Genomic DNA, 1,142,435 nt, shown 5'->3' on the forward strand with positions numbered 1-1,142,435 from the left:
CACAAATGGCAAACAAATTCACTTGGGTGAAACTATAATTTCTTATGAGACAGTGCCTACATGTCATTGATTCTATTAATTCATTCTCCAAATAAACTCATTTTGTTAAAAAACCAGCCATGAAATTGACTGAACCTTTCACTTTCCCCGGGTCTGATGACTGTGTACACAAAACATACATACCTATAAATATATCCTTGTGTGTTCTCAGGTATAACTAACAAGACATTTGAAAGAAAAACAAATAAATAAACTACAAAGGGAATGGAAGGCAACCCTGAGGAATGAGTTAAGAAAGGGGACAGAGAGGATTGATAGACTATAAAGGACACAGCAGAGAGGCATCCCAAATTGAGGTAGATTAAGAGAAGGACAGTGGGGTGGGTCAAGGAGAAGGCCAAAATTGTTGGAGCTCTTGTTAGGAGACAAGGACAGCTACAAGCTCATTACACGTATTAGCTCATTTAACTCTCCCCGAACCTGATGGAATCGGGACTGTTGTTATTACCTCATTTGTAAAGATGAGAAAACCGAGGCACTGAGGGATTAAGTAACTCACCCCTGGCCATAAAATAATAAAAGGTGAAAGGAGGCTGTGACCCCAGGCAGCACAGTGTGTGACCCCAACCCGCACTCTTCACAGTGGCTGGGAAAGAATCCAGAGGGACGCATGGCAGATGGGACAACACGCAGCTGTGAATGAGAGTACCATTTAGTACCAAGAACATGGTAGGTGCCCATTGTGTATCTCTTATGTTCTGAGGGGTTCAGGTGGTAAATGATGGGAGGGGAAAATGTAGAAGGAGATTGAAAAGGCGCTCATCATAAAATAGAGGTAAAGAAGTCAGGAGAGGAGAGAAAAAGAAATGAGTCACTCAGGTAACAAAAGCCTTGGGTTTTACTGAAATGCCAGCCAGTCCCATGTGTCCAGAGCCAGTGTACCCTACACCCATCCTCAGGAGGGCCCACCGTCTCACAGGCAAGCCCCAGACAAGAGTGGGGTGGTTAGATTCTGGGGACTGATGATGTCTGTGAAGAGCTGAGCACAATACCCAGCAGAGAGTAGACCCCGGACAAATGTTAGCCCTTTGCACAGTGTGCTCAACACCTACTATGCACGTGAGACCTACGGTGGGTTAGGTGGTGCTGATACAAAAGTGGGGTGTGATCATTCAGGCTTTGGAGTCAGGGGGTTCGGAATTAGAATCCCAGGTCTGCCCCTGAATCTTTGGCAAGTTTCTTTCCCCTCTCCTGTCACATTTTTCTGTTTTCTGAAGTGTGTCTAACAGATGTTAGCACAGGACCTGTGGCATCACCACGGCTCAAAAGCTGTTAGTTGTTGAAGCTGTTTTGTCATTATTGTCCAAGTATTAATGCTCAGCCCTCGTGGCTGATGGGGCTCACAGTTCAACAGGGATGAGAAACACGTAAACAACCACAAGAGAGCGTGACACATGCCCTGGTGATCACGGCCTGAGCCTCAGGCAGGATGCGTTCCTGCCACCCGCAGCTTAGAGACCCCGCCTCCTCATTTTCAGGAAGCTGCACTCGGGTGTCAACAAGGGTGAGGTGACAATTCAGCTGCCATGGCAGAGCCTGAGAAGTGATAGAAAGATTCCACCAGAGAGTTCAAACTTGACTCTTCAAAGCACCCAAGAAAAAGGCAAGGTCGCATTGGATGTTTAAATGTAAATTTCCTCAGAAGCTTGGGAAATATTTCGGAAGTTCGCAATTTAGGCCGCATACCTGAAAACAAACCTTTGTCAGACAAAGAGCTCTCTCACAAAGCGGTTCCTCACAGTGTTTGACAAATGAAATGAAATTACGCAGTAATTATCCTATTAATCCAAATTAAACCCTTATCTTAGGCTCTTCATCCAACGTGTGAATATAACAATTACTGGAGGGCTAAAAGGAGAGTGACTTCAGAAACATGCTTTGTCATGAGAGCAGACACTGTGTTTTTTGGGAGAAAGAAAGAAATACAATTTTAACCTATATAAAAACTAAGATGCACGAGTATATCTGAGAAATATGATAAATGAAGGGTTTTTAAAGATCTTCAAAGTTCTTACAGTGATCTTTAGGGAAAGTCTAAAAAGGCAAGCAGATTCAGTTACTGGCTTCACCAGAGCCTCTGTCTTCTCATTCCAGAAGCTTCTATTTAATTAATTAAAGTTCCCTAGAAAAGACTTTCACTTAAGACAGGACCCCATGACGTAGATCCAAAGGGCAATAGCAATGACGTTCTTGTTCAGGACTTTCCAAATGTCACTGAGGAGCCCTGTGCGGCTGCTGGGTAAGACTAGCTGGAGGCCTGGTAAGACACAGATTCTTAAGCCCCACCTGGGGAGATTCTGTCAGTAGCTCTGGGGTGTGGTTCCAAGATCTGCAGGTTTTACAAAGCTCTGCAGGTGACTCTGAGAGCTGAGAGTGGAAACTGCTGCCATACGCAAATGCCAGCCTTGCCTGTTGATGGGAATCGCCTGGGCTGTCAGGTAAAAATGCAGATCTCCAGGCCACACCCCACACCCACAGTATCGGAATCTCTGAGTTCTGGGCCCAGATACTCTATTTTAACTGCCCACAGGTCAGTCTTAGCTCCTGGCCTAGTGTGAACTAGTGCATCCATGCTTTCATGGCCGTAAATCAGTTTTGTAACATTATTGGTCAGTTCATGAGTGGAGATGGTTCCGAGTTTTAATTTGGTTCTCTGACCTACTAGACTTGTGACTCTGGACAGTTCCTTAACCACACAAAGTCTCAGGTGACTCGTCACAGGTTATTGCAAATATTAAAAAGTAGCAAATAGTGCCAGCCCTGTGGCGTAGTGGTTAAGTTTGTGTACTCTCCTTTGGTGTTCTGGAGTTAGCAGGTTCTGATCCCAGGCACAGACCTAGCACAGCTTGTCAAGCCATGCTATGGTGACATCCCACATAAAATAGAGGAAGATTGGCAGAGATGTTAGCTCAGGGACAATCTTCCTCAAGCAAAAAGAGGAAAATTGGCAACAAATGTTCACTCAGGGCCAATCTTCCTCACCAAAAAAAAAACCAAAAAAAGTAGTCAATATAAAATCCCTAGTAAACTGACAGATAGTGGATATTGAATATTCATTTCTCCCCACCAAGACTTTATTTACCTCTTAATATGAATATAAATTCACAAATTAGAGGAGATGTCAAATAGGACACTTTGATCAAGGAATCACGATCAAAAGAAAAATAAGGTCACATTTCACTTTTGCTAAAAAACTCAAAATGAAAAATAACGATAACACCAATTTCAGATGAGGCTGAGATGAAAATGTTACACTCATCCATTGCTGCAGGCGATGTAAACTGACAAGGTCTTTTGAAGATTTGATATAATTCTAAAATTACAAAAATGCTCAGACTTTTTGACTTGGCCATTTTCCTCTTGGGAAATTTCCTATAGAAATTGCCCCAAAGGATGGAAAACACTATTTTCCTGAAGATGTCTATTTCAGCATTATTCAAAATAGCAGAAAAGTTTAAAACAACCGAAATGTCTAACAAGATATTTAAGACAAGGAACATCCATTTATATGTGATATTATGGAGCCACTAAAAGTAATAATTAAGATTACTGAGGAATAAGGAAAAGTGTCTGCATGTTATGTAAATGAGAAAAGCAGAGTAGAAAATTGTATAAAACCTATTCTATGATTACAAGTGTAAAATATTTATGTATAAAAGACATAGAAAATGAATAATTAAGTTGCTATGGGACTGAGTTGTGATTTTATCCTTTTATTTAATATCACTATTATTGTTACAATACCGCTGTATATTCCATGACTACTTTAAAATATTGCTCATCCTGTCAATTATTTAGACGAAAAAGACAGCTCATTGGCATTTTTACATCCACAGAGGGCTGTGATATCAAACCACTTTGATTATCTCTGACAATTCGAAAATCTAATTTGTATTACAGGGCCACCCTGGTTAGTCACCAGGCCCCAAGCAGAAGGAGGTCAGCATCCAGTGACAGGAAACCAAGAAGGGCGACGTGACAAGGGGCGTGCCAAGCTGCAGGCAGAAAAATGAGCTAAGTGCAGAACAGATGTCCAAATACAGGATGGGAAAGGTGGACTGGTCCACAAGAGCTACACCTGGAGGCGGGCAGAGGTATGAACACTTTTTACAGGTTGGTTAGCTCATGCGACACGGAGAGATGCATTTGCTCAAGGGTCCAGGAGTGGAATCAGCAGAAGTACATTTTCATATTACATTTTAGAAAGAGTCTGAGTCAAGAGCTGATGTGGGCACCAGCTGGGCTGCCCCAGAGAAGAAGGGATTGATTCCCTTTTTGTGTGCTCATTCTCTCCTCCCTATCCCTAATATGCTCCAAGGCCATGCCTGACTCCCTGGGCATAATTTCGACGCCATTAAGTAGTTGCTGCATTAGTTTGCTAGGGGTGTCCCAACACATGCCACAGACTCGGGAGCTTAAACAACAGAAACTTTTCTCACGGTCCTGGAGGCTAGAAGCCCATGATCAAGAGTTGGCAGCATTGGATTCTTCTGAGGTCTCTCTCCTTGGTTTGCAGATGGCTATCTTCTCACTGTGTCTTTACGTGGTCTTTCCTCTGCCTGTGCCTGGGTCCAAATTTCCTCTTCTTCCAAGGACACCAGTCTTATTGCATTAGGGTTCACCCTGATGACTTCATTTTAAAGAAATCACTTAAGTGATTATATAAGACAGATCTTATCTCCAGACACAGTCACAATATGAGGTACTAGGGATCAGGGCTGTAATATATGAATTTTATGGAGACACAATTCAGTCCACAACAGTTGTCGTGCTTTAGCTCAGAACATGAAGAGAGCCACTTGGAAAACCAGATGATAGATAAGTGATGTCACACAATGTATGCACAGGCAGAGAGCTTCTGTGGGTTGGGGAGAATCTTGAAGATTTCTGACCTATTGCCTCATTTCTAGAATAAGGTAAGTCTCAGGTGGGTTAAGTGGACTTTCTAGGACTAAAGAAGGCAAGTCCACAGCCAACCTTTTGAGTCTCATGGTCTGAGACAGCTTGCAAGTCATCACTTCCTTCTTTGCTGCTTCCCACTCCTGGACTTCCTCTCCTTCTCCTGAGGCAGTCCCAGTGAACTGTATCCTGACATGGGTCCACATAGGTAGGAGCCTCAGTACAGAAGTCTTCTGACAAAGATGTCAGAGGCCATACAAGTCCCACTCCCATCTCTTTAAATGTGGATCTGTCAGATCCCACTGCGGGACAAGGATACAAAGCCTCCATCATATTCCAGCTGAGGTCTTTCATCTACAGACCCTGGTGCAGGTAGAGTGGGGGGAGTGCTTCTCATTAGAGAGCTCCACTTCTCCAGAGAAGAGGAAAACCTAGGTCAAGGTGACCCCTGACCCTGGGAAGCAGTCAGCTTTTAGTCTCTGCGAGCCTCCTCTTCTTTTTGACCTCGTCTCCTACCCTCTCCCCCAGCTTACTCAGCTCCAGGCTCACTGGCCTCCTTGCTCTCCTTTAAACATATCAGGCATCCTTAGTCTGTCTGAGGACTTTTGCATTGTGCTACGGTCTGAACGTTTGAGTCTCCCTCAAAATTCATATGTTGAAATCCTAAGCCCTAAAAGTGATGGTATTAGGAGGTGGGGGCTTTGAGGGGTGACCAGGTCTTGAGGGTGGAGCCCCCATCAGTGGGACTAATGCCTTATAAAAGAGGCTCCAGAAGGATCGCTAGCCCTTCTACTATGTGAGGGTGCAATGAGAAGTCTGCAACCTGGAAGTGGGCCCTTACCCAACCAGGCTGGGGCCCTGATCTTGGACTTCTGGCCTCCAGAACCGTGAGAAATAAATTTCTGTTTTTTATAAGCTACCGGGCCTGTGGTGTTTTGCTACACAGCCTGAGTGGACTAAGACACCGGCCACTCCCTCTGTCTGTGAGGCCCACCTGGATCATCCTATTTTAAATGGCAAGCCAGTATACCACCCAATCCCGCACTTCCGATCACCAATACTTTTCCTATTTCTCTATAGCTATTATTGCACTCTGGAACATCTATTTGGTTCCAGTCAATCCCACATGCTACATCACACAGTGATTTCATTTTACAGATATAAAAACTCAAGTTGAGAAATAAATAGGTTGCTGACTCAAGGTCACATAGCGAGTAAGAAGAATCTAATTATCCATTAAATTCAGAACAATCTGATTCCGTGTTCAAATACTGTTACTACACCATCATTGCCGTCCTTCATTTGGTGACACACTAGGATGCTAACACTCCCTTTTCGTCATCTTCCTGGAGAAGAGGGAGTATTTGAGTCAGGAAAAATTTGCTCTCTAAAGATGCTGGGTGAGACATCCCCAGCTTTATGGCCATCTGAATATCAGAGCAATGTCCCCTCTAGCTCAGTGGATCCTCATGTCAATGTTGCAATACAGATGCATGTTTATTAATTTGGGGGCATGTCTGCTATCATTTATTACTGAGAAGAGTTGAAGTACTGCCTTATATGACTGAGAAATTTTATAAAGTGGCAGGAATGAAAACCCACTATCAAAATAATAGCCTGCTAGATACCTTAACCAAAGAGGAAAATATATTTTCAAACTCGTCTAAAAACCTGACAACCTTGCTAACTAGGAGCTGTTAAGCATAATCTCTGTCGCAGAGGACTGAGAAATAAGCAGAATCCTGAGGATCTTCAGATGCAATTCAATGGCTCACCTTCTTGCTTCCTGGCAGGTTTGCATCTGTCAAAGACTGGAAGCTCTTTTTTTATTTTCATCATTTTCCCAACTAATCTGTCAGCTATTATACACTCTAGTCCAGTACTTCTCAAACTCTAACATGCATGCAAGTCACACTTGGGATCTTGTCAAAATACGGAGTCAGATTCAGCAGGTCTGGGGTGAAGCCTGAGATTCTGTACTTCTAAAGAGCTCGCAGGGTCTGCCAATGGTGCCGATCCATGGACCACACTTTGAGTATAAGGTAGAAGCTTCATTTCGTCTGCAACTTTTCCATATGTACCCTATGCTCCAGGCATGCAAACTACTAGTAACTTTTAAATTTTTATTCTGTGTCCTTGTTGTTTGTCTTCTGTCCAGAACTATCTAGATTATCTGTTCATTTAGGTCTTTGTATTCTTCAGTGCTCAGGTCAAGCTCGCCTGATCCCTTGCATCATCCATCTCCTGTGTGGGGGGTTTTGATACAACTGACAGTCATAAGGCATCATTCCACAATCTAATTTTAGTTTGCTTTTTTGTTTTTCTTCTACGCCATATTATGAGCTCATTAAATGCAGGAATTATTTGTCTCTTTTCTCACTATCTAATACAGTGTGTGACCTCAGTCAGATAACAGTGACCACTTGAATGAATAAACGACTAAATGAATAAAACTTAAGGTTTGACAGGTGGGCAAATGTATGAATCACAAGAACTATATGCAATTATATAGAGAAAAAACATCCACCAGTCTCATATCCTGACAAGAACAGATGAAGGCTGTGTATTGGTCCCTAGACCCAAGGCAGAAGAGGGGCTGAAGACCATCATGAAATTTCATTCTGTCACTAATAGGATAAATTAAGTGCTTGGACTAGCTGCATAAAATGGTTCACCTTGTACCTCCAGCACTCTGTAGGGGGCAACGAGGAAGAGGTGAAGACAAGATTTTCCTGCTCCCGAAGACCCCCAGGGGAGCCTCACTGCATCATACAGATCACAAGGGGAGACCTTTTGAAGATGGTAGATTCATTTCTGCAAAAGCCAGTTCCAGGTTTGTTCCCATTAATCCCCTGCTTGATGAGAACGGCGGGGTGTACTGCTAATGGGTTCTGGTTGCTTGTGGGCTGATGTGAAATGCATGTGATAATTAGCTAACGAAATTAGTTCTGTTCTCATTATTTTTTATATAAAATGGCTTTGTAGGGATGGCTATTTTTACAATGATTTCTGGTCTAATTTCTCATTATCACCATTGGAAAAAAAAAAAGCCAGTAACATTTTTCTCCCCATTCTCTAGGGTACCTCTCCCACTCACCACTCTTGACACCTTCTAAACTTGCCTGTGTAAGACCTGGTGCATATGGTAAGCACTAAAATTAGAGGGCTGCCTCCTTCTTCTGTCTTCTCTTTTGGATCATGGCACTACCATCGCTGTTGGATTTCCTCTTGAATATTTACAGATTAGTGGAGGTTTTTATTCATAGCTCTAAATGCAGAGAGAAATACAAGCAATTTATCCAGAGCTTTCTGCTACTACGAGCAGTAGAACTTTCCATTCCAACATGTTAACATCCCAGATGTATGACATGAGCCACTCTCTGGGACTTTGCCCATCTGTTCTAAGCCTCAGCCACCTGGTGATAATGAAGAAAGAGCAGAACGTGGCTTTTTGTCCTGGCATGGCCATTAGGTTTTAGGGCCTTACAGATCGCTGCATATCCGCCCTCCTCTGCAGAGCTCACTGTAGGGTATTCATGATGCTTTGTGTTGACTTGTTTTAAATTAGTTGAATTTGTATCTCCTTTCTAGAGATGTGTTTTGTTGGTTTTTTTTTTTAATTTTTGAAGAAATCAATACTGCGCAGTATTCTATGTGGGGAAGTTCCTAGATAATTGTGAATTTGATTATATACGACTTTACCTAGCTGCATCTCAGCGACTTCTTCAGCAAAATAAGACTTTCTCTAGGGTCTGTTTATCTGAAATGTGATAAAGTAGATACTGGTTAATGGTATATCAAGATTCAATTCCCATACCACCTAGGTTACTATGGCATAACTTTTTCAAGATGGTTATAGATCCTTTAACACTCTTTCCAGTGACAGCTGAGGTCTAATTTTCTTTCCTTTAATTTGGGTTGGCCTTAGTGACCAACTCTCCCAACAAAAGTGATATTCTCAGACTTCTGAAGACAGGGCATAGGAAACCTTGCAGCTCAGGTCTCTTGGCCTGCTCACTGCCCTGTCTTGAGGATGACGGTCACCATATAAAGAGTCTAACAACTGTCTCACCACCAAGCTGTGAGGAAGCCCAGGCTCACCATGTCAACAGGTCACATGGAGAGAAAGAAGGAGATGCTCAGCCAGGCCCCTGCTGATCAAGCCATCTCACCTCAGACACTAGACATGTGGCCAAAGATATGCCATCTTGGATGTCCAGCTCAGTAGAGTTTCCAGGTGACTCCAAACCCAGGTGAGCATTAGAAAGCCTGAGCAAGAACCAGCCACTGAGCCCAGTCATTCCACAAAGCCATGAGAGATCATAGCCAAGAATGGTTTTAAGCCACTAAATCGTAGATGATTTGTTCAGCAGCAACAGGTAGCTGGAATACAGAAGTGAACCACTCAGTTTTCACATCTATAAAACCAAAATACAGTGCCCATCTCATGTGACTATTGACAGGATTTAAATATAAACAGATAAATCCTTTAGCACATAACCTGGCAAGAGGAAATTCTTAATAAGTTACTTCTCCTTCTCTTCCAGTTCCAAAAATCTATACATTTGTGATTAATTTATTATAGGTCTATATTTGGCTTCTTAACTTCACCTGTGTGAAATATCCTCAGAAAAGAGAGGCACTTAAAATCATCCATTCATTTCATCAGTCACTACTTTCAATAACAGCTAATTCTTAGCCATCCAGAAACACGGAAAAATGAAGAATCTACATAATTGAGTTTAGAAGGGCTCAGTGTTCATTTTTGTAATTTTCAAAAGTTTATTTTGAAATCTTTCTAATTTAGATGTAAGTCTTTTTAACATCTATCATTCTTTTTTCATGCTATTGACACACAATATACTGAACATAAAGTAAATGTTTACTGATCACTCAGTTGTTATAAAAACTAGTTATTTTTTTCATTGTCATATAGTTATTACACCTCAATTGGCCCATGCACTACAGGTCCCTGGTTGCTATAATTGTTTTGTTGTTGTTGTTGTTGTTGTTGAGTGAATTCAAGTCTCCACCCATGTCTTTCTGTTAATAAGTCAGCTGTCACATCTTAGAACTGACAGTATAATTATTTCTTGGAAACTTCTCTGGAAACACCTGGGCCACTGGCCAGCCTGTAGATGTCTGCCCTTAGGTCAGATGCTCATCCTTGGTCCTGTCAACTGTGGCAGGTTTGGGTGACATGATATAAAACATAATGACCTATTGGAGAAGGATTCTATAGAAATAGTGCGACAGTCACTTGAATGCCCTGGGAAGCACAGGCTAATATCAAGACCGCTGGAGGGTTAGTTAAGTCCACCTAATCTCTAATAGGTTGCAGCCATTCCCACTGGCACTACTCTTCCTGTCCTCATATTAACTCCGCCTGTGAGGCTTAATTTCCTGCTTTGCTCTCTGCTTCTCCTAATGGAATGGGAGCTCTTCCTGGAACCTCAAACCATTTGACTGGGGCTTGGAAAATATTTCAAACTCTTGCCAACCCCAGCCCCTTCCCTCTGGAGTCTGGACTTCATCCAACTAGCTGCTGCCTGGGGCCTTAATTCACATAAGAAACATGTCTAGAACCAAAACACCACGATCGTTGAGTATTAACACTCCCCAGAGAATATAAGGAAAAAAAAATAAAACCAAACTTTGTATAGCAGTGCAATTCAGAATGAGGCAAAGGTCATCTCCCTCCAGGCAGCACTGAAAATTTATTATCATTGCCCTAATAATCCTAATAATGATTTCTAGCATTCAGAGAATAACCCAACATGTTCTATTCAAGGTATCAAACTTAATCTTATGAGCGCAATACAAATATTAGGTACATTGCATAGAGAAGAAATGGAGGGCAGAGAGCTTGAGAGAATTTCCCAAAGCAACACAGTGAGTGGGGAGACTCAGGATTCAAACACAGGCAGGCAGACAACAGTGTTTCCTCTTTTAACCACCGAACTACAGAGTCTCACAAGATCTAACCCCAAGCCTGGCCTTCCTTTTTGTCCCTTTACAGCTCAACGATGACTGCCTGTTGCCTCATGGCCCAGGCTGTGTGTTGTCACAATGTTTAGGAGCCATTTTGGATCTGTCTTCAGATCCTGTGCCAGCATAATGAGAGAAGCAGTGAAGACACTCAAAAAATGAACAACTCTGGCCCCCAAAATGAGACCCATTATCTTCCTCCTGTCCAACAGTGGCTTGTTGAGAGAATTTTAGTCTCTCATATTCCTTACAGCATTACATTCTTGGGAATATACCTCAATAATTCTACATTGCTTATCTATGTTTTTCTGGTTCTGCCCTAATTTTAAGTTTAATTCCTGAAGGGAAATAGTTTAAGTATTTGTAAGAATTACCAGAAAATATAACATTGTGTCCTCTGCTCACTCACAGATCCTTCTCATCTTTCATTCTTCTTAAAATTAATTGGGAATGATTTGATAAACTAGACAATTCCATAAATATCATTCAGACCTACTGTTTTTATAATTAACAATTTCCAGTTAATTTTTCTTTGCCTACTTTTTAAATGACAGCTCTTCGACGAGGCCTTAATTAAACTTTAACTGTTTCTCCTATTATTAATAGGGGATTTTAAAATTCTCCCACCTGTTTTACTTTCAGTCCTGGTCCATCTTTCTCCTCAGTGATGAACAGGCTGACTGACCTGTATTTCTAGTCTTCACTCCTTGAAGCTGTGGGTAACTTAGCTTCTCGGGGGATTGAAATGGTTCCCCTGGAGAATGCAGTTTGGTTTTCTGTTGCACATGTGACATTCTTAGAAACGCTGATCCAGCAAGTTTATTATACAAATAAAGACAGAAAGATAAAAATGTGGATGCCATAAACAATTTGAGTTTAGAGCTAAGGATCTTCTAATTTTGTTTTGTCCTGTGATTTATTAAAAAGGAAAAATAATAGAATGAATGTGTTGATTTTGATCTTCAGAAATCCTAATTAAGGTGATTAAAAAATCACCCTTGTAACAGCAAATTCTACCCCAAGACTACTAAATAGATTGTAGACTAAAGCAGAGTTGAAGGTTTTTAAAAGGTGCTGTTTCTTTCTTTCCTCATACCTCCATTATCCAGAGGAAAAACAATAAATAGGAACCACAATGAGAAACATGGAGGTGGAGAGAGAGGACAAGGGAAACACATATTTTCTAAACCCTAGGCTCTAAAAATAAGAGGTGCAATTGAGGATGGGGCAAACAGAAGTTTCTTTCTAAGATGGAAAGATGGGGAGGACGTTTCTCATTGAATTCTTAGATGGAAGTAGTCAGGAAAGCAATCTATTTTGAAGTGGGAATGCTCAGGAATTTTAACACTTTCATTTGGATGTAGTCTCACAGGCCAAAACCAGAATCATTAGTCTTTTTTTTTTTTTTCTGGTGAAGAAGATTGGCCCTGAGCTAACATCCATTGCCAATCTTCCTCTTTTTGCTTGAGGAAGATTGTCACTGATCTAACATCTGTGCCAATCTTCCTCTGTCTTTTATGTGGGACACCACCACAGCATGGCTTGATGAGTAGTGTGTAGGTCCCTGTCTGGGATCCAAATCCACAACCCCAGGCAGCCAAAGTGGAACGTGAGAACTTAAGGACTATGCCATCGGGCCAGCCCCAGAACCATTAATCTTAACTGCTGTATCTCAACTAGATGGAAGCCTGTTCTTACCCATGTGTCTGTGTGGTTTCTCTGTACTTTGGTCCCCCTGATTGGAAATGGTTTTACTTAACATTAAAGATAGCCGCTTAAGACTAGACTACACCTTCCCCCTAACTAACTCCATCTTATCTGGCTCCAAGGAGGCTCTTCAGCACTGACTAGTACTCTTCTCTCTAGTTCCTAGCTGGGGACGTGTCCCTTCGTTCCCGCCATTTCCTTCTACTGAGCAGGTATATTCCAAACATTTGTGTAAATTTCAACAGGACTCCAGGTTAATTACATTTGAACATTCTAAAAGTGACGACGGCCAAGGCCATTCTTTACTTTAAGCTTTAGTTTTTCCTATGTTCTCAATGTCTGGTCTGCATTAGCTGGGTCAGCCTGGAGTAAGAAAGGATAGAGGACTTCAGAACATCCTTGTCCCTAGGCCACCCTTCCCAGGAGGGCTTTACAACACACTTCTATGGAATGTCTTGGAAATGAAAAGTGAAGAGAATGTTATAGAAAGCCAAGAGAAGGGCAGAACAATCCACAGACAGAAGTAGTTGTCCCAGAGGAGCATCAAGAGACAAAGATCATACTGAACTAGGGCCATGACACTCTACATCCATATGTATGAAGAACCATGAGATTCTATTCTAAGAAAGGGAAATCTGAACTCAGGTGGATATTTGCTAATAAGAGAAACTAAATAGGGCCTTGCTTCTGACACATACTGTGAGGCCAGTACTATCCTGATTCCAGAACCAAAGACATCACAAGAAAATTAAAGATCTATATCTCTTATGAACATGGACCCCCAAATCCTCAACAAAATACTAGCAAAAGGAATCCAGCAACATATTAAAGGATTATATACCATGACCAAGTAGGATTTATCCCAGGATTATAAGGTTGGTTTAACACATGAAAATCAATGAAAATAATATACTATGTTAATAATAAAGAACAAAAACTATGTGATCACCTCAATGGATGGAGAAAATAATCATTTGACAAAATCCAGTATCCTTTCACAATAAAAACAGTCAATAAACTGCAAATAGAAGAGAAATGCTTCAAAATGACAAGGGCCATCTATGAAAAAACCACAGCTAACATTGTACTTAAGAGTGAGAAACTAGATGCTTTATACCTAAGATTGGGAAGAAGGCAAAGATGTCCCCCTCTCATCACTCCTCTTCAACATTGTACTGGAGGTTCTTGCCAGGGTCATTAGACGAGAAAAATAAATAAAAGTCATCCAGATTGGAAAGGAAGAAGTAAAATTATCACTATTTACAGATGAAAAGATTTGTATGTAAAAAATCCACAAAAACACTATTGGAAGTAATAAGTTCAGCAAGGTTACCGCATAAGTTATTGATATACAAAATCTCTCTACCTTAGCAATAAACAATCTGAAAATGAAATGAAAAAGCAATTATATTTATAATAGTATCAAAATTATAAAATACTTAGGAATAAATTTACTTAAAGAAGTGTAAGAATTGTACACTGCAAACTGGGAAACAGTGTTAAAAAATTAAGAAAGACCTAAATAAATGGAAAGATACCCCTTACCGTGGATCAGATTTAAGATTGTTAAAATGGCAAAATACCGAAATTGATCTACAAATTCACTGAAATCTCAGGTGTCTTTTTTTCCTAGAAGTGACAAGCTGATCATAAAATTCGTATGGAAATGAAGGGGATTGAAAATAACCAAATCAATATTGAATTAGAAGAACAAAATTGGAAGACTTCAATTCTCAACTTCAAAATTTACTGCAAAGCTAAAATAACCACAATCTATTCATACTGGCCCAAAGATAGACTTACAGATTAATAAATAGAATTGAAAATCTAGAAATAAACTCTAATATTTATGGTCAATTAGTTTTCAACAAGTGTGCCAGGATAATTAAATGGAGGAAAGAATGGTCTTTCCAACGAATGTTGCTGAGACAATTGGATATACACACACGAAGGAAGTTGGGCCTCTTCTTTACCTCATATACAGAAATTAACTCAAAATGGATCAAAAATCTAAATGTAAAGCTAAAACTATGAAACTCTTAGAAGAAAACATAAGGGTAAATCTTCGCAATTTTGAATCAGGCTATAGTTTCTTAGTTATGAATCGAAAATCATGAATGGCAAAAGAAAAAAAGATAGATAAATTGGATTCATCAAAATTAAAAACTTTTCTGTTTGAAGGGCATTATCAAGAAAATGAAAAGACAACTTACAGAATGGAAGAAAATATTTGAAAGTTTTTGAGCTGATAAGAGACTTGTATACAGAATATATAAAGAACTTTTACAAGGACACTATAAATATTCAAATAACCCTATTTGCCAATAAAAAATAGGCAGAGGATCTGAAGAGACACATCTCCATAGAAGTTAAACAAATGACCAATAATACTGGTTCCCAATAAAATTACTGAGGTATGTGTGTAGGGACCTCAGTCCTACAACCACAGGAACTGGATTCTGCCAACAGCCTGAATGAACTTGGAAGCAAATTTTTTCCCCAAACCTCCAGACAAGAGCCTAACCTGGCTGACACCTTGATACTGGCCTTGTTCGACTCAAAGCAAAGAACCCCAAGGAGCCTAATCAGTCTTTTGCCCTGCAGACTGTGAGAATATAAGTGGGAGTTGTTTTAAGTGGTTACATTTACGGTAATTTGATATATAGCAATAGAAAAGTAATGTAAGCTTCTTCCATCTTTAAAAAAAAAAGAAAATCTTTCCAAGACCACACATCCTCTTCAATCTATCAATTCCCTCTTCTTCATAGAAAACATTCTCAGAACATTATTAGTGCTCATTATCCTTATTTCCCTATTTCCTGCTCACTCCTCAACACACTCTAACTTGCCTTCTGACCATAACTTTCCATGAAAAAGGTATTTCTAGGCTCACCAAAACCCTCTACATTGCTAAATCCAGTGGGCATTTTAAAGTATTCATCTTTCCTGATATTTTAGTAGCACTTCATTCAGTTGATCCTTCTCTTCTTCTTAAAACTCTCTTGCCTTGGCTTCTGTGACAGCCCCAAACTTCTCCAGCTGTTCCTTTCTCCAACTGTTTGCATATTTAGCCTCCTGCACTCAGGAATTAATTGTTGATGTCCCTCAAGATTTGATCTCAGGCTCCCTTCTCTTCTTGCTCCATCCTTTAGAAGAGTTAGTAAACATGTGACTTGCCCATTGTTCTAAGCACCTAGATACTTAACTCATTTAATATCCACAGTAGCCCTGTGAGAGAGTTCGGACAAAACTTAATCATGCCCAAGGTCACATACTAGTTCATCAGCAGTGCTGGGTTTCTGATCCAGGCAGTCCAGAGGCTGGTGAACCCACTAGAATATCTTAGCTCCTGGCAGTTTTATCTACATCCCTGACTTCACATGTTATCTATAGGCTGATAACTCTCAATGTTTTATCTCCAACTCTGACTTTTCCTTTTAACTTGAAATGTCTTTTTTTCTCATCTGCCAGCCACTTGTCTAGTCCAGACTACCATCATCTTTGCTTGGAATATTGTGATAAACTTGTACTTTTGTGTCCCTCTTGTCTACCCTGCTTTGCAGCTAGATATATAATTCAAAATGATAATCTGTTCATGGCACCATCATACCTCAATCCAGTACTTAAATCATTAGAATCACCATCATCCCCAAATTCTTACCATGATCTGAAAAGCAATATTATTTGACCTCCTTTTACTGCTGTGGTTTCCAACAAGCCCAAGGCCTTTGCACATGCTATTTCTTCCAACTGGAATGCTCATCTCCTCCCTTTGTAACCCACAACCATTCATCAAGTTTTATCTCAAATGTCACTTCTTAGCAAAATTTATCCATGACTCCCAGACCAAATGAACTTCTGTTATATTTTCTCCTATCAGAAGGAGTTTATTCTTCACAATACTTAGAAGAGTTATTATTTTGCAAATATAGTTTCACTCATTTGAATAATAACTCTCTCCCTGCTTAAATGGTAAATTCCATAAAGGCAGAGTCCAAGCAGGTTTTTATATCTTACGCCTAGTTCAGTTTCTGGGACAAAGTCAGCATGCAATAATAATTTATTAAGTGAATGAATGCCCTATGAATAGCTGGAGTCATACAGACCTCTGTTTATATCCTAATTTTCCACTTACTAGTGCTGTAACTTGAAGCAAGTAACTCTCCCAGCTGAGGACACCTTATCTGTAAAAAAATAGAAAATGATATTCCTGATTATGCAGTTTTTCTGTAAGGATTAAAAAAGATAACACAGTTAAAGTACTTCTAACACAGTGCCTGGAATACAACAAATGCTTACCGTTCTGTCAACACAGAGTATGTATATGGGCTTCATCTTAGAATGACGATCTAGAGAAGAACGTGATTTGCCCAACATCTAACTTATGGCAGAGCCTCAGTCGCATTTTTCCCATATCAGAGCCTTCATTACAACATTGCTCATCTGAGTGACATCTCAGATTTCCATTTTGAGAAGATTACTCTGGTTGCAATGCGTGTTTGTGTGTGTGTCTGTGTTGGGCACAGAAACCTTTCCTTTCTGAAACCACACTAACGGCGCTTTCTCATGTTAGTGGAGTCTCATATCCACAATCCCACAACCCCCAAATGGAAGGTAGGAAAACATTACACAACTCAAACATATTCATTTGTCAAGTGTGTGTGTTGTGGAGGGCACATTCTAATTCTAAACTCACTGTGTTGCTCCTTTTATTTGTTTTGGTTATTTTGCTTTTGTTTTTTGGTGAGGAAGATTGTCTCTGAGCTAACATCTGTGCCAATCTTGCTGTTTTGTATGTGGGACGCCACCACAGCATGGCTTGATGGATGGTGTGTAGGTTCACTCCCAGGATCCGAACCCGCAAACCCCAGGCCACCAAAGTGGAACTTGCAAACTTAACCACTATACCACTGGGCCAGCCCCTGTGTTGCTCCTTAAATCAAGTCAGATGATGCACATTGATTTGCTTTTGCATATTATAGAACTCTATGAGTTCTTATTATTCTATCAAGAGAGTCAAGCCCGTGTGGGTCCTAGACATGCCTTAGCGTACAGGCTATTCGGTAAAAGGCATTGCTTCTCCGTGGACACCTGTGTGCAATGGTTTACTCACCTGCTTGTTTTCTCTCCCTTCACAACAAGGGCTTCTGAACTCAGGGTTGTTTTACAGGAATCTGAAATAATCAGAAAGCAACCAGAGAGAGGTCCACGGGCATCAGCTTTGCCTGGGAGGCAGGGAGTCTATAATTCACAGTTCCTAGTTCCTGTGACAAAGGCAGCTGCCTGACTGACAGCCTGGGAAGGAGGCTTTGCAAGCTTGTTCCCTGGGCTTCACGCGTCGCGTCGACTTCAGTCCTTTACCTGTAAAAGAAGGGAGAGGAATATCTGGTCTGAGTTGCAGGAGGAGTTTCGGAAAGCTTTTCCATCCAGTGCCAATAGCTGCTCATAATTACAATTACCCATCACGAGATCCTCTTAACTGAGCAGAGCCAGAGAGCCAATTCTAATTTCTTTGCCCAAGTAAGATTTTTCTCTCTCAAATCTGACCTTTTCTGTCTTACTCTATTTTTAAAGGGAAAGAAGCACCATTGCCTCATTAAGCCAAGGGTCAGTGTTATGGACTGAATCTTTGTGACCCCCCTCAAATTCACATGTTGGAGCCCTAACCTTCAAGGTGATGGTATTTGGACATATCGGGAGATAATTATGGTTGGAGAAGGTCATGAAGCTGGGGTCTTATGGTGAGATTAGTACCTTTATAAGAAAAAACACCACAGATAGAGAGTGAGGTCTCCACAGGCACTCACAGAGGGAAGGCCATGTGAGGAAACACCAAGACGGCCACCAACAAGCAAAGAGAAGAGGCCTCAGAGTGAAACCTACCTTGCTGACACCTTGATCTTGAACTTGCAGCCTCTAGAACTGTGAGACATAAATTTCCACCGTTAAAGCTCTCTTATCTACAGTATTCTGTCACGGCAGCCCACGTGAACTAAGACTGTCAGAGACCATTATCCGATGAAAGAGATGTGAAATGATGTCACTTTTATGACCTCAGAGGAAGTGGTGGCTACTTGGTGAGTCAGGAAAAATGTCCTTTCATTTATCGCCTATGGAGGGTGTCTAGAGCCAGAAGGACAGGTTTTCGTTTGTTAGCGCTTCTCTCTGTGGGATTCTGCCTTGCTTTCAAGCTGCTCTTGATTCAAAGCCCCCCTTGGCCTTCTTAGTGACATCAGACTCCAGCAGGAGCCAGTCCCATTCAGCATTGATTTTTGCCATTTTTAACGTACTGTGGGCGGTAGCTTTTGTTATTATTAATATCAGTCTCCATGTTACTCAGCTCACCCTGGGAATAGAAGCTTGCTGCATGAGGACAAATGGACTGAATACTTCCTTAGTTCTTTGCAGCTAATTCTTGAGTCCATCCTTAGACTCAGCTCTCCAGGAGTGTGGGGTCAACTGGGCTGCAACCCCCTCAGTGTATATTTTGGAGCTTTTTATTTTATTTTTTCAGAGGTGATTAGAGAATTCTCTTCTTTTCTTAGACCTGGACTTTGACAAAAGCTCAGGAGCTAAAAGTTGCCCAGCAATAAGAATTAAAGAATCATGTCAAAACTTAAAGCAGCCGTGTAACTCGGCCCTCACTCCATCCTCCTAGAACCTGAGGCTCCATGTTTATCAAACGAAAGAGGAAACAGTCTTGTACCGAACAGTATATTTATATTTTCTCTGAAATAAATGGGACTCTACACATTCCCCACCCTCTCTATGACAGGGAAAGTCTTTTCAAATATGTATTCCTCTACACTAGCGGTTCCCAAAGCGTAGAACCAGCGGCATCAGTATCACTTGGGAATTTGTTAGAAATGCAGAACCTCGGGTCTCGCCCAAGACCAGACTTCTGAGAGACAAACCTAGTACTCTGTGTTTTAACAAGCTCTGCAAGAGAGTCTGATGCAAACTCAACTTTGAGAACCACTGCTCCAAACTAGCCAGATTTCTTTTTCATTAACCCTACTTTTTTGAGTACCTCCACCAATATAAAATTGTGAAGCCATGCAGTGTGATATCATCCCTCTTGCCAGGGTGATGGGCTCAGGTTGATCAAACTGTTTTAAAGCTTGTGACTTCTGATCCATATTTGGTGAACAAGATATCTTTTCTCTCCCCTTGGATGTGAATGAGAAAAGCTGGTCTGGGGTGCTGCTGTAGCCATCTTGCACCAGGAAGAAAGCCAGCCCCAGACAAGGTCCACCACGTAGGAGTGCAAGATGAAAGAACTGCAGAGAAATGGACCTAGATTCCTGATACAATCATGCCTGAAGTCTGAACTGTTGCTAGAATTTCTAATTAAGTAATATTATAAATTCTCTTTATCCCTCAGTCAGTCAGAGTTGGATTTTCTCTTATTGGCACCCAAAAGCATCCTGACTAATAGTGATAACAGAGAGTCCAATTAGGAGGTTATTGTAGGACCCAGGAAACATACAGTGTTCCCTGTAGCCAGTGAGTGATTGAATTGGGAATGAAGATGAGCAAAGTTTCTGCATATTTGGAAATAAGATACTGCAAAGCTTAATTTTGAGTGGGAAAGGGGTAGAGACTATTATAAGATTCAGGACTAGAAATATAGCCCAGAGCTTGGGATTTTGGAAGACTTTACTATTTTGACTCTCTCCCAGCCTCCATCATTTATCCTACCCCCGTGTACACAGTTTTGTCTCTGTTATAATCCTCTCTCTTAATTTGTTTTCAATTCTTTCTTTGTATCTTAACCTCACCTTTTATCTATTTCTGGCCCACAATTTTTTGCTACCCTTGTTAGAGCTACCCATCTTCCATTAAAAATAGGCAAGCAAGCACATATAAATTAATAAAACTTTAATCTAAGCAACGAATTGAAAGAATAACTCTTCTGTTAATTCATTAATACAAAAACTTGTTTTTGAGCACCATCTATGACTGAAGTGCTGAGTAGGTTGGGAAGAGAAAGAAATGAGTTTGACTTCAAGATTCTCACGGTCAAGAACAATTGTCAGCAACTTTTGCCTCTAAAGGATAAGATTGTAACGATTTTCAACTTTGTGGGCCATACAATCTCTGTTGCAACTACTCAACTGTGCCATCGCAAAGTAAAAGCAGCCATAGGTGATACCTCTATGAATGGATGTGGCTGTGTTCCAATAAAACTTTATTTATAAAACAAGCAGCAGGCCAGATTTGGCCCATGGCTATAGTTTGCTTACTCCTGCTCTGGACAGGCACCTGATAAGGAAATGACAAAGGACCATAGTGGATGCATTAACAGAGTATTGTCAAAAGGAACTGAGTACTTATACATTGCTTGAGAGTATAATTTATAAGCTCATTAAACATTTTCATGTTGACTCTTTGTTGGCCTTTCCCACAGGCATGCTGTAAATTAAGGACAGGAGCTTCTGGAGCCACCCTCCTTCCATAAGGATGACTCAGAAACCAATTTGTTAAGAATTACTGAGGAATTAGCCTACCTAACCAACGAGAAAGTATGAATTAAAAAGAATATATGAGAAAGTAACTTTGTTATTCCTTACTACATATAAGTAGTGGAAGAAAATTCTCTTAACTCCCTTCTGGATCTTCCCCTTGTCCTAGGAGGCCAGGACTTCCCCACTGTCCTTGAGATACCCAAACCCTATCATGAATTTACAGATAAATTCAGAAAGAATTGAACTCCTCACCATATTTAATCTTTATAAGAAATGTGTCTTTGCCTTTTTCAGCTCTTCTTTTATGCTTCTCAGTAGAGTTTAATCATTTTCTTCCAACAGGCACTGAACATTTCTCCAGTTTATTCCTACATAGTTTATCTTCTTCATTGCTCTTGTAAACGGGAGCTTTCCTGCATTTGATTTTTTAACTCTACTGTTTGTATCTAGGGAGCGATTGATTTTTGTATATTAATTTTTTAATCAGGGAATTTATAAAAATTCTCTTACGGTTAAAAGAGTTTTTCAGTAAATTCCCTTCCAAGTATACAATTATATCATGTCAAATCTGCCTCCATTTTTGAATACTCAGTATTTTAGCTTTACACTTTCCTTACTGCATTGGTTCATATTTTCAAAACAATTTAAGTAAAAGCTGGTTTGTTCCTTATTTTAATGATAATACCTTGTGTTTCACTTAACATTCATGATATTTCTGTTGGAGTTCATGTGTATTTAACAGATTAAACATTTGCCAAAATATTTCTAACTTATTGAATTTCTATTGGGAAATCTAATATAGTAGATAAAGTGTTCACATCTATAATGCCTAAGGAACATTTACAAACTTAACCAGAAAAATGTGTAGAATCCAATAGAAAAAAATGAGCCAAAGCTACAAACAAGCAATTCACAAAATAACATACTCAATGGTCAACAAATGTGAGAGCCTCAAATTCACTAGCAGAGAGGGAAATCCGAATTAAATCATAGGAAGACATCTTCTTGTAACCATCAAACCAACCAAACCTAAGAGGAGTAGGAACATCAAGTCTGATGTGTGATACAGGTCGAAAGCTCTACATACATTGTGTAGATATAATTGCTGCAGATTTTTCAAGAGCAATCTGGAAGCATCTATTTAATTTTAAAGTACGTATACTCTTCAATCCAGCCGTCTTAACACTGGGAATCATGCACTAGTACTGTAGTGGACACTGTAGTACACCACCAGTCTCCCCCTTCAGAGCTGACTGACTCATTCCCTGGGCTGTCAGCAATGTCATCAGTGTTCAATCAGTGGGGCAAATCTGCTATGTGTGATACAGGATAAAGAGTATATCAGAAGGACTAGAATTGACACAATAGTAGAAAGTAGTAGAGACATCTGGTGCCCTACGTCTGGTGTTGGGTCTGAAGTCACTATAGTTCAGCCACACCAGCCATCAGAAAAGAAAACTAAGCATGGACAAGATGAAGGACACGTTGGAACTGGGACGATGGGCTGCAGCACATGAAGACCAGCTGGAGTCCAGGTCTCTTACCACCTCCAACCTCAATGCCACGGGACCTGAAGGTGAGCTGGTGCCCTTCATCATTGACACATTCTCACTTGGCACAGGACTCAAAGAAACTACAGGAGTAGATGTAGTGGGAGTTGAAGGAATTGTGGGTCCATGCGTTAACCAATCAGGTGAGCTAGTAGATAAGCAAAAATGTGCACAAGCTACTAGTATCTGGAGCCCTCTGCTGACTTTCAGACACAACACAATGGCTGCACTTTTACTTCTGCCTTCCAAATCTCACAAAGCTTTCTTGTACGTCCAACACTAACCCAGAGCAATCCAGGGAAAGGAAGTCGTTCCAGCTTAGCTCACTTGATATGAGACAAAGCTCTGCAAGAGCTCCTGGTGAAGCTGCTCTCCAGGAACTACCCTCAGCCAAATGAGCTGCCTCGTCTGCCCAAAGTCATGCGCCCTCACTGGGCACATCTTTGATTATGGAGGTACATAGGTTTGGTTTCCTTGTCTCAACTGGCCTAATTGGCAACCACCCAATTCTAGAGCAACGCAAACACCTCAAGACCTCTGATACAATTCTGCTGAAGCTTGACCTCTCTTTCAGCCCAGTTCTGGTCCTCTCACCCCGCACAGATGCTGTTCTTGGGAGCATCCCCCAATAAGCCTCCAGCAGCAACTCTCACGCACTCGGAATTTGTTTCCCAGGAAACCCAACCTACTACAATTGTATACAGATATTGTATGATGCGTTGTTTGCAGTGACAAAATGAGGAAACAATGGGAATTCCAGTTATAGATTGGATATAGATAGGATATAGAATATTATACCAGAAATAAAATGCTTCAGAGCTACAGAAGTTGATGTGGAGGGATTCTCACCAGGTATTTTGTTGAAGGAGAAAAGCAATATATTGAAAATTCTGCATAATATGAAAATATTTTTATTAAACAATGTCAAAATTCATAAACAACCCCTTTGTGTATATGGATTTATGTATGAGTATGATTCCATAAGTATATATGTGTGTACATATATGTTTCTATATAATTACATAGGCATGAGCAAAAATTAGAAAGGACATATGCTAAGTTGATGACCTGGGTTACTTAGTGGGGAGAATAAAGGTGGAAGGTGAGGGAAGAAGAGAAAAGCAGGCAAAAATAACATACACTAAAAAACAAGCTTATGATCCCACCATGCAGTGATATAAATAATGCATTTATGTGAATCTGTGTAACTATATATATATGTATAGTTAGAGGATATATCCACACATATAAAAATAAAATATATACCTATGTATAAAATAAAGTTATGCTACTTTTTAACAAGGTATTGACAATATAATAGAAATATAACTTAGATCAGGAGTAAATGCATAATCTCATCAATAACTTTTTTCGTCTATATGGAGAGGTTGTTAATAAGATAGGCACAATTCCTAATATTGAAACATCTGTTCCTTTCTGTTAGTATATATTACTCTCTTAGGGTGTTATAGAATCTCACTGAGTAATTTATTTAGGATTTTTGGTTCAATATTCTTAAGGAGATTGTTTTTTTAACTTGATTTAGGGGACCATCTCTTTGTCTACTGACTGGAGATTAAGTCTGGAAATGGAATGGGGAGCACTGTTAGGAGAGTATTGGAGGAGTCTTGGGGAGAAATGGTGATTTAGGGGAAAACAGTGGTGTGAAAATGGAGTCACAGTTAGATGAAAAACATCATGGAAGTACTAAAGGAAGAATTTGCTCCTGGATTCAGTGTGAGGAACTGAGATTATGAAAGGAGACAGGGTGATCATCAGGTTTCTGTGTTTGGAAACTGGTTGCTTAATGATGCCATTTGTTGGTATTTGGAAGACTGAAGAAGAGATCATGTAAGGGTGGAGGAAGGAAGGAAGGAAAAAGAAAGACAAGACGTGAAAATGGACACTCAACATCACTGGGAATTACAATCCATTCTGCAAAACCTTGTGAAAATTTGTTTTGCCATTGTGAGAAAAAGGATCTGAAAACTTAATTTGTCTTTTCTTTTTTAAATTTGCACTCCTTCAAAACTCCCTAGACTCTGAGATAGTGTCCATCTCTGATGGATGTGGTGGCACAACCCACAAACTTTAATAGCATTCCCCATGCCCTTGCCTTTTGTTTCAAAGACATAGGACTAGAGGCTTGCAGAAGCATTTCTCTGGGGGCCCAATCAGGTGAGTTGTGAGTGTTGATGTTTAGGGCTATGGCTTAAACACTTGAGTGCTGGATCCCAAGGGAAAGAATTCTCCATGTGTTCATGAACCAATTTATATTTCTCCTGTGCTATGTGGTGCCCTCTGAAGTGCGTGGTTCGGAGGAGGTGTCAGTCCTGTCTGAGTCTCAGTTAATACTAAAGATCAAGTTGGTGACAGAGGAATCAATGTCCTCACGTGAAAGTGGTTTTTAATTAACACAAGACAGCAGTGAGCACATCCTCTAAGATTGAGACTTCAGAGTACGTGGCCATCTCAGATCGAAACTTCCAGAAAACATAGTAAACGGGTTAGGAGTTGAGCATGTTTAGGAAATTGAATCAGAGTAGACTATATCCAAGGAGTATGAGAAAGAAAGACCTAGTTACAGTGAATGACCTGGGAGAATTGGCCTCCAAGGGTTGGTGAGGTAAATAAGAAGGAGAGTTATTATGGAGCGAGCTTTTTGCTTAGGCCTCATCTGCTTCTTGGGTCATTTGGGGTTCTTGAGATGGTAATAGGGTGTGTTGCCTCTGCTCCAGCAGTGTAGAAGTGATGCGGTAGTTACTCACTCACATCTCCCTTCTTGAATCAGTGGCAACCACAGGGGAATGCATTCCGTCAGTCAGACAACGAGGATCGTCAGCCTGTAGTGCTAGCAGAACCCTCAGGGGCACCCTCTAATCTCACTGGTGCTGCTGTGTGATTTGGGACCAAAACCTCCTTAGCCCTCATATATGTGGTCGTTTCCTCGTTTCCTTTTCTTTTCTTTGAAACTGCCCTCTCTTATTTCCAAATCGTGTACCTATATTTCTTGCTTCAAATACCATGTGATAATGACAACAGAGTAAAATGTTCTTTTTAAATTTTTGCTAATTTATTTATTTTTTTCAGCTTTATAGAGATGCAGTCAACATATAACATTCTGTCCATTTAAGTCACGCAATGTGACGATTTGATACACGTATACATTGCAAAATGCGAGCCACCGCACCTCCACCTCGCGTAATTACCATCTTGTTGCTGTTGTTGGTATGGTGAGAACATTAGGACTCCGCTCTCATAGGATCCTTCAAGGATACGATACAGGACTTTTAACTATAGCCTGCATGCTGCACCCTGTCTGCCAGGAACTTATTCACCCTATAACTGAAAGTTTGTGGCTTTTGATTTTCTTTTTTAACACAATAGAGAGATTCTTCGAATTTCTATCTGCTTTGTAAATTTTGGTTTCGAATTTGAGAATTACTTACTTTTCACACAAATTATTCAGAGAACGTGATCCATATTGTTTTCATTTAAGAATTTATTGAGGATTTCTTACTGCCTAATATGTAGTGAATGTTTGTGAACTCTCCACAGATACTTGAAAAGACCTTGCCTTCCAGGGTACAGTAGGCAAGATATTTCTCGACTGGGATTACCTTTTAAGTTGCACTTTAAATTCTCTATATAACTTTTTAAATGTATCTATTGGACCAGTTATGGGATGAGAGAGTAGTTAAACTCTGCTAGTTAACATTTTTCTTTTCTTTTTTTTTTGAGGAAGATTAGCCCTGAGCTAATATCTGCTGCCAATCCTCCTCTTTTTGCTGAAGAAGACTGGCCCTGAGCCAGCATCCGTGCCCATCTTCCTCTATTTTATGTGGGACGCCTGCCACAGCATGGCTTGACGAGCATTGCCCATAGATCTGCACCTGGGATCCAAACCAGCGAACCCAGGGCTGCCAAAGTGGAACTTGTGAACTTACTGGGCCTGCCCCAACATTTTTCAATGTTTTTTCCTTTTATTGCCTCCAATTCTTAGTTAAAGATTTTAATTATTTTATTTGGTGCATAAAGACTCATGAGCATTTGATCTTCTACGTGTTTGTGCACTTATTATCATAAAGCTCTTTTTGTCATTTATTTTTTTGTCAGATTTAACTTTGATGCTAATATTGTGATCTCTGATTTATGTTTTCTTTTGTGTTTTTCTGGTGCAATTTTATTCTGTCTCCTCACTTTCAACCCCTCTGAGTCAATATCAAATATGTCTCATATGTATGGATTATTGTTAGGTTTTATTTTTTGATGTAATCTGAGTCTTTTTCTTTTAGTGGGTTAGTTTATCCCACTGACATTTGTTGCTATAACAGATACTTTTGTTCTGAATTCTGTCATTTATGTTATTCCATTTGTTTTTCCTGTTTCTTATGGAATCTGCTATTTGCTCTATGGTCTATGTTTTCTTTTACTTTGTGTCTATGATTTTGGTTTTAGATTTCACAGTTTGTGATGTTTATAGACTCTATTTCTCATATCCTTGCCTTTATTACCTTAAATACCATAATATAGGTAAATATCCTTATAATCTATCAATTTCAAGTAGTATCAAATAAAAAAATGGGGAAAGTAATACTCTTACAGTTTCTCCCAACTTCTCTCTTAAACTTTTCATTTTCATTTTTTTTTTAATGGTATGCTTTTTTTGGTGAGGAAGATGGGCCCTGAGCTAATATCTGTTGCCAATCTTCCTCTTTTTTTTGTTTCTCCCCAAGGCCCAGATACGTAGCTGTGTATCCTAGTTATAGGTCTTTCTAGTTCTTCTATGTGGGACACTGCCGCAGCATGGCTTGATGAGCTGTGTGTAGGTTGGTGCCCAGGATCCGAACCAGGGAACCCTGGACCACCAAAGCAGGGTGCACAAACTTAACCACTTGGCCACTGGGCTGACCCCCACTATTTTTTTTTTGTTTCCTTTAACCATTTGCTTGCTTGAATGTCATTATCTTTGTAAAATACAATCCTGAGGCCGCCTCCACCGTCTTCCCTTCATGATTCTTCAATGTTTCCCATTATTAGCCAAGATTGTCTGTGTTATATTTACGTCTCTCCGTGTGTTGTCCCTGCCTGCTTCTCTAGGTCCACCCCCGTCAATTCCTGCGTCAACGTTTCCATTTCATTTGGGCAGCTGGTGTAGTTTACACATTTATCCTAATGTTCTATACTCCTGGACCTGTACTCACATTGCCAAATATTTAACTCTCCTTGCCTTATTTTCTGCTGCTTCTAATTTATTAATGAAAACTCAGGTCACAATTTATTATTTTAAGGAAACGTTTATTGAAATATAACTTAAATATCAAAAATTACAAATACTGAGTGTACAGCTTGATGAATTTTCACACGGAGACGTAGAAAACCACGTAATCAAGTAATTCATTATCCAGAAGAGAAAACAGAAATTTCTCTGCATGCCAGACCCCCTTTTATGCTCTCCTAATCTCTATCTACCTCCCCAAAGGTAACCACTATCCTGACTTGTCAGTACTGGTTTATTTTTGCCAGTTTATAACATTTATATACGTGAGAGGTATTGTATGTGTATTTCTGTGTCTGACTCCACAGACCCTGCAGTCTTTGCTCACCTGCTTGATCATGGTCACCTCCTCAACCCCAGCCCTTCAGGCCTTACCAGCCCCAGCTGCCTCCCCAGGCCTGCCTGCCTTTCCTGTTCTAGCTCCCAGGCCCTGCCAGTCCAGGAAGACTCCTCAGCCTTGAAGGACTCCTCTTTCAGGCTGCACTGGCCTTGGTCTTCTCAGGCAAGAGAAGAAAAACAGGAGAAATGGAAGACAAGGAAAGGGGTGGGTATAGAATCGATTTTTCTAGAGGATGACCAAAGAAAAGGAAGAAAAAGGGAAGAGCGCTATAGCGTTCTCATTTTGAGGTATTGAGATTTTCAGTTCTGGTATTTCATGTATATATGTATATATATATAATATGTATATATATATATATATATGTGTATATATATATATATATATATATATATATGTATGACTTGTAGAGGAATTTTCCATCTTGTCATCTACTTTAATACATATTAAAAGTTATATTAGGGGCCGGCCTGTTGGCATAGTGGTTAAATTCACGCGCTCCACTTCAGCAGCCCAGGGTTCATAAGTTCGGATCCCAGGTGTAGACCTACAAACTGCTCACCAAGCCATGCCATGGCGGCACCCCACATACAAAATAGGAGAAGATTGGCAACAGATGTTAGCCCAGGACCGATCTTCATCCCCCCCCGAAAAAAAGTTATATTAAAGTCCACATCTGACAACTTCAATATCTGCATCAATCATGGATATGTTTATATTGTATATTTCTTCTCTTGGTCTTTTTTCTTGGAATTCTCAATAATTTTTAAAAGAATGGCGGATACTAAATGTGCAAAGATGCTATATACTTTGTATATAGAGTTTCTGGACGATATTCTCTTATTTCAGGTATTATTTTCTTCAGGTTATGGGTTGTAGAGAGTTTTCTAGCAGACCCCCAATGTGGGACTGAGACCATTCGAGCTGATTTTTAGGTTCTGTAAAACATATTCCAGTCGATTCTCCTAGCCTTTCAAGGGTCCCTATTTGAAACCACAAGGTGTTCCCCAGGGCCCCCTCACCTTGGAGTGCTCTGAACTCTGATGCTCATCTCTCTCATGCCGTAAAGCTGCTCATAGCCCTGCTCAGCTCCTCAGTCCCTTAGTATCCACAGGCTAGTCTGTTTCTTCATCTTTCAGGAGCACAAGTTACACAGCAGAGAACATATCAAGGGGCAAAGTTGTTCTCACTTCTCTCCTCCTCTCTTCTATTTGGGATCTTGGGCACTCAAGAGATAAGATCCGTGAACTCTGATTTCTTCCTGTTCTCCCTGTGAGACTGCTCAAACCTCTGCCAGCTTCTCTGATTCAGAGCAGCTCTTTTTCACTTGATTCTCAGACTCCACATATCTTGGGACGGAATCGATAAGTTGCTGGACTGAAGAGGTAGAGTTGAATAGCAGACTCACCTCAACAGCTTTCCTTTGGGGCTTTGGCATCTCATATCCTGGCTGCCTTGCTGGATATTTAAGGCCGTCACATATATTTTTTTAAAATTCACGTTATCCAGCTTTTCTAGTCGTTCTCACAGGGAAGACTGGTCCTTTATGTGCTAATTCATCACAGCCGTAAGCAGAATCCAGGACAGGGCTTTTGAGCAAAGCAACTGTTAATTCACTCCATATCTCTCCCAGATTCACTGTAAAATAACACAATGTAAACAGAAGACTTATTTGCAGTGGGGTTGAATGCAACAAATGTTTGTTGCCCCCATACCTGAGCTCTTGACATCACTAGATGTAGTGTAGTTGGGCCCACATGCTTACCCCAAGTGTCCTCTTGTGCAAGAGCAGAATTCCCAAGTCTAAAATAAGAAGCATGTGGATTCCATTAAAATCTGTTAATTTTGAGCATAAGAGCTTGATTTGAGCACGGTCTGTTGATAACAGGGTACACATTTGGATCCTACCAACACTCCAGGACAACAAAAATCGCATTTTTGCACATCTGATTCCTGCACTAGAGAATAAGGTACCTGAGGGCACAAATTGCATCTTTTTTTCTCTAAAGCCAAGTTTTCAGTAAATGTTGGTTAAATTGTAGGTCCTAATGACTCCCTCAATGCCTAATTTAGAATTTCCTTTGATAATGCATTCATTTATTTATTTTTTCCAGCAACCTAATATATGTGGAGAAGGAAGCTCTTTTCTGGGGAAACAGCAGGACTCAAAGCAGCTGGAATCCAGGCCACACGGTACTTCCTGTCTGGTAGCGTTTTTATTCAAATACTATTTCTCTTGACACCGTGACTCCCCTCAGGTAACTATAAAGACCCTATGCCTAAATACAGAAAAATAAGAAACCACAGAGAGAGAAAACGCAGATTAAATCATCCATCTTTTCACCCGGATTGAATCAAAGTAATACTTCCTGCTACATTCCTTCATGCCTTCAACTCCAGTTATAAGTGTTTATGCACAGATACTTATCCATAAGTAAAAGAAATTGGTTCATACCTTGTATACTGGTTTTTAATCCTGTCAGTATACTTAGACTATCTTTCTATTTTTTAATATTTGCTCCCATCACATTTTGGAGTATTATAGACATAAAATGGCACATGGAATGATAAAGCAAACACCCTTGCAACCATCACAAAGGCTTTAAAAAATTGAAGTATTTATCTAATGTCCATATATTTCTATCCACCATATTTCCCTGTCTATCCCCCTCTTCCTGCACCTCCAGTCTTTACCAAAGATAACTATTATCAGGACTTTTCTGTTCATTATTTCTTTACATTTTTCTAGCCTTATTAAATATATAAGTATATTGTATAATTAAATTTATTTATAAATCTTATAGAAAATCTTATTTCTGAATTTACTTTTTCCCCTCAAAATTAAAGTTTTAGAATTTATCTATAGAAAATTATGTAAATCTAGTTGATCTTTAACTTTCTTATGGTGTACTACTATATAGAATGAATTATATGTTTATTCATTCCCTTTTTAATACATATTTAGGTTTGTTTTTTCTAATTTTTCACATTTTACCCATGAGGCTGAATAATAAACAATGCTTTCTCAAGTCCATGTGTGAGAATTTCTCTAATCTACAGGCCTGAGAGTAGCATTGCTGGTTAAACAGTACAGATGATTTCAGCTTTACTAAAAATTGCCACAAGTGTCTCCAAAGTAGTGACAGCAATTAAAATTCCCACTGACGACGCACATGAGTTCACGCTGCTCAACATCCTTGCCAAAACTTATCATATCAGGCTCTAAAATGTTTGCCAATCTTGTGGGTATGAAGTGGTATCTTATCCTAGTATTCATTTGCAATTCTTTCATGACTAGTGAAATGGCATATGTTTTCACGTATTTATTGGCCATTCGGCTTTGTGCTTGTGAAATGTTAAAATTGTGGCCCATATTTTGATCGGATTGTTTGTGTTCATCTAATTTATTTTAGGGGTTCTTATGTAATCTGCATATTAATTCTTTGTTGGTTACATGCAATACACTAAGACATTATTTTAGATTGTATATGATGTCTTCACTAGTTTCATTATGTAAACTTTTAATTTCATCATACTAATCAAACTTCTCCTTTATGTTCTATGGGGAATGTTGATGAAAAAGTATTTTTCTATATTTTCTTTTTAAAGTTAAAGTTTGTGGTTCACTTTGAGATCAATATTCCATCTGAAAATAGTTTTGTTTGTGGAGTAGAGATAGAATTTTTTTTCTACAAGGGAAACTGTTTGCCACAACCCTGCTAACTACGTTCCGTGTTGTTTCATTCATAGTAATGAAATGGCACTTCTGCTATGGATCAACTTTCTATAGATATTTTAGATTTGATTTTGGGATCCTATTCTGTTCATTGTTCTGTTTTTCTATCCTTGCATCAAGACTTTATTGTTTTAGTTAGCATTGCTTATAAGATTTCTTGGTATTTCTTATGACAAGTCTCCTTCTTATTCTTTATTGACTTGATTATCCTAGGACTTCTGCTCTTTGAGGTATATTTTAATTTCTGTTTTTTATTTTATTTATTTATTTATTCATTTTGAGGAAGATTAGCCCTGAGCTAACATCTGCCACCAATCCTCCTCTTTTTGGTGAGGAAGACTGGCCCTGAGCTAACAATTGTGCCCATCTTCCTCTACTTTATATGTGGGATGCATACCACAGCATGGCTTTTGCCAAGTAGTGCCATGTCTGCACCCAGGATCCTAACCAGGAAACACCTGGCCGCCATCGAAGCAGAACATGCGAACTTAACTGCTGCGCCACCGGGCCGCCCCCTGAGGTATATTTTAGAATACGCTTTTCCAGTTCAAGGATAAAACTCATTGTGATTTTAAGTTGAAATGCTTTAAATTTATATATTGATTTGGAGAGATTCAATATTTTATTATATTGAGTTTCTATATCCATAGGGTGACCATATACATTATCATCATATGTATGTAAAATATATGTATATATGAAAATAATAACATATTTTATCATTATATTGGTGGAACTATAAAATAATTCTCCTCGAAAATCAGTTTCAAAAGTTAATTTATACCTAAAAAAGTAGAAATAACATATAACTTTGTGTAAAATGACAAAATTTAAATAACCTTGTTTTTTGAGAGTTAAAATATAACATAAACAGATAGTTATTTTTGGCACATTCAAATATTTAATCAATTTCTTAGCTCTCTCTGTCTATAATACAGAATAACCAGCATTTTTCTGAGCAACGTTTAGATATGTCTTTAATATTTCTAATTTTTTTATTTTAATTGACCTCAAAGTGCACTTTATGATCAAAAACTTGAAACTGTTGACACTTTAGATCTACTCTTCACTGTGTATACAGTATTTTTCTTTTTTTGTGACAAGTTTCTTTATTGAGCAAACATATCTGGTAATTAGCTCTATAATTATTTTGATTTTTTGCCAATTTTAGAACTATGAAGTCATGCATTTTTAATATTATTCCATTCTAATATAGAACAGAGGTATCTAGTTAAAAATAGAAGCTTCACCAGAAGCTTTTCCCCATAAGTTGAGATATTTCAAAACACAATGGCCAAATGTAGCATTTAACCCGGTACACCATTTAAACTCTTTTTTTTTAAATTCATTTAGTGCCTTTTTTGGCTTTTGGGGGCACTATATTTTTTATTATGCAAAACATACAGAGAAGCATCAAAATCGTAATTGGACAGTTTGATCTGGTTACTAGCACCAGATCAAGAAGCAGAACACCGCCAGACTCAAGACCACCAACTCCCCCAGCATGTCGCCGTCTAGTGACTACACTATCCTTCACCAGAAGACACCACCAATTTAATGTCTACATCATGAATCAGTTTGGCCTCCTTGTGCACTTTTACATAAATGGTACTATAGAGAATGTATTTTTTTGTGTCTGGCTTCTTTTGTTGGACATTATATTTGTAAGAATCCATCATGTTTTGGAGAATAGTTGTTCATTTATATTCATTGCTGTATATTATAAATAAATAAGTAGACTACATCAATCTAAAATGCTTCTGCAAAGCAAAAGAAACCATCAACAAAACGAAAAGGCAACCTATGGAATGGGAGAAAATATTTTCAAATCATATATCTGCTAAGAGGCTAATATCCAAAATATGTAAAGAGCTTATACAACTCAATAGCACAAAAACAAACAATCTGATTAAAGAAGGGGCAGAGGAACTAAATAGACATTTTCCCAAAGAAAACATAAAAATTACCAACAGGAATATGAAAAGGTGCTTGACATCACTAATCATTAGGGAAATGCAAATCAAAACCACAATGAAATATCAACTCACACATCAAAAAGACAAGAGATAACTAACGCTGATGAGGAGACGTGGAGAAAACAGAATATTTTTTCACTGTTGGTGGGGATGTCAATTGGTGCAGCCACTATGGAAGACAGTATGGAGGTTCCTCAAAAAATTCAAAATGGAACTACCATATGATCTAGCAATCCCACTTGTGGGTATATAACCAAAGGAAATGAAAAGAGGATCTCGAAGAGATTTCTGCACCCCCATGTTTGTTGCAGCATTATTCACAATAGTCAAGATATGGAAACAACCTAAGTGCCAGTCAGCAGATGAATGGATAAAGCAGATGCGGTATGTGACTAGACAGATGATAGATAGATAGATAGATAGATAGATAGATAGATAGATAGATAGATATACAGTGGAGTATTATTCACCCATAAGGAAGAAGGAAATCTTGCTATTTGCAATAATTTGGATGAATCTTGAGGACATTATGCTAAGTGAAACAAGTCAGAAAAAGATAAATACTGTATAATATCACTTATATGAGGAATCCAAAAATCCAGACCTGGAGAAACAGAGAGTAGAGTTGTGGTTACCAGGGGCTGGAGGAGTGGGAGAAATCGGGAGATACTGGTCAAATGGGACAAACTTCCAGCTATAAGATTAACAAGTTCTGGGCACCTACTATACAGCCTGGTGATTATTGCTAATATTACTGTATGATGTACTTGAAAGTTGCTAAGAGAGTACATTGTAAATGTTCTCACCACAAAAAATATGGTAATTTTGTGACGGCATGGAGGTGTGAGTTAACATTATGATGGGAATCATTTTGCAACATGTAAGTTGATCTAATCAACACCTTGTGCACCTTTAACTCACACAATGTTGTATGTCACTATATATCAATAAAGTTGGAAAAAATAGAAAACAGAGCAGCAAGAAAAAAAAGAAATGAAACCAAAAGCTGATTCTTTCAAAGAATCAATCAATTTGATTGTATCCTCACGCAGACTAAGACAAAAAGAGTGAAGACACTTACAAATATCAGGAATGAAATAAGCAACATCTTTACAGACGCTATAAGCATTAAATGGATAATAAGGGAATAATATAGCTTTATGTATGTCCATACTATGGTCTGAATGTCTAATGTTCCCCCAAAATTCATATGTTTAATTTCTAACCCCCAAAGGTGATGGTATTAATAGGTGCAACCTTTGGAAGGTGCTTAAGTCGTGGTGTCAGAACTCTTATGAATGGAATTAGTACCTGATAAAAGAAGTGCCAGAGAGCTCTCCTCCCCTTTGACCATGTGAGGCCATAGTGAGAGGTGACTAGTCTTCATCCTGGAAGAAAGCCCTCACCCAGGCAGGCTGATACCCTCATCCCAAACTTCCAGTCTCCGTAACTATAAGAAATAAATTCTGTTCTTAATAAGCTATCTGGTCTGTTGTATTTTGCTATAATAGCACAAACGGACTAAGGCACCCATAAATTTGACAACTTAAATGAAATGAATTATTTCCTTCAAATATATATACTGCCTAGTTCACGTGTGAAGAAATGATAACCTGAATAGAGCAATAAATAAATTAAATGAATTGAGTTTTAAATTAAAGTATTTCAACAAGCATTCTGGCTCCAGATAGCCTCACTGGCAAACTCTACGAAATATTTAAGTAAGAAATAATGCCAGTTACATACAAACTCTTCCAGAAAACAGGAGAGATCAAAAAACTTCCCCACTGATGGGGAAGTCATGCCAAAACCAAAACATTACAAGAAAAAAAAGTCACAGAGCAGCATTCCTCATGAACATAGATGCCAAAGTTGTCAAAAAACTACTAGTAAATAAAATCCAAAAATAGATAATGAAGTAAAATTTTATCCTAGGAACGAAGGCTGATTCAACATTCAAAACTTAATCGGTTGTTGTAATGGATCATTTGTGCCTTTGAAGAATATTTATTCTCTAATTCTTGAGATTAAGAAAAGTTTGAATAGATTGAGAAACATTCCCAGAGTCCTGAGAGGTAAGGATAAATATTTTTATTTAAACATTCTCACCCAGTTAATATACCATTATTCTGCAAGCTCACTAAGAATGTCAATGTCAATGTCAATGTCAATTGACATTTTTAGAGAACTTCAAAAACAATTCGAAAAAGAACTTGGAGTAATACATGTCCCAAAATAAAAAGAGAGAGAGAAATAGAGTAAACTTAATGGAAGTTTGTCCTACTAGATGTTTAAAAAATACCTTTAAAGAGGAATATTCTGTTTGGCACTGATACATTAACAGATTCCTACAGCAAAGGAACTCCATCAATCCTTTCAAAGTGTTCTACGTCTCAGTTTTCTTTGCACTTGATGTATGCGATTGATGGATAGTGTTTTCCTCTAGCTACTTTGCTATTGTTTTCTTTGTGGTGGTGGTGAATAGACAGAATGTGCTGTCTTCATTGCAGCACTGTGGGCATTCAGCTTCCTCAAGCAACTTTTAAAATAAAATCCCCTTTCTTATTGGGGCCATTCTTTCCAGGGCCATTTCGTTTGATGCACTTGTGATGGAATTGCATTGTGATTTGATTCCAGGTCTTGCTCTTTGACAGTCTGTCTAGGTTCTTTTTTCTTTTGCTGAAACCTTACCTGAAGATATTTTCCTCCAAGAAGAAGTACAGAGGAAATAACTGTTTTGAGTTCCTGCACATTTGAGCATGTTTTAAATCTGCATTCATATTTGACATATACTTTTGATAGATGTAGAACTCTAAGTACAAAATTATTTTCCCGCACAACTTTGAAAACTACTTTGCTTTCTGACATAGAGGGCTGCTGAAGAGAAGTCCAAGGTTTGGTCTTTTTGTTTCCTTTGCAGGGTACAATACTGTTTATTTATTTATTTATTTTTTTTTGCTTTTTGTTTGGCTATTTGTTTTATGACTCTCTGCCACTTGGGACGTATTCTTGTCTTCATTTTTGGTATAGATGTCGCTTCTTGTATCATTTGACTTGGCACTTACTGGGTTCTTGCAATATGAAAACTCCTTTCTTTCTTAAACTCTGATAATATTTATTTTTTTAGTTTATTGATTATATTCTCCATTCATGTTTCTTTATTTTCTTTCTTGGAAACTCCTATTATATGAATGTTGTGCTCCTGGTTAATTCTTACTCTTAGCTTATTTCTCAAATTTATCAGCTTTTTTTCTCTTACAAAACATTCTAGACTTTTTAAAAGATTTACTTACTCATCTTAATTAACTTTTATCTTAAGTGACATATTTTTAGTTTTCTCTGACTGAGTTTTATAACATAATATTAAATTGTATTTTTCTATCATTTCTTCTTTATTCTTTCTAATGAAAAGATTTCTTTAAAGATCTTTTCCAATACCTTCATAATTTCTTTTACTTTCAAGTTCAGGGGATCCGTTTGTTTCTGATGATTGTGTGTGTTTGTGTGTGTGTGTGTGTGTGTTCGCTTTAAGAGTCTGGTGATCTGACTTGTTATTGCTGTTATATAAGAAAACTATTTGCTTTTATATATTTACTTTGTATGTAATCCAATTAGTAAATCTTCACCATTTGTAATAGTTTTCCTCTTGATTTTCTCTTTTTCTTGTGGGCAAAAAATTTCATTATCTGTGAAATTTTTTTTTTTTAAAGATTTTATTTTTTCCTTTTTCTCCCCAAAGCCCCCCGGTACATAGTTGTGTATTCTCCGTTGTGGGTTCCTCTAGTTGTGGGTTCCTCTAGTTGTGGCATGTGGGACTCTGCCTCAGCGTGGTCTGACGAGCAGTGCCATGTCCGCGCCCAGGATTCGAACCGACGAAACACTGGGCCGCCTGCAGCGGAGCGCGCGAACTTAACCACTCGGCCACGGGGCCAGCCCCTCTGTGAATTTTTTTTTAAATCTCCCCTTTTCTTAGTAATATTCCTATTTCTTCTTATTTTTTTATTGTATTGTTTGGAACTTTCAGGAAAACTTTAAATATAGTATGAGTACAAGTTTAAGGGTACATTTTATGTAGATAGTATATATAAAACAATATTACATATTATATATTATAGAATGCATATAATTTTTCTATTATATATTCATATTGACATTAACTAATGGTTTTGAAATCTTCACCAAGTAGAGTTCATATTTTTCTATTTATAGTTTGCTCAAAGCTTGCTTTTTTATGTTATTGAATGTAAAGAAATAGTATAAAATTTTGTCAAATTATTTAACATCTATTAATATTTTTCCTTCTTTGCTTATTAAAGTGATAAATTGTATATCTTAAATTGGACTAGCCTCACATTCCTGTATAAACTTTATTTGATCGCATATTATTATTTTAACATGTTGACTTAGATGACTAATGTTTTATTAATACATTTCTTAAAAAATTAGTCTCTAGATTTTTTGAATTATCTTTACAATTTATTATGAAAATTATGCTTGATTTATAAATTTAATTGAGAAGAAATGTACTGCTCTCCACAATACAGAAAAATTTAGAGAGCTTGAGTATTATTTGTTCTTTGTTGATTTTATAGAACGTAAAACTTTTTGGATCCAGAGTTTTGGAGAAGGTCTTTAATAACATGTTCAAATTCTTGCCTCTTAATAAATTTACTATATTACCTCTTCTAATTTGAGACAAAGCGTAGACGATAGCCCATTTCATATAGATTTTCCATTGTTATTTGTACAATTGTATAGTATTATTCTTATAAGTCTTTAATCTCTCCCAGATCTATGCCCCCTTGCTGGTATGTAGATTTCGTATTTTCAATTTCCTGTAATTTACTGGATTCCCTTTACAAGAAGTTTGACTATTATTAGAACTTACTCAAAAAGCTAGTTCTTACATTTATTTATCTTTTTAATTTTTTCAGTTTCTTAATATTAATTTCAGATTTTATCTTTGTAATTTATTATATTCTCCTCAAAATCCTTTTGCGGGGAGGGAGAGGAGGAAGTTATCATTTGGAGAGTTAATTTTCATTTTCCTATTTCAATATTAATGAGTGTACTTCTAAAAGCAGATTTTTCTGCCCTAAGTTTTCATGTACGTTTATTCTTCTAATTGGCATTAATATCTAGGACTCTAATTGAACGTATTACTTTGTCTTTGATCCTAGAGCTATTTAGTGGACTGTTTTCATCATTCTTTTCAATTTCAAAGTAGGTGCCTATTTTGTAAACATTTTGTTATGACCATATTTTTTATTATTGAAGTACTTGTCTCATTTTCTGTAATATTTCATCTTCTCCTTTGCTATTATTAGGCTGACACCTTTTACTCAGTTACTTTTATCATGTGTAATAGTCAGACATTTCTCCAGTCCTAAAAGATTTTTCCTAATATGATGTCATCTGAGAAGTCAGATATCCAACTTACTATATCGGTATTTAAATCAAGAAACTCAGGAGAAAATTTAGGGTTTTTCATTAGCTTCTGAATTTGGGGGCTAAGCTCTAAATAAGATCCCATAAGGTACCATTTGTTTTTAAAGCAAGAAAACAAACTTTTGTTTCCCTTGTTGAAAAGTAAACCATAATTCAAACAACTTTTCAAAAAATCAAACCATTTTGGCCAGAATCAATAATGTCATATCACAAGGATAAATTAGTTCTAACAAAATTCCGTCCGTTAGTCCTTCAAAATAAGTGAATAATCAAAGTGGGGAAAGGAAACTTAGCAGTGGCTGATAGACAAGAATGTTTTCAACACACTGCAAATATAGGGAAAGTCTATACTGTTTCAAGTTACTCTCTCTATTGATTTCTCTTGACCTTTCAGTAAGAGCAGGCTCATATTCATCACGATGCGCTCAGGACCAGGAATAGGATGTCCACGACAGCTGCTATTATGAATCCTGTGGGTGTGTCAGACAATATCCAATTTCCTTTGAAACTGCATTCTAAAGAGAAGCTGCTATTGCTTTGACGTTAAAAACACAAGCGCAAAATGGTCCATGTCTCCTGAAGCCTCACGAGTGCGGGAGGGTATATTTGTGGAATGAGTCTCCAAACATGACTTTGGCTACAGAACATTACTTTATCCCTCACCAGCTTAATCACTGGAAAGCCAGACCCCAAATCCTTCCCTTTGGAGTCTGAGAATCAGTATGTTGTCTTATGTTTGTTTCCAAGTAGCCATAACTGACCTTTCTTCTCACCTTCTGGCATCCAGCCTGTTTCCTATTTCCCACTACTTATGTTCTGGTACCTGGTCCCAATGTGAACATCACACTTTTGATTTATGAACGTGTTCTCCTTACGCTTAATGTCAGTTCTTGCTCTTGTCTCTCTCTCTCTCAGAATAATTACCATTTTCACGAGCAGCCTGTTCTTTATTCTGAAACAGCAGGGAGTATGTTTGCTATATAGAATCACAGAAAAATTTCATTTGAATAAAACCAAGAGACCATTATTTTGTCCACCATCTCATAGGTGCAAAGCAGGAGCATGACATTCTTACGCTCATACACAGCTTGTATATATAAGATATAGGACTGGGATCTAACTTTAGTGAGCTTTCTTTTTGCCAGTCATTTTCAAACTTTGTAAAGCCCTAGAACCCTTGAAATGGTATATTCCATTTACTCAAAAATATAAAACCCATTTAAGAGAGCTAATTTAAAATAAATGCTGGAAAACTAGACCCTGTCTGTCCAACCTCCCCATCTCCTCTCCTTCAGCAGGCTCTAGAACAAGCCTGCAAACATATGACTTGAAAACCACTGCTGTGGAAAAAACTAAACAACACGAAGGACAATTGGGAGTGCCAGAGCCCGAGGAAGGAGCTGATGGGGTAGGGAAGTGGGCAAGAAATTGCAATTTTAAATAGGGTGCTCAAGGCAAACTTTATTGAGAAGGTGACACTTGAGCAATGATTTCAATCAAGTGAGGGAGCAATCCAGGTGGACATCAGGTGGAAGAACATTCCTGGTAGAGGGAACAACCATTGCAAACTCGTGAGTGTGTTCAAAGTGCAGCAGAAGGTGCATTTGGCAGTATGAGAGAGGGAGTTTTAATCTGCTAGCCATCCAGGTCAAGGCAGAGAGCCCTGGTGATACTTGTGGAGACAGACATTGCACTAATTCACCTTGCGTATCATCTTCATTAATATACCAACCACTCCCACCCTCTCATCGGACGAAGACTTATCCAAACTTATTTTCCTTAAATGCGTGTTTGTGCGTTTCTGTGTAAATCATGTAACTACTAACAAGAACCTTGCCAATGGGCTTGCTCTAGTTGATACCACTTATTGCGATTGTTTTTAGACACCTAGTTCCATGCTTGGGCACCTAGGATATTGAGACCATGGAGCAACCTGGACAAAAATATTACATGCATGTAAGATATATCGCAAACACATCTAGGCATGCTGGCTTCAAAGAGGCTGCCTCCATAGTAGGGAGAGTTATTTTGGAGTCTGCGAAGCTGTGTCGTTTCTTTGACCAGAGATTCATGGAGGCCTTTCCCAAGAACTGAGTTTAATCATTTATCCAGTATTCCACAGAACACTTGGCCCACTGCAAACTCCCAATGTTCCTTGACCGGCCCGTTTCCTTTCCCACAGGAAGATGCTCTGCCCAGAATACTTTTTCCTCTGACCTTCCCTTCTTCACCGCTCAGTCCATCCAGACAACTCCTGTTCTTCCCCCAAGAACCCATTCATTGATCACCTCTTCTGTGGCAGGCACAGTGAGTAGCTCTCTTCTCTGTGCTCCTTCAGCAGTCTGCTCCTGTCTCCCTTGTAGCACAAGTTGCATTGTACCCTTGTATAAATATGCAGGTCTTTGTCATGTACCAGACTGGGAGCTCCTTGAGGACACATGTTGATGACTGACTCATTTCTGCATCCATGGGCGGAATCCAGTGTCTGGTGCACCGTAGTCTTTTAATGAATATATATCTAACAAATGTGCAAATGAGTCATACTAGTTCAATCCTATTATGCAGGTTCATGCTGTGTAAACTAACAGTTTGGGAATCCTTGGAGAAAATTTCTATGTTGAAAATAAAAAACCAAAATCTCCCGATATCACCAGTCATTGCAATTAAATAAAGAAGCACCCTCCTTGGGTGTCACCCAACGTGAACTAGACTTCCACAGAACTGTTTTTGATTATATAGGTTATCGATCCTGGAAACTAGAATGATCATTCCCATTCAGGAAATGAGATTTATGTATCAGAGAAATAAAGTGTCTTACCAAAGATGCAATCATTTATTTATTCATTCCATGCATGTTTATTGAGCTGTAGGCACTGTGTAAAAAAAGAAAAAGAACAAGAATGCAGCTCTTATAGAGCTTGCATTCCATCTGTATTTAACAGAAGTAATTCATTCATTTTTTTAATAGAGGAGAATAAGGGGCATCAGTAATGAAACGGGTTAGGGAGCAGGTTTTAGCATTCATAGGGTGGTTTGTGTGGGCCAAAATGAGAATGATGACCTTTGAGCAAAGATTTAAAGGAATAAAGGATATTGAGGATTTTGAGGAATAGAGGAGTATGAGGATAAGAGATCTCAGCTCAGGAGGGTCTTGAATGAACTAGAACCTCCTGTAGCAAGGAGCCCAGAGCAGCGACGCGAATAGTCGAGCAAACCCAGCAAACGTTCCTGGTACCATTTGCCAAGTTCTCCATATACCAGTAGCCTCCAGAAATGGCGTCCATAAAATATTCGAATAGCACAGCCATCTCCAAGATGAATCCGGTCTATGCATTTTAAAGATAGCAAAATGTTTCCATCACCGCAGTGCTTTGCAAATATTTTTAAAGATCAAGGAAATTGGCCAATTTGGAAATGTTTAAAATGGAACGTTTTTACATCACTTCATATATTACCCACCCTGTAGCAATACATTTTGTGAAGGCTGCATCAGGGGTACAGTCATGCCCCCACCACCCCCACCACCTCATGGGATGAATGGGCTGAATAAATGCTGTTGGTAAAAGGCCCAGTGATGATAGATTCACGACAAGTTCCCTGGAGATCGCCCTGCTTAAGAGAGGCTGACGTTCCTCTACTTTGTGAGCTCCTATCAGATTTTGCCACTTGTAGAAAATTGACTTGGGCAGAGCTATCATTCTTATTACTATTATTTTATTCCTCCCAGAAACTGCCATTTCGAAGTGTGTTCCTTTCTGGATTGAAAACCAAAATAATGAGCCTGTATTTTTATTTCCTAGGAGGCCACCTTCATTTACATTCACTTACTGTTGAGACTCCTCAGGTCCTGTAATTTGCACAATGCTTCAAGACCCAGGCATCCAACCACAGCAGGGCAGAAGTGAGGCCCCAAAGCCTGGATATTGCAAGTAGCCTAGGTTGTGTTTATGTCAGCTCAGGGGTCCTAGTGCCCTCCACACCATATCCATACATATCTGTCGAGACATTTGATATAGAGCAATTTGAATCCTTGCTTGTTGTGCTAAATCTCTGATTGGTCCGTGCCGGTCTGCTCATAAGCCTGTCTGCATAGGACAGGCACCACAGTGCTCTCTGCTGGATGAAATCTTTCAGGCCCATGACCTGTCAGATGGCTTTTTCCTTTGTGATAGGTTAATACCGTAACTTACATTTATAGCCTCATCAGATGAATAGTCTCTTTGTCCCAGACCAAACCAGATTGGTGACAGAAAGTGACTTGGTAACAAAATAATATTTCTAGTCTTTCTCTGATGCCATCTACTCTGAGAATCCAGACCTCCAGCCCATCGAGCTCAGGGATTCGGCAAGGAAATCTCATAGATAGTTCTTGCCTACCAGCAGGTATCCCCTGGGCTTTTCTTTCCTCTGCCATTTCCTGTGACGATTTACATCAGGTGCGTAAGTCATCAGAGAATCCAAAGCAGATAAGGATGGTTTCTGTTCTGGTTATCTATTGCTGTCTGACAAACACACCAAAACTTAATGGCTTCAAACAACCACCATTTTATTTGCCCTTGACTCTAATTTGTGGGCTGGGCTCATCTGGTCTTGCCAGAGCTCAATCCTGTGATCGCATTCAGCTGGCAGGTCAGTTGGACGCTGGCTCAGCTGGATTGCTGGCACGACTGGGCATCTTTGCCCATGTAGTCTCAGAGCCTCTCCCGGTCCATGTGAACTCTCTATTTTGTCCCTTGTGTGCTCCTAGCAGTAGCATGACTGGGCTTCTTGCATCGAGGCTCAAGGCTCCCAAGAGCACAAAAGCAGTAGCTTTCAGACATTGGTAAGGCTGAGGCTCAGAAGTGGCAAAGCATCACCTGCAACACCTTCTATTTGTTAAAGCAAGTCACAGGCTGACACCAAATTCCACAGCAGAGTCAGGACCAGACTCAGGCAATGAGATGCCTTGGATACAAGTCTGAGTAAGTAGATCCTTAAATCTCGCGCTGTAGGTACTTCCCTTTCCTGACCCTACTCCAGGCCCTGTTGAAAAAAGGACAAGGGCATGAATATCATCAACAACCAGGATTCATTGGGGACCACCAACATAATGGGCTTCCACAATCCGCCCTCTGGCACATACTGATTTGTATTCTTCCCACATGCAAAATGTACTTGCCTCCCATCCCACAGGAGCCAAGAAAGTATGGCCCATTTTAACATCATGTTTGGGCTTGAGCACCAGGATATCGTCTTCTAAATCAGACCCAGGTGTAGAGGTGTAGACGGGGCTCCTTTTGGGTTTTCCTCAGGGTCAGTTCAATAAGTACAAGTCCCCTCTATCTGAAGACCTGTAAACTGACTCCATACACCCAAGGGTGTGACACAGCGTAGACACAGAAGCAGAATAACTGGACACTCTCCTGCAGTCCAGGAAGTAAAAGGAGATGCTTATCAGCCACTGGTTGGTAGGAATTCTGACTCTACCTTGGCACATATCACCAATTCCCCTTCTGCAGGGGCAGGAAATAGTCCTTGTTCAGGGCTTAGTTCTATTCTTTGGAAAGGGCATGTGTGTGTCTTGGCTCTGCCCTATGAACTGCCGGTCCTGCCCTCTGTATCATCCATCATCCTTCCTTTTAAATATAAAATAACCTGTGTTTCTAGCTAAAGATCTTCTCAGCCTCCTTCCTGTCTATAGAAGAGGAGATGCCCAAAAGCCTCATGTCATTTTGAACTGTCCCTGTCCCTTTTAGTCCAAGCTGGTAATGCTTCCAGAAAGATAATTACATTCATAAACTTTGTAGGTTTTCTCTGAATCACGTCAGTGTTTACTTCATGAGAGAGCCACACCCTCAAAGACCTTAGGACAAGTGTTACTCTACTTGGTGCTGCTGTGATAAAGTGCCCTTAAGATTCTGAGACGTCATTTGTCTAGTTGGGTCTACAAGGCACCACACTAAATCTTTCTAACGTCTTAACAAAGGATTTACACCTGCATTCTTGATTTGATTTTGACCCTAAGGACACCTTTTACTGAAGGAGCCCTCAATTTGACCCTTGCCCTGAGGCCATTTATTACCTTGAGAATCTTTCTCTGAGTAGGAAAGCTGAGCATGAGAAACAGTTTTGTTTTCCAAACTAGCAAGTTCAGGTTTCAACGCTTTTTCTCTAGATTCTACTCAAAAATTGAATAATTTATTCGTTCGTTCGTCTGCCTCTGTTACAGCTAGGAAAAAGGCAGTTGGCACTTTCAAAGTTCAGCCTAGACATCTCCTAGTTAGGTGCACAAATTCGTTGAATAAATTTTCTATATTCCAAGGTACCACAGGTGACAGTCTCGCCAAATGTTTTACCACTACCTAACATGAATTGCTTTTCCTCCGCTTTCCATTTACAATTGTTTCATTGTCATTCCAACCTCTGGAAACAAGCTTCCGGTTACCCTTCTGGCACCTATTCTCTGCTCAGTCCCAATGTCATTGTTACATATATTAGATATATTTATGGCAGTGCCACATTTCAAGAACTACATTCAACTAGTGTGTGGCTGGCTTAGAGATACAAGAAGGCTTCAAGCACATGCTCAGCTCTCAGGCTCTTTCCTGTGACCCCTCTCTCTTTTTGTGGATAGGTTGGGCTCCCTCACAGCATGCCAGTTTCAGACTAGCCATGCTTTTTACACAATAGCTGTTTCCCAAGAGGGAGTATTCCTGAAGTGAGGGTAAAAGCTGCATAATTCTTTAGGCTCAATGCTGGAAGTTACCCAGAATGACATCTGCTCTCCTCTATTAGGAAAGCAATTCACAGGTCCAGCCCAGATTTAAATGGAGAAAATGACTCAAGAGCAGCCAATATAATAGTTACCTGCAGATTATCACAGTTTCCCTCCAGATTCTTCCTTTTTCTCTGTAATAGGGGCATCTGACCTATTTTCTCTCTCTCATCAGTCTACCGGGTCTACTATAACATTCTGCATGCTCCACCGTGTCCTAGCCACTGCCTTGATTGGGAAATAAATCCTTCTCTTCCTTGGGTAATCCTCTGTCACATGGGCTACAAAATCTTCTACATTGTACTTTAAAGGTCCTATAGAGATGTTACCCAATCCGTTCTCTAATTTTCTTAATTGCAGCTCAGTTTTTTGATCTCCTGTCCCCAAGTCTTGAGTCCATGAGAGCTGGACTTAGTTGATTTGAGCAACAGGAATCAGCTGTTTTCGAACTTCCTATATGTCTAATTTATCTTATATCTTTTAATCAACTTCTTTGAAGTATATTTGACATGCAAGAAAATTGCGTGTGCACAGTTTGATGAGGTTTGACAAATCTATACATGGAGTTAACCAGCAACACAATTAAGTTAAAGAATATTTCCATCACTTTTTCACAAAAAGGTCCCCCATGCTCTCTTCCTCTCCCTCACAATTCAGAGCCCCAGGTAAATACTGATCTTTTGTACCCCTTATAGATTAATTCTGCCTGAAATAGAATTTCATGTAATTTTACATCCTCTCTGGTATCTGGATTCTTTGACAGTATAATCATTTGAGATTCATCCATGTATTGGTGGTTAATTCCTTTTTACTGTCAAGTTGCATTCTATGGTATGAACATACCACAACTTGTTTAGCTATGCACCTGTTGACGTACATTGGTTTCCTTTTTTTTCCTATTGTGAATAAAGTTGCTATGAATATTCATTACAAGTCTTTTTATGATCATGTTTTCGTTTCTCTTTGGCAATACCAAGAAGTTGAAGAATTGCTTAGTTGTATGGGGCTGTTTAAATTTCTGTATATAAAATAAACCTGCCAAATTGTTTCCCAAAGAGATTATTACATTTACATTTCCACCAGCAATGTTTGAGCGTTACAGTTGCTCCATACCCTTGCTGACAATTCATATGGTCAGTCTTTATTAGCCATGCTAGGGGGTGTGTAGTGGTAAACAATTATAGTTTTAATTTGCATGTTTATAATGATTAATGATGGTGAGCATCTTTAATTATGTACATATTAACCATTTGCATATCTTCTTTAGTGAAGTATCTGTTCAAAATTTTTGCCCATTTGTTATGTTTTCTATCTTTATATTATTGAATTCTGTGGGTTTTTTCTGCATTTTGGATACAAGTTTTTTATCAGATACAAATATTACAAATACTTTTTCCCCAGTCTATAGCTTATTTTTTTTAATTGGCATCTTTTAAAGAAGAAAAGGCTTTAGTTCTGATGAGGTGTAATTTATCAATTTTCTTTTTTATCATTCATCTTCAATGATTCCTAGCTAAAAAATTTTTGCATGTCCAAAGTTTGCAAAGATTTTCTTTTATGTTTTTTCCTGAAAAATTTATAATTTAGCTTTTACTTTTAGGTCCATGATTCATTTTGTGTATGTGCTCACATTGTGTGTGTGCTCACGTGTGTGTTTATGTATGGTTTGAAGAATTGATTTTTTTTTTTCATTTGGATAGCCAATTTTTCTAACACTACTTTTTGAAAAGATTTCTTAGTCCCCACTAATTGCCTTGGCACCTTTGTCAAAAACTCAACTGGCCATTTATATGTGGATGTATTCTGTGCTTTCTCTTCTCTTCTACTGGTCTATGTGTCCCTTTTTGACCAATACCACACTGTTATTTTTGGTTTCTTGTAGATGGCATCATAATTGTGTCTTTTGTAGTCCAGCTAGCCTGGCAATCTCAGCATTTGATTAGAGATTTAAAATATACTTTATGTAATTATTGATAAAATAAGATTTAAAATTATTACACTTTTGTATTGTCCCATTTATAATTTATTCTTTTTCTCCTCTTTTATTTAATTCTTGTGGGGTATATTTTCATATTCCAACTTATCTCCCCTTTTGGCTTACAAGATTTACCTAATTTTTTACTTGAGTTTTTAGTGGTTGCTTTATGGTTTAAAATATTCATGTTTAAGTTATGACATGCTGCCTTGAAATAATATTATACCACTTCCTATATAATGTAAGAAATTTATAACAGCTGACTTCTATTTTCCCCACCTGTTCTTCATGCTATTGTTATTATACATTTATTTCTATATATGTTATGAACTTCAAAATACACAATTATAATTTTTACTTTAAATGATAAGACATTGTATAAGGAAATTTTAAAAACAAGGAGTCATCTTTTATATTTACCCACATATTTATCACTTCTATCACTCTATTATTTTCCATACATCCATGTTTTCATGTGGTATAATTTTTGTTCTGTGTGAAGGAAATTTTTAAACATTTCTTGCAGTGAACTCTTGCTGGCAATGCATTCTCTTGCCTTTCACGTGTCAGAAAAAGTCATCATTTCATCTTCATTTTTGAAGGCCATTTTCACTGTCTATAGAATGTTGTTTCTACAGGTGTCTTTTTCTTTCAACAATTTCAAGATGATGGTCCTTTGTCTTCCGGCTTGCTTTGTTCACGACAAGACATCTATGTTCATTTTGATTTTTGTTTCCTTGTATAAAAAATGTCTTCCTTTCCTCCAGATGCTTCTACGATTTTTTCTTTATCACTGATTTTCAGAAATTCAATAACGATATGCTTTGGTATAGCATTCTTTGACTTTTCTTTCCTCCCTTGAAATTTGTCAAGTTTCATGTATTAGTGGATACATAGTTTTCACAAATTTGAAAATTTTCTTCAATTTTCCGCAATATTTGTCTTTCCCTTCTACTCTTTTTCTGATGCCCTCATAGAACATGTGGGTTGTGACAGTGTCTTCAGCTCACTGCTGCTCTGTTCAGTTTGTCTGCATCTCTTCCCTCTCTGTGCTTCTGTTTAATTTCCTTTGTTCTGTTTTTGAATTGACTCATTTTTTTCCTCTTCAGTGCTTAATCTCTTGTTAATCTCATCCAATTTTTAATTTCAGATATTTTTAAACTCTAAAAATTTTTTAAAGATATTATCCATTTCTTTTTTCATTATACACAAATTCTCCTTTTAGTCTTTAAGCACTTAGCATTTTTAAGTACTTATTTCCTAATTCAATTATGTGCCATATCTGAGTCTGTTTCTATTGCCTGATTTTTCTTCTGGTGATGCATCACATTTTGCTGCCTCTTCACTCACCTGGTAATTTTTGATTGTTGAGTGTTTGGATTTTGTTGTCTACCTTTGAAGAGTGTTTTAGAATGTTTTGTCAAGCAGTTAAATTACTCGTGGGTCAGTTTTATGTGCACTTTTTGATGTACATTTAGATTAGCCTTTTCTCTAGGGCTAATTTAGCCCTACTACAGAGTCACTAATCTACTGGGATCTCTACTGAATGCCCTCAGAATTCAATAATATCTTACTTTGGCTCTTGGGAATGTGAATGTTTCCAAGACCTGTGAGAATTTTGGGTATTCTTCAGCTTAGTGTTCCCTGAAAATTGCCTATTTCTGGTTTCATGAAATATTACTCTGTACTTGTAGAGATCAGTATTCAGCCAAAGACTCAAGTGGGCCCCTGCAGATTTCTGCAGCCCTCTTCTGAGTGGTTCGCTCTTCTCTGATTCTCTGTCCTCAAAAATTCCCACTGTATCAGCTTCTCTAATATCCTTTCTCTGTCGACTCTTATCAGCAAAATCTCCAGACTCTGATTGGATTTCTTCTTCCTGTGCTGTGGTCCAGAAATTGACTCCAGGCAGAAAGCTGGGATGATGATATAGACCAGCATCTTTATTTCCATTCTCTCAGGGATCACAGTCCAGTACTATCTGTTGTTCAATGTCTGAAAAAAGTTGTTTTGCATATTTATCCTATTTTCTAGTTGTATGTAGAATGAGAGCAAATCTAATACAAGGAGCTCCATCATGGGTGGAAGCAGAAACCTGTCCATTTATTTATTTACTTACTTATTTCCTCATTTATTTTTTGTAGTGTACCATTTTGATTCCTTTCTCATTTCCTTTTGTGTATGTTTTTTAGAAATTTTCTTCGCGGTTACCATGGGGATTATAATTAACATCCCAAATTCATAACAATTTAATGTTAATTAATACCAACTTAATTTCAATATTACACAAAACTCTGCTCCTCTACAGCTCAACCCTCATGTTGTTTTTGCGTCAAATTACATCTTTATACATAGTGTGCCCATTAACATAGATTCACATTGTTTTATGCATTTGTCTTTTAAATCATACGAGAAACATAAAGAGGTGTTAGAAACTAAAAATACAATAATTCTGGCTTTTAAATTTACCTTTGTATTCATCTTTACCAGAGTTTTAAATTTATTTATATGGCTTTGAGTTACTGAGTAATGTCTTTTCATTTCAGCTGAAGGACTCCCTTTAGTATTTCTTGTAGAACAGATCTACTGGCCCTAATTTTATGTCTCAACTTGACTGGGCTAAGGGTTGCCCAGAAAGCTGGCAAAACATTATTTCTGGGATTTTTTTTATCTTGGAATGTCTTCATTTCTCTTCAGTTTTGAAGGATAGTTTGACCAGATATAGAATTCTTCATCAACATTTTTCTTTAAGCTTTTAAAATATATCATCCCATTCCCTTCTGGGCTCCACAGTTTCTAATAAGAAGTATGCTGTTGATCTTGTTGAGGATCTCTTGGACATGATGAATCTCTTCTCTCTTGCTGATGCAAAGATTCTATCTTTGTCCTTTCCTTATTAAAATTTTATTATTGTGTATTTTGATATGTATCTCTTTGTTTTTATTCTTCTTGCAGGTCATTGAGGTTACTGAATGTGTAGATTTATGTCTTTTATCAAATTTCAAAAGTTTTTGGTTGTTATTTCTTCAAATTCTCTTCTTATTTCTCTCTCTCATCTTCTTCTGGGCTTTTCAGTACACATATGTTGGTATGTTGAACATTATTCCACACATCTTTTAGGCTTTGTTCATTTTTCTTCATTCTTTTTTTCTTCTGATCCTAATATGGAATAATTTCACAATTGTCTTATCTTCACACTCTCTGATTCTTTCTTCTGGCTGCTCAAATCTGCTATTAAATCTGCATAACTAAGTGTTCTCCAGAGAAATAGAAACAATAAGATCTATAGATATAGATAGATAGATAAGTATAGATATAGATATAGATGTAGATACATAAGAGGAGATATATTATGGGAATTGGCTCGCATGATTATGGAGGCCATGAAGTCTCAAAATTTGCCATCTCCAGCTGCAGAACCAGGAAAACCAGTGATATAATTCAGTCCTAGTTCAAAGGCTTACACACTGGTTAGGGCAATAAGGTAAGTCCTTGTCCAAATTCAAAGGCCTGAGAACAGGAGCACTGATGTCCAAGGGAAGGAAAAGATGGATGCCCCAGCTCAAGCAAAGAAAACAAATTTGCCCTTCTTCCACCTTTTTGTTCTATTCATGCTTCAAATGAATTGGATGATGCCTACCCTCATTGATGAAGGCCATCTTCTTTACTCAGCCTACTGATTCAAATGCTAATCTCTTCTGGAAACACCCTCACAGATCCAGAAACAATGTTTTGCCAGCTACATGAGCACCCCTTAGCCCAGTCAAACTGACACATAAAGTTAACCATTATAGATATCCTTAGTGAGTTTTCATTTTAGTTATTAAATCTTCATCTCCACAGTTTCTGTTTGGTTCCCTTTGGTAATTTCTATCCCTTTATTTATATTTCCTATTTGTTCATACATAATTCTTCTGGTTTTCTTTAGTTCTTCGTCTATAGTTTCTTTTAGCAATTTAGCATATTTCTGACAGTTGATTTAAAGTCTTCCTCTAGAAAGTCAAATGTCTGTGCCTTCTCAGAGATAGTGTCTGTAAATTTCTTCTGTGAAGAGGCACATGTTCTTGTCTCTTTGAATGCATTATCATTTTTTGTTGAAAACTGGAAATTTTCAATATTATTATGAGGAACTCTGGAAATCATCTTCTTCCCCCTCCTCTGGGTTTGTTTTGTTGCTTCCTGAAGACTGTAGCTGTTTATTTAGTGACTTTGCTGAACTACTTTTGTAAAGCATATTTTCTTTGTCACCTGTGGTCTCTGAGGTCTCTATTCCTTTAGCTTGGGTTCAGCTAGTCTTCTGCCAGATATTTCCTTGAATGCCAAAGTTCCACACCCCCCAAAAAGAGAAAAGAACAATGAAGAAGAAACATAGAATGACAATAATAATAATTATTATAATAGTAATAGTAATAAACCTCTTCTAGTCTTTGCAGATTGGCTCTGTGCTGGAGCACTCCTTCAACACTTACTCAGGCCATTTGTCACTCTGTCTTGGCCATCACTTCCTGCTTGCTCTGAGCCTCAAGATCAGCCAGAGGTGAAAGCTTAGGGTCTTTCAGGTCAATTTGAGCATGGCTCCTGCCCTGTCTCTCTAAATTCACCATTATACATAGGTGCTTTTTTTTTTTTTTTAAAGATTTTATTTTTTTTTTTCCTTTTTCTCCCCAAAGCCCCCCTGGTACATAGTTGTATATTCTTCGTTGTGGGTCCTTCTAGTTGTGGTATGTGGGACACTGCCTCAGCATGGTTTGGTGAGCAGTGCCATGTCCGCGCCCAGGATTCGAACCAATGAAACACTGGGCCGCCTGCAGCAGAGCGCGCGAACTTAACCACTCGGCCACGGGGCCAGCCCCTATACATAGGTGCTTTTGAGTGACCTAATTTCCCAAAGAATCTGTTTTCCAAGCTTTTGTTCCTAGACTCTGGATGCTGTATTGGATGCCTCAACGGTAATCTTTTGACTCAGGTGACGGTAGTTTGTTTATTTGCTTTGCAATGTTTTCCGGGAATGCCTGCTGCTTTTCCACACTAAGTGACTCCTGGGGTAGGTGAAACACAGGCAAGTGACTTGTGTCAGTTCTTCAGGCAGCCCCTGAGCAGATTGGAACAGACACACAATTCCTTGCAAGTAAGGTCTGTGCTGCTCCCTCCAGGATCAAGGACCAAGATCCCCCACTGAGAGAGTGAACTACTTTCTTCCAGACTACTGCCAAGTTGGGAAGGGAGTAGGGTAAGGGCAAGGAGAAACCAGACATATCTTTCTCACCATTTTTAAGTTGCCTGTTTGCTGACTCAGCAGTCACTTGACTGCTGTAAACCTTTTACAGTAGTTCCTTCTTATTCCACGGGGTATACATTCTAAGACCCCTAGTAGATGCTTGAAATCACAGATAGTACCAAACCCTACATGTGTTTTCATTTACATACAGTCTTGAGATTTGACAGCAAAACTAGCATGAACTTCTTTCTTCTTTATAATTTCATGGATAGAAGAGTCATTCTTACCACAGATCTTAACAACCTCAGCATGCAGGTTTTCGTCTTTATTAAGTCAAGACCTTCCACCTTCCCACTTAAAGGGAGCACTTTAAGGCTTCTCTTTGGCATATCTGAATTGCCAGCATCACCACTCATGTGCTTTGGAGCCATTACTAAGTATAATAAGGGTTACTTGAACACCAGCACTATGATACCATGACTGACAGATGACTTGATAACCAAGATGGCTACTAAGTGACTAATAGGAGGGTAGCATATACAACATGGATACACCGGACAAAGGGATGATTCACATCTCGGGCAGGACAGAACAGGATGCCTGAGATTTCATCACACTACTCAGAACTGTGTGCAACCTAAAACATCAATTGTTCCTTTCTGGAATTTTCCATTTAATATTTTTAGACCGTAGTTGACCACTGGCAGCTGAAATCACAGAAAGCAAAACCACAGATTAGGGGCATTATGGGGAATTATTGTGTTGTTTTGGAAGTTCTGACAAAGTTGATTCTGGCAATTTTGCTTGATTTTTCTATATTGCTGTCAAGAAAATGGGCTCTTGGAGCTGCCTACTTCCCCATGTTTGCTGACATCACCTCCATTTTTATTTATTTATTTTCTAAAATGTCACTAGTAAACATTAAGACAGGAACAGAGATTTAACAGGAAAGGAAACCCTTGCTTCATTTCTGTTCCACTCATGGAATTCACTTTGAAATGGGAGTCAACACGGAGTTTTACTAACTCAATGGTGAAAGCGAGTGGAGGTGTCATCCAGTGATTGGTGGCCGTACCATCACTATCTCTGGTTCCTTTTAAAACCCTCCATTCTGACTAAAATCAGTCCACATCATCACAGTCAGTGTGCTAGACTTAGCAGCAGAAAGAGGACTAAGAAATAATTTTGTCCCTGCAATATAGCAATGTTTCCAATTAATTTATTTGTTCGGGTCCTCAGATAATTAATTTTGGCAATGTGTGTTCATTACTTATTGTCAATAAATGTATAATAAGCTCTCAGTACACATAGTACGTGGTTCAAGTACATATTAGTTCATACGTTAGTGGCATAGATCAATTAAAAAAAACCCTGACCTCAAGGAGCTTACATTTTCATGGTAGAAGAATAGGAAAAAAAAAAAAGGCAATAGACATAATAAAGGCACATGTTATATAGTATATTAGTGTAAAGAGGTTTGGGTATTGAGCACATAAAATAAGACTAGTCCAAAATGAGTTGTACAGCAAGTAAAAAATATACATTGAATTTTGAAGACCAAGTACAAAAACAGAATGTAAAGTATCTCTATATTTTATCAGTTGTGCCTCAATATATTGTATAAAATAAAATACATTATTGAGATTAATTTCATCTATTTTTTATTCTCTTTAATGTGCCTATTAGAAAAGTTTAAATTACATATTTGGCTCACATTATATTTCTATTGGACAGCACTGAACTAGACTCATAGTATATTTGACACTGAATGAACAGCATATAAAATATGTGCAAAAATTTCAACACACATAAACACAGCACAGCAAACACTGTCAGTGCTCCTCCAAGGTCCCCTTTGATGCCCTTTCTCATATCTGTGAATTTATCTCCACCTTCTCTGAACTTTGCTTTTAATGACCTGTACCTGAAATTCTCTTCAGATAAATGCCTTTTGGCTGCTATAGCCATTTCCCCTGCATGCCTGGGAGCTCAATTCCTCCCAGGCAGCTTATACCCAAGGGCCACCTGTTACAGGATTAACAAAGCCCAGCCCCTGTGTCCCGTGCTTTGAGTTTTGACAAACTGTGAGATGCAAACTACACTCCAGAGCTCCCCGCAGGATCAGGCGGAGATTAGACTTTGCCTGAAATCACACTGTTGATGAACTTCTTCCCTTCTCTGTCCTGCCTTCCCCAGTCTTTCACCAGTTTACCTTTCAAGATCTACCTAATAAATCACTTGCAACTGAATCCTTGTCTCAGGCTCTGCTTCTGGGGAGCCTAACCAAAGACACATGGTGATTTTCTTTAAGTGGTAGTTGCACAGACTTTAGCAACAAGGCTATGATTCCTGATGATCCATATCCTCTAAAATGCTGCAAAGAGTATTTTGCTTAGAGACATGGAGTCTACAGAAATCTACAAATGCAGAGTCTTACTCAGTATCTCTGTTCTCGAATGAGATACAAGCAGTGAGTGCACACAACACTGAAGGATTATGTCTTATTGTGGAAAACCTACTGAGAAAAGTAACTTTCCTCCAAAGAAGACCAAATTCATCTGAAAAATAACCCTATGACTTAGAGAAAAGTGATTAGGATGGTTCTTCTCCAAAAGTCACGTGTAGACACGTGCAGGACATGCATGGCCTTAAATGCAACACCTTTGACTGATGAGATAAGCGCCCCAGGACTTGCCAGGACTACTTGTCAGATTAAATATGGGTCAATTCCTAACTTCAATTCTGAGAAAAACAAAGCAAAGCAACAAAACAACAACAAGTAAAGTCAAACAATGTAATAACCCATGCTCAAGTAGGTACAATAAAAATGAAAAGTATTGAAAAAGAATACAACTTTAATAAAGAACTGAGAAGCAAAAAATATAGCAAATAATCAAAGTCCTTTTCTTTGCCCACCTTACGAAAAATAATGCAATTTGAAATAAAGTTCAAATTTTTTATTTGCACTTAAGGCTGTTCTGTTGTCTTAAAGAAGTGGTGAGCAATGTATTCCTGTTTGACGTAAATGTACATTTTCCATAAGAAATAGCTTTCTGTCCTATTAATACATCTTTCTCCAGTTTTCACACTGACTAATTCCTCACTTTGCAATTATGATTACATCAGGGCACCACAGATGTTGGTTAAAAAATATACTGAGAGGCAAATGAGGCAAAATATGAGCAATATCAGGAACTATTTGGAAAGTTGATTCCTTTAATACACAAAACCGACACATGAAAAGATAAGGGAAGGTTGAATTTGTTCTGGCTTACCGAAAGCCCAAGGTGTTGTAGTGGGAACTGGAGAAGCAGGCAAATGTGTTTGCCTGAAAATGAAAAATCCTTTTTTTTTATAACAGCAAATATTTGCCTTCAGTTGAGAGCAAATCGATGTCCTTTTTCTCGGAAGTAGTGTTGGTTGCATAGAAAAATGAGACCCTATGATGCCATCCTCTGCCATTCCTCATCTCTGCAGTGACATGTCATCCGGGAGGAATGGTTCTAACCAGTGGAGCTGTGTTTGTCTGGGGCGAGTGGCTGTGACTGAGGGCAGGCAGAGCGAGGGAGGTCAAGTACACTGACGGTTTGGAAAAATATACCCAGTGAAGGAATTGGGAGGTTTTGCCAGGGGAAAAAAATAAATTTTATTCATGGGGACTTAGTAAATGGGCAATTTACCCAACATAGTTAGCAATGCCAACACACAAATAAATTTATTTAAAATAAGAAAATATTAAGATGCTCAAAGCAGCTTCGTTCATATTTGTAAACAACCAGAAATCGTTTTGCTGAGCTTACTTGATCTCTCTGTTCTTTCCTCGGGTGTATGCCACGATGGCAAAAGTCACTTTGGTTATTCTTAGATACTAAAAACCAGTGATTTCCTCAGTGATGTAATCTATATCCATGCTCAGACTTTTAAATACAGTGAAAGATAAGGAAGAACATCTACTTTTATTACTAATGTTCAAGAAAGAAATCCTTCTCTGTTCAAGTTGCTTCAGTGGAACTAAAAATAATATCCAGGACTCTGGTTCTTAAAACCAATGAGTATTTGGACATTGATATTCAAAGTTGAGTTTGGCACAATCTTAATGATAGAATCTGCTGTTCTTTATTATTTTTATCTATTCAGCTAGTTAACCTTGTACACATATGTCCACCATAAGATTTCTAAATTCTTATATATTGTGCTAAAAATGGCATGGATGCATAGAAGATGCATAAAGTTAATACTGGCGATATTAACATCAACTATAATAATAAATGAGCTATTCAATATAGGGAAATTTTCAGGACATCTGAAGTTTAGCTCATTTTAAGCATCCAAACTTTTAATTTTAATAATTTATTTAGACATAATTTGAAAATGCAGACGTCTCCTCCATTTACCCATTGGAAAAAGGATTCAAGGGAATTTCACTTTTATTTCACTATTCAGAATTATTATAATATATCTTAATTAACACACTGTCCTAGAAGACATGGATGGGTGGAGGGTTGTTTGCCACTGGATTGAAATGTCCAGAACTACTGTGCATTTTTATTTCACAAATTCTCTCTCTGTTTCTCTCTCTGTCTTGTTTCTGCCATTTATTACCTACTGTGGGTTAGAAATCAGATAGTTGAGGGCAAAGATTATATTTTAGAGACAGATAGACAAATAAGACATTAAAATTCTTATTTCCCTACGGATTACCTTTGTGTGTGTGTGTGTGTGAGGAAGATTGGCCATGAGCTAATATCCATTGCTAAATTTCCCCTATTTTATATGTGGGTCACCGTCACAGTGTGGCTTGATGAGTTGTGTAGGTCCGCACTCAGGATCCAAACTTGTGAACCCAGGCCACTGAAGTGGAGCATGCCAAACTTAACCACCATGCCACCGGCCAGCCCCTGACTCCCTTTTGGACACTGAAAAATAAATTAAACCCTCTAAACTTGAGTTTCTCTGTTATAATGGGAACATAATAATTATACTCACATTGTGGGGTTTGTAGAAAGATGAAATAAGCTCTTGTATGTAAGTGCTCACAAAGCAGTAGCTGTTCTTACTATTCTTGTTGTTGCCATTACTATTATTGTTGTTGTTATTGTTGTTGTTATCGTAAAGCTCCTTTGAAGGAGGATCTAAGAACAATGCAACGAGTAAAGTATCAGCACATCAGAGCATGCATGAACTCAGGAGTTCTCAGGCTGCTCAGATTCACCTTATTCTTGGTTCTTAGTTTTGGTCTATGTGTCAGTTAGTGGATGCTCCTAGAAAGTGAACTCTGGATAGATGAGTTGTTTCTGTACTATGTAAGGGACATTAAGTCCTGATGTTTTGAAGACCGCTCATGGCTCTTTGAACCAAGGAGAGAGGCACTATCTCAAACACGAGGCAGACTGAGAAAGACATATGTTAATGCACGAGTAGAAAATGGCCCATGTCAACTGCCTTTACAATCCTTTCACTTATTTAGTTAACACATACTTATTGAGTGTTAGTCTGCCCTCCCGTTGTTCTGTCTTCTGGGAGCTATGAGCCAGAGAAGTCGATTGTATTTTTATGAAGCTCGTTTGTGCTTATGTTTTCTTGTTCAGGGAGCTCTACCAGATAAGGAATGGAGGAATGAGGAAGCAACTGTTTTCTGAAGACACGCACCATATTTTATAGGTTTCAAATACATTCTCACAGATCCAGGAAGCGCTGGACCCATGGCAAGGACTTCAATTCTCACTCATTTGAAGAGAGTCTCATCAAGTATTGCAAAGTCTCTGTGAAGAAACAGTGTGCTAATCACTGTGCTGGAAGTTACACAGCTTCTGGTTTCTGTCACAAGTTTGACAAATTGCATGACCTAATAAAGATATGAAATTTATTTTCCTCATCTATGAATTATAGATAATTACACCTGAGTTTAGGTTAAAGATGGGAAAAACATCTCTACTCTTCCACTAGAATGTAAGCTGATGAGGGAGTATGGTATTTTGCACACTGCTTCATCCCCAGTGCCCAGAATGGTACCTGACACCTAGAAAATGTCCAATAATATTTGTTGAATGAGTGGATGATTTAAAAATGTAAACTGGTTAGACAAATTCCAAATCTTTACATTATTGATATTATCATCACTATAATTAAAGTATTATTCATGTTATACATGAAATTCATCTTTAAAAGGTCTCCATGAAATTGAACACTTGAATACAATTAATTCAATTTAATTATGCAATAACCACATTTGAATGCACGTGGCCCAGGTTCTCTGAAAGGCAATATGGATACACAAGGAAACAAGAAAGATAGTCTCTACCCGCAAGATAGTTATATTGTAACAGAGGTTACCAAATATTTCCATTTTTCCAGTAGAGAGTTCTCATTAGGAAGATCCTACAAGTCACCACATTAAACATTTTGAGGTGAATTGAGAAGCAAACAGCATTGAAATTGCCCACTTTCCAAACTTCTCATCAAAACAGAGGGCATCAGAGGAGGAGCAGGCATGGTTTTATACGCCTTTATTTCATAGATGAGGCAGCCAAGGCCATAGACTTTTGTTGAGATCCCTTTTTTGGGACCATCTTTCCACCTCTTCTCAGCCTGGCAAGCCCCCACTCATTCTTCAAGGCACAGATCAAAAGTCCCTTTGAGAAGCCATTCCTATCTCCTCCAGGCTGAGTCAGTTGCTAAGCCTGCACTTAATTCTTGCCTCTATTATAGCAGTCAGAACAATCATCTGAAGGTCTCCTGAACATAAGAGTCACCTGGGGCACTTATTAAAAACCCTGATGCATGGGCCCCTATCTTGGTACAAGTGGATCAGAGTTCCTGATTCTCCATATGCAGTACCTGAACAAGACTCTGAGGGAACTGTCATGAGATGTGAAAAGAATTCAGTTAAACCAGTGTTCAGCTAGAATGCTTTTGGCTGGAAGTAAGTGAAAATTTAGCGTAGGCCGGCCTAAGCAATAAAGTCATTCATTAGCTCACGTAACATGAAATTCAAATGCAGAGTAGGAGGGCTTCAGTTTTACTCAACCGGGTGCTTAATTATGTCATCCAGGAGTTTTTTCTTTCCTCCCTCTGCTCTTCCATAAGCAGCTTTGACGTCATCCTTAGGCTGGTTTCCTTTATGGATATTAAACGGTCTCCTAAGACCAAGAGTTTGTGGGTTTTTTTCCCCAGAAATCTCTAGAAAGTTACTCCCAGTGTTTCAATACCCTAAACTGGCTCGGACCCACATCTCCATCCCTGAACCCATCCATAAAAATGGGGGGTGGGGATAAGATTGCCATAACAGACTAAGAATAATCAGCTGCAAGGAATTGTCTGTAAAACGCTTTAGGAATCTGTAAACAGATGCATCTGTGTACATCATCTGGTCTCCTCTACTGGACAATTTTTAACTGAGCTCAAGAATCACATCGTATTTGTTTCTGTACCTGTAACACCTAGCACGGAAGGTACTCAGTGCTAGTTTGCTGAATGGTTGTTGTGTGAATCACATAGCTTAGGAGGCTTAGTGGTAGACCCATGTGTTTGGACTCCCGTCTCATTGCTCTCACATATACACTGGAATAGAAGGAAGTTCCTTTAAGCAGGCTTCTAATATGTGATACAAGGGAAGTAGGAAGGCAGAAATGGTATTCAGGACAGGCCTCCTTGTTCACCTATTTCCCCCACTGACCCTGGCAACACAAGTGATAAAATAACTTCCTTGCCTAAAACATTCAGGGGTGAGAAACATTGCAATATCAGGATGCTTTTCTGTCCCTCTTCCTTCTTCTGATTCTGCCTTTGTAATGGACTTTATAATCACATATCCGTTAATCTGAACACTTCTTAAGAGGTAATCATAATAACTCGCCTAGATCTAATGTTGAAGAGAAACATTTTATGGCCCTAGGATACATTTTCATCCAAGTTATTAAAGTCCAATTACATCATGTTTTCTTCCAAGGAATGCCAAGTACTTGAGGGGCAATATTGCAGTCACTCTCACTCTTCTCTTGGAAATAATTACACAGATACAGCATTGATATCACAGATAAAGCCCTCTGCGCTTTCTCCCCAAAGAGATGGAAAAATGTACTTGCTTGCCTAAGATCACACAATAGAATTAGACAAGGAAAACTGAGATGAGAATGCAAATTCTCTGTTTTCCATTAGCTAACATACATAGCCTTTCTTTATGAAAATATCAGATCTGTATATTGTGCTTTTGATGAACAAAAAGCTACCATGTCAAATGGTCAAGAAAGTTTCAAGGGAATAAACCTTAAGCTTTTCTAAATATAATTTCTGGGCTATATCATGACTCATAGCATAAGTACCAACCTTAAAGCAGCCTGTTGGAAACAACAATGTGCGAAATAATGATAATAGTATTTACTATTTATTATTATCTATAATATTTGGGGCAGATTCAAAGCACTTTTATAAGACTGACAGCAACCCCTGCAAGGCAGACTTTATTCTTCTCTTTAGGGAGCTGTAGCTCGGATGTTATTATTATGTGGAAGGTTATACGGCTAGCTAGTAAGGGGTGGCTCCCAGAGTTCAAATCAAGTGTGTCTATGTCTAAGACCTCTCTGGGGCCCTATGCTGCTCTGGAATACTTGAACTGGCAATTCAGCAGAATTTGAATTTGAATTTGAATTTGAACAAGTCACTTAATAACTCATTGAGTGAAATTCTTCAAATGAAGACAACATCCTCCCCTCCAAATTCTATAGGTGGCTGACCCCATGGAACTCCCTAGAACGAGCGGCAAGCCCTTGTTATCAACTGAACCCAAATAAAGTATGTAATCATCATCACAGGATCTACATATGTCTTAGGACCCCGCCTACTTATTTCTTCAGATAGAATAAATCCCCAGAATCTTGTGGAAAATCCCTTCGACACAAAAGAAGAATCAGTTCACTCCTTTTCTGTAACTAGGTTGAAGTATTTTCGATGTTGTTGAAAGGTCAAGCCCCCTCTAAAGAGCAACAATGTCTGCTATAGTTGTTACAAATAAAGCAGGACCTCAGTGGGCCCAGAGCAGTAAGCTCGGTAAAGCCTAAGATTTAGGATGCACTCAAAGCCAATGAAATCCACAGAGAACGAGCGAAGAGACCACGGAGTTGGCTTAGTTTCATCCAGCCTCTCCATCTTGCCAAACTTTTCAGATAACAGAGCATGCATATTTAAATTTAAAAGATTTTTTATGATTATTTAATAAAATGGGGATGAAGTAAGCAAGTAACTGTTGAGAAGTAACATTTAATTTCCAAGAGTGCCCTAGGAGACTTATCATGGAGTGAAGCCATTGCAATTACTTGGAAATTCATTGTCAAAACATTAAACCAACTCAGGCTACAGGAAAGTACCCCACATTATTATGAAGTAGGTGTAAGTGGCCCTGGTCAGAAAATAAACATTGTATCAATAGCATACAGGACTGGGGTTGAAAATTAGAAATTCCAGATCAAAGGCAAAATATTCAACCAATTACCTCCCACCTCAGAATCTTGTAGCATCAAAGCCCAGGGCTGGAAAGAGATTTGAGATGCCCTCAAGGATAGTCAGCTCCTTCCAGGTAAGAATATATTTCAGCCGTCCTGAACGGATGGATTTTGATGTGTTTTAATTTCAAGTTTCACTTTTTTTTTAGCTTCTGGCTCCCCATCTGGTCTGCTCTCCTGCTTCAAATTCCAAAAATAATTTTTTTCATTGACCCAACATGTTTAGGGTAGGATTTAAAAATGACTCCTCCCCATTTTAAAACCAATGTTGTAATGCAGGAAATGGCAGGTTACAGCCCCAGCTCATGTTAGGCACTGCTTCTCTTGCTTCTCGGTCTGCCATGCCTCCCTTAGACAGCGTTGCTACGTAAGTCCTTTTCACCAGCTGACTATAAACAGTTTCTTTCAGGTGAAGCCATTATGTCTTACTCAATATTGTATCTCCACTCTCTGTCCCACTGAATATATATATTCAGTAATTAAGGTTAATACATTTTATTAAACATTTTTCACCCCCTCTTCCAATGGTAATGATACTGGCTCAACACAAGGTTGACGTGAGGGAGGCCATATTATAGAAAAGAAACCATACTGTAACTTTGAATGACTTCTGATTAACTAACCCTGATTCACCAGGCCCTTTGAATCTTTGTTTAGTTTGCCTAGATAAGTAAGGGTCTGTCTCCTGGGGACTTGCATGCTGTGTAGCTTTTATGGCCCCTCCCAGCTGCTATCACTAGATAACTGAGTTCCTTAGGAATGTGATGACCCCTGGGCAGAGAGTCCCTGCTGACACCATCATCAATGACAACTGAAAGATCAGAGTTTAGGGCATTACTCTGGTCTCTGATGCATATTCAGTAAAACAAAAGACTATCAGGAACTAAGATCAGATGTCTGCCCCACCCCAAGATCAGATGGAGGCCCCCAGTAGGAGACCAGCCCCCTTAAAACTAGCCTGTAATCTTTGCTCTGTAAGATGGTTCTTTTGGACATTAGTGGGCCATCTTCCCTCTTGCTAGCAAGCTATAAAAAAGAAACCCTTTCTTTCCTACCACCTTGCCTCCTGACTATTGGCATGTCTTGTGGTGAGCAGACCACCCCCTTGGGCAGTAACAGGAAGAATATATCCCAGAAAAATAGTTGATATGGAAATGAGAAAAATCAAGAAATTAGCTTTACATTACTACGTTCTTAAGTTTTTTACCTTGCTTCTTAGGCTGAATACTGATGCAGTTGTACAAAGCATCTATATATATATATAAATTTGTGTATACACACACACACAGGCACTGTAAGAAACTAAATTAAAGGGTCACCTTGATTTAAAACAGCATTCCTGAGCCTGTTCTCCTTCTCAGCATTTATATTTCTAAATAAAGCTATCTCTATTAAAAATTAGAGATAGTAGCCTCTATTGGGTCTTTTATAAACCTCAACAGAAGAAAATTAAATTGGCTATTGTTTTTTTAAAAAAAGTTTCATGGTGAGATAGCCCTATGGAAAGTAAATGGAATATGTACCAGCCTGTTCTCATCTTGAAAACTTTGATGACTCTTTTATAGATTTTCTGCAAAGTCATTAAAGTCCAATTAATTGGAAAAATATACACAATGGGCATTTTGCATATTATATCTCCAACAGAAGCAACTTTTATTACCTTAAACAACTGGCTAAGCCATGTTGCGAGTTTAAATTCTGAGCTGCCTAGAAAATGTGTCAGAAAATATGTTCTTGCCCTTTGTTGGCTACAAAATAGACTCATCTCCAGTTGGGAGGCGACTCACCTCCTTTGGGGGTCTTTTACAGTGCAGTCAGTTTGGGCAGCATGCTGGTACCCCTCCCATATCCAATGGCAATACACACAAAATTATGCTATGAATACGATGATCTTCAATGGCCAGGAGAAGCGAACCACTGACAGGCATCCAAGGGGAGAGTACTTCTGTGACATAAAGAATTGCCAAGTAATTTCTCTCTTCTCGAAATCTGGATTTTCACTTCCTAACCATACATAAATTCAGCTGTTGGTTACATAACATCCCTTCTTTTTTCCCATTTATGCTCTATTTATAAATAATGCTAGCTGCAGTTACAATTTCACGTTCTCAATGGATTAACACAATGAAGGTTTCTTTCTCATGCATTCCCAGCACATTACAGACAGTGTGGAGGTGAGCCTGTGCTCCATGCAACCATTCGGAGACTCAGGCTCCTGCTATGAATGGCTCCTCTTCAAAGCACAGGTCAGGGTTGCTCTGACATAATCTAGCTGGCAGATGGGAGAGAGGGAGTGCATGCAGAGAGCACATTTATGTATATCTTCTGTCACTTGACTGTAAACAAGAAATTACTTCCATTCACTACCCATTGGCAAGGCCTGCTCACATGGTCTCTCTTGAGTCTACGCGGGTCAGAAAATGTAGCTTATCTGCACTTGCAGGAAGACGAAATGGGTTTGGTAAGCATCTAGCCAGTCTCTGCGAAGTTTTCAGGGCTTTATGTCTGTTTTATCTCTCTCTTCCTAGCTCTCCTCCCTTCACCAAAAAAGTCTATCATGAGAAGGTGATAATCCACATTTTCTTTTTTATGACTTTCATTCTTTCCCCTTATAAAGGTAACATGGATTTCAAGAAACATCATTCAGAGCCTACCACATGGCAGGCATGATACAAGGAATTGCCGTCTACATTAGGCCATTTAATATAGAAGCAAGCATTATAATCTGAGTTTTAGAAGGAGAATTCTGAGGCCCACAAATTGACTAAGGATACACAAGAAGTAGCGTGTAAAGTCAGCATTCTTTTTTTTGAGGAAGATTAGCCCTGAGCTAACATCCACTGCCAGTCTTCCTCTTTTTTGCTGAGAAAGGCTGGCCCTGAGCTAACATCCATGCCCATCTTCCTCTACTTTATATGTGGGATGCCTACCATAGGATGGGTTGACAAGTGATGCGTAGGTCCATGCCTGGGATCCAAAGTGGTGAACCCTGGGCTGCTGAAGCAGAGCAGAATGCATGAACTTAACCACTACACCACCAGGCCAGCCCCTAAAGTCAGCCTTCTTATTGGCTCCTGTGATGGATTTACTTGAAAATCTAGGTGAGCTGATTCTGTTACCATCAAGCATTTTATGTTGTTGTTTGTTTCTTCTTCTTTTTTTTTTTTTGGGTACCCAGTTATTTTCTTAATTCTTTTCTTGTTTGTACTCTTCCCCTCCAAATTCTTTCTAGTTATCTCTAAACAAAAACATCTCACTTCTCTCTGTCCCTAATCATGCCTATTACAAACAAGACTGGTGCTAATAATGTATTTGTCTCAAGAAAAAGTGGGCTGTTTGTAAAGAAACTAGAAATAAAAATATAGAGCTAGCAGTATCAATTTTTAAAGCTCTTTAAAAAAGCCCAGAATCCACACAAATTTTCCATTAAAACTGATTTTCTTGAGGAAATCATTTTTTTAAGCAATTTGTTGTTCTAGCTTTTTGGGATTCATTTCGCTGTTGTTATCTAATGTGTATCATTTCTAGAGTCTGGTGTTCTGTTATTTTCACTACAAATGTATAGTATTTCACCTGCATTATAGTTATATATATATTTATTTCTAGCTAGCCTGGGAAACTGGTAGCAATGTAAAACATTGCTTTCCTGGAAAAATTTGCCACACGTTTCAAATGACTACCAAAAGCATTTCCTGCAGTGGCTTTAAAAAAAAAAATGGACACTATTTCTGTGGCTCTTTTTTGAATCCTTTTTGTAACTTCCTTTATCAACTGATTCTTACCCAATCCTAGAGAGCTAATTTCTACCTTCCCTGGATTGTCACTTACGTAGATCATAGCTTAGTCCTTCCTTACTTTGTTTCATTTCCTTGTGTATGTGGGGGCCACCAACACCCATTCTACCTAGAGCTCAATCCCCTGTCTCTTTCCTAACACATGAAACCAGGACTCACATCTGGCCCTTTTCTCCTTTCCCTTTCCCATTCTTCACAGGATCTAGTCCAGGGTTGGAATCTCAACCTTGTGTGATCTTGGCGAGATGGGGCTAATTTCTCTGAACTGTTTTTCCATATCTTTGCAATTTAGAGTCATGCCTGTACACCAACCAAAGCCTTACCTTGCAGGATGGTTGTTAAGACCAAATGAAGTTTTGTGTATCAGGCACCTATCTTCCCATGTTGAGGACAGAGTTGACACTCCACAGATGTGACCTTCCTGTATTAATCTATCACGACGTAACAAATTATAACAAACTTAGTGGCTTAAACCAATACAGATTTATTTTCTTGCAGTTTCTGTGGATCAGAGTGTGGGTATGGCTTCACTGAGTCCTCTATTTCAGGTCTCTAAAAGGCTACAATTAAGGTGTTGGTCAGGGCTGGAATCTCATCTAAAGGCACAACTGGGGAAGGATTCATCTCCAAGCTGATGTGGTTGTTGGCAGAATTTGGTTCTTCAAGCGTTGTTGGGTTGATGGCCTCATTTCCTAGATGACTATTAGAGAGAGGCTGCCCTGAATTCCTTGCCTCCTCCAGACAGCAGGTTGCTTTATGACAGCCAGTCTGGGAGGCAGTCAACCAAGAGAATCTGCTATCAATATGGAAGTTACAAACTTTTGTAACCAAATCACCAAGGTGGAATGCCATCACATTTGCTATATTCTACTATTTAGAAGAAAGTCACTAGGCTAGCCCATCCTCAAGGGGAGTGGGCTACACAGAACATAAATATCCAGAGGTAGAGATCATTAGGGATCATCTTAGAAGCTGCCTGACACACTTCCCAATTATGTTTTTCCCTAAATTACAGTAAGAGATATATATTGAGAGTCTACCATTTTTTGGCCAATATATTGGGCATTTAGTATATAAAGAAATATGAAATATGTTTCCCTGTCACTAAAGGACTCACATTCCAGCAGTTTATATTAGTTTTTCTGTTAAGCCTCTTTTACAAAAGAAACAGTTATTAAGAGTGTTGGCTTTACACACATGTGTAAAGGCTTTCTCTTTGTAATTTAATAATAAGGTATTGGGAACCCATGAGAAAAAAAATTCAACTAGTCAATCAATCGTAAAATCATAGACTCCAGGCCTGGAGGAGGCAGTCTATCAACCTATCAACCAATTAATCAATATCGATTGTGTGCTTTCTGTTTTCAAAGCCTTTGCTAGTTGCTGAAGTCCACAGTCTGAAGGGGAAAAAAATGACAACAGTTGAAAAGGAGCTTGATAAATTGAAGCTGAGAATTAATTTAGTCTTCAGTTATTTTGATCTATAAACAAATGTTGAAGCAGGCTCCGTAGGGGCAGGGGAAATTGAAGGAGAAGATACTTTAGGGAGAGATGGAAAAAACCACAAAACTGAAAGAATGCAAGGAAGAGAGGGCATGGCCAGGAGGCCTCGGGGACCCAGTGACTCTAATTAGGGAAGTTGGCCATGCATTTTGTTATCTCTGTGATACAATGTAAGGAAATGAGAGACAGGCATGCACACTTGGACTCTGGAGCACCGTGGGACCAGGAAATACGATTAGACCACATACAAATCATTTAAGTTCAGAAGAAGGTTAGTGGACAAGGGACTAGGTTCATTCAGAGATGCATAATGGAACAAATATGAATCAAGCCAGCAAGCAAGAAAAAATTGGCTTTGGAATTCCTTTTTTTCTTACTTGCTTATTTTGTTGTTGTTTTCAATTGCAGCTATAGAGATGATAAGATCAGCATTTAGAGAAACAAGTTTAATAATGTGTTTTCTGCACATGACTTTCTTAAATAATGTTAAATAAATGTACGTTGAAGTTTTAATAGGGAATAAAAAGAAATATTCAGTGTTTACAAGTTTGGGGGGGTTATTAATAGTGTTGAGCTCAGTTTCCTCATTCCAATTTACGTAAAATTCAAAAAAGTGTGAACAATATCATTAGTATTGGGTTGTAAATGATTCTTATTGGTCAAAATCAGGCATTAGGTTTTCAAGTAAAAGACGTCAGACTGATCCAACGTATTCGTGTATGCCTAACAAAAATGCACGTGTGTTCACAGAAATACATGTAATGGTAAGTTCACAGCAGCCTCCTTCATAATAATCTAAAACTGGATGCTCTCCAAATGCCCAGCAACAAGAGAAAGTATAGATAAAATAGGTTATAGTTGCATGTTGATACTATATGTAGCAATGAAAACAAAGAAAGGACCAATGCATATAACATGGGTGAGTCTCCAAACATAAAGTTGAATGAAAGAAGTGAGACACAAAGCTATGGATACTGTAGGAACCCGCTCATACAAAGCACAAAAGCAGGCACAACTAATATGGTATTAAATGTCAGGATAGTAGATGTCATTGGGAGCCAGGTTAGGGACAGGAAAGGCACAGAAAGTGGGTTTCTGAGATGTCTGATAAGCATCTAACTCTTGATCCAGGAGCTGTTTATACAAGTGCGCACTTTCTAAAAATTAACCCATATACATCCTTGTAATATGTGAACTTTTCTGTATGTATATGCTTCACTAAAAATTGGCTCTGTGAACAAATGAATAAATAAGTACATAACTGATAGCAGGGCTGAAAAGCTGGGAGGGGTGCCATCAGGTATAAAGCTGATGAGAAGGGCTTAAAAAATGGTAAAATACAATGAAGCTGAGAAAATTGCAAATGTGTGCAAGTGAAGAAGAGAATCTCTAAAAAGTGATTTCTTCCATTAAAGTTTTGGATAATTTCCAGATGATAAGCAGTGGTGTCATAAAATCAGAAACTGAGAACTGGAGAGAATTTACTTCCATGCAGGTTGTTAATTACAAATATATAAAAATGGTTAAGAATCCCCAAACATGTGGGACAGACTATCCCTGTGAGAGAAAGCATTGACCCAAGCACACAAAATTCAGACTCAGGAGAAAAAATAGTTAAAATTCAAAAAGGGAAGCTTACCGAAGCAAAGTCCTGTTAAGATGCTCAGAGACATTACCAGCAACATGCCACTTTCCAGGTAGGGGAATTTTCTTCTGTTATGTCTTCAAATATTTTCTCCTCTCTTCTCTGTTCTCTCCTTGTGGAAATCACATTTAGAACTTTTTGAAGTTTTTAACATGTATGTGTCTCCTACAATGCTTCCACCTCAGGAGTTTCACTGGAATGAGATTGGATCTGTTTGTTGTGAGTGTGGGCTCATTGACTTTATCAGGCAGGTCACCTTCTACACACCTCTGTATCTATTTTTATAGCAAAATACAGTACATACTTCACTGGATTGTAATACAAGTTAAAAGAAATCATGTAATACAGTCTTCATCATAATGCCTGGCCAAACAAACATAAAACTAGCTAACCACCAAAATATTTACCTTTGTGCATGGTAAACACCAGGTTTAAAAATATAGTTTACTATAGTCTCCTCTCCTTTTCGTATAGTTCACAGATTTTTATTTCAGTCACTTGTGACCACTACAAGGCTAATAAATACAATGATGTTAAACCTTATACAGATATTATGCTCTAAACTCAGCTTGCAAGGTTACTAACTGGAATGTTTAAATTTACCCTTGGAAAACTTTTTTTCTTTCTCTTTTCTTTTTGGTGATGAAGTTTAGCCTTGAGCTAACATCTGTGCCCATCTTCCTCTATTTTGTATGTGGGATGATGCCACAACATGGCTTGATGAGTGGTGGAGGTCCATGCCCAGGATCCGAACCTGTGAACCCTAGGCTGCCAAAGCAGAGCATGCTGAACTTAATGACTAGGCCACGGGGCTGGCCCCAGGGCAACTTTTCTTTAATCATTTTTCTTTTTGATTCTCATTTAATTCTCCAAGTTCTTCTACGATGAAGAAGCAAGCTGATCCACTCGCCTAGACACAAATGTTTTACTTTTTCAGCAGCTGGGTAGCTTTTAAAGTCATTAGTTTGTTCTCGATGGCCACTGACTGTTTCAGACTTGGCTGTTTCCATGACTTGAGGTAGAGCAGGATGGCAGACAGCATTTAAGTTCTTTTATCTCTTTTTTTTCCTCTCTTTTCTGACTATTAATAATTGAAGTTAACCAAATGTACATTGATTGTGACTCCTTTATTGTTTGAATCTTTCAATACTGTTCAAGTGAAATTCTGTGCCCTAATTCCTGAACGCCATCTTGGTTCTAAGGCTGGGCCACCAATAAGCAATCTAATCCGTGATTTTGCATGTGGAGGACAAGTTTCAGTTTCCCATACAAAACTCACTTCTGGCTACTTTCTTCAATGCACTTGGCTTCCTCCTTGGTGGTCTCCATTGGCCTGCTCATTAGTTCTGTTTCAGAACTGTACCATAGAACCTTTGATGGAAATTGTAGGTTGGGTTTCATTAGATTGGCAAGGAGCTAATGTAGAACTTCAGTTTGAATCATTACCTCCAGAATCTCCTTTTAACCCTCACCTCCCCCGAGGAATTCTGGTTTCTCTTAAGGTCGCTCAATAAAGAGTCTAAAGAGCTACATTTAAAAGGCAGACGAGTGCTAATAAAGTGATAAAAAGCATCCTGAAAAGAAGACCTGATATTTAGAGTGGAGATTCATTGAGAGTCTGGCTTTAGGCAAAGAAAACTGTTTTGGATTCAGATCTGCTTTTCTTCCCCCAAGTTCTAATTGAAGAAAAACATACATAGAGAAAAGTACGCAAAGCTGTAAAGCTCCCTTAACTTACACAAATTAAGCAAACTCATAAAACCACCACCCAGATAGGAGACAGAATGCCGATTCTGTTCCTAGAACCCCCCCCCCCATGCTCCCTTCAAGTCACCCAATGTAACAACTCTCCTGCTGGCTGTAGGAGGAGTAACAGACACATTTGCTTTTGAAACTGTTCAGTTGCCTGGACAATAAGACCCAGGAAAATTTGGTTACCTTGTTGGTTTCCTCATCTGCCATGTGGGAGAGTTTAATACCTATGTTATTGCCTAGCATAGTGTCTGATACACAGCTGAGGCTCAATAAATATTTGAAATAAAGATCTAAAAGGAAAACAAGAGTTGACATCCAAAATATCTTAGGAATAAACAGTGATTCAGAGGAGAGAAAATAGGGACCTGGCTATTTAAGACTGTTTGTTTCAGTGAACTGTGTCTGATCATTTGCATTTCCAATTAATGCTATTATACTTCTTCTTTATATTACAGTTAGGGCATAATGTTGATATTTTGAAGCGGTCTATGTGAAATGTGATGTCACCTTTGCTTTTCATTTCAAGGTAATGGAGAAGATATTACAAATATTTGCCATTAAAAATGAGTGCTTATTCTCAGTGGGTTGAGGACCACTGCTGTTTTTAATTTGCTCTACCCACTCTCCATGCTTGGAACGCTTTTGCAATGCTCATGCCTCTGCATTTCTGAAGCCGTTCCTTCCATTTGGGACAGTCACCTGTAAGGAAACTGACTTGGTAAGAAAAGATTTGAAAAACCAAGCCAGGAGCAGAAGTTGTCCTGAAATGTGTGTCAGACAGCCATGGTACAGTAGTTAGCAATTTAGCCATGATTCAGGCTGTTGTTGTTATTAGGCAGGCTTAGAATTAGGGATGGTGGTGAAAATCACTACATAGACCACAAAAGAAGACAAGCCTGGTTGGCAAGGAGTATTCAAACTTAGGCGGGCAGCAGCTCTGTCCCCACCATGATCTGGCCATTCATGGCAGTACACTCTAAATGAGGGAGGCGACGCTTAAGCTAAATGTAGTATCAATACCTGTCCAAGAGGCTGGAATTTAGTAAAGGACTTTTACTAAAGTTCCAGCAGGGTGCTGGGCACTGGGAAATAAATATAATAATATATCTAGTCCTGTGTTCAGCACAATAGGTCAAACTGTTTGGTTTGCTGGGGGATGGAGAATGGAATTCCAAAGATTTCAAGTTAAATGGGAGTTTATTCTTGCATTAAACAAACATTTGCTGAGCATTGAGTCCTTGTATCTGGAAGATGCAGAGAAAAAGAAAGTTGACAGTCTTGGCTGATGCCCAGATAATAAGATTTTTTCAGTTAAGACTTGATTCCAAGTCCCTGGAGCCAGTGAAGCTGAGATTGAGACACTGGATGCCCTGTCTGACTACTGAGGGATGGCTGTTGACCAGAATGTATGGGAAAACCATAAGTAGGTAAAGTTGTGATCTACAGGAAGAGAGTTGATGCAGGTCTAAACAGGAATGCATCCTCATCTCTCTCTATTTGTATAAAAAGTGTACAGTATTCATATTCAAATTCAAACCTTCATTCTTCCTCAAAGTCCTCTCTTGTCTCTCAGTCAAAAACATTTTTCTTTCCTCTGAAAATTCTGTCTTATTGCCTAGATAATTCATATGGCATATGTCCTATGTTGCCCTTGTCTATTATGACATGTGTGTGTCTTATCTTACAAGCCTTACTGTAAATGCCTACAAATCAGGGGCCATTTATTATAACACTATTTACGCCCCCTCCCCCGCATCTAAAAGTTCTCTACCTCTAACTATAACATAGTTCTCTACCTATAAGTTCTCTACTTACATAGGTAAAGAATATTAATTGTTTCTTAAATATTTATGAATTTGTTAATCTGACGCACTAATGCCTGGGTTTGTCTGTTCCACATTCTGACCTCATCCTTTTAGAGCATTTAGACTTGATTTTCCAGCCCACCAAGCAGATGTCTCCAAGTTCCACAAACTGTAAATACACACCAAGATTCAGTGATGTAGCTATCTATTACATGCTCTTCAGGACTTAAAAAAATTCCTCAATCTTCATATACATTATATATTGCATCATATGTTAGGTTTTTTATAATTCTTAATTATATACAATCCATATAATTATATGCACTATAAATACACATCATCATATAATACCAATAGAAAATGTAAATTCATGCATATGTGCTTACACGTGTGTACATATTTAGTACACTAAGTATATATGACACATGCACATATTTATATGCATACATATATGTAAATGCATATGTATGTTTGTGTATATACATACTATTTTCATACACATGTACATTTATTTCATACACATGTACATTTTATATGCATACAAGATTTTCTCCTGTATTTCCTGTTCTCTCTTAAACTCTGGTTTCCTAAGCATTTTGAAAAGCAATTTTTTAAAAACTAACCAAAGCTCAATCTGGGATGAAGAAAAAGTACCTAAGGGATCTGGAAGACTTCACTCTTGGGCAAATGATGGAAATGACCGAGCATGTGTAAGCAGCGAGGGTGCCGAGGGACTTCCAGAGGCATGTGATTGACAGTTTTCTGCAAGGAATAATAACTTGGTCTTCTGTGCCTTCGCCCTAACAATGTACAGAGCTTTATTTAAAAAAAAAAAAAGACTTTTCTACCACTCAGCCAAGAAAATTCAGATTCAGCTTTCAAGTATTAAAGAATGATCATTCAGTGTGAGCAGGATAGAAGGATACAGCAAGAATCCCAGACACCCTACTTCTTTCTCCTTTTGTCTGTTACAAAAAAGTTCACCGTGCCTCTCAGACTGAGGGAAACCAGGTATCCCTTTTAAAATGTAATAGTAACTAACAAAGCAATAAGCTATATAACTCTACTCTCGCTCCGCTAGCTTCAGTAAAGGAATCCTCTTTCATCCTCCCCAAGAGCAGAGACTTCTATACTAAGAACATATCCTAGAATCAGACAATTAGAGACTCTCTGGCACTCTGCGGGGGTCTCAGGCAACCTGTGAACCTCCCCTTTCTGAGTTCCCTATGTCTAGCGACCTCCCTGCCCTTGCTCCTGGTGGCCTTGGACACCTTCCTGGCACCATCTTTGGAGGTCAACCTTGTTCGTTGTTTCTGGGCTTCCAGTCTATACCTTGACCCTATTTAAACATGTGCAGGTTTCCCCTCTCTGCACTTTAGTTTCTTCATATGAAATGGAAGTGATGCTGGTAGTTACCTTCTGAGGTTGTTCAGTGCATGAAACAACTACATATTTACACAGCCCTTGGAAGAAAGCCTGACAAATAGTAAGCGTTACAAAAGTGTTTGCTGTAATTACGGATACTCAGTATATATCCGGAATCCAAATCTTTCTTACTCAAGCCGCCATCCTCTCTCATCTGGAGCTTTGCATTAGCCTCCTAACTGCCTGCTTGCTTGTACCTCTGACCTCTTACATTCTCTCACCTTCCACAAGGAGTTAGAGTATCGTATTAAAGACAATAGAAAATAAGCTTAAATCCTGACCATGGCCACCAAGACCCTATGATGAGGCCTCGATTCTTTACAACCTGCATGGTCTAACCTGCTGCTGGCTCTTCGCCTTCATCTACTCCCAGTCACACTGTCATCTGCGGCTCCCCAGTCACCCTGACCAGCTAGTTCTCTGTCTTTCTGCTCAGGGCTTTTGCACTTGCCATTTCTTTTGCCTGGAAAGCTCTTCCTGCATACATCCAAGCAATTCATTTTCTTACTTCATCCCAGTCTCTGCTTAAATGTCTTTTTTTATTGAATAGGACATTCTCAAGGGTCTTCTTTAAAATGGGGAGCCGGGGCAGAATGCTATGGTCTGAATATTTGGGTTCCCCCCAAATTCACCTGTTGAAATCCAAACTCACAAAGATGTTGGCATTAGGAGGTGGAGCCTTTGCAAGATGCTTATGTCATGAGGGTAGAGCCCTAGTGAGTGGGATTACTGCCTTGTAAAAGAGACCTCACAGAGCTCCTTAGCCCCTTCCATCGTTGGAGGACATAGCAAGACGGTCCCAGCTATGAGCCAGGGAGAGGGTCCTCACCAGAATGAGACCATGCCGACACCTTGAAGTTCGACTTCTCAGACTCCAGAACTGTGAGAAATAAATTTCTGTTGTTTATAAGTTACCAGTCTGGTATTTTGTTATACCAGCTTGAACGAACAAGGACAAGCACTTGCCAATCTCTATCTTGTTCTAATTGTATTAGAAACACTTATTGTCATACGCCATATTATATATTTATTTGCTTAGTTTTTTTTTTTTAAACAATGCAGGCTTTAATCATTCTTTCTTTCTTTCTTCATTGCTATATACTCATCCTCAGAGCCTAGCAAAATGCCTGGCACAAAGTAAGCCCTTAACAAATATTTGTAGAGTGGAGAAGCAAATTCAACACTGGTTTAATTTGAGAAAAATCTTCTAGTAGTTTTCAGTTTTAGCAGATTAAAGGGGAAAATCCTTGTGATCTTTTCAATAGAAGGGTAAAAGACATTTGATAAAATTTAGCATCTATAATAATAATAGTAAAATGCTCTTCAAATTTTGAGTAGAAAGAACCTCTCATGCCCTAATAAAGACCTACCAAAAACCTGTTAGACTTTACACTAAATGCTTAGAAGCACTGCTTTTAAAATCAGAAACAAAAACATGATGCTGACGGTCATCACTGTTATTCAAGATTTTCTTGGAAGTCTTAACCTGTAAAGTAAGAAAAAAATATTAAGCAAGTAAATATTGGTCATAAAAGAAAATATTAATATCCACATAAAAGAAGCTTCGGCTGGGACTGGCCCCACAGCCGAGTGGCTAGGTTCACATGCTCTGCCTCGGTGGCTCAGGGCTTTGCCACTTCGGATCCTGGTTGCAGACCTAGCACCGCTCATCAGGCCACGCTGAGGTGGCGTCCCACACAGTAGAACCAGAAGGACCTATGATTAGACTATACAACTATGTACTGGGGTGCTTTGGGGAGAAGAAGAAGCAAAAAGAAAATAGATTGGTAACAGATGTTAGATCAGGATCAATCTTAAAAAAAAAAAAGCAGCATGGGAATCCACAATTTACTAAAATTAATAATTTAAAAAGTATAGTTAGGTTTCTGGACATAAGACCAAAATAAAAAATAAAATAAATTCTTATACACCAGCAATACACAATTACAAACTGTAATTTTGACATAGTATTTGAAAGGCAAAAATATTAAAAACTTAAGCTTGGGATAAATCTAACAGAAGAAAGACATGGAGAAAATGATAAATCTTTATTTAATGGCATTAAGGAAAGAAAAAGTAATGATTTTTTAACAGTTTTACCCAATATTATAAAAATGCAATGCTTTCCTCAATATGATAACAGTTTCTTTCTCTCCAACTTAATCTATAAAATTTAATGTTATTGCAGTCTACATCAAACAAATATGAACAGGTATTTCAAAGAGAGACAAAAATCAAGAATAAGCAAAAAATTTACCAAGGAAATGTTTGTATTTATTTACCATCAAATAAAACTGCAAATGAATATCAATTAGCATGCACAACCTCGAGAACAACTTAAAAAGGCAGATAGTCCTAAGAGTTTGTGTGCATACAGAGCATTAGGTCATCTTCTTCACGCGTGTGAATGTAAATTTGTGCAACCACATTGGAAAAGATGTTGGCATTGTCTCGTAAAGCTAAAGGGGTATTTTATTTATTTTTGTTGGGCTCCCCATTTATTTCTTGTCTCTTTGTCCAGTCCCTGTTTAGACACAAGCAAGATACTTTACCCAGCAATTCTACTCCTAGGAGTATAGAGTTGAAAATCTCTTTCACATATGCACCAGGGGAACCCATAAGAAAATTTATAGTGAAAAAGTTTGTATTAGCAAAGAGTGGTAACCAAACCGAAGGTGCTTTGGCAGGAGATTGGGTTATTTAAATGTGAAATGTCTACATATGTGAGTGGTACAGATCAGTGAAAAATAAATAAGTCATCGTGTCACATATAAATACAGAAGGATCTTAAAAATATATTGTTGCGTGGGAAAAACAAATTTCAACAAAATATATATGGCATGATACCAATAATATAAAGTAATAAACATACACAAGCTTGCAATAGATTATGTATGGAAATATACATAATGTACAGTAAAAATATCTTGGTCCAAGAATATGATAAAAATGAAGAGTTAAAAGAGTGGTTATCATTGACAAGAATGTATCTCACCATATTTACAGAAGAAAGGAGAGGAAAAATATGATTATGCCAATAGATGCAGAGAAAGCATTTGATAAATTTCAACACTCATTCATGATAAAAACTGTGAACAAACTAGAAATAGAAGGGGAACTTCCTCAACCTGATAAAAGGAACTATAAAAAAAAATCAGACCCTAACACTTCTATTTAACAATGTATAAGGAGGACTTAATTACTGTAATAAGCCAAGCCCAAAAATTAAAGGGATATAAGTTGAATGAACTTAAACTGTCTTATTTGCAAAAAACAAAATCATGAATATGAAAAAATCCTAAGAAATCTACAAAAAAATTACTGGAACTAATTACAAAATTTGTCAGAGTGGTTAAGATACAAAATTACAAAATCAATATAAAAAAATCAATTGTATTTTATATACTAGCAACAATAATGTAAATTTAATGTCAAGAATACTATTGAAAGTGGCATCAACAAAACATGAACCATTTGAGGATTAGTTCAACAAAATAGGTGCAGGACTAATGCAGAGAAAATTACCAAGCATTACTAGAATAAATTAAATGAAACACAAACAAATGAAGAGATAGACAATGTTCATGGATTGGAACACGCCCTGTGACTCAGAAATCTGTTCTCCCAAATCTGTTCTAAAGATTCAACATGACCCCAGTCTAAATCCTAGCAGGCTTTTATTTTTTATTGTAGAAATGGACAAACTGATTCTAAAATGCACAGAGAAATACAAAGGCCACATGACAGCCAAATTTTTGTGAAAAAGAACAACATTGAGGGACTAACAGTATCTGATTTCAAAACCTATTATGAAATAATCAACAAAGTATGGCATTAGCAAAAGCACAGACATATCAATCAATGGAACAGAATGGGGAGAAATAGATTCAAACATATATGGTCAACTGACTTTCATAAAATGTACCTAGGTAATAGAGGAAATGAAAGTTTTGGGTTTTTGTTTTAAGCAAATAGTGCTGGACAATTGATATCCATATAGAAAAAAATTGAATCTTAACACCTACCTCACATTGCACAGAAAAATGAACTTGAAGTGAAACACAGGACTAAGTGTCAAAGCCAAAAGTGTAAAACTTCTAGATACAAACATAGGAGGAAATTTTTACAGGCTACATACAACACCAGCAGCGTTAACCATAAAAGAAACAGTTAAGCTGGACTTCATTTAAATAAAAAATGTTTCCTCTTTGAATGACACCACCAGAAAAGCTAAAAGGTAAGTTGTAGAATAGGAAAAAATATTGGCAAACGTTTATCTGATTAAAAATTGCATCCAAAATAAAGAGAAAAATTCTTGCAAATCCAAAATGAAAATACAAACAATTCAATATGAAATGGGCAAAATCTTGAAAAGACACATCACCAAAGAAGTTTGAAAGATGGCAAATAAGCATATGAAAAGATGGTTAACAGTATTAGTCATCCAAGAAAAGCAACTTAAAACCATAATACAATGTCACAGCATACACATCAGCATGCTAAAATTAAAAAGGCTGATAATGGCCAATGCTGGTGAGATATAGAGCAATTTAAATTCTCACATATATTGGGGGTAGGAGCTTAAAATGATGCAGCTATTAGAAAATCATTAGGCAGTTTCTGAGTTAAACACAACCTACCATATGAACCAGCTACTCATTCTTAGATATTTACCCAAAAGAAATGAAAATAGATGCTCACACAAAGACTTGTACACGAATGTTCCTAACAGCTTTATTCACCATTCACAAGCAAAAACCAGCTGCAGTCCAAATGCCCATCAACAAGAGAATGAATAAACAGAATGTAGCATATCTCTGCAATGGAATGGTATTTGACAGTAAAAAGTAGTAAACTACTAAAACATGTAACAACTGGATCAATCTCCACGGGCAAATCATTGTGGTGAGTGAAAGAAAGACATTAAAACTGTACGTTTCCATTTATATAAAATCTATATAAAAACATGCAAACTAAACTATTTTGACTTAAGGCAAATCCACAGTTGCCTGTGGTTAGCCAGGAGCAGAGGGAGGGATGGACTGCAAAGAGGAAGAGAAAACTTTTTGGTGTGATGGAAGCATTCCGCATCTTTACTCTGGTGGCGGTTTAGTGGGTGTATGTATCTGTCAAAACTCACCCCATGGGCACTTTAAATGAATGCTGTTTATTGTATATAAATTATATCACAATAAATTTGACAAAAATGACATCATTAAGGAAATGAAAAGGCATGCCACTATCCGGGAAAAATATTTCTAATGTACATAAGAATATACATTAGAAATATATTCATATTATATACATAAAATATATACACAAAGCTCTTGTATTCAGTATATATGAAGACCACTTTTAACTCAATAATAAAAAGACAACCTAATTTGAAAAAAAAAGGACAAAAGATGTCAATAGGCACATTACAAGGAAGATAGATGAATGACCAATAATCACAAGGTGCTCAACAGCATTAGTCCTCGAGGAATGCAAATTAAAATCACACTAGCTACAAAACAAAATAAAACAGAAACAAAAACTAAACTAAACCTACCCGGTGGATACGGATTAACTGAAAGAGTCATGAATTTTTGATGCAAATATAACATGGTACAAACATTTTGGAAATGTTAAGTTAAGCATAGACTTACATAGAACAATTATATACAACAATTTTTACATACAACCCAACAATTTCTCCTCTAGGTACATTTTCAAGAGAAATAAAAGCATATGCCCACACAAAGTATATGCCCATACTTGTGAATAAATATTTCTAGTAGACTTATTAATAATAGCTAAAAAGGAAATAGAAACAACTCAACTATCTATCAATGGGAGACTAGGTATGCAAATTGTGATCTCCAATGGAATACTACTCAGAACTAAAAAGGAACTACTTATTTACACATCCAATGACATGGCTAATTCTCAAAAATATCGCGCTGTGCAAAAGAAGTCAGAGACACCAAGTACATACAAATAATGTAAGATTATATTTATATAAAATTCTATAACATTCAAGACTAATCTATTGTGACAGCTTATATTGGTTATTTCAAGTTAGAAGAGAGGTTAGTGGTTGCAAAAGAGAACACGGGGACATTTGGGGGGATGAACTTGCTCTATATCTTGATTAAGAGTATATACATTGTCAAAGGATATCAAACGTACACTTAAAATGTGTACATGTTACTGTATGTAATTATATCTCAAAAAAGTGGAGTTTAAAAATGTAAAAGCATGGTTAACATAGGAAAGAGTAAATGGCATCCAGAGGATTTCAAAGGCATTGGTGATCACTTTACTACCAGGTGATACGGTGTGTGTTGGGGATAAGTATTTTGATGTATTATATTTTAAGCCTTCCTTATGTACATCGTATCTATTCTTTGTATGGAAGAAATACTTCATAATAAGAAATAGATTAGCTATGGTCTGGGAGATGATAGTGGCCATGCATATAACTGACAAATATTAATAGACCAACTATATTAAAAACTCCTGCAAATCAATAAGAAAAGATAAACAACCCAATAAAAATTGAGCAAGAAGTATGAGTGGGCAATTCAAAGAGGAGGATATATGAGGGTCAATATAAACGTATAAAGAAGCTCCACTCAATAATAATCATGGAAATGCAGATTAAAACCATAACAAGATGCTGATTATCACAAGAGAACATCACTAACATACAGGTCAGATAATAGTAAATTCTGATGGGGAACGTGAATTTAAATTGGTGGAACTACTTTGAAAAGCAAATTTCAAGTCAACCTGAAAAAGAGGTGTATTCTGATCTAGAGAAACCCTCCTGCAGGTACACAAGGATGTGTATAAATTTTCCTAACGGCAATGTTTATAACGGCAAAAAAAAAAAATTTAAAAAAAGAAGAAAAGCAAAGAAAGGAAACAAGCTAAACATCATAATACCATTCATACAATGAATACTACAAAATAGTAAAACAAATATCAATATGAGTGAATTTCAGAACACAATGTTAGATGAAAATATTGTTCTATACTTACAAAATCCAAAACATGAATTTCTAAAAGTTTAAAACCATTCTAAATATTGTTAAGGATTATATAATTATGAAGAAATTCAACCCTTTACGAGGACCGTAGCTTTTCCGAGTTGGGGAGGAAACTAAGAACAACGTGATTGGCATGAAGTACACAGAAGTATCATCTTCTGGTGATAATTACTTCTTAAGCTGAATATTCATTCTCTCTGTGTTTGCCGTGAAGGAAATGGAAAATGTGCGGAGTTGTCTGGTCCTTGGGAGCAGCATGCTCATGGACAAGATGCGCTTAAACTCTGTGCCTCTCCTGGCATAACTCAGCTCGCATAGCTCTACATGACTCAGGGTGTAGAACAGTGATGGATCCCGTTTGTCTCAAGACAACTTCAGTTTTCCTGGGCACGGAAGCTGGTATTCATAGGAAGCAGGTATATTACACGAGGACTCAAAGAAAAAACTGTTGCTTCAAGTAAGGACAATCATTTCAGACTCACAAAAGTGCAGCTAGACTGAAGCCTTCTAAAGGGTCCTACATTTATGTGCCTAATAACACAGAATCAAAATCCATGACAAAGGTGTGCGCCATAACTATGTAAAGAATGCTTACAAGTCAGAGAGAAAACTAATACCTAAAGATGCATGAACAAAGATCACAAACAAAATACTCAGAAAATAGGCACAAAGAGCTGAGAAACGTATAAAAATATGTCTTACAAGTAATTAATGAATTGCAAATTAAACAGAAAGACAGCTTTTCTGTCCATCAAACAGACAAACGTTAAAAAGCAACGAGCAGTAAGGATGGCAGTCTCCAAGTCAACTAAGGAGGATGAAATGGATAAAATCTTTCTGGAAAGCTCATTGTTAAAATATATTAATAGTTTTAAAATATTCATGTGTCCTTATGAAATAATTAATATTATGGAGTATTTCCTAAGGAGAGAGTAAAAGCTGTGAGCAAAGATTTATTTGCTTTTGAGTCTAACTTATGTGTTATATGCTTTTACAAATCTTGGATATATTTGAAGACAATGTTTAGGAAAAATGCGGAAGAGAGCTAGGTGGGAATAGAGAAAGGAAATCAAAAAGGGCTCCCCCTTTGCAGGTAAATATTCAAAAAGAAATGAAGAACAGACATTTATAAAGAGGTTTTTGAAGCATTACCTATAATATTTAATAATTAGATAAAGCTTAAATGGCTATCCGAAAAATAAATTATATTTATAGAGTCATTGCGCTTTTAAAATATATATTATATAATTTTGCATTTTAAAATAATTTTAATAGCAAGGGGGACAAGTAGGGGTGCAAAATATTTAATGACAAAAGAATAATGCAAGACTGTATATAGTATGATGTCAGTGGTGTATTTTATGTGACTAGCGCGGTATATGTCTGTGTCCGTATATGAGACAAATGAAGGAGCCATGTTTTCTAAACAAATCATTTTAATATCTCTGTTTCATCTCACAACTTAGGAGAGAAGTTTGTGACCTCAGAGGAGACATGGAAGTTGCTTTATAAACATCATTGTCAGAAGACTGCATGTCGGGAGAAGCTGCCTTCGCTAGGTTTTCTGGGTCATTTCTCCTTCACAATTTTCGCAGCTGCTTTGCAGTGTACAACTGGCTTTGACATTCATATACACAGCAACCAATTCAGTTTTCTGGAATGCTCCCCCAGGTGGCGAAATCTCCTGTTCAAATGGCCCATAAACATAGTTTAAAATCACAATAACACAAAATAAGGAATCAGCACGCAGGTCTAATCCTGGCCACCCCTACAAACAGGTGGTTAAATTCTTGTTCCAACCAACTGCTCAAAGGATATTGGCTAAAATCCCGCTCTGGTTTAAGACTAGATTCTTGTTATTAAGTTGAACTGCTTCTGGGAGGGTAAAAATTCAAGATATAGGGGAAAGAGGGTTAACATATTCAAGGTTTCTTTCTTTCAAGAAATCTCTTCCGGAACTTCTATCTCAACAATTTCTCAAGCCGTATTTGAGGATACGGGCGTTAAGGGAGGGAAGATGGGAAAAAATTGCTCAGCCGTTGAAAAGTCTCTTAACGGATCGCAGCAAAAATCCCTTAGTAGCGATCTCTGTTGGCATGGAACAGGAGAGGGGAAAGGAGCGGTTTGCACAGGATGGAGGCAAGAGAGTCCTTCACTCTAAGATTGGTTCCAGTTCTTCAAGAAAGTGCTACTATGTTGCCTTTATTTATTGGCTCACTACCTGTGTGTTTTCAAATAACCATGAGTACACAAATACTCTAAAATTGCATCATATATCAAATTTAGTAGGATGACTTTGTAATTTGAGAGTATTTGGGTAAATGCATGTGCTTTATAATTATGGATACTCTTATTCTTTACAATAGAAGTGTATTATTCTATCACGAGTAAGGTACACCTGTATTTGTGTTTGCATTTTGAACACCGCCTTGCATTTTCCATAATGTGAAAATGAATTTTTCTTAAGGGAGGCCTATTCTTGATGGTTTTATATACATATTTCTTTGAAATTATGAAATCTGTAGATTTATTTTGCTTGAAAATTTGCTTAATCTCTAAAACGAAGTCGAACATGTTAAAAGAGAAGAACCCCATAGAGTTATAAAACAGCAATTCCATTTTTCCTCTTGACTGCTCCTGTGAACACACTGTCTCAGCCTCTTGTCCCTACCCTGATGGGTCCCGTAACTTTATTCCAGTCACTCAGATAATAAGTCCTTTGATCACTTTTAATTACAAACATTCATTTTAATAATTAAAACGTCCATTTAATCAGCTATACATTTCCTTTACTCAGACTTGCTTAAGGCCACCAGCCTGCAATGGGAAGAGGGTTTGGGGGCAGAGAGCGGAAGATGTCCCCTGGAGATTCTTGCTCTGCTGTGATCTGGCTGCCCTGCCAGGGACCACATTTCTCCACTCCACCTTGCATCTAGGTAAGGCCATGTGACTAAGTTCTTTTCATAAATTTTTTTTATTTTTACTGAAGTATAGTTGACATGCAATATTGTATCAGTTTCAAGCATACAATGTAGTGATTAAACATTTACATACATTACAAAATGATCACCACCACAGCAAGTCTGGTAACCATCTATCACCATACAACACAGTTACAATATTATTGACTATATTTCCTATGCAGTACACTACTTCTCCGTGACTTATTCTATAACTGGAAGTTTGTCCCTCTTGATCCTCTTCACCCATTCCTCCTACCACCATCCCCTCTGACAAACACCAATTTGTGCTTTGCATCTATGAATATTTTTCTGTTTTGTTTTGCTTATTCATTTGTACTGCATATAAGTGAAATCATACAGTATTCTTCTTTCTCTGTCTGACTTACTCCACTTAGCATCCTATCCTCTAGGTCCATCCATGTTGTTGCAAATAGCAAGATGTCATTATTTTTATGGCTGAGTAATATTCCATTGTATATATATACCACATCTTCTTTATCCATTCATCTATTGATGGACATTTAGGTTACTTGCATGTCTTGGCTATTGTAAATAACTCAGCAATGAACTTAAGGGTGCATATATCTTTCCAAATTAATGTTTTCATTTTTTTCCAAATAAATACTTGGAAGTAGAATTGCTGGGTCATATGGTAGTTCTATTTTTAATTTTTTGAGGAACTTCTATACTGTTTTCCATAGTGGCTGCACCAATTTACATTCCCACTGACAGTGCACAAGTGTTCCCTTTTCCCTACATTCTCGCCAACACTTGTTATTTGTTGTCTTTTTGTTAACAGCCATTCTGACAGGGGTGAGGTGATATCTTATTGTGGTTTTGATTTGCATTTCCATGGTGATTAGTGATGTTGAGCATATTTTCATGTCTGTTGGCCATCTATATGTCTTCTTTGGAGAAACATCTATTCAGGTCCTCTGCCCATTTTTTAATCAGACTTTTTTATATATATATATTGAGTTGTATGAATTCTTTACATATTTTGGATATTAACCCCTTATCGGAATACCATTTGCAAGTATCTTCCATTCAGTAGGCTGTTTTTCCATTTTGTCGATGATTTCCTTCTCTGTGCAGAAGCTTTTTAGTCTGAGGTAGTTCCATCTGTTGATTTTTGCTTTTGCTGCCTTTGCCTGAGGACACAGATCCAAAAGAATATTGCTAAGACTGATGTCAAAGAGCTGACCGCCTATGTTTTCTTATAGGAGTTTTATGGTTTCAGGTTTTACATTTAAGTCTTTAATCCATTTTGAATTTATTTTTTTGTATATCATGTAAGAAAGTGGTCTAGTTTCATACTTTTGCATGTTCTATCCAGTTTTCGCAACACCATTTATTGAAGAGACTTCCTTTTCCTCATTGTGTATTCTATATTCTTGCTCCCTTTGTCGTAGATTAATTGATAGTATAACTAACTGTGGGTTAATTTCTGGGCTCTCCATTCTTTTCCGTTGATCCAAGCATCTGTTTATATGCCAGTTTGAAATCAGGGAGCTTGATACCTCCAGCTTTGTTCTTCTTTCTCAAGATTGCTTTGGCCGTGGTTTATATTTTAATTACTCAGATAGATATGTCTTAGCACTTTAATAGTTCAAGGGCAAGTGGCCATGATTTATAGAAATTGTTTGATTTTGATGACAGGTTAGATGAAGTGACACCCAGCATTACAAGTGGGCTTTTACCACTCACACTGTCATGCCACCGAGTAGGATAAAGATTTTCTGAAGTGAATGTCTGCACCGATTACAGAACACTCAACACAGACACATTAATACTTTCCCTCAGCATGAGTATGAATTTGAAATTAAGAACTCATTAGATTATTTCTGTCAGCTTTCTGCCTCAGTTCTCCACCTTTCATGGGTTCCCCAGTTGTGGACCCATCGGTCTACTCACGTTCAGATTTGTTTCCAAGAAAACAGGTTGAAGACTGGGAGAGTTGAGAGGCACAGTGTCCCTGCCAGCCTGAGAGGCCCTCTTAAATTTGTTATTTTAGGTGACCAGCAAACTGTGGGCCAGAGCTGATCACTGAGTCCTTCCCTGGTGCCTGAGCCACAGCTTGGTCCTCAGGTCCTGTTGCCATCATGGGAGCTTCAGCGACCATATGTCCACTCCTTCACCGAGAAGCCATTCTTGGAGCTTGGTTTCTGCTCTGATCCATATTTTGGTTCTAGGTCAGTCGCTTTTCTAAGTTACCCCTATTCCTTAAGGAGTACATCTTATATTACTTGCTCTAGGGGCTGGACCTTGTCCTTAAACCCTCAACCTAGAAAATCAGGCTCTGCAACTTGAAAGTGCCTCCCAGAAGTTGTCTGAATTCCTCAGTGCTAAGTGTGGCCTGTCTCCTAATTTTAGGACTTGCAGGTATTGATAAGCACCGTTGACGTGCGTGCCACAACTGAAATTTGCAATCCCCTTCTTCTCTCCGTCTGGACAATCCATTGACACCACCCATCCCACATTAGAGAGTGGATCTAGCTCTATTCTCAGAACCTCAGCCCATTTGACTCATGTCGCTGCAAGTCTGCCTATGCATTTCAGATAAGAAAATTTCCTCCTCAGCGTCAGCCTGACACGTAAGGCAAACAGCCAACGAGGCTTTGGTAAAAGCCTGTGAACATGGCCAATGAAGTGACTCATAGACATACTCCACCAAATCCGAAAACTTAATACTAATTTTTGAAAATACTGCTTGTTTTCAGAAAAATTTTATAAGATACTACATGATAGTCTTCAGAACGTAACTTAGAAAGTAATTTTAGTAAGATTTACCATCTATTTCTTATTTTAAATTTTCTTAGTAAATCAGGAATAGGATGACGCTTCTAAATCATGATAAAGAATATATATCTGGAGATCCAAAAAAAAAATTTAATAGAGAAGCTTAAGAGGCATTCCCCTTAAATTTGAAGATTATGACATATTTGCTCACTTATTAATCAATATCAATCTCAAAGTTCTTAAGTAAGCAATAAGAAAATAATATCAGAAATAATCATAGAAAAATAAGATAGAAATTCCTGATCTATTTACAATAAAATAAAATCTAGTAGAATTAATTAATTTATTACAAACTAAATTCATAAAAGCCAATAATTGTCCTTTGCATAACCAGTTAGAGAAATATAATGACACCAAAAACCGTCATTTATAATTGCAGCAACGGAGATTAAATGCTTAGGAATAAACTTGACAAATAACATGTAGAGTCTAAGAAGGAAAATGAAAAGATCTTTTTGAGAGATATAAAAGAAGATATGAATAAAGGCACAACAAAAATATCTAATTTTAACATGCAGTGACAATACCAATGAAACTAGACAAATTCTCCTTTTATCTGTAAAAATAAATGCATCACAATAGCAAAAGAAAACAGAGCTTTAATAAAGAAGAAATATAGAGGAACTTACCACATATCACAACACATTGTAAAATTACATTAATAAAGGCAGTTTTCTGGCAAAAGAATAGCAAATCATTGAAACTGCATAAAAACTCCAATGCTAAAATCAAATCCATATACATATTGTTATGTGTGAAGAGTGGCATATCAAGAAAAGTATGAATTTTTGTATAATTGATATTTATACAATTTAAAAGAGATACAAATTAAAATAAAATACAAATTTTGTCTATTAACTTGGGAATGTTTAAAAGAATAAAAATAATATTGTTGGAAGAATATGACTAGATGCTCTTACATCTCACTAGTGTGACAGAGCTTTAGAATGACTTTCCTTTTAAAGGAGATTTGGCCCCATGCATCAAAATTTTAGACTAAGTAATTCCACATTTAGAAATTCATTCTAAGAAAAAAGCATAGAAAATTAGCAAAACAACTGTTTATTCCAGCCCTGTTTATAATAAAATATTTTAAAAAATCTAAATGCCAACAATAAGCTATTAGTTAAACAAATTGGGATATGTGGCAAAAAGCCACAATGCTACTTAGCAATTAAAAATTACTTTGATAGGGCCCAGCCTGCTGGCATGGTGGTTAGGTTCGCATGTTCTGCTCCAGCATCCTAGGGTCCAAGGTTTCAGATTCCAGGCATGGACCTACACACTGCTCATCAAGACATGCTATGGTGGCATCCCACATACAAAACAGAGGAAGCTTGGCACAGATGTTAGCTCAGGGCCAATCTTCTTCACCAAAAAAAAATTACTTTGGTAAAGGACATTTAATGACTTGGAAACTTTTCACGATATCCTTACGTTATAAAAACAAACTTATGGGGGCTGGCCTGGCGGCACAGTGGTTACTTTCATCACTCTGCTTTGGCAGCCCAGGGTTCGTGGGTTCACATACCAGGTGCAGATCTAGCACTGATTGTCAAGCCACACTGTGGCAGTGTCCCACATAAAGTACAGGAAGATTGGCAACAGATGTTAACTCAGGGCCAATCTTCCTCACAAAAGACAAAAAACAAACAAACTTATGAACAATATATTCACAATAATCCAAAATTATATATATAGACACACCTACATACACATATATACTATATATATGCATTCATATATTACTGTAAAGGATTAAATAACATAAAAATATACTTTATTAATACATAAATAATAAGTAAAATAATAAAATCATAATCAATCGCTAATCCTATGTGATAGAAGTAAAATATTTTTGTCCTATTTATATTTTTATATTTTTGAAATTTTCTACATTGAATATGTCACTAATATAATAATAAAGTATATTTTATAATTTTAAAATGTGCACTTCTTTTGCACATTTACTCAGCTATTCACATGAGGCTTGCAATTATTATTGAACAGCTGCAGACTTTTTATTAGGTTCTGAGTAAATCTGCCTCTGCCCTCATGAGGCTTGCAGCCTAAGGGGTTGTCAGACCAAATAACCGTGCAGAAATCCCATGATTCCAAACACTGCGGCTTTATAGAAAAAGAACTGACTGTGTGCTCTTGAGAACTTACACTGGGGATCTGATTTAGCGTGGAGACTCGAGAAGACTTCCTGAGGAAGTGACATGTAAGCCGAAATCTAGAGGCTGAGGGTGAGTTACATAAGGAACGAGGTAAAGAACAGGGCCTCAGACAGAGGGGCATCTTCTGCAACAGCCCTTTGTGGCAGGAGGGAGCCCGGTGCGTGAAAAGAACTACAAAAATGTCACTGATGAGGCTGGAACATGGAGAGCAAGGGAGGTGTTTGGAGACAGAGTCTCAAGTTATGAAATAAGATAGACAAGAATGGGAAGCATCGGGGATTTTTATCTTATTGCTCCCATCAAAGGCTCCTTGGGAGAGGGGGTGGCATGTCCTTGGTCCTGTCTCCAGAGCCTCAGAGCTGACAAGAGATGAATACCTGGAGCCTTCCAAGAACCACTTCTTCTAGAGACTTCTTTTTTTTTGAGGAAGATTAGCCCTGAGGTAACATCTGCTGCCAATCCTCCTCTTTTTGCTCAGGAAGACTGTCCCCGAGCTAACATCCGTGCCCATCTTCCTCTACCTTTTTTATATGTGGGACACCTGCCACAGCATGGCTTGACAAGCAGTGCGTAGGTCTGCACCCGGGATCTGAACCGGTGAACCCCAGGCCACCAAAGCAGAACGTGTGGACTTAACTGCTGCGCCACCAGGCCAGCCCCTAGAGACTTCTTATTCTCTTGCCAAAACTCCCTAACAACATGAAAAAGCCAAAATTCCCCACAAAAATTCTTCTGTTTCAGATTCCCACACAGGTAATACAAAATAACTACCCAGAAGTAAGATTTCTGTGTTCTCAACTCACTCAGTTGTTACCACTAACCAACGTGGAGTCATTTCCACCCATTTTCCCAACTAACTTGCTTGAGAATCTGTTTTTGATCTGGCCCAGAGCAGAGATTCAAAAAACAAAATGATACTTATAATTGTCTATTATTGCTCATGTCCTCTCTGTTCTGATCACTTTATTATTATTTTTTTGCAGAAAAATGATGTGTAAATATTCATGGCACATTGCAGATGCTTTCAAAGCCTCAAGAACCCTGGGAGGTAGGCAGATTTTGTAATTCCACTTTTCAGTGAGGAAATAGATTCAGATATGTACAGTGAATGCTGAAGGACAAAGACAAACCCTGAGAAGTGGATTCCCTTGACACTTGAGTGAACGCTCTTGCCACCATGACACGCCCCTTCTCATTAGGCGCAAAGACCCTCTCTCCTTCTCCCTGGAGGAGAGCCTTGTTCAACATCAGGTACTAGATTCCTGGGGCTATGTCTGTGTGATTCACTTTGCGCAGTAGTTAGCACAGCATTATGCTCTTTTAGGTGCCTAATAAATGCCTTTTCATGATTGACAGCCAAACTGTGATTTTTTTCCCGATTGTGCTAGGCCAACCTGACATGAGAAATCTTGGGAGGAACTAAGTCCCTGAGGAGCAGGTAGTTTTCTGATGCTGAGTGATTTGGAAATGATATGCAGTCAGTTGAAACTGTTACCATAGTTAAAATGTCCTTTTAAGTAATTATATGTAAAATAGATTTCTCACCATCAAGAAGCTTCAACTGTTGATGGTATAGCAACTAGCAAGAGTTGATTCAGTCACAAAAGTAAGTTTAGTTCTCATGGGCATAAAATCATTCGGGACCTGATGCTGTTCACATGTCACCATGCTCTCCATGTAGTAATTTAATGTCACTGGAGTTATAAAGAAGGAATAATGACAATAGCTAAGATACACTGAGTGCTAACTAATGGGACTGCTAAGTACATCTCGTCATCATTTCATTTAATCTTTACAACAAGCTTACAGCATTGTTAATACATCCTACTATTACTATGTCACAAGCATCAAAACTGAGTCACAGAGAGGTTTTGAAGTTCACTAAAGGTCACAAAACCAGAAACTTGCATAGTCTGACTTGTATGAACCAAATTTTTTGCTCTTAACCACTCAGCTATCCTGTTTATGCCTAGATTATAATGAAAGGAACAGTTGGCCACTCCAGAAAGCTGGTTCTGGATGGAGTTTATTGTGACCCTGGATCTACCATTGTCAGGAAGAAAAAAAAGGCAGCAGAGAAATTACTTGTAGGACTGCGCAAAACTAATTTTTAAGAGAATTGAAACAATCAGGATTGCAATATACTTTTACAAAACAGAATGCTCACCAGCATGATCAGCACACCCCTTGCCTGTAGAGAAAGAGGAAACAGAGAAATATATAAATGTTTGGTGATCATGGAACCAGAAAAGCAAATGAATTATATAATTCAAATACTTAATGGCATGTGGCCAAAAGCTTGACGTATAAAGTGAGGATAGCCTTGAAAGTAACACCCATATGATAAAAGTACAACGGACAAGACTCCTTATTTCAAACCAGAGATTACACATTTAATAATGTTAGTAAATAAAATGCTTTAATTGAAATAAGTATCTTTATTTCCAGGAGATCATTCATCATCTAAGCCTGGATGAAAATCTAAGTCTTGATCTGGAATGACACCAGAAGACGTCACCGCCTCGTGAGAGCTGCCAGAATTTTCCCTCTTTGTCATGTGTTGAGCCAACTAAGCCTATTTCAAGGATGTCAACTATTGTAACTGTGCAACTTATTTTTCCTTCTTTCCTCAGATAAATAATTGATGACAGAGTTGGCAAGTAGGCTTCATAGAGTGATAATCATCTATCAGCAGTGGCTTTATAGTGTACGTGTTAAGAAGGATTCTGAGGTAGTATCCACAGTGAATGGAAAACTATTATGATCAGTTAGTGCAATTGGGCAAAGAATGTGAAAGGAGGGGGCTAGCATGTTTTCAGATATTTGTCATCTCTGAACTAAAAGGGAAGTCTAACAACCTAAGTAATTTAAGTATTTTAATTTAGGCAGATAAGAGGAAAGACCATATATTTTACTTTCTTAGTAACACACTAGATGCTGGGGTACCAGCAATTTCTATTTTTTCTTTTACATTTCTCATGGAGTTTAGTCAATGTTTCCCTTTTGCCTTTTCAGTTAAAAAGCACGGCCCCCTCCCCCATTGAGCACACAGCTGGGTTAGTAGGAACAGTGTTAGGTGAGGCAGGATTTAGCATTTATGTCAGCCGGTGACCTTTATGAACATGTCTTCCCTGTTACAAGGCTTTCACTTGATTTCAGGTGACCTTGGAAACAATTTGCCTAAGAAAATCTTTTCATTATTCTTCTTGCTAATTTGTATGGAAAAGCAGTTCTCCTCATGTGGGTGTTTACAGAGTCCCAATGGCGGATCCCATTAGAAGAACCAGATCCAGACCAGATGAGGGCCCAAATAGCAAGGCAATCAGGATGGATTTGTTTAGAGAGGGAGCGCATCCTCTTTTCTTTCAAAACCTCTCCAGCCAAACTCAAAGGGCCCTGCATTTCCAGCACAGGGCTCCGCTTCTGGGCTCCAAGGAAATGGCAAATTTAAGTTGGTCTTCCCTTCTTACAGGAAGGGAGCAGTCAGGAGGTTTCACTCTTCAAAGAGATGAAGAATAGGAGGGTGTTGTGGAACACAGAGAGCCAAGAGATGGAGCTGAGAGGCAAAAAGAAGTATGTTCACTCTTCAAGAAGAGAAATCTTGGGGCCAGCCCGGTGGCGCAGCGGTTAAGTGCACACATTCCGCTTCTTGGTGGCCCGGGGTTTGACGGTTCAGATCCTAGGTGCAGACATGGCACTGCTTGGCACACTATACTGTAGTAGGTGTCCCACATATAAAAAAAACAGTGGAAGAAGATGGGCACGGATGTTAGCTCAGGGCCAGGCTTCCTCAGCAAAAAAAAGAGGAGGACTTGCAGTAGTTAGCTCAGGGCTAATCTTCCTCAAAAAAAAAAAAAAAAAAAAAAAAGAAGAGAAAGCTCCATTGTGGTTTCTTGGACTGGCTACACAGATAAGGGGAGCTTCCCATTTCTTCTTTCTCTTTCTCCTTTCCTTCTTCCTTGTCTTTCTTCTCTTCTTTATCTTCCTTCTTCTTTCCCTTCCTTCTCCGCATCTATCCTCTCAATCATGCCTTGGTTCTAGGGAGATATAATACTGACCTTTCTTGTATGAGAGGTTTACCTTTATTCTGGACCAGCCTGATTGTTGATTTCCTGCCTATTCCAGCAAACTAAGCTGCAACGTCTAAAAGGAAACTTAAGAACTCAACCCTTGTACTTCTCTATCATGAACTCCAGCCTAGTTCAAGAAGACAAAACAATTGGTCTGCTGTCTCCCTGTCTTTAGGTTATGTCAGAGGAGTCTCTTGGTTTTCCAGAATTAAGGATTTTTACAACACAGAAGTCATGTCAAGCCGTTAAGATGAATATAACAAAATAGTTTACTCTCTATCCTCAAAAGTCTTAAGAAATCTCTTCTGTACACCATTATAGCCACCTTATATTTATAACACTTCCCTATACTCCTGCTCCAGCAGTGGTTATTCACCCTTTTCCATGATGCCATTCATTCCCAGTGGACTTAAATATTGTGCTTCTTATCCACCTGCACTTATCTCCAGGGAAAGTACCTTGGTTTATATCCTCATCTTCTCCCACTGGGTTGACACTATCTCTTCTCTACATTTCACACACCATTTTCTGCACATTTGGAGCCATTCTTGGTAGACTTGCCTCTTATCTTTTTCTTAACCCTAGCAAATATGATCATTCCAGTCTTCTTTTAATAAATAAGAATACCTTTTTTAAAATTAACACAGATATCATTAGTTAAACTTTATTAAAATGACCCTCCCCTTACATTTTGGTTACCTCCAGTCTGGGGAGCAGCTGCTGAAGCAAAATCAAGGGACTTTTGTAAGACTTCCTTGGATGACTGGGGATTATTTTTAAAATAGATAAGGGCTGACTCTTAGTTGATTGTTAAGACTAGGCATTGGTGTGTGGGGGTTGGGGTAGGATTTGAGAATGGGAAAGGATTTCCTTCTTAAAGTCATGGCTTTTCGAGCCCTCTTCTCTTAAGTTCTAATAGGATTCTTTGGTTATAAGTTACAGAACTTACAAAGTTGAACTAGTTTAAATAGAAAATAAGTTTTATGGGAAAAACACTTGAGTAGCCTACAGAGTCAAGGTGGAGATAAAGCACAAAGACGCAGGGTGTTAGGAAGACGGACAGTTCTGGAGGCCTGAGATATGGAGGCTGTAAACTCATGTTTCTGCCCATTGATATCATTCTTTAGCCAACTGTTCCCCAGGCTGATGCTTAGCTCACCCCCCAACCATCTTCACCTGAGATGAAGACCCAGGAAAGACCTTGATTCTCCTGGCTTAGGTCATATTTCTATCTCTGAGGCTTGTAAATGGCAGAAGACAGAAAGTATAATTGTCTATCTTCACCAAGATTACTTGGTTAAAAACGAGGGCAAAGCAGTGTCCTAGAAAATAGACTTTCACTTCTCTTAGAAGTAGAAGCAGTGACCGTAGATAAACCTGCTAAGCCGTCCGCGTTGATGAGGCTGAGTCAGTGGTTCATGTTCAGGAGATGATTTATTGTAAAATGCTCACGTTCAGGATCCGAAGGACTTACTGTGAATAGAACAGTAGTTTCCAACCAGGGGTGATTTCTCCCCCAGAGGACATTTGGCAATGTCTGCAGACATTTTTGGTCATCAGAATGTGGTTAGGGGTGGGGGTGCGGGGCAGACATGTGCTGGTATTTAGTGAGTAGAGGTCAGAAATGCTTCTAAACGTCCCATAATGCATACCAGGATCCCCCACAACAAAGAATTATCCTGCCCTAAATGTCAATAGAGCTAAAGGTAAGAAACCTTGGAATAGAGTGATGATTGAGTCCTAAGTTTGCAGTTCGATGGGGCCTTTTGATTCCTTATTCTGCTGCTGACCAGCTGTGAACTTAACCTCTCTGGGTATAACTTTTCTCCACTGGGAAATTAGTGTAGTAAAACCGAGTCTTCCTAATTATTTGAGGGAACACACACGCACATACGCATGCGCACTCATGCAAGCGCACACATGTATACAGAGTAAATTTCTTGACTCAGATATTTCATTAGTTTGATCGTTTGCAAAGCTGGTTTTCTCTCTCCAATTATGCCAATGCTTTGCCTTTGAATCAGACACAGTTCTTTCTCAAGATCTCTTATCCCTGGTTTCACAGGTATGAACTCTTGAGCCTGGTCTTGTACTAGTTAATGCTTGGAAGAGTAACAGGCAACCATTGGGAAGCTACCGTCTGCAGAGAACCATTGTTCGGAAATCATTGAACAGCAGTTCAATAGGGAAGACAGTAAGTGAAAAGGACTAATGCAGACACTTGGAGAAAGAGAATCTTACTTCACCCTGTAACACATATACTACACTAATTAACCACTAACTCCGAGTGATGTGAGGATACACAGATAAATAATGACATAGGGATTTTTCTAGATCCTCAATGCTACTCTGATACCTAACATTTGTCATGTATGTTTCCTATTTATGGGACTCCTTGCTATAACCACGCAACGTGCATCTTTTCAACATGGTGGATTAACTATAATTCATCTAATAACTAAGATTATATGCCCTTCCATGGGAAAGTTTGTGTTTTATTAATCTGAGGATGGTGCTAAGTCCAAATGAAACACTTGTAAAATGAATTAATCAACCAGTGAATGAGTAGATGAATAAATGTTAAGATGGATATTTTCAAGTAATTAGAATATTTCTAAACTTGCCATGTGGCCCTCTTAGAAAAGTGTGAATGAAATGAGGATTCTGCATATAATGTGTCAATATAACTATAGACCATGTGTGTGACTAAATGCTTTTCCTTTCTCACAAGTAAATTGTTCTAAATCCTAATTAGATGAGAGCTGTAGATTTGCTCTGGTTTTGTCCATGTCTTCTGCCATTCTCCTGATTTCATAATAGATGCTGACCCAGTTCTTTTGATCTAGATTCGATGTTGATACGTGCTAATTCAAACTGGTCACCTATTCAAGGTTCAGATATTATTTTAACATAATTTTTTAATATCTTATAAAATTGTTCCATGTTCAAATTTTAAAAGATAAATGCCATTAACCTTAATTATATAATTCTAGTCTGTGTTTTCCAGTTTGCATGCAGAAATGCATGAAATCCATATATTTTACCAAGCGTGGGTCTTCTAAAACAGTCTTCCTCAAATAGGAATCACCTGCGACTCTTGCAGATGACAGAAGACCTGACTTAATAACTCTGGGGCAGGACCAGATACCTGCATTTCTAACAGGCTCCATTGGGGTGCCAATGTTGCTGTTCCAAGAAGCACACTTTGAATAGCGAGGACTAGATAGGCCTGCTCAAAATAGGTTTCACAGATATCTGTGGATTTTCATGGAAAGAGAGCATCTTGAGATGTGAGTCTTATCTTCAGTGGTATGTCCTCCATAACTGGAAATCTATTTACTCTATACCATTGTCTCTCCTGTGTGAACAAAAAGCTCTAAGAACTTTTAATAAGGATTCTTAAGAAAAGTGTTTTATAGTCCAACAAATAGGGAGAATGCTAGGTAAACAAAGTAAAAGAGATTTCTTTAAGGATTTTTGGAATCTTAGATGTGTTAATATCCCTTGTGAAGCTCTAGGAGTAAGATGGATTATGCAATGTTTCCCAAGCTTAATTGGCCTTTAAAAAAAATGTGTCCTTCGTGGAGCATCATTTGGAATACTGTTTCGGAGAACATACAAATCCAGGAGTCTGTCTTATGTCTGACCACCAAAAATCCTCTTCCCCATTCCTACCCCAGTCTGCAGTTGGAAACTGTCCATTTTCAATTTTGCTGAGGCATATATTTAATAGTTTTGTATCTCTATTTGTGTTTATAAGCCTGGGTGCTACGTGTCCTTGTTTTCAAACACTGCTAAGCATGTTGGTTGGCTGTCTCCAGGATAATTGAATTTGAGAATTGAATTCGCAATTTGTAATAGAAAATGGTAACATCATATGACTGCAAATAAGGACTGGCCGCCACATCACAAGAGGTTTGTTCAGTGTTTTACGGGGAGAAAGGAAGCAATGATGATTTACCCGCACATTCAGGATTTCTGGACATTCCAGGTTGGCGTCAGGTCCGTCTAAATAGCTGTGGTTGTTCTACCATCTCTGCTGTCATCTCCGGGAATGCTGAGTCGAGACTACCTTGGTCTCCACGGTGTTACAGTTGACCTTATGCTGACTGCTCTTTCAGGAATCCTATAGTACAGCTGCACTGTGGACCCTCATTGGCTCCTTCTTGCTTCTGAGAGAGAGAGAAAGGGAACTCACTGGAACCCTGGGTGGATTTATAAGTCCTCTCACAGAGGTCATAACAATGACTATCTCTTGTGTCAAACCCAATTTGAACCTGACCTGTGCCCTATGGAAATAAAGCACCTCTCATTTCCTAAGAGAATGGTGAATTTGCTTCATTTCAATCAGATAATTCACACTTGTCAATGATATGGGATTGCCCACTGTTGATAGATCTAAGTAAGTAAGTAATATAAAGAAAGGGAAGCTACGAAACTTAGTGTGACAAAGAGTTGTAAGGACATGGGCTTTGGAAGAGCTGCCTGAGTAGAAAAAACACAAACAGGAGACATCAACTTGAGTCCTACATCTATATCTGCCTGATGACGAAGATGACATTGAGTCAGACTATATGGAAAGCAAGATAAATGATTCCCTGTATTTTTTATTTTGTTCTGCTTGTTTTCTTTTGTTTTCAATTCAACATAAAAAGGTTAAAGAAGTAGGAGGCCTCCTGTTGAATTATTTTAAAAAATATTCTGAAATATCATCCATTATGTATTTCCCCAAACTTTAAAAGATTTCTTGCGTATCTTTAGAGATGACACAATTAAAGTAGAACTAATCCCATTTCTCCTGAATAAGACAAATGAACAGAGCAATAAAGATCCAATGTGGCTGTGTAAACATCTAATCAATGATCCATTGGCTAAGCTAACTCTGTTCTGAAAATAGAGAAGTTGAGAGAGACTCAGATAAGAATAATGTGCATCATTATTTTGGCTTTGGAAGAAAAAGATAAGGCTGGTGAGAGGAACTTAAAGCAAATGAGAGCAGAGAGCAATGTGTTGAGTGAGGAAAAGAAGGAACAAGCTAGGAAGAAGAGAAGAAGAGAGAGAGCTCATTAATAAACAGGCAAGAGAAATAGTGTTGACTTATCAGTTATCTGAAATATGGACCTTGAGTTTTAATTGATCCCTGCTGAAAAGTCACAAAGCAAAACAGCAAAGGCTCTGAGTGCTTATGTTGTAATGATGATCTCAGAAGCGAATCTCTTTGAAGCAAGAAAGAGAAAATCTATGTGAACTCAGTCCATATGGGGGAATGTGGAACCTCTGGTAAAACCAGAGAACATTCTGTCTCCCACGCAAGGACTTTTACAGGGGAAGAATGCAGATAGAAAGCCTGCATTTGAGTTCACTATTGACCTTTGAACCACTCATTTTAATTGCCTTTTTATATTTATAGATAGACTTAATTTTATCCCTAGACACTAAAATATTTTTATTCAATGGCACAGACATAACCAAGAATGCCTTATATTTTTGTTATGAGTATATGTCCACATATAGAAATATATAGGAAAAAGATTTTTGTGTCTCATGATCAAATATTAGCAAATATTGGGGCTGGCCCCGTGGCCGAGTGGTTGAGTTCGCGCGCTCTGCTGCAGGCGGCCCATTGTTTCGTCGGTTCGAATCCTGGGCGCGGACATGGCACTGCTCGTCAGACCACGCTGAGGCAGCGTCCCACATGCCACAACTAGAGGAACCCACAACGAAGAATACACAACTATGTACCGGGGGGCTTTGGGGAGAAAAAGGAAAAAATAAAATCTTTAAAAAAAAAAAAATATTAGCAAATATTAAAATTTTGCTACATTTTCTTCAGAACTTTAAAAAAATTACAGATTTGTATATATCTGTAATTAAAAACATTAATATATATTATTGTTTTGAGTGTTTAACATTTTAAATATTTGGTATCTTACCATAAGTATCATTTGCAACTTGCTTTCTTCTCTTGGTGTTATATTTTTGAGGTTTATTCACAATGATATTTTTAGATCCAGTTAATTCATTTTAACAGATACATAGTATTCCATTCAGTTCAAAATAAAGTTTATTTATGATAATGATGAATAGTAAAATTATCTGCATGTTTTCGCTATTACAACCTGGATCAAAATAAATATCTTCTTAAAAATCTCCTTGAATATGTATGTGTGAAGTTTTTCTAGGATCGATTTATACAAATGAAAATGCTGGTAAAAAGTTGCATACTGCCTCAATTTTGCATTCAGGTCTTCATCATGATGACTTGTCAACCAATCAGAGATTTATTTTTGTGCATAGCGTAAGGTAGAGATCTATTTGATTTATCATTTTCTATAAACAGCTAATTATTACGGCATCCCCAATTGAACTTTTCCCAGTTAATTTGTAATAGCACTTTTTCTAAACATGTCAAATTCCCCCGCATGTAGACCCGATCCTTGTTTCTGTCTTCTTTATAATTGGTCTACTTGTCTACACCCACGCCAATATCAAATGGTTTTAATTATTTTAACCCGGTGGTCCTCAACCAGGGACTATTTTCTCCCCAGGAGACAGGTGGCAATGTCTGGAGACATTTTTGGTTGGCAGAACTACGGAAGTAGAAGCCAAGGATGCTATTAAACCTGCTACAGTGCACCGACAGTCCCTCACAACAAAGAATTATCTGGTCCAAAATGTCAATAGTTCCAATGCCCAGAAGCCCTGTGATAACCTGATGGTAAGCTGAGAGAGCTGGAATCACACATATTTGAAATCCTTAGTCTTCTCTGCTCCACTACCTTTTAACTTGTTTTTACAGAAGTGTATTGGAGTGCTTGGTTTTTTAATCCTTTGCATGAATTTTAGAATTAGATTCTTAAATTCCAATAAAAACTCTTTTAACATTTTAATTAAATTTATGTTTAACTTATGGATGAATAAAGCAAGAATTGACGGTTTTATTATATTGAGTCTCCCTATTTAGTGTGGTATAGATCTATGCTTATTTTGGCCTTTTTAAAGGCCATTAAATTGCATTTTACATTTTTATTCTGAAAGATTGTTTATATTTTTGTTAGATACATTACAGTATTATGACCTGATGTGTTTTCTTTTATATGGAATTTTTTTTGAGGAAGATTAGCCCTGAGCTAACTACTGCCAATCCTCCTCTTTTTGGTGAGGAAGATTGGCCCTGAGCTAACATCCATGCCCATCCTCCTGTACTTTATATGTGGGATGCCTACCACAGCATGGCGTGCCAAGTGGTGCCATGTCTGCACTGGGGATCCAAACCAGTGAACCCTGGGCTGCCGAAGTGGAACGTGCGAACTTAACTGCTGCGCCACCAGGCTGGCTTTGTATATGGAATTTTTTAAATTACATGTTATTGTTAGTTTTTGCTTATAGAAATGTGATTCATTTTTATATACTGATATTTTACATTATATTATCTATTAATTCAGCAAGTTTTCTGAACTTTCACTATATCAAAATATCTTTCTGTAGATTCTCTTAGACTTTTCTTTGTAGACATTCATCATCTGAGAATAATGAAGAGTTTCTAAATTTCTTCCAATTATGATAGATTTTATTTAATTTTTTTACTCTGTGGTAGTGCTATACCCCTCACTACTTTGTGATGCTAGAGGTGATGGCTGAATTTAACCATAAAGAGTGACATTTTCTGTAGGATTTTAGTAGATATATTTACCAGATTCAGTAAATGTCTTCCTTCAAGATGTCATACGTTATTTAATATGAACTTTAAAAGTTTGTCTTTTAACCTGTTATTGTGTTGAATTAAGATATCAGACTTGATTTTAGATGTCACATGCACAGAATTGAGTTAACTGTACCCCTTGTTTCCTCATTAATAGATGCCCTTCCCATCACGGGCAAAGCTCCTCTAATGTTGCATATCACGTTTTTTTCTTTTCATGCTCCATCACCTTTTCACACTCCAACCTACACACTCACTTTATTTTGGATACTCTGTGCCACTCCAATCCATTTTGTGTATATGTACATATGTGCATATGTGCATATGGTGGTGTATGTTGCATGTGTTTGACTTACATGGTTATTCCATTCAGTTTCTTATTTATTTCACTAATAATATTTTTGAGACACCACTACATTTTTCATTTGAAAATGGAGTTCATTACTTCTGATTGCTAAATAATAATTTATCTTTGACGCACGCGATGGCAAATTTTACGTGTGAACTTGGCTAGACAACGGTGTTGTGTTGATTGGTCAAACATTAAACTAGTTGTTGATAGAAAGGTATCTTTGGAATGTGATTAACTTTTGAAAGCAGTTGGCTTTAAGCAAAGCAGATTACCCGCCAAAACGTGGGCATGGATGGGCCTCATCCAATCAGTTGAAGAGCAAAGAATGAGGTTTCCCAAAGAAGAATTGTGCCTCCAGACTGCAGCATAGAAATTCTACCTGAGCTTCCAGCCCTCGGATTCAAGTCTGCAACACCAACTGTTATCTGAATCTCCAGCCTGCTGACTCGCCCTATGGATTTCACACTTGCTACCCCCACAATCATGTGAGTCAATCCCTTAAAATCAAACACTCTCTCTCTCTCTGGCTATTTTCTAAAACCACGGCTCCAGATCTCACTTCTACCAGCAATTCATACAGGTACCTATTTCTCCACAGCCACAATAAGATACATATTATTGAATTTCAATTTTTTTACTTTTTTTCCGTGGAGGGAAGGCTTGGAATTCCATTTAAGTATATTAAAGATATAACAGAACTGATGTTTAATTTGTCCTCTTCAAAATATGCTTGTTAATATATTTTGAGAAATTAATTTGTTCCATATAATTTTATGTCTTTAATCATGAAAATTTCATAGTACTCTTTCAACACTATCAAAATCTGTTAATTTTTTCATTATATCTATCTTACATTCAGCATTTATTTCATCTCTTTTTCTTAACCATATGTGTCAGACATTTGTCTTTGTCCTTTTAGTTCTTTTAGAAGCCAACATTTAGTTTTGTTTTCACATCTTCTTTTTCTTTCCTTGTTTTTTCCATTTTTTTCCATTATGTTTCTCATTTATTTCTGCTTCCTTATTTGGGTTTGCTCATTTCTATTTGTCACTTTTTGAATTGAACTCTTAGTTTCTGAATTTATTTGTTTCCTGATAGGGGAAGTTAGAGCTGTAGATTTCCTTTTAAATGCTGCTTTTTTTAGCAACTCACTTGTTTTAACCTATGGGTTTTTCCTTTTGGTTGTGTGATTCAACTTTAAGTATTTTCCATTTGTGCTTCAGAATTTTAAAGATTCCACCCATGATGAATATTTAATAAAATTTATTTTAAGTTTAGATATATACGATATTGAAACTTTCTGCCATTTTTAGTGAACTTTTTGCTGGAGTAAACATATGTATAAAATTTGCACAAATCTGAAAGCAAAAATAATAACAGGATTGTGGGGTTTATAAAACACATAGCAGTAAAATGCATGACAGCAATAGCATAAAGACCAGCAGAGGAGAAATGAAAGTATATTTTTGTAAGATTCTTACAATATATGAGAAGTTATATAGTAGAGTTTAGACTATGATAAGTTAAAGATGTATAAGCAAAGATGTATAAATACTAAAGCATCACTAAAATAATAACAGTAATAAGTAATAAGTTGATATTGGATACAATTAATAAGTAAAAAAGGAGATATAATAAAAACATAAAATAATATTCAATTAATCCAAAAAAGTCAAAAAAAGAGGTAAGTGGAATAAATAACAAATGAGAGGGGCTGGCCCTGTGGCACAGCGGTTAAGTTCTCACGTTCCGTTTTGGCAGCCTAGGGTTCGCCAGTTTGGATCCCTGGTGCAGACATGGCACCACTTGGTACGCCATGCTGTGGTAGGCGTCCCACATATAAAGTAGAGGAAGATGGGCATGATGTTAGCTCAGGGCCCGTCTTCCTCAGAGAAAAGAGGAGGATTGGCAGCAGTTAGCTCAGGGCTAATCTTCCTCAAAAATAAATAAATAAATAAAAATAGCAAATGAGAAATGGAAAAAAATAGCAAGGTGGTAACTTTAAATACAACCATATCAATAATTATATTAAGTGTAAATTGTCTAAGAACTTAATTAAAAAGTAGAGATTGTTAGGTTGGACCACATATCAAGACCCCACTATATGCTGCCTGCAAGAAACACACTTTAAACATTAAAAAAAAAAAAGGTTAAAGGTAAAAAAAATGAGAAAAGATATACCATGCTAACACGAATCAAAAGAAAACAGGAATGTCTATTTTAATATCAAAGTAGATTTCAGAGGACAGAATGTTACCACAGGTAAAGAGAGAAATTTCATAATGATAAAAGGGCCATAAACAGGAAATACCAATCCTCAACTTTTATGCACCTAGTAACAGAGTTTGAAAGTATGAGAAGCCAAAATCAATAGATCTGTAAGGCATAAAAGACAAAAATTGCCCAAATAATAATTGCATAGCAGACTAAATTTTCATAATTTTCAGATCAAAAGTATGACATCACTGTCACCCCAGAAGTTCCTCTTTATCCATCTCCTCAGTAATTCCTTTTCCCAAAGTGACCACTTCGCTGATTTCTAATCCCATAAATAAACTGTGCCTTCTCTTAAAATTATTGTAAATCAATTACTGTGATCCTGTGTGTTTGCCTGCTTTCATGCAACATTATATTTGTGGGAATACACATGACATTGTGTATGGTTGTCTTTTGTTCATTTTCATTGCTATATGCTATTCCATTGAATTATTATTGAATATAATATATAATAATATATTCAATATTATATTGAATTATTATATAGAACGTATTTACATATTCTTCTTTTGATCAACATTACAATTGTTTTCTTTCAGGGGCTGTTAGGAATTTTGCTCTCATGGGCATTCTCATACTTGACAATGGATGAGGGTATGTATTCATTTGTCTTGAATATAATAAAAAAAGTAAAATACTTCTATCATAGGGTATGTGGATATGCATCTTTAGTAGATATGTAAAAAAGTTTATCAAGGTGGTTCTGCCCATTAATACTTCCACTAGCTCCCATTCTCACCAATATTCAACATCAGGGCCACGAGGCGGATAAAGCAACTAGGGTAGAAAATTTAAGAAAGTGCTCACTCTCATTGAGTGCTGCACTGTGGTCTCTTGCATGAACCTGAGAGAACTTCTTCTTGAGATTTAGGGCACAAAATTTAAGGAGGCACTTACTTTCAGACTTGTGCAGATCTCTGCACTTTTCAAATTTAAGAGTAAGCACCTTCTTAAATTTTAGATGACTCACTCACCTCCCTCTACTCTCAATCCTGCTTACATGGTCATTCTTTTATACTCTTCTATCTTTTCAGTGGATATGTAGTGCTATTACACTGTGGTTTTTATTTACATTTCCCTGATGGTTAACGATGTTGAGTACATTTTGATATGTTTATGTACCATTTTGGTGTCCTTTTTTGTGAACTGTCTGTTCAAGTCTTTTGTCCAATTTTAATTGAATTAGCTATGTTTCCTGTTATTAATTATTTGAAGTTCTTTTTATATATCCTATATGGATCCTATTTCTTATTCTTTTACAAGTCTTCTCCTACTCTGACTCTCCGTTTTACTCTTGAATGGTTTCTTCTAATAAATACAATTTCTTAATTTTACTTGAGTTTAATTTATTAATATTTTTCCTTTTTGGTTACTGCTTTTCTGTCCTACCCCAAGGCCATTGATTTATTCTATTATGTTTTATTTTAAAAGCTTTATTGTTTTGCCTTTCACCTTTAGATCTACAATGCACTTGAAATTGATGTTAGTGCTTAATGTGAGATCAAGTTCGACATTCTTTATTTATGTATGTATACCAGTTAACTAAGCATCATTTATTAAAATTGTCATCCTCTCCTTCTTCTCCTACAGCAGCATCTTGTCTTGTATCGGATGAACCTACAAAATGTTATCTCTTTAGTCTGTTCCATTGGTCTATCTCTAAAAACTCTACATTAATTTCTATAGCCTTTTAATAAGTCTTGCTTTCTGGTTTTTCAAATTCTCTAGCTCTATTCTTCTTCAAGATTATTTTGGATATTCTTGTCCTTTTTCATTTCCATATAAATTTTAGAATCAGTTTGTAAACCCCACCACACCCCCCAAAAAGGAACCTTTGATATTCTAATTAGAAATGCATTGAATCTATAAATCAATTTGGGGAGAATTGATATCTGTACAATATTAATTATTCCAACCCATGAACATAATATATGATTCCATTTATTTAGTCTTTCTTCAGTTTTTTCAATACTGTTTTGTAGATTGCAGATGAGGAGTCTTGAGAGTTTTCATCAGAATTATTGCTAGGCATTTGATGTTTTTAATTCTGTCATAAATGGTATCATTATTAACATTTTATTTTCTTTGTATTTGTTACCGGTATTTAGAAATACAATTGATGCTTTATAATGGCCTTGTATCAAGCAACCTTGCTAAATTTACTTATTAGTTTTAATATTTCATAGATTTTAAAAATTACGTAAATAATTATGTCAACTGTAAATAAAAGTTGTGTTACAACCTTCCATTTCTTATGCATTGAATTCCTTTTTCTTGCCTTGTTGCACTGGCTAGTAGCTTTGGTAGTGATGATAGCAGGCCTCTTTTTCTGACACTATCTCTAAGGAAAGCTTTTAAGATTTCACCATCACATATGCTTGCTATTGATTCTTTTTTAGAAGCTATTTATTAGATGATGGAATTTACTGTCTAATCATAGATTATTAGGAGGATATTTTGTTATTATCATTAGTAGGTGTTGAATTTTATCAAAAGCTTTCTTTGTTTCTATTGAGATAATTTTGTAATTTTTCTTCTTACTTTATCAATAGGGTATAATATATTAATTGATTTTCAACATTAAACAATATTTACCATCTTGGAATTAACTCAATCTTGCCATGATGTATATATGCAATTGTATATATATATATATATATATATATATATATAATATTTGCATACAATTTACATACACAATAATAGTTTTAATAATAAATAAATGGCAATACATATATGTGTGTGTTTGTGTGCAGTTTTCATTATTGTAATGAAATCTTTGTAAGATTTTTTCTTTTTTTATTTTCTGCTTTATCTCTCCAATCGCACCCCCCCGCCCCCCACCCCGCCGCCAAATAGTTGTATATCTTAGTTGCAGGTCCTTCTAGTTGTGGGATTTTGTAAGATTTTTGAACCAAACTGTGCTGGCCTCATGAAACCATTTGGGAAGTACTTCCTTTTTCTTTAAAATATTCTCTGATATAGTATGTGTCAGTAAGTTTCATGCTCTTTCTTAAATATTTGTACCAATTCACCAGAGAAACCACTTGCCTTAGAAATTTCTTGTGGAAATTTATAGCATTCACATTCAACTTTATTAAATTATAGGATTCTGCAATTTAAAATTTTCCCTTGGTGTTAATTTTGGTAAATTGTGTTTTTTTTCTAGAAATTTATCAATTTAACTTAAATTTCAAATTTATTTTCATAACTCTTCACCCTTGTCCTTCTTCTTGTAGATGTAAAATCTGTGATGGTATCTCTTTTACTATTTCTTATAATAGTATTTTTTTCTTGAAAGTGTTGGTAGAATTCTATAAATTTAATTAGTATTTTCACAAAATCAAATTTGATTTTAATCATTTTCTCTGTCGTGTATTTGTTTTCTATTCCATTAATGTGTCTTATTTCTACTATTTCCTTAATTGAACTTAATTTGGGGTTAATTTCCCCTTCTTCCCCTGTCTTGTTGAGATAGAAGCATAGGTTATTGGTTTTTGATGATTTATTTTTTAAGTGTGTTTGTCTAAAGTTATTTCTCCTCTAAATAGAAATTTAAGTTCATCACACATGTTTTAGTATGGCATATTTTTATTATTAAGTTCAAAATATTTTCTACTTCCCAGGGTGATTTCTTGAATCACTGGTTTCTTTGGAAGTGTATCTTATTTTCCAAAGAGCTAAGAGTTTGATTTTTGTTATTAATTTATAACTCTACTCCACTGTGATCAGAGAACATACTCTGAATACAATAATTCCTTTGAAATGTGCTAAGTTTGTTTTAAGGCCCTGTCCATGGGTACTTTTGATAAGTGTTATGTACAATTTAAAAAATATATACATTTTGTTATCATTGGCTGTAGATTTCTGTATGTTTCTTTTAATTCAGATTTGTCAATCTTGCTGTTTTGATTGGTCATATCCTTGCTGCATTTTTGTTTACTTGTTCTATCAGTTATTGAGTAAGATGCATTAATATCTCCCACCATAATTGTATATTTTTTGTTTTCCATTTTAGTTCTTTCAGGTTTTACTTTATAGATTTTTAAACAATATTATTATACATGCAAAAATTTAGAAGTTTTATATGATCTTGGTAGATTAACACTTGTTATTATGTAGTCTCCCTGTTTTTCTTTAGCAATACTTTTGTCTTAGAGTCTAATTTATTAATATATTTGTCAACTTTCTTTAGATTAGTGCTTGCATGCCATATTGTTTTCTCATCCATCAACTTGCAAGTTTTTGTGTTCTCACATTTACAGAGTGTGTCTTGAAAGCATTATATGGTTGTGGGTTTTTTTTTAATCCAATTTTATGATGTTTGTCTTTTAATTGGATTATTTGGAACATTTAATGCATTAAAATTATCACTTATATTTCAGTGGACAGCTGGTATTTTTGTCATTTTTGTTTCTCCTGTTTTATATTCCTTATTTCTCTCCTTTCTTGTAATTTTTTGTTGAACGCTAGACATCATGTAGGATAAATTTTAGAGGTTTTGCATGGTCTTTCTCCAGTGTACGTGTCTCCTCTATTAGGCGGATTGAGTAGCATCAGAAAAAATTATTTCTCTCAGAGAGGGAGCTTATTCATTTCTGGGTTGCAAGTATCATGACTCTGTTTATTGTTTTTCTCATCCACCTCTGGCGTTTAGCCCTCCAGATCTTTGAGGTGTTTATAAGCCCTTCCTTCTGCCCTTTTTTTTTTTTAACGCACCTAGCTAATTATCATCCCACATTTGCACTGCAAATGCCTTAGAGGAAAACCAGCAAAATGTTGGACTTACCACTCTGAGTCTGCTTCTTCAACAGGATTATGGTCCTCTAGCTTCTGGATTATTTGACAGTTTGAAACGCCTATGTTTGCTTCTTTACTCCCAAGAGTTCCAAAATATTTGCTAGTTTCTTTATGTCATAACAGTGGCCTTCTGCCTGAATTGTCACAAAAAATTTGCAGATTCCTTGAAGGATGAAGTAGTCAAAAAATACAGTCGTACCTCTCTACAATTCCTTTATTTCTGAGATTTTAGCCCTCTGAGTCTTGTTTTCTTAGCAGTTCTCTAATGCCTTCAAATATATATATAATTTCTTTTCGATTCTCTAAACTTTTGCCAATATGAACATTGGTCTGCTGCAATCTGCTCTACCACAAGGGGAATCACGATTCTTAATATTTTATCAGGTTTTTATTCTTTAATTAAGAAAATTCTCTGCCATTATACCTCTAATATTTCTTTGTCTTTTATTAAAAATTATCACCTGTTGGAACTTTTACAAGATTTTTGATAGTTTTTATTCTCTCCTTTCTTTATCAGAGAGTTTAGGCTAGGTCAGCAAACATTTTCTTAAAGGGACAGCTATTTTAGGTTTTGTGGACCATGTAGTGCCTGTCATGACTATTCAACTCTGCTGTTGCAGCATGAGAGAAGCCATAAATATTACATAAAAGAATGGGTTTGGCTATGTTCCAGTGACATTTCATTTACCAAAAGAGGTGGTGGGGTTTATAGACTTTACTTAGTCTAGTCCCTTGACTAGGCTATACTAGTATAACAAATATTCCCCAAATATCAGTGGTCCAAAACATCAAAGATTGATTTCATTTATTTTTTCATTCACTCTAAAAGTTAATTTTAAATTCATCAGAGGGATTCTGCTCATTATAGTTACTCAGGGAACCGAGCTAAGGGACCCTGTTACCATTCAAAGAGAAAAGAACACTCTGGCAACTAGCTGTTTGCTTTAGGAGATACTCATCACATCCATTCATTACTCATTGGCCAGAACTAAGCATGTGATCCAGCCCATGCATAAAGGGACCAGGAAATGCAATCCCATATGTGCTAAGATGGCAGTCAAAGAACAGACACATAATTTCACGAGTGACATTAATGCCTTCTTTTGTGTATTGTAACATATCTTTCATAGTTTTTAAAAAATATTTCCTTCTGACACTAATATCCTTAGATCCATTTTCTTATCTACCAATTCTTGACTCAGATATGTTGACATTTTTGTTTTAAATATCCATTTAAATTTTAATTTGAATGACTACTTTTTATTTCTAAAAGTTCTATATAGTTCCTTTTCAAATCTGCCATTTAAAAATATGGCTCTCTACTTTCCTTGGTGTTTTCTAAACCATCATTTATTTCTTTAACCTCTTTAATAGTTTACAACATAATCCATGGATGTCTATTTGGTGGTGTTTGGTCTAAATCAACTTCCTGTTTCCCACCTCAAGGTGCCACAGTGTCATCACACATGCTTACTCCCAGGGCTCTGAGTTTTCTTCTTGTTTCTGTCACTCTGGTATTTTCACATTAGGATATTCTACCATGTTGCATAATTCAAAGTCCTAATTTCATCTTTTGAGGTAAACGTCAAAGTCAACATAATGTTAATGGGAAAAATCACATAGATGGTTTATACAGAGAAAAATTTAAGCCAAACCAGATAATTACATGTTTCCCCTAAAGTCCATTATCACCAGGTACAGCAAATCCAATACTATATTTTTAACATAAAACCTAAAGGGGTAAAACACATACCTATTCTTTGATAGACCTTCTGTATACATTATTTTATATAATCCTCACAACTTCACAAATTAGGTATTTTTTGAATGAAAAAATAAGATGAGAAATGTAAGACTAACTTGCCCTAAGTCACTCAGTTTGTAAATGGTGAAGCTAAGATTTGAACCATGGACCTCTCTCAATATTATCTGTACTCTTTTGACTATTGCATCCGCATTCCCTTCCTTCAGTGTCATAAAACAAAATCTAATTTTATTTGTTTACTATGTGCAAATGAAATTACAACAAAATATCAAAAAATTTTAAATCAAGAAATACAAAGCTTGCCTAGAATTAGCTCCCTAGGTCCTCCCCCTTCCCACCTGAATGCAGGGTCAGATGGCCATTTTAAATTTCTGCAACTTATCTGCAAATGCTTGACCCTCAGAACAACATAAGCTATAAAATTCATGACATAAAAATCTACTGAAAATAATTGATGAAATACTTGATGCAAATTTTTTAAGGAATAGTAAATATTAAACATCAACAATATAAATTGAGGCCAGGTCTGTAAGACAAGGTTGTCAGGTGTCAGGACTAAAAATTATGCAGATGTGAGTGACTGTCCTTCAATTCTGTGATCATTCAAAGAAATGATTACAATAAGAAATTAAATGTCTGTTCAAACCCAAGAATATGCATAGTCAACAGGAGCCAGGCAGCTTTCTATTCATTAGAATAAACAAAGGGAAACATATATTAGAGATTTACCCCATAACTCTTTCCCATCACCCTTCACCAATTTAGCATTTCATTTCCAAAGAAACAGCAGTGGAGAATCATTGTGTTTGTAGCTGATTCATTCAGTATTCCTTGGCTAGATTTGAGCCCCGGCAGGAAGTAATGCTTGTGTCCTCAGGAAGTCCCTGAAAGAATTTAAAGTCCAAATGAGAAGATGCCACACTGATCTGAGTCATAAGCAGAGGGCATGCCAAAGGTTGAATTAACCCTTAACTTCCTTCTCCACCCCTGTTATCTTTATTAGCATCCCCCAAGATACATCAGCATCAATAATGTAAGCAAATCTATTAATAAATAAATAGAAAGCTTATGGTCTAATGTCTTGATTTACAGAAAGAAGAAACTAAGTAAATGCTTTAAATTATATAAACTAGCATTGGAATAAATTCCACTAGGAAGAAAAAGAAAATCTTAAATGTTACATCCTTAAAACTCAGTGAAGTCTTCAGTTCATGGGAAAAGAATTTGAATTTTTATTAATTTCAGGCGTTTTAATTTTCTGGCAATCAGGCAAGACATCACTTGTGCCTATGAAGTTTCAAGACAAATTTTCCAGAGATCCCTTCCAACCAATAGAGGCCCCTTGGCTCTGTCCATGATGAAATTTTGGGTCCCAACCACTGACCCAGGAGGACTCTATGAATTTACCTTTGAAAGAAATTAGAACTCAGAGTTGGGAGACGCAAGTTATAATCCCAACTTTACCTCAAAATATATGTTTGACTTTGGGCAATTAAGTTAATCTTTCAGAAATTCACATTCTGAAACTGTAAAGTGAGAATTATAATACCTGTCTACTGTTGAGTAGATCAAGTCAGATAACGCACACGAAAGCACTTTAATGTGAAAGTGCTGTATTTCTGGCAAGAATCATTATTCTTTGACTCTGAGCTGCCCTTCAGGTGAATCTACTTGTAAAAACCTTGGTGAGATCCAAAAGTAACTTCTTTAAGTACGGACTCCCTAGACTGCTGACCAGTAAGAATGAAGCAAGCTAGAAAATACGATAAGTAAAAATAAGAAAGACGCACACACACACACACACATCATTCTACCATTCAGTCATTCAAGTTAAAAAATTTGAACACGCTGTAGCAGTTTTTCACTATCTTTTCCCCCACCCTATAAATGGAAATAAATTTTTAAACTGCTTTTTTCGCATCTTGGTATATTGTGACCTCTTTCCATGGTATCAAATATTTTATTTATAACATCTTTTTATCAGCTGCTTACTATGTCATCATTTTATATGAGAATTATAATACTTGTCTATTTGTTTATTACTATGGTTTGTTCATTTACTTTTACATTGTAAATAGTGATATAACACATTTCATGATACTGACGTAGAAATTTCATGATACCATTCACCGGCTTTTGCCCAGGATAGAATAGTTTGCACTTGTTGTCCCACTGTCATTCTTTATAGCATACTCTTTCACCCACAAGTATCTCAGTTTGGGCAATAAATTATATTGTCACTTTATCTTAGTAATCCATAATTATTGCCCTTAGAAAAACTCCTGAAAGTGGAATTGTTGAGTGAAGGATAAATTATACCTGTTTTTTTAAGTAAAGTGAAACATATATTCATCTGTGAAAATGAAGGCATTAAAAATATTCTGATTACATATCTAGGTACTATATATTCTTGGAAAAATTCAAATATGGTCTCTTTGTCCCTTCCTATTTCAGTCCCACCATGAATCCCATATTGCTTTAACACTGCTCAAGCCCTGATCAAAGAGAAGTCCAGTCTAATGATATTTTGAGATATGTCTCTTCATCATCAAGAATGACTTGGCGTTAGCTCCTTGCCTCTTAGCCCGGTATATTTCCAAAGTGCCACCATGCTTTCTCTATAAATGCTGATCCTTCATTCTAGAACATACTTGCCCTCACTCTGTACTTTGAGAAGCCCTTTTCGTTACAATTTTTCTCCTTCCCTGCCATGCTGATCTTGAAGGCTGTGTGTTCCAGAAGGTTGTGTGTAGCTTGACGATAGAACAAAGCTGTTCAATCTATATCAGACTTGGATTTAATGTGAAATAAGCCTTTATTCTGTTAAGCCTCTAAGATTTTAGGGTTGGTATGCTGCAACAGCAAGCATTAATTTTCTTGACTAAAATGAGTATTGGTTCCAAAAATGGGGTCCTGACTTTAGAAAAACCTAATGTACGTGGCATTTGATAAGGGGTTGAGCAGTCAGCTATGCAGAACCTGGTCTGGAAGCTGAAAAGATCATCCATGTTTGACAACGAAAACAGTGAGAACAGGTGTAATGTGTCTTCAGTGCTAGGAAAAAAGAATAAAAACACAGTTGTTACTGGTGATATGTTAGCCACTGCTGTAGATTCAGGAGGGTATTACAAGAAAGAGATGAGCTCAATAAGGAATTAGGCTTTCCAAGCAGAAAGAAATTGGAATGAAACAGAAAGAGTCCAGAAATTTGGGGCCTTGCAGGGTTGGAAAAACTGTTTCAGAAGTTCAAGCAGTAAGAGAAGGAATTGGGAAAGGCTTTGAATGACAAATGTCCAGAATAACCTCTCAGGAGGACAAAGTGATTGGGGGCAAAGATCAGAGTGTGTCTGAGAGCCTTAAGATAGTTTTAATTCAGCTGGGAGAGAGAGGTGTGGGGGCAAAAATAAAAAATAATATAATGGCTCTGAAACTTGTCTCTCTTAAGACATCTGCATGTGGTTCTTGTACATGGACCTGAGGAAAAGTAGATGGATCTGCATCCAATTATGTTTTTGAAGGAATGCATGACCCTAAGAGGCCACGAGCCTAGACAACAAAATGTCTTTGACTGTCTGACACTTCAGACAACCCCAGGATCTCGGAAGAACCCCTCAGACAGCGGAGCCACGGGATACAGAGGAAATGGACAAAGGGGCCTTCCAGAGAGCACATTCATGGCCTGGTCTAGAACTCTACTCCAGCTGGGGGTCAACAAGCTGCCCAGTTTTCCACGCAGAATCACTGTGACTAGTATCTTCTGCGGCCTCCCTCACTTTCCCTTTTCCAAGTGGGAGTGTTCACTACAGTTATCCTATTCTGGTTACACCATTGTCTACCGAGTGCGTGTGTGTGTGTTGTGCTGTTTATCAATCTATTGCCTCTCTGCTCCAAACTCACCCTTTTGGACTGTGCTGTGAAAATGGATCTGGCTGTTAACTGTTTTCCCCTCAACAGCTTGCACTGATGCGGTACACAGCCCTGAGACAGATTCCAGGAGGAGAAAGGGTTTGCTCCCTGCTTTTGCTGTGCTCCCCAGGCAGGCTCCTGCAGTGTGTGCGGCTTCACCACTGTCACGCTCCTGTGGTGCATGGTGGCCAGCACATCCCAGCAGCCACCAGCTTGCTTGGCATCTCCTCTGTGAGCATTTTGTAGTAGAGTACCTCACTCACTGGAGTCAACACCTCTTTGAGAATAGCTTTCCTAAAGGACAGTTTTCCAGCAAATTCTAGAGGGTAAATTTCCAGCAAGGCTCCCAGCATGGCATCACAGTGACTTCTCGGCCATCACAGAGCTACACAATGGCCTTTCCAACAAGGTCGGATCTCAGCCCTGGATGCTGGGGGTAGAGAGTGGATACCACATAAGGCTCTTCCTTGGGTGTGATATCTCAGCCCAACAGTTGTGGCTGCTCCTTATATCTGCTGTTTCTATATTCTCAAAGTTCTCTTGACTTCTAACTAGTTAATCCCTTACTACTCCCATTCTCTGTCACAGTTAATAGTTCTTTGTATTAAACTTTCCCTGTTCAAATTACTATGTGGTTTCTTTCTTCTGATTGGACCAGACGGTACAATGCATTGACTGCATGTGGGGTTGAACTTGAGATGGTCTCCCTTGGGAAGCGTAAATATGCTCCACACCTGGGAGGAGGGAGCATTAGGATATTTTAACCAAATGGACTTACTGTGGCAAAGAGAGCTGGTGCTCCCCAGATCTGTCTTAGGATCCTGTATGTTTCCCAGCCTTCCTTGCAGGCAGGTTATGTGTTATCTAGCACCTTTCTTTTGACTTCATCTCATATCTCTTGTAACACGAAAGAGTGGGGATTATCAACTGACTTTCTCTTATATTAGAAGATCCCTGAAGACAGGGAGCAAGGCTGAGTGCTCAGCAGTGTATTCCAGGTACCCAGCATATAAACAATATTCAATAAACATTTGCTCATAAAATGATCTCCTGTCACTCAAATAGGTTAGGTTTCTTGGATACTTAGTATGTATCAGGCACTATTCTAAATGAGATATCATCTAAATGAGATGAGAAGTCATCTCAGCTACAACAACTCTATGAGGGCTATGTTATTATTCCCCCCCCCCCTTTACAGATCAGCAAACTAAATGGCTGAAAGGTTAAGTAAGTTTCTCTAAAAGAAATGTATTTCAAAGCAAGAAAGACCAAATCCGAAGGCCGCCACTGGAAACCCTGCACTTTACTTTCTGCCCATGGCCATCAGGAGTCATCAGCTTGAAGGGCCATGTGTTTATCTGGCTTTCTTTCTTGTTCTGGGCTTTGGTTTGTTTTCCACTCAGGTGACCACCGAAAGCCCAGGGAAAGTGGCAGTGATGGGAGAGATAAGCGCTTACCCAAACACGGAGGCAGTGCATCTGCAGGGAGAGTGTATTTGGCTTGAGAAGACAGATACTTACCATAGGCAGGCTAGGCGGGGATCCCAGTGGGAGAACGTGTAAGTGTCAGAAGTGGCAAGAAGCAAGAGCTGGGTGGAAAGAGAGACACCCGCGGGATGGCACTGGGGATGTGGGCCACATCCAGGACTTTTTAGAGAAAATGCTGGAGTTCCTCTTCTGCATGAAAATGACTCTGCCATAAGGTCCCGAGGGAAGACAGGGTTTTGTTTTGTTCTGTTTGTTTTACTGCAGTTCCCCAGAAAAATGAAACCCGGTCAATGTGGAAGCCCAGCCTACCTCCTTGGGGCTGTTGATTGTGATATTTGCTTGGGTCAGTCCCAATTTTGTTCTGCACCTTAGACTAGGTGCTTGCGGTTGCAGAGTCTCCCTCCAGAGAGGTGGAACAGCCCCATCCCTTTCCACCATCTCAGTTAGGAACATGTTCAGCTATCTGAAATAGAATTCTGATTACAGAGGCTTCCAAGAGCAAGGCTTTGTTTTTCTTCCACAACAACAGCAGAGGCATGCAATTACTCCTGTCATTTTAGTGACTCAGCCATATTAGGTCCAGAATTTCTGCCATTCATGTGGCTTTCCTCTCCTGGTCACAGGAAGGCTGCTGCAGCTCCAGCTATCATATCTCTATACAAGACAGGAAGACTGTGGAAGGAGGAAGAGGTGTTGGCAACCACATCCATTTTCTTTAATCAGGAAAGCAAACATTTTTATAGCTCACCTTGTCCCACTCTCTTCCCAGTGGACTTCCACTAAGAGCTTTTTGGTGAGATCTGGGTTGCAAGTCTTCCCATAGAAGCTGGGAAATTGGGAATCAGATTTATCAGGATTGTCTCTGAACAACCACGTTTTGGGTTGGGCACATTGCCACCCTGCCCCCAAAGTTGGGTTTCTCAGAACAAGAAGCAATGGGAGACTAAATACTGGATGGACAACTGACTGTATTGGCCACGCTTCCTGGTTAATACGTCAGACCCTACTCTGTTTCCATTAGCTCTACTGTCTTACATCTTGCAATTTGTCCTTGAAGTTCCTGCGTGCTTTGGCTCTGTGTCCAGGGACCAGGCTGTAGAAGATATGGGTCCTCGTGGAGCTGCGCATCAAGTAGCAGACAGCATGTTAAACTTTATAGGTTGAAAGACAAATGTTATTAGTCTTGCCCTCATTCCTCCGATACTGATAGGAAAGCTCTGGCCTGGCACAGAGCCTGGCGCACGGTGTGCAGCTGGGTCTGGATTTCGTGGACATCAGAGGAATTGAATCAGAGGACTTGTCAGAATGTACCAGATAGTGGCCAGTGTGCCACGAGAATATAGGTGTCTAGAATTTTCCAGCCTAATACAGCCTGATATGACACCTGGCACACACTGAGCACTTTGCTTTTTTTCTTTCTCTCTGTAATTTTTTTTTTTTTTCTAACAAATTGCTTTGTTTACACTTTGGAAATTACTTTGTAGCCCTTTCAGAAGCACTTGTTGACAGAGCCGCGCTACAGTGAGGGTGGCTGAGAAGATGTGGATTAATCAGCCTCGCAGACACCCGAGGCTGGAGCTCCGGTTCAGCAGCCCGCCTGTCACCCACATCCGTCACCGCCTCCGCTGTTCCGCCAGCTTCCCCGGCCTTCCAGCCGGTGGCCAGGGCTCTTCAAACGCCGCTGAGGACAGGACTCGATGCTGCTTTATTCAAGTCGCTTTCACAGCTTCCCACAGCTGCAGTTGGGAATCTTTTGTTTGTATTTGTAAACTAAGTGAATGTGACATGGAAGTCACCAAAGGGGAATAAATCTGGAACATTGAAATGCTGTTTTTACAGTCACATTTCTAATCATAACTGCCCTTTAAAACCCACATAAAATCATCGCCTTAAGTTCCTCTGCTTTCTAGTCTCTGTGTGGCTCTCTGCGATCCCACAGCATGACAGAAGCAAGATTCCGTTTTTAGTCTGACCTGACACCGGCTAAACACTATCGTGGACTCTTTCTGTCTCCATAACCTCTCTCCTTACAGAGCTGTTGTTGGAGATGGGGAACTGACACGTGTGTTCCAGTTAGAGAGCATTGCGCTGCGCTGCTGGGGGCGAGTGTGGTCCCAGCGATCTCAGAGAGGAAAGGGGTGTAAAAGAATGAGGCTGCGCCTCCCAGCTGGCCCCTGGAGGAGCTCAGTGTCTCTCCTCTCACCGTTATGGTGACAGCTGGAAAATTTCTGCCATCAGCTACCTTGCCTGCAGGCCTAGAATTTGCCCTGCTTTCTCTGGCTTCTCCTGAGCTGTCCCTTTCTCTGAGTGGATCTGTTGCCTTACAGCACAGCCAATGGATTCCAGCATACAATTAATTTCATTGTCACATGTACAACGGCATCCTGCACTGAGGGAACTCACAGTGCCCACATTATTGGCTTAGCCAAGTAACTTGGAAAACACAGAGGGATAGATCCTGTAATTGAGCCTGGGTGTCACACAAGACAGGAGGAGGGGGCTCAGGGGACCAAAGGACAGGATAGAAGGGTCTGGAGAGGGGGAGGGGAGAGGAGTCTGGGAGAAAAATCGGCTGAGTTCATTTTCCTGCCCATAAGAAAAAGACATCTTTTCAGCCCGGAGGATTATAAAATAGTGCCAGACCACTGTGACGCAGGTTGCAGTGTACATTTATTCTATGCATTTCACGTTTTAAACTTAAACCCTATGTGTGTCTAATTTATTATAACGCAAGCTTGGGAAATGTGGTGCGATGTATCTAAGAGAAGAACAGTCCAGAGTGTTGGAGTGCATTCTATGCTCCTAGCCACAATTTTCTCAAACACAGTGTTTTAAAGGTATTTATTAACATATGTAAGGTTTCTTTTGGCAGTCCATGAAGGCAGAAATGTTATTATTTCCCTCACCTTGTGTCTGGTACCCCGTATGTACCAATAGCAACTACCAAGCAACTATTAAAGCTGATATGTGTTGTGTGTTAATAGGAGACAAGCACACCTTTAAGTACTGTAGTAACTGGTTCCAGGAGCTGTAATGTTAACCACTACACTATACCGACCCCCTAACTTGTAAATGTAACATAGGAGGTGCTCAACAAATATTTATTTTAGCCATGCATGACTTCAAGGAGCAAATGCTGAGAGCTTTTGGAGTAGTTTTCTTCATCTGTTACTTTCTTTTTACCTATGTATAGGTCAAAATAGAGGAACAAAGTAACAGAAGGGGGAAAAAAAAAAACACGTGAAAAGCACAAAAACATCAACTGCTTCATTCTCCCGCTTATTGGTCCATTTGAAGATTCATACACTCTGGGCTATTGTCCTAAATGGATGATCCCAAAAGACTTACTTATTCTTGGCCCACGAGGAGTTGTTGGACCTTTTCCTTGTTTAATAGCTTTCTAGACCATTAAAGAGAGAGAATAAAGAGTAAATCATCCGATGCTTCTATTTTGCCACTGGAAACATTTGGTTGACAGCACTCCCATCCTGCAGACACATTCTGAAGGTTTATCAGCACATGAGTCTCCTTGGAGAGGTGAATTGACTTCTCCCTCTCAGTAGCTCACAGCAGCTTTTAGCTGCATTTCATAATTCTGATCTTTGAGCATTTATCTGAAAAGATAATGGACGAAAAACACTCTATTAAAAACGTAGAGCAGGGGCACAGTGCTATCTGATGACTGTCTTATTTTGTTTTTATAACTGAGATTCATCATAGAATCTACAGACGAAGGGCGTTGGAAATGATCTTGCCCAACTTGCTCGATTGTTAGTTGGGAAAGTGAGAGATCAGGAAACTGAAGCAAGCCCATCAAGCTTGTTTTGGACAGAACTCCAACCAAGGTCCCCTGACATCCAAACCAGAGTTCTTTCCACTGTAGGATGTCCTGAGTCAGGGGAGCCTATGTTATCGGAATTGGGTAAGATCCCAGGGATTACAAGGAGATGGTAGTAAAGACAGGACTCAGGAGTGGGTGGAATAGAGCTGCTCTTTAAAGGAATCAGATGAATAGAAAGTGGATGGAGTGAAAGAAAATACAGGCAGCGGCTAGAACATTATGAGTGGAGAAGGGAGACTTAAGGTCACGCTCAGAGGCCAATTTGAAGGCCAGTTAGGAAGTAATCTATGGAAAGTCTCAAATACCAGAATTAGAGGTAACACTGTATTGTTGATAATTCTGTTATTATTCATTCAATTGCATTTACAAATTATGCCTCAATATTTAGAAGACTGATTCAAACTTGGCCTTAAAAAATCACCATGGAGACCATAGAGAACTAACAATTCTGTTTCCACCAGGAAATCTCTCACAGACAGTCAAGCCCAGAACATTTTTTTGAGCACTTAAATGCTAGCTAAAAAAATCTTTCCATCAGAAATAAAATCAGCTTGGATTCATGTAACTAGACTTAATGGAATGAAATTTCTCCAAAAGGTTAATTTCTGCCTTCAGCAAAACCTTCATAATGGGCCATTATATGGTAAACAGTGGAACAGGAGAACGGGGAGCATGCCATAGTCGATGTCATTGCAAAGCAGTTTTGGAAGAAAATACAATACTTGGGTCCAGCACATGAAGAGCAATCCTGCCCTTGCCTCATGGGGTTGACCACACATGACCTAATTGATTATTTTCCTCCAAAGTCTGGTCATTTGATTTATTCTTGGCAATTCTCTTTTTTAACAATTCTCTGACCTGCACTCTCGTGCAAATCTACACAGTCAAAAAAGAAAGACGTGTTTCCAGGCACCCTTTTCACATAAGCCCTCCACACTTTCAAATCATCTCCTTGGCTACAGAGCAATCCATTTCAGATCCTGAAAGATCTGGACTGTTGGCATTAATCAAATGACTTGAGTAATGGCTGAATATCCCCTCCCCACTTTTACATGTGTTGACAGAGCCTAAAGCTAATGCTTATGTCTATTCTTGTTATAACATCATGTTTAGAAAGTTACTTGGTTGTTTATATGCGTGTTAGGGAATTTTACATGATACATTAGCAATAGTTGATATAAAAGGGCTCTTGAGGAGAGAGTGTCCAAAGGAACTTTGCACTAAATCTTGGGAAACCTGGGTTTGAGTCCTGTTTGTCTGCTAGCTGGCTAACCTCAGAGTTCATCTTCTTTTAGCATCACTTCTTCCATCAGAATAGTGTACAAGCTGCCTAAGATACCTTTTAAATTGCTTCCAGCTTTGTAATTGTATGATTCCACATGTACATTTATCTTGTCTTCCAAAATACCAACCAGAACCACAAAAAGGCATTTAATAAACGTCGATAGATAGCATCGCATATGACTATTCTTTTTACTACTTATTTGTCTTCCTCCAAACCATCCCAGATTTTTTAAGCACCAGCTAAAGAGCCTGAATATTGTACATTTCATTTTGTTTATATATTTAGGCAACTATATTGCCTTCAGGGTTATGGTTATAAATGATGGCATTGGCTTCATTTAAGAAGCAAATAACTCCAGGAAAAATGTGTCCCAAGAGAATTCAAAGTGTTTCCACCCAAAGTCCTCCCCACCCCCTGACCACACACATACTTTAAAGTTTCAAAATGTGTGAAATGAAAAAGTCATGTTAGCATGAAGAGACGGCAACAAAGCAACAACAGCAGCATCAAAAACACCACTATTCATTGTGCTGCTCTATTTTTTCAATTAAAGAGTTTAACACTTTTTTATGTGGATGCTTATGAAAATAATTGTCAAGTTATCCTGGGTATTTTCTTTGTTATCATTTGATTTCTTAGATCCCCAAATCTGAAATGGAAAGCTAATACTAGTTTGATGTCATAGAAGATAAATGTGTTTCCTTTCACTCATATGCCAGAAATTATACCATAATACTTGTGTTTTTTTGAAGGGAGCTATCTACAACAAAAGAAAATGTTTCTTAAACAAAAAGGCCAAACTGGAATGTTTACATCTAAGTAAGCATTTCAGAGGCCTCCCTTGCCTTTTGGTGATCATAAAATAAACAAATATCCTACAACAATGCCCCCAACACAAAGGACCTTCTCCTTTCATTGGCACCTGATGGCCTTCCCTGCCTCCTCCTTTCTCAGGCTGATCCCTTATACTTACGTAATAGTGTTAAATATGTGGCCACATGCATCATATCATCTTTTCATAGTTGCCCTAAGTGGAAGGTAGGACAGCATTTTTGTTTTCACTCTAGAGGGTTTTTCAGAGATTTAATTACTTGCCTAAAGTCACACTCTCAGCAATTAAACTGGAGCAAGAACCTGATTCCTAATTCCCATCCCAGTGGTGTTTGCACTGTATTCTGCAGGATGGGAAGGAGCGAGCCATTGTCTATATTATTCTTTGTCATTTATTTGTGCCCTTTCTATTAGAATTTGGGGCAACACAAATATAAGATTTATAGTATGGTTTCATGGACAAGCAAGCAGGATAGAGAAGAGAGAAGAGTGGAGCATAGATTGTTCAGATTCAAGATAGCCAAGTTGCAAAGACCTTTGCCTAGCTGCTCACCAAAGTATTAGCCACCTAAAAATGTTTATGCAATTGGGGAAAGGCAGGTCGGTGATCTCCGGGGAGAGGCATCTCACTCTGTTTATCTGTGAACAGAACATATGGGACTTCAGTTGAACACCAGAGATGAATGCCAATGACCATAAAGGTGGTTATTATCAAGAGTTTGCCAGTTTGTTCAAAGCTGAAACACTGGCTTTCCGGAAAGTCTGGATTCTTCTGAAGATCACCAAGCTGATTGGTAACGCCAAGCAGTTCTAAGATTTTAGAAACTCCTGGGTGTCGAGCTGGTTCTCTGAAAGGAGCTTCTGGATCCTGCTCTCAAATAATCTTGTGACTTTTCGCTGCTGATCATTGGTGTTACTCAGATGCTTTTCCCTGAGACGAGGCCATGCCGGCAAAGGTGGTAGAAATTCATGGATGGAGTCAGACCTCTCAGTTGATATTTGAGGGATGTGATCAGTTGCCAGGATTATGACACGCAGCTATCCCAGTTGTGTATTGTCCAGATGCCTAGAAAAAGGTAGCGTAAAACTCATTCCTTGAACCAAATGACGATATTCGTTTTGTCCAGAGCCACAAAGGGCAGACCTTGAAAGAGTGTCTCAACATATGTTCTTTCCTACTCAGAAAAACTCTAGACCATGTTTCGCTATTATTATTACATACATCGGATATTTTCTTATTAACAAAACGGTTCAAGATCTGATCTGAGGAGACTGAATAGTGTTAATGTAAATGAAATGAGAAAGAATATAAGTAAATAGTAGAATGGGGAGGAGGAGATGACAGAGATTGGAAAAAACTGTAAATAACTCATAAATTAACACAGCTTAAATCAACATTCAGCAACTTCTAGTATAAAAATAAACAAGTAGACTGCAAGTGAAAATTTTATTAAGTTCATTCATCCCAATGCAATACCTTATTGCCAGAAACTTTGGGATTAGATGAGGCTCGGAACAGACAGAGGGACACATACTAAACTGTCAAAAGAAGGATACAATTCACACACATGCACAAAGCATGCATGATACAGGATGAAAAGGAAGACTGAGGGATGGAGCACACTTGTCCGTAAGATTCATATCTTCTTCCACATTGGTAAGGGCTCCGTAACTCACTACCATGTCATGCAAAGAGCAGAAGCAGTGGAGCAAGCCAGCCCTGGATTCAAGTAATGGCTCCCTTCCATGTTAGCTGAATAATCTCAGGCAAGTGGCTTGACATCTCTGAGCCTCAAGGAAAACCAGGTTTAGTGTCAGGATTGATATGCACTGAAAACAGGCCAGAAAAATCCTTCTACAAACAAGGTGACTCTTGGAAAGTTCTCTCTCATCCTCCTGCGTGAGCTGTGTGCTTTTTCTGTCATTGCTTCTCTCTGTGGTCTTCTCTACCTCTCTTTCCTCTGCAGCGTGGATTCTGCCAACACAGGGGCTCAACATCTTTATAACTTCAGTTCGCATATCATCCTTCATGGCCTCAATTTTGCCTTGTGACTTTTCAAAACCTCTCTTCCCTGAGCTAGTTAGAACATTATCTCAATACTCTTAGTTTAAAAGGTCCGTACAGAGATCTGATTTGACTGGACTAGCTTATTCTTTTTTTTATTAGCTTTATTTTTATTTCTTGAGATACAACTTGCATAGAAAAAACTCCGTAAAATTTAAGTGCCATCTGTCTATCTGTCTATATATGACTATATTCATATATACATATGAATTTGTGGCCCTTGAAGTACTTGCTCACCTTTGGTTTAATGATGTCAGTGGGAGGATGAGGTTATGTAATACACAATGTTACAAGCCAGGCTTGCTTTTCCATCAGTGGCCTTGAGAGGAGGGATTGCCCTAGAGGTCTGTGAAAGGCAGGTAGACACAATGATTGAAATTTCGAGTACACTGGTACATGGAAATATTTTTTTCAATGGCTGCTACCAATAACGATTATCTATCCTGAATTCTACTATTGATCTTTCATCTATTTAAAATAGTCTTCTGCCTAGATCTTAGTCTAAAAATAACTTTTCTTATTATTTGTAAATTAAGCTTATGTAAGGCCTAAGGAAGAGAACTTCTTAGTTTATCTCAAACAGTTTGTTATAGCAATACACAACCAGGCTTCCTAGACCTCAAAACTTTATTCAGGCCATGGCAATAGTTTGCAAAGTCCACCTCCTGCTCTGATGATGCATAGAAATTCTAGTGGTTGCCCTGTGGCATCCAATCCTTCAGACCATTGCTCTGATGACTTGGCAATTCTTTACCTTGACTTCTATTGTTAGTCCTGCTTTTATATAATCATTCTGCACGTGTCTTAAAGCCAAACTCTTCAACAAAGAAAAGCCTGAGTGACTTGCAAAGTCACCATCCAGAAGGCACCCTTGCTGGTGTGGAATAGAGCTTTTGCACCAGGTCACTTCATAAGTCTAAGGAATGCCTATCAGCTAACAGGCTCCTTTTGGCTCAGGAGTTAAATCCATTGTGTTCAGGGTCATGATGTCACTGGGAACAAATATAGCAATCTATGCACTTTGAGTCTCTTAGAAAGAGGTTGTGTATATGGTAGGTAGACTAAGCTATTCAGAAAAGGTCATCATAACTGGCAAACTTCTTGCTTGGCCTGAAAGGCTTAAAGTCTGGATACGTTTCTGGGATTAAAACTAACGTTATTCATTTTGTTTGGAAAAAGATTTATGTACTAAGGATAAAGCAGGAGGAAGTAAAGTCATGGAGATGCAAGTTGGCAAGGCAGATCATGATGAATTCATCCACAGGAACTTTTGTAGGAGAAAGGGGAGAGTAGAGAAAGGCTCAAAAACCTTCTAAACAGGAGAAAGTGAAAGAGGACAATGGAACAGGAGAGAAGCATGAGAAGAAAGTGAGAGTAGAAGGAAAGTAGAAGAAAAGGGAAATAGAAAGAAAAGAAGGGAGAAGAAGCAATATTAGTGTTTTCCTTCCCTTATAGATAAGAGTTCTTCTCTTCTCCCTGGTCCAGTGACAGCTGACTCTCCTCTCAAGAAAAGAAGGAAAGCTCCCATCAACGATAGGAAGTCTGTCAGCACCTTTTGGGTGGACAGCAACTTAGCCTACACAGAACAAGGCATGAGATAGCATGAGCATCTGTATAATGTAGAGAAGTTCTCTACATGCTCTGAGATACAAGACAGAAAACCTAAAATGGAGTAGCAACAAATATTTAGGATTGGTGTTAGGAAAAGTTTTTTAACAACTAGTGTTATACGTTTTCTAGAAGGGGCCTGATACTCCTATGTCCCATGGTCACACACCATGTCTGTTAAGATAGTGGTTCTCAATGTGTGTTCCCTGGACCAGTGTTATCAACACCACCTAGGAACTTGTTAGCAAGGCCAACTTTGGAGCCCAGCATATATCAACTGAATCAGAATCTCCAGGATTGGGTCTCAGCACTCTGTTTTAACAAGCCATCCAGGTGATTTTTATGTGGCTTAAGTGTGAGAGCCACGCTGTAAGGAAATCTTAGGATTCTTCTTATGCATGTAGAGAGTATTTGGTGCCAAAAGGTGAAGTCATGTATCCAGGGAACCTCTGAACAATCAGGGTCTGGTTTCTTCCCCTCCTTAGTTTCCTCTCTATTTTCAGGCTTCTTCCCACTTCTGAAAGCTAATAGTTTCAGAAATGTTATGCCTCTCTCTCCTGAGTAGGGAACAAACCAAGAAGCCGAAAAAATAACAGGGCTGCCGTGCACCCTCCTCATTCACTGTACTTGCTGGGATCATGATTAACAGATGAATTGGCACAGAGCTTTTCAATAGAGAAGCTCTTCAAAGCTAATATCACAACTAACAGAGCTCTCCTTTAAAGTAATATGCTGGCCACAGACCTAATCAATATGATCTGGGCACCCTTGCCGTAAAATTGAGCCTTGAAGCATCCTGCTAAGATTATACACCTTTCTACCCTAAATGGGATTAAATGTTCTCCATGTCCTTGCCAATGAAGACCATTGATTGTGCCATTGGGATAGCAATGTCCTTCCAGGCAGACCTGTGTGCAGCACTTATCACTAATCTATCATGCTGCAAGCATGTATATGTGTGCGTCCATGTAAGTGTATGCACATGTGTGTGCGCATGTGCATGTGTTCACATATCAATATACATTCTGTCTAGGTATTAGATTTGATTTGGGAATTCTATACCCCTGTTACAATCATAAATTGAATGCAAATCAAGTACAATAGTTGAAGTACGCTTATGGAGAACCTCGTTTGTATGTGTAAATGTTGAGTACTTTTGGTGCATTGTCTGGAGTGATGCCTCCAGGAAGGTGTAACGCTATCATGGCCTTGTCCGAGGAAGTAGAAGATTTTTGTCTAACTTACACGATTTCAAATCTTGATTCTGCCACTCACTTATTAGCTGCATGAATTAGGGTAAGTTTTTGAACTCCTCTAAGCCACAATGATCTAGTCTGTACAATGAGGGAAATAATATTTGACTTGAAGTTTTATAGTGAGCATTTTGTGAAATAATAATCTCAATAAACAAATGGAAATTAGAGGGTGCTAAATGATGAATGATATTATAAAAAGACATGGTCTTGCTCTCAGGGAGCAAATAGTGTACTTGCAGAAAAATGACAGACACATGTGAAGCATCAAACCACAATAAAAGAGATAAATGGCCAATTAGCAGAGCATGAAAGGATATGGTTAATTGCCTAATAAAAGCTTTAAGGGGTTATAGATGGAAGAACAGAGAGAGCAGGAGTTATAGGAGAAGATATTGAGATCAGGAATGATTTGAGCTGGGCCTTGAAGGGAGGAAGAAGGAGCAAGAAAACATGAGGAGGTGATAAAATGCAGGGTAGTCTTAGGAGATGGCGGATGGGCCACTGCAGCTGAAAAGCTGGCTCCAGGACCGTGTGCATTTGAAGATATGCCTCGAAAGGCAGGCTGGGGCGGGCTGAATTGTAGAGGCCTTTGAATGTCAAGCTAATGCATCATTTGGACAACTGAAGGAGACTGTCTTTCCCATTCACTTTAATCTGTCCCAAATTCAACATATCTAGTTATCCCTTCTACCCATTCATCACGTTTTCAAAGTTTCCTGGGCTAAGAGAGAGACAAGAGGCAAGAGATAAGGAATGGGCACATCCCCTCATTACTGATGTTTGGCTCTGGTGATTGCATCACTTGGCCATCATCCCTCAGGACGCAAGGCTGTCTCCTGCCCGCTGCAGCCCTCTGGGTGGGAATCCTTTTGCATTTTCTGCCTTTTTATTTTCTACATGCTTTGATCAAATTTTCCCAGTCAGATTCAAAACATCTCATCCTTGTCATCAAGGCCTTTTCTCACAGCTCTGATAATAAACTGATTAATATTTCTCAAAATTCCCTAAACCGGTACCCCCATCTCAACTGTTTATTCTGAAGTTCAATTTTTGCATTTGTAATTCTTCTCATTGGTAATAGCTCCCTTGCAATCTTTACTTGTTACCTCTTTTCCACTCTAGATTGTTTCATTATGACTCTTTTTATTTAGTTTTGTATAATGAATGGAAAATAGTTTTATAGATTCCCTTTTTGATCATAGTTGATATTCTGTGTCACTTAGTGGCTTAATTTATAGCATTTACATGTGTAACTACTCATTAAATGTCATCAGTCTTCTGCCTTCTCTTTAGTTTTTCTTTTTTTATAAATTTCTTGGTTTTGCGGCCAGCCCCTGGACTAACGGTTAAGTTCGGTGTACTCCACTTTGGCTGCCTGGGTTCAGTTCCCTGGTGTGGACCTACAGCATTCATTAGCAGCCATGCTGTGGTGGTGACCCACATGTAAAATAGAGGAAGTTTGGCCCAGACGTTCACTCAGGGTGAATCTTCCTCAGTAAAAAAATAAATTAAAAAAAATTCTTGGTTTTGCTTTCTTGTTATGCCTTTTGTTATACGAATTATATTCTTTCACTGTAATTTTACTGGTGAATTTTCAATGTTGATACTATTATGTATTATATTAAGGCATTCCAAAAAATACTGTTATTAAAGTAAACTTTGTTTTATATTTATTAGCCTTCTTCTTTGCTAATTTCTACTTCTAAACTGGTTGCATCTTTAAGGATTTATCTTCATCTATCTAGGCTAAAATAATGCACCCCAGTCAGTGAAAGATTGAAAAATTAGAAAACTATATCAGTTTTCCCTTTGTGACTGAGAACAGGTGCTTTTAAATAAGAGTTAGCATATAGAGTTAGTACTGATTTATTAAGTAACTTTTTCACAGAGACCTGAGCACCCAGGGACATGAAAGTGGTAACTCTGTTTCATGAAGATTTCATTGTACCCAAACACCTCAGCAGTCCTTGTGAGGTACAGTTCTCCTGAAGGATACATGGAGGGGGGCATTCTAGGAAACTATGAACTCTACAACTGGCTAAGACTTTGACTACAAGATGGGGAGCCCAAGAGAAGTAGGCATATCATATGCAAGTCTTGGTTAAATCCTGGACCATGGGAAGTCTGAACCATACGTGCTGGGCCACCTTCTGCCGTCATTCTATCCTGTCCCACTAAACAGCTCCAGGTCCCATGTTCATGCTCAAGTTTGGGTGTAAGAAGGAAAATAAACTATGTCTAAGAGAGCACATTTTTACAGAGATCCATGGAATTGTGATTAAGAAATTTGGCACAAGCCTGGAGACATATTGTTTGAATTCAAATCTCAGCTCAATCACATAATAGCTGTGTACACTACATCAATACTCTGTGCCTCAGTTTCCTCAAATGTAAAATGGAGACAATAATAGCACTTAGCTCATAAGTTGTTGTGAAGATTCAAAGAACTAATGCATGTAAAATTCTTAGACTATTCCTGGCCCATGGAAAGTGTTATATGATATTTGCTAATATCACTACTTGTGGTAAGCAGAATTATAAAAATGAACCTCAGTGAATCTTGCCCTTATGTAATCCCTTCCTCTCTTAATCAGGGGTAGAAGCTGTGAATATGATGAGATTTCACTACTGTGACTATGCTGCATCCTACAGTCACAAGGAAACGAATTCGGCCAACAGTGTGACAGAGCTTAGAAGCAGACTCCTTCCCTGAGCCTCCAGATAAGACCCCGGGGTTGGCTGACACTTGGGTTTCAGCTTTGAGGTGCCTTGAGCAGAGAACCCAGTGCAGTTCTGCTGTACTTCTGACCTACAGAACTGCAAGATGGTAAGTAGATGTTGCTTCATGCCACTAAGTTTGTGATAATTTGCTTTGCAGAAATATAAAACCACAGCACAGTAAGTGACATCACCCATGAGATTTCCCTGTACTCCTAAGGCCATAGCAGACTGAGCGAGGCATCCCCTACCTGCTTCTTCTCCCTTGTCTCACTCTCATCCCATTGGGACTTCTGACACTGGGGGCAATTTCTCAGCTGAAGCCATCCCTGTTACATCATCTTGCCATATTCTCTGGCCAAATATATTGCGACACCACTTATAAAGCACCATGAGAGAAGTTGCCTCAGTTATTTCTATTTATAATCTCCTTCTTCTTACTACAAAAACTCTACTCTCTTCAGGGGCCACCAAATTTGTGTCCTTGAAACCTCCATTTTGTTTTTGATTCATATAAGAATTTGCTTAGGAAGGAGAGAGAGAGAGAGTGGGTTTGTGTGTGTGTGTGTGTGTGTGTGTGTGTGTGGGTGTGGGGGTTGTGTGTGTGGCAACAGGGGATGGGCAGCTAATTATTGATGCTTCTGAGACTTGAGTGTTGACTTCCTTCCACCTCTCTGGGTCCCGATTTTCCTTGCCTGTTTTTAGTGTTAAGAGTCCCTGGTCCTGTCATCATATAGTCACTTCAGATGAGAAAAAAAAAGACCAACCAACTAACCAGAACAAAAACATTCAGAAGAAGAGCAGCTTGGCTCAGGCAAACCATCTTTGCAGAATATCATTGGCTTTTGCCAAACGACCTGGAATCCATTTCCAACAGAGGTGGGAGAAGGTAGGAGGGCAAGTCCTGTTTCTCCTGTTGCTCCTTGCTGACTGGCCTTGTTGACATGGCTGGCTCCCTTAGAGCACTGGTAAGTAGAAGTTAAGTGAGATTAAGAAGCAGTGGCAGTTTAGGGTTTGGAGATCAGAGATCCCGACCTAATAAATCGATTATCACTTGAAACTAGGTAATGGTTATATGATGCTCATAGGTCTCTGTATGTAAAGTTGTCCTTGTTTTGGGGTGGCTACAAAATAGAGCTCTAAAAAAATATAGCCACTGGGAACACCTTATATTGTTCAGAACACTCAAGGGCATGATAGAGAGCTGAAAAGTTATTTCCAGACCCACAGCAGACACCTTAAGAGAAATCCTGGTTTTCCCAACCCAAACCTGGTTTTGTTGATTGGGGCCACATCCCTCTACGATGTTTACTTAACCTCTGTTTGAAATTCATGTTATTTATCTTTAAAAACGTCGCTCTCAACATTTGACTTAGAATGTGCTTCATATATTTCGCATACACATTACCATCCGCCACCATCAACCCACTGGGAGAGTTCTTCAAAAGGCCGCACAGCATTTTAATCTAGAAATACGGAAAGGAGTCCGAACAAAATTAAGATTAATAGGTACACGGGGAAAGAATAGGTCCCGGCAAAGTTTGAAAATAAGATGCTGAAAATTACAGATCGGTTTCTAATTGAATTTGACGAAGAAAGCACGAAGGCAAGTTTGCCTTAAGGAAGAAAAAAGAAAAGAATGAAGCGTGCACTACCACCGAGGATCATTTCCTTCTAGGAGGTATGGCACCATGGAGAGGATGGGAGGAGCATACACACTCAGTTCAGATGCTCACTTGGTTTCCCTCCTCGCTGTTTACTTTACACACATTACTGAATATCCCTAAGACTGTTTCTTCATCTAAAAAATGGGAATAATAATACTTAGGATGCAGGAGTTTTGTGAAAAATAAACCCTCAACCCAATGGCTGGTACATGATGAGAGCTCATAGTAACTTGGTTACTACTATTGTCATTATTATCATCATTTTCATATGCAAATAAAATGGCTGAAGCTTCCAAGCTATAGAGTGGGAACTGTAATGCTCTGGAAATGAATTTGCAGATTTTCTGCTTCTGCTGAATTCTCTTTGACAGTCTCTACTCATAGTCTTTTTATCTGAAATGAACAATCTCATCTTCCGTTTACTCAAAATATGACTAGAACCCAGCTATTTGGGGTAGTAAAGTTTTACTGAAGATTTGAGGGCATAGGGATGGGGTGAAATTAGACCCCAAACAACAGGAAACAACTTAAAATTAAACACTAGACATCGTTTTTATGAGTCAGGATTTCTCATGAGCCCTCTTTTCAACTTGGATTTGGGCCACTTGCCATGTTGAGAAGCCCTTTACCTCTCTCTTCTTCTCTGTCCTTTTCTGCCAGCGCACATGCCCCAAATCTCTGTTACTATCTAATGCACAGCAGAGCAGCTCTCAGTCCTTCCCCCCAACAATGCTCCCATTTGTATATCCCCAAATTCATTGAAGTGCCTCACTGGGCAAAAGTTCCATCTTCCTGGGATCCCTACCCGTAGCAACTGTGAGAACCAGGAGCGGCCAGGAGGGATGTGCATAGAGGATTTTCACATGCTGAGTCGCCCTGTGGTTGTTCAATGATCCCTCTCTGACTCCTTGCATATTGCCTCAACTCGCCTAGCCCAGGCTGGAACATGAAACGTGTTTAATAACTATTCGTCCCTTTCCTTGCCTAACCCCCTTGCAACATCCCGCCCCAAATCACCCGATCTGAAAGTCATTTTGATTGAAATCCTGAGTGTGTGCAAAGAGGAAGCTGGGCCCCAAATGCTGAGAGACAAGGTCGATGAGGGCAGCTGGCTGCCGCCCAAGCAGAGGTCCAGTGACAGGAGAGGGACTGTTAAAGAGCTCTCTTTTTGAACAACCAACAAAGAGTCAGCGCTGAGTGGGCGGGTCCACTGTGCAGCAAAGAGGAAATGAGCCTGAGAAGGCAGTCACACCTCTGCTCCATCTCATGCATCCTCTCCCAGGGTGGCATCGCACTCCATTGTCAAGAGAGCTTTCAACTCTAGAGCCACCTAGCAGGCCAATAATTGCAGAAGCAAATACATTGGATTCGTCCCCATCCCAAACCCGAAGTTTGCTGACTCAATTCATTCCCCCACCCTTAGGTTTTCCTGTTTATGTTGTCACTTTGTTTTATTCTTTATTTTTAGCCCTGATTTCGGAAGCTTTTATTCTGCTGGCATTGGCAGGGCATCAACAACATGGATCTCGAGTCTGAAAAGATCATTGTGCGGGCCTGGCCTGGGGCCCTCAGGAGACAGAGAGCTACTGTGAGCCACCTCACGCTGCCTCTTCACCCGTGGGGCCAGCCTAGGGCCTGGTGGCACTCTCCACAGGCCAGCCAGCACAGCGTCAACGAATATGAGAAATAGAAGTGACCCCAGATTTCATCTGGTCCAGCCCCTCACTCTCGAATGGAGAAACTGAGACCCAGAGAAATGAAGGATCATCCCCAAAGTCACACTTTAAAGTGACAGAGCGTGGCCTCTGAATTTCCCATCTAATTCCCTGTCCTATACACTGGGGAATAATCTATGGAACAAAATCATCAGTTCCTAAATTTCAAGGTGCATGGCTACCAGAGTGTCTGCTCCAGTTTTATTACTTACATATTTTTCTGGACTCTAAATGCACTTGGAAAAAATCAAAAGGCTAGAACCTTGGTGGGAGCGGCTCTCATTGTGCCCACATGCCCTTCCCTTTGTTATTATTTTCTTTAAGAAATACAAAACCATTTTCGCTGTGAGCCAGGAGCTGCAAGCTGGTACAGCTTGCCTCCGTGGACTGGCTGCAGTAGCAATGAAGAAGGGACACGCTTCAGTTCCCAGGACAATAGTCTCTTTGACTGGGAATACACCGAAGCAGAATTACAAGTGTGCAAGAATAAACAAGGCTGGAGTCAATCTAAAGTTGTTTTACACTCTGTTTTATTAAAGTCAATGCATTTCCGTTCCTATGTGCTGCGCCTAGGTCTGCTTAATTGTAGACACCCGGGGTGAATGCTAATGGAGGGAGAGGACAGTCTGTGATGGGAAACCAAGGCACTTTTCTGACCTCTACAGGCCATTTGGAGAAAAAAAGGAACCTGCTTCTGGAAAATTACCGAGCAGAAGGCCCCGCAGACCAGGGGTGAGGGAGATTTTTCCTGGATGCTTCCTTGCTGTTCTAAGCGTGCTGGACACAGGCACGCCCTACTTTCCTTCAGCTCTGCTCTCCATGTTTAACAGGTTACCGAGGCGACGGGAGGAGGTCACTCTCGAGAGACCTTTGGAATGAAAATTAAGATCTCAGTCATTCAACACATATTTAATGGAGGCCCACCAATTGCTGGGCAGAGTGCTAGGTCCTCAGGATATGGCAGTGAACCACATCATCTTTGTTCTCCGAGAATGGCCAGTCTGGTGGAAGGACAGAAAAATCCACAGGAAATACCATGCAGCCAAGGCTATGATAGGGTTTCTACAAGGTGCTATGGGAACTCAGAATCAGATCACAGAAGATGACCTGGAGGAGGGCACATTGAAACAAATGATGAACAGAATCAGGCCCACAGGTGGGAGCAGAGAGAGCATACGTGTAAGGTGCTCTCCGGAACTAAAAGCGATTTTTTATGACTTCAGCAGGGGCTTGAGTTAAGACAGGAGACTGGAAAATTAGCCAGGGGCTGGATCAGGGAGGGGTCCAGTGCCGGGTTCCATTTGCATTTTATCCGTAGGACCTTGGGAGCCCACTGAAAGGCTGTAAGCAGCAGAAATAGAAACACATTTTTATTCCAAATATCATCTGACTGCACAGGGAAGAGACGGCTGGAGAGAAGGCAAAACCGAGGGTGAGGGGAACAGCAGGGAAACCATTGCTGATATCCAGGTGAGAAATGAACCGAAAAGAAAGAGGAGTGGACCAATTTAAAACCAAGGTGAGAGTAAGCCTTGACAAGACTGGTGGCTTCATCTGTTTAGCGACAAGTGGAGTGCCTGCCTCGGTCAGACATTGGGCTGTGCACCAGGTACACAAAGAAACAAGACAACACAGATCCCCATTGAGATGATCAAGTTTAGGAACTTGAAGGTGGAGAATTTGGTGGGAGAAGATCATGAGAATCTGACTTGGAACCTGTGAGTTTGAGGGGAAGTGCAATGTTATGCAAGGGTGTCCAATATGAGTTGTTTGTATTTGAGTCAAGGAATGAAAACAATAACAACAACACACCTTCTTGGAAACAGAACTGCTCTGTGGCCTCTAAAAGGCCCTTTGGGGTCTTTGAAGAGAGACACTTTCCTTGGAGTGCAGGCTCAGGAGTCACACAGCCTGTGCTAAAATCATGGTCTGGCTACTTACAAGCTGGATAATCTTAGGCCATTCCTTACCTTCTCCATGCCCCAGCATCCTTATCTATAGGATAAGCATAACAAAAGGGCTTACCTTATAGGATTAGGTTGTAAGGCTTAAACGTGATAACACATGTGATGGTCTTAGAGTATCATGTATGGTAAGTATTCGTAATCAGCACATGTTTGCTGTAACTGTCTGTTGTGATGGTACAGTTGATGTTTGTCTCCTCTGAAGAAGTGGAAGGAGCATGAGTTGGGAAGTCTGACTTCTCTGGGAGCAGATTCTAGCTCCATCATTTACTGAAAGTGTCTCTTTAAGTACAGCTGAGCTTCATTTTGAGAATGGCAATAATAGTGCCCAACTATTGCACAGAATGGTAGTGGGAGTTCAAATGTGTGGCCACGAGCAGAATATGAATGTAGGCAGGTTTTTCCTCCCCTAATACCTTCTAAAATATCTTCCTCTTCAGACTGAAGTGGGAGTGGGGCAGGGTTGACATTATTCTACCCAAGGATATCCGCTCATTTAATCTCCATATCCTGGATACCAGGGCTGTTGGCCTCCGTGCTTGCTCACTCTGTCCCATTAAATTGATCTCAATGCCATTTGTTCCCCTGACCCCCAAAGACCAAGGCCACACTCAGTCACCTCAACTGAATTGCTCCAAAGAATTGTACTTAATTATTATTTTTATTATTTTGTCAGGGGGGTGGTCATAATAGTTGTCTACTGCTAAGAAATCATTTTAACCTCATAAGGTCCTACAAATATCTATAGAAGATCATTAAAAGCTCCTAATCAGAATAACCAGTTTGCTCCAGCATTTTAATAGTCCATTGTTCTGCTCTGTTTGGCTACTTGTCATAAGACCCCAATGTGGTTAATTCAGTAATTCTCTCACAAGTACGCATTCTCTTCCAAAGAGACTAGATCCATTTTTCTTCATGACCTGAGCAGGCTCAAAATACACACACACTAGAAGACCGGTTTATGTCATATGCTGATGAGAAAGGGCCTCACTTTCTACCCAGAAGGACTCTGTCTCGATTTCTATGTGACAGCATGGTGTAAAATTGTCACCTAGCTACCCGCTATATGTATAAACATGTGTCTAATGATAAACCTCCCCTCACTCTCTTTGTGTTCTTGCTTAAAGCCCTAGACCTGCCTGTGTGTGTGTATGTGTGGTGTGTGTGTGTTGTGTGTGTGTGCGTGGTGTGTGTGTGTGTGTGGCAGGGAACTCAAGCTCAATTTTAGTTCCATTGTGTTGCAATGTGTGTAATAGATGATTTTAAGTTATATACAACTGTATCTTTTTTTATTATTAGGCACTGAAAGGCTATAATACAATCCATTTTTATCTAAAAATTTCTTTTTACCACTCTCTTTTTTTCTAAACACTTTTTTATCAAGAATCAGTTGGGCACTCATGGAGCCAAACAGCAAAACAAACAAAAGAGGACATCTGTTGGGAAGACAGCAGTGGGATCCAGACCTAATGAATTATTTTTGCCCAAAAAAGATCTCACAGTGAGTACACTCAGGCTACACTGACTGGTGTGTCGTTCCAAGACTGGAGCCTTTTGGGGGCTGGAGGGGGTTGTACCAGCAAAGCAAAAGGAATCCATCACTCTAATGGGAATGCAAATGTTCAGATCCACCTTGTGGACCACTGTCCTGAGTCCCTAACAAGGATGACTTATGCCAGGCATTTTATGGAAGCTCCCTCTCTTGGCAGAGAGCAGAGGTTTCTTTTGGAAGATGAAATCACTCTACAGCTCAGTTGTCCAGGCTGGGAAATGGAAGCTGTGCATGAGAACTTCTCCCCTTAGCGGTATAATGAGACCTTCCCTGTATTGGCAACCCTCAATGCGAGCTTGTAACTCAAAGATCAGGTTATGCTCAAATTTTCTTTGTGGCTCTGAATCCTTTTACTGGAGGCCCAGAAGAAACTGGAGCCAATGGATGGGATTCTTGGATTCTCACTGAAAGGATTGCAAGAAGCTCCCAAGCTGCCAAGTTGGCATGAAGCACATGGAACCATGTGCCAGTTCTCACCAAAGTGAGCCTACGGTCCAGAGCACCTGGATGAATACTGCAGCCACCGAGACTTCTACAGACTCTGTCCCTCTAGTCTCATCACTTTATCTAAACAATGGCATAATACAAGCAAGGACAAGGCCACCCCACTCTTTGTTAAGCTATCCTCACATGGGGAGCAGCCTGCCATGGCAACCACCAGCTCGAGAGGCTGGGCTAGACATGTGCTAGATGCCTTTTAGTGAAACCAATTTCTCTTTCTATAACACACACTCTGATCTGAGATGGAAAATGGAGGAATTTAAGGGAAAGATATGGGATTTTATTGAGAAGTTGGTTGTCCAGTTTTGAGGCTGGAAATAAGCTACATTTTTAGCATCTTCAGTGTGTCAAGAAGTCTTTTAGGTACAGGGAAAGCGAGAAAGATAATAGTGGGTCAATGCATCTTAGAGTTCTCCATCCAATGGCGGGTGGGAGTGGGGCTGTAAAAAACACACAAATAAAGTTGCAAATGGCAAACCTCCTATAAAAGGGATGTCTACATGGTGAAACAGGGGCACAGAGGAGAGATTATATAACTTGGCTTGGGGGGATTATGGAGGGTTTTACAGAAGAAAGGTGATAGTGGTACTGGGTCTTGATACCCCCAAGTGAGGTAATAGGAGATATTTATCAGAGAGAGAGGAAAAATGAGAAAAGGTTTGAAAAATCAAAGAGGGCATTGAGGGAGCTGTGTGACCCAAGAAGTGGTGTGTGTGTGTGTGTGTGCACGCATTTTTTGTGCATGCTCACGCACATGCATAAGTGTGATGAGATAAAATGTAGCTATGTCCCATGGCAAATTGAAGCAATTGGAGATTGACAGAACTTGAGTCTGTAAAGGAGATTGGGGCCAGGTTGCGAAGGGATCTGCTGAGAACTTACAGACTTTATCCTGTAAGAAATACAGAGCCGAAAAGTGTCTTGCCACAGGGAATTGCCATGAACAGCCAGTGGATTCCACCCTTAGGGGTTCATGGAAGCATGATCACTAGGGGATCACAAGAAGCCTGTGCTTCTCTAGCCACAGTAGAACTATCCTAAGGGTGAAAAGGTGAGCTTCCCACCTCTGCCCATCACAGAAGGTGTGCAAGTCTGACCCAGGAAACTGGAGGTCCTCCAGGCCCCTCAAACGCCAGTCCCAGCCCTGCCATGCAGAGCACAACAGCTGGTACAGGGCAGCAGTGCACATGGCCTGGCCCCCACATCACCTCTCTAAACTCTCATCCTTTCTGCACACTTTGAACCATATCCGTTTCCCATCAGTGCCTACCACTCCCTGGAATTCGTGAGTAATCTCATTTGGCTGTGAGTTTCGTAGAACACGTTTCGCAGAACAATTTACTACAGCGGTGTGGCCAGCAAGAGACACGTGTGGCTGGGCTGGAAGAGCTGATCCTATGACTTTCTGGAGTTGACTTGTGAATGAGCCCTCCCCGCCCCATCCTGAGGACTGGTGTGGTGTGACACAGAATGGTCTTTCGTCCCAGCGAGAAGGATGGGAAGTCTGTGCTTTCTCTCACTCCCCCGTTCCTCTAAGAACTTCCTTCTCAGCTGACTGGCACCTGGGTTCAGTTGCTAAGGACTTCTACCCAGGTCCCCAGCTCACTTGGGACATCTCTCCTTCTTCTACTTCTTTTCCCGATGTACCTCTGGCTTCTATGAGTCCTCTTTAGCTGGACATCTCATAGACCCCCAACATTCAACATGGCCCCAAATTGTGCTTATTATCTCTACCTCACCACAAACCTGCTACTCTTCCAATATGGTAACGTCATGCCCAGGGTGCTCCTCTGACTGTTGAACAACCAGCATAGTAAGGGTGCCAATCAATGAATCAATCATCAACAAGTAGGGCAGTGGTGCTGATGAGTACCTGTTGACATCAGTCCTGGGCATGCTTCGGCTGAAAATTCTTTTTCTCCCCCGGACATTCAGAATAAAGTTAAAACTTTTCATCAAGGCACATTAAATGTTGCTTGATGTGATTGACATCTATCTTTTCAAATTCATCTTTTGTCACTCTCCTCCTTTCCCCACATACAAGCACATCTTTTAAAGCAGTCATATTGAACATTTTACTCTCTAACCCCACCACAGGGCCTTTGCATAAGCTTTTTCCACTTCTTAGAACGCCTTTTCTCCCCTTTTAACCTGGAAACTCCTGCACATCTTTCAAAAATTCCCTAAATTATCTCTTCTTTAGGTAGACTTTTCTCACCATGCGCCCCCTGTCCCCTACACCAGATTAGGTGATTCCATATTATCCTCTGCACAGCTCCATAATAGCATACTCTGCTGTACTAAAATAAAATGCTATTGTTCATCTCTCCCATTTAACTGTGAATAACTGAAGGGTATAGAGTGGGTCTTTTTCTCTACATCCTTTGATCTTAGTAAAGTGCATGCCACCTCGTAGGTGCTTAATATATGTTTGTTACATCGATGCATCAGTAAATAGTCCATGTTCCTGGCTTTTCCTGAACACGCCTCATAGAAATGTACCTATCCAGGTCATTTTCTCTCAGAAACAGGCTAGATGACTAGAAGCTAATCCCATAAATTAATTGGAGCTGAGGTGCCAATCGGTGATGATGACTTAGCATTATTTCCGTCCCTCCCAGCATTTACGTTTTCAACAATATAATCTTCTTGACTCCTTAAAGCAAGGAAAAAACAGAAGCGTTATGCTATCCTGCATTTAAGAGTGAAAAGATTGAAGATGGGGGAAGTGTGGGGATGCTGTCAGCTTAGATTTGAATTCAGTGTCTTTGCCATTTCCCTCACACGTCTGAATGCTCTAAGACAAAGGATGGATGTGTGATTTCTGAACGGTAGCAAAGGAATTTGGAAAAGAGTTGGAAAAAGAAGGGACTATCAATACTCCTACTAATAATAATATCCACTCCCCAATCATAGCACACATGCCTGTTTTGTATGCCTCATGGTTGAATTATGGCAAAGCTTTGTTCTGTGGCTTTCTGCTGGTCTAGAAGTTTAGACTGTGGGTTTTCTCTGAAATTATTCTGTTTCCAAAATCTCTTGGTGGTGGTAGGTACATCAGGAAAAGTCCCTTTGGCAGGTATTTTATCCCCACTATGCATTATTCCCTTTTCCCTTAGTATTAGAATTTCAAATTTCTAGCCTGGCCCATCTCAAATAAAGACTACATTTCCAACCTCCCTTGCCGCTACCTGTGGCCATAAGACCACTTTCTGGATGGTGGGATTAAGCAGAACCATTATGCATAGCTTTTTGAAATACAGAAAACACATTCTTTTTCTGTCCTTCTTACTGCTGAGTGGGATGTAGATGCAAAGGCTGCTGCTTCAGCAGCCATCTTAAACCAAGAGTAGAAACAACCCACAGCAGAGCTAGAAAACTGCTGAAGCCAAGTGTCTGGCACCAAGCACTCGTGATCCCAGCTCTGGCCTGCCCATGTCTAGAATTCCACAGGAAAGGTAAACAGACTTCTATCTTACAAAGGCTACTGCTATTTTGGATTTTCCACGTCTCCTAGCCAAACCTAATCCTAACCAAATGCATATGGCACCTGGACAAACGCAATTTGATCTAACTTATTTTCTTCATTTTATCTCCCATTCTAATCTACCTTCCACATCTCACGTCATCCTTTGTGCATAGGCCCTGTACACCTCATCATTCAAATCTCTAAGCTGCATGCTTCCCTCTGCATGCTGAAGGGGCTTGCTCCATTTTCACTTGTTCTAAGCTATTTCAACCTCCTAGGCACTGCGCTTATATGACCTCTTTCCCAGATCCCCTCCAGGAAGAGGCTTATTCCCCAACCATGCGACTCCAGCCAACGCTTGTTATATAGAACGCTCTGCTTCTGTTATGGAGGAAAATAAGCCAACATGATTGAGTGTCCACCATGTGCCAAACTGTATACTTTTACCTATTATCTCATTTCATCTTCACAATAACTTGACGCTATAGATATGCTCCTCTGCATTATACTGAGGTTTGAGGAAATTTAATTACTTTCCTAACTTCTCATAACAAGTAACTGCCAATCCAGGCTATGAACCACATCTATCTGAGTGTGAAATGAATGAATTTTCCACAATGTCTTGCTGCCTTTATACAGAGGATCCTATAAAATCCTTTACAGGACTTTAAAATTTGTAAAGGCCAGTGGCCATGTCTTATTCAGCATCATGCCCCTTCCTTTGGAATCTCGAATAGCTCCTGGCCTATACTGGATCTGAAAAATATATACTGTAAAAACAGACCAAGGAAGATACTAGCAATGTCTTTGTTGTACAGCCTTTCATGTTCAATCACCCAGGAACTAAAGACGCTGCCAGTACCCTCGGAGTCTCAGTGGGGCACATGGTTTGGGCTGGGGAGCTCAGATGCTATCCTAAGGAGACAACAGTGGGTGATGACACTCATATGTAGAATGACTTAAGCAACCACTCAGAATTCTGGCTGAGAAGAAAAGAAAAAAGCCCAACTCCTCTGCTTCCAGTCTACTCCAGTTTGAAGCACAGGAAAGGAGAAGCGTTCAGTGTGGTCTTGAGAGAATCCACAGTAATCTTAAGAATGTTCCGTTCATGCATCATGGCAGCTCGCATAGGCTCCAAAGGCCACCTAACTACATATATGTAACTATGAAGTAGCTAGTCTCTATGCACAGTGAAACTAGAGTAAAATCTGGAAATAGGGTTGCTGAGCTCACATGGGCTGGCTTTTTGTGTGTCTGATGATAAAGAAACAACACAGCTGCTAGTCCAATGGTTAGAGACATAGACCTCTTCTTGAACCTCTGGGTTATGGGCTGGCTTTTCTTCCCTGTCCTGGCCCCTCCTCTTCTTCATCACCCTCCTCCTTATTGAAGGCACACTCCTGGATCAGCCGGTCCAGCTCGGAGAAGCTCCCTTCCTGGTCTGAGCTGCTGTCTGTACTGTAATCAATCTCCTCTAGGCAGGCGGGCTCATCATCCAGTTCTGAAGTGATGCTGCTGCTGCTGCTGCTGCATCTGCCATGAGTTCCCAGAAAGGAAGAGAGGGGGAGGAAAAATACAGAGGGGAAGGGAAATAGAAAGAGAGAGATGGAGAGAAACGAGGGGGAAACGAAAAGAGAAGTTACTCAAAGGAAGGAATGTTTACAACTGGTTGGAAAAGGAGGGTAAGAGTTATCTTCTCTGAGCTTTAATCTCAAGAGCCCCTGCTCCTTTAAGTATTGCATGCACCGTACTCTGTATATGTTCTCATCCACTACCTTGAGATGGGAGAAGGAAATCATATAAAATCTATGGGTTTCCTTCTTCTTTTGCCAGCAGAGTCTGCATTTCTAAGTCCAATCAGAAGATTTCCAATCACAAGACGTGGGCAGCCTCATACATTTAATGTCTTCAGCGTCCTTTATACTTGAAGTGAAAAATTAGAGAAGGCCATCATTGAGTACCTGAGAATGCCAAGTCATCTACACCCAGGAAAGAGTGGGACTGGAGTCCAGATAGGTAAGACTCAAAATCCCTAATGTTTCCCACTCTAACTGACAGCACTGTGAGTCATATTGCATAGCGCTCCTTCATCATGATGAGTGATTTATTGGAAATAGAAAATTAATCCAGGTTGGAATTAATAAGGGAGAGAGTAAGTGGGGACATGGCATGCTCTTCTACTATATTTGTGCTTCCTCATCATCTCCCCAACCTCCCGCCATTTTATTCACAAATGGAAAAATCAGCAGGGGTTGACCAGCAAGAGACAGAAGGAGGCAATAGGAGTGGACACCAGACCTTGACCATGTATTGTGAGCAGGGAAAATTTCCTCCCAAGTAAGTGTATGCCTCCCTCATTTGCATGAGGTACCTTCTTTCCTGAAGACTTTTTAATCACTCCCTACTTAGGACTTAACCAATTAGGATTAGCAGCGTGCTGGGTTTCTACTCTGTGATTTATAGAAGGCAAGCACTTCATAAATTAGGCAGAGCTGTTCATCCACCTGCCTCGCCATAAACAATGAAAATGGATAATCAACGGCATGGTTACATGTGAGCTCCAGAAATGCATTGAGGCCTGTTTCTTAATTGTCTACTGACTGATGTGAGTTGCTTCCACACTCTTCAGGCCCTCAGTACCCTAAACTGAAGGTCTGGTGGGACACTGCCTGAATGGAGAGGAAGAGGAAGAAATATGAGCCTTGTTTCCACAGCACCACAGCATTAAATCATCACCATATTTTACAGGCTGAATGGTGGGTGATAAAGGAGCTGAGTAAGGGAAGGTAAGAGATGCCCAGCTGTAACACGACATCAAGTCAGCAAGAACACTGAATGCCTGTGACTCACTTGTCACCATGCTAGGTACTGAGATGACAATGCTGTGCAATGCCAAAAGCTTGAGTTTAAATTCTGTCTATGAGACCTTGGAAAACTCCTTAATCTCAGAGAATGGCAATAAAATACCTCAAGAGTTGCTGTGAATACTAAGAGAGAAAATACTTAGATGCTATCTAGCAGAGTGCCTCACAAAATAAAAGCAATCAACACATTTTCATTCCACTGCTCCACTGTGGATGCTAAAGATGGCGAAACACGATGTTGAAGGAGAGCCTGCATGGAGATTTCTTGAATCATACCTGGGCTACTGCAATAACTGCTGCAAAACCATCCAAAATTGGCACTACTAATAATTTCTCTAAAACATCATATTTATGATGCTATTTCCAAATTCAGCAACTTGCAATGGCTTGCCCTTGCTTATTAATGCAATGTGAGTATCAATGCGATGTTCCTAAAGGGTCCAATTGGTGGGAGTCTATGAGTAACAACTAGGTCAGTCTTCCCCTGATAAGGCCCTGATTTCCTCCACCGTGGGGTCTGTTCCAGTCACTCACAGACATGAGCCTTTCCCACCACAGTCAACTTGTGAGGCTGTTCTTGTCCTGACCATTCAAATATTGCAGACTGAATGTTTTCCTAAGCCTTTGTTCCTACAACCAATTTCCTACCTCTGAAATGATTTTCCAATTCCTCAATATCCAACCAAACAAAATATATCATTTTTTAAAAGTTCATTTTAATTTCCGCCAAGTGACTGTTTTGATAACTCCATCTCTTATTGAAATGTCCTTCCTCTAAGTATTAATCTTCATGTATTCACTTTATTTGTAGTTATCCTTAATAATATTTATAGTCTTATTGTGAATAAGGCCCATGTCTCTGTCTGATTAATATTTATGTTATCCTGTGAACACCTAGAATGTGCTGAGAACACAGTAGATATACATATATATATATATATATATATATAAAGAGTTGCTAAATTGAACATAGAACAGGTATATATGTAGAAAAATCTATATTTTGGACCATCTTCTGGGGAATTAATTTCTCTTTGAATCTTTTTCAAGGATTTTTATACATGAATTAAGCAATAATTATCATATCAGTTTTAATGATTTCAAACAAAAATGGTTTCCTTTGTCATTCATATATAAATAAAATATAAATATAATATATTATAAAATTATTATATATATATACATAAATTAAGAAGGCCTGAAATAGTTTAATTATGTCTCTCACTTATTTGCCCAAATGCAGTGTAAGTATTCTGTAAATTAAGGAATCAAAATACATATTTGGAAACTTCCACTTCCAGACAGATGGAAAACTATTTCTCTCTTTTGCTATTTATAACTTACACTGACTATGATATATAAAACAAATGTAATAAAATTGTGAAATGTGGATGAAATATTGAGAGAAGGGGTCAGACCAAATATTAGAGCCTTGGGACTTAAAGGCCAATATGGTGGCGAGTCCCCCAGCTTTTCTTTTTGTCTCATATAGCCTGGACTTGGAGCTGGAGAAGCCGACAACCTAGAAATGCTAACTAGTACAAATAAAAAGAGGTATAACAAGAGTTCATTCTCTCTAGCCAAATGATGAGGAAAAGGGCATCCTAGCAAGAAAGACAAGTGTTAAACCATAGTAGCTCTATGCCAGCCAAACATCACAGAAAAATCAGTGGCCCCACCCTATCCTGCCAACAACAGTGAGGAGCCTAGACATCTACTTTCACCAGACTGGAATGAGGTGCCCCCAAACCCCTCCTTTTCCCCATGCTGAGACGGTATCAGGGAAGGCAGAACAGGGAGCCAGAACTTTCTACCCTGATGTACAATAATGAGGTCTCCTACCCCATCAGTAACAGTGGAGGCCATGTGAGGAGCCTGGACTTCCACACACAACTGTTAGTAACAAGACTATCCCCCACCAGTGTCAGTGGAGAGCAGTAACAAGGTACTCTGACTGCTTCCATTCAGAGTGGTATTAGGGAAGGCAAAGTGGGGAGCTGGAACTCTCATGACTGCCCAACAGTAACAGGAGCCCTCACCACCCTTGGTGTCATTGGGGCCTAATGGGGAACCTAGATTTTCACTCCCACCTAGCAGTAACAGGGGTCCCTTCTCCTGTCTGAGTGTTGTCAGAGAAGACCGGTTCCAACAGAAGATTTAAATAAGATCTATTGTCTCATAGCATAATACCCAAAATGTCCAGGATTCAAAAGAAAATTACTCACCATACCAAGAACTAGGAGAATCAATAGATGCCAACACCAAGGTGACACAGGTGTTAAATTATCTAACAAAGATTTTAAAGCAGACATCATATAAATGCTATATTGAGTAATTATGGGAAAACATGAAAAAAATTAGAATGTCTCAGTAAAGAAATAGAAAATCTCAGCAAAAAAGAAAAAAAATGGAAGATGTAAAGAAGAATCAAATAAAATCATAAAGGTGAGAAATATAACAACAGAAATATAAAACATGGCAAAGAAACAGAAAGTCTCAGAAAATAAATAGAAGATACAAAGAGGAACTAATTGGAAAGTTCAGAACTAAGAAATACAAAATGCTAAAAACAAATTCAATAGATGGGCTCAACAGCAACGTGGAAGGAACAGAGGAAAGAATCAACGAACTTGAAAATAGAACAATAGAAATTACTCAATCTGAACAGAGTGAAAATTAATTAAAACAATAAACAGAATATCAAAACCCTGTGGGACTATAACAAAAAATCCAACATTCACTTCATCAGAGTTCCAAAAGAAAGAGAAGCTGAAAAAGTGTTCAAAGAAGCAATGACTGAAAACTTCCTAAACTTTGCAAAAGACATAAACCTACAAATACAGGAAGCTGACCAAACCCCAAACAAATAAACACAAAGAAATCCACATCAAGATAGTCATAACCAGTTTTCTGAAAAGTAAAGACAAATTAAAAATCCTGAGAGCAGTGAAAGAGAAACTTTAGGGGAACAACACTATAGGGAAAAATAATTTGAATGATAGCACAGTTCTCATCCAGAAAACACAGGAGTTGCAAGAAAATGGAACACATTTTTCAAATATTAGAAGAAAAGCACTACCAATCTAGAACTCTAAAACCAGCAAAAATTTCCTTCAGGAATGAAGGGAAAATAAAGACATTCTTATAGGAAATGAAATTTTAAGAATTTGTTACCAGCAGACCTACTTTAAAAAGATGGCTAAAAGAAATCCTCTAAACAGAACTGAAATAATAAAAGGAGGGATTTGGGAACATAAGGAAGAAGAAAGAACAACAAAAGAGTGAAAATATAGATAAATACAATACATTTTTCTTTTACTCGAGTTATTAAAATTACGTTTGACAGTTGAAGCAAAAATTATGCAATTATATGATGTGGTTCTTACTGTATTATGTAAATATTTAAAATAATTACATAACAAATGAGAGGGTAAAGGAATGGACAGGGAGGTAAGCTTCTACACTTTGCTTGAACTGGTAAAAATGTGACACCAGTAGGTTGTAGTAAGTCATGTGTATATAATGTAATATCTATAGCACTAAAAGAATTATACATAGAGATACACTCAAGATCCTACAGATAAATCAAAATGAATTCTAAAAAAGTGTCCATTCACAAAGAGATAGGAAAAACAAAACAGATGAAAAAAAGGGCAAGAGAGCAAATAGAAAAACAATAAAATGGAAAAGGTAGCCCTAACTTATCAACAACATTAAATGTAAATTGTCTATATACACCAATTACAAAAGAAATTGTCAGAGTGGATTAAAAAAAAGTGACCAGACTGTATGCTGTCTATATAATACCTCAATTGAAATATAACGAAATAGGCAGACTGAAAGTAAAAGGATGAAAAAGAAATATCATCAAAACATTAATCAGAAGAAAGCAAGTGTGGCTATATTAACACCAGATAAAGTGGTCATCAAAGCAAAGAAAATAACCAGGGACATAGAGGGATATGATGATAAAAATGTCAATACATCAAGAAGTCATAGCACTCTTATATGCATATGCACCAAACGACATAGCTGCAAACTATGTGAAGCAAAAACTGATAGAACTGAAAGGAGAACATGACAAGTTTATAATTATAAATCAATACTTCAACGCTCCTTTCTCAACGATTGGTAAACAATTAGACAGAAAATCAGCAAAGACATAGAGAAGCTCAACAATACAATCAAGTGACAAATTATTGATATTTATATAATATTCCACTCAAAAGCAGCAGAATACATGTTACTTTCCAATGCAGTTAGAATATATACCAAAACAGATGATATCTTGAGCCATAAATAAACCTCAACAAATTTAAAAGAATCGAAATTGTACAAAGTGTGTTCTCTGACCTTAATGGTATTAAGCTAGAAATCAAAAACAGAAAGACAAAAGGAACATTTCAAAACACTTGGAAAGTAAATAAAACATTTCTAAGCAATTCAGGAGGTCAAAGAGGATGTCTTAAGGGAAAGAAAAAATATACGTTGAACTGAAGTAAAATGAAAATATAACATATCAAAAGTCTAAAATCAGAAATCTAAATTACCATCTCAAGAAAGTAGAAAAATAAGAGCAAAATAAACCCACTGCAAGTAGAAGAAAGGAAATAATAAAGATAAGAGCAGAAACCAATGTAACTGAAACAGAAAAACGAAAGAGAATATCAATGAAACAAAGAGCTGACTGTTTGAAAAGATCTATAAAATTGACCAACCTTTAAACACTCTGACAAAGAAAAAAAGAAAGAAGGCATTAATTATGAGGAATAAAATGGGTACTATCACTGTAGATGTCGTAGGTATAAAAAGGATAAGGGGATGCCACAAAAAACTCTTACACATATAAATCTGACAACTTAGATGATATGTACCAATCCCTCAAAAAGCAAAAACTACCACAATTTACCCAATATGCAATAGATCACTTAAATAGCCTGATAACTGTTAAGGAAGTTGAATTCATAACTTAAAACTTATCAAAAAAGAACTTTTCAGGCCCAAATATTTTCACTGGAGAATTCTAAAAATGATTAAAGATAAATAACACCAATTCTACACCATGTCTTCCAATAAAAGAGGAAGGGACACTTCCCATTCATCTTATGAGTCAAGTGTTAGCCTGATACTAAAACTAGGCAGTAAAAAGAAAGAAAGAAAACTACAGACCAATATCCCTCATGAATATAAATGTAACATCCTTAACAAACTATCAGCAAATTGAATTCAGCATTATATAAAAACAATCATACACTTTGATCAATTGGAGTTAATTCCCTGGATGACAGACTGGTTCAATATTCAAAAATCAACAGTGTAATCCAGTATATTAACAGGCTAATGAAGAAAAATCACATGATCATATAAATGTATGCAGAAAATACATTTGACGGAACTCAATATCCATTAAAGATAAAAACTCTCAGAAAAGATAGTAATAGACAGAGACTTCTTTGCCTAGATAAAGAACATGTACTAAAACCAACCGTTAATATTATACTTAATGGTGAAAGAGTGAATGTTTTTCTCCTATGATCAGGAACAAGTCAAAGATGTCTACTCTCACTATTGCTACTCAAGAAAGTACTGGAAGTTCTAGACAGAACAGTAAGACAGGAAAAGAATACAAAAGGAATACATATAGGAAAGCAAGAAATAAAACGATCTCTATTTGGGACTGTACAAAAACAAATAAACAAAAAATAACTCCTAGAACTATAAGTAAGGTTTATGAGGTCATAGTTCACAAGATCAACACACAAAAATCTACTGGACTTCTATTAGTGAAGATAAACATAACAGTTATAATCATTAAACAAAAATGAAATACATAGGTGTTAATGGGACAGGACATATACCAGACTTGCATGCTAAAAAAAATACAAAAAGTCTGATGCCAGAAGTCAAAGATTCAAATATATCGAGAAACATACAAAACTTAGGAGACTCAAGACCATAAAGATGTCAATTTTTTCTCAAATTGATATACAAGTTTAACACAATTCCTATCAACGTTCCAAAAAGATTTTTGTTGATCTAGACAAGATTATACCAAAACTCTCCCAGAAAGGCAAAGGAACTACAAACAGCTAAAACAATTTTGAAAACAAAAATGAAGTGGTAGGAATTGCTCTACTCAATTTCAAGACATGATATAGAGGCAGTAATCGAATCAAGACTATATGGTCTGGCAGAGTGATGGATACGTAGATCAATAGAACAGAGAACCCAGAAATATATCTACATAAGTAAGACCAATTGGCTTTTGATAAAAATACAAAAGCAGCTCACACACTAAGAAAGTCTAGCTTCATGGGGGGAAGCTAGGAGAAGTGAGAAACATCCTCATCAGGACACAATTTATCACCACAGTACACATGGCAGAACTGAATGAAGGCCAAGCAATGATCATTTTTTCATGACATATCCAACTAATTCACATAAAGTGTATTCATGAGAGGCAGATGAAAGAAAGAGAACAAACCAAGATTTGCAGATAGCTGTTAGTTGGCATAGCACAGCAGAGAATACAAATACTATGTATTCAAGCAAAAGAAATGTATTCTGGGGACATAACAAAACTCAAGGTAAGCTTTATTCTTGGTATTTTGCTTACCCTCATTCCTTCCTTCATTTAATTATTTACTCATCAAATATTTAGTCAGCCCCTACTAGGAGATCAAAGAGAAAAAGAGCAAATTTTCTATAGCGCAAGAAAAAAATGGAAGATGATTAAAAATTATGGAAACATAATCACATTTGAAGCAGTAAGAATTAGGGTAGAAATTACTGAAAAAAAATCAGTGACAAGAAAGACAGAGTTGCAAAATTCATAGAAAACACATTGGACAAATCCAAGAGATCAAAGAAGATAATGAATATGGATATGGACAAAAGTAAAGAGTGAACACATGGAGAAAAACAAGAATTCAAAGATCTCTCTCTCTCTCTATGTGTGTGTGTGTGTGTGTGTGTGTATCTATCTATCTATCTATCTACCTATCTATCAAAGAAGGTAATAGATATGAACGCAAAACAAGAAAGGACCAATGTAATGAAAAAATATATAATTCAAAGATATAATAGAAAAAAGTCTCAAATACAGAAAGACTTGAATCCACAGATCAAAATGACACAACATATACCAGGAAGAAAAACATACTGAACAGGGTTGGGCTGATGGCATAGTGGTTAAGTTTGTGCACTCCACTTGGGCAGCCTGGGGTTTGCTGGCTAGGATCCTGGGGGTGGACCTACACAGCACTCATCAAGCCATGCCATGCTGGCATCCCACAGAGAAATAGAAGGACTTACAACTAGGATATACAACTATGTACTTGGAATTTGAGGAGCAAAAAAAAAAGAAAAAGAAGATTGGCAACAGACGTTAGCTCAGGGCCAATCTTCCTCACCAAAAAGCATAAAAAATTTTTTAAAAAATCATACTGAATAATTCACAGCAAGTTATGACCTTGCTCATTCAAGCATCCATTCAATCACACAACACTGTATGCCTTCTCTGTGCCAGCCAGTGTGTTTGGAGCTGGATAATGTGCAAGCCACTCTAGTTGTTTGAACTTCAAAAATGAAGGGGAAAATGCATATAGCCTTCTAAGCAGAAAAATAAATCTTCTAAAGCCATGAGCATGCCAGACTGATTTAATGTTCTTCCTGGTGATGGTGGGGATATCCAATTCCAGGAAAGACCAAAAAAAAAAAAAGGCAAAATATTTCATAAAAATCCAAGAAGCTTTGCAAAAAAAGACTATCAAATATGCAAGATCTCAACAAATATAAAATCAATTTGTTTTCCTTCAGAAGGAGCAGGCGTGAGCTGGGGGAAGACATTATTTGAGAAAGTCCAGGCAACTCAAAAATGAACCAAAATGGAGATCTCAGAAATGAGGAAAGCATGGTCAGAAAAACTTTCATGAGCACAGCACTATGTTAAATATATAACTAAGGCCAATCTGGAAATGACATTTAGAAGACAGAACGCAAATGTTTTATCTTGTCAATGTAAAAATGATGCTATTACTAATACAAATAAGGATGTGTGAGTGAGAGTGGAAATGCAAACCGGGATAATTTTTTTATCTTTTTTAGCAGGAGTCAATAGACAATACGTTAAGTTCAAAAATAAAAACAAGAAATAGAGTTTTAAATATAGGAAAGTAATGTTAATAATGTAATAATTAGAAAAGCTAATTGCCAGATGGGAAACAAGTTTACAAAATAAAGAAAACACAGATTATGCAGAAAATCTGAGGTCCAAAAATTATACTGTGAGAACAAACAGAGATTCTGACTGGTAAAATCCTGAGGTCCCTGTTAGAAATAAGCATAAAACTATCATGCAGGTATTTTTTCAACACCAAGGGCATATGGAATATGGTATATGGTATATGGTATATGGAACTCCCCAGGAGAGGGTGAAGAACACAGCCCACTGATGATGCACCCGCAATGACAGATTAGGGATCGCATGAGGAAATAATCTACCTCGAGCAAGAATCAGCAGAAATAAAAACAGACAGCCACAAACTTGATATAATATGCCAGTCTGGAAACCACTATAGAATAAGTATGTTTACTTATTCTAAACGATTAAGAAATTAGAATAAGTTCTGGAAATACAATGAAAGAAGAAGATACTTTTGAAAAGGAAAAGATAAATTTGAAAGTTAAACAAAGTCTTTCTAAAAGAAAAAAACATACAGTAAATATCTCAACAGAATTGTTAAATAGCACAAAAGACACAGTTAAACAGGGGATTAATAAACAAGAAGAAAGATATCTAGAAGTAGATTTTAGAGTAAATTGGTAAGAGGCAATTTTCAAAAAGATAATACTTGAAAGGAGATAGTCCCTAAATTGAAGAAAACTCTGGAAAGCAGAATTGGACTGGTGGTTACCATTGGGGGCGGGGGGAGGGCAAAAGGGGGATTAGGCTCACATGTGAGGGGATGCACTATAATTAGTGTTCGGGTGGTGAACATGATGTAACGTATACATAATTCGAAATATGATGTACATCTGAAAAAAATAAAAATTAAAGAAAGTAAAAAAGAAAAAAAAGAAAAAGTTAAGAAAAAAAGTTCATAATTAGACACATCAGGAATGGACACCAATAAAGGACAGATCTTAAAGAAACTGGGAGAGAAAAAAACAGATTACTCTTAAATGCATGACATTTAGATCAACAGATTTTCCATTAAAAAGTAAGTAAATAGGGGAAATTACATAAAGGGAACTCTCCACGATATCTTTGCAACTTTTCTATAAATCTAAAATTATTCCAAATTGATGAGTTAAATTGTAAAAAGGTTAAAAAGAAATAAAAATATTAAAGCTAGTCAGAAAAAAAATGAATTAATGTCTTGAAGATGCTGAGGGAAAACATATCCCAAGGCAGAATTCCATACCAAAAAACAAAACCAGACAAAACTTTATTTCTCTTGAATGAGGGTGAAATAAATGCATTTTCCCACACATGGACCATCACTGAAAGAGCTACTGAAGTATATATTGAAGTGCTCTGAGCAATCCTCCATGGGTATCTAAATATATATATATATATATGGCATAAAATGACTATTTTAGTGAGAAAAATAATACTAAAATGTTTGAAATCTAAAAAGATAAAGAGAGGCTGGAGGAGTAAAGAATGGAAAAACGTAGAGAAAGAAAGAAGGAAAGTAAAGAGAAAAAGAAAGAAAAGGGAGGGAGGGAGAGGAGGAAAGGAGGAAGAGAGGAAGGAATGATGGAAGGAAGGAAGGAAGGAGGAAGGAAGACAGAAGAGGGGATGGATACAAAAGATGACCTGCTGGTGGCAGGTGTCCTTGGCAAGAGGTCAGGATTGCTCTATATATCCTACCACCACTTAGTCCATTACCTTATTTCCTTCGAACAAAATTGCTCAAGTCTAGCAAATTGCAATAAATTTATCCTTGACACTCCTGCCAATCATTCCCATCTTGAAGGCAAAGCTTGCATCCCACCTCTTCTTTGAAATGTTCCTGAGAACAGTAGCAAGCTTCTCTCCTTCCTTTCACTTATTCAAGCCCTTAGTTTGCTGAGTCTCTTTGCTGTGTTACTTATGTTGTCTAATATCAGCGTCAGTGTTAATAAGCAATTCTATGTGTGTTGACCTTCTGCTAGTTGCAAGACTGCTGTTTGCACTGCCCTTGTGCCCAGGGTAGTGGGGTTATCTAACAGGTACCAGACTGACCCCATCTCATTAGCTGTTTGCTGATTCTAGGTAATTACCCAACCTCATAAAGAGTTTCGCTCTGATATTAGCCCAGCAAACCAGAACAGCAAGTATAGCCCTGGCGTCCAGGGAGAGCCTTCCAAAGGCAGCATTCTCCTTGGCAGAGGGCAGGCTCAAGCTTCTGAAACAGAGCTGCCAATATCATCGGGAGTTGCTCTCTCTGCATCTTACAGATTCAGCTCCCACAGGAAGAAATACATATGACGAGGCAGAGTAACAGTAATTTCAGCAATAAGATGGTGTCTGCTATTCTCCTTTTTGCTCTTCCTTTCTCTGTTTTATTTTTCAAAAATGATGAATTCAATAAGAAACAATCACCAAATGCAACTTAAATATAAATAAAAGGAAATAACTGTGCAGAAATCAAAGTGCGCTTCCATTGATAAGGTGATCCTTAATACCCAGACGTGGGAAATGTATGGAGAAAACATCTGAAAATTGATTTCATTTCCTCCTTTTCACCTGGATGCTTTGATATACTGTAGACACAATTCAAAAGTCACTTTGGGTGGTGTTGGAGAATTACGTGGTGCAGTGAGAAAAATGTAAATGAGAAACAAAATATAAACTCGGAGTCAGACAAGTAATGGGGGGTTTGAATCCTGGCTTCAAAGATCAAGTAAGCAACAGGAATTTATCTTCTCTGAGCTTCTGTGTCTCCATCTGTAAAATGGGGATCTTATTAGGTTTCTTCTTGAAGTGACATAAAGGGAAGGAAATTTGGTGGCACAAAACCTGACACACAGTTACTCAACTTAATTTTTATTCCCCTTTCCTCGCCATAGCATTTGGAGACTAGGCCAAAAATCGTATTTATCCTGCCAAGTTCATCATCTTCATCTTCAAATATAAACCCATAAATGCAGCTTTCAAACACAGTTTCTAAGCAAAACCATTAAGAAGTCTCATCCTTTGCAATTCTTCCAAGCCAGCCCGTACAGCAATTTGCAACTTTATGATGTGATAAATAGAATTTCTTTGTTTTGATTTTTCATTTGCATATTTATTGAGATATGCCGATCTTAATTAGTTCTGCTTTTTTTGTTTTGTTTGTTTTCTTGGTTGGGAAAAGACAGCTTTCCATAGTGCAAAATAATTCTACATGCTAACAGGGGAAGCAAAACCCAGCCTGTGGCGTAACTCGATGTTGATGCTGCTTAAAACGCAGCGTTGTGGATTCTCTCTTCACTTGTTTTCTCTTTCAATGCTGAGGTAATGCTCGAGACTTGGGGGAATGCCAGACCTCAAGAGGCAGCCGCCTACTGAGAAGCAAGAGAACACTTTTTAAATTCCAGACACTCACACTTATCCAGCATGTTCTCCCCAGCTTACCTATCACCCTTCTCACTCCTGAAAAAGCTGAACCCCACCAAATGCCTCTGTGATGAAAAACAGCCCTGACGCATCTTGGCTTTTGCAGAGGAGAAAGAGTAACTGAATTCCCTGCATGGTTGCATCCCATGGGAGTATCTGGACATGTTGCTCATACAGCGCTATTCCTCCTTGACCTTCTGTTCACCTTCTTCAAGAGCAGGGCTGTGTGCATGCTGTGCCCCCTCTAACAGGCACCAGCAGCCAATTAGACAACTCATAACACCTAAAGGCATACAGATTATGTCCACTATGAATATCTCAGGGTCATCACCCAGAACAATTAGCATGCTTCCCTCATGCTTCCTATTTGCTAAGGTCTTCACATCACCACAAAGTCTGTCACTGATTCAACACTTTTAAGAGGAAGGATATAATTTATTACTTTCCTGCATTTGTTTGTTTGTTTGTTTTCAGTTAACTCCAGTAATGGAGAATTTCCCATGTACAGAGAGAAGCACTAGGTGCTATTGGTAAAGGAAAAAAAAGGAACATTGCTAATCACCTACTGTGTGTCAGGCTTTGCATTTCCTCTCATTTCACTTAAAATATAAACAAACAAATCTAGCAGCTGGTATTATCATTCCTATTTTACAATTAGGAAAAGAGAGACCCTGGGTATTTTGATCATTTTCTCAATATCTTAAAGCTATACATGGCATAGAAGATGTATGATAATCAGATAGGAGGAAGGGTTCCTGTATCTCTCAATTCAATCAACAAATATTGATGTATAAAATCTACCTGGCCTGAGGAAGAACTGGGATGAGATATTAATTCAGCCAGAATCAAAGGCATGGACTCTATCATGTGGTCTAGAGGACTAGAAAAAGTCCAATGCCTTTCTCACACAAAAAGTCATGGAAATAAATGTCCTACTTCATATTGAAAAAGTGAATCCATGATGGTGCGGGAGTTGTGGTCCAAACACTCCAGGAAAATAGAAATATAGAATAAAAGAGGGCAAGGGTGGGAGGGAGTGGGTTAGTGAGAAAAAATGAGAGCAAAAGTGAGGGGAGGAGAGAGAGAAAGTGTTTAGTGAAACTTAACCAATTTGTCAGCAAGAGCTTTTCCCTTAAGTTCTCATAACTTACATGACAAATGAGTTGACTTAAATGGCCTGAAGGACAACATATGTAAGTCCAAGATGCTGGTTCATTGGGGAGGACGGTCAATAGCTAAAATTTGGCAATTGTATGAGAGAAGATCTTGGAGGGATCCACTGATGTTTCAGACATGTACTTTTAATTATTTGTCTAGTATAGTTGATGAAATATGCCTGAGCCAAGTCATATTCATTTGCTCAGTCCTTTTCTTCAAAACCCCACTAGGTAGTAAAATAGAGATGGGGTCTGAGGTGTGTAGTTGGCTATACTCTGTAGCTAAGGGATCTAGAGAAATTAACTAATCCAAAAGTATCCAAATCAAGATCATGATGACACAACTGGTGTCAATTGACTAGAGAAGGCATTTGTGGGCAAGTCAGTTTGTCCCTTTAGAAATGAATGGTGATGGTACTGCTCAGCCTGCTACTGTTACAGTGTCTAAAAGATACCCACTCCCTGGAGACATGAACAGACATTTCTCCAAAGAAGATATACGGATGGCCAATAGGCACATGAAAAGATGCTCATCATCGCTGATCATCAGGGAAATGCAAATCAAAACTACGCTAAGATATCACCTTACACCCAATAGAATGACAAAAATATCTAAATCTAATAGTACCAAATATTGGAGAGGTTGTGGAGAGAATGGAACCCTCATACACTGCTGGTGGGAACGCAAACTACTGCAGCCACTATGGAAAACAGTATGGAGATTCCTCAAAAAATTAAAAATAGAACTACCATACGATCCAGCCATTCCACTACTGGGTATCTATCCAAAGAGCTTGAAGTCAGCAATTCCAAAAGTCCTATGCACCCAATGTTCATTGCAGCATTATTTACAATAGCCAAGACATGGAAGCAACCTAAGTGCCCATCAACAGATGAATGGATAAAGAAGTTGTGGTATACATATACAATGGAATACTACTCTGCTGCAAAACAGAACAAAATCATCCCATTTGCAACAACATGGATGGACCTTGAGGAAATTATGTTAAGTGAAATAAGCCAGTTAGAGAAGGATAATCTCTGTATGACTCCACTCATATGAGGAATTTAAAAATGTGGACAAAGAGAACAGATTAGTGGCTACCAGGGGAAAGGTGGGGTGGGGGGTGGGCACAAAAGGTGAAATGGTGCACCTACAACACGAATGACAAACATTAATGTACAACTGAAATCACACAAGATTGTAACCTATCATTAACTCAATAAAAAAAAATAAAAATAAATAAAAGATACCCACTGACATGCCTGCTTCCCACGATTCTCACCATGTTTTCTCATTGAATATTTCCACTGGTTCATTGAAATTCCACTCTATTTAGTATCTGTGGGTCATTGCTATTTAGCTACAGTAGAATTGGGTACAGCTAAAATATTTCACATTTACTACATTCCTTTGAGCAGTGGAACACATGATACAATATAAGTTTCAACAAATCAAAAACAAAAACACTCCACAGCGACATCAAACAATCAAAATGTGGTTGTGTCTCGCACAACTACACTTCTGTACAACTCATCATCTTTCAATAACTTGCAAAAGAGCGTATTCTCATTGTCTGAAAAGCAATGAGAGAATCTGAGAGAAGTACGTGTTCACTGAAAACACTGAGATTTCTGTTTTACTTTTGGTCCAACTTTCTACACTAAATCGTATTACCACTCCAATTTCAGATCAGAAGGATTTTCCTTTCTTATATGCTTCAAAACCACAAGGAAATAAAGTTGGTTACTGGATACAAACTAAGCAACGTAAGGATTAACTACGCAATGGAAAAGGTAAGGAGTGATTTCCCAGTGAAAACAAAACAAAGTAAGAAATTTAAAAATATAGACATAGGTTTCGATCTTCTGAAAAGTTAAAAGATGATTAACCTATGTATTTATTTTTTGACTCACAATTTTATAGACATATCTCTTTAAGTGTTGCTCTGAATTTACTGTTATAGCACTCCCAATGTTATAAATGTTTATATATTATTAGTCTCATACCAGAAATGAACACCATCTATTCTCTCAGCCAGTGAATGTAGCATGCCATTCTATGCTTTCCTTGCTTCAAAAAGTGCTCATTTTTTAACTCCTCCACAGTTTTCTCTTTTTGACATAATTTTATGTTCTGGTGAACAGTTTTGACTCATAAAGGTTCACAAAAGACATGCAAATAATAGTGCTGGAGGTGCAGACAGGGAATGCTAGTTTTAGCAGTGAATGCTAGCAGCTTGAGGCCATGAGCACATTTAAGGAAACGAAAGGTAAGAAACAGATGGAAATGTCCAAGGCCAATTGATGTCCCCATGGAGGTCACTGGAAAATCCCTTATTTCTGGCGTTTAGAACCACCCAACTCCTTCCATCCCCAGAAAATTCCATTTTTATCTAGATCTTCTTTGGTTATCATCCTCTCTCCTTAAAATGTTGACACTTAATAAGACTTAGTTATAATGCTGGCTGATGGAACTTACAAAGAATCAACAGTTTGAATTTCAGCATTAATTTTATCTTTTAAATGTAAATACATGATTAAATTTAGCTCTATATATGGATTGGAAAGTTTGTTTTTTGTTTTTGTTTTTATGGAGAGCTCCAGTTTCCTGAATGTTTAGTTTCCATGGGACAGCGCAGTCCCTATTCATGAGGTAGCCCTGGAGTGTCTGGCCACTGTCCATGTCACTTCTGATACAATCAAACACATCACTTGGCTTGTCAAAATGAGGGGTGCTGAGGATGTCTGTCTGGTAAAGTCTGAGGCAATAGCATGGGTTATAGTCCATGTTGCTCCCAGGACTGTACCAGGAACTGAAGTTCTGTGCTTCCTTGGGCCCAAAGAAAAGGAAGCCAGCTTTCCAAAAGCTTGAGGCTCTCACAAAGATGCACCCTCTTTCTCCCATCCTTAACATGTAGAGGCGGCAGGAGTGGTGAGAGATTGTAACCCTAAACTTCTCTTCTTTGTTACATTTCCTCCCCATCCTTCTCCAGAGGGTTTCGAGTATATGGAAGGGAAATTAAAGCTTGCTGGGGTTTATACACATCGTTGTGAATCTATGCCTCTGTGCTGAGACCTCTTTATCCAGAGTGGGGGAATATTTTCTTTTTTGTTTAGTTTTTTTCCCCCGCATTCATACTAACTCAATTCGAGATTTGTGCAAGTCCTTTGATATTATAAAGAGCTTCATAAACATCTCTATATCCTGTGAGATACCTACTCTGAACTGTGCAATCTGTAGCTGGAAGAATATGTGATGGGTGCCTGGAACAGTGTCAGGGAGTTAAAAGTAAAGGAGACAGCAATTGTCAAGCACAATGTCAGGAACTCACCTCCATAAGGACTATGTTTTAAAGACTTATACAGTTTTGATTCAGGTGGTCTTCCCATTTCCACAAACACCTCCTCCTCTCTAAACTCAGAATGTCTGTACCTACCAGGAACCAAAAACCTAATGTGAGAACACAGCAGAAGACAGTTTGAGAGAGATGCCTAAGCAATACTGGAGGAACAGCTCTTAACTGAACAAAAGCACTGGAACGCATTGAGATTTGAGGTCAGGCAGGTGCTTTTAGCAGTTAGGTGTTAAAGATGGAGGTGTTTTTCCTTAAAGCTGAGACTTATGGTTCAAATGATAGAAAAGTGTAAAGATACCGAGATAGACAGACATACAGACTTTCCCTATATATCTTTCCAAGTACATATCCTGTTATTTCTATTTGTTGTAATAAATTACTGTTACGAGGCCGCACTTTATATAAACAGTTTAATTGAACTCTGTTTAGTGCCAATGTCTTAAACACATAGTGTAAGCAAAGTTCTTCCACTTCACAGTGGGCACTTGGCGAGTTCTCAGCAAACTTTGGTTATCTTCCCCACCCCTTAACTTAAGAGAGTTTTGGTTCATACCATCTTCTATTATAGAGACTTTACATTACACACCTAAGAGAAAAAGAAGCTTCCACAATCTGATCTCTACTTATTTCTTCATCCACATTTCCTACTGTATTCTCCTACCTAATCCCTTCATTGAAGTTCACTTGGTCTCCCCTCTCTCCTCAGATACACGTGAGGCTTTGCTCTTTCTCCAACTTGTCTCATGCTGACTCAGCCTGGAAGGTTGCCCTTCTCACCACTGGTAATTGAAACCCCCCACGTCTTAAGATCAAGCCCAAATGTTATTCCCTTCAAAAGACGTCCATGACCATGCAGGCTAGAAATAATGACTCATTTGATTTTAGTGCATTTGTTCACTGTACTTTCCCTTATAGGTCAGAGACGTGTTTCAGATTAACAGTTCTTAGCCCTCACCTTATACACAGAAAATGCTCAAAACAAATATCAGTTAAGGATTGGCAGAAAAACTACCTTTCTTAACACAAGAAAAATACACTCTGCCCCTAGATTAGGGATAACCCTCTGTGTCTCCTTATTTCTACTGGCCATACACAGAAATTGAAGAGGTGAGGTGTTTAAGAGAATTAATCCTTTAAATTTTGAAACTGCAGGAGTGACAGTGCTAGGATGTAACATTTCTTTACCAGATCATTTGCTAAAACTTCAAGTTCATTGGTGTTTTTATGTAAGATTCTAGTTCGCTTGCTGTAGGAAGATAGACATTTGTGTTCTCTGTCCTAGGAATGTAAGAAATGCTAGAATAAGATGTTTAAGTGAAAGTGAAAAGGCAGAAATGGATAGAAGTCCAAAATGTGCAGGATAGGGTAGAATTGGAGAGCCTCTATGAAAAAAAGCCAAAATCAGCATTGCTATTTAAAGACTCCATTTTGTGATCTTGGGAACTGTCTCCCAAATTCTATGTTTCTATCAGGCTCTCAGGTTTCAGATAAAAGGATTTTCTGTTGCTATTGTTACAGACTAAAAGAATTCTTTTTGTTGCAAGAACAAAATCCTATCTCTTTGCCTTCTGAAACACCCAGGGATTCCAAGGAATTCTCAGAGCAATGGATTCTGATCTCAGTTGTAGGAAAAAAAACCAGATGGCTCTTGGTTTCAGAACATAGAGCCATATTTACTACCCCCTACCATCGAGTCTGAGGTAAAAATCACCATTTTGTGGATGTCTTATTCTATTTGGGTTACAAGTAACACATTTACTATTATCTGTATGTCATCACTTTGATCCCACGTTTTTCTTGATAATGAAGTCATGTTATACGCAGGCAGAGAGGCCATGGATGCAAGTGCCATAAACATCATTGGAAGAAATCACTGGATAAGCAGAATAAGAATGAAGCAGATGTGGTCATCAGATATTGTACAATGTACAGAGTGGCGGTCCTTTATGCCATCAAGTAGATAAAGAATCAACATATGGCACTTGAAGAGATGTGAAGGGTTTAGAACAGAGTCCCACATTGTACCAGCAGACTGCAGGGAAACTGAGTCTTCTCACACTATGTGTGAGAGGAAGCTGTCAGGACCTTCAGACGGAGGTTATCCTCACCCCAACATGCAAATTGGAATTTACCCCACATTCAATTCTAAGGGATTTTAATTAATAGGGTATTACCTGATCGAATCAATTTTACTATAAACATGACTGTTGACCTTCAGGGAAGTATTTTGATCTGAGCAGTTAACTCGGCACAGCTTGAATTGGGTTAATGAAAAAAGAGTTATAATTTTAAGTGACAATTATGGCCTTTTAAAAAATATCAAATATTAACTCAATAGAAGACAGCCTCTGAAGGTCATAACTGTGACAGAATAGGAGATTGCGAGAATCCTGTCAGAAGTGGGCCAGAGAAAGTTTGTCATAAGGAGTCAAAAAATAAACATCACCGTAGGAGGGGTGGTGATAATTTGTTATATGCATGATAATAAAATATATCAAGTAATATATTATAATAAAACTTAATATCCTGTATAATATATCACAGCAGTTTGGCCTAAAGCAGAAGTAAATAAATATCACTTAACAACAAAGCCAAGATGCTGCATTATAAGAGCAAATTATGTATATATAAAGTTATATTACACATTATTTATAATTAACTATTTTTATTATTATAATTTATTTCGAAAGTTTCTTTAATGTAAACGAAAATAGCATTGTTAAATAGATGTTTTAGCATCATCGGGTAGCATGTATTATATTAGGTAGTTTTTTTCACTGACTAATTACTGAGTAACACAGCAATAACAACAATAAGAAGCACAGTAAAACGCATCTACTGTAAATGGAAGCTAACCGAGAGGCATTTTGCTAGATACTTTAAATAAATTACCTCATTTAGCTCAATGGCATTGCTTTATACTTTGTTTTTAACTTTTGATTTTAAAATATAAATATTCTGTTTCTAATTTGTTTTTCAATGAGTCTAGGCCATATAAATCCTAAACTCACTAAAATTCTTAGGGTTATGAATTTAAACCATTCATTTATTCAATAAACATTTATTGATTGTTCACAGATTTTCTTTTGTTTATTCATCTATTCATTAATTTAGAAAAAAACAGGGAAAGAGGAACAGGCTTTCATCCACCTCCCATGTGCTGGGAGCTATTGCTGGGGGAGGGAATACAGAAGAGCCTGGGTGTGGAGAGGGGTCAGATGTGCTCAGAGATCAATTAGAGCATTGTTCAGCGAATGTTCTAGCAGAGGAGCAGGCAGTGCACCCTGGGAGCTCAGCGAATGGAACAAGTAACTCTGTCAGAGAGAAGTGGGAGAAGTTTCGCCCAAGGGAGAATGTGTGAGCTTTTATCCAGGAAAAGAAGGGAGAGAGGGGCACCGCAGGGTGAGGAATAACATGTACAAAGACCCAGCATCATGGCAGAATGGAGTGTGCACAGCAAGGGACCCTTGAGGGTGTTGGAAGCACAAGCTGTGTGGGGTTAGTGCGGGGATGTGAAGATGAGGGTGGAAGGCAGAAGCTGAGGGGCTGGTTAGCCAAGGAAAGGAAATCAGATTTAATTTTAGAGGTCATTTTATTTTGTGTTGATAAAGAAAATGCTGGAGCACACTCTCTATCCCATTAGCATTAGACATAATTATTTAAATATAACTGGTTAGAGATTAGCTGTTCAATTTAAAAAACATAATTAATTGGAGCAATGTATTAAATAATAATATTTGACATCATTAACGAGGGTATAATTATATGTGCTATTTAAAAACTTAATGTAATACCAATATTTTCTCATAAAATGAAGCAAAAATTATGAACTAAAAACCAACTTAGCGACTTGACTGAATTCATATCTCTGGCAATAATCACTCAGATTTAGAAAATCTATTTGAAATTTCTTCAAGCAAACTCATGTACGTGTAAGAAGTATAGTAACATTTTCATAAGGAATAGGTAAAAAAAAAGAAGGGGGAAATCCCCATTAAGCACATTTAAATTTATACAGAGGCCTCTCTCTCCTCTCAGGTTTGAGAAGGCTTGGAAAAAACGCCCCCAGAGAGTTGCTGGTTAGTTGTAGTGTATCACAAGGCATGGAACGAAGCCTCAAAAAGCTGGCTTTCCATTGCTCCACAGAGTAATAACAGCCCACCATCACGGAGCTCTTAGGAGGGACTATTCACCATATTTAACACGTTATATACGTTCTGAATTTAATTTTCAAGAAAGCCCGATGAGTCAAGTACTATGAATACGCCTCATTTTTATACAAGAAAAGCGAAGCTCAAAAAGGTTAGGCGATTTTCGCAAGGTCATTCAGCTAATAATCCATACTGTCAAGACTGGCACTGAGGTTTTGCTGACTATTCTATCCAGGGAGAAATTGTGTACTGACTTCAGAGAGGATTCAGTTCAATGGATAATACAGGGAAGCATTAAACGTGGACATGGATCTATATTTTATTATTTGATTTGAACATTGCATTTTCATGGTATATGTCTGCTCTTTGCTGTCTGTTATCTAGCAAATAGCATCTATGAGAAGTGAGGTTCTGGAATACCACTCGGGTTTATTGAGTTCTGGGAATGTAATACAGCAAGTTCCCCTCAAAAAACTGTTGCCATGGGATGCCAACACAGACTTGTGAGCTAGATGGTGGTATCTGGTTGAATAGTATTTAACTGTCATTTTTTGCAGGTCAAGAGACGTCCAATATTGACAATTTCATACATATTTAATACAAGTACACCTTCCTATTGAAAAGTCTCCTTGGCAAGGTGTGTAGAATGCAATGGTGAGAATGGAAGAGAAAGATGAGATGGAATGTTAGAATTACTTTAAAAGAGATTCTCTTTCCATTTCTATAGAGTTGATTCTATATTTCATGTTTGATTCCATGCTAATTCAAGAAACACATTTCTGTTTTAAAAACAAACATGCACACAAAAAAAAGTGACAAAACCCAGACTCCCAACATTGCAAAACTGAATTTAGCACTTCTGGTAAGGAAGGCGTAAGATGAGTCTGCCTGCCACGCACACTCACCCTCCCCCACGCTCATCAGGAGGGTGTGCAATTCCTCCACTCCTCTGATGTTTAATCAGCACCTACCACGAGCCAGGCTCAGGGCCAGGTGCTGGGGGTGCCCTGAAGCACACACTGTCTCTCCTCTCCTCAGCCCCACCTAGGAGGGGAGGCAGTCAGTTCAATGTGCATTTACAGTAAGAGCAACGCGTGCTGTGATGGGCAAGTAGGGGTAGAAGCTGGAGGGGAGCAGTAAGAGGGCTCTTACCTGATCCAGTATGTGTTGGTGCCCCCTGCACACACACACACAGAAGCAAATGCACACATGTACACACTCCGCATACATGCACACATCACCATGCCCACCTACACATGTGTGACGCACACATGCACACACATGCGCATACACACTCAGGCACACACACTCACACCTATACTCACACCCAAATACGCACGGCTGCCATCACTGCCAGGGTAACCAAATAGAACCTGTCTCACTACTGTTCTGAGTCAAAGAACTTTTTCCTGCCAGCCATTCTTGGACCTCTTGACACGTAAAAATTGTTCCTAGATGTCTCCATCCTCTCACTTCACACTCAAAATGTTTACAACTTTGCTCCCCTGTTTTTCCTTTCGTCCTGATAATTATATTAAAAGTTCCGAACAACACTTTGCAGGAATGGCAGTTCCAGGGGAAGGGTCTTCAGTTGCAAAGACGTAAGTCCTGTAGAAGAGCTGATCTCCTATTTTTGTTATCGATATAATGTGTTACTGATATAATTTCCTTGGCCAAATTCATTTTGGTCAAGGAAAGCTTTTATTGGCTCCTAAAGCTAAGATTCAGCAAGCACTGAGATTCCATTATCTGTTATTACTGGGCAAAAAAGAAAAAAAACAAATTTTACAAGTCTGCTTTTGAGTTTCTTCCTCTGACAGGCCCTCTCACTGAGGAAGGCTCTGACTACTGCCACAGCCAAGAGAGACACGTGGTTCTGCCTTCCCTTCTAGAATCCCCTTGCATCTGCCATCTGCTTTCTGTTGCCGGTCCCCAGATTCTCCCAAGTAAACTGAAGTTCCTCTGTGTGGTGGGATGACAGGACAGGACCCCACGATATCCAGTACCTTCCCCACAAGTAGCAAAAGGCTATGTGGCTGCCACGCACAGCCCTGTCACCAGGCCTGAGGCCACCTCTGACAACACCGGAAAACACGTCACACAGCCCAGTGAAGAGCAGTTCACGATCGTCCCAGGCAAGGCTGAGCAATACTCTTTCTCAAGAGTTTTCTGGAACATAATGCCAAAGGAAAAGAGTAATTTAATGTGAGTATTGCATATTAGTTAGTTTTGGGGCATTCCTTGGGTAATTAGAACGTGAAACATTTGTAACTGATTTGGCCAGATTAAAAATGGATGCTTTGGTGCATTGGTGAAATTAGCAAGGGGCCCAGGAGAAGTGGGAGGAGGAAACATCTGACCTAAGAGATGAAGAGCACGTTGGACTCAGGCCAAGCCCCAGGTGACACCTGCTCTCGAGACAAAATTACAGCAGACATTGAAGACTGCACACCCAGCAGATAAGTTCTTTCCCCAAAAAAGACCAGATGGAGTGGGTGGTCCGACATGTCCTGAGCAGCTCTGAAACAATTAGAGGGGAGCTCCCCTGGGGCTCGTGAAGTCAGCCTTGACACTGGTCAGTCCAACAAGATCGGCATAATTGACGATTAATCATTTTGCAAAACAGAAGGAAAGAGCCCTTCTCCCAGAAGGGATGAGGGGCCAGGACAGGATGAACCAGGCCAGGATGGAGAAAGGAAGCTGCCTCCAGCCAGTCGTACTCTGTGCCATGTCGATGGCCTCCTGCCCTCTGGGAACCTCCCCCGAAGACTCTGGCTCCCTCTCTGTCTTAGGCAGGCCAGGGTACGTGTGTTCCCCTTCACAACCAGTGGTGCTTTTGTGACTCTGTGCCTCGGAGCAGCACAATGACTCTCCAGGCAGGGGCTGGCTGCTGAAAGCCCTGGGACTCAGAGCATCACATCCCATCCCAGAGGCTGCCCTCCACCACCTGATGCTGAGAGGTCCAAACATGAAGATGCTTCTGAAAGACAGTGCTATGGAGGTTGTGGGTGGAAGACCAAGGATACAGATTCAGGAAAAGAAAGAGTCAGATATCCCGATTTAAGGGCTTCCTTAGGAAACACTTATGGAACACTTACCACATATAAAGCACTGTGAGAAAGTTTAAGAATGCTCAAGAACAGAGCCTTAAGGAAGCCCACTAGTGGGCAGAACTGGGGTATGAATGATTATCACAAAATGATGAGCCAGTGCTTTACAAGAGAGACACATAAAAGAGATGAAAGACATAAAAGAGGAAATCAAAGGGAGGAGTAGAGAAGGGAGATCAAAAGAGAAAAGACGACTAGAGGAGCAGTGGTGAGGGCCATGAGCTGTGGGTGGTGAACAAGCTTCCCAATGGAAAGGAGGGATGGCCTTGTGGAGAAAAGAGTGCTTTTCTTTAGAACAAGTGTCTGCAAACCATGGTCCACAGGCCAAATCTGGCCCACGGCCTGTTTTTGTAAATAAAGTTTTATTGGGACACAGTCACGCCTGTTCATTCGTGTATTGTGTGTGGCAGTTTTTGTCCTACAACAGCAGAGTTGCATAGTTACAAGAGAGAGCACATACAAAGCCAAAATATTTACTGTTTACAGAAGTTTGGTAAGTCCTCCTCTAGAACAAATCCCTAATCACAAAAGCACACTGAATGCACAAGAGCGTGTGTTCCTTCTTTCTCCAGGGTCTCATGACCGTGACGCTTTTGTGAGCAGCATCACTGAGCTACTGAGCCCCATGTTGCAATCAGTCCTCCTGGGGGATATTTTCTGCTCGAGAAGGGAGTCAGTTTATGCTTTCCAGTGTTCTTTGCTTTTCCCCAACACATGGAGTGGAGGTGGAAGCAGGGCTGGCCATGACAGAGATGATTCAATTTTAAAATACAGACATGTATTATTAGAAATGTCACCCTTTTCAGCTCTGACCTTGGGGAGAAAGAAAGAATGTGAGAAGAGAGAAGCAGTTGGCAATCACACTGCTTGTGATGGAGGGGGTGGCGTCCTGGGATAAATGTTGTTCAAGTAATCCAAAGAAGTAGCCAGAAAAAAGATGCTAAACTACAGAGCACCAAGTGGCCCTCGGGTCTTTTTGCCTGGCTATTTCTAATAGCTGGCAGTTATAGAACTGAGATAAATGCTTGCTGTCTTCAGGGATCAGAGCATAAGGCTGCTCAGTGAGAACTGCAAATGCCGCACTGGACGTGGAGATGCCCAGACTCACGTTTCCCTCTACTGGAATAGAAAAGAACAGGAGTCCATGCCTCACCACTTTCTACTTGTCCCTCCCCCAGGGCTGACAAGAAGGAGTTTCTGGGTATCTTTTGCCAAGAAAGTCTGTCCTTACAGGTCACAGGTTTCCTCCCCCATCTTCACCAAGATTACCTAATTTCCTACAGAAGGGATGGTTATCTGCTCAATCTCTTTTCATGGAAGAACATGCCAGCCAGGTCAGTGACATATTTTTAGTAATCCCTCCAGTTAAGTATAATCAGTTTTTGTGCTATCCACTTAGAAAATGGTGCAGAGTTGAGTGTCTGCCCCTTCCTTGCATCCAGGGCTGGTGACTCAGGTTTTCTCAGCTAGTCCACTGCTGAGTAGCAACCAGGATGCCTGAAGCACATTCCACCTGAAGATCCCTCGGTGAACACGGGCAGGAGGGGCTGGGGATCGGGTACAGGGCTTTTAGAAATTGGAACAGATAAAAGTTTGCAATCGATAATTGACCCAGGCACCCTATCTCACATGGGCTTGCGAAGGTTCTCTTAAGCTCAGTGAGTGAGATAAGTGGGTATAATTAGTCCTGGAATGTTCCTTCCAAGCCCAGGAATGGGAAATTAATATTTATAATGATGATAAAGACTGTATCTCTATTGTTATTGTTAATATTGTGTTGGGCATTTTACTGCATGATTAGCATGCATCTACTCATTCAAACTTTTCAACAACCCTAGAGGTAGGTGTTAACATTCATTTTAGAAATGAGGAAACTGAGGCTCAGGGAGCCCAAAACACACATGCTTGTACATAGTAGCAGATTCAGGCTGGTCAGCTAGAGACTTAATCTCTCCCTGACCCAGAACCAATGCCAACCATTCCCAAGAGGGACTCTCCCACAAGAAAGGAGGATCCAGGAAGAATCCGTTTTCTTGCATCTGGAGCACCTGATCTGAACACAGCTCTGGGAGCCCACAGCAGCATCACCTCCAGGCTCCTAGCTACCCCTGGTTTCTAAGACCCACTCTGATTCTCTACTAGGCTTGGAGTCCTTCCTTGAATCATGCACTGGGTTATTGGGATGTGACCTTGCCACCTGTCCCACATGGTGCCTTCCTTTGTGGTTGAGTCCTGCCTCTCTCAGTGTTCTCATCTGCTTGGACGGGCCTCTTGGATTGTGGTTTGAATCCAAGATGGTAGCTCCCTAGAAATTGGATTTAAATGTTCTATTTTCCAATGTCCTGAGTATAAATGCTGGCCTGGATCAAAGTGGAGTTGGCTAGACTCTCACACTTGGTAACAGAAGAGTGCCCAGTATGCATGACAGATAACATCCAGTATTCTGTCTGACAAAGCTGCTAAGATGATTCAGGAGTCAAGGGACCATTTTGTTTCCTTCTTTACCAATTGCCTGATGGTCCACGTGAATTGGCTGACGGCAGAGGATGAGCGATGGGGAGAAAGTCAGGTCTCCTGGTGAGGGAAGGTGATCTCTCAGCCTTGATCCTGCAGCCTAGCTCTCCCTGATCTGCACTCCATTCTTGATGGCGACCCCCTTGGGAGCACCTTTTTAATCTTTACCTTTAATCCAGCCTTTGAACATAAAGACCAGAAAGTTGGAGGAAAGCCAGGAGTTCAATATCCTAAGCAATCGTTAATTTCTTTCTCATAGAAAACAAATCTATATGTCAGTGCTGAGCTAACATTGAATCTTTAACATCATGGCAGTAGCTTTAGGCCAGTAAGCATTAATAAAACAAACTGACTTGAACAGATGCAAGTCATGCACTAAAGAGACTCAATGCTAATTCCAAAGCTAAGTCATCCCTTCCTCTTCTATGAAATTTCTATTTAAAAAAATTAAAAAGCAGAAAAACCTCCAATTAAGTTGCGGCAAAGAACGTACTGTATGTCTAAGGGAAACTGGCACATTTGTCAACCATGATCTGGTTACGGAGATGTGCTTTGGCTCTGGGCTTGTCCCATGTATCAGCCACACTTATAAGGCCTAGATCTTCTTTATGGTGGCAGCGGCAGAGCCTGATGAAGTGGACACCCTGAGTGGAAGTGTGGGGAGGCCCAAGATTGGTTTCACGCTTTTATTGCTCTTAAAATATTCTTCACATTAAGGCTGAAGAAAATTGTAGGACTTTTCCTCTGGAAGTCACTAACAAAAAGTCCAAGAAAGACAAGGGAAAATTTCTGCTGTTCTGTGTTTTCCATCTCTTCTAAATTCACAGTCTTGGTTATGGCCTCTCTGCTTCCTGATTTGCAGAACAATATCAGTTGACTTGGGTACTTATCAGATAGGGATATCTTAGCGAGTGACAAATGAAGGGGTGGTGTTGGAGATCATGCTTGGAGACCCTCCAAAGAAGCATTTTTAAACTGGTGAATTATTACCAATGAGTGTGTCCTAAAATCTTGTTTTTAAAGGTCAGAGGATAAATAGACCAGAGAGTAGCATGTGTTGCCAATAGTAAAAAGAGGGATGGTTTCATCCAATTTTGTCCTTGTATGTGTGTATGTTTGTGTATACTCAGTTACTGGAAAAAATGGACTTCATAACGTGGGTTGCATTTAAAAAAAATTTGAAAACTTCTGTTCTAAAGGGAAAAGGATGCCCCCATTTCTTCTCCTCCCTGTGGTTCATTCCACAGAGGCATTTTCTGGATCCTGGGGCATCTGACACTCAACTCGCAGCTGGTGTTTTTGGGCTCCTCTAGCAGGGGCCTCATGTGTCCACTCGGATCCCCGCTTAATCAGGACCAGAGGCGTTTCTTAAACCTGGAGCACACCAGTTTGAGTGAATAGTGTAGGGAGAAGTAGCTGGCATTAACTTAGTACTTATTATGTGTTGGTTACTGGCCCCAAAGCATTAACATATACAAACTTCACAACAATGCTAGGGCAAGTCTTTTACTTACTTTTGCACATAAGGAAATTAAAGTTGAGAAACACAGCACATGATTCTTCCAAAAGACCTCACTGTACAAATTTTTTACATTATTTTTTCTCCTTTTATTTAAATAACTCCTGGGACTGTTAACCTGCCCTGTGGAATGGATTGAGAAACATTCGCAAAATTAGGGCTCTTCATAAAGGCACTTTACATTATTTATAGGAAATAATGCACTCAGGTGTATTGGGCTTTAGGATTAACAAAGCACTGCCAAAGTCTTGTCTGACTTGACCCTGACTGCATGAATGGCAGATGAGTAGGGAAAGTATTGTTCCCATTGCAGAGATTGGAAAACTGATAACATGATTCACGTGCTTAATAGAAGATAGAGCCAAATCTTGAATCTAGGTCTTGTTTCCAAGTCCACTGGTCTTTGTACTATAACTACTACTGTTATGACACCATAACGACCCTTGTGTGTTGAGTTGCATTCTACCATTTTTATTACACTGTAGGAAAAAACAATTAACATCAAACAAAGGGGAAGGAAAACTGGACATGATTAAGACTAGGGAGTGAAGATTTTTCAAACATCTTTAAAAGCACTGAACAAAAGTGGATTTTTAAATTTTTTATTCTCATTATTAGTAGCCTCTGGCATTTAATGGTAACTAACTAAACCACTAATTCCTTTGTAGAATACCGGGAATTTTGTTCAGAAATCAACTCATCCTGCTCAGCAGGGAAACAGAAAATACCAACATGCCTTTGCTCCCACACTGCATCTGCCAAGCTCTTCCACGGAAAAGCCAAAGATAAGGGTTTTCTCTGTCATTTCAAACAGGGGAAATTAATTGCTCCTGCAGAGATGAAAACTTAATGTTTGAAAAGAAACTGGTGCAAAATGCTTTTTTCTCCTGTTCCCACCTGTGGACACCTAGGGTTTGGCAGCAAATTGGAGCTTATGCGGTGTAGTCACAAAGACAAATACCAGATCCTCCCTAATTAGGAAGTGGACCGTCTGGTAGACATGATGGCCAAAGGCTGACCGTAGGAAGAGGGGAAATGAGATGAGCTGTATAATATTTGCATGTTTGAGAATGAAAATCTTCACATCAGCTGTGTATATTTAACTAGGTCTGCCTATTGAACTGCTAAGTGTGTACTGAAAATTAAATAAACAAGACTTGCTGATTACGTGGTTATGGATTCCTAACTGGCAGAGGAGGACTTCTAGGTATTTTTCTACTTTGACTGCAATAAGAGTAAACTGGCTTACAATACCATCAGGAGCAGAATCCAATACATTAATTCATGAATGAGGGAAACTTGGCCTAGTGATTACTGCTGACCTATGATTTGGGATTTAGGCTTCTATTTTCAGTTCTCCAGTTGAGTAGCTTTAGTCAAATCAGCCCATTGGTTTGTGTCTCAGTTTTCTCCATCTGAAAAAAATAGGAAATGAGAACGCGTCCCTCCTTGCCTTTAAAAAGTCTATTAAGGAGAGACATGCAAGGGGACTTTGTGGGAATTCATAGGCACTGTTTGTGATGCAAACAAGCAACTCTTCTGTGCTAGCAATCTAATTATTGCAGTTGTCTTGATAGAGCATCTGAGTGTGTTTTGGACTGCATCACAGCTTTGGAATCTGCCCTTTGTTTGCGTTCTAGACATGCCTGTGTTGATCAATATGAATTTGAGAAATCCATTTCAATATTACTTAAACCATTTTCTCATTTGAATGAGAAAATGGGGACACAAATATCACAGGGTTGTTGGTAGTATCAGATGTGAAAACTATGTACCAAGGGACTTAATAGCTAGTTGTAATTTAAAGCTGAATGCATCATGTGGCAATCATTCAAATGAACAATCTGATCAACCATTTTTCCATCTGAGGAATGATGTAGAAAGGCAAAGTACAGGTGTTCAAATTCTCTTTTGGCACAAGTGGGGATTCTGGAGCTCAAATTGGGGAAAGAGTTCTGGGAGCTGGAATCTTAGGCATGGAAGAAGGTCAGAGCTGGTTGTTATTTTGAAGAACATGAAGGCAAAGAGTATCTAAGAGTCCAGGTGTAATACCAGAGTAGAAACCTGAAGATGGAACAAAGAATCCAACCATTAGAAGAGGCCAAGCTGCCCTAAGTGTGAGGCACGGAGGCAATGAGATTCCAAAGGTCAGTAAACAGATGAGGAAGTAAAGAGTGAACAGAAGGATAGGAGTCCCTGAGGAGCTGGACCACAGGCACGGCAGCCTCTTTCCAAGGAGACTGTGAGGAGGAAGAAAGAAGTTGAGGCATCAGTTTGTTCAGTCTACAGAGACTTAATAATACCACGAGCTATGGTACGCCAACGAGTTCATGTAGGCTGCTTCTATGAATGCACCATGTTCCATAGCTGGACTTCCTCTCAGAAGAGTCATCAGCTGACAGGTTGAAGTTAAGCCTGATCCTTTGGAGTGTCTTGCCAGATGGATATTCCTTTTGAGATACTAGCCCAATATCTGAGAGATGGATGTCTCTGAGGACCATGGACACTGGGGATACTTTATTCTCTGCCCCCATTTCCTACCCACAGGTCATGAAAAGAAAAGCAAAATGATGGCTTTCCCTTGTTCAGTTTCTTGAGCTGGCTTTCTAGTTAAGTCAGTCAAGGAAGTTTGTATGATTTGATGGAATGATTCTAACAGCAAGCATCACACAGGTTGCTAGATGTGTCAAGATATAAATCACTACACCAATTAGCTGCTGGGTTCCAAAGCAACTTACCCAGTCTCTCTGTCAAGGCAACTAAGGGAATCCATATTTTAGATATTCACTTGAGCTAAAAACTTTGGAAACTTCCAATGTTGTTTCTGCAGCCAACCGACCAAATTGAAAGATCAGATTCTATATCATCTTTGATGAAATAGTAATCTCAGTACATCTGATGTATTCCCTACAGTACAAACAGCACCAGCATACTAGTTTATCCCAGAAGAAATTGGGCTACAATTACACTGCATCTTTATTCCGCATGGATTCTCCCACTTACTCTATTCATTGGAGGCTTTTTTTTTTTGCCTTCTCTCCTTTCTTGCTTTCCATATATCCACTTGAAATATTTCTGAAATAAATCTCAAGGCTCCCAAGAATATTTCTGCTCATGTAAGCATGTGTACAACTTCCACCCTCATGTTTTCACACAAGCAATGTTTAAACGCCAAAAGGAAAGAGGACTTTCATTGTGTTTTTTTCCCTTTTTTGGAAAATTTGCTTTACTTTTTTCTTACTAGTTAGATGCAGCCCATGGATTCTCTTTGAAATGGCCTTTCCGAGGCAGGAAGAGGTAATGGAAAAGCTTAAATCCTGGCTCTACCACTCATTCCCTGTTTGACCTTCAGCATGTGACTTCCATTCTATAAGACTCAGATTGCTTCCTTGTAAACTGAGGATGAAAAATAAGATAGAACAAGACTATTGCACTTAGTCCATAAAAAGCATTCAATATAAGTGGCTATAAATTGATTCCCTTTTCCTTCCTTCTCTGATTAGACTATCTTAAGACAATTTAAGGTCATGTTGTTTGCTTATGAACACAAATCTCTCAAAAATCAAAGTTAAGACATGGGTTCTCATAAATGCTGCAGTCTGTGTAGGAGTGGGTGAACACAGGAGAAGGAAGGGGAGATGTTACTTTGCTGCAGCTGTCTCAAAGAAGGAGCTTGTGGGCACTGAGATGGCCTGTTTTCCAGCTCTGTTGGATATAAGCCCAGAGAAGCAGCCGGCGACTGTCAAGTCAAAAAATGATCCTGGTGTCTCCTTCCTGAACTCGCCGAGAAAGTGGGGAATCAATATAATATGGCTCTATAGCTGGGAGGGATCTCAAGAGAGGAAAGAACTGAGACTTTGGCTCATTGACATACAGTATGTATAGTGCTGGGTACAGGGCAGTCCTTGTCTGCATTTGTGATAGTTGGGTAGTAGAGGTTGTTACTATTATTATTATTGTTTTAGAAAGCATGTGTCTAGAATAGAGTCAAGGCAAGGTTTGGTAGCATATCAGATCTGCAAAGTCTAAACCGACCTCCCATGAAGTATGCCTCTTATAACTTTTGGACTAAGCCTCAAGCTCTTCTCCAAAAACGTTGAACACAATGCCACACAGCATCCCATTCAGCTTTATCACATCTTAGCCTAAAATGTCTACAAATTTATTTCTAAAAAAGAAAGTTGAAGCCCAGAAAATGGCCATGATTACTAATCCAAAGGTGTTCAGGGGCTCTGGGGCAGGAGGAGAAGAGGTCTGGTGCTGGAGTCTCCGTGAGGAGCAGGTTCAGCAACAATGTCATGGCTTTAGGACCACTGGGAAGATGTAGTGGGTGGCTTTTGGACCATTGTGACCTGATCCCTCTGCCTCTCTTTAGTTTTTTCTAAACTTTTCATCTTTTTCTTTTAGTTTTTAGTTTTTTCTCTGGCACCTCTCTGACTTCTCTCGTGGGGAGTTTGGGGAACTATTAGAAAGTTCAGCAGTCATTTAAGTACAGTTTCATAGAGTTTAGTCTGCTTAACTCAAATTCAGAAGCATTTATCACTCTGCCACCAAGGCAGTTGACAGCGAGGATACAAATGTTCCAAAAATTCTTTCAAAATTATGCCTTCACTTGGTCCTTGAAACTGTGTGATTTAAAGGCCTTGCATTTGTAACATACTAAACTGTGGACCAAGGTGGCTGGACACGTTTTTCATCATCTTCTATTAAAAACACAGGCTGTTTAGGGGCCAGCCCGGTGGCACAGCGGTTAAGCTCGCACGTTCTGCTTCTCGGCGGCCCAGGGTTTGCTGGTTCGGATCCCGGGTGCGGACATGGCACTGCTTGGCAGCCATGCTGTGGTAGGCGTCCCACGTATAAACTAGAGGAAGATGGGCACGGATGTTAGCTCAGAGCCAGGCTTCCTCAGCAAAAAGAGGAGGACTGGCAGTAGTTAGCTGAGGGCTAATCTTCCTCCAAAAAAACAAAACAAGCAAAAAAAAAACAAACCACAGGCTGTTTAATTAGTAAGTATTTTTTTTCTATTCTTCTTCCTATTTTGAGGTTGCTTTTTATTTTTTCAGCACCTGTTACCTGTCACCATTCCATTAATTGGTGCTACCCTACGCATATCTACTAATGGTTCACAGGTCCTACTTTTTAGCAGTTTTTTTGGGGTGGAGGGAGGAGGAAGATTGGCCCTGAGCTAACATCTGTGCCAATCTTCCTCTATTTTTATGTGGGATGCCACCACAGTGTGGCTTGATGAGCGGTGCCATGTCCGCACCCAGGATCCAAATCTGTGAACCCCGGGCCGCCGAAGCAGAGTGTGCAAACTTAACCACTACACCACCGGGCTGGCCCCCACTTTTAGTAGTTTTGTTGGACATAAGCCCAGATACAAACCAGGCGGCGCGAAGTGATAGAGTGAAACTCTTCTCTTTTTAATGAACTCCCAGGGTGAGTGGGAATCAATTTAGTATGGTTCTAGATAGTCAAATTTCCTTACACCATCCTCTTCTTGATTTCTTTACACATCTGTATTTCTGAAGCATTAATGCCTACTAGATTTTGAAGCACATAGAATTCTGTCATAGTCAAATGTGTACCATGTGTAATACCCTCTTTGGGATCTGGACTCTTCTCCCATGGTTTCTAGCTACTAAATCTAAAAGAATTCCTTTGGCTCAATGCAGTGATGAAAAGTCATAAAGTGTTTGCTAATTGCTTTACAAACAAGACTTCTCATCTGGGAAGATCTAAGAGGTTGCAGTCTTGTGTGGTTTGGTTAGCTATATGAAAGTCTTGCACCATGAAGTTGGTGCCACGTATAAATACCCTCTGGTGACCTCACAGTGCTTAAAACTTCTCTTCTGACCCACAGAACAAAACCATCTACACTCCATGTATACGCCTATTCTTTTGCTTCTTGCCTATTTGTGTGTGTTTAGTTTATCAACCTCACCTGATGCCTGGTCCTGATTTCCCTCTTTGATCATACACTGGATTAGCCACATTGACAGTTCATCATTCTGACAAGTTGAAAACACACACCATCTTACATCTCTTAGGTAGTGCCCCGACAGCACCATGCAGACCCAGACACTATGAAACACCAAGATATGTACCCAGCTTTCTGTGATGGTTGTAAATTCCATTTTTCCCTATTACACAGACTCTAGATTCACTGGGATCTGTATATTTGGTATTCATTACAAAGCTTAATAATTTGCATCTAAGGGATAGATTCTTGACTCTAATCTTTAAACTCAATGTTACCGATTTCCTCTGCTTTAAATTACATCTGCTAAGTTATTTTCCTCTGCTTTTACACCAATGTGTACCCTGTTTCTTTTGGATGCCTATTTATTTTTGTATGATGCCATAAAGAGTAAAATTGAACCTAAAATACCTAGCACCAACCCCTCACCTAGCCTAACCACATTTTGCCATTTTATTGTTTTCCTGGTTTTCAGAGCCAGGCCTCCCCTCATAGCTTTCCTCATATGAGATACTTCCATCTCAGGTGAAACACCATGTCCCTTCACTAAAATCCTACAGCCTTCATTAAAATATTACCGAAAGTAAAATGAAAAGTGTCAAATGTAATTTGGCAGTTAAATTTCTTTCTTTTAACTATCAGTTTTACTACTGTCACATACAAAATCCCTCATTCCTCCAGTGGCCAGTAAGTTGAAATACATACTATAAAATTCAGAAAGTTATTCTCACCAGCCTAGTAGAAGAGGTGATTTGTAAAATGTAGAGTTAGCGTACTGCCAACTCCGGGCAAGAGGGAAATTGAAGTGCCAGCACCTCCAGCACTTGAAGAAAGGATGATGCTGGTATCATTCAGACTACGACCAACATGCAAAGGAAAATTGAGGGCTCAGTAAAACTCCAATTAATTTTAAAATTGTAATGACAATTTAAGATTATGAAATAGAATTTACCTACCCCTAAGAAATGGATAACGCCAAAATCCTTATAGCGGGAGATGCAAGTATCTTTCTGACATTACTCTTCTCTCCCCCGTCACTCCCCACACTCCCAAACTCCATGTCACGGCCACACTGATATGGCAGACATCTCCCAAGAGTGCTTTCCCCTCTCACTTCATGCCTTTGCAGACATTATTTGATCAAATAAAGTCTCTGTTATCCACCTTGCCTAACTTTTACCCATCCTTACAAATTCTCTGCTATTTTCCCCTTCTCTGAGCTTTCCTGACTTCTGCAGCGCATGTTTGATGGGAACAGTAGACCAAGCATAGTTCTATTACAAACTTTTTGCCTTGTATAATGCTCTGTTTGTCTTTTCTCTACAATAAAACTTCTTCTCCCTTGAGTTCCTTATGATCAGACACAGCATACCATTTGTTGTTGATTCATCAGTGGTTAGCATAATGCCTTCTTTGGAAAATAGTAAGTGCTCAATAATTGTCTGTTGAAAGATTAATGAAAGAAGTGGATCACGGTTGGATTAACCACCACTCCCCCCACCTGGTTTCATTTGTAGAAACAAGAACCCAACTTATGTGCCTCCTTTAAGTGCATGATCAATGCCATATTGATATGAAGTAAGCATTGCTCAGACCATCAGGGGATGGCACTTGGGACTGAGGTTTAACAAACAAATCAGGAACAGTACATCAGGAAGCGATAGATAGGCATTGATCATGGTCACTATAAAAAAGAAATCTATTGTCCTTCATTTTACAAGTTGACTCTTCTAATTCTTTCAATGGAATGTTTATTTTGAGCCATATTCCGGTTACAAGAAGGTAAATGGTCTTGTTCATATATTTAGAGTTGTAATGAAAGGAAATTGTGGTTTGAGAATTTAGAAGGAAGGTAAAGAGGATGGCAGAGTAGGAAGAGATGTTTCTTACAGTATGACCCTGGGGGAAGGACAGATCACTGACACAAGGTCACCTAGATGTTAGAACAATGAAAATGAAAATGATAATAGCTAAGAATTACCCAACACTTGGTTACACGCCCAGTCTAGAACTAAGGACTTTATACATATTAACTCACTTAAACTTCTTATAACCCCGTGAAATTTTGAACCACAGAGAGGTTAAGTAACTCACCCCAAAGCTGCACAGAAAGAAAGGGGCAGAGCTAGTGTTTGAATCTGGGCAGGCTAACCGAAGACTCCAATTACTTCAGGCAGGGCACTGGAGAGGAGGGAGGTGCAGATGGAAACAGAGTACAGCACTCTGATGAGTGTGACTTGCTGTGACATAAGGTTGTAAGGGATGAAGCTAAGGTTTTGCTTTGCGAAGGAAATGCAATGATTAGCTCTAAGTGGGTGGGATTTTTCTCTTAGGTACAGGTCCAATTACGCCAAGTACCTATGTTTGTGTAACGTTTAGTGAAGTGCTATCTCCAAAATGTTGTTACAGCTTTGTTTGCAATGTGGCATAAGAAAAAGTATGGAGCTTTGAGTGAAAGGGGTTGGAGTCTTATGTGTTGTATGACTTTGGATAATTCAAATAAAATCTTTGATTCTCTGCTTCCTCTTCTGTAAAGGGAAGACTGCAATTTTAGCTCTCTCATGGGGTTGTTGATGAATATCAAATGGACTATTACATCTGCAGCATTTTCTAAACTTTAGGGAGATGAGGTAGAGTGTTATCCTAGGGTTTGTCATTGTTGTGTTCATTCACTATTCACTCAACATCTATCACATAACTCCCATAGTGCACTGGCTCTGTAAGGGTGACAGGGATTCTGCCATGAACAAGTAAACCAGACCCCTACTCCAGGGATAACAAATATTCCCATGGGGTGGTAAAGGAGAGAAAGGCAATAAGCAAGTAAACAAATGTAATCACTTCAGAGTCTGATAAATGCTATGAAAAATCAAAATACGGAGAGATTTTCAGTTGTTTTTGCTACACTAAATTCCAACCACAAGTAGTGACCCAGTGCAGAATAGTTAGTCTAATAAACTATGCTTTCGGGACATCCATTCCACAGCGGTATGAAATCCAGGGTGATTCGCTGCACTGTTGAGCACCCATTCTAACTCCGGACACCTGGCACCTGGTAGGCACGTTGAACACATGCTTACTGAATGCTCCACTAAGTGTATGTCAGTGACTGATAATTTCCTGATGTCTTCTTCCCATGAAATATTCATGAAAGAGTTATGGCATTTGGAATTAAAAGGTAACTTGGGCCTTTAAGGAGTTCAATATCTTGATTTTGGTGGAGGTGTCTTAGTATAGTAGTATGAGGGCAAGCTCTGGAGCAAGAGGGCCCAGGATTTACTCTCACCTCAGACCAATCATCATGGCCAAGTCACTTAAACTCTTGGTATATATGTTTTCTTATCTATAAAATGGGAATAGTAAAAGTACCTTAACTCAGAGGATTGTTGATAGTGCAATACGAACTAAGCAAAAAGTAGTTAGAATGGTTTCTGAGTAAACTTTCAATACATGTTGGCTACTATAGTTTTTCTTCCTTTCTTCCTTTGTTCCTTCCTTCCTCCCTCCTTCCCTCCTTCCCTTCCCTTCCTTCCTTCCTTTCTTCCCTTCTTCCTTCCTTTCTCTTCATAGATAGAGAAACTAACTCAATTTATTTTGCCACGAGTCAAAGCTAGTTACTGGAAAAACAACTAGAAATCAATGTGTTGCTTGGTGTTTTCTTCTACTACAATTTACAGCCATAGGCTCAGGTGTTCCTCTGGGCCTGGATTAATTTTTCAAATGGATCAGGCCAGGGAGCAAGTAGACCCTCTTTCCCACATACAACTCAAAATGAAAGAACCCCTGGCAGCTGTCTATTTCACGGATACTGTGGTTTCTGTTTCTGTGCAAAGCTGTGTCACCTAAGTAGTAAGAAATGCTCTCTCTGCACAACAAGATGCCTGCATTGGGGACAAACAGGTGTTTGCTGTTCTTATTGTTGTTAATAACATAACAATTACCTTTTGTTGAAATTCTACCATATGGCAGGCCCCGGGCTGAGTAGTTATATATATTATAACATCTAATTCTCATAACAAATCTATGAAATGGTTATTGTCCTCATTTTAAGGTTAAGAAAAAGCAATTCTTTAACTTGTTTAGGATCATACAGTGAGTTTCTGGTCCATGTGATCTCAAAGTCCATGTGCTTTCCTCTAGGAAGCATTGCGTAGACATAATCACATTCCTAAAATTATTATTGTGCCATGACCATGATCCATGCAGAGCTTTTGAAAATTTAAAACGTGAAGGGCTTGCCACGTATAGAGGGCATCATGGCTAATAAGCAATATGAACACTTCCTAATACCTATACAGACCAAACCCTTTGCCTTGACGAGGGCATGGTGACTTCCCTGACTTCACACAGGAAGGGAATATGAAGACTTTTCTTTCAGAAGAAAACACAGCTCAGTAACAGGCATTGGAGGTGCTCTTTCCCCAGCAGCAGTTACTATGGCTTCCTGGCCATATCATAAATGGGACATCCATTAGACCCCAAGAGCTGGGGACAAGGGCTAAGTAGTGGTTGCAGCAGCTAACACAGTGGAAATGTTTAAAGCTCTAATCAGACATTCAATCATTGGCTTCACATTTGCTTTTCCTTTCGATGAGGAAATATGTAATTCCTTAGGGGTGAATGTCAAATGTTCATAAATAGAGAAGCATCTGAAATATCTATGAGCAATACTTATTTATAGGAATCATTTATCTGGAGTCTGCATGCGCCTTCGCAGCTCAGTATTTATGTGTGGCATTATCTATCACCACATAGCATCCATATATCCACACGGACTTTCTATTTATATGCATGGAATCTATCTCCCTAATTGTTTTTAAATCTCTAACTAGTGGGTACAGTAATTCACCTCCTGCCAGATGGCAGCACGTGCTTCTCCATGACATCTAATTCTACCCACATTAAACCTATTGGCAAATCATTTGTCTGTCCATTCATAATTTCTCCCCACATCAATCAGCAACTGCATTTGTTTCTATCTACAATATCTGACCTGACCAATATGAGGTTGTTTTCCTTACATGGTGCATTTTCTACATCCACCTTTTCACTTTCTTCTTCATGTGACCCTTCCATGTATATCCACATGTGTGTACATCCTCAGCACAACCAATAACTGTTATCTAATGCTTGTGGCCAAAATAGTGAAAAGAATACTTGCTTTGGTTTATGGAGATGTGAGTTCAGACCAAGTACACTTATGGCTGTGCCACCTTGGGCTAATTTCATAAACTATTTAAGTCTCCTTATATATAGGACCTGACTAGTAAAAACTAATCTTACAATTTTGTTGGGGTTTTATTTTGGAGGGTAAGTTACAAGTTACACATTCTGCCTATAAATGCTGGTTCTCTGCAAAATAGACTTTCCAAAGAACTTATTTACATAAATAACATTTGCTAAGCACTTACTCTGTGCAGAGACTATAGTTTGTATTTTTCAACTCATTCAATCTCCAAATAATTCCAATAGCTAGATACTGTTGTTATTCCAATTTCATAAAATGAGAAAACTGAATGCCATAGAGGTTGGTAACTTGTACCAGAATATATGACTTTGAGAAGGTGGAAGCAAGATTCCAACGCTCATTTTTCTGAAGCCGAAGTGCCAAAGAAATTCTCAGTTTCTGTACCCTAAGCACATAGGACAGTGCCCGGCTCTGTAGATTTGACCTGAAGCCCATGAGCCACTGCTGTCTTTGGAATTACATTATGTTTATTCTTTGTGATATTCAATGACAATATTATTGGTTTGACTATGTGAGTAAACCTGATGGGTAACTTATAAATGCAAATGAATGCTTTAGAATTGGCCATTCCAAACACATCAATCTCTTCTCAGGAATACTGATGGCATATTGAGGACATTGATGAAGCTATAACAAAAACAGCTAACACTTTTGATGTGCTTGTTATATGCTGGCACACAATACTAAATACTTAATATATGCTATCTTGTTTGAGCCTTACAGCAACCCTATGAAGTAGAAAACATTGTTACCCCAATTGTGTAAACGGGGAAACTAAGTAACAGAGAAGTTTAAGTAACTTGTCAAAATCACATTGATAGTAACTGTTCAAGCCAGGGTTTGAAACTTGACATTCCATCTCCAAAGTCTCCTTAGAGTTGAGCTGGTTACTAAACCTCTTTAAGCTTCATTTAAGGTATTAACATAATGGGGATAATAATATTACCTAATTCAAAGGGTTATGAGAATTAAATAAGATACTGTGTTCTTGAGACAGTCCTTGGTGCCTTGAAGGGTGAGATCAATACAGATCAATCATTACCACTAGTATCTGCTAGATTTCAAACTCCCTGAGGAAGATAGCATATCTAGTTCACTTTTATTTCCCCCAAAGCACTCAGACAGTATTTTGTTGCCTATGGTTGGTTCAAAATGAAATCTTTGAGTGAAACTGACAGAGAATATATACCTTCAATGGTGATCAAAATCTCCCAGGAGGAATTAGGGGCATTGGCCTTCAGGAGTGCCTGGGGGCTTGGGGAAAGGTGGGGTTACTTTGTAAGTCCCCTTCCCTCCAAGCAATAAAATCAATGAATCCCCACAACCTTCACTCACAAGAACCTCTCTCTCCTATAATTCCACTGACTTCCCAATCTGCAGGAGCAAGACTGACACAGCTTCCCACCTCCCACTGCCCCCTGTATGGGCTGGCTAGAGTGACACGAGCAGCCAAATGCCAAGGAATAGGTAATCAAGGAGCCTCTTAATCAACCTCTTCCCCTTCATTATTGCTTCCTGCCCACAAGAGACACAAGCAGAGCATCAATTTACCTGTGGCAGGTAGCAGGCCTATTAACATGTTCAGAAGCCCAGAAGAGGGTGTCCATCCAGATACATGCATGTCTACATATGCATACATAAACACACATTCATAGAGGGAAAGAAAGAAGAATGATGGCAGGGACTACCAAAAATCAAGCTCCCTGGGCTTGGTTGTTGAACAACAACCCCTGCTGTAGAACCAGGTACTGAAGCATATTTGTAGTCATGAAGTGCCCACATGCCTGGATGGTGGTGTAAAACATGTATAAATCAGACCCTAATGAAGAGCCCCATGCTTGATGACTGCATTTAGCTCTTTCTCACTTCGCAGCTGGTAGGAAACAGGAAGAAGTAAAAAATAGTCTAGGAGAGAATGAGGAAAACCATATTCTTAACAATTTTACTTGCAAAAAAGGGAAAGAAGGGAGATTGGCTATCTTGCTACAGTTGTGATAGTTAATGATAATAATGGCTGTAGGGCATGGAGAACTCACCATCTGCTGGGCACTGAGCTTGAAGCTGTATACTCATCGTCTATAGTTCTACAAACATGGCGCAGGGGTGGGCTTCATTGTTGTCCCTTTAAGGATATAAAACTGAGGTTCAGAAAGTCTTCATAATTTGCCCAAAGTCCACAATTGTCGAATAACAAAGCTAGGTCTGTAGGGTAGGGCTTTGGGCTACTCAGCCCCCAAACCAATTATTAAGGTATCGCAACAAGACCAGACCTGAGCACAACTCAGAAGCAGATACAGCATCACGTCCAACTAGTTTCCACTCCAGATTTACTCTTCTCCCTGATGATCCTGGGTGGAAGGCCTCATCATCTCATGTTACAAACAGCAAAACAGCTCAGAGAGCAACTATAACTCATTCAAGGTCACATCTGCTCAGTGCGGGAGATGGAATTTAGAATCAAGTGTGTCTGACTCCAAAGAATTATCAGCCCTAGAACATCAAGATGATGATGATGTGAGTTTCCTTCCATCTTTGCAAACATACCTCCGAATGCTCCCCATCACACATGCATCCTTCTTGTATACTTTTGCCAGCTGCCCTGGTGACTTTCTCCAAACCTAGAATGGCCAGCCAAGCCTCTCAAGACAAATCCTATTCTCTTCACAGGATAGAACCTGTCTAGATAGCAGGATATTTTACCAGAACCAGAAAGCTTTGGGAGTAGCAACATTTGCACCCAAAGAACTGCATCCCAAGCAGTATGACTCTATGACATAGTCGCTGTTTATGGGAGATGGACTTTAGGGGAAGGGGCTAAGGTCACTCTCATCTTAACACCACCTCGGTGTGAGGACAACTCTCTCTTATAAAAGAAGAGATTTGCCTTTAACTCCAAGTCCCTGCACTGTTCATTTTGTACTCTAGTATCTGGCAAACTGATGCTCATTTGGTGCCTATGAATGTTCTTTGTATGAGTGGAATGTCTGGGCCACCACCGCCTGTAAAGGACCTCGCCAGGGATGCAGCCAGGCTGTTCCAGGCATCCATGGTGACTGGCAGAAACATCTATCGATGGATTTGTCAAAGCTAGACCCATGTATTGGCTCTCCTGAGAAACATTCTCTAATGTAATAGCGTTAACTCCTCCATACTACATATGCCTTAGAACTTGCCTTTGCTGATAATCAAGCAGCACAGCAAAACAGGAAAGAGATGAGCTTTGGCAGTAGTTGGGCCTACTTTTGAGTCTGTTCTACCACTTCGAAGTTGTTTGACCTTAGGAAAGACAACTAATGTCTCTGAGGTTCTGATTCTTCTCTATAAAATGAGGATAATGTTATTTAGCTTTCGGTATTATTTAAAAATCTGAGAATAATACACCCGAGGAGCTGGCCTGATAAGGGAGACACACAGATCTGGTGTCTGGCTGAAGTAGTCTTTCAGCCTATCGTGAACCACTTTGTTTCACACACACATGCACACACACAAGCACATACACACACTCTATCTGCAGGCACTCAGAATCCCCTTACCCTATACAAATTTCCCTGTTCTCCGTGGTGCTTAGCACCCTCCCACATACCATAGATTTTACTGATGTTTGTCATGTAGTCTGTCCCTGTCACCCCCACTCCCACCTGAGAATGTAAATCTTAGAGAGCAGGAGGCTTTGTCTCCTTGTTTACTGTCACATCTCAAGTCCCTAGAACAGTGTTCTGCACACAGCAGGCTCTAAAGGAATGTTTGGTGAATGAATGCATGAGTGATTATCACCATACTGTAGTTTAGTCGGTCTCCCCTCCCCCTACACACACACACACACACCTGCATACCCACAGGCTTTGAACTGAGAACTCCTTGAGGTCAGAATCTGTTTTGCATTTGTCTCTGGCCACAGGGTTTAGCACAGCATCTGGCATAGCCTTAAAGGAACAATGATTTGGGCTGGTAAACTTTCTCCCAAGGATGTTCTCTAGGGCCCCATCCCAATGAGTTTCAAGAGGCTCTGTGAAATCTGACTTTTCAGTACTTTTCTTTACCCTAGCGTTTCCTTCTGAGCAATTATTTCTCCATTTTCATTCTGAGTCTTTGCTTTTTTCCTTGTTATAACTTCATCTACCACGGGACAACGGGTCTCCCTCCTGGGGGTTATGTTGAAATCTGTGCTACATGTATCGTATCACCAGCATGGGCTTCTACAATACTTGGCAAAGTGGTATCAGGGGAGCCCAGGCTGTGTAGCATGGCTATAAGGTGTTACTTGGGCAGAACAAAGAAGGGGAACTGGAAAGACTATTCTGGAAGAAAAAGAAATATTCTGGCTAGAGTTCATAATAAAGGTGAGAGCCCAAGAATATAGGGCCAGAAAAACATTTGTGCAAGAAGAGACTGCTGTTGGATGTGGTAAAGAAGTTGTGAAGTAAAGAGAAAGTCAGGTAGAAATAAATGAAGAAATGGATTCTGAATTGAATTGAGTATATTCACTCAATATTTTGATCAATACTTATTGAGTACTTTCTAGGTATCAGCTGCCATTCTGGGTGCCAGGGATATCCTGATGAGGTGGTCATAGTCCCTGCCCTGTTACTTCTTAGAGCCTAGTGGGGAGTCAGGTATGGATGGAATAGGCACATGAGTACATAAAGAAGAGTTGACAAGTACTGTAAGTGTGTGACAGGAGGTTCTGAACTATCTGGAAGGGTCAGGAAAGGCCTGCCCAAAGAGGCCACTTCTGAGTTGAGATTCAAAGTTGAAGAGCAGTAAAGTAGGCAAAGGAAGGTAATGAGTGTTGAAGGGTATTCCAGTAGAGGGGATAATGCGTGCAGACCTTCTATTTCAAGAGAGAACATGTACGAGGAAATGAAAGGAGGCCAAATGGCCAGAGCAAGAAGGTAAGAAGATCAGCTTGAGAAGAGGCTAGAGAGATGGGTAGGGATCTCATACTGAAGAGAAACAAAGGCCATGGAAGGGATTACGGCTTTTACCATAAGAAGGATAGGAAGTTTTTAGAGAGATTTAAGACAAGGAGTGATATGATCACATTTACATTTTTTAAGTTCACTCTGGTGAACATGAAGGAATGGTCTGGAAAAAATAAATAGTAGAAACAGGATGCCCAGTTGGACAGTAACTTCAGGAGTCAAAATAAGAGATTATGATGGTTTGGCCTAGCATGCTGGCTATGAGTGGAGGGGGAATGTGGGTATATTTGAGAGATATTGAGAATATAAAATGGACAAGAATCAGTAATAGATACAATATGGTAGGTGATGGAAGTTTCCAGCATGGTTTCTGGATTTCTGTATTGTGCAGCTGGATGGCTAGAGTTGCCAATCACTAAGATACAGGGCCACTGAGTGAGGACCAGGTGGGCACATAGAGGACAGCATGTGGGAGTTTGGGTCCAAAACTTGGCTTCATCACTCTCTGGTCATGAAAATTTCTAGCATTAGTTTCACTTTTCAGAGCTCATTTTCCTCCTTTGCAAAGTGAGGATAATAACGCCAAGTCCATAGAGTTGTAAGATGAAGATGAGACAGACTACACAAAGTGTGCAGTGCAGGGCTGGGTCTAAGCTTGTGTTCCACAGACAGTAGCGGTCACTGCCTTCCTAACTCCATGATCTCACGCCAGGCAATTAGCCTCTTTTCTCATCTGTAGAATGGAAACAACAGTGACGGCTACCCTGGCCTTCGCAGTGAAGGACAATGCACAAACAGCACGCACCACAGAGCGGGTGCTCAGTACCCATTATTTACTAACATTAAAGTTCCAGAAATGTACCCATTTTCTATTTGCCTGAAAGATAGGAAATACGAATTAACCATATTATTTTAATTAATAAAAATTAAGACTTTTGTTAGTGTCTGTCTTTGCTAGAGTCTCCTTTCAGATCTAGACCTCCACTTTCCAATCCACAAAATGGAGATAAAGTCTGTTCCCTCTTTTTCTCCGGGTGACCATGGAGAAGGTCACTGAAGAAGGAACCCCAGGCCCCTTGGGATGTTTGTGCTGAGAGGTACAACAGGTCAATGCTTCCAATCACACTCACAGAAAGAGGGCATTCTCCTTCAAAAAACTCAAAGATAGCATCTCAGCCTCCAGGGAGCCAGGAACAGAAAAGCCAAGAGATAATGAAAAAGAGAGGGAGGTGGACAAAGACACAGCCTGGAGCTAACTGTGAAAGACAGTGTGCCTGCCGGCTGTCCACCACTATGCAGCAATGTCAAGTCAGCGCCCATCAACGTTGATGAGAAATCAGATATAGGAACTGTGAGAGGGTACATTCCAAGGAGTAATTTATCTCTGGAGGCTGAACCTACATAATGTCCTTACTAATCTTGGGTTCCTGGGTTATGAAGCCTGCCATCGAGGATGAGTTATATTTTCAATAAGTCATTCCAGCTAATCAGGCCCTGTCTTCATGAGCTGCTGCGGAACAGACAGGAAGAGCTACTCGGCAGCTTCTGAGCAGGGGTCCCAGATGAAGAGATACTTGGCAAGGGCCTCCTGCCCTAAATGGGCACTGCCACCTCCCCTCCCCTTGGCAATTGGCACAGAGGGAAACATAGACTGCAAGCACAGGAAGATGACGGGATCTGTGTTTGATAAGGTTATGATTAAATCAAGGTTTTTGCTCTAATTACACTGCATTTAAATAAATGCAGCCTAGTAAGTAATTGTAATTGATGCGCAATTAAACATGTATTTATACCACCATTGCCTTTCCTCGTGCAGCTGTCTGTTCCTGCTTCTCATTGTGGCTGGGGATACTGAAATCTTCCTGGTGCTCAGTAGGAGGGAGCCCCACTTCTCTCACATGGGTGCCTGATCTCAGTGGTACAGCAGGAGCTCTGGGGACAGAGAAAGCGAAAGCTGGGATGCTTAAGTCCCGTGACTCTTTTGAAAGTGAATTGAGAAGACTGCATATACCATTGAGGCCCTGGAACACAAGGGGCACTCTTAGAAATGCCAGAACATTCATGAACAAATGGTCTTCTGGATCTCCTTGGCTTGAATCTTGAGCTCCTTCTGTCTTATATTAATCAGATTTGTTTAGGCCTCAGTGCCTGGCACTGGGTCTCACACATCATAACGACCCTATAAATACTTTAGGGGACAATCTTTAAACATTATGGTGAAATCGTCCACTGATTTTATATAATTCATTCTTCTTAAATCCAAATAGAGCGGCCACAACATGAAGAGATTGACTTTATTGCTGAATTTAAGATTTAGATCTTGACCTTTTATTGAGCAAATGAGTGAAGATGACACAGTAACAAGAAAATCACATATTGTGATATTCTGCCCCATTTCTCCCTACTCTTGCATGTTCTTAACCTTTGGGTAGAAGACAGATTTTTTATCTTCTCTGTGTGCTGAAGGCGCCATTAAACATGGACACAGTTTGGGAGGGGATGGTAGAAAATCACAACTAAGTAAAATATGACAAAGTGTTCGTGGACCCAATTCCAACGTGTGTGTTCAGGCATCCCCACACCAATAAGCAATTCTTGGACACCAGCAGAGCCCGAGAATTCAACTCGATTCTGACACTATCTACCCAGAGACAGCATCAGATTCCACAGGTTAGGGCTTAGTCCTACAGGACTGCCCTAACCCCCCCCCCCCCCCCCCGCCCCCAGCCTGCAGGCTCCCACTTCAGATGCCAGTCGCAAGCCCAGGCTATTACCTGTGCTTCTGACCTATGGGCTACAGATTGGTGGTTTCCACTACTGCCTCCTCAGGTTTGAATTTGCTCGAATGGCTCACAGAACTCAAGAAAATCTGTTTACTCACTAGACTACCAATTTATTACAAAGGTTATTAAAGGATATGAATCAACAGCTAGATGAAGATAAACATAGAGCGAGCTCCCAAACAAAGGCGTTTCTGTCCTCGTGGAGCTTGGGGCTGGGCAAGGCGGCAGGTGGAAGCCAACAAGCTGTCCTTCTGGATTTTTATGGAGGCTTCATTGTACAGTTGTGATTGACTAATCATTGGCCATTGGCAATTGATTCAACCTCAAGCCTCTGGCCACACCCCAGATGTCCGAGGATGGGACTGAAAGTTCCAACCCTCTAATCACATGGTTGGCTCCATTGGCAACCAGCCTCCATCCTTAGGTGCTTTCCAAAGTCACCTCATTAACGTAACAAAAGATACATTTATCACGCTCAACACTTCGGAAATTCCAAGCATTTTGGGAACTGTAAGCCAAGAACTACGGACGAAGACCAAATACATATGAGAAATATATTTTGGTCATCTGAATGACCAAATACATATTTCTTATAAATCACAATATTGCAGATATCATGGGAGTCATCAAAAGCAGTGATGACAATCTTTGAGATGCCAGGTGGAAAGTCTGTGAGAATTTCTAGGTGATTTAGATATGAAAGACAAGACCCAAATATTGCAAGGTGGAGAAAGAGGAATAGGTAAGAAATTGTGTGAAAATGCAAGCTGTATTTATACTTCAGTGAACATTTATCAATGCTAGTGGCTAGAATAAATCATAAGGCTAAAGAAGATACGCCCTCAGGGTGTTCGTCTCTAAACTACATGTAGGTAGAAAAACAGCTCAAGCGAAGGGTGAAAACAATGAAAATAAAAGACTGTTGGGTGCATTAATGCTGAGCTCAAAGCTGACTGCTTATTTGGGACCCAGATGAATATCATAAACCTTTGGCCTCATTCGCCAGCAGTGATGGAGCACATCTCAGTCGGGCCTCTGTTCACCCATCAGAGTGCTAATTAAGGGGCCAGAGAAATACCACCGTCTACCTCATCTGTTTTTGTTCTCTTGCTAAAAGGACATCATGCATCTCCCTGACAGCTAGTCATTACGGGAGCGTATGGGCACCCCAGGCTTCCGCCACGGACAGCTAAGCCCCTTAAGGTCCCAAACAGAGCTCTGAGCCACACTGGTGCTCAGAAGGGGCACGCACTGTCACCAGCTAAGGTGGCTGGTGCGGGTGTTATACTCCCAAAGGAGTGCAGTGAGATGAGCCTCAATGGGGTAGAAGAGAAAAATGGGGAGGAGGGAATAAGTGCTAGCCTTGTGTTACTGCAACTCTCTGGGTTCAGTTTCAGATCTACAGTACATGGAAGGTGCAAAATCGTTTTCAGCATATTAAAAAAAAATTGAAGCACTTTCTCAGCTCTTCGTAGTTCCCAAGCACTTCTCTGTGCAATATTTTATCTGACCTTTAACCTATGGCAGGAATTATTATCTCTATGTGACTAATTTAAAAGACTGAGCCCAGAGAGGCTAAGAAATTCTTCCAGGTCAGAGAACTGTGTAAATGACAGGGTTGGGAGTAAAACTCAGGTTTTCAGATTTCTAGTCTCATGTTCTTTAAAAGCCAGTCAAGTAAACGGGCACAAGGGATCTTTTTGGGATGATGGAAATATTTTAAAACTGGATGTGGCGATGGTTGCACAACTCTGTAAATTTTCTAGAAATCATTGTACACTTAAAACAGGCGATATTTATGGTATGTAAATTATATTTCAAGAAGCTCTTAAAAAATAAGGGCAGCCAAGTGTAGTAAGCACAAAGTGGGCTTTGGTGTCACTGTATCATGGAGCAGAAGTATTATTTACTTCTTAACATTGCTGTGAGATCCGGCACTAAAGCATTAATAGCTAATTTTATTTCTGTTATTTCTGATGCCTAGGAATCGTGATCCAAAAAATAAGGTAATTAGTTCTCCACTGCTTGCTTAACCGCTAATTCTTATTTGTGTCAAGGCTGAACCTTGTGTAAGCATCAGGCGTATGGGATTGTTCTGGCCAAAGCCACAAATCAGCGCTTTTAATTGGCATTCGACTAGCAAATAACGGTGGCTCAACAAACCAAGGGCGTAAACACCCTCACTTTCTCTTAAACTGTTGCTTCTCAAACTCGACCGTTCATTGGGATCACCTGGGCAGTTGTTAAAACTACTGATGCCCCCCCCCCCCCACCTCAGAGAATCTGATTTAAATGGTATAGAGTGTGGCTTGGGCTTTGGGATTTTTGAAATCTCCCCATGTGATTCTAATTGCAGCAAAGTTAGAGAACCACAGCTCGTGGGCTTTCAACTCTTGATTACAACATGACCCACCTGGGGAGTTTAAAATGCCCAAGCTTGAGCCTCACACCAGGAGATTCTGATTTAATCAGTCCAGGGTGGGGTGTGGGCATCTGTGTGTGTTTTAATTCTAATGTGCAGCTCTGGCTGAGAACCACTGCTTCAGACCCTCTCAATTAGCAAGATGCCTTATGGGTAGGGGATCTTCTTCATAGCATCCCACCTCAATCCTCTCCCCTGCTTCCAGCAAGAGAGTTCACACTGTGGTATGGCGAGTACTGCCTATCACCCCTTAGATGTTGACCTCAGATCACAAGCCTGCTGCATTGAAGCAAGCTCTGGGGTATTTAAAACTCCCAGGAATGTAGGAAGGATATCACTAAGGAGGATAACCGATGCCAACATAAAAAGGGCGTTGGCAGTCTAGCTAAGTGTTCTTCAAGTCTCATGGTCTACACAGTGCGTGAAGGTTGGAGGTGGATCAGAACAGAGTTTCCAGGTGGAGTAAGAGGCCTCGAGATGCTTTAGGATACACTCAGGAAAAGACTGACTATCCATTCATTCATTCAACAAATGTTTATGGAGTCGCTCTACTGTAGTAGATTCTGTGATAGTGGTGAGCAAGATAGACATGGCAGCCTTTTCAGAACTTCACAATAAAAAATAAAAACCTACCTTTGCTTCAAGAAAAGTGTTCACTAAAAGGAATCCGAGCTGACTACCATCTTCCTCCTCTTGTGTTAAACCCATTCTTTGTCGGCCACCACAGCAGCTCTCCCAAAATGGCTCCTGCATCCCCCATACATGAGTCCTTGTCACAGACCACACTGCTCACCATCCGCATGCTTCCTGATCCAGGTTCAAGTTGAGGCCCTGCCTTTCTTGGCTGCTTCTGCCCTTACACAGACCCAGATTCTCTCTTCATCAAGCCAGTTACCACCTTAGAGACACTGAGGATAGAAGAACTGGGAGGTTCCATGAGTCAAACGGAACTAAGACTGAGAGATTTGGTCAGAAAAACGTGCTTTTATAAAGGAGTTTTCAGAAAATTCTAGGAAGACAAAGTTTCACTCACTGAACAGGTTCAGTATGTATCTTATCACTTCAGCCACATTTCCAGTCCTCAATGCCTAGGGCAGAACAGTGCTGTCTCGTCCTTGACAAGGTGACAGACCTTTCTGTCTTCACTGTTTGCTCCCATTAGAGTCCTTTGTGGCCCCTTCCTACAGGGTTCTGTGGGCAGAGTAAGCCAGTTATGGTAGACCTAGCTGTGTGATAGGATCAGCACCTGCCAAAAATCCTGATGATTTGTATTCTCAGGAATAAGAGAACCCACAGGTCCAGCTCTCAATTTTCTCTCTGGACCTTATATCTGCACTCCTTTCTTCAACTTCTTGACCTCTTTCCCAAAATAGTAGATGAGAGTGATGCTATCAGGAAAGCACTTAGAAGGGATAAGAGTGGGTGATCCTCCCACGGCTGTGATTTGTGACATCATTCACCCTTAATCAGACAGTCTAGATACTTTATAAATCTAGTCCATTCAACAAGTGATCAAAAAGTTCCCCGAAACACATTTTAGAAGGGATGTCAGAGAACTGGTATTGATGTTCTATAGCCTAGTTCCCTTATCAATAAAACAGCAATAATTAATGAGATAAGGTGTCACACACGGTATCTAATTAATATACACGCATACCTCAGACATGTTGTGGGTTCAGTTCCAGATCACTGCAATAAAGTGATTATCACAATAAAGCAAGTTACATGAATTTTTTGGTTTCCCAGTGCATATAAAACTTATGCTTACACTATACTGTAGTCTATAAAGTGTGTAATAGCGTCATGCCTAAAAGAGCTATGTATGTGCCTTAATTAGAAAACACTTTAACACTAAAAAATGCTAACCATCATCTGAGCCTTCAGCGACTCGTGATCTTTTTGCTGGTGGAGAGTCAGCCAAAAAACACGGTATCTGCAAAGCACAATAGCAAAGAGCAGTAAAAGGCAGTGTGCTTGTAAATGTTACCTATTATTATTGATGTTGTTGGTGACCAGAAGAAAATTATTGTGCAATTTTTTTGGAATGATCGCATCATATGAAGAGTAATTGAGTGCTTACCATGTGGTATGTATTAGTTTATGCACTTTACTTATATTATCTCATTTAAGCCTTACAACAATGTGTCAGACAGGTACTCTTACCATTCCCACTTTATAGTTGAGGGAAATGACCAGAGAGAATTTAAGCAAGCATATCAATAATTACTCTCTGTGTTAAACAAATTGGGGGCAGTTTCCAGAGGTAACGAGAGAGAAAAAAAAAAAGACAGACTTTGAAGGAGAAAAAATAATTTGAAACAGGAGTAAACAAAACAGAGCGAGGCAACATGGCAGGTAGGGTACATGTGGTATGAGGGCAACTAGGTACTTAGTTCTTTGTAAAGTTCAGTTAACTTCTATTCACAAAAATGACATGTGATACGTGTTATAGGGCATGAGTGAAAAATACAATGAGGAGGGAGTGGAAGTGACAGAGATAAGACGGGAAAGTCAAATAAGGCAATGAGCATGTCCCCTGCATATTGGTAATTCCTCCAACATGTAATCCATGCCATGTACAGACACTATTTAATAAAATAATGAATGAAGGAATGAATAAGTAATGTCCACAGCCTAAGGCAGCAAGTATGGTGACATCTTGATACTTCCCAAGCCTTGAAAATGACTGTCCTTTTGAATCTAGTTATCCGTACATTTCAGCCTGTACTAAATAGGTAGTGTACACTTGGGATACAGCTGAACAAAGTCTTCTCATCATTCCCAGTGGACGTGATTGAGTGGAGAGAGATTGAGCATCACACCAGCACATACGTGGATAAGTTTATGCTATGAAAACTACAAAGCAATAGCATTGAGGTCTCCAAAGCCAAAATAGTTGGCTGGAGAAGCAATGGGAAGAGTAACAACTCCTTCTTTATTTTTAAAACTGTCAAAGGTTTGAAAAGAGCAGCTCCTTCTATGACCTCCGATTAAAATTAAAGCATATTGTGGCTAGAGGCCCTACTCCCTCCATTTCTGAGGCCAGCTTGGTGCTGCTGAGGCAGGAGAAGTCTTGCTCTCCTACGATGAGATTTGGCCTCAGAGCTAATGGGATTGGCCCTTGGAGGTCCTAGAGGCTAAGCCTCATAACCTGCGCCATTTCTGTCACTTCTAGAATGTGGAGGTGAAATTGGCCACAGCTGTTTCTTTCTCCATGCCAGACATGATTCCTTTCTCATTTGTTAAAAGACTTATCAGGATTTCGGCAACATTATTCTCATGTGACTTACTATTCCAATTCTTTTCTTTGCATAAGATTGCCCAAAAAATAACAATAATAATAATTGGAAAGTACCACCTTATTTTCACATTCCTTCTTCCACTTATCTAATGCCCTCAGACTCAGTGGCTGCCAGCAATTCTGATTTGAATTCCCCAGCCCCATCTTGATTTGTGTGCAATTGTTCTAGTGGAAGGGAAGGCTACTTATTATGCACAATGCACTCCTGATGTACATGGCATCCTGGATGCTGCAGCAGGCAGGAGACCTGCTTCTTAGGGACTTTTCCTATGGCCTTGTGATTTTTTGAGGCAAAGGAGAAAAAACTGTAATAAACTGCAACACTAAAACTGCTGTAAATTGGACTCATTTAAAATTTTACACTAGCAATCTTCCCTCAATCTTCTCCGGAACCAGCAACGGTAAAGCAAGGTATTCCTAGATTAGCTTCCAGTGAGAAAGCGCCCCTCCCTGGATAATGAGAGCATTGCATATTCAATAAGTACCCAGCTCTAATCCACACTAAAACTCCAGCTCAGCCATTTACTAGATCTGATTTTTAGGCAGGTTGCTTACTCCAGCAGAGTTCAGTTGCCTCATCAGTAGGGTTGCAAAGATTAAAGGAATAGCAATTTGTAAATCATCTAAAATAATGCCTAGAACATGAAAATTTCCCAAGAAATGTTGGCGTGTATTAATATTACTACAGTGCGCTTTTTCACTGTGGATATTTCTGCTGCAACCATCAAAAACTGAAGGATAACGATAGTTGTGACAGGAATCCCAAATTTCTCCCATAGAAATTTAATCTAGTGGTTTTCTCACTACTTTCCCACCATGGATCCTCAGCCTGAGCCCAAACAAAGTCTATTCAAAAGATCTGCTTTTGTTGCTGCCTATTCAATATAGGATGATAGATTCTCAAGGAATACATTCTATAGAGGTAAGTTACAACTAATTGAATGAGTAAGGCCATGTCTGCGATATTGCATCCACTTCTGGGAACTACGTCTTAAAAGGGGTGCTGGTAATCAAAGATATGGATTAAGATTATGAGGGGACTTGATCTTATATAACAAAAGGGATAAGCATCAGATTTTGTCTCAAGTGTTTTTTTAAAGAGAGAACTATGATAGCTGCATTCTCATTCATTGATTCACTGATTCCTTTTTTCAAAAGTAACTTTTTGAGACAGAACTTCCAATATGGCAGAGTTTAAAGCTCAGCAAATTCTCTCCCCAAAAATCACCTATAAAACTGTACAAAATTGTTTAATAAAAGTGGGGCTTTGGAAATCAACCAAATGTATGCATCAAGTTTAGAGGTAATTATTTATGAGAAAATACTGAATTTCAGGTAAGAAATTAGAAGTCTGTGGCATTCTTGCCTTAGGCTTCTCCCATCCCCCATTCCCCACTCAAGTGGCATAATAGTTCTACCAGAGTGGGCGAGTTTGTGAAAACCAGAAGCTTCAATGATGGAGAGCGTTCACTTCATCTGCAGCAAGCAGAAAAAAAAATACCCTCCACTAACACCATTGTCAGTAATAATAGCTATCTCAGTCACAAATTAATGAAAGACCAGGTGCTCACTTAGTCTGATGTATAGACCTAGTTGGGCTAAGCAATAAAGTTACAGAATGGCCAGAAATCTAGCAGAAAAATCTTGGAAATGACAACATTAGGGGGCCTTGACAACATTTCCACTTATCCCCAGCTGACTAGAAAGATATATACATATACAAAGTAGACTAAAGGGAATCTAAGTTACCCACATATTGTTGTCTGACTCTGTCTTCACACATATGCAATAGGACCTACAGAAAGGAAAATCTGGAGCTGGCTTAAAAATCGTATGAATTTGAATGTGCTTATACACAGATTCATTAGCAGAGGGTAGAGACTTACTGGATTGAGGATTTTGAGCACAGCCCTTCAAACATCATTGTTAGATCACTAAGTTATGCAAAATAGCGTAACTCCCTAGGAAGCCAGGCATGAAATAAAAACAAAAATTCTAAAAAAAAATTAAGTAGAAACAATAGCAGTCATACACCACAGAGAAAAAAGAATTCATGGATTTATTCAAGGCAAGTTACTAAAAACACAAAACAAAACAAAGACTACAAAAACAAAAATCTTTGCATAGGCAGGACATATCAGAATTCAGAGTTACTACAATTCATTATCTAAAATATTCCCACTTTCAACCAAAATTATAAGACATGCAAAAAAACAGGAAAGTATGACACATACTTGGGAAATTTTTAAAAAGCAGTCAATAGAAACTATTTTTGCGTAGGCCCATATTTTGGACTTAGCAGACAAAGACTTCAAAGTAGATGTTATAAATATATTCAAAGGACTAAAGAAAATAATGTTTAAAGAATTGAAGGAAAATATGATGACAGTGAACCAACAAATAGAGAATCTCAACAAAGCAATAGAGATTATTAAAAGAGCCAAATGTAAATTCAAGAGTTGAAAAATATAACTATGCACGTGGCAAGAAATTGTGGATGGCTCCTAGGAACTGAAGATCTGAGGTGGCCCTTGGCAGACAGCTAGCAAGAAAATGGAGACCTTTTTCCTACAGACACAATACGATGAATTCCACTAAACTTGAGGGAGCTTGGAAATGCATGATTCCTCAGTCAAGCCTCTGAAGAGGCTGCAGTCCTGGCCAACACCTGGATTTCAACATGGTAAGAGCCTGGAACAGAGGACTCAGAGAAACTATACCTAAACTGCTGAAGCACAGAAATTGTGAGATGATAAATAAGTTTTATATTAAGCCACTAATCTTGTGATAATTTGTTACACAGCATAGAAAACTAATACAGCTACGAAGTCAATTTTCTTTCCACAACACCACTGCAAACTTTTCCAGAGAAGCATATACAGAACTTTCTTGACTTATGATGGCATTACATCCCAATAAAACCATTGTAAGCTGAAAATATCCTAAGTTGAAAATGTATTTAACATGCCTAACCTACTGAACATCATAGTTTAGCCTAGCCCACCTTAAATGTGCCCAGAATACTCACATTACAGTTAGTCAAAATAATTTAACACAAAGCTTATTTTATAATAGTGTTAATATCTCATGGAATCTATTGAATACCCTACTGAAAGTGATAAATGAAATGGTTGTATGGGTACCGAATGGTTGTTAAGCGTATGGGTTCTTTACTGTCCTAATGGCATGTCTGACTGGGAGCTGTCACTCACTGCCACTGACCAGCATCACAAGACAGTATCATACCACATATTGCTAGCCCAGGAAAAGATCAAAATTCAAAGTACGCTTTCTATTGAATGCATATCACTTACACACCATTGTAAAGTTAAAAATTGTAAGTCAAATGATCATAAGTTGGGGACAATTTGTGTGGCTTTGCTAAGGACTCAAGCCTTCCACACAGGAAACAAGGAAGGCACAGCTCATCTTGTAGGATTGGCAAAAACGTCTGCTGACTGTGGATATTTGGCAAAACCAGAGATGCACACAGGCTAGAGCAACACAATAAGATATGGAAAAAAGCCATTTTATCCAATGCAACCTCATTAATCACTGTTGACTGTCTACAAATCATTGTCAAACACTTTGTCCTCATAAATAAATTATTTTGCCTGTCAAAAAATATACTGACTAAAATGAAAAATTCCTTAAAGGAACACAATAGCAGAATTGAGATGTCAGAAGGAAGAATCAGTAAGCTTAAAGATAGATGAATAGAAATCATAAAATCTGAAGAATAGAGAAGAAAAAGTAATGATGAATAAAAAATCAAAATTCAGAGGGTACCTATACACACATCATAGGAGTCCCAGAAGGAGAGAGTAGGAAGAAAGGCAGAAAAAAAATTTGAAAGAATAATGGAAAAAAACTTCCCAAATTTGATGAAAAATATAATATATAAATCAAAAAAGTTCAACAAATTCCAAGCAGAATAAACATAAAGAGATCCATGCCAAGACACATTGCACCCAAACTGTTCATAACCAAAGACAATGTCTCCTCATATACAGAGAAACAGAACATAAAACCAACAGTTGACTTCTCATCAGAAACATGGAAGTCAGAACACAATGGAATGACATACTAAAAACAATGAAAGCAAAAAACAACAAAAAAGCAAAACCATAATTGTCAACCATAATTCTACATCCTGAAAAAACTATCCTTCAAGACAAGATAAAGAATTGACAGAGAAACAAAGCCTGAGAGAGCACTTTTCTAGCTCACATGTCATACAAGAAATAATAGTTATTTTTAAGTTGAAATGAAAGGACACCAGGTGGTAACAAACTCACAAGAAGAAATAGAGAGGCAAGAAAAACTAAGTATATATGTAAATATAAAAGAATATATAAACACACACATACACACAACATGCACACATTTTTCTCTTTTCCTCTCTTAACTTCTTTAGAAGATATAAAGTTGATGGGGCCCAACCTGGTGGTGTAGTGGTTAAGTTTGCATGCTCTGCTTTGGTGGCCTGGGGTTCGTGGGTTCAGATCCTGGGCACAGACCTACACACTGGTCATCAGGCCCTGCAGTGGCAGCATCCCACATATAAAATGGAAGATTGGCACAGATGTTAGCTCAGTGACAATCTTCCCCAAGCAAAAAAAGAGGAAGATTGGCAATAGATGTTAGCTCAGTGCCAATCTTCCTCACACCACAAAAGACATAAAGATGAATATAATAGTTATGGCACTATATATTTGGATTTATAACATATAGGTGTAATATATATGTCAATAAAGGATCAAAGAATGGGGAGAAATGGAGCTATTTTAGAGGCAAGTTTTTGTATTTTACCATGATTAATTTAGTGTCAATCTAAAGTAGGTTGTGGTAAGTTAAAATACATGTTATAATCCCTAGAGCAACCACTAGGAAAATAACTTTAAAAACAGAGGAGACTTTGGAAGATGGCAGCATAGGAGGATTCTGAGCTCATCTCCCACCACAAACACAACAAAGCCTCAAACACATGTGGAATAATTCCCTCTGAGGGAGACCTGGAAAATGGATGCAAAGAGCCTCCACAACCAGGGACAACACTGAGAGAGGTGGAAGAGGCAGAGATATGGTGATGTTGAGGGGAAAACCACACTGTAGCCATAGCACTTCATGGTCGGGAGCAATCTCAAAGGTATGGAGATTTTCCTGGAGGAACGGGGGATTTGAGCTCCACATGAGGCACCCCAGCCCTTAGACACAGCACAGCAGAGATGAGAACTTAAAACAACTAGCTATAGAACTACAGAGAAAGGAAAACCTGCTCTTGTAGGGCTCATGTGTGGACTCACTCAACCTGGAAACCAGCACAAAAATACCAGATAGAAAACATATAGCCCATAGGTGAAGGGGATGCACTTACGAAGCTTGGAGCACACCCTGGAGAGGCAGGAGGCAGCTGGGATGCCCCTCAGGAGCGGAGACACGGGAAGCAGCTATTTTTGTGACCTCCTTCAGCCATGCTGATGCTGTGCTGGCAGGCACCATTTTGGAATTCTCCCTCTAGCCTGTTAGTGCAGGGGTCTGTCCCTTCTACCAGCATACCTGAGGCAGTCATGCACCACCATGCCTCATAGCCAGCTCATGCCAAGGGCATATTCCACCCACCAACATTCCTGAAGCAGTCATGAGCCTCTGGGCCTCATTACCAGTCACACCAGGGGCCTGCCTTGCCAACAAACATGCTCCCAGTGGGCCCACACAGCCAGGCCTTGCAGCCAGCTACATTGAGGGTCTGTTCCACTCACCAATGCACCTGCAACATGCCATTGGGCCTTGCAACCAGCCATAATGGGGGCCTGTCCCACTCACCAGCACAGCCAAAGAGGTCGCACACCACTGGGCCTTGAAACCAGCTGCACTGGGGGTCCACTCTGCCCACAAGTGCACTTGCAGTGGTTTCATACTGCCGAGCCTCCCAGCAAGCTGCTCCAAGGTTCTGCCTCACCCGTAAAGGCACCTGTAGATGTTGCACACTGCTGGGCCTCAGAGCCACCTGGCCCAGAGGCCAACTCCACCTGCCAGCATGCCTGCAGCAGCCACAGCTCCACCACAACAGAAGGGCACATGTAGTCCACAGAGGGGACACCCCTGGGGTATCTGTCTCTGGTGACCAGAGGGGAGCATGCTACCTGGCCCCACAGGACATCTCCTACATAAGTCCACTTCTCCAAGTTCAGAAGATATAGTGTCTCTACTATAGAGAATTAGGCAAAAGAGGAGATAAAGAAATATGCTCCAATTGAAATAATATGCTCAGAAAAAGAACTAAACAAAATAGAAAAAAACAATATAAGTGATAAAGAGTTGGAAGTAATAGCCATAAGGATGATCACCAAACCTGCGAGAAAAGTGGATGAATACAGTGAGAACTTTGACAAAGAATTAGAAAATATATTTTAAAAAATCAGAGCTGAAGAATACAGTAATTGAAATTAAAAATTCACAAGAGGGAATCAACAGCAGATTAGATGATACAGAAGGACGGATCAGTGATCTGGGCTATAGAGTAGAGGAAATCACCAAAGCTAAACAGAAAAAAAGAATTAAAAAAAATGAGAGCAGTTTAACGAACCCCTGGGACAACTTCAAGCAATCTAACATTTGCATCATAGGGTTCCCAGAGGGAAAAGATAGAGAGAGGGGCAGAGAACTTACTTGAAGAAATAATAGCTGAAAACTTTCCTAACCTGGGGAAGAAAACAGACTTCCAGGTTCAGGAAGTGCAGAGAGTCCAAAACAAGATGAATCCAAAGAGGTCCTCACCAAGACACATTATAATTAAAATGTCAAAAATTAAAGGAAGAGAGACTCTTAAAAGCAGCAGGAGGAAAGCAACAAGTTACATACAAGGGAAACTCCATAAGGCTATCAGCTGACTTTTCAGCAGAAACTTCGCAGGCCAGGAGGGAGTGGCACGATATATTCAAATCACTGAAAGAAAAAAAACCTACAACCAAGAATATTCTACCTGACACATTATCATTCAGAACAGAAAGAGAGAGAAAGAGTTTTCCAGAGAAGCAAAAGCTAAACGAGTTCATCACCACTAAACCAGCCTTACAAGAAGTGTTAAAAGGACTTCTTTAAGCAGAAAAGGCCCTACAGAGAAATAATAAAATTACAAAAGAGAAAAACTGGTAAAGACAAACATATAGTAAAGGTAGTAGGTCAACCATTTATAAAGCTGGAATGGAGGTTAAAAGACAAAAGTAGTAAAATCATCTATATCTACAACAAGAATTTAAGGGATATGCAAAATTAAAAGAGGTAAAATATGTTGTGAAAAACATAAAATGTGGGAATGGGAGAAAACATGTAGGGTTTTTAGAATGTATTTGAACTTAAGAGACCAACAACTTAAATAAATTGTTATATACATAGGTTGTTATATATGAAACTCATGGTAACCACAAACAAAAAACCTATAATAGATACAAAAAAATTAAAGAGAAGGAAATCCAAACATAACACTAAAGAAATACATCAAATCACAAGGGAAAAGAGCAATAGAAGAAGAAACAAAGAAGAACTAGAAAAAAACCCTGGAAAACAATTACAAAATGGCAATAAGTACATACGTACCAATAATTACTTTAAATTTAAATGGACTAAACACTCCAATCAAAACACACAGGGTAGCTAAGTGGATTAAAAAAACCAAGACCCACATATATGCTGCCTATAAGAGAACTCTTTAAATCTAACGACATTCATTGACTGATAATGGAGGAATGAAGAAAGTTATTCTATGCAAATGGAAACAAAAAGAAAGCTAGTGTAGCAATCCTTATATCAGACAAAATAGACCCAAAAAACTGAGACAAAGAAAGGCATTACCTAATGATAAAGGGAGCAATCCAACAAGAGGATATAATACTTGTAAATATTTAGCCACTCAACATAGGAGCATCTAAATACATAAAGCAAATATTAACAGACACGAAGGAGAAATTGTCAGTAACACACTAATAGTAGGAGATTTTAATGCCTCACTTACATCAATAGATAGATCATCTAGACAGAAAATCAATAAGGTAACAATGGCCTTAAATGACACATTAGACCATAAGGACTTAATAGATGTATATGGAACACTCCATCCAAAAATGGCAGAATATATGTTCTTTTCAAATGTACATGGAACATTCTCCAGGATAGATCACATGTTAGGCCACAAAACGAGTCTCAATAAATTTAAGAAGACTGAAATAGTATCAAGCATCTTTTCCTACCACTGAAATTAGAAATCAATTACAAGAAGAAAATGGAAAAAAACAGACACATGGAGGCTAACCAACATGCTACTAAATAACCAATGAGTCGATGAAGAAATCAGAGGAAATCAAAAAATACCTTGAGACAAATAAAAATGGAAACACAATGGTCCAAAATCTATGGGACATAGAAAAAGCAGTTCTAAGAAGGAAGTTTATCGAGATACACGGCTATCTCAAGAAACAAGAAAAATATCAAATAAACAATCCAACTTTACACCTAAAGGAACTAGAAAAATAAGAACAAACAAAGTCCAAAGTTAGGATAAGGAAGGAAATAATAAAGATCAGAGCAAAAATAAAGGAAATAGAGACTAAAACACAATAGCAAAGATCAATAGAACTAACAGCTGGTTCTTTGAAAAGATAAAATTGATAAACCTTTAGTCAAACTCATCAAGAAAAAAGGAGAGAGGGCTCAAATAAATAAAATCAGAAATGAAACAGGAGAAGTTACAATGGATGCCACAGAAATACAAAAATCATAAGAGATTACTATGAACATAAATAAATTCCTGGGAAGATACAATCTTCCAAGACTGAACCAGGAAGAAACAGAAAATATGAACAGACCAATTATTAGTGATGAAGTTCAATCAGAAATCAAAAAACTCCCAACAAAAGTCCAGGACCAGATGACCTCACAGGTGAATTCTACCAGGCATTTAAATTGTGAATACCTATCCTTCTCAAACTATCCTAAAACATTGAAGAGGAAGGATTGCTCTCGAACTCATTCTACAAGGCCAGTATTACCCTGATACCAAAAGCAGACAAAGACATTACAAAAAAAAGAAAATTAAATTCCAATATCCATGATGAACAGAGAAGCAAAATCCTCAACAAAATGTTAGTATACCAAATTCAACAACATATTAAAAGGATCATGACCATGATCAAGTGGTTCAATATCCTCAAATCAATCAATGTGACACACTACATTAACAAAACAAAGATTAAAACTCATATAATTACCTAAATAGATGCAGAGAAAGCATTTGAAAGAATTTAACATCCATTTATGATAAGAATCCTCAATAAAGTAGGTATAGAGGGAACATACTTCAACATAATAAAGCCATATGTGACAAACCCAGAGCTAACATCATACTTAATGGTGATAAGCTGAAAACTTTTCCTCTAGGATCAGGAAGAAGACAAGGATGCCCACTCTCCCACTCTTATTCAATATAGTGTTGTAAGTCCTAGCTATAGCAATCAGACAAGAAAAATAAATAAAGGAATTCAAATTGGAAAGAAGGAAGTAAAACTGTCATTCTTTGAAGATGAAATGACACTATATATAGAAAACCCTAAAGAATCCACCAAAAAACTGTCAGAACTAATAAGTGCATTCAGTAAGGTTTCAGGACACAGAATACATATACAGAAATAAGCTGTGTTTCTATACACTAACAATGAATTATCAGAAAGAGAAAGTAGGAACACAACTTCATTTACAATTATATCAAAAAAATAAAATATCTAAGAATAAATTTAACCAAGGAGGTGAAATATCTTTACATTGAAAATTATAAGACATTGATAAAAGAAAATGAATATGACACAAATAAATGGAAAGATATTCCATGCTTGTAGATTAGAAGAATTAATAGTCTTAAAATGTTCATACTGGGGCCAGCCCCAGTGGCCTAGTTGTTAAGTTTGGCATGCTCCACTTCGGCAGCCTGGGTTCAGTTCCCGGTTGGAGACCTGCATCACTTGTCTATCAGTGGTCACACTGTGATGGTGGATCACATACAAAATAGAGGAAGATTGGCAACAGATGTTAGCTCAGGGTGAATCCTCTTTAGCAAAAAAAGAAAAAAGTCCATATTACCCAAAGCAATCTATAGATTCAATGCAATCTCTATTAAAATGTCAATGGCATTTTTCACTGAACTAGAACAAATAATCCTAAAATTTGTATGGAAACACAAAAGACCTCAAATATCCAAAGCAATCTTGAGAAAGAAGAAAGCTGGAGGTATCACACTCTCTGATTTCAAACTATGTTATTGAGCTATAGTAATCAAAACAGTATGGTACTGGCACAAAAACAGACACATAGATCAAGGAAACAGAATAGAAAGGCCAGAAATATGCCCATGTCTATATGGTCAATTAATGTATAACACAGGAGGGAACATACAATGGGAAAAAGACAGTCTCTTCAATAAACGGTGTTGGGAAAACTGGATAGATACATGCAAAAGAATGAAACTGACCTCTTTGTTACACCATATACAAAAAATAAATTCAAAATAGATTAAAGACATATGGAAGACCTGAAACCATAAAACTACTAGAAGAAAACAGGTGGTAAGCACTTTGACATCAGGCTTAGCAATACTTTTTGGATATGTCTCCTCAGGAAAGGACAACAAAAGCAAAAATAAACAAATGGGACTACATCAAACTAAAAAGCTTTTGCGCAGAGAAGGAAACCATCAACAAAATGAAAAAGTAACCTACTGAATGGGAGAATATATTTGCAAATGGTGTATCTGATAAGGGGTTAATATCTAAAATATGTAAAAACTCATACAACTCAATATACAAAAAAAAATCAAGCACCCCAATTAAAAAATGAACAGATGACATGAGCAGACATTTTTTTCAAAGACATACAGATGGCCAACAGATACATGAAAAGATGCTCAACATTATTGATCATCAGGGAAATGTAAGTCAAAACTACAAGGAGATGTCACCTCACACCTGTCAGAATGGCTACTATCCAAGAGATAAACATCAAGTCACTCAGCCATAAAAAAGAATGAAATCTTGCCATTTCTGACAACATGAACGGACCTAGAGGATATTATGCTAAGTGAAATAACTCAGACAGAGAAAGAAGAAGGCCGTATAATTTCACTTACACATGGAATCTAGTAAAAACCAACCAACCAAACAAACAAACAAAACAGAACAGAAACAGACTTACAGATACAGAGAACAAATTGGTGGTTGCCAGGGTGGGTGGTGGGGGGAGAGGCGAAATAAGTGAAGGAGATTAAGAGGTAGGAACTTCCCATCATAAAATAAATAAGTAATGAGGATGCAATGCACAGCACAGGAAATACAGTCAACAACATTGTAATAACTTTGTCTACTTTGTCTGGTAACAGAAGGTTACTAGCTTTATCAAGGTGGTTACTTCATAATGTATATAAATGTCAAATCAATACGCTGTACACCCAAAACTAATACAACATTGTATGTCACTATACCTTAAGAAAAATTAAAATAGTAAGAAAAACCAATTAAGGAATTAAAGTGATACAATTTAAAAGTCTATTTAACACAAATTAGGGCAGCAAAGGGGCAATAAAGGGACAAACAAAGCTAAGAAATCTATAAAACACAAAGAGCAAAATGGTAGATGGAATTCCAACCTGAAAGTAATGACATTAAATGTGAGTGGAGTATGCATTCCCATCAAATGGCAGAAACTGTCAAACTGGATTTAAAAATCACAATCCAACTATATTTTCTCTACAGGAATCACAGTTTAGATTCAAAGAGACAAATAGGGTGAAATTAAAAGATAGAAAAAGATATACCATGCGTACATAAGAGAGCAAAAGTGATTATATTAATATCAAACACATTAAGAAAAGATATATTGCTAGAAATAATGAGGGATATTAGATAACGGTTAAATAATCAATTCACTGGATTCAATAAATTCAGTTTAAATCATTTAAAGTATGTTCTCTCACGAAAACAATTAAATCAGGAAAAAAAAAGATGGGGGACGGGATAACCCAGTGGCATAATGGTTAAGTTTGTCTGCCCTGCTTCGGTGGCCTGTGGTTTGTGGGTTTGGATCCCGGGTCCAGACCTACACACTGATCATCAAGCCATGCTGTGGCAGCATCCCACATACAAAATAGAGGAAGACTGGCACAGATGTTAGCTCAGGGACAATCTTCCTCACAAAAAAAAAACCCAAAACCAAAAAAACCCTCAACTTATGCTATTGAAGAAAAATGGGGAGAATAGCAGCCCCAAGTTCTCTGCTCTCCAGAGCCAGCTCCGCATGGCCATGAACAGGCTGGGGCTTGGCTTACCTCTTGGCCACCAGTCCTGGACACTGGTACTGGATGTTAGCTCAGGGACAATCTTCTCAAACAAAAAGAGGAAGATTGGCAACAGATGTTAGTTCAGGGACAATCTTGTCAAACAAAAAGAGGAGGATTGGCAACAGATGTTAGCTCAGGGGCAATCTTCCTCACCGAAAAAAAAAAAAAAAAGACGGGTGGAGAAATTTCCAAAATATGTGGAAACTTAAGAAACTCACATCTAAATAACTCATGGATTAAACAGAGAAATCACAAGAAAAAATTAGAAAATATTTTGAACTGCTGGAAAAGGAAAACATAATATGTCCAAATTTACAGGATGCAGCCAAAACAGTGATTGGAGAGAATGTATAGCTTTAAATAACTCTATTAGAAAATCAGAAGACTCTCAAATCAATACCTTAAATTTCCACCATAAAAAACTAGAATAATGCAAACAGAGTAAACTATAATCAAGCAGAAGGAAGCAAATAATACATATTCTGGCAGAAATTAATAAAATAGAAAACAGAAAATCAATGATGCCAAAAGTCTGTTCTTTGCAAAGATCCACAAAATTGGCCAATGTTTACACTGATGAAAGAGAGAGTGAGTTACCAAAATCAGGAACAAAAGAGCTTTAAAAAATTTAAAGATATTATTTAAGGGAACAAAGATCTACTAATAATTTAGACAAAATGGACAGATTCCTAGAAAGGCACCCTTTACAAAAACTGACTCAAGAAGAAATATAAAATCCGAATAGACCTAGAACAAGTAAAGAAATTAAATTAGTAAATTAAAAATTTCCTACCAAGAAAAGCATAGGTACAGAGGGCTTTGCTAAAGTTCTATCAAAAAGATGAAATAATGTTGATCTTTCACAAAACCTTTCAGATAGTTGAGGAGGATCCATTTCCCAACACGTTGTATGAGGCCAGTATTACTGTTATACCAAGCCGAAGACATCACAAGAAAAAAAATTACAAAACACTACAGATCAATATTCTTCATGAACACAAACACAGAGCTCTTAACACAGTATCAGCAAACCAAATCCAGCAAAATATAAAGAAAGGATTATACTCCATGACTAAGTGAGATTTATCTTAAGAATGCAAGGCTGATTTAAATATTCACAACTCAATTAATGGAATAAATGATACAGCATATTGTGTATGGTACACAATGTATTGTGTACAGTGTATAGCATAAAGGACAGAGACAGCGTAATCATCTCAACTGCTTCATCAAAAGAGAGTAGACAAAACCCAACACCCACTAACTATAAAACTATTCAACTAGGAATGGAAGGAAACTCCTTCATCTGGTATAGAGCAGTTATGAAAATCCCACAGCTAGCATCATATCTAATGGTTAAAGACTGAATACTTTCCCTTAAAGATCAAGAACAAGGTGAAGACGTCTGAGCTCTGCATCACGTCATCATATTCAACATAGTACTGATGGTTCTAACCAGCACAATAAGGGATTTAAAAAGGCATCCAGATTGGAAAGGAAGAAGTGAAATTGTCTTTATATGACATGATCCTATATGTAGAAAATCCTAAGGATTCACATCAAAATAAAAACAAACCTACTTAAAACTAATAAATGAGTTCAGTAAGGTCATAGGCTACAACATGCACAAATTATTTCTGTATACTAGCAATGAATGATCTAAAAATCAAACTAATAGGACACTCCCAATATAAAGTTATAAAAATGTAAATAAATTCAACAAAAGTAATGCAAACATACATATGAAAAACTACCAAATATTGCTGAGAGAAATGAAAGAAAGTGTAAACAAATGGAGAGACAGTCCATGTTCATGGATTAGAGGATTCAATATTATCAAGACGGAAATTGTTCCCAGACTGATTTCTAGATTCAAAGTGATCTAAATCAAAATTCCAACAGATCTTTTGTGGAAATTGAACAATTGATTTTAAAATGTATATGAAAATGCAAAAGACCCAGAATAACCAAAACTACTGTGATAAAGAACACAGTTGAAGGACATTGATTTCAAAACTTACTGTAGATTGATAGTAATCAAGACAGTGGGTACTGGCATAATGATAGAGATCAATCAAACAGGAGTAAGAGTCTTGAATAAACGCTTACATTGATGGTCAATTGATTTTGACAAAAGTATGATTCAGTGGTGAAAAAATAGCCTTTTCAACAAGTGATGCTGAGACAATTAGATATCGTATGCAAGACAGATAGACAGATAACCTTACACTCTTACCTTATACCATACGCAAAAATTAATTCATGGACCTAAATGTAAGAGCTAAACTATCAAATTCCTAGAAGAAAATATGAAAGAAAATCTTCATGATTTTGGGTAGGCAAAAATTTCTTACTACAATACTAACAGGATTATCTATAACAAAAAATTAATGTTTTGGATGCTATAAAAAATTTTTTAGAAATTGCATTTCAAAAGACACCATAAAGAAAATAAAATACAAGCCACAGACTGGGAGATAATATTTGAAAATTATAAATTTAATAAATGATTTGTATCAGAATATATAGTAGGCTCCCCTTATCCACAGTTTTACATTCCACAGTTTCATTCCACATTAAAGTCTGAAAATACTAAGTGAAAAATTCCAGAAATAAACAATTCATAATTTTTAATTGCACACTGTTCTGAGTAGCATGGTGAAACCCCAGGCCATCCTGCTCTGTCCTGCTGGGACTGTGAATCATGACTTTGTCCCACATATCCACGCTATATATGCTACCAACCCATTAGTCACTTAGAGCCATCTGGGTTATCAGATGACTGTCATGGTATCACAATGCTTGTGTTCAAGTACCTCCTATTTTACTTAATAATGGCCCCAAAGCATAGTGATACAAAGAGTAGTGATGCTGGCAATTCAGATATGCCAAACAGAAGCCGTAACGTGCTTTGTTTAAGTGAAAAGGTGGAATTTCTTGACTTAATAAGGAAAAACAATCATATGCTCAGGTTGCTAAGATCTACAGTAAGAATAAATCTTCTATCAGTGAAATTGTGAAGAAGGAAAAAGAAATTTGTGCTAGTTTTGCTGTTGCACCTCAAATATATATGTATAGGAAAAAAACATAGCATATAGAGGGTTCAGTACTATCCACGGTTTCAGGCATCCACTGGGGGTCTTGGAACTTGTCCCCTGTGGATAAGGGAGGGACTATTGTATAAAGAACTCTTACAACTCATTAATAAGTAGACAAAAAACCTAATTAAGAAATGGGCCAAATATTTGAATAAACATTTCACCAAAGAAGATACACAAACGGCTAACATGCACAAGAAAAGATGCTCAATGTCATTGGTTAACAGGGAAATGCAAATCAGAATCACAATGAGATATGCTACACAGTCACTGGAATAGCCATAGCAGGCAATAGACAGACAATAACGATTGTTGGCAAGAATGTGGGGAAAATGGAACCCTCCTATATTTCCTACAGAATAGTAAAATGATAAAGCCACTTTAAAAAGTTTGGTAGTTACTTAAAAGTTAAACATACTCTTACCATACAACCCAGCAATTCCTCTTCTAATGAAATCAAAAGCTATGTCCACACAAAGACTGTACATGGATGTTCACGGCAGCACTATACCTAATTTCCCCAAACGGGGCACAACCTCAATGTGTATCAACTGGTGAATGGATAACCAGAATGTGGTATATCCATACAACAGAACACTAGTCAGCCATAAAAAAAGAACAGCCTACTGATAACATGCTACAAAATGGATGAATCTCAAGAACACCACACTAAGTGAAAGATGCCATTTATAGGAGACTATATATTATATGACACTATCTATAGGAAATGTCCAGAAAAGACAAATCTATAGAAAAAGAAAGAAGATTACTGGCTGTCTGGGTGGGGGCTGGGAGGAGAGGTGCAAGGATTGGTGAATTCCAGGCGGGCACAAGGAAATTTGGGATGATGGTAATATTCCAAACCTGGATTGTGGTGATGATTGTACAACTCTATAAATTTACTAAAAAATCGTTGAATCTTATACTCACCATGGAGGAAATTTATAGTGTGTAAATTATACTTCAAAAGAGCTGTAAAAAACAAACATTGGTGTAAGATTCTTGAGATCAGGGGTCCAGCCATAGAATTCAGTTAGAAGATGTTAACTCAGTCAAGTAATTAGGGTTGAAAGACAAAAGGTAAACATTTAATCATTCTAGTTGCCTTATTCCCCTGCCTGGGGGACTGTGTTGCACGTACCTCCTTCTCAGCTAAGCTCCTCTTTGTAAAACTTCATAAAAGGGAACAAAAAATCCAAAAATTCTAGTTGGTTGGTTTGATAGGTTTTTGGGTTTTGGTAAATTTCCCAATGCTAAACGTCATCTAATATCCTTACCTCGGAAATCTCAAATTCAACTCTCACCTCTTTGCTTCAGGATTCTGACCCTTCACTATTTGCAAATCACTGTCAAAACAAACAAGCAAAACAAACAAGCCCCATGTTGCCTGTATTTAAACTGCACTGCTCTTGCTGTGGCAGCATCTGTCACTCTCTCCACAGCAGGGCCATCAAGCTGTCAGGGCTGAATGTAGTTTTGCTGATCCAATGTGCTCCTCCTTCGGAGATCTCTTTCAGAAGCACCAGGCTGTGGTGATACAGATGCATGCGATTTAGGTCACGTGCTTTTTTTGTTGTTGCCCATTAAGGATCCTACTATTATTTACTCATCTGTAGTTTTGAGTCAGAGGCACACAGTCAATACTTGTTGCTCTTTGCGTGGAAAACTGCCCCCAGATCCTCTGTCCCTAACTCCCATCCACTCATAGTGCTCTCTCTGCATCAAGGTGTGACATCTGACCTATTTGCAGGAGGATCAAACCCTCTCTTGGGTGAAATTACACATGCTAGGGACTCGCAAGCATTTTCCAGATGCGATTCACTGTCTAATGAGGTCATTAAGGAAGCAAGCGAGAAGGAGAGCAGCCCCTCTTTAATCAGCAATGCTGGTGGGCAATTGCATGCTTGCAAAGAAGGCCACACCTCCGACAGAATTGCAGGTGGCACTAATACTGTAGCACTAATCACCATGCGTCATGGCAGAGAGGAATTCTGTGCTTCCAGCTAGAAAAAAAGAACGTATTCTCCCACAGAGTACTTGGATAATTGGAAGAATTAAGGAAAAATACATTATTCCATTTGGATCCAGGACTAATTGGAAAGAGCCAAATAATCAGCTCACCGGCACAAAGCATAACTCCTTACGTTTCTGCCTCCCTGCATAATGAGCCCCTGTGGCCCCTTCATCAACAGTTAGATTGCCTCTTCCTCCAAAGTACCCTGTGGGATCTTCTTGTACCATTTCTTCTGCCATGGTTTCTAATTTAGAGAAAGAAAGCCTCCTAATTATGTTGAAATGGAAATGGAAGACCAGCCTCGTGGCTAGGCTGGGCCCCGCCTTGCCACAGAGCTACTGGCAGAGGTGTCTGCAAAATCACAGAGCAAGTTTCAAAGGTTTGATTCATTAGAGAGAAATCGATCTATCTGAGTAGCGCGGAGTCCAGACCAAAGTTCTTAGGCAATTCCTGTGCCACCACTTCAATAAAAGCCTTCCACTTCTTAAGAGCAAAAACACTCAAGGTAGGTGAAGCTGTACTTTCTTCAATATTGCTAGCTGAGGTCTCATGCCCTTCCTGAAGAATGAACACAATTCTTTCACACTGTCCATGAGAGCTAACAAAACAAAGCTGATTCCTTTAGGTAAGAATTCAGATTATATTTTTTCTTCTGATAGATCAAGTTTCAGATTTGTCCACCTACCCACCTATATATCCATTCATTCATCTTCCTTGCCTTTATCGTGTATCTAATATGAACCAGACTTTGTTGATTGATTTATTCCACTTTACAGATGAGGAAATGGAGTCTTAGAATAATTACAGAATTTTTCAAGTCCCATGTCTAATAAGTGGTGGAGCTGGTATTTAAACTTGATTTGTCTGACTCTAGACTGCAAATCCTGAGATGTATGCTGGAAATGCCAAGTTTCAGAGGCAGACTGATTAAAAATAAATTTTAAAATAATGAATTTAAAAATTATTTTTTAAAAAAGGCATTCACAGTCCCATCAAGACACTAACAGCACAGCAAAATATCCTCTGAAATTCTCACCTGCATTCAGCCTGTGCCTACAGGGCTTACATTTTTCCACATAGAATTCTCCATCTTCTGCATTTATTTTTCTTTTCTGCCCTAACTTCTCATAGTCCTTCCTTTCCCTCATTTTTCTAACAAAATCTTTCTGGAAAGGATCTAGCGACTCAAAATGAGTGATCTATGTTTAAATCCTCTCAGCAATACTTATAGTTCATCTGTTTGGACAATCGCTCCCTTCCTTCTTGTTAAAGGGAAGCTGCCATAGAAATGCAGAGCTGCTCCTAGGGGCTGAATGCAGACAAATACCTTCTCCCATGCAGGCTGCTCCATTCTCCCCAAGTAGAAGCATCCTTGCTCTTGTCCTAGGACATTTTGACTGGTAGGAAAGAAATATTTTTTAATCATTTCTGGGAAAAATGATCTTGTAGTCTTATTTTCAATGGATAGCTTTTTCAGTGAAAGGCTTTTGGCTGCTGTTTGTGAACCGCAGTTGACAATAACGTACGCCTTCTGTTGGGGAGACATTTTTTTGTAATTCTGGAGAACTAGCATGGACGGTGCATGCTAGCGGAAAAAAAGTAAGGACATAATTGATTCAAATGTGATGGAGGGAAGGATAGGGAGATAGATAAAAAGACAGAGGATGAGAATGAGAATAAGAAAATATCTATGTCTAAGAGTAGATCATGCACTTGGATAAAGCATCTTGGGTTATATCTTTTAGGAACTTAAGCTTGGTGGACTAGGAACATTAGCAAGAAATAGTTCTCATTTTAATAAGTTGCAAAGACATAAGCCAAAGAAATTGTTCTTTAATACTGGGGGGAGAATTCCAATAAGTTGGTAGAGGAAGTATTCTTTGTGCTCTAAGATGACACCACTTGGCGGCTGGCCCAGAAAACTTTGAGGTCCTGATCCAACCCTGGTGTATTCTGTTCTCTTGACAGATACTGCCATATGACTGGTCACAGGCAAGAGAAATGTATTGCAATATATTATAAAAGCATAATCAGGTTATGGGGTGGGGCAGTAGAAGACTCATATGTAAGGTATGAACAATCATGTCTATTTTGCTTGAAGTAGGAATGCCAATATATCACGAAAGCATATAAGAAAGTAATTATGCAGTAGAAAACCACACCACTTGGTGTCAGAAAACTTGAGTTTAAATCCTTCTTTTACTAGAGTTTTCAGACACTACACTTCACTCCTCTGAGATTAATTTTCCTTATTTGAAAATGAAGTTATTGGCCTAGAAGATCTCTTCTATCTCAAAGTCTATGACTCAGCTTTCTAGGAAAAGAAATTGAAATGCACATTAGTTAGGTTTCAGAGTTGAAGTCAGTCGTGGGTTTTGATACTGTGCATACCATACATTTTAAAATATTTCTCTCTCCCAATAAAAATGATGCTCTGTAAAACTGAGCAAAATTCTCTACTTCGATACTATAAAATTTCTGCCCCAACTAGATATGAGGAAATTGCGACTTGCCTGGAAACATAGTAATTTCATAGAAAGAAGTCTAAGTTAAGATTTGCTTTTTATAAAAACCTTGATTATGGTAAGGCGACCCTCAAAGGTGTAAAAGTAGAGTGGTCAATGTTATGAAGCTGGAATTTGGCTTGACTCTGAGTTGAATGCTTTTTGCTCTATATTCTTGAAAAGCATCAGAAATGATGTTCTCTTCCATTCACCCATCTAGCCTATATACCAATGGTTCTAAACCAGGGGTAACTTTGGCCCCCAGGAGACATAAGGCAATGTTTGGAAACATTTTTGGTTTGTCCTAACTGAGGAGAGGGGGGCCTTGCTACTGACAACTATTGAGGGAAGGACAGGGATTCTGCTAAACATCCTATCATGCGTAGGACAGCCCCTTACAACAAAGTATTATCCAGCCTAAAATGTCAGTAGAGCTAAGTCTGCAGAACCCTGCTATACACTGATAGTACCTAGAGACAGCTGCGAGATACTCTAGAACTTTGTGAGTCCAACTGATAAATTTAACGTGCAATGGATCAAATAAGAAATATGGAGACATCACATTCCCTATAGCAGAAAGCAGAAAGAGTAGGATTTAATGAAGTAATTAATTGTCTGACAATATCTAAAGCAAAAATATTTCAATAGAATGTATGTAGAAAATCAGCTTTGTAGAGGCCAACAGTGGAGGTATTCACCCAGGACTTTTCAGTGGATACGTTTCTTTGACCCACAATGTGGTTTTCTCGTCTTTTGATGGTGCAACTTGTAAATGGTAGATGGATGCAGCTGGGTATCCATTGACAACTACGTACTTTTCTAACCACCACCTCTCCTCCCTCTGCTTGAACTCACCAAACAATTTTCTGATTATAGTTTGGCTTTTCATGTAGTTCCTCCTATAGAGAGAGAATGTACTGACCAAAGAGTTAAAATTATTTTGGTCTCCTTGGCTGTTGTATCTTTCACACTGATTTGATGAACTGACATTTTGATTTCTTTATCAGATGAAACTTTGGGAATTTTGTGTGAGTCAGTCCTGTGGAAGGCACCCAAAAACCCAAGGACCCAGCTGTAGACCATGGTGATCTTGCTAGAACAATGCCACTATGGACAGCCAGCCAAATATTATCCCTGGGCAATATCTCTTTCAAGGCCTAAAAATTGCAGCACCGGGAAGAGCAAAGGACTGAAACGAACTAATGTAATATCTAGCTCTTCCATGCTTTTTTTTTTCTAATTGATCTAAAGAGAGGCTACAGAAAAATAAGGATTCACTTTGCAACCACTTGATAGCCTCTTATATAAGAAGTTCCGTGTATACTATACTATGTTATAGGTTAGTGATTTGTCTTTTTATATGAAGAGTATCTTCTTCAAAGTAGGAAAAGAATATGAAATGTTTCAAAGGGTAAATATAAAAGTAAGATTTTTTTTTTAGGATGGAACAGGGAAATTAGGGCTAAGTTGGTCAATCAGCCAAAAAATTCCCAAATGGCAGGTAAGATCTTGTGGGATTGCCTTGAGGTAAAGCCAATTCAATTAGTTTCTGCAGCATAACTGTCAAGACCCAAAAACCAGCTGGAATAATGAACTGATTAAAACCTGTAATTGCAATTCAATGGAGGAAACCATTCATCATGAAGATGGCAGTGTTCCCTAGATTCCAGACTGCACAGAGAAGAGACGCTAACAAAGGTAGGAAGCTGGCCTTATGTGATCGGAGGAGAACTACGCATCTCTTAATAAGACAATGCGGAACTAGCCTGAAAGGGGGGCTCGGTCTTCACCCAGTAAACTTCTGATTCCTGAACTAACAACTGAAATGTAGGCTTCTCTCCCACACTGTAAGCCAAGACCATTTTGAGGATACATTTCTAATTTGATCATTATCAAATTTCCTGGATTTTACCCTAAACAAGCATTAGTCAATGCTCTCAGTTTTCCCCTGAGGTTTTACAAACATTTTTCTCATACAGTTTCTATCTTTGATCACATATTGCTTTGTATCAAGGGCAGGTCAATTTTTTTTTCCAAGGGACTATATAGTAAATATTTTCGGCTTCAGGGGTCACACTGTCTCTGTTGCAACTCCTCAACTCTACTGTTATGTCCCAAAAGCAGCCATAGAAAATATATAAACAAATGAGTGTGGCTGTGTCTAATACAGCTTTATTTACAAAAATAGGTGGTGGGTCATATTTGGCCTGGGGGCTGTAATTTTCTGTCCCGTGCTCCATATACACAATAGGAATTAAGGTATCATGTAGAGCAAATTAATAAATAAAATAAACAACCAGCTTACAATAACTTCCTTAATTTTTTGAAAGACATGGGACTCATTTTGTACTACATTGCATCTTCTTCTGATAGCTAAGAATATTTTGGATAAGCCTGTAAGAAAAGTAGCAATCAATGCAGGAATCCTGGGAGTGGACAGACTGTGAAATGCATCAAGCATACATAGTTTCATTCATATGTTCATTCAAGGGGGTAAGTGTGACTTCTGTTCCAAGCACTTTTCCACATTCTAGGGATGGGACAGCAAACAATACAAAAATGGTTCTTGCTCCTTTGGAGGTGATATTCTAATATGAGGAGGCATGCAATAAACAGATGAATACATACAAGAGATAATTTCAGATAATTAAAATTACTCTAAAGGAAATAAAACAATGATGCTATATGGATCACATGTAGGTGAAATGGCTACTACTATAGTTTGGGAAGTTGGAGAAGGCCCCTCTGAGATGATCCTTTCAGCTGAGACCTAATGGTGATAAATCACCTGCAAAAGGATTTAAGAAAAGAAATAGGAGAACAAACGTTGGTATGTTGGAGGATATGGTTGGAGTGAGGAGGAGAGTACCAAATATGAGGTGAGAGATGGAGGCTGGAGCCAGGTCATTCCTTGGGACCATGCTTAAGAGTTTGAATGTTATTTCTAATATGAGAGGAAGGAATTGCATGATTTGAAAGCAGAGAGGACATTATCTAGCTAGATTCATTAAAGGATAGCTCTTGTTGGGCTGTGAGAATGGACTCTCAGAGGGGTTGGGGGAGAGTGCTAGCAAGGAGATAAATTAGGAAGCTTTTGCATGAGCATGTCTTGGTTTGGAGAGTTTCTTTCTTCTTCCATTCTCATTTTGTTAATTTATTTCGAACTGAGATCTTGGCAGAAATTGCTATTTTAAGCCCTAATACCTTTGAAGAAGTTACTCCTACCAAAAGATCCAAGCTCTGGGTCTACTGAGAACTGGTCCTTTTGTTATCTTAACTTTTAAATCACTAATCTTCTATACCTTGACTTCATCAGTTTCTATTTTAAGGGCCAACCATGTATGTGGCCTATCGGACAAATTAGCCATTGGATTTCAGAACACAGTCTCCAATACTTTAGTCAGTGAGTATACTTTTAATCAGGTACCATTTCCCACATTTTTTTTAAAAAACAGGCAATCTCCGTTTAGTGGTACAAAGTTGAACACTCGTCTCTCATGTGTTTAAAGGTATAAGTGGTTTCCTCTGTAAGACAGAGAATGAAATAAAGTTTAGCCAAGAACTAAGCTAGTAGCAGCATGTTTCTGCTCAATAGCACACTCGAAGATGAGAAACTGTTTTTCCTTCCCTTTGTGGGTAGGATCTAGCCCATACGCCTATGGGAGAGACGGTGGACTTTTCTTGATAGGATCCAGATAGTAACTGGATAATTAATCTGTTTGTGCATGAAGTCAGATCCAGCTTCCTATATCTGCTCTACACCTCTCTCTTTATATGCTAATGCCCAACTGTTGCTCCCTGCACAGGTCTCTTATCATAGTCATTTATCCAAATTCTTATAAACTTTCAGTTCATACCCTACCTATTCACAACTCTTACCCTTGATGTATATTTCACCCACCAACATGTTAGGGAAATCCCTGTGCCCTATAACCATTTCTGAATTTTTTCCTTCCTCTTCTTCCTATCTTCTCTCTCCTCACTTTTTTCTAAACCTGCTTACCAGGGACGCCTTCCACTTCTCTTGCCGGATGCTTTTTCTACATTATTTCCACACAGAAGAATATTTTTCTTACTCTGGTCTACTCCACATGAGAAAGCTCTGGCCTTTTATTTAATCCCACTGATTACCCATCGTCTCACCTCTCCTGATCATGTACAGTGGGGCAATCTTGGGGCAGCAGCCCGTTTTCAGCCAGCACCAACACGCTGTGCTAACCCATCTGCAGACAAGGCCCAAGTTCTATTCTTTACTGTTAGCTAGGAGTAGGGGGCTCTCCACGAAGGCAGAGGGGTATGAGTGAGGGAGGGGTGTTAATGCAACAGAAGCAGGTGACATGCGACTCTGAGTCAGACATTTATGTAATTTACTCATGCTTTCTGGACCAACCAATCCTCAGTCCCAAATGCGCCATTTGCATCATGCAAATGATTCCTACCAACTGTATGATTTGATGGATTTGATAATTCCCAGCTCCAGTCACACCTCACTTGGTGTCCTATAATCAGATGTTCAATTTCTGCTAAGGTCTCACTCACATGGGAGGAACTGCTTTTCAAATGGCAAGTATTTCTCTGCTCTAGAAGGCCTGATCTTGCTTCAGCACCCCGGGATGTGAACTGGGACTCTGTTATTAGAGCTTGCCAGGGAAACAATGCAGCATCACTCCTTACCACAGAAGCACCCGACACCACTAGATTTGTGAAGGTTATAAGACATGAGTGGAAGGGAACTTTGGAATGCATTGGGAACCTGTTGCCAAGCTCCTTCTTTCTCAGGACTCCCCTTGAACCTTGCAGTTTCCAAAGGCAGAGAAGTATTCTTACATATGGCATTAAACTGCTTCCAAAATCCTAAGAAACTAAATGCTGTGCCTTTTTTCACAGCTGTAGAAGGTGCTAGGTCTGACAACTTACCCTGCCCCTAATTAGAGGGATGTCTCAGCATGAGCGGAGTACTGCACCCCGCCCTTACACTTCACTAATGCATCGTCCCCCCAAATCTCTATTAAGGTTGTCTCCTGTTCTGGCACACATTTAACTCTCCAGTACATCAAGAATATTTGCCATATCCTACTCACTATGTCTAACCAACACCATGTCGTCAACGTAAGGAAAACTGAATACAATATTGTATTCAATTCTTTACATATATATTTACGACTTTATATTTGATGGCAAGAGATTGATCACAGCCCTGGGGCAAGACCATGTATAATTTGCACTGCTTGAATCCTTTCTACTGATAGGGATCCTATTACTTTTCTCTGACTGCTGTAACAAATTACCACAAATTTGGCGGCCTAAAACAAAACAAATTTATTCTCTCATAGTTCTGGAGACCAGGAGTCTGAAATCAGTTTCATTGGGTTAAAGGTAACTTTCTAGAAGGGCTGGTTTGTCCTAGGGACCTTAGAGGAGAATCTATTTCTTTGCCCTTTCTAGAATTTCCAGCTTCCAGTGTCCAGAGGCCCCCTGTGTCACGTGGCACATAGCCCTGCCTCCATCTTCCAAGTACCTCCCTCCAACCCCTGCTTTGGGCACCACACGGCCATCTTTTCTGACTCTGACTCCTCCTGCATCCCTCTCACAAGGACAGTCATGCTCACATCAGGCCTGGAGAATATAGGATAATCTTCCCATCTCAAGATTCTTCGCTTAATTACATCTGCAAAGTCCCTTTTTCCATATAAATTAACACTTATAGATTCCCAGGATTAGGACATGGACATATTTGGGGGCTGTTTTTCAACCTACCAGAAGAATCAAATAAAAAGCCATATAAAAAAGCCATACACCATTTGCCATATAAAAAGCCGCACACCAAGTGCCAGGGTCTCTATGGAGTGTCAGCAAAAATAACACAGCCAGTAGAACAGATGCAGAGAGGGCTACCACCTGTTCTGTTTATGGTATCCACCATAATCCACTCCAATCCATCTGGCTTTTGCAGGGTCCAGACATATTCATAAGGGAAAGGAAGGGGACCACCACCTCCGCATGATTAAAATCTTTGATGGCAGTAGGGATCTCTGAGGTTTCTCATAAAGGGTAATGTTTCTTCTGATATACTATCTTGGCTGGGAGGGGGAGGTAGTTTCAGGGGTTTCCACTCAGCCCTTCCTACCAAAACAGCCCTTGCTCTCCACTCAGGTAACCAATTTGGGCAGCTACTTAGCAAGTCTATGTCAATTGTACATTCAGGATCCAGGGAAATAACCATAGGCCAGGTTCATATATTCATTGAACCCAGTTAGAGATGGCCTTGGGTCAAATTCTATTTAATAGCTGGTTTTCCTATAACCCAGCTCTAACTGGAGGATTGCAAAGGCATTTCAGGTCTCCCGACATTAGTGTTAGAACTTCCATCTAATGATCCTCAAATATTCTGGGCATTGCCTAGTCCTTGTTTGCATAGTGACTCTGTTCCAGGTCCCTTTGGGAAGGATCAGAGGGATCTTTACTACATGTACCTGCAATGGCATTGAAGGAGCCTAACTCATGGGGCAGGATGTCTCCTTTAATCAAAGGGCACCATGATCTTTTAACCATTGCTACAAACACTGCAGGCCAAGGCACCCTGATTGCCACTTCAGCCTTCCCATGCATTATACTAATCACATCAGGTACATACTCCTTGCCTCTATAGTTAAGTGCTGCCACCTAGCCTCAGTCATTCTGGAATCTTATGATCACCATTGATATTAGGGAACTTATTTCCATGTTAACATCTCCCACTGTCAAACCCAGCCAACAGAGGACAGCGACCATTGAACTTGTCAAAGATGCTGGTGCTGCCCCCTCCCCAATGCACTTCTCATTGCCTTAGTGTGGAGTTCTCTCAAAGTGTGAACATCAGAACAGTCACACCAAAATCAACTGGGAGCATTTTAGAAACACAGATTGTAAAACACCAAATTTTATGACACACTTAATCACACTTTCGGGGTGGGGCCCAGAAATTGACATTTAACAAGCCCTTCTAATGATTCTGATGCAGGGTCAAGTTTAAGAACCACTGATTTAATGAAAGGACTGTCCTCTGGCACACCATCCATTCTAATATCTCCACTGCCCTGAGTCTTTTTACTCCATCCTCAATATTCTGCAAGGCATCTCTATCTCATTAGAGCAGGCCTTTGATGTGTAGAATCTTTAAGGAACTGCTCTGCAGATTTTTACTTTTCTTTTGCACACACACACAAATAACTACCAGTAAAACTGGAGAAATCTGAGAAGATCAGTGGATTGTATCAATGTAAATATTCTGATTGTGATATTGGACTATTGTTTTGCAAAAGGTTACCACTGAGAGGAGGTGGGTAAAGGGTATACAGGGTCTCTCTGTATTATTTCTTACAACCTCATGTGAATCTATTACAGTTATCTATCTATATATGGATCGATCAATCAATTGATCTATCATTTATCTATCTATCTATCTATCTATCTACCTGTCTGTCTGTCTTTCTGTCTTTTTGTCTATCTGTATTTTCCATTCCTACCAGCAATAAGCAAGTGCTCCAGTTTCTCTGCATTCTCCTCAGCATTTAGTGTTGTCACTATTTTTTATTTTAGCCATTCAGTATGTAGAAATATCCCATTGTGGGTTTTGTTTGTTTGTTTGTTTGTTTGGATTCCCCTGATAGCCAATGATGTTGAACATGTTTTCATGTCCTTATTTACCATCTGTATATCCTCTACAGTTAAATGTCTTTTCACCATTTTCTAGTTGGATAGTTTGATTTTTTACCATTGATTTGTGAGTGTTATTTATATATTACAGATACAAGTCCTTTGTCAGATACGTGGTTTGCAAATATTTTTTCCCAGCTTGTCTTTTCATCCTTTTCACTTAGTCATCCACAGAGCAAAAGTTTTCCGTTTCCATGAAGTCTAGTTCACCAATTTTTCCTCTTATGGATCATGCTTTCGGCATCGTCTAAAAACTTGACTAACTTTTGAATAAGGTGTGAGGTGTATGTTAAGTTTCATTTTCTTGCCTTGGATGTCCAATTGCTTCAGCACTGCTTTTAAAATGGCTTCCTCCACTGAATTCCTTTTGTACCTTGTCAAAATCAGTTAAGTATATTTATGTGGGTCTATTTCTGGGTTCTCTATTCTGTTCCATTGCTCTATGCATCCATCCTTCTGTCAATATCACACTGTCTTGATTACTGTAGCTATAAGCCTTAATGTGGGCAGAGTGAGTCCTCCCATTTTATTCTTTTCTTAAGATTATTTTAGCTGTTCTAGGACCTTTGGCTTTCCACATAAACTCTACTGTAAGCTTTTTCAATATCTTAAAAATACTTTGCCAGGATTTTGATAGGAGTTTCATTAAGCCTATAGATCAACTTGGGGAGAATTGTCATTTTTACAATTGGAATTGTATTCTAGTCCATGAACACAGTATGTCTCTCCATTTATTTAGGTCTTCTTTGTTTTCTATCATCAGCATTTTGTAATTTTCCCCATTCAGATCTTGTACATTTTTTTAAGAGTCTACCTAGGTGTTTTATTTCCTTTGGCTCAATTATAAGTGACACTATATTGTAAATTTCAGTTTCAGCATGCTCCTTTTTACTGTATAGAAATGTGATTTATTTCCATGTATTGATCTTGTACCCTACTATCTTGTTGACCTCACTTATTAGTTCTTGGAGGGGTTTTTTTTTGGGGGGGGGATGATGTGGGATTTTTCTACATAAATAATCATGCGTCTGCAAATAAGGACAATTTTATCGCTTCGTTTCTAATTTTACTTCCTTTTCTTGCCTTATTGTACTTGCTAGAGCTTCCAGTCCTATGATGGTGAAAGTAGCTATCCTTGACTTATTTTCAGTCTTGGGAAGAAAGCATTGTCTTTTGTTATTAAGTATGGTATTAGCTATACGTTTTTTTGTAGATGTCCTTTATCAAGTCGAAATAATTCTCCTCCATTCCTAACTTTCTGAGAGTTTTTATCAGGAGCGGATTCGGATTGTGCTAAACACTTTTTGTGCATCAATTGTGTCTTTTCATATGGTTTTTCATCTTTGGCCTGTTGATAGGGTGCATACAGCTGACTTAATAGAATCAGACGACTTTAAAAGAACTTTACACTCAAAGTCTCAGGTCAGTGATCCTATGTCAATACATTCTCCCCTATCCAGTCTTACATTTGTCTGTTCCTACCCCAATCTCACCTACTGAAGACCCATACAGACTCTCTCAGTTCTCACTCAGACATTGGCAAGGTCCTGCAGATCCTTTCACACGTAGGCTATGTTGTCCTGGAGCAGGGCTGTACTGCCCTAATCCAGTTGTGCTAAACCCTAACCCTGATTGTTGGCCTGGAGGCAATAGAGGGTAAGAGGGGAGATCTTGAGGAGTATAAGCATTATCTTGCAAGGCTTCTTCCTTAGGTGAAGAGATTGCAAGTTTCCAGGCAAGGAGAGTCTGTTCTCCTGCAATAAGTGGGAGGAGGCTTATTTCTGTTGCCCTGAGAACCAGGAGAATTTGAGAATTAAAGATTCTCAGGCATGTCCATCCAATATCCCAGGTTTCAGCGTCCCACTCTTCTTCCATCGAGGCCCTAATTTTTAAAGGTGATGTACTGAAGGGGGGCATTCAGATTCATTTACAGCTCTGTTATCCTTATAGTAGACTCTATACCTGATCTTCAGTACCATATGGCTTATAGTTACAGAAGATGAGAGTCTCATTAAAAGCTGTCAGAAAGGCACTCCAGGTTTCATAACATGATTTAAGCTAGCAGTAGACTGCCCTGAGCCTATCATTTTCTGTTGTCAAGGCTACCAGTGTGGTTAACAGAAGCCATACTACTCTACAATCTTTATAATTGTCATTGTGTCCATTTTGTTCCATCACCACAGCCACCACATAGCCATGCTTCACCTTCCCCCTGCATTTCATCCCAATTATGCACAGGTGAAGGCCATAGAGATGGTGAGGCCACTATGCAACAGACATTATAACCATCCCATCCTGATACCATTATCTTAGCCTGGATCCTCCAGAAAGGCAAATGCTTATGTGCTACTAATTTATTGGGAAGAGAAATAGCAGGGGAGAAGGAATGAAGTGAGGGAAAAGGTAATGGAACAGAGAAGGATAGAGAGACAATATGAGGGTGTGTCACTGTGGCCACTACTTGTGATCAAGAGCAAACAATTGCTCTAAATTAGCAGATTCTTATCTCTCAAGAAGACTATTGAGAAGTCTTATGAAGCTATTGCATCACAGGAAAATCAATCAAGGGATAGGAAGAGAGACAGATATATTCACTGACTCCCATTCCCCATTAGTCATAGATTCATTCCACAGGGCATTAAGTCCCATATGCTTCAGAGATGTGCAAACATGGGCACTGACCAGATCCTGTGCCACTACCCGTCTCAAGGATAATTGGGAAGCTCTAGGGTGGGAGGCAAAAGGTGAGCAACTCAGGTGTGAGCTACAGTGCTGCTGGGTTGTGCCATGTGAGGCTGGTTGGAGCCTATGCACAGTCAGTCACTGCAGAGGCAACTGTGATGAAACCAGCAGCCAAGGGCTATAGAGATGAGTGAGGCTGAGCAGATCTGAGGCAGCATCTTAGAGTTATGAAACACCAGCTCAGAGGCTTGATTTAAGAATTATGTGAAATAATACTCAGAATATCCTTTAACACTACAACAAGAAAATAGTAAATGCTTAACAAACAGCACCTATTACTGTTATCATTAATACTGATGATGGACTTGACACTTTCACACCATCCCCTGGCATCCATAACCATCACATACAAGGGAAAAATTCATTGACATACTATACTGCTCTGTTATACAAAGGATTCACTTTGAACGCCTTCTCTTCAACCATTACCTTTTTTACCCATTAGTACGTTTTGTTTTATGTTTGATCTTGTCCTCCATCTCCTCTCTGTTACCTGGAATTACTTTCAGTTTTTCTACCTGAGACCCAAACATTGTCCTTTGTATCAACACAATTCATTCTCAGTCTTGGACCCCAAATGTCAATGTTATCCTCTCTACTACATTTAACATTATTACTAATCTATGGAAATGTCTAATATATGGAAATGAGGACATCGTAATCTAAAACCACAGCTCCTCTTCCTCCTTATATTACCACTACTACTACCACTACTAGCAGTTACTACTAGTAATTATTATTATTATTACCACTAGTAATAGTTCTACTACCACCACCCCGTGGTGCCCTTGATGTACAAACAAATACACTTCAACGCTGGATTTTTTCCTCATCATTTTCTGCTTCTACACTCTCTAGTACCCCATAAAAATGCTGCTAGAAAAAGGCATATAATGGCAACAAGACAAAAAACCACTACGATCTCACCTGAATTTATTGAGCACTAAAAGGCACTGTGGTGAACACTTTACATGTCTCATGTCATTTCATCTTCATAATAATTCCATGGTTTAAGAATTATCCATTTTTGTAAATAAGTAAACAGAGCCTTAGAAACATCAAATAACATTCTCAGTATCTCCCAGCTATAGAAAGACAGAACAACGATTTGAACCCACTTGTGTCTGGTTCCAACACTACTGTGCTCAGCCACCATGCTATCCTGCCAGTCTCAGTTCAGCGTGTATCTTCCTCCAGGACTTTCATTCCTCAGTGAACTCCCACACTAACCTTCCACTTGGGTCATTCCCATCTCTTTTCCGCTTAAGTTCTCATCAAACCCATCTAAATGATATTTGTTTTCTAGGGGTATTATAACAAAGTCGCATAATCTGAGTGGCTTAAAACAATAGCAATTTATTGTCTCACACTTCTGAAGACCAGAAGCCAGAAATCAAGGTGGCAGCAGGGTCATGCTCCCTCAGAAACCTGCAGGGAAGAATCATTCCTTGCTTCCTCTAGCTTCTAGTGTTTGCTGACAATCCTTGGCATTCCTTGGGTTGAGATGCATCACTCCAGTCTCTGCCTCCATCACCACATGGCTGTGTTCTCCCTGTGAGTCTGTCTCTGTCTCTTCTCCTCTTATAAAAACACCAGTTAGATTAGATGAAGGGTCTGCTCTATTCCACTACGAGCTCATTTAACTTACATCTTAATTACATCTGCAAAGATCCTATTTCTAAATAAGTTCACATTCACAAGTAGCATGGGGTTAGGACCTCAACATGTCTTTTGGGGGGACACAATTCAATCTGCAACATCTCCCCGAGAGTACGCACACACACACCCACACTCACAAACACACACACACACGCACCTTATTTAACAGCTTGAGGCCATCTAATAGCATCTAATCTTTGATTTATTTTTCAACATAAGTGCAGACATGTGATGAGTGTGGAGAAGGTTTGGCCCTTGCCTACTGTCCTAAGGACTTCTCAGATTTTGGCCTAATTCTACTACTCTCCAGGTATGGGACTTTTGATTAATTTACTTACCTGATCTAAGACTTCATTTACACAATGTAAGATGGAAATAATAATGCTTTTCTTACAGAGTCACTGTGAAGGTTTAATGACCTAAGAAAAATTTTAAATAAAAAACTACTTATAGACCCCATAAGCTGTCGGGTATTTTCAAAGGTAAAATAGCATGATTTTCATTTACACCCACTTACCTCATCTCTTCTGATTTTGATCTCAGGGAGGGGCCAATTTTCCAGTTGTTCCGAGTCTTCTCTCTGCCTTCTGAGGGATTTTGTTTCCTTATTATATGTCTCAATTTTAGTATTTCCAGATTTTTCCCCTCAACTGGATTGCCTTCAAGTATCCTGTTTTTTCGAACCCTGAAATGATTTTCAAATGGCCCTACTCAAATACTTTTGCTTGTCTCCTTCCCTTCACAGCCACACTTCCAGGTGAACATTCTGTAACCATGCTTCCATTTCCTTTTTACTTGTTCTCTTGATATTTTTTGGCATCCATGTCACCTGTCAACTGAACTGCCTTTATGAAAGTCACAATGGCATTAAAGAATCTTGGCGTTGAAAGCAACTGCCTGGGTGCAAATGTGTCTTTTCTTGGTCTCCGTGCCTCTTGACAATTCTGCTGTGTATCTCAGCTGGCAACCCCTCCTTCTTGACTGTCTCTTTATCTTGACTTCTGTGATATGACAGAAGCTCGCTTGGTCCTTTTGCCTTTGTGAATAAGACCTCTCAATCCTTCTTGCTCCTGCACAAAGAGTTTTTCTTCTCTGTTCTATAGGTGGGTGTTCCTCCATTCTCAAGCTTTCAGAACATGTCCTCTCTTTAATTCCTCTGGAAGAAATCATGTTTTTTGACTCACCTAATATCTGTCTTCCTGCCCTATCTTCTTACTGTGTACCGATCCTATATTTCTGGTTGAAAATGGAAAGTGCTCACCAGCACTTGAAATATATGCATGCTACTCCTGGCACCGCCTCAGACTCAACAGGTCTAAAAGATAAACAACAAACTCACTTTTCACTTCTTCACCCTTCCCTTCACCAAGCATTGTCACTAAATTCTTCATTGCTATAAACGTTCTTTTAGCCTCAAATCTCTGGAATCATCTTTGAGCACTCCATACTCTATTTCTCTCTCCAAATCTTTCAGGAAGCTTTGAGATTCATTATCTCCTCCTCAGTCCCAAATGTGTATCCCCAAAACCTAAATTCTAACACTTCTCTCCTCGGTACTTGTCCTTCTTCTTTGCTCCAATTAAACTTCCTAAAAGTGCAGTTCGGTGTCTCCCCTGCTGCAGTAACCCCTGGTAACTTGCAGTTTTCATCAATGTGGTGATCCTGTCTGACTTCTTAAGCTTTCATGACTTTCTAAACATGAACATTTTACCAGGAATGATTGCTCTCTTTAATCTCTCTTATATACGGATTGTTTTTCCCCAAATCCTTGTAGTCAGAAGGAATATTATAGAATGTTCTGCAAAGAAGAATACCAACACCATGCTGGAATTTGGGAGTGGGCCCTGTTAATTCCTATTCACTGATCCAGCCCAGCTCGCCTGATACTTGCCACCTCATTTACTCGAATATTCTGAATTCTAAAATTAAAAGAGTACAAGTTGCAAATACCTCTTAAATCGTCCAATCAATAAAAATTTCTTGAGTCTCTGCTGAATGCGAGGTACTTAGTTCATTACTGTGGGAAGATTAACGTATAAGGCAGTTTCTCAGTCAATTACCTCACAAATAAATGTCAGTTATTTACCGGTACACAAAATATTATATTATACTGTCCCATAATTCTTTCCCAGGAGATACACTGGTGGTCAACTGCCATATAACAAACAACCTGATTCCCTGACTATTCTACATAAATTACACAGGGACACAAGAAGGTGAAAGAGAGAAGTCAGCCTATATTTGTCTGCAAATTGCTACTCCCAAGAGGTAGGCATTCTGGGAGGGATTTTAATGCATTTAATCAGCTAATCTTCGCAAGAATATGGTTGGTATTTTCTACTTCCATTTTACAGAGGAGGAAAATAAAGTTCAAAGGCATTAAAAATCTCCAAGAATTAACTATATTCTTTTTAAAGACTGGCATCTGAACTAACAACTGTGGCCAATCTGTTTTTCTTTTTCCTTTATCTTCTCCCCAAAGCCTCCTAGAACATAGTTGTATATTCTAGTTGTGAGTGCCTCTGGTTGTGCTGTGTGGGACAATGCCTCAACATGGCCTGATGAGCTATGCTAGGTCCACACCCAGGATCCAAACTGGTGAAAGCCTAGGCAGCCGAAGCAGAGTGCACGAACGTAACCACTCGGCCATGGGGCTGACCCAAGAATTAACTTTTAAAATAAATCAACAAAAATGTATTGGTTTCCATGGTGGGTGTTGGGATATCAGGATGACTAAGATGGACGTAGATATTAACAGTGATAACAGAATCAGATTTGAACCAGTTCATCCAGACTCCTGAGTCTCAATTCCTACCCTTAATAATACTTTCCCCTTGTCCACTCTTCTTTCACTCTCTGGAATATAAGGAATTATCTCCTTCAAGGTCCAGAGAATGTATTTCTGTGCCTGGACACTTCTTTGGGGGAGCACTTGTGTCTACCTGTAGCACATAAATAGTCAGTGTTTATTTTGACCTTCCTACATAGGTTCAGTCCCCACCTAGTCAACCCATCCCTTCCCATCAGTCTACAGCCTCAGTCTTCCCAGGCCTTGAGCCAAAGCGGACTAGAGCAGTTGGGAGGTGAGACAGGGATCTAGACCCTGCTCCACAGTCCTAGGTCTGGTGTCCATTTATTCACAGTCAGGGCCCAAGACCAGCCACAGTGGAAAAGGAGGCTATGTTCCTCTCTATTTCTCACAGCAGCTGCGTGGCTCACAGCATTGGGGTGAGTATGCCCATCTCTCAGCCTAGATCATTAGTTTTCTCTGGAACTAGAGCTCAGTCCTCACACTCCTGGAGTTTGCCTATCCCCAAAACCTCTGCCTATCTATTACAAGCCCCCCCCCTCTCTCTGGAACGTTGTTCTTTGTCCAGTAACCGGTTGAGAGCTTGTTTCAATCTCAACACATCTTCTCAGAACAAAGATGCTTCCACCCACGAGAAATGAAAGCTGGGTGAGGGTTCCAGAGGTTCTGCGTGTTGGCATGGAAGGAATGGGGGGCAGAAGGAGCATCAGGACAAGGTCTTCAGTATGAATCTCCTTTGGAAGACAGCAGAGAAATGGACACAGTTTCCAGAAAATATTTGAGACTCTTTTTACAAAAAGGAGATAGAAAATAGAACCACTTTCATCAGAACATCTATTCTGGTTCAGAAATGTTATTAGAAAGATCTCATTAGTTGAATTTACATATATATATATATATATATATATATTTAAAATATCATTAGAAAAATGAGAATGGAGAGCCATGCTGTGTATTGAGAATAGCACAGCTGAGCATCATAGCATGGCATCTAAGCCTTTCTGACTGACCCCTGGTGCCTCTCCTTTCCTCATCCACTGAGACCTTCCACCTCCTCAGACATTACTCATCTTTAATCCTGTCTATTTGAAGGTCTCACATGCTCCAAGCTGCCTGTGACTCCTTATGTATGCTCCCTCCTCTTCCAAGAATATCTTCCTTCCTTCTGTCCTCTGTTACCAGCTCCCTGCTCCCTGCTTCCACTGGCTTGACTCATTTTTTTCTGCTTGGAAAATTCTCATTCATCCTTCAAATCCTGCCCAAAGGTTGCCTTCCCTATAAAGCCTTTTCTTTCCTGCCACCCTTTCCAACGAAGAAACTATTACTTAATCTTTAATACTTCTGGACTCTCACACGTGAATGTCACAGCAAATATCACACTCTTACTAGGTTTACTTCTTTATGTGTCGTGCATACCCCTAGAATGCCTCGTGGGCTGCTATTGTGTTCATTCACCTGTGTATCTAGCATGGTTCCTGGACTTGTGCAGTAACTATGGATCTGAACAGGTCTGCATGTTGCGCATTTCCAACAGAACAGTTAGGAGTGGCTGTGAGGCACAAGGTGAGTCAGGGGATATATTTACATGTGCAGATCAATTGTAATGTATGAATTTATAAGTCTAGGACTGTGGGAACTGTCTGGACTGAAGCATGTATCAGAATCACCTCTGTGTATTTAGCTAAATCCACGTGTTTGGCTTCAATCACTCAGGGAAATTCAGGACATCCCGATTCCAGAGGTCCCTGGTGGGTCTTGGACATCCAAATTTTTTTTAAGAACTCTATAGGTAATTCTCATGCCAAAACAAAGTTGAGAATTCTATTAGTCATTTTAAAGAAGCAGCTTAACAAATCCTTTTCTCTTTCTAGATTCTCCTAAGGTAAATTTCAGCTCACTGCCTGATTGAATTGTTATACGTACCAAATAGAGTGATTAGAATTAGGAAGAGAGTACCATGGAGTGTGTGTGTGTCTTTATGTGTTACATATAACAGAGTTACTTTGCTATAAGAAAAGAAAGCATCTGGGCTAAATTCTTTTTGAAACTGAGTGAGGTACATAGAAAAAAAAGTAAATATTAAAATGAACTAATTGTCATATGGTTAGGCTAGAAGCCCAAAGACCTGAGTATTTGTCTTGGCTCTGCCCTAATTAGCTATTTGCCCTTAGACATTATAATCAAAGCCATTTATTCTGAGTACATTAAAGTTTACAAAGTGTTTTTCCATATGTTGATTGATCTGAAAAGCCAGAAAGAAAGCTATTTCCCCTGCTTTTCAGAGTTGAAAAATACTGAGTCTTGGAGTGGATAAGTGGCTTGAAGATGGTATAGCCAATTAATATAAATTACTATACATGGTAAAGATGGAATTGACTCTAAACTGGAAATTTAGACTATATGTTTTCTCTAACTCCTTCCAAACTCAATGACACGTATTACTGTGTTAGTTTAAAAAGACTCAGTCAAAATACTTCCCACATCTTATACTGACCTACAACTTTGCTGTGGTGCTTCCAATAGATATTTCCAACATCATGAATTTGAGAGCGACCACACTAAAATTGTAGGGGACTAAAAATATCCCATGATCATTGGCTGACAGAAGTGCCGTGGATTTAAATATTCAACTATATTTAAATAAAACAGAAGGAGAATTTAGAGAGTTTTTTATGCAGGGCCTAAAAGGGCACAGAAAGTTTGTTAAAGCACACAGAATTTATTTGTCCATCATAGAGAGTTGATTCTTACCTTCGAAGGAAGGAAAATGAAAATGTTACAGGGCCACCAGAGAGAAATGTCTCTGCAGAAAGAATCAGTCACGTCGATAGCCCCAAATCCTACCACTCTAGACATCTCCTATATAACCTTTTCCAATAGCCTCCCAACTGTTCTCCCCATCTTTCTTCCCTCTCTGGGTTCCATACTTTTATTCTACCAGAGTGATTTTTTTAAAGCTTACCTCTGCTGAAACATTTTCAGTGGTTCCTCATTACCTATAGGACAAAGACCAAGCTCCCTGGTGTATCATATTTGACATTTCTTTATTTAGCTGTCTTGATGCTCATCCTTTTCCACCACCCGACCCAACCCCCTAGTCTAGACATACTGAATTACTCTGCTCCAATTAATGCTCAAAGAATTAGCCATTTATTTGCATGTTATCTTTTCCTCTGTTTATAATAACCTTCCTTGGTCCATCTGCTAGGCCAAAAATAACCAATCCTCTGAGTCTTGGTTCATGTGTTGCCTCCTCTGGTACTGTACACAAAGTTAAGCACTTTCTCCTCTGTGTGTGTTGGAAGGGCTCATTCTGATCAATTTCCCCTTTGAGACTGAGAACGTCTTGAGATGAGGTCCATCCGACTCAACTTGGTCCTCCCCAGTCGCATGCACTGTGTCTAGCACATACCGGAAGTGTAATCATATTTGTCCATCAAATGAACATTTTAGAGACAAGAGCTGGAGTTTAAGAATAAGGACACTTCTCCAGCAAAGAAAGAACAACAGTGAGGGAAAAACTTCTCTTCTGAGCTGGCCTCTCGCAAGCTTCAGTACAGAGAGAAATCTGGACTCTTAAGAATTCTGAGAAATGGGGCTAATTAATCAAAGCAACACTGGAGACTGAGATGACTCTAGGTCATTTAGCCCTGCCAGGACTATAATATTCCCCACAGTATATTTCCTAGTGTATTATCCTGTCACGCGTTAAATATTCTCAGTAATGGGGCCTTTCAGAGGTGCTGATTAATAGGGTTTAAAGAAAGACTGTGAGAGGAAAGCTCATGACAAGGAGCACAGAAGAAGAGAGATGGGCAATCTCATGTCTTTGAGTCTAGAAGGTGAAAGAGTTGCTGTCTATAGGCTGTGTGTGTCGCAGACAGGCAAGAATACCATGGTTGTATTGCAGCTAAACAACAGATGAGAAAACCCCTCTTTGCTCAAAAGGAACAGTTATGAGTCAAATGCCCAAGAAGATCGTATTGCAGGCAGTGTGTACTGCCCTCTCTCTCTTTCTCACTCACTGCAGCAGAACTGAAAATCTACTTAGTGGCGAGGAAAGGAGAACTGGTTTTTTCACAAAACCTTGCTGCTTTTGAATTCATTTCAGACACACCCAGCAGGGCTGTCAAATCTCTCTGTTCAAGATGGAGTGAACCCAGGGCTGAATTAATGTGGTGCTTTAATGGGCTTACAAAAAACCCTAGAACCCAATGTTTCCATTTCAAGTATTTTTTTGTTAGAAATAATCACTTATTTATCTTATTAAAAATCCACTGATCCAACAGAGCCTTGACCAGTCAAACAACATACAAAACTCATACCAAGGAAACACAAAGCCTGATTCATATTTATTTGTCCTCTTAGAAATTTTCCAGTCTTTCCTGGGTGGCCTGAATTTCAATATTACATTGAAAATTCGTGGTGTCCCAAGCTGCTGTAGATTACTGGGCCTGTTAAATACTGTTCATTTAAGTCAAATAGAGGTAAAGGTTTCTAGAAAAAGATCCAGCATGACTGGAAGCTCCCCAAGTCCAGACATTCCTTCCATAATTCCCAGGGACTGCCTGTCTCTCTCAGTCACTATTCTTGTCAGTTAAGGCAAAATGTCTCCAGAATGTTCCAGCCAAAATGAAGTAGCAATGACACTAATGGCTACTCACAAGTTAGCACACAGGGGTACTGTATCAAATTAGCTAGTTTCAGAGTACAGATAGAGATAGGGGAATGGGACAAATACCAGACACAGTGTGATAGGGAAAAAATGAATCCTGGTTTTGGAATGGCTCAGAGTACGAACATGTGGGGGAAGGGGGTGGATTTAAAGGTGTTAATCTTTGACATGATGAGGACAGGGAATGTTTTTGGGCAGAAGGAATCACCAATCACCAAACTAAAACTCTCTCAACCTCATATTTTGCCCAGAGAAGATCTTAATAGTAAAAACTTTCAAGTAACCAGTTCTAAAAGAAGAAAACTGAGATCAACACGAATTATTCCACTGCACATTCAAATTAGAATGATCCACTGTGCTTTAGCGAAACAAATCTTGGATTGAATCGTGAATCTCTTGCTTTCTAGCTAGTGACCTTAGGCAAGTTAATTATTCTCCCTAATCCTTACATGGATGAAAATGAAATGAGACAATGTATGGAGAAAGACTTTCCTTCTTTATGTAGTCATTATAATTCCTTGAATAGAGCAGTGATTCATTAAAGAAACCATGAAATTACACCTTTGTTCTCCTCATCAGCATTTCACACAATGTCTGGCCCAATTGGAGGTGATCAATAAATATTCATTGAGAATATTACTGAGTAAATAATCTTAAGATAAAGAGATCCATCCATGATCACTGATGATAAATGATAGAGACAATTAAAATTGAAGTCAAGAAGGATTACAAGAGGTAAAGAAAAACTACGATTCAGATGAGAATGGAAGCAACTAAGGAAACAATGGAAGAGTTGGAAGGAAGGAAGAAAGGAAGGGGAAAAAATCATAAAAGAGAGTATAAACAATCAGGTTTTCATCCTAGCAGATGTAGAAGAGGTTTGTAACCATCTTCATATTCCTCATTCAGTTTTTATGGGGTCTTATTGAGGAGGAGGGAAGACAAATTGGATTTAGAAACAAGAACTTGTCTGCTACGTAAGGTCAGCGCCATGTTTTTAAAATCTTGGCCAGCTCCTCAGTGTTTCCAACAGCCGTTTTGTGGAGCCTTCATGCAGATGCTTCAGAGAAAACACCATCTTCTCCATGAGAAGGTATGGGTAGCATGGAGAAGCACCACATCTGGAATTCTCTGAACTGAGAAATGAAGAGAATGCCATGGGTCAACCAGTGTTTCGAAGCCTTATTTCTCAGGATGGTCATTCTGTATAAGATTTATGGATTGAAAATCCACTGGAAGAAAGAAGAGAAGGAAGGTAGAGAAGAAGGGAGATACATCTAATAATTGCACCCTTGGAGTAATTTTCATTTTCCATTTAATGCCCTTCTAACCCATCAAGGTCAATATTATTATTATGTTATAGATGACAGAACTGAAGCTCTGAACATGCCCATGGTTTGCCCAGCTACCAAGTTGTAGAGCCTACATTCACCCTGTGAGGACAGAGGGATGGAGCAGAACAGGTGTACCATTTATTTTACTTCTAATCTGTCTCATGTACTTCATATACAGTTTCGTATTTGATAACAAAAGCCCTATGAGTCAGGCTTTATTTTCCCCATGTGACAATACAAAAATGTGGTTTAGAAAGTCACATATTCAAAGTGGAGATTCACTTAAAAGCACTGAAAGTCCCATGTCCTGGAAACTCTCTCATTCCAGCCAAACTGGGACAGTTGGTCACCTTACTGCCCATGACCCCAAGGTCAACATACTTTTCATAATACCCAGGACTTCCAAGGTACATAGATAACACTGGTAGTCTGTGTGGCCTCTTGGCTTGAAGTAGTAAAATGATAGGAGGCTCTAATTCCACTTTTATAAGAAACAAGTATCTCCAGAAAAAAATAGTCATTCTCCCTCTGCTCCTCCTTCTACTGTCACCATTGCCATCAGCGCAATAACAAAAGAGTTAACATTTTTGGTGCACCTACTATCTACCAGGCCTGGTACTCGATGCTTCAAATGCAACATGTTTCTCAGGTCTCCCCAACAGGTTTTCTATTAGGAACTCAGAGAAAATGATAATATTTGCAAGGGAACACTGAGATAAAAGGATGCTTTTTGTCAGAAACAACTATCCAAGTCCTCTGATTTTCCCAGATCCCGCTGTCCATTTGCAAGGCTAAAGTGCTTAGTATTTGGCCCAGTTGTAACTCATGCAGAACACACTGGCTGGGCCACTCTGCTCTATCTTATTTAAATCCTCACCCAGCCCTATTTTGAAGTTTAAGAAACTGGGACCTAGGTTTATCAAGGTCCCATAGCTAGAACATATCAGAGGTAGTTTTGAGCCTGATTATGTGGAATTTTTTCAGAAAACCTAGAAAGCAATTCCAGGCATATCTTGTTTTCTTGCACTGCACAGATATCGCATTTTTTATAAATTGAAGGTTTATGACAACCCTGCGTTGAGCAAGTCTATTAGCATCATTTTTCCAGCAGCATTTGCTCACTTTGAGTCTCTGCATCACGTATTGGTAACTATTGCAATATTTCAAAATTTTCATTAGTATTTTATTTGTTACGGTGATCTGTGATTAGTGATATTTGATGTTATTATTGTAATTTGGGGGGGGGGGCGGCACCACAAACTGTGCCCATATAAGATGGCAACCTTAATAAACGCGTGTGTTTTGACTGCGCCACCAACTTGCAGTCTCCGTGTCTCTCTCCATCTCCTCGGGCTTCCCTGTTCCCTGAGACACAGCAATGTTGAAATTAGGCCTATTGCTAACCCCCAAATGGCCTCTAAGTGTTCAAGTGAAAGGAAGAGTCACATTTCTCTCACTTTAAATCAAAAGCTTGAAATGATTGAGCCGAGTGAGGAAGGCATGTTGAAAGCTGAGATAGGCCAAATGCTAGGTCTCTTGTGCCAACCAGTTAGCCAAGTTGTGAATGCAAAGGAAAAGCTCCTGAAGGAAATTAAAAGTGCTACTCCAGTGAACACACAAATGATAAGAAAGTGCCTTATTGTTGACATGGAGAAAGTTTTAACGGTCTGGATAGAAGATCAAACAAGCCAGAATATTCCCTTAAGCCAAAGCCTAATCCAGAGCAAGGCCCTAACTTTCTTCAATTCTGTGAAGGCTGAGAGAGCTGAGGAAGCTGCAGAAGAAAAGTCTGAAGCCAGAGAGGTTGGTTCATGAGGTTTAAGGAAAGAAGCCATCTCCATAACATAAAAGTGCAGGGTGAAGCAGCAAGTGCTGATGTAGAAGCTGCAGCAAGTTCTCCAGAAGATCTAGCTCAGATAATTAATGAAAGTGGCTACATTAAACAAGAGATATTCAGTGTAGACAAAACAGAGTTTTATTGGAAGAAGATGTCATCTAGGACTTTCATAGCTAGAGAGGAGAAGTCAGTGCCTGGCTTCAAAGCCTCAAAGGACAGGCTGACTCTCTTACGAGGGGCTAATGCAGCTGATGACTTTAAGTTGAAGCCAATGCTCACTTATCATTGTGAAAATCCTAGGGCCCTTAAGAGTTGTGCTAAATCTACTCCGCTTGTGCTCTATAAATGGAATAACAAAGCCTGGATGGCAGCAAATCTGTTTACAACATGGTTTACTGACTATTTTAAGCCCACTGTTGAGATCTTCTGCTCAGAAAAGAGATTCCTTTCAAAATATGACCGCTCATTGACAATGCACCTGGTCAACTAAGAACTCTGATGGAGATGTACAATGAGATTAATGTGGTTTTCATGCCTGCTAACACAACATCCGCTCTGTGGCTCATGGATCAAGGAGTAATTTTGACTTTCAAGTCTTATTATTTAAGAAATACATTTTGTATGGCTATAGCTGCCATAGATAGTAATTCCTCTAATGGATCTGGGCAAAGTAAATTGAAAGCTTTCTGAAAAAGATTCACCATTCTAGATGCTATTAAGAATATTCATGATTCATTGGAAGAGGTCAAAATATCAACATTAACAGGAGTTTGGAAGGAGTTGATTCCAACCCTCATGGATGACTTTCAGGGGTTCAGGACTACAGATGTGGTGGGAACAGCAAGAGAACTAGAATTAGACTTGGAGCCTGAAGCTGTGACTGAATTGCTATCATCTCATGATAAAACTTCAATGGATGAGGTGTTGCTTCTTGTGGATGAACAAAGAAAGTGGTTTCTTGAGACAAAATCTACTCCTGGTCAAGATGATGAAATGACAACAAAAGATTTAGAATACGACATAAACTTACTTGATAAACCAGCAGGAGGGTTTGAGAGGATTGACTCCAATTTTGAAAGAAGTTCTACTGTGGTAAAATGCCATCAAACAGCATTGCATACTACAGAGAAATTGTGAAAGGAAGAGTCAATCAATGAGGCAAATTTCACTGCTGTCTTATTTCAAGAAATTGCCACAGCCACCCAACCTTCAGCAACCACCACCTTGATCAGTCAGCAGGCAAAACCTTCCACCAGCAAAAAGATTATAACTCACTGAAGGCTCAGATGATGGTGAGCATTTTTTAGCAAAAAAGTATCTTTTCATTAAGTTATGTATGGTGTTTTTTAGACATAACACTACTGCACACGTAACAGACTACATTCTAGTGTAAACATCACTTTTATATACACTGGGAAACCAAAAAATTCATGTGATTCACTTTATTGTGATATTCATTTTATGGCAGTTGTCTGGAACTGAACTTGCAATATCTCCAAGATGTGCCTGGACAAATTTTGAGAAAAAAATAGACATAAATTTATCCTCAGAGCTGCAGTGCAGATATAGTCACCAATAAAGAATAATATATATGATATATAACATGTAGTATATAACATATTACAATATAATAGGATATAATCTATGGCTATACATAATAATAATTAATTATAATATTTCTATGTTATAAAATATGCAAATAATTAAATATTGAATATATTATATAAATTATGCATTATATAAATTACGCATAATATAATATAGAATAACAGCACAATAATACTCTCAACAACAATACTCTCAATGCATCAGCATTGTTTTACATGCTTTTATATATAAATTAACTCAAGTTATCCTCACAACAAACCTCTAAGATAGGTTCTTTTATTTTACAAATAAGAAAGGAGAGGCACAGGGAGGTTATGTGAATTGCTTAAGTTTGCATAACTAGTTAAGCACTAGAACCAGACTTTGAACACAGCCAGCTCCAGAGTCCCTATCTTTAATTATCACACCATCATGACATGTAAAACTAATCTGAGGTGCATCTCTTGGGATTTCCAGAGCCAGAACACATATTCTATACGCTATGAACAACATAATTCTTTGGGGAGCTTCAATTTTGCTCAGCTACTTTTTCAGTGAAATTTCTCCCTAATTTTCCTCGACCAGGTCATGTTTCCTCTTCTTGTTTAGAGCTTTGTGCCCTCCCAGCCTGCTTAAGATTGATCTGGTAGGGTCCATCTGGGGTGGTTGAGAGCACTCCAGGTTCTAGTTTGACCTAGAATCTGACCTAGAATATGACTACACTCTCATCATCTGAGTCACGAAACACCAAATGCTACTACAATGTATTGTCCCTGGAGGAAGAGCTGGCTCCAAGTCTCTGGAATATATCTTCATGTTTCCAGAGACCTCCCACCCTTCCCTCCAACCCCTAATCCCCAACAGGGCCCCCATCAGTAGAGCCAAGTTATGAATAGCTGGGCTTTGAGAGTTCTTGGCAGGAAGAATTCCATGAGGAAGGAGACTCTGAGGTCAATGTAGACCCTAGTGGTATTTTCCAGAGTTTGAGATGCTGCTGAGCCCTAACTCCAGCATTGCTATATGAACTGTTTTGATTTTTCCTACTGCTATGGGCCTGTCAAGAACAGATTAAGACTAGCATGGTACGAACGGACTTTGGAGGATTGCAAAAGGGTTGTAAAGGGTTCAGTGTGCTATAGCTGGTTATGGAATGCCTTTTAATGCCTTTTCCGTGCATTGAGAGCAAAATTAGCATTTCATTTAGAAGAACATACTTCTTTCCATTGAAAAATCGTCTGTAGGTGTGTATGGGGGCGTGATAGGCATTTCAGAGAATGGTGAGAAAATCAACAAGCATATCCCACCAACCCCAGGGGACCGTATTAGGTCCTTCATCTCTTCATAACAGCTCAAAATCATTCCGAGTAATTCCTAATTTTGTCTTCTCTGAGATATATTTCCAGCCTGCTTCCTAATGAGCACAGGCCCACATCACAGAGTCCTACACATTTTAACTAGCTCCCTTGTTGGCAGGCTCAGCAATGAGGGTCAGATGCTGAGGAGCCCCTCAGCACTAAAGAGATCTCTTCTTCCACCAAGTGGGGGTGTTGTGCAGGGGGTGAGGTGGGCAGCGGAGCTGGGCTCTTGAAGTAAGCTTGAGGGATGCTGGGAGAATTCACAGAGGAGGTTCGTGCATTGCTTTTGCTCAGCAAAGTCACTATCCTGTGAGTTAATAGAAAACTTCAGCCTCTGGGTCTATTTGTCTGGCACTCCTTACAGACATAAAATTCATTATGAGGAAAAGAAAAAAAAAATCCTTTTTCCCTTTTTTTGTGAAAATAATGGATTGTTATAATTTGTCATTGGCCCATGGGTGAGACAGCTCTGCTCAGCTCACCAATTATCTCCTGGGGTCATAAAAGACCACTCACGTTCTTCGCAATCATTTTATCTAATGTGCTCTAGAAGCTTGGCACTGGGAGACCCTCAGCCCCTTCCCATGGGACTCTCCCTGCTCACTCCCTGGTGGCTCTGTCTTAACATTTGCCTTGATGGCTAATCTAAACTTTTCCTGCTTTAGCTTTGAGCCCTTGGCTCATATTCCACGGTTTCTGGCTGCCAATGCTTCTTTTCTCTGTGGAACTTAGTGAGCTTGGAAAATAATTCTTCCAAAGTGGCTTTGGTACATAGATGCTAAGATCTTCCAGGATTTTCCTTCCATGTAGACGGAAAAACTCAGGACCTTGCCCACCACTCCAGTCCTTCGTGTTTCCTGTCATGTCCCTTGGCACGTCTTCCCCAGGAATAGTGATCTAGCTATTTCTCTGCAAGAGAGAACAGCATGACCCAGCTTGTTTGAGGTGTGCCTTGGGCCAGTGCCTAGACAACTGGCATTGCTTGTCTTCCAGTTTAGGATCACATGACACTGTGATCAGGATGCATGCAGAGCATTCACATCTGGCTTTGCTTTCTTTGGTTTTCCATCTTTCCTGAGGCTGAATTTGTTGTTGTTGTTTTCATTTTTTATTTGTTTTTTTTGTGCGTATTCCTGCCTCCACCCATTGGCTTAATGCAGAAAACCAACAAAAGGGGGAAGCACGGTGAGTTAGAAATGGGTCAGAGAGTTCTGTATTAAATTCTGATGCTGTCATTAACCAGATGTGTTTGCAAACCCAATTTCACAAGGGTTAATAGGACTACTTACCTGAAGTTGTTTTTTTTTTTTAAAGTTTTTTTTAATTTTTTTCTTTTTCTCCCAAAGCCCCCCTAATACATAGTTGTATATCCTTCGTTGTGGGTCCTTCTAGTTGTGGCATGTGGGACGCTGCCTCAGCATGGTTTGATGAGCAGTGCCATGTCCGCGCCCAGGATTCGAACCAACGAAACACTGGGCCGCCTGCAGCGGAACGCGCGAACTTAACCATTCGGCCACAGGGCCAACCCCTGAAGTTGCTTTTTTATGATAATTTACATGAGATGTACCTAAAGTTTGTCACAGAACATGCGCTTAACAGATGGCACTCTCTTTCCCCCTTTCTTAGATTCGCCAATATGTAAATGATGCCCAGCGGAAATGATGGTGATTCTTTTCCCTCCCTTAATATTTCTTATCAATTTTTAATACACAAAATTAATTAAAAAGTCAAGATGCTGAATTTTCTGTCCCTTCCCTTTGTCTAAACCCCTTTGTCTTCTAGCCCCCAGGTGGCATAGCTTTCTTAGGAGTTGGTTTCTTCTTGTCTCTTCCCCTGAGATGTCCTCAGCAAGCCATTGGGTGACGGACTTGTTACAAACACTAGACCATTCTTTCCTTCCCTGTGCCAGTGTTCCTCAACTGTAGCACCACTGACATGTTGAGCCAGATAATTCTTTGTTAAGGGGTGTTGTCCTGTGCACTGTAAAATGTTTAGCAGCATCCCTAGTCTCTACCCACTAGATGTCACTAGTACCACCCTCCTTCCTCAGTTGTGACAAACTAAAATGTCCCTACACATCGCCAAATGTCCTTGGAGAGCATCAAAAAACCCATGGTTGAGAACCACTATAGTATGCTCTTCCCATTCACTTTCTTTCAAGATTTTTAGGATAAATTTGCTCATTACCAAGAAACAGAAGCAATATTGCTGCATTGTTCAGTAATTTCCACACAACTAAAAGATGAGGGAAAACTCAAAGGAGACACACCAGTGATCTGGCAGGGTTCAAATGGATCATCCATGTGATGCCAGATTGCCTCCAATATTTTCTGAAATGAAGCAGGATAAATATCAATTGATAGACAGATTAGTGCTACGTATGATGCTTATGATATTAAACAAATCTAAGTTCCTTGCCATCATATTTCCCCTTCATTTAACTGGAGTTTCCTACAAAGCAAATACAAAATAAAATTCACTTCCTTAGGGAAACTTTCCCTGATTTTGGAGTAACAGTTAATACTAATCCAAATAACTGTCAAATACTGTGATATGCTGCTTACATATCTTATAGCATCAAAACCTTACACTAACCTTGTGCTAAGTGCTTCATCGTCTCCTTTTTATAGATGAAGAAACTGGAGCACAGAAAGGTTAAGGGACAATTGCAGTGTATCATAATTAGTGAGTGACTGAGCCACAATTTAAACCTAGCTACGTCTGGCCACAAATGCTTATACGAAACTCTCACTCCGCCTTTATGTCCTTGAGGCCAGGAACAATGATATGTATATTCCCGTTCCTACCTTAGATAAAGAAACTGAATCTCTAGGTTTGTTTTCATGTGCTAAGTTGATGGATTTAGTGCTAAGTGCATGTTAGACTTAAGATAAAGCAGGTAGAATTCTATCACCACATTCTGTTCTCTAACATTGAAACATGGTCCTACTTTGTGATTTAAGGAACAGATACAACAGATGTGTGGCTGAGCTTGGACATTTACCACTGAAGGGACATCAGGCAAGAGATATTTACTGAGGCCCTGCCAAGTGGCAGGCTTTGTGCTAGGAATTGGGATACCATGGCGAGTTAGTAGACACAGCCTCTGCCATCATGAATTTCTGTTTAGCGAACATTGAAAGATTTGAAAAACTCATTAGAAAAGCATTGATTCACTTGAGGATGGGAATAGTAGTCCCAAATCTAAAAAAAATATGATTTGAGGTTGAAAGCTGGTGAGGTAAACCTGAAATAAACAAACACTGCCCATTGGTTCTCCGCACGGAACCATTCAAGGAGGCTCACAAACATAGTAGTGCTGCACAACCACAAAAAAGTACTTGGCAAATTTAAATCCCTCACTATCATCAGAAATGTTTTCAGGATTTATTCCCACCATCTAGGGAACTGTTTAATCTCCAAGGGAAATGAAGGTGAATTCTTCCACAGCTCAGGAGCATCCATGAGTTGTTGGAAGAGATTAAGCATTTCTCTTCTTTAGCATATACTGACCAGATTTGGAGTCTCATTCCTTTGAAGTCTCTAGGATCTCCAAGTTCCTCTGTGACTCTCTCCAGAGGGTGTGTATAGCAACAGCAATGATCTTTCTATTTATTGATTCTTACTCTTTTTCCCAGAGCATTTCAAGTGCTTTAATCATAAATCCATCAAATCTTCACGTGACATGTATTGGCAGAGACTTTAAATCTCTGCTGTGATGGAGACATCTCCATGATAAAGGCTAAAGAAAATCTAGACATAGGTAGGTAGGTAGATAGATAGATAGATAGACAGGCAGATAGATGATAGGTAGACAGAGGATAGATACAGATATAGACACATACCAGGAAAGTTCTTGAGAATGTGGTATCTTCCATTATGAAGGTTATCAGAAGAGGAAAATATCTGACAAAGGAAAATAAAGCATGACATAATCTGCGTGGGGACTGGTGTCTGTAGGCAGAATAAACTAGAAACGGCTCATCATGAAGCAACAGGTAGCAGATTCAGAAGAGCAGGGCATGAGTTAATTTGTGAGGGTTATAACAGGCTTTTGTCTATGTTTATGTAACTAAGGGCAAATTATTGATGGTTTTAAGCTAAGAAAAAACATGCTTATTTCTTTTCTTTTCTGTTTCTTCCCAACATTCTTCCAAGAAAGACTTTTGCTCCCAGATAGAATTTAGAAAAGGAACTGAGCAGAACTAAGAGACCACGATGGTCGTTACTAGAGGAAGAAGCAATCTTTGAGGCTGTGAGATAGCGAATGTGAAGGTTACTTTGAGGATGAGCCCCAAAGAGGAATTACACAGGAAAGTCCCGGTTTTTTGGTCAGAAGACAAGTGTATACCAAAAAGAGACATCTGTTTCACCCTCAAGGGCCCTTTGTTGGAGAAATTTGCTTAAAAAAAGTTCCCCAACACCAATCTTTGGTTGGTATTTCTCTTATCTCACCCCTTAAAATGCTGCCTGCTATAAACTAATTCAGCCACTGCTGCTTCTGATAAAAAGTTCTTGTCTTCAATCAGATAACTCAGTTCTCTCTTTTTGGCCACTCTTCCTCCCTCCATTCCCTTATATTCCACTTCTGTCTTTGCGAGTGACCTTGTTCTTTACAATCAGCCAGGTAACTGTATAGCAAATATTTTCAAATGGCGTAGAGAGCATGCCAGAAGTGTTCTGAAGCGAACTTGCCAGGTGGCGGTTGCTAGCATATGGCTGCTGCTTGAACCTAGTGCAGCTTGCCAAATTCAATTTTTAAATTATGTCTCAGTTTTAAAAAGTCCCCTAAAAACATAAGAGGCCAGTTTTCTAAGCCAGACTGTTAAACTAGGTAGATGGAGTGCGAATGGTGTAGTTGGAAGTACATGCAGGCAAGTGTGGAATCGCAAATAGACCTGTGGAATGAATGTTCCTAGGTTCCAGATTTCAAGTTCCTCTCTGTCTTAGAAGCTCTTAAAGGAAATTCTGACCCTGTATTATCACTTATCTTCAAGGGTGTACTATTTACAAGGATATAGAAAGGATAAAAAGATAAAAGAAAAATAATCCTTGGTTCAAATGGTATGTCAACAAACTCAAAAGTTTTTCCTGGTTTCAAATATTTTGTAGTTATGCGGCATACTTTTTTGCCATCTAAGGCCCATAAAAATGTCCCAAAATAATATATGTCAATAACATGTGCCTATTGAGTGCCAAGATCCATGACAAAAAATAATAATATTTTATCATTTGATATCATTCCAATTATTTCATGGTGGTGTAGGTGTTTGCTAAAAGGAAAGTGTCCAGCAGATGCACATCAACAAGCATGATATTGGCTACTATACGACAAGAAATAAGAACAATGAAAAATTACTCAACGTTCTCAAAAGGAACCTGCTATTTTGAGAAGCCTATATTCCTGAATGTATTAAGCTGCATTTTAGTCCTGGGTAATTATGTGGATATTTTTCTGTTCTTCACTGGAACCTTAATTTTCCTATCCAAACACTGCCAGTTACATGGTAATTAATCTTTGAACTTTTTGATGACTTCAAGTATTATTAAGCAGTAATTTGCAGAACCATTTCATTACAAGGTACTGATTAGTTTTATATGCAATTCCCTAGCATTTTTCAACTAAGAAGTTCAAAATGGCTTACAGATTCAAGATGAAGATGTTGGGCCAAAAAACAGAAGTGAAGGTGGAAGTACTTATTCCATTTCCCCGACTGCCTGGAGCCAACAGGATTCCCCAAGAGCAGGAATTCTAGAATTTAGCTAATTTAGTCACATCTGAGGCCATTTTTTTAAAATCTGAAGAGCTACTCTGAAAACAAGTGAGAGTGTTAAGAAATCAGAGTTTGTGGCATGACTGCGTACAAGAACTAGCGTGATGTACAGAGAAGAGAATGTCACGTTCCATGCAATTGCTGAGTCTGGATTAGTCTCTCACAGCCACTCTTTGGACTGGCCATTTCTATATGCTCACGCACTTTTGAAAATATCAGAGATAGATTTATTTATTATGTGGGAAAAAAACTATCTAAGGACTTCTGCTCATAGCAAGAGGCCCTTGAAAGTTATAATTGCATCTGGATGCAAACCAATGGAGCTAGAGATGACATTCAAACCAGACAGGACTCTGAAACCAGAGTCTGCTACTATCCAGACCCAAGTGCTAGTAAAACACCCTGGTGGAAGAAAGACCTTCCCAAAGGGAAGACTTATCTCAGATAAATACATTTATTTTTTGTTTTACTTTTCCCCAGGGTCCCAGGGGAAGATTACCAAGCAAACAAGCTTTTCTAACTCACCATAACTCCTCAAAGTCTCCCCTTCAAGAGCTTTACTTAAAATAACAACAATAACAAAAAGAACAAAACAACAAACAAAAAACTACCACCAACAACAACTGAATATGTGCTGTTTCTCCCAACTCTCCAGTAGACTCTGGGCTTTGCAACCTAGCCATCTGGGCGCACACCTTGGATACCTAGACGTACTATCTAGCATATGTGGTGTAAACAGGACAACTTACTTAAATTGTCCAACCTTCAGTTTTCCAAGGACTAAAGTGGAATAAATAATATTTATCTCACACGGTTGTTGTAGGACTAACGTATGGCATGTAGAGTGTCTAATTTATTGCTGTTAAGGAGTAGTGGCCCATTCAGCAGGTAGTAACTAATCTTAGTAACAAAGAGAAGCAGAGTCCTTTTTATTCAAATTTCTAAGAAAATCCAGGGATGAAGAAAAAGAGTGTTTGAGCATCCCATGTAATTTGTTTATGGAATCTTTAAAACGCAATTCAGATTTTACAGACATCATAGATTGCCTCACCAAACTCTATCCCAACACCCTTGTAGTACACATTCTAGTTTACCCGACACTGGAAACCTAAAGTCTAAATTTCCCAGACTCCCTTGTACTCAGGATTCCAGGGGTCATCAGGCTTCCACCAAGCAGTCTCACTCAGGACTTTGAAGGTGGTGGCTGCCTAGCTTTCTGGCAAGCGTGTGGTTAAGGCAGCTACTTTTTCTGTAGAAACAGTGGTTGGCAGTCTAATGGAACCAAAGGCTTGCAGTGACAGCCTCAAGATTTAAGTTGGAACAGTCTCATCGAGTGGTTAGGCATTTCTCCTGGCTGAATGGCTTATGGCTGAGTAGCACCCAAGCTTAGTTACGTGAACCTCCAAGAAATTCTGTATAATAGCTAATAGTCCCTAATAAATCTCTTTCTGCTTAAACTAAAACCCTGACTGATACATTAGCAGAATATCATTTGACAGCAAGGTCACATCAAAAAAAGAACCTTTGCCTCACATCCAACTTCTGATCTTATCCTGAGCCCTCCACCTCCACTGGCTGCCTCTTCCCATTACAGGTTGGTCCAGGTTTTGTCCCAATCCATTTTGCTGATGGAGCTTTCGCCTTCGTCTGCTTAAATATGACATGAAACTCTACCTTGAAGGTCCTTGTCTCTAAAGATGCATCTGTATTGTGTGTGTGTGTGGGTGTGTGTGTGGGTGTGTGTTTTCCTGCAGACACTGTCATTCTGCCATAGAAATATTTAAGCAAGACCTCTTTGTCTTGACCCATCTCTATTGTGATTAGCTGGAAGGCTCACTCTGTAACCTGAGATGGTTGAGCCAAAGGGAGAGATCAATAGGGAGGGAGGTGTCAGCCATTAGCAATTACCTGGGGCATTTTTTATTCATCAGAGTGGGCAAGTCAAGATGCCTGCAGGATAACAGGTCTCTGGTATGAGAAAGACAAATGAGGGAAAGGAAAGAAGAGACAGTTCTGCTACCTTTTGGAAATGACTCTGCTTTTCCATTCCATTCTTGGAGCTTCAAGGCGTTCAGTGTCCTGTAGGCCTTGCGTTACTGGGAAGTAAAAAGCAACCCATCATCCCAGAGGAGCCAGGGATAATAAGAGCTGGGGTATGCACCTCCAAAATGCCAGGCTTCATGATAAGGAGATACAGTCTTTTGAGAGTCATATAGGAAATATTATTTCATGAGACCTGTTATGTTCCTGGCACTTCGTAGGTACTACAAATATCCCACTCTAAGCTTCAAATCTGCAACATGAGAATTATAATGTGCACGTGACAAATGAGGAAATTCAAAGTAGCTGGTGACTTCTCTAAGAGTGCGCAGCCAGAAACTTGTTTCAGCTTGAATTTAGGGGTTTCTGATTTCCAGAGTCTGTGTGTTGTACCACTGCACCGCGTCCCCAGGCATCACAGCTAACTCAGCCTTGCACACTTCATTTTCATTAATACCAGGAGCTACGCTTTGTACTGAGAAAGTACCAGAAGGCCCTTCCCTCCTGAACCATAAAATAGGGCTTGAAAACCTTTCTCTGTAAAGGCCCAAGTAGTAAATATTTTAGGCTTTGTGGACCATCGAGTCTGAAGTAATGACTCAGTTCAGCCCTGTAGTGCAAGCAGCTGTAGACAACTTGTACACAAATGGGTGTGGCTGTGTTGCGACAGAATTTTAGTTACAAAAAACAGGCAGAAGACTAGATTTTGCCTTTGAGCCATAGTTTGCTGACTGTTGATCTAAAACCACACAAGGCCTTTCAGTGTTGCGTGAGCTGTTAGGTGGTATGAACCAGAATGACCTTGTAACTCTGGAGCCATAGCTAAATCTTTGGCCATTCTTCAAGTTTCGCATCACGCCCTGGATAGGAGCTGCATCAGAGATATTTTGGAAGGTGGTGCAGAGGAGGCAAGCAATATAGTTTTCAACTTTGACCCCTGCACTTATTTGATGCCAAAGTATAGACTGAGAACAACTACTTCAGGCTCCACAGAGCTCACTCGTGTGCTTTTGGGGCTTAGTGACAATCTTTCATGACAGAAATGAAAGGACAGAGTGCATTATGTTCAAAATTCGGTGACATTTACTTTTCTGACAGACCAAAATGTCCAGTCAGCCAAGTTGTCTCTTCACTGTTCCCAATGTGAGGTGGAACAAATGTGGCCTTTTGGATCAGAAAGAATGAGAGGAGAATGCTAGTTCCAGCAGTAGCTTTTTCCATATGACCTTGGGCAAATCATTTCATCCTCTCAGCCCGGGCATATGCATTTTAACTTGGAGATAATACAACCAGTGGGTGCCTCAGAGGGTTCCTGTGAAAATTTAGTTGGTTGTCACATATAAGTAGGCTAGCACATGGTCCTGAGAAAATGGTGGACACATGACGTTTTCTTACCCCAGTGAAACTGAGGGACCACATCTTCAAGAAAGTGGTCTAGTGCTTCCTTCCTGTATGCCACTGAGCTGCCCTTTGGGGCTGTAAAACTAAGCAAAAAGCAGGCTGCTTACTATTCACTTGCCTACACTTGGGGCCAAAGTGGAGGAAGTCAGTGCTCTTCAGATGGGAAAGATGAGCTCCCGAATGTCACACTGTAGCCCAACCTCCAACAAGCAACTGCAGAGTCACGCTCCCCACCCCAGGTAATGGGAGCCCCAGGGAATGTTCAGGAAGCCTTTATTGCAAGGATGAGCATCTCTGAGTGCTCCACAAAATTCCAGTCCCTCTCTTAAAGCCCAGAAGGCCTTATAAAAGATTGGCTGTCAGACATCACAGCAGGGCTCTGCCAATCAACCTTCTTCCATGCAACGATTTGTCTGCCCCCGTTTCTCCTTTTCCCCACCCAGGGATCCAGGCTAGAGCAGGTAGTCGATGGGAATTGATGATCTGGCAATTAAAGCTGAGGATTCCAATTGTGGCTGAAGCACCAGAGCGGGACCCTGCAGACTTCAGAGCTTATGGAGACTAAATTTCAGATTTGGATAGCCATCTTCTCCCACAGACCTTTAGAAGGTGGCCTCAGCCCCAGGACCCAAAGCTGATTAATTGATTGTCCCCAGGGTGAGAAGTCTACCATTTTTCCTCCTGTGGCAATTTCTTGCTTTTTGGCAGGTGCTGGTCCACAGGTGGCAAAAGGGTTAGGAACCTTCCGCGATGTGATGACACAGCTCATTGTGTCCACTTTGGGACTCTCTCTACAAAATTAGCGAAACTGCAAAACTAGTTGTTCAAGGTCCTGTGAACAGCCCTGTGTTCAGGATTTAAAGACTAATGCTACCACCATCTAGCTACTCAGGGGATAAGCGAAATATTTCTACCATATGGAAAGTCACCAGGTATATATCTAAGGGCTGTTCAGTTTCAGAAAATCACTGAATACAGGGTTGAGGGAAAGTGCAATGACACAGAAGCAGTAAACATAGACTCCACATGCTTTTTTTTTCCATTGAAGAAAAATTCATACAACACAAAATTCACCATTTTAACCATTTTAAAGTATATATTCAATGGCTTTTAGTACATTCACAATGCTGTGCAACCATCACCGCTATCTAATTCCAGAACATCACCCTAAAAAGAAACCCCACATGCATTAAGCAGTCATTCCCCATTCTCTCCGCCCTACAGTAACCGAACAATCACTAATCTGCTTTCTGTCTCTATGGATTTGCCAATATGGAACATTTCTTAAAAATGGAATCAAACAATATGTGGTCTTTTGTGACCAACTTTTTCACTTAGCATAATGTTTTGAAGGTGTACCCATGTTTTAGCATATATCGGTCCTTTATTCTTCTTTATGGCTGAACAATATTCCACCGTATGGATATACGACACTTTTTATCCACTCGTCAGTTAATGGACAATTGGGTTGTTTTCACTGTTAGGCTATTGTGAATAGTTACCGCTATGAACATTGCCATACATGTATTTGTTTGGACATATATTTTTAGTTCTTCGGGAATATGTCTAGTAGAATTGCTGTGTTATATGGTGATTTTATGTTTTACTGTTTGAGGAACCAGCAAACTTATTTCTACGGTGAATATACCATTTTACATCTGTACGAACAATTTGTGAAGGTTCCATAACCTCATCAATACTAGTTACTTTCAGTGTCTTTGATTATAGGAATCTTAGTGGGTGTGAAACGGTACCTCATTGTGGTTTTTACTTGCATTTCTTTAATGACTAATGACTTTGAGCATCTTTTCCTGTACTTGTTGGCCATTTGTATATCTTCTTTGGAGAAATGTCTATTCACGTCTTTTGCCCATTTTTTAAATTGCATCGTTTGTCTTTTTGTTGTTGAGTTGTTATATATTCTGGACAAAAGACCATTATCAGATATATGATAGGCAAACATTTTTTCCCTTTCTGTTTGTTGTCTTTTTACTTTCTTGATAGTGTCCTTTAATGCACAATAGCTTTTAATTTTGATGAATTCTAATTTATCTATTTTTTTCTTTTGTCACTTACGCTTTTGGTGTCATATTTAAGCAACCATTGTCAAATCAAAAATCATGAAGGTTTATACCTATGTTTTCTTCTAAGACTTTTTTATAGTTTGAGCTCTTACATTTAGGTCTATGATCCATTTTGTGTTAATTTTTGTAAAGGATGCGAGGTAGGGATCCAACTTCATTCTTCTGCATGTGGATATCCGGTTGTCCCAAGAACATTTCTTGCAAAGGCTATTCTTTCCCCACTGAATGGTCTTAGCATTCTTGTCAAAAATCAATTGGCCATAAATGTATGGGTTTATATCTGGACTTTCAATTCTATTCCATTGATCTATATGTCGAGCCTTATGCCAGTCTCCCCAGTGCTCTTTTTATCAAGTTAATCTATTCTTTGAGTCTCAGATTTCTCATACCTAAAGTGTGTGTGCTTGAGGGAGGCAGGAACATAAATAATGTTCAACAGTGCTTCTGTAATTCATCAAATAAATATTTTATTATGAACATTTTCATTACTATTAAAAATCACATAAAGAATGGCAAATTCTATTCACTATTTTCAATCCCTTGGGGATGAAGTTAAATAAAAATATTCAGTACGGTTACTCTCAAGTTTTTTAGCGTCTAAAGTGATACAAAAGTATAAACACCCCTAGTTTTAAAATGCATAAGAAATGGAGCTGGTTTGGGGATAGGAAGGATGAATATCCATATTTTTGTTGTTAACGTTATGAGGCATATGAAAATATATTTTTGACGTTTCTAAATTTCTGTCTTATAATCTCTGGATGTTGTTAAATTTTATGATCAAAGATCTAGGCCTGATATATCCAGGCATGGTAGGTAATGATACAAAGTCTGTTTAATTACTTTATTCTGTCCAATAAATTTCTTCATAATCTGGACCCATATTATATTCACATCTCATGTAGCACTTCCAATAAACATCTTATCAACCACTCTTGGGGTTGACAGCCCCAACCCTGAACAAACTATGTTCATTCCTGACTTGGCATCCTCATTCATAGTATTTCTTCAATCTTCTGGACAATTTTCAATCTAGAATTGATGCTTCCAAAATACTAGTCAATGAACAGGTTACATCAGAATCACCTGGATACTTCTTGCTAATAAACAGTATTTCAAAATCTACTCAGAACAATCAAATCAGAATATGAAAAAGGGAAGGGGACTGGAGAGAAAAAGAACTTAACAAGCCCCCCACGTAATTCTGATGCAGAGTACAGGTAGAAGACCCTCCGGTCTAATGTTTAGCATCCCTAAGTGGCAAAAGTGGAAACTTAGAGAGTTGACTGACTTACCCCCAGGCAAAAATAATAAATGGAAGGACAGAGATTCATACGGTATCTACATTTGGTGTTACTCTACTCAGAAATTTTAGTTTCAGCCTTGTCATGACTCCATCGTCAGACCTCAGTAGCTCACCAAAGTGACCAGGTCATCCAGTCAAATGGCCACTGATCGGAAGGAGTCATCTTCAGCAGAAGTTAATTTGGGGTTCCTGTGTTTTCCAGACGAGGGTTATGATCTCCAGTCTAAGGGCTAAGTCTTCATATATTTCCAAATATTCCCCATATTCCAATGCTACCTCTCTCTTGATAAGGATCGATCATCTGAAAATTCTGATGGAGACTGAACTTTCTCCTTCTTGACCTCCTGCAACATGGATTATCCTGTTTGTCTATACATTTTACAACTTACCTATCTTTTGCCCCAGGGTACTGGCTTGAGGCCTTGAAGCTGTCCACCAAGCCCTGAGAAAGATTTAGACAGCAGGGGCTGGAGAAATGTAGAGATCTCCAAACACCTTTGCAAAATACAACACTCTGCGTGTGTGTGTGTGCGCGCACGCAGCTCCCATTTTATTCAGCTGGTGAAATTAAGACACCATGCACACTCTATTCCTGAAGTTGACAGTGTCACCCAAAAGCCTTGATAGGATAAAAATACATCTACAGTATTTTTCTTCTGGAGAAACAGTGTTTCCCCCACTCTCCTCATGAGGTTTCTGTGAGCTTTGTGATTAGTAAATGATTGCCAGGTGCAACATGCAGCTCTGTGGACCTTGTTCAGAAGGTTTTCCATCCCCCAGGATGAGAATTAAGTAATGCGAATGCATCGGTATGTACTGAAAATAACAGAAATAGCTTTTTTTAAAAAAAAATAATGCCTAACTTTAAGAAATTAGATAAAAGGGAAAGTGAAGATAGTAAAAATCAGGAATGATGGTGTGTTTCTGATTAAAAGGTGTGGTGTCTCTGAGTCTCCCAGTGACTATTTTCATCAACAGAGACTTCAAATGATTGGAGTCATTTAAGCTGAACTAAGAGCCATAGAGATAGATTCAAGAAGACTTTCCAAGCCACGTCCAGGGAAGGATGCGATATGCTATGTCCTCCATCATGAAGCAGCATTTACCTGGTCAAGTGAATATTTCTATTCTTTCAAAAACAAGGGGGTCTCTAAGTCTTATGGAGACTGCTACAACGTGCATGTGTTTAAAACTACCCCTGGAGTGAGTGATGTTGAGAGACCCTGAGATGGGCTGGATTACAGTTTTGCATAGACCCGGATCATTGGCCAGGAGGTGTAATTTCAAAGCTCACTGCTTGCTCCCCCTTTGCTTTCTGAAAGGATGGAGTCAGGTCCATTTGTATTCAGCTACTTGTCCCCAACAGCAGGATCATCTATAAATAAACCTGCATGAAATATCTGACAAAGAAAATTTAAGCAACATGGCAACAACCACAAAGCCAAAGTGGAAGGCTCAGGGATGAGAACTTGGCTGAAACTTGCCTCAGAGGCCCCCTGCCTAACCCTCTTACCCAGTTACGATCAGAATCTGAGTTCTGTTACGGTCACACCCCTGAGAGAAAAATCTCCCTTTGTTGGATCACTTGATGGTTTTGCCTAAAGATGAAGCGTACAGAAGTTCCAGGACTCTAGCTTACGAGATGCGAGTGTGCAGGCAATGGGCTGAGCCGAGGCATTAAGAGGAGCCGCACGCAGTGGCCTGTTGCACCTTATTTCTGACTCTGTGATTATACAGATTAATGGATTCAGATGCTGAACCTTTGGCCTTGCACAGCCTATTTACCCTCCTAATCCCTCTTCATGTTATTTCCTTTAGCTAGAATGTTCTTCAGCTTATTCTCCATCCTTCCAGATTTTGCCTAACATAACCTCTTCCGCAGGACCTGGCTTTAACCTCAAAGCCCCCTTCCTGCCAGCAGACTCCATAACTCCCTTTTCTGTGATTTTTGGTTACCTGTGACCCCAAGCTCACTCTTGCCTTGCGGACTTGCACTTGCTCTTTCCTCTGTGTGGAATATTCTTCCAGAATTCATATGGCTAACTCCCTCTCTTCACATACATCTCCTCTCAAACATGTGCTCCTTGGAGAGAGCTTCTCTACTCATGCCCCTGAGGCAGACCCACTCTTCAGCACTTACCGTCATATTATCCTTTTAAAAATATGTTCAGCATGACATTTATGCATGTCTGAATTATCTTACTTATGAACTTATTTATTTAATGATTACTTATTCATGGCAGTGACTTTGTTTATGTATTTACTGATTGATTATTGATCATATCAAACATTTAAAATATATGGTCCAGGAGTTTTTGCCTCTCTTGTCCACTGCCATATCCCTGGTCCCCAGAGTAGATGCTCAATAAATATTTCACAAGTGAATGAAGAAATCAATGGTTCCAATAGTATGCTATACTCAACTCGATTAAGCCTCTTGTCACATCATCTTGCAATGCTTTCCTTAGAGGTGAGTCCCTCTGACAATACTGAGAGCTCCTTAAGGTCAAGGTCTGTATCATCTTCACACACTATACATAGCATATGTATAACACTAGCAACCTGGTGCTCAGGCTGGTACATAGCATATGTTCATTAAATGTTTGCTGAATAAAAAATAACTGAGTTATTTATTCTTGCCTTGATTCATATTTGGTTCCATGACAAGAGGGTTGCCAGAGCCCACAGGTAAGAGACCAAAAAGCAGCCAGGTTCTTCCATGGCTCAGCCTCATGTGAGGGTCAGGCTGAGCCTCTGCCTCAGATTCTGTAACTTCTGGATTGTAATCCTTTCCCTCTGGCCTTAGCAACTCATTGGGATTTCCCACTTTCCTCCCCTCCTATTTTCCAAAAAATATGATGTATACTTCTTTGTTCCCCTACAAAGAAAGTGACCCCCAAAAAGACAACCCCCTAGTCTGAGGGATGTTTTCAGTGCAATTAAACAGCAAGAATTAGGGTCCAGAATACATAAAGGACTCCTTGAAATCAATGTTAAAAAAAGGAAAAAACATTCAAAGGAGAAATAGGTAGAAGATATTGATAAAAATTCTTGGAAAAGAAAACCAGAATGGTCCAACCTCAGTAATAATCAAGAAAATGTAAATTGAAACCATAATCAGATAGCACCAATCAAATATTGGATCAGTAGAAATGAAAAAGCCAAACAATACCAAATGTCGACAAAGAGGTGGAGTATCGAGAACTCTCATACACTGTTGGTGGGTGTGTAAATTGGTGCAACCCTTGGAGACCAATTTAGCAGTATCTAGAAGATGAAAATACACTCATCCCTCGGTTTCTGTGGGGGATTGGTTCCAGGATCCCCCACAGACACTGAAATCTGCGGATGCTCAAATCTCTTCTATAAAATGGCATAGTATTTGCACTATAACCTACATGCATCCTCCCATACACTTTAAATCATCACTAGATTACTTATAATACCTAACACAATGTAAATGCTATGTAAACAGTTGTTATACTGTATTGTTTATGGAATAATGATAAGAAAAAGTTTGTACACGTTCAGTACAGACGCGGCCATCATAGGTCTTTCATTTCGTGGTTGGTTGAATCTGTGATGCAGAACCCACAGATACAGAGGGACAACTGTACACTATGGTCCTACAAACTCCATTCTTGGAGGAACAATCTTACAAGGGCACAGGAGATATACGCAAGACTACTCAATGCAGCACGATGTTTTATAACAAATGGATAAACTGTGATGTATTTATACCCCAAGAAAATTAAATTAAAGGGCTAGGTCTACATATATCAACATGCATGTCTCAAAAACACACATTGAATGAAAAAAGAAAGTAGCAGAAAGACACATAAAACATGATAATTATATAAAAGTTAAATTGAGATAAAAAGATCATGTAAATATATTTTGTGCATACATACAGAAGCAGTAAGGTGTAAGATGGGCCTTGGGATGGTAAAAGGTAAATTCAGAATAGCGGTTGCCTTAGGTTGTAAAAAGGAAGATGCGTTACAACACAGGTGTAGAGAAGGCATCCATTTTGTTTGTGAAGTTTTATTGTTTAAGCTTGATGGTAAGTCCACGTGTGTCTGTTATATTTTTCTATGTATCTTTATATGCCTTAGATATTTTATTAAAAATCATTGTACCTTCTGTCCTTTGCACGTGTTGTCCACACTATAATGGTTCTGGCCACGTGACTAAGGGGCTCTGACATCTGCCTAGTTGTATCCTTTTCCCAACAGCAATGTAGACACACTGCCTCCCTCATGAAAATGCCCAGAAGAGGACATGTCTGTGCAATTGCTTGGCACAAGCCATAACCTGTCTTTCTCTTCCTTCAACTCAGAGCCCTGGCATTCATGAGTTTCTAGAACCAAGGCTCTAACACAGAGGTAAGTCACAGAAGATCCAGTAATAAACCTCCAAGAAAACCCTGAAACATTCAAAAACTGAAGATCATAGTGTTCCAGAATATTCTATAAGACAAGGCAGGCTGACTAACCTGACTCCAAGGATAATTCTATAAAGCACCAGAAGCCACAGTTACCTATGAAACCAGGCTCAGGGAATGGTGGGAAAATTTACAAGGAAAGTAAACTTTATCAAACACTATAATTAGCCTGAATCAAAGCCCAGTATAACAGTCCTTAACGTATAGTCAAGGAAAACACCCAGGGTACTTCCTAAAAAGCAGAATTCTGGACTCCCGGGCAACTAAACTAAAGCCTCTAAGGATGGAACCTGGGCTTCTGCATTTGTAACCAGGTCCCCAGGAATTTTAATCACAGTAAGATTTGAAAACCACTGGGACAGGGCATATACTCTGGCAAACTGAAAAAATGTTAACTATTATTCCTGGAATTTGCATAACCACATCTCCCATTTGCAGCCGAACAGATCACAAAGCAAATTAATTTTCTAGTTATATTTTTTCTGAATTCCATCAGTAGGTTGCCTCTGTGGGGAACAGTGCATTCTACGCTCCAACATTATTAATATCATTATTAATATTGAACATGGCATTAGGAGCTTATAATGTGCCAGCTCTGTCCTAAACATTTTATATAAGTTAACTTATTTAAAATTAACAACATCCCTTTATTGCAAGGATTATTATTATTATTCACAAGTTACAGATGGCAAACTGAGGGTGAGACATTGTGCAAAGGGGCATAGCAGTAAATATTGGGTCAGGCACTTAAACTCATGTCACTCAGACGTCAAAACCTATGTTCTCATCTCTATTCCACGCTGTCCCCGCCCTAAACCAGCAGTGTAATTTTCTTTTCTTTTTTTTTTTTTTGAGGAAGATTAGCCCTGAGCTAACTGCTGCCAATCCTCCTCTTTTTGCTGAGGAAGCCTGGCCCTGAGCTAACATCCGTGCCCATCTTCCTCCACTTTATATGTGGGACGCCTGCCACAGCATGGCTTGCCAAGTGGTGCCATGTCCGCACCCGGGATCAAAACCGGCGAACCCTGGCCGCCAAATCGGAATGTGCACACTTAACCACTGTACCACCGGGCTGGCCCCAGAAGTGTCATTTTCTTAGTGAATGAGTCAGAGCCCCACAGAATCTCACAGTGGGTCTCTCTAATGTAATTTTTTCAGCTTAAAAAAACTCGACTTTATTAAGAGTATAATTGACGAATAAAAATTTTATGTACTGAAGGTATACAACGTGATGTTTTGACACATGTATACATTGTGACATGATTACCACAACAAGCTAATTAACATAGCCATCACCCCACATAGTTACAATTTTTGTGTGTGTGGTGATAATACTAAAGATGTATGCTGTTAGCAAATTTCAAGCATACAACACAGTATTATTAACTACAGTCACCATGCGGTACATGAGATCTTCAGAACTTATTCACCCTGCGAAACAGAGACTTTGTATCCCTTGCCCAACATCTCTCCATCCCCTCGCTGATGTAATTGAAAACCAGAGATGCTAAGGAAGCTGATGGCAGGGGGTCTTGCGCCTCGGAGACAGGACAAGTGTGCCACGGCTGCAAGACACTCTCAAGCACATAGATCACATACTCTTTCTGTTCACATGCTGCGAAGGAAAGGAAGACTATTTCTCCCCCAAAAGCAAAAGAAAAAGTACAAATAAATAGAACAGTGTATTGCAAATGACAGGACTTATTTCTAGAGAGCTCCAGATGTTAGAAAATTCCATAGTAGCTGATGGACATGAACACAAAGCCAGTGCATGCCTTTGAAGACCATAGACAGAAAACAGAACAGAAGATCAGAACTTAGTCTGAGGACTCATGGTAAAAGAACGCATGGGCGTTCAAATGGATTAATAGGAACGGAAGATAGCATGAAGACATGGTTGGGGGCAGGGGGCATAACAATCAAAATACCGATTTCACTCAGTGGAAGAACTTCTTTAAAACAACTGGAAAGCACAAGCAATTTGAAAGGAATGAAGCAATTTCATGGGTACGGATTCCCCTGAGATCCAGCTGTTTTTCTCAGCCTTTTAAGTAATTATGCATGCCATGGAGAGAGGGAGGATCGCTTAAAAGAAACAAACAAGCCAAAAGTGGCCAAAGCGTTAATTTCCTGCGAGGTGAGACTAATTCTGCTTCAATCAAAAGCAGACATGGAAAGTAGTTAGCTTTGGGGTTCTCAGCAAATTTAGCAAAGATATCATCACCGTCTTTAATTCTCAAAACATTTCACTGCTGACCTTCATGAGAATGAAATGCCTGTTTCACCGTTGTGAGGCAAAGTTCCAGGTGATCTTGACATTTATAAAAATGCTCTCTAGGGCTAAGGGTTGGCTTTTCTTCCTTCCCCACTGCTGCCTGTCCCCCTCTTGGTCAAGCTGAATTTGCTTGATATACTCAAACTGTAATGTCAACGTGAAGCAGAGATTAATGCCAGTGTTGGAGTATGAGACAAGATTAGCTTCACTCACAAATTACTTTCTAACCACCAGTCTCTCATGTCTTTCAGACGCCCACACCCAATAGGAAATGGTTGTTTCTGGATCCTGCTTCCAATTCCCCAGAGAAGATTAGAATGGACTAGGTGCTATTTCAACACTTCTTTTTGGTGAGGAAGATTGTCACTGAGCTAATATCTGTGCCAATCTTCCTCTGTTTTATGTGGGATGCCACCACAGCATGGCTTGACGAGCAGTGCTAGGTCCGCACCCGGGATCCAAACTTGCAAAACCTGGGCTGCTGAAGTGGAGCACGTGAACTTAACCACTATGCCACTGGACTGGCCCCTCAAACACATTTTTTAAAATGGGAAGCAGTAAAATTCTACTGTCTCTCCTACAGAGTTTACACCTGACTTGTCCTGTCTGCCTTTGCAGGAAAATAAATACATCTTGGAGTGAGAGATCACATCTACCAGTTAGCACTGAGTCTAATAATGAGTCTGACATTCCATCCGAAAGGCATATAAGAATTACTGTCCAATAATCCTCAAATAAAAAATAATAATGAAGATTTTGAAATGAGTCAAGACCCTTTGATAGAGACATCCCCAGATTACGTCAGGACTGATATTTGAATGAATGGGCTTGTGAGATGGTGAGTTTAGAGGCGGAACTTTTGCAAATTTAAAAGACCATAAAGCCCAAGATGCAGAACTGTGCCTCAGAGCCAGAAGCCCCATGAATTGTATATGAGTAAGCTAAAGCACCCCAATTAAAAACATTTTTTTTTTTTAGGGCAGAATCCCTTTGTGCTTTTTCCCCCCAGTCAAGGATCAGTGCCCCTGTATCTCCTTTTCACAAGTCACATTTAGGCTACGTGGAAAAAGCGTGAGCGTGCGTCAGCTTCTAGTCTCAGAGGCCTCCAGCTGAGACTTTGCCACCCCGGCTTGTACTGTCTTCAGAAGCCATTCTGTGCAGAGCTAGCCCTGGTGCTACTGGTGAGTGACTCAGTGTTGTTCTTATGATGAAATAACTCAGATATCAAAGTCCTTTAGTTATCATCGGTTTAACGTTCAGTCCCAGAAAGATTTAGAGAGAGTGATGAGGAGAGATATACAATGAGGAGGAGGGAGGGAAGAGCATGATTTTCATATATTGATAATATTTCTAAAAGTCAGAAGAATACTCATAATGACAATTATCATTTTTTGAGCACAAACCATGGGCCATCCACTGAGAATACATTGCCTCATTATTGCTACTAAATTCTCATATCAACGCCCATGAAGGAGGTATTACACTGAAATAATAAGGGAAATCAATAAAAGAATAAAAGCATAATGTGTACCTTCCAAAGCAGTAAAGAGGAAACTGGGAATAAATAAAATTGATCAATCCTATTGAAGGCAGAAAATATGGAGATAAAAGTAAAGACAAAACATGATTAAGTAGAAAATTCAAAATAGGTGAGAGAAAATAAATTAACACATATCAGTAATATAAATGCACTACACATGTCTATTTTAGACATGTAAAGACAGAAATGGTCAGCTTGAAAGAAAACAGCTTTATGGTATTTAAAAGAGGTATGAAACAATAATATAGCATTAAAAAACAAACATATTTTTAAAAATCCTGTTTATCATAAAATGCCAAATACCTATAACTAAATTAAATTCATGAAAGTTGTACAAGACTTCTAAAATGAGAAATTTTAAAAATTATTGAGAAACCTTTAAAAAGAATCAATTAATTGGAAAGATATGCTCTGGTCAAAGAATGGAAGATTGCGGGTTAAGTTGCAAATTCCCCCCTCAGAACATACTTTTTGTGGAAGTTTACAAGTTGATTCTAAATTTTTATATGAAATGCAAATGTCCAAGAATAAGCAAGGTAATCTTGAAGAAGAAAAACAAAATTGAAGGACATACCTAACAAGACATGAAAGCCTATTATAAAGCTATAAAAATTAAGACAATTGGGCCCAATGACAGACAAATAGATCAGTGGAACAAAAGAGAGTCCAGAAATAGTTTCTAACATATATGGTTTCCTGATTTATGGCAAAGGTGACGCTGCGGCGTAGTGAGGGCAAGGATAGTCTTTTTGATAAACTTTACTGTGTCAATTGGATATCCAAATCAGAAGAAAATATATCTTGACCACTATATCATACAAAAGGTCTCTTAAATAGGACACAAACAGCACTAGCTATAAAGGAAAAAATAAGTCATATTGCATTAGATTAAGACTACCTATTCATCAAAACATACTAGTAAGGGAGTGAAAGTGTATTGTGTGTGTGTGTGTGTTTGTCCAAACACACTTCTCCAAATCAATCAGAAAAACACAATCAACTCAATAGAACAATGAGCAAGAATTTGAACACCCTCTTCACAAATGAGGTTATTCAAATGGCTCATAAAACGTAAAAATCACATGCTCTATTTTGCTAGTCATCTGAAAAAATGCAAATTAATCCACAACAGGATATCACTATTCTCCATTAGAATGAATCAATGCTAAGAAAGGACAATATCAATAATTGGTAATATGGAGCGTGAGAATTCTGCATATAGTGCTGAAAAACTCTTTGGTAGTGTCTATGGGAAGGTGAATACAGGTTTACCTTATGACTGAGTAATTATATACCCAAGTTTATGTGCAAATAATCACATGCATATATTCATTAAAAGACAGATACAATAACCTTCATAGCAACAGTATTCATAATGGCTCCCTACTAGAAACTACCCAAATGCCCGTGCAGGGATAAATAAACTCAGTGAATAAATCATATTCAGACAACAGAATATTATGCAGCAAAGAAAAGGAATAGACTACAACTTTATGCAATAATACAGATGAATTTCACAAACTCCATGTTGAGTTAAAAAAAGTCAAACCCAAAATGATGCATAGTGCCTGATTCCATTTATATAACATTTTTAGAAAGGCAAAATATTCTATGGTGTTTGATAATAAGGACAGTGAAAGATCCTCAGGAAGGGTAATGACTCAAAGGGGACACAAGGGGACTTGATGCACATAACATTCTTTCTTGATCTGGGTGACAATCTCTTGATCATCGTCACTTTGTAATTAAGTCTTACGGTTATGATTGGTTCACTCACCTGTATCTACGGGACACCTCAATAAGAATTAAAAGAAAAGAGGCAGAGAAGAGGGAATACGCTTGTTGTCAAATGCAAGTGGGCACTTGTTTTCATGACAAAACATATTCCAAATAAAATTTTCAATGTACAAAAGCTTTATGGCAAGAATATAAAATTTTAGAAAAAGACTAAGAAAGAAATCCTATAAATGAAAACAGACATATCTACATGGATGGCAATTATCAATATCATCCAATTTCCCAAAATTAACCTGCAAATTCAGTATAATTCCAGTCAAAATTCCAACAAGACTTTTCACGATCTTTGACAAGCAGATTCTAAAATTCGTATGGAAATTGAAAACTGAATAACGGCTAAGACAATCTTTAAAAAGGAAAAAAAAGTAGATGGAAGCAACTGTGATGAGAAGGAGGAAGAAGGGGAGGCACAAGAGAAGGAGTATGGATTGATATTAGGAATATTTTATTTTAATATAAACATGTGATATGTATTTAATATATAAATAATTATAGATATTATTAACAATAGTAATATTAATTAAAATGTTACTATTTTAATCTGGTGGTGCAGGCATAGAAAATAGTCCAAGGAGCAGAATATAGAAGAAAGAAACAGATCCCTGTGTATATGAGAGTTTGCACACGACAGAGGTGGCATTATAAAGACTTTGGTGATGGTGCTGAGATCATTAACTGGCTGTCCATATGGAAAAAGACAAAATTAGGACTCTGCCTATACGTATAAATAAATTCCAGATGGATGAAAGACATGTGAGAAGCAATAGTGTAAAACTTTTAGAAGAAAATATAGAAAAAAATAGCTGTATTGTGTTGGGTTTAGTCAATGATTTCTTAAACAGTATGAAAGAAACATAAATCCGAAAGAAGAAAACCTATACACATATTTCAACACATATTAAATAAAACAAACAAACAAAAATAAGGTGAAAAATATTTTCTTTCCATCAAGGAAAGAAATGCCAGAAAAACGAAAAGACAAGTCACAGGCTATATGAAGATAGTTGCAACCCCTGGACTGAACAAAAGACTAAGTGCTCAGGATAGAGAACAAATTTCTACAAAACAATAAGAAAAAGAATACAATAGAGAGAGAAACAACAAATAGGAAAATGGACAAAGCATACTAAGAGGTGATTCATAGCAGAAGAAACTCAAAGAGCTAATAAAATGCAGGAGAAAAAACCTCAACCTCACTAATAATCAGAGAAATGGATATTAAAATAATAATGAGATAGAATTTCATTTCCAGACTGTCAAAAAGTAACTACACGGATATCACCGGGTTTTGATGAGGATACAGCTCACATAGAGAAACTCTTATACAAAGGAAAGAATAGAGAAAGTTACTGTCTCTCAGTAAAGGAAATGCGTCTATAAACTCTGATCCATACAATAGGATATATACAGTTATTAGAATAAATGAACCTGGGCCGGCCCGGTGGCACAGCAGATAAGTGCACACGTTCTGCTTCAGCAGCCCAGGGTTCACCGGTTTGGATTCCGGGTACAGACATGGCATCGCTTGGCAAGCCATGATGTGGTAGGTGTCCCACATATAAATTAGAGGAAGATGGGCATGGATGTTAGCTCAGGGCCAGTCTTCCTCAAAAGACAAAGAATAAATGAACTGAATTCACTTTTATCATCATGGAGAAATCTCAAAAGCAACATTTTGGATGACGAAGACCAGATGGAAAATGATCAACTATGATACAATTTCTGTAACATTTTAAAATACACTATGTGCTGTTTGTAGATACATGTATGTCTAGTAAATTCAGAAGTTTATGGAATGATGTTCACTGACCTACAGTGATGGTTTCCTCTGAGGTGTTCAGGAGGATGAAGACTTAGCAATAATGATTTAATTATGTCTTAACTGCTCAAGAAAGACATCTTAAGCAAATAGGATGCACAGTTAACTTTTTAAAATACTAGTGATGGCTACATAGGTGTCTGGTATATTGTTTTATGCACATTTTAATAGGTTTGAAATATTCATAATTAAAATTATAAAATATAGCAATATCTTGGGAAAAAAATCTCCTGGTGTGAGTTAAAAACACCAGAAGAATCTGCAACTGCGGGTGCACTGAGCCATGAAAAGGCCCAAATATGAAATTGTAAGTAGACTTTTGGATGTTAACCTGTACGAAACCTTTTTCATGGGAACTGCAGAAACTGGCTATGCCAAGCAATCTTGTGCTAGAGTGTGAGCGATTGACTGCTTTCTCTAAAAAGCAGCGTGGCCTTGGATTTGTATGTCATCTCTCACCACCACGAGATTTCATTCTAAGATGCACCCATGGATTTGCAAAGTTTGAGCGGGTTTCTTTTTCTCCGTGGAACAGACTGAGCCCTATCATGTCATTTCACCAAGAGAAGTTTATGGTCCCTGGGAGAGCCCAGTTGCCTCCTGCACCTTCTTCATATATTCCATCACACCGTCCCATGGCTTCTACCTTTATACCGTCTCCGGAGTCAATGCAGTCCTCCCAACTCCACCCTCTGCCTTGGTATAAGCCGCCCTGGCCTTCCGTCTGGTTGACTGCCACAGGACTCTAAGTTGTCTCCCAACCTTGAGCCTCCATCTCTTTTATCTTCCACACTGATATCCCAGGGACCCTTTAAATCATTTGTATAATGTCTGTCTTACATATAATCTCTCCAAGGGCAGAGATCATGGCTGCTTTGCACACCGTTGTATCCCCAGTGCTCAGCACAGTGTCTGGCATAGAACAGAAGCTTAATAAGCATTTTCTTAATATCAATGAATTAATGAGTATTTTCCAAAGTACAAACATGAGCAGGATTCCTTTCCAGTGAAAACTGTTCTATGACTCCTTAAGGGTAACAGTATAACTCCTTAGCATGGCATTGGAGACCCTACATGATCTAGTCCCCACTTAACTTTCCATCTCATTTCTTATACTTCTATTTAGCCCTCTAAATCCCAAGCCATTAGTCACTCAACAAACACGCCGTGCTCATGTCTCCTGGCCTTGATACATATTGCTAGCACTTCATAGAATACCATTCACTCCTTTTTCCTCAATGTGAATCTTAAGTTTTCTCACACTTTACCTCCTTCTGTCAGCTTTCTGTGACTCTTCAAAGACTGGGTTACTTAGCTTTTCCCAGGGCTCCCTGTTCTTAGAGCTCCCCATTGCAGCAATTATTTCACTGCAGTGAAATGACTTTGTTGATCTCCTCCCATAAATTTTAAGGTTTTGAGAGCAGACACTCTGTTCTGTTCAATATTGTGCCCCTAGACTATGAAAAATGCTAAATGGCTATTTGTTCAATGAATGAATGAATTGAATGAAACAAAAGGCAAATCAAGAGTATATGAAAAACTCCATTGTATCTGTTCTATGTTCCAACCATCCTGTAATGACCTTCCAACATTGTTTTAATACCCTTATTTGAAGCCACCCGTCACTGGTATCCATGCGCCAGATGAAAAGGCCACACGGAGATTAAGTTTGTAAGGGGGAGAGTGATTCTGGTTTGTGGATCTGTTGGGCTGTCAGGAACTACTCATCTGGGTGAGGGGGAAACAGCGGCACAGAGAGAACACTGGGCTCACTCAGAGTCTTCTCTTGCTACTGTACCTGCCACTCTGATTTCTCACACTTGAAGTTCTTTCACAGGACTGAAGTTGCAGATGCTCTTGGTTACAGTTGCTAGGCAAAGTCTTCTGGGATGGAACTACCTGCCCTAATTAATAGACAAATATTTCCGAATGTGGGTCATTGGGTCCCGCCAACACCCACATCTCTGAGAATAGATTTCTCTGACTGTGCACTCCCTCTCAGAGCCAACCTATTCATTTTTCCATGGCTTGTTAAATAGTTTCCCATCTGTCAGAGGCTTCCCTGTGGAGCTGGTGTATTTCATTCTGAAACCCCATGGAGATAAGAAGTCTAGGAGAAATTCTTTTCGATACACACCTAAGGGCTCTGCATTTTCCTTTTTCAATGGATGCAGAGCCAACCAGTGGTGGTTAAGCCAAGTCACAAGTATAAGTAAATTGAATGCTAGTTTTCTGTACATTTATTCCATTAGATGCTGAAGGCCAGTTGTATTCACATTTATTTTTTATGGATTGGCTCCATGTATGCAACAGTTATATTTCCATGGAGATAGACTTAAGTCCTACATATCCTTCAAGACTGTTCAGCTGGCACCTCCTCCAGGAGGCCTTTGCTGTTTCTCTCAGGAGAATCTCCTCCTTTCCTTCACTGCATTACCAAGTGAATTAGAATATTGTCTTTTCAAGTCTACTTCTCCATCTAGACGATCGGTTCCTCAAAGCCAAGAGCCGAGTCCTGCTCAGCTCTATAACCCAGAGCCTCACAGGTTATACACTTAATAAATGTTGGTTGAACATAACTGGACTACGGACAAAGAGCCAGGATAAATATTTTCTTGATTCTGAGAAGTCTAGGCAGATCTAATTCAAAACCTCAATTTGTCAAACATATCTAGTTGCTGTGGGTTCATTTTTGCATGTGAAGGGCTCACTGGCTTGAAAGCATTATTTATGATACCCCGTCTCCATTTCCTCCTTCTTCACTCACTCCTTACCCCACTCCATGTGACTTTTGCTCTCACACTATTGAAACAGTTCCTAAGGTCACCAAGGGAATGCATGTTACTAAATTTGATTAGTAGTTCTCAGTTCTCAGTTTATTAGCCCTGTCAGCAGCAATCAGCAATGGTGACCACAACATCCTCAGGCACTTTTCTCCCTTCTTAGTGGACATACCGGCTTCCTTCACTACTTCTTACCTCTCTGGCTGCCTCTCTCTGTCTTCATTTGCAGACTTATTCTTTCCTGCTTAGCTATTAAATATTGGATGCAAAAAATACCTGAGGCCCCGCCACAGCCCCTCTTCTCTGCTCACTCTTAACCTTTTACTCTGTGATCTCGTGCATGTCCATGAATTAAATTACCATCAATGCACAGATGACTTGCAAATGTATATCGTCTGTCCAGAGCTCTTATCTGAAACTCGGGCCCAACTTTCTAGCCATCTAACTGATATTTCCATATGAACATGACAAATTTACATATGAACCACAAACATAACATATTAAAAAGCGAGCTCAGGATCTCTATGCCTTCTCCACATCTCATTCTTTTAGGTTTCTCTATTTTTCCTTGAATAACTCTCCAATTCAACCACTTTCCCATGCCAGAAACTTAGGAGGGACTCTTAACAACTCTCTCCTTCTTATTTTCCCCACATAATTCATGAATACATCCATTTAATTTTATACCCCAAATATCTCTCTAACTTGTGTTATTTTCTCCATTCTGAACGACACTACTCAAATCCACAGTACTAACCTGTCATCTAGATGACAATAATCACCTCCTAACTAGTCTATGCCCATTATTTCAGGCCCTCTGACTATGCTGTCCACAGTGCAGCCAGTGCGATCTCTTTGAAACACAAACTTGAGTGTTATCTCTCTCTTGCTTAAATCCTTCAATAACTTCTCATTGCTTCTGGGAAGAAAAGGTCCAAATCCTTATCCTGGCCTAGAGGAACGTGCACTATGTGTACGCCTTTAGTTTGCAAATGAGACCGGCCCAACTCAAACTAACTCAGACAAAACAAGGGAACGTGTGGCTCCTAAAACTAAAACCTCAAAGCATTTCATTCACTTCATTTATAGCTATGTCTAGGACTAACCAATTTCATCCGGGTGTTTTGTTTTTTTTTCAAGTCTTCTAATATTTCTTTCTTCTGTGAGGCTGAATTCTTAGACAGGCTTTTCTTAAGGAATGTCCCTGGTGTACCCCAAGGGTTACCTGGCTCAGATAATTAGGTATGTCTATAATTAGAGAGAATTTTCCCATGCCAACACCAGAACCATCCCAGGGATAACTCCTATTGGTGATGCTTAGGTAATACGCCTCTGTCTATAATAATCAATGTGGCTAGCGACAGAGGTGGGAGATGGAGACAGAAAGAAGAGATGGGTCAAGCCTGGGTCAGTTGCCCAATCCTCGAAGTAGAAGGTAGTACTCAGCCTCAACTGAATTTCGAGGACTAAGAATGGAGAAGAGGTGGTTTCCCAAAGATGCTGGACAGACTGAAAACCCAAGGCTACTACAGTGTCTCTCCAGCCGCATTTCTTACTCTGAGACCCTGTCACACCCGTCTTCCTTTTTTTTTTCAGATGTGTTACATCAAAGATCTGCATGCTGCCCCTCTCAGGCCCTGGCCTCATTCCTGACCACATAAAATCTTCTAGGATTTCCCAGGACTGGTACCTAAACACTGTTTCCTTTAATGACTGTCTGGCTACCGGGAACTTCTTCCAGCAGCCTTAGGGACCAATAAACTCTCTCACTAGGACATGAAATGTGACTTCCAGAAGCTGAGAGAGGCAGAAGGTCCTTTGCTTCATGTACATTCTCAGCTCATTGAAGGAAAAAAATTAAGGAAAATTGCAAGCAACCTCATTTGTGAAAGTCCTGTTTTCATTCATTGAGTGTCTGACAAGCAAGGTACCACTTAGGCGAGAGCAGATTCTATTTACTGGCCATGTTACCTCCTGTACTGGGTCAAATATTTTAGGCAGTGAGAATGCTGCATTGATATGCTAAACCAGGCACGGAGACTTGAAAGAAAGCTATTTGGTCCCCCTCCAAACCAGAAAAAAATAGAGAAAGATCCAAATCTCCATAGAAAAGCTCTCCCTGGAAAAAGTTATCCACAGTCATTTGAAACTAGTTCTTGTAGAGGGAAAGTACATAGCTATGTAGCATATTGGAAAGAGCATGCATTTTGACTGCTGATTCTCTCCACTTCCTAGCTTAAATTATTTAACCACTTTGAGCCTTTTTTCCTTATGTTTGAAACATGGGTAATAACATCTGTATTGCAAGGTCATTGAAAACATTAGGGATGATGTACCTAAAGTACCTATCACTATCTAGATTAATTATGGCAGCATTTCTACTATGACAGATAAAGCCTGGAATCCCAGTGGCTTAATACCATACAAACTCAGCTTCTGCTCAGGTGAAGTCCAGTGCACAGTCTGTCACACAGCAATTCAGAGTCCAGCCTCCTTCCATCTTGTGACGCCTCCATCCTCAGGGCCTCACCGTCCTTTGCTTTCAACCAGTGGATGGGGAAAGAGAGTGAGGACCACACATGGGAGGCTTTATGAGCACGTCCTGCAGGTGGACACTTCATCCCTGACCACAATCCATGGCCGCTCTCAGTCACGCAGCTACAGCTACCTGAGAGCGCAGCTCAGACAGCTAATCCAGCTGGGTGCCCAAAAGGAACAGAAAACATATTTGAGAAGAGCTGGCCAGTCTTCCCCCTGTCCCTAACACAGAGACGATGTTTGAACATGGTAGGTATGTCATTGGTCTGTGCAAACATATGCCCACAGTCATTTCAGACCAACTGCTTTCAAAAGTTTCAAGAAAGAACAGATTGCTACCCTTACTCTGACTGCTTCTTATGTCCTACTTCAGTGTGGTCCCCAGCATCCTTGGGGATCAGGAAGTTCTCTGGCAGGGAAACGGTGTCATTCATTCCAGCCTTTGAGAGACTCTGCTCCTATAATGCCCCCCACATCTTCTTGGAAAACTTCTAATTATCCTTCAAGATTGAGCTCAAAGCTCAGTTCTTTAGTTAAGGCGTCTCTGACCGACCCTATCATCCTTCAGTGAGTTATTAGCCTTCCATCTGTGCAATCACAATCTCTTTCTTAGTTCAGACACAGCCCTGTTATCCTATTGTAGAGTTTCTAAATCTTAGCACCATTGACATTTTCAATCAGATAATTCTTTGTTGTGGGAGATAGTCTTGTGAATTGAATGTTTAGCAGCATCCGTGGCCTCCGTCTAGTAGATGCTGGTAATCTCACCTTCCTCCAGTCATGACAAACACAAATGTGTCCAGACATTATGAAATGTCTCCTGTGGGGACAAAATCAACCCCAGCTAAGTCCCACTGTCCTTTTTTAATTTTCTCACCAATCTAGAGAGGCCCCATCTGACCACCTGTCTAGACTGGGCTCTGCCTTGAGTCAAGCCACTCTCTGTCACATTGCACTGTTAGATTTTCCTAACAGTGTTAATCTAACAGTGAAAATCTAACACTGTTAGACTTTCTCCACTTACGCTATGACCAGATGAAAAATAGCTTTTTAATTTGTTTACATGTTTATTGTTTACTCATCCCCTGGGAGGTAAGCCCCATTAAGTCAGGGGCCTCTTTCATGTAATTTACTGCTGTGTCCCAAGGGCTTAGAGGAATCACTCACCTATAACAGCTGCTCTTTAAAAAAGCTGGTGGATGAGTGAATGGCTAAAGAGATTAAACATTTAAAACATGGTGTTATGTCAGACACTGTGAGGTATATAAGATTGTAACCTACTTGCTAGATAACATGAGACCTCCGGGTCAGAGATAAAGACAGTTTATTACTCACAACAAAAGCAGTCGCCAGAGAGATATGTTACATCAGTTGCCAGTGCCCAATCGCCAGCTGTAGCGAGGGCTTAATGGCTCCCGCACATGCAGTGGGTGTATCACAGGACAGGGACCTGAGAGTAGAGATGCTCGTGGGCTGCACATCCGCCCCTCCACAGAGAGGGAGAGGGAGTGAGAGAGAGAGAGAGAGAGAGACATTGGGGAATGGGGAATAAATTCCATTTTTACTCTAGAATATAAGCAAATCTTCTCTGGGGAGGGGATGGAGAGGTCTACAGCTTTACTACCATTGGGTTGAATCCTGCAAAATCTCACATTTGAACGGAATACAAGTTCGCCTGACTTCTCAAATTTGGCATCTTATGTCATCAGGAAGAGAGCGACATGTCTTACAGGAAGCTACTGGTAAGAACATCAAGAAGAGGAAACAGCACTGGTCTTGGAGTCAGAAAATCTGACTTTAAAACTTCTATTCATACTCTGACGGGCTGTGTGATCTTGGGAAACACCTCAGAAGGAAGGCTGAATTTTCTCAACTATCATATGGGAATATTAATAAATCCACGACAAGTTGTTGAGAGCTGTAAGTCAATTGAGATAAATAGAAAGCTGTTCGGAGCTCAGTAAATGCGATATTATTCCATTCAGTTCAAGATGTGGGATTCTGTGTCCTGTTGCCTCCGGAATATTTGCTATTTCCTGAAACTAAAACCAGGCTTTGGGTAACAAGTCTTCTCTGAATTTATTATTAGGGGATCTAATAATAACAAAAAGTATGTTAAAGTTCTCATAGGAAGAGGAATACAAATGAGCAAAGAGGGGAAAAAAAGCTATCTTTCCCTGATTTAGCTTGACTTATTATAAGATAATTTGTAATGGCACAAGACAAAGGCCAATTTGCCTATGTCCCTGCTGTCACAGACACATCCCCAGAATGCCTTCAGAGCTGCTATGCTCGATGACCAAAGGCTAATTTGGGGTATCTATTTCTCTAGATTTTCAAGACTTATCTCCGTGCAGTATTTCATTCTTTAAAAATCTGAACTTCACTTACATAGCTAATTATGTTTTATAAAGACTGTTAGCACTTTAAGCCATAGTTCAAGGGAAGTAAGCATTAGACTTTGGATACTTTCTCACTAATTCTTAAACGAGATTACTATCGAAGACAACAGAAGTTTCCTACTTAAATTTTAATATTGCCCTTTTTACTAACTTACGCTAAATCCTTATGTCAGAGTTAAAGTTCCTTCCACTCCTTCACTCAGCCAGATTTTTCAAAGGGGCTGTGTAGATTGTCTTGCAGATTCTCAGAGCAGAGTTTTTTAGTGGGTGTGTGTGTTTTGAGATTCTTTTGCCAAGATTTTTCTTTAAAAAAAAGATTATTCTTTAAAAAAAAATTTCTCTCTGATCATTTGATTCCATAGTCTTGGCTTAACTAAATAGAAGAGCATCTCTGATCAATTCCTGGGGCCCTGTCCCTCCCACCACAGAGAGCAGAAACAGGAATTTCATTAGGCCCAATTGGCTGAGAGCTCTTCAAGAGCTAGGACGGTGTCTTTTGACTTTGTATCCTTAGTACATGAGCAGCACCCAGCATAGAGTTAACACTCAATAAATATTTGATAAATGAATGGATGGATGGATGAATAAGGGAATCTCTGCACTGAAATATCAATCACTATGACTTGTTCTCCTCTATTAGAAACATCTTTATATGACCATCGATCTTTTCCTATAAATTTTGTATCTCTTATAATTGATGGGTCTAGGATGAAATAAAAATGTTGAATGAAATAATTTCATTATCAATGAGTTTAATGATAACATCAATTATTAACTTGTCTAGGACACAGATTTAGACCTACAAAATCCTCAGGTTAAACCATATTTATAAAAAGACCAGCATCTCCTCTAAAGAAAACAAGTTCTAAATAACATATAAACCATCAAACAAGCAAAAATAGTGGCATGGCTTTGTACATGGAAACATGAAATGGCTTTACTCTAGGAGGCAGTATAGCATGAGAGTGAGTATGGACTCTAGAAGTGGATCACCTGGGTTTGATTCCTGGCTACACTCATTGGCTAGCTGTGTGATCCTGGGAAAATTATTTAACCTCTCTGTGCTTTATCTGTAAAACAAGAGAATAACTCCAACCTATTTCATGGGATTGCGGTGAGATTTGAGTGAATACACATGAACTCTTAGAACAATACCTGGGACATAGAAAAAATTCGGTAAGTATTGGCAGTGGTTGTTATTATTATTATTATTATGAAATATTACAACACACCTGGGTATTAAAGAGAAAAAACTACTTTAAAGCAAATAATTGCTCACTAAGCTAGGTTCAGCTCTTTCTTTTTTACAAACAGCCCAGAGACTCTCTCTAGCTCAGTCTACTGAAAACACTGTGAAGCTAGAGCGTCATATCAGATCTCTATAATTCTGGCTACTTTTTATTTACTTCTTATCTCTCCCTTAGCTATAAATTATTTCACAGCCACAGATATCTTCCTGTCTTGAGACTCATCTTCCAATAAGGCAGCATTTATACTGCCATGAGAGCGATTTTATTTTTAAAACAGAAGTCTAGCCACTACCACCTTGAAATACTTCAACAGCATGCCATGACTGTAATCTGTACTTAGATATTTCCCATCATGCTTCAGCCCCTTAGAGCTCCAGGAAATTACTGCTCCTACCACGTGGAATAGGCTCCCGCTATTGGTTGATTTCATGTGTCAACGTGACTGGGCTAAGGGATGCCCAGATAGCTGGTACAACATTATTTCTGGGTGTGTCTAGGAGAGGGTTTCAGCAAGAAATTAGTATTTGATTGGGTAGACTGAGTAAAGAAGATCCCCCTCACCAGAGCAAGTGGGTATCATCCGATCCTCTGAGGGCCTGAATAGAACAAAAAGGCAGAGGAAGGGGGCTTGAGCTGGGCCATCCATCTTCTCCTGCCCTCAGACAGTGGCACTCCTAATTCACAGGCCTTTAGACTCAGACTGAGTTACACCACCGGCTGTCCTGGGTCTCCAGCTCATAGACAGCAGACGCTGGGACTTCTCAGCCTCCATAATCACATGAGCCAATTCCTGGAATAAATCATCTCTTACATATATCTCTATCTACCATCTTGGTTCCGAATCTCTGGAGAACCCTGACTGACCCACCCTGTCAACTTTTTCACTTAGCCAATGGCTACTCCTCCACAGGTGCTCCTTTCTCTGGATGTTTCCTCTGACCCACTGGGTGTAACTTGGGAGCCCTTCCTGCCAGGCTCCAGGACACTGAGTGTCTTTAACAGCTCAACTTATCAATTGGGACTGCAGTTGTCTAGAACCTGCTTCTCTCTCTCACTAGGCTGTGAGAGTATCTGGGTTGAGTGTATCTCTGTGTCGCCAGCGTCTATCACAGTGCATGGTACTTACTAGGAATACAATGATCATTGGTTTAAGAAAAAGATTTCTCACAGAGGGAATAGGCAAGGGAGTTGGATACAGAGAACCCTAGCTGTCAGGAAAATACAAGTCGGGTGCTTGCCTGCTTCTGGATCTGCAGCATTTTCAAATGTGAAAAACCACACGTGTGATCCTAACGTGGACCCGCATCATGATATGGAATAGAACTGGTTAAAGTTCATTCCAGTCATAAGATATACCTTTGGCTTTCTTATCCCTGTGGTTTCTCCTATGAACACAAGCCTGCCACCTTCCCGTCTTCCCACCTGCAATGGAAACACCTCTCTTGGGGAATCAAAGGCATCCTAGAGGAACTGATTACAGCTGTTCAGTGCTCTTTATCATTGTCTGGAAATAGGATCATCACAGTGGAGATTAATCAGGTGTCTTCTGTATAATCTACATCCACCCAGCTCAAAGCTGGCTCAAATTAAAATTAAAAAGTCATTTTAATGTTCACCTGCAAGATTTTTTAAAAACTTCATGGTCATAAATGAGTTAGACATTTTATCTTCTAACGACCTCAGCAACTGAGGCAAAGCGACCTTAAGAAATTTATGTTAGAAAGTAAAGTCTTTGTAGAGTAGATCATCAAATCTATAATAGTTATCAGTATTCTTGTAGATTATAAACAATGCATTTAGTTTCATTTTTAAATGTTTATCCAAAAAAAATAACTTAAATACACCCAAGAGAATGGAGGATTTATAACAGGTAGCTATATACCCATTTTATAGATTTAACCCATGTCAACATTTTACATATTTGTCTCAGATCACTCTTAAATACACACACACACACACACACACAGACACACGGCATTTGACACATTCAGTTAAATACTTGAGCCAACGCCCACACATCCTATTGCTATCTTGTCTTCCTAGTAACTCTATCGACAATAGCATGTTTCTATCTTGTCGATGTTTTTAAACTTTTGCTCAGATGGTTGTATCCATAAGCAGCTATTTTATCATCCTGTACTTACTTGTACAGCTGCCTATACTATCTTGCTTCTTTCTGCCTTTATCTCCCTCCCTTCCAATGCCTGGATTGTTTCTGGAAGCAAATATATTTAAAGCCTCAACAGTTCCAAGCAGTGGCAGTCGGACTAACTTTCTGATCCAACTCACTTTCTTGCCCCTCAGAGAGATCATACAAGCACGCCAATTTCTCTTTTCACCTCTGCCTCTGCCCATCAGACTAGCTCTTTCACAAGTATTCACATTTGTCCCCCCAAGCTTTCTGTCTGCTTATATCCTCCTCACAGAAAGTATCTGTCCCTCACCTCATTTCATTTTTGATCATCTCCTGACAAGTGACAATAATCCTGGCCAATAAAGGTGAGAGTCATATTAGTCATGCACCTCCATCAACAAAAAAGGAACACTCTAGGTTTAGAAGTAAAATAATGACAAAGAACCAGGGACCACAATCTCTAAGGTCCTATAGACCTCCTAGAAACTGATCTTAGCATTCTAGCCACTTCCTCCATTTCCCCAACATCTTTAAATATATATATATGCTTTTTCCATTAAAAGGAGCATAATTTTTATATTTTTTCAATTTGTTGAGCATAGACCAGGAAGCAATCAGAGGAAAAGACCTGGGATATTATCTAAGAAAAGGGCTCCTAAAATCACTTTGTGTACATGTATTAGCATTAAAAAGTACATCCCAGGAGCAGAAGACAAGGCTAGAATACTGTTTCCTCCTGAAAATTACTGCACAGAGTGGTCTGTCTATGCATCACTACTGGGTCAATCTTTTTAAGGGTGTTCACCAATCCGTGTAGTCAATGAACCAGTTCAGTTTTACCGAACTTCCCTCTTGACTTATTTGTAGACGCTATGAAATCTTCAGTTGTGGCTTTCTCTCTCTAGGATGGGGCAGAAAATGTGGGGAGACACTTTCCCAAAGCTGGCACTCCTCCACTAACCACTTAACCTCCTCACTTTCCTTGTCCCTCATGAGGTTATGACAATGAAGGAAAGACAGAGCTGTCTTACACATTGCCAAAGGAAAAACATCTAGGTGGAGACCATGTTATTTATTTTTACAGAGGGAAGAGGCAAAGAGGAGGGAGAAACTTCTTCAGCTGTCGTGGCAGCATCTGGCTGGCCGAGTTATGGATCATTTTGTTCTTACGTTGGTCTATTTACATTCACAGGAGCAGGAGGCAAGCAGTAGAGACATCCCTCAGTTGCGTGTTTCCATAATGTCCCCCTATCCTTCACCCCTTCTGTGGTTTTTCTCTGCATTTAGAAAGTCATTGAGGAATGTTAATGGTCTGGGGAAGAACTAGCGATTGGGGAATGACGAATGGGCAAGTAGTGGAATAAGGGTGTGCAACTAATGATTTCCTACAAGTGATGATTAAACATCGTTCCTCCATCTCTAAGCACCTAATTCTCCCCAAGGCTGATTTATGGAAGACACCCTAACATACAGTTTCTGCAGTTTTATTAGCCAGGAACAATTTAGCCAGGAGAGATAGCCTGCCCCTGCTTCTCATTTTCTTGCAGCCCAAGAAGAAAGAAATGATAAAATGTAAAGAACACCCAGGACCTCATTCTCTCAATACTAAAAAGACAAAATAGCGTAATACAAAGACCACTAAAGAGGTAGGTAATCATCAGCGGGATAAGTGTATGATGGCAAAGTCATTATTTTATAGAAGTCATTACATCGTCCCAGATGCAGTAGAAGGTTCCTCCAGTTCCTATAAATGGAAACCTGCGGCTGCTATTTCAGTCAGTCTAAAAATAACCGCACACCTCATTTCTCCAAATGTCAGAGTGCCTGCCTTTACTCCTTTATGAAAGGTTGTAAGGTTACTAGAACTCCCCAGACATAATGTGGGAGTGGTTGTAATTTTAAAAAGTGATGACAAAAAATGTTCCCACTGTGCGCAATGAGAAATTAGAATCATGTGAAGGCCATCAAAAAGAATGTGGAGTCATCATGGTTTTCGCCTCCCTTAAAGAACCTACTTGCTTGTTTTCTGTCAATGATTTTAACATCTTTCGAGATTCCGTTATCAACATTTTCAATGAACATCTCGATGTCATCTCAAATCTTGACTTTCTAATAGGAGCGTTGCAAAAGGAGATTGGGTCTGTGATTTTCAGAAGAAAGCCAAAGCAAGTCAATTAATATTTATTAATCTCTTAATAATTTAATAATATACATTAATACCTTAATTATATAAGGGCTAACATTTACTGGACATTTATTTGATGCCCTGTACCACATTATGCACTTTGCAAAGATTATTTTTTTTATCCTTATCAATGTGAGGTGGAAGTTGCTATTACTATTTCTATTTTACAAGTGAGAAAACACACTTAGAAGGAAAGTAAATAATTTACACCAGGTCACATATCACTAAGCAGTATTTGACCTGAAGAAGTCTGATGCTAGAACCTGGCCTTATAGCCAGTGTCCTACACTAATGCCCTGCATGCTTTCTCCCAGGACATTCACCCTCTACTGGCCAACTGACTTTAACAAGTCTAAATTAATCCCGTAGCATTCAAGAGTTCTGAACTACACGGGAATCCTGTAATAATTTAGATTAAGTACAGTGTCCTGAACTGATCTGAATAGGAGCAGAGTTCTATATGAAGATGCAACTCAAAACTCCTTCAATTCACAGAAATCTATATCAAACCTTATCATATTCTCTCTTTTCCTGTGGTATTCATTTAAATTCCTACAGAAGTGGATCCTTGACACCAAGATAAGAACAATTCAAAGGGCAATTGAGTCACCCATAATATAATCCAGAGCACTCATTCAAACTTTCAACAGATGCCCACTGAGCACCTAAGTGTCAGTTACTGAAATTACAATGGTGTGCAAAAGCCAATTTAGTCTCTATCATGAGGTTTATAATCCAGTGAATAAGATAGACATCAATCAATTAATTACAACACTAAATACAAATAATGATGACTACTGTTATAACGGAATGATACATGGTACTCCGGGAGCATATAGTAGTCTGAGCTATTCTAGGGGCTAGGAAATGCCTTCTTGAGGAAGTAGCCACTGATTGAGATAGAAAGAATGAATAGATGCTAACTAGAGGGATGGTAAGAGGTTTCCAGGCAAAGAGAGACTATGTCAAGGTCTTGTAACAGGAGGGAGCTTAGAATGTTTGAGAAACAAGAGGAAGGTCAGTGGGGATGGAGCATGAGAAATAAAGGGTCTTATGATACCAGGTGAGGCAGCAGGAGGTGAAGGGATGTGAACTACGATGGGCTTTGGAGGCCATAGCAGCTTTTTGGTTTTAACCATAAGAGCACAAGGAAGCCATGGGAACATTGACTTGGAATCAAAATAAATACACAGATAGCACTTCAGAAGCCCTGATGATTGTTTATCTTACAATGTCCCCTTACTTTAAGCAAGAAGGAAGAGTGCTAATATCTGCATCAGAGATAGGGCCGTGAAAGCTTCCACAAAGTAGAATGAAATACCCACAATCGCTGTTCTTAGATTTTAAGACTAGAGTCAGGAAGAGAATCTGGGTTTCTGAAATTCGGATCTGCAATTATTTCCTATTACACAATCGTTAAAAGAGCAAAGAGACAGTAGTGGCAAAAGCACACATGGTTCAAGACTAGAAACTAAAATCAGCTTAGAAAGGCATAAAGGGCCAGAGAAGAGAACTGGAGAGAGGGAGAAAAAGGAAAACCTGAGGATCTAGGAGGAAAAAGTCAAGACCACCTCAGGAATGGAGAAAATGGCAAAAATGTGTGGAGAAACAAGACTATTTGTCATTTAAGCCAAACATACCCATTTTCTTTTCTGTTTTCCAAGGGTATTCCAGAGCTACATGAACACTGGACAAGTCACTTAACCCTACTGTGAAATTCTTTGTGAAATCATAGCTAATAAATCCTTCCCAACAGTGCCACTGAGGGGATCAAAAGAAACGGCAATGGAAAGTACTTTACACCTTAGCAGTTGCTCAGTAAAAATTAGGTCACTCTTCTTGCTCATAGCAGGACATTAAAGTCGATAGCTAAGGAAGTGATCCATTTCCTCATCTGTGAGAACTAGAATACCAATACTATCCACTCATCCCACCTGCAGTTGTGCTGTGAGATTAAAATGAGAGAATGTGGAGGAATTCTTTGGTTGCTTCGATTCAGCAAGAATAGCAGCATCGAGCTTATGCAAGAAATATTGCACAGAAGACCACACTTTCTCTATGCAACTTCAGAAGGTAGCGTCTAAGGTTATTCATGGATAAACTCGCCTAGACACCCAGAGAGGATATGAATTTATAAATGCAGGGCAAATCTTATACTGTTAATAGTTAGCAATAAATTCTCTGCCTAATGAACAATTTTCAAAACCTAAGTTATGGCACTCTTTAGGAAACTACTGTTGCTAAGTAAGTTACAAGTGAAATGAGTGGAGGATGAGCAGGAAAAAGATAAGCTAACTCGATTTACATTTAGTCAACTCATCTTGGACCAAACTACAGCTGGAGGGGGAGCTAACTGAATTGCCAATTTTCTTGCTTAAAACCCCCTTGGCAATTACCCCCTTGATAAAGTCTAAACTCTTTATCGTTATTTATAAGATGGGTTCCACCTACTTGGCCAGTGTCAACAACCCCCTTACCTTCTTCTGTCTACCCTCCAAGGTGCAGCCATATTGAACAGCTCTCCGTTAATGCACTTCAAGATCAGTCATCTCCAGGATGTCACATGAGCTGTTCCCTCTGCCTCCTCCAGAGGCTCCTCCACAGGGACGCACCACCCTGTGCCCTCTCTCTGACTCTCAGAACTCCTATTCATCCTCACATCTTCAATTAGGAGGCACTTTTTAAGGGAAACCTTCCCTAACTACCCTAATTCAGGTCAAATCCTTTCCATACCTTCCTGTGGAACCCAGCACTTCCCTTCTTAAAACACTCAGAACCTGGAACTGTAGTGTTTCCGTCTCCCGCATATCTCTCACCTGTAAAGACAAGAGCTTTATCCATCTTACTAACTACTGTATCCCCAGTGCCCATCACATAGTGGTTCCTCTAGAAAATTCATGCATGAACAAAGGGATTTGAGGATTTCAGAGCCAACCTTACCTGAAGCTTGGGAATTTTATGAGAAAAGGGCTATATAGTCTTGTTGTTTTTTCTCTTTTTTTATAATGGGGCATTAAGGGAATTTTGTGGGCAACATATCTCATTGTGTGGGCCTTTTCTACATATTTCAGGGTGTTTGGCATTCCTGGGCCCTGGCATTAAATGCTAATATTACCTATTCCACCCTCTAGTCATTGTGAATACTTACAATTGATCCCACCACCATCATCAGATTTCCAGATGCCCTTGGGGGACTTGCTGCTCCCAACAGAGAAACCACGGCACAGCATCCAAGGCATCTGGGTTCTTGGCTAAATGGTGTGGGAAAATCCCAGCCTCTGGCTTTCCCAGCTTCTGGTCACTTTCTTTCACTGTCACTTTAATGGATATCCCTTTTAGGGGTCATCTCTCAGGAAACAAGTCCACGCATGTCAGGACTGGTCCATTGCCTAGGTAGGTCTTTCTTCTCCATGTTGTCCCTCGCTTCTTTAGTAAGGGTGAAGCAGAAAGTTCTGTGCTAGAGAGAAGTCGGTTAACAGTGAAAAGCCAGTGTGTACAACAGCGAGTCAAGCAGTAGCTGGGAAGAGACGAGAGCTAAATAAAAACCAAAATCAAAGGATTCAGTGTCTACCTTCTACGGCCAGGTGGGAAAGCACATAAAGAAATAGAGGCCCAAGAGATGAAGTTGACACGCACACAAAAGTAAGATAAAGGGGCAAGTAGTCATCAAGGTGCACAGAGGGAAGGGCAGTCAATCAGAGAAGAATTCCTGGAAGAGGAGAATTTTAAGGTCAATCTAAAATCAATGGTACTTTGTAAACATAGAACATAAAGGATCTTTAAGAAACGGCATCAGTGCCCATTGTCCTCTGGAGAAGACAGGCAACCAGATTCGTTCTGGGATTTTGACCTTTTCTGGGCCATTTTCTTATATTTTCGCTTGTTCTAAACCCAAAAGAAAAGGCTTGTCCTCTCATGGTGCTACTAGTTTTTCTGCTACTCAACAGTAACAATGACCTGGACTTGAAATGAAACAAAGCATAGAACTTTCCATTCTATCGTGTATTGAATGTTTTCGTTCTGATTTTGGACAGGGCAGGACAAATTGGCTGCTCCTATGTTTCCTTGAAAGGCAGCCAAAAGCCCTAGGTCATCCGTCCCCACTTTTATTTGCCTTCCTTTGTCTTTCTCCCTCCTTTCCTTTCTCACTTTTGTCTTTTCCATAGAGCAGGCATCAGTATAAATGTCCATTGATATATAAATATTTTCTCCATCTGCTGTCTCTTCCTCAGACAAATATATGGATGATGCAATTTCCCATGCCATCATTTTGCACTGAAAGGTTCCTGATAAATCTCAAACTTTGTGTCATGCATCCCCTTGTCCTCTTTGGCTAGTAAGGCTCCAGTTGTGCTATAGGAAAGAAAATGAAAAGGCCAAAGAGGAAAAGAAGGAGATAAGAGAGAAAGGAGAGGGGGAGAGGAAAGGGGGAGAGCCGCAGTTGCCAGGTAAAGGGAAGGACAGATTGGGTTTTCTCTCGAGCTTGGCAACGCGTGCAAGCTAAAAGGACAGCACTGCTAAAGAGGAATACAAAAGGATAAAAGGATGGCAACAAAGAAACCACTTTATGTAGAGATATCACTGCTATCAGCAGCAATAAAACTGCACGGCCACAATCGAACATCAGAATGGAAGATGACACCAGGGAGAGGCCCGGCTGATGCTTTTAGGATGTGCAGATCACTCATCCAATTGGGAGGGGTGTGCGCATCAAAGCCCTGCAGGAAGCTCGGCTAAGGATCCATGGGGTCCAGAGCCCTTTGGATCCAAGAACAAACACAACAGAGTTGAAATATGTACCTCTTCCTGCCACCTGTACACAACTCCCTCAATCCTTGAACAACTGCAGAGAAAAGAAAAAACCTGACATCACCTAGAGACAGCACCATTAACCAGCCAATATCATGTGAGCATCACTTAAGTTCCTTGGTACCCTGGGATTTCAAAAATCATGTGAGTCATAGGATCTGCCCTCAAGAATCTTGTAATCTAGCTGGGCAAGCAAGACACACACATGTGAAGAAATGGGTGGCAGTATTAATTAAGGCTCTAGTTTCTCAAACATGGAGTCAGCACAAATCCCGTTTAAAGATAAATGTTCCCCTCAAGCTGTTGGCTTAATTTTAAAAGTAACAGTGTTTAAATGTGCACAAACTTGAAACATGATATTATATTTAGAGCTCTTACACTACAAACTAATGAAATTTGAATGCACCATTATAATTTAGTATGATAAGCATTGTTTCACTGAAACTAAATCCGTCATCTAGTTTTCGTGATTTAGGTTTCTCTTGTGTTGGAGTGAGCACCAGTATTTATAGCATCGTGTGATTACTAAGATGCTCAACAAGACTTTCAGAGCTTATTAGGGCACAAGAGATGTGGGAGGTCAGCCGCCCTTGCTCTCATGTCATTTACACCTGACTATAGAGAGCAAGTGGGCCCCCCGGACAACAGTAGATACGGGGAGATCTGAATCTAAGTTAAGGCCGACTTGTGCTTCAGACGCTCAGTGTTCTGACATTCGGAGTTTAACATGGACGAGTGTTGTCAGGGGAGATGAAGGGGTGTCATTCTCTCTCCTTAGTATCATCTCGCTAGATATGATCTACAATTAGAAAAGAGAGCCTTGATTCCTGCCTCAAATTACTCTTTTGTGTCCCAAAGCAAGACTGTGGAAAATGAAACTCCTCAGAGCTGACCTGAACATTTATCCGGGACCTCATCATTGGCCTGACTCATTGGCAAGCACAGCTAGAATGGAGATTGAGTACGGAGAGTCCTGTTCCTGAGCTACCCAGGGTCACATTGAGACCATATAATAGAATAGAATATACAGAATATATTATCTATATAGCATAGATGCACATTCTGTAAACGCATTTAGTCTCTGCTTGTAACAGACTTATAGAGAAGGACAATAAGTTCATGGAATAATGTGATTTTAGAAGGTAGGAGTTGCCAGGGAGGAACAGATAGGAGAGACTCTTATAAACAGTGCTTTGAATTTGGAAGGACTGAAGGAAAGAAGGGAGAGAAGAAGAAAGGGAGAGAAGGAGGGAGGAAGGAAAGATAGATTGGTTATTCTGTACTTAGGAGATTTTATACGGGAATATTGCAAAATTTTGTATGTGAATATTGCAATATTCCGGTCCATTAATTCTGCTAATTCACTGTCCCTTATCTAATCATATGTCCTTGATGTTTGGTTCAGGAAATGCACTCGCTGAAAAAATAACACAAATATAACCACTCTGCATAAAACACAAAAGGGTTGGGCCAGAGAGTTGGGTTTCATCTCATTTCTTTTTTCTCCCCAAGTATAGTTCTCAATGTATCCATTCCTTGGAGAGTGGGCTAAGTCTGTCACCCCTGATGTCAGTCTTGAAAAGAAATATAACAGTAGAGCGGGCATAGGGAGCCTTTCTGCCTGGTTTCTGGCTCCTGGAAATGGGATGGGAATTGGGAGTAGGAAGAGGGCTGAGATGCTGAGCTCTTGGATTCTCCCTATAGCGTGGGATCCTGCAGGGTGATGACAATAGGAAATAATCCGCCTACCTTTCTATCACCACATCATTTGAATCAAGCTCTTTACCTGGGGAAGGGCCTGGAAATCCCTCTTATACCAGATAAAAGATGAATGACCTTGTCCTAAAAACCTGGATGGATGAAGACATATTTCAGAAACACATCTGTTTTGCGTCAACACCCAGCACACCACAAACCCACAGGCTACAAATGCTGGTTCCAACGAGCCTGGAAAGATGCATAAGAAGAAAACCAGGAAAATTGGAATAGATAAGGTGGTGGGGGCAGAGCTTCGGGCTAATGGAATTACTGCTGCACAACCTGAAGTCTTCATTTAGCCCTTGGGTCCTCATGACGGCAACGCTGCAGACAAAGAGATTAGTGGAGGTTCCAGAGTGTCCGTCTATGGTACATTAACTCCTCACTAAGACGGGCCACTGGGCTGGGAGTGTGATTCACAGAACAGCATAAGGTGAAAGTTAATTTATTCCATATATATAACAAATTGAACCAAGGCAATAAAGTGCTGCCTAGGAAAGATCATTACTGAACAACTTAGATAAATATGTGAGGGTGGTTTGTAAATAGACTATCAGTTCATTAATGTTGAATGAGCATTTGTAAAGCTCTAGGACCTGTGATTAAAACACATTTTTCTCTGCAACATGTCTTACCATTGCCTGTCTGTATTCCGTCCTTACTTATGATTTACTTAACAAAAGAAGCAGCTATTGTTCCTGGCTGATTTTAATGCAGCTTCCTAAGACATATGCAAACCGATAAATAAGAAACGACGTGCAATCTCACTTATAAAAATGATATTTAAATAAAAACATGAGATATAATTTTGCACCTAGTCGATTAATGAACATTCAACATTGCTGGAGTGGCCGCCAGAAATGGATCTGCTCCTATAGTACTGATCAATGTGACTTGGAGGATAATTTAGCAAAATCTTACAAAATATAGAATGCTCATAAGCCTTACCAGCAATCCCACTGCTTAATATTTATTTTGGAGTGCCACTAGAAGAACGCCAATGAATGCTTCCTCCAGCCTTGTTTTTAAAAGCAAAAACCACAACTGCAACAACAAAAACAACTTGAAAATAATCCAATGTTGCATCAGTGGGGGGCTAGTTAAATCAATGATGTTATAGCCATAAATGGAATACTACACAGCTGATAAAAAGGACAAGGGCTTTCTGTGTGTGTTATAGAGAGATTATCAGGATATATTGTTCAATAAAAAGTAAATACAAAATAGTGTGTATGGTATGATTCCTTTTTGCATTAATAGTAATCACACACACATGCTGTTATTTGACTAGAAAATTTTCTACAAGGAATTTAAGAAAAGATTAAGAATCATTACCTTTAGCAAGAAGTTTTACTTCATATTTTTTACTCTTTTATACCTCTTATATATTTAGAAATTTTTATACATTTTATAATTTTTACATACTTCATTTTTTATCTGCCATTTCCAAATAGTAACTATGCATATGTAATACTTTAATCCACAAAATATCATCAGCAACCGTCTAGAAAATGGGGACACGGTCATTATTGTTTTCTTTTAAATGCTTTTTCTAAAGTATCTAATGAATATTATGCGTAGGAAAATACTTCCACATTCCTCTCAGATGACTGAATGCCAAGTGAAAGCAGCAGGAAAACACGGCCTGTATTTGGAGCTCGCACTTTCTCAGAAGGAGAGGGATAGAAGTGCTTCCTCTGGAGTTCTGGGCTGCATGTGCTTGGGAGGCTGTGACAGCTGAGACACTGGGTAGCGTCATATCTATCCATTTCGGATTTCCATTGTACTAATGAACATGCCACTTAATTGTTGAGATACTGAACATTCCTGAACACATTTTCAAGTGACCTCATCTACTCCATGATCGCTAAACAATGTCTACCTGTGATTGCAAAAGTTTAGGTCATCACGTAATAAGGTCTCTTGTAATATTTCATGTAGAACTTATCAGAATTTGTAATTACATTGTGTGTGTTTATGTAGTTGTGTAGTTATGTGTTTCCGCCAATAGACTAAAGGCTCCATGAGGCCAGTCTCATATTAGTTTTCCTCTCCATTTTGTTACCAGCACTAGGCACAGTGGTTGGCATAAAGAACACTGCAGAGAAGGGAGGACTTGCTCACAAACATTCACTAAGCTTTGTGCCGGAGCCTGGTGCTAAGCAGTGGAGACACAACAGTGAGTCAGATAAGAAGCAGGGTTTCTAGCCCCATGGGGCTCCCAGTCTATAGTTGGAGACTGATAGGCACATTCGGGGAATTATAATACAGGGTGGTAAAGCTAGGATTGGGGAACATGCAAGGTATGTTCTAAGCACATAATAAGGAATCCTGGGTGAGCTTCTGGAGAGAAATGATGCTTACACTGAGACTTCAAGAATGAGCAGGACTTACAGAGAATGCTTAGGCAGTAGGAACAGCAAGTTTAAAGGCTCAGAGGCAAGAGAACTATCGTGTGTTTGAGAAAATAAAACCATTTCAATATGGATGGAGTTTAGAGAACAAGGAAGGACCTTATCTTGCCTGGTCTTGCATAAGTCCATTAAGAAAGACATGGAAGAGGATTCAACTTCATCTTTTCAATAGGGGTAAACACAGGCAGGAGTGTTTTAGAAATCTCTCTTTGTCCACAGTGTAGAGAATAAACTTTAGAGAAGAGACAAAAGAGGCAGAGGGGAGGCCTTTACTGGGAAGGAGTACTGAGTGCGAGGAGTAACCACAGAAAGCCCCAACAAGCAGGAAATTGGTCACTGTCTTGAGCTTCCCTGGCTTTTTAGCACAACGTCTAAGAATGGGAGTTCCACACTCGAATCAAAAAAGAAACATCAGGGTATCTGGGAGAGAAGTAAGGAGATGTGTTCTGGGGCCCAGACATGGGTCATGAGCTCCCGTCCCACATCTATTGCTGACTGCTGGCCTGATGAGGCACAGTAGTCTGGAGTTCTCCAGGTCTTATGGGAAAGATAACATAAATTGATCTTACTGTCTTAAACAAGATGCTGTAACTGGCCCTAACAAAAGATGACTGGGTACCAATGGAAGGAAGAGGCTTATGAAGACCACAAACCTGAGTTGTAGCTTTGCATCAGTCTGGGACATGCCACTTCCCTCTTTAGGTCTCAGTTTCCTCATAGACAAGATAGGGCAAGATGGTGGGGTCGGGAGTGGTGGGAAGGATTTAGTGTGATTTCTGAAATGTGACATGCACCACATCATATTTTAAAATACTAAGTTCTCCATGCCATCTCACCTGGACCAAGATTTTAGCCCAAATGGTTGGTTGCTACACAAAGTTCAGAACAGACTGAGCTTTCTCTGAAGTGTAGTTCCCAATTCTCTATGGTTCCCCTGTAGACCATTTATGGATATCTTTTCCTGTGTCATAAAAGCATGCTTAAAAGAATGGACTTTGGGTCAGACAGCCCTATGTAAAATATGCTTCACTTAATATTTTCCACACTTGTGTGGCCCAGAACACATCACTTAAACTTACAGAGCCTCTATATGCCCATCTGTAAGTTTAAAAATGGGGCTAATAATACCCCTCTTTAAGGGTTGAGATATATATATATAGAAAGACATGGCACAATGCCCAACATATAGATCTCAGTAAACAGCAGTTATTGTTATCAATATTATCTACATGAGTATTCTTCACATACCAAGACACCATTTCCTGAATTAAACATACTTTCCCCATTGTTCTCCTTAGTTTACTATGATGCTACATAAATAACAAATGGGTCAGATGAACAGCAATAGGTCTAGGGCAGAGATACCCCATGAACTTGTCTTCACCCAGTGGTCTACCCGGCCCTTGACACTTGGTTGGCTGTCTTCTAGCCCCATCTCTAATACGTGCCTCTGCAGAGAGGCCAATGGTTGCAGATGAAGACCAGAGAAGGGCAGAGTCGCTCTGCACATCAACAGAAGCCTTCAAAGTGACACTGATCTGGCACCTGTATCTAGCAACAAATTCACAGCAAAAAATTAAAATAAGCTTAAGACAAACAGCCAATCTCTCAAAACCATGCATTAGCTCAATTGACAGAAATCATCCTGTGAAGGCGTGACTTTTCTCCCACATTCGTACCAAGACTCAGAGCAGGGTGGGGATGGGAGGGGGGGAGGGGAAGAGGATCTATCTGTAACCCCTCCCCTTCTGGGGGAGCGTGCCTCCCATCTGGTCTTAGTCTAATATTGATCTATAGGGAAAGGTGCCTCTGCCCTTTGCTTTCGGAATTGATGGTCTTGGACTCCACTGTTATTGCCCCAGTTCCCTGAAAGTTTCCTTGATTTATTCCCTTTGTATTAGAAAACCATATCTGCTCATTATCTAGGAAGGTCACTGGAAGGGAGATATTTCTTCCAGCTTCAATAGCAGATCACTTGGCCTTTTTTCATATCTCTCTTGGCACGGCAGGAGCTCTGTGAGAATGGGGGAGGCCGGGACAAACAATAAAGGCAAATTTATTCAGAGCAGAAAGCGCCAAGCAAGGACCTGGCAGAATATATAAATATGCAAAACAGGCTCGTCAGCGAGTGTCCTCCATTTCTATTTCAACTTTTATTTCCAAAGCTAATTATTCTTGTCAATAGGAAGCCCTGCCTTAACTAAGGTGGCTTGAGACCATTAGTCACTGGAAATGTTTTCATGTTTTAGACTGGGCTTGAATTTTCCATTCCATTCACTTCCCAGTAGGGACCTAGGCTCAGCTAACATTTTCAAGGGTGGATATATATATTTAAACAAGATATGGCATTGTTCTAAAACATTATTTCCACAAGAAAATTATATGTATTTAACTTCTAAATTACTTTTCCTTACTTATTCTTAATATCTTGCTTTTTCTTTCCATCAAAAATAAAGTGCGTGTATGTGTATCTTTAACTAGATGCACTAGAAGGGCCATATTAGGTAGATAAAACTAGAACTATTTAGACAACGAAGTCAACATTTCCAAACCATAACCACTCTAATGTTGCTATAAATTCATTCAGTCTCTCAGAATAGAATAGACTCAGAGACCATTACATCAGGATCCCCTTGCGACCATGTTTAAAATAGTTTCCTTGGACCCCCGCTAGCCCACCTGAGCCAGACATTTTAAAGGTGGAACTCAGGAATCTGCCCTTTAAATACATTTCTGATTGAGATCCACTGGACTGTTCAGATAAGAGCTCTCAAATGTTTATGTAGGTGTGGGGCCTACATACACAAAGGCCACAGCAATTCCTTCATCCCCCAACCTGACAGTAGGGGGAGCTCTCCTGCCAGAAGCCCAGCCTTCTAGGAGGAAAAACAGACCATAGGGTTCTGAGACCAAGTGGATTTGCGAGAAAGCGCTTGTTCTCTGGGATCCTAGGATAGCGACAGTTTTGATTCAAACCTTTAACCTCCTTATGTTCCTCTACAAATTCAATCAGAGAAGCACGCTTCTTTCATTATAATAAAAGTTGGGTCAAGAATAAATGCAACATCAATCATAATGCACTTAAATGGGTGACTTTGATGATATGTATATTATGCTTTCATAAAGCTGTTTAAATAAATAAATGAAAATTTTTAAAAGCATATTTTAAAAAGTGAATGTAACTTGAGTGTGAGTGTCTTTCGGAGCTACAGTGTTCAAACCTTTAATAGCTGCATAGCAAAATTCTTAGAGGCTTATCAAAGTGCATCCGTTCATCCAGCTAATAATTACTGAGTCCTGCTCTAGGCACAATTTAAAACTAGGTGCCACAAAATAAAATACAAATATCTTTGAATAAATTGTATATGTTAACTATTACCCCTAGAGCTTCCATGGAATGTGTCCACATAACAAGCATCAAAGTATGTTGATTTTCAGTTCGGTTTCCTCATTATTTGCTGAACAAAGCTACCTGTAGGCTTCTGCCTCTTTCCAACGCAGAATTTAATTTAGTGAGTAACAGACCAAAGCAGAGAGAGCAGCAGGGACCACTTAATCTGCATAAGGAGACTTGTATTTACCGCGATTCTATCTATCAGAGGAACAAAGACAGCACTGTAGGGAAGGGCTTATTTTCTATGGCACTGCTAATGGCACGAATGTCAGGGTCCAGCTCCCTCTCTGTGACAATCTGGGCAATTCCTTGGGAAAGACAGAGTTCGGAGAGTGACCTCCAGGGGTAGGACTCGGACAGGCAGGGGCCATTGGCTGAACGTAGGGACATGCAGATAATGAGGGGTAGGTGCTTTCTTTTCCTTCTCTGCATCCCGTAATGATGCTTCAAGCCCATGGGGACAACAAGCTAAAGAAAACACCATTGGCCAATACTTATAAAGTCAGACTACCAGAGTAACAACTTTCGGCTTTTGCAAAAGTGTGAGTAGAGAGGTGTCCAGTCACTCCTGCCATTTATTTCTTTGCAAAGAGACTCCACACAAGCAGAGGGCATTGTTTCATCTGTAACTAATTTTAATCACTCTTCCCTTTAGAGGTGTCTAGAAAAGCCACGCAGTCTGATTCCACTTGTAGAAGCTCATAAAGAGTGCAAAATGGACATTCTCAAGGAAAGGAGCTCTGACACAATAGGTGCTTTGTGATCTGGGTCACTTCTCTTTATTTCTACCCAATGAAAAAAATGCCCGTGTCATCAGTGAGCATAGACGGTTCAATGCCTCACCGTTGGTTCTAAGTCATTGCCTGCCTCTCAGCCCTCCTCTCCATTCAAAGTGTCTTAACCTTCCCTTTCATCATGTTCAGGCTGACATAAGTTTTAAACCACCCATAGTTAGAAAAACATTCCCAGGAGATGAGGAGAATTAATATGGACCTAGATCTAAAGAAGATTAGGGGAAAAAAGGAATTAGCGCTTATAAAGTATCTACCATATGCCAGATATTATACTGGCACATTGCATTAACCCTCAAAATAACTCTTAGATGTCAGCGTTCCCCCTCTGTTTTACCGACTGAGTAATTAAAGCAAGAAGTTAAATAACCTACCTTCCAGCAAAGGTTAAAGCCAAATGTGAAACTCGAGCCTGGCCTCCTTTCTATCAGGCTGTGATGTTTCAAAATTCAATAAAGAACCAAATTCTTTTCTCAAAGGTCAATTAGCACAGTATACAAAGTTTCTTTCACATTCTCACTGGATTGCCTGCTGGTGTAAAATTTAAGAGGCTCCATCAGCATACAGAACTGTGATGTCTTCTCACACTTCAAGACTTGAACATTGTCCCTATCATTATGGTCAACGATTCATTATCCTATTTTTTTCTTTTTTACATTTTCAGTCCTTATTCTCCTTCTAATCATTCATCATTTCCTTGAATTCCAAAGCCATGCTAAATCTGGCTGAATTCTTCCTTTTTAGTTTTGCCTTAGACCACTGTGCACTCTAGTTTGGCAATTCTCTTCACGATTTCAATGTTCATGCCCCTCGTTTTCCCTAACCTGGGATGACATTTTGCACTAGTGGTAACCCTTATCTTCCTTGTTAGGGAAAATTTCCTGCTAATATAAACAGTCCTGCTTCCAGCCCAAGGAACAAAACTTCTCTAGACTATGTGGCCCTATCGCTGGGCATGGCTGAATAGACCCCATTGGGTCCTTAACTCAGGAGGAAGCAATCAATAAGCTGGCTAGCAGCAAATGACATCTAGGATTCTTCCCACAAAGAGAGGAGCTTTTTCAATGGACAGCGGAAGCTGCCATTTGGGTGGGGCCCCAAGAGAGATAAAAAATAAAGTCTGTCCTCCAAGAGAAAAGAGATTGAGCAGGCCTTCTTGAGGATCCATAAATAGCCTCTGAGTGTTTTCTGGGGGCTGGAGAGAATGTCACCTGTGGATGCTGAAGTATTTCACTTCTCAATTTCTATTCAAGGTAAATTCGGTTGAATTTCCTTTTCTATCTGGAAAACCTTACTTTTTACTTGGGATATCTTAAGTCAATTCCTTTTCCTTGCAAATAAAAGGACGCTGATCAAATACCTCCTTTTTCTTGATCCGTCTGATACTCACCCATCTGTCTACCCACCTTCCCATGAGGCCATTCCTGAACTAAACTAATGCAATCTCTCTCCGTCTACTAATCTCCTACAAGCACTTGTAACGTGCGTGTCGTAATTACCACTCAACTTCACACTGACTATTTTCTATTTTAGTCCTATGTCCCCAATTAGACAGCAATCTCCTTAAAATCAGGGACAATTTTGGATCAACTTGAATCTACTTGAACGTTAGCAGAACCCGCAATCTTATTCCTTCCATCAGATCCGCAGAGTAAAAGAAGACAATAGTGTGGCTTGTGCCTAGCAATGCTTTTACACAGAATCATAGAATATTGTGGGTGGGCAGGCTGCAGCAATAAATGCATTAACCTCTTCAATTTACATACATGGAAGCTCAGAGCAGTTAAGGTCAGCTAGCTAGTAAGATCCAGCCCGAGCTCTTACATCTGAAAGGTCTGGGGTTATCCAGATATGGAGGATCCAGAAAGAGAGTTTTAGTTTTTAACACTTTATAAGGAAAGAGACACAACTACTCAGCTTTTCACTGATGGAAGATCATCTGGGCCATAGTGAGACACACTGACATGGCGTCTATTCTCTAAATTACTAAGGCTCTCGCCAGGGCACTTTTTTATTCCTTTTTCTTTTTTTTTTTTTTTTTTAAATAATAGTATGGCCTTTTTAAAGCTAGGTTATTTTTATAGCAAAAGAACTCCTGGAACAGTAAACAGGAGGTGAATGTATCAGACTTTAAAGGTGAAAGGGGTTATTTAAGAGTGTTATCAGAACTAGCCAGCTGCAAACACATACAGTATCAGAAAACCATAAACCTTTCTCTTCCTAGCAGGCCTCAATTACTCACTCAGACAGCCCACTGCAGGGGGAGAATTTTTACAAACTTAGTGTCACACAACCCTCGAGGTGTCCAGCCCTCCCCGCCACCCTGCTATATAAGTGAGCAGTCTAGGGTGTGAAAATGGTGCCTCCATCCTTCCTTACCCCAAGTGAATTAGGATTTTGAAAGTGATAATGATACAGCTAATAATGATAATAACCACCATCTCCCGCTACTTTCCCAAAGCAAGACTGAGTCTATGGTTTCAAAGGCAGATAAGGTACTTACAGAAAATGATACAGCAAGTTGGTGGCAGATTGGGGATTTGAACCCAGGTCTTTTGGAGACTGGCAAACCATGATTTCTGACATTGCTAATCTCTCTTCCCCAAGGAACTCTAATCTTGTTTCATCCTGTGGGAAATTTTTATGAAAGGTACGGAAGAGGGACTTCACGGTCAAATCATCTGCCCACAACTTCTAGCTTGTGGAGTTGCAGGATGCACCCTCGCAAATTAAAGGCTCTGAGAAAGTCTGCAATAGAGAGGCTTGCTTTTCTTATGCAACTCAGGTTTCCCAAATGCATTTGACTTTAGTACCCAATTTCATATCACGTGAGACAACATTCTATTGCCAGGGACACATCTTGGACGGTGATACATACCAAATACATCCTTGGTGACCAGAGCCAGAAAATGCCATGGAGTTAAAAACAGAATCATAGTTTCCCTTCTGGAGAAATATAAGAGGGTCAGGGAAGAAGTTGGTGGGACCCTAACCATTTGAAGCCCCACTTAATGCTCAGCCATGCTCATTCCCCCAGATTCTCCCAGGTTTATTCTGAAACGTAGCCCACAGCAGCTCTCTGGGAGAAGGATTGAAAGCTCGGCTCTTCCAGTGCAGCGTGGTGACAGTGGGAACAGCCTGGCTTCTGAGTCTGGCGCAGACTCACAAGCAGAGACATCATATGCACTTGGTTACCCTTTTGAAACCTCGGTTTTCTCATCTGTAAAATAGTGATTTAGAAAAATCTTTACTTTCTAGGGGTGTTGTGATAACTAGAAATAATGAGTGTAAAGCACCTGAAATAAGTCACCATTATTGCTGCTCTCGTTCAACAAGTTTGGCAAAGATGATGTCCCCTTTGCATGGAAATCACACCTGCTGTTTCTCTACTCAGCGAAATCCTGTTCACCTGATCAGGCCCAGTTCAAAGGTCACCTCCTCCATGAAACTTGGCAAGGCCCAAATACTTGTCCTTCAAACTTCCCACCTCCATTCCACCAGCCCTCAGCAGAATTGGTGTTTCCCATTCCCACACCACTCACCACGTGGCTTCAGTCTTATTTTGTACATGTCTGTCTTTTCCAGGAGACTATCAGCTCTTTGAAGATGAGGCATGTGTCAAAAACACAGCATCTTCCACACACAGTGCCCAGCACGGTACTGGGCATGTAAATCCCCAGTAAATAGTATGAAGAAGGAGAGATAAGGGGAAAGCATTATAAACTATGATTCTTGCCTCCAGAAAACTCACATTCTAATTGAGAAGCAAACATATACACCAGAAATGACCAATGATCAAACACAACGATGGTGTCACATGTAATACATTCCAGTTAAAAATGCTCAAAGGACACCTATAAACAAGGCTAGTAGCCACACATATTTATGTAGGCCTGTTCACACTTAGCAACATGCACACTTATTATGCACAGATCATGGAGAACATCCCCAATTTTACATGAACATTAAGAGGAAATAATGGACAAATTGGTATAGTATGTGGTTATTGAGAGAGCCAGATGGCTTAACAATATAAGGAAGGGCATTAGCTGTGACTTTACATGGACATGACCTGGAATTCTAGTGACATCACATATCATCTTGGTGGCACTGGGAAAGCTAGTCAAGCTCTCTCTCAGTTTCCCTCTATAAAATAATTGCTAATAAAATTAACTCAAAAAGTTCTTAATGGGATTAAATAGGAGATAATATATACAAATGCACTAAGCCAGGCATCAAGATAATAAAAGTATACAGTAAATTTTGTCTATAAATAATTAATATTTGTCTTCCCCACTAGACTGAGCTCTTTAAGGTCATAGGCCTCACCACAGTAATCTTTGTGTCCTCATTGCCAAACATGACACCAAGAACATACCAGCAACTCTATAAATATTTGCTGCACAATTAAATGAACAAACCACGAGAATTAAGAGCAAAATGAAGCATGAAAGGCATCTAGTCACCTATGATCCCTACTTGATTGAGATTCTACCAGCCATGCTTATGAGATAACGCACCACTTATTGTTTATGGAACACTTCCTATGTGCCAGGCTATGGGCAAAGCCCTTCAGGGTTTTTAAAAAGTAGCACATTTGTGCCAAGCACTCTATACAGTTTAAAAAATTTACTCTCGTTTGACATAAGAAGACACTCAAGGCTCTAATTCAAGATGGCAACGTACAAACATCCTGAGCTCACGTTCTCCCACAGACACTCTGAGTCTACAGCTGCATTTGGAACAATTTCCTCTTAAAAAAACTAAAGCCTGGCTAAGCGATGACTACACATGAGGCAAACGAGAAGAAAACCACATGGAAGCAGGTAGGAGAGATTGGGACACAAGCTAGCCATAAACCTCCCTCCCCCCGCCCAGGACTGGCGGCCCACAGCAAAGAGGGAACTCAAAACCCAGAGCTGCTTCTTGAAGAGTGAAGGGTTCAAACGCCACATCGGGCACCCCAATTTTTAAGACATGCAGTCAAATCATTTAATTTTGAAAACCAACAGGGCTTGTATCCAGAGACCCACAAGATAGTAGTGAACTGAGAAATGCCTCTTAAAGGGCTCGCATCCTCAGACTCACCTGCCCAAGGCCCCAGCTCAGAGACAGCCAATTGCACCCAGAATTAAAGTGAAGGGGGCTCAACTGCTTATATTAAAACCTTGGCCTGAGGGGTAGACATCTAATTTCACGTACACATCTAGGAGCCTGCTGGAACACTCTCTGGGGACAGAGTCTGGCCGGCACCACCTTGCACTATCCCTTTGCTGTGCTCCAGAGCACCAGTATCTCCAAGAAGGGAGCCTTTACATGCACCTGTGCTGATTCTCGCAGCTGCCACCCAGGAGATACCTCTTGATTGCCTGACTCTGGAGGCCAACAGAGCTTTTGTTCCTGGTCACATGGGACTGTAATAATTGGTATTACTCAGAAAGGAGCTCATACAACTATCTGGTGCCCCAGATTTTGTGAATGCTACCAGAGGACATCTGTACATCACCTGACTCTGGTGGCCAGTGGGGCTTAAGCTCAGGGGTCTCACTGGAGTGTAACCAATAGAGAAAGAGCTCTTAAACAGCTACAACTCCGGGGAACAGCAAGAGGCAACAGACCCAGGAGCTTGGTCTTTTTGTGAAGAAGGCCTATTAGCTAGTCATCATGACTGTGACCTGAGGGGCAGGCTTTTAATTAAACATGCATCTAGGGACTGACTGTAATCCTTTCCAGAGACCTCAGAGAGCAGGCACTATCTTCATGCTCACCCTCTGCTGCACTCCAGAACACCAGTGTCTCCTGGAAGGCAACTTTTCATGCATCTGATGCCCAGAGGATGCTTCTTGATCACCTGGACCTGCTGGCCTGAGGGACTTGTGTTCCTCGGTCCCACAGGATTGAGGCAATTGGAGGGATGGTTCTTGGTAGGTGGGGCACTGCATAGACAGTAGACTTTCTGTGAAGGAGGTCACTTTGCTTGTCCTGGAGCTTCAGACTGAGGGGCAGGCTTCAAGTTTCCTACACATTTATTGGCCTATGGAGTTACTCTCAAGGAACATAGGCTGTGGATGCCATCTTGGTGCTCTCCTTCTGCCTTTCTCCAGCTCACCATTATCTCCCAGAAAAGAGCTTATATACTTGTCTGGAGTCCCAATTTTTTTTTTTTTTTTTTGAGGAAGATTAGCCCTGAGCTAACATCCACCACCAATCCTCCTATTCTTGCTGAGGAAGATTGGCCCTGAGCTAACATCCACGTCCATCTTCCTCTACTTTTATCTGAGATGCCTGACACAGCATAGCTTGACAAGTGGTGCATAGGTCTACACCCAGTATCCAAACTGGTGAACCCCAGGCTGCCAAAGCAGGGCATGTGAACTTAACTGCTACACCACTGGGCTGGTCCCTGGAATTCTAATTTTTGTCATTTCTGCCCAAAGGACACCTCCAGATCACCTGGCTCTGGTGGCCAGTAGGGCTTATGCTTGCAGCCCTTCAGGACTGCCTGAGGGTCTAGCTTCCAGTCAGCCTGAATCTCTGCTCTGAGATCCTCCCCTTTGGGACAGGTTTTGGCACATCCTCCACCACTGGGAGCCTTTAAACATAAGGTAGGCTGCTTGGTCAAGCACAGAGGTTTGAGAGACAACCAGAAGCTGGGGCAGGGCTGAAGGAAAAGGCTCATCTCCTATTAAAGCCCACTGCTTCAGGACTAGGAGAGGTGGTTGCTTTGTCTACCATATAAAAACTAACACAGAGGGTCAATATAGAGGATTATGTTCCAAAGGAAAGAATGAGATAAAACCTCAAAAAAAAAAAACCCAACGTAATGAAATGAGATAAATAATTTACCTGTGACGAGTTCAAATTGATGGTCATAAAGATGTTCATTGAACCGGGGAGAAGAATGAATGAACAAAGTGAAAACTTCAACAACAAGATGGAAAATATACAAATGTACCAAATAGAAGTAATAGAGCTGAAGAATACAATAACTCAACTGGAAAACACACTTAGAGGGTTCAATAGCACACTAGATGAAGCAGAAGAAAGGGTAAGTCAACTCGAAGATAAGGCAGTGGAACTCACCCAATCAGAGCAGTGAAAAGAAAAAAGAATTTTAAAAAGTGAAGATAGCTTAAGGGACTTATGGGACAACATCAAACAGACAAATATTCTTCTTATAGGGCTCCCAGAAAGAGAAGAAAGAGAGAAAGAGGCAGAAATCTTATTTCAAGAAGCAATAGCTGAAAACTACCCTAACTTGTGGAAGAAACAGACATTCAGATTGAAGAAGCCCAGAGAGTTCCAAATAATATGAACCCAAAGAGACCCAAACCAAGATTGTATTATAATTAAAATGTCAAAAGTTAAAGAAAAAAGAGAGAATACTAAAAGCAGTAAGAGAAAAACAACTTGTTATATACAAGGGAACCCCCATAAGACTATCAGCAGATTTTTCAGCACAAACTTTGCCGGTCAGAAGGGCGTGGCACAATATATTCAAAGTGCTGAAAGAAAAAACTTCCAGCCAAGAATACTCTACCTATCAAAGTTATCATTCAGAATTGAAAGAGAGATAAAGAGTTTTCCAGATGAGCAAAAACTAAAGGAGTTCATCACTATTAAACCAGCCTTACAAGAAATGTTAAACGGACTTCCTTAATCTAAAAAGAAAGGGTATTGATTAGTAACAAGAACATATATCAAAGAATAAATTTCACTGGAAAAGTAAATTTGTGGTAAAAGTACTGAATTAATTACTTATAAAGCTAGTATGTGGGTCAAAAGAAAAAAGTAGAAAAAATAACCATCATTACAATAATTAGTTAAGGGATATACAAGATAAAAAGACATAAAATGTGATATCAAAAACACGCAAGGGGAGAGTAAAAATGTTGAGCTTTAGAATAAGATCAAACTTAAGTTGTCAATCACTTAAAATAGACTTCAATAGATATAAGTTGTGGTATGTAAGCCTCATGGTAACCACAAAGAGAAAACCTATAGTAAATAAACAAAAGATAAAGAGAAAGGAGTCAAGACACAAAGGAAGAGAACAAAAGAAGAAGGAAAGAACAGAGAAGAACCACAAAACAGCTAGAAAACAATTAACAAAATGGCAATAAGCATATATCTATCAATAATTACTTTAAATGTAAATAGACTAAATTCTCCAATCAAAAGACATAGAATGACTGAATGGATTAAAGAATAAGACCCATCTATATGCTGCCTGCAAGAGACACACTTTAGATGTAAGGATACACACAGACTGAAAGTGAGAGAATCGAAAAAAATATTCCATGCAAATGGAAACCAAAAGAAAGCTGGAATAGCTGTACTTATATAAGACAAAACAGACTGTGAAACAAAGACTATAATAAGAGACAAAGAAGGGCATTGCGTAATAATACAAGGGTCAATCCAACAAGAGGACATAACATTTGTAAGTATTTATGCACCCAACATAGGAACACCTAAATATATAAAGCAAATATTAACAGACCTACAGGGAGGAATAGACAGCAATACAGCAATAGTGGGGGATTTTGATACTCTACCTACATCAATGGATAGATCAGCTAGAGAGAAAATCAATAAAGAAGCGTCAGTCTTAAGTGAAAACTTAGACTAGATGGACTTAACAGATATATACAGAATATTCCATCCAAAAGCAACAGAATACACATTCTTCTCAATTTCACATGGAACATTCTCCAAGATAGATCATATTTTAGGCCACAAAACAAGTCTTAATAAATTTAAGATGGTTGCAATCATATCAAGCATCTTCCTTCAGCACAATGGTATGAAACTAGAAATTAATTACACAAAGAAAACTGGAAAATTCACAAACATGTAGAGAACAACATGTTACGAATCAACCAATGGGTCAAAGAAGAAATCAAAAGAGAAGTAAAAAAATACCTTAAATGAAAATGGAATATAACATGCCAAAATTTATGGAATGCAACAAAAGCAGTTCTAAGAAGGATGTTCATGGTGATAAATGCTTACCTCAAGAAACAAGAAATGTCTCAAACAAACTTAAAATTCACTCAAGGAATGAGAAAAAGTAGAATAAATGAAGCCCAAAGTTAGTAGAAGGAAGGAAATAACAAAGATTAGAGCAGAAATAAATGAAATAGAGAGTAAAAAGAAATAAAAAGATCAATGAAACTAAGAAATGGTTCTTTGAAAAAATAAACAGAATGGACAAACCCCTACCTAGACTCACCAAGAAAAAAATAAAGAGAAAGGATTCAAATAAAGAAAGTCAGAAATGAAAGAGGATATATAGCAACTGATACCACAGAAACACAAAGGATCATAAGAGACTACTACAAACAATTATATACCAACCAAATGGACAACCTAGATGAAACGGATAAATTCTTAGAAACATACAACACACCAAGGCTGAATCATGATGAAATAGCAAATCTGAAAAGACCAATTACTAGCAAAAAGATCGAATCAGTAATCAAAAACCTCCCAAGAAACAAAAGCCAAGGGCCAGACAGCTTCACCGGTGAATTCCACCAAACATCCAAAGTAGAATTAATACCAATCCTTCTCAAACTCTTTCAAAAAATAGAAGAGGGGGGAACTCTTCCAAACACATTTTACGAGGTGAGCATTACCAAAATCAGACAAGGATGAAGAAAAAAAACAGAGAAAATTACAGGCCAATAGCTATGATGAACATAGGTGCAGAAACCATCAACAAAATAATAACAAACCATATTCAACAATACATTAAAAAGATCATACACCATGATCAACTGGGATTTATACCAGGGATGCAAGGATGGTCCAACATCTGTAAATCAGTTAATGTGATACACTATATTAACAAAAAGAAGAATAAAAACCATATAACCATTTCAATATATGCAGCAAAACCATTTGACAAAATTCAACATCTATTTATGATAAAAACTCTCAGCATAATAAAGGCCTTTTATGACAAGCCCACAGCTAACATTATACTCAACAGTGGAAAGCTAAAAGCTTTTCCTCTAAGATCAGGAATAAGACAAGGATGTTCACTCCTGCCACTTTTATTCAATATAGTATTGGAAGTCCTAGCCAGAGCAATTAGGCAAGAAAAAGAAATATAAACCCAAATTGGAAAGGAAGAAGTAAAACTGTCACTATTTGCAGATGACATGATACTACTTATAGAAAACTCTAAAGACTCCATCAAAAAACTGTTAGGACTAATAAATGAATTCAGTAAAGTTGCAGGATACAAAATCAATACCCAAAACTGTGTTGCATTTCTTTACACTAATAACAAACTATCAGAAAGAAAATTAAGAAAACAATCCATTTACAATTGCATCAAAAAGAATAATACACCTAGAAATAAATTAAACCAAGGTGAAAGTCCTATGTATTGAAAACTATAAGACATTAATGAAAGAAATTGAAGACAAATAAATTGAAAGATATTCCATGCTCAAGGACTGGAAGAATTAATATTGTTAAAATGTCCATACTACCCAAAGCAATCTAAAGATTCAATGCAATCCCTATCAAAATTCCAATGGTCTTTTTCAAAGAAATGGAACAAATAATCCTAAAATTTGTACGGAACCACAAAATACCTTGAATAACCAAAGCAATACTGAAAAAGAAGAACAAATCTGGAGGCATTATGCTCCCTGGTATCAAACTATGTTACAAAGCTATAGTAATTAAAACAGTATGGTATTGGCATAAAAATAAACACATAGATCAATGGAAAAGAATAGAGAGCCTAGAAATAAACCCACACGTATGTGGTCAATTAATGTATGACAAAGGAGTCAAGAATGTATAATGGAGAAAGGAGAATCTCTTCAATAAATGATGGTAGGAAAATTGGACAACCACATGCAAAAGAATGAAATTGGACCACTACCTTACACCATAAACAAATATTAACTCATAATGGATTAAAGACTTGAATGTAAGACCTGAAACCATAAAAATCCTAGAAGAAAATATCAGCAGTAAGCTCCTTGTCACAGGTCTTGGCAATGATTTTTTTTAATCTGACACCAAAAGCAAAAGCAACAAAAGCAAAAATAAGTGGGACTACATCATTCTAAAAAGCTTATTCACAGCAAAGGAAACCATCAACAAAATGAAACGGCAACCTATTGAATGGGGGAAAATCTTTGCAAATCATATATCCAATAAGGGGTTAATACCCAAAATAAAGAACTCATACAGCTCAACAGCAAAAACACAATCCAACTAAATATTGGATTGAAGATCCAAATAGACATTGTTTTCAAAGAAGATATACAGATAGCCAACTGGTACATGAAAAAATGCTCAACATCACTAATCATCTGTGAAATGGAAATCAAAACCACAATGAGACATCACCTCACACCTGGTAGAATAGCTATTATCAAAAATATAAGACATAAGTGTTGGCAAGGATGTGGAGAAAAGGGAACCCTTTTGGTGGGAATGTAAATTGGTGCAGCCACTATAGAAACAGTATAGAGGTTCCTCAAAATATTAAAAATAGAACTACCATATGATCCATCAATTCCACTTCTGGGCATTTATCTGTAGAATACAAAAACACTCATTCGAAAAGATATATGCACGCTTATGTTCACTGCAGCATTATTTACAATAGTCAAGATATGGAAACAACCTAAGTGTCCGTCAATGGATACCTTGATGAAACAGATAAAGAAATCGGGGTATATATACATAATGGAACATTATTTAGCCATTAAAAAAGTTTGAAATCTTGCGGTTTGCAACAACAGGGATGGACCTCAAGGACATTATGCTAAGTGAAATAACTCAGAGAAAGAAAGATAAATATCATATGTTCTCTCTTATATGTAGAATCTAGAAAAATCAAACAAGCTCACAGAGACAGGGAACAGATTGGTGGTTGCTGCAAAAGAGGCAAGGGGTGGTAGGGGGTGGGAGAAACGGGTGAACATTTTTTTTGATTTACATAAATAAATTAAATTAAAAAAAAAAAGAATTCCCAAGTAAATGACAAAGTCTATCTCCTGAAACCGTTGGAATACCTCAAAAAAGTCCATGTGAATGCTCAGCATCAGCATTTTTTAGGATATCTCCCTACCTAGGTATCCCCAGATACTAATATAGCCCAAAGCCAAGTGAGCAGCCATGTGCTCAGTCTCTATGATTGTTCCTAATAAGCATTTTATGGACCTGTTCAAAAAACAAGACACTCAAAAAAGATCCAAAGAGGCAAGTATGCAGACAAAAAGCGTATATATATATATAAAGTTCTTTGTAAAAAGAAATATACACGTATGCAGAATTATGTATAAATATGTGAATATATGTACATACATACATCTCTATTTCTAAAGAGTTAAAAATAGAAGGTATTAGTAGCAGTAAAAAGTGTAGTACAAATATGAGAAGGGATTTAGATATATATTATATATAATATATATTATACTATCCTAATTATTTTCAATATATATGTGTGCCAAGACGTGGAGCCAGCCTACATGCCCAGAAACTGATGATTGGATAAAGAAGATGTGGTATATATACACAATGGAATACTACTCAGCCATAAAAAAAGACGAAATTGGCCCATTCACAACAATGTGGATGGACCTCGAGGGCATTATGTTAAGCGAAATAAGTCAGTCAGAGAAAGACGAACTCTATATGACTCCACTCATAGGTGGAAATTAGTATATTGAGAAGGAGATCTGATCGGTGGTTACCAGGGAAAAGGGGGGGTGGGGGGAGGGCACGGAGGGGGAAGTGGTGTACCCACAACATGACTAACAAAAATGTACAACTGAAATTTCACAAGCTTGTAATCCATCATAACATTAATAAAAAATATATATATATATTATACTATCCTAATTATTTTCAATATATATGTGTGCATTTTCCTTTTAAATCTGCCCACTCAGTATGTCTTTAAGTCGTGTGTGTGAAACAGCTTTAATATAAATATCAGCCAAGCAACAGTGCCCTATTTCACACTGAATGTGATGACTATAGACATATCAAATAAAGAGCACAGAGGAAAATGGAAACCTGGATGAAAACACATCCTGAGCCTGTAAGGGGGGCATTACAGTTTCTCTTCTATTCCTTTAGTTTTTTCCTCACCCATTCTGGAGCGTATTTCTTATCAGCTCACTCAGAGAACAACAGCAGAAATGGGAGGAAAGTCTTGCTCTTTTTGCTTCCTTTACGTTTGTCTACAGAGGATCAATCTAAGAACAACAGAAAGCCAAAGAAGCAGCCACTGGGAAGGAGTTGTCTGGACCCATCATAGAGAGCCAGTGTTGTCTCTGCCTCATTTTTCTGAGGTGACTTCATTGCTTTGTTGCAATAGGGGAGCAAAGAGACCAATAGTGATGCTGAGGGCACAGCAGGAAGTGGCTGGCTGTGGCTCTGAGCAGACAGGAGAGCCAGCGTTAAGGTGTAGCTTCTGCAAACCACTGGGGCCCATTTTGCCATAGCCTCCTTTCCATCCCCCCACCCCGACCCCTTGTAGATCTGAGACATGGTCCACACCTCTCTTTGCCTAGTTAAGTCATCTTACTCATCACCTCTTTTCCTACTACAGCTCCTATCCTCTGCATCTTTTCCAACGACAGATCCCCTTGTTACTCTCTGCCATAAACTGCATGAAGCCCAGCATGCCATACTTCTCCCTACAGCCTGAATTCTGATTTCATTACCACTCTAGTCATCTTTCTTATTGGAGAAACTTGCTCATACTCATATTACATCAGAAATATACAGAGTCACACAAACCACACACCCTGGTTTTCAATCTTGACTATACTTCTAGAGAGCTGTGTGACCTTGAACAAGTTTCCTAACCTCTGAGATCTAAGTTTCTTGGGTCAAAAATGAATATAGCTGTCCATATTTCCCAGGGTTGCTTATAGCCTGAGCATTTGAAAAAAGAACCACGCAAACAGCTTAGAACAGTGTCTAGCACAAATTATGGCTTCCATAAAGGTCAGCTCTCTTCTTACAATGGCATCAGAGGGCAGTAGACTCAACCCATGTAAGGGGTCACTGGAGATGTCACAGACCTAGCATAGGCGGGAGGAGTTTAGTCACAGAATGCTGAGAAGGATTGCCTGCTCCCATTACCAGTACATGTATGAATGGGGAGTTCTCTAGATACGTGTGTCCCATGCAAATGACCTCTCCCCTTCCCAAATGAAATCTCACAGATATAAAGGATAAAGAGCCTTGCAATGAGATACAGATAAACCCGATAAAAAGACTGAACTTGCCAATTTCTGCTTATGACATTCTTGACCTTTCTGAACATCAGTTTCTTCCTCTAAATAATTTGCTCATGACAGCTGTCTACAAGATTGCTGTGAGCTCACAGGGAATGAATGCCACCATGCCTTCTATATAGGAAGCAGTCAATACATCTTAGTTATATTTCCAAAAAAGTTTCTGGGCTTTCAATAATAGCAGTTAATGCTTATATTGTAGTTACTATGTATCAGGCAGTATTCTAAGTTGTGATTGAATTTCTTATCTAATGCTCACAGGAAACATATGAGATACATTCTATCATTTTCCTGTGCTAAGATAAGGAAACTGACACAGAGACATCACCTGACTTGCCTAAGGCACACAGCTAATACACGACACAACCTGGAATAAAACCCTCCGTTGCAAGCAGTCTAGCTTCCGAGTCTGTTCTGTTAACTACTCCACTATCCTGCCTCCAGAATTCATAAAAACGAACTCTTTCCCACCTACCCTGTATTTGAGAACTTAATTTTCAAGAGTACTATCTCTCTTAATCTCTGTAATATTTCACATCAATCATGATTTTTAAGTGCAAGGAACTGAAACCAAATCTGTCTGATTTAGGAATATATAGGAAAGATATTGAGGAGTCCACAGCACCAACAGGAATGCTGAAGAACTAGGATCAGAAAAGAGGTATTGACGATGGCAGCTACACAGTTAAAGACACTTGTAAAACCACATCACATGAAATTTCTATCCCCAGTTCTGATGGAATTGGTTGTATCAGACTGACCTCTTACTGAGAACAGCTATAAACGTGGATAAAATCACACACATGCACATCTATCATTCACTTGAAGAAACTGGATTAAATGCATAGACTCTGGAGCCTGCTGCCTGCATCCAAACCTTGACTCCACCATTTACTGGCTGCACACTCTTGGACCAGGCAGTTAAGCTTGCTGTGTCTCAGTAGTTGCACCTGCGAAATGGGGATGATAGTGAGACCTGCCCCATAATACTGTTATGCAAATCTTCCTCTCAATCTTCTATGAAAACCAGGCAAAGAAGAGAGGCTACAAACCAATCCCCTTGAGGAATGCTGCTTGAGTAAATGTGAGAAGGGAGAATGGGCTGGAAATAAGATGGTAATGGCTAGGATTTTTCCTTATTCAGGCCCAATAAGCTAAAGCAGTCCCTTGAAGCACATTTCTAAGGCCTAAAGCCTACTACCCCACAAGACTTCCAGATTCTGGCTTCCAAACCTGCTGCCTTACCCACAAGCAACCTCTACTTTAAAGGCATCCAGAGAAACTCAGGCTACTCTATCTAGGTCACCTCAGGCCAATGACTTACCCGGCATCTCAAAAGTCAGTCTGCCTGGGAAAAGAATTCCTATGTGAAGACGATAATTTCCTCCTCTGTATCTTTGCTTCTTGCTTTCTTTCAAGTTTCATCTGCCAGCATTACAGAAAGGGGAAAGAAAACCAGCAAGATTTCCTTCCTGTTAGCCCTGCGGGATCTGCTAGAACCCCAGAAGAACAAAGCTAGAGACTTTGCTGCTTGGCAAATCAACACCTGAGCCATCAGCTACAATCTCACTGCAGATTATTTACTGCCGGTGATAATGTAAGAGGCAGAAAGATCACAGCATGATTTGGGGATCCCTGGTGGCATCTGCTGCTTTCAGCGATAGAGGGGAAGTCTCCAGCCGTAGGATCTTGGAAGGCTGCGTGTGGCTGTCAGAGTAAGAGAATCAGACAGTGCCCCAACCTCCTCCCAGCTAAGGCCAGCATCAGCCCAGAAAGGCCACGGACATAAAGCGAAATTTGGGGCATCTAATCATGGCTTTTCTCTTTTTGACCCCTATTTTGTTTATATACAAGTATAAATTTGAAGATTTTTGCTTTTGCAGGGAATTAGTATTTATACACTCTTAAGTATGCACTATCTTCACCACTTATAAAGTCCACTCCCGTATATTTTTATTTAACCCTTACCAAACTGTGACAACTGCTATTATCGTCGGATGACAAGTGAAGAATTCTATGTCCAGAAACACGGGGAAACATGGGCAGGCTACCAAACGAGCAAGTTGGTGGCATTTGAGCTACTCTGAATTTCAAATCTAGCATTAGTGGTGGATTGTTTTAAAATCATCCTACCCTCTTTCTAGTGGCCAGCCAAGACAGCGAGCTTGATTCTCAAAGAACTGCCAGAACTCGGGTCTGGGCCTATGAGAGTCTGTTGGAGGAAACTTAAATAAAATGTTAGCAGATCGTAAACACTAAGAATGGTAGAGTTTTACTGTACTGATTTATTTGATCAACAAATGTTAATTGCGCTTCTATGTTCTGCGAAGTGCCGGACTAAGCCTTGTGGATACATCAAAGAACAAGACACAAAATCCCAGCCTGCATGGAGCTTACATTGCATGACTGCGCGAGTCCATTTCTTTTTTCTTTTTTTTAAAGATTGGCACCTGAGCTAACATCTGTTGCCAATCTTCTTCTTTTTTTCCTTTTTTATTTCTCCACAAAGCCCCCAGTACATAGTTGTATATTCTAGCTGCAGGTCCTTCTAGTTGTGCTATGGGGGATGCTGCCTTATCATGGCCTGATGAGCAGTGCCAAGTCTGTGCCCAGGATCCGAACCAGGGAACCCTGGGGCGCCGAAGCACAGCATGTGAACTTAACCACTAGGCCACAGGGCCAGCCCCCATGAGTCCATTTCTTAATGCAAACTGAATCTGGATGCATGGGTTAGAGTCTTCTGGAAAATGGGTGGCATGTACTCCTTTTTTCTGAATTTTGACACAGTGAATCCAAGAGCTACAGAAAGCCAAGAGAAGCATGGAATTCGGACACAAAATTTAAGGGTGTGCAAAAAACCTCAGGAATCATGATAAGCAATGTCTTAGTGCAATATTTTTAAAAATCAAAATAACTGCAAAAAATCCATAGTGAGCATCACATCAAAATTTTAAATAAAGGCAAAATTTTTTATTCAGCGTTAGGTTTCAATATGGCTTCACAGGCTCTGAGTGACAAGGTGGCTGACAAGAGGCTGGAGGTGTGAAGGTGGGCTCTGCTCATGTCTCTGGGGCCACTTGTCTGGCTGAGGCCCCTGAATGCACCTTCCTAACCTCACCCTTGGCAGTTGTAACCTGCCAGCAAGAACCACGCTGGCTTGCAAATGGAATTGCTTTAGAAGTTCATCTCCTGGTGCAGAGAGAAGAAGTAATTTTGTCAACTCCAGCTTGCTTACAGTCAAATGAGGTCACATGACAGAATGCAAAGAACTTTATAGCAGGAAGCCAAAGGCCCCGGGTCCCCCAGAACCATATATTTCCTGTGTAACTGTGGTGTAGTTACTTAGTTTTTCTGGTCCTCACTTATCACATCTGTGAAACGGGCAAATCCTTTTCAGCTCAGTGTCCCTGTCAGACCCTGACGAACTCACCCGAGTGAATTTTCCCAGAAAGGAGAGGGATGTCTACTTGCTTTTAGATAACATCTTTGGAACCAAGAACACAGTGCATTTTTCCAGGTTCAGTCCATATTTTTGAGGTCAAGTCTAAAAAAATCTCCCTGTATTTAATTTTCATGTAGGGAAACCGAGGAACTTGCCTATCGCAAAAGCTTTGCTTATGGGTACAGAGTAAGTCTGTGTAGGAGCTAAGTATATACCCAGGTTTTCTCATCCTGAGCACCTGTTCTGATGTCCCCTGGTAAACTCACTGGATAACCTTGGGCAAGTCACTGACACTCTCTGCCCCTCAGTTCTTTTGTTTATTAAATAAGAGAATAGACTTGATGATCTGTGGGGACTTTGCAGCTTAATCTTCAGTGATTCTTGGAATCCATCGATCCTTAGTGTCCTTAAATTGAGAAATCAGAATTAAGCTCTGGCTCCATGGAAAAAAATCCCATTATCATTAAACAAATTCTACATTATTTTCCAATTTCACTTGTGCTCAGCTCTGATGATCTTTCTTTCTTTTTCTTTTTTTTTTTTTTGAAGATTTTATTTTTCCTTTTTCTCCCAAAGCCCCCTGGTACATAGTTGTGTATTTTTAGTTGTGGGGCCTTCTACTTGTGGCATGTGGGATGCTGCCTCAGTGTGGCCTGATGAGCGGCACCATGTCCGCACCCAGGATTCAAACCGGTGAAACCCTGGGCCACCGAAGAGGAGTGCATGAACTTAACCACTCCGCCACAGGGCCAGCCCCTCTTATGATCTTTCTTTACGTTTTAGCTGGGAGAGACTATGAATCTAAAAACAATTAGTTTCTTTGTCACAGGAAATGAAAGCAAGGTTTTATGGAAGCACTCTCCCCATGCTTTCCTCTTATTTAGTAAAAACTTTTCTCCTTAATTGATGGTCTATTTTCAGAGCCATAAGACCTAGGAACTAAACAGAAATTTATATACTTTTTTAAATGACATCTTCTTCCCAAGGTACCTCCTTCAGGGCAACATGGTCTTTGCCAGCCCCAGTGTTACTGCTTGACACTTCAGCTGACACTTCCGAATTCACACATTGAGCCAATTTCAAGGCCATGAGATTCTTCCTAAGTCTTAATTTCAGTGTCACCTTTGCAGTGTGGAAGGTCCCTGAGTATGGCAGGATGTCTCACACCTTCCTAGGTTTTTCGCTAGATAAATATTTGAATAGCGTAATCACATTCTCTCTTAGGCCATTGTTTCATCAATTTTGCAGCTTTTGACTCAGTGCCATTTTTAGCATCCCCATCATTCTGAGGCCCGCCTAACACTTTCTCTCCCCTCTCTTTGACTCAACAAAAAGAGTCAGGAGGGAGAGAAAATGTGGTCTGCATTTTCATATCCCTCTTCTCCAAGCACATTCTTAACTGTGGTAAGGCACAGAGAATAGAAGTGCCCCACGCGCATCCAAACAATGAGAAAAACCATGTTCCCACCATTCATTGCTGTAGCCTTGTCACAAACTGTCACCAAACATGGCACATCTAATGATAATGATATGTAGGACCCACCAGTTTTGAGTGCCTACCACTGTGCCAAGCACTATACATGTTAACTTGCATAACTGTAAGTTAAGACTTCCTACATTGACTGCAATGGCCCTCTTGATACAGATGGAGAAACTGATCCTCGAAGAAGTGTGTTAACTTGCCCAAGATCACACAACTCAAGTAAACAGAGCTGAGATTTGGATCCAACTGTGCCTGACTCCAAGGTCCACTCTCCTCCAATTCGCCCACATTGGGAACCCAACTTTCTGACACAGCCAAAATTAGCCCTGGCTTTCTTTTTGCTAAAGCACAATACTGTTTCCAGATTTTATATCTAGTGCTGAACCATGGATCAGAAAACCAGAGATCTAGTCCCAGCTATGCTGTTTTATTTTGTGGTCTTGACTCTCTCTTGTGAATGGAAAGACTGTTTTGATATGTAAATCAGAAGTTGATAGCCATATTACTCAGTGCAATGTTTATGGGATTTAATGCCAATGTATGTCTAAAAGTCTTGAAATGTACAAAGCACAATGTACTCTTAAGCTAGTCCTATTATGCTCCAGTACAGTATTGCTGAATGATTTCTCATATTTCTCTGCACTTGGCTTCATTGGTGAAGGTTGAATAAAATACCATCAAGTGGTTTTTGAGTCTATGCTCTATGCCAGACACTGAGCTAGGTGCTGGGAACACAATGAGGAGTAAGATGTGGATCAGTGCTTCAAGAGCTCATAGTCCAGAGGGTTCTTCCTCCAACCACAGCCACACGTAGAAGGCCTTTAGTGACATCTACAAGATTCACTGGTGTTTGTGCGCCTTTGCTCTTAGGGCTGATCCATCCAAATGGTAACATACACATGCAGGCGGTGTATACCTACTGGTGACACCAGAACACAATTCAACATGTCACCTTGGTTTTCACTTAGTGGTAGCTCATACCTCCCTATGCTCTCCCAGGAAGAAGAAAACTTACTTTACAAAGGAAAATTTCTGAAAGAGTGCATCAGTATTAGAAGAGAAAGGATCCCACATGAAAAACTGCCACATATGCTCACACAGGCACACACAGATACACACGTATGAAGATAATACACACTCATGGCTACCTAGAGATTCACCCCATGCCTTTGTCTCTTGATACAGCGTTGGTAGAAGAAGAGGCCACAAGTCTTAGGCTGCGCCTCGTATTGGGTGATGTTCTCCTGCCTCTCAGATTTTACCCAGGCTGTTTCCTCTCCTGAACTGACCTCCCAGCAATTACTCTCTTTTCCTTGAACCATTCCTTTATCTAAGAAATCTTCTCTGACCTATCACAAGGCTCTACGTCATCCTGGAAGAGTTACCTGATTCTTTCTGCGTTCCCATAACACCTAAAACATGTCTCTGTGCTTATCCCTGCTCCTGCGAGCTCCTTGAGCAAAATTATTTATTTATTCTGTTCTCCTTTGTCCTCTCATATAGTGACAATTAAAAGAAATGCATTCATTCATTTACTCAACCCAGATTTAACTTGCAGCTCTATCAGCTATCCTTCAAGGATACTACCTGCCTTGCAAGACCCTCAAATAGTGGCTTTTTTTTTTTTTTTTCTCGTATCCCATATACCACTGACCCTAAAGGTGGAGTAAATATCTTCCTTGCTCCTCATAATCACCTCCAGGGCACTGTTCCTTCTTCTTCCCTAAATTCCACCCCACCCCAGCTCCTTTGATGTCTGCACCAAAAGATTCTACCCTCGCTATTGATATCCTTCCTTGGTAGGGTCCCTTACATACCTCAGGTCACTTCTCTTTCCTTGAATATTTTAGTACTGAATCAACTCAAAACTTGTTGCAATTCTTGAAGACTTCAATGTCCACATGGATGACCCCGCCAACATCTTGGTCCCTTAGTTCCTTGGTTTCTTTTCCTCCAATGGCCTTGCCCTTGATCTCATCTATTCACTCCCAAAGGTCATATCCTAGACCTTTTTTATTTAATCATCTCACCTCTCCATAATCTCATTTTCCAGCATCTTTTATCTTTCCAGCAACCACCATCTAGAATCTTGACTCAGTAATTCTCAACTCTTCCAGAACCTCCATTCCATTCGTCCTGTCATCTCTTCATGACCCTCATCTATTTTTGTTTCTTTTTAAGGTTAGTGGATTTTCCTCTACCCCATCTTTGTCACACATGCCTACTCAGGGCTGATATTAATTATCTTAATATATGTAAAGTGCTTGGAGAGGAGCAGACAACCGGGGCTATATAGACCTGAAAACAGAGTTGTTCGCTTTTTAACTGCAGCTGATTTTCCCACACCACTGTTCTTGTCTTTTAATTGGGAGAAGAAAAGGCTATCACCTGAGTGGGGCATAATTTCTCCTTTATAGACTTGTAGTTTGGCTTACTGGTCATTATTCCTCTATTCCCAAATGCTTACAGATTTTTTTTCTCATTGTATTTGTTCCATCACTTACTAAATATTGATCTTAGCTTCCCCAGCAAGTCATCCCCATTAACTGGGTCTTTTCTCTCTTTGGAAAGAAAAGGAAAACTATTGGTGGGGTGAGGGAGTATTGAGGGATGGATCATTTATTTCATTAGGCAGTCAGCCTAGAAGCCAAGTCTTTTAAGAGTATCAGATGCCAGGATTCTAATTCCATTTATTCAGAAGTGCTTAGATTTAAGAGAGTTGGAGCTAATGGTGATTTTGGTGGGACCGTCATTGTTCCCTTGTTCCTCTCACCCAGTCTTATTTCATTTGTTTCCCTGTTCAAAAGATAGATTTACAAAATAGAATTTACAAAGAAAAAACAATCCTTCCTTTCTTGGTCTCCTGCAGTTTCTTGGCTCCATGCCCCTTGTCCAACCATTAACTTTGCCTCAGATTTTTGAAGCACTGTTTTCCCTTCACATCCCTAACTAGCCAAACCCTTTCTCATCTTTTTCCTCATCTTCCCTTGGTTTTGGGTAAAGTTTGCTCTTCATTAAGCTACCCTGTTTGCCTGCCTCTGTGTGATCACAGGATGCTTTCCAGCTGAACTGTTACCAGCCTGACTTCAATGATAGGGTCCCTGGCTGCCTTGTTCACACACAGACAACTGAGTGTTTCTTCTCGTCTTCCTATAATGAGTAGGGATTTTAGTTCCCCCAAAGCTGCTGTCTTAAAGGTGGTTGCAATGCTGTAATCCCATTTCTCTTGCAGGGGGAAGGTATCAGTTTGGAAGAGGAAAATGATCCCCGAAGCACAGGCTGATCAGAGGAACTTCAGACAAGCTTCCCAAGGAGCCAAGCCTTTGTTTTCCAATGTGGCTGAGGCCACTTCTGCTCTCTGGGGAAGGTTCTGGGAAAAGTTTGCAAAACAGGTTGAGAACCTCAAAATGAGGGGTTACACAGGGGTTGTTATTGAGGAACCATACATGTTCATTACGTTTACAATGACCATAAAAGAGCACCTTCTGATCTTGTTTGAGTCTTTCCTTGTTGGATCATAGGTGCCCTTTTGCTTAGCCTACAAATCTCTTTGATATGCATTCTCCCCTGGGGTTAGTAAGTGAAACAGAAGGATTTGTCAGGTTCCACATTGCCCATATCAGCCCATTGCTTTGGCCTTGAGATATCAACTTTATTTGCAGAAGTAGAGGTTATGAAACAGAAATTAATATTTCTCATTATGAAACACCATCCCATTCCTTCCCATTGTCCCTCTGGTCTCCTCTCATTTCATCTCAATTCTCCCTGCCTGCCCTTCCCTTCTCTTATGATTTCTTCAATCTTCCCCTCTGAACCATTTTGTCACCCTGGACATCTTTCCATCTTGCCATACTAATAATTAATATCTGAGCACTTGTATATGTCAGGCAATTGCCTACAGCACTTTCCATGGATTATTTCACAAAACATTCTTTGAGTTAGGTTGAATTATTATCTGTGTCTTAGAGGGCAAAACAAAACAAAAATCCCTGAGGCACAGAGTAATAAAACAACTAGTCCCAAATCACATGTGGCAGAACTGAGATTCCAACCCAGGCCCTCTGACCTCAGAGCCTGAGCTCTTAACACACCTCGTACAATTAGATTCCCACTCTATCCATGAGATCTTGGTGCTTTATCTAAAATTTAACAATCTGTAGACAAAAATAAATTTGGTTTATGTATTTATTCCAAACATTGGCTATAATGGCTTTGGGATGATTGAGATCCAAGTTAAGAGTTTCTGAATCATATTTCTTGGTTGCTTTAGGTCCAGGAGTCCTTCCTACTTATATTTGAAAGCTGTATATTTTCTGGGGATAGCCACAGACATTTATTTCTGGCATCTTTCCCATCCGCCCGCCACCCCCTTTTCTCAGCTTTACTGAGTTACAATTGATATATAAAAACTGCACATATTTAATATGTATAATTTGATGAGTTTGGACATATGCATACACCCATGAAACATCACCATAACCCTGGTAATAAACATATTCACCACCTTCAAAAGCTTCCTTGTGTTCTTTTGTTTTTATTTTTCTTTTGTTTCTTTGTTTGCAGTAAGAGCACTTAATGTGAGATCTACCCTCTTAACACATTTTTTAAAGTGCACAATACGGTATTGTGAACTGTAGGCCCTATGTTTTACCACAGACTTCAAGAACTTATTCATCTTGCATAACTGAAAGTTTTCCAAGTCTTGATTAGTTGTTTATTTATTTTTAGTCTCTGTCTGAGATCTTTCAAGCTATAGAGAATTTCAACAGGGGTTTTCTAGGATATAGTCAGCTCAAGTATAAATCAGACGGGGCAGAATGGCACGTGAAATGAAGGTGACATGAACCTAGCCCTGGAACAGATGTCAATCTCCACGCCATAAACTAAAACCCTTCAAGGACCCCATTACATTTGAACAGCCCTGCAGGTTTCCCCTGCGCAGCAATGCTAACTAGAAAAAAAGACTGGGTTGTGCGTTTGGCAATACTTACAGTACCTTCAAGGCAATCCTCTTGACTGGGAATGGTAGGGAGGTTCCAGAAATGGAAGGGGAATCCCTGGCAGATAGGGAGCGAGGAAACACCACTGCTTGTCCCATTAATACCATAGCAGGTAGAGAGTAGCTCCCCTGGGCAATATGCTTGTGGACCTCGCCATTGGAGAAAATATTTTAAAAGAATGTATTTCAGAAGACTAGGGGAAAAAATAAAAATTACTCAAATTGTATGTTAAGTAGTAGAGGCTCAAAGCATAAATTATTATTACTGCCAACAGACTAGGAAACTAGGATGCAACAGAGAAAATAATTGATTTCTTTCCTATGTAAAGAACTGCAAACTGATCATTTAAAACGTCAAATACGTTTTTTCCAGTGATTTATTTTCCTCTTCCTTTCTGTTCTCTTAAATTCTTGTAGACATTTGTACTTAGTCATACAACCTTGCAAATAAAACAAGAGATCCACCAAGCTATCCTCCCTGCCAAAAGACTGCAGAGGTGGGGTTGGCCCCACAGTCAAGTGGTTGAGTTCGTGTGCTCCACTTCGCTGGTCCAGGGTTTCACCGGTTCAGATCCTGGGCACGGACATGGCACCGCTCATCAGGCCATGCTGAAGGGTGTCCCACATAGCACAACTAGAAGGACCTACAACTAGAATATACAACTAGGTACTGGGGGTCTTTGGGGAGACGAAGAAGAAGGAAAAAAAAAGATTGGCAACAGAGGTTAACTCAGGTGCCAATCTTAAAAAAAAGAAAAAGACCGCAGAGAATAAGATTAACACACTTTTCATTCCTAATAATCAGCTTCACATTGACCAGTAACTATTCTGATGGCTGAAGACTCAAAGAAAGGTAAAGTGAAAACAAATTATGAAGAAATGCTATCAGTTCAATTAAAAATTACAGAACAGCAAATTCCCATTGCTTGGTATTAAATACTCAGGTTGAAATCTTTCTGGAGGAGACCACAGATGGAAGCTCTGAGAGGAGTACAAGCCGCAGTACCAAAAAGCAGTTCATCAGAGCTGTTTTCCTGTGGCTTCTCTGTTGCGTGTGTGATAAGGATAATTGCCATTATAGGAATGGCACAGCAACAATAGCAGGTGCATAGGTCTCTGCCACTAATTCCCTGTGCAGGATTTAGATTATTTCCCCCATTCTCTGACTTCACAATTGGCGGGACAACTCCATTCTGAGCATTTGGCTTTTCAGGCTTAAAGCAGTCAAGTTCCCGGGGCAGGTCAATTTCCCATGTTTCCTTTCCTAAAAGCAAATTAAGTTCACAATTCTGGACCAGCAGAAGTGCCGTGGGGAGTACAAGTGTCTGGTAGGATGTAGAGGCAAGGCCATAGGGAAGATCATTAAAGTACTTAACTTCATTTGAGCGACCCTAAATTTCAATAATCCAAAAGTTTCAAGTGGTGAGCATGCAGCTTAAAACACTCGGAGTGCAGGCTGATTGCGTGCCAGCTGGGAAACATCAGACAAGGAAGCTCAAGCCAAGGAGAGGTGCTGAAGGATTTCTTGCTCAAGGCTTCCTGTTTATTTCCCCAGAGAGGGGGACTGTGGAGGCAATAAGCCCCAAAAACATTGGTAAGAGGATTTTTCCTTTTTTGTAATCTGTACGGACTTTCAGAAGGTCACAGACAACAAGGTCATGACCTCATTCCACAGTAGAGGACTTCGAAAGCTGAACCACTCTGAATGGTTCAAATGGGCCTTCAAAGTCTGCAAGCTATGTTTTTTAAACATTTGAATTTTAGTAGTTGCATTTCTTACAGACCCTACCACTCCCTATTGTCTCATACCAATCTAGACCCACCATTTGTGCTAACTCTCGGGCGCCTGGTTATCTATATACACTGATCGCTCTGATAAGGCAACCACTGCCCCCAATTCCCCAGAGCTTAAACTGCTTCAATTCCTCTCTTCCAGTCGAATCGCCCACAGATAACTCACCTGCATTATCAGTTTGAATTTGTGCTGTGCTTCCCATCCTGTCTTCTGCTTACACTGCTTCTCCCCACTCATTTCAGCCCACTGATACTCACCTACACTTCAGGGTCTCATTCAAATATCCCCTAAGACTTGCACTTCTTTATCCCTGTCATCAATGAAATGCGCCTTTACCCTCCTCTGAAACTCAATGGCACACAGGTTGTATTTCTTGGGCCCCTTACCATTGCCTCATAATTAATTCTGTGTTTGCATACACCCCTCCCCCAACACCATATGTGCCTCTGAGGAGGTCACAGTAATATTTACAACCTATGTGCCTCCTAGCCAGTGTTCAATATAATTTGTTGACTAGAAAGAGTAAGAACTCAACTGTTAATATAGGTTATTCTTTTCTCTTGCCGTCCATGCTTTCAGCTTTTGCGTGTGGTCGAGGAAAGACACAAGCACACACATATTGCAAAATTTTGCTCTCTCGAACCATGACTCACTAAACTGGAGCAAATGTTAATTAATTAGTAAATTCTCCACTAATCTGTGTCGACTTTATAGGTCTTTCATGATTAATTTAATTCTAGGGGATTTATTTTAGTACTTGTGGTAAAAGAAAGAAAGAAAAGGAAAGAAAGAAGAGAAATTCACTTTCTACCCTGTTGACCTTTGCTTTTGTCTCTTGTTATAGGGCTCAACGAGCTCCCGAATTATGTCCTGGTGAGTTATATACCCTGAAGGAGCCATGCTTTCGGCTTCTGCAACTAATTTATTATGCTGACCTGAAACACTTTGAAGAGTATTGGAGCACAGTTCTGCCTTCTCTCGGATCACTCTGTAGTAAGCATCACTCTCTTCTTCCTCTTATTCATTCATTTATTCAAAACATTCTTTAATCTCTACAACTTGTCTAGCCCTATATTGGGCACTGGGGATAGCAGCACAAAGTTTAGGATTCGAATAACTCAGGCAGTCCAGACCAAGAGTGGGATATCTTTAAAGAAACACAGTTCAATAGCCATAATTAAGTAAAAAGCAACTTAACATGTATTTATATATTTTAGAAATTAAGAAGGCCCCATTCATAATTCACGGCAATGCTTCATAACAGACACCAGACACGTTCCTCTCATTCTAATGCTCTCTTCCACTCCACCCCCAAAATTCTTTCCTACTAAACACTCTCTATAAACATGCTGCCTGAATTTTTTATCTTTGTCCTCCCTCAATCTCTTTTATAATTAATGATGTAATTATACTTAGCCTCCCTCCCTCCTGAAGAGGAAGAAAAGGAAAAAGCAAAGGGCAAAAATAAGACTGTGTAGCAGGAATAGAAGTGTAGGGTCCATAACGCACATGTAAATAAGATGAAGACACTGACCTCGTCAAGCTGACTTTCTAACAGAGAGACAGACACTCAAGCATAATTGTCTCTTCTGTGTGATGGGTTGTAATACACACCATTAATACATTGGTGGGTAGCATCTGTTAGAATCTAGCCATGCAGACAAGACTGAACTCATCTGATGAGCGCAGGGCTGCAGCACAGAGTGAGGCTGGAGAGGGCAGGAGGCCTCATCTCACTCGGTCCTTAGGACTTTTGTTCAGGAGGCTTAGTTTCAGCTCCAGCTCTTGCTGCCATCTTCACAACCAAAAAAGTCTTCAAACTCTTGGCAGCCATTTATAGTTCCTGGAAATAGACTTCCCATCCCTTTTGTTACGTAATGAGTCCAAAATTCAATCAGATGCCTTGGTATGTTCTAATCAGTGCCTTAGAAAAGGCCCAGTATCCCAGGACTAATAGAATGGCCCTCAGAACACAAGCTGACAGCACATTAGCTCTCTCCATCGCCACCGCACGCTGAAACCAAAATGCAAATGTTCATTCCCTAAGTACACGCGGATCTTTTTTCTCTGCCTTATTAACTAATTAAGCACCATTTAAATTGTACTTAGCCTGGGCATTATTTCTACCCAAGTGTATCACTTAGCCACATTAAATTTCATACTCCACTTTGAAGCCCATTTGCCTAATCTCTCAAAGTTTATCCCTTGAAATAGTTCTATCTCGGCTTCTTAACACTCCCTCTATTTTAATGTCAGTGGTAAGTGTAAAAAATGTGCACATAAACTCTATAATCCCTTCTACTAAAAACAGGCAAACCAAGAAATAAATATAAGAGAAATGACAATTCATGGCAACCAAACTTACCAAACTAGGCTGGGACACTTTTGTGTATTTTTGTTTTGTTTTGTGTTTTTTAATTATTTCTACCCTACATCCATGAAAGAAAGGAAATGGAGACGCTGAGAATTCAAATGACTTTCTCATGGCCACTTAAAATGCCCATGGTAAAAATGTCAGTAGCTTAGTATAGTATAAAGATCAAAGGCTTTGGGCTGAGACAGGTTGGGGTGGGGGAGGGTGAATCTGAGCTCAGACCCTGTTGAGCTCTACATCCTTATAAAAATGACTTTTCTGGGTGTCAATTTCCTCATTTACAAGATAGAAGAAATAAGACCCACCTTGCAAAGGCTGTTAAAAGATCCAATAATAGCACCTAAAATGTCTAGTCTGTATAAGGCATTTTTGAGAGCTGCTCTGATGATGATGATGATAATGATGGTGATGATATCACATTATTGATTCCTATCTCCTAAATAAGGTGTAGACAACCTTTTTCTCTAAAGTTCCAGATAGTAAATATTTAGTCTTTGGGAGTTACCAGGGCACATATTCTGCCATTATAGCAGGAAAGCAGACATGGGCAATATACAAATTAACACGTATAGCTGTGTTTTTTGTAGACTGTTCAAAGCAGGTGGCAGGCTGGACTTAACTGATGGGCTATAGCTTGCAGACTCCTGTTTGTGCCATCAGCTATTAATTCATTCAGAAACTATCTATTTGGGTGCCTATAATGGGCTAGCAACTGTAGCTGGACTGGCAACTCTAAGGGCTCACAACTTACAGAATAGAGCAATAAACAAGATAGAAAAAAAATCTTACTCTTCCAAGGCCTACCTACATTTCTGGGAGGGGAGAGAGTGAATAAGCAAGCACACAAAGGGAGTAAATGAGAGAAGCCTCTGATAGTGCAAAGACTATGCCAAGAATTATAAGCAGAAGAGAGTGACAGGGCGGTCACACAAGGCTTCTTGCCATATCTCACCATGGAGGGTAGAGTACTACAGAAGTCATTTCCTAAAAGGCTTTCACCGATCTTGTTGGAGCTTCCATCTCAGGATTTTTGCAAAGATTTTCAAGTTAGTTTCTTGTTTCCAAAGACCTAAGCTGGGCTTTTCAGTGCTGATCTCTTGAAGAGGTGTTGACAGAAAGGGAAATACTCAAAACACATATAAGCTACCAAGGGCCCAAGGAAACAGAAGAGCTTGGACCTTAATATTACCCAGAGTCTCGACTAGAAATTGAAGCAGTCCCCTCCCCAGTCTTCCTAGAGTCCTGTGTGATTCGGGGAGGCTATCTTGTCATCAGGGATCTAAAACTAGGTGGGAAATGTTACACGGGTACCTCCCATATGTCAGGCCCTGAGCCACATTCTTTCAAAAACATCTAATTTGCTTTTCTCAACAGCCCTGAAAGGTAACTATTATATTCTCTGTTTTATAGATGAGAAAATTGAAGTTCAGAAAGGTTATGACTTGTCACAAAGCCAGTAATTGGCAGTGCCAATATTTGCCCTCAAATCTCTCTGCCTCTAAAGCCTTCCACTTCTAGCATTTTGTTCTTTTCCAGCCATTCCAAAGAATTGCTGGGTTTCTTTCTAGACCTTCAACCCCAGCACCCATTGTCTATTGCCACTTGACTATTTACTCATAAACCTGCCTGAAACTAATCCGTATGCTTAACACTGATAAGGAATGTTGCCAGGCGGCTTTTAAAAAAATCCAGTTGTATTGAATTTACTTGTTTCCTCTTCTATCTAGTCCAATAGCAATTTAATTTTGAAAAGTAATCAGATGTGTTTGACATGATTTATTTTCACAAATCTATGCTGTCTCGCACCAATTAAATTGCACTTTTCCAAATGTAATGCTGAGCAGAGCTTTAAATATCAGCTCACATTATCCTCCCGTCGGAAATAATAGAACTACCTTGGTCCACAGTCGTTCACTCTTTCCTTAAAAAATAATGGGATGTTATTTTCAGTTTTATAATCATTCATTATATTTTCCAATTCACTTCTAAAAATAGGGTTAGTAGGTGTTAGTGAGTGAAACGATGGATTCTCTAGTCACGTGCCTCACCTCAAGATGTAATACATTGATACCAAGTGTTTTGTCTAATTGTGTGCTTTCCAAAGGATTGTAATGCATCTGTAAAACTGGCTGTCTCATATTTTCTCTTTAAGTTGAGCAAATATATTGCTTCCTATAAGGGAGGATGTGTATGATGAAAAGTGATCGAATACAACATTTCTACTCACTAATACCTTGCTATAGTACATCTCCTCCAAGTTTTTTTCTCTTTGCCCCCATTCAAAGACAGGCCCGGAATCTGTCTATACTTTAGAACCAGTTATGCATATCGTTCATCTTTGAAATAGGAAAAACCTAGAGCAGCAATAGAAATAGAAAAAGTGTGGGTGAAGGAATGACACAATTCTCTGCACAGTGATTTCCAACGGCCACTAATAGCAATTAGAAGATTTTTAGCATTTTCTATGAGCCAGGATCTGTGCTGGGAGCTTTAAATAGGGAAACTGTGGTTGAGAAAAGTTAAGTAGATTCCTGTGGGAATAAAATGAGAAAGTTGATGGAGATAAGATTCAAATTCAGTTCTGTCCAAAGTCCATATGGTTTCCATTACATCATGCTGTCTTTCTATGCATTAAATAGCTACTCCATTCATGATCCTTTATCAGTATCATTGATGAGCAAATATGAGATTGTGTTGGATATTCTTTGGTTTCTTGAGCACAGAGCAGTAATATCATCATGCATTCAATAAATCGATCTATCACTTATTGAATGTCTTTGGAGCATTGGCCTTAGCTATGAAATACACTAAAAAGGAAGAATAAGGTATACTTGTATCCAACGCCATTTCAGTTTTTTCAAAGTCTAGATCATAGTAAGTATTCAGTAATTACTTCTTGGTTTGTAGATTTGTTGGTTGGTTTGTTAGAGATTTAAATTATCTGTATGAGTTTTTTTTCTTTTTGGAAAAAATTTCATAAACATAACATAACTGTGAAAGAATACACAACCAAACAGTGAAAAAGTAATAGATTGCAAAATACACAAACACACACAAACTGGAAGAGTTCTAAGAAAGGAGATCAATATAGATTGACATAAGAAAAATTTTATACAAGTGGTTGGATTGAACTTAGCCCCAGATGATGAGTAGAATTTTTACATGTAGATGGGAGAGAAAAGCGTTTTCTAAGACAGGGACTGCCACAGATACGATCATAAAGACAAGGTTTAATGTGGTATATTCTTGGTATGGAGAGGTGAGCGATTGGACATGGAAACTTGAGAATACTGATACATTTTAATTAAGTGGACTCAGATTTGGTACACACCTTGAAAGACAGGTTAAGGATTTGGGACTTGTCCTGTCAGCTCTTGGAGGTGCATTAAATGAGCCTGAGCAGCCAAGGTGAAGTAACAAAATAGATGCTTTAGGACTCGATAAGTAGACGAAATTAACAAGGGTGCTGGATAGCAGTAAGGAGATGTCTGGAACCAAGTAGGCCACTCAATAAGGAGAGCCTGGCCTAGGGTGATAACGTTGGTACTAGCACGGAAGAAACACACTTTTAAAATAGAACGGTCATCTTTAGCTCTGTGTATTGGGGGAAAATAATTGAAGTTCTTAGAAAATTAAAGTCCTCACCTGTAATAAAACTTCATTCATAAGGCTTTTGTGTGGATTTATTTAAATCTGGCACAACATAGAATAGCACTGATTTTAGAATATTGTAATCAGTCTATGTCTTAGCTTGAACTGTTATAACAAATATCACAGACTAGACGGCTTCCACAACAGAAATTTATTTTCTCACAGTTCTGGAGGCTGAAAAGTCCAAGATCAAGGTCTGACAGAGTTCACCTTCTAGTGAAAATTCTCTTTCTGGTTTGCAGACAGCTGCCTTCTTATTGTGTGCCCACATGGCCTTTCCTAGGTGCATGTGTGTAGAGAAAGGCAAGCTCTCTGCTTTCTCCTCTTAGAAGGACACTAATCCTATTAGATCAGGACCCTATCTTATGATCTCATTTAACCTTAATTACTTTCATAAAGTCCCTCTCCAAATACAATCACATGAGGGATAGGGCTTCAATATACGAATTTTGGAGGGACACAATTCAGTCCATAACAGCCTATGTATGTTAGTGCCCATGACCTTAGAAGGATTGGCATGGAAAATATTACGAATGGAAACTGGTCAGATGTAGCCACTAACTGGTGAAGGGAAATGAAGAAAAGGGGCAAACTAAATGGAATATCAAAGTTTTCAACCTGAGTGGCTAGAGGAATTGTGGTCTGTGTTGGACTGATGCCTCCTACCTCCATCCATTAACCCTTCTTTTCTAACTTCAGTTTCTAAAGGAACAATCATCCATGGTCTTAATCAAGTATGGCTCTTTAAAAATTCATCAACACATATCTAGCTCCTTCTCTTCACAGAAAAGAAAACTCAATTTTGGCTTCTACTTTTAGGAAAATTTTCAGAGGATCTCGTAACATTTTTTCAGGTAACAGTTTTTGTCATGGAAGAAATTCAACATGTTCCTTATTCAATGTTTCCTCAACATTTTATACAGAAGGTCCAGAAAAGAGATTTTCATTGAACTTATGTAGCTTCTCTTTTCTTTGGTGAGGTTCCTATAAATTCTATCCATTTGGCTTTGCCTATTTTCCAAATTATAAACAAGTCGGATGTAGGTATGTAATGTTATTACATTTCTACAATGTATAATGTTTAGAGCTTATGAAGGGTATGGGTCACGTGTGTGTGCACTTCATTTAATGATTCCTCTACACAGAGCAGGTAGAAAAGAAAAATGGAGAGGAGAGCTACATAGTTTCATGAAAACATAGTCTCTCCTCTTTGTTCGACTGGGAAGTAATACTTCTAGACACACCGCCAACTGATAAACTGGGAGTCATTTCCACAATGCTATGGAGAAAAAATAACTTACTGTATATCTGTATTTATTTTTATTCTCATTTTTCAATTCATTGGTGGGAGTGGATCTTTGTTCCCTACTATGGTGTTGTGCACAGATGTAAAGGTGGCATGGTGTTGTGAGTAGAAAGATGGAGCTGGGGAAGAAGAAAAAGGAACCTCCATGTGTTAGGTACCGACTGGGTGAAGTGCCCTACTAGGCTTTAGCAGATAGCTAGCAAGCTAGAAAGATGGGCAGATGGAGAGAGTTAAAGCTCAGGGACAAAGAATTGAGTTAATATATTCCTTGGTTCACGGTGCATTATCATCATTGGTTCACGCGAGTTCCCTCTCTTCTGTGTCTACTCATTTATCTCCTTGACTACATTTTCCACTCTTATCTCTTTTTTCTCTCCCTAGGAAACTATATGACTCTACAGATCAAGTAACTGAGGTCAAGGAAAGTCAAGTAAATTAAGTAGTGTTTCTAACGCTCCACAACAAATTAGTGCAAGTGCCTGGATTTAAATTGGGGGCTGGTTGAGAGGCACAGTCCACTGAATACGCTTACTTGGTGAAATTCTCAAGGACAGGTCATAATAACAGACAACAGGAAGATTTGGCACGAACAATGAGAAGTGTTTGCCTCACAAGGAGAAAAGCATGGTGTTGGAATGCCAGGGAGGTGGCAAGCATGTTAACTGTCTACGTGGACCACACCTTAAAGTTTTAAGACCCTTTATTGTAGAATAAATTATGAGCCTTAACGAATTGTGATTAAGAGCATGTTATAGGGGTTTTCCAGAACAAACTTAGGGCTTTCCTGAAGAGGATGTTCTGTAGGAGATGAGCATGGGATGGAGGGAGAGGGGAGCAGTGACTATCATAATTAAGAGTTATAATCAAATTCAAAAGGTTTATATTCTAAATCCACCCCCCCAAATTTAACAGCCTAGGTCTAAGAATCTGAGTTCTGCCTCTGTGATTATTGATTAAACAGAGCTTTTCCCAAGCTGTTTTCCTCACGCACTCATTTCATAATCATATAATTTTGTAAAAATCTAAGATTTTTCAAAATATTTTGCAATCTTTTATTGTGACAATAAAAAGTGGATTGAGATAAAAACAAGATTTTCTATTTGATCAGAGAAGTATGATTATTATAATATAAAGTAAATTTATCATAACCTTCAAGAATATTCATAAACCATATAGACAAATTTTACTTTTTCCATTTAATAACTGACATGAGTATTTAATATTTGACTTTAGATTGAAATTAAACCAAGAAATTAAACATTGCTTTTCAGACCTAATGTGTGGAATTATTGCATTTCGTACTTAGGAAACAGTTTATTTATTTTCTAATTTGTTTCCAAAAGATAAGAGAGGTGGTTTCAGTATTCTATTTGTAAGCACTTCTCTGCAAATAACACGTTGTTTGTGAGGATAGTGTTTGTTCGCCCAAAAGGAAAATCAAATTGGATATAATCATCACTAAATTTTCTCTTTTTAACATTGGTTTCAAAGTACTAGAGACAACTTGATGTGCTCTAGGAGAACTCTGATCAAATGAATGCGTCTGAAAGATCCTGCAAAAATGCATACACATCAGTGTTCCTTACGCTTCCGGTCTTCAACCAACAGAACACGATGAGTATAAATTAAAGAATATATGACTGAGAATGAAACAACTCAAAGCTGTGTAATGCTTACATCCCTATAACCACTAGCAGTGCTTAACTGAGGGATGAACTGAGTGACTGGGTCATTTAATTCATAGCAAATGATGAACATATTTAACAGTAATTCAGTCAACATGTGTGGCGAGCTTACCATGCACAGAACACTTTACATGGATAATCTAGTTTGATTTTCACAATAATTCTATGAGTTTGGAACTATTTATTATGTCCATTTAGCAAGTGAGAAAACATAAGCTGACAGAATAGTAGCCATTGAGTGCTTACTGTCACACTGTTCTAAGATCTTTATATATTTTTCATTTAATCTTCAGAGCAACCTATGAAAGAGGTACCATTATTACTCCCATTTTATGGATAGGGAAATTCAGACTTAAACAGTGTAAAGAACTCAACTAAAATCACACTATCTGCTGATAAAAAGAGCCAGAGTTAAAGTCAGGTAATCTGACTTCAGAGTCCAAGTTCTTACCACCATGCCATGCTCATAGGAGGCAGAACTGGTATTCAAACCAAGTTTATACAATCCTGTCTACTTGATATGTATCTATCTATTTATCCATGCATTTAAAAAATATCAAATGAAACAAAAACGCTATTGTCACTTATAATAGTGTGAACTTACTAGAACCCTACATCCATGGTTGGAAATGTTGATCCATTGTCAACACTCTACTCAGTTAATAAGGGCCTTTCAGTGTTTCTCCCAGAAACACTTAGTTTTCTTTTCTTCCAGGACACTAAAATCAATTGATTTTCCTCTAAAACCTCTGGCCACAAATTCTCACTCTTCATTGCTAATTTCTCCTCATCTCCACAGCCCTTTAAATGTTAGAGTGCCCCAAGACTCAGTCCTTGGGTTACATTTCTTTCCATCTACACTCACTTCTTTGAAGGGTGTTTCTTAAGTATAGGGATCATAGTCAAAGTCATGGAGTTTGATGTGATCACCCCAGGAGAATGGGCAGAAAAAAGCAAAAAGCAAAGGCAGCTAAGAAATCCCTGGAAACACCAGCAGAAGAAGAACAAGTAATGTGTGTGTGTGTGAGTGTGTGTGTGTTGGGGGGAGGGTGATGAGAGCAACTGAAATCTATGCAAGGAAATGATATGTTAATTAGTTTGACTATAGCAATCATTTCACTATGTATGTCAAATCATTATGTTGTACACCTCAAATATATATAACTTTTGTTTTAAAAAGAAAGAAAGAAAGAAGACCAAATGAACCATACAGTTATCCCCTCTTATCCATGGTTTCAGTTACTTGTGGTCAGCCAAGGTTCAAAAGTACTGAGTGGAAAATTCCAGAAATAAACAGTTAATAAGTTTTAAATTGTGTGATGTTCTAAGCAGTGTGATGAAATCTCGCAGCATCCTGCTCCATCCCCCTCAGGATGAGAATCACCCCTTTGGCCAGCAGATCCACCCTATATATGTGACCTGCCCTTTAGCCACTTAGTAGCCGTCTTTGTTATCAGATTGACTGTCTCGGTATCACAGTCCTTGTGTTCAAGTAACCCTTATTTTATTTAATATTGGCCCCAAAGTTCAAGAGCGGTCACGTTGGCAATTCCCGTATGCCAAAGAGAAGCTGTAAAGTGCTTCCTTTAAGTGAAAACGTGAAAGTTCTCAACTTAATAAGGAAAGAAAAATAAATCATATGCTGAGGTTGCTAAGACCTATGGTAAGAAAGAATCTTCTATCCCTGAATTTCTGAAGAAGAAAAAAGAAACCTGTGCTAGTTTTGCTGTCACACCTCTAACTGCAAAAGTTATGGCCACAGTGCATGATAAGTGCTTAGCATAGGAAAAACCATAGCATATATAGGGGCCAGTACTATCTGTGGTTTCAGGCATCCACTGGGGGTCTTGGAGCATAACTCCCACAGATAAGGGGGAACTACTGTACTACTGAGCATTCAGACTGTTAGGAGGAGAGCCAGAGGAGATGTGAGAAGAGTAAAGTGTGAGAGAAAAGTAAAGGGAGAAGAGAGTTTAAAAGTAGAGGAAGCAATGAACCACTGCACTTGATGCAAAGAGCAAAGTCTAACGAGGAGTTAAAAGAACAAAGTGGATTTGGCAGCAGTGTGTTAAACCTGTTGAAAGTAGTTCCCATAGAGTGATGGTAGAGTGAGCTAAGGAGTTTATGGTAAAGGAGGAAGAGAAGTCCACTATAATTCTGCAAAGTGGAGGGAAATAAATGATGATAAAAGGTGTAAACACTTTCATTCATTGTGTAAACACTTTTGTTCATCCATCCATTCAGTATTAATTGAGCATCTACCATATGCCTAGAACTATTCAAGGGGCTGGGTACACAACACCGAACAAAATCAAAAGATAAGCCCTGTCTTCCTAGAGTTTCATCCCAGTGGACTTCATGAAAGTAAACATTTTTATTACTCTATGAGGGATGATTATATGTATAATATATATGGCTTTTGGTTCCTTTATTTTATTATACTGATCTTATATCTGTCCTAGCTTATTTACTATAATTTCAGTTTCAAAAAAAAAAAAGTTTACTCATTTCTATATCTCTTTCCAATACACTTTGATATGTGAATTTGTTTCAGATAAGCTATGGATTAGAGGAAGGAATAACAGGATTTGGTGATAATTTGTTGTGGTAAATCAAAAATCAGGAATGAGAAGGAAAGCGAAAGAGGGGAGAAGACAGAACTGTGTTTTATCATTCAGTCTGGTCCTCTTCACCTATCTCCACCCCTCATCTCTTCTTTAGACCATTTATAAGAGAAAACAAGTTTCAAACGTTGAGTTTAAGCTTCTTGCTATTTTCATGATCTAATTTGGCTTTCTGATGACATCTATCCTAGCACACACTCAGCTCAATTTGTTTGGTCATTTTAAACAACATAGTGAATTTTTCCTCATATTTAGAAGGATTTTCAGAATTATTGACAACTCTTGGTTCAGCATTATGAGGACAGAATCAGAATCACGATTTTCCCCACCCTCCGTCTCTTCTCTCCAACATCCCAACACACACATATACACATCACTCTCTAAAAACACCAAATGTGAAAAGCATGTCCTCTCTTTTCCCCTTCTCAGTGAAAATTACTCCACTTCTCTGCTTTATAAAGAACACACAGGCTGAAATCCTCCCAGCAGAATGTCATTGTCTGCTTTCCAAAGCAGGCACGAAATTAAAAAGCATTGTGGGTAACTGAATGCAAGTCATGCAAGGTTGACACCTTCTTAACAAAGTTAAACTGTTAATATTCATCTGGAATTCATTGTGGAATGAGCATGGGCCCAGTTATAGAGCAGCTCTTCCAGCACCTTATTCCTTTGGCAAGGGTGGGGAGGATGCTCAGATTCACAGCCTCGCACATAATTCCCAAGCCTGCAGACTCTCACTGTTTCTTGGGACTGTGTGTGGAGGGTGATTAACACCATCTCAAACACTAATGTCTTCACTTGGGTAAATCAATGTAACCTGAACCTGAATACGAAGTTTGATGATATCAAGTTTCTTGATGATGATCTAGACTTCACGCAGAAATTTCTCTGAAAACAATAAAGCATGAGAGAAGAAAACTTAGGAACACTCTAGGCAAGAGAATGGCATGTCAAGAAAGCAAAAATCGTTGCCTATACACTCGGTGTGTCATTTCTTTTTTCTTGGTCCAAATTTCACCCCTTGAAAATTGTATTATAACTTAGAGATTGGTAATGCCAAACATTTATATCTTTCCTAAAGAAAGACTCTACATTGTTGTTTAAACTATTCCTTGTCAACAGAAAGACCACTTCAAGAAATGTGTGTGTGTGTGTGTTTGTGTGTGCATTAGTACAGACTGCTAGAAAAGTAATATGCACATCTAACACTTAGGTCTTGGTTTCCAAATATTGTCTTCACAAAAGGACCAAGGATCCTTGGGAAAATGGATGACTCCAGAGATGAATCAAGGAAAGTACAAGACAAACTTAGAACAGAATGCTATGCCTGAAAGTAAAGACATGCTCAAGGAATGAGGGGGCATGGTAGAGGGATACAGAAGCCAATGTGAAGGAATTTCCACTATCCAAATTTAGAAAAATTTGAGCATCAAAATAAATAACGATAGTAATTGGTTATAACTTAACGAAGAAAATAGTAATCCATGAATCCTTAGAGATGTAAATAAATAAAAGGTATAGTTCTTCCTTGCAACAGAATGCCAACGAATAAATGTAGAGAGAATAACAGAATTAGAAAATAACCATTTGGCTTTCACCATAATAATAACGGTATAATAGCATAATAATGAATGCTAAAACTGGTGGGTGGATGTTTGATGAAAAATAGGACACATATAGTCACAGGGCATCCTCCCACAAGATACTTATGGGGAAAGATATTTGTCAGACATCACCTTCAACAAGTGATCAAAGTTATCACCAATAACGGGACAAATGCATATCATGGGCCTCTTGATGTGAAGGACTGAGAAAGAGCAAACACCATTTCTGTGGTATTCTTGCCAAAAGTGCACAAACTAAATTTAATCATGAGAAGACATGAGGCAAGCCGGGGTTGAGAAACATTCTCCAAAATAACTGGCCTACAATCCTTAAAAAAATGTAAAGACCTGAAATCTTTTAAAAACGTAAAGGTCATAAAAAGTAAAGACCAAGGAATTGTTCTAGATTAAAGGAAACTCCCAAGATTTAACAACTAAATGAAGCTTAAGATTAGGAATTGGACCCTGTGCACAAGAATTGTTTTTTCTCCTTTCACTATAAAGAGCGTTACAGAAAGAGTTTTAAAATTTTGAATAAGATATGTAGATTATTTCTGCAGTATCAATTACCATTGATTTTTATGTACTGGGAATATTCTTGTTCTTAGGAGATGCACACTGAGATATTTAGGGGTAAAGTTACATTATGTCTGCAACTTATTCTCCAATAGCCCAGAAAAAAACGTGTGTGTCTGTGTGCGTGTGCATGTGTGTGTGCGCGTGAGAGAGGGAGCAAGAGAGGGAGGAAGGCAGAAAATGTGACAAAATATTAAGCTTAGAGGAATCTCAAAGAAGGTATATGGATGTTTTTTGCGAACTTTTTTGTAAGGCTGAAATTATTTTAAAAAGTTAAAAATAAAATTAAAAAGAAAATATGTGAAAGGCATGCCACCTGAGGTTGACAATATTTTATCTTCCTGCTTTTTAAGACTCAATTCTTTGACGCCCCCAACTTTATTGTTTTAAAAGAAAGTCTTACAGTCTTTTGGTAAAGTCTTAAAAACTGAGATTCAGGCTCCTCTTCCTAAGTAGGGTCCACAAGAGTCTAAATTACATATACAACAAAATAAACATATTAAATAAATCTATAATTTGTCAGCAGTGGTCTGTCTACAAACTTCGCAAAGTGCCTTCAAGATCCATTTTACTAATGGCACAAGTTCCCAGAATGGCATTTCGAGGTTTGCTCAGAATCCTTGGCTCAAATTCCTCTTGCCTTAAGTACGCATCTCAGAGAAACTACAGCAATGGGTAAAGGGCAGGATAGAGAACAATAGGAATGAGCTTCCTTGCCTGAGAAGTTCTGATGAGTTACTTCTATTGATCGAGCTGGTCTCTTTTCAGAAAATAATGATGAGCTTTATATACAAAGTAGATGTCAATAAAGAGGAGAGGGGATATAACATATTTTTTTCCTTCTGTGGATTATCTTCCTTAAAGATCGTCACTGGAAACACTGGGGTGAAAAGTAGCAGGATTGAATTGGGGAATGAACAAGAAGTTTGAACTCAGACATATCCTTATGTAAATTTGGACAAATTATTTAACCACTCTGAACCTCAGTATACTCATCTATAAAACATGGAAACTAATCATTTAGGGGAGGTATTTCAGAGAATAAGTAAGCTAAAATGTGGAATGTACTATATATTCTCCATTTCCCCCTCCAGGTCTGCTCTTCAACTTTTTCCATCCTGTTCTGTGTCCGAGGAGACTGACCTCAAGGACAGCTTCAACTGACCTTCCTTTCCTTGGGCTACTGGTTGGGTTGGGACAAACTGTGGCATAATTAGGAGATGAGGAGTTAGTAAGAGAAAGAGGCACGGTATTTATTCCCCCATCTCCTTCCCTGTGAAGACATTGTTTGCCAGTGGCCGCATTATTCTGCCTAAGGCAGTCCCTGTTGGACACCCCTTCTTCTGCACACACTGCTCTTACAGGTTAGGCAAGTCTTCCCTGGTTCTACCCTCTACCTCACTAAGGGTGATATTATCTTCCTGCTATTGCTCCTCCCAGGATGCCTCACCATCCTTTCTTTATCAGCTCCCTTAATCTTGCCTTTGTAAATAGTCTCTTCATTAAACTCTCCTCAATTACCCCTTTGCATGTGCCAGCTGTTTGCTGCTAGGACATGGACTGATTCAAGAACAATCCTCAAAGGAATCCAATTTGACAACTCTTATTTTATCTGGCTCTGCCATTGTCAATTTTGAGACCTCACACTAAGGGGAGGAATAGGCTCTCCAATTGCTCTTTGAAGTTAGAAACTCTAGTTATGATGCTCCAACTTTTGAGTAGCAAAACTCTTATCAGGAACTACTTTACCAACCTTTAAATGAAAGGCAATCTTGATGATTAGATATGGGGCCAGGCTCTGGGAAAAGAAATAGCCAAGTCCAGATTTTGTCCATTTGCAGTCCTGTGGCCTTTGTGCTGAAAAGATCGAGTGGCTCATATTTAATGTACTATTTATTAAGGATTAGAAATAATATTCCTTAATATTTTCTACAATAGCCTCAGGCAAAAGGGGGGAAAGAAAAGGAGTAAATGGGTTTAATATAGTGAAACTCCATGATTATTGACTTTCCAGAGGGATTTTGTGTCTCTGATCTTATTTGTTGACTTAGCTTTTAATTCAATAGATTGTGTAATGTCTGAAACCCACCTCAATTTGCTCCTTGTTCCTAGCATTTTTTTCTCTCTTGCAACAAACATCTGGGAGCATTTTACAAGACTTTCCTGCAATCTGCCAAACTATGCACACATGTATCTTTCAGGAGTCCAATTTTCTCCACCCAGTAATTGGCCAACACAGAGAAACAAAGTATCATTTTATTTTACATAATGGTGCTATGTAAAATGATTCACTAATTCAGTTCTGAAAAATAATAATCGCAAGTTGCAAGATTTAAAAACACATGTGAGAAGATGGTACCCAAGGAAATCTGGGCTCAGTGCTTATACAAGCTCACTCTTGCCCCCTGCAGTTTGCTGAGGGACAAAAGACTATTCTGTAATTAGCCTTGTGTTTTGCTTGCAAACTTTAGTTGAAATATTCACTTGCCTTATAAGGAGCTGTCAGTACCTCCAGGAATACACCACACAACAGCATTATTTAGAGACAGTTTTGCTTCCACATCACGTAATAAATATGTCTTTGTTCTTCCTTTGTCTTCACTTCTTGTTAATGGAGAAAACTGTCCAGAAAAAATGCAACCTACAACTTAATATGGATTACTATGTTTTGTACTTCTTACAATTTGAAATAAATGTCTATATAAAAGAAAGATACAGCAATAGCTAATGCTTTTCCCTGGATAATAATACAATTTTGAAAAATAGAATGCCTAAGTAAATAAATTGGGCAAGCTTAGCTTATCACCTGCAGTTTCATTTTACTAACGAGAATGCTGAGAAAACTTCCCTTCAAGAACCCTACAATTCAGCACCCATACCGCTGGACAGTACCTTCTCAGCAAGCGTCTACACAAAACCACCCACCAAGTGGAAGTTGAGGAACAACGAATGATTTTCTGTGGTGATTAAGACTTCCATAAACCAAAGCTTCCAATATCCCCTCCCCAGACCCTACAACAAACTACTCTTTTCTGGCTTAAAAAAAGATTCTTCTTTGTCCCCTAATGGTGCAAGATAACATTTCAAACGAATCCCTTATCTTTGCCACTCTTCAAACCTACCTCTGCAGTGGGTTACTCACATGAATAAGGAACTTAGGAAAGAATTCAGAGTTTTACCTATTTAGAAAGGTAAATAGACTAGATCCTACCCTAAATGAATTCTATAAAAACAAATGGCTTTCTTTATTAATATTATAATGCATTTTAATTTATATCCCAGAGTTGGTAGAGATTATAAATTCGCTATCATCCAAGTAGCAATTCACAGTCTTAAGTCTCTCCTACAAAGCCTTTTCCAAACACTTTATGTGTCCGAAGTCAGTAAGGCCTCATTCTGTCTTTGGGCATCTCAGACCATCAGAAATGTCTTCCTGAGAAAACCAGGTAGTATCAGATAGTAACAGATATTAGTTCCCTGCTCCAAGTCAAACCAGGACTAGCTTTAATTTCTTTTCATTAGGGAACTATTTGCAGACAGCTAACAGAACAAGCACTGCACATTCCTTCTACCATTCATTGTATGCACTACTCTTATTATGCAATCCACTGAACCCATTTCAATTTTTATGGCTCAGTAATAAACCATCATAGTCTAGGTTTCGTGTTGATGAGAGCAAAGCAGAGAGAAACCCTTCCCTATCTAACTCTGGATTTTATTTCTACCAAAGCCACTGAGTTGTCATTAGAACTTTGGCAGGTTTAGCACACTCAGCTTTATTAAGCTCACTGTCAATTACAACCCCCACATAGACAACTGCATAGTCTTCCAAGGGGGTGTGCCCTTAGTTGGGGGCACTTGGAGCAGAACTTATCCTTCCCTAGTTTCATCTTCTTAGTGCCATCCATCATTTCAATTTGTAAATATATTTTAGAATATCAATTATATCATCACCATGTGTTATAGCTTCACATTATACAGAAGGGAACAGTCGTCGTTTCTATAGTTACAGCTAAGTGCTATATTTTTTTAATGTATAAAATTTGTGCAATAGGACAGGATTTAAGGTAAAGCTGTGAATATAAATCCCCAATCAGGTTGAAAAATAGCCAATAATCAGCATACTTTGAATATAATTCCTCAACTAATAACAAGTGCATTGAATTATACTATTATTCAACTCTTAGGTCTCCATATTTTCCCATAAACATAAGATGAAAGGCTTGGCAAAGATTTATTTGTTCATTTATTTATTGATTACCTCCTATGCCTCAGGCATTGTTGTGGGTGCTAGGAATACAGCTTTTAACAAGACAGATAAAGTTTCTTCTCTCATGGATTATACATTCTAGCTCAGAGAGACAGATGATACTGAATTGCAGGTGTCATAGGAATGCTACCCTGGGCAAGATGATCATGAAAAATCTTGCTGAGATGATGAAATTTAAGCTGAGATTATGACATTTAAGCTGAGACTTGAATGTCAAGAAGGAGCCAGCTATGCCATGATCTGTAGGAAATGCATCCCAGGCAGAGGGAACAACTAGTGAAAAAGTTTTCAGTTAGGTCTGATCCATCTCAGGCTGTTAGAGAAACAGACTATCTGGTTGAAGAACGGGTAAACAATTTCTTCTACATTTCTTTGATGTACTGGCTAGTAACCATATAAAAAATAAAATCGGGTTAGAACATAGATAAATCTCAAAATCATTATGCTATGTGAAAAAAGCCAAAGAGGGGAAAAGAATACACACTGTATGATTCCATTTATCTAAAATTCTAAAAATACAAACTAATACTTATGGACAGAAAGCAAATTAGTGATTGCCTGGTTGAGGGATGGATTACAAAGGTCTTAAGGATATTTTGGGGGATGATGAGAATGATTGTAATTTTTATTGTGGTGATGGCTTCATGAGTGTATTTATTAATGCCAATACTCAACGAATTACATATCTTAAATACATGCAGCTTATTGTACATCAATTATACCTCAATAAAGCTATAATAAAATCAGATTTGTTTGAGTATTTTTCTTTCATACGCTATATATATTTGGTAGTTTCTAGTCATGCCTAGTTTATTTCCTAAGTACTTAAAAAAACCTCCCCCAATAATCCCACCTGTGCTTTCCTGATATCTGTGTCACACTCATTTGCCTATATTTGAGAGCCTATATCTCTTTCTCAGTTTCGGACAGTGAAGGAATATTTGCCCACCTTCAGTTTGCAAACATATTTTCTCAAAGATCTCAGGCAGGAGGTAGAGAATCTAATTTGGATATTATTTCAGAATTGCATTTTAATTCAGCCAGTCCAGACACCCTGAACTCATTTATGCACATCCTTTAAATTCTCTGGCCCCACTTTTGACATCTGCTCCTTCTCGGCAAGTTTTGTTCTGTTCTCCTCCTCCTTCCCCTCTTCCTCCTCCTCCTCCCCTTCCTTTCCTTCTTCTCCTCCTCCTCTTCCTCCCTCTCAGACTGAATATCATTCTTTATACAGTGAAGAAAGAAGCTTGCCACGGGTCAAAGAAGACCTTCTCCTCAAGCATCCGTCACCTGCAACACCAAGAGTGTGCCTCCCCTTTAGCTGCATTCATGCCTGAAATGTAACTAGACATGCGTTTTGTTTCTCCTAGCATTGGTTTTATAAATTCCAACTTCTTCAGGAAATTTAATGTTCCTCACCCTGTTCTTATTTCTACTTCTAAGAAAAGTTGGGATCTTTAGGAAGATACAAGCTCTGTGTTGCCAATGGCATTAGTACCAACTGTCCTATTGGACATAGGGGAACTCCACCTGGGGCATCTGTTACAAATCCCAAGAGGTGATTTTGCAGATCTGGCTGCCTAAGTGCATGTGTGTCTCACCCTCTCACCAGTCCAGTTTCCACCTAAGAGCCCTCATAAACAGAAAGAGAAACATTTAGAAATAGTGAAGAAATAGGCAAATTAAAATTATTGCAATCACTTTGTACACATTGAGAACTCAACAAAAACATGCAGATTTAATAATTACCGTCATTCTACTCTCTGGGATCTTATAAAATTAACTTAGCTTATGCTTTATTCTGATGTCACTCATACCTCTGCTTTGAAGCCATACATTTACGTATTTGCAGGCCACGATTTTTGAAAATCACTCATGACTATATTAAAAACAATATGTAGTACTCAGCCATATAATAATTCTATGATTTCTCTCTGGTTCTTCAAGATTCTGAGTTAGATTCTACCAATCTATTTCTCAGATTTGGAAGCAGAAGAGGAAAGCCTATTACTCCTGGGGGCATTTGTCCTAAATGAATGGGGAGACAACAGACATGAGGGTCTCAGCAGCTTCAGACAAGCCTTGGCCAGCCACCTTCTTTGTGGCTACAGGCCACAGAGGTCAATGAAGGCAGTTGCTTCAGAAGTCCTCCAGTGGACCCTGCAGATGGAGGGGGTGTCCTGGAAGTTCTTGAGTTTCACAGCAGCTTCCAAGTGGGCTCTTGAAAACCCCTAACTTCGCTACTGAACATGAATTGACCACAGAGACCTTTCCTTGATCCTCATAGCCTTCCCAATGGTTTAATAAGCCTCTCATTCTCTTTACACAATATTCAGACTTGGAATTCATAAAGAGCAGCTTGTTTTCCTGACAAGGTAAACAAGTACAGGTACAGGTACAAACCAGATATAAACAAGAGATTGAGTGATTTTACAAAACCACTACTACCTTTTGAACTGGCATGGCAGCTAAACATGCTGGTACTAGACTCTGACTGCCAGGGTTCAGATCCAAGCTGCAAAGCTTACTAGCTGAAGGAATTTAGGCAAGTTATTTAAACTCTCTGTGCCTCCATTTCATCTCTACACAATGGGAGCAAAACATTTTTTACCTCTTAGGACTATTTGTGGTGATTAAAAAAGCTTATATGAATAAACACTTAGAATAGTGTTTGATATATGCTAAGCAATCAATAAACACTGGTTATCATCAGTAGTCCATTAACTCCTGCTTTTCTGATGAGTATGTTCAATTCCCTGGTGTCTATTTTCCCGCTACACTCATGGCTGAATGGTTAAACTCCAGCTCAGACTGGAATGCAAATCCTCCCTATGTCTTCAGTGCTCCATTGATAAGAGACACAGTCAATTCAACTTCTCCAGGTCCTCTTTCCAAAAGTTAAATCAATCCTTCCTAAGGTAAACCTTCAATAACTATTATTAGGTAGACTGGAAAAATAATTGTGTATCCCTTGTTTAGAATGAGGAGAAGTCCCTTTGACTTTCTTCAGGTTATCTGCAAGTAGTTCGTATGTGAACAACAAGAACAGGAGCAAAGACAAGTTAGCTAGTTTGGCTTCATGGCTTTGAACATTTAGGGAGTGAAAGGTTCAGAATGTTGGGACTTAATTGCATGTATATTTCCCAACCATGGAGGATGCTATGACCTTTGTGTTGAATGTAGAGGAGCCAACTCTTTGGTTAAGAATATTGATTTATATACATCACATTTTATAGCCTAAGTTTTCCTCTTTGTATTAGAAACTGCTTTATGGATATATTTTCTAGAATAATTTACAATGCATTTCATGGGAAAAAAAAGATAATAAATTTGGATTCAGTGACCTGTGTTTTGAATCACGGATCAGCCATATAGTAGTGGCTTGGCTTTAACATATATTTAGCGTCCTAAGTCTCCATTTTTTCATCTATAACAATTAATAACAATAATAATAAAGACTTCCTAGGGCTTGCTTTATTTAAGATAATCCATATCAAATCCTTATAACACTTCCAGGCACCAGGTAGTCCATTATCACTGTTCCATCTCTTCATTGTGTTTTGTCACACACTGGCAAAACATAGGGACCTAGTCAGCTTCCCTGACTCAAAGCCACAGAACAAAATGATGAATGCCAAGTCATCCTAAGCATACTGGCTCTAATTTAGTTTCCACTCCCATTGTACTGAAACAATATCAGCTTATGCTGACTAAGTTATCGCCATTTTCTAATAGACTCATCTCTCACCACTAATAGAATCAGTGAGCCTGTGATGAGCTATCACATGACTGAAGATATTTTTTGTCTTACGAGGACATACTTGAGATCTGAGTTGGATAAATTTGTCTCAAGGAATTCAAGTGATCAAGCGGAAGTGAATCAAACCCCTTCTCTCCCATGAAGCATCCATCTCTACGAACAGAAAACAGAACAGAGCAGAACAGAATATGGCAACTCTCGTTAACAATATTTAAGGCCCCTGTTAGAGGGTCCTCTTGTACCAGACTCTCCTTCTGATGTTGAGCAGTTGGTTTGACATCCTTCCCCACGATGTTATTTCCACTCAAACTTGCAGCATTCACTTCTCAACACATCTCTTTATTTTCCTCTGTCTTTCTCTTATCATTTATGTGTATCTGCTTTCTGCTACCTGTGCACCATTAAGCTTCCTTCTCTTTATTATCTACACAGTAGGCATTGAGATAAAATTTAATTTTCATTCAATCAAATACGAGCTTTGTGCCACTTAGCATAATTCAACTGCCTTTCCTTTTATATCTTGAATTCAGGGTTGCAGCCTTACTGCACATGTTGGAATGGGAGGATGTCAATGGCTGTAGCCTTGAGAATAAACATAGTTGAAAGGAATGTAAAGATCTTTAATTTTAAAGCTAAGAAATCTGAGAGTAAACAAGTTAACGCACCGCCCCAGAGTCACAGAGTCAGTTGTCAGCAGGAATACTTTGAACCAGAACTGAGTTTCTGTGAAACTAAGCCACATGTCCTTGACAAAAACTATGCTGAGTACTCAAGCGATGGCTTCATGGAAATTTGTGGAACAGGAAAAACCATGATAGACTATTTCAACTTGGGTACAGTGGATGTGTCTAGGTTTCTTTAGTTTATCCCCTTCTAAGAGAAGGCAGTTAGACAACTGGCCAGGAAAAAGAAATCAAGCAAAACATGGAAATGTTCACATAAACTTGAAAGCAGCCCTCTTTCTTGTACATCAGAGTCATCTAAGTTCAGGATCTTCAAAACCTGAACTTGCAACAATTATCCTTATCCCTATAAGGATATCCTACTTTGAAAATTGTGATTGTGATTTCTTCTATGAAACAGCCTCCCTCCCTCTCTCTGGCTTCCTTCCTTCCTCCTTTTGTCTTTGTTGTCATATCCATACTTTTGTCTTCCTCTAACACATCTGGTAAATTAACCCTCATAGGTGAAATGGCTTCACCTCCTAAGACTAAAGGGCTAGCTCCTTGTAAGGGCCACAGGAGGTCATAAGGTTCCATAACAAAGAGAAAGTCAATATTAAGAATAAAGAGAAAAATGTACTACTTCACAAATTAGCGAAAAGCTATTGAATTAACTTAGACCACCCATGCCAGGCTATTTGAAGCCTTCTTAAATAAAAACAGCCTCTCCTGTTCGGGAAAACTTCAAAGGTTTTATTTGCCTTCCGTTTTTAGAATTAAAATAAAAAGCAAGAGCTGCAAAAGGCTGCAGTTGATACAGAGCGAGAAGAGCGAGTTTTTGATTGAAATCCTTTTCCAGGGCCTGCTCTGTTTTCAGGTATTTATAGATTCATAGGCAAGAGACCAGCACTCATGTGGTTGAGCAGAGGAGAATGAGACCCCCAGTGTTCACTGGCAATGGGTGAGTCACTTAACTACACCCAGTAAGTCACCTAGACTCCTCGGGCTCCCATGGGATCACTTGTAAAAGAGGAATTCTTTTAGCTTCTCTTTCATGGTTGTTATTACATGGTAATGTTTTGCAAAGAGCAAATGCCAAATGAAGAAAATTTACTTTAACTCTTCTCTGTCTGCAATCTCTTTCATCTTTCTCTTTTGAACGCTTATCTGCAAGGGTCGTGATGCATTCAAGCTCAGGAAGCATACATTGCACCTATGATGATACACATGGATCTTTTCTGAATAGTACGGAAACAATCAAGGGATATTCCTGGGCCAAAATAAGCCTAAGTCACTCAGATTTTAAACCTTACACACAAACACACTCAGACATACATTCCCCTAGCAAATACTTTTAGGAACTGTACAGAGAAAGAAGCTAATAAGATTAAATTAGCTTCAGATCATACATTTAATAGTTCCCACTTCTGTCACTGTTTCTGCACACTGCTGAAGTCGCAGTCAGCATGTATATACCATTAATTATTCTGCCTTTTTTTTCATTATTTGAAAGATTGCCTATCATAGAAGTTAAGAACTTGAGCCGTGGAGTTACAGAGAATTGAATTCAAAAGCCAGCAGTCTCTTGCAAGATTCATGACATTTGGCAGACCTCTTAACTTCCATAAAACTTAATTTCCTTGTTTGTAAAAGGGGATGTTAGGAATAGCATCTATCACACAGGATTATTTCTATAACTAGGTGAGATAATACTTATAAAGTGCTTAGCACAGCATCTGGTCCATGGTAAGGTTCTAATGAATCTTTGCTATTATTATTATCTCATATATACATTGATATTCTCACTATTTTCATGGTTTCATATTATCCTAGAAGATTAATCAACAATGTTCTTTTTTTTTTCTTTTTACTACTGCTAGGAATTTGGGTTGTTTAAATCTATTTCAGAACACAATCCTTATCGCTATAAATATCTGCATATTAAATATTGGCTTCTCTAAGTTTATTTTCTAGAGGGATATCTAAGCTGGAAACATAGGATTAAATAGAAGGGTTTTATGGACCTTCTTGCAAGTTGGCAAATTCCTCTCCAGGGGAAAATAAACCAATTTACAGATAGCTGTATGATATTTTTAAGCCTCTTTCCTCATAGACACGCTAACATTGGATTTTCATTATTTTTATTTACTCATTGTAGAAAAATCAGCATAAAATCATACCAAAAGTATTTGAATTTTCTTTTCTTTAACTACTAACAAAACTAACGGTTTTTGTTATCGTTGTTTTCCCAAGCTAAGATTAGCACTTCTTCCTGACTAATCAGTTCATTTTCCCTGACTCATTAGGGAGTCATTCAACGTTTTAAAGCAACATGTGATAGTCACAGTCTCAAAAGATTCCCAGCTGATACCAATTCCAACATTTCCCTCCTTGTAACATCTGGGCATTTCCTTGCTTGCAACTATGGAATAAAGTTAAGAATATTCTCAAAGAGTAGATACCATCGGCTAACTTTTTACAATTTGAATACAATTAAGGTGACAGAAGCTATGGGAAGAGAAATATTATCAGAACTGCCATGTAGCAATCATTAGAATTGATGGAAATAGAGTGTAATTTGCCATCTGAAGCGCTGAGCCTCTATCCTTTGTTTTGATACAATGGCACTTTTTGGCAAACCATTCTCTCCATTCCCACATTTCTCATTTTGGCGCGTAGACATTGGTACTCCACTTCCTGTTCTCATTCACTTCGCTCTCAGGGACAAAGAATGCCATGAATTCAGTGAGTTAGGAAGAGATGCTGAGTGAGCAGGAGTAGTTCATGGCCCCCTGTGTTTGTTCTCTCCCAGCAAGACCTGAACTCCAGATGCATTCATTGCTTCTCTGCATGGTAAACTTGGCAAGGTAGGCTCTACCCCTATAGATCTAGGCGGGGAAGTTCACTTCTGGTGGGGCTATGTTCTCTAATTCTTAATGCCAGTAATAAAGCAGATACGTTTTATTTCAACCTATCTAGCTGCTATGCTCTATTTCTTATTCAGTTCGGAATCCATGAGCGAAGAAAGAGGTGTCATTCATTGGTCATCTACAACTCCACACAGCTTAGCATTTGTAGTGGTTAAACGTTTGGGATGGAGTCATACTGCCTGGTTCTACCCCTACCTGATTCTTCCAACCTGGGTATAAGACAAGTTATATTGCTTCTCTGAGCTCCAGTTTCTTTGTAAGTACAAGGGAGATGATAATAGTACATCCCTCAAAGAATTGCTTAAAGCAGGAGTTGGCAAACTATAACTCACTGGGACAAATAGTATTTATTGCTTATTTTTGTAAATAAAATTTTATCGAAATACAGCAACACCCACATATTTACATATTGTCTATGGTTACTTTCCTGCTACAACAGCAGAGCCGAGCAGTTGCAAAAGAGACCATATGATCCACAAAGCCTAAAATATTTTCTATCTGTCCCTTTACAGAAAAGTTGGCCAACCTCTGGTTTAAAAGATTAAATAAGAAATGAGGTATGCATACAAAGTGCATAGCACTGTACATGCAGAGAATAAATGCTTATTATGGGTTAGCTATTATCATTATTATCTACTAAGAGGCAATGTATCTTGGTGACTAAGAGTACTGATTCTTTTCTTTTTTCTTTCTTTTTTTTTAAGGAAGATTAGCCCTGAGCTAATATCTGCTGCCAATCCTCCTCTTTTCGCTGAGGAAGCCTGGCCCTGAGCTAACATCTGTGCCCATCTTCCTCTGCTTTATATGTGGGATGCCTGCCACAGCACGGCTTGCCAAGCAGTGTGTAGGTCCACACCTGGGATCCAAACCGGGGCCACCAAAGCAGAAAGTACGAACTTAACTGCTGCACCACGGGCTGGCCCCTTAGAGTACTGATTCTTTAGCAAGACTGCCTGGTTTCAAATCAGAGCTCTACAACTGACCAGCTCTGTCATCTCAGGCAAGCCACATAGTCTTTCTGAATCACAATGCACCCATCTGTAATATGAACATCATAATACCAGCCTCATAGTGTTATTGAGAGGCTTGAATACAATTACATAAGTAAAGCACTTAGAAGAATACATGTCACTGATACAAGTATTTTCTGTCATCGTCATCATCATCATCACAATCATCATTAATTTCCTCTTACAGGATTCTAAAATATGAACTTATTTTGAATACTCATTCATTGATAATATTAAATCACAATTACTTACGTATTCATTCAGCAAATATTAACTGACTATCTTGAGACAGAGAGTCTCTGGAGATACAGATAAAACTTTTTATGTCATTTCTCTTTAACTTCCCCAATGAATCATGCCAAATCTGTACTCTCACATAAAAGCCAAAATACCATGAATCATTTTTTTTTCTGCGGAAGATTAGCCCTAAGCTAACATCTGCTGCCTATCCTCCACTTTTTGCTGAGGAAGACTGGCCCTGAGCCAACGTCCGTGTCCATCTTCCTCTACTTTATATGCGGGACGCCTACCACAGCATGGCTTGTTAAGTGGTGCCATGTCTGCACCCGTGATCCGAACCCGCGAGCCCTGGCCCGCAGAAGCGGAACGTGCACACTTAACTGCTGTGCTACCGGGCCAGCCCCCATGAATTCTTGAAGAGAAAGAATCCCCCAAATCAGGTTGCTTCATATTAAAATGAGAGGAACTATCTGCATCCAGCTGAACTACAAAATGGTTTAGGGAACATCCAAACTCTGGATTGTTGAGCGATTATGAGCCTTAATCGAGCTCTTGTGATTCAAAGGTGAATAAACAAAAAAAATGAAATAGAAGTTGGAAGAGGAGGAAGTAGGAATCATAACAACCCAGAGGGTGAAACACTCGGCAATGTATGAGAAGATGAATGCCTTTCTCAACCAACAGAGCAATGGTGCCCTTTGGGAAACAACCAGCCACAGGAAACAGAAGCCAGTATTAGGTAGCCCCTGTTAAAGCATCAGGAAAATTAAAAAAAGAAAAATCTATGCAACACTGGATAAAAAGATAACACATCTGACTTAATTACAGAGTAAACAAAAAGGAAACTGATAAGAAATAAGGAAACAGGTGCAACAAAACCTAAATGTAAAATAACTGAAATTAAAACCCATTATCAACAAAGAGGAGAGTCCACGCTGTCAAAAATTGAGTCCAAGAAGACAAACTGTGGACACGCTTCCAGAATTTGGTGAACTGGGCTGAGGAGGTAAAAGTGATGAGAGTAGAAGAGATGACAGATACAGAGGTTGGAAAGTAGACCCCAAACACTGCAGAGGAAGAAAAACGAAGACTGAGAATGGAATCGCTGCTACCTTACAATCAAAAGGCTTATCAGAAGGGGATGGGATGTTCAAATTCGGAATCAATCAAAAGGATATAAACCTAAAAAAAGACCTTGAGGATATTATGTTAAGTGAAATAAGCCAGATGGAAAAAGACAATCTCTGTATGACTCCCCTCACATGTGGAAGTTAAACATGTGGACAAAGAGAACAGATTAGTGGCTCTACCGGGAGAAAGAGGGGGTGGGGAGTGGGCTCAAAGGGTGAAGGGGTGCACCTACAACACAACTCACAAACAATAATGTACAACTGAAATTTCACAAGGTTGTAAACTACCATAATCTCAATAAAAAGTAAAAAAAAAAGAAAAAAGAAAAAAGAAAAGAAATATTTTTGTTGTAGTAGAAAAATAATTTTTGTGTAAGTGAACAAGGAAAAACTACTACAACCATTAAGGCAGAAAAAAACAGGGTACATACAAATAAGGAAAAATTACGCCAATTATTACATGATGAAATACGAGAGTAAACTGAGCCATGTCTACACTGTTTTAATGAAATCTCCAGACAGGCAACGTGGAATTTCTATGTAAAAGAAAGAGAAAGATATTCACACGTATATTAATACGCCAAAAATATACCATCGATTTACTTTACCAAAAAAAAAGAGAAAATTATTTAAAGATGTTCTCGGAAAAACTGTGAGATGAATCAACATTGAGAAAAAAGAATGAGTTCATGATTACACAGAATGGTTAGAAATGAGCAATAAGAGCAATTAATCATAAATTTGAACATTAAAATGCTCTGAAGATGACTATGAGACAGTCTAAATTCCATACATAATCCTCATTTGGGAAAATAAGATGTGGAAAAATAACGTTTTTGTTTCAAATAAATGGGACATGGATGATTTTATAGGCAATGTGTATGTGGTCAAGATGCAGATAAATCCTGGGAAATTTAAAGTGTTCCAGATCATCAAACAATATAGACCAAACACAGACTTCACTCACTTACAAATATGGGCACAAGACTCCTAAACTCCCAGTAAACCATATCAACCTCTATGACACAATAATGTTTTAGATAATAGTCAAATATATTTTCCTTGGAAATTCAAGGATGGCTGAATATTAGAAAATCTATTAGCATAATGTAAGACTATACTAATTCAAAGAAATAATCTTTTTTCTAGATGCCAAAAAATTGATAAAATTAATCATTCAATTCTGATTTTTTTAATTAGTGAGCTAGGAAAAAAGAATAATTAATAAAGAAGACATTGAACATTAATAACAAACTGATAGACATTCTACCTAATTCTTAAACGCTGAAAGTCATTCTCATTTTGAAATTAGGTTCACAGTGAGGATGCCCATAGAATCATAATCCTTAAACAATGTTCTCAGAACTCTAACCGAGGTTATAGGTAAGAATAAAAAGTGAGCAAAGCGAACTATCAAAATGTATAAGTGATACTACGATCTATCTAGAAAAACAGAAAAATCCATGGAAACACTTTTAGATATAACTACAGAATTAGGTGAAATTCCAAAAAAAAATATAAATAATCAAGAATTGTCCTATATAACTAAGACAATCACTTAGAAAAATATAATGAAGAAGACTTTTTAGAGTAACAAGAAAATTTTAAATATCAAGACTGAAAGTGATACTATTCGTAGAGAGTACATGAAAAGGATACAAAAGAACCCCTAAAATACTTTATTTGTGAAGATCTGAATAAGTGGAGCAAAGCATCTGATTTTGAAAAGCAATATAGATAAACCATCGATAGACCAAAAAATTTACAATTTTAATGCAATTTGAGTCAAAATCCCAGTGGTTCATATTTGGCCCTAAATAACTCATTATAGAGTTCATCAGTGAAAGTAAAGAAGAGAAAACAGCAAAGCACATTTTTAAACAAATACTAATGAGGTGGTGCTTGCAACATTATATATTTAATTTACACAGCCACTATATTAAAAAGTATGTGTTCCTGGCAGACAGACCAATGGAACACAATGTAAAATTAAAAAGATATACCCAGGTACACGCCCATGTAAATACTATACCATAAACTGACATTACTAATCAGTAATAAAGGGTGGATTATTTAGTAATTACTATGGCAAATGGCTAACAATTTAGAAATATAGACTTATTCAATAGTAAAAAATGGACAGAAATTATAATATGTAAATATACTCATGATAAACCTACCTAGCTTGGCTTAGTAATAGATAAGTTAACACATTTTCATGGTGCATATGAATTTATTTGTTATTAGACTCAGGTGGATGAGTTTATCAAAGGTAAAAGAAAGAAAGAAAAAGAGTCATAATCATGCCTACATAAAAACAAAAACACCCAATGTCAATAAACTACATAAAAAATGTGAAAGGTAAATGGGAAAATATTTGCAATATGCACAACAAACAAAAGTTGAATGTCTTTAACACAGAAATTTAAGTTAAATTTAAATATAAATTTAAAAGATGATTATTAAAAGAATAAAGAACAAAAGATGGAAATTTATTAAACAAGGTAATACTAATGATACAGAAGTTTTTTATCTATATCAGAAAAGATCAAACTATAAATTAAACAGCACTCCACTCCATTTTCACTTAAAAATGGCAAAGATTTCAATGCAAGACAACCAGTGTGCCTAGAAGATGATGCAGGAGAAAACCTAGAGGACCCTGGGTTTGGCAATGATTTTTAGGATAACAGCACCAAAGGCACAATTCATGAAGGAAACAATTGGTACACTGGATTTCATTAAAATTAAATATTTCTGTTCTGTGAAAGATACTGTGAAGACAATGAGAAGATGAGTCACAGACTGGGAGAAAATAGTTACAAAAGACATATTTGATAAGGAACTGTTATGCAAAATAGACAGAGACCTCCTAAAACTCAACACACAACTTGATTAAAAAATGGGTCAACCACCTTAAAAGACACCTCACTAAAGAGGATATATAGATAGCAAAGAAGCATATGAAAAGATGTAACACATCACACATCATCAAGGAAATGGTAAATTCAAACAACAGTGAGATACCACTACACACTTTTTAGAATGGCCAAAATCCAGAACCCTGACAACACTAAGTGCTGACAAGGATTTGGAATAATGTGTGAACTCTCATTCATCGCTGATGGGAATACAAAATGGTACAGTCACTTTGGAAGACAGTTTGGTGGTTTTTTACAAAACTAAATATACTCTTAACTTATGATCCAGCAATCAGATTCTTTGGTATTTACCCAAAGGAATTGAAAACTTATGTCCACATAAAAACCTGCACATGGATGTTTATAACAGCTTTACTCATAATTGCCAAAAATTGGAAGCATCCAAGATGTCCTTCAGTAGGTGAATAGATAAACTATGGTACATCCATTCAATGAAATAATGGAGCCAGCCCTGGTGGTCTAGTGGTTAAGATTCAGTGCTCTCACTGCCATGGCCCCCGGTCATTTCCCCATCAAGGAACCACACCACCCATCTGTGGATTGTCATACTGTGGCTGCTGTGTGTTGCTGTGATGCTGAAAGCTATGCCACTGGTATTTCAAATACCAGTAGGGTCATCCATGGTGGACAGGTTTCAGTGGAGCTTCCAGACTAAGACAGACGATATAGAAGGACCTGACCACTCACTTCCAAAACCTTGGCCTTGACAATGCAATGAGTAGTAGCAGAACACTGTCTGATACAGCGCCAGAAGGTGAGAGGATAGTGCAAAAAAGACTGGGCAGTGTCTCGCTTTGCTGTACAGGGGGTCACTAGGAGTCACAATCAACTCCTTGGCACTAACAACAATAACTGAAAAGGAATTTGCTATTGAGCCATGAAAAGATACGGAAGCAACTTAAATGTATATTTCTAAGAGAAATAAGCCAATGTGAAAAGGCTACACACTGTATGATTTCAACTATAGGGCATTTTGGAAAAGGCAAAACTACAGAGACAGCAAAAAGATCAGTGGCTGCCAGGATCAGTGAGAAGGGAGGGATGAACAGGGGGAACACAGGATTTTTCGAGCAGTGAAACTACTCTGTGTGGTACTACAGTGACGGATATACTTACACTATACATTTATCCAAACCCATAGAATGTCCAACACTAAGAGTGAACCCTAAGGTAATCTATGGACTTTGGGCAATAACATTATGTCAATGCCAATTTATCAATTGTCACAAATTTACCACTCTGGTGGGGATGTTGATAATAGGGGAGGAGCACATGTGTGGGGACAAGGGTTATATGGGAAATCTCTGTACCTTCCTCTCAATTTTACTGTGGACCTAAAACTGCTCTAAACAATAAAGTCTATTTAAAAAAAGTGCTTATAAAGTTGCAGGAAAGGGCACTCCTTTACATTGTTGTTAAGGGTATTATATGTCCGTTTATTCATTGGTGAAAAAATAATCTAATTTCACCAAAATGTTGACAATGGTTCTTTTTTTTTTTTTTTGGCGAGGAAGATTGACCCTGAGCTAATATCTATGCCCATCTTCCTCTATTTTGTATATGGGATGCCACCACAGCATGGCTTGATGAGCAGTGTGTAGGTCTGCACCCAGGATCCGAACTGGTGAACCCCAGGCCGCTGAAGTGGAGCACGCGAACTTAACCACTACACCACCAGGCTGGTCCCTGACAATGGTTCTTTATAGGTGGTTGGAATATGGGTGATTGAAGACAGGGATGGGGTGATTTTGTGTGTTTTTCACATTATATTTTCTTATTCAGAAAGACAATTGTATTTTGTTTAAAAAATGAAAATCAAGTATCTTTTGAATTATTAAAAATATAATGATGTTTTCTAAAGTCAATGAAAGATTTCTATTTTTTTAGTGTTGCCTCATCAAACTAAGGAGAGGACTAAACTAACTTATCTTGATGCTAAGGGGAGCCCAGTTAAAGTAATGGGACTATAATGTGGGAGAAGAAGTGAGCTACTGAGCCATTCCTAGGACACAGCTCGGGAACTCTGAGCTTTTTCCTGTTATTAATGGAGGGACAAATGGAGATAGGGGAGCCCAGCTGAGAAAGCAGGAGGCAATGGAGGGATACAAATCGAGATGAACAGCGGCTGACTCGGCAAAACTGTTAAATGACTTTGCAAAAGACCTGTCACAGTGGATAAACGGTGCCTCCTGAAGAAGCAGCTTAGCGTGCCTGCAGTGCACACACAATTTCCAGAGCTAAGATTGAAAGGAAGGGGAAAGGGAGACGAAAGGAAAGAATATCAAAAGATGCCTTAATGAGGCTGCAGACATTTCTCAAATGAGCAACGAGGAAGGAGAGAACTGTAAAAGAAAAGCCAAAACGAAGAATGCATGCACGATGTTTTAAGCTTCAGCCATTGGGCAAACATCAACCATTTCTGCTCCTTCTCCGCTCAGGAAAAATGGTAAGTCGCTCTGTGGATGTTGACTACACTCTGATTGTTTTTATGGTAAATGAGGCATGAAAACCATCGTCAGAAAACATGATGTCCATGGCGTACAGCCACACTTTATGTTCCCAGCACATCACTCTCAGGGGTTAACACTGTCTGTGGGGCAAGAAGATTCAAAATATTATGTCCTCCCATTTCTTTAAAGTAGATTTTTAGGTAAGAGCTTGCCCTGTTCTTTTCTCCAGTGTTTCTGTGCAAGATAAAAAGAATCGTCCTGAAGTATAAACCCTGTTATAGCAAATACTCCCAGGAAAGAGGCCGGAGAGGAGGAGGGCGGCAGAGGCCTCCTCTTTAAAGCATAGGTGAGTTGTGTTGACAAACCTTAGTTACACCCTTTGTATTATAAAAAGAACCCTGTTGCTAACAAAATTCCTAGTATTCGCTCTGCTGATTATTAGATCTCATGATTTAGCCCTGTTTATCAGCAGCTAATCAAGAGGCACTCAAGCAGCCTGTTGCTGGTTTCAAACCAATAGATTTTATTTTATGAAGTTCCCCTCTGCCATCCTTTAATGAACATACACTTTCTGGCTGAAACATTTTCTGGGTCAAGACATTTCAGGGTGAATTTCCTCTCAGCCATGTAGTTTTCAGGGCCTTTGGGCAGGAACCACAATCTGTTTTGGTCAACTGCCTCAGTGAATAGAAAAATATATTATGAAACAAATGTCTGGGTGAAATAGGCAGTTTCTATCTTGCGGTCTTCACCCAGACTCCACGCCTCTCAAATTTAATTCAGATCTATTCAAAACATACATTATCAATCACATCCTATGTGGAAGTGTCCTGCCATTAAGAAGCAGCACCAACCTAAGAAGGGTCAGAGCTCAGGGGAAGACCTCGGGTTCCAATATCCTTGGACTGGTTGCAACTTAAAAATGAATAGTCGGTTATGTGGGATGGCATGGACGGCAGGTAATACTATGTTCTTATGATAACCCACATAGCTGCCGTTGTATTTGGAGCCCGACAGCAAATTCTTTAGACCTGAATTAGAAAAGGCACTTGATAGATTTCTTCTTGTTCCAGTTTACAGGCAACTAATCCTCGCTGCATTGGATCAAACAGACGGGCGCAATCAATTCAGGGAAAGCAAGCAATGCCAGGTCTGCTCAGTCTTCCCTCGATGAGGACCAGAGGAGGGGGTGGGAGAAAAGGAAAACAAGAAAGAAAATTCAGGCATGCCTGCACCCAAGATAGCTTAGCAAAGGAAAAGATGAAAGGGCCAGTTGAAATATACAAGCTGGCAGGTGGAAGCACTTGCTGTCAGAGAGAGAGGCTGAAACACCACAAGGATGCCAAACATGCAAAGCCTTGATGGGCTGAGGGGTGTTGAAGGGAGTGGTGGTAACCGGAAGTGGTTGTGATGTCAAAACAAAAGACATTAGTGGCAGCATCTTTAGAGAGGAAAGAGGTCTGGATTTACTTAAGTCTCTGTAGTCTATGATCTATAGTATAGTGTGATGAGCAAGTCAGTTACTGCATTTAGGTAATTAAGTCTCAGAGAAACCAGTGCCTTCCAAAGCAGTGTTAATTTACACTGCTAGATGTTTCTAGGCCTGACTGGCCATTTGATGAGGAGTCATACTGATACAGCAGCCTAACAGTGGCAGGCAGAAAATTAATGAAAATGAGCTAGAAATAAGATGGCCCCAGTATTAAGGACTTTCTCTCTGCCCTTGGACTTGAACTGTATGAGATGTTTTCTCATTTACTAGCAGGCACTTTCTCCCTGAACAACTCAATTCCACCATCCATTCCCTTGCTCAGAATGTAGGCAATGACTTCGCGCGGACATCTCTGACTTTTCTTCATCTTTTCTTCTCTCACATTGCCATTATATCTTCTCTTCTTGCCCCTGAATCTGGTTAAGTCTGAAATATTTGTCTACAGTAAAGAGTATCAAAAGAGCTCATTTGGATAATGGTGATCCCTCTCTTGACTCATTAATGTTCCTCACAGTTCTCAGAGATCCACGCTTTCCGTTCCATGGATGTGAGTCAGGTTCTCTGGGCCAATGTGTTCATCATATTCAGGTGGTTCCTCTCATCTTCTGAGAAGGAACATTGCTATTTAAGAACCAGAAGATTAAAGAATTTCTTGTCCCCAGGTGCCTAGTTATTGGCAGTGTGATGACCTTTTTCTTTTTGCTGAGTAACAACTCCAAAATGATATCTGTACATATATAAACACTTAACTGGAAAATATAAACATATGTAGATGTGCATGTATGTCACCCAGCTCATCTTCTTTACCATAAACAAAACTCATTAATAATACATCTTTGGAAATATATGTAGCTTGACATCTGCATTTATGTGTACGAGTAGGCAGCATCCTCCTTGTGCTCAGCAAGAACTGAGGATGTCCAGATCTGGCTCCAATAGAGAACTACTGCCCCTACCTTCATTTGGTGAATCTTCCATCTTTTCTCTTTGTCAAAGACCCACAGGTCCATTTCACTTTCATTTCTGAGATATTCTCCCACGGGAGCACAAAGGTCTAAATTTCCCTCATGCCCCTGTGAGCATCTTACCGCTGGAGGTAGTGGTCCAGCGCCTCTTCCTCAGCATTCAGTAGAGTTGCTGCACGGGTCAGGAGGTGATGGCTGCAGCTCACGGATTTGAGTTCCAAGATGAGGAGGCCCAAGCAGAACATGGCTCCCATCTCCTCCAGTTCACTGGTACCAAACTGCAGACCCTGCCAGTTAAACAAAGCAGTCAACAGTGACTATATAATGGAAACTCAGTAGAGACAATTTGAGATTGGGAGGAAGGACTCCTGGACACATGCCTCTCACAGAACCTGAGAATTAATAGTATTTCTCAGTCACTGCCCACTGTGTTTTGTGGTGTGCTTTGTGGATTGGTGGTTCTCAGTCTGCAGTACATCTAAGTCCAGGGGTTCCCAGAGGCAGTCAGGGCACTAAAGGGCAGGAAGTAGACGGAGATAACCTGGAGTCACCTCCCCCGACTTCAATCAGAGAAGCTGTATTTCTATCTGTAATTTGAAAAAAGGGTTTCACTGCTGAAACAAAAGATTGTAAACAATCTCACTAAGAGATACCCTTTCTCTCCCATAAACTTATCAACCAATGGAGAACAATGAAGGAGATCCTTCATATATAATACTGGAAGTTTTTTTTTAAAAGCCATTTATTTAGAACCACCTTTTAGCTGTACCAAGATAATGCATGAAAGCAAAGCCCTGATGTGTACTTGATACTACTATCCATGAAGTAACAGAGAATGATAACAATTATCAAACAACTTTGTTTACTATGTTCCAGATACTGTTCTGAGCCCTTTTACATGTATTAACTCAGTGAACTCCCACTACAGCCCTATGAGGTAGGCATTGTTGTTTTCTCCATTCTACCGAAAAGGAGCTTCAGACCCATAGAACGGAAGCTTTATCCACAGCCTCACAGCTAGTAAGTAATAGAGACTAATCTGTGAGTTGTGACTTGACTACGCAACGTAAAGTCCTACATAGACTAGGGAGGACTCTATTACGTGGGGAGGTAGAAAGTGCATGGTTTTTAAAATTACATAGGAATTGAGTTTGAATCCTAATTTCACTATTTTCTGACTGTGTGATCTCAGACTGAGCGAACTCTATTAGGCTTGATTTTCTCATCTGTAAAATAGGATGCGAATTCTTCCCTCCATATACTTTGGCATAGAGATAAGGAATATTTCAAAGTCCCCACGTGTTGATCAGTATTAGCTGAATTTCTCTTTCCTTCTTTCTAATAAAGAGATTTGATATGACAGAATTCAATGTGATCCTGAGTTCTTCATATTTACAAAGTACATTTCTCTTAAATGAAAAAGAATCAAGGGTTGAATTTAAAAAAAAAAAAAGATTTTCACATCCAAATAACAGTAATATGGAGGACGGGGAAGGGACAGTAACAACTGAAAAAATATTAGTCATAAGGATCCCAAGGAAAAACAAGATTCCAAACTGGGAAATTGTAAGCCTCACACAAAAAATTTCTAGGTAAAAGGATAAAGGAAAGTGGAAAGTCCTCCAGTTTATTTCAGCTGTTCGAAAATCTGATTTGCTCTATATTTGGCACCTGTTTTCCTAAAGGAAGGAGACATTACTTCAGAGTTAAGAGAAGTTTGTTTCTCTGTAAACAACACCAGTCAGAGGGGAAAGACAGATGTTTAACAAGTTATTTTTCTTAAGTCAATAGAAAAGATCACTTTTTAAAAAGAGAGAAAAGTCTCAGTTTCTTTTCACGTGCTAAAGCTCTAAGGTCTAATTCTTTTCCTCCACGATGTTTTCCTGGCTGCTTTTCTTCTTTCTAGAATGGCTGGCTTGGTTGAAAGAAATGAAGTCAAGTCACGCCCTCCTCTTCAGTCAGTCCCCTCACTGGTGGCAAGGGAGAGTGGACAAGGAGAACACGAACAAGACTTCGGCCCCTCAGGGCAGGCAGCACGCCTGATACACAAGTACAACCCTAGCATCTAGCAGAGCACATAACAGGTTTCTGAAGGTTGAAAGAAGGACAAGTCCTTGGGGGAAATAAATTTCACAACGTGAGCCATATTGATAGGTCAGGGGCTATTCCTTCATACCAGTCAACTTCTATACAACAACAGCCAAAATAATAGCATTTGCATAAGGCAAAAGTATTTCCATATCCCAGATATTGGTCCATTTATTTCAGGCAATGATTGGTATCATAAAAAGCCTAGTCCAGAAGACCTCGAATAAGGGAACTTTTACCACTTATTGACTATGGGGTCTTGGACAAGTCACTTACTCCATTTTGTCCTCTACTATTAATATCTCTTTTTACTACTCTATTCTTTTCATTCTCACACAGTGTTAAAGATATTTGTTTATCTGAATGGCATCTTCTCACTTCCCACACTCAGCTTGGAAGTAAAATCCTTAAAGGCAAGGACTGAGTGGATCTATTTCTTTACAACCCTGGCCTGGACCATACAGCCTGTCATATGGCATATCCTACATATGTGATAAATGAATAAGTAATGGCTATAAGTGAATGGATATGGAGAGGCAAGAATGGATTCTCTCTTGGATACATATTATATTTGTCAACTTGAACTTGATTTCTCTGGCTAGCAAGTATAGGAATGCCTTTAAATTATGTTCCCATTGTCAAAAGTTATAAGCATATTTTAAATTTTAATTTAATTTTATTTTTGCTCTAGAAGGTGACACATTCACATCTCTGGAAATGATCCAGGAAACAGATAAAATTTAGAAATTCTTATCTCTATTTTGATCAGTTATCACGGATTCACAGTAGCAAGTTACAAAGAAAGCTGGCTTGGATTAGTTTAAAAGTGAGTCTTAATAAAATAAAGACCCAACTCCCCTCCTTCCCTGACTGTATTAATAGAAATTTTTCTCCACAGTCAATGGCAGAAAGCCAGATGATAGTGGTTTAAATAAAAAAAGGGGGTTTATTTTTCAAATGTAGTAGTTTTAGCGTTAGGAAGTTCATGGCATTATTTCAGTGTCTTAACAAAATCAGGGCCACACTGTCTGACATTCTGCTGGTTTTCCCATCATTATTGCAAGGTGGCTGCTGTTGTTCCAGCCAGTGCATCATCATTTAAGAGAGAAGAAAGAAAACGGAGGAAGGAGACACCAGCAAACTCTTGCCAGGACTGTGTATTAGAGCTAAGTCCAGCTTTACAATAGTCTGGGAACTAAATATTGTAGCTTGTTCAAAATGTTCAAAAGAAACAGGTAAGAGAGAAGAGTGTTAGAAATGAGTGCCAGGTGAGCCAACAATGTCTGTCACACCAATATTAGATACAAATGCTGCTAGAAAGTATAGATCCTTCTCTACGTATCATATTCAAAAGCAAACTCAAAGGCACAATTTTTCACATGCTTTAAGAATTTTTTTCTTGATAACCCACCCCAAAAGAAGTCAAATTCATATGTACATTTGACTCTAAAATTGACTACTACCCTCATCATCTCATAATTTTTAACATCATTGATAGGGGAAGAATATTTGTGTTATTGCAGAAAATTACATATCATAAGACAAATATAGGGCCCACAAAAGATACATCGAAAAAGCATAAGTACTGATCAATTGTAGGCAAAAGAGGAAAAACAATTAATAAACAAATAACGAAAAACATTCTATTTTATTATTTTGATAAAAATGCCTCTTACATCCAGAAAATTGGTAGACATATATTCAAAATTATGATACTTAGTGCTCTTATGATAAAAGCTGGCACTGTCAAAATACAATGGCATTTGACATGATAATATCACTTCTGGGAATTTTTCCTAAGGAACTGTTCAAAATAAAAGTGAAGCTATATGCATAAAATGTATATTACACCAAGATTATATATAATAATCAAAATTTCAAGGAAATAAAACCCTAAATATCTAATAAAGAAGAAATGGCTGATGAAATTACAATGGAATAAATCTGATGGGATATAATGAAGCCATTAAAATAATTATAACAACCATATACCAATACGGAAAATTCTTATGACTTAATGATAGGTGGAAAAAAAGCAAAACACAAAGCATGTAATGATGTGATTTCTGATGAAGATTTGGCAGTGAAAGCAGAGGTGGCTACCCCCAACCCCACACACACAAACTTTCAGACATTATTGCTATGATTTGCCAATAAAATACAAAAATTCAGAGCAGAAGAGGCTCCATGATCTAATCAAGAGAACATCCACATACCAAAAGCTTTAAAAAGTTACTGCTCCCTAGAAAAATGTTTAAAAAGCTATACAGTATGCCAATAAATGAGTAGTAGAATTACCTTTAGCAGTTTGTAAGATTTTCTCTATCTTTCATATTCTGAAGTACATTTAGATCTATTTTTAATTTTTATGTGTAATTTATTGACACTAAAGATCATTTTTAGAAAAAAGTCACCCATTATTTCTTTGAATATTGCTCTCCTCTATTCCCTGTCAAGGAAATCAAAGGTAAGCCTTACACTCCTAGTAAACATATTTATTTTGACTCTGCCCTCCATATCTCATTACTGTCATATTTTTTTCTATCACTGTGATTCTGCATATTTTTTCATATTGATGTTCCATTTTAATAATTCTCTCTTCAGCTTTATTGAACCTGCTTTTTAACTTAACCACCTCAAAAACTATCTCTGAAACACTATAAACACAGTAATTTTATATTCTCCACCTGATTATTCCTGCTTATAGTCTTCGTGGGCATCACTCATTAGTTTGATTCTTCTGTTTAAGGTCAATAATGTAGGCTTGTTTGCTCAAATATTTTATGATTTTGAAAGATTCTAAATTTATAATTTTTGAACTTGAGGAACATCTTTGTGGAATGGTTTTAATGCTCTTTCCTACAGAGAGAACTTGTGTTTTCTCCCCTAAGTACTTGGGGACTACAAATCAGGGACCACTACATGCTAAAGCTTTGCTTGAGGACTTCTAGATGACACTGTACATTTGAATTTGATGCCAAACCTACTGGAAGGAGGGTTTGGGTTCAGAAATCATGAACAAAGACTTTTCTATTTTTTTCTGCTCTACCCAAAACCATAGCCAAGACAATCAAGCATCCCCAGTTTCTAACTTTGCAAATTGTGGTTTCACTAGTTCACTGATAGTGGTTGTCACCTTTGGAGGTGCTGGCTTTGTGCAATGGTCTCCAGTCAGTCCTCAAATCTTGCACATGCCTCTGTTTTTTGTTTCCAAGCCCAAGTTATAAGTGCATAGAGATTAGTATTTGCCCCAAAAGACTTATAACAATTTCTGGCAAATCCTATCTCTTTTTATAAAACTGGGCATCATTGAACACCATCTATAAACATACACAGAGGAAAGATGTTACAACTATGTCGTTAAAAGGGTAGCACTCTGAATACACCAAACAAATGTCTTTTTATGAAATAGACCTAGTGCCAGAAATGAGAAAACTCTGGGAAATTTCTTGTTTATATTCTCAGAAAGAATCAAGAGCATACCACATTGATAAGAGTATAGCAAAGGCATAGAAATAGATAATAAGGACTCAGATAATATTAAAAAAATTTAATATTGAGATGAAAATTACGATTTCTAAATTTCCAGCTATAAAATAAATAAGTCCTGGGATTTTATGTACGGGATGGTGACTATCATTAATAATACTGTATTGTGTATTTGAAAGATTCTAAGAGTATAGATCTTAAAAATTTTCATCACACCAAAAAAAATTTATAACTTTACGTGGTGATGGATGTTAATGAGACAGTAGGGTGATCATTTTTCAGTACATATATATATCAAATCATTATGTGGTACACCTGAAACTAATATAATGTTATATGTCAACTACCACTCAATAAAAAATGGAAAAAAAAATTAGCATAACCCTAATACCAAAAACTGATTATAGCACATAAGCAAGACAGCAAGCCTACTTCCTTTATAGACAGATAGATATCATAGATAGATTACATATATATGTTTATCTCCCAATTAAAGAAAAAATTGTTTATGTTCATGAATAGGAATATATAAAAATAATTCTACAATATGATCTAGAGAGTATTTTTCAAAGAATAGCATGGAGATGAAGTCACTAAGAAATCTACTAACATAAACATTAATACCTAAAGAGATCAAAAGGAAGAGGAGAAAGAAATCAGGAACTTCTGGATAGATACATCCATTTCTGATACAAGTCATAGTGTGTGAGCCCACCAGGACACTTCCTAAACCTGAGAGGGCACCATGGTGTGGTGGGTTTAACACAGGCCCTGGGGCCCAGATTGCTGGGGTCTCAGTCCTGGTGCTGCCACTTACTAGCTGTATAGTCATTGAAAAAATCATTTCTCCTCTCAGTGCCCCAATTTTTTCATCTGTATAATGGGAATAATAATAATACCACCTATCTCATGGAACTGCTGAGATAATGCTGTGAGTTAATATATATAAAAAAATTTAGTTTAGTACTTGGCCCATTACACATTATACAAGTATTTATTATTATCAATAATAATAGCAAATGTTTTATATAAATCCAATAGCCAAAATCATAATTGGTATACACCGTTCTTATGAAAACTATGGCCAAAACTATGGTCTGCTCCCACTGATACCGACCCTAGTATCAGTTTCCCCACATTAAACCCAGCATATATGGGCTAAAACCAAAACACTCATTCCCTGCTTACTCTCTGGCTTCCTGGCTCCAGAATCCACTATCCTCCGTGGAGACAAACATCGTCAAGGACAAGCACCTGGACCATCTCCTCCCCACAAAGAAATATGGGCTGGTGGGAAAGCTGCTGACCAGCAAGGCCACATGCTCCCCCTCCCCTACCTAAACCCCCAAATAAAAACCCTTCCTTTTAGCTTTTCAGGGAGTTTGGGATTTCAGTGTTAGCTGCCCTCTCTCCTTGCTCAGCGCTGTGCAAAAATAAAATTCCTACTTTCTTCCACCACGCCCGGTGTCAGAAATTGGCTTGCTGCGCAACGGGTGAGAGAACTCACTTCAGGTTTGGTAACACCACCACTGTTATTTACTATTATTTGACAAGTTCCAAACAAATCAATAAGATAAGAAAAACTGAGTCATATATATTATAAAGAAAGGGATCACATTATCTTTATTTGAAGACTGATTATGTACTAAAACAAACCAAAGGAATCAACTGAAACAGAAAATCTATTATATATAAGTCAAGAATTGAGTAAGTAGACAGGTTATAAATTAAACATACAAAAATCAATTTTCTTTCTATAAAACAGCAAAATAAATTATTAAGCATAATAATAGTCACAATAGCAACCCAACTATGAAATATCTAGAAATGGAATTAATAATAAATACCCCAAGGGTTATATTATAAGTAGGACTTTACCAAGAGATAAAAAATAAAATTTAAATAAATGAAGAAATATTCTAAATTCTGGGGAAGTAAGGCCTAATACCATGCAATATCAATTCTCCTCATATTAGTCTATCAAAGCAGGGGAAATCAAAACTCCAATGGGATTTTCAGATTAGACAAAGTAACTGCACTTTAGAAGAATACATAGCAAAAATATCCAAGAATAATTTTGGAATAAAGAGTAAAAAATAATAATGGAGTATTTCCCTTACAGATAGGCAAAAGATCTTAAACACTTACAATAATTAAATGTTATGGTTTTGATGCAAAACACAGCAGCAGATGAAGAGAAGAATACAGAAACCACCAAAGACTGTGGAATATGTGGAGGTCCGCTTATGATAAAGGTGTCTTTCAAGTCACCAGAAAATGGATTACGATGGAGATAAAAATAATTGATTAACGTTTTAGGGGAAAATCTTACCACAAATACAAAATTATTCCCTTTTGATTAAAGGATTACATGTCAAAAAGACTGACTTATTAGAGGAAGAATAAAATATAGATTCATATTTTTTATCATCCACAAACCAGAGGAAGGTCTTTCAATGTATGTCCTCAAAGAAGAAATCATAAAGGAAACTATCAATGATTGAATAAAGAAAACGTAAATATGTCTGGCTAGCCTGAAATATCACAAACTAAACCGAAAAGAAAACAACAAAATAAGTGTAATTGATATAAAGAAAAAAATAACCTCATTTGATATAAAATGCATATTAATGTTACAATAACATAGCATGATTTTGTCTCAGGCGGGTTCGCCCTCACTCCCCACATCATAACGGTGTGCTCGTCAAGGGCTACACACGGGCACTCCCATCGTCTGTGACTGGTGGAAGGACACACCACTGCAGTGTTTCCAAAGGCCAATGTGGAAATACATTTCAAAAACCTTAAGAATGTTTAAGCTCTTGGAGTTAACAATTTAAATACCAGAACTTAATCTTGAGAAAATAATTTTAAATAACAGCAAATCCTAAATGTGCACCAGTATATTACTTGTCTGTAATATCGTCGACTGTAATGACTTGTGCATAATATAGTTGACTATGTTACTAGTCAAACAAATCTGAGTGCATTCACATAATGGAATATTAATATCATGATGAATAGACACCACCATGGGGATATAATCATGATATAGCGTTAAAATGCAGTAAGTTGACTATAGTATAGTGCATCCATTATGATCCCAATTTTATTTAAAAATTTTAAAATGATTTAAATGCACTAAAATTTTAACAGTGGTTAGAACTGCATGGTGAGGGTACATGGTTTAAATTTTTTTTGTTGTTGGTTTTCCCTATTTTATTTTTAGTCATGAAAATTAAGTAATTGCTTTTGCCACTCATATTTCCTCAAGCAATGCATGTGAGCCTGTAAAGAGTAGTATATCTGAGTTAATGTGATATTTTATATAGCATGATTTTAAATTTATAAGTAAAATTAAATTAAAAATTAACTTTTATAACAAATTAAATTTAAATATTTTAATTTAAATACTTAATAATGACAAAAGGCAAAGAAAAAAGCTGGTTAGGCCTATTTAGTTTCTTGAATACCTGCTGTGTCTTTCACATGCACCACCTGGTACATAGACCCCCCTTCATTTCTTTGGGTCCCTGGACCTGTCCCTGTTTTCCTTTTGGAGTAAACATTCTGCAACTTCAGACTAATAAAGACATAGCAACAAGAAATCTAGTCCCTTGGCAATTGTCTCCAGAAACATCCTCAGAATCTTTACACAGTGCTGGCGTGAGTTGAGAGACAGTGACTTTTAGAGTTTTAAACAAGCTCGGAGAGGCTGGGAACTGAATTAAGTTTGCACATCCTTCATCTTGACAGGCACCCAGCAGAGAAGTCAAAACTAAGCCAATCCAGCCATGTAGCTCTGTGAACTATAGTAGGTGGTAGAGAAGGAAGCGAGAGGGCCTGTGGCTTGCCAGCTTATCGACCCCATCAAACGGACTCTCGTGCTTTCACACTGAGGACTGAATCAGTCACTAAGCATGTTGGTGTCGCTGCCAGACTCCATGCGATGGGCTCCTCTGCACAAAGCTTCTCTGTGTCCATCCTTTCCGCCCAGGCTTCCTAAGCCATTACTGACAATGGTTTCCTTAGTAACTGTGAAAAGGCCCTATATTCACTGGAACAGCAGGGCTGAAGGTGTGGGTTGGATTTCAAATGTATCCTTTTTATCTATGCTGGACCTTCCCTGGATCTTTTATTGGTGAATTTGTGCTTAAGCCATGAATGACACAGCAGACAGCTAAGTCTTCTGTGATTGCCTTTCCATGTCTTTCTGGGTAAATATGAATCAGAGACTGTGTCTTAGCCTAGAATTTGAGCACAGAGAGGAAGCTTAGCAAGCTTAACTCTCTGTTTTATAGATTCATAAAGTGACAAGGCCTCATACAAGGTTATGAAGCTAAGTGCCAGTAGAATCAGGGCTACAATAAACGCTCCCCTGACACTAATCAAATGTCCACATCAATACACAAGGCTTTAAACTTCACATACAGTCATGTGCTAGATAACATTTGGGTCAATGTCACACAGAATGTGTGACGGTGGTGCAGTAAGATTAGTACCATATAGCCTAGGTGTGTAGTAGGCTATACCATATAGGTTTGTGTAAGTAAACTCTGCGGTGTTCGCACAATGATGAAATTGCCTAATTACACATTTCTCAGAACACATCCCCGTCGCAAAGGGACATGTGACTATTTGTTTAACAGAAGCTTTTGGAGAATTGGTGGTCATCTTTTCTTACAGGTTATGTGCCCCCTAAGTCTTGTCTTTCCAAATTCCCCATTCCATTTCTCACCAACAAACCAGAAAGCTCACCCAATATGGCACCAGGGACATGCACAAGCCCAGTCTTAGGCAATAGTAGGTGTCACCTTCCTTCACTGTTTCTACCCACTGTCCCTTGCACTCATCTTCGCTGGCCCTTTGATCCCTTAGCTCTGCCCCTGGCTCTGAAACCTGCCCCAGACCATTTGTATGATGACTAGCAGGAGCAGTCTCTCCACCCCTGCGTCCCTGTGAGTTCTCCCAGGTCAACTTTGAACTTTCCTTCTAGTGCCACAGATTGGGAGGCAAAGAGAGAAGGTGCTCCTGCCTCTATTTGTGAGTTACATACAACAGTTTGAAAAACTCATCTGAAAAAGACAATGGCCAATTAGAGCAGATACTGGTGATAGCAGTGGGGTAGAGTTCTGCTTTGCCAGGTTTTACACCTTTCATTTCTGAATCTCAATAAGGTCCTGGGGGATCATGGAAGAGGAGTGAGGGAGAACAGGATACTGAAGGAATGGGTGGGGGGCTTCACTTGATGGGCATGAGCAGTGGCTATTAACAGGAGTGAAAGCATTTAAATACACTAAAAATCGGCATCGCCATACCGGTGCACACCAGTGGAACATCAATCCTAACCCTTATCCGGGCCTCCAGGCTTCACACCAGCCCATCCAAATGCATCCAGCCTACTTGTCAGATGGGCGGATGGACACGAACCAAAACTATTTTCAAATAGGTAGAATAACATTAACAAGTAGCTACAGAACCCAACTTTCCTATGCATATGGTGTCTCCCACCAGAAATGCCTTCATTGGTCAGGCTAGATGGCTAATAGCCTCTGCAGGGTAAGAGCATCATGATACTATTCAAATCCAGTGCTTCTCAGAGCATGGGCCCCAGATGCGTGTTTGCCTGTGAACTGTTTATGAACTCTTATCTGTGATGAAATAAGAGCCCTGAGCCCGAATGTAAATCAACTATGTAACTAAGCACGTAGTTTTAGTTCAGCTGATTTTGTCAAGGAAGGAAGCACTGTGATTGTATTCAGTTATATCCTAGGACAACAATCTCCTTATATCTTTGCAGTAGCAGGTGGATCAACAGTTCACGGACCAGATGCTTTGAGTAGCACTGCTCCAGAATATTCTCCCCAACAAGGCCCCCCCTTTCCATAGTGCAAAGAGAGTATTTTGGTAGTCAGCTCTGGGATGTGAATCTCAACTCTGCCACTTCTTATCCAAATGACTGTGTTCAAGTTACATAACCTCTTCAAGATCAATGTCTTCATCCCTAAAATGGGAAAATATTACCTATCACTTAAATACTTCTATGACAATTAAATGAGCTGTAATGTGCAGATGCCCTGTGCAGAGACAGACTGTAGATGCTCCATAAGTGAGAATTTCAGGCACTTTTTTCCACATGCACTGTTACACACAAGGACATAGTAGAATCTGTACAGATCATATATATATGTAAATGCATATATAAATGCCACTCATCTTTGCTTGGTTTTCATTCTCTTTCTTCCAACTGAGTCAATATTTTCCTCCAATTTAACCTGGTTAATTTGATGTGGATAAAACACAGAAGGGCAAAGTATTGAGCACTGACGTACAAGGGAAGTCAGAGCTTTTATCCACCTATATAAGTAAAGTTATTTAATGAGGTAAGATGTAGGAATCATATTCCTAGTATATACAATTTTTATCTAAAGTGGAGGTTGAATTGAAGACAAAAAACTTCAGAGCTTTCAGCAGAAAAGAAAGAAACCACCCCCAAAAGAAAGATTCACTTGACTAGTCAAGCAAGTTACTCCAAAATTGATGGAGCAACGTGGCAATCCAAGGGGACCAGAGTGACTTCTTGAGGAACCTTGAACCCCAATGAGACACTAGTACCATCACCATTTCTAGCACCATCCCAAAACCCTAGACCAGTTTATTTGGGGAAAATTTGCTTGTTCCAGCCAAGAGTTTTCTAACTAGGTTTCAGTGACCAATAGGGATACACGAACAGTTGCTAATTCCCCTCAAATTGCATGCAAATTTGTGTATGGATATCTTTTAGGAGGGGTCCTGTGCTTTGGAAAGAATTACAGGGTTTTCTGAAGGTTGGTAACCGGGCTCAGTCGGCAACATCATCCCCAGAAATAATTATGAGTCTACTGTCGACTCACTCATTTAATGGACATTTATGTAGCTCTCACCATGTACAGGACCCTGTGCTAGGAGTTGGCAAGAAAAAAGCATGGTCCCTACTTTCAAAGGTGACTTATGTGCCCACCACACCCAAAAGACTGCCTTCATTTCTATATCTCTAGCACAGTGTAGGACATGTGGACACATGGTACAATTTTAAAGTGCAGGGTGGGCATTTAGAGGATCATCAAGAGAGAGAAGAGAAGATGTCAATCCTCAAGGATCTTACAGCCTATTAGGAACACACACACTAGGTGACACACACACTAAAATGGGAATCATTTTGGATGTTCAGAGGAAGAACAACTGTTCTGGCCTTGGCTGGACTTTGAAACTGGCATAGACGTATTTCGTTTAGTTGCTTTGCTGGGCCCTGCACAGTGTTTTAAAGGTGGTATAATGAGGCAGGTATAGCAACACAAGCAGTTGAATGCACACTGTTTTACACTCTTCCAGCCCCTTGCACTTATGTTAGCTGCCCGGCCTGTGTAGACATTCAAGTTCTGAACTTTTCCAGTCACTAACACTCCTTCTTTGATACTTCTATTATTTCCTTTCAAGTTTTGCTTGCCAGAATACTCTGGAGAAGGACAAAGTAGCAAGAAAACAAATATAAATAGGAAGAGGGGCTAATACCCATTAGGGTCTGCAGATTTATGCGTGGCTAGGAGTTGATGTTATGATTCAAGAGATAATGTCTGACCTACAGCAACATAACAACTTTATATTCAGTTCAGCAAATGAGGCCTGACCAAATGCAGAGAGAAATCACCATTCAGGGCTTCAAAGCAATGAGATTGCTGCGCAAAACTCTTATGTTGAGTTTCTAAGTAAATTAAGAAAGAACAGTTAATTTTAAAATGTTTGAACTAAAAAATCACTATGGAAATCTTATTGACAGCATTGGATTATTAATACAACTAACCATAAGGAAAAAAAATTACGTCTTAATCCCTCTAAAACTTTTCTGTTTTTCAGCAATGGCACCTAGCAAATTGCAAATAGGTTGACAATTTGATGATATGTGTAAATGTTGCATTTTGAAACATGCACACAAAAAGAAAGCAAGGAGAAATTTGTTTCATACATATTTTAATGAAAATTAGTTTTGCTGTGTGCAAAGCAATGATGGAATCCATTGCCCAGAGCTTTCCATCTAGCCCCCAAATAGTTGGGCCTTGAATGTGACTCTCAATGGCCCAGTTGCAGGCAAGAGGCCTCCCCAGTCAAGTGACACATGTAGATCTCTTCAGATGAAAATGAAGGGGCTCTCCTTCTATCCTGCCCGCTGCCTAGAGTGGAGAGCTGACATTTCTGAGGGAATCCTCTCTCCCAGTGGGCGTAAGTCTAAACACCTCTGGTTTTGCCTACCAGCTAAAGGGAACGTGCTAAATCCGTATGAATCCAAGAACTGCCAAGTGGTGACTGCAAATGCTGTGCCTGTGGCTTTGTGATTCCCCAGGGTTTACATCTGTGTACACAGGGCTTCAGAATCCATGAGCACAGAAGTATTAATAATAGTCACAAAAACAGTAACAGAGCTGAGCACTGTCAGGCTGTAATTGCTCTGGCAACAGAGCAAACAGTCCTAGCATAGGCACACAGGGCTTTGAAACCCAAGTGCTCAAGAGGGAACAGCTAGAAACCCCAGCAAGCGGGAATACGTGTTAGCAGACTTTGTTCACTTCAAATGGGGAGAAATGTTTTATTTTCTAATGGAATTCTTTCCAATCAGTCCTGTCTTCCTCCTTGCTGCCTCCAACCCCGTTTAGCTATCTCGTTCTTACATAAGGGGGAATGTTGAGGTTAGAGGATGTTGTTGGCAAAAGAACTGGGGTGCATCGTCAATGAAAGAGACTTAGAAGTTCAAGATGCAGCTGCAGGTGGCAGAAGATAGGAGTGTCCTTCTGAAATTGCACCAAGAAAGCGGCTGATGCCGTACACAGGAGGAAGCCCCCTGACATTGGGCGTGTGGCTGCGGCTGGACCAGATCCAGGTGCAAGTCTATCAGAGCACCTTTACCCTCAGAGTGCCGGATGCTGGCAGGGTCTGATTTGAAGGAAACCAAAATTCTCCCTGCTTCAAATCATCTCCTCCATCAATCTGGCAACTGTTAGATGCCTCTTATTAACAACTCTTTACACAATTCCCACTAATAGACAAAATAACACCACGTCTTACATCGCTTATTAACGCATCACTGCTACGTGGTCATTCAGTGGAGGTTTGGGGTTGGAAGAAATGAGACAGAACAGGTAAATTCTGGAAAAAGGATCAGGAATCTGGAAATCTGAAGGCCTTCTATTATCCTCTTGAGGGAAGGGGTGGGAAGGAGGGATTGGTAATAAATAAGGTAGGGAATCTTCTTAATTAAAAAATCCTGGCTTCCTTCCATCTTTATAAACATCCCCCTTCACCTTCTGTGTAGTACAAACAGCCAACGAATACATGTCCTGCTGATATAACAGGAATGTTACCATGATCCATTCACTGAACCTACATGATGCTTAGGGTTTCATCTCAAACACCTTTCTTCCATATTTGTTTATTGAGAGTAATCTTCCTCTTGTTCCTGAATGAACTCATGGGTAGATCTCATGACTTCTAGCTCTTATATGACAGAAGTTCAAATTAGAAATATCTTGTGAAATATGCAGATAGATATTGTAATCTGTATGCAAAGGCAAGGCTTCTCCTAGTCGCGTTTGGTAGTGAACTGGAAACTTGAATGAGGCCGGGATTCAGAGAGGGAGGTATGAGGTATCACTTCCTTCAAACTCATTTACAGCTATTTCGGGTTCCTCCAGTGTGAGATCCAAGGAGAGGGCATAAGGGGAAAGATCCAGTCTCATACGGTGGGTGCAGTTACTCTCTGATGTGGAGGCCATCTGGGGACAGATGTATAATTTGCTATTTCTCATCACAGGGTCTTCTCACTTTCAGTTCTCTTGACATGGGTAGATGGATCTCTATTCCAGTAGGTTTCCTGAGACCCTGCTACACAGTCCCTAGAGAGCATTTCCTCTCCCATATTGTAGCTGGTGTTTCTTTACCTTCCTCGATGGCTCCGCTGAATGGAGCCTGAGATGGCTCTTTGCTTTTCCCTCTTGCACAAGTCACACATGTCTAGTCTCCAGGGAACACACATACATCCTTTGCCCAGAGAACTGATTCCAACTTAACAACACTGATAACCCACCATCAATGCAATTATTCAGCATGTTGATTATCCTCTAGATTATCTGCGTGGGAATCCAACTGTAATCCGCTATGTCTCCCAAAATCCAGAAGTCGTATGTAGGGCTACTCCAGTGGCCCTACTGAGGCTGCCCATCCAGGCTTAAGGCAGTCAGGGCGACAAAGGGTGGAGTCCTCAACATTTTATTTGTACCAACCCTCTTTCTACATTGGCCTCTTTCCACATGCTTGATCCTCCTAAAGAGTTCAAAAGTCACGGTATTTGATGATAAATATTTCCTTTGGAAAATTACAATTCTTTTTCAGCAATTCTTCTTAGTATTTGGCAGCTTATATATCTCAGAATTTCAGTGGTAATTTTAACACTCAATTACTCTATGGATCCACTCTCAAGCTTTGGATTTTCTATATAAGAGTTAAAGGCTTTGTACTGATTTTCCCAGTATCTACACAAACTTATTTATGAAAAATGTAGTAACTGATCCTATTGAAGGCCATAGTCTCTGATCAAATGGAAACAAGATTCTAACTGATTTTCAGGACAATGAGACTAATAATTGCTCATCTTTGTTTCTCTAACTATCAACTAAGCCATTGTGCTGACAATCTACAATCCATGAAGGTGTTTGTAGATGTAGCTCTTTCTAATGTCCTTTTTACTCCCTCTATCTCTTATCACAGAGTTGAGTTCCTTTTTTAAAAAAGATAATTGTATGGACGAATATATGGGTAAATGTTACATCTTAAAGCATGTACAACGTAAAGCATTTTGACCACTCCAGAGGGAAGCCTTACTAATCATTTCCTTAATTTCCAAACTAAGTTCTTTAGGTAAGACTACTTTTCTTCTTTTTCTACTGAGATAAATTGTGACCTTCTTAAGGAAAGGAGTTTTGCCCTACGAATGTGTCTATACCTGGTCCCCTACTCAGACTTTGGGACAGATTAGATGTTGATCAGAATTTGCTGAATAAATAGTGAGGCTGAAACTGATCATCTTCTACTGGGCATTTTGCTAAGAACCTCCTAGGCAGTATCTCCATTTCTCATCACAACCCTATAAAAGATGGTGTTAACATCTTAGTTTTACTGCTAAGAAGACTGGGGCATAGATCAATCACATATCTAGTCAAAGATCACACAGCTGGCAAGTAATAGAACTGGGATGTGAACCCAAAATTGTCTGGCTCTGAAGCCATGCCGTGTAACAATAACAACATATGGACCTTTTATGGTCAATTTAGGTATCAGGTTCTTCACTGATGTAAATACTGTAGGATGTGTTCCTGTTGGAGGTCTTCGTTCATTCATTATTTGTTTATTTCTTCAGGTCTTCAGCATACTGTCAGTGAGCACTATGGCAGATTATTTAGGGTCCAATCTCACACAATAGGGACATTTAAACTTATTGCCATTTTAAGCACAGCCTTGGGATCCCTTTTACTGGAAAGTCTTCAACCCCAAACTATCCTCTTCCCAACTAGACACTGCAAAGATAACAATAAAAAAAGGCTATAAAATAGGTAGTGAAACAACAGGAGTCTTCCTATGAAATGGCGTGAACTGCAGGACATGCAATTCTGAACCGAAATATAAAATTCCTGCCTAACACACCAAATTTAAGAGTAAGAATTAGATGTCATGACAGAGGCAAGAGACATCTGCCCTCTCTTTGGAGGGAGGTTAAAGCGAGGAGGAGGGGGGCGACATAATTTCTCTGCCAGCCCAGTCTCCACCAACTGCCCAGCTCTTGGCTTCCAGCTCCCTCACTGCAAGTTGGAACTATAGGTTCTACATCTCAGCAAGCATCCATCCAGCTGGAAAAGAAAGGCTGGTTTTCCTCTCTTGCAGGCATCTTCAGTCTCGACCACCAACTACCCTGGAGCTTCCAAACACTCAGCTTCTGCAGGACCGAGAGAGCAAGAAGCATTCTCACCAAAAGCCAGGCCTTGCATGGCTGTTCCTCCACTCCCCAACCCCAGTCTTGCTTGATGCATTTTGGAGTGTGGGTGTAAAGCAAGAACTAGTAGGCTCAAATCTGCATCTGTTTAGCAAGCCCTGAGAAGGTATCTGCTCATTGGGAGCATTTTTGGAACGGAAAGGAGTATTTCACGACTCTTATTACAATCTACCAGCTGAAATTCAAAAATTTAGGGAAAGTCCCAATCCCAATCAAATTCTGTTATGCTAGCAATAAGAGGACCTGGATTATAATTCTGGTCCCATCAAAAACTTCCTGTGTATTTTTGGGCAATTCTATTATCTCTCTAGACTTCATTTACCACATCTGTAAGATAAAGTTGGTCCAATTGCCAATTCTAACGTTCCTCCTCTTTCTAACACTCTATGACTCACCTTGCCCTGACATATGAAAAACTGCTCTCCTTAGTGTTTCTATGACCACATTTTTAAAATCAAACCCCAAACACGTGGCCAGACGATTACTAGGTTATTAGTGGGGGTGATGCAGCAAATGTCAGAAATGTACACCAACCTAGGAACTCTGCTGTGGAGTTTCTATATCCATACCCGCATATAAGCTTTGGGTTAGACAGTCTTGGGTGAGGTTGAGATCTGTGTTTCAAGATGAGAGTCAGTCTACAAATGAAGAACACTGGCTGGAACCAAGGTCCAGGACACCTCAAGAGTTACAGCCATACACTGGGACTTAGAATCTCATTTTGTGAGACAGCTATAAAAATCTTAAATTAGATAACAATAACTAGTAATATAAGTACCTAGAATATTATTGAATCATGTTATTTAGTCCACAATCAAAAGAGACCAAAAGAGATGTCAGTGTCCATTAGTCACCAAAAAAAAACCCTAATAGGGCTCATTCTTACTAAGACTTAACAAACTTTAAGATTTATCATTCATTCATTCAGAAATATATAGTAAATTCCTTCCAAGTGCTAGACATTGTTATATTGTTCTCAGGGCGAGGATAAAGCCCCTGCCCCCTCATGGAACTTACCATAGAAAAGTTACATTAATAATTGCTTTATTATAGATTTGAAAGTGCCAAGACCAAAAAATATAAGACACTATGAGAATACTTAAAAGGGAATCAAACCCAGCATGGATACTTATGCTGATCATGTTCTCTCATTACATATATAAATACACTATAGACACAGAAATGCCATAGAGCTACATTTATAAACTAGACAGACAGATACATAGATGACAGATAGATGATAGATAGATGATAGGTAGATAGATAGATAGATAGAGACATAGTTTAGTCCTAAACAATCCTAAAGATGAAGTTAAGAGAAGACTGAGATAAGATTATCTCTGAACCTTCAATATGCAGGAGAGCTGGAACCCAAATTCAGCTACCCTGACCCTACACCCAGGGTGATTCCACCAACACATCACAGCTACTAGCCCACCAGAAGTCCTTGTTCCCTATTTCCCTTTGTGGTATGCCCCGGGCCACTGACCCACACTGTCAATCCCGGAAGTAAAAGACTTAACAAAGATACATTCTTTCCTATGACATGAGGCCAGGACACCACCTTAAGTTAGGGCAGAACAAGTCCACATACAAATGACACTGTGATTGCCTATATAGGAGAAAGCATTTCCAGAGGCAACTATTAACCATGAGTTTGAAAAAGTGACCTCCATTTAGCAATAACATCAAGTCTTTCTCTGTCATTTTTATATCCTACTGTTAGTCACTTTTCCAACCCATGGGGCAATAGATTTCCACTCTAAGCATCATCTCTATTCGATATGTATATATCTACATACACACAGTATTTTATGCATCTCAATAGCTTTACATACACACGGTGGTTCCGCCCTGAGGCTGGGTATAAATAAATTGACCGTCTCCTTTCCCACTAACGCCATCAGAGAACGCTCTTTCAGAATACTAATCAGAAACTCACAGGAAATAAGGAAAGATGGTGTCAGAAGCAGGAGGAAACCAGTGCTGACTGGGACCAGAAAACCAATTGTGCAGAAGGGACTCAGTTGTCTTTTGTGCAGTTAGCTATGCCCTAGCTCAGCTTCTCCTTCCCAAAATAATTCTGGGGAAGCAGAGAAAAGGCTGCTTAGGGCTTAGTGAAGGGCTAGAATGAATAACTGAGCATATTAGCCAAAGAAATAAAATCGATCAACGAGGAGGGCGAGGGTCTCGGAAGCTCAACAGTTGGTAGGGGAGGAACCAGGTGATCTTCAAATGAAATAACAGTCTGGGAACCTACAGAGCTGAGGTCACATGGAGGGCTGGGAGAGTAGGTAAGAGCAAAGGCAAAGAAAATTAAGATTGCAGAAAGGAGAAACCAGAAGGCTGTGCCGTGAAACCTCCTCTCAGGTGACTTGTGTTCCATACCTTGCGTGGAGAGGTGGAATTTCCCGCCGCTCTGTGTCCTACTCTGTCCTGGAAGTAAGGCTCAAGGGAAAGCACGGTCTCTTCTAGTATTCACTAAAGAGGCAAAAGAGCCACCGAGAACACGTTATGACTAAACAGTTCAGCAACGTGGAAGCATGGGGCTAAGTTTTGTACTACAAATCCCACTTCAACTTCCCACCTTCATTTCCCCTTTCTAGAACTCTCTCCTGGAGGTTAAACAATGGAGAATATGGGTACTCAGGGAGTAGTGAAGGACAGGCTCCACAAGATCTGTCCTAGGAAAGAGACATCTTCAACAAAGAAAAGGGAAGAGACAGGAGAGAAAAGTCCAGGAGTGACCAACGGTTGTGAAATTCATATAAACATGGGATGACAAAATCCAAGGCCCGTTCCTCAGGGCAGGACATCCCCAGGAGGTCTCCATTCAATATGCACTTATTTGTACTGAATTTGAAATTTTGTAGATTTATGCAGAAAATAACAGGAAAACCAGGGGAGAGAGATCAATAGTCAGTGAAAGCAGAACTACGTCATAGTTTAAAAGATAGCTTATTACTTTTTGATGCATAAAGGACTTAGAAATGCATGATGAAAGTCTGGCTGTGTAGAGGTCCACACTAGACACATTCAATTTAATGCAGAGACAAGAATGGCTTGTAATTAGGACCTCAACGAGTGGCAAGGAAGTACTTCCTTTAGAACTGCATAACATTGCATTAGTGGCAAAGTCGTTCTCCTAAATAATGTAAACAACCCACCTTAAAGCCCCGGGTTGGTACCTGTGCACTTTTTAAACACTATTATATATATATTTTTTTAAGATTGGCACCTGAGGTAACTTCTGTTGCCAATCTTCTTCTTTTTTTTCTTCTTCTTCTCCCCAAAGCCCCCCAGTACGCAGTTGTATATTCTAGTTGTAGGTCTTTCTGGTTGTGGCATGTGGGTCGCTGCCTCAGCATGGCCTGATGAGCAGTGCTAGGTCTGTGTCCAGGATCCAAACTGATGAAACCCCAGGCCACCCAAGCAGAGCACACAAACAACCACTCGGCCATGGGGCTGGCCCTGTAAGCACTATTAATTTTGTTAGCATATTTCTTTCTAGAAATGCTAGCCATACTCAAATTAATAGAAACTTCAAATTAGTAATGTAAAATGTAAGATTGCATACAGTTTCTTCCCCTCTCCCAGCTATAAAATGGTTCAAAGTAGTTTATGAGTATTTAATATAGATTGACAGCTTCCTATAAATCAGAGCTTTCATCACCAAAGGCTAGCAGAAAAATCCCCAAACATATCAAACAGATTTAATCTATTATGCTAAGAGTACGAAAAAAGGGCCAGGCACCATGTTTCATCCTGTGTGCATTATTTCATCACTTATTTTGCTTAATTATATTTATAATATATAACATAGCATACATAATATATTGTATGCAATTTATAAAATATTATATAATATATAACATGTATAATATTTATATTTGCAGAAGCTCAATGGGGTAAGCACTATATCCCCATTTTATAGAAGCTCAGGAAGGTGAATTAAGTTGCCCAATATTTGAATTATCTGCTAGTCTTTCTGCTCTATCACACTTAGTATCTATAGGAACTTGTTTCTCCAGCCAAATTACCGCTAAGCCCACAGCCAGACCTTTCTCATAATTTTACCCCAACTCCAGGCCCAACTCCCAACTCAATCACTTCTCCTCCTGACTATCCAAACTCTAAATCTTGAAGCATTTCCTGGCCACTACAAGGTAACAACTTCCCCTCACTCAAAGAATAATGATGACGATAACAGCAGCTGCGGCAACAACATTTACTGAACATCTAATAACACACATGTGCCATTTCTAATTTTCCACATAACGTATATTCTTTTTGTCAACACATAATGTCTTGATGGTAAGGGAGGCCCCTCCCAGAAGTTAGGTGTATCCAAACTTTTGCACAATAGAAGATGCTAAACAAATATTTGGAGAAGAAGAGACAGGGAGAAGAAAGAGATGGGAAAATATTGATCACCTACTTCTCCATGTTAGTATGGGGGAACTTAAACATTCTTTATTTATATGTTTATGTTTTTTCCACTAAATACTAGTGAAGACACCATTGCATATATTGATAGTTAAATAGAACCCAGAGTCAATTGGCTAGTCCAGTTTCTATCTTCCAACTATGTACTCACTTGGGCTCCAACAGTTGGGGAACAGTGGGAGGGCAGGTTGCTAATAGGTGTTGACAATTCAAAGAGAATTGAGAGGGTTTGTTTGCATTCCCTGAACACCTGCGCCTCCTTGCTAACCATCTTTCCAGGGAAGAATGCAATTCCAGAGATTGAGAGCAGCCCCAGATTTGTCCCACTGGATGCATCCAGAATGATTGTGCCAATTGATCTAATAAGCCCTTTCCTCACCACCCTTCCTGCACCTTCCCCCGGGATGAAAGCATCACTTTTCCTGGTAGGCTGTGAGTGTGAGTTCTGGTTAACATAAGCTGTTCTCCACTGCTTTTCTGCAATATTGCTCTGAAAAGTAGGAGCGGTTGAGAAGACGTTACATTCCAACAGAGCAAAACCAGATCAAGAAAGATTCCTGAGTGGCCTCTTGGTGCCCGCAGCTATATGAAGCTCGGGTCTGATTTTGATGGTTACTGGCATCTTTAGTCAAGGGAAGCCTATGTGTAATCTTTGTTTCTCCGTGGCTGGCTGACTCCACAGGGCCAGGTCATCAGGAAAGCCCTACCGTGAAGGGGACTGGGAGGTCAACGACCAGCACTCTCCCCAAAGGAGAGCTTCAGTGACACCTAGAGGACAAGACATGGCATGAAAAGGGATGCCAACAAATTACCCTGCCACCTGCCACCTGCTACTTTCTGGGAATCCATGTGAGTCCTGATATGAAGGTTAAAAAACAGTAATGATATACTCTGTAAAGCCTTGATCAGGGTCCTGGGACTAATGAACATCATAAGCTATTTTTTTTCAAGGAAGATACATTGAATACAAGACGATGAGCAAAAGTGGTACCCAGACTGGCAGCCCACAGCTGGATCCAGCCCACAGATATGTTTTAGTCTGTCTGTTTTTGGGCCCATGCAACTTTTTTCTAAATGAAATTACTTACCCATGTTATAAAAATTGGAAGTGTTTCTATTCAAAAGTAGTGTTTATCATATATCTTTTAAAAATGGGAAGATCTGAAAACACATTTCTATTTGCCAACAATTTGGTGGAGATGTTGGGAGAGGGGTGGAGACTGTAAGGAAGGCATATATCTAGATGAGCAAAGAGCCCTGCACAACTTTTTCCCCCTTTCCCCTCCTTTTCACTCGTTTATGTCATCTGCTTGGTCCCTGGAGACATCTGAGCTTGTGACTCAGAATAAAGCGCTAGTGTTTTGATTTACAGCAAAACCCTGCAGTCATTCTGCCAAAGATAAAATTTTCCCTATGAAAAGACTAACATCCAACTGCAGTTTCCTCTTACCTCCGCTTTGGGGCAAGCTTTTTATCACACAACTCACACTCATCAGTTCTAATCTGTTTTCATTTATAGCATAGACTAATTGCCGCTCCTTCATAAAGTAAGAGTTGGAAAACACAGCTGGGACAAAAATGAGCTCCAGGATTTAGCTGTGTCTTGTGTTCTGTCTCTGGGAGCATGAGACATTGGCTAGCTATGGCTCAGGGTGATGGCACTTACTTGTCTGCAGCTATTGAGCATCAAAGGAGAAAGTCATCCTGATTAAAGACGTGTTTGAAACTAGTTCTTCCTCCCCCATACTCCATACGCCTCTCCTCTCTCTTCCATCTGGGAGCTGAGACAGCCTGTGGTCACTAGGGGAGGAGCATAGATAGGGTGAATCAACCCATTAGGAACAATAAGGGGAGAACCTTGGCACTTTTATTAGCTTTGATTTGTGTTGCTTTCAGGGCTCAAGTGCAGGGTTTATAAAAAAAGAAGCCAGCATTTATAGATTGTGTACTGCTCTTCGCCATGGTTTATATCCGATGTCTGTAAAGGTTTTATTGGATTATTGGTAGCGTGTTTATTTGCCTGAACACAAAAAGTCCTGCTAGGCCTTGAGAATGATGTAGAGAGAAGAGGCTTCATGGTATCACAGGATTTGAGAAGAAGTCTGCACCCAAGGTCCTGGGTGGTAGGGAAAGGAGAAATGAGCGGGCACCAAAGAGCACAGTGTGTGGACCATAATCTAAGATGAGGTCACTGAATAGATCTGGAGGGAGCCTGCCATGCCAGAGTTAACTCTTCCTTATTTGTCAATCATGATCCCCTGGGATATTTGCGCTGACTTAACTCATTTTGGTTTACAATTGAGGGGATTATGGGAAAACAATGCAAAAACGCTACTTGGCAATATCTCAATTGGTTGATGGGTGAATTAGCTTTTCATGAAAATAAAACAAATATATATTCTCATGGATAAACTCTTTGTAAGCCTCCACACCAAGAATTCTCTGTGTTGGCACTATTGACATTTGGGCTGGAAAATTCTTTGTTGTGGAGACTGTCTTGTGTATTACAGGATGTTTAGCAATATCTTGGGTCCCTACTCACTAGATGCCAGTAATACCGCCATCTATTTATGACGACCCCAAGTGTCTCCAGATACGGTCAAATGTGCTTGGCAGGAGGGTCAGAGCAAAACTTCTCTTTTTAGATCTCTGCTTTACACAAACTAAAGTGTGTGTGTGTATGCATGCACAAATGGTGGGGAGGTTTAATGAAGTTATTCATAAAATTCAAAGAGAAAACTCCAAAGACAATAATTATAATTAATTCAGTTCCATCAAAATGAGTCTCAGATAGTGGGTGGGGGAGGCCCCAGAAATTAAAAGTTGGGAGAGTTTTAAAAGAGGAAAGCAAATGGGTAGTCAGTAGAGCACTAGTTTTAGGCAAGTCTTACCCCAACAAACACTTCCATCTATAACCTGAGGGGAATATACACAGCTGTCAAATGAGAGGTGCTGAAACCACATCTCGGTGTGTTTATATCGATCCTGGGACATCTTTCTAGAAGTTATAAGCCAAGAAGGATAAAAACCTCTAGTAGCCGGAAAAACGTTTTTTTTTTTTAAATTCTGCCTTCTAACATTAAAGTCTAGTTCTTATCTTCAGATCAACAACAACAACAATTAAAAGACAGAGATCTTGTGCTTCTCTGTAAGAATCTCAGAAATGGGCATTGATTTTGTCCCCTTTTTCACTAAGTGGGCGTCATGTCACAGCTGCCGAAGTCCCTCATATTGTTTGAGCTGAACAAGAGACATGGAGGAACCGGTTTGCCTCTAAATATTTTCTGCCAATATTTTGATCCCAAAATAACACCTAAATTGGAAGTGTACTTGCCTTTAAGTACAAGGTGCCTGAGTTACTATTTTGACAGAGGTTTCTCTTTTAGCATATTGGAGAAAGAATGGGGAAAATTAGTAAAGATCATCCATTTGTTAGACTATCACACAATGCAACTGTTCTAAGCAATCAGAGTACAGTTGGATTGGAGATGGTCAAGACCTGCGAAAGCCTCTATGCAGTTTCTCAAAATGTGATCCATGCAGTGGCCACAGCAGCGCCATGGCGTGACAGTGGTTAAAAATAAGTAACCCTCAGCCTCACCCCCAGATCCACCAAATCAGGAACCCCGAGGCTGTGGCTGAAGAGAGGCATTTTCATCAAGGTGATTTTATAGTCATTAAAGTATGAGAACTACTTAATTGAGTTGTATGCTGGAGGCATGCAGGAAATGCAGGAAAGGAAGTCTCAAAAACTTTAGCAAGGAATATCAGAATTTTCTTTTCAGAAGCAAGCCAATTTGAGGATTTGAACCAAGAAGTGCTAGGGGATTCACTAACTACAGGGGTTTTCAAGAATCGCTGCTCTGCCAATGAACTGTGAAGTCAGTGAAATCCCCAAATCAGACTTATTTGGGATTTGTCCTTGGCAGAGAGCAGCATGGGTAAGACTAGCTGTAGGCTACAGAAAATTGTACACCTGTATTCACAACCCATAGGTCTGAGAGATGAGGGAGCTTAGGAAAGAAGACTCTAGATAGTGTGATGATGCTGTGTGCCTGCCAATCTGGGATTCCACGTTAGTTATTACAGAGCCACAAATCTGAACTTCAGAGGCATTTCACCTTATAGTTTTTAAATTCAATTTTTTTCTTTGCCCTTTTTAAACTACTCCCTTTTATTCTGCTTTTATTTTCATATAATCTCATGTGGACTAAAGAGAAACAAGAAATTGGATGCTCGACCTAGGAAAAAGGGATATATTAGACTTTTGTACTATGAGATGAGTGCAATTCATCTGTGAGTTCCCAAAAACCTACAACAATATCGGCTTATAAAAGAAGTTAATCGTCTTTCATGGTTATTTTGGCCAGGAGTAGTACCCCATGGTGTCAGAGACCCAAGTTCTTTCTATCACATAGATTTACATACCTTCCACTGTCAAGGTTATGGTCCCAGATGACTCATACATGATATGCACTTTCATCTGATTGGCCAAAGATGGTCACATGGTCCCTAGGTCACTTTCCTACATGGAAGTTGACAAACAGTCTCTTATTTCAGTGTCCATGTACCCAGCTAAAAATAAGAGAAGGGATTCTATTACTCTTAAATAATGGGAGAATATTTAAGGAAAACTAGCAGTCTCTTTCACAAGACCAAATGCCCCCCAAAAGAGAAATGGATGCATACACTCTAACTCTTGGGAAACTAGGGTATGTTAAAATGCCCAAGAAAGAATGCTTAATGCAAGGACACGATCCAAAATAATTATTATTTTTTTAAAATCCAACTTGCCCTGTGCGTAAAAAATATAGAAGGAAATGCAACAAAGTGTTCATTTTGAATATACCTGTTTCTCCTTACCTGGTCTAAATCCTACAATCAGTCATTATCATCAGTCATTTGCATATGTTTTTGGCTCCCATTTCCTTACCACCTATTCCACACTTGCTTCAAGCAAATGTAGGAAGGGAAAAACACATCATCCTTCTGACTGGTATCACTTTAAATTCACAACCCAAAATCTCTGGTGGACTCTTAATTCTGCCAAGCAGTCATGGTATATTTCTCTTGCCCATTTATTCTGTCAGACTCCTTGAACCCTTTCTCACCTTTTCCTTTCTCCTGAAACCTTCAAAGATTCTTCCCCCATCTTCATTCTCAGTTGATGATCTTTCTACCAATTTCACTGACAAAATTGAAGCAATCAAAGCTCTTCCAAAAATTCTCAAGACTTCTCCTACCCATCTTCTAGAATCTGTTTTTATACATTCTTCCTTCCTCATGTTACTATAAATAAACTGTGCACAATCCTCTCTAAGGCTAACCCCTTCCTGTATGCATTGGATCCCATATCCTCGTCCCCACTCAAGGGCATTCAGTCAGCAATTCTTGCCTCTTTCTTCTGCATCATCACTTTTTCTCTTTGTTAGATCATTCCTATCAGCATACAAACATAATATCATTACCTCATCTCAAAAAAAAAAGAGAGATTTGTGGATGTAACTCTTCTCTACAACTCTGGCCCCATTTCTCTGTTCTCCTTTGCAACAAAACTCCAATTCCTATTTTATTCTCACATCCATCACAATCATGCCAAAGTCATCAATAGCTTGGATTGTATGAAACCCAATGGTTGATTATTACTCCTCATCTATTTTGCCTTAGTTGACACAGAGAATCACTCCCACTTCATTAAAATACTCTTCACTAGGCTTCCAGGACACTACACTCCTGGTCCATTTCCTGGTTTTCCTAATAGCTAATGCCTCAATCTCCTCTGCTAATTCCTCCACTTCAAACTCTTAATGACAGAGTGCCCAGGACTAAGTCAGATTTGTAGCTCAGCCCAGATCTCTCCTCCGAGCTCCTGGCTCATGATTGTAACTACCTAGTTAACATCGCTACTTAGATATCTCATGGAAATATCAAACTAAACATTTATGAAACTGAATTGTTTATATTGCCCCCACCTGCTCCAAATCTAAGTCCATAGTTTTCCCCATCTCAACTGATGGCAACTCCATCCTTCTACTGGTTCAGGCCAAAAACCTAGGAGTCTTCTACAACTTTTGTTCTTTCTCTAACTCACCGCATCCTATCCATCACAAAATCCTGTTGGCTCTACCTTCCAAATATATCGAGAATGTGACTCTTACCACTCTCAGTTCTAGCACCCTGGACAAGACACCATTAGCTCTCACTGAGGTAGTTGCAGTAAATGCCTATCTAGTCTTTCTGCTTCCACCCTTGCACTTTCCCTCCTACTCTCCCTCCAACATCCCAAACAGTAGTCTCAAAAGAGCAGTAAGAGTGAGCCGATCAAAATGTAAAACAGATCATGTCACCGGCTTCTCATTTTTCTCGGAAAAAAATCCCAAGTCCTTATCATAGCCTGATAGACCTGACAGGGTCTGGCCCTTGGCCAACCCCTTATTTCCTATTACTCTTCTCATTACATAGAATGTTCCAATCACATTGGCCACCTTAATATTGCTCAGAAATGTCAGACATGCTTCCACCATTCCACTGACTCTTCTTCTTTCTAGAATGTTCTCCCATCACATATCTACATGGCTTACTTTCTCACATCTTTAAATCATCACCCAATCATCACTGTCACCTTCTCAATGATACCTCCCATCTCACTTCAGGTCATTCCAAATCTTTCTCTTTAATTATTTTTATAACATTTATCACTTTCTTATAATCTATATGATTCAGGTATTTATTGTACACTGTCTGTTGAAAATTGTACAAATTAAAACGTAAGCTTGAGGGCTCAGAGTCTGAGTGTGGGAAGGGAACACAAAAAAAATCCCTTTTCTCTCAGGGAAAGCTGGGGGCCAAGGAAAAGTAAACAGAAAGATGTGGATAATGGAAACAAAGGAATTGAAAACTAAACCTCTTCTCAGAGAAGAGGATAAACAAGACTGGACAGTACTCTCAAGTTCAAGAGGACTGTCAAGGGTCCAGCATACCTGTTTCCAAGAACTCTGCTACTAGCCACTAAACTGAAATCAACAAAACCAGACAGAAGGAAGCCTTCTGTTTGGAGTTTTGACTGCTGCCAGGCAAGTCAGCATGGCTCTCAGCAGAACTATTTACTCAGAATTACCCATAATGCTTGACATCATGATAATTCCCTTCTGCCCTGATGCATATTCTACTGATAGCACTGAAACTTTGTCAAAGGGAAAAAGTAAATGATTCAGCAAACTGTTGATGTAAGATGAGGAAATAAACATTTAGAAATTTTGCTACATGCCAAGATACGCTCCCAACCTGGCTAGAGAAAGAAACCAAGGATATTACATATTCAGAGGAGTGATACAAAATATTCCCAACTCAAGCAATAAACAATGTCTGAATGACATGTGGTCAGAAGTCAAACATAAACCTGAAAAGCAAGTGGAGGGTTCTGAATGTTTGCTTGTTTGTTTTTTGCAGAAGTCTTCCCGCAAAAACTTAGATTTTCGTGGTGCAGTGAAATAATATTGACCTAAAAATCAGAAAACCAAGATTGTAATGCAGGCTCTGACATCCCTTACACACTGCATGAACCTGGACCAAATACTTGACCCCTCTTCACATCATTTCCAAGATTAGAGTATCTGATTAGTTGATCACTGTAGCCCCCACCCACTATAAAATTCCAGGAGCTTCGACCTTTCGGAACTGTCAACAGTGTCCTTGTGGCTTTCATGGAAGAAGAGTAGGAGATGGTCAGAGGGCCTGGGCCACAGCCACCACAATCACACTCTAGGCAATTTACCAAACTCCTCTGAGCCTCAGTTTCCTCATATGCTAAGTGGAATCACAAGAGAAAATCTATTCCTCAGAGTTTAGAACTTAGGTTTAAATCACAATGCATGCTTATTTCTGTCAATATTTTCTTCTGAAAAATTCAAACCCACAGAAAAGTTGCAAGAATGATACAATGAATACCAATGTATCTTTCACTAATTTTTAACATTTTACCACACTTCATTGCTTTCTTTCTACACACACACAAATATATGTGCATGTATAATACTTTTACTGAACTATCTTAATGTAACTTGTAGACCCTATATTTGACTCCTAGAGACATCATCATGTTACTGCCTAAGAACAAAGAGATGCTTCTCTGTAACCACAAGACCATTTCACACTCAAAAAGTTTAGCATTGATAAAATAATAATGACTAATGTAAGGTTCATACTCAAATTCCTCCAATTTAATCATGCATTTGGTTGCCATAGATTCTTATTTTCCTTTAATCTAGAATAATCCTTCAGCTTTTGTTTATTTGTTGGCTTTTCTGTTCTCTCAATTGATATCGAAAAAATTTTTTAAAGAATTTAGACCAATTATTAATACACTTCACACAAAAAAACATGCACAAATCTCACATACATAGAGTGTTGAGTGAAAGATGTCAGACATGAGACATTACACAGGCAGACAAAACTGATCTTTGCAGTTAGAATTAAGGACAGCAGCTACCTGAAGAGTTAGTGACTCGAAAGGAGCATGAGGCTGAGCTATCAATGTTCAATTTCTTGACCCCAGGTGCTGATTATATGTGTGCATTCACATATTACTTAGGAAATTAATTACTTAATGAAGCAATTATTTGTCAAAATAAAATGAATTAAGAAATTAAAAGAAATATAATGAGTTGCCTTAATTTCCCAATTTTCACTATATAAGGAATGAAGCAGTCAAAAAAATATATTGAGAGAGATGACTGGATTAAGATAATTAACAAAAGTGTGTTAATAGACATATCTTTAATTTTGAATACCACGAACTGAAAAATTATCGTTTCTTTTTAAGCCTGAAAGGAATGGTTTAAAAATTGTGTTTGTTGGGACACAAAACTGCAATAAGTTCCCCAAATTAGACAGTGTTTAGACCAACATTATTTGTTCAAGACTCAGTAGGAGTAGAAATTTCAAAAATAACTTTACAAAGCACCAGCCATAGAAATTGAAAGCTACTCTTCTAAGAGCTTATTGATTCAAAGAATAAATGCAAAATAAAATAGTAGACCATTTAGAAACTATCTTAAATGAGAATATGATAAACCCACTTAAAAATAAAAGCATCCATAAATTCAGATACTTAATGCTTTGTCATTAAATACTGAAAAAATTTTTTTAAGTTATCTTGAGAATTTAGAAAGAGAATATAAAGGCAGCCTCAAGAAAAACAGGAGGAAATGATAAAATGCAGCAAAACTTAACTATTGAAAAATGAGAGAACCAGCAGACATAAACAAATCAAAGAACTAGTTATTTTTTTAAAAAAAGATAAAAACCAAAAATTGTAACAAGACTCATAAATCTAATTAAGAAAAAGAGAGAAATAGAAACAAGATAATGTATGTAAAACTCCTTTCACAGTACCAAGCCCAAATTAAGCTCTCAATAGTATTACTTTTACTCAAAAAGAAAAGCAAGTATATGATAATAGATATAGGGACACATAAGACATTTAAAATATGAGGACACCACACAAAATTGTGGCTAACATATTGCAAAACCAAGATGAAATGAATGATTCCCTTGGAACTGATAATAAATTACAAAATGGACTCAATAAGAAAGAGGAAACCTAACCAGAGCAATGAAGATAGAAAAATAGGTCCAAAACATACTGGAAGCCTAAATGTTTTTAAAGGTGGATACTTTCAACTATTAAAGGATTTCTTTTTAATGAATATTGAGGTTGTCTCTTCAACATCCTATCTATCCCTCCCTCACTGTCAACAGCCCTGTAGGGGCCAGCCCAGTGGCGCAGTGGTTAAGTTCGCACGTTCTGCTTTGGCAGCCTGGGGTTCGCCAGTTTGGATCCCGGGTGCAGACAGGGCACTGCTTGGCAAGCCATGCTGTGGTAGGCGTCCCACATATAAAGTAGAGGAAGATGGGCATGGATGTTAGCTCAGGGCCAGTCTTCCCCAACAAAAAAGAGGGGGATTGGTGGCAGATGTTAGCTCAGGGCTAATCTTCCTAAAGAAAAGAAAAACTGCCCTGTGAAATGGCCCTCCCAGTATTTTCAGAGTGGGGTTCTGGTTGTTGTAACAAGAGTTCCCCTATTATCATGATTGGTGACCTATCCATAAGCCAATCAATTCATGGTATTTGCATGGATAGAAAGTACATACAATTCAATTCAAGAAAATGAGACATAAGAGGAGGTTTCCTACGGACATCTCAAAAAAAGATACCTTGATTTTATGAGAGGTTATAGAAGCCAGTCTTCTCCTTCTGAACAATGCCCTGTAAAGATGCAATGCCTGAAATTGCTGCAGTCATTCTGCCCCCAGGCAGGGAGCCAGCCTGAAAAGCTTGTCATCCCAGAAGGCAGAATGGAGACGTGAAAAGAAACCAAGTCATTGATGTCAGATGATCACTGTATCAAACTAACCTCAAAACCCACCCAACCTCTTTACCATCTGGTATACAAGTACATAAACACATTTATTTTTTTAAAAAAACAGTGTGAGTTGGTTTTCCAGTTCTATGTAGCCTAAAAAATGACATAAAATAAAATGATTCCCCTAGAGCACAGAAAAAGATGGTAGCTGCTTGGCACGTCTGGTGAAGGTAGTACAACCCGAATCATAAAACTGAATGAAGAAAACAAAATGGAATTGCTAATGTAGAAGGCAAAATCCTAAATAAAATATTAGCAAACAGAATTGAATATGACGTCAAGAATAATTCATTCTGGCTAAACAGGATTTATGCTAGGATTACAAAGGTGGTTTAACTTTAGTAATATATTAATATAATATTTCATGACAACAAGTAAAATTTTTAAAAATAATCACCACAATAATCTTTAAGAAAAAAATCGTGTTAAATCTCTTAGTTGGTGACTATGTCTACAAGCCAGGAGGATGGCACACCCCAACTCTACAGGGGCAGGACACTCTGGACCTTGTCCCATGTACCTCTTCCTCTGGCTGCTTATTTGTATCATTTATTATATGCTTCATTATATAATAAACCAGTCAATGTAAGTAAGCATTTCCCTGAGTTTTGTGAGCCGTCATAGCAAATTATCAAACCTAAGGAATGGGTTGTGGGAACCCCCAATCTATAGCCAGTCAGTCGAAGGTACTGGAGGCCCAGACTTGCGATTGACATCTGAAGTTGAGGGCAGTATTTTGGAACTGAGCCTTTAACCTATAGGATCTGAGGGTAACTCCAGGTAGATAATGTCATAATTGAGTTGAACTGTAGGACACTCAGCTGGGGTCAGAGAATTGGTCAGTGTGGGGAAAACACCCACACATCTAGTCAGAAGTAAAGTAGTCAGTCTGTGGAGGAAATAGAGATTTCCCTTTCAGAGGTACTGAAGATTTTAAAAAATAAGGCACAAAAAGAATAGATCATAAAGGCAAAGATTGATAAACCTTCCTATTTAAAATTAAGAACTTCAGTTCATCAATCAAAATATATGACAGAGTGGAAAGTCAAGTGGTAAATAGGAAGAATACATTTGCAGCACTTACAATGACAAAACGTTAGAATAAAAATATAATCACATGTGACCTGTGATTCAATTAGAAAAAGATTTTTTTAAAAACCAGAAAAATAAGCAAAGAATTTGAACACTTCTCAGAAGAGAAAACATGAATAACTCCTAAACATGTGAGGTGCTTTATCTCATTCAGTAATGAGCAAAATCTTAATTAAAATCATACTGAAATAATATTTCATATCCACCAGAAAAAATAAAACTTAAAAAGCCAGAAACTCTAAGTCTTGTCCAAGAAAAGACATGGGCAATTTGTCCACTGCTAGAGAGAAATAAAGCTAGAATAACCACTTTAGTAAGCACGTTGGTGTTTATCCAGAAAAACTGAGCACACTCATATGCTAGAACTCAACAATTTGACTCCTCAATATATGTCCTAGAGACACTATCGCAAATTTGCATCAGGAGACACGCCACATACAAGAATGTTCCAAGCAATACCGTCTGTAATTGCAAAACAACAATGACCTGAAAATAACCCAAACATCCATTAATAATGGATAGATAAACCGTGGCATATTCACTATACGGCAAAGACAAAGAATTATAGTGACATGCATCGACATGGGCAATTTAAAGCTATATGCTTTTGAATGAAAGAAATAACTGACAGAAAAAAACCCACACAGTGTGGTTACATCTATATAAAGTTCAAATACCAGAAAATCTAAACAACATCCTGCATTGATTAGGAATATATGCATATTTGTAAACTTACAAAGAAGTGGAAGAAAATGATCATCATAATCATTTCGGAGATTGGTTCCCTTTCTTAAATTGAGTGGTGGTAACTAGAGTGTTCATTTTATCATCATCCTTTAAACACGTATTTTACACATTCTTTAATATATATTTTATATATTCTTACATGCATAAGAAATATTTTAAGACAAAAATAAATAAGTGGTAATGGTTAATAATTTTGGGAAAATAGTTGAATATGGCATGCTAGCTCTAATAAATACTACGGAAGGAATTAATTTACTTGGATGCTAAAAACATCATATACAAGTCTTAATGGCAAACAGCAGTTTAAAAATGATTGTAATATGATAGCCAAAAGGTTAAAATAAGCTATTAAAGTGACTTTATCAATTAAGAAGAAAAAAGGGAAGACCCAAAGATTCAAAGTCAAGTTGACAAAAGTCATGAATAAGTCATTCACAGCAAAATAAATACAAATGGCAAAAAAATATGGAAAAAAATCAACCTGAGTTATTAAAAAACACAACTGAAACAAAATACAAGTATATTTCTATCAAATCAGCATAAATTTAAAAATGATATTATTTAATACAGTTGAGGGTGGGAAGAGAGAGGGAACATTCTAGACTCCTGGAAGAATGGAAACTGGCAAATTCTTTCCAGAGGAATGCTTTGCCAAGTTTATAAAAATATTTTAAGCATCACTTTTGTCCTCTTTTTTTCTCCCCATAGCCGCAGCACATAGTCGTATATACTAGTTGTAGGTCATTCTAGCTCTTCTATGTGGGACGCTGCCACAGCATGGCTTGATGAGCAGTGTGTAGGTCTGCACCCAGGATCTGAACTGGCTAACCCTGGGCCACCAAAGCGGAGCACGTGAACTTAACCACTCGGCCATGAGGCTGGCCCCTATAAAAATATTTTAAAAGGTCATACAATTGACCTGTTATTCAACTTTTAAGATTCCAAAGGAAACAACTAGAGATGTAGACAATGGTTTATTACCACATATCAACTGGAATATTATTCATATCAGTGAAGAAGTAGAAACTTTAATCTCTGAAAAGTAGAGAAAAGGTTCAACTTGTTATTACTTATATTTGAATGGAATATTATGTCACCAATAATATTTTCAAGTGTATTTAATAATACAGGAAATTGCTTATGATAGAATATAAACTCAGCAAAACAAAATCTGTATATACAACTATGCACACACATCTGGGCATGCACACATATTATGTATACTTGTGAATGTACATATATACATACAGACACACATACATAAAAAGCTGCAAAAAACATGGTAAAATGTTAACAGTGGTTTCTTCTCCTTTATGTTCTCATTTTATTTCTAAACTCTATATGATAAACCTGATTGCTTTTATAACCAGAAAAAATATAATATTTAGAAACAAGATTGATATAATATGTAATATTCCCATTCTATAATATTTATAATCCTGAATTGTAAAGCAAAGGATCAATGCATCAACGTATCCTTGGAAGGGATTGTTTATTCTGCTGAGCTCAAATTCTAGCGGTCTAGACAGAGCATCTATCTAGGAGAGGGCCTATTTTTGCAGATGGTGCATAAAAAATGTGCTATAGGATGATGATGATGATGGCGATGATAGTGACAATAATAACTGTGACATGTATATAGAGTGTTACGATTTACATAGCATTTTCAGACACATTATCTCTTTGAATCACTCATTCCAATGGAAAAATGTCACAGCCCAGTGCACACGCCATGCACTCATCCCACCTCAGCCCAACGTTTGCTGTGGGGGATACAAGAAAGCAGAAGATAAGGACATGCGTTCGAGGAGTTTGCAGTCTGGTTAGAGAGATAAAACCTGCACCCAACAAATGTTATGTGATGAGACTGAAAATATTAATATACGTGGGTTTCCAGCTTTCATCTTCCCCTGCCTGGTAAACAGAACTTGTTTGGCCCGCTGAATTATACCCCTCCTCCACTCTCCAAAGAGGGTTCAGCGATTGCCAGGCCATTTCTGTGCTGTAGCTACACCTTTTCTCTGGACTTTTGTAACCTAGAACTGGAAGAAAGGATGAGATCAGGGAAGTTGTTTGGAGGAGATAGGAAGAGAGCAATTTTAGAGCAACGGTGTTGTAATGGAGGAGTCAAGTGGGTGAGGAGATGTTGTGGTGTAGAAGGCCCGTGTCCTCCGTGATGTCTGAGAGACAGTAGTAAATAACAAGTCAATGAGAAATCACTTGTGCTTACCAGACTGTTTCTGTGGCCACCACATTAATCTGACCTAGATCAGAGCTCAACGTGAAAATAACACTTCGGAGTCTTGACTAGGTAGCAAGGAAGGTCCTTACCGAAGAAACTCCTTTTCTTCCCTCCCTTGTGCCATGACAGTTTCAATAGTTGAAAGTAGATTTAATTCAAGGTCTTTGGGGTAGGCAGACTTCTAAGATGACCCTCAATGATCTCCCTCTCCTGTATTTCTGCCCTTGTGTAATACCCTCTTCTTGGATGTAAGCTCGAGCTAGTGACTTGCTTCTAATCAATAGAATACAAAGACGATGAGATGACAATTCTATGATTAGGTTACAAAAGACTCTGACTCCTACCTTGCTGGCACTCTCTCTATTGTCTTTTCACTTACACGGATGAAGCGAGCCGCAACATCAATAAAGCAAGACTTCCATGTGACAAGGGACACAGGGCAGCCTCTAGACAACAGCCAGTGAGGAACTGACTTCTGCGAATAACCACTGGGTGAGTTTGGAAGTGTATCCTTACCAAGTGGAGCCTGGGATGACTACCGACCAGGTGACACCTTGATTGCAGCCTGGCAGAGACTCCTGAAGCAGAGGACCCAATTTAGCCATCCCCAGACTCCAACCTACAGAAAGTAAGGTAATACATGTGTATTGTTTTAAGCCTCTAAGTTTTGCAGCAATTTGTTACTCAGCAATAGATGGCTTATCCAGTCACACACCTACCTCTCCTTTCATTTTGTTCTTTGTCTCAGAAGTTTCTCATCTTTCCTCCAAATCAACCTGACCCTCTTTCTAATGCAAGTTTCCCATCAGATTGCTTAGACGCTGCATCTGAATGTAGAGAACAGCATGTCGCACTGACATGGGTCTCCAAGGCTGAAGAGAATGCTGCTTCCACCATGGCCATCCAGCAAGTCCAAGGCACCTGCCAGAGCAACTGCTTTGCCCTCAGAGCTCATTACCCACACCTGTTTCCCCACAAGATGGAGGAACACAACAATGGCAGTTCGATGGCAGCTTGATTGCAGCCCTCCTAATCCTGAGACAGGCCAGGAGATGCACATGGTAGGGAAAATCGAGAGCATCACTTCCTTTGAAGCTTATTAAAAAGTGACAGATCTCACACCATTTTCATTGAAATCTTCATGGAAACCTTCAAGATGCATATAAGGACATTTTAAAGTCACGTTCCTCTGGGAACTATGCAAACAGAATACATATTGACTGCTGCATCACATTTCTTTATCTCAGCTGGGGTACCAACTGCTACTGTGTTGGATAGCCCTGTCAGGGCAGCGGCCATAGCAGGATTTATCCAAAAGAGCAGGAACAGTTATGGGTCTCTAGCCCGTGCTACGTGAAAAGAGGACAGTAAGTAGCCCTAAAGTGCGAGGTGTGAAGGATATTTTTTCCTGTCCTTCCTCCAAGGTCCTGAGCAGGAAGCAATGCAGTAATGGAAAGAGAGCTGTGAGGAGCAGAAGGCTAGGGAACTAGGTTTTCTACGCAGTACAGCAAATTGCAAATCGATATTTCTTAACCACCTTCAGCAATCTTAATGCTGCCAAGAGCACAAATCAAGCAGAAAGCTTGTCCACTGCCTCAAAGAGCTTACAGTCTTGTCCCAGAGCTAAGATTATAATATGAAAACAAATAGTCTGGCATGGTCCTTCTCTCTCACTCTCCCCACTCAATTCATATCCAAGTCTCATCCATTCTACTTGCACAATCTAACTGCTTCCTGCCCTCTACCCTCACTGCTTCTGCCCCAAGTCACCATAGTCTGTCCCTCTGATGACTCCAGTAACCTCTGGCCAGGACTTGTTTCTGCTTCCAGCCCAAACTCAACACCATCCAAGAGTAATTTGTTTCGGTACTTCCAAAGGATTCCCATTGCGCAGAATTGCTAACATGCCTGTAAGTCCCTTCAGGATTTAGCTTCTGCCCTCCTCTCTGAACCACCTGGTGCCCTCTCACCCACTCACTGTAATCCAGCCACACTCACCTTCTTTCAGTTCCTTAAATGCACCAAGCTCTCTCCCCCCTTAGAACTTTCACACTTGCGCATCTCTCTGCCTAAAGCATTCTGCCCCCCCTACGTAAGTCACTCACACTCAGTACTCAAGTCTCCCTCATGTGCCACCATTTTGGACTTTATGACCCTCCAATATAATAAGGGCCCTCTTTTCATTTCCTCCCAATTATATATTCATGAGTGTGTGGAGTTATTTAATGCTTCTCTTGCCTACTAGATTATAAACTCTATTAAGGCAGGGACCAAATATATTTTATTCACTCCTCCATCTTCAAATGAATGATTGGATGATGCTCTCTGGAATTTTTGCAGTCCTTTATATCTACCTGTTACCCAGCATTTTTATTACAGTTACTTGAATACATACCTCATTCTGCCTAAAAAAATTATGAGCTCCTTGAGGACAGGGTCTGTGTCTTATAAATCTCTAAATCCATCTGCAGTCCAACACAGAGCCCAACATGTAATTGGCACTAATATAGATGTATTGACCAGATGAAAGAACTGAATTGTGCCTTTGAGTCATTAGAGATGGTTTCATGGTGTTTCAGTTAAATATATTAAAGAACGTGATCTTTTCCTGACTTTTTAGATGCATAATAATGAGGGTTCGGTGGGATGCCACAAGATTTAAAATTTCTGACTCACAATGACTCGGTAATCTAATAACACTCCCACAGTGAGGAAACTTCGATAGATTTGTTTTAGCTTTTTTAAATGTATTTTATGAGGGAAAAAAAGAGATTTTTCATCTCTGTTCTACTAATCAGAATTTTTTAAAAAGTGCAAGGTATTCTAGGAAAATACATCTTGATAAAGAACACTTTTCTCAAGCTGCCTCTTCTTCTGTACTCTTCTCATTTTAAATTGGAATGTTTCAAAATGTCCTATGGACTCATCATTCCTATAAAACTGCCCAGATGAGACGGGGAAAATAGATTTATTTGAACGGACATCTGTAAAACGTCTCTAAAGGGGAATCAGTGGAGACACGTTTATCATGAAGCTACAAAAGCTTACTTGTCAGGACCCCTAACAGACTCTTTCCAGGGCCCTATTGTAAAATTGGCAGACGTGGTATCTTCATAGCAATGGGTTAGCACTGCCCTCCCTCTCCTCTCTGATAATGCTACCTCCTCACTCCCCTCCATCACAGTTCCCTCCCGTGGCGTGGTAATGTGGTGCCCATGGCATTTTGGGCATCAGAGGGAATCTTTCGTGTAGTTAAGTCATTGCTACCATTCCAGCGGAGAAAGATCTTCCAATAATTTTCCTGCTTCCAACTGTGCTGACTCACCCAATGATGTGGCATGAAAGTCAGGGCCAGGAGTTCTGTTACAATTACATCCTATATACCTGGCACTGAGAACAGGGAAGGACAGGAGAGACACAATGTTTGAAATAAGATATTTTTCTAGATTTCATGTTGGTGGGAGTTGACAGCATTCTTACCTGTGTGATGTGTTATATCTTTTGTCATCCTAAATAAATATTCACTTTCATAACTATTTTTGTATTCATAGTTGTAATCTTTTTCTTATACAGGATCCCCTAAATTCAGGGGAGTCCCCACAAAAGCTAGATTTACTCCCAGCACCAACACACCTATAGAACCACTTTTCCCAGAGTAAGAACTCAGGGTAACTGTCAAACACGTCGGATTCTTAAATGACCACTGTGGAAAAACGCCGGATGCTGGACTGCATCTGTTACATTAGCCTCCAACCAGTGTCCTAAAACAGCGCCATCTATCAGCTATTCTTCTAAGTTACCTCCACAGCAACCTGAATAGCAATTTAAGCCAACGGTACTTTGCCCTTGATAATTACTCAGAAACGAGGTGGGGGGTGGGGGGGCACCATATTCCCTCCCATCCAAAAATAGGGCAAGAAGTGGAATTATGGGTAAACTCTGAGTCTTTTAGGCTTAAATAGAAGAAAATGTGAAGAGATCTTCCTTCTCTCTTTTCACAGTCCCTTAAATGAGACCATATTACAAATCTGATGAAATTGTTTTTCTTCTTGTTTGTAAAACAATTTTAGTAGTTTAGTTTATGCCGCATGTCCTAATTCCTCAATATACATCCAGTGGGGTTCCTTTTAGACCACCATAAGGATACACAAAATGCAACATGCCATCTCTTGCTGAATCATTGCTTATAGGGATAATTTAAAGAAAAACATCTTTTAGAGATTGTGCTTTTTAAAAGAGAGAAAAAAATGAGGCAACAAATGAAATGGAATATTTTTACTTTCATAGTCTTCTCAGCTATACCGGATTCAACCAGTTTGCATGAGTTTATCTAAAGCAGTGTTTTTGAAACACATTTTTTTATTAAAAACCTTAACAGTGTTTTGAGTTTTATCACAGAGTTTTACAACCCTCACTGCTGTCTAATTTTAGAACTCTTTCATCACCCCAAAAAGAAACCCCATACCCATTAGCAGCCACTCTCCATTTTCCATTTCTCCCAACTCAAGCAACCACTAATCTATTTTCTATCTCTGTGGATTTGACTGTTCCGGACATAATCTGTAAATGAAATCTTAAAATATGTGACCTTCTGTGTCAGGCTTCTTTCACTTAGCATCATGCTTTCAAAGTTCATTCATGTTGTAGCATGTGTCACTTCTTCATTGTTTTTCATGACATCTGCTGTATGGATATAACACATTTGTTTATTCTTTCATCAGTTTTTGGCCTTGTGGATTGTTTCTACTTTTTGGCTCTCCTGAATAATGCTGCTAGGGATATCCATGTAGAAGTTTTTGTGCGGACATATGTTTTCACTTCCTTTGCTTATATACCCAGGAGTGGAACTGTTGGGTCATATGGTAACTCTATTTTTAACAATTTAAAGGATTGTCAAATTGTTTGCCCAAGTGGCTGCACCATTTTACATTCTCATCAATGGTATGTAAGGGCTCCAATTTCTCCATATCTTTGTCAACTTTTGCTATTGTCTGTCTTTTTTATTTTAGTCATCTTAATGAGTGTGAAGTCGTATCTCACAGTGGTATTGATTTGCATTCCAAATACTTGTGATTTTGCATACCTATTAGCATTTGAGCATTCATCCCATTTTATGTGTGATGGATTATTTATAAGGTCATATACACATAGTACAGTAAAAATGTAGTATACATTGTATAAAACTAAAATCCTATGTTGTAAATACAAGAAAGAAGTTCTAAGACTTTCTTCCAAGATGTCACAGAATGGTCCTTTATACTCTCCTGGGGTTAATTCACCTCACATGGAAACTATCTATCTAAAAGACCAGGAAATTTTAAAATAAGAATTCTGTTGAAGACTAAGCATTCCAATATTCTTTCAATAGTGTCTATTTCTTGAGAGCTCATTACATGTGAAGCATTCTGCTAAGTACTTTCCAGTATATCAAGTACATAAAAGACAATCTATGATGTCAGATGTCAAGTCTACTTCATTTCATAACCAATGTCCTCTTGATACACATTTTTTTCTTTTAAATTGTGAGCATCTGACCATATTACACAAACAATAATTTATGGTGCAGTCAAATACAGCAAAACTAATCTGATATATCTTAATAATATAGATAATAATTAATGTGTGTGTAAGAAGCCATGAAAGGTAACGATTCACCTAAGTTCCATCAACTCATTGTTATGCAACCCAGCTTTTCTTTTTTAGACATGTACCTCTTTATAAGAATTAAATGGTGTTTGGGTAAGCTATCATTTCTCTCTGGTTGCCTTCAAGATATTTTCTTTATCTTAATTGTTCTGGATTTTTGCTAGAATGTGTCTAAGTGTAGATTTATTTTTAGTTAGCAATGAAGAAGTGAAGAATTGATATGTCTACCTAATATGAAGTTTCACAATGTTCATCAAATCTAGAAAGTTCTCATCCATTTTGACTTTAAATATTTTTGGGTTTTTTGTAGACTTTTCAGTTCATAGTTGAACAATGTAAGTGAACCAAAGATGGTTAGTTTGAAGTAAACAACCTCCACAATGACAATAAGAATAAGAAAGAAATCAACAATATCATTAGCAAAATATTTTTTGCAAATTAACTGTGAAAACAAAATGATGCTGGTGGAAGAGACCCCCAGTACTAGGCATGGATCCCAAGAGCAGTGTTAATTTATACCCTTGTTCAGCTTCCTTTACTTCTAGGTGACTCTACCTAAATAAGACCACAGGCAAATTAGGCTCACAACAAAGACAGCCCTTGTGCAAACAAATATGATGGGATTTAGTTATTGTCATGGTTGTGAGGGTGGAAGTAGGAGAATCTTGACATCCAGGAAGACGATCTGAGCAATTTGAGTGGTTTACACGGTCCACATAACTTCCTCTCTTTGTCATGAGGGCAACTATGTAATTCAAATAGACCCAGTTAACTTAAAATTACTAGAAAAGCAGGGAACCCAGTGGAGACAAGGGGGACTACCAGTTTCTGGAAATCCTCAACAAAAGAAGGAGCAAGAGAAAGTGGAGGCATAGGCAATAAAAGGAGCTACCAGTTCCATGGAAGGACAGAATTCAGAGTGGAAGAGATTCAGCACCTGGGGGCAGCTGGGAGAGGCCACTGGACCCTGCAGGTGCCCAAAACAGCGTTTTTGTGCATCTCCCTGGGGACTCTAGTGAGACCAGAAAACCTTCCATCATCCCATAAAGGATGAATGCTCATCCTCCCAGGAGGTTCTTGTACTCAGGATGTCCCACATATCTCATGGGAAATGATGTAAGAGATAAATCAAAGATACTGGTAGGCCTCAAATAAAACTACAGGTCTCAAAAGAATGAGTAAGTTAGAAACAGCATTTTTTATAAATAAAGGAACATGGATTGTAGGTCTCCTCAGTAAACTTGGCTCTGGGAAAGTCACTCAATCTCTCTAAGTCCCTCTGACTTCCTGTATCTTTGACGTATGTTATTACCACCCCGTTAAGGCTGTTGCTAAGAGTAAAACCTGAAATGTTTGCTAAACTTAGCACAAAGCGTGCTCAATAAATGTGACTCCTTTTCTCTTCCTCAAACCCAGGTCTCCCCCTTCTTCCTTCTAGGAACCAGTGACATGAGGAAGCCATTCCTAAAAAATAATAACTCGGGTTAGAATGAACAAGGAGGCAAACCCCACTGTCATCTCTACACAATTATTATTGCTTTATGATCTCACTTCCTCTATATCTTGAAAAAAAAATCAAGGGTTTTCCCTATATGATTCCAACCCTGCCAATTAATTTTCTTCTACTTTGAAAGAAAGGCTATGTGGTCCTCTGGAGCTATCTGAGCAAAGCTCTAATTGTTCTTGTCACAGAAGGCAAACAGTTAAACCGAAGAAGCTGAAACTCACCACTGGCCAGGGCAAGAGAACGAAGTCCTAGGGCACCTGAAACTGTGGTTCATGGACCAACAGCATCTGCATCCACGGTAACTCGTGGAATCAGATCTGCTTTTTAACAAAATCCCAGGTGATTCACAAGCAGATTCATGTTGGAGAAGCATCACACAGCCTCTCTTCCACCGTGGCACTGTTGCCCCTAATTTCCCTCCTCTGAGTCTGGGATGCAGCCCAGAGAGCCTTTGTCTTGCTCTCTCGGTCTCCATTTTAATCCATTGTGGATGGCAGAGCCATTCAGGAGCTCCCAGCAGTTTACCGACGTGATCCATCAGTGCTGAAGTCCACACGCTATTGTGGAACAGGCTGTTTCTCTTTGCAGTGCTTGGCCCACAGTTTTGCCAACAGTGAAGAGGGGAACAAGGTAAGGATGTAAAGGACCTGGATTCATAAGGCCCAAGGCACACAAGCAAGCAGAGTCATATCCTTACACACAGAGGGAGCTGGACAGACAGACAGACAGACACCCCATCTCAACCTACCACCCGCATCCTGACCACATAGAAGGAGGATCCATATAAGGAGAACATTTTAGTCTGTTCAAAGCATTAAATTGACAAACTAAAGATGCTGGATTTAACAAGCAAATGGCAGCAATATATTTGCAATTGCAATAAGCATCTGCATTGGTTGCTGCATCCTCTATTCCTGTATTTATTAATGTAATGCTAACTCGTTCTACTAATGAGAGTTATAACAGAAGGGTAATGACCAGAAGCCCCAAACAAATTGTTCTTCTTCATCTATTTTCTTTTCTCTCTCTTTTTTTTTTTTTCCTTTTAGCAACGAATTGATTAGGGCCAGAAATGAAGGCAATGCAATATCTGTCAACGCACTATAAATATGGACGGGAAACTCTGAGAGGGCTTTTTCTGTTTCTTTGGCATTTGTTTCAACGCTGCATGCATTTATTCAGAAATGAGCTGGGAAGCCAGTACCATAAAAATGACTAAACACAAACATAAAAAATTAAACCTTTGTACCTTGGCCCCAGCTGATGGTTATCAAGCTCCAGCCTCATCTCCATTTTTATTGGAAATAAATTACACATCCATGTATGATTTGAAAGGTGCTTCGTTTTATCCTTCCCCTTCTGAATGTGTATAGTTTGATACTACAGCAAACTTTGTAGGAGCCAGATGAGGAAGCCTGCCTTCAGGCTTGTATCTCCAGCTCACACAGACAGACAGACTGATGGATAAGCAAGATTCATACCAGCTCTGAAATCATCTTCTATTTCACAGGGATCAGTTGATTCAGACCAAATCTTTTGCCCCCAAAACATGCACAGATCTCTCTACGTCTTAAATAAGCCAAATAAAAATACTTTTCTTCTCTGTACTACCTTCTCAAGCTCCAACCAGTCTCTGTCTTATTAAAACTTTTCTTTGAGCAGCAAAAATGTTTTGAGTTCAGCACAGGTACATACTGGGAGATTAATCTCATAACACTCCTAGCATCCCTGGGTGATAGGAAAGATCCTTATGTCACAGATGAGGAAAAGGGCACAGAGAGATGCCCAAAGTCAAACAGCAAATAAGAGAAAGAGTTGGGATTCACCCTAGGTATTCTAACTGAGTATCCGGGGATTTTTTTCACTAGCTTAGTGGTTCTCAAAGTGTGGTCACTGGACCAGCAGCATCCACATCATCTGGGAACTTGTTAGAATGAAAATTTGGGGACCTTGCCTCAGACCTACTGAATCAGAAACTCTAGGGGTGGGAACCAGCAGTCCACACAACAAGCCCACAGGTGATTGGTTGTCAAGTTGGAGACGGAATGCGCTAGCCCAGAGCTGCCTCAATCTCTCCCTCCAGAACTATTTGGAAAGACGGAGAGGATGCCCCTTGCCTGCTCAGACTCAGAAACCACTCCCTCTTTAACAACTTCATTTCCCTGCCTGTTTAGCGTTGCTGAACAGCACTGTGTTTGTGTGTTTTCCTTTCTCCATTCAACAAACATTCATTGAACACATTTGATGGGTGGAACACCATGTTAGATGCTAGGAATATAAAAGCACAGATGAACAGAGCTTCTCTATGTTCAAAGAGAATGACAGTGATGCTAAAACAACGCTCATAAAAGGTCATCAGTGATTCTCTCATGAGCACATCCAAGGGCTTTGCCTACTCCTGCTTAAACCTCAAGGCGTCTGACTCTACTGCCCACCCCCCCATCTTTTCAGGAACATTCTTCTTCTGTAATCTCCCTCAGCTGGTGGTTTCTCTGTCTTTTTCCATTGGCTTCATTTCTCACCTTCACTCCATCATGTAAGTTCTCTCTACTGTTTCATTTGTTTCCATCTTCTTTTCTCCTTATGTAATTCCTCCTGTTAGTTTTCTCAAAGCTTCCTGCTTCTCCTGATGTGTCTGCCTCTCTTAATAGCACCTTCATTTTCCACTGAGGCTCAAAACCTCAGCCATCTCTTTGTCCTTTCTCCAATACCCCAGAACCTGTATTTAATCAGAGCCCAAGTCCTCAAGTTCATATCTCAATGTCTCTGACATCTCCTCGTTTCCATTCCCACTGGCACCAGATTAGTCCAAGCCCTCGTTATCTCTAACAAAGATTATTCCACTAATCACTTATCTGGCCGCCCCATCTCCTGTCTCCAGAATCCATCCAAAACAATACAATAGACAAAGAAGTCTTTATAAAAATTACATCACTAGCTTGCTTCAAAACTCTTATTGGCTCCTCCTTGTCCACCAAGCTCAGAGTCGTCTTTTGGGAAGGCTCTCCACAATATGATTCAAATGAGCTTCTCCAGGGCTATCTCCCTAGGTACTCCATAACTTCAATAGAGCAGAACACCAATACAACGTTTCCAAATGCAACTTTTGTTTTTACTTCTATTTATGTGTTTCTTTCTCTCAGTTAGTTCATCCTTTGTACTATTATCTGTTGATATCTTACTATTATTTAAGATCCACCTGAAATAACACCTCTCCTTCGTGCTGTCCTAGTACCCCCAATGGGATACAGTTTCCTTCTCCATTGAATTCCAACACTATTTTCCTTCCTCTTCCCCATCCCTTTTTTACTCTCTTCTGCATTTCGGTATTGGCGCAGCCGGATTATCACCTACCCTTGAGAACTGCATGTCTTTTGCTGTCCTAAACTTTCTCAGCAGAGAAGCACGTTAACTATTGGTTGAACATGATTGAAATTTGTTTTCCTTCTTCTGTTTCTCCTTTATATACCATCGACGAGTGATCCTGTTTTGTTCTTAACATTTCACTTGCAAATAAAATTTGGACCCTTTCCCCAAGATCCAAAATGTACCTTTGACAGAGTTTAGTTCAAATCGAGTCCCTGTGCCCTTTATCTCATCATGTCTTAAATTCACTTCCCAGGACTCACAAGAGGTTTGCACGTGGTTTGTAAATTAACATTTTTAATTATGGTGGGATTAATGCAGGCAGATCTGGATTAAAATGTCTACCCTGTATGGCCTTTGCATTACCTTTTGCTAGTCTCTCAGAAACTCAGTTTCTCCGTCTGTAAAAAGGGGCTAACTCTTCCTACCTTGGAGACTATCAAGGCCAAATAAGACAATGAAATTGAAATGTCTAGCGAAATAGCACATGCCAGATCATTCCCAAAGGTCTGGGAGTCGAAATGACTTGCTTTCATTTTACAGAGAAACAAACTGAGGCCCAGCTCTGTGGTCACCAGAGCCAATACCAAAATCATTGTCTCTTGACTCCCTGCCAGGTCGTTCTCCAGTGAATGATGGTAATCCTTCTGGTGGCAAACTGGTTCCTATAAATAAAGGCCTCTGAGGGAGCCAGCCCCGAGTAGGCCTAGGGCCATCCCCAGCTCCTCACCCCCTTCACAGGGGAGCCAGCATTTAGATCCCCTCCTGTGATACAAGGAGCCTCGCAAGGTCTAGAGAGCAATTTTGTAGGGACTGTGGCAAGGCCCCGGCAGCAGTGACATTCTGGATGATTTCCGCAGCAGCTGGGCTGACTCAGGGCTGACTCACTTAGAGATGTGGGCAGGAGCGGTGGCTACGAGCAGCTGGTGTCTGACCTTACAGACCTTCTCTCTGGCGGGTCGGGCAGTCTCTGGGGCAGTTGTGACACCCTGTGGCCAGGTTGGCTCATCACAGCAAAACATCCCTTAGTAAAACAGAGTGCATGGGACAGGTGCAAGAGAAGTGAGAGCTGCTTGACTTTTGGCTCCTGCTCATGCTCCCTATTCCTCCACTGCTGGGCCCCACTTCCTCCTCAGTTAGATTTATTTGCAGTCATTTTGGCCTTGGTTAATCCAGAACACCTTCAAGAGAGAGGAGGTAAAAAGAACCCATGACCACGGGGAATGACTCAAAATCGATATGGAATGCACCCAGAGGGCAGGGGCCATGTCTTCTTCTCCATAGTGTCCTACCCAACCCATCAAGCTCACTGTATACTGTAGATGCTCAATAAATGTTATCAAATGTAGAATGTGTCCCCAGCTGAGCAGCTTGATCAAGGGCTGATCATCGCCATACGCTGTTGTATTAAATTGGATCAATCAATATAAGTTAATCTCATACTTTTAACATAAAATTTTAATTTGACTTGCTCTTGATATGTGGTGGGTCTCCGACAGCAGGAACAAGGAAGCACACCTCTCAATGCCTTCCTAGAGAAGTTTAAAAGACAGGACTTTACATGTGTGGGATGTAGGAAAGTTCATTACACTGCAACGAGACAACGCTCTTCATCCACGTTTGGACTTCCCTTAATTCCATGCCTCTGCTCAGCCTTCTCTCACTCTCTCCTTCCTCCCAATGCTCACAGCCTCTTTTCTTCTTTTTTTGGAAAGGCCTCTAGTTCCAGTCTCATCTTTTCATCTTTGCTTTTATCCTTTGAGGAAATATTTTTTTATTAAATAATTGAACACTGCCGTCCACGAGACTGGAAATGTGATGTGATCTCACCACGGCCTCTTCCAGGCAAAGTGCACAACAGACCCCCCCAGAGCTCAGCTTCAGGTGAATAGACAGCAGCCGCTGTCAGCGTTAAGTCAACTCACTTAACAGGATCTGCAATTTTAGGAAATTATTTAGAAAAGAACTATCATGTCACTTGTACCAGGGGAATTGACAGACTGAGTGCATCTTTTGTCATATGCTGATTTCTAGAAGCGTCTTGGAATATTACTGTCTACTTATATCAGATAATAAAAATAAAATAAAATAGATAATAAAAATAAAATAAAATAAAGAGAGCAAGAACAAGCATCCAGAGAGGGTGATACCCACGCGGTTGGACAACGGTTTGAACAATAGATAGAGATGAGAGTTGGAAAAGGAGGGCAGAGGTCAGGGTGACCTAGACAATTGCCCAGTGTCAGGAGAATCAGCTTTGGTGGTCTCAGTCCACACTGCCTGCTGCCTTTCCAGACTGCAGGCAGTGGGAGCTGTTGCCCTCGGACGCTGTGCTCTGCCAGCCACACTGGATCTTCCCTCGCACCTGTGACAGGCCCAATCTCAACCTTGGACTCCTGGGCTCTGCATGATCCACCTCTGGGCTCCTCCAAACACTACCCCACATCCCAGGGCTTCAGACATCCTGGCTGTCCTGCTTGTCCTCCTTCTACCCCATGGCCTTTGCACTTGCTTCTCCCTCTGCCAAGAACGTGAGTCCCCAGCCCCTTACATGGAATGACCCCCTCATTTCCTTCAGAACTTGCCTAAAATGTTACCTTTTCAAAGCTTACCCTTCTTCCTCCCCTACATCATGCTCCATCCATGCTTTACTTTTCTCCATTTTCTTTAGAGCTACCTGGAATTATATTGCATATTTATCGTGTTACTGTTCATTATCTCTCTTTCCATGAGGCCTGAGCACTTATCACCATTAGCCTGTGTTTAGCACCAAGTAGGTGCTCAAAAACTATTCACTGATGGAAAGAATGAGGCCTGCCCGGCTTGGGTCTGAACCCCTTCCTCTCCAAAATTTCCAACTTTGTCTTGCACATTAATTACCAGAGGGAAACTTATTTCTGAATTTCATATAGTAACATAGCACTAGATCTGTGAAAATTAATTTTCCAGGCTGTAAAATAAGAGCACAGCTGTTTTCTCAAGTGTCATACCAAAGGAGCAATTAGAATTTTGGAAAAGGGAATAAATATTTACTGATCACTTACTATATGCCCACCATAATGCAAGTGGCCTTCTGAACATTTTGTGATTTATTTTCCTCAATAACTGCTGGTTGACAATATTATCCCTATTTTATAGATGAGGAAACTGAGGCTCAGAAAGAATAAAGAACTTGGTGAAGGTTGCAGTGGGTTGAATAGTGTCCCCTAAAATTATATGCCCCAGTCCTAACCCCTGGTACTGTGAATATAATCTCATTTGGAAATAGGGTCCTTAACGATGTAATTAAGTTAAGGATTTCAAGAGGACATCATACTGGCTTATGATCAGCCCAAATCCAACAATTGGTGTCCTTATAAGAGAAGGTGAGGACACACAAACACACAGAGCAGTGGCCACCTGAAGAAGAGAGTCTGTGTCTATAAGCCAAGGAAGGCCAACGGTTGCTGGCAACCACCAGAAGCTAGGAGACAGGCATGGCACAGATTTCCTCTCAGAGCTCCAGAAGGAACCAACCCTTAATTTCAGACTTCTGGTCTCCAGAACTGCCAGAGAATAAATTTCTGATGTTGTAAGACACACACTTTGCGGTCATTTGTAACCTATTTAACTAACAGAAAATCTTGCGTGTTAAGTGGCAGAGCAAGGATTCCAACCTGGGTCTGGTGAATCCACGGCCTGCACCCCTTCCGCTATCCAAGTTGACTGCCCGGAATTCCATAGGATACTTGCTCAGCACATTATTAACAATATAGAAAGATTTAAAAGCAGAGCCCCATAACCAAATGAAATCTGCAAGCAGGGTTGTTACCTTTGGTCACATTATCATCTATATTCACGCCCGATGTGCAAGAGAAGACCTCACACTAAGGAAACTCTCAGGTGATTCCAAATTGAAAGGGTTGCAAATGCCAGAAAAGAAAGAAGAGACATGCAGAGGAACTGAGCAGAAATAGCAATGAGTGCAGAAAATAATAAAGAGAGATGTAACTGGAGGGAAAGAACAGCCATTCCCTTTGAAGGGAAATATTCAAAGCACAGAGCAAACTTGAAAAGGAGTCGTGAAAAGAGACACACATGCGGCGAGTCGGATTTAGACTGGTCATGCAATTCTACAGCAAACAAAAAAAAGAGCTAATATCATTGGAAGTTCACTTTCAGAGGAGGAAAAATCACATAGCTGGCAGGCTGCAAAGTCCCTTTTTACGAGGCTCTAACAAGACGATAGATTATTTCTGAGTCCCTTCAAACAAGAAAGTGGAAATGCACCAGCGTGAGGGAGAAACTGATGAAAGGGTTAAATGAAAGTGACGCAAATAGAGGATGGATTGATTTCTGGGGACAAATTAAAAGCGCTAAATATGTATAGTGGAAAAGGTGATAATTTAGGTCATTGGGGGAAGCCCTGGGAGCTGTCCCGGAGGAGACCAAGGGGGCCAGTGTGGAGGAGCTTAAGAATCTGACCTGGGAAAGTGGGTAAGTGGGATGGTAGGGTGAAACCACAAGGGAGCATTCGCTAAGTCTCAGCGCAAACTTCCTGACAGGGTGAAGTTTATTGAGTCTCTGCGTTACTCCAATTTCAAGTGACCTTTCGCCATTCCACAAGTGAAGTCATTTCCTTTGGGGGAAGGTGCTATAGCAATGTAAATGTGCGCGTTTGTGCTCCAGAGAGTGCTAGAAAGGAAACACATCCCGGAATCCTCCGCCCTGATCCTCAGGAGACAGACTGGATGTGACCTCATAGAGCTTTCTTTTCATCTTCTAGTCGTGGGAATTGTCCCTGACACCACCAATTTGGTGTCCCCTTTCCATCTGGGAAACTCACAGATAAGTGATATTACTGGAGGCCACACTGTTTTAATAAAAACACTCTTAGGTCAGTTGTAACCCAGCTTGTCTGGAAGAACAGTTACGTGGCTAATACTAGTGAGTCTGGAAAATCCTTGATCAGGAAAGACTGGGTTCTGATAGAAGAAAGGTGACTGAACCCTATACAGAAATACTTTTGTAAAAATCAAGAATTTGCCCATTTTTTCTGCATGTGCACACACGTCTTAGTTCTGTTATATATGCAGCATCCACTGCCTGAAATGGCCTGCTTTGCTTCATTTGTCAAAAGCCTGGTCATGTGCTGTATAAGCCTTAATCCAAATGTTCCCTCCCCTGGGAAGCCTTCTCTAATCCTCAGGTGAGCCATGAGCCCTCCCTATGTGGGTGCTGCGTCTCTATTTCAGTGCTTGTCACAGACTCATCCCCTTCTTCTACTGGCCTCTGTAGCCCAGGGTCTGGGAATCAGAGGTCAAAAGAGACAGTTGGCCTCTGTTCGCCCCCATAGCACAGCCCACCCGGTACTCACCAGAAGAGTCTAATTAACTATAAATAGAAAAAGACACTAAGGGTGATTTTCTCTCGGCTATGAATTAACTAAAAAGGTCACCCAAAAATGTGATTTTTCTCCCCAAGGAACGGTGATATCAAAAGCTAATGAAATCTGAACTTTATCATTTTCCACTGAACTTTTCATTTTGTTTTAGGATATTAAAAGAGAGAGAGAGAGAAGCAGGAAAAAAGGGAAGAACTGGAAGTAAGGAGTCAGATCGTAAGGGGCTCTTTCATTTGTAGGTGGGCTTTGCTATTAGGACAGACGCGCAGTGCATTTGTGTCCTCTGTAAATTGAAGACGTTGTAAGCTTGATGAGGACAGACACTACATTTATTTAAAAAGATATATTGAGTATCCTTTATGTGCTTGACACTGTAATTGATAATAAATGTCTCTTGGGCCCAGTCCAGTGCCTTGCTCATAGTAATCACCCAATACATATTAGCTTTTGAATGACTAAATGAAGGAAGAAAGAGGTTTGAACCACATCAGTGCTTCCTCTGGCCACTGATCCCTGGGAGCCCTAATTACAGAAGAGTCCACAAAATTTTCTTACATTGAAAGTCATATTTTTTCATCTTGTAGGACCTAAATAGTCTCTAATGACATTTACTGCCTATGTTTGTTCTCAGTTCTGAGGAGAGGAGCGATTACAAAATAAGGGCGGCAGGACCAGAAGCCCAAGAGAAAGGGTTAATGTCAGAGGTCCAGCGAAATAGGGAAGAGCTAGACGCAGCAGGGTCCCTAGCAAGCAGCAGGATCCACAGAGAACAAAATAAGGACTCTTAGAATAAACTCCCAGCTCTTTACCAGAGTTCCCAACACATCAAGCTATGATCCCCAGTCTCTGACAGAGTGAGGGATGGGAGTTCAGTAGTGAGTAAACTTGCATGTCTTCTTTATGCCATGCTCTCTGGCTTAGTGGTTCTCAAATGTGAGCTGTCAAGGATTATTAGTAGTATTCATATCAAGGTATTAATATTCATTGATATGGTACTTACTAAACACAAGGATTTTGGGAAAGGTAGTGAAAATACAGATTCCCTGTCTTCATCCTGAAGGATTCTCATTTAGTAGGTCTGGAGCTGGAGCCCAGAAATCTGTATTTTTATAAAAGCCCGAAGTGAGTCTGATGATGGTGGTCCTGGGACCAAACCTGGAAAAGATGTTTTTGCTCCATTTACTTCATTACCTTGATAGACCTGCCTAAGTCATCATAAATTTAATGAGCTGTATCAAGAGCGAGGAAGGGTCTTTTCAAACACCTTAGCATAATCCTAATAGTTTACAAATGAGAAAACATTGTACAAAGAAGTTTGTATTTCTTAACCAAAATTCCAGTTTTTTATAGGCAAGACTATGCAAACAAGTTTTTTTTTAACCTCTTGTTTCTTTATTTAGATACTCTTCTCTGGCAGTCTCCTGCAGTTTGGAATGAAAGAGTAATTCTGTGGTTTGTAATTTGCCCCTTCTATTGAATATTCCATCCAGACTTCAGTTTCCAAGATACGCATGAGAGATGGTAAGTCTTAGGTGGAAGCATACTGCAGTGGTAAGCCCTGCTTAATCAATTTTTGGCCTCATGATACTTATTCCTTCACTTTTATCTGCCTCTTCAAAACAAGGATAAAAAGGCCTACCTCACAGCAATGTCGTGATTAAAATATTTGACCCATAGAAAGTCCTCAATAAATATTAATTCCACTAATATTGTATAATCATTGATCCAACAGCAATAACACGTTTTTGGTTTGGGGGTTTTGTGTATGTATGCGTGGTGAGGGAGAATGGCCCTGAGCTAACATCTGTGCCAATCTTCCCCTACTTTTTTATGTGGGACGCCACCACGACATGGTTTGATGAGCAGTGTGTAGGTCCGTGCCCGGGATCCAAACCTGTGAACCCCAGGCCACTGAAGCAGAGAACACAAACTTAACCACTATGCCACTGGGCCAGCCCCCAAATGGCAAATCAACTCTGTACTATCAAAGTTCTGTTGCCAAGTACTTGCATTTTGAGATAACAAGCTAACTCTCTCTCTCTCTCTCTGTACAAAGTTGAACCACATGCAATTGATGTTATCAACCCTTTTTGATCTATGAAAACAGTAATTTCATACAGTTCCACTGAATACATAAAAATAAGTCTATGATCATGATTTTGATGACACCATGTTCTCATTGACTGAACTAAAATTTAACAATACTACTTGTATTTCCAGGTGTCTGACTTTGCTGAAAATTACAGAGGATTGACATATATACAACAAATTAGCAGAGGGGGGAAATTTCATGTACTTTCTCATCCTTAACTTTCTTCTAGAGAGTTTTGTATTTTTAATGTACAGCCCTTCTAACTTTAGTGGGAGGCATCATTTCTCCCACTGTCAAAGCCACTTTGGGCAGTTCTTTCAAATCTCTTGTGTCTGGTCCTTATAGCAAAAGAAATATTGTTCTAGGCTGTCAACTCTGAAATCTAAATAGCTGTCAGATTGCAGGACACGTCAATTCTGTCAAATGACACTAGCCCACATTCCTGTCAAACGGTCAACAAATTGTGTAAAAGCAGGACCCCTTATGAAATTCAATTAGAAATCACAGATCAAAGGTCAAGGCAGGCCAAAGGTAAGCTGCGAGGCTATGAAAAGACTGAGATGATTCCTACATTTGAGCAGAGAGAGAAGATTAAAAGAGGCAACAAAAATTGGAAAGGCGATTATAATGTTTATTAATAATAAAGTATTACAACACAAATTCTTTTCTGGTTTTCTTTTCTTTTTTTTTGTGAGGAAGATTAGTCCTGAGCTAACATCTGCCGCCAATCTTCCTCTTTTTGCTAAGGAACATTGGCCCTGAACTAACATCCATGCCCATTTTCCTCTATTTTATATGTGTGACACAGGTCACAGCATGGCTGGATAAGTGGTGCATAGGTGTGCACCCGGGATCCGAAACAGCGAAGTCCAGGCTGCCAAAGCAGAACATGCCAACTTAACCATTGTACCACTGGGCTGGCCCCAACACAAATTCTTTTCTACCAGCAAGAAGTTGTTCCTGGTGACAGAGGAGGCAGAAGAGAGAGACCAAGTAGCAAAGTTCCTTTCTCGCAATACTTACTAAGAGCTATAGATACACAATGAGCCCTATAGATTTTTTCCTTTCCTTTTTCTTCTTCTTAAATCACATTTATTTAAGTATACTTTACAAAAAGATGGAAAAACTGAGGTAGAGATGGATAATGTAAATGTCTAAAATTTGACAAATTTACAAGCGAATGGTAAAAATTCATTAATCAACTGCATATTTTTGTCTATATAAAGCCAAGTATGATAATATTCCAAAATCTATGAATGTGGAGAAATAGCAAATGATTCAACATTATATAAACACAGGATATAGCTGTGCCAGCATCAATAGCAAGTCAAATCAATAACAAAATGAGACAAGAGGCGTCGAGTTCTGTATTTACCCATCGGTCGGGCATTTTTCAGACAATGTTCTCTACTTGCTCACTGCTTCCTGCCTCATCTCCCATTTATCACTCAACCCTCTGCAATTTATACATTCCTGACCTCCACAGAAACATCTCACAATGGCCACCAATTCAATTCAATGACCAGTTTTCATCTTCATCTTACTGTGTTGTAGCAATTGATACTCTGATCCACTTAAACTCCCTGTCCACACCTCCCGAAATTCTTCTGCGGTTTACCTTCCGTGTCCCTGCAAGTATTTTCTCTTTCTTTCCTGTTGATATGTTTTCCTTTACTGACACCACACCTCCCATTAAATGCATGTATATCTCCAAAATGTTCATCCTTATTAATCTTTCACTTTGCAAGTGTCTCTTCTTGAGTATCCATCTGCTTCCTGACTTTTATCTATATGTTGACGACTTTTAAATCTATTTCTTTGTGTTGACCTCTCAACATTAAACCCACATTTCTAACTCTGTGGTTTTAAATCTTCTTACTATGCCAGTCAATGTGTTGGGACCAGCTCCAGCTGTCCAGATGTCAACCAGAGTCCCACTGCCCTGTTAGACCCAGATAAGATTGCTTCAAAGTACACGGGACGTTCATTGTCTTCATCATTCTATGGCATCTCCACCCGGATAGTATGTGGCTTTCTCATGCTCAACATATCACAAATAGTAGTCTTTTCATTTCCTCTACATCTGTTCCTGTAATTTGTGTTGACTATTTCAGTTAAAGCTACAGTAACCATCAAATCCTCCCAAGCTACAAAATTCATAATCATCTTACCTTGTGCCTTCCTGCCCCACATCTCATTGGACACCACCTGTGTCAAGCCTACCTCTAAACAGCTCTCAAATGTGCTTCCATATCTTAGTTCCTACTGCTCTGCTCTTGCAACAGTCCCTATCACATCTTTTTCTAGGCTAATTTTTTTCAATAGTCCTGTTTTTTTCTCTCCTTTTTGTCTACTCTACCTCCGATGTTGGAATTAATCTCCCACCTTCTTAGCAGAGGAATCTTTCTAGAAAGTAAATCTGCCAACATTATTCTCACTTTTAGATTTCTTCGGTGGCTCCCCATTACCATTAGCATGCTGCTTCATACATCATTCAAGACACGCCATTCTAATCCTAACCTCTCCCGGAATTCCTACTCTTGGTATCATAATTATTTTATCCATGTTGCCATGCCATGAACTCTCACAACTCCAGTTTTCTCTCATCCCAGAACCGCCTCATCCATTCCCTATGAACTACCTTCACTGCCTGGTCAACTCTTTACCCGGGTGGCCCTGTCACATTCAGAAAGGCATGCCAATAGGTATTCAAAGGAGTAATTAATCATCTGTCCTCTTTGCCCGCGAAGCACTTTCTTCATACTCTTTATAGAAGATATGACATCTATTTCTCCACTCCATCCCTTATTTAGTTAAGTAAAAAATTATTTTTTGAGCACCTACTTGGTGTTGGTTCTGTTCTACATTCTTGGGACCAGTTATGTGATGGAGCCTGCTCAGACCAGCTCATAAGAGCTCACTGAACTCATTTCTTCCCAATGCCACATTCAACGACGTTACAATGATAGATTGAAATTAGCCATGATGAGAGTATTTATACTACAGAAGACAGAAAACACTACAAATCAAGGGTCTTCTCCACTTCCCTACCCCCACCCCACTCTGGGAACTGTTTCATCAGCTCTCCATCAGGGTATACACAGACCAAAATCTCCGTGCTAGCGAAATGTATATTCTAGCAAAAGAAAGGCAGATAATACACATGCTAAATAAGAAAATGATAAAAAAGAAAAAGTTCAAAGTTACTAGGTAATATGGAAAAAAAATATAACAAGGTAGAGTAACCCAGGATATTGGAGGCAACATCTATGTGTATAGCAATATTACCAAGAATTAAGAAAGAAGCAGGGTTGAGATAAAGTGACAGTGAAGAGAAGCTAAGTTCATCTAGAAATAAAGGGGAGGGCCCCTGGGTCAGTAGATGATATCAACCATTTGGGGTAGAGGGTAACATAGTCTAATGCATGGAGCTCAATGTATATATTATTCATTTTGACTTAATCCTACCATTTAGCAGAGCACAATGGATGCTTAAGTAAGGTTAGAGTAGAATCTTCTATTTGGAGCCAGGTAACTAGTTCTGAGGTGCATTCTTCTGTCCTTCCTAAGTTTCATTTTGATTAAATTCAACAATTCAGAGGAATCAGCCTTACCACATAGAATTTACAACAGCCCTTAACCCCCTCTACTCCAGGAGATGCAAGGGCGTCCACTCATCCACTAATGATTTCAATTGCCTGTAATAACATCCCCAGCATTAGTTCATTTCACTCAGGGCTTCTCGAACTTTAATATCCATGTGAATCAGCTGGGGACTTTGTCGTGCTACATATTCTGATTCAGTATGTCTGGGCTGGGGCCTGAGCTTCTGCATTTCTAACAAGCTCCTAGGTGATGCAGATGCTGCTGGTCTATGGACCCTACTTCATGCAGCAGGGTTCTAACCAATGATTGGTCACATCCCTCAGTAGGACACTTACTCTTCCTGAGAAATGTCATTCATTAGGTAGCTGTATTCTCTTGAGATGTACTTGCTGCCTGTGATCTGACATCCAGCTACTGGTAATCCCTCTCACCCGATCACCCCTAGTCTTAGCCCTTGCAAACACACAGAACAATTTTAATCTCTCTAACACACAGCAGCCCTATGTACTTAATAGCAAGTCTTCTCTGACTGGACTCAATGTCCCCTATTCTTCTTGCTAGTCCTCTAACAATGAAGCTCTGAGTCTTCTGAACACACCAGTCATTGTCTCCTCAACCACTACAGCTACCCAGATGTCAATCAGCATGCCATTGCCCCGTTAAATCTAGACAGGATTGCATCCAAGTGGATCAAACATTGATTGCTATCACCATGCTGCCGTTCTTGGAGCGTTTTAATCCACAGTCACCTCTGTTCAGATCCCTGCTTTTACTTTGTCCTTGTACTTGGTTGTTCATATTGAATTTGTTCCTTGATCTTCCTCCTGACCACAGTCTAAACATGGTACACATGACGTTGCCTGATTCACAGAGAAAGAGAGAGACGAACAGTTCTTCACTTCATCACGAGCCATCCTCTTTCTTGTCTCACCGCTCTCCTGTTTCAGGAGGAGAAAATATTTTCCCTATTTTATTCTTCACTCCTTTTTTTTCCCCAATAATTACTGAGAACCTCCTATGTGTCAAATACTGCTCTAGGAGGAAAGGCAGCAATGAACGCCAATAGTCAATCCCTGCCCAGCTGAGGAGACAAAGAGGAAACAAATAGATACACAACTCATTGTCAAGTACTGTTGAGTATTAGGAAGAAAACTAAAGCTAGTAGAGGGGTGGGAGCAGGAGGGGGATGACTTTTAAAATCAGAAGATGAGAGAAGACCTCCTAGAGTGGGATGTTTGGACGTAGACTTGAGCAAAGAATGTTTCAGCTCGTTCTCTCCAACTCAGTTCTGGGGGCTCCATCTGCCTACTCCAAGACTCATGCAGGTGATTCGGGCTCCTTCTGGTCAAAGGCACTATCTCTTCAGTCTCCCCCTGTTACTCCCCCAACACAACTTTCCAAAAGAGAAAGACCACGATGAAGATTTTATCCCCAACTCATGGTGATTGTTCTCACTTTCCCTCACCTTCAACAGGCACAGCAGCAAGAGTCTAATTTGGGTTTTAAATTTTGAGTTTATTTGTTAAATTCCTTTAAAGCATAAGGCTCCAAACAGAGCACAATACTCCAGGTATGTTCTGACCCCCGCAGAGGAGAGGACTACCAGCCTGCCTCTCCTTTGAAATGCCAGCCACTTATGAAGGCAGCACAAGATCAAATTAACTCTCTTGGCAGTCTTATCATTCTGTTGACTTGCCCTGAGTTTACAGTAAACTCCTGCCTCTGAGCCTTTGCTGTGAGCTGCTGCTTTCACAGTGTCTCACAAATGGGCTGGCTCTCTTAATAAGAACCACTTCTCTGGCCTCTGTAGCGTGCTGAATGCCATGCTTTAAAAATAATATAATGATAATAAAAGTCCCCCAGAAATGTAAATTGACTTTCTGATTAGATTACAGAGGTGAGGTGGGGAAACTTGCAGAGAAAGCTGCAACAAATCAGCAAGATTTCCACATCCTGATGTACACTGCACTGGTATCTTGTAGCATCTGAGATGAGCTCTTTGCCTCCTGTATTGTTGAATATTCTTGAATGTCCTCTCTCTATCCCTCTTTTGATTTTTGGTTGGGTTTAAATTCTGTGCTCTAGCAAAACTGAATGGCTTCCAAATGGATAAAAATATTGAAGGTATGTTTCATACCCTGTATACGGAAAAAATCCTCAAAAGGAAGTTTGGAATTTTCTCCTGGTTTAGTGTTAGAGATTAGCAATGGCTGGGGTGTCCACTGATTAAGGAGGGACCACATTTTGCAAATATGCAAACCTATAGGTGAAAATCTTTGGAAAATAAAAAGAGAATGAGTTCAAAGTGTCAAAGAAGTTCTTCTGAAACCTTGATTTTGATTTCGTTCTTCCTTTTTTCTCCCATACACTCTGCATACCTATATCATATAATTTATCATATGCCAATAATTTTCATGCTGTTTCTATCACCAAGTTGTAAGCTCCCAAGGACAGATAATCAGTCCTATTCAATTTTGTAGCCTACACCAGTAGTTGTTCTCCAATTTGGCATGAATCAGCATCACCTGAGAGCTTGTCAAAACACGTATTGCCAGGTCCCACGGTTTAGTTTCAAATACAGCATGTCTGGAGTGCATGTGGGACTCTGCACTTCTAACAAGTTCCCAGGTGATGCTAATACTGGTCCAGGGACCCCACTTTGAGAACCACTGGTCTAGAGCGTAGCACAGTGTCTATTTTATATCATGGCCTCTACAAATATTAAACGCAAGGCAAAAAGCAAGAGAATGGAAGGAAGAAGAAAATGTGCCTATGGAAATGAAGGAAGAGCTGATTTTGGACCTCTTGGAATGCCTCAAAAGAGCGTGAAATGGAGCTTTACATTCAAAGTCTAAATCAGAGATCGTTTTTTTTACCCCTTCACAGATTTGCTGGAAATGGTTTAGGAATGAGATTCGAGTGTTTCCCATTTTAAACACTAACTGACAGCAGCGGGGGAAAGTCCAAGATTCCACTGTGAGAGGCAGAAGTTTTAAAGAACTGCATTATTTAGTCAGTCTGGGAAACTTCATTAGCTTATCTATTTCTCTCTGGGGCAGAACAAGCTAATTTTCTTACCTATCACCATGATACATGACTCATTCTCATCCAAGAAAGCGTCTCTTGACAACTAAGGACCCAAGATAGACATTTCAAACCCATCTGATACATGTTGAACATTTTCATTTTTCTTTAAGCATTGTGTTGCTTGATCTTAAACTTTTGTGTAGTATCATGTGGACCAAAGAACCAACTGGTTGACTATTTTTGTCTTTCCCAGCAGTTGTGCTGGACTGGTTTTTACATAGCATTAACCCAACAGCATGGCACTGGTGAAAGCTGGGTACCCACACTTTTCACAACTACAGTTCTATCAGGGCAAAACAGATGCAATGACTGTCTTCAGTTGAAATGCCTATGCTATAGAAAGGAGAGATCCTCTGTCATTAAACCAGTAATTTCATCAAGTTCCTAATAGAAAAAAAAAATTTTGTGTGCCCCAAAGGGACATGAAAGGTTGGGTGTGCCATTGCAAGGGGGAGGGAGCACATATGGTCTTTTTGCACCTATAGCTTGTCATTTGTTTGCTCTGTGAACTTACGCAAATTACAAGCTTGGCCTCACGCACTGATGCTTGCTCTCATCTATACAATGGGTATAATCAAAGTTAGAATGAAAATTTGAGATAGGGTTTGTTAAACAGAACACAAACACCAGCATATTGTCAGCATTTAATACGTAGTTGGGGGAAACCTGGATGAGTTGTTATGGTCTCTACTACGTGCTCAGGCTCTTGTCCTGTTTTGTTTTGCTTCGCTGTGTTTTTTTTCCTATAAGAGTGTGTCACTTAAAAATCCTCTTCCCCCATGTTTTTTTGAGAGAGCATGCACTGTTCACGTGGCTGTTGTGGTGACAATTCTCACATGATCCCCGTTTACTGTGCCAAGTCATGTATTAGAACACATGGGTTTTTTAAACATGAGAATGAGGTGTTTGGAGCAGACGGTGCAATGTGTCCCATACTCGAGTTCTGTAACGTGAGTCCACTGGGACAGGATTAAGCCCAAGAGCAGGCAAACACAATTTGACTGCTAGACCTCCGTATACCCTGCCCCACGGGTACCTATACTCCCTGCCACAGCCACTCATGTATAAATGAATATGTGTCAGTCTGGGCACCAGACTTCTCTGGCCAGTAAGGTGTTTCTCAGGTGGCCATGTGGATCTTCCACAGAGCCTCAGAGATCTGGAACATCATTTGATGCCCGACCTTTTGGCCTCTGCAACTAGCAACCTCTGCTTCCTGCGATTTCTGCTCTGAGTGCCACCTCCATCCTGCTCTCCTTGAAAGCATTCTCCTTCCATCTGTGCCTGCTTCGCAGAGCCCGAGATCTAGTAATCCACAAGAGGAAGGCCAGTTTTATAAATCTTTACCTATGCAAAGATGGCAACCCCTTCAAGAATGTATCTCTCTGTGTGGGTGTGTGAGTGGGATCAGGCAGCATGCAGAAAGGGAGTGTAACATTTCACATTCACAAGAACCAAGTAAGACGTTTTGGTGTAAATATGTTTGAACATAAAAAAAGTAATGTGCTTACAAATTACATTAAAGGTGCCTCCTGTGTCATTTTCCACACAGCCACCCTGTGTTTGTCAAAGTGCAATTTCTCATCAGCAAATCACCAGCACAGGGAGCCCACGCAGAGCAGACATCACCAACTGGATGCTGTGTAGTAGGCCAGACCTCATCCACATATATATTTTACTAAGCTCACAGGGTTTTAAAAAAGATGTGAATTCACTGCCAATATTTGAAAATTAGGAGATTTCATATTAAGATCAAATTTGCAGCTCCCCGTGAAAAATCAGAAGATTTGACTTGGGCCCACATTCCAGCACATAATGACTAAACTGGATAGCAGTTGCCCTTTCCAGTGGGCGACACTGCGGCTTGCCACCATCACCTGGTGGGGTACCTGCCGGGTCCCTGCTGTGAATCCTGCAGTTCAGCCTCATGCTATGTACAGCAGACCTTCAGCGAAGGCAGCTCAACACTCTCTTGGTCTTCCTCCACCTTCTTTATACTTCTCAGGACCCAAGCATTTTATTTCTCAATGAGAAATTATATGACTACACAGTTTGAGCCATCAACTGGGAAAAAGACAAGGCTGTGTTTGGGCAAACACTCTTCCTTGCTCTTGCATCTTCTTGATTAAGAAAATCCGAGATTGAGAAGTGAATTAGAGGGAAAAGAAAAAGAGTGGGCCCTCCCTCCTGTCCAAGCATGTTTTTAGCCAAGGCAAGGAAAGTCTCCCCCTAGTATCGTGAAAATTATTGTCGTTTGGGATCAAAGACATACAGTGATATTTCTGGTGTTTCTCATCAGCGAGTAAAGGGACAAAACTCTCCTAGATGCTAAATAATATATCCACAGATTAGCAGGAGTTCACTGACCTTGGTTTTAAAAGTACTGCATTAAAAAGGAATTATGTCACTGTTGTGTCATTGGTGTTAAAGCAATTATGAATACCAATGGAAATGCAGGTAGCAAATGTGGATGATTGTACTTGGTTATGAATCGATCCTCCAGCTCATTCAGTGCAGGCTTCTCTTGTGGTTTACAGACATAATCTCAAACAATGTAATAATTTGTAAACCTCTGACAATATATCCGGGCGCTGTCTAGATTTTGCTTACCTCAGTTGGAGAAACATGAAATTTGCAAAATAGCAACTGTTTCCAGGACACCCCGTTTGAGACGTCAGAAATCAAAAGCAAAGCACAACTTAAAACTGAACAATAAGAAAACAAACAACTCAATTTAAAAACATGGCAAAATGTCTCAACAGATACCTCAGCAAAGAAGACATAGAGATGGCTGTATTTGGATAAAAAGATGCTCCACATCCTATGTTACTAGGGAGTTGCAATTAAAACAACAAAGGGATATTACTCCTCACCTACAGAAATGGTCAACATCCAAAGCACTGACAACACCAAATGCTGGCCAGCACGTGGAGCAGCAGAAACTCTCATTCATTGCTAGTGGGAATGCAGAATGGTACAGCCACTCTGGAGACAGTTTGGCAGCTTCCTACAAAACTAAATATACATTTTACCACATAACTGAGTAATCCCGCTCCTTGGTATTTAACCAAAGGAGTCGAAAACTTATGTCCGCACAGAAACCTGCACATGGATGTTTATGGCAGCTTTATTCATAATTTCCAAAACTTGAAAGCAACCAATATGTCCTTTAGTAGGTGACTGGATAAACAAACTGTGGGACATCCAGACAAAGGAATATTATTCAGCACTAAAAAGAAATGAGCTATCAAGCCATGAAAAGACATAGATGAAACTTAAATGCAATTACCAAGTGAAAGAAGCCAACCTGAAAAGAATACATACTGTATGATCCCAACTATATAACTTTCTGGAAAAGGTGTAACTATGGAGACAGTAAAAAGATCATGGTTGCCAAGGGAGGGATGAATGGGCAGAGCACAGAGGGCTTTCAGGGCAGTGCCATTCTTCTGTATGATTCTGTAATGTTGCCTACATTTTTCCAAATCCATAGAATGTACAACACAAAGAGTGAACTCTAATGTAAACTCTATACTTCGGGTAATAATAATGTATCAACATCGTCTCATCAGCTTTTACAAATGTATCACGAAATGCAAGATGTTACTAATATGGGAAGGTAAAGGGAAAGGTGAAAGAGTGTAAGGGAACTGTCTACTTCCTGTTCAGTTTTTTTGTAAACCTCAACGGCTTGAAAAGTGTATTAATAATTTTTTCAAAAACACAAAGTATGCTAATTTCAAGGAGATTAGAAAAAAGGAATCAGGGCTGGTTCTGAGTCTTTTCTCCAAACACCATTTTACTCTCACTTTTTTCTCAACAAGATTTAAGGACAAAAGCAGATAAGTGCTATTTAAAAGTAAGTCATTCAGCAATTATTAGGTGTCTAATAAGCGTCAGACACTAATAAACAGCCTCTTCCTACCCCTTCCCCCGAGTCTTAGTTAGATAAAGATAATTTGGCTATCTCTTTGTCTTTACTGAATATTTTACCCAAACTAATTTGCACAGAAAACCTGGTATTGTTAAGTGCCACTGTCAAATGCACCATAGCTCTGTTCCTAAGGAGGTGCTGGCAGGAAGGTTGCCACCCCTCCAAATACGCCATCTTGCTTGAGCAGAACCACAGTAGTCCAATCTTTGACTTTAGTCTTTAGAATATAAAGTGACTAATTCAGTAATTAGAAAAATTTTGTCACCAAGACTCCTTTCCTTTCACTCTTCCCATTCACACTGTCTCCCCAACCCCAGGCAACACACACACACACACACATACACACACACATATACACATAACTTTGGTACATTATGAATGTTTTGACACATTCTGCAAAATTACAACCTGGACTTCAACTAATACTGGACTAGCAAAACCAAAGTCTTAACTTCTAAGGGCAATATCTCTATTCCATGTGATGTTAGGAAGGGATCAAGTACATCAAAGATTTGAAAAGAAAAAAGGACTCGAAATAGAAAGTCCACTATCTTCCAGTCCCCAGTGGCACCACCATCCTCCATACAAATTTCTTCCAATGGAGAAGTTAACGCCTACTGCCCGCATTGTATCACCGGATAATTTTTAGCTGCTGCCAGATTTATGCAATAAATCCACAAAGAACAAGATTTATAAGAAAGAGACATAAGAAATCAAAAAGCAAATCACGCTGATTTCACAGAAAACTTAAAGAAAGATGTATGATCCTCTTTGGCTCTGTAAAGGGTCGCCAACAAGACAGAAATTCTATAATGCCCCATTTGTAGTGAAAAGAGCTTTACTTTGTAAGACAAGGCTTGTTGCTAAAAGCTGAGAGAACTTTACTTTTTTCAAACAATGCTGTTTACTCTCGTCAACTTCCAAATTTGTTCTTTGAAATAAACTTATTATCTATACGTCACCAGTTTTGACTATTTGATATGGAAGGTAGAAAATAGCAATTATTGCAATTCACTGATTACTTATACATAATTTTAATTATCAGGTTCAATTACCTACCCACCCAATCTACTAACAAATAGCAAAGATAATTTTGCTTCCTCTTGCTTTGGGTTGGCAGATGTCAACCCAAGCATACAGGTACTGCTAAAAGGTGAAACACACAGGAAATATGCCACAGGGAGAGAAAAGGCATATAAATAAAGCATAGGCAATCCACAAGCTTGATCAGCCTCTGCATAATTGAGAGTTAGCTGAGGCGTAAATGATATTGCCTGGCCTTGCGATCAAAAGACATAGATTGAAATTTCAGCCCAGCTCTTTATTAGCTAGGTGACATTGGCCGAGTGTCTTAATGTCACTGAAAACTTAGTTTTCTTTGAATCTATTAAATGGGAATATTGTCTTTTTTCACAAGGTTGTTGTGAGAAAGAATGATGAGCACATAAAAGTGTGTAGACTTGACATATGGTAAATAATTAATAACTGTTGTTTAATGATAACATTAATTGTCTTCTAATTGCCTACACTTCCATATTACAATTGTCTAATTTTTGCTTCTTTGCTTGTTAAGTTTTTCTTGCTCCCTCTCCCAGACAAGAATTAAAAATCACCTGTTTTAGTATCTGCTGAGGTGGCCCCCGATGGGTTAGCAGAGATGGATGTAATTTTAAGACAATTTGTACAGGTAGATGCCTGACATGATGAGCTAGTGGTGCATGCAAATGCTCGCCTGAAGTTTCTGGTTGTATGGATGTAATGCAGAAGTATTTGAAGATGGCTTGACAGTTCTGTCTCCTGTGGCAGAATCCGAAACACCCTTTTGAAGTCTCAAAGGGACAATCTGTTCTCATTCTTCCTGGAAAGGAGAAGTGGAAATTTGCTACTCGGGGGCTGAAGAAGAAAAGAGAAAAAACAAATGGCAAACAGACTCCTGCAAACGTCCGCAGGGCCCTCTGGGTTCCTTCCACTGAAGGATAAGCTTTCACATTTTTTTGGCACTTTCAGTAGAAGTAATTAAACTTTGGCAACTTCCAAATCTCTCTGTTTCTCTTCTCTTCCAGATGGAGGGGGTGGGAAGAGAAGGAAAGGGTCAGGCTCCCTTCTGAGGGATTTGATGCAATGCTCCCCTCCAAAAACAACGATTCCTTTTCTGGTAGGTAATGTGCCAGTTTGAGCCCATTCTTGGGCAGAATGCCCATCTTGGAAGCAAATGGATGTTTATTAGAAAGTTGGGGAGAGAAAGAGAAAGAGAAGAAGCACACATCACTGCAATATTACACTAAGCCTTTAGCCAAGTGCCCAGATGCTGGAGGCAGGGGCGGGAAATGACAAGGTCAAGAGAGGTCTCAAATGCATCTTATATCCCTATTCCTGGGTCAGCTTCCAACTATTTCTTAAATAAGATAATTAACATATAAAAGTGGGATGTTAAAACACACATCAGGTATTGAGTCTTTTAGAGGGGAGGGTTTATGCTGTAACTTAGGAAACCTGGTTTTGGAGGGAAATCATCAAGAAAGTCTACAAAGCAAGTGGAGAAAGGGATGCCAGGGACAGCTGGACGTTGAGGAGTCAGAGATCTTCCAGTTCTGAGAATAAGCTGAAACCAACTCCTCTGGTTGAGTGATGCCAGAAATTGCCACACATTCGAAATGGATGTTGACCTAGCCTGCTTTCATCCTGTCATTGCTTTTTACTGAACTGTAATTGAACCATTTGGCATGCAGCTTCAGATCCAATTACAAGGCCGGTCCACACCCAACAATCTGTCAGCAGCCAGGGTGAGAGGTGTGATTTAAGATGTGTGGCTGCTGTGAATAGGGCCTGTACCAGTCCTCTGCTGGAGGACAGAGATCCTAGAATTCCACTTAGAAAGAATGCTTTTAATATTTACTACAAGAGAGCAAAACTGTGACTAAAGTCTCCCTCCGCTGCAGGACCTTATTTCCTTTTCTTACTAATGCATTTAACTTCAGCATTCTCACTTTCAAATTCTGAAGACATTTTTCCAGTCAAGTTCTGATCTTTAAACAATTTCCCACCTTGTTGATAAAATAGAAGCTACTCATTCCAGCAAATCCTGATTATGATTCCACAAACATATTAGTAACCAGATCATTCATGCATTCCCTACTAGCTGTGCATTTTTCAACCCATTACAAATCTTTTCATAGGCAAGGAAGATGTTAAAACTGACTGGGATTTGCCCAGATAGGGCCCTAAACCAACTGGTACAAGACCTGGGTTTGACCTTAAATTAGTGCTGTACCTTCTGTGACTCCATCCCCATTCTTCGAAATGAGAATGGATTTTGCCTTTTTTCAAATTTCAATTTCACTGCTTGTTGGCGAGCATAACAACAACACGACGGCAGTAGCTACTACTTGTTGAGTACTTCCATCTCACAGTGTGCTAGGAGTTCTGCTAAGCACTTCACATAATGATCATGTTTAATCCTCAGAATAACCCTCTGAAGGAGTTATTTTTATACCAACTCCACTCCCACCCTACCTCATGTGATGAATTAATAAGAATGTACAGCTCAGGGTTACTGTTCGTTAGTGCGGGTTTGGAAATTTCATATTCAAAGCCAAATACATATATTTAGAACTTAAAGTCCCTGCTAACTAGCTGTGTTACCGTACAGAATGAGAAAGGAAGGATGAAAAGGTTTTGTAAGTTCTAGGGTTCTTCAGACAGAGAGATTACTAATGTCTACTAGTGTCATGGTATGACAAAGAAAGAAAAACAGAAAGCAAGAAAGGGAGGGAACGAGAGAGGAAAGAGCAGAAGGAAGAAAGGATGGAAGGAAAGAAGAAAATAAAGAAGGAAAGAAGGAAGGAAAGAAAGAATCAAGATACAGTTGGCTACTGGTGGCATAAATTGGATGGACATCATTCCTAAATTTTGAGTGCCAAGGAGATCGAGGGCAAGGAGTATGTGGCTAAACCTGGGCTCCGGCTTCAATCTATCTACTAACCAGCTGTGAAATTTTCAGCACATTATTTACCCCACCTATCTCCATTTCTTTATCTACTGAACGGGATAATAATGATAATTTACCTAAATCGCTTCAAAATAAAATGATACGGTGAATGTAGAGGGCTTTGGGAAATTAAAACTGCTATTCAGTGGAATATGTTATTACTGAAGATTCTGCTTAAAACATCAGTTAAAATGCCTCCCTTTCTTTCCTTTTGTTCCCAGAGCACGCTATTCATGCCTTCTTCCTAATTAGCTGGGCAGAAATTTGTCTACTCTCCAGAGACAGAAAACACCTTAATCATCTTTTTCCCCAAAATATCCTTTATTTGATCATTCACTTACTCATTCATTGAATTAATTAACCCACTTGTGCCCAACTAAAACATGATTGATGCTTAACTTTACAGCTAAATTTTTGTCCAATATACTTCATATTTTCGAGACCTCAATTCTAATTCAAGAAACACAAATTTCAAGAAATGCAAATCAATTGTATTATTAGCATAAGCAATGTATAATTGGAAAGGTAAATATACTAAAATCAAAATCAAATAATGTATTGCCCAGCTATTTTCACAATACCTAGATTCAGGATTTGATAGCCCTCAGCTGAGCGCTGGCTGTCTATAGAAGAATTTGCTCATTCCTAATCAAATCTAAGTACCTCTGTACCTCCTCTTTTAACTAAAATTGATACCGGCTCAACACAAGGTTGACATAAGGGAAGCCATATTGTAGAAAGGAAACCATATTTACTTTAAATGACCTCTGACTAGCTAGCCCAGACATCTCTGTAGATTTTGTGGCCCCTCCTAGCTGCTTTAAGATGATAACTTTGTTCTTTTGAGTTCCTTAGGAATGTGATGACCCATGGGGCAGAGAGCCATGCTGATAGCCATCATCAATGGCAACTGAAAGATCAAGGTATAGGGTGTTGCTCCATTCTCTGATGAGTATCCAGTAAAACAAAGGACTATCAGGAACTTGGACCAGATGTCTGCCCTACCCAGAGACCAATCACCTCCTCCACCAGGAGACCGGCCCGTATATAACTGGCCTGTAGTCTTTGTTCTGTGAGATGCTTCTTTAGGACATGAGTCGGCCATCTTCCCTCTTGCTAGCAAGCTGTAATAAAGAAAGCCTTTCTCTCCTACCACCCTGCCTCCTGACTATTGGCATGTCTGGCGGCAAGCAGAGGAGCCCCCTTGGGTGGTAGCAAAACAACTTTTAACCAAATGACTATCACTATCAGTGAGCAAACTGGTCCCCATATTATCCCCACCACCCACTTTGAAAATGGGCCTTCCTGCCCGGCTGTTGCTCCATGAGGTCAGGCTGGAGGTTAATGCAAATAAGCAGACAGGCTGAAATGGTTTTAGTCACCACCAATCTTAGGGCATTTTAATATCCAGTAGAGTTTCACAAAAGGGAAGGCTACAGAAATTACAAATGAAGTTAAACAGGCTCTGGACCTGGGAGAATATCCAAGCTTACAGGGAATACTGTTAGAGACTTCCTCCTCTGCCCTGATTAAATTAGCATCAGGTCTCCTTAGTCAGCTACAGGAGCGTCCACAAGGTTTAAGGTGTAAAATTCCTTGGGACTCTGCCACTGAAAGAGTAAGTCAACCTAATTGGTCTCTTTTTTACTTCTCTTATTATGAAACCACTTAGTGATAAAAGTAGATTCAGGAGTTGTTTTAGCGGTGAGGACAAGGGTAGGAAAAGCAGTCGTCCCCACCCAGGCTCTTTTTGATTCAACTTCCTGTCCTAGGAACCAGTTCCTAGCCTGCAGGCATCTCTCCCCATCTACCCATCTAAGGTGCCTTCAGCAAGAAAACAAAAAGCAGACAGGGTGACAGACAAAATACACCCCAGTACTGCCAGAGAATGACTTTCCCCAGAACGCAGTCTAGGAGGTGTGTACGGAGGGGTTTGACAGACAGGTTGCCACTTGGCAGTAGGCAGGAAACCACATTCATACAGACCTTTTATAAGATCTTTCAGAACCTTTTGGGCACTCCATGAAGTGCATTTTGGCACAATGAACATATGCCAGCTATGCGGGTATTTCTGGAAGACTGCATTCATGTACACAGTTTAGTGGACAGTGGACAAATTCAAGTCTAATATTTGACAGAAGTAACCATGTCAATTTATAGTAATCACTTTTCTAGGTTAAGCATTCACACTTCCGGCAGTGACGTGTGACATGCCTTCAAAACCCCCCACCAATTTGTTAACTTCCTCTGAACCCACTTCAGTTTGTTGGCATCCTTCCCCAAGGATGTGACCCAGAACTGATCACAGCATTCCAGACATGCTCAGATCAGTAATAATTGGAAAACAGCAATCACTTTTTACTAGTGTGGAAGTAGTTCAAAGTTCAATCCAACAAAGATGGTAGATCAAGTCCACCAGTATTTGAGGACTCAAAGTATAGCCATTTTAAATAACATATATAATTCAGCTGGTATTTTTATAAGTTTTACTGTCAACCTGGGGACTTACATTGTGAGAAACACCTTCTAATATATATCTAGCATCTACTGAACCCTAATAATGATACGCAAAACAAGGCCTAGGACCTTGTCACTCAATTTGCTATTAACCAACTGCATTCCATTATTTATCACCACTATTGAGAATAAGTATTGGATTAGGGCTGATGGTTATCGAAATGGGAACCTATCTGGGGAAGAGGATACTTGGATGTTGGTTAAGGGAGGAAATTGCTGGCAATGATAGAGATTGATAACTTACTAGATCATCATGGAATCTGATGATGTCACTACTTACTGGCACTTACCAAAACAGAACACCAATTTACCAAGTCATTATACATACATCCACTTATCCAGCCATTCATCCATTTCCTATCTCATTTAACAAAGGACTTAAGGTACTTAGAAGAATGCATAGTGTAAATAAATTCTAAACATGAGAATAAAGAGCCAAGACAATGTCATTTAGAATAGGAGCTTAGGACAAAAAGGCATATAGAGACAATCTAAAATTACACAATTAAGATGTTTAACTGAAAATTTGCCCCAGGTTTCATGCCAGCTAAAACAAAAATGGAAACATCTTCAGTTATGTAAGTCGCATAATCTTTAAAGAGAAAATACACCAAATTATTAAGGGAAGACATGGAATACTTTTTTTTTTTGAGGACGATTAGCCCTGAGCTAACTGCTGCCAATCCTCCTCTTTTTTGCTGAGGAAGACTGGCCCTGAGCTAACATCCATGCCCATCTTCCTCTACTTTACATGTGGGACACCTACCACAGCATGGCTTGCCAAGCGGTGCCATGTCCGCATCTGGGATCCGAACCGGGGAATCCTGGGCCGCCGAAGCAGAACGTGAGCACTTAACCGCTGCGCCACCGGGCTGGCCCCTGGAATACTCTTTATGGCAGATGAAACGACATAAGGCTAGTAAATTTCCCTTTATAACTCTGGCTCAGAAACTAAGCAAAAGCCAGTTCAGTGTGAAACCAATCTCTATTTCCTCCACATGATTACCGTAAAATAAGTTATTCTCTTTTTCTTACAGCAGTTAGTCGTTAATCAACATCTCTCAAGAATCATTCTGAGTCATAGACTCTTAGCATTGAAAGAGACATGAAAGTTAATCTATTTCAACCTCTCATTCCAAACTAGAATATATACACCATCCCAAAGATATTCCTACAATGGCTAACCACTGCTTGAAAGCATTCAATAGCAAGAAGCCTACTACATTCTCAAGGCAGTCGGCTCCATTTTCAAGTTCTTGTTAATACCAAGTTCATCCTTATGTTGACATTCAACAATTGGCCATAGTTTTACTGCCCAAAGAGCAGCAAAATCTAGATTGAAATTTTTATATTTAAATACCACTAACATGTCTAAATAAGTCACCCCAATATAATATCCTTAGCAGAGATGCTGCCATGTTTTAAATTGACCCATGGTTTACGAGAACAGACAGAACAGTGTTCCAAGCAGTGGGAAGCATACACGTAGAAAGAAAAACTGTAAAAAACTCATCACTAACTCTGGCAGAAGTCATTCAGGATACTACATTTGCCCTAGATGGAACACAGATCCATCTCACTTGTTGACATGAAGAGTGATATACAATTGCATTGGTCTAAATTTCTTGTGGGCTAGTCACAGTGGCACCTGTGTCATTGCTTCTTTTGTACTTGGATCCAACAGTCAAGGTAAAACAGGATACACTTCGCATTAGGGAAAAGGCTACTTAGTTCTATAAGGTTGATCCCCATAGCCCCTGGAATTTCTTCTCTTGGCAGTTGGGGTGCTTGGATCCAAAGCATCTAACAGGACATATTAATTGTTGTTTTCGTTACAGTGGTAATTAACATTTTTCCATTGCATTCTATCCAGAGTTTTAAATGCTTCTGCATGGAAGTTGTCTCACCGAGTGACTGCCACAATGATATTATAACAAAAAGGTCAAGAAGATCTCACAATACAGTTGACAATGGCAATAATCCTTGAGAAGTGAAGATCTGGAATTGTAGCCTTCTCTGAATTGGTCAATCTCTCACAAGCGAAAGAATGACCAACACATAGGCCTGAGAGACTGAATATACAAATAGACAGTGGCCAGGCCATGTATGACAATAGAACTCCGATCCACATAAGAAGCCCAGAAAGCCAAACCACAGCCTCTATACTAATCAGCCAGAATGGTCAGGACTGGGTCAGCAATGGCCAGCTTCCCAGCTATTGCCCCTCTCTCCCATCCAATTCAGGACAAGCTAGAGAAAGCCAAATATTCTCCCAAGCCAGTCACATTAGTTGCCCCGCTTCTATTTATCCACTTTCCTCATGCCAACAACCTCTAACCTGAAGGCCTCTCCTCTTCTCACCATAAAGTTTTCCAACTACCTGACTGCCTCTGAGTCTCTGCCAAGCACAGGTGATGGTGGCTGATTCCCTTGCTACGGCAAGCTCTGAATAAACAGTCTCTCTGTTCTCATTTGGGTATTCTTCATTTCTTTCCACTGCAAGAGTCCATTTAAGTATAAGTTGAGTTCCATTACATACTGTACTTAGGAACTGTATGCTTAGGAGTTTACCTGCTTGATGGCAAAAGATAAGTCTTATATGTACAATGACACTGGGAAACTGACTCTGGGATTGGGAGGTGATAAGAAAAGCCCTGATTTGTAGCACTTTCCAATTTCTATAATGCAAATGCTCTTACTATGGTCAATTTCAAGCTACCACTGGTTTAATGACTAACCTGTAAAATTCCTGAAAAGGGAAAGATGGGTAAATGCAACTGGGAACTATGAGGGTGAAAAGGTAGGCACACTGATTTCAACAGAAGGTCAAGGTAGGCTGCACCGGGAAGATGGGAGTTGAGTGATGACTTGAGGATGTTAGTTAGCCATGGAGATCTCTGGAAAAAGATGGAGCGGCTAGGGCAAAGCCCTAAGGTGGGAGTGCATGAGAAACTTCCAAGGAATTACAAGGAAACCACAGTGCAGTGTTTAGAGCAGTGAATGAGGAGGAGACGTTCCAGCAGCCGGTCATGTAGGGGGCTGTAAACTGTTGCAAGGGCTTTGGATTTTATTCTGAGTAAACTGGGGAAACACTGCAGTGTTTTCAGTAGAGGAATGACAAAAATGAAGTCAGGTTTTAAAAGGCTCCTATTATAAATATTTTGAGACTAGCTTTAAAGTTGGGAGATTTTGCAGTAACCCAGGAAAGACACGATGGTGTCTGAGACTCTGATGGGGGTGGAAGAAACTGGAGGAGATAGGGGTGGTAATAGTTGATAATGCAATGACATGGTGAAAAGTGATAAGATTCTGGATTTATTAGGAAAGTAAAGCCAATGGGACTTGGATCTCGAGCAAATATTGGGGAGAAAGGAGTCACAGTTGAATTCAAGGATTTCAGAATGAAAACCAGAAAGATGGAATTGACATCACCTGAAATTAGAAAGGCTGTGGGGGAAGAAGGTTTTGGAGAATTCGGTGTGGAACATGATGAGTTTAAGATGTCAGGAAGACTTCTGAGTCTGGGGTTAGAAGAGACATCTGAGCTGAAGATATAAATGTGGAATTATCAGCATAGAGATGGCACTTAAAGTCACGAGACTGGTTGAGATTCTTAAGGTATTGAGGGAATAGAGAGAAGAGAAGATGACTAAGAACAGAACCTTGGGTCATTTCAACACTACCAGTTCAGGGACAGGAAGTGGAACCAGCAAAAGACATAAAAAAATAGTAACCAAAGGGGCTGGCCCTTGGCATAGTGGTTAAGTTTGTTGCTCTGCTTTGGTGGCCTGGGGTTCATGGGTTCGGATCCCAAGTGAGGACCTACACACCACCCAATCCATGCTGTAGCGGGATCCCACATACAAAATAGAAGAAGATTGGCACAGATCTTAGCTTACGGCCAATCTTCCTAACCAAAAAAAAAAAAAAAAAAAAAAAGGAGGTACCAGAAAGGAAAGGGAAAAACAAGAGAGGGTGGTATCCTGAAAGCCAAGTGGAGACAGTACACTGAGAAGGAGAGAGTGATCAACTTAGTCAAACACTGTTGATGGGTCAGGTGACAAAGAGACTAATTGGATTACCACTGAATTTAGCAATGTGGAGATAATTAATGAATTTGACATTAGCAATGCCATTGGAGTAAAAAGGCTTCAATAGAGTGGGTTTAAAGAAAATGAGTGTGAGTATGTAAGTGGAGAAGTCAGGTAAATCAATTGCCATACATGCCTGAAATGACATACTCCACAGTACTCATGTGTATTTATTGATGTAGCAGTATGTTTCAACATATTGTTGAGTTTTAAAAATTACATCTTACTTTGTTATGCCTCTGACAATGAAGGAGTAGTGTGTATAGGCTAACCTGCTCCCAGACTACAAATTTCAATATTGGACAAAATTTAAAATACATATATTTGAAAAGTGACTCAAGCCTTATTTCATTATTAAAAAGAAAAGCATTCCCACAAAGAAAATCCAAGGCCTAGATTATTTCCCTGGTGAATTCTATCAAATATTTGAGGAATTAATAATACAAATTATTTTCCAAGATATTTAATGAAATATAGGAGGAGAGAACATTTTCTGCCACATTTTATTAGACCAACATTATCCCGTGTGCAAAACTTAAAGACAATACAAGAAATACAATTTTAAATATATATATACCTCAAAAGCAGAAAGGCACAAATCTTTAACAAAATACTTGCAAAATGACTCTAGAAGCTCATAAAAAACAGAATAAATCATGAACGAATATGGTTTATACCAGGAATGCAAGGTTGGTTTATCACAGAAAAGTCAATCAATATCACACAAGATGAAGATTCCCAAAAGCATCATACAGAGCAAAAGAAGCAGAAACAGGAGCACATCTTTTATGATTCCATTTACATAAAATTTTAGAAATGGAAAATATAAACTGCAGTGACAAAAAGGAGATGAGTGGTTGCCTAGAGCTGATCTCTGTAGAAGAAGATTTAACTACAAAGGAGTATGAGGGAACTTCGGGGGATGTTGGAAATACGATTGTGGTTGGTGGTTTCAGCAGTATATAATCTCACAAAATTCATCAAACAGTAGAGGTAAAACAGGTGCATTCTATTGTATATAAATTAAACATCAACAAAGTTGATTTAAAAATTAGTCAATGCACTTCACCTGTTAACTGAATAATCCAGAAATTTCTTCAATTATCTCACCAGGTTTCTCATTTTCTCACAGTTAAAAATACGAAAAAGTAGAAGATTAGAATGTACCAGTTAGTGTTATATACATGCTGTATATATCTCCTGTCTCCTAGGTCTGTCTGATAAGATACATCAGAAGCAATGAGCACATATAGTCCACAGATCTTGGTTTCTAAAATACTTGTCTTCAATAAAAATAGCCAACATTCTTTGGAGGAAAAGTGAATTCAATAGCTAGTTTGGAGAAAGTACACAATTAGCAAGAAATATTTCGTGGTTGCAAAAACTAAAAAAGTCCTCAGAATAATGAGGACAAGTCAAAAGAAAAAAGAAGGTAGCATGGAGGGTCTGACATCATCTGGGGCAATTTGAGCAGTAAAACAAATGACACTCATGGCCTATAATTCATTGAATAATCCATGAATCCATATTGATTAGATAAATAGATGATGATAGATGATAGCTAGCTAGCTAGCTAGATAAATAGATGGGAAGAAAAAGTTCCCTCTTGTCATAGAAAGCTAACTAGTGGATATGAAGTTATGATAGAGTGACAAAACCCCAAGTAGGTATTAAACTAGTGGTTTGATGAAAAATGTCCTGTTTGCGGACACTTACATGGTCCCAAAATATTTGCCCACAGGAAAATTATTCATTACGATGGGGAAAATCGTAACTTTATAGTGGAGAAACCTGAAAGAAAACATCTTAACCAAGTAATCAAATTTAACGTGAGTGATATTGGGATGGGCAACACTATGTACCTCCTGATTATAATATGCATTGAGGACACAACATCATTTTTGTGATACACCTGCCAAAGATGCATAAATTGAACCTAACAATGAGGAAACAATCAGACAGATCCAAACTGAGGGACATTGTCTTTAAAAATGTCAAAGTTAAGAGATAAAGGCTGAGAAACTGTTCCAGATTAAAGCAAACTAAAGAGATTTGACAACTAAATCTAATGTGTGATCCTGAACTGGATCCAAGACAAGGAAAAAAATAGCTATAAAATACATTATAGGATAATTGGTGAAATTTGAATAAGGACTCTGGGTTAAATAATAGTATTGCATCAATGTTTATTGTCTGATTTGATGAGAGAATATTTTACTGTAGCTGTATAAGAGGATGTCGTTGGTTTTTAGAAAATACACACTAAAAGGGCATGAATGTCTCCAAATTACTATCAAATGATTCAAAAACATATGTGGACAGATAAATAGAGGATAGATTATATAGATAGATAGGCAGATTTATAGATGATAGAAAAGAAGGAGGACAGGAAGGAAAGAGGGAGGGAGGGAAGGAAGGAAAGAAGGAGTGAGGATTATAAAGCAAATGGGCAAAATGCAAACTACTAGAGAATCTAGGTCATCAGTGCTTTACACTATTCTTGTAAAAGTTTTGTAAGTTTGAAATAATTTTCAAAGTAAAAAGATACCCCAAAACAACAGATTTCAAAACAACAATTACAAGCTATTCACATTTTTAAAAAATATCTATCTAGGGCCAGCCCCGGTGGCCTAGTGGTTAAGTTCAGTGCACTCCACTTCAGCGGCCAGGGGTTTTGTTCCCAGCCGTGGACCTACACCATTCTGTTAGCGCCATGCTGTGCTGGTGGCCCACAGACTAAAAAATAGAGGAAAATTGGCACGGATGTTAGCTCAAGGCAAATCTTCCTCAGCAAAGAAAAAATATATATATTTAGCTATATATGCCTATGCACATAGCATACATATATAGGCATAAAGAAGATTCTGGAAAGATATACATGAAAATATTAAAAGTGGATGGGGGGGCTGGCCCCGTGGCCGAGTGGTTAAGTTCGCGCGCTCTGCTGCAGGCGGCCCAGTGTTTCGTTAGTTCGAATCCTGGGTGCAGACATGGCACTGCTCATCAGACCACGCTGAGGCAGCATCCCACATGCCACAACTAGAAGAACCTACAACGAAGAATGCACAACTATGTACCGGGGGGCTTTGGGGAGAAAAAGGAAAAAATAAAATATTTAAAAAAAAAAAAAAAGTGGATGGGGATGTTTAATATTTTTTGTATCTTTTCCCAATCTGTATTTTCTCAGTGAATATTGATAACACATTTTATTTGCAATCAAAAAAGTAATAAAGGTTTGAGAGCTGGCTCCATGGCCAAGTGGTTAAGTTTGCACACTCCGCTTTGGCGGCCCAGGGTTTTGCCAGTTCTGATACTGGGCGTGGACATGGCACCGCTCATCAGGCCATGCTGAGGTGGTGTCCCACACAGCACAACCAGAGGCACTCACAAATAGAATATACAACTATGTACTGGGGCTCTTTGGGGAGAAGAAGAGAAAAAAAAAAGAAGACTGGCAACAGATGTTAGCTCAGGTGCCAATCTTTAAAAAAAAACCTCTAAGGGGAGCAATTGAGGGAAATTTTCAACTTAAAAAAAAAAAGTAAAGGTTTAACGAAATGCACAAGACGCTTGTTCAGCTTTCTCCAGGGAAGAGACACTCTCAACAAATACGGATCTTTGTACAGTTCTAGCTGCCTCCTCATAGGGGCGGGTTGGATTCTTGCCTGAGAGAGGGAACTAAAAACAAAGTTTCTTTGGACTGCAAACAGAGGACCCCAGGAGTCAAGCTGTGCTTTGGAGGGAGGTGAGCCTGCTGTGCCCCATCGCAGAGGGCCTGACACACACACTCCAGGGGCTGGATTTGATCAGGTTGCGGCTGCCGTAGTGCCTGACCCCAGGCGAATGAGTTCTATGTGTATGTGTGCTTCAGCCTTATTGAAAGTGTTGAAAAGCCATATCCGACAGATTCCAGGAATCCTTGCAGTAACTTCCCCGATGCAGGGCACAGAAGGCAGCCTGGTCCTTATGAGCTGCTGAGGTCAATTTTCTTCCACCTAAACATGTCCCGTTGTTTGGGCCATGTCGATGAAAATAATCCATAACCAATCTATAAATGAAAATTTGGGTGAGTTTATTCTGAGCTTAAATTTTAGGATTATAACCCGGGAGAGTCTTTCCACAAAGAAACAGAGCACTCCAAAGAAGTGGGGGTATACAGGATGGTTATATACCCTCAAAGAGTATGTTTCACATATGATTGAAATGTCCCTTTTACAATAGTCACCAGGCTGCTCTGTCAGCACAGCAATTGATGGAAACAGCAGATAGGCCTGCTGTCTCGGTGAACACCGCGGGGTGGCAGGTGTGTTGCCTTGGGCTGGGAGGTCACAGATGAGTGCTGCAATCAGTTCCCAGCCTACAGAAAGATGCTTAATCTTTAAGGAGATGCCAATGTTGGGAGGGGGAGGGAAGTTGCACCTTTATCTCAAGGGCCTTTGCTCTTGCCATAGGGAATCTCTAAAGCAGATATACATTGCGTGCTCAACGGCCGCGGTCAGGTCCTTTTGGAAAGACAAGGTCAGGCCGAATTAGGTTTACACAAAATGGCTTCTTCATATACTCCAATATATCCTATTACTTGCCATTTTTATTTGTCAGCCAGCAGGATTCCTATTGGCTGAATCCTCTTCAGACAGTGATAACTGGAGGAAACCAATGGTATTAGGTGTCTGATAACACCTTTAAGAGATGGAGGCCCCCAAAGCTTAGATTCTTTACTCACCCTCATTGAAGAGATTATATTCCCTGTCAAGAGAGTAGTCAACCCAGGCTCACTCTGATTTCAAAGATCACAATATTCTATAAATGGTGGTGTAATGCCTTTCAGCAAAAATGCTAAACACTTTTTGAATTCTCTTCTTGAACTTTATTCTTATCCCTAAGTGTAATTTGCTAATTCTGCAATTAATCTTAAACATTCCTGATGGCTTTAAATGTGTTAATATTTAGAATCATTGACAACAGTGCCCAGCATATGTATGTTAGTTATCAGTAGTATTTTCCATATAAACACATTTACATACCAGTTATTTGTTTCAGAAAAAGAAAGGTCTCTAAAAGTAACTGGCTTTCTAGTGAAAACTGGCTTTCTTCTTAGGGCTGGTAAAAGAGTTGAAAGCTTCCTACTTGGGTGGGACTCTCAATTCATGACTTTTATCCTAACAGGCCCCACTTTGGGAGGTAACCCAGCCCAACTCCTGCTGGGTAATTACTATACAGGTCCCCACGCAGCATCTTCCCTGTTCTTGATCACCTCCGGAGGCTGCCCCAAAGTACTGGCTTTGATCCGTGTGCCCATATCTCTTTCTGATCCAAATTCTTTTTCTGAGTCCTGAGTTTCCCTGAATTGCTGTACTTTCAAGAAAATCTTCAGGAAAGGCATAACATATCTGTTACAGGAAAGAGGACACCACTCTCTCACTGCCCTAAACTTCATGACCAACCAAGTGACATTTCCAGGAGTCCACCCTGGACCACTCAATCTCTATGCCTTTGCTTATGCTGTTCCTTCTTTCTGGAAGAAGCTCTCCTCCTAACTTCCGTCTAGAAAATTAGGCCCATTTCCCTGAACCCTAGTCATACCACCCCCTCCATGAAGACTTCTTTGATAGCCCCTTCCAAAGAAACTAAATGTAATACCTTCCTTCTCTGAATAAGCATGCTTCCTTACGTGTGACTCCCATTGCATCTTCCCCACAGTGCAGCTGCTTAGCACAAGTCCCTGTAGCTTTTCCAGAGGAGTCAAAGAGCAAAGGTCAGAGCAAAGATCGAGAGCTGTCCAACTGAGTTTGAATCCTGAATTCATTTCTATGTGACTTTTGATGAATGATTTAACCTCTCTGTGCTTTAGATTCCTCATCTGTTAAAATAAAGATAAAAATAACACCCACTCATAAGGCGGCGGTTAGAGTGAAGTAAGACCATACTATAGTATGCTCCAAGAAGGGGTATGATATAGCAGTAAAGGGCAAAGACTCAAGGACTGAGTCTGGTTGGGTTCAGATCCCAGCTCTATCAACTTATTATCTGTGTGACTTTGGACATGTTGCCTAACTCCTCTCTGCCCTAATTTCCTTACCCTAAGAGATAGGTGAAAAAAATGGTAACTACTTTATAGGTTTATATTGACAGTTAACGTAACACATGCAAACATAAGAGAACATAGTAAGCCCCACAAGTATTACGATTTATTATAAGGTCAAGGCCAAGCTAAGCTTTTAGTTCATGGCAACCACTTAAATAGCACTTCTTGTTATCATTCGCATTCATGAATGCCTATAGCATGACTCTTAGATGTCGCTCTGCTTGGATAACTTTGAAGTATAGGGTTAGGAGAGAAAGAGAGAGACAAATAAGAGAGCAAGCAAAAGAGAGAGATCTAATGTCCCTTCCTCTTCTCCTTTCTGATTCAATTTTGTCAAGAGTTATCCCTCCGATGAGAATGTTCTTGCCTGTGAAGCTGGACCCAAATCTATGGGTTCTATTTGGCGCATGGGACATGCTAACCCACAGGCTGCCCGTGTGTCCTAATAGACACTGAATATTACAAAAGACCTTTCCACGGTAATGGCAGTGGAATGCGGAGCATGGCTCACTATTCTTAATTACTTTCTTGCTGTTCCACCCTCACAGCCATCCTAGAACTTTAAGCTTCTATTTTTCACCTGTATTCTGAATTTAATAATCCTTCCTTTCAATCTACTCTGCAAGTAATTCAGGGATTTCATACCTAGGTCTCCATCTTTGTAAAACTGAAGTAACTAAGTAATGAAAGAATCAGCCTTATAATGGAAACTCATGCTCTTAGGAAACCAGTTCCTCGACTTCTTGGACCTTTTCCTCTTACTGTTTATTTTACATTTCAAAGGAGGGATGTGTCTGTTTTCAGACTTGAAATCTATTGGTTTTGCCTTCACTCCTATTTTATTCTTAGCTCTGGACATTTTTCTCCTATCTTCCAACTCCATCCTACTCCAGCTTGCTGCCAATCTCAAAACTTAAGGGCATTAGCACAAATAAAATTTCTAGTTCTGTTCTCTTAAGATTATTGTTTTTCTTAGAGAAAATATTGTTTACATTGTTTGCATTGCATAAATTGTTCACTTGTTTATACTCCCCAGCTGACAACACCATGGTGCTTCTTTTAAAACATTGTCAAAACATTATTGCAATTTTTGAACTTCAGGTACCACAGAAGTCTAGGGTTTGAAAGATCAGAAAGAGAGCAGGTCCATTTCTCTGGTTCGGGCATGTTTAAATACCTTTAGCGTTAGAGGATAACTGGACACCATCCAATGCAATCTTCTGACTTTTCAGATAAGGAAACAAAGACTCAAAGAGGGGACCTGGGAAACTAAACATCTATAGTTAAGAAATGGTTCTCAATAATGGGTGGTTTTGACTCACAAGGGTTTTGACTCACAAGGACTAGCAATGTCCAGATAGATTTTTAGCTGTCACAACATGAGAGGTGTTGCTAGCATCTAGTAGATAAAGGCCAACGGTGCTGTTAAACATCCTACAATGCACAGGAGAGCCCCCTCAACTAAGAATTATCCAGCCCAAAATGTCATTAGTACTCAGGCTTAGAAATTCTGATCTAGAGAGAACATCCTTGCTTTAGAAATCCTTTTAACATCTCATGGCAACATATATCCATGATCATTGTATAAGACTCTCATAATCCAAATTAAACTCATATCCTGTGTCCTGGAAGTAGACAAGAAGTCTACTGGTTCCCATTTCACCAGCTTCCTTGGTAATCTCTTTAAAGTTTCATGACTAAGATTACAAATAGTCTTATTTCTGTGTCAATGTTGAGGCAGTGAGGAAGTATCTATATCAGGGAGATTTAGGAGAAAGGAAGATTTTATTTCTAGGTTATATTTTGGGGTTGATCATGAACAGCCGTACTCAATCCATTCATGGGTGACTGAGGAGTGCCTGAGGAGTGTTAGAATCCAAAAATTGATTTGTTATGGTAACTGGCAATGACTGCCAGTGGTAAATGAGATTTCAAGTGAATGATAAAATGAGGATCTAATTTGGAAGTAAACCTGTGGGTTTGTTTCAACAGCCTCTTTTAGGATGTCATTGCACAAAACTAAAACATAAATTGACAAACCCATGAATTCTTTTCTATGATTGAATATATACCTGGAAAAGAAATCTTCTAAGAAATGTTGTCACTAGATCTTGCCATTAGCTGATCTGAGGGAAAAAGTCAGAAGGAATCAACCAAAATCAAGAGATGCCAGAATTTGACGAAAATGTTTAAAATAAAAGTGGCCCTTTCATTTATATTCTGTCTTCCTTCCTACACTGAGCTGCCCATTCATTCAGCTTAAATGTACTATATATATATGGTTAAACTAAAAAGCCCAAGTGGAAATACAACCTCTCACATTGACCATGAGCAAGGGGTCAAGGCCAGCCAAGTTTTAAGTTGGTGAATGATATTTTGTAATATCAATCCCATAACATTTTTTAAAAACACCTGACCCAGCAATTGCCCATTGGCACTCCAACCTCTTGGTTGAAAACATGGGTGGTGGGTGGGGAAAAGTTTATACATGAAGATCTTCTTCCTAGCGTTGCATAAAACAGCCAGAAGTTAGGAAGCAACCTAAATATCTAACAATTTTAAGTAAATTGTAGTGTAGTAAATATAATGTTGGGAAAAAATGCAATTGTTAGAAGCATGAAGTCTTCAGAAAAATGTGGGAAATTCTTAAGATATAATGTTAATTAAAAAATGAATAATCCACAAATATATGTACTGATTGATGACAAGCCTGCAAAAGATGCGCACGTGATCAAAGTCTAGAAGGAAACATCAAAGTGACAAAAGCAATGGTAGACATAAGTTCATTCATTTATGGGCATACTGATTTTTAACTATTTTTCCCTGAACTTTTCTTTAAGTTAGAAAAAAAAATTTATATGTAAATATACATTTACATATATATATAGCAGAGCTCCTTTCTTCAGTCAAAATAATACCAAACATACAAATTTGCATTAGCAAGTTAACAGCAATAAAGAATCCGATTATAAGAATATTGGAGTGCTCAGAAGAATAAGCGTTAGAATTTAAATTAGGCTGCAGTGAGGATAAGGTCAGTTATGGTGAAGCGGTAATAAATGCCAGTTAGAAAATCCCCTCATAAGGTTAAAGCAGCAATTTCACATTCTCTTCTATTAATGGTCTATCACAAAATTAAGAATTTCTCAGAATTGGCCACAGGGTTTATCTGTCAAACCAAACTGTGCTTCTCAGTTTTTTCGGTAACATCCAAATAAGTAGTTAGTTTCCCTGCCTTGCTTCACTTCCTGAGGTATATGATCATCTCTTCCCTCACGCATGCCCACAAGATGATTTCCCTTCTTCCATTTACTATCTTGTATCTAGTCCAGAAACCTGGGAGTCATCCTAGACTTCTCCCTCTTCTTCATCCCTCACTACCTCAACCAGCCCATTATCAGCTCTGGTCAATTCCACCTCCTGAGTATCTCTTGAATCCGTCTTCCTTGCGTCCTTCCAAAACTTCTGCCCTCCTTCCAACCATGGACTATTACAATCGCCTTCTGACTGGTCCCTAGTCCCATCCAGCACACAGCTGTTAAAAGACAGCTATGATCCAATTACTTCTCTCTTAAGTCATATTAATGGACACCTATTATCTTTGAAAATAAACTCTATCCTCCTTAGGATGGCTCAAAAAGCTCTTTTTACCTGACCATTGCAGGCTTCTACTACAATTCTCCCTTAAGTGCCCCCAAATCGAGTCATTTTACTGAATGGAACACATTTTTCTCAATACAATTAGATGGAGTTGGAGAAAACAGAAATATCAGCTTTCTCATTCTAAGCATTATAGTAATTTTAACATAATCTAATATCATTTACGTCTGTAACAGTCATAGTTCACATTTTAATCATATTACATTACCAGTAAGTAAAATCCCTAAATATTTTTTATAAACCTTCTTATACTTGGGTGATTTCTTTTTGTTTTAACCAAATGCCAAATTTCCCAATTATGCACATGAAATTCCTGTTTTGATATTTTGCCCAGGATTCCATTTTGCTAAGATCTTTTAAGACACACATTTTTCCGTGGAACACAATAACTGCTTGTCCCAGCTTTGCGACACCTGAAATTTCATCAACACGATGCAACGTGATGTCACTGAGGAACACAGAACTTAGTCTGTTCTAATTCTAATCCCAAAGCTGACAAGTTCTCAAGCATTTGGAATGCCACTTAAATTTTCCCAAACTGGGTTTTCACATCAGTAGGTTGAGTACAGCAATATACAAGGGAGATGATAGTTAGGATGATCATGATGGTGAAGATGAGGATTAGCCAGTATTTTGTGTCAGACACTATATTAAATGCTTTACATACAACTATGCTGAGGAAGGTATAATTATTATCCTTATTTTTCTGATAACTACACTTAAAGTTATAAAGAATAAATAATTTATCCAAAATACAGTCAATGAATGATGGAGACAGCATATAGAAATGCTAAAGGCCACATAAAATAGATTATCTTCATTCTTTGCTCGAGTCATCCATTGTTCAACAGACAATTGTTTATTTCACCGATCCTCTACTAATGGGAACTAAGGTTGTTTCCACTTTTTCATCATTAACAAGTAATGACATCCTGGTACACGTACCTTTGTGCACTTCTGGAATTAAATTCCTAGAAGTTGAACTTTAGGATCAAAGATCATGAACATTTTTGTTGAATGTTGTCAATGTGTGCTATAACTTTTATAATTAAAAGCACACGCACAAAAATCTTGGGAATTGTAGAGGACATACCTTAGGTGCAGATTCCCTTGGTGATATCAGCTCCTGGACCCCCAGGGGTGAGCTTTGCCTTAGGTGCCACCAATTCTGCACAGGCCCTCTCAGTTCCACACCCCGGGGTTGACCAGTTGCACGCTTAAGAGGGCTTCCTTCATTGTTGCTACTATATAGCCAGGCCAACTAGCTTCGAATCCTGAGTTTCTGGCTTCTCCCACCATTTCCAGACTTGGATGAGTGGCTGTAGAAGGGGCCAGGTGGTGCAACCTGAATGTGTGAGTTTAATTCTCTGGGAACACACTTTGACTAACAGGAAACAGGAAGTGGGGCTGTGTGCAGAAGGCAGATAAGTCTCTCCTTCTTCCTTCTCAACAACTCCTCCGAGAATTTGTTCTACATCCAGCCTATCCAGACACATCCCACAAAGCTGAGCAGACCTACCTGACTGCTCCGACCAGCACAATAACGCAACACTTTGCCTTACTTTCCATCTCACTCTAGCTCATTTTCCTTATCTCTCATTTCCACTTTCTCCCACGCTTGGTCTATGGTGGTTTTCTGGCTCACCTGAGAGAATAAAGTTTATGAAAGTGTTTTATAAATTATAAATCACTATGCAAAGGGCAAGTATTTTTATTACTGTGGTTTTTGTGGTTTTCAGGAATACTTGGGGGTATATAGCCAGAAATTCATTTCATAAAATCATCAAGATTACTCTATTTACATTTCATTACTCACTATCAATCTAAGAGGCATTTTGAAACATTTTTGATCTTTCCGCTTCTTTGTTTGCCTTCAGAGAGGCGTAGTTAACTACAAGCTCCATGGAAACGCCAACAGTACATTTCAGTGTGTTCCTAAGGAGGCCATGCTGGACTTACAAGGAGTAGGATAACGTACTTGAGTATCCCAGTGCACGCAAATTCAGCATAACGCACACCCCAGTGTGGAATTGCACAGTGAGATTTAGAAATACGAATGAGACAGAAGGAGCACAAAAGAAAACTAGGATGAAATAAAAATCAAGAACTCCCTGATCCTACCCTACTTGCAAAAAATTACCTTCTACTTTACCAGATAAGTTACCCTTTTGCAATTTCACAAAAAATTAACTTGTGGATAATTCATATTCAACTCAACCAGCATCTAGTGAAGGCCTAAATTATCTCCTTCTGTGTTCTCTTATAATATCCAGTTGTTTTCATATGACTCTCTGCTGTTATTACTTACTTAATTAACTGCCTTCTTAGCTGGACTATAAACTCTGGGAGAGTAGGAAGCTGTCAATTCCACTTTCTGTCATATTCTTGGCACCTAACATATTGTCTGGATTTTTTTTAAATGTTTATTGAATGATGAATGAAAGAAAGAATGAATGAAGAATGAAGATGAATTGACTACACATCTGGCCTTCACTAAGTGTTTTTAGTTTTCTATATCTATCTCCAGTCATAAGCTTCAGCTTAAAACAAAGCAGAGACCTAATAAATAGGTATTAACTAATTAGTGAAACAATTATAAATTTATGTAAAAATGTCTAATGCTTACCTTCTAACAACATGGTTCAAAGTATTCTAATATGTTCCCTTCTCATTTACATTCAGGCATATAAAGGCATAAAAAGAGAATTATTGCTTAGTTTTAGAAATAGAAATCCTTAATCCATTGGAGTGAAAATATGGTAAAGAATATTAAAAAATTAGCTGGAAGAATAGAACTATCACCTGCCCCTCACAGTCAAAGAGGGCATTGTCGTCTGGGGTCCACTCCATTTCATAGAGAGAGAAAAACCTGGGGCTAAGTCTTTCATAGCCTCGACTCTGCCTTTCTCAGCACATGTGTAAGGAGATCCTCCTCCAAGGAACTCAGTCATGCACCAAGAACCAAACAAATGCATCTCAGGGTTGGCCAGTCCTTTTCCCCTATGCTCTAAGCTAAATAAAACCCTCGATGAAATCAATCCTTCCTTTGGTTTTATATCTGTTCCTTTAGGGTGTCTGGCTTATTGCATTTGCACTGATCACATGGGAAGACTAAGATTTACAGAGATACACCATCTTTTCTTCTTCTTGATCCTTTGAAACCAAATTATTTTTAAAGGATCAGAGGTCATTTGAGGCTCATTGGATTATCCCATGTGCCAGGTTCCCTCCTTATTTTTGACACAATGAACCATTTTTACAACGGGTATTTAAAATTCATAGCTCCCAGGGCGTCAGTAATCCCAGGAAAGGCCCCTGCTGGCCAGCTTATTAGCATCTCTGCCTCTTGATTTTTATTTAATTCCTTTTCATATTCTATCATAATGCTGACAGACACTATAGATTTGAGTGCTACAGAAGGAGGGCAATATTTCATTACAGCATTAAGCCTGCAGTGAGTTAATAAACAGCTCACAATGTGCTTTGAGATCACTTACAAAGAAGCTAAAAAAAAAAAAAGAAAGAAAGAACACCAAGGCAACTCGTGTTGAATCAAAGTTAGTAAGAAAGGAAAGGGTATTGGTATGAATGGTGCAAATCATGGTTCCTACTAAAATGAGAGATTACTATCTGGATTTCGTATTTGTATCTACAAAGGAATGAAGTAGCATTCCAATGACAAAACAAGCATTTGCAAAACTGTTCTTTTCTAAGTCCTAGAGAGGGAAAGGTTGCTGGAAAATATGGGTGTGGGAGAGAAAAAAAAAAACACAAACTCATCTGGCATTAAAATAATAGTACACATGCTGGGCCAGAGGTGTAGAGGTTAAGTTCGCTTAACTCCACTTTGGCGGCCTGGGTTCACAGGTTTGGATTTCAGGCACAGACCTACACCACTCATCAAGCCATAACGTGGTGGTGACTACATACAAAGCAGAGGAAGATGGGCATAGATGTTAGCTCAGGGCCAATCTTCTTCACCAAAAAAAAAAAGTTTTCACAGTTCAACAAAACATCTCATATGGGGTATTACTTTCAACTTTTAAATCACATTCCCATACAGCATCTTATTCTAGCTCATAAAAATCATGGGAACGATGTCCTTGCCATAACCCAAAAGTTAGAGCCCCCTAGCTTTCCTTTCTTGACCCCTAATCCTTTCTCATCTCCCTGCCAACCAAGGGTGCTGTAATTCAGTGCTTCTCAAACTTGCCTGGAGCACCCATCACCTAGGAATCTTGATAAAATGTAGATCCTGATGCAGTAGGTGGAGCCTGAGATTCTGCATTTCTAACACATCCCGGGTGAAGTTGATGCTGCTGCTCGTGAGTCTAAACAACCACCTGTGTGCAGCCGCATCCTGAAAAGATTAGTGTCGTCCAGAACCGCAGAAGATTTAGACTGAAGTTACTCCGATACACACTTAAAGAGATGCATCCTTGTTCTTGTGCTAATTGATAAGTAGGCAGAAACAGTCAGCGATTTACAGACTCCATTCGATTTCCACAAAGTCAAGACAAGCACTTTGAGAGCTGATTTAAGAGCAGGAACAAGGAGGCTGTGAAGGGCCCTCCGGAGACCGCCCTTCAATAAACTAAGGCATGAGCTCCATATCTTTTTGGGGGGTCTCCCACCCTTTTAAGAATATCTTAAAAACTACAGATACTTTCCCCAGAAAAATGTACACATAGGTAAACAAACAATTTTCTATATAATTATATCTGTTCTTAGACTCTTTCGTTCTACAAGCAATTTAAGAAATCTTGACCTGGGGGTATCCCAGGAGCCAGAAAGAACAAAAACAAAACCATCTTTAGACTCTCGCTGGGATTCTGATAGCTTTTAAATACAACTCTTGTGGGAGAACTAAGCCGATGACCCAAAAGCACAGATGAAACACATGTACACACACAAAAAAAGGCGGGGGGGGGGGGGGAGGCAGGGAATTTGAGACGATGACAAAAGCCACAGAAAATTCTCTATAGCCCAAAGTGGATCAGGAGCAAGAGAGCAAAAACAGAGACTACAGACTAGTTTCAAAACCATCTTGCCTCGTACATCGGGGTATCCTGCCTCATCTCTCAGTGACTGGCCTCTGGGCTCTGAATTGGCAGGGGCGCTGGATGAAATGCAGATTCCTGGGCCAAATGGATCAGATGGAGACATGGTTCAGAAATCTGCATCATATAAGATCCCTAGGTAATTCTCACGCACATTAAGATTTGAGAATACTATTCCTCAGATTGCATTAATGAAATTAAGACATCCCCCCAACTCCATTCAAAGCTCTGAGTTATGTTCCAATATGAGGCTGCTCATAGAACGAGGAAATGACTTCCAAGAGAATAGTGACCCAAAACTTACTCTTGAGTTGTGCTCATGATTTTAATAGGCTTTTAAATTCAGCAGTCTTTGAGGAATTTAAATCTGTTCCCTGTCCTGCCCTCCGCTCCTCATGCCTTCCTTACTCTTCTTCTGGAAGGAGGCTCACAAATTCCCCTTCCCTTTTCTAAGACCTCACCTATGAATTGGCCATAATATAAATTAGACTGCACAGGAAGTCTGATAGACAGAATAAAGGGTAGATAATGGAGGAAATGTCTAGACAATACAGACAGAAGTTGCTTTGATATAGCTAATTTAATAAATATAGGTATATGGATATCAGACTCTATAGAAGCCAAAATCTATGGTTCTCAACCCTGGCTTCACATTAAAGTTAATAAAATCACAGAGACCTAATTTCCAACCCTAATGGTTCTAATTAAGAAGGTCGGAATAAGACAATTTTGGATAAGAGTGGAAGTCTAAATGTCTTTGTTTAAAATAAAAGAAAACCACTATTGAAAATTATTACATACAACCAATAATAATACAAATAATAAACAAGTGTTGAGGGTTTACTATGAAAACAGTGACAAATGTTTTACAGGCAGTAGCTCATTCAGTCTTTACAGCATCTCCGTGAAGTAGGAACCGTGAGGGACACCATTTTTACAGCTAAAACTCATAGAGGTAACCATCTCAAGGTCATGATTGCTAAACACACATCTCTCCTTGGACCCCTCTGTCTGACACAGGCACCCGCACTAAACAATAAGCTATGTCCCCTGTATGAGTCAATGATTGAGAACCGCTGGGCTGTAAGTATGTATGTGTATACCTGTATGATATACTTGTGTGTGTGGTAGAGAGAGAAAGAACGTGTGTGTACCCTGGGATACAGGTGATTCTGCAGCTTAGGACACTTGGGGGAAGAGGTATCTGCAAGTAAAGACCACACAAGTCCAAAGAGCTGTGTGAGAGCAGCAGTTCTCTAATGGGAAAGGAGAGAAGTCACCAGGAAGTGCAATGAGTAAGGAAGCAACGCAGGAGAGTGCCTAATACAAACTTAAGCTGGTTGTTTGACTGAAGACTAACTCTGCTCCCCCCATTTCCCCTGATAGCAAGCTGCCACTTCATAGGTATTACATTCCTCCAAACCCTCTTCGTTTACTTTGAAAAGGTGAAAAAAGAAAATAAGTCAGCATAGGATGAGGTGGGGGGAATGTGATGGATAGAACAAAGACTCCTGACAACAAACTAATTGGTGCTAAAAACAGAGTACTTTCTCCCTAGAAAAATGCACATACCCAGAATACACTGCAGATGACTTTTAGGGGTTTCACAATCACGCTGGGTTGCCCAGTCTAGGTGAGCCATAAGCCCCGTGGATACCCAGCAAAGGCAGCCTCTGTCAGGCATAATGTAGCATAGACCATGCTCATCTCTTAGTTCTAACTAGGTCTTCCTGTTATAAACAAGAAACCTATTGCTGCAGATCTACTAAGTGGCAGCCAAGAGCAGTAGCTTGTCTCTTATTTCCAAAGCCCAGAGCTCCTTTCACCAATGACGTTCTGCTAGGCAGAAAGCATGGGAGTAAAAGCAAAGATTCCAGTGCTGACCTGCCTGGGTTCAAATCCTGGTTCTAAAACTTACTAGCTGTGTGACCTTGAGGAAGTTATTAAGCTCTCTGCCTAAGCGTTCCCATTTGTAAAATAAAGTGATGATGATGATAAAATAGACACTGCCTTGCTTTGTTGTGCAGCAGCAAAGATGAAGTAATTTAATACAAGCCCAAGACTTAAACACAGAAAATACCATAGATTTGTTTATTATCATTATTATTACTTTAAGGGCATTGTATATTATAACATTTGAGCAGCATTAATCAGCATTCATTATACACGTCATGACTCTCAAACTTATCTTCCAAGATCTTCTAAGAAAAATCTAAAACTTCTCATTTTGTTGATCATGAGGTAGAGAGAAAACAAGACCTATTATAATTCACTTGGGGCTTCACAGCATGGCAATATGAAGACAGAAATAAAAACCTCTTTTTGATTCTTGGGTCTACAGATTCTGTACCTTCTTGCCTAACTCAGTGTTCTAGGTTGCATAATGTCTCCTCAAAATTCATGTCCTGCCCAGAACCTCAGAATATGACCTTATTTGGAAACAAGGTCTTTGCAGATGTAGTTAAAATGACATCATATTGGAGTAGGGTGGGCCCTAAATCCAACATGACTGACGTCCTCATAAGAGGAGAGGAGACACAGAGACAAAGGCACACAAGTGGAGAAGGCCGTTTGACAACAAAGGAAGAGACTGGAACGATGCCTCTATAAGCCAAGGAATGCCAAAGATTTCTGATAACACCAGAAGCTAAGAGAAAGGCACGGGACAGATTCTCCCCCTGGAGACTTTAGACAGAATGCCGTGCTGCCAACACGCATTTTGGACTCATAGCCTGCAGCACTGTGAGAGAATAAATTTATGTGGCCACGGGAAACTAATACACCCAACCTCCTTTCTGGACCGCAGCTATAGTAGAGCACTGGTGCAAGAGTCCCTGAACCAAGCTGCAGTTGCTAATTCTCCACGGGGGCCTCATTCCCTGAACAGCTGAGGTGAGCAGAATGTGAATGAGACGTCCCTGGGAGCCTCGAAAGCCGAGTTCAGATGATTTTGTTTTTCCTATGAAATTCATCTCTATCAAACCACATTCAACAGCTTAAGGGCTTAGTTCCAACGTTTATGTTTTCTAATCTAGGCCTTTCTGAAATACTGTTAAACGTTGCTTTGCAGGATTTTTAGAGTGCTTGCCGGGACACCTGTGAGTGGTGAGGAACGCAGAATCAGGCAGAGAAGGAAGTTGAATGGCAACACAATTGCACCAGAGACTCCAGCCAACACTATAGGGAGCTGTGGAACTGGAATGGCCTTCTGCAGTTTTCCCAACTGAGACTAGGAGGTCAGGCCTTTGGACCCGCACATGGACGAGCCGTCAGATACAAGCTGCTCGCGTGGAGGAGCCATAGCTTTGCTCAAGGCAGCTTCCATCAGCTACAGACAATTTCTGGTGATGGACACAGCTCTGAGCAGCTGGGAAAATGAGTGCCTGGGTCCTGAAGAGGGATCTAGAAGGTGCATTGCTGCATCTCCCATGTGTACGGTGGAAGTCTTTCTGTCTAATCATCATCTGTTATTAGAATGTGGCCACGTGAGATTCTACACCTGGACTAGAATTGCCTTACTCTGGGAAAGAATCCATTAGATGCTCTCAAATCATGTATATAGTGACAAGTCAGAGAGGTCTCAGCATTGCATTCTTATGCATTTCCCTCTGTCATCCACACATTTTCCATTTCCCCCCATTGCAACGACGCTTAAAATCTCCATTTTAGAATGGCTTCTAATCACATTTGGACCATGATGATTTCTTCTCCTTTTCTAGTTATCCATGGACAGAGAGGATAATCATCTGACTCTCCCTGGAAATCACCATTCATTCATTTGTTCATTTAACTTAATTTATTCATTCATGCATCAGTTATCATGTACTTTTAATACCTCCTTTATACTAAACTAGGTATTGAATATAAAAAAGAACAAATGAGATTGTAAAAGGCCTTACATGTCACAATAAGGAGTTGGATTTTCTCTACATGTAATGAAGACACTTGGAAGGATTACGGGCAGTACTGTGACTTGAATAGCTTTGGGTTATTGAAAGATCCCTCTGTTGTGGTGGGAAGGATGGATTGCTGAGGATCCACAATACAAGGGAGGCAGTTTGCAGGTAGGGAATTTAAATACCTGTTGAGTCACTCTTCAAACCTCAGCTGAGTCACCCATCTTCAGCCCTTTCTCTGACTCAGAACCAATTTACCATCCCACAAGTCAGCAGCATTGCCAAGGAGCATGTCAACAGCCTGCTTGGGTGGGAGTATTCACATGATCCTCCTAAGCCACAAGCAGCGCACAGGGCCAAGTCACATGCCTTTGTATGTGCAAACACACCATGTACGTGACCCCAGGTCACAAGCACTCAGTGTGAAGCACACATCTGTCCACATAGACAGGACGCCTCTAAAAAATGAGCCCCCAAAGGATGCATCATTGCATTTTAGCTTTCTCCCTCAATAGCCTCAATAGCTTTGGGGCAGTCCCTAATAAGGAAAGGAAATCTCTCATTGGGTGTGACTTGCATATTAAATACAAATTATGGCTCTAAGCATATAACCTAGCAGCAAAGACTATATCCCAAAGAAACAAAAGCAGGAGAAATTTTTTTTAAATTAGCCAACTATAGACTGGAAAATAGAAGAGAAAAATATCATATTATTAATAATAATTTGAAGGTAATGGTGTGTGTTCTTTAATGCAGTTCCAACATAAATGTCACTGTAAGAAATGATATTTCATTTCAATACTAACAAATCAGGTACTTAGTGTGCACGGGGAGAAATGATTGGAACTACTTGAAAGCCATGTTAACCAGAGAAACTGCAAAAATATTTATATTCTTATGAAGGAAGGAAGGAATGCCCCTCGTGGGTGTATTTAAGTATCCTCCATCTTTTGGATAAATGGTAATACTAAACAAAAACTGGAAAGATGACCTTAGAATAATAACCTCAGGACCCAACTGGGATTCAGCTTCTCATTGTACAAAAATCATTTGCAATATGTTCAGGATGGAAACTTCTATACTGCTTTATAGCTCATAGACCTCACTATCTACCTCAAACGAAAATCGCCAAAACACCCAACTCTGGGCTGGCTTCCTTCCCCTGGGGTGGGCTCCCCCCCATATGTAAAATTACTCCCCATCCTCTTGCTCACTGTCTGCAATTCTGCTCATTTACTCAACAGTGTTTGTAAGGACAGAAAAACAAAGAGAAGAAGAAAAACCATCCATTTGGAGAGGCGTTTTATATAGAGAATGGGATTGTTAAAGCAAAACCAGGTCTGGCACCATCATGGCTTTCTCAAGCCAGTCCTTCCCCATACTTTCTTACAGAGAGCCCATGCAAAGGTCACATGGAAAATTTCACAGGGCAAATGCTGGGCTGATATCTGAAAGCCATCCCATAGGGCAAGCCTCTTTCATTCTTTGTCATTTTCAGCAGCCACTGTGTAAGCTACATGGATGATGGAGAATTGGTGAGGGCCTGAACCTATGAGTCATTTACTTTCCAAACAACAGCTCCAAAGGACTTTGAGTTTCCAGTTGATTTATCATGAATGGCACTGATACTTATGTGACCAGAAGCTGTTAACCTGAATTGGTGCTTGGAGAAACGAAGTCAATGAAAGTCACCAACCCAATAAATCTGTGAGGGATGCATGGAGTTATCTTTTGAACATGTGACTGGCCACTTTCCATCAAGAAGCACACAGCTAGAAAGGCACAAGTCTATATCCACAAGGCCTTAGAGTCACCTTTTAAGCTATTTTTTCCAATCCTCTGGGTTTTGAATGCCAAGAGAGTGAACAGATTCCCAATGATACAACCTCCAAGTACATTCATAGATGCATTCTCTTTTGGCCTCTACAAAAATCTTCTGTATTTGAGAGGAGGGGAATCCTTATTACGATGCCCATTTAATATACACAACATATAGGTTCATAGAGGTATCTTTGGAACTGCTGGTAAATGGAAGAGTGAGGCCTTTTCCTGCCCGATCCCATACCCCTCCAACCATCTCACTCTTCTTATTCTGCATCAACATTAATGTGGGTAAATAAGGATTAATTCAGCCCAATAGGTTATTAATTCAATAATAAAACAATTGTTTCAAGCAACTGTTTAGACTAACTGGCTATTCAACAGAATTAATGGGTAAAAATGGGTGGTTCAGTAGCCCTGTGTCAAAAAAAATCTTTGGCCACGTGGGAAGTTAGATAATGCTCATCACATGTCACTCCTTGTATGCCCTTTGATAGCTAACAGATTTCTACAAGCACAGGACTGTGTAGATGCCAAGTGCTTCCTGGCTGTTCAAGGAGAGAATCAAAGCCAACACAAGGAGCTTTAATGCTGGTGAGGTCCAGGTATTCTCGGGGTTGAATGGAAGTCACCAAGGAGTAGTCTGTCAGCTTGCCTAACAAATTTAAAAGAGTCTATTACCCTGGCACTGTCACAATGTCCCTTATTTATGTTCCTCTAGTGGGGGAGTGGGAAGAGCAGCTAGAACAGCCTGCTGTAGCAGCTATCCAGCTGCTCATGCAGTTAATATAGCTGTAGAAAGAATGTGATTTATAGGAGTCCTTTCCCTCAACATGAGAGCATGAATCTTAGACCCACTCATCTTAGGGAGACCCACGTCATGCACACACTTCTATGTGCTCTGGTGACAGCAAGATAACAGAGAGCTTCTGATTTAGATAAGCACAGAAGACGGAGAAACACAATACACATAAGTATTGGCAACATCTATGCACCGACCTACGTTCTTTATGATGCATAGGGCACTAGACCACTTGTTGCAAAAGGTAGCAACAGACTCCCATGCATATAAAGGGCCAGGCAGAGGTTCTATAAAAGCTGGGGGTGCATGTCCAAGGGAGGCTCCCTGCTGCTTGCTTGTGAGGGCAGATGATTGAGAAACCAAATCAGCAGGCATGTGTGAATTGCTTCCAGGATTCAACACAGATTGTGCTGCCAGTGAAGGCAATCATTGAACTAGTTCTTCTGCAAGATCAGGGAGCTGTGCGAGACTCTACTTAGAGACCTCTTCCTCTTTCAGGCAAGAAAGCAGGAATAAGGGGTCTGTGATCGCTCCCCATTATAGCGTATTGCCACATACCAAAAGCATGGGTATCCCACAGCCTCACATACCTGATAGGGGCCCTGGTTGCAGCCGCAGTAGCTGCTCTCCATGGTGTAGCTTCTGGACACCCCCATCTCTCTCCATACCACTACCCGGGCTGTAGAAGCTCGGGATTTTTCCACAAGGAAGCTGCAGCTGCTCATCGTGAACGCTGGTGCTAGCTTATCAAGAATTTTGGGAAGAGTCTACAAGTAAAAAAAAGAAAAGAAAATTAGGATGAGTTGCAGGTGATTTGGGATATACATCATGAAAAGTAACTCCTCAACATTTATTAAGCATTTCAGTACAGTCATGTGCTGCATAACAACTGTTCGGTCAACAACAGATGGCATATACAATGGTGATCTCATAAGATTAGTACCACATGGCCTATATGACACCTATTTTTGTGTAAGTACATACTATGCTGTTCACACAAAGACAAAACCTCTCAGAACGTGTCCCCATTGTTAAGCAATGCATGATTGTATACCAAACACTTAATATATGCTACCACAAATCTTATATCAACCCTAAGAAATGGATACCCACTGTTTTTATCACTTTAAAGATGAGGAAACTGAGGCTTAGAAAAGTTAGAAAGAAATAGCTTAAGTCCAACTACAAAGTGGCTAGAATCGGATCCAGATGCCAACCTGGCCAATTCCAAAGACCATGGTCTTTCAACTCCATCTTTCTGCATCGCTGTGGACTGAGGTTGCACACATATGTTCAGCCTCATACGTTACTAAGTTGAGCCCCACTGAAAGCCACAGATTGCACAGGGACTCGAAATTTAGAGTGACTCCACCCAGCCTCACTGTTTTCTAGCTCTAACAGTCAAACTAAGAACTGTTCACTTATCTCAGACACTCAGGCCATTAGCGATTCTTGAGCAGGAGCACATAAAATGTTCACTGGTTTCCTGAGAGAGCATAACCACCAAAATGAACTTTTCAGTCTCATGCTCTGATCCACAGATCTGAAGTTAGGCCAATTATAAAATGCCTAAAACTCCATCCTCTCTGGGTCCATATATCCCACTTTCTAGGGTAGAAAAGCTTTATGTGAGACCACTTAATCTCCATTTAGAAGACATCTTCTTCCCTTGCCACTCTGATTGACAGAGGGGGCTTCCAGACACTAGACTTCCCCTCTACCCCAAGGACTATGACTCAGAGTCAACACACCAAGTCTTTGGGTTAGCAGAAATACTACACTTAGACAGCCCAGAACTTTTGCGATATTAACAAGAAGGGTTCTCTCACTTCAGGGTTGACAGGATCTCCACAAACTAGTACATAATATAAAATTATATACATTAGATAACAATCCATGAAGCTTCAGACTTTTGAATGAACTGTAGGGAGAAGGTAGAGAAGCAGAATATATTGATGACAATATGAACTAGGGAATTATTTTTAAAGAAATGCAGTTTTGTTAATTTCTAGAACATTGAGCAAATCTCTTAATATCTCTGGTTCTTACTGTCCCCATGCTTAAAATTACTGTTAATTATATTAATATAAGAATTAATATAATTAATCATTTTACAAATGACATATGATATATAAGGACATATTAACATAATTATTAATATAGTTTACTATGACCTCTAAGTTCCCACAGTCTCCAGACCTACAACATCACTCGAACAAGAGAGTTGAAATGCTAATGTTATCCTCGCTTGAGTTTCTACAATTGCCTCCTAATTAATTTCATCTATCCACTCTTGCCCCTCTCTCCCTGGGTTCTCTCACCTCATTTTCTTTCCTTCAAAATGTTCATCACAATTACAGTTAAATTGTTGTTTGTGTAATTAGTTGTTTATTTTCTATTTCCTCTGCAGCCCAGAAATTCCACGAGGGCAAGTCTGTGTCTTATTCACAGGAACATCTCTGCATGTGAAGCCATGCTGTTCATAGAGGGTACTCCACAACCATTTGCTGAAATAAATAGAATCTGCCAGTCCAGACCCTCAGGGGATGGCTTAAATAGACATAAATAGACTATTTATATAGACGGCAACTAAAGTGACTAAGAATACTTGAAAATGGTTTTAATTTATCAGTGTTTTCACTTGTTGCAAAAGTTTAATCTGACATCATTTAAGTGATCTCTCCTTTCTTACTTAAGTGACCCTGGTTTTCTTAGCTAGTATAGTCCTTGTCCAAAGGAACACATGTTCAAATTACAGTAGTCCCCCCTTAGTGAAGGTTTTGCTTTCCATGGTTTCAGTTACCCACGGTCAATCACGGTCCAAAAACATTAAGTGGAAAACTCCAGAAATAAACAATTTACCATAAGTTTTAAATTGTGCACTGTTCTGAGTAGTGTGATGAAATCTTGGTGCAGTCCCACTCTATCTTGCCCAGGACATGAATCATCTCTTTGTCCAGTGTATCCAGGCTGTATACACTACACACCCATTAGTCACTTAGTAGTTGACTTGGTTATCAGATCCAATGTTTCCGGTATCACAGTGCTTGTGTTCAAATAACCCTTATTTTACTTAATAATGGTTCCAAAGCACAGAGATGCAAAATATAGTGATGCTGGCAACTCGGATATGCCAAAGAGAAGCCAGAAAGTGCTTCCTTTAAGTGGAAAGGTGAAAGTTCTCAACTTCATAAGGAAAAAAAAATCATATGCTGAGGTGGCTAAAATCTACAGTAAGAATGACTCTTCTATCAGCAAAATGGTGAGGAAGGGAAAAGAAATTCATGCTAGTTTTGCTATCGTACCTCAAATATGTATGCATAAGAGAAATTATATTATATCTAGGGTTTCGTGCTTTCTGCAGTTTCAGGCATCCTCTAGGGGTCTTGCAACATATCCCCGACAGACTGGGGGACCACTGTAATGGCATATCTTGGAGAGACTTACAAGCTATGATCCCTTCACTGGAGCCTGGAGGACGTGAGATTTACAAGGAGCAATCGGAGGACCCCCTTACATCTCCACAGGGACAGTTTATCCATTCATTAAATGATGGACTCCAAAACTATTGCATTTACAGCAAAGTCCTCAGTTGATTTCCCTTTTGATTTCACACAAATTGATCTATGCCAGAGCAAGCAATGAGGATCATGATAGCTGTGATAAGTGGAGATGGTTTGTTTGTCCTGTTTTGTTTTGTAAATGAACAGGAAATAGATGAAATCCACACGGGAACTGACCCACTGGAGCCTTGCTTCAGCGCTCCAGGATCTCCCAGCTTGGGTGGGGAAGAAAGGCTTGGGACATTCAAATCTTTCCTTGCCACTTTCTTGAAGTCTTTAAATGTAATCTAAGTTTCCAAAACTTGAAATTTATAATAAATATATTTTCACTAAATGCTTAAAATGTATTTTACATGCATTCACTCACTTAATCATCACAAGTCTTTGAGATAAGTTTTATTATTATTTTGTAATATAGAGACCAGAAAATTTGTCTTGTTTTCCAGTGTTCTCAGACCTAGTAAGGACAAAGCCAGAACTCAGATGTTCTGATTCAGATCACACTAGTTTAACCATTCAAAAATTGCTTCTTAAATGAGGTATTACTATCCCACAAGAGCATCAAAGAGGTTTAAATACAATGTCCAATGTGTAATAGGCATCCAATATATCATAATACTATTTATAATTATTATAAACTTATCCCAAGATAAACTCACTTCTTTTTGTGGCTCTTTCTCATCTTCTAAAATTAACCTTCAGGATGCATAGTAAACAGTCTATTCAGGGGCAGAGAGATGCCACTGCAACCCAGAACCCTGCCTGAACACTAAATACTAAGCATCATACAATAAGGGTTAAAGGCAGGAAGAGCAGAGCCAGACAGACCACAGCTAAGAGTCCAGCTCCCCAGACACTTTCTGTGTGACTTCGGATAAGCTACTCAGCCTCTCTGAGACTTAGGCTCCTTATCTGTAAAATGGGAGAATTGGCATCTCCCTATTAGAGTTGTTTCAAGAAATAAATGAGATTATTTATATGTAGGGTGTGGGGGATCAGAATTAGCCACCCCAAAATGTGTCTTTTTGCCTTGCCTTGATTATTTTTAAGAACAAAAGACTCTGAAAGAAACTTTGACCTCTCCTTTAACTGCCTAAAAGAATTTAAGATAGAAGTCCTGTCCCCAGGACAGGCCATCACCATAGATAACTCTGGGTATCCATAGACTTTGGGGAGGATCCTTGCTAAGCCCACTCTTATCAAAGTTCTGTCTACCAAACATTTATTTTCCATCTCCATGTGAATGGCCTTCCTCCCCTTTGAAGACCCAAACCACCACCCCCAACATCCTCCTTTGTCTTTAGCTGAAGATGGTATTTAAGGCGGTGGCTTTGGCCATTCTAGTGAGTTGCTCAGTTTTCCTGAGTTTCTCCCATGTATACATGTGATAAAGCCTTACTTGATTTTCTCCTGTTATTCTGTCTCATGTCAATTTAATTCTTAGACCAGCCAGAAGGACCTAGAATGGGTAGAGGAATTGTCTTCCTCCCCTACAAGGGGATGACATAGGAGCTGGCACTTAGCATGGTCTCAACACAGACCTGCCAGGGACTTAGAGACTAGTCCAGAAGTGCAGCATGAGGATGAGTCTTCTGCTTGCTCTTTGACACTGAATCCCATCTGTTCAGGAGCAGTGGGGTTGGGTGCAGCCTTAAATTATGGAGAAAGGTTGTTCTGATTTAATAATTCTGGTTTCAAGGCATACTGTAGAAGCCTGAGCTGCATTTTAATTCCTTTGCTTTCTGCTGATTCTCCTCAGCCCTGTCTGGTTTCCTAAATTCAAAGATGGAGCCCTCAAAGATATGACTATGAACTCACTAGACAGCTCGTAGCTCAGAACTCATTTCCAGGGAGAAGTTCTCTCTACCAAGAAAATCCAAGGTCCTTGTGGTCAACCTGATAGAACTCAAAGTCTTCTCTTTTCTCTGGATTAAGCATGTGGCAAGAGCGTGGTTGGGCTGAGGGGTCAAAAATATGATACTTAATTCACACTATACAGTTTGACTTTGAACAAGTCATCTAACTTCTCTAACCCTGAGCTTTTTCATCAGAAAAGGGGGTAATAATAACCCCACCTTGAGTAAGGTAAGAAAGTGCTTAGCACCCTCAATAAATGTGTGCTATTACTATCATGATTATTGCACTGGTCAGAGTGGACTTTGCTGACGAGTAAAACTTTGGAAGAGAGGGAGGTCATTCTGCTTAAACATTGAATCTTCCAAGATTAAAAAAAAACCTTTTAAGCCTCTCTTTGCATTCTATTTTTCCCTTCCTTTAACTCAGACAACCCCCTTTTTTCTAAGCTCCAAACAAAGACTTATTCTTGAGCTCTGCTTCTGTCTGAGACAATGCACACTTTATAAGATCACTGAGGTCAGAATCTAAAAGTGTGGATTCTGGTGCTCAGCCACATGGGCCCCAAACCCAGTGTTCCTAACTATGTGATTCTGGGCAATTTATTTAATCTCTCTGTGCCCCTCCTCTTACACGTGAAATAAGATGCTATTAAAAGTAGCTATTCATTCAACAAACATTTGTTAAGCAGCATCTATTGCTGTGCACTATTCTAAAATATAGGGTAGTTGGGAAGATTAAATGAGCTAATATATATAGTGTGCCCAGAATAGTGTCTGGCACATGCTTGGCCCTGTATAAGTAGTGTCCCAAATTGTTATCTTTGTAACTCGTGAAAGTGGAAATTCATGAGGAGGGTCAATGCCAGGCAATGTCACTAACAGGAGACACTTGGCAGGCAGTAGTGAAGACCGGATTTCATTGTCTCTTCTCAGTTCTCTGTTATCCACAACTGCCAATTAAAGTTCTTTGAGGCTCAAGTTTTAATTATCACAGAATTCACGTCATTTACTTCTTCAGATTTCTCTTGAAGTGAATCTTAAGTTGAAAATCATCTGTGATATACGATTTTCTTTGTGCAGTGTCCTAACACTGCTCATCATATCTACCCCTCAAAAACTTGTCTCTTGAAGACAGCCAGGATCGTCCACCCAACTCTGCACCCGTAGAGACTTAATCAATCCTTTACTGTTACCCATAATAATCCATCCTTCTCTGTTACCCATAATATGTCTCTTCTTCTACTGATTATTCTATATTTTAAGTTTCTAATAATGTGCCTCTCTCCCCAGTTGTTAATTTTGAGAAGAAAAAGTCCACACTTTACTCAACTTTGCTGCATAAATACCTAGCACAGAGCTTGGCACATGGTAAATAATAAATGTTTGCATTTTAAATATATATATCAGCTTTATTGACGTAGATGTACAGTTTGATGATTTTAGTAACTGTATCCGTCTTCAACCATCACCACAATCCAGTTTTAGAACACTTTCATCACCCTAAAATTTCTTTCATGCTCATTTCCAGGCAATCCTGCCCCAGGCAACCTCTGATCTACTTTTTGACTCTATAGTTTTGTCTTTTTCAGAAATGTCATATACATTAAACCATTCAGTATTTTGTTTCTGACTTCTTTAGGGGTACATCTATGTTGTTGCATATATCAGTAGTTTGTCCGTTTTTACTACTGAGTAAGTATCCATTGTGCATATACTACGTATGAAGATGCTATGCTTTGTTTGTCCATTCACAAGTTGGTGGATGTATTTGCATTGTTTCCAGTTTGGGAATATTGTGTATGATGCTTGTACATGTGCAAGGATGTGTACAAACATACACGAACAAGTCTTTATGTGGATATATGTGTTCACTTCTCTCGGGTAGATACACAGGAATGGAATTATAGGGTTGTATGCTAAAGGTATGCTAATCTTTGAAGAAAATGCCCAAGTGTTTTCCAACAGGCCATACCACTTTACATTTCCATAAATGATAAAGGAGGGTTTCAGTTTCTGAACATCCTTCCCCAACACTTGGTATTTCCAGCTTTTTTATTATGGTCATTCTAGTGATTGTGTAGTGCTATCCCATTATGCTTTAAATTTGCAATTACCCAATGAATAATGATATTGTTAATACCAGCCTTGTATACATTGTCTATAATGAGGGGTTCAATCACATCTTTTGCACATTTTTAAAACTTGGGTTGTTTTTCTTATTCTTGACTTGTAAAAATTCACGTATACTAGATACAAGTCCTTTATCAGATACATGATTTACAAATATTTTTCCCAGTCTATAGCGTGTCTTTCCACCCTCTTAATAGTAACTTTTGAAGAGCAAAACATTTTAACTTTAATAAAGTGCAATTTATTAAGTTTTTTTTAATAGTTTGTGCTTTTGGGCTGCTAGCTGAGACAGCTTTGATGACTCAAAGAAGACAAAAGACAAAGATTTTCTAGTGGATTGCATTCTATAAGTTTTATATTTCAGTTCTTACATTTCGGTTTATGATGCATTTTAAATTAAATTTTGTGTATAGTGTTAGGAAAGATCTAAATTCGTATTTTGCTACGTGGCTATCCAATTGTTTCAGTACTTTTAGCTGGACAGACTACCCTTTTCCCCTTTGAACTGCCTCGGCATCTTTGTCAAAAATCAATTGGCCACTTTGTCCCTGAGCTAACATCCGTGCCCATCTTCCTCTATGTTATATGTGGGACACCACCACAGCACGGCTTAATGAGCGGTGTGTAGGTCCACACCCAGGCTCTGAACCCAAGAACTCTGGACTGCTGAAGCAGAGTGTGCGAACCCAATCACTATGCCACTGGGACAGCCCCTGACTCTTTTAATACTCATTAAGCCTGGGGATGAAGCTATTTTGTACACAGTAAATTCACATATCCAGAATAATAAAGGATTTAGAAGAGATAGGTACCACCATAATTTTGATATTATGATTTATAAGAAGAAATATATATTATTTCTTCATTCCCAGTCCCTGACACTGGGCTCCTAAAACCTTGTAAATTCCTAAGGGATAAGAGCACTAGGAGAATCTTTAGTTCTAATGAGTGACTCTGGGTGAGCTCCAGGCTGGCTCCTGGATGGGGGCTATCACCACTTCTCTAGAGAAGGGAGAGGGGCCGGAAATGGAGTTAATAATTAATCACGCTTATGTGAGGAAGGCTCCATAAAAATCCAACTAGTTTAGGATTCAGAGAACTTCCAAGTGAACACATCTACATAGCAGGAGGGTGGTGCTCGCCAGCTCTGCAAGGACATACTCTCGTACTGGGACCCTCCCAGACCTCGCCCTATGTATCCCTTCATCTGGTCGTTCATCTGTATCCTTCCCCATATCCTTTAATAAACTGGTAAACATAAGCCAGTGTTTCCCTGAGTTCTATGAGCTGTTCTAGCTAATAATCAAGTCTAAGGGGGAGAAAGTCATGGGAACCTCTGACTTATAGCCAAGTTGGACAGAAGTTGTGGGTATCTTGGGCACCTACTACCTGTGATTGGCATCTGAAGTGGAGGGCAGTCTCATGGGACTGAGCCCTTTACCCCTGGTACCTGCTACTATCTCCAAGTAGGTAATGTGAGAATTGAGTTAAAGTATAGGACGCTCAGTTGATGCTGCAGAATTGCTTGGTGAAGGAAAACAGCCCCACACGTTTGGTCACCAGAAGTGTCAGAATTGAAGCGCTCCATGTGAAAGCAAAGGAGAAAGACACAGGAGGAAAACTGTCGGTTTCTCCAATACAGAATTTTTCTCCTTTGCCTATATAAATTTGAAACAAAGGTCAGTTTTTATTTTGTGTTTGGACAACTTGGCTCTTCCACCTCTTCCTAACTCCCAGTAAGCAACAGCTCATCTACTTTATCCTGACAGGAGGAGTCTGTCCTTCTTTACCCCTCCTTAACTTGCTATTTGGTTCAGGGAGAGAATTATTGAGCTCTAACCACTGGAACCCACAGAAAATAGAATTAGGCTCAGTGGATTACTAGGCTCAGTGGATTACTGCTCTGCTTCTTATAGCACACTCACACAGAGGACGTGGATGGTCTAATGCCTGAAATGTGTTCATCCCTCCATATTTATTTAAGATCTTTTTGTATTCAGTATAAGTTTGTTCTTCCCATAAACACATAACTGAGACAGCATTTTTACTATCTTAATTTTACAGATGACAGAATGGCAGTTCAGAGAGGTGACATTAGTGACTCATAGTCACACAGTTAATAATTACAAAGCTAAGCATTAAAATGAGGTGTCCTGTCTCCAATTCTCATGCCCTTTGCAGTACATCATTTCATATAGAAAACAAATTCAGAGCAACCAGGTAGGAAGCCATTATTCATCAAAAATGTGGAGAGGTTACACAGGCCTCCAACCTGCTTGTATACAATCCTATAGTTAAAATAATCAAAATGCTTATTTGGGAAGAAAATGGATGGGACAAAATATCTGACGTCATTCTCCCCAGTGACTTACCCTGTAACTGACATCCTCTACGAGAGTAGATGTGCCCACAGTGGACTCTGCTTGCCACAAGGTCTCCTTGATGCTACAACCATAAAGAAACACATTCTTCTTTTGGGAGTGGCCGTGGAAATCACAGAAGACCTACAATGGCCGAACAAAGGAGAAAGTAAATCCAGGTCAGATTTATTGGTTTCTTAAACGTTTAAAAAGTCAACTGTTTCAGGCAGATACTGTTTGCTGAACAGAACCAGCCATGTGGGGATCATTGGTAACCTTGCAAAGAGTTGTATTGGTGGAATTATCAGGGAAAAACATAGATTGGAAGGGGTTTAGGATTGAATGAGATGTGAAGAAATAGGAGTTACGCACGGCCCTTTTGAGAAATTTGCTTGTGACTAGGGTGAAGACAGGGTCAAAACTAGAAGAGGAAATAGGGAACAAAGCCTTTTTAAAAACATACAGAGTTTGAAATAATTTTAAAAGTCAATAGGAAATATCCATTTAAAAGGAATAGGTTCAATATAAAAAAGAGAAGTTAACAAATCGCTATAATTTTTTCTCTAGGGTCTGAAGTGGTAAAAAATGACCACCAAACTCAATGGCTTAGCAAACAGGGTTTATTTTCCAGCATGTCCTCTTCATTCTGGGATCCAGGCGAAAGAAGAAGCTCCAGTTTGCGATTAGAAACTATTGTGGCAGAGGGGAAAAATGTCAAAGGCAGAATCACGCTATGGCTCTAAAAGCTTCATGGAGCATGGTGAACATCAAGTCTGTTCTCATTCCAAGTTACATGGCCAATCTTATCATCAATGGCTTGAGGAAGTATATTCCCCCTACAAGGAGGCTCTTCAAGTCACATGACAAAGGGCAGTGATGTGAAATCCTATTACAAGGAGAGATGCTAAGAATGGAGAAAAAATAAGAAAATCTAAAAAAAGACCTCAAATTCTCCACATCCCTATATGCTTGCCCCTTTGCAATAGACTATGCTCCACCTCCATCAAGAGGTGGAGTATGTTTCCTCACCCCTTGAATCTGGACTTAGCCATGTGAAATCTTTTGGCCAATAAGTATTAGCAAATATGATGCAAACTGAAGCCCATAAAGGACTTGCACGTTGGGGCTGGCTGTTCAGCTGCTCCTGGGAGCCCTGCAATAATTGTCCTGTGAAGGAACATAGGCTAGCCTGCTGGATGAGGAGACATGCTATAAAGTCATCTTGCAATGACCTACCTGATACCAAGCCAACCACTAGACCTGTGCATGAATCCATCTAGGACCATCCAGCCCTGGCCAAGCTGGCTCAGACCAGAAGAATCACTCAGTTTACGTGGATGATTTTCATGCAGCATCATTAAACATATTGCATAGGTATTGTTTAAGCCACTAAGTTTTGGGGTGGTTTGTTATCCAGTAAAAGCCAAGCACTAAAATAATCTGTCCTTTTAGTCTAAATATTTGCTTCCCTCCCTTCAACATACAAAATATACTCCTCTCCTGCCAAGAAAAACGTCTGAACATCACAGCCTATCACAGTCTCCAATTCTTAGTCTTCAAACTCTCAGTCCAAGGTCCCATGATAGTTTCTAGACCCCATATGTGCCTCTTCCTAATCTAGAAAGAAAAAAGGCAAGTCATCTGCCTTCCACCCAGCTACATACAATGGTTGAATGAGGAAACATTAACCCCAATAAACACTCATGTTTGAAAGAGAATGAGTGGGATGAGCACAGCAGTCACTTGACCATATCAATTCTGAAATGATAATGGGTTCAGGGCTGGTTGCTTGATTAGGCCCTAGTTCTGCTCCCTGTCAATAGCTCTCTAGTCTTCTTCTTCTCTACAGATCTTTCCTCTGCACTTGGGAGGTGCTCGTTTTTCCATTATCCTCCTTGGCCACATATGAAAAGGGCATTGGAGAATACGGCCTCCTCTGAGGCCAAGCATCTATCTTTTCTGATTCCTGATGTCGATGTTTGGGGGTACAAAGATCATTTTTGTCTCAAAAAGTCACTGTCTCTTTGAATCAAAGCACTGGAAATGAAATACCTGAAGGTAAAATCATTTTTTTTTCTTTTTGCTTGATTTTAATGTCTCTAAAACGTCACTGAAGGTCTAAAGCTAAAGAGTCACAATGTAGTATACGTTTATAGTATGTGTAAAAGCAAATATATCAGAATAATAGAATGAAATTTGGAGAAAGAAATTGTGAATACACAGTTGTAAGGTCATTATACTATAAATGAAGCAGTATAATATTATCTGAAGGTATATTCTGATTAATTAAAGATGGATATTGTGAGAATAGCATAAACACTAAAAATATTGTAAGGAGTATAAGTAGTATTCAATTATAGAGATAAATTGATCATAAAAATCCTCAATTAACACAAGAAAAATCACAAAAGATAGAAAAGTCTAAGAACAGGTGATACAAATAGAAAACAGCTATCAAGATAGTAAATTTCTATTCCAACATATCAATAATCTCATTAAACGTAAATGGTCAAAACACACTAATTAAAAGATAAAGACTGTCAGATTGGTTAATAAGCAAGATCAAATACATTTTCTTCAAAAGAAATTCATTTTAAACATAAAGACATAGATAAGTTAAAAGTAAAATATGTAGGGCCAGCCCAGGTGGCCTGGTGGTTAAGATTGGAGTGCTTTGCTTTGGTGGCCTGGGTTCAGCTCCCAGGAGCAGACCTACACCACTCATCTGCCAGTGGCCATGCTTTGGTGGTAGCTTACATACAAAAAGAGGAAGAGTGGAGATTGGCAGTGGATGTTAGCTGAGGGTGAATCTTCCTCAGCAAAAAATAAATACATAAATTTTTTAAAGTAAAAGATGTAAAAAGATATATTCTGTAAGCATAAACAAAAGAAAACCCGAGGGGCCAGCCCAGTGGCACAGTGGTTAAGTTCACACATTCCGCTTCTGCGGCCCAGGGTTCGCAAGTTCGAATCCTGGGTGCAGACAGAGTACTGCTTGGCAAGCCATGCTGTGGTAGGTGTCCCACATATAAATTAGAGGAAGATGGGCATGGATGTTAGCACAGGGCCAATCTTCCTCGGCAAAAAGAGGATTGGCAGCAGATGTTAGCTCAGGTCTAATCTTCTTCAAAAAAAAGAAAACTGGAATTAGCCATATTATTTATCAGATAAAACAGACATCATAACAAGAAGTATTATCTGAGGCAAAGAGGGATGCATTGTTTCATGTGCCCATGTTGTCTTTGGTGGTTAAGTGCTACTGGGCCTCTGCTACTTTGGGATTCCATAATCTCCACCAAAATGAGGCACCCCATCTCAACAGTGGCATCCTCTACAGGGCTGGCCTTCAAAGAAGAGCCACTACAGAGCTTTCCAAGGATTCAGATGCTCCCCTCACTCACGTATTCAGGGTGGGGAAAATCTAAAATGGAACAGAAAGTGTAACAAATGAACCTATTGCATTACAAATGAATAAAATTATCAGACTTAAAGGGGTGGGGAAAACAAGAACTAACCTAAGTTACTATGGAAAAATACTATTTTCCAAGTAGAATTGTAAGAATAAAAACAAAAAACTATACGCAAACACTGTACTCTTGTTAATAAATTTATTTATTACAGGGTTATGGGTTAGTGTAGTTGAAACTACTTTATATGTACACCAGGGATGAACAAATAAATTGATATATTGCATATTATGAGAGCCAGTTTTCTCATTGTTGGAGAAAGAAGTTATAAGCAATGAAATTATGAAGGCTAGAATAAACTCCTCTGGCAGCAACTTGAAATTAGAGGTATTACTATGAACTCTTGGTTTTTTCAATATATCTTCAGATAGATAGATACAGAAATAAAAATGAGTGTGTGCATATATTAGTTAGTACAGATGCATATATTTTCAAGCTCTGTTCTTTGAGAGAGCCTAGAAATGAAATCACCTCAGTAGCAATGAGCACACGTGATGCCCAGATCTTGGCTTCTAATACCATTCTCCAATAAAACGAACCAGGCTTTTTTTGCACAAGTAGTTGATTTCAGGGCTGAGACAGAGAAAATACAACATAAGAATTGCACAAAAGAAATATTTCAAAAGGAAGGGTCATGTTGAAAGGGCACAGGAGCCAACCTGAAAAAGCTTCAAATGATCAAAGTTGGAATAATTTGATCAATAGAGTAGAATACGATAGGATAGGATTACAGTCCACAGAATAAAATTAGTGTCCATGAGTCCATACCCATATAAAAAACTCATTGAATACACGCATATGTACATACATACATACATACATACATACAAACATACAGGAGAAGGGACAGCTCTTCCTTACAGATGAATTCCAATTAACAAATATAGAATGAATGAAGTGAATAGAATACCACCATAAGAACCCCTCTATAATAATCATTGCAGGCAAGATCCACTGACGGATGCTAAAATTAGTGACAAAGATTTGAGGAGAAAAATGATTATTTGCATAGTGTCAGAGTATCTCCAGGAAGATGCAATTAATTGCAAAGAGAAAAATAGTAACTTTACAATGGAGAAACCTGGCAGAAACCACCTTATCCAAGTGATCAAGGCTAATGTCACCAATATTGACACTAAAGTCATATGGAAGAAAAGTACAAGAATGACCAATACTCTTTACAACTGTCAAGGTCAAAGAGACAAGGAAAGTCTGGTAGACTCACAGATGAGAGGAAACTAAGAAAACATGAAATATAAATACAATAGCATTTAATCCTGGATTAGATCTTGAAATAACTAAAGAACATTGATGTGAAAACTAATGAAATCCATATAAAGTCTGTAGTTTTATTAACAGTACTGTTCCAAAATTAATTTTCAGTTTTTGAGTTTTTTTTAAAGATTGGCACCTGAGCTAACAACTGTTGCCAATCTTTTTTTTTCTTTTTTTTTTTTTTTCTGCTTTATCTCCCCAAACCCCCCTGTACATAGTTATATATCTTAGTTGCAGGTCCTTCTAGTTGTTGGATGTGGGACGCCACCTCAACGTGGCCTGACAAGTGGTGCCATGTCCGTGCCAGGATACTAACCCTGGGCCGCCGCAGCGGAGTGTGCAAACTTAACCACTCGGCCACAGAGTCGGCCCCTAATTTTCAGTTTTGATAATTGTGCCATGATTGTGCAAAATATTAACATTAGGGGAAACTGGATGAAGTATATATGGGTACTCGTGCTATTTTTGAAACTTTTCTGTAAAATTGTTTCTCAAAATTGTTTCAAAATAAAAAGTGAAAAAATGATACATCATAATATTTAGTTAAAATCAAGAATGCAAGGTTGGTTGTTTCAACATTCAAAAATAATTCAATGTAATTCAATACATTTACAGAATAATGAAAGAACTAATATGATAATCATAATAGATGCATAAAAACATTTGATAAGGGGCCGGCCTTGTGACGCAGCGGTTAAGTTTGCATGTTACGCTTCTCGGTGGCCCAGGGTTCACCTGTTTGGATCCTGGGTGTGGACATGGCACTGCTTGGCAAGCCATGCTGTGGTAGGCATCCCACATATAAAGTAGAGGAAGATGGGCACAGATGTTAGCTCAGGGCCAACCTTCCTCAGCAAAAAAGAGGAGGACTGGCAGTAGTTAGCTCAGGGCTAATCTTCCTCAAAAAAAAAAATTTGATAAAACTCAATACCCATAAATGATTTAAAAATAATAACCAACCTCTTAGAATCTAGGAACAGAAAGGAATTGCCTTAACCTAATACATATTACCTACAAAATCACCTATAGTATGATTTTTCATGAAATATTATGTTTCCTCCCTGAACTCAGGAAATACCTGGTGCTGACTATCATCAACTATATTGGAAGATACAACTGAGAAAAGAGAAAAAACAAGTGCAAGAAAAAAAATAAAAAGTATAAGATTTGAAAGGGGTAAATAAAATTTTCCTACATAAAGATTGTAAAATATAGAATATCAAAAATCTGTACATACAAATTATTTCAAAATACCAAGTTAGAATGTCGACATATAAAAATGAAGTGCACTTATATATACTATCAGCATACAAATAAAAATCCAAATTTAAAACTAGTATTTAAAGTAGCATAAAAGCACTAAACTCATAATTTTCAAGATGTGCAAGACACATTATTGAGAAAATGAAAAATTTCAATTCTCCGGAAATTTATCTATATAGGTTCAATATAATCTCAACCAAGATCCACAGAGAATGTTTTTATTTATTTGTTTGTTTGTTTGTTTGTTTATAGGAAGATTAGCCCTTGGTTAACAGCTGTGCCCATCTTCCTCTATTCTATATGTGGGATGCCCGCTACAGCATATCTTGATAAGCGGTGCTAGGTCCACACCCGGGATCCGAACCAGCAAACCCCGAGCCACCGACGCAGAGCGTGCGAACTTAACCGGTACATCCCCAGGCCGGCCCCTGTTTTGTTTTATTTTTTATTTTGTGGCAACCTGCAAGCTGATCCTAAACTAGTATGGAAAAGCAAAGAGCCAAGAATAACTGAGACGGTCTTGACAAAGAATAAGAAAACTGGACAAATTATGTACAGATATCATAACTTATTTTGAAGTTATAGTATTTCAGACAGAGTATTATTAGTGAAAGGATACATAAATTGATCAATGGAGGAAAATAAATATTCCAGAAAGACACTCCTGTAAATAGTTACTTGATTTATGACAAAGTTGACACTCTGGTGCAGTGGGGAAGGGATGGTCTGAGAACACTATAATTCCCATGTAAGAAATAAAAATAAATATCGTTACCTCATAACATGTTAAAAAATAAATTCCACATGGATTGTAGATCCTAATATGGAAGACAAAATAATTAAGCTACTTGAGGCTTTACCATACATAGTAAACATACATGGTATACATACACACATAGGCTACTATGTATGACCTTGGAGTTGGAAAAGAGTTCTTAAAAAGAACACAAACAGGGGCCAGCCCGGTGGCACAGCAGTTAAGTTCGCATGTTCCACTTCTCGGCGGCCTGGGGTTCGCCAGTTCAGATCCCGGGTGCGGACATGGCACCGCTTGGCAAGCCATGCTGTGGTAGGTGTCCCACATATAAAGTGGAGGAAAATGGGCATGGATGTTAGCTCAGGACCAGTCTTCCCCAGCAAAAAGAGGAGGATTGACAAGAGTTAGCTCAGGGCTAATCTTCCTCAAAAAAGAAAGAGAGAAAGAGAGAAAGAAGAGAGAAAGAGAGAAAGAGAGAAAGAGAGAAAGAGAGAAAGAGAGAAAGAGAGAAAGAAAGAAAGAAAGAAAGAAAGAAAGAAAGACTGTACAAAACAGCTTTAAAAATAAAAAAAGGACACAAACAAAAACTAAACATAAATGAAAATACTTAAACACTAGGTATATTCCATTAAGAAATTCTGTTCATTCAAATACACCATGAAGAATGTAAAAAGGCAAATTAAAGAGTGAAATAACATATTTGCAATACATATATCCAACAAATGGCTCAACAAATATAGAGAATATGTGTGTATATATATATATGTTTATACTTACTTAACATACATCAATAAGAAAAAGAGAAGCAACCCAATTTTTAAATGGGCAAAAAGCTTGAACTGACATTTCACAAAAGAGAATCTCCAAATGGCTATTAAGCAAATGAAAATGTACTCAATCTCATTAATATCAAAGAAATATAATTTAAATGCCATGAAGAGATGCCATTTCATCTAATTGCTTATTAGGACTGCTAATATCATGAAGACAGATGACTCCAAATGTTGGCCAGGATAGGGAGCAAAAGGAACTCTCAAACCTAGCTTGTGGGACTACAAATTGATGCCACTACTTTGGAAAACAATTTGGGAGTGTCTTCTAAAGCTTAACATACACATATTCTAGGACCCTCCCAACAGAAATGCATGTATTCAGCACCAGAAGATATCAAGAATGTCCATAGCAGCACTGTTTTTACTCATCTAAAACTGTAAACAGTAGAATGGATTAATTAATTGTGGTATACTCATTCAGCAGAATACTGTCCAGCATTGAGAATGGAAGAACAAGCTGGACACAAGAGTACATCCATATGATTTCTATTACATGACATTAAAAAATAGGCAAAACTAATATGGTGCTAGAAATTAGGGTCGTGTTTATGTTGTATAGAACTGGGTACTATTGTCTAGGGTCTCTGGTTTACTGGTCCTATTCTGTTTTTTGACTTGGTTGGTGGTTCATTCTGTGAGAATGTACCAAGGTGTACAGTTGTGATCTGTGTACTTAAAATTAACATTTGATACATACACGTTTGTGTGTTTCAGAGAGGCGGATGTCCCGGAATTCTAATGAGGTATTTCCTCACATTTGTTCCTTAGTCTCTAGAAATGTAGCCTTTGCATAGTAAGTTCAGGACCCAGAGTAGGTAACTGAAGGTGTTTATCAAATTTACTAATGATACAGAATTGAGGACAATTGATAGCAGAGTTAAAAGAGTAAAGAACAGAAACTAAGTGGTAAAAGAGCAGAATCAATGGAAATAGAAACACTTAAATTGGAATAAACGTAACATCCTATAATTAGATTCAAACTGTCACACAAGTAAAGGATAAAGACACTTAGGTAAGAAGTAGGTTTTGAATGAGAGATCTGGAGGTCTTAGATGTCAGTTTGCTCAGAATGAATCAGTGGCCATGGATGCTGCCTGTGGATGCTCGCCATGGATGTCAAAAATTCATCTAATCATAAATTACTTCTGGAGAAGTAAAGTGGTCATATAATAGGAGAACAATCAGTGCAATGTACCTCATACTGGTCAATTTACTTCTAATATAGTGTTTTTCAATTCTGAGTGTGGCATTTTAGAATAAGCTAGGATACCTCAGTAAAGAGGAACCAGAAATCTAAGAGAAATGGGAATGTTTGTAAACAAAGAACAGCTAAAGATACTGGAGACACTTATCCTAGAAAAAGAGAGGGCTTGATAGCAGAGCCCAGATTTCGAAATTCTCCCATTTGGAACATAAATAAATGTATTTGCTATCATTTCAAAGAGCAGAGTAAGGCAAAAGGAAAGATGATACTGATATAGATTCCAGCTCCATATTAAATTCAATAATTGTTACTGGCAAAAAATGATGTTCTGGGGCCAGCCTGGTGGTGCAGCAGCTAAGTTCACACATTCCGCTTTGGTGGCCCGGGGTTCGCCAGTTCGGATCCTGGGTGCAGACCTACGCACCACTTGTCAAGCCATCCTGTGGTAGGTGTCCCACATATAAATTAGGGGAAGACGGGCACGGATGTTAGCTCAGGGCCAGTCTTCCTCAGCAAAAAGAGGAGGATTGGCAGGAGATGTTAGCTCAGGACTAATCTTCCTCAAAAAAATAAAAAGAAAGAAAGAAAGAATGTTCTATGGTTATGGCTATCTTGCAATGCTGTGTCACACTTTAAAAAACTTCCGTTCTCTGGAAATATTTCAGCAGAAACCAGATAAATTGCTATCAATGATATTGTTGGTTGAGAAATTAGACTAGATGATGACTGAGCCTACTTCTGGTATATGGTAAAGTCCTATAGTTCATTGACTGAATAGGAAGCTGTTGACAGCAGGAATGGATCCCAGGACACTCAGGGTACATGCATGGAGACATAAATAAACACATATGTGAAACAAAAATAAAGGGACAAATAGGTAAATGGTCTGTCCAGTCACAACAGGAGAAGATGAAGACTAAGTCTCTGATGGCATGTTGGAACTCATAAGTCATGTTGCTTTGTTGGTGAGCTACACAAGTAGGAAAGAAGTCAGAGACGTCAGGACTGATGTCTGCAATCAAGATTGTTGCCAGACAAGGAATACTGACTGGATCAGGAGGCAGCTGGTAGGTTTTTGGACAGACCAGGTAGCTGTGAGATGAAGGTTTCAAGGACTAAAGGACTCAAAACTGTTCTCTATATTGACCTTCTTTTCCTCCCCCTCTTTCTCTTCATTGTCAATAACATACCACTACAATTATATTTTGGGGGATTTTTTAATTACATTTTAAATATTCTGTTATCAGAAAAGTATTTTTAAGTATTCTTTTCTCTTCAGTGAAGAAGAATTTCATTTTTTATGTGGGATTCTTAATTCATAGTTTCAGGATAAAGTCTTATGAGAAAATCCATCTTCCCAGCTTCTCTCTATCCCTGAGCTGTGGGTGTTGGAGCTGAAAGGTTACGCGGAGTTGAGGAGGAAGGAGCTGGTCCAATGACAAGTCAAACCAGACACAAGGCAAATAATGAAAGAGCGGAAACAGTGAATGAGCACAGTAACTTGTTTTGTAAGAGTGAGGTAATTAAGCAAATGTACAGAGAAAATCAGGACACAGAAAACGTGGCCAACAGAAAGAGAAAAATGAGAGAGAGAAGCAAGTACTATCTGGGGTTTTGGAGCATTCCAGTTCCTGTAAGATCTTATTGGGATTTTTTTCCTTCAAAACTCTACGTCTTACTACTTGGGTTACTTTAAGCAGGTTTCTGTTTTTTCCAACAAAAACATCACCTAAGCCAGTGCTTCTCCATCCTGTCTACGCATTAAACTCTTCTGAAGGGATTTTAAAAATACCAGTGCCTGGAGCCCACCTCCAGAGATTTCGATTTAATTGGTCTGCAGTGACACTAAGGCTATGGGATGTTTTAAAAGTCTTCCAGGTGGTTCTAATGTCCAGCCAGGGTTGAGAACCACTGTTCCAGTCTCGAGTCTGGAGCAGGGGATGTCGCATGTTATCAAGCATCAGAATAACCTGGAGGACTTGTTAAAATACTATTGTGAGCCACTCCCCAGCAATTCTGTGAGTCAAGTAAATCTGGTTTAGGCCCAGGAACTTGCATTTCTAACAATTATCAGGTGATGCTGATGCCCCTGGCCCCAGGACCATGCTTTGAGAGCCCCTAGCCTAGAGGAGCCAATACAATAATTGTTTGAGGTTTAATCCTCTACCATCAGGAATTTTCCACCTTTCTCTCTTACCCCTCACTTTCTCTCGTGAATAAACACCCACCATTCTGATGAAAAGTGTGCAAACAAATTAAGACTGTGTCTTAGCAACAGATTTCTCAATATAGCCAGGAGCTATGCCTAAGTGGTAACAGGCGCTCCTTAAATGCTGAATTCAACTGGAGAAAAGAGCTTTTTTTTCCTGATCCTTACAGACCCTTAAAGCTGAGGTAAATGACAAATTATAGACGTATTCACCTGCAGGAATGAGGGGTGCTCAGCTCTGGGAGTTCCGGTGGCCTCTGAAGATTCAAAATAAAGGAGATGGAGACATTGTTTTGCTTGTTGTTCAAATGACACCCCTAAGAATAAATGCCTGGTAATTATAAGAAACATGTGTTCCCCTAAATTGCAGGTGCAATTATGGGACAAATTATCAAGTTATTTCAGCTGAGGAAGGTTTTTCTTTCCTACTGGAATTTGCAACACTTGTACTTCCTCTCAGTAAAATTCTGTACCAGGTAAGTAGGCAGTGCGCCCAATTACAGCACTCCAATATCCACAGGTTCCCAATGGCCCTAATCTTGCTTATTCATCAATTGATTCAACAAATATCTACTGGATACCCATTGTGTGGCAGGAGAAATTAAAACTTTAATGTAACATAGTACTGCCCTTCACAACAACAGCAACAAGGACAACTTACGATGCTTCAGATACTGTGCTAAAAATGCAATATCGATTATCTCATGATGAAGTAGGTGCTAGAATCATTCCCGTTTTGCAGCTGAGAAAACTGAATTCCAGATAAAATAAGTAGCTTACCCAGCTGGCCCAAGTTTGCACTGCTATTAAATATGTGAGCAAATATTGGAGTACCAGTTTGCTCTGATCAAGAGTTCATGTTTTAAAACACTTTCATGTCTATATTGCCTCTTCAAGGAGCTGTTTTGTTGGGATGATCCCACAAGTAAAGAGGTGATTGTATTGTAGTGAGAGGAGAGGAGATAGAGAAAAGCACAGGGCTCTCTGGGGACCCAAACCAGGACATGTTACACAAATCTAGGGACATCATTCACATGGCCCTCCAAATGAATGGCCCCCCAGCAGGTGTGCAGTGTGATGGTCCTGGGATTCCCTAGGGAGGTTCTACCTAAGATGAGTCCTACCAAGTGAGAGCTATCCAAGCAAATGGAAAATGAGGAAGAGGGGGCTATGGATTTGAGGAATGGCAATCCCTCAAAATAAGGCTATAGAGTGAAAGGAGACTGGATCTCGGGCATCTGCAGAAGTGGGCAGTGGGCAGCTCATTAATGCCCTTGTATGCCGTTCGAGGATTTGGGGGTATTTTCCTGAAGGTGGTGAAGGAGCCATCAATGTATTTGAGCAAAGAAGAGCAGCATGATCAGGTCACTAGAAGAATGAATTGGTGGGACTGAGCCCAGGCATGAGAGATGACAAGGGCCTAACTTAGGGCAGCAGATGTAAGTCTGGAGAGAAAGGACATTTGGTGGAAAAGTAAGGAAGGAAAATCTATAGGAGTTGGAGACTAAATGGATTTAGGGGCTCAGTGAGGAAGGTTAAGAACAATCCCTGGATCTATGGATTAAGGCAATAGGCAATATGATTGTGCTTCTCCTCAAGGCAAGGAACATAGGAAGAGATACAGATTTGAGGTTTCATTGAGTTAAGTTTTATTAGAGCTGGATGGTTAGATTGGCTCTGGGCTAAACTGATACCCCTGTGTCTCACTGTCTTCATCAGCAAAGTATACGGTGTTCATTGGATTACAATTTTGAAATCAGGCTCTTCCACCATCTCCCTAGTACCTTTTCCACTGAATCCTCGTCTGGGTTAAATTGCAAGGTTAATTTAATTCATGCAAACGTGAGTTCCATCATTTCTTGCTCAGCAAAGAGGCTGTTCAAGGCCACATTACTATGCTCCTCACATGCTTTCTCCATTTTCCCCTCCATTCCTTGGTCCTATTCTGGTTCCTCTGCAAGTTAATTGGGCCCCTTGTTCAAGAGGTTACCCTTCCTCCATCTCAAACACACCTCCCCTAGCCATTCCCTCGCTCCCCAAGGCGCCCCTCTCCTTGATTGTGTTTACCGCTCCGCTTTGCCAGCTTTAAGCTGCTGTGTTTTCCTTTCCTGACATCTGGGTCTTGTTCCTGTTTCCCAGCAGTGAGAGCTCTGCATTATTTATACCATTGCCACAGGAAAATGAAGGCGAGGCTGGAGCTGGGAGGAGGCAAATTCTGGGGCATGTGATGGAAACCCAGAACAGTAGCGCTTCCAATTAAACCAACGAAGGCTCACTAAAGCCCTGGAGATTCCAGCTTGTGCATACTGTTTTGCAGGCAGCAGTCAGCCCAAGCTCCTGAGCGGAGTAAACATCTCTATGAGGGAAATGATACTGGTGGCATGTTCGATTATCCTCCACGAGCCCTATTGCAAGACCGCATTTCCCAGGTGTTTTATTGACGGCCATGCTCTCGCCTTAAGGTGTTTCATCGGAGTTACCAGCAACATCCAGTCATGGCCGAGGTTAACCACAGGGAGCATGTGCAGAATTCATTCCAATAACTATCTGAAAAGGGATTTTCTGCTCCATTCTCTTTCCTAAAGTAAGAGACTTCCACTTAAATTGGGCCATTATGGGCCAAAGTTCCAACATGGCCTTAGAAAAGCAGCCCCCTCCAATAGCTAATCTGGGGTGAAAATTTCCACCTTAAACTCAGCAGAACGCATCAATAACTAACCAGTTACAAGACTGCCCACAGTGGGACCCTTTATTATATGTTATAAAATGCTGGAGGAGGTTTTCTGCCATTCCAGTGTTATATATTATAATGTCCTTCTCTTCAAAATATTTCAAATACATTGAAAGAACCCATGTAAATTAATGCAAACACATAAGTCTAATATGTGGCTTTGTTTTGTATATAGCACCCATCCGATAAGTAATAATTTTAATGTTTGCTACTTATTTTAATGCTTGATACATGCCCGTCACAGTGCTAAGATTTTATATGCATCTGTAATCAATATAAAAATCATGAAAGGAGGATATCATCCAAATTTCCAGATGAGGTTCAACTTCTACTAAGGTTAAAGAGGTTAAAAGATTTGCCTGTGGCCACCCATGAAAAACTGATGTGTTTTATCTCAAATTCTGATCAGACTGGCTCGAAAGACTTTCCAAATCAAATCAATATATTTGATTTTCCAAATCAAAATATTCAAATATTTCGATCTGCCAAAGATGAAGGGCAGTATAACAAGACTATCAATTAGCAAACTACCAGGCTGCCCCTGAGGGCTTGCCTTAGCTGTCTTCTCCTCGCTGTCTCTGGCCAGCAGTGCCCCCATGAGCAATAAGCATAACACCTGAGGGGGCGCTAGCACAGTGAGTTCCTGGCAGGTTCCTCAGGAGTAAAAACTGTTCCCTTCCCCCAGTTTTCGACGCTGAAGGGAGAGAAGCAGCAGACTGGCAGCCACCTTTAAACAGAATTCTTACAACCTATGTGCCTGGGTGAGGCCCCTGCCATCTGTCTCCCTCAGTTCTTGGTACTAAAACTCCCAAGGTAGGGGCTGGCCCCATGGCTGAGTGGTTAAGTTCGTGCGCTCCGCTGCAGGCGGCCCAGTGTTTCGTCAGTTCGAATCCTGGGCGCGGACATGGCACTTCTCATCAAACCACACTGAGGCAGCCTCCCACATGCCACAACTAGAAGGACCCACAACTAAAATATACAACTATGTACCGGGGGGCTTTGGGGAGAAAAAGGAAAAAAATAAAATCTTTAAAAAAAAAAAAAAACTCCCAAGGTAGAAGCATTCATCTTATCATTTTGTGTGCCAATCCCAATCAGGGAAGCTAGGTTTTAGAACCCCTGTCTTCACCAGAAGGTGGAGGCTAGACTAGTCTTTTGAACCTATGGCAGATTTCCAAGCTGTCTGGATAAACCCAGGGCATGGGGCAAGGGTGGGGTGTTGAATACCAACCCACCACCATGCCTACCCAGTTTGTGAAGCAGGCTTGCCTCAGTTTCCTGAGTTGCATTCCTATCTTCCAGGACTGTGGGTTGTCTCAGTCTCCTTGGCTGAACTGTGCTCTGATTTTGGCAAACCCCACTTCCTGGGACTAGAGCTTTGAGCCCTATGCCCTGGGTCATTGGCTGTGATCATTGCTGCCTTGTTCCACTCACTAGATCAGTCCTCCTTGGACATACATATTGAGCACATGAAGCACAGATCCCTCCATGCCTTCATTTGAATCCTCAGTCTTGACTTGTGGCCCTCCCTCACAGAGAACAACCTGATAGCAAAACTACTCCATCTGGCCCTGTCTCCACACATTTCTTGCCTTCTCTCCATTTCCACCAGCTCCAGGCAGCTTCACAAGGGCTGAAGGGGAACACTGATCCAGGCAACCACCCTCCTATTTTCCCCTCCATCCCTCCTCCTCACCTTAATCATCCCATAAAAAGTGAAAAGTAGGGAATTTGCTCAGACCTCTTTGAAAAATCTGACTGGCTCCTTGTGTGGCATATGGACGACCCCGGATTTCCAGCCCTATGATCCATAGAAGGTACATTAGAGATACTAGTGAGAAAGAGAGAGGAAAAATTCCCTTTGCTTTTCAACATAAGTTTACCCAAGAAACTTTAGCAATTCACTTACAAGTGAAGTATTTGTATGTGTAAAAATACATACAAAACATGGGTGCTGGTAGGTTAGAGAAGCACTGCTTAATCTTTACTCTGCCAGCGTGGGAACCACTTTCAATAAAATAATATGGAATCAAATTTAGATTTTTTCACCCAGTACCTGCACGGTCATACCGTCCCCCTTCCCCAACCATGGCAGCAGGATTTGTTTTTTCTTTTTCTCTACTGTAGCCTCAAATACAAAAAGAGGAGAATGCTCGATTTACTACCTCAGCATGAGTGAATGAAACAGGCAAAAATAACACTTGCTCTTCTGCCACTTCTGAGGAATAAAGTGGAGATAAAATAAATAGTGTGTACAGAGATCCTGGAGGGCCCCGGAGACAAGGTTTTAGGAAGGGAAATGCCACCCCTTCTTGCCCTCTCCTTGTGTGCCTCTTTTAAAAGAAGCTGATTAACTAAAAGAATATGCCAGAGGGACAGAATAAGACCAGGAAAATCATTTAAGTAGCTAAAATTTCTGTTCCACTGGGCTCCAAAGAAAGATAAAACCAAAGTATGCCCGCCCTGTCCCTTGGCAGAAGGCGGCCTAGTTTGTGTGAGTTGTAAATGGAAATCAATGAGCTCTTCAAAGAGCACTGAAATCCCTTTGCCAACAGGCGCTCACATAGTGAGAGCCAAGAGGATGGGAATCGATACCGCTCCTCATTCTGAAACCCAGATTCTCTGCAGTGGCACAGGGATCAGGCCAGCTGCAACATGGCAGCTCAGAAGAGGCTGTTGGCCTGGCTTCCCGGGCGCTTGCTGGAGCCTAAGAGCTTTTCTCCGTGCCCCGAAGCTGTGCCTGATTGCCCCCTGGGTCACGGTGCCTCCTCCCTTGTGGGGAGCTCCACTAAAAGGAACCAGTTCAAGGATCCTTGAGCCCATTTGCTTCTTTGGGCTTCTCTGCTTGCATGTCTTTTCTCCAGCTGGATCTTTCTGACTTCTAAATAGATCTTCTACAGACTTTCTATTCTGTTCTAGCAAAGATGTCTTCCTTGGCTTGAATTGCATGCCTCTATCCTGCTCAGTCTTATTTTGGGGAGCCCCCTTATCTCCTAGTTGCATTTCAAAGCTCTGCAACTTTGCTTTGATTTATTTACCCTTAATTTTCTGTTATTAGGTAAGTGTGTACCTAGAGTGAAATGCACAGATCTTGAATGCACAGGTCAATGAGTTTTCATGTAATTCACTCTTCATGCAAAATATAGAGCATTTCCAGTAACCTAGAAAGTTCCCTTCTGGCTCCTATTAGTTAATGCCCTTCTAGAGGCAACAACTGTTCTGATTTCTATCTTCATAGATTTACTCATCTTGAGCTTTACATAAATAGAAAGATAGTATACACACTCTTTAGTGTCTAGTATATTTCACTCAACATGCGTCTGAAATTCATCCACGTTTCTTTAGTGCATCAGTAGTGCATTGTTGTTGTTTTATTTTTTCTCGCTGAATAGTATTCCAATGTATGGATATATCATCATTTACTACATTTCTGAGCTTTTGGATCCAACATTTAGCACAGGTTCCCTGACCCTCTAACAAACAAGAAAGACAAAAAATCAGAATTCAAGAGAATAAGAAAAGGACCATAGGGTCAGCGTGATAGCAGATGAGTCTCTGCCACCAGTTAATGAAAAGTTTCATTTCCTCTGCCCTATAGAGTGACCCCAAGCACAGAAAACTTTCCAGAATTCCAATTTTACATGGCAGAAGATCTAAGAGATCATCAGCCTGGAGACTCTCTGCAGAAAGAATATTTCTCAGTCTTACTATAATGAAAACCAAGCGCAACTCTTACTCATCTTTCAGTCCAGCTCAAATGGCACCTCCAGTCTCTAGCTTTTCCACAACCCTGAGGGAAAATGATTCAACCTCTTATTTTTGTTCGTACAACAACTCACATGAGTCTTTGTTACAGTTTTTACCATTTTGTACTATATTGGTTTCTTTCAGGCCTGACTCCACTTTCTACCAAAGTCAACTATGGACTCTTCAAAGGAAAAGACGATCTTTTTTTGTTTTTTTAATTGGCTTCTTACCCCTGGCATCTAGCACAGTGATTATATACACATAGTGTAAACAAATGGACAAATGGATGACTGCCCAGACCAGTGAGGGGACAGATGGATGTATAGATAGATGGATAGATAGGTGGGCAGATGATGGATGGATGGATAGATGATTGGGTGGATGGACGGGTTGATGGATGAAACAATATGTGAACATTGCCGTCTTGCTTATAAACTGAATAACTTGTGTGGTCTTTAGCAACCCCCAGCAGTATCAGGCTGTTGCTTTCTCTCACTGTGTCACATTTTCATTGGTCCTGGGAGTTCATATTATTCTACCCACCATTAGACAAACGCCTGAGTATCATCTAGACTAGGTGGAGTGTCCTAGCCACCAGAAAGTGGCTTCCTGATGGTTCAGGAAGTATTTCCTTAAGAATCAGAGGCCGGGTAGAGTCACAGTTAACCTGCAGCCATGTAGCCAAAGAGTCCATCTTGACACAGTGGAAATCTCCCCGGTCCAGGACGGGCCTGAGTACCGAATGAGCGGCAGTGCTTCTGCTGTCAGCAGGAGGCTGGTTAAATATAGCCTTATAAGTAACTAAAAGGTGATGTTGAGCCCATTAGAGAGCTTTGTAACACTGGGAACAGTTTTAGTCCTCAGCTGTTTCTCACCCACCTCTCAGATGGTCCCAGCAGGGAACAAGTCTACGGCTGTCATGTTTACAGCTAATTAATGTTTATTTATATTTTTAAACAAGCCTTTCACCTGTCATGCTTTAAAACAATTGTTCTGCTCTTCAATTAGAGTTGTCAGAGCAGAGAGGAATCCTGTTTCTTATGGGCTGAATATGTGCGTGTTCAAATGTGTATCAGGTAGGGACTTCTTTCCCTGTAAGTCTTTCTCTCTCCTTCCAGAGGTTAAGGCTTCTTACTCAGAGAATACGCTTTTCCCAGGCCTTGACCATGAGATTGGTGCTCTGCTATTCAGGCCATGAATTGTTTCTAGAGGGTAGAATGCATAGACTGCTGTGTCTCCTTGAAGGAAAGCATAAGACTTAGCATGAAAATATTGCACATTTTGACCAGCGAAGAACAAGGCTTCTTAGGAGGAAATGACGTGTTTTGCTCCTTTGCAATAAATGGTTGACTCAGCAAGTCTGAAGTTTTCAAACTCTGCACTTTACAAAGCAAGGTCTGGCTCTTGACTGGCTCCTGGGAGATCGCCTTGACGTCTTCAGAAGACCCCTCTGGATAAGAGAGCCTTTCTTTACCTGAAGCCTTGGGCCATGCCAGCTCCTTCAGGTTGACTATGTAATTTACAGTGGGGGTCTTGGACCACATAGTGTCACTTTGACCTCTGAAGGGGCTGGAGACTGAGTAACTAAGATCAGCCATGTGGGGTGCTTCATGTTTACAAACTGAACCCCAATAAAATTGCTAGATACCAAGGCTCAGATGAGCCTCCCTGGTTGGCAATACTCTACAGGTCATCACACATCATTGGTGGAGAATTAAGCACTGTCCAAACAGCTCCACTGGCAGTGGACACCTGAAGCCTGTCTCTCCTGGACTCCGCCCTATGCACGTTTTACCTTTGCTGATTTCAATCTGTATTCTTTTTCTGTAATAACCCATAATTATGAGAATAATAGCTATTCTGAGTTTGATGAGTCCTTCTAGGGAATCACTGAACCTGAAGATAGTCTTGAGGACCCCCAAAACACTCTCAAAGAGTAAGTGATGAAGAGAAACGGGATTGCAGGGTAGAAAGATCACAACTGAATCTCAGTGTTTTCCACTGACCTCAGGGAAATCACTGACCTCTTAATCTTTTTTGGATTTAAATAAGATTCTATATTAGATATCTATTGTTTCAAGAGATATTCATTGAATGTGCCACTTTTTTCATCACATGGCATACGTTAAAAAGTGGTCAGTGGTAGAGGTAATTGTTTGAGTTGGCCCCTCTGTGATCTTCTCCACGCTATTTTAAGTTTCTTCAGTTAGGCAAGCACTCTAAATTTGGACATATGCAGACAGACATGTTTATAGTCTGTAGTTAATAAATGATTGTTTTCATACAGTTACTTGGTTACTATTGCTCCTTTCTTATTTCTTATATCTAAACCCCTGGTTTCAAATAGTCTGTTTCTCATCAATTACACAGTTGCTACAGGCTTGGGAGAAAAGCCTACTCATGGAATATGCATAGAACAGTGCCAGAATCATCTTGGAATTTAACAAGTACTAGTTGAACATGAATATGAACACTTAGAGGATTATTGTTCCAAACACTATTTAATAGGTATATACTTTTTCTCTCTTGACCAATAACTCAAAAACCAGAAAAATAAAGACACAGGAAATAGAATGAAATGTAATTCCTTGCCCAGTTTTCACCAATAAGTATTGACCCAATGGGTTACCCCTGTTGTGGGTTAAATTGTAGCTCCCCAAAGAACATGTTGAAGCTTGAATTCCCAGCGCCCGTAAAGGGAACCTTATCTGGAAATGGGGTCTTTGCAGATGTAATCAAGTTAAGAAGAGACCATGCTGAATTAGGGTGGGCCCTAATCCAATGACTGCTGTCCTTAGAAAAAGAGGGAAATGTGTACACAGACCCACACAGAGGGAAGACGGCCATGTGAAGACAGAGGCAGAAAGTGGAGTTGTGCTGTCACAAGCCAACGACACTAAGGATTCCTGGAAATCATCAGATGCCAGGAAGAGACAATGAAGGGTTCTTTTCTAGAGACTTCCAAAAGACCATGGCCTGCTCACACCTTGATTTCAGACTTCCAGCCTCCAGAAACGTGAGAGAATATATTCTGTTGTTTTAAGCCACCCAATTTGTGGTACTATGTTATGGCAGCTCAAGGAAATGAATACGACCCCCATTAGAGCTTGTCACACATAGGTCCTTGGCTTGTATCAGGTTCTCTTGCCTCAATAGCAAGTAATCTGCCTCCTGGAAGGTAGAAGGAACCAGCCGATAATGTGGAGGCAGAAGGAAGCGACTCACCACGGGACTCCGGCCGATGCTGCTCAGGTAGTAGAGGAGTCCTTTGGCGTGGTAAATTGTTGGCTGGAGATGAGCACGGGGAGAGAGCCATTGTCTGTTCAAGTCCTCTCCTCTCAGCGAGCATCTGTGACTGCGGGAACAAACAAGCAAATAAATAGACATTTAGAAGAAAATATCTTGAGAAAATAAAGCTCGACAAGAAAAACAATTAAACTAATGAATCCAACTTCCCTCTGACTTCTGCCCAACTGGCTTCAACTGCAGATGTCCAGAAAGCTGCAGATCTGTCCTGTAAGCTCCCAAAGTGTCGTGATTATTCGCAGCTCCAAAAAGAACTAGAAACCATATTTGACTCGATGTTGGGTTATCAGAGCTTTAAGACAAAGTTTGGGAAATGTAGTTCCCTGCTATACACATCCATGGAGAACAAACTTGCAAAATTTCTCTAGGCTCTGGGACCTTCAATTCTACAAATAATTAAGTTGAGCTCAATCTGTCACTCTGGATGTGTTATACATGATATTTCCAGCTGGCCCAGTAACTATGCCAGGTGGATAACATTGCACCTCAGTGAAGACACTGAAGCTTAGAAATGATTAAATAAATGGCCCAGGATCACATAACTAAGATCTAGGCTTCACATCCAAGTCTGTTTGCCTCTGAAAAAGAAGAAAGCTCTTTCTCCTATCACATTGCTTCCTCCCTGTCCATATAGATGAACAGAAAGCTTGACATTTACCCAGAGAGCCAGAGTCTCTTGTTCAAAGACATCATCATGGAATATGAGAGCTAGAAATCATCTCAAAATCATACGTGCCCTCACCTGGGAAATGGAGATGTTCACATTTGAAAGTATCAAGTAACCTTACAAACGTGACACAGCTGGTTAGTAATAGCACTGCCTTCAATTCAGAGAGAAGGAAACTGAGATGCTGAGCTGTCAGGTAAGGTTTTCCTAAAAGCCCAAGACAACTAGAGATTACCAAGCACTGCCCATGCTCGGGGGAGACTCGCAGGAGTCCTGCTAGGATGCTATTTACTCAACAGGGCTAAAGAGCAAGGTACCACAGGGTGGGAGGGGCATATGGCACCTCGATCGCCTAGCCCTGCCAACCCCCATCTCCCACCGCCATTGTCCTTCTATACTCCAGCTTGAGTAAATTGCTCACAGTTCCCTCTGAGCAATTGTGCCTGCTGTCCATTGCCAGGCCTCCCCCAGCTCCATCCCATCCCACCTATTCAACTTTCAGGAGATCAGCCCCAAGGGGGAACTTTCCCTAACCCCTAGGCCACTACAGTCTGCTCCTGTGTGTCACAATAGCATCCTGACGTCCCCTTATTCAGAGTTCTTATAAAACCATTTGGGATGGGTTTTTATTTTTTCGTTTTTTAACTTCCCTTGTTTTCCCCATGAGACTATGAGCTTCCTGGGGGCAGGAACAGTTTCTATTTGCCATCTAAACCCTAATGTAGTAACCGTGTCAGAGTTGGTATTCAGGAAATAATCTGGAATGAATAAATGCATTAGCATTTAAATGTAGAATCAGATACGTTTTCTGTTTTTTCAAAGAACACCATTTTCAACAAATCTTGGAGGTGGAAAGAAAAAGGTTCGGCCTCCTCCTTTCACCACTTTTTCATCTTCATCTTTCTGAAATTATCTTTAAATATTAGTTTCCTGCTGCTTGTCAGCCCCTCTTACACCTCACTGGAAACCGAAAATCTTTAGGTTAATAATTTATGTCAATTTCACCATTAAAATATTTTGACTTGAGAAATGGTAGGTTTTTTGTATCTTCCTCTCTGACTTTTTTTTGTGCTTTTCTTGCTTTTTTTTTCCCCTTTCTTCTTTTTAATAGCAATGACATCTCAAAATAGGGTTTATCTGTTCTGCCTGGAGACCAAAGATGAAGGTAAACTATGAAGCAGATCCTTCATGCCGATAGCAATGGAAGGAAGCAGGCGTCCCAGACTTGCTCCTGAGCATATTTGCTGTGTTTAAATGAATGTCTTTTCTCAAATCAAGGCACTTGCAGGCACGACTTCCCAGAGCCTCAGGATCCTCTTTAACTGCTCTGTGATTCTCCTGGCCTTGACCTGGATTCTCATCAACACTGGGGATTTGTTTTTTCTTTGCAACATCAAAATTGATGAAATCAGTTGAGGCCTTTTAAAAGCATTTCCGTTTGTGTAAAAGAAGATGCAGGCAATAGATGTGGCCAGTAGCCAGCGATTCCGTGTCAACTCTCTCCACCCCTTCTTTCCATGTGCTCATAGAGATCACGTTCAGGGGCAATGTCTACATGGAAAAGGCTCATAGGTTACCACATAGGAGAAATACCATTCTGGATTATAATTCCCAAAAATAGAAAAAATGATGTGTTGCGCTACAATCAGAATAAGCCTCTTTCACCAGGTATGGGATTTAGAGGCCTCTTGAGAGTCAATATTCTCATATGCAAAAAAATATTTGCATGCCTAACCTACCTCCCAAGATTATTTTGCGGATCAAATGAAATGATATATATTTTAGAGATCTCCATGGAGAAATATCTGTATAACTTATCTCCACCTGTATCTATATGCATGTCATGTCCACACGTATATCCATATGCACATACCCATCTTTATCTGTATCTACAACTTCATTCATATCTATAATCCTCAGGGATGCATAGCACCACTTGGACTATGTTCCTTGGTTCCTTACCTCTTCCTATTTTTTTTTCCTTATGAAGAACAACCAGGGAGCTATATGGAGGTTGATTGGAAGGGAGGAGAATCTTGGCTAGGAATCCTAGACAAGAGGCTGTGGTTAGTTTTAAGTACCAGTTGACTTGAGCATGCTAAAGGGTGGAAGTAATAAGACTGAGGAGAAAAGAAATCATCTAAGAAGATGCAAAGGATAACAAATATAAATTGCTGATTGGACTTTAGGCTGTTAAATAGTACAAAGAGGAGGAAGGCATCTAGGATGATCTAAGTACATGGATTTGGAGAGAAATTGAGCCAATGTGAAATAGGGAAGCTGTTAATTGGGGGTTAAATTTTGTTTGTTTTGCAAGGATGGAGGCAACGATGCATTCCTTGGGCACACACAGGTTGAATGGATTTGGGAAGCCCGTATGTTTGTATTTGTATTCAGGGCTCTACGCATGGCTGTGATTTTGAGAGTATCTGTGTGTGTGTCTATGGCTTCAGCTGTTGCTATATCTATGCAATTGCAGATTATTACAATACGTACTACACCTAACTTGAGGGCTTTTCTTTTTAAAGCAAATCCATTTGCTTCCAATCTCCAAATCCATTTGGCATTTTGTGTTAATAATATCTGAGATTCATGCAGTCAGAGGAACTGCTGCTGCTCTTCCCAGGGATTTGTTTTAAGCATTTGAAGATGAAATCCCCCCCATCTTATTATCTACTGTAGCATTTCTGAAATGACAGCTGCTCCCTCTATGTGGAGAGAATTAGCAGATGGACAGCTATGACTGGCTGGCAGTAAATTCAGTGCCTCTAATTTCTGAAAAGGGGTCATCCCTCAGATAGAGTTTGAAGTCTTGCTTTGCTCATAAGGAGAATAAAATGGTGAGCATTGCTATTTTTTCCCCCACTGAAAATTGCAAACTTATAGAGGAAAAAAAAAAAAGAAACACTTTCTTTTGATTTTCACAAGCAAAGTCTTTTGATCCAATTAGTCCTCCTCATTTTTTTTAAAGCTTTATTTAATTACAGTCTAAGATAAAGCTTCTATGTACAAAGTGTGTTAGATCTGGGTGACCAGACATCTAGTTTTCTAGGAATGATGCAGTATTAGGGTTGAAATTCCCACATCCCAAGAAAACGCTCAGTCTTTGGCAGACCAGGACAGTTGGTCCCCCTAATGCAAGATCCCAGATTCGAAGAGGTGTTTCAAAAGTAGGATTCCTGATCAGAATTTGGCCTGATTATTTTTACATTGACTTTGAACGTGTTAGGTGGGCATGCACCCTTCCCCCTGCCTCAGGCACCCTCACTTCCCATTTTTACCTCTCTCTGCTTCATGTACACATCATCTGCCTGCTCTTTTCAGGCATTTTAAGCCCGTGTCTAGGAAGTCTCAAACCATTAAACCTGCAGTTTTCAGTAAGACACACTCCTTCCCTTAAAAAAGAACATTTCTGATCTCCTGAAAATATGGTCATTTTATGACCAAACAAAAGCATCTCAGCTCAAATTATCCAATGGTGAATCAGCAGGACCAGACCAAAGAGGCCATTGAATAGCACGAACTGCATGGCATCCTGAGCAAAGGAGAGCCTCACAGACCAGCCAGCCTAAAGGAAAATGATGTCACCACTCTTTTAACATTAACTGTGGACTTTATGTATCTGCTCAGAACAGGAATTACCCTGAACAGAGACTGAGAAAGAAGTAATACAACCAAGGGCCTTGACAGGCAGACCCTGAACTACCAGGACCCCTGAAGCAAAGAAAGGACCATAAGGCAGAGAAAGAAAGAGGAAAAGTGAGTTGCTTCCTAAAAGAGAATCTATAAAGCTGCAGTCAGAAAAGAGAATGATTCAAAAATCCCCCATCCATCTGTGACTGATAAATGGAGAGATGGGGCCCATCACATTGAGTGAATGACGCCAGGCTTGATAATATTAGTGACCCCAGCACAGCCAGCTCTGAAGTCGAAAGAGAGGCAGTGTGTTTAAGATTTAGGAAGCAGCTTCACCATTCACTGCACATCCCAGTAACAGGAGGCAGCCTGGGTGCAGGAGAAGAATATTTATAAAGGTAACTAGAAGCGTGGAAGCTACAGAAACATGATAGAACAGCATGAGGCGCTATCAGCCAGACACTGCACCCAGAGCTTTTCAGATAAATGTTTCTTAGCTGGCGAAGGAGAGGAAAGAAGGAAGACGAAAAGGCAGCTTCATCTTAAGGCCACAGTTGTTGTAAAGCTCAAAACGATCAGGGTTGCCAAGGACACATCATTATGTTCAGGATATTTTTTGTCATGCAAAATACTCAGACAGTCAATAATCTAGACAGAAGGGGAATAGCAGAGACCAACCCAGGTGTCCCCCAGTACCTTGAAGAACCCAGCAATGTGTCGCCAGAGGCCTGATAACCCCTGAGTCCAGGTATAAGAAAGCCGAAGTCTTTAAAAGATGGACCAGAAGAACTGACCCAGGTTTAAATGTCAACTTTGTTAAATAAAGTACTCAGAGTTGACACCGGAGTCCTTATTTTGCACCAGTCTTTTGTTAACTGCTTATATGAATTATCTCCATTAATCTTCCCAGTAACTCTATGAGCATTTGTTATGATAATTTTTATTTTGCAGATGAGGAAATAGAGGATTAGAGAAGTTAAGTATCCTGCCTAAATTCACACAGCTAGGTTCGCTTCTGATCCAGAATAACTATGTAATACAGAAGAGGGTTACTTATAAGATGGCCAAAAGTCTTAACCGCCATATCAGCATATCAATCCAATGTCTGCAAGGGATGAAAGGTGGGGAAGAAAACTACAGATAGAAGATCTCTGCCTCCCACACCTACATGGACCAATGTGTCTCAGCTTCTATCTGATTTGCACATTGAACTTTGGGGGTCAAACTTTGAAGAAAAGACTTTACTGCTCAGTAGTTTAATAATTGATGGCTTGTAGGTTCGATGCCATGCCTTGATCATCAGCCTTCGAAGTCCTTTGACATCTTAGTCTCCAGTTTTCTCGTATGTAAAATTAATACTCCCCTTCATACTTGACAAGTTGGTGTAACATATAAAATTATATCCAAAAGACAAAAGTATTGTATAAAAATATATATTATCTATCAATTCACCAAATACTTATTGTTACAACATCTACTATGTGTCAGATGCTATTCTCATACTGAGGATTACAGCAGTGAACAAGCCTACTAGGAATTTACATTCTGGGGATTATCATCAAGTGGCAGCCCAAGGCAGACATTATGTCCTTCTTGTTCTATTGATTTCTCAGCACCAACCCAGCACAGTGACCAGCATGTGGTAGGCAACTAATTCACCACTATCCAGGAATAAATGAAACCCAATTCCCCATCCTATTGCAGTCAGAATATTTCTTCTCTAGGTAGCCAATATCTAAATTAAAACTATGACTTTATTTTTTTTGCTGTCAACTCAACAGATTTAATTATGGGATATTAATTCTTCCTGATCATCTCTGTCTTGGCAGGAGTCTCTGTACTGCTGCAGTTTGCTTTGGATTAAAAGTCACTGTTACCTTCCCTGTTAGAGAGAAACCTTTGATGAAAAAATTCCATGTAAAGCTCAAAATCATTAACATTGAGAAAAACCATAATTGTTTTCCATAAAGTTGCAATGGAAGTTCCACTCTCTTATCCCTAAGGCAAGAGTTGATAAAGAAATTTATAGCTGAGATCTCCCAAAGAGGTTCAGAAAGTAGCATCTTTTAGTGCACCATGAGACTAAATAACACCCCGTGTTTCTCTTCCTGAATGGAAAGAATTCACAGGTCTTTACTTGTTCCCTTTTTCCATGCCTCAGAGGCTTCTTTTATATTAGGGTAATTTTTCCGTGGGGACCAGAAAGCAGACCAGACATTTACATCCCCCTGATGAGTTCATCAAGCCAAAAGGTGTCTCTAGGGAGTAACAATTCTTCCCTCCCTGCTAACTAGTGGAGGCAGCAAGGAAGGTGATTCTCTGCTTTCTCCAGAGAATCCAATGTGTTTAACTTTGGTGTATAATAAAGTCCAGATGAGTCTCTTGGGGCAAGGAACACAGATGTAGAAAAATAATTTCCGCCGATCGGGGGTTTCAGTAGCTAGGAAACATTCACCTCATCCCCTGAAAGCAATACTGACTGCCAATGCCATCCCATGTCAAGGCATGCAAAGAACCATCTGGGAAGCCTGGAGCTTCTTTTCCTTGAAGCCCTGGCAGGAGAGAGTAGGAAGACAGCATTGACAGCACTTACAATGCTAGAGAGAAAGTCAGAAAACAAACTGAGTTTTAGTCTTGGTGTTGACACTTGCTTCCACGTAATCTTAGACAAGTTCCTTAATTTTGCTTGAGTCAGAGCTGTCATTTGTTTAAAAAAAAGATTAGGACACATGATCTCTATCCAAGTGACTTTCCCCTTTAAAAATCCATAATGCTAATAAAGACTTCCAAAGGAAAAGAGAAAGAGAGAGAGATGCACAAGGGGAGAGGAGGATAGAGAGGTGGGCTATGCAGGTCTATTCTTTGAAACAGATTCGCAAGCGGAAAACTTATCCAAGATTTACCACCTCATATATGAATTGCAGCGATTGCCTCCTCACTGGTTCTCTCATCTCTTGTCTCTCATAATGTTTCTCTCCCCATCTGACACAATTCCAAACTGATAGCCAAATTTTTTCCATGGCTGATTGTTACCTAAAGGAGGAGGTGTAAACTACTTTGGCTGGCATTCAAGATCTTCTAGAAACTGGTCTCAGCTCAGCTCACCAACCTAACTTAACCTCTTATTACTGCCCAACACAAACCCAGTGCAACAAGCAAGTGAGATTTCCTTGTTCTCAGAACGATTTGTGCCCTCTCAGCTCTCAAGCACTCTCAACTGCTGATGGAGCCATGTCTGAAATTCGATTCTTTTCTTCTCCATCTCTTTCTTGGTCTACCCAGCTTTCAGGAAACTTCTCAAGTCCTGCCCCTTTCATGAGACTTTCTTCGACTAATCCAACCACAGCAATTTCTCCAAGCTTTGAACTTGCACAGGAAAACAAAAGGGTGGACAGCTGATGTGTATAGTCAACAGAGTCAGACTATATGCGTTCAAGACTGGTTCTGCAACTTGCTATGGAAATTTGGCCAAATTACTTAACCTCACTAAATTTAAGACTCCTCAGTATCAGAGGAGAAATACTCCTGCCTCTCAATTTCTACCCAAGGGGAATATTAGTATCTAACTCACAGGATTTTGTCTGTTGTCTGTTTGTTTCCTAGAATTAAGTGACATCACACACTGAGGGCACTTAGCAAAATGCTTAGTACATAATCAACAGACAACAAATTTTTGCATTTTTTTAAAAGTAATTCTTTATAGCATTCGTATTCACATCACCATCAAATACTGTCCTGAACTTCCACTTAACTAAACCACATACTTAGATTATAAATCACTGGAAAATAAACTATATTTTGTATGTTTATTGAGTCTGTTTCAATACTTATTATCATGTCCTACCTTTAATGGATGTCAATAACTGCTTGTTATATAAAAGCTTAGAGATAAATTAGGCCATCAATATAGCGTTGTTTTATTTTTTCAGACTTTCATTGAAGCATAAAAGGAAAACAAAAATAACAAAGGAAAAAAGCTATATTTATCACATTATCCTCAGAACAGTCTCCATTTCATATCTGAAGTAACTGCAATTCAGTAGGTTTATTAACTATCCACAGTCACATATTTCAAGCTAGAATTGGAACCCAGGTCTTTCACTAAATTGAAAATAGCTGGCCTAGGGAAGAAGTCTAGAAATTTCTTTACCTAAAACACAATCTTCTAACATCTTTTTCCTCGTTACTTGTCCTCATTCTCTCTTGACCTACTCCATACCATTTTCTTGCAGAAAAGCTTTTTTATTACTGGAATCTTATCCAGTTCCTCTGCATCCTATTTGCATTGTTCAGCTGAGCTATATACATGCATAATTTCAGGAAGTAAAAAAGGCAAAGGAACAATTTGCTAGGCTTCTATACAAAGAAGGAGGGCGCACCTGCTACCCTCTCTGTATTCTCAGTAACCGGCTCCCACATTCCTTTGGTTGCTCAGAGCAAATATCTTCATCTTCTTTGAAGCCTCCTTATTTCAAACCCCTAATCTCATTTGCCAGCAAACCTTACAGACTCTGCCTTCAACATATACAGAGGAACAGATGACAACTCACCAGCTGCACGGCTACCAGCCTGTCCAAGCCGCCATCGTCTCTTACCTAGACCACCACGAGCCACCTAATTGCCTCCATTCTTGACCACCCCAACCACACCCCTCACAGTCTATTCTGCACACAACAGCCTGAGAATCTTGCCATTTCTCAAAACCCTCCAGTGACTTCTCGTCTCATTCTGAATGCTGTTCATACTAGAAGGTCCTACTCTCGTTTTTTACTATTTTTTCTCTTCCTCTGGCTCACTTCACTCAATCCACACTAGTTTCTTGTGTTCCAGGCACACTCCACCCTCAGGGCATTTGCATTTACTGTTCCATCTACCTGAGTCTCTTTCCCCAGATATTCATGGCTTTCTTTCTCAGCTTTGTGCTTAAATGCCATCTTATCAGAGAGAATCTTCTCCCCCAAACCCACTCAACCCTGTTATCCTCTACTCTCCTGCATATATTATTTTCTTATTGCACTTAATACTATCTATCATTCTAGTACATATCCACGTTTAATTTAGTTTATGTCAATCTTTCCCACTAGAGTATAGGCTCAATGGTAACATGGACCTTAACTGTTTTACTCAACTACTGTGTCTTCAACACTAAGAATAATTGCTGGTACATAGCATGTACTTTATCAATAGATAATGAATGCATGAATTCTCTAATCTCTAGTTCCTGGGAAGCATAGTTTTATGGTCTAAGTATATTTTACTTTCAGAATAGATACGGCTGAGTATGGACGTTGTATTAATGGTTTCTCCCTGAAACGGTCAGATCCCCATCTTTTTACTGATGAAGAAGTAAGTTCAGCCCTTTGCAATGGTCTAGCTCCCTCAAAGATACTGCATAAAAAGCTTGAAGCTACTTTACTTTAGCTTGTTTCTGCTGAGACCCAGAATAAAATCAGACAGGTTTATCATCAGTAGCTTGGTTGCATCCTTTTATTCAGGGAGTCATTTTAGCAGTATGAGAAATCACAACATCCTTACACCTATGTTTTAAGGACCAGAATAAAAAGTTGTCTCTGATCTACTGTATATTTCAAACTAAAACACACACTTCAAGCTAAACATGGCTAATATAACTTTTACATCTCTTTATCAAAGAGAATAATTGCCAAAATTATATTTCACAGGAAAAATTCTCCTATATAAGATAATACCTGGTTTCCTTCTTCCTTAATCCTCTTCCAAATGAGAAAATCTTAAATAAAACTTTAGGAAATAAAAGGTACACATTTATTCATTCAATGCCAATCCTTTTAACCCAAGACAAAAAGCAATCCTTTAGATACTATTGGCCCCTTACCCAGGATCCAGATTGGGTAAACACAATTATCAGGAAGGTGTTGTTTTCTCCTTTCACTCTGTCATCTGTTCTGAATTTACATTTTACTGGGCTCTGACAGGGATAGTGTAGCAGATGGCAAATGAAATCTAATTAGTGATGTCTTACAAGTTCTGTCAAGACTCTTCAATAAGGTTGTTTCGTTGAAAAGCCATTGGATGAGTGTTAGCTTTGTTCCCTGATCACAGGCAAAAGGAATCAGCAGCACTCGTCTTTATTTTACCTAACTCAGAGCTTGCCAAGCAGAAACAGCCTTTTCCTAGGGGCATTTGTGAAAAACTATCAGAAGCAACTGCTGAACATCATGGCTGTCTGAGACAGTGGATAGCATTTGGGCAAATAATAGACTAATTACAAAACTTAAAACGAAAAACTGGGGTAAGAAATGTTCATGGGGGGTTTGAAAAACTCCAATCTATTCCTAGGAATATGCATACACAGGATTGTGTGCATGCCCAGGCCTGTATGCATGCTCAGGAAAAACCTGAAAATACCCTGGGTTCTCACCTGTGACTAATCTGCTGGCTCTGCATTAGTAGGAAGTAAACACTAAGGCAGAGTTGTAAACTACCTAGGTGTTGAAGTCATAGCCCAAATTCACTCAAGGCCCCAGCAGAGTCTATGGGAATTATTAGCTCCAGGCAATTAAGCAAACCTTTTTCTAATAATTAGATGACCGCAAAGCTAGCAGAGCAGAGACTTCAGTGGCCACACATGACAAATAATATAGACGTCACAGAATTAGTTCAAAATAGTTACTAAACAAACAACAAATCCTGGCATAGGGGAAGAAGCTGATTTCCAGAATTGCAACATTCTGTTATTTAAAATTTCTACTTTCAAAAAAAAATTATAAGACATGCAAAAAACCAAGAACATATGGCCCATATGTAGGAAATAAAGCAGTTAATAGAAACTGTCCATGCAGAAGCCCAGATATTGGACTCATTGACAAAAATTTAAATCATCTATTGTAAATATATTCAGAGGACCAAATAAACCTAAGTCTAAAAAACTAAATAAAAATATGACAACCATGTCTCAACAAATAGAGATTATAAATAAATAGATAGAAATTACATAAAAAACCAGAAATTCTGGAGTTGAAAAGTACAATTACTAAAATAAAAAATTCACTAGAGATGCTCAACTGATGTGAGCAGACAAAAGAAATATTCAGTGAGCTTGAAGATACTTCCATTGAGATTATCTAGTCTCAGAACAGAAAGAAAAATAATTTAAAAAATGAACAGAATCTCAGAGACCATTGGGAGACCAACAAGCATACCAACAAACACATAATAGGATCCCCAGAAGAAGATAAAGAAGTAGAAATAATAGTTAAAGAAATAATGACCCAAAACTTCCTAAATTTGGTGAAAAATATTGTCTACACACCCAAAAACTGATCAACCTCAAGACCGATAACTCAGAGTCCACACTTAGACACGTTATAATAAAAATGCAAAAAGACAAAAACAACTTTGAAAGCAGTAAGAGAAGTAAGTAATCCTAAACAAGAGATCCACAATGAGATTAACAAATGCTTTCTCATCAGACGCAATGGAGGCCAGAAGGTAATGAGATGACATATTCAAAGTACTGAAAGGAAAAGAATGCCAACCAAGAATCCTATGTCTACCAAAACCATCCTTTAAAAAATTAAGAAGAAATTAAGACAGTGCCAGATAGACCAAACAAAACTGAGAGAGGGGTCCAGCCCCGATGGTGTAGTGGTTAAACTCAGTGTGCTTAATGTCAGTAGCCTGGGTTCACTTCCCTGGCATGGACCTGTTAACAGTTAGTTAACCTAACTGTTCTGTTAGTGGCCATGCTGGGCTTATGGTCCACCTACTGAAAAACAGAGGAAGATTGGCACAGATATTATCTCAGGGTGAATCTTCATCAGGAAAAAAACTAAGAGAATTCATTGCTAACTGATCTGCCCTACAAGAAATTCTAAACGGAAATATTCAGGCTAAAATGAAACGACACTAGAAAGTAATGAGAATTCACACACAAAATAATAGAAGCACTGGTAAAGAGAACTACATACGTAAGTATAAGAGACAGTATGAATATACTTTTATTGTAACATTTTTCTCCTATTTGATTTAAAAGACAATTGCATAACTAAGAATTATAAACTGTGTTGATGTGCATACAATATGTAAAGACATAACTTATATGCTAACAGTACAAGGGAAGGGGAAAGGAATGAAGGTATACAAGAGCAAATTTTTGTATACTATTAAGTATACTAATATACTTTTGTATACTAATTAAGCTTGCATTAATCTGAACTAGATCATTACGAATTAAAATATTAATTATAATCCCTAGGGCAAACACTTAGAAAAGAACTCCAAAACAAAATGTAAAAGCAATGGCAGATGAATTTAAATGTTACACTAGATAATATTTATTTAACACAAAAGGTGGCAGTAATGGAAGAATGGAAGAACCAGAAAAAAGGACATAGAAATATAGGAAACAAATACAAAAATGGCAGACATAAATCCTCCCTTATCAGTAATCAGTAATACATTAAATGTTAATAGATTAAACCATTTGATCTAAAGATAGAGATTAGCAGAATGGATTCTTTAAAATAAGTGTTCCAGCTAAAAGCTGTCTACAAGAAACATAATTTACATTCAAAGAAAAAATGAGTCAAAAGTAGAAGGATGGAAAAAGATATACCATGAAAATAGTAAACAAAAGAGATTGTCTATACTAGTAGCAGACAAAATAGACTTTAACTCAAAAACAGTTTCAAGAGGCAAAAAAGGACATTATATAATGATAGAGTCAATTCATCAAGAAGATACAATGACTGTAAAAACACATGCACCTAATAACAGAGTATCATAACACACGAAGTAAAAATTGACAGACATGAAGCGAGAAATAGACTATCCAGCAATAATAGTTGGAGATTTCAATCCCCCACTTACTGTAATGGATAGGACAACTAGACAGAAGATCAAGAAGGAAACAAAGACTTGCATAACACTATAAACCAATTAGACAAACAGACATCTAAAGAACACTTGATCCAAAAACAGCAAAACGCACATTCTTCTCAAGTGCACGTGGAGGATTCTCCAAGATAGATAATGTGACAGGCCATGAAATAAATCTCAATAAATTTAAAAGATTTAAACCATACAAAGTATGTTCTATGAACAAAAGCAAATGAAATTAGAAATCAACAGCAAAGGGAAACTTGAGAAATTCACAAACACGTGGAAATTAAACAATGCACTCCTAAATAATCAATGATTCAAAGAAGAAATCACAAAAGAAATTAGAAAATATTGAAGAGAAATGAAAAAAAAACACAACTGACCAAAAATTACAAGATAAAGCAAAAGCAGTACTTAGATAAAAGTGTATAGTGCCTATATTAAAAAAAGAAGAAAGATCTCAAATCAATAACCCAACCTTCCACCTCAGGAAACTAGAAAAGAGGAGGAAATTAAACCCAAAGCAAGCAGAAGAAGGAAATAATAAAGATTAAAACAAATTAATGAAATAGAGAATAGACAAACAATAGAGAACTCAATGAATTAAAGTTGGTTCTTGGAAAATTGATAAACTTTTAGCCAAACTAACAAAGAAAAAAAGAGAAAAACCACAAATTATTTTTAAAAAGGAATGAAAGAGGAAATATTACTGTTGACCTTACAGAAATTAAAAGGTTTATAAGGAAATACTGAACAATTGTACAACAATAAATTAGAAAATCTAGAGGAAATGGACAAATACTTAGAAAGACACAAATCTGACTCAAGAAGAAATAGAAAATCTGAATATACCTATAATAGATAAATAATTGAATTAATAAACAATAAATTATTAATAATAAAAAGAGTTCCCACAAGAGAAAGCCCAGGGCCATATGGCTTCACTGGTAAATTCTACTAAACTTTTAAAGAATTAAAATCAATTCTTCACAAACTCTTCCAAAACATAAAAGAGGAGGAAAAGCTTTCCAACTTATTCTTTGAGTCTGGTATTATCCTGACACCCAAATCAAACAAAAATATCACAGAAAAGAAAACTAGAGACCAATATCATGAATATAGATCTAAAAATCCTCCACAAAATACTATCAAATCAAACTCAACAACATACAAAAATGATCATACATTTCATTCACAAACAAGTGGGACTTATTCTAGGATTGGAAGGTTTGTTCAACATGAAATTGAATCAATGTTAAAAATCAATCAATGTCTTACACCAAATTAATAAGATAAAGAACAAAAACACATATTATAATCTCAATAGATGCCAAAAATCATTTCAAAATTCCCACACCTTTAATGCTAGAAAACACTCAAAAAACGAGGAATAGAAGGGAACTTCTTCAACCTTAGAAAAGATATCTATGAAAACTCCACAGCTGTCATCATACTTAATGGTGAATGACTGAAAACTTTCCCTAAGATCTGGAATGAGCCAAGGATGTCTGCTCTCATCACATCCTCAACATTGTATTGAGGATGTTAGCCAGAGAAATTAGGCAAGAAAATGGAATAAAAAGCATCCAGATGGGAAAGGAAAAAGTAAAACTATCCTTATTGGCAGATTACATAATCTTGTATATAGAAAATCCTCAAGAATTTACAAAATATATTAAAGCAATAATAAATTTATTATAAATAAAATTATAAATTTATTATAAAAAATAAATTTAGCAAGGATGCAGGATAAAAGATCAATGTGCAAACATTAATTGTATTTCCATAAACTAGCAACGAACAATCTGAAAATAAAATTTAAAAACAATTTTACTTATAATAGCATTGAAAAGAATAAAATACTTAGAAACAAATTTAACCAAAGTGCAAGACTTGTACACTGAAAACTACAAAACATTATTGAAAGAAATTAAAGAACATCTAAGTAAATGGAAAGATTTCCTCTGTTCATGGACTTCAAAACTTAATATTGTTAAAATGGCAATATACCCCAGATTAACCCACAGATTCAACATAATCCATATCAAAATTCCTGCTGACTTTTTTTCAGAATTTGACAATCTGATCTTAAAATTCATATGTAAATACAAGGGACACAGACTAGACAAAACAATCTTAAAAGAGAAAAAGTTGAGGACCCACGTTTCCCAATTTCAAAATCTACTACAAAGATACAGTTATCAAGACAAGATGGTACTGGCATAAAGATAGACATAGAGATCAATGGAAACAGAATTGAGTGTCCAGAAATAAACCCCCACCTTTTTGGCCAGTTGATTTTCTACAAGGATGCCAAGACAATTCAATGAGGAAAGAATAGTCTTTTCAACAAATGGTACTCGGAAAACTGAATACCCACATACAGAAGAAAAAATCTGGATCCTTATAAAAGTCATACACAAAAATTAACTCCAAATGGATCATAAACCTAAATATTAGAACCAAAATTATAAAACTCCTAGAAAGAAATATGGGAGCACATGTTTGTGACTTGAGGTTAAGCAATGGTTTCTTAGATTTCGCACCAAAAGCAAAAATGACCAAAGGATAAAGTAGATAAATTGGATTTCATTAAAGTTAAAAACTGTTGAGTATCAAAGGATACCATCAAGAAAGTGAAAGACGACTCACAGAATGAGAGAAAATATTCACAAATCATATATCTGATAAGACAACCCCGTTAAAAATTGGGCAAAGTATTTGATTAGACATTTCTCCAGAAAAGATATACAAATGACCAATAAGCACATGAAAGGATGTTCAACACCATTAGTCATTTGATAAATGCAAATCAAAACCACAATAAGATATCACACCTACTCAGATAGCTAAAATAACAAAGATAGAACACAAGTGTTAGAGAAATGAATGGAAATGTATACAGTCTAACAGAATATAAAACTGCTCAGCTACTTTTGAGTAGTTTTACAGTCCCTTAAAATGTCAAACTTAGAATCCCCATACAACCTGGCAATTCCACTCCTACATTATACCCAAGAAAATTGACAAAATACGTCCACATCTTGTACATGCATGTTCATAGCAGCATTATTCATAACAGCCAAAAAGCGGAAACGAGCCAAATGTCTATCAACTGTTGAACGGATAAACATAATGTGGTATATCCATACAATGGAATATTATTGAGCCATAAAAAGGAATGAAGTACTAAACCATGAAACAACATAGATGAATCTTGAAAACACTATACTAAATGAAAGAAGACAGATGTAAAACATCACATATTATATGATGTCATTTATATGAAATGTCCAGAATAGGCAAATTCATAGAGACAAAAAGTACATTAGTGATTTCCAGGGACTGTGGGGAAGGGAGAATGGGGAGTGACTATTAATGGGTACTAGGTTTCTATTGGGGTGATGAAAATGGACTGAAAAAGACAGTGGTGATGGTTATACCACTTCATGGATATATTAAAAACCATTTAATTCTACACTTGAAATGGCTGAATTATATTATATGTGAACTACCTCTTAATTTTTATAATGCAGCTACAAAAATTGTAAAAAAAATACATTACACATTCTAGATCTCCACTAATTAGCCCCCTAATTACTGAGGTTTGACTCTATCAACGTCTACCTGTTTACATACTGAAACTCAGAATAGCTCATCCTCAACTTTCTGTTTTTTAAAATAGCTCAAATTCCTATTTATTAGTAATCTATTTGGAAATGAATGTCGAGGAGCCTTATGAATAATGTTAGAAATTACGCTACACAGCTTTCTTCTTGAATTTCCTCATATTCACCAAAGTCACAGCAATGATGCATTTAAATGCATCTAAATTACAGAATATACTTATTTTAAGAACTATATTAATTTTGTATATCCTGTTTCTGCTTGTTTATTAAGGGTCTTGCTTAAATTATATCAGGAATTTTGATTCGTCCTCAACATTTTTGTGTGAATCTCCAACTGTCACTTTCAGAGGTCAATGATAATATGTTGGTGAATTCTCTGAAACTAATGATGATCAGGAAGCCAGGAGACAAAGACACAGCCTCCCTTCACAAATCTATGCATCATACAAGGAATTTGCAGGGCTCACGCCATCAGCTTGCCCCATAAAGCTCTTAAGTCTCACCTATGTGATGGATGTTTACCTGTCTATTCTTCAGAAGAAGTAAATCACAGTATTTTCTTCAGTTCCATTTTGTCTGGCAAGTCAACATGGCCAGAGATCCTGCAATTAGTCCACTTTCTCACAGCTAATAGAAAGATAGCTCAGAATGGCAACTGACAAGCTCTTTAGATAACCAAGGGAGTCACACCTGAAAAGCTGCTCCATAGAGCATCTGACATCCCTGATGCTAAGATATGATGCTAATTAATTTGATCTCTCTGAAGAGGAGGGAACATTCCCCTGCTCCCTGTCATTTACATAACAATTGAATGTTTCTGCTGCTAACCTGAAACCTGAGTCTCCTGGCTGCTAACCAGGTTACTACTTTCACGGAACACCTTGTTGGCAGTTTAAGTTGGCAGAATGGCTTACTTACAACGTTATCTTACATGAATGTATTTAAAATGCATGCATACTTCCTACTAGCTAAAACCACGCTTAAAACCTCATTCTATGGGACTAGTGGAGAACTGAACTGTAATACCAATTAGTGGAGGTTGCATTCCACAATAAATGAACTTCCATTAAATGTATATTCCTTCTTTTTCGTCTGAATTAGCACTCTTTAACGCTCCTACCTGGAAATCTTGCTCTGGGAACTTTTCCTCAATTTTTAAACATTTCCTTGTGTAATCTCCCCTTCCATGCTTCCATTTCACTTTGTTCTAAATTGTATAGCCATGGACCCCAACCCTTCTCAAACCCCTATCATTGCTCTGTCCTGGAACCCCAGCCCAGCGAAAATCCCTAGGTCTCCTACTTCTTTAGGATAGATATGCCTATGCTCAAAATTAACAATGGGAAGTCTTTCTACTCTAGGAAAAAAATGATCATTATTCCTTTTGCTGACAACTGTTGGTTGTCAACTATTTTGTGAGAAAGAATTTCTAGGATATCTATAATTGTGCCTAAACATTTGTACTAAATAAGAATTTGTTTTCTATGTATAAAGAGAATAAATAGAGGTCCCTTTACCCTCTCCACTTAAAATATTAGAGAGGCTAAGCTCAAAGCTGGAGTCATTTTCTGGTGGGAATAATGGGCTTGGGTGAAGAGGTGTGTCTGTGTCTTTGTGTGGGCAGGGGCTTCATTACACAGGCCATTTCTAAAGATGGACATATGTTGGCCCAGGTCCTTTCCCATTTCTCTTCAAAAGACAGAGGTGTGCTAACCGCATCACAGTGGTGTTCCTTAGGAGCAGAGTAAAATGGAAAGGAAAAGTTCAGTTTTGTACTTTGGCAATTGGCATTTGATCCATGCTTTATTATCCATTTAAGAAGCCCTTCCCAGGTTCCTGCCTTTGTTTCTCATAGTTTTACAAAAAATAACATTAAATAAAAGACTATTCTTTTACTTTCCCAAATTGATGATGATTATCCCCCCGGTATCTTGTATTCTTCAAACAAATAAACAAAAATAAAATATACTTTGCAATTTTCCAACATTGCAGGGATACACGGGGATGAAAAAATATATATATGGGTACAGAAACACCTTGAACAATAAATGAATAAGACAAACATAAAGTAATATTGTTATTTTATCATTACTGGAAGTTTTAATTTCATCACAATGCCAGTTTCTAAACCTAAGAATCAATCAAATCATGTGACAAATATGGAAGAAAACTCTGTGAACATAGTGAACATCTGGTTCAAATTTCTCGCCAATGGATGAGAAATACTCTTGTTGTAGCTGAAAGTTTTTGGGTTTGATTCTGATTCTAAATTCTTCAGTTTTGTTCAAGAAGCATTTATGAAGCAATCTCTTTGTACCAAGCACTGTGATAGGTAGTAAAGATACTCAAATGCAAAAGTGCCTTAAAAATAATCCCAATTAGTTCACAGTCTAGTTATTGAGGCCTGCCAACCATGAAGCATAATATGCGAGGAGATATAAGAGGGATGTGGAAGCAATTAATCCTGAATCAGGGGTCAATTATAAAGAGGAAAGCATAACAGCCATTTATAATTATAAATTAAAATGTTATGTCTCCCTGGGATATTTCTAATTATGAAATGAAGGACTCTATCTTCTGTTAATAGAATTTCCAATGCCTGTAAAATCTTAATGGACAGGATTTTTGTTTAAACACAGAAGAATGAATGTATGCACTCATCCATTATATCTCCAGGAACTCCCCTCCAAAATTACTGTAAAGGATTTTAAAAATATTTATAAATCTCAAACACAGAAAAAATAGAAGAGATGACAACAGACAAGAAATATATAAATGCTGAGGGATTGAAAGCAGGTGGTCTAGTGGCATGTGATTTAGCAGATCAGAGGTCTCCCCAACTTATCTGCCGAAGGAAGCAAGCCAATTTACAGGGGAAAAGGATCAGAGATTGGATGCTATAGGTATCTCTGACTGTGAGACATACAGACAATTTTCAAACACAGGATTAGTTGAAATGCTGTACAAGAACAGTCAGACCCTTAGATCCTACCCCCAGGTTATATGATTAGGCAACCTTCCCTTCTCCTTCACATTATAAGATTGGAGATTTATTCTTAAATGACTGAACAATACAGGCCCCAAACATGGGAACATCAGGCACAGATGGGAAAAGGTTGAGATGCCATACTGAAAACAGAGGACACACTATCGTAAAAATAAAAAGAAACTATCAAATAGAAAAGACTAATTTTCTTCAAATGACTGTCAATTATATTGTGAGCAGACTTAACATTATTAATAATAAATGACTCAAGGAAACAGAGAAAAAATTCAAAGTACTGAGAGAAAACAATTGACAAATTAGAATTTTGTATCATTCAAATTAAGATGAAATAAGACATTTTCAGACAAAAAATGAAGTTCAAAGTTTACTCCTCATAAATCAGTACTGAAAAAACTACTAAAGGATATATTTTCCTAAGAAGCAAAAAAAGCACACAGGGAGGATGTGCGATGTAATTGGTAAATTTATGTAACTGGTAAATAAAATGGTTGACTTTCTTTGCTTCAAATAAGTGAAATTATAGTTAAAAGCAATATCAAGTAAGGTGAGAAAGAGTGTTTAATGGCTAATTAAGTTTGCTAATGACCTCATCTCATTTGGGGAAGTATAGAGATACTGCACAACTTTAGCTAATGTAAGAAACTTAACTAACCTTAAAGATTTATTTTTAAAATGCATTAATGCTTTGTGCTTCTGAAATATTGGAAATGCTTTATTTCTCATATGGCAGTTACATGAACATACATTTTGTGATAAATTTATTTTTTGCCATGTGCATTTTTCTGTTTCTATATTGTACTTCAATATTTTTTAATAAAGGGAAAATTGCAAAACTAATAAAAATACAATTATTAGCTTCTAAAATGGTGAGGGGGAGAATCAAGAAATCTTTAAAAATTTTTGTCAACAGAGGTAGGCTTTCCTTGCTTAAAAAAAGGAAGCAAAGAAAAACTATGTTAAACAGCACAAAACAAGATGGAATAAATTAATCTAAATAGATCAGTGTTCACAATAAATATGAAATTGAATAATCCAAATGATCTCATCGAGATGGCAGCATAGGGGGACTCAGAACTCACCTCCTCCCATGAACAGAACCAGGTTACAACTATTCTTGGAAAAATTACCCCTGAGAGAGAACTGAAAACTGGATAAAAAGAATCCCCACAACAAGGGACAGTCCTGAGGGAGGCAGAAGAGGCAGAAATTCCTCTCTGGAGAGAAAAAAAGCCACCTTCACAAGCTGCAGAGATTCCCAGCCAGGTGGGAGCAATCTAAGGTACACAGCTTTCCCTGGAGGAGTGGGGACCTGAGCAGGGGTGTGTTACCACTATAAGCATACTTCAGACTCAGTACAACTGCGACGAGCCCCATAATATCTGCCTTTGCTGGCTATTAACTGCAGTGGGGAATACCCCCAGAAAAGCTATCAACATAAGCAGAAAAACCCAGCTTTTAAAGGGCCCTCACACAAATTCACCCATCTCAGAAAGCAACCTAAAATCACCAGAAAGAAAGGTGCACAATCTGTTAGTGAAAAGACTCACTTGATAGGTTCTGGGTGCATCTTGGTGAGAGGTGAGACCTCTCCAGGGACTGAGATATTGGCAGAAGCCATTGATGTGACCCAGTACAGGCATGCCAACACAGACACTGGCAGATGCCATTGGAGTTCCTCTCCTGGCCTGTTAGCCCAGGGGTCTACCCCACCCACTAGACTTAATCCAGCTCGGTCAGGGCAGGCAGCCCACCCTAGGGACTGGCCCCATCCAACAGCAAGCCCTCAGGCTACTTGTCGGCCTCCACAGACTGGGTGCCTGGATCCTCTGCAGGCAGGTGAGGGTTTCCACCTCTGTGGGCCAGGGCCTGTGTGAGGAGCAGGTGAAGTGTGATGTATGTTGGTGGAGAGTGTGCGGGCCTCTGCAGTGGGGCGACTGGGTATGCTCTGGGTACAGGCCAGGACTGTGTTGACAGTGTGTGTGGACTGGTGGGGGATGAGGCTTATCAGTGGCAGATCTGTGCTTCACAAACAGCCACAAAGGGGATTGGTTCTACCTTCCACAGCCTGAAACAATTGGGTGCTCCCGTGCCTGGGGCCAGCCCCACTCAGCTGAAACCCTGAGAAAGCTGATGACAGCCTTGCACGCTAGAGGCCTACAGCAGTTGTAAGCTCCTGAGCCTTGCACCAGCCACTCTGGGTGCCTACACACTTTACAGAAAAGCTTGAACAGGAGTGAGCTATTAGACCTTGCAGCCAACTGTGCTGGGGCTCTCAAAGAGCCGGCCTTGGGGGAAAGCTTAGACTCCCGGAGTATCTGCAGTAAAAGCAACCCTGCTGCAGCAGAAGGACACACGTAGCCAACACAGGGGTCACTCCTGGAACGTTCATACTGGTGACAAGAGGGAACCATGCTGCTGGGTCTCAAAAGGCATCTCTTACATAAGGCCACTTCTCCAAGCACAGGAGACATAGGTGACCCACCTAATACATAGATATAGCACAGAGAAAGAGGCAAAATGAGGGGGCAAAGGAATATGTTCCAAGCAAAGGAAGAGGACAAAACCCCACAAAAAGAACCAAATAAAACAGAAATAAGCAATCCACCTGTCAAAGAGTTCAAACAAAAATTCATAAGGATGCTCACTGATATTGGGAGAAGACTGGATGAACACAATAAGGACATCAACAAAGAATTGGAAAATACAAAAAAGAACCAATCAGAAATGAAGAATACAATACTGGAAATGAAAAATTCACTAGAGGGACCCAATAGCAGAGTAGGTGACACAGAAGAACGGATTGGCAAGCTGGACAAAAGACTAGAGGAAATCACCCAAGCTGAACAGATCAAAGAAAGAAGAATTAAAAAGAACTAGGACAGTCTAAGGGAACTCTGGGACAACATCAAGTGCACTAACATTCATATTATAGGTGCCCCAGAAGATGAGAGAGACAAAGGGGCAGAGAATCTATTTGAAGAAATAATAGCTGAAAACTTTCCTAACCTAAGGAAGGAAACAGACATCCAAGTACGGTAAGCACAGAGAGCACCAAACAAGATAAACCCAAAGAGGTCCACACCAAGGCACATTATAATTAAAATGTCCAAAATTAAAGATAAGGAGAGAATCCTAAAAGCTGCAAGAGAAAGGCAACAAATGACATACAAAGGAAACTGACTGACTTCTCAGTTGAAACCCCACAGGCTAGAAGAGAGTGCCATGATATATTTAAAGTGCTGAAAGGAAAAAACCCACACCCAAAAATACTCTACCTATCAAGGTTATCATTCACAATGGAAGGAGAGATAAAGAGCTTTCCAGACAAGCAAAAGTTAAAGGAGTTTAACACCAAGAAAACAGTTCTACAAGAAATGCTAAAGAGATTTATTTAAGTGGGAAAGAAAAGACTACAAATAGGAATAAGAAAATTATCAAAACAACAACAACAACAACCAGGCAATAAAATCACTGGTAAAGGCAAAAATACAGCAAAGGTAGCAGATCAACCACCTAAGAAGATAATATGAAGGTTAAAAGACAAGAGTACTACAATTACCTGTTTCAATGATAACAGGGTAATGGATAGACACACACAATAGAAGAGGTTAGGTATGATTTCAAAAGCATAAAATGTGGGAGGAAGGGAGTAAAAGAGTAGAGCTTTTAGGAAGAGGTCAAACTAAAGAGACTATCAACTCAATATAGATTGCTGTGTACATAGAATATTATATATGAACCTCATGGTAATCACAAACCAGAAATATATAATAAATAGACAAATAATTAAGAGAAAGGAAATAAAATATATTATTAACAAAGCCATCAAACCATAAGGGAAGAGAGCAAGAGAAGAAGAAAGGAGCAGAGAACTACTAAAACATCCAGAAAAAAAGTGACAAAACGGCAATAAGTACATATTTAAAATGTCAATGGACTAGATGCTCTAATCAAAAGGCACAGCATAGCCAATTGGATAAATACACCAGACCCATACATATTCTGCATACAAGAGACACACTTCAGACCTAAAAACACTCATAAACTGAAACTGAAGGGATGGAAAAAGATACTTCATGCAAATGGCAAAGAAAAGAAAGCGGGGGTAGCAATACTTATATCAAACAAAACAGACTAACTAAAAACTGTAACAAGAGACAAAGAAGGGTCTCTACATAAGGATAAAGAGAACAATCCAACAAGAGTATATAACACTTGTAAATATCTATGCACCCAACACAGGAGCATCTAAATATATAAAGCAATTGTTAACAGATATAAAAGGAGAAATAGACAGTAAGACAATAACAGTAGGGGACTTTAACACTAACTTACATCAACGGATAGATCATCCATACAGAATTCCAATAAGGAAGCATTGGCCTTAAGCAATACATTAGACCAGATGGACTTAGTAGATACATAGAATATTCCATCCAAAAACCACAGAATAGACATTCTTTTCAAATGCTCATGGACCATTCTCCAGGACTGATCATGTATTAGGGCACAAAACAAGTCTCAATAAATTTAAGAAGATAAAAATAATACTAAGCATCTTTTCTGACCACAAAGGTATGAAACTAGAAATAAACTACAGGAAGAAAATCAGAAAAGCCACAAATATGTGGAGATTAAACAAAATGCTACTGAACAACGATTGGATCAATGAAGAAATCAAAGGAGAGATCAAAACATACCTGGAGACAAATGAAAATGAAAATATGGCATCCCCAAATCTATGGGATACAGCAAAAGCAGTTCTAAGAGTGAAGTTTATAGAAATACAGGCCTACCTCAGCAAATGAGAAAAATCCCAAATAAACAATCTAACAGTGTACCTAAAGGAACTGGAAAAAGAACAACAAGGTCCCAAATCAGCAGAAGGAAGGAAATAATAAAAATCAGGGCAGAAATAAACGATATAGAGACTAAAAATACAATAGAAAAAATCAACGAAACCAAGAGCTATTTCTTTGAAAAGATAAACAAAATTGACAAATCTTTAGCTAGACTCACCAAGAAAAAAGAGAGAAGGTTCAGATAAATAAAATCAGAAATGAAAGAGGAGAAATTACAACAGACACCTCAGAAATACAAAAGATTATAAGAGAATACTATGAAAAACTATATGCCAACAAATTGGACAATCTAGCAGAAATAGATAAATTCCTAGAACCATACACCCTTCCAAAACCGAATCAAAAATAACTAGAGAATTTGAATAGACAAATCACCAGCAAGGAGATTGAAACAGTAAACAAAAACCTCCCAAAAAATAAAAGTCCAGGACCAGACGGCTTCCCTGTTGAATTCTACTAAACATTCAAAGAAGACTTAATACCTATCCTTCTCAAACTGTTTCAAAAAATTGAGGAGGAGGGGAGGCTTCCTAACTCATTCTATGAAGCCAACATTATCCTGATACCAAAACCAGACAAGGACAACACAAAGAAAGAAAATTACAGGCCAATATCATTGGTGAACATCTATGTAAAACTCCTTAACAAAATATTAGCAAATTGAATACAACAATACATTAAAAAGGTCATACACCATGATCAAGAGGAATTTATTCCAGGGATGGTTCAACATCTGCAAATCAATCATGATACATCACGTTAACAAAAGGAAGAATAAAATCACAGATCATCTCAATAGATTCAGAGAAAGCATTTGACAAGATACAGCATTCATTTATGACAAAAACTCCAAAGAAAATGGGTATAGAAGGAAAATACCTCAGCCTCAGCATAATAAAAGCCATATATGACAAACCCAAAATTAGCATTCTCAATGGATAAAAACTGAAAGTTATCCCTTTAAGAACAGGAACCAGACAAGGATGTCCACTATCATTGCTCTTGTTTCACATAGTATTGGAAGTTCTAGCCAAGGCAATCAGGCAAGTAAAGAAATAAAAGGGATCCACATTGGAAAGGAAGAAGTGAAACTGTCACTATTTTCAGATGACATGATTTTATATATAGAAAACCCTGAAGAATCCACTGAAAATCTTCTAGAAATAGTAAGTGAATACGGTCAAGTAGCAGGATCCAAAATCAACAATCAGTTGCATTTCTATACAGTAACAACAAAGTAGCAGAAAGAGAAATTAATACAATCCCATTTACAATTGCAACAGAAAGTATAAAATACCTAGGAATAAAGTTAACCAAAGAGGTGAAAGGGTTGTACACTGAAATCTGCAAAACATTGTTGAAAGCAATTGAAGAAGACACAAAGAAATGGAAAGATACTCCATGATCTTGGATTAGAAGAATTAGCATAGTTAAAGTGTCCATACTTCCTAAAGCAGTCTACAGATTCAATGCAATTCCTATCAAAGTTCCAATGACATTTTTCACAGAAATAGAACAAAGAATCTTAAAATTTATATGGAAAAACAAAAGACCCTAAATAGCCAAAGGAATCCTGAGAAAAAAGAACAAAGCTGGAGGTATCACCCTCCCTGATTTCAAAATATACTACAAAGCTGTGGTAATCAAAATAGCATGGTACTGGCATAAGAACAGACACACAGATCAATGGAACAGAATCAAGAGTCCAGAAATAAACCCACACATATATGGACAACTAATTTTCAACAAGGGAGCAAAGAACATACAATGGGGAAAGGAGAGTCTCTTCAATAAATGATGCTGGGGAAACTGAACAGCCATAGCAAAAGAATGAAAGTAGACCATTATCTTACACCATGCACAAAAATCAACTCAAAATGGATTAAAGACTTAATGTAAAATACAAAACTTCTAGAAGAAAACATAGGCAGTGTACTCTTTGACATCGGTCTTAGCAGCATATTTTCAAATAACATGTCTGACTGGGCAAGGGAAACAATAGAAAAAAATTAACGGGACTACATCAAACTAAGAAGCTTCTGCATAGCAAAGGAAATCATCAACAAAATGAAAAGACAACCTAACAAGTGGGGGAAGATATTTGCAAACCATATATCAGATAAGGGGTTAACATCCAAAATATACAAAAACTCATACATCTCAATGACAAAAAAACTAACAACCCAATTAAAAAATGGGCAAAAGATCTGAACAGAAATTTCTCCAAAGAAGATATACAGATGGCCAACAGGCACATGAAAAGATGTTCAATCTAACTAATTATTAGGGAAATGCAAATCAAAACTACAATGAGATATCACTTCACTCCCATCAGAATGGCCATAATTAACAAGACAGGAAACAACAAATATTGGAGAGGATGTGGAGAGAAAGGAACTCTCATATGCTGTTGGTGGGAGTGCAAACTGGTGCAGCCACTATGGGAAACAGTGTGGAGATTCCTCAAAAAATTAAGAGCAGAACTACCACATGATCAAGCTATTCCACTGCTGGGTATTTATCCAAAGAACATGAAAACAAGAATGCATAAAGATACATGCACCCCTATGTTCATTGCAGCATTATCCACAATAGCCAAGACTCGGAAGTAACCTAGATGCCCATCAAGGGACAAATGGATAAAGAAGTTGTGGTATATATACATAATGGAATACTACTCAGCCATAAGAAATGATGAAATCTTGCCATTTGTGACAACATGGATGGACCTTGAGAGTATTATACTAAGTGAAATAAGTCAGAGGGGAAAAAACCAAATACCATATGATCTCACTCACAATTAGAAGATAAAACAAAAACAAACACATAAAGACAGAGATTGGATTGGTGGTTACCAGAGGGGAAGTGGGAAGAGAGGACGACAAAAGGGGTGAATAGGCACATGCGTGTGGTGATGGACTGTAATTAGTCTTTGGGTGGTGAGCATGATGTAATCTACACTACCATGTACACCTGAAATTTATATAATGTTATAAACCAATGTTACCGAAATAAAAAATTAATTAATTTAATTAAATAATCTTTTAGAAGACACTACTATCTATTGGTTTTTTCCTAAAAACAAACAAAAACTCCAGCTACATAATCTTTAGAAGATGAATATTTAAAACAAATTACAAAAGAAAGTTTGAAAAAACAACTTGGGCAAAAAAACAGATTCACTAGGAATATTTTTATCCAATTTAGCAACACTGGTATTAGGGAAGAAATTTAATTTAAGGCAAAAACAGTTCCAAGGGCAAATAATATTGGAATGTTTTTAATAAACTTCCTTAGAAACTGATAGACCAAATAGAAAAAAATAATAGAAAAGGCAGGATAAAAATTTAAATAGCACAATCAAAAAGCTTGATCTTCAATAATGCTGCCCCCAACAGAGAATACGTCCATGTTTACACAATATATTGAACATTCATAAAAACTTGTCAGGTACTATGTCATAAAGAAGACTAAATAAATATTAAAGAACTACTCCATGGAGTCCTGATCACAAGGAATTGAATTAGAAACCAAGCATCACCTCAAAGTTTATAAGAACAATTATTCCAACAATAATAACCACCTCTACCACCACTCTCTGGCACCTAAAAACAGAATCTGATCAATTTGTGGGTTAAAGAAATAATGATGGAAATTATAAAATATGTAGAAATATAATAAAATAATGCTTATCAAATTTCCATTGCAAAGTTTTATTTTAAAAAACAGGGTAGAGTTAAAATAAATGAGTTTTGTTCAAACCAAGAATCAAGTGGGAAAAAATGGGGTAAAAATCAAAGAAAGAAGGTGAAAGGAATATACACACACACAAATAATGAAATGGGAAAAGAAAATAGAAATGATCAGCAAACCCAAAATAAGACAGAGAAAAATGACTAGTAAGTTAGACAAACCTCTAACAATTACCACCACATGAAAAGTTATTCATGGCAAAATCATTAATCAGGATAAAGGAAAACAAAATATAATTCTCAAAGGAACAATGGACTAAGAAACTCACAACCGTGAATGTGTATACTGTTGACATCACTTCCATATACAAAAGCAAAATTATTATAAGCAGAAATTGACATGATCATAATAATAGCAGAATATTTGTTTAGAAAAAATTACATTAGAGGATTTTTAAAAAATTGTTAGAGTTTTTCTGGGTGGTGTGTGTGTGTGTATGTGTGTGTTTGCTTTTAATTAATGGAGAACTTAAAAATCGACCAAAGAAAGCAAAAAATGATAATAATAATAATAATAAACTCCAAAGCAGAAACAGACAGATATATAGATAGATAGATAGATAGATAGATAGATAGATAGATAGATAGATAGAAGGATGGATGGAGGGAGAGAGAAAGAGAGAGAGAGAGAGAGATGGATAGATGGATGGATGGATGGATGGATGGATGGATGGATGGATGGATGGATAGATGATTGACTGACACTAGCTTCAAGATAGTTGTAATTTTGGAGACGAAAGGATGGAAATTGGATTTTGAATGGATACCAAGGGGGCTACAACCCTTGTCAACAAATATTTTCTTTGCTTAAAAATAAAATCCTGAGGGGCTTGCCCCATGGCCAAGTGGTTAAGTTCGCGCACTCCGCTGCAGGCGGCCCAGTGTTTCGTTGGTTCGAATCCTGGGCGCGGACATGGCACTGCTCATCAAACCACGCTGAGGCAGCGTCCCACATGCCACAACTAGAAGGACCCACAACGAAGAATATACAACTATGTACTGGGGGGATTTGGGGAGAAAAAGGAAAAAATAAAATCTTTAAAAAAATAAATAAATAAATAAAATCCTGAAGCAAATATGTAAAAAAAAAATTGTTAAATATCAGCATTAGCTTTAAGTGTGTTCCTACACTATCCTCTCTGTATTACTGTATGTTTAAGTTATTTTATACACAAATAAAACAAAACAAACACGTGGGTCATAATGGCTCCTGGTATACATTAATGAAAAGAGAATTACTGAGACATTTTTCAAAAATCAATGCTCCAGAGAAAACAACTATATATATGTATATATACACATTTTTTTTAAAGCAAAGAGAGTTCTAAATAACAGTATTAACTGAGGAGGACAGTGAGATGGCAGCAGCCATACTCCACTGATGTCACAACACTATGGCAGTAGTGTTGATGTCCCCCCCTCAGTAGTTTTGGCACTGCAGTATCTGTAGACAGTCTCATGAGTGGATCCCATTCAGCAACTTGGCAGGATAGGATCAGGGTCCCGTGTCCAAGAAAATAGTTTCCAGAAGCTGAGCAGCATGTGAGGACTGGACCCCACCTCTCCCAAGACTATATCCTGCTTATCAGGGTACCAAACATAAATTCAGTATGTTGGCTGAATCATTATTTCTTCATGCTCAATCTGAATGCTTCAGAAGAGGCTCATCTCACATTTAGCTCCAGGATTGAGCACATGACCCAGGTCTGGCCAATCAGAGCGCCACATTCCCTCAAACACACTGAACATGCTTCATGGATATGCATCAAAAGCCTTCCTCAGGACTGCTGCTGAAATGGTCGAGGAAGGGGAACCCCACCTGGAAACCATGAGTATTAAAAGTCTACATATAGTTGAAGTTGCTGGTGATCATCTTTTCTACCATCTGGGAAGCAGAAGTAGGAAAGAGAGAGGGATATGTTTAAAGGGAGGAATGGGGAGAAGAGAGGAAGACCAATGCTTCTTTGTATTTTTCTGATAAATGTGCATTACTTCTCTTTTTGACTTAAGCTAGTTTTCGTGAGTTTTTATTACAAGTAAAAGGGTTCTGACCCTATTATCCCAGCCATAAAAATCAGGCAAAAACTCTAGTACTAGCTGAAGAAGAATTTTCACGGCTAATGATTGTGCTGATGCAGAAGCAGGCTGACATTCCCATGGTGGTGATAGATTTTTCGGGGTCATACCTGTTTAACTTCGTGATCAATGGCATAGACCTTTGGGACAGTTAGCAGGATGAAGGTGCAGCCCGTGGCAATAGAACTGGGATTTTTAATCTTGTGAACTACCTAGCCTGCATATTAGACACAGTCTCACTCTCACTAGGACAGCCTGCTAAGACAAATTGAGCTCCTCAGCCCAAAACAGAGACATTGTCCTGCAGAACCTACAAAACCATCATGGGAACAGCCAGCAAAGAGGGGAAAATGATGATACTCAACAGCCAACTTTCTTAGGTGTGAACATTAAAGAAAGAATGGGATGACCTACAAACCTCTACTCTCTATAAAAAGCATTCTAGGAGAAGAGAAATTAGCTACAACCATAAGAGTAACCTTGATGCTCCAGAGATGTGTCAAATGGAACTTGTCTAAAATAAAACCAGTCATCCTCTTTCACAAACATGACCCCTCCCCCACCCTTGCCCTGTATTTACCACAAATGAAGTGGGTAGGATATAGTCTATTTACAGTTAGTACCTGAACTATCTTTAGAAGGAAATACTTGATAAATACTTAGAGTAAAATGTTAGGCTTTCCCCACCCCTCACCCCCGTCCCAAGGTCACAAGGGCTGGGGTGTCAGTGAGCACCAACGGTTCAGAGAATAAGCAGCAACCATTCTGCCTGCAAGGGGGGACATTTGGGGAGTGGTTTGTGGCTCCAGAAAAGGAATGAAGAGGATGAGAAAACAAAGGAGAGTGAAAGGAAGGGGTGAAGAGTGGAGTCAAGGGTTAATATGAGGCCAAATGCAGCAGTGGGGAAAGGCCAAGGGGATTTTTGAGGACAAGACTATAAAGGAATGATTTTAGGAGCTTTCTTTCATGGTGTCCATGGTGACTACTATCTGACCAAAAGCTCTTGGGTCAAGCCTACAATATTCAAGAATGTTTCTCTGTATCTTTTGCAGGAAAAAGTGAAGGGGACAGTTTCACATATAGATAAATATTGTGTAAAAATCCACAACATTACAGAAGAAAGTAAGCTTCATGAAATCTTGGAAATACCGAGGGACTTTAAACTTCCACAAGAGGAAGGTGGGCTCCAAGCACTCTTTTCTGCTTCTCAAAGGGCCAGGAGACTCACCTGACAACAGATTATCCTGCTCTATAAATGATGCTGTTGTCCTTTGGCATGCTCAAGTCTTCCTCAATTTCTCTCTCTCCCTCGGCATTCACATTCTCCCAGGCTGTCTTCTTCCGTTTCTTCTAAATGTCTCTCAATGTCCTTCCTTCAAGCTCTTTCCTCCTGAAATACTCCTCTTCTTACAGTCTCCATCTTTGTTTGGTTCTACTACCTACCCAACCCCTAACAGAAAACGAAGTGACTCCTTAAATCTCCTCTCCCTATAACTCCTGATCACCAATTTGTCTCTATTCTACCCCCTAAATATTAGTCTTGCTTCCTCTCCATTTCTACTATACTAGTCCAAGCTTTCATCTTCTCTTACCTGGAAATTGCCTTCTTCCAATCTTCTTCATCCTCTCTCCAGTGCCATCAAAATGATCTTTCTAAAGTATGTTTTATCTTAATACACACTTGCTTAAAGCTTATCTATGGTTTCCCATTGTTTTTACCATAAAGGCCAGTTTTAGCATGTCATACAGTCTCATTCAGTGCCACTTCTCTCTATATTTCACTAGCCAGACTGAACCATCTGTAGTTCCAGTATATATTCTGTCACATTTTCTACTTGTGGTTCTTTTGGCTGCCCCCTCCTGTCTCATGGACAGTTTCTACTCACCTTACAGGCACTACCTCCTCTATGAAGGTTTCCCCAAATAACAGCTCAGCACTTTTCTTCTGTTTACTTGCATCACTCCATGTAGACCTTTATAATGACTTCTTTTACAGTGAGATATAATTTCAGTTAAATTTCCCCCACTAGTCTATGAGCATTTCAAGGAGAGTATGTGTGTCAGAAGTTTCCATCTCTCACGCATAAATGGAAGTAAAGTCCACCTCAAAGAGCTATTGTGAGAAGAAAGAGAATTCATGAATGTGTGATATTTGGCCAATGCTTAGAATACAATTATTTTTTGTAAGTATTATTTACCTTCTGTTCTCTGTACTCCCATCTCCCATAGATACCCAGAACCTAGCATAAGGCCTAGAACTGATACAGCCCCATTACATACTTCTCAAATGATGACTAAAAAAATTATTAATTTTATCTAGTGCTTCACAGTTTACACAATCCTTTTGCCTGCATTGGCTTATTTAATCACCAGTGTAAACATACCCTCCTCTTCACCCTCCACATCCCACCAACCTCTCTCCCTTAAGGATTATATTTACTGGCTTCTAGAAATCATGCCCCTTCTCTCTGTCTCCTCTGCCACAGATCTGGTACATCCCTTTCCTCTAAAGCTGAAAGCATTATCTCTTAGCTTTAAAACTTGCCGCTCTTAGAGTAGTGCCCCCATGCAATAACCAGAGTGTCTGATCAAAAATGAGCTGTTGTCCTCACACCTCTGCCTGAAAGCTTTGCTGTATCCCCAGAGCTCTCTGGATAAAGTTGGGGCTCCTTAGCAGGACTCACAGGGTCCTTCATGGCCTGGCCCCTACACCCACCTCCAGTCACATACCCTACCACTACCTTTCTCTCTACAATCAAACACTGACAAACCTCTTGGAGTTTTTCACATAAACCAGATTGTTTCTTCTCCCCCGCCCACCCCCCGACCCCCACCATGATGACACTAATCCAATCACAGCTCAAATATCATGTCTCAAAGGAAGTTTTCCATGAACTGCTCAGACCAAGAAAAATTTCCCTTTCCTGTATCCCTATAGAACCCAGATCATATCACATAGATCCATACCATATTATATTGAAACCATCCTTGTATGTATCTGATTTCTCAATAAACTGTAAACTCTTAAGGAGAAAGGATTATATTTTTGTCTAACCACAGTACTAGGCAAAGAGCCTAGAAAAAGCAAATGCTCCTTAGAATTCTGTTAAATTGAATGGAACAAAGTTGAATTCAGTGAGAATGGAGATATTGTGATCACCCAAATCTCAAAGAAGAGGAAACTGAGGCTCAGAGAAGTTACAGAGCAAATCAACCACAGTCTTGGAGCTTGTAAGTGATGGAGCTGTGCTCAGAAGCCAGCTTCTCTTATTCCAAAGCCTATGCTATTTTAATATAGTAGATGCCTCTGTGAAACAGGATATCTTACTATTCTCTTTATTTGCAGGATTTTTCACTCTAATCTTAAAGTCACTTAGCCAGTTTGCAATCAGTGTCCTTATCTATAACTCAATGATAAAAACAGCAAGGCTAAATGACAGCTGCCAAGATAAAGAGGTAAATTGCCAATTCTCAGGTTGGACTTGTTCTAGAATATTAGTGTTGTCATGCAGATAAATAAAAAGTACCCGCCTGTAGAAAAATCCATCTCAACTTATCAAAGTTAAAAAATTATCCAAATCCAAAAACTTGCCCAGAGCTAACCAGATATCTCATGACTCTCTGGCCCTGCAAACAGCAAAATTTCTCAGCAGCTGCAAAAAAAGAGAGGAACCCATTGGTGCAGCTGAGCAGAGGGTTACAAATGGATTCATCAGGGGAAAATGCTAAAATGCCCACAGGTGTGAGAGGACCCATATGTTCAGTCTACTCAAGAATCCACTGGAAAAAAAATTAAGTTCTCAGAGCAGAGGCAGCCTGCACCCACTCCACAGATGATGAAAGAGCGAGAGGAGGCACCCATGCCTAATTACATTACGGTACTTTCCACAGTGCTGCATCTGGAGTGATTTCTCAAGTGTAAAGATAACAGAAAGTGTGAGATAAGGAGGGAGGCTGGGCTGCCTCATTAGGATGTCACAGATGCCTTGTGGAACAATGGGCCCTCAGAATTGCCTTATGCTGAGCTTTTTGAGATATCACAACAAACTTACATGAAAAACCCTGGGTACTCCAGCATGCATTTACCCAGGCGTTGACCGAAGAGAATGATTCCATGTTGTTCTTTATTTCCTTTCCCACACTTACTCTCTGATCTTTCTTTGTAAGTATATAACTCAGATCATGGATCAGAAAACACCACCCAACAATCAGGAGGGGCTCCAAAGGCAGAACCTCCTTAACTTCTTTGATGTCCTTAGAAGTGATGTGTGCACCCTGCAATAAGTAAAATCTAGACCAGCGGTCAACACACTTTTTCTTTCAAAGACTAGACAGTAAGTAGCATAGGCCTTGTGGACCTGACCATCTCTCACAACTGCTCAACTCCACTGACGTAGTGAGAAAGCAGCCACAGACATTATGCCATGAATGAAAATTGCTGTGTTCTGATAAAACTATATTTATGAAAATGGTCCACAGGCCAGATCTGGCTCAAAGGCTGTGGGTTACTGACCTCTAATCTGAACCCTAACAGGCCAGATAGGTGATATATCCAAATGTCTATGCCACTGCTCCTTCCGGTTAAATTCTCTGCTTCAAATTGCTTATTTTTGTGCTTTCTGGCTCACTCATGAAAATGCAGAAAAAAGTGACAACTCAGTAATAGTCACATCAAGAAAAATGATACATGTGGAAACACTTTGGAAAATCTTACAAATGTAGGGCATTACTATTAGCACAAACAGATCCAACCAGATTTGACTGGAGTTCATTCATTCAGGGTTCATCACACAAGCATTTTTATTAAATGTATGTCAGATGTCAATTACTGTGTGAGACCCTGAAGACACAAAGATAAACAGAAGTTCCCTTCTTTTAAGGAACTTTTGGTCAAGTATAAAAAAGCAAACCAGCAAGGGCAGTGTAGTGTGATGGGCCCAATAATGTCGTCAACGCTTTAGACTATCCCAGATGTCTTTCCTTTCTGGGACTCCTTTGTCACACATCCTCTTCCCACTGCTCTCAAGCCCTTCTGTTAAGACTAATTAGTCCACCAGTTTGAAGATTGGTACTCCAGGGAATGAGAGAACCATGACACTGCTCAGCTTCTTAAATCCACAGTGAAATGACAGTCCTGAAAGCCAAATTTCAAGCAGAAGAAAACTAACTATAAAAGTTTGGTTATATTTTCCCCTAAATCAAGAACGAAAGCGTGGAAGATTAACTCTAGAGGCAGAAGGATGAATATTTGATGTAAGGGAAATTTCTGCTACAAAGGAAGAAGAAAGCCCTCTCAATGCCTGGGCGAGAAATTCAAGTAAGAGGAACATTCCCCATCATTGGAATTGGCCCAACAGAGAAGGGTGATGAGTTGTAGTGGTTGCTTGAAGAAAAGAGGGCATGTACTTAGAGAAGAGAGGGAAATGGGGAAAGAGAGGAAGGAGGGAGGGGAGGGAAGGGGATGTGTCAGAAAGTTGAAAGGAGGAAACAAGAAGCTCTGCTCTGGATCTTGTGTATGGTGTTGCAGGCAGCACTGGGTTGGGGCGCCGCCTTTGTGACCCCCATAGATCTCATCTTAGGCCTGCATCTGAGTCTTATTTCCTGGCATTACCTTATCATCATGTGCCCTGCAAACTTCAACTCTACCTCCCTGCCTCCATTCTTGGCTGGATGTACAAGTCTGGAACTGGGTCAGCTCCTCAATAAGAAGTGATCGTAGTTTGCAAGCTGGAACTGGACTTCACATTTTGGCAGCAGTCTTGAGGGTAGGGGAAAGGGAAGTGCTTTCCAGTTGGGGTGGAGTGCATGACTGCTGGATTACAACACAGAATATATATCTTCTGGTGACTTCCCAGCTGCAGAATCCTGGCTGCAATTAGAAACCTATACGTCTAGTCATTTTATCATTTTTATACATTTAGGAGCTCAAGTGTTTGCTCTAGCAGCCTGCAGCTGGCTTGCTGTCAACTCCCAGCTGTTGTTTAGCTGAAACACCACAGCTAAAATTGTGGGCCAATATGACCGGAAACCAAATTGGGGGCTGAATAAAAAAGTTTGGAATTGGTTAACAAGGTTTAGTGCTCTCATTCTTTGATTCAACCAGGTGAAACCCACTCATTTAGAAGAAAGCAGAGCATGGTAACTTGAAACCCATCCAGACACTTTTGAGAACGTTTTACATAAAACAGACTCGCCCTGCAAACCAATGGTCTCTCAATGATTATCCAGGTGCAACACATGTCATTCCATTAGGTAGGCTTCTAGTTTTCCCCGCTTCTCAAGGATCACCAGTTCAGAGACTTAATTCTAAATAAGTAAATTTGGCTGCTTAGAGAAAGGATGAATTCAATATTTGACATTTGGGGTAGTATTCTCCATGAGTCCTTGGACAACTGCAGGAAAAATAATATTATTCCCACAGTTGGGTCCTTCATAGATAAGATTGAGAGGCTACCTAAATGCATTAGCCTTGCTGTCTGGCAAGGTCTGGCCCTCCTTGCCAACTGAGCCTTCATCTCTCTCTTGATTGAAGCCAATTCCTTTAAAAAAAAAAGGGGGGAGGGACTTTTCAAATTTTTAGCTCATTTTATTACCAAGGGCATCCAGGTTCTATAGTCTGCATTGATCCAGCCCAGTACAAAATGTTTCTGATGACTCCATAATGTCACATCATTTATTAATTATAATTTTCACCATCATTCTGTTCACTGGCAATGGAGTCAACTGCACTGTGAGCACCACAGGGTTAGGACTTTTCTTCAGCTGTCATGGGGCTGGGGAGCAGCTGCCCTTGGAGGAAGCAAGCTCTTTTATCAAGCAAAGAGCTACAATAGGAAGAGAGAGATTGCAGGTGGACTGAACTTGTCTCTGGATAAATATTGCACCTTGTGGCCATTCCCTTGTGACCTGACCTTTCCACTCTTTCATTTCTGATTATAGAATGCCCTCTGGTTCCAGTTCTAGGAGGTCAGGGAAGACTGAGGATCAGAGCAAGAAAGAGCTAGCGGGCCCAAGGGCTAGAGGGATGGTTAAAACCACAGAGTACTGGGTGACTAAAGATCCTGGGCAATTCCATAGAAAGGGTGTGCAGTACCATCTGAGTCCTATAGGCTGAAATGTCATGAAGATAAACAACTAGCAGGTTATACAAAGAGAATAACATGGAAAGCTATGCAGGTAGGGTTCACATTCAGGACTCAAGCTGGGAACTGGGCCACTAGGTAAAGATATCATCAGAGGTCAGCAGGAATCAGTGTGCAGAGATGCAAGTTGAATAAAACCATAATCAAGAGTAGGGTAAATATAGACAGGCATGGCTGAGACCCACAAATCCACAAGCAGGGAGACATAAGGAGGGAGACAGAGCATTTGAACTTCAAAAGACACATGGATGTTAATTGTACTGACCATTATCTTACTAATGGCAATGAGGTAGAGAAAATAAAATTATAATACAGAGTCTAAATAATATAAAAAGGAATTCTCATAGCTATCCTCAAGTTCTTTACTCATAACAACTATATTTACTCCATTTATCTCTTTCATTCACGCAGCAAACAGTTGTCTTGTGCCTGCTCTGGGAAATGGACTGCGCCAGGTGCCCATGTTACAAAACTGAATAGACAGAGTCTGTGTTTTCAAGGATCTCACCATCCTGCCAGGGAGGCCAACATACACATGACCACAATAAAGTGTGACAACAATTGTGATGAGGTGATCAACAAAGCACAAGTTGAAAAGTGTGAAAAGAGGACACAGGAGTCTCTCCTATACATGGAGAAGGGGGATGAGTTAGGAAAGATTTTAGAAAAGGAGTAACATATCCTGGGCCTAGAAGGATATGAAAATAGAAGAGAAAAAATGAAGAGAAGGCAAACTGGTCAGAAGAAACAGTACAAGCAAGGAACAGAGAGGTAAAAATCCACAGTGTAGATCAGAAGTGGAGAATAATAAATGCCCTTATGGAGAACTCATAAAGTGCCATACATTATACAAAGAACTCTGTGTATTTTATCTTTATTTAATGTTTGGCATAGAATAGGCAGGCAGAAATTTTATAATTATCTCCAGATTAAAAATGAGGAGACTAAGGCATATAGAACCTTGCCATAACTTGTCAATGGAAGAACCTAGATTTGAACCCAGGTAGATGTGATGTCAATGCCCAGCCTCTTAGTTGCTATGCAAATCTTCCTCGGGTCTAATGTACGGGGGGAGAAGAGAAGGAGGAAATGAAGTCACGGTTTGTGAAGATCTATGGGTGTGATTCCAAAGCTTAGACCTTCAGGCCAGGGTTGCTCACAGGTGGTTCTACAGATCACCTGCATCGGAATCCCTTGGGGAGGGGGTTACTATGCAGATTCCCAGGCCTCGCTCACATCTCCTGAATCCTGAACTATGGGAGGAAGCCTGGGACTTTACATTTGAACAAACAAGTCTGAGGGATCTGAAGGAAAGGTTGAGAAACTGATTTAGGTCAATACTTCCCCAGTCTGAGGATATACAAAACCGTCCAGGAACCTTGTTGAATCTACAGCATCCTGGGATTCAGATTCTTTCAATAGGTCTGGGTTGGGCTCAGAAATATTCTCATTAAACCTATGGGTTGATGACCATTAAAGAAGGGGGTAATGCATTCATATTTGTGATTTAGAAAAAAAATAAATAACCTCTGATGGAAAGACAAAATGGAAAACCAGAAGCCAAAAAACCCAGTTGGTTAGTGTTATAATTATCATAATTTAAGTACTATAATTTAAGCAGGAGATGGTGAAATGTAAACCATGCAAGAGTGAAAATGAAAAAAAGACTATTAAAGAGGTAAAATCACTAAGACTTGGTAATTGATTAAAATAGGGGGAATGGATAGAAGGGGTTGAAAACTACTCTAAGGTCTCCAGCTTGGACTCATGGATAGAGGGTAATGCCGCAGGAGAGTGGAACTTATTCAGTAGTGACCAGGTGGCATATGGCATTTTGCAAATGCTATCTTGTGTTTAACAGATATTTATTATGAACCAGGAATTAATGTAAGACCGTGAGACTACAAAGATGAATAGTATGTAGTCTCCTCACTTGGGGATTCTGCCATCTGACTGGGAAGAGGGCAGATATACTGTTAAACAGGTGAGACCAACGTGTCTACAGAATGATGGGAGCACGGAAGAGGAGATGAGCCAGCCTGGAGGTTCAAGGAGGTTTTCTGGAGTAAAAGGTCCTTAATATTATTCTGATCCTCACGGAGTTGAGGGAATCTCCTCTGACAAGTTTAGGGTTAGCAGTATCAGATCGGTAGGTCCTGGGTAGGAGATTACGGTTCCCAACACTCTCTTGGGGAAGAAATTATTACCATTGCTTTACAGATAAGGAAACAGAAACAGAGATACATGCATGACATTACTCAATGTCAACTGAGTTAGATGGAGTGACTTCTGTCTCCAAAAGCCATACTTTCTCAGCGAGAAAACAGATTTGCATTTTTGGACATTCTGAGTTAGAGATGAATGAGACACAGCTAGATTGAGGTATAAAGACAGTTGGGTATATGGATCTGTACTTAAGATGAAACTCAGGGCCGGCCCGGTGGTGCAGTAGTTAAGTTTGCACGTTCCGCTTCGGCAGCCGCGGATTCATCAGTTCAGATCCCGGGTGCGGACATGGCACCGCTTGGCAAAGCCATGCTGTGGTAGGCGTCCCACATATAAAGTAGAGGAAGATGGGCATGGATGTTAGCTCAGGGCCAGTCTTCCTCAGCAAAAAGAGGAGGATTGGCAGCAGATGTTAGCTCAGGGCTAATCTTCTTCTTCTTCAAAAAAGATGAAACTCTTTCTGAAAATAGACCTTTTGGAGTCTTCTTCATAGAAATCAAGTTCAAATAGACAAGCATCGATCTGGTATGTATTTGCCAGGCTCTGCAGACATGTGACATAAGTGTAGAGATACGATCCAATACCTGGCTGTGAAAAGTGACAGGTCAGGAGTTCTTAACTTGAGGTTCAGGGACCCTCCATGTTGGTTAATGGCCTCTAGAAGTTTTGTGTACAAAAATGTTTGTATTTGTGCATTTTTCTGGGGTAAGATCATTGATCTCATCAGATACTCAAAGAGATCCATGATCCAAAAGAAATTAACACCACCGATTTAAGACCTGACAGTGTAAAATATATATATATATATATATGTTTCTTATCCATACATTGTAATAGATTATGAAAAGTGACGCATATATTTGTGAGTTGTCTGTGCAGTCCTACATGAAAATGAATGCCAATTATTAAAGAGCAAAATGTCTGACCTTAGCAGGGCTACTGAAGGAGTACCAGATCATCTTGATTGTTGCCCACAGACATCCTCTTACAATTTTGATTTAGCCTGGAAGTTACATTTTCACACAAAATTGTAAATTACAAACCCTCTCTGGCAAAACAGTAGAGAAGCAGCAGATGAAACACAGAAGCAAAACAGGGCTGCATTAGAAATGACATGAAAACAGAAAGATGATTCTGCAAAGAACATGATGGAGATTCTACAAAGCATACTGAAAGACAGAAAAACGATTTTCTTGGATATAAAATTAAGACTTTACACCTACAAATCAGATTTCTTGAGCAAGTGCAGACTAAGGGAGTAAGAATTATTCTTATTTTTTGAGTATTAATCGTTCAAATACAGTAATAGTTACAAATACAATAATTGAGTACTTCCTATGTTCCAGACACTATTGTCAGCCATTTACGTGGATTCTCTCTTTTGATCTTCACAACTCTACTTTGAGATAAGAACTTAATTTTCTCAATACTCCCGAAGAGAAAACTGAAGCACAAATGGTTTAAAGACCATGCCCAAATTACCCAGCTAGGAGCAGGGAGAGCTAGGGTCTGTACCCAGCATCGTGACCCAGAACCTGCATGTGCTCAACCACATCACTGTACCACACGGCCTGGAACAAAAACAGACCAAAGATGTCTCAATCCATGAACAATCAAGATGACACCAGAATAAGAGGGACGAGAGCATCCTCTAAGCCATCTCTACTCAAAGTATAATCTGTGGGCCAGCAGCATTGGCATTACCTGGAGTTTGTTATAAATTCACAATCTCAGGTCTCACCCCAGATCTGCTGAATTTAAATCTAATCTGCCTTTTAACAAAACCTCCAATCAACTTTGTGTAAAGTTTGAAGAGTGCTACTCAAAGCCACATCTGAATAATGATGAGATGTTAACAGCCAATACCGGAAGATTTCAACTTTTGATTTTTACTGTTTATATATAAAAATTTGCTTATTTTCCATGTATGTCAGGAGTCAAACAAACTCTTACTGTCAAGGGCCAGACAGTAAATATTTTAAGCTTTGTGGGCCACGCAGTCTCTGTTACATCTATTCAGCTCTGCTATTGTAGTGCAAAAGCAGCCACAGATGACATCTAACCAAATGGGTGTGGCTATGTTCCAGTGAAACTGTTTTTAAGGACTCTGAAATCTGAATTTCATATATCACAAAATATTCTTTTCTTCTGATTCTTTGCTCAATCACGTAAAAATGTAAAAACTATTCTCAGCTTGTGGGCAACACAAAAACAGAGGATGGCTCAGACTTGGCCCATGGGCCACAGTTTGCCAACTCGTGATACATACTAAGCTGTATTAAATTTTCATTCCGTGTGCAGATTCATTCATTCAAAATTAATCCTTACTCTGCCTTTATAGTGGAGAACTCAATAACCCCTCCAGGTAGTTTCACAAAAGCACAAAAGATATAAACAGAGAATTGCAGAAAGATCCTTTTATCCAAAATGGATGGATCAGTAAACCTTCCAACCGAGGCTGTAGAGCTCTAATATGAGTTCTTCTCCGAGAATTACTTTCAGCCCCCCAAATCTGTCCCACTCCAAGTCATGCTCCTTCCCTGGGGGCAACCTACAAGACCGTCTATGCCGGAACTTAAAGGTTTGGCCCCCTAGCCTCAGGACTCTGAAGACTACCTCAGCTGCAGCACAATCTAAGGGACCAGCTGAGGCCTCTGTTGCTATTGCCTTGCCGTTCATTCAGCTCCTCCCTCTGCCCAACCCTGCTGCCTTTACTCCTGCACAGGTGTGGATCCCGAACACACTAACCAATAAACTTGCTACCCATAAATCTCCATCTGAGTCTGCTTGTCAGGGAATGCAACCTAAGGTACCTGCTCTGTGGGGGCCACTCTTGCCTTCTTCAGATGTGCCACATTCTCTTCCCACCTCAGGGCCTTTGAACACGCTATTCTAGCTGGCTGGATTGCACCTGTCCCATTGCTGCCGCCTTCTCATCCTTCACATGTCAGTTCATATATTGCCTCCTGGGAGAGACGATGTCATCCCTCAGGAAGCATTACAATTAACTTCAGAACACTGATTTTATTTTGCATGAAGACTACGTCTGTCTTGTTCACCATTACACCCTCCATCCATAGCAAAGCCCCTCGACTTCAGTAAACATTTGTTGAATTAGTGGATCTAACATCTCCTCTAATCACCACATTAAAAACAATGTACCATGAAATGCTAAACTGCAATCTCAATTTCCTAGAATAATATTATTGTCTTGCGCTCGTCCTGAGCATGCTGTCATCAGGTCCAACCAGAAGTGTGGCAGGATCATCAACATATTAACCAACACCTCGCTCAGAATGCTTTGACTGTTGCACTTGGCGCCGTCTACCTTGCCTGTTGCTTGCACCTGTCCTCAGCTGTGCTCTGCTCTTTGTGAAGAGTTCTCAGAGATGAGTGAGGTTCAAAATTAGTTGCCCTTCAGCTCTACAAGCCAATGGCAGGTGGAAACTCACAAAGACAGAGGTTCTGAGTAAGGAGGGGGGTGTGGAGAGGGTAAGGCACACTGAAACAATCTAGGAAACTTATCAAACTTTTTCCCTCACCTCCAGTGATTCTTATCTAACCTCACCCAAGGCTTTGAAAACGTTCTCTTAGTAACTTCACAGCATCCGTCTCAGTTGAGCTGCACAATTGTAGAGTCTGGAGGAAACAGACTCCAAGAGAGAGGAGAAAAGCTTTGGAATTTCCTGAGAAGAGATGGAATAAAGTTGCCCTTTAAAAGCATCTTCTACTCAGGCAATCGCATTTCAGTGTGCTGAGGGCAGGAAGCGAGCTTGCAAGGAAACGGAGAAGCAGCAAACTATTTTCTATCTCAACTTGCCACAAACCTCCTTAAGAATAAAATTTGAGCTCAGGGGAGACTAAGTCATAGAATCACAACAATGCCTCCTAGATTCGTAAATAATCCCTTGCATATTCAGCTTGGGAAAATATTAAGGTTTCTTTACGCTTTCCTTTCTTTCGTTTAATTAAAAAGTGGCACAGCGATAGTTGGACACACGTTCCAATAACTTCTCTTCCGATGCACAGATGAAACTGAATCGTTGCTCTTCCCTAGAAGTTCTTTCTACCGAGGACTACTGGAGAAGTCCCGCAAAGGCAGCTCTGGCTTCCTCGTCTCCTCTCTCAGCTTCCCCTCACAGTTTCTGCCAAAGTCTGCATTCCTGCAATTACAGGTTCTCAATTACACACACTTGCTACTTGCTCGAGGGGACAGAAAGTATGCTTCCTCTCTTGGCAGCTGCTCCAGCCAGATGTTATACGGGCAGCCTGTGATTGGCTGGCAGATAAAAGAGAATGGCTCTTCACGGATAGACAAGTGGAGAGATGTAAACAAACCCATCTAGCTCTGAATCAGCAGGTCCTTGTTAACCTGATTGGAAACGTCCTTCAACCTTCTACTGGAAAACAGGGAGGATGTTGTCACGAGAGCATTCAGCTGAATACTGACTGCTCCCCCTCTGGCTAAAATAGCAAGCAGCTTCATTTGGAGACATCATCACAGCATTCAAGATGAGCTGGGATTCATTTAAGCTGCATCTGCATTGGCAAGCAATAATTATAGGGATGCAGAAGTTTGTTTATTTTAACAGTTAAATGTTTGGATCTCAAAAACCAATGAAACTTTTCTGTAATCACTTTCGAGATGCACTTGAACCATTCCATCTGCCCAAATCTTTCCATTGTATTTCTCAGCCAATGACAATAGACAGTGATTAGGGCAGAGTCAAACAGCCACCAACTTTTCCCCGTGCCTCCTTGGGGAAAGCGTGAAACCGAGGAAACATTTTGGCTTGGCTGCTGAAACTTCTGTTGGAATGGTTGAGACTATTTAAAATAAGATAATTGATAAAAATTCTGGTCAAGGCTGGCTGTATATACACCTAGTGTAGATGTTCTGGGTGGCAAGAGCTGCCCTATATGACACAAAGTAGGCAAAATATGCCAGAGATAAAGCAAAACTACTTTTCCCCCTTTCCTCCTCTTCTCATATTATAGAGATGATACAAATCTGTGAGGTTTCTCTGCACTGCTACCCAATATAAAACACAAAGCATCCAGCCAGGGTTTGAGGGCAGTTTGTTTTCATAATAAATACCAAGAGTCACCAGATGAAATAGGAGAGGGAAAAAGCAGTTCATTCAGAATAGATTACAGGCAATCATTATTTTGTTTCATCCAATGTAGAGTTAATCCTTCTAAGGGATTAGGCATTTATTGCGCACTGGACTGGCACCTGGAACCACACTCCTGGGGATAAAATATGGCACAGACCATCAATCTCTGTGACTCTGGGCAGGAATCAATAATAATAATAATTAATAACCATTTGTGTTCTCTAGCTCCTTTCAACTGGGATCTCAGAATATTTTACTAATACAAATTCATTAAGCCTCAAACCACACCTGGGCATTCAGGAAGAGCTTGAAGGTTAGCTCTGTTATTATTTTATATTCATATCGTGTCTTTCCTCCAAAGAGCTCAAAAGGATTATAAATATATTACCAAAGTAGGTTAACTCATCACATTTAGGGGTCAGGAGTATATCTCTTCTTTCTCCTCAGCACAGGAGTTCCTAAGCTGTGAAAGATGGGTAAAGCTGAAAACAACACAGCAGATTATTGGGTTTATCTCTAGCTGCATCTGTACCTTACTTTTTCTATTCAATGTTTAACCTCTCTAGAAGAAAACTCAACTTTCCTTCTTTCATTCCACTCTTCAACTATAATAAATGAATCATTCAAGTGTAATGCAGTCAAGTTTTGAAGCAGAAAATATCTATCTGAGATGCTGAATGGGATTTCAGTAGAATGGACAATGAACCAAATGACCACTGAAGCTCCATGTAGTTCTAAGATGACAGTTTAGCAAAATCTGCAGAAAATAGTGTGCAAAACAGCTAACTCTGCTAAGCAGTCATTGCATTTGTCAACCCAAGCCCACTATGCCCTGGGTCTCAGAGATATTAGTTAATACAAGAACCTGGTCATGCAGTTCCACATGTTTAGTATAGGGCAGTAGTAAGAGCATGGGCTCTGGAAGCAACCAATGTAACTTTTATTCCCAGCCCTATAATTTAAAAACTGTGTGACCTTGGACAAGGTATATGACCCTACTAGTCTTTGACTTCCTTAAGTGTGGTTTAAAATACCTACCTGAATTGTTATGGACATGGAAGAAAAGGTTAGGAAAGCATCTCAGACATAATAAGTTACTCAATAAAAGGTGGCTATCACTATTGTCACAAAACCATCAAGAAGTCCTTTAAGTGTGTCAAAGGATCAAGATGGGAGAATGACTTTTTCTTTGTTCTCTCTGTCCTTCATCTGTTATGTTCAAGTTTCACCAAAACATTTTACTCCTTTTTATTCCTCTTCTTCTTTCATAATACTGCCTCCCTTTGGACTGATAAATCCTACTCATTGAAAATAGTCACCAGCATTAAATGGCAGGGAAAAAAAAACAAAGAACAGCAATACCCAGACAGCACTTTTGCCATTAGAATAAGTTTTAAAGTTCCTAGCATGTTGATCAAAGCCATTCACATTCTTCCTAGGCTTCAACCAGACTAGACTGCTCACCACTACCTACACATCCCTAGCATTAATGGTCTCCCTATGACATTCAGAACAGACATGCAGGACATGGGCATGCTCACACACTTCAAGTAAAAGTGCAGGTTGGGACAACTGTCCAAGGGCAATCTGGCACAACTTATTAAAAGCAAGAAAAATGTCAAGAAGCTTGACCCAGCAATTCCATTATGGGAATTAATCCTGAGGTAATAATCAATGGTATGGGCAAAGATTGGCACCAATGGTGTCCAATCATAGAAGTAACAAGCATTCCAACAACTGTATAGTGGTCAAATAAATTATCTTCCATCCCTGTGACAAAATGCTTACTATATAGTTATTAAAAATCATGTCTCAGAAGAATAGTTTTGATAAGAGAAAAACAAACAGATTAACACACAGTGTGTGCTTTGTAAAAAAGAAAGACAAAAATGGCAAGCAAAATCATGCATACTATATACAGATGCAAAATGGTGAAAGTTTACACACCAAAATTCTAACAGTGGTTAGCTTACAGAAGCAAAACTATAGGCAGTTAGGCTTTCTTCTTTGAGCTTTTCTTTTTTCCTTTAATGTTTATTTATTGGCAAGCAAAGCTAATAGAAGATTGACAGGTCGGTAGGTAGATAGATATAGATGATAAATAGACAGATGTAGATAGATAGATAGATAGACAGATGATAGATTAGAAAGAAAGAAATCCTCCTAAGCACCAAAGAAGTTTTCACCTGGACTATCTTATTGGACACTTAGATTGGCCCTATGAGGTGGGCTTCATTATCCCCATCACATTCAATCTTTCCTTGATGCCTCCCAACCTGGGACAGGTGCCCCTCCTCTGGGCTTCTGGAGCAAATTCCCAGGGCACAAATCTCTCTTTGTGACATAAGAAATTTGAGCACTACCTAAATGCTACCCAATCAGGGAACAGTACTCTCTAGACAGGACTTTGTAAAGCTATTACAATGATATTTTAAATTAACATTTCATATTATGAGGAAATACTCAATTTAATGTTAAAGTAGGATACACTATTCAAATTTTCATAAAAGTACAACTATTTATAAAATGCGTGAAAGGAAATGTATCAAAATATTAATTCTGATTAATCCCTTGGTGTTGGGATAATGGGTTATTTTTATTTTATTATTTTTGCCTATATATATTTTCTAAATGTTCTTCAATTCGCATTTTCTCCAATTAGAGTATTTATAATTGGATAAAAGGAAATTTAGCAAACACATACTGTAATAGCTGGTCCTTTTCGTGAGATGTAAAATTGTTTAATGTGGAAGCTGCATCTACTTACCACAAAGCCTCCCACAGGGGCTAGAGGAGAGCACAGAAGGAAGTCAGTATGTATGTATTGAATAAATTACTGAGTACAGGATGAGTAAGTGAATCTGTCAATGGATCAACCAATCACATATGAGAGAGAATATTTTCACCTACAGCCATATAAGCTAATACGTAGTAAGAAGATCTATACCCTAAGCAGGTCTTTTGATCACTAAAGCCCATGAACTCTGCCACTCTGCCCCGCATATACACCCTAGTTACCCGATCCGTTTCCTGTGGCTGCCCAAACCTGGTGACTTAAAACAACACAAAGTTATTCTCTCACAGTTCTGGAGGCCACAAGTCCTAAATAAAGGTGTGGGCAGGTCTGTGAGCCTTCCAGAGGCTCTGGGGACACGCTGTCTTTGCCTCCTCCACTTTCTGGTGACTCCAGGCGTTCCTTGGCTTGTGGCTGCTCCCTCCTGCCTGCCTCCAACTTCACATGGCCTTCATTTCTGTGTATCTGCTCCTCTTCTGTCTCTGATAAGGACACTTGTCATTGGACTTAGGGCGCCCTCGGATAATCCATGGTGATCTCCTCTTGAGACCTTTAACTTAATTATATGTGCAAAGATGCTCTTTCAAAACAAGGTCAGGATCACAGGTGCTCAGGGTTAATTCATATGCATATCTTGGTGGGGGGAGGGGTCCCTCTTCAATGCATTGTATTGCCCTTGAAATGGCTCCCAGTTTCCTCCATGTTCCACTCTGGCTCACACTTTCCTTTGAAAGTAGAAGCAATGGGATGCCCTGAAGAGGGCAAAGTCTACACGAAGAAGCCACCAGCACTATAACTCTCTGCCCTCACCAAGTATTGCAAACACTATTTAAAAATATCAATCACAATCCACTCAGCCTTCCCCACTTCATTTAGCCAAATTAGATTCAAGGAGAAGAGATGGAAAGAGTCTGTTCCCACTCAGTCTCAAGGTTGATAATTCATCTCTCCTAATTCCTCCATGCTCCCCTCACATCTATTGCACACAACACTCTTTTAATACCATGATTCCTGAATTATTAGCTAAGGAATTTACAAAGCCTGCTCATTATTCCTTGGTGATGAAGGGAACTGCCATAAACGTGAACACTGCAATTTGGAAGAAATAAGTACAGAAGCCTTATTAGTGAGAGACTCAGCCTAATTCAGATCCCATCAGAATGGAAGCTCTGCTACTAAAGGGCCAGCGAGGGCTCATAATAAGACCACTGAAGACTCTTTAGCAGACACATAAAATGATTCTCTCCTCAGAAGAGAAACAACAAGCAAATCTGCACAATGTCCATAACAGATGTTTTCAAGCCCCTCTGTGGCGAACGTGACCTGCCCCTGGAATTAACCCGAACCAAAGAGAGTGAGCCAAGCACCTGGAGTGCAGATGATTCTGGCCATGGAGTCCGTGAAGCTACACCCTGGGCTTAACTGTGCTGCTCATTCTCTAGAGGAACTAAGTAATCTGAACTTCAGCTTGCCAACATTTTTGCAATGAACAGAGTTTCTTGATTTCCATTCTGAAAACCAGACCTTGCAAGGTTTGTGTGAATGTCCAATTTAAGGCCAATTAGAAAAAAGTGGCCAAGAGCCTCAAGGCCTTGTCTACTGCTTTCTTCTTATATAGCAAGGGAAGAAACTCATGTGCAGTTTTTATCTAAGGCCTCAGTGTGAATCATTCAAGTATTTGTAGGTAGCAAATTCCTGCCTGTCGCCATACTTTCGTGATACACTTGTGTGTCTGGCAGTAGGGACCTAAGGATTTAAGAGTTTCCACCCTCAAGAGTTCACAGTCTAGGGGACAGAGAAATGCTAGCAAAAAGAACTTTAAAAATGTCCGTAAAGGGGGTATAAACAAGAGGAAATGATGCAAGAGGGAAACAAGTCATGAAGTCTCCCTGAAGAAGTCAGAAAAGATCTTAAAAAAGAGGAAAAGCTTGGGCTGAAACCTGAAGACTTGGTAGCATCAATGATGAATGATGATAATAAGAACATCACCATTTAGTGACTACTTACCAAGCATCAGACACACCACACTCTAAAATGCATGATTATTGCAATTAACCCTCACAACAACCCAAGAGAAGAGGCTCAGAAAGGTCTTACCCTTAGAAAACAGTAGAATTTGAACCCATATCCCTCTGAACCCTAAGTGTATATTCTCAACTCCTATATGACACTGCGTTTTGAAATAGATGCTGGCAATTAGGTTTACCACTTTTTATTGCTCAACTGATGGAGCTTCTCAGAGTTCGTAGACAACTGAGTAAACAAAAGGAACACCAGACAGCAAAGACTCTGGATGGACTGAGTAAGGCAGCAAGGAAATACATGGGGAGGTTTCAAGCCATGGTTGCTGCAAGAATCTGATCACTATGAGACAACTGCCACCATGGGCGCACGAGAAATAAACCACCACGGTGAGCTAACCAAAAGTGCAGCCATGGGAATTTCAGCAATAAAGAGAGAGAAAACTTCTTGCAAAAGGGAAGAGAAAGAAAAAATGGGGCAATAAAGAGTAAAAGAAGGCTTTGAAAAGAAATACTGATAAACGCAAGCACATGGTGGCGGTGTTTTATACATATATATACATTTTATATGTTTTATATATACATACATACACATATATACAGGAATAGTTACAGGATGTAAATATTAAGTTAGAAAATCATATGGCACATATATATTTTTAAAATAGTGTTTTCGACATTTATATATTGATGTGATACTCCTGTGAAATCTTAAATAAAAGATCTGTGAGGATTAATGAGATCTTAAAACAAATCTGCATGCTATGGATACTCCAGGGAAACAAGTGTTATATAAACACCAGAAACTGTAGCATGTTCTTCTCACATGGAGTTTGGGGAAGAATGGTGACTAGGTATAAAGGGGTTCATTGCAAATTCTTCTCTCCCAGAAAAGAGAATTTGGGTGAGCAATATGCTACTTTGGTTGATTTCCTCAAAGATGGCTCAGAGGTTTCTATAGTTAAAGCCACATTTGTTATAAACCCAGTTCCACTCTCCTTTGGACCAGTGCAGTGGAGGCAGGACTTGCTAGAGCAGTGGGTGTCTACTCTGGGGGCACATTAGAGGAACCTGGAGTCTTTAAAGACCGTGGTACCCAGGCTATGCCCCAGATATCAGAATCACGGCAGGGGGCAAGGGTATGATTTGTAAAGCTCCCCAGGAGATCCCATTCAAGGGATCTAGAATACATTTGTCTAGCACACTTATCCAGAACCAAACAAACAAATAAGAAAATAAAATCATATCATCCTTTAACCTCTTGGATTGGAAATGGTTTCGTTGGCCACTAAATTGCTAAATTTCCCACATGAGTCAAAATGATAGAAACAAAGCTCAGGGTTAATAGTAGACATAGCAAGCGGCCGTGACCTAAGAGGCAGAAAGGGCAGACAAGAGCTGGAGAAGATGCTAGGAGCCCTGTGAAGGCTATGCTGAGCTGAAGTCAATGATGCAGAACTAGCAGCAAGGACCCAGGAAATCTGAGGGAAGTTGCAAGGAAAAGTAACAGGGAAGTCCAATTAATTCTGCCAGGCCACATCTTCCTTCTCTCAACAGAGTATCTCAAACTTCTCCCATGGTAAGGATCTCCTGGGGTATATGTTAAACACGCTAATTCCCAAATGCCACCCCAGACCCTCTGAATCCTTGCCTGCAGGGGAGGCACGTAGGAAGCTGCATGTCCAACAAGCACCCATTTCTATGTTGTAATGCACAGTTTGTCCCTTTATGTTTAAGCAGCTGCAACTGACATCCAAGACCAGGAGACCAAGTTGAACTGAGAGTCCAGTAAATATTCCTTTATTTCTGAGTCTATCTGGCCTGGTCTTGACACAAAAATGATCCACCTTTTGAGCTCTTTCCTCTGCCTTAGCAGAAGCAGGAAGCTCTTATCATCAATTTGTGCTCAAGCCTTCATTCTAAATTCTTTCATTATTTTGAAATTCTCTAGGGTTTCAAACATGTAGCAAGTCCCTAGGCACTGTAGCTAAGTAAGCTGATTCCAATTAAGGATTGCTTCCTGAGGAGGAAAGTAAAATTATATAATAGGATCAAGGCTTAAATTGAGCAAAATTTCATAGGATCTCAAATATATATCCCCCCATCTTTCTTCTCACCCAACTAGGTATAAGAGTGAGAATTGGGAAACATATTTTCAATGTTTGATATAAGCCTAGTGCGTGAAGATTTCATTGCTACATATTTTTAGGCCACCTTAGACTATGGGAGTAGATCCTGGGGACAAATGAACACCTGCACTGACTGTGGCTTCCCTTTCCCTCATGTATTTGAGTAAGTGCTCCCTGGTCAAAATGAAATAAGACCAGAGGAAAACCAGAACAGAAGAAGTAAGATACTTATGCATCTTACCAAATTGGCAGCAAGCTCCAAAACGGTGAACCTTCAATGCAAATAGTAAGAATATGTCTGTTCTCCTTGAGAACACTTCCTTGAGATGAACACTATTAGAGGGTGCCTACTACACTCACATGATTACTGTATATACATAAGCTAAAAAGGTGAAAGCTACATGCCGAAATGAACACAAGCCAGAGAGAAGAAGAAAATGCCAGTTTTCTAAGGTCAAACTATAATTTGTGAGCAAGCATACCGTGGAGCTTTAGTTTTCTGGAGGATATGGATGAGACTTTACTAAGATTTTAAGGCAAACATAGTGAGAACTGTTATAAGTTCATGATTAACTAATCCTGTAACATATAAGTAATTCATAAAGGCTTTGACTGAGCAGCGCTCAATGGGACCTTGATATGTCTATTTGCCTCTAATGCAGATTGGCTGCAATTTCCCATCTATTTTCTTATCAACCTCATTTTCCTCATAATACATAACTACATATAATAGCCTACTAGAAACGTAAAAATTCTCCTCATCATCTACAACCTAGGATAATCAACTGCAACAGGAACTGAAAGGTGGTGTGTCCTTGGGTGAGCTATACAACCTCTCTCTGCCTCAATGTCCTTGTTTCTTAGATGGGATAAATAAGGCTATTGCTCACATACAATGATTGGGAGAAATATAAATTAGAAAACTGATGCAAATTAATAACTCAGTGCCTGGCACATAAATGCAAATTATTATCATACAGCATAATATAGAGTATTATGTATGACATAATATACGAATTACAGTATTATGTTTTATATGATAAAGTTAATATAATCATTATGTTTATTTTGTAGTCCACTTCTCGAAGTTTTAATTTTTTTAAAGAAAACCATCCTCCAAATGTTGGGGAAAACTGGCTTCATTTTCATGTTTCTTCAGATTGTTACCTAGTCATACTAGTTGACTTCTTTTCAGCCAGGCTTCTGAGCCTTGCTATTGGGGTTGTTTAACTCATTTTTTAAAAAGTGGCAATTTAAGGGGGCAGTCAGTTTACTTTCTAACAAGGAAAGCAGGCTATCTTTTCTACTACTCACCTCTCATTCTATTCACTTTTATTCCAACAGTATTCCCTTTACACCAGACCGCTCACATGATTGAAGGCCCTAAAAGTTAAAAGTGGCTAAGGATTCCACATGGAAGAATCTGGAGCACTCCCTCATCCCAGGCTCAGGGAAGTCTCAGAGAAATCAGGAGAACTGATGGCTGAAGTATGTGCTTCTAACATTATCCTTTTTTTCTACTGGCAGAAAATGAACATTGATTTTGAATTTTATGAAAGTAGGTAATTTACATAATCCTTTGACACTCCCTAAGCCAACAAACCTGCATAATCCTACACAATACGACTATGAGGTAGATATAGCCTGCAGTGTTGCCAAGAATACTTGTAATCTTGTTTGGTTTCAAGATTGGCCTTAAATCTTTCCAGAAGCTATGAAGTTTGAAGCATAATAGGGACACTTCCCCCTAGACGTAGATACTCTAATCACATTTTCCTGACTTTAGCTTCTCCCAAATGAGTAAGAAAAAACTTTATCATAATCCCTTGAATGTTGAGTATTCCTTGAGTCTCCTATCCTCTGGGAAGCAGAGAACATTTCAGCTGTTAAAATTGCTCCCAGTGGGATCTTAAGTCAGGAGATGCCACAAACCTGTTGAGCAGCCTTCCTCTTCACTTGACAGAGTCAAAAAACTTAGGAGTGATGTTAGCATCATGGTGGAGTGAGCTGTTCCCTTAGCCTCTCCCCAGTAGGATGAAAAAGACATTCATTAAACAACAGAGGACATTCACACAGCATAATAGAATGTCTGAGAGATCCATGCAGCCATACATCTGAAGGTGGGGGTACTGGACCCCCAGGAAGCAGTGGAAGGAGGTAAGTGGATCTCCTCCCTTTCTCCAGCAGCAGCGATCTAAGGTCTATGACCTCATGCAGCAGCCAGCAGACAACTCTGAGAGGAGATGGGGTAACAGGCAACCCTCCAGGGAAATGCTTTCACTCTTGGAGTTGCCTGTCAGAACACCCCATACTGAGGCAGTTCAGACACCATGAGGGTGCCCCCACCATGCTGAGCAGCCCAGGTGGGCCACCAGGGAGTGCAGAGTGAGAATGCACAGGATTATGTGCACATGCGAAAGAAAGCACCTCCCCTCCTCTCCTGCCTGGCACACCAGCTCAGCCAGCAGGCCTGGGCAGTGGATGCATGCCAGAGTGCCTGTGCCTGCATGTGTGAAGCAGCAGTGTCCAGCAGGCAGACACAGACACCCCTATCAGTACAACTTCCAGTGGACAGACACAACTTTCAGTGGATGCTGAAGCTGCAGAAAACACAGCTTCTGCCCCCTCAGTGGTGGCAAGTGGAATCTGTGACCAAATACTACCACTACGTGCCAGCACAGGGCCACCCCATCTAATACTATGAAAAAGTACTTTAACACTCCATACCAGATAGAAAATGACGTCTCCAGAAACCAATCCTGAAGTCACAGAAATTTACAATGTAAATGACAGAGAATTCAAAATAGTTATCATAAAGAAACTCAAAGAGTCACAAGAAAATTCAGAAAGACAGTTCAATGAACTCAGTCATTCAATGAATGACCAGAAGGAATTCTTCACAAAAGAGATTGAAACTCTAAAAAGAAAGAAAAACAGAAATGCCAGAGATGAAGAACACAATGAATAAGATTAAAAACAAAAAATCTAGGGGCTGGCCCAGTGGCACAGTGGTTAGGTTCACACATCCCACTTCAGTGACCCAGGTTCACTGGTTTGGCTCCCAGGTGCGGAGTTATGCACCGCTTGTCAGGCCATGCTGTGGCAGGCATCCCACATATAAAGCGGAGGAAGATGGGCCCAGATATTAGTGCAGGGCCAGCCTTCCTCAGCAAAAAAGAGGAGGATTGGTGGCCGATGTTAGCTCAGGGCTAATCTTACTCAGAAAAAAAGAAAAAGTCTAGAATCCTTAAAAAAAACAGAGCTCACATTATGGAGGACAGAATTAGTAATTATAGGACAGAATTATAGAAATGCTTCAAGCAGAGGAGGAGAGAGATCTAAGACTAAAAAGAAATGAAGAAAAGTCTGCAAAAAATATCCAGCTCAATTAGGAAACGCAACATAAGGATTACAGGTATTCAAGAAGAAGGGGGGGATAAAGGAACAGAGAGCTTGTTCAAAGAACTAGTAGTTGAGAACTTCCCAAACCTGGGGAAGGAACTGGAATTGCAAGTAAATTAAGTTAATAGAGCTCCTAATTACATCAATGCAAAAAGACTTTCTCCAAGGCATATATTAGCAAAACTGGCAAAAGTCAATGACAAAGAAATAACATCAAGGGCAGCAAAGCAGAAGAAAATACCCTTCAAAGGAACCCCTATCAGGCTTTCAGCAGAAACCTTATAAGCTAGGAGAGAGTGGAACAATATATTCAAAATACTGAAAGATAAAAACTTTCAGGCAAGAATACTCTATCCAGCGAAACTATCTTTCAGATACAATGCATAAATAAAAACTTTCCCAGATAAACAAAAGCTGAGGGAATTCATCACCACACGACCAACCCTACAAGAAATGATTGAGAAGGCCCTCATGCCTGAAACAAAAAGAAAAAGGTGTACAAAGCCTTCAGTGAGGAGATAAATAGACAAAATCATAAAATTGCAGCTCTCTATCAGAAAAGGTTAGCAAACACTTAATTGTAATATTAAAGATAAAGGGAAGGAAAGCATCAAAAATAACTATAAACACTTCATTTTAATCACAAACTCACATCACAAAACAGAATAAGTCATGACAACAATAACTTGGGGAAGAGAAAAGGGTTGGAACCTTCTTAGGTTGAGGACATAAGGGGCTATCAGAAAACAGACTACCTCATCTATGACATCTTTTGCACAAACCTCATGGTAACCACTAAACAGAAAAGCAGAACAGAGACACAAATGATAAATAAAGAGAAAACCATCATAGAGAAACACCAAATTGAAATGGCTGCCAGCAATACATTGGAGGAGAAACAGCAATATAGAACAACTGGAAAACAAGAGATAAAGTGGCAGCATTAAGCCCTCATATATCAATAATCACTCTAAATGTAAATAGATTGAATTCTCCAATCAAAAGACACAGAGTGGCGGGATGCATTGAAAAACAAGAACCAACAATATGCTGCCTCCAGGAAACACAGCTCAGCTCTAAAGACAAACATTGGCTCAGAGTGAAGGGACGGAAGATGATACTCCAAGCAAATGGCACGCAAAAGAAAGCAGGTGTTGCCACACTTATATCAGACAAACCAGATTTCAAGATAAAAAAGGCAATCAGAGACAAAGAGGGGCAATATATAATGAAAAAAGGGATATTCCACCAAGAGTACATAACACTTATGAATATATATGTACCTAACACAGGAACACCAAAGTACATAAAGTAAACATTAACAGACCTAAAGGGAGAAATTAACAGTAATACAATAATAGTAGGGAATCTCAACGCCCCACTTTCATCAATGGATAGACCATCCAGACAGAAAGTCAACAAGGAAATACTGGAACTGAATGAAAAACTAGATGAGATAGACTTAGATGCATATAGAACACTCCATGCAAAAACAGCAGAATATACATTCTTTTCAAGTACACATGGAACATTCTCAAATATAGACCATATGTTGGGAAACAAGGCAAGCCTCAATAAATGTAAGAAGATTGAAATCATATCAAGCATCTTTTCCAACCATAATGCTATGAAACTAGAAATCAACTACAAGAAAAAAGCTGGGAAAGTGACAAATATGTAGAAACTAAACAACATGCTACTGAACAACCAATGGATCAATGAAGAAATCAAAGGAGAAATAAAAAAATATCTGGAGACAAATGAAAATGAAAATACACCATACCAACTTTTATGGGATGCAGCAAAAGTGGTCCTAAGAGAGAAATTCACAGCAATACAGGCAGACCTTAACAAACAAGAAAAATCTCAAATAAGTTATCTTAAACTACAATTAACAGAACTAGAAAGAGAAGAACAAACAAAGCCCAAAGTCAGTGGAAGAAGTGAAATAATAAAAATTCGAGCAGAAATAAATGAAATAGAAACCAAAGAAACAGTAGAAAGGATCAACGAAAGTAAGAGCTAGTTCTTTGAGAAGATAAACAAAATTAACAAACTTTTAGCCAGATTCACTAAGAAAAAAAGATAGAAGCCTCAAATAAATAAAATTAGAAATGAAAGAGGAGAAATTACAATGGATACCAAAGAAATACAAAGGATTATAAGAGAATACTATGAAAAACTATATGCCAACAAACTGGATAACCTAGAAGAAATAGATAAATGCTTAGAACATACAACTTCCCAAAACTGAATCAAGAAGAAAGAGAGAATTTTAATAGACCAATCACAAGTAAAGAGATTGAAACAGTAATCAAAACCTACCGAAAAATAAAAGTCCAGGACCAGATGGCTTCTCTGGAGAATTCTACCAAACATTCAAAGGAGATTTAATACTTATTTGTCTCAAACTATTCCAAAAATTGAAGAAGACAACACTTCCTAACTCATGCTATGAGGCCAACATCACCCTAATCCTAAAGCCAGACATGAACAACAAAAAGAAGGAAAATCACAGGCCAATATCGCTGATGAACATAAATGCAAAAATCCTCAACAAAACATTGTCAAACCAAATACAGCAATACATCAAAAGGATCATACACGATGATCAAGTGGGATTTATACCAGTGATGCATTCAAGGTTCAACATCTACAAATCACTCAATGTGATATGCCACATTAACAAAATGAGGAATAAGAATCACATGATCATCTCAATAGATGCAGAGAAAGCATTTGACAAGATCCAACGTCCATTTATGATAAAAACTCTCGATAAAATGGGTATAGAAGAAAAACACTTCAAAATAATAAAGGCCATATATGACAAACCCACAGGGAAAAACTGAAAGCCATCCCTCTGAGACCAGGAACAACACAAGGGTAGCCACTCCCACCACTCTTATTCAACATAGTACTGGAGATTTTGTCCAGAGCAGTTAGGCAAGAAAAAGAAATAAAACAGATCCAAATTGGTAAAGAAGAAGTGAAACTCTCACTGTTTGAAGACGACGTGATTCTATTTACAAAGAATCCATCAGAAAACTATTAGAAATAAATAACTAGTGCAAAGTTTCAGAGTACAAAATCAACTTACAAAAATCAGTTGCATTTCTATACTTTAATAACAAACTAACGGAAAGAGAGCTCAAGAATACAATCCCATTTACAATTGCAACAAAAAGAATAAAATATCTAGGAATAAATTTAACCAAGGAGGTGAAGGATCAATACACTGAAAACTGTAAGACGTTATTGGAAGAAACTGAAGATGACATAAAGAAATGGAAGGATATTCCATGCACATGGATTAGAAGAATAAACATAGTTCAAATGTCCATACTACCTAGAGCAATCTACAGATTCAAGGCAATCCCAATCAGAATCCCAAGGACATTCTTCATGGAAATAGAACAAAGAATCCTATAATGTATATGGAGCAACAAAAGATCCCGAATAGCAAAAGCAATCGTGAGAAAAAAGAACAAAGCTGGAGGCATCACAATTCCTGACTTAAAAATATGCTACAAAGTTATAGTAATCAAAAGAGCATGATACTGGTATAGAAACAGACATACAGATCAATGGACTAGAATTGAAAGCCTAGAAATAAAACCACACATCTATGGACAGCTAATCTTTGACAAAGGAGTCAAGGACATACAATGAAGAACGGAAAGTCTCTTCAATGAATGATCTTGGGAAAACTGGACAGCCACATGCAAAAGATTGAAAGCAGACCATTACCTTTTTCTGTACAAAAACAAATTAATTCAAAATGGATTAAAGACTTGAAGGTAAGACATGAAACCATAAAACTTCTAGAAGAAAATATAGGCTGTACATTCTTTGACATCGGTCGTAGCAGCATCTTTTGAATACCATGTCTACTCAGGCATTGGGAACAAAATAAAAAATAAACATATGGGATGACATCAGACCAAAGAGCTTCTGCAAGGTAAAGGAAACCAGGAACAAAACAAAAGACAACCCACCAACTGGGAGAAAATACTTGCAAATCATATATCTGACAAGGGGTTAATCTCCAAAATATATGAAGAACTCACACAACTCAACAACAAAAAAAAACAAACAATCTGATCAAAAAACGGGCAGAGGGTATGAATGGAAACTTTTCCAAAGAGGATATACAGATGGCCAACAGGCACATGAAAAGATGTTCAATGTTACTAATCATTAGGGAAATGCAAATCAAAATTACAATGAGATATCACCTTACACCAGTTAGAATGGCTATAATTACCAAGACAAAAAATCACAAAAGTTGGAGAGGATGTGGAGAAAAGGGAACCCTCATACATTGCTGGTGGGAATGAAAACTGATGCAGTCACTATGGAAAACAGTATGGAGACTTCTCAAGAAGTAAAAACTTGAAATACCACACTACCAGCTATTCCACTATTGAGTTTGAAATCAACAACTGAAAGAGACTTATGCACCCCTATGTTCATTGCAGCATTATTCACAATAGCCAAGACGTGGAAGCAACCCAAGTGCCCATGAACTGATGAACTGATAAAAAGGAGCCTCTGATGTTAACAAGCCTTGACTCCACCTGTCCACCTGCTGAGACGACGGGTGGGTCATTGAAGTGTCAGCAGACCCAGCAGGACCCACAACCCCCATATCACTCCACACACCATGAGTCCCTGGGTCTTGGGGGGCCCAGTGGCCCCAATGGTTCTGGCTCTGGGTTTTGAGCATGGCAGCATCTCGGCCTCCTGTGTGTGTGCACATGTGTGTGTGGGGACAGGTGCGTGTATGTCTCTTGCACACGTAGGGAGAGCAGGAAGGGACAGGAGAGCCCCTGAGGCTGGTCTGTGCACTACAGGGTGAGGTGCCTGTACGCAGAGAGCAGAGGTCACAGGCTAGGGCTGCATATACCATGGAATACTACTCAGCCATACATATATATACCATGGAATTCTACTCAGCCATAAAAATGACAAAATCATCCCATTTGCAACAACATGGATGGACCCTGAGGGTATTATGTGACACAAAATAAGTCAGACAGAGAAAGAAAAATACCATATGATTTCACTCATATGTGAAAGACAAACAAAAACATGGACAAAGAGAACAGATTAGTGGTTACTAGAGCGGAAGGGAGTTCACGGGTGGGCAAAAAGGGTAAAGGGGCACATATAAATGGTGACGGACAAAAGTTAGACTATCGGTGGTGAGCAAGATGCAGTCTATCCAGAAACTGATAAATAATAATGTACACCTGAAATTTCACAATGTTGTAAACTATTATGACCTCAATAAAATAATAATAATTAAAAAAACCGTTAGTGCATCAACTACAGCCCTATTACAAACAAAAAGCCCTCTGTACATGCTCACAAAAGATGGAAGTTTGCTGCATATCTAACCAACCAAAAGATTATTCTACTTTTTAGCCTTTAAGGAACAAGTCTCTTTGGTACTGAAAAAAAATTAACATTAATTTATGTAGGTAATAAATAAAACAGAATAGAGAGAGAGAGAGATTTCATTTTCTCCCTTCGCACAGCTTTTCAGGAAAAAAAAATTTAATTTTGGCTGGGCTCCATGATGAAAGAGATTTTGTCCATTTAGTTTACTAACTAGGCAAAATATAGTGTGTGCTCTCTCTCTCGGCATATGTATTTTTAATGAATTGGTAATGAATAGCTAATAAACATATCAGTCTGCAGAGTGTAGGCAGTTCTTTTCCAAGATTTTCAAATGTTAGTCATACCACCTTGGTCAACCCAAAACAAAAGTTATAAAGACTGACCATGAAAGCATTATAGATATGCTCTGTTTTATAAAACCAATCAAGTAAAACTGACATACATTAAAAAAATGTAAAAATTCCTCTCTTAAATTGAAGCATCAAAACTGTCAAGAAATATATTAAATTTTCTTTGCTCTAGAGGCATGCTTAATCACAGTTTCCTCACTCAAACATCCTAATCAAGCTGTGACTTTCACCAGACCTGCTCTGAACATGTTCTCATCTGGGAATCTTGTCCCAAATGTGAGATCCAGCTTGTAGACGTGGATGCCAACCCGAAGGGTAAACCACTCAGGCCCTTTGAGGGCTTCTCCTCTAAATACCACACTGATCAGAGGTTCCTTTCAGCTTCTCTGGAAGGCACCATCACTTACTGTACTGCCCAGCACTGTGTGGTCCTTGGGAAGAATGTTAATGAAGAGCTGGGTATGAGCCCTTTAACCATTCAGTTGAAGAGTTGAAATTTGGCCATCACATGCTAGATTTGGCCAACAGATTTTCAATAGTCGGGGGAAAATATCACTACGGACAGAATAGGCAGGACAACTTTCTGGAGGAGTTAGCCCTTTGTGTTTTTTCTATTTAAAATGACATTAGCCAGATAAATGTGATGTCAATTACTAGTTAAATTTTCCTAACTCAAGTTGGCAATAATAAATGTCAAACCATGCATTGTTTTGTTCCTGTTTTTTTTTTTTTTTTTATGGAATGAGCATTTTTTTTTTTAAGATTTTTTTATTCCCTTTTCTCCCCAAAGCCCCCCGGTACATAGCTGTATATTCTTCATTGTGGCATGTGGGACGCTGCCTCAGCATGGTGTGATGAGCAGTGCCATGTCCGGGCCCAGGATTCGAACCAACGAAACACTGGGCCACCTGCAGCGGAGCGCGCGAACTTAACCACTCGGCCACGGGGCCAGCCCCTTGTTCCTGTTGTTTTAATCTAGAAAAGTAGTTTCCAACTTGAATAAGAAAAAGGTTGAAATTTCAGCTTACACACAGAGAACTGGATGACTTGCGGTCTGCTAATCTACGCAGTCAACTGAGAAGAATGACAATGATGTGAGAGCGTCACTGAATGAACATTCTTTGTCAGATATGTTGCAAGGGAAAATGCATAGAACTATTGTTCTGGGAGATGGATGGATGGACGGACGGATGCATGGATGGATGGATGGGTGGATGAGAGAGTGTAAGGTAATCGTGAAGAGATTCTGAATACAGACTATCTGGATTCAAATTCTGGCTCTGCCACTTACTGCTTTGGTGACTGGAAAAGCTACAGGATCTGTTTTCTCACCTATAAAATGGAGATGATGAGGACGATACCTACCACATAGTTTTGTGAGAAATGAGTGGTTATATACGCTATACAGCACTTGAAACAGTGTGTGGTGTATTCTAAGCACTCAACAAATATTAGCTCTTATTATGATAGATAAAAAGAAAGCCAAATTCTATGCTTGACCATATTGCTTATTTCTTGTATTTCTGCAAAGCTTTAGAGTTTACAAATATTTTTCACATATTTTAAATTATTTGATCATCAACACGGGCATATGATCTAGAAATAATAACAATTTTATATAACAACCAATTGGGAAGCAGTATACTTGGTATTAAATCAAATTTTAATTTAATGGAAAACCAAATGCTACAGACCTGGACTTGAAACTTGGCTCTTTTCCAGAGATTCTGGAAAAGTCACTTAACGTCTCTGTCTTTAGTTTCCTTATCTATAAAATGATGATAAAAGGATGACACATTGATAATATTGTTAGAAAGTTTGCCCTGTTACTCAATAAATGTTCATGGTGTGCCTCTCACGCACCAAGCACTGTGCTAAGAACTTGATGCAAAGAGGTAAAGCACTCGAAATGCCAGCATTTCAAGCAACCAATAAATATTCATCATTTTTATTGCTTTTATCATTAGTTGCTATTCCTGAGATCTCACAGGGAGAGGCTAGCAGAACCAGATCTTGAGTTCAGAGCTTGCTTTTTCATAATATCTTAAGGAAGTATTCAAAAACTCTCCTGATGAGTAAATGGTCAGTAGAGTTCAAGGGAGGCAAGAGTTCCTTTTGGACAGAGGGCTTGGCAGATGAAGGATTTGCATGAGAACAGACTTTAAAAATGAGTTCACTTGGTTTTAATTTTGTTTTGTTTTCATTCTAGATCAATGTTATTGAGGTTTAATTTACATACAATAAAATGCACCCATTTGAAAGGTACAGTTTGATGAATTTTTACAAGTGTGTATGTCCACAAAGTCACCACAATTAAGATACAGAACATTTTCATTGTCTCAAAAAGTTCTCTCATTCTCTTTGCAGTCAACAGCGGCACCCCTGTGCCCAGGCAGGCAACCATCAGTCTACTCCCTCTCACTTTAAATTAGCTTTGCCTGTTCAATAATTTCATAAAATAATACCACACAATACGTAGTCATTTTGTGCCTGGCTTCCTTCGCTAATCATGACGTTTTTGAGATTGGTCCATGTTACCAATGTATCACGTATCATGCGTTTTGTTCCTTTTTATCGCTGAACAGTATTCCATTGTAGGGATATACCTCAACGTGTTTATCCATTCATCTGTTGACAAACATTTGGGCTGTTTCCAGTTTGGGGTGATTATGAGCAGAGCTACCATGAAACAATCATGTAGACATGTGTTTTCATTTATCTTGGGTAAATACCTAGCAGAGGGATTACTGAATCATACGATATTTCTTAATTTAAAGAAACTTCAAAAATGTTTCCAAAGTGGCTGTACCTATTACACTCCCACCAGCAGTGTAGGAGAGTTCCAAGTGCTCTAAGCTCTTGGTAACACTCGGGTTCATTTTTTAGAGGGAATTTTTTTTTTTATTGAGGTAACTTGGCTCATAATATTATATAAATTCCAGATGTACATCATTATATTTGGATTTCTGTATAGACTACATCATGTTCACCACCCAAAGACTAATTACCATCCGTCACTGTACATTGTGGGTTCATTTTTAATGGGCAGGATTGTTAGTGACAAAGCTGAAGGGATCACCATGTGGACAGACACAGGACTCTCAGAAGCCTTCATAATCCTTCTCCTGTGTGCACCTATATGGCAACTTTTCTAAGGTTTTCCCCAGAGACTCAGAAATCACAAAAGGCCTTCAGCACTGAGTGAAGAGAGCAAAAGACATGTCACTGGGTGGGAGGAATGGAGGAAAATAAGAAAAAGTGAAAAATAGCAGACTATTCTAAAGAGGCCAAGTTGCATCTATCAACCACCAACATGGAGCAGAGGTGGAAAGAGAAGCTCTACAAAATTTTTTAAATTAACTGTCTATTCACACAACCAATTGGATGTTAAAAGGAATACTAGACCAGAGCCTTGTTCCAGTGGGTTAGACGGGCAGGTTTTGTTCTGCTGTTACCAGGTTTGCTCAGACATCCAGGGCTCGGCTGGAGCTGCTGAGCCCTCTTCACTAGCTTGCCACTAAGAATATAAACACTGAAATTGGTTATTTTAGGGTCAGGCACTGGAAAATATTCTAATAAAATAAATTGACCAGCTTCCTACAGAAGAGAAAGCTCTAAAACCTGACGGCTTTTGGCTGGTAACTGCAGCAGTCAATTCAGGCAATCCCGGATAAATGTCAGGCTTCTTTCTGGGATAAAATGCCTCTATCAAGCTACCAAAATGTTATTAAGAGGGTGTGGGATTGCTGTAGGGAGAAGCGCTCAGACCTGCTCCTCTCCTCTCCAAACCCCCTTCACAAACCGATGCCAGAGTGATGTATTTTGTATTATTAATACCATTGTGCCTGCATTGGATTTGAAGATTCAGGAACATGCATCTATATTTAATTTCGATGCCTGTCTCTTTATGTGCAGAGGGGAAGATGGATGGCTAGTGGGAATAGATCCCTATATTCAATAATACTGAACACAGTCATTTTACATGCTTTGTACTCCCTTACATCTTTTCATGTCTTTAGCACATATTCACTCATTCAACAAATAGTAATTGAGTGCATAGGCACCCTTCCAGAAGCTGGAGATAGAGCAGTGGACATCATGGAACTACCCTATAGGGAGGGAAGACACATAATAAATACGTTAGTGAATATATATCATGTCAGATGGTGCTCAGTGCTGGAGACACAATGAGGAAGGCTAAAGCAGATTGAGAGTACTGTGTAGGGCTGTGCTTTATGATACCAATTGGTCAGGGAAGAGAAGCCTTCTCTAACAAGGTGACATTTGAGCAGAGATGTTCGAGCAGAGCAAGCTATGCAGATATCAGGGGGCAGAGCATTCTGAGCAGAGAGAAGAGCCAGTGCAAAGGGGATGAGTCTGGGACACGCTTGGTGCATCCCAAAAAGAGCAAGGAGGCCAGCATGGCAAAAGTCACATGGGAAGGTCAGGGAGGATATGAGGACAGGAGGTCACGAAGGTAGTGTTTTTTGTTGTTCGTGCTGTCAAGTTGACTCTGATTCCTAGCGTCCCTGTGTACAGCAGAGTAGAACCCTGCCCTGTCTTTTGCACCATCCTCTCGCCTCCTGGGGCTGTATCAGACAATGTTCCACTGCTATTCACAGGATTTTCATGGCCAATTTTTTTGGAAGTGGGTAGCCAGGTCCTTCTTCCTAGTTTATCTTAGTCTGGAAGCTCCTCTGAAACCTGTCCACTATGGGTGACCCTGCTGGTATTTGAAATACCGGTGGCATAGCTTTCAGCAACACACAGGTGCCACAGTGTGGCAACCAAAAGATGGTGCTGTGGTTCCCTGACCAGGAAACAAAACCCGACCACAGTGGTGAGAGCGTCAAATCTTAACCACTAGACCACCAAGGCTGGCTCGGAAAGATAGTAGGGTCACATTTTCTGGAATGTTTTGTTTCATTCAGTAAGAACAGTGGTGGGTACTGTGATTTAGGTGGAACCATTAAAGGACTGATTTATTAATAAGTGTCTACTTGTGCCCAACCTTCTTCAATGCATTAGGATGTGATAAAGGGTAAAAAAGACACTTTTTAAACAGAACTGGTAAGGTTCACGCCATCCCTAACTTCTACACGGGCTAAGTGTGTCCTGAGGAGGCAAAGATTTGGAAAGCCCAGTTCTGCCCTGAAAGAGTTCCTGGTGGGCTGGGGAGACAGAAAGAGTAAATGGACATTTACACAGTGTGATAAGGGGGTTACAGATGAGAGGAACCTCACACTCACCAGAAGAGGTCAGGGAGAGTTCCTCTGAGGCAGGTGTGCAAAGGATCATGGTCAGTCTTGGAGAGAGATTGTGGAAGGACACTCTAGGAGGGGAACAACATGTACAGAAGGACAAAGGTATGGCACTTGGCCAGACCAGAGACCTATAAGTAAGATTTTCAGCATCATGGATGTACAGGGTGGGGATGGAGGACAGGAATGGTAGGAGAAGAGTCTAGAGATTATGCTCAGATCATTCCTAAGACATGGAATGAGTCTATATTATGTGTTCATGGAAAAGCTACCCTGTCTGGGATAGGGCTCCTCCCCGATAAGAAGAAGCCGTTTCCAGGACAGAAGAGCCAATTCAGTGAGCAGCTAGTTTTGGTAGAGACTTCCAAATAAAAAATCATAAATGTCAGTAAGAGACACATTTTGTAGGGCCTTGTAGGCAGAGGACTTCAAACTTTATACAGTGAAATTAGAAGTCACTGAAGGTTTCAAAATATGGCAAATGTGTTTAATCTTGCAGACATGTGTAAAACATATTAAAACTGGGTGAAAACAGAAGTAGTTAGGAAGGCATATTAGAAGAGAGACCAAAGCCTAGAGAAAATGAGAGATGTGTGAAAGACATTGAGAAGGTAGTCCCTGATAAGTAAGAGAAGGTGGAATGGGAGACAAGAATTCTTTTTCTACCATCCATTTCTCCTTTTGGTAGCAGCATCTAGCGTCTCCTTTGGAGGAATTATCTCTACCTCATAGTGTGCAGTCTCCATACAACACTTAATCAAAATTCTAAGCCCTCTCTGGCCAAAGGTTGACAAACGACAATATGTGTGACCAAGGATTGACCAATTAAAGAATCAGACACATAGTAAGGCTGTTTTCCAAGAGATGTGGATAAATGGGAAGCCTAACATAATTTCAATTCAACAAGTATTTATTTTAAACAACTATTAAGGGCATACAAGAATGGAAAGGACATAGTCTCCATCCTCAACGACGCTATTGATCCTATTGAAGTAACTGAGGCCCTTCTCTCCCTCTGCCCTCATTTATGTTCTTTCTCTTCTTAGCTTGTATTACCAGGCAATGTTAGAACAAAAAAACAAAGGCAACAAGACACCAAGAAAGTGCTGAGAAAGTCACACATCCCAAAAGTTTACTGAGTGGGAAAGAAAGCTTCCAATCGGTTGAGTTATAGCAGAAACACAATCTCAAGGCAGGTAAAAATATTTGTGATGGATACACAGAGGATGGAACCTTTACATATAGTAAGTCAATAACTAATGCCTCTGAGTATATCTGTGCATGCCTGTCTGCAAATGAACATTTTCAAAGAAATGATGGCTATTCATCAAAACACATTCTAGAAGATCTTACTATTTTCTGACAAGTCCCACATGAGAAAACCCTTTTTTAATCTACAAATAGCAGATGTTATGACGCTAGTCCAACAAGAATATCTATTGATTAATCAGTAACTAAAAGATAATTAAATTATTAATAATAATACCTACGTTTTGAAGTACATTCCATACTCAAGTACTAAACTGGGGAAATTGTACTTAGTATCTCCCTTAATCCTAAATGCAATGTGGGTATCAACTGCATTTTATAGATAAGGCTCAAAGACATGACATAATGTCCCCAAAGTCACAGCTAGTAGATAGCTGAACAGAAATTTGAACCCAGGTGTCTCTAACCTAAAATATATCATTTTGACTCTATTCTCAAATAGTGCTAATTAAAAAGCTAGATTTTGGATAAGCAAGGAGTCACCTTCCAGTCAGAATAAATAGAACAAATATTTTAAAATTACTGTTGGTTTAAACTAGGAGACAGGAAACATGTGGTCCCAAACATTTCATTCAAGAACAGATAATCAAAAAACAAATCCAGCTCAATTTTTCAAAGATTTCTTTCCCTAAATTTGTGACTTTACCACAGAATCACCCAGGGAGCTTTAAAAAAATATGCATATGACCCACCCCCATCCCTCAAGATTTGAATGCACTAGGTCTAGGGTAGAGATTTAACAAAAAGGAAAAAGTGTGAAGTTAAAGAAAGCCAGCAAGAGTCCACTGGACAGTCAAGGATGAGCACTATTGACTCAGACAGCCAACACTCAAATCCATCATGAAAATGGGCCCCAGGTATCATGAAGTGGCTAGACCAAGTGGCTGTCACACCACAATCCATTGGTCTAGAAACACAGAAAACAAGATTTTCAAAAGACCGATGTTCACGGAGTCAGAGGACACTGGGGATCCACGGCCACCGGATTTGTGAGCTGCTGGGGTAAGCTGATGTGGAGGAGCATGGGTAGGTGAGTAGACGGTACGCAAAAGGGCACCCTGAAATGCCACATTTCCTCTCTTGATTTTTTGGAACAGACCAATGAAGGAGAGAGGGAGTTTATTTACAGCTTAGTGTTCTGCAGACAGAGCCATGGATGTCCCTAACCAGAGCTGCAAACCAAAGTATGGCTCTCCTGCATGTGAGGATTGGGTATGCCATTTCTCAGCAGTTCCACTCATAGGCATGTCTATAGCATCCTGGAATCTGCCTCCCGGAAGACCAGGAGGCTGCCCTAACTGGCTGCACGGCCGAATTGTGCTGCCTTATCTCAGATGGGGTCTCCCACCTTCTCCACACTCTTATTAGACATTTTCATTGAGCATTGCACCACATATTCATCATTTAATCCTTGCAATGGGTCTGTGGGATAGGTAAATGCCTTAGTCTGCTTGGGCTGCTATGACAAAATACTGTAGACTAGGTGGCTTAAACAACAGCCATCTATTTATCCCAGTTCTGGAGGCTGGAAAGTCCAAGATCAAGGTGGTAGCAGATTCTATGTCTAGTGAGGGCTCTCGTCCTGGCTTGCAGACATCCACCTTCTCCCTGTGTCCTCACATGGCAGAGAAAGAAAGCTCTGGTGTTTCTTCTTCTTGTATAAGGACACCAATTCCAACATGGGGGCGCCACCCTCATGACCTCATCTAAACCTAAGCATTTCCCAAAGGCTGCATCTCCTAACCTAATACCATCATATTGGAGGTTGAAGCTTCAACACATGAATTTGTGAGGGTGGGAGAGGCACACAAACATTCAGTCCATAACAGTAAATATTCTCTACTCTTTTGGGGGAGCAGGGGAAGACTGGCCCTGAGCTAACATCTGTTGCCAATCTTCTTCTTTTTGCTTGAGGAAGATTGTCCCTGAGCTAACATCCATGCCAATCTTCCTCTGCTTTGTATGTGGGACGCCACCACAGCATGGCTTGATGAGCAGTGTGTAGGCCCCCACTGGGGATCCTAACCCATGAACCCCAGGCTGCCAAAGTAGAGCATGTAAACTTAACCACTCAGACACAGGGCTGTCCCCCCTTCTCCACATTTTTATAGAAGAAGAAACTGGGCCACTTGGCCAAGAACACACAGCTAGTAAGTGCAGAGCCAGGATTCAACTCCAGGTCTTTCTGGCTCCACGGCATAGGCTTCTCAAGGACAGAACCCCACAGTACCAGTTGAAGATCTCACACCTCACTCCAAAGACAGCCAGTACAAGTTGCCTTACATTTCTCTATAATTACAACTGTCCTCTGACCCTTTCTTCTTTACTTGGATGAAAAGGTACCCTTGATCTTTCAAAAACATATGTGTGTGTGTGGGGGCTGGCCCCGTGGCCGAGTGGTTAAGTTCGCGCGCTCCGCTGCAGGCGGCCCAGTGTTTCGTTGGTTCGAATCCTGGGCGCGGACATGGCACTGCTCATCAGACCACGCTGAGGCAGCGTCTCACATACCACAACTACAAGGACCCACAACGAAGAATATACAACTATGTCCCGGGGGGCTTTGGGGAGAAAAAGGAAAAAATAAAATCTTTAAAAAAATAAATAAATAAATAAAAAATAAAAAAAACCCAAAAACATATGTGTGTGGAGTTTACAGCATAGGGTCTGGCACCTAGTTATTATCACTGTGGTTGTTATTTTGGTTATTATTACTACTATCTCATTGACTAACTCATCTCTATTTTCTCAGTCCATTTCCTCCTTTTATCTCTGAAATTTACTCATGTTTTGTCATTGACTCTCACATCTTCTCTCTCTTTCTTGGGCTTTATATCTATTCCCACAGTTTTAACTATTTGTGTCACTGCACAAACTGCATCTGTAGCCTCAACTTCCCTTTGGTGGACCGCACCCTTATTTCCCACATACCTGACAGGAATATCTCCACACAAATGACTTGACCACCAATTAAGTTCAAAATATTTGAAATGGAAAGCATTCTGCCCCTCCAAAAACCAGCTTCTGCTAACTTTTGTGTTTGCTTTTGAGTTAAATTTTAAATAGTAAGTCCCCTAGTTACTCAGGTTAGAAATTTCAAAATCACATCTGACTCCCTTCCCTCACTTTTACCCCCCACACCCAATGGATTTATAAATACTCTTGTATTTAGCCTCAGGGCCCTCCTTGCCAATCTCATTGCTCCCATATTTAATCAGAGACTGAAGAGATTTTAGCCTAGATATTTGCTGGATCTTCCTTTCTTCTGATTCACCTTTCTCTAATACACCATAGACACAACTGCCCACATTCATATTCCCAGAGAGACCAGGACATCACTCCACCAGTAAAAATCCACAGAGTTGCCCCTTAACTGCCAAAGGGTGGTAAGCTGCGTCTCTAAATTCAGTAATTCATATAAGTAATTAATTTACTCTCCTCTTCGTACTGGTTACCTACCCACGGCTCTGCCTTCAATGATGTCAGCTTGCTTAATTCAAGAGTGGTGGTGCCTGCTTAAACGGAAGTGATCTCTGCCTTATCTTCTCTTTTGTCACAGAAGTTACTCAAGAGTAGTCCAAAAAAAGGAGGCAGAAATCCTTGTTAGTAAACAGTGATGGCTGGATGGTTCTTGGGAGCCAAGAGAAATAGTTTAAATGCTGCCTCCTGGCTCATAGAGAGCTCTTCCTCCTCTGACACCCTTTTATTTATTGATTGTACTTCTCTTTTGACACCTTTATGTTGTCTTACATTATTAGCTTTTTTATAGGGTATATGTCCCTCTGTTCCCTCAGTCAGCTCTTTGAAGATAAGAACTGGGCTTCACAACTCTTGATATTCCATACTGGCCCTTAAATAGTACTTGGCTCTGGCAGGTACTCAATAAGTATAACTAGTGTGTGGTGGACGCTAACTCTGAATTCTCTACCTATTTGAAAGGAGGCTTAGAAGAGAGTTTCCTAAATTTGGTGACTTGTATCAGGTGGAAGTGCTTTGGTTTTGAGTGATTTAAAACCCAACTCATGTTGGCTTAAACACTTTGGCTGATGGCACTGAAACATCTAGACATAGATTTCAAGTCAGATAAGCCCGATCAAGAAGCTCAATCAATTCATCGAGTCTCTCTCCATCTCTCCCCTCCGCTTTCCACAGTGTCAGCTTCATTCTCAGGCTGCACATGGCAGCCCCCAGCAGCTCAAGGCTTCCCCTGGCTATAGCAGACACAACATCCACTGCAATTCCAGGACTCACATCTTCATCCACTGCCTTCAGAGGGAAAGAGACTTTTCTAGTAGCTCCAGGTCTTAGGATTCACTCTCTCCCATTGACCTGAATGGTGTGATAGTGGGTCTATCTAAAAAAATAACTGCACGGTAGAGAAGTGACTAGAATAAATACACAGGGGGAAATCTGGGTACTGGTGGCAGGAGGAGCCTAAAATTGATGCTTAGGTTGCAACTAATATGTACACTATGCTGACCATCAAAATCAACTGGATAAATTTTTTAAAAATTCAGATTTATGGGCCTTATCTCAAAACTTCCACATCTGAATCTCATTCTGGAGTCTGGGGTCTGCATTTCATAGAACCTCCCCAGGAAATCTCAGGTGAGGGGATCAAAGCATCTCACTCGGGTCTGTGCCTTTCTTTACTATTATAACACAGGAAAGTAATCCAGATATGTATCAAAAACACAAAATAATACTCAGAAAAAAACATGAGCACCCAGGAAGGTGACTCTGTAAATATTAAAGTGTAGTGTTTTTTCAATAAGCATTTCTGCCTCCAATCTCATCTAAAATAAAAGCATAGGAGCTCCAGGGATATATGGCTCTGATCTGTCAGACTCACTAATACAGATTTATTCTCTTAGATAAAGTGATGAGCAGTTGCATCTTTGAAGGGAGTAAGGAATCCATTTATCCTCCCGGGTGCCCCTGGCCCCATCCTGGAAAAGTCACATACATAATATCACAAAGAGAAATCCAAAACAAATGGAAGTTTCCTCTGATGACATAAAATAATCAGAAACGTTGCATCCCGATACAGAGGACAGGCATTCGCATTACTATGAGAGGAATGTTAGAAAGATGAAATGCTGAGAAATCCAAAATGAGAGTTCCCTCCTGGCACAAAATCTGCTCTCAAACCTGGGCTTCAGAGCATTCGCCTGGACAATTCTAATATAGCTTGTCATGCCAACGAAGTTGCAGAACGCTCGATTGAGTCTGCCCAGCCCTGGAGAGATCCAGCGCACCTCCAGAGTGGCGTGTCTGGAGAATGAAAAGAGCAGAACAACCGTAGAGCCAGCTCCAATCCCTCACCCACCTGTGTGATGGTTTAATACACTCAACTCTCAACCGATTAAACTTTTAAAAAATAAAGGGAAAGAGAGATGAAAGGGACAGGGAGACTGGCAGGTTGCTGGAGGCACTCACTTTGGCGAGCTCATCTTCCAAGTCACTTTTGCTCTCCTAAGGTTAGTAAGTTCTTTTCCTATCTTCTTCTAGCTGTGTATAGTCTTGCTTCCTTAATTCACCCACCTCTCGGCCCCCTCCCCATCAGCCCCGGCTCTCTCTCTTTCTCTTTCTCTCTCCCTTCACTCCAAGTGTTCCGAAGAAGCCGGCATGATGGATAACAGATGTTTTTTGACATATTGTGTCATTTATCACACAACAGCCCCAGTCCTGCTAACAGGGCCTTTCCCATATGTCACTGTCGGCTTTTACACGGCCCCAATGCATCAAGAAGAAATGGTTTAATACAATGTGCTGTAATTTCTGAGTCACAGCTCAATGCAGGGCTTTGGGATGCTGAGTTCTCTTTCCTTTCCACCTTATTTATTTGTTTCAACTGGCTCCTGTTCCTGATAAACGGATGAATGAACTCATCTGAGGCCAGGCAGAGGGGAAAATCAACCACAGAATCGTGCTTCAGGTTGGAAGGAAAAGGGAAGGTAGGTCTAGAGTGGGAGGCAGCAAACGCAGGCTGCAGTATATTACCACACTCCCTGGCAGGCTCTTGCTTATTTTCCACGGAGTATGGTAGGCATCTGCCATGTTTGACAATGAGGAGTGCTCAATGGTGAAACCTATAAATCCAAATTGACACAGGAGTGCCCTGCTGTGTCCCTAAAGGGGAGAGAGTTTACTGCATCAGCCAGAAGAGAAGTTCCCCTGACCAAGCCTTCACTGATGGCTGCTCCAGCTTCAGCTGAAGCAAAAGGGTTCCAGTTACTTCCTGTTATAATCCATTCATCCCAGAGGTATCACCATAGCAACAAGTCACATCTTTGTGAGCACCAAAGGCTATCACAAGTTCATACGCCTTATGGATGTTTTTCTCCCCAGATCCCCATGGTGGACTTGCTACTCCTGTCAGCTTGCCGGGGAGTCACATCTCCCCAGAGTGATGGGCTTCAGGTCAGGTGGAGTACCAACGTGATTGTTCTTGACCTGTCAGGCCTTTGATTCCACGCACACTCACTCCCATGGGAAGCAGAGGATGATGCCCACAGTAAGAATAACACTCACAGGACAGAGTCACAAATCTGCTCACCCTCCAACTCACACATGCAAAGACAATGTGGCCTCGTCCTTTTCTCCTAAAAAAGACACCTCCCTCATCCCACTGGAGAAGGAAGATCTTCAATTTTCAATTTGAGATATCTCAATTTCTTTTGGTTTAAATGCTCTTTTGGCTGCCTAAAACAACTCTGTTGGGAAAAAAACTCAGTCAATTCAGAATTTAACTCTTTATTAGATCTCTTTCGCTTCTCTCTCCTTTTTTCCAAGATGGAATCTGGTTGTAGACGGACCGGGAAGGCATAGGGAGCAGGGGACCTCTGTTCTTGTCCTAGTCCCTGGGCTTCAGAGGGCTGGCTGACCTGTAGGTGTGTACTGCTGGTATCTACTAAAGCAGAGTGACTCCGCTGCTGGCCCAGACACCCTGCTTTTTCTGCTGCTGGAGGCCACAGCAGGTTCTCTTACACTCTGTTTTTGCTGCACAGACAATGTTCCCAAGGATCCTAATGGCCATGTTAGGGCCATTAATGGGAGTTATTGGGAGCTCTCAGTGACTGGAGCTCCCACTCGGCCCTTGGGTCAAATGGCATGCCCTCAGGTAGCATTTTGCCCCAGCTTGCTGTACCCTATTGTGGTGAACCTTTCTGTCAAGCTTTCTATCTAAATCCTCAGGAACTTTCCATTCCCTGAAAGTCATGTGGAAATTTGCAGATCCTTTCCCACCATGTAGAAGCTGAGGGAGATGAGAGAAGGCTAACTCCAGCTCCCTCTCTCATTAACCACTGCTGGTCTTTGCTAGGGTTTTCCAAAAGCAGAGCCTGAGGCAAGGATTCTCACCCAACTGATTTCTCAGGCTGTGAGATTCTTTGGAGAAAAGGAGAGTGAGGGAAGCCAGAAAAATTAAAGAAAAGAGTTAGCAAGAAGGTGGTCTCATCAAGGGACTCACATCCATATGATCACACAGGGAAGTGGAAGCCACAGACTGTACCACTCATGGTCATGAGTCCCAACTTAGGTCTGCACACCCTGTGCAGCCAGTCATTAGCCAAGGGCCACGGGGCAGAGTGAGGAGAGGGAATTGCTCATCCTCCTTGGCTCAGTGACCTGTCTGTCTGAGGGCAACTCTCAGGAGAAGGGGACAACGGTTTCTTGTTATCAGTCAACACAGTATCAGGGGAGAGATGCATGGCTGGTCAAGAGGGTGTGAAAGGGGTGGAAATGGCAGCCACTACCCTGCTCCATCACTTTCACTTTTCTACAGCCACCTTGCCTTGCTGAGGAACCCTCCCGCACAGCAATCTCACCTCTCTGCTTTTTCTTCCAGATTTCTAAAGAGAGAGAGAAACACCAATCTCCTCTGCTTCCTCTTCACCCCTCTCTAACAGATTCTCCAAAAAATAAACCTTTAGCCCTCAGAGTGGAGGCCAGGATGCATATGGCTCACTCCTTGCCTTTATTGCTGTCACTCTGTTCCTTCCTGTGATCCACCAGGGCTACAAGAGGTAGGCTTTTGACTTTGTCCCTTTCTATCATTGGTTCCCCCGCTGTTATATCTCTCTCCTTCCCAAAGTCGCATTCAGCCTGGCCCATTTCCCAGAACCCTAATGGCGGACTAAATGGAGGAGGAGAAAGTGCCTTACCAACAAGGAAAGATCTAAAATGACCCTCTATCATTATCATTACGATTAATAGCAATATTAAAAATACCCTTTTGGGTCAGGCTCTGTGTTTATATTCTCAATTAATTTTTAGACCCCACTGTGAAGTAGATATGGTTATATGCATTTTAAAAATGAGGAAGTGAGGTCTAGGCAGGATAAGTGTCCAAAGTGACAGAGGTGGCAACGGATGAAACCAGGATTTGATAGCAGCTCTGATTCTGGATTCATGCTCATTCCACCATACTCCACCCAAATAGCTCTTTATATTACCATGTGGCCCTGGATATATTTCAGAGTGGGGGAAAATCTCATCTACTCCACTCTCAGCCTGCTCCTACAGATTCAAAGACAGAGATTTCTTTTTCCTGATCTGACCATGTGCCTTTAAATCCATTTGAGCACTACACACCATGTGGCTGGCACCCATGACAACCAGACACAGCCTCCTGGCTCCATGCAAACAGTTGCCTTAAACCAGGTTTTACTCTCTCCTGCCTTTGCCTTTTGTTCCCTTCTTAGTTCCTGAGGCCACCGGGCTCCTCACGTTCCAAACTTCATCTGTTGTCTTACCATCTGCCCCCTGCTCCTATGGATTTGACTGTTTTCCTTTTGACACTCAAAGGTCTTCAGAGCATGACCCGAACTTATCCTTAACTTCTTCTGATAGTGCCCTCTCCAAAAACTGATCTCATCCCATCTCATCTCTGAGATCTCTGCTGGACACTGGGTGCTGGGCTGGGGTCCTGCTAGGCTAGTCTCTCCCCTGGCTCACTGCTGTCAGCACAGAAGAGGCTGCCTTATCTCCGCCCATCAATTCTGCTATGATCACACTCAACCCAGTGAACCGACCCTTTGGTTAGACAATGGCCATGGCTAGATTCTTGGGAAGGGAAGCTGCCCAATCCATTCCACTGACAGGATACAATGCCCCCGTGGAGAAGTGTGAACACTGCCATTTAGTCATTTAGTCCCTTTAGGGTTATGGTGGCGCCTTGGCATGGGCCTGTTGGCACAGGTACCTGGATAGTCTCCTAGAAGCACAGCTATATTATTGGCACACCCACTGTCATATCAGCTTCCATGGTTCTCAAAGTCATTAATTAAACAGAATTAGTCATTAGGAGCAGTCCACTTGTGCTCTTCTCTGCCCAAAAGGCCATAAACCTTGCTTGAGCAGGAATTGGAGAGAGCAGCCAGAATTTTTTTTTTTCCTTTCCACAGAATGAGATGTTGAAGATTTTAGTTCCAAAGGCAAAATACGAGGTCAATATGAAAAAAAGTCAGATTTGGACTTCACCAGTTTAAAGGATTCTTCAATGACTTGTGACAATCATATCCAAACATCCCAATTTGTTATTTGAATAGCCTCACTCTCAGGTTTCTTAACACAGACAGTCACATGGCACAGTGCACACCGACAGCCCTTTACAAGACAGTTCTGTGCCAACAAGCCTTCGTCTGCTGGATTTGAGTAGGTCATCTTTCTTGAGTCCTTGAAATGCGATGGTTTCTGGCTTTGCTCATCAACCATGTCGCTAATTGTAAAGGTTAGGGCTTTATTCCAACTGCCCCGACCCTCACTCTACCCAGTGACTCTGCCCTTGTCCGCCTGCCACTGTGTTTGATGGTGACGTTTCTTGAGCTTGTTTCCCATACTGATTCTGACTCGGATGTTTGTTCCACTTAACTCTTGGCATCTCATGTCCTCACGAAAGGCACTTTACTCCACCTATGCTGCTTGGTTCCACTGTCACTCACGAGAGTGTTTCGGAGTTTGCTGTTTCCTGGCTCCATTCCTGTCATGCCCATGCTGCGGTGTTACAGCTGGAGTGTGTATTAAATGCCTGGTGAGTAAGTGCTCCAGCTTGGGTTAGAGTATTAATATCATTCACCAGCTATGTGTCCCAGGGCAAAATATTGGACCTGTTTCCTCATCTAATAAGGAAACCGACCTTATAGGGTGGTCATGAGGAATATGTGAGACCTTAACTATAAAACGCTTCACACAGTGCCTGAAATAAAATGAGTAGTCAACTCTCATTCAGTGTCATGAGTCCTATATTTTTATTATTTTCCATCCCACGGCAGGGGTAGGACAATCAGACATTCCAATTTATCCCTTGGTTACAGAGTCATGATCACAACCTCAACTCCTCCTTTCTTGGTGATCTAGAAGACGTTTACAGTCATCCACTTTTGAGTATACCCAAACAATATACGAACTAATCATGAGAGTATTGCGTACTTTTTAGCATTTCCCTAGTTGGGAAGATTCACTTATTATTTTCCTTAAATTACTCGATGTATCCCCCATGAAAATAGCATTAAATTTCCTCACCCAAAATGCCTCAGATCCCAATGAATGATTTTCAAAGTATCATTTGCTCTTTTACTGTCATTATTATGCAGCCTACGAACACAGTGTTTCCATTTCATAAAAATATAATATGGCTGCGCAGGAATCACAGACAAATTATGGTGGAAAATTAGTCAATAAACTTTTATTATACTAGTCTTTAATGTTTTTATTAATGTTGGGGAACTTAAAATTAATTTCTTTCCAGAGAAAGATTTACTGCTGAAACCCCAGAGATAAAGCTGGCTAGGGCTCCTACTAGAGGCCCCTTCAGTGTCCCATTGGCTGTTCTCACCTGAGCTATGTGAACTGACATAAAGATCCTCCCTAAGTAAACTGGGCATGCTTCTGTTTATATGACCTCTCTGCCATGGCCTTCTTGAGGTCAGAGGAATGCGGCTGTTGTGCAAAGAAGGAATTCACTCATTTCATCGTGCCTGAGGAGAACGTATGTGAAGTGGAGGCACATCATAATGGAATCAACTTGTCACTGCCTGGCCATGGTTTGAGAAGCTATGGATTTTTGTGCTTTGCTCAGTGTTGTACTTTTCTTAGTCCTCTTGTTGGCCCTGTTGATAATCTGAGTTGAATCCAGCTGGACTGAAATTTATTTATTCATTTCTGTGTTCACTTATTCACTCATTCTTTCAACTAATTCATTAAATAGTAAGCCCTGAAGAATCAAAGATGAACATTGTCCCTGCTATCTTGGAGTTTACAGTCTTCTTGGAAAAAATTGAGGTCTCTCATCTAGGGCCATAAATACTGAGCCATCAAAATGGAGCCACAAGTGAAGTGCAGCTGAAAGAGATGCCACCTCTAGTGTGGGCATCAGAGAAAGTCCACATGGAGAGAAAGTAATTATCCTGGCCAGAGTCTTCACATTTGTGACCCATGGATGATTATTAAAATACTTAACTAGTCCCAACATTTAAATATTGGCCGATAACATATACCTTAGTTCTTTACTTTCCAACCACTCTTGAAAATTAGGAAGAGCTAGAAACACGAGTTCAACATCTACACATAGAAATGCTGAGCTGGAGATGAGATGCCTCCGTTCTGCCGCACTTCCCACTTACAACACCCCCGCCAGGCTCCTCTCACCCGTCAGTATTCTCAGCCTGACCACAAAGGCATCTGAGTCTGTCACTTCCAAGCAAGACTTTAAATAACACCTGGGGCTGGGTAGGCAAGAGGGAGTGGGGGAAGGAGACAGCTGCCAGGTAAAACACAGACTCTCGGTTCAATTTAAATATTAGATAAATAGATAAAATTTTAGAAGAAGTATATCCCCTTAAATATTGCATGGGTCATATTTATCCTAAAAGACTACCTGTCATTTATCTGAAATTCAAATTGAACTGGGTGTCCTGTATTTTTATTTGCTAAATCTGGCAAGCCTGGATGATTGGGGTGTGGGGGGATGGAGAGGTCATTCTTGATAAATGATTGGTATAAAATGGTATAAAAAGTCAGGGAAAGGGACAAAGCATGTTCCTGAGCGAGAGAGCGTGCCAATCTGTTCTGAGCATGTGATTGGGGAGCACGGGGGGATAATGAGATCATAAAACAAGAACTTAGCTGTATTGAGCATTTTGTTGAGACTTGACTGGATTATATACTTTGTCTAGCGACAGCTGGTTGGCAAGGGGGGCTCAGATTAACCTCAGATGGCTCAAGTTCATACTCAACCTCCACTCTACCCAGCCACCCATCATGAGAATAGAAGAGTAGGAGGAAGCAGATGAAGAGATTGGGAGTTCTTAGGAGCAGGATTTGTACTTTTTTTAACTTTTTATCACCTGACCCTTTAACCACCCCAAAGTGTTCAATTAGTGTTAGTCAGAGTTATTATTGATGTTCTTCTAGAATGGGCAGTCTCACTAGTCACTTACCAGGATTAGGATCACTGAGCTCGTGCCAGAATAGGTAGCAGGACACAGCTAAATTAAGGGAATTAGGCAAACATTCGGAGACAAAGGAGTGGAAAGGATAGGATAAGGCAGCCCCATGAAGGCATTGGGCTGTGGAGAAGAGACTGCGCCTCACTCTGCTTCTTGAAATTATGGTGCTCAATAAATGTCTCCTAATGATAACACGATGAAACCCTCAAGCTGGAGCAATGCTGCCTCTCTGATTTACAGCGCTCTCTCTCCTGCCTCTATGGAGGAAAGGAAGTAGCAGACCACTGGGCTAGTGCTCCACGAAAAGCCAATATTATTTCTGTAAACACCAGGCCTTGGGGAGGAGAGCTGAGGTCAAAGCACCAAGATACTTAGAATTCTATACATGACAGCAATATTCAACAATACTCGACAGCAATATTTATTATCGATGTTTCTCATTTCATCTCTCTAGTACAGACTTTTACAAACAAATTCAGTGTCCTTAAATGGAGCTAATTTATAAAATTATAAAAACAGTCATCCATTCAGAGGCCTCCTCTCTGGTGATAGTAACTAGGGGGAAAGGCTGTTTTAAAGATGATTTTATTGGAAAAATCTCTAAGAAGTTCAAAGTCATTTGATGCAAACAAATTTTTAAAAACTTGTCCAGACCTCTCTGCATGACGATGGTATTTCAAGATTTGGCAAGGCCAGTTTGCCTTATTTTGGTGGAGTTGCAGAGTCTTGAAAAGATTAAGAGAAGTCCTAACGGGTGATTATTTATTCTTTATTCCCCCATTGATATTTTCCAGAACCATAAGCAGGTCCTCAGACACTCTCTCTGAAAACTATTCACACATGCTTTCCTCAGTCTGTCCTTAGTTGATTCATTAAAAATAATTAATTTTGGGTACCTACTCCTTAACAGATGCTGCTCTGATTTATTTGTAAAATAATAATTTTGAGATCATAGTTTTCAAATAAAATTAATTATTACCTATGAAATTCTCCCCATTAACTTAGTGAGCTGCTTGCAGCAACGGCCTTGCCTCTGGCATTTGTCACTCCATACAATGCTTAACACAGTGCTTGTCACTTAGTGGGAACACGCTAAATACTCATTGAATGGATGGAAACTGGCTAGAATTTCCTGGCCTCCAAACTCTTCTTGCATATAAAGCCAATCCTGGATGAGATCATCTTTCTCAATGAAATCTGGCCCCCACACACCCAAAAGACACTCATCTTTTTATGTGTATTTTTTTCATTAACTTAATTTTATCGTTCTCCATCTTTACCTATTTTAGTGCCTTATTTTCAATCTCCTCTTTGGCTTACCATTTTGTGCAACCTTCCACTTTCTCCTCCACCCCATCTGACTAGTGATGCATAGTCCAAGGCAGGAGATGGAACTTCCACCAAGCATAGCCTCAATAGAATGCTACTAGATTCCCTCCTTCCTAAACTCTTTCCACCACCACAGAGAATGGCAAGTTAATAATTGCCTATATGCATGCAAGGTTAAGAACTAAGGAGTCCAGGAAGAAATGGGCCAGCAAAGGGGAGGGAGAGAAGGACTGGAAGAAAAAGTTAAGAAGCTTTCATTGCAGTCAACCCAAGGAGATACTCAAAGTACCATCTTAGGAGACAAAACTCAATTTAAATCCTTCTTTAAAATCTGATGAACTACCAGGAGAATACTTTTAGCTAAAATAAGAAGCCACTATAGTTGTTGTTAATAATTATCATTGCATTATTATGATATTGGTAATTAACTATAATAACAATATCTTAAGATTGATTGAACATTTATTTTGACAAAGAGAATGGCAAGCAATAGCATATATTGGAGTATATGAGGAAGCCATTTGGTGTAAACCTAATTCGGCGTGACTTTGTTTTTTCCAAAAGGGCCTGATGTGGCTGTTGAGCACACATTGTATATCTGCTTTAAACATTTCCTATGGCAAGAATAATAGCCTTAAGACAAAGGTACGACTTCCCCCTACATTGGCATTTCCTTAAGGATAAGCATCTTTCCTTAAGCTAGGAACTGATTGCTGTGCTCACCTTTGACCACCCAGCTGGAGACAACAGAGCTGCCACCCTGCTGTGTCCACCAAGACAGCAACCTACTACCTGCTGTGTCCATCAATCGCTGTGCCAACAGAGCAGTCTCCTAACTATTGTAAAAGGGACATTTCAATCATATGTGAAACATGCTCTTTGGGGGTATATAACCACTCTGTGCACCCCACTTCTTGGTGCCCTTTCTTCCTTTGGAAAGAAAGGCCTCGGGCCATGGTCCTCACATTTTGGCTCAGAATAACCTTACCCAAATTTTCATTTATAGACTGGTTATGGATTATTTTCGTGGACAATTATACACCAGGTAGAGGGCTAAGCACTTTATTTGATTATCTCATTTAATTGATAGGTTCTATTACCTATCCCACATTTACTGGTACAGAATCTTAGCCTCAAAGAGGTTAACCAATGTGCCCAAGGTTACCAGCCAGATTGGGAATTTCAGAAGTCTGGCCCCAGAGCACATTCACTTCACCTCTAGTCTACACTAGATTAATAACCAACCTGAAAACTAAGTTCAGATGTTCTAAATTCTAAAGAAGACTGTTGAGTCTTAATAAAACGACACAGGGCCATAAATCTGTAATTTGGTTTGAATTTATGATTCACATGGAAACGAGTCTTGAAATATTCCCCTAAATGGATCAGCTTTAATGGCTTAAAAATTAGGATTCTTTAAAAATGTGAATCTACCCAAAGTCTGATTAACGTGAAAATATTAGTTCTCATTCAGTGATATCAGCCTGATCCTCACCCAGCAAGAAAAAGCCTGCCTACCATACCTAGTGAAAAACCCTTATAATTCAGAGTTTATCCTCTCCTTGCCTGGTCTCAGTTTCCCCGACTGCCTCAACTCAGGGCTGAAAGAATGAAAAAAAAAAAAATCAAGAACGTAAGTGAGAAAAAGGAAGAAAAACTTACTATGGACATATTTTTAATGTGGGACTCATCTTTGCTTATGCAGAGATTTACTTAGGTAGGTTAATGACCAAAAAATGAATTTCTTTCCCTTTCTATTCCTCTCCTCCTAGAAATTATGAGAAGAACATCTGAGTTGTCCAACCAGTATTTCTCCCCGTCCTGCATGTTTCAACTGAATGGATTTACAGCAGCTCAAGGATCTTCCAGCATATATATTCAATCATGAAAACTTACTATTGGATGCACTCCCTAATTTATAAGCTTCAGTAATTGTTGTGGCTATGTGAGCAAAACAAATCCAGAACAATAGGACATATAAACCCTGAATGTTATGCACTCATTTCTTCTGTATCTATTACAGCTGGACTATGAACCACTGCTGGGAGGAAGCCATGTCCATTTAATCAAGCTTTGCGTACTACCTTGTATGAACCCTGAAACGTATCGGATATTAATTGTCACAACGGTAACAGTATAGTTCCCCTGATCAAATCTGACATTCTCTGGTGCCAGATATTTTGGCAGCAGGTAGAAAAGTAGAGGAGAAGGGACCAACTAATGGATTCTACTTAAGGACGTTTGATGAAAATGTTGACTGGCCCATGACTAATTTTATTCTTAACGCTTAAATGTTAGTTAGTTAGCCAATTTGAATGTTAATTAGCCATAATGACAAGGAGTGTCTCTGTTTATGATCCTCTTAAAATGTATCCAGGGGCTAATAAGCAATGGGCGCATCCCATAAATATAATAAGTAAATAAATTAGCATCAGTTAATTTAAATGTAAGCAAACTGCACTAGGAGGCCTTTCCTCAGCTCCGACTGCATTTTGGTTATTTTCCTCTCAGCATCTCTTCTCCTCGCCTCATCAATTTCATGATCTAAACAATATACTCTACAGCTGAGAAGCAAGGTCAGATATTATTGAATTCAGTGTAAAGTAAGTGGAACTTTTTCACTTTTTAGACACATGTTGTCAGATAACTGGGCAGTTGGACTAAAGGTCAAAGGAAATAAGGCTCATAAAACTCTGCTTACGTGGACAACTGGTTTCATGGTGGTGATTAACCCAGATGGTTAGCATAATCATCAGAAAGGTTAATTTCATCAAGTAACTACCTAGACTCCATTTTGTTTAAAGGCTGGAATGACTAAGTAAGTGAACAATCAAATATTTCAGCTACAATAAAAGGATTGGTTGGGTATGTGGATGAGTCTTAAGATGACCATAGATTCTTCCACTGTCTGGTTCAACTAGAATTCCCTGCACTTGTCCCACTTTCACAGGGGCATACAATCAGGAAAACCTTTCAAACTGAGTCCCATGGCTTATGTTTCAGTAAATCATCTTCTCTTATGGGAAAGGGCTGCAGAGTTGAATTCTAGAGAGCAGGAGAAGGAAGAGAGTGATCCAAGAAAGATGGTCTGTATATCCCCACCCCTTTCTCCCTCACTCACTCAGTATTGGTTTTTAGAGTGTTTTAATGGGTACATGAACCCACTAAATGACATTAATGAATTCATCAAATCTACCAGAGAAAGGCTGTCGCTGGCAGCTTAGGCTGAGAGGTGTCCTTTGTGGAGGGACCAGTGACCACGCAGCATATGCCAGAGTTCTCACAGGACACGACCCCACCCAGTCTTCAGTGTAGAGACTCTCACAATGGGAAGCACACTAGAAGCTGCTGATCTGTGTGTCAAGGGGACGATTTTGGAGTGACCGATTTCCTCAGATGGCTGTATTCCATTTAATGTTTCTCTGAGACTCCTCCCAGTATAAACTCTGACACTTCCCATGGAACAGCCAGCCTGAACAGGAGCTTCCACCTTCCCTTTCTAGAAGAAGCTAAACAAGCTTATTTAGAATGATGCCATCCGTCCTGACTCTGTCTAAAGCTCCTCTACCTGTCCATTAAATATGTGGCCAACGGCCAAAAAGAAAGTGAAAAGACCTTCATCTTCTTTCAAGGAATTCACCCAGAATCTTCATCTCAACGTCAACCACATCACTTCTCCTCAGTCCTACCAGGCTGCTGACCATCGGCTGTAGGTGGTGCCTGTCAGACTTCCCCCGGCTGAGCCACAGCTGAACACCTTGGCCACTTTGTTGATGTAATCTGCAGGACTGACCTCCAGCACGGCCCCCTAGAGGGAGGGAGTCTGAGTTTAGGGGTTGCTCCAGTCAGTGTGGCCTGTCCCTATGCTGACATACTGGCCTACAGCCACCTGCCAGGGGTCCTCTCCTCATTGGTCTCAAAAAACTTTCTGCCAGTTTTCCCTGCCACCGGATCCATGAAAAAATTAAACCCAAAACAGAATAGCCTCAAGCTTTAGATCTCCCGACCTCCTTCAGACTTTTATCTAAGCTCTTCTTTATCTCTGTTATCCTTAGTAGTGACTCAATATTATTTAAGTGAAAAAGGTTGGTCAGAAAGAATATAGTATAGAAAAGGGGGCGGGGAGGAAGAGTAATTTTACAGTGGAGAAGACTGACAAACACCAGCTCACCCAGGTCAACATCAACAGTGGTAAGTCATATTGATAGTAAGTACTTTTCTTTTTTTTAAGATTTTATTTTTCCTTTTTCTCCCCAAAGCCCACGGTACATAGTTGTATTTTTTTAGTTGTGGGTCCTTCTAGTTGTATCACGTGGGATGCCTCCTCAGCATGGCCTGACGAGCGGTGTCATGTCCGCGTCCAGGATCCAAACTGGGAAAACCCTGGGCCGCTGAAGCAGAGCGCACAAACTTACCCACTCAGTCACAGGGCTGGCCCTGATAGTAAGTAATTTTCATACAATGTGATGAAAATGGCTCTTTACTTCTGTGGTAAAACCTATATCTCCAGTCTAATAATAAGAAAAACACCAGACAAATGCCAATTAAGGAATATTCTAGAAAATATCTGAACTGCACCCCTCAAAACTATCAAAGTCATCAGAAACAAAGTTTGAGAAACTCAAACCAAGAGGAGCCGAAGGAGAAATGACAACTAAATGTAATGTGGTGTCATGGATGGGGTCCTGGGACAAAAGTACATTAAGTAAAAGCTAAGGACATCTGAATAAAGCATGGGCTTTAGTTAATAATAATGTATTAACATTGCTTTGTATTCATTGCCATTTGGCGTGTACATAGCTGTTTGTCAGAAAGTTAGATGCCAAGGTAAGTTGCACTCAAGCCTCTGAGTTGGGTCCTGGACAAACACACTCCTGAGCCACAAGCTGCAGGTCAGTTCTGGGAGCTGAGAAGCACTGAGGACCCCAACTTTAGGAGACGGAAGGGAGGATAAGAGGTGAGTCTCAGAGTTCCCGGGTTGGCTGGTGGGAAAGGAGATTCAGAACTGTCCTGGATTCCAGTGCCCAGTCCTAGAGCCCCGGAATATTCAGATCTGCTGGAGGGAGAGGAAGCATTTGAAGTTATTTAAAACTGCCTGCATGCACCATGTCAGGGCAACCAGGAGTCTTAATGAGGGCATCATGGAAGTAGGCTCTGGGAGTCAAAGAGGGAAACCATGCCCACCAGCACCATAGCAGGACTCAAATCTAAGCACCACAATTCAGTACACACGCTGTTACGGTCTATTAGGTAAGTGGTAACATTTTAAAATGCATGTGAGATCCTATGGTTTGTCAGACACCGCATAAACACCCAGGATTAGTAATAACATACAACAAAATCTTATTAACTAAGACTAATTAGGATGAAGGTCGGCCTGAGCGACAGGAAGGTTTTACACGTAGTTCTTCTACTCTCTGGTGCTGAGACAAAAGCAAACTCCGAGGATGGTTTAGTGCCAAGTTTGGGACCGTCTGAATTGCTAGGTTGCAAATTACTTAGAAATTTATATAGTAACTGATACCTTCATGAATCCTTCATTATGTGATGGGCACTGTGCTAAACTAATGACACATCCATATGTGTCATTTCTCTGAATCCTACCAAATACTTGACGACAGCGGAGGCCTTACATTCATTTTAAGATGAGGAGATAAGGCTACCTGATTTTATGTAACTTTTCCAACATCATTTGAGGAAACTGACACTGAGAGTCCCAGATTCCAAGTCAGGCACTGCACTCTCTTGACATGGTGTCAGGCCCAACTCTGGAAAGCAGATTCATAGTAGGGTCTCATATATAGTTATCGAATTAATAAGATCACTATTTATAAGCAAACAGACCCCATTAAAAGACTGCTAATTTAAACATGCTGAGTGAAATACGTCTGTCTTCATTGCAGAGCTGTCACTGTGCACTGGGACTCAGGAGTCAGACAGACCAGGTTTGAATCCCAGGTCCACCACTTGGTAGCTGTGGGACCTTGAGTAAGTTGCTTAACCTCTCTGAGTCTCAGCTTTCTTACCTGCACAGGGATTTTAATATTCTCTCTCCCATAGTGTTGTCACAAGAAGAGGCTTTTGTAGTATTCAGTGCCTACCACCATGCCCGTCACACAGTAAACACCCACTTTAAGAATCCTTTTTTAAAAACATACAAGGTAAAGTTAAACTATAATTCAACCTTACTTCCTCACAAGTTCTAGGAAGGCTTTAATTTTTTCAAGTCCAGATGAAAATCCTAATTACTACTGGTAGACTGTAATACTTCTGCTGCTCCTCTGAAGCAAAAGGAATCCTCCTTGTGCCCCTTCTTTGCTTCCACAAGTTTTGATGTGACCATCGGAAAAAATATATATATATACATATATATATATATATATATATACACACACACACACATTTATTTAATCACTGAATTCTGCCTTAGGGTGCTGAGCAAATTGTATGTTAAGAAAATCCTATATATCACAACTAAAATCTATGTACTGAAATAATGACTTGCATTCTGTAAGTCTCCCGATATACAATAGCATTAATATTATGCTTTAGTCCGCAGTACCTTAGAAATTCAAAAGTTGGACAAGTCAAAGCAGATACTCTGTTTCCAAGCACAAAGTTCTGGAATCAAAATAGGCTAGATGTCATGGTGCTGACCTCCCAGAAGACCAGCCCCCACCTCAGTCATTGAAGGCTAAAGAGTTGACCGAACTCCAGGCCGTATGGGCAGGAGTAAAGCATATTTATCAAAGTCAAGATATTGTTGCTATTTGTTGTAACATGGATTTTTCTTTGGTTCCTTTTTATTTATGTCTCTGGCTATCTTGGCATGATAAGCAGCAAAGCTCAAAGGCAATGATGAGGATGCCTGATTGCACAAATAACATGTCCCGCGAAGAATTCATTTGTCAGAGAGAAAATGAAAAACGTAGACATGGTTCAAGGTTGTATTCACCCACGTGGTGAGAACAGAGCCTGAAATTATAGGGCCGTGGGTATCCAGGAGAGTGGACCTTTCAGGTCGACTCCTCAGAGATGAATTGAAGTTATGATCCCAGGCAGCATTTGTACAACACTTGGCTGTTGCCCTTTCTGTCAGATTTACATTGTGAGTCTGCTGGGCCCAGCTATAATTTCAAGTTTGATAGTGTGGTTGACAGTCCATTATGCTCAACGCATTTTTTTAAACTTTTACTTTCAAAGAAAAATCACAGCTTCCCTATTCTCTTCTATTCATCATACTTGGGTTGCAAAGGTGGAGTTTCAGACTTTTTTTCCATTTCAACGTGGTAGAGTAGGCCATCTCGTATAGCTTTGCCACAAGGCTGGCCCTGGAGGAAGGCAAAGGCAAAGCTCCCACGTTTGACATGTCTTAAGCCACCACTCAGAGATACAAGCCCGTATCTGTCTCCCCACAGTCCCAGAGTAAGACAGAAACCTCCCAATAGAAAGAGCACCCTGCGTTCTATTCCAGACCGAAGGTGCTCATGACCTAGTGTCCTAGGAAACAGGTGCTCTTTGCGATGGCTTTGTGAGGGAGCACAGTGAAGTAGAAGGACACTGTCTATCGTTTCTGTAACCCTCTATGAACTCAGCAGCCATATTTTCCCTCAGATGTCTGTTCTTTTTCTCAATCTTCACTTGCCCATAGATTGTTCTCAAAGAGACTACCCCGTGGAAGATGAACTTTTTTATTCTTTTCTTTTCTTTTGGTGTAGCTAAGAACACGAGCCCCCAAAAGGGCAGAGTTATTCAATCACAGGGGAAGAAAGGGGTTCACGTAGCCCTCTGCTTTTAGAAAAACTGAGTGCACCCCTACCTCATTCCAAGCAGTAGGAATCCAAGGTACTGTTAATGACCTTCAGATATTATTCTGTGACCTCTGCTGTCAACCATCCTCATGACTGACAAGGCCTAAGGGGAATTTATGAGCCTCAGTTCTAGTTGCAATCTTCTCTATTAGAGATGTTTCTCTTGCTTGGTTTTCTTAGAAGAAATATAGAACTCAACTCATAAAATAATGATTAAGCACACACCAAAAACACAAACTTTACCTTCTTCTGGATATTGTCCCTGAACAGGACGTGAAGAAGTAGATCGTTTCTGACTATAGCAGTTAAAGAACTCAGTGTATATAGAAAAAAGATGAGAAAGAGAATAGAGAAAGTCAAAAGGAAGATTTGGATCTGACCTTGTCTAGAGTATTTCTCTTTAACATATCCCCCGACTTTGGGGAACTTAATGTGCTGTGGTGAATACACCACCTTGAGCCAAGGTTGCTATTGGCACCTGAGAATGCCAGGAGTTCCCTGTGGGACCCACTCTTTGTTTTACAGGCATTCTACCCAAAGCTGCCCTTGATAAGAGTTCCAAATGCCCAGAGTTTCATCTGGATTTGTGTGAAATTTTACCCTTCTGTTGTTTCAGTTTTTCAGACCCCTCCCTTTGAATGAGTTTATTTAGGACCTTTTCTTTGCTGGTAGAATTGAAAAGCATGCTGCTCTAGGGCATAAGCCATCCACTGGCTACAGGCAACAGGCCCCCTCTGAATCCTAGTGTCATCCCCTATACCATGGAGGGCAGAGATTCCTGGAGTGGGTCAGACTCCTTCTATTTTGTGCGTTACTTCCCTCTACAAGGTCAAGAATAAGAAAAGAAAAAGGAGAAGATCTTTGCCTTTATGCTTTGCCGACTTCTATTATTATGTTCACCACATCTGGATCCCAAGGAAAGTTTGGGAATGTGAATTTCAATTCTTCGAGAACACCCAGCCAGGAAGAATAGGTCCAATCAAGCTCAGAATCTGCTAATGCTGACCTTAAAGTCTAATAAATTGAGACTCTCTTAACCTTGTTTTCAGGGGCCGCATAAAATACTGTACACCCTCTGGAGAATAAAAGCGTATACCATTAAATAATTACACTGAGAAATCAGATATAAACTGGGATTTTCCTGTGAAAACTGGTATAATTGTCAAAAACATACGCATGATCACTCTTGCAAAATGCCGAGTGTTCTCTTAAAACCATGTATGAAAATTGTAGAGCATATTTTATGATAAATTATGGGTCTAAATGCTTAAAATAGACTGAAAAAAAATAAAACAACATAAAAGACACTGAAAGGCAGCGTAAAGCTGGAAATGTCATTTAGGACTCTGGAGATGTCCTAGTTTCAAACTCGTCGAAATATTGCCTAATTAATGACATCCAGTATGCACTAAAATATCTTCTGAAAGGCACTAACATCCATCCTGTGCAATTTCTGTTTCTTGGTTATGGATATTACAAAAAGGTCTAGCACATTTGTCATCACCCTTATAAAATGAAGTTTTTATAATTCCATTCCTTGAAATGTTCCTCTTTTTCCTTCTTCCCATGAAGAATATTTTTATGCAGTGTCCACCCCAGTCAAGATTTATCAATTCAGGAAAAAACAGAGTGATTCAGTGACAAAGAAAACATGAAACAAATTTCTTTCCTTAAATGATCATCATTTGACCCAAACCAAGTAAACTAAATACAAAGTACATAGCAAAACAGACAAAATAAATAACTGAGTAGCCCCCTTGGGCAGGATCCATAGGGGATTTCAACTGATGTGTGCATTTATATTGTGCTGCATTCTCAGAGCAGAACACGCCTCCCTTCGTCTGTGCTTAGCAGGGACATAGCTCATCTCCACTGCTCACTCCAGCCACCATATCTGAGGCTTCGGTTGTGAGCTGGTTTGAACTGGCTAAGGTTGATGTTACCTGAAGGAACTCTTTGACCTTCCATACTGCTTTACAAAGGAGTGGTAAAATCTTTTGACAGGTATAGCTAAGGAGATTTTCATTGGCCTGGATCTGTCAGAATCCCCTCCTTTGGTGAAGCTGAAGTTGGTTCTAGGTTGTCCACTATGCTTTTTTGTACTCCACGCTGATTTGTCCCACACTGGCCTGCGGCAAAGCTGATGTCCCCATCTATGAGGGCTTTGACATTAACCTCAGAGAATTCTCAGTGTTTTTCTTTACAAATCTTCCATGTTCAAGCTCTAAGTAAAGAGTCTTGGCTAGATTTATTTTTGTGTTGCTTCCAATTTTCTACTCACATGCTCTGCCATGTACGTTCTACTCGATAGCCGAGATGTGGCAAAACTCATCTCTAGTGGATGCTTTGAGAAAAAGGTTTGCTGCCTCTCACATAGAGATGGCTTCTCCCCATTTCTCTTGGTGGGTTCTATTCATATGTATGATTTGTATGTTTCTTTTCTCTCTCTCTCACACACACAGATACACACATACACACACACACACGCGCCCATAATCACAACCTCTCTCCGTAATCCTGACAGTTTGACAGTCAGAAAGGTTACATAGACAAGTAGCATACAATTAGCCTATTTTCAGAATTATCTACTATATTAAAAATACAGACTCCTAGACCCTACCTCCCACTCCTGAATCAGAAATCAGAAACTCTAGGAGGTGACCTTGGACTCTATGCTTTTAGAAATCTTCTCAGGGTATTCTGATAATCAACCATATTTGAAAATCACTGATTATAAATTGCCAGAATTTTAACAGAAGAAGGAAACATATTTTGTAGAAAAAGTCTCTCACATGATGCCAGAATCATTGACTTTAAGTCACTTCCCAAGTTATATTAATAGTCTAGAATTTTGTTATTTAACTCCTTCAAGCTTACCACATGTGGGCAATGTCTTCACATTAAAAAGTGCCTAAGAGGGGCTGGCCCCGTGGCCAAGTGGTTGAGTTCACGTGCTCCGCTGCAGGTGGCCTAGTGTTTCGTTGGTTCGAATCCTGGGCACAGACATGGCACTGCTCATCAAACCACGCTGAGGCAGCGTCCCACATGCCACAACTAGAAGGACCCACAATGAGGAATATACAACTATGTACTGGGGGGCTTTGAGGAGAAAAAGGAAAGAAATAGAATCTTTAAAAAAAAAAGTGCCTAAGATACGCAGGAGATATTCTTCATAATGTGTCACACTATCAAGAAATGCTCAATCTTTACAATCTTCGATCTAATCATATCCAAGAGGGAACTGTATTGGTACCAAAGAGCATTAAGTAAATAGAAGTAAAATAAAGAATATTCAGGATTAAAACACATGAGGCCACAATGAATTTGACATGTATCATGTCAGTTTAGTGAACTAAGGTCAATGTCAGTGGTCTATAGAGGATTCTGTACAAGACTGGAGATGGGTTAATGCCCCTCCATTTTTTGAAAAGGAAAAATGGCAGACAAAATCAGTGAGCTTGACTGCACAAATAATTCTTGAAATATTAATGGGGAAGCTTGGGGCCCCCTAGAACAGGAAGCAGAAATTGTAGAAACCAGCAACTATCCCCAAGAACAACTGAGTGAATTGTTGCAGCTGTGCCAGCCCAACTTCATTTCACACTTTGACAGGTTATTAGATAAGGAGACAGAGTTTAACAGGCCTTCAGTGAGGAATTTGCAAGAGTCTCGCAAGATATCCTCACATGTTATATAAAGAAAGATAGGTTCAATGCCAGCACTAAAACAGATTAGAAAGTGGTTGAATGATCATAACTAAATGGATCCATGTCTTTGGTGATATGTATTCTAGTATATTGTCCTTGGTTGACTCAAGTTCAGCAAATGTATCAATGACATGGTAAAAAGACAAAAGAAATTCTTGTCAGCACTGAAGGCTCCAAGGCTTGAGGAGATGGCCAAATGAAATGGATGGCAGATTCGAGATCCACAGTGGTCGCATAAGAATGGAATCTAATCAGCTGAAACTGGGATAAGTGTGAGTTCAAGCACTTAGTCCAACCAGATCAACAGCACAGTGATGTAGCAGGAAACATTCACGCTAATGGCAATTAGTATGAAAAAGGACTTTGGGACTTGACTTGACACTAAACTGAAAATGAGTTAACAATATGATTAGGCCATCAAAAGGGCTTAAGGCTTCATGAATAGCAGTTGGCTTTTTGGAATGATAATGGTGGTTATCTGGGAATCCCACCTTAATAGAGACCTAAATATTTCTAGACTCCTGAGCATGCTAGTTTCTCCTTTGAAAAGCTCTCACATCGCCCTTCCTCTACTGTCCCACATGTGATTTTCTTCTCGCTAACTCTTCCTTCAGCTCTCCATGTAAATGTCACAGGAAGTCGTCCCTGATCCCAATATTAAGTCAGGCACCCTTCCTCTGGGCATCTCTACAGCTAACAGCTATCAAATCACCTCTAAAACTGCATAATACTGTTTTTAATTGTCTTTTTCTACCTCTATACTATGAACAGCTTACTGCGTTCATCATTACATCCACAGGTTTACCAATGTCTCTTACCAGATGTTCAATAAACTTTTATTGAATCGATGAGTGAGTTAATTCAGAGAATAATCAGGACAGTGGGAGAATCCAAAAACACATCACAAGAGAACTGGAAGGAACCAGAGAGGCTTACCCTAGAGAAAGGAAGACCCAGGGGAGTGATATGAGGGCAGTCTTCAATTATGCAAAGGTCCAAAGAGGAATTATTCAGCTTATTCTACGTGGCATCAGCAGTAGAAGTTTCAAGGAGAGATATTTTAGCACACTTCAAGAGATGACTTTGTAACAGGACTATCAGCAGTGGAATAAGTTCCCATGAGAGAATGTTCACACACTATGAACATGCTAAAGCACAGACTGTTTGGTTCCATGGCAGGTACGCCATAAAGGAGCATCAGGCACAGGATGAGAAGGTGGACAAAATGTTAAGTTCCCTAAGATCCCATGGCTGTATGAGTCACAGAAATACATTCATCTATAACTCACACCACCTTCCTCTGTGGAATCATCCATTAGGGATAGGACGTTTGTCCGAGAGAAATTGCATTCATGGAAATATCAGTAGAATGGAAGAGTCAATTGTCTTTTGACTTGATCTCATCTATGCCAGGGAACGGGTTAAGCTTTTATAAGTAGCATCAAATCTCCAAGCTTATTTCTTTATCTGTACAATGAAATAGTGGGCTGAACCAAATAATTGTGAATACTCTTACAGACATATATTATCTATTTCATGCTATGCAATGCGTTTAAATGAACTACCCAAGGAGAATAAGTTATTTTTCAGAGGATGTTCATTACGTTACATGCATTATGTGCTAAGTCACCCAGTGGCCAAATCCATTGAGTTAGAACATCCAATAACTCAGTGACAAGATGGCTGGATTAATAACTAGATATTGAATTACATTTAGACAAAATTCTTCCCCACATTAGATCTCATGGACTTCAATGGCCTTGATTACTGTTGAAGGGAGTCTTGCTGTCTGAATTTCCAGAATTATTACTACAAATGATGGGCATCAATGTGCTGCAGTCTCCTTCTGGAGAGAGGCCCAGCCTAATCAGGACTCACAAACACTGGAATTCTTTGTCATGACGTTGGAAAGCACAGCCCAAACTTAGGACATTGTCACTCAACACTGCACTTAGAAAAAGATCGCAGCTTATCTAGCATCAAATCTTCTGTCATCATTTTAGGATAGGCCATCTCTTCCACGGATACAATTCTTTTTAGATCAGGTCAACATCACAGTCAAGTTCTTAGGCACTAGTCAATATCTGGTAATCTCTATTCAACTTACATCTTGGCCTGGATTGAATTTTGTTTTCTTTACCAAATCCATGAACTGCCTGAGGGAGCACTTTCTGAAGAAGCAGACTGATCTCCTCTCAGAGATTTATGTTACTAGGGAAAGAATAAACCAGAAGATGCAATAATAGCCTCTTTGTCCCAACCTAACAAAGCTATGAAGAGGCCTGCTGGTGTGAATATATGGTAACGTACCGGCAATAAAATTTTTAATTCCTTAGGAGTAAAAAATATATTCTCTTTGGTCTTTCAGTTTCCATTGCCTTAACTATAACTGAATTCGATGATAAACAACTAGTATGTATCTTAAGTGTTATTTTTTATCTTAATTATTTTAACACATATAGTGTTAGTAAATATTAGGCACACTGTACAGTAACTTGTTTAACCCATAATGACCTTATTAAGAAGGTACTACTATTATCCCCATTTTACAGAACAGGAAAGTAAAACACAGTGGAAGCTGTGTTGTGTCCCTCAGAGAGCCCCTGTAGGACTGGAGAACTCAATTCCTCAGCTGCTGTTGGCTGAGGCTCCCAGCTGAGTACTTCCCATAGGAATGACCTTCAGCCAAAGGGATCTTCCTTGCCCAAGGTTGCAGCCCTCCCCGTAGGCAGCCTAATTCAATGATTGGTCATTGGTGGGGTGTCCAAAGGAGAGGCTCAGTCCACTTGCTTAATTCAGGACATTAAAAGCCATCCCAACTGCGGAGTTCCCTATTGATCATCCGAGACCTCTGTAATAACCGCATCAAATTCAACTCTACCTTATTCCCGACACAGCCACCTCCATCCCCTCATAAGTGTCATTCCCAAGAACACACCACAATAAACCTCCTTCAGCACATCTCCATCTCAGAGTCTGTTTCCCACATAACCCAACCTATGACAAGTTTCTTGACCAAGGTCACACATCTAATAAGTGGCAAACCCGAGCAATCCACCTCCAGAATCCATGTTCTCAGCCTCTATGCTAATGTCCTCCTTTACGAGTAGACTTCATTGTATGTCTGTGTCTCAGTCAATAGCCTGGAGCAAGATTTCCCAAATTGAGGGATTACTAACATTTCTCTAGATCTTCTAGGTCATCAACATATGTTCCATCAAGAAATGTGACCCTGTTCAAGTAAGCTCAGTGAATGCCACATATTTTACCCCCTATAGGACAGTCTCCATGCATGTTACTATTTCAATAAAATTGGTAAGTCATGCAATAAAGAAATCTATTTACATGAAATCTGAAATACGTTTTCCAGCCACACCACCCTCTTTTATGGAACATCTATTAGCACCAATCTGCTAATGTCCTTCGGACCAGTGTAGGAAATGCTGGCCTAGAAAAACCTTCACTCTCCTTCCAAGGACCTCTGCCTCTCCTTTTTAACCCTCTTTGGTGTCTGACCACTTCTGGGAAGCCATCTTAGACAGACTGAACGTTTCTAACATTTTATCATTTTCTGTGCAGGGCTCTCTGCATTCTCTGTCTTAAAAAAGTACTTCTCTTTGCTTTACATGCCCAAATGTCATAAGATTATGCATAAATGTCTTCATAGTTTGTAAAAACATTATCCTTGCATGCAAAGGCCATTCAGTGGGGGAACTTTTAGACGTGGCCTCTAAATTCACCTCTGACACTGTGAGGATTAAAAAACCTACTGAACCTTACTGGGCATCTTTTTTATTTTCTATAAGGAGAAGAGGGGACTGGATTTTTTGAAATGCAAGAGCCCTCCCAACACTATTAACTTCTGATTTCATGAATCATGAACTGATAAGTGGGCAGGTTCTAGAATCACACACACACACACACATACATACATGCACACATACAGGTATACCTGGATTCAACACCTCTTCACTCAATTACCATCTGTGTTCTGTATGCCTTTAGACACTAATTTTGCCCTTAAAATATTAGTTTTCACCTGACTAAAGCCATATTAGTACTTACCACAGAGGGTTGTTGTGAGGATTAAAAGAGATAATGCATGTAATATGTTTAGCATATTAAATGCTTGATTATTATTTGCCATTTTCCTGTCATTGTTGATGGTTGTGACTATAGAAATGGTGGTGATGGTGATGGTCAAGAGAGGGGGTCATTTAACATCTGTTTAAACTGTGCATTTGTCCTAGATTTCGGATGACTAAGACCAATCAGCTAAAATAAGTTAGAAGAGCACATACCTACAAATTGAATTAATAAATGTGTTTGGTGTTGTGATGATGAAATGGAAAAATGATGCTAAGAGGCACGGTTAAGCTATTATGGCATACCTAATCTGCCTTCCACACTCAAGAATAACTTGGAGAAGGTTAAAGAAACCAAACAATGACAATAATATCATAATTAAAAAATACCACATGTTGAGACTAAATGCAGACCATACATGATTGAGGTTAAAGAAGAAAAGTGACCCAAATACCAAACAAAACTTGGAAAGATGGCTATCATAAACAGGACATTAGTCATAATTAAGGAAGAAAAATAAGTGTTCCCATTTCCACCGTGGACCGTACAAGAACAAATGAACATAAATTGCTTTCAGATAAAATTAGATTGGCTACAAAGAAAAACATTTTAACTCTAAGAATGGTTCGGCACCAGCATGTTCTACTAAGGAATTCACTGTGACCTCTACTCCGGATTCACAAATAACAGACTCACAAATACCCATCTGCTTGATGGTCAATGGGAAGATTCCCCACCATCAGAGGGAAAGATGCCAAGTGGTTCTTTGCATTTCCCAAGCTTTGATGATCACACAACTTAACATGCTAAGTGCTGTGGTTCCCAACACAGGGCTGCTGACAAGGATATTTCTCAAGAGATTCCTTGGGCCAAATTTCTCCTTTAAAGATCCAAGGAATCAGTCAGCTAGGGGTGGGTGTATTCAAAGAGCAATAACAACACTCTCTAATTAGACACACTCTCCTACATGAGGCATCCACAGAGCAGTGAGAATGGCATTTTAAATTAAATTTTAAGAATCTTATTGCAATCACTCCCCTGACATGCCCTCTTCCTTAAGCTCCACTCTCAGTTATTTGTTATTTATTGTAATTACTTTAGTAATAAGATTTGTTTTCTTGTTATTATATATATTACTGTGCAAAGTTAGAAAAAAAATAATAGCCAAAAAGAGTTATGTTTCTTATTTATCTCCTTGGCCGTTATTGGGCCAGGGGGAGGGATGGGGAGCAGGGAGAAGCTGTAAATAGAAAAGAAAGCGTTTCCTGTGGAGTGAAGATGCATAGGAGTATATTTGCAAGAAGGAAGCAGGGCAATGAAGGAATAAGGCTAATAATTCAAAAGGGCTAGGGGACTCAGAGAGATAAATAACCAGGGAAAAGGCAACCTGGAAGGCAGGGCAGGGAGGGTGGAGCCACATTCCCAAGGTTTATGTGCCACCTTTGACTTTTCCTGCCTATAAAGTCTGGCCTGCCAGGCAGAAGGACCCAGAACTGGAGAGCACAAGGCTCCCAGGCAATTCCTCAGTGCCAGCCTTGGAGTTGCCATTACTTCAGGTTCCTCTTGGGGCGCACTTTCATAGGGCCAGGGCTTCTGTGGGTGAGTGGGCAATGAGGCTGTGATGTCCAGGTTGCGTCCACCAGGGAGGCAGCCCCAGGCTGGGGAAGACAAGACTTCACAACCACAGGCACTGCCCATTATAGACGCCCTGAAACGCTCTTGGAGATGCCCTGACAGAGGCTGGAGCTGATTATAGGCTGGCTTCTAACAGGCAAGAAGCCAGGTTTTTGCCTATTCCAATGGGACAATGAATCTATTTAAAGAGTAAGCCCAGGAGGGGAAAAGGCATTAGCTGAATTCCTCCAGATCCAAGCTTTGTCTACTGCTGTATATTTTATACGATTTATTCAGTTCTACACCCACTCCATAATTTAAAATCACAATCACAAGGACAATCAAAGCTTCAGTAAGATATAGATATAGACAGATTTACATATAGATATAGATATAGATATACACACGCACATTCATGCACCACACAATGACATTTCCGTCAATGATGGACCACATATATGACAGTGGTCCCATAAGATTAGTACCACATAGCCTGGCTGTGTAGTAGGCTCTACCATCTAGGTTTGAGTAAGTACACTCAATGTTTGCACAACAATGAAATCACCTAATGATGCATTTCTCAGCATTCCTGTTGCTAAGTGACACATGACTATATAAAATATATATGTGTATATATAAAAACTATATATGGTAAGATATACTATACAAATAATTATATAATATATATTATATAATACATATAGCCTAAAGGAGCCTTTCTCACCTTTGACCTTGTCCCTCCCTCTGCAGAATTTCTATCCCACTGCCATATCTTATCCTGGATCCTTTTGAGAAACTGAGAAATGGAAACAGGAAAGAGATTATTAAGCCTGCTTGGCTTGCCCATTGAAGAGCTTTGCACGCCTCGCCATTGAAATTCAGTCATCAGAACACAATCAGAGGAACCTTTACTTTTGCACTTTTGTACAGTGGTTAACGAAGTACTATGGTATTTGATTATGATACTAATCAGGTGAAGCACAGTGGTTAGAGCTCGCTAGCGCCTTAATAAGTTGAAACAGTAGTGGAGAGGTTAAGTGACTTATCCAAAGCCACATGGCTGGAAAGAAGCTAATTTTGATAGAAGGTTCCCCCAGGTCAGCTGATTGTCTGGTGGGAGATCCTTGTCCTACCTCACCATCACAATCATCGCAGATGGACTAAAAGAAAGAGCTAAGGAGAGCGCAGGAAAAGTACAAATGGTTTTGGGGATAGCAATGAGATCTTATAGCTCTGATAACAAGGGGACAGCCTCTCCCTCCTCCTTCACAAAAGCAGAGCACCCCTGAAACTAAGTGACAAAAGAAAAAGCCCCCTCAGTACTGGCAGGGGTTGTCAGGGCTGTGCTTCCTATTTTCCACTTATAGACGTTCATGCATTTTAGAGAGCCATGTAACATACATCACTAAAATGTGGTAGATGTGATGGGAATTGAGAAATAACACATATATATTATACCCAAGGGTTTGCTTTATAAAGACTTCTAAGTATATGTTGAAAGAAAGTATTAGGAGTGGGGATGCTAAGAAGATAGATGTCTAAAGGGGAAATTGAGATAGAAGAACAGGGGCTCATCTACCTCCCTCCCCGCCTATATCCCTGCCCCTATTTCTTCCTGTTACAGAGGAAGGGACAGAGGAACACTGGAGTGCAGACAAATATCAGAAGTTGCCCAGCCAATGAGGGAGCAAAGCATTTAACAAAACAAGCTCATTTCCCCAAGAGCCTCAACCTCAGCTTGATCAATGATTCTGTAACATTGAATCATTTTTAATTTAATGCTTCTGGGAAGTGAGGGGGGAACCCATCAACTACAGGCACAGTTGGCAAGAGCTGGGTATTAGCATTTGGCAGCATTTATTATCACTGTTTATGATGGCATAAATTAGGTTTATGCTGATATAATTAATAACCCTAAATTTAGGAATAATAAATAGTAATATTTATTCAGAACTGCAATGTCTGAGGAAGGCAAATGGACTACTCATGCTCCTGACTCCCTCTCTGTGTGCAGGCTGTGGGAGGAACCGGGTGTGAGCACGGAACCCCTTGGGAATGCATCCCCAGCGCTCAGCCCCAGCACTATGCATCATTTAACGCTATGCAAATGACTTAGCAGCAGGACCTTAAGAGTTCCCAGAGCAAATAATTTTTATTTTGATCTCTATGAACAAGTTCATCAGCAAGATTGAGTGTGTCGCATTTCCCTCTAGAACCAGGACCCTCAAATGTTCTCTTAGGGGGCATTATTCCTATGGTGTATGGACGGAGGTCTGGTTAGTTACACCAAATGCCATGTTCTTCACGGCTCCCTCTACCTCCTTCCTTCTATTAGAAGAAATATCGCAGATGTCTTATAAAATCTCTACAGACCATGATTTGAGTATTACGGACAGATATTTGCCAGGAAAGAATCCAAGACAGAAAACAGTTACTTCTGCATCTTTTCAAAAAAATTTAAATATGTATCTGCCTTTCATTTTATAAAGTTGGAAAAGAACCTACGAGATTAAAATATTCCTCTAAGTGTTCCCCTTTTGTGCCTAGGAGAATATCTTAGCATTCAAAATGGACTGAGACTTCCATTCCTCCTTTTTTCCAGTGAGGGCAGGAGGCAAATAGAGAAAATTATAGTTCCTCAAGTCAAATTATCCCTGCTGGATCAGAATACATTTTTCCCCATTTACAAATAGAAGAAAAGTAAAGTAAAGAGAAAGAGATTGGATACCCTTTCCCCACCTCTGTCCAGAGCCTCTTAACACAGACACGCTAACAGGGTAGAACCAGACCCAGATTGACATTTCCATCCAGATATCTGACCTTTGCCCCACGTCCAGAAAAATTTAATATTCCTAAAAGAAATAAAGCAAAGTATCCATCCACTGACAACTCTGTTCCAAACAGTATGAACAACAAAACAGTCTAAATTTTAAAAGTCTGTGATCACAAATTTAAGTTCCTTTGTCAGCTCCCAGGAACATGAGTTGAGTTTTATGTTAAGGAAAAGATGGCGGATATAAGAGAAGATTTATTTGCTAAGAAATATGGTCTTTGGCTAGCAACCACTCCACAGGGAGATTCCACGGCAGAAGCTTTGGATTCCCCTGGCCTCACTGAAAGGAGAATTGGAGTGAAACTTTGGAACGAGAGTTCAAAGGGGAGTATTCCTCTCGTGTCGTGTCATGTCACATCATGTCACCACGACCATCAGCATAATTTCTACAGACAATGTGGACTCAATCACTCAGCTTCCCAGAGGCCACAGAGCATGTAGAACTTCCTCCCGATTGGCTCTTCAGCTTGCGATGATCTAAGTCTTCAGAGAGAGGGCCCCAGTGCCTTGCTGAGTGAGAGAAAGAGAGAGAGACTGACTGGGAGGCTGACCATCTGATAGCTAGTCTTCCTCTGTCTTTATTGGTCTCCCCTGCTTTTTCCTGCCCCTCCTTCTCCCCCATACAAAGAAGCCCTGGTCCACTGCCCTTGCTTTGCAGAAAACATTGCAGAACTTATGGAAAGTCTGTGCTTCAGAAGCCGAACACAGACAGCGAGTCCACAAAAGAGCGAATCACTCCCCATGTGATCCTGCAGGAGCCCTAAGGGCATGAGTCCTCCCAGCTTGCAAGGATCCAGAGGCACCATACATATTACACCCTAGCCTGTTGGAGACTGCCCAGACATAAAACCAGGCTCCCTGATGTGTGCTCAGTTGCTCCTTCAAGACAGTTTATGATGACTAAAAGGAGAAGGAAATGGAGAATGCTAAGTAATTATGATGCCCACAGGGTCAACACAAAGCATACCTCACAAGTATAGGATACAAATTTTCGCTTCCAATCTAATCTGCAGTAAAACATAATCAGTGGTACACCGATACTTAAGCACTAAGATTTAACTCAATATGTCACCAGCAGTTCATTTCTAACGGAGGTGGCTCAAAGCCATGTAGAACACTTGCTCTGATCTGGAATGACCTATCTGGAGGGCCACACTTAAGATCCTTGGAAAGGTCAGGTGCACCCAGAGTTAGACTTAACACGCATGTACTAAGCACTTACCACTTCCCAAGTTCTATGCTGAGAACATTCAAGAGGAGGATCATCAGGATGACTGGAGGCTTTGACATAAGCAGGGCTGCACAGCCAAGTGGAAAGAACACGAGCTTGGCAACCAGGCAGACCTGAGTTTAATTCCTGACTCTGAAACATCAGATAGGTGGCTGACCTTGCACATGTCACCCAAGCTTTGGCCTCAATGTTTTTTTTCAACTGCAAAATGGGAGTAAAATATTTACTTTTTTCATAGGTATAAAAAAATTAAGAGTTAAAATCATATTTTTATCCTATTAGATTGCCAAAATTAAAAAGACCAATAATGGGCAGTGTTAACAAGAGTATGGGGACCTGGCACTTTCATCCATCGGTGGTAAGAATATACATCTATGTATTTTCTAAATGGAGTAATCTAGAATATGTATGAAATATAAAATATGCATAACATTTGATCAACAGACTGCTTTTGAGAATTTATCTTAAGGAAATGACTGGCGAAATTCACCAGGAGAATAGCAAGAATACCCACCTGCCTATTGTTTATAACGGAGAATTGTTTACATTAATTATGGCCCATCGATACTATCAGATTGCTATTTTAAAAACCAATAATGCCATTTGCATTCTTTGCCATAGGAAGTTGTTCTTAGTTTATAAACTATATGACAAAATATATTATCTTATGAAGTTAAAACGGGTATGTATATAGAAATATATTTAAAGAAATAGCTGATATACTTGAAGCTGTCGATTTACAAACAAATGGCTAATAGATCCTCTTCATCTTGCTAATAGTGTTTATCTCTGAGCAGCCTGATTCAGAGAGGGCCTCCGTGTTACAAAATTCTTGAGGCACTATGTAATTATCGTAGATTAGAATGAGAACGATGCCCCTTGGAGTAATGCAATGCCATAGCCCTGAATTGGGTGCTTTTTAATTTCTTCTTTAAGTTTTTTTATCTACACTGAAATTTTCTACAATAAAAATGCATCATTTTTTTCCACTGGAAACAATAAAACCATTTCATTTTTTGAAAACAAAGTCACATACACAGAGAATTAACCCCGATGCTAGTGTGTTGGGCACTCAGTAAAAGGACGCTTGGTGCTTTTTTTCACTGGTTGTCTCTGAGCTCTCAGGCTACAATTCTATACTCTGCTGTGTCACGCTGCAGCTAAAACTGCAAATTACAACGCGCAGACTCCCTTGTAGGTTGGCTTCCTGGTAAGTCCTGCCAACAACAGGCACCAGAGGGTGATAGGAAGGCAGGAGGATGAAGAAAACGACACCCTTTCTGTTTTCCAGTTCCAGTTAAGGAGACAAGAGCAGCAGCAGGCGATCGGCTCAACCCCTGCATCTTAAGGCACACAGCACCAGCATTGCTGTACCTTCTCACAGGTGCCAGGAGAAGGCGGGACGCACCCCCTTGCCATTTTGACTTAGGCCACTCTACCCTCCCTCACCCTCTCCACTTTGCCCCCTGGTCCACTGAAGCCCTTGCCAGGTCAGGCTCCCTTCTCAGAGTTCCAAACACCAGCCTCATGGAGCCCTTCAGCTCCTCAGCTTTGGTAACTCCATCTCTTTGCTTTGCTTCCCCATCATTGTAGGCGGTACCCATCCCTGCAGTTATTAATCTCTTTGCATCCCCTTTTTGAACTTTCAGACTTCTGCCACCTGTGTGAACCAAATCTCATCTTTTGAAATACCTATTATCTTAGCTGTATCATGTATCATTTTTATAATTAGAAAGCAATAAAGCTACTTCATTTTTCTAAATGTCCTAGTTTTACTGAGCACAACTCTTAAAACTTATTAGCTATTGTACTCATTATTCCCTATTTTCTTAGGAATTTCTCTAAGTACACCTGCTCTGAGCACAACTTATCCTCTTCACCAATCTTGGGCATAGGCATTTTTGTTTGCAAGGGAAGATTCACCCTGAGCTAACATCTATTACCAATCTTCCTCTTTTGTTTTTCCCCGCCCCAAAGCCCCAGTGCACGGTTGTACATTCTAGTTGTAAGTCCTTCTAGTTCCTCTATATAAGCCACCGCCATAGTATGGCAACTAACAGATGGGCGGTGTGGTTCTGCGACCGGGAAATGAACCGGGGTCACTGAAGCAGTGACAGCACCGAAGTTTAACCACTAGGCCATCAGGGCTGGCTCCACAGACATTTCCTTTAAATCCCAATAGCACAACTAATACAAGACAGAAAGGCTTATTAACACTTCACTAAACAATAAATGATATAACGCAAGATAACTCCTGACAGAAAATTTAAAATTGATTATTGGTATAGCTGTTCTCATTCTCAAGTGGCCAATTGCCTCTTCTGGCCTCCTCCACATGGCAGATGCCATCTTTCCTCTATGACCTATGGGTATGGGGACCCCTCTGCATAGACCAGAGTTTCTCTAATTTCAAGCTCAGGAGAATTATCTCTTCCCCCTTAAGGCCTATTTTTCAGGCATCTTTTCTTGTTCCAGGATCTTTTCCTTTCCAGGATGATTGGCAATGGGAATAGCCAATCCATCCAATGACGACACTGCTCTCTGCACACAGGAAGCCGTCGTGGACAGCAGTGCTAACTATCATAGTACAAACAGCAAGTGTACTTACTGCCATGACCTAAAGATCCAGAAGCACACACCCTTGGGTTATTTGTATGATTGTAAGTATACGGGGAGGCTGCCCAAGCAACATCTAATGTTGAAAATCTCACCAGTCTGTTGTTTGGGATCCAAGAGAGTATCTTCCATTCTCACTTGTGAAAATTTAAAAAAAAAATTACATACTTATTACAGTTCATTTTTTCAAATGTAACTGATCTGTGAAATCCAAAAGTAGGAGAACTACTGCATGTTATTATATTGAAGAGATTTGAAATAGATTAAAAAGTTAGAACTGAGGTTGAATCAGAGGGAAGCCCTGAACATACCAAAACAGGAGGGAAGAGGCCCAGCCCAGCCCAAAGGTGAAGTGAGCCCAATGGGGATAATCGTAAGCCGTTGGGATCCTGAATGGCCGAGTGAAAATATACAACAGAATGGGCAGTGGAATGGGAGCCACAGGACAAAATATACTCAAACTCAGCTAGGCGCTGTTTACAGCCAAAAGCTGGCAGCAACAGGAAAGGATGTATTCTCCAATGGGGAAAGTTAGCAGGACAAGAGAGACAGTTGAGGCCCAAGCCAAGCTGAGAATTCAAATTCCACAGAGGACGACTGAGGATGAACCAATTCATTTTTCCTGGGCCAAAATCACAAAAAGCTAGGAAGTCCATGCCTTGGTTCATTCCAGGGCATGTGAAGGTCTGGGTCAACAAGACTAATTTCAGAGACCACCTGCTGATGGGGCTGAGGCTCTACTTACATGGCCATCCAAGGTTTGGAAGAGCTGATAGACTAAAACTAACATGGGTTTTGGAGCTGGATAGACTGGGTTCAAATCCCAGCTCTGTCACAAGCTAGCCATATGTACAACCTTGGGCACAGGTATGCGTGTGTGTGTGGGTGTGCCTGAGTGTTTTAACTATCTTGACAGTTTCTAATGGCATTTCTGTCTTGGACTAGCTATGTGATCTTGGATAACTCATCTTAGCTCTTTAGTTTCAGTTTCCTTATCATTTGAAGGACTGGGACTAAATAATATACAAGAACATTGCCAGCTAGAACATTTTAAGTTTCTTTTATTCTAATGTCCTTAAATCTCTACAGAAAAGTAGTTTAGGATAGACAGAAGTTCTAGTCTTTTCTCTGGAACACCAGCTCTTTAAATTACATCCAAACCTCACCCCTGTGTACTCAAGTCTTCATATGTAGAAATAAGAGAGAAGATCTACTTTTGTTGGGCCATAGTTAGGATTAGATGAGAAAATATATGCAAAAGAACAAGGTTCTTTCTTGGCCCATAGAAGGTGCTGAATAAGTTTTTTTAGATAAAGTCTGTGAGTGCTCTTATTGTAGTAAAATAAAGCCTTCACCGCCCATAGTGGAGTAAAAGACTATTGGCACTAACTTTAAATGGTCCCAGATGGTTAAAATTGTCAAGATTTTTTACCCAATTTTTATAGTTTTGTTTCCCCTAGAGCATTCAGCTATTACTTCTTAATACCTTGGTGTGTTTACTAATAGCATGCCCTTTTCTCTTTATTCTTGTTTGTTTCTGTTCCACAATGGCCTTGGAAGAAGATAATCAAGTTTGTAGAGTTGTATATATACTAAGAAGAAATATACTCTGATTCTCCTGTGAATAAAATGCTGGGCTGTGTGTTGACTTCCTATAAATTATTTTGTCACTGTCATCCACCCAACAACCAAAGTCCAAAAATTGGGAATCATGCCAGATTTTTTCCTCTCCCTCATTTACATGCCGTATCTACCTTTTAAGCAGTTCCACAATCACTGCCTTCTTGCCACTCTAATCAAGCCACCATTATCACTGCTGCTCTAACCTAATTTGTTGACTCCCTGCTCTTTTAGCCCATGTTGGAAAGAAGTATAAGAGTCAAGGGACCACAGCATTGGTCCTCCTGGATTCTATAGAACTCAGCCCAATTCAATACAAACTACCAGTCCAGCAAGACGGTAGACTGATTCTTTTGGAAACCATCTTTTTCTTTTGTTTTCCTCTTACAGACATGTGTTGCTAAGAGATCTTTGGCTTGGCAAGACCCGCTGCATTTTTGCTTGAAAATCCTGGCTTTGTCTCCCTGACCACAGTTATCAAAACCTCCCAGCCATCCTTAGAGGCTCCATTACCATCACCACAAAAGGAAACTACTCTACTTTTAAACATTCTTGCAAACTCCATGGGGGCCAAGATTACTTGGGAAAGAAGAGTACAGTCTAGGAAGTGCCAAGTTCAGATTTAGGCTCTCTAATCTTTATGTGAAGATTGCCTCTTTGCTGGTCAGACCACACACAGGGCAGTTCTGTTACCTTTAAGAAGCCTGTTATTAAGAATGTGTTCAGAGAAAAATCAATGAAGACCAGAACTTCAGGAACAATATCACATAAGCAATGTTTACGAACTGTATCAAACTTGGAGAAGGACTTCACACGGGCAAGTTAAGGCATGTAAAAAGGGGATTACATTTTGCCCATGGAGTACCCCAAGGTAAGACTGCCTAAAATGTGTGACGTTTACAGGGCAGAGATCAAAATATAGAAAAACACAAGCCCATCTAATTATGCACAATGGAATGGGCATGCCATGAAATGGAATATCAATCACAGAAAGAGTTCAAGTGGAAGTTAGATAAACCATATCTCAGGTAGGTTCTAAGAAGGGTTCATAAGCTGAGACTTACAAGCTCTTTTATAGTGAGATGTTATGCATCCATGGCAGTCTCAAGGCTTTTGATAATGATGTGCTATGACCTATGGATTTTCTTATCAGTAGAATAACACTATGATTTCCAAGTCCCTTTCAGCCAAAATTGTTTGGGTGATTCAAGCGATCTACAAAGTGCCTTGAGCTCCACGATGAAAGATGCTTTATAAATAAAAAGGGTAATTTTAGTCATAATAAATAATCGTAATGATGATGAATGGCAGTGTCACTAAGAAGAAGCTGACCTGCCATTAGGGAGTCCAAAGCAACCAGCTGTGAGCTGGAAATAACTGTGTCCAGGCCAGAAGGATGCTCAGTGACTGGGACCACATTAACCTTTCAACCAAAGACCTGGATCAAGCCCCTGATTTGGAGGTATGAGCACTTGAAACGGAAGAAACTACAATACTTATCCCTGAGCTTAAATATTGCCTTGGGCTTATGAGATCTTTTCCCAGACAGGTCAATAGGGAGCACGTTATCTTCCTCTTCCAACAGGAGAGAAATCCGAGCAGATCAGGAGAAGAGCCAGAATTCCAAACTAGAGTTATGACTGTAAAGCCAGCGTTCTTTCCACTCTCTACCAGACCCCAGACAATTTAATGGAAGGAGAAAAGAGCCAATTTGTTTGACAAAATGCTGAAACGGGATCACGTCCCTCAAGATGGCTTGCATTGCTCTTTTCCATCTATTTGGGCTGAGAAAGCTTGCTAGTAAAATGCTTGGCCCCTAAGCAGGGAGGAACCATTCCTTGCTGTCCTAGTGTTCTCCAGAGCGAAAGAAGCACATGGCAGGAGCCAGCTGAGTTCTGTTGGACCGAGCGTGAACACTGCTTTAGGCCTTTATCCAGCTTGAGATCTAAGAAGCTTAATTGCTGCCAGAGGCCAAAGTGATGCTCCTTACTGAACGACTTGGCCTCCTATGCCTCGCAGGTGCTTGAAGACCAACCAGTCACCGCAGGCAAAGAGGAAGGACTCTACTCTCTGCCCATCAAAAAGCTCCTCCAAAAAAAAATGGAGTCTGGCAGCTACAAAACCAGGAAACATTAGGAAAACATGGATGCCTTACTTATCTTCTTTTTTTCTGTACCTATTGAAATTTTATTTTTACAGCCTATAGCTTTCACTTGCTTGCATTTTGGCATAATTTAACATATTTTACCATTTGTAATTTATTCTGATCTTGTTTTATATTTTATCATCTTTATATTTTTAACTTACCAATATTCTTTTTCGTGCTTATCCTTTGAAGCTGGTCTTTTCTCAGATGTTTCACATTTATTTACTTTTTTCTTAAAAAGATTAATTACTGTTTTATCTTTCTTAAAACATTCTTATTTATTTTAAGTCATTTAAATTTTATCTCTGAAATGTTTTTCTTTTTTTTCTTTATAATTCTCATTTTAATCTCTCGTGTTTCACCTTTTTATTGTTGCTCTCTTTTCTCAGTTCTCTAAACTTGTGTTTTTGCTTCTTTAATACTGATATTTTAAATTGTAAGTTCCTTTTCATTTTTAGCATTGGGAATTATTTTTTCTTTCAATTTTTCTGTTTATCTTGTATTCTGTTTTTTCCATGGGATACCAACATCTGTTTCTATAGTAAAAAGAATTATCTATTGCCATAGGAAGGGGCTTTAGTCTCTTTCCACAGAATTTGAGACAGGTATTTATGAATGTTAATCCTGCCACCCCCACCCACTGGCCATGGGACCTTGGGGACGTGCTCTGATATCTGGGCCTCAGCTCACAAACCCTGAAAATGCAGATCCCTTCCAACAGACTTCATTGAACACTAGAATCCATCTTTCCCAGTATATAATCCCAAGGCACGCAAAGGCTAGGTGAGGAGAAGCACCACCGTACCTTCTCTCTTTCAGCCAACCATTTTCCAGTCCTTCCACGTTCAGCCATTTTTCAACCATTTCAGCCATTCCATTTAGATGAGGTGACACCCTTATTATAGCTGTATCCAGAATTCAGTAAAATACAACTGAAAATAAACATTTCTCTGCAGTAAACATCAGAAAGCAAATGAAAACATTGGTCTTAACTGCAAAGAAATCGCAGGTTGAGTCCTTACTTTGCTGCTAAACCATCTTATGACCTGGGCAGGTCACTTGATCACCCTGCATACCAATTTTCTCCTTTTTAAAAGGAGTACCAGGCTAGATTATTTCTAAGCACCCCTCTGGTATTAATTGCCTATGAATCTATACCTTTCTATTTAAAAAACTATGAGACTCACATCAATGTGTGAAGAGAGTATGATATTATTTGTGCCAGCTAATAGAAGCCCAAGAGAATTTATTCCCACCAGAGTACCAAGCCCTCTCTAATCACACCCATTGGGCAAAATGACAAGATGTTACTGTGGTGACATAAATGAGGGCCAGGTTGAGTCAAGTGCCTGACATACTTGCCATTGATGACACCATCTGGGTTGAGCATGGGGATGATCTTGAAAATGAAGTTTTCCCTCAAGAGCCTAGCCACAGGGTCACTGCTGACCAGGAACTCCAAGGTCCCCTTCATCACCCAGCTGGCATTGCTCTCTCCTGGGTGAACTCGGGCGGTGATCACCTGGTATGGACGCTGCCCTGCAGCAAAAGGAACACAAGAAAATTAAACCTAAATACACTTTCCATTTCCATCAAGTCCATCTCCAGGGGGCCAGAATTACACCTGACAGGCATGAAGTCCGAAACAAGTTGATTGTTTCTAATATATATCTGATCTACATTTATCCTTATCCATCTACCTCTGCAGTCTGCAAGGCTCAAGAAAGTGTAAAGTTAAGCTCAAGGCTGTTATCAAAAGCATAAGTACTTAGTGGAAGGAAAAGAAGCCAAGAAGAAGATTTTATCAAGACCATGAAAGAAGGAATTAACTCTCCAGAGTTCAATAGCATGATGCTGCATGTCACAGGTCTGAGGTTGAATCTTATCTTCATCACTCACCAGTTGTAAGATCTGAGGCAACTGACAATTTCTTTAAGGCTATTTTCTCATCGGTAAAATGGGGACAATGATACTCACCTCATGTGGTTGTTATAAAAACAAAGAAAATGCAAATATAAAGCACTTGGCATATTGCTTGCCATTGAGTACATGTTAGTTCCCTACCATCTCAAGTATAAAGTCTGTGGATAGGATGGTCCCTCTCATTATCCAGTAGAAATAGAAGTTAAGCACAGAACTTGTATTGGGAACTTCATTATTTTAAGACACTGAACCCAATCCCTGAGAGAAACTTGACAAAAAGAGGGAAGCACCTGGAAGCTCAAGCTTGGAGTTGCAATACTTTCTTCACTTTCTGAAAGAAATCAAGGTAACACTCTCTGCCCAACCACAGGGAGCACATTGACATGAATAGACCTTCTGGAGAACATTTTGATGAGATAAAGATAGGCTAGTCTTCCTTCCTTTGTTGATGAAAGACATCTGGAACATTTCAGTGTTGAGACATATTCTAAGACCACATCTGGGCTCAGGTGAAAAACATGTTTGATTGATTAGTGATGTCTGTCCCCCATGTATTTGGGAAAGGAAGTGAAAGATGTGACATCACACTAGCAACTCACCATGTCTGCTCTAACCTCTTGTCCAATTTTATGTGTTTTTTACTCTCTCCCTTTTGTGTGTTCACCCAATTCTGTATCACTCCTAAACCCAGTCTAACGACAAGAATCAAGGATTTGCCAAGTATAAATATCTCAGCCACTAAACAGTCTAAAAGTTAAACTACTCATTTCTTTCCATGTCCTTCAAATCACCATGAGTTAAATACGTCTTTTGTTCCCTTAAACAGTAGTCTTTTTGAGGGAAGAAACTGTGTCTTTAATTCTGTACAAAGAAAGAGAAAACTCAGTAACTCTCAATAACAGAGCTAATGAACAGGTAATAGAAGATACAAAGAAATAAACTTTTAAATTACTAACTGTACTACTATAATGATCAATTGAGACAAAAAAAAAAAACCTCTTTCTGTTGACAGCCATTGAGATCTAAGCTTAAGGTGCATGGATCAGTGCATTTTTACTGACTATGGTGAGAGCAGGTCACTTCAGCTCTTTGTAGATCATTTGTATGTTGGGGATAATATTCGGTTTTGTTTTTCATTAAGCAGATGTCTTGAGCATATTCCAGGAACTGCAGGAGGCACTGGGTAGAAAAAGTTGAATAAATTATAATCCTTGTTCTGTAAGAGGCCAAAGCAGTTGTTGGTAGTGACAAATATGCAAGCAAAGAATGACAAGTGAGCTAGTGGAGGTGTATACAAAGCACCAAAAATAGATCTGACTGAGAGGTAAGGACATTTCCCAAGACGTGATGCTGTTTAGACTGGGTCTTGCAAAATAAGCACTAACCAGAGAGAGAAGGTCAGAAAAAGATACATGCAAAGAACACAGAGGAATAAAAATTGGTGCATTCAAGAATAAAGAAAAGCTATGAATGGCTGAAGAAAAGGACTGAAGATGGCGGCACATGAATTTAGAAAGGTAGGCTGGTGTCAAACTGGTAAGATCCCTCCATTAGGTTTTGTTTAGGGATTTGGACTTGTATTCTGTACATCAGAAGTTCTCAACCATAGATTCAGCATCTCATTGGTATACTGTGATCAGTGATGGGGTCTATTGAAGAATCATTGATTACTAAGGACAGTGTAAATGTTTGCTTATAATAGATAGAAAGATAGATTGATAGATAGATAGATAGATAGATAGATAGATAGATAGATAGATAGACTGACAGACAGACAGACAGCCTGGACTGCCAGAAAGACAAACAAGTGGGTCCTAGAGCAAATTAAGCCTGAACTACATACTGGAGGCAAAAATGATAAAACTGAAGCTGTCCTACTTTGGGCACCTCATGAGAATGCAGGAGTCTTTGGAAAAGACAGTAATGCTGGGGAAAGTAGAAAGCAGCAGGGAAAGAGGAAGATCAAATACGAGATGAATTAACTCCATAAAAGCCATAGGCATGAGTCTACAGGAACTGAGTAGGGCTGTTGAGGACAGGACATTGTGGACATCACTCATTTATAGGGTCACCAGGAGTCGAAGTTGACTTGATGGCATGTAATACATATTGTGTGTATATATACACACACACACACACACACATACACATATGGTACAAACTTCTGGTTGCCTGCCCAACAGCCTTTCTTTCTTACGACTAGTACCCCTGATGTGTGTGGGGAAAGAAAGAACTCCCAGCTTTGTGGATCCTCTTGTAGGTAGGAGTGGCCATGTGACAGAATTGTGACCAATGAGATATAAATGATAGCAGGAGGTGAGTCTTTCTGCAAAACTGATTAAAGGGCACAATTTCACCTGGAAGGTGCCTTCTTGGTTTTTGTGTCTCATCCTTGCCCTTCTTCTTCCTTTTTTGAACATAGATATGATACTTTCAGATGAGAAAGCCAACTTGAGAATCAAAGTCACATGATAAGATGGTGAACATAAAGGTAGAAAGAGCCTGGATTCTTGAAAAATTCCTTAAGCAGTTACATTGCATCTTCACTAGTTTCTTCAATGCTTCTGGCTATTTGAGACCAATAAACCAGTATTTGGCTAGCCCAAGGTTGTCACATTTCTGTTACATCCTGCTAAACTCTAGTATAACTTATATGATTACAAGAATAGATTTAAAGTCTTCCCTATAATAATATTACCTTGAATGGCATAGATTCAGGTGTGCTTTCTGGATTTGGAAGAAAAGAGTGAAAGATGGAGTTGTAATAAGAATATTTAAAATGTTTGTCCAGAAAAGAACAGTTGAGAACTACTACTTTAAGAAATAGAGTCAATAGTGGTTTTTCAGCAGGAGAAAGACATACCAAAGACTGTGCTTCAGGAAAACAATTCTAACATTATCGTAAATCAAGTATTTGTTTAATCAGAAACAGTATGGCCTACTGGAGCAGAGAACAATTTTTAGAGCCATATTTCCAGAGTTCAAATTCCAGTCACACCACTTTCTACCTGAGATATTACAAAAGTTTCTGAAGAAATTCAGTATTGGATTGGGTGTTCTGCATGTCAAACTAATTATTTCCTAACTAGAACTTACTAACTAGAATTTTGGGGGTGGGGAGAGATATATCTCAGTTAGCTAGCTGAGCACAGTTGAAGTTAACTGAAGGTCAACTTTCCCGCTATATCATTTGTCACAATCATTTTCACGCCTTCCAAAGCAAGCTATTTTGGCACTCCAATAAAAAGCTTGTTGAGAAATAAAGAGGCTTGATGAATTTGTACCCAATCAGTAGCCTATTTTCAGTTCTATAATTCCATATCACTCTCTTTGTAGTTTTTGAACTATGTTCATTTACAGCATATTGAACGACAATAGTAAGTGCTCCCAGCCCAGCAAGAAGAAATAAAAAATAACTTAAGCTCTTGTAAATTTTCAACACCAACTGAACACTCTCATTGTCTGGGCCAGTTGGCTCCCATTACCTGATACCCAATACAGCATAGTGCATTAGTCAAGAAACCAAATGCAGCCCTTGCAAAGAGACATCAACAGTATGTTTCTTCCCTTTGGAAATTCGGGCTCATAATCTGCTATATTGTAATACACCATAAGACCTAACAAGCTGCTCTGAGCATCCTGAAGAAGCAAATGAGGAAAACTGTGAGTTCTCAAGAAGGCATAAGCAGCATTTTAGCCACTTCTAGTTGATTTTCCTCTCTTCCTCTCTGTGATTTAAGACAATTTTGCAGTCGTATTGGTGAGTTAAACTTATGGGACCATTCAGTTGTAGCAGTAAATGACGCTCCAGAGATCCCATAACAGACAACAGCTGTAAATAGTACGCAACACACATATCATGTGTTTTTTCTTGTAATTGACAATTTCAGTTTTAAGAACTCATCTCTGCTGAGGGAAGGGCAAAGAGTGTCAGGTATCTGCATTTTTTTCTCTGCAATTTATAAAATCTGTTCCAGAGGCCACCAAAATCTATCAGGGAGTCACAGTTTGGCAATATTCTAATTCTTAAAGCTACATATTGAATTAATATCAGTGGTAATGACATCTGTAAAAAGAGGTTAGAAACAAGTAGAGAATTGTATAATGCCTAAGAGATATGAGGCACGAGGCCAATGAGAAACTGAATAAGAACTGAAGACATGTGTGATGATACACATGTGTACCCAACTATATAAACATCCATTCATTTATTCCCGCTTTCTCTCAACAATATATATGAAGCTCCTACTGGCACTCTGCAAGGTTCTGGAGATTCCAAGAGAAATAATGGTTTTTGCCCTCAGGGAACTAATAATAGTCTAGTAGGAAAGACAGGCACATGGATAATTATGATCCTATGTGATCAGGGACATTTGTCAAGACATTTTCAAAGCACAGTGGAATGCTCATTACGACATTATTTGTAATAATGAGAGCAACTGGAAATGACTTAAATGTGCATCCACAGGAAGCTAGTTAAGGAAATGATACATAAAACAGAATACTATGCAACCATTAAAAATGGCACATAGATCTTTTCTGTTGACATTAGAAGATATCAGAGACATAATGAGTGAAAAAAATAGGCAAAGAGTTGTATCATAGAAGGACCCATTTGTGTGCAGTTGTAACATGTACTTGAAGGTATCTACATATAGAAACACATATGTGAGTAGAGGTCATCTGGGTACTTTTTATATCTTCTTTATCCCTACTTAGAATGTTTGCCTCTCTAGAAAATAATAATCATATGCCAATTTTCATAAAGGCAAAATATTCTCAAGTAGTAGTAAACCACAGAAGAAGGAAAAAATGAATTTTCACAGAAGAGGTGACATTTGATCTGCTTCATTTAGTTTGAGTAAAAGTTTGCCAGATGAAGAAAAGAAAGAAGGGAGGTGATGGAAAAGGGCTAAATAGATGTATTTGCAAAATAACTAGGTCACGGAGCACAAAATTCCTGAGGAAGGGCAAATTGATTTCACGTGACTAAAGCGCTAGCTCTATGGAAGGTAAGAATGGGAGGGAAGCTACGAAGCTGTCTGCGCCTGTTTCTGCAGACCTTTGTAGCCCAGCAAGGGGGTTGGAAACAATCGTGTAAACTACGGAAGCCCTGTGGAAAATCATTATGCAAGGGTGTGATCAGATGGGAGTTCTTGTTGGAGCTGAAGACTCAGATAGTGGGATTAAGGGGTCAGAGAAATGGCCAAAAGAGCAGATTGTGATTTCAAGCTCAAATCAGCTAATTTGACCTTAATTCTGGAAGAGAGCGGATAAAAACAGACCTGACTAAAGGGCAAGGGGGTGAGCAAGGAGGCAAGGAAACAGAAATGGAAAAGAAAATGTCAATGAAAGAAGATTCTGAGAAAAGAGAAAATTCGAAAAGAGGTGTGGTGGGAAAATTTCTATACATTATATAACGTACATTGTACTAATGTTTTCCACCAAAGATAGCATGTTTTTCATTTACCAATACACCCTGAAGACCTTTCCACGGCAATATACAAAGATTCTTCCATCTTTCTTTTTTAATTAGCTTTATTTATAGTATAATTTACATGCAATACATTTTACCAATTTTAATTTAACAGTTCAACGAATTTTGACAAATGTATGTAGTGCTGTAAAACCACTATGATCACGACACATTATTATTATCACAAAAATTCCCCTCATTCTCCTTTGCAGGCAATCACCTCACCCCATCCCTAGCCTCTGGCAATCAGTGATCTGCTTTTTATCTCTACAGCGTATCTTCTCTGGAATTTCATAATTGATTCATACAGCACATAACATTTCTGTCTGGCTTCTTCTTATGCCAAAAGCATTCTTAGCATAATGCTTTTGAGCGCCATCCACGTTGTTGCATGCATCAGTAACTTGTCCCTTTAGCCACTGACTTATATTCCAGTGCAGCACATAGCAATAGATACACCACAATTTGTTTATTCCCTCACCTGTTGAAAAGCATTTAGTTTTTTCCAGTTTAGAGCTATTATGAATAAAGCTGTTTTAATCATTTATCAGTTTTTCTTTGGGGTGAATAACTTGGAATAGAATTTCTGCATATTATTGTAAGGTTCATATTATGGTAGGTTATTATAAGGTGCTGCCAAACTGTTTCCCAAAGAGTCTAGACCATTCTGTCTGCCCTCCAGCAGGGTTTGAGAGCTCCAGTTGATGCGTATGTTGACCAACCCTTAATATGTCGGGCTTCTTAATTTTAGCCATTCTAATGGAGAGATGGTGATGTCTAATTGTTGTTCTAATTCGCATTTCCCTGATGACTCATGATGTTGACAACCTTCTTATGTGCTTTTTAGCCACATTCATATCTTCTTAATCGAAATGTCTGCTCACACCTTTTGCCCATATTAAAATCAGGTTTTCGCCTTATTATTGAGTTTGAAGGTCTCATTATATATTCTAAATACAATCCTTTAACTGACATGTTAGGCAAATTCTTCTCCAAGTCTTTGGCTTATCTTTTCATTTTCTTGACTCTGTATTTTGAAGCACATAAGCTTTTTAATTGATAAAATCAAATTTATCCATATTTTCTTTTATGGTTTCAATATTTTGTGTTCCACCTAAGAAATCTTTGCCTAACTCAATGCGACAATGATTTTCCTCTGCAAGTATTTTAGTCTAAGTTTTACATTTAGGTCTGTTTACGTTAGATCTTGCAAGTTAATTTTAGATTATGATATGATGTAAGGGTTGAGATTCACATTTTACCTCCTACGATATCCCTTAGGATTTTCTACACATTTACTCTTATCTTCCGCAGATAACAATGGTTTTATTTTTCCTCTCAAAACCTTACAGCGTTTATTTCAACAGGGCAGTGGGATGCTAATGGCATCTGCTGGTCTCTACTGGGTTGAGGTCAGGGACGGTGCCAAACATTCTACAGTGTACAGGACAGATTCCCATAACAAAAAGTCATCTGGTCCAAAATGTCAAGAGGTGAGAATAAAAAACTTCTGGCTTATTGCACTAGCTATACTCTCCAGCACAATATTAAATAGAACTGGTGATAGTGGCAGTCCTTATCTTGTTCCCAAGCTCAGAAGGAGAGCTTTCAACATTTCTCCATTAAGGCTTTTGACTTACTCTTTACCACATTAAGAAAGTTTCCTTCTGTTTCTGCTTGCTAAGGGTTTTTGATCTTAAATTATGTATGATTATTTTAAGTGATTTCTCAGTTTATCTATTGAAATGAATGCATGATTTTCTCCTGTACTCTGTCAATGTGATGAATTACATTATTTTTTTTCTTTCTTTTATAGAAAACTTCAAGTATACACAAATGTATTTATCTCCCAGCCACAAAACTTAACAATTCACAGCCATTTTTGTTTCATTTGTCCTCCCACACACTCTCCACTTGTCACATGATTATTTTGAAACAAATCCTAGGTGTTATTTTATTTCAACATTGAGTGATTTTTTTTCAAGTAGTATCAGCCTTACATTCCAGGAATAAAATCAATTTAATTATGACATATTATCTTTTTGTGTAATTCTGGATTCAATTGTTTCTTTAAAGATTTTTGCATCTGTGTCCCACGAGAGAGATCAGCCTGTAATTTTTCTTTCTTGTAATGTCCTTGTCAGACTTAGCCATCAAGGTTATGGTGAACCGGAAAGCATGACCTCTTTTTCTTTTCTGCAGAAGATTTTTGAAGATCATAAATATTTCTCATTAAATTTATGGTAAAATTTCCTAGTGAAGCCCTCTGAGCCTAGAATTTTCTTTCTCAGAAGATTTTAATAACAACCCAACTTATATAATAACAAATCCAAATTATTTAAAAATAGATTCAAATTATGTGATAAAAATCCAACTGTTTAGATTTTCTATTTCTTCTTTTGTCAGTTTGGTAGTTACACTTTTCTATAATTTCTCACTTAAAACTCTACTTTCAAATATGTTGGCATAAAGTTGTTTTTAAATCCCTCTTATTATATTTAAGAATCTCTAGTGATGGCCTCTTATTTTCATTTCCGATATAAAGGGTTTTTTCTTTAATCATTCTCAAAAAGAGAATATCATCTTTAGCCTTTTCCAAAAGCTAACTCTTTATTTTGCAATCATTTTCTCTTTCATAAATTTCTGCTTCTAATTTTTATTTTTCCTTCCTTCTACTTTCATTGGTTTTAATATTTTTATTCTTTTACAAAGAACTTGAAATGGCATTCAGATCATTGGCCCAGCGTATGATGGAATTTTATAGTGTTCTCCATGTGCTTAAAAGAATGTTGTTGAGTGCCATGTTCCATATACACCGATTACATCAGGTTTGTTAGTCATATTGTTCACATTTTATATATTGCTGCTTGATGCCACATCTCTTTATTCTGAGTTACTGTGAGATGTATACTAAAAGTCTCCAAAGATGATTTTGGATTTGTCTTTTGCTCCTTATAATCTTGTCAACTCTTTCTTCATGTTAAAGCTACATTATTAGCTGAAAACAGATTTAGTGTCGTTATGTTGTCCTAACTGGACTTTTTCATTGTTATATGATATTTCTGTATTTCTACTGAAGCATTTTGCCTTAGCTTCTCTTTTACCTGTATTAATATAGCTAGGCTAGATTTCTTTTAGTTAGTACTTACAATAGGTACCTATTTTGAACCTTTATCTAATTTTTCAGTAGGAATTTATTTCTTGGAAGTACCATATAGTTAGATGTCATATTTTATTCACTCTAACATTCTTTTATTTTCTTTTAATTGAAGTATTTAGTCAATTTAAGTTTGATGCAATTAATGACATATTTGGGTTTAACTCTATCATTTTATTATTTGCTCTTTGTTCATCTTAACTATTGCTAATCTATTTTCTTTCCTATCTTGTCTTCACTTGGATCGATTGGGTGTTTTCCCCCAGTGCCCCTTTTTCTCCTCTATTAGCTTGGCAGTTATATATCCTTTTATTCTCCCTTAAACAGTTACTTTAGAGATTGCAATATTCACCTTTGACTCATCATAGTATAACATAGTCAGCTATATTTTAATTCTCACTATAAATCTTAAAATTCACAAAACATTTATATTTATCATATTTAAGGTCAATGTTGATTTAAATTACACATTTAGTCTTTAATAATTCTTCACTCCTTCCTGTATCTACAAGCTTCCATGAGGTTTCATTTTCCTTCTGCCTGAGGAAATCACCCTTTAGTGTTTCTAGAAGTATGGGTCTGCCAGCAGTGAATACTCCCTCGTTTTGTGTTTCCTTCATTTGTCTGGAAATGAATTGATCTCGTCTTCAGTTCTGAATAATATGTTCGCTGAGTATAGGATCACATCACCCCTGGTGCTGAAATTTCTATATTCTGTTTCTTTCCATGTTCCTTCCACCAAGATCCTGCAAGAACTTGGCTGATTTTAACAGCCCTTACAAGTTCTTAGAAGTTTATCTCCTCATTTTGCAGAAATAGGAATGTGTTTTGTTTTCTATTATCCATTTTCTTTTTACATAGCTTCCAAGAGAAGTGAGAATGTTTTCATTGGAATTTCCAAGTTCTTGAACTTTCTTACGCTCATTTTTTTTCAATTTTTCTATTGATTATGTTGAAATTTCCCGGTAGACAACTCTAACATCTGCAGATAACGAGACATTCCTTTCTCACCAAAGGTTATATCACTTTCCCCTCCTATGTTTGTAATCTCTTAGAATTTCCTGAATAATATGAAATGAAAGCATCCTTTAAATGCATTCAATGTTATCACAACTGGTGGATCTCTGACAGATTAACAGATAATTTCGTCCAGCTCTGTTAAAACATGTGGGATCAGATGTGAACACATTCACGACATTTCTATAGAAGCTTGCGGCTGAGAAGGCACTTTCACCTACATTATTCAGTTAGTCAGAGCGAATCTGTGAAGTAGGCAAGACAAGCATTATTCTTTTCTTGTTCATAAGGTTAGAAAGGAGAGAAAGCAAGAGAAAAATTTAGGTATTCTGAATCAAAACTCAGTGCTCTTTTCACTTGACCATGTATTATTCTGTGTGTGTACTTCAGAGAAAACCTGAAATGAATCCTGTTGACAAAACATGATGATACATTGAGGGTAAAACAGTACCATGTAAATCACGAATCAGGCAAGCTGGGTTTGAGGCCCAGTTCTGCCTCATGCTAATTGAACAGATTGGGGGAAATTAAACTCTTTTGAAATTTCAGATCCTGACCTAGAAAGTAAGGCTCTCTTAGGTCTTTGCAGCACTGAATTCAATGATCATCCACGCCAATGTGAAATACAGTCAATAAAAATAAAACTTTTTAGCCAATGGTTTCAATCCTTTTTGATTCTATTATATTCATCTGTATTCTTTTAATAGAGCTCCTAACAAGAAGCAAAATTACATAGAGCTTCATCTCTTTTTTGCTTTTCCCAGTATTCAGATGCAAGTGCTAATAAGTAGTGACGTAGGCAAAAGCCAGTTGGTAGCAGAAGAAAATAGAGCAGGTAATTACTCCTAATAATCAGCCTTGGGACAACCAAGGGTGGGCTGGATTTCTCTTGCTGCTCCCAACCACCAGCACACAATTTCTTCCCAGATTAGGAGGGTCTGTCTGCTCACATGCCTTCTTTTACAAACTCTTAAGCTGTGATCTTTCCGGCCCACATGCCATCAGAATAAGAAATTGATCAGATTGCAGTTTCCCAACAGTTTTCATTAGTGGTTCCTCCAAATGCTGAGGTAAAATCCTCAGTTCACCCTGAATCACTCACAAGAAGTGGTCTCAGATCTCAGCCCTCACAGAACTGAGTGTTCTGCCTTCCTCTCAAAGCCTGAGGTGTGACCTGCAGACCCCTACATGAATGACATGTAGCCCAAGATGCTCTGGCTTCTTTCTGTGAAGAGATTTCTTAGTTGTCATCAAAGAGATGCACATGCGCTGACAGAGGGGGAGAGGAGATGCTCATGGCCCTGCTCACCTCACTGAGGATTCTCGGGGACCACAGGGAGGAAGCCATGAGGCAGAGGCCCTGCACAGTGATGAGCTATGGAGATTGACTGGAGGACCATGATCGTCCAATTGGCAGCCCGTGAATCTTTTTCTTAACCCTTTTAAATTCTGTCACAAATTGTAAGAAATCCACATAGCAAAGAGGGAATTTTTAAAGTAAAACGTATTTCTCACTAATTCCCAGGACCTCCAAGGCCCCACTCTCCCTCAGTCCTCCTCTCTCAGTCACACAATCCCTCCCTCTTCCTCCACACGTGCATGCAACCTCTTCCTCTCCAACTGGTCCAGCCATGCAGCAGCCCGAGTGATCCAAAAACAAATGGAAAAATCCAAATCTGACTGCATCAACTTCCACATAGTAAACTGTAGTGGAGTCTGCACTCCTTATAGCGTCTTCATTCAAAGTCCCTACCAGCTGGCCTCAGCCAGACTGTCTGGTCTCATTTTCTGTCACTTCTGAAATAAATATTCTTCATTCTGCTTTTTACTGTTCCCAAAACAGAGCACGTCCTTTCCCTGCCATGGCTCTGTGTTGTTGCCCATGCTATTGCCTCTAGTTGGAAGTCCTTCCCCACTTCTCTGCCCGGCAAACTCTTATTGCCCTTCATCCCAAAGCTTTCCTTGACTCCCCCAGGCAGAGAGATTACTCCCCTTCTCCTAGGTCCTATGACCTATGTGTGTTTCTAGGATTATCCAGATATACATTATCCATGCATCTGTATACAACTCTCCAGGTGACCTTATAATCCAGTTCCTTGTTTGGTCTCTTCCACTACCTGCCTGCTTCCTCTACCTTATTTCTCTGTTTCTAAAGCTGTGCCCATTGGGGGTTTTCAGAAAATGTTTGCTGAGTAGAGGAGTGGAGTAGAGGAGTGTAATTAACTGTAATTAGCTCCTATAAACAACCCCTCCATGCCCAGTTGTGACACAACATTTCAACTCAGTAATTTTTCAAAATTCATTTATTCATTCATTCAACAAGTATTTTTTGAGCTCTTAAGAAGCACCAGGCACTATAATAGAGACTGGAGCTATAACAGTGAAAGAGTCAAAGTCCCGGCTATCAGGAGCTTACCTTTTTATGGGGAAGGCAAACAGTAACAGCACATAAGGACTATGAAGAGAAATAAAGCACACGGAGGCAACAGAGAATTCAGAGGAGGGGTGGGGTCATCATTTCAGAAAAGATGGTCAAGAGAAGGCTCTCTGAGGAGCTGACATCTAAGCAGAGACTTCCTTGGATTGAGGAAACTTAGCCAGTTCAAGACATAAAGTTAACTGGGCTGGAATAGAGTGTGAGAAATGGACAAAAGCTAGATGACGTAAGTCTTACGGAGAAATACTGTAGTAGTGATGGGAAATGATGGAGGTTTTAAGAGGGGCCATACCATAATATAAGTAGTACTTTTGCACTATTTCAGATAATTTTCTATACCACAGTCAGAGTAATGTTTTCAAAGTCCAGAGAGGGAGGCCAGTTAGGTTCCTCACATATGACAATAACACATCCTTCTGTGTTTCCAATACCAAAATGATGCCATGGAAGATAGATCACCTTAAATTATTTGCCTTCAATAGTGGTCACCCTTCAGATTCTTTCACTTTCTGTGACCATTAAGAAAGTTTCCATCCATGAAGTGGTAGGCAGGATTAGGTGCCCATTCATTTATTCAACATTTATTATCTCTTGTGTGACAAGGACTATATCAAACAATGAGGACACCAAGGACTTTCAGAGGGTACATCCTCAAAGGACTCCTAGTTTTCCAAAGAGAAATAGGTATTTACTCAGAGTGAAAGAATTTTGGTCTTTTAGAAACTCTCCTCAACTAGAGTAGTGCTTCTCAAACTGTACTCAGAATATCTGGTTAAAGTGCAGATTCTGTTTCTGTGAGCCCAGGGTGGGCCCAGAGATCTCACCTGCTCACCAAGCTCCTAGGTGGTGCCACCATTGCTGCTCTGAAGTTTACACGTCGAACAGCAAAGCTCTCTCTGCCCAACAGAAATATAATGCAAGCCACAGCGGTCATTTTATTTTTTCTAGTAGCCACAATTTTAAAAAATAAAAAAGAAGATAAAATTAATTTTAATAATAAATTTTATGTAACCCAATAGATCCAAAATATTACCATTTCAATATGCAATCAATATAAAAATGATTAATGATATATTTTTACATTTTTTGTACTCAGTCATCAGAAGTGTATATTACACTGTCAGTGCATTTCAATTAGGACTCACCACTTTCAACTACTCAAGAACCTCATGTGGCTTGTGACTACTAAATTGAATACTACAGCCCTAGACCTTCTATCAGCTCTCTAACTGAAAGCTTTCACCACACTTAATAGGAGTAATTTATTATACTCCAATGGAATATAGTTGAGACATTGAGAAAATGAACAAAAGAGTAAGGCTTTCCCCCTACCCAAACAAAATATTCTGTTTCATTGCCTTCTTTCCCCTGAAACAACCCAGTTTTGAAATCTTATAAACTTATATTTCTTTGCAATGGGAAATCTCTTCTTATTTTGCGCCCTTCTGTCTGTGAACTATAAGAAAGTGAGCTTGGATAATGGGTACAAAAGAAAAGAAAATCAAGAAATCTATTCCTGGGCAATTTTCAGATAACCAAGAGGAAGTGGTGTAATTGAGGCTGAGATAACAATTTTAGACTCTGCATAAATATGAGCAAATTCATCTGCATTTCCTCATCTGCATCAAAGTGTACAGAACTGGGGGGAGATTTTGTTATATTATAATATGCTGGGAAGAAAAAATAATACATCTGTTCTATAATGATACATAATATATACAGTATAATATGGTATTTGGATTGGGTTTGAGAAATTTACTACACACAGAAATGATAGTCACTTGGGAGAAGTGTATAATCGCATCAGGAAAATTGCAGACAGATGCTACTGCATCCCCACCACCACCACCACCAATCCATCAGCTGATCTCAGTTAGGAATGTTTGCAATTCTGCTTGGGACCCAGTGGCTCACTGGTACCCGGGGCACTGGTTCCTTTGTCCCCCACCTCCCTAGTAGAATTCATGGTGCCCAGAGGAAAGAATTAGCTAATTCCCGCAAGCTCCGGGAGGTCTCAGGAGACTCTAGCACCTACAGACCACTGAAGGCGGGGTCAAATCACTTCCAGCTGTTTCCGAATGGATGTCTTGTAATGACAGAGCCAAGGCTCAAGTGGTCTCTGGCCAGAGCCTCCTGGCCTGAGCACTATCTCAACAAAACCATGTGTCACAGCAACCTTGAGAAACATAAATCACCAAAATGAGAGGGGAAGGAGACCTTTTCATGCTCATGAAGACTTGGCCAACACATCTCACCTCGTCACGCTACATTACATTTTGCCAGGGTTAGGCATATGATAAGGCACCAAAAGATATGAATCTTGAAGAAAGAGATTAAAGAGCTATTGGCTTTGCTCAGAAAACTACGAAACATTCCAGTGAATAATTCTGCTCCCAGATCACATACAATGGGTTTCTTGCTTTGCTCTTCCCCACATTATTTGCCTGAATGTATCTGAATGGGAAAAGAATCCAAAGTCCTTCAAGGAGCAGGCTCTTGGTTCCAAAGACAGAGTTTCTTCCAGAAGTAAAGTTTCTGCCCTGTCGTGTTACAAGGGGCTGCTGGGGCCATCTTGCAGGATATTATTACACATCCGTGAAGAAAGGAAGGAAAAAGATAAGGATGAGGGGAAAAAATGTGATCTCATATGCAATGGATATTTTTAAATAGGCAAATAGGATGATTCTTTTTAAACTATAAATTACAAATGGAAAGCCTGCTCTCATCAGTGCAGTGTCTTTCAGGAATCTTAGGCTTCCCCCAAACTCTTTCCAGTTCCAGCTCTTTGAGACAGCCGAAAAACCAAGTGCAAACCACACAATGAATAAATTATGGGCCTGAGGCATAAAGACCAATAAGGTAGGAGGAGAAAATTTAAGAGTCTTTAGCCCAAAACATATGTCACCTCCCAACACTGGAGCAGAGCAGTTTAAAACTGAAACAGTGCCAGGAAATTTCCATAGCTGGGTTACCTGCTCTGAGACGTGGAAAGTTTTACTCCTGCAGAGGCTGGTGTGGTCCAGGTTGTTTGGGGAGCCTGGAGCTGTTTAAGGAACAGGGGAGAAGTCAGCAATAGGAGAGTAACCCTGCTGCTTAGCGACTCCACAAACAGAACCAAGAGCTGTTACAGGCACAGGTTGGTTGGAACAGAGCTATTATATTTTAAAATTAAGGCTGAGCTGCTGGCTTATAGTAAGAGATGGAAGAAGGAAGCGAGGGGAAAAACAAGAGAAAAACAAAGAGAAAGAGGATTATTATTGCTGTTCCAATCAAAATGACTACAGTGGTGACCTCCAGCTCTTCACTTACATAACCTGACAAGGGTATTTCAGATTCTCAGTTGCTTGGCAACCTGCCTTTTATGTTTAAGCCATTTAAATGTATTCACCATCTGAATTAGGTATATTCAACAGATGACTGGGCAACAAGAAAGAGCCACTGGCAGGCCAAGAGCTCCTAGGATGTGTGGAATCAACAAAGTGTGTGGGGTGTGGGTCTGGTCAGAGGGCCTGACAGAGACTATCAGTGATACATTTAGGCCTGAAAACGAGAAATTGAGATCAGCATACAAAGTCTTTCGCTGCTTCCAAACCGGGCTTCTGTTAAGATCAAAGACTGATTTCTGGCCCCCCCTTTTTAATGTTTCCTTCCGCCTTCTTGAAACCCTCCTGCAGGTCTTTGTGGCACGCGCAGCAGCTGCCTGAGACAACAGCTTAGAGACATGGCCCCTGAACATAGGCCTTCAGACTCAGCTGCCCAGGGAGCCTGAGGTGGTGAAGGGGCACAGCATCACTGTCCTTCCAGTCAACTCAACTAGAAATTGGGAGGTCTCACCAGACATCCACATCACAGAGTTACCCCATAAGCAGAGAGTTACCAAGTCCTGTCATTTCTGCCTCCAACACCTTTTGGGATCTTTTCCATCCTCTCTATCCCTGTTCATTCAAAATATTCAGTGCCCCCTCCTCACCACTGCCTGTAGGATAAAGTCAAGACTTCTTATCGGGGCAGAAGGCCCTTCATGATCTGCCTTCCCAATTGGGGATGTCCACCCCATGCCACTCCTGCCTCAGCACCTGCACACACCTACAGAGCACAACTTTCAGTCTCCTTGTTCGAGGTGCTCTATTCTGCTCCATATCTTTGTACCAGCTCTTCCTTCTGCTGAAATGCCCTCTCACGCCCTCTCTGTTTAACCAGCTCCACTGGACTTCAAGTTCAGCTCAAGTTGCACTCATTTCAAGATAACCTTCCTTCTTACCTCCTTCAGAGTCTGCATATAATACTCCAAGCCTGTGCTCCTATGCCACTGGCACACATTTCTACCACAGCAGGAATCCTTTGAGTCTACCCTCTCTTGCACTTCTTGCCCTCTTATCTGTCTCGAGCTGGAACACACTTCAAAGCAGGAAGGATGTGGGCTCCTTGGCCCCTCGGGCCCCTGGTCACAATGCCTGGAGCCAACATGCTTTGTAAATCTCAGAAAGTATTTGAGACCCAAAAAAATGTATATTTTGGCTCCAAACTACGGAAACAAATTATTACATTGAAACAAATGTTTAATTGTCCAAAAAATAGAATATTATGTCAACTTCATTAATTGTTAAATTTAGTATTCATAAAAATTTTATCATCTTTGAAAGTAATTCGTAGGTAAGATTTTCACACTCCACAGGACTTCCCGAATACAGACAGCAGGGGCTAAGGAGTCAGAGCCAACCAGAAAGTAAGAATCACCCATAGCTGAATAATTGCAAAAGCAAACATGAAATTACTTCAAATTCAGTAAAAAAAAAAAAAAAAGACACAATGTGGGGTGTCAGTGCATTTTATTATTTTTAGTATGATATATGATGGGGCCTCCAACTCTTAAAGGGCCTCAGTTCTAAAAAGATCTTAAAATGGGCCTGGGTATATATATTTAATTCAGTTTTGTTTCCACAGGAACTAGGGATCAGCACAGTGACTGACGGGTATACACACATGTGTGCACACATGCACAAACATTTATACACATATACACACATATAATTTATAAAAAACATGGATTAGAGGAACAAAGTCTAGTGAGAGAAACATCACGTTGTCTGAGAATCAGGTGGGCACTAAAAGCCAGAATTTTAAAAGTTCTACTGAGCAGCCATTGAGACATGGCTGCCAAGTAGATTCACGTGGGGATGAGCAGTCTTAAAAGGACACAGTTTGAAAGTTGGAGCTTCATAAAATAGATTCTAAACCATGCACGTGCATGGCTTGCCTTGTAAATTAACGGAAGTTAATGAATTATTTCTTTCCCTCTTTCAGGGTTTGGAGACAGAGAGAAAGACAGATAAACACTCCATAAACAGAGAGAAAGACATAGACAGATGGATACGAGTGAGGGAGAGAAGGAGGAGGGGACCGTGGGCCCAAAGGAGAAAGATGCTATCATATGAGAATCTGGTCATCAGTTTTTCCTGAGCAGTACATAGATTTAAAGGTCCCCAGAAAGCCATTTAATACAAGCCAAATGACATCCCACTAGTGCCTTGGTTTAAAACAATCCCCTAAGCCATGCCAAGAGATGGTGTCAGAGGTGGGCTTTGCAGATTGCATATAAATGGATATTTTAAAAAATCAAGTCATCATTTAAATTGACTTTGAGAGCTCTCAATTTTGAAGCTACCTGCTATGAATCTTTTTGAAAAGTTAGAAGCCTTGCAGCTATTTTTTAAAGTGAGACTCAGCTACAAGGGTGAGAGTGGACCACTGCAGAGCTCTTGAAGACAGCCCCGAAGCTGGTAGAGCAGAGCAGCTGTGCCCCAATATGTGTCAACCAGCTCTCTGGCCTCAGATGTGGGTTAGGCTCCCAGCTCTGCATGCTCTTTGTGGCCAGTCGCTTAAGTTCTCTGAGCTTCAGGGCCTTATCTGCAAAACAGAGGGAGGAAATAGCACTGCATGATGGATGTGTTAACTAGCCTCATTGCGGTAATCATTTTGCAACATATTTGTATATCAAATCATCACATTGTCCACCTTAAACTCAGACAATGTTATATGTCAATTGTATCTCGATAAAGCTGGGAAAAAATAGTACCTATATCATTGGATTGTTGTCCAAATTAAATATGATAATGCATTTAAAGAATTTTGCAAAGTGTAAGGCACACATTAATGGCTCAATAAATGTAATTAGCTAAGTAGTGTAACTATTATTTAAGGAAAAGTATATTATTATTCAGGCTACAGTAAATCAAATGAATGAATGAACTAATTATTAGAGTGGCCACATCTAGTGGGAATGAGAATCATTCAAATTTGACTTTGGAAACTTTGTCTAAAACGCCATATGGAAACATGGGACCAGAGAAGAGTGAGTATTGTTGTATTAATTCATGCGACATTATTACATTATATTCTGCTCCAAGCAGGTGAAGCAGTGTCCATAATGGTTAAAACCAAGAGTTTTCAGCCAGTCAAACGGACTGGAGTATAAACTAGAGTGGCCAACCATTCTGATTTGCCTAAGATTGTCCCAATCTTAGTGCTGAAAGTCCCTTTTCCCATGGAACCCCTCAGTCCCAGGCAAACAGGGACAGTTGGTCACCCTAAACCCTAGTCCTGCCACTTCACTTGTGACTTGACCTTGTATAAGTTATTAACAGACAGCCTCAATTTATTCAGTTTTCAAACAGGGATAATAATAATAACCCCGTCTCATTATGTTGTTGTAAGAATTAAAGGAGATGACATGAGTTCAGTCCAAGTCAGACACCCAGTAAGTCCTCAATAAACGGTAACTATTTGTAAGCCCCTGTGAATTCAGCATTTCTTTCAAAGCTGCCCAGTTGGAAGCTCAAGCTGCTCACAGCTTATGTGAAACCCAGCCCTGGGTCACCAAGGTTGGCGGGCAGTAGCATTTCCCTCTGTTCTGGGGAAACAACGGGGTCCCAGGGGAATGCCCCCTGGAGACAGACCCCCAAAAGAAAGAAGCGAGAGGAGGAGGCTGATGGGAAGGGAAAGAATTTCCACTGACACAGAAATATCTTCCTTGGTAATCAGCATGGACGGGAAAAGGAAATAAGGGGAATTTATGTGACAGTTTAATAGGGTTTTGTGAAATATGATATTATTTTAAAGTTTGCCTGAGTGAGGCAGACAGCACATTAAGGTGACTCTGGCTCTAAAAAGATGATGATACTGTATTTTAAACTCTGAAATTTGCCACTGCTTCTTTGCTGTATTACGTAGAGCGTTATGTATTTATATTACACATACATATGTACACAGTGTGGTGTGAGCCCCGTTTAGATGCAAAATGTGCCCAGATGCAAAGCAAAGCACCCAGCCTAGGTATGTAATGCCTGGATATTACACGAGAACTGGAAATTCCCACCCAGAAATAACAATCTACTTTTTTCCTTCTACTAGGATTTTTTTCAAAGTCTCTATTCTACCACGGGAAGGAGGAGAGGGTTACAACAGAAGATAATCTCATGAGCTTGAGTTTTTCTCCCAGGCAATTATAAGAAACACTCACCTGCCAGCAAATCTAAGGAGGATGAGGATGGAGGGCCCAAAGTTGGGCTCCAAATCTCTAAGACCTGGAGTCTGGGGGATGTCTGCCTCCCTGGACCTAGCGAGCATGGCAGCCCCCCGCTGGATGAAAGCAGTACTAACCCAGTCCACACCGTGATTTAGAGCCGGCTCATCAGCAAAATTAACATGCCGGGAACCAGTTACTCTGAAATGTCACTTATATAAAACAAGCTTGTAAATTGTAATATAAAATAATGTCATGAGAGAAGCCTTTGGGACCAGATAAGAAATAATGAAAATGGAAAGGTGGAAATTCAGGACTTGTCAGCACTGACCAGGAGAAATTGTGCTCTGGTTTTCGAAGTCTGGACCAGTTCTTTAGAACAGTTCTCTGCTGCTGGAGAGGAGAAAGCTAGTCCATCAGGCTGTGAGAACTACCATATCTATAATGGCAGCTCCCTTTGATTCTGCGCTGACCAAGCTGCCTTCTGGGTCCTGAGTGAATGACTGACCAGCCCTGGGACCCCTTGTGAGGATGACCTGTTCTGATTCTTGGTAAAGGTATGCACACATACATGAGTGTGTATATTTAATTACAAATTAATAAATTTGATTGTGACTTTTTAAAAATCCATTTCTTGTGACTTTGGTCCATCTAATCCTATCCACCTGGATGAATGGACAAAGTCAAGGTTATCAGACCACAAAAGCTAGGGCTGGATTCTCAGTGGTTCAGCCCCCATTAGGCCCAGCCAGAAAAACCCAGTAAACATAATTCTCATAATATAATAATTATAATTTTTAAGTGTAAGGACCAGGCCCACCCTGTCTGACTTTCCCATCCAGAGAAAGTCACAAGTTAATATCGTCTGGTTCTGTACGGTCCCTATAATCTGCTTCTGCCCTTGTGCTACCATCCATGGGATGATTTCAGAAAAGGGTAACTGAAGACTTATTAACTATGGCGTGAAGATTAACGTGACCCAAAGAGAAGTCTGGCCTTTTCCCTTGGCTGCATGGAGGCAATCCTAGGGCCCTGGAACATCCTCCCTGATGGGAGTATCATTGTTTGCCTGGGGACTGCGCCCACGGGACAGTCTAATGCGATCTATGATGGGGTCTTTGGGCCACGCTGTATCACTTCCCACTTTCAGAGGAGCTGGAGGCTACAGGTCAGCCACATGTGCAGTAAGTGATCAAGCCCCAGTAAAAACTCAGGACACCAAAGGCTCAGGTGAGCTTCCCTGGTTGGCAATACTTCATGTACGTTGTCATACAACATGGCAGGGAGCAGGTACTGCTGTCCATGACTCCACAGGGAGAAGACAAGCAGAGCCTGTATTTGGACTCCTGGGCTCTGCCGCATGGATCTCTTCCTTCAGCTGGTTCCAACTTGTATCCTCTCCCTGTAATAAACCATCACTATAAGTACAATCACTTTCCGTGAGTTCTTTGAGTCCTCCAGTAAGTTATCCAAACTGAGGGTGGTTTTGGGAAACCCCCAAACGTACAGGTGGTATCAGAAGTGACAAGAGGTTCAGGAGGATCCTTCCCTCAGATTCTTAGTTTTCGCTAATTCTAGGTGGTAACATTTACCTAGCACTGACCCACTTCTCATCGTGCTTATAATCCTCCCAGATTCTGACATCAATCCTTCTTCTCCTTTGTCCCACTGAGTCCTAGCTTAGCATTCAGGTGTAAAACACATACCATACCCCTGGCTAAAACCTTGGCATCTCTCTAGCATACTCCTGATCTCCATCTGCTCACACAGCCATAAACACCTGCTCAGACTCAACCTGATGCAGGACCCACTACCTTGTCCCATGCCGTAGGGCTACCTGGCTTCACCAGACTCTGAGAATGTGAATTAGTCAGTTAAGACTCTGCCCTTCTGTTCCCAACATGTGCCTTGCCTGGCCATTGGCCAGGACCCAAACTAGCACATTTCCTTGCTGGTTATGGTGTTTTTCCACTTCCCCTTCATCCATGACACACACACTTAGGTCTTCTACCCTTTCCTGTCACCTAGTGAACCATATAGCAGGAAAGTAACACAGAAGAAACCAGAATGCTAAGTATACTGTCTTAGGTCCAGTTCAGGGATAGACAGGAGACCACATTTCTTCACTGAATAGTGACACACACTTACTTGTTCACATGGCCAGCACATACTTACTAAGCACGCTCTGTGCATCAGGCACTAGGCAGGGCAATGAAGATGGATTAGTGAAAATGTTGACATGACATAAGGAACAGTAGATTTCAAGGAGTTCAACGAGTTCAACATGATGCTACAAATCATCGTCACAAGTTCTGTGCCTTTCAAGACAAATCCATGTCCAGCTCTGATCTCACTAGGGGTCAGCCAGGCTGCCTTGGATTTGGCCAAAAAACAAGGGAAAGGGTCACACCCCAAGTGGTTGAGTAGGGGGAGGGTGCGGCAGATTCCACAAAGGAAAGCCAAGAATCACTAGCTTTAGAATCAGATAATAACAACAGATTAAGGAACGTTTACTATGTGTCTATCGTGGACTAAGCACTCTGCTTATTTTAACACAAATTGCCCTCAAACTAACTCAGGATGAAGGCGCTATTGTAAATCACCATTTCACAGGTCAGGAAACTGAGGCTCAGGATAGTTAAGTGATAGCCAAGGTCACACAGAGAGCAAGTAACAGAGGCTGGATTCCAATTCAGATAGTCTGGCTCCTGAGTCCACATTCTTCATTAAGCTCTGCTACATATTAGTAAAAGTCAGTTCCAAAGGGATAGTCTCACAAGAGGTATTCCCATGATTGGGGGTGCACGGACGTGAAGCAAGGCAGCCACTGGAAGGATAGCCAAGGACTCTGAGGGTCTCCTTTGACCATACAGATGCATGAGGCAAGGGTGTAATTGGTGATCCCAAATTATAGGCTTAAGACAGTCAGCCCAGCTCACTCCGTTCCACAGTCAGATTGTTCTACAGCTCTAATCATTGCTGTCATTGCCATAGGGACTGGGATGGAAAAGTGGAGAAATCAGAACACTTCATCATCACCAGCGCATAAACAAGACAAGTCACATGCCCCGAAGAAGGTGCCGCCTGGATCACATCCTTTCCTTCATATGTTCTTACTATCACTTTTATGATATTTAGATAAATGCAAGCATTAAAGCCAAATGTGCAGACCTCTAGGGCATCCATAAAAATGTATCCATGCAACATAAAATTATACTTAATCTTCATAGGATCTGTAATAAATCAACAGAAGTTTCCTCACCAAGATACAAATCTTATTTCTCCGTAAATTCCTATTGATATCAGTTAAGTATTTATATGCTTAATTGGAGATGCCTGTGGGTTAGTATTTAGAAAAACTGAGTTATATTTCCAGCTTTGCTTCTGAAAACTGCTGGAACCTTCACCAAGTCAAGCAACCACCCTGGACTTTAGTTTCTCTCCAAACCTGAAACCACATCAGGCTTGGCTAGGAGACCCACAGGAACTCCATGCACAGCTCTGATGGAGAGTCAAGTTCCATCCTGAGAGCTCTCACCAGAGGGCCTTGCTTAGGGGAGGGAGGAGGTAACTATCAGTTATTCGGAGCTTCTATGCAGCAATCCCTGTACTAAGCACTTTGCACACACAATTTCACTTAATTCTCATCATAACAAAGCAAAGGGGTTTTATTGGCTCCACTTTAAGTCAAATAAATAGCCGACAGATGTTAATTGTGCTCATGGACAGACTTCTTGTAAATAGCACAATAAGAACTTAACCCCAGACCTGACAGTGAGACCTAGCAGCCTCTGGTCCTTCCATGCCATGCTGTGCCTTGCCTATGACTTTTTCTCCATTACCAGCATCTGTGACTAAAGGTTCCTGACCTTGTGAGGCCCAGAATGTCCACCTAGGTCTTGAACTTTCGTGCCTGGTCTTCTGACCTGAATTCCCATTCTGCTGACCGCTTTCCCTGGGCTGCTGTCCCCCTGCCTGCCTGCAGCACCTTCTTCTCAGCTCCGCTAAGTGTCAGAGATTTCATCTCTGACATGCAGGACTTCCCAACAGCCCCATCTATACAGCCAAACCACTGGTCCTAGCCTTTTGGGCAAACCCACTTCCATCTCACCTCCACTCTGGGCCATTTCTGTTCAGCCACTTATGCTCCAGCACGTCAAGGTTACTTTCTCTGCCCATGGGAGCAGAGCTTCCAAATGTTGGAAGAGTGCCAAGGCCTCTTTAGGGGAAGTACTTAATCACATTATAAGAAGCGCACACTTTTAAAGCAAACTGCACATAAAAATTAACCCCTGAGAGGGGCTGGCCCCGTGGCCGAGTGGTTAAGTTCGCGCGCTCCCCTGCAGGCGGCCCAGTGTTTCGTTAGTTCGAATCCTGGGCGCGGACATGGCACTGCTCATCGGACCACGCTGAGGCAGCGTCCCACATGCCACAACTAGAAGAACCCACAACGAAGAATACACAACTATGTACCGGGGGGCTTTGGGGAGAAAAAGGAAAAAATAAAATCTTTAAAAAAAAAAAAATTAACCCCTGAGAATTTCAAGCAGAATATCACCAAACTTTTCCTCGGGATGTCTGGATTAAACCACAATGAGTTAATTAAGTGAGGGTTGATGAGGTATATTTATAAAGATAATGATCCTTTAGGCTGCATGCTATTTGAAAGGGATGGGGGACCAATTTCAAAACTTCATATTGCTTGGACTATTAAATTACATGTCAGAGACTTTTAACAAAAAATAATAATAATAATGAAAGAAAACAAGGGGTTAGAAGGTTAGATCAGTTCTGCTCAGTGCTTTGAGCAAAATCTACTCTCCTGGGGTACAAATCTCCCTCTCATCACCTAGTAGCAGCTGGATTCCCAGGTCTTTGGGGGCAACTGGGGCATGAGGGACCTTTCTCTCACTGTGACTACCTTGCTGCATTCTGTTCAGGTCCTGTGGGCCCTAGTCCCTGGCTTTTTAATTTCTCCAGAGAAGCCTTTGCAGCTTCTAGAATCCAGCCAGCCAGGCTGGAGGTGGTGCTGAGAGAGCAGCCTCCCTTGAGGAGACAGGTTCCCAGATACAGTCCTAATTGACAGTGCAGAGGTAGCCAGGAAAATTAGAATCAAGAGAGAAAGAGCCAAGTCTTCACTTCCAAACGTGAATGAACTATATATGCATATATTTGCATCTCTGCAAACGTGTGTGTACATGCAAATGGGGAAGAACAGATAGAAGGTGAATGAGAGAGAGAAAGAGGTAGGCAAAAAGACTGAAAACAGACATCCAAAGAAAGAAAAGGCACAGAGGGAGAAGTGAATGGATAGAATGAAGGAGGGAAAGAAGAAAAAAGAAAATCTACATTTGACCTTACATTTGAGGCTAAGAACCAGGCAAACCCAGTGGGTGCTACTCTTAACTGAACTGATTGAGACATTGTCATTTCAAACCCTGGGAAAGCACAGTATGGAGCTGTGCGTAGAACCCACAAATAGTCCCAGGCAAGGGCTGAAGATGAGGGTGGGTCATGCCAGCCAGCCGGGCCCTGACCCCAGGCACATTAGATCAGGATGAAAGCTCGCTGGGTTCAAAGTCCCAGCAGGTATGGCTCCTTTGCACTGCACTTTTCTGGCAAATTTTGAGGGGAGGCAGAAGAGCATAAGTAATGTCTGAAGTATGCTTGGGACCCTTCCCCTTGATGGAAGGGGCCACTGCAGGTGTGCAGGTCCGACCACTCTGACAAAGAGGTTCTGTGCCCCTTTCCTCTTACCAGCTCTGCATACACACAGCCCCCGTCTGCTTCTCCAACAGACCCAACCAAGGTTGTGCTAAAACAGATTATCCTGCTGGAGCTGCGGAAGGGAGCGAAGAGGCAGCATCTGCTGCCTCAGCCTCTCCTCCCTTCCACATCACCTCCATTCAGTGTCCCTTGCCTGCAGTTGCATCACCTGCATGAAAAGCTTTTCTATTACTGGAAAGATAACACGCTTTAGAGCCAGATAACTACATACAGTGTTGGAACCTGGGACACACACACAAAAAGTCATCCTTAATCCCAAATTCTCAGATTCCTGGCCAGGATGAGGTGTGGGAGTTAACTACATGAATAATTATGATGCCTTGCAATGTGTTAAAGATTTATATATGTATGTAAAGATTATATACTTGTGTGTGTGATCTTTATATATGTAGATATCATATATATGCAATGTAATAAAGACTATATAGTCACACGTCACTTAATGATTGCAATATGTTCTGAGAAATGCGTCATTAGGTGATTTCGTTGTTATGTGAACATCATAGAGTATACTTACACAAACCTAGAAGGTAGAGCCTACTACACATCTGAATTATATGGTAGTAATCTTCTGGGACCACCATCACATAGGCGTTCCATCATTGACTAAAACATCATCATGTAGTGCATGACTGTATACATATACATGTTATATATATACATGTATAACACAAATATTTAATATATATAAAGTATATACAGAGGATGGGCTACTGTGAGCCAGATCTTGAGGGTAGAGCCACAACCCAATAGCCTTTACATGTACAGGAAGAATGCAGATTTGCCTTCCATAGTCAATGTGGTACTCATCTCAAGTCTGTGAGCTATACTATGTGTATACCCCTATGCACAAGTCCCCTAACATGGGCATGGCAGGAAGTGAAAAGATCTCTTCTCTCAAGGACCTTACAGCTAGTGGAAAGAGGAGAGGATTAAGTAAGGTCTACACTGAGGCAGCTTGAGATGTGCCATGAAAGCAGAGAGGTAGAGACAAAGGGGTATAAATCAGCTCAGGCTGGGGATCAGAGGCTGTGTTCTGGGCGGGTGTTGCTTATCTGGGCCTTAAAGAATAGGAATAGTAGGAAGATGAGGAGCAGACTGAGGAATGGAATAAACCAGATTCATGAGGCCTACTGGGCAGCCCCAGAGTGAATCTCCACTCTGGGCCACAGGGAATATTACCCAGAGTCCAATAGCACCATAAGGGTCAGAAAAAAGATTCCAATTACCACTTTAGCTGCACTCCATATGTTTTGATATGTAGTATTTTCACTGTCCTTCAGTTTGAGACATTTTAAAATTCCAGGGTGATTTTCTTAATGAATTAAGTTTGTAAGTAATTTTATGATTGATATGGAATTAAATTGCCCTCTGCTCATAAAACCTGATCTGTCTGTTATTGATTCTTTGAAATTTCCTGCGAATACTTCTTTTGTGACCTAGATCATGGTGAGATTTTGTAAATCCGCTTGTTGGGGGTGGAAGTCTATATATACCAATGAGATACATTTGTAGAAATTGCCCACCATATGCATTATCTCCCTGTACTTCTGTCCACTTTTGCTCTGTTGGTAGGGCCATAACAGTGCGTAATGGTTATATTTTTCTGTAGTAGCCCTCTTTATCCCTACTAATAAGCTTTCCTTAAAGTCTCTCTCATCTGATATTAATATTACTACACATCACTTTTGGTTTACATTTTCAAACTTTCTCTGAGTCATCTTAAGTATATCTGTTGTTAATAGGATGAAGATAAATTTCATTTTTTATCCATCTGATAATTGTCAAAAATAGCTATCTTTAATCCAATTATATTTATTTGTATTACTGACATGTATATATATTCATTTCAACCAACTTATTTTTTTTCTTTGTTGCTTTTTCCTCCACCTTCCAGATTATGCTTAGATTAAGGGAGTTTAACATGGCCTGCACTGTTTTCTTTTTCTATTATTTTCAAAATTATAGATTTTTGTATCTATGCTTTTAGTAGTTATCTTTATATTATAAATCTTCTGAACAAAATTTAAAGTTATTCACAATGTATTCCCTCCCCACAAACATGATCAGGAATTTTAGCATGTTTTCAATACTCATTAAATACTGTCTCTCATCTTGTTCTTGTTGTCTAGAGTTTATTTTATTATATTAAACAATAAATTAGTTTTTATAGCCAGTCTTTATTGTAGTTTTCTTTTTTTCAGATGTACATCGTAATATATTTCGAATTCTGTGTAGATTACATCATGTTCACCACCCAAAAACTAATTATCGTCCATCCCCTCACGTGTGAGCCTAATCACCCCTTTTGCCCTCCCCCCTTCCCCCTTACCCTATGGTAACCACCAATAAACCAAACAATAAATTAGTTTTTATAGCCAGTCTTTATTGTAGTTTTCTTATAAAATTTGTCAATTTTATATCTTTCTCTTTTTTTTGGTATGCTTTTTGGTGAGGAAGATTGGCCTTCAGCTAACATTTGTTGCCAATCTTCCTCTTTTTTTTTTCTCCCCAAAGCCCAAGTACATAGTTGTAAGTCATTCTGATTCTTCTATGTGGGATGCCACCACAGCATGGCTTGATGAGCAGTGTGTATGTCCGTGCCCAGGATCCGAACCGGTGAACCCCAGGCCAGCAAAGCGGAGTGTGCGAACTTAACCACTCAGCCACGGGCCTGACCACCTCAACTTTTTTATCTTGATCTATCCATGATCATCATCATTTTTCATATACCATGCCTCCTATCTCTTGTGTACTATTCTCATTGAAGCACATTTGCTAATTGGTCTATTACTGAGGTTCTTGATAAATTCTCTTCATCTTCTATGATTTAAAATATTTATATTTAATTCATTTTCTTTTAAAACACTGTGTTATTGTTGCTAATCAGTTTATTTTGGTCTAGTTGTCTTTCTAAAAGGCACCCAACTTTTTTATTTGGACACTATTTTAAAACTTCTTTATGGAGCCAGTTCAGTGGTGTAGTGGTTAAGTTCTGCTTCAGCAACCCAGAGTTAACCAGTTTGGATCCCAAGCATGGACCTACACACTGCTTACCAAGCTACACTGTGGCATACATCCCACATATAAAATAGATACGATGGCACACATGTTAGCTCAGGGCCAATCTTCCTCAGCAAAGAAGAGGAGGACTGGTGGCAGATGTTAGCTCAGGGAAATCTTCCTCAAAAAGAAAAAACAAAAACTTCTTTGTATCTTGTCATTCTTTTGTTTAAACATGATGTTTCTAGGTGTGGTTTTACCTTTATTTCTCCTGTTTGGTATTCATAATGCACTTTTGAAAGACTCAAGTCTTCCTTCTATTCTGCAAAATTCTAAGCTAGTATTTCTTCAAATATTACTTCTTCACCATTACTTCCATTGTCTTCTGGAAGCCCTGTTAGATGTATATTGGGGCCTTTCTATATATTGTCCATGTCTCTAACTGTTCTTTCAGAGAGATATTTTATCTCTTTCTCTCTTTGTGTTCTCTCTGAGTGTGTTTCTTCCAATTCTTTATTCTCTCTTCAACTGTGTCTAGGATTGAACTGGTCTCATTAACTTTTTTTTTGAGGAACTACATTTTTTTTCATTTACGAGATTTCTAATTAGTTACTTCTCACATCTACCTATTCTTGTTTCATTTCTGCCTATCTTTCATTTCATTATCCTTGGCATTATTTCTTCATTTCTCACTTTGAGCATCCTAAATGTAGTAACTTTAAAATCCATATGAAACTTTTCTATATCTGATACCACCTGGAGTGAATTTGTGGAGTTTTATTGATTTCTTTGGAAATCTTTCTTATCACACATTTTGAAATTTAGATTTGTAGGCTCATTTTGAAAGTGTTTGGGTTGTTTGTGTGTTTTTCTCTTTCTCCCTGCCTCTATGCTCATCTTACCTATCTAGTAGGACCGTGTTTCCTTGCCCTTCCTCCACATCGAGTCTGGAAGCACTGGGGGCTCCTCACCCACAGTGATATTAGGACCATCACATCTCAGCGTTGTTTCTGGTGGCTTATCTTCCTGGCTCCCTAGGCTCACAGAATCCTGAAAAGCTAAATCTCTAAGCACTAGGTCAGCAGCTATTTCCTTTTCAATATACTTTCCTTTGTGGGAGGTGGGCAGAGCCCAGCTTCAGCCTCTGACATGAAGTGTGAGCCTGGCTCTAGGCCCCCAATTCATATAGAGCAATTTTAGCAGAAATACTCTGGGGGTAAAATGCTGGCTGCTACTCTCTCCTTCTGTCCCCAGAGCCCAGCAAGCCATTGACTTAAGACCTCCTCAATGTTTTGAATTTCTGATCCAATTGTAGCCCACACTTTTCTTATTTTTGAGCCTATGTTCTTTTGTTTTTTTAACTTTGTATATTTTATCTATCAATGTCACATGTTTAGAGCCTGAGAGAAGTGTCCTAAAAGACTTTTTCTTAGATGGTGCTTGTACATATGGGAGGAAGGGGCTGAACATCACATCCTATGGATGACTTATCTTGGTTTCACCTGTTCCCCTCCCCATCCATCCTCTTCTTTCTTCTAGCAAAAACCTGATTTTCATTGGTGAACCATTGCTTCCCCACTTCTGGTCCACCTAGTTCAGGTGAGCAATGACCTTACCCAAGGGTTGCAGGCATGGGAAGTTTGCATATTCTATCATCATCCCTCCTTTCCAGGGTGAATGGATGAAATGTAGAACCTAAATCAGTCCACTAAGAAGTAGCTGTAGGACTTGTACTCAACCTTCCAGAAAAGATGCTCTCTCTTGACACTAGAATTGCTAAGTATTAGAATGTAACCTGGAGCTCTAGGGATAAGGAAGGTCACTAAGTAGAAACAGTTTGCCTAAAACGAATCCGATTCGGGGAGGAGCACTAAGGAAAAGAACAAATTCTGATGACATTCTCCAGTCCTTGGATAAAACCATGCCTAAAGATTCCCTTCCCTTGGATTTCTGAATTACATGAGCCCATATATTTTCTATTTTGCTAAAGCCAGTCTGAACTGAATTTGTTACTTCGTTCCAAAAATATTCTTAACTAATGCTCAGATTTTCATAGAAAGATGAAATTTAAAAGGCACAAATTCACACATGCCAGTCCTGGTTCAGTGGTTAAGATATGGCACCTTCACTGCCATGGCCTGGGTTTGTTTCCTGGTCAGAGAACCACATCACCCACTGTTGGATGTCATACTGTGGCAGCTGCATGTCACTGTGATGCTGAAAGCTATGCCACCGGTATTTCAAATACTGGCAGGGTCACCCACAGTGGACAGGTTTCAGTGGAGCTTCCAGACTAAGACAGGCTAGAAAGGATCTGGCCTCCTACTTCCAAAAAAAATGGCCATGAAACCCTGTGAATCACAGTGGAGCATTCTGATATAGCACAGGAAGATGAGACGATGGCACCAAAAAACTGGGCAGGGTTCAGTTCGCCTGTACACAGGGTCACTAGGAGTCAGAATCGAATTCACACACATATACACATCATACATGTACAATTTCAAGGTACTCTCAGATGAATGGAGCCTAACATGGACCCCACTGATCTATAATCTGTAGCAGAAGAATACTTAGAGCTAGGAGAATATGACATAGCAATCAGAAATGAGAAGTCATGTGACTTAAGAACACATTTTCCCTTCACAAACCCTACTCCAGATGATAAAGCCCATAAATAAGCAGGTTATGTGGGTGGCAATTCCTCAGAGAATGCCACCAGGGGGCATGGCATCAGCCATATACCATGAGCCTCAGACTTTCATGGCTCTCACATAAAAAGCACCAAGCTAAGTACCCATTCAAGGTGCTCTGTTTCAAGACCCTGTTTCATATCACGTATTTTGTCCAAAGAAAGAGTTGAAAAACCAACTTATTAGTGGCTTCTCCCAACAGACTTCTGAGCCTCCCACTAATTTAGTCTCTGATGATGGCATAAGGCATTTATTTCTTTGGCTTCATGGAATATATTATCATATATAACTTAAACCATAGGAGAGGCTATCAAAGGACACAAGGAATAGCCTAAGAAGCCGCAAAAGTAGGGCAGTCAGTATACTAATAGGTTCTACAGAGCAGACTAGGGGGAAGGTTTTTAATGTGACTCCAGCCCCCTAAAAGATAAATTCCAAATCTGAGATCGATTTCTAAGCATGGTCTGTAAAGCCTGGGTGCCCCAAAGAATATGAGTCAAGTTTAGGATATCAACACCTGACTCTTAGAGCAGAAACTATCAATGAGCCCAGCCTCACCTTATTTTACAGATGGACAAGACAGTAAAGTAACTGTTTTCCCCAAGACCATATAGTCAGTTTCTGACAGACCTGAGACAGCATCTCTCAGGCAGAAGTTCTTCTAGAATTTGGGAATCTGAACATTTTCTGAATGCTTCCGGCACAATTAGTTGGGAGAATATGAAAGAATATGGTTTGCAACATCCTTTAAAAGAGTAGCCCAGAGACTCAACCAGAAAGAACTGGAAAGGTATCTGAGAGACAGACGATGCTAGGGGAGGTACAAAGTGAACGTAGCACTGTGATGTGGAGGCAGCTTAGTAAAGTGATCAAGAGCCTGAAGCCTGGCAGCCTGCCGCATTTGAAGCCTGGCTCCACCATCTGCTAATAACTTTAGTCACATTAATTAGGCTTTCTGTGCCTCTGTTTCCTCATCTGTAAAGTGGGCATAAAAATCGGTTGGCATCATAGGATTGTTAGAATCATTAAATCAATATTTAAAGAGCCCTTGGAATGCTGTCTGACTCAGACCTATGAGTGTTTGTGAAAAACCACGAATATCTGTTTACTAAGTAGTGCTTTATCCCATTCTAGCCTTAACCAAGTTCTAATGAGTTAACTTAGAAGGCCATTTCTCAGACGTAATCTCAGACTTCTCAGGTCCTCCTTAATTTACGAAAGGGGGCTGGATGAAGAAAGCGGAGGAGGGTCACATCCCTGTCGTGGCCAGATAAATTTCTTGAAGAGAATCGGAGATAAAACCCAAAAGCAGCACATTAAATCAAAAACCTGAGAAACACCTTATGGAAACACTTGCTGCCAGGCTTGGGGACACAAAAGGCTGAGGAATATAAGGTGACTTTCTTCACAATGTGCATGGAATCTGCTCTGCTTTGATTCAAGCTTCTCTGGGGGAAGAAAGAGGTTTCTTTTTTTTTTTTTTTTTTTTGGAAAATTATGAAAAGGCACTGCAATCAGAGTCTTCCATTATCGCAAGGATAAAATATCAATTTTTGTCAGGATAAAACGAAGCACAGATTGGCCCTGATAGGGAAAATTAAATTTCTGGGCTCCACTTGATTTGATATTTATCACTCCTTTACCCCAGAAATGTTCTGTCACAAAACATTAAAAAAAGAAATTTATTCATTACACACAGAACAAACTTAAAGGCTCTTAGAAAGCAGAACTGACAAATAACAGGTGTGATTGAGAGAAAATCAAAGAGTTGAGTGAGGAAAAGGGATAAATGAAAAAAATCAGAAATGTGGATAATCTTAGGCAGCTCTGCAAAGAGAAAAACGGGTGCAGAGAGAGACTGAAAGCATGAGTTTCACATGTGAGAGGCAAAAATTCTATCAGGTATTCTCCAAAACAGGGCAACCCAAAGGGTCCATTTCAATTCATTCTTGCAGATTTGCTGGGACAACCCCATCCCTCCATCTTGGGTGACTGAGACACAGAGATCTACAGCAAATAGTCAAGCGCCCCTCATACCCTCCTTGTCAGCTTTCCCCTCCCAAGATTTTGCAATCAGAAGGATTCGGGGAAGTCAAAATTAGTTCCTCAAAATGAACTCCTCTGTCAAAACTTCAGACCATTACACGTCAACTTGAATAGCTCAGATGAAACTCTTCTCTCTGGTGTAGGAGATCAAAATTAGGCTATTAATTCTAATTGATTGACTTTTTCCTTAACTTTCCAACCATTTGGACATTGGTGTGGCTCTTGTTTCAGGTATTATCTCTTGTCTCTTGTAGAAATGGGACTTTTCTTTCCCTCAGTTAGAAGGGCAGTTCTTGAAGTGTAAATAAATCAATGATATAGACATATTGATATATATATCAGTGACATATAAATCAATGAGGCCACTTCAGTTTGTCTAAACTTTAGTGCTAGAGGTAATAATCATAAAAGCATGAAAGGAGCACTGTTCTGAAGTAGGACAGGATCTGATATCTAGCTAATGCGCTACCAGTCAATTCCATTTAAATGAAGATCCCACTATGTTGCAGGGAAGGTGCTCTGCTAAGTCATTTAAAGAATAAAAAAGGTGATTGACAAGCTATTCCTGTCTTTAAGGAGATCACAAATATCAGAGCTGAGAAGCTAGCGATATACATTACTATAAATTTTATTTTATAGAAGTTGCATATAAAAGTCCAAAGTAAATAATCTATGATTTCATGTACAGGGCAGGCATCAGTAAAGACTCCTTGGGAGAAAAGATACTTTCTAAAACAAAATATGTAGAAAAACATTCCAATTAGAGGGAGGTAGGGAAGAGTCAATGGCAGATGCATTAAAATTCCAGATTAACACTGCATGTGGTACAAGCAGGCCATAAGTCAACAGGACATCAGAATGGTCAAAGTTTCTGGAAGCACCAAACCTAGGCTCAAATTCTTACTAACTCTGTGACCACTGACAAATTACTTAAATTATAATAATAGTACCTACTTCATAGGGTTATTAAAATCACTTAACTAAATTCTTGGCTCAGAATAATCACTCATGCACGATAACTATTACTAATAGCTACTTTAGCAGTGGTGAAGATCTGTAGAGTTGGGTCTTCTACTGTGGAGGACCTTGAATTTCAGACCATATTTAATTTTATCAGTGATAAGAAGCCAATGATAGTGCTTGAAGAGGAGAATGGTCATTCCAGAGTATGTAGGTTATGACTGGAGAGAACAGAGACTGTAGGTGTGGAGATTATGGGTTAAGATTTTGCAAAGGTTCAGATGAAAGGTAAGAAGTACCACAGTGAGTAGAGGTGGTGGGAATAGCAAAGGAGGATGTTTACTTGAAAGGAATCATAGGAAGGATATACAGGCTGGGCACTGATTATGGCATTAGAGGAAGGAAGAACCAACTCTGATTACAGAAGGTGGGATGTGAACAGCTTGGATAATGGTGGTATCAGGAAGAGCAATTAAGGAGTGAGAATGAGGAGCTAATTAGGGAGTGGGGGTAAGGTTATTGATCTGGTTTTCACCAGGCTGGCTTTGAGATACTTGCAGGAACAGGGAGAGAGCTCTCTAGCAGGCATTTGGAAATCCAAGTCAGAAATTTGGAAGTGACAACAGCACCTAGGTTAGTGAATTTGAGAGCCATTTGCATACAGATCTATGGCTGAACATGAGTGAACATATAACATAGCTGAGGGGTAAAATACAGAGAAAGAGAAAAAGTGGTGAAGACCATTCTCTGTGGAGTCCACAGTCAGTAAATGGGAAGGGGAATGGAAAAAGAAACAGCATAATCCTGCCATAGAAGTCAAGGAAAGAGAGAGCTTCCAGAAGGGGAGAGACAGCACCACTTGCACCAAAGGGTCATGAAGAATCCAAAGAGGATGAAGATTGAGAAGCTGGTGGAGATCTTGGGGGTACTTTTTATTATTTTGATAATTTTTTTTAAAAAAAGTGGAAAGTTAAAAAAAATATTAAAACAAATACCTACATACCCACCATTGAGTAGAATGATTAGATAAGAGTCATGTGTCAAGAGTTTAAGGAGTGAGGATGAGTTAGGAAATGGAGGCACCAAGCGTAAACAAATTCTTGCTTCGTGAGCAGATTCAGAACAGAGGGGTTTAGGCTGGGAAGATGGCGGCATAGGGGGACTCTGAACTCACTTCCTCCCATGGACATGACAAAATCACAACTACGCTTGGAACAATTACCCCTGAGAGAGAACTGGAAACTGGATGAAAAGAACCCCCACAACAAGGTACAGCGCTGACTGAGGTGGAAGAGGCAGAAATACATTTCTGGAGAGAAAAAAAGTCACATGCAAGCTGCAGAGTTTCAAGGCCAGGAGCAATCTTAACATATGAAGTTTTCCTGGAGGAGCAGGGGATCTTAGCGGGCGAGCTTTGCCACAATAAGCAGCTTCTGAATTCAGCACACTTGAGACGAATGTTATAATATGTCTTTGCTAACTTTAAATGCAATGAGGAATACCCCTAGAAAAGTTAAATTGAACATACGAGAAAGAAAAGCCTTCTCTTAAAGGGCCCATGCATAAATTCACCCATTCCAGAAAGCAACAGAAAATCACCAGAAGGAAAGATACATAGTCCTTTGGTGAAAAGAGACTCACCTGATAGGCTCTAGGTGCATCTAAGAGAGACTGGAGGTGGCTGGGACCACCTCCTTAGGGACTAAGACACTGGTGGCAGCCATTATCATGACCTAGTACAGGCACGCTGACACAGCACTGGCAGACGCCATTGGAGTTCTTCCACTGGACTGTTAGCACAGGGGTTTTCTCACCCCACTAGACTTAATCCAGTTCAGCCAGGGCAGGCAACCCACCCTAGGGACTGGCCCCACCCATAAGCAAGCCCTCAGGAAACTTGTGGGCCCACATAGGCGAGGTGTGTGGGACCTCTGCACTGGGGAGAGTGGGTCCCCTTCAGTGGGGCAAGGTGTGCAGGAGGGGTGGGCCTGCATTGGTGGAGTGTGTGGGGCCTCTGATGTAGGGCAAGTGGGTCTGCTTCAGTGGGGCACGTGCATGGACAGTACTGCATTGACAGGGTGTGTGGGCCTGCGGGCAGTGGAGCTTGTCAGCTGCAGCAGACTTGTGCTTCTCAAACAACCACATAGGGAATCTGCCTCACCTTCCAAAGCCTGAAACAATTGTGTTCTGCCCAGCCTGGGGCTGGCCCCATCCCTCTGCACTCCAGAAAGAGCTGACAACAGCCTTGCGGGCCTGAGGCTTAAAGCAATCATGAGAGTCTGAGCCTAGCAACCAGTCATGCTGAGGGCCTACTCATTTAACAACAAAGTAGCAGCAGGTATGTGCTGGTACACCTTGCAGCCAGCTGCGCTGGGGCTGCCCCTGCCCAATAAAGTGACTAAAGGGACTGTAGCAGCCACATACAGCAGAGCCTTATAACAAGCCAGGGGCCTTCCCACATACCTGCAGTAAGGGCAACCCCACCACAACAGAAAGACACTCTTAGCCTACGCAGGGGCTGCTCCTGGAACATTTGGAACTGGTGACAAGAGGGAAGTATACTGCTGGGCCTCATAATGCATCTCTTATATGAGGTCACTACTCCAAGATTGGGAGACATAGCTGATCCACCTAACACCTAGATATAAGCACAGAGAAATAGACAAAATGAGGAGACAAAGGAATATGTTCCAAATAAGAGAACAGGACAAATCCTCAGAAAAAGAACTATATGAAGCAGAGATAAACAATTTACCTGATAAAGAGTACAAACTAATTGTCACAAGGATGCTCCCTGATCTTGGGAGAAGAATAAATGAATGCAGTGAGAAGTTCAAGAAAGAATCGGAAAATATAAAAAAGAGCCAATCATAACTGAAGAATACAATCACGGAAATGAAAAATTCACTAGAGGGAATCAATAGCAGAGGAGATGATAAAGAAGAACGAATCAGTGAGCCAGATGAAAGACTAGAGGAAATCACCCAAGCTGAATAGAAAAAAGAAAAAAGAATTAAAAATAACAAGGACAGTCTGAGGGACCACTGGGACACCATCGAGCATACTAACATCCATATTACAGGTGTACCAGAATGAGAAGAGAGAGACAAAGGAGCAGAGAATCTATTTGAAGAAATAATAGCTGAAAACTTTCCTAACCTAAGGAAGGAAACAGACATCCAGGTACAGGAAGTACAGAGAGTACCAAACAAGATGAGCCAAAGAGGCCCACACCAAGAGACATTATAATTAAAACATCAAGAATTAAAGATAGAGAATCCCAAAAGCTGAAAGAAAAAGGCAATAAGTTCCACACAAAGGAAACCCTATAAGGCTATTAGCTGACTTCTCAGGAGAAACCTTACAGCCTAGAAGGGAGTGGCACAATATATTTAAAGTGCTGAAAGGGAAAAACCTACAGCCAAGAATACTCTGCCCAGCAAAGTTATCATTCAGAATTGAAGGAGAAATAGAGTCCTCTAGACAAGCAATAAACTGGGCTTACAATAAATGTTAAAGGGACTTATTTAAGTGGAAAAGAATAGACCACAAATAGGAATAAGAAAATTATCAAAAAATAAATAAAATCACTGGTAAATGCAAATATACAGTAAACGTAGCAGATCAACCACTTATGAAATAATATGAAGGTCAAAAGATAAAAGTACTAAAATTATTTATTTCCATGATAAGAAGCTAACAGACACACACATGCAAAAAGGAGGTTAAATATGATATCCAAAATATATGGTAATCACAAACTAGAAACTTAAAATAAATAAACCAAAAAGTTAAGAGAAAGGAACCCAAACGTAAAACTGAAAAAAGCCATCAAACCACAAGGGAAGAGAGGAAGAGAAGAAGAAAGGAACAGAGAAGAGCTACTAAAACACCAAAAAACAAGTAAAAAAAGGGCAATAAGTACATACTTATCAATAGCTACTTTAAATGTCAATGGACTAAACGCTCCAATCAAAAGATATAGGGTGGCTGTTTGGATAAAAAAAACAAGACCCATATACATGCTGCATATAAGAGACACACTTCAGACCTAAAGACACTCACAAACTCAAAGTGAAGGGATGAAAAAAGATACAACATACAAATGGAAACAAAAAGAAATCTAGGGTACCAACACTGATATCAGACAAAATAGACTTTAAAACAAAAACTGTAACAAGAGACAAAGAAGGGCACTACATAATGATAAAGGGAGAAATCCAACAAGAGGATATAACACTTGTAAATATCTAGGCACCCAACATATGAGCACATAAATATATAAAGCAATTATTAACAGACATGAAAGGAGAAATAGCCAGCAATACAATAACAGTAGAGGACTTTAACACTCCACTTACATCAATGGATAGATCATCCAAACAGAATACCAATAAGGAAACATTGGGCTTAAATGACACATTAGACGAGATGGACTTAGTAAATATATTAGAAATTTCCATCCCAAAACTGCAGAATACACATTCTTTTCGAAAGAACAGGGGAGATTCTCCAGGATAGATCACACATTAGGTCACAAAACAAGTCTCAATAAATTTAATAAGATTGAAATAATATCAAGTATCTTTTCTGACCAAAATGGTATGAAACTAGAAATCAACAACAAGAAGAAAACTGGAAAAGCCACAAATATGTGGAGATTAAACAAAGCGCTACTGAACAACTATTGGGTTAATGAAGAAATCAAAGCAGAAATAAAAAAATACCTGGAGACAGATGAAAATGAAAATATTACATGCCAAAATTTATGGTATGCAGCAACAGCAGTAGTAAGAGGGAAGTTTATAGCTATACAGGCCTACCTCAACAAACAAGAAAAATCTCAAATAAACAATCTAACAGTCCACCTAAAGAAATACAAAAATAAGAACAAAGCCTCAAATCAGTAGAAGGAAGGAAATAATAAAAATCAGAGCAGAAATAAATGAAATAGAGACTTAAAAAAAAAGAAAAAATCAATGAAACAAAGAGCTGGTTCTTTGAAAAGATAAAAAAACTGACAAACCTTTAGCTAGACTCATCAAGAAAAAAAGAAAGAAGGCTCAAACAATAAAATCAGACATGAAACAGGAAAAATTACAATGGACACCTCAGAAATACAAAAGATAAGAGAATCTATGAAAAGCTAGACACAAACAAATTGGATAATCTGGAAGAAATGCATAAATTCTTAGAACTGTACAACTTTTGAAAACTGAATCAAGAAGAAATAGAGAATTTGAATAGACCAATCACCAGCAAGGAGATCGAAGCAGTAACCAAAACCTCCCAGAAAATAAAAGTTCAGGACCAGAAAGCTTCCCTGGTGAATTCTACCAAACATTCAAGAAGACTTAATACCAATCCTTCTCAAACTCTTCCAAAAAATTGAAGAGTGGAGGATCCTAGTTCATTATACAAGGCCAACATACCCAAATACCAAAACCAGACAAGGACAACACAAAAAAAGAAAATTACAGGTCAATATCACTGATGACCATCCTCAATGATGCAAAAATCCTCAACAAAATACTAGCAAATTGAATACAACAATTCATTAAAAAGATTATTCATCATGATTAAGTGGGATTTATTCCACTTTATTCCTTTATTCCAGGGGTGGATGGCTATTTCAGCATCCACAAACCTATCAACATGATACACCACATTAACAAATGAGGAATAAAAATCACATGGTCATCTCAATAGATGCAGAGACAGTATCTGACAAGATGCAGCATTCATTTATGAGAAAAACTCTGAATAAAATGGGTATAGAAGGAAATTACCTCAACATAATAAAGGCCATAAATGACAAACCCATAGCTAATATCATACTCAATGGGGAAAAACTGAAAGCTATTCCTTTAAGAACAAGAACAAGAAAAGGATGTCCACTTTTGCCACTCTAATTTAACATAGTATTGGAAGTCCTAGCCAGAGCAATCAGGAAAGAAAAAGAAATAAAAGGGATCCAAATTGGAAAGGAAGAAGTGAAACTGTCACTATTTGCAGATGACATGATTTTATATATAGAAAATTCTAAAGAATCCACTAAAAAACTTTTAGAAATAACAAATTAATATGTAAAGTTGCATGATAAAAAATCAACATACAAAAATCAGTTGCTTTTCTATACACTAACAACGAAGTAGCAGAAAGAAAAATTAAGAATACAATCTCATTTACAATTGCAACATAAAGAATAAAATACCTAGGGGGCCAGCCCAGTAGCGAGTAGGTAAGTTCACACACTCCGCTTGGTGGCCTGGGGTTCGCTGGTTCAGATCCCAGGTGCAGACCTACACACCGCTTATCAAGCCATGCTGTGGTAGGCATCCCACATATAAAGTAGAGGAAGATGGGCATGGATCTTAGCTCAGGGCCAATCTTCCTCACCAAAAAGAGAGGAGCATTGGCAGCAAATGATAGCTCAGGGCTAATCTCCCTCAAAAAAAAAGAAGAAGAAAATACCTAGGAGTAAACTTAGCTAAGGATATGAAAGACCTGTACACTGAAAACTATAAAACATTTTTGAAAAAAATTGAAGAAGACACAAAGAAATGGAAAGATAACCCATGATCTTGGATTGGAAGAGTTAACATAAAATGTCCATACTTCATAAAGCAACCTACAGATTTAATGCAATCCCTATCAGAGTTCCAATGACATTTTTCACAGAAATAGAACAAAGAATCCTAAAATTTATATGGAACAACAAAAGACCCCAAAGAGCAAAAGAAAACCTGAGAAAAAAGAACAAACCATGAGGTATCATACTCCCTGGTTTCAAAATGTACTACAAAACTATAGTAATCAAAACACCATGGTAATGGCAGAAAAACAGACACACAAATAAATGGAACAGAAGTGAGAGCCCAGAAATAAACCCACACATCTGTGGACAGCTAATTTTCAACAAGGGAGCCAAGAACACAGAATGGAGAAAGGAAAGTCTCTTCAATAAATGGTGTTGGGAAAACTGGACAGCCACATGGAAAAGAGTGAAAGTAGACCACTATCTTACAACATACAAAAAAATTAACTCAAAATGGATTAAAGACTTGAATGTCAGACCTGAAACCATGAAACTTCTAGAAGAAAAATAGGCAGTATGCTCTTCGACATCAGTCTTAGCATCATATTTTCAAGTATCATGTCTGACCAGGCAAGAGAAACAAAAGAAAAAATAAACAAATGGGACTACATCAAAGTAAAAATCTTCTGCACAGCAAAGGAAACCATCAACAAGATGAAAAGATAACCTAACATTTGGGAGAACATATTTGCCAACCATATATCTGATAAGGAGTTAATATCCAAAACCTATAAAGAACTCATACAACTCAATAATGAAAAAACATACAACCCAATTAAAAAAGGAGCAAAAGATTTGAACAGACATTTTTTTTAAAGGAAGTATACAGATGGTCAATAGGCACATGAAAAGATGTTCAATCTAACTAATTATTAGGGAAATGCAAATCAAAACTACAATGAGATAGCACCTCACTCCCATCAGAATGGCTATAATTAACAAGACAGGAAATAACAAGTGTTGGAGAGGATGTGGAGAGAAGGGAACTCTCATACACTGCTGGTGGGAATGTAAACTAGTGCAGCCACTATGGAAAACAGTATGGAGATTCCTCAGAAAATTAAGAACAGATCTACCATATGATCCAGCTATTCCACTGCTGGGTATTTATCCAAAGAACATGAAAACATGAATGGGTAAAGCTATATGAACCCCTATTTTCATCGCAGCATTATTCACAATAGCCAAGACTTGGAATCAACCTAAGTGCCCATCTAGGGATGAATGGATAAAGAAGATGTGGAATATACACACAGCAGAATACTATTGAGCTATAAAAAAGATGAACTCTTGCCATTTGCAAACTATTGCAGCTGCTATGGAAAACAGTATGGAGATTGCTCAAAAAATTAAGAATAGATCTACCATATGACTCTGCTATTGCACTGCTGGGTATTTATCCAAAGAACTTGAAAACACAAATGCATGAAGACACGTGCACCCCCACATTCATTGCAGCATTGTTCACAATAGCCAAGACTTGGAAACAAACTAAGTGCCCATCGAGGGCCAAATAGATGAAGAAGATGTGGTACATACACACAATGGAATACTACTCAGCCATAAAAAAGAGGAACTCTTGCCATTTGTGACAACATGGATGGACCGTGAGGTTATTACGCTAAGTGAAATAAGTCAGATGGAGAAAATCAAATACCATATGATCTCACTCATAAATAGAAGATAAAAACAACAACAACAACAAGCAAACACATAGATCACAAATTATTGATGGTTACCAAATGGGAAGGAGTGAGGGAGGAGGGTGAAAGGGGTGACTGGGCACACGTGTGTGGTGATGGGCGGTAATTAGTCTCTGGGTGGCGAACATGATGTAGTCTACTCAGAAACTGAAATAGAATGATGTACACCTGAAATTTATATAGTGTTGTGAACCAGTGTTACCTCAATTACTAAAACAAAGAAAAGATTCAGAATGGAAATGTGACGGGAGGCAGAGTTAAGGGAATATTGTTCTAGAGGAAAGACATATAGGCTATGTTCAAACAAAGAAAGTGCCACTGGAGAAGAAGATATTAGAAAGTTAAAGGAAAAAAGAGAAATTGATGAGTACATCAAAAATGAAATGGGAGAAGAGAGGATTGAGCCCAGAAAGGTAAGTTGGAATGTGCAACCAAAAGGTTCTTTCTCATTCCATATGGGAACAAAAGCTTAGATGGAGAGTAGAAATCAAGAGAAAATTTGAAAAATAGGGAATAGAAGGTAAAAAAGTTCAGGTGGAATAGTTTTAATTTTGAGGGAAACAATAAATTTCAAGATTTGAGTTATTAAGCACAAGCCCACTCCACTCTTATGCCACTTCTATAATTCTCTGTACAGCATCCCTGGTAAACAATCATTCAGCCCTGACTTAATTACCTCAAGGGACAGAGAACTCATTACTGTATAAATTAGTTCATTCCATTTTTGTGCTGCTCAAATTGGAAAGAAGCTGTTCTTTATCCTGTTTTGAAATCTGCTTTTCTGTAACTACTACACCTCAATCCTGCATCTGCCTTCTGGGACCACGGGATTTAGGTAAATCCTTGTTTTACATGACTCTCTAACAAATATCTGAAGATAGCAATTATGCCCAACTGAGTTGCTTGGTTGTAGCTAAAATATTCCCTGAGTCCTCAAACGTTCTCTCACCCATGAATAAGCTCTACACTGATAGTCTCACTGTTCACACGAAACAGGAAACAAGTTCATCCTCAGGAAATATGGGGGTAGCAGTAAGTTTTAGGACTCAAGAAAAATGAAGAGTATTTGAGTCAGTTGGAGAGGAAGCTGCTGTGTGATGTTGGACAATTGGAGCACTCATCTGGGGCTCAGCTGTCTCAAACGTAAAGTGAGAATCTATGTCGCCTTACTTCTCCATCATGCTCCATAGGACAGACTGTAAAATTAAACATCAGATACCAAGAAAAGGAGCACCTCCTCATCTGCGCTTGGGTAAAGTCAACCCTAACTCTTACTCCAAATGAAAGTCTTGGTTAAGGGAATGGTAGCCCCACTTCTCACACCCTTCCAGTGCAACTTACAGAGTAAAAAGTCTCTGAGGATCATCAGACTCATGGGACACAGTATAGGATCTGTGCTGAGTCCATCTGATTTACCCTAAGTGATAACTTGGGTTCAGCTCCTAAGTCCCACCTAAATTCTAGCCTAGAGCCAGGAAGCTGCCTTCTTACTGCTCCTCACCTTCAGAAAAACAAAGGCTACCCTTACTATTTCCGAAGACATAAACCCATGGGTTGGGCATTAAGTGACCTTCCAGGAATGCATGTGACTCCCTGAACTACTTTTTTTTCCTTCTCCCTATTACCTAAGTAAAAAAAAAAAAAATCTATCTTCCTAGATATAAACCTACAAGGCTGTTTACAAGTTATTCTATCCAAGCCTCTCTCTGGGTTAACTCTAAACAATTCTAATTTAACCTCTTTGGTTTTAGTCTCAATCAGTCTCTGCATTTCTCACTTCCATGCCCTTTCCCCCATTCCCAGCCTCACCAAACGTCCTCTCCTTCTGCTGCTGTGCTTCCTGTCAATCCAGCTCTTGCTTATGATAAATTAGCATTTTTCAGTATCCACACTTAGATTTAAAAAATAGAATACACCTCTGTTGACTACATAAGGAAGGCACACAAACCGCCCAGCCACCTAGGGAGGCTGTCCGTCTGAGTTGGTACTGAAGAGGACACAGGCAAGCAGGGAAGTGGCTCTCGTTGACTGTTTTATTAAAGTCCGATGATCAAGATGTTTAAGAAGAAAGAAGCAGAAGCTGTTTTTTCTGCAGAAACTCATGGGGGTGCTTTCAAAACATAGAGAATCACAAACATGGGAATCCTGCAAGAGATGACACTGTGGGAAAAGGACAGGCTCAGTGTCCATAGAGACCAAATCCTCACCCCCTCCTTCATCTGCTGCGCCCCCAGGCCACAGCAAGTGAAGATCTCAGCATTTCAGACAGGCTGATTGTCAGTTCCATTCTTAACAAATTAGAAAATTGTTTGGGAAATGAGAGTTATATATCTACATGCATATACACTATGTACACATAAATACACACCCATATGTGTATATTGGCCGGAAGATTTATCAAATTTGGCAAAGGTGTGGGGAAAAGCTAAAGTTGAGTTTGAATTTCTGACAGTTTCATGAGCCGATAGCTCTCAAAAGCGGATAGTACAATAATCTCACACATAGAATTTCTCTCTTTAATCATTGAAGATGTTAAAAATGGTCAAAGTGTGTCACGTTCCCAGACTGACCCTTGGTAGTGAGTGCCAGAAACATTAGACCACAAGGTTACAGATACTCATGAACTCTATTATTTCTACATTGTTATACAGTGTGTGGCACTTTTCCAGCGATATTTGTATGTGTACACACATTTTTTAAAAATGATACATATAGCTATGTGAACATAGATATAAGAATGCATTAGTTTTCTATTGCTGCTGTAACAAATTACCATGGAATTAGAGGCTTAAAACAAAACCAACTCATCTCAGAGTTCCATGGGTGAGAAACCCAACAGAGGTCTCATCAGGCAAAAATAAGGTATGATCTGTCTAGGGCCCTTATTTGGAGGCTCAGGGAGAGAATCTACTGCCAAAGTTATTCAGGTTGTTGGTAGAATTCAATTCCTTTGCTATTTCAGGGATGAGGTCCCCATTTCCTTGCTGGCTGTCACCTAGGAGCCTCCCTCAGCTTCCTTTCTTCATCTTCAAAGTCAGAAGCAGTATATCAAGTTTTTTTCATGCTTCCAGTCTTTCTGACTTCTCCTTCTGCCACATCTCTTTTGCCTCCTTTTCCACTACACCTGATTCCGCCACAGAAAGTTCTCTGCTTTTAAGGGCTGTTGTGAATAGACTGGACCCACCTTAATAATCCAGGATAATCTCCCTATTTTAAGATCTATAATTTTAATTATACCCATAGGTTTCTTTGCCATATAAAGTAACCTATTCACAATATCAGGGGATTAGGGCAAGAACATCTTTGAGGGGCCATTATCTGGCCTACCACAGTGAATATATAATCAAAATTCCTTTTTATACTAAACTTCAACATTGCAGGAATATTAGCTGATAATCCAGAACTATGCGCATCACTTTAAGATGCCTCTCTCTTTGTTATTACCTTTCACACTTGTAAATCCTCTTAAGCTTATTTAGCCATTGGTTATCCTGATGACTTCCCCTCATCTCTATTCAATTCCTGAGCCATTACTGACAATGGCAAAGACCAAAGACCTAAGCTGCAATCTAACCAAGATGTGTGGGCTGTGGCCATTGGTCTCTCTCATCCAGGAGGTTAAAAACTCATCTTTGCACTTTACACCTGTTAGAATGGCAAAAATATCCAAAACAAAAAGTGACAAATGTTGGAGAGGTTGTGGAGAAAAAGGAACCCTCGTTGGTGGGAATGCAAACTGGTGCAGCCACTATGGAAAACAGTATGGAGATTTCTCAAAAAATTAAAAATAGAAACACCTTATGACTCAGCCATCCCATTACTGGGTATCTATCCAAAGAACTTGAAATCAGTAATTCCAAAAGTCCCATGCACCCCTATGTTCATCGCAGCATTATTTACAATAGCCAAGATGTGGAAGCAACCTAAGTGCCCATCAACTGATGATTGGATAAAGAAGATATGGTGTATATGTATACAATGGAATACTACTCAGCCATAAAAAAGGATACAATCATCCCATTCACAACAACATGGATGGACCTTGAGGGTATTATGTTAAGTGAAATAAGCCAGATAGAAAAAGACAAACTCTGTATGACTCCACTCATAGGTGGAAGCTAACACACAGACAAAGAGAACTGATTGGTGGTTACCAGGGGAAAGAGGGGGTGGGGGAAGGGCACAAAGGGTGAAGTGGTGCACCTACAACACGACTAACAATAATGTACAACTGAAATTTCACAAGGTTGTAAACTATCATAATCTTAATAAAAAGAAAAAAAAACTCATCTTTGTACCTCATCCACTAACAAGGATCCAACCACGAACCATCTAATGCCTCAGAATCAACACGTTGTCAATCAGATGATTATATTGGCCCTCCCTTGGGCTCTCTCTATATTTTTCCAAATCACCAAGTGAACCTCCTTCTTACTTATGCCTACCCGAACCACACCTTACAGCAACTTTACCTAAACTCTCAGTCTTCTTGGATGCCCCTCAGGGATCAGATTCTGGGATAAGGAAGAGATTCTGTGGTTCCATGTGCCAGGTCCAGGCATACCCCCTGCTCAAGCATAGGGAAGTCATGACAGCCATGCTGTTTAGTGTCTGCCTCTACGAAGAAGTTAAGTACAGATCACCTGCCTTATTAATATCTTCCACAGAGCTACGCTCTCTGGAATTAAACTATCATTCTGTGATATAATCTGTATACTCTATCTTGAACCACGCAGGAAAGAAAAAAGTAGCTGCTTTGTCAAGGGTACATCAAGTTTATTATAACAACTACCACTACTATAGTTTTTCATTGCCCAACACGACTTCACCGTCTGGTTCTCATATGACTGTCATCTCTCAGGTGTTTGTTGGGACATCTCGTCACTTGTTTCTAACTTTATTTCCATACTACCCTAAAAATCTGGACTCAGTTGTTTGATATTCTCTATATCAAATCTTTTCTCTGTGGCTCTTTATATATTTCTCTCTGAACGTCGAATTCTAGTGACTCTCATCTAGGTGATACACCTTGTAGTTTCCAAGATAAACCTCACTTCTACCTGCATTTCTCTGCCATTTCATTATTTCCTTTATCCTTCCAATGATTTTATCATAAAATCATGTACACTGCAAAATAATTGGCAAAGCTTTCTGAAGGTGAAGAAACCAGAATGATATTTATTTCATCCTCCTGGCAAGGCAAGGCCTTCCACTTTGGAATCACAATGGGTTTCGTTAATGTTCTCCATAGTCCTCGCTTTTCCTTTCATTAGTAAATGAAGCTTGACCTAGAGCTGACCTCAGTGGCAGCCCATTAGATACATCCTCACATTTAAGAACATTGCTTTGTATTGATGGTCTTTGTTTATAAGCATGCAACCAGAATGAAGCTGCAAGACTGTCCTGATCCTGGCCAATTTAATTTCACAAGTAGTTTTGTGAAACTCTGTCTTATTCTTTTCCTGGCAACAGCCTGAGTATTTCCAAATAGCCCATTGCCAGACCAACTGATTTCCCCCACTCAGTTCTTCTGCAAAGCACAGTGGAAAAGCTACAATGGATAACATATTGTTGGACCAAGGAGCAATAATTGAAAATCACATTTGACCCTTTGTGGTCAACCATCTCTCCATCTCCCTGACTTTCTCTCAACTGGAAATATTGCAACAGATGCTTCATAAAGAGAACGACATTCTCCCCAAGAGAAAAATTTTAACATCTCTTCTTTTGTAATTAAAATAAAAACTGTGCATTTTTTTCTGACATATTTATAGAACAGAGTTGAATGCATGATCTTCTTTTAAATACTAAGCCATTTTCTTTCCAACATAAGAGGTTTGTCTTAGCCTGAGGTCTAGCAAATAGAGATAGGTGAGAATTAAAGTTCTTTTCATAAGGAAAGATGTGAAGCAATGAGAATATTGCATTACAATTGTGTTAGTCTGCTTGGGCCGCCATACTAAAATACCAAAACACCAAAAATTGGGTGGCTTAATCAACAGGCATGGACTACTCTGGAGGCTAGAAGTCCCTGGTTAAGGTGCCTACAAATTCACTTTCTGGTAAGAGCTCTCTTACTGGCTTGTAGGTGGCCACTCTCTTGCTGTGTCCACACATGGCCTTTCCTCTGTGCTTGTGCAGAAAGAAAGAGAGAGCTCTCTGGTGTCTCTTCCTCTTCTTATAAGGGCACCAGTCCTATCAGGTTAGAGCCCCATCCTAATGACCTCATTTAACCTTAATTACCTCTCTAAAGGTCCTATCTCCAAATACAGTCATATTGATGGTTAGGGTTCAGCATATGAATTTGGGTGGGACACAGTTGAGTTTATAACAACCATGTTGACTCGCAGCCTTCTATGAATGCATGGAACAGGTCACTTAGCATGTGCATTGTCTTCAGAGAAGCTACAAAGCGAAACCATATTACCAAGTAGTCAATGAAAGGAAGAATAGGGGATTAATTTGTCTGACCGTCTCCCTCCTGTCTCCTGTTTCCAGTTGGTGAGAGTTCACTTCATGGGGTATTAAACCCTCCTCGATATCTTTGTTACTTTAGTGTCTTGAGATACCACAACCTGTAACTCCTTGTGGGGTTTCATCCAAGTCCATAAATGGCTGAACCAGAAACTCCAGGCTTGCTGCTGGTCAGCCTAGCTGCTCAGGAGCAGCCTAAGAGGGAGGGATTTGCCTTCCCAGAGCAAGTGACTGGTCAACTCTCAGTGGCTGCAATGTTGTCCAGAAGGTGAGTAGCACCTCCCAAAGGAAAAAGGCAGAATGTCTGAGGAGATCTATGAGTCATGTGTCTGATACAATGGAGTTTACTTCTCATAGGAGCTAAAGACTCAAGGAATACCCCTCGTGTGTTTTGTCAAAACTAGATAAACCAGAAAAAGTGTGAAAATATTTCTGATGTCATACAGAAATAAATGGTCTCAGCTTAGGGAAAAGACAGAAGGTGTAACAAAAGGATGGAGAAGAATCCCAAAGCCACTTGTCCCCAGTAGAAGTACATTTTGAAATATATTTATATTTGACCCTTCGGAATATAAACTTAAAAATAGAGAAACATGAAACTTTTAGAGTTAAGATATCAATTACTAAATTAATTTGATAACAGGGTAGTAGGAAGTTAAGCTTCTTTCTTCTAATGATCAAACATCTGCTCTTGTAGCACCTTAGCGAAAGAAAAACACTACTAAAAGTCCTCAATGATGATCATCATAAGATAAGCCCAGCCCTTATCAGCCTTTTAAAAGAGTTCCAGTGTAATCCTCAATATCCACACATGATCAGATTTACAGATGCCACATGAACTGAGGGATGAAAGCTGGACCATACAAAGGCAAGATTTACAGCATCATGTGTGTCAGGAGCGATCTTCAACCCTCAATGGTACAAGTGGTACCATACGTACTCTATCAGTGACCAAAGAAGACCAAGGTTCCTCTACACATGGGCTTTCCAACATAAATCTCCTGGACAGCAGATCTGGCATAACCAAGCAGAATATTCTTAACTCAGCTAAGTGAAATATAAGACTGGCTTTCCTTTGCCTCAATTCTGGTCTCATATATAAAAATTACTCACTTGAATATCTCTCAAATATCATGCACTTGTTTATTTTTTCTTTGAAATGTTCTGCTGATAGCTTTCCCATGGATCCACATGTTTTTTCTGTCACAACATAGTCCACCAGGACCCGGGCATTTGCACAGAGAAGTTGCCAGGGTATAAATTCCTAATACGAGCATAACTAGAAGGTTTGGAATCTTCTTCTGAATTGCCACTTAATGTCCAATATCTTTTCCCATCTTTGGCCTTGTCATGCTGTAGCTCTGATAGCCATGCTTCTGAGACCAACCAACTCAGCAGAGTGCCCTGTGGAACTCCTGAGGCCAAGGCCCATCACGTTCTCTTTATTCTATGGCTGTAGACAACACTATTAACCTTCACCTCACATATTGCACATGCATGCTGGAAACCAGGCAGTGGTCAATACTAACTTGCTACTACTATTAGAGAGAAACAGCCCAGTTATATAGCACAGCAAGAGTGGGCCTTGGAACATTGTCTTTGCAGAGAGATGACACTCTATAAGCGCACGCCCACTTCACATTACTTTCATATGATATCTTCTGTTCCACCGCTGTGTGGGCTCATTGCCTTTCTTTGACTTATCAAACAACCACTCAAGACCTTTCACATAAGCTTGGCAGGCAGAAAGCACAGTGGAAACATCATGGGCTTTAAAAATCAAATTTGAGTCTACACTACCAACTGCGGCTCTTTGTGAGCTTCACTTCCCCCACTGCAAACTGAGAATAGCAATTGCTACCTCATAGGGGTGTCCTGAGAATTAAATGAGAAACCATGAAAATGCCTGGCACACAGGAGGTACTCACTACTAAGTATTACTCCTTCTTGCACATTTTCTGCTTCCCTGGCAAGACTCACAGCCCAATCGTGCAGATATTCATATCTCCTGGTTGTGCTGCTTTCCTGAAGCAGGGAATGATGCTTGTCCCAGGTTTTACACTGATAAAAAATAAAATATATACTTAGTAACTTTGTCAGGCTCTTTATGTTTGAACCTGCTTGATCCTCCCAAGAACTCTATATGCTAGATTTCACTATTCCCATTTTATAGATGGGAAAACAAGCTCTGAGAGAACACATGAGATGCCCAATGAGTTGGAAATTCAACCCTTTTCCAGCCTTCCAATGCAGAGCTCTTTCCAATAGACCATCCTTCCTCCACTCTCATCCACATCATGATTTCCTTGCTGGGTTGATAGGTTCCACCTGGATTTCTCAGACTCCAGGAACATCAATTACAGCTCCGGAAAGTGCAACCTGAAGACCTCAGAACACGTTCTATATATGTGAGTGGGGACAGGTGCCATAGCATTTTGTACTTCTTTGTACATTTGCTGTTATAACTCAATCATGTGCTGACAATCCTTGCTCATTTATTCATTTATTCAAGAAGCATTTATTGAACTCCTGCTATATGCACATCAATTAACTGTAAAGGAATCAAAGAAGCAAATGCACGCCCCCTGCCATCTAAGAGTTAACAATTTAGTTGACGTGCTGACACACAAAGGCACAAAAAGTTAAATAGCATAGGAATCGGTAAAAAATTGCAAACATAAATCCTGCCTCAAAGCACAGAAAATGAAGCGTTAAATGAGAGCTACAGAGCTAAGCTCTATCTTGATGCCATCCACAACTTGGACTGTATAATTCATTGTTGTGGAGGGCTGTCCTGAGCATTGGAGGATGTTTAGCAGCATCCCTAAAGCTGCTATAACAAGGTACCACAAACGTAGTGGCTTAAAGCAACAGAAATTTGTTCTCTCACAGTTCCGGAGGCTGGAAGTCTGAGATCAAGGTATCAGCAGGCCACGTTCCCTCCACAGGTTCTAAGGAAGAATCCTTCCTTGCCTCTTCCAGCTTCTGGTGGCTCCTGGCAATCTGTAGCATTCCTTGGCTTATGGCAGCATCACTTCAATCTCTGCTTCCATCTTCACATGGCTGTCTTTCTTCTGTGACTGTGTCTCTGTGTCCCCATTTCCCTTTTATTATAAGGACAACAGTCAATGGATCGAGGATCTGCCCTAATCCAGTGTGACCTCAGCTTTACTTGATTATGTCTGCAAAGATCCAATTCCCAAATAAGGTCACATGATTCCAGGTGGACATGAATTTTGGCAGACACTATTCAACCCAGCATACCTGTTCTCTACCCACTACACTGCCCCATGTACACACAAGTTATGGCAATTGGAAATGTCTCCAGACATTGCCAAATGTCCTCTGTGGGCGGGGAGGGAGGGGAATCATCACTTGTAGTTGAGAACCACTGCTGTACAGAGATCAGAAAAGGGAATAATGAATGTGGGCTGAGGATTCAGCAAAGGCTTTAAAAGAGCAAGAAGGGGTCAACAGGATCCGGTTTCTCTGATTTTCAGAGCTATTCCTTCCTCTTGATTTTTCTTCTCTCTTCATTGCCATTTCTTTCCTCCTCTTTTTTTATCCTTTTATTTTCTTATCCTGTCTGCCTCTCCTTTTTTCCATTTTCCCTCCTTTCTCCCCTTCCCCGCCAGTACCTTCCTGTCCCCTTCCTTAAGGGGACTCTGTAGACAGCACCAGGAGGAAAGGTGCCATGGAAAGCATCAGATTTCAGCTGGTAGGTGAAAGGTGGGTAGGGGTGAATTGGAAAAGAAGGGGACCCACAGGCTCCCTTCCCCTTTCACTGGTGAAGAATGGCTCTTACCCAGTGCTTTCTCTTTCAAGAGTTTATGAAACTCATTTAGTGAGAAAAACAGAAATGTAAAAGGAATTATGAAGTCTTGAGGAAAATTACTTTTTTTAAGGTTAAGTAGCATGACAATGGCAACTGATAGAGCAAATTAAATTCTAACTGCACCAGTGATTTGATAGATATCATTCTGCTAAGTGTTACTGAGAAAATGCCTTCTTGGGGTACGAAGTTCAAATTCAGAATGAACACTAGTCGGTTGTGGCATCTGATTCAATTAGGTGAAATTCATTAATATAAAGAGGAAAAGGGTCAGGTGGAAAATTAAACTTTGTAGAACAGATCCAGAGAATTTTTATAGAAAACATACATGCAACATCTTTAAGAACACATGTATTTATTTAATTCAGGGTCTAAAAGGAAGGACAATATTTCACTTTCACATCAGTGAGCAATCATAGTTGTAGCTTGAAATAGTTCATTTCTTGTGACATTTGAGAAACATGCATAAATTACGCTTTGTCTCTATGAACCCAACAAAGTTTGCCAGTAACTCACTTGCCCCAGAAAAACACTCTCAGCCACCTGGACATGGCCCTGTTGTCATGGGTAGCAAGATCAAGCCAGTAATGACTTCAGTTACTCTGTGCCAATCCTGCACATCAAGCATTTTGAACACCAAAGGCAACCACCAACTGGGACTTTCTAGTAACCATCCAGTTATGCTTAAAACAAAATTAGTAAATTGGGTGCTGTGAAATGATCTCTATGAAATATTTATCACCCATTTAGAAGATCACTTCTCCAAAGGCATTCATGCAGGGCCAGTTAAAAGAGTTTCAAAATCTTATTTTGCCTAGATGCAAGCCAGTCGGCCTCATTAGTGATCAATTACCAGCCAGGTCTGACCTAATAAGTCATTAATATATACCGTGTACTGTCAAATCCTGTAAGTGGGCACCACATGTCCAATAACCCATCAGAAGCTATTATTAATAAAGCCCTCAAACTCCACCAGGATCCATATTGTGTAAACGAGGCACCAAATGGGGTAATTTTTCATTGCTTTCCAACTTGGCCTACAAAAGATCAACACAAACCACCCAGGGCTCAGACCCAAAGGCAGAGTCTCACTGTATGGCATATCGTTAGCATCGATCCTCAGAGCTTCCGATAGCGGTGTTGTCTACACAAGCTTCTCCTGTGGGCTAGTGAGCCACAACTAACTTAAGGAAGTCAGTTTTTCAGAAGTTTCTGCTTCCTCCTCTTCAACGTGCAAGATTGCCATGTTGTTATTCACTGAACCATAAAGGATGAGATTACATCCTGTATCACTTGAGTGCTTTTTAAAAGGAGGTGCCAGACATGTCTAGGGGAAAAGGAAGGAAGGATTGAAGAGAGAAATTATAGCAGCAAGAAGAGGGCAAGGCAGAAGAGTAAGGACAGTGAATAACTTCCTCCCCTCAACCTATGAGATCCTACTTACCCTGATCCACAGAACCTTCCAGGGTTCTTTCTATGATAAGGTTTCATTCATTCATGCACGCATTTATTTAATGATTTACCCATCCACTTATTCTGTCATCTGACAAATATTTACTGAGCCAACCCATCATCAGGCTCCATGCCAGATCCTTGGATAGAAAAAGACTGCTTTGAAAAATAGCCCTACATCTTTAGTCTTTTAGAAATGGCTGGATTTCAGAAGCTGCTCTCCCTCTACCTGCCCCTCACCTGCTACTCCAAGTCATCCTTTAAGCTTCAGCTCAAACATCCCTTCCTCAGGAAAGCCCCCTTGACTGTTTCCTCCCAGTCATCAGTGCCATAGCATTCTGCACTTCTTTGCACACTTGCTATTATTTAAGTCATTACTTTCAATTTCTCTTTAACATTTGTATTCATTACTAAACTGTAAATTTCTGATGATTTCACTACAGTCATCCTTGTGCCTAGCCCAGTGTCCGGCGCATAGTAGGTGTGAAATTAATTGTTGCTGATTCATTGACTGTTGGTACCACAAACTGTAAGAGGCAACCACTAATGGGAGGACTTGTCAGTGGCAGTCTTCTGAAAGGGAGGAAAGGGTCAAGGCCTTTGACTAATAAGTCTAGTATTACTATCCATAACAAATCTTCTCTGAGTGTTTCCTTCTCTTCCTCCTGGTCTGTCTTCTTCTTTCTCTCGCTCTCTCTCTCTCTCTCTCTCTCTCTCTTTCTCTCTCTCTCTCTCTCATTTTTTTCCCTGCAGGTGAAATGAGACCAGGGACATTGGAGACAGTTAACCTAATGCTCAGACAGGCAGGCAGGCAGGGCCTGGGTAAAGGGCTTTGGACATGACATGTTTTTGTCTTCTCTGTTCACTGCTGTTCCCCAGAGCCTAAAATGGTGCCTGAGAAAGAAGAAGTGCTCAATTAATATACTTTGAATAAGTGAATGAATAGATTGATAAATAACAATTGATTGTGGAAAAGCTATGTCCCTCTATGCCCTCTGATGGCATTATATGTATGAGGAAAGAGAAAGAGTCAAGTAGGAACTAAAGGACTCTGAACAGGGCATAGCAGCTGAGGTTCCCTTCTGTATTCTCCCGTTAATCATTATCATTTCTGGTCATATTGGGGTCTGGAGTCCCATTAAAAGCTTACCTTTTAAATAGAAAGAGCATCAATAGCGAACATTTCGGAATTGCTTATCACGCTGAGCAAAGTGCCTTACTTGCATTATCTGATTTCATAATCAAAACCACACACAGAGGTGTTGTTATTACCATTCTTTCTAAACAGTGACAGAAGATCCCGAGGCTCAGAAAATGTAGCAGACTCGCCCCAGATCATACAGCAAGCAAGTAGATCTGCGCTCCAATCCAGGTCCATCTGACCGCAGAGCCCTCACTCTTAGCCACTGGACTATGCTGCCTCGTTCTAGACCCAGAGCGTTATGACAGCAGGGCCACCTACATGGATGCACAGGCTGTCCACTGCACAACATTCCCCTCTGGATTCGTGCAACAATGCTCACACTTGAGATAAGACAACCGAATGACACCGAGCTATCAGTTCAATCATTGGCAGAAGTTCAATACTCATCTTCCAAAGGAAGCTTGGAAAAGAGTGCTCCTGCCCGTGTCTCATCACACCATTCCAGTGATTACTCAGCGGGACAATAACAGCGATTCTAAGGCCCGTGGTGCAATTCTGCTTTTTTGTCCAAATCACCCTGGCACGGGAGCCATGCTCCCCGCCCCGTGCTATGCCCATCAATACACATTTACGATAGATTTCATTCAACTCCAATGGTCCTCTGGTTAATTTACACAGTGCCAAACTGACCTTTCCAAATGTGTCCCACAGCACGGTGAGAGTGAGGAAAATTTACTGCCAGGAACCAAAAATATGCTACCTTGTGAAATATGGGTTTTTTCATGGCTTCATTTGAACTTCATATCAGAAACTGTGGAGCGTTTCAATGATTATTCACCATTTGAGGAAGGAAAAAGGCAGCTCGGAGGCCTTCAGGGCCCATATTTCATAGCCCTATCAGACCTTCACACCAGTGATTAAAAGCCCTGCAAGCAGCGGCAACCGCAGGGCCTGCTGGTCACATCCTAGAGAAAGAGATGGATTTCCCTGAAAGAGAAGAAACTTAAGAACCCACAGTTACTGAAAAAGTTGGTACAAATTTCCCCAGTGAATTCATTTGAGATAAAAAAGTTCTCCAACCTTCCCTTCCTCTTCTAATCTTCCATTCTTCCCGTGAAAATTTATCAAGGCCCTTTTAATCCATGTTTTTCTGAGCTCAGATATGACTTTGATGATATTTGAATTGGTCCACTCTACCATGAGGCATCTATTCTGTCAGCAGATGCAGAGGCAGAATAATTTCTGAGAAGACCAGGGTATCAGTTAGGGTGTTGGTCTGGAATAGCAAGAGAAACAAGGGGAAGCAGCATGAGATGGTCCAGGATCCTGGAGTCAGCTGTGACCACCACCCTTAGGCATGAAGGCACAAGGGGAGAGAGCCATCACTGGTCCCTAGGGAAGGGAGTGGTATGGAGAGGGGAGCCTGTCAGGAGTTATGACCTTTGGAGGAGGCAGGCAGCAAACTCACAGCCAAGGAGGAAGCTGGGAGAATAAATACCTCCTCCCTTTCTCCAATCTTTCGTATTGTCTCCCATTGGCCAAACCAAGTCAGAGCCACTCCAGCAAAGGACTCCATTGATGTGGCTCATAAAGATCAGCCTCCCGATTTGTACAGTCACTTTTCAGGGCTAGAGAGTAGGCATGAGGTGTTGGAGGGGATAACTTGAAAACGTCCTGCACACCAAGAACATTCTTAAAACCCACCTTTATCCTTGATGCCCAGTTCTCCCTCTAATTTAGTGAAGATCATTTGTCTGTGTGCGCCAGTCTGATTGGTGTGCAGCAGTACACTAAATAAAGTTGTACAGCGCGTTGCCAAGTTGAAGTGAGCTTTCTCCTTTGAATTCACAAAACGCTGCTCTCATGGCAAATTCTAAAAATATTCTAATTACTTTGAGTATATCCTACCTTCTCTACTATAATATAAACTCCTTGGAGGCAGAAAGGCATGATTTGTTAAAAACCAACATAAATTGAGTACCTACTTATACCAAGTATGGTACACATTTGTTATTCCATTTAATCATCCTAACAAACACATAGATGAGGAAATCAAAGCTCATCAAATCAAATCACAAAGTGACACAGCTAGTATGGGGCAGACCAGACATCTAAATTCAGGGCTTTCTGACTCTGAAACTCAAGTTATTAACCACCATGTCACTCTGTCTCTTATTCATTTTTGAAATCTCTACAATGCTTAGTAACGTGTGTCATACACAGCAGGCTTCCATATGTTTGTTGGATGGATGGATGGATGGATGGATGGATGGATACAGCCTAATGGAATAAAAACATAATTCTCAGTCTCCATTACTAATCCCCAGGCCAGATTCTCTTGATCTCTTTCACAATTCATTTCACCATCAATTATTGAGCCTGTGCTTTCTTAATCATTTCAAAAAGTAGAAAAGAAATAGGAAACATAGCCCTGGTTTCACACAGTATATAACATTTCTGAGAAAAGCTGCGCCAATATATACAAGTAAAGGAACATAATTGAGTTCATAATCAAACCACTATGTACACTGTGTAGGGAATGACCAGAATTCAGCTGTTCCCCAAATGTTCATTCTGAGAAAGGCTTAAAAAATGCTCAAGAACACAGTGAGTGCTGGGCAGACAGAGAAGCAGCAGCAAAGAAAGGACATTAGATTGCAAGGTGAGAACACAATTGGGAAAGGGCTCATTTTAAGGTAGTGACCTTTCTCAGTATGAGAAAAGCATGGAGGAGGGCACTGGCCCCCGCCTTTCACAATCCAGGATTTCAGCAAGTCATCACTGATTTTGACATCAGTGTTCATGAAAACATTCACCTAAACTGAACAATATTTTATTCACACTGGAAGGACCAGCTTTTTTGAGAAATTCTACACTTAAGAAAATTCTAAAATGAAAGCTCTCTTTAACAGAAAAAAATGAATTACTACAATTTCCCTTCCTCCTTAAAGCAATACTCAAGTGGCTAACTCACAAGTAAAAAGGCAAAGGACACAGGAAATTTCTGACCAGGATTCCATTAAGGTTCATGGCCCTCCCGAGTTTGGGGGAGTTGAGTGGTCTATGGGCTCGCAATTAAAATTCTGATCTAAGAGGATTCCCTAGACCTCGGTAGGGTCTGAGGATGATAATCACCAAGAATGGGCACAGAATATAAATTCTACAATCTGGCAAGAGTGAAGGTATCAGGAATCTTAAAAAGGCCCCTAAGGACTTTCAGTTCTGAGAATAAACAGTAGACATACCTTTCCCTATTTCTCCCACTAAGTACAACTAAAATCTCTGGTCATGATGTATAAAACAAAGATAAGACGATTCTGAAAAAGGGAGAGAAGAAGGTAAACCAGCTAAGGACCTCAAGGCCCGAGGAATAACATACAGGGAACTTTCCTGGGTGTTCTTTTTGCCTCTTGCTTCCCAAACTTGGAGCCAAACAAGTCAGCAACCCAGAAACCCAATAGGCACAGACAAAAAAGCCCCAACAAAAGTCTACGTTGTCTAGTCAAAAGATCAGGAAAAGGGCAGCCTAGCAAGTCAGAAAATGTTTAGATAATAACCACTCTACTCCAGCCAAACACCACAGAAAACACTGAGGCCCCACCCACACTAATGAATGCCAAGTGGGGACACTAGACGTCTACCCTGGGAAGGCCCCGATAAGACACCCAACCCCCACTCCTTCTACCCCTCAGTGATGTCAGAGAAGGCTGGGTAGGAAACCTGTAGTGTCAAGAAGACCACATAGGAAGCCTGGACTTCCACTCCTACCCCAGCAGTAATGAGGTGCCCGCTCCTTCCCCAGTGGGGTGGTGATGCAGGAGGCCTAGTGAAAGCCAGTACTTTCACCACCACCCAGCAGTAATGAGGCCACCCTCTTCCATGGGATCAGAAGAGGCTACGTGGGGAGCAGTAATGAGGCATCTGGCCCCTCCCAGCGAGAATGGGATCAGTAGAGGCCTACTGTGGAATCAGAGCTCTCACTCCCAACCCACTCTAATGCAGAGGCCCCCTCCCCTCAGGGGTCAACAAAGGTTAAGTGGGGAACTGAGACTTCTACACTCATCTAGCAGCTACAAAGTGGCACCCCCAGCCCTACTCCTGCTAGGGCAGTGCCAGAGGAAGCCATCTTATTTGTCTCCTAGGACTACCATAACAAATTGCCACAAATTTGGTGGCTTAAAATAACAGAGGGCCACCCCTGAGTGGTTAAGTTGGTGCACTCTGCTTCAGTGGCCCAGGGTTTCACCGGTTCGGATCCTGGGCACAGATGTGGCACTGCTCATCAAGCTATGTTGAGGCAGCATCCCACACAGCACAACCAGAACGACCTACAACTAGAATACAATTACGCACTGTGGGGGGGGGGGGGGGGGGGGGGGGCTTTGGGGAGAAGGAAAAGAAAACAAATTAAAAAGATACGCAACAGATGTTAGTTCAGGTGCCAATCTTTATATAAAATAAAATAAATAACAAATTTATTCTCTCACACTTCTGGAGGCCAGATATGTGAATCCAAGGTGCTGGCAGGGCCCTGCTCACTGCAAAGGCTCTAGAGGACAACCCTTCTTTGCCTTTTCCAGTTTCTGATGGCTCCAGGTATCCTTTGGCTTATGACAACATAACTCCAATCTGGTGCCTCTGTCTTTGCATGGCCTTCTTCTGTGTGTCTCTTTGTATCCTCTTCTCTATTAATAAAAACACCAGTCATTGGATTTGGGCTCACACTAAATGCAGGATGATTTCATCTCAAGTCTCATAATTACATCTGCAAAGACCCTATTTCCAAGTAAGACCACAACCTGAGGTTCCAAGCAGATACGATTTTGGAGGTACACTACTTAACCCACTAGACCAACTAAAACAGAAGATTTAAATAACATCTACAATCCCATAACAAATACCTCAAAATGTCCAGGTTTCAGCGAAAATCACTCATCTTACAAAAAAACCAAGAAGATTCTCCTGAAAAAGGTCAATCAATAGATGTTCACACTAAGGAAACGGAGATATTAGAATTTTATGACAAAGATGTTCAAGCAGCCATCATAAAAATGCTTTAGTGAGCAATTATGAAGAAACTTGTAGCAAATGGAAATTAAAAAGCCTCAGCAAACAAGAAGATATACAGAGGAACCAAATAGAAATTTTAAAACTGAAAAATACAATTATCAAAATAAAAATAATTAATGGATGGGCTAAACAGCAGAATAGAGGGGACAGAAGAAAGAATCAATGAACTTGATGATGGAAGAGAAATTGCCCAGTTTGAACAACAGAGAGAAAATAGACTGAAAAAAAATGAACAGATCCTTAAAGACCTGTTGAGTCAATAATAAAAGATCTAACAATCATATAATTGGAGTCCCAGAATTAGAGGAGAAAGAATTCAGGGCTGAAGACATACTAGAAGAAATATTGGTTGAAAACTTCCTAAATTTGGCAACAGACACCAACCTACAGTTACAAGAAGCTGAGCAAACTCCATACAGGGTAAATCCAAAGAAATTCACAGCAAGACATATCATAATCAAACTTCTAAAAACTGAAGGAAAAAAAAATCTTGAAAGCAATGGGAGAGAAACAACACCTAACTTACAGGTGAAATGCATTTTGAATGATGGCGGATCTCTCATTAAAAACCAGAGAGCCCAAAAGGAAGTGGCACAATATTTTCCAAGTGCTGAAAGAAAAGAATTGCCAACTGGAATCCTATAAGTAGTGAAAATATCCTTCAAAACTGAAGGATCAATCAAGCAATGTAATCCACCATGTTAATAGGCTAAAGAAGAAAAATCACATTGTTCTACCAGTTGGTGCAGAAAAAAGCTTTTGACAAAATCAATATCCATTCATGATAAAAAAAACTCTTAGAAAAATAGAAATAGAGGCTTACAACCTCCAAAAAACCTACAACTAACATTATCTATAATGGTGAAAGACTGAATGCTTTCGTCTAAGATTGGGAACAAGGCAAGGGTGTCCGCTCTTACCGTTCTCAGTCAGTGTAGCACTGGAAGCTCCAGCTTCACCCAGATGACTGAGAACAGTTTCTACACTGGTCTTCTCAGCTCCAGCTTGGTAGCCCATCCAATTCGTTTACCTGGAGAGTGAGTCACCCTCGATGAATCTCTTTCTCACACATCCTTTATCCAATTCAACAGCAAAATCTGTTTCTCCGCCTTCAAAATGGATCCAAAACACAACCGCCTTCCTACCTGCACTGATCTATTCAAAGTCACCGCTATGACTTGACCTGATCAAAGTAATACATTCCTCAGCAGTGTCCTGCTCCACGTTTACCCCTTCACAGTACCATCAAAGCAGCCAGTGATCTTTTTAATGTATAAATCAGACCATATCATTCCCCTACTTCAACTCACCAATGATGCCATGTCACTCAAAAGAAGAGCCAGAATCCTTACAATTGTTGCAAGGGCCTGCAGGAGCCGGCCCCCATAACCTCTCGCACCTTACCTCTGACTCTCCTTGTTCTCTTCATTCAGCCACAGTGGCCTCCCTCATTAGAACTCAGCAAGCAAACTCCTCTCTCAGGGCTTTAAGACATGTTTTTTCTAACGCTTTTTTGCATCTGCTGTTTCCTCTGCCAGGAAGGGTCTCTAAGTCTCACTCCTTCAACTGGTACCTTCTCAAGGAGCCTTCACTGACCACCCCTTGCAATATAGAGCCCACGTCCCCCTGGCACTCTTCTCCTGCCACCCGGCTTTGCTTTCCTTCATATCCCTTAGAACCACCCGACACCTCATTTACCCGGTTTATGCATTTATTGTCTATGTTCCCTCTTTAGAACGTAAGCTCTCAGAGGGCAGGACTTTATCTATTTCGCTTCCAACTCATTGCTCTGTTACCACTGCCCAGAAGAGTGTCTGGCACATACCAGGCACTTGACAAATATTTGCTAAAGAAAGGAATAAGTTAAAATAAGACCCTACGTGTCTTTCTACCTCATTCCTTCCTTCCTTTCTTCTCTTTTTTCATTCCTTCCTTAAACAAACATACAAATGCCTACTGGTAGTGCATGGCAGCACAACAGATTTTTGCAAAACATGGATGAATAGGCCTGTCTGCTTTCTGCAAACATCCAGGCATGTAAACAAAATACCACATGAGAAGCAGACAGCAACTCAGTTTACGAAAGTTTTACTAGCATAAATCTGTGCAAATTACTATGGAAATGAGCAGAGCAAAACAAGAGAGAGGCACTGAGAACACAAAACTCTCAGGATTTCTACATTAATTATTTTGTGTGTCCACCTAATGCTTCACTCTTGAGAGTAATGATAATTCTTGTCCCCATTCCCTGACAGCCAGAATCCTTAGGAGTGCCTCCCAACATCCTAGAAAGAGACTATATAGTCCCCCATACCCATTTAGACAATTTCTCTGTGCTAGAAGACTATGCATACATGGAGAGGTGAGTGGCAAGTAATTCCTGCTTAGGTCAAAGGTTTGCAAAGATCATGGGGCAAAATAGGAGCTTGCCTGGGGCCCCTTTCATCTGTCTCTCTCTCAAGGCAGTGGCCAGTCTGATGTTCGCTTTCAGCACTATGAAAAGTCCCCATTAAGTCTGTGCCCCAAAGGGCTCACGGAGATATGTTTTTGTCAGTCTGCAAGTCCCCTGAAAATGGGCAGAGTCTTGCCTGCTGTTCCCATATTGGTATAAATCATGGATCAGAGCCAGAGCGTGTCCAGCCAATCCAACAACCTCACACTAACTAAACACCCCCAACCCCTCTTCATGCTGAAGCCAGACCACTGAGTAATAAAAGCACAATCAAATCCCAGCTACACACAACAGCTGTTATTCCAGACAAGCGCCTTGTTCCAGTCAGCCCAAGAAGTGGAGAAGATCATCCATTTAGCTCTAAATGCAGTTTATTTTCTGAACTTGCTTCAGTTTGATTCTCTCATGTTTTATGCTCCATAATAAGTTTATATTCTGTTCTACTTGAATCGGCGAAACCTCAGGGGCATCTCTTGCAAGATACAGAGCGTGATGATTAGCAACTCAAAAGGGAAGCGTGTTCAAGACGGCCAGAAACAGAACCCAAACTCACGGGCAAAAGGCAGCTCAGAGGAAAGAGCCTGGAGCAGATGGAGCAAGTCTCAGGTGCGAGAGATCCACTGGGCACCTCGGCGCTTTGCAAACCTCTCCTCTGCCGATCTCGAAGCTTCAGTCAGGCCCTAACATCTAGGGCTTTGTGAAGCAGCAGGCGGAAGCCGGGTTTTACCTCTTCCTTGACTCTTGATTTCTCCACCCTTTCTCCCTGCCCTGTGACAAGCTGACCTCATGCTTTCCCACCTCTCTGGGTCAATTCTTTCACAGCACAGGCACGCTGGACTCTGGAGGAAAATAACAATCACTGTGCAAGATGAGTAGACGGCTGATGGTTGAAGCTTGTTGAAATAAAAATAGGAAATATCCCACGCATGTTCTCAATCAGAGAAGCAGGTAACGTAGCCAAATTTCCACAGCAACAGGCCAGGAAGTAGGGTCTCCTGAACCAAGTCCTGTGGATCCCTCTCTTTAATACCCTTACAGCTTTTCCTTTCTTTTATTTCTTACCTTTTCTTCTCTCTCTCTCTCTTTTTCACCCTTTCCCTCTATAGTTTTCTCCAACTTTCTCATAATAACACTTCATCTTACTTTTGAATTTTAAAAAATAATTACCAGGCACTATATCATTTCATGTATTTTTTCTTTGGTTGCTTCCAAGAATTTCCCCTGATAATTGGTGTTCTGCCATTTCACTTCAGTGTGTCCAAGGGCAAAGTTATTTTTTATCCTTAATCTAAGGATTCATTTTTTTCGTAGTTCTGGAAGCTCATCAGCCAATATGTTTAGAATATTGCCTCTTCCCACTCTCCATTCTCCTTCTGAAGTTGCCTAGAGCCTCCCATTTTATCTTCCATGTCACTCAGCCTCTCTTTTGTGGTGTTCACCTCTTTCTCTAGGTCATGCACTCTAGATTACATCCTCAAATATGTTTTTTTATTTCCTTAATTCTTCAACTGTGTCTAAACTGCTGCTAAGTTTGTCAATTGTGGTTTTAATTTCAATGAATTTTTTTTTATTTCTAAAAGATGTGTTTGCTTTCTTTTCTTAAATATGCCTGCTGATTTTCATAGTTTCCTTTTCTACCTTCACAAATTTTATTCCTTCTTTTGCTTTGTTGGTTGTTTTCAACGTGCATGACTTGAAGCAGCTTTCAGATTTTTCTATCATCTCAAGCTCTTTAGGGATTCATGGTCCTGGTTATTGTGATTTGAGTTTTCCTTCATGGTACATCATTTCCTTGTGTGGGGTACGCATTTTATCAGCAGCAGCAGAAGCCAGGTAGGCCTGGGTTATGAAAGTGTTGCTGAAAAGTGGTTCCACATTGCCTTCTTCTGGGTAGAAAAGGACCTGTCTTTAAATTAATTTATCCACCTCCTTCATACCAAGCTGGTGTTACACACTTGTGGCAGATGTCGGGGGCTTCAGTATCTCTCAGAAGACTTTTTCTTCCCCATCTAAGCTCTAGAAGAGAGAATATTCCTTTTTGCTTCTCTCAGGTGGAGGGCAGGGTCCTTTTCCTTGTGTTAGCAATAAGAGGGACATGCCCAGCAACCTCACATCCCATTTATACACAGCCCTCCCTTCTTGTCCTTACTGCACACCAAGGCAGAGCCCATGGCCTGTCTCCATAGATCTCCACTTGTGATCTGGTTCTGTTCTTATATCCACACATCTCTCAAAAGCCAACTACAAGACAGTCAAATAGGCCCACTATTTCTTCTTTATTTCTGATACTCAGGCATTTTCCTTTCTTTTATGCTTGGATGTGTTTTCTTTCTAAATTGTGATTTTTTTTCAGTTTTATCTTGAAATAATGTCAGATTTCCAGAAAAGCTGCGAAAATAGTTCAAAGGATTCCTATATACTCTTCCCCTAGATTGCCCCAAGTCTTAACATTTTACTTTACCTGTTTTATCAGTCTCTTTCTATCTTATACTTGTTTTTCTCACTTTCTTTCTATCTTCTTATAATTATTAAATTGTGATATTTTGATCTTGTTGTTTTAGTTCTTGTTCTGGAGAACAACCACAATAAGCGTTAACTTGGCCTCCCATATTTAGAGCTTCAAGTTCTACAGGTGGTGATCAGAGGGAGCAAGTCAGGAGAACAAATATCCATAGACCAGGAGCTAAGATCACTTCCTTAATACTTGACTTATCTGGTCCTCAGAATAACAAAAAATTTATGTATCATGAGCCTCATTTTTAAGAAGGAGAAAAACTGAGGCTTACAAAGACTCGTTCAAGTTCATTGAGCTCTGAAGTCCACATAACTATGAAGCCAGGATTCTAAACTCTATTCCTCTTTCCTTTGAAACACACTGCTTAAAGCTACTCAGAGAGACAGACCACAACACACCCCTTCTGGCAGTGGCTGAGATTCCTCCTATCATATGACTAGAATGTAAATAAATTAGAATAGGCATGCTTTTTCCATCAGCAAGTAATTAGGCGAGTCACACCTGCCTGAGGTTCATTTGTAGATACATTCTGTCTCCTTGCGGAGTTTTATACCTGTCTCTTTTGGTGATTAACAGACTCAGCTGAATTTTCTATGACTCACCTCAAAATGCCATATGCTCACAAAGGTATATGTATAGAAAAAGCAGCTGATGCCTCAAGGAAAACATAAGCAAACACTAAGTATACAAACATTTCTGCTGGGTGCACATGCCTAAGATTTATCTTCTCTTATGTGGCTTCCATCACTTCTCAGAATAAATAAGCAAAACTAAACTAATTTCCGGTGGCATTTGCATTCAGACCAGAATTTCTGCATCCAAAGAATAAAATTTATTATCAGAGAATGAGTCAGAGGTGTTGTAACCTTCAGCTCTCTAAGTAAAGGACAACATGTCTAGCTATCATGCTTTAGGAGAAAACTGGCGGGGGGGAGCAGATGAAATAGGTGAAGGAGATTAGAGGTATAAATTTTCAGTTATGAAATGAACAAGCCATGGGGATGTAATGTACAGCATAGGGAATATAGTCAACAATATTGTACTAACTTTGTATGATGACAGATGGTAACGAGACTTATCATGGTGATCATTTCGTAATGAATATAAATATCTTAATGAATATAATATACTACTATGAACACCTGAAACTAATAGGATATTGGAGGGCAAGTATATTTCAATTAAAAAAAGATCTGTTATCCAATGTTTGGAATGTCACAAATTTTTCAGATAAGAACTTAGTTGGCTCCAATTCCATAAAACAAGGAGTTTATGACCTAAATCTCCTTTTATTCCCCAGTCTTTCCATTTCCTGTCCTACACACCCTCAACAGTGGGTCAGTCCATCCACTGGCTTTCTCAGCTCCACCAGAACTGCTGAATACTGCTGGGGAAAAGTACCCATCCACATAGAATGGAGCCACATAAATCCGTGGTCTTCCTTATCAGGGGTCCTTAAGCCCCTCTCTGTCACCCATCTCTGGTCACTTTTTCCCCACATCTGCTTGAACGAGCATTTCTGTCTTGACCACTTTCCTCAAATTCTTCTCCCACCTTACTACCCATCAACAGATGACCTCATATTATTTCACATGAAAATTCAAGGCTATGGGGCATGACCTCCTCCTACTTCCTGCTTCCTGTATCTGTAAATGTGTCATCCTTTGCTTCTAATATTCATCTTCTTTGCTTCAGTCTCAAGGCAGAGTTTCTTTTTCAATTCTTCATGATTAATCTATTGTAATTCCCTTCTAGCTTCTCAGGAACATTTCCTCATCAATCATTTCCAGTTTGGGCTGTGCTTTAAATCTTTTTATCTCAAAACTGGCTTCCCCTCCAGCCAGAAGCTTTTAGAAGCTTCTCAAATGCTTCTGTCTTTAAATAAAACAGCAAAACAACAACAACAAAAAGCCAATAAATACCTCCCTCAATCCTAAATCGTCTCTAATTATTGCCTTAATGTCTCTTTCTCTTAACAATCAAGTTTCTCAAAAGATTATATCCATTGTCTTCTTTCCCACCAGCCAAACTTCCCCAGCCAAAGAAATGAATCTCTTCTTATTTTGTATCCTCAACTTACTTGGCCTTACTGCAGTATTTGATGACTTTACTTACGTTGCAGAACAAATAGAAAACCATCGTCTATATGCCTCTCCCTTTTACTTGGGAAAAAAAAATACATAAATAAAAAAGAATTTAATAGAACTGTTTTTCACCCACCCCAGATGGCTAGAGAGAGGCACTCACAGCCAATGTAGCCTGACAACTCTGAATTCCTTTCTTCACAAGGAGGCAGGAAAATATCTTCTTAACAGAAGGTATAGGTATTGCTCATAGGAGATTGAACTGTGTTGTCTGGACAAAAGAAAAGATGTGTTCACCTTGGCAAAGTGTGCTGGCTTCCTACCTAATCATGAGGAAATCACCCACAGCACTTGTTGATGGAGAGAATGAACCAGAATTGGAGCATCCACCTGCCTTCACTCATGGGACCAGAGCTGTGCTCTTCTCATGTGGACCTAAGAAAAGCACTTTAGCACCTCTCTGAAGGCACACGTGATCAAGTTTGGCAGATACAGGATGAGTTGAGGGAGCAGAACTTCCTGCTCATGTTGGGAGGGCTGGGGTTTTTCTCAGGGAGCAAGTAGGGTACTGGATGGGGGGCTTGAGTTAGGAGATTCAGAGAATATCGGAAGGAATTAAGAAGTGATATTTGAAGAAAGGAATCATTTCCGTGAAGCATCATCTGTTCAAAGACATAAGTCTACAGAGTGCTTTCCATCTAGATGCAAGAGAGCAACTAAGCCAGATGAAACAGTAACCACTCCCCCCTCCCACCACACCCAACACTGCATCTCTCTGTGAGATCTATACAATCCGCTAGAGAAAACGGCATCCTGATTTCCACTGTAGTGGAAATCCACTGTTTTGCCTGGTGAAATAAACCAGGAGGTACTAAGGAAAGGAACATTACCTGATCTGTGCACATCTTGCCAGGGGGTTGGGAGAGGGCTGTGCAGGCACAGATTGGGCTGCAGGGCTGGCTGACTCAGCAGCATAGCAATACCTGGCTGGCAGCAGGGCAGCAGAGGCGAGGTCTCCCCATATGCGGAACCTGATTCCCCACCAGGTAGGTTAGCGGGTTTCAGAAATGGAGGGGCCTTGCCAAAGCTGCGTTCATCTCTGGTTCAAGCCCTGACTGCTCTCAGGAGCTCTGAATCCATCTGCAAGTATCCTGAATGCTGTGCTCTTCCCTCACACTTTCAGGACCTCAAAGGTTATCCATCTCACAGTCATTCACTTGCCTTCCCCCAAAACTTGCTACTCCTGCTGAATTTAGAGATTCGAAAAATGGCACCAGCATCTACCCACAGATGTTATCTGCAATCCCTCCTCATTCCTTACCCAGACATTCTGCCACGTTTCTTCCTCTCTGATCCCATTTACACTCATTAATTCCCGCTCAGACTCTTACAAGAAGCACTTAGTGATCTCCCCGGCCCTCTCTCTGCCCCTCTAGCCCTCCAATCTATTCTGCTCACAGCTGGCAGAGTAAGGTTTCTAAAATTGTAGTTGTCAATAACTTTTTTTTGTCTAAAACCCTTCAAAGATTCCCAACTAGAGGATAAAGTCAGAAGCACTACTTAGCCTGGTCTGCAAGTCCCCCCAAGATCTCCCCTGCTTACCCATCCAACGTCATTCGCTGTTGCTCTCCCCTTGTCCACTTTACCGCAGCTACCCTGCCTGCCTTTCATTCCTGGAACACACTAAACTAGTTCCTGCCACATGGCTTCTTACATGCTGTTCCCTCTGCCTGTAACTCTCCAACCCTTTTCCCCACACTCCATCCCACCTCACCCCCTCTGTCAAATGGCAAATTCTTGTTGTTAGGGCAGTGGCTTATGTTACCTCTTCAAAGAGGCATCCTTATCTAAATGGTTTTCCACCACCGCCCCACCTTATTTTTTATCACTACAACCTAGGTATTTTCCTTCTGGCTATTATTACAATATGTGACCATTCATGTATTTGTTTCCTGGTTTATCGACTATCTGAAAGCTCCAAAAAATCAGAGACCATATCGGTATATTTAACACCTGGCACCTAGCAGATGCCCAATACAAATTGGTTGAATGGATGATGAATAAATGAATGAATGCATGAATGAATGAATGCAGGCTGTGACATGTTCACGGCTGCCTCACACCAGTGCACCTTCGCTCACTGTGACCCCTTGGCCTAGAAAAGGCCCTTTGTCCACTCCAGCATGCTGGGGAACACCTGCACTGCTTCCCCCAGCAGCATCATTAGTGTTAGCATCGTTAACTCTTTCAGATCTCAGCTGATTTCCTCACTTCCCTCTCACGTATAGTTTTCAACTCCTCCCTTTATATTTCACTTCTAATTTCCTTTAAACTCCCATCATAATGCTTGCAACACTTAAAAGTACTATTTGTGTGTTTCCTCTTAAGAAAACATAAATTTCTTAAGGAAAGGGACTATGTCTTAATCAACACTATATATATGTAATACCTAGCCCAGTACCTGACACTAAATAAGCACTCTTTTTATTTTTGAGTTAGCAAATGAATGACTGAATGAGATATGCTATGATTCTATTTTTTCCTATAACACATGAAACATCTCACTGTAGAAATTATCAGACCATCTTCTGTGTGCACATCACCATCCATTACCTGGGGTGCTAAGATGTACAACAGCGCAACATCTAGGTTAATATCCCTTCCAAGATGTGTCAGACCACATAGAGAAAAAGAGAAACACCACGAAGAGAGGTCAGTAGTAAGGCCATTAAGTTTGCAAAATACTGTACAAAACTGAGCACCAATGGTCCATGACCTTAGTTGAGTAACAGGAATACTTTCAAAGGTCACACTGACAGTGTTGGATATAGAGACTGCCGAGCAAGGTGGAGTCAGAGGCATTAGCCTTTTGGAGATTAATTCTATACTTGGATGAAGAGTATCACTATTAAACCCAGAGACCCAAACACATTTAGTGCAAAGGTCCAAGCAGGGTTTTTCTCTGGCAGTTATTTAACCTCTGATGCCCTCGTCTCTACTTATATTACTCTTGGCATCACCTGCCAATCAAGTGATTCTCTTTCCTGCCGTGGATGGAGCTTTATCATATGGTTCTTTAACATAACCATAGGCAGTATGGAAGCTCATACAGCCACCTTACAGTGAAGTGAGTTGATCTGGATGTTTTCTCCAGGTATGAAGTCTCCCTGACATGTTTTACATGATTCGGTAATGTTATTCAGTATTTATGTAATCATGGAAAAGCCAAATACATATTACTTTCTTGATTTCCCACAGGCACCTTGAAAATAGGACATCACAAATATTTGTCAAACAGACTTCCATTTCTGGCAATATGGTGGATGGGATACCCTCATTCAACCTCCCAACAGAAGCAACTGAACGGGTGGATAAAATACAAGCATCGCCAAGCTGGCCTGGAGGAAGAAACCTGCTGTGCTCCAAAGTGAAGGGAAACCAGACAACCGTGGGAATAAGTGAGTATCAAAGCTTTCTTTGACCCTAAGAGTTTCCTGCCAACCCCTAAAGAACTCGAGTTTCTGCTTTGACAACTGCACAGGGCCCAGAAGACCACCACAAAAAGCTGATATGCAAAAAGGCTACACACAAAGTACCAAAGTGAACCAGCAACAAAGACCATTTGCAAAGGGGATGGCAAGAAAAATTACCTGACTTGATTCTGGTGCTACTCTGGGAAAGCGTCCATGGATAGCTGGTTTTCAGTCCAAATTCACAATACCCACGCGGTTTGAAAGCCAGCAAGCCAAGAATCTAACTAAAGTGGACCCATGTGGAGAATGCTAATGGGTGACCGGCAGAAAAAATTCTCTCAGGACTAAACTCAACACAAATCACGAAGTGTTCCTCCAGATGCAGTTCAAGGTAAATGGGCATCTTATAACCAATATTCATAAAGCGTGCTAGAAATGAGATATTGCAAATGAAAACTAGCAGAAGCAATTAACGTAATAAAATAGACTCCAAATACATACCCTATTAGAAATTGATATTCCAGTCAAATATAAACCTGAAGAAAATCTAAAGAAGAAATATTAATATGAGACAAAATTCTTTTTTTTTTTTTTGAGGAAGATTATCCCTGAGCTAACATCTGCTGTCAATCCTCCTCTTTTTGCTGAGGAAGACTGGCCCTGAGCTAACATCCATGCCCATCTTCCTCTACTTTATATTTGGGATGCCTACCACAGCACAGCTTGCCAAGCAGTGCCATATCCACACCCAGGATCCAAACCAGCAAACCCCGGGTCGCCAAAGCAGAACGTGCGCACTTAACCCCTGCGCCACCGAGCCAGCCCCTGAGACATTCCTTTTAAGGCACTTGAGATAAAAAAGATCACTGCACAATGACCAATGTTGCAATTAATTAGGAAGATACAATAACTCTAAGTTTATATGCACCTAACAATATAGTCTCAAACTAGATAAAGCATAATTTGTTAACTGAACGATGAAAAATTAACAACTCTGTAATGGAAAATCTTAGCACAATTCTTTCAAAAATTGATAGATCAAGCAGTCAAAAAAAGAAGTTATTAAAGATATAGGAGATTCAAACAGCACAAATAGGGGCCAGCCTGGTGGCATAGTGGTTAAGTTCACGTGCTCCACTTGGGCAGCCTGGGGTCATGGATTCAGATACCGGGCATGGACCTACACACTGTTTATCAAGCCAGGCTGGGGTGGCAAACCACATACAAAACAGAGGAAGACTGGCACAGATGTTAGCTCAGCAACAATCTTCCTCAAGCAAAAAGAGGAAGATTGGCAACAGATGTTAGCTCAGGGCCAATCTTCCTCACCAAAAAAAAAAAAAACCCACAAATAATTTATTGATTTAAAGAGGATATATAGAAGAGTGTTCCCAATAGTTGAAGAATACACACTCCTTTCATGCACATATGAGATATTTACAAAACTTAACCACACGCTAGGCCATAAAGATAGCCCCAACAATTATCAAAGGATGAGCGACAGGCAGATGACATTCTCTGTTCATAATAAAGTTAATCCAATAACAATATCAAACAGATAACTGGAAAAACTCCATATATTTAAAAATTTGAAAGAAACCACCGATGGATTCATGGTTCAGTTAATGATTCAAAAAATGAATCACAATGGATGTTAGAAAAAATACAGTACTGATGGAAAATAAAAATACCACATAGAAATGCCAGTCGTGTAGAAGTAAAGAGGTATTTAAAGGGAAATGGCTTGCCTTCAATGCTTATATCAGAAAAGAATAAGGTATAAACAATGTTAACAATGAAAATAATGACATTACACAAGCTGAAGAATTTAAACAGATTAATAAGAAGATAAATGATCAAAGTTATACCAGCAATTTTTAAAACTTGATTAAATAGACACATTACAGGGAAAAAAGACAGCTTACGAAACATCGCAGAAAGAAATAGGGAAACCGAAAAATATTATTGAACCAATATAGGAATTGAATCAATAGGTTAAAAACTTCTCATGAGAAAGCACCAGATTCAGAGAAATCTAGAGGCAAATTCTCCCAAAAACATAAGAAAGATATCATTCTAATGTTACACAAACTCTTCCAGAGAAGAGAAAAAACAAACAAAAAAGGAATATGCCCTCAGCTCATTTTAAGGGACAAACACAGCTTTGATACCAGAAGCACACAGAGACAGCAAAACAGAGGAAAATTCCAAGCCTTTCAAAATCATGGACATATATGCAAATCCTAAATAAAATAAGACCAAATTTAATCAAGCAATGTGTAAAAGAGATAATATATTATGACAAATGAGTTTACACCAGGACTGCAAGTTTAGTTTAATATTAGAAAATCAATTAATGTGATTTATCTCAATAACAGATTAAAGGGGAAAAACTATCTAATAATCATAATAAATGTGGAAAGAAGCAGCTAATACAACTCAACATCCATGCATATTAAAAGTCTTTTAGCAAATGGGGAACAGAAAGGCACTTCCTTACCCTCATAAATGAAATACACACACACACACACACACCCCTCTTCAGTAAACGTCATACTTAATGCTGAAAGGTTGAAAGCATTTCTTTTAAGATCAAAAACAATACAAAGATATTCACTATCACCGTTTTCTGAAATTCCAAGCCAATGTATTAAAAACAAGAGAAAAATAAATAAAAGATATGACACTTAGAAATGAAGGGGAAAAAAACCCCTAGCATTTACAGACGATAGGATTAACCATGTAGAAAACTCTAAGTAAGGTGCAGAAAAATTATTAAAATTTTAAAAGTCTGCCATTTTCTAAATACAAAATTAATACGTAAAAGGTAATCTCATTTCTCTTTACCCATACCAATCATTTTTAAAAGGAATTTTAAAAGAATATATCATTTACAATAGCTCACAAATATATAAAGTATTCAAGAATAAAATTATGATGTGTAAGCAAGCTCTTTATACAAAAAACATGAAACTTTATGAAAACTACCAAAGAATTTTACCTAAATGGAGAAATATAACATGTTCTTGGAATCTTCTTGGATAGGAGTATTCGCTGTCATAGAAACATCACTCTTTCCCTGGTAGGTATATAATTTCAATAAAATCCCAATAAGCAGTTTTATATTTTTGTTTTGAAATTAGACAAGCTGATACTAAAATTTCTTTAGACATGAAAAAGACCAAGAACAGTTAAAATACTCTTGAAGAAGCCAAACAATGTGCAGGACTTCCCTATTAGACATCAAGATTTATTTAAAGTGATTGAAATTAAAGTAATATGATATGGGTGAAGAGATAGATAAATAGAACAATGAATCAAAAATAAGATACCAGAAACAGATGCACATGCCTATAAAAATGTGACTTATATCAGAGCTGGCACTGCCCTTGAGTGGAAGAAACGATTCCACGTACAATCAGGGAGAAAGACAAACCAATACAGAAGACAAAAACAGACATTTCACAAAAGAGGCAATTCAAAGGGCCTAAGGAACATTTGGAAAGATGTTCAATCTTATTGATAATCAAAATAATATATATTAAACCTACAATGAGAAAACAGCACATATTCATCAGACTGGCAAAATCAGAGAGTTTGACAACTCCAAGTATTAGCCAGGGTGTACAGCAACAGTAACTCTCATCTACAACCGGCAGGAAGATAACTTTGTATAACCACTTCAGAAAGCAATCCAATGATTTCTCTTCCAGGTATATGCTCAGCCCAGAGAAACTTTTACACACATCAAGAATGTTAATAGCTGCATTGTTTATAACAGCAAATATCCAAGAACAGTCCAAATGCATCAATAGTAGAATGGATAAGTAGATGTGGATATATTCATACAGTGGAATATTATATGGCAATGAAAATAAACTACAATGATAAAGTGTTTTTTTAATGCCCCTTCTGGCAGCGAGACTGCAAGAGGGAAACATTATTTAGAAGCTACGACTCGCAGAACGCACCCTGACTCACAAGAAAGATAAACTGTGCCCAGCTGAGCCATGATATGCATCACAGTTTGAGTTTATAAGCTCAAACTCTAATATCAGTTTATCTAGATCCATATATTCCAAGATAAAACCACAAATAAACTGATCTAACAGAATCTCTACATAGACATGTTCTAAAGATACATTCACTGACTATTCCAGCAACATGGTTTACAAATTCTGACCAATCCCTGCCAAGCTAATCTAGGACCAACTCCAGCCTCCAAACCCTATAAATAAGCTCCCATAACTCCCCTTCTGAAATGCCCAATGATTCCCCACTGCTGCACCAAGTTAATAAATTTAACATTGTCTACAGTTCTAGCTCAAGTGGTCTTTGGGCCCCAGGTTTTATGAATAGCTACATACATCTGCGTGGATGAACGTCAAAAAAACACCTTAAGTAAAAGATGCATGACAAAGGAGAGTACCACATCGTGTTTCCAATGATTAAAATATCTAAGAGGCCAAATTAAGCTATATGTCTTTTAATGAAATATATCTATATGGTTAAACTATAAAGAAAAGCAAGGCAATAATTAACACAAAATTCTGTGGGAAAGAGAAGGATAATGAGACTTAGGAAAGACACACAGGGGGACTTCTTACATACTGGTAGTGTTCTTTTTTAAAAAACATGGGTGGTGGGAAAATACATGTTTATTTTCTTCTGTTAGGCTCTAATATACATATTATAGATTGTATTGCCCATCTAATATGGCTCATGATTTTAAAAAATTGGAGAGATTTCCCTACGAGAAAACTGGGGTTGATGTTGGGTAAATGGTTTGCCCAAGCTAGCACAGCTAATTAGAACATAAAACTTTTAATGACAAGATTTGTGTGCTGCTGTATTCCCAACACCCAAAATAGAATATTCTGTGAAGCAGACCCCCAAGAAATGTTTGTTGAATAAAAGGAGAGGCTGGGACCCATCTACTCAGTACCCATCTATTCTTTCCACTCATGACACTATAAGGCATACATCAGTATGTCCCAGGAATAAGTCTGGTGTCAGTATTACCATCAAGAATTTACCATTTAAATGTGGAGCTTGTAGGCTATAATCCTCTATTTCAAGGATTTCTTGGGCCAAATCCCACGGCCTGTTTTTGTAAATAAAGCTTTATTGGAACACAACCACACCCATTCATTATGTATTGGCTATGGCTGCTTTCATGTTACAAAGTGAGAGTTCAGTAGCTGAGACAGAGAGCATCTCACCCACAAAGTCTAAAATATTTACTCTCTGACCCTTAACAGAAACAGTGTGCTAATCTTTGCTCTATTTCGTTATGAATATCAACTCAACCTCCTCTCAAAGCTTGTCCCTGACGTGCTTCACAGCCCCCGTCAAGCACCTTAACCTCTCCAACTCTCAATTTCCTCATCTTGCCTGTAGCTCATCATCCCAGGAGAGTTGTGCAGATTCATCATTCATAATGCCTGAAGGAAACAAACACTGCTCCAAGTGTTGCTAATTTCCACCCCTAATTTCTCTGACGCTGTTTGGAAATGATTCTTCTTCTCTCTCATTGCTTCTTTATTTATCTCTCCCTTGTTCTTTATTACCAAGGAAATCTCTGTGTGGAGAGGATATTGTTTCTCTTTTCTTTTTTCCAAAAGCCCACCTGCTCTCTTGCCACCTAATTCCCATCTCAAGTCATCACCCTCTGTTTGTGACATCATGATTGGTTGCTATGGAAACAGATGAGCTAGACACCAGGTTGATTTAAAGTGTTTTGTGAACACTTCCATTAAGAAAAGTACTGAGAGGCTGAAATCATGTGAATCTCCTTGGAAAGAAAAATTAAGAGGAAAGAGAAGCAGGAAGCAGATGAGAGAAAGGAGACACCAAATTGCATGTTTATAATTGTTGTGAATAATATGGCAACAGTGAAGGATGCCAGACTGGCAGCCAGGGAGGCTGACTTCTTCTGTTGGTCCATAGGACAGCTCATGTCCTTGAAAGTTCCAGCCCAAGTTTCCACCTGCATCCTCCACGAGAGAGCTCCCTCTCTTGGGGCTGCATCATCCTGGCAGGGTTTAGTCTCTCCCTCCAAGAGAAGAATAGGAAGCCAGAGGTCAGGATCCAGTATCCAACTGAGATCACGGACGAGAACACAGTTGACCAAATAGAGATTCACAAGGTAGAGCTCAGACTGGCACTATCAGCACAGTAAAGAAAGATAAAAATCAGGATGAGATGGAAAACATGATGTTGTCATCTCTACATCCTCTGACCCGCTCCATCCTTTCCAGGAATGTGCTTCCAACTTCACAGATAAAATATCGTCAGATAGGAAGAGCACATTGGCCTGTAGAAACTCAAGCAACCCACCGATTCCCACATCCCCTGAAGCAGGATCACCTCCACTAAGACCGAACTCTGACACTCAAATTACCAAGTGGCAGAACCAGCGTAAGAATCAGGGCCTTCGGGCTTTGAAGCCCGCTTTCTTCATCCCTACATTTTACTGCTTGTGCCTGTGCACCCACGGCATGGATGGGTGTGGTTATTTAGAATAAACCACATGAGAGGGAAAGAGGGAGAATCTAACAAAAATGAATCAAGTATAACTCAAAGAAAGTTCTAGGGAATTATCTGGGATCTCTGGAAGAGCCCTTCACGCCAAAGATGAATTGGGATTTATTTCAACTCCGAACCAGTAGTTGAATTTTTTAAGAGATTGCTTCCACACAATCAGTATTCTCAGGACACTTCTACCCTGTAATATTGTCTCAACTCCTTATGTGAATATAATGGGACCCTTTCAGGTACTTTCCATGGGTCCACTTATGGTAGCCAAGCCAGGTATAAGAAAGGGGCCAGGGACGGAAGGAAACCCATTGTCTATCCTAAAATTGGATACCTTTGGTTCATTCAGACAACATCCTTGAGTCTATGCTGAGGTGTCCTTCACTTGTTGTATCAAAAATAAACAAGGCTTTTTGTTTTCCTGGGAGCTTTCAGCTGTTTGACACAGGATGTTGTGTAATACTTGCTATTTCCTGCCCACAGGTATTGTCTGAGATTACAATGTGAAAGGTTACACTCTCCTCTTTGACCAATGCCTCTTTGGAGCTAAATACTAGCAGCAGTATGCCCATACAAAATGAGTAGGAGGGAGGTGGAGCAGTAATTTATACCTAAAGACATTAATACCTAAATAATGTATATCTAAATAAATGAGCATCTACTGTACGCCTGGCATATGCTTTGCATGCACTGATGCTTTTCAACTTTACCACAGTCATATGAAAAAATATTACTGGCACCATTCTACCGATGAAGAAACTGAGGCTGGTTCAGTTCAGAGGTTGCCCCATAGTCAACGTTTCTACAATAGTCTCCCCAGCTACTGTGAGGGAAAGCCCAAATGTGAGCACAGATCCCAGTGACTCCGAAACTCGTGCTTGGGCTATAGCTCTTGACACTACATTTGGGTAGCTTGTCTCTCCACTTGAGTCCCACCCCGTGCCCCCCCAATTCAGAAGGCTGTGGGTTAACCAGACTGTTAAAATGGCACCAAATAAAATGAATGATTACACTTCAGTTTACAACACACAAGGAGGGTAGAGTGATCGAATATGTATATGAGCATTTAACAAGCATCCTGCCTTAGATACTGGGTTAGGAAAATATACTTTACTGCAGTAATCCTCACCACAACCTGAGAAGGGTGACAATATCATCTCATTTTACAGATGAGGAACCTGAAGCTCAGAGTTAAAGCCACTTTCCAAAATCGACACAGAAAACCCAGGGTTCCAACCCAGGTCTGATGACAAACCTGTTTTCCCACTCTAATGAAATGTCTTCTGCCTTGGAAAACATGCACTTGAAAACATGCAGCTCTTAGTAGATTTCACAAAAAGCTGGAGCCTGAAGATTAGGTCTTATTTCTTACTCTGTTGGTTTCTGGACCAGGTGCTGGGATCAAAGGGGTGTCCCACTGGGGAAGCAATCTCTCAGGAGAGCCAGCTGGTGTTCTAAGTGGGAGTGCCCATTCATCCTGGAGCAAAGGACTCCTACAGTGAGTGCTAAGAACCAGAGGTGGCGATAACAATGCTTCCCAGGATGTCTTCAGCAAAATCAAGCCCAGCTCCTTCAAGGAAGGCTATGGAAAGAGACAACCTAGGAAGGGGCCGTGGGACTTCTCACATTGGGTCTTTTTCCCTAGATTTTACTGTTCCCTTGAGCATCAAGAATGAATGCATTGTGCGGCCTAACCAGACTGCCCTTGGGGACACTGTCCCCTCCTTTTATGCTTGACCTCAAGTGTGGACTCATTCCCAACTCCTGTCTTGACTCCTTTGGCACAGCTGGAGCAAGATTTTACTAACCAGCAAAAATAACCAAATGGAGCTAGATGAGACAAGTAGCATGCAGAGAACTAACCTGGTTTAGGTGGGATAATGCCTCTTCTTCAGCTCAAGGCCCCTCCAAAGGGCATTTCCCTAAATAGCTCCCAGGCTTCCTATCTCTAGCCAGGAGAGATCTAATCTTCCTATAGAATCCCCGGATACCCTTGGACATATCAAAACTCTAAAGACAGATGCACTCAACTCCAGGAGGGCAGCAATTATGTCTATACATCCAGTGTCTGTTTTATTTAGTGGCACATAATAGGCATCTTTTCTTGGAATAACTTCTTGGTACTGAAAGAGCAAGTTGTCCCCAGTGTCAATTGCTGATTGACTAATGCACCTCCTTGATGTTAAAAGTTCCCAAGAGTCGTTCCCCTCCCAAGGGTAAGGATGCTCTTTCACATTGCCAATTCTATTTCCACTTAATTTTTAGACTATTTAGCCTGTTAGGTGTAAACAAATGTTTATAAAATTTCCTCTCTGAGGACCTATTTTCCTCTCTGAGAATCTGCCTCTTCCCTGAGACAACCGATATCGGGCGCACCCATCTCTTTCAGGTGATCCACACCCAGTGGTTATAGCATAGTCTTGCTCAATGAGAAGAATCCACTAGCTTATGACTCTGACATCCCCCACCTCATTTACTAGGGCTCACCACCCAACTCGGGCATGCTGCCCTCCAACTCTGTCTTTTAATTCTTAGAGCCTCGGCTCTTAAAAAGCTAAATGCCTACTCCCTTCTATTAAGCAATACAGGTTTGAAAAACCCAGCTCATTCTGACCGGCTCTGAACTTAAGATAATCTTACTTCATTAAAAACCCCATCAGCTTTATCTCTAAAGTTATTCCAAGAAAAGTGCTTAAGCATTTCATAATTAACGTGTGGCAGCAGGTGCTGTGAACAAAGCAGGCACAATTATAATAACTTGCAGTCAATAATTCATAAATGATAATGTATTATTAATCAATTATTGGGGCCTGAACAACATTTAATGAGATTAAGCTGGTTGCCAGGCCGAACTGTTGGATACATATTGATTTAATCAGAGTGCTTAATTAAACTATGTAAGCTACCCACCAAATCATTACATCACAGCTTCCTTCAAAGGAGGACAGTTTCTATTCCACTTCCCTTCTTTGTGAATTAGGAATTGGTATTGATTGAAAAAAATTAAGATAAGGATTCTTGCTTTTCATAACAACTTAAGAAACTATCGTACGATCTGGCTGTATTTCTTTTCAATCATAAGAATAAATGCTGTTTGCAGAAGTGTACTCAGAGTGTGACTCAGTATGTAGGAATTTCTTGTTTTTTCCCAAGAGACAAGACTCTTACTAAACAGGGCTACATTATATATCTAAATAAAGAAGATAGTCGCTTACAACTCATCATTTTAAAGATGTAAAACTGAGCTTCAAAGAAATAAAAAAGCCCTGCAAAATATTGAGATAAATGGTGACTCAAATTCAAGTGCCCCCCATCCCTTTCCCAACCTAAGGTGTTTCCAAAACCTTGAACTAAGCTTCAGTCTGCTGAAAACCAGGGAGGTGTACCCATTTTACTCTACGAGTTTCCAATGGCATCTTCCAGAAGCCAAAAGCTGCTTCCCCAGCAGTAGAAAGTTTTCAGAATCACTCATCATGGCCACAACACACGAATCCTTGTCTTTTGACATGCAGGCCCTCCTTTCACTTGTCACGTTGCTAATGATGGGAGTTATTTATGTTGAACATCGAACAAAATGTTTTTTGCTCAGTGTTCCAGCCCAGTGATCCTGCCTGAGGGGAGACAGTGACAGCTCTGTTGAAGCATCCTGGGGTACAGGCAGCCATGCTGGTCTTTCTAATTAAGGCTTTACCCTGTCAGTTTCATGAATAGCCACTTCCAACCCAGATACACATCACTACATGTTGAAGATGCCCTCGCCCTCTAAAATTCTGGGATGTCAAAATCCACAGCTGCCACCTAGACTCGACGCTCAATGAGCCACAGATAATCAGCTGCAGGGAAAGTGCACATAGCACACTGGGGCACCCACGATTCCCTCTGAGTTGTGGTGTGCAAGCTCTTAATGCACTCATCTGTTGCCTGGGAAAGGCAACACTGAGCATACCAGCTTGAGGGGAGAACTCCATCACTCGATCATTACCAAGGTGGCTGTGGACATACATTTTAATTATTGCCTTTTGGGCAATTAACATGCCTAATGACTCAGCTGGTAACCCGTGTCGCTGAATCTCTCCTGCAACTGGAATCAGTGAAGTGATTTCCCAGTTATGGCTTCAAGAGGTTTCGTTGACAAAAGCCTGTCTGGCCAAACTACTTCCTTTTTACCACTTTGGGAGAATGAGAGTAGGAAACCACCACAAACAAATTGGAAAATGCCATATCATTCGCATCAGTTTTCCTCCACTAAATTCAATCTCTACTTTCAAGAAGAAGAGGGAAAATATTATAATACAATCTCAGCATTCTGTAAGTCAGACTTGTGATGTGACTGTGTATGCTGTGTTTTGGGATGAGAGGGACTCCCTGCTGTCATAACTACTCAAGACTCACCTCTAACAGAGTGGAATAAAGGATCCCAGTAGGTCCATGAACATTCATTATGGAAGAACAGCTAGGATCCATCTCCGGGGTCAACTCCATCCCTCTATCCTGGCTTTTTGAGAACACAAGAACATTGATCAGCTATGCTGAGAATCATTCATTGTCCCAATGACACTAAGTGCACCTGCCCTGCAAGTTACAATTTAGAAATTCCACCATGGGGACCCAGAGAATCTCCACCAGCTGCAAGGGAATGAGGCGTTCCTCCCACAGCTGGAGCCACCTCAAGCAAGCCTCACAGAGCAGAACAACTGGAATGGATTAAATAACCTGTCTTGTTGAGGTTTCTGGTGTTGCTGTTGGATATGGGTGACTGAAATCAGACAGAGGAGGGGCCTCTATGCGAATCAGTCATCTGAAAGGCAAAAAAACAAAAATAACCCCAAAAAACACTCTTTTGATAATATTCATGATGTCAAAGAAAAGAAGCAGGAAGCACTGGAGAAAACCTGGTGCTTGGCTGGATCCTTAATTCAGAAATTCCAAAATACTTCTTCACTAAAATTCTTACTCTCTGCTAAGGAAAAAAAAAAAAAGTATTCCAAGAATCAGAAAAGAAAGAGTATTCTTTCAGCAGGACTAATGTCAATTCTAAACATAGAATAGCAGATACACTATTTCAGATTCACAAAAAGACTTTCAAATTCATAGTATCCATTATAGTAAACCAAAAAAAAAAAAAAATGGACTTTCATTTTCCTTTCTAATGGAAAGAAGTAGCATGTAAAGTGGAAAGATCAAGGAGTGAGAACCTCCATTTCCAGCAGAATAATAGACCAAATATTCTGAACAATCCTCCAAATGAAACAACCAAAATGCTAAAATAAATTATTTTTTCAAAAGTCATTTTTAATGCATTGCTGAGCTGGTTTGAAAAGAAGAAATCTGTAGATGCCCAAAACAAAGTGAGACCAAAGAAACTTTGAAAGGTAAGTAAGCATCAAAGCAGACTTGCCCCTCAAGGGTTTCTCCCAAGCCTTGGAGACCTTGAACCTCTGCTTTGAAGGCTGCGGGAGATTCGAGGAAGTGAAGCATGGGGCTTGACTGTGGTAGGGGACCCAATAAGAGATTCTTGCATAAAGCTGAGACCCCAAAGGTCTTCACTCTTGATTCACAGAAAGGGAGAGAAGTACATCCATTTATCTCAAATTTTCCCCGGGAATGGATAACTATAAGGAAATTCTCACATATATTTGAATTCATGATCCATATGTCGTCCCCCAAATTTAAACTAGGTAATATAGTCATCTCAAATTGCTAGCATCCTCAGACGACTAGCAGAAGAAAATACAAACACTTTCTTAAATAAAGAAGCCTCAGTTCCGGCCTCAAAAATTTCCCACAGATAAACTTCCAAGTAAAATGAGTGACTTAGTATCAAAAATCACATTAAAAAAACAAAACACAAGGTCCATGAGTGAGAGGCAGCAGAGACAGAAAGGAGCATCAGAGTAGCAAAGACATGAGATATTAGATTTATGGGAAACAATATAAAATAATTATGTTCAATTTTCAAAGAAATGAAAGAGAAATTTGAGGTATGATCAAGGAATAAGATTTATAAAAGCAAAACACTGACATAGAAAAGGATCAAATAAATTTCTGGAAGTGAAAAATCTAATAATTGAAACTAAAAAATCGAGAGAGGGGGGATGTAGATAGAGAGCTCAAAGGGTGAGAATCCCATTGACAGAAGAATAATAGACTATTTGGAACAACCTTCTCAAAGGAAAGATTTAGAAAGCTCCTGGAGAAGGTTGTCCCCATCCTAACCATGAAAAGAAAAAGCTGAATAATCCCTTCATCGTAACTTTTCCTGAACCTATCAGAGGCTAAGGGCACAAAGCAGACAAGTGAACTGAATTCCCAAGAGTGATAACTCCATACAAGGAGAGAGACACAATCTTCTCTCCTTTGGTGGAGCATGGGAGGAAGAAGGGACTGCTATAGAAGCAGGCAAAATTCTAAAAATTCCTGAAAGCCACGTGTGGGATAGTGTATCAACTAGAATTGATCATACACAAAGGGAGTTCACATGCGCTTTCAAGATCTTCTCCTTGGATCAGTTGCAGAGCAAGAAAATAGGAGGAGCCCACGAACACACACACAGTGGCACAGGCAAGCAGAAGGTGGTCAGTTGCTACTGATGAACAGGCAAAAACACCATGTGCTTCTTTGGATGGGGCACATAAGTGCTGTAGGAGGAGCAACAAACCCTCTCAACCCCAGAGCCCAGCCTACTATCTGGTGTTTCTGGAATAGGGGTAGATGCAAAAGTCATCTGGCCCTGTGGGAGGAAAGAGAGACACAGGTCCTCTATAATGCAGATATGCTGTTGAAAGCTGAGGGTGGAGCAGGAACACTGAGAACCACTGCCCCCTGCACTCTAGGCCCTACACTAACTACACAATGTTAGCAGCCACCACTAGAGGAAACTGAAGCCTGTAGGCCAACAACAGTAATGAGAAGAAGCACAAAACTAACTCCTGACCAGATTCACTACACCTCACACTGACAGAAGAAGAGGCAGACCCATTACTGAGTGTAAATGGTCTTGATATCACTTCCTAATATTCTTCTACACATATTGAATGCCCAACATTCAATCTTAAAAAAACACTATCAAGAAAAAAGCAGACGCAGGCTCAGAGAAGATTCAAATGTTGAAATTATCAAACAGAGACTTTCAAATAAATATGTTAAAGGATCTCATGCAGAAGAAAGAAAACGTGAATGACCAGATGGGGAATTTTAGCAGGAAGAAAATAACTATGAAAAATGTCAAATGGAAATGCTATAAATTTTTTAAACTTATATGAGATATGAATTCTCTTGGTAAGCATTATGGAAGACTGGACAAGTAATGAACCAATCAGTGGACCTGAAGAAAGATTAATAAAACTATACAAAATTAAACAAGCAAAGAAAAAGAATGCAAGAAAAAACAAAACAAAACATTCAAGAGTTGTGGAACAACATAAAAGGGTCTAACACATGTACAATTGGGACTCCAGAATGAGAAGACAGTATGAGATAGAATAAATACTTGAAGAGATAAAGGCTGAAGTTTTCCAAAAATTAATAAAAAATAACAAATCACAGATGCAAGTAGCTCAGAGAACTCTAAGCAAGATAAATGATACATACATACATCTCACCTACATAGATCAGCGTCAAACTGCTGAAAACCAAAGACAATAAGAAAATCTTGAGGGCAACCAGAAAAATATAAAACACTGCATAGGGAGAAGCCAAGGTAAGAGTTACAGCGTACTTCTTGCCAGGAACTACGCAAGCCAGAAAACACTGTAGCAACATCTTTAATATATTGAAAGGGAAAAAGAACCGTCAGGCTAGAATTCCATACTCAGAAAAAACATCTTCCAAAATAAAAGGAAATATAAACACTTTTTCATAAAAATAAAAGCTTAGAGAGTTTATTGCCTGCAGCTCTGCCAGTAACACAAGAAAGATTAAATTTCTTCAGACAGAAAGAGAAAGTTCAAGTAAAAAATTGGATCTAAAAAAAAGAAATAAAATAGACCAGAAGGAGTAAAAATAAGAGTGATAATACGCATTAGTTTCTTATGACTGCTGTAACAAATTACCATAAACTTGGTGGCTTAAAACAACAGGAATTTATTCTCTTACACAGTTCTGAGTCCAGAAGTACGAAATCAGTTTCACTGGGCCAAAACCAAGGTGTGGCCAGGGTGATGCTCCTACAGGAGGCTCTGGAAAGGAATCCACTTCCTCACCTTTTTTAACATCTAGAGCTGTATTCTTTGCATTTCTTGGATCATAGCCCTTTCCTCCATCTTCAAAGACAGTAGTGCAGCACCTTCTCTTTGTGCCTCTTCTTCTGCCCCATGACTTCTGCTGTTTGTAATCTTCTTCTGCTTCCCTCTTGAAAAGAATCTTGTGATGGCATTTAGGCCCCACCCAGATAATCCAGGATAATATCTTCATCTCAAGACCCTTAATTTAATCACAGCTGAAAAGTCTTTGCCATCTAAGGTATCATTCACAGGTTCCAAGAATTAGGACATGAACATATTGGGGGGTCATTATTCAGTCTACCACTATATAAAAACACTTCCCAACTCATTTTCTGAAGCCAGGATTACTCTGACATCAAAACCACACAAAGATATTACAGAAAAAGAAAACCACAGACCAATATCCCTCATAAACCTAGGGCAAATTATATCCTGACCAAGGGGAGTTTCTCTCAGAAATGCAAGGTTGGGTCAACAATTGAAAATCAAACGATATAATTCACCATATGAACAAGCTAAAAAGAAAAATCACATGATTTTTCATTTACGATAAAAATCCTCAGCAAACTAAAAATTGAACACAACTTTCTCAAGGACATCCATGAAAAACTTACAAATAACACCATAGTTAACAGTAAAAGATTAAATAATTTCCTCCTACAATCACAAACAAGGTCTTACCACTTATAGTCAACATTATATTGAAGGACCTAGGCAGTACCATAAGGCAAAAAAAGATAAGGAACCAAAATGGACAAAAAGAAATAAAACTGTCTTTAACACAGACAACATGCATGTGTTATATGCTGAAAATTAACGACAACAACAAAACACCCAAAAAGCTACTAAAAGTAAAAACGATAGCAAGGTCATGTGAATCAAGGCTTTTTTTGAAAAGAAAAAATTTAAAATAACTTCAATTCTCTTTTTTGTTTTAAAGATTGGCACTTGACCTAACACCTGTTGCCAGCCTTTTTTTTTTCTTCTTCTTCTTCTTCTTCTCCCCAAAGCCTCCCAGTACATAGTTACATAGTTGTATATTCTCAGTTGTAGGTTCCTCTGGTTGTGCTATGTGGGACGCCACCTCAACATGGCTTGATGAGCAGTGCCATGTCCATGACCAGGATCTGAACCAGCAAAACCATGGGCTGCAGAAGCAGAGTGTGTAGACATAACCACTGGGCCACAGGACCAGCCCCAAGAACTTCAACTCTTGACCCATGCCTCACAATATACGTGAAAACCAACTTGATATAGACATAAAGGTAAAAACTAAAACTATAAAACTTTAGAAGAAAAATTTTATGACCTTGGTTAAAACAAAGACAACACCATTAACATTTTGGGGTGGGTTTAGCGGGGCTGTCCTGTGCATTGTAAGATGTTTAGCAGCATCCCTGGCCTTACCCCTCTAGAGGACAGCAGGAGTCCCCCAAGTTGTGACAAGTAAAAATGTCTCCAGACTTGACCAACTGTCTCCTGAGAGGCAAAAACATCCCCAGGCAAGAACAACTGAGTTAAGTAAATATTTCTTATGTAGAACACATAAAGCACTAGCCCTAAGTAAAAAAAAAAAAAAAGAATAACAAAAGAATAATGAAATGTTACCAAAGTCTTAAATTTCCACTTTTTAGGAGACACCATGAAGCAAGTCACAGACTGGGAGAAAATATTTTCAAAACACATATCTGATGAAGAATTTGTATTCAGAATAAATAAAGGAGTCTTACATCTCAATAATAAGATAAATCATCCTATAAAAACTGGGCAAAAAATTTGAACAGACATTCCAATGTCATTAATCAATAAGGAAATACAAAGCAAACTACAATGAAATACTACTTCATACCTACTAGAATGGTAAAATTTTTTTAAAAAATACAAATTTCTAGCAAGGATGTTGAGCAACTGAGACTTTGAGACATTGCTGGTAGGAATGCAAAGTAGACCGACCACCTTTTAAAATAATTGGGCAGTTCCTTAGGAAATTAAACACACCGTTACCTTATTTACCCAGAATAAATGAAAATATTTATCCACACAAAGATCTGCATGTGAGTGTCAATAGTAGCTTCATTCATAATAACCAAACTGGAAACAACTCCCAGGTCTATCAACTGGTAGACGGACAAACAAACTTTGGTACATCCATTCAACGAAATAATCCTCAGTAATGAAAAAGAATGAGCTACAGCTACATGCAAACAATGTGAATGAATCTCATGAGCAGATATTGTGATAAGTGAAAGAAGACAAGAACAAAAAGGCCACATACTGTGTGACTCCTTCTCTATGGCATTCTGGAAAAAGCAAAATTAGAGGGACAGAAATCAGATCAATAGTTGTCAGGGGCTAGGGACAGGGAGGGGAGAGTGACTGACTACAAAGGGGTACAAAGGAAAATTTCACGGTGAAGAAAATATTCTGTATGTTTATTATAGTGGTAGTGTATAAGTTTTTTCAAAATTCATCAAGCTGTACATCTCAAAATGAGGTCTATTTTACTACCTCTAAAGCATACCTCAATAAACCTAACCTAAAAAAATGACAATACAAATATCAATAATCTCAACAAAACACAATAAGGAAATATTAAGTAGTAAATTAGACATACACATATATATTCCATACTGAATTTATAAATGTAACTACCTAGAAGGAAAAGTGTCATTTCACAAAATTGAGATAAAATAGGTATTTAAGAAAATATAAATGGCTCCTAAGTATATAAAAAGATGCTTAATGCCACTAGTCATAAGGGAAATGCTTACTAAAATCATGACACCATTTCACATGACTAGACTGGCAAAAATTAAAGTCAGACAATACCAAGTGTTGAGAAAGATGTAGGCCAGCAAGCATGTTCAAACACAGCTGATGGGAGTATAAATTGGCACAACCATCCTACAGAACACTGGCACTACCAGGTTGAACATAGGATACCCTATTCTGTTTGTAAGAGAAAAAAACTAGAAACATTCCAATTAGCCATTAACAGTAAAATGAATAGATTGACTTCAATTCACACATAGGAGTATTAGCAGTAATGAAAAATGAATTACTTAAATGTCAACTCAAACATATCAACACAGTTCAATCCCAAATGTTTTTAATAAAAATAATAAAATGTCAATCACAATATATATCATATAATATATACGGTATATATACATATAGTATATTTCCACTTATCTCAATATACATACAGTATCTTTCTATTTATCTAAAGCCCTAAACAGGCAAACTCAACAGTAGGTTGGTTGCTTAGAGATATATAAATATGTGATTAAAAAATATAAAGAAAAGGAACAGACTATTTAATACACAATTCATGATGGTAGTTTCCCTGAAGTAGAAATAGTGGAAAGACGTAGGGGGTTAAAAGATGGATAACGTGGTGTTTCTCAAATTGGGTATCATACACCTGTGTATCCATTTGACTGTTGATTTTTAATGTAGACCTATATGCTATATGAATTCTTTCATAAGTATTATATTAAAAATAAAGTACTTTGTCTAATTATAGATGACCTGAATTTTAATTTCCTCCATATTTAATAGCAATGCAACCATGCCCAAGTCACTTTAACTCACAGGGTCTTACTTCCATTATCTCTAAAATGGGAATTCTTCCCTAACACATAATTTTGACAAGTATAAAGGAAAAGACTGTTATATTAGACCGCACGAAAATTAAGCAAAAAAGTTAACAAGTTTAAAAAGAAGTGACAGACTAGAAGAAAACATCAAACACTCTATCCCCTCTGCTTAGAACAATGATCACTACTCAACAAATACTTGCTAAATGAATGAATTAATGTTTAGCAAAGAATAATATTTCTAATATGCAAAGAGTTCCTAATATATCATTTATAAAAATACAAAGCATCTAATGAAATAATAGACAAATGATATTAAAACTAAGCAATTTAAAAGGAAGAAATATAAATGACATTTAAAAACAGGGACCGCCTGAGTTATGTTCAAAAAATTCAAACTGAAATAATGTTGAAATGGCGTGTTGAGGGAGGAGGATTAATTTGCTAAGTGAAAGTTTTTTTAACTAATTAGTGATTAGTTTTTTTAACTAATAGGTAGGAAAATGTAGAAGACTGATAAATCCATTGTGGATTGCGCCACAGAAGAAAATAATCTCCTATGCTTTTGGTGGGAATGTAAATTGGTGGCGCAGAATTTGGTGAGGTTGTCAATTCTCAGAATTCACGGGGACGAGATCTGGACTTCTACAGGACAGAATTGTCAGAAAGGTTAATTTAAGTCCATTTTATCTAAATTTCAGGGGCCAGCCCCATGGTGCAGCAGGTAAGTTAACACGTTCCACTTTGGCAGCCTGAGGTTTGTCAGTTCAGATCCCGGGTGTGGACTTACGCACCGCTTATCAAGCCATGCTGTGGCAGGCATCCCACACATAAAATAGAGGAAGATGGGCACGGATGTTAGCTCAGGGACAATCTTCCTCAGCAAAAAGAGGAGGAGGATTGGCAGCAGATGTTAGCTCAGGGCTAATCTTCCTAAAAAAAAAAAAAAATTATCTAAATTTCAAGACTCAGTATGTATGAGTTCACGTGTTTATGTGTGAGTGTTTGTGTGTGTGTGAACTGAAGAATAAATGTGAAACTGTTAACAGCAATTGCTTGAGGAGTAGTAATAGGAGAAATATGGGGTTATTTTCACATTTTACTCTAGTTTATCAATTTTTTAGAACAAGGATGACATGGCATTTTTAATTTTGAAATTTTAAATATGAAATATAAATATAGTTGGAGACACTCAGAAAATAATATGACAGACACCTATGTACCTACTCATCCAGATTTAAAAGTTAACGTTTAGAACTCTTTTTCTTTAAGAAATACAAACTCCCTAACAGATTTAAGACCCATTTCCCCTTCCCTTTCTGCTCCCTCCATCCTCAGATGGAATCGCTATCTTGAATCTGGTGTTATCTTTTCTCAGCGTGGTTTTATATTTTGCTATGCACATAAGTATCCATAAGCAATAAATTATATTGTTTTATTATACAAACACAATATATTTTAATGGGAATTTTAATAACAAACTCATGGTCTTGTTGTGAGGCTTCCGTGAAATATATGAATCCAAGAACCATCTGGTTAGCCCAGCCTGGTAGTCTGAGTTGGGCTATTGTTGGAAATGGTAGGCTGGTGATGACCCACCCTTCCAAGCATGTGTCGATTGGTATGGGAACCTTCACATTTGGGGCCAGAAGACAAATGTGGAGTTTGAGTTAGGTTTTTGTGTCTTAGATGCAGGCACCCTGAGAGAGAAAAACATCTGGATAACAGAGGCATGGGCAGCCGTCTGGTCTAGGCCCACCTTGTGAACAAGGAGCTGTTTTCACAAGAAACATGGGGAGACTGATGCCAAGCAATGTTGAGGTGTGGCATAGAGTTTGGGAAAGTGCTAATCCCTTCATCCTTACATGGAATCCAGCAACTCTCTGAAAGTCCAGCAAAGACATCGCAAAAGTCCTTTTAGTAGCTACAAGGACAGCAGACAACTAGCAAGAGAAGCCCAAGAATCAGGGAAGGATGGAGTGGCCCATTAGGGGTGACTGTAGCCAATGTCTGTTATATTAGCACATTTAGGGCTACCCTTGGGTCTCCCAAAAACTACTGGGAAACAAGTAACTTTTCAAGAGGAGTTGAAGGCCCTGCATTAGGGGTGGGAACAAGAATACATCAAGGATTTCACTTATTTGTCCAAAAATATTTAGCGTGCATCTGTTTTGTGCAGAGACCGTTAGTTCCTAGAGATACATAGTGAGAAATACAGCACACAGCCTGTGGTCTCATGGAGCTCAATGATCCTGGCTATGAAGAAAATAGAACAAGGTCACGTGATAAACAGGCTCTGAGTGCGGGAACATTAGGCTTCCTTGGAGCCTCCAAAGAAGGCTTCTTTGACCTGAGCTAGGATAACATATGACAAGAAATCAATCATGCCAAGCTATGGAGGAAAAGTGTTCCACTCAGAATGAACAGCAAAACGCAGAGGCCCATCGGGAGGTAGTTAGGTTGCTGGGTTCAAGGAATAGAAAGAGATTAGTGTGGTTGAAGGGTATTGAGTAACAAAGGTAAGACCCAGGTAGGAAAGTCATATAGGGTCTTGTAGAGGCAGTAAAATTCAGATTTTACTTACAAGGGTCACGAATGCTAATATGACCACATATATACTCACACATTGGAGAAGCTTGGAACATAATACTAGCAGTATAAGCAATTATTTTTACATATAAGGAATTGTATCTTGAAACTAAAGGATTTTCTCTCATTATCACACAGCAGAGGTAGTGGAGTGCAGAGGTTGGAGTCAAGAATCTTAAATTCAGACACAGTTTTGGGATAAATCTGAGTTCTAGCTCTTACTAATTATATGACTTTCTCAGGGCCTCAATTTCATCATCTAAAAATGGAGATAATAAATGTAATTCTCTTTACCTCACAGAGTTGTTGTATGGAACAATTAATCATATGTAAACACTCTACAATCAGTTAATTACCTTAACACGTATAAATTGTTATATAAAGAGCTCACACAAATGAACTACAAAAAAACCAAACAACTCAATCAAAAAGTGGGCAGAAGATACGAACAGACATTTTTCCAAAGAAGATACACAGCTGGCAAATAGACACATGAAAAGATGCTCAACATCACTAATCATCAGGGAAATGCAAATCAAAACTACACTTAGATACCATCTTACACCCCGTTAGAATGGCCATAATCACCAAGACAAATAATAGCAAATGTTGGACAGGATGTGGAGAAAAGGGAACCCTCATCCACCACGGGTGGGAATGCAAACTGGTACAGTCACTATGGAAAACAGTACAGAGATTCCTCAAAAAATTAAAAATAGAAATACCATATGACCCAGCTATTTCACTACTGGGTATTTACCCAAAGACCTGGAAATCAACAATTAAAGAGACTTATGCACCCTATGTTCATTGCAGCATTATTCACAATAGCCAAGATGTGGAAGCAACCCAAGTGCCCATCGACAGATGATTGGATAAAGATGATGTGGCATATATATACAATGGAATACTACTCAGCCATAAAAAAGACAAAATTGTCCCATTCGCAACCACATGGATGAACCTTCAAGGCATCATGCTAAGTGAAATAAGCCAGACAGAGAAAGACAAACACCATATGATTTCACTCATATGTGGAATATAAACAAACTTACAGACAAAGAGAATAAATTAGTGGTTACCAGGGGAAGGGGGTGGAGGGCGGGCACAAGGGGTGAAGGGGCACACTTATATGGTGTGTGACAAACAATAATGTACAACTGGAAAAAAAAATTCAAAGCAAAATTTTGCTTCAAAGCAAAAGTTTCAGAAATTTGCAAAAAAAAAACCAGAACTCCTATGAAGAGTTTTCTATTGAAATAAAAAAGATGCTATGCAAATTCAGCTTTAAAAATAAAAAGACATAAATTGTTATATCTCATGATCATATTTATAGGATAGAATGTTCTGGGATTGGTTCTGATGAAATATATTACATGTTTCTGCTACAGTAACCACATATAGTCAACTTTTAGTATCCTTGCTAATTGAGAAAATTATTCAGGGAAGTGCAAAATTTGTTTCATTTCCCTCTGAAATAGATTATATTTTATAGCGTATTGTCTTTATAATTGTGTTTAGACTAAGTTCTTACATAATTTGCAGGCCTCTGAAAATGCATCTTTCCAAAACTGAACTCATTTTCCCTCCACAACAGTCTTACTCTTTCACGTATCCCTTTGTTGGCATTAGTAGAAATATTTCAACTCCTTACCCTTTATCCCTACTCCCCATCAATCACCATGACCTCTCACTTCTAACTTAGAATTCTCTCCTAAATCTAGGCCCTTCCCTTCCATTTCCATAGACTTATCTTCCTTGAGGATTTCATCATCCATATAGATGACTGAAAATTGCTATTCTTTCTTGAATAGTCACTCTGTGCCAGGCACTGTTCCAAGCCCTCTACAATCTTCAGATTGCCCCATAGAGGAGGTACTATTATTATCCATGGTTGATCAATGGAGGAACCAAGGCACAGAGTGTTTAAGAATCTTTTCCAGGGTCATAAAGCTGATAAATAGCAGAGCCAAGATTAGAACCCCAAGGAGTCTGAATCTAGGGACTAAATGCATAAGAAATCCTCCATGCTGGCCTCCACAGGCCCAACATTCTCATTCTAGACTTCCTTCCACATCACTGCCACAAAATTTTCCTCCAAAATAAAATCCGACCTTGTCATTTCCCTGCTTTGAATAATATCTTATTAGCTGATCATTGCCTTCGGGAGAAACTTACCAGCACGAAAAATAAGGTCCTTCACCACTCAGCCCAACTTACCTTTCCCACCTTATCTTCTAGCCCCATAATCAATCCACCATCCTGTGGTCCTGACACCCTGAGATTTTCATAGCGACATGTCCAGGCCTCTCTGCCTCTGCAAATGCTGTTTTTCTACTTGAAGACACACTGCCCCATTTCTCCACATGTAGCATTCTGGCTTCAAGATACAGATCAAATGGCATTTGCACTGAATCTTAGTGTTACCGTTACAAAATGAGTATAACAATTATTTTCTTCCTCAACTCACAAGGAAACTATGAGGACCAAATGATATTATCTAAAAACTTTGTAAAATACCCACATGACAGGGTATAAGCAAAGCTTTTCAACTCCAGATTTTACGATCTTTCCCACACTCTCCAACCAACCTTGGAAAGAAGAAGGATTCTTGGCCTTCTTTTTCCTGGAGTGAACAGACCAAAAATGGGAAGCAGAAAGGAAATATTCAACTGGCCTAAATGTCACAGAGTTTTGAAGGTTTGTATTGAAAGAAAGTCAGATTACTGTGAACCACTATTTACATATGTGCAGATTAATGACAGTAAGAAAGAGGAAAAACAAATTTAAGATGGTTTGGATGTTTTTTTACATACTCTCCCTTTCATGTCTTCTCAAGAAGGATCCAAATTGTTCTTCAAATGGTTCTTGCATTCCCCTCTGTGGTTTCTTTGAAAGCAAAGCTGTGACCACTCTGTGCATGGGATTTATACAGCTTTCCCTTATGGGTATAAGTCCCCCTTTGGTGGGACCATGCAATAAATAGTTTCTTCTCTGTGCTTCCACTGAACCTTTTTTATCCCACTGTTCCGGGAGAACTTGCTATACCGTCATGACTGTTTACACGACTTTCACACACACACACACACACACACACACACACACACACACACACAGAGTCCCTGTAGATTGTGAATGCCTCAATGACAAGGATTAAATAATATTTATCTTTATATTCCTAATATCTACCACAGTTCCTAGCCCTGGTTGCCCGAAGACATGGAAACCCCAAGGCAAGAAAATGGCACAGTTCAGTTTCTCTAATTCTAACTCCTTTTATTAAAAATTTCCATGGAGAGGGGCTGGCCCCATGGCTCTGTGGTTAAGTTCGCGCGCTCCGCTGCAGGCGGCCCAGTGTTTCGTTGGTTCGAATCCTGGGCGCAGACATGGCACTGCTCATCAAACCACGCTGAGGCAGCGTCCCACATACCACAACTAGAAGGACCCACAACGAAGAATATACAACTATGTACTGGGGGACTTTGGGGAGAAAAAAGAAAAAAATAAAATCTTTAAAAAACAAAAATTTCCATGGAGAGAAGTCTTTGTGTTCTTGGAGTTCAGTTTTTCAGTTCTAAGCTTTGTCAGAAGCAGTGCTTTAGAGAAAAGGAAAAGATGATTTAACGGGGAGACAAGAGGTCTGAGGTCTAAGCCAGCTCGGCCATCAACCAGCTAGGTTACCTAGAGGGGTGAGTTCATGCCCGGGAGCTTCAGTCCCTCACTAGCAACTGAGAAATCCAGACTCAGTAGCCTTTATGGATTTTTCAGCTCTAAAATTGAGGGATCCCTTAGTAATACCTGGCCCCACATGCCTCATGCATCACATGCAAAAAAAAAATCCAGAAATTTCTGGAAGTGAGAGGTTTTCACTTCACCTGGGTCTCTGTTTTCCTTGGACCACTGTTGTCACTTCTAGCTCTCCCCAATGGGAAGTTCTGTTCTTCATACCTGATCAGGTGTCTCAGAAAGAGACAAAGGCCAACGAGGATGGAAAATGATTTACAAAGAAGCCAAAAGGGGGATTCTGTAACTGTGTATTTTTCCACTCCGTTCTAATTTAAAACCACTTACAAGTGACAACTCCCAACCCGACACAGGTGCCGTGTGGTAGCTCATTACACCCTCGGGACCCCGTGTAAATCTTTTTTCTGAGAACAGCTATTGTCTTCCAAGGAAAAGCTTTTAGCATAATGGCAGGCTGAATAGAACACTGCTTTTGTAAGAATATTTTTAAGAGAAAGAAAAAGAGAAAGGTACTCTTTAACAACTGTAAATGCAGCCTCTTGCTTCCCCTCTCTCAGGCCCCCTGGAAAGAAGAGTGTATGAGCCAGAGGAAACTGGCCGTGGAGCGAGATTGTCTCACCTCCAGAGACATCTAAAGGTTACACTTTGCTTTTTGAGGTTCTAATAAATGCAGGGTTGAGGTGTGTCTGACTGCAAAAACAGCAGGTCCATCTCCTCCCAGCCTCCTTTGTTGTTTCTGACTTCTCACCAGTCAGTGAGTCAGTCAGTGACTATTCACTTGGGGAATGAGAGTTTTTAATAGGAGAATGACATTTTCTCTCAGAAAATTCCCACACATTAGTTCCTCTTCTCAGGCAGCTCTTGATGGTTGAGACAACATTGCTATAGGGTCTGAACATATAGGTGTCCAAAGCGGGAAAATTTGGCAATAAAGCTCCTGAGAAAAATGAAGCATCTGTCATAGAGATGTAGCTCCCTAAACCAAAAACCAACTTTCTCTGGGCTGCAATGGTAACTGGGAATATGAGGTTATGGGGAAAGTGTGGAGAAAATGGAAAAGTTAACAAAACGATGGTGGTCTTGAATAAGCAGCGTGTTTGGATCGCGTGCATTTCTGGGGACTTTCCCAGTGACGACAGAGCCTAAAGGAGGACGATATCCCGGACTGTGGGACAGAGACCTGGGCGCTCCTCCTTGAGCACAACTTACTACTCTGGTGGCCTTGGGCTGGTTATTTACCTTAGGTGAGCCTTAACTTCGCCATTTGAAAGACAGAGATAATGACAAGTATCGAAGGCTTGTGACAGGAGAGGCAGCACTTCTGCAAGCAGAAAGCAGACACCACACACACACACCCACACACACACACACACACACACACACACACGCCCCTGTTCCTGAAGCATACACAAACTAAAGAAAATACAACTTTTCAACTCTCTTCCTGGAAGTTGCATATTCAAAGGATCTGCTAATCAAAGTACCTATTAACATATAATGTGTTAAAGGATTTAATGAGGCTGAGTATAATTATGCCAGAACACCATTAACCAATGGCGACTAGTCTCAGAAAGCACTGGAAACAATTTCCTGGCTTGATCTTGCCTACCAAACCTATCCCCAGACCTGCTCCTCTGATCCCTTCAGTTCCATCCTCTTGGGGCCTTTGTCCCACTCTCTTGAATCCTGCTCACTCCTCCTCACTCACTCTCTGCTCTACAAACCCCAAACATCCAGGGCTCCTTTGACATCCAGAATCCTCCCAGGTAGGAAGAGCCTGGACTTTCCGGTTCCCCAATGCCTCATCCACTAAGAGTCTCTGAGGCTAGAATGAGCTGTTTATCCTTTTGTAACAGCTCCTTTCATCACCGATTTCTCCTCAAGCCTGTCTCTTCCATAACAGCTTCAGTGACAGTTTCTCAGACAACTTCCCTGTTCACTGTCCCACTGAAAAGGGCAGAGAGTGACTTTGCTTTTGGAGATCCGGCAGCATCTCGGCTCTGAGGGCCCACATCTCAAGGTTTGTAAAGTAGCAAGTCTTCTCTCTTGGGAGCATTATGAGAAGGCCCCTGTCCCCAATTCTCCAGATAGCGATAAAATACACACCAGGTAAATCTGGCGTCTACTGAACTGAAAAGATATTTATCAAGAAAGTAAGGCTAAATGCTTGCAAGAATATATCGTTTTTATTAAAAAAATGCTTTTGAAAAATAAATCAAACCAAATTAAGCCTTCTAGGAGACTCTCTGGAGCCCAGACCCTGGGAAGGACTAAAAGCAATCAATAAATTGTCCTGAATAATCTCCAGGTCCAAGACTTTGGGCCAGACCACCAGGGGAACTGGTCTCGAGCGGGGCCTTCTCCCTACGCCCCATAGCCATTCTCTTATTTCTTGGGTTTCTAAAATATGACTGAAGTGATAATCCTACACAGTGGAAAGAAAGTCTTTCAGTGCACAAATACCTCCCTTTGAGAGGTAAGTGGCAGCCACTGACCCAGAAACGAGCCAAATCACCGCTAAATACAACTGCACACCCTCCCTCCTAGTCCTTGGGAGGGAGGAAACAGGTAAGACATCGAAGCCCACCTGGAGGGAGGTCTGGAGAAGGAGAGTCTTGGGCTGCTGGCTCATTTGCTATTTTTTCCTCCTAAAACAATGCATCACATTTTGTGGTTTAAAGGAAGTTAAATGGTTTTATTTCTGATTTACAGCCCTGGTTAACTGCATTTTGGAGATTAGATGGTGTCTGTATTGTGCTATGTTTTGGGTTTTTTTCTTTTAGAAACACAGCAATGGCATGTGTTTACGTATATGTGTATTGCAACCTGCAGCGCAAATTTTTTATGCTGTCGCCCGTCTGAGATTATGCTCCCAGCACTGCGGCCCAGGCCATGCAATCTCAGCTCTGTGCTGGAATCTGAAGGGTATGAATCTCCTCTCCCCCTTCCTTCTTGCCACAATGTCTGAAACATCCACCATGAAAATGCTTCCATTGCCTTAGAAAAGGAAAATAAAATTCATTGTGAGCAGGAAGACGGTAATACATTTATTTGTGGTCAATTTAGGGTGAGTTGCTTTAGCAGCGAAGCTAGCTTCTAATAATGTGAGGACATAGGACAGAGAGGAGGGAAAGCTCTGGCTCATGGAGTGGAGCCTGAATGGTGAGACTGAACACCTGTTCTGACGCGTCTGTTGCACATTTCTTGTGTGTATGGACTCTGGAATAGAGTAACAAAATCAGAAATCGGCACCACCATGGACCGTAGTATTTAACTTCCTGAGCCCTACTTCCCTCATCTGTAAAATGGAGAGTCTTAAATTCAACCCCCATTATGAAAGATGCCAATCAGCTACATAATCCATACAAGTAAGAGTTTCAGTGTGAAGGTGAAATAGGTTGGAACTCTTCTTGCATGACTTGGAAATAGAGGAGGGTATCTTGGGAAGGGTGCTAGCCTGTGTCGCTTTTTAGCTCTATGACCTTAGATTAGTCCCAGGACCAGCTATGCAATTTGCCGGGCACGTTGCAAAATGAAAATACAGGGTCCCTTGTTCGAAACCTTTTCAAGAATTTCAAGGGGCCGGCCTGGTGGCGCAGCAGTTAAGTTCACACGTTCCGCTTCTCAGCGGCCCAGTGTTCACCAGTTCGGATCCCGGGAGCAGACATGGCACCGCTTGGCAAACTCCATGCTGTGGTAGGCATCCCACATATAAAGCAGAGGAAGATGGGCAGGGATGTTAGCTCAGGGCCAGGCTTCCTCAGCAAAAAGAGGAGGACTGGCAGTAGTTAGCTCAGGGCTAGTCTTCCTCAAAAAAAATAAAAAAGAATTTCAAGATGGTGACAGAAGAGCATTAACCAAAGTGCACGGCCCTTCTAAGCGTGGGATCTGCATGCTGTACAGTTGGCACACTTATGAAGATGACCCTAAATAGTCCCTTCTCCTAGGGCAGAGCCCTGGTTTCCTCAGGATTCAGCTCAATGACCATCACTTGCAAGTTTATTATGCCAAAAAGAAAATAAACAGCGTTCATCTCACCAATATATGGGCCCTCTCCATGCCCGCCCAGGACACCTCTTGAGATGGACAACAGCTGACATATTAGCACACATTGAAGAGAGGAAACAGTAATGCTACATGAGAGCGTACATTTAGTATTACTAATCTTACAGAGCAAGCAGAAACCAGCCTCCTGTGATTCATAGAAGGGTGTGCTAGGAGATCTTTTCTCTCTTTTCGTTAACTCAACTATTCCAAGTGCCAAATTGCATAGGGGCCTTTACCATGTTTCAAGTCTTCTCCTTAAAGGAAGAATGATCTCAGTAGTTACAACATCAATAAAAGCATCAACGTTAGCATAAACAAAAATGCAACAGCCAAGGTAGCTCCATGCCGTAATTATGCATCGGGTTCTGCTCAGCTCCTATTTAGAAAGTGCACCTGCAAAACACAGACTTACACAGAGCCACTTTCTTAAATAAATAATTGTTCAGTGAACATTGCACTGGAAGGATTACTGTCTCCGCCTTCCAAGAACTGCTCATCTGTGAGTGCAGGACTCCGTGACTGTTACAGAAATTGCTCTTAAACGCATAAAACTCATAAGAGAATTTTTGGAAAATCCCTTATTATTCATTAAAGCATTTTAGGGCCTCATTCATTCAGATGGGATCATCAGCTGTTGATTAGCCAGGCTGTTAAGCATCCATTGTCAGATGCTGATGGGGTGTGAGAAATCACATTTCGCATCCACCAAGAGTCACCTGAACCCAGTTAGCACTTCATCAGATAAGGCTGCATCTTCTGCGGAGGAATGAGCTGGATTTTTATTCCCCAGTCTCTTCTTTCATCTCCCAAACTTTTCTGTATTGCAGAGCATTCCTCCTTCTGTTTGGTTTTTCTCGCCTACCTAAGGTCTAAAATTACATCAGAAGCCAACTTCAAAAGCTGGTTGATTACAGGTAAGTCACATCTGTGCTCAGGTTCTAACATTCAAACGGCTTGTGTGTGTGTGTGCCTGTGTGTGTGTTGGTGTGATTTTCTGGTTCTTGACTAGAACCTCCTCCACACCATCAGTCCTTCAGATTGGAAAGGTCTTCAGGTTATCAAGGGGATTCTTCAGCCGGGGCTCCAAAACTCAACTTCCTTCCTCTACAAACCTTTACTGACTGTGGGAGTCGGATAATGGAAGTAAGCACGGCGAGAATAGTCCCTGGGTTAGAGGCTGGAAGTGTGATTCAGAGCCCTGGTTTTGTTTTAGGAGAGGAAGTGACTGTCATTAGTAAACTGCTCTCAATCCCAACGAGTCTTTCACCTCCCTGATGGTTTGCAATTTATTTTTTCTCCCTTCAACAACAGAGCAACACTAGTATTTACCCTTTGTCTCACACCAAGAAGAGTTGGGGGTGTCTTTCTATAAAGATAGACCAGTCCCCAACTCTTTGTGGAGCTTCTGATCTCAAAGCAACAGAGTGCTTCCAACAACACAGTGAGAACACCCCCTCGCCACCAGATCTTCAGAAAAGAGGCTCCTTGTTTTACTCACGGAACTGCTCTACATGATCAGCACTCTTAGACTCAGGCATGGCCGTGATGGTCACCAATGGACACGAATTCCCTCCTAGCGTCTGGCACAGAACCTCTTGCCGGAAGTAGACCTGCTTGGGGTTCACGCTTTTTTCCAGGATGTCAAGGTGAGTCTGGAGCAGAGATGAAGCAGAAGTGTATATTATTAATGTTTTTGATAATAAGCAACAGAAAACAGCAACAAAGCTTATATTCATGTGACTCTATGTAGCATAGAAGTATTTAGCTAAGCTAATCTACGCAATATTGGGCAGTAAGTGATTATAAAGGAGGTTCTTCCTACCATCTAGGAGAAGTTCAATAAAGCTGAACAGTAAGCATCATTCCCACATGTCTGCATAGTAGAATATCTGTTTTATACTTGCACTGCAAGCAAGAGGGAGGGGCATACAGCATCCTTCCCATCACTGCAGCATACAAACAATGTGGCTACCAGGAAGAGAGGGCATACCCAGGGTGCTCAGAAACACGAGACAGAGAGCTTCAGTAACACATAGCACATTAGGACCAAGCAATGTCAGGAGACTTGTAAGCATATGGAAGGAAAATGGAAAGCAATTGATCCAGGGTGAACTCTCAGCAAAGAGAACAACTAACTAGTAGCAATCGACTTTTCCTACTCTACCTTGCCATTTAACACTCGTTTAAAACACAGAAAGATACAAAAATGGGGTAACCATTGAAACTAGGACTCTTGGTCAACAATCTTTAAGACCTCTGAAGATATTTTGATAACTCAAACAGTGAGATGGGTCATAAAGAGGTTCAGAGATTCCATCCCACCCTCACTTCATACCCTGACAAGGGTGACACGCTGACCTCAGTAACCAGAGAGACAGAAGCTGCCCCTCTCCAACACGAGAACATCAGTGCCCCAAAATTATCCTTCCAGCTGAAGATCTAAAGCTTTCAATGCAATCAACTAGGTATTAACAGGGCTAAGGAGAAACTGCCCAGCTTGTTCTTTGACAAATAACAAGTCTGCTAGATAAATGAAACAAACAAACATGAATCCTATGAATATATTTATAAAATAGTCATAAAATATATTATGAAAAGGGGAGTAGTGCCCTCAAAAGGTAGAGGCAGTGTTTACATGTGAAAAGGATTTGCTATAGAAATAGTAGGCAGAATAATGGCTCCCCCAAAGGTATCCATGCCCTGATCTTCAGAACCTGTAAATATGTTACCTTACAGGACTTTGCATAAAGGTTTAAGATTAAGGTCTACTTGAGATGGGGAGATTATCTTGCATTATATAGTTTGGGCCAATCTAATCACAAGCTCTTAAAAGCAGAGAACTTTTCCCAACAGCAGAGAACCAGAGAGATGGCAACATGAGAAGGACTCAGCCTGCCATTGCTGGCTTTGAAGATGGAGGAAGAGGGCCAAAAGCCAAGGAATGCAGGTTCCAGCAAAGTTGGAAGAGATGCCTTCAAGAGACTCCAGAAAGAACTCAGCCCCAACACCTTGATTTCTGCCCAGTGAGACCCATGTCAAACTTTTAAAGAGCTGTAAGACGAAAAGCTTTTATTGGTTAAGCCACTGAGTTTGTGATAACTTGTTACAGCAGCAATAGAAAACAAATACACCAGGAAACAAGAAAAAGAATTTCCTAGACTACGTAAAAATCCCAGCATTTGGGTAGAAATAGACCAAAATCTACCTGTACTCTACTGAAACATTTGAGTTGTAAGGAAAAAAACAAGTTCCAAGGAAAGAAAAGATTACAAATGATTCTGTGGCCTCTCCTCTAGCCTCAGGGATACCTGAAAATTTAACCTTGAGTCATATCCTCTTTACAATTGAGACCCCTAATCATCTACCCCAACACAGTCAACTGCCTACATTAACATAACTTTATTATTCCCTGTCTGCAACAACATAACTTTACTATTATAGGAAACTCTTCCCAGAAAAATAAAAATTATAAATAAAGTTATTGCTCATTCCAGAAACATTTCATGAACTATTCAACAGAAAGCATCAACTGGCTCTTTGATCAAATCCCTTTAACCCCTCTCCTCTAGATTCTTGCCTTACAGCGCCCACGAATATTAAACCATTATATCATGATCCTTACCCAATGCTAATCAAGCCCCCACATTAATATACCTGCCTTTGAACAAGACCTTAAAGTCTCAATAAATATCCCAGCTTTGCCCTTCCCTCTTTGAGACACTATGAAGACTCTTGTCACATTCTCTTTTGTCGTGTATTATTTTTCTATTGCTGTTGTAACAAAATGCTACAAATTTAGTGGGTTAAGGCAACACAAATTTATTATCTTACAGTTCTGGAGGTCGAAAGTCCAAAATGAGTCTTACTGGGCAAAAATCAAGGTATTCACAGGATCATATTCCTTCTGGAGGCTCCAAAAGATAACTCGTTTCCTTGCCTTTTCCAGCTTTTAGAGGTCACCTGCACTCCTTGTCTCCTGGTGCCATCTTCCACCTTCAAAGCAAGCAATCATATCACTCCCGCCTCTACTTCCATGGTCACATTTCCTTCTCTGGCTCTGACTCTTCTGTTTCATTCTTTCACTTATAAGGACCCTTACCATTACATTGGACCCAACTTGACAATCTAGAATAATCTCCCCAACTCAAGATCCTTAACTGGATCATATCGGCAGAGTCCCTGTGCCATGTAAAGCAGCATCTTCGCAGGTTCCAGAGATTATGATGTGAACATCTTTGGGGGCCATTTTTCTGCCCTCCACACCAAGGTAAGAAATAAACTCAGATTCAAAATAAATGAGAATTCGGCTGAGGCCCGTGTATCTGACCAAACCTTTGTACTTCATTCTTGGGATTGTTCACTGAGTGATAAGTACGAGGCATTGAGGAGATGCGCCTGAACTGGAAATTGGGTGGGAGTCTCCTTCCCCTGAGGAGACAAGGTGGCTAACTAATTGTACACACACAACCAAAGGGCTTACATAGCTAGCCAAGTATGAAAGCTGAAGAAACCCCAGGGCTGATGGCTTTCCCAGGCTGAGACGGTCCTTGCCCACTCAGCTTCATCACTCATGACCACATACTTCCCCAGTGAAGAGGGACGAGGACAAAGGAAGCTGTGCCTGGGAGCCTCAAGACCTTCGTAAGCCCCTTCCACGGATGCTGTGTTGTTACTTGCCGTGTATCCTTTCTCAAGGATGCGTAAATTTGGTTGTGTAAAGACTAATCTTGTGTGATTGACTGCCAATCTAAACCCAACAGCACTGCTCCTTATTGAGCAGAATGGGGGTCACACCCTACAATTAAGGCTATTTTTAAAAAGTGTGAGTGTGTGTGTATACATAAACCTGTACATGTACACATATGTATACGCAAAGAATCATTCTTGGGTCGTACTTCCTTCTACAATACTGGATGCCAGAAGAAATGGAATACTGCTGAGAGTTTGAAAGTAGAAAGGATTATAATCCAGTAAACCTATAACCAGACAAGTTTTTGGTCATGACCAAATGTAGCTTACACGCTCAGATATGCAAGAGCTCAGAAAACATATAACCTTATCTTTATTGAAAATAATAACTTGAAGACATACTTCACTGCCCAAAAATCCAACTAAAGAACAATATAAAAGGACAGTACAGTTAAACAGGGTTTAAGTCTAAATGACTACTGAAAACATGGTTACTACATAATGTAAATGTAAAAAATAATTCTCTAGGGATAAAATACATATTATCAAATTTTAATGTCATCATCTAGTTCTAAAACGAAATTAAAAAGAGATATGTAAGGGAGGAATAAAGTAAGAAAATATTTTTTTCAGTTTAAATGGACTTAGAAATATTACTTAATTCTTGAAAATGGAAAGGCAGTATAGCAAGACGACAAAGAGGCAAGCACTTGAGTCAAATTGCCTGGGTTCAAATTTGGCTGTGGATTCTGGAAACATTATGTAAATTCTGTACTTAACCTCTTTGTGACTCAGTTTTCTCATCTTTAAAGCATACATAAAAATAGCATTACCTACCTCATTCAATGGTTGCTATAATTTTGCCATATACTGTACATGAAAAGTGCCTGGCACATGAGAATCATTCAATTTTAGCTGTTATTATTGATGGGGAAATAGAGTTTCAAATATGCTTTTGCAAGAACTAAAAGGGAAACACTAGCAGAATTAGGAACACTGAGGAAAAATATCAAAGAAAATATGATCGATCCATGTTGCATAAGAAAGAGAGAGAGGCGGAGAGAGAGACAGAAAGAGACAGGGAGAGAGAAAAGCAATGAAGCATGGAAAACAGCATAAAACCAAAATGACGGAAGTAACACCAAAAATTGTTTTAAATATAAGCAGGTTAAACAGCCTTATTAAATGACAAAAACTTTCAGATTAGTTTTTTAAAATCCCACTGCCTATTGTATATAACAGATACTTTTAAAGAGAAGAAAAGAAAATCATGATATGTATGAAAAACACTCCTAAATCATCTCTATTTTGTTTGCCTCCAGTAAAATATTTTAAAAGAGAAATATTGAAACTAAAAGGATGAGCAAACATAAATTAAAGCAAGCACAGCAATAGTAATATATGACAAAGTCATACTCAAGACCAAGTGCATTAAATGGGACTTAAAAGTCTTATTTTGATAAAGGGCACAATTCACAACGAACATATAAAACTCATAAATCTTAAGAATCAAGTAACATAGGATTGAAATATACAATGCAAAAGTGGCAGAGGGAAAAATTGTTCTAGGAGTGGGAGACGTTCAGACAGCACTTCAGTCTTGAGTAAATCAATCACACAAAAATAAGGATATAGAGTAAAATTTGAACAATATTGTTTTTTATAGATATATGTCAAACTGTGCCTTTACAGAAAACATCCTTTATTTTTTCTTCTCAAACATCCACGGAACTATAACAAAAACTAATCATATACAGGGCTATGAAGAAATTCACTAAATTTTCAATAAAAAAACAGAAATTGTAGAAAGCACATTTTCTGACGACAATTAACTGAAATTAGATTTAAGTAAAAATGGTGTTATAAACAGCAAAAATAAAACCATTAGGGAATAGAAAAACATCCTCCCAAAAGCAGCTCATGAAAGAAATTCATGTATTAAAAAGAAAATCAATATTAAATCAGCGTAATTAAGCTCTGATAGAGGAAGGGCATATCTGGTGTCCCAGGAGAGATGGCACAGGACGAGAATGGAAATGTCCCCCACAGAATGTCAGCCATGTCTCAGCCAGCCTGGTAAAAACAGATTCCAGCACCTCAGTTAAGAGAAATAAGATAGTCCTGGATTTAGATGACACTCTCTGTGATCACAAACAAATTACTTTAATCACTTTCGTAAATTTCTAGGTGAAAGCTGTACCTGATGTTATTTATTATTGAAATCCAGACTGAGGGGACCCTGCTTCACAATTGCTATCAAGATCCCAGGCCCCCAAACTGGGAAAGTGATACTGTTTCCTACAGCATTGCCCCAAATGTATTCTGCAGGATGTTACTAAGTGCTGGAGTGTGGAGAGGGAGGTGGAGGGGCAGGAAATTCATAGCCCAAGCACTTGGAACATGGGGAGTTAAAGAAAATGAAAAGGTTTTCATGGCAGCAGAACCTTTCAGATGCGTTTATACACCAATATGCATTGTGAACTCTTAGAAGAAAATCTGGCACACAGCGTTTTGTGAATTTACATGATGGTTAAATTGTTTTCTCTAAAGATCTCAAGACACTGGAGTGCTATAGGATATGCTTTGGGACACTGTCTTTGCTGAATTGTTTCTATGAATTTTGTTTGTTTGTTGTTGCTGTTGTTTTGACATCAAAGCTGTTTCACATTTTATGATGGCTACAAGACTTCTTACAGCAGAGGCGGGGCAGGCGCTGGAAAGCCTTCTCAAGAAAAGCACTGGCCATCATTCAGTGATGTCACAAAGTTACAAATAACAAATAGGCCACAGCTCTTTGGTGTCTGATGCCAAATCTTAAAAAAAATCATAAAATCTCGATTTCATAAATCAGATATGGGAAGCAGGTTTGAGGAGGTTTGTCTAAGAAAGTCATCAAGCATAATTAACTACAAGAGAAAAAGTCCACAAAAGTACCATTGTGCCCATGAAACTTGTCCTTCAAAACAGTGTCACCTTAACATTCTCCCTAACCACAAAGGCAAGAGGAAGCGAAGTTTGAAAGTTTTCTTCTCCTATGAGTTCTCTGTTAATTCTTTATTATTATTATTACATCTTTTATGATTAATAAAATTACAGCTCAACAACTCCCTAATATCTTTGAACTTCAGCTCATTTTCTGTAAACTGTAATTATTCACGCAACCATAGCCCTCCACCCCTCAATGAAATCTCTGCCCCATTCCACCTGCTCCAAATATGTAACACCTCTACTCAGAGGGCATTATTCTGGCTCCAGTCAAACAGAAGACTCCCAGAGGTAAACCAATTATAAACTTCTGTTGGATGTCCTTTTGCAAAAATGGCTTTGTATTGTTCTCCTGAAAACGATTTTGAGGTGAATGCTCCCATCGCAGGTCCAGCAAGGCCATGTCTAATTGGGTATTGTTGGGATCACAGATGAGAGAAGCAGGGCTTCTGAACGCGTGTGCCAACAACCAGCTGTAATTACAGCCCTGCAGAAGCCACGGGGGTGAGTTTCTCTATAAACATGGGAATGAGTTCACGGCAATTATTGAAACCCCCAGAGCGGCTGTCTTCTTAAAAGAAAATCCTACCGACCCGTGAAAGATACCAGGCTGATAACTTATCCTGCAGCCTCATGGGTGCCTCTCCACAGGAGTCTTCCACCCCTCTCCTTTATCAGCTATTCCCTTAAAACTTCCATAAAAGACATCACTTGACCTCAGCAGGTTACCCTGCTGATGGCTACTGATAACGTGAGAAGCACTATGCTCTCAAAATGGTTCATTTCTTATTGTTAGCCCCCAAACTGTTGCACTCTCTGTCCCCCTCATTCACAAGAAAGCTCACCCCTAAGGAGATGGCTTGTTTTATTTGTGTGCTCCCTAGTTGTCAGACATCACTTAAAACACTCATCCGAGAATCGAAGGCTTCTCATCTCTAGAGAAGAACAAATGACACCTTTAAGCCAAATAAAAGCAACAGGATGTGCTGTAAGCGGGTTCTAAAGAGCTTTCTCAACTGCCCCCGTCTGCCAATACCATTCTCCCTACATTAAACGGACTTATTTAAGAAGTGAGAGAAATGATTAGTCTCTAGGTGTCTACCCACATATTTGCCGATTAGAAAGAAAAGATTATTTTAATATCCTTTTTCCATGAAAAATAAGTGAAGTTATATTGCTGATGATTTGGAAAAGAGAGTAAAGGGAAAAATATTATAATCAACCATCCTAAGACAACCCCATCAGTAGCCTTTGCATTTATTTCCTTTTGGTCCTTTATGTGGATTTTTTCTTTTTTCTTTTACTTTTTCTTGAGAAAGATTAGCCCTGAGCTAACTACTTCCAGTCCACCTCTTTTTTGCTGAGGAAGCCTGGCCCTGAGCTAACATCCATGCCCATCTTCCTCTACGTTATATGTGGGATGCCTACCACAGCATGGCTTTTGCCAAGTGGTGCCATGTCCGCACCTGGGATCCGAACCGGTGAACCCCGGGCCACTGAGAAGCAGAACATGGGAACTTAACCACTGCACCACCAGGCCAGTCCCCCCTTTTTTTTTTTTTTTTTGAGGAAGATTCACCCTGAGCTAACATCCGCTGCCAATCTTCCTCTTTTTGCTGAGGGACATTGGTCCTGAGCTAACACCTGTGCCCATCTTCCTCTATTTTATATGTGGGATGCCTGCCACAGCATGGCTTGACAAGTGACTCTCGGTCCATGCACAGGATCCAAACCCATGGACGAGGGGCCACCAAAGCAGAGTATGCAAGCTTAACCGTTATGCCACCAGGCTGGCTCCTATGCGGATTTTTCACCTAATTTTTATTTTACCATAAATTATGGAATGAGCATTTTCCAATGAGTCAAATGGAGAAAACGATCACACATCATCACAGAAAAGAGAGTAAATGCTCTACTGCTTACCATCTAGTTTTTTTTCACTAGATATAGACACTCGGCTGACACTTTCCATGTATCAAATCCATGTCACATACTTAATCTTCATAACAACCCATGTGGTAACTGCTTTTATGTTTCCCGTTTTACAGAAAATGAGAAAAACGAGGTGCTGAGAAGTTAAATAGCTTGCCTATGGCTACACAGCAAGAAGACACAGAGCTCAGACTCAAATCCAGGCCTGTCTGACTCCAAAACTTCTTCTTACATTGTGCTCAAGACCTTGGAAGTCAGGGGTCCTTGTGATCAACGACTTCACCCTTCATGCACATCTTGGCTCCTTTAAAATGGCCTTTCACGTTCACCTCCTTAACATCAGGACCTTTTATCGGTGCCCGTCCTTTGTTTAGGCCCAGACAAGGATAAGGCTCTGTCTATTGATTACCTGACAGCACTGATTTATGACTAGCTCATTGCATCCTTGATCTACCATGTGAGTCAACATTTCTCAACTGACGTGTTTTAAACTCTTCATTTGTTCTGAGCCCTTTATAAGAGATTGTGCATATTGCATTCTAATTCTCTCTTCTTTCTTTCTCTCTCTCTCTCCCTTTCTTGCCCTACACTACACTCCATTTCATATCTACGGACAATGGTGGTAGCATCTACCACAGAAGGTACATATATGTCTGGTGAAAAACCCTGTTCTACCCTTTAAGAGCCTTAAGCTCTCCCAACATATGGAATCAACTTATGATCACTTTTCTTGTCTCTTGCCAACTCATACAGTTATAATTCTCAGTGAGATCTCATTTTCCTACCCTCTAAAATGTCCATCAGAAACTCTCTTGGGGCTCCATTTTCAACCAATACTACTGGCTACCTAGGGGCAATCCATAACATAACCCAAATACTTTAACAAGTATTCCTAACAACACTTTAACAATCATTACAATTCTTGATAGCTTGATATGGATGATTAAAATAGAACTCCTTCGCTTGATTCATAATTGCAATAATATTGTATTTCTTTCTTTCAGCTTTATTTTAATACCATAATTTGGACAATTATCCAGCAGAGTTCCTGGCAAGCATCTGGAAGATATCAGTTTGAAAGAACCAAATACTAATTCTCTTATTATAAGAGAATAATGAAATTTTTAAAGTTGCAAAATTGTGTTCATGTTGAAAAACATCCAACATGCATGTCCTCTGCTATAAAAATGTCTGTAATTATCAAACATAGTCTATATTATGAGATTTACAAATCATGAATTCTACGTAGAAATGTACTTTCCACCCCTCAGCATAACCCCCAAGTAACATACAGTTAATTCTTCCCTTAGGGTATCATTCACATTTAATTTATCACTGATCTGTTGGAAGAAAAACCGTTTCTCCTTAGGACATGTCCAAAAATAAAAATGACTAGCGTGCATTACAGAATGTACTCATTCTGTCCATGATGGGAAGAAGGGTTTTTTAAGAGAAGTCACAGAGTCAATTATTGTCTTAAACCTAGGGAAGACAAAGACCATGCATTATTGGAAATGTAAAACCTAAAAATGAATATATGCATTTTTCACTTTCAAGTAACAAATTGTCTTTCTTACTCTGTTCTACTCATTTAGGAGACATGAAAAGTTATCCCCTTTCCTGTCTCTCTTTCTCATTAACTCTCCTCAAATCTCCCTAGTGGGAAAAGATTCACAGTCAATAGGCTAAGTAACAAGCCAATGAGCATCAATTAACAAGACCTCTCTCTCCCTCTCATGGAGACCAAGTTTCTGGGGTAAGGGAGTTCTCTTTTCTTGTGTTTTTGTCCCCCCTCAAGATGAAATTACCCCTACATTGACCCCAGTGGCTCCTGAGCTCTTTGTTGATTGTAAACTGTAGACCCTGAGCTCTGATCTGAGAAGAGCACAAAAGCTACGTGAATCCCAGAGGCACAAGCTATGACTTACAATCGCTGCTACAACTGCAGTAGGTACTTTATAGGCACATGTCATCGTCAAGTTGTGTGATCATATAATCTCTGATGGTGGCTGAGTTCAAGTCATCAACCCACGGTTATTATCTATAATGCTGAGTGCCATGGATGTGATTCAGCTGGACAGTGTTATTCACCAAACATGGCCCCATTCTTATCCCAAAATGCTCTGATGGGTTCTTCCTAGGTGCCCACCTTCTGATTCAAAGTCTGAAATTCAGAGTAAGAAGCCAGATTTAGTCAATGCCTGGCTGAAGGAGTTTCAGCTTGTAGGCACCTAGCAAGAACCCATCAGAGCGTTCTGGAATAAGAATGGGACCATGTTTGGTGAACAACGCTACCCAGATGAACCACATCCACCGCACTCAGCATTGTAGATAAAAACCACCACGGGGTAATGACTTGAACTCAACTATCAGAGATTATATCATCATACACCGTGATGACAACCTGTGCCTATAAAAGTGGACTGCAGTTGTAGTAGCTAGTGTATGTGACAGCAAGCAAGGACACTGATCTGATCCCAGAGCAGAAGTTCTTTTGAATTCCTTCTACATTCCTCTACAGTAAAGTGGAAAGAGCACAGGAACAGATGTCAAAGGCCAGCGCTCTTTCTCTGCTTGGCTACTAGCTAGATGTGAGATTTCTAGGCCTCGATGTTTGCATCTATAAATAACAAGGCTGAATTAGACAATTTCCCAAATCTCTTGTGTTGTAAAGTTTTATATACGAACACTGAGAATCTCAGCAGGGTCTAAGATATCCTAACAAGTGAAAAGACAGTGTCCTGGACCCACGGATCATTCCCCCAATGGAAAAGGCAAACACACATTCAAACAGGAATCCCTTTCCTGGAAGACTTTCCCTGTGCGCTGTTTCACAGGCAAGACAATAAAAGCAGCTGTTGAAGGGGATCATGAATCTAGCCTGTTCTGGGTCCCTAAAGGCAACAAGCATGTTTTCTAACAAACGTGGCTTGTTGCAGCATAGCTTGTGATGCACATTTCTTGGATTAACTTCTTGCGATCTCTAAGTGTGATACACAAATAATACTAGTTGTGTATCTTTTGCAATCTGGAAAACAGTAAAAATCTCTCTTTAGGCAAGACAACATATGGAGAGCAGGATACATGCACTCTCAGGAAGCAGTCAGCCAAGTGGTTTAAGATAATCCTTCTCGATGGAGAAAAATTTTCATTTATACCTGCACATTCCTTTTGAAGGCAAAGATGTTCTTGGTTATTATCTTTCCCAACTCCTTATCACAGACTTAAAAATGAAAATGCTCATCCTTCAGGCTAAGTGATACATACACTCATATATACACATATTATTATAAATATGCTAATAACATTTTGCATTAACACGAAGGATGAAAGTGCTTTATAGAAGATACTTTAGCTCATTAATCCTCAGGATATCCTTGAAATAGCTAGGGGAAAGGGATAGTTTGCCAACTGTTTTAAATGACAGAAAACTGCATGGGTTAAGCAGTTTGCTGGAATTTGCCTAATGAACATTTTGCAGGGTCTGATAGACAGAAGAATGGTAACTTCCAGTTTGGGCTGACTTACACTACACTCCTTGCATAAAAAGATTGTGGCCCTCATTTGCAGTGACTCAGTGTTTTCTTCTTTCACTTTTTGTCCAGCTTCAACCCTTCCTGCAGCCTCCAGCCCATGGCCATGGCAACCACCGGAAAGCTGAAGTGGCTGCTTGCTCACAGACTCAGAGAGTTTTTCCAAGTTTCATCTTCCTGCTTTCTGCTTCCCTCCTCTCAATGAGTGAATGTCCTCTAAATTTGCATCTCACTTTATGCTATTGCTTTACCCCATCTCAACTTGATAATCCCACTCCAATCTCACTACTTCATGTTTAACTCGAGGGCATCTTATAGAGCCCCTGAGAAATTCCCATGCCGCCTATGCTCAGCCTGCCAATGAGGTACATCACATGCCACTTGGGCCTTCAGAATGTCACGGTCATTACCTCAGCCTAATGCTCTGTCCAAGGAAGGAGAGCAGACAAATATAAAGCCACCAAGTCAGTGACAACAAACCCTGGCTCCCTCAGGAAGGCAAAGTTCCCCACCAGGATGTCTCCTGAATGTCCCCAGCAAAACCTCCAGGAGCCCCTTGGTCCTGCTGGGGTAGTGCTGTAAAGAGGAAGTTACCATGAGGGCTGAGTAGGTATAGGGATAGTGGTAGGCCAGGTAGCAGACATCTTCATCATGCGGGAAGGTGACAGCAAACGTGAGGGTATAATAACACTTCCCAGATGCTCCCCCTGTGACAGCTGCACTCTGGCGATAATGATTTCTAGAAGAGAAAGGAGAAGAGAGGAGAATGAGGGAGAGGTGGGGAAACAGTCATTTGGGGTTCCAGATGCTACATACCTCTTGTGTTACATACTGGCAAAATGTTCTTCACCCGAAACACTCTGGGTGGAATTTAGAAAACAGAGAAATGTACAAATGAGCTTACTGCCAGGTCATGAGCCAGATCAGCAACGTGTAAGCTGGTCCATCTGTCTCCTAATTGTGGCATATATGCCATGGGCCCTTCCTGGCTGTGTCTGAAAACGAAGGCTACAGAGTCACTGAGCTAGAAAATAGAGGAAAATGTGAGTAATTCTGTTTTTCCTGGAATTCTATTGCAGACATACACTTTGTTACCCAAATGTGGGTTCCTCCAACCCCTGCCTCTCCCCAGATAACACAGAGTACAGCTCCTCTTTCCCCTTCCACCTGCCAAGTGGGCTTTTCAGGAATCACCGCTATGCTGAGTTCCAACTCAAACCATCACTACTATATGCTGAGTTCCAACTCGACACTTAACAAATCATCTTACATTATCACTGCAACAACCCATTGTGTGGATGAAGAAACAAAAGCTTAGAAAAACTAACTTGTCAAAGGTCGCAGGGCTAGTAGGTGGTCAATACAGGACTTGAACCCAGATCTGTCTGTCTGCAAAGCCTTTGTTCTTTCTGCTACACAATACTTTCTTCCCAAAGGAATATGTTTGTCACCCCAAATATGGTTCGGCTTCTTATAGCTTGGGAATGCACATTTTCCTTTATCAAAGATGAAGAACCAATTTTGATACTTCAGGAAAAGTATCAAAGTAAATTGCACCCAGAAGTACATTCTGAGTAATATTTTCCCCACACACCGCCAGTTATGCTCTCGCCTTGTCTGTTGATGCTGAGAGAGCTGTGCAGGCTTTCCTGAGAAATGCTGTCATCAAGGCTGCATTATAATGCAAAACCCACCCGGACACCAAAGATGTAATTTCACCTTTGAACATTTACAACATTGGCTTACAAGTCCATTGTGCTTTTGGATTTTCTTGGGGAAAAGAGTGGGGAGAGAAAAAAAATGATGTAATTATTCTGTTTTTTCTTGAAAATATAAAAAACATGGATTATTCTTTTCTGACTTTTTGCTGCCTTCGTGCCACCCCCCACTACCACCAAAGCAAAACGATCAAGCAAGAAAGAGAGGAGAAAATAGAAGTCTACTGTCTTGTTTCTTGTGGTTTTGTGGGGTTTTGATATTTATAAAACTAAGAATGGGAGTAAGAGAAGTGGTAGTCCCATGGATTATGGCCTGATACATTTCTCTTGCCTCAGTTTCTGCCAATACAGCATCCTTAAGCCTTGGTCATTCTAGGGAAAGAAGGATACCACAGTGTAAGCCCAAAGTGACTATCCCAGCCAGCTTTTTAGCATCACATTAATAGGGGTCATTTCCTTGGCGATTATAGGACTAGAAACTTCAAAAAGGCATTTTCACCCCTGCTGCCATCTAATCTTGATATCTAATTGGGTCCACTTTCTCCAGATCTCCCCAAAGTTCTATAGTTACTCCAGAGCTAGCGCTCTGGTTATTAGACAGCATGTAAAGAAGCAGATGTTAGCTCAGAAATCATGCAAGCCATATTCGCTCTACCTTTTACAACCTCTTTCTGATTTCACTAGTAAAGGCTCCACTGCAAACACAAATTCAGTTTACACCTAGCTGAACCTAGTCAATTATGCCCTTCTACAATGGAAGAGCCAATCGAAATGAAATGAGCCAGTCAAAATGGCCAAAATTTTGACAACCAATCAAAATGTGGAAGAGAGTTTCATCTGGAAACATACATGTGTGAGCACACAAATGCATACATGTGCACACGCACACACCCACATAGACATATTCATGAATGTAAAGGCAGGTGGACACACACATCTGGTGCCTCACCATCCCCAAGTTCTTCACCCGCAAACAGTGGAGACAGAGCCTGCTTCTTTCCTCAAGATTAGTAGATGCCCTGGAGGGCCCATGGGAGTAGTCTGCTTTGACATGAGTCTTGCTTCTTTTTAGTTTTCCCACTGTACTACTAAGACAGCGAAATCACAGGCACATTGAAGCCAACTCAACCTTACCCCACCAGCCACAGGCAAGAACAAGGAAGAGAGAGGAAGTGAGAATGTGAAATCCACATCCCTATGCTCTTGCTGCCATTCCAACCAAACCTGCACTCCAGGAAAGGAGCAGCTACAGTGAAGGAGAAATTAAATGGGATAATCCTCAGCTTCTGAGCATCTGTGGGCCCAGGTTCTAGTGATTTAAGGTAAGGGTAAGGAATTCGAATGGTGGTTTTAGCTATCTGAAATCTACCTTCTCACTCCCCTCAACACACACACATACACTGCCGTAGCTTAGTGAGCAAGATTCTCGTGGGCAAGACTAAACGCTCCCCACTGAAAAGCCAGCCCTCTCCAGGATGGCTGCAGACTGCTGAGTTTAAGGAAAATGCATATCACCTCATTTAGGGTGAAGTTCCGCTAAAGGAGATTCAGTTACAATCCTAGTCCAGGCTCTAAACTTTAGCTGAAGCTAAAGGAATCAGGTTTCCTCACTGGCGTCTCCTGGCGGTGGTACCATAGAAGGAGAATCCAGGTGACTTGACTCTAACGAAACCTTCCTCTTGGGAGATTTTTAAACTTGCCCAAGATCACCTTCTTCAAAGTGAAACATTTGCTATGTCTCTAAAGGGAAACACTTGGCTCGCTACAACTCAATTCGTCCATGATAAAGCAAGATCTCATCAACAAGTTATTTTTGTTTTCCCAACTATGATGTGAACATATTGAGGGATGTTTGTAAGGCAGTAACATTCATCCCTCATATTTTAAAAGGTTTCCATGTTCTTCCTTTGTAAAGAGGACTCGTTCCTTTTCAGCCAACTCCTCTTCTTCCTTCAAGATTCAAGTGTTTCCTCTTTCAGGAAGCCTTCCCAGATACCCGCCCTTTTGCCTAGTTCTTATCGCACTGGGCCTCTCGCTCACTGCCGACACGTTCTGGCAGGGCTTATGCTTATGCATTTGTGTATCTTCATACTTGGCACAGTACCTGAACTTAGTAGCTGTTCAGTTAATGTTTGTAGAATAAATGGCCTTAGACTCCAAGAGTAATAATTAGGATGCTTAACGTATTTTACCTCTAATCCTAATGATATCCTTTCAAGGTATTATTACACACACTCTACAGCTGGGCAAATTGAGGCTCACAGATATTAAAGGTCTTGAGCAACTCCACACAACAAGCATAGTAAAGCAGGACTCAACCCCAGGTATGAGTTTACCACAAGACCAAGATTATTTTCATTACATCATCCGTCTCTTAGGCACAGATAAAAAGACAAGAGGGCTTTTGATCCAATTCAGCAAGTAAGAATTTGAAGTTTTGGTCTTCATAAATCAGGGCTGCCTATAAACGTAAAGTCCAAAATATCAAAAGGAATGTAAAAGAACCCATGTGAGAGCTGGTGAAAACGATCCATATCATTATGATTCTTTGCGTCATTGGTATTTGATGCCACCAGATGTTCCACTAATTGTTAATAATAATTTCTAACATTCGTTGAACACCTACTGTGTATCAGACACTGTTCTAAGCTTTCCACATGCTTCATCTCATTTCACTTAATCTTCAGGACAGCTCTATCAGGGAGATACCATTATTATCCCATTTTACAGATAAGGAATCTGAGGTTGAGAGAGGTTGGAATAATTTTCCCAAGGTCACACCATTAATGAGTGATAGAAGTTTGATTCCAAGTACTTTCTCTCCTCAATCTACCCTTCTAGGTGGAGAAGAAGCCTGACGAAAATCAAGTGTGGTCTCCGATTTGCCAGATCCTACATACGTCATCTTGGGTCAAAGATGACCCAGGCTGGTTAGATCTAGCCATTCCACAGTTTAAAAGCTCCCCTTTGTGTTTCCATTCCCTGAACCATTTATCTTTAGAAAGATCTGCACTTTTATAATCATAAAGCCTTCAATGAAGCAAGGAGCAAAGTACACAAATGCATAGTTATGAACTCAATCTATTTCCATTTGTACTTAAAAATATGCTGGGAAGTCATTTTTTTTCTGTGCGTGCATGAAGTAAGCAGATGCCAAGATAGAGAGTGAATTAGATAATCTTATAATGGCAATGGCTCTGTTTAACAAGGGTACATCATTTCACTTAACAGGATCTAATGCGGCAGAGCAGCCAAGTGGCCAGCCTTCCCTGTGTCTGCAGGGTTTCTAATATTCTATATAACACCAAATCTCTCTCCTGAGATCCCTCGGAAGGATGCGTGATGGCAGAGCTCTTGTATGACATTCATCTTCATGAGTGAGCTGTTCCATCTCCTCTCACGAGCGGAGATAAATGTCAGAAGAGATCAGCCGTTGTGTATTACATGGCCACTCTGAGCATGTCACTTCCCTCCCTCTGCCCTTCAGCACCAAAATTACTTTAGACCAGAGCTGGGAAAGAATTCGAAAAGGTGTGAGGTGTGTACCTTAGAGAAACAAGCAAACCACAGGGAAGTAAATAAAGCAGAAACGAAAACTATCCCTGCTTACTTTTAAGAGAGGCATGGAAAAATGTGTCTACCTATCTATGTTCGTGCCTCCAGAAGATCACTTTTTATTTTCTGGCCTAGTGGTTTGCAAGGTGGGTGGGAGAGGGGGGTCTCATAGTGGGAAGAGGTACTGCAGGGGAAGGGCAAGATGATTGACTGAACACAGGGAGAAAATATTAGAATTTCTCCTTAAATTTATTATGAGCTAGGTAATAAGAAAGAAATTAAGTTGTCTAAGGTTTAATATGGGGATCGACACCACTGCCCTTATGCGGTCCAAGTCAACTTAATGAGATGAATAATTATAAAACAAACTAGATTACAGCACAGAAATCTTATCCATTCTTCTCTGTTGTTAGAGGGCTGGAATATAAAAAAGTACATTACATTTTACATCTATGGTTTTCATAAGGAGGCTTCCCGAGGGAAGAGTGGAAACGGCTCACCACCTCCCTCATTCTTTTGCTTTTAGCTTCTAGCAAGGTCTTTAAGTTTGCAGAAGCCTCCTTTAGTGGATTTACAGATCATATGATTTAAATTAAACTAAACTTCACAATATCGACTATTAGGTTTTTTTTAATTCTGCATAGAAGCCATAGATTGATGATAATATTAAATTTCAAGCACAAATGACCAAGAAACTGGAAACACCCACATGACCCATCTCCTACTCTTAATACTAGCTCTTTCTTAAGAATTCTTATTTGTATAAAAATAATCTTATTGGATCTGGGAAGTTAACGCAAATTTTTCAAAATTATCCAAAAGACTATTTCCAACTATATTTTTCACGGTAAACCCTAAGGGTATAGTATGCCCTGAGTTATCAATAATATAAAAATTTAACAATTAGGTAGACATTTAAAATTATTATTTGTTTCATTTTTTTCCTCATCATTTAAAATTCTTAACTTTTTACGTTTTCTAATGTACATAATATATAGTAATGTACATATGATTGACTAAACATAACATAGCAATGTGCATATGATTGAGTAAACATAATATAGTAATGTGCATATGATTGATTAAAAGATAATTTATGAACAAATCTATATTAGAAGTACATGCATAAATATATCTTATCAAAATAGTTCAGAGACCACTTTCTAACGATGATGACCGGACCCACAAAGCAGCCAGCCCACCTCCTTAACGGATCATCATTGCTGTCACCTTTTGAAGGAAATGAATACCCTATTCCTTCCAAGTGTCCTTTTTGATTTCACCCTCCATATATATCCAGGTACGTGGCTCATGGTTCTCTCTCCACCATGAGCACCCTGGCACCCCTTTAGAACATGGCACTAAATCTGGGAATTTGACAGCATAGTAGAAATAGAACTTCTGAGTTTCTGTTGACATATTGGAGACAAAGAAATGAGGAAGTAAAGTTCTCCCAAATTAATACATCAGAGACAATAAAGGCAGGAACGAAACAAAGAAATCTTCTAAAGCAGATCAACTCAAAGATTGTGATGGGTAAAAGGGGCGAAATCGATTGTATAATCTATGGCACTCTACAGTAGGGAGAGGTGTTCTGATTTGTGGTTGAATAGAGATACACATATCTATCCTGTTGTTAGATCACATTATTGGAAATTTGTTAACACAATGTGGTGAACAATTGTAAAACAAACTACAGTACAATGTAGCAATCTTATCCTTTCATCTCTGTTGTATTCATGGCTGGAATATGAAAAATGAATTACATTACACATTCATGGTTTTCATATTACCCCTCTGTTGGTCTTTAATCACATAACAATTGTCTTGTTAATGAATCTAAAAACTATTAACATTAACACTGGCTTTCCTTAGGCCAAGGCTGTGCTTTTAGACATGTGGCTTCTTCTTCCTTCTCCTTTTGGCAGATGCTTAGTCCCCTTAAGCCTGCTCCTGATTCTCCACTTCCAAGACAAGCAGCTTTCAGAGAGAGGAGTGCCCCACTGGGAAAGGATGCTAAATGCTATGTCTGCCCATCTCTTACTAAGCTCCAGATCCAAGCCAGCTGCAAGCCGGGTCTTTCACGTTTATTTCGGGTTATCATTTTCAGAGGACACTAAAAGTTATTCTTGACACACCAAGGTCCAAATTTAGGCTTTCATTATATTTTCTTGCAGTTGTGGCCTCTATCACCTCAAGATGATTTTAGTTTAAATCTCTTTGGACCATAAAAAGATCCTGAGAGTCTCAAGATAGGGAGGCCAGAGAGTAATAGCCATATAGGGGAATGGAAAACCAACAGAATTGTAATATTTTGTTACTGTCCTAAGGCATACAATGAAATTGCTACCCAGATCCATATCCTAATACATCAAGCACTGAAGACTGCCAACTCTTTTATTACAAACTATTAGTCGGCCTAGCTCTCTGTTTTGTAGACTATTGTTATCTCTATGGTGATTTTTGCCTTTGTGTCTGACACAGCAACAAGATTCTTGACCTTTTCTATGCATCCTGTCCTCACAGCTTCAAAAGCCAAGAGGCATAAGAGTACATACTCTCTTTCTTTTTGATATTGATAACAATCCTATACTCGAGAATGTCTGATAATGCTTTTTTAGAGGCCTCTTGTAATCTCAGAAAGAGATGACTTACTTTATCCAAGAAAATAAATACTAGCCTACCTGTTTTTATAAGAAACTAACAATGAGCTAATAATTAATTACATAGTTTCTACCTGTCCTAACAATTCCTATCTTTTTTTCTTACGAATTTGAATTTTATTTTCCATCAAAAGAAAATGCACACATAAGCAATTCATGGATCTGGAATCCATTTCTTTTATCAAAAGTTACGGATAATTTAAATTTCATGACAACTTTACAGGATAAATTGATGAAACTGGCTACTGATCAAGGGTTGAAGATGAATTTTGAAAACCTCCCTCTTTTACTCTTTCCAGAAAATCATCATGCTGTGTAGGAACAGTTACTTAAGTATATTTGTCACATATTTACTGTCAAGTACTTTGGCAAACGGAAGCACAGGATGGATAGGAATAGGCCAGAACATCTCAGCCTTTTCATGCACTGGAACCAATGGAAACAGGTGTAGAACCAAGGCTTGATGCCCTAATGACAGGTTGAGCCTGTACAACTTCTAATATCCAACAACAAGTCTAAAGGTTTTAATGTGTTTAAATGAGGATCGACAATTTTTCAGAAAAATCAAAAGATATTTCTTGGAATTTATTGGGGGTCTCATTCAACATGCTTTTGCCTCTGAAGGGCAGGGTATTTCCCATTGGAACAGAATGACAACAAGCATAGCAGACAAGCACAGATTGCTAAGGTTTACAAGATCAACATGGAAAAGCAGGAAATTGAGAGGGAATGAAAGAGCAGAGAACAGGACACTAACAACACTCTAACTTACTTGTAATAACAGATTTCATGGCCCATCCGTATCCAGGTGGGTCTGCCAAGAAGAGCCTCCTTCACAGAATACAGAGTTGGCTGCATCCCTACACAAAATAAAAGCAGGACTTAATCCATGAGGGAAAGAGAAAAGAGAAAGAGAGCTGTGGTAGGCTGAATAATGGCCCCCAACGATGTCAGGTCTTAATTCCTGGGGCCTGTGAATGTTTACCTGTTAGAGCAAAAGAGATTTTGTAGATGTGATAAGTTAAGGATCTTGAGATGAGGCGATTATCCTGGTGGGATACATGCACTCAAACGTCCTTATAAAGGGAGCCAGAAGGTGGTTACAGAAGAGAGAAAATGTGACTGAAGCAGAGGGAGATTTGAAGAAGTTTTGGCTTAGAAGATGGAGGAAGGGGTCATAAGCCAAAGAACGCAAGGAATGTAGCTCTAAAAGCTGGAAAAGCAAAGGAAACAGAAACCCCCTAGAATCTCCAGAGGGACCATGGCCTTGCCAACCCCTTGACTTTAGCCCAGTGAAGCTGATTTTAGACTGTGGACCCCAGAACTGTAGGAGAATAAATGTCTTGTTTTAAGCCACGAAGTTTGTGACATTAGTTACAGCAGCCACACAAAGCGAATACAAGGGTCAAGATTCATATTTTCTCTTTCTACACCTGCAGGGGTCTATTTAGTTAGTAAATAGAGGCAGTATCCTGTGCCTAGTATCCTAGAGATCTAGGAATAACTTACTTTTTACTCAAAACCACGCAACAAATTGGTATATGAGCCAGCAATACCACACAGAATTTCCCATTCCTGGAAACATTCGAAATAAATATAGGCTACTGGGCAGTCTTTGTCCCTTGAATGTCTCCTCCAAAATGGCCACAGATAGCCATGAGAATTTAAACTTTCTCCAGAGTTTCTTAGAATGCAAACTAGTGTTGTCCGATTGGACTTTGTTGTTCTTCAGTCTTGTGACCAACAGGTCAAGACATTTGCTACTGTGGGTTTAGGAAACGGAGAGAAGGAATAAATGTGAGGGCTCACCAACCTCACAAAGTTCAAAGTGGGGCAGAGGAGTCAGGAAGTAGTAGAATGTTCTGCGTGCCATTAACATTCCATGGCAGAGTGAGGATTTCCAGCTTCCCCTTCCACAGCAGCAGTTTGTCATAGATTGGCCATCTTCCTGCCACTCCTGGCAGCCAAAATGTGTCAGCCCAACCTCAAGCCCTTTGGGAACCCAAGCAGGGCTTCCGGTAATAATCCAAACACAAAGTGATGTCATTCCTGGTGTTGTCCAGAAAGTCTTACCCCAGAAGCTCTTACCATAATTAAACTGGCTGTTGGGCTTCTCACAGTTGATGACGTTGAAGCGGTAAGGGACAGCAGCCCTCATACCGCTCACCCGGAAGTAGAACCACTGCTGGTGCTGGGTGTTGTTCACATCGGCATTGACCAACAAGTCATACTCAAACCTGCAAAGGCAGAAGCAAGATTGCAGTGTTAAAATCTTTAAGGTCACTTCCAACACTGAGAACCTACACATCTCAGCTTCCGGATGACAGATCTAAGACCCAGGAGCTCAGGTGGCTGGTTTGTTATAGTTGTCATCCTATCTCACAATATTGGACACTGGCTTTGGAAATTCAGGGGGTGGGGAGCAGGTTTTTTGGTACTAGAAGAGTCAGTTACACAACTGTAGCATATCTTTTTTAAAAACTGTAATGAAGTTTCTATCTAGCTGGAAAAATGCAAGAAAATTCGGTCACATCTGGCTGGATATACCATTACCATTTGATGCTAGACACTACTTTTGAGCCTCAGTTTCCTCATATGGAAAATGGAAATAGTGTCTAAACTTGCAGTGCTGTTTGTAGAGATTAAGTAGTATAATATATGTAAATCCCCAGCAAAGTGACAAACATGAATTAAGCTACCAACTCAGGAGTCGTGTGTTTGTTTTTCCCTTTTTAACTGATTTAAGTTACATGCGGTAAAGTGCACAACTCTTAAGTGTACAACTCAATGAATTTAAACAAATTCGTTGGATACACCTGTTTGACAATTATTTAAATCAATATATGGGACACTTCCAGCACCCCAGGAGGGTCTCATGTCCTCTCCCAGTCACTATGTCTTCAAAAGTAATTACTTTTTTGAGCTTTAGCAACAGAATCAGCAATGCTGTTTTGACTTAAACCTTATCATCAGGATATTTCATTTGCAAAAATATGAGTGTCCCATCTCCTTGGTATGCTCTTCTAGAAAAGGTAATGGTTTTCCCCTAAGCCATTCCTACTCTCCCTCTCTGGACCCATGATAAATGGCATTCTCCAGTGATATCTGTAGAAAGGTAGAGCTTTATGTAAGACACAAGCAGAGCAGAGCTAAGCGATGGAGTTTGACCCCTCACACTATCACCATAAGCATCACACTCTAACCATTGAGCTCACCATACAACAAACAAAGCATAACCCACTGAGTGGCACTCATAAGAACAATTCTGGAAAATCTATTACCCTCAAATCATCTGCTGTGCCCACAATGCTCTCTCCAAAAACTAATCATAAAATTTCTTTTCCTGTAAGAAGGTTGTTTTCTGTCATTTGATATTACCCTGACCACCACTGATTGGTTTAGGATTGTACACTCTGACCAAAGGCAGATGCATGGAGAAAGAGACCCGAGCGAGGCCAGCAGCTCAGGCACATGCTGGACTGATCAGTGTCCCACTAGGAGACTCCTAATTAGGTCTCCTCTTCCGGATGCTTTGAACATGATATATGGACAGAAGGAATAGTAAAAGCAGGAGCCATAGGAAGAAGTAGAAACTGAGCTGGCAAACAAGAAAGAGAAGAAGGCTGAGAAGGAATCTTCACATGACTGCCCTTCCCTTCTCCAGCCCAAATAGTTCAATTTCTACAGGTTTTACATGTTGGGCTTCCTTGAAATACTCCATATACAAAAAAAAGGATGTCCATTCACCTCCCCTGAAAAATGGAAAACTTCAAAAATAACTCATCAGGTGGATACAACACAGGTCTGAGTTTTACTAAATGGGGAGCTCCAGCCGTGGTGAACATGCACCCCTGAGTCAGAGCTAAGGTTGACTGAGTGCTTACCATGCGCCAGGTGCTATTTTAAGAGCTGTATGTATGTTACCTCAGTCTCATAAAATCCCTGTGACATGGCTTCTATGACTGTCCCCATTTCGTGGGTGGGGAAATAAAGGCATGGAGCAAGTTAGGTAACTTGCTCAAAGTCCCCTGGTTGGAAAGAGGTAAAGTCTGATTCCGAGACTTAAACACCATTACTATTCTAAACTGTTTTCTTAGAAGTTCACCCAGAGAAGATGGGTTATATATCTTGCTTTTTGGTATGTAGCAAGTCAGCACTGTTATAATAGAAAGAATTATAACAAGAACGACAGTCTCTTCTGCCTGCAAGGGACTGGAAATTTTTGTTTTCTTTCCCTCCTTTTACTTTGCACAGCTCTAGACTTTTTTGCCTGTGAAATCCTTTTCTGTTAATAAGAGCCCATTGATAGGTTCTTCAGAGAGGGATGGCACTGAGCATCCCCTTGAATGAAGGATGGCTCACTTTTCTATGGGGAGCCCAAGGTTTTTGTCACTTATGTACACAGCTACGGGAGCAACAAACATGAGAAGGTACAGGAATAGGGGACCCTGTGTATGCTGCCATGTCAACAGAACCAATGCTGGTATCAACAGAAGTATAAACATCCCAGTCAAAGTGCTCTCACACCAAAATATGGACCCATTATTTGGAACATAGGCATATTCATAACAGTTCATCTCTAGTCTCCACCTTGTTACGACATCAGCTAGGGAGTCCCCTAGTGGTACGCTGGTCAACATCTAACAATTGACTCTCGGAGAGGAAAACTTTCATTTGCAGTGTTTGCCAGTTTTCATGGTGTAAACATTCCCAACATGGCTGATCTCAAGCTATCAATGTAACGTCACTGAAAAGAGAATAGGGAATAGATGGTCACCACCTGCTCTCCTGAGCTGCCAGGAGCTACGCCCGTGGCTTTTCTTACTTACTCACGCACTTGGATGGCTTTGCGAAGATTTCCTGACTCAAACTTGGAGAAGAACCGTAAACAATCAGAGGCAGTGTCTTGCAAAGGCCTGTCATGAAATAAGAAACATGTGAACATATGAGTTATTGCTATTCATGGGCACACATTGATGTTTCTTAGAGACAAGCTTTCTCTTAGAGATCTTTAACCTGAATTTTCATCTTGCCGATTTTAGAAGTAGGAATGAATTCATTACTAGCATAAAACTCTCTTATTCTCACGTCATTAACAGAATATTCCATACCCCCCTCTTCCACTGATGCTCAAGACCACCTACCAAGGCTCATCTAAACTGAAGACAACTTTATTTATAATGTCACTTGGCTGGAGGAGTCTCCGGATATCTTCAAATATCTTGATCCTGGAAAGGAAAATTGGAAACATTTTAAGGGTTGGCCCTCACTCCTTACCCCACTCATCTTATGGTCATCTGGGAAGGGCCTTGAGAGTCACTGAAGAAATATGAAAGAAAAGTTTAATAATGCCCCAGCTTTGAGCTGAAAGGGTGCAAAAAAAGTATGGCCCTCCTTCCTCCTCTTCTTTATCAATAAATAAAACTACACTGAGCAGTAGGCATATAGGAAGCAGTGATGTCAGATTTTCATTAGGGGGTTCTTGGTTTGAAGGAGAGTTTTGTCAAGAGCATTGAATCTAAGAGACTTTGCAATTCTCTCTTTGTGTGAATAAGAGGGTCCTCTGCACTGAGACAGTTTTGAGCGTGACATTAGGATTATTGACCGTTAGCATCCTCAAGATCCACGAGGATCCAACAAGCCTTTCAGCTTATTCCATGAGCTCTGTCTGTTCCAGAAGACTAAGGTCAATCTTCCATCTGAGAAACAACAATATCTGGGAGATTTAACTAAAAGGGAGGAAGCAAGATCTTTCAGATTCTCTCCTTGAATTTCCAATCCATGTCTTTGGGGTGAGGAGGGGAGAAGAGGGAGGGAGAGGGAGACAAAAGGCCTGGACTGAGGGGCAAGGTGCCCTTTCCAAGGGAAAGCTGATGCTGGGCCAGCCCCTCTGGTGTGTCCCTCAGGAACTTGAATATGGTAGATAATGCGCAGGGGTTGAGGTCTGAGAAGCCAGCCAGAAGCCCAACTGGGAGCAGCTCTTGGGATCCACCATCAAGGTATTGATGAAATGGACAAGTTTAGGAAACTTCTGGAATGCACGCTGGCTCCACTGATTTAGTGAATGCATATTCAATTTTTTTTCAGGGAAATTAATTTTTTCTTGGCTTTACTAATTTTCATTTTAATTTCACTATGCTGAGCCAAAGGCAAAGCTCCCTTTCCTGCATTCTGGGAATGATCCATCACCCAATGTTTCTTCCCTGGAGAATGAATTTTTTTCCATTCAATCTTCAGTGATGCAGCAAAACTGTTCTCCAAGCCAAGCCAGGTTCTATAAGGTTGCGACTGTGGGATGGAGGTTCACCACCTCGTGTCATTAACAGGAGATAGATACCAATTTGCAGTGAACAACAACAGAGATTCCAAATAATCCATAGTTGTCTTTTCTGAGAACCTTCCTTTGAGGGATGATCCCCATATTTGGAGAAACTGGGTTATATTTCCCTGTCATAGCAGTCTGCAATGCATATGGGGTAAGGGGTTGCATTAGAATCATCCAAGGAATTCTTTTTTAGGAAACACATGCCTGCCACTGCCCCACATTGGTTCTCAAATGTCCTAATAGGGAAGCAAGCTCATGTGTTTAGCAAAAGTTGCCCAAAGGGCTTTAATATGCCCCTGCATGATGCTCACTTTCCTACAGAGAGTAGAACTATCTGTACAAACCATTCCACCTATAAAAGTATTAAAGAAGATAAAAAATATATAACTTTAAAATCAGTAGCACCATCACCTTTGGATTCCACATTTGCGTTCCAACATGGGCTGGGCAGAGGGAGGTGGACGGTGTCCCCAGAGATCAGGAAATGCCATCATCTTGAAGTCAGCCACAGATCTGGTTCTTCTGGCTTTGGCCATGTAAAGACAGGGATCATGGAAGGGAATATGCTGGGGATGTGTCTGCAGAAGCTTATTTATTACTTCCGTAGCATCTCTAGGCCTAGTGGAATTGGAAAAGGAGGCACTCATCCTCGGGCAGGACATCGCATCTATGTCCCAAGCATCCTCATTGAGGAAAGCCTGAATGTCAGGGATTTCACTTCCAGAAGAGTCTATTCCAAGACCATTGGACTGTGCATTCTGGTATGGGTTCATTCCAGGTGCTTTTCCGGAGGCTAGATGCACAGAGGACCTCCCCATCTTCACTGTGCTCAGAAGGGAAGTCCGGCCTGTGTCTTCCCTTTCTTGCCCCCAGGAGAGTTGGTCCTTACTCAAGCAATGCCTCTTCAGGGAGGCAGCAGTTGGAATGTGGTGGTGATTGGCATACTGAGTCTCCTCAAAGCTCAAATCATCTCCAGGTTTGGACTCCAGATCCTTCAGGTTTAAAATGGAAAAGAACAGTCAGTGTTTCCTCCCAGGCAGAGAATACAACTCGATTCCTGTCCTCCCTTTCTGGGCACAGAGCTAAGCATAAATCCTACGAATTGGGAAGCTTTCTCCAAGGTCAGCCAGGGAAAGTCTAAGCTTCAAGAATCAAATAAATGGTAGAATCATAGAAACTCAAGTTTAATGGGGCTTTCGGCAAGTCTAGTACAATTCTATACTGCACACAAATGCCTTCTGCAACACCCCCAGGAATTTACAGTCTGGTTGAACAATCTCATTTACAGGGACTTCACTGCACCCCAAGGGGGGTGCCTTTCCTGCTGAGCAAGGCAGTGCCTTTATTTGAGGATCACTGATTGTTTAAAAAAATATATCCCTTACACTGAATTGAAATTCCCTTCCCTGAAAATTTACACACTGATCCCCTTCTGCTTCCTGGAGTAAAATAGAATATATTAACTCCCTTTTCTGTGCGACTTAGATTGTACCTTTAGATGTGACCAAATTTGTGATTTACTAAGAGTCATAAGAAAAAATAAGTCCAAGGGCTGGCCCAGTGGCACAGTGGTTAAGTTCGCATGTTCCGCTTTGGCGACCTGGGTTTGCCAGTTCAGATCCAGGGTGCGGACATGGCACCGCTTGGCAAGCCATGCTGTGGTAGGTGTCCCATATATAAAGTAGAGGAAGATGGGCATGGATGTTAGCTCAGGGCCAGTCTTCAACAGCCAAAAAAAAAAAAAAGGAGATTGGCAGCGGGTGTTAGCTCAGGGCTAATCTTCCCTCCCCCACCAAACAAAAAGTCCAAAATTTTGGTGGCAGCAACAGCAGTAGTAGCAGCAGAACTAGCCACCAGATTAACACTACCAAGTATGAAGGTTCTCAATCTGTTTCCACTAACAAAGAAATACTGAAATCAGTCTGGCAACCTTCAGAAAGCCAGCTAGCCCAAATTTTGCATTTTGACAAGGGAACAATTAAATCATCAGGAATTTTCACTTGCTTTTCCAGTGGAAGGTGGGGAGGGCAGGGCACCTTGCCCCCAGACAATAGGCAGCAATGTGTACTTTCATCCTCCTTCCACCCCAGTTGTCAGGTGTCAGACTCTGGGCCCCCTGCCTGCACCCTGGCTTGGCCATATTTTTCACATTTTTGCTTAGCCTTCTGCTTCTCTCTCAGAAAGACCCAAGGGGCAGATTGCCAATGAGGAGAAATGCCTTCCATCTGGAGCCCTCCGTTTGTCACCCCAGCTTCTACAAAGACCCCATCAAGCATCACCAAGGAGCAGAACGACGGCATATGTCCCACCTCAAAGCTACAGGAGAGCTCAAGACACATCGCCTCATACTGCCTCAGTTCCTCCTCAGGTCGGTCAGGGCCAGGTTTGGAAGTCAGCTTGTTCACATCTGTTTCCAAGTCATCATCCTACAATGGAATATTCAACAGACCATATTACAGTCAAGAAGGCCACCCTGAGAAGCATCGAGACAAGCTACACATATGATTGCTCAGAATCCTGGGACGTGGTTCCCCTGCTTTCAAATTGTAATGGTGCCTATGCAAAGGATAATTTAATATGTTGAGTTGTATTTTTAAAATAAAAAGGAAGAAGATATACAACTTTTCTCATCATTTATGTCAGTATTTATCAGCCTCATCATAAATAAGTAATAATTTATATAAAATGAGATGAGCTTTGCAAACAAGAAAGCATGATATAAAAAATTTTTTTCTCTCATCACCACTACCATCAACGTAATCGTATTGTCATCCCTAGTCCCCTATTGACCTTTGCTGTGTAGGTCCTTCACTCTTCACAAACGTTTAATGAGCACCAAGCATAAGCAGGTATTCTTGGAGCTATTGAAGATTCAGTGACAATGGAACAGAGGTCCAAGTGCACATGGAACTTGCCTTCTAGTGAGAGAAGGAAATAAGAAAGTAAACAAGTGAATAAGTAATTTCCAACAGTGATAAATGCCATGGAAATGACGAAAAGGGGCAAAGTGATCGTGACGGAGACTGGGCATGGAAGCTGTCTAGATGGAGTGATCTGAGAAAGCCTCCCCGAGAGGGACCATTCTAACTAGACCTAAATGACAGCAAGAGCTGACTAGGCTAAGACTTTGGGAAGGAGTTACTAGCAGAAGGAACAGCTTAAATTTGCTGCCAGAAAGAAGGTGGCTAAAGTATAGAGAATAGAGGAAGATTCGAGAAGTAGGTACTGCCGAGGCTTTCAAGTCCTGGGGAGGAGTTTGTAACCTCCTACTCTACCTTTATCCCTTTGTTCACTTAAAACCTTACTAAGTCACCACTGAATAATCCCAGACATTTATTTTTCTTCTAGATCATCATTTCATAACAGTTGAACAGTGATGGCGACTCTCCGCCAAACACTTCTGTTTTTTCCAAAGGTTGTAGAATCGTAGAGAGAAAGGACACCAAGAATCAAACAGTCCAGTCTCTTCATCTTTCCTTGTCTCTCCTAGATCAAGTTCCCTAATAAAATAGGAGAGAAAAATCTACCTTAAGTTTTAAGAGTATATTTGGTTAGTTAAGGAAAAATCTAGCCATCCTGACAGCCTGTATTATTCTTCCCTAAGTCAAATAAATACAGAACATAAATGTTTAGGGGTTGGCCCCATGGCTGAATGGTTAAGTTAGTGTGCTCTGCTTCGGCAGCTCAGGGTTCGGCAGTTTGAATCCTGCTCATCAGGCCATGCTGTGGCAGCATCCCACATAGAAGAACTAGAATGACCTACCACTAGGATATACAACTATGTACAGGGGCATTGGGGAGCAAAAAAAAAAAGAGGAAGATTGGCAACAGATGTTAGCTCAGGGCCAATTTTCCTCACCAAAAGAAAAGAAAAGTTTATATTCTGATCCAGGGAAAAAAGAAAATGCAATATGCCATCATCTTCCACAATTTTTCTCCAAACTTCAAATTAAAGGAAAAATAGATCTCATGAGGTTGACTTAATGGTATTTTCAGGTACAGTGCACACCAGGCCCAAACTCCTTAGCACGGTTTTGGAGAGCCCAACACTCTTGTCCTTTCCAGCTTCATCTCTCTGTTCCTCCTTGCCTCCACCATCTCTCCTACAGCTTCAGCCATGATCCAGGGTGGTACCAATGGAAATGCAACCTGGCAGGCATTGGGAAGCATCTCCTCACCAGCTAGTAAGGTTGGTGTGTCTGGAGCGAGCAGTGTCATATAACCCACAAGCTTTAGCCTAATTCTTTTTATATATGACTAGGTGACCTACTTATCCTTAGAGCATGGGTTGGCAAACTATGGCCCACTGCCTGTTTTTATAAATAAAGTTTTATTGGAACACAGCCACACCCATTCATATATGTACTGTCTACAATTGCTTTCTCAGTACAATAGCAAAGTAGAATAGTTGTAACAGAGACCATCTCTGGTCCTCAAAGGTTTGAATCTTGGTCTGTGAATCTCCAGGCACTCAGGCAGGTTCTCACCTCCTTCTGTATTCTTATAAATTTCATTTATATTTATTTAGGGATGGACTTGCTTCTATGTCCTCACAGCAACCCAGACAAATCTTCATCATCTAGGATTCTGGTACCCATCTAATCCAGATAGTGCTTTCTGGCCCTTCCTCCTCAAATGGACCCTTCTGATATTGACTTTTCCCAATATTAGACTTGAGTTCACCTCCCTGTTGAAGGTGGTAGTTTGAACTCTGGTAGGGACAATCCCCAAGTTCACTAGATGGGAACTCTTTGAAGATAAAAACTGTCTTATTTGCTTTGGTATCATATTACCATCCCTAAGAACCTAGCATGCTACCTCACGCATAGATCATATCCAAGAAATTTCCTGAAAGAAAGAAAAAAAGGAACGAAAGAAGGAAGGAAAGGAAGAGAACTTGAATTCACTCTGGTTATCCTCCTCTTCTTCCAAGTTTGTCCAAATCTAATATTCGTGCTCATGAAGAAAAACACATGGCCAATACCTAGTCTGTATCTGTTGTAAGTTTCTCTTTTCTTACATTGATGTTGACAGTTTTCAATCAAAGAACAGTACTCAACTTTCCACTCTCAAGACTCTGTACAGATGTAAGTTTCTTTTAATCATTCTTTCTAAGAGGCTGGTCTCAATTATTAACTAAGATTTTCAAATGAAAAGGCCACAAGTTCAAGGCCTGGGTCAGTTCCATAAACAGAAACAAACACTCCTGGCCTCTTGCCCTCATGTCTTGCAGAAAATGCTGCTGGGTTTACCAAGGAAAACGCAGTTTGCTGGAGCACCTGTTCCCTTGCTCTTGCAAGATTCCAGAATTAAGCTGACTCCGATGCTCCCGCTTGTCTACAACTCATGCTCACGCACTGAATTCTTATCTTCTCTTTGGCTTAAAGGCTTTTGATGAATAGTTTCCAGGCCCGCGCCAATTTGTCTTGTGCTTCTTTCCCAGTTGGACTTGTTTATTTGTTTTGGTTCCACTCCACCCCAACCCACCATGATCTGCAGAGTGGGGCAAAGGAAAGAATCTAAAAGCTCTCCCCTAATGCTGTGTGAAGTCAGGTGCTGGCATGCAGCTTGTCCCTCCACACCAGATGCAAAAGGCGACTGGCACTCTGTATCAGACAGTCAGTTATCAAAGAGCAAGCAAGAGGGGAGGGGAAAGTGGCATTGATGAATGGCTGCTGCAGCACAGTATTATTCAAATAATTCAGCAAGTACTCCATAGGCCCGCACCGCTGAGCCACAGCGAAGAGCCAATTTACTACTGATGACTTCAGAAACGATTCTATTCAACAACAAAACCCTGAGAACACCAGAGAGTTGATAGCAGTCTTAACCCGGAGACCTGACAAGGAGGTAGTCCCCATATGTCTGCCACCAGCATCAGCAAGGAGAGTGATTACTATGACAGAGAACTCAAAAAGTCTCTCTCTCCTTAGACAGATAGGTAGGTAGGAGGGGAGGGAAGAAGAAAGGACAGAAGGGAGGGAAAAAGAGAGGTGGATGGATAGATAGATGATAGATAGACAGACAGATAGATAGATAGATAGATAGATTTTTTCAATTACAGTTTCATCTCCAGAAATAGCATAAAAGGTAGCATTTACTTCTCAGTCTTATTTTGCAGATGACAAAATTAAGGAGTTTTAACTTTAAGGGGCTTGTCCAAGTCCTTGTCCACCAACAGAAACAGATAGGATTGTAATTCATAGATAAGTTATTATTCTAGAGCAGTGGTTCTCAACCAGGAGCGATTTTGTCCCGGGGGGACATTTGGCGATTCCTAGAGACATTTGTGGTTCACGACTGACTGGGGGTGGGGAGGTGGGGTGGCATAGGGGTAGGTGCTACTGACATCTACTGGGTAGATGTCAGAGATGCTGCTAAACATCCTACAATTCGCAAGATAGTCCCCCGCAATAAAGAATAAAGTCAAAATGCCAATAGTGCCAATGTTTAGAAGCCCTTTTCTAGGAATGCAGTCAGTAAATGAAGTCCCACTGCCTATTTTTGTCAATAAAGTTTTATTGGAACATAGCCATGCCCTATCATTTACATCCTGTCTATGGCTGCTTTTATGCTACAACAGCAAAATTGAGTAGATGTGGGAGAGACTGTATGGTCCACAAAGCCTAAAGTAATTACTATCTAACCTTTCATAAAAGGTGTGCTAATCTCTGTTCTATAGGATAGGTCATTATAGGATAGAGACCAAAGGGTACCACTTCCCTGCTGGCCAGAGTGTACACCACACAACTCAAAGGAACACAGCTCACATAGGCACCGAGGAAAACGGAATTGTACAGTGCAGTGGTCCCGTGCAGAGTGGGTAGATAAGAAGAGTGACTTACGAAGATAGGGGAGATCTACTTGAAAAAGTTTCCTAGAAAATCTTTCCATGGTCTCTTTGCCTGAATGTCGTTCACGCTGATTAAACATGCCAACCCTAAGCATTACGTGCCAAGCTAAGGCTCATCCTGATGGAATCTCAGAGCCTTCATAAAGGATAGCCTCTGACTTTACAATGAGATATCACACTGGACCTACCAAGATGAAAACTTGGAAATCAGTAACAGCAGCCATCATGTATTGAGCATCTCTCTCTGCCAGGCGCTAGAGTGGAAGTACAAACGCAGGTCCTTAAAATCTGCACTGGCCTTAGCTGAACACTGAAAGTGATATTTGCCTTTGTAAGATCTGAATGGGGTGATCACTAGAAGCAGAGGCTGGTCTACCTACTTCCTCTTTCACATCTTCAGAATCGGAATCCTTTTCCACTTCTTCATCACCATCATCTTCAAAATCTTCTGGGTGGGGGAAAAAGAGGTGAAATGGGTGAGGCTTTCTCTATGCCTTGGATTTGGATTCTCACCACTTCTTCCTCTCAAATAAGGGGCTCATTATTAAGTGCACAATATCCCAACGCACTCTAATATTTATTTGTATGTGTAAATGGTGTGCACATAGGCACATGAGAGCACTATATCATGAAGCGTAAATTGTGTTCCTACTTTGAATACAAAATCAGTGCAGAATAAAATGACTCATGAATACCATTCTGGTTTCCCCAACTCACTTTAGAAGAAGTATTTATGCAACTAACATTGGCAAAGTTTAAAGATCACATACGTGCAAAATTTAAGGTAACTTAGCACCTTGACTGACTCCCTAATTTTGATATGACGAAACTTGTTTACAACAAAAGTCCATAGAAATCACCCACTACCGTTGTGGCAAGATGATGCCTATGGAAAATCTGTTCTATGGAAGGAGGATGAGGTTGGAAAGCACCAGAATCTTTTGGCAACAAAATCTTCTTGGAGACTGGATAACAATACTTTCAGATATTCTAATATGACTAGCATAGGGTTGTAAGTAGCAATAGTTTTATTTCAATTTCATCCACAGGGCAAATTAATGCCAGAACCAGCACACACAGCAGAGAGACTCAATCGTGGGATTGTGAATAGACTTTTTTAAAATTAGCTGAGATGACCCTACAGGCTTTCAATGGCCACCAGGCAAAGTGGCAACAGTTAATAATGAAGGACAAAATAAGTGAGCTTGGCATTTGTTCAGCTGTATATGAAAAGCTTGCTTTTTCATAGATATCTCTAATTAGCTTATCGGACAATCGTGGTTGACCTATTAAAGAACTGATTCTACTTTCATCCGCATTTTTCTGAAATATTGTCAAAATGTAAAAACTCATCATAAAGCTCATAGTGACCCACTTTCTTTACCTTCAGTTAGAACACATGGAGGGTCAGAGGTGACACTCCCAGGGACCGGGAAGGCATAAGCACTGCTGGCTGTGACCAAGGGAAGAGGACTCTTCGGATAGCACTGCCTCAGGATCTGAAGCACGATGGAGATGACAGGTTCCAAGCTTTTGTCATCCAGGCAGTTCTGAACAAAGAGAAGATATCAGACACTGAAATCTTGTATAGAGTCCCATTATAACCGTATTTCAGGTAATGAATTACACACATCCTAGACAGATAGTAAACATCCTTAATGTAGAATGTCTAATTTGAACATTCTCATGTAGAATTTTGTCTAATATAGAATCTGCTTTGGTCCACCGTATAATCTGCATTTTTATTTCTTTCCTGCAGCTCCTATGTTATGGGAATGAATTTAGTCTGAAAACAGACTTGAAAGTCTTTCAAAGGATGCTGCACCTAAGGGAAGATGTCATCCAGGATAGCTAAGGGAAGTGAGCATCTTCCCTCAGCCATGCATGTGTCAGTGTGAGTTATTGCCTAAATTAGAGAATGAGTAGGTGAATTGATGGAAGTCTTACTTTTCTCTTTCAGCTGCTATCTGGAGAGAAAAACAGAAAGGAAAAAGATAAAATATGAAGTCAAGAGGAAAGACTAAGTGAATCCCAAGTACCTAAATTAAATAACACGCCTTTTCTCAAAGCTCACAGTGTTTATCCCTCTTGGTACCCACCCAAAGCAAAGAGAAATTGGCTTTGCAAATGTTAACATTCTGATACTGATGGAACATGACAAGATCCTTCTTTTCAGATGCCGTGAAAAATGTAAGAACAAGCTTATTAAATTGAGAGAGAGAGTTGGGGGTATCTCTTTGGCAAAAACACAGCCATTTTCTTCAGACTCTTGGTAAATGTTTTGTCTACTGACTTGGTACAGAAAGTTGACCAGTGTGAGCCTCCAGGTGGATATTCCTAAGGGATTTCCAGCAAGCTCCAAGGCCAATTAGTCACAGCAGATGCTACGGAGGACACTGAGCACCTGCCACAGGGCGGGGTGACTGTCTGTGATGATGTCATGCTATGGGATCTTCAGGCCCACATGATAAGTAGCTCCACGCGAAAGAACACGGAGAAAGAAATTAATAAACTTTTAGCCATGAATTTGAACTACCCAAATAATTCCAAAATATAATTAAAGTAAGCCACCTTTCAAACCAGAAATGCCTTAATACGATCAAGAATGCTACCTCTCCCTCTGAGTGTTCAAATGCTACCAATCAGGAGTCCTGAACCCACAGCAGGAAATGCTCTCCGTGGAAAATGAGTTAGTTGAGGCCATTTTATCCTTGGGACTGGTCAGGTGGTTTCAAGTGCTTGGTAAAAAGTATTAGTGTTGGAGAAAAAGAGAACCGAGCATGGAGGAGGAAGAAAGGGGAGGTAGATGGGTGATCAGAGATAATGTTCCGAGCTTCAAGCTTAGCAGAAATGAGCCAAGGACAAGCCAGGGAACTCGGTCAAAACTGCCAACATTTTGGAAGCCAGGTCTGTCTCTCATTGTCGTTGGTATTGTTGTTGATGATGGTAATGATGATAATGTGTTTTGCTTCTCATGGAATGGTGCAGGTGAAAAGAGAATGGAAAGATGGAAGCAAGTTCAAGTGTCCTGTTAGGTTAGGCCACACCATGAACTGAATCTGGGGGACAAACAGGATATTAAAACAGAAACCAAGGCATTCAGAATAATGCTATATTTGGTGTCTGCCATACTCTGGGGAAAAATTTATGAATGTAAAGATGATCCTGGGTTCCAGGGTACTAGAAATGCCTGGACCCACTTGCCAACATTTTCCTAGTGTTGACGGATAGGTGCTGTGCAGAGCTTGGACCAAGATGAGGCAAGTGAGGTGCCCAGGATGCAAAATTTAAGGGGCTCTCACTCTCACGGCCCTGCAAGGGCAGGGTTGGGGCTGGTGCTGTGTCTCATAAGATGACAAGACTCCGAGAAATAGGATCCTTCTGGACAAATGTCCTGGAATTGGGAGCAAAAGTGAGATTTTTAGGCTCACTTTTCCCTTCACTCTCGATAATACACGTGCTACTTGCAAAAGATGATGTAATATGAGAGAGCTGAAACTATTCAATATGCAGTTAATGTCTTTACTTATCTTTGAGATAATAAATACTCTACTGGCATGATCCCTAGGCAGGACAGAGAAATCGCACTCAGCTCAGATCCTGGAGCAAGATGACCTGAATTCAAATCCTGGGCTGAAGGTTTCTAACTGCAGAATCCTGGCAAGTTACTATACCTCTCTGTGCTACAGGCTCCTCATCTGTAAAGCAAAGATCATAACAGAACCTCTCTCATCAGGTGTTTGTGAACTAAATGAGTACAAGTAGGCAAAGAGCCTGTCCGATGGTAAGCACTCAGTGATTGTTAGCTAGTGGGAGGTCAGTAGGCATCAGGCATCATCAGCCTCATAAAATCCCGTCAGAATCTGAAAGCAGTACTAGGAAGCCACTGCTACTCAGGACAGATTCCTGGGAATAGTCCTCATCATAACAAAATGAGACATCTTAGTGGAAAAGGAGCCTGACTAAGAGCCAGGAGTGCTGGATTTAAGTTCCAGTTCTGCTTGTAACTAGCTAAAGCCATCGGCATCTCCCGCCTGAACTCCCAGAGTCTAATTTCACCCCCTGCCATCCTAACCCTCTCTCCCTCCTCTTGCGCCCTCTGATGCTCTCCTCTCCACACGGCAGCCAGAATGGTCCTTCAAAAGCATAAATCAGTTTAATAGAGATAGAGTTTCAGTTCTGCAGTGGAAAGAGTTCTGGAGATTGGTTATGCAACAGTGTGAAGGTGCTTAACGCTACCGAACTGTATGCTTACAACTGGCTAAGATGGGCAACTTTATGTTATATGAATTTTGCCACAATTAAAAACTGATGGAAATAAAACCCAAATTCCTCGTCATGGTCCAGGGGGCCCTAGATGCTCTGGTCCCACCGATGTCTCCAGCTTCATCTCGTTGCCTCCCACTCTTCCTCATCACGGTTCTGCCACACCAGCTTCCCCATTTCTCAGGCTTGCCCACTCCCGACCCCACCCCCCTACCTGAGGGCCTTAGCATTTGCCTTCTTTTTCCTCCCTGGATCCCTCATTGCCAGGTTACTGGTTCTTCCTTGTCATTCAGGTTTCGGCTTGGGGAGCCTCTCTTTGACCACAGTTGGCAGTAGCCCTGCTCCTTCCTCTCTCTCCAGAAACGCTTTGGACATAGATGGGCAAATTCTAAGGTCCAGAACAGATGTGGTGTAGCTTCAATTTAGAAATGTCTTACACGAAACACCCTCAGTTTGGGACCTTTCGGTTCATTCTTGCCCAGGTCTTTCCTTCTGCCTGACTCTCCAAAATGTCTTAGCTGTCCCACCAGTTCTGTACTGCTTTTCTCTCCCATCTTTACCTCCTGGATATCTCCTTTCACTTCCCTGGGCAGTGCATGAACCAAGTTGTTTCTCTCAGGCTTTTCAGGGTGTTCTCCTGGCTTGGCCCAAATGTCAATGACTTCCTTCTTGAAGCCTTCTCTGGTCAGCCAAGACCAAGTGTCGCTCTCCTTCCTCTGTGTGGCTTTACCAATGCCACTCTTACATCCCACCTGCTGCCTGCACTACACCTATCCTGGTTTTCCCTATAAGATGGTAAGCTTTCTGAGGAGGATGGGAAGTTTATCACCATCTCTGAGCTCCCTATATAACCTAACCCCAAGAACTTTCACAAAGCAGGAGCTCAGGAAACACTGAATAAATCATAAATGATCTCAGGTCGATCTGACCTCGAGCATATCTAGCTCCTGATTCTAACTGGGTGACATTTCCCTTAAGATTCAGTCTTTCCTTCCACAGATTCACAATGCTGGGGTAACTGGTCCTGTGGACAAAAAGGGTCTTGAGGAAGAAAGGCTTGGCCTGCAGCTCTTTCTGAGCCTATGGCAGTAGGTTCAACTTTTCAAAGGCCATCACTGCTTATTGTAGTGGTTCTCAAAGTGAAGTGCCCGGACCAGTAGCATTAACATCACCTAAGGACTTGTTACAAATGCAGAATCTTGTATCTCTACTCAGGCCTACTAATTAGAAACTCTGGGAGAGGGGTCTAGCAATCTGTGCATTAACAAGCCCTCTGGGTAAATCTGATGCATGCTCAAGTTTGAAAGCCACCAATTTTAGAAACTTTTCAGGTCTCTTAAGCTGTTCCACCTCCAAAGTGTGGCCTCTTTACCACGTTATGTCATACAAGTTGGTTCCATCTGCAATTACCCATTTCTCCAAATTGATAACTATCTCAAACTGTTTCAGGGCATCCTTGCAGGGATTCTTTTTTGACCTTACATTCAACTTGTCATTCTTCTTCCTCCTTCCTCATACAAAGCTCCAACAAAATTACATAGCACCCTCACTGCATTACGGACAATCTGATCCTTGAATGTTTAAGCGATGCTTAGAGGGTCTGTGCAAGAATGTGAGACCCAGGAAACAAAGAGGTGGAGTCATTGAGAGCGAAAGACTGCAGGCAGCGGCCTCAGCAGAAAGGCAAAGAAGAATATAATGGGCAGGGCCGTCCAGTGGCGCAGCGGTTAAGTGCGCACGTTTCACTTCGGTGGCCCCAGGTTTGCCAGTTCGGACCCCAGGGGCAGACATGGCACCACTTGGCAAGCCATGCTGTGGTAGGCATCCCACATATAATGTAGAGGAAGATGGGCATGGATGTTAGCTCAGGGCCAGTCTTCCTCGGCAAGAAAAAAGCAGAGGATTGGCAGAAGTTAGCTCAGGGCTAATGTTCCTCAAAAAAAAGAAAGAATATATTGGGCAGAGGCTGTGGGAAGGACTCAAAAATAGCTCTTTCTCAGTCAATTTCATGCCCAGTAGGTTTGTAACTACATCATAAACACAAGTAAAAATAGTACAGGACACTGGTTTTCAATTGTGGTCCCCAGACCAGCAGCATCAGCAGCACTCAGGAACTTGTTAGAAGTGCAAATTCTCAGGCTCCACCTCAGACCTACCAAATCAGAAACTCTGAGGATGGGGCCCTTGCAGCCTTCCAGGGGACTCTGACGCCCACTCAACTTGGAGAACCACGGGTGCAGTGCACAGAAGCATGGCCTTTTGAGAAAGACCACTGGTTTCAAATCTTCTAAAACGTTGAAATCAGAAAGTCTGTGTAAACTGTTAAGCCAGCCCTAGGTCAGAGTAAGCACTCAATACAAATCTCATCTCCTCCTCTGCCTCCTCCTCCTCCTCCTCCTCCTTCGTTATCATTGTCATCACCATCTTTGTCATCACCATCAGCTGCAGCAGCATCACCATCATCATCATCATCATCACTATAATTGACAAATAGCCACTGAAATGACATCACCAGATCCGAGGTTCCCAAGTTGGCCATCCTGGATTCACAAGCCTTCTCTGGCAGAAGAGGGGAGAGGATTGATGGGCAGCTCACACTCCAGCACAGCTGCAGTGGCATCTGTGCACATAGCCAGGTGCTGGAGGTTCTTCAGGCCGGGGAAACCTGGCACAGGTGCACATCCTGCCTCCGCTCACACCCTGCTTCCATTCCCCACAGTAATTGGAGGCTGGAAGCTTGTCATAAATTTGCTTAGTGGAGCAGTTAAGGTCTTCATTGACCTGCTGTGAACAGCTTCTAAGATCCTGCTTCTGGACTCACAGCCCCTTTCCTGCCTGGGCTTCACTTGGTATTTTCTCCACCTCTTCTTACCATAGACAAGTACCTCTGGGATCACCATCTTCTTCCTTCATTGCCCTTCTAATTGTTTTTTGTAACACAGAACAGAGAAACAACCAATAATGCACAAGGCGGAGGAACCGGCTGAAGCCAGGAGCCGGGGTAGGGGGCTGCGGGGCATCAACAGTGCAGGAGGCTGTGTCACTAAGACTGGGAGAGATTAGAGACGTGGGGGACACAAGCTTATAAAGTAAGGGGAAGCTTCCAAAAATTCAAAGCACTTCCTCATCCAGAGGAATAGAATGTAAAATGCAGCTATTTCATGACGGAGAAACTCTGAAAGCTATAATGATGGAGAGAAACCCAGAGGTGACAGCAGATAGAAAATTAGATATTGGTTTGCAGCACAGTATTATGTTATTGTTTAGAGGGAGCAAAAAAAGGCTATTTTTTTTAATGGGAAAAGTCTACAGATACCACGGTTGGAAAACCATGCTCTCATTGACTGCTTCATTACCTCGGATGGACTCAGGTAGAGAAAAACTGGAGCGTATTCAGAGAAGAGCGACGAGACTGAGGAAGGGAGTACAGAGACGGGCTAATATGAAGACAGCAAGGAGCAGAATGTGTATGAAACATGGCTGCTTTGGCCCCCGGAGAAGGCGGGTGAGCAGATGGTGGGTATTCGGGAGATGTTCACATCATAAGGAGAGAGGGTGTGTGTAGCCTCACATGATGGTGTGTAAATTAGCCCTGATCAAGTGAAATCAAGGAATTTGTTCTTTGGGTTGAAATCCATGAAACTCTAGACACATATTCCACTGGGGCGCAGATAAGCAACGGCCCTCACAGGTACTATTCTCTTTGCCTGGGATATTCTTCCTCTTAAACTCGGCGTGACCAGCTCCTTCAATAATTCAGGTCTCAGCTTAGGGGTCACCTGCTCAGAGGAGACTTGCCCTCTCTAACAGAACACCTTCTCCCTCCACTCACGGGAGTCCCAGTAGGCCTTCACCCTCCATTGATTTCACAGAGCAATATAAAATTATCTTCCTCAAGGAACTTGAGGCCCAGAGAAGTTGGGTGACTTCTCCAAAGTGTCACAGGTGTAGGTGCCAGAGTTAGGATTTGAATCCAGGTTCTCTAGCTTTAGAGTCAACACTCAGCCACAGCACCATACAGTGTGTACCCAATAAGTATGTATTGAATAAATGAGTCAATCAATGCATGAGAGAATGAATGAATGTGGATTTGAATCCACAACATCTGCCCATGGCAGGCAGCAAGAAACCTACAGAGGTTTTCCCAGCTCTGTTCAGGAGGATTCCTAAATCAGCCAGACGTCCCCCACCCGCAGAGGTAATCCCAAGGCTGAATACCTGTGTGGTGCTGAAGAGGGTCTCCATACCCTGAGCCGCCAGGAAGGCCTCCCTGCCAGACCGGAGGGCGGCAACGTGCTTGAGGCAGAGCAGAAGCCCCCGGCGGATCAGCACGTAGGTATTGGCCGTGTCATGGCTGTGCCAGTCCTGATGCAGCCTGAGCAAGCCAACAACATAGCCTCTGTTCACCGCCCTGCGGCTGTTAGACTCTGAAACCAATGGGAAAAGGCAACATCAGTCATAGATTCTCTTGGCCACACCTGCCTGAGAATGTCTCAGTGGACCTCCCACAAGAGACTTATCAATTATAAAGGGAACAGTAATAACCTTCCAGTGGAGAAAACTGGCAGATGTCACCTTCATAAAGTGATCAAAGTCAACATCACCAGATACGATGCACAGAGAAAGACACAGCATCAACTACGGTATTCTTGCCAAAAACGATAACCTGAATTTAGCCACGAGGAAAATCAGCAAACCCAAAATGACGGACTTGCTATGAAACATCTGATCTGTACTGTTCAAAAATGTCAAGGTCATGAAAGGCAAAAATAACAGGAAAAAAAGACCAAGGAATTGAGCTAAAGGAGACTAAAAGTCATGATATGTAAGTACGACACATAATTATAATTTATATCCTGGGCCAGAGAGCAATTTTTTTCTTTTGCTACAAAAGGCACTTGGTAAAACTTGAATAAGGTCTGTAGATTAACTAATAGTATTCTATTAATGTATATTAGATTTTGATATACTGTGGTTATACAAAAGAATATCAATGTTTTCAGGAAATTCACAATTGGAGTATGTGAATGTCTATAAGTTATTCTCAAATAGTTCAGAAAAAAATTATAATTGTGGGGAGAAAGAAAGAGAGAGAGAGAGTGATTTCCACCAGATTTCCATCCTTCTTCCCTAAATCTCAGTGGATTTAGGATTTTGTCATTGAGTTGAGCAAACTAGAAGGTTTAGGTTGAGAAGAAGACACCAAGTGAGACAAAGCATCTGAAAGGCTGTCATGTTAAGAGATACACTGGGTGTTTCTCCTAAAGAGAATGGAAGCCAGTTTATGAATAATCAAGCATTTACCTCAGTCCAAGAAAGGAATTCCTCATGGTCAATGCTATCCAACCAGAGGATGGACACTATGTGGCAGTAACTGGGCACTATAAATGTTCCGGTAGAGGTTGGAAATCCACCCAGGAGGGATGTAGCATGGGGCTTTCTTATAATTGATGAAGAGCTGTAATAGTGTTTCTACAGTCCCCTTCACCTCTTCAATACCAGGATTTCTCTTTGTTAGTTGAACGACCCTGGTGGAGACCTCCTATGAGACCCATCTTATGAGATAAGTGGATGATTTCTTAATTTCCCCAAGAAATAGCTTAAATTCTCTTTGAAGAAACAAAGGGGAAAGAATAGTCCAAGATACCTCCCTCAACAGTTAACACGTGCCACTCTTCATGTTAAATTCTTCAAGCTACAGAGTCGGTGGACAAATGTCTACCAGTCCAGATCTATCCAGTAGACGCCTGGTCATCTCCACTCCTGTGGACGAGGCGCATTGCTGGACTCTAATCGGCTGACCCTCAGGCACAAATGCCCAATTCTTGCAGCTCTGACCTCTCACTACTGCATCCTCCTCTATCCAAACTGTTCATGCTGGTTTATGGGACACTACGCACTTCTGGCCAGTGTGAGAGCGATCCCCTGAGCCATAATTGCATAAGCAAAATTTCAGCTCAAAGTCAGATTTTTCCCTAAGACCATGTAAGCGCACATGAATGAAAAAATAACATGGAAATTTAATGCTTTATTCCAGAGGGGTTTTCTCATAATATTAATGGAATTCTTTTTTTTTTTTCCTGCTTGTTTGTCAAATTGTAAATTGTCAGGCTTGACTGAGCCCCACTGAGATTTTTGACCCATTTGTGCAGTTGGTTTATTTTTTTTTTTTTTTTTTTGCCTTTTACAACATTTCATTCAGCCATGACCCTGAACTGAGGAGTGACGAGCTTTATTCATCCGGCGAGTGTTTGTGGAAGGTTTAAATCGCCTTCATTATCTCCTTTAATGAATTATTCTTTTGTATCAGAAATATTTCTCTCCTTGGCTGGTCCCGGCCACAAAGCACTAGAGTTCTTTACTGCCTAAATGAGGTTCCAGCCTATCCAATATCTGATGTTTAAAAGAAAATTGAGGATTAAGAAGGAGGTATTAAAGGAAAGTATCGCCTGCTGAAAAGATGCGAAAATGGCAAGAACAGTTCACAGAGGCCCCGCGGGCCGTCAGGGCTTAAGGACTTGTGTCTTTTATCTATTTTAAGGGTATGAGACTAATAACGCATTATCCCAATGACCTTCATCCTCTACTCTTTTTTGGGGGTCGGGGGGGAGGAGATAATGGGAAAAAATCTTTAATTGTCTGAGAGAAAAATCCCTTATCAAATTCCAATGATTTTATTCATGATTTCCTGTTAATCCTCAACAAGCTGTCATGTTTACTAACATCTAAAATAGCTAAACCCCTTCCCCCTCGACCATAAATCAGTCGATCTCTCTGAGAATGGCTCGGGGAGTTCTGCAAAAGTCAATACGCATCTAAAACCCGACAAGAGGAGATTATCAAACTGAGGAAGAGCGAACGTGGAGAAGAGCCAAAGAATGAAATGAGGGTCACCCGAATCAGCGATTTGCAGGAGTTCTAGAAGTTGTGAGAGGAAAACACCGCTCGTCTGAGGGAGGCCAAGTAGGGAGGAGAAAATGTGGGGTTTCAAACACTGTTTGGGGCGAGCTCAGGGTTGCGGGGTGAAGAGGGCTCCAGGTCCCACAACCCTCTTCAAAACAGACAGCTCACTTTATTCTGTTTACATCAATAGTCTCCTCCTAAGGTCTTCCCGGAAAAAAAGTTCCTGGCATTGAATTTTTTTTTAATTTCCTAAGTAGATTGATTCATCTTAAACAGATTGGAGGATGAAGGTGGGATGGCCAGAGAGGAATTCTGAGGGGCTTTAATTTAACACTCGCCCCCAGCCCGTACCCATATGGCCAACTTTAAGGTGCTCCCGGTGCCTCCTGCTCTGCCGGCCCCTCCCTGGAGGCCTCCTGCTCAAGATGGTTTCTGGTCAGTTTCCTTTGGCAAATCCACGAACTTGTTTTTGTCCTCACCCCCAATTTACCCTCTTATATTCTACTATTTGTACCTCTCTCTCCGGATTATATCTTCCCGGGGTCTTATCAGTAGCTAATTCTCAGTCTGAAGTGTGATCTAGCAATATCCTTATTTTTACCTTAGATATCTCTTCACTGAGGTTCAAAGGTTTTTCTTTAGGGCAGACGCCACTGATGAGGATTTTTACCCTCGGACAAAAAGGAAAAAGAAAACTGGAAGGGAATATACCAAGATGTTAATAATACTTCCGGTGGATGGGGAGGATTTTGCTCATTTAGCCTTTCCCGTAGTTTTTACGCCCCACATATTCTGCAATGAACCTTGATAATTAGGAGGAAAAAACTAGGTTACCCTTTGACAGGAGGTCTAGAGACTTTTGGCCACGCCATGTTGTAAATGTCCGTGGGCAGGGCAAGCAGGCTCCAGGTTGCCATAGCAACCAACTCACCTTTTTTGTCTTACCCCATCCCCTTCAAAAGTGAGTTACCTGCCTAGCCCTGAAGGCATTTGAGATCATGATCATTTCCATAAAGATGTTTGTCTACTAAACAGGAAAGCCTAAATGCCTTCAAGAATCCAAGATTGAATTTCTCAGGCGGAATTTTCAGCCCATGACAGGCTGTTGGGAGAAAAGCTTGGGGACCCAGATTATTATAACTTTAAACAGCCTACTATTCTGCCCCTATTTGGCAATACCAAAGGAAAATCTCATCACTACTCTTTATTTCCCATATCTGGGAATTTCATCACCCCTTTTAGGGTCAAGCGATGCCCTAAAGCAGAGGAAATGTGGGAACATACAGCAGAGTAGTGAGCTGGACACTTTGACCACACAGCCCTAGGAATGAGATGTACAAGTGAGCGCAGACCTCTCAACTTGTCTTTCCCATACTCAGGTAACCGTCACTGCCCAGCTGGGCCTGCTCTGTGGGCAGACCCTTCAGCTGCTGGCTTTCTTTCTGGAGTCCTTGCACCTGGCCAGGAGCTCGACCACTTTCTAGCTGTGTGGCCTTGAGCATGTTACTTCACAGCTCCATCATTCTGTCTTTATCTGAAGAACGAAACTAATAACAATCCATTCCTGGCGGGGCTGTTGAGAAAATTAAATAATACATATAAAGTGGATAGCTTGATGCCTGGTACATAACAAACGCCCAGTACCTTGCCTATTATAATTGTCATTATGAGAAGCATCATCTATTTATCATCCCAACTTCCCCCTCTTATTATGGACAACAAAATGCCAAATGCTCAGGACATGAACATATTCCTTTTGACAGCCTCATGCAAGAACAGGAGCTCCAGAGTCACATAGCCGTAGATTTGAATTTTGGCGCTACCGTTTACTAGCAGTATAACCTTGGTTAAGTTACTTAGCCAATCTGAACCATATTCCCATCATCTGCAAATATTAAACCAAGATTTTAAAAGGTAACGATAATTAAAGCATCTACCTTACAAGTCCGTTATAAGGAACAAATGCATAGCATAGCACCTGGCACAAAGTACATGCTCAATAAATGATAATTCCCTTCTCCATAAGGAGGACTACTAAACTTCACATACCTTTCACCAGCGGGAATAGCCCAAGGAAAAGTTTCAAAATAAGTAAAATTCATAATCAGAGTTCTTCAATCCCCGTGTAATGTAATTGACTTCTCATCCCAAAATGGCCACCAGTTTTATGTTGTCCCTTATCTGTCCTGAAACACTCTCATAGACACACAGTGACGATCACATCCCATTTTATCCCAGGTGCCCTTACAGACAGTCTCCATAGTGTAGACCTTTATCGTTTCCCTGTCTGGCAAAATTTACCTCTATTGGTTCCCATTACTCTAAAACTTTTTTAGAAGACTGGTTAGTGCTCTAAGATCCTCTTAGTGGATAATGGGCAAGTGCTTAACAGCCCACCCTTGCTTTTGATAAGGTGTGTATGATTAAGAGTAAACAAAAGGATTCCAGGCCCCCAGCATTCCTGAGAAGAGAAATCATCTTTAGTCACACAGGGTACTGGGACATTACTATCCCAAGAAATTCTTGCCCAGGAAAATTAAATAGCTTTATCATTTGTTTCATGAACTTCATGAAAATCCACTCATGTGAACTGTTGACAATTCAGCTAGTCCTTTTCAGGACTGTAGCCCCCTTCTCAAAACAGAAGACCGCTCAATTGGGCTTATCAAACTCTCATTTACTCTCCAAGGTTTGCTCCTGAACCCTCCCTTCACTGTGTCTCCCCAACCCTAAGCAGTCAGATCACAAACGTTGCCTGATCTCCATCAGGACCCCACATTGAAGACCCACTTTGAACCAGAGCACTCAAATCCTGTAATAGTCCACTCTCGAACTCCCCCAGCAGAGATACTATTAAAATTCAAAGTAATGGTGACCCTAACTTCAGCACGCAATACGCTCATTACATTTTGCAACAGATCATTTTGGTGGCCTTTTCACGGTGTCCAGCTAGAAGATATTTCTGGACCACGCAGGCTTTCATCAAGACTTCTGAATCATATCACACGAACCACGAGCTGCCTCCTTTGCCATCATAACACCCGTTACAATTATGGGGTATTTATGTGCTGAATGTTTCCTGTGTGTTCAGCACTGGGCTAATCATTTTACATGATTATCTCATTTATCTCATGGAAATGCCTTGAGATAAGCATTATTTTCCTCCTTTTACAAATGAAGACACAGGCTGAGAGAAGTTAAACAACTTATTTAAGTCTGTAGAGCTTATAAATGGCAGATCTAGGATTCAAATGGATTCCTCCATCTGCCTCCAAAGCTGACATGCCACGTTGTTATCCCCAATGCTGTTGATGCTGGTTAGTACAGTTGTACACGCTTTTGCACCCAGACAAAGACCTTGAACTGTTAGCCCAAGAACCAGCTAATTGAGGAAGGTTTCTGTAAGGCTATTGGATGGAAAGCGGAGGAACACCTGAGGCCTGAGGTGCTTGATGGGAGTGGCTTTCAGCCAAATTTAACTTGGCTCGGCCCCTCTACCCATCCCCCTCCCCCATCTTCTCTGCTCCCTCCCAGGCCCTAAACTGTGGTGAGAGTTGGTTTTTAAAATGAAACTGGAGAAAGTTTAAAGGCCCAAACAAACGGCCTCTGCTTCTTTAGGTCACTGCAGGAAATGTTTGGGAACCTTCCTGACACCCAGCCAGTGACTCCATGAGGCCGGCCCAGAAGTGAGGCCCAGAACGTGAGCGCAATGCCTTTGAGCAGGAGTGACTCAGCTCTCACCCTTTCCTCCCCACAGCTGCAGGAGTGGCTCACTCACAAAGGAGGAGCAGCCTTCTATGTGCTGAAACGTAACTAATCTTCATGTCATCCTAATGGAAATTATACTCGATTCCCATTAGCTCAAATAAGAATAATGATATTGAATTAGCTTACAGGTATTTTTTCTCTCTGTAGAAGAGATACATTTCAGGAAACTTGACTATAAGTAAATTTTGGTTTCAAGCAAATCTTGTTTTCCCATTGACTGCCTTTATAAAATTAAAGATGCTTTTCCTACGCTCCAGAAATAGTGGCTAAGAAGGACAAGAGACTATCCTTCTTAGCATTGTTCTAAATCTAGAATCATCTACAATTTGGTTTTGAATCACCAACTCATTCTAATACCTTTCCACAGATACAGTCCCAAAGCACAGGAATTTCCTCACTCTCAGAAAGCCGAAGAATTCACATGGGCCTCTTCCTCTACACAGCCCTGTGTGTCCTCTTATCCTTAGAGTGTGCAATGTCTAACGAAGGGCATTAGGCAGCGATGCTGCAGGAGAAGGGGCCACTAGCAGTGACATACTCCAGACTCCAAACTCCTCCTATTCAGTACTCCACAGCCATATGATGGATCAGCCTCATCTTGTACTTTATCAGTTCTAACGCAGATACTTTTTCACATTTTAGCATTTCCAAAATTAAGGTGCTTCTTAGCAATGATGGTGTTTCAATTATAACTGGCAGCGTTTTCTTATTCTTAGTGGCACATAAAAAATGGTGCATCTTATAGTCAATGACATCTCAGATTTGAGGAAATATGATTAATTTTTCAATATTGCTAGTTTGAAAATTCTCTAAAATGAGTTGGTTCCCAGCCAAAGGTGATCACTCGAGAGGTTTCTGTGCATATGCAAATAAGCAGAGACACTTTGTCCTGAGAGCCAGAACCTGCTGTGGCTAGGCACATGGTAAATTATCAACTAAAACCATGCTCAGGTACCCAGAACCCAATGCATCATCATTAATTCAGTCAACAAACATTTGTCTAGCAACTACTATGTGCCAGTATGTGCCAGGCACTGTTGTAGGCACTGGGGATACAGCAGGAAACAAGATAGAAAAAGTCTCTGCTTTTAAGGAGCTTGCATTCCCATGGGGGAGTTGGGGAGACGCAAATCCAAAAGGGCATAAAGAAAAACAAATAAGGTCATTTTGTACCGTGACAAGTGCTACAGTGGAAATAAAACAGTGATGACATAGTGACTAGGTGGGGCAGCTACTTTAGCTTGAGTGGTGAGGGAAGACTTTGAGGAGGGGGCATTAGTGCTGAGATTTGAATGGTAGGAAGGAATCAAGATGCAGAGATCTGGGAGCAGAAAATTCTAGAAATCTTGAGAGCACAGCAAGTGGAAAAGCCCAAAGTTGGTGAGTGCAAATAACAAAAGTCTGGGAGCTAAAGCCAAGTGAAGAAAGGGCGGGAGAGCAGTAGGAGAATGCGGGACCCCTGTCCCTCTGACAGCGGGTTGTGCAAAAGCTGGGGGACGTGTCAGGCTGAGATTTCCCCACTCTCCTTTTTGTTATTTTGGCATCTCTGCAAGAAAGCTCTTAGGAATGATTATGTTTCCCCTGGACCTAAACTTTCCCAGGAGTTTTCCTACCCATCCAGAGTTTTATTTTGAGTCTAGATTCTTGGTGGGGAAAGAAGCACTTGCTAAGTCCCAAGACTAGCCATGAACCCTTCTGGGTCCCTGCAGAAAACCTTCCACCTGGTTTCATTTTGCTGATTCCAAGGTGAACTCATCAAGATGACACTTAAAGAAGAAAGCCAGGATTTACACCAGGAAGGAGAAAAACAGAGACCATCCCCACCTGCCTTTCTCTGTCGGTTAATGTGTGAGACACCTGTCTGTCGGTGGCCTTGCCTGCTTCTGGCCAGAGTTCAGACAAGCAGTATGGACTGCAGGAAAACAGATCGGCGGGGTTGCAAACATCATGTGCAAATTGGTTCATGCTGCATTACACCTCCAGGCCTTGAGCATGCATGGAGGAAGGCAAAGAGCATACGCTCCCGAGCTCCTGGCCTGCTGTCCTTCGGCCTTCTGTCACCCAATAGCACATCACTATCAAATCACAGAACTGCGAGCCTACGCTTCCTCGTGTTAACTCAGTTCCTTCACTCATGATCCTTCAGTCCTCTCTCCTCCCACCTGGACTGTGCCAGCAACAGCCTCCTATTCAGCCCCAATGCCTCCTGCTCTCCTCCATTGCCCAACACATCTTACTAAAGCACAACTTGATGCTGGCATCCCATACCCAAAAAATTGTAACAGCTCCAGGGAACTCTGGAAGGTCTGAGGATGCCAAGAGGGGTCTGGTGTCCCCTGGGCCTCACTGTAAGGGGAGCAGTGGTTGCCAGACTGTGTGTCCCTGGGATAGGAGGAAGGGCTGAGGAAGAGGTTGGGTGGGGTCTCTCTAACCCCCGCTGCCACCAGGGCAGCCTCACCATCATCTGTTTACATGCAATGGTGCTGCAAAGGATTTCACTTAAGAATTTTTTTAAGCCGTTCTCTATCTTTAAAAAAAATTAAAGATTTGAAACCCTTTGGTAGTGAAATGAAAGGATAGATTTTAGTCCCAATATGCCAAGTACATATTACACAACCTTAGGCAAGTCAGCCAACCTCTTTGAGGCTTAATTTTTCTCTATCGAACAGTTTCTAGTTTCTCAACCTCATACTATTGGCATTTGGGGCTGGCTAGTATTTCTGGTTGGGGGCGGGGTGGGGGAGTTTGCCTTGTGCATTGTAGGATGTTTAGCAGCATCCTGGTCTCCACCCACTAAATGTCAGGAGCATCCCCACCCCCACGGATGTGACAACCAGAAATGTCTCCAGACCTTGCTAAATGTTCCCTTGGCAGCAAAATCGCTTATGTTGAGAACCACCGCTATAGAATGGTTAAATATTTACCTATCTTGCAGGACTACAGTGAAGATTAAATGAGATAATAAATGCAAAGGGGCTTTGTAAACTGCTATGACTAGAAGTCTGGAGGAAACACCTGACTTTCACCTTGACATAGACAAATAATTGTACCGTCAATCCTGAATGTGATGAAGAAGCTTCCGTGCACTTTCTGAGCCGTAAGATGTTTATCTTTTTGTCTATCGCTTTAAATCTTTGTGATACTTTATCTTTGTCAATCCATAGCCAGTCATTCATTATGCCAGGATGATACAAGGTCTAAAATCTGCAGCATTTAGAGCTCAGCATTCCTGGATGTTAACCCCTGATTCCCTAGAATGAAAACAAAATCAGTGCGTTTGGGCCAACTCAAAGCATGGAATCCGCAGCATTTGTTGATTTACTTCCTCTTTTTATGGAAAAAGCTTCTAGAGGCAAGACAGACACTGAAAACAACTCTGTGTCACCCAACGCTCAGGGAGATGTTGGGAGAGGAATTTACATTGCAACAGGATTTATGCCCGTGAATGACCCCATCGTGAAATTCCCAGGATTTTCCAAGTGGTGGCAATAGTAAGAGGAGAGTTGGTCTTTACAGAGATTTACTAAGATCTAGCACTGTGCCCCCACTATAAACACATCACCTTGTTTAAATCTTACTAATTACCCTCGGAGGGTATCATTTTCCTGCCTTACCCATGAGAGATCTGCAGCACAGTCATTAAGGAACATGCCCATCATAGCCCCAATTGGAATCCACAGTCTCCTGAGAGCCAGCTTTTTGACCACTGTGCAAACATCATTCTCCACCAGGTCTTGTCCTTTCAGAGAGTAAGAGGTTTGAGCTTTTAGCAAACACACGCCACCTTCATCCACGACCCTGAGCCTCCTTGAAGACGTTTGCACTGTTGTCAAAGCAACATCATGGCTCAAACCTACAGGCAGATAATCAGGCCAGAGGGAAAGCCCTGGAGATGGAACTCAATCTTAAACCAGTGCCAGAGAACAGGATCATCTGGTTAAAAGACAACATCCTACTTGGGTATAACAACCAGGATTGGTTGCAATTTTATTACAACAATATTTTAGGTAGCCAACAGTTTTGTGTCAGGCAGGGAAAACTCGACATCACCGTCCACAGCTGTCAGACCCCGTGTGGGTGCCTCCGAATACCTGGCCATTTTCGGAAGGTGGTTCACCATTCTGCCCATACTACCAACCATCATAATCCCCACTGGAAGCTGACCCTTCGCATTTAATTAGGTTCAGTTTAATTACACTTCTTAGTCCCAAGAAACTCCAAAGTTACTTGACTAGGGCTCAAGGAGGAATACAACATTTGGATCTTTCTCTGAGTCAAACCTCGCTAGCTCCTCCTTAGGACCACCACATAGTAAAACCGAGCACACTTTTCAAACCTTCTAAAAGATGCATCCGCCCATCTTTAATTTATAATCTCAGACAACAGACTAAACTCTGAAAGCGTACCAGGAGAACATTTCAGAGGTTTTCAAACTTGATTCCTTCGAGCCCTGGAACTTCCATGGAAGTTTCTCAGTGTCAGTCAAGGGAAAGAGGAAGTGCCAAGAGAAAGAGTCATTCACTGCCCTCTCCTGCTTCTGCTCCCAATTTGTCTGCCTTAGATGTGTCATGTCCTCAGAAGATTTCATTGTTTTAAAAAAGGTTCTTCTACGAAAGAATTCTCAAACTACCCATCTTAGGCCGCTCTCCCATTTTTGGAAAACCAAACTGAAGTCAATGACAAAGCACTAACTTAAGGTCACACAGCCCACCAACAGAGTCCAGGTTTACCTGACTCCACATGGAGGGCGGGAATTATCTTTGAAATATGAAGGTTTTCTGCTTCGGAGACAGTTATAACTGAGTTCAAACTTTATATCCCACTTATCATTTGTGGGACCTTGGGAAAGATCATTAACCTCACCTCACTACACCTTCCTTGTGTATAAAACGGGAATGTAAATGCCTGGCAAGTGCAGTGCTCTGTAATTAATAGTCACCATCATTATTCATTGAAGGCACTCTAATGAACAGTGATTCTGTTCCCACTCCCCGCCCTCCTGCCCATTTCCTTGAGGACTCGCAGTAAACAGTTCACAAACCATATTACCAGTGGGATGAGGGATGCGTGCCCACCGTGGGAAGGCAGACGGGCATCTTCCTTAAGTGGTGTAGGATTTGGCTTTGGCAAGAAGCCAGGGAAGATACAGGTTATCAGAAGGGTCCGAGGGAGATGGGGAAAGGTACCTGCAGGATTTGCTGCTGTTTACCAGAGGCAGCCCTCCAAAAAGCTGCTCGGGATGCTCCCGGCCCTCCGTGAGTCCAGCTCACTCAGCTAACAGCCCTGGGAATGCAACACAATCCGGCGGCTTTTCCAACCCCGAGCTCTGCTCCCCCTGCCTCCTCCCAACTCCCTTAAATAATGGCTGAGCAAATGCCTCCGAGACCATCTTCAGCTAATTTCCTTCAAGACATGCAAGCTGCTAACGCTGGGAAGCACAGATAGTGTGGAATAGCAAATATGGCCAAAATTAGATTAAAATAACCTCCCGATAAACAAATTACTCACCGAAAATAAATATTGGACTCACTGCGGCCCGGATAACTAAAAGAACAGCACCACCACATGGCAGGAAGAGGAACTACAGGTGCCGCTGTCTGGCCAGTCTCAGTCAGCCCACCCAGCCTCTGGGTCTGACAAAGCAGGCAGGGAAGGGGGACAAGGGGGACAGGAACTATCCTTGTAGCTCAAACTTTTTAAAATGTTTTATGCACTAATGCGAAATACAAAAGTATTTGGCAGAGAGGACTGAACTTTGAGCCAAGAAAAAAATGCAATGTGCCAAGTCGAATGTGGCTTGACATAATAGGATTCTGTAACCCTTCTGATCCCTCTCTCCTTCCTCTCCCTCACCCCATCATCATCAGCCTCGCCTCATGCTCAGCCTCACAGCAGAGACTCTGGCCCCTCACCCAGCCGTGCTGGTGTGTTGAGCACCTCTCACCAGGTCCCATTCAGATGCTTATATGGGGTGGACCATACAATGCTCTTTTCTAAACAAAGTGACAGATACTCCCACCCCCAAAAAATCCTTTTAGTACTTAAACAGTATTTATTCATCTTCTTTTCAGCTTTTGGCCTTATCTTCTTTGGGCTAAATAAACCGACCCTTGTTCATCTCTTCTTGGCACTGAAGGGCTCAGGGCCCAGGCATCTGAGATTGCAGTCAGCTCTGCAGCCTGTGCGAGCTGTGTGCGTTACTTCAGCTTTCCAAGCCTCAGTTCTTACACCTGTAAAATGGGGGTTCTAACACTTCCTTGATAGGCTAAATGTACATATACAGTGGCTGACACACTAAGAACTCAATAAACGGCAGACATTGTGTTGTCATTTCAGTCCAACAGTGTGATGGATGTAGCTTGCCATCCTGCATTCATACAAAGTCGATCACAGCAGTCCATCCCAGTGTGACAAATGCAAAAATCTATCACTATTACTTGAAGCAGATTTTTAGCTCATCACAGAAATATACTGCAAGCTTCTCCAGAAGTTATGGTAGAAGAAGAGACAGCAGGTCTGTAGTCATACCACAATATGATTCTTTCCAGGGACGAAATGAGGCTGGTCTCCTCACTGAGGCAGAGCGAAAGTGAATGTACGAGGCTTGAGTCAGGAAACTGGAATCCTTCCTTAGTCAATATTAACGTGTTAGCAACTCCCCTGGGCACAGCCCAATGCAAGATATGGGGGATATGGTAGGGAGCCCGGACCTCACGGAGCTGCACCCAGCAGGAAAAATACATGCATACACACACGACAACGCACACATATGTGCATGCAAAAATAAGGAATCATTGACTGCAGTATGGTTAGTTCTTAGAAATATAAATATAGGGTTCCGTGGAAAGGTTTAACAGGGAAACTAACGCTGGGCAGAGGTGGGAGTTGGGTAGTGTTCAGAGAAGACCCCTGACAGAGATATTTGTGCTGAGACCTGAAGAAGGAGCCAGAGTCAGCTGGACAGGAAACCCTCAAAGTCTCAGAGATCTGGGGGGTCATTCCCTCTCTCTGACCTTCAGTTTCCCCGTGTGAAAATGAAGAGGGGGTGGACAAGACCAACAGTGTTCTGGGATATAGACAACAATACTGTAATATAATCATCGAACTTGCTTAGAGACTCGATCTTAATTATTCCAACCACTAAAGAGAAATGGCAATTATGTGACGTGACAGAGGTGCAAATTATCACTATAACGGCAATCATATTACAATATATAAATGTATCAAATCAGCATGTGTTAAATTTGCACAATGTTATATATCAAATATATTTCCATTTAAAAAAAGATGGATCGTTTTCTTGGCTCCCAGGAGCCCTATATTTTTGTAAATGTGTCTCAGAGGCCACTTTGGGGGAGAACCAATGGGAAATGGACAGACAGGGCTCTGAGCTCGCTACTCAAAAACAAAAAAATTTGAATACCACTGCACTAAACACATGTGATGGTCTTTTCCAGCTCTAATAGTCTGATTGCATAGCCCTCCTCTGGAAACTGATGGGGAAATACACTAAGTGGGCAGAACCTTAGGGTACCATACTTGTCAGGCAGGTCAGAGGCCCTGAAGCCAAGAGGATGGATCCCAGGCCCTGTGGGAACACAGATTATACAGATGAGTCTTGTGAGGGCTTCACTGACCCACTGCTACTTGTGTATGGTCATAAATCACAGGAATCACAATGCCAATGACCCTAAAACATAAACTGCCATTCTGAGAATTCCTTGGAGCTCCTAGAATTCCTACAAAAGCCTCAGTTTGGTGCGCCCCAGAAATGGCCCATTCTTTGACCCAGTGGTGCAGTGGTTAAGTTCATGCGCTCCACTTTGGCAGCCTGGGGTTTGCAAATTCAGATCCCAGTGCAGACCTACACAGTGCTCATCAAGCCATGCTGTGGTGGCATCCCACATACAAAATAGAGGAAGATTGGCACAGATGTTAGTTCAGCAACAATCTTCCTTGCCAAAAATGAAAAATAAAAAATGGCCTATTCTTTGACTTTTTGCCATAGAGCAACTCTCTAGCCATCTTGCTCTCTGGTCACTGCATTGCTGATTGCCAGGCCACAGTAGACGACCTCTGAGAGCACGATCAGGGCTCTGGGCATTAGAAGGCCCTCCCTTCCTCTACTCCCCTAGCAGCAGGCTGATGGCTGTCCCGTGAGCCAGCCAGCCAGAGCATTAACTAGGAAGATAAGTGAGAAGTCTCATCTTCCTGCCAAACTGCCCATTAGCTCTCTTGCATCTCTCCCTTCCTCCTTTTCTCTCTGTCTCCCTTCCTTTACTAACTTACTTTCTAATTCCCAACACCGTCCCCATCCCCCAATTTATCCAAACTTCCAGACTCCTCTAAATGCAAGCTCTTCAGTGGGAAAGTAGTCTGAAGTAGAGCCATCATTCCCTTATGAAGATTTAGGGCCTGAACCAGAAGGTGTGTCAGGTGTTTGCTTGTTGCAAAAGTGTAACTTCTCAGTCTGAGCAAGAAGGTTACTACCAAGGCATTATCTGAAGATTGATCACTGGAGCTGGTTTCAATCTGGCATAACCCCACCACCACACACCCATTCATAGGCCGCTTCCAGGCTGCCATTTTCCCAAACTGCCTTTCAACCTAATGCTCACGGAAGAGGTGTTAGGAAGCAAAAGGAAAGAGGGAGGGGTGGAGGGCACGACAAGGAAAGGAGAAGAGGATGCTGAAAAAAGAAAAAGAGACAGAGATAGAGATAGAAAGAGAGAGAGAAAGAGAGGCAGATAGCAAGCGGGATAGAGACAAAGGACAATACGTTTTGATTAGAGAAAAAAAATTGCCTGCAATAGAAGCACTATTTCTTAATCAAAGCTTTATGAAGTTTCAGTAATAAAAAGCTAAGTGTTTTTGCATAGGATAAAGCATAAAAGGGCAAAACCTTTACTACAGGCGAATTTAAGTTGGATATGTGAGTAGAGAGGAGGGGAAGTGATACAATGAAAGGTATGAGATTTGCATTAGTCCATTCTAGCCCAAGGACACACAAAAAGGACCCTTGAATGAGCGATGATTTTTAGGATCCTAAATGCAGAGACAATTGGAAAAGAGGCTTTTGAACTTCCGAGCTTCTTGCTGCTGTTGCTCAGGAAGGGAAAGAAGTGAGAGATGTCTTCCGGTTCATTTCTCGGCTGCTGCCATCCACCCGCCCTCCATTGGCTTCCTGTGCAGTAGCTACTTGAGGGAAGAGAGGACTGAGGGAAAATAACAAAATCTTCCTAACGTGACCTGGGAGCTCTTTCCCTTTCTTTTTGTGGTGACATTTTGGTGGATTCCAAGTCTCCCAGATCCCTCAGTCCTGTTTTTCCTGTTACTGGTGGGGATTGCCTCCAGCCACCCACAACATGATAGGGCCTTGTTGACCTCAGATTCCCAAGCCCACCCATGTTTACTGTCACAGGAACACTGACCATCCCCAAGGTAACAGAGATGTCCTTCTGGCTTTATTTTGACTGGGGAATGTTTTCCTTTTGTAGCACAATTACAGAGATCTACTACAATAGCCAACTTTTATACTGACAAGCAAGCATCAAGGCCAGAATGTGCTTTTAATGTGCCTCACATAAATGCTCCCAGATATCAGTGCCAGAAGGTGAGATTTTGAATTTTAGACAGAAATTGACTTCCTGCATTTCAGTTCAGCTGACATGAACTCAGCTGGGATCCAAACTGACAGACATTCCACGTCAGGTCTTAACTATGCATGAAGACAATAGAAAGCACTAGAGAATTCCACGACATTCATCTCCCCCCTCCCCCCCAGCAATCCCAGCCTAAGTGGAGTGGTACCATCCACACCCAGATCCTTCATGCCTTCATTTTGGTTAGGCTGATGGAACAAAGATGGCAATTGCCTGGTGAGCTGTTACTGCTCCTCCCCAAATCCATGACAGACTCTGCTATTTAGACACAGCCCACTTTCCTGCTGAGCTCAAATATGATCTCAGAATCCTTCTGCCCATACATATGAGTTGTCACTTGTAATGGAGCCTATTTGCCCTCCTTGTTCTAAGATTCTCTAGATCTCTAGAACTTGCTCCTTTCCAAGTAATTTCTGCATGTTCATAATGACTTTCTTACTTCTTCTGAACCCATAGAAATGATGCCAGCACTGGGGAAGTTTTAAGATCAATTGTGCAAAAAGGGCATTTCTATGAAATACCAATAAAGGTATTTGGGGAGGAGTCAGTTGACCTTGAATGGGCTTCAGCTCATGTGTGTGGTCAAATGTACATCAGTGACTCTCAACAGGAGGCGATTGTGACCTCCCAGGGGACATTTGTCAGTGTCTAGAGACAATTTTGTTCATTACAACTGGGGATGCTACTGGCATCTGCTGAGTCAAGGCCAGGGATGCTGCTAAAACATCCTGAAATGCACAATATAGTCCTCAGCAATAAAGAATTATCTGGTCCAAAATGCAGTAGTGTCAAGGTTGAGAAACCCTGGTAAACATTAGGGCTGAGTATTTCAGGGTAGAAAAAACATAAAGAACCTCTCACCCAACTATCTCCTGTTATAAAGAACCTAAGGTCCAGACAAAAGTCTGTGTAGACAGCTCAGCATAATCAGCAAATAACCCAATACATCCTTCTGATGGGACAATAAAACCTGTCTTAAATGCGGAGGGCAGCAGGCTATCCGTTCCCTAAGAGTCTATTAGTATAGGAAATAGAGATCAGAACTACAAATGTTCGATGCATGGGATGTTGGATTCAGGTAGTAGGGGGTGGTATTGCCATTTTTACACGTGTAAATATTAGAAGTCATTTGTTCATCTGCAAGTTTAGTCCACAAATATTTATTTCAGGCTCTTTATTGTGCTGACGCAAGTAATACAACGCTCAGCAAAGACGACCCTTTCCTGTAATAGTTTGCAGTCAGCTGAGAGAGACACACAACAGCAGTTTCGATACAGGTAATCAATGCTGAGATGGGAGAGCCGATGGGGGCATAGACGAGCGGCATCCAACCTGGTCTTATAGTCATGGAAGGTTTTTTCAGAGGAAATGATGTCTGAGTTGAGTTCTAAAGGGAGAGCAGAAGTCAGAAACTCAAAGAGCTGAGCCCCCAGCAGAGCATGCTCAGTTTGTTAAGCACTGCCAGTGTGTTGAAAATCTGCCTAAATGTTCTAAGCCTGAATTAGTCGGTATTTGCACTGGCTATTGGTTTCTCTTGGGCCCACGCATCATGTTTCATATGGACATAGTTAATAACTGGCTTGTGACTCAGATTTTTCGACATGGTAGGTACACTGTATATCAGGACACTCAACTCTAAGTTTACAGGGTGAGAAAGGGGTGTGGAAGGTGAGCCAGCCTTTCTCAGCTCCCAGGGCTCTCTTCCTGTGAAACATCGGGCCTCTACTGCCAAGGCAGGGCTGGGGGAATGCAAGGGAGAGCTCTTGTCCCAAGGCACGGCATTCACGGGCGGGCTTACCCAGCCATTCTCAGCACTGTCACTTCTTGCAATCCAAGAACTCGCTCACCTTTTTTCATCAAACACCTGGCATTATAATCAGGAGCGATAGAGTGAGCAAGGAAAAATAAGAATCAAGACATCAAACCTGAGGCAAGTTCAGTCTTAAGGATGAACCGTTCTTTCCCCATAACCCGCAGCTAACACTTTTCCATGCCTTCCTGTCTCAACGGCTTCAGGACCTCTCACTCTGCACTCCCAACCCCCTCGAACCACCTTCACTCTACCCGCAGGTCACAAAGCTGTGGATAGACTTGTGTATCGTATCAAGTTCCAATAAACCAAATAAACTCAAGCTTCAGGTTTTTTTCTTCCATCTACAAAGATACGTGATACGGCCCTTTCTCTGTGCTTATAGTTGACAGAGATGTATGGTTGGGAGCAGAAGGTGTTTTTATTTTTATTTATTTATTTATAAGTTTTATTAAAGTTCACGTATTACCCACAGGCCTCAGGCTCCCTACAGAGAAACAAATATCACAATTGAAGCAGCTGGTTTCCAAGGTGCCAAATTAAAATAGATGAAGAGGTAAGGAGGGGAAAAAAAATAAAAACATTAAGTGGAGACTTCTTCAGTCCCAAGTGCCTGGTGCCTTCTATTATATTGCGCACACAGGAAATTGACTCCCAATGTAATTAGACCAGGGCTACTAGGCAAAAAAAAAAATCCTCAAGTTATTCAGACCCCCAGAGCTATTCTTTTGCAATCACTCAAGTAACTGAGAAAAGAGCTAACTATTTAATATAAACTTATCAGCATCTATACTGCCCAAGCAATTCCCAACACTTCACTTGCTCAAGAATACGGAGTCAAGAGTTGAGTTGGGAATGAAATGCAAGAATCCTGCTTCCCCCCCACTGTCATAACCTTTTCTTCCATACGATAATCCCACTGGAACCTGGAGTTCTTTCCAACAGTCCTTAATGGCTGCTGGTCCTGTTAGAAGGAGCTAGAGTGCCCCAGGTCTGCAGTAGACAACATACTTCTTTTAGAGTCAATGACCCGGTGGCATTATGTACCAACACGCACACATGGGGAGAGGTATTAACTCTCTCTTTGTAGCCCTGTGCTTGGAACAGCCATAATATTCTCCATCTCATCCCAAAGATCCCAGAATGACTCTATTGCTTTCCAGGTTGAAAATGCGCCACAGAAACAGAAGAATGTCCTTCACTGAACTCGGAGGGGAAATAAAGAACCACTTTTCAAAAGAGGTGCTTACTGGATTTCAGCAATGCTGCCAGAACTTCAGTGGCTGCCCTGGGGAAAGAGAAAGAAAAGCGAAAAAGTCAATATTCAATGGTCTTTTTGTCAGCCCATGCATCCCGTAGCTCGCTTGCTCATTGCTGCCACCTAACTGCCCCATTATTAACCAGGTAGCAGGCATTCTATTGATTCTAGCGCTGGCCATTAAAGAGGCATAAATGTAGAAATCACACTGAGGGAAGCATCCGTCTTGTAAACGGGTCTCAGGAGTCCCCTGTGCTGCTGAAAATCTCTCTTCCTCCCGCTCTTGCTCCCACCTTCCACCAACGTCCTACACTGTGCTCCTCGTTTTTCTATTGCTCGCACCAGCCAGAGCTCCTGACAGTCTCCTGATTTAACCTAGAAGCCCTGGGGACTCTGGAGGATGGGATGGGAGGACGTGGGACCTGATGGCTGAGTGAGTGCAGCAATGCCGTGCAAACTTGAGACACTCGTGCCATGGGAGACACACTGGAAAACATTCATACAGTGCAAAGCAAGGTTGGTTCCTCAGGGTGAAAAACACTTGTCGCATTTTTCCTTCCAAATTCATTGTTTTCTTCCATGGAGGAATTTCACAGGCTTTGTAGCAATGGGAGGCATATAAGAATGAAATCGCCTTTGGTCCACGTGTTAGCGACCTTCAGTCTGTCCCCTGAGCCTGAGAAGGTCACACAAAGAACCACTCACTAGGCAAAAGAAAACTTCAAGGCGATGGGGACACTATGGTGTGATTCTAGGATGGACAGTTTTATTTGCTTTTTTTTTCAAAGAATAGAAATATTCTGCACAGCCCTAGTAACTTATCCTTAAAGCCTGTTAGACAATGATCTGTTGCCAGCACCCCTCTGAGGGTTGGGCGAACAGGCCAAAGAGGTTGGATCACCCTTCCAAGATTACGCAGACATGTGAGCAGACCTGGGACCCCAAACCCAGGAATCTCATTTCCCACCTCTGCTTCTTCCCCATCTGTTGATCTCCAGAATCTCTCTCACGCTTGCCCTGCCCTGGCCTCTGCCAAGTTGTAAGAGACAATTCTCTTTGTGATATATTACCTAATAACGAGCAATAAAGCCCGCAGTAAAAAAGAACAATAATAATAAGTGAACACATAAAAATAAACGAAAATTAAAATAGAAATTAGGCCCTCGAGACATCACTGTTTCCCATAACCTACAGGGGAGTCCTGGAACAGCAGTGGCCTGAATCTCACAGGTCCCAGTGCAAACCCATGGCTGGGATAACCTCCAGCTCCACGAGACCAACACAACTGCAGAGCAGTCATAAAGAAAGTGAGGCTAGTTTTCATTGATGGACTCCTTCATTTATCCTTCTCAACCATGGTTTCCTTTAATCAACTTTCACCTTCTTGAGCCCCACTCCTTTATAACCCCACATTGTTGGGCGACAGTGGATTTAAGAAGGAACACATTGAAAGTATTGCTGGGCGTCCCAGCCAGTGTGGAGAACCTGGGAGTCACGGTGCACAAGGCCTGGCTTGGGCTGGGGTGAGATGAAAATCAATATTTTGGGGAAAAGCAGAGTAGCCACATTAAGTTTATCACATTTTCTGGGAGCCAAACAGAAATGCAGACTCTCAAGCCCCATTTCTGGCCTGCTGAATCAGAACCTTTATTCCAACAGATAATTCATAAGCACTGTAATGTTGGAGAATAATCAGTTTAGAGGACAGCATCAATATGGCTTGGTTACTCCTTGATGTTGAGAGGAAGATCCAGGTGACTCCCGGATCTCAACCCTCTAGAAAGTATCAAACAGTATGATAACCGAACAAGTAAACATGAATCCAAAGAGTGACATCATATGGCAGAAAATACATAATAAGTGCCATATTAGTCAAAGAGGTAAGGCTGATTCCTGAATAACTAGAAAATATTTATTTCTCTATAGCTCCTAATTGGGGGATCAATGTGTAGTGTGGCAGACAGCACATTTAGGGCAATGATGGACATAAGTTTTGAGACCATAGCCCAGTACTCTAAAGAGTTCAGATTCGACTCCATAGGCAATAAGAAGCCATTCAACCTTTTTGATCAAGGGGGTATGGTGGCAAGGATGGAAAAGTAAGAGGAAGGTTGTGAGCAAAGAATTAATAAGACCAAATGATAGGGTAGACTGATAGCCTAAAATTTTTAGCCCAGGTAAATGGGAGAACAAGAAAGCCATTAATTGACTAAGGAGGAAAATTGAGGTGTTTAGAAAAGAAAACGATTTTTATTTGGGACATGATGGGGACAAAGCTGCATGGAACTACGGAGAATGCTGCTGGAATCATAGATGCAGAATTCTGGAGAGCATCCCAAGTTGGGGATATATATTTACAAATCACTGCAGGAGCAACAGTCGTTGTAGCCACAGGAACAGGTGATATATGTGAGGAAATTCAATCAAGAGCAGAACAGAGGGCTGGCCCAGGAAGGCATCTGCTCCAGACGGAAGGAACCTCTAAAGGACTCAGAGAACGTGCAGTCGAGGAAGTAGGAGGAAATCTAGGGGGGAGTTGGTTTTGAAAGTGAAAGTCACTAGGGGCTGGCCCCGTGGCCGAGTGGTTAAGTTCGTGCGCTCCACTGCAGGCGGCCCAGTGTTTCGACGGTTCGAATCCTGGGCGCGGACATGGCACTGCTCGTCAGACCACGCTGAGGCAGCGTCCCACATGCCACAACTAGAGGAACCCACAACGAAGAATACACAACTATGTACCGGGGGGCTTTGGGGAGAAAAAGGAAAAAATAAAATCTTTAAAAAAAAAAAAAAAAAAAAAGAAAGTGAAAGTCACTAGATTTTCTAGGCACAGTGTTTTTCACACTGCAGGTTGTGACCCAATAGTGGATTATAAAATCAATGTAATAGGTATTGACTAGCTTTGTTAATGAAATTGGATAAACTGGAATGGAGTCGAATATATCGGAGTCATCTCATATAGCAAAGGTTAGCAGTGATCTGAGAAACTTTCATTTCAAGGCACATACACACATATGTGCCTACTGGGAATGTGATGTAAATATTTTCCTTAAAAAAAAAACTTTTAAAGATGTTGCTTAAGGTGTAGTGTCCACATAAGATCTGAACAAGAATAAACATCTGGAATCAACTAATGAACCAATGAGCAAACAAAGCATTTGGTCTCCCACGTGGTGCTGGGATCCAGGCACTGAGCCACTCATGTGAATGTCACCAGGAGGCTCTAGTTTTGGTCCACTTGATGGATAAACGTCTACAATGCTGGTCCACTATCTGAGCGTTGCACTCTGCTTCTCTCCTGCTCCCCTAGTGTAACACTAAGAACATAAAATCCATCAGAACTGGGGAAACTACTTTGTTAACCAATGGTTAATCCCACACAAGGCAAAAATTTAAGCAGCTAAAGTTGAAATGAGAAAGAACATATTCAATTACTTCCACTCCAAGAAAGCAAGCCCACTGCATTGAGTGAGTAAACTAGGACCCCAAAGTTAATACCTTTGGGCTGCTAGACTGCTCCCTGCTGGACACAGACCTCCAGCATCCATAGTTCTGGGAGTTCCACTGATTCAATAGAAGAAGGGTTTTGAGAGGGGACTGTTTTCTTAAAGTTTAAACCCATACCATCATCGCACATTGTTCAAGCTTCCCGATGGGATGTCCATGTAGGATTGAAAGTAGAAATGCCTCCTCCATTGACTTTCCCAGAGTTTACATTACTGAATGGATCATTTAATAAATTCTGCAGAGCATCCTGCTTCCAGAGAATGAGAATAACATTCAAAGGCGAAGCAAAAAAGCCTCCACCCTATGCATTTTCACAATGTGGTGGGATAATTCAGTCGAGATTCTAGAGGTCACAGGCCACTTCTCTTCTCCTCCTCAGAAAAAGCTAAGCTTAGCCCATTGGCATATTTATAAACATTCTCTCGTCAAGAATTTAGCAAAAAGCCACAGAATTGCAACAATTCAATTTATTCCTTCAAGTAAAAATAAACTTTAAGTGCTTTTACCATAGTCTTTAATAATTATCACCATTATCTGGGGAGCCCCAGAAATGCCAAGCATTGTGCTGTGTCCTACGTACATGATTATACATCACAGTTAATCTTCACGGGAATGCTGAAGGGTGAAATTATTAGTCCTATTTTACAAATGGTAACAATGAAGTTCACAAAGGTTAAATAACCCATGTAAGTTCCAGCAGCTAGCAACAGGCAGCACTGAGGCACAAGCCTACATCTGTCTGACTCTAGATCTAGTGCTCTTAAAGTCTTCTCTCTACTTTTAACATAGTTCTAGAAAGAATCTAAAATCTCTCTCAGTATAATTTCTTCATCATTCAAATAAGAGTCCTACAGTTCAAGTGGTTACGTGACCGGTGCAAGGTCACGGGATTAATACGTCACAGAGCCAGTGAAACAAACAATTTCAGCTTGAGTCCAGTGCTTGGCTCAGGGTTCTATATGGAACAGTTTAGCTGAAGCTTGAGAGGATTTAGATGTTCAGAGGTAGTCATGGAGACATGGAGAGAGAACTCAATTGGTAGCAAGCCACAGATGTCTTTGAATGCCAGGGCTGAGTTGCCAAATTAAAAATTAGAGGGCTTTATATTTGCAGCTTGGAGCTGCCACTTTTGTGATCTTGGGTTCTAGGTTTACTTGATCCCTCCAAAGCTCATAGTTCCTTGTCTGTAAAGTAGATATAATAAGATCTAACTGATGGGATAGTGTGGGGAGTGAGGGAAGCAAAAATTAAACTAAAAGTCTACCACAGTCCCTGAAACATTCACTTGAATGGCATCATTGGTAGAACCAGTACAGAGCAAGGAAGTGAGGTCTAATCTCTGTATAAGTATTTGCAGATGGTAAGCTGACAGGATTGTCATTTGCCAGTCAGGAGAGGTCTCTGGAGAAAAACGGATTCCTATTCCCAGATACAGGACCAAACTATCTCGTAGAAGTCTAATGTTCTGCAGCCCAGATGGCCTAGATATAGCAACTGCCATCTATCTTAGTTATCTATTGCTACGTAATAAATTCCCACAAACTTAGCAGCTTAAAACCACACTCATTTATTATCTGACAGTGCCTGTCAGACCTGTGAGGTCAGAATCCCATGGCTTAGCTAGGTTCCCTGCTTATGGTCTTAGAAGGCTGTAATCAAGGCATCAGCCAGGGCTGAGTCTTCATCTGAAGGCTTGGCTGGGGAAGAGCGTGCTTCCCAATTCAAACAGGCTATTGGCAGAATCCATTTCTTTGCAGGAGGAAGGCTGAGGGCCCTGACTTCTTTCTGTCTGTCAGCTAAAGACCTCTCACAGCTCCTAGAGGCTTTTTGGAGTTCCTAGAAGCCACTGACTATTTCTTGCAGTGTTGGCTTCTCCAATCTGACTGCTTACTTCATCAACAAGAACAGTTTCTATAGCACATATGTATGCAAGACAAAGTCTTATATAACAAACATTATCATGGGGGGAACAAGCACTCACTTTTGCTATAGAATAAGTCCCAGCCCTTGCCCACAATCAAGGCATGAACACCAGGCATGAACACCAGGAAGTGAGGATCACGGGAGGGCCATCTTAAAGTCTGTAGACCACCCAAAGATTCTTGCAATTTTTAGCATTCAGCTACCAGGATCCTAATATTCTCTTTGTCAAGACATGATCCTCTCCAGTTTCCCCTTCCTAGAAAATGGAACTACCACTTTCCCAGAAACTGAGCATGCATCCTTCTCATCTATTTGCCTTTACCATCTAGATCTCACCACACACTCAAACACCCCCATTTTAACTTCTAGAGTGCTCTTAAGTTGTCCATTCCTTTTGCATGCTGCTGTTTTCACCCTAGTTCAAGCACAAGGGGGCTTGGTACTTCACTGAGAAATGTAATTTCAAGAGTTATTGGTCCTTGGTTGAAATTTACATTTTAATTTCCTGTATAATAAATGCATGTGAGCTGCATAATTATTTTAGATATATTAGAAAATACAGTTAAGCATTAAAAAAGTGGAATAAATTAAAACCACCCAACTATCCCTCACCTAGCTACTGCTCTAGCGCCAGAACTCATCCATCCATATCCACTCTAGGTCCCCTTCAAACTGTTCCTCAGGCTGCAACTAGAGTGATCTTCTCCAGAAGAACATCTCATAAGGGCCCCCTCACATGGCTACCTCCACACCCACTCTTGCTCTTGGGTAAAAATCCAAATCTGAAACATGATCCAGAAGCCTCTATCAAGGCTGGCTGCTGCCACCCCTCCAGCCTTGTCTCACACCAAGGGTGAGACTGCCACCCCTCTGGCCTTTGGCCAAGCCCTGAAGCATGTTCCCATCACTTGTCCTTTGTTCTTGCTAATGCCACAGCCTAAAATGCTTCCTGTCCTCCCCTCCCCCTTCACCTGAGCTCATACTTCACCCTTCGTAGCCTAACTTAGGTGTCACATCCTCAGGAAAGATGTTCTTGACCCCCTAGTCCGGTCCAGGTCCTTTTTGGGTATGTTCATCCTTATTTTCTCCTTTTCTCATTGCTTAATTAAAATTGTAATTATTCACTCAGTTGTGGGATTATTTTATTAATGTCTGTCTCCCCTTCCAGTCTGTGAACTCCAGAAAACAGGAAATGTTTCCTTTTGTATTACTCTACCCCCACCATTTAATATTATTTGAATACAGAACACCATCAGATATTTGTTGAACCTTTTCCAAAAATCAGGCTCTGGCCCAGGACTCTTATTTTTGTTATTCATTTATTCAACAAATATTCATTGAGTGCCTATTACATGCTGTCATAAACTGATAAACCAAAGATTCTTCCACTCAAACAGGTTAGGGCTAGGGTGAAGGAAATAGTTAACAGACAATGATTATTTTTGAATACTACATTAAATAAGCATTCTAAAATGTGATAAATGCCATGAGAAAAAAAGAAAAAGTAAGAACAAGGTAAAGAGATCAGATGTGCAAGGATGGGTTGCAAGTTTTAAAAGGTTGGCTGAAGTAGGCCTCATGGAGAAGGCAACATCTGAACAAAGACGTGAAGGAGGGAAGGAAGTTGCCATATGACTATGAGAAGGAAGCGTGTGCAGACACTCTAAGATGACAATAGGCATGATCCGTTCAAGGAACGGCAAGCTGGACAGGGCTGCTGGAGTCCAAAGGATGAGAGGAGAGGAGTAAGAGCTGAGATGAGGAGTAAGAGGGTACCATTCATGCAGGGCCTGGAAAGCACTGCAAAGGCCTTCACTTCATTCCAAATGAAGGATTTTGAGCAATGACCTAACACGTTTTAAGATTTCTCTGGCTACTCTACTTTTTCAAAAGAAAACAAAAAAGGACTCTAAGGAAGCAATAGTAGAAACCAGAGACAGACCAGAGTAGAAATCAGTAGAAAGCAATGTGGAACAAACCAAATACAGCAAAAAATAAAAAGGATTATATACAACGGTCAAGTGGGATTTGCCCCAGGCATGCAGGGTTGGTTTAACATCTGAAAATCAACCAATGTAATAATCCACCTTAATAACACGATAAAGCACAAAAAGCACATCATCATCTCAATAGACCCAGAAACAGCATTTGGTAAAATCCATCACATTTTCACAATAAAAACACTCAACGCTCCAGGGAAAAAAAAGAACTTCCTCCACCTGATAAAGGGATCTGCTTAAAACCCACAGCTAACGTGATACTTAATGGAGAAAGACTGAGCGCTTTCCCCCTACCATCAGGAACAAGATAAGGTTGTCTGTTCTCACCACCTCTGATCAACACTGTACCTGAGGTTCTAGCCAGGACATTTAGGAATGAATGAATGAATGAATAAATAAATAAATGGCATGCAGATTGGAAAAGAGGAAGTAAAACTATCTCTATTTATAGATGGCTTGGTCTTGAAGATAGAAAGTCTTAAAGAATCCACTTAAAAACTATCAGAACTAATAAACAAGTTCTGCAGTGTCCCCACAATAAAAGATCAATACACAAAAATCAATTATATCTCTGTACACTAGCAATGAATAGTTCAAAATGAAATTTAAAATGGCAATCTCACTTACAACAGCAGCAAAAAGGAGAAAATTCGTAGTAATAAATTTAACCAAAGAAACCCAAGGCTTTTACACTGAAAACTAGAAAACATTGTTGAAAAAATATTAAAGAAGATCAAAAGGAATAGAAATCACCGAAATGTCAGCTGTCACCTACTACTGCTCTAGCCCCAGAACCGATGAATCCGTATCCACTCTAGGTCCCCTTCATACAGTTCTTGCAGGTACACCTGGAGTGATCTTCTCAAGAAGAACATGGATACTTTTTAAATTTAGAGCTAACAGGATTTCTTGACAGCTGGCTATGAGAAGTAACATTAGCTCTGTTATTTCTCAGAACAATCCCCATTTCACAGATGAAGGGATGGATCAAGGTAGATGAACCTGCCTGAAGCAACATTAGAAAGTGGCAGAGCTGGAATTTGGCCTTGAGTCTGTCTGACCCCACCATCTGGGCACTTACTCCCAACCACCGGCAGCAAGTGGAGCACTGGGGCCAACGAGCTTCTTCAGGGAGTTTTCAGAAAGAAGGAAGAAGGTGGCCCTAGAATTTAACCCTCTCTAGAGTTTTGGGATACAGGGGTGTAGTAGCAGAAACAGAAAGTGGAAAAAAAAAGAAGTTATCTAAATAACAGGTGGATAAAGCAGGAGGACCTTTACGAGGGATGGAACACATTGCCTGCAGAGCATGGCGCCCAGAACGCCATCTGGTACCGTCCCGGCCTCCTGCCGGGCTTGAGAGGGAATACATAGTGGGATGAATAAAAGTGTACACACACACAAACGCGCACACACACAAGGCCAGCTTACCAAGGAAAATAGATGACAAATGGATCTTGCTCATCACCATTTTCAAGGGAGAAAGAAGAAAATGGAAATGGAAACTGAGATGGCTCTTGCACAGTGAAAGAAAAAAAAAATGTGAACATATGGCTCAAAGGTCGAACCAGACCCTGTGCCCAGCATGGAACTCGTCTATTTTTCTCTGGGAAAAATAAAAAAAAAAAAAAACAGACAAAAAACTCCCCTCCTCCCCACTCTATCCAGATGCTGTCAAAGACAGCTTGTGGGAGCCGTCATCAATTATGGAATCATGGGAAATTTTTATAAGAGAAATTGAAACCCCGACCTCAGATTGGTTTGGCTAGTAACCCTCAGCAGGGAGAGTGACAGAGGGTGCTCCCTCCTGACCCAGGGAACCAGGAGCTCAGCTCTGCACTCTAGGCTGGGAGGACCAACCCCACCTGCTCTGTCATAAGCAGCAACTCTGCAAAGGGAAAATGGTTTTGAAGTACTTCCAAATCCATGGGAAACAGCATCAGGAGCAAGGACTCAGACAAAAGCTTTTGAGGACCCATCCCCAAGACCAGGATGGGAAAGGCTAATGTCTGGGGAGGCAGTGGGAAGCCAAGCGGGGATTCCAATTAGCTCTCACAAACAGGGGAGTGTCTTTCCACATATGGGTGTGACTCTTGAGTTAGCACTTAAAGCGAATATTTCCCTTGAGTTTCCTTAAGTTATTCATGAAGTACAATATACATGAATGTGTCACTGCAATCCTCTACTGTAATACGTATATATAAATGTATAATGAGTATACCATATAATTATGCATATATATGCAAAATAAAATGTTACCGAATGTTCGCTGTATTACTGTCGGAGAATAGTTGCTGTATCACACGTTTAGTTGAATTCTTGTAAGTTAAATGCTATGTATGATACAATCCACTCTTGAAATATCTGGAAGCACAAAAGGAAAGACGTGATATCCTATCTCATTGTATAGCACAGAGCAGGCACTCAACTGACATTTGCTGACTCAATGAATGAATAAAAGCGTATCTGATTTTGCTCCAGCTAAAGGGCAGAGCAAAGATAAGCCTGATTGTTATTCAGCGTGTTTGGCTGAGGTGTACCAGGGCCCCATACTTGGTAGTGAGGCTTAGAGCCCCCAGCACTGATGCAACCGGCACTTCAAAATGTTGTCATTTGCAAGAAGACAACACTGTGTGATTCTTCCCACTTCTGTGGGCTACCCAGAATGGGCCAATTCATAAAGACATAGGGAGACTGGAGGTAACCACGGGCTGAAGAGAAGGCCAATGGAGAGATCCTGATTAATGGTTACAGAGTTTTGTTTAGGGTAATAAAAAAGTTTTAGAAATAGATGGTGGTGATGGTTGCACATCACTGGGAATGTAATTAATGACACTGAATTGTACAGTTAAAAATGGTTAACATGGTAAATTTTATGTTATGAGTATTTTACTACCAAAAAATTGTCCTTGGATCTGATGATGTGTCATCTCTTCAAAAAACACTCAGGTCTTTTAGGAAAGAAGGCAAGGAGAGTGGCAAAGGCCTGCAAAGGGCCCCCTCACTCGCAGGACTTGGGAATAGCACCAGGAAAGTTCACCATCAACCACCCAGACTGTGACCCTCAAACTGGAGCGTGCATCCGAATGCCCCAAAGGGCTGGCTAACACATAGGGCTCCATCCCCCAAGCTTCCCACTCAGGAGGTGTGGGTTGGGGCCTCAGAAATTGTACTTCTAACAGCTTCTCAGGTGTTGCTGGTGCCGCTGGCCTACAAACCACTCTTACAAAACACAGACCTAGGCAGTAGGTGTTCCGTAGGTTTGGCTGAGGGACTTTCTCAGTTAGAAGTGAGGGGAGGACTCCTAAGCCATTTTTCTTTCAGCTCAAATGCTCAAGACCCTCAGTGATGCCACCCAACAGTGCCATGATTGCTGGACCTCCAAGCAAAGATTTCATAAACATCCCTCTCTCTTAACTGAAAAGATCCATGAGATTTCAGGGACTCTCCAAACCAGAATCAAAGGCTCCAGACAGCAGAAGCCTTATTAATTTGTGTCCATTTTAAAGCCTCACAGTGACTTGGTGCTCATCCCTTGATTGACAGGACTTACGCCTATGATTCCCAGCATCTGTGGAGTGTTTATCTCTTTTAGAAATCGAGGTCTTCATTTAAACTTAGATGATAGGGGACACTTGAGAAAAACATCAATCTCACTTCTTTAAAGGATTGCATTTATTACCAATAAAATCCAACATTGGCCATAACCTCCAAGAGAACCCCAGACACATAATGCTTCTTGAAATTCCCCTCATCGCATCGTGGTCTGGCATTTCTCCACAGGTTTGAACAAGCAGTTCTCCCATTCTCTAGAAAGCCTTCACTCCTTTTGTCTTTTTCCATCTGGCAAACTCCTACCCATCTGACAACAGCCAGCTCAAATTTCAGCTCCCCCATTACCTGAGTTCCGGCCTCTGTAACGTTCTTCCTCTGAGTTCTGATCACACTTTCTACTTTCTCTTATTATAGCATTTTCACAGTAACACGGACATCATCTATTTATATATCTAACTCTAGATTAGGCTAGAAGCTCTTTGAGGACAGAAATTATGTTACAATCTTTGAAGTCTGAGCACCTATCAGAGCAGCTGCTCCATAGTAATTTTAAAACATAAGTTTGGTGGGTAAAGAAATTAATAGTAATAGGTTGCAACAGTCTTCTGCTAAACTTAAATATAGCTGAATCTTAATCCCACACTACCTCTAGATATCACATAAAGTAAGTGTCACACAGGTGAGCTTTTATCTTTTGAGAATACCAGGAGTGAACCAGCCCTGACAGCCTAGGGGTTCAAGTTTGGCACGCTCTTCTTTGGCAGCCCAGGTTCAGTTCCTGGGGGCAAAACCACGCTACTCGTCTGTCAGTAGCCATGCTGTGGCAGCAGTTCACATAGAAGAAGCAGAAGATCTTACAACTGTACACAACTATGTACTGGGGCTTTGGGGTTGGGGGAAGAAGGAAAAAAAAGGAGAAAGATTGGCAACACATGTTAGCTTAGGGCGAATCTTCCTTCACAAAAAGAAAGAATTCCAGGAGTGGTTTGAAATAGTGAGAGGAAGGGCACAGGGCAAGGAAGATACTGAGTGGATAAGGGAGTATGGTGCTTGGCAGGTCACTCAGCTCCACTGAAAACTGGGCATAGCATGAGGATTCCTGTAGGTGGGTCAACAAGCTTGTAGTAAAGCTGCCAGTAGCGTCCACCTGCTTTTTTCGGGTTCCCTATAGAGACCTTGGCTGTTTTCCCAGACCACTGATCCACTCTAAATCTCATCCTTTAATCCTCATCAAGAAGTGCCATGAAAAGCTTAATGGCTTGCCTAGATTGCAAGCTGAAGAAATTTTTCTTCTGTTTACATGGTTTTGTTTCTTTTCCATTTGGAATTACTGAATCATTCATATCTGTTGTATCCTAAGCAAGTCTTTGCAAATTTCATGGATGGATGGATGGATGGATGGATGGATGAAAGGAAAGGAAGCATGAGAGATATGGGCTTCTCATTCAAAGTAAACTGATAACATGAATTCACTTCCCTTCCTCCCAAAATTCCATTAATTTCATCCTGGATATACAAAAACAAATAACTTCGTAATGGTGGGGGCAATGGAAGGGGGAAGTCATCAGCCAACCAAATACATTTTAATACATTTTTGGAAGACAAGAAATAGAGGAAGTCCATTGACAAATGAAACAAAGTGCAAGAAGCCACAGCCCCCAAAATGGCTGTGGTGGAGTAGCAAAGGATGCTGAAGTACATGCAGAGGTCAAACTGTAATCAGAAACCCAGAAAGGCTGTGAGTCAAAATTCTATCCAACCATCCACCTTTATCTGAAATGCCACAGTTTCTTATTCTTGAGTAACATACAAACATCTTGTAAAGAAAAATACTATTCAGACTGCCAGCTTGGGAAACAATGACCTAAGAAATTAGTCTTATAAAAATATTTTCAACTATAAGTTATCACTTAAAGGACAAGTTTTATATATATCTTAGGTAAGATAGTACATTGTGACATTCAAGTGTAACCACAATTTTTTTTAATTGTGTCAAGCTCTCAGACTGTTGAGAATATGTTGACCCTTGATTGACAAACACAGATATATACCACAAAGCATTTCCTAACACTCATATCCAGGTGTGAGTGCCTCAATTTTGCATTCCCCTCAGCATCTTGGTGCCTTCTATAGTAATAACTAAGTAGTAATTTATGCACTTGCCTCAGACCACTTATGCAATCTCAATCCTCTCCAGCGAAGGGATGCACCCTGGTAACCCTTGCAACACCTAACTCCAAGCCTTCGCATGTGGTAGGTCTCTATGGATGTTATCCAAATCAAAATTTCCCACAAGTTCCAAATATGTGGGGTGGAGAGCAATTTTTCCAGTATGATGGGGTAGCCTCTTTACTTGGGTTCTCAGAAACGTGTTGGGGAATAAGAGCATTGAACTTTTGCTATTTTAAGGACCATAAAATGTTACCCCATCATAATAGAAGGTTCTTCCCTGTTTTGAAAGTGAATTGGCAGTCAGTGGAATCACTGAGTATTCACAATGTGACAGGCTCTGTGCCAAGCTCCTTACTTACTCATTTCAAATTTTTTAAAACAGATCTGAGATTGTCCACATTTTACTGTGAAGAAACTGAGATTGAGGCGATTAACTTCCTAGAGCATATATTTAAACCCAGGTCTTCTGATTCCAATTACAATACTGGTTCTACAGCACAATTATTTTCTTCTAAGAAAGCGATTAACAAAGAAAAATAGAGAAAAGGAAGAGGTAAGGAAATAGGGTCATGTGAAAGTGCCCGTTCCTTTTGTGTCTAACACTGTCTTTGTGCAACTTTTGTAATTGAGTTAAATCAATGGACTCAAATTGGCCTTCTTTGTCTGTCAGTGCCTCTCCCTACACATTCCCAGGTCTATCTGTCTTTGCGTGAGTTGTCTATCAAGTCTCTTAGAAGAGAAAGCACCTCTAACCCTTTTGGACCCATGCAGCTTACTGAAGTCATTGACAGGACAGACTTGTAGTTACTGAAGCTGCACATAAACGATCTTGGGCAATGAAAAGGATGCCCAAGATTCCTAGGGTGGCCCAAGAGTTGGACACATTCTGTACTTGCAGATAGGAATCGATATTTTCTAATGCTGCACCTCTCCATTGGTCTTTCCTCTCCTCCCTCCAGCCATGAGGCTTCTTTGGTGGTACCAAATGTATACCATGGGGGTAGAGACAAATACTACCTGCCGTCACCAGATCCCTGGGCAAAGCTTTCTCAGTAAAGATGGACAACACAGACTGCATGTTGTGAGGGCAAGGATCTGTCAACCCGCTGAGGCACAATGTTATGCGATTGTGTCATCTCTGTGGACTGAAACGTTTCTAAAAGTCATTTTCCATTTAAGAAGGCTCTTACTCTGTGGTCAAAAGTCTCAAACATGGTCTGCAGGAGACCGTATGCACTTATTAGTCTCATCCAGATTAAAAGACTGGAATAGTAGTCACATGACATCTTTAATCAACACCTTACTCAAGATAGCCTTCCTGAATATAAGAGCACAAGAAATTCTTCCTTTACCTACAAGCGCAGAGATCAGAGGAAAGATTTGAAAAATGTCATAATATCCTACATAGAATTCCCCAGTATCTCGTCTCGTCTTGTTGACGCATAGAGTCTACAGTACTACGCCTATGTATTATACAAACTATGTTAATCAAGTGAAGTGTGATGGTAATAAGAGATATGCATTTTTGTCATATATAAGTATTTATACATGCTATGTATAATTGAATATATACTTTTGATTATTTGTAATAGTGTAATAATACTTATTATACCATTATCATATGCCATGGGCTTTTGATATACAAAAATGTTTAGATGGGAATTGGAATAAGAAGACTATTTTTCAAATTTAAATAATCCATGATTCTTTGAGGTAACATCATGATGGGAGCTAATGAAAAAATTAGTGGCTATTACTCTAGAAAAATAGTATAATTGAGCTAAAAAGTGCTATAAAACAAACACCTTTAAACAATGAAGCATGGGAAACATCTCAGCCTCCAGTGTCTGAAATCTGGATAGTTTGTAAGTCACCCTTGTCTAGAAAGACACTATAGATGACGTAAATGAGGTGCTAAAGATTAAGTGGACTTGAGAAAGATATTTTTTCTCATAATTTTTTGAAATCAATAGAGAAAGTTCATTAAAAAAAATTTAAGTCTCTGATCCATCAATTTAATGACTCTGGTTCTTTTTCTTTTCCTCTACTTATATGTGCTGTCACCTAAAATAAATCCAAGCCAAAATGAGGCTTTAAAAATGAAGAAATGAAAAATTAAATTGTTAGGCAAACCTTCCAAAATACTGCATCTGGACCTCCAAACAACTGAGTCAACAAACTGAGATATGTGTATAACAATTAACAGCATTTGTATAGGAATTGGATTCACAGAATAATCTTTCTGTTGGAAATCAATCCAATCCACAAGAGAAGGTCATCTTTTGTCTATGATAAACATAATATCTTGGCTCTTGCAAACAGGGCAATCGTGTGAACGCCCAGGCATGTTGGAATCACCCATGTTTATTTTAACAACTCCATTGATAGGATTAAAGGGGTTTAAAGATTACACGTCTTTACTGGGATGGGTTTTCTACATTTGCAAAGCATTTATTGCTAAATAAAATTAGACTCAAATAACATCAATTATGAGAAGTAATTTTCCTTGTAAACATAACACAAATTTGAAAACTTTTCTAGGGAGGCCAGAATCTTTTATGTTGCCAAAGTCCTGCCTATAGATTCATTAGTCAGATTTACTCTATTCATCCAAGATGGAATAAGTCAGCTGTTGAGTAATGTCAGAGTTTTCATAACCAAACAGTGTCATGCATGAAAGAACAAAGTGCCTGGTCCCCTAAAGAATGGGAAATTAGCATTTTTGATGAGCAGGGACCAGATGGTAACTGTCCAGCCCATGGTCACTCATTAGTGCCCTGTGTCATCATGTCCTTTGGGTACCGTCAGCCAACTATATTCTGCTGTGGTCAAATGTTGTGAGACCCTCAAGAAGTTAAATCTTCTTTTAGAACAAGAGACGGAGAGAACCCGTAATTCTAGATCAGCAGATCCAAAAGTGTGTTGTGCTGAATACAAATCTCAGGAGATGTTCAGATAAGTATGGGAGCCACTTCATACAACCTCCTCCTGTACTAAGATGTAAGATGGTTGAAGAAACTACGATACATCTGTACCATGTATCTATGCAAACCTTATAAAGAATGAGGTAGGGCTATATATTTTGTTGAGTGAAAATAAGCAACTTGCATAATGCTGAATAAAATATGAATGTTAAAACATAGAAAGTGTGTGTGAACAATGATGTAAGTATGTGTACATTTGGTAAGCACTAAAAAGGCTAGAAAAGTATACCACAAATTGTTTTTAGCATCAATCTCCAGGGATGGACTTGGCACAGACGAGGAGCATTTTGTCATTTTTCTAGAAACTTCTGTATTATTTTAATCAAAATATCACATTGATGTGTGTATTAGTCAGCTCAGGCTGCCATAACAAAATACCATAGACTACAACAGAAATTTATTTTCTCACAGTTCTGGAGACTGGAAGTCTCAGATCAAGGTATGGAGGGGTTGGCTTCTGGTGAGAGCTCTCTTCCTGGCTTGCAGATGGCCGCCTTCTTGCTATGTCCTTACATGGCTTTTCCTGGGTATGTGTACTCTCTCCCTTTCTCTCTTCCACTTCTCATAAGACCAGCAGTCTTATCATATCAGAACCCCAAATACAGTCAGTCACATTAGAGTTAAGCCTTCAACATATGAATTTGGGGAGGAACACAGTTCAGTCCACAGCAATGTGTTTCTTTAATGGACATTATTAGCGGTCTACTCTGCACTTATTTCCACCGAACTCCTTCCAAACAGAAGCTCAATTTTGTGCCAGTATCTGCTTATCCCATGTGCAGCCAGGTGCTTAAGGGAGGGTTCAACCATGCTGTGGAATAGTTTAGGAATAAAGCTAATACCCAATTCCAGCCAAACACATGTGAAAGATAGTCTGTTGGGGGATTCCAGAGCAAATCTCCCTTTTCTTAGAAAAAGCCCTAGGAAGAAATGATCACTCCTCTTCTCAAGGATGCAGTCATTTTAGGGTTAAGGCTGTACCTGCTGCAGCCACACTGCTACCAGTCTGAGTATAAAGCCAACGCTGAGTATGACAAAGGGGCAAAGAAAGAAAAAACCTGAGCCCTTGACGCCATGACTGAGCCATTGGATCAACCACCCTACATCTGAACTTTCGGTCACATGAAACAATAAAACCTTGTTGCTCAAATCATTATAAGTCAGAGTCTGTGCTATGCGTAGCCGGTCATCATAAGTGACACAATTCCTGACAAATATTTAAAATAGATGTTTTTAAAGGCTTCAAATCACTGTCTTAGAAATTTACAACATACATTAGTGTACTAAAGACTCTGACAAGACTACTGTTTAAAAAAAAATCATTGCATTTGAACCAGAACTTTCCAAATTTATTTGATAATGAGATCCTTTTATTTTCTCTTCAGTAAGTCCTATTATCCCCAACAAAAGGAGATAGTTGTTGAAAGACACCCCCAGGGCATAGCTGGGATAGATTTAGCAATATAGGAAAATGACGGAGCCTGAGCTACAGAAAAAAGCAGCAAGAACTCCCAACAGAAGGAGATGTTTGAGGGACTTTTAAAATCTGAGATGTCCCATATCTTTTTTTTCTTTGCTATGCTGCCCTATGGTTTAAGTATCATCACAACCACCTTTGCCCCAAGCCTTCAGTGAAACTCGCCATGAGGACATTTATTGGTGAATGCCAGGAGTGAGGGATGCTGATTCTCCTCCAGATTTGGAGTCCAATTACTCTTTAATCAGAAAGACATGGGGTCCCAGCAAGCCAGATGATTTTCAGACCTTCAAGAAGCTGCCCATGTAATACAATATTGTTAAAATTTGTCTAGGCTTATTTTGGTGGGGGAATTACATTTGGGGACTTCTCATCTGATGCATCTGATGAACTAAACAATGCTAAATATGTATAAAGTGGAAATAAAACTACAAATCCTGTGAAAAGTAAGCAATGCAACATGGCCTCACCTTCAGAGCAGTCACAGAAAAGAACACATTTGTACATGCGGGTCTCATTTGGTCCAGGATGACCACAAGCAAATTCAACCAATCAGAACTCTAGAACACCCTACCCACAAGCCCTTCACTGAGATACCCTTCAACTATCAGATTTCACTACTGGGATTTTACAAGTATTTGTGGGATATTATGATTAACATCTGTCTTTCTCTGTTAATTTATAAAACCCATCAGGAAAGAGACCATTATTTCTACTCATTATCCCATCCCCAGTGCCTACACAGTTCCCAGCCTATAGTAAGCGCTCAATAAATGTGTGATAAGAGAATGAATCCATCAGTGAATGAGACATTTAAAAACCCTCATAGATCAATTGAAGAAGTGAATCACTCATGCTTAGTGACAATAATAAAGAATAAATTTATTCCCATCATAAAATAATGTCTACAAGTAGAAGAGAACACATCAAAGACAGTATATTTGTATTGGTTTCTGCAGAAAGGCCTACAAATTATAGGAATATATCTTTCCTTATGTATGTCTATCTATCTCCTAAGACCTTGCTAGCTTGTTCCGTTTCTGCCTATTTTTACAGGGTTGGGATGATGATTAAGTCATTATAGGGTGAATTTTCAGGCACTGGCACTCTCTTTGGAACAGAAGGCTATCTGCTCTATGTCCGAGCACTGGCACATTTTCCCGTCGTACTAACTATCCAACACGGGATCAGGAATTCATTCTATAATTCATCTTGTCTCTTGGGTTATCACCAAAGTTATTACAGGTTAATTAGTTGTAAAACCAGTTAGTGCCTCAGAACGTTAGCTCTTCCAGTACACAGGGACATAAACACAGAAAGTATCAATTTCCAGAATGCTTTACCTCTAAAACCATCATCACAGAAACCCAAAAGCACATTAAATTGAACAATCTTCTTTTTCAGACACTGAAAGCAATGCTATCATCTGGCAGGGCAAACGAGGACCAGAAGGAAAAACGTGGGAGAAACATCCCAACACTACAGCCAAGGAGACATTGCACCCTATTAGGTATATATCACACTTCCCTTTTTTGCAAATGCCAAAGCAAAGACCCAGACAGTTTGACAAACGAGTAGGATCACAGAGCACACTGAGGAAGATGATTAAGGGAGTGGAATAATTGATATACGAGGAGAGAGGTTTTTGAAAAATCTAATTATGAAGCAACCCAGCCAAATGATGAGTTTGCTGAGAAAGTGCAGATGTACTTCTGGTTTGCACTCAGAAGCAAACCCCAGAGCAGGTTAGGAACAAAATGAGTTGTTCCAACAGGATGTGAGTAGGAGGGAAAGGAAGAAATGAAAAATGGGAAAGTCAAGACCCAGTGTCAGGACAAAATTCCTCACAGGAGAATGTGTTACTCTACAAAGATCTGCCCCGCGCCCAGCAGTCTCATCTCCACATAGAGGACTTGGAAGCGGACCCCAGCTACTCCCTCCTGTGCCCCTCCCTTGCTTGACAGGCTGGCCAGAAGGGTCCTGTCATTTCTGATTAGTGTGATTGTTTAATGCAAACAGCTTTTGCATTAGTGATAGGGGTATGGTTAGAATAAACATAGAAAATATTCCAAAACTAATAGGTTTTGAAAAACCTTCAAAATCTGTCTGAAACGGTGACTTACACTTGAGAGAGCGCTTCAGGCACCATTCTTTACACACTGGTCTTCTCACTGTGTTAAGAAACACAGTCCATTATCCTGATGTCCAACTACCTCTCCATGTTGTCAAGGCTTTCCAGCACCCTGATGGGAGACTCACAGAGCCAGTCACCCTCTCTGTGCCTGCATGCAAGTCTTGAGCACCTCAACTCTGCCATTAAGCAAAAGCTACTCAGAATGGAGAGGTGGCCCCATCTCAAGTGAGCTGCGGGGTCAAGATCAGAAAAAGCCATGAGGGATCAGAATGACACCTTCAGTTTGCCCCCTTCTAATTTGAAAAAAATGACTCTGTTGCATCCTTCTGAATTCCAGTGAAATGCAAAACTCTTCACCTAAGAGACCACAATTTCCCATTTCTATGGTCATATTCTTTGGCCTCCATTTCTGTGCTTGTGTTCCACCAAGTCCATCAGTCATTTATCTGGTCACTTCCTCTTTCTTGGAAAAGGAAGGCTTTGGGGAAGAATAAGGGACAAATTCACCTTCCTCTCAGTAACATCTCTTAGTAGACCCAGGGAAAGTATTCCCATCTGAAGTGAAAAGGGTTCCCCAAGAATCCTTAGACACCTATCAAAGTAGCTGATGTGATCAAATTTAGAAATAAATCCAAACGATATTATTTCTATGCTCATAATTATTGATTTATCTTTCCAAGCAATATCATATTAGGTTTTTTAAAAATATGGATTAGCTAAAGAAAATGTCAAAAAAATAAGTGTAAAATAGAGTCTGTTTTTCATGTCTATCATGCCAGCTTTCAATGGATAGAGAGATGGATGGAACGGATGGATGAACCAACAGATTGCTAAACAAGAAGACAGATATATATAGGTATATATATTATTGTTCATACTATATGCACTATTTTATAACCTACATGTGCACTCTTCACCTAATATATTTTCAGCATTTTCCTAAAATATTATTTTTAATGATTACATAATATGTGATATTATGTATATACCATTACCTACTTCACTACTCTATGGTTCCAATTTCTAAGTTATTTCTAATCTTGTACCATTAGAAACAATGTGGTCTCAATATCAATCTATATAGATCTCTGATCATTTCTTTAAGAAGTATTCTAAAAATGGGATATCTAGATCAAAGGAATTAAACATTTTTATGGCTTTTAATTCATACTGACAGCTGCTGTGTATGAACAGACCTGTTTAACCAGACCTTCTCCAAAACTCATTTATCATTTTTTTAGAAGGGTCCATGTGATAGACCAAATATATATGTGTGTACACACATGTATATCTGTATATATCAGTATTGCTTTAATTTTAAAATTAAATTATATAGGAGCTGACTGGGTGGCACAGTGGTTAAGTTCGCACGTTCCACTTCCGTAGCCTGGGATTGGCCAGTTTGGATCTGAGGTGCAGACCTACACACTGTGTGTCAAGCCATGCTGTGGCAGGTGTCCCACATATAAAATGGAGGAAGATGGCCACAGATGTTAGCTCAGGGCTGGTCTTCCTCAGCAAAAAGAGGAGAATTGGCGGCAGATGTTAGCTCAGGGCTAATCTTCCTCAAAAAAAAAAATTAAATTATATAAATTAAATGTACAAAATATATATTTTATTATATATTTTATATATGATCTCTTTAGAATATATTAATATATAATATATTTTATGCATTTGTGTAAATATATAAAAGGCTTTGTTAGGGGCCGGCCCCATGCCTAAGTGGTTAAGTTCACGTGCTCTGCTTCAGCAGCCCAGGGTTTCGCTGGTTCAGATCCTGGGCACGGACATAGCACCGCTCATGAGGCCATGCTGAGGCGGTGTCCCAAATGCCACAACTAGAAGGACCTACAACTAGAATACACAACTATGTACTGGGGGGCTTTGGGGAGAAAAAGCGAAAAAAAAAAATATTGGCAGCAGTTGTTAGCTCAGGTGCCAATCTAAAAAAAAAAATGCTTTGTTACCTGTTTATAAATTATATAGTAAAATATTTTATTACATATTTATAAATTATCCATTTACAACATTTATATTTTATTATAAACTTGAAAGATTACCTCCACAATATTAGGTAGTCATACACGTAAGACTTCCCAATATACGTAAATTTTAAAAGTTACACGGAAAAGGTCAGAGCAGAGACAGGCAAAGTGATCTTTAAAAGAAAGAATGGTTTCTAGCCCAACAAGATTTGAATGTAAATGGATTGAATGTATTAACAAATCTAGAAAAAAGACTGGCCTCACTGGAATCAAAGAAAAAGAATTCCAGGGACAAATATTAGAAAAACTCCGCTAGAAACCTGTGCAATGGTAAGGCGATCCTGAACCAAAGATGAGGGCTGGTCATCCCACCAGAGATACTCACATCTCTACTGCAGAGACGGCTCCACCAGGTCTGATGTTTCACTATTTTAATACAATTTAGAATTAAATCCCTTTTTCCAATGCCGTTTTATAATTGATTATTTTTGGTAATTGAGAAAGCAATCAATATTCGTGTATTTATCTTATTACTCAAAACATCACTAAACTCTTTATTCACCTTAATATCTCATGCAGTGAACACACAAACTCTGGATTTTCCAGGTAGATAATAGTGTCATCTGCAAATGATTATTGTCTCCTCATTTCCAATAATTTTAACTCCTTCACTTATGACAGTATATGGGCTAGAATTTCATATGCAGAGTTCAATACCAGCGGTAATAGTAGGAACTTATGTACAGGGTAAGTTTCTATGTATGTTAGAAAAAAGTGTAATTTCTGCTCTTTGAGCAGAAAACTATATGTTTTTCTATATTAACCTTGTTAATTGTATTAAGTACTCAACTTCTCTAATTTTCTGTCTATTTGATACATTGCATTTAAGAGAGATTTGTTGAAGTCACCATATTCTTCTGGTAGGTCAATTAGTTTTAGCCACATATTTTGCAGCTATGTTGTAGGGTGCAAAAAATTAATAGCTATTATATCATCTTAGTATATTCTTATTTTCAATATAAATTACTCCTTTGTCCTTTTAATGCTTTTTGCCTTGACTTCTATTTTACCTGCTATTAATACCACATCATCTGTTTTTTATTTTTATTTTTAATAACTTTATTGTGATATCTTTGACATATAAAAATTGTATATATTTAAGATACACAACTTTATGTTTTGACGTATGTATACACCATGAAAAGATCACCACAATCAAGCTTAACTTATCCATCACCACACAGTTACCATTGTGTGTGTGTGTGTGTGTGTTGAGAAGATTTAAGATCTATCTTCTTAGCAAATTTCGAATATCCTATACACTTAAATTATCATCACCATGCTGTACATTAAGCCTCCAAAACTCATTCATCATGCATAACTGAAACTTTCTACCCTTGACCAACATCTCCTCATTTTCCTCTTCTCCTACCCCTATCTAAAAGATATAAGGTGATATCGCATTATGGTTTTGCTTTGCATTTCCTTGATAATTAGTGATGTTGAGCACCTTTTCACATATCTGTTGGTAATGTACGGTCAACTGATCTTCAACAAGTTGTCAAGAACACACAATAGGGAAAGGAATGTTTGTCCATTAAATGGTCTTGGGAAAACTGGATATCCACATGTAGAAGAATGAAATTGGGCCCTTACCTCATACCATATACAAAAATCAACTTAAAATGGATTAAACACTTCAACGCAAGATCTAAAACTATGAAACTAGTAGAAGAAAACGTAGAGAAAACGTAGCTTCTTGACATTTGTCTTGACGAAAATTTTTTGGTCATGACACCAAAAGCACAGGCAACAAAAGCAAAAATAGACAAAAAGGATTGTATCAAACTAAAAAGCTTACACACAGCAAAGGAAACAATCAACAGAGTGAAAAGGCAACCTATGTAATGGGAGAAATATTTGCAAACCATATGTCGGATAAGGGGTTAATATCCAAAATATATAAGGAACTCCTATAACTCAATAGCAAAATATTAATTAATTAATTAATCTAATTAAAAAGTGGGCAAAGGACCTGCATAGACATTCTTCAAAGAAGATACACAAACGGCCAATAGGTGCCTCATCTGGTTTTTTGTGATTGTTGTTGATGCTGTTGCTGTTACTGTAACCATCGTCACTAGAATTTCCTTCATCTATCTGTTTTCAAGTCTTTATCTTCAGGCTTCTGGTGTCATATTGTTTTCAGAATGTCTCCTGTAAATATCACATAGCTGGCTTTTTATCTCTGGTGCAGTTGTTGAGTTTATTCACATTTGTTGTGATATGTTAGAACTTCTACTATCTAAGCTTGTATTTTTCACTTGCAATGTATTCTTCCTCCTTCATTCTTTTCAATTTTCTTTCCTGCCTTTTATTTGATTGATTAAAATTTCTATGCCTCATTTTTTCCCTCTACTGGTTTAAAAATTAGTGTTTTTCTTTTCTGTTTTTCTAGTAGTTATCAGTTATCTTGAACTTTAAATACACATAATTAGATCCTAACAATGTGTTCAGTTAGAATTTCACTTACAGAAACATTTTTTCTTTTCAATTTCTTTTTGTATGTGCACTTTTGATCTTGTTGGGAGAGACAAGGAGTTGAACAGGGAAGTCACCTAATGATTTTGTCTATTTCCCTTTTTTTCTGTATGTTTCCCAAAGATGTTTGCACATTTAAATGACAGAAATACAAGTATGTGGTTTTAAATTCAGATAACGTTAAAAGACTTATGTGGAAATACAGTGCCACACTTCTCCCTATATTTAAGTCTTGCTCCCTAAAAGCAAATTCTTCAAATATTTTTTCTGTTTATTTTAGTATCAAAATTAGACAATGTCTATAGAATTCCTGTTTTGGTAGATGACTCTAGATTGCCTGCCCAAAAGCCACAGATAACCTTTGTCTTGCCTTCCTCAACTATGGAGGATGAAAAACTAGAATACCTTCCCCGACTCTCTTGAAGCTGGGTGCAGCCATATGACACATTTCTGGCCAATAAGATATAGTCAGATGTCCCTGAGAGAACTTATTCCTTCTTAAAGAAAAAGACAAACTCTCACTAGTAGAAAGCAATTTGCCCCATGTCCTTCATCCGTCTTCCTTCATGGAACGTGGAAGCGGTACAAGAAGGCTCAGTAGCCACACACTAAGGATGGTGATGCAGAAAGCCTAGAAAGAGCCTGATTCCCGATGACATAGGGGATGTCACTCCATCAGTGTCAGGATGCCTGACCCAGGATTTCTGAGGCCATTATGGTAGGGTTTTCTGTCATTCACAACTGTTCTATTGTTTCACTTGCTACTTCAGGAAGACAAATTATTCTTAATTTAAAACATCATGTCTTGGGGCTGGCCCCGTGGCCGAGCGGTTAAGTTCGCGCACTGCGCTGCAGGTGGCCCAGTGTTTCGTTAGTTCGAATCCTGGGCGCGGACATGGCTCTGCTCATCAGACCACGCTGAGGCAGCGTCCCACATGCCACAACTAGAAGAACCCACAACAAAGAATACACAACTATGTACGGGGGGAGGGGGGGCTTTGGGGAGAAAAAGGAAAAAATAAAATCTTCAAAAAAAAAAAAATCATCTCTTACCTCCTTAACTATTAATGCCATTCTAATTGCATTAATCTCTGATTCTTTTTTCCACATTCAGGATTATTATTACAAGCCTTTGTTTTGAGTCATGAATTCACTTTTCTTCTGTGTCTAGTCTATTCCTAGTCTGTTTATTTCATTTAAAAGCAGAATTTGTGCTCTTCATTTTTTTCCTTCTTCAGTAATCTTCCTTTTCAGCTCATTCTGTTGTTTTAGAAACTTATCTTTGAGCTCTTGAATAACTGAATTCATGATTCACGTTCTCTTTAAATTCTTCTATAGTGCAAAGCAGTTGTAGAAAATTTTCATTTGCTTCACAGGCCATGTTTTTTTTTTGATTGAGATATAATTGACATACAACATTATATTAGTTTCAGGTGTGCAACAAAATGATTCAATATTTGTATATATTGCAAAATGATCACCACAAGTTTAGTTAACATCTGTCACCATACATAGTTACAAAAATTGTTTTTCTTGTGATGAAAACCTTTAAGATCTCCTCTCTTAGCAACTTTCAAATATGCAATGCAGCATTATTAACTGTAGTCACCATGCTATACATTACATCCTCATAATTTATTCATTTTATAACTGGACATTTGTACTTTTTGACCCCCTCCAACCATTTTGTCCACTCTCCACCACCCCACTCACCCCACCTCTGGCAATCACCAATCTGTTCTCTGTCTCTATGAGTTTGGTTTTTTGTTTGTTTGCTTGTTTTTAGATTCCACACAAAAGTAAGATCTTAAGGTATTTCTCTTTCTCTGTCTGATTTATTTCACTTAGCACAATGCTCTCAAGGTCCATCCAGATTGTCTCAAATGGCAAAATTTTCTTCTTTTTTTATGGCTGAAAAATATTCCATTATCATGTTTTCTTTATCCATGTATCCATCGAGGAACACTTAGGTTGCTTCCATGCCTTGGTTTTTGTAAATAACGCTGCAATGAACCTTTGGGTCTGTTTCCTCAAGCTTAGATTCTTCTGGGTTTTTTACGCCTGCTTTTTTGCGTTTTTGAGCAGTTTCTCCCCGACGCTGTTACTTTCCACATCGATGAGGACAGTCCTTTATGTATGCTTTATTGGCTCTAGATAGATGTGGTTCAGTTATCCATTAGCCCATCCCCACACTATTTGATACCTGATTATCTTCCCTTCAGAGGTTCAGTTGGAGGTCTGAGTGTTGTAATTATATCTGTTTTTGCACAGCCTGAGTTACCTGCTTTTATGCATCCTACAGGAAAAAAGACAGGAAGCCCAGGTGGGGCTGAAGCTGCTTACAGTGTCACTATCTAGGTAGAATTACCAACTTTTTAGAAAGGCAAACCAGGACACAGCCTTACCAAGCAGAAAAAATCATACAAATGTAATACATAATAATATAATGTAATATAATGCTATATATATATACATAAAGGTTAATGTTTAAACAAAAAATAAGACAAAGTTGCAATTAATAGTAGGTCTAAACAAATATGTATGATAAAAGTGTAATAATTTTTTCATAACATTTATTTCTGCCCTTTGATATAACAACCTATTTAAATCTTTTAAAACTCTCTATTAGGTATTACAGAGTTATGCTATATATAAATTATGCTATATTAAAGTATATTCTTAAGATACATAAATATAATGCTTTTAAAAAGAAAGCATAAATATAATAAGACTATTTAAATAGATATTATCCACATTTAATAACAAATAACAGTAACATGTTTCTTTCAGTCCCATGATACAATAGGATAGTTGGGATCTTTCTAAATCCTCTTAATAATACTTCTCTGAACTGCCTGCAGGATTTAAGACATCCTTCTTTTCTTTCATGTAGTAGTGAAACTAAAAACAGTCAAATATAAAATTTATTTTGTCTTGCAGCTCTGCTCTCATCAAGCCCATATTACTCTGGTTTCTCGTGTTGATGATGTCAAGCGAAATATCCTCTCCACGAAAGCGTGTAAGCATGGAATACTTAAGCTTTTATTTACAAGCAACAGCGGGTTGTTAGACTTGTAGGAATTAGTTTCCAGTTCTCTAAAAATGTCCATCCACGTGGTAACTACCCGCTTGCTGTGGTAGACCAGTTGTCTGTCCATTAGGAACTTTGCATCTTTAAATTCATTAAAACAGGTTTTCCATGTCTGAAACGCCCATGATTTTGAAACACCCCAAAGCTAAACTTCTCTCAGGGAAAATGGTTTTAAAGCATAGAAGTAATTTGAACTTGTGAAATGAAAGTTGGGTCTCAAGTAAGTTACAATTTCAGTAAAAAGACTGGAAAAGTTCTGTGTAATTTGGCTGCCCTTTCTGTTGACATTTTTATGAAGTGAAGCAGTCTTCTTTCCAAAAAAAAAAATGAGTCTTTTTTTTCCCATGTAAGTGTTTGTCGCAACCTGAAACAATTCAAGTGCAGTCATTTCATCTTTTTTTAGGCTCCTTAATATCTCTTCAAAGATCACCAAACAGCTTTGGAGAAAGAGCATATAAATCTCTGTTTTAAAGTAATCCTTTGCCCCGTTTTCATCCTCAAAGCATTTCCAACTTAGAGGAGGAGATTCTTCTTGTCTTGCATTTGAAAAATATTTTACAGCAGGCCAACATTTTACAGCCTTTTTTTGTTGCCATCAGCAATGTGTGAAGATGTGCCATCCTGTGGGATGCTATCTCCTTCCATTTCTACAAAGTCAAGAAGTCTATTAATTGCTTTTGCATGTTTTGAAGAAACTTAAAAATGACCCCCAAAAAACCATTTTATTTTGAAAGTCTCAATAATACAAGTAAGGAAAGCACACCCCTTTTTAGTAATGTTGTGTGCAAGACGTATAGGACTTTAGGCAGGTAAGATCTTTTCATGTAAGTTTTATAGACTAAATTGAATTTGTCAAAATATACATTAGCACCATCTGCCAAACATGCAGATAGATGAGTAAAGTCTAATTTGCATTTGGACAAGATTATCAGCAATCTTTCATTTTATATTTTCTGCAGTTTCATTAAAAGCCTCATAGAAATCAAGAAGATAGTTTAAAACTCTATTTTTTCAAACCAAAGTACCTAAAAGCTAAGAAGAACTTTTTTTTATTCCTGTTATTACTCAGTATTATAGAAAGCACGATCATTAATAAGAACCAGCAGAATCAGCTCTACACTGTGAAGGGCCAGCAACAGATCAGTTAGCAAATTTCCCCTTTTGTTCAACCACAGAATATTTTCATTGCAATCTCGGAATCAGGAAATGTAAATTTACTTAGCTTCACAGAAAGTTCAAGGAAACAATACAATAAGGTGTATTCATTCGTGCAGTATGCTTAAGTCAATTCAGAGGCCACTATTTTCAACTAAGTATTGGTATCTTTTGGGAGATGAAAAACCTTTAAATTGACTTAGAAGGGCTTGACCGTCTCATTCTAGACTTGTGAGATTCGGTCGCAATATATGTTTTTACATCCCCTTCTCCAGCAAGCACAATCCCCAATTCTTTTCTGCATATTGTGCAGTATGCTTGGTTCTGGTTACTTACCTCCCTAATCCAGTTGCATGCGTCCTTCCACCTGTCATTAAAATTCCACAGTCATTTAGCTTTCTTTTTCAGTGATATCTGGGTTATGCCGGTATTAGTATTGTCATCATTCTCATTTTGTTACCTGAACTCTTAGAAAACCTGGTCACAACATTCACAATGTTTAAAATTAAACTAACAAAGACAGATGGTTAATGTTCACAATTACAATGTACTTAACTTCACACTTAAGGCTCACCACCCCGAATGGTGAAATAATGGATAGTCCACACACAAATCTTGGTTGCCAACATCACCAGTCAGAGGAAACAATGGTGAATAAAATAGATATTCATTTACTCATTTATCCTTCTATGCCATATCCACTTGACATTAAAATCAATTTTACTTTCAGCCCCTATTTTGGGGTTACCATATGAGTTTTGTACTTTTCCCCCAACTTTCCACACCCATCACCCGAAAACAAGACTTTTCACATCTCACAGAGGGGTTTCCCAGGACACAAGATTTTCAATGCAAAAACTGAGACAGTCACAGTCAAACTAGGATGGCTGGTCACCCTTTCTTTTGGAATTTATTAAAAATCTGACATATATTAATCACTTAGGAAGAATCTTTGAGCTTTTAATCCTCCCTCTGATAGAAGATGGAACCCAAAAGAAAGGGGGCAGGGATCTTCCACTTAAAAAAAGAAAAATCTTACTTAATAGTGACCCCAAAGTGCAAGAGTAGTGATGCTGGCAATTCGCATACGCCAGAGAGAAGCCATAAAGTGCCTCTTTTAAGTGGAAACATGCAAGTTCTCCACTTCATAAGGAAAGAAAAAAGTCATATGCTGAGGTTGCTAAGACCTACAATAACTTTTATTATAGGTTGTTGCAATAATTGTTCTATTTTATTACTAGTTATTGTTAATGTCTTACTGTGTCTCACTGTGTGTTAATCTCTTACAGACTCTTACTGTGGGATAGCTACTAAGTGACTAATGGGCAGGTAGCACATACAGTGTGGATATGCTGGACAAAGGGATGATTCACATCCCAGGTGGGATGAAGCAGAACGGCACGAGATTCCATAGCACTACTCAGAACAGCGCACAATTTAAATCTTATTGTTTATTTCTGAAATTTTCTATTTCACATTTTCGCACCTTGGTTGACCTTGGGTAACTGAAACTATAAGAAGTGAAACCACAGATACGGCGGGACTACTGTACCCAAAAGAATAGAAGACAGATTCTCAAACAAATATATACAATGTGTTCACAGCAGCACTACTCACAACGGCCAAAAGGTAAACACAATCCAGATGTCCATCAACTGATGAATGGATACACAAAACATGGTATTTCCATACAGTGGAATATTATTTGGCCATAAAATGGAATGAAATACTAATATATGCTACAATATGGATGAATCTTGGAAACATTGTGTTAAGTGAAAAAAGGCAGACACAAATAGCCACATATTATATGATTCCATTTATATGAAATGTCCAGAATAAGTCAATAGAAAGCGGATTAATGGTGACTAGGGGCTGAGAGGTGGGACAAAATGGAGAATAACTACTTAATTGTTATAGGCTTTCCCTTTAGGGTGATGAAGATGTTTTAGAATATAAAGAAGTGGTAGTTACACAACATTGTGAATGTACTAAAGTCCAACGGATTGTAAACTTCAAAATGGTGAATTTTGTTATGTGAATTTTACCTCAATTAGAAAAAAAATGATGACAAGAGATGTTTATGATCTAATTCAGACAGCTATCATGATGTATCATTAAATAAAAAATGCAATAGAAGAGCAATGGTTTTAGGACAATCCTGTCTTTCTACAATAAAAATAGTGACAATATATATTACAAATATATGCATGTTAATGTATGCATAAATAATTCAAAAGCACTTACACGGAACTGTTCAAAGAAGTTTATCTCTGGAGAATAGAATTACAGGAGATATTCACTATAAATGTTTTACCTTTTTAGGGAGAAAATAGAAAACATAAAAGACTTCTATAAAGTAATTATTGACCTCTCCCACATATAAAAGTGAGAAAATTAACATGAATTTACATACCACTAATCCATCTTACTTCTCTATTTCTTTGGTGTATGATTTTACATTTTCACCATTGACAATTTTTTCAAAGAATATTTACTCTCCACTTTTCCTTTATCCTCCTTCATTTTGGCAGCTATTCTCCCACATTAGTGGATGAGAGTAGCTTTGCTGAGAATGGGAGTGGTAAGGTGGCCCTTGCATCTTTTCCTCAGTCTGGACCCTTCCATACTGTATCTATTAGGAATATCTAGAAGCTTCTAGCATGTGGATGACACCCTTACTTAATTTCCAACCCTGCTGCAACATTTTCCCTTGTCTATTTCTCTATCATGTCAATAATGATCCTGGAGCAGCAGATTTAGACAGCCTGGCTCAAATTGTCATGCTTCAAAAAAACCTAGCACCACTAACAATTGTTCATTAAAGGAATGTTTGAAGTCACAGGAAGATGAAGCAATCTAAAATGAAGTTACTTTTTGAGCAAATGGTTAGGGGAGATGCTGAATCCAAATGACAAGATAGATAGCTGTATTTGCAAACCAAAGAACAAGATTGGGTACACCTGAAGGTGCACTGGTCAAGTAGTGAAAGGTTTAGTCACATCCGTCCTGCATCTAATCTTAACAGTTTTGAGGGACTGAGAATGAGCAATGAAAGGCACTATGCTTTATTGAGGCTTGTTATATTCTAGCCATTTTCCTGAGCCCTTACATATATCATCCCATTGAAATCTCTCAACAGCCCCATGGGATAAAGAACTGTTATACCCATTTTGAAATCTCAAATTGAGAGTCAATAAAATTAAGAAACTTGCTTAAGGTCGCTAAAAGAGAGGGAGCCAACTCCTGAATCCAAAACCAGGATTTCTGACCTAACATTACTTTCAATAGCTCAGAGGGCTTTCAATATATCTTCTTTCAAGTCCTGGTGTCCCAGAGAATGTGATGGGGAAGAGAAGGTTAGGATGCAAAGAGAAGGCAGAACTCCAGATTTTCAATCACTCTCAGCAGGATATTTTGAAGTTCAATGTAAGACATCACTTGGAAAAGGGGGCAGGGATCACCCACTTAAAAAAAGAAAAATTTTGTAAAAACGTCAGTCTTTAAAATGTAAAACAATGTCTTTCCCTCCTCCATAGCCTTTCTTATTACTGATCTTATGTAAGACCTTGTTAACTAGTTTGTGGACTTGGGTGTGTATTGGTTTTCACAGGTACATGTGAGTTTGAAGCCACACTGGATGTTTTCACTTAGAAGCAAAAAGGCAGATGCAGATGTAAGTGTGTTAGCTTTATTTCATACAGCATTAGTATCAATAATAGACTAGCGATCCTCACATTATAGTGGAAATGAGCATAGCCTAGGGCGTGATGAATTGAAAAGTCAGTATGCACTGTATAATGAATAGAGTTTGGGATTTAGAGTCAGATACTCTGAGTTGAGTCTTCCTTCTGCTTTGACCTTGGACATGTTAAACATCTCTCACGCTCTGTTTGCTCATTTGTAAAATGGAGGCTTCAGTGCCAACTTCACAGTGATTTTGTGAATTGCATTAAATAAGATAATGTACATGAAAATATCTGGTACATCTTAGGTTCCCAATTAATGTTCCATTTTTATTAATACTGATGCTTCAAATTCTTGAAAGCCTGTGATAATGATACCCTCTGTGAGATTTACATAGGCGAGGCCTTGGTGGAGGCCACAGGGTTCCATGTCAGATTGGCTCTTGAGATTAAAATACCACAGCCACGGCAAACATTTTGACGAGTCCACAGGAGGTTTGCCCTTGAAGTTAGCCCTACAATTGACATGTTGGATTGGAAGGCCTGGAGTGCCTATAGCAAAAGAGAACAATCTTTGCATTGTCATTAATTTCTCCATTTTTCCCTTTGACTGATCACGATGTGAGGTTGAGATTTGTGCTGGAATACATGATATTTTCAAACCCATCTTGAGATATGTCAAAGATCTCCCAAAGATCCTCTTCCAAAGATCGGATTAAATTCAATTGTCCAAGGCCTGGACACCCATAAACCATTTCTAGTCAAGAAGTCCCACCCTAAAGGAATTCCTTAAAGGGTGCTTTTTACGGACAGAAGCTGACCCTGAGAGAGAGGAACTCTTCTTATTTTAGAGCCTTCCTTTTAAGAAGCCAAAAGTGATTTTAGAACTCCCTTTTTAAGCTGCTTGCCCTTTTGAAACAAAAAATACAAAAATAGAATATGGATGGGGCCAGCCCAGTAGCGTAGTGGTTAAGTTCACACACTCTGCTTTGGCTGCCCTAGGTTCGCAGGTTCAGATACCAGGCAAGAACCTAGCACTGCTCATCAAGCCAGGCTGTGGTGGCATCCCACATAAAATAGAGGAAGATTGGCACAGATGTTAGCTCAGCGACAATCTTCCTCAAGCAAAAAAAAAAGGAAGATTGGCAACAGATGTTAGCTCAGAGCCAATCTTCCTCACACAAAAAATAGAGGGTGCTGGCCTGGTGGCGCAGCAGTTAAGTTTGCATGTTCTGCTTCAGTGGCCCTCAGTTTGTTTGTTCAGATCCTGGGTGCAGACATAGGCACCACTTGTCAAGCCATGCTGCGGCAGGCATCCCATATGTAGAGGAAGATGGGCAAGGATGTTAGCTCAGCAAAAAGAGGGGGATGGTGGCAGATGTTAGCTCAGGGCTAATCTTCCTCAAAAAACAAGAAATGGAATATGTATAAATTCCATCAAAAAAGAAAAGCTGTTCAATTTTTCATTATGTTTATACATTTCAAACATATTTTTAATGCAGTTATAGTTTATTTTTAATTTTATTTAACATTCCATTATAAAAAAGTATAACCACCCCCCAAAAAATCAAAAACCATTCAACAATTACCTTCCAAAATATACTCTTATACTTCTGCTTCAAAAAACAGAATCATATTGACCGAATGACTAAGTGTTCAATGAACTCATTTCAGCATTCACCAGCAAAGCTGATCAGAAAAGAATACTAATTTAAGGATACTACTTGGGGTGAACATTTACCCCCATCACAAATAAAATTCAGGAAGTCAATATTTGGGTTTTCCAAACAACAGAAAAAATAACATAGTGAATTGAATTTCTTAAAAAACTATTTTCTTTGAGTGTCTTGGAAATAACATCTCTATAAATACGAAGTCATCTCACTATAATACTTTATATTCCTAATATCTTAAGAAATAGATGCTAGCCTGTGGATGAGGCAATTTGGAGCTGCAATACCCAATGCTACCAAGAGATGCTGGTGGGCTATGCACGCACTCAGGATTACTGGGCTGCTGCCATCTGCAATTGTCTTGCCTGTTTCTCTGCCTCATTGAGTCTTGATCGCGTTTCAGAAACATTGCTTTTCTCCGTTGCTATTGCCTGATCATTTCCCGCTTTCCCTCTTACCCTTTATTATTATTACTCTGCCACTGTATTATTTAACTCCATAACAGCATCATATAATTGGGGGACCTTGAAATTAACTCTGAAAGGCATTTTGGGGGGATTCATTTGGCCTGAAAGATGCCACATAAAATGGGATTTTATTGTGTGTGATGATGATTAACATGGTCAGGGTGGGCCCTTTGCAAAGACAAATTATTTCAACCTTGAGGAAGCAGAGGGCTGGGGCTGCCTCTTTCCTTTTTAGAGCCCTCGGGCACTAGGAAAACTGTCCACTCACATGTTTTATTTATTTATTCTAGTCATTTAATCATTTCTGCTTTAAAATATTGAGGGAAAAAGTCATCGTGCTGCGCTTAGTGTGGTGAAAATAGACATGGATATTCTTATCAGGAGAACTGGAGGCCTACCTTACCTCTGACACCCGCTATCTGTGCCAATTACAGGAAATCACCTATTTTGGACTCAGAGTCTCTATTTATCAAGTGAAGGTATTGGAATGAGCACCCGGGACTTTCTGTTCTGCATAAACATTTAAATATTCTATGGAAATTAAAAACTTCTTGCTATGTCACAAAGTCTAAAATTATTTTACCCTTTAAAAAGGATTGTAGAAATATTTAAATTGCAAAAAGTTTAGCATTATTGAAAAACAGGAATGAGAAGATCCCAAAGTAAAATATTTAGAAGAATCTCTGACAGCTGCGCCAGAAGAAAATGGACAGAGAACCTAGTCAACTCTTGGAGAAAGCCTCTAGCCCAGAGAAATGAGAACTCAAGGGGAAAGCAACATGGCAATGTTTTGGCCAAGCACAAGTGTGGTCACCTCCCTCCCAGCACACGTGCACGGGAGAAGCCCCTGAGATTCACTCTTGATCACACACACTCTGGAGAGTTAGCCATGATGTGGAGCACCATCTCAATGATCCTGAAATAAAATAGCAAAGCCTGCTGCTATGGCTATGGACCTGTTCCACTACATTCTTTCTCTAGGTTGTCAGGTCTTTAAACTGGCAAAATAGTAACTACTTGGGTTTTCATCTTCTTTTTTTTTTTTTTTGTTCCTTTCTTTAATCTGACCCTGAAGATCCTGCTATGAAATATTTGAGTAGAGACCCATACAAAACTCCTACATAAGCCAGTTCAACTGCTATTGATTACAGACAAATACTGAGAGAGAACAAAAGTGTCTCTGCAAGGCTGAAATAGCAAATAAAACTGTTCTTCAGTTCAAAAGTAGAAGGTAATCAGCTTGCTTAATACTCAAGGGTTACCTCCTGTGATGCAGAGTAAGAGTAAGTTAGAAAAGGAAAATGAATTCTAAAATACTCGATTTCTGCTAAGAATATTCTAGAGGGCATTTGTGTCTAGAAGCCTAGAGCAAACTGTCATGAGGCCATAAATCTAAGAACAGAAAGAATTGAATATATATATGAAACATATGGTTATGAATTTGAAACTTTATTGCAGGCATTGAACCTCAGATGGGATATAGCAGAAAATTGAATTATTCAAGTTGAAAACAAATACAAAGAATTTCCCTAGACCGCAAAAAACAAAAAAACAAAACCCGAAGATGAGAAGGGGAAGGGGACGGTAAAAGAGAAGGTGAGAGAGAAGATACAGAGGGAAGATCCCAGATCGGTTCATAGCTTTCTCTCATTACCACCCATCTCAAACTTCACCTATGTTAATATCAGCCACTTGTTCACTCCACCCAAACCAGTCTGTTTCTTGCTTCTATGCATTTTCAAATGCTTTTCTCTCTGCCCAGAAAACCATCCTCTTCTTTGTTCCCTCCAATTCCTCATCCCCAACACTGATGTTCTAAATCCTTCTCTTCAGTCAAAATTCCTCTTCAATTCTCTTTTAAATGAACAATCTAATGATCAATGATGGTGTTGATAGTTTCAACGCATGTATCTGTAGCCAGACAATCAAATAAAATATTTTGTATCTAGACATTACTGCTACTATTTTCATTTAGCTTTAATTTTCGTAATCATAAAAGCAATGCCTAATGATTATAGAAAACATTTTTAAGTTATAGTCCCATCACTTAGAAATAACTAGAGTTATTGGTAGCCTTCTTTAAAGATTTCACTGTGTGTATGTTTTATGCAAAGAGAACACTTTGGGGGTTTTTTAACTGATGTATTGAGATATAATAGGCATACAATAAATTATACTCATTTAAAGTATATAATTTGGTAAAATCTGACATATGTATTCATCTTTGAAACATCACCACAATCAAGATGACCGGCCCCAAAGTTTCCTCGTGCTCCTTCAAAACCCCTCTCTCCCATCTTTCCTTTACCACCAACCCTTGTCATTTCCGGATAACCACTCATCTGCTTCCTGTCACTATAGTTTATTTTGCACTTTCCAGAATTTAATATAAACTCTCTATATAGTCTCTATATAATTCTAGTCTATAAATGAAATCATATAGCATGCACCTTTTGGTCCAGCTTCTTCAACTTAGCATAATTATTTTGAGATTTATTCATGTTGTGGCATATATCAATAGTTCATTCTTTTAATTGCTGAGTAATATTCCATTGTACAAAAATATTACAGTTTGTTTATCGATCCACCAGTTAACGGACACTAGGACTGTTTCCAGTTTTGGGCTATTACAAATAAAGCTTCTATGAACATTTGTACAAGTCATTTTTTGCAAAGATATATACTACCATTTCTATTGGGTAAATACCTTGAAAAGAAATAGTCATATTTTAGATGTATGTTCAATTTTTAGGAAACTGCCAGACTGTTTTCCAAAGCGAGTGTACCGTTTTTACATTTCCATCAATAAAGGATGTGAGTTCCCGTTCTTCCACATCTTTACCAACTTTTGTGACGGTGAGTCTTAAATTTTAATTATTATAACAGGTGTATAGTAGCATCACAATGTGGTTTTAATACGCATTTCCCTAATGAATTTTAATGTTGATCATATTTTATATGCATATTTGCCTGTATATCTTCTTTGGTGACAAGTCTGTTTAAATCTTTTGCCCATTTTTTTAATTAGATTGTTTTCTTACTATTGAATTTTGAGTGTTCTTTTTATACACAGAATAAAACTCCTTTATGAGATCTATGATTGACAGATGTTGTCTCCCAGTCTGTGACTTGTATCTTCATTCTCTTAGTAGTGCCTTTAGCATGCAGAAGTTTTGAATATTGATGAAGGCCAATTTGTCCATTTGTTACTTTATGAATTGTGCTTTTAATGTTGCATCTAAAGAATTTTTGCCTAGCCAGATGTCACAAGGTTTTCCCATACATTTTCTTCCAGAAATTTTATAGGCGTGGGTTGCATATTTAGATCTATTACCCATTTTATATTAATCTTTATGTTGTGAAGTATAAGCTGAAATTCATCTTTTGCATACGGATGTCAAGTTTTTCAAGGGCCATATAGTGAACAGACTATTATTTTCCAAGGGAATTTGCCTATGCCAAAAAATCAATTGTCCCTATATGTGTGAATTTATTTCTGAACTGTCTATTCTGTTTCATTAATCTATTTGTCAGTATTGACATCAATACCACACTGTCTTGATTGCAGCTTTGTAAGTCTTGAAATATAGTATTGGTCATCCTCCAACTTTGTTCTTTTTTTTCAAAACTGCATTGGCTATTCTAGGGCCTTTGCATTTTCATATGAATTTTAGAATCAATTTGTCAATTTCTGCAAAAAAAATCCTCACAATTTTGTCTGGGAATGCATTCCATGCATTCAGTTTAAGGAAAATTGACATCTTAACAATATTGAGTGTTCTGAGCCATGAACTCTCTCTCTCTATTTACTTAGGTCTTCACCAGTTTTTTTGGCAATGTTTTGTAGTTTTCAGTGTACAGATCTTTTGCATCTTTTGTCAGATTTATCAAGTATTTCATATTTCTGATGCTATTGTAAATTGTATTTTGAAAAGTTTTAGTTTTCAAGGGTTTGTTGCACTATATAGAAATATAATTTTTCTTTGTATATTGATTTTGCATTGTGGAACTTTGGTGAACTCCACTAAGAGTTCTTGTTGCTTTTCTGTGTGTGTAGATCCCATCAGAATTTCTATGTAGACCAATCATATCATCTGCAAATAAAGAGTTGTACTTTTTCCTTACCCAGTTGAATGTCTCTTTTTATCTTTTTCTTGCCTCATTGCCCTGACTAGAATCTCCAATACAATGTTGAATAGAAGTAGTGAGAGCAGACTTTCTAGTCTTGCTTCTGATCTTATAGTGAAAGCATTCAGTCTTTCACCTTTAAGTATGATATTATCTAAGAGTCTTCACAGATGTGATTTATTGAGGAAGCTCTTTCCTATATCTAATTTGTTGAATTTTTATCAGGAAATGATGTTGAATTTTGTCAAATGCTTTTTCTGTGTCTATTGAGATAATCATATGTTGTTGGGTTTTTTACTTTTTTATATGATAAATTATATGCAATGATTTCTGCATGTTAAACCAACCTTGCATTCCTTGGATAAATCCCAATTGGTCTTGATCTTTTTATAGACAATATCAATTTTCTAAAATTGGGTTAAGGATATTTGCATTTCTATTCATAAGAGATATCGGCTGGTAGTTTTCTTTCCTTGTAATGTCTTTGCTTGCTTTTGTTATCAGGGTAATGCTGGCCTCATGAAATAAGTTGGGAAATATTCCCTGTTCTTTAATTTCTGCAATAGTTTGTATAGAATTGCTAGTATTTATTCTTTAAATGTGTGGTAGAATTGACCAGCGAAGCCATCTAAACTTGGACTTTGTGGGGATGATATTAATTATCCATTCAATTCATTTTAATAAGTATAGGGCTATTTAGGTTATCTATTTCTTCTTGAATGAGTTTGGTAGTTTATGTCCATCATGGAATTTTTCCATTTCATGTAAGTTTTCAAATTTATTAGGATAAAGTTGTTTGCAATATTCCCTTATTATCCTTTCCAAATCTATAGAACTGGTAACAATTTCATCTCTTATTCCTGATAATGGTAATGTGTGTCTTCTCTCACTTTTTTCCTGATCAGTCTAGATAGGGATTTTATCAATTGCATTGATCTTCTCAAAGAATCAGCTTTTGGGGCCAGCCCAGTGGTGCAGCGGTTAAGTTCACATATTCCACTTCTCGGCAGCCCGGGGTTCACTGGTTCAGATCCCGGGTGTGGACATGGCACCGCTTGGCACGCCATGTTGTGGTAGGTGTCCCACATATAAAGTAGAGGAAAATGGGCACAGATGTTAGCTCACAGCCAGACTTCCTCAGCAAAACAGAGGAAGATTGGCAGCAGTTAGCTCAGGGCTAATCTTCCTCAAAAAAAAAAAAAAGAATCAGCTTTTGATTAAACTGATTTTTCTCTATTGTTGCTCTTTTGCTATTTCACTGACTTGCATCTTATCTTTCTTATTTTCTTCCTTTTATTATTTCGGGTTTTGATCTTCTTTTTCTAGTTTCTAAAGATGGAATCTGAGGCCATTCACTAGACATCTTTCTAACTTTCTTCTTTTCTAATACATGCCTAAAGTTATATAAATTGCCCCCAAGTAGGTGGCATCCTAGAGATTTTAATATGCTGTATTTTATTCTCACACAGTTCAAAATATTTTCTATCTTCTATTTTGATTTCTCCTTTAACACATGGTTTCTTTAAAAGTATGTTATTTAATTTCCAAAATTTGGGGCTCTTCAAGAGACCTTTCTCTTATCAATTTCCAGTTTAATTTCATTGTGGTCAGAGAACATACTTCATATCACTTGAATTCTCATGAATTTATTATGACTGGTTTTATGGTCCATAATATTGTCTATCTTTGTAAATATTTCATGTGCACTTGAAAAGAATGTATATTCTGCTGTTGGTGGGTATTCTATAAATATGAGTTAAATCACATTGGTTGACAATATTATTCAAATTTTCTATATCCTTACTGATTTTCTCTCTACTTATTCTATCAATTATTGAGAGGGTTATTAAAATCTCCAACTACAATCACGGGTATGCTTATTTCTCCCTTCAGTTATATCAGTTTTTACTTCATTTATTTTGAACCTCTGTTATTAGGTGGATAAACGTTTGAAGTTTTTAAGTCCTCTTGATAAATTACCCTTTATCATTGTGAAATTACCTTCTTTATCCCTGGTAATATTTTTTAACCTGAAATCTACTTTATCTGATATTAGTAAAGGCACTCTAGCTTTATTTTGATTAGTATTAGACTGGTATATCTTTTCATACTTTTTAACCTAATTGTGTCTTTAAAGTGTGTTTGCCTACCCCCATACATCAGCTGTGCACTGCAGCAAGACTGGGTGATAGCCCTCACTTGTCCCTGCACATTAGCCATTGCCCCACCACAGCAGATGGGCATGCTCAACCCACACGGGGGATGCCCCTTGTGTGCCCAGCTCTAGTGGCCAAGGAGAATCATGCTTTTGGGCCCCATGGGACATCTCCTACACAAGGCCATTCCTCTAAGACTGGGAGAGGTAGTTGGTTTGCCTAATACAAAGTAACAAAAACAGAGAGTCAGCAAAATGAGGAGACAAAGCAATGTGTCCAAATGAAAGAAGACGACACATGAGAAAAAGACATTGATGAAATGGAGATAAGCAATCTACCTGTAAAAGAGTTCAAAGTAATTATCATGAAGATGCTCACTGAACTTAGAAGAAGAGTGGATGAACACAGTGAGATCTTCAACAAACAGACAGAAAATATAAGAAAGTTCCAGCAGAAGTTACAGAGCTGAAGAATCAATAGCCAAACTGAAAAATACACTAGAGGGATTCAACAGCAATGGATGAAGCCAAAGATTGGATCAGTGAGCTGGAAGACAAAGCAGTAGAACTCACCCTGACAGAGTAGCAAAAATAAAGGAGTTTTTCAAATGAGATAAATTAAGGGACTCTGGGACAACATCAAGGGAAATAATGTTTGAATTATAAAGGTTCCAGAAGGAGAAGAGAGAGAAAGGGCCAGGAAACTTATTTGAAGAAATGACAGCTGAAAACTTCCCTATTCCGGGAAAGGAAATAGACATACAGGCCCAGGAAGGCCTAAGAGTTCCAAATAAGATAAACTCAAAGAGATCCACACCAAGACACCATGATAGTTAGTCAAGAGATGCATAAAATAAAAAGATGTAAAATATGACATTAAAAATATAAAACAGAGAGAGGAGGGAGTGTAAGGTTTTGGAACATGTTCAAATTTAAGTTACTATAAACTTAAAACAGACATTATTACATACATAGGAAGTCACGTATGAACCTATGGTAACCACAAAACAAAAACTTATAGTAAATACACAAAAGAAAATGAGAAAAGAATTTAAACATAACACTAAAAAAAGCCATCAAACTACAAAGGAAGAGAGAAAGAGAAGAGGAAAGGAACAGAGAGGAACCACAAAAATAGCCAGAAAACAATTAAAATGGCAGTAAGTACATACTTACCAATAATTGCTTTAAATTTAAATGGACTAAATTCTTCAAACTAAAGACATAGATTGGCCAAATGGATAACAAGTAACCATCTATATGCTGCCTACAAGAGACTCACTTCAGACGTAGGAACCCATAAAGACTTAACATGAAAGGATGGAGAAAAATATTCCATGCAAATGAAAACGAAGAGCATACTGGTGTAGCTATGCTCACAGCAGCCAAAATAGACTGTAAAACAAAGGCCATAATAAAAGACAAAGAAGGGCATTACATAATGATAAAAGTGTTAATCTAGCAAGAAGATACCAACATTTATAACTATATATGCACCCAATATAGGAGCACCAAGATACATAAAGCAAATATTGATGGACCTAAAGGGAGAATTGACAGTAATATAATACTAGGGGATTTTAACACCCCACTTACATCACTGAATAGATCATTCAGACAGAAAATTAATAAGGAAATGTTGGCCTTAGACAACACATTAGACCAGATGCACTTAATAGATATATACAGAATATTCCATCCAAAAAGAACAGAATATATATTCTTCTCAAGAGAACATGGAACATTCTCCAGGATAGAGCATATGTTAGGCCGAAAAACAAGTCTCTATAAATTCAAGAAGATTGAAATCATATCAGGTATCTTTTTTGATCACAATGGTGTGAAACTACAAGAAGAAAACTGGGGAAACCAAAAAATGTGCAGATTAAACAACATGAACAACCAATGGGTCAATAAAGAAATAAAGAAACACCTAGAGTCAAACGAAAACAGAAATACAACAACACACCAAAATCTTTGGGATTCAGCAAAAGTGGTTCTAAGAGGGAAGTTCATAACAATACAGGCCTACTTCAAAAAATAAGGAAAATTCCAAACAAACAATCTAACTTTTCACCTAAAGGAACTAGGAAAAGAAGAACAAACAAAGCCCAAAGTCGGTAGAAGGAAGGAAATAATAAAGATCAGAGCAGAAATAAATGAAATAGAGATTAAAAAGACAATTGAAAAGATCTTTGAAACTAACGACTAGTTCTTTGAAAAGATAAACAAAGTTGACAAACCTTTAGCTAGACTAATCAAGAAAAGACACCAAAGGGCTCTAATAAAATTAGAAGTGAAAGAGGAAAAATTACAACTGATACCACAGAAATACCAAGGGTCATAAGAGACTACTATGAACAATTACAAACCAACAAATTAGACAACCTAGAAGAAATGGATTAATTCCTAGAAAGATACAATCTTTCAAAACTGAATCATGAAGAAAAAGAAAATCTGAATAGACCAATTACTAATAAGGAGATTGAATCAGTAACCAAAAACCTCCCAACAAACAAAAGTTCAAGACCAGATGTCTTCACTGGTGAATTTTACCAAACATTCAAAAAAGATCTAATACTGGGGCTGGCCCCGTGGCCAAGAGGTTAAGTTCGCGCGCTCTGCTGCAGGCGGCCCAGTGTTTCGTTGGTTCGAATCCTAGGTGCGGACATGGCACTGCTCATCAGACCACGCTGAGGAAGCGTCCCACATGCCACAACTAGAAGAACCCACAACGAAGAATACACAACTATGTACCAGGGGGCTTTGGGGAGAAAAAGGAAAAAAATAAAATCTTTAAAAAAAAAAAAAAGGATCATACAGCATGACCAAGTGGGATTTATTCCATGGATGCAAGTTTGGTTCGATATCCACAAATCAATCAATATGATACACCACATTAACAAAACGAAGGATAAAAGTTATATGATTATCTCAATAAATGCAGAAAAAACATTTGACAAACAAAATTCAACATCTTAATATTTTTTAAAAAGTATCAATAAATTGAGTATAAAGGGAACATACTCAAACATTATAAAGGCTGTATTTGACAAACCCACAGCTAACATCATACTCAACAGTGAAAAGCTGAAGGCTTTTCCTCTAAGATCAGGAACAAGACAAGGATGTCCACTATCACCACTTTTATTCAATGTAATTTTGGAAGTCTTGCCCACAGCAATTAGGCATGAAAAAGAAATAAAAGGAATCCAACTTAGAAGAGAAGAAGTAAAACTGTCACTATTTGTAGATAACATGATATTAGATCTTAAAAAAAAAAAAAAAACCTAAAGACTCTACCAGCTTTCTGGTAGAACTAATAAAAGAATTCAGTAAAGTAGCAGGATACAAAATCAGTATACAGAAATCTGTGGTGTTTCTATGCACCAATAATGAACTATCAGAAAGAGAAATTAAGAAAACAATTCCATTTATGTCTAAGAGAATAAAATGCCTAGGAATAAATTTAACCAAGAAGGTAAAGACCTGTACACTGAAAACTAGAAGACACTGATGAAAGAAATTGAAGAAATGCACACAAATGGAAAGATATTCCATGCTCACAGACTGGAAGAATTAATATTGTTAAAATGTCCATGCTACCCAAATCAATCTACAGATTCAATCCAATCCCTATCAAAATTCCAATGGCATTTTCCAAAGAAATAGAATAAATAATCCTAAAATTTGTATGGAAACACAAAAGATCCTGAATAGCCAAAGCAATCTTGAGAAAGGTATTACACTCTCTGATTTCAAACTATCCTACAAAGCTACAGTAATCAAAACAGTATGGTATTGGCATAAAAACAGACACACAGATCAATAGAACACAACTGAGTGCCCAGAGATAAACCCACACATTTTTTGAGAATTAATTTATGACAAAGGAGCCAAGAACATACAATGAAAGGACAGTCTCTTCAATAAATGGGAAAACTGGAAAGCTGCATGCAAAAGAAAAAAGGTAGACCACTATCTTACACCATACACAAAAATTAACTCAAAATGGATTAAAGACTTAGATGCAAAACCTGAAACCATAAAATTCCTAGAGGAAAACATAGGCATTAAGCTCCCTGACATTGGTCATAGTGGTATTTTTGTGGATTAACTCCAAATTGCAGGGGAAACAAAAGCAAAAATAAATAAATGGGACTGTATCAAACTGAAAAGCTTCTCCACAGTGAAGGAAACCATCATCAAACTGAAAAGGCAACCTACTGAATGAGAGAAGATATTTGCAAATCATATATCCAACAAGGAGTTAATATCCAAAATATACAAAGAACATATACAACTCAACAACAACAACAAAAAAATCTGATTAAAAGATGGGCAGAGTACATTGTAATTATTTTTACTGAAATACTTAATTATCTTTTAAAGAGATTAAAATCATAAACTAAAAATCAAATATATTTACTAAGGTAGTTACTATTTCCAGCATTATTCAGTCTTTTTTTTTTTTTTTTTCTGCTTTATTTCCCAAACCACCCCCCTCCCCGGTACATAGTTGTATATCGTAGTTGCAGGTCCTTCTAGCTGTGGGATGTGGGATGCCGCCTCAACGTGGCCTGATGAGAGGTGCCATGTCCGTGCCCAGGATCCGAGCCCTGGGCCACTGCAGCGGAGTGCGCAAACTCAACCACTCGGCCACGGACACAGCCCCCTTTATTCAGTCTTTTGAATAAACACATCTTTCCAACTGGTACCATTTTCTTTCTGCATGAGGTTTTCTTTAACATTTCTTGTCATGAGAGTTGCTGCTAAATCTTTTAGATTTTGTATCTTTGAAGTCTTTATTTCATCTACTTTTTTTTTTTTTTTTTTTGGTGAGGAAGACTGGCCCTGAGCTAATGTCTGGTGCCAATCTTCCTTTTTTTTCCCCCAAAGCCCCAGTACATAGTTGTATAACCTAATTCTAGATCATTCTACCTCTTCTATGTGGGATGCCACCACAGCATGCTTTGATGAGGGGGGCATTGGTCTGCACCCAGGATCCAAACCAGTGAACCCTGGGCTACCAAAGCAGAGCATGCAAACCCAACCACTTGGCCACAGGGCCAGTTCTCTGATCTGTGTTTTTGAAAGATATTTTAAGAGTATAGAATTCCATACTTTAAAGATTCTCCTCCACTGTCTTTTCAATTTCATTGTTTCCAAAGGGAAATCTATTGTATTCTTATCTTTGTTCCTGTGGGCACAATGTGTCTTTTTTTCTGTCTACTTTGAAGCTTTTTTATTTATCACTGGTTTTAAGAAATTTAATTATAATTTGTTTCAGGATAGTTTTCTTCATGTTTCTTGTGCTTGTAATTTATTAAGCTTCTTGGATCTCTGACTTTATAGTTTTCTTCACATTTTGGAGCTTTAAGCCACTATTTCATCAAATATATTTCTGTCCCCACCTCTCTCTCCTCTCTCCAGGGACTCCAATTATATACATATATATATGTATATATATTAGGCTGCTTGAAGTTGTCCCATGATTCACTGGTTTGCTCTTATTTTTTTTTTTTCGTAATTCTCTTTTTTCTTTGTGCTTCATTTAAGAAACTTTCTGCTGCTATGTCTTCAAGTTCACTTATCTTTTCTTCTTCCATGTCTAATTTGCCTTAATTAAATCCAGTGCATTTACCTCTTGTGCACTTAGCTTTCATCTCTAGAATTTCAGTTTGAGTCCTTTTTTAATATATTCTATGTCTCTACTTAACCTTTGAACATATGGAATATAGTTAGAATAACTTTTCAACATTCTTGCCTGAGAATTCTACTTCAGTTCTGGGTTGTATTTGTTTAATGATTTATCTTCTCACCCTAGGGAGTATTTTCCTGTTTCTTTGCATGCCTGACCATATTTATTGTATTCTAGACATTGTGACTTTTACCTTGTTGAGTGCTGGTTATTTTTGTATTCTTATAAGAATTCTGAAGCTTTGTCCTAAGAGGCAGTTAAGTTACTTCAAAACAGTTTATCCTTTCAGGTTTTGCTTTTAATATTTGATAGGGAGGACCAGAGCAGTATTCAATGTAGAGCTAACTACTCCCCACCACTGAGGCAAGACCCTTCTGTGTACTCTACCCAATGCCCTAAGAATCAGGAGGTTTTCCAGTCTGCCTTGTAGAACTAAGCATTATTTCCAGCCCTATGTGAATACAAAGCATTGTTCTTTCCACTCCTTTCAGGAGGTCTTTCCCTGGCATTGAGTAGTTTCCCCACAAGTATGCACTGATAGATATCCAGTTGAATACTTAAGGAAGAACCTCTCAAGATCTCCAGAGTTCTTTTTGTGCAGCTCTCTTCTCTCAGCACTCTGTCCTTTGAATTCTAGGCATCTTGAGTCTCCAAACTCTCAGCCTGAAATCTTCAACTCTGTCTCCTCAACTCAGGCCATCTACTATACTGTATCTGAGATTGCCTGCCCTGCACTGCAACCTGGAAACTCTCTTAAGACATTAACTGGAGTAATTTAAGGGTTCATCTCTCAGGGATCACTGTCCTTCATTGCCTGATTCTAGAATCTTTAAAAACATTTTTTTGTATATTTTATCTGTAGTTTTGTTTCTTTCAGGTGAGAAGATAAGTCTTGGTCTGAAGCAGAAGTTGTGTGCATGTTTTTTACACAGTTGAGACCATATTGAATCTTGAACTTTTTCTAGTTAATATTTTATCATAACCTATTACCACTGACAAACATTCCTAATTTATTTTTGGTGTGCTGCTACATAATATTATGATGTATAAATATATCAGTTTTGCTATGCATCCTTTTTTACCAGGCTTCTTTCTGGTTATAATATTTCCAATTATAAATAATAATATGATATTTTTGTGAACAAATCTTCATCCACATTTCTCAATGATTCTTTTGGACAGATTTCAAGAAGTGAAAAAACTGGGTTAAGGAATAGAAAATTTTTTGAGGAAAAACTTGATATATATCACCCATTGTTTTCATGAAGGTTTTATCAATCTACATTCCTGGCAGCAGATATGACTGCCCATCTTATTGAATCCTCACCAACATCATTTTTCAAGATCTTTGCTACTCATATTTGTGAAATTGGTGTCTTGATCCAAATTGTGTTGCTCTGATTATTGGAAATTGAATATTTTTACGAGTTTATCAGTTTTTCTATTTCCTCCTTGTGAATTATATATTTCCATTCTTTTATTGTCTAGTAAGATATTAGAGCGTTCCAAATCAATTTGGGTGAGCTCCCTGCCCTTACTTTCTTACAATATACTCCAGCCATATATGAACCCACCATTTTTCACGGGTTTTTTTTTGTCTTTGCACATGCTTCTGCCTCAGCCTGGAAGGTTCTCCTTTTATAACCTTAACATCTTGGAAACTCCTTCCCTATCTCAAAGAAGAAGTGGCCTTCTCAATAACTTCCTTCTTGCCAGTTCCTGGGTAGACTAAGATCTTCCGTCTTTGAACATCCTGCCATTATGGTATTTATCTTATTGGTTTACATGCCAATCAGTGCATGTATATGTAAGCCCCTTGAGGAGAAGGACTATGCATTTTCATCTCAAAGCCCACACATTGGACTCACAATAAATGCCCAAAAATACTTATTGAATGAGAAAACAGTTAAAAGAATACAACTGAGACAAACCAAAACAACAGTGTTCATTCATTTAGCTAGCATTCATTGAATGCCTACTGTGTACCACCTGAAAGAAATTCAAACCTCATTTGTAATAATTCACTTCTTTTAAATGACAGTCTATTGTTTTCTAGCCATTTTTCTCATTGGCTCTGTTGAATACAGTTAATGACCACATTAGATCTAATATTAAAATAGGACTTAATTGAACTTAGACAGCCTCCAGTCTGTTCCCATCCTGCAATCTCCGCCTAAATTCTTAAAAGCAGCTAGCTTTAGATGGCTAGACATCTGCGTAATGGCTTCCTTTGGACCCTTTTCTTTCCAGCTAATTGATTGGCTTCTCTCTGCTAAATAAGCGCATCTCCAGACATGGCACCCACTCCCAGCCCCACAGAAAAAGCAGAGTATGTTTCCTCCTCCCATGTACTTTATAATTTGTGGTGTCTGCGTGTGGATCAATCCTTGAAGGATTTGATAACGGCCTATTAGAAATATCATTTCCCTCAAAGCAAAAGGTAAAGGTCACAAGAGTCTCTCCTGATAAGGGTCTTTTTGTACCTCCCCTCAGTTCTTCAAATTCTTTCTCCTACATATATTCGTGAGCAGTTACAGTATTGTAAGGAGGGTATGATTTACAGGAAGGTACAAACTTCTTCGCAAAAGCTCCTTGCTGAGTCAGGCTGAGTTGGAAGACTAACGTCTATGGAAAGTGAAAGTTTTGAAGAGCGTGACTCCAGTCTCCAGAGGGAAAATGAGGCCAAATCCATGGAGAAGTATGGGCAGTACTGACTTCAGCAGGTAAAGATGGAAATAGAGTTTCTGTTTATAGAACCCTCACTAGGGTGCAGTGGTGCATGTAGGGCCATCCCAGGATATGCAGGGCCCAGGAAGTTTTGGCTTTTTTTAGAGCCTCTGTCTGTACAAATAATTGGATGCTCCCCAAATCAGCATGTCAGCAACGTTCCGTTTGTCATCTCATGTCATGCTGAGGAAGAAATATTGCACCGACAAAGAAGTGATCTGCTTGCCAGGCTGTCCTCCTTGAATCTAGGGCTGGCCATGGAATCTCAGGACAACCCCATATGCATGTGTTCTCGAGTCGTCTTCAAGGTATCTAGTCCACCTCACTCAGGTGGCGGGGGTCAAAGAGCATCCCAAAGAGGGAGAAACAGAGACCAGAAGCCCTGCCTGAATGGTACTGCCAACCCAAGCCCATCTCAGGCACCAGAGGAGTACTTTAGACATTTCAAGGAAAGTCTCCAAAGTGTAGGGCCTCCTGAGGCACAGGGCCCAGAGCAGAGGCCCGTCTTCCTCAATTCTAAAGGCATTTCTGGATAAAGGCATTATGAGAACATTTCCTTAGAACAGGAAGCTGGCCCATTCCACAAGCCCAACACTGAGTCAGAAAGTTCCTACCACACCGCATTGTTATTGTTGCCATAGACTGTCAGCAATTTGAGGACCAGGTCCACCTTCTGTTTTTTTCAAACTCCCATGTCTAGCACGAAGACAGACCCATAGAATGTCGTCAAATAAATGTTAAAGGTTCTAGCTCAGGACATGTTTGATTTGCATTATGCAATCAAGCATTTTAGAGAAATGAATAGTGTCTTGAAATTAGGATAGAAGGCTTAGTTCAACCTTTCTGGGTTTCAACGACCTCATCTTAAAATGGAGGAGTTAGACCAGCAGATCCTTAAGGACCTTCCAACTTTAGATCCTAGGACTTGAATATCTATGACTGGTCCTAATCAGGGAGAGATCACTGGCTTCCCAAGAAGATGGAAGGGATTTAAACCCACAAACCTAGCTGCCAAGGTTTAATACTTGTAGGAAACTATTCATTCCACCATCAGCTACAGGCTTGGAGTCAGGTGGTGAAGGCACTAATCACTCTGTCACTACGTTGAGCCTGTGTTGTCCACTCCCAATGTCAGTATTTGTGAGGCTGGGGTGGAATCTTTTGTTCCTAATCCAAGGCATTTGAGTCCAAGTGACCTGGAGCACACAGCTTCTGAACCCCCAATGTGAGCCCCTGCCCTGGAGACCACAGAGTCTAATTACATTGAACAAAGAGCAGCAAAAGTCATGAAGCCATTAATGGAGGAGTAGGGGGAATGAACACCCAGGGAGAAATTCAGTATCTATTTTGAGAAACAGGAAAATTTGCTTCTTTGTCTCAGTGACAAAGTAGCTGAGTCACACAATCCCTCATGATCTCAGGGAACCCATTAGCTTTGGTTGAGTCTCCACTCATCTGTCAGCTACCAAGATCGGATAAAGCGGAATGGTGTGATGGTTGGAGAAAGCCCAGAAGGCCTGGCTCTGGGAAAACATAGTGATGTGTAAGAAAGGAAAAGAGGAGCAGGACATTTTTTATAGCTCATAAATTGAAGATAAAATCACCACAAAGAGGTGCCAATGAAGCAATGCCCAGTAATCCTGCCCTCAGACAAAGCTCAAATGCCAGAATGCCCTGAGATCGGGCCTTTGAAGGGAGAAGATAACCTAAAACTACTCCAAGCACAGGGAGTTAAGACAACAGGAGACTAAGCTGAAGAACCTGCTTATGAGGCTTGGTAAGGACCCACCATCCATCTCCTCCTGTCGCCATGGTGTTTAAGCCCAGGTAGAGCACATGGTATCTGAACCCCAGGGCCCCATAGCAATCCAGACCCCCAGGACCCCTGAGCCTGAAGAGTAGAAATCATAGCATGGCAACCCTGTTGAAACTTGAGAGGACATTGAAGGGGTAGGAATATTGGAGATGCTGTCCTCTGTGAGGATGAGACCAGCATGGTCCTGAACACACTTTCTGACTTCCTCTGTTCTGGAGAAAGGTCCAGAGAAACTGAAGGTGAAAGATGAAGGAAGCATCTCAGCTTGTGGACAGTCCTGAGTCCTCTTTTTCAAAGTGTGGTGTGTCGGTCAGGGAATACAAGGAGTTTAAGGACCAGCCTCTGCTAGGAAGACTCAACCCATTTCTGACTGACTCTGACGTTTTAGGCGAGGCAAGGCAAGCCAGCAGAGTGTTAAATCCTAGGAGATATGCTGATAATAGCAGCTGATAACTCAGCTTCGAAGGTTGGATTAAATGTTACGGTGTAATGATACAACAGGATCAGAGGGAATTGGCCGTGCCTTAGAAATGGTCAAGCAGACAGACAGTGGGAATGGCCATTATAATTACCGAAACCCTTAGGCCCATCCTGGAAATGAGAGAAAAAAGGTGCAACTCCTAGCAGAAGGTTTTGAGACGTGGAACAAACACAAGCTTTTCTAAGGTCACAGCATGAGTCAGTCACAGACAAGCAATCCATCTTTGTCTTAATAAATTTTCCTACTTAGTGAGCTTGGACAGCACAAAGACAGCTTTGGTGCAGATAAACAAACTTGTCCGCAGTAGGACAAGCAAGCCAGAGCTAGCTCACCCTGACCCAGTGTTATTTCTCCCTCCCTATTTCTATAAAAAGCTCCCCCATAAATTCTAAAGCTCCAGCTGAAACAATTACCAAACCAAATACTGGAAGCTTATCCCAAATAGGAAACAAAGTTTTCATGTGAATGCTGCCCCTCACACACCCTCAAACTCAGATCGTTTTCTGTCAATCTCAGTCAGTTCCCCAGACAGCTCTAAGAGACAAGACTCTAAGTTTTCCTTCCCTCCAAAGAGTGAGACCCTTCTCTTCCAAGCTGATGGTTGCTGCCTCTCACGCCCTTACAACGAGTTCTCTTCCAGAAGGTACCTCAGTCCCTCATGCAATGGAATTCTGGGTAGGCCTACCACATCATTTCCTGAACATGTCTAGACATGATGGAACCTCATATATGGAGTTGGCTTGGGATCAAGGAAGTATAAGGTAACAGCTGTGAAGTGCCTACCAGGGCACACAGTATGTACTGGCTTTTATTTACAAAATATTTTTTAATTGAATAATTTCTTTTGAATTGAATTAAGAGCCTATCATAGTCCAAGCACTTGGGTAGGACTTATGGAGAACAACAAGATAAACAGAATTTGGTTTCTACCTTTAAGAAGTTTAGAATTTCGAGGAGAGAGAAGGCACACAGTTCAACATAGTACAGAGTGAAACCCGATATACTTCAAAGGAAAATATGAACAAAGTGCTGGAGAAGCACTGAGGAGGGAAGATTCCTTCTGTCTGGTGAGGCGGAGCAGGTACCATCAGGTGGGACCTGAAGGATGGGGAGAACTTCTACCATTCAATAAGGCAGCGATGCCACTCCAGAGGAAGGGAGGACATGAGGAAAGACCTGGGACAGGATAGGGCAGGCCACCTGAAGGGATAGTTGGCTAGAAAGAGAGATGGGAGGAGGAATAAGAGACAAGGATGGAAATGGAGCTTGGGACACATTCTTGATTGCTTTGAAGTCAGAGAAGACCAGTTAGAGGTCTGTAGGAGCAGCACAAGGCCAACAACAACTGTCAGACTAAGGTGATGGTCATGAGGGAACAGGCGCAAGCCAGTAAAGATAGATGACAGTAAAACTGTGCCAGCATGGTGGGTATTTGGGAAGTGAAGAAGGCCTGGAATAGCCAGCTCCCTTGGGACTGAGGGCTGGCACAAGGCCACAGAGGGTTAGTGACACTGCTCTGCATGCCCCTTTTCTCTAGAAGGTGTGCAGTCGGGGCTTCTGTCATAAATCTTACCCTGAGTACTATCTGGAGACAGGGCTTCATAGGAGGACAGCTGCACAACTAATTTTGGGTTTGTGCTGGAGAAGTAGGGCAGGTTTAATTTCCAGGGCAGGGAGGAGTCATAGTGACACAACACTGGGCATCTGCTCCTACAAAGGGAACCCAGAATAACTCTCCCATAGCTTGCTACCGTTTGGAGGATGGTACTCAGTAGAGCTATTCATGTCCCCTGACACATCACTTCATCCCCTTCCTGGAAGACCCCTTCAAACCCACAGGTTTCTGGCATCCAAGTGGAGTTGAGTAGAACTCATTCGGGGACATCTTAGCTACTATTTGGAGGATGGAGTTCATGGGAGAAAGTGAGTACAGGCAACAATTCCCCATCTGCATGCTCTCCTCCAGTTCTGCTGCCTGATCTGAAGCAGACAGCCAAGTATCCAGTATAGTTTACATTAATAATGATTAACAATTAACACCTCAAAGCTTACACAATTTTTGCACATTACTTCCTAATGCCCATAACAAACCTAAGAGGTAGAACTTGATATTCACGCTTTGAGAAATGTGCAAGTTCAGTTAAGAAAGGTTAAATGACTTGCGAAGGAACCAGTTAGAAAGAGGCTACAATGCAGGTCTTCTGGCTTCAGGCCCTGTGTTCTTATCTTGCTATTGGGGGCTGGGGGTAAGGCAGAAAACAAGGCAGCTTTGGGAAAGAATTCAAAAGCAAAGGGAACAGACATTTATTTAGCCTTTGATAGGACAGAGCCATTCCATTGAGGGGAAAGACTCCCCTATCATTAACCAAATTGTTCCATGAATATGAGCCATTTAGATGGTAACAGAAATTTAAACAAACTTTAACTGTTCATGATTGTCTTACTCATGGTGGTTTAGAAATAAAATGCTGGGAAGAGACTGTGGAAGATACTCCAGTGGTGGTTGAAGAGCTAAGGTTCATGTATCAGACAGGGTTTAAGCCCCAGCTCTTTCACTTCAACCTCAGCATGTTACTTAACTACGTTCAGGTCCATTTTTTTCCCCCCTGTAAAATTGGGGACAGTAATAGCACCTGCCTCGCAGAGGAGAGGAGAGGATCAAATGATATAATGCATGCTAAGAGCTTAGCACAGGACAGGGCACATAATAAACACCATGGCAATGACAGCTATGTTGTAATGGCTGGTGGGAAAGCTTCTCTTCTATGGAGGTTTGGTTCTAACTTGGCCTTTGGCTCAAGAAGGGGAATCATCTTGCCCAAATTTTACAGAACAGACCAGAAATGCAGAAATGCATCTGAGGTCACTGAAAGGTGTTTCTTGTCATTAGAAACATCCACTTCTGTTAAACCCTGGTGTTACTTTCCCATTTTCCCAAAGCACCTTGATCAGATCTGTTCCTGAATTCAGCTCCCTTTGCAGGAGAAAAAGAGCAATAGAGACAGCGACTAGCGTGAGTCTCTGAGAAGAGGGCTTCGGTGCTTTGTTGCTTACTCCCCCCAGCTCAGCCTGAATGGGAAGACAATAAAAGCTATCAGGACCCCAGAAGGGAAGGGGCCTTGTGCCAAGCTTAGCTGAGAAGGGCTTCCTAGAGAAGCCCTCCAAACAACATGGCACCCAAGCAGCAAAGAAGAGATGACCAGGTGAGATTCATATGTGGATGGGCCCAGCAGACACCATAGATTTTCACATAATGTAGGAGGAGCAGCCACATATTCCCCAGCTGCCAAACAGATGAATGGAAACAGCAGCAGATTAAAAGTCGCCTTGAGAATAGGACAAAACAATAAAGTTTGTGGATGGGTGACCGAAGAAGACGTTAAGACTAGATGTGAGCAGCAAAGACCTCCACACAATAATAAAAACCAGACATATCCAAACCATACATATCCAAATGGACATAAATGAAGTCTAAGATGGAAATAAAGTATAATTTCAGAAAAATCAGGAAAGTTAAATATTTTGTCACTGAGTCCGTGACTCTGAAGTTTTCTACCTACTAGATAAGGATCCTTTGGTAGAATTGAGTTGAATCTCATTTTGCAATCCATTTGCACTCTAGAAGGGAGGTTAGTAAAATGAGGTACATAGAACACTGACCCCCAAAAAAGAGATGGTCCCCAAACAAAAGTAGTTCCTTGGCCAAATCCATTTTGGAACAAGGGTATGCTATGTACCCATCTTGGATATTCCGAACGTGTGTTGGCTTTACAAAGACTCTGAGAAGTCATATAGTAAAGAAATCTACCTAACTTTGTTTAACCCCATACTTCTCAATATATTTGATGAGGAAACTTTTTTTTACTGAGATATAATGCATTTCATTCTAAGAAATGCTGGCATAAAGAGCTGCAGGTGAGAATGGATGATAATGGCATTCCTGTGGTGACCCAAGAGAAAAATAATCAGGTGGAACATGAGCCTAAGATTGATGCTAGAATGCGGAAAATATCATGGCTGGGCATGGAAATGCTACTTTGCCAAACGACCCCATATATCTTGGAAATTGGCTGAATTTTTTCCAATATTCTTTCAAGGTCCTTGCTGAGTCACTCCCATAAATGATAGATCTTAATGGTTCCAAATATCTCTAAAGCCTTTGTGTCTAACCATCTCCCTTTTTAAGTTTGTGATTCACTCCACTCCAGCAAGCAGGGCCAGACAGAATGGGCTGAGTTTCATTTTTCAATCATAAAAATACATTTCAAAACTGGCACACAATTGTGATGGACTACTATAAGGCCCAGATTTCATATTGGAAATTTAATTGGCTGACTCTTTAGAGACCCTGAGGAGCATCACCTTTCGCTGTCTTTTCTGGACTGTCTTTTAAAGACTAAACTCACTATCACAGAGTTGCTGTGAGTAAAAGGGATACCTGAAGTCTTTGGGCAAAAAACGTAAGCGTTTGAGTCAGGAAGTTCCAGATTCAAATCCCAACTCTGCCATTGCCTCGCATTGTGATCTTGGATAAGTCTCTCTCCACATTTTAGTTTCCTCATCTGAAAATGAGGATAATAATATACCCATTCAGGGTTGTTGTGAGGATTAGGGGAAATGACTCATGGGTGGGGAGAGATGCAAGTTGAGATAGAATGAAGTCATTGCATCATACGTACAAAGGGAAGTCATCACTCAGCTGAACTGGAAGCACCATGAGAATATATTCGAGGCCATCTCATCTCCGCGTCTATTATAAAGAGGGCAAAAGTACTTGAAAAAGTGCTCTGTACCTGATTATTCGGGTGCGCTTCTGCGTATAAGGGGTGATGACCTTGAAAAGCAGTTCCATCGCTCCATTAATTCCCAGCATGGCTGCAGTGGTGACTGGGAAAGACAAAAGCACAGCGTTATTGAGCCATCTGAAACAAGCATTATTTTCAGCATTACAAGGTAAGCCCAAAAGGTAGAGGAGGTCCATCACCTTCCTTGTCAAAGGCATCTTAGAAGCAGAAAAACTCTATGGTCCTTTCATCCCTATCTTGGAAGCTATGATCGCCTGAAAAGCACATGTTGTCTTCTCACACGTCTTCTTCTCGAAGGGGGCCCAAGCCACAAAATTATATTTTTCATTTTCTGATGGCCCATTGCACTTCTCCATTGTATTCTTAATCAGAATAGTCAAGACAGTTACGGAGCAGAAGATTTTTCTCTAAGTAGATCTTTGAGTTTCCAGCAATGACTTCAGTTCAAGCTGTTTCACCCACCACCAGATTCCCAAATGATACATACAGACATGCACGCACATGCATGCACACACTACCGGTATCTTAGAAAACACTTTCTTTGGCATATTCTGCCACTTGGAGACTTCACAATGAAGAAAAGTCGCAAGACGAGTTAAATTTCAATACAACTCGGACTGACTCCTTTAAAACTTTAAGGGGCAACTTAATAAAGAAAATAACTCCCTTTCTTTTCCACCCTGGTTCCAAGTCCCCCTACAACTTTTGTACTTGGACCTCCCATGACTGAGGCCAAAACTTGACTATGTCTTTCTCCATTAGAATGTCAAAGGAAGAATCAGTACTCTTGCTCAGAAGTAACTGGCCTGGGAAATTTTTGGTTTTTTGCCCATTTGGATGGTTATAAAAACATAGCCTTAGATTTGAATGATAGAAAGAAACTCAAAGGGGTTTCTGCTCAGCCAGTGGCTTCAGATAAGTATTTTGGACACAAAACCTCTGGATGCCACTTCCATCTCCAATGATGCTCCAGCCTCTCTGCAATATCCCTCGTACCCGACTCCATTCAGTTCACTCGAAGAGCTCTTGCCATGTCAAAAAATAAGAGGAATCCACAGGATACAAGATAGAGTCAGTTTTGCAGGGGGTAAAATTTTCAGTGGGAGAAGGAAAGGTCATCTTCCAAAGTATGACTCTCTTTTCTCTTTTCCTCCACTGCACTGGTGTGGTAACACAGAGACCTAGGAATGCCTTGTGCTTTGTCCCAGGAAATATGAAGGGGAATAAAGGGGTCGTGGAGAAGCAAAGAGAGAGAAACAAGGGAAGCTTATGCTGGCTTGCTCCAAGCCTTGGGAAAGGAGGATAAATGGAAATCTGAAGGCTTTAACATAGTTCATCCCAGTACAGTCCACCAGAGAGAGACTGAGGCTGATGTTTAGCTGTTACAAAGAGTGCATGTTCCTGAAACATCCTCATGTCCTTCCTGAGGCTAGTACAGCCAGTAATTGCCTGGACCAAAATTCAGGGCTTTGGCATCCTAGTCCTGCCCATCAGTCTTCCACTCTCATGGTGACTAACTCAGTCCTCACTTCTAAATTGAGAAAACATGCTGGAGCAATCTCTTGGCAAATAATTCAGCAAAATTTTATTATTAAGTAGTTAGGGAAGAAATAGTTTTAAGAGCATGGAGTATAACATGGAAGACTTTAGACTTGGAATTGGGAGAGGATGACAATAAGAAATCCTCACTGAGTTCTTCCATGCGGGATGCCTGCCCAAGGTTAGACCTCTGGCAGCTCTATAAACGTCCCCACTGGCCATCTGAGAGTTTCCTAAAGGTTCATTGGCTGTTACAGACCCATTATGGTTCCAGTGAACTCCTTCTACAGACAGGAGGTGTTTAGAAAGCTTGCTAGAACATTCAATAGTGGCTAATAATTCACCAAAGAGAAACAATTCATAGGTTTCGTCAACTCTGCTTGCCTCTCATAAGTAAAGTCAATGTATAGAGAGTGACAGTGTAATTTTTTAAATATCTTATGAAGCCGTTAATTGGTACAATAAATGGAGTCTCAAAATGAGACAACTGGACACCTTCTCATGTCCACAGGCAAATCGCAGCATTTCTCAGAGCCCCCTGCTGAAGGATTCTTCAGTATCTCCACAACAAATATACATAATAAGGAAGGTGAATTGTTCAGCCTAATTATTCTTCAGGAAACCAAAATGAGATACGTCAAATCTTGTGCTGATAGCAACCTCCAAATGGGGTTAGCACACCTGGCTACTCCTTAATGAGAGTTGTCCTTTACACAAAGGCACAGATTCTCACTTAAAGATGGGTTTTATTAGAGATGGGTTTGTATGAATCCTTTCAGCCTCTCCCAAACATTTTCTGGTCAACATGTATGAGTGTGAGTAGAGGTTCTGTCTGTAAACAGAGAGTCAAGAATCTCTCTCTTTATTCCCTAGAAATATCCTCTCATTATGGGTTCTCCATGCTTATTAAAGGGATCAACCAATAAAATACATTCCTACTAACCATTTTAGTAGTTCTGAGGATAGTTAGGGGAAAAGTCACCTGCTTACTCCCATCATGTGTGTTCTTATTACTATTTCAAAGGACTGAGGGAAAAGAGTAGAGCCGAGAAGGGAAACTGACACTTACTGAGCAACTACTATGTGACCAGCATCCTTGTGAACATTATCTGACTTATCCCATCTACCAAGTCTACAAGCTCTTATCACTGCTATAATGGTACAAAGGAAGAAACTGAGGTTAAACAGGTTAAGTGCCCATGTCATATGACTTAAGGAATAAAATCGGCGTCAAAGCCAGGGCTTCCTGGCTCTAAGCCCATGTTCTTTCCTCTAGAGAGCATTATATCAAATTAACTGTCACTTTCATCCTGCAGGAAAGGGGCTCAGAAAGGAGAAATAAAAGTCTATGCTCGTTATATGTGAGAGAGGAAGTATAGAATCTAATCTATTAATAAGAATTGTCTCCATATGGAGAGCAGAATAAACATGAATTTTGGAGTTAAAAACTCAGCCCCCATAACTTACCTGCATGAACTCAAGCAATTACTTCACTTTTTCAACCTTTATTTTCTTTTTCTTGGCTATAAAATGGTAAGTCTAAATACAGGATTGCTATGATCAGAAATAAGCCAAATCAGGAGATAGCAAATAAATATCAACACATGTGCAGCAAATAAATATCAACACATGTGCTATGATATATCTAGTGACCTGAAGGACTATGTTGAGAAGCATTGTGAGATAAAATTTGGTAAAGGACGCTGTGATCAATGAGTAAGGTCAGGGACATAGCGGGGAGATTTGTGATGTGAGGGTCGTTCTTGATAGGTGTAACACATCACACTGTGCCCTGAATATAAGGACTGAACAAAGTCTGCCCTCTCCAGCCATAAGTGTTCTTCACCTCGTAGTACTAAGAGAGAGGCCTAGAGTGCTATAATGTGTTGTTCCCAAGGGAAAACAAAACAATATTGACATCTAACCTCAGGAACAGGCTCAGGAGTTCTACCTGGTTGAGCAGGAGATAAAGAAAAAATTTCTCACTGCCACCGCCTCTAGAACATAAGGCTCCTCGTGGTTTATTTATCTTGTTGCAACCACATATGTCCACCCACACCCTACTTCCAATCACACCCCCAAATGGTTTCCAGGTGTCCCAGCCCAGGTCTGGAAGCCATCCCAGAGAGCCACAATTGACTCACTTACCGCTAGCGGCAAACACTCGCAGAGCCCAGAGACAGTGGAGGAGGTTCTGGCTGTGACACAGGTTTTTTCTGGCCAGAATCAATGTCACATCAAGTGCTTCCAATTCCAGTGCCTTCTGTCCAAACTTTTTATCTGTAAACACAAATCAATCCATCTTAATTGTGTTTCACATTAATTCTGAATGTTGTACGATGCATGGGGGAGAGGAAAGTAAAAATGGCAGAGGGCGGAGGATAACCATAGCCAATGAGACTTTTCAGATCTAGTGGGAAATGCTAAGTATGTCCCCATTCTGTCCCCCTTTGGAGCAGATGACTCAGAAGAGTTAATTCAGGGTACACGTATGGTCCATTATTCTTCAAGTGATATTTACATGAAGCCTTGTGGGCTGGATGACTCGCATTCCCTTATATGTAAGGATATTTCTGGTTGTCTTAAAACATGAACTACAGTTTAGTATAAATTTCCTCCGTTAAGACAGTTTTAGAACTAAAGATACTTAAATTACGCATCAATCAAATGCAATGCCTGCACCTTGATTGGATCTTTCTTTGAACACGTCTATAACAGATATGTTGGGGACATTTGGAGAAACTGAAATGAGTATAAATTATGTGTGTATTATTAGTTTTGCTAGATTGGTGATCATGGTATTGCTGTTATATAGGAAAATGTCTCTTTTCAAAGAAATACACTCGAAAGTATTTAGGAACAAAATGCTATCTGTGGTTTTCCCTAAAATATTTAAAATAAAAATAAATAGGTAAAGGAAATAAATAGGTAAAGGTCTAACAATGGTTAGACCTAAGAAATAGGTATATAAGAAGTCATCTTTCTATATGATAGAGAACTTTATAATAAAAAGTGAAAATATAATTGAGGAAAACAAAATTTTCTCCCCAAATTTCTCTAAATTATTGATCCAAATAACCTGATATTTATTGTCGCACATAAGTCACTATTATTTTAATAATTAGTGAATAAGCATAAAAGACAAGGGGAAAGTACATTTTATTTCATGTTCTTGGCTCCCACTATGATAGCAGGTGACTGTGCCACCTGTCACATTTGTTGGTGTCCTTTCCAAAGTTCAGTGCCCAAATCATCAGGTTTGCTTTCACAGGAATAGAATTACAGTGAGACACGTCACAGATGGAAAGGAGGAAAAGAGACAATATCCTAAACCTCGCTGACCAACATTTACCTCTGGATCAAAGGACACCACAAAGAGATTGTGACTAAATTCATGGAACCCATTCCCTTCATGGAAAAAAGAAACCAACCCAGCTCCATTCATGAGCAGCCAAACTCATTTCTGTTCTCTTCAGGTCAGCCCCTAACAGCTTAAATGTCAATGTCGAGGGCCACAATCTTTTGATGGCAGAAGCCATGGGGATGTAATTATGACAATAGTAATATCAAGGTCCATAACTTGAAAATCACTGCCCTGGTGCATCTCACATCTCTCTTTCTCCTATGAAACCTACATAACTCTTGTTTGTCACACCTCTGGCCTCACATGCTAAGCGGGTGACATGCAACCTCGCTTAATCCTTACAGCAAGCCTAGAACTAAGTACTGATACCTCCATTTTTAGATGAGGGCCCAACGGTTCAGAATGTTTAAGTAACTTGCCCAAGGTCACACAGCCGACAAGTGTCAAAGCCAAGCCTGAAACCCAAATCTGACTTCCTAGCTTACACCATTTACACCTGGGGTATATATCATGTTTCTTTGGTCTTTTCCTGGAGTTCACTTGGCCCACTCTTTGCTTTGCTGACTTCTCATCCTTCAAGTTTTGGCTCAAACGTCACCTCTCTCTGACCACAGCATCTTAGAGGAGCATCACCCTTTCCTTCCCTTACACTATCATCTAGTTAATTATCACAGTCTGCGATCATCTAGTTAATTATTTACTTTCTGCCCTTCTCTGCTTGAATGTAAGTTCCATGACAGCAGACCCATTATCTGTCTTGGTCACCATGGTGTTCCCAATGCCTAGAACAGCACCCAGCCCTACGAGACATGTAGTGAATACCTATTGAATATTCAATGAATTAAGTTTATTGGTTTTGTCTGAAACACACTCATGCAGGTGCTGGCTGATGCCTGAGTCTCAGTCATTATTTGTGGAATGTTGAACGGACTCAAAGCAGAGATCCAAACGTTGAAAGGCAAGAGCACCCCAGAGTCCCTGTGCCCGTGGCTGCCACTGTCCACACTGGACATCGAGGGTCCACCTTTCAGAGGACCTGCGCTTCTCCATTGTGACCCATGTAAGACTGCACACGTTGGAGCTTACCTGTTATGACTAGTTTGCAATGTTTACATGCACCCTGAGAGCCCAAGCTTTTTAAACTGTGTTCCAAGAAGTTCTCAGGTTTTAGGGAGGTGTTTCAAGGTCTTCTACAACGCATGAGAAATGGTTATGGAGCATAAGTGGAAAGAATTCTAGGCCCCCATCTTCCCTTCCACTAGGGAGGCTCCACTTCTGTATACTTAGAGCAGTGAGTTGAAAACTGTCCCTCAAAAATTCACATCCACTTGGAACCTCAGAACGTTATCCTATCTGGAAATAGGGTCTTTACAGATTTAATTAGGATGAGGTCAAACAGATTTGGGTGGGTCCTAAATCCAGTGACCAATGTCCTTATAAGAAGGGAGGACACAAAGAAAGACATACAGAGTAGAATGCCATGTGAAGATACAGGCAGAAATCAGAGTGATGTGTCTATAAGCCAAGAAACACCAAGGATTGCTGAAAACAACCAGAATCTAGGAGAGAGGCACAAAAAAGATTCTCCCTCTAAGCCTCTAGAAGGAACTAATCCTGCCAACACCTTGACTTTGGACTTGTGGCCTCCAGAACTGTGAGAGAATAAATTTCAGTTGTTGTAAGACAGCCAGTTTGTGATCATTTGTTACGGCAGCCCTCAGAGACCGATGCACTTATATAACGAACTTCCATGTAAGATGTTATTTGTAGAACTGCCTCATGTATTTTTAAGTGATTGAAAACTGCCTTGGAGTGTCTCCCCTGTCTCCCATATGCTCCATGCCCCATGTAGCCCATGCCTGCTCTGGGCCCTGGCCTAAGCACTATACCTTGCATTTGCCGATATCTAGGACAACACAATTACCTTTCCTATTGCGTTGGTCCTGCCATCACCACCAAGGTGTCTAGGACCTCCCTTCTGCTGACTCCCTTCACTTCTCCCAAGAGTTCCCAGATTGCTCTCATGAGAACACCACCAGAAGGGCCTTTCAGTCATCTTTGGGTCAGTAGGTTTGGATACCTCGTAGGCCAACTTTGGCCAGTAGCCGGAAGAGGGGCAAGAGGATGTCATAGTCTGGAGAAGATGTCCTCGCTGTGTCCACCAGGGTCTGCAAAAGAGCTTCGCTGCCACCCTTGCTGATCATGTAGCGAATCCTCCGGTCAGTACCTGAGGGGGAAGAAAAGCAGAGCTGAGCCACAAAGAACCAGGCTTACTTCCTTGGAGCAGAAAGTAGATCTCAGAGCTAGAGACAGAGCAGGGATTGGTTCATTTCACCCTGGAAACCAAAACTGTGTTGTTCTTGAAGCAACTTGTGTAAAGTTGTACCATTAGGTAAGGGGCCAGTGGGTGTGAAAATAGTGGAATATTTAAGAACCTAGATGTGTCGACCTACAGTAGCTGTAATAAATGGAGCCTAGAATCCACTTTCCTGAGAACCTGTTGCGTCTCAGGGTATGTGTGTGTACTTGTGTGTGCATGTATATAAATATGCCTAGAGGCGTATGTATAATCATACACTTAACAGAAGGGGGAGTATCAGCACCCCTCTGTGATAGGCTTGAATTATTTGTAACAAGGATTGGGATGATACCTTACCTACAACAATTTTATTAGTGATATGGTGACTTTTTGGTGCTGGCCTTCAGTAACTGATGAGAGGAAAATATGGAAACAACCAGAGAAATCTCTTGAGAAACAAATGTCCAACATCCCATCTGGGGAATCTTGGAGAGAGTCTGGGGCTAGAATAAAGTATATAGGTCTCTCTACCTTAGAATAGCTATAAACAGGGACCTCTCCAACCTTGGCCCAGGACAAGCTCAAGAGCAGTGATCAGCTTTCAACTCAGAAGGGGACCTAGGTGATTCTCTATGCACTGGGTGTTGTTGACCTAATCAAGATGGCCAACGGGTGGGACATTATCAGCGAAGAATACCCTCTGATTTTTCATCCTTATGAAAAGTAGCGACCTCTACTAAAGGAGCAGTAACCAGCATCTATATCAGGAGAATTCCAAGGTTTCATTCTAAAAGTTTCAGACACTCTGGACAAATTGAAGGTGACACTATCCCAAAAGACAAGTGGCTTTACCTACAGAGGTTACCTCACTCAGAAGACTGCAGGGAAGTCACCCTGCCATTGGAGGGCAGCACAGCCTGTGGGAAACCTCAATCTGAACGGAGCCTTCCTCCTGAAACTGTAACCTGAGGCTCTGTGACTTTAGAGTGACATTCATTTTGGTATTGTCTGTTTGGTGTTAATATTTCTTTCTAATGCAATGTGGCTGACATACATAGAAATAAAAACTGAGTGACTGTTGGAATGTCCAAGAAGATGTATTTCCAGGACCCTCACACGGAAACGAGTAACAAAGTCATGCTCCAGTTAACCCAGTTGACTCCAATGTAGTCAACTCTGTCATCTTAGCAGTGTCATCACACTGCTAAGCCCAGCTCTTGCCTCATATATCTGATTCTTCCTGACATATATAAGGGAGCTGCCAACACCTGGCTCTCTAATTGGGCCACAATGGAGGGGAGCACAGAAGAAGGAGAGGGGCGGAATCGCTAAGGGCTGGCTCTCTCTGAGGAGAGCCACAGACCCCTGGAGGTCCTTGGCCTCATAGATGAGATACCATAGAATAACCAGCCAGAGGCTAATTTCCTCCTAAATTTGGGTCACTGCAGGGTGGGTGACAACAATGAAGTATAATCAGCCCAGTTTACTCTGGGTCTTATTGACTTCAAGGAAAAAAGATGGGCTGGTGATTCTGTCTCTCACAGAAAACTGCAGCTGGAGCAAACCTCAAGGCCACGCAGGTTCCAGGGAGACACCACAGCCACATGCACCCACATCCACCATTGGAGGCATGCGGGCATGGCCTACTCACCCCCAGAAAGCAGATCTCCGAGGAGCTGAAGGATGGTCAGGATGGACTCCCTGTCAGAGGAGCTCTGCAATGAAAACACAGGCAGCCATCTTTAAGAAGAAATGCAAGGGGGCCGGCCGGGTGGCACAGCAGTTAAGTTCGCACGTTCCGCTTCTCGGCCGCCCAGGGTTCACCGGTTCGGATCCTGGGTGTGGACATGGCACCGCTTGACACGCCATGCTGTGGTAGGCGTCTCACATACAAAGTAGAGGAAGATGGGCAGAATGTTAGCTTAGGGCCAGGCTTCCTCAGCAAAAAGAGGACTGGCAGTAGTTAGCTCAGGGCTAATCTTCCTCAAAAAAAAAAAAAAAAAAGAAGAAGAAATGCAAGAGGAGGGAGGCGGTGTGCTCAGGGGTGCACATGGCAATAGCAGGGCCGTGCTTCCATCCACCCAGAAAGACTTCCCGCAGGGGACCTCGTCAAGATGGCAGCGTAGGCAGACTCTGAACTCACCTCCTCCCACAGACACAACCAGGTTAAGACTATTCTTGGAAAAATTACCCTGGAGAGAAAACTGAAAACTGGATAAAAAGAATCCCCATAACAAGGGACAGTCCTGACTGAGGCGGAAGAGGCAGAAATTCCTTCTGGAGAGGAAAAAAGCCACCTTCACGTGCCATGCACCTTCACAGCTGGCGGGGCAGGAGCCACCCTAAGGTACACAGCCCTCCCTGGAGAAGTGTGGACCTCAACGGGGAGCATGCCACTGCTATAAGCACCCTTCAGACTCAGCACAACTGAGACGGAGCCCTACTATGTGGCTTCGGCGCTGCCTATTAACTGCAGCCGGTTAACTGCAGCCGGGATACCCCCGGAAAAGCTATCAGATGAAAGCCGCAAAACCTGGCTCTTAAAGGGCCCGTGCACAATTTCACCCATCCCCGAGAGCAACCTAAAATCACCAAAAAGACAGCTACACATGGTGAAAAGAGACTCACCTGGTAGGCTTTGGGTGCATCTCAGTGAGAGGCGAGACCTCTCCAGAGACTGAGACTCTGGTGGCGGCCATTGTTGTGACCTAGTACAGGTGTGCTGACACAGATGCTGGCAGACACCATTGACTTTCTTCCCCTGGCCTGATAGCCCAGGGGTCTGCCATACCCACTACAGAGCAGATTTAATCTAGTTCAGCCAGGGCAGGCAGCCCGCCCTAGAGACTGGCCCCACCCAACAGCAAGGCCTCAGGCTGCTTGTTAGCCTGCATAGACTGGGTGCCTTGATCCTCTACAGGCAGGTGAGTGTGTCCACCTCTGTGGGGCAGGACCTGTGTGAGGACCAAGTGAATCGTGAGGGGCTTTGGTGGAGAGGTGGGGGCCTCTGCAGTGGGGCAACTGGGTATACTCCAGGGGGTTTGGAAGTGTGCACAGACCAGGGCTGTGTCGATGGTGCATCTGGACCTAGTGGCAGGGGGCGCTTCTCAGTGACAGAAGACCTGCGCTTCACAATCATCCACAAAGGGGATTGGCTCCACCTTCCAAAGCCTGAAACAATTGGGTGCTCCCATGCCTAGGGCCAGCCCCACTCAGCTGCTATCCTAAGGGAGATGACAATAGCCTTGCAGGCCAGAGGCCTACAGCAACTGTAAGCCCCTGAGACTAGCAACCAGCTACACTGGGTACCAACCCAATTAAGAGGAAAACTGCAACAGGAGAGTACTGATAGACTTTGTAGCCAATGGTGCTGAGGCTCCCCAAACCAGATTTACAAACAGCTGGCCAGGGAGGGAAAGACTAGGCTCCCTGGGTACCTGCAGTAAGAGCAACCCTGCCACAGCAGAAGGACACAAGTAGCCCACAAAGGGGTCACTCCCGGATCATTTGGACTGGTGACAAGAGGGAATCACACTGCTGGGCCTCAAAAAGCATCTCATACATAACGCCACTTCTCCAAGATCAGGAGACATAGCTGACTCATCTAATACATAGATATAAGCACAGAGAAAGAGGCATAATGAGGAGGCAAAGGGATGCATTCCAAGAAAGGGAACAGGACAAAACCCCAGAAAAATAACTAAATGAAACAGAAATAAGCAATTTACCTGACAGAGTTCAAACAAAAACTCATAAGGATGCTCACCAATATTGGGAGAAGACTGGATGAATACAGTGAGAACATCAAAAAAGAATTGGAAAATATGAAAAAAAAAACAATCAGAAATGAAGAATACAATACTGGAAATGAAAAATTCACTAGACGGACTCAATAGCAGAGTAGAGGATGCAGAAGAATGGATCAGGGAGCTAGACAAAAGACTAGAGGAAATCACCCAAGCTGAACAGAAAAAAGAATTAGACAGAATGAGAACAATCTAAGGGAACTCTGGGACAATATCAAGTGCACTAACATCTATTATAGATGTCCCAGAAGGAGAAGACAGAGACAAAGGGCAGAGGATCTGTTTGAAGAAATAATAGCTGAAAACTTTCCTAACCTAAGGAAGGAAACAGACATCCAAGTTCAGGAAGCACAGAGAGCACCAAACGAGATAAGCCCCAAGAGGCCCACACCAAGACACATTATAATTAAAATGCCCAAAATTAAAAATAAAGAGAGAATCCTAAAAGTGGCAAGAGAAAGGCAACAAATGACATACAAAGGAAAGCCCATACAAGAATACTCTATCCAGCAAGGTTATCATTCAGAAGGGAAGGGAAGATAAACAGCTTCCCAGACAAGCAAAAATTAAAGGAGTTTATCACCAAAAAACCAGTTCTACAAGAAATGCTGAAGGCATCCCACAACTAGAAGGACCTGCAACTAAGATATACAACTGTGTACAGGGGGAGGTTGGGGAGATAAAGCAGAAAAAAAAAGAAGGGACTTATTTAAGTGGGAAAGAGAAGACCACAAATAGGGATGACAATTATTTTTTTTAAAAAACTGGCAATCAAACCACTGGTAAAGGCAAAAATATAGTAAAGGTAGCAGATCAACCACCTATGAAGATGATATACAGGTTAAAAGACAAAAGTACTAAAATTACCTATTGGAATGATAAGAAGGTAATGGATAGACACACACAAAACGAGATTAGATATGATTTCAAAAGCGTAAAATGTGGGATGAAGGTAGTAAAAGAGTAGAGCTTTTAGAAAGGTCAAGCTAAAGAGACTATCAACTCAATATAGATTGCTATATACATAGAATATTATATAGAACCCTCATGGTAATCACAAACCAGAAACCTATAATAAGTAAACAAATAAGTAAGAGGAAAGAAATCAAACATATTACTAAAGAAAGCCATCAAACCACAAGGGAAGAGAGCAAGAGAGAAAGGAACAGAGAAGGACTACCAAAACACCCAGAAAAAAAAGTAACGAAATGGCAACAAATACATTTTTATCAATAGCTACTTTAAATGTCAATGGACTAAATGCTCAAATCAAAAGACATAGGGTGGCCAATTGGATAAAAAAACAAGACCCATACATATCCAGCATATAAGAGACACAGAACTAAAGACACTCACAAAAGGAAAGTGAAAGGATGGAAAAAGATACTGCATACAAATGGCAGAGAAATATTTCCTGCAATAAAAAGCAGCTGAAGGGTGCTCCTTAAATAATGACAATAAGGAGACTCATTGAGATAAGGGTCCCAGCGGCTCTGCCTCCATATGTAGCCTTCAGGATCCCTCTTGGGGGACCCTTTTCGTAGTAACATTAGCAAGATGGGCAAAAGGATAAGCATTGATAATTTACACAGAAACAGCAAGTGAAAGGAGCTTTGTGGGCAAGGTGGCACAGTTCTCAGTTATTTCCTTTGGCTTGGATTACTTTCAAATTCAGCAAAGAGAACAGAAACAGAAATCCACTAAAATGTTCTGGTGAAGACTTCCGTGAATGGTAAGGATGAATTTTATTTCCTCAAGATAAACCTAGGGTAGTACCAAATCTCATTATGTAGATGCTGTATGGGATCCTTGCAATGCTTGACCCTCTACCCTTTGTTATACAGAAGAGAACACCGAGGTTCAGAGAGAGAGAGGTCTTGTTCAAGTTTTCTGAGGTGACACGTAGAGCAAAGCCTGAAATACAGCCCAGGCCAGGTTCCCAAAAATTAGTGATCTTTGCACTGTAACAGGCTTTTTTGTTTTTTGGGTTTTTTTAGATCTCAAAAACTTATCTACTAGTTGAAAGTTTGTACCCTCAAATACCATCTCCCCAATTCCCCCACCCTACCCCAAGCCCCCAGTAACCACCATTCTACTCTGCTTTTACAAGTTCAGCTTTTTTAGAGTCGTTCAGTATTTGTCATTCTCTGTTGGACTTATCTCACTTAGCTTAATGCCCTCAAGTTCCATCCATGCTGTTGCAAGTGGCAGGATTTCCTTCTTTCTCACAGCTGAATAATATTCCATTGTAGATATATATCTTCTTTATCTATTCATCTGTTGATGGACACTTGGGTTGCTTCCATATCTTAGCTGTTATGAAAAACGCTGCAGTGAACACGAATGTGCCGATAATCTCTTCGAGATAGTGATTTCAATTCTTTTGGTTGTAGTCCTAGGAGTCCTAGCTTACAGCACTCATCAAAATTAACTCAAAACACATCAAAGATTTAAATGTAAGATCTGAAATCATAAAACTCCTAGAGGAAATCATAGGGAAAAAATCCCTGACATTCATCTTGGCAATGAGTTCTTAAATAAGACACCAAAAGCACAGGCAGCAAAAAATAAAATAAACAAGTGGGACTACATTAAACTAAAGCGCTTCTGCACAGCACAGGAAACAATCGATAAACTGAAAAGGCAACCTCTAGGATGGGAGAAAAGATTCACAAATCTTATATCTGATAAAGGACCAATATCCAAAATATATAAAGAACTCATACAACTCAATAGCAAAAAAGCAATTCACCCAATTTAAAAATGGGCCAAGGACCTGAATAGACATTTTTCCAAAGAAGACATACAAATAGCCAATACGTATATGAAAAGATGCTCAACATTGCTAATCTTCAGGGAAATGCAAATCAAAACCACAATGAGATATCACCTCACACCTGTTACAGTGGCTTTTATGAAAAAGACAAGAGATGAAAAATGTTGGCAATAATGTGGAGAAAAGGAAACTTGAGCATGCTGGTTTATGTATGTTATTTAAGGCAAAGCTTTACTCTTCCCGTTGGTTAAGTCCCATGTTCCTCATCTGCTTCAAAGACCTCAATAACTCCCTAATACATGTCTGACAAAGTCATAGCTCATTAGTCTTGGTCCCAAAGCTCCTCATCATCTTGTCCTGCTTCTCTCTCCAGCTTCACTATTCATTACATCACCCCTGCCCAAAATATATGCTTCAGCAACATGGAACTACTTATAATTTCCTACTCGAACCGTGTAGTTCCTTGCTTCTGTACCTTTGATCATACTGTTCCCTCTTCCTGAAGCCTGGTCAATGCCAGCACATCCTTCAACTGTACTGTGGCTCCCATTAGATCCCCATTCCACCCATAAGCTGGGTTTGTGCTCTCTCCTGTCTCCACATCACTTTGGGCTCAGCTCTGACAGCACGTTCACCACATGGTATTGGCTTTAGGGTGCAATCTTACTTCCCACCCCACCCCCACTAAATATTAATCTTTAAAGAAGGGACAAGGTTTTCTGTATACCTACCAAAATTTAACTCTTCAATTTCTATTTCAGGTATGATAAGACATCTGGGAATCCCTAGGCACTTGTTATCCATAGTTGTTGGTGCCACTCACGTAAACAGCAATCTTTACTATACATTTTAAAGATTTTGTTCTTATTATCTTTCAACTAAATCAGGTTATAGGACCTTGCTCTGGTCTCTAATGCATATCCAATAAAACAAAAGACTATCAGTAACTAAGGCCAGATGTCCTACCACCTGAAGACCAGATGTCTGCCCCTCCTGAAGACCAGATGCCTGTCCCACCTGAAGACCAGATGTCTGCCCCACCTGAAGACCAGATGCCTGCCCCGATGAAGACCAGATGCCTGCCCTCCTCAAGACCAGATGCCTGTCCCCCTCAAGACCAGATATCTGCACCCCTGAAGACCAGATGTCTGCCCCACCTGGAGACCAGAAGTCTGCCCCACCCAGAACCAGCCCCCTATATAACTGGCCAATAGTCTTTGTTCTGTAAGGTAGTTCTTTCAGACATTAGTCAGCCATCTTTCCCCTTGATAGCAAGCTGCAATAAAACCCTTTCCCTCCTACCACCTTGCCTCTTGACTATTGGCACGTCTTGCAATAGGCAGACAACCTTCCTTGGGTGGTAACACACTTACCCAGGAATTAGAGTGGGGTTTTCTCTGACATATTCTCCACTGGAAGCTTTGACCTGCTGAGGCAGTAGTCTCAGCATGCACTTTGCAATGCCTCCATCACAGCTGCACTGGACATTAACAGAGGCACCCTTCTCCAAGTCCCCATGTCCGTGCCACCCTTCAGCAAATCTCATCCACACATGTGCACAATGTCAGCGTTCTCTGCCCCTCCTTAGTATCCCAAAATCTGGAATAGGAACCAAGGAGCAGTGCAGCAACTGTTCTATCACTCTGGGGAGTTGGCTGGTCTTTGGTTCTGGTACCAATTCTGAAGTGTGTTGGGGGGATGGCCCCCCACACCAAAAAACGATGCTCTGGACACCAACTGAGTGTCCTACAATTCAACTCAATTCTGACACTACCTACCCAGAGATAGCATCAGATTCTGTTACTGAACAAGGACTTGCCACTCAATGCACACAGAAGCCGACACCATGGCACACTGGCTTTCGAGGGAAGAAAGGCTTTATTGCAAGGTCAACCAGCAAGGAGACAGGAGGCCAAGCTCTCAAATCTGTCTTGCTGCTGCAAGATATGGGGTAAAGTTTAAAGGAACAGGGAGGGCCAGTTGGTGTGCAGAAGCACTGGCAGGATGAGTTTTGATCAAAATTTTCTCTTCCCAACATGTTCCTGGCTGGCTCACCACTCCTGAAAAAATAGCTTTAACACCCTGTTGTTAAGAAGGGGTCAGTTATGGGCGGTTACCTGGGAAAAGCACAGTAAACAGGGTTAAAGTTGTTACATAGATTTAAGTCATTGCCTTCTCCAATGATAAGAGTTTCTAGACATTTAGAGTCATCCTCCTCTTCTTGGCGCAGAGAGGGAGAGAAACACCCTTACTACTGGAGATTTCTCTTATAAATGTAAATTTCCCATATGAAAGGGTAACTTCTGGTAGGTTTTCAGAGCTTTTCCTATGTCTTTTGTTTCTTAATAATCATCCATTCAAAATAGCCCTTATGCCAAAGAGGCATATTCTGGGGTGGCAAAGTCCGTTCCTGGTCCTGCGGTTACAGTTCCACAGGTTAAGGGTTCAGTCCTACAAGATTTCTCCCCCTCAACTTCAGACACCAGTCACAAGTCCAAGTTGTTCCCTTTACATCTGACCAACTGGCTATAAATCAGCAGATCAACAACCTGCTCCTCAGGTTCAATTAATTTGCTAGAGCAGCTTACAGAACTCGGAGAAACATTTTACTGAGTAGATCACCAGTTTGTTATAAAAGGACATAACCCGGGGCCAGCCCCGTGGCTGAGTGGTTAAGTTTGTGCGCTCCGCTGCAGGCGGCCCAGTGTTTCGTTGATTCGAATCCTGGGAGCGGACATGGCACTGCTCATCAAGCCATGCTGAGGCGGCATCCCACATGCCACAACTAGAAGGACCCACAATGAAGAATACACAACTATGTACCGGGGGGCTTTGGGGAGAAAAAGGAAAAAGATAAATAAAAATCTTTAAAAAAGAAAAAAGGATATAACTCAGGAACAGCCAGATGAAAGTGGAAAGGGGGCCCAGCTTCCATGCCCTCTCTGAGTGTGCCACTCTCCCCAAATCGCCACATGTTCACCAACCTGGAAGTTCTCCAAACCCTGTCCTTTTGGGTTTTTATGGAGATTTCATTACAAAGTCAAGAGATTCAACCTCCAGCCCCTTTCTCCTCCCCAGAGGTCAACCCTCTAATCTCACGGTTGGTTCTCCAGGCAACAAGCCCCTATCCTTAGGTGGGGTCCAAAGTCACCTCATTAACATAACAAAAGACACCTTTATCACTTACAAAATCCCAAAGGTTTTAGGAGCTCTCTGTGCGAAAAGTGAGGATGAAGACCATTATTATGATATATTATAAATCTTGTTATAAATCACAATAACACAGCAGGACTCCAGCCCTTTGAAAGTGGACCCAAAGATGGCTCACGGTAGAAAACAAAGTCCCTGGAATGGTGTCCCTGATCAACACTGACATTTCCGAATCCACCTCTAGTACCCCCATAATTGCTCTTCTTTCTGAGAAGAGGGAGGTGGATAAAAGATAAAAGCAAAGCTGTGCAATATTCTGTAATTTTAAAATGCCGGATTCATTAACTAATTATGAAAAATGTGCAAGCAAAAGGAAAATAAGAGAGGGAATGGAGAGATGAGAAAAAGAGTAAAGAGAAAAAGGAAAGAGAAAAACTAATAAAGTCCAAACTGATGGAAGAGGAATAAAAGATCCAGATTTAATTTCCTTTCATTCAATTATTCATGCGTTCACCCCACCAGCGTTGGTTGGAAATCATCTATGTTCCAGTCACCAGGCTAGGCAGTAAGGATACAAACTCATCTAAACACAGTCTGTCTTCTTGGGGCTCCAGGCCTGGCTGAAGCAAACAGCTGGCAGACATTTAGGACTCAGGTGGTAAGGACTGTGACAGAGGTAAGCACAGATGCTGGGAGAATCCAGGGAAGAAGCATTTAACCCAGCCAGGTCCACGAGTGATGAATCTGAGAAACCAGGCAGAAAGGCAGGGGCGGGGAGGGGTGGGGGGTTCAATATTCCGGCCATGTGGTAGCCTTGTGTTCTCAGAGGGAAGCATGACAGAGCATAGAGATGCTGGGGGATGAAACTGTTCCCAGTATGACTGGATTGACTGAAGCAAATGGCAAAGGGGATTGTGAATTTCTGTGGGCAAGAACAAGGTCTTATTCATCTCTGTATTCCCATCTCCTAAAGTGTAATAGATAATCCATATATTTTATTAAATTAATTTATCAAGCGAAGGAACTGCCTGCTTTGTTACAATGCCCACTAAAACTCCCTGAGAACAAACATCGTCTTGTATGCTTCTGTTGCACCTGCCAGCAGGGCTACAGAGCCGGGCACATGGAATTCACTAAGACACCGCCCCTAAGCAGGTTTAACCTATGGCGAACACAGCTGCACACACATAAGCCATTCCTCTCTAATTGCTTCCAAGAGAACCCCATTTGTTTCAAGTACGGGGTGGTCGAGTGCTGATGGAGTATGCGCTCATGCCCCTCCCTCCCCACCCAGCGAGCAGGCCTCGATTCATCCCCTCCAAGCCCTTCTCCTTCTCGGGTGATTGGTTTAGAGGTGAGCGTAAGGTCAGATCTGGATAAGGAAACCTGAGAAGAATTCTACTGAGAGATTCCAGAAAAGATTTTTCTCCAGGATTTAGAAAAAGAAAATAAAAAGCAAAACAACTCTCTGTCCTGTTTTTGGAAATTGTTATACAAGGACACGATCATGGGTCATGAGTGACATTGTTAAGACATTGAACCAACTCTATGGAACCATCTATCTGTGAACTTTCAAATAACTGAAATACTAATAAATATCCTCATTTATAAAAGCCACCTTTAGTTGGGTACTTTGTTAATGAATTCCAATGTGACAGAGAAAAGAAGAAAATTTTACACCTCCATATGCCCTCTTCCCAAGCACTATGGTCTTAATAAACAGGAAAGAATTTTATTCCACAAACTAACTATAGGACAAGCCCACCAACAGAATCCTGCCATCCCATAGAAACTGAGACAGTATCATCATACAGACGTTGTTGAGTTCATAAAGCTCTCACTCAGGTCTGAGCCAGAATGGATCGGCACAATATTGTTTTTCTTTAAGTAAAAATTATGACTATCAGTGGAGAAAACAATGCTCCACAAAATCTCAACTGACATTAATTTATGCACTGCTATATTTACCAATAAATATTTTACACCATTTGGAAGAATAACGCAAAGCCGTTATCTCACCCACAGTAATAATAAATGAGCAATTAAAGAAGGCAGGATGCGATGTGCCTCGATTTTCCTTTAATGAACCTTTTAAATGAATCATTGAGTAATCCCCTGTTGTTTCAGACTTTCCTATAAAAAATGGATCTGCCAAGCTTTCAGGGAGAGGCAGGCAGCTGGAACAACAAACAGCGTCTTTCACAGTCTGTGGGGTTTTGAACTACAGTTCTCTCAAACACTGTTTTGAATTGTTGCTCTCTTGCTTTGAAATCTTCTGCGTCTCCCGGGTGCCTTCCTCCTCCTGACTCCTCCTGATGGTAGGTAAGTAAGACGCTTCACATCACTCAGCCTTTGGAGGCTCATCTCCAGCCACTTTCCCGCATCCCAGTGTTAAGCATGCCAACCACACAGGACCAGCCACCGTGCCCCAGCCCCATCACGGATTCCCGTGCCTTCAAAGCTGTCCTCACTGCTGGAGCACTGGCTCTCCTCCTTCTTCCTTGTCCCCAAAACCTACTTACATTTCAATTCCAAGTTCAAGTTCCCTTTCTATATAGTTTTCCCAGCTAACCTGCCTTCCCAGCCCTCATTACCTAAAACTGCCACGTGTCTGCACACATTGGGCACAGCACAACTCCAGGGGGCACCATTCACAAAGACTACGACATGATTGCTGCCCCCTGAAGTGGTGCACTGTGGTGGCCTGGACTCCCCAAGAACAGAATTATTTGTTGTATGTTTGTTTTCCTATAACCAACTTTATACATCACTTTATTGGAATACTTACTAGATCCTGGTTGTCTTCTTGCCTCCCTGTTGTGGTTGTCTACTGTGGGGTAACAAACTAATGGCATAGCAAATCCCCAAAACTTAATGGCATAGCACAACAGCCTCTTTATTATATCTCTGATTTTGTAGCTAGGGAATTTGGGCAAGGCTTGGCTGGGAGATTCTTCTACTTTCCATGGTATCTGCTAAGGTCACTGGGTAGCACTCAGCTGCAAATGAGGTGGCTGGTCAGGAGGGCCTAGGTGGCTTCACTTGAACGTCTGACACCTTGGCAAAGATGATGTCATCTTGCCAGGCTGGAGGACTGGCTCACCATGGGCTGTTGACCAGGGTGCCTACAGGTGACCTATCCAGCATGACAGTCATAAGGTACCTGCACTTCTTACATGGCAGCTGGCTTCCCCCAGACCAAACATTCCAAGAGAACTGGTGGAAGTTGCAAGGCCTCTTTTGACGTAGCCTCAGAAGCCCACCCATGGCCTCTGCTGCATTCTATTCCATCCAGTCACTGATGAGAGCCTAGAGCCAAGTGAAGGGGCTTAGGCTCCACCTCTCAGTTGGAGGAGTAGAAAGAACTGGAAGCCATTTTTAATCTCCACATTCCCTTTAGACTGGGTGCTCCTCTAGAGCAAGTATTTTGTCTTGTTCTCCTTGGTATTCCCAGACTCTAACATGGGATCTTGCACAGAGTGGGCACTCGGGAAACTATGGAATGGGAGGAGATGGAATGGAATGGAATGGAACAGAATGAAATAGAAACAGAACTGAACGGAATGGAATGGAATAGAAACTTAATATGCAATCGCTGGAGCCTGGCTATCCTATTCTCTTTGATGACAGGAGTTACCTCAAAGCACATTCCAGTGAGAACATTGTTACAAAGTTTACAAGGTACATAGCTCAATTTTTCTGTCAATCCAGCAACTGAGCAAGAAAATACAGGATGCCTATTGTGTGCTGAGCCCTGAGTCATTGAATAGGGAACATCAATATCTTCATAGACTTAAAGTGGAGGGAAAAAAGTAAACTGTGCCCCTCTTTAATTTTCTTAAGTCCAGGCCCAATTCTACCGGACAGGGAAAAAAACAGTCCACCTCCATCCCATTTTGTGTAACACCTGGCATTGCAGAAATAGACCTCTTACACTTTGCTACTCTGTTCCCGCAGATTGAAAGAACAAGCCCATGAAGTTCTAATTCTTTGTCTCTAAAGAATAAGACAGAATCTCTTCCAAACTCATCATCCAAGAGCCCAGGACACAGCTCATAGCCCAAGAAAACCATATTGCCAAAAATAAATTTGTTCTTCCAGTCATGCAGTTTGAACGCTCACTAGAGATGGTCCATTGGTTAAATAAAAGACGTTATTAAATTTGGAGTTGGTAATGAACGATGGAAGGGAGCACTAATCTCAAACTTCAATTACTAAAAATGGTTCTAACGCCAAAAACGGTGACCAACAGCTCTCTGTCTTCACACAAGAGGAAACAGGCAGAAGCTGCATCATTAGAAATTTAGTTTAGGTAGAAGGAAAAACTTCCTGTCAAGGTTGAAGTGTGTTCATTTGAAAAGAGAGAGGCATTTTAAAGGAACATGGACTAAAATATCAATGAATGAAATGAAACGAGATTTGTTTCAATATGATGGAGGTTGGGGGGGAATAGTCAGGAAAGAATTTTGCCATAATTATAGAAGCTGGGTGATGGGTAATGTGGTTTTATGACAAAACGTTACAAAATGAAAATGAAATAAAATAAAATAAAAGGATGTGTAATGTTTTCTGCCTAGAATGTCTTAGACGGAACCTCGAGAGTAAATAATTCTACTAGGATCTTTCCTCATAGTTCTCGGGCCCCAGAACTTGTCAAATGCTCCAGTCATAATTGGGTCTTACATAATTAATTGTTAAGAATATCGATTATCGTCCTTCTTGGCAAAAAGGTATTCATGGTCCAGCAAGGAGTCATGATAGAATGTGGTCCATTTTTAATTCATTGGGCAGATTTTTTGAGCACTTACTATATATCAGGCACTGTGTTAGGTGCCGGAAAACCATGGGTAGCGTAAATACACACACTCTCTGTCCTCATAGAGCTTCCAGGCCATTTGGAGAGGCAAATATTACCTAAACCGTCACCCAAAGGAATGTTAAATTGCAACTGGGAATGGGTGCCTGGGTTTATTGTGCCTTGCAACCATAAAGTAGGATGATTGGACATGAGTCAGAAAAGGATTCCCTTAAGAAGGACCACTTAAGCTGAGAGCTGAGGAATAAGCAAGAGTTAACTAGGAGAAGATGGGAGAGAAGAATGCTCAGGTCAAAATAGGGCAAAAAGAGAGTAGTGTACCTAGTCTGATGGCTGGTAGAAGCATGGTAAAGGTGAGGGACGTAAGGAAGGCCAGTGAGGTAGAGAAAGGGAGGGGTGTAGTTAAAAGGATTCATAGCCACGCACTACATGATGACATTTCGGTCAATGATGGACCACGTATACAATGGTGGTGGCCCCATAAGATGAGTACCATATAGCCTAGCTGTATAGTAGGCTATACCATCAAGGTTTGTGAAAGTACACACTATGATGTTCACACAACAACAAAGTCACCTAACGACGCATTTCTCAGAACATATCCCCGCCATCAAGTGACGCATGATACACTTTTAATTCAGACAGATGTAGGTTACCATGACCTCTGTAAGACTTAATTTCCTCAACCACATTATTGAACTAATCATTGTACCCAACTCTTCGGTATAATTGGGTTAGAAACACCACAATGGATGTAAAATGCCTGGCTCTCTCCCTAGGCCACAATAAATGCTCAATAAACTGTTGGTAGGTAAATATATGCCATGGCTAGACCTAACCAAAGGTGAATAATCTTAAAATAGATCTGAAGATCCTTTGAGATGCATCTTCCTGGATCAATTTTCCCTCCAGATCACAATGTTCCAAATTTCGCAGAAAACTCTTAAGGAGAGAGGAACAATAAACAAAACACATGAAAAGGGCGAGGTTGTGTCCCCTGGGCAGAAACAATTTGGAATCCTGTGCTTTATCAACACGCAGCACACTTGTTGCCACTCGGTAAATGATAAAGCTTCTGAGTCATAACAGTAATGACACCAATCAACAGCATCACATCCCTGAAAGGTTCTCTGATTTCTTTTATTTTTTTTTTTTTTTAAAGATTTTATTTTTTTTCCTTTTTCTCCCCAAAGCCCCCCAGTACATAGTTATGTATTCTTCGGTGTGGGTTCTTCTAGTTGTGGTATGTGGGACGCTGCCTCAGCGTGGTCTGATGAGCAGTGCCATGTCCGCGCCCAGGACTCGAACCAACGAAACACTGGGCCGCCTGCAGCAGAGCGCGCGAACTTAACCACTCGGCCACGGGGCCAGCCCCTCTCTGATTTCTTTTAAACGACAGTCATCGGAAAGCAGGCTCCGTCTTTATTTCCAGGAAGGCTGTGAAGTCTCTCCAAAGCACAGTTGACAAATTACAGCACAAAACTTGCAGGTTAGAATTAAGGATTACCGAAAAGAAGTGCCAAACAGTTTTCAGCTTTTCTGAATGAATTCTAAACACAGCAAGTAAATAACACTTCCAGGTGCCTGCCATCGAAGGCTCTGCACCAACGTTGAGGAAGCGGGCTGCTGCGTTCTGGTTCAACCGGCAGCCGCCATTCATTGCCTTCATCCTCTCTGAATCCATCAACCTCCAAAACATACATGAAAGATGAAAAGCACCCAAGTTAGGGAGGCTCAGCCCTGCCTCTGTGAGGTCACTAGGCCAACCAGTTACTAGAAACGCTGACAAGATGCCCTTTCCAGGTTATCTACACGGCTAATTCTTAGCAAGCTGGTCTAAAGCACAATTATGAAGCAAGAAAAGTTTGATCCTGGTGTCCTCGTGTCTGCCCTGTCAGGGACCCCTGTTATCTTGCAGCCTTGCCCCGCTACTTGAGTAGTCTCTAACCTAGCAAGTAATGGCCTTGCCCAACCCACTCTGAAAAGCTGCTTTTCAGAGACACTGTATACAGTTTGAGAATTCAGAAATAGGCGTCAGATTATGAATTAGCATCTCATATAGCCATCAATACTATGGTTATTATCACTGAGTGTTCACTTTGTTTCAGATCATTTACTGCTTAATCCTCAAAACCACCTTGCAATTTAGGTACCATTATTCCGACTGTACTGATGAGGAGACTGAAGCCAAAAGAAGTTGAATAATTTGCTCAAGAGTAACCTTTTTCGTATTTTCTGATTTAGTTTTGAAAGCTAGTAAATTTGAAAAGAAAATATGTGGGCATTATAAAGTAATTAAATTAATGTTTCTTTAGTGAAAACTCTTTGATTCTAGAAACCAAACTGTGACCATTTTAAAACATAGCTATAAATGCTTTGCCACACCTACAACCGAGAGGTGGAATCTATGGCCTGTGTCCTTGAATCTTGCCTGGTGACTCTCTTATTACCAAATAGAATGTAGCAGAAGTAACACTGCTTATTCCAAGGCTGGACCACAAAAAACAATGCAGTTCATGCACAGGACACTGGGTTGCTGACATCTGGAGCCCTGAGCCATCGTGTGAGAGTGCTGACTACCCTAAGGCAGCCATGCGCTAAGGAAGCCCAGGCCACATGGGAGGATCCACACAGTGCTGCAGTAGACAGCCCCACTGAAGACTTAGTTCAGTTGAGCTCGCTCGATGTCAGCCGGGAACCATGAGAGTGAGCAATCTTCGATGTCCAGACTGCTTGAACCCGCAGATAATTACAGCCCCAGTCATCTGCCGACACAATCACACAAGAGACACCAAGCAAGAGCTGCCCTGCTAAGTCCTTTCTAAATTATGAAAAAGATAAAATTGTTGTTTTAAGCTACTGAGATTGGGATAATTTGTTACACAGCAATGGTAACTGAAACGCAAACCAATCTCAAAAGCAGATCGATAAAAAGCATTGAAAATTTGATTTCTAAAAACTGAATTTGGAATGTATGACAGCAGAAAAAATTAAAAATAAATTAAGAAACCCAAGGATCTAGGCCAACCATTTAAACTGCAAAACACCACAAAGATCTTACCGAGCTTCTCTCTTATTGATATTTACAAAAGACAACATGGTAGAGAGTAGAGAAAATATCAGACTTGGAGGCAGTAAAACCTAGTTCTAACCCAATCTTTCCATTATGACTTTAGATAAATCATTTACCTACTCTGGATCCCACCTGCCTTCCTCAGGCTCCCATTAAGGGAATAAGAAGAGACGATTTCTCAGGCCCCTTCCAGCTCCATGACCCTGTGGCATTCACTGATGTCAGTCTGGGGTCAATAAAAGATCCTCATGCTAAGAGGTCAACTTTCTAATTTGGTATCGTGAGCCAGCGGTGGCTGTTTAGTGCGTCAGACTCTGCAAATGAAGGATGAGAGAGAGAGAGGTGGTATCTGTTCACCTGCTGGAAATGTGCTTAAGAGTCTGAGAGGACAGGTGTGCCCTCAGAGACTCAAGGTGGGGCATGAAGCTCTTCTAAAGGTATCCCTGGGATCCAGAGTAGACAGAGTGAAAGACAAGTAAAAGAGGCCAGTGTTGATTTCAGGTCAATGATCCCTGCTCTTCCCCCCATGTGACCTCTCTTGACATTTATTAACTTAAGACAGCACTATGCCATTTCAAAAGAACAGCTCTATATTTGGCATATTTCCCAGGAAGGGCTAACTCTTTCCCTTTCAATTCACAGATGTTGGCCAGTAGCCTTTGGGGCATGAAGATATTCCAGCATTCACTTCCAACTTCACGATTTTCTATTAATGCCTTTCTGACCACTCTGCTCACTCGCTTTCAAAATCTCCACTCTGCTAACTATCTTCTCAAAAAGATCTGCCAACAACTAAGACAGGGTTTCTCAACCTCACCACTATTGATATTTTGGGCCAAATAACTATTTGTCAAGGTGAGGAGGGGATGCTCTCCCATGCATTGTAGGATGTTTAGCAGTATCCCTGGTTTCCACCCACTGGATGCCACTGTATAACCAACCCCACCCCCAATGTGACAACAAAAAATGTCTCTAGACATTGCCAAACACAAAATTGGCCCTTGTTGAGAACCACTATACCAATGCATTAGTGACTAATACCTATATATCATGGAATCACTCCCAGTGTATCTAACCTAATCAGGGATTAGCGAAAGCCAAGTCTGAGAGATATTTTGGGGCCTGGATCGTTTTGGTCATCCCACAAATTACTTCTCCCAGCCAACTGCCTACTTTCCACTTTCCCTCAAAGCGAGCACTAGATTTTTGGTCAGACATATGATCATCCAGATTCACCCACACAGACACACACACACGCACATAGGTTAAATAACAACTAGGTGAATTTAGCACATTTCATGCTATAGTTATGTCCACCATTAGCTCAACTTCTTCAACATAAATCAGCAACCAAGAATTAAATTAAAAGTGTGGCTTTCATCTAGCATGAGACATTACATCTATTTTTGAATGATTATCAATTCATCCTTCCTCTACAGTGATTGGCTCTGTTATGTAGAAAGAGAACATCCAGCACATTCTAGAAGGTAAAGACTAAGATTCTCCTTCAGTTTACTTTCAATATTCTCCCTGATTTGCCCATGATTGAAAGCACTGAGTTAATGTTGACAGCACTGAGTTAATATAATGAGAAGATGGATATTAGGTGGCTACTCCATGTCAGGGACTGGGGATATAGTTGTAAACAAGTCACTGAGGTCTCAGTTCTCACAAATCTCTCAGTCTAGGAAGTGTTTGCTCAACTAATGTTTTGGTCATGGTGGGGTTACTAGACATGATCGTTATATACCCCAGTTCTCTTCATTCTGCTTCATAAGTATAAATTGCTTCTCCAGCTCTAGTAAATGAGCTCTTTTGGCTTAAAACGAGAGACAGACAGAAGGAAAGGGCATATGGACGAGTTAGCATAACCTATATGGAAACTTCTTGCTTCCATTAGGAAAATAAGGCCCAAACACTGCAAGGTTGGGTTAGGGAGAGAGCATGGGGGATCACCTCATAAAGAGAGACAGCTGCAGCTCAGAGATTGACTCTCTGCTCCTGAGGATTCACCTTCCTCCCAAGCTACTCAGTAAATTACAGAGCCAGGAAATAAACTTTGCACTTGACTCTAGCTGTTGTGTGAAAAGAAGAGGAAATGGGTTTGGTAGATGGCTAGCCTGGCTCTGACATAGTATAGTTTCCTCATCTTCCACTTAGGATTTTCCAAAAGATCTGATTTCTCACCATGCCCTTCGTCAGCCTCCTTCTGGTGGATGACATTTTTCCCTTGCCACCTGGGGTCACTCACCAGTATGTCTAGATTTGTCAAACTATAGGCCAAAGTAAGCAAGTTCAGGAGACACTGGATTTACTATCCTGCCATCTAAGGCAATTTTCCAAGTTCTTATTTCCTGTGTGAGGATCCACCTCATTCATGAAAGATTTACTCTGGCATTCATTACACCTTTCAGGATGAATTGAAACTTTAACCTCAATAATAAGCACAATATTATATATGAAAAAACTCAAACAGTAACAAGGAGTCAATATATCACACAACCTATGGCCAAGATTGAAAACACAAAGCCCTTATATTTCCAGGTGTTACCTGATACAAACATAGTTATCAATAGCTAAGGTCAAAGACACCAAGTTTCTACCATTAAGAATGCCTGTAGCTCTTCCCTTATTTGAAGGCCAGATTGCTGGTAAGCATCTCAGAAAAACACTTTTCAATACTCAGCTTTAAATTTCTACAAGAAGAAATTACTCATCCTATCTGAATAGCATGCCTCTTTCATCTCATGGGGCACATCTCAGAAGTATTTCAAGCCATACCATGAGCCTGTTGGACCAGCTGGCCCATACCAAGCAGCTCAGAGAAACCTCAACCATGATTTCCATCCTAGTAATTCTCATCTTCAAAGCAAAATGTTTCCAACCAAATATATCCAGGAATCTCAGAGCTATGTGGGCAACTGCAATGAGAATTTGTTGCAAGGTTTGTTATATTAATTATAACCACGATGCAACTGCTAAAAAGAAAGCAGTTTGGAAATAAATTAGTCATCCTATTCATCTTTCCAAATATCCTATAACTTCATTACCGGATCATCCAAAGACCAAAGACTTAATTAATAACATACGTTTCATCTGTATCTCTATTACAGGTCCTGTTGATCTCTTCTTTAGTGAACGAAGGTGTTCAAAATTTAATTATCACTAGGTATCATGAGCGGGTGAGAGTATTTTGTAAACGGTTCTCCCAGAGAAGACTCATCCCTCACCAACAGGAACTTCTGTTGAATGCATTCAGAAATTCACATCGATGCTACCATCTAGTTAGAAATATCCTGCACACCTCTATAGAAATATGAACACCCCATACTGGAGACATAAAGCCCCACAGATGTCACCCTAGAACTGTGCCAGGGACACTGCCTAACTTGAAGTAAATTCCTCTTGCTTGTTGATAATTTCACACCAGTTTTTTCAAGAACCCAGCCTGTATTTGATGAAGTAGAAGGAGTAGGTAAGAGAGAGAAAACGGTTTTTAGATGAAGATAACGCTGAATACAAACTGATATTTTGTCTTTTTCATAGTTCATGCCTAAAAAACAAGAAGATTCCAGAAAATCAATGTCAGCAGACTGAGTTATAAAATTGATGAGGTAAGAGGTTAAATAAATGGGAAAGATAATAGAAAAAAGAGCTTGAAAGGCCAGAGGTGGTAGTTCCACTATTGATCAAGGCTTCAAGGGTCAGAGATTATAATGGGACAGCGGGAGAAAAAACAGTCTATTAAAAGATTCAGCAACCAAGCCCTGAATGTTTGGCAATTAGCCAGTTAAGTCACAATTTTAATAGTCCAGAAAAGTGTCTGCAGCTGTGTGGGATCACATAACCTATAAAGAGGACATCAGGCAACTCTCCTCTAATTGCCAGGGCTGAATTCCAAGAACTGAGGAGATACTCAATAAGCTCTTAGTTCAATGCTCCCACTTAAGCAGTACGAATTTGTTTCAATTCTCCTTCCTAGAATTCAGATTTGTGTTTAATTATCAAGTAAATGCCTTGATGATGGAAGTTGCTTTTGACTGTGATCCTTTTGATGAATCTGAGAGACATGCCTGGGACACCAATACTCAAAGATCCAGTGGCACCTCTGTGCCTAGGTTGAAGGGGGATGAAATGAAAATTTCTGGTTGAAAGTCACTAAGAAGAACAGTCATGGAGAGTCCTGATTTCCCTCATAAACAGTAATTTGACAGAATATCCATTTATCTGTCCTTCTATCCACCCATTCAATCAATTGTGTATTAAAATTATTTGATACTCATTAATACATTTAGCCATGGATGAGCGGGACTCAAAGGGTGCCACCAGTATGGAAGTTCTCAATCCAGCTGCAAAACAAGCCAAAAAGGACACAAAAATATTGAATAGGTGTCATAATCAAGTTCAAACTGAATTTAATATATGAGGATGGTTAATGAGAGATCAGGGAGAGGTATGACAGAAGAGGGAAAATCTAATCTTAAAAAGCTCCATTATGGAAGTAAAGTTGATAGAGATGGACAATGAGGAAGTGGGACAGTCTTTCCAAACAGAGGCAACAGTTATTTTAGTTAGCCATGACTATCCCAATGTCAGGGTAGAAACCTCTTCTAAAAATCTTATGAATTGTTTCTGACTCTGTCTTAAGTTTTGGTTCCCATCTTCTTGAAGGAGGTCAACCAATCACAGAAATAAAACACTAGATTCACCATGATTGAAAATCATAGTTCCCTTTCACCAGGCAGACAGGAGTTGGCTAGATAGGCAGAAGCAGAGAGCCTTCCAATCAGACAGAGGTGCTGCAAAGGCATTATTGTGCTTTGCAGGGATGTTTGACCAAATTAGTTCTAAAGCTCCTTTCATTAATTCCTGCACAAAATAAAGTCTACCATTTTAACATCAACCAGTTTTATGCCCATTTACCAAGGGTACTTATAATCGTGTCATGCCATTATGCAGACTGTTGAGTGGTTTTACATATAATTAGGTTAAGCATTATGGTCCTTTTCCATTTTTCAGGGTCTTCATGGCCAATTGTCATGCAGCTGAAGATGAATGATCACTCTGATCTTTTACTCTTGAGAAATACAATTCAAAATCTGGCGTTTGAACCACATAATTGGGAGTGTAGACATCCTTTGTGAGGAACATACTGATTTCCTTAAAACCACCTGATATGTCGGAATCAGAGGCATGGATCGAGTCCATTAATGAAACAGAAGAGACATTTGCACAGAGAAAAAAAACAAACCCTTGAAAATTTTTAATAAACTTTTTAATTTAGAATAATTTTAGACTGTCAGAAAAGTTACAAAGATATCCATCACCCTTTTTTCCCCTTGTTAACATCTTTCTGTAGCATAACACAATTGTCAAAACTAAGACACTGACATTGGTACATTGTTAACTAAATTCTAGACTTTCTTGAATTTCACCAGTTTTTCTACTACTGTCCTCATTCTGTTCCAAGTTCCCATCCAGGGTACCACATTGCATTTAGTTGTCATGTATTCCCAGTCTCCTGTGGCCTGACACTTTCTCAGTCTTTCCTTTTTTTCCATGACCTTGACAGTCTCGAAGAGCACTGAGAAGGTGTCCTGTAGAATGACCCTCAGTCAGGGTTAGTCTAATTTTTTTCTCATTATTAGACTGGGGTTATGGGTTTCAAAGCAGAAGTGCCCTTCCTATCACATGTCAAGGGAGGGTGACATGCAGATGATATCACTAAGGATGTCATCACTTGGTTCAACCCTTGGGTAAAGTGACATTTGCCAGTTTCCTCCAATGTGGCGTTACTATTGTTTCCTTTCCATACTCAGTGTTTTTGGAAGCAAGTCACTAAGTCTAGCCTATCCTGGAGGAGAAAGTATGGAATTAAGATCCATCTCTTGGAGGCGGGAGTATCTGCATATATTCTTTAAATCCTTGACATTTAAGAGAGAAACACATTCAGTTCATTCAGCTTTTGTGGGAATATCTACATTCTCTCCCATCCTATTTTTCATAGTCACATGCCCATTACTTTGCTTGGAGAAGAATTTTCTACAACACTCAATCTGTCAGTACCTCTTCTGACCGCGTCGGGAAATGGACAATATCATGTTGCTCTGATGATGGTGTTGCCATCAGCAGTGGATTCTGGCTGCTGAGAGGTGAAGTGGAAGTGACTTGGAGGCAGCTCCTTGGAGGGAGAGCTGGCCTTCAAACGAAATGTGCGCAGTAATTAGGTATGATGAGCTGTAATTTTCCAACTTCCTTTTGCAAAGTAAATTGCTTTTTGAGTTGAAATATTCTCTGGCTTTCTTTTCCTCAACTTTGGCCTTGTGTGAAAGTCTTCCTTTTCAAAAAGCCAAATTTGTTTCATTTCATCCTATAACTAATTTAATGCTAATTGCACAATGACTCCATTAGGTATCACTGGACACATTGTGGAATGAAAATTCGTCTGTCAACCTGAAAAGTGTAAGCCTAAGAGTGTGTTCAAGGATTAATCTCTCAGAGGCTGCCTTTGAGTTTTACACTGGTTAAGTCAAGACTGCAGAACACTGTGCATCCTGGCTCTCAACACAGCGGACGCTTTCAGAAACATGGGTTCCCTTTGGAATCCATGAGAATTCTCCTAATGGATCAGAATCTCAGACCTGGGGAGCTCTCTAATCCAACCTTTGTCAGATACATGAATCACCCCTACAACATGCAAACAAGGAATTTTCTCATCTTTTTTAAAAAAATTCGTCCAGGGACAGAGAACTCAGCGTCTCCCAAAGCAGCTTACATGACTGTGTGAAACTCTAATTTTAAAGAAGGTCATCCTTAGGCTCAGCTATTTCTTTGTGATTTACACTTTTAAATATCTACCTAATCTCTAAAGGGAATGGTTAAATTTGTTTTAAAAATAACCCATGCCAATGTGTATTTTTTGCATAGAAAAACATCTGGGGAAGCAGATATTAACAATTGTTATTCCTGAGTAGTGAGATTACAAATTATTTTTGCTTCTTTACTAATTTTTCTAAAATGACCATAGATTTCTTCTATAACAAAAAATAGCAGAAGTGAATGAGGATGTAAGAGAGGGAAGTGGGTAGTGAGAAATACACAAGCTCAAAAGCTTCTAATATACATGGACAGGGACCACATGAAGAGATATCTCTTCATCACTTCATATTCTTGCCTTTAATCACTTGTGCCTTATATCTCACTTATTTTTCTATTGATTCAATAGACATTTATTGAGAAACTACTACACTCCAAGAGTTCTCTAGGTACTAGGGATACACAATTGGTGAGATGTAATTTGTGCCCACAGCACAATGGTGGAGGCAGACATGTAAGCAGATCGATTGAGGCTGTTCCATAGTGGAGGTGGTTCACGGCCACTGCATCCAGTCATACACCTCATGCTCTGCCCCATGGCTCCAGGTCTAAGGGGCTAGTCTACCATCACAGTCAGCTCAGATTTGCACACTTACTACAACAATCTTCCAGCGTTTGGCAATCAAGTGTCTTCAGGAGGGACACTCTGTCCCCAGTGGCACACAGGTACCCCGTAAGTCAGTGGCAGTCCTGAAGAGAAGCCCACTGAGTACTGTAGGAATATCACTTAGCTTTACTTTGAAGTCAGGGAAGAAGTTAGGGAGAGAACACTTTGAGGTCATGCAGAGGAGTTAGGGAGAGAACACTGGAACTTTGCCTTGGAGCCAATTGATATTCATTCATCAAATAAACAAGGCAAGAGAGAATTGTGATTTGTACTAGAGTTCCAAGTACATGTCGGGGGAAAGTAAAAGATGATCTTCAAAAGTAGGCCCAGATGGGTTGTCTAGATTTGATCCTATACGCAATGGGGAGCTTTTGTATTTAAGGCCTTGTTTCTCGTTCTTAGTGTATAGAATGGAAAACAAGTAACTGAATGAATGGATGGATGAGTGAAGGAGTGAATGAATAAATGAACGTGTAAGTGAATGAATGCAAATCTAGTTGGTTTATTAATAGTTAATGGATGTTTAGAATTGATGCTGAGAACAGATTATGGACAAATTCTTCTCTTCCCTGACTTTCCTTCAATCGTCACCCAAATCCTTCCACTCTTATCTCTTGTGGGGAGTCACCCTCAGGGATAGAATTAAAAGTGACAGTGTGGCAAACTATGCAAACATCAGGACCCCCACAACAAAGAGACACCTGCAAACTGCACAAATGTACTAGACAAATTTTGTCTATCCAGTTTCCACATACAGACATACATGTAAACATGCACACACATACATGCCACACTTTTCTGAGAATTGCTCTTCCCTTTCTGTTCCTGGCCACTGTCGACGCAACCATATTTATACAGCTTTAACCTCCCCATTGACCCAAAATAATTGATCCGAGGGTGGGAAGCGCTCTCAAGCTGGACCAATCAATCCGTTTTTCAGGACTGTTGAAGCTGAGGTCTCTCTCTGGTACCATGACTATATCATATGAAATTCAGGAACTGTTGGCAGTATGTGGAGAGAGTTGAGAGAAAAGGCCAGGAGACACCATCGATAGCAAGGAGAGTGAACTGAGGTGTACAGAAAAGAAAAAACAAGAAACTACATAGATTGCTGGGAAGATGGCAGTGTAGGAGGACTCTAAACTCACCTCCTCCCACGGACACAACAAATTTACCACTCCCTTTGGAACAATTACCCCTGAGAGAGAACCAGAAACTGGATACAAAGAACCCCCAAAACAAGGGACAGCACTGACTGAGGCGGAAACGGCAGAAATATGTTTCTGGAGAGGAAAACCCACATTCTAGCTCCAGCGCTTCATGGCTGGGAGCAACCACAGGGTATGAAGTTTTCCCTGGAGGAACCAGGAATCTGAGTGGGAGAGCTTTGCCAAAATAAGCAGCTTTTGAACTCAGCACAACCAAGACAAACGTCACAATATCTGGCTTTGCTGGCCATTAACAATGAAAAATACCCACAGAAAAGTTATCCAACATAAGAGAAAGAAAAGCCTTTTCTTAAAGGGCCCAAACACAAATTCACAGGTTTCAGAAAGCAACACAACATCACCAGAAGGAAAGGTGCATGGTCTTTTGGTGAAAAGAGACTCACTTGATAGGCTCTGGGCACATCTCAGGAAGGAAGGACATGGCTGGGACCAACTCCCGAGAGACGGAGACATTGGAGGCAGCCATTATTGTGACCTAATACAGGCATGCTGACATAGATGCTGGCAGATGCCATTGGAGTTCTTCCCCTGGCCTGTTAGCCCAGGAGTTGCCCCGCCCACTAGAGCACCAATTTGATCCAGCTCAGCCAGGACAGGCAGCCTGCCCTAAGGATGGGCCACATCCACCAGCAAGCCCTCAGGCAACTTGTAGGCCTGCATAGGGAGGGTGTGTAAGACCTCTGCAGTGAGGTAAGTGGATTCACCTCTGCAGGGCAGGACATGCATGAGGGACAGGCCTGCCTTGGTGGACTGTGTGGGGCCTCTGAAGCAGGGTGAGTGGGTCTGCTTAAGTGGTGCAGGGCATGCTCACAGGGCAGGACTGTGTGGATGGGGTGTTTGGGCCTGCTGGTGGTGGGGCTTTTTAGCGGCAGCAGAATTGTTGTTCTCAAAGAGCCATGCAGAGGATCTGCCCCACCGTCTAATGCCTGAAAGAATCATGTGCTGCAAATGCCTGGGGCCAGCCCCAGGCAGCTGCACTCCTGAGAGAGCAGACAACAGCCTTGCAGGCCAGAGGGCTAAAGCAATTGTGAGCCCCTGAGCCTAGTAACCAACCACACTGGGGACCTACTCACTTAACAGAAAAACTGCAGTAGGAATGTGTTATTAGACCTTGCAGCAAACTGTGCTGGGGCTACCCTCACCCAAAAATGTGACTGAAGGGACCATAGCAGCCACAGGCAGCTTGAGCATTACAAGCAGCCAGCCAGGGGGACAGCCTAGCCTTCTTGTGCACCCACAGCAAGAGTAACCCCACCACAACAGAAGGACACATGTAGCCCACACAGGGGTCACTCCTGGAACATTTTGAACTGGTGATGAGAGAGAAGCACATTGCTGGGCCTCATAAGGCATCTCTTACATAAGGACACATCTCCAAGATGGGGAGACATAGCTGATCTATCTAATACATAGATATAAGCACAGAGAAATAGGCAAAATGAGGAGACAGGAATATGTTCCAAATAAAGGAACAGGACAAAACCCCAGAAAAAGAACTAAACCAAACAGAGATAAACAATCTGCCTGATAAAGAATACAAACTAACAGTCATAAGGATGCTCACTGATATTGAAAGGAGAATAGATGAATACAGTGAGAACTTTAACAAAGAATTAGAAAACATAAAAAAGAGCCAATCAGAAATGTAGAATACAATAATGGAAATGAAAAATTCACTAGAGGGAATCAACAGCAGAGTAGATGATACAGAAGAACACATTAGTGAGCTGGATGGAAGACTTGGGGAAAATCACCCAAGCTGAACATATAAAGGAAAAAAGAATTAAAAGAATGAGGACAGTCTAAGAGACCTCTGGGACACCATCAAGCATATTAACATGCTTATTGTTGGTGTGCCAGAAGAAGAGAGAGACAAAGGGACAGAGAATCTATTTGAAGAAATAATAGCTGAAAACTTTCCTAACCTAAGGAAGGAAACAGACATCTAAGTACAGGAAGCACAGAGAGCACCAAACAAGATAAACCCAAAAAGGCCCACACCAAGACACATTACAATTAAAATGTTAAGAACTAAATACAAAGAGAGAATCCTAAAAGCTGCAAGAGAAAGGCAATAAGTTACATACAAAGGAAACCCTATAAGGCTATCAGCTGACTTCTCAGCAGAAGCCTTATAGGCTAGAAGGGAGTGGCACGATATATTTAAAGTGTGAAAGAAAAAAGCCTACAGCCAAGGATACTCTATCCAGCAAGGTTATCACTCAGAATGGAAGGAGAAATAAAGAGTTTTCCAGACAAGCAAAAACTAAAGGGGTTTATCATCAATAAACCAGCCTTACGAGAAATGCTAAATGGACTTATTTAAGTGGAAAAGGAAAGACCACAAATAGGAATAAAAAAATTATCAAAACAATAATAATATTAACATCACTGGTCAAGGCAAATATAGGGTAAGGTTAGCAGATCAACAACCTTCTAAGCTAATATGAAGGTCAAAAGACAAAAGTACTAATATTATCTATTTCCAGGATAAGAGGTTAACTGATATACGTACACACAAAAGAGGTTAAATAGGATATCAAAAACATAAAATGGGGGAGGAGGGGAGTAAAAGAATAGAGTTTTTAGCAAGAGGGCAAAGCTAAGAGACTATCAACTCAATATACGTTGCTATATATGTAAGTTGTTATATACGAACCACATGGTAATCACAAACCAGACACCTATAACAAATACACAAAAAATTAACAGAAAGGGACCCAAACATAATACTAAAGAAAGCCATCAAACCACAAGGGAAGGGAGCAAGAGAAGAAGAAAGGAACAGAGAAGAACTACTAAAACACCCAGAAAAAAGTAACAAAATGGCAATAGGTGCATACTTATCAACAGCTACTTTAAATATCAATGGACTAAATGTTCCAACCAAATGCTAATTGGATAAAAAACCAAGACCCATATATATGCTGCATACAGGAGACACACTTCAGACCTAAAGACACTCACAAACTGAAAGGGAAGCGATGGAAAAAGATACTCCATGCAAATGGCAATGAAAAGAAAGTGGGGGTAGCAATACTTATATCAGACAAAATAGACTTTAAAACAAAAACTGCAACAAGAGACAAAGAAGGGCACTACATAACGATAAAGGGAACAATACAACAAGAGGATATTACACTTGTAAATATCTGTGCACCCAACATAGGAGCACCTAAATATATAAAGCAATAATGAACAGACATAAAAGGAGAAAGAGACAGTAACACAATAACAGTAGGGAACTTTAACTTACATCAATGGATAGATCATCCAAAGAGAAGATCAATAAGAAAACATTGGGCTTAAATGACAGATTAGAACAGATGGACTTAGTAGATATGTACAGAACATTCCATCCAAAAACCACAGAATACACACTCTTTTCAAATGCAGATGGAACATTCTCCAGGATTTATCACAATAGGCCACAAAACAAGTCTCAATAAATTTAAAAACATTGAAACAACACCATGCATCTTTTCTGACCACAAAGGTATGAAACTAGAAATCAACCACAGGAAAAAAATTGGAAAAGCCACATTAAACAAAATGCTACTGAACAACAATTGGGTCAATGAAGAAATCAATGGAGAAGTCAAAAAGTACCTGGAGACAAATGAAAATGAAAATGAAAATATGGCATGCCAAAATGTATGGGATACAGAAAAAGTGGTTCTAAGAGGGAAGTTTACAGCATACAGGCGAACCTCAACAAACAAGAAAAATCTCAAATACACAATCTAACAGCGCACCTAAAGGAACTAGAAAAACAAGAACAAACAAAGCCCCAAATCAGTATAATGAAGGAAATAATAAAAATCAGAGCACAAATAACTGAAATAGAGACTAAAAAATCAACAGAAAAAACAAATGAAATGAAGAGCTGGTTCTTTGAAAAGATAAACAAAATTGACAAACCTTTGATTAGATTCACCAAGAAAAAAAGAGAGAAGTTTCAAATAAATAAAATCAGAAACAAAATAGGAGAAATTACAATGGACACCTCAGAATTACAAAAGGTTGTAAGAAAAGACCATGAAAAGCTATACACCAACAAATTGGATAATCTAGAAGAAATGGATAAATTCTTAGAATCATACAACCTTTGAAAACTGAATCAAGAAGAAATAGAGAATTTGAATAGACCAATCACCAGCAAGGAGCTTGAAACAGTAATCAAAAGCCTCCCAAAAAATAAAAGTCCAGGACCAGACAGCTTCCCTGGTGAATTCTCCCAAACATTCAAAGCAGATTTAATACCTATGCTTCTGAAACTCTTCCAAAAAAATGAAGAGTGGAAGCTTCCTAACTCACTTTACGAGGCCAGCATTACCCAAATACCAAAACCAGACAAGGACAACACAAAAAAAGAAAATTAAAGGCCAATATCACTGATGAACATCAATGCAAAAATCCTCAACAAAATACTATCAAATCGAATACAACAATACATTAAAAAGATCATACACATGATCAAGCGGGATTCATTCCAGGGATGCAGGGATGGTTCAACATCCGCAAATCAATCAATGTGATACACCACATTAAGAAAATGAAGAAGAAAAACCATGTGATCATCTCAATAGATGCAGAGAAAGCATTTGACAAGATACACCATTCATTTATGATAAAAGCTCTCAAAAAAATGGGTATAGAAGGAAAGTAGCTCAACATAGTAAAGGCCACATATGACAAACCCACAGCTAATATACGCAACGGAGAAAAACTGAAACCTATCCCTTTAAGAACAGGAACCAGACAAAGACGCCCATTTTCACCACTCTTATTTAACATAGTCCTAACCAGAACAATCAAGCATGAAAAAGAAATAGAAGGCATCCAAAGTGGAAAGGAAGAAGTGAAACTCACTATTTGCAGATGACATGATTTTATATGTAGAAAACCCTAAAGAATCCACCAAAAAACTTTTATAAATAATAAATGAATACAGCAAAGTTGCAGGATACAAAATCAACATACAGAACTCAGTTGCATTTCTGTACACTAACAACAAAGTAGCCCAAAAAGAAATTAAGAATACAATCCCATTTACAACCCCAACAAAAGGAATAAAATATCTAGGAATAAACTTAACCAAAGAGCTGAAATGTGTGTACACTGAAAACTATAAAACATTGTTGAAGGAAATGGAAGAAGACACAAAGAAATGGAAAGATACTCCGTGCTCTTGGACTAGAAGAATTAACATAGTTCAAATGTCCATACTGCCTAAGGAAATCTACAGATCCAATGCAATCTCGATCAAAGTTCCAACGAGATTTTTCACAGAAATAGAACAAAGAATCCTAAAATGTATATGGAACAACGAAAGACCCCAAATAGCCAAAGGAATCCCGAGGAAAAAAAACAAAGCTGGAGGTATCACACTCCCTGATTTCAAAATATACTACAGTGCTATAGTCATCAAAACAGCATGGTACTGGCACAAAAACAGACACACACAGATCAACGGAACAGAATTGAGAGCCTGGAAATAAACCCACACATCTATGGACAGTTAATTTTTGACAGGGGAGTGAAGAACATACGATGGAAAAAGGTAAGTCTCTTCAATAAATGGTGTTTGGAAAACCAGCCAGCCACATGCAAAAGAATGAAAGTAGACCATTATCTTTTGCCATACACAAAAATGAATACAAAATGGATTGAAGACTTGAATGTAAGACCTGAAACCATAAAACTTCTAGAAGAAAACATTGGCAGTATGCTCTTCGACATCAGTCTTAGCAGCATATTTTCAAACAACGTGTCTGACCAGGCAAGGGAAACAATAGAAAAAATAAACAAGTGGGACTACATCAAACTAAAAAGCCTCTGCACAGCAAAGGAAACCGTCAACAAAATGAAAAGACAACCTAACAATTGAGAGAAGATATTTGCAAACCATGTATCCGATAAGGGGTTAATATCTAAAATATACAAAGAATTCATATATCTCAACAACACAACCCACTTAAAAAATAGGCATAAGATCTGAAGAGACATTTTTCCAAAGACAACATACAGATGGCCAACAGGCACATGAACAGATGTTCAACATCACTAATTATCAGGGAAATTCAAACTGAAACTTTGATTTATGAGATATCACCTCATGTCCATCAGAATGGCTATAATTAACAAGACAAGAAATAACACGTAATGGAGAGCATGTAGAGAGAAGAGAATCCTCATACACTGCTGGTGGGAGTGCAAACTGTGCAGTCACTATGGAAAACAGTATGGAGATTTCTCAAAAATTAAGAATAGATCTACCATATGACTCAGCTATTGCACTGCTGGGTATTTATCCAAAGAACTTGAAAACACAAATGCATGAAGATACATGCACCCCCACATTCATTGCAGCATTATTCACAATAGCCAAGACTTTGAAACAAACTAAGTGCCCATCGAGGGACAAATGGATGAAGAAGATCTGGTACATAGACACAATGGAATACTACTCAGCCATAAAAAAGATGAACTCTTGCCATTCGTGACAACATGGATGGATCTTGAGGGTATTATGCTAAGTGAAATAAGTCAGACGGAGAAAGTCAAATACTGTATGATCTCACTCATAAATAGAAGATAAAAACAACAACAAAAACAAACAAACACATAGATACAGAGATTAGATTGGTGGTACCAGAGGGGAAGTTGGGAGGGAGGCGGGTGAAGGGGATGATTAGTTACATGTGTGTGGTGATGGATGGTAATTAGTCTCTGGGTGGTGAACATGTAGCCTCCTCAGAAATCGAAATATAATAATATACATCTGACATTTATATAACGTTATAAACCAACGCTATCCTTAAAAAAATACAATACTTGGCACTTACCTAGAAAATAAATGAACAGGAAAAAAATGAAGCTGCAGGAGCACTCTCTTTTGTTAAGCGCTGGTTCTGGTTCATTCAGGAGATGCAGACCCACCTCAGGGTCTGGTGAGAAACCTTTGTATCTCTATAATAAATTCCCTTTTATAAGTAAACTGGAGTTGAGTTTAAATTAATTTCATGAAACCCAAAGAGTGGTTTAAGTTGGGTTTCATGGAACCCAGAAGTGGATTTCAATTACCTGCAACCACATGAGCTCTAATCAAGCCAATGGTGAGGCACCACTTAGAGAGAAGAGCAAAGACCTGGGACCCCGTGGGTTTGGATCCAGGTTCTGCCACTTACTGGTTCTGTGCCCCTTTGTGTGCCCTCTCAGAGACTCTGAGATTTTCACACAACACTCTCCCCACAATCTTGTGGGAACTAGAAATCACAACTATAAAGTACCTGGTGGCCTGACTGGCAAATAGAACATGCTAAAATGGGAGCGGCTATTATGCCTACCCTAGGAGACCCTTGTTAACACAGTCGCTTAATTTTCTGAGTACATGAGAAAATGAGAGGCTCATGGTTGGTAGTTAGTACAAATTTGCTTTCTAGCTCTACCCACCCTCCCAAAGAAAGAGAGTTAGACATTCCTCCTTATCCTTGCTTTACTGCCTTGTGAACAGAATCCAAGAAAAGAGGAACTCATGTCCTGCCCCATGGCCTCATTTTATGTCCAAGCCTCCAGGAAAGCATTCACAATCATGATGGATGTGACAGCCAGGCACCGGGTTCTAGATTTTGTCCGGTATATTTTTAACCTCTGCACCTGCTCTCCAGCACTGAACTTACACAGGCACCCAAGAGCAACCAAAAAAAGGATATTTAAGATGCAGCTTCTCGCTGTCTTTGTTTTTGAAGCGTAATTATAATGTTGTCATTGGTGCTGATTTGCAAAGGGCCAACAGTGTACGTGGTGCTGAGGAGTTCTTGCAAAGACAGCCTTTTGTCAGCATACACAGAGAGGAGATACGCCTTGAATACTATTTTTGTTCTTTGAAATCCAACCTGCTGATTTGGGGTCTTTATACTTTTCTTCTCATTCTCTCCAGCCAGCCTTAACCCCAGAGAAGCAATGGGGGAGGGGCAGATGAACTGGGGGTCCCCAGCACCTGAAATGAGAGCTGCTCTTACAGGGCCTCAGCAGCACCTGTAAAAATGCGACTGAACCCACCCAGGACAAGGTGATAGCTGTCTCCTGAAAGAGACAATTCCTCAGGGTGAATCTGAGAAGAAAGATTATATTGACACTCTCCAGAAGGGTGGTAACAATGACAGTGTGACAAGAAATTCAGAGATGGCTGTTTAAGATGACAGCACAAATTTTGAAATAGGCAAAGACTTTTCTATCCAAGAAGAAGATACCAAATTACGACCAGCAGAACATTTCTAGAAAGCTATTCTTCTTGTGCAAGAATCTCACCCATGGAGATATACATCAACTTTTTAATCTACAGATTTCTCCAGCCCATTCAGACCTACTAAATCAGAAGTCCCTAGGGTTGGATTTCAGACGTATGAATTTTTTAAAGTCCTATGACATTCTCCTATCGTCTCTGATCACATTAAGCTTGTTTTTTCTTCCTGTGACAACCTTGATAAAGAAAAAAACGAAGGATGATGGTCCTATTTTTGATATTCAAGAGAAAACTTTGAATTGCAACAAGGTAAATAAGAGTTTTGAGTACCTTGTATGCCACATGACGTTAATCATTGCATATTGTACATTATGTGATATCTAGTAGTACATTCTGAGCCTTGGTTTTCTCATCTGTAAAACAGGGGTAAGGTCTATTTTGGGGGCTTTAGTAAGAGTTGTGTAAAGTCTTTTGCCTATAGAAGTTACCATCTTGCTCAACATAACAAACTCACAGGGAGAGTTGGAAATTATATCCAGGTCAGTCTGATGCCAAATCGACCTAATTTCATGCTTTATTCTACATACACTCAGACTCCCACTGGAAAAACAATTCTCAAATAATGAGAAATAGAGGAAAACAAAGTCAGTCACCAGAGCAAAGACTGCTGGTCTCTACCCTTCCTTCTTAGGAACGGAATCAGTCTTGGTAAGGCTTCCCAGCAGCGTCTTGGAATGCAGAGTGATCTTAAGGAAGGCAATCATACATTGCAATATTAGAGCAGAAGGAAAACCAGAGCCATGAGTAGGAGGCCCCACAACAGCTGAGGACTACTTACCTCCAGACCTTTATGTGAAAAAGAATAAAACAGTGATCTTTAGTTTTCCATTATCCATAGCCAAATCTAATCTTAATTCATCAATGTCACCCAGGAAAAGTCTTCAACAAGATGGTGATGATGACAATTGATAAATCATTAGGCAAATGGCCCAAGTAACATAAAAACCTCTAAGAAAGTATTTCAGAGGCCAGATGAAGAAAGACAACTGGATGCCAACAAAGTGACTGGAAAAAATAAATAGCAAGCCTCGGGCTTTATCGCTAGAGAGAACTAAGACTCAAATCCAGCTTTAACCCTAACTAGCTGTATGACATGGAGCAAGTTATTTTCATCTTTATGAGCCTCAGTTTGCCTGTTTGTTGGCCTGCTTGTTTTGTTTTGCTTTGTTTTAGCTGGAATAATACCCACAAAACAGAGATGAGATGAAGCTTAAATTAAATGGGAGAACAAATGTAAAGAAACCAGCACAATGACGCTCAGTAAATTCTGGGTTCCCAGCTTGTTTTAGTGGCATGGTAAATTTGATCATTGTTCCCAATTATTTATTTTCCTTCTTGTAAGAGGATTTTAGGCAAGAAAATGACATTATCAATTCAGATGCCAACCTGATTACCATATGGTGAATGGATTTTAGAATTTTCCAAGTAAGGGATGATTGTGGGTTGGACTAGAATGGTAGTGAAGGGGATAGAATTGGGTAGATCTGGGATGTATTTTGAATGTGGAGCCCATAGAGTTTACTGACTGATTCAATCAGAGAAATCAAATAATCAAGGAAAAATACTAGATGTCTGGCATAAGCAATTGGTGGATGCTGAAGCCATTAACTGGGAAGAAATAAGGGAATTGGGTAGAAAATTACGAACTTAGTTTTAGACATAGCAATTGGGATGCCTATAAGATATTGAAGTGAAGATGTCAAATTGGCAGGGACACACGTATAGGATGGCTTAACTGAGATCTTTTGAGAGAGATATGGGTGCTGCTAATAATTATAACAGGATAACAAGTATAAATCAGGACTGTTCCAGAAAGCTGGAATGTTTCATCATCCTGGATATGTGAGTCTGGAGTTTTGTGGAAAGGTCAGGACTAGTGATATACTGAGGGCATCATTGGCATATGGATGGTAGGTGACTGAGGAAGATGATGTAGGAAGAGTATACAGAGAAAAAAAGAAAGAGGAACCCAAGATAAAGCCTTGGGCTTTCCAGGGTTGACAAGCCAGGCAGAACATGAGGAGCTGGTAAGACACTTGAGGAGAAGCAGTGGTCCTCACCCCAGGGCACCAGATGTTGGGAGGTGACTAAGAAGTACTAATTCTGAGCATATCACTACCTCAGGTCTTTACAAAATCACAATGGAGTCACTCGAAGGCCCTTCATTGCAAAGAACAGTGGGCACAAGGATGTTTCTGATATGTTCTTCTAAGCCATGGAGAACAGGAGAATTTTTTTTTCTAATGAAAGAATAAAAGAAATAGCCAGTAGAGTGAAGATTTCCAGGGAAATGCACATCAGTGCTATGTTATACTCTAGCACAACCTAGTGGCAGTGTGCTTAACAGGCAGGTCTAGACTACGAAGGAGTGTATGTCAACTGTTAAAATTCCATCTTTGCAGTCTCAATCCGCCACTGTGACCTCACGGGGCTCATCTGGATCATGGGGTTGGCAGTAAAATGGATGTCACAACACCACCTAGAGAGTGGTTTAAGCATCCTTCAAGTAAGATATCTTCAGGAAACAAAACTAGCCTCATTCTGTCATTTTGAGATAGCAGTAGCTATTTTTCAGTTGCTCAGGTCTTCCTCACTCCCCTCATTCCATGTGCCAGACAGGTGTTTACCCATAACCCCATGGTGAACGGTGAGCAAAATAGCAGCAGCAATTTTTCTACCCTTTTCGTGGAGCTCAATAAAAGGGCCAAATTCATTGAAAGCTCAGGCCACTCTTGCTGTGGCTCCCATCAGAGCTAGGCTCCAAGTGAATCCACTCAGAAAGAGATTCATTGGAGGGCCTCAGCGTCGGTATGCACGGGTGACAGAACAAACTGGCATGCACTTAAGCAGTTCTGAAGTGGGCAAGCAAGATATGAGTTATCATTTGCACCAAGCTCAACTAGCACACAGTTATCTTACTGGCCATATTCCAGTATGCGAAATCCCTACACCAGCAAGGTCTGCAGCTTCAACAAGATTCAGATGCAAGAAGCTGACCACAACATCAGTGAAAAGGAAAGACCCTTCCTGGAACGCCTCAGGTTTCTGTTTGTTTTTAGAAGTCAAGCTCATGGAAAGGAACTCTCATGGCAGAAGTAAGATATCTACACCATATTGGGGTCAAGTCAACATTTAGGCCATCAGGAGCCAAGTTCCCGGTGCTTTTCACTAGAGCAGGGCTCCAGGAATCCCACTGGATCATTAACAGAAAGTGTCTTCTGCAGACTGGGCACACACAAGCCGACTGCAGCCGAGGACTGAGGCCACTTCCCACAGGTTCAACAGGAAATGGCACCTCTGAGCTCTTTCTTCTGGACCCCTGCCAAGGCAGAGTGTGAACTAACTCCCCACCGCCCCAAGTCCAAGGCTAAAGAGACAGAACCACTGCCGAATAACCAGTTTCAGATTTCAAATACAATGTCATAAGATTTCAAATGGAAAAATGGCGTACATGTTTTACATAAAGAGTTGTCCTTTAATTGGATTGCTCAACAAGACTAGAAACAGTATTGGATTCCCATTTCAGCCAAGTTTGTAAACAATTTCAATTCGTCAAGCCTCAGTTATTAGCAAATATAGTCCTTGAAATGTCAGTGGTAACTCACACATTTTATTTCAAATGTAGTTAATGACTTAGGTGTTGAATGCTCTTAATTGTGTTTTAGTGCTGCAGTAATTCTCAGCATTTTCAAAGAACGAGTGTAACACAAAGCACCTTATAAACAAATATTATGAGTCTTTCCTTCTGGGCATGGAGAAAGAGAAGCACCATAAAGTGGATCATTTTCCTAAGACTACCTAGCAAATTTGAAGGACCAGAAAATTCAAAATCTGCTGGAATTAAAATGGCACTATTGGGAAGTGGCATTATCGATTTATTCACCCAACATTAGAGAGCACCTGCTATGGGCAAGCCACTGTTCAGATGTGGCAAGACATTAAAAGGTGAAGAAGAAAGTTTCCTCGCCTTTTAGGAGCTTAAAACCTAGAATAGGATAAGGTAATGCCCCACCTATTATCAGTTTGATCATGTAACATAATATAAACTACATAATATAAATTATATAATATAAGCTATACTATATAATATAAACTATACCATATATCTTTGATATAGACACTCAAATATCTAGACTATAAGGCAGCCTTTGTTTACCCTTCTAAAAGAGATATAAGGTACTATACAGCCACGAACGGAAATGGAGAAACCTGTCGGCAACTCTGAGGCAAGATCTAGGAGTTGGGCAAGAAGCCAAAGTTCTGACCTGGCCCCATGGCTGATGGACTCACGGCTTGCTAAAGGGACACTGTTTCCTCCTTTGAGACTGTTTCTTCATTTTTCCAATGGGAGGCACATTTTTGAAGTGTGAGAACCAAAGACCATGTTTTCTAAGTTTGATCCTAGTATCTTAGGGGAGAATTTCCTAAAGTAAAAGATTCTCTTGCCCGAAAGAAACAAACTGGCAATTGACAAAAGCAGAAATGCAAATGGCTAATAGGCTTATTTAAAAAAATGCTCAATCACATTAGTAATCAAAGAAATGCAAATCAAAACAAATTATCATCTTTCTCCTCCTAAACGAGCAAAGATTTAAAAGCATGATAAAATCTAGCCATAGTGAGGGTGAGAGGAAGTGGGCATTCTTCTACACTGCTGAAGAGATCTTAAATTGCTACAACCTTTCTGGATGGGTGATTTAGAAATACCTAATCAAAAGCCTTGAAAATGTACAGGCCCTTTAACCCAACAATTTCAATGCAATTATTCCCAAGTGGTGAGACAAACAGCTATTTGCAAAGATCCTCATCATTTCATCACTGTTACTGATCGTGAAAAATGAAAACTCTCTAAATATCTAACACCAGATAAATGGCCATAATACAATGGAATAATGTTCAATCATCGATAATGATGTTGTTGTAGGACATTTTTATTAATGCAAAAAGATATTCATGTTATATTATTGCATACAAAATACATTTATAGCATGTCTGCTTTTTTGTTTAACGTGCATATATATGGATCAATGCATAGACCAAGACCTGGAATAATATAAACACCCACATATTGGTCTCACGTTTCTGTCCATGGGCAGTCTCTATTTGCCCACGATAATTCAATGCCTGCCTTTTGCTCTTCCACAAGTGCCTTCTCCTACCTGATCTCCTAGGAAACTTGTTACCTGTCTTCAAAATGTAACTTGTGAAAAACAAGTCAAAAGGCCCAAAATGGAGTCACTTATTTTAAGTCCCAATTTAACTCACTAAACTGAGACTTAATTATAGTCTCGGCTCTCCCACACATGGAGTCTTAAACCAGTCAATCAGGAATCGCCTGATCAGCACTAGTGGATTCTGCCTGATAGACGCCTGCCCGCCCCTAAAGGAAAGGAACTCTGCAATAACCAACCCACTTTTGCCTACGATAACTTCCTTTGTCCGGTTCCTTTCTGCCTATAAGAGTCTTTCATTTTGTACAGCTCCTCAGAGCTCATTTCTGTCTGCTAGATTGGATGCTGCCCAATTCGAATCGATTTTTGCCCAAGCAAACTTAAAATTTTTACTATGCCTCAGTTTATCTTTTAACAGTTCTGCTGTCAGCAAAGAGAACCGAAGGAGACCCTTGACGGCCCCCAGGAGCAATAGTGAAAGTACCTATGGAGCCCCTTGAGCTTGCTATCTTCTCGCTGCCTCTGGAGGTCATGGGTAAGTCCCTCTCAGATCCTAGCTCTGCGGCATTATGAGTTTTCAGACTTTATTTGAGCATTTCCTTTTCTGGACTGGGTCCAGAAACTGGAAACCAACTGAGTCTGGGATCAGATGGGTCCGGGATCGGACTGGGTCTGACTTAAGTTAGACTGGGGCCAGTATGAAGCCTCTGGTGAATTAAATTTGTCTCTTAAGGCTGAACAAGCAGACTGACCTTACCAAAGATAATGTTGAATTACAATGGCCACGGTGGAGAACTTTTAACCTAGGTAAGCTTATCCATTTACAAGGCGCCCTAGAGAAAAATGCGTCTCCGCCAAGCTCTCCCCGTAAAGGGTAGAGGGAAAATTATTTTTCCTCCTCTACAGTTTCTGGTGATGAGGATGAAACCCACTGGGACACCCCACTCACTCCGAGCCTGCAGAGGGCATCCAGAAAAACTGGCAGAAGCCAGCAAAGGAAGAGAATCCTTACCAAAGTCAGCTCTCCCAGATCTCATTCTGCTGTGCCTGGTCAAGAGAGGAAGGTAAAATTTCACCTTGACTCTTCCTTTCCAAACTCAGATCGGCGGACAAAAACATTTGTAAGAATAAAATCTTTGAATTGCAGCTTATGAATTGGCTTTTGAGTACCTATTGGTTGTTGATCCTTTCTCTCCCAGGGACAGCTATTGCCTTCTTGTTAATCTCATTTTGTGTTCTCAGAACTTGGCTTGGCAACTAGCAGGTTGGGGGCCCCAAAATATGGCTGGACAGAATAATGGATGGGGTGTGTTGCACCCTGCAGCTAGAGTCTTACCAACTGCTGCCAGCTCTCAGGGGAATTGCCTGTCTTTCTTTCTTTTGGTTATCTTGGGAGCGGCCCTGGATCTTAAAATGTAGTATCTTTTACGCCCTTTGGGAGATGCCTCTTGCATTCATGAGATTGTTCAATACTGCCAGAAATATTTACTGTTAGAACCAGCTAAAAAAATTTTTAAGTAGCTCTATTGTACTTGTCTTACAAATCAAGTTTTCGCAAGAACAGAAATGCAGTTCTGGAAACAATTCAAACCCCACATACCCTTTTCACCATCCCAAAACCTCCCCTATTCATCTCAAAAGGTTTCAGATATTGTCAAAGATCTGGACTTAGGGAATAAAAGTCCTTCTTGATGGAACTTGCCTTCTTTCTCTGTGCCTTTTGAGATGCAAGTATTTTACCTGGTCTTCTCTAGGAACCAAGATAATTCTCATCAGAAAGACAAAAAAAGAAGGAAAGATTATTTTGAAAACTAAGCCTATGAGAAGTCTTAAAAGTCCCTTTCACAAATATTAGTAAAAAGATTTACCCATCCGAGCAGGTAAACTTTACTTATGCCATCTGCCAGAAACACAATGTAGACCCAACAGTTCTTTAACAAATTAGTGAGTTTTGCATTGTTGTACCTGTCTCACGGCTCAAATTTTTAAATGAAAGCTGGAAGATCTCTGTTTGTGTCTGTCTGTGTGTTTACGTATGTCTATGCATGTATGTTATAGATGTGTGATTTTTTTGACCTCCAGATGGTATTGCCAAAGTTAATTTGCAAAAAACTCTATTTAATTGGCTTAAAGTTAAACAAGCATTATATAAATCAAGTATACTCTCAGAAATAAAAAAAAAACTAACCCAAATATTTTTCAAGTCCACACAATCTAGGATAATCTTCAGGAAGTACAAGCTAGTTTAAGTTTGTTGGTTTAGTTTAAAAAGGCACATCTTTAGAGTTAGCAGCACTAAATATAACAGTTTCACTCCACCTAGGTCTTCTAAATTCAAATAAGCTCATGTTTTCTCTGTCACAGAATTTGTCGGCAAGAAAGATAGGATGATGGTTAGCTGTTTAATGTCTCATGAACTTTTCATAAATAATCTAAACATAATTGTTAAGAATAAGTAAATTAAATAGATATAAGTAAGATGAAAGTTTACGAATGAACTTTTCAACATTAATTACACTTTATGGTATGTCTATTTAAAAATAGTTTCCAAGGTGCCAGCCCTGTGGCCAAGTGGTTAAGTTTGCACACTCCTTGGCAGCCCAGGGTTTCGCCCGTTCGGATCCTGGACACAGACCTGGCACCGCTCAGCAAGCCATGCTGGGGCGGCGTCCTCCATAGAAGAACTGGAAGGACCTACATCTAGAGTATACAACTACGTACTGAGGAGCTTTGGGGAGAAAGAAAAAAAAGATTGGCAACAGATGTTAGCTCAGGTTCCAATCTTTAAAAAAAAAAAGTTTCCATAACTTTTTGGCAACTTGAAACCTTAAAGTTATACTGAGATAAGTTAAATAATGGATATCCATTGAATATCTAATCATTTCCAAATAAGATAAATTACTGAAATATTAATTACTGAACATAGGTTTATCCACTTTGGGATTCCTTTTACAGAGGAACTAAAGATACTTGGGTCTCTTAGCAAACATGTTTTGTGCCACATTGAAAAAATTCACTATGAAGAGGAATATACTTCTAGAAATTAAGAAACGTATTTATAAATTTGCCAATCCACAGAATGCTAGTATAACAGACTGTCCACAATTGACTACTTCCTAGTTTTCACTAGGAATAAAGGATTCTAAGGGTTAAGAATTCTATTTAATACAAATAATTAAAATGACTTAGAAATAATAAGGGTGAAAGGGAAAAACTGTGTACACAAAATGGGTAAGGAAAGTAAAATAATGGTTGTTCCAGAATGAGAAAAAGAAAGAAACCATAGGACCAAAACTGAATGGATACAAAAAGTTGCAGAAGTTTGGGGGCAAGGAATTTTGTGTGTGATCAAGCTGGCTAAGATTGGAATGGATTTATTTCCATTTTTAAAAAATGAATTTTAATATCAAAAGTACATTCAAAGTCTGTACCCTCCCACCCCGCCACCTTTCTCCCACTCCCAGTCCATCCATTCAAAGGAGAGGAATTAAAGGCCAAAAGGTGAAGAGAGAAGGACCTGGAACTCTCCCAAACCTAATCTGGCCCGACTCCTAGGCACCCTCAAAACGAGAGCTCCTCAGGACCAGCCAGGGAATTGGCCCAAGCCCTGCTGCCTCCAAGGCAATTCTCCTCCTGCTCTGATGCCTTTCAAAGGAAGAATGCCTGAGTCAGTTCCCTGCTTACATCTCGCTCACAGGAAAACAAAAGATAGGCTGGTTACAGCCAGTAATTGTGGCTCTACACAGTGGTGCGGAGTTTTCATAGCTCTGTTGTTCTGGGAAAACTCAGAGTTCCTTTGCTAAGCAAACTTCTGCTGGAGGAGAGAGGGAGAGAGGGACGCAGGAACTATTTCATATTGCTCTTCCCCCTCCGCTCTGACCCTGCTAGCCTTTCTCAGAAACAGTTCTCAGAGTCACCCCTGCTGTGGGTACCTGGAACCTTACACATTACCTTATTCAAACTTGTCACTTTGAAAATGGGAAAGCAAGGTGCATAAAAAATGAAATGATTTACCCAAATTTGCACAGCTAGTTTCCGAGCAAATTCGTGACCCTAGTCTACTAATTCTCTTCTCAGAGCTACTTATTATTATCAGAGGTAGATTGACCATGAATCTTATGGAGCGTAAGCTTCAGAGTCCCTCACATCTATGGGATTCTTTCAAGATTTGAGAGGAGTCCCAGCTATGTGTTTACATGGTCACATGTTTGTGCCTAATTTGCAGAAGGAGGATATTTTAACCACAATTAAAACTCTTGTTTCTTTGCTCTCTGACTGCCTTCCTTTGCCCATATATTGAATGACATTGGAGTTGAGTTGAGGACCTGGTTAGCCCAAGTTTAGCCAGATTTATTTCTATGATTTACAGTAACTCTTGTGCATAATTAAGTTAGCAATGGCTTCCAGGAGCGTTCCTACCTATGCAGACTCACCAGCATCATAACGTGAAGGTCCCATCATGATAGGAACCACTTCCTACAGTTTCCGGCACTGAATGTGGGCAACAGAGGAGAAACAAGGCATGCAAGGCACAGAGTCAGAATTTGGTCTATGGAATGTTCTTTCAAAACTAACAGCTCTTCTAAAAGAAACTTGACAGAGATTTTCTCAAATTTGACAGTAATCCTAAAAGTTTACCTGATATGCCCCAAAACGTGAAACTGAAAGAAAATTTTTCTTTAATTATCAATAATAAAAAATAAATTTTCATCAACCCTGCCAGAGAACAGGTTGAATTATCCTTATTCTCTATAGAAAATGAGATTATAAAAGGCCATGTGAATAGGGCAATCAAAGCATATTTAGCCAAAAAAGTTATGAAAAAAGGATTATGAAGAAATGCCAGGAAGTCAATTTAAAAATACATTATTTTTCTGGATTATGTGATGCTTGTGGTATTTGTCAGCTTTTTAAAAATCATTACTTTGTAAAGGTTTCTTATTCTAAATAAATATCCCCATTCATATTTAATTTTGTATTTGTAATTGTGTATTCTTTTTCTTAAAGAGGTTTCTCAAAGTGATATAAACTTCAGGCCTATGAAACCTAGGTCCACCCTGATTAGCATTATTACAATATTTCATATTAATAACATTTAACGAGTACCTATGAAGTAACGCAAGGAGCCATCATGGATTTATTATCCCTTTCCACTTTATTTCATCCTCATTTTATTTCATCATATATATGATATGTTAATATATATTTCCAAAAAAATTTGAAATTTTCCATCCCCTTTGAAATAGGAAACACTCAAAATTGTTTCATCTTTCCTGGTGAAGATGTATGCTTATTATTATGAAAATTGATTATTACTATGGTCAATGCGTAAACTTAACTCTCGGCTCAGGCAGAGAGTTGCCACTCTTGCTTCTGTCAAAGAAGTTCTCTTTAGTGTCTTCCCCTTTAATCTTTAATCTACTGGTCCCAGTGAGATGATTGGCTTGAAACTTAGATCAAAAGGCTCATTTAATTGCACATAAAATAAGAGCAGGGCAGCTCTGATATGGTAGCACGGGGCGCTCCTAACACTGTGTATGGATTTTATAGCATGGCATAAGTTTGGGCTCTCCCCATACATAAATTGGTTATTGTCTTGGTTCTCAATGATGTTGCAAGAGAGCTGAACTTCCTAGAGAACTGAGTTATAAAAAATGAGGTATTACTCTACAAGCCACTGGAACTGGAACTCGTACGGATGCACCAGGCTCTGAGAAACTCTGAGAGCGCAAAACAGCAGCCAGTCCATTCCTAGGGACTGTTGTTTTCTAACTCACGGAGGAGATTTGAACCAAGTGTTTGCCATCCTCCTTCTTCCCATCTCTCCCCTCCCTGCCTCCTACCAGTGATGGAAGAGGAGAGAATGCTGGTTAGAGGTGACTAGTAAAGCAATGGCGGTAAGCCATCCTCCTATTCCCATTGAGGAAGTCTAGAGCGTGGCTTGCACTCTGACACAAAATGCTCCCAAGAAAGCACTTCTAAGAAGCTCAGCATTTTGGTAGGATGGGGACATATGGCATTACTTCAGCTGCAGGGGGAAAGAGGCAGGTGAATATTCATTAAGCGTCCAGTGTGTGCCAAGACTTCGCTAGAACATTCACAAATGCCGTCTCCCTTCAATTTCACAACAGATACTTATCATTTTCCCCATTTTATAGATGAAGAAATGAGGTTTAAAGAAGCAGGGTAACTTGCCTAGGAGCACATAGTTTGCATGTGGTAGAACTAGGATTGAAGTTCAGCTCTCTCTGGAGCTAAACCCAATACCTGGTCACTACAGATCAAAATTAAGCTCTCGAGTCTTTAACCATGCTGCAGAAGAAATAAAAACAGAATAGAAATCACAGAGGACCACAATTGTTCATCACATTCTCCTATTTCCCCTTGTCCTGTGGTCTCCTATGCACTTGTAAACCACAGGGAACATGTCCATCTTCACTTTTTGGCATGCCTGGGTCTTGGTGTGCACACATCACTTGCTGAATGATTTTGGGCCCCGAATGCTTTCTGCAGTGTGTTTCGTTTTTAATCAGCTCTAATTGGTGTCCTTCTCTCCTTTGGGAATTAGAACACTCTTCGCCTCCAGGCATGTGTCAGTCACATAGTTCAACAATTCCTGGAGCCTCAGGAACACATCAAAGCAAACCGCATCGATCGCTGCCAATTGGTTCTCAGGGCTCAACAGCACACTGCCAGCAGGGAGCCAGGAAAAGATGGCTCTGAGAGAAGGTTTTTGTCCTGGATCCACCAGCCTGGTTCTTCTGTGAGCAACTCCAAGAATTAGCAAGTACAGCATCACTATTCTTTCTCATAAAAAGTATTATTTGGACAAAATTACACCATGCTATGTGCCATCTTAAATTTGAGCCTAAATTAGTAAAATAAATAATGGGCTGATTGAATAGAGCAGGGCTCTCCTCATCTTGGACTGGGTGTCTCTGGCGGGGATTCTGTATGTTGCAGGACAGTTAGCAGTTAGCAGCACTAAGATGCTAAGTATTATAGGATGTTTAACTGGAAGCATTCCCTGCAATTGTGACAACCAAAATTGTCTCCACACATTGCCAAATGTCCCAATAGGGGCAAAATTATCCCTGCTTGACAATCACTGGAATCAAGAAAAAATGTCTGTATTATCTCAGAATCAACTGGAGGTTTGCTAGCTCTGATCAGGGCTCAAGGTAGGTTCAAAGATCTTCTGTATCATATCAGCCCCATATCTTCATGCACCCCTAGCACATCATGCATGAAAATTGCTTTGACCACGGGTACCTTGGGTGCATCTAAATGCGTTTAAGTCCTGAGTCATGAGGAATTTAGCTTTCCCAAAAACAATTCTATGAATCAAATCTTACAAACACCAAGTACATGTAATGTAAGCACCACATCACTGAATATTAAACCATCCTGTTGGCTCTGTACACCCAAGCACTTGACAAATACAACACAACATTAGGTTCCAATACACCAGAGAAGTTACCCACATATCAGACTGAACACACATTTATTTGCACATTATTGTTCATGTAAATTTTGTCCCTGTGCCATTTTCAGAATTAAATAACAGCATGGGGAGCAAGATATTTGGAGGCAAAGAGAAAAGTAATTCTCAGATGAGATTTGAAGAGATAGAAAGCTGAGTTGGTGGGTCACTCTGTAAATACTAGCACAATCTCAGATACTCTATGTGACTTGTAAGTGACACCAAATAAAACTGTATATATAAAACCAACTCACGTTCATAAACTTGTTGAATTGGCCCCAAGGACTAACTATATCAAGAAGAGATAGAAAGAGCCATAAAAAGAACTGAGATTGGGTTAGTCTCGAAGAAAATAAGAGACACTAGTTTGTTCAATTGTACCTGAGCTCTAAAACTTGAGGGATCAATTCATTACTCAGAGGCATTTGTATTCAAAGACTGTGGGGCCTGATCCTGTGAAAGGCAGAGCATGGGGCCTGGAACATAGGATGCACTGGGTAAAGGTCTCTCCCTTTTCCTCCTCTCCTCTTCCCTTCTCCTCAACTCCTCCTCATTCTCTTCACCTTCTTATTCCTCTGTGTTAAGGTGATAATTGTCATTGACATCATTATTTCTATATTGACTTAAATTGGTTTTATGATAGAAGCAAAGAGGCCTCATAGTCTCAATTCTTCAGGAATATTCAGTGTAGATCTAACTGAATGAGGGGTGGTGGCCCCACTAAGGTGAGTGCCTTTACTAGCCTCAAGGAAACTAATTTTCCTAATTTACTTATGAAAGTAAATTGGTCCTGACATAGAATTCCAGTCATCCTCCAATTGGCTAGTTTAGATGAATTCAATAGGAGATTTCAAATCCTAATGTTGGGGAATTAAAGGATGCCAAGACTGAGATAAAGCATCTGTTCCCATAGCTGGAAAAAGATGTAGGAGCTGTAACCCTAATAAAGCGTAGAATACAGCTGAAATTTGAGAGAAGACTCAAAACTCTACTCCTGATTGTGAACAACATGTGCAGAGGGATAGAACTCTGAAAACAGGCCAGCAGGTTTGGGCAACTTAAAGTAGGGTCTAATATCTTCCAGAAAGATCACGGGAAAGAGAATTTTCTAGGCCACTCCTTTTAATGTCGAAATATGCCAGGATAAATTGGCTAGCTCCTGATCAGCAGGGAAAAGGCAGCTAAACAAGCAACTGGTGGTCTCAGGATGAGAGGTTCATATAGCATGCTACTTCAGATCAGAGGCTCCTGAGGAGGCGAAGCTAGGGCACAGGATAGAGCCATACTGGGCTGATCATGGCAGGAGAGTTTACCTCCTATGAAAGCTCCTTCTCTTAGGGATACTGGGAGAATTGAAACACTGGAGTCTCATTCCTGGTCATCATGGCTACATTTCAGATATGGTGTGCCCATAATGTTAGGAACCCTATCCAAGAAATTTAATCCTCAAGCTTCTGGCTGGTACTTGATCTAACAGATACATGACCTAAAAAAAATTATAATTCATACATAGCTTTTCCCCAACGCTTCTCTCACACAAGGGGAGAATCATGCAATAATATAATTTTACCCTGAAGACTACCCCATCCAGTATTTTCTTGAAAGGTCAGAAACCTACTGAGACTATGTGACCTGGATTTAGGTGCCACAGGAGACACAGCATTAAGTATCACTGAATCACACAGAGAAAAATGTTTATTCTCAGTAAACTGTTTATTCTTCTTTTGGGAAATGCCTGTTAAAGTCTTAGTTATTAGTATACTTCCAATTCCTCTCTAATAGTTGCTAATCTTTTTAGAAAACAGACAGCAGCCCTCAGGTTCAGAGACTCCACAGGTAACAGTATCTAGCTGAACTTTACCAGCATTGCACTGTTTATATTAAATTTATTTCCGTGGCTACTTCCTATTTGTGCTAAGTGCTATTTGCTATGTTTATGGTTGTATGTAAAGTGCCACCTTAAGTAAAGTTAAAATGAAAACTTTACTAGAAAAAAATCATATTAAGTAAGTAATAGCATTGTTGATCCAAAAATATTTTTAAAAATCATGAAAGTGGCATGCAAATGACTGAAGTTGAGGAAACACTGATCTCAATCATACTCTCCATTTTTAAGATGAGGAAACTGTGACCCAGAAGGTGCTATGGCTTACCCAAGATCACACAGTCCATTAGTCACAAAGCCAGGATCAGAACCTAGGTCTCTTGATTCCCCGTCTTATCAGCTATCATGCAGAGCAGATGCTACAGTTGTGCCTCCTAGGTCTCCCCTTCAGGACTGAGGAACTCCTGCCCCCCAGCCAGAGGGAATATTAGTGACTGACAGCTCTCCCCTTTGTCCCTCTCTGGGAATTGCTGTCAGGTGAAGAGAATCTCTAAGGTCACGTCCCACTGAAAGCATCCTGTATCCAATGACTGGTCAATGGAGGAGGTATGAAGTCCTCATGGGCCCCTGCTGAAGAACAAGACAATTGCTACAAGACATTCCAAGTTCCAGAGCCGCCTGTGGGATCTGCTGGAGCCTTTGTTGTGACTACATTGCAGTTCAACTCCCTCTGCCCAATCCTGCTCCCTTCATTCTCCTGTCTGTGGACCCAGGAACGGCCCAATAAACTTCCTGCATGCAAATCTTTGTCTCAAAATCTGTTTCTGAGGGAACCAATAATACATCGTGTTTCCTCTCTATTTTTAAGGAAAATATGAAGTTACTAATCAAAATACCATATCATTAAAAAGAACAGGGCAAAAGCAAGTAAATATAACATTTTAATTATTTGTGACCAGATTAGGATTTTACAACTCATTACCAAAGGCTGCTATAAAACTTAAACAGCAAGAAACCAAATGGAGTTTAATCATAGGCAACATACATGAGTTTGAGGGCTTTTTCTGGTCAAAAATCTATCATCAGATCACAAATGAGAGCTTACACTTCAATGGTAGTGTCAGCTGTAGATGAAGCTCTAAATTTTGAAGTGACAACTGAAAATACAGAGATTTAGATATTTAAATGTATATCCACATCAGACAGTAATTTTCTCACATTGTTTTAAAGAGTACACTATTTTAAAAGAACTTCAGACATGATTCCAAAAATATAAAATGAAATAGAACATAAAAAGAAAGATTCCTCACCTAAAAAAGCTCAAGAAACACTTTATAAAGTCCTGCCAGGTATTTCAGGGAGCAGAGACTTGAGTAAGATACTGTCTTATGTATCTTACTTGATGTATCATCAAGGATTGATGGTATATTGAAGGTTTGGAACTCCATCATTATCTCTTTAAATATTGTTGCTGCCTCGTTCTCACCTGTCCTTCCAGGATTCCAATTAAATGTGTGTTAGACCTTCTCACCCTATCACTTTTGTCTCTTACTTGCCCTTCCGCATGTCTAATCCTTTTGACCATCCACGCTTCATCCCGGATTGTTTTTTATGACCTGATTTTCAATTCTTTCTTCAGCCAAATCTAACCTGCAATTAAACCTATCCACTGAGTTCTTAATTTTGGTTATTTTATTTTTCAGTTCAAGAATTTCAATTTGGTTCCTTTTCAAATCTGCTATATCACTTTTTATAGATTATAGTTCACTGCCAAAATTTTAAAACTTCACTTGAATCCCTTTGAACATAGTAACCAAAGCTCTCTTACATTCCATGTCTGGTGATTCCAGTTTCTGGGGGACTAGTGGATCTAATTCTGCCATCTGTTATTTCTGCTGGTGTGTATTTACATTGACTCCCATGTGCCTGGTTTTCAAATTATTTACAGAATTAATATAAGCTTAGTATGATATTTTCTTTCACTAATGAGGATTTTAATTTGCTACTCCCAGGCACCTAGGAACTCTAGGAATCTGAGATGATCTGCTCAAGTCTTAAGATTTCCTGGGCCACCAAGATAAGTTGAAGAATGGCTCAATGTGAAGACTATTATGTACAGCTCATCGTGACTTCTAGGAAGCAGCTCTTCAGGTCTCAGCTCAAAGGCAAAGAGTAGTTTGCCAGGGTCCCCATTCCTGGCAAGTCCTGTACTCCAACTCTTGTTTTCCTAGATGTGCGAGGCCACAGAGTACACAACTCAATCTTTCCAGCCACACCTTCCAAAACAGTAAATGCCTTCAGGGCAGAAGTGCCAAGCTCTGCTCACCTCCCGGGGTTTCCCAACTCTCCTGACTTCAGCCCATTAAATGTTCATTATCTCATTAGAACATTGATGCTTATTAGAAAAAGCATTTATATTTTATCCATATTTTTAATTGTCTCCAGTGCAAGGGTTGGTCTGAATTATCTAACCTATCTCTTACTCATGGAAAGTTGGAGATTGATTGAGACTCCCCTTCTTCCAAAAATGCACCAGGCATGTTGTTATCTCTTCCTTAATAATAATATGTTATAGTTATTTGTTCATATGTCAACCCAAGCAACCACACAGCATAGATTCTTATTCAAACTCTAAGCAAATCTTCTGAGATTTAAGTACCTATGTATGCTTATCTAGAGAGAGGGTCTGCAACTTGCAGGAGATTCTCAAACGTATATCTCTTTCCTCTTCATACAATGAGATGTGGGAGGGAAAGGACCATGTTCTATTTATTTTGAGGTTCCCAATGCCCAATAAAAGTTTGTTGAATAGATAGAGAACAACTATGTTTATAACAAAGCAAAGCGTAGATGGTTTAAGAGACAGATACAAATGCCTGGGTGCTACTTCAAAGGCGGGAGCAATATCATCTATTATCAGAAAAGGCTTTTTTTGGAAACTAACATTTCAGTTGAGCCGTCAAAGGTACTTATGATTTTTACAAGCATAGATCAAGTATGAAAGATGTTCAAGACAAAGTTGGGATGTGGAGATGAAAATATTGTGCCTGGTTCAGAGACATGAGGGATGTACATCAATTGGACAGAACTGTGGGGTTTTCCTGAAACAATTAGAACTTGCCTCTACTATTCTGACCTTAAAGAGCTCCATGCCATGAAACAAAACCTAAGGAAAGACCTCGAGAAAGTGAAACCTTTTGGTACGGCTTATTACTCTGAAATTGTTGTCAAGAGTTTGCACTTGCATTTATCTGGGGGAAATGTCTTTATATTCCAATGGCATCAAAAAGGGATCTGTGACACCCTGCTCCTTGGGAGAGAAAAAATAATTAAAAGATGAAGAATAATTGCCTCTTAGGTAAAAAAAAAAAAAAAAAAAAAAAAGACCACATGTAAATTAACATAGGTGTACAGGCATAGCTGAACACATCACAGCTGCTGAGTCTTCAGATCTTTCCCGAAACTTGAAGTAATGATCATAATGTGTTCTCAGTCAGTCATGACAGAATAGAATCGTTCCTGGAACAAACGGGGACAGGTGCGACTGCAGAAAGCTGGATCTATTTATTCTTGACATTGATCAATAACTTTTGGAAGAATTTCAGTAGGAAAGGGTCTGGCTGATAAGATTCTGAGAACCTTGCCACCCACTAGCTAGTACAGCATCTGGTACAAGGGAGCTATTCGATAAGTGAATGAACCATAAGAAGAGAGTCACAATATACCAAGGAAACAGACGATGTTGCTAGGCAAATCTGCTAGCACCAAAGTCTGAGAACCATCAAGACATAGAGGATGCTGGGCCACCCGATTTAAGTCAAACAGAAAGTCCATGGCAGAGTCCAAAATCAAATCGGCCTCCTGAAGCCCAGCCAAGAAACCAATATATGTTCATTTTAAACAAACATTTATGTCAAATGTAAAACTTCCACATGTTATCAAGCAGAGCTCTGCTGAAGCCTACAGCGCTGGGATCTTCCAGTAAAAGAAATTTTAAGGATATAAATTTGTTAACTACTGCCACATACTGGTGAAGTGTGGTATGGCAGAGAAGCTCTACAAAAGCAGCAAGGCTTAAGAAAAAAGAGAATGATATGGAGTTAAATTTAACATCATTAGGTGTAAGGTTTAGATCATGGGAAAAAATGTCTTGTGCCAAAAATAATCCATGAAATGAAAGTTTGATAAAGTTGACCATGAAAATGTAACATATGTAACATCAAAAAATAAAAATAAAAAACATAAAGTCAAATTCGATCGAAACACTAGAAGAAAATGTACTTCAATTTATTTAAATCATAGTACATCCATATACTAAACTACTGTATAGTACCACAAAAGATTGAGCTGAATCTATATGTGCTGGCCTGAAAGGTGTTCAATTCCACTGACATGTAGGAAAAGCAAACTGAATAATAGTGTGCTAAAATGATATAGACATAGGCATAGTGATATAGTTACAGAAGTACAGATATTGGTATATGTATATAAACATCTTAAAGAATATACAGCAGGGGGCTGGCCCCATGGCCAAGTGGCCAAAGTTCCACGCCCCCCACTTCAGCAGCCCAGGTTCGCAGGTTCGGATCCCAGGCACAGATCTACCCCACTCATCAGCCATGCTGTGGAGGCATCCCACATACAAAAAACAGAGGAGAATTGGCACAGATGTTAGCTCAGGGAGAATCTTCCTCAAGCAAAAAAAAAAAAAAAATAGAGGGAGACTGGCAACAGGTGTTAGCTCAGGGTGAATCCTCCTAGCTGAAAAGAAAAAAAAAAAGAACATATAGCAGATGCTTACTTGGTTGTCTTAGGGAGTAGGATATGATGTGGGATTTTTACTCCCTATGTTTTATATCTACATATTAATTAAATTTTTGTAATAATCAGTTCATATTACTTTTTTAATCAGAAAAAAAATGTTTAGTGGTGAAAAGGACAGGTAAAAGGAAAACAGATGCTGTAGCCTGATGAGTAATAGTAATCTAGAGTCAGACTGTGTCTGAGTTCAAGTCCCAACTCTGCTACTTAAAGGTTGTGTGACCTTGAGCAAGACCCTCATGTTCCTTATCTGTAAAATGAGGATGATAGTTATACCTACCTCACAGGATCATTGTGAGGATTACATGAGGCAATACGTGGAAAATGGTTAGAATTTTTCCTGACGCATAGTAAGTGCTCAACAAATGTGAGTGGCTCGTGGCAAAAACACTCCTTGAATTTTAATACCTATTTTCAAAGAATGCCCATTTGGGTAGTGTCATCATCTTAGCCTCTTCCTCAGTCTAAAATTTTAACTGTCATTTGGAGAATTTCTTTTCTTTAGGACATGTAATATATATTTTATGATATGTGATATAAACCAACATATGTGAGGACATATAAAATATATTTTATGATTTAATAATGAAAGTCAAGGAGAAAATGGGATTTGCATATAGCCTCTTCCTAATCTAGCTATTGTGAAAAGGAAAAGCTATCTGTACTGTCATAGGGGTCTCTTGGATTAATTCAGATCTTAAGAAGGCTGGGATAAGGATGCCTAGGGATCAGAAACGTAGGGCCTGGAGCGGTACTGGTTGGTGGGAGGTGGGATTCCAAGATTAGAGATGTTAACACACATTGAGGTGGTTTTTTTCTTAGAAGTGTAGGGGGAGAATTCATTACTGACCGTTTATTACAGAAGCTGCCTTCTCTCTAAGTTCCCTAGGGAAAGTCCCATCAGATACCCCGACTATGAAATCTGACCCTGACTTTCATCTGAAGCCCAGGGCTAAAGCTGTCATCACCATCTGGCCTCCTGATCAGAAGCAGAATGGCTCTCTTGAGCCTGGAGGAAGAACCTTTTTCGAAACCAGCATGCCTGTCATTTATATTCCTTCTCCCAATCAAGAAAGGACCAGAAGTCGTGTCAACTCAAGGCCTCTGGACAGGTTGAAGAGTCATCAGTTAGTGGAATTTACCAAGCAGAGGAATGACCCTAGGTCTTCAACAGGACTAACCTTGCATCCGCTCAGATCAGAATAGCTTCAACATGCCAGAGGTCAGTTTCCAGAGCAGAAGAAATTCAACCCTCACGGACCAGCAGTGATTTAACATGGCATCATTCTGTAACCACTGTTTCCCAAATGTGTTCCATGGATTCCTAACATCTTGTGAGACACTAGTACGGTTTTGCCATAAAAATTATCTCATCTCCAAGATGGTTGGAAATGCTATGTATTATATCCCCAGCTTAATAATTTACCATGCACATTCATTTTATTATTCAAGTAACAAATACTGAGTACTTACTATGTCCTAGGCAGTGCTTTAGGTAGTAGGGATAAGGAATGAACAAGACAGACGGGATTCCTACCCTAGTGGAAGAAGGGAGAGAGGACACAAGCCAGTATCAGGGAATGGTAAGCTCTATGCAGAGAGTCAAACTAGAGAGGTGGACCCTAGAGTGACTGGGTAGTTAATTGGGCTGTCAGAGAAATCCTCTCTTCGTAAAAAACATTTAAACTGAGAACCGAAAGACATAAATGTTTGAAAAGATTTGAAAAGATTGATGATCTTTCAGCAAAGAAGTGTAGTCAATTTGTTTATCCTGATATGTCCGATCCATCTGTCATTAAGATTCTTCTTGAGTGGAACCCACTGCCATCTCAGGGAACACTAATGTTCTGGGGAACCCAGTTTGAGAAGTGCTAGTTTGACCACGTCTTGCGTTGGTAGTGTTGTTGGACACAGACAATATCTGCAGAACAGTCTACCTGTTACCTATTTACCTATTACACTGCAGAACAGTCTACCTGTTACCTATTTACCTATTACACTGGTAAATGTTGCTGAGATGATCGGAAAGCCCAGCCGCAGAGGGCTGATGACTCAAGCTGTCTCCGCCGATACCTAGAAGAGTGGAGGCGGTGGCAACAGAAATGACTCAGGAGGTAACATTCTGAACTGTGCATTTCAGGTTCTGCAAGACCTTCCCCCGGAGGAACTCTGACACCCAGAGCATCATTTGATCTGCTGCCTTTGCAAGGAGGGCAGCCTGGGGGTTGAGGAAGATAACCACAGCGGGTGAGGGGAGTTCCTGCTCAGCAGTTTGCAGCAGCAACAGGCCCCGTTGCTCCATCACTCTCTCTCCATCCCAACTCCCACCCTTACACCAGACTTGTGCCCAAAGGCCTCCAGGCCAGGAGTCAGCAAACTACTACCCGCCAGCCCAATCCAGCCCATTGCCAGTGTTATTGGAACGTAGCCAAGCCCACTTATTTGCATATTACCTACAGCTATATTGGCAGAGTTGTGGTAGAGATCCCATGGCTCACAGAGCCTACAAAGTTTGCTATCCAGCCCTTAGAGTTTGCCAACCCCTGCGTGAGGCACCTGTTCTCTGCCCTCTTGGCCAGTCCTCCCAGCCTTGGGGGGACAGCTGCTGTCCTCCCCAGATGTGCCAAGCAGGGGGGGGTCCCCATTTTCCCCAGCAGACACCTACCATCTGGCATAATCTGTTCAGAATCTTCTCAATGCCCCTCCTTTTCCTCGGTGAGTTAATACACCTGGCGAAAGCGTGTCCACTGGTGTCAGATTCCCTCCGCTCAGATCCCAGCTATGCCACTTACTCACTTCGTGACCGTGGGAAATTTGTTAACCCTTCCAATCTTCCATTTTAGAGCTTTAAAATGATGATGATAATACTACCTGTCTCATAGAGCTGTTCCAAGGATTAAACAAGACGATGCATGTGAAGGGCTGTGCACAACTCCTGACTGGCGGCAACTGTTTAACAAATCTTGTTATTATTTGAACTATTACTATGAAAGGCACCAAGTAGGGAGAACTGTACACACAAAACATGAATCTGACAAAGCTCCTCCATGCACAGCATCTCAAGCCACTTTCAGTTAATGAATATGGGTTAAGCAAGTTTTGGGGCAAAGGTGTGGAGCGTCCAGAACTCTCACAAACTATTGGTATTTACATGGCTAATAGGTGTTTATTTTGGAGCAACCATTTTTGAAACGTGTCATTACCTACTAAAGCTGACCATATGTGTACCCTGTGACCCTCAACTCTACTGCTAGATACATGCCCAACAGACGTGCATGCTTACATTCACAAAAACATGTACTAGAATATTCTTAGCAGCACTATCTGTTACAGCCAAAAGAAGGAAACTACCCCAAATATCATCAACTCTAGAACGGATAAATAAATCATGGTATATTCACACAATGCAATGCTCTTCAGCAGTGAGAACATGAACAATCTACAACTATACGCAGCAACATGGAGGAATCTCACAATGCTGAGCAAAAGAAGCCAGACACGCAAGAGGATTGACTGTGGGATTCTATTTCTATGCAGTACATAGCGTGCAAGACTAATCTGTGGTGTTAGAAATCAGAGTAGTGGTTACACTCGGGAGCAGTAACTGGAAGCAGGGGTGAGAGGGGTCTTCTGGGATGCTGAGAGCTTACTGTTACTTCATCCGGGTGCTGGTTACATGGATGTATTCCGTTTGCAAAAATTTACCAAAAAGAAAGAAAGGAGGGAGGGAAGCAAGAAGGGAGGAAGGAAGAGGGTTAGGAGGCAGGGAAGAGAGAAAGAAAAAATATGCATTGAGCACAGACTCTGCGCCATTCTGTTTTCTTCCATGTCCTTTGTTCTACTCATTCTTTTATTCTGAGTATCTTTGCTTTTGATCTTTCATCCTATGCATCCTTTTCTCTAATAAGAACCTGGCTTAAGAACCTGTCGTTTTGAGGGAACCACGAGGTATTCACTCAGTGACAAAGCACAGATCCCACAAACTCTCAGCTTCCTTCATTTCAGGTCTGGCAAAAGGATAGAGAGGTCATGCCCAAGAGGATCCATTTCCATGTGCCCGTCTCTGAAATATGAAGAGGCATCCAGTCTGTTTGATTCATAGCTGCCTGTCCCACACGTAAAGATACAGTAATTAGTAACCCAGACCAACTTCTCTTCCTTGGTTGCATACTCCCCAAGCTCCCAGGGCTTGAAGTGGAACTATGTTTGGCTTTCGTTAACAGTGGTTCCAGTTTTAGTAACTGAGTAAATTGTGGGGTAAATGTTGCCAGGTTACAGATTTCTACAGTGGGCATGGGTCTCTCTGTTGGCCATTTGCCTCAACATGTCACCAGCAATGCCAAATTTCCAATTACGCCTCAAAGTAATGCTGGCCCTCTGTCCCTCACCCCCTGCCCTGTGGGGGTCGGTGTCCAGGCAGGCAGTCAGATCCAGAATCGGGGCTCAGGGGATGGAAATGCCAACTGCTTTCAATTCCCAAGTGAGGATGGGACGTTTCTACCCAACTCTGGTCGTTTTAATGCAGCCATGTTATCAGCTCTGCTTTGACACAAGGATATTTAATTGCTGACTCTAAATAATTGTGTTTCTTTCAGGTTATAAAAGAAAGTGGTTAAAACAGTTCTCCTGTCCCAATCCCCGAGCATCACTTCATCCCAGCCCTTCCCCCTGGCGTAGGATTAGGGATAAGGAAAGATGCAGGGTTGAGCTAAGTGACAGGAAAGGCTGAAGGTTGAGGCTGGAGGGTGGGGGCAGTGATAGGACCAGGAACAAAAGGCAGGTCAGGGACAGGGAGGTTAGGGGGAACACATTACATTACTTGACAAGAAAAAGCAGTAATACAGTCATGTCAAATGGCCCCCATCCAAATAGCTTTATGAATGTCACCTTGTCTGAATACCCTGTAGCTCCCATCACTCATATTTAGGGGTAGGCAGCCATTAGCAAGGACATGGTTGGATCTGAAGCTTGCCATTCAAGACTCTCTAGCATTTGAGCAAACTCCCCTTTCGATCTCCTTTCTTGTCCTTCATGAACTTTGTTTTAATCAAACTCAGTACCATGGCAAGTAGTAATACTCTCCACATTTCCGGACATGGGGAAGAGCACTGGGCACCCTCCTCACCCCCTCTGCTGAAACATGACCCATGGCTTCCCTGAATCTCCAGCCAGGAGGAGTTTCTTCTCCCAACGTCCATAGACTTTTCTTTTGATGTTTACCTTTACTACGGCATTCATCACGTGAAAATGTGCTCTACAAATACTTTTTCCTCCTACCTTTTCACTTTTAACATTGCATTTTCGTGAGGGCAGGGCCTGTGTTGAATCATAATAATTGCTGCTATTTATCTACTATGGTTATCTTTTACATGCATCTTCTCTAAACTTATAATAGACCCATGAGTAGATATTATCATTCTCATTCTACAGGCAAGGAAATTTCAATAAACAGAAGTTCAATAGTTTGTCCTGAATCATGTAAGTTTTGAGTGGCTGAGCCAAGATCCAAAGACTTTGCTCTTCCTAGTATCTCATCCTACCTTATAGTCTTCTGTGAATCTCTTCCAGCATATAGAAAGCTATGGATGGATGGAGGGATGGACGGAGGGATGGACAGATGGATGGATGGATATTGAAAATATCCAGTTGACCCAAATCAAAAGTGTTACCTTCCTTTATCAGGATTTATTTACCCACATACCAAATTAGGATATGAAAGATTATTTCAGCCCTAAATAAGCCTCCCTCTGTTATAGAGAATCCATATCTGCTCAACCTTCAGGTTCAGTGAGGTCAAGGTGATGTCCTCAAAACAAAGAATAAGTGAGTATTCCCTATGTCAGGTAAGCAACGTAAGTGAGTGGGAAGACTTTGGAGTGACATAATCTCTTTCACATCCCTCCTCTAGGGATTTACTAGGTTTCTGTCATTGAACCTTGAGCAGCTTAACAGTCTCTTGAGGGTCAGTGTCCTCATCTAGAAGACAGAACAGCCATGTCTCCCTCACAGGTGGCAGAGAGAGCGATGTGAGGAAATGGATGTGAAAACTTGGCATAGAGTGCACCCTTAATAAATGTTCATTTTTTTTCAATCTCCAATTCCAAGGAATTTAAGAAGCTGTGAAAGCAACAAGGTCTTGAAAAACAAAACACCAGATAAAGGCTTCTCCCAACCTCCAGCTCAGCAGACACCCACATGCCACTGCACCCCCTTCATTCTCCAGTTTGACTGGCACCAAGTCATTCCTTAGACACAGACAGATGCCATTTCTTTCCAATTGTGTCCCTTTTCTATTTGGCACTTGTCCTTATGGGGCTTTTCTTTTTCTTTGCTTCTGTTGATGCTTGAAATTAAGACAGATTTCAGCTCATTTCTATGTTTGTGTTGCAGTTGAGGTAGGAGTCTCCAAAACCTGAGAAAGCTTCAAACTTCACCAAAGAGAGAAATCCTGTGATCTTCAGAATGTCTACACAGTGCTTGCTATCTAAAAGGAAAATTCTTCTCTTGATTTGTCCAAACCCCTCTGTTTACGTCCAAGGGGAAAGCTCAGATTCCACTCCACCTGGCCCTATGGATGTACAATAGATGGATATTCCCACATCCTCCATGGAGAATTCTAGAAAGTAAATTTTCAAACACACATTTTGGAAACAAAACTCCCAAGTGCTATGAATGAAAACTATCAGTCGTCATTCTTCCACCCATCCCCTCTTTGCAGCCCAAAGGCTGAAATCACCTGTTATCTTAGAAATAATCCTTAGAGAAACAAGTCCGAGAGGAAAAGCGAAGTTGTCGCCCCATCCAGGTTTTCTATTATCTAAGCTCAATGTTAACTGAAGACAGGAAGCTGCACATCCTGCAGCCTCATTCACAATCCATAATAGATGATGTTCCTGGAGCCCGAGTTGAGAAAAGGAATTTGCTATACACATTTTGGCAAAGATGCAGACCTGGGATTCAGTTTGAGTGGCTATAACATAAAATAATAAAGTACAAATGCAAACAGCAAAAATGTGCCCATATCACGCCTCAGAATGTGCCAAGCTGACCAAGTGATTATACATTTTTCATGTTTCCATAAGGTACTTAATTGGCATTTTGTGGGGCGCCACTGGTAGAGGGCTCACGGCATCAGAACTGGAGGGGAGCCTGCATCCTGCTATGCTGGCAGCTCCCCATCTTCCCCATTAGCTCAAACCACAAGGAGAGACAAGAGCAGGACAGAAGGAGAAGGACACCATCCTTCTCTTCCAAGTATACTGGAGTCCACCCAGGAAAAAGCAGGGCAGGTTGATGAAAAGTGTAAGCAAGTGTTCCCAGCCTCTCCACTGTGTCCTCAACTGGGGACATCATAAAAACCACAGTCGTTTGAACAGCCATTTATAGTTTACAAATGCTTTTCAAATGCATTCTCTTAGTCCTCCCACAAAGGGGTGAGGAACGTGTTTTTATTGTCCCTCTTGTACAGATCTACAAAAGGAGGCTCAGAGAGGTCGAGGGAACTGCCTAAGGATACACAGCTGGTAAGTGCCAGAAATGGGGTCGGATCCAGTCCTTGCTGTGTCTCACACCTGTGCTGTGGGCTGCCTCCCCCTTCACCCAGGCCCTCAAGAGTCAATCTGATTTTCTGCATCAAATCCAAGGTAAGGGATAAAAGTAAGGGACTTGGAAAACGTCTGGGTAGAAATCTGACTCTCACACTTTCAGGCCAGAGATAAGGCTGTGTTTAATTTGAGGTAGGAAAAAATCACTTACCCCTTTCCCATTTGCACAGGAAAAGGTAAGAGGCAGAAAACTGATATTTTTTAATGCCCTGGTTTATTTCGTCCTTGTGCCCCACAGAGGCAGATGTGGTGATGCTCCGGGATGGGGGTTTCTTCTATCATATCCTGGGGACATTTGTCATCCTTGAGCTTGCTTTTTCTGGTCCTCTGTTCTGTTTCTCCCTTCCCTTGGCAATGTTCTGGGGAGCTCCCAAAAGACTCACAAGTGGGATTCATACCTCAGCTCACATCCTGTTCAGACATTTGTGGTCTGAGGTTTGAGAGGCGGTACAAAGCCTTCTATCACTTTTGTGCGCACGGAAAGAGGGACTGGCTTGTTCGACCTTTGGAATCCAGGTGAAAGCGTTTCAGCTAACCCCTCCTCAGAAACTCTGTGGGCTCGCCTGATTTACATCCATGGGGACTGGGAGTCCCCCCCATGAAACATTCCACAGACCATGTGCTCTGGTTCCCTTTTTTTAAAGTATGTCTGTGTTGTGACTTCCACTTTCAAGACAGAAACAGGACTCATGGAGGCACTTTTTGGGGGCTGACTCAGGGCTAGGCCAGGAAGCCAAGTTAATTCTACAGCCAGATTCTGATCATCTAGAACATGCAGGGGAAGCATGTTCCGGTTATTTTAATGTTCTGGTTAATTGAGAACTAAGTAGGGTATATTGAACATAATTAAGGCTTTCTTTGATGATTGAGAATCTTGAAGTGCCCTGCAGCCATCATTCTAAATATCAGTTATAAATCCCCACTGGTGGGAATATAGGAGATTGACTTCAACCTGAAGTGACTTCCAGGCCAACTGCAGGAAATTCATTTTTACTGAACCCCCAATACCAACATGTTATTTTCCTCTTTTCCTAGACAGCTAGCACAAGGAGAATTCCGCTTATTAGAAGCTTTCGGCGGTTTGAATCACAGCTCATCGAGGCTTCCATACAACTGTTCAGAGATTAGAAGGACGCTAAGAATGTTGGCTTGTTACACCTGATTGTCAAATCAAACAAATCTAGCCAGATAAAACATTCTTAGACTTATTTTGCAAATGTATTTTGAGGTCCGTTCCCACCGCCCACACTCCTAACCGGGATTCAATCTTGCCTTTTCTGCATCGGATAGAACGAGAGAGAAGACACTACGTCAACGGGATGTTGAAAGTCCTCTGTCCTTGTTCCAGTTCCCATATTAAGTAGTTACGTGACCTTGGGGAAGCATTTCCCACTTCTAAGACTCAGTGACCTTGTCCGTACACTGGAAGGTTGGACTTGCCGGTTCTTAAACTTTTTAGGGGTACAGAGCTTCCAAAAATCAGAGGAAAACTAAGATAGTTTTGCACAGCAGGGGAAAATGAAGATAAGTGCAAAACGTTTCCATTCTAAATCAAGGGGTGGGGTCATGGACTCCCTGAAGCCCATCCTCCTGGGACACCCATCCACCAACTTCAGGTTTAAAATCCTAGAGTAGAAGAGCTCTTGAGCCCCTTTCGGCTCTGGCATTCTCAGCATCCAGTTAAGTGCAAGCATCTACCCACGTTTATAGAGCAGTGGTCTTGGCCTTACCTGCACGTTGAGACCACCTGGGAAGTTTTCACAATTCCCTCACCCAAGTTGCTCCCCAGGCCAATCAAATTTGAATTTTGGCAGGTGGGTCCCAGGTGGCAGTATTTTTTTTAACACTCTCCAGGTGATCCTAGTCTGCAGACAAGTTTGCAAGCCACAGCTCGAGAACAAGAATTCTCAAAATTAGGAGTGAACAGAACCACCCAGGAGGGAGGCCCCTTCCCCTGATGGTTCTGCTTCCTTCTGGCCAGATCTGGAAAGATGCAGTATTAGCAGGTGTCCTGGGCAATTCTGATGCAGACCACTCTTTGGGAACGCAGTAACATGCCCATTCAGTAGGAGAAGCCCAGAGGAGTCCTCTCCCCTGCTATTCCTTTCCTCGTGGGCAGTTCTGGTACTCCCCGCAGGTCACCTGCCTTGTTCAGGGAAAGCTTTAGCAGCTCTTCATTTGCCAGACAGACTTTTGCTCCATCCTTCCCATCTCTAGCAAACCTGGATCTTATAGTCTGAGCCTCTAATCCCACCAGGTTCAATCATTTCAGCAGAGCACTCATCAACATCGTCGTGTTTAATATTTAAACACCATAGCATCACTCAGGTCAGCCTCAAGGTGAGAGCTGCTCCTGACTCCTATGCTATTGCTGGTCAGCAAACAGGGCCACTGGTGCCAGAGGGGACTGCGGGAGCACAGCTCCAAGGCAGGCCTGGCCCACAAAGACCCAGCCTGCCAGCTTCAGCACCTCTCTACCTCTTCCTACCTGAAGCGTGCGCAGCAGGACCTGCAGCCCACTGGCTTCTTGTTCGGCCATCCCCTCCTCGGGTCCTGGGGAACCGGCTGCCTGCGGCCAGATCGGGGCTGGAGAGGCAGCGGCTGCCAAGTTGACCTCACCGCTCGCCTCGCGGGAGCCTGCTGCACGGAGGCCTCAGCTGCACATGCTGCTGAGTGTGAAGCCACCGCGGTGCAACCCTAGACCTCTGCACAGGCGCGGATGCCCCCCGACTCCCACTGTGGGGATTAGGTGAGTCCCGGCCTGGGGAGGGCTGAGCATTTGGGCGCGGGGGTGGAGAGGGCACCAGCATGAGTCACTCACCCACCTCCAGGCCCACACAGGAGCCACCCTGGATGGCTGACAGGCATTCCCAGCTGACCTGGTCAGACTCCCTGCAGAGGCTCGCTCGGCCCTCCCCGCTTGTCCCCCCCTTCTTTATTTTGGTCTGTTGCCGGCTCCCGGGTAACAGGAGACCCAAGAGCGCTTGCACAACCGTGGCCATGCAGGGCACAGAAGCCCAGGGCCCCCTGAGGTCCCAGGCTTAGAGACTGGAGCTCTGGCTGAGAAGGAAAATAACTGTGCTGGACATTTTCTACAGACCAGGTCCCTTATATAATCTGCCAGCTTTCACAATAACCCTGTGGAGGTGGTACCATTATTCCCACCCCACCCCACCCCACCTCAGTTTTACAAATGAGAAAACTGAGGCACAGAGATGTTAAACCATAAAGACAGGTCGAAACAGGCAAGCTGGCACCGAAGCACAGGCGGTCACCGTTACACATCCTGCCTCTTGCTGCTATAAACACATTGATCAAAGTAATGGAGGCCTGAGAGGCTGCCCTGGCCCCACTTCCTCCAGACCAACGTAGCATCCAGGATCTCTTTCTACATCTTCTGCTCGGAATGTGTGAGAAGACTTGGTGGCTAACTAGCCATCTAATCCTCCTCCCCGTGTCAGCACCTAAGCGTCTCGTAGTCCTTCAGATGCTGGCTTCTCAGCTTGCTTGGGGGCATCACCTGGAAGTTTGTTAGGGCCCACCCAGAGCTCTTGAATCAGAATCTGCATTTTCACAAGATCCCAGGGGATTCATAGCTGGGTAACAAAATCACTAGAGGATTAAAGTTTGGGAAGCCCCAATTTCGACCATATCGATCCCATTGCCAGAAACAGCCTGTGTGTTCGATGCCTGACAATTTTTGACCCTATAGCCAGGATCTAGCAAGTCTCAAAGCTTCACACAACTTTAGCGTGTGAAATTGGAGAGTGAGCTCATTGAGGTTCGTGACTGACAGAGAGCACAGCTAGTCGGGAGGGCCTCGGCTCTCGGCCAACACCCCGTGCAGCATGTGGGGAGCTTTTGTGAGCATCAAAGCGGGCAGTTGGCAGCTGCCCAAACACATTGCAGTGACTGAGGAAAGAGAGGTTGTATTTCCTGATCCTACTTGGCCTCAATGTTCCAAAGTCCCAAGTCAGGAGTTAGGCAGTGTCTCAGTCATTCCCTCCTCAGTGCCAGATGCCAAGCCCCAAATTCAAGGACAAATTCACATGGTTCTCGCTCTCCAGAAACTTCCACTCTTAACAGCTTTAAATGGGAAGACTTCCCACGCTGGGAACTGACTAGAACATCTCACAGGAACTGGGGAGCCCTCTTGTTTCTTCACACTTCTACGACCTCTGACGACAGGATGGAAGAAATAAAGGTCCCTAAGGATTTCCACCTTCTACGAGGGGTGGAAATTTTCCGGGACACATTCTATGATCTTCTACGGTACAGGAGCTGGGGGAGGACTGAACAGTCCCACACGATTGTCTTAAGGCCGATTACTCTGTGCTCCTTGACTGCAGGATAAAGAAAACAGAGAGAGAAGAAAGAGAAAACAAGACCTCCCTCCCAACATACACTTAAAGAACGGTTTAAAGAAAAACCACCCCCGCAGTGAGATTTCATAAAAATGACCTCTGAGGACATACCTAAAGGCATTGCTGTCACACTCCTTTATGACCTCATTCAAGTAAAATGGCCCCCATTTGAAAGGGGGTCTTGGTTCAGCTCGCTGGGACTGCATAGGACAGAATGAGGTTAAAAACGCTATGCGTAAAGGGATCTCTCTCTTCTACATAATGACACCCTTCCTCCTGCAGCGCCATGAGCCTTGTCTCAGTAAGCCCCATGCAAAACAAAGCAAGAAGTGGGCTCCCTCTTTCCCTGGCGATGCACCTGCATCGCACGCTCAGCCTGGCTCCGCTTCCCCATCACCCCTGACAAAGCTCCACCTTCTGGAGAGTCACCACCCACTTGACCACGTGGATACACACGGTTGCCAGCCAAGGAATAACGTGCTGGTTTGCATCCTCATTCAAGCAAAATTAGGTCTTGCCTCTAGCTTGTTTCCAGCTCTCCATCACTCCTTCAGCACACTCATCCTTTGCTCCCCCAACACTTACACCTCAACCTTGCCCAGCAAGGACCCCACCAATCCTGCTCCCTGCCCCTACCCCTGCAGAACCTTCTTCACTCTCAGGCTTAGGGGCATCTTCATCCAAACCTCCCTCTCCTGGAGATGAGACTCTTATGAGAGTCCAGTTCCGTTCGTGGGCTGATTAATTTAGGCTGAAGGAGGAATGGGTGATAGTAGGTTAGAGTGTGTGTGCTTCCCCATTAGTATTTGAATTTTAGCAGGGATTTTCCTAAAACACAGGAGCTGAGACGCAAGCTTGGGTGATACCATATCTTACCCAGTAGATGGAAAGGAGTGCTCGTTAAACCACATGGGGCAGCCAACAGGGGCAGGTCAGGCCCAGGGCAGACCAGGGAGGGAGCTGCTCTGTGTGGAACAGAAAGACCTCCTACTTGCTTCACTTTCTACCTTTCGAAGGAGACATTTAAAGAAACCACCCCACAGATCCAAGCAGAAGCCCAGATAGAGCTTAGTCCTCTGGCTTCAAAAAAACACACATGTCATATGGTCGGGAGATTCCAATAATTCCCTAGAAAGACTTACAGAACTCAGAAAAGCCATGATACTCACAGTTATGGTTTATTACCGTGGAAGGATACAGATAAAAATCAGCAAAGGGAAGAGATACGGAGGGCAGGGGCCGAGAGAGACCGGGCATAGCTTTGGGTTGTCCTCTCCCAGGGGAGTCATGCAGACAGTGTTTATTTCTCCAAGCAACAATGTATTACAACATCACAGAGTATTACCAACCAGGGAAGCCCGCTCGAGCCTTGCTGTCCAGGGAGTTTATTGGGGGTTGCTCACGTAGACATGGCTGACCTTAGTCTCCAACCCATCCGGAGGCCAAGCTGAGACCACGTGGCCCAGAGTCCCTCCTAAATCACATTGTTTGCATAGACTATCTAGCATGGCCCAAACACCCAGGTAAACAAAGACACTCTTATCGGGAAGGACATTCCAAGGACTTAGAAATTAGCTCCTAGGAGCTGGGCAGGTGCCAGATCTTCCTTCAGGAAAGGCTAATCTTTTACTGCACACCTGCCCTCTCATCTCCATCATCTCAGGCTCAAGACTCTCATAACATCTTACGGGTAAGATGCAGAAATAAGTGCCTGCCTGTACAATTAGGAAGACTCAATCACTAGTAGAACGCCAGTACTCGAAGTGTGCTAACGAATAAATTGACACTGATGTAGGGGGAGTTTTCTAACAGCATCCAGAGAATTCAGTCCCCTGGCTCTTTCCTATTTAGCATTTTTTTTCAATGACTTGGATGACAGCAAAGGCTGCATGCTTATCAGATTTTCTGATGAAACCCAGTTAAGAAAGACAGAAATATGTCAGAAGACATAGTTGGAATCCAAAAAGATTTCAGCAGCCTTGAGTGCTGGACCAGATCCTACAGGATGAAATATAACAGAGCCAAGTGGAAGCCCCTTTCCCTGGGTCCTCAACACCAACTGTGCAAAAATTGGCTAAACAGTGTCGAATATGGAAAAGACTTGAGGTTTAGCCAGAGCTGACACCAATATGAGTTGTCAGCAGGACTCACATCTCAAAGTGTCTTTTCAGTCTAATGTTATCGCCTTTAGAAGGGAGACAAACATTGTATCAGTAACCAGGATAGCAGTGAGGCTGAACTAAGGTCCCACCTGTGCAGGGGCTCAGTGGAGTGCCTGGCACAGAGGAAGTGCCCGTCGGTGAGAGCTATGGTATTATTATCACGGACAGCACTAATAAAAGTGCCATAACTGCCACAAAGGAGACCCCAGGCCTGCTCAATGCTGCTCAGCCTCTAGAGGTACATGGCAGCTATCACCACGGCATGAAAGGATGTAAAGGATGGATGAGTTCTGAAGACAAGAACCAGGAGCAGAGGACTTGCTGTAAGGAGCCCGATTTGGGACAAGTGCAGGAGTGTCCTGAGCTCGTTCAGCCACCGCACAGGACTATTTCCCTGCCCAGCAAGGACTGGAAGACTATTTGGCCAGAAAGTTCCAGAGGGCAATTCCAGGACTGGGTGCCTTTGACAGGCTGTATGTCAGCAACTTGATGAGGTGAAGAGAAAGACAAGGTGCTCACTGGCCCCAGGTCACACAGCCAGGAGATGGCAAAGGTGGAACTAAGCCTCCTTCTTAACTGGCTCTCTAGAGTGTGTCCCACTCTCCCCGGTGGCACAGGAGATGGATTTTGGTGGAACCTGGATAAACAGTTTAAATTTCAAAAGACAGGTTATATTTCAACCTATATTTGAAAAAAATACCCAATTAGCATAATAAAACCGTGTTTTCTCTGGTATTAATTCTTATGACAAAGTTTAAAGTTTAAAAATGAGTCAAAGTTAAATAGTATACATGGTGCCCAGGCACAGTAAAATCCAGAGTGACGGAGGTTAATAGCAAAAATTATGAAAGGATCGCATTGCTCCACGCTTCCTATCTAAAACTTAGCTCAGATAATCTTTTCCCTAATCTGACAGTGAGATCAAATCTCACTCATAATAGCTAACACCCCTTTTTCTCAGATACATTTTAAGTATAAATGATTAGTATAAAGATTTACCGGAGTACACACACGTGACCAGTCTACCTATAATGGCAATTTACATATAATGTTCCTATCTTGAATCTTTCCATTTCCTGCTCTGGTTTTCTTCATTTTGACTTTCCTCTTTTTTTTCCTGCCTCATCTCCAGCACACACATGTGCATACACACTGGCGCATGCACACACAGACACACACATGCTCCATGACCTTCTGCCCATCAGAACAAGGATCCTTGACAATACGATATCAGAGTTGATAGACTGCCCCTCTTGTCCCTCAAAAGATTTCCTTTGCCTTCTCCTAGTTCATGAAATTCCTAAGTTGGGGAGCAGAGGAGTAGAAGGAAAGGAAATCTGGGTACAAGAGCTGCTGGTTCGTGCACGTTGTCTAATTTAACTCTTGTACTAGCCCGCTGAGGCAGACATTATTCCCATTTCGGGATGAGGAAACTGAGGTTGAATTACGCGCAGAAGTTGCACGGGTGTTTAATCCTGGATCCGTCAGCCGCATGGCCCGTGCTCTCCAATGAGAAGAGAGGCTACAGGGGCCAAATCCCCTGGAAGGGAAATTCCCAAGAGATTTACATTCATGGATGACAAATGCAGATTGCTTCTTGAGAGTAGAGGAGAGTGTAGGTGGCCGGAGGGCACGCCCTGCAGCCAGGTTGGAAGCACAGCCCCCAGGAGTCTTAGAAAGACGCTGGCCTAGAAAGACAAGGAGCTACTTAGATGCTCACCAATGCTCAGGCAGAAGAGGAGGCCAGCGAACTGAGACCTCCTCCACCATTGTACCTGGGACCAGCCCTTCCAACAAGCCTCTCTTCACTCTAAACACGGAACACCAGGGATCAAACTTTTGCTCCTTTGCCTATTAACTATGTGACTTTGGGAAAGTTACCTAAACTTTCTGTGCCTCAGGTTTCTCATCTGTTAAGTAGGGGATGACAATGCTTACCTCATAGGGTTGTTGGGAGGATTAATTGGAGTAACACAATGTTCTCAGCCCAGTGCTTGCCATCTAGGAAGCACTCAATGTATGCAGTTATTGATATTATTATGATGATTATTGCGATTGTTACTGATTCAATAATACCTACCTCAAATAATCGGTGGGAGGATTAAATGAGCAAGTGACTAATGTAAGGTGCTGAATGGATGAGAAATTATTGAGCCCTGGACTTCCGCTGAATTAGAGGGTAGTTGGTAGAGGAATTGACTTGACATCCATATTTCGACCCAATGAGGAAAACTGTTTTGTGTCCTCATCTTTCCAAAGCATCTCTGAAATGAACTCCTGTAACCACAAGGCCCCTGAGAGAAAGCCTGCAGCTGCCTGAGCTGAGAGACCAGACAAAGCAAAGGAGATGCAGATGAGCTCAGCATCATTCTGGTTGGCAGGACAGAGAGCCTCAACACCACCTACCATGGACAGGAGCCCAAGGCAAACCAAACCTACAGGAGACATGGCTTGATCAACACTGGGTGCTTTGCCCTTTGAGCAAGCACTAACTCAGGACTCTATTCTCTATACAATGTTTTCTATAGCTATGTCTTAAAAACTGTACGTTATTCTCAAATGAAAGTGATTGTGGCCATTTTTCACTGACACATAAACACTCAAAGAACTATCCAAAAATTGTCATGTCTGGACCACTTCATATATGGCCATTAGATTCTGCAGCCCAGAGTAGACAGAACAGGTGAACAACCATCCTTGCTGGATGCTACAGTGGCATTGTTTCTGGCATAAATTCAGGGCTCAATAAAAATAAGATGGTTTCCCTTGACATTGGAGAGCATTCTTGACCACCACTCCCCCAACTTAATTACCAGAGTCTTTATCATATGTGTCCAAGATTGAGACAGCTCATGATCTGCCTTTTCTTAGCTATGAATCCTGATCTATTAAACATGGCATCCAGGTGGTAACTGGTTCTCTTGTGCTGTCTTAGAATGTTCTTCCATCCCTCCTGGTTGATGTGGAGCAAAACCCAGATCCTTCAGGACCTATGGAGAGTGACAGGATGCAAAAGGCAAACAAGGGGGCTAGGGCTTCCTAGAATAGTGAGGAGGGGTTTCAGTGGCAGCTGATTTATCCTCTTTGTCTTAATCTTGCTCACCCTTCTCCTACCCCAACCACATACCATCACCATCCATGTCCCCACACCTTTGCCATCTAGCATGGAGTGATAAGGATTATAATTAAGATGAGCTAACACGGGAAGGAGATTGCATAATGCTGTGCTTTCCCAAGGGGTTTCCTCGGATCCACATAAGCCTTGCTTTACAACATAATCTTTTTAGTCAGGCTCAAGGACCCCTTTACTTGTTTCTATATAGATTGTGTTTTCTGTTAGAAAAGAATAATGAGTGTTTTTAAAATCTCTCTTAAGTTTTGTCAGACAGACTTTTCTTAAGTTATTCCAGAAACCCCAAAAGGGTTGTTATTGCCAAAAAGGAATCACTGATCCCAGTAGCAAATACACATTAGTTCAACTGAATTGTTTTTATCAGAGAATGTTAGAAGAGCAATTGACTCTGTAATAATTTTTATTGTTTATCTACTTTTTTACTTCATTAATTTCTGCTCTTTATGATGTCCTTCATTCTACTTGCTTTGGATTTAGATTGCTTATGTTTTTCCAGCTTCTTAAGATAAAAACTCAGATCATTGACTTTAAGTCTTTCTTCTTTTCTAGTATAAGCATATAAAGCTATAAATCTCCCTCTATGTACTGCTTTAGCTGCATCTTACAAATTTCCATGTGTGTGTTCATTATCATTCAGTTCAAAATATTTTCTAATATTTGACATATGGGTTATTTAGACATGTGTTTTTCTTTTCTTTCTTTTTTTGAAGAAGAAGAGGATTAGCCCTGAGCTAACATCTGCCATCAAATCCTCCTTTTTTGTGCTGAGGAAGATTTGTCCTGAGTTAACATCCATGCCCATCTTCCTCTACTTTATATGTGGAACACCTCCCACAGCATGGCTTGATGAGTGGAGTGTAGGTCTGCACCTGGGATCCAAACCAGCAAACCCCAGGCCACCAAAGTGGAGTGCATGAACTTAACCTCTATGCCACTGGGCCAGCCTCTAGACATATATTTTTTAACATACAAATATTGAGACTTCACCAGAGTTCCTATTATTATAAATTTAATTCCTTGTGAATTCCACTATGGACAGAGAATGTATTCTAAAAGATTGTAAGATTTCAGTCTTTCAAATTTATTGACAAGTTTTGACCCAGCATAAAGTCTATCTTGAAGAAAATTCTATATATATATAAAAAGAAGGTATATTCTGAAGATACTGGGTGTAGCATAACATAAATGTCAGTTAGGTGAAGGTGGTTGACAGTCTTGTTCAGATCTTCTATATCCCATGATTATGGATTTGTCTATCTTTCCCTTTAGTTCTGTTAGTTGGGGCTTCGTGTATTTTTAAGCTCTGTTATTAGACAAATACACATTTATGATTGCTATGTTCTCCTGATGAACGACCCTTTTATCATACTGAAATGTCACTCTTTATCTTTGGAAATATTCTTTGTCTTAAAATCTGTTTTGCCTGATATTAATATAGTCATTCCAGGTTTATTATGCAATAGTTTAGATGGTATATCTTTTTTCATCCTTTACTGTCAATCTATCCGTATGTTATATTTAAAGCCATTTCTTGTACAAAGAATATAATTGGGTCTTGCTTAGTTATCCAGTCTGACAATCTCTGCCTTTTAATTGAAGTGTTCAATTTATTTAGATTTAATGTAATTATTGATATAGTTGGCTTTACACTATGCCATTGTTTTTCTATTTGTCCCATCTGTTTTTAGTTCCTCTCCTCTTCCTTTCCTGCCTTTTTTGGTGTTAATTACATATTTTTTGATATTCCATTTTAATTCTGCTATTGACTTTTCAGCTCTAACTCTATGCATGATATTTTAGTGCTTACTCAAAGGATTACATTGTGCATCCTTGACTTATCACAGTCTAGCTGGAGTTTATATAGTACTACTTCATTTAAATATAATAACCAGACAACAGAATAGCTCCATCTGCCTCACCTGCCTAGCCTTTTGATATTGTTGTCATATTTAGTACTCTGTGTTTGTTATAAACCCCACACAATATTAATTTTGGTTAAGACAATCACATGTCTATTAGAGAAATTATGAGAAGAAAAATATAGTCTTTTCTTTTTACCCACATTCTTACCAGTCCCAGTGCTTGTCATTGCTTCCTGTAGATATGATTTTCTCTCAGGAATCATTTTCCTTCAGCTTGAAAATATTTCTTCATTATTTTTGAAATTATAATCTACTGGCAACAAATGCTCTCAATTTTTACTGGTTGGAAAATGTATTCATTTTGTCATCATTTTTAAAGAATATAGAATTCTGGGATACTGGATGGACAGTTTTTCTTTTCTCTTTCAGCATAGTAAAGATGTCATTCTGCTGTCTTCTTGCCTCTCTTCTTTTTTAAAAAAAAATCTGTCATCATATATATCAATGTTCCCCATATGTGATGTGTCATTTTTCTTTGCCTGCTTTCAAGAATTTTTCTTTCTCTGATGTTTGTCAGACCTACCACATAATACCTAAGTGTGGCTTCCTTTGTATACATTCTGCTTGAGTTCAGTGAGCTCCTTGGATTTGTAACTTTGTGTTTTCCACCAAATTTTGGACATTTTCAGCATTATTTTTTCAAATGTTGTTTCTTCTCCATTCTTTCCACTCTCCTTCTTGGACTACAACTAAATATATGTTAGATCACTCAGTATGGTACCACTGGTTCCTGAAGCTGTGTTCATTTTTTTAAGATGTTGTTTCTCTCTTCTTTGGATTGTATAGTTCCTATTAATTTTCCAAGTTGACTTACCTGTCATCATTTTTTAATTTCAAGCAATTTCATTTTTTAATTTTTACCCATATAATACCCATTGGGTTATTTTTTATACTTTCCATTTTTCTATTGATTTTACCCATCTGTTTATTCACTTTGACCATATTTTTCTTTAAGTTCTTGAGCATATTTAAAATAGAGGTTTTAAAGTCCTAATCTGCTCATTTCAAAATCTCAGTTATTTTCTATTGACTGCTTTTTCTCTTAAGTATGGAATTTTTTTTTTCTGTTTCTATACACATCTAGTAACGTTTTATTGATTGCAAGACACTGTGATTGAAATATAGTGGAGATTGTAGATTCTGCCATTAGAAGGGCACTTGGATAACCTGTAATTCATTTTTCTTCATTTACAAATTATGAAAGTGAACTCGGGAGGGAAGCATTTACCAATGCACACAGATAATTGTGGCAAACTGAAACTCTACCCAAATATCCCAGGCTGAGCCTCAGTGTCTTCCCAATTTTCCAACTTGAAAACTTACTGCTTTTTTTTCTAAATGTATTCCTTAGGAATAACATTTTCTCTTCTTAAAGAAGAAATACTAAGCCCTGATTTCTGTGCCTTCAGATCACTCACCCACTCTTCTAGACCTAGGGATGCTACTGGTATTGCTGCTATTAATGATATCTGATGCCTTTGAGCACCTACTCTTTGTCAAGGACCGTGCTTACATTACTGCGTGCCAGCTGCTGTGCAGGAGTTGTACTTACTTTATCTCACACTAAACCATATCTTCTTTTGGCAGCTTACCCTAACACTGCTCTGTCTGCTGGCAGAATTAGATACCCCCTTTTCTATGTCTCCAAAGCACGCGCAAGTATAACATAGTACTGATGATACACATTACAGTAATTAGTTTATGTGGACACATTTTCATTAGGCTTTAAGTTTTCCAAGGGTCAGAGGAGCCCACTATGTCCATAACCCCCAGCACAGTGCTAGGCGTGTATTAGTTGGCAGAAAATATTGGGTTCCAGTGGCCTCTGGCAAAAGGAGAGAGCCCACCTTTGGGCTAGCTATATGCCAGTGTTCCCAGCCTTGTCAGCAATTGGCAGCTCAAAGGTCACCATATCCTTGGCCCTATGAGGCAGAAGGCCGACTCCCTGCTCAGCATCTACTTGGGGCTTTGTTGCCATGGACACCCGATAAAGTTCTTCAGAGAGGGCCAAGATAATCTCCATCCTCTTGCCTAGCCTGGTCCCATCAGTGGCCAGACCTGGAGTGCTGACAGGTGTGGAATGTCCATCAGTTGGGCCAGCCTAGAGGCTTGTGGCTTCTGGGCCCCAAAGCTGAAGTATCAGGTCACAAACAAGCTGGAATCAGGGGATCCTAAGGTCAGGCTGCCCAGAGTGGGGCAAGGGCGAAATAGAGATATCAGCCATCAAGGCTACCAGTCCAGATGCTTCCTTTTGCTTCAGTGAAGGCTGTGAAGACTGCAAGCCAGGACTACAGGAACCAAATGCCAAACCAGATAGGGGAGGGAGGGGCTATGAGGATGAGGCCACACTCCAGCGTGTGACATGTTCATTCAGTCATTCACTCTACAAACATGTATTAATCATAGTTCTATAGTGGAAAGTATGCATAGTATCATAGCATAGTAGCTAAGAGCAAAATCTCTGGAATCAGACAACTGAGATTCACAGCCAGGTTCTGCCAATTCCAGCTGTGTGGCTTTTAACAAGTTACGTAAATTCTCTGTACCTCAGTTTCCCATCACTAAAGCAGGGATAGTGACACAAAGGGTTGTTTTCACTTAAATGAGTAATGCATTTGAAATGTGTAGCCCAGTGTCTAGCGTATAATAAATGATCAACAGATGTTAGTAGTTATTATTGGCGGGCCCTGGATGGCATCAAAGAAGTTAAGGTGAAAAATACACAACCCCTACCCTCCAAGAGCTCTTAGGGTGGTGGAAGAGATAGACCTGAACATGACCTTTTCCAGCGTGATTTAACCATGGCTGCTGCAGTATGGGAGCCCCAAGAAGAAAGGAACTTCTGCCTGGAGAATTTGGGGAAAGTTTCCCAAAGAATACGGTCCTAGCACTTGACCTCTGAGGAATTCCAAGCTGAAGTGAGCAGTGGGGCATTCTAGGTAATGTAGGAGTGTGTGAAAGGCATACCTGTGTAAGAGAGTCTGGGATATTTGATATGATGAAGGGTTGATGTCCAAGTGATGGAGCCCTTGCAATGAAGCTGTAGAGGAAACTCAGGCCAAATAAAATAGTTTGATTTTCCACATGTGGAATGGGATCCCAATGAAAGTTTGTAAGCAGGGAAGAGACATACGTAAAGTTCACTGTCATGTTTAAATTTCTTCTCACTCTTTGGAAATGTGAGCTTTCTCCAGCTCCACATGAAATCAAGTGTATGGCAAATTCATAGCCCTCTTTCCCCACTCACACTAGGCTGTGAATGACTAATAAAGCATGATGCAATGCACCAGGAGAATTTACAGTTCACCAAGGGACAATTAAAATCTGGAGCATCATCTAGGAAATGAAAGAAGTCTTTTGAGATTCAGGGGACCTCCCCAAATCCTCTCGCTCATCTCTCTATGTTGGTGTCTAAGAAGTTCATTACAATGGGAGGTTCTCTTTATCAGTTAAACAATTGATTAGCAACTTCCGACACGGCTATCTTAGGATACCCAGTACCCTGTGAACATATCAGAGACTCTGGATTTCCCTCCTGGGACATTATAACCAACGCTTTCCTTGAGGCACCTGTCCTTGCACTAGTTCAGAGCTGAAACACCATTACAGTCTGGCTGTCTGTAAGGAGAGAACAAGATCCATGGAAATGACAAAGTCCTTTGTCCTCCTTCTCAGTTTTTACCTCATCCCTCATCCAGTGGGACCTTTTCTTTTTACTAACCCATCTCCTTTTCTCACATACATAGATAATGATCTGAAGGTAGCCACGGTGACCAGTTGGGACTCGGTCATGAGGAAGCTCAGAGAAGCATTTGAAATTTAAGACATCTTGTGTCAGCTTATAACAACAAAAGATGTCAGCTCGTTTTAGAGAATTATTAAATACCTGAACAGGTGGGAATGTTCAAAACGTAGAGAGGGCCAACCCTCAGTAATCTTGGTATTACTTCAGATGTCCTTCCAAAGTGACTTGAAAGTTGACATTATTCAACCTGTTTACGACACTTGAGTGCAGAGTTCACAAGGAAGAGCACGACAGGCAGACTCTAAGGTGCTCCCCATCCCCCACCTCCTGGTGCCCATGCCTTTGTGTGAGCCCCTCCCCTTGAGCATGGGCAGGACCTAGGACTTGCCTCTAACCAATAGAAAATGGCAAAAGTGATGAGCTGTCACTCCCACAACTACGATACATTCTATGACGCCACTTTGCTAGCGCACTAGCCCTAGAGACTCTCCTTGCTGGCTTGATGAAGTAAGTGGCCAAGTTGGAAAAGCCCGTGTGGCAAGGAACTGTGGGTACCTCCAGCCGACAGCCAGCAAGAAGCCAGAGGCCTCTGTCACACAGCCACAAGCCTGACTCCAGCCCCCCGGACTCTTCACCATTATGTTGACAGCCCGGAGAATTAAACTGCAGCCCTAGAAGACGGCCATGGCCACGAACAGACTGTCAGTCCCAGCTGGTCTCCCGTCTGTCCCTGTGTCCCTTCCCTCTCCCAGCCCTGTTCCTCCAGCATCTACTCTCTCTGCACAGGAATCCCAGGGAAATCGTTGGCATGCCTGCGCATCACTCACGCAGGAAAATGAGGACGCAAGAAGAGAAAAACTGGAAAATCTGATCAGGCTGGCTGAAACGAGTTTTCATTACAGTGATTTACATGAATAGGAGCTCAAATTTGCATACCATTAAGTGTTTAAGATTAACTTGTGCACATTTTTATTTGATTTCAGCCTTAAATTCTTCATGGAAGCTGAGTCTCCGTGGTTTTCTCCCCCGCATAACAGAGCTTTAAAACAAAACTTAAAAGACCTGCCATGGCCAACGGATTTCTTCAAACTCACTAACTTTGCAGAAGGGGTGCTCCCTCAACATTAAAATGGCAGCTGGTACAAAGATGGATACTCACACAGACGCTGCTTTGAATAAGAAATCGCATTTTCATGGTAAGCTCTGCAAAGCCAGGGCAAAAGTTTGCATAACACCTGTGACCCCCTGCCAGGACTGGCCCAATGGCGGTTTGGGGTTTTGTCATTTTCCACAAGCAGAAAGGACTTAATATGCACTTTAAGATGGAAAGAAAACCTGCCTGTAGGATTAGGCTACACCTGTCCACTGGACTTTGAGTGCCGTGTGTCCCGCCGGCTGGCCCCTGTAAAATCTAATAACAGGACTTTACATAAGGACCGACGGTGGCACCGAATAGCTCCTTGCCCTGGAAAATGATCGGGAAGAAGAGGTTTTATGAGCTGCACCAGCACACCGCATCTTGATGTGATTAATCCATCTCAGGAAAGTGACTTTAAGAGCCAATTAAAGGCAGCTTAGAGGAGCTATTTTGCATTGTCTCTTTATTCTGTTTCTGGCGACAATTGTACCTGTCAGGGAAGCTGTGAGCAACTATCAATTTCTGCAGCATGAAATTGCAGAGGAAAATAAGAGCCACTGCCCTGGGAGGGACCGCCGTTCATTTCAGAGTATGAATCCCAACCGCTGGGCTGGAGACCTCTGACTCTGCGTGGCTGCCAGCTGCAGGTGATGTGTTTGTGGGTCCTCCCTGCCCCTCCCGGTGACCTTCTGCTTGGGAACATGGGAACACAAAAGCCACCACCTCTAAATGCAGATTAGCACAGGAGCAAATACACTCCATCCTGCAGGAAAATCTCCTTTTATCACAATGAAGGAGGCGGAAGAGAAGGAGAAATGCTTCTATGTAGCAAATGAAATTATTTTCCTGCTTTAAAATGGCAAGCCCTGGGAGGAAAAGTAGCAGAAGAGGGGTTTGCTTCGAGGCAATGACTTTACTGACTCTTCTGTGTCCAAGGAGGTCACAAGGCATATTTGTAGGGGAAAGGCCAAATCCATGAACCCTCCCACTTCATGCTTCCCCCAGAGAACAGGGGCTGCCCCAGTGTAAATGGTCGAGGAAAGAGTTAAGGGCCACTGGAGAAAAGAACAGCTCGGAGTACCCCACCCTGAGGCAGGACAGACTGTCAGGAAGGCCTGGGCTGCCCCCAGAGGAAAGTGAACCCTCTGGGCCTGGAGAGACGGATCCCCCGGGTCCTTAGGTTACTACTACTTAGCAGGAGCCAGGGGCTCAGATGTCATACACAGGGAAAGGGCCGGCTCAGGTTCTGTCACTCAGCCTGGGTAGGATTACGTGTTTGTTCCGATGCCCGTTGACCCTTGGTCAGGACACACACCCATCAGTCACCTCTCCAAGAGCTCAAGGCTGTGCGGGGTGGCCAGGGCCAGACAGAGGCAAAGCTGGGAAGCCGGAAGACTAGCTCGGAAGGCCCCTAAATTGTCCTGCTGGGAATGACAGGCATTTTCCAAACCAGATGTGGCTCATCTGTCACCATGGTTTGGTTCAGGAGCCCATGCAGCCCCGTTGCCTTCCCTGGGAAACAGGCACAACATAACTGGGCCTTGAGAAGGTAGTGTCGGAACCCAGCCTGCCCCAGCCCGGCTCTTCCTGCAAAGCCTCTGGCCTCAGTAAAGCATGCCTGTTCATTCCTCCCAGTCCTGTGCCCAAAGCCGCATCACAAATGTCCCCACCCCCACTTGCACACACACACGCCCAGGCGCACACACTCCGTCCCCTCTGCTTTTGCAAATTCCCTCAGCAACCGGCCAAAATTCCATCTCCTGCACAAGGCATTCCCAGAGGCCTTGCCCGGGGAGGAATAGCTTTGTGTCCCTATGCATCTTCCAAAGTGTGCCCTGTCTCTGTCGTGTCATTTCCCGCAAGCTCTCATACCGGACCGTATCATGCTTAGCATCCTGAGCCAGATCACGTCCATCTGTGCATCTCCAATGCCCAACTCAGGACCTGGAATGACAGAGATGCTCAGGAAGTGTACGCAGAAGAAAGGAAGAAAAGGAGGGAGGGGCAGAGGCAGGCAGGAAGACTTACTTTTACGTGAGAGTTAGCTGGCTTCCTTAGGTTCCTGGAGATAGATACAGGAGAAAGCAAAGACAGGAACCAACAGTGATTAATACATATATGTATCTGGCATTATTCTAAGCACTTTATTTCCCTCATTATATTTTATACATGAAAAAAAACTGAGGCTCAGAGCAATTAAGCAACTTTCCCAAGGGCACCCAGCTAATGAAGCTCAGAACTATAATTCTGAATCGGGCCCACCTGATTGGAATGTGCACCCTTTTTCTCTGACAATATTGTCTTCTTAGGCTCATAAAATATTAGGATTGAAATGCACCTTAGAGATAATCTAGTCTGAACTGTTTGAGGCCCAGAGAGGTTAAGTCATTTGCCACAGGTTGCCCAGCTGGTCCATGGTAGAGTCAAGAACGCTTTTCACTTAATTCCCATTCTGGTGCTTTTGACATCAACGCCAGCCTCTCAGAAAAGCCATAATGAAATGTGATATTATCCTATCAAATCAAGTTGTTAAGAAACAGATGTTTCCCCAAAATATTTGGGAAACAAGCTTAGCCCATTTGGTCTTCCCAGAGCAGCTGGAGGTGCGTAAATACCCTCAGGAAGCACACGGAGGAGGTGGCCAGCTCCACAGGCTCCCAGATGCTCCTCGCATCCCCTGGAGGAGGTCTGTACCTGGAGGAGAAGGAACCCTCGGGAGAGCTTCTATTAAGCCTTCCAAACCTGTCCTCCAGGTGAGAGGATGAAACGATGCCAGGAACGGGACTTCCATTGCCTTCCTTGCGAAATTATCCATGCGATGGCTCTGCTGTGTGTGTCTTCACACCTCAGTAGTTTTACAGCCTATCAGCATCTCTCCATCATCCTGTGAGGTGGGCTGCTGTGCTGTCAGCATTTTCAGGATGGGCAAATGGACGTGCTCAGAAGAGAAGATACCTGCTTAGTTAACAACGGTACTTCACCAGCCGGGCAGGATCCACCATCGCAGCCTCCAGGCCACTGGGCTCCACCAAAAGGGGCTTGCTTGGCTCCTGTCTTTCTCCCGGATGGATTTTCCTCTTGTCTCCTCCTCATCTTTGTCCTTGTTACTGCTCCCTCTACTGTGTACTCTTCTCCTGCAACCTTCCCCTGGCTTGTCCAACTCCTTGTTACCAGGAGACGCACTCAAGTTCTGGAAACAAGGCATCTCCGTCAGCTGAGAAGAGCATTGGGCCCAGGGGTGGGACAACCAGAGCCCTGCACCCGCTTTGCCAGCCCTTTGCTGTTTTATCTCCAGCGAGTGGCTTGAGTTCTCTGCACTTCTCTTTTCCCCTTTGGAAAACAAGGATGCTTTTCCAGGGCTCCCTCAACTGTGACAGGCTGTGATTTACTCCAGGCCACTCTGATGTCCACTTTCTGACCTCCTGCACTTGATAGCATTGCGGTGCAATTTAGTAATTCATTACACACAGTCACCTTATCCAACAACTGCTTCCCACACAGTCTCATCTTCCTAGTAAGTGTGTGACAGCTCAAAGGCAAGACACAGGGCTAATGTTTCTGGTTTCTTCTCTGCGGCACTTCACATAGTGATGAAGAAATATCGGGTGCTCAGAAAACCAATTAGATTAATTAGTCAGTTGTGTGCAAAAAGGTCTTGCCTCACCGGTACCCCACCACCACCTTGGAGGACCAGAAGAAGAACAAGGAGTGTCGAAGAGAAGGAATCAAGCTAGCCCTTCCAGAATGTGACCGGAGAAGAAGGCAGGCTGGACCCCACAAGGAAGGTACATACCCAGGTGTCCAGGACGTGAGGTCTGGGCCTGGGGTGTGGACACCTGGGAAGTGGCAAGCCAGCTGACATCCAGGAAACAATGTAGAAAGGCTGAGAAGGTTAAGAAACAGCAGGAAAGGGGAGTCAGAGGCAGGATAACTAAAGGAACCTCCAGGTCTGAGTGGCACGGTTGAAAACTGGTTCAAGGACTAACTCTGAAAATGCAGCCCACTGGCCAGGTCATCCCCACTTCAGGTGGCAAGTTCTGCTTGGAGGGGTCAGAGGCTGGTTCTACGTGAGGGGGAACCAGGCCTTCAGAGGTCAAGGCTGTTTCCTTCCTTTCTTTTTTTGCTGAGGAAGACTGGCCCTGAGCTAACATCTGTGCCCATCTTCCTCTACTTTATATGTGGGACGCCTGCCACAACATGGCTTGCCAAGCAGTGCCACATCTGCACCCAGGATCTGAACCGGCGAACCCCAGGCTGCCAAAGTGGAACGTGCGAACTTAACCGCTGCACCATTGGGCCAGCCCCTGTTTCCTTCCTTTCTCCTAGCCCCGCACTTCTCTGTGTCACCAACTGCACTGATTCCAGCCTTCATGGAAGGTCAGTTTGATGATATACTTTCCCCTCTATGTGGGTTTGTTTCCTTAGAGGGTGATGGGCTCTGGGACCAGACTACTTGAGTTTAATCCTGGCTCCCCACTTCCGAGCCTAACGAGCTGTGTGACCTTGAACAAGTTGCTTCTCTTCTCTGAGACTTGGTTTCCTCACCTGTAGAACGAGCATGATAGTCATCCCCATCCCCATTGTGAGGGTTGTTGAGACGACGAAACGAGTTAATATATTTAAGCTCCTTACAACAAACAGTTCCTGACACATAAGTATGATTGCCGGGTTTTGTCCAGTTTTAGCAAAATACTCCCCCAAGTAGCTGAGTGCCCATCCTGTCAGGTTCTCCCCATTAAGAACAAAGTGAGCTCCCTGTTGGCAAAGTGAAAAGGTTCTAGGACACACCTGAGTGAGTCACCTTTGGCAAATGTGTTTGGAAGATGTTTTTCTCTCACAATTTGTCTCACCCTTAGAGTGACAGGGAAATAGAGTCAGCTTGAAATTATTTCATTCTATAAAGGATTGGTGCTCATCACATGACATAGACACTGCACTGGGCTTATATAAAGTAGAGACCCCGAGCTTGGTGTATTTACATTCTTGTGGGCAACACAGGCAAATGGCAAAATCCCTTTGATACAGAATGTACCAGGTCCTCTGGCAGAGCTACAAAGTGTTATGTACACCCGAGGAGGAAGGAGAAGTTTTTATAAGATGGACATCATTCTGTTGCAAAAAAAACAAAAACCCACCCACCCTAGCTTGAATGAAAAGGAAATAGCTTGTTGTGAAGATATTGCAGTATCTTGCAGGCACCAAAGGCAAGAAGAGAGTTAAGTTTATTCATTCACTCAACAAACGTTTACTGAGGGCCTCCCATGTGCCAGGCTCTGGGGACACAGCAACGAGCTATAGGAACAAAATCCCTTCCCTCTTACAGCTGATGTCCTGGTGGAAGGAGACAGACAACAAAAAGAGTAGAATGTGTAGTCTGTTAGGAGAAAAAGAGACCGAACAGCAGAGGAGGAGGATGGAGAGGAGTAAGGACTAGCAGGATGACGACGTTACACACGATGACGACGTTAAACACGATGACGACGTTACACATGATGACGACGGAAAGCCTCACCCAGAAGGTACTGTTTCAGCAAAATCTTGAAGGAGATGAGGAAGTGAGCCCTACTGCTGCCTGGGGAAAGGGCATTCCAGGCAGAGGACCAGCTGATGCAAAAGCCAACAACAGGGACAGCCCAGGAGGCTAGTGTGGTCCAGAGCAGTGAGCAAGGGAGAGTCACAGGAGATAAGGTCGGGGGTAAAAGAAGGCCAGATCCCGTAGGGCCTCCAACATCAGTGTAAGGACTTTGGCCTTTAGTCTGAAGGAAATAAAACCCCTTTGGAGGGTTTAAGTAGGTTTCCTGTGAATCGGATGTGGGATGTGAGAGAAAGAGAAGAACCAAGGATTCTCAGGACTCATATCCGACACAGCCAACTGCCTTGGCATCACCTCCACTTAGCTGTCGGACAGGCTTCTCCATTCACCACGGACGTCGCAAGACTCCTGATTCACACCCGAAAACCTGATTTCTCCAGAGTCTTCTCCATCTCAGAAAATGAAACTCGATTCTTCCCATTGCTCATCTGGACTCCACTCTTTGTCTCCTACCCACATTTAATTCAAATCCACTAACAAATCTGTCTTCTCCACCTCAAAACACACAGAATCCAGCTCTCTCTCTAGCCCCCTCTACTGCTGCCACCTTAGCCAAAAGCCTGGAGGATGGCCGTGGCCGCTAACTGGCTCCCTGCCTCTGCTCCTGCCCCCTATAGTTCATCCTGCACACGACAGCTCAAGCGATTCCTTTAAATCAAATCAGGTTATGCTCTCTTTTGGCGTCTCTCCATCCTACTTAGAGCAGAAGCTTAAGCCCGGCAACAGCCAACCAGGGTGTTGGTCCCTGTGTCTCCTCTGTCCTCATTTTGCATCACCCTCCCATCTGCTCACTCTGCTCCAGCCCCAACTACTTCCTTGGCATTCTGTCAAAATACCACTACAGTCCCACCTTGGGGATCTTACCCTTGCTGCTCCTTCTGCCTGGAACACCATCCCCCCACAGATCCACATCACCTGATTCCTTATTTTATTCAGATCTCTGCCCAAATATCCTACTAGAGAGTCTTTCTCTGGCCACCCTCTATAAAACAGCACCTGTTCCAAGACTCGTTATCACCCTTGCTTAGCATAAGTCTTCTCCGTAACACTTACCAACACCTGACAAGTTTATTTATTGACTACCCCATTAGAATGTAAGAGCCATGAAGGCAAAATTTTATCACTTCCATTTGCTATATTATCAATGCCTACAATAGGGCCTGGCCCAGAGTAAGCATTCAGTACATTTGTTTGATGGATGGGAGGATGGATGGATGAATGACTAGAACTATAAATTTGAAACCCTCAGGAGCCAAGACAGTGTCTCTCTTTCTCTGCACACTTATCCTCGCCCCCCCAACTCTGTCTCTCTCAAAAGAGCAAATCGTATTGACCTTGTTCATTTCTGTTCTAGGAGCTATGTCTTGATGAGAACAATCACACTGTGTGCAAATTCTTTGGATAGATGGTAGGGCAGGGAGGAAACGGGAGGGCCCCCTGGCATAGAAGCAATACACATAGGACTTGGCAAAGAATTCATTAGAGGAAAATAACAGAGAATACTAAAACACGTGAGAGACTTCCAGGAAGTAGAGAGGGAGAGGTTTGGAGAAAGAGAAGCATTATGTAATTGTAACAATAACCTCCAGTGTAGGGTGATACTTTGGAGAAGGAAGGCTGGAACAAATAGGCAAGTTGGGGCCAGATCACAAAGGCTGGGTAAAGAAGTCTAATCTTCATTCTGTAGATCTCAAGTTGCCACTGTGGTCAAAGGGGTGGACAGTGGCAGTGTTTGGTCATTCTCCTCTAAGTGAGCTATCTATTCACAGACTTCTACAGCCATATTACAAAGCTGTACATTCATATACGTTGGAGCCAGAGAGCTGTGCTCCACTTCCCAGATTCACCCATGCCATCTCTTGGCTATGCCAACGTCTCTGTCCAGAGCTCCTCTTGGGAAAGTAGCTTTTCCTCAAATCTCATTAAATGCCATGCTACAAATAGAAATTAAGAATCCCTCATGTGCAGGGAAAGTAAACTCTTGGCTCCAATTTCTGAGTTGTTTTGTTGGCATGAGCAGATATACATAAATGGAAGAATTAAATGCTATTCACAAGAAGACATAACCAGGAGGTTCATTGTGCATTCAGACCCTTCTAGTTCAGTGGGCCTCAAACTTGGCTGCCAATCACAATAACCTGGATGAAGCCTGGGTCCCATCCATGGAAATTCTGGTTGAGTTGTTTGGGCATGGAACCCTGGCATGGGAATTTTTAAAATTTCAACCCAAATGTGCAGCCAGGATTGAGAACTACTGCACCAAGAGGAGATCTGAGAAGGAAACGGGCTTTATGGACAGGAGGTATATTAAACACTGGGACGAGCCTGGAGAGGATCTTATCTGGTGACCAAGACAAGACAAGATGTCTCGTCCAGACCCCTGGACTAGGTGGTCCAGTCCACTCTGAATTAGGTGTTGAAGGCTTAGGTCCAGGCTGCAGTTGGCAACTTGGTGATTTGGGATACTCAGTCAACTCGTTTCCATCTGGGTACAATATCTGAATGTTACAGATACAACAGACTGGGCCACCATATAGGATGTTCAGGTTGTATTCCACATAAGGATTTTTGGCTGAGGGAGGGAGTAGAAGCTGAAATTCTGCCTGGAACCCATTCATCTTGCCTTGTGCACAGTAGGGTGCTACACCACCCAGAGAAAGGTATCTCACGGGCTAGCCACCACTCAGGGTAGAAGGTATGAAAACCACTTCTTGGACTAAGTGATGTTCTCCACTTCATCTGCTAACACCCCATGCTGAGCCCACAGTGCCACCAAATCCACAGATGGCCTGCCCACACACTATTGTTTTCACCAGACGTCAGCCACATCTGTTCACAACCTGGTTTGCCAATTATTGCAGCTGTGTAATTTTCTTAAATATTATCTAAACCAATGAAATATGAGTGCAAAAAAGATTTTACTTCTATGGAAATGAGTTGAATACTCAGGAAAATCACAACAAAAGCAGTAAACCTTAAAAATTACTATCCAGGGGTCTGGCCCCATGGCATAGTCGTCGGGATTGGCACAATCCACTTCAGCGACCCAGGTTATGGGTTTGCATCTTGTGCGCAGACCTACACCACTTGTCAGCTGTGCCATGGCAGCCACCCACATCCAGGATGGAGGAAGATGGGTACAGATGTTAGCTCAGTGCTAGTCTTCCTAAGGCAAAAAGAAAGACAGAGGAAGATTGGCAACCAATGTTAACTCAGAGTGAATCTTCCTCAGGAAAAAAAATATGTATATACACTATCCAGAATGTAAATTGGTATAGCCATTAGGGCAAATAGTATGGAGGTTCCTCCATAAATTAAAAATAAAAATACAGTATGATCCAGCAATGCTACTTCTGAGTATTTATCCAAAATAATTGAAATCAGGATCTTGAAGAGATACCTGTACTCCCATGCTCATTGCAGCATTATTTACAATAGCGAGATATGAAACAACCTAAATGTCCATCCATGGATGAATGGATAAAGAAAATGTGGTGTATATATATATATATGTATATAAAATAGAATTTTAGTCAGCCCTAAAAAAGAAGGAAATCCTGCTGTTTGTGACAGCATGGATGAAACTTGAGGACATTATGCCAAGTGAAATAAGCAAGACACAGAAAGAAATTTACTGTATGACCTCCCTTATATGTGGAATCTAAAATAGTCAAACTCATAGGAGCAGAGAGTAGAGTGGTGGTTGCCAGGGCCTGGGGGGAAATGGGGAAGTGAGGGTTAAAGGGTTCAAAATTTTAGTTATGTGAGATAATTAAATTCTGGAGATCTATACAGCATAGTGTCTATAGCTAACAATACTGTACTGTATACTTAAACTTTGCTAAGAAGGTAGATCTTTTTTTTAAAGGTTGGCACCTGAGCTAACAACTGTTGCTAATCTTCTTTTTTTTATTGCCTTTTTCTCCCCAAATCCCCCCCCCCCCGAGTACATAGTTGTATACCTTAGTTGTGGGTCCTTCCAGTCATTGCATGCAGGATGCCATCTCAGCATGGCCTGATGAGTGGTGCCATGTCCGCGCCCAGGATCTGAACCAGAGAAACCCTGGGCAGAAGGTAGATCTTATATTAAGTGCTCTTACCACAAAAAATAATAATAATAAAGGGGGTGGGAGAAAACTTTGGGAGGCAATGGGTATGTTTATGGCCTTGATGACCAGTTTCACAGGTATATACTTATGCCCAAACCGTTGAGTTGTATACAATAAATATGGACAGCTTTTTACATGTCAATCACACCTCATTAAACTGTCTTGGTTTTTTTTAATGGCTGTCCGATTAGGTATGAGCGAAACAACCATAAACAATGGGAGGAATCATGATGTCTAGAAGGAGTGCGAGCTCCTCACGCCTCAGAAGTGTTTTGTGTTTGATTTCACTTTAAAGAACCCAAACCAAGAAGTTGTAGATGCTGTGTTATGCGTGAGGATGGTATGTGGTTTACGATGTACATCTCCAACCAGTAGATCCACACTCACATAAAAGACAACATCAAAATGTTGGTAAAAGAATGTATACCTTTGTGCTTTAAGTTAAAATCAAAGGGCCAAGTTTGTGTTATTTTATTATCAACTCATTCAGTGGTGGATCTTAAAGATGAGTCTTCCTGACCCTGGTGGCCTCATAAGATGTTATTCAAGGGCAGATGAGAATGACGAGTAAGGACGCATTCTCTAAATAAGAGAAGACTATACGAGCAGAAAGCCATACGAGAAGGCAATAAGCGGTTGCTTGTTATCTTGTTTTGTTTGGTTTTCACCATTTAGTATGATGCTCTAGACATAGCAGATGATCAATGAATTGTAATAAGGATGCATTCCAGCACCAGCAGTTTCTCCCAAGCACCCTTCCACACCAGCACCACCATTCTGGGTGTCAAGGTTCTCCTGGTCCTCTGTGGAAGGAATTATTCATTAAGGAACTGCTAGCAAATTCCTTAAGGAATAATGGATACTTACACATAAGAGGAACTTAACACAGTGGAAGTTTATTTCTCGCTCCATGTAATAATTCCATGCAGTAGTTCCCAATTGACAGGTGTCTCCTTGATGTGGTGATTCAGAAACTCAAGTTCTACCAACCCCTAGGGCAGCAGAGTCCAAGAAAAGAGAGGAGAGAGCTCCCAAAAGGGAGGCATGCACACATGACACCTGCCCCTCACCATTGGTTCTGATGGGGCTAGACCTGGATGCAAGTGCTTCTGGGAAATGTAGTCCCTGGCTAGGCTGCTACCTGCTAACCACACCTGCTAACCATCTCCGCCTTGGAGGGCTGCTTTCAAGGAGGCACTCATTAAAAGAAGAGTGTCTCCCTCAGGGCAGTCCAAATGGGACTTGGCAAAGTTTCAACACACAGACTAGTGTCCCATGGGACAACCCATGAGGAATCCGTAGGAGGATGTCAGTGGAAAAGCACACCCTACATCAGGGAAGCAAAAAGCACTGGCTCCTCAACCCAAACAAGAGACATTGTTCCCTTGAATGGTGACAAACAATTTGGCATGCATTGACTCTGCTTCTACATGTTGGCATGGCACACACAAAAATCAGACGAGCAAAGAAATGTAGTTTATTTCATTCATAATTGATATGATTTTTTTTCATCAGCCACCACACACTGGGTAACAAAGTCTGGAAAAGTATATTCTAGCATGCACAGTGCTCCCTGCCTATCTTGGCCTCACCTCAGCTCTTGATGGCTCCCTCCATCCCTCTGAGTCTTTGCCACATCCTCCACCTGTCCCTGGCCTCAGGTCTCTCCCAGAAGCCTCTGCTCACTCCTTGCCATGATGGGATGGAGGTCCAGCTGCTGCCAGCACAATTACTTTCTGCAACACCCCACCCTCTAAGTGCATATGGCAGTTTCTGGGTTCCATCTATGGCACATGGAACCTAGAACAGTTCGAGAAAACTCTAGGCACACTGGGCTGGCGAGTTTGCTTAGCAGGGTCGGGCAGGGGGACCTGGGAGGCAATGTCCCTCCAGACTCCCAAACCTGAAGGGCAGCAAATCTCCTGGCCTCAGAGCTTCCCTCATGATCTGAACACATCCCACTGGGGGGATCCAACACAGGGTCACAGCCCCTGCTTCTCCTACCGCTCTCTCTTTTTCTTTCCACCATCCCTTAGACTAGGAAGATGCATCTCCCTTCTTCCCCCTACCTGTCAAGAGCCTTCTTATGTGTGACTCATTGCAAACATGACTGGCCCTTGCTTGTTCAGACTGCCAGGAGCCTGATGGTGCTCATTTCTTGATTCTAATTAAAACAGATATCTAATTTGGCAGTGGTAGCTGAGCAAATACTTCCTGGCTCCAGGGGTTATCTGCCCTCCTCCGAGGCATGGAAACTTGTTGCTTCCAAATTGGAAAGCCTTAGGGCGGCAAGCTTTGCAGGGTAAGGAAATCTATATCAAAGATTTCAAAGAAATTGTTTCCATCAGAGATGTGAAGTGACTCGAGGAATTTTCTTGAGGGACTGGTAGAAGCAAGGGGTGGTTAAGAATGTTGAGGACACAAAAGACCGCGAATTGCTAAAGCAATCCTGAGCAAGAAAAACAAAGCCGGTGGAATCACAATCCCCGATTTCAAAATATACTACAAAGCTACAGTGATCAAAACAGCATGGTACTGGTACAAAAACAGGTCCACAGATCAATGGAACAGAATTGAAAGCCCAGAGATAAAACCACACATCTATGGACAGCTAATCTTCGACAAAGGAGCAGAGGGCCTACAATGGAGAAAAGAAAGTCTCTTCAACAAATGGTGCTGGGAAAACTGGACACCCACATGCAAAAGATTGAAAATTGACCATTCTTTTTCACCACACACCAAAATAAACTCAAAATGGATCAAAGACCTAAAGATTAGGCCTGAAACAATAAGTCTTCTAGAAGAGAATATAGGCAGTACACTCTTTGACATCAGTTTCAAAAGAATCTTTTCGGACACTATAACTCCTCAGTTGAGGGAAACAATAGAAAGAATAAACAAATGGGACTTCATCAGACTAAAGAGCTTCTTCAAGGCAAGGGAAAACAGGATTGAAACAAAAAAACAGCTCACTAATTGGGAAAAAATATTTACAAGCCACTTATCCGACAAAGGATTAATCTCCATAATATACAAAGAACTCACACAGCTTAACAACAAAAAAACAAACAACCCGATCAAAAAATGGGCAGAGGACATGAACAGACATTTCTCAAAAGAAGATATAAATATGGCCAATAGACACATGAAAAGATGTTCATCATCGCTAATCATCAGGGAAATGCAAATCAAAACTACACTAAGATATCACCTTACACCTGTTAGATTGGCAAAAACACCCAAAACCAAGAGCAACAAATGTTGGAGAGGTTGTGGAGAAAAAGGAACCCTCATACACTGTTGGTGGGAATGCAAACTGGTACAGCCACTATGGAAAACAGTATGGAGATTTCTCAAAAAGTTAAAAATAGAAATACCCTATGACCCAGCCATCCCATTACTGGGTATCTATCCTAAGAACCTGAAATCAGAAATCTCAAGAGTCCCTTGCACCCCTATGTTCATCGCAGCATTATTTACAATAGCCAAGACATGGAACCAACCTACATGCCCAGAAACTGATGATTGGATAAAGAAGATATGGTATATATACACAATGGAATACTATTCAGCCATAAAAAAAGACAAAATTGGCCCATTCGCAGCAACGTGGATGGACCTCGAGGGTATTATGTTAAGCGAAATAAGCCAGTCAGAGAAAGATGAACTCTATATGACTCCACTCATAGGTGGAAGTTAACATATTGACAAGGAGATGTGATCGGTGGTTACCAGGGAAAAGGAGGGGTGGGGGGAGAGCACAAAGGGGGAAGTGGTGTACCCACAACATGACTAACAATAATGTACAACTGAAATCTCACAAGGTTGTAATCTATCATAACATTAATAAAAAAAATAAAAAATAAAGTAAAATTAGTGAACAGAAAAAAAAAAAGAATGTTGAGGACAAACTGTGACAAGCTATATACCTCCCTGGATGAGGACAGTGGACTTGATTTTCCAGACAACATAAGAATTGGAGCTGGACAGACCTGAGGCCAATTCTTTTTTCTTCTACTTACAAGCTTGGAAAAATCACTTAACCCGTGTGAGTCTCTGATGGCCTAGCCTTAACCTGGAGATAATTGGGTTACCTTCCCTACAGGGTTGTTATGAGGACTAAATTCACACAAAGGAATCCTCAGCAGCTCCAGAAAAATATGAGGAAGCGCTTCATTTACTAATCTGGAAACGTCTCCGAGACACATTGCTTAAACGGAAAGAAACAAGCTACAATTCACTGTATATAGAAAATATGTCCGCACAAAGACCTGTACTTGAATGTTCACAGCCGCTTCATTCATAATGACCCATAACCGGGAGCACACAGGTGTCCATCAGTGGGTGAATGCATAAGCATATGACAATGCCCTCATTCGTACGATGGAATAGTACCAGGCAGTAAAAAGCAATGAACGTCTTATACACACATCTCAAAGGCATTATGGTAAGTGAAAGAAGCCAGGCCAAAAGACTACACATTGTATGATTCAATTTACATGACATTAGAGAGAAGGCAAAATGAGAAGAGAAAACAGAACCGCGGTTGCCAGGTGCTGGGGGTGGAGGGATGGGGGGACTGCAAAGGGGGCATGCGGGAACATTTTGGAGTGATAGAACTGTTCTGTTTCATGGCTGTGGTGGTGGTTACATGACCATCCACATTGTTAAAACTCACTGAATTGTATACTATAAAAGGGTAAATTTTATTCTGGGTGGACTGTACCTTAATAAACCTCATTTTGTTTTTAAGTATTTTAAACTTTCTCTTTTCTGTTAAAAAATTGGAGGCTGAGAAACTGCATTGCATTTTCTTGAATACGATGGTTCCCCCTTATCCGCGGTTTCACTTTCTACTGGTAACGGATAGGAGAAAGCCAAATCGCGGATAAGGAGGACCACTGTAGTGTTCTCCCATGCTATCCACGGTTTCGGGCATCCCCAGGGGGTCTTGGTGCTTATCGCCCTCGGATAAACGGGAACTACTGTATACATAAAGTCTTCATGGAAACCAAATCGTGTTATTACAGTAGGCGCCTAAGGATTGGGGGAAGAATGGAATCCGAGTATATGGAGGACAAGAATGAGATGAGCGAGACTTTTTTTACTGAATATCTTTTTACTCTTTCTGGTTTTGAACCAGGAGAATGTATTACCCATTCAAAAAATTAAATTAAAATGAATTAATCATATTCATGAGCTAGTGAATGTGGAAGAACTTTGTAAACTCGAAAGCATGTAAAGGTTATTTATTACTCGTAGGGAGAAAACTTTTTTTTAAAGGTACTAAAACAGGAGCAGAATTTTCTTAGATGTTCCTCTGCAGCCTGATATTTGCTGGGTCAGCATTTTGCAAAGTGGGACCCATGGAACATTCCTTCCTTCATATTCTGCACAACAAGAGTATTCAGGCAAGCTTGAGGGACACTGTTTTCCACACCAACTTTTGGAGTTTCCCAATCACATTAGCTTATTCACAGTTCTAGGGAGTTCTATAGGAAAGAAGCCTGTCTAACTTCGTTTAACCCAAGCCTCACCAGATATATTTCATCTTGTAATGCTGTCGTTCATGACACATTTCTCTGGGCTGCTTTTTCTACAGAACATAGTTTGAGAAAAGCAGTTCTGGACCCGTGCGGGTGATCTTTTGAGCTGGGAAGCCCGGGCCAGAGTTTATCTTCTAGGTCACAGTTGGGAGACCCTGGGAGTGTCTTACGATTCAATTCTATTCTGACACTAACTACCCAGAGTTAGCACAGACCCCACAGGTTAAAGACTCAGTCCTACAAGACTGCCCCCTTTCAGATGCCCGCTGCAAAACCACACTTCTGCCAACCAACTACAAATTCGAGGGTTCCATAACCTTCTCCTCAGGTTCGATAATTCCCTAAAATGACTGACAGAACTCTGGAAAGCCCTTTACTTACAATTACCAGTTTATTATAAAGGGTACAACTCAGGAACAGCCAAGGGCAAGAGATGCAGCGGGCAAAGTGTTGAGGGAGGGCGGAGGCCCGCACAGAGCTTCTGGGACCTCTCCAGGGGAGCCGCTGTCCCAGCACATCCATGTTTGTCACGGTCCAGAAGCTCTCCTAATCTCTGAATCTTTTTGTTCTAGAGTTTTTAACAAAGTTCTGTAAGGTAGGCATGACGCTGGCTATTGGAGATTGAACTCAATCTTTAGCCCCTTCTCTCCCTAGAGGTTGGGGTTGGGGTGGGGAAGTTATTGCTGAAAGTTCCAACCGTCTAAATCGCTTGCTCAGTTCCTATACCAACCAGCCCACATCCTGAAGCTTTCAAGCCACCACCAGCACCACCAGCACCACCAGCACCACCAGCACCGAGAGCCACCTCATTAACATAAACTCAGGCATGGTTCTAAGGGGCTTGTTATAAATTACAAAAGACACTCCTACCACTCAAGAGATTCTAAGGGCTTTAGGGGCTCTGTGCCAGGAATTAGAGACAAAAACAAACTTTTTTTTTTTATTATATCACAATAACGTACCAATATAGGTTTCTTAGATTTGATCAACGTACCATGGCACTGTAAGATATTAACGTTAAGGGAAAACTGGACAAACACATGCAGAACAATGAAATTGGACCCTTATCTCACACCATTCACAAAAATTAACTTGAAATGGATCAAAGACTTAAACATAAGACCTGATACCATAAAACTCCTAGAAGAAAATATAGGGAAGAAGCCCATCAATATTGGTCTTGGCAATGATTTTTCGGACACGCCACCAAAAGCACAAACAACAAACGCAAAAATCAACAAGTGGGACTACATCAAACTCAAAAACTTCTGCACAGCGAAAGAAATAATTAACGAAATGAAACGGCAGCCTACAGAATGAGAGAAAATTTTTTGCAAACCATATATTGGATAAGGGGTTAATATCCAAAATATATAGAGGACTAACACAATAACGAAAAAACAAAGAATCTGATTTCAAAATGGGCAGAAGAACTAAATAGACATTTTTCCAAAGAGGACATCATAATGTCCAACAGGCATATGAAAAGATGCTCAACGTCTCTAATCACCAGGGAAACGGAAATCAAAACCACAATGAGATATCACCTCATTGATAGATATTATATGGCCACCTCACAGAATGGCCATCATCAAGAAGACAGGAGACAACGGGTGCTGGCGAGGATGTGGTGAAAAGGGAACCCTTATACACTATTGGTGGGAATGTAAATTAGTCAAAACACTGTGGAAAACAATATGGAGTTTCTTTAAAAAGTTAAAAATGGAATTTCCATATGATCCAGCAACTCCACTTCTGGGTATCTACCCAAAGGAAATGAAAACAGGATTTTGATGAGATATATTCATATCCATGTTTATCGTAGCAATATTCACAATAGCCAAGAAACAACCCAAATGCCCAACAGATAAATGGATAAAAAAGATGTGCTATATATACAAAATGGAATATTACTCAGCTGTGAGAAAGGATGATATCCTCCCATTTGCAACAACATGAATGGACCTTGAACACATCAGGCTAAGTGAGATAAGTGAGACAGAGAAAAGCAAGGACTATATGATCTCACTTATATGTGGAATCTAAAACAGTCAAGCCTCTCAAAAAAAAAAAAAAAAAACAGAGAGTAAAATAGGGGTTACCAGAGCTTGAGGGGTGGAAAGATAAGACTGGTGTTTAAGGGTACAAACTTGTAATGAGTAGTAAATAAGCCATAGCAATCTAAATCACAGTAAAATGAACGTAAACAATAATATTGTACTATAATGATGTAATGTAATAAATATTGCTTCGATGGCAATCATATTACAATATATAAATGTATCAAAGTAACACACTGTACACCTTAAATTTCTAAAACGTAACATGTCAAATTTATCAAATAAAAAGATAAAATGTAAAAAAAAATAATAACATCAAGAGAAAATGGGTGAGGGGTTTATGGGAACTCTGTATTATCTTTGCAACATTTCCATAAATCTAAAATTATTCCAAAATAAAAAGTTATTTATATAGCCAATCTGCCCCAATTCTGTCCAAAGTCCATGTATCAAAGCAAGTAATACCTTCGCTTTCCTGAGCATGGCAAATTTCCAGCATTCAAGACCTATATCTTGACCCTCTACAACACACCCACCTTCCCACTGTCATTCTTCTTGAGTCACTACTGCATCAAGTTTTGGATCCTTCTTCCCCTTCCCTTGTCCCAACAAGTCTGGAGCTTAACGATCTAAAGTAGTGACCAGCAAACTATGGCCTACAGGCAAAATCTGGCCCTCAACTTGTGTTTGTAAATAAAGTTTTATTGGCACACAGCCATGCTCATTCATTTACATATCAGCTATGGCTGCTTTCGCACTACGATGGCAGAGTTGAGTAGTTGCAACAGAGATTGTAAGGCCTGTAAAGCCTAAAATATTTACTGTCTGGCCCTTTCCAGGAAAAGTTTTCAAATCTTTGCTCTAGTAAGTTGGACCCTCCCTCCCCAACCAGGCACTACTCTAGGAAGCTAGGCTCTGTGGTTTCCTCTGGCTGCAGGAGAGAGAATCAGCCTGAGGAAGATCTCTCTCTCTCTCTGTCTCTCTCTGTCTCTCTCTCTCTCTGTCCCTCTCTCATATATACACACACATTGCTAGAGACTGAATGTTGGTGTCACCCCCACCAAAATTCACATGTTGAAACCTCCCCCCCAACATGATAGTTTTGGAGATGGGGCCTTCGGGAGGTGACTGAGACATGAGGATGGAGCCCTCATGTATGAGATTAGCACTCTTATAAAAAAGACCCCAGAGAGCTCCCTCACCCCTTCAGCCACATGAGGACACAGCGAGAAGACAGCCGTATGAACTAGGAAGAAGGTCTTCACCAGACACCAAATCAGCTGGCGTCTTGATCTTGGGCTTCTCAGCCTCCAGAACTGGGAGAAATAAATCTCTATTGTTTATAAGCCCCCCGGTCTCAGGTATTCTGTTATAGCGGCCTGAACGGACTAACACACAGGTTTACACAGTCCTCAGTAAAGACAGCAAATCGGTCTGAGTTTCCTGAACCCCCACTTAGCATCAAGGGAGGCGTCTGAGCTGCAGGAGAGCGCTCGCCAGAGGTCACAGTTTGAAAACACCTTAATGAAAGAGCTTGTAAGCGGGCCCCACGGAGTGCTTCCTGCAGGGGCGCCTGGCCCGGCTGGCAGGTGCTCCCTTTTGTGCAGGTGCCTGGCAACAGCGGGAGGCTTGTTTTCCTACACAGGAGGCATCCTCAGAGTTCATTCTCCTTAAAAAGCTGTACAGTTTTCCTTTAAAAAGTACAGTTTTCCCACCAGTTTTAGGTTGCTGTCTGAACAGAGAGAAACCACTGAATCACTTTTGGCCAAAAGCTCCTCGAGGAAAGGGTATAGGTTGTGCTTTGAATCCCCTGCGCCAGTGTGATAACTGAAAAAGAAGTGCTGCTTGGTACAAGTTCGTTTGTTGAATTGCATGGAATTGAGATGAATTACTGAACCGCATTTCACACTTAACGTGACCCACATGACCCGGTTCATCAGCTCCAAGGGCAGATGTGGCTACTTCTATCTTCCCAGTTAATGCTTTAATATCTGACTCCAGTCTACCTAGATTTGACGGTCAGTGCAAAAACTTACCAGCTGTGTGACCTTAGGCAAGTTACTTAACCTCTCTGTACCTCCAATTCCTCATCTGTTAAATAGGAATGATGACGGTATCTCTCTCAAAGAGTTGTAATAAGGACTACATTTAAAGTATCTGGAATCATGTCTAGCAAATATTATTAACAAGAATATCAATCTCGTAACACACATCCATGCCACTGCCCATGAAATATCTAAGAAACCAGGAGCTTATTCGGTCCAGAGAATTCAGTCAGTCCTCGTTCCAATTGCCAGGTGGAGGGAAGAAGGTAGTCAGTGGTCAATCCACTAGGAGGTGTCAGTTTGGGGTGGCCATTTTTTCTATGGTCACTGTTGGAAACAGGTCTTGTCCAGGAAGACGGGCTCTTCTTATCCACTGTTGCAATAATGTCCTTGGGTCCTTCCAGAGACTCTGTAATAGTCTCAGACTTATACATCCAAGATTATAGTTTTTCAATTCACCGCTTTTTAAATCACATGCTCAGCCATTGAGCTCAAAACAATCCCACTCCATCAGGGTAGCTAAGCCCAGAAGAACTTCAGGCTTCAGTGACCTGCCCTTCTGGAATAAACGTCTAGGCCCTGGTATTGAGAACCACCAGCCCAGGACCCCCTCCCCTCACGATAGGTTGCACTATGGGATCCTGAGTCTTTTCCTTCCAGTAATCTCTGTAGAAACTTTCTCCAGCCAATAGAGATGTTGTAGGATCGTAGAACCTCCAAAGGGCAGAGTCATCGCTCTCATTCCCCTTCCTCCCTAGGGGCCCGTGGGTCCTGCACACATCTGCCTATCCCTCTCCAGGACCAGCTCCACCTACTGAAGGTATTGGAAGGAGTAGCCTTCATCAGGCCACAAATGACCCCATCTGCCAGCCTAACAGAAGCTCAAGGGTTCAGGTTGGAAGCCAAGGAGAGCCACCTAATTTGAGAAGTGGCTTAAACTATTCCTAGGGGGTATCTTCTTCTTAAATTTAAATTGCTCATGTTTGTGGGGGATCTGAATGGGCCACCCCACAAGGCGTCTCTTTGCCTTGATTATTTTTAAGAACAAAAGACTCTGAAAGAAAGTTTCACCTTCCCCTTAACTGCCTAAAAGAATTTAAGATAAAACGCCTATTCCAGGAAAGAGGTAATACCATAGGATAAGTGTATTGTAATGTAAAATGAGTCTCTCTAGTCGGCCCAGCAAACACTTGTTTAACAAACATTTGCTTTTCCATCTCCACGTAAATTGCCTTCCTCACCTTTGAAGTCCCAAACCACTACCCCCAGCGTCCTCCTTTGTCTTTAGCTGAAGATGGCATTTAAGGTGGCAGCTTCAGCCATTCTGGCAAGTTACTCAGTTTTCCTGGGTTTCTCCCATGTACACACGTTATTAAATTTGTTTGATTTTCTCCTGTGATTCTGTCTCATGTCAATTTAATTCTTAGATCAGCCCGAAGGATCAAGAGGGTAGAGGAATTGTCATCCTCCCTTACATGTTCATGTCTGTTGGGAGTTGATCCCAGCTTGGCTGCGCAATCTGCTCATTCCGACACCAACGCTGAGGGAGCAGGCCCTGTCTGGGATGAGCATTCTCGGAGAACAGGGTAAAGAATGATGGTAGAACCAAGCGATGGGTCATAAATCTCCTGCTCAGCAATGATAAACATCAAGCCCACTCACGTCACATTGGCCAAAACATGCCGTGTAGCAAAGCCCCGTGTCAATGTGCTGGTGAATAGAATTCCTCCTGTAAGTTGGGCCTGGTAAGAAGGAATAGTGAATATTTTGAACAAATTATTTTATCTACCACAGTGCCAATATTTAAAACTTGACGCATTGCACAGAAAAGTCAGAATTTCCAGGTTTTCTTGAAAAAGAAAATCAAAGTACCCGGCCAGGTGGGGCTCTGTTTCTATGCACAGCAATTGGCTGGAGCTGAGTTTCAGCCATGCCTTTTGGACCAAGGAATGAATGCTTCTTGCTGGTTTGTTCCACTCCCCACACTGCCTGCTCGCTCACTTATGTTACCTGCCTTGCTCGGATTAAGCAAATGAGTTTATGACCTGCAGCAACGGGCAGCCACTGAAGAGAGGAAGGAGGCAGATGACTGGATCAGACGTCTTTTCCAGACAGCTGAATTTGGGAGTTTGCAGTTGAGGTGATGCCTGCCCTGACATCTGTTCCCCTACATTAAACCCAGCGGATATGGGGTTAAAACCAAAAGGTTCCATCCCTTTTCCCTGCTTCTCTCATTCTAATTACAAGTTCTTGACGTTTATTACAACAAAACTGATGTCTAGAGCATATCAAAAAGCTGGAGCTTCCCAGACCCCAACTCCTGGGCTTCCTGGCACCGGAATCCACCACTCATCATGGAGGCAGACAACCAAGGACAGCCACCTGCAGATTGCTTTGTCTCACCATCCCTCTCTCTGCAAGCAACCTCAAACGGCCAAAGGCAGTCTGGTGGGAAGGTCCCAAATAGCAAGGCCACATTCTCCCCCTCCTTACAAGCAGCCCCATTCCTGGTAACCTTTAAAAACCCTTGCCTCTCATTCTTGGAGGAAAAGAATTTGAGGGCTTACTCTCATCTCCCAGCTGACTTCTGGCTGACATCACCCGAAATAAATCACTTTCCTTGCCATAAGCCTGGCATTCCCGTTTTTGTTTTGGCCACTCTTGTGCGACAGGTAAAAAGAACCTTGTGTTTGTGGCCAGTAACCGAGGGAGACTCCAGAACAGAGCCAGGAACATGGGTTAGAAGGTTACTGCAATAACCCCTAACCTAGCCTAAGTGTGTAGTTAAAACATAGAGACTGAAGGCTCCGCTCACTATTATAGAGCTGTGGAACGGCCAGCTAGAGGCAGCACTCAGCTAGAGGCAGCCAACAGAAGGATGCTCTGCCAGTTGCCTTGAGGCGATGAAGGCATCCTGGAGCCAGAACAAAAATTACCATTTGGGAAGTTTGGGTTTAAGGACTGTCTCCCTAGTCTACCCCCAGAAGAAAAATCTACCTGCTTCTCAGGGAACTGAGGCTGGACTCCCAAGGGTGCCTCTCTCCACACCAGCAGGGAGAGAGACATTCTAACAGGTGCGACTAAATAGCCACTTCCCTCTCCTACCCTCTCCCCCACCCCCCACCGCCCCATCCCTCACCCACCTCCCTTCCCTCGCCCACCGTTGGCCTAAATTAAGTTTTCAAGAGGCAGAGAGGCTCTGTGCTGAATTTTGCTGGAGAGCATTGAATTCAATAAAACATAATTATTGATTTAATTAAAATAGTTGCTCTGTGAGAAGTGAAGCTTTTTTAATAGCCAGCAGAGATGGAAGAGCCCTCATTCATTTCTAGTGTAGCTTCTGAAACAAAATTGGGCTGCTTTTTTTTAATAGGCCAATTCCAGGCACGGCTTTGAAACGGATCCTCTAGCCATTCATATGCAGTAATTCAACCAGTGAATAAGGGGCCTTTCTCAATGGCTGCCTTTCAGGACCGAGAGAGCAGGCGCTGGGAGCCCTCAGCCCAGACTCTGAGATGAATAATTGATGGATCTACTTCTGGGGCCCCTCTGTGTTCCTGTCTGCTTCCTTGTACTTCTATCTGGAATGAAACAGAGGGCTGGGGACTGTCGCGTTGTGGGGCTCCCCATCCTCTCTTGATTTGCTAGGAGAGGAGCTGCCCAAGGGGACCAGCAGCCTTCAGAGGCAGCTAGACCCCAGGCCCCACCATCGGGCAGGGTCTGACCCCCAGAGGGCTGGGCACCGGAAAGAAACAGAGCTGGGAGGGCAGAGGGAAAGCTTGCACTGCTTGGCACGTTGAAGCAGGACCCGTGAGGACACACAAAGGCAGGCCACCTCCCCTGCAGCCCCTCTTTCCACACCTGCCACCACAGGCAGGCATGCCGGCCACACGGGCACGCAGGCACATCACTTCTATTAACGAAAGAGAATAATGATGCCTCCTCGGAGAAGACATTAATGAGGTGATGACACATTTTTAATTAAATGCCTTATATAAATTATTAATCCATTCCTCCTGGAAAGATAGACAGCGGCATATTATAAACACGAGACAGCCAGGGTATATCTGAGTGCACACGCTCAAGCACACACACACATGCACGCACACACATACACCCCCCCTACTCGCTTTCCCCAGACCCCAGTAAGGCTCTTTAGCGCCAGCTGCAGCCCTGGGATGGAAGCTAAAGCTGCCTTTCCTTACAGCCTGCATACTTGTCAACATGGAACCATGTGGTGGAGGTCAATGATCTGCTACAGTTTTACCAAGTCACTGGGCAAGCGGTGGCCCATGCAGACAGTTGGGGGCACCATCCTGCAGAAATTGCTCATCTCCATAGCAACTGCCCCTCCCCGCCCTGCTCCCTGCCAGGTCCGTTTTCCCCAGTGGCCTGCAGCAGCTCCATGTTTGACTCAGGTTAGTGGTGCCTCCTCCACTGGGCTGCCAGGGTCTGGTAATGACCTCCTAGTATCAACATTGGATGCCACCAACATGATCTTAGATTTAAAAAAAATTAAGCTAAAACAACAATCATGTTAATCATAATAAAACAACCATTTGTTGAATACTTATATGCCAGGCACTATCCTAAGTTGTTAGTGCCTTCCAGTCGATTCTGACTCCTAGCACCCCGGTGTCCAGCAGAGCAGAACCTTGGTCTTTTTTTTTTTTTTTTTTTTGCGCCATCCTCTCTCCTTCCGGTGCTGTATCAGACAACGTTCTGCTGCTATTCATAGAGTTTTCATGGTCAATTTTTTCAGGAGTCGCCAGGTTCTTTCTTTCCTAGTCTGTCTAGTCTGGAAGCTCCACTGAAACCTGCCCACCATGGGTGACCCTGCTGGTATTTTAAATATCAGTGGCATAGCTTTCAGCATCACAGCAACATGTCGCCACCACAGTGTGACAACCGACAGACACATGGTGTGCTCCCCTGGCTGGGAAACGAACCCGGGCTATGGCACTTAACCGCTAAACCACCACCTCTCCTAAGTACAGAGCACATATTATCTTTATCAATTCCCACTCCAAGTCCTATGGAATAGATGATATTATTCTTATTATGAATACACCCATTTTACAGATCAAATAATATGTTCAAGTTCAGAAAATTAGTAACCGGCAATGATAAAAATGCAAATTCCGATCTGTTTGATTTCACCACACTGCTTACTTAGGACTTTCTAACCCTAAACTTATTATTATTATTATTTTGCAAACAAGGAAATTAAAGCACAGACAGGTTAACTTGCCCAAAGTGCCACTGCAAGGTAGTAGAAGATGGAATTTGAACGCAAACCGTCAGCGCATGCATATACCCACTGCACTAAATTGAGGGCAGCAATTCAAGGACTGACATCCCATCCACACGGGTGGAGAGAAGACCTGAAGGCCACATGTACCCTGTCATTTTCACCATAGAAATAAGCAACGGATGGTGAGGAATAAATCAGGTTCTTGGTAGAGAAATAGAGTGTCATGTTTTTCCTGCAGAGTCATAATGAGACCCAATCAGTATTTTAAGAACAAGTTTCCATTTCTCTCCATCAGTTGAACTTTATTCTGGGCCCTCTGCCTTCACCTCTCATCCCAAATCTCCTTGGGAAACAAGGACATCTTCTGCTTTCTTATAAGGAGTCACCCATTATCACAGGGAACAAGGACATTAATAACCCAAAGGTAGACCATGCTTTTCTGCTCTACAAAAGCAACCTCTCACCCACCTACTCACACTTCACAGGAAGACAGTTATTCCAACATTCTGAAAACATAGTGGGGGCCAAAAGAAGTATGCCACAGCCAGAAGGAGGCGCTGTGGAGACCAGAGCAACCATACAGGTGCGAACTGTTTTCAAGAGCAAGTGTTATTGCTTCCGTAAAAAGAACTACATCAACAACTCTCAATGGCTTCTGGGCTTTCCTCCTTAAGCAAAGATGTCAGTGTGTGGGAAAGACACCCTCAAAATGGTTCTCCATTAGGGCTCAAGGTAGTAAAAAGGCGTCTCCCACAGGGATGGCATTGGAAGCATTTACAGTTGACAAGCCCACTGAAGCCATGACAGGTATTCATAGATGGTGTTTGGAAATGTGCTTCGCAAAGAATCTCTTGATGTTTCACTAACAGTCTGCCAGCTGCATCCTCTAAGGCAGCTTACAAAATCAGTCATTACCTTATTTAGGTAATATATAGGATATTAACAATCAATGGCCCTGCCATTCTGCTTTATAAAAGATTGAACCTCCGCCTGGGTTTCTTGCATTTGTGCCTTGAAAGGAAATTTTTTAATGAAGTGACAAAATAATTCTTGTAAAGTTAGATTACAAATATTTTCCTCAATTTGCTCCCCCTTCCTCTTCTTTTCCCATAATTTTTAAAGATCTAATAGTGTTTATTCTGGGACTTTAGTGGAGGGGGGTTTCATAACTGTTCGGAATTTAGAATGTGTCTGAGACGGGAAGCAGAAAGGTAGGGGGCAGAGGGGCAGAATGAATCCCTGAGCCAGAGCCCCCTCCAGGCTCTCCTGCTGAGAGTAAGGGTCTGCAGGGAACTAAAAAGGACATCCTTCTTCTCTGCTCAAGTTCAGAACCAACTGGGTGATTGATGGGCTCAGCCGATAGGCAGAAGAAGAGCAAACAGCCACCTTGTCATTGAGAATGGCCTCTACCGGGGCTCACATCCTGGCAGTCCCTCTGAAGAGCTGTGCGACCTTGGGCAAGTTACTCAGTAACTGTACCTGCCTCCTGGGAGTCGTGAGGATAAAACGAGAAAATATCTGTGTCATGCTTTGTACAATCGCCCGCACACAGTCAGTCCCGAACACTTGTTGGGTCTTGTCATTATCTTCCTGCAAATGAAGCCAACTAAAACACAGTGCAGCTGGACCCAAACAGTGGGAGAATTCTGCACACACCCTTCTGAAAAGGAACCTGGATTTCGAAAGCATCGAAATTTTAATTTAGGAGCACAAAGATAACCACACCCCTTGCCAAGGCAAAAAAAAATAAAACTTGAATCCATAATTGTTTTATGATGCTAATTTCACTTTTATAGACATGTTGTGAGTTCTCCTTTTCAGAGTCTCGTATTGATCGTTCTTGTACTGTTAACTCATAACCAGACCATATTTGAACACATAAACTTTAAGAGAGATCATAAAGAAGAGATGCACTCTCGAATGAGCCTCGTTTCTCCCGGTTGAGTGGAATACTTAAACACTTAAGAGATCTGTGAAGTTATGGGACCAGACGTTAAACCTGGAGTGTGGCAATTTGGAAGTCAGTGAGCTTCAGTTAAACTACTCTGCACTGGTCAGACCACATCCAGACTATCTTAAATTCTAGGGCCATTTTTTTTTTTAAAGATTTTATTTTTTTTTTCCTTTTTCTCCCCAAAGCCCCCCAGTACATAGCTGTATATTCTTTGTCGTGGGTCCTTCTAGTTGTGGCATGTGGGATGCTGCCTCAGCATGGTTTGATGAGCAGTGCCATGTCCGCGCCCAGGATTCGAACCGACGAAACACTGGGCCGCCTGCAGCGGAACGCACGAACTTAACCACTTGGCCACGGGGCCAGCCCCTCTAGGGCCATTTTTAAGAGCATTATTACCAAACTGGCACCCATCCAGGTAGGTGGGCCCCATGTAATATGCAAACACACAACTATAGTTTGATTATTACTCCAGTTCCAGCACGTGGCGGTTTTCCCACACCGCCAAGCAATTCTCTGACGCCAGCTGGGTGTCCAACAATTCAACTTAATTCATACACTGTCCACCTGATATCAGATCCCACAGGTTTAGGGCTCACTCCCACACGACTGCCCCATTTTACATGCCAATTGCATGTCCACATTGCTACCTGCGCTCTAGTCAACTGGCTATAAATCAGAGGTTCCAAACACCCCCATCTTTGGTTGTATTTATTTGCTGGAGCAGCTCACAGAACTCAGAGAAACATTTTACTTACTAGATTACTGGTTTGTTATAAGAGGATATAACTCAGGAAAGACCGAATGATAGAGATGCACAAGACAAGGGATGGAAGGGGCGTGGGGCTTCCATGCTCTCCCTGAACAGGCCACTCTCCCAGCACCTCCACGCATTCACCAGCCCGAACGCTCTCCAAACTGTCCTTTTGGGTTTTAATGGAGGCTTCCTTACATAGGCATGATTGATTACATCCCTGGCCACTGGCGATTGATTAAACCTCCAGTCCCGCCTCCCCTCCTTGTAAATCAGAGGATGGGACTGAAGCTTCCAACCCTCTAATCACATGGTTGGTTCTCCTGGCAACCAGTTTCCAACCTTAGAGGCCTTCCAAAAGTCACCTCATTAACATAAAAAAAGTCACCTTTCTGACTCTTATGGCTTAGAAAATTCCAAGGGCTTTAGGAGCCCTGTGCCGGAAACAAGGATGAAGACCAAATATATATTCTTATTGTAAATCACAATATCACATATAGCCCCTGAGAAACGATGGAGGAGGTGGGAGCTTACCCTGGGGAAAAGAAGGCACCGCAGTAGGTGTCTTGGAGTAACTAAAAGGTTGTCACATGCAAGGTCAATCTTCTACTTTTGTGGTATGATCCAGAAACAGGACAAATGCAGTAACTAAGAAACAGATGCCATTGTGTACTAAAACATCTATGGGCTCCAAAGTTAGGATGCCAGAGGTTAAATCCTGTTTCTACCATTTGTAAGTTTGATGTCCTGATCCACATTGTCTCCTGTGCCAGAGGTGACTGAAATGTGTGAAATGACCCATTAAAAGGATAAGGAGTGGTGGCAGCAGCAGCATGATGAAGACTACAGTCACCCAAACTCAGGTTTTTAAAACACGCATTAGCCCAAGAAAAATTATCAGTAGGCCAATTTGGTTACATACGTCTCTAATTGCAATCCCCTAAATAATCTTGGGCAAGTTGCTTATTTCTTTGATTTTCTTGGAGTTGTTCTTCTGTAAAATGAAGACATTATAAGATTTGCCTTAGCAAGATTTTGTGGGGCTCAAGGTGAAATAAGACATATAGTAATGCTTTGTAAAAAATAAAGAGCTACAGGGGCCGACCTGGGGGTACAGTGGTTAAGTTTGCATGCTCTGCTTCAGCAGCCCAGGGTTCATAGGTTTGAATCCCGGGGATGGACCCAGCACCATTCATCAAGCCATGCTGTGGTGGCATCCCATGTAAAATAGAGGAAGATTGGCAACGGATGTTAGCTCAGGGCCAATCCTCCTCACAAAAAAATAAAAACAAAATAAAGAGCTACATAAATGTTGGCTACGATTTTTAAGAACTTTCTAATTATTAGAACTATCTGAAAAGACGCTTGGTCTTATAAGAGGTAGAGAGAGCTCCCCATGTCATGAGGGTTTTGGAGGTTGTTTTACTCTGTCGTAAAGACGATTCAAGTATTAAACGGGATAAGTCTATTAGGTTGGGTTTCTGGAAAAAACGAAAGACTCTGAGATTCTGAGATTTTCATGCAAGATGCTTATTGGGAGTGCTCTAGAGAAGACAAAATTACTCATGGCATTTGTTAAAGACTGCTAAGACAGGCTTTATATAAGGTAGGGGCTGCTAAAAGAGGGTTTTGTAGTAAGAAAGAGAGTATTGGGCTCTGCAACTAATGCAACAAGGGAAAGTGGGAATCCACAGTGAATGAGCAGGATGCGAGTCAGTAGATGAAACATTACCCAGAGGAAACGTCAGGGGTACGGGGGCATTCTGGCTACAAGACCTAACAAGATTCTGGCTGAAGGCCGGCCAGGGCGATCAGATGTCACCTGGGGGATGGTGGAGGGTGAGGAAGCTGGTCAGATATCAAAGTGATCAGGTATCAGGAGTAGGGGATTCTGGCTAAGTCAGGAAACCGACTTAGCAAGATTCTAGCCAAACTTGGACAAGGCAGAACACAGGAGCCCAAAAGTCGAGGCCTGGTTGGGAAGAGGATTCAGAAGGGCCTGATTAGACTTTCACGGAGGAGAGAACTTTGTCAGTAGCTGCGGAGGGTGAGGGAAGCGGGACTGGGCAGAGCACGGAGATGAGTTATGCTGCAATTGCAACAGAGGCCTCAGCCCCAGGAAGGGCCCTGCGGAGTTGTCTGAATTGAGACAAGGGGGCTGGACTTTTGCATCCCCACATGGACCCGTCACTGGTTACAAACTGCATCTGGGAGGGGGTGGGGGCTTGGTGGAGGGCGGCAGGCCTCAGCTACAAGCTGTCAGCAGCCAACAGCCCTGAGAGCTGGGAACGAGATCCTCATTCCCCAACGAGGAGTCTAGGCAGCACAGCACAACATCACTATGGTGGTAATTGCAAGCACGATAATAACGATACTTAATAACGCAATGAGTTAACATTTACTGAATTTCTTCTATGCACCAAGTTCTCTTCCTTCTACATACTAACCCCTCTCACACATTATTTCACTTAATCTTCACATCGATCCTAGAAAGTAGTTATTACTGGATAGATTACTAGTTATTACTAAATTACAGGTAAGAAATTTGAGAGTCAGAGAGGTTAAGACACTTCCTCAAGCTTGCACAGCTAACCAACAAGAGATTCAGAATTTGAAACAGATTTGTCAGACCTCAGAGCCTGGGTGTTTAGCCTTTCAGGAATTAGCACATTGACCCAGGGCCTACCATGTTGCTACAAGTTTTACACATGTGCTATTCGATGTCGCTACTCTGCCATGTTGAACTCATGCTCCCTGTTTCCGAGATGAGGAAACCCACGCTCAGAAATCTTGGGTCATTATAAAACACCATCTAGCCTGGATTTAAAGCCACCTTTGTCTGACTCAGAGTCCACGTGCTTCCCATGAGCCACACTGCCTCTTCTGAAAGACGCTCATGGCTCTGAAAGGAGCAAATTTCAGATCTAGAAAGCTGCATACGGCATCGGCCTCATGTTACCCTAACGGGCTAGAGAGGGTTGAGGGAAACACAAGAAAAATCACCACTGATTCCATGAGCTCCTGTGGCCGAGGATTGGCAGAACCTGTGGTCGAGAGGATTGAAGGAGCTTGAGAGAACAGGAGGGGGCGCTCATTCTCAAGCTGCCTGGGGAGCTAGCATTTGTCTTCCCTTCGTCACCGTCACCACTTCTGAGCAACTGCCCACGGGGTAGAGGGCTCTAAACCTCTCACCTCCTTCATCACAGTAGAATTACATTCTCCCCTGGATTAAGAAAAGCTCTGACCTCCTGAAACCTGGTCTCTAAGCGTGAGGGAAACAGTCAGCGGGTCCATTCATTACCTCTGTGATCGCAGCTCTCCCTGGGACTTTAAAAAGCAAAACTCCATCTGTATCTTCCATCACGTAACCTGAATTGTGCCCGAAGAAGGCAGAGAGTGGAGAGATAACAACTCGTTTAGGGCAGCCCCGAAAGGGTTTCCGAAACTCCTCCTGCCAGCTGACAGGCAAGATCTGAGTATTGGCGCCCCATTTATCCCTCATTTCCTGCCGTCCCCACCTCCACCTGTTGTGGATTTGTGAAAAAGAAAGCGTCAATTTTCCGAGGGAGGTAACCATGGTTTCAACGCTGGCTCAGCTGTGTGAACTCGCCGTGTTTCTTAACCTCTCTGGGCCTAGTTTTTCACATCTATAAATGAGAATAATGAGCGCCATGTTTGTAACAGTGCTGGCTTATAGTAGGCACTCAGAAACAGAACAAAAACGTGAGTCCTCTTTTCCGTTCCTCCCACTCCCTCGCCATTTCACTCAAATAATAAAATCTAGGTACAACCGGCACAGAAAAGGAGAGGGGAAATTTCAGCACAAAGCAAGACATAGAGTGGAGAAAATGTAACATATTTAATATGTTATTCAATTGTATTACGCAGTCCTTTCCAGTCTTAGTTAAATCCCTGAGAATTTTTCACTTTAGTTCAGCAGCTCTCTATTAGGCGTCTATTTTGTGGCAGGCCCGGTGATGCAGAGGCAGAGACGTCCCCTCGAGGTGCTCACAGAAGGACCAGTCCTTACGCCGCGTCCCTTCAGTCATCTGATGCAACTCGGAAAGTGTCAAAGCCTTCACGTCCTTCCCCAGAGCGCTGGATACGATTATCTTTCTACTATTCATTGAAACCAAGTGAATTAGATTAAAAAATTGGGGTCCTCCTGTCCAGATAGCATTTGTATTTCCAAAAGGGCTGCCTCGTCCTGGATACTGAACTAAGGCAGCAAACGCAGCTGTAAATGACTCAGTCCAGCGAGTCTCTCTCGGGACTGGATTCGGTCCTTTCAGGCAGGTGGGGAGCTTCACTGGCGCCCTCGTTTGTGGGAAAGAGCAGACAGATCTGTGTTTTGTTCTAGAAGGACCTTTCACGTTCAGTCTGGCTGAAGCAGAATTCAACGGTTACTCTAACCATAGATCGCACTGAGGATCTGAGGAAATTATGTTCCCACGGCCCCCAAAGGGGGGAAAGCAATTAAAACACAAGTCATTATTACATTCTAAATATGGGCCACGTTGGCTCCCTTGAAAGCTATTAACCTATTAACTCCATGAACTAGAAATTCGCTGTCACGTGGTCTCTCAGGAAAGTTCATCTGTCCTGGGAGGTTAGTGGACAAGGGAGCTCCACAGGCCATAGTAAGAGTCCTGCAGGTGGAGAGGGGTCTGTGAGTTCTGATACACGGGGAGAGAGAGGCAAATGAAAGCCACTTGTGAGATATTCATGCAAGACTCTCGCTATAAAACACATGGAAGAGGGAGAAAAAAGAGACGAAACAGAAAAGAAGGAGAAAGTGGAAGGAAAAAGGAGAAGGGAGAAGGGGCAGTGGAAGAAGGATATATACTGAGCCCTACTCTACGTTAGACATTGTCCCACTGCTTTATATATGTGATCTCGTCTGTATCATTGGGCCCATTTTACAGAAAACTGGATCCACAGAAGTTAAGTGATTTCCCAAGGTCACATAATCTAGAAAGTAAGTGGGCTCTCAAGCGGTCTCCTCAGTTTTCAATTTGACTGTTCAGGGACAAAGGTCATTGAAGGTCGTTTTGATACAATGTGTAGTGTCTTTAGTTTGCATATAGGATGGGGCTGATTCTTAGACATCTCAATTGCCTTATCCACACCCCGTGCCAACTATTCTTTAAAACCACTACGAGATGGAAGAATCTTCTTTGGGACTCATCAGTGTGAAGAAGAATGAGATTGTTAGGTTCCAGAGGAACCTAAGCTTCTGGACCCAGAGGTGGAACCTCAGGATGCAGCCATTGGTCCACTGCAAGAAGAGGCAGTGCCCTCACGAAATTACCAACCTAGGGGAGGTAAGTGACAATGTAACTACAGTGAGTGCTGTGTGCTGCAAAGAACACAAAGAGGGTAACAGACTAGGGAGTAACTGGCAGGAGAGTAGTGTAAACAAGGATCAAGGATACCTGGGAAAAAAAGATTCTGGGCAGAGAAAACAGCAAGTGTAAAGAGGGAATTTTCTTGATACAAAGAAAATCAAGAAAGCTGGTGTGTCTGGGCTTCAGAAATGAGGGGGATGGTGTTTGAACATGAATCTGAGGCCCATCTCTCCACACTGGCTCAGTGAGCACCAACCTCACTTCCTCTGGGCACACAGCTAATCTATGTTTCCCAGCCTCTCTGCAATCAGGTATAGCCACGTGACGGAGTGGTAGACAAAGGCGTGTGAGCCAAAGTGGTGTGCACTTCCCACCCCACCCCAGCCGACCCTCCCCACCACCACCACCACCCTGCAGCCCTCCAGGTTCTTTGCTATCTGCCAGCCAGATGAAGTCAAGCCCAGTGACCTTGGAGGCCAGATGTTAAAGATGATGGAGCCACAAGACGGAAGGAGCTAAGCTGACAGAGTCCTACCACTTTGAGTAACGAATACATTTAAAGGTCCTCAGTTAGCTGAATGGCACTTCAGACAGAATGACCCACATGTTTCCTCTAAATTCTGTGGCGCCTAATGCAGTCACACTGATATTGCCTTACATTTGTAACCAAATTCATTTGGAAAAAAACTAGTGTACACTTTTCATGTGCTAGGCAAAGTGAGACACTGAAGATGCAAAAATCTGCACATCAAACTTCCTGCCTTTGAAGTTCTCACGGTAGGAGTCACAGAAATGAAGACAAGAATTTCACTACAGAGTGTAAATGATAACCACTGTAATTGGGAAGTGCAAAAATAGTATAGAAGCGCAAAAGGTATAGTTGTGGACACTGCCTGCGGGCTCAAGAAAGTCTTCAAAGAGGAGGTGATATTTGGTTTGGGTTTTGATGGATGAGTAGGAGTTTTCTAGATGAAGAAAGGGAGGCGGGGCAATTCAGTTGTGGGAAATACCAAATATGATGAATCAGAAATCTATATCCTTTAAACATTAGGGAGCCAATGAAGAACTGCATCATGAATATGGTTAGTGTTTAATCTCCATAATCATACATGAAGCTCCTAGAAAGCAAGAGCTGTCTTTAATTTCTTCTGTATTCCTCAAGTTCTGTGCATGTGGCAAAAAGGAAGAAGAGAGTCAGGGAGGAAAAGAGGAAGCGAGAGATGGAGGGAGGAAGGGTGAGTGGCGTAGTGCAGACCACACACCCACCCTCAGTTACCCAGGGCTGGTGTCACTGCTGAGAGAGAACATTCAGGGTTCATTTGAGTTGTATTTACCCTGGGTCTATGTTCATTTCACACCATCTGACAGCTGTTTGAGGCCATTTCATTCGCCATTGGAAGCACGATCAGGCCTGAAACGCGAGCTGTAAATAGTGCACGTCGCACAGTAAAGTTGGATTTAACACATAGTATGCTTTATTAATGTTGCAGCATTTACTGTGTATTTAGAGTTGTCATTGATTTTTATTAAAAAGGGCACTTTTATTACAAGTACATGATGCCAGCAAAATAAAACCCTCCCCCTGCCAAAGCAAATTCGGGTTAATTTGCTGGAGGTGCTGGTGAAAAGCCCAGCTAGATTTGGCTGGCTTGGGTTATCCCTCCCCAGCGATACCTCGTCCGTACGCCTCTGCGTGAAGGATTGGAAGGGGAAACAGAGAGCATCCTCACCTGGACCAGAACGGATGCCAAAGAGACCCAGAGCATCTCGGATACTTTGTTTCATTTTTTACCATAAAACTAATGAATAAGTGACTCCAGCTGCAAGGCAGCTAATAAGTCAAGGATATGAGAGAGAATCTTTAAGATACCGTAATTTTATTTTTTCACCAAGCTTGCACTTACAATGAACAGCCCAAACCTGAGGTTTCACTGTAGAATTTCCTGCTAGTCCAGTTGTCTTGGCATAGCAACACTACGACTTGGCATAGCAGACATTCTTCCCTCAATTTTCTCTCCCATCTTTATCCTGGACCCACAAAACCGTTCCTTGTGTTTCGGAGATAATAGAGTGTCCTGTCCAACATGGTTGCTACTGGCCACATGTGGCTATTTAAACTTTATTACAAACTTTTTTAATTAAAAATTCAGTTCCTGAGTCACATTAGCCACATTTCAAGTGCTGAATAGCCACACACGGCTAATGGCTAACCTATTAGACTGCGCAAATATAGAACATTTCCACCATTATAGAAAGTTCTATTGGACAGTGCTGCCTTTGATCACAGGCTCCTTTAAGATCACAGAAATCAGTGCCGATCTTGCTTGCATGACATGTCCTGCGCCCACCCGTTTTTCTCCCTTCTCTCGGCCCATTTCTATATCTCACACTTCCCTGGCCTTGTGTTTGAGTTCATCCGGCCTCTTCCCCTGACTCTAGCCCCTTCCAGCTTCCAATTTACAACCTCCGACTCCACTCCATCCCCGCCTCTGCTTGTAGACACTTTCCTTCACATTCATTCATTCATTCAAGATCCACTGAGTAGCAAGTAAGTGTGGGGGACTTGTTTGCTAAGTGTTAGGGATGCAAAAGCAAAGAAGGCCACATTCCTTATCCTCAAGGACATCACAATCAAGCAGAGAGCACTAATTATAACCCTCAGTTGTTGAACAAGAATTCACAAATCAAACCATGTCATTTCCCTGTGTAAACACCTTCAACGGATCCCCATTTACCCAAGGAAATGTTAAAAATATTTGCAGTAAATTATTCAGTCTGTGTACACACTTTCGGGAACTAATTTTTTGCATCCTTCATGTACGAGGAGTAGAAAAATATCTCCGACTTATTTCCCTCTCTATTAGGAAGGATATCATTTCTTTTAAACATTTATATGTCAACACTTTTGAGAAATGTGTCTGCCTCCTGAAAAACAACTGGATGCCAAAAGACAGAACTTGGATGGAAGATCCATGAGATTCTTCCTGGGGAGGCCTCAAGAAAGGCCAATGCTTGGGCCACTCCCAAACGTGATTTGAGTAAGTTGAGCCCCAGAGGGTGTGTTGGGCTGTGAAGGCTCTGCTATTAGTCTACACTCCATTGGACTGCCTTCACTCAGTGCCACGACTCTGCTGCTAGACCACATCTGGGCAGAGAGGAAGGAGGAATTCACCAAGTCCACGCAGGTCAATAAAGGAAATTTCTGGAAGTACCTTCATACGGTGATGATTGTTATCACTGTTGTGTGTCTATGTGGGTACTTGCCTCCACTTGGCATTCTAGAAAGATGGACAAAGAGATAAAGTACCTGCCCTCCAGATGAAGACAGCCTTAACAAAGCCAGGCTGTCTTGGCTCCAGTCTCATTCGGCAGCCTATAGTATTGTCCATCCCAGGAGGGTCAACCACTTCGTCTCTCTTCCCAGTCCATAGGATCTAGATCTCCAGTTGAATGCTTCCTCTCCACCAGGGAGCAAGATCTAGAAATAACCTGCTGGGCAACCCCTACACCGCAAGCCAGCTGGGCAGGGGCCTGGCACTTCACCTGGTTGCTGTCCAAACCATCCTTCCATGAGTTGTGTTATGCTTCCAGTATCGCTTGCATTAACTCGAACCTCTCAGCTATACCTATTCTTAATTCCACTTTACATCTAGAATTACGGCCACCTGGAAGCCTTTTTCCTCCACGCTGTCCCATGTACAGGATAACTGGAGCCAGCCAGCAATGAACCATAGCAGCAATACTGCACAGTGGCTAAGAGTGTGTCCTCTGAAGCCAGGTGGTGTGGGTTTGGGTCATGAATTCACTGTTTACTGGCTGTGGAACCAAGGGCAAGTTAGTCCCCCTGCTCTCCAATCTTCAAGTTTCTCATCAGTAAAGTGGGGACACTTATAGCGCCTTGTCTATAAGGTGGTCCAGAAGTCAAAGAGACAATCCAGCTAACGAACAATCCAGACGCTCAGCACAGTGTCTGGCTCCTGGCAGGTACTCAGGAATTGTTAACCACTTCTTTTATTAGACTAGAATTCCTCACTCTGTTGGGCTTGGTAATATAGACAGCTAGACCCTGGAGGGCAGGGACCTTCTGTCTCTTTAAGTCCTCCCAATTTCTGCCTTCCACAGGAGGACATAGTGGAGACAACTTGGCCCTCTGCCAGGACAGAACTAAAAGCCCCGCCTAAGACCACAGAGAGCTGGACCAGCACAATGGGTCAGAAGGAGTAGACAGAGATGGCAGGGAGCTCTCCAACCGTTTGCAATTATCACATAAACTCACAGGCTTTCACTCTCATCCTAAGACCTGAATCTGAGCAGTTTCTTCATGGCAAGGCCTGAGGCATAACCCAAGGGCAGCTGTCCTAAAACCGGGACCTTTCCTTGAATGAGAATGCTCATCATTATCCTGTTATCACATTGAGGGGTCCAGGAGCTATGGATTTTCGATCTCCGCTTCTCAGGGATGCTGAGAAAGCCTGGGGTTGGGTGAAGCCACGTCTCTGAAGCTAACGACTCTCCTCTGTAATTTAAAGTTTGGTTATCTCTTAGGCATTACAAAATGGAGAAGCTAGATAATGCTGTGACAAAAGTGTACAGACCTTCCTCAACTTACCGTGGAGTTACACCCCGATCAGCCCATGGTAAGGTGAAAATGTCCTAAGTTGAATACGCGTTTGATGCACCTAACCTACTGAACGTTGTAGCTTAGCCTACCCTACTGAGAGTGCTCAGAACGCTTACATAGCCTACAGCTGGGCAAAATCGTCTAACACAAAGCCTATTTTATAATAAAGTGTTGAATATCTCATGTAACTTAATGAATACTGTACTGACAGTGGAAAACAGAATGGCCATCTGGGCGCAGAATGGCTGTAAGTGCACCAGTTGTTCACCCACATGATCACGGGGCTCACTGGGAGATGCAGCTCGCTGCCACTGCCCGGCATCACAAGAGAGTATCGGACTGCAGATCGCTCAGAAAAAGATCAACATTCAAAATCTGAAGTATGGTTTCTCCTGAATGCGTATCGTTTTCACACCATCATAAAGTCAAAAAATCGTTAACTCGAACCATGGTAAGTCAGGGATATTCATACCCGTGCTCTCTCTCTGTCATTTTCCTTACATGCTGCCCTTAAGACAAGTTAAAAGTTCCCAGTTGGCCACCGTCAAAACCTGAAACCCTTCCCTGGGAAACAAATCATTCTATGGTAACTTGTTAGAGTAGAACGACCTTCCATGAAAGCTGATCCAGAAAAGCTGTGGACTCAGAGTGACAGAGAGTCCGAGGGAAGTCCTAAAAGTTTGAGAATAGCTAGGCAAGCCATATATTTGAGGTGGGGGTCTCCTCCCTATCACACTCAGTCCTCTGGATTTCACTGTCCACCAAGCTGCTTTGCCCCCCAGACAACTGGACTCAGCTGATGCCCCACTTCCCCACTCTGAACAGTCATGACCTTGTTCCAAACAAAACCCTGATGTAAGAGACAGTCATTGTCAGGGACTTGACTAAAGTCGAAGTGCAAACTCCTCAGTCTGCATCCAAGGACATCTCCCAGTGATGGGGCCTCACCCTACATTTCCAGGTGCTTGTTCCTCAGTGTCCTCTGCTCTGGCCTCCTTTCTTTCTGGTCCACAGGTAAGTCATGCTTTCCCAGAACTCAATGTGTGCACACGGGACCCCTCTGCTGCAACCCCCTCCTTCACTTCCTGGAGAACTCATTCTCCCTTCAAGGCTAAGTCCAAATGTCATCTCCTCGGTGAAGCCCACCCTGACCCTCTGAGTCAGAATTAATTCTCCTGCCACCTTTCTAATAGTTTTAATGCAACTTAAGTGGGTTTTTTTAAAAAACATCCTTAGATTATGAATCACTTAAAACTTTGCTGAAGGAAGTGGACCCTCTCCAGAAAAATGCTCATAACCACACATAATTTTCCAAGCAGTTTTAGAGCACACGGGGATCCCAAGTTCTTTTGTGGACCAATTACAGATTCCTCCTCTGGTTGCCTTTTCCATCACTAACATTTATGCCAGGTCAAATGTGCTGGATAATCGGATCTCCCCCAAGGCAAATACACCTCCCAAACCCAGCCACTACAAAAGGTCATTGGCGAGAATAGTCAGCAGACTTTTGCTCTGGGTGAGACAAGAAGGGTCTCCTGGGCCGTGTCCCTTGGATTGTTCTTCCCCAACACTCGGAAACCCTTCTGAGCTATTTTTACTCACACTTCTGACACCAGATGTATGGAGTTTTTTCTCACATCAACCAATTCTCCAGCTCTCCAGACACTAATTGGATGTCCTACAATTCAACTCAATTCTAACACTAACTACCTGCAGTTAGCATAGACCCCACAGGTTTAAGGACTCAGTGCCACAAAACTGCTCTTGCTTCGGATGTCAGTTGCAAGTATCAGGTCCCTATGTTACCTATGCTTCTTTCTGACTTGGCTACAAAGTTGGAGGGTTCCCACTTCCCCCCTTTTCAGGATTGGTAACGTGCTAGAATGGTTCATAAAACTCTGGAAAACAGTTTATTTACTATTACCTGTTTATGTAAAGGATACAAATGAGCAGCCAGATGAAGGGGTACATAGGGTGAGGTCTGGAAGGGTCCCCAGCACAGGACCTTCCATCTTCCTGCGGTTAGGGTGTGCTACCCTCCCAGGACATGGATGTTCCTCCAACTCAGAAGCTCTCCAAACTCATCATTTAGGAGTTTTTCTGGAAGTGTCATTATGTAGGCACGCTTGATTAAATTATTGGCCATTGGTGATTAGTTCAATCTCCAGCCCCTTCCAGAAGACGGGGCTGAAAGTTCCAAGCTTCTAACCAAGGCTCGGTATTTCTGACTACCAGCTCCCATTCTGAAACTTTCTGGGAGCCTGCCACTTCCTTAGAAGAAAAAGCATTCCTATTACCTTTATCACTCAAGAAATTCCAAGGATTTTAGGAGCTCAGTGCCAAGAACTGGGGACAAAGACCAAATATTTTTCTTATCATACCACACCTTCCCTCAGGGGCTGTGGAGCATTTCCCTGGCCTCCTAGACTGATCAAGAACTGCCGGGTCTGCAAGGGGCAGAGACAGCTGTTGAATAGGGGCAAGGAGAGCTGTTTAAGTATCTCAAGCCCACTTATTTGTGGGTTTGAAAAGTTTTGAAAACTGCAGAGGGCTGTGTAAAGGTACGATGACTCTGTTGATGGAGGCTGAGAATGAATTTGGCAATGGCTGTACCAGTGTATTCCTTCAGAGCTCAGAGATCAAACACCTAATCCAAGCTCAGTGCCCAAACACTAGGCACTCCCTGCGCCCTATCCCGTTGTCCAGAAATAAGTCCCCTAACTGGTTCCATCCCCTTCTGGCTCCAGGCCAGTGAGTCTGACTCCTAATCTATCCATCTTTTAGGGTACCAAGAATATTGTGCTAGAAAGAGGGGAGGGGTGGGTGGAGGCTGAGAAACTGTTTCTATCTCCCATCTGGACCACCCTTCTAGAGAGGCTTGGCTCCCATCCGCACACCCAGATGAATGCCGGAACTCACACTCGGAGGGAAGAAGGGACTTGCTCTCTTGTTTTAAACGCTTTGCTGATTGTGTTTATTGGCCCGTTAATTATCTGTCTGTGTCTTTTAACAGTCTCAGTCCTGGAAGAAAGCTGCAGACAATGATTCCAATGTGACTTTTCAGGGCGACGGAAATTACAAAGTTGTCCAGCCCTGGAGAACATCAGGCAGTGTAACAAGGTTCTAATGTAAAGCACAGAGCAATTAGCAGAGAGATTTACCTCCCTGTCTTAAAAGCATTTTTATTACTTAATCAATCACAAGCAATTTCTAAACAAGGCTGGAGTTTTACAAGGAGCCATAAATCTTTTCCACTTGCTTCCAGGAGAAAGAACAGGAGAAACAGACATGACATTCCAGAAGGGACATTGTATCAGTTAAGACAAAAATGTAACCCAAGTCACTTGGGAAAGAGAAAATGGGCAGGAGGGAGCTGCAGGGTCACCGAGAGTCCAGGGAAGGAAGGAATCCGTCGGGGGCAGGTGTTTGGTCCTGACCACAGGACCATGTGTGTCTCATCTCTCTCCCCACACACATGGAGGAAGGAGGAGCAAGGAACACAAAAGGAAGGAAGCACCCGGGGTAGCCGAGCAGCTTTGCCGTATTTCGTTCCATGGCTCATGGCTTCCTAGCCGTAGCCTTTCTCTGGGCCTCAGTTTCCTTATCTGCAAATTGAGAGAACTCAGACTGGATTACATCCAAGTGATCCGCATTTCAGAACCACCAGGGGAGAATTTTAAAAACGCCATTGCCAGGGTCCTTCCCAGACCAGTTAAATCAGACTCTGAGGCTGACCTGAAGGGTCTTTAATCCCCCCTAGCTCCAGCTTGAAGGTCCAAGCACAGAATCCTGTTTTGAAAATGAAATGCTTGAAGTCTGAGCCTCCGTGAGCTCAGCAATTAATGATGGAGGCATTCAGCTTGTGTTCACATCTTCATTCTTGCCTTCATTCCACAGGCCCTTCCTAAGCTCTTCTATGTACCACATCTGGGCTGGCCCTGTGGACACACACGGGCCTCACTGCTCATCTTGATGCTTCAGTGAGAAATGTCTCATCAGCTCTCCTTTAGACCAGAGAAGTGGCTCCTGGAGCCCTCAGTTAGCAGGTGTGGAGGTTGAGAACTGCTGGCCACAGACAAATTGTCAACACCTGTCGGCGCTGTTGACTTTTTGTTCCCTGATTCTCAAGACCTGTCTGAGGAGTAGTGCAGAATAACAATTCTTCCCTCACAGGATCTGACTGGGCAGAGAGGGGCTCCCGGGAACCTAGCCCTGGCACCTCAACTGGCTCCACCATCAGCAAATGCAGCAGAAACCAGGGCATTGTGGGAGCCAAGAGAAAGAACCCGGTGGAAGTAATGATGTATCTGTCTTAAACATTTTCTGGAGCCCATGGTGGACAGGCCCCTGAGGTCGCCACTTAAGACAGTAACATCTGGGTCCCTCCAGAGTTGTGGCCTGCACAGATCTGTACTTGGCCTATCGTTTACGTAGCCCAAAGTCAACTTCTTTTCTTCAGTTAAGTAAAGATTGTCATTCATCTTCCAAATTTTGACCCAGCATATTCTGACTCGATGTCTTTTTTTTCTTCCCTAATTTTACCTAAGACCTCAGATTTGGAGGAAAAACATATTTTCTTCTCTTAGTCATATGGAATTATGATCAAGTTCAAATGCTTCCAGCTATATAAGGTTTCCCTTTTTTCTTCTGAACTCTTCTAGCATTTATCTACCTCCTCTATGAAATAGCTCTCATGCTGACTTTAATTACAACGTTTGTGCCATGGCATCCTTTCTGCTAGACTATTGGTTCTCTAGGACACTAGAAAGAACAAGTTTGAGGAGTCACGTAAGTTAGATCCCAGCTCCAGTCTCCACATGGCTGTGTAGTTTTGAGAAAATTGTTTGACCTTTCTGAACCTTAGTTTCTGAGCTTATAAAGCGAACGTAACAAGACCTACATCAAAGCGTTGGTGTAAGAATGAAAGGAAATAACACACATCGAGTCTCTGTGTTTACTGATGTCCAGTTTACAGTGCGGTGCTCAGAACCTAACAAGTGCCCCCGCTATGGGCCACGGACTGGAGAGCACACAATGGCACTCTGGTCAACAGAATGAGGGAGAGGAACAAGATTCCACTTAGGCAGTGTGAGGGGTGCAGAAGGAAGCCATGTTCCAGCATCAGGATTGGGGAGCCAGTAGGGGGCTCTCTGCTGGGAGAGGTCAGGGCATGCAGGGAGGGCCAGAACCACTGGTTGTTGGGTGAGTGGGAGCATTGAACAGGCTCCTGCCTATGACAACCTTCTTTACATATTTCATGCAATCTGGCTTTCCACTGCTTCCTTTAGCATCTTTCAACATTGCTCAGCAACGGTGATGTCAGTAGTGCTATTAAAAGTACAGAAAATTTCCTAAACTGTTCAGGGAGAATGGCCACTCCACTGGTCCTCTGGTATACACACACATGCATGCACATGCAAAAACACACACACACACACACGCATATGTGCATGCATACACATGTGCATGGATAAACATACATACACATAGACATACACATAGGCACACATATTCACGCACATAAACACACGTAACCTTGTATTTAAGCAGCTTCTACTCTATGGATGAAGTCATTTTGGTGTAGATAAAGTCATTTTGATTGCCGCCTTGCCCAATATCCACCTAGGTAGTAGGAGATTAAAATTAGAATGTCATCCTTCACTTAGCACTGTGCCACCATGCAGAGGCGCAGATATCCCCAGGCCTTTCTCATTCCAAACCAGAGATTGACAAACTTTCTGTAAAGGGTCAGAGAGCAAATATTTTCATTTTTGTGGGCCACTTCGTCTCTCCCACAAGTCCTCTGCCTCTGTAGTGCAAAAGCAGCGATACACATAAACAAAATGGCACAGCCGTGTTCCAGTAAAACCTTATTTACAAAACCAACGCATGGGCAGTAGTGTGCTGACTCCTGGTCTGAAGTCTTAGCTCCTAACCACTAGGCTATAGAACTTGGACTTGTTTTTCTTAATCCAAAACTTGGTTCCTTCAATTTATTAATATATAGGAAACATCTTAAATACCTCTATACCTCTTGATCTAATAATTTCACTGCTAGGAATTTATCTTAATAATAATGAGTAGTTATTGATCATTTTATGTTTAGTATCTACTTAATCTTCATGGTAACCCCACAAGGCAACTCATGTTTTTGTCTCCATCTTGCAGATGAGGAAACTGAGGCACAAAGATGCTAAGTGATTTTCCCCCTGGACACACAGCTGGAAAGTGATAAAGCTGGGCTCTGAAAAGAGACAGTGGTTTCTAACTCTTAAATGAAAAAATTATGCAAAATTGGACAAATGCACAAACATTCCTGTTTTTTGCAACAAAGTTCATAACAACATAAAAGGAGATAATCTAAGTACCAAAAATGGAGAATGGGTAAAAAATTATGGTACGGTAGAATACAAGGCAATGTTTTAAAATCATAGGGAAGAATGTTGACTCTCTGCTTGCACGAAGGACCACAGCCATTCCTCTCCTCCCCAGATGCGTGCCCCTTTGCAATGTCACATGGCTGCTCTTCCCATCCAAAGTCAGAGCCTATTTCCCGTCTGTTGAACGTGGGCTGGCCCATGACTCATGTGACCAATAGAACGAGGAGGAAGTGATGTTACGTGATGTCCAGGGCTAGGTTTTGAAAGGCCTCACTGCTTCCACCTTTGCCCTTTTGAAATACTGTCCTGAGCCTGCCATATAAGGAAGTCCCATCCAGCTTACTGAAGGATGAGAGGCCAGGTGGACGAGAACCAAGGCCCTCCCACTGCGGAATGAGTAATCCCAGGTGAGCAGGATTGCAAGCTAAAATGCAGGACACCCAGTTACATTTTCTTTCCAGACAATGAGGAATTTTTTAGCACAAGTATTTCCCAAATATCACACCCTTCTACTAAAAGATTATTCATTGTCTATCTGAAATTCAAACTAAACTGGGTGTCCTTTGTTTTTATTTGCTCTATCTGACAACCCCAGAGGTGGAGAGCAGAAGAACCATCTAGTTGATCTCAGCTCGAATTGCTGATCCAAAGAACTAGGAGAAATAAGACATTGCTGTTTTAAGCCATCAAGTTTTGGAGAGATTTGTTACACAGTAACACGCGACTGAAACACTGTCCTATTTACGGACATGGAAAAGTTTACTATGGGACAGGTGGGAGGTGCATAGGCAGAGAGGAGGGAGGGCATTCAGATAGGGAGCGCATTGTCAATAAAGAGTAGAAGCTGTCCTGACCGCGCTTGGAGAACAATGAGAACAACACGACGCCAAGAGTAGAAGGTACCAAATGGGGACGAATGGGACAAACATTAGAAAGTGGATTGGGTGCACGTGGCAGAGGATTTTGAATGCCAACCAAATATTTTTGGACTTCATTCTATAAAGGGAGTTATCAAAGAGAATTGAACAGAGAAACAACACAATGAAAACAGTAAAGTACATACAATATCTGTTCAAATTAAATATTTAATTTTTAATGATGTATTTTGAGGACGTGCATTGACATTCATAAATGTCAAATATATCTTGGGGAGAAAAGCCAAAATTTCTAACTTTGGATTCTAAGATCCCATCTTTGAGATATTTTTGATAATGATTTCCTGGTGAAATCCCTGCTAAGGACCTAAAGCTATGTTAATATTTTTAAGAGAATGTAGTTTGCTTATGATCTACTGTTAAATTTCAAAACGTAGTTATAAAAGAGCATACACAGCATGATCCCATTTTGGTATAAAACCATACACACTCACACACACACACACACACTCCTGGAACTGGTCGTTTTGGAGGGCAGGGAGTAAATACAGGTGATTTTTATTTTCTTTTTTATTCTTATTTGCACGTTCCCATTTTCCTGCAGTCTATACTTCTCCCCTGTGTAAGGAATCGTGTGTGAGCATCTGTGTGTCTTGTGCATGCTTACTGTGGCCTTTGATGCCCCAGCTTTGCACCAGTCATTAAGTATTTACAGAGTTCTTGGTGTTTCCCCAGCACTGTTCGTGAGAGAGTACCATGGGTGATAAAAAGTAAATTCGGGTTGTGCTACAAACCAAAGTGATGCCAGAAAACGGGCAGCCATGTCTGTGGACTTCTTGGTAAGCTGTGTACAGTATAGTAGTTCTTAAGACCCTTTGGAGAGATATATGAGAATTACTTAGAAAACTTTGTTAAACATACATATGCCTGGGCCCCTCCCCTGGAGGTTATAATTCAATAGATGTGCACGGGGAGCCAGGTATCTATATTTTACAAAGCCATTCAGTTGAGAATCACTGATCCAATATTTGTTGTGATTCTCTCTCTTCCATTGTGATTATGAGTGATGGGGAGAATTAAAGAAAGCTTCTTGGAGGAGGTGGCCCCTGGATGGAGCCTGAGGGATGCGGGATTACAAGAGCCATCTCTAGTCTTCACGGGAGAGTAGCACGTTCACTGCCCAACACAGTGTACCGATGGCTTCCCAGCTGTGCTCTCTACCAGTTGCCTTCCCAGCTGTGCTCCCCACTGTGGCCACCTTCACGTGTCCTGGAACTGTTCCCACTGCCACCCAGCCCAGGGCACGTTCACTCTCCAGTCTGACCTTTGCCTGCGTCTATGCCCTGCTCCTGCTTTGGGCTTATCTTTACACCTGCTGGCCCTGATTCCTCTCAGCCCCTCTGCCTTCTCGGGTTCTCCTTCTCAGGCACCCATAGGATGCAGAGCCCTCTGGGTCAGCTTCTGAAGTCCCTGCCCCAGGCAGTTCCAGTCTTCAGGACCCCAGTCCCACCTCCCCAAATCAAATTTTCAGAAAGAAAAGGCAGAGGATTAGAAGACAGTTTCTCGGTTTCCAGGGCAGGTGTGCAACCAATTCATCACATGGCCTTGAACAAGCCACTGAAGCTGACTGCTCTGGCCCTGGTTACCCGCCTCCCCAACGTAAGATTAGTAACTGCTCAGGGTGGCAGCCACCTGAACACAGAGGTACAGAGCGGGAGGCTGGGAGGCGGCAGTTAGGGGGTGTGAGCAAGGGAGCGGGCAGTAGGATCTTGGCAAGAGAGAAAGCACAGACACAAGAGCAGGTGAGGACGGACCCACCTGATGGTGCAGAACCCTCGGCCAGGTGCATATACCCCGTGCAGAGGAAAAAGCGCTTGAGCATTCCACAATGACTTGGAACCAGACGGGCAGGGAATGCTGAGTTTCTATCCAATCCTGTGATTGCTGCAGGGCGGTGGGGAGGGTGGAACCAGGGACGAGGAAAGAGGTTCCTGAATGAAGTGGTGGCTTTGAGGAAGGTAGGTTTAGAGAACAGGTGCAGGCTTATTTGAGCCGATCCCATCTCACTTTCCTTCAACAGATGCCCCATCCTTAATCTTCATCCCTAAAATCCAGCATATAGAGGCCCTGAGGCCAATCCCAGTTCCAGCGTGAAAACAACCAGAGGCAAAGATTGCCTGCTGCTCTGGGCGTGCGGTGGCAGGAGCAGGCCTGAGACCTGCACCCACTGATCCCTAGATAGGAGGCTCCTCTTGTACTACATTGATTCCAGGGTTCCAGGTTTGGTAGCCTTTGCCAGCTGCCAAAAAGAGCCTGCTTTGTACAACTGGGCTAGGAGGAAAATGTCAGCAGCCAGAACTACCCCAGAGAGCAAAATACATAAGATGGGCTGTCTGTCTCAAAGCTAAATGTGAGAAAGATCAACTCAGCACGACTCATTCTCCATCACCCACCTTCCAACGGAGAAGCAAGGGCCCCTGTCTTCCTGACAGCACTCACACAGCCACTGTCCTAAGCTAGATTTTGCTGCAGCAGCCTAGGTAGACCAGGAATGGGATGGGACCCCACAATACCAAAATCTGGTGGATTCTACCCTAGATATATAGCCCAAACTATCAGGGACAATAATGACACAACACCAATGCTTTATAAAATCACCTTTCTGATGGGGTCACATTCAGTGCCAGCTTTTATCCATACAAGGGAGAAGACAGACTGGGCAGGACTGAAGAAAGGAGCAAATTCAAGATAATAAACAAAAATTGGTTTGCAAATAATAGGCTAGGAGGATCATCTGTATTTGTATAATTGAGCCATGACCATAAGCAAGCCATTCATTCAGCAAATTTTGTATGTGTAAACCAGGATTCTCATTTATTAATTTACCACTAGAAATAAATGCACTGTCATGTGGCCCAGACATTCACATCCGTCTGAGGGAACATGCATTTGCTCCATCAGTGGCAGCTACCAGGAAAGTCAAATTATCAAAAGGTTGCTTCGTGAGTGTGGAATCTGTACAAGAGAAGCTTGCTTTGGAATTTAAATTCAGCAAAAACTTATTGAGCTTTCCGTGTCAGGCATCGTGCTGGGTAATGAGGACACAAAGATGTGATGTTCAACTTTGAAGAGTTTGCAGCCAAACAGAGAAGTGTGGTTCGATGGGAATTTAATGTGATCAACACCATAACAGAGATATTAGACGTATGGGCAGGGGTCCTGGAGACCTGGAAAAGCATCCCCTGTCTGCTGGGCCTTAAAGATTTAATAGGAGTTTGCCAAGTAGGGGGGTGTATGGTGGGGTGGATTTCAGGCAGATGAAACAGTGTGTGCAAAAACACAAGGAGAGAAAGAGTGTGAAAGTTCCATGTGTCTAGACTGGGGTGTGAAATGGTGAAAGATATCAGACTGTGATGGTATTTGGGTGCTAAGGAAGTTGGATGTTATTACTAAGCCGATGGTGCTCAATTTCCATTACATCAGACTTCTCTGGGGCACGTTTTTAAAGTTGGTGAATGTCTAGTGCCTCCCTTAGTTCTACTGACCCAGAAAGTCAGGAGAGGGGTCCAGGCATTCGTAGTAGTAAAAGGACACAAGGCTGATTCTGGGATGCAGCCCGCAAAGAGATTCTAACACAGGAGATGATGTGAGCGTATTTTCAAAAACTCTTGGTGGACTTAATAGGGATGTTTTCTTATCCCCATTTTACAGATGATGAAACTGACAATACAGAGAAAACACTATCAGTGGGGGAAGAAACCAAAACCAGGGCTGGTGCATTAGTCAGAGTGTCCTCTAGAGAAACAGAACCAATAAGAGATACAGAGATATAGACTAGATGCAGATGTAGATATAGATATAGATTAGAAATAGAAAGAGACGAAGAGAGATTTTAAGGAACTGATTCATGTGACTATTGGGGCTGGCGAGTCTGAAACCTGCAGGGCAGGCTGGCAATTCAGGTGAGAGTTGACCTTGCAGTCTTGAGTCTGAATTCCGCAGGACAGCAGGCTGGAAACTCAGGTCAGGCTTCTCCGTTGCAGTTTTTAGAATTCTTTCCTTTTGGGGATACTTCAGTCTTTGCTCCTAAGACCTTCAAGTAATTGAGTGAGGGGCATCCACATTATGGAGGGGGATCTCCTTTATTCAAAGTCTACTGACTTAAATGTCAATCACATCTTAAAAATATCCTCACGGTGACATCCAAACTGGCGTTTGACCAAACAACTGGGAAGCATTAGCCAGGTTGATACATAAGATTAGCCATCACGGCTGGAATCCCACCTCTAGCCATGCCACCATTCTCCTTTCTGGTGGGGAGAAGAATTTGGAAACGAGGAAAAGTTCCTCATGACAACCAAGGCTGGTAGCTCCTGGGCCACCTTTCTCCCTGAAACAAGGGTGTTGAATCCACAGCCTGAAAGACAATACCTTAACCTGGAGACAAAGGAACTAAGCCAGGAGCTCACAATCTTGATACACACCCTGCACCAGCAAGTGGGCCACACTGTGCTGTCTTCTTTAAGGAAACTTTTAAGTTGTTTTCCCACCTTAACGGAGCTGAACCTGCTGGGCTAATACAACGACAATCTCTGGTTTCTGCCATTTCAAGCCTTAATAAGAACAAATGTGCTGGTACACAGTTCACTGATTTAACCACGCTGAGGATTTTGATCAATGGCTCCTTTATATTTTCATTTCATGGACTTTTATATCACACAATGAAAGAAAGAGATGTGCAGCTTCATGGTGCAAAACTCGCTAACCAAGGAGAAGCCTTCCCCCAGGTGTGGGGGAGCTCGGGCCAAGCTGCCTGCTGCAGCCCCGTGTCCTGGCCTGGCTCTGCCGTGGGCAAGTGGGAGGCTGCTGCCTCCAGTTTCCTGGAGCAAGAAGAAAGCATATTGGTTCTTTTTATTAGATTGATCCAAATCAATGACTGTGGTCCCATCTAAATCTTATTTTATTCTACCTGTTTGATAACAAAAAATAAAAACTCAAAAAAGTAAATATCATCTAAATGTTGAACTACGGCATTGTTTCAAAGAATGGTTCAACCAGAAGGGACATTTGAAACCTACTCATAATGCTATGAATGCTCTAGAGATCAGGAATGAGAAATAACTTGCCTGAAGACACTGCCCAGGTCTAAAAGCAGAGCTTCCAGATTTTCAATGCATTGGTCAGCCTTTCTTTTTCTCCCTTCTTCCTTCTTTGCTTCCTTTTTTCCTTCTTTCCTTCCTTTTTTGGTCTATATTTTTAGCACAAACTATTTTAAACACACAGTGGGCCTGTCATGGTTTTCACTTGCAAACAACAGAGTCCTCTTTGGCTAGTTTAAGCAGGAGAAGGAATTATGTCAGGATATTGGTTAGCTCACAGAGAGATAAACAGACTAGAACCTAAGTGTCCAGAAGCAAGACTCAAAATACAAGTTGCAGGGATGGCCTGATGGGAAAACAGCCTTCACTGCTGCTACTGAGCACTGGGTCCAGTGAAATACCAAGGACTTGACCTTATTGTCCACCCTCCATGTCCTGAGCATCCAAGCCACCCCTGAGTCAGGAACTCAACCCTGCAGCCTCCAAAACTCAAACATGGTGGCAGCCAGTCCTACTTTCCTCACAGAGCTCTCTTTAGCTCTGAAGTCCCACAAGCTTGCATCCTAGCTGCAAGAGAGCCTAGGAATGTGAGCTCTGAATTCTATACTCAGATCCAGGACACTGCAGGTCCAGTCACCGTGTCAGAGTCTGGGTTCAGCCCCAGGCGAGAGGCTGAGCTGGTCCTCCGTGCCCCTCTCTCCCATGTGATTCTCTGTCCTTCTGGTTGTGAGCTTATTATGGGTGTCAGAATGAGATTTGCACAGTTAGGGTGCTTGGAGAATTGAAATGCTTTGGGGCCCACTTTTGGATTTCTCCCTATTTCTTCCTGGAAGTCCACTAAGCTTCAAGAGATGCAAACACTGTTGCTCTCCAGCCTGGGCTGTCACCAGTACTCTGCCTGGCCAGCTTGTCTAACTCAGACCCTTGCCTCTGTCTTCCCCAGCATGTCAGAAGGTCCACATCCATGAGACAGAGTGGACAACACAGCAGAGGGCAAACAGTACAGTATTTTCTAGCTGAATATTCTACCTTTTAGGAGCCCTGGAATCACTGAGGAAACATCCACTTTGTCATTTTCCTCAAGAGAGCTGGAAAAAACTTTAAGGTATAATTCATTAAGCCCAGACAACACCTTAACCCTACATGTGAAAACAACCGAGTGAACTTACAGAGCAGCGTGGAGCTCTGGAGCAGGTTTGAGAAGAGGTTTGAATGAAGCTGAAAACTGTCTACAGAATGTCTTTGGGAACTCTCAGTATGGCCAGCTGGACACTCAAACACCACATTCAACCTTGTTGTCTTCATCTTCCTGTTCTCTCTCCTCCCGTGGCCCCTTACACTGAGAAAGTGTTATGGGTGGAATTGAGTATCTCAAAAGTTCCTATGTTGAAGTCAGAACCCCCAGTACCTCAGAAGCAACCTTATTTGGAAACAGTATCATTACAGATGTAATTAGTTAGGATGACATCATTAGGGTGGGTCCTAGTCCAATGTGACTGGTGTCCTCATCAACAGGGTACATTTGAAAACAGGCACACATAGAAAGAACAGCACTTGAATATGGGAGCAGAGATCGAGGTGTTGCTTCTACAAGCCAAGGAATTGCCAGAAAAACCACTGGAGGGCCCTTTCCTGCTCCGTAATCCTTCCCATTGTGCAAGAAAGACGCGTGCTCATCCATAAAACACAGCTCAGGTGTCACCGCATCTCTGCAAATACCCTAATACCTTCAGCCAAAGCAAACCATTCCTGGCAGAACACGCCCATCATGGATGATTTCTGCCACTCCTATCAGCTTCCCACCCTCCATATAATTGATCCATTTGTTCTTCTGTCTCCCCCACCAGATGAGGAACACCTGGAGGACAGAGACCACACCTGAGTCATCTTCGAGGCTCTCACAGTGGGGAGTACATGGCCAGGAAATCTGCCCTCTGTAACTTCAGACCTTTGTGTCACCTGTCCCAAAAGTTAAAATATCCATCCAGCAAACAGACCCTGAACTTCATCATATTTTATTGCCCTGGACGAACACCATGACTCCTTCTAAAGCTGTTCTTCATTTTACCATAAGCCGCTGTGATCCTAAATATTTTGTAGGATAAATACGGTAGCTCTTTCAAATGCATGTTGTCAGCATCCCTTCCAAAAATCCTTTCTGAAGTTTGACTCCTGACCACGAGGTCCTCCTCCTTCTCCTCTGGGGGGCATCTGCAAGTCCCTTCTTCCCTACCTGAAGGTCATGGGACTCCTCTTCCCCAGGGATTACAAGGCAAATCTTGGAAGGGGTCTTGGGTTTTACTCAGGTATAAGAGAAAGCCTGACCTTTTAATGTGGGGGCAGAGCTGGCTTGTGGACACACTCCCTCTCCTTTCCAACAATGCAGTTCTTATGAACAGCAAAGTCTTATTTCTGAATTCTAAGTCTGTAGTCCTGTTTCCTACAACATGTAGGCTATGCACCATGAAAGTCGAGTGAGGAAAATGATGAATGAATGAACCAACAAACTAAGGACAGCCAAAAAGAAGAATGCATTTGAAAACACAAAACTTTATAAGATATTTAATAACATAATTGATGGGTCTCCTGTTTTTCTTTTTCTTCAAAATCATTGCCTTTTTCCAAGTAACCATAATTTTCTTCTCTCCAAGCCTACCTATTTTTTCCCCATTTTTCTCTGTTCTGCCCACGCTATATAATGGAAAGTAAATACTCTCAGAGTCCTCCCGTCTGCCCAAGTGACGGAACTCAACGATGCTGAGATGAAGAAGAGCAAATTCAATTCTAGCAGCTATCAAACCCAATGACATTTTGGAGGAATCTGAACAAGGTAATTACTGTGGGAAGGTAAATTTGCCCAGAGGAAGAAAAATAACAGAGGCAAAATGATTGAACACTTCAACTGGAAAAGTCTGTTCACCGTGAGCTACTATGGAAGCAAAGACCTGCACAACGTGACCTGCCAGTGTGCCAGGGGATTTTGCCCTGAGGGAGAGCCACATTCATCGGGGTTAACGTCTTAACTCTGCTTTCCCATGCACTGGACAGCCTTATATTTTGACTTTTATCTCTATAGCTTCTTCTCCCTCTGTTCCTTTACTGATCTTCCTTGACTTCTTTGTTCAAAAGCTAAAAGCTCCTTTCGCAGTCCTCGCTCCTGTCTGACAGGTATTCTGCTAGACACAGGGCTCTCAAGATGGAACACACCTATGCACACAAACTCACACATAAAAACACACAACCACGCAATCACATGCAAACACACAGGCATGCATGCATACACAAACACATGCACACATACAATCACACACATACCCAACTCTTGGGGAGTTTGCAGGACTGTTAGAATTCACCAAAATAACTGCTCACATGGAGTTATATCCAAAGCAGAGTGAGAATGCGGCAGAGAAGCGGGGCTGGTGTGCTGGGAAAAGTCAAGAGGGCTCCACACACGGGTTGGGTGCTGGGCAGAAACCTGAAGGGTAAGGAGGAGGGCAGACTGTCGAGGAGAGAGGGCTTTGGTGAGAGAGAAGAGCACAGATAAAAGGGCTGGAGGGGCGAGAAGGCTGGCATGTTCAGGAGACTGGGGAGTTCACAATTCCAGAGAACAAAGCCATCTGGCTTCTCAGTCTTGGCTAAAGACTGGAATGCAGCCCAGGCACTTCCCCTGGGTCACTGAGGCTGGAGGAAGAGGAAATAAAACTTCCCTTTACATTTGGAGATCCAGAATCCCCGAGGGGAAGGATCGGGTAAGATAAACATGTGTTTCTTCACCCTCCTTAGTGAAGATGTACCCCCCTCCCTCTGTGGCATAAAATCATTCCCGTGGTTGTGTGAATGAAAAGGCCAAGAACACCACCATATTAGCCCCTCAAAAAAAAAAAAAATAAGTAAATAGGCATGTGTCTGGACCATTTGACTGTAAGCCTTGTGAGAGCAGAGACTAACCTCCCTTCTCTTAAATCTGTCACATCTGATTCCTCTCTGTCTCCCACCACATGTATCCAGGCCATTCAGTCATGACACCAAAAACCCACCCCAATCTCTCCACTTGTGTCTTCTCCAGGGCCCCTGCCCTCAACCCCGCCAGCTCCCAGCTGCTTTATCACGGCTGCCTCCTAACTGTTTTCTTTGCTTCCACTCTCGCTCCCCTACAATCTCTCCCAGCCAGAGAGACCTTTGAAAAATGCAAGGCAGCTATGTCATCCCTTCCTCAAACTGCCCAGTGGCTTCCGTTTTACTGATAGTGGCTGAGAGCACAGCTCTGGAGCCATGTCCTGGGTTCAAAACTTAATGCCCTTGTGCCTCAGTTTCCTACCCTATAAAAAGAGGTTAGTAATTATACCTATCTCATACAATTTTCATGAGGATTGAATGAGTTACTTATATGGTAAGTGGTGTAGAGTAAGCATTCACTGATATTAGGTTTTATTAAAATAAAATCTGATCTCTTTACCATTGCCCCTGACTATCTATCTGACCTCATTCTGACCCACTTTACCCCTCACTCACTAGGTAATGGCCACACTCACCTTCTGGACTTTTAAACAAACCAAGTCCACTTCTAGCTCAGGCCTTTTGCCTTTGCTGTTCTCTGTTCCAGGCACCCTTCTCCCCAGATCTCACATGGCTGGCTCCCTCTGGTCATTCAGACATAAGCAGAAATGTCATCACCTCGTCCCATTAGCTTCCCTGCATCCATCTCTTATACACACACCGTCCTAAACACACTCATGATTACCCTATTGTTGTCATCATTGTGTTTATCATTATCTGCATTCATATTATTTATCGGTTTGCTTATTTATTATTCACCTTCCCCCAAACAGAAGGAAAGATTCACGGAGTGAAAACATGTAGAACAGAATCTGGCATGTAGAAGGAACTAAGAACATATGTGCTGGATGAATGAATGAGTGAACTGATGTAGTTACTACCCTGCAAGTGTTTACTGAACACACTGAAGTAAGCTCTAACCACTCCTGGAAATAGAAACAAACCAAAGTTTAAGGAAATCCAGCCTCTGCCATGTGTGATCACTCATGTGACAGATGTGACCCAATTAGCATTGTTCTTGAAAGGGCATTATTCTTCGACATGACTACACCATCTGTCCCAAAATGATTTCATGATTCATGATCAGACAAGCACCGAACCCCATGTGGCAGGTCTTATAAACTGACTCTGTCTTCTCGGTTGGTTTCTGGTCATGTGGGCAGTATTTTGACATTTTCAAATGAAATGTAGACTCTAATGAAAAGCACATAAAATAGTGAGATGACACAGGCCAGGGCAGAATATTGCACTCTGTAAATTCTCAGGGTATAACCAGGATGGGAAATGGACAAATTTAAGTCTACGAAAATGTGGAAAAACTTTGATGAATGGGAAACTTTATTAAGCTCTGGTTTCATCTCCCTGAAGGAATTGCTGAAGCTTCCATCACATAATAGCTGGACAAAGGCTCAGAGAACACACCCTTCACATGTTGGAAAGGGTCCTAGGGGTGTAGATTATGGTAGAAAAGGAGTTGGAGAAAACTATTGAGCGGAGGGAAGAGATGACTACCCTCATTTTACATATGAGAAAAAGGGACCGACTAGTTATTCCTGCCCAAACACCATTTCCCTTCCTCTGGCAAGAGAAACTCTACTTTCTTCTGAGGAACTTCTTTCCTCATTCCCCATTCTTGGTTCTTATAGTTTCAGTGGATCCCAGGCTTAATTCCAGGGATTAGGGTGTTAATCAGAACACTCCAATCTAGCCACATTATTAGCTCAGGGATAAACATTTGGCCTATGCTGGACAAAAGAAAATAGTTCCAAGATACTTTTTCTGAAATTATTAGGAAAGAAAAGTTTTCTGTCTGTCGAGATTGCTGAACTCTAAGACGACAAGTCTCAGTCTACCAGCAATCAATTTTCTTTCTCTTGTAGGTCACTCCTGAGTTTATGCTAATGAAGTGACTTAGGGTGGAACACCAAATTGAATCAGGATGGGCTGGTCTTCCGAAAGACCAAGTGATTGGAGAGTTGGAACTTTGAACCCCACCACCAACCTCAACCTCTGAGGAGGAGAGAAGACAGAGCTGGAGATTGAGCTGTACAAAAATCCTTGAAGAATGAGATTTGGGGATGTAGGGGAGGAAGACATTTCCTCCACCCACTCTGGGTCCTTCTGGCCAGACAACGAATTAAATTCACATGAAACAGAATAACAGGAGAAAATTAAACAAAGCTTTATAACATGTATACAGGGAGAGGCTCAGGCAAACTGAGCAACTCACTAAAATGGTGGAAGCTCTCACCTTAAATACCACCCTCAGCTAAAGACAAAGGAGGATGTTGGGGGTGAGGGGAGTCAGTTATGGGAGGTTACCAGAAAAGCACAGTAAACAAGAGTAAGGTTATTATGCAGGTTTAAGTCCTTGCCTTCTGCATTGATAAGAGTTTCTAGAGATAAGCTCATCCCTGCTTCTTCCTGGTAAAGAGAGGGAGACACCTTTATAGATGGCGATTTCCTTTACAAATGTAAAAGTCTCTTTACAAAGGGTTAAATTCTACTTTTCGGAGTTTCTCTCTGTCTACAGTTTTTCAAAGTAACCAGCCCAAAATAATCCTCATGCCGAAGAGACATATCTTGGGGTGGCCAATTCCAGTCCCCCACAGGGAGCTTCTGGTTTAGTGAACACATCAAGGTGTTGAGAGGGTGACACAAATGGAGAGGGCATGGGAACTACACGCACACATACGCACACACACACTCACACACACACAGCCAATACCTTTCCCTCTGCATCTTTGGCTGTTCCTGAGTTGTCTCCTTTTTAATAAATGGTAGTAGTAACTAAAGTGATTTCCTGAGTTCTGTGAATCATTCTAGCAAATTATTGAACCTGAGAAGGGAGTTGTGGGAACTCTTGAATTTACAACTGGCAGTCAAGAGCACAGCTGGCCTCCTGGACTTGATTGTCTTGTGGGATGGAGCTCTTAACCTGTGGAGTGTGCCCTAACTCCTGAGAGTTAGTGTCACAATTGAATTGAATTTTTAGACACCCAGTTGGTGTTGAAGAATTGGTTGTTGGTATGGAAAAATGCCAGACGTTTAGTATTAGAAGAAAACACCTTGCAAACCCATTCCAATGGAGTTTTCTGTCACTTGTGACCAAGAGTTCTGATCAATTTTAGAATCCCAGACTTTTAGAAAATTTCAGTGACTCACCTATGGTCACACAGCTAATAGGTGACAGAACTGGAAACTGGACCAGCTCCATGGGACTCCATAAACCTACTGTCTTCTCTACTGAGCTGCTGTTTCCCTGAGAGGATCACTGTGGAAGGGACTCCACCCTCAGGTGGGAGCCTACACCAGATGGTTTCATAGGCTCTTGAAGCTCCCAGTTTCTATCACTGTGCGTATCTCTCCACAGTTGATTGTAAGAGAGTCTACCTGCTAAACTCCAAAGATCCTCTAGTCACGGCAAACCCAGTGCCCCTCTTGTCCTGCCATGCTGAGCACCATACACAATGTCACCTGTGACTGTGTACTCTCAGCACCGCTCATGACATACTGGTCAACTCTAGTTCCCGAACAAAGCTCAAAAGCAGAGTTAAGGAAAACAATCTCTTTTTAGCTGGAAGTCAAGCATGTGAAAGGGAACTTAATAAACTGTCTAAAATGTTGGCTGTTGGCTCTTTCTATTTTCTTTCTAATTTCCTCTTATCTCTCCAAAATAAAGTATAACATCCTTCTGGCAAGGACTGTATCTTAGACATTTTAGTGTCTCCCTCTGCCTCCAACACCATGCCTTGTGCGGGAGGAAACATGTTGAATGACTGACTCATCCGAGAAATTTTTCTTGTCCTGGTTTAATTCCGTTGTCTCTGTCTCCTTCAGGATTCAGGGTTTCTAAGCCTGATATTAGGAAGTCCTTTTCTGGGTTTTATTTAACTTTCCTAAGATGCTGTTTTCACAGATGTTTGTCACATGTGTTGCGCTCATTGGCTGTGAAATTAACCTTGTTTAACATCGGCTCACCCCTCATTTAAAATAAAATAGCAGGGGCTGGCCCGGTGGCACAGCAGCTAAGTCCACACATTCTGCTTCGGTGACCCGGGGTTCTCGGGTTTGGATCTCGGGTGCAGACATGGCACCACTTGTCAAGCCATGCTGTGGTAGGTGTCCCACATATAAAGTAGAGGAAGATGGGCACGGATGTTAGCTCAGGGCCAGTCTTCTTCAGCAAAAAGAGGAGGATTGGCAGCAGATATTACCCCAGGGCTAATCTTCCTTAAAAAAAATAGCAGCTGGGGAAAAGATCAACAAATAGAGAAGCTGATCATAAAAAGAACTAGGAAAAGACAGGGTTTGGGGGCATCTAGGAGATAGGAGACAGTGTTGGGAGGAGAGAGATATAGCTGCGGGGCTGGGTATATCTGAATTTAATGAAAGAAGGTGATAGATCAAGGATTGAAGTGAGTTTAAAGAGAGTTTAGCACCAGAAAGGCTGAGTGGGGACGGGTGAAGGGTACCTGGAGCAGACAATGGAGGGTGGGGCACAGCTTACCTGGACAAGACCTAAAAAGTTCAATGGCGTAGACTTCAGAGAGGCAGCCAGGGAGAAGACAGTATGATCTAGCCACACTGAGCTTCTTTCCAAAGTGCCATGAGCATTCTTCTCTAGACCTTTGCACACACTCTTCTCTCTGCCAACAATACTTTTCTCTCCCTCCCCCTCCCCCACTTTCTTGGCCAGTTCTAGTCTTCCTTTTAATCTTACTTTATATGTTACCTCCTCCTGGGATCCATCCTACAAATCATAGCACCCCACACCTCCAGTCTTATCCCGTCACATACTAGATGCCACAGAGTGAAGCACTTTGCTCTATGTCAGGGATCACCTCCCCTTGTATTATATGAAATGATGCAGGGTCGGTGAGCTGAGGAGTCGAAAGAAAGATTTCTTGGACTCTCAAGATCTAGCAGTAGTGCTCTTTTATTTAGAGAATAGTATGGAATAGCATGGCGACAGGAACCACGGGCAGTCAGAGCTGCTGCTGGCATGGGGAGCTGCTGCTGCCGCTGCAAACTTGGGTGGAGAGTAAGGCTAAATTTAAGGCATAGGTATGTGAGTTATCTCTTTACAAGACAAAGGAAAGAATATGTAAAAAAGTTGTTAAAATGGTATCAGTGCTGGTAGGGTCTGGTTATTGGGTGGTCCTATAACTTTTAGATAAGAATCAAACCAGATTAAGTAAACAGCAGAAGCCACAGTTTAAACATTATCTTCAGCTAAAGACAAAGGAAGATGTTGGGGCCGGGGGGGGGGGGGGGGGGGGGGGGGGGGGGGGGGTCAGTTACATGAGGTTGCCAGACACTAAACAACTTAAGTTCTGGCCTTTGGCATTGATTAAGAGTTTCTAGAGATAAGGTCAACCCCCTTCTTCCTGGCACAGAGAGGAGGCATCTTTACAGATGGAGGTTTCCCTTACAAATGTAAATGTTTCCCAACAAAGGGCAAGCAAACTCTGAGGGCAAGCTCCTCAGAGTTGCTTTTATTAAAGGTAACCAGCCCCCTTCTCATCTGCAGTTTTAAAAGTAACCAGCCTAAAATAATCCTCATCATCACCCTTTAACTTTTATAAAGTGTTTTCACTCGGTTATTCAAGCTTCTCAGCAGACCGGGGAGGCCAGCAGGTCACCCCATTCTCATCCACCCCATTCTACAAATAATATTTTAAAAAGCTCAGAGTAACTGAGAGATTCATGCAACGACCAGGCTGATGACGCTCAGGACATCACTCTAACCCATATCTTCTGGTACAAGTCCATGGTCTTCCCACCTAACTAGATTAGCTAGAAGGAGAGTTCCATATGGACAGCCGGGAGCTCTGTGTGCACATGGGTGTGGAGTTCTGCAGGGTTCTCTGTCACAGTCTTTTGGTGGAAAAATTGAGCCTCTTGGTACCAATGATCATTCTGAATAGAAAAGTTACTTTTACTCTGTTTCTTTCACCCTTGTGCCAACTTACAAATGGGCATATGCTGGATTCTGTGGTTAACACCCTTCCACCACCAAAGGAAAAGAAAGGCAAAGGGTCTCCAGATGGGAGAGCCTGGAACAGCTCCCTGCAGACCACTCGCAAGTCCTACCTTGACACGCATAGCGTAGAAAGGGGCGGGATCTAGACACGTGTCAGCTGTGCTCAGCCAATCTCCTCCAAAGGGAGTGAGGAGGAGACATCCACTTGTTCAGCAGATGTCCCTTGAGTCTTACAGGGTCCTGGGCTCTAGGGGCACAGAGTGGATGAAACCAGGTGAGACCCTGTCTCAAAGTGTTCAGATCCTGTGAGGAAGATAAATAGAAAGTCTTCTCTTTTATTGTGATTCTCTTCTTTCTGTTACTCCTTCTTTTTCCTTGCTTATTACTTCAAACATACTTATTTTACAGGGTTGGGTTTTTTCCAACTTATTCTATCATTTCTATCTATTGAGGTACTAATTTTTGTTTGTCATTTCAGCAGACTCTTCCTCTTGGTGGTCAGTTTTCTTGTGTGGTTTGTCTTTGTTATTATGGTCAGGTTAGTGTTGTGTACCCTCTAGGATTTTCAGGTACTCGGGTTGTAAAACATCGTTACAGAGTAGCTTGAGTTTGCTCTTGTTGGGCTCCTGGAGCTTCAGGAGTCTGGACCACTTTTATATGAATCCCTTACCCTTCAGGGAATTTGGACCCCACGTCCAGTTTGGATGCAGATCTGAAGTTCTAATTTTCCTTCAACAACCCGAATGCTGATGGGCAGAGCTTTCCTTGTCCCCACGACCAAGGGGCTCTCTGAAGGGTGGGTCCCTTCTGGCCACTCTCTTCCTGCCTTCCAGGCCCTCAGTCAGGTCTCTCATCACATTATAGGAAATAAACTGTCTCTAGGACACACAGCCTCTCTCCAATCTAAACCTTGGCCGGTCTCCAGCAGGAAAATCTCTTTACCATTCTGACTTGAGTCACCTTTCGCATTATGACTCCTGGGGCTTTCCTCTTTCTTTCTTTCAAGCTCAGTCACTTTTTATTGTTTTATTTTGTACAGAATATCTGTGTCTCGTAGCAAGTAAACTGTCACCATGTTGCTGAAAGCCCCAAAGAGAGACTTGGAAGCCATAATAAATCATTTTGATTTCTTCTTGGGGAAAGCAGAGGGGCCTAGAAGGTTGCACAGTGACCTCCTTCACTGACAATTCTGCTCACTGGAAAGTGTCTTCTGGGAAACCAGCACCCACCTGGTGCCCTGCAGAGAGCAGCTAGTCCTGAGTCTGCTCTGAATGTACTCTGGGACCCTGAATGTCACACCCAAAGGGGGTCCTCTGCTCGCCACAAGACATGCCAACAGTCAGGAGGCAAGGGGGTAGGAGAGAAAGGGTTTCTTTATTACAGCTTGCTAGCAAGAGGGAAGATGGCCAACTCATGTCCGAAAGAGCCATCTCACAGAACAAAGACTACAGGCCAGTTATATAGGGGGCTAGTCTCCAGGTGGGGGAGGTGGCTGGTCTCTGGGTGGGGCAGACATCGGGTCCCAGTTCCTGACAGTCCTTTGTTTTATTGGATATGGATCAGAGACGGAACAATGCCCTATACCCTGATTTTTCAGTTGTCATTGATGATGGCTATCAGCATAGACTCTCTGCCTGGAGGGCCTTCACATTCCCAAGGAACTCAAAAAAGCAAAGTTAATGTCTTAAAACAGCTGGGAGGAACCACAAAATCTACAGAGCATGTCTGGGCTAGTTAATCAGAGATCATTCAGAGTTACAATATGGTTTCTTTTCTACAATATGGCTTCTCCTATGTCAACCTTGTGTTGAGCTGGTATCATGAAGAGCTCATTAGATTTCTCTAGAGCTCCACGTCCTTCTCCCTAACGAGCGAAGGTCCTCCTCTGTGTGACATGAGCAAGGGTGAGAGACCCCAGAGAAGTCTCCAGAAATAGGGAGAAGTGTCAGATACTAGGAGTGATGTACACAGACAGACATTGGGCGCCAGAGAGGGGAGTCCAAGAGAATGAAGTGGTGAGCAGAAGCATCATCCTGTCACTAGTGTGGCTTTCACAGGTGTTCAGAATAGGGTCACGCCCAGGACATCTAGGGCCAGACAAGGCAGGGGGGTTACAAAGGAAAGAGTGAAAAAAGAAGCAAATATTTACATGGAAACTACTCCATGAAGTGCTCACTCACTTTTTCTAATTAATAGACTTCCTTTTTAGAGCAGTTTTAAGTTTACAGTGTAGGGGAGGAAGACATTTCCTCTACCCACTGTGGGTTCTTCTGGCTAGAGAACGAATTAAATTCACATGAGACAGAATAACAGGAGAAAATTAAACAAAGCTTTATAACATGTATACATGGGAGAGGCTCAGACAAGCTGAGCAACTCGCCAAAATGGCTGAAGCCCCCACCTTAAATATCATCTTCAGCTAACAACAGAGGAGGATGTTGGGGGTGGAGGGGGAATCAATCATGGGAGATTACCACACAAGTAGAGTAAACAAATGCAGATTTAAGTCCTTGCCTTTGGCATTGATTAAGAGTTTCTAGACATAAGGTCATCCCCCCCTTCTTCCTGGTACAGAGAGGGAGACACCTTTACAGATGGAGATTTCCTTTACAATGTAAATGTCTCTTAACAAAGGGTAAGTAAACGTTGATTCTCAGAGTTCCTTTCCTGTCTGCAGTTTATTAAAAGTAATCAGCCCCAAATAATCCTCATGCCAAAGAGAGATATCTTAGGGTGGTCAATGCCAGTCCCCCACAACAGAAAAGTTGAGCCTAAAGATCAGAGAATTCCCATACACCCCCTCCCCCATCCATCCTCTCAACAGTTTCCCCTATTATTAGCATCTTGCTTCGATGTGCTACATTTGTTACAATTAATGAGCCGACATCGAGACATTATTATTAACTAAAGTCCATAGTTTACATTAGGGTTCACTCTCTGTGTTACACAGTACTATAGGTTTGGACAAATGCATGATGTCATATAGCCACCATTACAGTATCATACAGAATAGTTTCACTGCCTACCGTAGACTGAATATCTGTATCCTCCCCCAACCTCCCACCCCAGCCCAAATTCAAATGTTGAAACCTAATCCCCAGTGTGATAGTACTTGGAGATGATGCCTTTGGGAGGTGATTAAGTCATGAGGGGGGAGCCCTCATGAATAGGATTAGTGCCCTTATAAAAGAGGCCCCAGAGAGCTCCCTAGCCCCTTCCACCAGGTGAGGACACAGCGAGAAGACAGCTATCCATGAACCAGGAAGCAGGTTTTCTCCAGACTCCGAATCTGCCAACACTTTGATCTTGGGTTCCCAGCCTCCAGAACTGTGAGAAATAAATTTCTGTTGTTTATAAGCCACCCAGTCTACGGCATTTTTGTTATAGCATCCCAAATGGACTAAGACACTGCCCTACCATCTCGTTTTTAAAACATATGTATTGATAAAGATAATTACCATATGATGCAGCAAATCCACTTCTAGATATATACCCAAAAGAACCGAAAGCAGGGATTCGAATAGATATTTGTACACCCATGTTCATAGAAGCATTATTCACAATAGTTAAAAGGTAGAAACAACCCAAACAACCATCAATGAATGGATGGATCAAAAGAGAGTGGTATATACATATAGAGGAATATTATTCAGCCTTTAAAAAGAGAGGAATTCTGATTCGTGCTGCGACATAGATGAACCTTGAAAACATTACAGTAAATGAAATAAGCTAGGCACAAAGGGACAAACATTACACGATTCCATTTATATGAGGTACCTCGAACAGTCAAATTCGTAGAAACAGAACATAGAGTTTACCAGGGGCTGAGGGCAGTGGGGAATGGGGAGTTAGTGTTTAATGGGTGCAGAGTTTCAGTTTGGAATGATGAAAAAGTTCCGGCGAATGTTGGTGGTGATGGTTGCACAACAATGTGAATGTACTCAATGTCACTGAACTGTACGCTTAAAAATGGTTAAAATGGTGAATTTTATGTTATGTACATTTTACCACAATAAAAAATAAACAAACATAAAAACATGTATTTAGACCTTATTTCCAAAAGGCTTTAAAGAAGCATGATGTTTTAATCCTCACAGAGCCATTTAAGGTAACTCTACACTCAGTTTATGGAGACATTAGCTAACCAACCCAGCCAGTGCCTCTAGTGTCACCCAGTGTGACTGACTCTGCCAGTCTACATGCATTTCACCACAGCAAGGTCCAGCCAGACTATCCCCACCCAGATTGTGACATGGAACAGCAAGCACTCGCCATCTCTACTGGAGATCAGAGAACAGAAGACATGGGTACAATGGCCACTGCCAAGAAAGAAAAATTCTTCTCGTGGGTCCATGGACCCTCGTGGCTGGGAAATCTGGGTTGGATGACCCCTTTCCTCACCAAAACCCACAGTCCTCCCCTTTTTTGGCTTCAGTGCACAATCAGCTGTTGATATTCTTCATTGCTGGTGGAACAAAGACAAGCCATGCTCCCAGGTGTTCAGTTTGCGTTTTCAGCTTTGGTGATTGGAACCCAACTGGAGGAACTATTTATCTCATTGCTCATTCCTCCATCCACCCCCAACCATATTCTCACTCTGTTCCTGACAACCCATAAATAACATTCCTGTCCCATTCTCCTGTTCTGCCTGCCTTTCCTCCTGCCCCTCCCCATCCCCTTTCCCCAAAACACAGGTGGAAATTAAAAGCCAGGTTTGGCGATGCTGGAAGTCATATATTGAAGTTGGAGATAAATTGAAACAAGCAGGCTGCAGCAACATGACAGGGCCCTGTGCCCAAAGCCTGACAAGCCACCCACATCAGTTCTTTCTGCTCCTGACCATGTGTCATGATTACATAGTGAGTCACCTACACCAAATGATAGTAATTCAGCTCAATCATGACAAAAAATCAAAAATGAGCAGCCATCTGGCCACTCAATAGGCTTACTCACCTGTTAGGACCACCCATTGACATACTGTTGGCAGAAAAGGTCAAGGAAAATGGGTGGGTAAAGAGGAGGTCATGGGCGGAGGGTGGCACTAAATGGCTTCAGGCCATGGGTCTGTGACTTCGCCTCTGTCCCATCTTTCTGAAATAAGCATGAAAGTTGAAGGCAGATGGTCAGAACAGAGGCTCAGACAAAAATCTCCCTTCGGTTTCTTCTCTCTATTCATTGCTGCAAATCTTTAAATTGTGAAACAAACTTCCTCTAATTCTACCATTTTTCTCCAACGCACTTGGAAAAGAAAAAATAAAAGGCAGTAGTCACTGGTGACAACTTTGCAGTGAAACCTGCACTTTCATATATTGCTACTCAGAGGATTATTTTTGTCAGTGCCATCGAGTTGATTCTGACTTCTAGTGACCCTGTGTCCAGCAGAGCAGAACCCTGCTTGGTCTTTTTGCACCATTCTCTCGCCTTCCGGCGCTATATCAGACAATGCTCCACTGCTGTTCATAGGGCTTTCATGGCCAGTTCTTTCAGAAGTGGGTGGCCAGGTCCTTCTTCCTAGTCTGTCTAGTCTGAAAGTTCTGATGAAACCTGTCTGCCATGGGTGACCCTTCTGGTGTTTGAAATACCTGTGGCATAGCTGTCAGCATCACAGCAACATGCAGCCACTGCAGTATGACAACCGACAGACAGGTGGTGTGGGTCTCTGACTGGGAAACGAACCCAGGCCACAGTGGTGAGACAGCCGAATCTTAACCACTAGAGCACCAGAGTTAGAGGATAAATTAGTAAAATTTATTATAGTTAGCATAATTTGGGGAAAGCATTTTGACATTAATGTATCCACATTTTTTTAAATTGTTCCAACCCTTTGACCTTCTTCTAAATAATTTCTCTTCTAAGTTTGTATGCTAAGGAAATAATCAGAGATATGCACAAAAATTAATGTTACCAGAATGTTTATGTCACTGTTATTTATCATAGCAAAAAAAGGGAGAGAGGGATAGAAGGAAAGAAGAAAGGAAGGAAGGAGAGAGAGAAAATTTCAAATATCCTACAATGAAATAAATGGTCAGATGAATTATGGCCACACATCCAATTTACTAGAAGACAGCCATTAAAAACCACGGCTTCAAAGAAAATTTAATGACATGGAGAAATGTTTATGGTATAACAGTATATGCAGAGTAGGCCATAAAACTTTAAATGTGAAATGTATTTTGTTGAATCATATATAAAATTTCATTTTTTTATAGGTCGAAATGGTTGAATGTCATCAATTTCATATGATGCAAGTCAAAAGAGAAAAAATACTACAAACAAAAAAAATCAAAACTGTAAATTGTGGTTTACTCTGTTGACTTTCCTTTTACTTCCCTTTTTTTTTTTTTTTGTCTCTCTCTCGTTAAGCCAGTGTTGTACAACAGGCCTTTTGCAATTAGAGGAAAAAAGTGTAATTTAAAGAAGAAAAAGTGAAATTTCAAGAGAGTGCCTTCAGCAGAGTCCACCTCAACTCAGTCCAGGGGAGGGTTGTGCTAGAACCAGCTTGTACTGTCTCACAAGCACATATTGGGTGCTTTATCAAACTCTTCATTCAGTGCCATCACATTGGTAGCTTGAAATTAGCCAGGGTGGCGGAATTTACACTACGGAAATTGGCAAATGCTACAAATCAGAGCCTTTTTTTCCCGATGCTTTATTGGTACACCACTGGTCTAGGGGTTTTGTTGGTCCAGTTACAGGATCGGTCCAATCTCAGGATGTCCCTGAATCCCTGGTATGGGACTGAATGGTCCAAACAACTCTTAGCCATCTAACGCCTGTGCCGGAATTCCACGTTCGGAGTTCATGCTCACCAAGCAAACTTCTGATTCGAACGGCTTCACATGCATCACTCCCGTAAGGACAGGTCCGTGTGAGGGACAGGTCTATCAGGGGAGACACAGGATAGTTACATTTCTCACTATAATTTAATAAATTAAAATTACTAAGTGGGAGGAGGGGACTCTGCTCCCGAGACGAATTAAAACTCCAGGTGCTGTTGAGTAGCCCGTCAAAGCCCATGACAACGGTCAGGTCATGTGTTGTGCTGGATCCACGGGCCTAGGCAGCTGCTCGTTGGCTGTCAGCCTCTGTTCTTACAGCCTCTTACTGCAATCTCTTCTCCTAGGCATTCCCACACTTGCTGTTATAATCAACCATACTGATAGCTAGCATTTACTGCTTGCTTCCTGTGCCAGGCCCCTGCTAAGTGCCTGATGTACATTGTGCCGTTTAGTCCTCACAAGAACCGGGTGAGCTACTTCGGAGGGATACTAGCCATGCTTCTGGCACCCAACACCTTTGAACACCAGGGGCTTCCCCATCTTTTAAGAACTCTCTTCTCCAGGCTAGAGCCCTGGAACTCGCTTTCCCAGCCTGCGTGCAACCAGGGCCCAGGCATGTGATTCCATCTCTGCCAATCAGATGCACCCAAAAGATTTCCTTTGGGAAGCTAGTGGCCCAAAGCAGCAGGTACAACAGTGAAAGCCACTATGGCAAGGGCAGCATCAGGGACATCAACATCCAGTGCCAGGGATGCGGGTGACAGTGCCCAGGACCAGCCTGGCAGGGCAAGCTGCAGTGTCCAGCCCAGTGGTGGTGGCAGAGGTATCCCCGGGGAAGCAAGCCTTGCAGCCTGCATGCCTGTCAAACCGGCTCTATGGCCCTCCTGAGAAAGTCAGGCGGTACCGAACATCCTTTAACAGATTCCTGTTAGGCTTAACTTCCAGAATATGTTTCTCTGATTCTCAAGAAGTTAAGAACCCTGACAGATTTGTAGGTGACATTACTACAATGTATAATATAATATTAATATCCCCATTTTATAAATGAGGACACAAATGCTCAGAGAAATTAGGTTATTTGCCCAAAGTCACATAATTATTGGGGTTAAACTCAGGTCTCTTTGACCCCAGAACACCCACTCTTGTTTTAAAATACTGCTGCAATTTACTAATCCACTGCCCTTAGGTCAGTATTACTGCTTCCATTGTACACATACTTCTGAGCTTCTGAGAAGGTGACCTATTTTCTCAAGGGCACCCCAGTGGTTGCTGGTTAGTGGAGCCGGGATTCCATGCCAGGGTCATCTTTTCATCACGTTCCTCTTTCCTTCAAAACCTAACTCAGAGCTCCACACCCACATTGTCTCAATCCCATCCCTCTCCAACACTCAGCTGGACCAGGCCCTCATCCTCCCCTATGTGGGTGATGACCTTGCCCTGTGTCACCTCTTTCCTCACCCTCTTCCCTGCCTCACAATGCTTCGCTTCTCCCCAGTTTTCATCCAAATTCTACCATCTTTTCAAGATACACCAACTAAATGTCACTTTTTCTTGAGGACTTTCTCACTGTGCCAACTGACGTGGCGACCCAATTTTCTGAACTCCCGTGTATGCCCATTCTGTTTGAACCACCATCTGGGGATGTTATCCTGTGCTGCCCAGCATGCTTACTAATTCGTCTTGTCTTCCCTGTCAGCGTGACAGCCCTTGACAGGCAGAGACCCGCCTCACATGGCACTTATTTAGCACCAAGCCCAGTGTCATGCATACAATAGGCATTCCAGAAATATTGCTGAACAAATAAATGAATACACTGGCAGTCAACTTGCCCTAATTAACAACATGATTTATATGAGTTATTCTCTTAATACTGTTTGTTTAACTCTGCCCCATTTCTCTAGTAATTTAAATGTTTGAGATGGAAATTGATGGGACCTCTATCCCTCTACTCAGTGTGGCAATTCCATGGGAACCTTGCTACCATGCACACAGGTTAGGGGATCTCAATCTCCAAACAGGTTGGTTCTATAACTCCAAAACTGCCTATGGTGGGGTCCCTCAGACTACATCAGGGCTGCCTGACCCAGCTGCACAGCCCATCTGCATGTCTCCTCTCCCCCATCAACACACAGCAGAGAGCAATCCTGCTTCCTTTTCTTCTCCCAAAGTGCACTGCCAAGTCATCTGGCTCCTGCTCTGCCATCTGCTTCATCCCCAACTCTCCAACTTCCTTATTAATTATGCATCACATTGCTCTATCTTCCTTAATGCTATTACAACTTCTTCCCCTCTACACACACACACATCTGTCAGAATCTCTACCTGTACCATAGCATCCTTGCCTCCTCCAGGGTACCTGTGGCAGACACCACTGTTCATCCCAACCCTCATCCGCAATCCTCTCCTCCGTGAGTGCCGTCCAACTAGGGCTGGTCTGTGTCAGTTCTGGCCAATAAGATATAGTCGTGAGTCTACTGAGAAAGGCTTCTTTTCCAGAATTTACCAAATTAGCCTCTTGAAGAGAAGGCCTTTATCCTCCTCCCCCTCCACTTCCTTCTTCCTGCCTAGAATGCAGATCTGAGGCCTAGAGGTGAAGCAGCCATTTTGCAACCATGAGGCAACAAGCATAGCACTATAGCCTTTACATTGAGGTTGTGAAATGGAAAAGCTAGAAAGAGCATGGATTCCTGGGGCCCTGATGAACTACCAGGTACCCTGGTAACCAGTACTATCTACCCAAGACTTCTCAAGGCATGAGATGATTCCATCCTGTCCACTTAAGTCACACTCATAGGGTTTACTGGGTTTTGGAGCTAATCACATCCCTATTTAATACACCTTTTCAAGTGCCCCCCTACCTCAAATGAGAGAATGGCAAGGTAGTGTTGCTTGTGCTTCTCCCTCATGACTTTGTCATATGATGATATGAAACACACTGATTTGTGCACCTTTCTTATTCTGCCTTATAACAGCTTCAGTTTTCTGGGAGCGGAACCCATCTCCTTCACCTTGGTCTCCCTCAGCACTTAGCCAAGTAGGTCAACAAAGTAGGAACTCTACATATCTGCTGATTTGAGGGAATGTGTGTCTTCCTTTCTGGCTCAATCTTTTAGCCAATGTCTCATAATCAAGGAGAGGAACCTAGCAGCCCTCCAGCCTCCGTGTACGGAAGGAAGCCACATCTTTCAAGCAATCATCAGAATCTCACATATATTTTTCCCTGCTGCAAATTGGTTATTTACATATTAAAGTGGTTATTAGAGGAGAGAATTCACTGATGCAAATTTGACATTCAGATGTCAGCCACTCCATAAATAAGGTCAACTGTGATGAGGACACATGTTAGTCTCCAATTAGAATCTCTTAATGTCTAAATAATGCTAATGTAAGGCATCTGCCAGCCCCATCTAGACTCATAAACAAAGACACTGATGAGAGTCAACTTAGTCCAGTGTTTCTCCCATTGCCATTTCACAGCTTTCAACTCCCAGGAAATGAACCCTCTCCATCTGGGAAGAGTTCTGGTCAGGTAGTGGACACAATGGCCCAGTCCTGGCAATGTAAAAGCCCCCAGCTCTGTGAACTTCCAGAGCCAATGGCTGCTTAGAGTTGTTCTTCTTGCTGCCCCAACCCAATTCTTCCCACAGAACACAGAGTCATACAAAGCCTCAGTGCACACAGAGCAGGTTTTCTGGAAAAATCCATTGTATTCAATGATTTGATGATAATTAGAATATTTTTTACCTGGTGATAATTTAAAGCATTATTTGATATTAAAACAGACATGAATATAAAATGCAAAATTCACATAAATTGTTTTCAAATAAAACATAAAAAATAGTCTAAGAAATTTCATGCTCGGGGCAAACTACATTGGGTTCTTCCCAGAGGGTGGTACCTTTGATGGAAATGTCTGAGAAACACTGATTTAGGGGAGATAATTCCAAGGCCACGGCCACCATGTTTCTGCTGCAGCTTGGAAGAATTTTATGCAAATGAGGGTGGGAGGAAAGACTCTTTCTAACGCCAGCTGCACTCAGAAGAAAGGCCTCTTCCCTCCCAGGAAATTGAGGTGCCTTCCTTTATCATAACCGGCAGGTGCTACAGGGTCAGTACAATTTCCCTACTGTCCCATGACCCCCAGGCATAATCCTGGTCTCTTCCTCATGGCAGGGCTTGACTTTAATTCCCATTAATTAAACTCTGGATCTCCTCCGCCTGGATTGGGTGAGCAAGTCAAACTCGAGTGCCCTCTCTGAAGCGTGGCTTTCCATATTTGAATTCTGGCCTGGGTACCACGGGTGAGCAGCGTATTGGCCCATCACACATGGTCTGTCCCCTGAGACCAGACAGGCCTGGCCTGCCTTTTGCCCTCTCTCTTCCATCAAGAGAAGGGAATTGAGCATAACTCTTGAAAACGTCTAAAAAAGCAAAATGGTCCTTCCCATCAAGAGTCATACGATATTTTTAAGACACCGGAAGCAATTACCCTCATGCCAAAATGATATACACTTTACTCTCGCAGGCTTAATTTCTTTGCCAAAACTGCACTTTAGAGAATGAAGTTCAAACTCTTCAGCCTGACGTTCGAGGAGAAGGCTCAAAGAATTAGAGATGACTTCCTGTTCCAAAGGCATCTTCGAGCTCTGCTGCTGTCTAACATTTCCATCCTGTACGCCAGTCACATTTGATCTTTCCTACAAATCCTCTCTCTCTGTTTCTCTCCCTTCTTCTCTCCCTCCCTCCCTCTCTCCCACTCTCTCCCTGCTTTCTATGTTTTCTGCTCTAAAATGCCCTCCGCATCCAATTCCAGGACCTGACACTTATTCTTTCACTCAAATGGCATCTGTCTATTGAGAATCAACCGTGAGCTGGGACTGTCCTAAGTATGGTATATGAGAGACCAGATACTGCTCTCATGGGGCAGTCATTCTGCCAGGAGATAGTGAAAGAAAACATCCAGAGATGATACGTGCTAACTGGTGACTTTGGGTGGTCCAGAAAGGCCTCTCTGAGAGGGGGCTTTAAGCTGAGTCCTACGAGGAGACCACCTCATGCTCTTCTGAAGGACAAGCATTTCAAAGAAAGGAAACTTGGGAAGCAAAGGCGTAGAGTACAGACAAGCTTGGGGGAGGGTCTGAGAAACTGTAAGAACGTGAGGATGGCTGAGCAGATCAGGATAGAGGGAGACGGTGCAGATGAGGTTTGAAAGGGGCCAGGCCATGTAGGACCTTGTAGGCCAGGGAAAGGAATTTCTATTCTATTTTGAGTGGGGAGGGACCCTATTAAAGGGTTTTTAGGAGAGAAGTGACGTGACCCTGGGTGAGAACCCCACGTCAACCCCTTACAGGTGTTGTGTCCTTGGGCAAGTTACTTAATCACTAAGCCTTAGTTTTAGGATCTACCTCCTTGGGCTACTTTGATAAATAAAAGGATAATACATACAAGAGCCATAGCCCAATCTCTAGCCCAACAAGCAGATGGCAGGTATTGTCATCAGACACAGCTCCCTGATTCTAGTCAGCTGGAAGGGATTGCTCTTGCCTCCGGCATCCCTTAGCAGCATATATGTACATCTTTCTATCTATCTGTCTGTCTGTGTATCTATCTATCAATATAACTTTCTATCTTTCTGTATATTTCTTATTTTCCCCTAGTAATCAGTGAATACATTGACAGCAAAGATCATATCTTACTCATTTCAAGGTCTCCCACAAAACTAACTTGAGTGTACTCCACTGGGCAACAATTCAGCATTTATTAAATGAATACATGGATTTAAAAAAAAGAAAGAAACCTAGTGTCCTTAACGTCTTGCCTGGGGAAAATGCAGGCATATTCATAGGTCCATTGTGAGCTTAGAATTTATTTTCTTGAAGGGAGAGATGAGAGAATTGTTTGCAAAGGCCTTCAGGAAATAAACTTTGGAGAAAATGATATCCAGTGTCATGATTTCAAAATAAAGAGTCAAAAATGAAGAATGGCCATTCCAACATTTCTATCTGGTCTGTATGCAGTTAAATGAGGGTATCTTCAGAGCAATATGCCATTGTTAGACCCTGCCAACCCCCAGCCCCCAAGAAAACAGAAACCACTGAGGTCCAGCATCTAAACCTCAGCCCACCCACCCAGTCCTGAGTCAGCCCAACCTGGACAGAGGATACAGAAGCCATCACAGCCCGGCAGACATGAGATCTAGAAATAGCCTTGTCACTATAAAAAAAATAGAAATGAATATTAATAATGAACCAATACCATTCATTGGACCCTTGCTATGTACCTATAGCTGCACCAGTTCTTTGATTTATTTTTATATTTTACTGATTTAAGAGTCCTTTAATCCTTCAGACAATTCTTATCGAGTGTAAGCACCTGCCCAATATCGCACAGCTGGTGGTAGAGCGGCTGGGGGTCAAATTCAGGCCCATCCAACTCCCAAGGCACTGACCCAAAGCTGGGGTGAGCTTGCGTACCCACTTTGCCAACTGAACCGCAGTTTTTCCAACCCCTGCCTTTCTACCCTTTGACCCTGTCCATGTGCCTAGGCTTGTGCCCATTTCCTGATTAGCTCCTACACACACCATGGTCTGGGGCCATACCTTGGCGGCTACAAAGCTGACCATCCCTGTCTTGCTCTTGAAAATCTCTTTTCCTAGGAGCCTGGACCCCGTCTCTTGGGCCTTGCCTTTGAGAGTGAAGCCTGAGGGTGACACTGTATCTAACGGTAATGTTCACCCTGAGTCAGTGTTAAGTAGAGTGAGGGATGATAGGTCAGTTTCCCTGGCCCTGCTCTGCTCTACAGGACTTTCTTCCTTTTCACCACCATCCCAACCCTAAGATTCGAACCAAGCCTCAGGACTTTCCAGACCAAAGCTGAGACTCCCATTAGGCCACTGCAAAAGCACGAGGCCACCAGTTCCATTTGTAACCCAGGGAGTTCTGAATGCTGCCCTCGTGCCCCTTAAACCATCGTAAATTGAATTTTAGGGTATCTTACTTCTCCCATCTTGTGCATCAATGTTTTGGATGGCCAGATGTTAAGACAGATAGAAATATGAATAAAACATCGTTCCTGTTATCAAGAACTTGCAACCTTGTCAGGAACACATGGAAAGTTAAATAACAATGACTGACTTAACAAACCAATCAACAGAGAAATAGAAAACGTGTGAGGCAGCACTCCTTGGGTTGAATGCTTGTGTGTGTTAGCTTGTGAGATTTTCTTTATCCTCAAAGTTTACCAGGAATTTTCCCAGATTAGGCCTAAGTCTATCCCAGTTCCACAATCTTGTCTGCAGCTCTGCAAAATCTCTCGATTTGAAAATTCAAAGAATTTGCTTCCACTTAAGAAATGCTTTATTTTCCTATTATTTGTTTTATTTCTAATTCTCCTCCTTCTCTTCCTTTTTTTGCTTTGTGGAACTCATGTCAGGGCTCCTGGATCCACCCCTCAAGTCTCGTCTCTTGTCCCACGAGAATTCCTCCTCTCTGTGTTTCTGCTCTCTTCGAGTTATTTCTTCCTCTTGGTCTTCCCAGCCACTAATTCAAGTCTCGTCTGCTCATTCAATCCACTGAATTTCTGAGTTGGCAAACTATACTTTTTAAGTGCCAAAAAGTCTTTTTCTGCTGTACCTAAATCTCCCTTCATAGTCCAATGGGTTGAAGAGTGTCCCCCCAAAATTTATGTCCACCCAGAACCTTGGAAAGTGACCTGATTTGGAAGCAGCATCTTTGCAGATGTCATTAGTTTAGATGAGGTCATATTGGATTGGGTTGGGCCCTAATCCAAGGACTGGTGACCTCATTAAAAAAAAAGGAGAGGACACACACAGCAAAAGCCTGTGACAATGGAGGAAGAGATGGAGTCATGCATCCACAAGCCAAGGAACACCAAAGATTGCCCGGAGCCACCAGAAGCTGAAGAGGCAGAGATGGATTCTCGCCTAAATCCTTCGGAGAGAGCATGGTCCTGCTGACACCTGGATTTTGAACTTCCGGCTTCCAGAAATTTCTGTTGTTTTAAGCCAGCAAGTTTGTGGTGATTTGTTACTTCAGCCATCGAAAACTAATAGACAGGGTCGTAATTTTTGCTGAAATTGTCTTTTCCAGCCTCTCTATTTCATGCACCTCTTCTGTCTGTTTTGCAGAGTCTTCCTTTCCAACTCCTGGGTTCCTTTCCACGTGCTTCTGTCTTCCCCTCCTCTGCTCTCTGGCGCTGAGTCAGAGCTTCTGTGGTACCCTGAACAGGGGCAACCCTGAGAGTGATGGAAGAGAGCCCCGTCCTCCAGTATGGACGGCTAGGGCACATGCCCGCGAATGTTTGACAAGGCAGGCAGAGACCAGCACCCGTTCAGCTTCAAGGGCAGAGAGGACACGATGCCCAGGACCTCACCAGGATCAAAAAGACCAGCCAGTCCTCCTCATAGGCAGGAGTCATCCCCATCCCCAAGGTCCCAGGTGTCTGTAGACCAGGCTCCCTCCAGAGTCTGCCACGCTCATGCTGGTTCTCACTCCAGGGCCCTCCCCTCTCATTCCCAGTCAATCCACCAACCTGGAAAGTAAAACCCTGTAAAGTAAAATTTTTTCCAAGAGATCCTGAGGCTCCTTCCCCAGAACTTCCTGGGGGTCCCAAAGATGTCAGAAGAGCCATCAATGCCCCCACCCACCTCCCCACACACACGCTAGCTGCCTCGGAGGTGTTCTAGGTCTGCTTTCTGGAGGAGAAATCCAGCCTGAAAGATGACGGAGGAAGCTTTTCTAATGTGCTTGCTCTAATATTACAGGATTAAGTGTTGGAAATTTCTGGGGCATGTCCTTATTTTCCCAGGATAACATGGGGCCGGCCTGAGCCCACAAACCAGCCCGGAGAGGTAACTATGATAGAGCAAAAGCCTATGCTGTCTAAACTCTCCTATGCCCACGGTGCTTGTTTCCCTTTTATTGGCCTTAAAGCCTGTCTTTAAAGACCCAAGCTACCTGACTGGACTGTGGGGAACCAGAGGACACCTTGTCCACACTGGGGCCCAAATATAAAAGGAGGCTCCAGACCTCTCAGGACCCAGGAGGGAGGGCACCTCAAAGACAGTCAGGGTGGCCTGGGCTTCCATGCCCACCAGCAGATGCTACTTGGAAAGCTTTGAAAAGCCTTGGGTTTGATTTCCTTAAGGAAGCAGATTCCCTTCCTTCTGTTAGTCTCTTTTTCAAGAGAGAGACATAGAACCCCTACAATTAGGGTGACCAACCATCCCAGCTGGCAAGACTTCCAGTTGGTTTGTTTCGGGTTTTTTTCCGGGATGAAATTCACATGACGTAAAATTACTACTTTAAAGTGGCCTTTAGCATATTCACAACGTTGTGCAACCACCTCCTCCATCTACTTCTAAAATGTTCTCACCACCCCAAAGGGAAGCTCTGTGCTCATGAAGCAGTCACTCTCCGTTCTCCCCCCTCCTCCCAGCCCCCAGCAACCACCAATGTGCTCCATGTCTGTGGATTTGCCTATTCTGGACATTTCATATAAATGCAATTACACAAAATGTGACCTTTTACATCGGGCAGCTTTGACCTGGTGTAATGTTTCTGAGGTTCATCCACATTGTAGCAGGCATCAGTGCTTCACTCCTTTTTATGGCTGAATAGTATTCCATTGTGTGGATATACCACATTGCATTTAGCCATCCATTTGTTAACAGGCGTTTGGGCTGCTTCCACCTTTGGGTTGTTGTGACTAGTGCTGCCATGAACATGAGTGTACACGTATTTGTTTGAGTCCCAGTTTTCCATTTGCTCAGGTATATGCCCCAAAGTGGAACTGTGAGACTTTCCATTTTGAAACCAGAAAAGTCTCAGGCAAACCAGGGTGAGTCGGTCACCTACCTATGAGGTGTCAAGCATTAGGACATGAGGTGCTCGGATCCAAAGAGGAGCAAGGAAAGTACAGTCTGGATAGAGACACCTGAACAGATGATTCTGATCCAGGGGCGGTAGAGTTGAGGGAAAACCCAGAGGAGAGGCATCGGATCCAGGCACGGAGTGGGTGGGGAAGGGCTGGATCTGGTCAGAAAGATCCTTCCTGAAAGAACAAGACACAGTCCAGCCCTCAGGGACTCACAGGAGGGCAGGGGAGACACTCAACTTCAGACTGATGAAGGCTAAAATGGAAATCAGCACTGGGTTCTAGAGGAGCACAAGGATGGAAAGAGGGGAGCTCCGGAGAGTCAGGAAGGTTCGTAGAGCAAGGGGCACCTGGGCTAACCTCTGAAGGACAAACAGAAGTCAGCCTGATGCAGAACGGAGGAGGGAATTGTGGACAAAATGTATGACGTGCTCAGAGACGCGGGAGCTGGATAGAAAAAGTCTTCCCTTACACATTTCAGGGAAATGAATGTCCCACTCCTACAGATTTAAGCAAAAGACCTTGCAGCTATAATGCGATGCCAGAAACCACCACTTCCCCCACAAATTACAATGTGCCATCAAAATGCAAAGGTTCCATGGCATGGAGTCGTGAAAAAGGTGCTAATAAATGGATGGGATGAGACGCACGATTTTAGCAATTTAGGCAAGTTCCAAAAGAACCACTGGCCTGAGTGAAGATATAGATTTCTGGGGCCAGCTCGGCAGGGCAGCGGTTAAGTGTGCACGTTCCACTTCGGCGGCCCAGGGTTTGCCGGTTCGGACCCTGGGTGTGGACATGGCACTGCTTGACAAGCCATGCTATGATAGGTGTCCCACATATAAAGTAGAGGAAGATGGGTACAATGTTAGCTCAGGGCCAGTCTTCTTCAGCAAAAAGAGGAGGATTGGCAGCAGTTAGCTCAGGGCTAATCTTCCTCAAAAAAAAAAAACCTCCAACCCACAGCTCACCACTCCAAGGACAGCGCTGAGCCTCCACACCCATCAGAGGAGGCATCTCCTCTGTTTTCAGCTTGCTGAAGAGAGTAGGCGAAGCGTTCCCAGGAGAGACATGGTAGAGTGACCACTTTTGTGGGTGCTTGGTTGCCTTTCCTTCACAACATTCAAGAACACACGCATTTCCCTTGAAACAAGGAAGTTCGTGTCATCTTCTCCCAACCAGCCTCCCCATCTGTAGCCCTGAATGTCTCTAGTTCAACTCTGTTGTTGGAATCGGTCGTCTCATCCACCATTCTCACCAGGAGACAGCTCAGGGCAAAATTCCCCTCTCTGATCTAAAGCAGAGGAAGCGTCAGGGAGCTTCACTTGAAGAACCCTCCATTTCTTCCTCACTTCGCCCCCTCTCCCGCCTCACACCCCACATCCTCACTGATGCTCCTTTGCTCCCCATTATGGACTGAATGTTTGTGTCCCCCCAAAATTCATATATTGAAACCCTACCCCACAATGTGATGGCTTTAGGAGGTGGGGCCTTTGCTAGGTAATTAGGGTTAGCTGAATGGGATTAGTGCCCTTTTAAGAGTCACGAGAGCGCTTACTTCCTTTCTCTGCTCTCCACCATGTAAGGAGAGAACGAGAAATTGGCTGTCTGCATCTCCAAAGAGGGCTCTCACCAGAAACCGACCATGCTGGCAACCTGATCCCAGACTTCGGCCTCCAAAACCATGAGGAATAAATTCCTGTGGTTTACAAGCTACTCAGTCTATGGCATTTTTGTGATAGCAGCCCAAGCTGAGTAACATAGCCCCATTGTCCATGTCCAACCTGATTTGGGAGATGAGGGACTCATTAGCTTCCTAACAAGTTTATAATTCCTATCCACAAATATCCCTTAAAACAGGTTGGAAATACAAATACCCAGAGGGGTCAGGCAGCTGCCGTAAACGAGTGAAATACGTCAGCTGTAAGAAAACGGGGGGTTTGGTGGGAACTTTGAGAAACAAAAGGGCACAGGTCCCACCTAAGAAAGTTACTCCCATTCATATTCTGACGGTGGGATGGGTTCATTCAGGGATGAAGACCCAAGTGTCTGGCTCTTGGGATTTTTCAAAAGAAACCAGAAATCCAGATTTTAACGTGAAATTCCTAAAGTACACAACAATATTCAGGCCAAATAAAATAAGCCTGAAGGTCAGATTCCACCCCAACCCACCTGTTTGGCATCAAAACTTTCCTTTTTATCTCACTATCATCAAAAAGTTCAACCTGGGGCCAACCCAAAAACATAGTGGTTAAGTTCACGTGTTCCGCTTTGGTGGCCAGGGGTTCACAGGTTCAGATCCCAGGTGTGGACCCAGCTCCGCTCATCAAGCCATGCTGTGGCAGAATCCCACATAAAATAGAGGAAGATTGGCACAGATGTTAGCTCAGGGCCAATCTTCCTCCTAAAAAAAAAAAAATTCAACCTGAGAAAGTGGGTTTAGAGAGAGTCAAGCTCTTAAATTTATCATTCAGAGAAGACAGCCATTGCTGCCAAGATGGGAACACACCCAAAGGGAAAAGCCATTTTAACTAAAGGGAGGGAGAAAAGTCAGAGCAATATCAGTGTGATGGCTGCTTCTGACACCTCACATATCTCCACTTCAGATGAATAACAAGATAACTTTTGATCTAAAACATGCATTGCTTTCTCAGTCAAAAATACACAGAAGGAGTTAGAACTGCCAAGAGACACAGCACTTTAGAATTTGCAGCCTCATATAAGCATTATTATTAAACTGTACCTGCTGCGTCCTGGTTGGATCTGACCTTGCTACAAGGGCAGCAGTCACAGCCTTCACAAACCTGGATGACTCTCAATCCCAAGACATTTGTACACGAAACTGACATTCCAAATAGTTCCAAACGTCCAGGTATTTGTCACCTCAGCACCCAGACAAGTGACGGGATTTTCCCCGACTGCATCATTTATAAAGCACGTGACCTTGGAGAAGTCTTAAATTCTCTGTTCTTCAGTTTCCCCATCTACAAATGGGTGTTATAATAATAGGACACACCCCATAAAGTTGTTACAAGCAATAAAAGAGCTAAAATACTTAAAATGCTTAGAACAGAGCCGTACGCATAAAAAAGTGCTATAGAAGGGTTACTCGGTGGTGGTTTGGGTTTTGTTGTTGTCATCACTACTATTTGAAAGCAAATACGCATGGCTTTAGTGACCTTGATGAGAATCTGACATTCTGAAACATGCATTTCTGTGTAGTTCAGAACGTGTACCATAATAAAATGATCAACGCAGGTGGAAACATAGCACTTATGAAATAGTGAGAACACTGAATATCAAAGACCTCCTTTTTACACTCCGCTCTGCCTTGTGTTGGCTGCAATCATGCCTCCTTCTCAGGGGTACAGGATTGGTGAACATCAGATATGCCATCCTACTCACTTTTGAGTGTCTGCAGAATAATGGATCATCATGTATCAGAGTCAGATGACCCCAAATATTTAATCAAAGCCATAATTCACTCACTTACTGGGTGCCTACTGTCTGCCCAGACCAGCAAAGACCCTGTGAAAGATATAAAAGCAAGAGATGAAGAAACAACAAAATGCCACTGTATTCCCATCATACTGGCAAAAAATTAGAAAGGTGAATAATATCAAGTGCTTGTAAAGACGTGGTGACTGAGTGGTTCTCATGCACTGCTGATAAGGTCAAGCCATTCTAGAAAGTAGACTGGGAGAGTTTCATAAAACTCTGAACTTGCACGACCCTGAGAGTGAGGGCCACTTTAAATTGTGCACCCTGGGCACTTTCCATGTCTCCCCCTAGTCCTTGCCCTGCTAAGGATGTCACCTGGCAATCCCATTCCTGGATTTATATCTAGAGAAAGAATCACACAGACACACAAGGGACACATCCTATCCTTAAGATTCTCACAAACCCTTGTCCATAAGGGGCAAGGATGTTCATCAGGGCATTGTAGAAGCAAGGAGTTAGAAACAAAGTCATCACTGGGGGATTCAATATATAAAATGTGGCAAATACATATTAAGGAATGCCCGCAGCCTTTATAAACACCCAACTAGATGTATACATAGCAATATGGATAGAGCTTAAAAACACAGTGTTTAGTGAGGGAAAAACGTAAGAAAGAAAATGAGACATTTTTGCATAGTACCATTTTGTGTAAATTAACAATCTTAACAAAATCGTGTAAATTAACAAAGCACCACCACATATTTTACAAGGGTAGAAGCATGTTTAAGGATATTCCAACCACATAAAAGTGAGCACCTATGGGAGATGATAGGAGTAGGGAATAGGGATAAAGGGGGACAATAAAATAAAATAAAATAAGACCAGACAAGAGCCTCATAAGGACCAAAGGCGATAATGGGCCGCTAACTGGTGAGTAGGATTAACTCAAGCCTCTGCACCCAAGAATCATCAACAATCCCATAAACCAGGCATGAGATCAGGCCTGGTCCCTGGGGCAGCAGGCAATGATGCAAACACTTGAAAATCTCATTAATAACACAAAGCAATATGCACGGAAGTGCTGAGTTACTTCTACAGACAAAAGCTTTCCAAGTTGGGAGAAGGGGATTTAGAACAGAGAGGGTACAAGTCAAGAGAATGTCACAGAGCCAGTCCTTGACGGTTAAGTAGAATTTGCACCATTAAATAATCATGATGATGATAATAATAACCCTTTGTAAGCCCCGACTTGGCAAGGACAAGCACTTTACACACATTTTCCCATTTAAGCCTTCCAACCACATTACAAGGTAGAGGTTGTCAGTCCCATCTTTCAGAGGAGGAAACTGAGGCTCAGGGAGCTGACTAGGAAACTTTCCATAGGTCCCACAGCTACTAAGTGACAGAAGCAAGATTTGTACCTTTAAATCTCTGCTCCGAAACCAGCCTTTGTCCTGTGCACACATATAACAACATTCAGGGCAAATAGACAAGGGCAGGGATCAAAACCCAAAGGCTGAGTCTGAGGTCCAGTGGACAGAGAACTTGGATCAGAGAGAAAAGGGTGTGAGAGAGAGGGGAAGGGCCCTGAAGTCAGGCCGCGGGTCGACCACCTAAAATAACGTCTGCAAATTTCTTTGATCACACATCTTTATCAGTTTTCAAAAAATGACTATGCTCTCCAGTGCATCATTTGTTTACTTTCTACGTGTATGAGTTTATTAATATATTACGAATTTTATAAAGCACATACAAAAAGCAAGAATTTTAAAGTAAGAGAGAAGACAGACATCTACGTCAAAGTTCTATTATTTTCCTCTCGCCCGCCAACGGATTGTCTTACAAACGCCGCCCTACGTGAACGCAACCCAGACCCCGACCTCCGACCTCCGAGACTCGTCATTTTCTCTTCCTTCAAAAGCTGGCGGCGATCTCTGATATGCCAGGAAGCTCCCTGCCAACTGAAATCAGAAGCTGGGACTGCGGAAGTCCGTTTCTTTGGCCTTCTGTCTAGTACCCTCCTTCCCTTCTCCGAGGACCCCTCCTGGGCTGCCCCGCCTCTGCCCAGCAAAGGTCCCGCCCTTTTCCCAAAGCCCAAGGACGATGCTCGCTGGCAGGGACTTCCTCCGCAGTCAGTCCACGCCGTCTGGTTGCTGCGGAAACCAGAAAGTCAGCGGTTGTTTTCTTCCACCGGCCGGCAACGCTGTAAACAGTAACCAAACAGCCTTGCCAGTCCCGAGGCCCGTCTGTAAAGGGCACAGCCTATCCTTGATGGACAGGCAGAGGGAATCCAGGCCCGTCTGCTCCTCTCATATCACGTTAGCAATGCCTGGGTTAGGTTCCATAATCCTGACGCCATCACATAGCAGGAGGATTCGTTTATTCAGTCCTGTCCTGACCACAAGGGAATCTGAAATAGAGCAGCTTCCCACTCTGCTGGAGCCTGTGTGAAATGCCCCTGCCCCAAGGCTGAGAGGCCACCAAAGGCCAGAAGACTTCACCACTTCTGAGTCATGGGGGTCGGAAGGGCTGCCCAGTAAGGAAGGCCTTGACCTCCCGTCCATTGAAGTTTCATGGGCAGGGGTCATTCAAGTTTATGTGAGCTGGGGCTTTAAATTCAGACTGTCTTAGGTTGGCATTCTGGCCCTGCCACTTACTAGTTTTATGAACTTCCTAGAGTTATCATGACAAAGTCCCACAAACGATAGAAATTTACTCTCTCAGTTCTGGAGGCTGGAGGTCTGAAATCAGGGTCTTGGCAGGGCCATGCTCCCTCCAAAGACTCAAGGGGAGGGTCCTTCTATGCCTGGTCAAGCTTCTGGGAGCCAAGGGTCTCTTTGGCCTGTGGTAGCGTAATTCCAGTCTCTGCCTCCATCTTCGCGTGGTCATCTTCCTCCTCTGTCTGTGTTCAAATCTCCCTCTTGCTATAAGAACAGTCATATTGGATTAGGGCCCACTCTACTCCAGTAGGACCTCATCTTAACTAATTATGTCTGCAACAACCATATTTCCAAACAGAATCACATTCTGAGGTACTGCAGGTGGGGCTAGGGCTTCAGTGTATGTTTTTAAGGGAACACAATTTAACCCGTAACACGAGCTGAATGACTTTGATAAACATGATTAAGCTCTTGGAGGCTCAGTTTCCCCAGATGAAGGAAGCAGTACTGTGACCTGCTTCACGTAGCTGCTGTGAAGCTCCAATGAGATCGTGGGAAAGCTTCTGGGGGCTCTTCAGTGCATGTTAGTTCTCTCTTTCTTCTCCCTGCATGCCTTCCCACCTCCCCTCCCGACCTCTTTCCCACTTTGGGGAAACTTTTGCCCCCTGTTCAGATACCAGTTGTCAGCCTGCTCAGCCTGAGATCCAGCCGTGGGCATAGCACACTCACAGCCAAAAAGGAAAGAGGAGGGGATAGGTGGGGAGATGACCTGGATGTGCACCTGGTCTGGGAATGGATGGGCCTGGGGTGCACAGCATTAAAAACCGTAACATGGGGCTGGCCCTGTGGCCGAGTGGTTAAGTTCGCGTGCTCTGCTTCGGTGGCCCAGCGTTTTGCCGATTCAGATGCTAGGAGCGGACCTGGCACCGCTCATCAAGCCATGCTGAGGCAGCATCCCATATGCCACAACTAGAAGGACCCACGACTAAAATATATAACTATGTACTGGGGGGCTTTGGAGAGAAGAAGGAAAAAAAATTTTAAATCTCCAAAAAATCGTAATGTTCAGAGGACAATTTGGTGATATTTCAATTAAAAGTTAAAATGTCTCTGCTCCTCAGACAGTTTCTACTTCTAGATTTTTACCCTGAACATTTGGTCTATGTGCCAAATGATGCGTGAAAAGGATATTCACGGCAGCATTGTTTCTCAAAGCAACAGATTGAAAACAGCCTTTACTTTATGGTACACCCATGTAACGAAATACTATGTAGTCATTAAAAATAATGAGGAGCTCTCTGTATGCTGATATGGAACCATCTCCCAAATAAAATTTTAAGTGAAAGAGCAAGGGTCAGGGAAGGAGGGATGAATAAGTGGGACAAAGAGGACTTTTAGGGCAGTGAAAATACCCTGTATGATACTATAATGATGGCTACAAGTCATTGTACATTTGTCCAAACCCATAGAATGTCAAACACCAAGAGTGAACCTAATGTCAACTATGGACTTTGGGTGATAACGACGTGTTCTGTTGATGTAGTTTCATCCATTGTAGCAAATGTACCACTCTGGTGGGACATGTTGATAATGGGGGAGGCTATGGATGTGTGGGTGCAGGGAGTATGTGGGAATCTCTATGCCTTCCTCTCAATTTTGCTGTGAACCTAAAAGTGCTCTAAGATATAAAGTCTATTTTAACATAAATAAAGTGTAATAAAAGCAACATCAGAGTAATGTGTTTCGATAACTGTCACGCTGGGGAGGAGAGAAAATATATACACACACATACATATATTTGTATGCACACACATACACACATGCACATATATGCATGTAATATTTCCAGAAGGGTATATTAAAATATAATAATAGCGGTTGCCTCAAAAACAGAAATTGGGCAACTGGGACAGAAGACAAAGGGAGATCTACTTTTCACCACATTTCTCTCTGTGCCTTTTGAATTATATGCTATATAAGGAAATTATCTGTTCAATAAATGAATCCAATTTCTAAATAATAACAACAGTTCTCAAAGGCTTGTGACCAATTTGGCGCCACCTGGACTAATGAGGAACTTAAGGGAGAGCTCTGATCTGGTGGGGGAGGGAAGCGTGTTGAGGAGCTGATGGTGGGCAGCCAGGCAGAGATCTCTTCATCTGGGGCTCAGATAGCTGGGAGTACAAGGAGCAGGAGCTGGTCTTCAAAAAGAAAGAATGGTAAAAACTACTTAGGTGGTGGTTGGTGCAGCCATGTGAGCTGAGAGGAGAAGTGAGGATCCCGGAGGGAATAAGGTAGAAAAAGCAGAATGGACCACAGGCCCAGCTCACAATGGGGGCAGATGAGGGTAGGGGTGGCCCAGGGAGGATGGCTAAGGCTCCTGGGCATGGAGGCCCAGCCGGGCTCCACAAACACATGCACCTTAGTCCCTGCTGGAGAGGACAGGGCTCGGAGAGAGTGTATCCTCCCAAAGTGGCCAGGAAGAAAGGAAGGAATTAAGGAGTTAATATCAGAGGCACAGTCCAGTCTACGCTCGTGGAATGCCTAGTTCCCTCAGGTTGCTGCTAGGTGACCGGCTAATTTGATAAACTAATCAAGACACACTATAAGACATTATTTCATGAACACCTCATGGGGGCACATAGGATGTTTCCTCCTGAATCAACTTGACATTGCAGTATTAATAGCTGTTAATTGTTTAATTTGTTCATCCTTCCCAGGGGCGATTGCGTTTTAACTGGCACTTCAGACACTCGAAGGAATGCGTGTCTATGGGAAGTTCTTTCAAGACTGTGACAGGATGACAGAGGAGAGCTATTTGGGACTGGAGCCCTTCTCTGTACCCTTCAAATCCCATGACAAAGGGGATTAACCGATTTACCCACCTTTCATCCCAAGTTGTCTCTGGAATAAGACTGAGGACCACTTTAAGGGAACAAAACCCACTTGGAGTGGAGCCTGCCAGTGCCTGCTGTGTGCTCAAGGGCTAAAGAGAGGGCTAGTATCACCTGAATGGCTCAACAGAGCACAATTGACTTGGGGTCTGTCAATCAGACATATTCTGCTGGCATAATTCAGCTGCCACAATATGTCAGGTCTGTAAAGAAATAATTGCCAGGTCCCGAGAGAATCAACGCCCAACACAAGGTATTGCAAGGGCCCAGGAGTGTCCCTTTCTTCCTCTGACTATGAAACCGCAAGAACTTCTCCAGCCCACAACACAAAAAGAGCTATTAACTACTTTTCAAGGACAAAGACATTTCTGTTGTATTGCCACAGACAATGAAGAAGTCGGGCTGCCTAGTCCACCCTCTAAGAAAAAGCCAGTCAGTGCAATTTACCATGATTGCCCACCATTCAGTAGGACTTACCAACTCTCCTAGAGACTGGCTTCTTTTAGTATGCAAGGTGCGCAAACTCCATGAGCCTCTCAATGGCCCTGGTGCAATTATTGTATTGATTTGATGCAGCATTAGCTCCACGTTTAAGGTGGTTTATGTTTTTTAATTTGCAATTAAATCAAATGATGCCTCTTTGCTAAAATGGCTGACACTTGTTTATATTCTGCAGCAAGCAATGAAGGCAATTTTTATTTAGCACCATAAAACATGTAGGGTGGGGAGCTTGAAATTTCAAGCAACTCAATTTCTTGCCTGGCTCTTCAGCCTAGTGAAATAATCAAAGTACATACCCATCCATTGTAAAAAATAGTCCAAGTAATAATTGGTGTTTTACAGTGACAATCTAATGAAGTTACTGAGCAAACAACATTGGAAGGATGTTATGGGATGAATGCTTGTGTCTCCCCAAAATTCATGTTAAAGCTCCAACCCCTAATGTAGGGTCTTTGGAGGTGGAGCCTTTCGGAGGTGATTAGGATTAGATGAGTTATGAAGGTGGGACCCTCATGATGGGATTAGTGTCCTTATAAGAAGAGTAAGAGAGAAAGATTTCTCTCTCCACACATAGACACACACCAAGGAAAGGCCATACGAGCACACAGTGAGAAGGTGGCTGTCTACAAGCCAGGAAGAGAGACCTCACCAAGAACCAAATCTGCCAGCACCTTGATCTTGGACTTGTCAGCCTCCAGGACTGTGAGAAAATAAATATTTAAGCCACCTAGTCTATGGTATTTTGTTATATCAGCCCAAGAAGACTAAGACAGATGATAACTTGAAGAGCAGCAAGAATAATTGGTGATTTTGTCACATCTTCCTTTCTGGATGATCTCCAAGCACGTGACCCACTCGATTTCTTTCCAACCTCTGATATGGTTGCACTGCATCCCTTTTGCATTTGCATTCTGTTTCAACATCAATCTCAGCATCCTTCTTCCTCAAGGAAGAGGCAAGATGGTAGTTGACAAGAGTTTGAGTCTTGAGAGGGCATCCTATAATCCCAGGATCAGAGCAGTATCAGCACCTCATCTGGGGACTCAGAAAGATCTTCAAAGGCTGTCCCATCCCCAGCTCTTTAAACATAGTGTACCCACCAACTCACCACATGACAATTAACACATAAATACCAGCTGCAGAAAATAATGCCTGCTTTTTGAACCATCCCAGTATTTAACAACCCAGTAAAGGAGGATGAACCTGCAACAGAGATGGAGGAGAGAGAGAAGACAAGAGAATCACAGAAGATAAAGGAAGAGAATGTTTTAAGGATGTCCATTGCAGCTAAGCAGTCAAGAGAGAGGGGGACGACAGGGAAGGCGGAAAGGATGATTTCAAACGTCAGGGGGCACTCAGGTGACCTCCGCGATAACTGTTTTGGTGGTAAATGGAAGCGGAAGCCAGCATGGAGTGTTCAGAGGAATGAAGAATTATCACTCTCCAAGGTGGATGCTTCCTTGCTCTGCACATTCCAGAGACCAAGGTTGTGACTCACAGAGAAGTTCCCTCAATTTAAGTTCCTCCTCTTAGCAGTAGTCAAAGGATGCTTCTAACAATATAATGATCATCTCTTTAAGATTAATAGCGTACCATTGGCTAAACTAGATTCTTAGACATTGATTTAAACAAAAATGGACATTACTTCATGGGTGTGGGTTTGGTATTAACTGCCCCTCCCTCCCTCTCAGGTATTGACGAAATCCAGCCAGGAGTAGCTCAGGAACATCTCTGTGCTGGCCCTGGTCTGCCATTGCTACTTCCTTTGTAGTCTACTGGCTTCATCATCTCTGCTCCATTTCTACATCCAACGCCAGTCCAAGATCATTGCTGACCCATGACAATCTGTAATGGACCAGCCACTTGCTTATACCAGAACCAGAGCAGCATTTAATGAGAGTCTTGTTTCTACCTTGCTCCAAACATTTAAGTACAATAGAGTTTTGCTCTGTCTTGTCCTATGCAAATGCTGAGGCAGCCATGGGTGGAGGCTTTGCCAACACCTTCCGGAAAAAGCCTATGAAAGAGTCCTACAGGGACCATGTCTAGCTGTGGTGGGTGAGTTGTCAAGACTTCCCTGGCTTCCATGGGAAAAAGAAGTCTTGAGTGCTATTGCCACCTGGAAGCAACTCCCACCATTACTCCAAGACCCTTGAGACATTGGGTGGCAGGAACTTGCTCTTTCAAATGAGTTTCCTGCTATGGTCTCCACTGCTCTGGGGCACTGCAGAAGAGGCACAGGTTTGTGGGGGAAATATGGAATAGGGGTTGTACGGAAACAGAGTTCCACTGTTGTGACTCAATTCTCTCCTCTAGGAATAAAAATGACCCCTGTAGACTAAGAAGATAGGAAAGGATTGTTCTTGCCATCAGGGCACACAAAGGTTCACGAATAGATCCAATGTTAATGGCAGAGTTCAAAAGAGTACATATGGTGTACAATTAATTATTTGGGACCAGGAAAAGTCAGGGCAATTAAACTCATTTTAATTTTTAAAAATGATGTAGACAGTCAACCGTCTTTCCCTATTAAGTGACCATTAGGAAAATGTTCAAGAAACGATCAAGGAAAAATGGAAAGGAAATACTATGTTATGGGTTAAATTGTGTCCCCTCAAAAAAGATATGTTGAAGCTTTAATCCTCAGTATCTCAGAATGGGCCCTGGTTTGAAATAGGATCTTTACAGCAGTAATCAGAATAAGGGGGTGGGCCCTAATCCAACATAAGTGATATGCTTATAAAAAGGGGGAAATTTGGAGACAGAGACAGACACACACAGGGAAGACAATGTGAAGACACAGCGAGAAGATGGCCACATGACTGGAGTGATGCATCTACAAGCCAAGAAATGCCAAAGATTTGCAGCAAATGCCAGAAGCTAGAAGAGACAAGGAAGGATCCCCTCCAGAGCCATCAGAGAGAGCGTGGCCCTGCCAACACCTTGACTCCAGACTTCTAGCCTCCAGAACACTGAGACAATACATTTCTGTTGTTCCAAGCCACCCAGTTTGGGGTACTTCTTTATGGCAGTCCTAGGAAACTAATACACCACCACATTAAATATTTGCATTAATTGCAGGTCTTATCCCAATTTCTGAAAAATTGATGTGTGAAAGAAATCTCCATTTTATGAGTCAACATAGCATACAAATCAAAAAATGGTATTCTTAGTGGGGCAATTGTGGGAATGTTAAGAACAGAAGAAAAGGACAGAGGCAAAAGAATCCAGAAGTAAAGTTAGAAACAAAACACATAAGATTCTTTACAGTTTGCTGAAGGTTGTAAATTTCATTCTGGGCGTCCTAGTACCCAGTTTAAAGAAAGAAACCCAATCACTTTCATAACACAATTTTCACAGGCAGGAAAGAAACAACAGTTCTCATGAGAAGTAAAGCTATTTCTGGAGCTGAAGCCTAAGAGAAAGTTAATAAAGACATTTGGCTGATCACTGAGTTATGTCTTGAGCAATATCCTTCATCCCATAACACACTGTTTAGTTCTGAATTATACAGGGCCGTATCTTGTAACATCCTTCATTTTTAGCCAGTGATCATGCAGGGTAGGGTGGTAAAAGCTGTGATTTTCAAAGCCAAAAGGATGTCATTTGGTTTCCAGCTCTCTAACGATGAGACTTAATCCAGAGATAAAAATCTACAATATTTTTAGGCAGCGGTTCCCAAATGCTAGTCCACAGACTAGATGCACCAGGATCATCTTTAAAAAGATACTGATACAGATGCCTGAGCATCTGACAATTCTGGTGCCCAGTCAAGTTTAAAAACCGCTCATCTAGAGGATGATGAAGGCATGCCTCCTGATGTGTAAGTATCATTTCTCAGTCCAGATTTTGATAACCCTTGGATGGAAGAGAAGTCAAGGTAAGACACCCAGCCAATTATTGGTTTCCTCAGTGTGCAAATGTAGAGGACTACATAACCTGTTACCCCAAAAAGATTATGTTCTGGAGCTAAAGTGACTCTGCACCCAGTCCTGCATGTTCCCAGTGGGCTGAAATAATATGGGGCTCTGGGCTTCGTCTGAGTCTCAACGCCTCCATTTAATAGCCACTTGGCCCTTAGCTGGGTCAGGGGACCTTTCTAGGCTTCACGTGGCTCAGAGAAATGGGGGTGGCAAGGCCAGTCTCATAAATTTGATGTAATGATTTTACAAGAAAGTACACGTGAAACTCTTAGCAAAATGCCCGTGTGGTAGAAAAACCCAATAAAGGAAGGTTTTTGTTGCTTATTTTTCTTTTAGGAAATACTCTTTCTCTGTGACCATATCCCAAGGCATCACCCTCTCTGATAGCAGGATAAACCATCGAAATGCTAGACCACAGATCAGAATTGACCACCAAGTTGCCCCAAGTGGGACCCCCTGGCTACCACTAGCCCTTGGTAATGGCGTCTTCCACATAACCCTGTTGGGAGGTGGAGGGGCAAGGGTACAGAATACCACGTGTAACAGAGCAGAGAACGTTGTTACAAGAATGAAGAGGGCTACGGAAACAAATGACTCAAAACCTATAAAAATAAACCTGACTTCACTTGCAGCACTTAAATGCAATGAGGACTCAGGAGGCCTCTTGGAGAATGGTGCATGTTATTTTTATTTAGTGAGAGTCTTTTAAATTCTTTATTGTTTAATCCTCCTACAGGCTGGATAGCTCTTTCTTTTAGGGTCATAAAGCTAGGTGCAATCTTGGACGGGCTGTTTGGAGGCCTTATTCTCTGCCTCCAAGCACTTGTTTGTCTAAACCTGAGTACCCAGGATACCCAACGTGTGTGTGCAGGGTAGCTGATTTCTATGCCTTCCAAAGCCGTGAGCTCATGGCAGGGGGTAGGGAAAGAAGGGAGCAGCGGGAGAGAGGAGGGACAGCCAATGAAGCTCAAAGATAGAGAGGGAGAGGACTATGCAATTAGCAGCAATCTCATGAAGCAACTCTGGGGAGGCAGTGCAGCTGCCAACATCAGTTTTGTCTCTGCCACAGCTATTTGACAGCCTATGATGGAGCCATTTACAAACATCTGTGGGGAGTTCATAATAACACGGAAAATGCTTATTTCACACTGCCCTGTACATTCAGTGTAGAAATAATAGCTACACTTAACTGAGCACAAACTCCCCACTTACTTTACTTTATATATATTATCTCATTAAATCAACACCCTACAGTGTAAATTTGATTATCCCTGCCTGAAAGATGGGGAAACTGAGTCTTAGGAAAGTTGTCGCTTGTCCAGTGACGGAGTGGTAGAAGCAGATTTGAAACTCCTGCCTTGTCTGACCCCAAATCCTGTACTTTCCTTCTTTCCACGGTGAGAAACAACCCACTGTGGCCAACCCAAATGATTAGAAGACAATAGAGCAGTACCATTATATCTGAAATCTGGAGGTTTGGGCATTTTTTAAAACTGTTTTGCATTTGTCCAGAAGGATCATAAATATCTTTCATAATGGAGAACATTAAACTTGTTTTTGTAAATTCCCTTCCCTCATGGCATCCCAACGAACATAGGAGGCGCCAAACGGAACTAGTGGCAAGTCCTGACTCCCAGTGAAAGCCTGAGTCCCCACTCTGTGGTCTGCGGACGGCTGCTCGTTCACCACATGAGACAGGACTTGAGTTGTTCAGACTTGTTTCCATTCTTCTCCAGCTGTTCTCCAGCTCCAGCCAAACCAGCACCAGGAGGAAGGAGCCAATGCTGGTGAGGCCAGGAGCATCTGCTGCCCCACAGCCCCGTAGAGATTGTATTGGTTTCCTGGGGCTGCTGTAACAAATTACCACAAACTGGGTGGCTTCAAAGAATAGAAATTTATTCTCCCACAGTGCTGGAAGCCGGAAGTCCAAAATCCAGATGTCGCAGGGCCATCCTCCCTCCAGAGGCTCTAGGGGAGATTCCATTCTTTGCGTCCTCCAGCCTCTGGTGGCTCCAGGTGCTGCTTGGCCTGTGGCTGCATCACTTCAAGCTCTGCCTCCATCTTCACATGGCCTCCGCCTCTCTGGTCTGTGCCTCCTCATCTATCTCTTATAAAGACGCTTGTCATCGGATTTAGGGCCCACCTGGATAATCTAGGATGATCTCATCTTAAGATCCTTAAGTACATCTACAAAGACCCTTTTTCCAAATAAGGTCACATTCACAGGCTCAGGGATAAATATATGAACGTATCCTTTGGGGAGAGTTATCATTTAGCCCACAACTGAGACCATCCCTCTTTCTAGCCCCGGACTCATGACGAGAGGCAATGGAGGCAGACGTTGGATTCAGACCTTCAGCAATGTCATTGTTTCAGCACTAAGTGTTCAATCGCCCACATCAAAGGAAGAAAACTCTGCTGCCAGTTAGAAAAGGGTGGGATTTTAAACTCCTCTCTCTCTGTCTCCTCCCTAACTGAGCAACGTCTCTTGCACAATAGATAATGATTGATTATAAATGAAGCAATGTCTCTTTAAGTTCCTGAGGCCCCAAATCTTGAAATCTCCCTTTAATTGAATGGTAACCAGTAGGGGCTTTGTTGGGGAAAGATGACAGGGGTAATCACCCGAGAACAGATTTCTAGGTAATTTATACTTAGTCAATCCAAACCTAATTCCTGAGTGACCTATACTGTGCCTAAGGAGCCTGATATAATCATGTATTTACCCTTTACCCTGAAATTAGATGGTACTTACTATGCAATTACCCAGCCACTAAGTGACAATTACCATGTAATTAAATGGTCAGTGGGCACCATATTATTAAATAGCATTGACATGATATTCGTTCCACAGAACCTTGCACTGTCGCCACAGAATTAAACACCCCACTGAGAAATTACAGCTGTTCCTGGGAAGTTCTGCTCTTTGCTTGGATGGCTTTCGAGTTGGCAGAAACTCCCAGGGCCATGTGACTTGGAGGGAGCCAGGAAATGGCCAAAACTGGGCACAGATATAACGTGGTCTCCTGGGCATAGGCCTCTCGCCGGACCAGGGCAGCACCTCTGCATCCCAGCTCCAGTCCAGAACTAGGACAGCTGGGTCAATTCTTCCATCTTAATCCCAGAACACACTATAGAGGAGTGGTAGACATCATGCTCTTTCTCTTCTGGATGTGGTACCTACTCAGGGGCACAGTATGCTGGGAGAGCTGGAAGCCTTCAGTAAAGCAAGAGTTCTGTTTCAACCTGCAAGAAACTAAATCATCATTATAAGCATAAGCTGCCTCCTAAATTCCATGAGGACAGGATCTCTCTCTGTCTGCCTTATTTATGACCTTACGCCAACACCATCCTTGGCACATTGTAGATGCTCAATAAATATTAGTTGGATGTATCCCTCCATTCATTCACTCATTATTTATTTATTAGCTTGCATCTACTACGTGGCAGGCCCTGAAACCTTTTAAGGACACTGTGAGATCTGATGGACTCTCAGAGAGGCTGGGTCACTTGCCCAAGGTCATTATACAACTAGCCAGTGGCAGATGCAAGACTGAACAAAGGACTGTCTGACTCCAAAGCTATGCTCTTCTATGACACCACAACCTCTTGGCCACGTACAGCCTCAAACCACCCTGGGACGCGAAGGAGGACTGGGGAAAGCTAATGGCTTCTGCAGGATGAATTGCTTTGGGGACGAAGCCTTCTTTATTTAGAACAACCGTACTAGTTCACGTAAACGGTTACATTCAGGAGATGAAGGAAGCGAGGCTCAGAGAGATTAAGTCACTCGTCCAAAGTCACCCTGCCGGTAAGTTGCTTAGGGTTGAACTTGGACTCAAAAGCCGTTTGTCTGCCTGGTATAACCAGAGAAAGACATGCTGCCTGCCTCAGGCCCTCATATTTTCACCATTAAAATGTTATGTCTTTGGGTCAGCATTGTTTCCAGATGTTACTGCTAAAATGTAGTATCTCACTAGCGCTCTCTAACATCCTAGATTAAATTATCCAGCCTCCAAAGACGGATTCCAGGGGAAAATGGGACCAGAGAGGAATGGATAGTTTGAGGTTGTAGAGAGAAAAAGATTCAGGCAATGAGTAACAAATAGGTCTCATCTTAAAGTCAACGGATCAATTGATAGTAGCTGCCTGGAGCACCATATTGTGAAGCCTTCTAAGATTGCCTGAGGGCTCAGCAGGAGAAAGTATCAGGATCCATTAGTGATGTCTGCCATGGAAACTAATTGAGGGCGTAGTTGCACATGGGCCACGTATTTACCATCTCTAATCTAGACTGTGGGACTCTACAAAATAAGGTCAGGCTTGGAAATTTTCAGGGCTGAGGAGAAGCCAATGAATGAGGCCAGAAAACCAACTAACAAAGTAAGCAGACATTCTCTCCCTCACATGCAGGTATTCGAAAGAGAAAGTGAAAAATATAGTGTCAGTAAATTGAAAACTACAAGTCAGGACACCTTGCTCCTAGTCTCAGTTCTGCTGTTAATTAAATGTAAGACTTTGACCTCATCCTTGCCCCTCTCTGGGTCTCAGTTTCCTCATCTGTAAAATGAAGGCATTTGAGTAGCAAATCTCTAAACCACTTCCAATTCCAGAATTCTAAAGCCTATAATGCTTGGTAGTGAACTGAGTGAAAGAAGGGAAGGAGATAAGCTCATTGAAACCTCACATCACATGGAAATCTCCTCAGCCTTTTAAAGATGAAAATAAGGCTCAAGGAGTTAAACACCTTGTCCAAGTTCATCTTCAGGTCACAGTTGTGCTGGAGTTGGGATTCACAGTCAAGGCTCTTCAGTCCCAAAGGCCCGGCTATCTGCCATGCTGCCCTGCTTCCACGACCCCTGGAGACTCAGCACCGCTGGGTAGATTGAGCTTTAACTGAGCTTAACTGCAAGAGGCCAGAAAGGTTCACCCAAGGCTCATGGTTTTCCTTGGAAATGTGCCTGGCTGCATGAGTTGAGGAATTGACCGATCAGCGAGGTGAGCTGCAGGAGCCTGCTGGCCTCAGGCCAGCTCTCTTCTTGCCCTCCAAGAGCTGGTGGACCAGCCTGAGGCAAGTGGCAGAAAGTTCCTGCTTGCTGGTTCTCCCCATACACAATTTGAATAGGTGAGATGGTTCCCCACATCACACAGGTGTGGGGAGGAATGCAGACGTGGACCCAGCTGTAGCTGAACCCAGGGACAAATCGTATCAGCCACATGGGTGTCCTTCTTCATGAGGCCTGCTGAGCCCAAAGCCAAGTTCATGTTAAATCAAAGAGCCGCCTGAGTTCTGATTAAATGGCTAAGCCCCCACCTAGAGATCTGAGTTATTTCATGATAATTGGTCTTTGGACAATTCCCACCTCCTCCTGCCCCTGTTTGCTACACGCTCTTCTTTATCAGATCTGTTTCCCCCTGGGGGCCCAAGAATGCACCATGGGCATCATCAGGCATGACGGAATGAAATAGAAATGGCAGACAGACTCAGGTTCTAAAGTCCCTGATAAGGCTCCTTAGGCCTAGTCTTCGTCTCTAAAATGCAATGGGAAATTAGCACATAGTTTTATTTTAAGAGTTAAGTGAGATACGGCCTATTAAAGGTTTAGTACAGGGCCTGGCCCTAAATGTAAATGTTAGCTACTGTCAAATTAAAAATGACGTTAGACTTAGGTAAGGAGAGACTTTATTTTAAAGGATTATTGTCAGAGGAGAGAAAGAGACTACTGCAATAGGAGAAGGATTACTGCAATAGAGAGCATTCTAGCCATGAGTTCTGCAAAGGTCTCAAGGGTTAGGGAGCAAGGACCTTTTCTTTTATTGAATGGAGCCAACCAGGCTAGGAAGAACCAGGCACGGGGATGTAGGATGAACAGGACGAATGGGTGGAGATGTCCTGATCTGACAGTAAATCAGAGACCCCAAGGCATCAGGGATTTTTCGAATCATCGCTATTTTCCAGGATCACAGGGCTGGGGTGAAATTCTACATTGTCACTGCAATGAAAACATGTTTAATCTCTGTGAGCCTCTGCTTTCTCCTCTGCAAAATTGGGATAGTAATGGTAACTTCCCAGGACTATCGTGCGGATTAAACGGGACAAGGGACATCAGGTGCCAACCGCAGGTCCTGGCGCACGTGAGCTCTAAGTGTTGTTATTTTAATGTTCCATTCCCACTCTGTACCCAACACTGTAGTCAGCACTGCAAGGAATGAAAAATAATAGCTTTCAGATTCTGAGGCACTGAGGTAGAAAAGGCTGGAACTAATTGAGCGTCTAGGATTAGGCCCCAGTAAGTTATAATAGAGATGGGAATCAATGTCAGGGTCTCGCCTCCCTGCTGGCTATTGGACCAACACTTCAGCCGCAGGACTCACGTCCTTACCAAACCTACTGGCCAGTCAGAGGAGCCATTCCTGGGGTCCCTTCCTCCAGCCTCCCAGGATGGAGAGATCTCTGCGGCACCTGCAGACCTATGGAGAGCACAGATAGCTTCTACCCAGTCCTTTGCTTTTCTCTAGGCAGTGAGAAGAGACAAGTTTGATCATTTCCATCATCCCTGGGCTGCGCAATTCTAAGCCACAGGCTGTCTGAAGTTAATACAGCACAGTGTTCAGGCAAATCTCAGCAGTTTCATCAGTCTTCCTAGACACAGAATACTGGTACCCCTTGACTTCTGTTATCATACCCGGAAGCTGGGCACGCACTCTGTGTCCATCTTTCCTGCGGATGGTTGATGGCTAGGCCGGGCAGCACACAAATGCTCCTTCATGTGAACCCAGTTAAGGACCAGCGACCTCAGACACCCCAGCGAGCCCAAAGTCAGCTTGTCCCATGTTGCTGTGGAGCTTGCCTTGTGAGTGCTGATGTAAATATAGTTCCCTCGGGGCAGCCAGCCGGAGCCGTGCCAGCAGACATTCCCTTACCAGCCTGCTCTTCACACGCTACTTGGTTTCACTACTTGGAGCTGCTCCGCCACTCGGGGCTCAGTATTCAAGGGCTCCGGGAAGCAGAGCCAACTTGCTTTTGGATGGTTTTCTTCCTGCCATCTTGGCACCGCAGACACCATCTCTAAGGAACTCCTCCTTTCTGAGTGCTGCGAAAATTCCTTTGGATCTTGCAGTGCAGGCTTTGGGTGTGTTCCATTTGGGGGCACCTCAGTTCCTGCCGTGCCTGAGACACACAAACCTGAGCCTGAAGTCAAAGGAAAAGAAGCTTTTTGAATGCTTCTCTGGTGCCTTTGGCCATGGACAATGGGACTTAAAGTACAAACAAAAATGGCAAGTAATATAAAATGATCCATTTTCTTGTGGATGATCTCTGTACTTGACACAGGCCCCAGATCTGATCTTGGCTTCTCTCAAAGCCCATCAGGGCTCCCCACCCAGGTCAGGCCCGGGGGCAAACACTGCCTATGTCGGCCCAGCACTTAAGCTCACCTCTTTCGTTGGCACTTTAGCTACAGGGATGTCCCTACAGAGCTTGAAAAACAACAGCCTGCAAGCCACATTTAACCTGCAGACAAATTTATTTGGCCCACCTGCCAATGGTTTGCACATTTTAATTTTGTTGATATTTTTTAAACCTGGAGATTCCACCTAAAAATCAAGGTTTCTGGCTTTCCTTAGAAAACAAAACGCAGAAGATCTAATAAGACTGAGGTCACATTTCTACATGGCAAAATCAACTAGATCTAAGTCACAGTTGATCCCTTTACACAGGGCATGTGCTCCCTGGCTCACCACCATCTGACACTCATTCACTTATCGATCACAGTGACTGAGTGCCTACAGCAGGCCAGCCTGTCTCAGGTCCTGCCAACACAGTGGAGAACAAGAGAGCGAGTTCCCTGCTGTTTCAGAGGTGGATGCTAACATCCCATTGTCTCCTAACACTGAGGAAGGGTGGCAGTTGACATTCATCATCACACTTGTACTGTTGTTTTCCTTTTAGTCAGTAAGAGGACAGAATGGCTCGCACCAGCCCCACATCTCTCCTGCATGTCACTAATGGGCCCCTGTGGACACCTGCTCTCTCTGACCATCCCACTAGAGTGAGAATGCTGGAAGGATGGGAATGCAACACGCATTTCTGTATCCTCAGCACTTATGTCATCATCTGTCATAAAGTATATTCTTAACTAATAGAAATATAGATATAGGAAGATGTACACTCAGAGTTGGTGAAATCAAAAGAATTAAATGAATAACTTGGGGACCATTTAGGAGATCGTCGGTTCCCTGGGGAAAGGGACTCTAGGTGGGCTTGAACTGCACTTACCTTGACACCTTCCCAGTCTGACCAAATACAGCTACCAAAGCAGTTCCTTCTTTAATGCCTTTCTCAATTATCAGTCCACCACTTAATATTCCACATGGAATCAGGGCTACCCCAGGACATAGGTCTAGAAAATAGGATATGAGGATACACCTGTGGCTGAGCAATGGCAAGCAGGAGATGTGGAGTAACAGACTTTCAATTAGACCAAGCCCACGATGCACACCAGGTGATCAGAGATGCCAGGACAAGAGACCACTGTGGCACCAAGAGTTTAACTGGTACAGGTCTCCCCAGCATCTACTGGACAGAAGTCTAGTTATCCTTTCTGGAAAATTTTTGATGGTAATGACCAAAAGGCAATGACTCAGAGCAGAGGAGCACATGCTGAATGTGAGACAGGCCCCTATAAACTCAGTTGCAATAATGTGCAGGAGCTGGGACTTGCAGGGGCTGTAGTCGGCATGTCAGCTCTGTAAAATTGAGCAAGGTGGGGAGCAGCAGGCGCTGCCTGGCCTCATTCATCCTGTGCCTGGAAGGCAATGATGCTCTTCAGGGCACTAGGGGCTCCCAAATGTTCTAGGCAGAAAGACTTCACTTGGCTCCAGATGGATCTGGTTTTCTTCTTTGATAAGTCATTGAGAGCTGGGTCTGGGAACTCTTGGCTGAAAGAATGGTAGGGAAGATCCAAGACCAATAAAAACAGCCACTCCTAGAGCCATCTGGCCACCTGCATGAGTCACTGCTTCCCCTCTTCATTCCATCCAACTGCTCAACATCAAGTCCACCAGAGGGAGGGGCAAGGATAAAGAGGAGAAGACAAACCAACATTAGCTGAATACTTGTGTGTGCCAAACCCTTTGAATGCATTGCCTTATTCTTCCTCCCTCCAAACCAGTGAAGAAGGTGCTTTGTTTTCTTTCCATTTTAGACTTGAGGAAATTAGGACTTGGAGGAGTTTAGCAATTCACCCCAGGTCACACAGCCAGTAAGGGGAAGGAGCAGAGATTTGAACCCATGTTGGTTGAATTCCAGAAGTTAATTCTTCACTGCCAGACTAGCCTCAAACATGACAACAGCTAAACTCTGAACAGCTCCAGCAGATATTTTGGTGGGTCGAGTTTACAAACACCAGTCAAAATTAGACTTAAAGAGTCTCTGTTAATTTACACTTTCCTGTGATCCCTGCCCCTCCCACTAACTCCCATCATAACAGATGGAGAAGGGATAAGATCTGCTGAGAGCTTTCCAAGGAAATCCAAAAGCTGCCGTCTTCTCCTTGGCCCTCTTAATACCCCCTAATCCCAGAAGATAATCGGAGCATGAGAGGATGACATGTTGAATTCCAAGGGGGCAGTGCCAAGCTCTGGGAGCAGAGGAAGGCCTGTGAAGGCTCTCAAGAGTTGGAGGCAATTAGCCAGGGCCCAAACAGCAAGCTCAGAGCATTGAGGAGGCTGCTTAACTGGACCTTCCCCTCTCTCCACATTCTCACCCTGAGCCAGTTGCATGGCTTAAAATAACAGCTACATGCTGGAGATCCCATGCTCCGGACCCACACCCAAAGTGGACGCCCCACCAGCATCTCAGTTGTAATGTGTCCTGAAGAGAACTCTTAAATTCCCACATCCAAACCTGTCCCTGGTCCCCGAGTCTTCCCCATCAGTAAACAGCACTGTTGTCCCCTTGGAGACTTAAAACTAGAGTCCTAGGATTCAATCCTTTTCATCCCAACTTTTACTTTGGAAAAGTTCAAACACATAGGAAAGTGGACAGAATAGTATAATGAACTCCTACGTACCCGTGACCCAACTTCAACAGTTATCAACTCAAGGCCAGTCTTGTTTCATCTATACCCCCTTCCCCTCCCTCCTCCTTGGATTATTTTGAAACATACCCTAGGTCTCAAAGTATGATCCCTAGACTCCTGGGGGTCTCTAAGACCCTTTCAGGGAATCTGTGAGGACAAATCTATCATAATAGATCATTTTTATTATAATATTGAGGCATTATTTGGCTTCTTTACTGTCTTGACACTTGCATGAATGGTGCAAAAGCAATGGTGGGTAAACTGTTGGTGCCTTAGCATGAATCAAGTCAGCATTGCAACATTGTATTCTGTACTCCCACTCTGTCCCATTAAAATAAACACCAGCTGCACTTAGATGTCCTTGATGACATAGCAAACATTATGGACTTTATTAAATCTCAACTTTTAAGTTGACGTCTTTGGAATATTGTGTGACAAAATGGAAGTATGCATGAAGTGCTTACACTGCACACCAAACACAATTGTTGCCTCAAGGAAAAGCACTTGTGCAAATGTTTGAGTGACCAGCTAAACTAGACACTTTTTTCATGGAATACCATTTTTACTTGAAAGTCTGGCTAAAGGACAAACTCTGCTTATTTGGACTTGGGTCTTGACCCATATTTTCTCAAAAATGAGTGAAGTGAGCCTGTCATTTCAAGGAAAACAACTGATAGCATTTGCGGCCAATGATAAATTTCAAACTTTAAGGCAAAAATTAGAATTCTGGAATAATCATATCTGCCACCAATGAGTTTGACAGCTTCCAGATCAGTGATGATATTAACAAATGTGGGGTTTTTTTAATATTGTGTCATGCAGTGCGCCAGCATTTGAAAGATCTGTATATTCAGTAAACCAATATTTGCAAATGACCCATGAATGATAATACGAAATCTTACATGGGTAAAAGATCCATTTAAAGTACAATATAGAACAATGGATTGCAGCGTAAGAGAGTACAAAAAGTTCATTGAGATGATTACAAATAGAAATGACCACATTTGATGTAGTATCAAAGAATAATATCCACAATGATCTGAAAAAGTTTATTAAAATGCTCCTGCCTTTACCAACTACATACTTACATGAGGTCGAATTTTTTTCATATGCACCAACTAAAACAACATATTGAAACAGTAAATTCAGAAGCAGATAGAGAATCCAGTCATCTTCTATTAAGCCAGAATATCAAAATTTTGCAAGATTTGCAAAAATGGAAAACAACGGCACTCTTCTCACATTTTTTTAAAATATAGCTATTTTTCACAAAAACGTCACGAGCTATAAGTAAATTAATAAATATGAATGTGTTATTAATTAAATACTTTTAAATGTTTTAAGTTTTCATTTCCAATATAGTAAGTATCAACAGCTGTAATTCACATTAAAAAATGCCCTTTGGGGTCTTCAATATTTTTAAGTAGATCGATGTCCTGAGACCCAAACATTTGAGAACTGCCGATTTGGACTGTCAATATTTCCATTCGTGTCTCTTAAAGATCAGGAGTCTTTGTTTTTAACGTAATCATAATCTCACTCTTAAAATGAACAGCTGGCAGCGAAGCTGTTGAGGAGAATTTAGAACTGAAACAGAAACCACAACGTGCAAAATGTACCCTGATTTACAAACGGATAATCTGTGCGAGACCAAGCCACGATGTGCATCCCAGACTATCTAAAGCACAAACCCTTTGCATGCCAGTTCATTTGGACCCATATGTTCGAGGTGAGACAAGACAGACTGATCTGAGACACAAACCTCAGTACTTGTACACAGATTCATGGGTTCTCAACATAAGACCCCTCACTGTTGCAGCAGCTTCCAAGATTGCAAAATTCTGGTCAATTCCTGCCAAGAGCATCTCTGGCTAACTCCAGCCCCCAAGGTCTTCTAAGCACTCCTTCCCCACCTGCTCTTTTTGAGTCACTCCATGGTTCCCCATGGTGTGCAGGCTGCCTTGTTGAAGCAAGTAATAAATCTAACTTTTTAAAAATACAGCTATGTTCCTAGTGTGATCTATAGTTGATGGGAATTGACAATCCTAAATTCAAGACATCATCTTCTCCTGCCCAAACCACTGCAACAGCCTCCAACCTATGCTCTCTGTTCTCCTCACTCTTGCTGCATAATAAATTACCCCAACACTCAGCAGCTTCAAACAACCACTTTAACTTGCTCACAATTCTGTTGACCAAGAATTTGGAAAGGGCACAGCAAGGACGCCTGTCTCCGCTCCCTGACGTCTGGGGCTCACCCGGGAAGATACAAAGGCTGAGGGTGTCTTGACAGCTGGAAGCTAGAATCATCTAAAAGCTTGTTCACTCACATCCCTGACCTCTGGGCTGGGAGAACTCAAGGCCAGGGCTGCCAATTGGAGCACCAACATGGAGCCTCTCCATGCGTTTTGGCTTCCTCACAGCATGGCAGCCTCCAGGGGAATGGGGAGCTGGACTTCTGCTAAATTCTATTGATTACAAGCAAGTCACAAGCCCGCCTACGTTCCAGGGGAGGCCAATTAGACTCATCTCTTGATGGAACCTCTGAAGATTCAAGATGTGGGATGAACACTATTGTTCGCAGCCATATTTACAAAACATAATCTGTCCTATTCCCTTCTAAATTCTATAGATCATTTTCCACTCAGCAGGCAAAGTTATAGTTCTAAAATTAACCAAGTCATGTCACATCCTTGCTGGAAATCCTTCAATGGCTTCTCATTACACTGAAGGAAAAGTCCAGGCATTTTACTACGGGCCAGAAGGCTCTGCGTATTCTGGTTCCTGTCTACATATCTGCCATTGTTTTGTTCACTCCCTCCCCCACGCTGTGCTCTTGCCCAGCTCTTCACAAGGCTGGCTCCTTCTCATCCTTCAAGGTTCAGGGTAAATGTAACCTCCTCAGAGAGGCCCTCCTTAATGATGCCCTGTAAAGTCGTCCAGAACCCAGAGTTAAATTAAGTGATTGATTGATTGGTTGATTGAAGGCAATATAAATAGCAGAGACATTGGGCTGCAGAATTCAGAATTCTCTAAGCAGCTCGCAAAATTTTTAATGTGAAACATTACTTTAGCCAGACGTTCAATAGACATTCTTTAAAAATATGGATCCACAGCACATATCCTTATAAACACTTGAGTAAGACAAAGTTGCAGAGCTTTCTTTATAGCATGACCACTCCCCATCTATAATACACTAATTGTGTGCCAGGTCTTCTTGAGAAGGATGTAACAGGCAGCAGTTCTCAACGTATGCAACCACAAAACCCTTTTTTCAAGCAGCATCTCCTGGCTCCTCTTTGCAAAACCTTCTCCAGTTATGTCCCTAGGTTTGCAAAGCAAAAGAAACTAGAGTCCTCAGCACGTTGTTCCACATGTGTCCCTGACCCATGTCCTCCAAATGAGTTACAAATAACAGGAAACCTGCGGAAGAGCCAGTAGTTCTGGGAACAGCCTGATTGGCTGGAACTGAGGTCATACTTTTGACTAATGATCCTGATTGGCTGTCAGTAACACTCCACTCATTGAAACAGTGTCCAGCAACTGTATGAGGCTCTCATCTAGATATGTGAATTATATTCTTTCGAGCAGTGAGTCATTGAGGCCAGGCTCTGCCTAGGATTGCATTTTTTTTATTGGGCCAAGAACCTCAAGGCTGGCTCTGGGCCTGCTCTCATATAGTGGAAATGTGTCTGCAGCTTCCCAGAAGCAGGCTGGCTGGCCCTGGGGATGGAGGAATGGTTCACCAAGGGGCTGTAACCTGGAGAGCTCAAAGGAGGTGATTTGTCTCTGATGCTCAACACCCCATTCCCAGAATACATCTCTGAAACTATCACGGGGGAAAAAAAAGGTTGCAGTTTTATTATTTATGCAGTCTCGCATAATGCTTGCTGGAAAATCTTTGGGGGTTGATTTTATCAGAAAATCAAAACAAAATATTGTTATAGCTTAACTAAAGTTGACCCTCTCTCCCATCCACTCTCTGTATAATTCCCCAAGGAACTTTAGTTTGATAAAAATCCTTCAGTCCTAACGACGAAATCAGTACATCTTCGTAGTAGCAATGACAGCTAACACACAGCCCCCGCTGTGTGCCAGACACTGTGGAAAGTGCTTCCTGTGTAGTTTCTCTTCATAGCCACCTGGTAAGACATGTGTACATATTGTCCCCATTTTGCAGATGAGGAAACTGAAGTACCAAGAGGTTACTGACTTGCCCAATACCTCACAACCAATAAACAGAAGAGCAAGGGTTCAAATCCAGGTAGAGTTCTTAACCACTCAATGGCTTTTAACTACCGTAACAGCTCAGCAAAACTGTCGGCCGGTCCCGCCTGCCTAGGGTCAGAGGATCTGACACTAGCTTCTCAACCTTTACTAGGCATGCACCTCACTTGGGGATCTTAGTAAAACGCAGATTCCGATTCAGGCTGGGGTGGAGTCTGATTCCGCACTTCTTACAGGTTCCCAGGTGTTGCTAGGTGCTGGCTCAGCGGCCACACTTTGAGTCTCTAAGGCGACAGTTCTCAAAATTTGCTGCACATGACAGTCACCTAGGAAGCTTTTAAATATCCTGAGGCCCAGGTCTCATCCAATGGCAAAGAAATAAAAATCTCAGGAGTGGGCCCCAGCCATAAGTAGTTTAAGCTCCCAGGTGATTCCAATGCGCTGCCAAGGCTGAAAACACTACTCTGGGGGTCATGAGAGGTCCTGAGAATGCCTAGAGGGGAAGCCAGGACTCAGCTTGCTGCTGAGGTGGATGAATTTTGTAATGATGCCATCCTTGTTGGAAGTTTCAAAAAAAATCATTACCTTCCCTAATAACCCATTACTACCTACAAAATCATGGTGGCCCGGCCTCTTTTCAGAGGTAGCTGTCTAGCATAATCCCAGATATCAAATGATTCAGTTGTTGGCCACCCCCACGCCCTCCTCTCCCTGTCACGGACACACTATTCACCACGTGCGCTTCCCTAGGGCTCCCGATTTGACTTTGAACTTGGAGAAGGCCATTCCCATCATGGTCCACCTCTCCCCCACCCCCAACAAAGGCTCAGAACACCAAGCTGCTTTCCTGAACACCCACCCCACTCATCGGATGGGAAGTGCAAACATAAACACCCTGGTGTTATTGAAGCAATGAAGGCTGCACCAGCTGTCTGTTTCTCTTGAGTCAGACCAAAATACTCACAAGTGACAAATGAAAGAAAAGGAGGAGAGAGGAAGTGTGTCAAAGTTAAAGGCTTGAAAAAAAAAAAGAAAGAATTAGGGCAAAGAAAGGATGCCAAAATAGCGGTAGGCTACCAATCCAGGCTGTGTCCCCCAGTGCCTGCCCCTTCCACGTGTGTCTGCTTCCACGGTTGCCAGGGCCCCTGTGCACACTCATCAGAGGAACCTGATCTCGCTTTTCTCTCTCACTCTCCCTCCCCCAGCTGCCTTTCTCTCAACACCCCTCTTTTCCTCTGGAAAGCAAGGAAAATAAATTAAGGAAATCTTTTTATCTCCAAGGCTTAAACAGATGTTCCTCTTAGTAAAGGCCTGGAGGTCAGTGGAAATAAAGTCAGAAATATACTGGCATAGACAGTGCAGGGCAGGACTGGTAAAAGTCTGTTCAAATAGGGAAAAACGACGAGGACTCTTGTTCAGAAATGCCCAGCCATGGTATATCTCATCCACAGAAACAGTACTACCAGAGGTAGAAATCACAAAGGAGGCACATAGGTGCCTTCCAGAACACAGATTCCATAAACAAATCAAAACTATTTTAAGGATGAGACATAAATAACTTGCTCTGGAAAATTGGGTTGGGTCCACCATACTCTGTAGCAAAGCGCTCCCCACACCCACAAATGGAGGCCTCCCAATTTGGCCATGTGACATGTCCCATCACACTGGAGTTGACTTGGCTATATGAGTCCCCGAGGGTGACCCACTTGTCCCAGTTTACCCGGGACTTCCCTGGTTTAACCTCGAAAGTCCTGCACACCGAGAATTCCCTCAGGCCCAGGGAAACCAGGACAGTTGGTCACCTGGTCCCTTCCTCATCTGGACACGGGTCCTGGCCAACTGTGAGAGGCCTCTCGCCCTGGACCAGGCTCTTCAATCCTCATTTCCAGCTTCAGCCCCCACAAATAGGGGAAATAACAGGCCAAAATGCCCCTGAGCTTTCTTTGTACCAAAATGACCGTTTTAAAATGACAGACTTGCATTCTGGGTTCATCAAAGTAAGAAAATACTGCATTTTCTTTCTGGTGCTGGTCAAATGGTTGCCCTTGTACCCATTTCAAATATTTAGCCTTAACCTGTATATAGTCAAGGCTGGACCTTGGCAACGTGCAGAGGTAGGAGATGCATGAAGAGGCAGACCTCCATGAAAGATGGCCTGGGCACCCTCAGGCAAAAACAGACAGAAAAAAATTGCATAGGTGATTCTGTCCTCACTTGTCACTCCTCCCAGCTGCTCTTCCTTTCTTCTTTTCAACCCTGACTTCAGGTCCCTCCAGGTCTTTCACCTGTGTACTGATGTGATCACTCACCTGGTGAGGCCGTAGACCCATGAGACCCACCTGTGAGCCTGAAGGAACCACGGATAGGTTGAGAGAGACTTGGGCCACTTCCATTTGGAGGAAAGAGTGGGCAGAGCAAGCCTATGAAAAAATAAAAACCAGGGCAACATATTTATTATACTTTAACCACAAAGAAATCATTATGAGTACAACCTCCTTCATAGAGAAGATCAAAAGTCTAAATGTGACATTCTTTGCGACAATGACCAGGGACAAATAGCCCCATGCCTTCTTCATCCCCCATCCCCTTCTTGAACTCTCAGGGGTCTCACATCAGCCCATGAGATTCATTTGGGACTTCACTACTTTTGAGCTGAAATTGACACCCCAATGCCACCTTGCCTCTCCCCAGGGGACAAATGGCCCCAAGAGATTTCAGATGTGCAGGAAAAGGAAGAGCCCTGTGAGCTGTGGGAGCGGCCGATGAGAGAGGGGGAAGCTGCAGTGATGCTGGCCCGGCCCTCTCAAAATTAGTTTGGAACAAAAACCAGGAGACTGCCCAGACAAAACAGCTGAAAAGCAACTCAGTGTCCTCAAGGTCACCCCTCTGTGTGGCTGTCACAGCCAGGCTCAGAAAGGCGATAGTGGAATACCAAGTGCAGATCACTTCTGCCCCGCGTGACCCAGAACAAAGAGGAAGGATTTGCGGTGTGTTTTCACAGATGCCTTCTCCAGGGTCTGCAAGGCAATTGTTTCTCAAGGTCACACTACTGGGAGCTCAAGAGGGTCTCAGTTCTGGGCCCTCAAGGGGTGCATCTGCCTTCCCAAGCTTTGCTGCTAATTCCACAGAAAACAAGGTGGCCAAAAACACTGATGCCAATGCCGTAAAACGTTAGAAAAGCAGAATATTACACTAGCTGCTCTAAATTTCTCCAGCAACATTTCCAACCCCAGGGCCTCGGACTCCCACTCTGACCATGCTGAACTGAACTCCCCAAACGTGCCCTGCTCACTCGTACTGATGAGCACGCTGTGGTTGATAAAAACAATAGTCATAAGCCAAGACATGGAAGCAGCCTAAGTGCCCAGCAACTGATGATTGGATAAAGAAGATATGGTATATATATATATATACAATGGAATACTACTCAGCCATAAAAAAGGACAAAATCATCCCATTCACAACAACATGGATGGACCTTAAGGGTATTATGTTAAGTGAAATAAGCTAGATAGAGAAAGACAAACTCTGTATGACTCCACTCACAGGTGGAAGTTAAACATGTAGACAAAGAGAACTGATTGGTGGTTACCAGGGGAAAGGGGGTGGGGTGGAGGGTGGGCACAAAGGGTGAAGTGGTGCACCTACAACATGACTAACAATAATGTACAACTGAAATTTCACAAGGTTGTAAACTATCATAATCTTAATAAAAAGTTAAAATAATAATAATAATAGTCACAGCCACCAGAATTAGCAGACCTGGGATTTGGACCCAGGCCAATCTGATTGGCAAGCTGCATCTGTGTTTTCTTTCTCCGTTCCCTGGGCTTCGAGATTCCTCTACCATCAACCCCCAGGAATACCCTCAGATCCCTTGAGGTCTGGCAGCAGCTCCCTGACCCTCCACAGCCTGGGCTCCATTTGCCCCCTTGGCTCCCCTTCTTGAACTATGCTTACTCCTCTCCCAGCCTTTGTCACACTCCAGTGAAGTCATAGGTGAGCTCTGCCTTGCACCCCCATGTTGAGGGCCCAAGGGGGCCGGAACTCACTTTCATCATCCCCATCTGCTTCATCCTCAAGTGCCAGTACATCATAGATGCTCGCATGTGTGCCCTGTGAGGTCAGGGGCTATGGCCCCATCACTCACCATATATCACAGGTAGAGGGCACAGCGCATGGTTGGTGCTCACCAAATATTTGTCCAGGGCATGCTTACTGATTGAATGAGTGATAAGCATTCAATTCGATTTGTGACTTCCTTATTCATAACTCAAATACTCATTAATAATTGAAACACATCTCAAATGTTCCTTTATTTCTTCTCTCTCCCTGTTCTACTTTTTATTCAAAGAAAAAGGATTGGATCAAAGCTTAACTCTAAGTGACTGAGACAAACTAGACTCATTTTGTGATGGTGTCTGAATTGCCCCTACAATTTGAGTCCCCACTCTAATTTACTCACCCCTGCCCCGACCCCCCGCCTTAGGACAATGCAAATTCAGACGCACTGCAAGGTCCAGCCTTCCTGACTCATTGTTGACTGTGTTTGCATGGCCTGGGGCAAACTATTCAACTAAATAGACATGTTTTAAGCACCTACTGTGAGCAGAACAATATACAAGGTATTCTGCAAAAATATGAATAAGGTCAATAGCACTTTCAAAGACTTTACTAGAAGATAAGACATGTGTACTAACAACTATGACATATGGAGTACAGGTTCCCTGATGAGAGAACAGGGTGCTGTGGGAAGACACAGACACATGAGAGGTGACCTCTGGCACAGCAAAGGCACACTTTGATGGCAGAAGCTCTTAAGCTGAACCGTTGGCTGAATGAGTTAGCACTTTGACAGACAGGGGCAGGAGGAAGGCATTCACTTCATGAGGGAAGAACAAGAGAGTTCAAGAACAAGAGAAGGGGTACAGGACGCTTGCAGATATGGTGTGTGCAGTGGAAGTGTGCAGAGGAGCATCCTGAAGGGGTGAGGTGAGCCAAATACTGTAGAATTGGAGGCCAGGCTGGGAAGTAGTTACTTCCCGTAATGCAGAGGCAGTAGAGGGACACTGAATGTGGAGAGAGCTTGTAGGGTGGTTTGTACAAAGGGGAAAATATCTTGCTGTTTTCCTGTGGTGCAGTCACTCAGCTCAGCTACCCACCAAGACAAGAAAGGCCCTCTTGCCACTTTCCCAGGTTCAAGTGTGCCTGGCCTGGAGGACAGATGGAATCTGAGACTTGGTGCTACTCAGCCGTGGGCATCCAAAAAGCAAGGAGTGGCCTTGAAGTGCCTGTAAGTCCTTTAAATTTTATGTAAAATCTTTTCTTTCTTTTCTCCAATTTCCTTCCTCCTCCTCTTTGGGGTCTTTCCAAATAGGCACTTGAGCGTCCCTGAAGAGGAAGCAGGAAGCACCATAATGGATCCTGGCGGTAGCTTGCCCTTCCGATCCACTCCAAAGTCAGCCTGTGAGGACATAAGCTCTAGCTAAGGTAACAACAGCTGCTGTCTGCCCACTCCATACCTGCATTGTTGCCCTTGGCTCAACAAAGTTTTCGAGCCAGCTTAGAAAGGATGAAATAGAGAGACAAGCGTTACTGCGAGAGGGGGCTCAGTGTGAACTGAAGCTGTGTTTACTTGGGCTTCAGATAGGACTTGGAAGTTCTGAGGAGTGGTGGAGGAAGCATCTCCAACTTCAAATAAGCCACAGAGGAGCCTCCTAGGAAGACCTCAGCCTCAGAGAAGAGAGGGAGCTGGCACTCAGGCTGAGAAAGAACAAAGAAAGGGAGATGATTTGAAATATTCCTCAGACTTGGCCACCCAAAGGTGCCATGACCCAGGCCCCTCCTCAAGGCCTGAGTCATAGAACACAAGGGCTGTGATAAACACGTCTGTAAAGCAGGGGGAATGGCTCCTTTTCTATCTCTGTGAGAGTCAGCAGCAGAAAGGGCTCTTTTGGTGTGAGAGCTCACAAGACTTATCCCTTCCAAGTGTATCACCAAGAGAGGAGGAAGGTGCTAGATGCCTCAGGGAATCAAGCGCACAACTTTCCGTGGCACCTGTGGACACCCCAAATACTCCTTTTGACCACTTGGAAGGAATTCAAGAGGAGCCGACTTTCCCATTTGGCAGAGGAAAACAGATCCAGGGGGATTCTGTTTTATAACATAATGGTGACCCCACTTTTAGCTCTAGGCTAGGGTTCTCTGGGAAAAGTTTTGTGGCTGATATTTGATCCCATTTTTTTCAGCAAGCACGTCTGTCTCTCCCACCATTTTCAGCCCCTCCTCTCCTTGACCCCATTCATTCTGAATGGTAACCCCCCAAAAAATCCAAAAGGAAGCTTAGCGCTTACATAAACTTTCAAGAATGTGCTTAACATTTTGCTTTAGCATAATAAGCTCTAGCAGAAATAAGAATATCTGAAGTAAAGGGTTCAATTAAAATCATTTGCTTTAGCACTCAAAGTCTTTTTCTCCCTGATTCCTAATTCTCTCTGTTAGAGACTTCTGAAGATTATCCTTCCATTTCTGTAAGCAATGGTATTATTTAATGTCCTTCTGGCTGTTCTTGTCTCTTGTCCCTAAAACTTTCCATCAGTTTTATGTGCCTTGTGATTAATGATGCTTAAAGAGGAGAGTTTTAGCTCAAATATGAGCAGCCTGGCCCATTTGGATTTAAGGCCCAGAATCTTAAGAAGGGTTTTCTTACTGATTACCACCAGGGATAATGCAGACAATCTCTAATCTTTGTGATTTCTGCACATCCCAGGAGATCACAAAGATCATCTTGGTAATTTACTACAATAGTAAGAGAGGGTTAAGTCTCTTCAATGAATGGTGTTGGGAAAACTGGCCAGTTGTGTGCAAAAGAATGAAAGCAGAGCATTGTCTTACAGTAAAGACAAAAATTAACTCAAAATGGATTAATGATGTTAATGTGAGACGTGAAACTATAAAACTCCTAGAAGAAAATATAGGCAGTACACTGTTACATCGGTACCTCCATCTTAGCAGTATCTTCTCAAATACCATATCTACTCAGGCAAGAGAAACAAAAGACAAAATAAACAAATGGGACTACATCAGACTAAAAAGCTTCTGCAAGGCAAAGGAAACCATGAACAAAACAAAAAGACAACCCACCAACTGGGAGAAAATATTTGGAAATCATATATCCAACAAGGGGTTAATTTCCAAAATATATAAAGAACTCATACAACTCAACAACAAAAAAATAAAAAATTTGATCAAAAATTCGACAGAGGATATGAACAGACATTTTTCCAAAGAGGACATACAGATGGCCAACAGGCACGTGAAAAGATGGTCAACATGACTAATTATTAGGGAAATGCAAATTGAAACTACAAGGAGATATCACCTCACACCTGTCAGAATGGCTACAATTAACAAGACAGGAAATAACAAGTGTTGGAAAAGATGTGGTGAAAAGCAAACCCTCAGTCACTGCTCGTAGGAATGTAAACTGGTGCAGCTATTATAGAAAATAGTATAGTGACTTCTCAAAAAGTTAAAAGTAGAAATACCATATGATCCAGCTATTTCACTACTGGGTATTTATCCAAAGAGCTTGAAATCAACAATTCAAACAGACTCATGCACCCCTATGTTCATCACAGCATTACTCACAATAGCCAAGACATGGAAGCAACCCAAGTCTCAACAACAAATGAATGGATAAAGAAGATGCTACACACACACACACACACACACACACACACACAAACACACACACACACAATGGAATACTACTCAGCCATAAAAAAGACAAAATCATCCCATTTGCGACAACATGAGTAGAACTTGAGCGTATTATGCTACGTGAAATAAGTCAGACAGAGAAAGACAAACCCTGTATGATTTCACTCATATGTCAAAGATAAACACACGGACAAAAAGAACAGATTAGTGGTCACCAGAGGGGGTGGGGGTGGGGGAGTGGGTAAAAGGGGTAAAAAGGCACATGTATATGGTGACAGATAAAAACTAGACTATTGGTGGTGAGCACAATGCAGTCTACACAGAAACTGATATATAATAATATACACCTGAAATTACACCATGTTAGAAACCATTATGACCTCAAGAAAATAATTTTAAAAAGAAAAAGGGGTCTCTGTGCAAACAGTGGGGAGACCCAATGACTGTATTTAGGGGTTTACGCAGATCTCTTAAATATGGTGTCTGACAATATCTGTAACATCAGTGCAGTAAATGTGTCATCTTCCTCTGATGCTATTATTCCAGGGAGGTCAGTGACAGTGAAAAGCACAGGTCCCTCCCCAACTGAATAACTCATACCTTCCTTGTGATTTGCTCAATTCTATAAAATATTTATTATTATGTGTCTACCACACACTTGGAGGTTCAGGCCCAGAAAGAGAAGGTGATTTGTCCAAGGTCACACAGCCCACCTGGACAGAGCCTGGAGGGAAATACATCTCCCACTAAATCCTCTCACGTCGCGGTCAGTGCCCTGGATTGCAAGCTCCTTAAAGATGCGTGAGAGCCTGCTTTGTGCTGGACACTGCTTGATGCCAGGAACAGGGAAGGGAGCAGCACAGACAGAGCCCTGCTCTCATGGAGCTAACGTTATAGTGGAGGACTTGGACCCAAAAAAGTGTGTAAGTAATTACAAAACATGGTGCTATAATAGAAATAATCTAGGGAGTTGGAAGGACCATAAGAGGTAGGACCTTCTTTGCAAAGTCAGGAGCAGAGGTGAAAATTAAGTTGAGACTTGCAGCATGAGGAGCAGCCCATATGAAGGATTGATGACAGAGCTTCCAGAAAGAGGGGAGAGCAGGAGAAAATCCGAGTTGGGAAAGGGTGCAGGCCTTGCATTTCCAGACTAGAAACAAAGCCGGCATGGCTGGATCATAGGGAGCAGAGGCAAGGATGGCAGGGAGAGGCAGATTAGGACCAGCCCACACAGGCTGCCATAAGTGATTTGAATTTTATTATTAATGGGAAGTCATTGGAAAGTTTTAGCAGAAAAGTGACATGATCATATATAGACAATTAAAACTACATGGTTTCTGTGTTAAATATAGACTGTAGGAGGGTAGGAGTGGGAATGAGGAGAACAGTGTCTGCAGGACTCCCCTGAGAAGGTTTTCGTGGACTAAGTTAGTTGGGGCGGAAATATAGACAAAATGGATGGAATTGAGCCATGTGACAAACTTGGGGGGTGGAGCGTAATGAGGGAAAAAGAGAGATCACAGTGTCCCATGTATTTGTGACTCAAATTACTGAATGGTTGGTATTGCCATTGACAGAGTTAAGGCCAGGAGGCATGGGGACAGGCTTTAAAGAAACCAAGATATAGACATACCAGTTTTGAGATACAAGATGGGAAGAATTCGAGTGAAAATATCAAGGGGTCAGTTTGGGATGTGAGTCTGCAGCTCAAAGGAGAGAGCTGGCTGGAGATACACTTTTGGGAATTGGCACCTGAAAGGTGATATTTAGGTCTAGAGAAAAGGATGATACCACCTAAGAGAAGAGTGAAGAGAGAAAACAGGAGACTTAGGATGTAGCCTCAAGAAATTTCTAAACTTTGGAGGTCAGGCAGAAGATACAGTAAGGGTGACAGAGGAGAAGAAACCAGCGACGTAGGAAGAAACCCCAAATAGACCAAAATCTAGGAGAACAGAATGTTTCAAGGAGAGAGTGAATGATGAGCCATGAGGGATGCTGCGGGAGGTCATCTGTAGGAAATGGGGATGAGTGGAGAGTCTGATGGGAGAAATCTTAGGGGAGAGGTAAAGACAAACCAGGGCGGAACTGTCGATGCGTGAAGCCAACACAAGTAGAGAAGCTTTTCAAGAAATTTGATTATGTTGGGAGCAGAGAAATGGAGCACACCTGGAGGGCATGGGGTCCAGTGAGGCTATTGTAAGATGGGGAATCCTCAAGTATGTGTGTGTGTTGGTGAGAGTGACCGTGCAGAGAGAGGTCAATGATGCAGGAGAGGAAGAGGCCAACAGGAGTGAGGTCCTTGAGAAGGAGCAAGGGAAAGAGACCCAGAGCCCTAGCAGGGGGACTGTCCTTTGGTAAAAGGAGGGACTCTTCCTTCATTGTAACCACCTGGAAGAGTAAGAAGGTCACTCCAAATACAGCTGGGAACGTAGGTGGGCCTGCAGAGAAAGGGCAGTTCGCATCTGAGCCTGTGTGTCCTCAGGGACATACAAAGTGGGCACATTGGGGATAACGACAGCAAAGGAGGGAGCATGGACAGTCCAAGAAGAGAGTCTGCATTCCTCTCAGGACAAAGGACAGTCTGTAGAGAGGTCATTTTACAATTTTGTATCCAAAGTGAATGCAGGCAGTGCCGTGGTGTGACTTCCTCTGGCCATGCCCAGCAGCTCAGCATGGGGATTATGATGGCTAATTTTATGTATCAAACTGGCTGGGCCACAGTGCCTAAATATTTGGTCAGACATTATTCTGAATATTTCTGTGGGTGGTTTTGGATGAGCTTAACATCTAAATCATGAGTAAAGCAGATTGGCCTCCATAATGAGGACGGGCCTCATCCAATCAGCTGAAGGCCTTACTAGAACAAAGACTGACTTTCCCCGAGCAAGATGGAATTCTGCAGCACAGTCTTTGGACTTGAACTGCAACATCAGCTCTTCCGAGGGCCTCCAGTCTAGTGGTCTACCTTGCAGATATTGGACTTGCCAGCCTCCATAATCACGTCAGCCAACTCCTTAAAATAAATCTCTCTTGATAGGTAGGTAGGTAGATAGATAGATAGGTGATAGATAGATAGATAGATAGATAGATAGATAGATAGATAGATGATAGGAAGATAGATAGATAGATGATAGGTAGGTAGGTAGATGATAGATAGATACATACATAGATAATAGGTAGGTAGGTAGGTAGATAGATTGATAGATAGATAGATGATAGGTAGATAGATAGATGATAGATACATAGATAGATAGATAGACAGATAGATAGATAGATAGATAAGATATATATGTGTATATCTACCTTATTGATTCTATTTCTCTGGAGAACCCTGACAAATGCAGGCACCAAGAGGCTTGTGGAGGCCAATCCAGAATTGGGAGTGAGAGGGCAGGGAGACGAGAATTTCAAGCAAATGGTTAGAGAAGACCCTCCCTTGTCCACGCGATACACTCTCTGGATTCACAAGGACCATGACTTGCTGGAGGGAGACCACTGGACTGGAAAAAAACAAAGCCAGTTTGGAATCATATCCTGATCCTGAGTGGAGAATGGACCAATTTCTCTCCCCGAATGATGTTGCCTTCTCCATGAAGGGCTTTCTTCTCCCTCCTTCCCAGCCTCTGGCTAGTCCTGGTCCAGAGGTCTTGTGGCTCTCTGGAAAGGTCAGGGATACAAAATGGTTGAAAACAATCCCTTTCTCAGGATCATTTGAATGGGGTCCCTATTCAAGAAGGCCGCAGACCAAGCCCTTTAACGTTGTCTGCAAGTGGGCCGTGCACAGCATAACAGAGCTACACTAAAATACTGAAGAAGATGACCAGTGAGGATGTTAAACAACCTCAAAATTCTGTTACCAAACCACAAAATCTGCTGTGTGCTTGTTCTGGTCACCTCCTATTCACCTCTTTGGTGAAGGAAAATAATACAAGATAGCCAAAAACGCAACCCCTGACACTGGCCAGATGAGATTGGCGACAGTTTATTAGTCACATATGCTCCCAGCCCGGGGGAGGAGGACACGGCATCTTGCAGGGAGGGCCACATGGGGTTGCACTCAGGGACAGAGTGAACAGCCAGGAGCTGTGAGAGGCAGGCTTTATAGTGACAAGAGAGTGAGGTAACTAGTGGTTCCCATGGGAGGATGTGACCCGTTTGTTTGAATATGTCTTTGGGTTGTCAGACACACGAAGCCATTATGTTGAGAACCCCGTGGGGTACAGCTGATTCAGCTGGTAAGGGAACCGTCTAGGAAAGGGGCCTTACCCCACTGGGTGAGGGGCATATCTGGTGAGGCTTTTGGCGCCTTGTGGGGCTCAGAGATTTCAAGGCAACAGTAGCATTTGAAATTTTACGTCTTTTAACACAGAGCTCTGAATTCATATTTTTCAAATGCTGTGATTATCCTGTGAACAGCACATTTATGATACAATATTTTTAGATATGTTAAAGGAATTAATGTGAGAAATGTAAATATACTTTATTATATTTTATATTTTCATATATTTACATTTATTTATATTAACATTTGTCTTTTTTAAAAATTTCTAACTATATGTCTTAGTCAGCTCAGGCTGCCATGACAAAATAGCACAGACTAGGGGGTCTAAACAACAGACATCTATTTTCTCACAGTTCCGGAGGCTGGAAATCCAAGATCAGGATGCAGGCATGGTCAGGTTCTGGTGGGAGCTCTCTTTCTGCTTTGCAGAGGGCCACCTTCTGGCCACGTCCACACATGGCAGAGAGGGAGAGAGAGAGAGAGAGAGAGAGAGAGAGAGGGAGGGAGGGAGAGAGAGAGAGGGAGAGAGAGAGAGAGGGAGAGGGAGAGAGAGAGAGAGGGAGAGAAAGAGAGAGAGAGTACTCTGTGATGTCTCTTCTCATAAAGGCACTAATCCCAACATGAAGAGCCCACCCTTATGACCTCATGTAAACCTGATTATCTCCCGACAACCCCATCTCCACATACTATTACACTGAGGGGTTAAAGCTTCAATATACAGATTTGGGGGGAAGACAGCTTAGTTTCTAGCACCATACAATGGGATACCACTCAATAACAAAAAGGAATAAACTATTCATCCACACAACCATGTGGGTGAATCTCAAAAGCATTACGCTAAACAGAAAAAGCCAGACAGAAGACTGTGTACTTTACGATTCCATTGATATAACATTCTACAAAGGGAAAAATGTAGGGACAGCAAGCCAATCAGTAGTTGTTCGGGGTTGGGTGTTGGGGGAGGGGATTTACTGCAAGGAGGCACGAGGGAATTTTTTTGGAGTGATGGAACCATTCTATATCTTGACCATGGTCATGGTTACACCACTGTAGGCATTTATTAAAACTTGTCTAACTGTACCCCTTAAAAGGGTGAATTTTATTGCATGTAAATTATCCCTCAATAAACCTGATCCGAAAAAATCGCCTTCCACTTGGGTAATGCTTTGTAGTTAACCAGGCTCTTTCTCATTGATTACTTTGTTGATTTTTACAACAATTTGGTAAAGCAGGCAAAGTGGTATTACTATCACCATAGGAAACAGAGCATTGGGATTTTGGTGACTTCTGAGCTCATTCAGCCTTAAGGAGAACAGTATCTTCTGAGAACAAGAGCTCTTCCCTCTCTGCCCAGAAAATCTGCTTGGGCAGTAATGTCAATGACAGCCCCATCTCCTACTCTGGGCTGTGCTCTGTGATACATGCTGTCCATTCATTCTTTTATTTTCTTCTCACAAATAAACTCTAAGGGAAGTAGCATTATCCCATAGTATAGATTAGAAGAGAGAAGGGTTAATTAACTGGTCCAAGGTCAAATGACAAGAGAGTAACAGCATCATGATTTGAAGCTGTCTGAATGGGTGAATGAACCTGTGCTTTTCAACACAAGCCCCATGCTTCTGGAAACAAATTTAGTTCCAAATAACCCAAAAGACAAAAGTCTGGACCAATCACAGGGAAATAATTATGAGCATCTTCAAGTGGAGAAGGCTATCAAGACAGCGCTAACCAATCTTTTAGGCACTTTTTAGTCCGTAGGTCTTGAAAATTTTTCAGACTCTCCAGACATTTCCTGAGACTCTGCATCCAACAAATTAGCCACTTTTCTTGATGCCCCGTCCACACCACCTAGACTTTCCATTCTGCCCAAAGCACTATCCTGAGCTGACTGCAAGCTGAACAGTGAAAGGCAAGAACGTTGGGCAGGACCAAGAGGTGCTTAGCAACGGCATAGTATCCTGACATTGGACGCTGGTGGTCCTTCTGCAACTGTTCCAAATAAGCTCAGGGGCCTGGACGCAGCCTCTCACTGCTCCTGCTGCCGGGGGCCATCTGTAAGCACCTTTTCACTGGAAGAAGTAGGTCATGATTTGCAAATAGACCAGTTCTCTTCTTTGTCCTTGTCATCCGGGCAACTGCAAGCTTTACAGATGTCTCCATGGCACCCCTGAGACCTGACCACGAAGCTGGCAGATTCCGATTTGCAGATGGAGGATCCAGGGCAGAAGACGGAGAGCATCCTGCCTGGTTCCTTGCAGCAGAAGGAAAGGAAAATTTTTTTGAGTGCCTTCGACGTGCCAGGCACTGTGCTATGAATTTTATGTGTCATACCATTAATAGTTGACATCTATGAAACCCTTTCAACATGTCAGTATGTCTGCGGAATATTTTCTATATGTCATTTTTACATACATTATCTCATTTAATCCACTCAACAACCCTACTGGATAAGTACCATTACTACCTCCACTTTATTATAGACGTCAGAACTGAAGTTTGTAATGTTTGAACAGTCCACTGTTTCTATTTCCGGAATCAGCCCTAAACCCCATCTAATGCAAGACCAGATGTGGATATTTCAAAGGAATTAGTATTTTTCACTACTCTTCTTCCTAGCAACACCATGTGTATCAACTAGTTTTTCACAAACATTTTCTAAGCTTCTACGACATCCCCAGCACTGTGCTAGATGCTTCCACATTATGTTACCTGCAAGATGATATAGAAATTCAGGAACAGCCAAAGCATGGCCCCACACTTAGCAGAGACCCCAAACAATCAGAACACTCACTTCAGCTGAGTCTAAATGCAGCCTCAGAGCCCTTCTCAACACAGAGCTCCGAGAAACTGCTAAAATTAAGCAGCGTTAGCACACAGATGAAGCCTATGGGAACTCCCCACTGCAGGATTCCATAGGCAGAAATGACAGTGACATGGCAATAAGGAACAATGGGATGGAATATTTTGAACAGAAGTCCTGGGATCAAATCTTTGTCTACTTCTCACTAACGGGGCAGGAGCAAGTCAATTAAACTCTCTTCACCTAATTGCCTTTGTCATCCAAAATGGGGATAAGGATAAGATCTCGTCTACATCACAGGACCGTTCGACCCAGAATTGTTGGGGAGCGTGGGAAGGAAAAGGCTAGAAAACCAGAAGCATTGAGTAAGGGTACTGGCAAGAGACAGGACAATGAGAGAACTCAGAAGATAGGGTTTTGCCTGGGCAATGGCCTAAGATTTTCTACAAAGGAGTTGTGTTGCGGGTGGGGTGCCTCCAAGGACTTGCTGGCCTGCGTTGCACCACAGGGTTTATTCTGGGTAATGGTGGTGGCTTCATAGTAAATGGTGGGGCTAACCCACAGCCCTAGAGCTACCCAGGCAGGGCGACACGGCAGAAACATGCAGCTGGAGGAGCCTGGCTGCCTGGTTCGACTCCTGGTGCTGTGTGATCTGGGGCAAGTTCTTCGACTTCTCTGAAGCTCAGTTTCATCATCTGAGAAGTGAAGAAAATTATCCACTTCACGGTAAAGATCAAACATGATTGCTCCAGACACATAGTGGGTTCTCAACAAAAGGTTTTAGAAGGAGTGTAAAGACACAGGGGTTGGTGGGCAGAGATGTCATCAGAGACCCAGCCAAGTGGGAAAGGGATGATGTTAAGAGGGGGTGGCAATTTTCCATCACAGTACAAGGAGGAGCTGATGGCAAGCTCTGCTTGTGTCTTATTCACTGACATAACCCAGCAGCTGGCACACAGTAGGTGCTCAAACATATTTACGGGCTCAGACGTTAGTTGTTTGGTTGTTGAGTAACACTTAGGAAACCATTGAAAGCCTTTAAGCAGAGGGAGAGTGTGATCAGATTTAAATTCTAAGAACATTGCCCTCTCTGCTTGTGCAGACAGAGGTAGGGGGACACATGTGGGAGCAGGAAGTCCACTCTGTTTCTCCTTCCGGGACAGAGACCATGAGGATGGCGGTCCTGATCCAGTGGAAGAATCATGGCAGCGGGGGCCCTGAGCGAGCTGGAAGGGTCAGGAGATGGGACGTTTTAGAGTGAAGATTTCTGATGAGGTGCTTTTTCTGGTGGTGACAAGATGCAGGGCACGAGCAAGGCGGAGGCGGCTAAGAGTCAGTGTAATAAAAGGCTGGTGGTGACTGGAAAGTGGAGAAACTGAGATGCCAGGACGAGGATGCGTTACCCTTCGTGGGCAGTGTCTTATTTCCCTTTCCTTACAAAGCTGCTGTGTCGGCGTGATTGTCCTCCTTTAACAGATGATGAAGGAGACATTCAGAGGTTAAGAGACTGGCCAAGGACAGGAAAGTCGCAGAGCCAGGCTTCACCCAGGGACGTCTGACTTTACAATGACCGTGGCCTTTCTCCTCCTCGCCTGCTGCCCATTGACTTAGCTGCACCCCATTAAACTTCACTCTGCCCAGATAACATCTCACAGCTTGACTTTCTCTGATTTTTTGCTGCAGCGGCTGCACTAAGGATGTCTCATGAGCTGGAAGGAAAGGAGGGGGAGGTGCAGAATTACAAAGACGCGAGGTCACAAGAAGGACAAATGAGGACTACAGCCTAGCAGGCTTTTGCCATTGGCCACTCCGAGAGGAGAGCTCTCCTGCCCCTCACAAATGCAGGGGTGTGCCCTCTCTACCTGTCACCAGCTTCTGCAAAGCAAAGCACTGGGCATTGCTAAAGCATCACTCATTCCCCACATACAGCACTCAATGGTGTATCTGGGCCATAAATACTATATAAGCACTTTGCAATCGGGTCCATTTTTGTCACCATTTCATTCCTTTTATACATCATTACTTATTCTGACCATTTAGAGCAAACTATTTGAGAAATAGGAGCACAGCCCAGGCCGGGCAATAACCCCTCTTGTGTTGTGCATTTCTTGGAGGATTTGGCAGGGTAACAGTGGAAAGATGGGGGCAGATATTTATTATCCTCAGATATGCTCACACTCACGTCAGTCCAGCCTCCCTGAGCAACCTGTGCCCCAGTGGAACTTAACGGGCTTTATTTGAGCCTCACTCTGGCCATTGGGCACCTCGCTGTGAACCAGGGATCTAAAGCTTCATGATAGAAGGAGATGCGATTACTCTCTTAGATAGCCAGCTCTGCCTGGAGACTGCCTTGTAGAACTCACCCAACTTTGCTGGGCAAGATGGCCCAGCACCGGAGAAATTGTGCCCATTGCCCTTCATGGAGAGAGAATGCTGACTGTCCCAAGCTCCATCATTAACCAGCAGTTTAACCTAAAAGGTGGACGAGACTCAGAGGTACACCCTAGTTCAGGAAAGAGCTTCTGGGAGGAGGCTGATTTCTCAAATAACTCAATTAGCACTGAAATTCCAGATTTGTTTCTCTAGATCCTAATGTAGGGAAGTTAGTCTTCTGATACGAGTAGATTAGTATGTGGTCGACGGACCCTCCTGCTGCAAGAACTAGGGGAACAAAAAATATTTAAATAGCTGTTTGAAGTCAGAGAGTTACTGAGGAAGCAAGGACTTGAGGGGCCAAGAGCAGAGAGTGAAGAGAAGTGCAGGAGTGAGCCATCAATGGAGACCCTTCTCCGCTTGTGGCGTTCACTGATTCCAGGACAATGACTGGTAGCCAAAAAGCTGAACAAAATTTAGGCAGCCTATGGGTTTCAAAGGAGTTAAGTTGGAATTCAGAGCCCACCAAGCAGCAAGGGCTCCGGGACGCAGCCCAGGCTTTCACCTGAGAACTCCAAAGGGCTCCGAGCTAAGAGTCAGGTGTGCAGGATAGAGACCAGGGTCACAGAGACTGAAGCCCCCCTTCGAATCAGCCCAGACCCCGAGCACTCCATGCAGCCACTACCATCCCACTGGAGCTGGCACACGATGTGGAGCCTTGCGCATCCCGCGAAGAGCTCAGACTTTGGAATTAGATCTGGAAGTTCTATCGTGGACCATCATATGACTAGGCCCCTTACCCATTCTGCCCCTCAGTATCCTACTCTTAAAACAGAGTCTGACTGAGGCCACATGGGAGGAGTGCCTGGAACCTCACGAAGCACATACTCGGCACTTAGGAAACGAAAGCAGCGGTGAGTGGGGAGGAGCCGCGCACGCGCACGAAGAGAAGACAGGAGACCAGGACTAGCCCAGCTCCACTATGCCCAGCTGTAGGATGGTGGGCAGATCACTTGGAACCTCTGGGTCTCAGTTTTCTAACTTACTAATCAGAAGGTTGGGTAACAACCTCTAGGGTCACCTGTGACTGTAAATTCTCTGTTTCCCTGCCAGGCATCCTGCAAAGTTTGACAGAGAGAGAGAGAGAGAGGGAGGGAGATGGATATACGTGTATGTATACACATATATACAAATGAATACAAATTTTTTTATAAATGCAAATATTTGTATATATCTTATACATATGTATATATGTGTGTGTGTGTGTGTGTGTGTGTGTGTATACTTTTTCTTAAGTTTTGTGTTTTCTCAGAAACATGTTCATTAAGAGCTCCTTTTGCTAAAGGATCTCTGGCAGGCATCACAGCATAGGAGGTGCAGGCAGATATATTTCTGCCTGCGCTTGAGCAGCTTGTTCTCCCAAGTACAGAGCTCAGGACCCTCCCAGATCATCCACTCCAGGTACAGCATCGTCCTCCTACCCCGGAGCTGTCTCCTACCTCAGGCTACAGAGGGCTTGGAGCCCACGGAGGGCGAGGAAGGGCTGATAAAAAGACCCTCGGAGTCTCCCCAGCTGACCTGAGCAACAAAAAGCATCCCACTTGAACCTGTCGCCTCTCCCTTAGCAAACTATAGGATTCCCAGAGGCTGGACTTGTACAGCTGCTCCTGTACCAATGGGCAGAGGGGCCTATGAAGAAGCATGTGGGGCTTGTGCCAAGATCTCCAGACAGAGTTTAGAGTTGGCGGGGAGGAGAGATGACCGTGTCCCAGGCATAGGCCTTCAGGAAAACATGCTGGGAGAATGTGGGAGGTGTTGCCAAGTGAACGGCGAGTCAGGGACTCAGTGCGTTGCCCCTGGGAGAAGAGTGGGGCCAGGATGAGTGTACCAGGATCCCAGCTTCCTTCATGGAGTTCTGGGAGAGGAACCACAGAACTGTGTAACGGCTTCGTTGCTACTAGAAAATTCAGCATCAGCGTATTGATTAAAAGTGTGAACTCTTGAGCCAGACTACCTGGATTTGAATCCCAGCTCTGCCACTTTCTACTTGTGTGACCTTGGGCAAGTCACTTGACCTCTCGGTGCCTCAGTTTACTCATCTGTAAAATGGAGATAATAATATCTGCTTCACAGAGTTGTTGAGAATTAAATGAGTGCTTAAAACAACACTTGGCCCTTAGTAAGCTCTACATGAGTACGAATTATTGTTATAAGTGTCCCGCTTAAAGTTGCTACAGTGCCCTAGATGTGGGCAAATGTAGCTTTTCTAGCTGATCATTTATAATTTCTCCCTCGGCCCCTGGGCATCCTATGACATATCTTCCACCTTTTTCTACCAAAGTCTTCTCATCCCTCTAGGTAACAACCCCTTAGCAGTTTTCTGTCCCTCTCTGGTCCACAGGAAATATTCCCATTTGACCTCAGTCGGTAAGGGTGGAATAATTTCCCCAAGGCAGCCTTCTGTGCACTGAGTCCCCTGCAGACAGCTCCAGCCACAGCCTTTTGCCGTGTAGATTCCCCAATTTGAGATAGGTGTCAGTCCACTGTGGCTTTCAAGCCCCAGGGGATGCACGCCAAGATCTTTGAGAATCCCCATTAACGTCCCTCTCAATAGATTGGGGATCAGAAGGAAAGCATCTCCTGCTCCTCCACCATCAAGGGTGGAAGTCACTGTGCAGCTCATTCCAAAGAAACTTTCCAATTCCCAATGGTCCCTCTCGACCCTTCCAACTTTTTATGTCCTGTCGTTATACCCCTTTTATAGCCTCCAGTGGGTAAGAGTTTAAGGTTCCAGATCCAGTTTTCGCCCATCTCCTTTGTAAGTCCTCCAGCATCTCACTTTGCAATATGGGAGTAGTTGGCCTTTATTGTCTTAGAACTTCAACTGAACCAGAGTGGAGTCCCATTTTAACATCGTTTTGAGAGAAAGAGAGTTCATGAACAAAAAGCACCTGCTTAGTATAAATACTTAAAGGAGAATGGCCTGGGAGCCTCACTGGATGGCCATAATCACTCCCAGAGTTCAGGGCTGAAGGAAGACGGATCTTTCTTCCTTAGAGTGAGGCCATTTTCTCGCCCGCAGAAACAGGCTGCACGGGGATCGAAGCTGATGCTAAATCTGCACAGGAAAATTTTCCGCCAGCTGCCGCTAACTTCCCTCTGAGGCCAAGTTCATTATCCTCTTAAAGCTTGTTTTCTCATGCAGAGGAGCTTGGCAGGCCAGAGGGGCTGTGGTTCTTTAGTCATGGCCTGTTGCCTTCACAAGAACTTTCTTCAACAGCCCATTGCTCAAGCCCAAGTCAGCTCTGACCACTCTGTGCGGCGAACACGTGGCTGTTCTCAGTTCTTCTGGGATCCAGCTGCCTGTGCAGAGGGACCTGAATGTCAGATATCCTAGGTTCAAATTCTGGCTTTCCCACTTCCCAGCACTGAGACCTCAGTTTCCTGCCCTGTAAAATGGGAGTTATAGCTCCTCCCTTAGAGGCTCTGGCGTATATGTGATACGACTTATACACAAAGCCTACAGCAAAATGCATGAAACTTAACAGAGTCTCAGACACTGTTCATTCCCTTTCCTCTGGGGTACACTGTAACTCATGATTTCTTCTATTGCTCCTCATTCCATGGGTCTTCGCCATGTCAGTGTCAGTAATGACAAAAAATAAAAATATTGTTGCATGGCAAAACAATACTCACCAATAATTGTTATCATCTGCATTCATAAGGACAGAAGATGTAGGCACTGACGAGGCCATAAAGAGGACTGGACCAACAACCTTTCCATCTCTCCAATGAAGACACTCAGGGCACAGAGAAGATACACGGTTTAGTCCACAGAGCTGCTTAATTGAAGAGCTGGTCCGGAAGTCAGGCTTTCTGCCTACCTTGGGACTGGGTAGCTGATTACCCTATATTCTGGCTCTGGCCAGGTACAGCCTGATAAACTGCAGCTGGAAGAAGGGAGCAGTGTGGAAGGAACCAGAATCAGATTATAAGCGAGGCTAGGGCAGCCACGGAAGAGACAAAGCCAGATATGATAACAACAGCAGACCGCTTATCACTGTTGGGCATTTACGTGCATTATGTGTATTTTCAGATTTAATGCTTAAGAATTCTATAAGATTATTATTACCATTCTCATTTCAACATGGGAAATCTGAGATTCTTGGAGATGAAGCAACTTGACCTACTACCCATAGTGAAAAAATAATGAAGCCAGGAATTGAATGCTGGTCTGTCTGGTTCCCATTTATGGGCATCGAGAGAGTTCAGTCTGGTAGTATCGTTATCCAAAGCTTCTAGAAATGATCTGTCCAGGCGAGTTCATGATACTGAGTGTCTAAGATGAAGTCATAAGGACATCTCTGTAGGATGGCACACTGAGGAACGTGTTCTCTCCCTCTTCCATTCTCTCTTTTTTTCTTTCTTTCTTTCTTCCATTCATCAAGCAAGCACTAACCCCTGTCTCAGCTGATATTGAGAAATTCCACCCAGGATCCTTGCTTTCCTACCCATGAGAACATCCCATCCCCATCCATTGTATGAAAATCATGGAAATGTCCAAAAGGCCCAGGTAAAAGCTTTTGAGCTTTGCTATGGGTTGACTTGTGTACCCTAAGAAAAAGATATCTTAAACTCCTAACCCCGAGTAACTCAGAATATGATCTTATTTGGAAATAAGGTCTTTGCAGATTGAACAAAGTTAAGATGAAGTCATTAGGGTGGGTCCTAATCCAATATGACTGAAGTCCTTATTATAAGGGGAAATTTGGGGAGTCAGCCCCATGGCATAGTGGTTAAGTTTGCACACTCTGCTTCAACAGCCCGAGATTCTCAGGTTTGGATTCTGGACGTGGACCTACACACGACTCATCAAGCTGTGCTGTGGCGGCAACCCACATACAAAATAGAGGAAGACCGGCATAGATGTTAGCTCAGGGCCAATCTTCCTCACAAAAAAAAAAAAGAGTGGGGGGATTTGGACATAGACACACACAGAGGGAAGACAATATGAAGACACCCAGGGAGGATGCCACGTGAAGGTAACTGATTGGAGTGATGCATTACAAGCCAAGGATTGTCGGAAAACCACCAGAAGCAAGGAAGAGGTAAGGAAGGATTCCCTATGGGTTTCAGAGGTAGCACGGCCCTGCTGACACCCTGATTTCAGACCTCTAGCCTCCAGAACTGTGAGCAAATAAACTTCTATAATGTCAGCCACCCAGTATGTGGTGTCTTGTTACAGCAGCCCTAGATACATAATACGGCAATGCCCCGCACACCCCACCCTCAGCCCTCAAATCCCCACCCCCACTGCCAAGCTCAGAAGCATCCATGCCTAGTGCTCTGAGAGCTCCCAGGTGCCCTTTGGCAATGAAGCCACCCCAGGCCTCCATGTCTCATTCATTCGTTCATTCCCCTAAATTTTCCCAGTACCAGTTTCATGCCAGATACTTTTCTGGTTGCTGGGGTCACAAAGAACATGCCTCTGCCATCGGGGAGCTCCCATTTGAGAAGGAAAAACACACTCAGAAATTCAGACAGGCCACTCACAGCATCCTCCGCGAAGAGGATGTCCAGGAGGAGGTCATGGAGAGGGAGAGCTTAGGAGCCAGACAGGGCCTGCCTTCGGAGGGCTGGGACGTCAGGCACAGCACCCAAGTCAAACAGAGGCCCAGCTGGCAGAACAAGAGTGGGTCTAGAACCCATATGAGAGCCAGTGCTTCAGGAAGACAGGACTGCTAAAAAGCCTCCTACAAAGGATTGCTCTAGAGGCCGGGGCAGGGCCGACCCTAAAGTGGGCAGGCAAAGAGCATCACCATTATTGGGAGTGCCAGACAAGGGTTAGCTATGCCTCTTGCCTTCCCATCCCAGACTGCTTGGATCCCTCACTTGTAGTGGACACAGGCGGATCTTCTCTCCTCCACGAGACTGTCCTTGAGGCTAAGGAAAGGTGTGTATGTGGAAGAAACTTGGCAGAGGTGTCTCACATTTGTCAACAATCCTAGACATTTACATGACGACACCCATAAAGAGTTGCAAAGCTGAAGGGAAAGTTTCTAAGCTCCCAATAATAAAGAGCCAATCTGATCCCCCGTGCTGGAGGGAAGACAGAATCATCTTTATACATGATTTTTATAGTCTCTCTATAAAATATTACAAAATCATTGTCACGTGCAAAGGAAATCAAAGTATACATGGACAAAAACTTGTAGGGAAAAAAGTGATTATAGAGATGTGCAGGGAGTTAATTAATAAAAAGATCATGTTCCCTTTCTGGGCTGTGTGACATCTGAGCTGTTTGGCACCTTTTTTTTTTTTTTTTAATTATTTGACTTTTTTTTCAGTCTACAGAAAAATTGAACAGAAAGCACAAAGAGTTCCCATAAACCCCCTCACACACACTCCCACCTCCAGTTTATTTGGCAGCTTTTTACAGTTTGTAATCTGTTGTGATCCCTCATGCTGAAGAAAAATCCACTTTGTGTCTAATTTTATTTGTAATTTTGTACTGTTTTTCCTAAGAGCACCCCCAAAATTTTAGAAGCTTCAAATCCCACAAAACCCAGCCCAATCTTCCCCTTCCTGTCACCTCCTTAGTGGATTTCATACTCACTCCAGTGCCACGAGGTGGGCATGTCATAGCCACACTGCAAACTGAGGCACAGGGAGGCAAAGGACGTGACTGAAGACACAGAATGAACACTGGTGTCCCAGAACTAGCGCCCGGATCCTTCTAGACAGTGCTCTGCCATCAGTCCCCTCACTGCCAGGGACCTGCCAGAGCAGGCCTTTGGACCTCCTCCTGAAGGCCAAGCCCAGCACATCTCTGCGGGCAGGTGTGCAACTTCACCTTCTCATCTGGAAACAGGGACGGAAATAAGAACAGGTCTGTGATCCCTTAGCCTGAAATTCAAGAAGCTCCAAAAACTGAAAATTCTCCAAAATTTACCAGTGGCAGAATCTGAGCCAAATGGATAAGAGGTTACTGCTTATCTCCATTGACCTAATTTTGTGTGAATATTTATATGTTTTGCTGTTTGACTTCAAATGCTGCCCCAGCCCCCACCAGGGCTGTTATGTCATAAACAGGATGTGCGCTGTAGTTGTTTTTCTCAAGTCTGCAGAGCTCTGAATTCTGGAACTCTTCTGGCCCCAAGGGCCTTGGTAAGGGAGAATAAACCAGAACCTACCTCATCAGGTTGTTGTAAGGATGAAAAGTAGGAATGTATGTGAATGGGCTTGGAGCATTGTAAGATGCTGGCCGGTGCAGGTGGGGGTGGGGGTGGTCATAACCATCACCACCCTAAGAGTGGACAAGTAAGAAGAAGGGGAAAGCTTCCTTTCAATCTGAGTAACACGTCCGCTTCAAATGTCACCTGATAGCCGAGCGCTCCACCTGGACAAGACAAATACGGACACCCACTCTGTGCCCATTTGGGGCACATTCACTCCAAGACCTCAGAGCTACTTAACACACCCCGCAGATGGAGCCCAGTGACCCACAAGTGTAGCAGGACTGTGAGGCCCGTTCCAGTCCTCCACTGATTAAACAGGCCACTCCAAGCTCTCTGGGCCCCCATTCCCTTTCTCTAAAGGATGGGGAAAAAATAGCTAATTGTGGTCTGTGTTATGGGCTGAATTGTGCCCCCCAAAATTCGTGTGTTGAAGTGCTAACCTTCGTTATCTCAGAATATGATCTTATTTTGACTTGGGATCTTTACAGAGGTAATCTTGTTAAAATGAGGTCACGAGGCTGGACCCTAGTCCAATATGACTAGTGTCCTTATAACAAGGGGAAATTTGGACATAGAGACATGCACAGAAGGAAGACAAGGTGCAGAGACACAAAGAGAAGATGGCCATCTACAGGCCACAGAGAGAGGCCTGGAACAGATCCTTCCCTCACAGCTACTGAAGGAACCAATCCTGACAACACTTTGGTTCTAGACTTCTAGCCTCCAAAGCTGTGAGACACGAAATATCTATTGTTTAAGAGCCCCCATCCGTGGTAACTTGCTGCAGCAGCCCTAGCTAACTCTGCAGGCTGCACAGAAGCAAAGTCTGCTTGGGGACGTGATACTCCTCTATTACCGTTACTCCTGTGGTATTGCAAGTCACGTGTGTGTCACAACGTATGTGATCATCTCAGTAAATCCAGCTTCAGGTTGAGCCTGCTGTTGACCGACAGTAAATTTCTTCATTCTCCACGTTCTCCTGGGAAATCAACTTTGCCAAAGCGCCCCAACTTGTAGCAGACCAGAAGCAGCATCAGAACATGTCTGTTCTCTCTGCTATCCAATTTTGAATCTACTCTGCTAACAAGTCAATGGGTTTGAGTTTCACCTCCTGTCTCTGCCCATCTAAGTCAACACATTTCAGATGAATCGCAGGAGGATTTCCTGAGCTGCTCTACAGTGACCATAATAGCTACCACTTGCTGAGACCTACTGTGGGCCAGGCACTGGGCTGTGCACTTAGAGACATCACGTAACTTACAGCTTACCCCAGGACTAGGAAGCAGGTAGTTTTATCTCCATTTTATAGATGAGGAAGCTCATCTGTACCCCTAAGATGGGCACTGTGAGCTGTGCGAAACAGGGGACTGTAGTCTCTGCTCATGGGGATTTAGCCATCTTGTTACTGATGCACTTTAAATACACAAAGCAAGTAGAGATCACATGATAGGATGCATAGAACAAGCTGTTAAACTGAATATAAATGAGTGTCAACTCTAGTACATATGAGCTCCTCGAAGTATAGACTGTGTCATGTTTGACTTTGTAGCTTTCTGGTTGGTACAGTTCTTGGCATTTGGAAGAGGTTTATGGAAGGAAGGAAGGAAAGAAGGAGGGAGGGAAGGAAGGAAGGGAGAGAGGGAGGGAGGAAAGGAAAAGAGGGGACAGAGGGAGGGAGGGAGGAAACGATAGAAGAGAGGGAGAGAAGGAGGAAGGAAAGAAATAAGGGAGAGAAGAAGGGAGGAAGGAAAGAAAGAAGGAAGGAAGGGAGGGAGGGAGGAAGAAAGACAGGTAATTGGTTCCCAAAAAGATAAGGGCTTTTGTTCCATCTTGTCCTCAAAGCAAAACGGTAGGAACTAGCAGGGCGAGAGAAGAGTAGCAAATCCAAAAATGGGGGAAAGCAAAAGACAGACATCAGAAAGAGCAGATGCAGCCTAGACCACAGAGAAAGAGAGAGTGAAGGGCGCGCAGTCTCTGGGAAGGAGCAGGACGGGAATGCATTCCTGACCCACAGTCAAGGGCTGTTCTGCCAAAGCCCTCAGCTGGGGTGGGCTCAAAAAACGCATTTTGAAAGTCCATTCCATGTCAGAATCTCCAGGGCTGGCAGGACGAGAAGGCAGATGCACCCAGGTGTACCTCTCTGAGCACATTCCAATGTGTTCCTTTTTGAGCACGCTTCTGTGGGTCTTAAAAACACTGTGCCACACATGCAGGTCCTAACCTCCCTGCTCGCCAGGGAAAGGAAAAGTCAATTCATGGTTTACCTACATGCACATACACACCCTTTTTTAGAGTAGATCTGACTTATTGGATCTTGATGGATTGGAATGTCTTTGACTGGTGGGGAGGTGGGCTTGCTCATAAGCAGTAAAGGGTCTCAAAGGCCAGGTGCCATAAAATTCTGAAGCCTGGGGGCCAGCCCGGTTATGTAGTGGTTAAGTTCACATGCTCTGCTTTGGTGGCCCGGGGTTGACGGGTTAAGATCCCAGGCGTGGACCTACACACCATTCATCCATCAAGCCATGTTGTGGTGGCATCCGGCATACAAAACAGAGGAAGATTGCCACAGATGTTAGCTCAGTGACAGTCTTCCTCAAGCAAAAAGAGGAATATTGGCAACAGATCTTAGCTCAGGGCCAATCTTCCTCACCAAAAAAATTAAAAAATAAAATCCTGAAGCCGAGTCGTCTGTCTTTGACTTCACGGGAGCTGACTGTAGTGAACTGAAGAGCACCACCATCCAAACCCCCCAGGAAAAAAACATTCTTTCAAACGTCCCCACTGGCTCTCATGCAAATTCTCAGTGCCCAGGGCTGTAACTGATTAGTTCGTTGGTAATGCACAGGATAACTTACTAAATCATCCAGAAGAGGAAATTGACTTTTTTTAAAGATGAAACCTTTGCCTGCTGAGAGCCCCATGTGGGTCTGGAGCTTCCTCCTCCTGGGCACCAAGATTCAGCCTATTTGTCAGGGGCTGAACCATGTGCCTGAACTTCTGAGAGTCGCTCGTATCTTCCTCTGTGACAAAGACAGAGAAGGAGAAATCAGATAAAATTATCTAGATTTATTTATGTAAAAAGCCTAGAAAATCATCGCCCGCCCTTGGCCGATGAATACAGTCCACCAGCAAAGTGGAATACAGTAATTCACAGCCCTAGACAGGTTCAACGCTGCCTTTCTGGTCTGCCTGCCTGAGCGCCACTTCCCAGCCTGGGATGCCCGCCTTTCCAGTGAACACGCGAAGCTTTCTTTTCCATTAAGCAAAGATCAAAGAACAAAGATTATTAATGTCAAGACATTCCCAGGGAACACGCTGATGTCAGAGCTCCACACACCCAGCACTTTGGCAGGACCTGTAATCTTGCTTCCTGTGCTCAGAGCTGCTGCTGGCCCCGGAAAGCACAACACACCGGCTTCACTTCCTGGGCCGTGTAATAGGCTCTGTTGTCAGGTGTCCCTGCATGCATCCTGGAGGATTGTCTGCACACCCACCAGGCCATTCAGTCTCGGTTCTTGATTTCAAAGGTGCCTCCAAGTTGCCTATCCCAGTTAAGACAGATGAGCGAATATCAGCCACTTCCAAGTCCACATGCTTTCAGACCAGCTGAGACTGAGTTCCTTCCTCTCGTCCTGCAGGGTGCATAGTGATAGACCGCCAAAGAGCATGTCGCCCAAGGTCCAAGTCCTTGGGTGTTGATTCTAAATAGACAAGCGTTGGGCTGGCCCAGCTATGTTCTTTACCTGAGCCCAGATTTGCTAAGGAAGACATTTTCTGCAGCCAAGTGTCTACTTGGCTGAGAGAAGATGCCATGACAGGCAAGATGCCCACCTGGTTGAGGCAAACAGTCTGCCAGGCACAGCCCTGCTGGGATAAGGGGTATGTGACAATTAGCTGCTTACAACTGGGATCCCAAAGGATTCAGCTGTTCCCCCATGTAATGCTGGACGGTCCCCTGAGAAGTGGAAGGAACAGAGAGACATCACCACAGAGCCAAGTAATAGACTGAATGAATGAATGACCCTCCAGCTTAAGTAGGCCAGTACTCCATGTTTCCCTGCTAATTATTCAAGTTTAGGACATGATGCCCCATTTCATGCAAAATTTAGCAGAATATATCAGGAAAATGAGCCCTACAACATGAAGCTCCTACAGCAGTAGTGGAAGGCTTAGCGTGGTCATTAAGGTCTAGTTTACCCATCTTCTCTCTGAATGCTGCAGATCAACACCCACTACTGCAGGTCAACCCACACTCCCTGCCCTCACACACCAAACCAACCCATCTTGTACGCATCTTCAAATGGTGTGACAGCTTTGTGGCCCGTTGGTTAGGCTGAACTACATTTCCCAGAATCCCCTTCTCTCGCATGTTTCCTGTTAACCGTGGTATTCTCCCAGGAGAGCTGGAAGGCAAAAGGGAGCCAGCAACTATTTTGTCACACATACATTGTTGCCAATCTGCCGACTTGCCTCTGTGACATGAAACAATTGCTCTCTTCTCCCTCGGAATTTTCCCTCCATTTCTCTGGCTCCTGGGCCAGGTATGTGTGTGCTCAGCTCATGAGGAAGGACTCCGGCTCCTGCAGGAAACCCTCATCACCAAGGTCAGAGGCAACAAGAACAGACATGGGGTTCAATTCATCCTCACAGGATTCCAGCTTACACACATGGGGTTCTAGCCTGCTTGTGCTTTTCCCTTTCAGATCACCTGCCTGGGGACTTCAAGCTCTAGCATCAGACTAAGAGCCAGCCCTGTGGAGACTGCTTAGCCAAGGTCCATAAGTGCATAAGCCAATTCCCTACAGAAAATGAATTATATACTTATTCTGATTCTTTGGGTGAACGCTGTCCAATATAAGTAAGGGATTTCAGAGATGAAATCCCTTTATAAAGGGATAGGTGGAGAGAGGCTCACATAAGATATAAAAGCACTCAGCACAGATTATGGCTGATAGTAAGAGCCCAGTAAACATAAGCCAATTTTAAAGGGACAGGGTTCGTACGAGGATGAAAGAAACAGTATTTTTAAAAATGTTTTCAGAACTATGAAACACTATTCAAATGCCAGCTTTCATTATTTCTACACTTAGTGATATTACTTATACTATCTGTGATACGGACAAAGAATATTGATGGACCTGAGGAGACAAGTTCTAATTCTTTCTGATTAGTATCAAATCATTTGGAATATATAGTTCCATACCAAATACCACCTTAGGTCCACCCCACTCGAGTGCTCTCCTCTGCCTATGCCAGTCAGTCAGAACCCTTCCCCTGAAGGCTCACACGTGTGCCCAGGCCGATCTCAGCGTGGGCAGGGTATGCATGGACCACTTCCCTCCTACTTCTCCTAACCAGTGGAACTCGTAATGAAGTCAAATTTCAGAACTGAGGTCCAAAGGCCATATCCCACTGTTGGGCTGCTACCTTATGAGCCAAATCATCTTGTTCCCAAACATACTTAATACCCAGTGTCCTGGAAGAGCTATGGAACCAGCACACACACACTCTTCTTCTCTCCAACACAGGATGAACCCACTGTCTCTATTTCCATTCCTTCTGTTTCATTCTTTGCTATTCTACTTCCTCCAAACACTCCTAGTTGGCTGGGGTACTGAGACCACCCTCCCCATTCCATAGAACTGACGTTTTTCTCCCTTCTTACGGTGAATCTCTTGGGATGACTGCTATTTCCCACCAGGCTCCGGAGGATTCCACTGCAGTCTTTGCAGCCACAGGATGGACAGACCACTTCTCGAATCAGAAATGAGACTGCTCTGCCCCTTCAGAATTGTGGCTAATCCATTCAGGTACCTTTCCCAGTCCAGCCTAAGAGACCAGGTTAGCCCTCCCTAGCTACCTCTCCCTCCCCTCGGCCCCAACCAGCAGGCGGAGCCATAATAACTTAGAGCCAAGTTGACCTTAATTACCACAGCTTTAGGCTCACAACATAGAAAGACACGTGAGGTAGCCCCAGGACTACAGGAAAAACATTCAGTAATTGGATCCTGATTCAAACAAACCAACCACAACAGACACCTTTAAAACAATAATGGAAATGTTAATATGGGCAGCGTATTAGATGATTTTAAGGGAACTACTATGAATTGTGTGATAATTGCAAGGTGGTTTTTATAAAGTCCTTAAGAGTTAGAGATTTATACTGAACTATAGACAGGTGAAATGATATAGGTGTCGTTTTAAAATAATGCAGAAAAAATAAATGGGGGAAAGAGAAAAAACAAGATGGGCAAAATGATGATAATTGTTGGATCCGGGTAAGGGTGCGTGTGGGTTCATAAAACTATTTTCTCGGGCCGGCCCTGAGGCCGAGTGGCTCCGCTTCAACAGCCCAGGGTTTCGCCAGTTCAGATCCTCGGCGCGGACATGGCACCACTCATCGAGCCATGCTGAGGTGGCATCCCACATGCCACAACTGGAAGGACCCACAACTAAAAATATAGAACTATGCACCGGGGAGCTTTGGGGAGAAAAAGGAGAAATGAAATCTTTAAAAAAAAACTATTTTCTCTACATTTTGTGTTGATTGAAATTTTCCATGATAAAGGTTGTTTGGGTTCTTTTAACTTGTGAAAAACATACAGAGACTTCCTACCTGCAGGTAAATTTCTTCCCTATGGTGCTAAGTGAAGATTCCAACTCCAGTCAGGAAATGGGAGTCCAACACGGACAGAGAAAATCTGGGTTTTCTCCACCCGGAGAAAGATGGCGCCAGGAAAGAATGAACACAGAGCTCTGGTGATCTCTTTTAAAACTTACTCTCCCTGGATTCTAAAAGCTGCAATTTATTGACCAACTTTTACTGGCTATATCCAAGGCTATGAGATTCTAAGCAGAAGTTAGGGCTAGAAATAAGAATGCATAAAGCTGTTTGTAATTTTTTTTTTTTACAAAATTTACTTTTATTGTGTCTTGAAATATATGTGCAATACCATAAATGTATTTAAAGTGAAAGAGCAGTTACTGTTCGAGGAAGCAATGAAACACTCTATCAAGTTCAAATCGCACTCAAATGTTAATAAACATATAGGCAACAAAAACAACTATCCACATTAGATTCAACCATTAACATGAAATAGAACCTCCATCTGCACTGTCAAACAGAAAATTTTTCACTCTTTCAGATTATATTGTTACCCAATAAAAATACTACTACATTTTTGTGTCCTAATGGAGTTTTCAAGGGGTCTAAGCCAAAGTTAAAATTTCCAAGGGGAAAATAGTCCTGAAAAATTTCAATCACCTTTTTTAATAGATAACTAACTTCAAACTTTCTTACCCTGTGTTGGAACCTCACCCACGGATTGTGAATATGTGTCTATATGTATAAATCCTCTTCTCTCTTCCTGTGAGATGACAGTGCCATTAAGATGCCATCAGCCCCTCTTGCCCAATGGTCAATGAGTCATTCAATCAACAAATAGGTATTGAATTGCTACAATGTTTCAGGCACTTCCAGATGCAAAGGCTTTAAGGAAATGGGCTTATTCAGTGACAAAGCAATGAAAACCCACATTCGAAGAGCGTTTTTGCAGTTTACAAAGTACAAAGACCAGAATTCTCTTACTGTTCGAGCAAGTCTCTGAATCTCAGTTTCATTTGAAAAGGAAGGACAATATTATCATCCAGCTGAACAGTTTTGGGGTTGGGTTTTTTTTCTGGGTTTTTGGGGGTTTTTTTGCTTTTATTCAAAAACATTTGTTGAGCAACCACTTTGCACGAGCGGCTGTATTTCTATTGATATCACAGACAGTTGTTATAATAATCCAGTGAACTGTGACAGCACCCAGCACCCAGCTTGGCAGAGGGCAAGCTCCTTAAATGTGCATTCCCTTCCCATTCACTTATTTCATTGGCTCTTTCCCAAGGCCGCCTCTTAGCCCACTTTCCCAGCCTGCCTCTTTGGCGGTGATTCAGTCTCCCTTCTACCATCTGCCTTAGGCCCCAAAGCCCAGTCCATCGTGGGAAGCATCCAATGTCAGCACAGCACCCTGATGGCCAGGGCTCCCACCAATGTGGGCCCAGCCCTGCCAGAACGACCCTAACGGGGTGGTGGGCTGGGGGTTTGGAGACGGGAGGAGCCACTTAGGTCTGCTGTATTGAATTAGACAGACTCAAACTTTTAACTGCTTCTGATGCTGCTGAGTTCTTGGGAACCACTTGAATAAGCAACGCATTGTGCTTTCTCATTCCTGGCAAGGCTGACCCACAGAGGGCTCCCTCAGAGCCTGCATGGGGGCGGGGGAGAGCTCTGAATGGCTAGGCAGGTTTTCCCAGTGGAAACCAGGCTTCCCACTCCTCAGCCGTTAGTAACACCAATCCCTTTTTTCCCTGTCTCATTGTCTTCGTTCTCACTTCTGACCAAGGAACCCTATTAATTTTCTGTGATGTGCATTCCAAATGACATCACCTCGCTCCTTTGAAATTCAAAGAGCTGGATTAATGAACCACAAACTTCAAGCAAATTGGCTGCATAATCCATCTCATCTGACCTCAGCTTTGCCACCGCCTCAAATTCCAAAGACAGGCAGAAATTTCCCAGGCTGCTTTTGAAAATGAACACAGGAGCCTGACACAGCAGCCTACAGTAAATTCATCCTCTCTAGAAACGTTATGTGTCTTCTGTGCGCTGGAAATTAAATGGTCCCGTCCCCGGCCTGGGATTTTATTGATATAAATTTAACCTGTTCAAATGTTATATTAAATTCCAATCTTTTCCAGAATAATCTACGTTTAATTCCTCATTCCACCAATCTATTGAAAATATCCCTCTTGGCAGTCTTTCAGAAAAGCTATATGAATTGCAAACTCTCAGATTTTGTGGAAGTAGTGAGAACACTGCTTATCCACATATTCAACTGAAGACCTTTTATTCCATTCCATTTCCCAAAACTCCTTTCATATAATGTCAGAGCCACAAAAACCAGGAGCAGTGGCTGGGCACAGCCATTCACCTCTCCTTCAGCAGTGAAACTAGCATTAATGTTCGCAGCTGAAAAAATATATATCAAATTAATTACTTCCTTTTCTTCTGAAGCAAAAGACGATCTAACGCCATTCTTCTGGACATAATGCCGTTTATTTCACGTAAGGGGTTTTTCGTGAGCTCAAAAAAAGATGGTGTTTAATACGTGCGAATCAAAACCCAGATTAGCTAATTAACTGATGTGGCTGAGAGTGAAATGAAGATTCAATAGGCTGTGAAAATTGTCAAAAGCACAGAATAAATGTCATGCCAGGTGAGACTAGTTCATGTGGTCCTGAATTTTTTTCTGCCAGTGAAATAATAAGAATGCTTTTTTTGAAAAGCACAGTAGAATAAAACTTTGGTTAGCTGGAATGACCAGGAAATGAATCATGGCTGGATAGCTAAGTTTTCCAGAGAACTGAAGGTAAGTTCTTTAAGTAGGAAAAGCTTTTGTTCATCTTAACCATTTCTCTATTAAACACTCCTTGCTCATTCAGAGTCATCGCTGTGAACACTGAAAATTGTTTACCGAAGGCCTAAGAATTGATGAATTGTGCAAGGTTATTTTTCCCTTCAATAAGTTGCCCCAAATCGTGCTGGATGTGCCTGATGGTGACCTTGAACTTGAGTTCTCTATTTCCTGACTCTCAAGTAGGTTCCAGACAGTCTCAGACAGGTAACATGATGTCAGGTCACTTCCAAGGTGTCATTTCAAATGATGAAGCGTTTACCTTCCCCCAATCCCTAACCCTCAGGAAGAATTGCTTAGGACATTCACCGTGTAGAATTTCTCCAGGCTAAAGGCTCTAGTCACATTCTTTTATTGCAGAAACAGACACACGCAGAGGTCATTTCTGTAATAGTCACAGTCACTTCTAGGATGTGATGAGGAAACTCAGTCCTAACTGATCCAATCTTGAGTTACAGAGGAGGAAGGACAGAAATTGATTCTTGCTAGCTCTGGCAGTCAAATGCTTCCCCGAAAATTCTAGAACCACAGGAAAAGTCCAGGCTGAGAGAGAGAATGGGCAATATCAATATCACTGAAAAGTTAGCAAATAGCGCTTCGAGACAAATCAGTCCATTAATTTCACTACTGCTGTAACATCTCTGTGCTTCTGGTTTGTAAAACTGTTTAGAGTACCAAGTTCTCAACATTTATACCTGTGCTCGATGCATATACATTTTCCAGAAACTTGAAACTGTTTAAAGGGATTACAAACTTTTTATCTTTCCCATTTTGTGTGCAAGTCGGTACATTCCAAAATGCACCATATGGTTTCTTGCCTACTTAACCAAGAGGTACAGGGCCTCGATTTTTCTTCTCTCAGTGTCAGAGCCACACCTGTGCACACCCAGGACTTGATCATGGAGGAAAAGAACAATGTTCCTTGAGATTTCCTTCCCAGTAGGGTAACTTCAGGAACATTCCTTAATTTTTTTTAATCTGTGATATCCAGAACATAGCGTGTACCTCATAGATATGGTGGATAAGGCAGGTCAACAGGCGAGCCTGATGCATCCGCTAAGAGGAAGAGGAAGCTTCTTGGCCTCTACAACAATTTATACTGGATTCTGTGCCTCGCCTAGTTCTTGGCTCTGCTTCCCATTTTTCTTCTGCTTTCTGCTTGATCATATAGCTGTCATCCATCCCTTTTCCTGTTTCCAGTCCACCTGTTCCTTCTGATTTTGTTTCGTATTTTCAGTTGGTTGCCAAAATAAAATGAAGCTTCTTAGAATTGTATCTAAAGGGAGAGAAATAGGTCCTGGATTGGAGCGTCTGCTCTGCCCTGAAATTCTTCCTGAGAGGCTCGTGGGCAGGCATGTCGGGTAGACGGTAACCAAACTGCACTACCCAGAAGTAGTATCCAGATGGCTGTGATTTCCAGGAGTCTGATCTCTGATATGTGGTAAAGGACCACATCTCCAAGCCATTTCCTCAAAACATTCCTCATGTCAGTTTTGTCCAAGAATTAGAACCTGGAATAAATGCATATTTATGAAACATAGAATTTTTTCAAAATGTTGCAAGTTTAAAAAAAGTGCACAGTTGGGGCTGGCCCGGTGACATAGTGGTTAAGTTTTTGTGCTCCACTTCAGTGGCCCCGAGATTCGCAGGTTCAGATCCCGGGCGCAGACCTAGCACTGCTTGTCAAGCCATACTGTGGCAGTGTTCCACATGTAATACAGGAAGATTGGCACAGATGTTAGCTCAGCAACAATCTTCCTCAAGCAAAAAGAGAAAGATTGGCAATAGATGTTAGCTGAGGGCCAATCTTCCTCACACACACACACAAAAAAGTGCATGATTTCATCTATGAGGTATTTTTCCAAAACAAAGTGCCTGAATCTAGTCAAGTCTCTTAGACCTAATTCTTTTTTCCTAGAAGGGAGGAGAAACTGTCATGGATTGAAAGAGATAAGAGCTGGATCAACTGAATGCAAAGTGAAGACATTATTTGAAATCTGGTTGGAAGAACCTAACCAAAAGAACACCATTTTGAGACAACCATGGAACATAAAGCATGAAAGAAGTATTCTATGATATTAAGCAATGATTATTATTTTTGTTGTGATGATGATATTGTGGTTATTTTTTAATCCTTGTCTATTGGAGATACAAACGGATGTATTTACAGGCGAATGATATGAATTTGGAATTTCCTTTATAGCACTCCAGCCAAAAAAGAAAGTGTGCGTGTGTGCGTGTGTGTGCGTGTGTGTGTGTGTGTGTGTAAAGGGAATAAACAAAAATAACAGAATATTGACAAGTATTGAAGCTGTGGAAGGATACTTAGGGGTTTATTATACTATTCTCTTTACCTTTTGTAAGTTTGAAACTTTTCCAAATGAGTCCTTAAATTTATAGACCGATACATTTTTAGAACGTCATTTCAGCTGACGCGTCAAAGTGCCACACTCTCTGGGATGGAAAGCTAACTGAAAAGTCGATCAATCCAGCCATCCATCAGCACTCATTGCACACCTACTGTGCACCCAGCCAGGCAGCCCTGAGAGGTCGAGCTCATTAGCAACCATTCCTAACGTAGCCTTTGACACTCGAATGCATTTCTTTCCATCTAATCCATTTTGCAAAATCATAATCACAATGAGATTCTCATTTGGGGTTTGCACGATCTGAGAGACAATTCAATGTGTCATTTTTGAGCTTGTATCAAATCTCAAGTATTTTTAATTAATATATAGAAATGTATAAATGTGGCATCAATTATTATCAACCAAGTTAATGGAAATTTATACAATGAAACAGCTCACTTATCTCAATCTCCTTTGGCCTCAGTTCCTTTGGCCTTTCAAGTTTGTTAAGCACTGCTAAGGCTATTTTTGGAATCCCTCATTACTTCCAAATAAAGAGTCTCAGGTCTTTAATACTTTGAGTCTAACGAAAACAGCACGCACCTGAGAATCGGGAGAGAGGAGCCTGTGCCCCCGACTCCGCCAGCAATGAAATGAGTGACTTGAGAGATTCTTTTCTGCTCTGAGTCTCAGTCTCCCCATGTACAAAATTAGGCTAATTGTACGTGTCACCCATTGTGTAAGGATTATACAAAATTAAACCCGCAGAGTATTATAGAGATTGTGCAAAAAACACAAGATGTGTGGGAAATACTGTTTAATAATTTGAGAGGTAGGAACTGAACAAGTTCAAGACATCTGTGACCTCGGTTCAAGCCTTCCTTCTCTTCTCAGAGCAAAAAGATGTCCAGAGAGAACTCCTTGAATGGGCCGTCTTCACGTTGCTTTGGATACTGGAGTCCATTCACTCTTGTACTGTTAAAAGTATGGTGAGGTACAGCTATGGTGGCAGGATGTCCTAGAGGCCCCTGGAGTGATGCATGGATGGCCCTACCCCCAGCTAACCCCAGAGATGGCTAAACAATGTTTCCCAAATGTATTCTTCAGCTGGTCCACCGGTGACAGTGGCTCGCTACAGCACTGTAACTCAGTGAGGGGACCGCCTCACTCAGCGGACATATCAGCATTTCCAGGGGTGTCTTTTTTATGAGCTCCCCTTGAAAGCTCTTCTCTAGGACTTCCTTAATTGTGTAATACTAACACAACTGCTGCAAAATATTGAGGAAATTAAGTCCTTCACATCTCTCGCCAAGTATATGATAGTAGTGCGCTCAAGCAACAGGATGAAGTGTTCACCCCATGACCATTCTCCATGGACCAGGAAACCCAATGATCCGGATAAAGGAGAAAAAAGGAAACGAATGTCTTCTTTAATAGGATCATTAAAATCTTGAAAGTGGCACAAAGGAGGACTGGAGGGTTGTTAAGGACGAGTAGAACACTGTACAAAGATGATTGGTGGCCGTCCCCACAGCGTTGAGCTAATGCAGTGGCCAGGAGTTATCTCTGGTAACTCCCCCTGGAACCCAGCCTTCCAAGCCAAGCCCTGACAGTACACAGGTAGGCAGGTGGCCCCAGACCTTCCAGTGGATGGGTCTAGAATTAGTGTCAGTGCCTCAGAGCCCACATCTGTTATTAACCCCAGTGTTGCATCAGTTCTGGTTTGCCCAGGCAGAGGCCACCCCTCTGCTCTGGCACCCCCAGCCCTTACCTGGTTTCTCCATTCCCCCTCTCCCAGCACACCTGATGGAGTGAGGCCACTGTGATCTGAGAACATTCCTTCCACTTAAATTCTGAATTTCCACTATTTCTAATAAACAGAAGCAAATCTCTACCCATTCAGCCCACCCCTTCCCATCCTCGCTCTGAATTTGACTTAGAATATATCAAAGCTAGAGGGCTCGCAAAGAGACCACATAATCCATTTGTGTCCCTCGGCTCTGTTCTGCTCAGATCCTGAGTAAAGGTCTCGCCGCCCCCACCTCAAATGTTAATGACTCCATTTGTATTCTGGGTACTCTCCAAACGTTTCTGCTTAGCTTCTCTCCCTGGATTTTGGGTACGCACTGAGCAGGGTTGAAAATACCTCGTGACAGCTGTGATCTGGGCATTTGGAGAACTCCAGGTTCCACAGTGCAAGATGGGAGGAGGGACGGGCCCTGAAAATAGAGCCCATCTGATGAGCTGGAATGAAACGCCAGCATCGCACGGCACGCTCTGGCCTCCCGGGAGGAGCACAACAGAACTATGCAGTCAGAGAACCAGATCGGGGTTGGAGGCCGCCTTCTGCTCTGACAAGCTGGGGTCGACTTCTGCCCAGACATCCAAAAGCACGTCACATGGAGGAGACCCACAGCGAGCTTTCGATCCTTCAGCAGATGGCAAATAGGAGCCTTCTCTGATGCAAAGTAAATAGGCAGCTGCTGCAGAATGAGGACCCAGAGCCTCCCTTGATTCCAGCTCAGACACCTGAGCACTCCCCTCCACCCCCCCCCCCCCCCCCACTGCCCACTGCAGAAGGAGAACCGGCGGCTGGCAGAGTTTATTACAGACGGAGCTTGGCGGCTGCTCCCACTGTGCATCTTCCATGTTCTTTCTGCACACAAGGATGGGAGTAGAGGATGCGTTCTTCCTGCATCAGTCCCAAAATAGATACTCTCTAAACAAATATTAGTTGGAATTTTTATCATGGCAGGAATGATAAATTGAACTTTTCCCCCTTACATGTGATTTTGTGGTTTTTCTCCAAAGATAAAAAGTCCTTATGGAAAGATCTCCCCATAGCACGCTGCAGAGCTCTGGGGACAGTGATGGAAGCCCCCATTGTCATAGCCCCACATGGCCATGGCGAATGATGGGCAGCAAGTAAGCTCACAGACAACACTGCGAAGTCAGTTCCCCTCCTAGCATCCCTGAGGACAGCGTCTCCATTCCTGAGCCTCTGATGACCATTCCCAAACTCACTGTGAGCTGGAGGGATGCAGACACCACCTGGCCCACAGGGAGAGAGAGCCTGGGGTGAGGCAGACAGGGCAGACAGCCAATCCAAGAGGTCACCAAACCCCAAATCTCAGGACTCCTCAGGCGTCAGAGAATGTCCAGCGGGATGAAGTGTCTGCATAGTGGTGGGCACAGAGGTCTGGCCTGGGAGGAACAATTGCACCAAGCTTTCAGTGAACTCTAGGGGAAATGTCATATCATCCAATTAGTGTTAACATTTCATTGCTCCAAAAATATTGGGCAACTGTTTTGTCCGGTTTCCTTGGAAAAGACCAAAGAAATAGAAGCACGGTCCACTGCTGAAGGAGTTCACATTTGGCTGGCCAGGAAAAGGGACCCAGGTATAGGTAAAAACCAAATTTCAAACCATAGAGCAATTCCTGTAAGGTTATTGGGAGGTCAGTGTGGACGAGATTCCAAAAAGCTGCATAAAAAAGAGAAGGCTTGAGCTGGACCTTATTCAGAGCTAACACGTATTCAGTTACTATTATGCGCCGGGCCATATGGTAAATTCTTCACCAGGCTTTGATAAAGGTACTACTGTTATCTCCATTTTACAAATGAGTAAAAGACACTTAGAGACCTTAAGTCACCAAGGGTCAGCTAGGCCATGATGAAATTAGGTGTCACCCAGACCTATCTGATTCTAATGCTGTTTTCCTAACCACTGGGTTATTATTATTACTCAGCCTCCAATATTGTTACCATCCTCCAAGAGGGATGGAGAGAGAGGAGGCGAAGGGGAGAGCAGGCAGCCTGCAGCAGGAATCAAAGGCAGAAGAGGGCGAGAGAGACCCACAAAGGGATGCTGTCCTGTCCTCGCTAAAAAGCAAGGGTTTCCTTCCCACTACAATGACTTTCATTGTTCCCCGTTGTGCTCATCTACATTTCCAAAACTTCCCTGACGAACACTTAGACGTGTATCACAAATAGCGATAAATATTGTACTAAATTGTAGGTGGGGCAGATCTGAAGAGCTTTTAAGCAGAGGAGTTATAGCTCATAATATTCTGCAAGTTGCATCACTTCGTCTTATCGAGGAGGAAGCTGATGCATTAAAATAGGAGGTAACTTGCTCGGGGACACAGTGAGATGAAGACGAAGCGGGTAAGAAACCAGGTCTGCGCCAGCTGGGTGCTCTCCCCACCACACTGGGTGCTGCTAAATTTTCCACCACGGGAAGCATAAGGGTGCAAGTGGGAGGTTAGGAAAGTTAGCAGAGTGGCAGAGTGGAGGGCAAAAAGGAGTTGGGAGCAGCTACCAGGAAAGAAACTAGTGTAAGGAAGGTGTGCCAGGCTCCAGCAGGAGCCTTAGTAGCCAGAAGTAGTAAAGAGAACATGTTAGACCTACGAAGGAAGGCGCAATAAAACCTGAAAACCAGGTGTGTCTAGAGCATGAAAGAGTTGAAGGGATGAGAAATTGATGTTCTGGAAGAGAAGGCAATGGTGCAGCTGTTGACCTTGACTGGGCTATGACCCAGATATCAACCAATGTTGAACTTCAAGATCCTGAAAAGCAAAGTCAGAGACACCTGCTCCCCACCCCCCAGGCCCCGTCTGCCTCCCCCACCACAGTTCATGACGCTAAATTGGCAGTTCTCAACTTTTTCCCCTTCAGCAATACACCTGATATTTGTTATTTGTATATACAATGCACTCCTCAAATTTTGATGAAACCCATAAAAAATGTGGAAGTAAGGGACCAGCCCGGTGGCACAGTGGTTAAGTGCACACGTTCCACTTCGGGAGCCTGGGGTTCACCGGTTCCGATCCTGGGTGCGGACATGGTACAGCTTGGCAAGCCATGCTATGGTAGGCGTCCCACATAGAAAGTAGGGGAAGATAGGCACGGATGTTAGCTCAGGGCCAGTCTTCCTCAGCCAAAAGAGGAGGGTTGGCGGAAGATGTGGAAGTAAAATGCAACACAATATTTCATTGCTGCCTCTATTAACAGAAGATTTTTTGTTGTGGGAAATGACCTATGTGAGGCAGTCCCTATGGTTCCCGGGGTGCTCTCTGTACCCCGACCCTTTTTCTCCTACACAAAAAAGCGCATCAGAATGCGAGTCAGCAAGTTTTCACAGAGAAATCATCTTGAATCTTCTTCGATTTCTAGAAAAATTCATAAGCATTGATTCTTTCACTATTGTTATAAGGAAATACTTGTGAGACCCACACTACAGTGTCAAGGCACCGAGTCTCTGGATAGCCAACCCCACCTGTGCCCTTGGGGATCCTTAACTCCCTAGCCACGATCTGACTTCCTGACCACTAGGGGGAAGATGCTTCCGCACTTTCCTAACCTGGACACCACCCTGACCTCATCATTTTCTGACTTGCCACCTACTGAAAGACGGGTCCCTGACCCTGTCCTCCTCTCAGGCCCCAACATTCTTGCTCCATGGATCCACCTTCCTGATCAAAATCACTGGCTTTCCCCAGCCCACTCGTTTGACCTGACTGGTCTCAGCTGCTCCACATCGTCCACTTGGACACAGATTGTACGATGGAAAATCTTTATGATGTGTCACATTGATTATTCAATATCCTCCATGACATAGTCATTCATAAAATGGTAAGAAGAGGCATGGAGGGGTGAAAGAAAGACGCAGGAACAGAGAAGCTAGTGCTACAGAACAACTAAAGAGACTAAAGATGAGAGAAGGAAAGCACCAATGCTTACAAAAGAATAAGCACATGGACTGCAGGCTCCACCTCCTTTTCCCTTCTCAAGGGTCATCCCCACCTATTACGCTCATGCTGTTTCTTGTAATGACTTGTCATTTGGCCCCTGGTCTGCCAGGTTACTCTGTCCCATGCAGCTGTGTTCTCACTTTACTTCCCCGACAGAAGTAACTAGGTGAATGATGCCTAGCTCAATTCCCTTTGTCCAAACACACCTTAACTGCTTTCACAAGGCTTTGCCCTAACCAACTGACCTATACTGTACAAGGCTGCTCACTACCCAATAGGTCCAGTCTCATGTAGAAGCACCACAGAAAGACATGCTATCCCAAGTAAGAGGATTCTGCCTTCCAGGAAAATTATGATTTTGGGGCTTGGAATTTGATGGCCTTCGAGAGATTTTCTATAAGGGAATTGGAAATACACAACCAGGAGGAATTTAAGAAGTTCCAGCCATTATTAATATTATTTTATTCTTGGAGGCAAGAGGAAACTGGTATAAGTTTATTAAAATTTGATGAGGCCCGTCAATGCAATGACCATGTTGTCCCAGCTGAGCATGAATACACTTCTGGGAGCAAGAGGAGGGAATACTTGAATTCAGGAAGGGTCTTGGGCGGGGCAGGGGAGAAGTATATGGCTGCTGCATCTGTAGTCTGAGCATATTTCCCCAATCATTACACAGGCAGAAATTTCTTGGCATAATCATTATTGTCATTTCCCTCAGCCACTGAACACTTCAGATCTCCACGTTCCACAGTCTTTAAAGAAGGAAGCCATGTGTACTCACCCCCTGAATTATATAATTTGTAGCTCGAAATCAGTCTTTCATCCTTTTCTTTTATTGATTTTTATGTCTAAGCAGACTTTCAGACACCCTGTGACTTGATTCTGAATCCTGGAGTCCGAGAGACCCAACCAGGTGATGAAAGGGGGAGAGAGTGACACAGAGAGTAGAAAGTTTTTCGGTTGTATTCTGCCCAATTGGCAAGGGCCACGTCCACTTCAAAAGAAAATGACTGTTTAGCTGGCCTAGGAAACAAGCTGCGATGAAAAGAAAAACATTTTTTAATAAGGGAAGAGTTGTCTCTTGCAAAGTACCCCTCAAATCACTACAACTTGGTGTTTTCTTAATTATGAGACAAGTGTAAATGAGTTTGGGGGAAATCGGGTTCGTGACTGGACCTTAGAAATAAGATCATCACTGTCATTTTACAGATGAGTGAAGTGGGGTCAGAGAGGGAAGGCAGGGTGTTTGTGCGAGTCAAGGACCCATAATTATGTAGCATCCACCCAACCAAGCTAGTATGGTGCTCCCCCCAAACAATATCACTTATTCCTCCTTCATTCACTCAACGTTTATTAAGCACCTATTAATGCAAAAGGTCCTGGCAACCATGATGTGGTTGCTACTGAGGAATTTTCTGGACCAATGGGGGAGAGAAACATAAACTGCCAGCCGTATGAGGACAATGGCTTTGAGCCCAGCAGACTACAGCAAGAAATCCAGTTGGAAGCCTGTCGTAGTGACCTCTAAGAGCAGTGACAAGGGCCTAACTCTTGAGCTGATGATGAGCTGATTTCTGCCTGCGTAATGATTGGGGAAATAGCTCAGACTACAGATGCAGCAGCCATATACTTCTCCCCTGCCCCGCCCAAGACCCTTCCTGAATTCAAATATTCCCTCTTCTTGCTCCCAGAAGTATATCCATGCTCAGCTGGGACAACATGGTCATTGCACTGACGGGCCTCATGAAATTTTAACTCTTATAATTATAAGAGAGAAGAAGGGATGGATTCAAGAAACTTTTAGCAGGTAAAATCAGCAGAATTGTTGATGGATGGGGCATGTGAGGTCATGCAAAGGGGGGTTCTGAACGCCTGCTAGATTTTTTCGTCTTGAGTGACTGGAAACCAAAATAAGATATGTGATGTAGTGAGGAAAAACGTGCAAGTTATCCAGAAAGTGAGTTAGAATGGGGAAAGTAAGAGAGAGACACACACAAATGCTCTGAAAAATTCATAAGCATTGATTCTTTCACTAGAAGGAGAGATTCACTCCAACTGGAGACACTGGGAAGGCTTCCTGACAGAAGCGACATCTGAACTGAGCCCTGAAAATGAGTAGGATTTGAAGGGTGAAAATGGGAGGGCAAGGCATTCTGGGTAAAGGGTCCAGCATGAGCAAAGAAAGAGGAGGGGTGTTTGGGGAATGGAGAGTAACCTACAGAAACAGAGCACGGGGAGGGGAAGGACTGTGGGAGGTATAACTGGACAGATGGCACCCTTCCTGAAGAGGGCTTCAAATGTCATGAGGAAGGGTCTGGATCGTCCCGTAGGGCAGAGGGAGAGAGTGAAGGCTTTTGAGCAGGAGAGTGGCAAGATCAAAGCAGAGCTTTCAGAGACACTTCTCCAGTATTTTCAGAGTTAGTGAGGCCTATATCACCTTCCCGAGTCTCTCCAAAAGCAGAGAAGTCAATTGCACTGGTTTGGAGACTTGACAATGAATAAAAATGAAATGAAATTAACTCCCACCATCCTCTGGTTGGCCTCTGTCCAAGAAGGGCAGATGGAAAGAGGTGGGCATGGATGATGCTTGCTCTTTGATACTGAATGGTGATCAAGCCGCCCCACAGAGCTCCCGAGGTGGGTCTTGGATCAACTGAGGGACACCAAAGAGTGCTTAATGACCAGAGAAAATGTCTCCCCGCCCCCCCCCAGAGGAAAGGGAGAGCTTTCCGGAGAAGCTGGGGTGCGAAGCCGGCCTTCTGGAGTCCTCCTACAAAGGGGACTTGCAGATGGAGAGAAGGAATGGGGCTGAGGAATACATCGCCCTCCTCCTGGCACACTTGGCTCCGTCTCAGGAAGGAGCTGGCCAGCAGACAGGTGCACAAGGGCGCTGAGCAGCCCGTCTCCACTGCCCACAGCATCCTTATGGCACTGAATTGGACCCAGCTAGTTGGCACTGGGCTTGCACAAGTGAGATGCAGTATTCCAAAGGAAGGAAATGAAGTACAGGGCTGAGAAAAGCCCCAGGAGTCCTTCAGAATGGAAGCAGTAAGTGCCTCGGGCACAAAGCCTGGAGCCAGCAGCCCCTGGGGTTCTGGCACGGGCTGCACCCCCAGATCCAAAGCCTGGCCTCCTCGAGGTCACAGGCCAAATAGAATTTACCCACTCGCAGGTCAGTCTCTCTTCCTCGATTTGAGACTCCCTGAAACTGATCCCTGGACTCAATCTTGATGTCAGAAACTAGCACGGGACCTGTTATAAAATAGATTAGAAGACAGACAGACCGACTGACTCAGACGGCCAGCGGGAGGGAGCTGGGCAGCCGGGTGACAGCCTCACACAAATTATGCCAACAGAGGAACGCCCCATTAGGACAGGGTCACTGAGTGAGTCGTGTCTGTATGAAAGACTCTGCTCTGAGCCGAGCTACATGTCTGGACCTATGAGTGTGTGTACACATGTGTGTGTGCGTGCACAGAGAGAGGACAAGATGATTGAATTATGCCATTTCTAGCTTTTGTGGTCCTCCACTGCTGTTTTGGAGTGGTTTGTTTATGGGGCTTTACGTTATTTATGGGAGTCAGTGCTGAGGACCCTGCCGTGGAAATCTGGAGTTTTTGCACCACCCGCTGCATCCACTCTTGTACTTCTGGCAACTATGACCCAGTTTCCTTTTATGAACATCATCTTGCCCTAATTTGCTTGGTAGAACTGTAAACCAGAGCCACACACTCTCCCGGAGCTGAAGGGTTAGGGGCATCATCAGGACCAGACAGATTAGACTGACACACTCTCTCGTTCTCTCTTGCTCTCTTTTGGGACTTTGTGTCTTGAGCAGCGTGACACAAGGAAAGAAAAATTATTAGAGCTCTATCATAAAGAATATCCACTTTGTTATTTTCACACAAAATAATGCGTAAGCATTAGAAAATAGTAATTCCAGGGGACTGGCCCTGTGGCATAGTGGTTAAGTTTGGCACACTCTACTTCAGCAGCCCATGTTCACTGGTTCAGATCCCAGGCATGGCCCTACTCCACTCATCAGCCATGCTGTGGTGGCAACCCACATACGAAATAGAGGAAGACTGACTGGGACAGATGTTAGCTCAGGGTGAATCTTCCCCAGCAAAAAAAAAAGCAATTTTACATCACTCCTGAAGGAGGAGGAGAAGGAGTCACTGACAGTCACCCACTATATGGGGATGAGGAAAGACAGAGAAGGAAAACAGAAGTTATACTCCTTGCCTTTTATCCTCTTTCCATGTCAGGCACTATATATATCATACAATTTAATACAATGTACTGGCCATGGAGGTGCTATTATGCCCGTTGCAGAATGTAACTGGGGAGATAAGGTGCAGGAGACCACAGTGCCCTCTCTCCCTGGTCGGATTCTGACATGGGTGTAGCACATCATGGAAATAATCCTCTCAGTGGGTGGGGTCATTTGGCCCCTGGGGCTGTCACAGATCATACAGGTGGTTATTTGTAGATCCACTGTGCTAAGTAAGCATTTATTCATGAAACCTGAACATACTGGACACAAAACAACTAAACAATAACACCAGGTGTAAGAGGAAATTAACTACCCAATACTCAAAGATTAATATTGAAGGCAACACCGTCCACTGGGCTGAATATTGAACATATGAATCTCTTGAATGTCCTCATATCTGTTACATCTTGTAAGCTATATAGTGGGATAAAGTAACTCCTGGGCAAGGGGGTCTTAGAGGGGTTGGCCCTCTGAGGTAACATTATGCCCCTTGTCAGCTGCTGATATCAGAGTCCTCAGTTGGGGGAGGGTGTCATATTTGGGAGCAGGCCCTGAGAAAATGGCACCTTCAGAAATGCCAGGCCGGTTTCCTTAACTGATAAGAAATATGCAGAACTCTGTATTCATCAGAACCCATTCATCCCTGCAGGATTGCCTGTCAGTGGCATCCTGGATTCCTATTGCAACTAACCCTGCCTCTCCAGCCTTCCCTTTGCACCTAAACTCCAGATATCTCTGTCAATTAGCCAGTCTCAGTTTCTGTTGCTTGCACCCTGCTTTCTAGAGGCCCCGAATGAGAACTAAACAAACCACCAGGCTGTAAATGGACATGCCAGTCACATTCAGGATGTACTGGCGTCTCCAGGGAGTGGAATATTTAACTTTCTAGAACATTCTTCTTCCATCAAGAACCATTTGATGAGCACCCTCTATGCTCAGTATCCCATGACAACCATTTCCAGAGAAAGAGAGAATAAAAAATCATTTTGTCCTGTACTATCTACCTTGTTCTTAAACATTTCCTCTGTTTTACAGGACCCACAAGAGTTGTTGGCACAGGTTATGTTTCAGTCTGTTTTTCTGCAATTTAGTATTAAATATTCCCAAAAATATGATAAGTATAGCAACATGCTGTTTTGATTGTTGTTACTCTCTTGTTCCAAGATTTTGGAACATATTTTCTTGGAGGCTGAGTTGAGCAAACACAGACACCTAAGGGACTGATGTGGAAAGCACAGAACTGAAGGGATTTCTAGAGGAGAAAAAAATGAATACACTTTGGAGCATTTGGACCAATACACATTGGTCCAGTGCCTTCTCCTGCCACCAAGGGATTTAAGTTCAGATCTTTCGAATTCCAAAACCTAAAGGTTTTCCCCACCATCCTTGATAATCGCTCTAATAACAAGTGACTTTTTTTTTCATTTTATAAGCACTCGGTTTTATTACACAGAAGCAATTGAAAGTGGACTCCAGTGGAAAAATGAGCCCTGGCATGATTCAGTGGCCATTCCACCCCAACTCCAGCTCCTTCAGGATAGAAGGCTTGACCACTGACTTTCCTTTGGAAAACAGGAGGCCTTCGGGAAAGGTTAAGACATCTCAAGCATAATATGTTTCTAGCTGCTCATTCTTCATTGCACTCACCTGTCAGGTGCAGACACAGGAAACAATGCACTTACTTGGAAAGGAGGGGGCCAGTTTTTATAGTCAAATGTCTACATGTGGCATTCAATGTATGTCACATTGGGCTACATATGCTATCATAACATAACTGTCCATCTCCTGGGGAGAGCTTGGGGCCACTCAAAGGTGGTTGAGTCCAACCGTCTCTTTCTCTAAATGAGAACCCTGAGGCCCAGGGGGTTCTCGACTAGTGTCAGAATAAGGACGAGAACTCGGGTCTCCTGCTTCTCAAACCATTTCCCTTCCCACTATGTCACCCTACAAGAAACCCTCTCTAAGCCCATGATGCTGCATGGTAGGTTGACTTCCTTCTTTTTACTCCAATCCTGCAAATAAAGAGCCTCAGAGGAGGCGCACATTAACTCTGTTCTTCTTCCCTTTGCCCCAGTGTTTTTGTCTTTTCAGCTCCTCCTTGTTTTGATCCTCCTCCCAGGTCCTCCTGCCCTTTCAGCAGAGCAGCTGCTGGGGCATGTCGTAGCAGGTCCGTCTGGGGCGTATGGAGTCACTCAGGAGTGACCAGGACAGTGGAGAAGCCAGGAGGGAAGCGGAGAGGGGCTGGTTTCAAGGGCAAAGGAACAGCTGGTACTTCAGGCTACCACTGCCAGCGTGGTGAGGGCAAAGCAGGCCCTGGGGAGCGAAAGGACAGCGACGTTTGGCCGCAGCTCTCCAGCAGCCACAAGAGCCGGAGCCTGACAAGGCTTAACTGTCCCTACAGCACCGTAGTGGGGACAAACAGGTGTTCCCACAGTTGATTGGGCAGCTCAGCTCCTAGCAGAGACATGTGGTGGGGCAGACTGAGCAGGGCACTGCAGAAATACAAGGTCTAAGATACAGCCAGGCCCTCGCAAAGCAGTTGAGAGTAGCAGCCTGGGATGGAGGTACGTATTCCTTCAAGGATAGAAACACTTGACCTTCAGCCAGTCAGAGGCTAAAGGCAGCAGGACCTGGGACAACACTACCAAAAGGGCGGGCCTCACAGGAACAGCATCAGCAACACCTGGGAGCTTGTCAGCATGCAAACTCTCAAGCCCCGCCCCATATCTTCTGAATCAGAACCTGAATTTTAACAAGATCCCCAGATGACTCCCATGCACATTAAAGTTTGTGAAACGCTGGTCTCAGACAGCAATTCTCAAAGTGTGGTTCTCAGACCAGCAGCAACAGCATCCCCGGAGAATTTGTTAGAAATGCAGATTGTCAGGTCCCGTTCACAGACTTCCATGGATGGGGGTCAGCAAACGGTTTTAACGAGCCATCCAGGTGGTTGGAGGCACATTAAAGTTTGAGCAGCACTTATTTAGAGCACAGCGTATACGTTTTGGAGGGAGGTCGTTTGGAGGAATCTCAAGAAAGGCATCTGGATTGCAGCTGGAAGGAGGACCCAGGACATTGGCTGTAGCCAGCAGTGTCTCCTGCTGCTCCAGCCTCCCAAGACACTCACCCACAGAGATCAGATCCAGAATCCCACTGGCCCCAGGATTCCCAAGTTTCAGATCTGAGCCAGTCATTTATTAATGACTACTACATTTATTAATGGTCATTGCAAATGGGTGCACCATATTCTGGGAAGCTGGACCCCAGATGAAAACTGAAAAGCTGAGATATGTAATCCAGCCACCAGCTGGAGCCTCCTTGCCCTTGAGGACCAGATATGACCAGCCAGAACTTCACTCCCTGGCCTGTGGAAATCCAGGGTCCTCCCCCAAGATTTCTGGGTGTTCTCAGGGTCCTTCCAGGTTCAAGATCCTATAGCTGAAGCAGGTCAACAGATGGGTAACCTCACTCATGCTTGCAAAGAGTCCCCCTGCCTCACAGCATCCATCTGGGTGAAGGTCCTAGTACATTAGTGGTTTCAGTGTTGTTGTTGTTTTTAACTGAAAAAAAAAAACCTGCCACTGGAATTTTGGAAGTAACAGACTTTCCAAAGGTATTAGGGAAAGGGACTATGTCACAGAGATGCAAACCATTTCTAATTGAGTACCATCACCTCCATTCTTAAAAGCCCCAGAACCTATCGTGATGCTCTGACACTCTTCCCCTCCCTTCTCAACACCGTCCTATCTTCTTTCCACTCCTCTCTTCCCCCACCCCATCACCAAATCACTGCTTATTTACAATGCAGAGAAATTTGTTTCTTGACTCTCACTAAAGCATGCCCCACCATTTCATCTTCTATACCAAGCAGGATAGTTTCTTAAATAAAACATTTTCTTTCCTAAAAGTAACTCTAGTGTCAACGAAAATAGACAGACAGACAGATAAATAGGATGGATTTTTGCTCCACTGGAGCACACAGCCCCTCCTCCTTCCATTCTCTCCTTTGAAAAGTCCTGATCATCCTTCTTTGTCCCATTTTCTTAATCTAACTCTGAGATCTCTTCTTTCATTTACAGTAATTCAGGTTATTTTATCTCCTTCCTTTGTCTGAAACCAAAACCTCTTTCCTGGAACTTCTATTTCGTACAAGGCTAACCATTACCCACCTCGTAGCCTGAATTATATACCTCTTATCGGTGGATCTTTTCCAAGGCAGCTGGCAGCTTTATACAAAAGCCAAAATGCAGCTATTCTTAATGTAAAGGCTGGGGTTGCCTTCTAATATCTGGGGGCTCAGGAATCCCAGAGGGAGCGGAACTCTGTAACAGCAAGTGTCCTCTCCTTTCCATTCCCAACACCAGCAACCTAGCTTAGGACTCTCACCATCCTTTCCTCGGCGATCACAATAGCATCGTGAATGATGTCCCTCACTATCCGCTCCACCCCGCCCCACCACCACCAGGTCCTCTGTCCCCCCATTGAAAGAATCAGCTTCATGCTCACAAATCTTCGAAGGCTCCCAGTCGCTTATAGAAAAACACCAACCTTCCCTCAGCTCAAGTCTCCTACTAAAGTACGAAAGGGGTAGTGAAAGGAAGATGGAAAACCTAGAGAGCTGGGCAGAGCGAGAGACAGGCACTGATGTCTCAGCCTGGAGGGAGGAAGAGGCAGAGCTGATATCCACACAAGACAGTAGAGTATGGGGTGCTGGCCATGACGGTAACCCACAGGAGGATGGTTAGAAATACCTGGGGCCACCTTGTCACTCCCCGAGAGTTGGCTCGGAAATCAGACCACTTATTATGGAAAAACCTGGAATAAAAGAACAGAGAAGAATAGATGTTGGACATGGGGCATGTAGAAAAATAAGCCAGGTCAAAGGCCAGTTTGCAAAGGGAATCAAAGATGTGCTTTCTAATTAACTGGTTTTGTTTTGTCTTGTTGTACTTCCCTGAGACAAAGCACTCTATGAATGGCTGGCTTTGGGACCTTATTTCCAGAGGAAACTCCATTCAGTTCACTTCTTCACCTGAACACAGGGTAAACATTTTATTTCTTGAGTGTGTTTGCACAGCATTTCATTTGGTTGTCCACCTGTGGCCTGCACTTCAGGATCCACGCTGCCCCTGGGACGGAGCTCTCAAAGGTGGGGTGAACCACTGTATGGGTTAAGTCACTGTGTGTGGCCCCCTTACAGCCCAGCAGCTGTACAGTATCATTTTGATTCTGCTAATAAAAGGCTGGGAGCCACCTAAGGAACAATCTTAGGGGCTGGGAAGATGCTTCTTGAGAATATCCTTTGGCCACCCGCAGTGAGAAATCACGATTTTTCCTGTATTTAAGGCCAAATGTAACTCCAAGGAAAATCTGGGGAGTGGAATATTGAAAAGCATAGATGAGATGGAAAGAAAGTCACAGCGATTTATCCTGAAGGTTGTGCAGCAACGCCGTGGTTGTTTCAATGATGGAAGGGAGAGAAGCTTCGTCCAGTGAGGCTGGTGAGGACAAGAGAGTTCTGTAGGTGAGAGCAAGCCTGGACCAGGTTTGGATTCAGAAAGACTTGGATGTGAGTCCCTCCTCTTGTTGTTTACCAGATTATTGGCTAGCTCAATTTATGTGACCTGTCAAAATCTCAGTTTTCTCATCTGTGAAATGGGGATCAATGTACCTGACCCAAAGATTTGTTGGAAGAAGGAAATGGGATAAGAGACCTGAAAGTGTCAAATATCTGGTCCAGGCTCAAAAATTGCTGTTTCCTTTCATCCCTCCCTCCTTCCTTCCTCATCTGCTTGCCTTATTCCAGAAACCAGCTCCTAAAAGGTGCTACACTGGAAATGAAATTAAACTACATTTGTCCTCCTCCAGAAGGACATCACTAATGAACTCTGACAAAGATGTGAGTCCTTGTGAATAACCTTATAGGAACTATCCAGGGTGGAAAGAGAAATCACTAAGAAACCAATTTCATCCTCAGCTTCTGAGGGATTATTACAAGGAGCGAAGGGGAGTAAGTATATAAAGATGACTGACGTTACAATAGCCCCATTCATCCACCAACATTTTCAAGGGTGCTCAGAAAGTTTTCCAAAACCACATTTCAACCCTTCCCCCCCCCAACAAAAAACAAGCATTTTGCTCATCTGTGAAACGATGTGTCCACCACCAGCACCCCCCCACCCCGCGCCGCCCACCGTGAGAAATATGGCTTCCACTTGGCTGCCTCAGAAATACTGCAGAAAGCTAAATTCACAGGATTTCGGAGAGGGACAGAGGAGATAGGACACGATGATTTGCCTGACATCTAGTCAGGATGTCAGAGGTGGCTGTTCAAAATGTTGACAATGGCTCTAGTGATATATGATGCTAGAAGTCCCCAGACAAACAGGGCCCCCTGTGAGGTACCACTGTCCCCCGACTTCAAGATGCTTCTGTCACATAGGTCTGAGCTGACATTTGAGCCTTAAGAGCTGTCATGTGGGCCATTTGCCTCAGTTCACTTTTCTTTAGGCACCTACACTGAGAGCAGCCTTCCGGGGATGCTAGGTAGGCAGAGAAACAACCTCGCTGACAGGAAAAACACAATGTCTGCATCTGGCAAAACGCCGACTCCCACAGGAGCCTCGAGGAGCTCCTCAATGACTCAGAGAGGAGAATGTCACCTCCTGAATCACCAGTGCCGCTCCGGCCAGCCGGTCCTGCTTCTCTCCAAAATCTGCTCCTCAGATCCTGACCAGCTCTTCAGCGAGACCACACCCAGGGGCCAGGAGATGTGTCCACCTCCCCATTCACACTTCACCGTCTACACACAAAATGAGTCGGTATTGACAGACACAGAGTAGTACTTCTGACCATTTATAGGACCATCCTAGCTCAGTGAAATGGGGAATTTGCCGGCTATCTAGAAGGACACATTCCTTTATGTTGGCGTAATCAATTTTGATTAAGAAACATATCTAGAACATGCTTGAAATTGCCATACTGGGGTTCTCCAGCAAACAGGGTTGTTGGGACAAAAAGTGTGGGTGGAGGGCCCCTCCTGCACTGGGGGCCCCTGGTCTGTGTGGCTGCTTGTCTGACTGCTCCAGACACAGCAGGGAGTGACCAAGAATCTAATACAACGCAGATGGTTAAACTCTGAATAATACCAGGATGTGAGAATTACACAGAACCAGAATAACTTCATGAGGAAAACCACAGACAAGCTGGAATTTAGTTCAGTAAAAGAGATCCTTGGTTGAATAGTGTTAACTTTCAGCTGGACTTGTGGCTTTTTATTCATTAACCCATATACAACATGTATTTATTGAGTGCCAGAAAGTACCACTCAGAGAGAATATGGTACACCAGAAAGAGAACAAGCTTTGAAACCTGGGCCTCCCTCTACCTCAGTTTTCTCATTAGTACAATGGGACTAATATCACATCTAGCACATAGGGTTGTTGTCAGGATGAAACACATTATTGTGGATTGCATTATTGGCCTCAACCTCCATTTCTCCCTCATGTTTTGCCATGTGACTTTGAAGCTCCCCCCACCACCACCACCCTTTCCCCAGGCCTTGACTTTGGGTTTGGCCATGCCACTTGCTTTGACATATTGAATAAGGTGGACATGACAGTTCCTAGCATAGGCCATAAGAGGCCTTACATGTGTCCACTTATTCTCTTGTCCTTCTGCAGAGCCAAGAAAAGGGCATGCCTTGGCTAGACTGCTGGTCCCAGGAGGATGAGAGACACATGGAATAGAGCCACCCCAATGACTAGAGCCAGTGACCTGACCTGTCCTGCCTAACTCCCAGACCTATACTAAGAAGAACCATCTAAACAAGCCCAGCCCCACTCAACCCAGATCTGCCAAACCCCAGACAACATGAAAAATAAGAAACGACTGAGGCTTTTTTAAGCTATGGAGTCTTGGGATGGTCTGCTATGCAGCATTACTGTTGCAATAGCTAACCAATACATTTTTATTTATACACACACACATAAAGCATCTCCCATAGAACCAAGTATACAGTAGATGCTCAATAAATAGTCATTTCCTTCTCTCTCGCTCCTACATTCCAAATACTGTGCTACGTGCTGGCGATACGGAGATAAATGAACCTCAGACCCTCAAGAAACTTTCAGGTTGGTGGAATAAGAACTGCAAGCTATCCGTTCAAGTCCTCGGTCCCTCACAGAAAATTAATGGAAGCTGTGGGAAGGAAAGCAATGAGCAAATTGCTTCTCCTCCTCAACTTTTCTCTAAAATATGGTAAAATAGAAGTTCTCCCAAGACAGGGATTTCTTTTCTATTTCCTGAGACCGTATCCATCAGACACTTTCATGAGTGTAGAAAGAAAAACTCCTTAAAGACAGGGAGAGCTTTGGGTTGTGTCTGTCCTTTGCCTAAGATTAAGTTTCTCTTCGAGATTCTTCAGGAACCAGCCTGGCTTTGAGGGGGTCAGAGAAGCCTGCAAATGTAGCTAACTTGAGCTCAAAGCACAAAAGGCCTTCAAGCGAGATTTAAAAAAAAAGAAAACTTTTTTCTTTATCAGTGTTGAAGAAAGTAGTTCAAAATGGACCTTTTTTCTGAAGACAAGAGTGTACCAGTTGCAGCTGCCCACCTTCCAGAAAGGACACAGTTCTCGGTTGGGACTTTGTCTGCAACGGAAGAATCAAACCCACCAGGAGGTAAAGAGTGAAGATATTAGGGATTTTATTACCAACCATGTAATGCCTGTCACTGAATGTTCCAGTAATGGTCCAGCCCAATAATACCCTTCCGTGTTCTTAAATCTCTCCTGTCGTGGGAGCTGAAGGATAGCTTCTATTCTTTATTCCTTTGAAATGACCAGTCAATGGTTTGCTGTGTGAGTAGCCTCGGCCTGACAGAGAATTATTGGCTTTTTACTTGTCAGCTTAGAGGAAATATCTATGTGATGCCACTGGCAGCCGAGGCAGCTGGCAGACAAAAGGGCACCGAGATGTGAAGCTTGGAGTCCAGGGGGAGCAGTATGGTCCTGAATACACTCATGTCTCAGCTCCACGGAGCGCTGGTCACCTCCAGGAGAGGGCCCTTGTTTAGGAGAAAGGACTGGAAGATGAGTTTGCATGAGCAGCCTCAGCTCAAGGGAAATCGGAGCCCTGGGCAGTGTTTTCCTAGCACTCTAATGAAAGGAGAACTCCCTTCCAGCCAGATGGCTCCACCAGTGTCATCCTCGTCATACTGCGGACTGCGAAATACTCTCACCTTCGTGAGTCCACGGAAGCCTTACCACTCAGATCACTCCGGCGAGATTTGTCATGTTACACATTAGACCACATGAAATAGCAGCTATTTGACTGTTTTGACCTACAAAAACTGCAATTTTAAGAAAAGTGTTCATTTTTTTGAGTCAGGTTCGTTATACACAGTAAAACTCAAACTTCTTTTTTATATAGCTCTTTGAATTTTGGCAAACGCACACAGTCATGTAACCACAGTTATAATCAAGATATAGAACAGCGCCATAACCCCACAAAGATCCCTGGTGCCCCTTTGTAACCAATCCCCTCCCCCCACACCCAGCCCCTTGCAACCCTGACCTGTGTACCCTCCCTGTAGATTCACCTCTCGAGAATGCCCTAGGGATGGAACCAGACAGCGTGGAGACTTAGGAGTCTGGCTTCTTTTACATGGTATCACACACTTGAGATTCATTCACGTTGTTGCTTGGATCAGTAGTTTGTTCCTATGTATTGATGAGTAGAATTCCAATGCATGGATTCACCACCTTCTTGATTATCTGTTCACGAGTGGATAGATAAGCGGGTAGTTTCCAGTTTGGGATGGTTAGTGACAACGCCACTATCAACATTTGCATACAGGTTTCTGCATGGGTGTGTATTCTCATTTCTCTTGGGTAGGAGAGAAAATATCTAGGAGTGGGGATCTCTGGGTTATAAAATAAGTGGATTTAACTTTATAAGAAACTTGCAAACCATTTTTCAAAGTGATCATGCCCCTTTGCAACTCCAGTAGCAGCATACGAGAGCTCCAGTTCCACTTTGTTGCCAACATTGGCTTTGTCGGATTGGCGGGGTTGAGGGTGGTCAGCCATCCTGATAGGTAAGGAGTGGTATCTGATTCTGATTTTAATTTCCATTTCCCTAACAACTACTAATGCTGAGCATCTTTTCATGCACTTATTTTCTATCCAGTATCTTCTTTGGTGAGGTGTCGGCTCAAGTCTTGCCCATTTTCTTAAACTAGGTTATCTGTTTTCTTATTATTGAATCATGAGAGCTCTTTATTCCAGTTCTTTATTCACAAAGTTAATATCAGGATATTAGTTCTTTATCAGATCTGTGTTTTGCAAAACTGTCTTGTCTTTTCATTTCCTTAAACCGTGTCTTTTGAAGAGCATAAGTTTTTAATTTTGATGCAGTCCAATTTATCATTGTTTTCTTTTATAGTTCATGCATTTTGTGTCCTATAGAAGAAATCTCTGCCTAACCCAAGGCCACAGAGATTTTCTCCTATGTTTTCTTCTAGAAGTTTTATTGCGTCAGGTTTTACATTTATGTGTATTATCCATTTTGAGTTATTTTTGCATAAGGTGCAAAATATGGTTCAAGGTTTATTTGTGTGTGTGTATAGATATCCAATTATTCAAGCATCATTTGTTGAAAAGACTATCCTTCTTCTATCGAACTGCCTTGACATCTTTGTCGAAACCAATTGACCATATGTGTGTGGTCTATCTCTGGACTCTATTCCATTCCATTGATCTATGTGTCTACGCTTACTCCAATACCATATGGTCTTGATTACTATGGATTAATAGTAAGTCTCAAAATCAGGTAGTGGGAGTCCTCCAACTTTGTCTTTTGCGTTTTTTTTTTTCCAAAACTGTTTTGGCTATTGCAGTCCCTTTGCTTTTCCATACACATTTTAGAATTAGCTTGTCGATTTCTATAAATAAGCCTGATGAGAGAGTGACTTACCCAAGTCACATGGGTTAACAGGCATTAGCGTCAGCTCAGTCTCCAATCACTTTTATGGATCCAAGTTCACGATCTGAGCCTGGGCTCCACACGAACACTGAGGGAGAGCATTATTATGGCAGAATTGCTGAGGGAGGTCCTGCAGAGCTCGCCAAAGGTCTGGAATTTTGGCTCTCAGTACATTGGGAAGAAAACCAAGCGTCTTCAGACACTTTGCCGCTGCCTTGCCTTATCAGGGCAGAGAAGGAGAACCAGATATTGTCTGGAATAAATCATAGTCATAGACCCAGTGTCTGGGGAGCCAAGGTGGAGCCCTGGTGTCTCACGGAGCAATGATTCCCAGCTTTAACACGCCCTGACCTGTTGACAAGTCTATTCAAGAAAGCTTCAGTCTTGGCTTCCTGCTTAGCATTCCCAGTCCCCACTGGGAAGGAAGCCCAGCTCTGAACCCTCTTAGCTGGTGCTTGGACACCTTGCCTTACCTGTTCCAGTTATTTCCACTGTCTCCTCCCCCCGTGATTGGCTGGGGCACCAAAGCAATGAGTTCCCAGGACAGAGACCTGCTCCCTGTGCCTGGGTCTGACCCTATGGCTGACCCCACCCACTGAGCTGTTTCTCTTATCTCTAGCCCCTTCCAAAACCAATCCCAGTTTTATTCTTCCCAATTGGACAGCTTCTAGAAAGTACCCCTTCCAGCCACCCAACACCCCACAGCCGGGAGGCAGACTAGGGTAGAAGTTGAGACTTACAAATCTGGGTTTTGGAACCAGACAGAACTCTGCTTGAATCCCGGGTCTGTATTTTTGGGCAAGATACTTAATTTTCAGAGTCTCGGTTTCCTTGTTTATGAAATACCCCACAAGGCTTCCAGGAGAACACAAATATTCTAAGGCATTTCAAGCATTTGACACAGTCGCTGGCAGGTACCTGGGAGTCATCAGCACTCTTGTGGCTGCCCCACCCCAGCCCCCATCCAGGTCTGCGTTCATCTCCCCACCAGCCCACACCACTGAGAAGGCAAACAGCCTCCCAGCAGAATCCCAGGGCTCTGTCACCAGCCGCAATGCCTTTTCCAGCCAGCTGCGAGGAAAACAACCTTGGAAAGATCCAGCTGCAGCAAATTCGGCAAATCCTCCATCACAAAAGCAGCAAGTCTCTTCCCCATAGGTCCCTTGTGCTGACTTGATTGAAGAGAAACGGACATTTATTTTTCATGATCCAGAAAAACCCTTTCGCACTTAGAGAAAGGAACTCAAGCCTAGTAACCGCCTCTATTGAGTGTCTTATTCACTTTTAATGGTGAATAACCAGTGAGAGAGACTGTCTCGGTCACCAGAGGGCCTTAATGAGTGCTTTCGTTCTCTCATTTTCTGGCTTATCGCAGAGCCAAATGAGAAGCTATCCTTCATTCCCAAAGACGGTGCCATTGGCTTGTGAACAGAGAAGCTTGAGCTGTTTTCTGATGGTGGTGATAGACAGGGCAGGTCCACCGTTCTCTGGTTTCTCCCCCATGACCAGAGGTAGGCCCTGATGAGAAGGCGGCTTGGGTTTTAGATGGAAGCTGAGGCCAGGGGTGCAACATTGCACACCACACGTACAAGAATCACGCCTGCCATCTTGATGTGTTCGCATGGAGTTCTAACCACACGATGACAGGCATGAGTCCCACTTGCTCAAGGAACCAGCCCAGGGCCTCTCTGGACCTTGCAAGGGAGTGGTCATTGGAAGACCTCAAGAACTAGAAAGAAAACTGAACCCAGAAGTCATGCCAGGAACAAAGCATAGTCTCCAACTGCACACAGAGTATGAAGGAAAGCACCCCCCGGGCCCACAGGTGTGCCAATCAGCACACAAGAGGAGCGCCCAGGCAGGTGGGAGATGTTTGCAGGCATAGATCTGGACTCACTCCCTTCTGTCCACCCTGTTTCCAGTCCTCCATCCATTGCAACCTTCTCTCCTATTCCATCCCTCTAGCTGACATGCTGTCTACTCTATTCGGCCCCGTCTTCCATTTCCCGATTTATTTTCCAAAAGTTGATCAGCCTCCTCCCTCCTTATAATGAACCTTGCTTGGCACGTCGAAGGGGTCACCACATGTTAGTAACATCCCATGAGCAGGTCTGACTGAGCCCCCACAAGCCCTGCTCCTTAATTCCCAGCACGGTCTGAGAAGGACTAATTCTTTTTCTTTTTTTTCCTTTTTTTTTTTCCTTTTTCTCCCCAAAGCCCCCCATTACACAGTTGTATATTTTTAGTTGTGGGTCCTTCTAGTTGTGGCATGTGGGATGCCACCTCAGCATGGCCTGATGAGTGGTGTCATGTCCGCGCCCAGGATTTGAACCTGCGAAACCCTGGGCTGCCGAAGCAGAGCACGCGAACTTAACCACTCAGCCACGGGGCCGGCCCCAGAGAAGGGCTAATTCTAAACGCTGGTCCAGGGATGGCAAATCCCTCTGTCATACATACACCTCGTCTCTCCCAGACTTTACCTACAGCAGACCAGGTGTTCTTTCCTGCTGGGCCAAAGGCAGTGGCGTTCAGCCTAAGTCCCAGATCAGAGACTGGGTGAGGACATGTTTTTCTGAAAGTCCCAAATCTCAGGAAACCCTTCAGTCCCAGGTATCCTGGGACAGCTGGTCCCCTTAGCAGACGACACCAAATACAAGGGAGGCCCGTGCAAAAAAGAGCATTGTGGAGTGAGCAGGGCCAGAAGCTCTGCAGACGGTTCTAGAGACTGAACAGTCATTTCTTACATAAAGAAACCATCCTAGGCCAGAAAGTCTACCTGCGGTAACAAACAACCCCCAAATCTCAGTGGCTTCAAGTAATAAAGGTTCATTTCTTGCTCACGTGGCAAATTAACGTGAGCTGGCAGAGGGCCCGGCTCCACATGGCTGTTCAGGGATGTGGGCCTCCTCAATGGAGTGGCCTTAACCCCTTAGCGCAGAATCTCCACCACCACCACCCAGGTCCTCTGTGCTCATTCACGGACACAGGAGGGGAGAGGCAAAGAGAGCCGTGCCCGGGGCTGCGTGGCCAGGCTGGAAATGGTGTTCCTCACTGGATGGAACGAAGTCACGTGGCTGAATCTACCCTCAGAGGGGCAGGAAAGTATAGCTGTGCAGCAAAGCAGAGAATGAAACGGGCTGTTTGTTGAATATCTAGCTCACCTCTGCCTACAGAACTCATTAGTCATAAAAGCAGGACATTCAGTGGTCAGAGGGTCCAAATGCCCCCCCTTATCCCACATCTCCTTTACATACCTGGGCTAAACATGAGAAGACTGTGGGGTGGGTGGAAGGAAAAAAAGGCAGAGAACTCAGAAAATCCACTCCTGGGGATATACCCAAGAGAAATGAAAATGTGCTCACACAAAAACTTCCTAGCAGTGTTATTCACAACAGCCAAAAAACGGAAACAACCCAAATGTCCATCAACGACTGGATAAACAAAATGTGGTATATTCGTACAATGAAATATTATTCAACCATTAAAAAGGAATGAGGTTACTCACACGTGCTATAGTATGGATGAATCTCGAAAACATTATGTTAAGTGAAAGAACCCAGACACAAAAGGACAAATATTATATGATTCTACTTTTTGAAATGTCCAGAATGTACAAATCCATGGAGGGGTGAGACGGAAGGGAGAACGAATGCTAATGGGTACAGGGTTTCTATTTGGGGTGATAAAAATGTTCTGGAATTAGATAGTGGTGATGGCTGCACCACCTTTGAATATATACTAAAAATCACTGTATTGTACACTTTAAAAGGGTGAATTTTATGCTAAGTGAATCATGTCTCAATAAAAAAAGAAAGAGAGAGAGAGAAGGAAGGAAGGAGGAGGGGAGGAAGGAAAGAGACGGGAGGCAAAGTTGCCACTCCATTCCCCACCCAGGCCCTCCCACACCTGCCCAGACTGCCGTGCCCTCCCCGTTGGCCCGCTCCATAGGCCCCTGGCATCCTCCTTGCACTGCAGTTGGTTGATGTGTAGCAAGGGAACCCACACACAGCAGTTGTTGTGGTGACATGTGACAGGCCCAAGCCTTGTTTCTGCAGGTGGGCAGCTGTGCAAGGCACAGGCAGGGGCTGTGGAGGTGAAGAGCACCAGATGCATTGAATGCAAATGGCATTACTGACCTTCACTTCTGCAGGGCACTGGGGTTTCTAACGGAACCACGGAGCTTCTGGAAACAGTAACCTAAAAGGCTTCTCTGCCGTCTGGTCTTTCAATGACCCTTCAGCTCAAAAAGCCAAGGCTTCCAGGGAAGGAGTCTGAGCTAAAATGCTGGTTTTTCTTGCTGGGGCAGCTGCAGAGAGAAAGTTCTAGAGACACAGACAATCTGAGACTCCTTTGTTTCAGGAGAACGGCCCCTGAAGTAGAACAACCCCTTATTTTTGGAGAGCGTGTTGTAGGGTTGGCTGACTTTCACCATCACATTATTCCTCACAGCAACTGTAGGAGAGTCATCCCATTTTACAGAGGGGACGAGTGAGGCACAAAGGGAAGAGGTTTGTCCAGGGTCACCTGCTCACAAAGAGTAGAACTTGGTCTCGGGTAATATTGGTGTCAAAGGGATCTAAATGTTCTCAAGCCCAAACCTTTTATTTTACAATGAAAGAGAGAAATGATGCTCAGGGGAGCTAAGTGTCTGAGGTCACATAGGTGGACCTGGAATTTTGGTTTTCTGCCTCCAAGAACACTGCTCCAAGGCTGCCACCACAGCATTCTAGAGGGACGTCTGTGCCACAAGCACACAAATGAGGTGAGCTCTACAGTCACCCACACTGGGAACGCTTCCCTTCCTCAGGGGGTAGTCAGCCACCTGCCCTCTGTACGCCCCAAGCACCCAGCACTTACCATATCGGACTCCATCATCCTTTTACGTGTAAGGCATCCACACCAAACCAGGAGCCACCTGTGGACAGGAACCAGGTCTTCCTTATTTTTCCATCTCAAAATCTAAAACAACGCCCCAGTGTGGCATCGAGTTGACTTCATTCATTCCTTCATTGACAAATATTTACTGAGCACTGCATGCCAGGCTTTGTTCTGGGGTGACAATGCAGTGGGGAACAAAACAACCCAGGTAGGCATTGGCCTTGATGGAGCTTGTGGGCCTGTTGGATGGGGCAAACGATAGACTATAAGGGAATAAATAAGTAAATAGATCATCTCAGTTGGTGATCAGTGCTCCAGAGACAAAAACAACAAGAAAAAGAAGATAGGGCTAGAAATGTGACATTGAACAGAAACCCGAATGTAAGACGGAGCCAGCCAGGGCAGAGCAATTAGGCCAGAGGGAACTGAAAGTCTGAAAGATACCAGAGTTTGGTGTCTCCAAAAACACAGAACAACAGCCAGGTGGCTGGAGCACAGTGAGCGAAGAGAGCAGTGCCACCAAGGTCAGAAGGTGCGCAGGGGCCAGATCCCGCAGGGCTGGGAAGGCCACGGCAAGGGGTCGGAATTTACTCTGGGCACGATGGGAAGCCATGGGGCAGGGGTTAAGCAAAGCAATGTCCCGATGTGATTGACACTGTCAGAACCTCCCCCTGGCCACTGTGGGGAGAGAACAGACTAGAAAGTCAGTCTACTGTTCAGGATTGCAGTAGTCACAGAAAGAGTTCTCCACATAGGATTTGGGACCGTAACCAAGTGCTCCAACTCAGCATCACCAGTAGTGGGACAACATGACATCACGTGCCACCTGAAGTGAGGCAACAGGAAGGACACCAGAACTCCCAGATAGAATTCCTGCCAAAATGTTCAACTTCAATCTAATCATACAGAAACAGTAAGACAAACCCAGAGTGTTGGGCCTTCTACAAAGCAAATGAACTGGACTGTTAAGAAACGTCAAAGACCTGAAAGAAGGCCCTCCCAAAAAAGAGGGCGGACAGCTCTACAGGGGGAAAAAAAGTGACTAAAGAGACAAGACCACAAAAAATAAAAAATGATTCTTGAATGGATTCTGGAAGGGAAATTGAAAATCCATATAAAGAATGTTTCTGGGAAATTGGGGCAGTTTACATATGGATTGTATGTTGCATAATATTAATGTGTCAATGTTAACCTTTTTGAGTGTGATAATGATGTGCTCATGTAGAAAAATGGCTTTATTCTTAGGCGATACGTGTTGGATTACTGAGGGGTGACGTGTCAGGATGTCTATGACTTTCAAACATTTCATCCAAAAAAGGGAGAAAGCGAGAGATGAGATAAACATGGCTAAATGTTAACAATCGTTGGATCCAAGGGAAGAGCAAGCAGGTGTTCATCTCCCAGCTTGTCTATAGCTTTCAACTTTTCAGAATAAGAAGTTGGGAGGATGGGAAATAAGTAAACAAATTAATTAGTCAATTGACTAAATGAACAAGATTTGGGGAGCTCCTTAGGCTGAGAGCTTTATGAGCAGTTTGCTCACATTGATTCCGACGTGGACAGTTCTGGAAGGATGAGGGCAGGATTAGAACGGATGGTTTTTCCTGGTCTCCTCCAGATTGCAGATATTTTTTTAATTTGGAAATTCCAAAAGCAGAGCAGACAATGCGTGTGATGCTTTAGTGGCTACTGCCATCTGGTGGATCTCCGTGCTTCAGTGAGGGTGGAAGCCGGACAGCCAGGGTCACCGTATGCTAATGAGCTGCCCTCCACCGCCTGATGGCTAGCACGCTGGAGGTGAAAAGTTTAAGCACTTTTGTCAACCTCCTTCCAGAGTGAGCAACAGGGAAACGCAGCCTCCATCCTTTAAAGGGCCTCCCGGAAGCGCAGCCTTTTTTGCCTTTACAGTTACCAGGCCTAACAGAACCTTCACTGATTTCATTCTACAAAATTGGAACCAGGGAGCCACGAAGTGGAATTTTACTGCCATTTGCACACAATATTGACTTGCTGGCGTCTCCTTCTTCACGAAGGCTACTGAAAATGATACTGGGCACTTTGGATGCCACCTTTCCAAACCTGTAACTAGTTCACAGACAAAACTTGGAAAGCAGGTCTGGGAGGGTTCCCCTGGGGACAACAAGGAGGAGAAGGGGAGGTGCCAGCAAAAGACTGTTAGGAGTGGCTGGAAATAAAAACAGATTCTGGATTTTCTCTGCACGCAGGATGGGTCTGGAAGAAGCTCTGAGGACTTCGAGGGTGAGCTGACCTGGTTTGCACTTTGGCTTTGCAGGGCCACTTCCTGCTTGGGGCGGCTTGGACCTGCCTGAGGGTTCTTCATTAACATGGTGGGGGTAGCACGTCAGAGTGTTTCGAAGGATGTTTTCAGGCAGTGCTTCTCAAAGTTGAGCAAGCAGCAGAATGACCTGGAGGGTCAAAACCACAGATCGCTGGGCCCCGCCCCTGGAGTTCTGATTCACCCCGTCACAGGTGGCCTGAGAATGTGCATTTCTAACATGTTCCCAGGTGATGCTGCTGCTGCTGCTCTGGGTACCGTATTTTGAGAACAGTTGCTTTAAGGATTAAAATGCCATCAATATCTGGTAAGCTCCTAGCAAGTAGTTGACAGTCAATAAAATGTCTGCCTGACATCTCCCCCTACTCCATTCTACACACCCCCTGCGCCAACCTTGGAGCTGACACAAGCATTTCTGAGACTGAGGCTGTCTCTAAGAGATGCAGCAAAGTTCTTCCTAAAGGCACTTCACAGCCCATGGTGGGTGGACTAGTGCCCCAAAAGTGTATGTCCACATGGAATCTTAGAACAAGACCTTATTGGAAATAAGGTCCTGGCCAATATAATTCAGGCAAGGATCAAGATGAGATCGTATTGGGGGCCAGCCAGGTGGCGTAGTGGTTCAGTTTGCGTGCTCTGCTTCGGCCGCCTGGGGTTCACAGGTTTGGATCCTGGGCATGGACCTACACATCACTCATCAAGCCGTGCTGTGGCAGCATCCCACATATAAAATAGAGGAAGATTGGCACAGATGTCAGCTCTGCAACAATGTTCCTCAAGCAAAAAGAGGAAGACTGGCAACAGATGTTGGCTCAGGACCAATCTTCCTCACCCCAAAAAAAAGAAAGGTGAGATAATACTGGGATAGAGTGGGTCCGAAACCCAGTGAGTGTTTTTAGGAGAGAAAATGATACACAGAGAGACACCCAGAGGGAAGACAGCCATGTGAAGACAAAGCCAAAATTTGGAGTTATGCTACCACAAAGCAAGGAACCCCAGAAAGCACCAGAAGCCAAAAGAGGCAAGGATGAACTCTCCTCTAGAGCCTGCAGAAGGAGCATGGTCCAGCCAATGCCTTAATTTCTGACTTCCGGCCTCTAGAACTGTGAGACGATGAATTTCTGTAGTTTTTTAAGCACTAAGTTTGTGGCAATTTGTTACGGCAGCCCTAGGGAACTCACACACAGCCTCTTAGAACACAGCATTGACCAGTTCAGCTCAGGCACCTTCCCCAAGGAGCCTGAATGGGCAGCGTAACCCAGATCTACTCATCCAGATGGCTCATCTCCACACCTTTTAACCTTTCACTAGTATTTTCACTTCCATCCAAAGTGTGCCACCCCTCTAAGCAGGTGACGCTGTGCTCCTTCAGAAAGAGATGGGTGGCATGTTCCCACCTTCCAGGAGCTCATCGCTAACAGTGGCAAATCAGGAGAAACCAGAGGCAGCCTGTCAAGGACTGAGAAAGGACAGCCACCAAGAGAACGTGGTTGCACAGGAACAGCTCCATAATGATGGCGGTGGGGGGCCGACCAAGGATTTTAGGTTTAATATGCAGAACTATATCAGAGGGGACATGACTTGGCCCATCTAAGTAATAACCATGGTCATTACATCAGGCATCATGCATCAGGTAACTGATCTACTCCTAAAACTTTGGTAGATCCAGCCTCACTCTCAATGTGCTAGGAGAGTTCCAACGTAAATGACAGTCACCCCATTGCCTCAGTATTCTGTGCATTTCCCTTCTTGTCATTTGTCTCTGAGGTTCTCACTGACCTTCGGTCACCAGCTTTCATCCGTGGGCCTGCAGTCAGATCCATTTTAGTTGGTTGAGGATATGGGAGGCTTCCTGTCAAAGCCAAGTCCACGTTGACACTCCCCCACAGTTTTCTTCTGATGCCTGTCCTACTTAAGACTCTTGGGCAAGATCTGTCTCCTTGGTGGAAACGTGTCTCTAAGACAAAGCAAGACAGCTCTTCTGGCCTCCCTGTTCCTTGTGCTTCTGCCAGTTTCCTACACGTTGAGGCCCTGTTAGATTTAACTGAAGGACAGAAGTGGTTCTGGTTTCAGTCTTGGCTGAGAACAAACTTAGGGAAACAATGTCACTGAGAAATGCGGTTCCTGTTAAGAGACCTTTCTCGCCATCTTGACTACATAGCATCCAACCATATCTTCCCCAGCAGGAATTCCAGAGCTGCCAGCCAAGGGGAATGTCAGGGCTTAAATTCTTGTTATGGCTGTTTCCACTAGGGAGGGAGGCCGGAGGGCGGAAAGAAGAAGGAAACATTTGGCCACCTTTTGGGCCTTTGGAGCTCAGTCAATCAGCAAGAATCCGAGGAGACTGTAGGTTCCTGGCAGCATCGGTTGCCAAGGCTCCTTCTAGGAGATTTTATAAATAGGGAGATGGAAGCTTGCCTCGAATTATCCGAGAACTTACCCACCATCTACATGATTCCTCATCTCCACCTTGACCTCCAGCTCAAGATGTCCTTTCCGTGGGTACTTTCTGGATGGATATCTTTTGGATCCATGTGTTGCTTTCGCCTAAGCTCATCCCTCGTGTGTGTGGTGCCTGGGTCAAGAGTCCAAATGGAGTCCCAGCTACCAGATATCTAAATATCTAAAAGTTACAAATCAAGCCCACAAACCACCAAATAACACATTCTAGGCTCCTCCCTTGACAAATACATCTTCACATCGACCTGGCAGGCCAGATTTGACTTTCAAATTCCCAGACTCATTGGTATTCTTTTCTGGAATAGGCAACCTGCGGAGAGCCAGCTCCCAGCCCCTGCACGTCAGTCCCGGGGCCAACAGCACACAGCCTGCCCGTGCTCCTAACAGCCCAGCTCCGCCCCACACCTCAAAGGGCCTCACACGCGTGCACACATGTGGACACCCCAATCCACAGGTCAGGCTCCACCGGCACCCTCTACCAACTGTCACCCCCTAGTCAGCCCTCAGGTCTAGGGTGTGCACACTAGAGGTACAATGTGCCCTCAGGAGTTGGGCCCTGGGAACAGACACACAAGGGCCCTGAAAGTGGGCTCAGGCCACCAGGCAGGTAATGTCAGGCAATGAGTGGTGTGGCACAGGCAGGGATGGGCGCAGTCCCTTGGCCCCAACCGTGTTGGGCCCCAGCCTGCAGCAAGACCTAAGAAGGTCCCTCTGAAGCCTGGGGCCCAGAGTAAGAGCCCCTCTTACCCAGATCTGAGGGCAGCACTGGCTTTGCCCACCCAACATCCATTTCCCCATCTTTGGGGGACAGTACCTCAACTTCTCTTTGGGGAACCACTCTCTACCATCCCAGTCCATGTGGTTCCTCTGGTCCATGTGGCTCATCTGGACCTCACTCTTGCCACTTGGGGCTGTGGAGTTCATGCCCCCACAGAGGGGTGTGGTCAAGGGAGTGACCCGGGCTGAAATCCAGCTGGGCCCTGCTGGCCGAGCAAGCGCAGCTTAAGCTCAGGGGATCAGGGACCTTTATGTTATTTACCTGCCCTAAAGGATCACACGCCCCCACCCAGCTCTCAGGACCCAGGCCCATTCTATCCCTGGCCACAGTAATCAAAATAATCACCAGCAAAAATACCTGATAGAGGAGACCGTTTCAACAGCAGCGTATGTGAAAAAACCAGAAGGTTCCGTTCTTTCATAAGCCCAATGAACCGACAGATTGGGAAAGCTGCCGGAAAAAAAAAAAAAATTTAAAGCTAAAGCTGTCTTCAGCCACATTTATGGAAGCCCAGCATTCAGATCAGAGGAAGAATCGGATGCAGTGTAGGTTACATTGATCAGGCCACATTGGAAAACTTATATTTTTGATAACAAACTGGCTCTATGAAAGACTGAAAACAGATGATAATTAAATGCAGCCTCCAAATGCAGTTCATGAGGAAATTCTGTTTGTCCTTTAAAGGCTTAACAGAAAGGTTCTCAGTCTGAGTTGCACATTAGATTCAGCTGGGGAGCTTTTAAAAATATTAGTGCTGGAGCCCCCCCCCCCTCAATTTAATTGGTCTGGGGCGGGGCCCAGGTAACAGTACTTTTTTAAAAGCTCCCCTGATGATCATAATGTGCAGCCAGAAATGAAAAGCACCGGCTTCACGGTAGGCAGACACTTCAGGGAATGTGCATGTTACCTAAATAGCGCCAACAGCACCTCGACCAGCGATTCCCAGCCTGGAACGATCCTCAGAAACACCTGAGGCAGTTTTTTCACATTCAGATCCCTGGCCTGACTCTTAAGTGACTGAATCAGAATCTTCTTCCAAGAGGCCCAGAACTTGGCATTTTTTCAAAGTTGCCTGCTTAATTTCAATTATCAGCCAGTGACTGACAATACCATTTTTCTGCTGGGGATGCATATCAGCCAGAACCTGGGCACGATCCAGGTGAACCCAGTCTGGACGGGGCCTGAGAATCAGTATTTTAAAGTTCCCCTTCCCTCTGATTTTGCTGTACAACCCGCTGATATCACTAACCTGGGGCAGGACAGTTAAAATCATAAACATACCATAACAAGACAGCGTTAGTTATCTACAGCTGCATAACAAATTGTCTCAAAATTTACTGTCTTAAAAAAACATTCGCTGTCTCGTGATATCTGGGTCTGAGGCTCTCCCAGGCTGCAGTGGAGGGCTCAGCTGGGACCGTAGACATCTGTAGGCTCAGCTGAGGTGGGGACTCACCTCCAAGCTCACGCAAGTGATTGTGGGCGGGCTTCAGTTCCTCTCAGGCTGTTGGATTCGGGCCTCAGTTCCTCACCTGCTGTTGCCTGGAGACCTTCCTCTGCTCCTTGCCACCGGGACCTGTCTGTAGGGCAGCTCACAACATGGCGGCTGGCTTCATCGGAGCGTACAAACAGGACGGGGAGAAAGAGAGGGTGCTAATAAGATGGAAGTCACACTCGTTCATAACCTAATCCCAGAAGGGACGTCCCATCCCTTTTGTGGTGTTCTACTTATTAAAAGCTAGTCACTGAAACAACATGAGATGCTACGACACACCTATGAATATAGCCAAAATCCAGAACAAGAACAACGCCAAACGCTGACCAGGGGGCGGAGCAACCTTCCGGTTGGTGGTTTCTTGCAAAACTAAACGTAATCACACAGCAAAAGAAACAATGAAAGAAATTAAGAGACAACCTACAGAATGGCAGAAAATTTTTGTGAACCATATATCAGATAAGGAGTTAAGATCCAAAATGTATAAAGAACTAATTTAATAGCAAAAAAACCGAAACAATCTGCTTAAAAATGGGCAGAAGAACTAAGTAGACACTTTTCCAAAGAGCACATCAAATGGCCAACAGGTACCTGAAAAGATGTTCAGCATCAACAATCATCAGGAAAGTGCAAATCAAAATCACAAATGAGGGGCCGGTCCAGTGGCTCAGAGGTGAAGTTCGCATGTTTGGTTTCGGCGGCCCGGGGTTCGCCGGTTCAGATCCCAGGTGCAGACGTGGCACCGTTTGCCTAGCCATGCTGTGGCAGGCATCCCACATATAAAGTAGAGGAAGATGGGCATGGATGTTAGCTCAGGGCCAGTCTTCCTCAGCGAAAAACGAGGAGGATTGGCGGCAGATGTTAGCTGAGGGCTAATCTTCCTCAAAAAAAAAAACCACAAACGAGACATCACTTCACACCTGTTAGAACGGCCATCATCAAGAAGACAGGAGACAGCAAATGCTGGTGAGGATGTGGTGAAAAGGGAACCCTTATACACTGTTGGTAGGAATGTAAATTAGTCCAACCACTATAGAAAACAGTATGGAGTTTCCTCAAAAAGTTAAAAATAGAAATACCATACGATCCAGCAATTCTACTTCTGGGTGTATACCCGTAGGAAATGAAAACAGGATTCCAAAGATATGTCTGCACTCCCATTTTCATTGCAGCATTATCCAAAATAGCCAAGATATGGAAACAACCCAAATGCCCATCAGCGGGTGAATGGAGAAAAAATGATGTGGTATATATACACAAAGGAATATTATTCAGCCGTGAGAAGGAAGGACACACTGCCATTTGTGACAACATGATGGGCCTTGAGCACATGATGCGATGCAAGATAAGTCACCCTAAGAAAGACAAGTACTGCATGATTTCACTTACACGTGGAATCTAAAGATTGTAAAAAACAGAGAGTGAAGCAAAATGGTGGTTAGCAGAGAATGGGGGTGGGGAGACCATGGATGGTGTTTAAGGGGACAAACTTACAATGAGTAGTAAATAAGCCATAGAGGAATAGCACAAAGTATAATGAATATGAACAATAGTATTAGACCATAAAGATGTAATATGATAAATACAGCTACAAAGGCAATCATATTACAATATATAGATGTGTCAAAGTAACATGTTGCACACCTTAAATTTACACAACGTTATGTGTCAAATATATTCAATTAAAAAATACTAAACATACTCTTACCACACAATCTAGCCATCACATTCCTTGGTATTTACCCAAAGAAGTTGAAAATGTATATTCACACAAAAACCTGCATGCAGATGTTTATAGCAGGTTTATTCATAATTGCCAAAACCTGAAAGCAACCAAGATGTCCTTCAGTAGGTGAGTGAATAAACTGTGGTACATCTAGACAATGGAATATTATTCAACGCTAAAAAGAAATGAGTTATCAAGCTATGAAAAGCATGAAAATGTGTATTACTAAGCTAAAGAAGGCAATCTGAAAAGTCTACCAAATGTATGATTCCAACCATACGACATTCTGGAAAAAGGCAAAACTATGGAGACAGTAAAACGTTCAGTGTTTGCCAGAGGTTAGGGGAGAGGAAGGGATGAAAGGCAGAGCACAGAGGATTTTTAGGGCAGTGAAACTACTCAGTATGATGCTATAATGGTAGATATATGTCATTATCCATTTGTCCAAACCCATAGAATGTCCAACACCAAGACTGAACCCTAAGGTAAACTATGGACTATGGGGGATTATGATGTGTCAGTGCAGGCTCATCAACTGTAACAAATGTACCACTATGTGGGGGACGTTGATATGGGGGAGGCTGTGCATATGGTAGAGGGATCTATGGAAATCTCTGTACCTTCCTCTCAGTTTTGCTGTGAACTTAAAACTGCTCTAAAAAATGTAAAGTCTTAAAAAAATTTTTTTAAAGCAAGTCACTAGTCTAGGCCATACTCAAGGGGAAGGGTTTATACATGGGTATGAATACCAGGAGGAGGGGATCACTGGGGACCATCTCAGAAGTCGGCCTGCCACAGGTACCACATCCTGAGCACAAGACACCTTTCTAGCAACTCTGCACACTAACTCACGGAGTCCTTAGAGCATTGTGAAGAGTGAGGAAACTCATTCTAATGGGAGAAAATAACATCCTTGAAGCCGTGCGGCTGGTAGGTACAGAGCTGGGGTCCAGCCCCTCACCCATTGCTGTTGATTCCCTGGCAAGAGAACTTCCCCATACAGAGCCTGCAGCTGCCTGTGCACGAGCTGAATGTTTCCTACGACCAGCTGGAGGAAGGAACACCGATGACAGATGGACTGGTGCACGTCCTATTGTCCAGGTGGGGCAAGGACGCACCTCCCTTAGCTGGTCATGGTCAGGAGGTGGCCAACGTGGGAGCCTGCAGCTCCTGGCCAGGCACAACTCTTCTGCCTCCAAAGAGGCTTCTGAACGCTCCACCTCCTCCTGCCCCTCCCCAGCTGTGGCCTGAAATACAGTTCCAATTAGCAGGAAGAATATTCATGGGCTGCTCCTGGGGCCCGAGCGTTTCTTTGCCGTCTTGAATAAGTTGGATTAATAAACTATCCTTCACTTGCCATCCTTTGGCATGAATTTTGCATTAGGCTGGATTCGGTTAGGTTCAAGCTGACATCCTTCCCTCTAGGACAATGCTTTCTTCTCGTGGGCATGCGCATGTTTACAGGAGGATGTCCCCGATGCTCGAGGAGCTCCTGGCCCATCTTGAGAGCATGTTTATGAACACTCAGGCCTTCGGTGCCTGGGAATTAAGTCTGCAGATGAAACCACTGTTGGATTTATGCTCTTAATAAAGCGGGCTTCTTTCTCTTTACATTAAGGAAAATGTCTAGACTGTCAGCAGAGTGTCTGGTTGGCTCAGCACTGTGGAGGACTGTCCACTGAGAAGACAGGGCCAGCAGGGGAATGAAGGGTGAAAGGTGGCCTTGTGAATGGGCGAGAGGCCACAGACACAGTGCTGTCAGGGCCATGGACCCCACGGGGTTGCATTGGTCTCCACGTGAGCCTAAAGTTGGCCCCATGGGTCTTACAGAGGCCCTTGCAAGGTTTATTGTGCAGGGAATCTGACTCCTGAGCTCAGAGCATGGGCTGCCCACCTGGGGGTCCCTGAACCTATCATGGAGCGTCTGGGAAGGGAAGCCCGTCGGCCACTGACAAGCATGCCTTGATGACCGTTCACTCGACGGGGGCAGCTCTGATCCCACAGGTCTTAGGACGGGATGACGACACCCTGGGAGGAGTGAGCATGGTGAACACAAGGCTGGAGCCTGATGCTGACCTGGGATGTCGCCGGGATGCAGCATCTCCAACACATTCCAAGGGAGCTGCTGTTGCTGGTCTGTGGACCACACTCTGAGTAACCAAAGCTGGCTCAGAAGCCATGAATGATGAAGTGACTGGCTACCACTGTGGGTGACAGGAACCCAGGCACAAGGCAAGGCACTGCTAGGGTACCCAAGACACCCCACACCTGTGCCCTCCTGCCCTGAAGAGAGCGTCCACTTCTGAGCAGGCAGGGAAACTGAGAAGAAGAAGTGCAGAGAAGATGTCAAGGGGCTCCCATTCTCCTCCTGATTCCTCCATGAGTCAGCTCTGTGACTCCGGAGAAGTGTCCCTGTCAAACGTCCTGGCTGCCACAACAAGCTGTGTAACGTCTAATGGAAAAAGAGATGTGAGAATGTTCTGGAAATCACAAAGCACAACACAAATGCAAGGTCACAGAACCAGGACCAAAAGCCCAGAGGTTTAGGGCAATGTGCTGCCCCCAGCATCCTCCCTGGGCCCTGTTCTCGTTAGCCGCTGCATGGGACCCTCAGGACATCAGGCACCATTAGCCATCCAGAGATGTCCCGCATGCTTTTCTTAGAGCCACACCGTGTACATAGCCTGTGACCCCACCAACGTGGTTATCCCTGAGGCAAGAGACTTTCAAAAGGATGCCAGTGGCCTCCTGGGCCCTCACATCCTAACTGCTATGTTTGACTGCTCTTTTAATCCTTCAGCCCCCAAGGAGGTTATGGGGAAAGTATGTCCTTTTCAAATTGTGGGCAGTGAGGCAAATATTAATTCATACGATCTCCATTTAGCAGATTAGGAAAGAGAACAGTGGGGAATAAAGTTGAGGAGTGAGTCTGGATGAAAGGGCCCTTGGGAATATCATCCTGCTGTAGATTGAACTATACCTGGGTGCACCCAGAAATACCTGGGCACAGAGCGACCCAGGGGTCTCATGGTTTCTACATCCTGCCCCCTGCCACCATCACCCTCTCATCAGCAAACACACATTGAGACCCTGTTCTGGACCTAGGGCCAAACTAACTACTAACTACTGTTTGCGGGGTGGAGGGCTACTGGCTAGCAGAGATGGTGATGAATCAAAGGAAAAATAAAAAACGCATCCCTTCTCTCCAGAAACTTAAAACTAAATGTGGAGGTAAGTTATGCTAAAAACCAAACCACAATAAGGGGCAGACTATGCCAAATGCCAAGCCAGATTTCCATGCGCAGGGCTACAAAGTCCCATGGGGTACAGATTGCCAGGCCCACAGGTGGGAAGGTGTTTCTGACCTGTGGTTGCAATCAAGGTGAAGAAGGAAACAGAGACCGCAGCAGTTGTAGCGGCTGTGAGCACAGCTGTTGTCCTGTGACAGCTACCGTTTGTTGAGCGCTCTGAGCCTTCAACAGACAGTGCCCAATGTGGTCAGCGCTCCCGGCTTGGCCCTGCGCTACGAGGAGGGTGGGAGGAGTCAGGCGATACTGCCCCCTAGAGGTCGACTGAGAACTATCGCTGCAGGTGGGAGGCAAAGCTGAGGGCAGAGCCTGCCTTGATGGGCCTGGAGTTTCCGAACCCTGCAGAAAAAGATTTGAGCCCATCTCACATTCAGGGTTCAGACATGTTTAGATCTTCTGCTGGGCTGGGCATCCACCTAAGCCAGGCCTGACCTCGGGGCCAAGGGAAAAGTTAGCCCAGGGGCACCAGATGTCTAGCTGAGAGCAGAGCCAGGAAGCTACAGTGGGCAGGCCAGGAACAGTGAGAGGCTGGCCAGACCATCACTGTCCCCACCTGCACCCTCGGTGACCGACAGTCTGGAGAAAAGGACTGGGTTCCAAGGAAAGGACTCTGCTATCAGAAGCGCGCACACACACACACACACACACGCATGCACGCACGCACGCACGCACACACACACACTGCTGGGGACTCTAGGAAAGAGCTGGCCATAAGAAACACAAGTTCTTCCTCCGCCCGCCAGCGAGCACACTTCAGCAGAAAGGAGGGCTGGACAGCAGCCCAGGGTGGGGCCCAGCGGTCTTCCACGGGCCAAGGACAAGTAAACAGCCCCTGGGCATTCTGTGCTGAAGCCCAGGACACACCTGCCACACGTGTGTCAACCCACTTATCCTGAAGTGAGGAGGGTACTGCTACCTTCATTCTTAGAAAAAGACTGTCAGTTTCCCAGGGCCACTAATTTAATTCGTGGCAAAGCCAAAGCCCGTGCTTTCAGTGGCTCCATCTCTTCCCTTGCAGGATGGAGCAAGCAGTGCCAGAACTAGCATTCAGGAGTAAACACTAAAAGAGAAAATAAATTACACTATTAGAATCCTAATGAGAAAAAAAACGTATAGCTTAAACATGCCTGAGGTTTGAATGTGTAGCAAGCCAGAGTCAAATTACCTTCTTGCAGAGCAACTCAGGGCATCTGAAAAATGCAAACTCCAGGTGATTGGGGAAGTTGTAACACGAAACAGCTCCCAGACTGCCACCCTGTTTCCATGTTTATTTCTGTTACATGCCATCTCTGCTGTGTTGGAAGTTAAAGGGCTGTGGGAGAAACAGTTGAATTCTTATCACAGAGTGAAAAAGAAGAGAAGCTCCCTCACAGCCAAGTACTAAGTGATCTCTCACTTTCCTAATGAGAAGATGTCTTTAAAAAAAGATTGGGGGTCAACTCGAATATGCAAACTTTCTAGGGATGTGGAAGGAAGAGTCAGATGTTCACTTATAAATATTTCATTGATGCACTTGAGCGCTAAACGTCCTGAAATGGCATAACTTGGACTTTTCACATCATTTATTATTATAAAATAAGTCTGAAGCTGGAGGCGTAGCTCCTTCATGGCCCCACGTCTGTCTGCCAATCACAGCTTCCTTTACAGCCACTTATTCTTGGGGTTGACGGTGTTTTTCTTACGTCCTGACTTTCTGCCTGAAAGAAGTACAAGATATAAGTGCCAAAAATGCAAAACCTTAGATAGATTCATGGAATTTGCCAAACAATTCTTCCTGGTTTTGTCTCTCTTAATTTTATAAAATTAGGAATTTTGGAGAAAATTCTGCATCAACCTTACGTCTTGTTAGAGAGGCTGTTGCAGAACGATGTCTCCACAATTGTTGGGAAAATTTAATATTTCCACAATCTTGTTTTGAGACTTGTTTTTATTTTTCATTCTCTCATTATTTGAAAACAATCAATAATAAAATCTTAGAATTTCTGCTCTCTAATTGCTGTGAAGAAGAGTTTTTTCCCTCAAGTATTACACTTTTTGTGGAAACACAGACCCGTCTAGCTACTTTCTGGGCTGGCAAGTTTGTGTGCCCAAAGGTAGTGCTAACGAAACTAAAAACTCAAGTAAACTAAGTTCTAGTAAGAAAGCCATAGAGAGTGGTACATCCTGCCATGGAATACTACTCAGCCATAAACAAGGAACAAACTATTGAGACACGCAACATGAATCTCTGGAGAATTATGCTGAGTGAAAAAAAAAAGTCAATCCTGAAGAACAATACTCCAAGCTAATAATGAACAAAAGAAAGCAGGTGTCGCTATACTAATATCAGACAAGGTAGATTTCAAAGCAAAACAGATAAAGAAAGATAAAGAGGGACAGTATATAATGATAAAAGGGACTCTCCACCAAGAAGACGTAACACTTATAAATATATACGCACCCAACACAGGAGCACCAAAATTTGTAAAGCAACTCTTAATAGAACTAAAAGAAGACATCAACAACAATACAATAATAGTAGGGGACCTCAACACACCATTAACACCAATGGACAGAACATCCAGACAGAAAATCAACAAGGAAATAATAGAATTAAATGAAAAATTAGACCAGATGGACTTAATAGATATATATAGAACACTTCATCCAAAAACAGCAGGTTACACATTCTTCTCAAGTGCACATGGAACATTCTCAAGGATTGACCATATTTTGGGAAACAAAGCAAACATCAATAAATACAAGAGAGTTGAAATAATATCAAGCATCTTTTCTGATCATAATGCTATTAAACTAGAAATCAACTACAAGAAAAAAGCAGAGAAAGGTGCAAAAATGCGGAGACTAAACAACGCGCTTCTCAACAAACAATGGATCATTGAAGAAATTAAAGAAGAAATCAAATTTTATCTGGAGACTAATGAAAATGAGAACACGACATACCAAATCATTTGGGATGCAGCAAAAGCAGTCCTAAGAGGGAAATTCATCGCAATACTGGCTCACTTCACTAAACAAGAAAAAGCTCACATAAGCAACCTCAAACGACACCTAACAGAACTAGAAAAAGAAGAACAAACAAAGCCCAGAGTCAGTAGAAGGAGGGAAATAATAAAAATAAGAGCAGAAATAAACGATATTGAAACAAAAAAGACAATAGAAAGGATCAATGAAACAAAGAGTTGGTTCTTCGAAAGAATTAACAAAATTGACAAACCCCTAGCCAGACTCACCAAGAAAAGAAGAGAGAAATCGCAAATTAATAAAATTAGGAATGACAGAGGAGAAATCACAACAGATACCAATGAAATACAAGAGATCATAAGAGAATACTATGAAAAACTATATGCCAACAAATTGAACAACCTGGAAGAAATGGACAAATTCCTAGACTCCTACAATCTCCCCAAACTGAATCAGGAAGAAATGGAGAATCTGAATAGGCCAATTACAAGTAAGGAAATAGAAACGGTAATCAAAAACCTCCCCAAAAATAAGAGTCCAGGACCAGACGGCTTCTCTGGAGAATTCTACCAAACATTCAAAGAAGACTTAATACCTATTCTCCTCAAACTGTTCCAGAAAATTGAGAAAGATGGAGTACTCCCTAACATATTCTATGAAGCCAGCATCACTCTGATCCCCAAACCTGACAAGGACAACACAAAGAAGGAGAACTACAGGCCGATATCACTGATGAACATAGATGCAAAAATCCTCAACAAAATTTTGGCAAACCGAATACAGCAATACATCAAAAAGATTATACACCATGATCAAGTGGGATTTATACCAGGGACATAGGGATGGTTCAACATCCGCAAGTCAATCAACGTGATACACTACATCAACAAAATGAAAAACAAAAACCACATGATCATCTCAATAGATGCAGAGAAAGCATTTGACAAGATCCAACACCCATTTATGATAAAAACCCTCAATAAAATGGGTATAGAAGGAAAGTACCTCAACATAATAAAGGCCATATATGATAGACCCACAGCCAACATCATACTCAATGGACAAAAACTGAAAGCCATCCCTCTGAGGACAGGAACAAGACAAGGGTGCCCACTTTCACCACTCCTATTCAACATAGTACTGGAGGTGCTGGCCAGAGCAATTCAGCAGGAAAAAGAAATAAAAGGAATCCAAATAGGTAACGAAGAAGTAAAACTCTCGCTGTTTGCAGACGACATGATCTTATATATAGAAAACCCCAAAGAATCCATAGAAAAACTATTAGAAATAATCAACAACTACAGCAAAGTAGCAGGGTATAAAATTAACGTGCATAAATCAGTAGCATTTCTATACACTAACAATGAACTAACAGAAAAAGAACTCAAGAACTCTATCCCATTCACAATCGCAACGAAAAGAATAAAATACCTTGGGATAAACTTAACCAAGGAAGTGAAGGATCTATACAATGAAAACTACAAGACTTTCTTGAAAGAAATTGACGATGACATAAAGAGATAGAAAGACATTCCTTGCACATGGATTGGAAGAATAAACATAGTTAAAATGTCCATACTACCTAAAGCAATATACAGATTCAATGCTATCCCAATCAGAATCCCAAGAACATTCTTCACAGAAATTGAACAAACAATCCTAAAATTCATATGGGGCAACAAAAGACCGCGAATTGCTAAAGCAATCCTGAGCAAAAACAAAGCCGGCGGAATCACAATCCCCAATTTCAAAACATACTACAAAGCTACAGTGATCAAAACAGCATGGTACTGGTACAAAAACAGGTCCACAGATCAATGGAACAGAATTGAAAGCCCAGAGATAAAACCACACATCTATGGAGAGCTAATCTTCGACAAAGGAGCAGAGGGCCTACAATGGAGAAAAGAAAGTCTCTTCAACAAATGGTGCTGGGAAAACTGGACAGCCACATGCAAAAGATTGAAAATTGACCAGTCTTTTTCACCACACACCAAAATAAACTCAAAATGGATCAAAGACCTAAAGATTAGGCCTGAGACAATAAGTCTTTTGGAAGAGAATATAGGCAGTACACTCTTTGACATCAGTTTCAAAAGAATCTTTTCGGACACTGTAACTCCTCAGTTGAGGGAAACAATAGAAAGAATAAACAAATGGGACTTCATCAGACTAAAGAGCTTCTTCAAGGCAAGGGAAAACAGGATTGAAACAAAAAAACAGCTCACTAATTGGGAAAAAATATTTACAAGCCACTTATCTGACAAAGGGTTAATCTCCATAATATACAAAGAACTCACACTGATTAGCAACAAAAAAACAAACAACCCGATCAAAAAATGGGCAGAGGACATGAACAGACATTTCTCAAAAGAAGATATGAATATGGCCAATAGACACATGAAAAGATGTTCCTCATCGCTAATCATCAGGGAAATGCAAATCAAAACTACACTAAGATATCACCTTACACCTGTTAGATTGGCAAAAACATCCAAAACCAAGAGTGACAAATGTTGGAGAGGATGTGGAGAAAAAGGAACCCTCATACACTGTTGGTGGGAATGCAAACTGGTACAGCCACTATGGAAAACAGTATGGAGATTTCTCAAAAAGTTAAAAATAGAAATACCCTATGACCCAGCCATCCCATTACTGGGTATCTATCCTAAGAACCTGATATCAGAAATCTCAAGAGTCCATTGCACCCCTATGTTCATCGCAGCATTATTTACAATAGCCAAGACGTGGAACCAGCCTACATGCCCAGAAACTGATGATTGGATAAAGAAGATGTGGTATATATACACAATGGAATACTACTCAGCCATAAAAAAAGACAAAATTGGCCCATTCACAACAACGTGGATGGACCTCGAGGGTATTATGTTAAGCGAAATAAGCCAGTCAGAGAAAGACGAACTCTATATGACTCCACTCATAGGTGGAAGTTAGTATATTGATAAGGAGATCTTATCGGTGGTTACCAGGGAAAAGGGGGGGTGGGGGGAGGGCACAGAGGGGGAAGTGGTGTACCCACAACATGACTGACAAAAATGTACAACTGAAATCTCACAAGGTTGTAATCTATCATAACATTAATAAAAAAAAATTAAAAAAAGAAAAAAAAAAGTCAATCCTGAAAGGTTACACACTCTATGATTCTATTTACATAACATTTTTTGAATGACATAATTATAAAAATGGAGAGCAGATGTGTGGTTCTCAGGGGTTAAGGATCAGAAAGGGGAGGGAAGGAAGCAGGGGTGACTATAAAAGCACCACGGGGGGCACCCTGGTGGTGATGGAAATATTCTGTATCTGAACTCCATCAATGTCAATATCCCACCTGTGATATTGTACTCGAGTTTTGCACATTGTTACCAATGGGGGGATGTGGGTAAAGAGTACACGAGATCTCTCTGTGCTATGTGAATCTACAACTATCTCAAAATTAAAACTTTAATTAAAAAAAGGCTATAGGAACCTTTTGGATGTTTAGAGTGGTTGGAAAAGTAGAGGCAACAAACAGTCTTTAAGAATTTACTTAAACCACTTTTTGGTTCAAATTTAAGAAATGAGAACACATCTAATATTTTGAATATTCTTAGTACAAAAAACTTCCCTCTATGGATGGGGGAAATTGCACACACAGCTTCACCAGTCAGGCCCTGTGGTAGATAAGTCTATTAGACTTTATCTGAATTCTCCTCACACTGACTTTCAGAGGCTCAGATTATGATCTACTTTATAGAGTAAACTGCTGCTCAGAGAAGAGAAGCAGTGTTCCCTGGGTCACACAGCTAGGAACTGGCAAGTTTGGGATTTGACTCCAGGTTTGCGTGCCTTGATGTATTTTCTATCACCAGATCTACTAAGAAACAGTCATGAGTCCAAGGAGTAGAAAACCTTTCAACTGCAAGACACTGACCTACAATACAAATGAAAGGAAAAACAGATAAAAATCAAAGGCCACTAACAAGTAAAAAGCAACTTAAATAATTTTTTTAATCTTTTTTTTAAAGATTGGCACCTGAGCTAACATCTGTTGCCAATCTTCTTTTTTTCTTCTTCTTCTTCTCCCCAAAAACTCCCAGTACATAGTTGTATATTCTAGTCGTAGGTCCTTCTAGTTGTGCTATGTGGGACGCCACCTCAGCTTGGCCTGATGAGCGGTGCCATGTCCACGCCCAGGATCCAAACTGGTGAAACCCTGGGCCACCGAAGCAGAGTGCACAAACTTAACCACTCAGCCACGGGCAGGCCCCCTTAAATAATTTTTTAAACGTACAAATATACACGACAACTAAATGCAATATGTAATCCTGAATTGGCTCCTGAACTGTGAAAAACTTTTCCTTCTGATATGAAAGACATTAGTGGAACAATTGATGAAATTTGAATAAAGTCCATTGATTAAATAGTAATATAGTATTGATGTTAATTTCTTGCTTTTGATAATCGTACTGTGGTTATGTGAGAGAATGTCCTTGTTTTTTGTTCTTGTTTTTTTTTTTTTTTTGAGGAAGATTAGCCCTGAGCTAACGTCTGCTGCCAATCTTCCTCTTTTTTTTTTTTTGCTGAAGAAGACTGGCCCTGAGCTAACATCCATGCCCATCTTCCTCTACTTTATATGTGGGACTCCTGCCACAGCATGGCTTGACAAGCGGTGCATAGGTCCACACTGGGAGCTGAACTTGTGAATCCCGGGCCACCAAAGCAGAACATACAAACTTAACCACTGCACCACCAGGCAGGCCTCAAGAATGTCTTTGTTTTTGGGAAATACTGAATGAAGTATTTAGTAGTAAAGATACATCATATCTGTAACTTATCCTTAAAAGTATTAGAAAAAACATTACATGTCTATATCATGATGAGGGGTAAAATTTGGAGACTATGAGTGAAGGCTATGTGGCAATTCTTCGTATTATTCTTACAAATTTTCTCTACCTTAGAAATTATTTCCAAATATCTTCAATTTTAAAAATATTCTAGGAAATATCCAGAACAGCTATCCAGGTAAAGCCCCAATGATGAACATATTCTTGCAAGGTCTGCAAAAATATTGCCCAGGTCCTTTTTTCATTCTTTTCTCTCTTTTCCTTTCTCTCCATGAAAACTAAAAACGAAGAAGGATTTGGCCCCACTGGCTAGGCCGGGATTCCTGAAAAGCAAACAATACAAATTCTGCACGGAGACAAGCCCTCCACAGGTGTAACATGTTACCCGATGAAGCACCAGTTAGGACCCACGCAGCTGAGAGACAAGATTCGGAGTGGGTGGTTTCCCTCCAGAGAGGCGTCAGCTGTCAGGCACCTCCGCATCTGTGCAGGTGGAAGAGCCGCCTCGCACCTGGTCCAGAATCGAAGAAGTCCCGCAGCGCGTAGTGAATGCGGAGCACACAGCACCCTGCAGGGAGGAAGTACAGTACCAGGGAGAGAAAGATCGGGGAGCTGGCCTTTTGATCAAGCAAGAGAGATATCAAGCGCTGGCAAAGCCATGTTCTGGAAACACATTTCATACAGAGAGCATGGGATACCCTCGTTCATGACAGCGCGATCATAAATGTCTAGACACGTAGAACTGGATGTCTGGGCTTACGTAATGCTTTCCATCATCACATCCCCGGAACACCCACAATTCGAGCAACCCCGGCTCCCCCAAGCTGAGCTCCTGCAGCGATATCTTGCACAAAAGCAAACGCAGCCTGCAGCGCACCCCCAGGCTCCCAGTATGCCTAGGAGCCCTGCTCCCTAGCCGCATGCGTTAGAGAACATCAGAGTCCCGGCCGCCGGGCGAAGGTAGCTTGCAACTGTATTAGAAAGAGCGATTTCTCCGCTCTCCCGTTCCTTACTGCTTTGCACGCTATTAGAATGTTCCTTCTTGATTCCTTATCTCTTTGACAGCTGCATATCAACAGTACCTGAAGCACAGAGCTGACTTTTCGGAACACTCAAAAACTGCTTCATACACACACACACACACACACATTCACACGCACCCCCAGAGGACAAGGCCAATTCTCCCCATAAATTTCTAAGCTTGTTACCATAGAGACAGGCTCCGGGTACACCAAGTGTGGATCAGCAGTGCCACCTAGTGGGCTATTGGTTATCCTGCATTCGCCAAACCACTCAATGTTGCATGAGAGGGGATGCTTTCTTCCCCGCCCCCCCTCCCCCACCTTTTTTAGCCATCTGGCATTCTCCTTCAGTATTTCTAGGGATCTGTCCACCAACATCTAGTTCAACCAAGCTTTTTGATGTTCTTTGCTTCCCACATGCAGAGATAGAGTCCAATGTCACATTTGGCACTGGGGTTCCATCTCATTTTCTGGATGCTCTGCCCTGCTATCCCGTACCTACCTCTAAGTCAGGAACTGCTGCAAGGTCCCTTGATGTCACATACAATGACAAAAATAAATCAATGCCTGACATGAAGGAGAATAAGACTCATCGGGGATTAGAAATAAGTGAATTCCTCCTTTATCATTTCATCCACTTGTCCAGCCAGTGTGGCTTCTGCTCCACAAATGTAGATGTGCAAGAAGTAAGTCCTCTTTGTTTTCCATAAATAAAATTACCCCTTCAAATGGGAAACAGAAAGTTGATATCACAGAATTCTAGGTCTCCTGCCCTCACTTCATCCGAGTTCCAAAGGACTCATGTGGCGTTGAGTGTGGGGGCAGGGCGGGTCCTCAGGGGACTTACCCATCCACACTCCCATCTGCCTGCTCAACATGGGCCACGACCCCGGGCAGAGTGTGTCTCGTCCGCCTGGTCCAACCATGAAGCATCTCATAGCGAAAGCCAGCCTACTGCTCTGCCCTGTGGTCCTCCTCCATTCTGTGACTGCCAGATGGTGCAGTAGAAGGGGGAACCCCTTGGCGAACGTCTCTGAATAATAATCTGTCAACCAATATTCATCACACTTACAGACATGGCCTATTTGTGGGTTGTGATATATGTGACTCCTTTTCTTAAGCTCATGGACTGCTGGGGAGACAGACTTGTCAACAAAGTACAGGAATGCTCCAGGCAATCGCTGCAGGGAGACATAAGCCCACCATCCCTTCATCAAAATGCTTGGGCCGGGTGGGTTTTGGAATCCCAAATTTGTTGGCTTTGAGAAGGTTACCGGTCATACATTATATATTCCCTAATATCTCCATCAGGCTCTAGGATGCCATCTGTAACCAACTGCATCCGTATTGCTGCAGCAAAACTCAGTAGGACTAAAGTGGAATAGATAAAGACTGTCAACAACCTCATGCCTGAACTGGATTTGCCATCAAATGGGGCTTAGGAAAATTTTTTGTCTTTCATAATTTTTCTTTGAGGTGAGACCTGGAAGTGAGAGCTGTCTGGGTGGCCAGGCGGCGGCATGGCAGATGGAGCATGACCACGCACAGGGACCCAGGTGAGGGCCAGCAGAGCGTGTTATGGCAGCCTCAACAGTTCAGTGTGCTGGAAATATTAGAGTCTTCACTCTCTTCAACAATCCCAGCTCTGCCTCGAAACACCCCCTTCACAGGAAGCCTTCCCTGATGGCCCACCCTCGCCTGTACACGTTGCATTGACGTTCTGGAAAAGTTCTGTGTGTTTTCTCTGGGATCGCTGCAGAGCCGAAATTCCTTAAGTACAAACAGTGGCTTCTCTCTTTGGTACCATCTGCTAACAACTATTCAAGGTTTTCCACCACGGCCATTCACTCCCCTATAGCTACAACCACATCTGCAACTAGCAATAATAACAGCAACTTTTAAAGAAGGTTTTTTTCTTATTTTGGGTGGTTAAGAGATAACATTAGTCCTGGACAGGACAAGGAAGAGAGAAGGGACGGAATCTCTCAGGGGTTGTGTGTGCTCGTGTTTTCTCTCCTTCTCCTCAACTCACAGAACTGAAGGTTGTTTCCAACTCTGTCCAGGAGACAGAATTTTTTCTGTCCATTATTTCTCAAATCAGTGAAAGTTCCAAAGCAGCAGTGTAAATATTCAGGCAGTAAACAAGGCGAGCCAGATGGGGTGGTCTTCACAGTTATTTTCGTTTCTCTGTCAAAATATTTAGGTGATACGTAAATCTTTTAAAACACATTCATTCGGCATTGCATGCAAACGTCTCCGTGAATATTAATCACCCCTCGACCGCTAACGGTGGCTTCCATTTCAGCATTTCTTCAGCACTTGTCAAGGAAGACTGGACCCAAAACCTAGAATATAAGACCCTGAAGGGCCTTGCCCGGACTGAGGGACAGCCCACCAGGTGCCCAAGCTGGCAGGCCAATGCCACTCCTGCCTTCCCAGCCCCCCGAGGAATTAGCAGGCAAAGTCACCCCCCTGTGCTGTAAATAGATGCTGAGGCAATTCAGAGAGCCAGGAGGAGGGCTAGCAGAGTGGAGGTATTTCTGGAATATGTCTTTTCCCCGGGGCTGGATAAATCAGCCTGAACTCCTCAGAACTCTATTTCCTGCAAACTGTGGGAATGTAAAACCATATTACTGGTTCAGAGTTGTTCAGCGTGGGTTCTTTCTCAGTTTTTGAAGACATGCACAGCATAAACCAAATATATTTTTAATACACCAGCAACGTGCGGTGGATTCTAATGAAAGTGATTAGACCTATGGAAAGAAACTAAGATAACATGGAGGAAGTAGTTTGATCTGGGACACTTCCCTCCCTCACACCCCAAGGGGAAAGGGTTCTGTGGTGGCCTCTACTCAAGTTCAGAGGGACTAAGCTGTGACTCACAGGGAGCTCAAGGCTGCCACTGGAGCTAACAGCAAAGCTTTCAAGAAAGAAGCCTCAAGCTGTGTGAATTCAGCAAGACCACTCAAAGAATTGACTTCACACTCAGCCTTGTGCTAACCATTGAAACAATGAACACAGTTCTGGCTTTGCCATCATGACAGGATGGACAGTTTTGGTTGGCAGAATAATGGCCCCCAAAGATGTTCACGTGCTGATCCCCAGAACCTGTGACTGTTATCTTACATGGAAGGGGGACTTTGAAGATGTGTTCAAGCTCAGCATTCTGAGATGGGGAGATCATCATGGATTATCGGAGTGAGCCCAAAGTCTTCACAAAGGTCCTTATGAAAGGGGTTAGGAGGGTCAGGGTCAGTGGTAGGAGATGTGACAACTGAAGCAAGAGGTCAGAGGGAGGCAAGGAAGGGGCCATGAGCCAAGGAAGGCAAGTGGCTTCTAGAAGCTGGAAAAGGCAAGGAGACAGATTGCCCCCGGAAGCAACATAGGCCTGCTGACACCTTGATTTTAGACTTCAACCTCCAGACTGTGAGAGAGAATAAACTGGGTTGTTTGAAGGCACTAAGTTGGTGGTAATTTGTTACAGCAGCCGTGGAAACTAATCCATCGTCCTAACCACCTAGCAACACAGCCCCCCAACGTCAGCATTGCTGTAATAGAGGTATTTTTGGGTCACTGAGCAGGTCAGGCAAAAGTCAGTCTTCTGGAGAGGACAGAGAAGGCCTCACAGAGGAGGCGACTGAACCATTCCCAAAGCTGAGAAGTTTCGAAGCTGGGGGAGTTTAGGAAACATTCCAGACAGTAGGCAGGGCCCGTGCAAAGGCTCAGAGGAGGGAAACACAGAGCACGTTCACGCAACAGAAAGGATATTGCATGGCCACCTAGGGGGCTGACAGAGGAGGCTGGAAAGATGGACTGCAGCCCGATTCTAGAGCAAGGACGGCTACAGGGCCCAGGCAATGGAAGCGAATGGAAATCAACCATTTTCTGGAATTCAACTCAACCTCAAAGCCCAGGGCACTGTGATAGGTGCCACCGACACAGGGTGGAGACCAGGATGAAGGGAGCCAGGCACGGGCTCAGGGGCAAAATTGAAGGGGGTAGGCGAAAAACTCAGTGAGCAAGATAAATAAGTTATCAAGACAGTGCAATATTTAAAAATTCCAAATTAAGGCCAAAAAGTGACGAACAAAATATCAAGGTTTTAAATAAAGACAGGATCAGCTACAGGGCCTTGCCGAGCCACATTAGAGCCTGAGGCAAGAGGGAAAATCAGCCATTCTAATCCTGTCTTTAAATGCTTGATACTTCGTTCATCATGGATTTTTTGCAGTAATTTTGATTTTTAATACTGCATTAAAATATTACTTATCTTTTCTCTACTGAGGTAACGTTGGTTTAGAACATGATGTAAGTTTCAGGTGTTCATCACTATATTTCCATTTCTGTGTAGACGACATCGTGTTAGCCAAAGAACATGAAAACACTAATTTCAAAAGATATTTACATCCCATATTCATTGCAGCAAAATATTACTCACCTTGATTACTGAGTTTTTTGGTGCACTCTTAAGCTTTGCACCCATGCCAATGCCTCCCCACCACACCCAGTCCCCGCCCTGCCCATACTTTCTGGAGAGAGCACACACCAGTTGGCTGCTATCACTCTCAACGGCCTGTGTGAGAGAGGCCGGGGACTCAAAGGGTGGGAGGGAATTTTTTTAAAGAAATTCAAACAAGGAGAGGGGAGAGTTCGACATGTGCTCCCTGGTGTTTGGGGTACAGAGGCTGAAGCCTCCTGCTGGCCCAGCTATAGCAGCCCACCAAGGAAAGGTTGAGAGGGAGGGCAGCAGAAGAGCCATTCCCCATCCACCATTTGGGAGTCGGGGTCTGTGGGTTCCCCCAGGCCGAGTGTAGGCTGGAGAGAAGAGCTGGATCAGAGCTCTTAATCTGGGTTAATCCAACCCAGCTCCTGGTGGAGATGTACCACTAAGAGCAGGAGCTGGGGGAGAGTCAGAAGAGGCTGAGAGAGTGAATGTCTACATCAGGAAATGTAGGGGTCGCCATGGGGGGTCTCAGAGGAACCTAATAACACGCCTCAGAGAAGCCGTGTGACCCACAGAGGGCGCTCAATGGCCAAGGGAGAAGTAGGAACGAGGCTCCAGCCAAGTCAGAGACATTGACCAGAGTCCTGTTCAGCCCTGCTCCAGGGTCCACCCTGGAAAAGGCAGCAGTGAGGCAGAGGGGATGACACAGAACAAGGGGAGGGAAAGAGCAGGCGTGTGCCCACTTCCCCGGATGGAGGCTGAGCTAGGAGGGGAAGAAACACATCTGAACAACCTGAGAAATTGACATTTTGTTGCAAATTGGATTGGATCTTGCAATAACTGAAAATGAGGCTAATTAGGCCCCAAAGTGGCTAGAAAGAAACAGGTTTTGCCCAAGATCAGTCGGAGTATAATTGAAGGTAGTGATGAGGAAAGAATAAACCAATCTCCTAATCCTTTCCTACAGAGTTCAATCCATTTAGTAAAACAGTCATGCTGGTTATTCTCCATGTAGTCTGCACTCCGATCTGCTTTCTGTCCTCCCCTTCCCTGCTCAGGGCTCCTGGAGATGGATCCCTGAAGACTGCAGCATGTGGGCTTCCAAGACGGCCACTGGGATGGTTGATCTCACGTGTCAACTTAACGGGGCCAGGAGGTGCCTGATATTTGGTCAAACATTATTCTGGATCTGTGTCTGTGAGGGTGTTTTTGACTAAGTTAACATTTAAATTGATAGACTGAGTAAAGCAGACTGCTCTCCCCAATATGGTGGGTCTCAGCCAATCAGCTAAAGACCTGAATAGAACAAAAAGGCTGCACAGGAGGAAACTTTTGCAGCCTGACAGCTTGAGCTGGGACATCAGTCTTCTCCTGCGCTCAGACTAGAACTTACAGCATCAGCTTTCTTGGGTCTCCAGCTTGCCAACTACAGATCGTGGGACTTTGCAGCCTCCACAGTTGTTTGAACCAATTCCTTATAATAAACAAACAAGTATTCTCTTTCTCTGGAGAGCCCTGACTAATACAGCTGCCCTCCAGCTGGGCTCTGCCAATGGCAGCCAAGACCTGCCCCTGCCCGACTCCTCTGCCAGCATCCCTGTCCTTCCACAACCAAGGCCCCCCCCATAACTCCAGATCTCGGAGGCTCTAGTGACAAGATTTCCTCCCCTGGTGTCTTCAACCCTAGCATGGTGATGGTTTTTGCTATTGCCAGCTCTGAGTGCTTCAACATCTTTTGCTCGTTCGTTCCTTTACAACCAGTCTACAAAACCGTCTACAATTAGACCCTTTGTTAAAAGTTTGCTCGTTAAACCTTCTGAATGAATTCCATTTCCCATCTGGATCCTGACTGGGACAACCAGGAGGAGGGATACCCTCCTCCACTTTGACTAGAGAGAAAGAGGCGTGAATGAGTGGAGACGGGGATGTGTCTTAGGTGGGGATGGAGTGGGCAGGAAGTAAGGGGCGCTCACATTGTTGGCTCGCACTTTCTTTATGAAGAAAGATGAAAGATCAAGTGTTAAAATGGAATGCAGACAGAGACGTTTTGTAGCACGTAGTAAAAGGAATGGAAGAACCGCCATTAAGACCAGAAACCATGAATTTTTAGAAGTACTGCTCTGTAACTTTGGATAATTCCCTTCGTCAGCTTTGAGCAGCTGAGTCAGATCACGTCCGTCTTCAGTGCTTTGCACTGTTCCCCTTAAGAAACCGTCACTACAGATAACAATCAAAATAGATGTTCAGGGCAGCCTGAGTTCATGGACTGAGCAGGGCACATTGTATCTCTTACAAAGGGATTAACAGTACCGGGCACATCGATGAAGATCAAACGCACAAACACTGCAAAGTAAGGGACCTACAGACTCATATCTTATCTTGGAACATTTCATGGCTTGAATTGCCAGATGGGAGTTAATGACTCATAATTCATCAAAGGCCAGATCAACTCACTTGTGTAATCGGCAAACGTACAAACTCCCACTTTACCACTTCGAGACAGCATGATATTGTAGAAAGAGCAGGGGGCCTGGATAACTTGACGACCTACTAGGTGAGTTTGGGCAAATTGCTTAAATTTACTGAGTCTCCATATTCCCATCCATAAAACAAGGATGATGCCACCTTACCCATCTGAGTTACAGCACCTGGCCCTGAGCTCAACAAAGGGCAGCTATTCTTGAAGCCTGAGTTAACACGCCAATCGTGGTAGGGTCTACCCAATTCTGAAGGGTGTGGGTGAAAAAGGAAGAATGAAGGTAAGCCTTATCATTCTTTGCCCCCCCCACTGTAAATTTGTGCATATTTGGAAATATTCTAAAGATTATATTACAGCTACTGCAAATGACTTTGAATAAGACTCAGAAAAGTCATGGAAGAGACGAGTGCCCAGGAAGACACCAATGCCTTGGAATGACAAAGAATCAAATACAAGGCATCGGGGCGTCACTTTACATGGAAAGCATCTTTGAGAGAAGAGATCTAAGACTGAACAGCTGAGCTAACATTCTAAGGTTAAGCTGCACCCACCGCAGGGAAATTCCAAAGCTTTTTGCAAAAAAAATTATTAGACACCCAGACTCTCCTTTCGTTTCCCACCTTTTTAAACTCTCCAGTACCAGACAGCCTGACCCCATGTGGGAGATGATTCTTGAACTTTCACTTTTTCATGGTGTCGCTTTCCCACATTCTCACAATAACAGAGGAGCCTGCATTTGGTGAGGGTGGGAGGGACATCGGTGGGGAAGGAGAAACTTGGAGCAAAAAGAAGACAGAATATGATGCTCAAATGTTGGAATAAAATTGTTCATTTTAGCTATTGCAAGGAGCTGGCCCTACGCATTTGCAGGAAATGGAATAATTAGTTCCCATGGCATCAACCACACGGAGCAGTTTTATTATTAAAACGGCCAAAGCATTTTCCACGGTTACACTAATGATGATATTAAAGTACAGAAAGATAAGGAATGGATAGGGATTGGGGCAGAAAAGTACCATTCTAGGAGAAATAGAGGCAGTTATCAACTGTACTATCCTGCATAGGCCTTTTGTAGGTGGAAGGAGTGGCAGGATTTCAAGTCTATGTATAGAGAAATATGGAATGTCACATTTTATAACCCAATGTGCTCTTTTAATAAAACATATATTATTTAATATTGTGTCTCAACATGATTGATTCCATTATGAATAGTTAACATTCTTCACAGGTGCTGAAAAGCCAGAAAAGTCTGCTGCTGGAAATTAGAAAGTCGGGCCAGTTTCATCTTCCTTTGCTCCCAAATCAGTCATATGTAAATCATCAGAAATATTCTCAGGGACTGAGACAGGCAGACTGGACCACAGGAGGGACTTATTTAAAACCCAGCTTCTATGAATCCAGATGTCCACCCATCTCTTATGCATAATGCTGCCAGAATCAACTCCTGACTTGGAAACGTCCGTTTCCAGTCACACATCCCTCCCACATTTGCTTTGGGGTCACGACCCAGTGAGGTGTTTGAATATCAGCCCAGTAACCCACACTACTGAGCTTTTATTTTTTTTTCTAGTCTTTTGAATGATATTGAGACTTATTTTGCGACCCACAATATGGTCTAAGTTACTAACTATTCCAGGTGCATTGAAAAGAACGTGTATTCTGCTGCTGTTGAGTGCAGTGTCCAATAAAGGTCACTTAGATGGGACAATGAACAGTGTTCAAACCTTTTCAGTATCATTGCTGATATTTTTGTCTAGTTGTTCTATCAATTACTGAGAAAAAAAGTGTTAAAAAATCAACTAAAGGGGGCCGGCCCAGTGGTGTAGTGGTTAAGTTCTCACACTCTGCTTCAGCAGCCCTGGATTCACAGGTTCAGATCTCAGGTGCAGACCTACACACCACTCATCAAGCCATGCTGTGGTGGCATCCCACATACAAAATAGAGGAAGACTGGCACAGATGTTAGCTCAGTGACAATCTTCCTCAAGCAAAAAGAGGAAGATTGGCAATGGATGTTAGCTCAGGGCCAATCTTCCTCACCAAACGTGAAAAAACCTTCAACTATGATTGTGGACTTGCCTGGTACTTATTTTCTCAGTTTGTGCTTCATGCATTTGGAAGTTCTGTCCTTAGGCACACACACATATAGAATGGATATATTTTCATGATGAAGTGGTCCTTTTATTATTATAAAATGATCCTTGTTATCTTTTGTGGTACTCCTTGCCTTGAAGTCATTTTGTCTAATATTATTATAGCCACTCCAGCTTTCTTATACTTACTCTTTTCCTAGTATTGCCTTCAACCTATCTGTGTCTTTATATTAAAAGTGTGTCTCTTGTAGAGAGCATAAAGATGAGTATTGCTTTTTCATCCAGTCTGACAATCTCTGCTTTTTCAATTGGTCTGTTTTGTCCATTTACACTTAATACAAATGTCGATATGTTGGGTTTAGGTCTACCATTTTATTATTTGTTTTCTATTTGTCCTATCTCTTTACTGATCCTCTGTTCCTCTTTTCCTATTGGCTTCTGGGTTAATCAATTATTTTTTAGTATTATATTTTAATTCCTCTATTGGCTTTTGAGCCACACTCTTTATATTTTTTTAGTGGTTTCACATAAACTGTAAAAAACTTACAATATTATGGTTCCATTAACCGCCCTCAGTTCTTCATATCACTGTTGTCATATATAACCTCTCTCTATATATATTATAAACCCCACTGATTGGGGAACTTTGTTAAAGCAGTTAACCTTTCCTGACTAATAGAATAACCAAGTTACTCAATCATAGACTTGTATTATTTGGCAAGATCAATTCATAGATGGTGAGCTCAATAGTTATATTTCTTTTTCATTTTTCTTATCAACTGTTTGAGAATCCTCCTTATCCTTTTAGCTGAAAGTCCAACATTGCCTCTTGAGTCTTTCCCCCTCCTCCCCTTTCCCCACCTTAAATTTCCCAAGACCTTAGGGCTTACTTGATCCAAAAAGATCCATTCTACTTCCCAATACAACATGGAGAGAGAGAGAGTGAGAGAGAGACAAGAAAAGGAGAAAGAGGTGGTTATGGAGGAAGAAAAGAAGAGGAGATAAGAAGAGAAGAGGATAAAAGTCCAGGACCAGATGGCTTCCCTGGTGAATTCTACCAAACATTCAAAGAAGACTTAATATCTATCCTTCTCAAACTGCAGCATTATTCTCAATAGCTAAGACTTAGAAGCAATCTAGGTGCCCATCAAGGGACAAATGGATAAAGAAGATGTGGTGTATATACACAGTGGAATACTACTCAGCCATAAAAAAAAAGATGAAATCTTGGGGCCAGCCCCATGGCCTGGTGGTTAAGTTTGGAGCACTCTGCTTTAGCAGCCCAGGTTCGGTTCCCAGGTGTGGACCTACACTACTCATTGACACCACGCTGTGGCAGCAACCCATATACAAAATAGAGGAGGACTGGCACAGATATTAGCTCAGGGTGAATCTTCTTCAAACAAAAAGAGGAAGATTGGCAATAGATGCTGGCTCAGGGTGAATCATCCTCAGCAAAAAAAAAAAAAAAAAAAAGATGAAATCTTGCCATTTGTGACAATGTGGATGGACCTTGAAAGTATTATGCAAGCTAAATAAGGCAGGGGGAGAAAGTCAAATACCATATGATCTCACTCATAAATAGAAGATAAAAACAACAACAAAGACATAGAGACAGAGATTGGATTGGTGCTTACCAGAGGGGAAAATGGGAGGGAGAAGGGCAAAAGGGGTGATGAGGTACATGTGTATGGTGATGGATTGTAACTAGTCTTTGGGTGGTGAACATGATGGAATCTACACAGAAATCAAAACATAACGATGTACACCTGAAATTTATATAATGTTATAAGCCAATGTTACCTCAATAAAGAAAAAGAAGAAGATGGAAGAGAGAGGGAATAAATACCACTGAATAATTTACTAGAAAAAAAAGAAGAAGAGAAGAGGAGAGAATGGAGAGTCCAAGTGGTCCATTGGCACAGTGGCTTCTGTACCATCACTCGTGTCCCTGTTGAACCCGGGCCCCGTGCACACTTGCAAGGCACACTTGCCTTTTTCCAACTAAGACTCTTGCTGGCCCAGATCTGTCCAAGCAAGAGTGGTGTTCCACACTCGACCTTCAAGGCTGTGCTGTCCTATTTCACATCCACAAGCTCTGCCGTTGTTCCCTCAAAGCACAAGGACATGCCAGGGTGACTGGATCCACAGCCACCATCATATTCTGGGCCGGCTGGGCCTGCTCGCAAATCCTGAGGGGCTGGAGAGGAACCCACCACCATCTCATTTCCCTCTTAGTGAATTCTCACTCTGAGGCCCTTGGTGTCCTTCCTTTCACAGGGCCTGGTCAGAACCACCCCCGTTCAAGCCCCCTCCCCCAGTTTCACTACCTTTGAATTCCAGAGCAGTGCTGGAATACCAGTCCTTTTCCTTCTACAAGGCCTCTAGGCTTCTAGGACAGGTTGATGCATTTCCCAACTCCTGCCACTGCCCCCAGCCACATCCCCCAGCAGACCCACACTGGAGGGGAGAGGCAGCCTCGAGGCGTCAGACAATCATCTTATCACCTCTTTCCCCAGGACAAGAGTATCTACTGTTCCTGACAGGAGCATACTGATAGGACCTATGTACGTGCTCTTCTCAGATCAAAAAATCCAACTCAAGGTGATTTTCCATATCTGCCAGACATTGAAGATGCTGACACAGCTTCTAAAATCCAGCTTCACCCAGTAACCCAATGCACAATGTCTACTTACGTGTCTTCTCACCTCCTTGACAGTGAACATGTTGGGACCGGATTGGGATTTGAACCCCCAGTGGCTAGAACAACGTCTGGTACAGAGGAAACGCTCCACAAATGTTTGTGAAAGAACGAATGAATGAACCAACTGCTGAGTTAAACCCAGGCTGGAGCGACAAGAGACAGAAAGAGTCTTTAGAGAGCAGAGCAAACGCCTGTACGTCCCCCGCTTCCCTAAGCGCTGCTCACTAAAGGGAGGGAACAGCAATCTTATTACTGAGTCTGACTGCAGGGCACTGATGGAGTCATGTGAGCCCGGCACACGGTCAGTGTGTGCGCACACCGTGCCCATCCATGTCCCTCCTCTTCTGCCCCTTTCCTCCAAGAGGCTAGACGGTGAAGTGGCCGGCATCTCCCAAGAGCCACTGTCATCCCCTCCATGCCACCCCTGGTGGAAAGACAAAACACTGAAACAAGAAGCTCTGCCTCCCAGGTTTCCTCTCCCAGAAGATGCTGCTGACACATCGTGATCTCACCGCCAAATCAGATCTGATGTGCCAACTTCCCCTCCATCTATCATGAGCTGAAGTTGTTTTGCTTAACCTGATGAAGCAAGTGTGGATTTCCTTCAAGGGATCTGAGCCCATGAGTCCCGAGAACTGGAGCTGAGCTTCCAGAAGCAGGAAAAGTGGGGAAACAGCACCTGTCGGTCCGGGTATAACACTTACTGCCGTGTCGGTGGCAGATGAGCACACAGCAAGAGCCGCTGCTCTCATTATTATCCAACACAGACTGAGAAGGAGGGGATTAGCCTGTAAAATGGACCCAAAACTGAGGTTCAGAAAAGCTAAGTAATTTCCCTGAAATCACACAGCCAGAAAGTACTCCTCCACAGTGTTAGTAAGTCTTGGAGCATCCTTCTCCAATGTGGCTTATCTGGACTGCGATGTACTTGAAGTTGTACGTGAAAAATCTGATTTTCTAAGAGGAGAGATCATGCTCTCTGGTCCACCTATCTCCACATGGCTCAGACAGTGAACTAATTCTGCCAGCCCCATATCTCCTGAACCCACACGGAAACAACTCAATAATAAAAAGACAAATAGCTCAATTTAAAAATGAGCAAAGTATCTGAGTAGACATTCCTCCAAGGAAGATATGCAAGGGGCCAATAAGCACAAGAAAAGATGCTCAACGGCAATAGCCACCAGGGAAACGCAAATCAAAACCACAATGAGATGCCACTTCACATACTCTAGCGGCAAGGTAGCGGCGAGGATGTGGAGAAACTGGGACCCTGGGACACTGCTGGCGGGAATATACGATGGTGCCACTGCTTTGGAAAACAGTCTGGAAGTTCCTCAAATGGTTAAACATAGTTACCATATGATCTGGCAATTCCACTCCTAGATACGCACCCAAGAGAAAAGAAAACCCAAGTCCACAGAAAAACCTGCACAGGAGTGTTCATAGCAGCATTGTCTGTAATGGCCAAAAACTGGAAACAAACCAAATGCCCATCAAACAATGAATGAATAGATAAAATGTGATCTGTCCACATGATAGAATATTATTCGGCAATAAAAAGGAACGAAGTACTGATCCATGCCACAGCCTGGATGAACCTTGAAAACATTGTGCTGAGTGCAAGAACTCAATCACACGGACCACATACTGACGACTCCATAGATATGAAAGTCCAGAGCAGGCAACTCTACAGACAGAAGGCTGATTAGTGGTTTCCAGGGGCCAGCGGGGAGAGGAGATGGGGGCTAAGGGTGCAGGGTTTCTTTTGGGGGCGATGAAAACGTTCTAAAATCCACTGTGGTGATGGTTGCACGACTCTGTGCATACACTGAATTGTACACTTGAAATGGACGAGCTGTGTGGTATGTGTCTTATATCTCAATAAACCTGTTCAAAGTAAACTCTCCTGACATTTTGGTAAGCTTTGCCTGAGGAAAGAATGAACTACCATAGCTCTATTTCTAAATGTTTCTTTTTTGTTTTATTTCATTTTAATTCCAATCTGTCAATTATAGTCAAAACTACACACTATTATTAAAAGCTGGTATGATCTTTCGGAAGACAAGGGTTTGATTCCCATTCTGCCTGTGGCCAAACCGTGCGACTATGGCCAAGTCACCTCCTCTCTGGGTCTGGTCTCCTCAGCTGCAAAATGGGAACAATGGTGCCTACATGACAGGTTCCCAGCTCCACCTCATGGTGTGGTTCAGGTGGGCCCTCACCAAGGACATCCAGGCCAGAGGTGAGTGGGGCCCGTGAGGCTGCACTGCCCGGGGGGGGGGGGCATCTATTACTAATTCTCAAGAAGCCATGCGAAGGGCTTGTGCCAGTCCCCATGTTAGAAAGCCTAGAAGTGCTACCTCTAAAGTGCTGAGCCAAGTGGGGGATACATGATAAGTGATCAGCTGATGGTGAAGGATGCCTTTGGCTGCAAATAACAGCAGATACTCAACCTGGTTGGTACATAGAAGCATTGCTGGGCTCACAAAGCTGCAGGTCCTGAAGGAGGGCGGGGCACAGAGACTCAGTCAGGGAACCTGCCCACCTCTGCCCTCGTCAGGGCTGGCTCTTTTCTCAGATGGGAAGCAAGATGGCAGCAGCACTTACAGGCCTGACGTCTGTGCAGCCCAGTGTCCCCAGGAAGAGAAAGGACGACTTCCAGAAGGTCTCTGAAGAGCCAGAAGCTTCTTTCACAGAAACACCCAACAAGAGCTCTTCATTGGCTACCTTCGGCCGGGGCACCCCTCTCCAGAAAGAAGCTGAGGCCAGGACAAGGCCAGGCACAGACCGCCCCAGCCCTGCTCATCCCCAGAGCCCATCACCATGCAAGGGGATGGATCATTCTGTGGCTTAAACCAGCCTACCCGGGAGCCTGGGGTGATCCAGGCCATGGTGTCTGGGAAACAATAGCAGAGGGTAGACCGTGTGTTAGGAGGACCACAGTACCCACCACAAAGGGCAGCTGGGGGAGCTCAACACCGCTGATTAATACATTCAGGAGCCTCTTAAGGCTGTTTCCACGGAGACAAAACAGAGGAACAAGTCACCTTCCCTTCCTGGGTTGTTTTTTCCGTCGTTTTCCTTCGATAGCTGCCGTGCAGGTGACCATAATAATTATTTTGACCAAAAGTTATTATCTAGCCCATGACACTGCTCTGAAATTCATCCATTAAAGACTTCCTGGAGACTAGCAAGATCTGGTATCTTGGAGACTAGCAGCTAAGAGGTGTGAACCAAGCAGTGTGCTCTATTCATCCACTGACATCCTTCAGTGCTGACTCGCTCTGGGTACCGTACTCCAGCTCTTGGTACCGGAGATCCTGACATCCCTCAGGGAATCAGATAATGAGCAAATGAATGTAAAAGCAAGATAATTCCAGGTTGTGAAAGTGTTAGGAAAGAAATAAGATGTGATGATAATACAGCATCATTGGGGACGCCACTTCAGACAGGGCGGTCTGGGAGTGTATCTCCAGGGATTGTGGACGGCTTTGATGGAGGGGAGATGGGATGATGCAGGGTGGTCCTGGATGTGCGCAGGCAGAGGAGTTCCACTTTTATTCCAAGAACAATGTGAAGCCATCATCAACAGAGGGGAGGAGAGGGCACTGCTATGAGGTCAGACACAGATTGAATCACAGCTCCACGTTTACCCTTTCTGAGCCTCAGTTTCCACACCTGTAAAAGGGGATTAATAATACCTACCTCAGGGGCTGGCCCCGTGGCCGAGTGGTTAAGTTCGCGCGCTCCACTGCAGGCGACCCAGTGTTTCGTTGGTTCAAGTCCTGGGCACGGACATGGCACTGCTCATCAAACCACGCTGAGGCAGCGTCCCACATGCCACAACCAGAAGGGCCCACAACAAAGAATATACAACTATGTACTGGGGGGCTTTGGGGAGAAAAAGGAAAAAAAACTTAAAAAAATAATTTAAAAAATAATTAAAAATATAATAATAATACCTACCTGACAGGGTTGTAAGAACAAAACATGAAAATAGCATTGTAAACAGTTTAACAAATATTAGCAACCTCTTCCACTCATTTCTTTTTATACCTGATGGCTGAGCTGTTTAGGAGGAGGTGTCCTGAGGTCTGCAGCCCACTTTGAAACACATCCGAAGAATAAGATGGTTTGATGGGTGGAGAGAGAAAGAAAGATAGATGGATAGACGTGCAAGGAAACAAGCAGAGCAAAACGTTCATGGACGAATCTAGGTGAGGGATATATGTGTGTCCACTGTAAAAATTTTTGAATTCTAAGTATTGTTGAACTTTTTCATAATAAAATTTTGAGGAAAAGGGTGAGAGGTGCCGCTTGTATTCTAAGAAATTTGAAGATGCTCCACCCCTCCCTCCCTCTCTAGGTCCACATGCCTTCCTTTCTTGTCTGATTGCGTTAGCAAGTCCACCTTGCAGTCCTGCCGAGTGATTCGGTCCCAAGGGGGATTCCTAAGCCGCCTAGGCTGGCGCAGGTCAGCTGTGCGAGGTCAGTGACGCCCGGGCAAGGAGCTCCTCAGTTAAGCCTCTGCGGGGACCGAGCCTTCGCCCTTGAGACCGTGCGGGGCTGCCGCCGCTAGAGGGCGCGCCCGGGGCGTCCTGAGCGCAAGGGAGGGGCGGACGGCGCTGCAGGGGACCAGGTTCCATCCCCGGGACAGGACAGGCCCTGGGACCCGCGGCCTCTGCAATTACCTGCAAGAGACACTTCTTCCACAGTGCAGTCAGAGAGTCAGTGCCCACCGTCTGGTCCCCCAGATGAAGACGAGGAGGAGGGAGGGCAGTAACGTGCCCTGAGCAAGTGTCAGTGCTAAATGCTTTCACATCACTTATTTCATGTTTTAGTTATGAATCAGTCTGAAAATAGAACAGGAATTGAAGTGCAAGGGATATACATTTCACTCCCGGAAGAGGCTGCCCAACTAGGGGGTCCCTGGTTCTCTGAAGGCAGAGCAGCTTTTCCCAGCAGTAACGTACCTCCCCATCTCGTGAGCAAAGGGGCTCAGAGTAGCTGTGTGCCCTGAGCTGAGATGGCACCTTGTGGTGGCTTCCTGCAACATCACTCAGCATCTTCAAGGAGCCTGCTCACCCTACCCAGTCGGCCCATCAGCTTCTTCATGTGGGGCTAGAAGAGTATGTTAACCTTGAACTTCCCACGGCTCCCACTGACCCAAGTATTTTCTGGGATTGTCTGTCTGGTGCCCCAGCCACCAGAGATTCAGCCGTAAATAATCAGTCACTCAGTATTTTATAGTCACAATCATTCAAAGCCACTCTATGCAAACCAGTGATTTCCTCAAAATTTCTTGTTTGTGTAGCCACAGCCTTTAAGTCTCAAATATTGTCCTTAGACACCTCTACCACATGCCCGCATCTCTCCACCCACCAGGCCAGCCCCAGCCTGCAGCCCAGCTGGGAGCCCCAGCCCCAAAGGTTCTCAGGGCTCCCTAAATGTTAGGCACTTGATCCTCTAGAAAGGGAGCAGGATTATGCTGGAAAAGTCATCTCCTGGCTTCAGACCTGCCAGATTGGGAGAAGGGGGGATGTGAATCCAATGGGAATTTGGTTTGAAAGGATGACATGTCCCAGATTTTGATTAGTGTTTCTTTGGTGTTTAAATATTTTTATTCATAAGTAATAAAGGTCGGGTCTAAGAAATAAGATAAGCATGAAGACAATTAAATTCATCCATGGACCCAACCTGAGGTAGACACTCCTGACATTTGGTGTATACTCACTGAACTCTATTTCTGTGCATCTGTCAACACACATGCCATGTTCCTTGAAGGTTTTATTGGACACACCATTCGTAACTTACTTTTATTATTTCATAATAATCACAGGTACCTTTTGATGATTAAAGGATTTTTTTTAAAAAAGGTGAAATCACGACTCTCCTATAGATAAACAATGAACACATGTTAAAGATTTTAACTTGTTACTAATGAGGAAACCGTTAAGAGGTTACAACTGGTTCCACGGAGAAGTGGAGAAAGCAGAGACATTTATAGACCAGGAATCCTAAAATGCATTTGCACATAGACACAAAAGTGGCTTCTTCCACTGGGGAGAGGGAAGTCAAATGACCCTCCACTGGGTGGAATTTATTTGCACGTCTAGAAAGAGTTATCTGCATTGCCATCCGTTGTCTACAACTTAAGGGAGACGTGAAATAGCTCAAAGGCCGCGAAAGGTGAAGAACCCCAGAGTCAGAATCGGCAAACCCAGGTGGGCGTGATCCACACGATGCCTAGTGGTCAACTGAAGCACAAATTTTTCCCCACACCATATAGACACACACACTTGCACCCTCTCTTTTTAATGCTTCCGTATTTTTATTATGTCCATGTTTCCATAATTTATGTAGCAAACTATTATTCGACTTGCGGTTGTTTCTAATTCTTCTTTAGTGTAAACAATACAGGGGTAGTTCCTGAGGTCTGAACACCTTTGAACACTATCTGATTAATTCCTTCAGATCAGTTTCTAGAAATGGAAGTCCTGGGTGGAAGAATGTGCTCATTTTCAAGGTCCGATACACCTTGACAAATGGCCTCTACAAGCTTCTTTCTAACCCATTTGGAATCTTCTCTCAAATCCAGATTGTCTCGAGTCTAATTTAAGATAGAGATTTATGCTCCTTTGATAAGAAATGATTCCTTGTGATGAAATAATGAAAAGCGATAGGCTGTATTGGAGAATATGAGGAAGCCATTTGGATTAAAACTAATTCAGCCTGACCTTGTTTTTCCAGAAATACCTGACATGACCTGTCGAGCACACATTGTACATCTGCCTTAAATATTTACTATGTCCCAAAGCCAAGAATGATGCCCTTAAAGATAGGGGTGTGGCCTTCCGCATATCAGCATTTCTTTAAGGAGAAGCATTTCTTCCCAGAAACTAAGGATTAATTACTGACCTGCTTTAACGCATCCCGTGACCGCTGATTTGCTGACCACGGACTTGCTATGCTCACCTTGTGACCACTGACCTGCTGTGCTGGCAAACATCTTGTGACTGTGGTAAGACAGATTCCTGGCATATGTGATGTATGCTCTTTGTTCCAAGACCATATATAACCCCTCTGGACACCGCACCTCTTCAGAGAGCTTCCTTCCTTGGTGAAGGTAGTTTCTCCCAGGCTATATTGACTCATAGAATAAACTCACCCCAAATTTCGGTTTATGGATTGATTACGGATTATTTGCGTCGACACTTTCATTAAAATTTCATTCCCCTTTCCTGTAAAATTATTTACCAGTGAAGGTAGACTACAGAGTGTGAAGTCAATGGAGAATTCAAACAAATGCACAGATAATTCAACTTAAGCAACCGTTTCTGCAATTCCCTCTGTCGTAGCCTGCTCCTATCAACACCCTCCCCAGCCCATCTCCAACATGACACAGATCTTTCCCCCACCGGCACGTCTCCTCAGAAGAAGAGAGAAAAGAGGCCCTCAGAGCATCGGGGTTTGGAGACCTAACCTTTCCCACCCCTATTCGTTGCCAGTTAGGAGTCATTTCCCAGGACTTCTGGGCAGAGTGGTCTAGGGCGTCTAATTCAATCCCACCAGGCCTGTTATACGATTAGTCTGATAGCACCCAACAGCCAAGGTCATTGGGAGAATTTGACAATGACGAACTTTACTTGAGTCTTGTTCTTCCAGAAAGAGAGATGGTGAAGAAATTCCCCCCAAACTGGTGTATTCCGAAGTCCTCCCATCCTTTTGCATTCTGGGAAGGTGCTCACCTCAAGGAGACACGTTTCCTGTATGACTCAAACAAGACTTGCCGTCTACTTTTTCTCATGACTCCCATGAGACTCACAGAAGACCCCCAAATCACCTGTGATGAGGCCAGACACAGTCCCTCCAACGCCCGTCCAAATGACTGGCTGACCCGTCTGTCCCCCTGAAGCCCGTTAGACACAGACTAACATTTCCTGTCCGGCTGACTGACTGAGATGCCCCCCGACTACAAAAACAACCCTGATGGTAACATCACCCCATCCATACTTGTCCACTCCTTCCCAGAAGGTCTAAGGCACACCTACCCTGCCTCGTGAGATGCTCCAGTCTTCAGATCTGGGTGTTCTCCCTGTTGAATCAGCCTGAACAGAATCAATTTCCTTGCTGGCTCAGGGTTTTTGTTGTTGTCTTTTGTGGGTGTTTTTGGCTTTGACACACTTGTCTTAAATCAGAGAGCAATTCTCTTCCTCTCCCAAAAGCTACTGGCTGGGGGTAGCTCCTAGCAACCCCCGGGTGAAAGCTGGGGTGCACCTGCTCCCGGCTAGCATCCTGCTCCAGGACCGATGTCCCCATCTCTGCCCACTTCCTTTCTTCGAGGAATGGCTCCTGCTCCCACGTTTCCCCCCACCCTTTGAGGGAGCATTGGAACATGTATCTATCTACGTTACCTGGTCAAACTGACTGTCCCAGGAGGTGGGAGGGATGGTGGAGCAGGGGGAGAGAATGCCCCTGGAGAATGAGGGGGGTCAGTTTGGCAAAGAATGCGCTGGAGGGTCATAAATGCACTGGAGTGGCATGGCCACGTGTGCTCATGCTGGGTGCTGCCCGGGCACCCACACCTAAGACTCGCTCTAAGGGGGTCTAATTCTGGAAACTGACTGGAAGAGCAGGGAGACCGAGGAGGCGGGACACGGGAAGAACACAGAATACCTGGTCAGAGAGGACATTTCACTCACACATTCAGTCAACAAACTTGAATTGAATTAGCACAACTGAGTTTTAAGGACATTTACAAGGGGAAGGAAGGAATGAGAAAACACTGGACATTGCAAAAAGACTGAGAGAAGATAAGACAATCCTTGCACACTTGGAACTCACCTTCTAGACAGGAAGATGGTTCAAATGCAAAACTGCCTGTAATACAGGATTGTGTAGGAGAGGTGTCATAGAATTTTACATGACAAAGAGGGAAAAACCAGTTCTGGCAAGGCTGTAGGAGCCCCCTTGCTCCTAGGAGCCTCGGTGCAAATTGGAAGGCGCCCACCTTGACAGATGCAGCAGCCTGGGCCAGGCCGGGCGAACAAAGAGCAAGCTGGCTTTTAACAGGGTCCCCACTCCTTGAGGGGCCCTCCCCCTCAGTTGGTCACCAGCCTGCTTCTCTGTGGGTGGCAGCCCAGGGTTTCGTGGAGAACACGGCATTTGAGTCGGCAGAAAGGAGAGGCAGGATTTTGATAGGTAGAGATGGGGGGAGGCAGGGTGGTAAGGGGACTGTCGAGAGCAGAGGGTAGGGTACTCCAGGCAGATGGGTTGGCGCAACAGCACCCTGGATGTGGGGATGAAGGAGCTCCCACTGGGGCCATGGGGATTCTGCTGGAGCTGTCCCCTGAGGGGGTCACAGCAGGGGTGCCTTCTGAGTGAGTGCTCTCAGGCCAGACATCCAGGCCAATGAAGCAGGGTAGCCTGGTGACTCAGAGAGCACAGGTGTGAGAGTTATCATGGACTGAATTGTGTCCCCCCAAAATCCGTATGTTGACGCCCTAAACCCCAGTACATTAGAATGTGACTGTATTTGGAGAGATGACCTTTAAAGAGGTAATAAGGTTAAATGAGGTCATAAGGGGGGGACCCTAATCTAATCTGAGCAGTGTCCTTATAAGAAGAGGAAGAGAGGCCAGCCCCATGGCCAACTGGTTAAGTTCGCGTGCTCTGCTTCAGCGGCCCAAGTTTCTGCCTGTTTGGATCCTGGGTGCAGACATGGCACCGCTCATCAAGCCGTGTTGAGGCAGCATCCCACATGCCACAACTATAAGGACCCACAACTAAAATATACAGCTATGTACTGGGGGGGATTTGGGGAGAAAAAGCAATTAAAAAAAAGAAAAAGAAGATTGGCAACAGCTGTTAGCTCAGGTGCCAATCTTTAAAAAATTTTAAAAAAAGAAGAGGAAGAGACATCAGGGGTACCCGTGCACAGAGAAAAGACCATGTGAGGACAGGCAGAAGGCCGCCACCTGCCAGCCAAGGAGAGAGGCCTCCGAGGAAACCAGCCCTGCCGACACTTCCATCTTGACTTCCAGCCTCCAGAGCTGTGGGGAACGATTTCTGTTTAAGCCCCTCAGTCTAAGATATTTTGTTACGGCAGCTGGAGCCGACCAAGACAGGAGTCAACATCAGGCTCCTCATTTCCTCCCTGTGACCCAGACGAGTCCCTCAGCCTCTCTGAGCCTGTCTCCTCATCTGATGCATAAACCAAAGTGAGAAGCACGTTCCAGCCAGGGCAGCGATGAAGCTCGAGTGAAATCAGGTGCATGAAATGGGAATCCAGTGAGCGTGCAGAGGTTAACGGAAGAGTGTAACTTGTAAAATGAGGTGCCTGCACCCAGGGGTGAGGAGGGGGGCGTCATAAGAAGTGGGGCTACTGTCAACAATACTGTGTTGCGTATGTGAAGGTTGCTAAGAGAGTAGATCTTAAAAGTTCTCATCATAAGAAAAAGAAATGATAACTATGTGCAGCAAGAGATGTTAACTAAACTTATTGTGGTTACCATTTTGCAATATATACATATATCAAATCATTACGTTGTACACCTGACACTAATACAACGTTATATGTCAATTATATCTCAATTAAAAATAAATATTTTTACAAAAGATAAGAAGTGGGGTGGAGGAAGAAAAAATAGGGACTTCTTTTTACAATTATCCTACATCTTTCTTTTACATTTCTATTTTCATATATGGTTTTCATGGACATAATACAGAAATGTTTCTATATTATGAAAAACATCATCCTTGTATGCTTCTGCTTTGCATGGTTTTAGTGCAAATCATTTATAAGTGCAGTGAGATGTGTATATGATATATGAATAAAAAGGTTTGCATATAGTAGGGGTTCTTGATTTTTTAAAATGTACTGGTAGGGTCCAGCCTGGTGGTGCAGTGGTTAAGTGTGCACATTCTGCTTCAGCAGCCTGGGGTTCCCCAGTTCAGATCCCGGGTGTGGACCTACACACTGCTTGTCAAGCCATGCTGTGGCAGGCGTCCCACATATGAAGTAGAGGAAGATGGGCACGGATGTTAGCTCAAGGCCAGTCTTCCTCAGCAAAAAAGAGGAGGATTGGCGGCAGATGTTAGCTCAGGGCTAATCTTCCTCAAAAAAAGAAATCCATGGAGATCATGAAAACGTGTCCACTAATATTTCTTTGCATCCTCTGATGTGTCAGGGGAAGGAGGGAGCGTTCTGGAACCAAGGGAAGGGGGGTGGTCGTGATTATAGTTAGATGCCGTCAGGAGATTGGACAGCAGTGGGAGGGTGACGGAGCCCCTGTGCCTGCTCCAGCCCTGTGGACAAAGGCTGAGACCTTTGAGGTGGGGGCTTGAGCTGCCATCACAAGAATCTTTCTGAGCTTCTGTCAATGACTAAGGGCCTTCAGGCACTGGACGAGCCCCACTGGCATAGATTTGGCACAGACATTGGCATGAACGTCATTCTTCAGATGGTCCCTTTCATGGTTATAAAGACAGGAAAGCTGTGAATAGTGGACAAATAGGAGCCAGAACAGTAAAGGAGAAAAGGTTGGATGCTGTCGGTGGGTGCCCCTGACAGAGTGGGCACAGGGGAGGCTCCCCTTGAAAGCTCCCCGAAATGACTGGAGACACTTGGATGGGGAAGTCGGGGGAGGTTAACGGTCTCGTTTGGGGAGATAAGTGGCTCAGAGCCTCTGTCATTTGGGCATAAGTGTAAACATGGCCTCATTTTGCAGCCACAGACAAATGGACAGATGAGGCCCAGTGGCATATGAGTCCCATATTTCATCGAAGTTCTGCTTTCTGGGTCTGGGGAGGTTCGGTGCTTCAAACCCACACTAAGAGACAGTCCCAGGAATCCCCAGAGTGGACCATGAGGATGTCGGGAAGGGCTGGCCTGCATCACTCTGGGAGGTTTCTGTCCATGAAGGCAGAGCCTGAGAAACAGAATACAATCCTGTGGATCTGACATCTTGTAATGCTGCCTTGTGTTCAGAAAAAATTGCCCAGACTTTGGTTTCAGACAGACCTGGTTGAAATTCCTGGCTGTGTGACCATGGACATGTCACTTAGTGTCTCTGAGTCTCAGTTGTTCCATCTGTAAGACAGGAATATTCTCTTGCTCAGAGCAAACAAAGGGAGAGGTCTATTTATCCGACACCCCTTGACCTCCAACACTCCCATCAGGTTTCTCTGGGGAATGACATTCTGGGTACACAGTCTTCACAGCTCCAGGAAGACCCCAGAGCAGAATTACAGTAGCAATCTCAGCCCCATGATTTCTCCTCCTGCAAAATGTGGCAAGTGGGTTGGAGCTGGGGAGGTGGGGAGCAGCTGCTCCAGAGGCCCTTCTTCCAGCACGTTCTCATTTTGCAGCTGGCCAACAGCTGCCCCGTGCATGCCCACGCACCAGCAGCCCCTGTCCTTTCCAGCAGGAGAAGAAAAGCCCCTTGAGCATGAAAGCAGCTATGCAAAGGCCCGGCTTTGCCATTGCAACTCCCCGCCCCACCCCTAGTGGTGCCCACGGACTCGCCTTCGCTGAGCACCAGGGCCAGGCAGCTCTGCACATCCTCCTGGGAGCCAGCTGGAGGCTCGGAGCAGACACGGTTCTCCCAGCCTCTGCACCCGCCTACCCCCTCCAAGGACACTTCCCCCTTCCTGTCTCTTCTTCCTATTCCACCTCCCACTCCTTCTGGCTTCACTGTCACAGCCAGGACTCACTTTCCCAGACAGACTTGGACTTCTCTCCTCAGCTGGGCAACATGACTTGGGATGGAAGAGCACTGGACCATGAAGGAGTCAAGGATCTCAAGCACGGTTTCCAGAGCATTTGCACAGCACCTCTGAGTGTGCACAAGAGACTGTGCTGGACAGGGTTTCTCTCTTCAAGGGGCCACAAATCCTGGAACCCAGGCATTCTTTTCTGTTTCATAGATAAGAGCAAAGAAGCTGCATCCAATTCAGCATGGATTTATTGAGCTTCTACTGTGTGCTGGGCACTGTCTGGGCACTGAAGATATAGCTTGTCTTAGTCTGCTAGGACTGCCATGACAAAATACCACAGACTGGGGGCTTAAACAACAGACTTTTGTTTCTCACAGTTCTGGAGGCTGGAAGTCCCAGCTCAATATGCCATCAAGGTTGGTTTCCCTGAGGCCTCTCTCTGTGGCTTACAGATGGCCACCTTCTTGCTTCCTCTTCACATGGCCACGTCTGTGCACCATTACCCTTTGTGTCTCTCCTTCTTCTTATAAGGACACCAGTCATAGTGGGTTAGGGTCCACCTGAACAGCTTCATTTTAACTTCATCATCTCTTTAAAGACCTCACTCTTAAAATAAGTTTACATTCTGAGGTGCTGGGGGCTTAGAGCTTTCACATCTGAATTGGAGGGGATGCAATTCAACCCATGACATTGCATAGGCAAGAATTGTTCCCTGCCCCCCGGGGAGCTCAAAGAGGTTAAATGACTCCACAACCTAAGGCAGTTTTTCAAATGTCTTGTAGGCCACCTGGTGTGCAGAAAAGTAAAAGGTCTGGTGTGTGTGGTTGCAGGCGCAAGGGCAGTAACCACTCCTCACCCCGGGACCTCCAGGGAGTTCTCAGACCCGGCGCAGGGTCAACTGTGAGATCCTGAAAAGCAACAGCTAGTGTTCCTTAAGCACTTAGTATGGGCCAAGCACTGTTGTAAAAACGAGAGCACATCACCGCTCGTAACAAACCCATGAGGTAGGAACTATCATCCCATTTTAGAGATGAAAACGGGAGCCCAGAGAAGGAAGTCACTTCCCTCCCACATGGGCTGGCTCTGGAGCCCAGGACTCAGGCTCAGCTGCCTCCCAGAGTGCCTCAGAAGCCATGAAGTACAGTGTAAGTCCACCTGGTCACAGGGCCATTGAATCTGCTGATGACAATGCTGGTGATGATGGCTCAGAAACTTCTTCCTTCAGGTTCCTGCATGGAACGCCTGGTTCCTCTAGAAGCTTTCTATTTCATTTTCATCTTCCCAGTCCTATTACAAATGCTCTTGGTGGTAAGACATCTTAATGTTTTCAGAAGGAAGTGATGTGTTAACGACGAAGACCCTCTTTATTCAGCCACTCACAGGAAAGTGAGAGAGACAGACAGACAGAACCAGAAAATGTTTGCTAAAGATACCACCTAGGCACTCAGTAAATGTTGGAAGACACTGCGGGGCTTTTCAAACTGTCGGTCCTGGTGTGAGTCTATGTGCCACCTGACACATCAGACAAACTACATGAATTTTCTGAGCTTCGGTTTCCTCGTCTATCAAGCAGGGTGGCCCTTGGGGTTTTATTAAATGAAACCTGGAACATAGCAGGAATTCAGTATACATTAGTCCCCTCAGCACCCTGACATGCCTGGGTGGCACGTCAACAGAGGGAGCTGGCTGGTCTGGGGTCACTCTATCCAGGAAGCTTCCAGTTTCTTACTGTTTCTCAGCGGCCTCAGTCTTGTGAGTAGAGGGCTAAGGACTCGGAACCACTGTCAGATTACCCGCCTGTGGGCGCGGTGCTGGGGATGGGAACAGATTCCTCTGAAGCACAATTAAGCGTCATTTGCATTTCTTATAGAGAGCAGATGCTCATTTCCATCGGGAAATGTTCCCATATGGCCTGGACTTGTTGCAATTTCCAGCAAGGGCTGGTCTTGAATTTTACAATTAAAGGTGTCCCCTGGCCACCACCAGAAAAGGAACTGAGTTTCCACTCAGCCCTGGAGGTTCTTCATTTTGTCTCTGACATGCAGGAAGCCAGCCCTCTCTGGCCCAAAGTCTGTGCCAGCTCTTCCTAAGGTTCCCGCTGCGGGGGAGGGATGGGGTCCGTGCTCCAACGCCACAGCGCAGGCTCACTTCTGTGCATGGAATTTCCACCTGGGGAAGCCCACACCTGAAGGCTCCCAGCAGTCCCTGGGGCTTTCCTACTTCCCAAGAACTGTTCCACCGACTGCCACCCCAGCCAGCTGGGTCTCACTGGTGAGAGCTGCACAGCCTTACATGTAACATATGTGTTTTTCCAGCAGTGGCCATAGGAGGGCCCTTTCACCTCCTGTCCGTGCCCCTCTGTCCTCCATGGGTAACGCTTTCCACTAACTCCTATGCTCCCAGGCTCTCGCCTACTCAGGGACCACTCAGCCTGCCCTCCCAAATAGCATTCCAGGTCTCCTGGACCTTTGTCCTCCATCACGTGCAATCCCCTGTGTCCATTTCCCCCAGGACCTCACAGGGGCTCTGAATTCACTCACTGGCTGTGACCTGAGTATATACCCGTCTAAACCCCAGGTTCCTTGAATGTAAACTGGGGATGCAAGCACCCATACTGTTGGTTGCTATGATGATTCCATGAGATAACAAATAAAAAAGTCTCTTTCTCCTTTCCTGGGTGGCAGAAAATCTCCAGGATGAGATGAGAGGCCTGGGGCAACTCCCACTGCTGACCCCTCCCCCAAGTGACTCCCCCCCATTCTCCCCTACCCACCCAGTACAGAAGCCCCTACCCTAGCCTGGCAGATCACAGAAAAACTGAGCCAAGTCTCCCCCCATAAGGACTGAGTACAAAGGAGAATCATTTCCTGTTGTCCAGGCTCAATGGCTTTCCACAAGTTGCCCTAACAAGGCTGGGGTACCATCTTGGTGGTTCCTTTAGAGCCAGCAGCTGCTGGACAGACATTGACCACAAAGAACAGATAGATTTGGTGGATCTTTGCATTTAGCAGTTGCTTAACCCATGATTTTGTAGGGTTAAACCTACTGCTGTCATCAGAACCACCCTCTCACACCCTTTTCCCAGCTGAAAAGGTAAGGAGTGGGGTTCTTTGCTGTGGAGCCTACGTGGAAGGCATCTCAGGGGCCCTGGCCAAGAAAACCAGGTGCTGAGTCCTCCAGTGGTATCATCTTGGAGCCCAGTCCGTGGACTCACTTTTACAGGTCTCTTAAAACCGTCTTTCAAACAGCCACTTCCAAGGCTATGCAGCCATCGGGAAAGCTGATGAGCTGGTTTTTACCCTTTGTGCCACTGACGTCAGAGGCACAGCGGACAGATCAGAACATTGGTGGGATGCTGCTTTCTGGCATTTCCTGCCAAACTTTGCCTACAACAAATGGATGGGTGTTTAGGAGTGATCAAAAAAGTCTGATGGAAAGAGCCCTGCAGTCACTGGGGATTTGGGAACCATAAGCTTGCCAGGTGTAGCTGACACTGCTGGTGGCCCACTCAACATGCATTTCCTCGCCCACCCTCCCTTCCTCTTTTGATTCAGAACAGGCGTTTTCCCTCCTTCACTCAATCTTGTGCTCTAAGGGGTTTCATCTCAGTGCCAGCCCACAGGGTGAATCCTGAAGGTCCAAGTCAATCATGGGTCCCCAAACCCTTTGTTGGTCAGGGGGTTAGATAAGGGTGTGTGGCATATTTCTGACCAATAAGACATGAAGGGAGATCTGCTGGAGGACTCCTCTGGGAAAGTTTTCCTTGCCCTTAAAAAGAGACCTAAAGAAGAGACGGCCCCTTCCTGCCTCAGGACCTTGCTGTGGCTGAATATGATGTCTGGACCTGCTCCAGCCACCTTGTGACCACAAGGGGATTCCAGCCTAGGAATGGCTCAGACACATGGGCAAGAGCAGAGCCAAGAGACTCAGAGAAAAGCAGAACTGGAGCCCAGTGTCCCCCTGGCCCCGCCCTGCCTATGGCCTTCCTAATAAGCTGGCCAAGTTGAGGTTGGCTGGGCAGGCACTCATGCGATACGCTCTGTGTGCTTGGTCAAGCCTCTCTGGGCCTCATTTTCTATGAGGTTCAAGAACAGTTTGCTTTCCTGAAGCCACCCCGGAAGGAAACATTTCATGGTGGATTAAAATGGTGCCCACCCACACCACGGCACGTAGAGAAAGATCTTATTACTCTACTTTTAGTAGCAACTAATAGAACTGTAACAATGGGATTCTGTATTATTTTATACATATTAAAAATTCTTTTGCTTGCATGTAACAGTCACCCAACTTGAACTAGGCTTAAACACAAGTGAGAATTTATTGTAAAGATACAGGCCGGTCTCACAACACCCAAAGCTGGGAGTGTGGTCTGGTCTTGAGAACACATTGGAATCCAGGTTCCACATGCCATCAGGCCACCCTTTCTGCACTGGGTGGAATAGTGGCCCTAAAAGTTCCTGTCTACCCAGAACCTCAGATTGTGACCTTCTTTGGAAATAGGTGTGATCAGTTAAATCAAGACGAGGTCATACTGAATTAGGGTGAGACTTAATGCAATGACTAGTGTCCTTATAAGAAGACGATGTGAAGACACACAGGAAAGAATGCCACGTGAGGACAGAGGTAGAAATATGGGAGTGATGTGTCTATAGGCTGAAAACCGCCAAGGACTGTTGGCAGCCACAAGCAGCCGGAAGAAAGACAGGGAAGGATCCTCTCCTAGAGCCTTCGGTGGAAGTGTGGTCCTGCCAGCATCTTGACTTCCAACCCGCACAACTGAGAGGGAATAAATTTCTGTTGTTATAAGCCCCCCAGTGTGTGGACACTAACACACCCTCTACTCCTCTTGGTTACGTCAGCTTCTCTTTCGCCTCGGGCTCTGGACCAACCCCTCTGCTCCTTAATCCGCATAGCTGCCAACAGCTTGCAGATTTGACACTTGTCAATCAAGCTTTGAAAAAGAGATGCAGCACTCTCTGCCTCCCAAATGAATTCTCTGGGAAAGAGCTCTAATTAGCCCATTTTAATTCAGGGGATAAATCTGGACCAGTCAACTGTGGCCACAAGGAAAGTGACATTGCACCAGGATGGCAGCTCCCAAAGTGGCAATGTGGGTGGGAAAGGGGGATAAAGGGGAATTTCTAGAGTACCAAGTGTCCACTGCAGGTGTCCTTCAATCCTTATTCCACAAGGACTGGCCTCTCTGGACCATGTTAATCCATCCCTTTGTATTTTCATGCATATCTATCAATAAGAAATGGGATGAAAAAGGAGAAAGAACACTGAATCTTAAAAAGCCAGAAATCTAGGCTGACTAATGAAAGACTTTGGCCATATGCAAAGTCAAAGAGAGGACGTACACCAGTGTTCCTGGAAGTACGAATGGCATAATTTATAAAGTAAATAATTGGATTGACCTTACCCCTTGCTGTCTGCCTGGAATGGTGAACTGATGGTATTCAGCCATGTGGAAAAGGGATATCAAAAAGTGGCCAAACGAAACCATGCTTGTTTTAATCTTTGTCTTTGCAGACATTTCTTTTCTCAGTTGCAGTGAGGAAACTGAGGCAGCTTATCAGGGAATTCAGCAGTGAATCCCTTTTGCCCAATTTCGTTGTTCCTGGCAAAGACAAAATCACATGACAAAAACTGAGTAGCTGCAGAGAGAGAAGCACTCAAAATATACACACGTTTGTCTTAGAAACACTCAGCTACATCTGAATAGAAATGGCTGAAGCAAGTTCAAGGAGAACTCCCGCGGAAGTGCTGAGAGATGTGAGAAATTCATGGCAACTTCCTGGCCATTCACCTAGACAACTGGGTAAAAAGTTATGCCAGTGATGGCTTGTAAAATTCCTATACACAAATTTCATAATTTCAACTATAGAATCATTATCACAAATTTTTGTGCCTGGCAACCACATTGCTTGTAAATAACTGGCTCAGAGCCTCGATTACTGAAGAGGAGTTTTGAGACAGGATGAGAACTACCTTAAGCTGTTTCGAAAAAGTGTCTCCAAGTCAAGTTATTCCCCACAAATGCTCCTGCATAATTGGTATGGTTTTTAAAAGGTATTCTGGGTCATTTTCTGCGGCAAAGTAAGTTCCTTTGGTGGGTTTTCTCAAATAGCCTACAGTAGTCATCAATTTCAGCTCTTTCAATGGCAGATCAATTCTAAACCATCAAACACAGGTGCCTTCCTGTCAATAATTCCGCCCCCCCACCCCCCGCTATAATATGGCCAAGATAATGTGGTAAAAACCTGTTGAAATGACAAGAGTTTTCCCCAGAAAATGCATCCTTTGTAGGCAGATAATTCACATTCATAAGTGAATAGTTTGCATTCTTTGGGCAATTTCTTTCTAGGTCACCCTCTCAAGACCAAGTTTAAGACACAAGCTGATCTAACATCGCCCAGACGGTAAACTGTGAAATTTCATTCGTTCTTCGAGAGAGAATGAGGGAAGGCTCCCCGGATCCCTGAGTCCTGAAGAGTTGGGAGAGGGAATGTGGAGGGGCGGAGGCTGGAGATCAACATTCGCTATTGCTCTTCAAGGATTCTAAAATGGAGTGTTGCAGTTAGGACAGAAAGAGCCCAATTATTCATTAAAAAAGTGCTGTAGTTCAAGGTATAGGTTTGCTCTTAGAAAAGTCCCCAGAAAGTAAGAACATAGCTCATGGGAAGGAGTTAAGATGCCAGTAATCCACATGAAGAGCTTAGCACAGTGCCTGACACAGGATAGGCATTCAATAAGTGTTAACTGCTCTATTATTTGAAGTGGTGGTGGAATTTCTTTCTTAACATCCATGGTAATTGCCAGGGCTTCCATGTCAGTTTCTGTGCAGCCTATTCTCTAGATGACAGCGTTCTCGGGTGGAAGCAGCTGGTAGCTAACAACCATCAGGCATTCTGTGGTCAAGCAGAGCTCCAGCTCCATAAGGTGGGGCGACCACAGCAATGCAGAGAGGCTGCCTTCACGGAAATCTATTTGCCTTCTATGGGAAGCCAATAACCTGCTTGATGCACCCCTGCTCTGAGCCAAAGCCAAGGAACGCCTAGTTTCAGTAGATGAAACATGGCTCGGGAATGGCTACCCTTTGTAAACAAAAATACAAAACAAAATGAGTAGGCGGAGAAGACTTGAGAAAGTTCCTTTATTTTTCAGTAGGTTCAGCATAGACTGTGTGCGCTTCACCTTTAGAGCTGTGAATGCTTGAACAGTTGCTATGTCACAGTAGCAGGAGCAAAAAGGGATCACTTCCGCATCTGATGTATCTCAATGATATGGAGCATCCCAATCTGGTCCTGGGTGGTCTGCCTCTGTTGACCTCATCATTGAAACACAGTGATACCCCCTCGGAACCCTAGAAGAAGAAAAGATATGATTAAAGCATCGAGGAACTTTAGGAACCACAGGGATTCCTAAAAGTATCCCAAGGTTGGTGATCGGGCATCTGTTGATAAGCTTGGACAGGGTCACGTGTTGCCAATATCTGCCTCCTCCCAACTCATTAGCCTCAGGCATCTGAATGGGTGCTGCCTTCGCATCCAGCATCCGTGGATTTCCCCCAATCACGCTAACCCTTTAAGTTCAAAGAGTCTCAGCTCCTCCACTGACTATCTGTGGGAACCTTGAGCAGCCTCTGCTTCTTCAGCTGTAAAATGGGAATAGTAATTATGTCTACTTCATAGGGCTGTTGTTAGGTGTAGAAATATAATATGTATTAAACATTTAGCACAGCACTAGGTAGATAGTAAGGGCCCATATATGGAAGAAACAGAAAAGACAATTACCAGTGCAAGTAAGACAGACCACTGGGTATGTTTTAGTTAGGACCCTGTTGGATAGATCAAGGATTTGTAATCCAAGATTCATGGCCTCTTAGAGGGACTTCCTTAAATTTCAGGCAAACCTGTATGTTTATGGGCATTTTCCTGGGGAGAAGGCACAGAGCTCCCACCAGATCCCAGATTCTCTGCTCTGGAAAAAGTCAAGAACTGCTATAGTTTCTATGTCTTACAAATAAAGCCCCTCACCTCACACACATTAGGATGGCTACTACCAAAAAAAAAAAAAACCCAGACAATAACAAGTGTTTTTGAGGATGTGGAAAGATTGGAATTGTTGTGGTGGTAACGTAAAGTGGTGCAGCCATTGCGAAAAACAATATGACAGTTCCTCAAAAATTAAAAATAGAATTACCATATGATTCAGCAATGCCACTTCTGGGCATATACCCAAAAGAATCGAAAGCAGGATTTCAAAGAGATATTTGTACACCCATATTCCTGGCACTGCTACTCACAAAAGCCAAAATGTGGAAATGACCCAAGCATCCATCAATGGATGAGTGGATAAACAAAACATAGTATATGGAAACAATGGGATGTTACTTTATTAGTCTGTGCGGACTGCCATAACAAAATTCCATAGAATGGGTGCCTTAAGCAGCACTCACTTATTTTCTCATCGTTCTGGAGCGTAGAGGTCCCAGACCAAGTTTCTGGTCAATTCGGTTTCTGGTGAGTACTCTTCCTCGTGTGTAGACAGCCACCTTCTCGGTATGTCCTCATACGGCCTTTCCTAGGTGAGAGTGAGAAAGAGAGAGAGAGGGTGCTCTGGTGTCTGTTCTTATAAAGGACACTAATCCAGCAGATCAGGGCCTCACCCTCATTCAGCCTTAATTCCTTCCTTACTCCCAATACAGCTAAACTGGGGGTTAGCACTCAACATGGGAATGTGGGGGAACACAACATGCAGTCCATAACAATGATCAGCCTTAAAAAGGAAGGAAACTGTGACACATGCTACAACATGGACGAATCTTGAGGACATTACGTTGAGTGAAATAAGTCATTCACAAAAAGTCAAATACTGTGTGATTCCTCTTATAGGAGGTCACTAGAGCAGTCAAATTCATAGAAACAGAAAGTAGAAGGGTGGTTGCCAGGGGCAGGGGTAGGGGAGGAATGGGGCGTTACTGTTTAACAGTAAAAGAGTCCAGATCCCAATTCTAAATTGTGAGGGGAGGGGATTTTCACACCAGCAAGCAATTCTCCAGACACCAGGCGAGTGTCCTATAATTCAACTCCGTTCTAAGACTATCTACCCAAAATAGGATCAGATCCCACAGGTTAAGGGTTCAGTCCTACAAGACTGCTGCCTCCCTCCCTCCTTCAGACGCCAGTGGCATGCCCAGGCTGTTCCCTGTGCTTCTGACCAACTGGCTATAAAGCACAGGTTCCCATGACCTCTCCTTGGTGATAAGTAAATGAAAAGCAATAGCATATATTGGGGCATATAAGGAAGCCATTGGTATAAAACTAATTCAGCCTGATTTTGTTTTTCCAAAAGGGCCTGAAGTGGCCTGCTGAGCATGTACTGTACATCTGCTTTAAAGCTTTACCATGTCCCAAAGACAAGAATGATACCCTTAAAGATAGGGATGTAACTTCTTCCCATATTGGCGTTTCTTGAAGGATAAGCATCTCTTCCTGGGAACTAAGGATTAATTACCAACCTGCTGTGCTCACCTTGTGACCACGGACCTGCTGACCACTGACCTGCTGTGCCAGCTAAGCATCTTGTGACAGTGGGAAAAGAGATATTCCTGTCACATGTTCTTTTACCCAACGCACAGTGGGGCCAATAACTGGAAACTCTGGGCTTGTGGCAAGGAAAGAGGGTTTATTATCATTGAAAGGCAACCAGGTGAGGAGATGGGAGTTAGAACTCACATCCGCCTCCCAGAAGGGAAAAAGGTAGGGGTCTTTATCTTGGACTTTAGGTAGGGGAAGGAGAGCATGTGCTGGGGTTTTAGTCGGTGGGGGCGGGAGCATGTGGCCTTGCTGGTTGGTGCCTTCCCACCAGCCTGTGTTTGGCGTTGAAGACTGAATCTTGACATCTGGACCTTGAATTTTGGGAAAAGACAGCCCACTCATGTACTAAGCGGGGACAGACAAACATGGCTACTTTTAAACACCAGTTGCTTATGCTGAATATGCACAGCTGAACTTAGCAAAGCTTAGCTCAGTGTTTTTGTTCTGGGGAAGATTTTTTTACTCTCTTAGTTCTCAGTTTCATGCCCTCTGTTCCAAGACAGTGTGTAACCACTCTGTACACCCCACTTCTTTGATGCCCTTCCTTCCTTGGGGAAGGAAGGCCCCAAGCTATAGTCCTCAGACCTGGCTCATAATAAACTCACCCCAATTTTGATTTACAGATTGATTATGGATTATTTGCATGGGCATTGGGTTCAATTAATTTGCTAGGGCGACTCACAGAACTCAGAGAAACATTTTATTTATGAGATCACCCATTTATTATAAAAGGATATGACTCGGAAAACAGCCAGATGGAAGAGGAGCGCAGGGCACGGTATGCGGGAAGGGGCTGCGGAGCTTCCATGCCCTCCCAGAGCACATCGTTCCCCCCAAATCATCACGTGTTCACCAACCCAAAAGCTCTCCAAACCCCACCCTTTTGGGGTTTTATGGAGACTTCGTTACACACTCGTGATTGATTAAACCATTGGCCATGGTGATCGATTCAACCTCCAGGCTCTTTCCCCTCCCTGGAGGTGGGGGGTGGGAGTGGCATGGGACTGAAAGATCCAACCCTTTAACTTCATGGCTGGCTCCATTGGCAACCAGCCCCCAGCCTGAGGGGTTTCCCAAAAGTCACCTCGCTGACATAACAAAAGACATTTTCATCGCTGTCAACACTTAGGAAATTCCTAGAGTTTTGGGAGCTGCAGCCAGGAACTATGGACAAAGACCAAATATATATGAAAAATGTATTTTGGTCATCTGGATACCAAATATATATTTCTTATAAATCACAATATCGCAAATGGGTACAGAGTTTCAGTTTTGCAAAATGAAAAGAGTTTTGGAGATGGCTGCACAACAATGTGAATGAACTTAAGACTACTGAACTGTGCACTTAAAATTGGTTACGATGATAAATTTTACTTAATGTGTATTTTACCACAATTATTAAAAGTTTCTTATTTATTTATATTATAAATATATTTATTTATAGATTTATAAATATAAATATATTTACATTTATAAATATATTTATATAATATACTTATATATTATATAAATATATTTATATTTATTTATATATAATAATACATAATTTATACATATTTTTATATATTTATATATTACAAATTATATAAACTGTATAAAATTATATAAATTATATATTATATAAATAAAACAAATACGTATTTATTTATATATTATTTATTATTAAAAATCATAAATAAATATCCAAAGAGCTTGAAGTCAGCAATCCCAAAAGTCCTGTGCACCCCAATGTTTATTGCAGCACTCTTTACAATAGCCAAGACGTGGAAGCAACCTAAGTGCCCATCAACAGACAAATGGATAAAGAAGATGTGGTACATATATACAATGGAATACTACTCAGCTGCAAAACAGAACAAAATCATTCCATTTGCAATAACATGGATGGACCTTGAGAGAATTATGTTAAGTGAAATAAGCCAGCGAGAGAAAGATAATCTGTGTATGACTCCACTCACAAAAGGAATTTAAAACTATGGACCAAGAACAGTTTAGTGGATACAGGGGAAAGGTGGGGTGGGGGGTGGGCACAAAGGGTGAAGTGGTGCACCTACAACATGACTGACAAACATTAATGTACAACTGAAATGTCACAAGATTGTAACCTATCAATAACTCAATAAAAAAAATTTTTTTTTAGATCATAAATAAAGCCCCACTGAGAGCATTATTCAATTCCTGCCCCAACTTGAGTAATGAGGGGTGGTTAAGAGCATATACTTTGAAGTGAGATAGACCTGAACTCATCTCTGAGTTTCTCATAGACCATAAACTTGGACAAGGTAGACGCTCAAAAATGTTTCTCAAACCAAAATATACATTTTTTTCTCCAAATGACTAAATCCTATTGAGAGCAAGTTTCCCTAAAGACTTCTTTGAGCCTCTGTCAGCCACTTTCCAGTAGTCAGGCTGTGTTAATGGCCCCTGAATGGGCTCCCCAGCCAACATTGGAGCTGGTAACGTGAACCGGCTCATGAGTCTCTGGGAGCATGCACTTTCTCTGCTCTGCACGAACGTCCCACACAGCACTGCACGGGGAGGCAGTGCCTCTGGTTTCAGAAATGAAGAGCAACGTAACCCCATTGCCGTTAAACTTGTCAAGTTTGTTCTCTCAAAAGGACTTCGTGTGTCTGACACTGACACCTAACAAAGACCCTGGTTGGTTATTTGGCTACACCCAGCCCAACTCTGTAACAGAATCAGAGGTGTTCTCACCAGCCTATTGATTTCACATCAGGGAATAGTTGGAATTCACTCCACGGGATGCTCCCCATGGACAGACCTTGGCAATTATTTAGTCTTCCCTATTCATTTTAAAAACGAGGAATCTGAGGCCCACAGTGGGTTAAGGGACTAGCCTAATAGAAATAAGAGGTAGAAATGGGGATCAAACCCAGGCCTTGGGGACCGAATCTAGACATATTTCCACTACAACAGGCTGCCTCACAAAAGTATGAGTGCCTCATGAGTTTCTAAGTCATCTCTGCTCGGGCACCTAGCCAACTTTTTCTGTATTGCTTTAGTTTTAATATATGCACTGTCAAAGTGAGCATGTATAAAAATACACGTTGTTAGCTATGATAATTAAATCCTCGGCTCATCTGTACATTCCACTATAATAGCGTGCATCCCATCATTTTATAACTTGTCTCTTTGCTGGCCCATCTTCTCTTCCTCCCCCACCGGACCGCAAATTCCCTCACAACAGGGATTGTCATGTTCTCAGTACCAGCGGGGCAGCTGATAGAAGTAGACCCCAGAGAGATGGTAGTTAGACCATTGACTGTGCAAGTGAATGGTGTACCATCTATAATGGCAAATACCGTTTCATATGTTGGAAGAAGAAAGGCATTTGAGAAAACTTCTGGCATATGCAAGGGGCCCAGTCAATTGTCAGAAGCATAGCAGAATTCTGCGGATGCTTTGTGGTTTTTGTTTTATTGCTTTATAATAAAATTAAAGCCTTGGGGTCAACCTGGTGGTGCAGCGATGAAGTGTGCACTTCGGCGGCCCGAGGTTCGCTGGTTCAGATCCTGGGTGCGGACATGGCACTGCTTGGTAAGCCATGCTGTGGTAGGCGTCCCACATATAAAGTGGAGGAAGATGGGCACGGATGTTAGCTCAGGGCCAGTCTTCCTCAGCAAAAAGAGGAGGATTGGCAGCACATGTTAGCTCAGGGCTAATCTTCCTCAAAAAAAAAAAAGAAAAGAAAAAAATAATAAAATTAAATTAAAGCCTCATGTGTATGTGAGGAAGCAGGATGACTGAATCAAATATTTTACCATGTCCCAAATTTTAAGTATAAGATTTGCTCTATTTTCAGAATTAACTCAGTTGTTCATTAATCCTTTATGTGCTGAGAACCCTGGTGGCCCAGCGAAAGATACATCCCTCTGGTGACCAAAAGCAATTTCAAAATAAGTCAAATCCTTCACTTGCGTTTCTCGAAAACCGTAAAGTGGAGCTTGATACGTAGTCCAGAAGTCCTTATTAGAAAGTTTTTACTTTTCCTGACTTGTCCCTCACACTCTGCAGCTGCTTCCACAATTCATTCTACAATTCTGGGCACACTTCTGGATCAAAATGGTGAAACAACACCACAAATTGATCTTCCCTCCAAACTCAAACCCATAAAATGGTACTAAGTTAATTTAAAAGGTATGAACCTTCGATAGAAAAGAGAATAAGAGGTGGGACACAAACAGACAAGAGATTTCAGCAAAGTTCTGCAAGATGGTGAGCGCATGGAGACACAAGAATAACTCCTGGGTGAGCAGAAGTCCCAACCGAGAATAACGCAGATGGCATTTCACACTGAGGATCTCAGTCTGTCTTGCAGACGCGTAGCAAGGCTTGGGGTTCAGAGATGCTTGGTGGAAGTGAAATGTGAGACAGAAATGGAAAATGATAAAAGATGTCCATATGGAGCAAGTGGACCCACGGCCACTATCCCCTGATGGCCCCGCCTCACTCACACATGTAGAAACACAGACTCCCAGAAGCAATACATGCTCCCCCCAGGCTAACAATTAGACAAGCTCTCCCTAAAGCAATTGAATTTTCCAGGGCGTTCTGGCATTTAGGGGCCCAGGATAACAGACAGCAGCGCTCCTCATCACCATGAGGCAGAGTCTCACCTGTGGGAAGCCCCACCTATGAAATGCAAAAGGGTGCAATCCAGCAACAAGGAGAAAATTACATATGCATTTGTTCTCTGACCAGCAAGTCCACTTCCATGAATCTGTCCAAACGATATATTGGTGAAAATACAAACAAGACATATGCATAAGGCTATTCAATGCAACTGTGTTTTTAAAAGCAAAAGACTGCACTCAAATGTCAGTGACAGGAGTGGGTTGAATAAACATTGGTACATCAAAACAATGGAGAGCTTAGCCACTATGAAAGAAATGAGGAAGCCGCCTATAAACTGCTGTGAGTTCATCTCCATGACACATTGTTAACAAGGGGGAAAAAGCAAAGTACAGAACAACGTTTAGAGTATGTTACTTTTTGTGTAAGAAGGGAGGAAATATGAATATAAAAACGTATATTTATATTTTTTAAATAATGGAAGGATAAAACAAAAACAATTTTTAAAAATGCTTACCGGAACACCTCACTTAAAAGGCAGAGATTGGCAGACTCAATCAAAAAGCAAGACCTAACTACGTGTTCTTTACAAGAAACACACTTTAAACATAAAGATGAAGACTAGCTTTAAGTAAAAGAATGGAAAAAGAGCTACCATACAAACACTAAGTGTAAGAAAGCTGGTGTGGCTCTGAAAATTACAGGCAAGGCGAACTTCAAGAGAAAGAGTGTTACTAGAGATCAAGAAGGACATTTCATCACAATAAAAGGGTCAATTCATCAAGAAAACATAACAATCTTAACTGGAAATGTGCCTTATATCATAGCTCCCAGAAACGTGAAACAGAACTTGACAGAGCTCGTTTCCAGAACAGTTCCCTGCAACTTTAGGAGGTCAGGCTCTTGTCTGTCACTTTCAGAGTGTGCCTGGAGTTGACAGCTGGCTGCCCTGAGCTATCTTTTTTTTTAAGGCTTTGTGTGCCGTCAACAACAGCCAGCATACCCCACAATCCTCGCTCTCATCATTGCCCCCTAGCCTCCAAGTCCCACAGCTGCTGCATGAACAAATTTGGATGAGGTACAGGTACCTGCCTTCCACCTGTACCTTATCCTAATTAACCATAGGTCAAAAGCTTAATAATTGTGATACCACTGAATGCCAGGTGTTATCACACCATCCTGTCCCTAAGGCTCCAGTTGGTGAGTAATCCAGCTCCCAAGTTCTGTCTGCTTTCTGGGGTCACACCTGTTACCAGCTATCCCAGTCTGAGCCTCCCAGACAGCCAAGCCTGAGTCAATCCCATGGAGCTGGAGTTTGGGGAAGGTGGAGGAGGCGGGAGAGGGAAAGGGAGTGAAACAGGGAAGGAGGGAGAGCCAGTACAAGGATGCATCACCAGCTGGCCACTGCCTTAACATACACAGTCATGGGGGGCCATCTGCTTCTCAGCACAGTCTGTCTAGGAGAGAAGAAAAGGGGAAGAATTGATCAACTGGCCTCCACCTCTACGGGTCAAAGCTTGGCCCTGGGGTTGCCCTTGTGGGGACACCCAGTGGGACCCTGCAATGCTTCCCACCTCAGCATAAGCAAGGAAGCCCTCTGGGCATGAGGGAAGAATCATAGAGCATGGGATGAAGCAAGGTGCTCTCCAGGCATGTGTGATGGTGGTCAAAATCCATGAATAGATGCTTCCAGCAACAACAGCTAGAACATGAGATATGAGGCAGAGAACCCAGAATGGTGTGCAGGAAGGGTTTGATACAGTGTATATACAAAACCTGCACTGAACAGGACACTTAAATGTATTATTAATTTCAAGTTCTTTGCATAAATACCCAGGAGTGGGATAGCTGGGTCATATGGTATTTCTATTTTTAATTTTCTGAGAAATCTCCATACTGTTTTCCATAGTGGCTGCACCAGTTTGTATTCCTACCAGCAGTGGATAAGGGTTCCCTTTTCTCCACAACCTCTCCAACATTTGTTGTTTTTTGTCTTGGTGATTATAGCCATTCTAACAGGCATAAGATGATATCTATGTGTAGTTTTGATTTACATTTCCCTGATGGTTAGTGATGTTGAGCATCTTTTCATGTGCCCATTGGCCATCTGTTTATCTTCTTTGGAAAAATGTCTGTTCATATCTTCTGCCCACTTTTTGATCAGGTTGTTTGTTTTTCTGTAGTTCAGTTGTGTGAGTTCTTTATATATCATGGAGATTAACCTCTTGTCTGATATATGATTTTCAAATATTTTCTCCCAGTTGGTGGGTTGTTTTTTCATTTTGATCTTGGTTTCCTTTGCCTTCCAGAAGCTCTTCAGTCTCATGAAGTCCCACTTGTTTATTTTTTCTTTTGTTTCCCTTGTCTGAATAGAACATGGTATTGGAAAAGATCCTTGTAAGTCTGATGTCAAAGAGTGTACTGCCTATATTTTCTTCCAGAAGTTTTATGGTTTCAGGTCTTACCTTCAACTCTTTGATCCATTTTGAGTCTATTTTTGTGTATGGAGAAAGATAATGGTCTACTTTCATCCTTTTGCATGTGGCTCTCCAGTTTTCCCAACACCGTTTATTGAAGAGGCTCCCCCTTTCTCCATTGTATGTTCTTGGCTCCTTTGTCAAAGATTAGCTGTCCATAGATGTATGGTTTCATTTCTGGGCTTTCAATTCTGTTCCATTGATCTGTATGCCTGTTTTTGTACCAGTACCATGCTGTTTTGATTACTGTAGCTTTGTAACATATTTTTTAAAATTTTTTATTGAATTTATGATAGTTTACAACCTTGTGAAATTTCAGTTGTACGTTTTCGTTTGTCAGTCGTGTTGTAGGTGCACCACTTCACCTTTTGTGCCCACCCCCATACCCCCTCTCTCCCCTGGTAGCCACTAATCTGTTCTCTTTGTCCACATGTTTAACTTCCTCATAAGAGTGGAGTCATACAGAGATTGTCTTTCTCTATCTGGCTTATTTCACTTAACATAATACCCTCAAGGTCCATCCATGTTGTTGTGAATGGGACGATTTTATTCTTTTTTATGGCTGAGTAGTATTCCATTGTATATATATATACACCATATCTTCTTTATCCAATCATCAGTTGATGGGCACTTTGTAACATATTTTGAAGTCAGGGATTTCGATGCCACCAGCTTTGTTTTTGTTTCTCAGGATCGCTTTGGCTATTTGGGGTCTTTTGTTGCCCCATAGGAATTTTAAGATTCTTTGTTCTATTTCTGTGAAGAATGTCATTGGGATTCTGATTGGGATTGCATTGAATATGTAGATTGCTTTAGGTAGTAAGAAAATTTTAAGTATGTTTATTCTTCCAATCCATGTGCATGGAATATCTTTCCATTTCTTTATGTCATTATCAATTTCCTTCAGTAATGTCTTATAGTTTTCCTTGTATAGGTCTTTCACCTCCTTGGTTAAATTTATTCCTAGATATTTTATTCTTTTTGTTGCAATTGTAAATAGGATTATATCCTTGAGTTCTTGTTCCATTAATTCACTATTAGAGTATAGAAATGCCACTGATTTTTGTAAGTTGACTTTGTATCCTGCAGCTTTGCTGTAGTTGTTGATTATTTCTAATAGTTTCTGATGGATTCTTTAGGGTTTTCTAGATGTAAAATCATGTCGTCTGTAAACAGCAAGAGTTTCACTTCTTCAGTACCTATTTGCATCCTTTTATTTCTTTTTCTTGCCTAATTGCTCTGGCCAAAACCTCCAGTACTATGTTGAATAGGAGTGGTGAGATTGGGCACCTTTGTCTTGTTCCTGTTCTCAGAGGGATGGCATTCAGTTTTTCCCCGCTGAGCATGCTGTTCACTGTGGGTTTGTCATATATGGCCTTTATCATGTTGAGGATCTTTCCTTCTATACTACAGTACACTTAAATGTGAACTATTGAATGTTTTTCCCCAGGGTCAGAAAGAAAACAAGGTTGCCTGTGAGCACCATTTCTATCAACAGTGTTCCTGGGGTCAGGAGCAGTTCAATAAGGAAGATAAGGAATACGAACTATAAGGCTTGGAAAGGAAGAAATAAAGCTGTTATTATCCACAGAGAATATGGCTGTGTATTTAGAAAATTCAAAAGAATCTATAGATTAACTACTAGAATTAATAAATGAATTTGTCAGAGATCATGAAGAAAAAAGTCAGTTTAAAAAACAACTGTGTTTCCATATAGAAGCAACAAACTAATAGAAAATGAAATTTAAAAATAAATGCCATTTATAACAGCATCAAAAAACAGCAAGAATTGCCCGGCTCTGGAGCCCACGGATGTACAAGAAGCAGCTCAAGCATGATTATTTAAAAGCAAAAACAAAACAAAATGCTCAATGCCCAGTGGGCTCTGGAGCTGTAAATTTCTATTTCCGTTTGCTGTAAATTTCCCTCCAGCCAGGTCCAGATCCCGTCCAAATAGTGTCCCTCCCTGAGAGGTGTGACAAAAAGAGTGGTAAGACCTGCTGTGTTGATTGAAAGAAAAATAATGAATGGTAGAGATAATGCCACGAGGCCAATTCTGACGACTTCATGAGTGGGGTCTGACACACGAACTGTACGTGAAGACTAGCATCTGAAAGAAGAGTTAAGAGCTTTCCAAACTTAATGGTGGAGCCAGAGACATTCAGCCGAAGAGCCTCCGGTCCTCCTTTCCTTCAACTCAGACTCATGGTAACAGAATCTGCTCTATAGCTTCATCAATCCAAAGCAAGAAAGAACAGCTTTCTTACCTGCAGAAGAAAACTGTATATGTTTTGAGGAATTTGGAAGAAGTTCCCTTAGGATTGGCTGGAAGCTGCTGCCTGAGTACCATCCCCCACTACGCCACCCACAGCCCTGGCACTTTGCTTCCAGCCCTCCAACAGCCCCGCTTTGTTTGCTTATCTAATGGAAGTCTTCTACGTTTCCTGTTGCAACCATTGGTCCCACGTTCCTTGCTACATTCTGCGAGGACCTCCCTGGGACTTCAGGAGCCTGCACTGGCAGCTTGAAGCTAGCGGGCATTTTATCCACAAGGCACTTTGGTTTAGATGTCTAAGGCTGACGAGCTTTTAAAGGACCTTCTGCTATGTTAGAAACCAGGAAAAACACCTGGACTCTAACATATAAAAAGGCAACTCAAAAATCAATATGAGTACCTGTTTAAAAGTCTATAAAATGTAACACCAGGCAGCTAGTCAGTTGCAACTCCACTCAGGGCTTCCTTGGTTTCATATGAACGACATCTAGTATGGCTCCTGGATACATTTTCATGTGCCTTGGGGAGAGAGGCAGTCTCTTAAATTAGGAGTGCTCCTTGCCTTCTGAAGTTTTATACAATCCTTCAGAGTTCCCAGCGTGGGCCTGCAGATTAGGGGCGCTTCCAAGGAGAGGATTAGATGAGATCATAGAAATTAAAACTGCTTTGAAAGAACAAGAAATATCTGCACAAATGCCAATCGATTTTTTTTAGGTTTTTGGAGGACTTCTTCTGTCATTCTTTTCTCCTCTCCTTTTTCAAAATCAGAGAATAGTCACGATTCCCCGAGCCCCTTCCATCCCCAACTCCTACTCCTGTTTCCTCCGCTAACCCAGTCCCACTCTAAATCTGCCACGGGGGCAGAGACAGAATTCAAATAAGGCAAAGTTTTCTCTGTCGTTTCTTGTGTCCTTAGAAACTTGATTTTTGCTAAAGCTCACAAATGTTATTATGCTGCCCTTGCCAGGGGAATCAGCAATTAACTAACGAAGACTTTGGAATCAGGATTTTTTTTTTTTTTGAGGAAGATTAGCCCTGAGCTAACATCTGCTGCCAATCCTCCTCTTTTGTGCTGAGGAAGACTGGCCCTGCGCTAACATCCATGCCCATCTCCCTCTACCTTTTATATGTGGGACGCGTGCCACAGCATGGCTTGCCAAGCAGTGCCATGTCCGCACCTGGGATCCAAACCCGCAAACCCCGGGCTGCTGAAGTGGAACATGCAAACTTAACTGCTGCACCACCAGGCGGGCTCCTGGAATCAGGATTAATAGGGCAAATCTGGGGGCGAGTGGGTCTCCTCAAAGCCTCGCCCTCCATCATCATCTGTCCTGCTGGAACCCTTCCCTTTACCGTTTAAAGTATTCCCGGCATATTTAGCTCTCAGTTTGCTCCACGATTGAGGAAAAAGGGTGTTTCTTTCTCTCTTCCTCCCTATCTTTTGGGTTTGAAAGCTCCTTTCAACAAAAGCAGGGTGTGCTCTCATTATTGTTAATTCACGGGCAGAGGATGATAATGATAATTATGATACTAAGAATTATTGACCCAACTTTCTCCAGTCTTCTGATCGTGCAGCCGTGAATGGTAAAGTTGTTTTAAAGTGACTCAAGATCACACTTTATATCTGGGATTTTTCCAGCAGCCACGTGGACTTTAGAATCCCTTTTCACAATCTCTAGCATTTATTAGAGAACACTGGGATTAACCAAAGTTTTGCTTATGATAAAAGAAATTCCCTGGGGAATTAGAAGACCTTGAGCCAGCACGAAAGCAATGGACATTCTTTCGGGAGGCCGTGTCCCTCCATGTTCCACATCCCCTTTGGTAGAGTATACAAGTGTGGACAGAAACAGGGATTTTCTTCCCTGCCCACCAAACCTCCCCTTCTCTGCTCTATTTCTGTCTGACATTGCTCATTGATTCACCCTCCGAACCTTGGCGTCACTTTCAAGTTCTCTTTTACCGTCATCGCTCAAACCAACGTCAGGTGCCTCTTTAGTGAGCCGCGTCTACCCAGCAAGCACGGCTGTTCCGACTCTCGCCATCCTTTCCCCGATACCCCGCTGGCATAGGACTGGTCTCCCTACCTGGAGCCTCTACCCACCCCTGTCCCTCCCACACGCTCCAAAAGATAATGCTTCCTAAACCCCAGACTGTGTCATTAAGAGCCAGGGCTATTTCCCTACCTGACAGTCTATCAGGTTGAGGAAATGTCCTTCAATTGTCGACAGTTTGGGGTTTTTTAAAACCAGGAATAAGTATTAATTTTACTAAATTTCTTTTTGAGTATCCCTTAAGCTTAGCTTGTGGAATTCTTACTGGATCTACTGATATGCTGTATCATATTAATGTAGTTCCTATTTTTATGCCATTTTAACCCTCCTGAGATAAACCCTGCTTCATTTTGATAGCAGATAATTGTCTTAAATTGAATTCAGTTTGCTCGTGTTTTGTTTGGGATTTTCACAGCTTTGATTCTCAATAATTAGGGGTTTGCAATAGCCGTGATTTTCACACAAGCTGCGTGGCCCTTAGTTTCCATGGAGGCTGGAAGTGTTGGTGGGGTGGGGAATAGGGAGTGGGGGGTGGGGAGAAGAGAGTGAAAGTAACTTATTGACTACAAGCTCTTCTTGGGGACCTCAGCCCGAGACGCTTCACTGCTTAAAATCTCTTTTACGCATTAGGGTTCCGTGTGTGGTTTTAGTATTGACGTTATTTGAGTAAAATGAATTGGGTGGTTTTCCTTTTCTTCCTAGATGCTGCAACACCTTAAATAGCATGGGAAATGATCTGCTGTTTAAAATCATTTGAACTCAGATCCTTTTATTGGGGGAGTGAGAGGGTAGTAACTTTCTGAAAACTTTTCTAATAGAAATTTTTATTGAGATAACTACAGATTCACATGCACGTGTAAGAAATAATACAGAGTGATTCCTTGTGCACTTTGCCCAATTTCCCCCAGTGATAAATTTTGCAAAACTGTAGTATAATAATCAGAACCATGATAATGACATTGATATAACCCATCGGTCTTATTCAGATTTTCCCAGTTTTATTTGTACTCATTTGTGTGTGTGCGCGCATGTGTTGAAGTTCTATACAATTTTATCATCTGTGTAGGTTTGTGTGTCCACCCACAGTGAAGCTCAAGCGTTCCAACACTGCAAAGATCCCTCATGTTGCCTTTTTATAATCACACCCACCTCCCTCCTGGCACCCCTCCCTCCTCCCCATTTTAATCTCTGAAAACCATCAATATGTCCTCAATTCCTAAAAGTTTTCACTTTAAAAATGTTATCTTTTTAAATGTCATAGTGTTTAAATACTGTTAAAAGGTTATAATGTTTAAAAATGTTTTACAAACTTCTAGTTAAAATAAATAAGTCCTGGGGGATGTAATGTGCAGCACAGCGACTGTGGTTAATGATACTGTATTGCACATTTGAAAGTTGCTAAGAGAGTAGATCTTTAAAGTTCTCATCGAATGGAAAGAATTCGTAGCTGTGTGCGGTGATGGATGTTAACTAGACTTATTCTGGTGATCATTTCACAACATATACAAAGATCGAATTATTATGTTGTACACCTGAAACTAATATCAAGTTATATGTCAATTATATCTCAGTTAAAACAAAAGTGACTAGTAAAACTAGAAATTCAGCTTTGTAGGTGGATACCCTGAAAACTGTGTTCACATCACCAAATTTGGCCTTTCAAAGAGCTCATCAAAACTAAGGCTTTTCTAAGTTACCTGGAGTCGCTGTCAGGCCCTAATTTACTATGATCCACATAGACATTTTGATTTGTGACAATATTTAAATCCTTTGGCCCAGAAAGGAAAAATAATATTCAAAAGTCTCCTCATTCACCATTTTATTTATTTATTATTTTTTTGAGGAAGATTAGCCCTGAGCTAACTGCTGCCAATCTTCCTCTTTTCGCTGAGGAAGACTGGCCCTGAGCTAACACCCATGCCCATCTTCTTCTACTTTATACGTGGGATGCCTACCAGAGCATGGTATGCCAAGCAGTGCCATGTTTGCACCTGGGATCCGAGCCTACAAACCCCGGGCCGCCAAAGCGGAACGTGTGCACTTAACCCCTGGGTCGGGCCCTCACCAGTTTAGGTAAGTGCTATGTTATCATTGGGCTTATTTTTCCATAGGACTTTGAGGCTTAAAAAATTATTTCATTTGCATTATGTCAACCAAGATCCTAAAACAAGTATTTGGAGGAAAAAAAGTTATATGAGGGGCTGGCCCCGTGGCCCAGTGGTTAAGTTCGCACGCTCCGCTGCAGGCGGCCCAGTGTTTCGTCGGTTCGAATCCTGGGCGCGGACATGGCACTGCTCGTCAGACCACGCTGAGGCAGCGTCCCACATGCGACAACTAGAGGAACCCACAACGAAGAATACACAACTATGTACCGGGGGGGCTTTGGGGAGAAAAAGGAAAAAATAAAATCTTTAAAAAAAAAAAAAAAAAAAGTTATATGAGTGGAAGCATACAGTGTGTAACATTTGGGGATTGGCTTTTCTCACTCAGCATAATTCCCTGGCTATTCATCCAAGCTGTTGCATATTTCAAGTCTGTTCCTTTTTTATTGCTGAGTAGTTTTCCATGGTATGAATGTTCCATAATTTGTTTAACCATCCATCTGGGTTGTTTCCAGTTTTTGGCTATTACCAAAAAAAAAAAGCTTCTATGAACATTTGTGTACAGGTTTTTGTAAGAACATAAGTTCTCATTTCTCTGGGATAAATGCTCAATTGCTGGGCTGAATGGTAAGTGCATATTCAACTTTATGAGAAACCACCAAACTGTTTTCCAGAGTGGTGGTACCAGTTTACATTCCCACAGGCAGATGTATGAAGGATCTACTTCTTTGTTTCCTTGCCAGCAGTTCGTGTTGTCATGATTTTTTATTTCAGCCATTCTGACAGGTAGATGGTGATAGCTCCTGTTTTTTTTAACTGAGTCATAATTGACATGTAACATCATATAAGTTTCAGGTGTTCATTGTGGTTTTTCTTTGCATTTCCCTGATGGCTGATGACATTGAACATCTTTTCATATGCTTGTCATTTTATACTCTTTTCAACAAAATGTGTATTCATGTCTTTTGCCCATTTTCTAACTGGATTATTTGTTGTTGTTTTTACTGTTGAGTTTTGAGAGTTCCTTATATATTCTGGAAACTAGTCCTTTGTTGGATATGGATTTGAAGTATTTTGTCCCAGCAAGTAACTTGTCTTTTCATCCTCTTCACACAGACTTTCACAGAACAAAAGTTTCTAGTTTTGATGTCGTCCAGTTTATCCATTTTTCCTTTTATAGATCATGCCTTTGGTGTCAAGTCTAAAAATTCTTTGCCTAGCCCTAAGTCCTGAAAATTTTTGCTTATTTTTTTGTAAACATTGCTAGCTTTGTGTTTTCATTTAAATCTATGATCCATTTTGAATTAATTTTTGTATAAGACGTGAGATTTAAGTCGAGGCCCTTTTTTGGGGCTTCTGGATATCCAATTGTTTCAGCACCATTGATTGAAAAGCCTATCCTTCCTCTATTGAATTGCTTTTGTACCTTTGTCAAAAAGTAGTCCAGCAGGGGCTGGCCCCATGGCGTAGTGGTTAAGTTCAGTGCACTCCACTTCGGGGACCCGGGTTCACAGGTTCAGATCCCGGGCACAGATTTACAACACTTGTCAGCCATACTGTGGCAGAGACCCACATACAAAGTTGAGGAAGACTGGCACAGATGTTAGCCCAAGGCTGATCTTTCTCAAGGAAAAAAAAAACAGTTGAGCATATTCACGTGGGTCTATTTCTGGATTTCCTATGATCTGTATGTCTATCCCTCTGCCGTTAACACCTGGTCTTGAACACCATAGCTACATAGTAAGTCTTGAAATCAGGTAGACTAATTTTTCCCACTTTATTCTACTTTTTCAAAATTATTTTGCTTATCTAGTTCCTTTAACTTTTGGTGGAAATTTTAGAATAAGCCTGTCTACGTCTACAAAAAGCCTTGCTGAGATATTGATAAGAATTGTGTTAAACCTATCAATCAATTTGGGGAGAATTGGCACCTTTGCTATGTTGGGTCTTCCAATCCGTAAACACGGTGTGCCTCCCTCTTTATGTAGTTCTTTGATATCTTTCATCAGAATTTTGCAATTTTCAGCATACAGATCCTGTACATGTTTTAACTGTATCATCTAAGTATTTTATTTTCATTAGAGCAACTGTAAATGGTATTGTGTTTCTAATTTCCATGTTTGCATGCTCATTGAGTAGCTGAACTCAATGGGTTCATCTCTTGGTGAGCCAAAAAGCACAGCAAAGCCTGAAGTGGGTGAAGAAAAGTTCTGTCGCTTGCACAAGAGATGGAGAACACTGGGGATAGCTCCCAACACAATGTCCCCCTGAGCTTGGTGCCAGTGGAGACTTGATACACAAGAGTACAGAGGATGTCACAACTGTGTAACAACTGGGCCCAGACAGGGCACATGTGCAGGCCATTAGATAACGAGGTCAAGGGACCTTTACATAACAGGTTCAATGCAGCATGCCATTACATAATGAGCTCAAGGGACATGTCATTACATAACAGGTCCTCTGTGACTTTTGGACACTTAGAGCTGGAGTAATTTACAGAGATCTTGCTGCAACCATGTAAGTTTCACCGTAGGATGGCAACATCTGCAAAAATGTGGACATCAACCTCTGAAAAACAGCACATTTAGTTTTCTCCTTGTCTGGAAAACGTTTGACAGACCATCTTCGTGAAGGATCAGGTTCTCAGTAACCCTTTCCTTGCCTGGTTCCTAGGCACAATTGTTCTTATATAGAAATACAATTCATTGTCATGTGTTGATCTTGTATCCTGTAACCTTGCAGAACATACACCTTAGTTCTTAGAGAAGTTTTTTTGTGGATTCTTTGGGATGGTCTATGTAGACAATCATGTCATCTGCAGACAAAGATAGTTTTATTTCTTCCTTCCTAGTCTGTATGCCTTTGATTTATTTTTGTTAGTTTTGTGAGTGGCTAGAACTTCCAGCAGTAGGCTAAGAGTGGTGAGGGTGGACATCCTTGCCTTGTTCCTGATCTTGGAGGAAAAGCACTCAGGCCTTCCCCATTCAGTTTAATGTCAGCTGTAGGAGTTTTGTAGACGCTCTTTATCAAGTTGTGATCAATTCCCCTCTATTCCAAACTTGCTGAAAGTTTCCATCAAGAATGGTGGTTGGATTTTGTCAAATGCTTTTTATGTGTCGGTTGACATGATTATGTGATTTTTGGTTTTCAGCTTGTTGATAGGATGGATTTCATTGGTTTTTGAATATTGAACCAGCCTTACACAGTTGGAATGAATCCCACTTGGTCATGGTATATAATTCTTCTTATATATATTGCTAAATTCTGCTTGCTGACATTTTGTTGAAGCGTTTTGTGTCTAAGTTCACGAGAGAGATTGGTCCATAGTTTTCTTTTTTTGACTGTTTTTGGTATCAGGGTAAAACTAACTTCATAAAATAAATTGGGAAGTGTTTTGTCCTCTTCTATTTTCTCAATAAATTATGTAAAATTTGTGTTAATTCTTCTTTAAATGTTTGATAGAATTCTCCAGTGAAACTATCTGAGCCTGGAGATTTCTTTTTTAGGTGTTTTTAAATTGCTAATTCAGTTTCTTTACTGTTTACAGGACTAGTCAGGTAATTTCATGTTGGTTGAATTTTGGTAGTTTGTGGTTTGAGGAAATGGTCCATTTTTTCTAAGTTGTCAAATTTGTCACTATAAAGTTGTTCATAGTATACCCTTATTATCTTCCTAGTAAAGGATCTACAATGCCCCTTATTCTTAAAAAGAGTTTCTTACTCTATTTATTGTATGTTACAAAATAACCATAGACTGTGGAATGCAGTTTAAAGATTTCATATGCCAACAAATGCCTTGCATTATATGGCACTGCTGTAGTTTGATATTGTTTTTATTTTGGAATTGCTTGCCTTAAAAATTAAAATTTGTGTTCACAGGACACACCAAGGTGTGCACCCCATAAGCATGATTTCAGTGATTTTTCTTGAATTATTATTATTCTGGAGGCTCAAACAAGCATTATAACTTCTGTGAGTGTTATTTCCTTCCTTTAATTATTTCTGTAATACTCCACACTGATCTTAGGAAATTCACCTCTTATGAGAAAAATTAGAGTTTGTAACTCTATTGTATGTTAGATCTGTATCTGTGCAGGATCTGTAATGATATCCCATATTTCCTTCTTGTCATTGGTAATCTGTGTCTTCTTTTTGGTTTTGTCAGTCTTACTACAGGTTTATCAATTTTATTGATTTTTTTCAAGAACTAGATTTTTCTTTCATTGATTGTTTTCTCGTTTTCCTATTTTCCATTTTGTTGCTTTCTGCTCTTTGTTCCTTCCTTCCTTCTTGCTTTGGGTTTATTTGGCTCTTCTTTTTCTAGTCTCTTGAGGCAGGGACTTAGGCCATTAACTTAAGACTTTTCCTCATTTCTAACGTAAGCATTTAGTGCTATCAATTTCCTTCTCAGCACTGCTTTCACTGCACCCCACATATTTTGATATGTTGTATTTTTGTTTTTATTCAGTTCTGTGTAATTTTTCATGGTCAGAAGTGTACATTATTCACTGTCCGTGATCCACTCTCATTCAAATGATGCCATGAAGAACTTCAGTTTACACACAGTTCTCAACCATGTCTTGTGTAAAAAAGAGGAAACAAAAAAACAGAGAAATGCTCTCAGACTCAAGTGTGCAGCTGAAAACAACTCAAAGATATCATGCCAACCTTGGGGGAGGTCAGTAAGAAATTATATTGGAAGAAGGGGGTTTAGCGGAAACTGTCAACCTAGCTATGTGTAAGCTTCCTGAAGATCAGCTCTTCTCGGGTGAGGGAGAAAATCTGGGACATTTGCTAGCTGGTGCATGTCAAATCAATCCTTCTTTAAGTGTGCCAGACAGCATCTTACGAAGACCCTAGTTTCTCTGTTTACATCAGGTTTTACAGGGAATTGGACCTCTGTGGCTTTGAATATTATGTTGTCTTGAAAGACGTCTTGTTGAGGTCAATTGTGGTTTTTTCAATTTCCTTTTTGACTCATAGATTATTTAAAAGTATGTTGTTTAATGTTGTTAATTTCTACATGTTTAGAGATTTTCTGTTGTTGATTTCCAGTTTGATTCCATTATGATCAGAGAACACACTCTGCATGATTTCAATTTTTTTTTTTCAGTTGAAGTTTGTTTTACAGCCCAAGATATAATCCATCTTGGTGAATGTTTCCTGGGCACTTGAAAAAGAGTGTCTGTTCTGTTGTTGAATGAAGGGTTTTATAAATGTGAATTAGAACCTATTGGTTGATTGTGCGGTTCAGATCTCCGATATTTTTGCTGATTTTCTGTCTAGCAGTCCCCCCTGTTGCTGAGAGGGGAGTGTTGAAATCCTCAACTATAACTGTGGATTTGTCTGTTTCATCTTCCAGCTCTATCAGATTTTTTCACGTCACGTATTTTGAGGCTGTGTTGTTTCGTGCACACATATTTAGAATCAAAGTGTCTTCCTGGTGGATTGATCCTTTCATCAATTACTTTTTAAGTTTTTTTATTGTCATTGAGCCCTTTGTGTTTTCTACATATCTTTGAGGTAATTTTGATAACCCATATTGTCCCAGAAAATCTTCAAGATCATCGAAGTTCTCAAAATATTTTGTTATACTGTAGCATATTGTGTGTATCCTTACATGGTATTTTTATATTTATGCAATACAAACTACCTGCAAACAGTATATACTTTATAGTATTGCTTTGTAAGGTTTTATAATGTACCTTAGTGTGATCTCACTCTATGTATCCATTTGCAAATTGCTTTGCTCACTCAACATCATGTTTCAAGATGTATCCATGTTGATACACAAAGATACTTCATTGTTTTTAACTGCTGTGCAGTAACTCTTTGTGGAATAAATATTGAGGTTATCTGCTCACAGATTCTTCATGTCTTGTGTTCATTATATTGTGAGTCCGCGTGGGATCTGAACAGGACAGTTGGCAGGACAGCTAACCAGGTGTCAGTTACTCTCTTCCCTTTCCTTCTAGTCTTTCCATCCCTCCCCACACAACCACTTCCCCTCCCCCTGTCCCCCCACTTAGACTCCATACTCCTCCCAGAGGCTCCTCTTCTTTTCTGGAACCTTTCCCTGCAGTCTTTGCATGCCAGGTATTCCCTTGTTGAATTTTATGCACCCAGCAAGGCTCAGGGCAAATGCTGCCTCCAAAACTCACCCTTCCCTCCCCAGGTCTATCATAATATTTTATTTGAATCTCTATGACATTCTTAATTTTATTTTGCAGTTTGTGTATTTTCTGCAACACCGGACAAGATTGGTGCTATTTTTAAGGATAAGGACTATGATTTATTCACCTCTGTGCCCCATCTCCCTCTGGATCTACTCAACTCCCTGCATTGTGTCTACAACATGCTGAGCATTTGATAAACATTTTGAAATCAACACATCAATGAACAAAGCCCATAGCCTTTCAATGACTGCTGGGTAACATTCCCATTTGGCTATGCATGGACTCACTTGAGCATGGAACAAAATTCCACGGGGCACACTGTCTATTTTCCTGGAGAAGCTCTTCTGGAGCCAGACTGACAAAGACATTTTCACATATTGAGATAGATGGGGTAGCTATTCTGGTTGAAAACTAATTTGGCTTGAATTAGAGAAGTCTGATTTACAGCCTACCAAACATACATTGTACATCTGCTCTAACCATTAAAGTAAAGAATGCATTACACATTATTTCAGAGTAAAAGAATGCACTCTTTTAAGCTAAGAATGTATCCTTCCCCTCCTAAGACACTGGTATCAGTACCCTTGAAGGTAAGTTTCCTCTCACAGACATGAGGGTCATGTTGACCTGCTAATTTGCAACTGAATACCTCTTTGAAACTTTGATGAATATGTGTCCTGGGCATGTTTGATGTATACTCTTTGTTCTAAAAAGGTATGAAACTGTACTGAAAACCATGCTTCCCTGGATGCTCTTTTCCTTTGTGGAGTCTGTCTTCCCAGGTTGTTGTCCTCAGCTTGGCTCAATGAAAACTCAACTTCTCTCTGCTATCTATAGAATGGTTATTGGGAAATTGCATCAACAGGACCCGGAAATCCTGCAGTCCTGTACTGGCTGTGCCCCCCAGAGCTTTCATGGATGCCAGGGAGAGGTCCTGAGGGAGCCCTCACCCTGCACTGCCTGCCCCCCACTGTCCCCCCAGCCCCCACCACCTGGGAGGGATAAGACCCTTAATGGGACAGATTTTCACGGGTGGCAAGTGAGAGGTACAGAGCTTTTGCCTCCCCAGCTAAGGAGTTACCAGAGACCACCCCCAAAGTTGTGATGATATTTACAGATAATGATTACAATTAACTGATACTTATAATCAGTAACCCGGAGATACTCTGTGGCACTTTTCAAGCATCTAGTTGTAATGGCAGTTGCTAAAATTTTTGGGGTTTATTAAATCCAAGGCTCTGGGCTAAGTGCTCCACGCAGATTTCTTTTTCTTAATTTAACCTCTTCAAGAACCCTGTGAATTAGGAATTCTTCCTATTATTATTACTATCATCATCATCATCCCCATTTTAGTGATGGAGACACTGAGGCTCAGAGAGGTAAAATAACGTGTTCATGGTCACACAGCGAGTGGCAGAGCCAGGATACAAACCCAGGTTGTTCTTGCTGTCTCCAAATGCCATTTCTTTTCCTTCTTTCTTCCTTCTCTGCTCCCTCCCTCCCTTTCTTCCTTCCTCCTTTTTCTTTTAGAGATTTTATTTTTCCTTCTTCCCCCCAAAGCCCCCACCATACATAGTTGTATATTTTAGTTATGGATCCTTCTAGTTGTGGCATGTGGGATGCCGTCTCAGCATGGCTTGATGAGTGATGCTAGGTCCATGTCCAGGACCTGAATCGGCAAAACCCTGGGCCACCAAAGCAGAGCGAGTGAACTTAACCACTCAGCCATGGAGCCGAGCCCCTAAACATTATTTTTAATTATACAAAGAAAACTTGAATACATTTTTCTAAAACTCCAGACCATATAGAGAGTACAAATCTCCTTTTTCCTTCCTCTTCCTTCATCCTAAATTGTGCAAGAAATACATAGTTTTATTTCATGTTTTAAGCTTCTGATTTGGTTTTTAAATTATCGTTTGAATACACAATAGATTCCCATGGCTCAGAAATCACATGGCTGCCTCTGGCCCCCATCACCCCACTGCCCCTCCAGGATCACTCACAGGGGACCATTGGGTTCATTTTCCAAATGTCCTCCAAGAGTATCTTCATTTACATACATGCATTTACAAGCGTACTTTCTGATTTTTCCCACTTTGGGCCCCAAAGGTAGCACACCATCCACACTGTTTTGCATCTTTGACAGTAGTTTATTAACCATTGTTCCATTCTGTGCTTTGCCTTCTGGTTTCCAGGAACGAAGGGAGTGGGGCAGGTCCCGGCCAACATTACTAAAAGGAGGCGTTTGTTCCCTGATGCGCTCTTGTCTTTCCTGCAGCTCATTCCCAGCCCCTCGGTCCGGCTCCTCCACTGCTGGCATCGCAGTCTGGCCCCTGGACATCTACATCTCCTCCCTCGTGTGTCTGCACATGCCCGCTGCCCCAGAGACCAAAGTTGTTACCGCTGGAGCACTTCCCGTACCACCAGTACGCACTTACGGTACAGAAGCACGAGGATGCTTGCTATGTCAAGTAAAGGTCTCAGCTGGGTCATTTCTGATGGTGTGGGGAGAGGACATGGGGGAAGGGGCTTCATGGGCACGGCTGAACGGAGACCACCCGGAGCAGTGAGCTCAAAGGGCTTCTTCCTCATGCCGTCCCCACACTGCCACCAGGAGGAGGCAGGACACCCTCCCGCCTCCCGCAGCCTCTGTTCCCGCCAGGTCCTGCCCTGCTCTTTGTGCGCCCAGCGCTGAAGCTGTGACTCAGCGATGACCTTGATTCCAGCTGCTCCCTAAGAAGGGCAGACACTGACACCCTGCCCCTCCCTTGGGAACCGAAGCTGACAAAGCCATCTCCTGCCACAGCCCTGCCCTGGGCAGGCCCCGCCTGACCAGGGGTTCATCTTTTGGTAGCTTAACCAGAAATTGAAGACTTGATTGAATTTCTCCAACCCTGAGATCAGAAACTACTGACTTGACGGTGGCTAACAGTGCCCCTGAAGCTACATTCAATTCATTCTGAATTCACTGAATAAATATTTATGGAGAGCCACCTATGTGCCAGCACTGTTCTAGGTCTGGAAATGGAGCAGTGAGTGAAATGTACATTCTGGGAGAACTGACAGCCAATTAAATGCCCCCATACCCAATTTAACACATGTATGTATGTATCTGTAGTGTCAGCCAGGAATACCTGCTGACGAACAAGTTGGGTTTGTTACTTGTTGCAACAAGGGAGACCGCACACCAAGGGTTTGTCTCGGTACCAGGGTGTTAGAAAGAACCTATAATAGGATTCCGGCTCTGGTTGGGTGTTTTGGGAGAGGGCTGAAGGAAGTGGGGTTTGCTCTGGATTGGGTGTGTCAGAAGCAGGGATGAGCCTATGATGGGTGTCTCCACAAACCTTATCTAAAAGGAGCAAGATCAGATGGAGGCCAGAGCTATCACCAATGAAACAGCAGCCATCGCTCATTAACCGGGAGAGGCAGATGTTGCGTATTCTGTGGCTTGGACAATGCCATGCTTGTGTTTCGCTGCTTTCAGACATGATTATGGAGTCGTTTTGTCTTTGTCTTGACCCATCGTGGTCACAGAGGGGCCTTGTCTGATGTTGATATTCTGTGAAATTACTTATGTTCAACAGGAGAATGCCAAGGCCCAGCTGCACCTTGGGGCCAGCTCGAGACGTCAGGGTTGATTCTCTCTCCCTCTCTCTCCGTATAATATGATGTGACTAATATAACATAAAATTTCAGGTGGACATAAGTGCTGTGGAGCTATGGAGTAAGGCCAGGGATTGCCAGGGTGGGGAACGTGGTTACTTCCCAGAAGGTGGTCAGGGGACATTGAAGCAGAGACCTGAAGAAGTAAGGGAGTGAGCCCTGTGGACATCTGAGGAAGAGCTGCTGGGCGGAGCCCACAAAGGCGAAGGCCCTGCAGTGGGACTTGACTCGTGTGAGGCCTAGAAAGGGGTCAGTGGGGCCAGAGTTGAGCAAGGGAGGGGCAGGGAGGTAAAAGATGAGGTGTCAGGGGGTCCAGGCCAGGTCAGGTCAGGCCTGTAGACCAACAGCAAGGACTCTGGCTTTGCTCTGAGTGAGATGGGAGCCACTGGAGGACTTTGAGGGGAGGACAGACGCAATTACATACGTTGCAGAAAGATCTCTGTGCCGCTGTCTCAAGAAATGACTTTAAGGGGCAGAAGTGGAAGCCAAGTGACGAGGTGGGAGGCTGCTGCAGCGACCTGGACAAGAGATGATGGTGGTTTGGACCAGCCTGGTGGTGGCAGTGAAAATGGTAAGAAGTGCTCAGGCTGGACGAGGATTGGAGGTGGGGTATGAGAGAATGGTGCCCAGATTTGTTTATTTGAGCACAAGATTGAGTTGTCCTTTTCTGAGATGGGGAAGCCCACAGGAGGGGCAGGACATCTTTTGCAGGGTAGCACCCAGGAGCCCAACAGGGGCGCGTTAAGGTGAGGTGCCCCTAGACATCCAAGCCAAGGTGCTGAGGAAGCAGCTGTGGGCCTGGAGTTCATGGAGAAGTGGGGCGGGAGTACAGATCTGGGATTTGCCAGTGTTTATATAAACAGAAGGCATGGACCTGGAGGAAATCACCCAGAGTGTGGACGTCGGGAGGGAGGAGGTCTTCTCCATCTTACTCACTTCCCAGGCACTCCAATATTTGGATATCTGGGAAGTAAGGAGAAATCAGCAGGGAAGAATGAAAAGGAACATCCAGAGAGGTAGAAGGACCAAGAGCCAAATCACCTATTAACACATATGTATTGAATTCAGTCCATCATCTCAAAATTTCTAAGACTTTAGATTCCAAACCACCAGACTACTGGACAGATGGCAATGCCAGGAGGAAAGAAAAGGGTGTTGGCCAAGACTGTTGGATGACACCAAATATCTGTTCCCTCTTTCTTGGGAAAAGAACCCTGACTCTCTTTGGAGAGGCAATGCACTCATATAAATGTCTACATAAGTTGTAAATGGAAGCATTGTATGGGACTTGTGCAGCCTGCTTAAATGGAGCTAACACAGTTGAGAGGCACATATTTGCTCTTCTATTCTTATTCCTTCCTGCTGTCTGAATATGGAGGTTATAGCTGGAGCTCCAGCAGCCATCTTGGACCATGAGGCAACTGCAAATGGAAAACGAGCATCAAGGATGGCAGAGTGGAAATATAGGAGCCCATGCTCTTGATAACTGTGGAGGCGCCGACCGGTCATGGATTACCTAACTTCAGATTTATTTTGCATGAGCAAGAAACAAACTTCTGTCTTTTAAAAATTCACAGTTATTTTGGGTTTTCTGTCATCTGTAGCAAAAGCTAATTCTAACTGATAAGAGATTTATTCATAGTTTTTCAAAACTGTGTAGATAACTTGTGTGAGGAAACAAAGATTCAGAGATGTCATGGTTCCTGTCCTTCCAGAACTCCCTGTGCAGTGGGGTGGACTAACAGCTAAGTGGTCATTACAACACTAGCTGGGAGGGGCCACGATGGTGGTTACGCTCCAGAGTCTACAGTGAGGACTGAGACAGATGGCAAAGCAAGGTTCACCTCCTCTTTTCCTTTCAAGTCATATCTAAATTCAATAACTCAACACATGTTCTTGGTGTGATTCCATTCCATTGCCTATGTTTGATTTTAATATATTCCAGTACCTAATTTAAGCCTTAGCGTTGGGGAGGGGGAAAATGGTAATGTGGACCAGATTTTAGATGGTTGGCACTTATAATGTCACAGAGAACCTGAACGGAATAATAAGCGATGGTTATGAACTTGCTAAGAATCAATTTTGCATGTGGAGCTTCATCCAAGCAACAATTATATAAACGCTCAAGCTCTAGAAAATTGGCAGGATGCTAAAACTACAAATGTGGTCTGTATCATCATTCTTCAATGGACCGATTATTTTCAAGCTGCCTTTTCCCCTTGGAAGGCACCTTAAGGGCACATTTGGCCAGCTTCTTCCCTCTGACCGAGACTGCTCTTAAATATCAGAACCCTCGTGTCTTAAAGGTCTCCAGATCTAGGCCAAACAGAGACACAAACCTATTTTGAGCACACGGTTAGGTGCTAGGCCCGTTACACACGTTCTCTTATTAATCT

At 41.1% G+C, this 1,142,435-nt stretch overlaps 1 protein-coding gene and 2 long non-coding RNA genes across 19 annotated transcripts; 2 read left to right on the forward strand and 1 right to left on the reverse strand.

Moving 5' to 3' along the window:
• Positions 1 to 75,811: 75,811 nt before the first annotated feature.
• Positions 75,812 to 881,962, reverse strand: AGBL1 (AGBL carboxypeptidase 1). Of its 17 annotated transcripts, XR_011497363.1 has the most exons (27): positions 881,601 to 881,961; positions 875,159 to 875,176; positions 819,219 to 819,282; positions 817,349 to 817,495; positions 814,053 to 814,184; positions 810,354 to 810,447; positions 754,198 to 754,235; positions 735,023 to 735,231; positions 727,923 to 728,088; positions 726,919 to 726,986; positions 726,727 to 726,792; positions 721,995 to 722,111; positions 720,097 to 720,677; positions 718,505 to 718,588; positions 718,190 to 718,276; positions 715,449 to 715,597; positions 714,133 to 714,220; positions 706,019 to 706,163; positions 693,784 to 693,937; positions 592,091 to 592,271; positions 481,605 to 481,734; positions 460,906 to 461,037; positions 451,575 to 451,751; positions 353,967 to 354,130; positions 111,487 to 111,641; positions 97,823 to 98,033; positions 88,193 to 91,982 (listed from the first exon to the last, which is right to left on the reverse strand). XR_011497363.1 is itself a non-coding variant. In XM_070495693.1 (26 exons), exons 1-25 carry the CDS (start codon positions 881,649 to 881,651, stop codon positions 91,967 to 91,969), a joined length of 3,258 nt encoding a protein of 1,085 aa, XP_070351794.1. In that variant the 5' UTR covers positions 881,652 to 881,961; the 3' UTR covers positions 75,812 to 76,301; positions 91,959 to 91,966. The 17 variants fall into 17 exon arrangements, 12 of the variants coding, with proteins under 12 accessions (XP_070351794.1, XP_070351792.1, XP_070351788.1 ...); XM_070495693.1 differs by lacking the exons at positions 97,823 to 98,033; positions 111,487 to 111,641 and adding an exon at positions 75,812 to 76,301 and having other exon boundaries at positions 91,959 to 91,982; XR_011497368.1 differs by lacking the exon at positions 111,487 to 111,641.
• A 58,112-nt stretch (positions 881,963 to 940,074) lies between these two features.
• On the forward strand, positions 940,075 to 952,205 carry LOC139046243 (uncharacterized). The gene is made up of 3 exons (XR_011506077.1): positions 940,075 to 940,136; positions 940,848 to 940,951; positions 951,148 to 952,205. It is a non-coding gene; the product is annotated as an uncharacterized lncRNA (long non-coding RNA).
• Positions 952,206 to 1,004,519: 52,314 nt separating this feature from the next.
• LOC139046244 (uncharacterized) lies at positions 1,004,520 to 1,005,989 on the forward strand. The gene is made up of 3 exons (XR_011506078.1): positions 1,004,520 to 1,004,647; positions 1,004,852 to 1,004,948; positions 1,005,033 to 1,005,989. It is a non-coding gene; the product is annotated as an uncharacterized lncRNA (long non-coding RNA).
• Positions 1,005,990 to 1,142,435: the final 136,446 nt, after the last annotated feature.

The sequence above is a fragment of the Equus asinus genome, chromosome 2 (assembly GCF_041296235.1).
Source record: "Equus asinus isolate D_3611 breed Donkey chromosome 2, EquAss-T2T_v2, whole genome shotgun sequence".
Classification (NCBI taxonomy): domain Eukaryota; kingdom Metazoa; phylum Chordata; class Mammalia; order Perissodactyla; family Equidae; genus Equus; species Equus asinus.

What these genes read in the sequence shown, in the direction of transcription:
- AGBL1 (XM_070495648.1), bottom strand. Translation starts at nt 881,651, where the DNA reads ATGGCCGAACAAGAAGCCAGTGGGCTGCAGGTCCTGCTGCGCACGCTT. An exon ending in ATTTCCAAGTTTTCATCTTG is followed by an intron (nt 722,112 to 726,726) that starts GTAGGTCCAGTG and finishes ATTCCATTGTAG; the next exon opens with GATGATGACTTGGAAACAGA. An exon ending in GCAACCAGGGCCCCTATCAG is followed by an intron (nt 354,131 to 451,574) that starts GTATGTGAGGCT and finishes TTTAACTGGCAG; the next exon opens with GGTCTGCAGTTTGGTACCAG.